At 41.2% G+C, this 934,875-nt stretch overlaps 5 protein-coding genes, 6 long non-coding RNA genes and 5 pseudogenes across 30 annotated transcripts; 5 read left to right on the top strand and 11 right to left on the bottom strand.

Annotated features, from left to right (window-relative positions):
- Positions 1-42,481: 42,481 nt before the first annotated feature.
- Positions 42,482-95,805, bottom strand: LOC129490744 (probable C-mannosyltransferase DPY19L2; annotated as a pseudogene).
- Positions 59,238-61,839, top strand: LOC129490099 (E3 ubiquitin-protein ligase ZNRF2-like; annotated as a pseudogene).
- Positions 95,806-116,634: 20,829 nt separating the features above from the next.
- LOC134731446 (uncharacterized) lies at positions 116,635-118,572 on the bottom strand. Its single transcript, XR_010113723.1, has 2 exons — positions 118,441-118,572; positions 116,635-116,970 (listed from the first exon to the last, which is right to left on the bottom strand). It is a non-coding gene; the product is annotated as an uncharacterized lncRNA (long non-coding RNA).
- LOC129490101 (thymosin beta-4-like) lies at positions 117,782-117,970 on the bottom strand. The gene has a single exon (XM_055293575.2). The coding sequence runs from the start codon at positions 117,925-117,927 to the stop codon at positions 117,817-117,819; it is 111 nt and encodes a 36-aa protein (XP_055149550.1). The 5' UTR covers positions 117,928-117,970; the 3' UTR covers positions 117,782-117,816.
- A 678-nt stretch (positions 118,573-119,250) lies between the features above and the next one.
- On the bottom strand, positions 119,251-132,490 carry LOC129490103 (uncharacterized). Its single transcript, XR_008660160.2, has 3 exons — positions 131,815-132,490; positions 130,963-131,052; positions 119,251-119,417 (listed from the first exon to the last, which is right to left on the bottom strand). It is a non-coding gene; the product is annotated as an uncharacterized lncRNA (long non-coding RNA).
- A 40,771-nt stretch (positions 132,491-173,261) lies between these two features.
- Positions 173,262-176,719, bottom strand: PRR15 (proline rich 15). Its single transcript, XM_055293573.1, has 2 exons — positions 176,176-176,719; positions 173,262-174,369 (listed from the first exon to the last, which is right to left on the bottom strand). Exon 2 carries the CDS (start codon positions 174,222-174,224, stop codon positions 173,835-173,837), a length of 390 nt encoding a protein of 129 aa, XP_055149548.1. The 5' UTR covers positions 174,225-174,369; positions 176,176-176,719; the 3' UTR covers positions 173,262-173,834.
- On the bottom strand, positions 176,347-176,733 carry LOC134731447 (uncharacterized). Its single transcript, XR_010113724.1, has one exon. It is a non-coding gene; the product is annotated as an uncharacterized lncRNA (long non-coding RNA).
- Positions 176,734-188,377: 11,644 nt separating this feature from the next.
- Positions 188,378-189,092, bottom strand: LOC129490745 (general transcription factor 3C polypeptide 6-like; annotated as a pseudogene).
- A 36,491-nt stretch (positions 189,093-225,583) lies between these two features.
- CHN2 (chimerin 2) lies at positions 225,584-553,718 on the bottom strand. 9 transcript variants are annotated; one of them, XM_055293563.2, is made up of 14 exons: positions 553,073-553,718; positions 457,865-457,903; positions 395,957-395,995; positions 376,420-376,475; positions 350,411-350,442; positions 345,665-345,778; positions 343,342-343,627; positions 259,091-259,168; positions 243,785-243,869; positions 239,803-239,976; positions 235,032-235,109; positions 232,508-232,645; positions 230,486-230,591; positions 225,584-227,361 (listed from the first exon to the last, which is right to left on the bottom strand). In XM_055293563.2, exons 1-14 carry the CDS (start codon positions 553,119-553,121, stop codon positions 227,190-227,192), a joined length of 1,446 nt encoding a protein of 481 aa, XP_055149538.1. In that variant the 5' UTR covers positions 553,122-553,718; the 3' UTR covers positions 225,584-227,189. The 9 variants fall into 9 exon arrangements, with proteins under 9 accessions (XP_055149538.1, XP_055149541.1, XP_055149540.1 ...); XM_055293566.2 differs by lacking the exon at positions 553,073-553,718 and adding an exon at positions 550,093-550,111; XM_055293565.2 differs by lacking the exon at positions 457,865-457,903 and having other exon boundaries at positions 553,073-553,701.
- On the top strand, positions 482,410-494,418 carry LOC134731448 (uncharacterized). The gene is made up of 2 exons (XR_010113725.1): positions 482,410-484,337; positions 484,369-494,418. It is a non-coding gene; the product is annotated as an uncharacterized lncRNA (long non-coding RNA).
- Positions 527,894-540,285, bottom strand: LOC129490098 (homeobox protein NANOG-like; annotated as a pseudogene).
- On the top strand, positions 552,500-826,031 carry CPVL (carboxypeptidase vitellogenic like). 12 transcript variants are annotated; one of them, XM_063609709.1, is made up of 18 exons: positions 552,523-552,986; positions 567,178-567,290; positions 568,564-568,625; positions 570,067-570,193; positions 598,555-598,712; positions 599,351-599,519; positions 628,262-628,440; positions 636,318-636,436; positions 652,901-653,015; positions 653,972-654,030; positions 656,393-656,472; positions 662,521-662,587; positions 676,582-676,746; positions 677,141-677,272; positions 682,564-682,662; positions 684,532-684,705; positions 727,816-727,998; positions 763,178-763,431. In XM_063609709.1, the coding sequence occupies exons 7-18, from the start codon at positions 628,272-628,274 to the stop codon at positions 763,286-763,288; spliced, it is 1,473 nt and encodes a 490-aa protein (XP_063465779.1). In that variant the 5' UTR covers positions 552,523-552,986; positions 567,178-567,290; positions 568,564-568,625; positions 570,067-570,193; positions 598,555-598,712; positions 599,351-599,519; positions 628,262-628,271; the 3' UTR covers positions 763,289-763,431. The 12 variants fall into 12 exon arrangements, with proteins under 12 accessions (XP_055149537.1, XP_063465779.1, XP_055149528.1 ...); XM_055293553.2 differs by lacking the exons at positions 570,067-570,193; positions 598,555-598,712; positions 599,351-599,519; positions 763,178-763,431 and adding exons at positions 773,169-773,285; positions 776,227-782,417 and having other exon boundaries at positions 552,524-552,986; positions 676,624-676,746; XM_055293554.2 differs by lacking the exons at positions 570,067-570,193; positions 598,555-598,712; positions 599,351-599,519; positions 763,178-763,431 and adding an exon at positions 734,038-734,405 and having other exon boundaries at positions 552,524-552,986; positions 676,624-676,746.
- On the bottom strand, positions 620,944-624,303 carry LOC129490104 (uncharacterized). The gene is made up of 3 exons (XR_008660161.1): positions 623,982-624,303; positions 622,440-622,653; positions 620,944-621,073 (listed from the first exon to the last, which is right to left on the bottom strand). It is a non-coding gene; the product is annotated as an uncharacterized lncRNA (long non-coding RNA).
- Positions 751,609-763,168, bottom strand: LOC134731449 (uncharacterized). The gene is made up of 3 exons (XR_010113726.1): positions 761,431-763,168; positions 757,987-758,073; positions 751,609-751,637 (listed from the first exon to the last, which is right to left on the bottom strand). It is a non-coding gene; the product is annotated as an uncharacterized lncRNA (long non-coding RNA).
- On the top strand, positions 801,521-806,531 carry TRIL (TLR4 interactor with leucine rich repeats). The gene has a single exon (XM_055293548.2). The coding sequence runs from the start codon at positions 801,850-801,852 to the stop codon at positions 804,283-804,285; it is 2,436 nt and encodes an 811-aa protein (XP_055149523.1). The 5' UTR covers positions 801,521-801,849; the 3' UTR covers positions 804,286-806,531.
- Positions 826,032-860,950: 34,919 nt separating the features above from the next.
- Positions 860,951-864,273, top strand: LOC129490746 (tigger transposable element-derived protein 1-like; annotated as a pseudogene).
- Positions 864,274-934,875: the final 70,602 nt, after the last annotated feature.

Below are 934,875 nucleotides of genomic sequence, written 5' to 3' on the forward strand. Positions count from 1 at the left end.
CCCATAGTAGCATCTAGGGGTGGATGCCTGTGACTCCTAAAGCCCCAGTGGGCATATTACAGTGCTCTTTTAGCTCTGCTGTCTGCAGATGGCCTAAGTGTTAACCAGCTCAATACCCTCTTGGTACCCAGGTTTTTACCCAGCATCCAGGAAGAATCAGGTCACATGGACAAATTGAGGGACAGTAAATGTGGGGGATTTTATTGCTGGATGGAAGTGGCTCTTGGTGGGATGGATGGAGCTGGAAAGGGAATGGGGTGGGAAGATGATCAACCATCGAGTTTGGCCGTCTGCAGCCAATCTCCTCTCCGACCGTCCCCAGCTGAACTCCTCTCGATGGTCAGACCCTCCTCTTATCTCCTCCTTTGCTGCTCTGCTCTGCCACTCTTTTGCCCCTCTGCTCTTTTGCTCATGGAGCCTGGGGTTTGGGGTTTATATGGGTACAGGATAGAATGATGTGGCAGGCCAAAAGGCAACATTTGGGCACAAAACCAGGAATGTCTATTCCCATTTAGGGCCACAGGTTTCCAGGCTTGAGGGTGGGGCCTTTGCTGGGGAACTGCCCTCTTTTATCCACAGTACCTCCCTGCCTCCTGTCAGTATCACAACCACAGAGCTATTACTGTGGATTAGTTTTGTCTTTTCTGGAGCTTTGTGTACTAGAATCATACATGAAGAACTATTTTGTCCTGGCTTCTTTCACTCAGCCTATGTGATTCACCCATGAGTTATGTGTTATATGTAGTTTATTCCTTTTTACTGCTGATTGGTATTTCATTATATGGATATGCCAGTATTTGTTTAATCCATTTACCTTTTGGTGAACACTTGGTTTGTTTCTAGTTTTTTTTGATATTACAAGTGAAGCTGCTTTGAATATTTGTGTACAAGTCCTTTTGCAGATAAATGCTTTTATTTTTCCATGGTAAATACTTAGGAATATAGTTTTAAGAATCATTAACATTTAAAACAAAGATAAAACCTTAGAACCACACTGAGATACTACTTCACACCCACTAAGATGGCCATAATTTTTGAAAGTGTTGGCGAGGATGTGGAGAAGTTGGAATCCTCATATATTACTGGGGAGAATATAAAATGGTACAGCTGCAGTGGAAAATAGTTTGGCAGTTCCTCAAAAAGTTAAACATAGAACTTCCATAGGACCCAGAAATTCCACTCCTAGGCATGTACCCAAAAGATTTGAACACAGGAATTTAAATAAAAACTTGTATATGAATGTTCATAGTAACACTACTCGTAATAGCCAAAAGATGAACACAATCTAAATTTCCATCAGCAGGTGGCTGGATAAACAAAATGGGATATATCCATGCAATGGAATATTATTCAGCAATGAAAAAAATGAAGTACTGATACATGCCACAGCAAGGATGAACCTTGAAAATATGCTAACTGAAAGAAACAGACACAAAGGACCACATATTATGTAATTCTATGTATATGAAATATACAGAATAGGGAAATTCATAGAGACAGAAAGCAGATTGGTGGTTGCCAGGGGTTGGGGGAAGAAAAGTGGGGAGGGATTGCTTAATGGCTACAGGATTTCTATTGAGGGGGATAAAAATGTTCTGGAACTAGATAATGGCTATAGTTGCACAAAGTTGTGAATGTATGTAATGCCACTGAACTGTACACTTAAACATGGTTTAAAGATTAAATTTTAGACCAGGTGCTGTGGCTCATGTCTGTAATCCAAGCACTTGAGGAAACCAAAGAAGGAAGATTGCCTGAGGCCACGAGTTCAAGACCAGCCTGGGCAACATATTGAGACCCATTCTCTACAAAAGAAAATTAGCCAGGCATGGTGGCATGTGCCTGAAGTCCCAGCTACTCAGGAGGCTGAGGTGGAAGGATCGTTTGAATTGAGGCGTTTGAGGCTGCAATGAGCTATCACAGCACAGCTGTACTCCAGCTGGGGCAACAGAGCAAGACTTCATCTTTCAAAAAATAATAATTAGGCTGGGCATGGCGGCTCACGCCTGTTAATCCCAGCACTTTGGGAGGCCAAGGCAGCAGGATCGCTTTAGCCTGGGAGTTTGAGACCAGCCTGGACAATATAGTGAGATCTTGTCTCTACAAATTTTTTTTTTTTAATTAGCCAAGTGTGATACAAGTGTGTATAGGGGCATGCCTGTAGTCCCAACTGTTTTGAAGGCTGAGGTGGGAGGATTGTTTGAGCCTGGAAAATGGAGGTTGCAGTGAGCTGAGATCACATCGTTGCACTCCAGCCTGGGTGACAGAGCAAGACCTTGTCTCAAAAATAAATAAATAAATAAATTTTATGTTGTGTATATTTTACCACAATAATTCTAAAAGATAAAGCCTTAGAGGGGTGTGACAGGCTGGGGCAGTGTTTCCCACCCTCTGTAAAAGCTATTCCTTCATGCACTACAACTGAGGGTGGGCATGTCTGTCAGCTCAAATGTGGCCCTGAGCCTTCTGTGCAAGTCTCTGTGCAGAGAGGAAGCTCCGTCTTGCCATGAGAAAAAGTTAAGAGGCATGGCACTCCATCACTTAACATCAGGCCGGGGCCGTGCAGATTCCTAGGTTGAGAAACTTGACTTCCCAAGAACAGTACATAAAAGAGAGCAGGAAGTTCTATTCAAACACCCACACTGTGCCAAAAGGCAACCAGGGTGGCGATAGTTCAATATAGCTGTGGATGCATTTTAATCCCATCAGGCTGCCTCCAAAATTTCTCCTGCTCCAAAATGTGTTGCAAACACAAAAAGGCTGAGATCTACTTTCTTCATTTTTTGGAGTGAGAAGAGAGGATAGTCAAGGCGTGTGGAGAACACAGGGCTTTACTGAACAGGCAGAGAAAGAGGAACCAATCCACAGGGCAGGTGGGAGAGAGGGGCAAGAGAGAGAGGCAAGAACCCAGGAGAGTGAGGACACAGAAACCAAGGGGAGAGAAGACATGGCTGGTAGTGTCATGCTACACGGAAGTCACATTCAGCGGCCAAAACACATGACAAAGGGAAGTCATCAGTGACGTTGGTATTTGCAAGATCAGTGCAGCAGGCCACGCAGAAGGCTGATCTTACTGGGCTGAGATATGGGAAGTACCTGAGGAAGTAGAGACCACACTTTGAGTATATTTTTCAAAAACCTTGACCTAGAAGAGAAACAGAGAGACAGGGCCATGTCTAGAAGAGGAGCAAGAATCCAGAGAAAGTCGAGACTCTAACATGTTGTAGGGTAAGAAAAAAAGATCCAAGAGAGAAAAAAGTTTCGAGATTTAGGAAAGCAAGAGAATTGTAAATGGAGCAAGGAATTCTCTGAAATTCTTTCTTAAACCTGTTCTTTGAGAAACTGAGAAGAGATTTGCTAAAGAATATTTTACAATGTTTTTAAGACCTTTGATCCTTCTAAGTAAGTAATATAAAGTAGTATAGAAAGCCTGGATCTTGGAGACAAAAGACATAGATCCAAGCTGATTTGTCTATATCCACATTGCCAACTGGCTGTGTGATTTTTCATCTTTCAGTAGTTTGTTAGATCCTTAAATCTTAGTTGTTTGAGGTGCAAGGCAGGTGCAGTCATTTCTGCTGTGCCTCAAAGTCATTATCAGAATACCTAGAGGTGAATTCTATGAAATTCTTTAAAGTGCAAACACTGCGTTTTACTATGAAGGGCCACAGAAATAAAAGAAACTACCTGTTTTACTGTATCGTATTTTTAATTAATCTGCACTCCAAAAACACCTACTGAAAAATAATTATTATTTAAAATAAGGACTGTAACTGCCAACTATTCTCACCTTGCAACCTCCAGCCTGTTATTTCAGAGTACTTACCTTTGTCTACACAAGGGCCACCTTTTTGCACACTGTGAGTACAAAGGACTGTCAATGCAGTGTAGGAACAAGGGGTGGTGCACCTCCTGAGGCTGCTCCCTACTTCTCTCCAAGCCTGTTGCACTAAGATTGCTTTTCTTCACCAGTCTTCTCTTGTCTCTTCTTTGCCAATATGGTCCATTATCCACAAGGCGAACTCTGCTCTCAGCTTCGTGGTGGAAATGGCCATTTGGTTTACAGTGACTGACAGTTTTCTAAGGGCTTTCCCCTCCGTTGTCACAACGATCATCATCACAAGTGGAGGCCTTAGTCACTCTTATTTGAGATGATGAAATGGGGGCTTAGAAGTGAGTGGGCTGGCAACAGTCCCAGGGCTGGTGAGGAGCAGAGCTGTGAATGGAGATGAATCCTACTGTCTTGCCTCCATGCCACAGGATGGTCATCTCACTGCCAGCACAGGGCTTGTTGCAAGGCACCTTCATTGGATGTGTGACTGGACAAATGACTCATGAACATTTTAGCTTAGTCGTGCCCCCTGCATCCTCCATCCTGGTAAGAGCTATCCTGTCCTAATGGAAGCTCTTTTAAGAGGATTCTGTCCTCTTTCTGGCTTACTTGTTTGTGGTAATAGCACTGACACTCACCGATTCTCTCAAGCCAGGAACCTGGGTCATTCTAGTCTTCTCCTTGATTTCTATCACCACCATCTGATCCGTCACAAAACCACTGACCTTCTGCCTCCCAGACACCTTCCCTGTTGGCCCCTGGAGCCACTGCTTTAGCTCAGGCCTGGTCTATTGCTGTCATCTCCAACATGATGTTATGGGCTCCAATGTTGTGTTCCCTCCTCCTAACTCTTCTCCACCCTGCAACCATAACAAATTTCTAAAGCAAAATTTTAATCATCTAACTCACCTGCTTAGAATTCCTCAACCACTCTCTTTTGAGCTCAAGATAAAGCCTAAGTAACTTAGTATCATCTACAAAGACCCCCAAGATTGGCTTCATCTCATCTTCTGACTCTGCCTCCCCACAACCACACTGTGCTGCTGCTGTCCCAGAGGGCTCAGAGCCCCTCACATTCACCTGACTCTGCCTTCCTCAAAGCCACTTGTTGTCCTGGTATACCTTTTCCCTCCTTCTTTCCCGGCGAACATCTTATCCTTCAGTATCAACACTCACCTATTCTGAGAAAGCTTTCTGAACCCTCAAGGAAGACCAGGGCTCCATTTCTCAATATTTAACATCCTCATCCCCTTTGTTCTTAAGCACTTAGAGCATTATAACTGTCTGTTTATTTGTCTATATCCTTAAGGGCAGAAATGGTGCCATTGTCCCAGTACCACCAGCACTGAACAAAATAGGCTTCACATAATAAGTCAGCACTCAATAAATCTTGAATTGATGAATAAGTTAACAACAGAGTATCTAATCCTCTTTTTCTTGCCTGTCCAGGGAAAATTCTGCACCAGAAAGACTACAGCTTAGAGGTGATAAGTCAATAAAAGTGGATGCTTTACTTCTTTCTTGGTGAGAAATGACTCTAGCTTCAACCTCATGGTGTGAAGTCACGGAGCCCTTTAGAACAGAACAATAGAATAAGAAAGCAAACAGTTTTTGAGCAATCCTGACTTGGCTCTCTTTGTAGCTTTGCTTTTTTTTTTTTTTAAATAGTGGGGCAAACTTCTGAACAATCATCACACACATTTCAAATACGAAAACAAAAAGTAGTTCAAGGCTAAATAGACATGCTTTAAAATTTTTTGCCATTTTGGGCTATCTGTGTTCATACTCCCTAAACAGAGTCACATTGTTTACAGGGATGATCAAGGATAGATTGTTCTCAAAAGTCCTGGAGTTCTGCACATTAGGATAACATGAGGTGGCATGTGACATGGTGATAAATTGCCACTTACTGGCAACAAGGAACAGTGATGACTTCTGTATCTAGTCAACCAGGTGACATAGCCGGGCCTTGGTCAGTCAACTCTCAAAAAAGAGAGACTTATCTTCCACCCACATCTAGAGGGTAACAAGTTCAAATACAAGATTAGCCGTGTTTCCCTGTCATTAAAGAGACTATTTCTTTTTATTTTTCAATGCTGGCATTTCTTGACCAAAGAAAGGTTGAAGAAAGACATTGTGTCATGTAGAAAAAAAAAGAATAGCATGCTTGTCTAATGGCATTGCCTACCAGTTTTCTATAGCTTAGTAAGAATAAAAGACTGGGTCTTGAAAACACTTGAAAAGAGATGATCATAAATCAAAGTACACCTTAATCAGCTTAACGTATTAATCCTTCTTCTTGGCTATTCAAGAGAAATAGTCAGGAAGCACTTAGTGAAAATGGGGGAAGGCGTGAGCCTGGAAAAGCTTGCTGAAGAATGAAACACCAGCCAGATTATTTTACCAAAGGCCATGTGATCCAGCTCAGAAAAAAAAATGCATATAATTTTAGGGTGCAACTCCCATGTATCTCCACACAGCCAAAATCTGCATTATAATATAGAAGATGTAAATGGGCAGAAAATATACTTGCAAGTTCCTTAAGGACCATAAAGAACTGCTCATTGTCTTGGAGAGGAAAGGAACTGGAGGGGTGGGGGTGTCAGAGGGGTTTGAACCAGAGTAACTCCATTTTGAATAGGAGCTGGTTAAAGTAAGGCTGAGACCTACTGGGCTGCATTCCCAGATAGTTAGGCATTCTAAGTCACAGGATGAGATAGGAGGTTGGCACAAGATACAGGCCATAAAGCTGGCCAAAACCCACCAAAACCAAGATGGCGATGAGAGTAAACTCTGGTCCTCCTCACTGCTACACTCCCACCAGCGCCATGACAGTTTACGAATGCCATGGCAACATCAGGAAATTACCCTATATGGTCTAAAAAGGGGAAGCATGAATAATCCACCCATTGTTTAGCATATAATCAAGAAATAACCATAAAAATGGGCAACCAGCAGCCCTTGGGGCTGCTCTGTCTATGGAGTAGCCATTCTTTATTCCTTTACTTTCTTAATAAACTTGCTTTCACTTTACTCTGTGGATTTGCCCTAATTTCTTTCTTGCCTGAGATCCAAGAACCCTCTCTTGGGGTCTGGATTGGGACCTCTTTCTGGTAAGAGGGGGAAGCTGCTATCTCAAAGTAATAATAATAATAGCTAATATTTATTAAACATTTTCTACCTATGCTTACCAGTGCCTATAGGCACTGCTCTAAGCACTTTACTTGTGTCAATTCACTTCATTCTTACAATAACAATTAATCTTACTTTCTGGCCTCTGCTCTTAGCCACACTATCTCTGAGACTAGAACTTGGTGGGATCTTCCAGGTGTGGGCAAACAATTGCACTGTGGCAACTCCATTAACAAGCCCCCTTTACTTCTTTTGATTTAAATAGAAAAAAGAAAAAAGTTTTATTCAAGGTTCCTTTTATTTTGCTTTTAATGCTAAAGGAATATATGGTCCTTGGTTACCTGTTGAGATAATTTGGAAAATACAGAAAATTACCAAGAATAAAATTACAAATCACTCACAATTCTTCTACAACACAAATAACCACAGATAATACTTCAATGCATTTCTCTGAAACACATCAACACAGACCCATCTATATGACATATGTATACATCCATGTTCTGCTTTTTTCACTTAACATCATATCATGAGCAAGTTTCCTTGTCATTACACAGTTCAGTGGGAAGAGTGAAGGGACCCAGGAAGCTGAAGGTTTGTTGTATGGTTCACTCTTCCTTTGATGGTTCAACCTGGGAGTGACATTACTTTTGAGGGCACCTTGATTTCAAAATCTAGTGTTCATTTGTTGTTAGATTGAGGGCTGGCACCCACTTGTGAATGGAAAGTCTACATCTGTAAAATAAAATGACATTTCACTAGAGGTCAAATCACAAGGAAGCAAAGAGGGGGCGGGCATGGAGCTCAGTTATGGCAGAATTGAATTCGCCCTGCTCTTTCTCTTGACTGAGGGACAGCACTGAACCCCAGCTGGGCAGCAGAACGTAGGAGGAAGGCTTGATGTAGCTCTTGTTTTGCTTACCTCTGTTATCTACACTTTAAAGGTCCATTAACTGCCTTTCAGTTGCTATCTAAAGGAGACGGAAGCTTCTTAGGGCTCTTCAATCAACTCCTCTTTCAGAGAAAGAATGAAAGGGAACACCTGAGTACTTTGACACATGTAAAATAACAGTGCATACATGCTGTCCTGTCTTTGTCAGCCCAGTAAAATGCTTTTTTGAGTAGCTGGATTTCCTAGTGACAAACTTACACAAAGAGTTTTCAAATAATACTTATCTTGGGAGAAATATTATGTTAGCTGTCTCTTTCCTTGATTCAGTTTGACAGATTCCTTCCCTCTACAATTTATGTCATTAATGCATTTTGCGTTAATTTTTTTTTTAAATCAACAGTTAAACTAGATTTCTAAGGACCCAGGAATTTAGCAGTCTGGTGCTTGGTAAACCATTCCAGTGGATCTTTTGTTCTAAAGTCTTCAAATTGAATCAGTGAAACATGGACAGAACTACTATCTGTGTGTGTGTGTGTGCGCGTGTGCGTGCGCACGCATGTGTGTGGTATCTGCTGCCTTCCTAAGATAAAATGTCATTTCTTGCAGGTGCTGAGATTGAGATAGATAGACCTTGAGCACAGAAACCTTGATTTCTAGAATTCACAGGACTAGTTGATAGAGTTATTGAATCACAGATAAAGATAAGATTAATCCAGATCAATCTATTAATTTATTTCACCTACTGTTTTATTTCTCTAATTCCAATGAAAGATGCCACTGAAGTAGTTTGGATAATTTAGTGAAGGAACGACAGGATTGTTTTCATTTTTCAAAAATGTATTTTTTATTTTTTATTTTTGAGACAGATCCTCACTCTCACCGGGCTAGAGTGCAGTGGTGAGATCACGGCTCACTACAGCCTTGACCTCCTGGGCTCGAGCAATCCTCCTACCTCAGCTTTCCGATTAGCTGGGACTACAGGCTCACCATGTCTGGCTAATTTAAAATTTTTTTTGGTAGAGACAAGGTCCACTACATAGCCCAGGCTGGTCTCAAAACTCCTGGGCTCAAGCCATGCTCCAGCCTTGGCCTCCTGCTGGTGTCTGTTGGTGTGCTCTTCTGCTCCTCTGCTCCTCTGGACATCCAGCTGCTTGTGTCTATGCCTGCTACTGTCTTGGGTTTTTATAGATACAGGATGGGGGGCGTGGCAGGTCACAGTAGTCTTGGAAAATGCAACATTTGGGCACAAAAACTGGAGTGCCTGCTCTCACTTAGGTCCATGGGCACAAGCCCGAGGGTGGAGTCCTCACTAGGGACTCTGCCCTTCTCTACCCAGCACTTCCCTGTGTCCCTCCCATATCACTGGGAATTCCCTCATCCTTCCTCCCATGTTGGCTCCCCCGTTTCCTAAATTCCACATTCTCTTTTTTCTTAGTTTCTTCCCAAGAACATTTTTCAATAGTTGAGATTCTCTATAAACTTGATTATTCATTTTTCCAGGTGTAGAACTCATGTTCCTGAGATTTTTTTTTTTTTTTTTTTGAGACAAAGTCTCACTCTGTCCCCCAGGCTGGAGTGCAGTGGCGCAATCTTGGCTCACTGCAAGCTCTGCCTCCCGGGTTCATGCCATTCTCTTGCCTCAGCCTCCTGAGTAGCTGGGACTACAGGTGCCCGCCACCACGCCTGGCTAATTTTTTTTGTATTTTTAGTAGAGACGGAGTTTCACTGTGTTAGACAGGATGGTCTGGATCTCCTGACCTTGTGATCCACCCGCCTCGGCCTCCCAAAGTGCTGGGATTACAAGCTTGAGCCACCACACCCGGCTGTTCCTGAGAATTTTAACGGTGCGGTTCCACTATCTTCTAGTTCCCAGGGGTGCTGCTGAGAGTCCCTTGCCATCCTTAGCCCTGATCCACTGTTTGTGAACTTAGCCTGGATCTTCTCTTTGTGTCCAACAATCTGAAATCTTATAAGGATGGGCCTTGGTGGGATCCTTTCTCAATCATTATGCTTGATCCTTGGCAGTCCATCCATCTGGAAATATATTTTCCTTATATGAATTCTGAGTAATTTCCTCCTATCCATTTTCTCTAGTCACTCTCCACAGACTTCCTGTTAACCAGAAATGGGACCCTGTAATAAAGACTGCTATTGCCTACCTAAATATATTTGTATCCTCCCTTTCTTCCTTAGCAGGAAAACACTTATTAGTTGGCTGTGGTAAATTACCCAGATAAAAGAATACATTTCCCAGACTCCTTTGCAGCTAGAGGGAACCAGATTACTGTTCTGGCCAATAAGACATCAGTGGAGGTATTGGTATAGGATTTCTTGGAAAATGGCTTTTGGCACTGACTTGGCCAGCTGTCCCTCTGTTCTGCCTGGCTTCCTCTTTCCTGATACTGGAATGCAGACAGGATGGCCAGAGCTCCAGCATACTTTAGACTATGATGTGAATTTGAGGATAGAAGCCACATGCTGAAAAAGGTAGAATAAAAAGATAGAAGCAATCTCTCTGGAGCTGCCATATTAACCTTAGCTTGCCTATTTCCTTTTAAGAGAGAATAAATCCTTGTGCATTTAAGCCACTATTATCTTTGGTTTTCTGTTACATGTACCCAAACCTAAGCTTTCTGACACAGACCTCCTAGACTGATACTCTAATTTTAATATTGTTGGCTGAGGGCAGTGGCTTATTCCTGTAATCCCAGCGCTTTGGGAGTTTGAGGCAGGAGGATCACTTGAGCCCAGGAGATTGAAACCAGCCTGGGCAACATAGTGAGACCCCATCTCTACAAATAATAAAAAAAATTAGCTGGGCATGGTGGTACATGCCTGTAACCCAAGCTACTTGGGAGGCTGAGGTGAGAGGATTGCTGAAGCCTGGGAGATTGAGGCTGCACTGAGACATGATTGTGCTACTACACTCCAGCTTAGGTGACAGAGTGAGATCCTGTCTCAAAAATAAAAATATTAATAGTTTTAATATTGTTTTTTCTGATTTGCTTTTTGGTGAACTTTCTTGGACTCTTACTCGACATTTTCTTCTTTGGTTTGGCTTTCAGTTTTGTAATTTTCCAGGGCTCTTTCTTGTTTTGTGATTGCTCTTATCTCATAGATGCAGTATCTTCTCTTACCACTGTTTTTTGTTTATGGAGAAGTTTTCTATTTCCAGCATTGTTTCTGGCCTCCAAGTTCCTTTTCGTTATTTGCTTGTATCTCTGTTTTGCATGTTAGAAGCTTTCCCCAAATACCAGGTAATCTTTCATTGCCAATTATATTGAAAAAGTCCGTTCTCCAGTTGGAAGCTCCATGTCCTTGGATGAGCCTTGTTGATTGGTAGGCTCCTAGCGGGGATCAGGAAGTTGACAGTCCTTTACTGGATAATCCCCTGATGTCAACATTTGAAGATGTTTTTCGCTAAGTCTATTGAGTTTTTCCAGAGAAGAATCTTCTAACCTCCCATGGGAGTATAGTCAACCTGATTGTGGAAATTCTGGGATCTGAGCAGGAGAGTGATACCTTACTGTTCAGTATGCCGATTTATAATCCTGCAATTTTCAGTCCCTCACACTCTCCTCACCCCTCCATGGGGCCTGTTGTCCCAATGCTAAAATTTCTCTGGTTGACTTCTTGGTTACTAAAAAACAAAAAATAACAAAATTAGCACTCTCTTGACTTGGCTCTGGAAATTAGTGAACAATGATTTAACATGAACTTTCTAGAATGCACTTGGTAGGTAGAATGTGGACAGGTTTTCTCTCCCCACCCAAAGATATAAATAAGCCATAAAATAAAGAAATTGGGACAAAGACCCATAGCAAAAGGCATGTGTGCCATCTCTCCATCTGCCATTGGCACATGCCAGATGGGCTGCAGGCAGTTGCCTTCTTTCTTCTTCCATATAACTATAGGCTCAGCAATTCCCTTGCTGCTTCCTTGTGGGTTAGGAGAGAAGGATGGAGAAACCAAAGTTCTAGTTCTCACATTTCATGTGTGTAATGCTACTGATGTTTGCAATTGTAGTCAGCTTTCCATTATATTTGCCAGTGAAAGTAGGTCATGGCATAGTGATACTCAGGTCACAGAAATGTGAACTGAGGAGAAATGACATGATGACAATAGTAAGAATAGCTGGCTAGGCATAGTGGTTCATGCCTGTAATCTTAGCACTTTGGGAGACCAAGGCAAGAGGATCATTTGAGGCCAGGAGTTCGAGACCAGCCTGAGCAACTTAGTGAGACCTGTCTGTACAAAAAATAAAATAATTAGCTGGGTGCAATGGCTGTGTGCCTGTAGTCTTGGCTACTTGGGAGGCTAGGGTGGGAGGATTACTTGAGCCCAGGAGTTCAAGGATGCAGTGAGCTACGATTGTGCCTGGGCAACAGACAGAGACCTTCTGTCTAAAAAAAAAAAAGACTAGCTAATTGCTTGATACTATATACACATTACTTATTTAATTAGTACAGCAATACTATGAAGCACACACTATTATAATTATCCCTGTTTGTCAAGTGACAAAAATGAGGTGCAAATGGCTTAAGTAACTTGCTCAAAACCATACTATGGACAGTGGAAGATCCAGGATTTAAAAAAAAGTCTGTTTGTCTACACTCACTGCACAAAGGCTCTGTAATGTGTTTTATTCTCATTCATTTTGTTCTTTTTTAATCATGTGTCAGACATTAAAAATCTGTTGTATGTTTTTCTAGATTTCTTATCCATCTGCTAATATTTATATTTTTGAAATTGGGATATAATTTTATCTTAGTTATGTTTTAAAGTAAAATAACGATGTTTTATAATAACCACCCAGAAACTCATTCATTTGTGAAATATCAATAGATCACCCTCTTTGTGCAGGGAACTGTGCTAGTCTCTGGGTAGGATAAACCCCATAGTATTCCTTCTCTCTTAGTCTTTAAATTTAATAGTTTGCAGACACGCATTCTACCTGTTAAGGAACGAAACCAACTATCAAGATACTAGCTTGAAATTTTTTAAAGTGGCTTAAATCATCTCTCATGAAAGAATTTTCAAACAAGCTGAAGACCCTATCTGACTGAGCCCATGTAATAGAGAGTCACATGTAGAATTAAACGTCAAAGCCTAAACTTTGGTCTCTGTCTTAATTTGCAGTACTGCTATGAACCTTGTTTTTCTCATGTAGAAAATAGGGATAATAAGAAAGCTAGCCTCTGTACAGTTACGATAAAGAAATGAGAGAATACACATGAAGCATAAGTGAAATGCATTGCAGAACCATATCGTCTTGGTGTTAATTAGATAATTGAATTAGTGCAATGAGAAAATTCTAAGCAGTTGAGGAGGCAACAGCTAATTAACCAAACAAATAATCCACTTCTCCTTTTTTAAAAAAGCACAAATACTTGCTTAGGATAGGAACTGCTGGGCTTCCATCTTGATAATATAGTTATGGTTGCTTGGGGGGTATAGATTTGCAAATAATAATTCAAAAACCATGTAAGCTTGGGTGCTTTAGGAGGTTGAACTCAATTAATCCAAGAATCTTCTCTATTCCTTCCTCACCCATCCTCCAGTATCAAGTTTTACTTGGTTGAGGTAACTGTGGCAAGTAAAAATTTGCAAAGTTGCTAGACTGTTGCTGGGTTTTGAATTCATTGAGGGGTAGGAGGATATGGCGTGGAATCCAGTAAATAGTCAGGATTTCTCTTTATCTCTCCTTTTAAGGAAACGGGGCAGGAGAAAAGATCTTTGGAGCAATCCAAAGTCTTCAGGATTGGCCATTGGGCAGCACTCTGGTGATTTCAGCACAAATGAATCAGAGACATTATGGCAATTATCCATAAATTGCACTTAATTTAAAGCTTGATGAACAAAAATGATTATGTCAGGTTTTATATAACTCCGAAGACAAGACTGAGGGAGGGAAAAGCAAATCGAAGCACGATTCAAGCTGAGAACATTAACTCATTGCATTCTATCAAGGATTTTTCTCCTTGGAATTACTCGGGAGAAAAACTGGGAGAAAGACAGAGGCAGAGGATGGAAATCTGTATTGTGTCCCTATATGAATTTGAAAAAGAAAATGTTCCCTAGAGACTGAGCTTCAAATGCTGCCCAATTTGACATTTACCAATTCTCCTGGGACATCTACTGCACTATCTGGGAATAAAAAGTGTATTCTAGAATACTTTCATGAACCCCTAAGATCACAAGTACTTGCTGGCACCATGATGTGTCAGGAAACAGTAAGTCAAGAAGTCTAACCTTCCTCTTTCTTCCTGAGTATCTCATTGTCCTCCCTCTGAACACCTTAGCCAAGGCTCCCAGCTCTGACATCCATTTTTATTTTGCTACTATTGCTGTTTGGCGGCCCTCAGAAGATGGAATCATGGTTCATTTTTGGTTTGAGTAATGACAGGTTTCGCCATTTCTCACTACACATTTCCAGGAGTTTTTAAAGAAATTGTCGCAGGTTAAATAACCATGGGCTGATACCTTAATGCACTCATGTTGGCAGCTGCTCTTTTTCCAGCCTAGAAAGTGAACAGTTCTCTCTCTCCCCTTCACAAGAGCATTTGAGAATATCTTCTATATGGTCAGGTAATGTCAAATTAAAAAAAAAATCCCTAGAAGAGGTGATGAGAGAGAATCCATCTTTGCTCTAAAATTGAAAGCTTTTCAGATTTAATAAACTTAAACAGAAGGTAAAAATCTCATTCGTCCATAAAAAATCTCTTCCTCTTCCCTTTAATAAGGGATTGAGGTTGCCCAGGGAATGATCCCTAAAGAAGCTTAGTGTCCTGGCCTAAGGAAGCCCCATCCCCACAAAGCAGGCTCTGCATCTGCCTCAAATTTCCACAATATCCTCGGAAAGAATTTTGAAAGCTCTCCCTGGGATTGTTTTACTGGGTGAGACTAGGGAAAACCATAGGTTTTGGAATCTCAAACCCTGAGTTCATGTCCCGGCTGCCACCTACCTGAGGTGGGATCTCAGGCAAGTAACTTAGCCGTTGGGTAAGTTTCCTTTGTCCTTATCTGGATTTCTGGGGTTGATGACAGTACTAATACCCAGTTATTTCATAAAGCTGAGTGTGAAGCACAGTAACACTTACGAGGACCCTTGCGTATAGCAGGTGCCCAGTTAATTGTTGTTACCTCATTTAACTGCCCACTCAATATCTCCACGGGATGTTTCACAAGCATCTCAAACACAGCATGATCTAAAGGGAACTCTTAGTTCCCAAGTCCTACCCCCTTCCACCAGGCCCTCCCCAAAGTGATCCGCCTTAGTCCTCTTTATCCTAGCAAATGGAACTGCCAGCCCACCAGAATGATTTTGACTCCCCTTTCTCTTAACCCCTATAATGAATCAAAATCAAGCCCTGTTAGTTCTGTCTTCACAACTTACCCCTATCCCACCACTTTTTCTGCTGTTTACCACCCTGGTCTGAGTCACATCTTCTTTTGCCTGGATTACTGCAATAGCCTCCCAACTGGTCTCTCTGCCTCCACTTTTAACCTCTGTACAGTCCATTCTTTACACAGCTGCAAAGTGGTCTTTTTAAAAGGTAAATCAGATCAAGTCACCTGCCTGAGTAAAACCCTCCAATGCCTTCCAAACTTTCCTCCACAGCTCACAAGACCCTACACATTCCTGCCTCTCTGACTTCGTGTCTTACTTCCTGGCTTATTATGCCCAACTCACTGCCGTACTTGAGGCTTGGTTGCATCTCAGGGCATTTGCACGTGCTGTTCCCAGTCTGGAACACTCTCTGTCAGATCTTTGTGTGGTTGGTTCATCCTTATTATTCAGGACTCTGCTCAATTATTTCCTCCTCAGAGAAGTTTTTCTGACTTCCAATCTGTAGTCACTAGGGTCATTCTCTAGTTACTATCTGTAATTCTTTTTAATTTTTTCATGGTATTTATCATTATCTGAAATAATAATAATAATAAACCCAAACAACCAAATGCTCCTACTTCACTATCCAAAGGCTCAAATTTTAGCCAAAATAGGGCAAGCTGCCATCTGCCCTTCCCAGCAGTATGGTGGGATAGGAAGAACTTGGGCAGTAGAGTCAGATAGGCCTGGGTTTCATCTTGGTCTACCTTTTCCTTAATCTGTTTGAACTCAGTGCCCTAATCTATAAACAGAGATTGTAAGAGCTACCTCATAGGGCTGTCTGAGGAGCCAAGGAACTAGCATATGCAAAACAGCTCAATCCTTGATGCATGGAAGCTGCTTAATACATATTAGTTTCCCTTGACCTCATGATAATAATGGAGGCATCTGCTAGGAATGCTTTTGGCTGCAAGTAACAGAAAACAAAACAGACAGGCTTAAACTGTTAGAGACTAATTTTTCTCACATAACAAGTCCAGAGATGGGATGTTGCCTGCTGATTGAACAGCTCAACAACATTAGGGCTGATGTCTCTGCATTTCTCTTGATTGCTCCCTTTTGGTCACATGGTGATTACTATAGCTCTAGTATCACATTTGTGTTCCAGGAAGGAAGAAGGAGGACAAGAGAAAAGTAAAGGTAAAAGGGCAAGGAGCCATGACAAGCAGGCTTGTTCCTTCCCATCAAGAAAGCAGCCATTTCCTCTGAGGCTCTACCTGGCAGATTCTGCATACATCTCAGTGGCAGAACTGGGGCACATGCCATCCCTAGACCCATCACAGGTCGGGGGAATGAGATTGCTGTTCCAGGCAGAGATGCATTGCCTGGTATTCCCTGGAGAAAAATAAGGGTGGTGCATTCAGAGGAGGAATAGGGTGGTGGTAGGGGGAAATGAATACTGAGTAGATGATAAATGGTGTCTGCCACAAGGGTAGAGCCCATCCATATAATTCTGGTTAGAACAAAGGAAAACAGGAAACTTCCGCTTGGCACTGCAAGTTCCCACTGTTGATGGAGATGAGCAGAGTTTAGGAGATTTAAAAATTACTGATATATTTCCTAGAAATGGTCTTGCATACAAATCTGTCCTTCCTGCAATTGCTTGAATTAGATACATGGAAATATTTAGGAGCCTCAGTGTCAGGCTCTGCTCAGGAAAATAATCCACATGAACTTTAATGTACTATGTACTAAATCTAGGAAAAATTGAGATTAGCCTGTATTTATTTATTTTTTAAAATTGATTAATTAATTAATTTTTTTGAGACAAAGTCTCACTCTGTCACCTAGGCTGGAGTGCAGTGGTACGATCTCAGCTCACTGCAACCTCCACCTCTTGGGTTCAAGTGATTCTTCTGCCTCAGCCTCCCGGGTAGCTGGGATTGCAGGTGTATGCCAACATGCCCAGCTAATTTTCATATTTTTAGTAGAGATGGGATTTCATCATGTTGGCCAGGCTGGTCTCAAACTCCTGACCTCAGGTGATCCACCCACTTTGGCCTCCCAAAGTGCTGGGATTACAGTCGTGAGCCACTGCGCCCGGCCAATTAGCCTGTATTTAAAAATCTACTTTGGGCCAGGTGCAGTGGCTCACACCTGTAATTCTAGCACTTTGGGAGGCTGAGGCAGGTGGATCACGAGGTCAGGAGATCTAGACCATCCTGGCTAACATGGTGAAACCCCATCTCTACTAAAAATTCAAAAAATTAGCCGAGCGTGGTGGTGGGTGCCTGTAGTCCCAGCTACTCGGAAGGCTGAGGCAGGAGAATGACGTGAACCTGGGAGGTGGAGCTTGCAGTGAGCCGAGATTGTGCCACTGCACTCCAGCCTGGGCGACAGTGAGACTCTGTCTCAAAAAAAAAAAAAAAAAATTGCTTTCAAAAACTGCGTCTCTAACTCTAAGCACAGAACATGTTCATAGGCTGTGAAAAGAGGCTGTGATCCAATATTCTCAAATTGTCCTTGGCAAATGATACTATTGGCTGAATGAAGAATTCACGGAACTGTGAGCACTGGTAGGTTGTAAAGACCTCAGCAGGAGGGCTGGGTGTCAGGAATGGAAGGAGAAATCAGGCACTTAGAAGCACAATAAAATGACCAAATGATGGGCGTGAAGAAGGATCAAGGATAGTTTACTAAATAAGATGATAACCATGAGCATTCATGTTTAAGAAAGAAAAATTACACTAAAAGACTACATTTCAGTCTACAGTAATCCAGAGTATCTTTTGACAAAGAACCCGTATCAACATGGGAAGAGGCTGCTTAGGCATGCATTTTGCAGCAATGGGAAGTAAATCCATTCACCTGCTTGTCCATTTCTTTGTTTATCCCCTCAAAAGTAAAAAAAAAAAATTGTTGGAAATTGGAGGAGTTGGTGGGGGGTGCGGCTGAAGCAGATCAATTGTTCCAAACCCAGAGATCTAAACTCAAGAGAAAGGAAGAAAAAAAACATACAACAAGGAGAAAAGGACTAAACAAAGACAAGCTGACATCTCCAAGTGCACCAACCAGTAGCTAAGGATGGCTTCAAGTGAGGTCAAGTGTGAGAGAGACTTGATATTCACCTCCTCAACCATGGCTCACTTAAAAAAAATACTCCCTACTATCCTGGTCATTTCAGGCTGCCATAATAGAATACTATAGATTGGGTGACTTAAACCACAAACATTTATTTTTTCACAATTCTGGGGGCTGGGAAGTCCCAGATCAGCTGATTCAGTGTCTGATGAGGGCCCTCTTCCAGGTTTGCAGATAGCTGTCTTCTGTTTGTATCCTCACAGAACCAAGAGACAAATCATCTCTCTTAGGTCTTTTCTTATAAGGGCACTAACTCCATTCATGGGCACTAACTCCATCATCTCCCAAAGGCCCGACTTCCTAATACCATCACATTAGGCATTAGGTTTCAACATATAAATTTGGGGAAGACAAAACATTCAGTCCATAACACCTACTATTAGGTGTTTTCTTCTCTTTCAGCACTCTCCATCTTTACAGGGATCACACATAAAGATGTTCAAACAAATCAACATTCCCACCAGAAGCATGTGGGGCTCCAGTTGTCTGCGTTCTCTCCCACTCTTGGTACTGTCAGTCTTCTTCATTGTAGCCATTCTGGTGGGTGAGTAGTGGTATCTCACTGTGATTTAACTTTCATTTCCCTGATGACTGATGGTTTTGAGCAACTCTCTTCATGCACACATTGACCATTTGGATATTGTCTTTTGTGAAGTGTCTGTTCAAGTCTTTTTTTTTTTTTTTTTTTTTTGAGACTGAGTCTCACTCTGTTGCCCAGGCTGGAGTGCAGTGGCACGCTCTCAGCTCACTGCAACCTCCACTTCCACCTGAAGCAATTCTCCCTGCTTCAGCCTCCCAAGTAGCTGGGATTGCAGATATATGTCACCAAGCCCAGCTAATTTTTGTATATTTAGTAGAGATGGAGCTTCACCATGTTGGCCAGGGTGGACTCAAACTCCTGACCTCAGGTGATCCATCTGCCTTGGCCTCTCAAAGTGCTGGGATTACAGGCATAAGCCACCGTGCCCGGCCCCCTGTTACAGTCTTCTGAACATTTAAAATTTTATTTTTATCTGTTAAAACAATTTAAAGGAGTTTTTCGTACTATTTATTTATTAGATATGTGTATTGCAAATATCTTTTCTCCCAGTTTGGAGTGCAGTGGCATGATCTTGGCTCACTGCCATCTTCGCCTCCCAGGTTCAAGCAATTCTCCTGCCTTAGCCTCCTGAGTAACTGGGATTACAGACACGTGCCACCACGCCCATCTAATTTTTTGTATTTTTAGTAAAGATGGGGTTTCACCATGTTGACCAGGCTGGTCTCAAACTCCTGACCTCAAGTGATCCACCCACCCCAGCCTCCCAGAGTGCTGGGGATTAGAGGCGTGAGCCACCGCACCCAGTCTTAACTCTCTTAATGGTGTCTTTTGATGGACAGAAGGTTCTTCATACTAAAAAAAAAGTTTATCAATTTTTTTATTTTGTGGTTAGCTGTTTTCATGGTCTGTTTAAGAAACCTTTGCTTACCCCAAGGTCATTGCTATGACCTTGCAATGACCATTGCAATGAAGGGTTTTTGTTCCTTCAAAATTCATGTTGAAACTTAATTCTCAATGCAACAGTATTAGTAAGTGTGACCTTTTGGAGGCAATTGAGTCATGAGGACTCTGCCTTCATGAATGGGATTAGGTGTCCTTATAAAAGGACTTGACAGAGGGAGTTTGCACCTCTTGCCTTTCTGTCCCTCTGCCATGTGAGGATACAGCATTTATCTCCTCCATCCGATTCAGCAACAGGGCCCCAACTTGGGAGCAGAGACTAGGCCCTTACTTGACAATCAAAGCTACTGGTGCATTGATCTTGGACTCTCAGCCTCTAAAACTGTGAGAAATAAATGTCAGTTCTTATACATTACCCAGCCCATGGCATTTTGTTATAGCAGCACAAACAGACTAAGATAGTGATAAAAATATCTCTTCTATATTCTTTTAAAAGCCTGATTAGTTTTGTTTTCACACTTAGATCTATGATGTCTGAAAATAACTTTTTCTCATGTAATCATCACAACTTCTCTTTCTAGTAAAACCTGTCAAATGCTTTAAAATATTTTGAATCTTTTAATTCAAAGATGTACAGTGTCACTTTTTTTCTTTCTTTTTTTTTTTTTTTTTTTGAGATGGAGTCTCGCTCTGTCACTAGGCTGGAGTGCAGTGGCACAATCTCGGCTCACTACAACTTCTGCCTTCAGGGTTCAAGCGATTCTCCTGCCTCAGCCTCCTGAGTAGCTAGAACTACAGGCATGCATCACCATGCCTGGCTACTTTTTGTATTTTTAGTAGAGACAGGGTTTCACCATATTGGCCAGGCTGGTCTCAAACTCCTGACCTCGAGACCCACCTGCCTCGGCCTCCCAAAGTGCTAGGATTACAGGCGTGAGCCACTGCGCCTGGCCAGTGTCATTTTCAAGTTAAGATTTGAAGGGAGGCTATATGCTATTTATTTCATCTTGGCAGAGTTTCAGAAGTGCTCTAGGCAAGTTTCAAGGCTCTCACTAATGCACAGACAGCATCCTTCCTGCATTTCCACTCACAGTTTGAGGTCAGAATATGTTCACAGAAGCACCAGAAGCAGAGGGTAATGAAGATAAACAGCCAGTCATTATGCTCTTTGAAGCTCTGACCTTCCAATTTAAAGTATTTTTAAAAGCCTTTCAATGTAGAAATACAATTGTCCTTAGGTTGCATTTTTTACCAAGGACTTCAAATAGTGCTTTTAAGCAAATCTCTCTGGGCTTCTTCAGCTTTTTGAGGCTCCAGAGGCCAGTGTAACCACAAGTGTGTTTTTTTCTGGCATATTGTGGAAGGTGTACTGCTCTGCCCCAGCTCACCCAGACTCTGTTGAGTGAGGCAGTGACCTTGCTGAGTGGGGCAGTGACCCTGCTGTCAAGTGGCCAGCAGCCATTGAATAAATGGGCAAAGAGGACAAGGCTCCTCTTAATTTGGATTAAAACACATAGACATCTCTTATTCTGAGTAAGAATTACCACTTTTAGAAGTCCCTGCTGCATCCCAAATCAGAGTGATACATTCCTCTACTATCGATTGCATGTCTGCTTCCTGGCAGGTACCTTCATGTACTTTACTGCATTTAATCTTTGGTGCAAGCCCACAAGGTAGGTATCACTACTTCAGAGAGGTTAAGCAAGGTGCCCAAATTAATGTCCTAGCAATGGCAGAACTGGGGTGTGAATCCAGACCTTCTAACTTTATACCAAATGTCCTCTGCACCTCTCATTTCTAGACAATTTCTTGAGCATTGCTCTTTTATGCTTCTATTGTGTGGATAGTTTTTAAGTCTAGGGTCCGTTTTTCATGCCCTTGGGAAACTGTGAACCCTGAACTTTTAAGGAGTCTGTGTTTTCTTGTGTGATTGTGTGCACAGAGGCCTTCCCTTTCCTCAGATTCAGATTTTCAAAAGGTTCCATGAAATTGAAAAGTTTCAGAGTTGCAGTGCTGGATGGTGATGAAGGAGAAACCCTGAGGTGGCCTTGCTGGCTGCCAGGCGTGGGCAGCCCACCTGGAGGTGGTGGGAACATTGGATGCAGCCTTGAGCTCTCAGTCTTCATCAGTGGGACACTCCTCCTGTTCCTGCTGTGTGGGGGCCCCGGAGGTTTCCCTGGGGCTCTGCTAACATCCCTCAATTTCAATAATATGCTTTCTTTTCTCTTGTGATTATAGGGAAGAATAATGATGCTCATAATAAATAATTAAGGGCCTTTGTAAATAAAACATAAAGTACAGAATGTTCTTCCAAGCTTTTTTCTGATTCTCTTCCCACGTGTTTCCTCTTATTGTGATACACACATCCCACAACAGTGTGCAGTCTTCAGACTGGCTAGAAATTGTGTGCAGACATTATTATTATAATTACAGAATCTCTGGGTAGCAAGAAACACATGCTACAGTTATTTAACAGGGAGCACAATGACAAGAACTGTAGTAAAGGTTACTCCACTGAAGCCGGTATGGGTCAGAGGGAGAGGGAGAAGAAGGAGGGAGGGAGATGACATGAGGGGAAGATGTGAGCAAGCAGAAGGAGAAGGCATGAAGCGCAATCAGGATTGCAGATTTTTTGCAAGTGAGAGGGTTTCTATAGGTGTATTGGGTGATCCAGGAGGGGACCTGTCTTGGGGGAAGCCTCATAATTGTGTATCACCTGGCAGAAGGAAAAACAGCTGGCATCTGTTATGCCAAGTTAGGCATGATGCTAAGTTTGCTCAAAGTTTGGTCCATGAACTAACAGCATTGGCATCACCTGGCAGCTTGTTTGAAATGCAGACACTCGGGCCCGACTCAGAAGTCCTAAATCATAATCTCCAAGTGATCCACATGTATATTCAAGTTTGAGACTCACTGAACTCACATCTCACTGGACAGATGTTGTTGACAGGCAAATAAAGGTTTTTGTAGGAGGTGGAAATGGTTCCATCAAACTCTGGAGGTTTTATTAATCTATTTTTCCAGAATATCTTAAAGCTTTTACCTCTGTAAAGGATTTTATATTTAAGTCTTTAATCTACCTTGAGTTGATTTTCATGTATGGTGTAAGGAAGGAGTCCAGTTTCAATCTTCTGCCTATGGCTAGCCGGTTATCCCAGCATCATCTATTGAACAGGGAGTTCTTTCTCCATTGCTTGTTTTTGTCAGCTTTGTGGAAGATCAGATGGTTGTAGGCATGCAGCCTTATTTCTCGGCTTTCTATTCTGTTATATTGGTCCATGTGTCTGTTTTTGTACCAGGATCATGGTTTGGGACCATGCTGTACATATCTGTGGTGTATATGCACCGCATTTTCTTTCTTTTTTTTTTTTTTGAGATAGAATTTCACTCTTGTTGCCCAGTCTGGAGTGCAGTGGCGCGATCTCGGCTCACTGCAACCTCCGACTCCTGGGTTCAAGCAATGCTGCTGCCTCAGCCTCCCAAGTAGCTGGGATTACAGGCGCCCACCACCATGCCTGGCTAATTTTTTGTATTTTTAGTAGAGATGAGGTTTCACCATGTTGGCCAGGCTGGTCTCGAACTCCTGACCTCTGGTGATCCACCTGCCTTGGCCTCCCAAAGTGCTGGGATTACAGGCGTGAGCCACTGCGCCCAGCCAGTACCGCATTTTGTTTATCCAGTCTACCATTGATGGGCATTTAGGTTGAGTCCATATCTTTGCTACTGTGAATCCTGCTGCAGTGAACATATACGTGCATTTATCTTTATGGTAGAACTATTTGTATTCCTTTGGGTAAATACCCAGTAATGGGATTGCTGGGTCAAATGGTGGTTCTATTTTTAGCTCTTTGAGAAATCGCCACACTGCTTTCCACAGTGTCTGAACTAATTCGCATTCCCACCAACAGTGTATAAGCATTCCCTTTTCACTGCAACCTCGCCAGCATCTGTTATTTTTTTACTTTTTAATAATAGTCATTCTAACTGGTGGTAGATGGTATCTCATTGTGGTTTTGATTTACATTTCTCTGGTAATCAGTGATGTTGAGCTTTTTCTTCATATGTTTGTTAGCCACATGAATGTCTTTTTTCAAAAACTGTCTGTTCATGTCCTTTGCCCACTTTTCAATGGAGTTGTTTTTCTCTCATAAATTTGTTTAAGTTCCTTATAGATTTTGGATATTAGAACTTTGTCAGATGCATAGTTTGCAAATATTTGATCCCATTCTGTAGGCTGTCTGTTTAATCTGTTGATAGTTTCTTTTGCTGTGCAGAAGCTCTCAAGTTTAATTAGATCCAATTTGTTAATTTGTACTTTTGTTGCAATTGCTTTCTGAGTCTTCACCATGAAACTTTTGTCTGTTCCTATGTCTTGAACAGTATTACATAGGTTGTCTTCCAGGGTTTTTATAAATTTGGGTTTTACATTTAAGCCTTTAATATAGTTTTTTTTTTTTTGAGACAGAGTCTTGCTCTGTTGCACAGGCTGGAGTGCAATGGCACGATCTTGGCTCACTGCAACCTCCGCCTCCAGGATCAAGCAATTCTTCTGTCTCAGCCTCGCAAGTAGCTGCGATTATAGGTGCCCACCAACACTCTCAGCTAATTTTTTATATTTTTAGTAGAGATGGGGTTTTGCCATGTTGGCCAGGCTGTTCTCAAACTCCTGACCTCAGGTGATCTGCCCGCCTGGGCCTACCAAACTGCTGGGATTACAGGTGTGAGCCACTGCACCTGGCCTTTAATCTATCTTGAGTTGATTTTTGTGTATGGTGTAAGGAAGGGGTCCAGTTTCAATCTTCTGCATATGACTAGCCAGTTATCCCAGCACCATTTATTGAATAGGGAGTCCTTTCCCCATTGCTTGTTTTTGTCAGCTTTGTCTAAGATCAGATGGTTGTAGGTGTGCGGCCTTATTTCCGGGCTCTCTATTCTGTTCCATTGGTCTATATGTCTATTTTTGTACCAGGATCATGCTGCTTTGGTTACTATAGCCCTGTAGTATAGTTTGAAGTCAGGTAATGTGATGCTTCCAGCTTTGTTCTTTTGTTCTTCCAGCTTTTGTTCTGAAGATTGCCTTGGCCATTTGGGCTTTTCTTTGGTTCCACATGAATTTTAAAATAGTATTTTCTAGCTCTACGAAGGATGTTATTAGTAGTTTGATAGGGATAACACAATGAATCTGTAAATTGCTTTGGGCAGCATGGCCATTTAAATGATATTGATTTATCCTATCCATGAACATGAAATGCTTTTCCATTTGTTTGTGTCATCTCTGATTTCTCTGAAGAGTGTTTTGTAATTCTCATTGTAGAGATATTTCACCTCCCTGGTTTGCTGTATTCCTAGGTATTTTATTCTTTTTGTGGCAATTGTGAATGAGATTCAATTCCTGATTTGTCTCTCAGCTTGGCTTTTGTTGGTGTATAGGAATGCTAGCAATATTTTGTACATTAATTTTGTATCCTGAAACTTTGCTGAAGCTGTTTATCAGCTGAAGGAGCTTTTGGGCTGAGATTATGAGGTTTTCTGGATATAGGATCATGTCATCTGCAGACAGATAGTTTGACTTCTCTATTTGGATGCCCTTATTTCTTTCTCTTGCCTGATTGCTCTGGCCAGGACTTCCAATACTATGTTTGATAGGAGTGGGGAAAGAGGGCATCCTTGTCTTGTGTCAGTTTTAACGGGAAGGCTTCTAGCTTTTGCCTGTTCAGTACGATGTTGGCTGTGGGTCTGTCATAGATGGCTCATATTTATTTTGAGGTATACTCCTTCAATACTTAGTTTATTGAGGGTTTTTAACATGAAGGGATGTTGAATTTTATCAAAAGCCTTTTCTGCATCTATTGAGATAATCATGTGGTTTTTGTCTCTAGTTCTGTTTATGTGATGAATCACATTTATTGATTTGAGTATGTTGAACCAACCTTGCATCCCAGGGATGAAGCCTACTTGATTGTGGTGTATCAGTTTTTGATGTGCTGCTGGATTCGGTGTGCAAGTATTTTGTTGAGCTTCGTCCCAGACACAAGGGATAGTATGGGAAAGTTGGGTATTCCAATGAGCTGGAGGTGAGGAGGAGAAGGGGTAGGTGATAAAGGCTGAATGTGCAGGGATATTGAGTGTATATGTAAGTTCAGAGTTCAGCGGATATTGACTAGATCCATTTGACCAGGGTGTGATTTCCTGTGTCAAAGGGGTTGGAGATCAAGTTGTGTATGTAAGATAGGTAGTAGAATGAGGTCAGGGTGTGAAAGCACTTTACTTCTGGATTGAAGAGTATGGACTGTGTTCAGTGTGAATTATGGATTCCTTACACACATGATAAAAGCAAAGTTTAATGAGTCTAAAACATTAAGGTAGTACATCAAAGTGTGTAGGAATAGTATACAGGTTTAAATCCCAGTCCTGCCACTTATCAGCTGGGTGATCTTAGGCAAGTGATTTCAACTCTTTAGGCTTTAGGGCCCTCGTCTGTGAAACAGTGACAACAACAGCACCTCCATCAGAGGCTGGTTGTAAGGAAAATAAAGTTTACATATATGATGTCTTAGAATTGTTCCTGGAATGGTTAGTTCCAACAGTTTTTATCATTATTATTGTATACCTGGTTTCAGAAAGTAGACTGAAGATGGGGAAAGTAGAAATAGGGTTAACAGTTTCCAAGTTTCAGGGAAAGTCAGATTAAGTTGGGAAGAGAGTGGAGGCAGTAATTGTTGGAACTTGCCTCAGTACAAAAACAGCTGATTTCATCCCTGTGTAAGCAGCTCTCCTGTTTACCAAGGGCACTAATAATAACCGGCCCTTGCATCTGTTCTGCATATCACCCTGCCACCCCTCCAGCTCACAGAGTGCTGTCCCACGCATAACTCCTCTTCCTCCTCCTTTTTCCCTGCTCCAGGCATGGGGTCAGGTCAAGCACACACTGAACAGGTGGGTGGTAGGATAAGCAGGAAAGTATGTGTCTTGACTCCAGGGGTCAAAGGAAGTCTTGGCTCTGCCTGGGTCCCTGAGACTGCAGGCATTTCACTCACCTGCTGTAACCAGCTGTGTCAGTAGAGGAGAATATCATGGGTCGGCATCAGCTCTCCCTGGCACTGACCTGCCCTGGAGGCTCGCTTGTATCCTACCTCCTACAGCTCTCACTCTTGAATTTATGGGGATTTAAAGGGATTGACAACTTTTCCAAAGTTGTTGGCTCTGGGATGTTTAACTGGTGGCTTTATTAGTTTGAGGATAAGGCATGTAGCTCAAAAAATTTACCTCCTTCCTTCCCTCCATTGTACTAAGTAGAATGGGTTAACAAGAACCTCTTTTATTATTATTTTTTTATTTTTTATTTTTTTATTATTATTATACTTTAAGTTTTAGGGTACATGTGCACAACGTGCAGGCTTGTTACATATGTATACATGTGCCATGTTGGTGTGCTGCACCCATCAACTCCTCATTTAGCATTAGGTATATCTCCCAGTGCTATCCCTCCCCCCTCCCCCCATCCCACAACAGTCCCTGGTGTGTGATGTTCCCCTTCCTGTGTCCATGTGTTCTCATTGTTCAATTCCCACCTATGAGTGAGAACATGAGGAACAAGCACCTCTTTTAAAATGGGAATATCTCTTGAAAGTAAATGTTAAACTTAGAAACAACTTACCCTTTATATGAATTACTATAACTGAGTAATTTCCTATCTGCCATCAACAACATTAAGGGAAGAGCAATATTGTTGGATGGGGGTGGATGCCAGAAAGAACAACAGGATGATTTTGTAGAGTAAGGAACTTACTGCAGGGTTAGGGGGAGAGTGGGGAGTCCTGAATGGAGCCAAGAAGTCAAAGGGCTTTAGGCAGAGGGGAAGAAGGTTAAAGAGAAGGCAGCAGGAGGAGGGATACAGGTCACAAAGTGAAACGGAATGGTCCCAGTGGAAGTCTTCTTGACTATGAAACTAAGCCAATAGTGGATGGAAATAACTACCTGAACGTAATTGTGAATAATCTCCTGGGATACTTTAGGCATTTATGGCATAAACAGACAATGCTTTGTTTGCAGAATAAACTCAAGGTATCTCATGGGAGACCCACAGCCCTCCCCAGTTGAGTGGAGCCAAATTTTATGCTTACCCTCCTTCACTTTCCTGAATGAGCTTTCTGCTCCAGTCAGAATGTTCTACCTCCACCCTGTGGGCAGGCCCCCTTCCTGTGCTGGGAGTGCCCTATTCCTTCCTCTTTGCCCAGTTACACCTGCTCATACTTCAAGACCAGCAAAAGTTCTGTCTCCCATAAAGTCATTCCTAATGCATGGCCACAGTGAACTTCCTTTCAATAATCTTGCTTATTATTGGAACTGGGTGGTTTTTTTTTTTTTTTTTGGCATTTGCGGCCTTACTCATTTACCATTTATTTTTTGAAAAAGAGTGATATTTTACATTAAAAATTAATATATGCTCTGCAAATCACAGAAAATTTGGAAAATACAAAAAGCCAAAAAGCAGAAATTAAATCACTCGGGAACCATTAAATTCTAGTATTCTTCCTCCCTGCTGTTTTTCTCTTTATACATTTCTTCTTCACTTAGTTAATATTATGGACATATATAAATTGTATGTTCTGATTTTTGTAAAAATAACATTCATTTTTAATAAAAAATGGTCATTTGAAAACAGAGAAAAGTGGGAAAAAACTCTCAAATCTCCCAGATTTCCAATATCTAGAAATAATTGCTTCATACATTTTGATATATTTCTTTGTAGTCTTTTTCTCATATATTTTTACATGCTCAAGGTCATATTGTCAAGATCATGCTGCATGTATTTTAAATTCTAGTTAACCCAGAAGTATTACAGATCAAGATGCTATGAAGAAAGATCTGGTGAAAGGTAATACTTGTCCCTGGATGATTTACTAAATTTTCCAAAATTAAAGACTACAATCATTTAAAATAAGTTTTGAAGATGCAAAATATCATTATTCAAATTGCTCAGCCATAAAAGTGTCCATTATGTTGTTCTGTGTAATTCTGCTTTTATAAAGGGAAAAAAAGACTTTTTGTTAAGTATTTCTTCTGGCATAGTGTTCCAATCAAGTGAAAACTTAGCCATTGTTAGCAAGTCCTGGAAGAACAACAGTAGTTATTGTTTTAAATAGTCATCAAACAAGTCAAGACATTCCATCTGATTTGTTGGGTGGAGACTGGTTCAAGAAACATGTATCCTTATACCGAGAAAGGGAGAAAGGAATATGACTAGTTAATTAAAATGACACAAGGTCAAAGTTTGTCCCGAGACCTCAGGATCTATCTGGAAATACATAATTCAAAGAGATTCCTGAAGTTGGGGTGCAAACTGAGTAAGAAGAGATCTTATCCTTTTGAACTACAGTTTTCCCTTTCTTGCTATACTAACTTTCATTAATCGTTGATTTGGTTAGAGTATCTTCAAATAATCTTTTTTCCAAAAAATCTGCAGTAGAGGTTTCTCTTATGAGTAGTTGAGCATCTATTCATTCAAAATATTTATTGAAGTCACCATATGGTGACCTTATCTTTACTCCTTCGACCTGAGAATACTTAAAGGGTGCAATACTACTTTTAGGCAATATATGCTCCACCTTAACATGGAATGTGGAAGCAAGAGGCCTCAAAATAACCCAATTATTTTTTGTTTTTGAGACAGGGTCTCACCCTGTCACCTAGGCTGGAGTGCAGTGGCACAATCATGGCTCACTGCAGCCTCAAACTCCCAGGCTTGGGTGATCATCCCACCTCAGCCTTTTGAGTAGCTGGAACTACAGGCATGTGCCAAGCCTGGCTAATTTTTTGGCATTTTTTGTAGAGATGGGATTTCGCCATGGTTTCCAGACTGATCTCAGACTCCTGGGCTCAAGCAATCTGCCCGCCTTGGCCTCCCAAAAGTGCTGAGATTATAGGCGCGAGCCACTGTGCCCAGCCCCAATTTTTTTATTTTATTTTATTAATATTATTTTTAATCCATGACAGTAAAAACAGAGACATAAAGAGATTGTATTAGTCAAGGTTTTTCAGAGAAACAGAATCTCTCTCTCTGTGTGTATATATATATATATATATATACACTATATACTATATATAGTATATATACACTATAGTATACATATATAGTATATAATATACATACTATATATTATATACATATATATTTTATATATATATTTATATATGTATAAAAGTAGTATTGCACCCTTTAAGTATTCTCAGGTCGAAGGAGTAAAGATAAGGTCACCATATGGTGACTTCAATAAATATTTTGAATGAATAGATGCTCAACTACTCATAAGAGAAATCTCTACTGTAGATTTTTTGGAAAAAAAATTATTTGAAGATACTCTAACCAAATCAACCATTAATGAAAGTATGGCAAGAAAGGTGTATATATATATAAAATATATATACTATATATTATATATATAGTATATATAAAATATATATACTATATATTATATATATAGTATATATAATATATAGTGTATATATATAGTATTAACAGATCCTGATGTATATAGTATTAATAGATCCTGATGTTATGAAGAAAGATCTAGAGAAAAGTAACATTTGTCTCTGGATGGTTTACTAAATTTTCCCAATTTAAAGACTCTATGATCATTTAATGTAAGTTTTGAAGATGCAAAATATCATTATTCAGAGAGAGAGAGAGAAAGATTATTATGAAAGATTGGCTCCTGAGATAATGGAAGCTGTGAAGTCCCATAATCTGCCATCTACAAACTGGAGGCCCAAGAAAGCCAGTGGTGTCATTTGTAGTTTGAGTCAAAAGGTGAAGGGATAAGGGTCAGGTGAGAAAATAGTATAAATCCTGGTTCAAGTCTGAAGGCCTGAGAACCAGGAGCACCAATGTCCGGGAGCAGGAGAAGATGGATATCCCAGCTCGAGCAGAGAGCGTTTGTCATACTTGGGCCCTCGATGGATGGGATGATGCCCACTTGTGTTGGTGAGGGAGATCTTATCTTCTTTACTCAGTCTAAAGATTAAAATGCCAGTCTCTTCTGGAAACACCCTCACAGATACGCCCATAAATGTTCTACCAGCTATCTGGGCATGCCTAGCCCAGTCAAATGAACACACACAATTAACCATCCCAGAGATACTCTGCACCAGCCCTTGTTGCTGTCTTCTGGGGCTGAGTTCAAGCTCCAAAGCGTCCTTCTGGACAGATTTTGTCTCATTCAAACTTAAGGAGGACTAGGGCTAGACCCTGTTTCCCAACTGCCTCAGAAAGCTTTTTAGGCTTACGCCTTGGTAAATGAATCCCTCTGTGAGGATTCAGGACTAATATTACTTTTAGTTGAGAGCCCTGGGTCACAATTTGTATGGATGTTTGCCTATTTGATTGGACTACACTTGTGGAATTCTTTGTCAGACTACATGGATTAGACTTTTTTTTTTTTTTTTTTTTTTTTGAGACAGGGTCTCATTCTGTTGCCCAGGCTGGAGTGCAGTAACACTGTCTTGGCTCACTACAGCCTCAACTTCCTGGGCTCAAGCGATGTACCCACCTCAGCCTCCAGATTAGCTGGGACTACAGGTATACACAGTAACATCTGGCTAATTTTTGTATTTTTTTTTTTTTAGAGATGGGGTCTTTTCATGTTGCCCAGACTAGCCTTGAACTCCTGAACTCAAGCCATCTGCCCACCTTAGCCTTCTAAAGTGCTGACATTACAGGCGTGCGTCACTGAGCCTGGCTGGACATTGTAAAATATCAGCCCAAGGAAGGGACACAGACGCCAAATGAGCACCCACACTTTTTTTGCTACTGCAAAAGCTACAGAGTTACACTCCTAGGAGTTACCTGGTTTTACTGTGCTAGAAAAGATTTTTCTGTTGAAGTGGAATTACATACCAGAAGAGGTTAAATGTAGGCCAAGATTAAATGCCCATTATCTACCAATTCAACAGTACAGTTTGGCTGGTCAAAAAAGCTGGAGGTAGGGACTGGGCTTGATGCCTGACTGTGGATAACAAGGACTAAATAAAGAGGTGGTTGTATAATAGTTATTGAACTGATTGAGGCTACTATCTACACTTGGTATGTTACTCTAGGTCTGCTATTGCCTCTTCTTCCTGATTCTTTAAGAAGTAGATCAAGAGCACTTCGCTTTCGCTTAACATGACATGTAGTACCTCTTTATTATTCTGTTGCAGGGATGTTTGAACTCACTAGAAATAGGGTCTTGATCCCTAGCACAATGGCAACAACTCATTGAGATTCAAGTATTTTATTAAATTTATGACATCTTAATCATGGCTCCAACTAAGAAAGTGGCTTTTACTGTCCTCCATGCTGACCAGACAATGCTATTCACAGTCAGCTGGGCCTTGAATCAGAAGAGAGTCAACAGCCCCACTTCCCAAATGTCTTTCTTGAAGGGTACTTGGGCAGCAGTCCAAAGAGCTACTTTACAACTGCCAAAGACACATTGCTAACCTTATAGCTATAAGGTACAAAGAAAGAGCCCTAATGCCTAGTTTGCCTCTTTGGAAACAGTGACTCACACATACACATTTTATCAAAGCACTTGTGATACTTCACTGGACAACCAGGCCGATTTAAACATCTTCCCCACCCCCACTCTCTAGTAAGAAGCCTTGGAAGCTGTCTAGGGTACATTAACACAGTCTCTGGCCTTAAGCCCCTTTTCCCCTTCAGACCCTGAGAAGTTACATGTGTTCATGACTGATTGCCTTTGTTCATTCCATCCTGCTGCAACAGAATACCTAAGACTGGGTAATTTACAAAGAAAGGAAATGTATTGGCTTACAGTTGTGGAGGTTGGAAAGTCCAAGATTGAAGGGCTGACATCTAGTGAGGGCCTTCATCACATAGAGGAAGGTGAGAGGGCAACAGGGGTTGAGAGGTCAAGAGGTCAAGACAGAGAGAAGAGAACTGAACTCTTTCTTTTGTAACAAGCCTACTCCTTCAATAACAAACCCACTTCCATGATAACAGCATTAATCCATCCATGAGGGCAGAGCCCTCATGGCCTAATAACCCCTCGTTAGGCTTCAGCTCCTAAAAATGTTGCATAAGGGTTAAGTTTCCAACACATGCTTTTTGGAGAACATATTTAAACCATAGCGCTGATCCCATAGATTATTGAAATTTTTGGCAATGAGATTCTGTTAGCATTTTTTGATCTTTAAATTTTTGCACTTTGAGACTGTCTTCCATTGCTGAATATTTCAACCCTGTTTCTGAGCTCTAACAGGGAGAGATTGTCTCACTAAAGAAAAAATGTGACACTCTAACCTAACAACCCACCTCACTCTCTCTGAACCAAAGACCTTTGAGGTGGGAAAATGCCAAGAAAACTCCTATGAAATGGAAATGGTACATCCAATTGCAGGCCAAATCTGGCCCTCAAGTCCTGAGCAAAATTCACGAGCAAGTGGCTGTTCACATCTGGTGGCTTATAGGAAGAATCCATTGAGTGTGTTAGGACCCTTGTGTCTCTATACCTAACCACTTTCCTTCTTTTTTCATCCCCACCTTGACTCCAGTAGGTGGCTGGGAAGGTTAGCCTGGGTTGGGAACAACTTCATGGACATAAATTTGGATGATTTCTGCCCTGTGAAGTCATTTCATGGTAATTGCCACAAAGTAGGTGACTGGCATTTTTGTGTGTGTTGACTTTTCAATGCTTCTTGCATGTTCTTCTATGATGGGGGTGTGGTTGTGGCATTAGGCCTATGTAGCAGGTTCCCTCTTCTCTGTAGTAGACCCTCCTTGATCTGTGAAGGTAGCCTGGTGGCCTTTGGTGGCAAAATGATGACTTCCTGTCTGCACATAGCTTTTGCTGAGGGAAAAGGAGGGATGGTTTGGATCAACTCAGAGTTGTATTGGGTGTGGGTAGAGCTGAAGGTATGAATTACCTTTCTTCCATTCCATTCCAGATATAAGTAGGGAATATATTCTTTGGGGGACTCAGGCAATGGCCTATTGTGTAAACTTAGTGTCACCCTTAACTTGAACTGGAGGCAGGGGATTTTATTGATATTCTGCTCTCTCAGACAATGGTACAGGAGTAGCTGTCATCTAGCAGTGGTGCAACTACTTCCCTTGGTTCCATACAACCATATTCCTATCTTCTGCCCAGATGATGCCACTGGCAACTTGATACAGAAAGTCACCTTAAACCAGACTCAGATTGGCACCATGTGACCCCAGGACTGATTTTTCTGCAAGGCAAGCAGGCCCTTCCTTGCTTTTTCCTTGGACTTAATACTGCCTGTTCCCTGGGAGTTATACATGACCCTTGACAAGGACTCAAGCCCTGATAGCAGCAGCAACATCTTAGCTTCTGGTGCCAATGGCAACAATTCCCTGAGGAAGACAAGGACACAGTTTTAACCATTTTACCCAAGTTTTCCTCCCAAAGGCATGATACAACATCTTCCAGTCACCCAAGGGAGATACTGCCAATAAGACAGTTAGGCCTCTTAATTTTAAGATACTAGCTTTGACTCCAGAGTTTAGTTTTGTTACATAAACACTAGCTCTGAATTATTTGCTGGTTAGCCAGTGTGTTTATATATAATGGTCACCACCTTCCATTGCTTCTAGATTAATATATTTGGCCCAAAGTCTGGCCTTATTTGTAGTACTGCAGGGCCAAATGGTTGCAAACCCCCTCAAGCTGATCCTTGGGATTTTTTCCCTCCTGGATTGACCTGGGATCCGTGACTAAACACTCTGGGAGGCCCTACAGGCCTTCACAAAGAACTTTTACTGTGTTTTCCCTGTTTATGAAACTGTCTCATTTGGTGATGTCAACAAATGCTGAAATCTCCACTGAAAATTTCATGTTTCTGCCCCGAATGGGCAGGCTTATGTTTCATGGGTCTCCAGGGTCACTGGATGGATTGTTGGAGAGAGGCAAGCAGGGCTGTTTGTTGAATGACCCCAAGAGCTCAGGCTGACTGATAGTGGGAACACTGGGATGCTAACTCAGTTGCCCTTGGAACTGGGTGACCCTTCTTCTACCAGCCTGAATCTAACTTCTCACAAGGTTGCCAGGCACTGAATGTCTGAGTTTGCAGATAATTCCCTGCAGGGGTGCCTGTGCATTCAAACTGCTTGGTGCTTATGCCCCAATAGTTTATTCTTTACCTTCAAGGTTGTTCTCATATTTGCATTATAAAACGATGAAGAAGCAGAGAGGCAGAGTTCCTCCTCTGGGCCATAAGTGTGCCGTGTGGCCCGCAATATTGCCTCTCTGCATGGGATGATGAGAGAATGCGTGGGGAGGGGCAGACTGATGCCCTTTCTGGCTGGCCATGTAAGTGTCCCCCAAGAACCCTGGTTCCATTGCCCACACCACAGGATACTTGGTATTTGGCTTCGTCCACCTTGCCACAATATCCTTTCCTTTAATTCACAGTACCTTTATAGGCCTGATTTTTTTCCCTCCTACCCATCTTTAAACATTCTCTGCTTAAGTCCTAGAATTTAGCAGAGATGCTTTTTTTTTTTTTTTAAACAGAGTCTTGCTCTGTTGCCCAAGCTGGAGTGCAGTGGTGCAATCTCGGCTCACTGCAACCTCTGCCTCCTGGGTTCAATCGATTCTCATGTCTCAGCCTCCTGAGTAGCTGGGACTACAGATGTGTGTCACCACACACGGCTTGCTTGCTTACTTATTTATTTGTTGTAGAGATGGGGTTTTACCGTGTTGGCCAGGCTGGTCAACTCCTGACTTCAAGTGATCCGCCCTCCTCGGTCTCCCAAAGTGCTGGGATTATAGGTGTGAGCCACTGCCCCCGGCCCATGTATTTTTTTATGTATATTTTTTTCTGTCCTGAGGAGAGATCCCCTACCTTCACTGCCTGGTTCTCTATTGGAGTCCATGAAATATGTAATACTCTTGCCTCGACTCCTGACTCCTCCTGATCATCTCACAGCTTGAATGTCGTGCCAGTGTTGGTCTTCCCTACTTTTTCTGCTGTTTGTTTGTTCTTTTGGAATTGCAATCTCAAATGCATTTACAGACAGTGCTGCAGTGGGGGAAATGTGAATGGCACTCTCATCAATGCCAAAGGCACCCAGGAGAGACAGCTGCCTAGTTCCCATGGGGTTCCTGACCCTGTCTCTCTGGTTCTTTGAGCAGAGGAGAAACATCTTTCAGGTGGACTGGCTTTGCTGTTTTATGCTGTAAAGTATAAGAAGACAAATAAGTATTTTTCTAAATATGGCTTCACTATTATTTTCTGTGACTGGAGAATCACATTCTGGAAATTTTTGGTTTTCCTTGTGTTACAAGTTTCCACCTTTTTCTGCATCTTCATAGGCATTTTAACTGGAAGTTCAGAGAGACTTTCTCAGGGGCTGCCATCCTGACAGCTGTGAAAAAGGAGATGTCCTGTTTCTAGCTCTTCATGTGCACATGTTTGATTTGCCAGGTTACACTGGAAACTGTTCAAGGGAGGGGACCATTGCTTCGTTGAATCTCTTGCACAGAATAGATGTGTAATATACAGTGAGTGATTAATTAATTGGCTATTTATTGGCCATTTTTTGTGATGGATTATGTTTTTCTAGAAGCTTATTTAGTAAATCTGTAGCCTAGGTGCAGTGAAGAAAATGTAAAGGCAGACTTTAGGACTGAAAGTGATCCCCTCTCAGTTCACCCTTCAGTCTTCAGATAAATTTTTGCTATAATTAGCTGAACAATAAAAAATTTCCTAGTGAAATCTGGCTTTTCCTATTTGTTTCCCACATAAATCTTGACTCAAACATCATATTATTATAAGTTCCCAAGCAATGTCCTATTCCCCAGTCCCTGAAAATATTCATATAATAATTTTCCCTAACTATTCAACTATACAAGTTAGAAAAATCTTGTTTCAAAAGCATATGGAATATCTGTGCTCCAGAGTGAAAGAATTATGACATGTCCATATTAATTCACTGTGACTCAATTGAATATCATGTAGGATTATGTTCTGTTTAGGCAGCTCATTTAAACTTGTTCAACTTTTAGAGAGCTAGCTTAACTTCTGTTCCTCAATTAGGAGTAGTTCTAAGTTCTATTTCAATGTTGGTTATTCCAGAGCTGTCAGAAAAATAGACGTTTTATGGTCTAAAAATAAATATAATAAGTTCCCTTCTTCAAAAATGGCAGAACAGATTTTATACAACTGTTCCACCAAATTTACTGCATGACACTGGGTTTGGAAAGTCTCAGCAACCAGAATAAAACCATGGAAACTTTGGGGTTGGAAAACAAGGGCAAGAATGGAAAGTACTTCATTTCCTTCCTGTGCGAAGAAAGATAACATTAGCTCAGTGTGCTGGCCAAGAGGTGTGCAAATGTATACAGTGTTTCTGCAATCCACATTGGACCACCACCACCACCACCATAAACAACAAAACCCCAAAACAAAAACAAAAAAAATCCCCACAACCCTCAGGAATGCAAAGACAATTTGTTTGCAAAGTTTTCCTTGGCATTTCCCCAAGTTTATCAAGAATGACCTCTATTAGTAGCCAGACTCTATTACTTATTATCACCGTTTAAATCATTAGACCAGTGTTTCCTAAAGAACATTCCAGGAATTACTAGCTCTTAAAGATAGGTGTTACTGGCCGGGCACAGTGGCTTACACCTGTAATCTCAACATTTTGGGAGGTCATGGTGGGCAGATCATTTGAGGCCAGGAGTTGGAGAGCAGCCGGGCTAATATGGCAAAACCTTGTCTCTACTAAAATTACAAAAAGTAGCTGGGCATGGTGGCATGCACCTGTAGTCCCAGCTACTCAGGAGGCTGAGGTGGGAGAATCACTTGAACCTGGGAGGCAGAGGGTGCAGTAAGCAGAGATTGCGCCGCTGCACTCCAGCCTGGGCAATAGAGCAAGACTCTGTCACACACACACACACACACACACACACACACACACACACACACACGATAGATATTATTTAAAGAAAAGCTTTCAAGGTAAAAGAAGTTCAAGAAATACTGACTTAAACATGACTTTACAGGTTTATCGATTTCAGGACCTCCCAATGTGCTGCTATGCAATGCAAATATCTAAGAGTGAGATATGGAATGTAGTCTGGGGACTCCATTTTCCAGCAACATAGTGAACCAGCATCTTAAAATCATCTTCACAAAACACCTCAGAAACTTTGGACAAAATACAGAATTGTATATACGTGCTTGAGCAAAATTAGAGGAATCTTCATGGGAAAAAAACAAAGAAGAAAAAAACTGGACCAGTAAGCTAGTTATGCTTCTGCCTATCTAGTGGCAGGCAGGTTAAATAGGTCTAATCTCTCTGATTTGCAAGCCCATATTTTTCAAGAAGAGGGTTATAATAATAAACTATATATGTGTAGTGCTTTTTAAATTTACAAGGTACTTATCACTAACATTAGGAAAGTGGCAATCAGGACATAACTTTACCTGGAATGCAGATGTCCTGCCCCCGCTCCCTCACGTGATGTTATTTATGTATGCAAAACATACATAAATGTAAATGGCACAGGAGAAGAATAAACATCTACTGGTTTTGCCAGGCCAGCATTTGTTTCTTCTTCCTTCTGTTAAAACCTCCCAGTTTTGCTTTGGGAAGCTGTCCTTTTGAATATAGTGTTGTTGGAATGGTCAATCATAGTGCTGAGGGGCAGTCGTAGGAGCAAGTAGAACCTCTTACCATGGGTTTGAATCTTGGGAGCAGGCTCTTAAAGTGGGGAAAGGCAACATCTTTAAGCTGTTGCATCCTTGATTCTTATGGGCACCTTGGTTCTTAACTTTTCTGAGGCTACTGCATTTCATTGGATTCTGTGATCCAACCCATATGCTTTCATTAGTTTTATTTCCTCAACTTAGCCAGAGTTTGTTTCTGTTGCTTGCAACCGAAGATCTCTAACAGGTTAAAGTTATATCTATACAAACGTAGATGATGATGATTATTATACGTTGATGTGAGCCACTGAATTTTTTCCTAATTGTCTTACATTTTACAGAGTGGTAGTATGTGAAAAACTTCTCCCAGGGTCAGGATTAGGGTGAGTCAAGGTGGTGTCTAGGGTGCAAAACTGAAGGAGGTGTGTACTCTCGGATTCCTGCAGAGCAGAAGTGGTACTTAGGGTCAGTTTTTTCTTAAGGGCCTGAGAGAAGCACTTACCTCTGCATTAAAGTGAGCCAATCCTACAATGTATGCATTATAAGCAAGTAAAAGGTTTGGAAATCCCCCATGAAGTATCCTTACCTCCACTGCCTGTTCAGAGATTGCCCCTTGGAGAGGGAGGAACAGATATTATTCCAAAGAGACTTTTGATATGAGGGTTTTGGGAATTTCTTTTTAAAGTTTCATATATTCGTTGAGAATGGCTTTAAGGGGAGTGGTTCTCAACTCTGGCCACCCAGTAGAGTCATCCAAAGAAATCTTACAAAACATCCAAAGCTTTGGTCCCACCTTCCAGAAAATTGAATCCGTGTGGTCTGAGGAGGACCCGGTGGATCAGCTCCCCGGGTGATGATCTCACGTGCAGATGGAGTTGAGAACCAGTGCTGTAAGTGTACTGCATCATCTACATTCCCTGGAAGCTCTGAACTAGGCCCAGAGCAGAAGCCCGGAGCCATAGCGTCGGGGCAGCTGAAGAGTTACTTCCATATCATCGGATAGAATTAAAAATCTAATTCCTCTCTTGCTAGATGTATGACTTGAGTCAATTACCTAGATTCCTTTTCTGTACAATAAGGATAATGATGTTATCAAAACTAACAGTATTGGCTGGGCATGGTGGCTCACGCCTATAATCCCAATACTTTCGGAGGCCAAGGTGGGAGGACAGCTTGAGGCCATGAGTTTGAGAGCAGCCTGGAAAACATAATGAGACCCCATCTCTATAAAAAAGTTAGCCATGTATGGTGGCACATGCCTGTAGTCCCAGCTACTTGGGAGGCTAATGTGGGAGGATCACTTGAGCCTGGAAGGTACAGGCTGCAGTGAGCTACTCCATTCTAGCCTGAGCGACAGAGCGAGGCCTTGCCTCAAAAAACAAAACAAAGCAAAACCAAAAACCTTACAGAGACGCTGTCCCAAAAAACAAACAAAAAACCCCAAAACGTACAGTATTGTTGTAGGGATTAAGTGAGGTGACATGTGCAAAGCACTTAGCGCAGTACCCAGCATGTTAAAAAATCCTAGCCTTCAATTTCATCACAGGTACCCCTAGGATTAAGTTAGGCTAGGCACCCACTCCCTGACAAGACACAGAGGTTCTCATGCATTTCTGGCCACTTATGAAGTAAAGGGTGTTCCTTTAACCAGGTACCATTGAGATGTGCAGAACTCTGTGGCTGCAGACCCTGAATGTCAGTCTGCATTGTTTCCTGATAGGTACGAAGGCTTTTCCTGGGGTAGCAGCCCCCAAAGCAGAGCAGCTTCTGACCTGGGAGTCTGGCACAGTTCCAGCCACCCAGCTCTGTAGAGTTGAGGAAGTGAGGGCCAATGGGGCTACTTATGTTTCTTTCTAGCTGCTCCCTGGGCTGTGGGCAGCCTTCCTCCCTTGGTTTCACTTTCTTAATTTCAGTCTCTAAGGCTCAGCCTTGAAACTCCAAAGGATACTGATGCAGGTCGTCCTCTCTAACCCCTGTCGGAAATTTTGCACAGGGGAAGGGAGCTGAGGAAGTCACAGAAATTCATGGGGGTGCCAGGCCCACACATACCTGCCTGTGGGGCTGAGTGGATTGACAATGACAATGGTGACAGCTGACATTTACTGAGTACATGCTATGTTCCAGATGCTGCGTCTCCGTTTCTCAGATGAAGAATCTAAGTTTCAGGGCCTCATCCAAAATCATACAGTTAATAAGCAGTAGAGTAGGGATCTAAGCCCAGGGAATTTTACTCTGGAACTCACAGTATTAACCACAGTACTCTCTTGGCTTATATTTCTAAGGCACATGCTGTAACTACCTTTTTTTGTTTTGTTTTTGAGATGGGGTCTCACTCTGAAACCCAGGCTGGAGTGCAGTGGCATGATCTTGGCTCATTGCAACCTCCGCCTCCCAGATTCAAGGGATTCTCCTGCCTCAGCCTCCTGAGTAGCTGGGATTACAGGCTCCCGCCACTACGCCTGGCTAATTTTTGTATTTTTAGTAGAGACGGGGTTTCGCCATGTTGGCCAGGCTGGTCTCAAACTCCTGACCTCAGGTGATCTGCCCGCCTTGGCCTCCCAAAGTGCTGGGATTACATGTGTGAGCCACCGTGCCCTGCCCATAATCATTCTTTTTTAGGGAGATGTGGTATATGGCACTACCCTGGATCTGTAGTCAGGATTTGAAGAGGGGAGAACAGACCAGTATAATTCTTCAGTATTTGCTTGTGAAGAAGGCACCATGCATTGTGCTCTGTAGTGGTGACTGGAGAGAGAGCTGGGAGGGGCACAGGCAGCAGGGTCCCTGCTTAAAGGCAGTTGTCTAGTTTGGAGAAACTTAGCTGGATAGTCAGTTGTTACATGCATTTGGCAAGCACTTATCGTACACTGTAAAGAGGCAATGTGTCTAGCTTGTTAGAGGGTGGGCTCTGGAGTCAGACTCCTGGCTTTGAACCCCAACTTCCTTGCCATTTTCAAATGACACTGGAGAAGTCGCAAAACCTATTTCTGTCTCAGATTCCTCCCCAGTAAAAGTGGGATATTAATAGTACCTCCTTTGGCTTGATATGAAAATTCAATGAGTTGATATATGCAGAACATCTTAGAACAGCGACTAGCTTAGAGTAAATCTTCAGTAATTGTGAACTGTGAATATACTATGTTTTTGGCACTGAAGCCACGTCGTGGTGAGTAAGACAGTGCCTGACCTCAAGAAGCTCAGAGTCTAGTACTGGAGACAGGTAAACAAATACTTGCAAAGTGTGTGGTGTGAGAGAGGTGTGACAGGTGGGCGGGAGCCTGCTGCAGGCACATCTGACCCATCCTGGGTGTGTATGGTGCAGAGAAGTTAGCCTAGGCTTTCTAGGGGCACTGATGTCTGGGCTGAGTCTTGTAGGGCAGGGGAGTTAGGGGGAGCTGTGGTGATCCAGCTGGGGGCTGAGCAGGAGCTGAAAGTGAGTAGCTCGCATCTGTAGGGTTGCCAGATTTAGCAACGGAAAGTACAGGATGCCCTATTAAATGTGAATTTCAGATAGAATAATGAACAACTTTTAAGAATAAGTATGTGTCATGCAATATTTTTAGTATAAGTATGTCCCAAATATTGTATAACCACACAAATTATTCGTTGTTTATCTGAAATTCAAATTTCACTGGGCATCCTATGAAAAGTCTCGCAATTTCACCTTTCCACATTTAGGAAGGTGCAGTGTGTTTCAGAGTAGCTGGAGTGATTGATGCAGGGAGGAAAGGCAGAGTGGGCCGGATGGGGCTGAGAGGCACGCAGGAGGCAGTTCATAAAAGACGTATGCTATGTTAAGGGATTTGGATTTTATCCTGAAATTAATGATGAGCCCTTGGAGAGCTTTAACCACAAGGACCTGAAATCACGTAGACAGCAGTGTCAGGTACGATGAAATGAGTGTTAGTTTCTATGGACGAATAGCAAATTACTCCAAATTTAGAGTCTTAAACAGTAAACACTTATTATCTCCTAGTTTCTGTGGCTCAGGAATTCAGAAGCAACTTAGCTGGGTGGTTCTGGCTGAGGTTTCTCATGATGTTGTAGATAAGATGGTGACCAGAGTGGCAGTTACCTAAGGATGCACTGGAGCTGGAGAATTTGCTTCTAGGGTGACTCACTCTAATGGTTGGGAAGGCACTGCTGGCTGTCAGCAGGAGAGCTCAGTTCCTTGTCACAGGACCCACCACAGGACAACTTGAGCCTCCTCACAGCATGACAGCTGGCTTAGTGATCTGAGAGAGCAAAGTGACCTTAACTTTGGAAGTCACATGCCGCCTTGTCATTCCTATATATCCCAGTGTTAATACAGCTCAGCCCTGCTCAGTGCAGGAGGGTCCTACAAAAGGATGAACATACAAGGAGGTGGGGATCATGGGGTTATCTTGGAGGCTGGTTATCTGGGATGGGAGGCTTACGTGGTGATGCCTGTGACCTTGGAGGTGGAGGAGAATGATGGGTGTACAGAGGAGTGAAGAAAGGCTGGGAGGAATAGAGATGTGGGAGAGGAGGGGAGGCAAAGAAAAAAAAGGAGGAAGGAGTGTTGGAGAAGAATGTAGTCTGTCCGCAGCAAAGGGCATCACCAAAGCCATTCCAGGAGGAACTAGATCCACCTCCTTCTCTCCTGGGCATGCTCCAAAGATCGTGTGACCTCTAGAGAGGACTCCAAAAGAAAGCACAAAAACTAGACAGTGGGAGGGGCAGTACCCAAAAGCCCTGAGTTTCTGAGCAAAATATTGAACGTTTCTGTGGTGAAATAGAAAGTTAACACGCTTAGGAAGAAAAAAGTGGTAATGATTCAAGGAAATATAATCACACACGGTTTCAGTTTTAATGGACATGGGAGGAGCTATAAAAGTAATCTATCTATCATCTATCAATAATCTATCTATCTATCTAAACTGTCTATCATGTATGTATCTATCCATCTATCAATCATCTATCATCTGTCGATTACCTATCTATATCAACTATCTATCATCAATGTATCTATCCATCTATCAATCATCTATTACCTATCAATTATCTATCTGTCTATATCAACTATCATCTATACATCTATCCATCTATCAACCATCTATCCAATTATCTATCATCTATCAATTATCTATCTATATCAACTATCATCTATACATCTATCCATCTATCAACCATCATCTATCTAATTATCTATCATCTATTAATTATCTATCTATATCAACTATCTGTCATCTATATATCTATCCGTATATCAATCATCTAATTATTTATCTATTATCTATCAATTATCTATGTCATCTATCATCTCTCATCTATCATATCTATCATCTATCTCTATCATCTATCTTTATCTATCTATCTATCTATATCTATCTATCTATCTATCATCTATCTAATCTGTCATCTATTTTTTAAAGGGCCATAAACTTGTTAACATATATATACACAGGCATTTTGACAAGTGTTTTCCTTGGAGAAGTGAGGATAGAAACTAACCTGTAGGAAGGGTGCCCTCTGCTGCCACTTCTTCAAAATAGCTCTTCTGTCTGGCCATACCAAGGAAAACATCCTAAAAGGTTCTTTGCCTTCTGGCTGCTGTCTACAAAAAATAAGTAGCATCTTTGCCTCTTAAAATATCTTTAAGATTTCTGTTTTGTAGACAGCCATGTTGCTACATTTTTCCATTTGGTTTTATTCTTTCCATGGTAACTGTAAAGTAAACATAACTAAGAAACAGACATTGGATACTTATGCAATACACAGAAAGCATTTCTTCCAAACTCTTCACTAAATAAAGTAAATCCTTTTCTAGGTGCACAAATCCATAGGTCAGAGGTCAATATTACCCCACCAGGAATAGCTCACCATTGTGGGCAGGAGGAAATGGCTTTATTTACTCCAGAGCACCCAGGAAAAGGTGCTGACCTTTACAACCAGCTCTGCTTGCTATTCCAGGGGAAAGCAGGAAGGGAGGGGCGGAAGGACAGACCATAAATGTTCTATGACAATTACTTGGCAGCACCGTTTCAAAGAAATAAGGGAAGCCTTTACTTGGCATTCTGTACTAAGCAGTGCGTGGAACTGGGTTGGTTCCAGCTCTAGACTGCCCACCCACACCTGGCCCCTCTGGGCATACTAAACACAGACAGGAATGACACTACTGCCCCAGGTGTTAGCCTGGAAACTTCCCTCCCTCCATGCATCATCCTTGCTTTCATCTCCGTAGTTGACAGATTCTCTGGGTATGTCGTGTGGACTTTGGGATCAGCTTCTGAGCTCTTGCTCTTCTCTGAAACATCACTGTTGGCTCACTCTTTAACTCAAGACTCTGCAGGGCTCTTGATTCTGAAATACTTGCAACTTCAGGGAGAAGACACTCCCTTGGCCAGCTTCATCCCAGCCTCTATCTGGGGAAAGAGGACTGGACATGCTACATTTTTGGGCGAGGTATTTATCTTCTCCAAACCTGTTTCCTCATCTGTAAAATGGGAATGATAAGAGAACTCACATCATCAAGCTTTTGTGAGAATTGTAACTGATAAAGGATAAATGTCGATTATTATAACATAGCAATAAATGTCGATTATTATACAATAGTAATAAAACAAGTATTATGGAATATTATTAAAGTTTTCTTTTTCTTTTTTTTTTTTTGAAACAGAATTTCGCTCTTGTTGCTCAGGCTGTAGTGCAATGGCACGATCTCGGCTTCCTGCAACCTCTGCCTCCCGGGTTCAAGCCATTCTCCTGCCTCAGCCTCCCGAGTAGCTGGGATTACAGGTGGCTGCCACTACATCCCGCTGATTTTTTGTATTTTTTAGTAGAGATGAGTTTTCAGCATGTTGGCCAGGCTGGTCTTGAACTCCTGACCTCAGGTGATCTGCCCACCTCGGCCTCCCAAAGTGCTGGGATTACAGGCGTGAGCCACCATGCCCGGCCCTGGACAGAGGACAAATATTAATATACGGGTATCTAGTGGCTGCGACCAGGCCAGAGGGAGGAAGTTTAAAAAATCAAGGGAAGGAGTTTTGTCCATATGTTAAGTTTAAAAATACAAAACATTAAGTCTGGAGATAAATAGACCAAATACTAACAATGGTTATCTTTGGCTTTTTTGTTTTATTTTCAGCTTTAAGTTCTTCTTTTTATTTTCTGTGGATACATAACGGATGAATATATTTATGGGTTACATGAGATATTTTCATACAGACATGTGATGTGTAATAATCATATCAAGGTAAATAGGACTTCCATCACCTAAAGTGTTTATCCTTTGTCTTACAAACAATTCAATTGTACTGTTTTATTTTAAAATGTAAAATTACATTATTTTTGACTATAGTCACCCTGTTGTGCTATCAAATATCAGGTCTATTCATTATTACTTTTTTTTTTGAGATAGCCTCACTCTGTCACCCAGGCTGGAGTGCAATGGTGTGATCCCGGCTCACTGCAACCTCCGCCTGCCGGGCTCAAGCGATTCTCCTCCCTTACTATCCTGAGTAGCTGGGATGACAGGCACATGCCAGCATGCCCAGCTAATTTTTGTATTTTTAGTAGAGACAGGGGTTTCACCACATTGGCCAGGCTGGTCTCAAACTCCTGGCTTCAAGTGACCCACCTGCCTCAGCCTCCCAAAGTGCTGGGATTACAGGTGTGAGCCACCACACCTGGCACTATTTTTTGTACCCATTAACCATGTCCACTTCCCCCCAATCCCCAACTACCCTTCCCAACCTGTGGTAACCACCATTCTACTCCCTGCCTTTGTGAGTTCAATTGTTTTAATTTTTAGCTCCCACACAAAAATGAGAACATGCAAAGCTTTTCTTTCTGTGCTTGGCTTATTTCACTTAACATAATAAACTCCAATTCCACAACAATGGCTATCTTTGAGGGGGGAATTTATAGGTGATGACTTTTTTTTCTTCTATTTTTCAAATTTTCTAAAAGAGTACTTTTTTAATACTTTTAAAATAAAAAATATGAAATTTTGTTGTTAAAAAGCCATCATTTGTTCTTTCTTTTCACTGACTTATACAATTAATACATGATTTTATTCTCAATCTAAAGCTTTCAAGCCAGAGGTAAGGCTAAAACCCCTCATGGACACATGCACAAACACGACTGCTGTCACACCAAACGCAGTCACTTCCCAGAGGTAGTCATGATATTAATTTTGTGCCGACCCTTCTAGATATTTTTCTATCCACTTATGTGTTACTGGCTCATTGATCAAGGACAATTTGTGACATGATTAAACACGCTTTATTTTTCTTCTTATCGTCTCTTCAGAACTTGTGGTGGGGGGTGATCATCTCTCGCCACTAGATGAAGAATAGGGCCTTTCTGGAGGCTCTCTGGCCAGTCATAGGTGATGGACACTTCCACATTTTCTTCCTTGTAAGACAGAGGGTCCATTTGGAAATTCTGAATATCCAATGTAAGGTACACAACAAACCGTCCTATAGCAGAGGGGAAAAACCTGAGCCTAAATACGATCAAAACTATAGATCAGTGGTTTTCAGTGTTGGTTGCATACTGGGATCATCTGTGGTAGTTTAAAAAATTCCTGTGTCTCAGTTCCCGCCACCCCCCCGCCTGAGTCTCTGGTATAATTACTCTTGGATTTGCCTGGGCTTCAGGGATTTTTATTTATTTATTTATTTATTTTATTTTTTTGAGACCCAGTCTCTGTTGCCCAGGCTGGAGTGCAGAGATGTGATCCCAGCTCACTGCAACCTCTGCCTCCCAGGTTCAAGTGATTCTCCTGCCTCAGCCTCCTGAGTAGCTGGGACTACAGGCACCCGCCAACACACCTGGCCAATTTTTGTGTTTTTAGTAGAGTCAGGGTTTCACCATGTTGGCCAGGCTTGTCTGGAACTCCTGACCTCAGGTGATCCGCCTGCCTCGGCCTCCGGAAGTGCTGGAATTACAGGTGTGAGCCACCGCACCTGGCCAGCTTCAGGGTTTTTAAGAGCTCCCCAGATAATTGTAGTGGGCTACCTTTGAGAATCACTGCTCCGGATTTAACACCCAATTTATAGAAAATACAGGGGAAAGGACAGAAGAACAGCATGGAGTGCACTAAGCAATAGCCACAGTAGGACACGCTATAGGACAAACACTCAGTTTCTTTATAAAAAGTTGTGAGAAAAAAAGGTGAGGAGGAGAGAGGAACCTACAGGTTAAAAGTGACTTACAAGAAATTCCTAATTGCAATGTGTAAAGAGATCTTTTTGGATTTTCAGGTGAACAAAGAAAACGTGAAAAGTTTTGCACATCAAACAGGAATATTTGAACATTCAGTAGATATTTGATATTAAGGATTGTTTTTAATTTTGAGGCTGTAATAATGTGGGGTTTTTTTTTAATTTTTTAAACTTTTATTTTAGGTTCATTGGTACATGTGCAGATTTGTTATACAGGTAAACTCGTGTTATGGGGGTTTGTTGTACAGACTGTTTTATCACCCAGGTACTAAGCCTAGTACCCAAGTTATTTTTTTCTGCTCCTCTCCCTCCTCTCCCTCAGTGTCTGTTGTTTTATTTTTAAAACAGTTTTTATCTTTCAGAGACATGTTGAAATAACTGAATGAAATATCTCCAGATTATATATCTGAGATTTACATGAAAAGAAGCCTATGAGAGGGAGGAGTGGGTGAGGGTGTAGATTAAAAAAAATGATTGGCCATGAGTTGATAATTGTTGAAGCTGGGCAATGGGTACATAGGGAACTCAGTATTCTATTTCCTCTATTTTTGTATGCCTAAACGTTTCCAAAATAAGAAGTTTTTCTGGAATGCTCAGTCCAAGATATTAACAATTTAGTGCTTAAAGATAGAACATCTTTTTCCTCCTACAGAGTGCAGTTCTTGGCCGTCTGCTTTTGGGGAGCCAGGTGTGACCATCTGTCCTGCTCCTTGCCCATCCCCACCGCCTCTCCGTTGCTGAGCGTTGCTTCCCAAGGCCAAGGTCAGAGGGCGCAGGAGGCATGAGGGCATTAGACCATTAGACAGCTCTCATCTACTGGGTGGCCTTGGGCTCCCACCCTGGCTGGTTTTACAGCTGGCTTTTCCTGGGTTTGGTCACTTTGCTTGTGTTATGAATCAATTCTGTTCTCCCAAAATACTTTTTTTTTTTACAGTCTCGCTCTGTTGCCCAGGCTAGAGTGCAGTAGCATGATCTCAGCTCACTGTAGCCTCTGCCTCCCAGGTTCAAGCAATTCTTCTGCCTCAGCCACCTGAGTAGCTGGAATTACAGGCACCTGCCACCATGCCTGGATAATTTTTTGTATTTTTAGTAGAGATGGGGTTCACCATGTTGGCCAGGCTGGTCTCGAACTCCTGACCTCAGGTGATCCACCCGCCTTGGCCTCTCAAAATGCTGGGATTATAGGCGTGAGCCACTGCGTGGTGGCTTTTGCCTGTAATCCCCAATACTTTGGGAGGCCAAGGCAGGTGGATCACAAGATCAGGAGTTGGAGACCAGCCTGGCCAACATGGTGAAACCCCATCTCTACTAAAAATACAAAAATGTAGCTGAGCATGGTGGCACATGCCTGTAATCCCAGCTACTCAGGAGGCTGAGGCAGGAGAACTGCTTGAACCTGGGAGGCGGAGGTTGCAGTGAGCCAAGATCGCACCACAGCACTCCAGCCTGGGCGACAGAGCAAGACTCCATCTCAAAAAAAAAAAAAAAAAAAAAGTACTCTACCCTATGAAACCTGTGTCATAACATATTAAATATTTTGCTCCCAAAAGCTAGTAGTCAGAATCTCTCTCTTTTTCATTGCCATATCCTCAGCATCTAACAGAGCATGGACATGGTATGTACCAATATTTTGTTGAATGTATCCATCGTATTTGAAATAAGCTTCTATGAGCTCTTTTTTAATTTCATGACCACATTTATTTAACCACACTGTCATACTAGGGTGCACTAGAGATTTAAATGGTAGGAAGACAGAACAGGAGATGCAAAAGATTAGAAAGGGCAAGAAGCACTTTGATTTATCAATACATGAGCACCATCCCCAGCACCCTGTCCCCCAACATCCCTTTAATGAAACGCTGGATTTGGCGGTGTGATATAGCACACACCAGTGGACTATGTTTCATTGGGCTGAATTAGTAAGTTAATGTCTATTTTGAATTCAGCATTTTGCATTACTGAACAGACAGCATGACATAACAGAAAGAAGTGAAGGAGCAGGTGGCAGTGTCTTAACTGTGTCCCTGCTGTCAGGCCTGAGGCCTCTTTCATTGTTGTTAAGGGGAATGCAATGCATACAAAGTTTCAGTTAGGCAAGATGAATAAGTTCTAGAGATCTGCTATACAACATTGTGTTAATACTGTATTGTACACTTAAAAATCTGTTAAGAGGGCAGATCTCACGTTACTTATTCTTACCACAATAAAAAAGTTGAATATATATGTTGTATATATAAAATATATAGAAGTTTTTATAAAACATAATTTTATAATTAATAAAATGTAAATTAACATATATGTGAGGTTTTAGAGGGAGACAGACATAGAATGGGAAATCCAGCTTCATCATGTAGTAAATGTGGAATGTGGATAAGTTAACTTTCTCTAAATTTAAATTTCATAACTTGTATGGTGAGGCTACCACCACCCACAAAAAAAGTTTAGTGGGAATAAATCAGATAATGTGCATGACGTGATTCAACTCAACAAGTACAGTACTTCCTTTTCTCTACAGAATATATGTATATGTATATATTTACCAAAAATAAGGCAAGAGATTTCATGTTTGAAATTCTAGCTATTTAAACATTTCAATCAACATGATTAAAATATCAACTTATAACACAGGGGTCTTTAAAATATTGTGAAGTCATAAGTAGTATACAATTATATATTGTTTTGATGAGTATATTTCCTTGTTCCTCTATAACCCCTTCTATTTCTTAAAAATTGCTTTCTAGAAAACAAACCTCTCCATGGTTGAAAAAGCAGCACAGTGCTCTAATAAGACCTCCTAGTTGAGTCCCACTGTAAAAAATAATAATAATAACAGAGTATACAATCAAAATTCATATAAAATATAGTGAGTTTTTCACAAAATTAACTCAGAATTTACAACCATAGTTTACATCATATTTAAAACATAATAGTACTAAACCATACCCATGTGGTTGATGTTGAAATCCTGAATGTACAATTCTAAAAAGTGTACACATAATCTCAATTCTATAATTTATTATAGCTAAAATACTTTCTAACTAAAATACATAAGGTGTAAACATAACTTGTTTTTTTTTTTTTTTGAGACAGGGTCTTGCTCTGTTGCCCAGGCTGGAGTGCAGTGGCGAAATCTCAGCTCACTGCAACCTCGGCCTCCTGGGTTCCAACGATTCTCCTGCCTCAGGTTCCCGAGCAGTGGGATTACAGGCGTATGCCACCATGCCCGGCTAATTTTTTTACTTTTAGTAGAGATGGGGTTTCACCATGTTGGCCAAGCTGGTCTCAAACTCCTGACCTCGTGATCCGCCCGCCTCAGCCTCCCAAAGTGCTGGGATTACAGGTGTGAGCCACCGCGCCCCACCACGTAAAATAATTTTTAAGAAACAGGCTAGCACTTTAGAGTCTAGATCACATCCTTTGAATACCCTGAATAAAGGCAAATTTTTATCTTTTGAAATTGGATTTAAGGGATTGCGAGATGAAGACAAGATTCTAACAGTTTCATGTAGCATTAACTTAGAACTCTCTAAACTACTGCAAATATTCTTTACTTGAGTTCCAGAGAAGCAATAATGCAGAATACAAAAATCAGATGAAAGATAAAAACCATTTCTTTTGTTGTTGTCTTTTTGTTTTTTTGTTTGTTTGAGAAGGAGTCTCGTTCTGTCACGCAGGCTGGAGTGCAGTGGCGCGATCTCGGCTCACTGCAACCTCCGTCTCCCCGGTTCAAGTCGATTCTTCTGCCTCAGCCTCCCGAGTAGCTGGGATTACAGATGCCTGCCACCATGCCCGGCTAATTTTTTTTTTTTGTATTTTTAGTAGAGACGGGGTTTCACCATGTTAGCCAGGAAGGTCTCGATCTTCTGACCTCATGATCCGCCCGCCTTGGCCTCCCAAAGTGCTGGGATTACAGGCATAAGCCACTGCGCCTGGCCCAAAAACAGAACGTTTTTTAAAAAAATAGAACATTTTTAAACCTGCCCAAACAATCTCAAAGCAATCCTTTTCCCTCAAAATACTTTAATGAGCTTATATTTTTCTATATGACATATAGAAAAGTGCATAAAATTTCTAACTTATAGAACTATTGTAAAGGGAACGTCCATGTAGTCACCATATAATTAATTGAAATAGATAAATGATTATACTGAGTCTTCATTTGCCAGCCTCCAAGATAAGAATCAGCTACTAACCTGATTTTTGAGATTATCAACGTAACTCTTTCTATACACATATCAAACTATGATTTACTTTAATCTGTTTTTAAACAACATACAAATGGAAGAATGCAGTATTTTTTAAAATTTTGTACCTGGATTCACTCATTCAAAACTATATTTGTTAGATTCAACCATGTTGTGTGTAGCTGTACAGTTCATTCATTCTCATTATTGTATACTGTTCCACCATGTTAATAAACCAAAATGTATTCATTTCTCTGTTAATGGATATTTGGGTTGTTTCCAGTTTGAAGCTCTTGCAAATAATGCTACTATATTATTGTATGTACTTCCTAGTACACATGTGCAAGACTTTTTTGGGAATATGTACTTTATATTAGAATTGCTGAGTTACAAGGTATCTATCTATACCTTCAACTTTACCAGATAATGTACACTGTTTACCAAAATAGTTGTACCAATTTATATGTCCACCTGGGGTGTATGAAAGCTCCTTTATCAATATATTAGATGTGGGTTGGTATTTCACTATGGTTTGAATTTGTACTTTCTTTACGACTAATGATGGTGGTCAACTTTACATATGTTTATTGACCATTTGGTGTTCTTCTGGGAAGTATCAGTTCATAAACATTTTCTCCATTTTTCTATCAGGTTGTCTTTCTTCTTTGTCTTTATCTTCCCACTCTAATATAAACTTCACAAGGACAGAGATTTCTGTTCTGTATTCCAAGCACCTAGAACAGTGTTCCTGGTCACAACAGGCTTTCAATAAATATTTATCAAATTAATGAATGGAATTTCTGGATAGTAGGTGGGGTATATACTTTGTAAATATCTTCACTCACTTTCAGGTTTTTTTTATCCTACAGTTCTTTTGAGGAACTGAAGTTATTTTCATCAAATTCATCAGTTTCTCTTCAGGGCTGGATTTTTGTGTCTTGTTTGAGAAATCATTTCTTATTCCAAGTGACTTTTTCTGTATTATATGCTGAACACTTTTATAAATTTGTCTTTCATATTGAGTGTTTAATCCAGCTTGGATCTACTATTTATATAGTTCCAAGTTCTCTTTGTTCCATATGATCTCCCAATTATTCCAGCACTATTTATTAAAATGCCTGTCCTTACCCACCAATCTGTGATACCCACTCTTCCATATATCAAATGCCTTTAAATGTACATTTCTGCTTCTGGGTTCTACTCTATTTCAGTTATCTATTTTTCTATTCCTGTGCCAATATCATAGCATCTTTTTATATTAGCTTTATAATATAGCAACAATTGATAGTGCAAATCCTCCTTTTTCAAGAATACCTTGACTGTATTTGGCCCTTTGCATTTCTGAATAACTTTTAAATCAGCTCATCAAAGTCAACAAAAAATACGTTGGAATTTTGACTGGTAGAGCATTGAATCTATAAATCTTTTTAATATCAAGTCTTCAATCAATGAATGTGGAATATCTCTCCACTTAGATTTTCCCAGACATATCTCAGGAATGTTTTAATCATTTTCCCATAGCTGTCATATATATCTTTTGTTGGATTTATTCTGAGGAATGTCATGCTTTTAATGCTATTCTAAATAGCATCCTTTCAAAATTTCATTTTCTATTTGATCCTAAAGTATAAAATTTATAATTTTGAATTTTAATATTAATATTTACATCTAGTAACATTGTACATTTTCTTATTGCAAATACTGTATCCATAAACTTGTAAAATTTTTCTAGATATACGATGTAATCTACTTTTAAGAACACTTTTTTCTTTTTTTTCAAGTTTTCCAATCCTTATACCTATTACTACTTTTCTTTTTACGTACCGTGCTGGATAGTATCCCTGGCACAATACTGACTATGTCACTAGTTTTCATTGATTCTGTGCTAGTCTTTTTTATGCTGAAAACTTCCTAAAACAAAGAGCGCGTGTATATTTACTAATCTCTATATTGACATAAGCCCTATGAAAACTCAACAAATATTTGTTGAAAGAGTAAAGCTATTAATTTTAATTTTAATTTTAAATGTTTTACATGACAAGAATAACATTGTAAAGAAATCTGATGATTCAGCTAGGAATATGCTCCACTGAAAGAAACAGAAAACCTAACAAAAGTGGCTTACACAATATGGATGTTGTTTATTATATCATTCAACAAGAAAATGAAAGATAAGTATCTGTTGGCATTGGTTCAGCAGCAGAAGGATGGTAGGCCAGATATATCTGCTATTTTTATGGCCTTTCCCTTATGGTCACAAGATGACTGCTGCAGTTCTGGGCATGACATCCTAGTGTAATAAAAGCAGGAAGAAACAGAGAAGAGGCGGCTAAGTCTGTCCTTTTGTGAGAAAGGCAGAAACTTTCCTAGATGTAACCAAAACTGACTTCGCCTTAGTTTTCATTGGCAAAAACTCGCTCATTTGGCTATCTCAGGGAGCAATTAAGTGTGGGAGCAAAACACATGACCGTTGAAATTAATTTCAACTTACCACCTGAGACCGGCCTCACTGCTTCTTCATGGTGGTACTCTTATCAAGATAGGCAGACTAGCAGATGTAAGTGCCTGCCACATGTGATACACAGTTTTTCCTACTGCTTTCTTAATTTCATCCTTAGAGAATACAATTAGAAATAAGCTGCTGTTACTGCTAACCAAAGATCTCCTCCAATGTTTCATTAATTTTACATATGAACTAGGAGATATTCCATTAAAGCCTTTGTTAGGAAATCTTAATTAGTTAAAAAAAAATCCTTACAGGATAAAAGGGATGCCTTTGAGATAGAATTTTAGTGACATCTCCAGTTTCTGGTTACATGGTATTGGTTAAGCTTCTGAAAAAATCAAATAAATCCACAAACTTTCCTGATATGAATCTAATCTCGTTAATTTTCCTTTTCATTCAATCAAAAAATATCAGCCAGTCTGTATAAGCCCACTGAAAGGTCTCTTAATTCAGTAGTAGTCTTACCTCAGGTATGCTCCATAAATGAAGAACAATCCCATCATTAGTCCATTTAAAATAAAGATTACACCAACATAAAAGCAAGCAGCGTCTCCCAATCCTTTGAAAAGATACAGATAATCAGTGTTTAATGAATATATGACTCTAAAGCAATTGGAAATAATTATCTCAGTGCTTTGCAATCAAGAGCTCATGAATTTGCTGAAAGCATTTGCTTTCCAGATTGCTGCTGTGTTTAATTCTTTACCCTTATAAGAGTTTGTGTGTGTGGGTGTATGCAGACACATATGTATGTATGTGTGTATATATATACACATACACATAAGTAAGCTCACCCTTAATGATGTATTATATAGTTACACTTTATACTTTTTATAATTGCATTTGTACTTTCCTCTAATGAATTACTATTATACTGTAATGATTTGTTGGGGATTCACATTTATTTAGATGATGCTGCTAGTGTTCAGTGTCTGGAACTGTCTGTAGAACCACTTAATGAATACAAAAGAAAATCCATTGCATTATTTTTATCTTTTGCTAGGCTCTAGGAAGAGTTAAGATATGGTTTTGACTTCAGGGTACAGCTTTAGTCTATACAAAATGATCCAGTCATTTGATCCATTATTATGTATAGCTAGAATCTTAGTATATTCCATGTAGAAGATCGTGCGTGTGTGTGGCAATATGTACTTTACAATCATCCCACATTTTTCTCAGAACAAGTTTATGATATTAGCTGGTATAAAAATACTTTTCATATGATTAAGAAAACAGAACATAGAATATTCAACTTGTCAAAGGTTAGTTCACTTTAACTGGCTGGAGCCAAGGTCTGAAGGCTGGCCTTCTGATTCCCCCTGTCTCTCTGGTCACTCCTTTCAATCAGTTCCAGTAACTTCTTTTGTTTTATGTACCACTCTTTAATACTGGACCACCTTAGGTTCTGTCATATGCCCCCTTCATTTCTCCATCTGCACATTCTCCATAAAGAAATTCTTCCACATCCATGGCTCCAATGATCTATATACAGATGACTCCAACTCTACATTGAATCCAGAACTTTCTCCTTATTCTTATACCCTGATAGCCACTTGATGTCCCCACTCTAAGGTCTCTCAAGTACCTCAAATTCATGCATACACAATGAAACATAACAATACAAACCTGCTGCTGTTCAAATGTTTCCTACCATTCAAAGGAGCTCAGTTACTTAAGCTAGAAACCAAACTGTGTTTCAGATGATTCTTCACTCACCTTCCCCTCTCTTACCAAACAATCACCAAGTCTTGTCCATTCTACTTCCAAAATCTCTCTCAAACCCAGGCATATCCACATTATCTTTCCTGCAATCACTTGCTGAGAACATAATAGTCTCCTACCTGGCCTCCCTGAACCTACTTTTGTCCCTTTACTAATATTCTTTCCATACCATTGACTAAATAATGTTTTAAAATGAAACTCTGTTAAAATTCTTCAATGGATAAAGTGTAAAATCCTTCACCAGTGCACGCCTTTCATGATCTGATCCTTGCTTATATTCCCAGCACCATTTCACATCATTTTTCTTCTCTATCGCTTCCAGGAATTCTAGCCTTCTTTCAGTTCTCTCTTGCTTCAGGATATTTGAATATGTTATCCCCTATTCTTAAAATACTTATCCTCTCTTACTCCCAATGTCGGTAATCTTATTTTCTTATTTGTAATATCCATCACAGTTGTAACTGCTAACGGCCCCCTTACAGCACAAACTCTATGAGGGTAAGGCCCCATGTCTAGCTGGTTCATCTCTGTGTCCCAAGTGCCAAACAATAACTTATCACTTATTGGGAATGTAACTAATACCATACTTAGGTGATCATTTTCACCACTCAGACAGGGTCACACCTAGCTGATTGAATCATTGCAAAGTATCTCATTTTATGAAGCATTTTCTCCAATCCTTTACATTGTACACAAAAAAGTATAATTGCCCCTCAAACATCCTCATCAATTCTATTTTTACTGAGGGAATCAGTAAAAAATGTAAGGAAAATAGATTTAGTTTATATTCCAAGCGTTGAATGTTGTTACAAACAAGTCTAAAAATTTATTCATAAAATATAATAAGTCATGTTGTTAAGAATTTGAAGAAATGCAGAAAAAACAACAGTGTTAGTGTTATAAAAAGAGATACATGTGGCTCTCAACAAGAGTCTCAGGGGACAGCACCATATTTGAATTATAAAAGTGCTGAAATGCAAACATCTTAAATGCAAGTGACCACTATGTATCCTGGAAAGCTGTTAGATGATTCCAAAAGTGGTTCTTTGACAAAGAAACCAATGTAGAAGATAAATAGGAAGAGTTTTATTAATACTACTCATGGACTATGAGCATATATAAAAAAGTATTGTTTCTAAATCAATCTATTATTGCATATCCGATTTTTAAATATGTATGCATAATTAAATTTATACATTAGCTATTACAGATAGATATTTGACTATTTAATCTATCCTCAAAATTTATATGTTGAAGCTACTCCAAAAAACATCTTTCTGTATCTTCACATTCTGAAATAGAAGACTAACTTATAGTCAAGATTGCCTTACAATGGGATATGTTAATACTCAAATTCCAAAATTTATACTCAAATTTGTAAGTACACAGCCTTCTCAGAAAACTACTTTAAAATGTAAAATACTCATTGAAGTGAGTCAGTTCTAATTTGTTTTAAATCAACAACAGTATTTTACAATAATTCTTAATATTATTCAATCATAATATTATTAAGTGTTTATGAATGTTTACAAATGACAACATTTTTGGAAGAAACATGCCTTCACAGCTTTGAACTTCATTAAGAGGTTCTATTCTGGTGACATTCCAGCAGGTCTTAGTTTCTAGTCCAAATAAATTCATTATTCCCATGGATGTGCGATACCAGGAGGCTATGATTACCTTTAAAAAGATAAAAACAAAGAGATAATGGAGGAAAATATATTCTCTTCATAATAATAATCTTTCCAAAATACCATTTTGTGATGGTTGCCTTAGACATTTTAAACTCTGAAAAATTTATTTAGATCATTTCACTTAGGAATCAGTCACTTCAAAATTATACATTATGCCTGTATATAGAAAAATATTATATATGTGGTAACCAATTCTGTAATATAAATAATAGTAAGTCAATATAAAAGTATATAATTAAAATATGGTGATTAATAGAAAAATACAAAGATTTATAGAAACATTTCATAATTCACTTCATTTAGATCCTTGAATTTATTCCTTCATAAAATATATAAAATATATTATAAAAACTGGAACAGAATGGAATAATAGCACCTGTGCCCATTACAATTTTAACCAAGCAGAAGATTTAATTGACCAATTGTTTCCAATCCGCAAGCTATTTTTAAAAGTTCAAAGACAAAGAAAAAATAACAACAGAAAAAAATTTCCAACAGAATGTTCATGTCTCAGAGGTTTTTTAATAATAACACTATACATTCTGGAAAACTAATGTGAAATCACCGGGGGGGATAAGTCAAAAAATAAAGAGTTGAAAAGAGAAAGTAAGCATCTCTTAGAGCTAACCATTTTTAATATTTTGGTGATTGGCCAGGTGCAGTGGCTCACGCCTGTAATCCCAGCACTTTGGGAGGCCAAGGCGGGCGGACCACGAGGTCAGGAGTTCGAGACCAGCCTGGCCAACATGGTGAAACCACATCTCTATTAAAAATACAAAAATTAGCTAGGCGTGGTGGCAGGCGCCTGTGATGCCAGCTACTCAGGAGGTTGAGGCAGGAGAATCACTTGAGATCGGAAGGCAGAGGCTGCAGTGAGCCAAGATCACACGACTGCTCTCTTGCCTGGGCGACAAGAGCGAAACTCCATCTCAAAAAAAAAAAAAAAAATGTTGGTGATTATCTTTCCAGTCCTCCCCCTAGGCATTTAAAACATGAAATTAGAGTTACTCAATACTACCTAATGAGATCACATTATCAATGTTAATGTAATATACATCACTGAACATCAGAAACATCTTTCCACGTTTCAGAAGTGTAGTTTTATTATGCAGGTTGACATAGTAGGAAAAGCATAGCTTTGATGTCAGAATTGAACTCAAATTCTGACTCTGCAAGTTATAGTTTCCATGTTCTCAAGTAATCCTTCAACGGCTGTCAATCACTTCACCTCTCAAATGAGTTTAATAATAACCATTCTACAAGAGAAGTGAGATAAGCACTCACATGTACAGTCATATGTCCTAAGTACAGTGCTGGCACATAGTATGCAGTGAATGCTTTTACCTTTTTAAAACATTCTGTTCTAAACTTACATTTTTATTTGTAAATGAGAAGTTAATCCCCTGTGAAATTAATCTCGCAGGGGGAGCGAAGCGACGGTTGCTGGGAAGCGCGCGCCACCCCTTCTCTCCCTCCCATTCTTCGTCCTCCCCTCCCGCGCCACCCGTTTTTCCTCTTTCTCCATTAATAACAGCTGGGTGGCTAGGGGAGGAGGGAAGGTGGCCCCGGCGGAGTCTGGGCGGGCGCCTCCCACTCAGCCGCCAGTCGCCATGGGAGCCGGAGGATGGCGGAGGTAGCAGCGGCCGCCCGAGAGGAGGCGGTGCCGAAGCCCGGGGCGCCAAGCGCGGCGGCAGAAAACGGCAGCGGCCCGTCGTGGCGCACCAGAACCGAAACCAGCCGCGGTCGCACGGCCACCTGAGCCGCCCCTTCCTGCTGGAGCCAGCGAGGGGTGCCTGCAGCCGGGACACCTTCCTCTCCGCGTCTCCTCGTCTCCCGCGCCCGCGTCAGGCAGCCAGCCTTGCCCACCGCCCCGAGAGGAGCGCGCCGGGCGCCGACTGCCTCTCGGGGCGCCGGGCGGCGGCCCTGGACGTGCGCGGGCCTCTCTGGGCCGGCCGCGGCGCCTCGGCCCTGCCCTCTAGCTCCCGCGTTCGCTCCTGGCCTCTAGGCTCTCGGGGCGCAGCGCGCGGACGGGTACGGGGCAGGGCGGCCATGAGCGCCAAGCAGAGCGGCTTGGCCGCCGCTAACGGCGCACGCGCGCGTACTCGGGCTCGGATCTACCTTCCAGTAGCAGCGGACCAGGACCAGGGCCGGGGGCCGGGAGCCAGGGGCCGCCGCCGCCGCCGCCGCCGCCGCGGGGAGGTTCCCGGCTCAGGTGCCCAGCGTGCACCAGCCCAGCGCCTCGGGCGGCGCCGCGGCGGCCCCGGCAGCCTCGCGCAGCTGTTTCCTCGGGGGGTGCGTGGCGTCGGGGGCCCGCGCGGCGCAGTCCTTCAGCATCCCGAACAGCAGCAGCGGCCGCTACGGCTCGCAGGACTCGGTGCACAGCAGCCCTGAGGATGGCGGCGGCCGGTGGGCGGGAGCCCCGGCGGGCCGCGCCTGGTGATCGGCTTCTTACTAGCTCACCTCTCACCGCACATGTTTGGAGGTACGGACCCCTCTCCACGCGCCCGCGCTGGGTCCTCCCGCGGCTGCACGTGGGGCGTGGCCGCCGGCTATTTTTACCCTTCTCCTTTTCTCCTTCGGCCGGGGCTCCGGGGGCTGCTTCCCGGCCCAGCCCGCGCCGGTCTCCATCCTGGGAAGAAACCGGGCACTTAACACCTGCGGTGTGGCTACCGCGTAGACACGTGGTTTTGTTTTTAAACATCGTGAGCACCCGCACATCAGCGGCTGCCCAGTAGAGATAGTCTATTTTCCAGTGAGTTGACTGGAGCAAATGTTGTTTTACAGCAAACCCACGAAACAGCCCTTGTGGTTGTGGCTTTTAGTACCAGGAAGTCAGGAGGAGACCCGTTGCTAAGTGTAGTTCTATCTGGAGACTCGAGTGGGGAACAATTTTTAAAAGCCCAAAGTCAAAGGGTCTCAAATGGACTCTGAGTTACCATCTTTGGACCGACTTTTAATATAAAGCTGTAATCCTGAAATCTGTGTCAGTAGTCCCACTTACTATGTCACTTTAATTGGATGAATGCGTTAATGAAAAGTTTGTTTTTAAACCTCACTAAACTGCTACTTAAGATCACAGTTAATGTGAGTCCTGCTTAATTTGGAAAGCATTTAAAAAATGGAAAAGTTTCTTAAGGAAGTAAAAATTTTGCACATCTGCCTGCAAGGTACAGTAATTGGCTAGGTTCTTTTGAAGAGCAGTGTTGACTAGAGTTAAGGAAAAGTCAGTTGTGAAAAGTGGACATTTTTAATAGCAAAATGATGTGCTTTACTATAGAAACAGGAGGAACGGTGCGTTATCCTGGGGAAAATGAATTCTTCAGTTATGTTTTATGCTGATCTACTTTATTGCAAAACACTAATAGTAAATGAATCAAGACCACCTCCCCTCCCCACTTTATGAAAATAAATAGAAGTATAGAAGATAAGCATTCCCATTTCATCGCATTATGTATCTGATATTAGAAGAATTCGCAACTGAGCACAGATGAGCAGCGAAAACACCGTCCCCTACATTTTTGTGCCTCTTTTACTTATATATTTGTAAACGTAGAAACTTTGAGTGGAGGCTTAGTAAAGTGGAATACGTAGTAATTTATCTGTTCTGATGTTCTGTACTATCAGCATACACGCCAGCATAAATTAAGAATAGGAATGTCATGTTTCGTTTTTCCCATCTTTTTAGTAACGCTTTGTACATTCAATATGGAACGACGCTTGACTTTTAATTAGCTACCTTGTTTTAAAGTAATGTTTGCTTCTTAAAAATATTCATCCCTCTTAAAGTTGGGCCATTTTTAAAAGTCATTTGCTTTTGAGTAAAAGAACTGTACTGGTGTCTTTAAAGTGATTTGATCACAACTAACCCAGCAGTTGAAGTTGCTGTAGTCCGCACTGAAGAATATAAAAGGCAGTTTCTGAGAATTGGTGATTAGTGCGAGAATGAAGGGCAAACTGGTTTTTAATATTTATCTTTATCTTTTTAAAGTGAAAATTTGCATTTAGCAGTTATCAAAAGATGAATATTTAAGTTTACTAAAGAAGGGTACGAGACCACGGTGAAACCCCGTCTCTACTAAAAATACAAAAAATTAGCCGGGCGTGGTGGCGGGCGCCTGTAGTCCCAGCTACTCGGAGAGGCTGAGGCAGGAGAATGGCGTGAACCCGGGAGGCGGAGCTTGCAATGAGCTGAGATTGCGCCACTATACTCCAGCCTGGGCGACAGAGCGAGACTCCGTCTCAAAAAAAAAAAAGAAGGGTGAATAGGAAAAGCCTTGTCAAGTTAATAGTTAATATTTATTTAATATGCTGATTTTTAAAAATTCATTTTCTAAGAGCTGATAATTCCCTTTGAGAAACGTTGTATTTCTATGGGTTTATTTTGTTAAGTAAATGCATTCTATTCAGAGCAAGAGACAGTTGAGCGCCATGCTGTTCCTAGTAAGTAAGTAAAAATACCTAGTTGCTTAAGGTTGGAGATAAAGCATTTATCTTTTTTCTTATCTAAGTTCTAGATTTGTGCACTCATTATAGTTCTTTTAGTGCTTTTGGGGTTGGGTGACTGGGGCCTAGTAGTACAGTGACACTTTCTGAGGAACTTATAGCAGCCTTTCTTACTTGGCTTTCTGGAGAGAATTGTGCCGTAGTGTGCAATGAATTTTAACTTTTAGCACCAGCGCATTTAGGACGGTTTTAATTATGTATCATTCTTGGAACAATTGAGAAAAGTTACTGAAATAATTTCCTGTGTTTGGTGATTCAGATGAGGAACCTCAGTTGAGAATTGCTGGAAAGGGATCAGAGAAATTACCTGTTCTTATTATATGACAGGATCAGATGAAAGTGCCACATCCTGAAATCTCTGTTAAGACAGGGAGATGAAGTACACTTATGTAAAAACCCATCTTTTTTTTAAAAAAATTTTTATTTTATTTTATTGTTATTATACTTTAAGTTTTAGGGTACATGTGCACAACGTGCAGATTTGTTACATATGTATACATGTGCCATGCTGGTGTGCTGCACCCATTAACTCGTCATTCAGCATTAGGTATATCTGCTAATGCTATCCCTCCCCCCATCCCCCACCCCACAACAGTCCCCAGAGTGTGATGTTCCCCTTCCTGTGTCCATGTGTTCTCATTGTTCAATTCCCACCTATGAGTGAGAACATGCGGTGTTTGGTTTTTTGTCCTTGTGATAGTTTACTGAGAATGATGGTTTCCAGCTTCATCCATGTCCCTACAAAGGACATGAACTCATCATTTTTTATGGCTGCATAGTATTCCATGGTGTATATGTGCCACATTTTCTTAATCCAGTCTATCGTTGTTGGATATTTAGGTTGGTTCCAAGTCTTTGCTATTGTGAATAGTGCCGCTATAAACATACATGTGCATGTGTCTTTATAGCAGCATGATTTATAATCCTTTGGGTATATACCCAGTAATGGGATGGCTGGGTCAAATGGTATTTCTAGTTCTAGATCCCTGAGGAATCGCCACACTGACTTCCACAATAGTTGAACTACTTTACAGTCCCACCAACAGTGTAAAAGTGTTCCTATTTTCTCCACGTCATCTCCAGCACCTGTTGTTTCCTGACTTTTTGATGATTGCCATTCTAACTGGTGTGAGATGGTATCTCATTGTGGTTTTGATTTGCATTTCTCTGATGGCCAGTGATGATGAGCATTTTTTCATGTGTTTTTTGGCTGCATAAATGTCTTATTTTGAGAAGTGTCTGTTCATATCCTTCGCCCACTTTTTGATGGGGTTGTTTGTTTTTTTCTGGTAAATTTGTTTGAGTTCATTGTAGATTCTGGATATTAGCCCTTTGTCAGATGAGTAGGTGGCAAAAATTTTGTCCCATTCTGTAGGTTGCCTGTTCACCCTGATGGTAGTTTCTTTTGCTGTGCAGAAGCTCTTTAGTTTAATTAGATCCCATTTGTCAATTTTGGCTTTTGTTGCCATTGCTTTTGGTGTTTTAGACATGAAGTCCTTGCCCATGCCTATGTCCTGAATGGTATTGCCTAGGTTTTCTTCTAGGGTGTAAAAACCCATCTTAGTGGCATTGCCTTACTGAGATTTTTACCTATATTTTAGTGGATGGGTTATTAGGAAAACGATAGAAGCATGTTTCTCATCATCTTGAGATTTAGGGAGCTAGATGAAGAATCTTATAATTTAAAAAGTTAGACTTGACTGTACTTCACATTTACTTAATTTTTTAGTATCTGTTACAGCATTATTGTGTTTATTCAGTTACACGTTGTGTAAATGGTTATATACAAATAACTCCATCTGAAAATTGATAAAAGAATTATTTCAGAATTAATGAAAAGTTCATATTGTTTTTTGTAAAACTGTTGTTTTAATTGTTGTTTATATTATTAATGTCTCCTAATAAGAAAATATGGTACTAATAAGATTCAAAATTATTCTCTTGTGAGCTGTCATGTAATTTATAGAAAATGAAAAACAGTCCCCCCCTTTTATTTTTAACACTTAAGAGTCTAGCAAGTGGAATTGTTAGTAGTTCCCTCGTAATGAATTGCCATATTGAACTAGGAAGTTTTCTGTGTTGGTTTTATGTTTTGCTGTCTTTTGGACATCTATTTTGGCTATATACACTCTTATTCTCTCTAGAGAACTGGAAGAAAAATGCCTAATCCAGATATTTCAGTGTATAGAAATTTCCTAGAATTGAGTTGCCGGACATCAGAATATGATTATATAGGAGTTTTTAGGTGAAGTAAATCTTGTCCTTGTTACTCTTTTCAGACTGAGGAGTGTTAAAGTGAACAGACGCTTTCTTGACTACTGCTAGTGTTGTCCATCACCTTTGTTTTAAAACAGGTCTTAAGCGTATTTCCTAATATTTAAAAATCTTGATGGTATCTTAGGGTTTGTTTGGCTTTAATTTACAAATACTTTTTTTTCCACTATCAAGTAGCTATTGTTCGTAAGAGCATAATATGAGTGGTAAAATAGCCTTTAATGATGCAGCAAGGATGGGGTAGATGAATTGGGCTATAGAAATATACCAACACATGGAGATTATTTCCAGAGAAATCGTGTGGACTTCTATAATGTATCCTTCAGTCCGGAAGTGAAAATGTAAAATGACTTAATCTAAGACAGCCAGTGGTGTTGGGTTGCTTTTGGCCTCCTGATTTTCTTGAGCTTTTTTGGGTGTGGCTTGCTCATGAGTATTTCAGTAGTCTGATTGTGATTCAGGTGCCTTGTTACTTGTGAAACATGTTTTCTTATATTGAAGGAGTGTGGGTTATCTCTTAAAACTGAATATGTTGAATAAGACCTGTATTTCTAGGAAGATTTGTCTTAATTTTTAAGGCAGATGTGAAGTTTTATGGTGTTATCTTCATCAATTAACCATTATGGAATCTGTCTCAGTTATCACTTCTTACCAATATCAAGTGCCAAAATGTTTGAATTTGGGATACTGTAATTAATCTACTTCCTATTCCTGAATGTTATTTTGTGCCATTGAAGGCTTTTACGGGGAGTGGCAGAAGAGGAATGTTTGCCTCTAAGAAAAATGAGCCTTCTAACCACAACCCCTGCCACTCCTGAAGTAATAAGAATTTTGGTGGTTATTGTTTCTCACTTGTAATTTCATACCTTCGTGTTATATGTTTTGCTATGTGTAAGTGTGGCCTGTGTCATGGAAGTTTCTGCTTTGGGAATTTTTTGGAACTATTCTTGACTGCAAGGTGGGGAGGATTGGTGAGTTGCACAGGGCATCACCTGATCTGAGAGCAGTGTGACCTAAGAACCTGGTATTTTGATGCTTTGCTGGCTGGTGCAGTGCCCAAGGGAGTAAGAGCCCTGTTGTTGTAAGGTAGTGTCTTACTCCCTCAGGCACATCTCCAGCAAGTCTCTTGCTCTCCTCCAATTTGATTGCTTTGCCTGGTGACCAGTAAGTAAGTTCTTCTGGTTGCCAAATATCATTAATTAGATATCAGCTTTTAAACTATTTATTATTATTTGGGTTTGTAAGGAGAATTGCCCTAATATTAAACTTATTACATGTAGTAAGTATTATGTCAATTGGGTATATTGGCAAATGTGTTAAAAGAGAGTGTAGGAACTGCTTTATGTAGCAAATTACTTCCTAAGTTTTACCTTATGTAAATATTCTTAAGAACTATTGTCTATTTGAAATGTTAGTCTGTGTTTTAATTTTGCGCATACATGACATTTGTTTAGAAATTGGACAAAACATAGGCCTTTTTGTGAACAAAGGGTTCAGAAATACCTTAGGTTCTGATTTTATTCATTTTCTTTTTTTAATTTTATTCATTTTCTAAGCTGCTTATTCACAAATGACTACAAATTTAGTGGTTCTAAGCAACACATTTATTACCTCGCAACTTCTATGGGTCAAGAGGCTGGGTACAACTTAGCTGTGTCCTCTGTAAGACTGCAGTCAAAGTGTAGGCCAGGGTGGGGTTGTTATCTGGAGACTCAACTGGGTAGAGGTCTGCCCCCAGACTTCCTTGGGTTATTGGCTGAATTCATTTCCTTATGTCTGTTCGGTTCAGAGCAGCTTGATTCTTCAAAGTCAGCAAAGGAAGACAGTCTATCAAAGGTGAACTGGTGCTATGTTCTTACATAATCGTCTACATGTAATCACATACTACTCATTGCCTTTGCTGTATTTCATTGATTAGAAGCAAGTCATAGGTCCAGTTCATGTTCAAGGGAAGGGAATTATACAAAGGTTTAAACACCAGAAAGTGTAGGAATCAAGAATAGTCACATCAGTTCTGTCTGCCACATGGATTATAGACTTAGATTGACAGCTGAACATGTAACTTTTTTTTAAAACTCAGTTTTTATTTACTTTTAAAAAGTTGTACTAATGCATATGGTAAGTATAGTATTTATAAACATGAATTGAGCCCCTTTTAGGGGCTGGGCATTGTAGATATTCAGGGTTCAAATGTGGGGCTTCTTTATGCACTGCTCAACTCTCCATTGAATTTGAGATATGGATATATGTGATTATTATACAGTGCAACAAATTCAGTGATAGAACTGTTAACAAAATGCTTAGTGAAGTGTCTTTGTCTAGGCTAGTCAAAAAATGCTTCACAGAGGAGGATACATTTGAACTGTATTTTGAAGGATTTAGAAGTTTTATGGAGAGAGGGCACTATAGACTAAAGAAAAATCCACAAAAGCTTGGGTTTTGATAGGGCATACTGAAAAGTTAAATATGTCTGGATTGTAGGGTGCATAGAGGAATGATGAGAACCTGAAGCTAGAAAAATCGAAAGTGGAGTCAGTTGAAGGATTTTATAGTGCTGTAGGTTTGTTGTATCTAATGAAGTTTGAAAGCAGGGGGAGTATCATGATTAGGCCATTGGGCACAATTAACGCTCGTAGTTTACATGGATGGCGACCTTCTCTAGTGGTTCAGACTCCAGGCTGTATGCAGCAACCCTGATCAGGATTCAGTTCTTAAGGAGGAGAGTGTGATAGCAGGAGAATAAGTTAGGATTCTTTTAAAATATAACTGATAGAAGATGCCTACGTTGAAAATATGGCATTGGTGAGAGAGAAGAAAAGTTAGATTTGATTGAGGTTTCTAAGGTAGAACTGATAGAATTGAGAACCTGGGTACATAATGATGTCTTTAACCAGTATTAAAGCTGAAAAGAACAAGTTTTAGGAAATGATAATGAGTTCCTTTTAGGCCTGTTAAATTTGAGTGGCTATAGGATTTCCATCTGGATAGAAGTATCCTTTAAGTGGTTGAAAACATGAGTCTCTAATTCAGGATATTACAAAAAACTGAGAAATCAATTTGCAGGTTATAAATGATTCCCGAAAGTGGATAAGATTACTAAAGGATGAATATAGATTGACGAAAGACAAGGATGGGATCCAGAGGAGCAAGTATTTTAAGAGACAGGCAGAGGAAGAGGCCAGCAGTTAGAATTCAACCAGAGGGAAAAGAAGTTTTTTAAAACCTTTTTTTTAAATTATAAAAATAATACCTCTTCACTAGAGAAAAACTAACATACAGAAAAGCGGTGGCTCACGCCTGTAATCCAGCACTTTGGGAGGCCGAGGCGGGCAGATCACGAGGTCAGGAGATCTAGACCATCCTGGCTAACACGGTGAGACCCCATCTCTACTAAAAATACAAAAAAGTAGCCAGGCGTGGTGATGGGCGCCTGCAGTCCCAGCTACTCGGGAGGCTGAGGCAGGAGAATGGCGTGAACCTGGGAGGCGAAGCTTGCAGTGAGCCGAGATCACACCACTGCACTCCGGCCTGACAGACAGAGTGAGACTCTGTCTCAAAAAAAAAAAAAAAAAAATTCGCAAATCGCTTGTAATCTTACCACTAGAAATAACCAGAAAAAAGTGTTAATGTCTTTTATTTATGTATTTGTTTTAGACACAAAATTTGGAACATTCATTTTTATATTGTTTTGATTTTAACCTTTCTGATGTTCTAATACAAAGTTTTAAAGCTACACATTTTCCTCCAAGAATTCCTTTACCTGAATCCCACTGATTTTGAAGTGTTCTTGTTAACATTCAGTGAAAAATGTATTTTAATTTCCCATATGATTTCTTCTTGATCCATGGGTTACATATTCTTTGATAAGGTGCCCTTTCCATTTCCACCAGTTTCTAACATCACATTAAAATTTTTTGTAACATGATTTTAAATTATTACCCAGTATTCCAAAAATCACTCAAATATTTAATGAGGACCCACTCTTCCGGACACTATTCTGGGGGTACAGCAGTGAAGAAATAAGATAAAAATCCCTGCTTTTAGGGGCCTTATTATTCTATTTGGGAGAGATAGTAAACAAGTAAAATACATAATATGTTAGGGCATTGAGTGTAATGGAAAAAAATGGAGTACAAAAACTGATAGAGATTATGGGGTGGACACCTATCTATAGTTGCTATTTTAAATCGGGTTTTAAGGATGACCTCACTGACAAGGTGACAATTCAAGCAGAAAGTGAAGGAGCAAGCCATGAGGATCTCTGGGGGAAAAACATATTCAGGCACAGGGAGCAGTAACTGTAAAGGCCCTGAGGCATGAGTGTACCTGATACGTAGGTTTACTATAGCTGGAGTGCAGAGGGCTGTAGAAGATGAGAGCATAATGGGGTGGCATGAGGTTGGGACAGAATCATAAACTGCCTCATAACCACTGACCTGTGGTTTCTGGCTTTTGTTTTAAAGAGGGATGGGGAGACACTGGAGTATTTTTGTGCAGAGGATTGACATAATCTGACTTGGGTTTTAAAGGATTACTCTGGCTATTGTGTGAGGTGGCAAGAGTCAGCAAGGAGGCAGAAATCCAGATGAAAGATAACAGTGGCTTGGACTAGGGTGGCAGTGCTGGAGGTGCTAAGCGGTGGCCAGATTCTGGATATCCCGTGTTTTGAAGATAGAGCCACCTGGATTAGATGTGGAGGTATGAGAGAAAATGAAGAGTCTAGGATTTATTTGGTTGTTCCTTACGGTTGAGCATTTAGTTTGTTTGCAGTTTGTTACAGTTATAATAAAATACTGTTGCTGTGAACACCCTGGTAAGCAAATTTTTACAGTGTTTTTTTCTTTTTGGATGGAGTCTCGCTCTGTCGCCCAGGCTAGAGTGCAGTAGTGCGATCTTGACTCACTGCAACCTCTGCCTCCCAGGTTCAAGCGATTCTTGTGCCCTAGCCTCCCAAGTAGCTGTGATTACAGGTGTGCACCACCATGTCTGGCTAATTTTTGTATTTTTAGTAGAGACTGGGTTTCGCCATTTTGGCCAGGGTAGTCTCGAACTCTTGGCCTCAAGTGATTTGCCCACCTCAGCCTCCCAAAGTGCTGGGATTACAGGTGTGAGTGCCCTACCAGTTCTTAGAAATTTATCAGTGACATGGGATTGCCAGAAACAAAGATATGCTTTTGTTCAAGGCATTTGATCTTTATTGCCAAATTGCTCATTAGAAATGAAAACAGCTTCTAGCAAGGTGTAGTCTTTAGGACTATGTAAAATTTTTTAACCAATAAAAACTTGTGAGGTTTTTGATATTTATAAGTGCAGCTTGGTAGATATATTTCGAGTAATATCACCTGTCAGGGTCATTATTTCATTCAGGGCTCTTTTTTTTTTTTTTTTTTTAGCAACGAAAAGATTTAGTGCGTCAGAAAATTATAGGTGTATTCAGTCATTTGAATTTCATAGGTTCTGACCATGTGGAATATCCTAATTTTTGCTTGAATTGCGATTAGTGTGTAATAGTTCTTTAATTTACCTATTTATATATGAGCTGAGGAAAAAAAAAAGAACAAAGAAGCCATATATACATAATGGGTTATTTATTATGTGTAGTATGTTTCAGAGAGCCAGTGCTCAGTTGAACAATACATTTTGCTATTTTTGTTGGTTTTTAATTTTTTTCTACTGTTACCTCTATTCTGTTCTTCCTCATTTTGTAAAGTTAATTTTGTTCTTTATCCTAGCTTCTTAGTTCTTTTATTTTTTATTTATAATTTTTTAATGATAAAAGTGTTTAAGGCTGTGTTTACTTCTCATTACATGTAGTCACTTCCCATAGCTTTGGATACTTACCATTTTCATTATCATTGAGTACACATTTTTTTTCTTTTAAAAGTCAGTTCTATCGAGGAATAATCATGTTAACTGCATTTTGATATTTTCTTTTACTTGGAAGTTATTTTAAAGCGTGGCTTTATTGTGGTTATCCTTACTACTACCCTATTGTTACTTCTAGTGTTAATTAAGAAATATTGCACCGTGGCTGGGCACTGTGGCTCACGACTGTAATCCCAGCACTTTGCGAGGCCGAGGTGGGTGGATCATCTGAGGTCAGGAGTTCGAGGCCAGCCTGGCCAACATGGTGAAACTCCATCTCTACTAAAAATACAAAAATCAGCCAGGCATGGTGGCAGGTGCCTGTAATCCCAGCTTATTAGTGGGTGCTGAGACAGGAGAATTGCTTGAACCTGGGAGGCGGAGGTTGCAGTGAGCTGAGATCGCACCACTGTACTCCAGCCTGGGTTACAGAGCAAGAGCCCATCTCAAAAAATATAAAAGTATTGCACCATGGTCAGAGAATCTTAAGTCTTTCAGTTGTAAAGGGTAGAAGCATAACTCAAAATAGCATTAGGTGGAAAAACTGTATATTGTTTCAAATTATTGAAAAGGATCCTAGGGTAACTTAGAGAATTGAAGGAACAAATGCAGGAACCAAGGCCCCTGGAGCTGAAATTTAGAGAGAGAGGGAGGGAGGGAGAGAGAGTGTGTGTGTGTCTTTGTGTCTGTGTGTGTCTGGGATTGCACGTGTCAGCCACTGCCCCCAGGCAGTATGGGCCTTCTTTAAGCTGGGGCCTTGAGACTGTCTGTACTTGCAACTACATGTGATCTTTCAGGCCTGAAGGGAGTACCTTTCTCTACCTCCAGCAGAAAGGACTCAGATTAGCTCAGTTTGAGTTCTTTGTCTGTCTGTAAATTACAAAAGCAGAGCTGGGATGTACTTTATTTCCAGGCTGTATTCTGTTATTGTGGGGAAGAGTTTAAGTCTTCAAGTCATATTTCTTGGGCTGACCTTAAGCAAGTTTCTTAGTTCCTCTGTACCCCCATTTTCTCATCTCTAGAATCAGGCCAGGCGCATTGGCCTGCACCTGTAACCCCAGCACCCTGGGAGGCCGAGGGGGGCAATCGCTTGAGCTCAGAAATTTGAGGCCAGCCTGGGCAAAAATACAAAAATTAGCCAGGTGTGGTGGTGCATGCCTGTAGTCCCAGCTACTCCAGAGGCTGAAGCAGGAGGATCGCTTGAACCCAGGAGGCTGAGGTTGCAGTGAGCCAGGATTGCATCACTGCACTCCAGCCTGGGCGACGGAATGAGACTCTGTCTCAAAACAAGACAAAAACCTGCTTTTGTAGTATTGTGAGGGTTAAAATAGTCCACATACTTCATACCTTTATACTTTTAACTATTGAACGAACCTCTTCAGTGAATGAAAAAATTAAAACATCCAAGATTTATGCCCCACTTCCAGTCTCACCCTCCTCAGAATGACCATGTGCTTTACTCTGATACCATATTCCTTTCTCTTCCCAACTGCTCAGACTTTGCAAAAACAATCCAGTTTTCATTATTTTTATAATGTGTCTTCCTTATATTTACAGAATTCTCCCCTGAACATTTGAATTTTTTTCAGCACATTTACTATGCCAAACACATGGTAAAAACTTTGTAAATATTGAATGTTTCCCAAAATGTATTTGATAACTACATTATTATGTTTTAAGATAAGATTATTATCAGAATTATTGCCGTGTTTAAATTATCTATAAAAATGTATTGCTCTAGAAAGAAGTGGTAGGCTGTGTTTTTATTTGTATAATGTAAATATAGGTAAATTAATTTTTGAACCAAATAGCTATAATGTAGATTATACAAATGGAGGCAGTTATAAAATTGCCTTAGAAGTAAAATTATACTGTGCTTATAGCTCTTTTATAACCATTTGAATGTGTTACAAAGTGTTATCAATGTGAGTGTGTTTTGTGGGTGGTTGGAGATGGTTGGAAGGATGGTTGATAAGGTAGGTCAGTATTTTCATTAAGTGTGTGCTGCTGCTTCAGGGCAGAGGCTGAAAAACTTAGATTTTTTTTTAGTTACATGATTTACTACATTGCAGGCAACCTGGATGACATGGCATTTACTAAAGCAATTCACTGCTTTGCTGGTGCTTCAGCACCCTTCAGTCTGAGAGCCCTGAAGTCCTGATTTGTAATTCTCTAGATTTCCTGTCTATCGTAGCAGTTCTTCAAAAACAGTGTATGTGGTCACCTTGAAATGTCAGTTCCTTAATAACTCCTTTTGTCCACTCTTCCTTCACCTTACCATACACAGAGTTCTTCGGAGGATTGCCATTAGTTTCTTTAAAACAGAATAACTAAAATTAAGAATATTTAATATTATTTGCCACTTTAAGTGTCTTTATAAATATTTAACTAATACAGTTACTTTCATACAGTAATTTATGTGTTAGGAAAGTTACTTCATAAGCACTATCTCTTTTGAGCCTATGTCATAAGAAGTCGGTGGTAGAGTAGATAATTTCTTTAGCTATTATCTGGAGATGAGACTCAGAAGTTAAATCAACCACTTGTAGTATTTTAAGTGTGAGTTATTCTGTATTTTAGTTGTGAAGGGTACAGAATTGAATTAGCTTTTAATAATTCAGAGTCCTTTTCAAACTTGGCTACTTTTCTTTTCCTGTACAATTTTGTATTTTCTCTTTTGTCTTTTAAAAATTTGTTAGTTAAAAAAAATTGTTTAGTTTTACAATCCTCCCTCATTTGTATAAATCTCCTCTCAGATTATTCATATAATGAGTGTTGCCTGAATTTCATTTTCTTGTTAAAGCCTCTTCTGGGACCCTTTGACCTACCCTGTTCTGAATTGATTATCCTATGAGATCCCTCTTTGTTCATCCTCATCTTGGAAATTGCATTTGCCTGCCTCTCTCTTATGTTCAGTTTCCTGGTTCCTTGAATTTATGTGTCTTCTTTCTTGATGTTCTCCATTGTTTTTAGTTGATATAATCTCGTAGTTCCTACTGAGAAAGAATATGTGTAAGGTAAAAATTTTTTGAGGCTTCCATTCCTGAAAATATTTTATTTCTGCCCTCATTTTGATTAGTACTTCGACTTGATATAGAATTCTAGGTTGAAGTTATTTTCCCTGAGAATTTAAAATGTGTTGCCTTGTTGCCTTCTGGCGTCTAGTGTTGCTGTTGAGCACGTAGATGTCATTATGGTTTTTGATCCTTTGTATGAAAATTTCATTATTACGTGCCTTGGGAGGGAACTGTTTTCATTCATTGTGCAACATATTTGGTAGGCTCTTTGAGTCAGCTACTTTCTGTTATTTTTTTTTTGCCATTTTTTTCTTTGATGATTTAGATGTTGTACACCTAGAGTAATCTTTTGCTTTTTCTTTTTTGTCTTCTATTTTTTTATGTATTTGCTTTGTGTTCTTTTTTTCTTTTGAGGGATTTATTTATTTATTTAAAGACAAGGTCTCGAGGCTCTGTCACCTAGGTTGGAGTGTAGTCATGTGATCCTAGCTTACTGCAGCCTTGAACTCCTGGGCTCAAGTGATCCTCCTGCCTCAGCCTCTTGAGTAGTTGGGACTACAGGTGCATGCCACCATGCTCAGATAGGGACATTTAAAAATGTGATCTTATAACTCTTTTGTCAGCTTTTATTTGTTTCTGTAATTTTAATTTTTAACTTAATTTTTAATGTTTTTAAAATTTCTGAGTGTTTTTTTTCATATATTCCATTTTTGTTTTGTGGGTACAATATCTTTTTCTAAGAATATTACTGATATATATTTACATGTGCATCTGTTTGTGTATATGTGTATTTACGTATGTGTATGTATGTATATATATGTATGCGTATGCTTTGTTCCCTTTCCTCATTACTCAGTTTCTTCCCACTTGCTTTTTCTGTTTGTTTGGCTTCATTCTTTTGTTAGGTATTTTCTTTAAATGTTTGGTGATCTTTGGCTAACTCCTGATACTTTTAAAGTAGGGGGCACTAAAAAGCAAATTGGAAGCTCTCTGTGCATATAGTGTCCTCTATCTGGGCCATTTTCTTAGGAATATTACTGTCTTTTTTCTTGGGCTGGTCATATTTTCCAGAAATGACTTTTCTTGCCTGGAAGACACAATCGTTTATGCTAGTGATCTAGGAGCAGAGTGAGAAGAAGATTGAGAGTCTTAATACTCAAAATGATACTTTCATTTAATCTCCATATTTAGTATCAATACAGGACCTCTGCCTTCAGCTGTTGCTGTTGTCTGCAAGTGTAGAAACTTTTCCCTCTCCAAATAACAAACTTCTAGTATAGTGCCAGGGTTGGGGTTGCTTAGCTGCTGCAAGTCAGGGAGGACAACTGGGAGATCTCACAGCTCCTTACACAGACTGGCGATGAATCTTTCTCTTTTAGGCCTGCCTTCACCCCTGCTTCCAGAGATATCTTGTGCTTGCCAATTCTTGTGCTTGCTGTAAATCAGTTTGCTTCTCTGCTTTCCTAGTTCTGCAGTGAAAATTATTACTCATTAATTTTCTTTCCAGAGTCTAAAGGTACTGCTTTTTATTTCATCTTCTTGATTTTTTTATAGGCGCATTCCCTTTAAAAATTACATTTTTATCATTTTAGTAGGATGTTTGGACTAAGCAGAAACTAATGAATGTGTACAACTAGTTATCTTTACTTAGAAGTTTTCTTTTTTTAATTGCAGAAGAAATAAGAATTCACTCCTATAAAACTTTAGATGATGCAGCTGGGCATGGTGGCTCACGCCTATAATCCCAGCACTTTGGGAGGCTGAGGCGAGTGGATCACCTCAGGTCAGGAGTTTGAGACCAGCTGGACTAACATGGTGAAACCCTGTCTCTACAAAAATTAGCCGAGCATAGTAATGCATGCCTGTAATTCCAGCGACTCGGGAGGCTGAGGCAGGAGAATTGCTTGAACCCGGAAGGCGGAGGTTGCAGTGAGCTGAAATCGCACCATGGCACTCCAGCCTGGGCAACAAGCGGGAAACTATGTCTCAAAAAAAAAAAAAAAAATTCAGATGATGCAAAAAAAGTGAAAGTAACTTTCAGTCCTCTGGTATGAACATGTTCAACTAGTCCTCTAATGAATCTAATGGTTTTCAAACTTTTTTTTCTTTTTTTCTTTTTTTTTTGAGACGGAGTCTCACTCTGTTGCCCAGGCTAGAGTGCAGTGGCACCATCTCAGCTCACTGCAACCTGTCTCCTGGGTTCAAGCAATTCTCCTGTCTCAGCCCCCCAAGTGGCTGAGATTACAGGTTTGTACCACCATGCCCGGCTAATTTTTGTATTTTTAGTAGAGACAGGGTTTCACCATGTTGGCCAGGCTGGTCTTGAACTCCTGACCTCAGGTGATCTGCCTGCCTCGGCCTCCCAAAGTGCTGGAATAAAGGAACTGTGTATTAACATGTTAACAATTCATAACTGCACTTTTTATGACATTTTGAAAATCTATAGTTACAGAACAATGGGTTTTGTTAAACTGTATCACATTTATACTTGCAGAAATTATTTCATTGTTATTAGTAGGAATTTTATTGGTTCAATAAAATTGGCAAAAGTGAAAAAAAATAGAAATTTATATGTCACAATTCTGGAGTCTAAGAATTCTGGAGTCCAAGAAAGTCCAAGATCAAGGCGCCAGCAGATTTAGTGTCTGGTGAAGGCTGCTCTCCGCTTCTAAGATGGTGCCTTGATGTTGCATCTTCTGAAGGAGAGGAACACTGTGTCCTCACGTGGCAGATAGTAGGAGAGTAAGAGAGCTTTAATCTCACTCATGATGGGGGAGTCCTCATGGCCTAATCACCTCTTACAGGTCCCATTTCTTAATACTATCACATTGGCCATTAAGTTTCAACACCTGAATTTTGGAGGGGACACATTCAAACCATGGCAGTACCCATTGGAATTTCTGGATTGCCAGCCTCTTTAACTCCAAATCTGAGAAAATTAGTCATAAAGAGAGCATATGGAACTCATAACCATGTTGTTCTTTGGGTCTCAAGTCTGTCTTCTCTCTACTTTTCAGAGTCTTCTTATGTTTGATTTGTATATAACTCAAAGGGTTTTCAGTTGTACTTCACGGGAGTAATCAGGAAAAGTACATCCACTCCATCTTCCCAATAGCAAACATTTGTATTACTTAAATATTTATATATTGTATAGGCAAGAGAGAAGGCAGTGCTGTGAGGGAAATGTACGGCACTAAAATGAATATGTTAGAAAAGAGGAAAAAAATCAATAATCTAAGCTTCCAGTTAGGAACCTAGGAAAAAAAGAGCAAAATAAACTGAAAGCCAGTAGAATCAAAGAAATAATAAAGAGTAGAAATCAATGAAATTGAAAATAGAAAAATAATAGAGAAAGCTGTATTAGTCTTTTTTACATTGCTATAAAGAAATACCTGAGGACTAGTAGTTTAGAAAGAAAAGAGGTTTATTTTTGCTCATGGTTCTGCAGACCATACAAGAAGCATGCATGGTACCAGCATCTGCTTCTGGTGAAGACCTTAGGAAGCTTATAATCATGGTGGAAGGCGAAGAGGGAGCAAACAAGAGAGAGAAAGGTTCCAGTGGGGAGGGGGCAGGTCAAGACAGAGGGAGCAAGAGAGACGAGTGAGGTCCCAGATTCTCTTAACAATCAGATCTCACATAAACTTACAGAGGGAGAACTCCCTTATTACTGTGGGGCGGGAACCACGTCACTCATGAAGGTTCCACCCCCATGACCCAAACACCTCCCACTAGATCCCATCTCCAACACTAGAGATCACTTTTCAACATGAGATTTGGAGGGAACAAATATCTAACTATATGAAAAACCAAGGGAAAAAGGGAGATGGTTCTTCAGAAAGGTCAATAAAGTTGACAAACCTCTGACAAAAAGAGAAGACACAAATTATCCATGTCCATATCAGTGAAACAGGGGCTATCACTGCAGACTCTGCATACATCAAAAAGATAATAAGGGAATACTGTAAACAACTCTACACACTTAAATTTGTCAATTTAGGTGGAATATACCAATTCCTTGAAAAACTCAAACTGTTGCTATAAATAAAATCAATATAAAATAGATCATTTAAATATTTCTGTAACTATTAAGAACTTGAATTCAAATGTAGAAATTCTTCAAAAAGAAATTTTAGACCCAGGTATTTTCACTAGAGACTTCTGCTAGAGGTTTAAGAAAGCATTAACATCAATTCTATACAATCTCTTCCGGAAAAGAGAAGAGGAAACACTTCCCACTTCTTTACCTCAAACTAGTATTACCTTGAAACTAAAACCAACAAATTACCAACAGTATCAAAACAAAGTAAACTTCAGACTAATATCCCTTGCAAATATAAACACAAAATTCCCAAACAAAGTTGCAAAAATAGATTTCAATAATATATTAAAATAATTATATACCATGACCAAATGAGGTTTTCTTCAGGGATGCAAGGCTGTTTCAATATTCAAATACCTCATATTACATGTTAACAGGCAAAATAAGAAAAATCACATAATCATATAAATTGGTACAGAAAAAAATTTGAAAGAATTCAATACCCATTCATGGTAAGAACTCTCAGGAAAAAAAAAGAAAAGGGAGATTTTCTCAACTGTGTAAAAATCACATGCAAAGAACTTGTGGCTAACATTATGCTTAATGATTAAATACTGATGCTTTCTCCTAAGGCTGACAACAAGGCATGTATGTTCACATTCACCACTTATTAAACACAGTGCTAAAAGTTTTAGTGCAAAAGGCAAATAATGGAAATAAAAAGCATACAGATTAAAAAGTAAGAAATAAAACTGTCCCTATTTGCACATGCCAGAACTATGTAAAAAATCCCAACAAATCTAAAACAACAACAAAAAGATAACCACAACAAAACTCCTAGAACGAGTGAGTTCAGCAAAGTTGCGTGATAAAAGATAAACATAAAAAAAGTATTTTATGTGCTGATGATGGACACCAAAATTAAAATTATAATTCTATTACATGAAAAACTTAAATGTATATCTAGCAAAATACATATAAGACTCAGATGATCAAAACTATACAATGCTGATGAAAGAAATCAAAGGTGATCTAAATAAATGAAGAGACATACCATGTTCATAAACTAGAAGATTCAGTAAGGATGTCAGTTCTTCCAAAATTGATTTACAAATTTAATGCAAGTATTATCAAAGTCCCAACAAGATTTTTGTAGATATAGCATGTTGTAAAATATATATGAAAAAGAAAAAAAGAACCTAGCCAAACCAATTTTGGAAAAGAATAAAGTAGGAGGAATCAGGCTACTTGATTCTAAGACTTACTACATAGATGCATTAATTAAGACTACTGGCCAGACACAGTGGCTCACACCTGTAATCCCAGCGCTTTGGGAGGCTGATGTGGGCGGATCACTTGACAGGCGATGTTCAAGACCACATTGGCCAACATGGTGAAACCCAATTTCTACTAAAAATAAAAAATTAGCTGGGCATGGTGGCATGTGCCTGTAATCCCAGCTACTCACGTGGCTGAGGCATGAGAATTGTTTGAACCCAGGAGACAGAGGCTGCAGTGTGCTGAGATCATGCCACTGCACTCCAGCCTGGGCAACAGAGTGAGACTCTGTCTAAAAAACAACAACAACAAAAAAAACCTATATGGTATTGGCAGAGGGGTAGATGCATAAATCAGTGGAAGAGAACAGAGAACCCAGAAATAGACCAATACAAAATGTGTTCAACTGACATATTTGGCAAAGGCACAAAAGCAATTCAGTGAAGGAAAGAAAGGAAAGATCCACTTTCAACAAATGGTGCTGGAGTAATGAACATCATATGCAAACAAACAAACAGAATCTTGACTTAAATTTCATTCAAAATGGATCAGTTAGATATAAAACGCAAAACTCTTAACCTTTACAAAAAATGCAGGAGAAAATCTTTATCTTTAGGGCTAGGCAAAGAATCCTTAGACTTGACACCAAAAGCACAATCAATAGGAGAAAAATGGACATTCTGGACTTCATAAAAATTTTAAAATTTTTCTATGCAAAAGACCCTGTTTAAGAGAATGAAAAGGCAAGCTACAGACTGGGAAAATATATTTGCAAGCAATATATATAAAAAGTAATTAGCATCTATAATATATAAAGAACACCCTAAGATCCAAAATTCATAAAACAATTCAAATAGAAATGGAGCAAAATACATAAAGACACGTTTCACATATGGATAGCAAATAAGCACAAAAAGATGTACATCATCATTAGCCAATAGGGAAATGTAAATTAAAACCATAATGATACATCACTACATATGTGTAAGAATGAGTAAAATAAAAAATAGTGACAATACCAAATGCAGGTGAGGATACAGATAAACCTAATTTTGGTTGTGCTTAGGTTGTATCCATTGACTAGTAAGTATGTAGCACAAGGAAATTTGCATAGTTTCATTCATTCAACAAATATGATATTGAATCAACTCCATATTCCAGGAAGTAGGCACCTGGGATACAGCTAGGAAATGCATAATGGGCATGGGAAGACAGTAGAAAACAAGGTCATTTGCTGAGAGTGAAAGCGGGAGAGGAGGTTTGGGATAACTGGAGAGAGAAGATATGAAACAGGCATCAAGGGGTTAGCAAAAGTAGGGCTCAAGGACCATATCAGGATCTGTGGCCTATTTTTGTACTAGTAATGTGAAAAGGACAGTGTTTGTTACCTTTCCCCCAGCAGTTTAAGCTAAGAGAGTTTAAGACATAGGGGAGATAAGGAAGAAGGGGGGTGGGTGGGTTTCATGCTTTTCTCTAAGTGGCTCCTGTTCTCCCAGGCTTTACCATGGAGGATGCTTTCTGAGCACTCTTGCTAATCTTTTGTCAGCACCTTATGAGCTCTGTGTAAAAACGTCTGTAAGTAATTGTAAATTCTCTTACTAAACCATACTAGGCATTTACCGACTGACTGGTGAACAATTTGAGCTGAATTCTTTACCATTGTGTCTAGTGGCATGACCCATGTAATTAAATGCTTGTTTCTGTTCTCCTTGCAGGTGCTTTTTCTTTTTAATTTATTTTGGGTTATTTGATTGTCCTGTGTGACCTCAGCTCCGACTGCTTCAGGAAAAGTTGTAAATTTGAAGACTGGCTTTTGTTGTTGTTGCTGCTGACGTTGCTGGAAGGCCATGAGCAATGTTCTTTTCGGCTTTCCACATCCAAGGGAAAGCTGACCCAACATGATTAAATCCAACTCTCCATTTTCTCTGTGTTTATACTTGGGAATCTGATTATAGCTGGAGAAACACAATTCTGTTGGCTGGTTTTGTTCTCAGTTCAAGACCATTAACCTCAAATGAAGCCCTTGGTGCTGCCCAAGAAACTCACATTATATCCCCAGTCTATTCATTCTCCTAGATAAGAGGTCAGCAAGCTTTTCCTATAAAGAGCCAGACGATAAGTATTTTAGGCTTTGTGAGATAGTCTCTGTCTCATACTCTTTAATATGTTTACATTTACTCCTAGGTTTGCGTATGCATGTTTGGTTTGTTTATTCATTCATGCATTTGTTTGGTATTTATCTTTTTTGATGTTCTCTGAGTTTCTTGGATCTGTGGTGTGGTATCTGTCACTAATTTTGGAAAATTCTCAGTCATTTATTTTTCAAATATTTGTTCTTCCTCATCCTTTCCTCTCCCACTGGGATTCTAATTATGCATATATTAGAATATCTGATATGGTATCACAGCTCTTAGATGCTCTATCGTTTCCTTCCTCCACTTTTTTTTTCCTCTCTGCATTCCTACTGGCCTATCTTCAGACTCACTGATTATTTCTTCTGCTGTGCTGTGTCTGCTGATGAGCCCATCTAAGGCATTTTTTACTTCTTTTTTTTATTTCTAGCATTTCCCTTCGACTCTTATAGTGTCCAACTCTGCTAAAATTATCTATCTGATCTTGCATATCATCTGTCTTTTCCATTTGGGTCTTTAAAATATTAGTCATAGTTACTTAAATCTCCTGTCCAGTTGTTCCAGTATCTGTATCTTCTTTGGGTCTGGCTGATGATTGCTCTGTCTCTTCGGACTGTGCTTTTTCTTACCTTTAGGTATGCCTCATGATTTTTGCTGAAAGACATGTTGTATAAGACAGTAGACATAGAGGTCAGTATTTTTATGCTTGAAAATAAGAACATCTTTCTTACCGTTAGGTCTTTATTGTAGGGATTTGTGTTAATCTAGTTGGGGGGGCTGGTTTTGAAGTTTGTAATTGCTATAGTTACCAAAGCTGGAGTTTGTTGCTGCTATGGACACTAGCGATTTCAGATTCCTCTAGTGGTACCTTGTTTTGAACTTGGTTTTGGGTTTTCCTTTGTGCTGCTCTCTAGAAAGAAAATGCCGTGCAAAACTCACTCAGTCACATTCCACTGTGATTTTTACCAAAGGCTTGTTAATGTAACGGGGGAAGAGTGATAGGTTTTCTGATGTTCCAATTAAGCCTCAATCTTAGGCAGGTACTGTGAATTTGGGACTTGGGGGCTGTACCCTTCATAAGTGTTCCCTTCTCAAGGAATATGATTGTTTTTTAACATTTAGGTTTTTTTTTTTTTCCTGCCTGTTCTCTTTGACCAGCTTCACTGGATACCCACCAGTGTCCTCAGACAATGGGTTTGATACCGTTCTCCCTGCAGATCATGGCTTTCTTTTCCTTAGGAGAGATTTCACAACATGGGTGTGAGCAGAGTCTGAGAAATGATTGCTTTTCCTGTCCCCTAGCCAGCACCATAGGGAAAGCTTGCTCTAAATACTTCCCCAATCTTCCCTGACAGAGCCTGCTCACCTTCGCATTTCATGCCAGCTCACGCTAAGCCTGTAGCAGTTCATTAAAAATTTCTGGCTTAATCTTTATACCAGCTTATATGGCATTCAAAAGCATCTATCTCAGTCAAGCAGTTCCTATTCCAGAATGCTCACTTCCTGTTGCTTTCTGCAGGCACCTGTCCTTCTTGAAATTTAGCGTTGGTTGTCCTCTGACCTCAGTTTTCTGAAGGGTTCAAGAAAAGGTTTTATCTTGGCAGTTTGTCCAGCTTTTTTCCTTGTAGGAATGAGAGTGTCATCATTCCAGCTCTCTTCATCACCAAACTGACACCTGAAGCCTCCGGAAGCTAAATATATAAAGAATTAAGAGTTCTTTATATATTAGGTGTATTAGCCCTTTATCTGTGAGGTATATTACAAATATTTTCTCCTGGCCGGGCATGGTGGCTCACGCCTATAATCCCAGCACTTTGGGAGGCCGAGTCGGGGGGATCACTGGAGGCCAGGAGTTTGAGATCAGCCTGGCTAACATGGTGAAACCCCATTTGTACTAAAAATACAAAAATTAGCCAGGCGTGGTGGCATGCATCTGTAATCCCAGCTATTCGGAGGCTGAGGCTGGAGAATTGCATGAACCCGGGAGGCAGAGGCTACAGGGAGCCGAGATCACGCCACTGCACTTCAACCTGGGCAATGAAGTGAGACTCTGTCTCAAAACAAACAAACAAACAAAAAGAAACCAAACAAATATCTTCTCCCAGTTTGTCAACTATCTTTCAATTTTGTTTATTTCTTTTCTCTTTTAAACTCTGCCCGGTTTTGCCTTTCCCATAGAAACCCCAATAAACGCAGAGGCCTAGGCTTTACCCTCAGTACTGCTTCCGCCTGACCAAACTATCTCTCCTGTGGCTCTGTGTGATGTGACTTGTCCTCTTCTCCAAGGAAGTATTACTCATAAATTCTTCTTTCAGTGGCACTGATCTATCCGTGTCATCACTCAGTCAACCGCATAAATTAAGACCTAGGCACAGAACAACTCTGTTTCTATAAAATTTTAGAAAATGCAAACTAAACCATAAAGATAAAGAGAATATTAGTGGCTTCCTAGGGATGGGATGTGGGCAAAGAGAGACGAAGGAAGGAAGGATTACCAAGGAGCACAGGGAAACTTCGGGATGAGGGATATGCTCATTGTTTTGACTGTGGTGATGGTTTTACAGGTGGGCCAAAACTAATCAAACTTTACACTTCATCTATATGACCATAATATGGTCATACATGATGCTTCATTTAATTGACCATATGTCAATTATACCTCAATAAAGCTGTTTTAAAAACATTTAGGGTATATCTACTGGAAAGTAAAACTGTTTTTAATTACAGATTATATCATCATGTGCATAGAAAAATCCAAAGGATTCTACAAATAAGCTACTAGAACCACTGACTTCATCAAGATGCAGGTACAAAGTTAATATTCAAAATCAACTATATTTCTATACAAAAGCAACAACAATGGAAAAATAAAAAATTTTAAAATAATACCATTTATAACAAAAGAGTACTGAGGAAGACTGTACATTGAAAAATACAAAACATTGCTGAGACAAATTAAAAATAATCAACAAAATGGAGATCTATACCATGATCATAGATTAGAAAATTCAGTATCATAGAGATGTCAGTTCTTCCCAAATACATGTACAAATCCAACATAATCCCAACCAAAATCCCAGCAGGTTTTTTTTTTGAGAAGTTAATAAGCTGACCCTAACATTTAGATAGAAATACAATTTTAAAAAGGAAAAAAAAAGTTGGAGAACTATCTACTTTCAAGATTTATTGTAAAGCTACAGTAATCAAGACAGTGTGGTACTGACATAATTATAGATCAAGAGAATAATAGAGTCCAGAAACAGATTCACACATAATGTGGTCATTCAATTTTCAACGAACATACCAAGACAATTAATTCAATGGGGGAAAAGACAGTTACCACAATGGAGCATTTTTTGGCATTCTGAAAATGTTTTGTAACTCAATTGTGGTGATGGATATATAGCTCCATACATTGGTCAAAACTCAGAGAATGGTACACTCAAAATTGGCATATTTTATTACCTGTAAGTCATACCTCAAAAAAGCTGATTTGGTGACAAAGATTTATCTATGTTGTTGACAGAAGAACAAATCCACATGCTTATTAAACATGGAAATATATTTATCCCCATAAATAATAAGAGAAGAACAAATTAAAACAAAAAAGCATATCACAGCCATCATAAGAGTAAAAATCACAGGGTCTGACAATTCAAAATCTAATAAGGATATGAGAAAATTGTAGACAGCAGTGTGAACTGCTACATTTGCTTCAGACAGCAATTTAACAATATCTGGTAAAGCTGAAAAATCACACACTCTATAACAGCAATTCCACTTCTAGGTATATATCCTAGACAAAATATTGCACATATAAGAAGAAAACCATACAAAAGTGTACATTTTATATTACATTGCTTGTAATCGACAAATTGGAAATAATATATTAAGATGGGGAAATACATAAACTTCAGAATTCATAAAACGGTTAAAATTAATGTATATATACAGAAAGTTCAAAAATACAGTTTTGAAGAAAAAATCCTACAGTGACACATACAGTATGAGATCATTTATGTGGACTTAAAGCACATAATAAATCAATCTGAAAACAGAGATTGGATGGATACACACACCAAATTTTAATAAAGGTATAAGTTGGACTAGAAGCAGAACAAAGGTGATTTTAACTGTATTTATAATAGTTTAATTATTTTAAAATAGCTGATGCAAAAATGACAGATTAGCATTTATTTATTTTAGATGGTTGATCACACATATTTGAATATTATTTTTTAAGTCTGTAGTTTTAAGCATTTCAAAATCTAAAGAATAATTTTTAAAAGCTATAAAAATATGAATAAAGGACTAGAAAGCAGTAACTTTTAATTAATATGCTGGATTCTGAGACAACTTTAAACTCAACAGTGGTATTTACCATGGTGTCAAATTTAGCATTTTTCTTGAGTTCACAAACTGAGTTCACTAATTTTGTCTCTGTTTTTTAAATTTCTAGCATTTACAGGCTACTATAACAACCATACTCTTTTAGGCTAAGTGTTGGAAGATAGTAATAGATTTCTGGCTGAAAAAGAAATCTTACTTTACTAACGTAACTCCAAGATCACTATTCAAGCTCGTCACTCTCACTGTCCCTTCACGTGGTCATCGTGCCCACCTACGATGTGTCCAAAGCCAAAAGCCCATCCCCATTTAGAACCTTTTTGGCTCCCATGACTCTCTTTTCCATTTGGCTTGTCTATTACCCTGGCCATTATTTACACACTAAGGTTCATTCTTTGAGTTCCTGAGAGAACAGTCTCTGGGGTCTTTAAATTTTAAGAGAGGAACTTATGATATTCTACTCAACTATAAGGATACACACAACTAATAAACCTGAAAGGTCCCCTGTCTTTCTTTTTAACAAGATTGTGCTTACTATTTTTATCTGATAAAAAGGATCATTCTACAAATATTATTTGTCTCAAATTATGACTCACCTCTGGATAAAGATGGAAGCATTTTACTGTATTAATTACAAGAGGATATTCAGTAAGCCTGTCATTCATAATCATCCACAGTGCTTCCAAAACTGAAGGTGCTTCAATAATGGTCTTGAAGTAGGAATAATAAAGTCCCTTTTTTTTTTTTTTTAAAAAAAAAGCACATATTGTCAATGTAATTAAAACTTTAAAATGTTTATTTTTATCACTTCTTTAGAACTTTTTTTTTCTGGAAAAAAAAAAAAAAGTCAGTAATAAAACTTCCTAATTACTCTTCGCTATTTTGCATTCTTGGACTTTAAAAAGCACGCATTTTCAGGTGATCACTGTACTATTCTTTCAAATTGTCTATAGGTTTTCAAACCTAAAGAGTTGGAGGGATGGTCCAATGATTTAAAGAGTTTCTCTAATATTGTCTTAAAATGTATAGACAGTGTATGTTTAATTTTACCAAATCTGGGTTTTATCCCCCACATTTGAGATGCTTGAAGATTGACCTCTGATTAATTCTGTCATAAACAGGGTTGCCTTCATGCCTCTATACAACTTTGCATATAGAAAATTACTTCTTTTTTTCCCATGCTCTTAGGAAATAAAATATAATGACCATAAGCATCATGGGCAAGGAATCCAATGCTTCTAGCTTATTCATAGCTCCATCTAATCCTCTGTACAAAGTGAAAGCTCAATGTCGATTGACTATTGTTGCTCACAAATGCTGTGTACTAAAAAGCAGATTATTTTAGTGTCTTACACTTCAGCATATAAAATAAAGTCTTCATTAGGATAGTAAAAGTGCTGTTGAGTTAAAATTCATGGATTAATCTCAAGGATCTAGAACTAGAAATACCATTTGACCCAGCCATCCCATTACTGAGTATATACCCGAAGGATTATAAATCATGCTGCTGTAAAGACACATGCACACATATGTTTATTGCGGCACTATTTGCAGTAGCAAAGACTTGGAACCAACCCAAATGTCCATCAGTGATAGACTGGATTAAGAAAATGTGGCACATATACACCATGGAATACTATGCAGCCATAAAAAGGACGAGTTCATGTCCTTTGTAGGGGCATGGATGAAGCTGGACACCATCATTCTCAGCAAACTATCGCAAGGACAAAAAACCAAACACTGCATGTTCTCACTCATAGGTGGGAATTGAACAATGAGAACACTTGGACACAGGAAGGGGAACATCACATACCGGGGCCTGTCATAGGGTAGGGGGAGGGGGGAGGGATAGCATTAGGAGATATACTTAATGTAAATGACGAGTTAATGGGTGCAGCACACCAACATGGCACATGTATACATATGTAACAAACCTGCATGTCGTGCATATGTACCCTAGAACTTAAAGTATAATTAAAAAAAAATTCGTGGATTAACAACAGCATGTTGTGTCTTATTTCTCCATCAATTTCTTGTTTTTACTCCTAAAATCTAAAAGCAAAAACGGCCACATTGTTTAAAATGCACTCTCCCTAAAAAATGCTATATGCTATAATCGTATCTGCCTCATCCAACACGAGTAACTACTAAATTAAAGGTTTGTTTTAGCTGATGTCTGAAAGGCCATTACCTCATAGTTGATTGGCAAAATATGACTTCATAAAGAATTTTCCTTTCTGCTTAGGAGGATAACAAAGCAATACAATAATTAAAGGATATCTAATATGCAAAAGTCTATATGTAAGGAAATATTAAATATATAAATAAGTTACTAATAACAGCTATTGTTTTGTGTTAAGTATTCTGCTATGTGTTGCCTTTCATTATCTCCCTTCATTTTCCCTAAACCCCTCTAAGATTGGCGTTACTTCTATTGAGCAGATGAGATTACTGAGAATCTGAGAGGTGACCTGACTAGCCATCATACAATAAAGCACAGAACTGCTATTAGAATCCAGCGATCTGTCACCAAAGTCCAGACTCTGCCACAGTTACACTCTTTATTTAATACTATTTTATATTCTGTCTTTGGAAATACCTTTAAAATGTTCAAATGTCATACATATGTTAATGTATCCAATGCTTTGAAACGTTATAGGGGCAATATAGGGATGAAAATTAAAAAGCAGTGACTGAGGGGCCTGGCATAGGCAAATCATAGAGACAGAAAATAGAGCTGGGTGTGATTAGTGTTTAGTGGGTAGAGTTTCTGTTTGGGATAGCAAAAAGTTCTGGATGTGGACAGTGGTAATAGTTGCAAGACAACACGAATGTACTTAATGTCACTGAATTGTACGCTTAAATGATAAACGTATTGAAATTTTTTTATTAGAAATTTAAATCTAAATTTTACCACAATTTAAACAAAAAGCAATGGTTAGAGTGAGGAGAGTCAGTTTCAATGCTTCACTAGGCCCCCGACCAGCTGCGAGCAGATCTGGAAGATGGATGGTTGTGGTGTCTTCTAAATGTAAAACTGCAATTTTGGCATTCGCTATCCCACTTACTCCTCACAATAATTATGTGAGATGTGTATGGCAGAAAACTCCATTTTAAAGATTAAGTATCGAAAAACAGAAAATTATTTAAAATTTATATCAAAAGTTATCTCTTAAAAGAGATTATCTTGAAATCAAAAGAGAGCCAAATAATAATCATCATCAGTAAAAGACCCAGTAAAACATGGGATCTCCCAGCTGTAGCCAAAGAGAGCAATTTCTGATAACATCTCATTTCATTCCCCTTTATCACTTCTTCAGTGCTTTCTTTGTCCTCCTTCCTCAGCTATTATAATTCATCTTCATTATCTTAAAAAGTCTGCATTAGGAAAGGGTGAGAGATAACGAAATAAGTAACAGAAAAATAATCTCAAACACTTTACTATTTAAATAATAAACCTGGGTTATAGCTTACAAAACAGTGCAGTTCATCAAAAGCTGGTTTCAATTCCTAATACATTTCTACCTCATAGTCTCACTATTCTTAAACCACAGATTAATTCGTTAGAAGAAGAAATCTAACCATTTGAGTGCGAAAAGTCATCTAAGTCATCTCCCGTTCCAAAGATGAGAGGTGAGAGAAATGATCATTTTCAAAAAGTGTTACTAAATGTAACCTAGAAAAAAAATGAAGTATCATATTACAGTGAGAGCAAGTTTCAAAACCAACACTAAAATAAGCGATAAGCAAAGTAAGAAAGCCATAAAAAAGAAAATAATAAATTGTTATAATATTAATTTTATAATTTGCTTACTAACTTGCATGTTTTTAGGCATTTATAATCCAGTATGGCACACACCTGAAATTCCTTAACTCAGTGGTTTTTAAACTTAATTGTGGTGGGGTGCTTTGGCTTACGCCAGTAATCCCAGCACTTTGGGAGCCCGAGGTGGGCAGATCACTTGAGGTGAGGAGTTCGAGACCAGCCTGGCCAACATGGTGAAACCCTGTCTCTACTAAAAATACAAAAACTAGCCAGCCACGGTAGTACACGTCTGTAATCTCGGCTGCTAGGGAGGCTGAGGCAGGAGAATTGCTTGAACCCAGGGGGCGGAGGTTGCAGTGAGCAGAGATCATGCCACTGCACTCCAGCCTGGGCGACAGAGTGAGACTCTGTCTCAAAAAAAAAAAAAAAAACCTAATTACATATCTAAAATTCTTGTGGCTTTTTTCACCCTCCCTTCTGTCCCAGGCCTCTAAATCAGAACAGAGGCAGGTTATTGTTTGTTTTTTAAGTTTCAAGTGATTCTAATGTACCAGCCTTGGGAAATACCTCCATAACTGTTGAAAAGGGTTCAGAATATAATTTTAAATAAAATTACTTTAGATCAAAGCAGACTTACAGTAAGTATATCACATAAGGGATCAACTTGCAAGTGCCAAAGAATACAGGTGTGTACTTGAAGACCTTTTAGTAGTGAAACTCAACAGCTGTAGGCAGTGAAGAAAGGAGCATATGTGATAAACAAAATTAGCTATGGTCAACAATTATGCTATAGCTAACTTATGTAATCAGTACTTTCCAGTGAAGTTGAAAATAAAGCAAAGTTCCATATATTAACCCTGTTTTCCACTAACCCTTCTTTACATGTAGGCCATATGCCAGGGTACCAAAAACTGCAGGAATATTCCCTACCATTGCAGCCTCAGTTCTAATACCAAAATCTCCCTGCAGACTAAATATCTAGAGCAGCACTGTGTCAACAGAACATAGGGGCAGATCTCATACCTCCCAAGGGTAGAAATTGCTGAGCACAGGTAAAAATAAAATATTGCAGAGGGAAATATTATTTTACAAATTTTTATAAACACTTTTGTAAAATAATGTTCACAGGCTTGCACACTGAAAGGCTCAAAGTCATTTAATTCTGCAATTAATAACCACTGCAGAATCTTTGCCTTCTTTTTTACCTGATTTCCAGTTGGCAGGTGTTACTAAAACTTTATCACCAAAGTTTTTTTTTTTTTGAGCCTGTCGCCCAGGCTGGAGCGCAGTGGCGCGATCTAGGCTCACTGCAGGCTCTGCCTCCCAGGTTCACACCATTCTCCTGCCTCAGCCCCCAAGTAGCTGGGACTACAGACGCCCGCCACCACACCTGGCTAATTTTTTGTATTTTTAGTAGAGACGGGGTTTTACCCTGTTAGCCAGGATGGTCTCGATCTCCTAAACTTGTGATCCGCCCACCTTGGCCTCCCAAAGTGCTGGCATTACAGGCGGGAGCCACCGCACCCAGCCATCACCAAAGTTATTTCACTGGCTGGGTGTGGTGGCTCATGCCTGTAATCCCAACAATTTGGGAGGCCGCAGGTGGATCATTTGAGGCCAGGAGTTTGACACTAGCCTGGCCAACATGGTGAAACCTCGTCTCAACTAAAAATAAAACAAATTGGCTGGGTGTGGTGTTGCACACCTGTAATCCCAGCTATTCAGAAGGCTGAGGCATGCGAATCACTTGAGCCTGGGAGGCAGTGAGTCAAGATTGTGCCACTGCACTCCAGCCTGAGAGACAGAGCAAGACTCTGTCTCAAAAAAAAAAAAAAAAAGGAAAAAAAAGTTATTTCACTAACAACATATAATTACCATAAAATAAAGGAGGGTTTTAAATGAACTACACATGGAAAATACACTAGAAAAGCTAGATATTTAAAGAAACATGTAGTGAATCATTTGGTAAAGCAAAACTATTTTAATCATAGGTTACTATTCCCTTAATGCATCTATTTTGTAAATGCTGCTTCACATATGAGGTTTGTAAAAAAGCAAAATATAAATTGGTGCACATAAAGATGTTCTACAAATATAGCCAGAAGTTATTGTTTTACTGTATGCAAAGAGTGATGGCAATTTTTAATTCAAATGTTTTTAAATATTTCAAACTGAAACTAAATCTTACCAATGTAAAATTGCCACAAAGATGGCTGGAATAAAGAAAAAAAGTTATTAAAAGCTACTTTATTATAAAATACCATTAAAACAAGTATTTCAAATGTATTATTTTACATGTCTAGAAAAGATAGCACACAAAGCAAGACGGCCAGCTAATCCTGTCTCTGTGAACATAGGAAAAAATCCAGGACACAAAGCAAATTCTGAACAGAGCTTACCTCTCTGCAGCGGGGCTTTACAAGCAAAGGGAGAGACTTGAAGAGGGTTTTTTTACTTCAGGTAATTGGTAAGAGTGATGGAATTATGGAAGATCGTGACTTTTTTTTTAGTATTATTTTCTATTCGTTTATATGAAATTTTTTAAAGAAGTAAATATATACAGTATGCTTCAGCTAGTTCTAACCAAGAGGAGCCACTCTAGATCAGTTTCTCTAGCATTCATCAGAAGATGATTAAATGCAGGCAATCACATCCTCAGCGGCACATCTAAAAGCCCCATTGTGCAGCTCAACCCTTGATGAATTGCAAGCTCTTTGCAAGTGCCCAGACCTAGGAGCTACTAGATGGCCTAGGAGACTAATCTGGAGGCACCTGTGCCAGCGTCCCATGTATATATAAGACTCCACCAGGGAGCTAGGAGACACTGCTCTGGGTATGGAGCTTTTACAGGAGCTGCAAATGCAGCTTGTGCCCCTGTTTGGTTGGGGAATTGCTTGTTTTCAAGGATACCATGGAGCTGGGGAGAGAAGAATGGGGAATAGAACAAGTTAAAGCACCACAAACTTTGCTGTTCTTATAGAAGTTCAGCAGCTTTTCTTGAACTGATGTCCTTTAGATTGTTGTAAACCTTCGGTTAATTTCCAGAGTTTTAAAGAAAATGATTTTGATAAGTTTCCAAGTATTTTCACTGTCGTCATGGAGGAGTGCATTTCCTTGGCTATTCCAGAAGTCCTACCTCCCTTCTGAGATCTTATAATGGTATTTCTTATGGTTATCCCAAATATACTTGGCAAGTCGTCTTATAAACCAGCAATAATAGCCTGTTAATTCAAAAATTACTCCACTTGGCTAACAAAATAAATGCAAATTAATTCAATAATTATTGAAGAAATTAAATTTTTAAAAATTAAAAAATTGCAATGTTGAAATTCTCAACCATGCTTATCCAGATCTTTTCCTATATTACTGTCCTGGGCTTATCTTAAATACTTCTCAGAAGATTTACTTGTTTTATACCAGGATAGGCAAAGTATGGCCCATGGTGTGTTTTTTGGACTGTCTGCAAGCACGGTTGCTATAATTTTTAAAAGGTTGAAAAATTTAAAAGGTTGTAAAGATGCTCATTAACTGTTTATTAGGCTTCATTAATTTTAAAATATACAGAGACTATCCTATTCAACTATATTTGTATCCTATTTCTAATTCTCCTAACAACTATATACACTGGCAAAAACGCTTCAGATGATATATAAGGAAAAGGTCAAATATACTTCCAAATTCATCCAGCTTTCCAAAGATGCTCAGAATCTTTGTGTCTCTCCCTCCCTTAACCCACATACCACATCTGAAAAAAAAAAATGATATGGTGTAATGATGCCAGTATTCTAAATGCTTGAAGGGCTTATCACATGCCCTTTCCAAGCTGTGACAGAAGCATGTCCCCTGGACCCCGGCATCCTATCAATCTCACCTCTGAAGGTGACCCAGCCTCATACTTCACTGAAACAAAGACCATTAGACACCAGCACTCCTAACTTCTTTTATCTCCACTGTAACATTTCTCCACATAGTAATCCTTGCTTTTCTACCCCCTGCCATCTCAGAAAAGGAATTCTCTCTCCTGTTTTCCACAGTTAGCTTCTCAAATTTGTGCCTTTAATTCTACCCCTCCCAAATATTCCAAGACTTACTCCACTAATTATTTCCTCTCTTGGAATCTTAATCTCATCCTCTTCCCTTGATCCTTCCCCTCCGCCTTTAAAACTCCTAGACCTTAAAATACTCTCTGCGATCTGACAGCCCTTCAAACCAATATCCTCCCCATGTCTCTCTCTCCCTTGGTTCAATGACAAGATCTTTGGCCAACTGCTTTCTACTAAGTTCCCGTAAGTTTTCTTTTTTTTTTTTAAATGACCAACAACCTTTTAGTTATCACAATTCTTTTGCGTCTTTCTGTAGCATTTGGTTAGATTCTTAGATCTCTTCCCCTCTCATCTTTCATCACACCAACTTTCCCAGTTCTATTTCTGTGACTACTCAGATTTTATGTGGTGTTTCCTTTTCCTCTCATCTCTTAAAACCAAAAGTTTTCCCCAAGTATCTGTCCTTTGCCGACTTTTCTCTCTTGGCAGTTTCACTCATTCTTAAAGTTTCGGTGCTCATGTCTAGAGAGATAACTCCCAAATCCAAAACCTTCATTCCTGAACTTTCTCCCTTCCCAGGCTCCTCTTCTACCAGGCCACCCATCCAGTCCTGTCAAATGTCTCCATCAGCTCTCACCTGTCCTCTCCTCTCCATGTCTGCTGTGGCTACCCTCGTGAAGACTATTATTGCCTGGATTCGAGTGCTAGTTTTCCAATTATTCTTTCTGCTCCCTTTCTCAGTCTCTCTCACACACTGCTGCCAAGTTAATCTCTGAAGCTCACTTCTGATCATGTCACTCTATTTAAAAATCATTTGGTGTCAATATTGGGAAGGTACTATATGCCACTAAACTCTTCACTTTAAAAGGATTAATTTTATGTGATTTCATCTCATTAAAAAAATTTTTTTTAAAGAAAAGAATTAACGCCTTCCTACAGATGAAGTTCAAATGCCTTACACCTAACCTTGAGTTAGACTCTCCAAGGCTGGTCTCGATCATCCTTCTCAACTTATTTCCTACTACTTCTTTCTCGTGCCCTTCATTTCACCCTACTTGGCTTTCATGTTTTCTGCCTCCTATGACTTTGATCATGCTGTTCTATCAGCCTCTGACACTTATTGATCTCAGCTTCACATATCCAAATATAAGCCTTTTGTCACAATTCGAATCTCACCTTTTCCTAAAAGTCTTCCCTGATCTTATTTCCCATTTCCCATCCTAAAGCACTTGTTCACACTTCTGAACTCCCATAACACTCATGATAGTCACGCATTATTTCACCCAACCCTAGGGTTCCTTCAACGCACGAGACCTTGGTGCACTGGAGCTTGTGTTGGGGATGGCAGTACGGCTTGGTTTCCAGGACCACGTTGATTCCGGATGTGGGATGTGTTCACTGGCATAATTAGATATCTGATAAAATCCAAGTCTGAACCTCCATCATTCCTCAAGTACTGTTAACACTTCAAGTGTGGGGACACATTCTACTTTGACATCAACAGTCAACTTACAGTGAGAAAATTATAATAATTGACATTAAGAGACATTTATCTATGACAGTTTATATCAGCAGCCAGTCTGACTTAGGGCCAGGCTCAAAACTGATTCTACACCAACAGCAACAACATTTAAGCTCCCTCTTATGCTACAGAAAATGAAGCGAATGAGGGAAAGGGAATGGGGGGAAGAAAAACCCTTCAGGTGCATAAATAAGGAAATCTCCCAATTGTAGGCACTGAAGCTCCACAGCAAGACGGAAGTCAGTCGGACAATATATATCTACTTTGGCCCTATTTCCATTATAAATGTTCTCAACTAATTTTTTTTACTCCATTTTATTCTGCTTTCAGGTGCTGAGAAACATAATGTCTGTTCCCCAAGAGCCAGCTAATCATTTTTACCAAGTACGATAATTGGCTGCCCTGATTCAGATAACATTTCCTTATTGTGACATAGGGGTGACTACTGTAAGAAAACCCTGAAAATGTTTTAAAACAAGAACTAATGGGGCTTGGCGATTCTTGCCACGCTTTTCCAGAGCTGGGACCTTGCTATTATTTGCTACTAGGCACCCACAAACCCTTGCTTGTTAAACTGATCTCCTTCAAGACTCAAGAAAAGCGGCATGCGGCTCCCTCCTAGGGCTCTCCTGACCTTTTCCTCACCAATGCCGAGAGTGGTCCTGCTGGAGAACTGACTCGTCTGCAGTTGGTGCACCTTTTCCCGGAGCTGCGCCAGGAAATTATGGATCAACTAGAAGCGGCCAAGAAGGGTTTTGGCGATCACGTCCAGCTATTTAGCCATCTGAGACTGCGGAGCTCCGCGCTCCCCCTGGCAGGTTCCCTCCGCCTAGGGTCGAAAGCTGCAGAGGCAGCCCCAACTCTTCCACCTCCTCCTCCATCTCTCGCTCCCAGGCTTGGGAGGCCCTGCGCCACCGCTTCGACTGGCTGGGTTGGGAAGATTGAAACGGCTGAGACTCCGCTTTTGAGCTGACTCCTCGTTTGCCCGACTGTTTTCTCGTAGTGCCTGTTCCGGTCAATTTCTGGCGTAGTCCAGCTTGAAATGGCTCTTGAGCCTCCGCTTTTGAGCTTATTCCTCGTTTGCCTATTTTCTTATAGCCCCTGTTCCAGTCAATTTCCGGCGCAGCCCAGCCCAGTCCGGGGAGGTCTGGAAAGGCCTGACTCGCCTCGCAGCCTGAACGACTTGTACCCACCGCCTATGCGGACCGGGATGCGGACCTCCCGGTCCTCTTGGCGACTGTGGGGTGGGGGGCATGCTGTTGAAGCCGTTCATGCGGGCAGTCCCTGCATGTCCCCCCACGTGCTCCCCAGTGCAGACAGCACCCCCGCCTCCACGCTTCCCCGAGCGTGCAGCCTTTGGTGAGGGCAGCCCCACAGGCAGCCCCCCACACCCTCCCCAGCGCCTGCAGTCCCCAAGCCCGCATGTGCAGCCCCCACCTTGCGCACAGCTCCACGTACAGCCCCCCACACCCTCCCAGCCCCACTGGCGCAGAACCCATCACCGCTCGCCCTTCACGCGCTTCGCTGGGAGTGCAGCCTCCCCAACACGCAGCTCAATGCAACCTCTCCACGTGCTCCCCAGGGCCTACAGCCTCCTCTTAACTTCTTTTGCCAGGCCCACACATACCTGCCTGTGGGCTGAGTGGATTGGCAATGACAGTGGTGACAGCTGACATTTACTGAGTACATGCTATGTTCCAGATGCTGCGTTTCCATTTCTCCGATGAAGAATCTAAGTCTCAGGGCGTCATCCAAAACCATACAGCTAATAAGCAGTAGAGTTGGGATATAAGCCCAGGGAATTTTACTCTAGAACTCACAGTATTAACCACAGTGCTCTCTTGGCTTATATTTCTAAGGCACATGCTGTAACCACTTTTTTTTTTTTTTTTTTTTTTTTTTTTTTTGAGATGGGATCTCTGACACCCAAGCTGGGGTGCAGGGGCGCGATCTCGGCTCACTGCAACCTCCGCCTCCCAGATTCAAGGGATTCTCCTGCCTCAGGCTCCTGAGTAGCTAGGATTACAGGCACATGCCACCATGCCCGTATGATTTTTTGTATTTTTAGTAGAGACGGTGTTTCGCCGTGTTGCCCAGGCTGGTCTCAAACTCCTGACCTCAGGTGATCCGCCCACCTCGGCCTCCGAAAGTGCTGGGATTACAAGTGTGAGCCGCCACGCCCTGCCTATAACCATTCTTTTTTTAGGGAGGTGTGGTATATGGTGCTACGCTGCGTCTGTAGTCAGGATTTGAAGAAGGGAGAAGGTATTTGCTTGTGAAGAAGGCACCATGCATTGTGCTCTGTAGTGGTGACTGGAGAGAGAGCTGGGAGGGGCACAGGCAGCAGGGTCCCTGCTTAAAGGCAGTTGTCTAGTTTGGAGAAACTTAGCTGGATAGTCAGTTGTTACATGCATTTGGCAAGCACTTATCGTACACTATAAAGAGGCAATGTGTCTAGCTTGTTAGAGGGTGGGCTCTGGAGTCAGACTCCTGGCTTTGAACCCCAACTTCCTTGCCATTTTCAGATGACACTGGAGAAGTCGCAAAACCTATTTCTGTCTCAGATTCCTCCCCAGTAAAAGTGGGATATTAATAGTACCTCCTTTGGCTTGATATGAAAATTCAATGAGTTGATATATGCAGAACATCTTAGAACAGCGACTAGCTTAGAGTAAATCTTCAGTAATTGTGAACTGTGAATATACTATGTTTTTGGCACTGAAGCCACGTCGTGGTGAGTAAGACAGTGCCTGACCTCAAGAAGCTCAGAGTCTAGTACTGGAGACAGGTAAACAAATACTTGCAAAGTGTGTGGTGTGAGAGAGGTGTGACAGGTGGGCGGGAGCCTGCTGCAGGCACATCTGACCCATCCTGGGTGTGTATGGTGCAGAGAAGTTAGCCTAGGCTTTCTAGGGGCACTGATGTCTGGGCTGAGTCTTGTAGGGCAGGGGAGTTAGGGGGAGCTGTGGTGATCCAGCTGGGGGCTGAGCAGGAGCTGAAAGTGAGTAGCTCGCATCTGTAGGGTTGCCAGATTTAGCAACGGAAAGTACAGGATGCCCTATTAAATGTGAATTTCAGATAGAATAATGAACAACTTTTAAGAATAAGTATGTGTCATGCAATATTTTTAGTATAAGTATGTCCCAAATATTGTATAACCACACAAATTATTCGTTGTTTATCTGAAATTCAAATTTCACTGGGCATCCTATGAAAAGTCTCGCAATTTTATCTGTCCACATTTAGGAAGGTGCAGTGTGTTTCAGAGTAGCTGGAGTGATGAAAGGAGGAAAGGCAGAGTGGGCCGGATGGGGCTGAGAGGCACGCAGGAGGCAGTTTGTAAAGACCTATGCTATGTTAAGGGATTTGGATTTTATCCTGAAATTAATGATGAGCCCTTGGAGAGCTTTAACCACAGGGTGGTGAAACCACAGAGACAGCAGTGTCGGGCACGAAGAAATGAGTGTCACTTTCTATCGGCTGAATAGCAAATTACTCCAAATTTAGAGTCTTAAACAGTAAACATTATCTCCCAGTTTCTGTGGCTCAGGAATTCAGAAGCAACTTAGCTGGGTGGTTCTGGCTGAGGTTTCTCATGAGGTTGTAGATAAGATGGTGACCAGAGTGGCAGTTATCTAAAGGATGCACTGGAGCTGGAGAATTTGCTTCTAAGGTGACTCACTCTAATGGTTGGGAAGGCACTGCTGGCTGTCAGCAGGAGAGCTCAGTTCCTTGTCACAGGACCCACCATAGGACAACTTGAGCCTCCTCACAACATGACAGCTGGCTTAGTGATCCGAGAGAGCAAAGTGACCTTAACTTTGGAAGTCACATGCCGCCTTGTCATTCCCATATATCCCAGTGCTAACACAGCTCAGCCTTGCACAGTGCAGGAGGGTCCTACACAAGGATGTACATAGAAGGAGGTGGGGATCATGGGGTCATCTTGGAGGCTGGTTTTCTGGGATGGGAGGCTTACATGGTGATGCCCGTGACCTTGGAGGTGAAGGAGAATGATGGGCGTACAGAGGAGTGAAGAAAGACTGGGAGGAATAGGATGTGGGAGAGGAGGGGAGGCAAAGAAAAAAGAAAGGAGGAAGGGGTGTTGGAGCAGATCGTAGTTGGTCCACAGCAAAGAGCATCACCAAAGCCATTCCAGGAGGAATTAGATCCACCACCTCCTCTCCTGGGCATGCTCCAAAAATGGTTGTGGCCTCAAGAGAGGACCCCAAAAGAAAGCACAAAAACTAGACAGTGGGAGGGGCAGTACCCAAAAGCCCTGCGTTTCTGAGAAAATATTGAATGTTTCTATGGTGAAATAAGTTAACGTGCTTGGGAAGAAAAAAGTGGTAATGATTCAAGGAAATATAATCACACACGGTTTCAGTTGTAATGGACATGGGAGGAGCCATAAAAGTAATCTATCGTCAATTATCTATCTTATCAACTGTCTGTCTGGGATACCCTACCCTGTTTTAACCTGAGTGACTCTTTCTTAGCTGAGAGAGCCGGACAGACTCCATTTTAGCTTCTTCACTTGCAGTCCCCTTATCCCTCTCCCTTAAGGGAATAACTAGTGCAAGCTGACTCCAAGCACATCCAGGAATGCACTTACTGATAAGATATTGAGGCAAGCTGTACCAGCAGCTCCTGGGGACATGCTCGATGGATGGTACCCAAGCCCCTGCATTTATCTCTTTGTGATAGTTTAAGCCCCTGCACCTGGAACTGTGTCGTTTTCTGTAACTATCTCTGTAACCATTAATTTTTTTTAACTTTTTGCCTGTTCTGCTTCTGTAAAAATTGCTTCAGCTAGGCTCCCCCTCCCCTATTTAGACCAGGTTATAAAAAGAAGTCTATCCCCTTCTTCGGGGCTGAGAGAATTTTGAGCTCTAGCCATCTCTTCGTCACCGGCAATGGAAGGACTCCTGAATTAGTCTCAGAGTGTCGCGTTTCTCTATAACTTGCTTGGTTACAACATTTGGAGGCCCCAGTGAGATCTGCCACTGGGTGAAGACCGGACTCGCCCTTGGCTCCCCTGGACAGATGGTGGGTTTATAGGGGAGACACCCCTTGCCGGCGTTCCAGGGCCCTATAGGCCACCGTCTATAGGTGGAGGGGAACGGATTGACTGCCGGTGTGCCCGGCCAATTTCAACTCCTGAGTCCTCAATCTCTGGTCCCAGGGAGATAAGTCAGATCTGACTCTGTCTCTCTGGGAGGGAAATGGCCCTGACGAGGGTCCTTCCTCAGACTCTGTCCATATTCCAGGATGCTGGAGGACAGAGTCCTGGTTTCTGTCATGCTTCTCTGTTAAGTCTCTTCTCTCTTAAGTCTCTCTCTCTCTATATGTATATATATGTATATATATACATACACGCATATATGTGTATATATATACACATATATAGAGAGACTTAACAGAGAAGCATATATATATGTGTGTGTATATGTATATATATATTCTCCTTGTTCAGGTCTCTAGGAGACCTCTGCTTTAGAACGAGTGTATATATATATATATATATATATGTATATGTGTATATATATATATATATGTGTGTGTATATATATATGTGTATGTATATATATATGTGTGTGTATATATATATGTGTATATATATATGTGTGTATATATATATATATATGTAAAAATTGTAATAAACTCTGTGTGAGTGAGTGAGTGAATGTGGAGTTCAAGGGCTTGCGCTTGAATTTCCACTTGGTAGCTCCACGTTGTAAGCTACTGAGTTCGAGTGGGTCCTCACCTGCGGTTCCGTGGGGACCTCATAAGGCTTAAGGCAGCATGGGGCATAGCTCAATCCAAGCCAGGGGTTTATACCGGCCTGCCAATGCCAAGAAGAGCCTAAGTCCCCGCAAGGGGAGCGGCGAGGCTATTCAGGAATATCCTGTCACCCACTCATGAGAGGTGAGTTTGGGACAGAAAAGAGTAACCCACTCGTTTCTCGTGGTCCCAGAGTGCCGCTTCCCCCTCCTCAGACGAGACCTGCTTCATAAGCTGCAGGCATCCATCTCCTTCTCGGCCCAACAAGCCCACCTCACGTTAGGGGACCCAACACCCCCTACCGCCCAGCTCCTGCTAACCACCCCTCTGTTGGAGGAGTATCTCTTAGTTTCACCCTCACAACCGCTGGAGAATAAAATTAATCCTCTCCTACTGGATTTACAGACCCTCTTTCCTCTCGTCTGAGCCGAGTCAAACTGCCCAGGACTGGCAAAGCACCATCTGCCAGTAGTTGTAGAACTCCTGGCCACCGCCCTGCCAGTCCAGGTAAAACAATATCTTATGAGTCAGCGGGCTAGAGAGGGAATCAATCCCCATATTCATTGAGTATTACAAGCTGTTATATTCACACCATGTCAATCCACCTGGAATACTCCATTTTTGCCAGTCCAGAAACCTGGAACAAATGATTACCAGCCAGTACAGGACTTGCGGGAAGTTAACAAGCAGACAGTCACCGTCCATCCAACTGTCCCTAACCCTTATACTTTACTCAGTCTGCTTCCACCAGAACATACAGTATACACTGTCCTTGACTTAAAGGATGCTTTCTTTGCTATTCCTCCGGCCCCCAAAAGCCAACCTATCTTTGCTTTTGAATGGACAGATCCTGGCTCCGGAGACACCACCAAATTAACCTGGACTCAGTTGCCCCAGGGTTTTAAAAATTCCCCCACCCTTTTTGGGGAAACCCTCCAACAAGATCTTATACCATTCCGAGCCAGTCACCCTAACTGCAGTCTCCTCCAGTACATGGACGACCTGTTATTGGCTACTGAAACTACTGACAGCTGCCTGCAACACACTAGGGACCTACTTTACCTCCTTCAGGAACTTGGGTATCGGGTCTCAGCCAAGAAGGCCCAGCTTTGTCTTCCCAGAGTTTCCTACTTAGGGCACGAGATAAACAAAGGAAAAAGGGCACTCACTAGTGCTCAAAAGGAAACCATCCTGTGGATCCGCACTCCCACCACCAAGAGACAGGTATGTGAATTCCTGGGGGCCGTGGGATACTGTCATTTATGGATATTGGGGTTTGCAGAAACTGCCAAGCCCCTGTATTCCGCTATTGGAGGAAATGGCCTGCTAGTTTGGACTGACAAAGATGAGCAGGCTTTTCAAAATCTAAAGATGGCATTAACTGAGGCCCCTGCTCTTGCCCTCCCAAATATCTCAAAACCATTTCACCTTTTTGTGCATGAGAGCCAGGGATTTGCTAAAGGGGTACTTACTCAGACTTTGGGACCATGGCGATGCCCAGTGGCCTATATGTGTAAGAGACTGGACCCTGTGGCCTCTGGGTGGCCAAGTTGTCTGTGAGCCGTAGCGGCAACAGCAAGCCTGGTCCAGGAGGCTGATAAACTTACTCTGGGCCAGAATTTAACCCTTACGGCTCCTCATGCCGTAGAGACTTTGCTACAAAGTGCTTCTGGCAAATGGATGTTGAATGCTCGCATCCTGCAGTATCAGAGTTTACTGTTAGATCAGCCTTGTTTAACTTCCTCTCTCACAAGGTGTTTAAATCCAGCTACCTTGCTCCCTGATCCAGACCTTACCACACCTGTCCATGACTGCCAAGAACTATTAGAGACTACTGAAACTGGCTGACCTGATCTCTAAGATGTGCCTCTAAAGGAGGCGGATGCCACCTTGTTTACAGACAGTAGCAGCTTCCTTGAACATGGAGTACAAAAGGCTGGTGCAGCCATTACTATGGAGACAGATATTCTGTGGGCCCAGGCACTGCCGGCAGGTACCTTGGCACAGAAGGCTGAATTGGTCGCCCTCACTCAGGCTCTCCGATGGGGTAAGGACAAACGTATTGACATCTACACTGACAGCAGGTATGCTTTTGCTACTGTACATGTACACGGAGCCATCCATCAAGAGCGAGGGCTACTCACCTCAGCAGGAAAGACTGTTAAAAACGAAGAAGAAATTTTGGCCCTGCTTGAAGCTGTTTGGCTTCTTCAGCAGGTGGCTGTAATTCACTGCAAGGGCCATCAAAGAGAAGACTCAGCCATTGCCCTTGGTAACCAAAGAACAGACTCTGCAGCTGGAGAGGCAGCTCGGCTCCTGGTCACGCCTTTGACCCTGCTGCCTGTGGTGTCCTTTCCACAACCTGACTTACCAGATCACCCAGAATACTCCCCAGAGGAAGAAAAACAAGCTTTGGATCTTCAGGCCCGTAAAAATCCGTAAGATTGGCGGATTCTTCCTGATTCCAGAATCTTCATGCCCCAAGCCCTCAGGAAAACTTTAATCAGTCGTCTGCATTCTACCACCCATTTGGGAGGAGTAAAACTGGCCCAGCTTCTAAGGAGCCATTTCAAGATCCCCCACCTTCAGGACTTAACTAACCAAGCAGCTCTCCAGTGTACGGCTTGTGCTCAGGTAAACGCCAAACGAGGTCCCAAGCCCAGCCCAGGCCACCGCCTCCGGGGAGGCTTGCCAGGAGAAAGGTGGGAAGTTGACTTTACAGAAATGAAACCGCAGCGGGCAGGGTATAAATCCTTCCTAGGGCTAGTAGACACCTTCTCCGGATGGACTAAGGCATTTGCCACCAAAATTGAAACTGCCACCAAAAATGAAACTGCCAGCACGGCAGTTAGGCTTTTCCTCAATGAAATCATCCCTCGACATGGGCTGCCTGTTGCCATAGGGTCTGATAATGGACCAGCCTTCACCTCGTCCATAGCTCAGTTGGTTAGCAAGGCATTAAACATTCAATGGAAACTCCATTGTGCCTGTCAACCCCAGAGCTCTGGACAGGTAGAATGCATGAACTGCACCCTAAAAAGTACTCTTACTAAGTTAATCCTAGAGACCGGTGAGAATTAGGTAAAGCTCCTTCCTTTAGCCCTTCTTAGAGTAAGATGCACCCCTTACCGTGCTGGGTTTTCACCTTCTGAAATCATGTGTGGAAGGGCTCTGCCTATCCTGCCTAAGCTAAGGGATACCCATTTAGCAGAAATCTCACAAGCTAATTTGTTACAGTGCTTGCAGTCTCTCCAACAGGTATGAGTCATCATCCAGCCACTTGTCTGGGGAGCACACTCTAATCCAGCTCCTGACCAGAGTGAGCCCTGCCACTTTTTCCAGCCAGGTGACCTGGTGTATGTTAAAAAGTTCCAGAAAGAAGGACTCACTCCTGCCTGGAAAGGACCTCGTACTGTCATCCTCACCACGCTGACGGCTCTAAAGGTGGACGGCATTCCTGCTTGGATTCATCACTCTCGCATCAAAAAGGCCAACAGAGCCCAGCAGGAAACTTGGGTCCCCAAGCCTGGGCCAGGCCCTTTAAAACTGTGCCTAAGTCGAGTGAAGCCATCAAATTAATTCTTTTTATTTACCTCTTTTGTTTGTTTCTGCGTATTATGCCTTCTGCTCCATCCTACTCTTTTCTCCTCACTTCTTTCACGACAGGACGTGTGTTTGCAAAAACTACTTGGAAGGCAGGAACCTCAAAGGAAGTCTCTCTTGCAGTCGATTTATGTGCTTTGTTCCCAGAGCATGTCTGTACCCACGAAGAACCATGCAACCTGCCGGTCATGGGAGCAGGAAATGTCGACCTTGCTGCAGGATGCGGACACACAGGAAGCCGGACTGGATGTGGGAGCTCTACAGGTGCAGAAAAAGGACTCCAGAGTGTTGACTTTTACCTCTGTCCTGGAAATCACCCTGACTCTAGCTGTTGAGATTCTTACCAGTTTTTCTGCCCTCATTGGTCATGTGTAACCCTAGCCACTTTCCCTGGAGGATCAACCTGGTCCTCAACCCTCTCAATAACTCGCACTTCCCGTCCTAGACCGTAAACTATGGGAAATTGTAACCCTCTTACTATAAATGTCCGTAACCCTGGTTCAGCTCAATGGTATTATGGCATGTCATGGGGATTAAGACTTTGTATCTCAGGATTTGATGTTGGAACTATGTTCACCATTCAAAAAAAGGTCCTGGTCCCATGGAGCCCTCCTAAGCCAATCGGACCTTTAACTGATTTAGGTGACCCTATGTTCCAAAGACACCCAGACAGGGTCGATTTAACTATCCCGCTGCCACTCCTTGTTCCCAGATCTCAGTTACAACGACAACATCTCCAACCCAGCCTGATGTCTGTTCTGGATGGGGTGCATCACCTCCTTAATCTCACCCAGACTAAATTAGCCCAGGATTGTTGTTGTGCCTAAAGGCCAAACCCCCACATTATGTTGGATTAGGAGTAGAAGCCATGATTAAAATTGACTCTCTTTCTTGTCGTACGTGCCTCCATGCCCTTACGCTAGGAGACGTGTCAGGGAACGCCTCCTGTCGAATTAGCACCAGGTATAACTTACTGCTTCTCCCTTTCAGGCTACCTGTAATCAGTCTCTACTTACTTCCTTAAACACCTCAGTCTCCTACCAGGCACCCAACAATACCTGGCTGGCCTACACTTCAGGCCTCACTCGTTGCATCAATGGGACTGAACCTGGACCTCTCCTGTGCGTGTTAGTTCATGTACTGCCCCAAGTTTACGTGTACAGCAGGACAGAAAGGCGACTTCTCATTGCTCCCCCTGAATTACATTCCAGGTTTTGCAGAGCTGCCTCACTCTTCGTACCTCTTCTGGCCAGCCTTAGCATAGCTGGATCAGCAGCCATTAGCACGGCTGCCCTGGTTCAGGGAGAAACTGGACTAATGTCCCTGTCTCAGCAAGTAGATGCTGATTTAAGCAATCTCCAGTCAGCCATAAATATGCTACATACCCAGGTAGAGTCTCTAGCTGAAGTAGTGCTTCAAAACCGCCGAGGCCTAGATCTGCTATTTCTCTCAAGGAGGGTTTTGCGCAGCTCTAGGAGAGAGTTGTTGTTTCTGTGCCTATCAGTCTGGGGTCATAAAGGATATTCTCCAAAAAGTTCGAGAAAATCTAGATAGACGCTAACAGGAATCAGAAAATAACACCCCCTGGTACCAAAACATGTTTAAGTGGAATCCATGGCTAACTACTCTAATCACTGGATTGGCAGGACCCCTTCTCCTCCTCTTGTTAGGTTTAGTCTTTGGGCCTTGTATATTAAATTGGTTTCTTAACTTTATAAAGCAGCGCATAGCTTCGTCAAACTTACGTATCTTAAAACCCAATATAACTCCCTTGTTATGACTGAAGAATCAATGATTTGATTACCCAAAACATGAGTGGGGAATGTGATACCCTACTCTGTTTTAACCTGAGTGACTCTCTCTTAGCTGAGAGAGCCGGACAGACTCCATTTTAGCTTCTTCACTTGCAGCCCCCTTATCCCCCTCCCTTAAGGAAATGACTAGTGCAAGCTGACTCCAAGCACATCCAGGAATGCACTTACTGATAAGATATTGAGGCAAGCTGTACCAGCAGCTCCTGGGGACGTGCTCGGTGGATGGTACCCAAGCCCCTGCATTTATCTCTTTGTGATAGTTTAAGCCCCTGCACCTGGAACTGTGTAGTTTTCTGTAACTATCTCTGTAACCATTAATTTTTTTTAACTTTTTGCCTGTTCTGCTTCTGTAAAAATTGCTTCAGTTAGGCTCCCCGTCCCCTATTTAGACCAGGGTATAAAAAGAAATCTATCCCCTTCTTCGGGGCTGAGAGAATTTTGAGCTCTAGCCATCTCTTAGTCACCGGCAATAAAAGGACACTCCTCAGAGTGTCGCGTTTCTCTATAATTCCCTCCATTACAACATATCGTCTATATATCTATCAATCACCTCTCTATCTATCATCTATCAATTACCTATCTATATCAACTATCATCAATATGTCTATCCATCTATCAATCATCTATTATCTATCAATTATTTATATCAACTGTCATCTATATATCTATCCCTCTATCAATCATCTAATTACCTATCATCTATCAATTTTCTGTATCAAATATCTATATAGCCATCTGTCAACCATCTATCATCGATTATATCAACTATCATCTATGTATCTACCCATATATCAATAATCTAATTATCATCTATCAATTATCTATGTCAACTATCATCTATCATCATATCTATATATCATCTATCTTCTATTTATCTATCTATCATCTATCTAATCTGTCATCTATTTTTTAAAGGGCCATAAATTTGTTAACATATATATACGCAGGCATTTTAACAAGTGTTTTCCTTGGAGAAGTGAGGATAGAAACTAACCTGTAGGAAGAGTGCCCTCTGCTGCCACTTCTTCAAAGTAGCTCTTCTGTCTGGCCATACCAAGGAAAACATCCTAAAAGGGTCTTTGCCTTCTGGCTGCTGTCTACAAAAAATAAGTAGCATCTTTGCCTCTTAAAATATCTTAAAGATTTCTGTTTTGTAGACAGCCATGTTGCTACATTTTTCCATTTGGTTTTATTCTTTCCATGGTAACTGTAAAGCAAACATAACTAAGAAACAGACATTGGATACTTATACAGTACACAGAAAGCATCTCTTCCAAACTCTTCACTAAATAAAGTAAATCCTTTTCTAGGTGCACAAATCCATAGGTCAGAGGTCAATATTACCCCACCAGGAATAGCTCATCATTGTGGGCAGGAGGAAATGGCTTTATTTACTCCAGAGCACCCAGGAAAAGGTGCTGACCTTTACAACCAGCTCTGCTTGCTATTCCAGGGGAAAGCAGGAAGGGAGGGGCGGAAGGACAGACCATAAATGTTCTATGACAATTACTTGGCAGCACCGTTTCAAAGAAATAAGGGAAGCCTTTACTTGGCATTCTGTACTAAGCAGTGCATGGAACTGGGTTGGTTCCAGCTCTAGACTGCCCACCCACACCTGGCCCCTCTGGGCATACTAAACACAGACAGGAATGACACTACTGCCCCAGGTGTTAGCCTGGAAACTTCCCTCCCTCCATGCATCATCCTTGCTTTCATCTCTGTAGTTGATTGCTTTCATCTCTGTAGTTGACAGATTCTGTTGTGTGGATTCCAGGATCAGCTTCTGAGCTCTTGCTCTTCTCTGAAACATCACTGTTGGCTCACTCTTTAACTCAAGACTCTGCAGGGCTCCTGATTCTGAAATACTTGCAACTTCAGGGAGAACACACTCCCTTGGCCAGCTTCATCCCAGCCTCTAGCTGGGAAAAGAGGACTGGACATGCTACATTTTTGGGCAAGGTATTTATCTTCTCCAAACCTGTTTCCTCATCTGTAAAATGGGAATGATAAAAGAATTCACATCATCAAGCTTTTGTGAGAATTGCAACTGATAAAGGATAAATGTCGATTATTACAATATAGTAATAAAATAAGTATTATAGAATATTATTGAAGTTTTCTTTCTTTCTTTCTTTCTTTCTTTCTTTCTTTCTTTCTTTCTTTCTTTCTTTCTTTCTTTCTTTCTTTCTTTCGAGACACAGTTTCTCTCTTGTTGCTCAGGCTGTAGTGCAATGGCGTGATCTCAGCTCCCTGCAACCTTTGCCTCCTCGGTTCAAGTCATTCTCCTGCCTCAGCCTCCCGAGTAGCTGGGATTACAGGCACCTGCCACAACACACAGCTGATATTTTTGCATTTTTAGTAGAGATGGGTTTTCACCATGTTTGCCAGGCTGGTCTTGAACTCCTGACCTCAGGTGATCTCACCACCTCGGCCTCCCAAAGTGCTGGGATTACAGACGTGAGCCACTGCGCCCAGCCCTGGACAGAGGACAAATATTAATATATGGGTATCTAGTGGCTGCGACCAGGCCAGAGAGAGGAAGTTTAAAAAATCAAGGGTAGGAGTTTTGTCCCTAAGTTTAAAAATACAAAACATTAAGACTGGAGATAAATAGACCAAATACTGACAATGGTTATCTTTGGCTTTTTTGTTTTATTTTCAGCTGTAAGTTTTTCTTTTTATTTTTTGTGGATACATAACGGATGAATATATTTATGGGTTACATGAGATATTTTCATACAGACATGTGATGTGTAATAATCATGTCAAGGTAAATAGGACATTCATCACCTAAAACATCCTTTGTCTTACAAACAATTCAATTATACTGTTTTATTTTAAAATGTAAAATTAAATTATTTTTAACTATAGTCACCTTGTTGTGCTATCAAATGTTAGCTCTTATTCATTATTTCTAACTTTTTTTTTTTTTGAGACAGCCTCACCCTGTCACCCAGGCTGGAGTGCAGTGGCCTGATCTCAGCTCACTGCAACCTCCGTCTCCCGGGCTCAAGCGATTCTCCTGCCTTAGTATCCCAAGTGGCTGGGATGACAGGCACATGCCAGCATGCCCGGCTGCTTTTTGTATTGTTAGTAGAGACAGGGGTTTCACCACTTTGGCCAGGCTGGTCTTGAACTCCTGGCTTCTAGTGACCCACCTGCCTCAGCCTCCCAAAGTGCTGGGATTACAGGTGTGAGCCACCACACCTGGCACTATTTTTTGTACCCATCAACCATGTCCACTTCCCCCCAGTACCCAACTACCCTTCCCAGCCTGTGGTAACCACCATTCTACTCTCTGCCCCTGTGAGTTCAATTGTTTTAATTTTTAGCTCCCACACAAAAGTGAGAACATGCAAAGCTTTTCTTTCTGTGCTTGGCTTATTTCACTTAACATAATAAACTCCAATTCCACAACAATGGTTATCTTTGAGGGGGGAATTTATGGGTGATGACTTTTTTTTCTTCTCCTATTTTTCAAATTTTCTAAAAGAGTACTTTTTAAATACTTTTAAAATAAAAAATATGAAATTTTGTGTTAAAAAGCCATCATTTGTTCTTTCTTTTCACTGACTTATACAATTAATACATGATTTTATTCTCAATCTAAAGCTTTCAAGCCAGAGGTAAGGCTAAAACCCCTCATGGACACACGCACAAACACGACTGCTGTCACACCAAACACAGTCACTTCCCAGAGGTAGTCATGATATTAATTTTGTGCCGACCCTTCTAGATATTTTTCTATCCACTTATGTGTTACTGGCTCATTGATGAAGGACAATTTGTGACATGATTAAACACGCTTTATTTTTCTTCCCATTGTCTCTTCAGAACTTGTGGTGGGGGGTGATCATCTCTCGCCACTAGATGAAGAATAGGGCCTTTCTGGAGGCTCTCTGGTCAGTCATAGGTGATGGACACTTCCACATTTTCTTCTTTGTAAGACAGAGGGTCCATTTGGAAATTCTGAATATCCAATGTAAGGTACACAACAAACCGTCCTATAGCAGAGGGGAAAAACCTGAGCCTAAATACGATCAAAACTATAGATCAGTGGTTTTCAGTGTTGGTTGCATACTGGGATCATCTGTGGTAGTTTAAAAAATTCCTGTGTCTCAGTTCCCGCCACCCCCCTCCTGAGTCTCTGGTATAATTACTCTTGGATTTGCCTGGGCTTCAGGGATTTTTATTTATTTATTTATTTATTTATTTATTTATTTTATTTTTTTGAGACCCAGTCTTACTCTGTTGCCCAGGCTGGAGTGCAGAGATGTGATCCCAGCTCACTGCAACCTCTGCCTCCCGGGTTCAAGTGATTCTCCTGCCTCAGCCTCCTGAGTAGCTGGGACCACAGGCACCCGCCAACACACCTGGCTAATTTTTGTGTTTTTAGTAGAGTCGGGGTTTCACCATGTTGGCCAGGCTTGTCTGGAACTCCTGACCTCAGGTGATCCGCCTGCCTCGGCCTCCGGAAGTGCTGGGATTACAGGTGTGAGCCACCGCGCCTGGCCGGCTTCAGGGTTTTTAAGAGCTCCCCAGATAATTGTAGTGGGCTACCTTTGAGAATCACTGCTCCGGATTTAACACCCAATTTATAGAAAATACAGGGGAAAGGACAGAAGAACAGCATGGAGTGCACTAAGCAATAGCCACAGTAGGACACGCTATAGGACAAACACTCAGTTTCTTTTTTTTTTTTTTTTTTTTTGAGACGGAGTCTCGCTCTGTAGCTGTGGCTGGAGTGCAGTGGCGCGATCTCGGCTCACTGCAAGCTCCGCCTCACGGATTCATTCCATTCTCCTGCCTCAGCCTCCCGAGTAGCTGGGACTACAGGCGCCCACCACCACGCCCGGCTAATTTTTTGCATTTTTAGTAAAGATGGGATTTCACCGTGTTAGCCAGGATGGTCTTGATCTCCTGACCTCGTGATCCACCCACCTCGGCCTCCCAAAGTGCTGGGATTACAGGCGTGAGCCACGGCGCCTGGCAACACTCAATTTCTTTAGAAAAAATTGTGAGAAAAAAAGATGAGGAGGAGAGAGAAACCTGCAGGTTAAAAGAGACTTACAAGAAATTACTAATTGCAATGTGTAAAGAGATCTTTTTGGATTTTCAGGTGAACAAAGAAAACATATGAAAAGTTTTACACATCAAACAGGAATATTTGAACATTCAGTAGATATTTGATATTAAGGGATTGTTTTTAATTTTGAGGCTATAATTGTTTTTTTTTAATTTTTATTTTTTAAACTTTTATTTTAGGTTCATTGGTACATGTGCAGGTTTGTTATACAGGTAAACTCGTGTTATGGGGGTTTGTTGTACAGACTGTTTTATCACCCAGGTACTAAGCCTAGTACCCAATAGTTATTTTTTTCTGCTCCTCTCCCTCCTCCCTACCTGAGGCCTCGGGTAGGCGTCGGTGTCTGTTGTTGTTTTATTTTTAAAACAGTTTTTCTCTTTCAGAGACATGTTGAAATAACTGAATGGAATCTCTCCAGATTATATATCTGAGATTTACATGAAAAGAAGCCTATGAGAGGGAGGAGTGGGTGAGGGTGTAGATTAAAAAAAATGATTGGCCATGAGCTGATAATTGTTGCAGCTGGGCAATGGGTACATAGGGAACTCGGTATTCTATTTCCTCTATTTTTGTATGCCTAAACGTTTCCAAAATAAGAAGTTTTTTTAGAATGCTCAGCCCAAGATATTAATTAACAATTTAGTGCTTATTTAAAGATAGAACATCTTTTTCCCGCTACAGAGTGCAGTTCTTGGCTGTCTGCTTTTGGGGAGACAGGTGTGACCATCTGTCCTGCTCCTTGCCCATCCCCACCGCCTCTCCCTTGCTGAGCATTGCTTCCCAATGCCAAGGCCAGAGGGCGGAGGAGACATGAGGGCATTAGACCATTAGACAGCTCTCATCTACTGGGTGGCCTTGGGTTCTGACCCTGGCTGGTTTTATAGCTGGGTTTGGTCACTTTGCTTGTGTTATGGATCAATTCTGTTCTCCCAAAAGCCTTTTTTTTTTTTTTTTTTTTTTGACAGAGTCTTGCTCTGTTACCCAGGCTGGAGTGCAGTAGCATGATCTCAGCTCACTGCAACCTCTGGCTCCCAGGTTCAAGAGATTCTTCTGCCCCAGCCTCCGGAGTAGCTGGAATTACAGGCACCCACCACCATGCCTGGATACTTTTTTGTATTTTTAGCAGAGACAGGGTTCACCATGTTGGCCAGGCTGGTCTCGAACTCCTGACCTCAGGTGATCCACCCGCCTTGGCCTCTCAAAATGCTGGGATTATAGGCGTGAGCCACTGCACGCAGCCCCAGAAGACATGTTGAACTCCTAGCCCCAGTACCTGTGAATGTGCCTTTATTTAGAGAAGAGGTCTTTGCAGATGTAATCAAATTAAGATGAGTTCAGACTGAGTGTGGTGGCTCACACCTGTAATCTCATCACTTTGGGAGGCCGAGTTGGGCAGATCATTTGAGGTAAGGAGTTTGAAACCAGTCAGACCAACATGGTGAAACCCCATCTCTACTAAAAATTCAAAAATTAGCCCGGCATGATGGTGCGAGCCTGTAATCCCGGCTACTCAGGAGGCTGAGGCAAGAGAATCCTTTGAACCTGAGAGGCGGAGGTTGCCGTGAGCCGAGATGGTGCCACTGCACTCAAATGAGGTCATACTGGATTACAATGGGCCCTAAATCCGATGACTGGTATCCTTACAAGGAGAGAAATTTGAAAACACAGAGGAGACACAGGTGAAATAAGGCCATGTGAAGACAAAGGAAGGGCTTGTGTAAGCCAAGGAATGCCAAGGTTGGCAACCAAAGGAGTTAGAAGCAAGGAAAGATTATTCCCTAGAGACTTTAAATTCCCTAGAGAGCATGGCTCTGCTGACACTTTGATTTTGAACTTTGAGTCTGTAGAACTGTGAGACAAGTTTCTGTTGTTTTAAACCACCCAGTTTGTGGTACTTTCTTACAGTTGCCCTAAGAAACGAATACACTCCATCCAGATCTTCCCGGCTCTGGGGATGTCTCTTCGGCTTCACGCTGTGTTATTTGGTCCCCAGGGATGCCAGCTCCAACTGTGACTCCCAGGACCCCAAGCAACACATACTCCTGCAATTGGGGTCCCTCGCCTTTGCCGCTGGGTCCACTTGGGCAGGACTTGAGCGCCTCTCTCTCCCACATGCCTATCCCAGCCCAAGGGAAACTCTCACCCATCCCTGACTTCGCCCACGCAGAAAGAAGTGGCTTTGCTCAGCACAGTAGCACTTTCTGGCTCCCATAGAAAACACTTAGTTGGCCCCTTTCCTCTGTTTAGATTTCCTGGGCATGAGCTAGGAAAACCCCCCTTTTATATACCTGGTTTTGACTCTCTTTACACTTGAGTGTGAATAACAGAAATTTTCCTTCCCCTGGAAGTCTCCCCTCTCATCTCTCTGACCTTTTCTTTCTTTCTTTTTTTTGTTTGTTTGTTTGTTTTTTGTTTTTTGGGGTTTTTTTTTGGTTTGTTTTTGTTTTGAGATGGAATTTTGATCTCGTTGCCCAGGCTGGAGTGCAATGATGTGATCTCGGTTCACTGCAACCTCCGCCTCCCAGGTTCAAGCGATTCTCCTGTCTCAGCCTCATGAGTAGCTGGGATTACAGGCGCCTGCCACCATGCCCAGCTAATTTTTTAAATTTTAGTAGAGACGGGGTTTCACTATGTTGCCCAGGATGGCCTTGAACTCCTGACCTCAGGTGATCCGCCTGTCTCTGCCTCCCAAAGTGCTGGGATTACAGGCGCACTGCACCAGGCCCACTCTGATCTTTTCATATCCCAGGTCTATTTGAGGTGTGCGAGAGCCTAGGAATCGGTGCTGAGCATTTCCTTTGTAAATTATTCACACGGCAGCTCACACCTGCAATCCCAGCACTTTGGGAGTCTGAGGCTGGTGGGTCACAGGGTCAGGAGATCAAGACCACCCTGGCCAACATGGTGAAACCCCATCTCTACTAAAAATACAAAAATTAGCTGGGCACAGTGGGCACCTGTAGTCCCAGCTACTCAGGAGGCTGAAGCAGGAGAATCGCTTGAACCCGGGAGGCAGTGAGCCGAGATCACACCACTGCACTCCAGCCTGGTGACAGAGCAAGACTCCGTCTCAAAAAAAAAAAAAATACAATATATATTACACATGCTGTACAAACATATAGGTAGTGTAAATAAGAAGACCCACATGTTGCCATTTGTAGGAAAGTAGATTCCAGTCCAAATACAAGTTGTCATTTAGGACTCCTCAAAACCAGTACAATTGTCAATGCAATAATGTAATTGTAAAGTTAGACCTGACTTGTCAAATGAGGAAAACATATTAATAAGGAATTGTGGAACAGTGAACCTCTGAGAAGATTATGTTGTTATTTAGCTGCAGACAATCTGCAAAATAGAAGTGTGTGAATTCTGCTAATCTTGGTCAAATTAACACATCCAAGAGGTTTGAATGACATCAAGTTATTCGAAGCATTTGACCAGGAGGTAACCCTCTCTCTCGCCTAGTTAATTTTTGTTAACTCTCAAATATTTCTTAGTGGTAGTGAAAACAGGGTCTTTTAAGCCACCTAGACGATGATGACTTACCTATTTTATGTTTTCTTATCATTTTCTCTTACTCCTTTGAAGCATTTGTCACAACTGGGCTATTATTTGGCTAATGTTTGCATTTTCTGCTAGCTTGTAAGCTCTGTAACATCAGTTCTATATTTGCCTTTTCCACCACTTTATTGCTGTGGTAATTGTTCTATTTGTTAAAAATATTCTGTACCTTTCACTACGGAATCCATCCCTACAAGAATATTATAGTTCCAGTCCCAAAGCTTAGTCACATGCCTTGCTTTGACCAATAAAATATAAGTGGAATTGACATGTGTCATTCTGGTACCCTATCCCTAACATGTAATTTTTAGACCATTTCTACTTTCCTAAGACAATATTACTCTCAATGATTTACTAAGAAATAAATGAGTAAACTAATTAAGAAAAAAAATTATTCACACGGGGTTGCCTCATAATCACTCTAGTAACTGAATTACGTGTCCCTAGAACTTGGTTAATTGTTTTGTGGGTTGTTCTCCTTTTTTGGGTTGTAAATAACATCATATCATATATACTAAAACTAACTTTTAAATTCTACAGTATGTCCTAAAGATCCTTCAATGCTTCAATGATAGTACATATCATCTTATCTTATTCTTTTTTTTTTTTTTTTTTTGAGGTGAGGTCTCACTCTGTTGCCCAGGCTGGAGTGCACTGGTGGGATCACAGCTCACTGTAGCCTCAAAATCCTGGGCTTGAGCGATCCTTTCACCTCAGCCTACCAAGTAGCTGGGACTACAGACGTACAGCACTACACCCAACTAGTTTTTATTTTATTTTATTGTTTGTAGAGACAGGGTTTCACTGTCCTGGCCTCAAGCAATCCTCCCACCTTGACCTCCCAAAGTGCTGGGATTGTAGGTGTGAGCCACTGTGCCTGGCCCTGCTTTCACATTTTAAAATTCTGCCAAATGCTCTCTAACATGGGTACCTCACCTTATATTCTCTCTCATTGGCAACCTGTTAGGGTATTCTTTTCCTCTAGTCTCACAACTCAAGGTGTTCTTCTCCTTCTCAATGTAATGTTCCAAATTGTTGTGAACTCATATCAACTAACTCACTAGAGTGCCTACCGATGAATTTCTTCACCTTGATATTATCAGCTGATACTCAGTATTCATTGCCTCTTCATTTTAGTGCACCTTCCAGTATGGCAGAAATTGGAAAGCTTTACAACACATAAACAAACTATGTTTTGATACTTTCCTGCAGGTAAGGTTCTGGATGCAAATTAAGTCCTGCCAATGAGATGCTTCATTGGAAACTGGAAGGTAGAAATGAGGTTGCAGCATTTTTCTCTTGCTCTCTTGACTGTTTTCTGATGTCAGATATAGCCAGAGGATGGAGTTCCTCACACCCCCCGGAAGTGGTCCGGTGTCCAGTCTCTCCAGATTTGTGGGTGGTAAGGGGCATTTGCTGTGGTGCCAGTGATTCCCAGATACCAGCTACTTGATCTTGGATCTTATTTGCACTAGCATTACCTTGGACTGTGATCTTGGACTCAGTCATTCCAGGGGCAATCTCTTGATATTCAAGCTCCCTGGTTGGGACAGTTGTAATAGCTTCTCTGGTGAAACAGTTCTGCAGTGTTCTCGGCATAATTCCTGGAAACCTAGCCTACAGCCTAGTTCTGCCAAGTTTATAAACATCCAATTCCCTGTATTAAATCCCATTCTGCATAAAATCCCTAGGGTGGTATCTGCTTCCTGCAATTGAACCCTAACTGATACAGGCTTGCTATATGGCTTCTAATTTTACTTCTCAATTATAGGCAATGGCCCTGCTTAACCATAATTGATGGCCTCGGCTCCCTTGTTGGTAGACCAGGAAGAGAAAGTCTTGGTATTCAGCACAATGGAGTTCCACAAAAAAAGTATTTAGCTGAGCCTCAGGTACTGGAACTAACAGATGAAAGAGACAATATCGTGTTGTGAGTAAACAGAATTCCAGGCTTAAATTCTGTATCCCATGTTCTGTTTGTGACTGTGTCCCTTAACAGCAAAATGACCTTCATTAGATCCCTTACTATGTCTGGGACTGAGTCTCCTTGACTTTAAAATAAGGGGTTCCAGGCTGGGCACAGTAGATCACACCTGTAATCTCAGTGTTTTGAAAGGCTGAAACAGGTGGATCGCTTGAGGTCAGGAGTTCGAGGCTACAGTGAGCTATGATCTCGCCACTGCACTCCAGCCTGGGAAACAGAGCAAGACTCTGTCTCTAAAAAATAAACTAAACTAAAATAAGGGCTTTCAGATGACTTCTAAGGTCTATTTTAGCTCAAAGATTCTATGGTCCTATGAAATCATTATTACAAACCTAAGCATAAAATGGTTAAATGTTAAATAACGTCATGGTTCACTAAACCCTAAAACCCTCGCAAATTACAGGTCCGCTCCTCTTCCTCCTTGCTTTGCCAGTCCGTCTTGAGGCGTTAAGGTTTCTCCTGTTCTGTCTGCTTGCTTTTGTTCCATCTTCCATTAATAGTAAATTGAGATAAAATTGCAGTTCCGGAGAAGTAGAGGTGTTGCTATGGAAACAGCCTTGATTCATTGATGTAAACATTAAGCTGTGGATGCTTATTCCTGAGGTGCTGGCAAAAAGAAAAAAACACAAAATAAATGTTATAGTAAGAATGACATTTTGTTTTCAGAGCAGGTGGACCACACTCTAAAGGCTTGCTCTGAAGGTATATGTAGCACATTCTTACCAGGATTCAGATCTACCCCAGGTGTAATGATGCTCCCTGACTCACAGTGTCTGATGTGATGCAGGAAGACTGAAATGTGGTATTAGTCCGGTCCCCCTGCACTTGTGTTATAAGGAAATCCCAGAACTCATCATGATGAACATAAAATAAAAATACCTCCCCTTTAGGCTGATTGGTTGTGGCTCAAAATTGTCCCCTTTTTGGGCTTAATGAAATTTCATTTTTTCCCTTCAAACTGAATATCTCATTTACTTTCAGAAAGAAAATTTCCTAATTTTGGCTGTTTCTTTTTTCTTTGGGGGGGAGTGTTTAAAACTGTTTGTTTTTCAAACAAACATTGTGCATTCCTATAATTAAAATCATTTTAAACACACAAAAAAATGGCACTGTGACTAAATGGCATTTAGTAGCCAGCAGGACACCTTGGGCCAGGTTGGTTTTACTCTAGATTTCACTGTCATCCCACCCCACTTCTTCCTTCACCAACATGCAAGCTCTTTTCCTCCCATGACAGCCAGATAGGCAGAAGGGAGAGGCAGGTGCGGCCCTCATCATCAGTGGTTCTCAGTTCCTTGATGTGAACAGGACAGCACAGGCATTAAGCTTGATCTAGCCTCTTCGCATTGTACAAAGTTAAACAGCCAAACAAAGTAAAATACGCAGGCAGTACCTGTGGAATGCATACCGCACGTTGGCGTGCATGCCTCATGGCAATTTCCCTGCTTGTTTCTATTCTGTCGTTTGTTTGGAAGGCAGCAGATTTTTCTCTTGCGTTTCTGTATTCTTCAATTCCAACTTACTGAATTTCTTGATCTCAGCCACGTCAGGTTTGTCAGGCATAGAGGAAGTGGAGTGAGGCACGAGAGTAAATGGAATCTTGGTCTTTTCTATTTCCCTCTCTCCCTTCCCCTTCCCCTTCTCCTTCCCCTTTCCCTCCCCCTCCCTCCCTCCCTCCCTGCCTGCCTGCCTGCCTACCTTCCTTCCTTCCTTCTTTCCTTCATTCCTTCCTTCCTTCCTTCCTTCCTTCCTTCTTTTCTTCTTCCTCTCTCCTTCCCTCCCTCCCACCCTTCTTCCTTCCTTCCTTTTCCTTTCTTCCTCTCTCTCTTCTTTATTTCTTTTGTTCCTTAGCTTTATTGAAGTATAATGTATATACAATAAAATCCACTCACTTTAAGAGTACTGTTTGGTGAATTTTGATGATTGTATGCAGTATTTAACCTCCACCAACATCAAGGTACGGAACGGTTTCATCATCCTAAAAAGAACCCTCTTGTCCCTTTGCAATTGATCCCCTTCACCCTCATCCCTAGTCCCAGATAACCACATATCTGATTTCTGTCACTATGGTTTTACCTTTAGTAGAATTTCATGTAAATGGAATCACACAGTATATAATCTTCGTGTTTCACTTCTTTCACTTAAAATTAATGTCTTTGATATTCATCCATATTGTATACATGATTTCATTCTTTTTTCTTGCTATATGATATTCTGTAATATGGATACACCACAATTTGTTTATTCACTCACCAGCTGATAGAAATTTGGCTTGTTAGCAGTTTTTGGCTATTGTAAATAATGCTGCTACATACAAGTCTTTGTATGGGCATGTGTGTTGTTTCTCTTGAGTAACTACCTTGAAGTTGGATTGTTGGGTTGTATGGTAAGTGCATAAAGTTTCATAACTGTCTAAGAATCTGCCATGCTGTTTCCAAAGTGGCTGTACCAATTCGCATTCCCACCTGCAATGTATGAGGGTTCCAGTTGCTTCACATCCTTGTCAACACTGGGTATGTTCTCCCAATTTCTGTACTAATTTCTCGGTGGACTAGCACCAATCTGTAGACCATACTTCATGCAGGACCACTCCAACCCATTCATAGGAATATGTCCACGGTCCTAAATATCATAGAATAAAGAACTAGGCATTCTGGTTATTGCTGACCAGAACAACAGGTTCTAATGCAATACTCCCCCCAGATCAAGAAAATAAATATAATACAAGTTTAGCTTTGTAGCTTTTTTATGGATTCTACTTCAGTAAACACTGGGGTATACATTTGTTTGAAAAGCACTTTGAGTTTTCTTTCTTAAATAATAGAAAAGAAATGTAATATCTATTTTTAAAAAATGAATACAAATGTAGCTCTGACATACCTTGTGGCATTGACAGCATGTCCATTGGCATCGTTTCTGGCCTCTTTAGCAGTGCCTGGATTGAGCTTGGTTGAGCCAGCCTATAATGGGTAGACACACAGCCAGGCTCAGGAGCAGAGGCAGTGACACATCTATTGGATGGGGTGGATGGAATCAAGGAGATGCATCTTGAGCTAGAGTAGGGAAAAAAGACCAAGTTGAAAACTAATTAGGAGCCATGGAGAATGGAACATATTGCCGGAGGGAATAGCTGCAGCAACTTTTCTAACTCAAGTAAGTTTCTCAAAATTTGGTGATAGGAAGGAAGAAAAACTATTGATCTGAGATGTCAGGATAGCCTGTTAGCTTTTCAATTTTCTGCCCCTTTAGAGACACACTTGAGTCCCTGCACAGCCAGATGAATAAAGTACCACACAATTATGTGTGTGGATTAAAATCTGGATGCAACAGCCCCAAGGGCAGGTTGACTCAGCTGCTTATTTGTGACTAGAGAGCACATTAGAATAGAATATTCAGAAATGCACAAAACACACTTATCTCTAATCACTTATAGAGGGTAGGTTGGATCTGAGTGGGGTTATTTTGCTGAATGGTACAGAAGAAGTTCTATTAAAAGATTAATTCTGCTGGGCATGTTGGCTCACATCTGTAATGCTAGACTTTGGGAGGCCGAGGCGGGTGGATCACCTGAGGTCAGGAGTTCGAGACCAGCCTGGCGAACATGGTGAAACCCCGTCTCTACTAAAAATACAAAAATTAGCCAGCAGATGCCTGTAATCCCAGCTACTCAGGAGGCTGAGGCAGGAGAATCACTTGATCCTAGGAGGCAGAGGTTGCAGTGAGCCAAGATCGCACCATTGCACTCCAGTGTGGGTGACGTAGCAAGACTCTGTCTCCAAAAAAAAAAAAAATTAATTCACTAAGCAGAAATTGCACTGTACTCTGAATAAAAGTAGCCATAAGGTGTGGGAGATCCTGTTGAAATAACACTGCCACCTTGCTAGTGGGTTATTTTCAGCAACATATTCTGGAATGGGATACAGTTATTGGAGACACATGAAGACCTGCTTTAGAACAGGACACACATTTTTCCACACAAAAAATAAGTTTTGGGAAAGTTTATGTTGAAGAGTTATTTTGGATAAGACAGGGCTACAAAAAGTAAAGTATTATCATTTAGAATTTTGAAACTCTTCTCTTTTCCCCTTCGGTATAATTAGCTTTAAGTGCATTTACAGTGGCTACAATAATTAAAATGTACTTATCTTTTTTGGGAGGCTGAGGTGGGTGGATCAGTTGAGGTCAGGAGTTTGAGACCAGCCTGACCAACATGGTGAAACCCCGTCTCTACTAAAAATACAAAAATTAGCCAGGTATGGTGGCAGATACCTGTAGTCCCAGCTACTCGGAAAGGGCTGAGGCAGGAGAATTGCTTGAACCCAGGAGGCAGAGGTTTCAGTCAGCCGAGATCGTGCCATTGCACTACAGCCTGGGCAACAGAGGGAGACACTGTCTCAAAAAAAAAAAAAAAAAAAAAAAAAGGACTTATCTTTAAGGCATAAAATACCAGTTAAAAATATCCAAGTTTATGAATAGGGAAGCAAAGCATTGTCAGATGCTTTATATAGTTTATATACATTAAAATTTATTGTATACTCATTGCGTTAGCAAGTATGAGGTCTTCTCTAAAGGACTGATTTAAATGTAGTAAATCATTTAAGTATGAAAATAATTAGTGGACATCTGGGTTACAGGGGCTGGGCTGCTAGGCAGAGAGATGCCTGACTCACCTCCCTGCTCCTCAACATGCATGCTTTCCAAAACGATTCATGAAGGCCTTTCACAGAATCAGCTGCCAGTTGCAACTGCCCAGGCAGGAAACACATTAGTCAACTATCTGTCACACATCAGGAGAAGTGTTATTAGCCTGTGTCTAAGGGGCTCCTGTCCCAGGTTGAAGAAGAGGTTTCCATGTATCCCGACACCCCAGAGATTTGGAGCCTTCGTTGTTGAGCAACTGTCGGTTATCTCTCCACTGCACAGGGACGGCTCTAGGAGGTAGCCCTGGTTGCTTCACCCCAAATTAATACCTGCCTCTCTGCTCCTGCTCCAGGGCTGCAATGGACTGCAATGCACTTGGAGGAGGACAGGGTTGATCAGGAGCTCACTGCAGCCAGGAACAGAAAGGTAATACAGATGCAAAACCAGGAAAGGTGTGGGGACTAATTGTCGCCAGAGGTTTTAGTTTCTCTAGATGCTTTTTCTAACAGGCAATGAACTATAAACTGCTTCAAATTATTCTTGAAAACCCCTCTAGCTGGCCCAACAATTAGGTACCAGGCCTTAGTAGATATAATAATTTAGTATCTTAATAGGTGGTTAACCATTTGGGAGAAAATAATTTAGATCTTCATCCCATATCATACATCAACATAAATTCCAAAGGAACTAAAGAATTAGATGTAAATGATTAAGCAATAAAATAAGGAAGAATAAGTAGCTCACTGGGTTTGGGATGAGGAAAGGACTTTCCAGGCATACAAATCAATACAATATTACAAAAGAAAATTTGGTAATAGATTTGGCTGCATAAAACATTTATTACATCTGTATATATATTTTTTAAAACCACAACCAACAGAATAAAAATAAAAAATATAAAAATGAGTAAATATTTATAAATATTTGTAGAAGTGAGTTCATGGCCTTATTATAGAAAGATTCCCTTCCCTCAATTTAAATTTAAATTAACAAAGCCTAGGAAAACGTAATTCATAAATTTAATATTTTATGAAAATAGCAAATAACATTAAGATGTCCACCCTGTCTAGGAACTAAACAAATCTAAATGAAAACAAGATTGTTTCCTTTTAATTATCAAAGAGCAATGATATTTTTAGAACGATAATACACAAATATAACTTGATAAAGACCCTGTAGTTATTAGGTAGGGAAATTTGGCCATATTTGTTTACATTTATTTTACTTTAGTAATTTTTTATCTATATCCTAATGAACTAGTCAAACATTCAAGAATTTATATATAAAATATTCATCCATTAATTTATCAAAAGTTTGAAATGACCCAAACACCCAACATAAGAGAAATCTTATATAAACTACAGCACAGACACATATAAAATACAATTTTTAACTATTTATTTTTAATTTAATTATTTAAATTTCTTTTTTTAAATGTGAATAGTTATTTGAAATGATAATTAAATTATGTGAGCACTGTTCAGTGCACTTTGTGGAGCATCATAAATACTTTATTTCACAATGAAAAGAGTTTCTTATGTTTTTGATAATAAAATTAAAATGTAAAAGTAAAATTTAAAAAGTAATACAGAAAGCTCAAAGGAAAAGGTAAAAATTAACCAAAACATCATCTCTAAGTGATAAAAGATGTTAAATTATTGAATAGCCTTTTGTATAGTTTTCTGTGCATATATGTAGACACACAATCTCATGTAAAAATTTACAAAGTATTATTTTTATGAACTACAGCATACTTACCCTGAATTTAACTAATTCCCTTTCCTTCAAGATATTTATTTATATCTTTTAATGTGAAAATTATACATCCTCATCATCATTTGTAATGACTGCACAGTATTCTACTGTATATTTGTTCCAAAATTCAGTTAACTAGCTTTCCATTGATGGATATATTTAATAAGTAAACAGGACCAGGGCAATGCAGCTGGACAGAGAGCTCAGTTTTAAGACAGAGTCTCTGTTCCCCTGCTAATCTCTTTTCTAAAGCTGCAAATACAATGACAATCTTGTTTGCAGCTAATAAGCTCTAAGCACACAAGGACCAGGCACGCAAACATGTTCCATACCACCTGTGCAAGACATTATCTGACCCCGTCAACTGTAAACTCCTAGCAACGCTTTACGAAACAGGATTCAAGCTGCAAGGGTGAGGGGAGTCTTGATCCTTTGGGAAGCTGAGTTTTTCTGGTTCCAGTCCACCCATTCCAGGCAACCTGAGCACATAGTCATTGACTGAATAATCCTGCCCATCCCTCTCCCCAAGAACATTGTCCTGAAGACTCACTCAGAGGAAGATCACACCTCTAATAAAAACCTGCTTTTGGAAAAATTTAAAATGTTAGCTACTGAAAGGCCCTCCTGGGGCTAGAGGCGGAGCTTGTCTTGTTTCTTCCTTTTCAATCAGGAGTTACTTTACAATAAACTCATTGGTCTATTCCATGGGCTTGGCTCAGCCTTCCTTGCAAATTACTTCCTGCAAAATCCTACTTTGCATATTCGAAGCTTATCCTTAACTCTTCCCCATTGCACTTCTGCTATGACAATCCTAATTCTTCCCAGTCCCTGCCCACAATTCCTACCTAACTAGGGAAAACGTGGCATAATGCAGAAACACACAAAGCAAAGCACATGAATATTTTCCAAAATATTTTTCTTATGGCATCCACACTTAAGTTCACATCCTTCAAAAAATAAATTTGTAACATGTTTTTAAGCGATTGGTATTGTTAACACCAAGTATGAGATCCCATTTTCAGAGGTGTTTGAACCACAGCAACTCCATCTTGAATAAGGGCTGGGTAAAAATGATGCTGATACCTACTGGGCTGTATTCCCAGACAGTTAAGACATTCTAAGTCACAGGATGACACAGGAGTTCGGCACAACATACAGGTCATAAAGACCTTGCTGATGAAACAGGGTGCAGTAAAGAAGTCAGCTAAAACCCATCCAAACCAAGATGGCGACAAGAGTGATCTCTGGTCGTCCTCACTGCTACACTCCCACCAGCGCCATGACAGTTTACAAATGCCATGGCAACATCAGGAAGTTACCCTTTATGGTCTAAAAAGGGGAGACATGAATAATCCACCCCTTGTTTAGCATATAATCAAGAAATAACCACAAAAATGGGCAACCAGTAGTCCTTAGGGCTGCTTTGTCTATGGAATAGCCATTCTTTTATTGTTTTACTTTCCTAATAAACTGGCTTTCACTTTACTCTGTGGACTTGCCCTGCATTCTTTCTTGTGTGAGATCCAAGAACCCTCTCTTGGGGTCTGGATTGAGACCCCTTTCAGTAACACAGCTACACCCTGCTTTAAAAATTGTAATGGCATCTCAAGGCCAACAGTGTAAGGGACTAAGCTCTTATCCTGTGTGGTATAAAAGACTTCATAATCTGACCCAGGTACCTCTTTCCTCGTTTTCCACCATCCCTTATTATGTTCGCTGTAGAAAACAGTAACGGTAACTAACTTGTCATCATTTCCCTCAAATGGCTAATGGTATTTTATCACTCTGTGACTCAGCTCAGATTTCTGCTTTTCCCTAGGGCTTCTTAATGTTACTGGCTCATCAGAATCACCTGGTGACATTTTTTAAATGTTTACTTGTTTATATTTCAAAATTTTTTAAATTTTGAAATTGTTTTAGATTTACAAGAGTTGTAAAGATAGCACATAGAGTTCCTGTCTATTCTTCTTTAGCTTCCCCTAATGTTAACATTTTACCTTAACTGTGGTACATTTATCAAAACTAAGAAATCAGCATTGGCATTTTACTAACTAAGCTATAGACTTCCTTTGGATTTTGCCAGTTTTTCCACCAATGTCCTTTGTTCAAACATCCAAACTAGGAAATCATATTTGTATTTACTTGACATGTCTCTTAGAGACATCTTCAATCTGCAAAAAATTCTGTTTTTTTCCTTGTTTTTCAAGATCTTGGCACTTTGAAAGAGCACTATTCAGGTATTTTGTAGAATGTCCCTCAGGTATGTCTGATATTTTCTTATGATCAAGCTGAGGTCATGGATTTGGAGGAATAATACCACAGAGGGATGCGCCCATCTCCCTGCATCCTATCGGGGGCACGTGATATCACCAGGAGTTTTCACTGGTCATATTAACTTTGATCACTTGGTCAAGATGGTTTCTGCCAGGTTTCTCTAGTGCAAAGTTACGTTTTTGCCTTTCCATACATATTAGTCAACAAATCACTAAGTTCAGCCCACACTCAAGGGCAAGGGAATGAAGTCTCACCTTTTGGAGGAAGAAGTATCTATCTATAAAAATAACTGTGACGTGTTAAAACTACCACACTAACTGAAAATATCATGAAGGAGATACTCTGAGGCTATGCAACTCTCTTGTTTTTCTTTAAAGTTTTGCCCGCGAATTTTAGTATGTAATATGTTAATTATTATACTGGTGTTCTAAAGGTGATTTCTTTATTTCCCCCATTTCTTCTACATTCATTAACTGGAATTCCTCCTGTATTTTTACTACACAGTTCTATGGGTTTTGACAAACTCATATAGTCATGAACCCATCACCACAATCAAAATGTAGATTGTCCCTAAATGTTCCCTCAAGTCCCTTTGTATCAACCTGATCTATTTGCTGTCTATATAGTCTTACTTCTTCAGAGCATCATCTAAATGGAATCATATGTTACATAGCCTTTGAGTCTGGCTTCTTTCACTCAGCATAATGCATGAGAGTCATCCATGTTGCTGCATATGTCAATAGTTCATTCATATTTAGCAAAGTAGTATTCCATGTACAGATACAATTTAAAAAAAATCTATTCTCCGAGGGATGCACATTTGGGTTGTTTCCAGTTTTTGGCAATAACACATAATGATGCTATAAATATTCACAGGTGTGTTTTCATTTGAACATAAATTTCCTCTTTTTAGGACAAATAGCACTTGCTTAGGATTGCTGGATATGAGAATAATAATGCACCCCCCGCAAGATGTCTACATTTTAATTTTATAATTGCCAAGATCCGTGAAGATGTTACCTTACATGGCAAAGGGGAATTGAGTTTGAGGATGGAGTTAAGGTAGCTAATCAGCTGACCTTAAAATAGGGAGATTATCCTGGTTTATTTGGTGGGCCCAATTTAATCACATGGGTCTTTCCTTAAAAGCACAGAAGTCCAAGGGATACATTGAGATGTTGCTAGGTTATATCATGAGTTAATTTTCTTACATTTCTGGAAGTCAGAATCCTAAAATCAAGGTGTTGGCAAGCTCCATTCCTTCCATTCCTTCTTCAGGCTGCAGAGGAGAACCTGTTTTCTTGCTTTTTCCAGCTTATACAGGTGCCCACATTCCTTGGGCTGTGGCCTCTTCCTCCATTGTCAAAATGCATCATCACTCCAACCTCTGTTCCATAGCCATTGCCTTCCCTCTACCTGCCTCCATCATCCCATTGCCTTCTGTCTTTGACTCTAAGGTTCCCTGTGATCACATTGAGCCCACCAAGATAATGCAGGATAATCTCATCTCAGGATCCTTAACTTATCTGTATAGTCCCTTTTACCATAGAGGATAATGTGTTCACAGGTTTCAGAGGTTACAATGTGGGCATTTTAGAGGGCCATTGTTCAGTCTAACACAATAGCATTAAAAAAAAAAAGTAAAAATCAAAAAAGCACAGACTATTAGGATAATCATCTCATTCTGGTTTGCCTGAAACTTTCGAGTTTTAGCATTGGAAGTCTTGCATCCCTCAGTCCTGGGCACAGTAATGGTTGCTTACCCTACCTGGTAGACACAATAAATGTTTAATAAAATTAACAAATAGCAAATAGATCATGAACTTGCTAACCTAGAAAGAATCTTAGCATGTCATCTTGGATAGCACTTTCTGCTTTCACTAGGTAAATGCTGACATTACCAAAGATTCTCCACCAGTCATATCGATTCATGATCTGAGGCCTGAGGAATCCCAGAATAGGGAGAAGGGATTTCAGGTTATTTGGGGCAAAAAGAGCATGCATTTCCCTTGTTTCTCTGGTGGCACAAATGTATTAGACCCAGGTGACTTCATCTTTGACATGAAAGGGAGTGGTTTGAGAATATAATTTTTAAAATATGAGACCTAAAACACATGTTTGAGGGTTGAAGAAAGTGAAAAAAGTACATAATAGGAATGTAGGCTTCTGGCACAGCCTAGGGTTTCCTTTGAGGATGATAACCTTAGAAGTCTGGACCTCAGTTTCCTCATCTGTTATATGGGGTTAGGCCTGCCCATCCTTAACTCACAGAGTTGCTGAGAAGAACAAATGAGATCCCACATTAAGAGCACTCTGACAGGGGAGAGAGCCTGGAGTAAGATAATTTGCCTCTTTTTTGCCTCAATTTTCCAACCCATCAATGACATTTCATTCATTCAACAGATATTTATTGAGCATATTCTATGTGCCAGCACTCATTTTGCACTAGAATACAGCAGTGAATAAAACACAAAATCCCTGTTCTTCTAACAGTTATATTCTGGGACTAGAGACAAATAAATATATATTGGGATGATAAGTGCTAAGAATAAGAATTAAAAAAATAAACTAGGAAGAAAGTCAATGGGAGAGTATGTGGTTTTTGTTTGTTTGGTTGGTTGGTTGGTTGGTTTTTTGTTTTTGAGACAGAGTCTTGCCCTGTTGATAAGGCTAGAGTGCAGTGGCAAAATCCTGGCTTGCTGTAACCTCTACCTCCTAGGATCAAACGATTCTCCTGCCTCAGCCTCCCAAGTAGCTGGGATTACAGGCATGTGCCACCATGCCTGGCCAATTTTTGTATTTTTAATAGAAATGCGATTTCATCATGTTGGCCAGGCTGGTCTCTAACTCTTGATCGCAAGTTATCTGCCTGCCTCAGCCTCCCAAAGTGCTGAGATTACAGGTGTGAGTCACTGTGCCAGGCTGGGGGAGTGTTATTTTAAAGAAGGTAGTTAGGGAAGGTGACATTTGAGTAGACATGAGTGAAATGAGGGCAAGAACCATGAAGATGTCTGGGACAAGAGGGAAGAGCAAAGTGTGTGCAAAGCCCCTGTGGCAGGGAGTAGTTGTATTCAAGCAGTGGTAAGAAGGCCTGGGTCGCTGACTCACCAAGTGAAGAAGGAGGCGGGCGACAAAATCAGAGAGGAAGACAGAGGTAAGGCAATGGTGATGGTTGCATAGGCTGTGGAAAGAAGGACTTTGAATTTTAACTCAGCCACATGAAAGTCTACCAGAAGATTCTGAGCAGAGGAGAAATATGATTTAACTTTCCTTTTAAAAGGATCGCTCCAGCTGATATCAGAAGATAGACATCAAGGACAAAGGCAGGAGCAAAGAGATAGTTGGGAGCCTTATGCAATAATATTAGGGTGGAGGTGGTGGTGGTGAAAGTGGTTGCATTCAGGTTGTATTTTGGAGATACAGAGAACTTTCTGATTGATTGGATGTGGGCAGGGATGCCAGATAAAATAAAGCACCTGTTTTCTACTTTTATTTGATAAATCTGACAACCCTAGGTGTGGGGACAGAGAAGAGAGGAATCAGGAATGACTCCCATTTTTTCAGCTTGAATAAATGGAAGAATGGGGTTACCCTTTTCTGAGAGGGAGACAATTTAGTGGTGAGGGGGTGTAGTTCAAGGGTTTGATTTTAGACATGTTAAGTTTGAGATCCATTTGGTAATTGTAGACGACGTTTGAGGCTACAAGACCAGATGAGATCCCCTAGCAAGTGAGTATAATTACCAAAGAGAAGAGGCCCAGGAGTCTGCCAGTGTTCAGAGGAAACAGCCAAGGAGATGGAACTCACAGGCTTTCATTCATGCACTTGTTGAGCAGTAAATGAATAAATACATGTAAAGTACTTACAATGAGCACGTAGGAACCATTTAATCAGTGGGAACCAGCCCTGCTTCCTTGCTTTTCTCTTTCTTTATTTGATTTTTTAAGGTTTTGAGTGAGAAATAAAGCAGTGCATAATTACAAGATTTACTAATTTAACAAACACATTGAGTGTCTACTGTCTGCTAAGTACTGTGCTGGGTACTGGGGAAATGGCCATGACACAATGGACAAAATTGTCTGCCCCTATGGAACTTACATTCTAGAAGAGAGGAGACAGACAATCAACAAGATAATAAATCAATTACGTGGTATAGCACGTGGAGATGAGAACTGCAGCTGCAAACAGAGTGCTGGGGCAGCAGGTAAGGAGGAACCATTTTAAATCTGATGTTCATGAGAGGAGCTGCTGAGATTTAAAGGTGAAGGAGAAGATCACATGGAGGACTAGAATTCCCGGCTAGGGGAACAGCAAGTGCAAAGGCCCTGGGGTGGAGGCCTGCCTGGGGTGTCCAAGGCAGAGCAAGAAGGAGAGTGACTTGATTAGGGATAGTGGAAGGGAAGAGCAGCAGGCAATGGGGTCAGAGTGATAGCCACGCGGATCCTGTGTGGCCTTGTAGGCATTGTCATGACTTTGGCTTTTACTCCCAGGGAGACAGGAGCCAGTGGAGGCTGACTGACCTTTACCCAATTCTCATTTTATAAGAATTTTTGTTGGCTGGACATGGTGGCTCACGCCTGTAATCCCAGCACTTTGAGAGGCTGAGGTGGGCGGATCACTTGAGGTCAGGAGTTCAAGACGAGCCTGGCCAACATGGTGAACCCCATCTCTACAAAAAAAAAAAAAAAATGAGTCAGGCATGGTGGCATGTGCCTGTAATCCCAGCTACTCAGGAAACTGAGGCAGGAGAATCGCTTGAACCTGGGAGGCAGAGGTTGCAGTGAGCCAAGATCGCGCCACTGCACTCCAGCCAGGGTGACAGCGAGATGCTGCCAAAAAAAAAAAAAAAAAAGAATTTTTGTCATCTGCCAAACTTATTTGTGAGAAAACACTAAAAGCAGAAAGAATACTAGTTATATTCAAGGTCACTAAAAGCAAACACTGGAGAACAATTTGGAATGAATCAGCATTAGGAATTTAAAAATTCATTCATTTCTTCATTCAACAGGCATTTATTGCCCAGGAAACAAAAACAGGTCTTACAACATTGCCTAAGAAAAGTAACTGGCACCAAGATTAAATGCTTAATATTTATGTGACAATTATAATGCTATGCCCTGGATTAATGTCAACTTACAGAAATACTGCCCAAATAGGAATTCCAGAGTTCAATTTACAGATGAGGAAACTGAGGCCAGAAATATTAGACAACTTCCTCGAGATCAATGATGGAGAAAGTGGTGCTAGTGACTCCATGGCCACAGAGGGATCTATAGACCACGGAATACCTCTCTTTCTTTTTGTACCTCCATTAGCACCTGATACAGTGTTGGGTAAAATAATATGGCTGAACTAAAAAAGTACAGGCAGATTCCCACAATGTTCTGCTACTAAGAGAAAAGCTAATGAGAATAGGCTATACCCTCCCTTCTTCCCTTTGTATCCAAATGCAGAAAGTGTTGTCTGTGGGAATTCAATCCCATTGTCATTGCTCCACTGACCCATTCAGCTGCCTGGGTCTGTGCAACTCAAGGTGTGTCCCACTCAGCTGCCAATATTATGGAAAAGCTGCTCAGCCTGGGACAAGGGATTTAACTCCCTGGCCTCATGTTTTATATCCTGAAAATGAGAAGCTTAAAATGAATACATGATATCTGAGGATCTTTTCAGCTTGGAAATGTTAGGATTCTGATGAGATAGTTGCTTGAGATTTAGAGGTGAAAAACAATTGGCTCTTCTCTGTTTTCACATTATTTGCTGTATGGCTAAAGCTGGTACTTGAAATGTAAATATTCTGTGTCTCCTGACCCTTTAAAAAAATCTCTCTCTCTCTCTTCTTTAACCTCTCTCCTTTTTAATGTCTTTTGTTTTCTCTGATTCACAGTCAACTTTGGGTTTCTATTAAACTTTTAAAAGGCTTGAGCCAACCTTTCTTGTAAACTGTGGTGGCCAGGGGGCAGTGTGGGAAGAAAGAAGAGAAAAGTTCTTGTTTCCACATGAATCACCATGGAGCAGCATCTGTCCTCAATTTTGACAAAGCAAATAAAAGGGGAAAAGAGTTCTTATTCACTGGGAGAAAACAGAGACAGCAAAGCCCAGAAGCTTCTCTTTGGTCAGCCTCTCAATTGTATTTCCCCCTCTTTGCTGTCCTCCCAAGGGCTAGACATCCAACACTCCTACCGAGGTTCTCATGACATTGACAGTTTAGCTGGAAACCCAAGACCCACTCCTACTTTCCTGTGGGATTTCTCAATGCCTTCCCATGAACTGTCCATCCTGCAGCCCATGAGGGCGTGTCAGACCCAGAGAGAATAAGAGAAGGCCATGCAGCAGGTGCCAGGCAACATGTCTGCTCCCAGTGGCCCCCAGTGGCTAGGCTTGGCCGGCTAGGCTTGGCCAGCCAGGCTGTGAAATCAGAGACAGCCCAGCCCTCCAGAGCACAGAGACTCCTGGCCACTCTGACTTCATTATCATGCAACTAGGGCACCGGGGCCTTGCCAGGGGCTGCTGCAAGCAAGTTTGCTCAGGGAGACAGCTGGAAAGATGGATACCATGGGCTTCTTGGTTCTCTTTGTTTCTTTTCATTTTGTCTTCTTTCTCAGCATCTCTTTCTGTCTTTTTTCCCTTCCTCACTTTCTCTTATCTTCCTTTTTCTCTGCATTTCCCCTTCTCTTTCTTCCTTCAACCCACCACTCTCTCACTTCTCTCCCTCCACATTCTCCCCATCTCTCCCTTCTCTCTCTATTGCCTCTTCCCTTTCCCTTTCTTTCTCTCTCTTACCTTTTGCTTACATGGAGGGTTTACCAAAGAGTTGCTCAAGGATTTATTAATCAGCTGCTGATGCACCAGGTGACCAGGTAGATGAACCCACCTCAATGAATTTTCAACATGGACACTTAGCAATCATTGCCTGGAAGATTGAAGGAGGTGCAAAACATTTTCTTGATGTTTGTTCCTGCAAAAAACATTAAAAATAATAACTCAGCTGAACTCATGAGTCAGCTGAATTACTGTCTCTGGGTTTTCTCTCTGTCATTGTCTGCGTGTCTCTCTCTATTAATCTTTTTCTCTCAACTCTCTCTCTCATACCCTAGTGAGAAATTAGAGAGCATCATTTCAAGTGTCAGTTAATCTGAAGTGAAGCATTATGGGATTATTAATAAACCAGGACTGAATTTCACTGAGATTTAGAAAAAGGAAGTTACCCAGTAACCTCCATTTCATTACATATCAAAGTATTTTCTACTTTGGTAGAAGAGAAGTGACCTCTCTCTTCACTCAGGTAGGGAGTCCCAGAAAACCAGAGCCCCAGTGAAGTCCATCCGGAAGTAATTTTTCACACGACCAACAGATAAATTTTCTTTCCAAGTAAAGCCAAGTGCTGGTTCCAGGGTGCTAGGCTATCAACACAAGCACAATGAGGAAGACTTCTCTTCCCCTCATAGCAGGAAAGAGGACAGCCATAAATATGTCCTGTGGAGTCTAGCAGGGCCCCTGTGAGGCTAGATGGGAGAAAGAACCCTTTCTGTGCCTCCCAGGGCCTGGTTGGCAGCTGCACAGAAGGCTACTTCTCCTCAGGGCCACAGAGAGACAGGCCCTGAGGCAAAAGCCTTTAAGAGACCTTCATGGCAACCTGGAAATTCATAGAATCCATTCTTAACCTCTTTCTTACACTCAGGCCAGGCCTCTGGCCCAGTGATTCTCACATTTAATTCAAAGACCACTAGACTCCACCTGCACATCCGGGTGAGGGTCTTCTGAGGGAACCTCTGGTTTTGTTTATGTGGATTTACACAAGAGACTTCTGTTGTCTAAGTTTAATAAACTTCAATGCTATTTCATCTAATGCAGCCTATCTTTTTTTTGGTTATTTTATGGTAAATGTTGACATTTAATTGACTTCAATAGTCTCAAAAACCACAATGGTGGAGGTGGTATTTTCTTTTCACTGTTGATGGAAAAAAGAGCTGAACACAGCTGGGTGTGGTGGCTCATACCTGTAATCCCAGCACTTTGGGAGGCCAAGGCAGGTGGATCACCTGAGGTCAGGAGTTCAAGACCAGCCTGACCAAGATGGCAGAACCCGTCTCTACTAAAAATACAAAAAATTAGCTGGGCATGGTGGTGGGCGCCTGTAATCCCAGCTAGTCAGGAGGCTGAGGCAGGAGAATCACTTGAATCTGGGAGGCAGAGGTTGCAGTGAGCCAACATCATGCCACCGCACTCCAGCCTGGGCAATAGAGTGAGACTCCGTCTCTCCAAAAAAAAAAAAAAAAAAAAAGAGTTGTACACAATTCTGGGACCGGAAATGTCAACACTCTTTCCACTTAAAAAATGAAGTATTAGGGAGATACTGTATTTATTATAGACAGATGTGGGTCTTATACATTCTGTCAATTTTAACTGTGGAAATGGAGGTCCATCTATCTAAAACATGCACTACTATCCAACTTTAAATTTATGAAACCTTTCTCTTACATCATTTCTGAACTTCTTGGCATCTACTCAAAATCATGAAAAGGTATTACTCCTACTAAATTCTGGTGTCCAAATTGTACAAACTGCATCTCTGTAGCTTTCTAGTTTCCTTCGTGTGTGCTGCGGAAAGAGTACTGTTAATAGCTTTGGAGCGAGGGTTAGAATCCCAGTCCCACTCATTATTTCATCCCTCGGTGCCCCACTCTAGGGAGATTACAATATGTGAGGATTAAAGAAGATCATGACAAAGCACTTTGCAGGGCACAGGGACTGCCACGCCATGGGAGAACAATATATTTACAAAACCAAACATTACCTTCCTCTGTGCGTTCGATGACCTGGGCTGCAGACCTTACTCTATCTAGCAAACCGCTAGGTGGCACTAATTTGGGGACTCCTTCCTTTGCCACCTAAAAGCATCCCGGAATTTACCACCATTCCGTCTCCTCAACGCTTGCCTAAGTGTTGTTGACGCAATCTGTGGATTCCACTCCTATTGGCTTAAGCCCAGTCATTTTGGGGCGAATAATTGGCACTGCCATTACTCTAGCAACAAGGCACATATTCTATCTAGACCTGCAGGGTAAGTCATACGGAATGTAGTCCGTGGAAAGAGACAGGTACAAAGAAGAGGAAAGAGACAAGGAGAGTGAAAGAGAAGCAAAAAAGGAAGGATCCCTCCGAAGAGAGAGACTGAGTGATGGTCAGAGAAGGACAGAATAAAAGCATGATGGGGAAAAGGAAAGGGGAAGTGGGTTAATATTCAACTAAAAAAGGAGGGCTTTATTTTCATTTCTCATGCTAAGGAGCAAACAAACTAAAACACTGAAAGAGAGACTGCCTTTCCTTTGCAAACCAAGAGGCTTTGAGGGCTGTGTGCACAGAGCAGGTGAAGGCACCGGCTGCCCAGCTTGTGAATGCCAGAGATAAACAAACCACACCCAGTTGCCTTTCAACTATCCAAGATACCGTCTCCTCCCTGCATTGAGGAGGTCGGATGACTGAGAACACAGCCTAGGGTCACTAAAAGGTCTGGAGTATGAGGGAAGGTACCCGTCCTTATTGTTCTTCACTCTGAAAATGCTGAGGCAGAAGCGATTCATGGGACATGAGAACTTCTTAGCCTCAAGGTTAATTCTTCAAGACACTGAGCTGTCTGTGTCTGGGAAGATACAAACCAAGGATGGGACTGCCCGTTAGGATTCTAGGGGAGGAAGCGTGCCCTGAACTGAGCAAGAGGGTCTTCCAGACCGTCGGGGTCCTTTCTGAAGCTACCTTGTTTCCTATAAATATAAAAAACAGGCCCAGCTGTGACAAGCTTCCTGGCTGTCTTTACCCACACCCCATCCACTTGGTGGTCTGAATTCGGGGCTGCAGGTAGGTGCAGGGAGAAGAGGCTGTGGCCACTTAAGGTACGAAATAAACATTCCTGCCTTTTAAGCCAACACCTGCAGATTTCACCTCCTCAGTACTGGGGTGGAGAGGAGAGGTTAGGCATTCACTGCATGGGCCACAGAGGGCAAAAACTGAAAAGAAGTCAACCTTCTGAGAACTTGCCACTTTGAGAATATGATACCCTTGCAACCACCTAACTAAATATCTGCAATTAACTTCATTCTAAAAGCATGAAGTACTGTATTCTCCTGAGATTGGGGGAAAATATGCCTCACTGTACCAGTGCGTGAATAATCAAAGTGCTCCTTTCCTTCCCCATTATTCTCCCCTTTCTATTGATGTTGTTGTTTTCGTGTGTATTCATTGTCTCAAAAGCCTGATAACTCATTGTTTTAGAACGATTGTTAAGGAGCCAGAAGCTAGACAGTCTGGGTCTGAATATTAACCTTGTGGCCTTGGGTAACTGACAATCTCTCCTAACTTCAGTTCCTTCATCTGTTAGGTGGAGCCAAGTTAGGTACGTACCTCAGAGAGCACCTGTATAAAAGAGGTGAGATCATATAAAGAGCTTAGTCCAGGGCCTGACACCATGCTATTAGTGATACAATTATGACATAAAAAACTTCTTTTGCATTTCTGCAATAGTTCAGGCGGAGCCTGGCCCATGGACATGTGAATTAGTTCGTGTGCTTTCTTGCAGAAGTCAATTTACTATTAGTTTTGAAGAGCAATTTGCAAAGCCAAGAGAGAAACTGTTTAGTGTGATAAAAACTGACTCCAGACCTACAAAAAGTGCTGAGTGAGTTGGAAGCTGAAGCACACACAAGAAAAGAAACAACTGCCAGCTCATAGTCACAGTCACCAGCAAAGCCCGAGGCATGCAAGTTTGCTTTACAATTGCCCTATGCTAAGTAGCCAACCTCTCCAAGAAAAGATATTCAGCAGGAACTCTGATACCACCATATCACAGTAGCCTGGGATGAATTGAAAAGATCTCACACAGATTGCCAGTCAGATAATTCTTTGAAGAAAATGACCAGACTTTAAGTCCATTTTTGCACTAGTTCCCACCTTAAAATATAATCTCATTTTAGAAGGCTTTAGATGATGCTTTATAAGTTGATTTGGAAACGGAGTTCATGTTTCATCTCCTGGTCCAACCGAAGACAACTCCAGAAAATACTTGCTGGTGGCCAACCTCTAGTTGGTTCTCGCTCCTTCAAACTTATTGAAGATATTCCCCATGCTGTTGAGACAGCAGAACCCATTTTATTTTTAGTGCGCAGAAATTCTTTCACTGTCAAAATGTTTCATGGACACCAACATGACATGTGTGGTTCGTAGTTTTCCAGCAACTCTAGTTCTCTTGACAGAATCACTTCTTTCCCCTGCTCCTTTGAGGGAGCAGGACCCATGAAACTGGGCAAAGCCAATCACCAATCCTATTCCTCTGGTCACAATGATTGACTCAGAGACAGCCAAATGACCTGTTCGTAACCACGGAGACAGAATGAGACTTTGCTGAGAAGCCTGGGAAAGAGTCAGGCTGCCTTCTGCTGCCCAGGTGATAGAGTTGAGAGCTGGAAGCTTCTGCAGCCTCTCTCTAAACACCTAGAAAGGAGCTGCTGTGTGGAAGCTGAGCTAAGAGACAGAGAAAGTTCCTGGTGAATCACTAGAGCCATGTCTTTCCCTAGACTTTTCATTTAAATGAAATAATCGCCTTTTCATGTGTGAATCCAGTTTGCGTTGGGGTTTCTACCACTTGTCACCAAGATATCAACACCTGCCACACAGGATTGTTGTGTAGATGTAATAAGAAATGAAAGAATCCACAAGGAAACACCTAGCACAGTGCCTGGTTTAGGGATGCGCTATGAGCCCCACCCATCTGTGCCAGCAGCAGCAGCCCCAGGAGCGGTCTCACTAGGATGTGAGCTAGGATGCTCAAGGAAAAGCACCAAGCTAGGTCTGAAGGTCTGAAGGTTTGGGAGAGGCATAGAGACCTGCAGAAGAGGAGAAAAATGGAATGGGAGTTTCAGGCATGAATGTATAATGCACACTTGGGGTACACTGAATAGACAGACCAATGAATAGAATGAGGACTCATGGACAGGAAAATGGTCAACCAGCTGGCCAGGCCGAGGTCTGGATTACTGCAGATCTAGGGTGCAGCTAAAGAGCTTGGACATTTCCTGTAAGACACAGAGAAATATTGCTGCCTGACCTGACCTGACATATCAGCATTAATCTGACACTTCCCTGGCTGCACTCAATGACTTGTCAGAGAGGACATTTACGAGGCTCCTGCAGTGATGAAGGCCAGACATAGCCCAGGCCTGACCCAGAGAGAGGGCAGTGGATGGAGGGAGAGGCCAGCCTTGGTGCAAATGCTGTGTTCTCACACTGTGCACGTAGTTCAGCTCATGACCTCTTCTGTGCAGGGGATGAAATACTAGCCTTGAAACACCAGATCCCTTATTAGCCTTTGTCCCTGGGCAAGAAGAATGGAGATTCCGGGGCATTTGCTTTGTTTGGCTTGTTGAGTGATTATCAGTTTTCTGTTTCTGTTCTCTCACCACACCCTCTGACTCACCCTGTGTGCTATAGGCGTGGACTTCTTTTCAGAGCTTTATAGCAAATTTCTTTTTCTTCTGCCAATACCTCCTTTTAAATAACGCATTCAACATAATTATAAAAACACTCTTCTGATGTGAAAAATTCTCCACATATGCAGATAAGAAGGGATTATTTTGAAAAGAAGTCCAAAGCTAGGAACATAAAGGCAAGTGTTTTGAATTATAAGAATTGATATGGTTAATTTTATGTGTCAATTTGGCTGGGCCATAGTACCTGGATCTTTGGTCAAATGTCACAGGTGTTTCTATGCAGGTATTTTTTGGATGGGACTCTGAGTAAAGCAGATTACCATCCATAATGTGGCTGTACCTTATCCAGTCAGTTGAAGGCCTTAAGAAAAAAGATTGACCTCCTGCTAAAGGGAGAGAATTTTGTCAGCAGACTGCTTTTGGATTTAAGCTACAGCTCTTCTCTGGGCCTTCTGCCTGCCAGCTCACGCTGCAGAATTTGGACTTATCAGCTGCCACGCTCATGTAAACCAATTCTTTAAAATAAATCTCTTTATCCCTGCATATTTATACACACACATACATGCTATTGATTCTGTTTCTCTGGAAATCCCTAATACAAGGATAAATTTTTAAAAATTCCTACAAGCATTTTGATTGGGAAATCAATGACTCAAACAGCCCTACCCCCACCAAAAAGTAGGAATAACAGAATAGAGAGTTCTCTTTGCCATCCTTAATTGTGATTTTTGCTTTCTTTTTGACACTTGTTATGTAAGAGATTTTTTGTCAATTTCCAAGAATAGCTTTTCAAATTTAAAATTTATTTCCTTATTTATAATTTTCTAGTATTAAAGAATGTAGACTGTATGCTTTCTGCTTTATGAAAATTTTAAGAATTTTTCTTATGGACTCGTAGAAGTCTCACTGTTACCACAATTTTTGTAATGTCTCATAAATATTTGAATGAATAGTATATTCTCTCTTTGTAGGGTAGGGAGTTTGATAGGATAGAAAATTCTATACATCTACTAGATTACTGAAATACTCAATAACTTTTTTTATTGGTCTAGTAAACTGTCAGATATGGAAAGTGATATAGTGAAATATCCTCCATAATAGTCATCCTCCGATTTCTCATGTATATGAACTATTTGGCCTTATACATGCTGATACTGCATGAAGATAGAGATAAAGCATCTATAGATAAAGATTCTTGGATACAGGGGCATATTTTTCTATAATATAATATAACTTAATAATTTTAATATGACCCTACTTCATATATTTTTTACATTGAATTCGATCTTATTTAGAATTAATATAACCTCCTCCATGTAGTTAACTTTGTTCTCTAAAAAATTTTGCTTTGCTTTCTTCTGTTTCATTTTGTTTCAGGCCTCTTATAAGCAGTAACTGTGATTGCATTTTAAAAGTCTTTGTTATTTAACTCTCAGACTTTAATCCATTTATACTTATTCTTGCAATTAGTATGATTAGTTTTATTTCTTTTTTATGCTCTTTTTATTTAGACTTCTTTACTCTTTATGGTTGTTTTTCTATATAAACTATATTTTGTTTGTTTTTAATATATAAATTAACATTTAAAAATTATAGTAGTTTTAGCAATATTATTTAATCCATAGTTTTTTGAATCATAATTCCATTTGAAATGATGTTTTTTTTGCTGTGCAGAAGCTCTTTAGTTTAATTAGATCCCATTTGTCAATTTTGGCTTTTGTTGCCATTGCTTTTGGTGTTTTAGACATGAAGTCCTTGCCCACGCCTATGTCCTGAATGGTATTGCCTAGGTTTTCTTCTAGGGTTTTTATGGTTTTAGGTCTAACATGTAAGTCTTTAATCCATCTTGAATTAATTTTTGTATAAGGTGTAAGGAAGGGATCCAGTTGCAGCTTTCTACATATGGCTAGCCAGTTTTCCCAGCACCATTTATTAAATAGGGAATCCTTTCCCCATTGCTTGTTTTTGTCAGGTTTGTCAAAGATCAGATAGTTGTAGATATGCGGCATCATTTCTGAGGGCTCTGTTCTGTTCCACTGATCTATGTCTCTGTTGTGGTACCAGTACCATGCTGTTTTGGTTACTGTAGCCTTGTAGTATAGTTTGAAGTCAGGTAGCGTGATGCCTCCAGCTTGGTTCTTTTGGCTAAGGATTGACTTGGCGATGCAGGCTCTTTTTTGGTTCCATATGAACTTTAAAGTAGTTTTTTCCAATTCTGTGAAGAAAGTCATTGGTAGCTTGATGGGGATGGCATTGAATCTATAAATTACCTTGGGCAGTATGGCCATTTTCACGATATTGATTCTTCCAACCCATGAGCATGGAATGTTCTTCCATTTGTTTGTATCCTCTTTTATTTCATTGAGCAGTGGTTTGTAGTTCTCCTTGAAGAGGTCCTTCATGTCCCTTGTAAGTTGGATTCCTAGGTATTTGATTCTCTTTGAAGCAATTGTGAATGGGAGTTCACTCATGATTTGGCTCTCTGTTTGTCTGTGATTGGTGTACAAGAATGCTTGTGATTTTTGTACATTGATTTTGTATCCTGAGACTTTGCTGAAGTTGCTAATCAGCTTAAGGAGATTTTGGGCTGAAACAATGGGGTTTTCTAGATATACAATCATGTCATCTGCAAACAGGGACAATTTGACTTCCTCTTTTCCTAATTGAATACCTTTTATTTCCTTCTCCTGCCTGATTGCCCTGGCCAGAACTTCCAGCACTATGTTGAATAGGAGTGGTGAGAGAGGGCATCCCTGTCTTGTGCCAGTTTTCAAAGGGAATGCTTCCAGTTTTTGCCCATTCAGTATGATATTGGCTGTGAGTTTGTCATAGATAGCTCTTATTATTTTGAGATACGTCCCATCAATACCTAATTTATTGAGAGTTTTTAGCATGAAGGGTTGTTGAATTTTGTCAAAGGCCTTTTCTGCATCTTTTGAGATAATCATGTGGTTTTTAAAGAAACTACCATCAGAGTGAACAGGCAATCTACAAAATGGGAGAAAATTTTCGCAACCTACTCATCTGACAAAGGGCTAATATCCAGAATCTACAATGAACTCAAACAAATTTACAAGAAAAAAACAACCCCATCAAAAAGTGGGCGAAGGACATGAACAGACACTTCTCAAAAGAAGACATTTATGCAGCCAAAAAACACATGAAAAAATGCTGATCATCACTGGCCATCAGAGAAATGCAAATCAAAACCACGATGGGATACCACCTCACTCCAGTTAGAATGGCCATCATTAAAAGGTCAGGAAACAACAGGTGCTGGAGAGGATGTGGAGAAATAGGAACACTTTTACACTGTTGGTGGGACTGTAAACTAGTTCAGTCATTGTGGAAGTCAGTGTGGCGATTCCTCAGGGATCTAGAACTAGAAATACCATTTGACCCAGCTGCCTCATTACTGGGTATATACCCAAAGGATTATAAATCATGCTGCTATAAAGACACATGCACACATATGTTTATTGTGGCACTATTCACAATAGCAAAGACTTGGAACCAACCCAAATGTTCAACAACGATAGACTGGATTAAGAAAATGTGGCACATATACACCATGGAATACTATGCAGCCATAAAAAATGATGAGTTCATGTCCTTTGTAGGGACATGGATGAAACTGGAAAACATCATTCTCAGTAAACTATCGCAAGGACAAAAAACCAAACACCGCATGTTCTCACTCATAGGTGGGAATTGAACAATGAGAACTCATGGACACAGGAAGGGGAACATCACACTCCGGGGACTGTTGTGGTGTGGGGGGAGGGGGGAGGGACAGCATTGGGAGATATACCTAACGCTAAATGACGAGTTAATTGGTGCAGCAAACCAACATGGCACATGGATACATATGTAACAAACCTGCACATTGTGCACATGTACCCTAAAACCTAAAGTATAATAATAAAAAAATATATAAAATAAAAAAAAAGAAATGATGTTTTTGACACCGTCTCTATTGAGACACACCATTTTGTACCTTTCTACTTCACTATACCTTCTCCCTCATGTTTTCTGTGTTTATATGATCGGCCTTTCACCCCAAGCCACTGTGTATGTGCACCTTATGTTCCAATCCCGGGAGTGCCCTTGGGATGCTTTCCACTCCTGTTCTCCATCTACTCCATCAATGGGCTCTCATAGCACCTCTTACTTTCCTTCATAGCATTATCACAGTTTTCAAAAATTACACATCAATTTGATTAATACGTATATACCATATGAGGGCAGATACCATGTCTGGATTGCTTACCATGGTAACTCCAGCTCTAGGCAGAGTAGCAGGAACATCAGACAACAAATAAATATTTGTTGGGTTCACGAATAAAGAAATGAGTGTGTAACTGCTTATGGAAGCATGAATTGGCCAACATCCTGAAAAACTACACAGCACAATGGATCAGGAGCCTTAAAGATTGCATATTTCTGCACACAAAATCATACTCTTAGGAGTCTGTCGCAGCGAAATCATCAGAAACAGGCACAAAGATTTATATAAAGTTGTTTATGAAAATGTTTTTAAAATCATTATTGCTTTTTTGTGTGCTTTCAAAAGTAATCATGCTTACTATAAAACATTCAAATAGGGCCCTGCGTGGTGGTTCACGCCTATAATTCCAGTGCTTTGGGAGGCCAAGATGGGAAGATTGCTTGAGTCCAGGAGTCCGAGACCAGCTTGAGTAATGTAGCAAGATCCTGTCTCTACAATTTTTTTTTTTTAAACTTAGTGAGACATGGCGGTACACACCTGTAGTTCTAGCTACTTGGGAGGCTGAAGCAGGAGGATCACTTGAGCCCAGGAGTTCCAGGCTGCAGTGAGCTATGATTATGCCACTGTAATCCAGCCTGGGCAACAAAGAGACACCCTGTCTCAAAAACAAACAAACAAAAAACATTCAAATAGTACATCAATATAAAATGTAAAAAGCAAAAGTATCTTATATTATCATATTCCAGATATAACTATTATTAATTGATTGGTATAATTTTCTCCAAATAGTTTTCCTTGCATATATTAACATTATTATAAGAATTTTTATAGTAGTTTTTTCCAAAAATGGGATTATAGGAACATATTTAATCTTCCTTAATGATTCAAAATAACATTATTTGCCTCTCAAATATTATCCTAAATACATATAAATCCATTTCAGTATACCATGATATATTTCCCCCAAACTCTGTACTGCTCTACACTCTCAGCCAAGGAGACAAATAGAGCAGGTTCAATTGTTCCCTCTTGGCCAATGAGGGTTTGTGCTCCCTACTGCAACTGCTTTTAGCCAGTGAAATCTCCATAGATCTATCAGAATTGTTTCATAAGATATGTAATTTACATTCCTGTGGCTTCTCTTTCTTTAATTACTTTTAAATTCTGGCAGAAACTGTACTTTTCTATTGACTAGCAAAGGGTTTATGGGTGATTGTGCTGCCCCTGGCCCACGGAAATAGGTGAGAATCGTGCTGGATGTTGGAAATGTTATGAACGTTCAAGGTACTTTAATGAAAATGGTAGGGGAAACAGAGGATAGAAATTAACAGACAATTAGTGATTGTGGAAATTCTTTGTCATTGTGAATGGCATCATAAACAACACGTTAGCCTGGAAGGATGGACCTATAATTATATAAGCTGTAGCTGAAATCATGCCATGATTTCATGGAATTTAAGGAGCAGGAAAAAGCAACTGCCCATGTAGAATGTAAAAACTGCAGCTCATTCAAGGCAGGGCTATAACAACTTGCATAAACAACTTACTCAGCCAGAGCCACATTTCCAAGAACTAATCAGTCCCTCATACTAAATGAAGTATATGTGTACAGTACAAAGTATGTGTATTATCCTTTTAATTTTTAACTTTACAATATATCGATATATTCTAGACATCTTTCCATGTTAGCATGTGGATATTCTATCTAATTGTTTCTAAAGACTCCATAATATTCCTTTGTATTAGTTTACCATAGTTTATCAGATCCCCTATTAATGGGCATTTGGGTTGTTTCTAATTTTCTATATTAGAAACAATACTGCAATTGCCATATTAATATATACACTTCTATCTAGTTTTTGAGACTGTTTGTTGTTCCATGTCCTCACCAACATGAGGAATCATCAAATGTTTTAAAGATTTTATAACTTACAAGTGAAAATAATGATTTTTCTTGTTTAATTTGCAGTTCTTCAATATTAATACATTTGTGCTTGTAGGACATTTATGATTCAAATTCTATGAGCTCCTCATTCATGTTATTTGCCCATATTTCTTGTGGGTATATTTATACCACTAAGAACTTGGAAATAACCTATATGTTTAATCAATTTCATACAATAAAATATTATGTAGTCATTATAAATTATATTTTCAAAGAATCTTTAATGATGGAAAGATTCACTATATGATAACTGAAAGAGCCTGTCGGGGTTGGGGGCTAGGGGAGGGATAGCATTAGCAGAAATACCTAATGTAGATGATGGGTTGATGGGTGCAGCAAACCACCATGGCACGTGTATACCTATGTAACACACTTGCATGTTCTGTACATGTACTACAGAACTTAAAGCATAATAAAAAAAGAAAGAAAAACAGAGTATAAAATTACATGTCATATATCATGCTGGTTTTGTTTTTTAAAAAGGCATAGAAAAAATGCCTGGAAGAAAATGCACAAATATATTAATGGGAGATTTAATTTGGGAGATGAAATTATAGGTAATTTCAAAACTTTATTCATAAATTTTAATATTTTTCCAAAACTACTACAAAGCCTAGTTACTTATGTGATCAGAAAGCACAAAATGCTCTAGTTTTATAGTTATGGCTGATCTCGAACTTGTACTGTTCTGTTCTGCAAGAGCTCTGGTGCTCAGGACCAAAGGTTTCTTGTCCCAGTGGCCCCTTAAGTATGGGTGGAACCATGTAAAATAATGGGGCGAGTAGAAGGAGGCAACTAGTCATCCACATAAAGCCCATATGGTCCACACTGCACTGCTGGACCATGAGAGTCCTCTGATGGCCACTGACCAAGAAAAACAAAATCAAGTTTTGAGTTGTATGAAACTGATTAAACATATAGGTTATTTCCAAGTTTTTAGTAACATAAATATACCCACAAGAAACATGGGCAAATAACATGAACCAGGAACTCATAGAAATTGAACCAAAAAATGTCCTACAAGTCCAAATGTATTAATATTGAAGAACTGCAAATTAAATAAGTAAAATCATTATTTTCATTTGTAAGTTATAAAAGCTTTAAAACATCTTATGATTCCTCCTGTTGGTGAGGACATGGCAAAACAGCCTCAAAAACTAGATAGAAGTGTATATTACTATGGCAATTGCAGTGATCTTTGTAATATAGAAAATTAGAAACAACCCAAATGTTGATTAATAGGCGATCTGATAAATTATGGTTTTGTTTATCTTGATTTGAGTTTTTGTACTTGTGGAAAATGTGTAGTTGCAACGATTTTCTTTGTTATGTAAGGATTCAGTTATGTGCAACAGGTAACCTCCTAAATAAATTCAGGTTTATTACAATTTGGTGTTTATAAATAAAATTGGACTTCTTTTTAGGGCAACCCAGGTTTCCCCACATTTTCCAGCCTTTCAAGTCCAACTCAAGCGCTCCAGCCCTCACCTCATACCATCTTCATAAGCACTTCCACTTATTTCCCAGCTGCTCTTACTTTGCTCAGCTGCTCCAACTTCCAGTCGGTTACCTTCGGTGGTCTTGCAGCTGAAAATCTCTCTACCCAGCCCCTTCCTAAGTCCCCAGGGATCACTAAGCATGGCTGCTGATGTAGTAAACATGACTGAAGATTGGAGCTTGCATGGGGCTTCAAGTGCAGAAAAGGAAAGCATGAGACTGTCATGGACACTGCCTCTCCCTGGCGGCTAGCCGGTCTTTTTGCAAACTGTTGGGTCCCTGAAGTCCAGTTTCTATTCCCATCTTCACTCCTCACTGATCCTTGGGATTCCAGCAAATTGGGCGAGCATTCTTTGTGAGCATCATTCTGTCTTGAGGTGACTGTAGTTTCTGTTTGAAACTTTTGCTTTTGATTGATATGTTAATGTTTAGTTTGTTGTAGATACTGTAGTTCACTCAATAATGGGAGGTAGTAAAATTTTTATCAGTGATATTTGGGGTCTATCATATGCCTATATGTAGATTTTTGAGACACATGTGTAGTGTTTCATGTAAGAATCATCTAATCCTCTATTGTTAGAGTACTTGGATATATGCACAATTGTTCCCATTCCTATTTGTTTATACAAAACACTCCATTGTTTTCATTGAATTCCTTTCCAAAACAGCGCAGAAGTAGATGGGCTAAATTGGTGGGGATCTTTCACAAAGTCTAACAAGTGTGAGAGATATGGATGGGGAGACAGTGATATTAAAACTATTTAGCAATTGGTAAACATAGGAGCCAATTAACTGGAAGGGCTCTGAATGTTAAGATAAAGGCAGGTCCTCGAGACCCTTTTTGGGGCAGATACTGTCTCTCTAGTTGCTGGATCCTGGGGAATAAGGGGATGTGGTGGGGTTCACACTGGCTATTTACCAACCAGTATGGAAATATCTTAGCATTTTGGCAGCCAATAAAATCATACCAGTGCATACCCACTAAGTGTCAGTCCTGAATGTAGAGCTATGGAATTATAGAATCCCTGACATGGAAGATACCAGAAGTCATCTAAATAATGCTTCCAAAGGTGAGCTTCTCAAAAGCAAAGACCACAGTGCTTCTGTGGGGACTGCTACCCCTGCCAGATGCTCTGTGACTGATTAGTGATTCAATGAGGGAATAAACCAACCCTCACTGCTGCATACATGACAAGTTGTCACCTGGCCCTTCCTGATCGTCTCAAGTGATAGGAAGTTCATTATCATGCAACGCTGCTGCTGATTTTGTTTGTGGATCCTCTTATTTTTCTGTAGGACTGTATGACTTCAAGTACTTTTAATCTTCTTTTATTTTCTGATAAGTATTTATAGCAAATGACTGGCTCTCTCAATGTATCTCCACATGTTGGAATATTTAATATATGCTAGCATATGTCTATTATATATCTTGTTCTGATTTCTGCCTTTTTTCAGGCAACCTCTTCTTTCTACCACGACTCCTCAGCCTCAAAATGTTCTATTCTTTGTGCTTTAGCAACGGCTGATAAGGAATCAATAGCGGGGAGGCAGTGATATGAATGCAAAAAAAGTGAAGACAGAGAGAAGGGGCCTAGACAAGCACTGAGCCCTCCTTCCGTTGACCTTAAGCTTAGATCAGCTTTTCTATAGAGCAATTTATGTGGACCTTGAACACCAGAGCTCTGCAGAGGGTGGGGAGCAATCAGTGCTCTTGGAACTGCTGATGGCTTTGACAGCCTGGAGTGATTAGCACACAGCCATGCTGAAGAGAGTGCTATTTATCCTGCTAATGGACCAAGCACATCAAAAAGGGTCTACAGAGGAGGCAGCCAGGCTGTATTTTCAAATCAACATACCAGCATCTAGTGTAACTGTGGGAGGTGTTTATTTTTTTTACATTGCCCTTGGAGATGAATTTGATATGAGGATGAGTATGATTATTATTGTTCTTATTAATGATAATCAGAATAAAATACAAAGTGCTTAATAAACATTTTTACTTTGCACAACACTGTGAGGTAAGCATTATTATTCTCATTTTACAGATGAAGATCACGCAGAAAATCAGCAGAGCTAGGCAATAAGTCGATCTAAAGTCTACATGACTGTCCCTCTTCCCATGGATTCACGCCAAGTGACACGGAAAGCCACCGCCAGCTCCTGAGAAGGGCAGGACTGTAGGCTCACATTCTTCCCTACGCCAGAAAGGTAGAGGAGGTTTGGAGTTTTTTATTTCCTTCTACTTTAAAAAATAGGAAGCTTAGCATTTTCTCATTTCAACCGTATCGAAAAGAAATAGGGGCTTTGAGGGGCTCAAGAAAAGGTGCAGTTCTAAGAATCTGCAAGTAAGAAGAATGGATACTTTACAGCTGTCTAACCACTCAAAGCATGCAGCGGTATCTAAATGTTCAACCTGTTAGGTGGGGATAGCATGCTCTTGCTACGTTTTAGAAATGACACTGTGGCTGCAAACAGTCACAACTGCCAACAACACTGGCCCAAACTTATTTGGTCATCAGAGAAATGCCACATGAATGCATACATGCATATATGTATGCATATAGTACTTGTGTTCAGTCAATCCTCCTTATTCATGGACTCCATATTTGCAAATTTACTGACTTATTCAAATTTATTCCAATTCCATACTCAGGATACTTTGGTAGTCACAGACATATGTAGAGTAGTGAAAAATTTGAATCACCTCATGGGCACATAGCTTCCCAGGCGAGGTTATGCCTTCTTGTTTCAGCTCTCATACTACAAATAAGTGTCCTTTTCCACTATTTAGTGCCATGTTACTCCCATTTTGTGCTTTTTGTAGTGATTTTGCTGTTTCAAATGGCCCCCAAGCATAGTGCTGAAGTGCCAGCTAGCATTCCTAAGAACAAGAAGGTTATGACGTACCCTACAGAGAAAACGCATGTTAGATAAGCTTCATTCAAGCATGTGTTATAGTTAGTGCTGTTGGCCATGAGTTCAATGTTAATGAATCAATAATACATATTAAGTATGGTGACTTTAAACAGAAACACACATAAAACAAAGTTATGTACTGTTCAGTTGACAAATGTTGTGACAAGAGGCACATAGGGGCTGGGTGCTGTGGCTCATGCCTGTAATCCCAGCACTTTGGGAGGCCAAGGCAGGTGGATCATCTGAGGTCAGGAGTTCAAGACCAGCCTGGCCAACATGGCAAAACCCCCTCTACTAAAAAATACAAAAATTAGACGAGCGTGGTGGCAGGCACCTGGAATCCCAGCTACTGGGGAGGCCGAGGCAGGGAGAATTGCTTGAACCCAGGAGGCGGAGGTTGCAGTGAGCCAAGATTGTGCCATTGCGCTCCAGCCTGGGTGACAGAATGGGACTCCATCTTAAAAAACAAAAAACAAAACAAAACAAAAAACAAAGAAGCACACAGGAACCTAACCTCTATTTCCCCTGGGAGCAATGGTTCAGTATTTACCAATTAAGTGAATCAGTGAATTAGTAATTTAGTAAAGTGGTGACTTTAAAAAACATAACTACTGTGACTAACAAGAATCAACTGTATGTTTATATGTATAGTATGAGTGTGTATACATATATGTGTGTGTATTTGTGCAATGCCTTATCTAATTCACTGAGGCCCTGAAAACTTAATTCTATATTATTCAGTGATAAATGATACCTGGAGAGAGCTATTATCATTCAATATCAAGTGCATTTTTCTTCATTAGAGCTTAAAGTTCCTATAACTGGTCTTTTCTTCACTAGCAATATTTTTGAACAGTAATAATTTGATTGCATCACATGAAAATGTTACTTAACTAATTCTTGGAAGAGTGGGAGTATGTAGGCTAGAATAGTTTGTGAATGTTACTGCAAAATATTTACTTGGAATCCGACTACATTCCAAGCAACATTTTCACTCCAGAAATCTGTCTAAGAGTTTGTTATCTAGTTAATAAATGGACTTTTGAACATCATGTCCTGTACAAATCTCCTTGGTCATGTACCTTTAAGCAACTTAGCAATACCGTTAAACACCAACTCAAACTGACTGAGTCAGACCCTCTTAAAGACTAATGCTACCTTTGCTGGGGAGGCCAAACATGAATCTTACCAAACCTACTCCCTTCCCTGCTACCATGTGAAGGTGGAACAAGACACTTGTTAGTTTCTTGTAATCTTGTTGTAGCAGTTCCAGAAGCTTTCCGGGATCTTCCTATTCTCCATGTTTGCCCAGCTCCACAGTTTCAATATATCTTGAATCTGGGATAGAAATCAACTATGAAGAAGCAATAAAAAATAATACAAAGTTGTCATTTCTTATTTGATCATCTTCATAATTCCATTATTTTATAAAAAGCAGCATGTGTTGTCTAAAGAACCCTTGACTGGGAAATGGTATCATTTTCATCTATGATGTTAATTAACTATGTTACTAGGCAAATGATCAAGTAGGCCTGGATATTCTTATCTGTAAAGGTTGAGGTTGGATAGAGTATACTTTAAAAAAAATTTTATTTGAATAGTTTTAGGGGTACAAGTGTTTTTTTATTAAATGGATAAGTTGTATAGTGGTGAAGTTTGGGCTTTTAGTGTACTCATCACCCAAACAGTATGTAGTGTACCCAACAGGTGATTTCTTTTTAATCCCTAACTCCCTCTCATCCTCCCCACTTCTGAGTCTTCAATGTATATACCACTCTGTCTGCCTTTGCATACCCATAGCTTAGCTCCCACTTATAAGTGAGAACATGTGGTATTTGGTTTTCCAGTCCTTAGTTACTTCACTTAGGATTATGGCCTCCAGTTCCATCCAAGTTGTTGCAAAAGACATTATTTTGTTCTTTTTCATGGCTGAGTAGTATTCCATGGTGTACACATACACACACACACGTATATACACACCTGCTACATTTTCTTTATGCCAAATTATTCTTTAGAGCCCATTTCAGGTGAAAAAATTCTAGATTCTATGCTTCTACCTGGACTACTTGGGATAATCTTGAGATTTTTCCAGGTCCTCTTAACATTCGGAAGACTTCTAACATGCTGTAGACCCTGCAAAATTTCTAAAACAATATAATACACATCTTATTGGATTTGGCAATAGTCTCATCCAGTACTGTTTGACTGAAGAATATGTTCGTTTTTCTCCACGTCATCCTTAGACATCTTAGGTATTGATAATCTGTTAATTCATGCATTCAGTGAATATCATTGAGCCCCTATTATGGTTTAGGCACTTCACAAAAAAAACAAGGTCCCTATCCTTAAGCAACACCAAGATATGTGGGTGCGCTGAGTTTGATAATAATTTGGTACTCAAAGTAGATGAATAATTTGATATCCTGTGAAATTATAGTCTTTAATATGCTCGGCATTTTTTAAAAAGAAAGATCAGCACCAAAGAGAAATTTTTTTATGTAACTCAAAGGTATAGAGCTAAGTTTTATTTTATCAACTATATGAGGAATTGTGTGTGACAGTCTGAGTTAATTGACATCGTATTTTTTGGATTTATCCTAGAATTGGTTTTAGAGATCGTTGAAAACTGCCTCCCTGTCAAGCAGCTACCCCTTGCCTCTCCCTGTTTGCCTGTCCTGGCGGTTATAGCCTTTTATTTTCCCTTTCAGTAATATTCAAGCAAAAGATATCAGAAAGTATTTATTAAATAGCTTACTATGATAATTTTTGCCCTTGGTGCCTAAATATTGATTTCATTCTTTTTGCAATTTGTATAAGCTCTTCAACACCTTTTTTTTTTCTCCCTCCCCCAAGATGGAGTTTTGCTCTTGTGGCCCAGGCTGGAGTACAATGACGGATCTCAGCTCACTGCAACCTCCACCTCCCGAGTTCAGGTGATTCTCCTGCCTCAGCCTCCCGAGTAGCTGGGATTAAAGGCGCCCACCACCATGCCCGTCTAGTTTTTGCGTTTTTTGCATAGACGGGGTTTCACCATGTTGGTCAGGCTGGTCTCGAACTCCTGACCTCAGGTGATCCACCTGCCCCGGCCTCCCAAAGTGTTGGGATTACAGGCGTGAGCCACCAACGACAGGCCAACACTTTTATGATAAAAGATGAAAATAAGCTATTAGCTTAATTAACTTTGTGATATTTCTGTGTTCCAACTTAGCTAAAGTCATTTCATATCTGTTTATATTCTGTTCTGACTAAATTTTATTTTTTGGAGAGGGCAAAATCTTCTAGACATACAATCTGCTATATAAAGAATTATGTAATTCCTTTTATTAGATTTTATACCATTTCCTATATAAATCAATGTTTGACAAAGCAAATTATATTTTCCCATTAGCTTACATTATAATGGTGAAGCATTTTTGTTTACTTATACATTTATCTACAATCTGGGGCCCCATTATCCTCATTTTGGAGCCTTTTCTATCATGTATCCTCTGCACCTGCAAACGCTATGATAATTCCAAATCTGAGACTGTTTTTGGTGAATCTTTTTTGAGTTAAAGAGTGTTTTGGTAATAAAAAATAATTTGTGTCCCTAAGTGATCTGTTTTGTACATTCAGATTTTTCTTACAGTTTGTTAATTTAGGGGCATTCCTATAAATATTATGGATTTAATAAGTAGTGTTTCCTAGGAGTCTTGAAATATAGAAGTTATGATTTCACAATAAAAATATTTTAACCATTTAGGATGCCAGGTGTGGAAGAACAAGACCCCACATCTGTATAATCTTGCTTCATGGAATTAAGTAAAATAAAAATTTTCTTAATATTCAACACGTTATTCTTTTCTTACAAAATAAAATAAATACATTTTGTATAGAAATAGTGCTCCTTATAACTTATTTTTGTCATTTAGTTTGCTGACCTATGGAGTTCACTGTGAACCCAAAATCTACAATCCCTCCTTAGATCTACCTACACAGAAGGAAAGTTAATATTTCCTTCCAGGTTTTAATCCCCCAAAGAAAGAAAATTATTTGTCTAAAGTGTATTTCTAGAACTAGTCTAAAGAAAGTAAGATTTTGCTAAACAATTTAGCTGATTTTTTCTGTCTCAGAAAGTTAAGATTTTAAATCAAAAGTCACTTAGTGTGATCTTGCATTATCTTAAAACTCAATTATAATTAACTTGCCTTTCTAAAGAAGAGAGAGCTAGTCTTAAAATGAGACCTTTGCCATTTAATGCTGTGTTCAAAGGTAAGTTAGAGAATTAGAGAAGATAAGGATCCCTATTGCAAGCTATTCATCAACTAAGAATGTATCTGTTCTTGAGATTGTTAAGGTGTGGTTGAAGTTAAATGATTTGCTCACAGAAAGACATTTTTAAATACATATGGTAATCTTTGACCTTTACTATACTGAGTCAACTGAGTACGAGAGTAACTTCCCTTCACTTTTTTTTTTCTCCTCAAGGTAAGCATCAGATAATCTAGGAAGAAAATATCATTCAGAAGTTCATGTATACATGTGGATGGTAAATATATTATATTTTTGCTTTTTTTACTTGTTATCTTATGATGATAAGTTATCAAAGAGAAGTAGTTGCATTTCACTTTGAGTTTGATTACATGCTCAGAAATATAAATTTTGATGAAGAAAATGAGGAAGAATATTAAATAATAAAAACTACTATTTATTGCTGTCAACTAGATATCATGCTTAGCATTTTATGTAAACCATGAATGTACTCAATTACAATGATGGCGATGATAATCATTATGATAATAACTAACATTTGTTAGGCAACCATTATGTGCCCAGATGTGCTGGACACCTGGGATACAACAGTGAGGAGATGGGACACAGTGCCCAACCTTGTGGAGCTTCAGACTAGTGGTGAAGTGCAGACAAATCAACAGTTATGTAATGTAATGAGGCAGTGATGAGAGAAGTATAGGGTGCTGTAAAAGCATGTTGGGATAATGTCCAGCTCTTACTGGGGCAGAAGGACAAGGTGTGTATTACAAAAGGCTTCCTGGATGAATGGATATCAAAATAGAGCTAAAAGGATGAGTTGGCCATACAAAGGGCAAGAGTATTCTCAGAAGAGGAGTGAGCATGAAGAAACATCTAGAAGGTAGAAATAGTATGGCATTTTTAAAGGACTGACAACTTTTCAATGTGGTAGGAACAGAGAGTGCAAACATGAGAATAATGAGACACAAGCTTGGGAGGAAAGTTGCACTGCTACCGTGCACATAAAGGCTGGGAGGGGGCAAGATTGGTGGCAAAAAAAGTAAGTTAGTAAACTTAGAGTCATTTGGCAGAAAACAAAAACAAAAGGATAATCTTACACTAGAGGAGACACCATGGAAATGGATAACATATGATTTGATTCAAGTGACTTTTAGGATGTAGACTTGCTAGGACTTGATATTAATCAAACGTGGGGGTGAAGAAGATGGAGGGAAAAAGATATTTGGCTTGGGTTCCTGGGGAGAAGAAATTGGTGTTTAATGAAATTTGGAGCAGAGGAAGAGGAACAGGTTTGAGGGTGAGGAAAAATAGAGCATTTAGTTTTGATGTGCTGAGTGTTAGGTGGCCATTGGATGATTAAGTATACCCAGAGTTTATTCGTGAGGAAACCAAAACTTAAGGGGCTTAATAACTTGATCAAAGTCTCACAGCCAGGATTTGAGACCAGGTAATCTGGCTCTAGATTTCCTGCTCTTATAGACTACACTATACTGCTCCTTAAATTTCTGAGCAGACTTCTTTCCAAAGACAAGATCTCAAAGATCTGTTTTCTCTCAATACCTCTTCTTATCTGATCTTATAGGACAATGTCAGGATTCTGGATTCTAATATAGCTGTGCTACTAACTGCTTGACCCTGGGCAAATCATTACCCTTTCAGGTCACTGTCTCTAAAAGAAAGGAGTTGGAATAGGTCAGTATTTCTCAAAGGGGCTTTGGGAGTAGGACTGGAAGGAGATTAGAAAGAGGTGAGCATGAGCAAATGGGGTTTATTCCAAGAATGCAAGGTTTGTTCAACATTCAAACATTAGTCAATGCGGGCTACACTGAAAAAAACCACATATCATATCAATAGATGCAGAAAAATCATTTGACAAATTCAGTATGCACTTATGTTGAAAACTTTCAAAAAACTAAGAACAGAAGGGAACTTTCTTAATGTAATAAAAGGCACCTATTAAACTTACAACTAAATCATATACAATGGTGAAGATTGAACATTTTTGCTTTAAGATTGGAACAAGTTTCAAGATTAGAATAAGATTTTCATCACTCCTATTTAAGAGAATTCAAGAAGTCCTAGTCAGTTCAATAAGGCAAGAAAAAGAAATAGAAGATATACAGATTAGAAAGGAAGTAATAGAACTGTCACTATTTGCAGACAATATGGTTTTCTACACGGAAAGTTCAAGTAACGCACCAAAGAAAAAAAATCTCCTAGAGCTAATAAGTGAATTCAACAAAGTCACAGGCTACAAGATCAATATTAAAAAATAAATCACATTTCTATATACTATTAATGAAAAATTGGAGGTTCAAATAAAAAGTACCATTTATAATAACTCCAAAAATAAAATACTTAGGTATAAATATCACAGAATACTTACAGAATCTGCATGTTGGACTACTGTTGAATAAACTCGAAGAACTACATGAGAAATATATTGTACTCATGCAATAGAAGACCAAACATTGTGAAAATGTTAATTCTCCCCAAATTTATAACTTTATTACTATCCCAATAAAAATCCCAGCAGAGGCCGGGCGCGGTGGCTCACGCTTGTAATCCCAGCACTTTGGGAGGCCGAGGCGGGCGGATCACGAGGTCAGGAGATCGAGACCACGGTGAAACCCCGTCTCTACTAAAACTACAAAAAATTAGCCGGGCGTGGTGGCGGGCGCCTGTAGTCCCAGCTACTCGGAGAGGCTGAGACGGGAGAATGGCGTGAACCCGGGAGGCGGAGCTTGCAGTGAGCCGAGACTGCGCCACTGCACTCCAGCCTGGGTGACAGAGCGAGACTCCGTCTCAAAAAAAAAAAAAAAAAAAAAAAAAATCCCAGCAGAATTCTCTTTAGTTATTGACAAAATGATTCTAAAATTTTTATGGAAAGTCAAAGAATCTAGAATAGACAAAATAATTTGAAAAAGAAAAATGAAGCTGGGAGATTCATACTGCCTAACTTAAGACTTATGATAAAGTCACAGTGATTAAGATAGTGTGGCATTTGCAAAATGATAGACACAGAATTGAGTCTAGAAGTAGACCTATACAAATGTGTCCAATTTATTTTTTGACAAAGGTGCAAAGATAATTCAATGGAGGAAGCGTAGGTTTTTCAACAAATGGTGATAAAACAACTGAACATACATATAAAAAATTAATCTATACTTTTTACTATATACAAAAATTAACTTAAAATAGTGCATAGATCTAAGGGTAAAATATAACATTTAACAACTGTTGGAAGAAAATGTAAGAGAACATCTTCAAAATCCTGAGTTTTGCAAAGAGTTTTTAGACATGACATCTAAAGTCTAATACATTTAAAAAATGTTAAATTGGAATTCACAAAATTAAAAACCTTTGCTCCATAAAAGACACTGTGAAGAAAACAAAAGGCAAGCTAAAGACTGGGAGAAAATATCTGCAAATCGTGTATCTGACAAAAGAATATCTAGACTATATAAGGAACTTTGAAAATTCAGCAAGAAAACAAACTCTAAAACAATGGACAAAAGACTTAGACACTTTACCAAGGAAGACATATGGATAGTAAGTAAGCACACAAAAAGATGCTCAACATTATTAATCACTATGGAAATGTTAATTAAAGTCACAATGAGATACTTTTATGTATCTCTTAAAATGGTTAATACAAAAACAAAACTGACAATATCGAGTACTGGCAAAGACCTCTCATACATTAGTGGTGGAAACACAATATAGTAAAGCCACTCTGGAAAATAGTCTGGCATTTTTAAATAAATTTAAACATATCCTTGTCCTACATATTTACCACAGAGAAATGAAAATTTAAGTTCACCAAAAACGGGTATTCAAGAAATTGTAGCAGCACCATTCATAATTGCAAACACCTGGACACAACCCAAATATTGCTCACCGGGCAGATGGATAAACAAGCAGTGGTACATCCATTAAATGAAATATTACTCAACAACAAAAAGGAAGAAACTAGTGATACTCTTGACAAAACTGATGGATTATGCTAATCAATGCATTATCATAAGTGAAAGAAACAAGGCTCAAAAAGCTACAGATTGTAGGATTTCATTTATATGGCATTCTGCAGGAAAGGACCCTATAGGGATAAAAGTAATATCAGTGGATCAGTGGTGACTAAGACTTACAGGTTGGGGAGGATTTGATTAAAAGGGGCCACTTGGAAGAAATTTTTGGAGAGAGGGGATCATCTGGTCTCCTGATTGGGGTGATTGTTATACCAGTCTATGAATTTGTCCAAACTCATAGAACTGTACACTACAAAGGACTTTTATCATATTAAAATTTAAAATATTTACAAAAATAATGGAAGATCACAAAATGGGAGATTCTTTAAAAAGTCTTAAAAATCATCTCTGAAAAAATGATCAAAAATGCCTAGATGAAAACCCAGAGAATTTTTCAAAAATTGGGTGAGAAATTTGTGAACAATGATGAGGTCAATGGGCAGAGGATGGCACTTAGGTTCCGTACATGTTGTTCACAGCAAAAACAAAACAAAACAAAACAAAAAAAAACCAAAAAAACAAGAAACAAAACCAAACAAAACAGTCAACGGCCCTTGCTCCAGCAGCCCTTGCGTCCTTTAGGGGAGCATTCCTTCCAGTGACCACTAGAGGCAGCACAGAGAAGCTCAAAGCCCCCACTTAAGCCCAGAAGATAATCCCCAAAATGATTACAGCCTCCTGGCTTCTGCCTTTGGAAATTTTTCTGAGGGCACACTTGGCAGTTCTGGGACACTTCCTCCGTTTAACTTACTTGGGTTGTGGGTGGCAGATAGAGTAGAGTGATGTGACAGCAGAAGCATTCCAAGTGGGTGCTTGAGGTAGCAAGTTTCAGGTATCTGCCTGAGCCCAGGAGACCCTGCATTGGCAAGTGACCCGGGTCCCCTGGCCTCTCTTTAGGGTAACTGATGGGATGTGGAGCGGAACTTTCTGGGTGAGCAAGACCCTCTGCTCAAGATTCTTCCCCTCTCACTGGCGCCTGCAGATTGGAAAGCAGAACATGGGATGGGACAGGAAGCCGGAACAGCACAAAAATGAACTTGCTTAGTGTGGCGGGTGCCTGGGGGTCTGGGGGAGGCTGAGGGAAAGAAGGAAGAGAGGCTGTGTGTGGACCGCTGAGGACAAAGAGAAGGTCAAAAGGTCTGAGCAGACAGCAACCCATTTTTACCTCATTGCTCGTTTTTGTTTCATTTTTTTCTTCCTCTCTTCTTTCTTCTCCTCTCTTTGACATTCTCTACCCCACTCCAACCCCACCTTTTCCCTCTTCTCTTACGCTTTCTGTATGTCCTTCCTTCCTCTCCTCCTCTCACAACAGTCAGCAGAGTAACGTGTATTTGTTTCCTGTGGCTGCCAAAACAAATGATCACTAACTGGTGGCTTAAAAAAACACAGTTTATTCGCACAGTTCTGAAGGCCAAAAGTCTAAAATCAAGGTGTTGGCAGGGCCACGCTGCCTCTGGAGGATACAAGGGAACAGCCTTCCTTGCCTCTTTCAGGCACTGGGGACTCCAGGTGCTCTTGGGGCTCTCGCTGCTAACTCCAGTCTCTGCCCTTCCTCTTCACCTGGTCTTTGCCCCTTTGCTCTTTCTGTGTTTCCTCAGCAGTGGCAATTAGTTGACTGAGTGTATGTGAATGATTATCCAGGACCCACCTAGGTAATCCAGGATAATCTCAAGATCCTTAACTTAATTGTAACTGCAAAAACCTTTTTCCCAAATAAGGTCTTATTCATAGGTTCTGGAGGTTAGGACATATCTCTTTTAGGTCCATTCCATCCACTACAGATGAGATCCCAGTCTCCAGGTAACATTCAGTTCTTCTGTTCTCCCTCATTCAGTAAGCCAAAGAAGTAAACATAATTCACTGATCCTGTACTTAGGGAACTAAAACCTGGTTGGATATCCATAATAAATCCTTTAACACACGCACACACACACATAGACACACAAAACCCCCAAAACCATATCATGAGAGTTGAAGAATATAATAATGCAATAATATCATAACATAAATGTAATTAAAAAGCAATCTAGTCGGATAAATAAGACTAGCATATGTCTCATAGAGACCAATTAAACCAATAACATGGTCAAAAATGCACAAAGAATATCAACAGAGTTCACATAAAAAGATATAGAAATGTTCCAAGAGATGCTGAAGCTCACCTATAATAGAAATGCAAATTAGAACTACTCTAAGATATATACCATTTTTTACCTATTAAGTAGTTAAAATCCAAAAGTTTGATAAGACTCTCTTTGGCAAGGGTGTGAGGAAACAGCTCTTTCGTACCTTGCTTGTGAATGCTGTAAATGAGTACGACCCTTATAGATACAATGTGACAATATCAATAAAATTTGTCTATAAAAATCTGTGGGCCAGGCACAGTGGCTAACGCCTATAATCCCAGCACTTTGGGAGGCCGAGGCAGCCAGGTCATTTGAGCCCAGGAGTTTGAGAAGAGTCTGGGTTGTGAAGTAGAGATAGTGAAACCCCATTTCTACTAAAAATAGTAGAGGTGCATAGGTGTTGGTGGTGTAGTGGTTAGCATAGCTGCCTTCCAAAAAGGACAAAAAGTAGACAAATGCTGGTATGCACCTGTAGTCCCAGCTACTTGGGAGGCTGATTTGGGAGGATCGATTGAGCCTGAGGGGTTGAGACCGCAGTGAGCCATGATCATGCCACTGCACTCCAGCCTGGGTGACAGAGCAAGACTCTGTCTCAAAAAACAAAACAAAACAAAACAAAAAAAACTGTGAAATCTATACTCTTTGACCTAGGATGCCTTCTTCTAGAATTTAATTTTGCAGATAAACTTATCAGTTGTAAAATCTATGTTCAAATTATTCTATCTAGCATTGCCTTAAAGAGCAGAATATTGGAAATGAACCAAAGATTTTGCAATAGGAGGCTGGGGTTATGCCTGTTAGTGAAGGCAGAGAGCTCTATGGGCTGGAGTACAAGGGAAATCTTATGGGAGTGATGAGTCCCAGGGCTCAAGTTTCCCTTTCATTGCCCTTGTCTGTCACTCTTCTCAAACAGCAATCATCTTCCAACCCAGTTGTGTGTCTCTACGCCCTTGATCTATTCCTGACGTCAGCTTCTACAACAGCCTTCAGCATATCATGGAAAGATTGAGAAACTCTCTCTGAGGTCTATTGCTAAGGAACATATTGAAACACATGCCCACTCCTTCCCAGAGGCTATCCCCATCAGGCTGATATAAACATGCAAGCCCCAAATCCATCACAGCCAATAAAGCTATTCACTGCTCACAAGGGCCTGCATAAACAAACATGCAGTTACTTGGTAAGATTCAGTGGTGACCTTCTGGCATTTGGCATCAAAGAGCCTGATAAACCCTGAGTCTGTATCCTTCAGAGGAAATATAGGTAAATGCTTGCACACACACACACTCACACATTCATACACACACATTCACAACACATTCACTCTAAAGTCCATTAGGAATCAATTTGCCAGAAAAGGCCTCGTCATAAATTGCCCCATTTCAATGTCTTTGTGTTTCCAGACTCTGAGTCGATCATTTTTGGAGCAGAATCAGAGGCTAATGAAAACAAAACAGAACAAAACCATCCAGCAGCAGTGGGTCATGCCTGTGATCCCAGCACTTTGGGAGGCCAAGGTGGGCAGATCACTTTGAGGCCCGGAGTTCAATACCAGCCTGACCAACATGGAGAAACCCCAGCTCTACTAAAAATACAAAAATTAACCAGGCGTGGTGGTGGTCACCTGTGGTCCCAGTTACTCAAGAGGCTGAGGCATGAGAATCGTTTGAACCCCGGGAGACAGAGGTTGCAGTGAGCTGATGTTGTGCCACTGCACTCTAGCCAGATGACAGAGCGAGACTTTATCTCAAGAAAACCCAAAAAACAACAACAACATAAAAAACCCTCCAAAAATCCACAAAGAATTTGAATTCAGAAGACTCAACTTTTTAGGACTTACTAGCCATGAAACCTTGAGTAATCACTTAATTTCTTGGAGATTCCATATTTCATCAAAAACATGCAGAGAAAAGTAGTATCTGCCAAATAAGTTAGATTCTGCTTCTTGACAAACCACCCTCCAAACTTAGTGGCTTAAAATGCCACCAATTAATTTTTTGCACAATTCTGCAAATCACCGATTTGGAGAGGGCTCAACCGGGTGGTTCTGGTCTCATCTAGGCTCTCTCAAGCATCTTCAATAAGTGCCCAGGTTGGTTGGTGGCCAACTAGTCTCAGGTGGCCTCAGAGGGACAGCTGATCTTGGCTTCATGTGGTCTCTCTCTTCCAGTGGGCTAGCCCAGACCCATCTAAAGTTGGAGGTAGGGTCCAAAGAGAGAGTGGAGGCTGAAAAGACCCTTTGAAGCCTGGATTTGGTGTTATAAACTGCATTGTGTCATCCCCAAATTCCTATATTGAAGCCTTAACCCCTGAAGTAGCTGTATTTGGAGATAGGGCCTATAAGAAGATAATAAAGGTAAAATGAAGTCACAAAAATGGGGCCTTGATCAGATAGAACTAGTGGCCTTATAAGAAGAGGAGAAGTCATCAGGGATCTCTCTCTCAGCACACACAGAGAGGAAAGACTACACGAGGAGACAGTGAGAAGGCAGCCATCTGCAAACCAGGAAGAGAGGTCTTACTAGAAATCAGCAATAATGGCACCTTGAATTTGGACTTCTAGCCTCTAGAACTGTGAGAAAATAAATATCTGTTGTTTAAACCACCCAGTTTGTGATATTTTGTTTTGGCAGCTCGAGCAGACTAATAGACTTGGAGTTGGCATAATATCACTTCTACAACATCTATTAGCCACAGCAAGTCATGAGACTAGCCCCACAGAAAAAAGCTTAAGAAATAGACTCCACCTCTTGATGGAAGGAACTGCAAAGTCATGTAGCAAAGGGCTGTGGATTTAGGAATAATCATCAAACATGCCTGCCATAAACTTCTTGTATGGATCACATAAATCATGGGTATGAGAGTGCTTTCTAAATTGTAAAGCCCTATAGATTGTCAGCTATGATCAACATTCTGGCCTCCTTGGCAGCAGTTTTGACTACTTCTGAGCTACTAGGCCAGGTGGAGTGGATTGTAGATGCTTCTGCTTGGCACATTTTCCTCAGGGAGTTTTTGTAAGTTGTTGCCTAATGAATGAAGTCCTCTAATTTTTGTTATTAACCAGAGAGGTAGTTATGGTTAGGACAATGTATTAGTCTATTTTCACACAGCTATAAAGAACTGCCCAAAACTGGGTAATTTATAAAGGATAGAGGTTTAATTGACTCACAGTTCAGCATGGCTGGGGATGCCTCAGGAAACTTATAATCATGGCAGAAGGCAAAGGGGAAGCAAGGCACCTTCTTCACAAGGTGGTAGGAAGGGCAATGAATGCAGGAGGAAATACCAAACACTTCGCCCCCATGATCCAATTACCTCCACCCGGTCTCTCCCTTGACATATGTGGATTATGGGGATTATAATTCAAGATGAGATTTGGGTGGGGACACAAAGGCTAACCATATTGTTCCATGGCCCCTCCCAAATCTCATGTCCCTTTCACATTTCAAAACCAATCATGCTTTCTCAACAGTCCACCAAAGTCTTAATTCATTCGAACATTAACCCAAAAGTCCAAGTCCGAAATCTCATCTGAGACAAGGCAAGTCCTTTCTGCCTAGGAGGCTGTAAAATCAAAAGTAAGTTAGTTACTTCCAAGATAAAATTGGGGCACAGGCATTGGGTAAATACACCCATTTCAAATGGGAGAAATTGCCCAAAATGAAGGGGATACAGGCCCCATGCAAGTCTGAAATCCAGCAGGGTAGTCAAATCTTAAATCTCTGAAATAATCTCCTTTGACTCCATGTCTCACATCCAGGTCATACTGATGCAAGAGGTGGGGTTGCCATGGTCTTGGGCACTCTGCTCCTGTGGATTTACAGGGTACAATCCCCCTCCTAGCTGCTTTCATGGGCTGGAATTGAGTGTCTGCAGCTTTTCTAGGTGTATGGTGCAAACTGTCAGTGGATCTATCATTCTGGGGCAGTGGCCCTCTTCACACAGCTCCACTAGGAAGTGCTACAGTGGGGACTCTGTGTGGGGCTCTGACCCCATATTTTCCTTTCACAATGCCCTAGCAGAGGTTCTCCATGAGGGCTCCACCCCTGCAGCAAACTTCTGCCTGGACATCCAGGCATTTCCATACATCCTCTGAAATCTAGGCAGAGGTTACCAAACCTCAATTCTTGACTTTTGTGAACCTGCAGGCCCACCACCACGTGTAAGCTGCCAAGGATTGGTGCCTGCACCCTCTGAAGCAATGGCCTGAGCTGTATTTTGGCCCCTTTTAGCCATACCTGGGACACAGGGCACCAAGTCCTGAGACTGCACAAAGCAGCAAGGCCTTGGGCCCAGCTCACAAAACCATTTTCCCCTCCTAGGCCTCTGGGCCTGTGATGGGAGGGACTGCCATGAAGCCTCTGACATGCCCTGGAGACATTTTTCCCATTGCCTTGGCAATTAACATTTGGCTCCTTGTTACTTATGCAAATTTCTGCAGCCAGCTTGAATTTCTCCTCAGAAAATGGGTTTTTCTTTTCTATCACATCAGCAGGCTGCAAAATTTCCAAACTTTTATGCTCCGCTTCCCTTTTAACCATAAGTTCCATTTCCAAACCATCTCTTTGTGAATGCATAAAACTGAATGCTTTTAAGAGCACCCAAGTCAACATTTGAATGCTTTACTGCTTAGAAATTTCGTCTGCCAGATACCCTAAGTTATGTCTCTCAAGTTCAAAGTTCCACAGATCTCTAGGGCAGGGGCAAAATGTCACCATTCTCTTTGTGAAAGCCTAGCAAGAGTCACCTTTATTCCAGTTCCTAAGAAGTTCCTCTTCTCCATCTGAGACCACCTTAACTTGGAATTCATTGTTCATATCACTATCAGTATGTGGTCAAAGCCATTCAAAAAATCTCTAGGAAGTTCCAAACTTTCCCACATCTTCCTGTCTTCTTCTGAGCCCTCCAAACTGTTCCAACCTCTGCCTGCCTGTTACCCAGTTCCAAAGTCACTTCCACATTTTCAGGTATCTTTATACCAGTACTCCACTCTACTGGTACCGATTTACTGTATTAGTCCATTTTCACACTGCTATAAAGAACTGCTTTGAACTGGGTAATTTATAAAGGAAAGAGGTTTAATTGACTCACAGTTCAGCATGGCTGGGGAGGCCTCAGGAAACTTATAATCATGGCAAAAGGCAAAAAGGAATCAAGGCACCTCCTTTACAAGGTGGCAGGAAGGAGAATGAATGCAGGAGGAACTACCAAACACTTATAAAACCATCAGATCTCATGAGAACTCACTCATTATCACAAGAACAGCATGGGGAAACTGCCCCCATGATCCAATTACCTCCACCTGGTCTCTCCCTTGACATGTGGTTATTATGAGGATTATGGGGATTTAATTCAAGATGAGATTTGGGTGGGGACAAAAAGCCTAACCATATCAGAGAGCAAGCCTGCATTTTTATAGCTAGAAAATCCTAAAAATAAATATTTCAATGAGTATCTCACTCAATGAGTTTGAGAACAGGAAGTCTGATGGTCTGATGAATAGAAGAAAGGAAGGATGCAAATCAGATTGGCTTTAGTGAACTTGTCATCCACACTTACCACTTCCCTGAGAGACTGAGGGGAAAAGCAGGCTGCTGACTAAGGGGTGATCTGTGGCTACAGCCTTGGACTTTTTCCCATTGAAAGAGCTTCCCATGGGTCCTAAATCTGTGCCTAGGTTCACAAGCCTTTCTCTGCAATAGACTGATTGCCAGAGGAAGAGAACATTGTCATTCCCTGGTTATCTCCTGTCCTCACACAGAACTTACAAGCAGAACTCTCATTGATAATCATCATAAAGAGAGTTAATGCTGTAGGAACAGATAGACTGGCCAATTAGTGCCTCCATCCCAACTGAGAACAAGTTAACTTGCACAGCACAGCACATTTCAGAATTCTCCCACTGGGGAGGCTAGACATGGCCTCTGGCTTTGGGATGGAAGCAACTTGTCCCCAGGAAGTGAATCTGTGTGCCTTGAGAACTCAAAGAGGTTGAGAAGATGAGAGGGTAAGGAATAGGGCTTGCAGAAGAGAAAAATCCTAGTTTGGCATGCCTCTAGGATCTCCAGGGAGATGTCCCACCCCATCTAGTGCTGCTTCAGACTCTGTGACTGCTCTTGAACTCTAAAAACTTGATGAGTTAAGAGGCAGAGCATCAGGCCGGGCACGGTGGCTCACGCTTGTAATCCCAGCACTTTGGGAGGCCGAGGCGGGCGGATCACGAGGTCAGGAGATCGAGACCACGGCGAAACCCCGTCTCTACTAAAAATACAAAAAAATTAGCCGGGCGTGGTGGCGGGCGCCTGTAGTCCCAGCTACTCGGAGAGGCTGAGGCAGGAGAATGGCGTGAACCCAGGAGGCACAGCTTGCAGTGAGCCAAGACTGAGCCACTGCACTCCAGCCTGGGCGACAGAGCGAGACTCCGTCTCAAAAAAAAAAAAAAAAGGAGGCAGAGCATCACACTCTGATGGTCTCCTAACTGTTGGCTCAGATACATGTTGGCCCAGAAGCAAAGAGGGTGAGTTTCTCAGGATGTGAAACATCTTTAATGCCTCCAGGTAAATAACACTATCTGAGATGTAATTAATTAACCAAAATATCCTGAAAGGCTGCTGAATGATCCAACACCAGTCTCTAAACTATTATTGTTCTTACTACACTATATTGCAGGGCAAACTTAGGATCCTATTTTCTTTCTGCACCTACAGTATAATTCATTGCGTAGGACCTAATAGGCACATTGTATAATTAAAAGAATTAATAAACTCAATACATATTTGATGAATACATAAATAAATGAGTATTTCTTTATATGCCATTCATTTATATGAATGACATAGCCAGGGCTTAAGCTTATGAAGTATGTGAAGCAGTAACAACATCTCTGTCTTCATTTTTGGCTCCAAGGCCCTCATACAAAGGCCTATGTGTACTACGTACTTAATAAGTAATTGTTGAATTGCACTGAAATTATAAAGCCTGGAAATTAAATATTACAATAGAAAAACAAAGTGTTCCCGCAATTAAATAAGGCAATGGGCAAAATTCTACCCTTAACTCTTAAGAAGCCCTAGTTCTGTGTCCCTGTAGACTGAAAAGAACTGACTTCTTCCCTCGAAATAGTCTCTGATTCCTGTAGTCTTGGCTGTACTAGAGTCAGCAGTGGCCACAGCTTCCCTTTTCTGATTATGTCCAACAAGGGAGTGTGTGGGATGCCATAGCACTTCCTTTCAGAACTCTCATGCCTTTTGGAACCCTCATTAGGCTACATCTCCTGCTCTGTGGTTACCTAGGCTCCCCTGCCTCAACTTCTCCCTGTAATTCCTGAGAACTGTCCTTATTATAAAAGAAACTTAGAATACATCCCAGGGTGAAGATGTGAGTAGCTGCCTTCAATCAAAACACACTGTTCAGCAAACTCAGCTTGAGAGAGACTTTCTGCAACAGATGGTTGGCCAAGGCTCTAGGCTTTAAAATGCCCCCAGGGACCTGCCAAGGAGCCACCTGAGGCCTGTCTTAATTTTTCACCATCATTGCCTCTGTGAAGCCATCCCAACAAAAAGTTCCCACCCACTGTACAGAAGTGAAGAGCTTGAGCAAACCGTGTGGATTGTGAGAATGAAGCTGTTTCCTTGTCTTTCTTCTGTTTCTAGGATAAGAAATGCAGGGAGAATGGTGGTTCTCAGGTCTTTAGAGATTTTATTGTTGAGAAAGTGGTGTTCTTGTAAGTACTCTAAGCAATGCCTAAATATTGCTGAAACTCACCCTTGCATTTCCCCATAAAGCCAATTGCCTCTTCATTTCTGTGTTTCACCACCTCCTTGGAAATCTGGGAACACTTTAAATTCATTCACTAAACAATTTCAGGCTCAGGATTCATTCTTGGACATAAAGATGACAACATAGAGTCCCACTCTCCTTTTTTGTCATCTCATGGACTGAATGTATAGTCCTCTCTTTTCCTCCATCTCCTAGACCTTCTCCTGTGTCAACTGTCCTTGATTTTTTGGAACAAAGACATAATCACAGTTTTCTAAAAAGCAGACTTCTTGAGATTCCTAGCAAGTGGATCCTCCAAATTCTAGATAGTTTTTAAAGGAAAACATTGAAATAGCTCCTTCAGACCAACTTCAACCCATTCAAGAGTAAGAATTTAAACAGCTGTATTATTGAGGACTTTTAGACTGTGTCATTCGTCTTTGAGAGATATGCTTTTATGTGCACTTAGGTCATGCAAACACCATGAAGTGGTGTTATCACATCCATTTACTAACAAGGGAAACAGAGTCAGAGAGGCTAGTTAACTCTGCTCAAGTTCTGTTTATATATGGTTGCTCAAGCAGCTGAAGTGTCCTGAAAATCACAGGAAGTCTGTGAAGAAAGAGTATATCTCAAGAGGTTCATCAAGCTCCTGAGCTCTTGGAAAACCTAAACCCCAGGAGGGTTTCTAAGTGGTGGAAGGAACATGTTGTAAGACCTAGAGGTAGAAGAGAGATGGTGGTCAATGAACTGAAATGAGCCTACTTTCACTTGAATGGAGAGTGTTTGGAAAGATGGCAGGGAGAGAGAAAGGAGAGAGAGCGAGAGAGAGAGAGAGAGAGCTGGAGAGAAACGGGCAGAGGCTGGACCAAGTAGGGCCCTTCAAGAACTTTAATGATCTTGAATTTTATTTTGAGGGGATTGTCTCATAAGAGTGTGTTAGATAGAAGAAGGAGATGTCATAAAACTGATGCAGCCCGGGCTACAGGAATACAAATTTCCTCCCCATACTGTATGAACCTAGTGGTATTTCCTATGATATTTTTATCCATGAAGCTCAAAGCATTTAATGATTAGTGCTTTAGGACCTACTGGTATAGAGTAACCAGCAACTTTTGCTGGTGGGGCACCATGGCAACTTGTCAACCAATCAGTGGGTCATGGCCAAGTCACTTCCAATAAGGTTTGAGGGGTTGGAGAGAAAAGGGATTCTTCTTTGAGCACTCTGTCTCAGTTCTAGGCATAGTGGCTGCTCATTGGCATGAGCAATATATTCTTTAGGGTTCCCTTTACTTCTTAGCAATCAATCCTGGCTATGTGTAATAGTTCTTTATATTAAATGTACTCTGTTCAAATGACTATGTGGCTTCTCTGTCCTGATTAGACTCTGACTGATTGACAACCCCCAGACATTTCTCTACCTGCCAGACATAACCTGCTTCCCCAGAGGAGAAAAGATTGTGGCCCTGCTAAGAGCTACATGCTAGCTGCTTGTTCTATCTGAAGGGTCCACTTCCTTGTAGATTAACCAGGAGTTCATGAAAGTTCATAAGGAATGAACATTGCCCCCTGAATTTTCCCGAGCTCCATGACTAAAACAGCAGAGAGACATGAGATCATATTTATTTACTATAGTTCCTGCTGGGGGATAACACAGGCTTATAGATGTGTCTCAACAGGGTGCTCAGATCTGCTTGGGAGAAGGAGGCCCATAGCAGTTAAATAGAAAGAGATTTTTGAGTCTTGAAGGCTGGTTGAGGATTTGCCAGGCAGGTGGTGGGGAAAGAACATGCCCAACAGAGGCAACAGGATTGACAGATATTTGCAGACATGGCAAAGCACAACCATGCATCAGGGGTTGTCTGTCATGTGGAATAGCTGGACATGGTGAAGGGGTTTGACCTTATCCTGCAGGATTTCAAACAGAGTATGGAGAAGAGTGAAGAAACAATTGTCTTCGGGCCCCTGTGCCTGGAGGGAATGAATTCTTGACCTAGGAAAACATCAATGGGAATGGAAAAATTGAGTTTAAACAGAGTAGACAATCAGGTGGGTTGACAGAATTTTGGATCCTTAAGAGCTAGTTATGAGAAACAAATGAAGTAATAGACACAAAAGCACACTTTTTGATGCTAATCGACTATAATAAGATATCTCTTCTACAATTTGACTCTGAAAATGAATAATGAGGCTTCATGTTCCTAGATAGCAGGATTACCCCCAATCATTAGGCCAAATGGCAGTACAGTGATGGTGGCATCCATAGCACAGTTTATACTTCTCAGCCTTCCCTCCCATAGCCCCACTTAACAATCAGTACTGGACAGCTAGGGCCTTTTGTTTTCAAAGTAAACAATGAACATTTTAGGAGTTTACTTTTACAATGAGTTGCTCAGAATAGGAGAATACTAAACCAGAGTTTTAGAGCAAGAATATAAACTAATTCCCCAGTTTTACAGAAGAGTAGACTAACACCCCTATCACCTAAGATTTACCTAAGAGCAAGGCAGAGAGGAGACTATATTCAGGTGTCTTGAAAACTGCAGTTTTCTGCTGCTATCCTTGCGGGGTATCAGTCAAGGGGCATGCTTACTGACTGGCTACTAGAAATAAATGCCTAATTCAGGATACTTATAACTCAAGGAAAATTCCTTATTCCTTTTTTTTTTTTTTTTCTTTTTTTGAGACAGAGTGTTGCTCTTGTCGCCCAGGCTGGGGTGCAATGGCACGATCTTGGCTCACTGCAACCTCTGCCTCCCAGGTTCAAGCGATTCTCCTGCCTCAGCCTCCTGAGTAGCTGGGATTACAGGTGTGCACCACCATGCCCAACTAATTTTTATATTATTAGTAGAGATGGGGTTTTACCATGTTAGCCAGGCTGGTCTCAAACTCCTGACCTCAGGTGATCCACCCGCCTTGGCCTCCCAAAGTGCTGAGATTACAGGCATCAGCTACTGTGCCCGGCCACAGGAAAATACCTTCTTAAATGTCACAGGGAGGTCCAGCATTGGTCCCATAACCCCTACTCAACCAGCAGGTGAATCAGTGTCTGTTTCTTCTTAGGGTTAGGGATCTTCAGTTTCTTTAAACTGAACCTTCCTGATTTTAGGGCCAGAAATTTTTATTTCCTGTGTAAACAGTCTTGTTCCACACCTCAGAAATAAAGACACTCCATTCATGGATCTTATTATTGTGGAAGATTATGCCAACAACTTTGACATAATTATAAGTCTATCATTTCATCATCTGTAGTACAATTTTGTTTGAAAGCACAGCTGATTTCCTTGCTTTGAATTCCCAGAAGGACTGCTTTTATTCCATTGTCCATCTTATTTATCATGGTTGACAGCTATTGCCATTTCTAAATAAATGGTCAACTGTCTTCTTCTAAGGCAAGGTCTATTTAGTTTCCTTACATCCTATCCGCTTATTGGTCATATTCTCTCACCATGAACACTATTCATCCCATGTTCCAAATCTGCATGGTCTTCTTCTAACAAAGTGATTGGCAACACACTGTGCCTGCAGGAGTCCGGGAGGGCTCATGGGCCTCTTAGCAGCCCCTCTTCTGTATCCCTGAGCCTCATGGGAATGCATGTGCACTGCCTTGGAGGCAGGGTAAGAATGGGGTCAGGGAGTACAGAGAACAGGTGAGAAAAACATGCTGCAATGGGACAGCCAGCCCATCAGTGACAAACTTTGCTGTGGGTTCCACACTTGTTTCTAGTCTACGATATTTGTTTTTTGTTTTGTTTTGTTTTTTATTTTTGAGACACTGCTCTGTCACCCAGGCTGGAATGCAGTGGCGCAATCTCGGCTCACTGCAGCCTCGCAATTCTCCCACCTTAGCCTCCCAAGTGCTAAGATTACAGGTGTGAGCCATCACACCTAGCCTTAGTCTCTGGTATTTGCATGTTGACATCCAAATGTATAAAATATCTGGTCCCACTTTTTACTTGTCATGGAGGTAAACATGAATTTATCTCAACAAACAATCTCCCACATTTATGTTATAATGAAACCCTCTAAAAATAAAATAGACTTGAAAAAATCCATTTTCCTTACTATATCATGCTAGCTTTTTGTGTGCTCATTTCTAGTCTGATTGACACTTCTCAGCTGGGGAAAAAGAATATTCTTTCTCTCTTTTTTCATAAAAGGTCTCTGGGGTCACTGAATATTAGTGTCCTTTCACTTGTTTCTTTCAAGTTTACCTTTCATTTGAAATTCTGTCTGCTCATTTTTAGTATTTGCTTCTTTCAAGGCACCTAAATATTCTTCTGTGCATCTCAGGAAAAGCACTATTTTTGACAGAGCTTTTAGCCAATGCTCATTAGGTTTCTATTTCCCTTGTAAGTACTTGGCAAGACTAGAATTGCTGAGTTCACATAATGTTTCGAAGCAGAAAAAATATTTCCAGGTGTTATACTAAAGCAGAACATCCTAATTGCATATGTAAAATCGGGTTTGTGCTTTTGAAATGTAAGTCAGAATGTGCTGAACAATAGAAGTGCAGACACAAAGGGACGTTCAGGTGACCCGTAATATGAGTCACTGCCCAGCCACCGATTTTGCAAGGAGAGTCACTGGGGCAAAAACTACACTTTGTATATAATTATCGTGGTTACAAAAGTATGTAGCAAATACACTGCTAGAGTTTTGTTCCTTTTTTTCCCATATCTTTGGAAGTATAGTGTTAAAATTTCTGATACGGCTTCCAAATTTGTGAGTGAAATTTCATTTGTAAGATAAAGAAAAGTTTCTGACTGCAAATTTAATTCAACATTTTTTTTTACTGTAAATTATCTCAAGGTTAAAAAAAGTTAAATCTGTTTATACTATTGGAATGTAATTGAACATCTGTAAAGCACGTAAATCCCAGCAAGACACGTCGTCAAATTCTCTCATCTTCCTTATGATCTTTCTATCCCACCAATTTTGCTTGGTTTCTGATTTCACTGAGTTGGGATTAAATCAGGGTATTCCTCCCACTGCATAATTTAGGACTGCTTTAAAACGATGTAATTACAAACCTCAATGGCAGATTGTGAATTGCATTCACTGTTATAACTGCATTAGCATGGTTTTAAATTCTTTCAGAACAGTGGGGTAAAGATGTCATGTTAATATGGTAATAAGTTCCATTGCTCTACTATATGTCTGCTGTTGATTATCTGCAGCAATTGTAGATTTGGATGGGATCCAAAATTAGACACAGAACCTTGAAACTTGCCAATGTTTTGTTCATCTACAGTAATTTTAAAGAAAAAAGTTCTTTAAAACAATAAAACTGGATGAAAGGGTTAGTATAGGATTTTAAACTTATGTAACTGCAGACTTAATTTTATAAATAGGTATAAATTCGGTCTTCCTGAAGGAGGGAGAGAACATTTTGGGTAGTTACCTACTCTAATTTTGATTACTTTCTACAGAGTGAAATTAAAATACTTTTTGAAGGTTTTCCAAAGACTTATTTGACATTTGCTATATTCACTCCCATTGCTCTGCCAACCCCCAATCCTGTCCCTTATCATGAATTCCTTTTTCATGCCAAGTCTCAATTCCCTCTTCTTTTTCTGAATCTAGAGATGGTAGGCCCATTTAAACTGAAAGTAGTCTTCCTCATCCAGGAAGCCCACCTGGATGAGATTTTGGTCACATACTTTCCAGTTTTAAGTATACAACGAAAATGTCTTTTCATGCTTAAAAAAGCCCTCTCACATACTTTAAGGTGTTCATAACCTCTAGATAAACACTTTCCTTTAGTGTAAGGCCTTTGGTATGTGGAAACTCATGTATCAAAATTAGCTGTATTATTCTGCTGGCACCGAAGCTTGATTCATTAATTTAAATTCATTTCAGCCATATTCATCAAATTTCTGTTAAATTTCTTTTAACAATCGACATGTTTTGCTACTTTATAAATTACTAATTTGAGAGAAACAAAAAAATAGCTTGTCTACATATACAAATAGAGAAGCTATAATTAAGTTCCTGCTTCTTATTATCTACAAAGATATACACTTTGATCAATATAATTTCCCTGCCATGCATTTCTGGGTGTTTATAAATGAACTGAATTGTGGTGGGAAAAGATCCCAGTGCCTCTTAACGACTACAATAACTCTCTTGTAATTTTCTCAGAGCAAATGGTATTCATTTACTCTTTTTCTTGAAGTTCATAATAAAAGCAAACAGATTTTTGTTAAGAATCTTCAGGTTGGTAGATCTAAAGGGTCTGAAACTAGATAAACGCATACTTTAAAGAAATAAGCTTTTAAAGCAAAGGGGTGGGGAAAATACCCCCACCTCTTTAGCTGCACAGAGTTCAGTCTTTTTTTTTTTTTTTTTTGAGATGGAGTCTCCTTCAGTCGCCCAGACTGGAGTGCAGTGGCACGATCTCCGCTCACTGCAACTTCTGCCTCCCAGGTTCAAATAATTCTCCTGTCTCAGCCTCCCGAGTAGCTGGGACTACAGGTGCCTGCCACCACGCCTGGCTAATTTTTGTATTTTTAGTAGCGATAGGATTTCACCTTGTTGGTCAGGCTGGTCTTGAACTCCTGACCTCAGGTGATCCACCTTCCTAGGCCTCCTAAAGTGCTGGGATTACAGGTATCAGCCACCACACCCGGCCTTGTTTTTTAATTTTAGACAATCGTTAGTAAGTTTAACAATGGATACTGAAAAGGATGTATTACTAGCATTGTAACTTACTATAGTCTATGAAAATGCACTGAAGTAAAAGGTGAATTTAGGAATAATGAATTGGTACCTCTCTCCCTTCCTCGAATTTGGCTGATAAATAGGGATATCTGGCTAAGAGGTTCCAGTCCAGGTGTTGCTGGTTTCCAGAAATGTTCTCTTCCCTGCAGCTTTCCAATAGTCACTGTTATGTTGTGTGGCAAATGATTAACTCTCACCTCGGACTTTGCATGCCTGCTTTTAAGTATGATGGGTTTCAGTCTTGGAATGGAAAAAATACAAAAGTCACCTTAAGTCTTACAGTGCAAGGGTTTTAATAGTCCACACTAAAATAGGCTGTACAGTTTTGTAGTTTAACATTAAAAGCAATCCTGCCTTACTTTAAAATGCTTCTACTTAAGAATGCTTCTTCCTCCCCCACTCCTTCACTTAAGGTGTAAGTCTATGAGGAACCCCTAAAGTGCATTTCTCAGGCATTAAAAACAGCACTGTGATTTGCTTTCCACAGAGTGCTAAATAACAGCCACCGTCTTCATTTGAGAGGCTACAGAGTTCAAGCTGAGCTGTGACAGGATCCAGGGCCCCAGAATAGCTTTTTGAAAAAAAAATAATTATGCCACCCTCCTCCGCGGCAGGTATCTTCTCTTACCACAAATAAATATTTAATGCATCCTTGGAGTCATGAAATATTGAGAACCCAATTGACACTTCAATTTCCAGAAAAATAAAATCATGAAGGCATTGTGTAAATATTCTGAATTCGGTGGAATGAGACAACACGTAAGGGGGAGGGCCTGAAGTCTCGGGTTTGGAACTGGGGGTTTGGGGTAGCGCTGGGTAGACAGTCCTGGAGCGCGCAGGCTATTGGGGCTATTGCTTGTCCTCGTGGGGGTCACCAGGGAAGCCCGCCTCCTCCGGGGACCTGCCCGCCTCCGGGAGCAGCGTGGCGCGCACTTTCCTCTTCTCCTTAAAGCGGCCGGAGCGTGAGATCTTCAAATTGCGGCGGCTGCTGCCGGATTTGTCCCCGTATAACTTGTCCGGTTTGGGGAGCTCGCCGGCGCCCCCGAGGAGATTGAGGTGCTGGTCCTCCCGGGAGCTGCTGGTCCAGTCCGGGCTGGGATGCGCAGGTGGCGTGGGCTCCTCGGGAGCCGGCTGGGCGGGAGGCTGCACCCCCACTGCGGCTTCCTTGCTTTTCTTTCTGCTGTTGGTGAGCGATTTCCACCAGGGGCCCGAGCTGCCAGCACCGGCGCTGTCGGCCATGGCCGGAGTGCCTAGGAGCTCCCGGCACCCAGATGGAAGGGCCAAAGCGGCCCCTCTCTCCGCGTGGTCTCCGGCCGTTCACTCCACCCCTTCACCGGCTTGCCACACGTGGGCTGCGAGGTGGATGCTGAGGCAGCGGCCTGTGCTGGGGAAGAAAACAAAACTTGGTTACTGGGTTGGTTGAAGTCACGTGCCCCCCCGCCCCCGTCCCATTTCCTCCCTTGTGCTGTCTGGCACCGGATCGGCTAGGGTCGGAGCGACCCAATCCCGTAGCCACGTAGCTCACATTAGCATTAGATGCCACTGCGCCCCATAGGGTGCTGGCGGAAGTGTCTTCCAGGGCACCATCACCTGGTCTCTAGGCTGAGACTTGAACTGTTTGGCTTCAACCTTTGCCTTGCCTTCAGGGGAAGTGCAGTGCAGTGGTCAGCGTGCGCGGGGGACCCAAGAGACGTTCCCACCCCTCTGGATCAACCCGTCTCGAGAGGGAAAATGACCGCCCTGTCCACACTGCTTGACTGTAGATGGACGCCAAAAGGTGACCCATCCGGCCCAGGGCGGCCTCCCTTTGGATGAGCACCTGGGAGGGCGCTGGGAACCAAGTGCATCCTCTCTACAGGTGAACGGTGAGTATTAATTAGTCCATGGTCACAGTCACGAAATTTCCCTCCAAGATTTGCCCCCATCGACTTTCGTCCCAGGAGCCTTTTCGATGAGATACTTAGGAGAATTTATATCCCAGTAGGAGAGAAGGACAAGCTTATGATATTTGTTTTGGTTCTTTTAAATTCTGCTTTTGACCACTTCTGCCTTGTGACTTTCAAAGACGCATGTCTAGACTTAACTTCCCTTGAAAACCGCCACCCTAATTCTTCCTTTTATTCCCCAGAGCCCAATCTTGCGTCTTTTTGAAGTCACTCCCGGCTGACGGTTGAGATGAAGCCAAGTATCAAATGGCCTCTTCCCTTAGTTTTGTATTAAAATATGCACCGAGTCTGTACGACGCAACTCAACTCTGGAGAATTTCAGTTACAAAGTAAAGGCTTCTTTTCCCTGTGCAATTCCCTCCTCCCAAGGAGAAAGAACGCAACCAGGAACTCCGAAACAATGTGCTTCTTCCCCAAGCTTCTAAGACCCCCCCTCTGCGGAGGGACAGGCCGCTTCTGAGCACTTAGGTGCGGGTACAGCAAGCGAGACTCTCAGCCCACTTTCTGTGCGGGGTCTCTTGGGCGCTGCCACCAGCAACGAGCAGGATTCGCCTGCGCCGCGGCTCACTTCCAGGTTTCCGCTCGGCTCCTTCCCAGCCCACGCGCCGGGCGCTCCTGGGATTGGCGAACGCGCTGAAGAGGGAAACTTCGGCGGTGTTTGTTGTAGGAGGTTCTCCTCCCGGAACCGCCAGGGAGAGGAAGTCTGATCGCCTACGGGAGGCGGCGGGGCGGCCTCGGCTGCGCCCCGAAACCGCGGCACCGGCTCCTCCCCAGGATGCCCTGAGGACACACTCGGGCAGCGACTTGAAAACAATACAAGAAAAAACGGCCAAAAGTTCTTTCGGTACAAAAGGCACTCACGCCTTCAGGCACAATTAGCAACTGCGTCTGCAAACATCCCATTCCCTCCTGCTTTGCAGATCGGAAAAGCAACCCGTACCCCCAAGTCATTTACTAACAGTGGTGGTAAGGTGTCCTGATGCTGCTTCCTCTCCTCTAACCTACATTTTCTTCTTCACAATCATCAACTTTGTGAGCACGGAAGGGCTTTGTACGAATTGCGCAAGGAAAAGATGGCAAATTACGCAAAAGCACAGAAAACGGAGTCCTGGAGCGTCCGTGGTTTTCAGCCTCTCTTACGGCGCCGGGAGGCGGGTACCTGGGAGGTACCAGGCAGCACCCCAGGGTGACCCCCGGCGCCAGGCTCTGACTCGGCGGACGCCGAACTACCCCCAGTCGCTCACCTGTTCGGGCTTCACAAGACCCGGAGGCCCCGCGCGGTGAACGCAGCCGAGAGCACGAAGGGGGCGCGCTCGGGTCAACCTGGAAGCCGGGGCTCGAGTCCCTGGGCGCGGACTTGGAGAGATCAGGCTTCTGGAAAGTGTACAGGTCGGAATTCCCGCAGCCCAGCTAAATCAAGTGCTGCTGCTGGTCTCCTCTGGCACCTCCAATTTCTGCGCGCTGCGGCGGAAGCCCGGGGCTCGCAGCGCAGTCTGTTCTGGTCGGAGGGGGCGGCGGCGAGGGGCTGCCAGACTCGCTGCCCCGGGTGGAAGGTCCAGGCCGGCTTTCCGGGCTAGTAGTGTTTCATTAGCCGGCGCGTCCCTCTTCCCTGCTAGCACCGCCCGGGAGCCGTCTGAGAGATAGGACCCTGGCTGTTCACTCCGGCGCATCCAACTTGCCTACGCGTCCGTAGGAACGCAAAAAAGACATCTGCCCACCTGCTGGTTATTTGCCAAGTGATTCGGGAAACCAGATCCCTGGGGCAGCTGGGGGAGAAAAGAAAATAACCCAGGAGGCGGTCACCGCTGCCACAGGTGCAGGTAGGAACTTCGCGTTCCCACCCTCCAGGGGAGGAGATTGGATCAGGCGCCAGCCTTGAGGTGTCTGATTGGAGAAAAGCTGTGTAGTGCCGCTCCCCCTACCCACTCCTTGAGAAGAAACGGCGGAGACCTGAGACCGGGAGGTCGAGGCTGTAGGTGGGCTCCGCTGGGTAAAAGTTGCCGCAGCAGCTCTCCCTTGGCCCCATCCCGATTCATTTTTCCCCCTTGCTTTCCGGGTCCCGGGATCCCAAGTTTTGTAACTAACTGGAGCGAATCTACACCCGAGCAAAATGTTTGCGAGTTTCAGGCGCCCTTAGTTGAAAGGCTGTAACCTTATTAACAAGTCCGCTGTATGCCAGCCAGGCGCCGTTGCAGGCGCTTTCTGTGGATTGTCATTTATTTCTCACAGCGACCCTAGGAGGTAGGTATTGTTATTCTTATTATTCTCACTCGACAGGCGAGAAAACCCTAGCACGGGAAAATGGTTGCTCAGGGTTGCCTGTCTGGTACGTGGCAGAGCAGGGTTGGAACCCAGGGGGCCTGACTCTAGCTTCCACGGTCTTAACCACCACAACCTGCCAGTCTGAGACTCTTAACACGACTCAGTGAGGATGTGAATTTCCTTCTTTCAGGCCTGGAAGTCCATGGACAGCCACCCAACGAGGGCAGTGTAAATCCAGCCCTGAGCCACTGCAGGAAGTGAACCGGGGATTGCACTCCTGGTCACTTAAGAGTACTTTTTTTTTTTTTTTTTTTTTTTTTGACGGAGTCTCGCTGAGTCGCCGAGGCTGGAGTGCAGTGGCGCGATCTCGGCTCACGGCAAGCTTCGCCTCCCGTGTTCACGCCATTCTCCTGCCTCAACCTCCCAAGTAGCTGGAACTACAGGCGCCTGCCACTACGCCCGGCTATTTTTTTTGTATTTTTAGTAGAGACGGGGTTTCCCCGTGTTAGCTAGGATGGTCTCGATCTCCTGACCTCGTGATACGCCCGTCTCGGCCTCCCAAAATGCTGGGATTACAGGCGTGAGCCACCGCGCCCGACCAAGAGTACTTTTTATCCATTTGACATAAAGATATTGGCACAGGGCATTTTCACTAATGAAGGCAGAGGTGCAGCTTGCTTCATCTTCCAGGATGCTCTTCTGTTTCAAAAAACTATTTTGATGTTCCTTGAGCTCATATGCAAGCATAACTCCTCTGAAGGACTGGGTGTGGAGCAACTGAGCATCTCTGTTGTGAAAATTTTTTGCAGTATAAAAGCAGTGAAAGACAGACGGGCAAGATGGCTCAAGCCTGTAACCCTAGCGTTTTGGAGCAAAGGCAGGTGGATCACATGAGACCAGGAGTTTGAGACCAGCCTGGCCAACATGACAAAACCTTGTCTCTACTTAATAATAAAAAAAAAGGTAGGTGTAGTGGTGCACGCCTGTATTCCCAGCTATTGGGGAGGCTGAGGCACAAAAATGAGGTGGAGGTTGCAGTGAGCTGAGATCTGACCACTGCACTCCAGCCTGGGTGACAGAGTGAGACTCTGTGGGAAAAAAAAAAAAAGTAGTGAAAGACGTACTGCCTAACTCAAATAATTTGCAATATAGAATTAGAAAAAAACTTTTATAGAGTATTTCAATTTGTGAAAGATAAAAATATGAATATATGATTTACTTTTTAGTTTGGGATTCTTTGAATTTTTATGATATGCACAGCACGGGGTATTTGGAAGTCATACATTTTTATATATTTCTCGGGATTACTTTTAGAGCATAAACTTTCAATCACAGCACCAGGATTGAACAAAGGCAGGCCACCAACTTTGAGGGGAGAATGGGATAATTCATCATAGTGCCATTACTTTACAGATGAAATTGAATCATGGAGGAATGCCCTTATCTGAGGAGTCATCACCACTAGGAAGCTATGGAGCTGGGTTTTTACATTGTTTGTTGAGCATATGGGTGAAAGAATAAAAAATTCAGGAAAAGAAAATAAGTTCTGCCAACTGGCTCCTCAAGTGTGATTTTAACAAAAGGGTCAACATTTTACTAATAAACAAACCTCTACTAACTGCTGAAATTAACAACAAAAATTGATTATTTTGCATGCCCTTTCTCATTTATATTCAGCAACTTTGAACTTAATAACAACATCTTACAAATAACCCCTTGTGTACAGGGAGGACATTGAAGGAGAGACATGAAAACTGAGGAGAGATTAGCTGAGATGCAGAGTGGATGAGCATTTCAGACGGAGGAAATAGCATGTGAACATCTTGGAGGTGTGAAGAAACTGAGGGTTCTTGAGAGGCAAAGAGCAGGCGCATTTGATCTGAGTGAGGAGAGGGAGCTGAAGCTGGAGAGGTGGGTGTGACCAGACCATTCAGGACCACAATCCACTAAAGAGGAAGAACATGGTAAGATTCGCAGTTAAATGTCGTGCAGTGGTGTATAAAGAATGAATGGGGCTGGGCGCGGTGGCTCACGCCTGTAATCTCAGCACTTTGGGAGGCCGAGGCAGGTGAATCACGAGGTCAAGAGATCGAGACCATCCTAGCCAACATGGTGAAACCCTGTCTCTACTAAAAATACAAAAATTAGCTGGGTGTGGTGGCGTCCTTCTGTAGTCCCAGCTACTCAGGAGGCTGAGGCAGGAGAATCGCTTGAACCCGGGAGGTGGAGGTTGCAGTGAGCGGAGATCGCGCCACTGCACTCCCAGCCTGGTGACAGAGTGAGACTCCATCTCAAAAAAGAATGGACCAGGCGCAGTAGCTCACATCTGTAATCCCAGCACTTTGGGAGGCTGAGGTGGGAGGATTGCTTGAGCCCAGGTATTTGAGACCCGCCTGGGCAACATGGTGAAACCCCCATCTCTACAAAAAATAAAAGAAATTAGCTAGGTGTTGTGGTATGAGCCCGTAGTCCCAACTGCTTGGGTGGTGAGGTGGAAGGATCACTTGGGCCCAGGAGTTCCAGGCTGCAGTGAGCTATGATTGCACCACTGCACTCCAGCCTGGGCAACAGAGAAAGACTGTAAAAAAAAAAAAAAAAAAAAAAAAAGTGGATGGTAGAGGGGACAAAATGGGGCAATCAGGAAACCAGTTAGGAACTGTTGGGAGACTTCAGGTGGGATATTCTGAAGCCTATAGTACAGTGGTGGGAGTTGATTTGGTGGGGGATGAAGATAATTAGGTGGATGCAACAGGAATGTTGGAGGTAGAATCAACAGGGCACTATTTCATTTAATTCCTACAAATAAGGAGATTGAGTTTGACTAGAAGCTGAGAAGGGAAATACTTTCACAGCCTTCCCTGTGACTAGGAGTGGCCATAGTGATTCAGTTTTGGCCTATGGGGCTGTAAGGAAGACTTCTGAAAATGTTTCTTCTCCAGATAAAGGGCAGAACCTTCTGAGAGAACATCTTTTGCCACACCCTTGATGTTTGCATTTAAGCACAGCATGAGGATGTGACGTCTGGTGTGGCAGCAGCCAGTGAGGCAGCAGGGATGGGAATAGGAGATGCCATGCTAAGGATGATGGCATGGGAGTGTGGAAGTGTCTAGGTCCTCGATTACACCATCCATTCCCTGAAGGAACCCTGGAACCACCTACCTGTGTACTTTTAGTTCAATGAGATTGTACATATCCCTGTGGTTTAACCACAGATTTAAACACGGTTTTCTGTTACTTGTAGCCAAACCCATTCCTACTTGGTAAGGACTATTTTAGTTAGAGGAAGAGACGATATTGTCCAAAACGGAAAAAAGGTAATATTGCCACATTTTTTTGGACTAATGAGAAAAGTCCTTCCCAGAAGGAGGATTAGTGAAATGTTAAAGTGATGGGCAAGTTTTTAGAGGCAGAGAATGCATCTGTAAAATTTTGAGTTAAGGGAATGGGTAGATAAAAGCGTATATGTAGTGCATGGATAAGTAAACTGGGGGTAAGACCAAAAGGTGAGGTTCATCAGATTATTTGAGATATCAGTGTAATTTGACTTTTAAAGACAGTGTTAAACAATTAAGACTTATTTTTCTCCATTTTTGCATCTAGAACTGTTTTAATCTGTCCCCACCAAGACACAAACACACACACACACACACACGTGCACACACACACAAATGGTTAGTATTACAAATATAGTTGTGTTCTGTAACTCTTGATCCAGGAATCATATTGTTTGGTTCTATAAGGAGGACATGGTCTGGCCCTACAGCTCTGTATTGTTAAGCTAGACATCTTTCATGATAGATGCATTTAAAAGTTGATTCATCTATTTAGTTAATAGTAGTTGACTTTTAATGTTACAATATTGACATACGCTTTAACTGGACAATGCTTACATTTCTTAATTTATCTTGTCATTATTTTTCAAAAATGCGTTGATGATTTGGGTGAGGACACATTTTTTCTTTTTCTTTTAAAAAATTAGCACCAGGCCTGGTGGCTCATGCCTGTAATCCCAGCACTTTGGGAGGCCGAGGCGGGCACATCACCTGAGGTCGGAAGTTCAGGACCAGCCTGACCAACATGGAGAAACCCCGTCTCTACTAAAAATACAAAATTAGCCGGGTGTGGTGGTGCATGCCTGTAATCCCAGCTACTTGGGAGGCTGAGGCAGGAGAATCACTTGAACCTGGGAGGTGGAGGTTGTGGTGAGCCAAGATCGCGCCATTGCATGCCAGCCTGGGCAACAAGAGCAAAACTCCATCTCAAAAAAAAAAAAGTGCTTCTTTTAAAAAATTAAATTGAACCTTTAAATGCAATAAATATTTATACTCAAAGACAATAGAGAAGGAATTATTAGAGGGCAAGCATTGCACTAGCAATTAAAATCAGATTTTTACAGGTTAACATGGCATCTGTTCTCTTACCAAATCTGGCATTGAATGGTAGGCTGAGAAATGTATTATCTTCCTTTGAAGCATCTGTATTGGGAACTAGGCAAAGAGAAAAACAAGATGAGAAATTTAAAGAAATATAGAAATCTAGCTAATCAAAATGAAGAAAATAAGAATCACCTATGTTCTTTTCATTCAAGGATGACCCTGGTTAATGTTTTGGTGTTAGTCCTTTTGAGCTTTTTTCCACTTATTTTCATGTTTACTCTTTTCATTTTTTCCTTTCCCTACCTTTCTTCATTCCTTTCTTCTATGGACTCCTCCATCTTTTGGAAATTAGGCACGTAACTCTCCTGTCCTTTTCCTTTATAGTCATCAATGTATGAGTAGTTTATGATTTCTTTTCTTCTTTCTGTGTATATGCATCAGTGTTGTGGATTTAGAGAGTGGGGATTTTACCCATGCATGAAATTGGAATCCACTTTTTAAAGCATCTCATCCTGTACCTTGTCAGGTTAACACAAATGCACATCTAGAAGTTCAAAAATTATAGTCACAAAACATTACTAATTATTTCAGTTCTACACATTTTCCCTGAGTACTACTTGACCTAAGCAAGGCTGATTTATTTGCCCAACGCCACCTTTCTCTGCAATTCATCAACACCAGCTGACTCTTCCTGACCCCATTCCTAGTCTCTGTGTCTCATGAGCCCTTTCCCTGAATCATAGGTCTGCAAGTCATCAGCCTCCCTGTTCACCTGTCTTAGCAAATGGTCATCCAGTGTCTGTGTGATCAGTGCTGGGAATGAGGAACTCACTATCTGCTGAGTCAGCTGTCCCACAGGAGAGCACTGGGAGATATCTGTTGGTGCCTCTTTCTTAGAGTAACAGCCCTTCTTGGCCCGCCTCCCCCCTTCTCCATAAGAACCTATTGATATTTTTATTCTCCCTTTGTTACTCCAACTCTCAGATGTGTCTTCTACACTTGCTGTCTCCATTTTTTCACCCTAACTCCAATCTGGCATCTGTACCCCTCTCCCTCTAACATGGTTTCTCTAGGGTCCCCAGGCTTATAGGACATTTATCAGTCCTCATCTTTTTGACCTATCTGCAACATCAACACTGCTGGCGCTTCCTGAAAACATTCACTGTTCTGTCTTTTCTTCTTTTTCTCTCTGGCTGCTGCTTTGTCTCCTTTCCCAGTCTATCTTCTCCTTTCCTGTCATATGATGAATAAAGCTAAGCTTTGGAGCTGTTACCATGAGACAGATACCATGGTAGGTGCTCTCCATGTATTATCTCATATAATCCTCCTAGCAACCACCAGCTATTTTACAGAGGATGTCAGTGGTACTCAGAGAGGGCAAAACAGCCTGCGGTTAGTAGAACCAGGATCCAAAATCAGGCAACCTGACTCCAGACCTCAAGCTTCTTAACATTTCAGGATGTTAGAGTTCTTGAGGTTCAGTCCTAAGTCCTTTTCTGGTCATCGTTGCTATGCCCATGGCTTCAGGTGTTATTTCTGTGAAGATGACTTTTGAATTTATATCTTTAGCTTGGGCTTCTCTGAATTCCAGGTCTAACTATTTAACTAGTTCTTTGACATTTCTGCTTGACTGTCTTAAAGGCACATCAAGCTAAATAGTGTAAAATAGGATGTCCCAACATTGTCTCCTCTTCTGCTACCTGCCCTTATTGCAGGTCTAAGTGACTGGTACCACATCTAGGCAGTAATGCAAACCAGAAACTAAGGTGTCTGTCTTGTCCATTTGGGCTGTTATAGCAAAATACCAAACACTGGCTGGTTTACCAACAACAGAAATTTGTTACTCACAGTTCTGGAGGCTGGGAATTAAAGTACCACCAGATTTGGTGTCGGGTGAAGACCCATGTTTTGATTCATAGATGGCTGTCTTCTTGCTTTGTCTTCACAAAGTGAAAAAGGTGAGGGAGCTCTTTGGGGTCTCCTTGATAAGGATACTAATCCCATTCATGAAGGCTCAGCTTTCATGATCTAATCCCCTCCCAAAGGCCTCACCTCCAAATGCCATTGCATTGGGGATTAGGTTTCAACATAGGAATTTTGGGTGGACATAACTGTTCGGTCTATAGCAGTGTCTTTCTTGGTTTCTCACTCTGCTAAGTCTCAAATCCAGTGTGTCCTAAAGTCTGTCAACTCTATTTCTTGAATGCCCCTTGCATCCAACTACCACCTTCCATTTCCATTGCTCCGCTGTAATCTAAACTATCATCTCTCAATTGCAACCACAAAAACAACCTAACTTGAAACGCTCTATCCACTTTTGCCCTGCTTCATCCTGTATCTTATGGTACCCAGAGTAACCATTTAACCTTATCTCCCTGCTTATAACCCCACAACAGTGCCCCCTTGCATGTGGGATAAGAACTGACGTCACTTATAAAGTCCTATATAATTATATATGACCTGTATAACCTAATTCTTCAGCCCCACCTCATTCCTCTCTCCCCCTCCAGCCACACTAACCTCTGTAACCCTCAGTGAAACATTCCTTGACAATCCCTTCACCCCCAACCAAACCATATGGTACTTCCATAGCATAATTATTTAATGAAGATTGCTATTCTTTATTCAGTGGTTTACATTTATTCTATTTTTGCTGTTTATTCCTTCTTGTGTCTCGTAGTTTCTATCTGAGAATACTTCTCTCTGAAATACATCCTTTAGATTTTCTTTAAGTGAGGACTGGCTGGTGGTGACCTCTTTTTAGCTGCTGTCTGATATTTTGTCCTAATACTGATATGATGTTTTTGTTGTGTATAGAATTTTAGGTTGGCAGTTATTTTCTTTTAGTACATTGAATATACATTATTTCACTGTCTTTAGGCTTACATTATTTCTGCTGAGAGGTCAGCTGTCAATTTGTCCCTCTTTTGAAAGTGACTGGTACTTTCTTTTTTCCCTCTGCTGCTATTAAGATATTTTTTCTCCTTGCCTTAAGTTTTCTTTAGTATCACTGTAATGTGTCTAAGTATGGATTTCTTTTTATTTTTATACCGTTTGGGATTATATGCTGCTTTTTTTCTCTTCAGAATTTAAGACTTTATTTTCCTCTTCAATTTAAAGTAGAAGTACATTATAGTGTAGATCAGTTTCTTTTCCATAATTACACGTTTCAAGAATCTTCCACTTCTTATACTTTCTTTAAAAAAAAAAAAAAGAGAGACAGGTGTCTTGCTGTGTTGCCCAGCTGGTCTTGAACTCCTGTCCTCAAGCAATCCTCCCACCTTGGCCTCTCAAAGTGTTGGGATTACAGGAATGAACTACTGTACCTGGTCTACTTTTTAATATTTTTCATGTTTTTAAAAATACATATGTCGCAATTAGGATTAAGTTTGGCTATTAAAGAGTGACTTAAGAGAGTAGGTCATTTCTCTCATGTAAAAGAAGGCCAGAGGTAAGCAGTGGCAATGTCTTTTCTGCCTGAGCAGCAGCAGTAGTCACAGGTTTAGAATGACATTGACACTCACAGGACCCAATACGCCTTGTGGCATCCAATCTGACACCCTGTTCACTTAACTTTGCAAGATACAGAACAAGAAACAGCACAACAACATGGCAGCATGAGGCTTATTTCAGCAGGAGGCTTTACTCCAGCCTGCCAAGTGTCAGCTCAGGTATAATGAAACAAGATCATCCGGTGGGTGCAGAAGCCACCTGGCTTGGAAGCTTCATGCTCCATGAGAACTAATACCTGTTGAGATGGCCCATAACTGTAATTTCCAGGAATCTTTGCAATGAGGAACACTACACTTAAGGAATCTCAAAACTCATATTTTTCAATGGGCACTTATAGTACGTGTCACAGTCTTCTTTGTCCAGATACAGTTTACCAATAAGGGATCATCTTTATGATGATCATAAAGATGATCCAGTATTGCCTAGTATCACAGTTGACATTCCATTATTACCTTGCCTAGTAGGCTTCCAGAGAAATGATGATGAAAGGCAAAGTCATTTTACCAGGGAAGAGAAAGGGCTTTGTTAACCCTTTACTCAGAGCAGTCCAGGGCAGTCTCGCATAATCCGGACCCAATCTTCTATTCTGTTGCTCTGCCACTCAAGGGTTTATTTCCAAGGTTGCTTTAAAGTCCAAGAATCCTGCTGGAGTTCTAGCCACCACATCCATGTTCTAGCAGAAAGAAAGAGAAGATGAGCCTACCTGCTTCCTCTTATGCCTTTAAGGAAACTTTCTGGAAGCATCACTCAACACCTCTTATTTTTTTCTTGAGACAGGGTCTCACTCTGTTGCCGAGGCTGGAGTGCAGTGGTGCGATCACAGCTCACTGCAGCCTCAACCTCCCAGGCTCAAACAATCCTCCTACCTTAGCTTCCAGAGTAGCTGGAACTACAGGCATGCCCCTTTATGCCTGGCTAATTTTTGTATTTTTTGTAGAGACAGGGTTTCGCCATGTTCCCTAGGCTGGTCTTGAACTTCTGAGCTCAAGTGATCTGCTCATCTTGACCTCTCAAAGTGTTGAGATTACAGGTGTGAGCCACCGGGCCTGGCCCAACACTTCTAATTCAATGTCAATGGCCACAACTTAGTCATATGGTCACATGAATGTGTGATTTCCCATAATGGGGAAAGTGGGCACATTGCTAGTCTGAATAAGTTCTGGGATTCTGTTACAAAGAGAAACAGGGAGAACAGATAATTGAGTCAGGCAGTTAGCAGTCTCTCCTATACATATGTATGGTGGGAACAATAGCTTCTTATTAAATGTTGATATTAGGCTGGGCAAAGTGGCTCAAGCTTGTAATCCCAGAGCTTTGGGAAGCTGAGGTGGGAGGATTGCTTGAGGCCAGGAGTTCAAGACTAGCTCAGGCAACATAGTAAGACCCTGTCTCTACCAAAAAAAAAAAAAAAAAAAAAGAAAAAGAAAAAATTAGCTGGCATGATGGCATGCACCTGTAGTTCCCAGCTGCTCGAGAGGCCAAAGCAGGAGGATTGCTTGAATCCAAGAGTCCCAGGCTTCAGTGAGCTATGATGGCACTGCTGCACTCCAGCCTAGGTGACACAGTAAGACCATGTCTCAAAAAAAAAAAAAAAATGCTGATATGGTTTGGCTGTGTCCCCACCCAAATCTCATCTTGAATTTTAGCTCCTATAATCCCCATGTGCTGTGTGAGGGACCTGGTGGGAGGTAATTGAATTATAGACTGGGTTTTTCCTTTGCTGTTCTTGAGATTGTGAATAAGCCTCATAAGCCTCATGAGATCTGATGGTTTTATAAACGGCAGTTCCTCTGCACATGGTCTCTTGCCTGCTGCCATGTAAGATATGCCTTTGTTCCTCCTTCACCTTCCACCATGATTGTGAGGCCTCCCCAGCCATGTGGAACTGTGAGTCCATTACACGTCTTTTTGTTTATAAATTACCCAGTCTCAGGTATGTCTTTATTTGTAGTGTGAGAATGGACTAATACAAAAGCTGAGACTAAAAAAGTCATATAAAACCTAGGATATATGTGCTTATGATTTGACAATGCTTTTTATCAAAGTAAGTTGTTTTCCAATTAAATACAAGACTTTTTGAAGAAAAAAATTCCTCCTCCAGAACATTAGTTCTCTAACCCATTAAAATAGTTACATCTCCATCAATTGTGAGATGTGATTAATGTGAGGTGTGTTTTAACTATTAATTTCACCTAGGCTAAACTAGTTAAAATTGCTGTTTTTTGTAGTCAGATACAAATATTGACAATTTCATACAGCTCAACCTATAACAAAGTATCTATATTTGTGAATAACTTACTTAAAAATACAAATTATCACAGATTTAGATTACTGCCCTAATAAAATCACGATTACAGTTGAATTCCAGCAATCTTGCTCAAGTGAAAAAAGAGTGAATTGACAGCTGGAATATTAGAAATTGTACTTTTATCTTTAAGCACTTCAAAATTATTTTTCTGTTTCTAGATAAAATACATGTCGTAGACTGAAAAATGGTCTCCCAAAAGATTTCCATGCCCCAGTCCCTAGTTTTATGCTTGTATATGTTAAATTACACAGCAAAAGAGACTTTGCAGATGGAATTAAGGTTATAGACCTTAAAATACAGAAATTATTCAAGTGGGCCCAATGTAATCATAATCAAATGGACCTTTAAAAGTGGAATATAAGACAAAAGCGTAGGTCAGAGAGAGGTATGATGAGGAAGTAACAGGAAAGGGGACATGACCCACCATTGCTAGCTCTGAAGAAAAGGAGACCATGAGCCAAGGAATGTGAGCAGCCTCTGGAAGCTAGAAATGGCCCTCCGCTGGCAGACAGCATTGAATTCTGCCAACAACTGAATAAGCAAGGAAATGGATTTATGGCCCCCTACTCTGCCCCCAGCCTCCATAAAGGAATGCAGTCCTGCCAGCATCTTGAATTTAGCTCAGTGAAGACCAGTGTCAGATTTCGGACCTACAAAACTATGATGATACATTTTGCTGTTTTCAGCCATGGAGTTTGCGGTCGTTTGTAACAGCTACAATAGAAAACTGATGTACTTACCTTAGTAAAACTTTGAATTTAAAGGATTCATCAGAGAACTGTCCCTAAAGTCATTTAAGCTGAATTTTAAAAAATTCAATTCATGTCTGGTCCTGAGTGATTCTGGTAAAATAAGCTGTGATGTGACTGGATATGTGTGTATAGCCAACAAAACACAATAAAATAGTGAACAGCTGAAAGCTATACAGCTGGTTACCTTTATATAAGAACACTAGAAAGCTCATAATGCGTTATTATGAGAAACATTTCATCTAGGAGTGATTTCTAAGGCAGCATCTTGAGTTTCTATAAACACAGAACCTTCTGTCTCAGAAGGGATATCACGAGGAGGACCACAATCCTCTATGTTCACGTGCAGCGGCTTCTCCTGTTCACGACTCAGGTTTGAAATGTCTTTCATTTGAATCTTCCTTCCAGTTCCAAAGGTTTATCTGAGGCCAAAGCTATCACTTCTTCATCTTCATTTTTATATAGAAAGCTACAAATCATGCTGGGTCTAGAGGAGAAATCCTTATCCTTGATTTGCAGCCATTCCACCCCACCTGTTTTCTCCTCCTTCCTTCTCTGTCAGAAGAGTTATTGTTATGCTGACTTCTTCCCTGTATGGCACTTGCATTTTAGCACTGTGTACTCCTTGCCCTCTCTATCCACACGTTCAACATTTTCTTCAAATATAACACAGGTCCCAAGAGTGTCTTCAGACTCCCCAGCCAAGACATAGCTGTCCACTTGAAGAAAGGGCCTCTTGGTGTCAATTCTCAAAATTTTGCATTTATTTTCACATTTCGAGAGAAAGTCTGAATCAACAATTCCTGACAATTCCATGAGAACCAGCTGTTCTCCCTCCTCCTTCTTCCTCTTCTCCATCCTCTGGATTCTGTTCCTCTGCTACTGCCATGGTCCCACAGCTCTGGATTATAGGCTTCTTATTTAAGTTTTCAACTATTATCTCTTCAAACATACTCTCCACCCCATTCTATTCTTTTTTTTTTTTCGAGACAGAGTCTCACTCTTTCACCCAGGCTGGAGTGCCGTGGCGCGATCACGGCTCACTGCAGCCTCGACCTCCTGGGCTCAGGCGATCTTCCCACCTCAGCCTCCCGAGTAGCTGGGACTACAGGCACAAGGCGCCAAACCTGGCTAATTTTTTGTACTTTTTGTAGAGACAGGGTTTTGCCATGTTGCCCAGGCTGTTCTTGATCCCCTTGGACCAAGCAATCTGCTGGCCTTGGTCTCCCAGAGTGCTGGGATTACAGGTGTGAGCCACCCAGCCTGGCCCTCTTTCTTTTCTTTTTCTGGAATTGCAATTAGACATTGTTACACCTTCTCAGTCTACCCTACCATGCTTCTTAACCTACTCTTTTATTTTTTGCCTTCTCTGATGCATTCTAGAGAATTCTTTCTGATCTATGTAACAGTTCATTAATTCTGTCTTCTGTTGCATCTAAATATCTGTTAAATTCCTTCATTAATTTATACATTTTAACTTTTTCTTTTCTAAATGTTCTGTCTAGTCTTATTTCAAATACGTTAGGACACTACTTTTCTATTCCTTGAAGATATTTTTAAACTTGGATTTTTAAACTTTAGACATACTGAACATAGTTATTTTATAATCTTTGGCTGATAATTCAAAAATCTGAAGTCTTTGAAGGTGTTTCTTTGTTTTTTTTTTTTTTTTTTTTTTTTTTTTTTTTTTTTTTCTGCCAGTTTCCACTCGTAGGGTCTTGTTTCTTGATATTCTTAGATATTATTGTGTGTTCCTCATTATACTTTAAAATTATTTTTGGAAAATTTAAGGCCTAAGACAAAGGTGACTTACTCTAGAAAGGATTTTCAAGAGGTTAGGGGAGTCACCAGACATGAACACTGAGTTCGTGGCTTGAGGTTTCTTGGACAAAACAACTGATCCACAGGGGCACTGCTAGCCCATAGTCACACCCTCCCAGGGATCCGTCCATTCATTTTTCCCTCCCCTACAACCTCCAGATCTTTTTTGTGCCAAAGTAACTTAACTGTCCGTGCAGTCCTGTGGGTGGATATGGGTATGGTTTACTTCTGGTTTGCCCATACCCTGATTTAGGAGAATCTCCTATTAATCTATTTTTGGTTAACCTTGGGTTTAATTGCTGCCTTTTGCTCCAGGGACTGTCAAAACTGGAGTTGTTTCTGCGCCCAGTTGTTCTCAGCAGGAGAATTCATCCGAATAACCTAGCCTGCCACTGACAGAAATGAGTGTGTTTTAATGATAGTGTAAATGGTTTGCTTGGTGTTTGTCCCATTGACTATAATTTTCTCATTTATTTGTTTATTATGATACTCCCTCACTAGAAAGTGAGTTTCATTTTTAATGATCATTTACATGATGTTTCCTATGTATCAGGTACACCTCCATGATAAACTGTAAACATAAAACATAATGTAAATATTATCTCATTTAATGTTCCTAAAAGCCCTCTGAAACAGACACTGTTATTATAATAGATGAGGAAACTGAGACATCAAGAACTTACTTTACGTTCCTAAGGCCACACAGCTGGGAAGCTTAAAGGACCAGCGTTTGACCTCAGAAAGACTGGCTTCCAAGTCCCGGGACCTAACTAATCACTGTGCTGTGTGTTTCTCCACGTCAGTGCTAAGACATCTCACTAATGAATCTCTAGCACCTGGCGTGGCACCCAGCAATAATGGTTTTCAGTATTGTTGAATGAGTTACCATAGAATGCATACAAATTAATGCTTCATTGATTATAACACTACTGACTTGGAAATGTAATAAAAATGGCAAAGAACACAATTCTGATTTGTCATTACTTGTAATAATGGCTTGATTTTCTTTAATTCTGAAACGTGAGTACAGCATGTAGACCAAAGTATCTGATACATTTTTGTTTTGTTGTTACATTGGAAGAATATTATATTGTAATGCCTTTGAAGGAGATAAAGTTGGGTAATAGGATACAGATGGAGCAGAATAATGAAATATCAGAGAATGGCCGCTGAGATTTTCTTAAATATTATACTTAGGGAATAAACGATTTGGAGGGCATGAAATCCTGGAATAAGGCTTCACAACATGTCCACACTCTTAGAAAACAAAGATAATTCAACTTTGTTATTTGTTAGAAAATCATTGATGTGAGTAGAAGTCACGTGTTACCCTCCAAGGCAATGTTCTCTAGCTGATCACCTGGTTCCAGGTCAAAGCTGGGGTAGCCTAGCTCCTTTAGAAGGTGACCTGCTATCTGCTGTTAATATCCCTTTTCAAAGCGCTGATTTGGTTATGCTCCATTTGCCAGGTCTTATTTTCTCTCTTGTGGTTTGTCGATGTGTCAGCACATTACGTCACAGGTGCACAGGTAGAAGGTAGATATCTGATGGAAGGGTAACATGATGCAGGAAGTGAATCTTTTGGTTTCCTAACCTGTATCAAGGCCAATGTCAGATGGACATAGTTGGCAGGCCTTAAAACATGGCTGCTTTCCTAAGTCACATGCTGTCAGGGGAGGCTCAGCAAAGTTTTGGGAGCTCACCTTTGCTCAGTGCTACCACAGGTGAATCTCATACTGTGCACTCTCACTTAGCGTCAGGCTCATGCATTTGGTGTAATTGTGCTTACCTAGGGAGAGGAGCTGCTTTAGCTGCACTGATAGACCTTTTATTATAATAGTACGTTTTGAATTTTTACGATGGGCTTCCCACTTCTAATGGCCAGAGCTACCATAAGAGATAGGAACTACCAGTCCTACAGTTGTATCTGTGAAAGTTGAAGCAATTTGTTTACAGTTAAAGGACCAGAAGAGGTGGAGTTATGTTGGTTAGGTTTGTGTTACTCTGCCCCTGATATGGTGTTCTTCTAATATGTATATTTAAATCTCATGCTGGCATTTAGTTAATCACCACATTAATAAACATTTGTTAGTATGAAGGCTATTACATCAAAAGAAACAGCAGTATTTTTAAAATTCTAGTACATCATTGTCTTCTAAGTTTCTTACTGAAAATAATGCTAAGTCATATGTGGCTGCTTAAGTATTAAGCCCTATGGACTCACAGGGCACTCAAAACAAAGCTCAAATTAACTCTAGGAATTGTAATTACATACGTTTTTTTGTGAAAAGACTTGATGGTTGGTTTGAATTACTAGCTGTGTGGCTTTGGGAAAATTACTTAATATCTTTAGGCTCTCGTTTCCTTATCTGTAAAGTGGGTATGATACCATCTACTTAAAGTAAACAATGCATTTATTAAAGTCCCTAGCACAGTACCCGACACATAATAGGCACCAGTAAATGTCCATTTCTCTTTGACTAATGTCTTTCATTGGCTGTGTGGGAAAAGTATGTGAACAAACTCTACACATCAATCCATTCTAAGTGCTTTTTGGAAGTAATGGTAGAAAGTCTTACAGAACACTGTCATTATTGCAGTTTGGGGCCAGTTCCTCCCCGACTCCCAATAACATAACGTTAAAATTTACTGTAGAATATTTAATATACAACAACTTGCTATGAATCTGTTTTCAGCAACACAACAATTAAATCAAGCAGAAGTTTTCTGTATGTGATTCCAGAATGCTCTTTATCCTTTCACACTAAAATTGCATTACCTGTAGCTAAAGGAGGAAGTGTGCTCAGTTAAGCTTGAAAGCAATGGTACAAGAAAGGGATTAGCAAATTGCAAGACAAAGTCCTTAGAAGTAAGGTCACCACCAGACTGTAGCTGGGGCACAAGCCAGAGAATATGTTTAATATGTGCTGCTCCATTAGTTCCTGGAATCTTAAAACATAACCTGCCTCACTGAATCATAGCAGAAGGAGGAAAGCAACAGGAGCATCATGTCTCTGCTTTTTCAGACAACATAGCATTGGTTTATTTTCAAAAAAATTTTTTTAAATTAAAGTAACTTATGCACATAAGTTTAAAAGTTAAATGTTATTGAAGGGCTTGGAGCAAATTATGGGAGTTTCTCCTCATCCTTTCCCTCAGTCCTCTTCTGCCATTACTTCCAACAATCTTAGCTTTTTATTTCTGGCATTTACGCATCTCCGTATTTCTGAACTACATGTGTGTCATGCTTTCTTTTGATTTATCAGTATGAGCCATTCTGTAAACATTCTATAATGATAATTAAGAATTTAGTTTTCTCATACCACCATGACTTCTGCCTCCCTTCTCCCATACTCCCACACTCCCACTAGAGAATATTATAACACAACATTTGCTTAATTGACTATTCTGTGTTTATATTATTGTGCCCATGCAAATATTGCTCAGGCTAAGCACCGTAGTGTGTAGATGTATGTTTACTTTCTTTTTGTCTTTTTCTGAAGTTAACGATGTCTTTTTTTTCCTTTCAGTTTGCTTGTCTTTGTCCCTATTTCTACTCCTTTAACACCTTCTTGGTGCTTTAACAAGCTTCTTGGTGCTTTTTTTCTTTCTTTTTTTGTTTTTGTTTTGCCTTTTTTTTTTTTCCTACAAGTTCAATCACATCAATAATATACATGCTGCATTTTGGTTTTCTTGGAAGCATCACCCCCGAACACCTCTCTCTGGCGTGCTGCACAGCCTCCTCCTGGGAATTCCTTGAGATGGGTTCTTTATTTCCTGGATTTTGAGTGTTGCTTGGTGGGCTTGCTTGTTCTGGTGGAGCATGTCATCAGATGATGCAGCAGCAGAAGACACGGTGGGGGCATCCTCAGTGTCTGTCTCTAGTCACACAGCGACTGGTCTGGACTGTTCGCCCTCCATGCTTAATACACAGCTACCCTCCTGGGATCTCCTTTTACCCTCATTCTCAAGAGTCCCTTTGTTTCCTCTCTGATCCTGAGTTTCTTTCTTTCTTTCTCACATCTCACGCCTTTCTGGCTTACTCCCTCTGCTATACTCTCTGTCTTGCTTTCTGGTTCGTTCTCTCAGATTTACCTCTTCAGTAAAGGCCCATCTTCTGTTTAATCGGTTCATTCGGTATTTCATTTCACTGGCTTTTAAAAAAATTATACTCATTTTCAACTTCTGTTTTATGTTTTCATTCTTTTGTTATAGTTTCTATTCTTTGGTTTGTCTCTTTAACCATTTTGAATGTATTTATCTTACAATATTTTATTGTTTGTATACCTTCACTTAGTTGATGGCTAATTCTACTGTATCTACTTACTATATTTACTGTTATCTGCTTTTTCTTGCTCATTTTTAAATTTATTTTTTATAGTTGATTTAAATTTTTTTATTTTTAACTTTTATGGGTACATAGGTATATACATTTACGGGGTACATGAGATGTTTTGATACAGGCATGCAATATGCAATAATCACATCATGGAGAATGGGGTGATCCCCTCAAGCATTTATTTTATGTGTTACAAATAATTCAATTATATTCTTTTACTTATTTTTAAATATACAATCAAATATTTAAAAATTTGTATATTTTTAAATATACAAATAAACAAGGTGATTGTATTGTCACCTTGTTGTGTTGTCAAATAGCAGGTCTTATTCTTTCTAACTATTTTTTTGTGCCCATTAACCATCCTCACCTCTCCCTCACCCCCCACCCACCCTACCCCTCCCACACTCTGGCAATCTCCCTCTCTATGTCTATGAGTTCAATTAATTTGATTTTTAGATCCCACAAATTAATGAGAACATGTGATGTTTGTCTTTCTGTGCCTGGCTTGTTTTACTTAACATAATGACTTCCATTTCCATCCATGTTGTTGCAAACAACTGGATCTCATTCTTTTTTATGGCCTAATAGTACTCCATTGTGTATAAGTACCACATTTTCTTTATCCATTCATCATGGGTGCTTACGTTGCTTCCAAATCTTGGCTATTGTGAACAGTGCTGCAGTAAACATGGGAGTGCAGAATATCTCTTCAATATACTGATTTCCTTTCTTTTGGGTATATAATGAGCAGTCGGATTGCTGGATCATATGGTAGCTCAACTTTTAGTTCTTTGAGGAACCTCCAAACTGTTCTCCATAGTGGTTATACTAATTTACATTTCCACCAACAGTGTACAAGAGTTCCCTTTTCTCCACATCCTTGCCAGAATTTGTTATTGCCTGTCTTTGGGATAAAAATCATTTTAACTGGGGTGAAATGATATCTCATTGTAGTTTTCATTTGCGTTTCTCTGATGACCAATGATGTTGACCACATTTTCATATGCTGTTTGCCACTTGTATGTCTTCTTTTGAAAAACATCTATTCAAATCTTTTGCCCATTTTTTGATTAGATTATTAGATTTTTTATAGAGTTGTTTGAGCTCTTTTTTTTTAGAGTTATTTGAGCTCTGGTTATTAATTCCTTGTCCGATGGGTAGTTTGCAAATATGTTCCCCCATTCTGTGGGTTGTCTCTTCACTTTGTTTATAGTTTCCTTTGCTGTGCAGACATTTTAAAAAACTTGATGTGATCCCATTTGTCCATTTTTGCCTTGGTTGCCTGTGCTTGTGGGGTAATACTCAAGAAATTTTTGCCCAGACCAACGTCCTGGAGATTTTTCCCAATTTTTTTTGTAGTAGTTGCACAGTTTGAGGTCTTACATTTAAGTCTTTAATCCATTTTGATTTGATTTTTGTATATGGCTAGAGATAGGGGTCTAGTTTCATGCTTCTGCATATAGTTATCTAGTTTTCCTAGCACCATTTGTTGAAGATACTATCTTTTCCACAGTGTATGTTTTTGTCACTTTCATCAAAAATAAGTTGGCTGTAGGTGTATGCATTTGTTTCTGGGTTCTCTATTTTGTTCAGTTGGTCTATGTGTCTGTTTTTATGCCAGCACCATGCTGTTTTGGTGACCATAGCTCTGTAGTATAATTCAAAGTCAGGTAATGTGATTCCTCCAGTTTTGTTTTTTGTTTTTGCATAGGGTAGCTTTGGGTATTCTGGGTCTTTTGTGGTTCCATATAAATTTTAAGATTTTTTTTTTCAATTTCTGTGAAGAATGTCATTGTTATTTTGATAGGGATTGCATTGAATCTGTAGATTGCTTTGGGTAGTATGAACATTTAAACAACACTGATTCCTAGAACATGGAATATCTTTCCATGTTTTGGTGTTCTCTTTACTTTTTTTCATCAGTGTTTTACAGTGCTCATTATAAAGATTTTTCACTTCTTTGGTTAATTCCTAAGCATTTTATTTGTGGCTGTTGTAAATTGGATTACTTTTTTTATTTCTTTTTCAGATTGTTCACTGATGGCATATGGAAATGCTAATGATTTTTGTATGTTGATTTTGTATCCTGCAACTTTACTGAATTTATCAGTTCTAATAGTTTTTTTTATGGAGTCTTTAGGTTTTTCCAAATATAAGACCATATCATCTGAAAACAAGGATAATTTGACTTCTTCCTTTCCAATTCCATGCTCTCTATTCATTTCTTTTGTCTGATTGCTCTATCTAGGACTTCCAGTACTATGTTGAATAACAGTAGTGAAAGTGGGCATCCTTGTCGTGTTTCAAATCATAAAGACTTTCAGTTTTTCCCCATTCAGTATGATACCATCTGTAGATCTGTCATATATGGTTTATATTATGGTGAGGCATGTTCTTTCTATACACAAGTTTTATGAGGGCTTCTGTTTTTTAATCATGAAGGGATGTTGAATTTTATCAAATGCTTTACCAGAATCAATTGAAATGATCATATGGTTTTTGTCCTTCATTCTGTTGATATGATGTATTGCATTGATTGATTTGCATATGTTGAACTATCCTTGCATCCCAGGGATAAATCCCGCTTGATCCTGATGAATAATCTTTTTATGTATTATTGAATTCAATTTGCTAGTATTTTGTTGAGGATTTTTGCATCAATATTCATAAGAGATATTGGCTTGTAGTTTTTTTTTTTTATGTGTCTGGTTTTGCTATCAGGGTAATACTGACCTCATTGAATGTATTTGGAAGTATTCCCTCCCCCTTCATTTTCTGGAATAGTTTGAGTAAGATTGGTATTAGTTCTTTAAATGTTTGGTAGAATTCAACAGTGAAGCCATTGGGTCCCAGGCTGTTCTTTACTGGGAGACTTTTTACTACAGCTTCGATCTCATTACTTGTTATTGATCTGTTCAGGTTTTGGATTTCTTCCTGGTTCAATCTTGGCAGGTTGTACATGTCTAGGAATTTGTCCATTTCTTCTGGATTTTCCAATTTATTGGCAAATGAGCCAATAAATTTGTTGTTCCAATTTATTGTTCATAGTAGCCCCTAATGATCCTTTGAATTTCTGTAGTATCAGTTGTCTAATTTTTTTGTCTCTGATTTTATTTATTTGGATCGTCTCTCTTTTTTTCTTAATTAGTCTGGCTAAAGGTTTGTCAATCTTGTTTTATTTTTCAAGAAACCAATTTTTTGTTTCATTGATCTTCTGTGTTCTTCATTTCAATTTCATTTATTTCTTCTCTAATCTTTTATTTCTTTTCTTCTACTTATTTTGGGTTTTGTTTGCTCTTGCTTTTCTAATTCTTTTTTTAATTTGAAAAGGAGAGGAGTCTTTATTTCTTATAAAGCATCACAGCCTGCAAGATGCTTTTCTGGTTCTTCAAGATGCATTGTTGGCTTGTTTATTTGAAGTTTTTCTTCTTTTTTGATGCAGGCACTTATAGCTATAAACTTTCCTCTTAGTACGGCTTTTACTGTATCCCACAAGTTTTGATATGTTGTGTTTTCATTATTTCAAGAAATTTTTCAATTTCCTTTTTAATTTCTTTATTGACCCACTGGTCATTCACGAGTATATTGTTTAATTTCCATGTATTTGTATAGTTTCGAAAATTTCTCTTGTTACTGATTTCTAGTTTTATTCCACTGTGGTCAGAGAAGATACTTTATATTCAATTTTTTTGAATGTTTTAAGACTTATTTTGTGACTTAATATATGATTTATCTTTGACATTGATCCATGTACTGAGGAAAAGAAATTGTATTCTGCAGCCATCGGATGAAGTGTTCTGTAGATATCTATTAGATCCATTTGGTCTATAGTGCAGATTGAGTTAAATATTTCCTTGTTGATATTCTGTCTGGAAGATCTGTCCGATGCTCAAAATGGTGTATAGAAGTCTCCAGTTATTACTGTGTTAGAATCTCTCTCTCTCTCTCTCTTTAGCTATAGTAATATTTGCTTTATATATCTGGGCACTCCAGTGTTGAATGCATATACATTTAAAATTGTTATATCCTTTGACCGCTTTATCGTTATACAGTGACCTTCTTTGTCTCTTATAGTTTTTGTCTTGAAATCCATTTTGTCTAATATAAGTGTAGCTACTCCTGTTCTTTTTTGCTTTCCATTGGCATGGAATATCTTTTTTCATCCCTTTATTTTTGGTCTATGTGTGTCTTTATAGGTGAAATGTGTTTCTAGTGGGCAACAGATAAATGGGTCTTGTTTTTTTTAAATCCATTCAGCCACTTTATGTCTTTTGATTGGAGAATGTAATCCCCTTTTACATTCAATGTTATTATTGATAAATGAGGACTTATTTCTGCCATTTTGTGATTTGTTTTCTGGTTGTTTTGTGATCTTCTTGTCTTTAGTGAAGCTGATCTTCTCTGGTGATGTGGCTTAGTTTACTGCTTTATATTTTTTGTGTATCTGTTATATGTATTTTAGTTTGAGGCTACCATGAGGCTTGCAAATGCTATCTTATAACTCATTATTTTAAGCTGATAACAACTTGACACTGTTTGTATAAACAAATAAGCAATAAGAAAACTAATAAAAACTTTATACCTTAACTTTGTCCCGCCACTTTTAACTTTTTATTGTTTCTATTTATACCTTATTGTACTATGTCTTGAAAAGCTGTTGTAGTTGTTATTTTTGATTGGTTCATCATTTAGTCTCTCTACTTAGCTTAAGAGTAGTTTACATGCTGCAGTTAGTGTTATAATGTTCTGTGTTTTTCTGTGTACTTGCTATTACCAGTGGATTTTGAACCTTCAGGTAATTACTTATTGCTTATTAATGTCCTTTTCTTTATGATTGAAGTACTCCCTTTAGCTTTTCTTGTAGGACAGGTCTGGTGTCGATGAAATCCTTCAGCTTTTGTTTGTTAGGGAAGTCTTTATTTCTCCTTTGTGTTTTAAGGATATATATATAATTATTATTATTATTTTTACCAGATATACAATTCTAGGGTAGAACTTTTTTTGCCTTCATCACTTTAAATATGTCATGCCGTTCTGTCCTGGCCTGTAAGGTTTCCACTGAAAAGTCTGCTGCTGGACATATTGGACTTCCATTATGTGTCACTTGTTTCTTTTCTCTTGCCTCTTTTTGGATCCTTTCTATATCCTTGATCTTTAGGCATTTGACTATTAAATGCTTTGAGGTTGTCTTCTTTGGGTTAAATCTGCTTGGTGTTCTATAACCTTCTTGTACTTGGATATAGGTATTTTTCTCTAGGTTTGGAAAGTTATCTGTTATAATTCCTTTGTTATAATCCCTATCTTTTTCTCTACATCCTCTTTGAGGCCAATAACTCTTAGATTTACCCTTTTGAGGCTATTTTCTAGATCCTGTAGACATGCTTCATTGTTTTCTTATGTTTCTTTTGTCTCCTCTGATGTGTATTTTCAAATAGCCTGTCTTCAAGCTCATTAATTCTTTCTTTTGTTTGATCATTCCTGCTATTAAAAGACTCTGATGCATTCTTCAATATGCCAGTTGCATTTTCAGCTACAGAATTTCTGCTTGATTCTTTTATTTGAGTCTCTTTGTTAAATTCATCTAATAGAATTCTGAATTCTTTCTCTGTGTTATCTTAAATTTCTTTGAGTTTCCTCAACACAGCTATTTTGAATACTCTCTCTCTGAAAGGTCACATATCTCTGTTTCTCCATGATTGGTCTCTGATGCCTTATTTAGTTCATTTGGTGAGGTCATGTTTTCCTGGACTGTCTTGATGCTTATAGATGTTCATCTGTGTCTGGGCATTGAAGATTTAGGTATCTGTTATAGTCTTTGCCTTATGGGTTTGTTTGTACCCATCCTTCTTGGGAAGGCTTTCCAGATATTCTAAAGGACTTGGGTGTGGTGATCTAACTGCATCTTCTTTAGGGGGCACCTCAAGCCCAGTAATGCTGTGGTTCTTGCAGACTTGTACAGGTACTGCCTTGATGATCTTGGATAAGATCTGCAAGAATTATCTGGATTACTAGGCAGAGACTCTTGTTTTCTTCCCTTACTTTCTCCCAAACAAATGGAGTCTCTCTGTTCTGAGCCACCTGAAGCTGGGGGTGGAGTGACACAAGCATCCCTGTGGCCACCACCACTATGACTGTGCTGGGTCAGACTTGAAGTCAGCACAGCACTGGGTCTCACCCAAGGCCTGCTGTAACTACTTTCTGGCTATTGCCTAAGTTTGCTCAAGGCCCTGGGGCTCTACAGTCAGCAGTTGGCAAAGCCAGGCCTGTGCCCTTCCCTTTAGGGTGGCGAGTTCCCCTAGGCCCCTGGGCAGGTCCTGAGGTACAGTCTGGGAATCAGAGACTAGAGTCAAAAACCATAGAAGTCTACCCGGTGTTTTATTGTACTGTGGCTGAGCTGGCACCCAAACCACAAGATGCAGTCCTGCTCACTCTTCCCTCCCCTTTCCAAAGACAGAGGAGACTTAGCACATGGCCACTGCCACCACAGGCCCATGGGGAGTACAGCCAGACTACCGCTGATGTTCCTTTAAGGTCCAAGGGCTCTTCATTCAGCTTGTGGTGAATACTGCCTGGCCTGGGACTCACCCTTCAGGGCAGTGGGCTCCCCTCTGGCCCACAGCAGGTCCAGAAATGCCACCCAAGAGCCAAGTTCTGGAAGTGGGGACCGCAGGAGCCTGGAGAGTACGCCTGTGACTGAGCTGGGACCTAAGTTGCAAGATAAGGTCCCCTTTGCTTTTGAAACAAGCAGAAGGAGTCTCACCCCATAGCCACCCCAAGCAGAAGGAGTCTCACCCCATAACCATCACATCTGGGCATGTGCTGAGTCTCACCTGAAGCCATTAAGTCTCAGAGTGTCACCCAAGGCCCTTGAGATAGTTCCTGGGTATTGCTGCTGGTTATTCAGGGCCCAGGAGCTCTTCAGTTAGAAGGTGATGAATGCTGCCAGTACTGTGTCCTGCCTTTCAAGGCAGCGTGTTCCCTTCTGGCCCAGGGTGTGTCTAGAAAAGTCATCCATAAGCTAGAGCCTGGAATGGAGGCCTCATGACTCTGACCAGTGCCCTATTCTGCTGTGGCTGAGCTGGTATACAAGATTTAAGACAAAGTCTTCCCCACTCCTCACTCTCCTCTCCTCAAATGGAATTAAGGGAGCCGTGCACTCTACAGCCTGGGGTTAGGGGAGGGGTGATGCCAGCACTCCCTTAGTTGCTCCAGCTGCTGTCTCAGCACGTCTCATACCCCCTACCCAGTCTACTGGCTCTGGGCCCAAATCAGCACTAGGACTCGCCTAAAAGTTGCAGTCCTTGTGGCCTAGACTGTCTTTCACATATATTTAGAGCCCCAGAGCACTGTTAGCCTGTGATGATGAGATCTGTGGGAACTCAAGTTCCAACTGCTAAGACTGGCGATTCCCCTCTGGCTAGAGCTGGTTTAAATGCTCCTGTCCCTCTGTGGGCAGGCATCAGCTGAGGTTTTCCTTTCTGCTGTAAAAGGGCAGCAGTGAGTTCAATGTCTCACAGTTGCGGCATTCTCCCTCTTCTAGCACACAGAAATGCTCTCCGCACCACACCACCGCTGCCAGGGAGGGGTGGTATTGGCGATTCAAGACTTCTTCCTACCTGTTCAGTGCCTCTTTCAGCAATACAGAGTTAAAGCCAGGTACTGTGAGTGCTCGCCTGATTTTTGGTTCTTATGGCGTGTGTGTGTGTGTGTGTATGTGTGTGCGTGTGTAGATAGTTGTTAAATTGGTGTCCTTTCATGGTGGTGAGGGTGCAATTGGTGGAGCCTTCTATTCTGCCCTCTTGGTCTGCTTCCTCTTGCTCATTTTAGATCTTTTAATCAGTTGTGATTTTTGCACTGTGAGCTTATCTTCAGAGGGGCTAAGTTTTTCCCATGCGAGAGTTGTGTGGTCTGTATTAGTGCGTATCCTTCCTCTGCCAGCACCCAGAATATCAGTCCAGGACTAATTCTTGTGTTAGCTTCTCCACTTGGGCTTTCTCCTACAAAATGGGCCGTATAAATTAGGACTTCAAAGCTGCGTAAGTTCTTGGTTTGATTTTATATGGAGAAAGAATTTTTAAAAAATCCGTCGGTACTCTTTTTGTTGAAGGGCTACATCTTCCTGGTCTTTATTTACCTAGGTGGCAGTTCTTTTAGAACATCCTGGCTTTATGCAGTGGTTTCAGTTCCATGTTCATACTTTGTACAGACCTAAATTTCATCTCCTGTTAAAAACTAAGCTCTTAATTGTGAATTGGTTCAAAACTGCCCCGTGCCCCACCATGGGTGCTCCTGCAGAGTCAGCTTAATCACCTCCCATACTGGATTTCAGTTCTGTCTGGGATACTGAGATTCACTTTCTTTCTTATGAAATTAACTGTGCAGTTAGTTTTTAAATTATATTTTGTTCAACATTTTTAGATATTGGCAATAGGAGAATTTTTGTTTCACTGTTTTTACTTTCTTCATTCATTTAACAACTATTTTTTGAGCACCTGTAGGCATCAGTCACTGAGATGTATCAATGAATGAAAAAGACAAAAACTTTGCCCTCATGGAGTTTACATTCTTGTAGGGAATTATGGCAGGTACTCGGAGAGGCTGAGGCAGGAGAATGGCGTGAACCCGGGAGGCGGAGCTTGCAGTGAGCCGAGATCGCGCCACTGCACTCCAGCCTGGGCGACAGAGCGAGACTCCGTCTCAAAATAAATAAATAAATAAATATAAAATACTTATTAGGTAGTAAGTGCTGTGGAGAAAAATAAGCAGGGGATTAGAATGTATATGGGGGTATTACAGTTTAACGATTTTTAACAGATTTAAAAAGAAAATACAAAGAGTACAGTAGAAATTAATGAAATGGAAAACAAAGTAGAAGCAATTAAACGAAAAGCTCAGTATTGCAAAAAAATAAATAAAATTGTAAACCTATAGGACTAGCAAAGATAAAAAGTATAGGAATTACCAACATCAGGAATAAAACAAGGGATGTATACAGATACTGAGGCTCTTAAAAGGATAATAAAAAAGGGAATACTATGTACAATTCAACCTACATAAATTCTGTAACTTAGATGAGATGGACCAATTCCTTGGAAAGCACAAACTCTGAAACTCACCATATGTGAAAGATATACTCTGAATAGTCCTATAGCTATTAGAGAAATGAAATCCATAATTAGCTTCCAAAAAGAAATCAGACTCAGTTTTACTGTTGAATTCTACTGCACATTTAAGAAAAATTAACACTATTTCTATACGACCTCTTTCAACAAATAGAAGAAGAAATGATTCCCAATTCATTTACCAGTCAGCATTACCCTAATACCAAAACCAGACAAGGACATGCCAAAAAAAAAAAAAAAAAGGAAAAGAAAGAAAAACTAGAGACCAATTCTTTTAGATATGGAACTGTCTCAATAAACTATTAGCAAGTCAACTCCAGCAATATATAAAAGGAATTACATACAAACACTATATGAGTTTTATTCCAGGAAAGCAAGGTTGACTCAATATTTGAAAATCAATGTAATTTGCCAAAATAATGAGCTAAAGAAGAAAAATCACATGATTTCAATTGATGCAGAAAAAGCATTTGACAAACTTTAACACCCATTTGTAATAAAAATCCTCAGCTAATGAGGAATAAAGGAGAACAGCATTTATGAAAAACCTACAGCTAACATTCTTAATGATGAAATACTAAACACATTCCCCTAAGAATGAGAACAAGGCAAGAATGTTCAGTCTTACCATTCTTATTCAACATAATACTGCAAGTTCAAGCCAATACAATAAGGCTAGAAAAGGAAATAAAAGGCACACAGATTGGAAAAGAATAAATAAAACTCCCCCTGTTTGCAGATTACATGACTGTCTACATTAAAAACACCAAAGAATTCACAAAAATGCTCATAAAAATGTGAGTCCAGCAAAGTTGCAGGATCCAAGATCAGCACACAAAAATTATTCAAATTTATATGTACTAGCAACAATCGTGTGGATCCACAATTATGTAGAAACAGAAGTTAAAACAACACCATATACAATCACTCCCTCTACTCCCTGACTGAAAAAAGAGAAATGCTAGGTATAAATCTAGCAAAACATGCAAAGAACCTCTATGCTGAAAATTATAAAACACTAATGAAAGAACTAATGAAGATCAAATAAATGGAGACACATACTGTGTTCATGGATTGAAAGACTCAGTATAGTAAGGTGGTTAGTTCTTCCTAAACTGTTAAATCTATATTAAAATACACTTTTAACAGATTTTTAAAATCAAAAACAATTCCAACAATTTTTTGTAGATATAGACAAGCTTATTCTAAAATTTATGTGGATAGGCAAAAAAAAAATTCTGTAATAGCTGTGACAATTTTGAAAAAGAAGACTCAAGTGGGAGGAATCACTCTAGCTGATGGTAAGACTTACTATATAACTAGAGTAATTAAGACAGTAAAGAATAGACACTTAAGTCATTGGAACAGAAAAAGAAAACCCCGAAATAGACCAAAATAAATATGACCAATTAATTTTTGGCAAAGATGCAAAAGTACTTCATTGAAGGAAGGATAGTTGATTCAACAGATGGTCTTGAGACAACTGGACACATATAAACAGAAAATGAGCCTTGACCTAAACATTATACAATATAACATCAATTTATACATTTATAATAGATCATAGACATAAGTGTAAAATGTATAACAGAAAAACTTTGAGAATAAAATAGGAAGCTTTTCTGGACCTAGAGCTAGGCAGAATTCTTAGACATGACTAAATGCGACCCATAAAAGAAAAAATTTTTAAGTTGGACTTCATCAAAATTAAGGAAAAAATTTTTGGTCTGAAAAAGACTCTAAGAAGATGGAAAGACAGGCTACTGACCAGGAGAAAATATTTGCAAACCTCATGTTTGACAAATGCCTTCTATCTGGAATATACAAAGAATTCTCAAAACTCAGCAGTGAAAAAATAAATAATCCAAGTATAAAATGTGCAAAAGATATGAACAGACATTTTACTAAAGCAAAAAGACAGATGACGAGCACATGAAAAGATGTTCTTGTCTCACTAAATCAGTAGTGAACTGAAAATTAGAACTACAGTGAGATAGCAATATTCTCTGATCAGAATGGCTACAATAAAAAAATAGTGTCAACAGGGAATGCTGCTGAGGGTGAGCAGAGACTTGATCACTCACATATTGCTGGGGGGAGGGTAGAATGGCACAGTGGCTCTGGAAAATTTGGCTATTTCTTAAACTGAACATGCAAATATAATCCAGCAGCTGTGCTTGCAGGCATTGATCCTAAAGAGATTGATATGGTTTGTGTCCGTGTCCCCGTGCAAATCTCATGTTAAATTGTAATCCCCAGTGTTGGAGGTGGGGCCTGGTGGGAGATGATTGGATCCTGGGGGTGGATTTCCTCTTTGGTGCTGTTCTTGTGATAGTTATTGCAAGATCTGGCTATGTATATATATATATACTTTAAGTTCTAGGGTACCTGTGCACAACGTGCAGGTTTGTTGCTTAGGTATACATGTGCCATGTTGGTTTGCTGCACCCATTAACTCATCATTTACATTAGGTATTTCTCCTAATGCCATCTCTTCCCCTGCCCCCCACCCCATGACACGCCCCCGTGTGAGATGTTCCCCGCCCTGTGTCCAAGTGTTCTCATTGTTCAGTTCCTACCTATGAGTGAGAACATGCAGTGTTTGCTATTCTGTCCTTGTGATAGTTTGCTGAGAATGATGATTTCCAGCTTCATCCATGTCCCTGCAAAGGACATGAACTCATCCTTTTTTATGGCTGCATAGTATTCCATGGTGTATATGTGCCACATTTTCTTAATCCAGCCTATCATTGATGAACATTTTGGTTGGTTCCAAGTTTTTGCTATTGTGAATAGTGCCACAATAAACATACGTGTGCATGTGTCTTTATAGTAGCCTGATTTATAATCCTTTGGGTATATACCCACTAATGGGATGGCTGGGTCAAATGGTATTTCTAGTTCTAGATCCTTGAGGAATTGTCACACTGTCTTTCACAATAGTTGAACTAGTTTACAGTCCCACCAACAGTGTAAAAGCATTCCTATTTCTCCACATCCTCTCTAGCATCTGTTGTTTCCTGACTTTTTAATGATCGGCATTCTAACTGGAGTGAGGTGGTATCTCCTTGTGATTTGAATTGCATTTCTCTGATGACCAGTGATGATGACAATTTTTTCATGTGTCTGTTGGCTGCATAAATGTCTTCTTTTGAGAAGTGTCTGTTCATATCCTTTGCCCACTTTTTGATGGGGTTGTTTTTTTCTTGTAAATTTGTTTGAGTTCTTTGTAGATTCTGGAATTAGCCCTTTGTCAGATGGGTAGATTGCAAAAATTTTCTCCCATTCTGTAGGTTGCCTGTTCACTCTGATGGTAGTTTCTTTTGCTGTGCAGAAGCTCTTTAGTTTAATTAGATCCCATTTGTCTATTTTGGCTTTTGTTGCCATGCTTTTGGTGTTTTAGTCATGAAGTCCTTGCCCATGCCTATGTTCTGAATGGTATTGCCTAGGTTTTTTTCTAGGGTTTTTATGGTTTTAGGTCTAACATTTAAGTCTTTAATCCATCTTGAATTAATTTTTGTATGAGGTGTAAGGAAGGGATCCAGTTTCAGCTTTCTACATATGGCTAGCCAGTTTTCCCAGCACCATTTATTAAATAGGGAATCATTTCCCTATTTCTTGTTTTTGTCAGGTTTGTCAAAGATCAGATGGTTGTAGATGTATGGTGTTATTTCTGAGGGCTCTGTTCTGTTCCATTGGTCTATCTCTCTGTTTTGATACCAGTACCATGCTGTTTTGGTTACAGTAGCCTTGTAGTATAGTTGAAAGTCAGGTAGTGTGATGCCTCCAGCTTTGTTCTTTTGGCTTAGGATTGTCTTGGCAATGCGGGCTCTTTTTTGGTTCCGTGTGAACTTTAGTTTTTTCCAATTCTGTGAAGACAGTCATTGGTAGCTTGATGGGGATGGCATTGAATCTATAAATTACCTTGGGCAGTATGGCCATTTTCACCATATTGATTCTTCCAACCCATGAGCATGGAATGTTCTTCCATTTGTTTCTGTCCTCTTTTATTTTGTTGAGCAGTGGTTTGTAGTTCTCCTTGAAGAGGTCCTTCACATCCCTTGTAAATTGGATTCCTAGGTATTTATTCTCTTTGTAGCAATTGTGAATAGGAGTTCACTCATGATTTGGCTCTCTGTTTGTCTGTTATTGGGGTATAGGAATGCTTGCGATTTTTGCACATTGATTTTGTATCCTGAGACTTTGCTGAAGTTGCTTATCAGCTTAAGGAGATTTTGGGCTGAGACAATCTTCTCTTTTTTCTAAATATACAATCATATCATCTGCAAACAGGGACAATTTGACTTCATCTTTTCCTGATTGAATACCCTTTATTTCTTTCTCTTGCCTGATTGCCCTGGCCAGAACTTCCAACACTGTGTTGAATAGCAGTGCTGAGAGAGGGCATCCCTGTCTTGTGCCAGTTTTCAAAGGGAATGCTTCCAGTTTTTGCCCATTCAGTACGATATTGGCTGAGGGTTTGTCATAAATAGCTCTTATTATTTTAAGATAACGTTCCATCAATACCTAGTTTATTGAGAGTTTTTAGCATGAAGGGCTGTTTAATTTTTTTGAAGGCCTTTTCTGCATCTATTGAGATAATTATGTGGTTTTTGTCATTGGTTCTGTTTATGTGATGGATTACGTTTATTGATTTGCGTATGTTGAACCAGCCTTGCATCCCAGGGATGAAGCCAACTTGATTGTGGTGGATAAGCTTTTTGATGTGCTGCTAGATTCAGTTTGCCAGTATTTTATTGAGGATTTTCGCTTCGATGTTCATCAGGGATATTTGTCTAAAATTCTCTTTTTTTGTTGTGTCTCTGCCAGGCTTTGGTATCAGGATGATGCTGGCCTTATAAAATGAGTTAGGGAGGATTCCCTCTTTTTCTATTGATTGGGATAGTTTCAGAAGGAATGGTACCAGCTCCTCTTTGTACCTCTGGTAGAATTAGGCTGTGAATCTATCTGGTCCTGGGCTTTTTTTGATTCGTAGGCTATTAATTATTACCTCAATTTCAGAGCCTGTTATTGGTCTATTCAGGGATTCAACTTCTTCCTGGTTTAGTTTTGGGAGGGTGTATGTGTCCAGGACTTTATCCATTTCTTCTAGATTTTCTAGTTTATTTGCATAGAGGTGTTTATAGCATTCTCTGATGGTAGTTTGTATTTTTGTGGGATCAGTGGTGATATCCCCTTTCTCATTTTTTATTGTGTCTATTTGATTCTTCTCTTTTTTCTTCTTTATTAGTCTTGTTAGTGGTCTATCAATTTTGTTGATCTTTTCAAAAAACCAGCTCCTGGATTTATTGATTTTTTTTAAGGGTTTTCTGTGTCTCTGTCTCCTTCAGTTCTGCTGATCTTAGTTATTTCTTGCCTTCTGCTAGCTCTTGAATTTGTTTGCCCTTGCTTCTCTAGTTCTTTTAATTGTGATGTTAGGGTGTCAATTTTAGATCTTTCCTGCTTTCTCTTGTGGGCATTTAGTGCTATAAATTTCCCTCTACACACTGCTTTAAATGTGTCCCAGAGATTCTGGTATGTTGTGTCTTTGTTCTCATTGGTTTCAAAGAACATCTTTATTTCTGCCTTCATTTCATTGTGTACCCAGTAGTCATTCAGGAGCAGGTTGTTCAGTTTCCATGTAGTTGTGTGGTTTTGAGTGAGTTTCTTAATCCTGAGTTTTAATTTGATTGCACTGTGGTCTGAGAGACAGTTTTTTGTGATTTCTGTTTTTTTATATTTGCTGAGGATTGCTTTACTTCCAACTATGTGGTCAACTTTGGAATAAATGAGATGTGGTGCTGAGAAGAATGTATATTCTGTTGATTCTGGGTGGTGAGCTCTGTAGATGTCTGTTAGGTCTGCTTGGTTGCAGAGCTGAGTTCAAGTCCTGGATATCCTTGTTAACCTGTCTCACTGATCTGTCTAATATTGACAGTGGGGTGTTAAAGTCTCCCATTATTATTGTGTGAGAGTCTAAGTCTCTTTGTAGGTCTCTAAGGACTTGTTTTATGAATCTGGGTGCTGCTGTATTGGGTGCATATATATTGAGGATAGTTAGCTCTTCTTGTTGAATTGATCCCTTTACCATTATGTAATGGCCTTCTTTGTCTCTTTTGATCTTTGTTGGTTTAAAATCTGTTTTATCAGAGACTAGGGTTGCAACGCTTGCCTTTTTTTGTTTTCCATTTGCTTGATAGATCTTCCTCCATCCCTTTATTTTGAGCCTATTTGTGTCTCTGCACGTGAGATGGGTTTCCTGAATACAGCACACTGATGGGTCTTGACTCTTTATCCAATTTGCCAGTCTGTGTCTTTTAATTGGAGCATTTAGCTCATTTACATTTAAGGTCAATATCGTTATGTGTGAATTTGATCCTGTCATTATGATGTTAACTGGTTATTTTGCCTGTTGATGCAGTTTCTTCCTAGCATTGATGGTCTTTACAGTTTGGCATGTTTTTGCTGTGGCTGATACTGGTTGTTCTTTTCCATGTTTAGTGCTTCCTTCAAGAGCTCTTGTAAGGCAGGCCTGGTGATGACAGAATCTCTCAGCATTTGCTTGTCTGTAAGGGATTTTATTTCTCCTTCACTTATGAAGCTTAGTTTGGCTGGATATGAAATTCTGGGTTGAAAATTCTTTTCTTTAAGAATGTTGAAGATTGGCCCCCACTCTCTTCTGGCTTGTAGAGTTTCTACTGAGAGATCCGCTGTTGGTCTGATGGGCTTCTCTTTGTGGGTAACCCGACCTTTCTCTCTGGCTGCCCTTAACATGTTTTCCTTCATTTCAACCTTGGTGAATCTGACAATTATATGTCTTGGGGTTGCTCTTCTTGAGGAATATCTTTGTGGTGGTCTCTGTCTTTCCCGAATTTGAATGTTGGCCTGCCTTGCTAGATTGGGGAAGTTCTCCTGGATAATATCCTGAAAAGTGTTTTCCAACTTAGCTCCATTCTCCCCATCACTTTCAGGTACAGCAATCAAACCTAGATTTGGTCTTTTCACATAGTCCCATATTTCTTGGAGGCTTTGTTCTCCTCTCACTTTATTTGATTAATTTGATCTCCAATCACTGATACCCTTTCTTCCTCTTGACTGAATCGGCTATTGAAGCTTGTGCATGTGTCATATAGTTCTCATGCCATGGTTTTCAGCTCCATCAGGTCATTTAAGGTCTTCTCTACACCGTTTATTCTAGTTAGCCATTCGTCTAATCTTTCTTCAAGGTTTTTAGCTTCCTTGCGATGGGTTTGAACATCCTTCTTTAGCTCGGAGAAATTTGTTATTATCGACCTTCTGAAACCTGCTTCTGTCAGCTCATCAAAGTCACTCTCCGGCCGGCTTTGTTCCATTGCTGGTGAGGAGCTGAGATCTTTTGGAGGAGAAGAGGCGCTCTGGTTTTTAGAATTTTCGGCTTTTCTGCTCTGGTTTCTCCCCATCTTCATGGTTTTATCTACCTTTGGTCTTTGATGCTGGTGACCTACAGATGGGGTTTTGGTGTAGGTGTCCTTTTTGTTAATGTTCATACTATTCATGTCTGTTTGTTAGTTTTCCTTCTAAGAGTCAGGTCCCTCAATTGCAGGTCTGCTCAAATGCCATGCTGGGAGAACAACTTTCTTCAGAGCTGTCAGACAGGGACATTTAAGTCTGTAGAAGTTTCTGCTGCCTTTTGTTCAGCTATGCCCTGCCCCCAGAGGTTGGGTCTACAGAGGCAGCAGGCCTTGCAGAGCTGCAGTGGGCTCCGCCCAGGTGGAGCTTCCCTGGCTGCTTTGTTTACCTACTCAAGCCTCAGCAATGGTGGACGCCCCTCCCCCTGCCAGGGTGCTGCCTTGCAGGTCAATCTCAGACTGCTGCGTTAGCAGTGAGCAAGGCTCCATGGGTGTGGGACCCGCCAAGCCAGGCATAGGATATTATCTCCTGGGGTGCCATTTGCTAAAACCATTGGAAAAGCGCAGTATTTGGGCGAGAATGTCCCCATTTTCCAGGTATTGTCTGTGACAGCTTCCCTTGGCTAGGAAAGGGAAATCCCGCAACCTGTTGCATTTCCTGGGTGAGGTGATGCCCCGCCCTGCTTTGGCTCGCCCTCGGTGGGCTGAACCCACTGTCCAGCCAGTCCCAATGAGAACCAAGTACCTCTATTGGAAATGCAGAAATCACTGTCTTCTGTGTTGATCACGCTGGGAGCTGCAGTCTGGAGCTGTTCCTGTCGGCCATCTTGGAACAGAGGAGGAAAAGATCTGGCTTTTTAAAAGTGTATAGCACCTCTCCTCCTTTCTCCACCTCCTGCCCTGGCTGAGTAAGACGTGCCTGTTTCCCCTTTGCCTTCTGCCATGATTGTAAGTTTCCTGAGGCCTTCCCAGCCATGCTTTCTGTACAGCCTGTGGAACCGTGAGCCAGTTAAACCTCTTTTCTTTATAAATTACCCAATCTCAGGTATTTCTTTATAGCAGTGTGAGAACAGACTAATACAGAGATGCACACACAAACCTGTACAGGGATGTTCGTAGTCCCTTTATTCATTATATCCCCAAACTGGAAAAAATCCAGACGTCCTTCAATGAAGGGATAATGAGACAAACTGTGGTATTGCCATCCTGGGAAGTACGTCTCAGCAATAAAAAAGGAACAAACTCTAGATGCAAGCCACAGCTTGACTGAATATCCAGAAAATTATGCTGAGTGAGAAAGAGCCAGTCTTGAGAGGTTTCATAGAGTTTGAATCCGTTTATATAACATTCTCAAAATGACAAAGTTGTAGGTCTGGAGAACAGATGTTAGTGGTTGCTAGGGGACAGGGATGGGGAGCACAGTAGTGGGTGGATATGAATACAAAGAGGGAGCAGGAAGGAATGCTGTTGTGGTGATAGATTTTATATGCATAGGATCCAGATTTCCTAGGAGCATCCCTCCTAGAGAACCCATCTCTGGTTGGGATTCAGGTTGACTCCATGAGGAAACACTCATGACCCTAAGGCTGACCTTTGGCAACCCCATGCTTCTTGGATCATGGCTCATGACCCCAGCGATCCACTCACCTGTGATAATCAGTGCCACATTGAGGCTAGAGTGCAGTGGCACAATCATAGCTCACTGTGTCATCAAATGCCTGGACTCAAGTGATCCTCCCACCTCAGCCCCTGAGTAGCTGGGGCTACAGGTGTGTACTACCATGCCTGACTTTTTTTTTTTTTTGTAGAGATGGGGTCTTGCTGTTGCCCAGGCTGGTCTCTAACTCCTGGGCTCAAGTGATCCTCCTGCCTTGGCCTCCTCCTAAAGCACTGAGATTGGAGGTGTGAGCCAGAATGCCTGGACAGATTATATCTTGATTGTGGTGGTAGATGAATAAATCTATACATTTGATGAAATTGCATAAAACTACACACACACACACACACACACACATACACACACGTGGGTATAGGTTTGAAGCCTTGTGAAAACTGAGTAAGGTCTGTAGTCTTGTGAACTGGTCAATTTCCTGGTGTTGATAATGTACTATAATTATGCAAAATGTCACCACTGGGGAAGCAGGGTGAAGGTTACTCTGGACTCTGTATTATTTTTCCAAATTTGAATTATTTCAAAAGAAGAAGTTAAACCTCCAAACAACTCCCAGTGGAATAAACAGGATTGTCTAGTGATGACTCCAGGGCTCCCTCTCTTTCTCATATTGGGAGGGACTGTGCTTGGACTCAGCTTCTCACTGAATCAGGAGCCTCTAAGAATTCTAAGTGCTGGGCAAGCTGGCATTTTGTAGAACTTTCCTTAAGCATGTGGCAACCAAGCTTGGAATACTTGGCACCTGGGTCTAAAATTTTTATTTCTTTCCTGCAAAGCCACTCTCATCTTTGCCTTATAAAAAGGAGAGCAACCCAGGGGAGTTCCATGTCCTGCAGCCAACTCCAGTGGTGTATCCATCTGGGCCTCTGCCTAGGATGTGTCTCTACTGGGTATGCAGAGAAGGAGACCCTGTTTTTGCTGATCCCTCTGACTATGAGTTCTAGCCCGCAATGGGTGATGCATGTTGCTGTGTGTCCAAGCTTTAGTTCCACAGACCTGAAGAGGGAAAGAGAAGTAGCCACTCAGATAAATGGTGAAAGAGCGTTCCAGGCAGAAGGAACAGCAATGGCCAACTCCCCCAGGACTCGAGTGTGCCTCGCATGTTGAAGGAACAGCAAAAGGGCCCGAGCAAGCCTGAAATATAGTGAGCCGAGGCCATAGTAGTATGAGAGGAGGTAGAGAGAATTTATGGAGATCTAGAGAAGTCACATACTTAGGCCTGGGGCATCCAAAAGACACTGACTTTTATTCTGAGTAAGATGGGAAACCAGTGGAGGGTTTTAGGCATAGCGGTGACATTTACGATAGCTTTTAACAGGATCCCTCTACTCGCTGTGCTGGGATAGACTCTTAGGAGTGGGATGGGGAGTTGGAGAAAGGCAAGGGCAGAAGCAAGGAGCTGAGTTAGGAGGCTGTTACAGGTGTCCAGTGAGACACAGTGGTGACTTGGACCAGAGTAGTGGCAGTGGAGATGGGGCAAGTGGTAAGGTTGTGAAGATATTCTGAAGTAAAGCCAAGAAGCTTTGCTGATGCTCTGCATATAGTGTGCAAGAGAAGGGAAGGAGTCAAGAGATACCTGACTCATGCCCAGAAGGGTTAAAGGTAAAGGGCTACCCAACACTGGTAGGGTGAGTAGAGAGGGCTGCGGTGGAGTGAGCTGCCCTCTACCAATGGTGTGGTAGAGGTGTATGCATTACTGTGGGCTGAGTGGAACCTGATGATTGCTTAGATGTGAAAGGGACCCAATCTAGCTAGGTCCAGCAATTCTAGCAGAGAAAGATGTTGGGGGTGGTAGGCAAGGGCCATGTTTGTTGGAAGCCAGGATTGTGAAGACGGTTTCATGAAGCCTGTAGGAGAAGGCAGTGCTGTGTGAGGGAACCACAGGTGGGAGATCTCCAGGGCAACAAACAAGCAGACAGAAGGAGCCTGGGTCCCTGATGAGTATGCAGCTGCCATATCAGACCAACACCACCCACCTGGATTTGATATGAGCGAGACGTCAACTTCCATTTTGTTTTATCTATTGCAATTTGGGTTTGTCTGCCATTTCCAGCTGAACCTAATTCTAATTTACCAGTTTTATTAAAGCTGTTTCAGAGAAAAGAGCAATAGAGAAAGCTACGCAACTCCTCTTATGAGACAAAAAATGGAATAGGTGCTATTCAGAGACAGTTATAGGCCACTTTCCCATATGAAGCTTGATGTAAATTCTAAAAGATGAAAGGAAGAGAAAGAAAGGAAGAACACACTAGATATTAAAGCACCGTATTAAAAAAAATACTACATATGACCAGGTTAAAAATTTCCTAGGAGCACAATGGTGGCTTAACATTAAGAAATCTATTTATGTAACATACCAGCTTAACAGGGTAAAAGAGAAAATAGGACGTAAAGATCATCTTAAGAGATTTCAGAAAAAAACCATTTAATAAAACACCACCCATGTGTGCTTTTTTAGAAAGATTATTTCTTTAGAACTAGAAGAAATAGTTCTTTGCTGGGTAACAGAATCACCTGAGAAGCTTGGTAAAAATACAAAGGTCCAGGCCCTTTCTTTTTTCAACAAACCTGTCATCTGTGTTCTTTTTAGTTCTTGAAGTGATTCTGACATACACCATGTTTGAGAATCATTAGTGTAGAAAGTACAACAAATATCACATTTAATGATGAAACTTTAGCTATATTCTCATTTAAGTCAGAAACAAGGTGAGGATGGCTGCTTTCATCTCTAGCGGTCCTAGCCACTATATTAAGAGAAGAAATAAAAAGTATGAGAATTGGTTCTATATGAATTTTAGGATTTTTAAACATTTCTGTGAAGAATGTCACTGGTATTCTGATAGGGATTGCATAGAATCTGTTGATTGCTTTGGGCAGTATGGTAATTTTAACAATATTAATTATTCTGATTCATGAGCATGAGATGTATTGCCATTTGTTTGTATCCTCTTGGATTTATTTCATCAGTGTTTTGTATCTTTCCTTGTAGAGGTCTTCTCCCTCCTTGGTTAAATTTATTTCTATGTATTTTACTTTTTTGTTGCTATCATAAATGGAATTTTCTTCTTGATTTCTTTTTTAGCTAGTTTGTCTTTTGTGTATAAAAGGCTACTGATTTTTATAAGTTAATTTGTATCCTGCAACATTACTGAATTTGCTTATCAGTTCTAAGAGATTTTTGGTAGAGTGTTTAGGTTTTTCAGTGCACAAGATCATGTCACCCACAGAGACATTTTGACTTCCTCCACTCCAGTTCATATGCCTTTTCTTTCTCTTGCCCATGGCTCTGGTAGGACTGCTAGTACTGTATTGAATAAGAGTGGTGAGAATGGGCATCTTGTCTTCTTCCAGGTCTTAGAGAAAAAGCTTTTCACTTTCCCCCATTGAGTATGTTGTTAGCTGTAAATCCATCATCTCCGACCTTTATTGTGTTGAAGTACTTCCTTTTTATTGAGAGTTTTCATCATGAAGGAATGTTGAATTTTATCAAATGCTTTTTCTGCATTTATTGAGATGATCATATGCTTTTTGTCCTTTCTGTTGATGTGATGTGCCATATTTATTAATTTGTGTTTGTTGAACCATCCTTGCATCCCTAGGATAAATCCCACTTGATCATGATGTATTATCTTTTTTATGTGTTGTTGGATTCTGTTTGCTAGTATTTTGTTGAAGATTTTTGCATCTATGCTCATCAGGGATATTGGCCTATAAATTTTTTGTTGTGTCCTTGTCTGGTTTTGTTATCACGGTTATGCTGGTCTTGTAGAATGAGTTAGGGAGAATTCCCTCCTCTTCAACTTTTTTGGAACAGTTTGAGAAGATTTTTTATTCCTTTTAAAAATCTTGGTAGAATTCAGCAGTGAAGTCATGTGGTCCTGGGCTTTTATTTGTTGGGACAATTTTTATTACTGATTCAATCTCATTACTTGTTATTGGTCTATTCAGGTTTTCTGTTTCTTCTTGGTTCACTCTTTGTAGGTTGTATTGTCTAGGATTTTTCCCACTTCTTCTAGCTTTTCAAATTTATTGGTATATAGTTGTTCATAATCATCTCCAATGATCCTTGTATTTCTGTGGTATCCATTGTGACGTCTCCTTTTTCATTTCTGATTTTATTTATTTGTGTCTTCTCTCTTTTTTCTTTGTTAGTCTAGCTAATAGTTTGTTGATTTCATTTATCTTTTCAAGAAACCAACTTTTTGTTTCATTGATCTTTTGTATTTTTTTAGTCTCAATGCCATTTATTTCTCCTCTGATCATTATTAGTTCTTTCCTTCTACTAATTTTGTGTTCACTTTGTTCTCGTTTGCTAGTTCCTTGAGATGTGTGATTTAGATTATTTGAAGTCTTTCTACTTTTTTTGATATAGTTATTTATTGCTATAAACTTGCCTCTTAATACGGCTTTTGCTGTGTCCCATAGGTTTTGGTATATTGTATTTCTATTTGTTTCAAGAAATTTTTAAATTTCCTTCCCAATTTCTTAACCCATTGGTTGCTCAGGAGCATGTTTAATTTTCACTTATTTGTATAGTTTCAAATGTTTCTCTTGTTATTGATTTCTAATTTTATTCTGTTGTCATCAGATATTTGATATGATTTCAACTTTTAAAAATTTATTGAGACTTCTTTTGTGTCCTAACATATGGTCAGTCCTACAGAATGTTTCATGTGCTGATAAAGGAATGTGTATTCTGCAGCTGTTGGATGAAATGTTCTTAGGTCCATTTGTTCTGTGGTGCAGTTTAATTTCGGTGTTTCTTTGCCAATTTTCTGCCTAGCTTATCTGTCCAGTGCTGACAGTGGGGTGTTGAAGTCCCTAGTTATTATTATATTGGGGTCTTTCTCTCCTTTTAGATCTAATAATATTTGCTTTATATGCCTGGGTGCTCCAGTATTGGGTGTGTATATATACTTTTAATTGTTATATTTCTTGCTGACTTGATCCCTTTATTATTATATAATACCCTTTTTTTTTGCTTTTTTAATAGCTTTTGGCTTAAAGTCTATTTTATCTAAGTATAGCCACTCCTGCTTACTTTTGGTTTCTGTTTGTGTATAATATATTTTCCCATCCCTTCACTTTCAGTCTATGTGTGTCTTTACAGGTGTATTTCTTATAGGCAGCATATATTTGGGTCTTGTTTTTTAATCCATTCAGTTAGTCTAGATCTTTTATTTGGGGAATAGCTAAAGTAATTCTGAGCGAAAAGAACAAAGCTGGTGGTATCACACTACCAGACTTAAAAATATACTACAAAGCTATAGTAATCAAGATAGCATGGTACTGGCATAAAAGACACATAGACCAACAGAACAGAACAGAGAACCCAGAGATTAATGGACATATCTATAGCAAACTGATTTTTGACAAAGGTGCTAAGAACATTCCTTGGGGGAAGAATAGTATCTCCAATAAATGGTGCTGGTAAAACTGGATATCCATATACAGATGAATGAAACTAGACTGCCACCTCTTGCTATATACAAAATTAACTCAAACTAGATTAAAGACCTAAATTAAGACCCAAAACTATAAAACTACTAGAAGAAAACATGGGGAAATTCTTCAGAATATTGTTCTGGGAAATATTTTATGAGTAAGACCTCAAAAGCACGGGCAACAAAAACAAAAACAAATGGGATTATGTCCATTAAAAAGCTTCTGTACAGCAAAAGAAACAGTCAACGAGTGTAAGACAACCGACAGAATGGGAGAAAATATTTGTAAACTATTCATCCAACAGGGGATTAATATCCAGAATATATAAGGAACCCTAACATCTCAACAGCCAAGAGATATTTTGATACAGGCCTGCAATGTGGAATAAGCACATCATAGAGAATGGGGTATCCATCCCCTCAGGTATTTATCCTTTGAGTTACAGACAATCCAATTACATTCTTTAAGTTATTTAAAATATACAATTAAGTTATTGACTATAATCATGCTACTGTGCTATCCAATAGTAGGTCTTATTCATTCTTTCTTTTTTTGGTACCCATTAACTATCCCTACCTCTCCAGTCCCCTAGCACCCTTCCCAGCTTCTGGTAACCATCCTTCTATTCTCTGTGTCCATGAGTTCCATTGATTTGATTTTTAGATCCCACAAAAAAGTGAGACCATGTGGTTTGTCTTTCTGTGCCTGGCTTATTTTACTTAATATGATGATCTTCAGTTCCATCCATGTTGTTGCAAATGACTGGATCTCATTCCTTTTTATGGCTGAATAATATTCCACTGTGTGTATGTACCACATTTCCTTTATCAGTTCATCCGTTGATGGGCAATTAGGTTGCTTCCAAATATTAGCTATTGTCAACTTTACTGAATTTATCAGTTCTAATAGATTTCTTGTGGAGTCTTTAGGTTTTTCCAAATATAAGATCATATCATTAACAAATAAAGATAATTTGACTTCTTTCTTTTCAATTTGGATGCCCTTTATTTCCTTCTCTTGTTTGATTGCTCTAGCTAGGACTTCTAGTACTATGTTGAATAACAATGGTGACTGGGCATCCCTGTTGTGTTCCAGATCTTAGAGGAAAGGCTTTTAGTTTTTCCCCATTCAGTGTGATACTAGCTGTTGGTCTGTTGATCACTATATTTTGTATGTATTGAAACATCACTGTGTACCCCATAAATATGTACAATTAGTATGGGTCAGTTAAAAAGATAAAATATTTAACAAGTATGAGAATTGGAAAGGGACAAAGTTGTCCATATTTGCAGGCAATATGATTACACAAAAAGCCCAAGGAGATTATTTAGAGCTAATAGAGTTCAGCAAGGTCATTAGAGATAAGATTTATATAAATAAGCAGTGTTCCTAATATTTGTAATAACCCATTATAAAGTATATGAGAGAAACAATCTATTCACAGCAGCAACAGAAACTATAAAGTATCTAGGAGTAAATATTATAAAATATGGGCATACACTTTGTGTAGAAAATTATAAAATCTTATTGAAGGGCACAAACACCCAAATTAAAGGAGAGCTGTATTATATTTGTGAAGGGAGATGTCTATTCTTTCTAAAAATAGAAATCAAATGCCATTCTTATCAAAATCCTAGTAGGTTTTGTTAGGATGTGATGATAGGAAAGACTAGACTAGGTGGTCCTAGAATTCATATGTGAGAGTGAAACATAAGAACGAAGACAATTTTGAAGAAGAGGAACAAGAATGGGAATAAGATCTTAATACTTATTATAAAGTAATAAAAATTAAAAGACAGTGTAGCATTGGTACAGAGCTAGATAAAATGACTAACAGATCATAAAAGAGAGTCCAGAAACAGACATATGCAATTAAAGAAATTCCATTATGACAAATTAGGAGACCCCTCTCCCTTTGGGAGAAAGTATGGTCTATTCTAGAGCTGTGCAATAGAAATACAATGTATTTGTATTTCTACACATTTATAACTTAAAATTTTCCAGTAGCCACATTTCAAAAAGTAAAAAGAAACAGGTGAAATAAATTTTAATAATATATTTTAACACCAAATATCCAGAATATTATTTAAACATGTAATCAGTATTAAGTTATTGACATATTCTGTACCAAGTCTCAGCATGTATTCCTCTTGTTGCCCAGGCTGGAGTGCAATGGCACGATCTCAGCTCACCACAGCCTCCGCCTCCTGGGTTCAAGTGATTCTCCTGCCTCAGCCTCCTGAGTAGCTGGGATTACAGGCATGTGCCACCACACCTGCCTAATTTTGTATTTTTAGAAGAGGTGGGGTTTCTCCATGTTGGTCAGGCTGGTCTTGAACTCCTGACCTCAGGTGATACACCTGCTTTGGCCTTCCAAATTGTTGAGATTACAGCCATGAGCCACAACTCTATCTCGAAAAAAAAATAAAAAAAAGAAAAAGAAATCCAGCATGTATTATACACACAGTACAGTACATCTGGATTTAGACAAGTCTCATTTCAAGTGCTCAAAAGCTTACATGTGACTAATAGTTACAGTATTGGATAGCACAGCTCTGTTCAATAAATTGCACTAAGATAATTTATTGAACAGAGCTGCACTAAGACAGTTTGGTATTCACATGGAAAAAAATAGATTCCTACCTTGCACCAAAATTTCAGACATCAATGTGAAAAGCATAACTTGAATATTTTTACAAAAAATATAAAAAATACCTTTATGATTTAAGGGTCAGGATAAGAAACATAAAGCTTAAACTATAAAAAAATTGATCCTTTATATTGGGAGAAGATATATGCAATGCACATGATTGATCAAGAAACAGTTTGGAATTTATAAAGAACTCCAACAAATCAGTATGTAGAGAAAAAACTCAATAGAGAAATGGTAAAAGTTATGAATGGCCAGTTGATAGAAGAGACAGTTAAGTGGCCATTAAACCAGAAAAGATGCTCAACTTTAGTGGTAATCAAAGAAATGCAAATTAAAACAAAGAGATGTCATTTTATGCCAACAGAGTAGCAAAATATTTAAGTCGAGTAATGCCAAGTGTTCATAAAGATACAAAGAGACAGGAACTCTCGAACACTGCTGATGAGAGTATAAATTGGCACAGTCACTTTGGGGAGCATCTAGCAAAGCTTTTGATATGCATTCCTCACAGTCTAGCAATTCCAATCTAGCACATGCAGACTTTAACAAAAACATTCATGGAAATGCTGTTTTCAATAGAAAAGAAGGAAACTGAATACCTATTAGTAGCAGAGGGATAAATTACTTAGTAAAATATTTTAGAACAGCTAAAATGAATGAAGTAGGTCTATGAGTGTCAACATGGATACATTTCAAAAACATACGGAGAATTAAAAATAAGTTATAGAATGTTAATATAGAGTATGATACCATTTCTATAAAACATGGCATAGATTGAATATACACAGTAAGAATATAAAAAGTGCCAAGGAATGAGGAAGAATAAATGGGATCAAGTCCTTTATTCTGATTTTTAAAATTGTTTTAATGCCATGCAAGTATGACAGATGTGAAGATTTTAAAGAGCTGAATGGCAGAGGGATTAGCATGTTCATCAGGGACCTTGGCCATAAGCAATAGATCACATGCTAGTTGGTTTAAGCAGAAGGGATTTGTCACAGTGCATTAGGTAGCAAACTGAATCTTGAGGATAATTTGGATTTGTTGACAGCATTCAAAGCCAGAGTGAATGTGATTGGCTAGGGAGAAAGTAGGGTGAGAAGCAGCTTTGGAGGATGCATCAGGGACTTCCACGTTGGGGCAGAGGAGCCTGAGCAGAGGATGCGGGACAGGGTGTACCGAGGGGTGTGAGGGTTTGTGAAGGAGCCTCCACACCTCTGCATGTCTTCTGGCCTCAGTGATAGACCTGTGAGGTTGGTGAGTGGGGCCTTGATCTGTGACTGAGCCAGGTCTTGTGACTCTAAAGCCAGTGCCTTGATCTGTGACTGAGCCAGGTCTTGTGGCTCTAAAGCCAGTGCTCCACAGGAACACTTGATATGCATCCACAGGAACACTGGATTTAGAGCCACAAGACCTGGCTCAGTCACAGATCAAGGCTATTAACATTTGGAACTAGGCCTCCTTAACTCACCCTTCAGCCTGTTCTTTCTGCACACTAACTGTTGTCCATCGTTTGGAGCTGTGGCTAATGTCTGAACTCTTTCCACCATATCACTCTGCATGGGACAGGTGTGGCTTCACTTCCAAAGTTCACTGGGTAATGATAGTTACCATTCATGAAACTCTCTGATTTGCTAGACAGCCATAAGTGATGGTGCCTTATCACTGTGAAGAAGGGATACTAATGGTTAAGCATTCTCAAACATTTCCCCACGCTGTTGCGTATTTTAGAAAAGCATTTGCTTACCTACTTTGTTCTCCAAATATGCTGAGTGCTGTCCACAGAGTACCTTAAGCCTCCATGGAATAGGAACTGGTATTTTAATGACAAGAAAACTGAGACTTAAAAAGTAAATTAACTTTCTGTAAGTCACACTATTAGAGATGGAGCTACCATTTAACAGGAGGCTGTCTGGGCCCAGCACTTGACCTCCTCGTGTCTACATTGCACTAGATTCTAGCCAAATCTACCATTATCTGTGTAACCTGCAATTGAACTAGAGACGTAGATCTTCAGATTCTTCAAACTGAATTATTTTGAAGCTTAATCATTCCTTCTGGGGAAAAGGAGAAAGAACATGCTGAAGAGTGAGTTAAGGAGAAAGTCAAGGAGAAAGCTTCAATAACCAAAGAGTTCAGATGTTAGCCACAGCTCTAAACGACAGACAATAGTGTGCATTTTCAGAATCTGCTTCTCGAAGTATTCCCCTCCACTACCACACAAAGATGGGACATTTGAGTGCAGTATTTGTAGATGGAACAAGCCATTAATTTATAAAAGTTTGGGGTTGGCTACTGTGTGCTAGCACAGTGCTGGGTTAAGGATTGGGTAGGCTGGTGAGCAAAGCAGATTGGATTCCAGTCCTCATGAAGCTTATAGTTTAGATAGTGTTACATTAGAAACAGAGTTGGTAATATGGTTATAGGGGTGGGACCCATGGAGATCTTGGTCATGAAGGGAGGAGTGTATGGGTGGGGAAAGTTCTCTACCACTTCTGAGAATCTGAACAACCTTCACAGTGCTGCAAAGCCCCTTTCTTTGCTAATGAGTCCTGGCTCATTTCAGGTATCCAAACACCTTGAGTAAGTTGGATCCAACCCCAGGTCAGGTGTAAGTCCTGATTGCTCAATCAATGGAATTACCTGAAAGACTTGTTAAAAAAAAAAAAGAAAGAAAAAGAAAAAGATCGCAAAATCCTTCCCCTGGATTCAGTGAGTCAGGCAAGAGAATTTGCCTTTTTAACAAGTCCCAGTTCATGCTGTTGCTGATCAAGGGATCTCACGTTGTGAACCACTGAACTAAACTAATCCTGGTGATCTCATTCCCCTTGCTAGTGACTGGTTTAGCCACATGTGTGCAATGCAGTTCTGGCCAATATAAGGGATTGTATGTTGGGGAATGTCATTCAGGACCCCTATTAACCTCAGTAGGGATGGCACCAGGTTCAAGAGGCCAAAGAAGAACCAGAGCCAGTAAACAAGACAGAGTGTTATTAGTGGGAAACTTATATACAGAGCGGCCCAGTGGCAGCAGGCTGGACAGGAGGACCACATCGTCTAGTGGTGGCAGGCTGGACAGAACCACACGGTCCAGTGACAGCAGGCTGGACAGGAGGACCACATGTTCTAGCGGTGGCAGGCTGGGCAGGAGAACCGCTGCCACTTGTAAAAAGCGTGCAGTTTATAGAGCATTTTCACTTAGCACCCTTCCCCTAACAAACTCCAGCTGGCAACCTTCATTGAACTCAAAGGGTCTCGATCCATAGGACAGGGCGGGGGCTCAGATGTTCCTCATAGATGAGAAAGTAATCTCCAGGTTTGCCACTCCCAGTTCCTCAAAAGTCCAAATACACATTCAGGTGTGTCTGCCACACAGCATCATTCTCAGGGTATGCTTAAGTAATTGCTGTCAGGTATTGCTGTCTACCATACAGGGGACTCCTAGGAAAGTTTTCCTCACTGTTAAATGGGACACACAAGAAGAGAAAGGCATTGACTTGGTGGTCTTTGTAGCCTCCTTATAACTATGTGAGCAAAACCCAAGGGGAAATAACAATAAGCCTAGGATGGTGGAGCAGAGAGAAAGACAGCACCGACCTTGGAAATGGCCCTTATGGCTGGTACCTCCTACGTTCTGTGTCTGGAGGCAGATACGTAGTACCCATTCCCCTTAGAGTCCAAAACCCTTGACATGATCAGTTTCCTCTCTCTAGCCAGACTATTGTTTAATTCTTCTAGTGCAATAAGCCTTTTCCTCGCCTCCAAATATTCAGTGCCTAGCTCATTAATAAATGCTTGATACATACTGGTTAAAAGTTAATGTTATGTTTTTAAAATAAAAGACTGATTATACACTGGATATTGATAAACTTGGGAATTTATAAGCTGAGTTGGGTTTTCACAGGAGCCAGGACAGCCCAGGCAATCCTTCATTTATATGGTATGTTTCTTTCTGATGCGCTCTTCACTGTGCTTCCCTTAACCTTCTCTCTTCCTCTCTCTTACCTTCTAGGCTGTTATCCTTGACATCTGCAGCAGCCCCTCCAAGCTGTGGAGACCAGGTCATCTGGAATGCCCATTTATGTTAATGGAAGAAAGAAAAAGGGGTCTCCTCCCATCCTCACCACTGCATTCTCCCACCAACCCTGCTCCTGTCCCACTTCCCACAACTCAATTGTTGACAATTTAACAGTGGGTTTCTGGAAACGGTGCTGCCTCCTTGATGGTCTAACTACCAGAGTTATTCCAACAGCAGGAATTTCAAGCCAGGTAAGGGGAGCCATGTCAGGCTGCCAGATGGTGGGGAAGACAGGTGTGGGTGAGCTGGCTTCAGACTAAAGGAAGAGGAGGGGATCAAGTGTTGGAATCACATTTGAGAAAAGGAGTCAAGTGAATTTCATTACCCATTATAGAGGCCTGTTATATCCTTTAGTGCTATTTGGACTTGGATTGAACCTGTGACAAATCCTTTTCTTATGCTTCTTCATCCCTGCTTCCACGTTATATCCTTTCCCTTCTAAAATGGTAATAATGAGAAGTGACTATTACTAATTACCCTAGAACATAAATTTCATTTAAGATGTCACAATCAGATTATCATCTTCAGTTTTTCAGAGCCGCAAACTTCCCATGGTTATATGCAGGTAGCACTAAATGGACAGATCTGGGATCAAACTCAGGGCTTTCTGACTTTAAAATTCTTGTTCTGCTACCCTCCGAGTGGCCTAGGGTGATTTGCCCTAAACAGTTCACCTCTGTATGATGATGCATCCATGCAATGGGGCTTATGGAAAGTGAATGTGGAGCCTGAGGGCCTTAATCTTGAAGAAGCAGGCTCTCTAGAAGGAAGCTTGCAGAAGGAGTGGGGACTCGATGAGATGCTGTTTTCTCATTGTGTTTCAGTGATGACTGAAAATTTGTTGCCAACATCTATCTGGAAACAATGTTTTGACGATCCACCACCCCACCCCTCCAAACCACTTTCTTGCACATACTCCAGAATAATAGACAGAAGAATTTAATACGTGTGATGCTTTGCCTTCCATTTACACTATCATAAATTACAAAGTATTGTTCACTTCACAAAATAAAACCATTTCCAGATAATTTTTTGACAGTATCAAGAAGTACATAAACTACAACAAACAAATCTGTACAGTTGGGAGGAGGGATAATAGCAGGGAAGAGGTCAAACCATTCTGACCTCCGTGTGCCAATGGAGTCCATCTGCATAGCCCTTGGGACTGTCCAGGTCAACAGTCACACGATGATGCTCCACGCAAAACAGTCATTCTCTTCTGCTCACTCCAAAGCAAGACTGGTGAGTTTACACAAATCATCTCAATCAAAGGAAAAGACATTGTAGTTGGATTTTTTAAAAATCTAGATTTACAGTTTTTGATGTTTTAAATGTTTCACCTATGTTACAAAATATAGAAATCTTGATGTGAAAGGCTCATGCTAAGATAAATATAACCAAGTGAATAGAACTGTAGTAATAAAATCATATTATCCACACAGAGCTACTTTTGTCAAGGAGGAACAAATATTTGGTAAAAACCAACCTTATTCTCACTTTAAAAAATAGGTTTGTAAAACAAAAATGAAAAACATTGACAATTATTCTGCAGATTCGCTTTTCACCAATACAGAAATGTGGCAAAAATACAATTCGATATTAACAGATGAATTCAGAGGGCTTGGCCGGGAAGAAAAGAGGGAAAGTGTTAACTTTTTACACAGACCAGATACATCCAGTGTTCTCAAATAATTTCAGGTAAAATGACCGCATTCTGTATCTTCTGGGATACACACTCATGATACGAAAAGACTATGACCAATTCCAAAGCATACTTTGGGAATTCACAAAATTTGTATGAATAGAAAGTTTGTGGACATTTCAGACCATCCTACAATTGCTATAAATATATACCATACAATAGAAGAATGCCAGTGCTTAAGAGCAAAAACTATCAAAAGCAGGAACACAAGGGGCAGGTGAAATTTCATTGAAAAGCACTGAGGAGGACAGAGGTATGTCAAGATAATACTGCATTCGTGGTCAACTTTTTCAGGGTGTCACAGCAAAATGAGGGACAAGGTACACAGGGTAATAACCAATGCACTGCATTGAGTTCTATTTGCTAAAAATAACATTCTTGTGGCTAAAATAAAAATACATTTTACGATATAGGTTTCATTTAACATTTAACAGAATTGTCTTCTTTTTCTAAGTGGAAAATGTATAACTGTATCAAGTACCTTTATGAATTAAGTTCCCTTTTATTACCAATAAGACTGAAGTTTAAAGGTCTACATCGTTTTTTAATAAATTAAAGATGTATTAATCACTCTTCCAGCCAACCAGACATACATAGGAGGCACAGCAAAAGACCCAAGGTGAGGGGCTTCCCCCACCTTCACCCTTGTTTTCACGTGGAGGTGGCGCATGTCTATGAGACACAGTACCCTACTCGGCAATCCTCTGCGGTCCAGCAAATTCTAGCACTTGCTTGGAAAACAAATCAAGTGGTAAGAAATGTTTTTATTCCTTTAGCTTTGTCAACTTGGATGGGGCTGGGGCCATTCAGCTCATTTCCCTGATGGATTAGAATAAAACGTCTTCATTTTCTATTAAAATCTGCACAATCAGCTTTTGGTACCGCATATCGTGCAGGGTGGTAAGGGTGCTGTCCTCAGGGGGCCTCATCAGAGTGGGCCCAAACACGATCCCCAGATTTTCTGCATTCATGAAATTATCTTTTTCATTCATAGTAACCCTGCAAAACAAACATATAGAACAGAGACATTATGGAGACTTGAGGATTGATTTTATGTATTGATTATGTATGTAAGTCCCAAGAACATCTCTGGTTCAGGAAATTGCAAGAAAAAATTGGGAATCAGAATAGCAGAAAGGTATTTTTGGAAGGGTAATTTACTGATTTTTCATTTTAAATTGTTGACATTTGCCTTCACCGGTGGAAATGAATTACTTATGTGAATCTGGCAGGAACACAATTTTTAAGATTAGAAAATTAGTCCTCCTTATTAAGTAAATGTGGAACTATCATTTAAGGAATACTGGTTTGTAGGGGCCGCAGCTTCTGAGGCTGGCCCATGGTCCTTTCATAGGCCTTATACAGAAGGCTTTTTTTTTTCCCCTCTTGTGCTTCCTGCTGGTCTGTATGCTGGAGAGTGGGAAGGGAAGGGCAGGATCCCTGTCTGCTGGGAGGACTGGTGCCAGAGGAGAAAGGTTATGTGTAGAATGGGCTGTCATGAATTTCAGAAGAGCCAGACTGTTATCATGGGGTGGGGGAATAGCTGGAATGTCGCCAAATTGGAAGGCAGTTGGACATTATTTCTAGTTCCCACAGGATGAGGTCTACAGTAGTTGAAATTAAAAATCACCATTTCAACATCCAGCTAAGAACTGCAGAGCCTTTAAGAATAAAATTCAAACTGCAAAGTTGGTTTAATACCTTCCTCATGTAATAAAATTACAATCTCCCAGAGTTTTGTTTTCACAAATTTAAGTTTTAGAATGTTCATAATAGATGTAAAAGGGAGTGGGTTCTCCAAAAAAGAGCAAAATATAATTAAAATGTGTTTAGGTTGTGCGTAGAAAGCCATCCCTTTCTGTCTATTTCCTTATAACTCATTAGGATTAGCTATTAGTATTATTTTAAGGTCAACCCAGTTTGTGTCATGTACATGCCACAAAGCTAAGAAGAAGGTTGGAAAGAGGACATTTCTCACCATCAAAGTGCTCACAGTTTCCTCTTCAGTCAGGCACTATGCCTGACCAAACAAGATGGCTAGCAAACCCACTGTGATAAAGATACAGTATTATTGGCATTTAAGGTTCAGCTGAAAGGTGTCAGCATTTTTTCTGGTAGTGGTACTTTGCCTTCCAAACTGTAACAACTGGATATTGATCACAATACATATTTTACAGCTAATTGAAAGCCAGATGTGACACCCTTAGTTTATTATCTAAAAATTACTTGTACTCCTAAATTCAATAAATTAATTAGAATGGGAATATCCTGGGCTAAATGTTACCATCACCTATCACCCTGAATCTGAGCAACAATACTGTATGTCTTATAAGGTAGAAAAATACAAACCTCAATACCTACTGTTTATACAGTCCTCAGTTTGCTTCTTTTCACTTACTAAGTAGATCTGTAAACTGGTCAATGTAGACAATTTTTGGTTCATTTTATCAAAGAATGGGCTGCTGCCAAGTATCTTTCAAAAACACAGAGGCACACAGATGTGCCCTGATCCCTCCAATGTTGTAACACCAATTCATCGACCTCATTACACATGTGCAGTGAAAGAGAGAGACACAAGGTTTAGGGAGAATAGTGTCCCAGAGATTCTAGTGTCCCATAAACATCCAGACGTCTCCATCTCTGTCTCCCACACACTCACACAGACAGCTGTGTGTGTGGCAGGTACTCTCTGAGATGGACATATGCCTCCTGGAATTCATACCCTGCATCCCTTCCCCTAAAGTATGGGCTGGACTTGATTTGCTTCTAACAGATAAAACATGGCAAAAGTAATAGGATGTCACTTCTGAGATTAGGTTACAAAAAGACTGTCTTTCATATTGGGTGCTCTTGCTCTTTTGTTCTGAGAGAAGCCAGTTGGCTTTTTGTGAGCTGCCTATGGAGAAATGCACATGGCAAGGAACTGAGGGTTGCCTCCAGCAAACTGTTGGTGAGGGAGTGAGGCCTTCAGTCCAACAGCCTCTAAGGAACTGAATCCTACCAGCAACCATGTGAGTGGGCTTGGAGATGGATGCTACCACCATCAAGCCTTCAGGAGTGAATTTTTTTTTTCTTGAGACAGAGTCTCATTCTATTGCCCAGGATGGAGTGCAGTGGTGCAGTCTTTGCTTACTGCAGCCTTCGTCTCCCGGGTTCAAGCAATTCTCCTGTCTCAGCCTCCCGAGTAGCTGGGATTACAGGCCCATCAAGCCTTCAGATAAGACTGTGGCCTCATTACAGACCTTGAACTGGAGGAAGCCAGCTGAGTCACACCTGGATTCCTGACCCTTAGAAACTATGAGATAATAAATGTTTACTGTTTTAAGCCACTAAGTTTTGGGAGCCATTTGTCACTTAATGAGAGAGAACTCACACATCCAGAAAAATAAGAGATCAGGCTGGGAATGTGCTCTCCCAGGAGGCAGGCAGGCTCAGGAGCCTGGAAAGGGGCAAGCAACAGGGGGATGAACAGGACACAGGGTACAAGGCTTGTGTCAGATGAAGATGCAGACACAGAGGCAGAGTAGTTAAAGGCTGTGCATCAGCCTGCCTGGGATCCTGCCTTCACCTCTTCAAATCAGCTATGTAACCTCCCCAAGTGTCAGCAATCTCACGAGTGACACAAGGCCCCTAATGGCACCCCTTTCTTTTCTTTTGAGATGGAGTATCGCTCTGTCGCCCAGGCTGGAGTGCAGTGGCACGATCTCGGCTCACTGCCAGCTCCGCCTCCTGGGTTCACACCATTCTCCTGCCTCAGCCTCCCGAGTAGCTGGGACTACAGGCACCTGCCACCACGCCCAGCTAATTTTTTTGTATTTTTAGTAGAGACAGGGTTTCCCGTGTTAGACAGGATGGTCTCAATCTCCTGACCTCGTGATCCACCCGCCTCGGCCTCCCAAAGTGCTAGGATTACAGGCGTGAGCCACCGCAGTGGCGCCCCTTTCATAGGGATGATACACTGAAAGTGCCTGGGGTGTTCCTGGCACAGTGAAGCTCCAGGAGTTATGGCTGGGGCTGGAGGCTTAGTCCCCTCAGTGGGCTGGGGAGGAATGCCGTCCACTTTGCCTCATGCATTAACTGCTCTAGGAGCAGAGCAGGCTTTGTGCATGAAGTATGAGCTTACTTTTTGAGGTGGATCATTAGGTACCGGAGGGTTTCATAGTGGGCAGGAGGCAGCAGCATCAGCACTTCATGGACGGCTTCCAGCCTCTCATCTGCATTGGAGATTTCTGTGAAGTTCACACATGATGGGTATTAGTTCAGAGTGTGGCATTCAAGTTTTCAGAGAAGTAACAAGAAGTTTTTGTTTAAGCCAGAAGTGGGGGAAGGATTCTAATAAATTCATGCAATCCAAGCACTGTTTCACTTAATCAATTTGTTGGTGTCCTGTGTCATTCAGAAAGTGTTTGAGGCTGAGCACCACATGCTTATTGAATGTCCTCTGGGTGGCCAGAGGCTGGACACTGTCCTTGCCCTCCATGAATCTGTAAGCCAGCAGAATGCATACAGTCAGGGAGCATATGTGCAGACTGTGCTTTGCCTTCTTCTGAACACTAGATTTGCTAGAAATATCCCTCCTGCCAGTTTTAATTTAAACTGCACCACATACAGTAGTATTCCCTTGAAGTTGTCTAATGAGTCTTTCCCTGGCAGACTTCTATAACCTAATATGTTTTACAAGGCAAGGACATTGGCAATGAGCCACCCAACTCAGCCTGCACTCATGGCACTTCTCACTGTAGTGTTGGCATGCTTAACCCCAGTGCACAGCCCAGGTTAGGAAGTGGAGACTGGACACATTAACAATGGGAGGAAGAGTACATGCTTCTGGCTTTTGGGTCTCTGATAGGTACTGGCAGCTACTCAAAGAAAACCCTCCTGCCATTCCTCCTGGAGTAGAGGATATCTAGATGCTAGAACCTTCTTTGCCAGGACCACTAGGGCCCCAGAAGGAGGGAATATTCTTACCGGGGTCAGGGCCTCAGCTCATCTGAAGAGTGCATCTCACACTGATCCCAGCCTGCTTTTGTGTCTCCCCATCAGGTATCTCATTACTATATTTAACAGCATACCTAAACTTTTCAACCTTTAAAGGCTTTTTTTTTTTTTAATAAAAACAACAAGCAAAAACTTCCTCAAAGTGAGCTTGACTTCTGTGTCATGTGTCTCAGCATCTGAATCTCCCTTTAGTCACTTTTGCCTCTTCCTGGACAAAGTGTAGCCCCTTCCCCGAGACCTGCCCCATTTTCACTCTATTCCTCTCTCCTACAGCAGTGGGCCCAAGTGCCAAACACTGAATGAGCAACCCTGGGGTGATGGAAGGCAAATCCTGATGTCCCATTCCTGGACGCGTGAGCTCAGCTCTCCAAGCCTTGCTTTTCTTCTCTGTAAAATGGGATTATAATATTTGCCACATGGGGTACATGAGAGAATTAAACTAGAAGGTGGTGAGACATTCTAGTATACTGCTTGACACAGTGTATTCTGGCCTTCTATTCATTTTGAACAGCATCAATAGACAAAACTTGGCTGTGACTTTAACTGATTAGGAATGAAATTCTGCCTAACAGATAAAAGTAGTTAATCTAGACCAAGCTTGTCCAACCCACAGCCTATGGACTGCACATGCCCAGGACAGCTTTGAATATGGCCCAGCACAAATTCGTAAACCTTAAAACATTATAAGATTTTAAAATAATTTTTTAAAAATTATCATTAAAGCTATCATTAATGTTAGTATATTTTATGTGTGGCCCAAGACAATTCTTCTTCTTCCAACGTGGTCCAGGGAAGACAAAAGATTGGATCCCCATGATCTCGTCAGTCCTCACTGAAGATTTTTTTTTTCTGCTACAGAAATATTCATGCTTTCAACATATAATAGGCCTGACTGTGTTGGTTCCCAGCATACAAGGAACGATGTGGACAGAACTGCCTGACACATACATCAGCCCACAGAGTTCTTAGAACTGGTTCGACTCAGCTGTTGAACTATGCCTGGTCATCTATTTATTGTTGTGCCCTCACTTGACAAGACAGGCACAAATGCAATAATTTAAACAGTTCTGAGTTTTAATTTTCTGAAGGTCAAAAGCATTGTACTTAAAAATTTGGTATAAATAAAAAATTAATTTGAAGTACTTACTTGCTGCATCTATAAATTTGGAGTAGGTATCATATGTGATGACAGGGATGGGTAAGTCTCTGAAATACAGTTTAAGGGCTCCAGTGATGATGTTTATGTCTGGATAGACATTGGCAGATATATCGGCCTTTTCACCATCTGAAAAATAATCAGTGATCCAAGTCCTAATTAGGACCTTATTTCACCAAGGCACGTACAGAAAGAAAGAAAAAAAAAATCCAACGATGAATGCTCCCTGACAAGTCTCAGCTAACTCTTTTGGCTTCTAGTAACACTGAAGTGTAGGAGGCAACAGAAAGGAGTTTGGTGAGAGGGAGGTAGGCTCTGAGGGTTTGTGCAGGCAAACGGGTGAAAAAACAAACTTCAGTGATTTGGGTCCCAGCCCCTGGTAATTTGCTAAATAGAAATTTAGCACAATAATTTGTATTACAGACACTAAGGTTCATAATAAAATGACAGTCTAATCTGAAACAACAGAACATCAAGAAGCTCTAATACATCTCCACCAGTGTTTTTTAGACTTGGATTTGGAAGTCACGTTCACAAAATGATTGTTGAATAGTTTCAGTTCTTACTGTTTCTTTCAGGCTCACTAAAGGGTTTGTTTGTTTGTTTTTAACTTGATCCTTCCTCCCTGATCCCCTACGACTTTAATCTGGGAAACTTTACCCTTTCCTCTTGGATATGTGATGTTATATTTCTTATCATTCTTTTTTTTTGTGTGTGAGACAGAATCTCACTCTGTAGCCCAGGCTGGAGTGCAGTGGTGCAATCTCGGTTCACTGCAACCTCCACCTCCCGGGTTCAAGCAATTCTCGTGCCTCAGCCTCCTGAGTAGCTGGGATTCCAGGGACGTGCCACCATGCCTGGCTAATTTTTCTATTTTTAGTAGAGAGGGGGTTTCACTATGTTGGCCAGGCTGGTCTCGAACTCCTACCTCAAGTGATCCACCTGTCTCGGCTTCCCAAAGTGCTGGGATTACAGGTGTGAGCCACCGCGCCTGGCCTATTTTGACAGTTATTTCACTTCAGCACTTTAAATATATTATGCTAATGTATCTGGTATTTACTGTTGGTCCAAAATTATTTCTTTGTAGGCAGTACAAAGGATCAGCACAGAAGTTTTGACCTTCTCCGTTTCCAACCCCCAAAGTGCTGGGATTCTAGGCCTCAGCCACCGTGCCCGGCCTATATTTCTTACCATTTCTAACAATAACTCTCAAGACATTTTTTGACTTTTAGTTTTACCGTTAGGAAATACCAGTCCAATTTGTCACAGATTATGACTTTTTTGGATAAAAATGTTTTAATCATATAAGAATTCTTAATATCTTTTGCATAAAGAATTAAAAGAATAAATGCCTCAGCAAATTGGGTTCTGAAGATAAAAAAAAGCTGTTGATGTATAGAAAAAAGTAAAAGCATAGAAGATATGCCATGTTGATTTCATTATTTACATATTTAGCAAACAGTTATTGAGAATCTGTCATGTGCCAAGCACCATTAAGCCCTGATGAACCAAGGAAAAGAGATACTCTCTGCCAACCAACAGTTCTAGTTAGACTGACAGTCTGACATGCAACTCAACAATGACAAGGAAATGGGAAGATGGCTATGCTGAAGAAGTGTGGAGAATGTGGGGGGATGTGGAAAAAGGAAGTGGAGCTCTGAGGTTAGCTTGGGGCAGTCAGCGAGGCTTCCTCAAGGAGGAAAGGCTTGAGCTGACCCCTGATTACAGGTGTTTGCCAGGCAGAGAGGTGAATACATTTCAGATAGACGAGACAATGTCAGCCAAGGCACTTCTTCATGGCAACAAATAGGGTGTATTTCAGGATTGCTGGAGTGTACAGTACAGTAGGGAGGAGGAACTGGAGAGAAGTCTAAAGAGAGAGGGAGGGCTACCTCACTGATTTCATATACAACACTACAAAGTAGAGGCTCTATCCAGTAGGGGTTCCATGTCTTGACTGGCTGTACCAGAATTATTTGGATTGCTTATTAGAAATACAGATTCTTGGGCTTATCCAGCTTTCTGAATGAGTCTTCAAGTTGGGTCCCAGTGACCCATATTTTTAACAGGATCCCCAGGATGGCCATGATACCTGACTTAAGAGATAGTATGTTCTAGAGAATATACACCACAGTTATAAAGAACAAAAGCAGTTCCCTCCTACATGTCCACTGCCTTCCCCTACATTAGTGCTGGGGGTGCCCTCCCATCCCTATGATCCCTTCTTTGGAGCTTTGAGAGAATGAGATGAATGAGATCGTGAGACGGGATGCAGACGGGTACTCCAATGCCATGTGGATTGTCTGCCCATTGACAGTGATCACTTGTCAATGGCTGCGAAGGAAACACTTCACCCAGTGAGGAAGAAACATGAGATTTGTAAGCCATTATTCCTCCGTTTCTTGAAGAACAACTCTTAGTAGTTCTGAAACCCCGTTTCTACTATGATTAAAATCTAGTTCCAAACGAGAAGGGTGTTAGGATGTCAGATGGCATTCAAGAAAGTAAAGCTTACCTCTGTCAAATGCCATTTTGACATCTTCAATGTGTTCAGTGAACCCAGAGACTCTGTAAAGGCCTTCCGATTTTAATCCTGTTAGAGAGAGAAAGAGACTGACTTTAGCTTCTTGAAACATCTAAAAAAAAAAAAAAAAAGACGACTCTAATTTCATGTCTACACTACATGCTATCAGGAAATGAGCAAACATAGACAGTGATTTTATTTATCACATACTGTTGCATCAGAACTTGGACTTGTCTGTCTCAATTTCCAGGCAAGTCTGTTCTCATTTGCCCATGTAGCAGTGGAGATCTCAATGGAAATCCAGTCTTCATCCTTCCCTGCTTTGCAAAGAGAACCGATATTTAAGATTCTCATGGACCATTCCCTTACTTCCTTTCCTTTGTTCATGAGCTTGCTGGACATGAATTTCATCATTGTAGGAAGCAACCTGGCTTTCTTCCTAGCATCATCTTTATTAATTTTTGTGGGTACATACTAGGTGTATATATTTATGGGGTATATATTTTGATACAGGCATAAGATGTGTAATAATCACAGCAGGGTAAATGGGGTACCTATCATCTTAATCCATGTGCTATATTGTATGTAGCACTGTACTAGATACATACGTGTGTGTATGTGGGTATCTAATCTGTATTACTCTGATTTTATTGGAAAAAATTAGACTATTACAGCCTTTCATGTTTACTTGTAAATAAGACTATGTTAACTGTTTAATTAAAAATGATTACTTGTTATACTTTTAGACAACTGATGATACAAACAGATGCAGGAAAATAAAGTTTTAGTTATTGCTTCTGGAAATTGGATCACTGCAAATTTAGGCTAAGACAAAAAGACTTGGTTTCTGTTCCTGAAGCTTATTTATTTGTTAAGATATGTCCTAAAAATGAGTCAGTTCCCAAAAGTATGAGCAGGGATAAAGGACCGGATTTCAGACTTTGTATGTCACAAACTAGCTGCTATCAAAACTATAGCTACAGTAAAAATAAGCAAACAAATAGCTTCTGCTGCTGCTGCCATATATTCTGCCAAACTCTTGATAACTCACATATTCTCCTGTTTTTTCATTTGGAAAACATTTATGGAGTATGTATTATCTGCCATATATAAGGGTCTTCATTAGGTATGCATCAGAGACAACAAATACGTGGCGTAAATCACGAATACTTCCCCTCATCCCTCCTGTGACCATGACAGATGCTCTTAGTTGATCTCAGCCCTTTTTCCCACTGAGCCCTATTTAGCCTCAGAATTCATCTCAGTTCCAGTTGTTCAGGTGACCAGTACTGATCAAGTGGAGTTGTCACACAAGACGAAACCTGTGGGTCATCCTGTTCTAAGATGTTGGTGCATATGAGCACATCTCATTCCAGTTGGAACATGCACTGCCAGAGGCACAGACCCAGTGGATTATGGGAGCCCCTAGCAGTGAACAATGAACCCTGCCTGTTGATGGATGAATCAAAGTTCTGGCCTCTGGTGAGGCTCTCTGGCTCATAGATGGCCACCTTCTCTCACACGTCCTTTCCTTGGCATATGTGCACGGACAGTGAGAGAGAGAGCTTGCTCTTTGGTCTCTCTTCTCGTAAGGACATTAGTCATAATGTTTAGGGTCCCTCCCTCAGGACCTCAATTAGCCTTAATTACTTCTTTGGAGACCTCCATCTCCAAAGACAATCACACTGGAGATTAGGGCTTCAATATGTAAATTTGGTGGGGCAGGGGACACAAACATTCAGCCATAAGATTCACTGAGTCACTTCCAAAGAAATCCAGGTTTTCAAGGAATGTAGAAAAATCCATGCTTTTGTTCTCACTCATAAGTGGGAGTTGAACAGTGAGAACACATGGACACAGGGAGGGGAACACCACACACCGGGGCCTGTTGGAGGGTGGGGGTCAAGGGGAAGGAAAGCATTAGGACAAATACCTAATGCATACAGGGCCTAAGACTTAGATGACAGGTTGATAGGTGCAGCAAATCACCATGGCACATGTATACCTATGTAACAAACCTGCACATTCTGCACATGTATCCCGGAACTTAAAGTAAAATAAAAAAAAAAAACTATGCCTTATACTATATGCCAAATTGTATGGTTTGGATTATAATTAAATGGGGGTAATTTTCCTGACTTTAGCCCATGCTTCACTGAGCAAAGTGTCACCTTATATTACATCGAGATGCTTTTTTAAGAAGCTAATCTTTGAAGGAAATGATAAAGGATAGTTAGAGTTTGCCAGAGTAGCAGAAGCTGCCAGCTATCCTTCCAATATTTGTTCTCCCATTCTTCTGTTGTAACAGAACCTTTGATTTTTAGAACAATATCCATTGCAGTGGCCATTAAACTCTGGCCCATGTGAGAGCAGAAGTGACATTTACAGCTTCTGTGGCCTTGAAGGAACTGAGCATGCTCTTTTCCACTTCCCGTTGAGTGAAATGCAGATGAGATGGTGGTGGCCAACTGTGATTGTGCATGCAGGGTAGCACTCAATCAGGACAGAGCAACAAGCTGCAGTGCCTGGGTTCCTGCCACGGGGGAACAGACTATTCCTGGACTGCTCCTGGGTACCTGGACTATTACTGGGGAAACAAATAGATTTCTATCTTGTCAAAGGCACTGTTATTCAGGGTCTCTGTGACAGCATTGAGATGTACAGCCTACATAACATAGTTAGACAGATTTGGAGGTGGAGGTATGGGTCTGGGTTATTCCAAGAAAAGGCAAAATTAACACAGATTGAGTTCGGTAGATCGGACATTGTACTAGGTCCATTTATGTATCAAGTCACTTTAATCCTCACCAACCACCTTATGAGGTACAGTTGATTCCATTCATATTATAGACGAAGAAACAGATTTGCAAATGTAGTAAGTAACTTGCCCAAGGTCATACTACAGCCAGTAAGAGACGGGGCTGAGAATTCAACTTCAAATCCTTGATCTTTTCACTCTACCACGTCATGCAGAGACAAATGAACATAAAAGAACATTTGGAGAACAATAAGGAACTTTTTATGGATGGAAGACAGGGAAAAGTGTTGGTAGTGGTGGCCCCACAGCTGGGACTGTGGGTGTCATACAAATTTCTCCCAGTCCATCCTCTGGTTCTGCTTGCATGCTTAGGCCCCTAATACCTGGGGCTCTAATCCCTGTGCTGTGACTCTTTTGGCATCAGTTCCTAATTTGTGCTACTCTATCTCGCCCTTGTACTAGGCAAACTTAGTGCAGTGCCCCCTATTCTTAAATGTTAGACATGTCAGTAATTATCGTGCCTGAATTATCAGTTGTCTTTGGTAAGGATCACAATGGGAGGACCCCAGCTTCTTCAGAAAAGCCCTGATTGCAGGCTCTGGAGAGGCTGATAATCTGACCCCAAATTGCAGGGTCTAGGGCCACTCGTCCCAACCACTCATCCAGAGGCAGGGAATCCCTCCTTTCCTCTAACCCAGTTTAGCCACTGGATTAATATGTTCACCAGATCCCAAAGCACTCATTAAGCTCTGTCAGCCACAGTGGTGAAAACATAGAAGGCATTTCTTACACTCTGGGATTAAATTAGCAAGTTCTCAGGGAACAGGATAGCTCTGGTTTTCCCCCTCCACAGAAAAGGGAATAATTTCCTCTCTCTAAAAGGGTTGGGATAATAAGCTATGACATCCTCTTTAGTTGTGCTTTGGAAAAAATGGGGTAGTTGACCAATGAATATATATGTATAAAATATATTAAGCCAATTAGGACACAACAATGGATAGCCAGTATAACAGAATATGATACATGGCAAAAGTGGTTTAAGCCTTATAGAAAGGCTCTATACATGGCCAAATCACCCAAATTATATCTGGCAACTTCAGTGAACATTTTGATACCGAACAGTGGCCAAAGAAAGCACAAATAAAGGAAAAGTGACTCATGTACAACATAAAGAACATTTTTTGAAATGTTTCTATCTTCCTTGTTTCCTTTTTCATTGCATAGATCTTTTAAATCTTTGAACTCTCCTCTTTGAAATAAACAATGAATATTAGGAGCACATTTTTATATGGCAGGAGATGTATGTGTTGCTCAGCAATTTCTTATTTAACAGAAGCACCTTTTTTTTTCAAAGCTCCAGTTCAGGCCTCACCTCTGCCATAACCCTTCTCATTGTCCTTAAATAGGATTAAAACATTTTCCTTTGTGACTCCATGGTACCTTGAACATGGCCATCCACAATGTTTATTTATTTGCTCCTCTGATTGCCCACTCTAAAGTATGAATTTCTTCCATGCCTCAGCCTCCCGAGTAGCTGGAACTACAGGTGTGCACCACCACACCTGGCTAATTTTTTAAAAAAAATTTGTAGAGATAGGGGTCTATGTTGCCCACACTGGTCTTGAACTCCTGGGCTCAGGCGATTGTCTGGCCTCAGCTTCCAAAAAGTGCTGGGATTACAGGCGTGAGCCACTGCACCCAGCTGAAGTATGAATTTCTTGAAGGTGAGAATGGTGACCTTTATTACCTCAATGCCTAGCATATAATAAGTGTTCAGTAAACATTTTTTGAATGCATATATGCATGGTTTATATATACAATGGAAATTGATATAGCTGGTTGGATTGAGTCTACCTGTGAGAGAGAGAGTGCGTGTGTGTGCACACGTACGTAGGTCATTTTCCCAGCAAGAGTAGTAGAGCAACTCTGTTTCCTTGACAACAGTAAAAACAAACAATAAAAATAAAATCACTATACTACTATAATAGGAAGTATTTTCCAAACCTCTTGCTTCAATTTCCCGAATGCATATGTCCACCACCATGGGTCTCTGAGTGTTGTGGGCCTTCACAAGTGTTGTGAGGTCACAACAGTACACTTTCTTGATCCTCTTGAGATCAGGTTGGCAGTCATTGGGAACGTGCTTGGAACACTGTTTGTGTACGTTCAATCCACAGTCTGTAAACAAAGAAGCCACATTAGCCTAGCCCAGCCCTTTTGTCTAAGCACAACACAAATTATATGTTGCCAAAAATAAAAATATCACCACCCAAGGGTTTGACATATTTCTCTGGAATATCTATCCCGTTTCTAGGTGATACTCTCTACAGGATAAATACGAGTATCATCTCTAATCACTAAACCCTTATATGATTCCATTTTTCTCATTAAGCCTTCTCTGTCACTGGACCTTAAGAACAGAACATCTGAGACAGCTTAGGTAATTGATCAGGTTTTTTTTGTATATGTTTTCCTGTTTCAGGTTGGAACCCTTTGGGTCCACAAGTAGGCTTTTGGGTTTGGATTCCCAGACAGTCCTGGCTTATAAAGGGCACCTAGGGTTTGTTCCAGGCTGTTTCCTTTAAGTTCTTGATGCTCCTTGTGTGGGAGGCAGAGTTACTCTTTCCGCAGGACTCTCTAATCTTTGCTTTGAGAAGCCCATGACCATTGGTATCCTCTTCCCCTTTCCTGGAAGGTTGCCCCATAGTTTCCAATCCCTTCCTCCTTGGGCAGTTTGGGTAGGCTGCTTTCATTTCTACGTGCCTTATTTTGACACCTGTGAGTGGAAATAATGCCTAACTATATACACCAGTAGGAGTACTTGAGAGTTTATACCAGTGCCATGTAATGTAATGTGATTATTTATAAAGTTCATATGAAAACCCAAAGCTGAAAAAGGTGCTTTTAAAGTTCAATGAACACATGAAGAGCCTGTTAGCAGTTGATATCCACTGATGGAATTTCTGATGATAAAAAGGCACAGTTGGCCGGGCGCGGTGACTCACGCCTGTAATCCCAGCACTTTGGGAGGCTGAGGCAGGTGGGCGGATTGGCTGAGGCCAGGAGTTTGAGACCAGCTAACATGGCGAAACCCTGTCTCTACTAAAAATACAAAAATTAGCTGGGCATGGTGGTGGACCCCTGTAATCCCAGCTACTCAGGAGGCTGAGGCAGGAGAATCACTTGAACCCAGGAGGCAGAGGTTGCAGTAAGCTGAGATTGCGCCACTGCACTCCAGCCTGGTGACAGAGGGAGACTTCGTCTCCAAAAAAAAAAAAAAAAAAAAAAAAGAAGCATAGTCTACATTCTGCTACATTCTGAGAGAGAAAAATTCAATGCTGAAGTTGTTCAAAGTTGATGTGCTGTCTACTCTAAGTGTCTTCTAATAGTGTTTTCCTAGGCACAAAGAATAACACACACGTGCACACACGATAAGGAATATTGTAGTCATCTGCTTTATAAAATAGCACTTAAGCACACCAAGAACTTGAGAGGATCTAAACTTTTGTAAAATCAGTGGTAATTTCTAAGTGATTTTCATGTAATTTTTATTGGCTGAGTTCTCTGCCTACCCTCCTTCCAAAATAAAAAATAACAGTTCTAATTCATCTTTATCAACATGAGAAATTCCACAAAGCTCAAGTGACTTCAATAATATTTTGATACATCTATCTAGTGAATGTAAATTTTGGCTAACTGCGCTAAATAGAGTTGGCTGGGTTTCTTGCTGAATCCTCTTTTATAGAAGATCATAATAGCACCTACCTCCTGGCATTAGCCATGAGGCTCAAATAAAAGTTAATAAAGTGTTTAGCATAGTGTCTGAAATATAGCTAAGTACTGTATACGTGTTAGGTCAAATAAAATACCAAATATAAGTATATCTGCCCAGTTATTCTTAAGTGATTTCATTAGGAATTCTTAGTATGTCTTACAAACTTCATTTAAATTTTTTTGTTAAATTCTGATAAATTTATCATTTTAACCATTTTTAAGTGTATGGTTTGGTGGCATTAAGTACATTCACACTGTTATGCAACCACCACCACCGGCCATCTCCAGAACTTTTTTCATCTTCCAAAGCTGAAACTCTATACCCATTAAATAATATAACTCCCCATCTACCCATCCCCTGTAACTACCATTCAACTTTCTACCACTTGGAATTGCTACCCTAGGTACCACATATAATAGGAATCATCCATGTTCATTTAAGACCTAAAGCAACAATGTGTTTATGTAGAGTTTAATACTGATATTTTATTAAAATTAAGATGTTCTATAACAAATGTAAAAATACTCCATTTTTTACAAAGCGGTAGAACTCCATATGCTACAAATAAAGTCCAGTGCATTCTAAAAATGCTTAAAAGATGTGATATATGGAAAGCTGAGAGGCAATGATGGTTCTTCCTAACCTTTCATGATCAGTTTTCAGCCTCCCTGCTGCTAAGAGGAAATATAAGGCCAAAAAGTAGCCATTGGAAAATACTAGCAATATGGCCTCAGAAAATGTCTTATTTTAAAAAAAAAAAAAAAACAGAAAAAACCCCACAAAAACCCTTTTATCCCAGAGAAAGTTGAAAAGTTGCTGTTCACAGCTAATATGAAGCCCAGAGTTTTGTTCTCATAATATTGACTTTGGACCAATTTCTTGCTGAAATTGGATAATACCAGCAATTAGGGATATTTTTGGTAGGTACAATATGGACAGGCCAAATTAATGACCACTGAGTAATTCAGATATTCTACCCCTTTGCTCAGTAGCTGAGCTGGGAGATACGCTGTGGCTCCTGGCAAGTCAGTCTTTGGTGTTAAACAGAGTTTCTGAATATTTATGGAGAAGCTGCTTCTGAGCTATGTTGACCACCCCTTAAACATAGACCTGCAATGGGGGAGGTGGAACTACTTGAACCATCCAGGTATCAACACCGGTGACTGGTGTATTTACACAACAGAAGCTAGAAGCCTCTTCCAGGCAGAGAGGAGGACTTAGGGTTACAGGATGCTGTGAGCCAAAATGGGAAAGATCACCTTAATTCGTGTCATTACCTTATTGTATTCTAAACGCGCCTAAGATTTTTAAAAATCATGTCCTAGCAAGGAAGAAGTCAGTCATGGTGCTGGTAGAAACCTGATCAATATCAGAGGAGGCTGGTCTTGCTCCCAGCCACAGGTGTTTGCCAGAAAAACCATGGCAACATGAATTAGGAAACCCAGTTACACATTAATTTGGCAGCTCTTTATCATTGTGTTAGATGTACCTTAATAAGATGTATGCTGTTAGCAATAGGTGTATACCTCCAATTCCAGATGGAAAATCACCCAGGCTTTCAAACTACTTTGAAAATATGTGATATCAAATCAAGGTGCATGGTTTCACTGCTAATCTGATGACAAAGAGATACTGAGCATGAACTCTGGAATCTGGCTCCCATTGAATCAATATTCTATTCCTTGCTGCGTAGCCAAGGGCAAATAACAAGCCTTTGTGTCTTTTTTTTTTTTTTTAAATGGAGGATAATTGCATCTCCCCCAAGGTCTGTTGGTGAGGCTAATGACATGATAAATAGAGATTAACCGTTGCCTGGTATGTGGTAAATATTCACCAGCACTATTACTATTTTTATGTCTTACCTTTTGTAGTAAGATAGGGTAGGAAAAAGTATAGCTTTTCTAGCTATGCAATTCCATTGGAATTGATTTTTTTCTTTTCTTTTACAGACTACTGCCTATTGTAAGAGGCAGGTAGGTGTTTAAGGAAGTGTACTTTTTTTTTCTTTTCTTGCATAAACATGAGATATTCTTTTTCATTCCTGCAAACACTTGAAATAGTTTCCTCATTAAGCACAGACAGGCCTTGAACCCTGCAGAAAGCTAGACTTTTGAGCTAATCTGAGCACATTTCCCAGCTCTGGAGAGACATCCTCCAGCTCAGCACAGTGGCATTTTATATAATTGGAAAAGAAGAAAGTTCTGTGTCTACCTGAGCACCGGACCCCTTGGGCGATGAGCCCCCACATGAAATTGGCACAATATTCACACCAATGTGGGCCTCGAAATGTGTGGACCTGTGATCCAAAAAGAAGAAAAATGTCAGAAAGTTCGGAGCCATTTAAAGGCAGGTAGCCTCACACATGTCAATGAAGATCAGCAGGAGCGATCCCCCACTGGGCTTTTCCTTTCAGTAAAGCAGTTGCAAACAGATCCTGAGAAAACAGAGATGGGCTTTGATCTTTGAAAATCCTTCGTCGATCCACCATGCCCCAGGACAGAGTCAGAAAGGAGTGTGGAGAAACAGATTATGGGCTATGCCATCAGCTAAGGAGTAAGACTCTGACCACCCACAACAAGGCACTGTGTGGACAAACCCAAGATAGCCCAAGCTGGTCGCTATAACCTGCATTTAGCTCAGCAAGTTCTGGAAGGCAGAACTCAATTACTGTGTCCTTTTAACTGAAGTTTCCCCATCTCTACGCTATCCAGGCAGGTATAAATAAGACATGATTATGGGATAATTAAATGGTTCCAAGTCTTTGAGCTACTTCCAAAAAAAGACATTTTAAAAAGTAAAGGAGTTGGCTAAACATGCAGGCAACCAATAAGGCCTATGGAATTGCTTTCCCCAGAGATAGTGTCCATATTCAGTAGGACTTGGTGTGGCCTTCAGGTAAGTAAGCTGAAAATCTTTCCTGGTTGACCAAAGTGCTGGTCTCATTGATTGATGCTCCCAGCCAGTGGTTAAATATTCTGAATATCACAAAGTAAGGATGGTCTTATATCTGATTATTGAGGCATAGGTCCTCCTGTATTAAATTATGATTTAAAATAAAAACAAAACAAAGCAAAAATACTGGCACGAAAGAGCTTTAAGAAGCAAATGTGGCCACGGTCAATCTAAAATGACCATAGGCAGTCTATTGGGGGCATACAAATGTGCACGAAAATGTCCCGAATTTTTACAAAGTTAAAATATTATAAAACATTATAGAAGGCCTTTCAAAGTCATAAACCTCTATTAACAAAAGAAATGTACACAATTTTTTTCTTTCTTTTTTTTTTTTTTTTTAACAAACTGCTTTTAGTTAACAAAAAAGCAGGATGACGAATATGGTCACAATTTGGAAAGGCGTTCATCCGAGTTCTACTTAAGAAAAAAAGAGCCTCAGTTTGAGTTTATTCATACATGTTAGTAATTGGGTGTACATAAAGAGGCAAACAAAATGGATCTGGATCTCTTCTAAGGAAACCGATGAGTAAAAGCAGAGAAAGAAGATAAGCTAGTTAATAAATAAAAAAGAGCAACTTATGACTCTGTAATAAAGCGAAGTTATAGCAGTCTTTCTGGTATTTCAGTTTATCACACACAAACTGCCTATTATATAGTTCCCGCTTTGAAAATGATGCCCAAAATTTCTCAACATTTTTCTAGGGAATGACCCTAAGAAATGACAAAGCATTTTTAATAGGAATGCAGAGAATTCATCCCAGAAGGACTTACAGGGCCAAATGTCGTAATTCACTTAGAGGCCTACCAAGATTGAACGCAGTACTAAAAGAGTTCCTCAGTAACGTATCCTATCTAAAGTTGGACATTTTCTAAATTCAGCAATCATACATTTCTTAATATTTTACTAGAAATGCTCTTAATTATGGCAGCAAAGTCAATTGTTAATCTGCTGTGAAGATCAATTAAATATAATAAAATAATATGTAAAATGCAACTCCAGAAAAAAAAAAGTATAAAAAGGGCTACAGAAGAAAAAAAGATGAGGCTGCTACTAGAGAGACCAAGTGGGGGCCCAACCTTATCCAGAATGGTCAGGAAAGCCTCTTTTGGAAGGTGACCAGATGGAAAAGAAGAGCCAGTTCTCTTCCACAGGGAAAGAGAAAGAGACAGAGATCATTCCCAGCAGAAGGAATATATGGAGGCCTTGCAGGAGCAAAAGAACTTGGTGTGGTGAAGGAACTAGATGGCCAGGGTGGCCAGAACACCAAAAATTGGGGGGAGAGGAATTGGGATGAAGTTGAAGGTAGGATAGGAAAAGTTACACAGGGCCTTAAAGGCTTTATTCATGAGTGTGGATTTTGTTTCAATCTAAGTACAGTAGGAAGTTCTTGGAGGACTTCACATAGATTTTTTTAAACGAGTATTCTGACAACTGTTGAAAATGAATGAGAGGGTGTTAATAGTGGCATAGATATGAAAACTATGTTGTAGTCTAGTTGAACAACGATAGAGCCTAACATCTGGATGCTGGCAGTGGAGATGGAAAGTGGAAGAATTTGAGATATACTCTGAAGACAGAATTTACAGGACCTGATAATAGAAGAAGTGTGGGCCTTTGAGGGAGACAGGAGTCAAGAATGACTCTGAGATTCTAGCTTAGGAACTAGGTAAATGATAATACCATTTGCTGAGATGGGAAAGACACTCTTCTGGGGAGAAAGTGAAGAATTCCATTTTAGATGGGTTAGGGTTCAATGCTGCTTTGATATCCAAGTGTTAGTGTCAAGCAGGAACTCATAATTTGAGAGCTCAGAGGAGGAGCAAAGACCAGAGGTATAAATTTCACTATCTATGATGAATAGATATTTAAAATTGTGTGAATGAATAAAAAGTATGGTCATGCATCACTTAATGATGGAGATACATTCTGAGAAAAGCATCCTTGGGTGATTTCATCATTGAGGGGGATCATCATAGAGCATACTTGCACAAACCTAGATGGTAGAGCCTACTACACATCTAGGCTATATGGTATGGCCTATTGCTCCTAGGCTACAGACCTCTACAGCATGTCACTTTACTACATACTGTAGGCAACTGTAACATAACAGTAAGTATTTATGTACCTGAACATATCTGAACATAGAAAAGGTACAGTAAAAATACAGTATAAAGGATAAAAAATGGTACACTTACATAGGGAAGCTCCATTTTAATCTTATGGGTTCACCATGATATATGTGGTTCATTGTTGACCTAAATATTGTTATATAGCACATGACTATATTAAGGGTAGGGAGCAGAAAACAAAAGAGAGCTCATCCCCAAGCACTCAGTGTTCAAACATTTAGAGAAAACCAACAAAGTGTTCCAGAAGCCAAGAGGTGAAGAATGTTTTAGGGAATGAATGGTCAATTATGCTGAATGCTGGTAAGAGGTTCAATGAAATAAGTACTAAATATTGACTCAGATACATGGAAGTCATTAGCAACCTTAGCAAGAGCAATCTCTTTGGATGGCTGAGGGTAGAAGTAAGACTCAACTGAACTGAAGAAGGTAAGGAAGTAGAGAAATATGTGGGTACCTCCTCTATCAGGAAGGCTGGCTATGATATTCAGCAGAGATAGAGGATAGTTCAAGGGAGACGTGGAGTCAAGGGAGGACTGTTTTAAAAGATAGGAAACACCAGGGCAAGTTGACTTGTTGATGAAATTGATACAATAGGTCAGAGACTGGAAATGCAGAAGACAGAAAAGATAAGCAAAGGAGTGATGATCCTCAGAAGTTGAGAAATGATGGAGTTTAGGGTATCTGTGGAAGCAATATATATTTAAGGAGAAGAATAGTTGAAATCTTTCCAGAATTCGTAGTAAGAGACACAAAATCTTCAGATTAAAAAAAGCTAAATGAGACTCAAACCAGATAAATAAAAATAATCTGTATCTATGCCGATTATACTGAAATTACAGAATACCAAAAGACAAAGCAAAATCCTAAAAAAACAACAAGAAAAACCAAAACAGGTTATCTTTGAAAGGACAGAAATAGGTAAAAATAGACTTTTCTTCAGCAGGAAGAGATGAATAGATTATTGAATAATTTCATCAAAGTGCTCTGACAAAAATATTGCCAACCTAACTTTTATACCCAGCTAATTATCATCTAAGAGCAAGGGTGAAATAAAGATATTTTCAGAGAAATGTCAAGAGTTTCCAATCACAGATCCTCATTTGAAGAAATACTAAAGGATATACTTCAGTGATAAGCAAATTGAATCTAGGAGGAAGGATTTCCAGAAGCAGTGGTGAGCAAGAAAACTGGTAAATGTGGGTCAATCTAATCATGCCCTATATGCATACAACAATAACAAGATGACTAATTGTAGGGGACTTATACACGGGGTGAAAAAATGACATGGAAGTTTGAAGGGGATGAAGAAGTCTAAAGTTCTTTTAATTTGGGAAATGTAAGAAGAGCTACTAATTAACTGAAGAATATTTTAAGTCAATTCTGCACATATTAAATTTTTGATAATTTAAAAAAGGGTGGGATGAAATCCATTAATCAAAAAGAATATATGGCTAGGTGTGGTAGCTCATGCCTGTAATCCCAGTGCTTTGGGAGGTCAAGGTAGGAGGATCACTTGAGGCCAGGTAGAGACCAGCCTGGGCAACATAGTGAGACTCCATCTCTAAAAAGAGTTTGAAATTTAGCTGGGCATAGTAGCACATGCCTGTAGTCCTAGCTACTCAGGAGACTGACATGGGAGGATGGCTTGAGCCCACATGTCCAGGGTTAAAATGAGCTATGATGGCGCCACTGTACTCCAACCTGGACAACAGACTAAGATTGTCTCTCTCTCACACACACACAAATACATAAAGGAAAAAGAAATATAGGTTTAATTAAACCAATAAAAAGCAGGGAAGGAGAAAAAAGATGTGATAGAGAAGTACAGTGATTATAGAAAAAATCCTTATACAACTCTAATCAGAATAAGTGGCTCTAATTCATCACAAAAAAAGATTTTTAGATAACATTTTAAAAATCCTTTCAAGAAACACAACTAAAACATGAGAGAAATGTAATAAAGACATACCCAGCAAACTAGCCAATAGAAACCCAAAATAGAGCAAATATATATAAATATTATATATTATAGCATTATTAGTGATAGAGATAATAGAGATTTATTTTTACCAGGAGGATATAATTTTGAGCTTTCATATGACAATATGGTCTCAAAAATATAAAGCAAAATTGAAAGACTTACAAAGATAAATTGACAAATCCACAATCATAATGATATTGACATCTTTCACAGAAACTAGTAGATCAAATCGCTAAAGTTGATCTATGAATACAAAAGGGATCTCATATCCAGCAATTCAAAGAACACACACACTTTTCAAAACCACTTGGAATATTCGTATCAATTGACCACAAATTAAGCTTCAACATATACAAAAAACTGATACCATACATACCATATTCTGAATATAATACAATAACATTTCAAATAGAGAGCCAAAGCCCAGTATGTTTGGTACAGTACGTTTGGTACCAGTAGTATACGTTGGAAAGACAAGAAACCAAATCACATATATGGATACTTGGTATATCTCAGAAGTGGCATCACAAAGTAATGGGGGAAGGATGTCGGACAGATGAATTATATCCTATTTTCATCTTATTTCCACCTTTCCAGCAACTATCAAACAACTCACTCGTTTGTTTGATATTTACATGCTGATTGCCTGCTTTGAACCTGGCCTTGTACTAGTCCTCGGATATACAAAGTTGAAATAGATCAGAGGAATAAGAACTGCCTGCACTCAAGGATCTCATTATCTACAAGAATAAACAGGCAATTATGTGTCAGGTGATACAGCAGAACATGTAAGAGATCCTATGGTAGTATAACGGAGAGAATAATAAATTCTTCCTAGAAGTCTGCGGAAGGGGATATTGAACTGGGCTTTGAAGGATGGACAGGAATTCACCAGCCTGGGAAAGATAGAGCAGGTGGGGAAGTGATGGTGTAGACTGGGGAGCAGATGACTTGAGGAAGACATTTACAGAAGAGGAAACAGCATAACCAAAGGCCAATGAAGGTGGGCTTAGGTTTTGAAAGGCATTCTTTTCTGGCAAATGGTGTTTAAAAAAAAAAAAAAAAAATGACATCACGTTGTTCTCTGAAACATCTTGAGTGGATGAAATAACCTCATGTTAAATGTCCCTATATCTTGGGGTAAAAATGAAAATGCGATATTTAGAAATTAAGTGAGTGGCTACATGTTTACTACACATGGACAGAATGCATATTGACAAAATATAAACTGGCCTATTGTTTCAGGAAAAACAGGATAGGCTAATCACAGATTTTCTAAAATTTCACTTTTTTTGCCAATATTTTTAAAATAATTGAACACATCAGGATTGCATTTTAATGCTTATTATCACTGTCCATATTTACCAACATCCTTTCCCAACAAGTATCCCTACTGCCTTTGATCTCATTTGTCCAGCCAAATAAATGCATAGACATCTCGAAGAGCAAGTAACGCCCAGTGTCCCCACACAGTCCCAAAAAAATAAAACAAAATGAGAATAGAGCAGGGATGTAAAGTTAAACATTATTTTAGGCCCATTGCCTACTTTCCTTTTTGGTGATGGGCCATTGTTTATTTTCATGACCAATATATTGTTCAATTTTCTTTTGGATCCGCAAGGACAATCTCTAGACAGAAAGCTACATGTAAATGCTGAGGGCATGCTTTGAGCCCATTTTATTTGGCTTCTACTTATTATGCCTACTCTTTCATTGAAATACACCATATCTTAAAATTCACTGGTCAGCTTTTTCCATTTTCTGAAGTTCATTGATTTGCAAGAATATCTTTTTAGAGAAAGAACATTTTGAAAACTTTAGGGCAGTAACTAAAATATTCTAGACAGGAAGAAAATACTCCAGACAGGAAGAATGTCTGTCCAAGACTATTATACTAGGCACGGTCTGCCTGGAATTCAAAAACCACACCAAACAAAAAAGATGATATTACATGAGATAAGGTATGTTTGACAAATAGCCCAGGAATGGCTACTTTGTAAAAACAAGAGCAAGAAGAGTCATCCAGCAAGATCTCAGGCATTTAGCAAGTATCCCTCAACACAGCTCTTTCTAAATGAACAGGATGTTATTTGTCTCATATCTGCTGAATCTGGAAGGCAGTATTCTCTAGTGGTTTTATACCAGATATGTTTTGATGGGTCAAAGTAGACACCACCCAAATGTATTAATATCAGTTCAGCCTGGGATCTAAACTGTAAGAAGGAGAAGTACTGTTTATGACATGCTGCAGTTGAGAATTTTGCTTTTTCTTACCAGTATACATCATGATTTCTTAGCCTTGGCACTACTGATTAACATTTTGTGCTGGAAAATTCTTTGTTGTGGGGGTTTGCCTCGTACATTGTAGGATATTTAGCAGCATCCCTGGCCTCCACCCACTAAATGCCAGTAGCGCTCCCAGCTGGGACAAATCACAAATATCTGCAGGCATTGACAAATGTCCCCCAGGGGTCGTTGGGGTGGGGGGGGGGAGGTGGGGGGTGAAGTTTCCTTTATTGAGAAGCACTGGTATAGATGGAAACCTTATTGCCTCAATTTGTCATTTTATTATTCATATTAAAAATCAGAATTTTATTCTTTTGCTTTGAAAAGGAATTTTTGGGTCAGAGGCAGTTTGTTTGTTTGTTTGTTTAGCTACTTTATGTTCACAGAAGAGAGAGCTAAAGTCCCTTCCAGCTACATGTGGCGGGGTTCTGGAGGTCTAGTCTAGCCTTTGCCCAGGGCTAACTGAGAGGCTGGAGGGCAGTCAGCCTATCCTGCGTCACCCAGGTCAGCAGCACAGTCAGGGCTTCCAGATCTCTGCCAAGGACTTTTCCTATAATTTACTGTATTTCCCACAACCATGTGACATTCATCTCATATGAAAAATTAGGTTAAACTTTGGACTCTCCCCTTTTGCAAGACCAGATGAAGTACTAACCTTGAAGTGACCCTTTTCAGATGTACGAAAACACAGCAGAGGTGAATCAATCTATGACAGAGACTCTGAGTTCCCTCTGAAAGGCTGGCCAAGCAGATGGGGCAGGAGAGCTGAGTTTCTCAAACCCGGCACCACAGATCCCTGGACTTCTCATTAGCAGCTGCTTTAGTTTAAGATAGGATTGCATTTCTAAAATATTGATTGTCTCAAAGCTTTCTGGGAGTCTCCCCATTGCATAAAGTAAGATATTCTCATGCTATTTAACTTTGGTCAGGTTTATGAGCACATCAACACCCACATCCTTTTGACACTTCCCTGCTCAAAAACCTCGGGTGGCTCCCCATTGCCAGTGGTGAGGTTTCTCGATCTCAGCACTACTGGCATTTAGGGCTGCATAACTCTTTGTTGTGGTGGCCTGTCCTGGACGTTTAGTAGCACACCTGGCCTCTACTGGATGCCTCTGGAGGAAGGAGAGGGAGAAGGAGAGACAGAGGAAGGAAGACATTAAGAAAGTAGGGAGAGAAAGGAAGGAGGGAGGGGGAGAGAAAGAGGGAGAGAGTTAGAAGGAGAAAAAGAAGAAAGGAGAGAGGGAAGGAGGAAGAGAGGGAGAAACTGGCTCCAGGTATACTCCCAGTTCCTGTTTCCACCCGTCTCTGAGTTCTGAGTATTCCCTGGAGGCTTTATGAGACCATCCTGTGTAATAGTCTATTTAGCTTAAGATAGTTTCCAGGGGTTATATTACTTGAAAACAAGGAGTTTGTAATCATTATAATGGTGGAGCAGGCTGAAGTAGGAGGTAGACAAAAACAACTCCTCTGCATAGCACTGTGGGAGCAGAAACATTTTTTTTAATAAAGCCATATATTTCCAAACCTGTTTATTCCAGTCTCACTTTGAGTCTCTCATTTTATATTTAAGGTGATGAGTTTCGCCTTTCTTTTGAATTTTCTTTCCAGACTTGTTTCTGACAAAACAGCCTTTTCTGATTACTAACTTAAAAGAAAAAAAAAAAGCCCCCAACCATTCTGAAGCCAATTTCTGCCTGTGTCAATTTGCAGGTGCAATATCCAGCCATCCCTGTTCTCCAGGCACAGAAGTAGCATCAGATGGACAGAAAAGGGTGATGGACACCAGGGAGCTTGACAAGAAGGCAAGGCAGACAAAATGCTGGGAATCACACGAAGGGCTGACACACTTTTATGAGGTCAAGGGGGAAGAGGAAGAGAGAGGGGCTTGCATGCGGGAAGCAAAAAGTCTTCTTCCGAAGCAAATGACCACTAGACTGAGAAGAATGCAAAAATGAATGAAAGGCCTAGAAATCATCAAGGAGCCACAAATCCAAACTGGGAGGTGGTGGTGCTGCCACGTCCTGGACAGGTGTTTTAGTGGGAGCGTGGGGACATATTCTCAGCTTCTTGAACTTCTAGTCCTGGCCTCCAGGATAGCATGGGGTGGGGGATGCATGTTGAGAAGGAGCATGCTACAAAAGCACACGCGATGGGGTGTGCCATGGGAATGGGGTGCTCCTGGTGCATGCTCAGTCTGTCAGCAGAGTGGGGGACATATAAGAGTAAGTAGGGCAACCATTTCCCCTATGTCCTGATGGGACACTTTTGAAAGGCACCACACAGGACAGCTGTAGTGAACTGGGACAGATCCCTCCTCCCCCTTACCCGCCCACTCCCACGGATCAGACACAGGGTAGCACTGCACAGTCACCATCCCTGGCAAATGGGGATTGAGAGCTGGCCCGACACATCCTGGTAGGGCCTCCATCTCTCCTGCACCATCTGATGACCCTGGCAAGGGCCCACTCCCTGGAAGGACTCTAGTACAATGAACACAAGTGCATACAACACACGAGCCACACAAGAGGGCAAACTGCAGGGCAGGGAGTGAGGAGATGGCTCTGAAAGCTCAACTGTAGGGAGATACGGTCCCCTGCTTTCTGCCAACGTGAATGAACAGCTTGCGGGCCAGGACCTGTTCTAGACACTGGGATTTCTGCAGTCAATAAAACAGACAAAAATCTCCACTCCACGAACCCTCTCTACCCACCCCCTCCCATCGGGAGTTTCCCTCTGGTAAGGGGAAGGCAGGCAAACAAACACATAAATGTGTACGATGTCAGCTGGTGATCAGCGCTAGGGAGAAAAGGGAAGCTGGTACAGGCTGGGCAGGAGGTGGAAGGGGGGTGGAAAGGGAGTGGGGAACACACAGTGAGGGGGGTTAGAACTTTCTGGGCCTCTGCTCTCCATCCACATTCCATATGGGGAAGAAGGAAGGGAGTCCCAGAAGTGCATGGGGGTGGGAGAGAAGTTGGTAGGAAAGAGTGATGCAGATCCCCATGCAGGCTGGAGAGGCTGGGAACAGGAGCAGCAGGCTGAGTGGGGGAAGGGCCTGCTCAGGAGACTCTGATGGCTCCAGGGCTCAGGAATCATCATCTTTCCACCATCTGGCCCACCCCAGCTGATGATTTAAATGTGATGGACTCCTTTCTGTCCCCGAGGTCTCTCCCCTGCACCTTATTCGCTCCTGGCACATTTCTGACTCCAAGTTTTCACTCCTGTTGTTTGCATAGCCCGGGTGCTCTTTCTTTCCCCTGTATAACCATCCTTGATCTATTTATCTACTTGGGCTTCAGCCAACTTTCCACCTACCCATGAGGATTCTTGGTTAAGGCTGAGAGACAACCACACTGCCTCTTACACAGGATCCCCAGCACCAGGGAGCCCCCTCCTCTTTGAGTGCTCACAGAAGCTTGTCTTTTACTCCTGTTTTTTTATACATCACCACAGGGTCAGCTTCAGGGCACATGTGACCTGTGCGGTTGCACAGAGCCCTGTCCTTAGCATGGTTTAATGTGCTGCTGTCACAGTTTTGAAAGTCTCGATAATTTTTTTTAACAAGAACCTCACATTTTCATTTTATACTAGGTCTCACACATTACCTGCCCAGTCCTGCATAATCAGGCACACATATTAGTGTGAACTAATAGCTACATCATAAATTTGATTATAAAGTATAACATATACTCTGAATATGAACCAGCTACAGCAAATAGACACTTTCAACTTACTACTAAAAATGGAAGCTCATCAGCTATTTTAAAGTTTTTTGGTGCCTCTTTTAATGAAGAAATGCTTGGTAAAGATAAGAGACAAAGGATAACTAAGTTTCACCACTTTCTATCAGAGCAGTGAAGCATTGATAAGAAAAATCCATGAAAACTTTTCTTTAAAGATGTTAAAATCAATAGCCATGGAAATTAGCAGTTGTGCCTGGACCAAGGGGTTGACACTTAGGAGCAATTAGATTACATCTAAAGACCTTTTTTCATGGACATAAAAATCTTTAATGAAACTGTAAACTTTAACATTACTGACAATGCATCCTTTAGGGTGAAGCTAGAGATCCTTCCTATTGAGGGTTCCTGAAAATGTCAATTACAGTTCCTATAACGGGTTGCATTGTATATCCTCGGAAAGGTGTGCTTCACTCCTAACCCTGGGTCACTGTGCGTATGACCTTATTTGGAAATAGGGTCTTTGAAGATATAATTAAGATGACATCATACTGGATTAGTATGGGCCCTAAATCCCATGGCTGGCAACCTTATAAGAAGATGACAGATATACAGAGACACACAGAGAAGGCTATATGAAGATGGAGGCAGAGATTGGAGTGGTGTGTCTACAAGACAAAGAATGCCAAGGACTGCCAGCAACCACCAGAAGCTAGGAGAGAGCTGCAGGGCAGTTTCTCTTTCAGAGCCTCCAGAAGGACCCAACCCTGCGCATACCTTGATTTCAGACTTCCCAGCCTTCAAAACCATGAGCAAATAAATTTGTGTTGTTTTAAGCCACCAAGTTTGTGGTCATTTGTTATGACAGCTTTAGTAGAAAGTATTTTTTAAAAGCTGGGAGAAAAATGTGTGAAATCTAAATCTAAATCATCTAAGTCATCCATTTACTTTTTAAACAAACGAGGGATATAAACCAGTATTGGCTACAGGATGGAATACATTCAAGGAAATAACCACCATCAGGCTTTATTTCATTTTCTCTTACATATAATTAATGAGAGAAGAAGAAAGAGATGGTAGAAAAGAGATGAAAGAAAGGCATGAAGAAGAGAGGGTAGAAAATAAAAACTGAAAAAGCTAGATACAAAAATACAAGTGAGAGGCACAAAAAGATAATAATAGATGCCAACACCAAATGAATACTTACTAGGTGCCAGAGACCATGATAAGTGACTCTCATGTATACTTTAAACCTCACAACACTCCCATTTTATAGATGAGGGAACTGAGGCAGAGAGAGCTGAGCTCTTTGGAAGAACATGGTGTGGCCAGGAGTACTACGCGGGCTAAAGCTACCTCAGCACTGCGCTAAGTGTGGGGAGGAAGCCGAGCAACCCCACTGCCGGGCCTCTGGGGTTGGCTGGCCTGAAGATTTTCAGAGCTCAGTCATAAGGTATTATTAGGGTGGACCATTCAAAAGAGAGCTGTTCCAGTTACAGCAGAGTGCCTCCTTAAATCAACTAGATAAACAGAGATGCAGTTATAAAATGAGCTAAATAACCGAGTGGTTTTTCTCTTGACAAACAGTTTTCATGTTAGAGAGGAGTCTGTTAATTTCACCATTCCTCCAACAAATACCTCTCAGTGCCTAGTAGGTACAAGTAACCCTAGGAAATCCAGGCTTTAAATGAGCAAAGATTGCATAAGCACACAGTGTTGAAAAGTATACAATTATTGCATGCGATGAGGCGCAACTGTCCTTTGGTTCCCAAAGCTTTTGTTCTCAGAGCTGAATTTTACTTTGCTTCAACAAGCTTTGTTTGAGAAGCAAAGGCAGTGACTGTGAGCTTTCTGAGAGAATAGAGCACAAGGTCCCAACTTAGGGAATGTTGGGGGTTTCTATTCATTCCTCTTGACAAAGTTCCTGGGCAGAGCAAAGGAAAGGGCTTTTTACCTGGGGTAATAGTTCTGACTGGGGCAAACAATCTTGTTATGGGGTAAGAAGACAAACTCTACTGGCAGATTTGAATGTCAGGTAGGAGGCCTCTAGAAAAAAGTGCAGACAGCAGCTAGCAAAGCCTATTAGCTGATGAGCATGAAAATGTGATTATTTGTTCTTTTTATTGACTGCTTACTATATATGCTATGCACATAGTAGCCTCAAATATTAACCCGAATTACAAATCAAGAAGGCTTCCAAATAAAGCCCATTAGAAGTTAATGTAAATAAAAAGCCAATGTAAAATTGAGGTCTGAAACACAAATTCCAAGCAGATGGCAGGGACCCAGGATAAGAATTTTCTTCCTTTAGTTCAGTTCAGTGGCTTGTCCCTAAAAACCTGCCACTGTATTTATAGCCTGAGCCTGCTTTTTGAATGTTCTTCCAAAAACCATATAAAGTTTCCACCTAGAGTTAGTTGCGGGTGAGGAATGGGGAGATTGAGGGTGGAAAGGGCAAGGAAGGACAAAGGGGATGCCTCATCCGGCCGGCCCCTGCCACTCATTCTTAAGGACAGTGGCACCAACAGTACCATTGAATGCCACAATCAACTGTCACGGCTACTTGGGGTCTGCTAAGGTTCAAAGATGTCTGTTTAAAACACGGAAGAGAAATGCTCCTGTCTGGCTTGTGTACTCCTCTTGAACAGCTTCTCTATTTTGTGCCTTTTCTTCTTTCAAGAGCTGTAACAGTGAATAGCTTTTGAGTTTTTAAGCAAATATTAAAAGAGCTGCTGGTGTTTTCCAGTGATAAGTAATATATTGTGTTAGCAACAGTACTACTTAAAAAATAAGATTTAACTATCTTTTAGTTTTAAAATGTCTTAAGATTAATTTTCCATTCAGGGATCTAACATTAAAAGGACTGAAATTAGTTTTGAAAATATCAACTATGTATATTTGTGTGTTTTTAACACAAGCTCAGACACAGAATATACATGGACAAGCTACTCCATGCAAACATATTATAGTACGGCATAATTCCAATTTCTTAAAGCCAAATGAATTGGAATTTTCAAGAGGAAGAAAAAGAATTTACAAGTCCATGAAGATCCATCCTCTCATCACTAGTAGTGTATCCACGGGATGCAAAAAAATCAAGGAATTCTACTAAAAATCAGAAAAACACTTTCTTAAGGCCAAAAAAAATTAATGAGGATAAAAATGGAAAACAGAGTAAAAAAAAGGGAGGCATTTAATGCTCCAAATTAGACCTGTCAATATTCAGTGATGGGAGAAATATGAAAAGCCTTGGCATAGAAGAGGACCTATGCAATGCGATTCTTCACCCTAATGCTAAGTGTGTAGGGCTGTATAATTCCATTCCTCAGTTCAATTATAGCATGCAAATGCCTGAGCTGCTGGCTTTCTAAAAACAGACGCAGGGAAACAGACCAAACTAACACCAATGTATATTTAATAGATGAATATTTGTCCTTAGAAAGGATCGGAAAGCAACAGAATAAAATCAGTTTCCCTCGTCACCTCTGACAAAAGGGTTATCTAATTCCAAGAGTCACTTGGGTTACTGACCCCAAAGGAAACAAGAATTTTTTTTAAAAGAAGACAATTCACACTTTGCTTCTCCTGCCTATTGTTTTCTTCCTGGATCCTCCATTTCCATTCTCCCCAACTTTCAAACTGCCAGCTCACTTTTTGGGGTAAAGCCTCTAACTCTAACCTGTCTCTCCTCCCCTCAACTGCAATTCAAGCTAGACAATTTGGCATCGGCATCCCTTTCCAGCCCTTCTTGGAAAACACTTGGGCAAAGGAAACAGGCCATAATTTTCTGATGGCAGGCCCCTTCTACAAGTACCAGTCTGAAACGAAGATAGCAGTCTTTCCAGTTTATAAATTCACATGGGAAATTCCACTTAACCCCTCACCAGGTTTCCAGATCTTTTTGTTTGGTCTGGTGAGCAGGATAAAGGCTGTGACCAAGGGTGCCCCCCTGCTAGCCGTACCCGGAGCACAAACAAAAGCTTCTGGATGGCATCTCCTGTCATTATTTGATTTCACAGCTGTCTACGCATAAAGGAAAGGAGTTAGCATCACTGAAAACAAAAGACAAAACACCAAACGAGAAACAGGCAACTGTTTTCCCTTGCTCGGAGACAGCAATATTCTTTACTGAGTGGAAAAGTACTGCTCAGCTCTCAGCAGAACATCTCTGACTGAGAGAGACTGGGCATGCTCTGTGTTTATTTCACTGGACATGGGAACGTGAAGTGGCAATGGGCCCAATTCTCCAAAACTAAGTCAACATCCAGATAAGGTGTTTCCAGGCATAAGCATTGAGCAGACTGCTTTCTGAGGTCTCCAGTTTGAATTGATAGAAAGCATGGGTGTTAAGCTTATAGCTAAATGTGGAAAGCAAAGGAATTAATTGTCTCTTGACTTTACAGTCAGAAACCAGATGGAAACTATACGCTGTACCTTTCCACCTGCCCTTTTGTAACAGAAAAAGGAATGCAGAGGCTTGCTTACCTTAAAGTTGTGTGTCTTCTCATAGTTGAAGTGGTTGTCGTTGTGTGTGAGGGCTGCCCTTCGAACCAGGGAGGAGATCTGTGAACAGGCAAAGAGTTTGAGAGGGGGCCAAAGAAAGCCGCCTTTGACACCCACCTTCACCCCCAAGGCTACGGCCAGCAGTTCTTGGCGTTTCCTGCCCTGCTTAGACTTCCGAACCACAGCACACTTTTTCTCATTTTCCAGCCACAGTTCTTCAGAGAACATAGTGCCTGGATCCCAGATCTTTCTAGTTTGCTCTGCAGAGCCCAGGAAGCCCCGTGCTGTCAGGATTTTCGAACCGCAGCTAACGTTAGGCGGCAGATTTGAGGCAGCTGGGTCCTGTCTGCAGCAGCCTCCGGCATGTGACCTGAAAGGCCCAGTTTGAGTGATGGAGGGGGCCCGGCTTCTGAATAAGGATGGGCCTGTTTTGTGCTATTTCTTAAGGCCGACGTGTGCCTGGAACAATAGCAAACATTCATGTGCACAGCAACCCCCAGAAGCGGTATCCAGTCAGCCACTGAGGATTCAGGGAGGCAGGGGCCGGCAGCTTGCTTTCTCCTGCCGCAGCACATTGCAAAGGAGAGGTCTCTCCTACTTATTAGCACATTTCACACTCAATCACACCAGCACACACACCCGCCAGCCAGCTCTGATGTTCAGAGTCTGAGGCTGCATCCAATTAATCCGGGGCTCTGAACCCCATCCTGGGCTGAACTCCAACAGATTAAACCTTTAAACCCTGATGACTGTTTAATCTTATAGGGGTAAAGCCTATGTCTCTTTATTAAAAATCTGCCTTAGCACTTGAAAGCTTAATTTTTATTCTTATGCATGCATTACATTGGAACAGTCTGAGCACCAAATGGGGTATCAGAGGAGAGCAAAGCTTTTCCACTGTGAGTTCTGCAAAGTTGCAGAATAAGAGGCAGGATGTCTTGCCTCAGGACACTCCTGGGGCTCTCCTGTCCTTCCTGCACGAACAAACTCTGCTCAAACCCACACAGACAAGACAATATTCCTTACCTAAAATCAAAACATCATAGTTGCTTTTCTTTTAAATAAAACATCTTCAATGTTCATTCTATTAGTGCCCAAGCCTATACAAATGGCCTCCCTGCTCTTAAAAGCATCATCTGTTTGATGGTCTCCCATGATCCTAATTCTTTGATCCTAGGTCTCCCCATGAAAAGAAGTAGGGAAATCCTGATGTCTTGGGAGTACTCCTGACTCATTGGTGAAGATTAATGCAGCTAATGCCAGACAGTAAAATTAATGCTTTAGGAACTAGAAAACAAGATCTAGATAACTGGGCCTTTATGTAGATGGGCAGTCCTGTCCTACTCAAACAAGGGCCCCATGCTGCAGCCCCTCCAAGCAGCCTTGTGAAGAGTAACCAAAGATCACTCCTTCCCAGGTGTAATTCTTTATTCCTGGTAAACACCATGATTTTAACTTGGTTCAAAAGTTCATCCTCCCATTTCATCCTCTCGTTACCTTCAATAATAACACCCAATTTTTACGTTAAGCTATTGAGCACAATAATTTACGCTGTGTCAGAGGACGTTAGAATGTGTCAAAGGCACTTCACTCATTTAATCCGCAGCATATGGGTGTGAGGAGCAAGATTTTTGTTCCCAATTCTTTTGGATGAAGAGATCAAGGCACTGAGAGGTAAAGCAATTTGCCCAAGGACATGCAGCCTAGTTTAAGTGGCAGAACAAGGGCTAGAACACAAAGCATCTGTGTCCAGCGCCCATGCTCCTCAACACCGTGTCCCGCTGCATCGGTACACCCATGTGCTGCCTCATCCTGCCATCAGTTGTGACAAATGCTTTATCTCAGATATTGGTTGAGTCTGGCCTCTCCCTACCTTTCTTTCCCCACATAACTCAGACCCTTGTTATCTCTCCAGTCCACCTTACACATCGCTCTGCAACAATCTTCCTAATCTACCCATGCTTCTCCATAGCTTAACTGTGTCCTGGCATTGCTGGTTTTTCATGAGCTGATCCTAATGTACCCAGCTCATCCTATTTCCCTACACTCCCCTCCACAAATCCTACAACATCTCTTCTGTGACATACTTAACTGCTCGCCTTGGTAGCTTGCTCTGTTCTTTAGAATATTCTAGCATCCTTTCAACATATCTACATTTTCACCAACATTTACATTCTAACTCTAATGCTACCCTTTCCAAAAGGACTTCCCCAGACTCCCCACTGAAGGCCAGCTGTGTCCTCTGAAATCCCATAGTGTTTTATCCACATTTTTTGATTGCACTTGTCACTTTCTGTCTTGTATTATAGTGACTATAACAGCTCTTATCCCTGCCACACTGAGAACTCACTGTGACATGCTCTATGCTTAATTCACTTTTGTTTCCCCCTACACAAGTGTCTAATAACAGTCCTTGCCACAGTAGACACTGAATAAATGTAAGTTGCTAGAAAGCACGTGTACATATAGGAAGCCAGGGCTGTGGAAGAAGGTGTGCAAAGATGACTCCATGGTGTGGGGTCTCCAGTCCCTCCTGTGACCACCCATCCACTGCCTCGGCTTCCAAAGACAAGGTTCCCTCCAGGGGTCTACCCTCTTAATGGGCTTCACCAGGCTCCTTGACCCTTCTTCCCACTGTCCGATTCTGAAGGACAACTGCTATGGCAAGGGTTAAGTGAAGGCTTGGCATACCTTTGCAGGGCTTCCCATCCTTAGTCTACAGGTAAAAAGATGGAGAGAAGCAAAAAGGGTCCTTTCCCAACCTTCACTGCTAGCAAAGCGAGAGAGACCTTTTGATGGTGAGCCATTTGTGTAAGGGCAAATTCTGTGATGTGGACTGGACTAATGACATGAATATACCATTTTTAGAATCTGATCAAATAACTATTTACATGGAAAGTGGGCAAAAGAATCTCTTCCTTTTGGTCTATGGGTGGTTGAATACAATGAGATTTAATATTTTTTCATGTCTGTGCTTGTATGTATAACAAGTAATTTTTATTTCCATTTGTGACAGTGATTTCTTTTTCAGCTATTGATTCAATAGAATTTACCCAAACACAAGACACATTCAGATAAGTGAAGGAACCACACACTATTCCCTTAGGATGCTTCTTTATAGGGGACTAGAAGTGTTGGCCTTTGAGTGAGCATTACTGTGAGCAGTGTGGGTGACCTCGGATCACCCTCTTATTAAGGGAAAACTGATTACAGTAATCTCTTGGCGAAAACTTCTCTCTGAAATACCCCATCACACAGAGCTCTTTTTTATCTCAGCTCCTCAAGGACAGCTCCTTGCCTTCTTTCATATGCTCCGTAATGTCTAATATAGTGTTCTCTATACACAGTGGACATTTAATACATTTGCTGACTGTCTTCTTCTAATGAAAATTTCTACCTGACCTATTTTAATATATACATTCATGAGATGAAGCACATTTCCCTACACGCTCTGTTTGAACCAGGGATTCTCACTAGAACGAATGGTCTTTTGGGCCAGATAATCTTTTGTTGTGGGAGGCTGTCCTGTACATTGCAAGATGTTCAGTGGCATTCTTTGCCTGTATTCACTAGATGCCAGTAGAGCCCCTCCCCCTAAGTATGTAATAAAAAATGTCTCCAGACATGGCCAAATATTCCCTGGGAAGCAACACTGTCTCCAGTTGAGAATACTGGGCTAAATTAATAACACAAATATTAATATTTATATCATACTTACTATGTGCCAGGTATTATACTCACCGCTTTGCATATATATAGGTATTTTAAAAAAAATTTTATTGGTGTTTTTTTTTTTTGAGACGGAGTCTCACTCTGTCATCCAGGCTGGAGTGCAATGGCACGATCTCAGCTCACTGCAACCTCTGCCTCCTGGGTTCACATGATTCTCTTGCCTCAGACTCCCAAGTACCCGGGACTACAGGCACGTGCCACTGTGCCTGGCTTATTTTTGTATTTTTAGTAGAGATGGGGTTTCACCATGTTGGCCAGGGTGGTTTCAAACTCCTGACCTAAGGTGATCCACCCACCTTGTTCTCCCAAAGTGCTAGGATTACAAGTGTGAGGCACGGCACCCGGCCCACTTTGCATATTTTGACTCATTTAAGATTCAAAACCCTACGAGGTAGGTACTGCTATAATTACCCTTATTTTACAGATGAGGAAATGGAAGCTGAGAGTTTAAGTGACTTGCCCATGGCCACATAGCTGGTAAGTGGTAGAATATAGGCACAACTAACTGAGCCTATCTTTCCCCAAAGCCCCGAAGAACAAGTGTCTTTCCTTCTACTACACTTAACATAAAATTTACCATTTTAACCATTTAAAAATGTAAAATCCAATGGCATTTAATGCATTTACAATGTTCTGCAACGATCACCACTACCTAGTTCCAGAACATTTCATCACCCCAAAATGAAACCCTGTACCCATCAGTACCACTCCTCATTCTCTTCTCCTCCCAGCCTCTGGCAAACACCAATCTGCTTTCTGTCTCTATGAATTTGCCTATTCTGGATATTTTGTATAAAGGGAATCATACAATATATGGGTTTTGATATCTGGCTCCTTTTTTCTTTAGATATTTCACTTAGCATGTTTCAAGGTGCATTTATGCTGTGGCATGTATCAGTACTTCATTCCTTTTTGTTGCTGAATAACAATCTGTTGTATGGATATAGCACACTTCATTTCCATTCATCAGTTGATGGACATTTAGACTGTTTTCCCTTTTGGCTAATTGTGAACCACACTACTAAGAATATCCTCATACAAGTTTAGTTTGAACCTTTGTTTTCAATTATTTTGGGTATACACTAAATCTATGCTTTTAAATATTGTTTAAACAGTCTCTCATCCCCATAATACTTACATTAAAAAATATGCAGTGGTTGAATGCTTGAATTACTCTCTTCCCCATTATAGTCTGTCAACGACTAGCAGGTCTGGTGTTCCCTGAACTCGTTTTTAAATAGGAGACTTTAGTTCTCCCTGAGCCCACTGTGAAAGCAGGTACTACTTAAGATACTTCTGGAAGTAGGTGGGGCTATAAATAAATGGTGACATAAGCTCACCACTTCCTTTTTTCTTCTTTTTTTGATGAATAAAGGTTGGGATTCTATTTTCTAAGCCCTCTCACTATTCTTCTTTCTCTCTACAATTAGGATCCTGGATCCAAGAAGGAATCAAGTAACGAGAAGGCAATGAGAGGTTGTCAGATAAAGACAAGGAGGAAAGGGTGGGTCAATGGGCAGGAAGACCTGGGAAAATGGAGCTCTTTGGGGTGTCTGTGGACATATAAAGTGCCCAGGAAAGGAATGGTAGGAGAAAGATGAATACCCCTCTCACTACACTGGCTTTAATAACCTAGCATCATAAGCCCAGAAGGGACCCTAGAGGTTCATCTAAGCAACGGCTCCTCCTCCACCTGGCTTCAGGCAGGACCACTTCTCAGATTCTAGGGACCACAACATTGTGCTTTATCAGTACCAATTTCTAGAGAAGGTGATTTGCCACCAATCCACAACCTTTCCACAAACTTCAAGTAAATTCCAGTGCTACATTTTAAGGGGGGCTCATTGAAAATGTTATCATTAGTCCCTGGATGTCTCCCTGTATTCCAACCACAGTGTCTGTGCTGCCGAGAGCTCTACAGTTCTGTTTATTGAGTCTGAATCTTCCTTAGGTATTGACTGCCTGAGCTATACTCCTATTCCGAACACTGTCCTGCTGTTGCAGCCTTCTCTGCTTCATGGCAGTGCATGAAATGAAAATCAATATTATGAATGATGATGAGGGTGTGGTGAGGAGAGTTCTTTAATATCCCACTGGTGTTTGTGTGAACTGGCCTGTGTCTGGAAAAAAAAAGATTGGAGATGGCTCAAAAGCCTGGAAAAGTTCATGTGCATTGATCCAATTATTCTGTTTCTAGGATTCTCTTGAAAAGGTCTTCAGACTAAGATCTAGATAGATAGATATAGATATACAGATATTCATCAAAACAATATCAAGAAGTAGGAAAAAGCCTAAACAGTCAATATAGGGGAAAAGTTAAATAAATTATGGCATAAAATGTAATAGCGTATTATGTAGACATTAACAAAGACAATTAAAAGAACATTTGATGATGAGAAGATTTGCCTCTGGTATAATGTTAGGTGAGAAGTAGGATCCTGAGCCATGTATAGTATAATTCCCAGATTTGTAAGTAGGTATACACGGAAAATATCAGAAGAAAACACACCAAAATATATTCAGAATATATTCGATCAAACTGCTGAAGATAAGCAACAGTTACCTCTGGGTGGAAAAATTTTAATTGACATTTATTTTCTTCTATATTCTTTTCTATATTTTTTTGAGTTTCCTACGATGACTATGTTCTTATTCCATTATATAAAAATGATTTTTGAAGCATATTATGAAACTCTTATTAGATTTAGTGTGCACAGATGATAAATTCTTAACCACTGAGCTTGTCTAATCCCTCCTCCGCTTTTTACAGGGGAAGGGACCAAGGGCCACAGAGGTTCCACAATTGCCTCTTATCACAGAGCTATTTTACAACTAAATCTGGAAGCAGATCCAGACTCCAGCTTGTCCTGCCTCACACCTGCAGGCATCAGAAACCCCAGAGGGCTTGTTAAAACATACTGAGCCCCAGAGTTTCTGGTTCAGTCAGTATGAGATCAGGCCAGAGAATCTGCATTTCTGATCGGTACACAGGTGATGGTGATGTTGCTGGTGTCGGGACCACACTTTGAGGACCCCCATTTTATCTTTCCACTGAACCTGTGGGTCGCAGCCTTGCCTGATAATTAGAACACACACACACACACGCACACACACACAAACACCCCATGCTCAAGCTCTACCTCTACCCAATTAAATCCAAATTTCTGGAGATGGGGGCTGGGCTGTAAAAATCTTCCAGGGGATTGTAATGTGCTCTTAAAATTGAGAGTGACCACACTAATCTCAAGTGCTTCAGTTCAAGGGGATTGCTAGAAAAGATGAAAGTATGAACATAGTGCTATTGACTAAATCCCCTCCAAAGGAATTAATATTGTTTCAAATACAAAATGTGATCATGTTTCTGCTCATGCTCACCCCACACCCACCTCCCATCATGCCACTTAAAACCTCCAGAGACGATTTAAGGCAAAGGCAAAAATCCATACCATGCCCTGCAGGGGCTTGCGGGGTCTGGCCCCTGCCACCTTTCCAGCCTCGCTTGCCACCACTTTCTTCCTGTTACCCTGAGAATGTATACACACACCGATTAGTATGATTTTAAAATTATGACCTAGGGCCCTCACTAGCCTGCTAGCCTTATGAAACAGGCCCAGAATCAGGTCTCCTGAGGTTCTTTCCATGGAAATCCCTGGCACCACATGTGTGGCAGATTGGGGGTGTTGGCTGCCCACAGCCCAATGACACAAAGACTCATTCCTCCTCTCTGTTCCTAGAGGAATTTTACAAACATCTAAAGCTGAAAAATTATTTTTAACCTACCTATAAAAGAAGAGTTCTATTAACTCTTCTCTGGTGACTAGCATGATGCCAACATTGGCTTGGCACTCAGGAAAGTTTTGTTGCAGGAAAAATAAACATGCCCATTTTTCAGCAGCTGTCTGTCTTCCTTTTCTTCCATCAGAAATGATTTTGACTTTTATGAAGAGTTAGCATGCTCTTTTTTTTCCCTTGGCCCAGTGGCTCATTCCCTGAACATATGTCTGGGGTACCGGTGTTGGGGGATGACCCTGGGTGTCCCGTTATTTCCCCAAAGCCACAAAATGTTAAATCCTGCCCAGATCCAGGAATACGCAGCAAAATGCTGCAGCCATTCGTACAGCCCTGGATGGTGTGGGAAATCTATACTTTGTTTTCACGCTCTGTGGGTCACACTAAAATACTTGTAATGTTGGCTGGTGGTATACTAAATGTATGCCTACTACCTATTTCTGTGTCTAATGTGTGTGTGTGTGTGTGTGTGTGTGTGTGTGTGTGTGTGTGTGTGTGTATTTTGTTTTGAAAAGCTTCTATGGGGATTTTGAGGGGACTGGTGGATAAGGAGGTGCGGTGATGTCCACTCTGGTTTTTTCCTATGGCATTGTGGATCTGGTTCTCTATTCCTACTGGGAGGAGAAAAAAACTAGAAATGCTAAGTGAAATAAGCTCCAATTGCCAAATGATAATCAAAGGGGTGGTTTTCTTTTATCAACCCAGCCTGCTTGATCCTATGTACTTTGAACCCTCTCACGTACTGCCAAATGAATCATCCTTGCCTTTCCTAAGAATTGCCCAGTTTGTTAATATTCTTTGTTTGTGGTTTTCAGTCCTGAAAGAGGAAGAAGACAACAAAGACATATAACTAAATGCAAACACGTTGCCATGGCGCCAAAGAAATGAGAAAGACCAGGATGGGACCTGCCGTCTTTCCTGCAATTGGGCTAGTTCAAGCTGTATAGTTCTGGTTTTATTTGAGGCCATTTAAGCATCAGGTGTCAACGATTAACCTGGCTCAGTCCTAAAACTGCTGCTGACCTACAAACCTGCTGCATTCTGATCTGAGACAAGGTTCCTTGTCTCTGATGGCACACCATGCCCAGCTGCCACGCCGATTATTCTCCAGGGACAGATGGCTACTCTCGATGTGAGAGACACACAAAAGTGCTGAAGGAAGTCTCACTGCCCCTCCTAGAATGCAATTCACTTCATTCAAAGCAGTCACCGTTCACCCAAACTGAAAGGCCTGTATGTGCGCTGAAACGGAACAAAGTACCTTGTTTAGCAGCAAATAAATAACCTGATGCTTCTTGGGTTGGTTGATCATGCAATGCTACAGTTGCTGTCCTTCCCACATGATACCACCAGCTGTTCTGCTGAGACTGATGTCAAAAACTGGCTAATTTCTGATGTTTCTCACAGACTTTTTAGATGTAGAAATAAAAGATACTCCACTACACAGAGGAAGACTTTGTGTTGCATTAAGGATCTTGTGCATTTCAACACATCAGTTATTATTTGATTTTTTGTTTTGTTTTGTGTGCAGTTTTTGAGAGAGTCAATATTAACAACAACATGTTTTAACATCAGAATGTAGTAATCCATTTCCTTAAATACGAACTTTAAAAGTCTTAGTCCAATTTCTCAAATGCTAATCTTCAGAAAGTATGGTAGGGTTATTCTTGAGAGAATGGAACATTTGTTAAATCAAACTCCTTAAAACTTTTGTAAAACTAAGATCCAAGTAAATAGTGCAAAACCTAAGGAAGAGGCAGCTATTACGAACTTCCCAGCTACTATCTTCCTTCTTGCCCTAAATGACTTTCTTCTCATATTCCATATTCATTTGCTTTTCTCTGTATTTTCCTTGCTGATATATGACACAACTCCCCACTTCTGGCCAAAGAAGTAAGTGCCCCAAATGACTGACATGTGGGTTTTCCTACAAAAGTCAAGACACTCAATTTCTAGCTTATGGCATCAAACTGCAATATGGATGTTTGGTGTCTTTCTCAAACTCCGCTTACTCAGGGGAGCCTGGGAAATCCCTGCAGAAGGCCAGACATTTGCCAAATTGCATTTTCTTGTCCACTACTTTCTTGTCCAAATTATGGCAATTTCAAAGCAGCACTACAGAGTGTACCAAACATAGCCTCCAGCTACTCCTTTACCAGGTTCTGTGGTCAGCAGTTGGAGTAAGGTGCACCTTTATCTACAGAAAAAAAAACAAAATCAAATTAACCAGTTGTTTTCTCCATGTGAACTGTCCCATGTTAAAAACAACCAAGATACCTATGAAACAGGTTTTCAAAATTTCACAAATAAAAATATCTCCAGTCCCTACTGTGCTTTTTACAGTGAACAATCACCCAAACAAAATAGTCCTTGGCGCCACTCACAGCTGTGCAGCTGATACTGCTCAATATAGTTCTTGGGGATATTTAAGAATGCAGTAGTCCTGAAACATGGATTCTGACACATTCCAAAGATAATCTAAGTTTATTTCTGGTCTCTTGTGTGAGTGGTGGCTGGGATTTCCAAAATCTACAATTGGTCCTTGTATTTGTGTTTGGGAAGACTAGCTCTACCAAGCGTATGGCCGTGTCATCCCTTCCCAAATGGAATGTCAGAGTGTGTGTGATGATGCAGACACCTCTCAAGCCACTCCCTGCTCTAGAAGAGAGATTGTCTTGCTAATGAACAAGTGTAAATATTCCAGGGGAAGACAGATCAGTCTGAAATGACCACATGCAATTTGGCTTATGCTCTGATTTATTGCAATACAATTATTCTTGGATATGTTGCAAACATAGCTTCTTCCTTCCTTCCCTCCCTCCCACCCTCCCTCCCTTCTTTCCTTGCTTCCTTCCTTCCTCTCTTCCTTCCTTATTTCAGCAAATAATTATTGAGCATCTATTATTTATCAGGCACTGTATTAGGCCAGTGAGATAGAACAGGGAAAAACTACTCTTACAGAGTAGACAACAAATAAAACTAAGAAGTACATTATATATTCTTTTAAAAAGTGTTGGGAACCATGAAGAAAAACAAAGCAAGAACACAGGATAGGAAGTGATAGAGAGGGAGGTTACAATTTAAATCAGGGTGGTCAGAAAAGGTCTCATGAGAAGGTGACATTTGGAAATTTGGGCAAATATGGGCCGGAAGTGATAGGTGAGCCATGCTGACATCTGGAGGAAGAACATTCCAGGCAGAGGGTACAGCACATGCAAGGCCATGAGATAGGAGCAAGCATGGTAGGCTCAAGAAATAGCAAAGATCAGGAGCAGCTAGAGTGGTAGGTGCTAGAAGGTGAGGTAAGGGACCTAGGGCCTTCTGGGAAGGAATGGGACTCCCACTTTCACTCTGAGTGACGTGAGCAGCCACTGCAGAGTATTGAACAGAGCTGTGGTATCATCTGAATGACTTTACAAAAGCATTGCTCTGCCTGCTGTGTTGATGACTGTAGGGGGGCTAAAGTACCTGCAGGAACATCAGCTAAAGGCTATGGCAGAAATTTAGCTAAAGGATAGACAGTGGCTTGGATGAGGGTGGGAGCAGTGGAGGTGATAAGGAATGGCCAGAATCTGGATATTGTTTCAAGGTAAAGTCTACAGGATTAGCTGACAGTTTGGATGTGAAGTGCACATGAAAGAAAGAATTCCAGGTAATGGTGCAGTTTTGGGCACGGGCAACTAGACAGATAAAGTTTCCATTAAATGAGACGAAGAAGACTCCAGGAGGAGCAAGAGTGAAAGAGAAGGCCAGCTGCTCCATTTTGGGTATAGGAACATTGAGACAGTTGGACTTACAAGCCTGAGGTTCCTGGAGAGACAGATGCCAGAAATCTTCTTATGGGTAGATGGATTTTAGAGGAAGAGAGCTGCAGATAGAGAAGAGCAGAGACCCCAGGACTAGGTTCTGCGACACTCCAACCATTAAGGGGTCAGAAAATTGAGAAAGAACTAGTCACAAAGAAAGATAAGGAAAGCTAATGCTCACAGGACAGGTATGATGGGGAGTGAGAAAGGACCCCAGGGGTTAGCAATGTGAAAGTAAGTGATTACATTGACAGGAGCAGTTTCCAGCAGCAGTCGGGGGAATCTGATTGCATGTGTTTTAAGAATGGGAGAAGAGCACTTGGATCAGAGACTACTGTACAGCCAGTGCTGGGAGTACCGGGGAGCCAAGCACCGCAGTAAAAAGAGTAGGAACAGGTGGGATCCAGAGAGTTGGCTTGTTTCTCCTTTTAAGAAAGAAAGAAAGCTACTGAGATTTCCCTTGTCCATCATAAAACCACACCCCACATAATAAAGAGTCTGACTCCATTTTTATTGTTTGACTGCTTACTGATTGCAAGTCAAGAACAAGGCCAGTGCATTCCCTCCCTTGGTGTTGGTGGAAGTTCAAACCACGCAACCCCGGCTGGCATGAGAATGCTGACCCAGCTCCGCCTCCTAACCACCACAGAACACTGAGCCAGTTTTCCCTCCCAGCTCTCTCAAGCCATTTTATGGACCTGCCTGGGGGTCAGTCCTGCTTCCCCCAGAAAGTCTCCTCATGTGAACAATAAAACTTTGTACATCCTTTTGGTGGGAGTATGGCATCATCAATCTCAACACCAAACAAAATTTTGGGTAGCCGGGGGGGTCCGTTTGGTTTCTGTAAAGATGCCATGGTGGCCCATTGGAGATGAAAATCCCCTGAGATACGACCTATAATGACCTATACCTCCTCCTACTCCCCGACATGTTATCAATTCTCAGAACCCAGGACCCATGCTGCAAAGACATGACATTCTTTTGTGAAGAAGCAGCACACATGGTCCCTACCACTTAAAACATAGTGGTAGTTTCTAAATCTTATTAGAATCGTATCAGCAACAAAATAGAAAAAAAGAAAAAACCTAACAATTATTGAGCTCACGTTGTGCCAGGCAGGTTAATCATTTTCTCATTTATCTGCACAACAGTCCTATGCCACCGATATTATTACCCTCATTTCAGATATGAGGAAGCTGAGCTTAAGAGACTTCTCACTATGTAAGCTTGCACAGCTAATAACTAGGAATTAAACCCAGAGCAAGCTACTTCCAGAGTTCATTATCTTAAACTTCATGTGATTCTGCCTCCACTTACCTGTCCCCCACTAGGGTGTAATATCCTAAGAACCCTGGACTTCATTTTCTAATCTCTTTGATACCAGTAAACATAAAAAGCACTTAGCAAAGGTTTATGGATAAATGCGTGTGTTTGCAAACCTCCTGCTGATTTGCCCAGGTTCTCACAGCCAGTTAGTTGTAGAGTCAGGACAAAAAGTCAAGTCCTTGAACTAAAGGACCAAGCTCTTTCGCCTATGCAACAACAGATCTGATCCATATCCATGCTCTCCCACCCTGCACAAGTTAAACAACATGCCCTACCCCACCTGCTACACACAAACATGCATATCAAACACAGGCAGGAAATTGCCAGACAGTGTACTTTGTAAAAATCATCTTAGGAAGTAATTTGGCCATGTGTATAAAGAGTTTCGAAATATTAATATCCTTTAAGATTCAGTAACTCAATTTCTAAGAATCTATCCTAAGGAGATGGTTTATAGCAACATGATTTCTAATGTGAAAAATGGAATATATTGTGCATGCTCTAACATTAGGAAATAGCTACGTACATATGACACTCATGCAACAATAAAAATCATGCTTGTGAAGTGTACAATAACATGGCCGTAATATGCTTCATAAAAAATGTAGAATACAAAATGATAACTATACGATGCTTACAGGCATATTTAAAAAATCCCAGTGCATAGAAAATCATTGTAAGGAAACAGACCAGTGTCTACCTTTTTTTATCTTTTAAAACTTCTTTAATTATATTACATTTATAAATGGTATGAGAAAAAAAGAAAAACTTTGCCACAGAAAAACCAAATATTTTTTCCCAGTTTTGTTTTGTATTTGAACTAGGAGAAAATGTTTCCCTTAGGGAAAAAGTTAGGCAAGTTTCAAACAAAACTAGAAACTGAATAGACCTAAAGTATCAGAGTCTTTTGTGATCTAGATCTCACAGCTGGGATACATTTGCAGAAACTCTCAGATGTGCAAAACAAGTGGTTAAGTAACTTTTATTGGAAATGAAAATTCTTAATCTAGCAGGTATTAAGGAAGGATTCACTTTCTGTGGGACTTAAACTATGCCATTTTAGGGCCTCTATTGATAGAAATGGAAATCATTCCAAAATGCAAGAGAGATCACTATGACATGTAAAAACATGATTTAGGTTAAATCTCTGAAGAAATTTTCATCTTTAGCCAAGAGAACTAAAAGTTTTAAAATAAAAATACTGTATCATGCTGCTCTAATCATATATATTATTATTTGAAAGGCCAGGGGATAAAAGAATAATGAATATTATCATGTTCATATAACAGATTTTGCTCCAAATAAATTTATCTAGACCCAGAAAATTACATCTCAATATGTAGAGTATAGCTATGATAATTTTAGCTTTAGTAATCAATCTTTCCTTCCTTCCTTTCTTCCTTCCTTCCTTCCTTCCTCTCTTCCTCTCTCTCTTTCTCTCTTTATTTTGACAATTTCACTCTGTCTCCCAGGCTGGAGTGCAGTGGCGCAAACTTGGCTCACTGCAACCTCTGCCTCCCTTCAAGCGATTCTTGTGCCTCAGTCTCCTGAGTGGCTGGGATTACAGGTGCACCCCCAACACCTTGCTAATTTTCGTATTTTTAATAGAGATGGGGTTTCACCATGTTGGCCAGGCTGATCTCGAACTCTTGACCTCAAGTGACCTGCCCACCTTAGCCTCCCAAAGGGCTGGGATCACAGGTGTGAGCCACTGCACTCGGCCTGTAATATTTCAATAATGAGTTGGAATGGAGGAGCTTCCATTTTACATAACCCAAAAGTTTTCTAGTTTAATTTTTGTTTACTTCAGTCTTATAATAACATGGCTCCATTTAAACTTTTTTATCAATAATGGAAGGTTTCCAGCCATCTCCTGAAGAGTTGTGTAAGAAGTCAGCACTCTAATTGGCCACGTGCAATTCGAGTTGCAAATGCAGTGTGCTTATCAAACCTGTGGTCATAGAAATGGCAATTAACTCTAAAAATGGTGACAAGTTTTTATTTGCTAAGAATTTCTTGTTAGGAAGACTCTGGAGCTAAGCTGTCCAGGTTAACATTCCTGCTTCCACCCTTCCTAACTGGGTGACCTTGTGCCAAGTTATTTAACCTCTTTGTGCCTCATTTCCTTAATGTGAGATGTATATTGTAATAGCAGGTTCCTCAGAGGATGAAAAGTGCAACTTAAGTTGTAAGTTGGATATTGCTCAGATCTACAGCTGGCACCATTTTATATAGGTGTGTGCATGTGTAATTTAATGAATAAACTTTCAGGATTATGCAGATGATGTTTTCAAAGTAAAGCATAATCTTAAGAAGGTGTTGACATTTGAGTTTAGCTAAGACTACATTTCCTTCATTTAATACAGTAAGAAATCCCTTTCTGACCTGCCACAATTCCTAAACATAAAATCATTTTAATTTGATCAGAATCACCAGAAAGCTAAGAAGAAGCTGGAAGGATTTTAATCACAAATGGCAGTTCTTCAGAGGCACTTGGCAGAATAAACATGAAGTTGCATGAAAGATGTGTAAATGCAGGCTGTGTCCTGAAATATTCTGATGATATCAGAAGGAAAAAAGGCAAGAAGGGGATGTGTTTTAGGATGTGAATTTATAAAAACAAACAGAATGAAGGATTAGGTTGTAGCTTAGATTGGTTCTGGGGATGAAAACACGGCTGGCGGCTTTGATCCTGGGCTCCATCTGGCATTGCACTCAGGAAAGAGCCTCCCATACTCCTGGAGAATGTGGGAAACAACAGCAGGGCAGCCTGTGAATATCTCCATGCGCTCAAAACCTTCACATTCAGCTTCCTCACCTTGCACATGTAACTGGGTGCTGGAAGCAGATGGAGCTCCCTGTTCCTGTGATGCAGCAGGCTTCTTTGAGAGTTATGAAGCAGAGGACACATTTCTAAGCACAAACCATCCAGCTACATTCAGGAGTCACCTGGCCAGCCTGCATGTATCATGAGTAGCCATTTTCAAAGCCAGTCACACCAAATCCAACCTTGATGCTTTAGACTACACCTAGTTCCAATGTTTCTTAGACTACTCATAGGACATTAAGCATATTTTATGCAGATCCACTTTTTTTTTTAATAAGCTCCAGGATACATGTGCAGAATGTGCAGGTTTGTGACGTAGGTAAACATGTGCCATGGTGGTCTGCTGCACCTATCAACCTGTATGCAGACCCACTTCTATATCATCCAGTCAGGTTTCAAATTCATGTTCCTTAAAATATTAGTTGCTCTGTGATTAAATACATTTCAAAAAGTCAACATATATCACTTTCTTGGAGGATTACAGGCATATCACTGTTTTAGAACAACCAGCATTTTCCAAACTATTTGCAAGGACAATGAATACCTATTAGTACTAATGTCTGGGAAACTAATACTTGATACCTCAGGATTGTTGTGTTGATTGAAACAGGCAATAAACATAGTTTCTAGTGCCCAAAACAAAATAAGGGCTCAATAAAGGTTAGCTATAATTATGATTAATAGTAACTATGCTTTAAATAAGCTTAGCTAGCCATCCTGCTGTACCCTGAACAATGCACACATAAGAAGACTGGTGTTGGTCCTGTCAACAAGTCCTGGGTGACATTGTGGGGAGTGGAAAAGGTTGTTATGTATGCTTTTTCTTCTATGAGGTGAGTCATTCAGGGTCAGTGGAGGGGGCAATGCCAGTCAAAGTAAGCACAGGATTACTGGCCACACCCGATGGCATAAGGTACAATTCAGCCATGTCAGTTCCAGGCAGGCAGGCAGGGCAGGAGGCACCACTGCTGGGCACTCAGTTCCACGTCTATACACCAGCAGAGCTTGGACACATCTCTGGTTCTCGTGGGCCCCTCAGAGCTGCTATGATGTCTTGCTAGTCAGCGCCCAGGGTGTCATCTGAATCCCAGCATTCCACATTGTGACCTGCTTAACTCCCTGGTGCCAGCGAGTCTAAAGTCCCAAGATTTCCAGGCCCTCACCCAAAGTCTTAATATCCACCCACCTTATTTTCTAAAGCCATCTGATGGATAAGAAACCATCTCTTTAAACAGTCCTTTACCCCCAAATGACATCTTAAACAATCTGAGTCCACAGGAAACTGCCCTTTTACCCATTGCCCTGAGCACTTCCAGAAAACTGTTGCGCTCTGGGAAAAGCACAAAAGCCAAGACCCTAAGGAGAAACAGTGTCTGTGGGGTGGGTGGAAGCATGGGGGTTATCACTGCTTCGGGCATACTTGTGTGGTTGCAGGTGGTTACTCTGTGGTCAACTGCTTTGCCCTGGTTTCCTTACATGGGCTTTTCCTGCTCCACTAGGAAAGTTCACTGCCACTGGTCTAGCTGGTAGCCAAGGGTTCCTCTCAAAATTGGCATAATCCAAGAGAAGCATTAAATTCAGAAAAAGAAGGGAGCATTTTCTTGCCACAATGTTGCCAGCACATTCTAGGTGTATTGGGAGGCTGGGGACCTGTTCCTTCCCTCACAAAAAGAAATGATAGATATTAATGAAAATGATGATCAAAGGGCAATGAAATAAGGTGAGATTTCCTTGTGTTGGAATTCTAGGGTTCAGTTTCTAAAAAACTGGGGATGTGGGGTTTTCTAAACAGCTGTAAAACTCTTTTACATTCCTCTGTTCAAGGTGGAGTGGGGAGGTAGGTCTCTTCCTTGGGAACCTGGATAAACTTGTAACTTATTTCAACTAATAGAATATGACGGAGGAAATGCTATGTGATGCCTGAGGCTGGGTCATAAAAGGCAATGAAGCTTCTTCCTTGTCCACTGGCATCTTTGCATTGGAGCCATGAGCTGTTATGCAAAAAGTTCAACTATCCCAAGGCTGCCATGTTTGGGGGAAGCATAAGCTGCACGGAGAGGCCTCATGCAGGCACTCTGATTGACAATCTAGCTAACATCAGTGTGCGAGAGTCTTCCCAGCTCAGGTGCCAGATGTGTGAATGAAGGAGATGCCCAATGATTCCAGTCCCCAGATGTTGAGTTCCCCTCAAGCCTTTGAGTCTTCTCAGATGAAGCCTCAGACAGCATGAAGCAGAAGCAAGCCATCCCTGCTGTACTCTGTTCTAATTTCTGACCCAACAGAACATGCAACCATAAGACAATGGATATTTTATACTATTAAGCTTTGAGGCGGCTTGTCATTCAGCAATAGTGTCCAAAGCAGGATTTGGTGATATGGCCTGTAGCAGCCCTTTCCACTCCTGAAGTGAAAACGCTAATGTCCTTGAGGACCAAGCACATATGTTTGCTCAGGTTTATGCGAACTCATCAAGTTTTTAAAAAAGAATTAATGCTCAGCAGTGTTACACATGGCAGTAAGTTTTATGTAGAATGCATTTGTATTTTGGCTTCCTGCACAAACAAAATGCGTGTGAAACAATGACTATATTTTTTCTATTATGAGAAAAACACTGTTCCAAGTACAATATTAAAATAGGTTAAATGAATAGGAATTTATAGACACAAATGTTTCAGTGTATATGACAAAAAAGGTATTTTTTATGATAGAAATATACAGTTACAATTTATTATATGTATGTATGAGATACTGCTGTTGGCACTTTGCATCCTCTCTCTTCCTCCCTTCCATCCATCCATCCATCCATCCATCCATCCATCCATCCAATGAACCAACCAATTAACCAACAAACCAGTTAGACAATCAAGCAACATTAAGTGGACAATTCCTATGTGTCAGGTTCTGTATTAGGCTCTGGGCATCCAAAGTGAAATAATACCTAACCTCTGTTCTCACTTAAGGTAGTTCATAGACTAGAAGAAGTGTTGGCAGCCTAGGAAGTCTGACATCTCTAAAGCTTTGCTGTTCATCATTACTGTGCTTCACACATGAAACATGAAGGCCCCTTCCTCTAGGCCTATTTTTTAGTCTTTGGCTATTCTCCATATCCCGAGAATATAAACATTTATTGCCTGAAAACAAACAAGTCTTCTGCTCAGTATATAGCTTAAATTTTGAGTTTGTATGTATATAAAATCCCAGTAAGTTGGGACCATGACTCTAAACTTGGACCTTCCTAGAATACAGTCCATCTCATCTGATATTATCCTTCTTTGTTCACCTGGCTAACTCCTAGTCACCCCTCCAGCCTCCCCTGGGTCTCCCACTCTTTCTTTTGGCTCTATTCACCCTAAGTTCTACATGGTGGTGTCTGTCTTGCTCATCACTGTTTTCCTGTCTTTAGCACACTGCCTGGCTGTGTAGCATACAATACATGTTTCTAAATGAATAGAGAAATGAGTAAACTAAGGGCAAGTCCTTGAGAAATATATACTTGATTGGTTGCTCAAAACATGTGGTTTCCCTGCAATTTATTACTTTGGCCAGGAATACAGACGGAGGAGAATGGCTTCAGTTACCCTACATGAGAACAGAATTGATGATAACCATTTATTCTACATGGCACAAAGTAGAGAAAATCATTATCGTGAGGTGGAACATCGGGAGACAAGACCAATTACTATTTCTGTTAAGCATCTATCTAAGCAACCCTCTCATCTTACAGATGAGGAAACTGAGGCCCAGTGAAGTGGGTGGTTTGTCTAAAGTCCCCAAACAAATTGGTAGCAAAGGAGTTGCCTCAGAACAAGGCTTCCAGAATCCCGATCCGCTGTTCTGCTTCCCTGTGCATATGCAGCCAAGGACAGGGCTCCGTTCCCTCCACTAGCAGCCATTTGCTTTCCTCCAATACCAAGAGATGGCTCTGTCCAAAGAAGCCACACCTGGAAAGATTCTGGACTCTAAGAATTACTGATGCTGTAATGAAAAGTCCTGAAGCCAAATCAGAGCCCCTCAGATCTTTGTCTCTTCCAACACTTCCCTCATGACCTCTGGCCTTTTAAAACCATCCTCTCTTGGCACCTGTGAAACACCCTTTGTCCGAAGAACATCTATGAATTAGAAAGCCACAGAACATAAAGACCAGACAGTTTGTATTTACACCACAAGACAGCACTTTGCCTTTAGGAGGGTACCCTCTGAGAAGCTCCCTGCTGGCTTAAGCCAGATAATACATAGGGAGGCACGAATCCAGGGCATGGCAAGTAGTAGGTGCTCAATAAATGTTGGATGGGTCTGAATTTGCCCCCAGATTTCTACTGTTACAAAAGGGTGATGGGTTTGCCCTTGCCCTCTGAAAGTGGAGCCTGTGGGCAAGATCTATTTGAGGATGGGCGGGGCATGGGCCCTAGGAATTACCTGGCCAATAATGCAGTGGTTCCCTAACTTTATTCCACATTAGAATTGCTCAGGGGGCTTTAAAAATCCAGAAGTCTACTTGGTATCCCAGATCAATTAAATCGGAATGTCTAGGGGTGAAAGCCAGGTAGCAATATTTTAATCTGGTGATTCAATGTACATATGCTAAGGAAAATTTGCTTTAGAAGAACACAAGGATCAGAACTGAGTTTGTGGCTGCCACCTTGGAAAGGGGCAGCCGCGCCTGACTTGCCTGAGTGGCAGAGGGGGAGGCAGAAAACGCCTATTGTATTCTATTGTCTTGATGCCTCCTCCCCGTCCTGCTCCTCTTTCCTCTTCTCTACCTCTTCCTGTGGTTGCCTGGTTTCTAACGGTAATGACAGACAAGCTTTTCAGGCTTCTTCTACCACTTGTGGGTTTGCTGGAGTCATGTTCTTGCTTTCTTAGATAACTGAGCCTTTTTTGGTTATGTCTCTGCCAGGCTTTGGTATCAGGACGATGCTGGCTTCATAAAATGTGTTAGGGAGGATTCCCTCTTTTTCTATCGATTGGAATAGTTTCAGAAGGAATGGTACCAGTTCCTCCTTGTACCTCTGGTAGAATTCGGCTGTGAATCCATCAGGTCCTGGACTCCTTTTGGAATTTCAGACCAATATCCTTGATGAGCATTGATGCAAAAATCCTCAATAAAATACTGGCAAACCGAATCCAGCAGCACATCAAAAAGCTTATCCACCATAATCAAGTGGGCTTCATCCCTGGGATGCAAGGCTGGTTCAACATACGCAAATCAATAAATGTAATCCAGCATATAAACAGAACCAAAGACAAAAACCACATGATTATCTCAATAGATGCAGAAAAGGCCTTTGACAAAATTCAACAACCCTTCATGCTAAAAACTCTCAATAAATTAGGTATTGATGGGACGTATTTCAAAATAATAAGAGCTATCTACGACAAACCCACAGCCAATATCATACTGAATGGGCAAAAACTGGAAGCATTCCCTCTGAAAACTGGCACAAGACAGGGATGCCCTCTCTCACCGCTCCTATTCAACATAGTGCTGGAAGTTCTGGCCAGAGCAATCAGGCAGGAGAAGGAAATAAAGGGTATTCAATTAGGAAAAGAGGAAGTCAAATTGTCCCTGTTTGCAGATGACATGATTGTATATCTAGAAAACCCCATTGTCTCAGCCCAAAATCTCCTTAAGCTGATTAGCAACTTCAGCAAAGTCTCAGGATACAAAATCAATGTACAAAAATCACAAGCATTCTTGTACACCAATCACAGACAAACGGAGAGCCAAATCATGAGTGAACTCCCATTCACAACTGCTTCAAAGAGAATAAAATACCTAGGAATCCAACTTACAAGGGATGTGAAGGACCTCTTCAAGGAGAACTACAAACCACTGCTCAATGAAATAAAAGAGGATACAAACAAATGGAAGAACATTCCATGCTCATGGGTTGGAAGAATCAATATGGTGAAAATGGCCATACTGCCCAAGGTAATTTATAGATTCAATGCCATCCCCATCAAGCTACCAATGACTTTCTTCACAGAATTGGAAAAAACTACTTCAAAGTTCATATGGAACCAAAAAAGAGCCCGCATCGCCAAGTCAATCCTAAGCCAAAAGAACAAAGCTGGAGGCATCACGCTACCTGACTTCAAACAATACTACAAGGCTACAGTAACCAAAACAGCATGGTACTGGTACCACAACAGAGACATAGATCAGTGGAACAGAACAGAGCCCTCAGAAATGATGCCGCATATCTACAACTATCTGATCTTTGACAAACCTGACAAAAACAAGAAATGGGGAAAGGATTCCCTATTTAATAAATGGTGCTGGGAAAACTGGCTAGCCATATGTAGAAAGTTGAAACTGGATCCCTTCCTTACACCTTATACAAAAATTAATTCAAGATGGATTAAAGACTTACATGTTAGACCTAAAACCATTAAAATCCTACAAGAAAACCTAGGCAATCCCATTCAGGACATAGGCCTGGGCAAGGACTTCATGTCTAAAACACCAAAAGCAATGGCAACAAAAGCCAAAATAGACAAATGGGATCTAATTAAACTAAAGAGCTTCTGCACAGCAAAAGAAACTACCATCAGAGTGAACAGGCAACCTACCGAATGGGAGAAAATTTTTGCAACCTACTCATCTGACAAAGGGCTAATATCCAGAATCTACAATGAACTCAAACAAATTTACAAGAAAAAAACAAACAACCCCATCAAAAAGTGGGCAAAGGACATGAACAGACACTTCTCAAAAGAAGACATTTATGCAGCCAAAAAACACATGAAGAAATGCTCATCATCACTGGCCATCAGAGAAATGCAAATCAAAACCACAGTGAGATACCATTTCACACCAGTTAGAATGGCCATCATTAAAAAGGCAGGAAACAACAGGTGCTGGAGAGGATGTGGAGAAACAGGAACACTTTTACACTGTTGGTGGGACTGTAAACTAGTTTAACCATTGTGGAAGTCAGTGTGGCGATTCCTCAGGGATCTAGAACTAGAAATACCATTTGACCCAGCCACCCCATTACTGGGTATATACCCAAAGGACTATAAATCATGCTGCTATAAAGACACATGCACACGTATGTTTATTGCGGCACTATTCACAATAGCAAAGACTTGGAACCAACCCAAATGTCCAACAACGATAGACTGGATTAAGAAAATGTGGCACATATACACCATGGAATACTATGCAGCCATAAAAAATGATGAGTTCATGTGCTTTGTAGGGACATGGATGAAATTGGAAAACATCATTCTCAGTAAACTATCGCAAGGACAAAAAATCAAACACTGCATGTTCTCACTCATAGGTGGGAATTGAACAATGAGAACTCATGGACACAGGAAGGGGAACATCACACTCCGGGGACTGTTGTCGGGTTGGGGGAGGGGGGAGGGACAGCATTAGGAGATATACCTAATGCTAAATGACGAGTTAATGGGTGCAGGAAATCAACATGGCACGTGGATACATATGTAACAAACCTGCACATTGTGCACATGTACCCTAAAACCTAAAGTATAATAAAAAAAAAAAATTAATGAAAAAAAAAAAGATACCTGAGCCTGCCATGCAGGGAGGAGAGGGGGAGACATGGAGCCCTGCTTGGGTGCAGGCTGATGTCACACCTGGCCTGCAGTGAAGGCGGCTGTCCTAACAGAGGCCCCCCGCCTGCTGCTATGGGCTGCTTTGTGAGGCTGGGTCAGCTCCTGGAATTGCTGCTTGACCTCAAAAGAGAATTATCTGTTCCTTCTCCACACTGGACAATGAAACAGATGTTGTACTGCATCTTGAGGCAACTGTGGGCTCTCCACCTGACCCACAGAGGTTTTATCTCATGAACAACCTGCAGGGGAGGCGAGCTCGGAAAGTCTCATCCGAACTAGGGAGAAGGCCCAGCCAGCATGACCTTACCCTGATTCCCCCAGGGCTGCATCCACCTTTCAACAGTAAAAGGAAAATTCCAAATGACATGGGGAAAACAAAGGGCAGGGAGGAATAGTGAGAGAAAGAGAATTAGTGGCAAAGGAGAAAGAAGTAAGGATGAAAACACAGGAGGGAAGAAACATGACAATTTTTCCAAAAACCCTACAAGTCTTTGGAAAGACACATGAGAATTTAAAAAAGTTGCACCGTGTGAACTTGAGCCTTTCATAGCCTTCCGAGCGGGAGAATCTGACCCCTGACCCACTGCGTTCCTGGCGAGGTGTACTACATAGGACAGAATACCAAAGGATTCCTGAGAAAATCTGAAATTACATAAAAGGGAGCCAGGAACTGGTCCCTCCTAGTTTAGTGTAACTTAATTCAAAACCAGGGAAACTTCTTTGTGAAAGGATCACTGTCAAATTCAAGGCAACAGAGTTCTTAACCGGTTGAATTTCAACTTCTGGGCATTGCATCTGTCCGCTCCGGAATTCCGATATTCCGTCACACCATGGGATCATTACAGAAAGGACTTTGCAGATGAGATAGGCAAAGGGAAAAGCCAAAGCCAAATGTGGTATCTTCTTTGGTGGGTCTGCTCTACTAAAGCACGCTTTTATATAGCCAAGAGAATGTGGGAAACGAAGACGCTTGATAGAGGATGTTTGGATAATAATTTAGTTTGATTGAACAGTCATATGCTTGTTACACACACACTTGGCGTCTTGACTGCTGTGACCTTGGCCAAGTAATCTGAAGTATTTGGGCCCTCACTTTCTTCACTTCCAAAGTGAGGACTTAGCTATGACCACTTTCCATCTTCAAATGTTCCACACACATTAACTCCAGGCACTAGGAATACATTTGCCCTTGAGAAGTAAAAAGTTGGGGGCAGGGGTGGGACACATAAACAGATAATTATATAATATTGGAGAACAGAGGTAGGGCAGCTAACATTAGAATTCTACATCTATTTTGATGCATGGTGTGTGTGTGTGTGTGTGGTGTGTGTGTATGTGTGTATGTGTGCACAGCTATGCTCCTTATACAAACAGCTACTGTCTCATTCCCTTAGGAAACCAATGATCTAGTTGTGTAACTTGTCTCATAGTTTAGAGATTCAAAGAGTCAGCATATCCCACTAGTTTTAGAATCTGCCCCATCTGAAAATAGGGACCTAGGCTTCAATTATACAACATATCTCCCTAACCACACCTATGAAAACAGCTCATTGTATCTGCATTCCATTGGGAAAGTTTTAAATTAAGCAGGAATGAAAAAACTTTAACACTGTCTTTTGTGACATACAATAACAGGGGCATGGAGTTAAAAAGTTAACAAGGATTTATGACTATAACGCATGAAAGCTGTTTTTAAAAAGAGTGGGGAATTGAAACTGTAGTATTACTATGATTTATTTGTAAATTTCAGACAGAGTAACATGCAAGAACTTAAAAATACGTGCTAATTCATAAAGAGAGGCCACTGAGTCATGGGTAAGCATGGCATTAAAATCACTCCAGCACTGAGTGAGAGATTTGGTCCCCAGTACAGCTGCACAATTCATCAACGTCAGGGCATCTTGTTCCCCAGTGATCCAGCTGACTTCCCATGCACTGAATTGGAAGCGTGCACTGCCATGTCAGGACGTTCAAGCACTTCAAAGCTGCCCCTTTCAACACTCGGTTTCTCCTCATAATTACTTCTTGCGTTTCCCTCCTGATACTCATTTAAATGCTAAATAAAGGGAGAGAGTTCTCCAAGGCCAGAGACTTGCCGTTGTAACCTGGAGCAACCTCAGAGTGAAATTAAAATCAATTATACGCCATGTGGGTATAATTATAGTAACTGAATGAGTAGGAATATACAATGACTGCCTTCTGGGAAACAAACATACTTTGTTATGTGAGTGAGTGTGACAGGTACTGCTCAGCACTCAGACCCTTTCCAGAATCTCGTTCTCAGATTCATCAAATGGGGCTTGCAGAGGCAAGGGGAGCTCTGAGACGGCCCGGGGGCTGATGACAATGCAAGGAACATCGTCTCCCTTTCCAAGGAGGTCACGACCCTATTATCACTCAGCGGGAGCACAGACGTGACTCTCTGTGCAGAGAATGTGGCAGCTTCAAGGATGTGTGTGGCTTGACTAAAGGACATGGTGCTGTCACTGCTGAGGCCAGCAGAGGAGGGACAGCCTGAAGGAAGCCTGAGGTCATCCAGGACCTGCTCTGATGGTGGTACTGGTTGTGGTCACTTTGTCGGGGGCCTCACGTTCCCGAGCTGCAGGCCTTCGCCTGTGCTAGCTCCCTGCGTGTCTATTCCACAGCTCAGAATGACTAGCATTAAAAATATTCAGGAGCTGCATCCTTAATAAGCTGAATATTTGTCCAGAATATTCTGGAAAAAGAGGCATACCAGTGTGCCTCTGTGTGACTGCAGCCTGAGTGAGTTGAGAAGGATTCTGGGCTGCAGATGGGGAAGATGAAGGGCAATATCCCCACGATCTTCCAGCTCCTGGTGCTCTCTGGAGACAAAGTGCAGGCTGCGGCGTGCCCTCCCCAGTCCAGGAGGCAGCCACCAGGGCCTGAGTCTGCGGGCTCCCCGTGCCCTACATGCCTGCATTCCTGGAACCCTCCTAGTCGGAGACCAGTGCTTCTCAAAAGTGTCCTCAGATCACCTGAATCAGAATATCATCTGGAGTGCCGGCGAAAACACAGACTTCTGGGCCCCACCTCAGATCTAGACATCGGAATGGCGAGAAGAGGAGTGTGTGTGCGGGGGGCGTTGTGGGGGGGTGGCAGGGGCAGGAATCTGCATTTTGAACGAGTATGGCTTGGGGACATTCATGTACTGTGAGCTTGAGACTTAAACCCTGGAGCTCATACAGTCATTTATGGAGCAAGAATGGGCACAAGGGGAACTTCACTTTCCCAGAGAGTTTGCTCTCGATCCAGAATGGTTCTTCTTCTCTCCCTGTCTCTCTCTTTCTTCACCATGGGCTGGGCCAGGCCACATGAAGGCAGCTAATGACATCTAACACACAGAGCAAACCTCACTTCAAGAAGCAAACATTTGGTCTAGTTGAGGAGACAGACATCTGAACAAATAATCACAAAACCCTCTGTGAAACAGGCTATAGTAAAGGCAGGTTCAAAGTGTTCTAGGGGCAGGGTAAAAGAAGCAATACATTCAGAGGAGCAGATGGGAGGTACACCAAGGTCAAGGTCAGAAACATCTTCAAAGAAGTGGCATTGAGATGAGCCTTGAAGGAAGGGCAAGCATTTGTCAGATTGAGAAAGAAGTCTGAGACATATTTAGGGACAAGTCTGGCTTGGTCCCCAAACAGTCAATATTATGATAGAGTTATTATTATTATTGGTTTTGACTCCACCCTCAGACCTGCAGAATGAACTAATTCCCCCAAGAACTCTTCTTGGCTACTCCAAAGTTTAGTTGAGATTGGAAAATGCTTAGTGGTCTTGCTCTGAGCACATGGCTGCTGTTATTGTTAATGTGGGGTGAGCTGAGGAGTGGGGCTGCGAAAGGCTGGGCCACCACACGGCCAGAGGAGCCCATGAAAACAGGTTCCCACGTGGGCTGGGGGTAAACCACGGTCCTCAGACAAGGTGTCAGGTTATCCTCTGTTCTCTCCAGGAGAAATGCATTGTTTGAATCCAATAGCTATCAAGTAGCCCATGACACCCCTCCCCAACCTCTGGTGCCTGCCACTTGTTCACCACAGGCATGGCTTAGCTGAATGTTTTGACCTTTTAAAAATAATACTTGTGAGATGGATATCTGAAAATGGGCTAGGAACAATGGTACCCATTCAAAAACTGGAATCCCACAGTTCCTGCAGTGGTGGGGAAAGCCACACAAAGACACTAAATAGGAAGTCAGGAAACCGGGGTTCTGGTTGCAGTTCTGCCACCTGGGTGGCAGCTGGGTGACTCTGGGCACATCTGTTACCTTTCAGGGTGTCCTCAACTGTGCCGTGACTAGATGATCTCTAAGGCCTCATCTAGCTTTAAATGTATCATTCTACTGGATTATTTTTCAAAGCTGTAGCATCTGATTGACACTCTTATTATGATTACTAATCCTGCATCACCAGCAAACTAGGGAATTGTACAAGGCAATCTTGGAACACCATGAGGACAGTCATTACCTTGCTGCTTATTATAATGTCAACCCATAGTACATTTTTAGTGGTGTGCTGGAATTGGCTCAAAATGTGTGCATTTCTTCTCAGCTAATTCAGTAGCATGACATCCGTAGCCTGGAATCAGCCATGGTGGGAGAACACGATTGCTCACCCACCTACCCCTGCTCTGAAGGGAAGACATTCCTGGCTGTTGAATGTCAGCAGCATTAGCAGCACACCACAGGTTATAATGCCTCTAAAAGGATCCATAAAATTGATTTTTAGAAATCAAATCATATTTTAAGGGGTTGTTTACAATATAATTTTAATAATTTTTAAAAGCAGTCTAGTTAAAAAATGCAGTAAGGTGTTTTTTAAAAAGTCAGAATTGTTGACACATACTTTAGGTACAGTAAAATTCACTCATTTTAAGCATCAGTTTCTGTGACTTTTGACAAATGCACATAGTCACATAGCCATGGTAGGACTGTACTTCCTTGTTCCATCTGAAGTTAGGATGGCCACGTGGCTTTTATTGGCCAATGAAATGGAAATAGTGATAGGTGTCATTTTTGGGCAGAAGCAGCAGGGTCACAGAAAGGAGGACACTGGGCAAAGATCACAGTCATCCTGCACTGGGCATGTCACATGGGTAAGAAATAAATGTTTGATGCTTTGCCACTGACATCTGGGGGTTGTTACTACAGCCTAACCTGGCCCATCCTCACTGGGACACTCATGATTGTGGATTAGTTGGCTAAAATGAGATGCAAATACAAAACCTAACTCTTTTAACATACTATTCAGGGCCCTTCACATAAAAAAATCTCAAACTCCATCTCCAGTTTTATTTCCAGAACTTCCCTCCTGGTATTGTAGCCATACTGGGTATTTGAAATTCCCTGAATATGTAACAGCAATAATGACTAGCACTACTAACATTTATTAAGCACCTAGTATGTGCCACACACTGCTCTAAACACTTCACACATATTGTTTCAGCTGAAGTCCCACATCTCTGCTCCCCTGTGTTCTCTACCTAGCATGCCCTTCTCCCCTTTCTTTGCCCTAAAATATTCTACTTATCCATTGTGATCCAGTTCAAATGTCATCTCCGTTTTGAAGTGTCCTAATAAAATTGGTTGTGGCACCATTAAGCTCTCAGAGCATTTTGTGCAAAATTTACATTATGCAATTTTGATTTGCCTACTGCTGTGGAGTCCACCTACCCTGCCCCCACCACTAGAGTTGGCACCCACTGAGGCATTTATATGAGGTGGAGATTTCGGGCCGTGAGGGAAGGCGGGAGACTACAAGTCAGGATGAAAGGATGAGTAAGGGCAGCATTTTAGGATGCACAAGGTTTCCACATCAGTTGCAGAAAAGCAGGTACAAAGCTGGCTAGAGGAATCAACTGTGACAGCGTTTTAGTCCAAAGGACCCGAGTGAATCTTTTAAAATGGAATCCTCTTATTATAGCTCATTAGTGGATGGATTTAGATTTAGCCTGGGTAGGCCTTGATCTCTCTATCAAATCCAAACCACCCACTAATAAACCCTGGCATGACCTAGTTAGGTTTCAATGTTGGGGGTAGTATGGGTGGTCCCTGCTTCCAGAATTTAATGATGCTTCTTTGGTACAAGCAGGATTGTCTGAAAATGAGCCCAGGTGTTCACCCTGAATTATCAGGTTGAAATGCTATGGGGGGTGGGGGGCTCCTAACTCTCTCTCAAAGCTGGAGAGGCTCCTCTTCCCTTGGGACAAGTGGTGTCCTCCCCCAGGGTAACAACTTTAGTCCCAAGGTCTCCAGGTGCTGTGCGCTTGCCTTCCCAGACAATTCCTGTAAACAGCTGACACTCAAATCCAGGCTGCCTGGTGCCAAAGTAGTTTCATTATCTCCCCACTAACAAAAGTGCTCTCCCACTTGCCCTACAAAAAAGGAGATTATAGGGGTGGGAGTGGGACTGGGGAGGGTATGTTCCTCCCTGGACCACAAATCTATCCAGCAGAGTGCAGCGGCCTCAGCAGGCCCTTCTATCTTATCTGGCTGACCCTGACGTTGTCAGTTTCTTTTCCTCAATAAAGCCTATTCCAAGGCCTAACCCATATTGTGAGATGCTGTGGAATTTATCCATTGGCAGATAGCAGGTGGCAACTTAGAATGAACTCACCTTGCAGAACAATTTCCCCCAAAAAGCTGAAGAATCAGTGTCAACAACCAGCTAGCAGTCTAGTTAAAAAATGGCAGAGTTGAGTGGTCCAGACATCCTTAAGGTCTCAGAGGAGAGCACATTAAGAAATATAAATTTCTGCAAAGCACATTAAGAAATATAAATTTGTCAGACCCTCAAAAGTCATGTGAAATAGAGACAGCTTTATTTTTATAAGTAAGGAAAGTCAGGCTGAGGAAGCACAAGCACTGCATGAGGTCCCACAGGGAATAAGCAGCGGAGCCCAGATGAGAACTGAGCTTCTCCGATTTCTCCTCACTTGCTACCATGCCACACTGCTCTTGCTCTCCAGGACAGAATGAATGAGACCACCATCTACTCTTTCACTCTTCCTATAAAATGTTTCATGCTATTGACAATTCAGCTTTATATCAAATTACACTTACACAGTAGAGCATGCACCAGCCAACCATGGCGAGTCTTGCAGAGAATGGGGAAATGTAATTCTTCCTTAACAGAGACTGAGCAAATAAAGAACACTTTTAGAAAAATCTAAGAACAAGTCAATGGGGTAGGTTTCTGTGTGCCACCTGATCCGGCTGATGAAAATTCAGTGACCACAGAGGCACACAGAGGCAAAGGAAGCAGGAGAATACTGTACTGAAGGTGTCTGCAGGAATACTACAGGCATTCTGCAGGAATACTACAGGCATACTGCAGGTGTACTACAGGGCGAGACTTGGGTGAGGCAAGTGAGCTGCAATTTTTAAGGGGTACTCACTCTCAGGTGCCGGCTCTGCCTTCGCACACCCCCAAGAGTAAGGGCCTCCTTAACCTTTGCACACTAGACCCTTCCCTTCCTTCACCCGAGGCCCAGCCTGGGGATATTGTGTCCTCACCCAGGAGATGATGGTCTGTCAGGTCCTGTGGTGCAATAATGAAGGCTGTGTCTCAGAATGACAGCAGAAGCAAACTAGAAATAAAATGAAGTTGGATCCAAACTGCCTTGCTCGCACAGTCTCAACTATATAATTTGTAGGGGTCTATGCAAAATAAAACTGCATGTTCTTTTTTGAAAATTATTAAGAACTTCAAGAAGGCAAGAGCAGGGCATTAAATCAAGTGTGGCCTTTCTCAGTGCAAGGCCCTGCAAGGCCACACACACATGAAACCTGCCCAGGACCCTAAGGACCCTGCTGTCCTCCATGGGTGGTGTGGCGGTCATGATGAGCTTCCTTCTTTAGCCAGATTTAGGCCTATGGGCATGCACCAGGTTGCCTAGGAGACCACCTCTAGGAGGCCCATGAGATGTCACATCAGTGGCTACTAAAAAAGCACTGGAATGGGATTCAGAAGACACAAGCCCTGGGTTTGGGCCTGTCTCAAATGCTAACTAGGTTGTAAGATGGGGGGCTAATCACAGAATGCCTTCACACCCTAGTTTCCTTGGTGGGATTGGCTTGTAGCTTTGAACCTCCAGGTCATGGACTCTCAGGGGCTTATGATTATTATATGTGGTTGGAGAATTCTCTATATTTGGAATAAATACAGCTTCCTAAAATTATTTCTCTCTTCTTCGCATATATGACCATTTTAAAAGGTAATATATTGTGATTAATTAATAAATTTGTAATTAATTACAAATTTATTTTAAAAACATTGTTGAATTTACAACAGCTCTTTATCAACTATGTCATTTTTCTCAATCAGTGGATTAAAAGAAAGCAGTAAGAAGTAGTTTCTGAAGACCTCTGTACTTCTGTACCCATTTCGCCATGGACTGGTAACAAATGGCTCTCAAACAGGCAGCTGTCTGTGCACCACGCTTAATCATAGTATCCATCCAGGGTCCTAATGCCATTACAAGCTGACAATTCACATGGAACTTTACCTGCCTTGATATCATTTATGTATTGAGTTGCTCTTTTCTGAGCTTGTTCCATGTTCTGGGCACGGTTCTCAGCATCATAATAGACAAAAATCTCTTCCAACCCCAGTCCAGTAACTTGTATTATTTACCATCTGTTCTTACTCGTGTGGCTAAAGCAAAAGTTAAGGTGGTGGTGGTGGGGGGGTGCGTTGTTGTTTCTCTCTCTTTCTTATTTATTATGGTATAAGAAGTAATGAGGCTGGGTGCGGTGGTTCACGCCTGTAATCCCAGCACTTTGGGAGGCCGAGGTGGGTAGATCACGAGGTCAGGAGTTCAAGAACAGCCTGGCCAAGATGGTGAAACCCTATCTCTACTAAAAATAAAAAAATTAGCCGGGTGTGATGGTGGGGGCCTGTAATCCCAGCTACTCGGGAGACTGAGGCAGAGAATTGCTTGAACCTGGGAGGCAGAGGTTGCAGTGAGCCAAGATTACACCACCACACACCAGCCTGGCAACAGGGCAAGACTCTGTCTCAAAAAAAAAAAGAAGTAATGAGGTAATGTACCTATCATTGATCTGATGAATACATCTGTATTAGTTTTCTGTGGCTGCTATAACAAATTACTACAAGTTTCGTGGCTTAAAACAAGGCAAACTTATTCTCATACAGCTCTGGAGGCCAGAGGTCTGAAATAAGTTTTTTGGGGCTGCAGTCGAGGGCTGTGCTCCCTCTGGAGCTAGGAGAGAATCTGTTCCAGGCCCCCTCCAGCTTCTGTGGGCTTCCTGCATGCCTGGCCTTGTGGCTGCATCACCCCAGGATCTTCAAATCCTTCTCTGCTCCACCTCCCCCGGACTTCTCCTCTGTGCCTGTCTGTGAAATCTCCTTCTGCCTCTCCCTTAAAAAGAGACTGGTGCTGGTATTTAGGGTCCACAAAGATTATCCAAGATTCTTCTTCATCTCAAGATTCTTAATGTAATCACATCTGCATAAGCCTTTTTGCCAAGGTAAGGTCACCGTTATTGGCTCCAGGGATTAGGATCTGATATCTTTGGAGGCCATTATTCTGCCTACCACAAAATCCTTAAAAACACACTCATTCTTGCTACCTTCCTTTAGTGTTAATTTGAGCTTCGTCTGCTTGGATTACTTGATGCTTAGTGAGGAGACTGATGATTCACGCTCACATGCAAACAAAAGTGTGCACTGCAAACAGAAGAAACTAACCTTTCTGTTTCCCTTCAAGAGATCCTTCAATTGATGTGAAATACACACCCTGAATTTCTTAAACCTCTACAGCATCCCCTAGGGAAGATCCTGGAAGCCACTTCACGGAACTCAGAGTGAAATACTGACTAACCACAAATTGAGCTTGGCCTGTGATCGTTTTCTCTGGAAATAGAGAAAAGAAAGTGATATAAACATTCTCCAAGAGTGGTTTGCTTTAGAACATAGTAAACACCAAGTTACCACCTAGCTCAGTTTGTCTTTGCTCTTTGGGCTTGGCCTTGGCCTAAATTATTTCACATGCCATGAACATCTGTATCCCTGCCTTCTGTAGCAGGGCCTTTACCTGAGCCCAGTGTCTGTTCATCAATGCCCAGCCACTATAATGTCAATCACAGCCCACATTTATTTGAGTTAACTATAAGCCAGGCACTGTGCTCAACATACTACAGAACTCCATAAATGATTCTGAATGAATGTAAATAATCTTATTCATTTCTTAACTCGAGGATCAGCCACTGTAAAGTACCAACAGTAAACACTTTACGATTTGTAGCCCATATAGTCTCTGTCCTGTCTGGACCACTCAACTCTGCCATTGTAGTATGAACCTTCCCATATTTTATACTTCAATGAATGGATGTGGCTGTGTTCCGATAATACTTTATTTACAAAATAATGCCTATTTACCTCTGTTCTGGGCCTGCAGGACAGATTCTGACTTATTAGTCTCCCACCATAAGACTGTGAATGATTTCTATTGATTTAAGGACAACTTCAGATTTGCTTTCCATTATTACCTCTTCAAACCAGGTTTCCTGACACATAGATTATTTTTTTTTACACTCACCTTAATTCCAACACATCTTAATTATTTAGAGCCTCCCATTTTTCCTGCAATTCTCAAGTTGTTCTGCTTTTTCCCTTGTGTGAAATAATAAGGAAACACTTCACTCTGGGTTTATTCTGCTAAGCTTAACTTGCTGGCAAAAAACTTAATGCTGCAAAGTTATCAAGTCTCTCTTGTAGTATGAAGCTCCTATGGCTGAATTTGAGCAGTAATGTCCATGAGCTGACTTGGTAACTTGTAAATCAGAAATGCTGAGTTTGATGAAGGGCGAGGTAGCACCATTTTTTACAGTGCATTAAATTCTGCACACATTTGGTATGGACCATGCCCTGTACTGGATGCCAGGACTGGTTTCTGTCCTCAAGGAGTTTACAGTCAGGTTGGGGACAACAGAAGCTAACAAACAATTACAATACAGAGCAATAATTGCTAAGGTGGGGGAGATATAGTGTGCTCTGGGGCACAAAGCCTTCCCCGACTCCCCAAAACAAGTGATGACTCCTCTGAGACCTTAAGGATGAGAAGGAGATAGCCAAACAGTGAGAAAAAGCCCAGGAGAATATTTCAGGCAAAGGGAATAGAATTTGCAAAGACTTGGAGGTGAGTTACCGGGTGATCTATTACAGAAATGAAAGTTCATTATGGCTAGAAAGAAGAAGGTAAGGGAAGTGGGTAGTGATCTATGAGGCGGGATCTTATCTTACAGGATGTATTAGGAGACTGGGTCATATCTAAAAGTTTGGGGTGGGGTAGCTGGTGAAGAATGACTTTAAGCAGGGAAGTGACATGCTGGGATGTATAAATCCTAAAGTAAAAACTAAAGAAAGAATTAGGAGAAAGCTACTGTGTGTTTCTTCAAGTGGAGTTTAGAAGTCTTCAGATGACTAGGTCAAGATCCTTTCCAACGACTAAGAAATCAATGGACCCACTTTGAGCATGATGTTGTGAAGTTCTGGGAATATCAGAAGCTATTAATGTTCTAAAAGAAAAAAAAACACAGAAAGTTTCAAAAATAAGGAAAGAGGTATCAAAATCTCATTTTTTAATAAAATAAGGTATTGTGTACCTGTAAGTGGAAAGACTAGATACAGAAAACTCAGAACTTGGAAATTAACACTGTACATCAAAGGGCCATATCCCTGAAATATAAAGCTGCTTAGTCAGAATAAAGGTCATTAACCACCAGCTCATGTAAATGGGTGAGGTTTCTGCAGTTTCCTGCTTCCAATGATTTTCAAACAAACTTGCTAAATAGAATTGCCAAGCTTTTAAAAATACGGATGCTTGGGCCTCATCCCAGACTATCTAAACCAGAACCTTTGAAGATGGAAATTTCTATTTTTTTGCAAAGTTCTCCCAGTGATTCTAATATGCACCCAGGGTTGTTACTGTTTGTTAATAGATCAGTTCTATTGGGGTTATGACTGACATACAATAAATAGCACATATTTTAAGTGCACAACTTGAAATATTTTCACTTGTCACTCATATCACATATCATGTATCTATATACTTGGAAAACGACCACCACATTCAAGAAAATTAACATATCCCTCTCCCCAAAAACTGTCCTTGTGCTCCTTTGAAACCCCTCCCTCCTACCACTGGTTTTGAGCTACCTGATTATGATGTGCTGGCTATAGATTTTAGTGCCTGGGGCTTGCTAAGATTCTTGGATCTCTGGGTTTACGGCTTTCACCAAATTTAGAAAATTTCAGGCCTTTATTTCTTCATATATTTTTGTGTCCTCCCTTTCTCTCTCATCTGTGTGGGGACTCCAGTTAGACATATATCAGACTGTTTGAAGTTGTCCCACAGCTCACTGATGTTTTTGTTTTTTAAAACATTCCTGGATAGTTTCTATTTCTGTCTTTAATCTCTCTAATGTTTTTTTCTGCAATTTCTAGTCTGCTGTGAGTCACATGCAGTGTACTTTACATCTTAGGCATTAGAGTTTTCATTTCTAAAGGTTTGATTTGGATCTTTTTATATGTGGTCCATGTCTCAACATAACTTTTTGACCACAAGCAATACAGTTATAATGCCCATTTAAGCACTCTTGTCTGCTCATTGTAGCATCTCTGTTAGTTATGGATTGACTAGTCTCCTCATAGATGATGTTTTTTTGCCTCTTCCCCACTCTGTAATCTTTCATTAGTTGACTGACATTCTGAATTTTGCCTTGCCAGGGCTGGGTATGTTTGTATTCCTATAAATGTTCTTCAATTTTGCTTTTGGATGCAGTTAAAGTTACTTGGAAACAGTTTGACCCTTTTGTGTCTTGCTTTTGTGATTTGCCGGGCAGATCTGGAGCTGGGCTCAGATAGGGCTAAGTGTGGCCCGCCCCTGACATGGAGGCATCCTGAGTACTCTCCCAAGGCCCCATGAATGATAAGACTTCCCAGTCCAGCTGGTGGAGAAAGCCACTACTTCTAACCCAGTATGAATGTCAACACTGTTTCCTCTAATCCTTTGTGTGGTTCTTTTCCCAGCCTCGCTAATTTTCTTACATGCATGCACTAATACAGCTGAATTTGCTGCACTTACATCTGCTGAATACTCCAGTGAGACCCCTAACAGTAACCCAGATCTCCATTTCTGTCTTTGGGCAGCTCTCTCATCTTCCTTACCGGGTCGTGTGAACTCTAGCTGCTGGACTCACAGCAACTCAGAAAGTCCCCTGGGCCCTGCCTGAGTTCTCCCTCCCTGCATCTGCCTGGACATTCTCTCACAGCAGTCAGCTGGGGCAATTGTAGAGCTAACCTAATTTGTTTCAGACTCTCAGGGATCACTGTTTTGTTGTCTGATGTCCAGTTTCTGAAACACTTTTGAGATACAGATACATATAGGGATCCAAGGCATATAGTAGGGACCTAAGGCACGGCAGTCTTAGGTCCCTACTGCTCTATCTTGGCAGGAGTTAGTCTAAAAAGGTGATTCCTTTTTGCTGTTCTTTTCTTTTGTTTTTTGTTTGTTTGTTTGTTTGTTTTAAATTTCAATAGTTTTCTGGAGAACAGGTGGTGTTTAGTTACATGGATAAATACTTTAGTGGTGACTTCTGAGATTTTGGTGCACCCGTAACCCAAGCAGTGTACACTGTGCCCAATATGTAGTCTTTCATCAACCCTTGGGTGTACACTGAAATCACCTGGGCAGCTGTAAAAACTACTATTGTTTCTGTTCCCTACCCAGAGTTTCTGATGTAGTTGGTCTGGGGTATAGCCTTGGCATTAGGGTTTTTAGAAGCTCCCAGATGATGCTCATGTGCCTCCAAGGCTGAGAACCATTGAGCTAGATGTTCGCCTTTCGAGAGAGCTGCACGTGTAGCCACTTCCAGCTCCATAGTAAGGCAAGAATCTTGGGGGTCCTTGCAAGCTTGGAATTCTGTAATTGGAGACCTAAATTTCTTTGCCTTTGGTACTACCATGATGACTAAACTGAATCTGATCTCACCCATTTGATGATGGATTTATTTAATTTGTTAGAAAATGCTATAGAATTTCATCAAATTTACTCTAGCTCCTTGGAACTCAATAAATATTTATTGTTTGGTAACAGTAAATATTTAACAAAAAACAAAAAACAAGAACCCCCAACAAAAAGCAAACCTGGGTTGATTATAGCAGTGATTACAAATGGCAACAAAAACAATAATGGGTTAAACATCTAAACTTAAAAAAAAAAAGAGGTCCTTTTGCAGACCAGTTTTACTGACTGCTCTCACAACAGTGCAGGATTTATTATGCTAATCATTTACTGCTTAATTGGTTACAGCTGATTAAGAGTACGATTTGTTTTAAGGACATAATACAGAGCTGGATTTTGCATAATTTATGCAAATGATGGTAATAAAAAATCTACATGTACCAACACATTATTGGTGGCCAGATGAATTCATTTCATGATTTCCCAGAGTCTGGCAATGAAAATGTATTAACTGAGTTCAGAGCCTCCCTCCATTAACAGGAGACAGGAGTTTGGGATGAGATAGGCCTGTTTGGGGTATTTGTTCCCTTAAGTCTGGCTAGGAGGTAGGGTTCTCAGTGTTCCCAGTGAGAATCTAGCTGGGACTCTTACTTATTCTGTGGGTCTGGGCTCCACACCAGTCTACTTACATGTACTGGTGGGATTTCTCCAAAATCGACACTAACTTTCTGCTCCAGAAGAAAGCGTGGAGGAGAATGACTAACTAAACATACCAGCTGGGACCAACAGACTAAAATGGGAGAGAGTTTTGGGTAGCCTCTGTCTCTATCTCTTCATTCTGCTCAGATCTCTAGGCTTCAGATCCAGAATAAACCTCTATTCTCTTCTATTCAAGATTCTTCCCCTCTCATAATCCTCCCGAAGTGTCTTCAAAGGTATCCAAACCATTGAATGCCTGCCAGAAACTAACAACCACCGAAATGTATGAGGCAGATCTGGTACCATATATCCTATTTGGTTCAAGGTTGAGGGTGGGCAAACTGTCCAAGAGTAGTGTGGTAGGTTGTCTAAATAGCTGGCTACTAAAAATTCCTCCCATCTCTGGATATGCAAGCCACTCCTCCCATCGAGAGGTGGAATCTAGTTCCTTTGTCTTTGAATCTGGACCAGTCCTATGATTGGCATTAGCCAAAAATATATGGCAGAAAAGATGCTATAAAACTTCAGAGCTTAGGCCTGCAGAGGCCTTGAGCCACTTTGTAGAGAAGTTGAACTGCTGCTGGAGAGAGAAGTCACGTGGAGAGAGAGAATAAGGCACTGAGGATGAGAGACTCTGAAGGGAGGCAGGCCCAGTTAGCCTCCAGCCATTCCAGCTACAATAGCTCAGATGCCAAGTAGGTGAGTGAGGTCATTGATATTCCTTGGGACCAGCTGAAATGCCCCAGACAAAACCACGTGGAACAGAGATGAGCCATCTCTGAAAGCCCTGGCCAATGTGCAGAATCATCAGCAAATGCTTCTTGGTGTTTAAAGTCACTACATTTTGGGGTAATTTGTTATTGCAGCCATAGATAACTGAAATGAGTGGGAAATAGGATTTACCAGTGTTAGTTACAAAGGGTTAAATAGCATTTTTTATTCTGAAATATAAAAAAGTATGCATATATAGACTTCAAATATTTACACTGTTAATCCATTTATTTGTTTGTTACAGGGACTCAAGTTTCAAAGACTATATTACTTTTTCCATCAGCATAAATAAAATTTATAATGGTGATTTCTTTCACAATTCTAAACTATTGGAAGCTTGGAAAGTTGCTCTATAAGCAAAGACCATGGGTGAGTATCTTAGATACAGCAAAACTTAGAGAAGCCTTATGTGGGAACCATAATATAATGGTAGACACTTTCTCAAGTATTTCCTGCCTTTTCCTGAATTCTTGTTCTAACAAGTTCTTGTCTAGTTCTTATTAGGCTTGACCATATGACCTGCTTTGGGTAATAAAATGTGAGTGGAGGGGACATTAGTCAATACTGAGTGGGAGCAGGGAGAGCCTTTGTCTCACACCTCTGCCATCTCTCTCACCCCCTCCTCTTTCCTGAGGCCAGCACATCTCAGATAAGGGCTGCTCCTTCGGCCTAGGTCCTGGAATGATGATAACACAAAAAAGAGATGCAGCCAACCCATGAAAAGCATGTGAGAAATAAATCTTTATTGCCATGTAAGGCACTGAGACGTTGAGATTGTTTGTAAACGGATAGATGTGTGTGTGTGTGTGTGTGTGTGTGTGTGTGTATATACACACACACATATAGTCATGTATTGCTTAATGACAGAGATACATTCTGAGAAACGCATCATTAGGTGATCCTGTCATTGTGCAAACATCATCAGATGTATGTACACAAACCTATTGTACTTACACAAACCTAGATGGCAGAGCCTACTATATACCTAGGCTATGCTGTCATATATGTGATCTGTTGTTGACCAACTTCAGTACTTCTCAGCTTATACATCCAAATGGGCAAGATGACCTCTGCTCTGATTCAGTTCTATTTCAGTTAGAAATTCAATGAAATTGAAAGCGATGGGGATTAAGTGGAGAGAATCATAAGAAATAGAATAAATAAGGAAAAACCTAGGCAGCATTCAGGTATTAATTGCTGAAAAAATAAATGGGTGTTTTAAAACGACCTCGTATGCACGCGGTATCAGTGACAATATTGTTTACTTTAGCAGTAGTTAGGAGAATGGGTGTGGATACATGCCCAGTATAAATTGACATGAGAACACAGACACAATATATGCATATGACACTCCTGCATGTGGGAAAAAGAAATCGTTTAGTGGCAGAAATCCACCAGGTCAGGCTGTGCGCATGCTGAAACCTGGCTGTGGGTAGTGGGAATTAGAGGTAAATACTCTGAACTCAGAGTGGGATAGTTCAGTTATCAACAGACGATTCTGTTATTTATACAGTCTGGAACTGAAAGAGCCCTTCAAATAACACTAAGCAGAGATAGCAACAACAAATAGAGCCAATCCACCTTTGAAATAAAAGCCCTGGTGTCCATACAGATCAGGTTGAGCTCAATCAACCCTGCACAGAGCAATCTAATCCTATTTCATTGGCACGTGTCTACCCTCCCTCCCACATACACCACTATAGCTTTTAGGCCACTGTAACCTGAGATGCACCCATTTGAGTCATGAGAATCTGACTTGATGGGGAGTTACAACTAATACCCTTCCTGTGGCTTCTGAGCCACTTCTTTCCTTTCTTTCCAGATTTTTAAATTTGAGATGAAATTCCCATAACATCAAATAAACCATTTTAAAGTATACAATTCAAGGTTCATCCACGTTGTAACAGGTATCGGAATTTCATTCTTTTTATAGCCAAACAATATTCAATTGTACGTATAAACCACGGTTTGTTTATCCAAGCATGTGGTGATGGACATTTGGCAGGTTTCTATCTTTTGGCTACCATGGGTAGTTCTGTTATGAACATTTGTATACAAGTGTTGTTTCAGTACCTGTCTTCAATTATCTGGGTTATATACCTAGATATGGAATTTATGAGTTATATGGTATTCTACTTTTAACTTTGTAAGGAACTGCTAGACTGTTTTCCACAGAGGCTGCACCAATTTACACTTCTACCAGCAATGTATGAAGGTTCTGATTTCTCCACATCCTCACCAATACTTATTTTCCTTTTTTTTAAAAAAAATTATAGCTATCCTAGGGTGTGTGAGGTAATATCAGTGCGGTTTTGATTGCACTTCCCTAATGACTAATAATGTCGGACATGTTTTCAGGTGCTTATTGGCCATTTGTATATTTTTTTGGAAAAATATCGATTGAAGTTTCTTGCCTATTTTTTCATTAGATTGTCTTTTGGTTGTTGAAATGTAACAGCCTTATCAGATATATGATTTTCAAGTATCTTACTCCATTTTGTAGGTTCTCTGTTCACTTTCTGACAATATCCTTTGATGTACAAAAGTTTTAATTTTGATCGAATTCAATTTTCTATGTTTCTTTCTTGCTCTTGCTTTTGGCATCATATTTAAGAATCCATTGCCACATCCAAGGTGATGAAGACTTGCCATTTGTTTTCTTCAAAGAAATGTTTTCTTTTAAGGTCTTCACTCTAATATTAGGTTGTTGATCCATTTTAAGTTAGTTCATGTAGATGGTGTGAGGTAGCCCAACTCGATTATTTTGTATGAGGATCTCCAGTTGTCCCAGCACTATGTAACTGAGAGATTATTCATTCTTTCTCCCATTGAATGCTCTTGGCATCCTTGTCAAAAATCAATTGCACATGGATCTCAACAAAAAAAGTCAAATTTATTTCTTCTATTTAACTGAGGCTTTGTGTCCTTTGATTATCACCTCCCCATGCTAAGAGAGTAAATCTCAAATGTTCTCATGACAGAAAATATGAAATATTAGGTGATGGATAGGTTAATTAGCTTGATCTAATCATTTCACATTGTATTAAAAAAACATAACATCACTTTGTACCTTATAAATATATACAGCTATAATTTTCAATAAATAATAAAAAACAAAAAATAAGTTCTAGTATCTTTCAAGCCAAAAAATGGAGAAATATGAAATAAAAACTTCTACCAAAAAATCAATTGGCCACAGATGTATGGGCTTTCTTCTGATTTTGATGACAGGTTTGGATATCACACACCTTGAAAGCAGATTAGCAGTCCTTTGCACTGCATTTTCTCAAACTCCTTTTCCTCTCTGTGCACTCTTTTTTTTTTATTTTTGAGAGGGAGTCTCACTGTGTTGCCCAGGCTGGAGTGCAGTGGCATGACCTTAGCTCACGACAGCCTCTGCCTCCTGGGTTCAAGAGATTCTCCTACATCCTGAGTAGCTGGGATTACAGGCATGTGCCACCACGCTTGGCTAATTTTTGTATTTTTAGTTGAGATGGGGTTTCGCCATGTTGGTCAGGCTCGTCTCAAACCCCTGATCTCAGGTGATCCACCCGCCTAGGCCTCCCAAAGTGCTAAGATTACAGCTATGAGCTACCACGCCCAGCCTCTGTGCACTCTTTAATTGTTGTATAGTGATGATAACCATTCTGCATTCAAGCCCTCGAACGTATATTATTTTCACTGATTACTGTTACTTTTACTTTTGCCATTGGCTAAAGACTGAATTGCACATTTTGTATCCTATAAATGCTATGTTTGTAAGGTTGTCTTAGGTATATACTACATTTTAGCCACAAAAGAGCATATTTAATGCAGATAAACTACCATGCTATAATCAGTGAGGGGGATGAACCTTGCTAGATTTTGTTGTTTTTCAGAATTTGGAGTTGTGTTCAATGTGTACATAAATTTTTATTTCTAAACATACTGTACTAGGAGCCTTGCTTTCTTTAAAAGATAGTTCTGACAAAATGATTTCTTGTCACCAGTATGTGGTTCACAGTCAGACTTCAAGCCTGGTTCAAGTCCCAGCTCCTTCTCTTACTAGGTGGAACTTGAACCAGTTAATTAACCTCCACAAGCCTCGGTTTGCCTGTCTGTAAAACGGAGATAATAACTCCACAGAGTTGTGAGAACCTAATGAGACAATGTGCATGGAAATACTTTATAAGGTGCTAGACAAACGTGAGTTACTGTTAGTGTGGCTTTAATTCAACATCTGCAGTGGTTATTTTACATTATACTGAAGTCATTTATTCAATCAAGAAATATTTCTGACTATGTCCCAAGAGCCATTCTGGACCATAGGCTCAAAGCTGTGAATAAGAGACACAGGAACCTCACTCATCTACTGAGCAGAGGCAGGACATAAGCCAGGAAGCAAATCACTGAGGATGATGATGTCAGACAGCAGAGGATCATATGGGGGATGTGGATGAAAAGGGCCTGAGTGAGGATGGTCAGCTGAAGAAGACCTTCTTAGAGGGGCGACACTGGAGCCAACACCTGAAGGACAAGAAAAAGCAAGAATGGAAAGATCTTGTGGGGAAGAAGACCCCAGGCAGAGAACACCAGGCACACAAAGCCATTCTAAGGCGAGAATGAACATGGCAGAGTCAAGGAACAGAAAGAAGCCAGTTAAATTCAGTTCAACAATTTTACCGAATGGTTGTTATATGCCAGGCAAAGTTCCATCCTAAGTACCCAGAATACCAGGCTGAAAAAGATTAAGTCCTTGTCACTACATGTCCAGTTTGGCTTCTGGTTTTCTATTTCAATGGCACCCACATATGTGTAAATAATCATGATGACAATATTATGACACAAGAATGTTTAGTTCTGCACAACTAGGGAAGTCTCCTTTTTGTCCTCTGAAAACCAATACTGGCAAAATCTCAATAGGCCTGGTATGCAGCAGACTCTCAAGAAACAGTAGGTTTTGTAGGACAAATAATAGGTTAATGAGGCAAATGTCACATTCATTAGCCCTCTGATAGATATGAGGTAAACAGGCATCTCTGGTTATAGACTAGTCAGTGAATCAGTGAAACTAAGATAATAGGAAAACAGTATCAGTGCCTCTCCAACATTTGAAGATGAATTCAAAATAATATTGTGAATAGTTCTAAACAATTGTTTCTACGATGTACAACTGTTTCTAATATTACTCTCAACAAAGGTTGTTTAATCAACCAGTAATGGCTATCTAAAACAGAATGTTCCAAAGGGAGATACAAAATATGAAGGGATATTTCCTGAAAACAAAATAAAACAGGACAAAAATCACATGATCTCATGGCATAAGAGGAGAGGAAAGAGGTTCCCAAACAGTGCAAAGTAGGTAAAGTTATATTGGCTATCCATCTTAATATGAGTGCAAATGTGTAAAATAGACATCTGAAATTTAATCTAAGGAAATAGTTGAACATTTGCAATGATTTAGCTACAAGGATGTTCATTGCAGAGTTGCTTCTAATATGGAAAAAAAAAAAGAATGAACTTAAACATCTAACCATAGAGGGTAGTTAAATTAGTTACAGTGCATCCATCCAGTGAATTGCTACACAGCCATTAAAAATGATTTTGTTAAAGGTTATTTGGTGATCTAGAAATATGTTCAGAACAAATTGCTAAGAAAGAAAAAAAACAGCCTTTGAGTTGCCAAATAATAAGATTCTAGCGTTATTTTATGGTTAAGATTTAAGTAGAACTGCATGAATCTCTTGAATCTGCATAGTGTTTATTTCAATAGGTAAAAAATTTAAATGGTTCTCTAGCTACTTCTGGGTGTTGGGAGCTGGTGTGGGGTATGCCCCCTTGGGAACTGCTTCCTGCTTTGGCTAGAGTTGCACGCTGCTCTGTGTCTTACCCCTTCATTGACCGTCCCCCTTTTCTGCCAACCAGTATCCATGACAGACATCATCATTATCCCCATATGTTCCACTCTCAAATCTACATGTGTTGCAGATTTTACTAGACTAAGAGATAAGGGTGAGGTAAGACCAAGAGGGACAGCTTCGTTAAAGTATCATCTAGAAATCCACTCAAAATTATATGTTAGACACCTGGGTTCTTAAAGCTCTTCAGCCATTCTTATTGACCTTGACACCCCAACGAAGCTCTAGCCTCTTGCTCTGACCCCTCCAGGCTCCATGTATATATATTTGTATATTTAACTTAAACATAAATGATATAATAGCTTTTTATTTTATTCCTTTCTTTTTCAGACTGCTCGGAAGGCTTTTTCTTTCTAAATAATCTATATAGGTATTTTTTTTTCCCTAAGCAAAGAGTTATCTACCCAGGAGAGAAATTATGCTAAGCCTCTTAGCAGGAAGAAGCTGCTTTTGGATTCTTAAGGTTTTTGGCCTATTATGGTTTTAGATATCTTAAATGCTGGGAAGATATGCACCAGTATATGGCCTTGGAAATCTCTACTAGGTCAGGTACAGATGCTCAACAAATGTTTTCTTAAATCTTTATTGTCTAATTTGTGTACAATGAAGATGTAATATTTAAATAACTTGTGTAAGAATATGGCAATAAAATATTGAAAAATTTAAAATTTAAAGATACAAGAAATATATATTTACATAGATGTAGACATTGGCAGGAAATAGTATCTCTGGTGGATTTCAAAAACCTTTATTATCTTTTTTGCTTATCTGTACCCTCTACTTATCATTCAGTGAGCATATTATGTAACAGTAAGATCAAAGAGTAAATTTTATTATTACTGTTATTAATTTTAATAAGAACCAATAACCTGATATTAAAGTGTAGCTTAAAAAAAAAGGTTAGGATTGACTGGAATATAAAAGTTTAAGACCCTGGGAATTCTGTGAATGTGTACTGTGAGCCCAATACTTAGGAACCTATTTCACTGAATGTACACTGGAAGTTATTTATTCAAATATCCCAATTAAGAGAGAATCAGAAGTATTAGAAATTTGTTGGTTTATATTCACATGATTGGTTAATAACTTAGGGGACAAACGGTTTGGTCTATAGTCTGTCTTTGGAGAATTCAAATACTTTTTGGGGGTGTCACCAGGCACAATCCTTGAAAGTGCATGAGACCAAATGCCATTAAGAATCAGAAGGCAGGGCTGCCTCTCTTTAGTCCAGGGTCAGGGTGCCCTTCACATAGCCGAGCTGGGGACAACGGGGACTGAAATGAAACTCCAAGGTCAAAACTATACCTTAACAAATGCTTGTTGAGCACCTATAAGTTGGCAGCTTTTTTCCCCATATAGTCAATATTCAAACAAAATATTCAAATATAAGCATAGGTATATAAAAGCCAATTCACCTACTTAAAAAATTGTGGATAGGTACTGGAGTCCTTGACATGCTCCCTAGTCTTACTGGTCAAAGTGTGGTCTCTGGATCAGCAGCCCAGCATCCCTGGGAGCTGCTGAGAGATGCAGAATCTTGAACCCCAGCCCAGTCCCACCCAACCAGAATATGCCCTTTCAGGAGATCCCCAGGGCTGGAGGGAATGCAAAGGTTTGGGTGTGCCTCTCTAGTATTCTATGGTCTCCAACTTGAGGCGACATTCCAGGGCTTGCCATGCATGCTGCATGCTGCATTTGTGTTTACAGGGCAGATGTTGCATCTTTAGGGCGAGCAAAATCTAGTGAAAGAAGACTGCTTCATTCCACACCTTAGTTAAAATTCTGGGCCGATTATCTCCTAGAATCCAACTTTCACCCCTTCTCATGATCCAAAACATGAAAAAAGGAAAAAAAAAAAAAAAAGGAAGCTCTTCCAATAGGATTTAGAGAAGTGTGCATAATTTTTTTTCTCAGCTTAATGATTTATTTGGCTGCTGCTGGCAGTTTTATCCACTCCAGCTTGAAGAAAAGTGCTTTTTCTGAATTCCTAGACTGGTGGTTCTTAACCAACGGCCTGTATCAGAGTTACCTGGAGGGCTTATTAAAATTTAGTCATGTACCGCAATAATGACTTTGGTCAATAACAGACCCCATATACCATGGTGGTCCCATAACATTATAATATTATAATTTTAACTGTAATATTATAATTTTAACTTTGTCTGTGTCTAGATATATTTAGATACACAATACTCACCATTGTGTTATAGTTGCCCCCAGAATTCAGTACAGTACCATGCTGCACAGGTTTGTAGCCTAGGAGCAATATGCCATACCATACAGCCAAGGTATGTAGTGGGCTCTACCACCTACTTTGTGTAAGTACGTTCTATGGTGTTTGCATGATGACAAAATCACCTAATGACACACTTCTCAGAATGTATCCCCGTCATTAAGTGACATGTGACCCCCACAGTATCTGACTCAGAAAGTCTGAGCTGGGTCCCAAGTATTTGCATTTCTAACAGTTCCCCGGGTGATGCAGAAGCTGTTGGTCTCTGGTCCAGAGCCCACGCTTTGGAAATCGCTCTCCTTTCCTAAACCATTCACTTTTGGTTTCTCTCATTTGGCTCTTAAAAAATAATTGATGAACAGATGGATATGTTTACTGGCTTCTAGTTTTCATTCTCTCATTATGATCTGGTTGGTTTTTTTGTTTGTTTTTGTTTCTTTTTTGAGACAGGGTCTCGCTCTGTTGCCCAGGCTGGAGTGCAGTAGTACAATCTTGGCTCACTGAAGCCTTGACTTTCCGGGCTTAAGCCATCCTCCTAACTCAGCTCCTGAGTAGCTGGAACTACAGGTGCATGCTACCATGCCTGGCTAATTTTTTGTATTCCTTGTAGAGATGGGGTTTTGCCATGTTGCCCAGGCTGGTCTCAAATGCCTGTCCTCAAGCTATCTGCCTGCCTTGGCCTTCCAAATTGCTAGGATTACAGGCATGAGACGCTGTGCTGGCCTGTTAATATCTTTTCCAAATACTGTACATGACATGTTTCTGAGGGAAAGAACTATGTCTTTAGACCTTTTCCAAAAGATATATTCAACCCCAGTACCTGTGACTATGGCCTTATTTGGAAATAGGATCTTGGCAGATGTAATAAAGTTAAGATGAGGTCATATTGGATTAAGATAGGCCCTAATCCAATGACAGGATTACTTATAGGGAAAGAGGAATTTGTACACAGAGACCCACAAAGAAAATGCCATGTGACAGTGGAGGCAGAGATTGGAATGAGGTAGTCAAGGACTGCTGGCAACCACCAGAAACTAGGAAGAGGCCAGAGAAGATCCTCCCCTAGAGCCTTCAGAGAGAGCATGGCCCAGAAAATACCTGACTTCTGACTTCCCACCTCCAGAATTGAGAAGAAAAAAAGAAGGTCTGTTGTTCTAAGGCACCTAGTTCATGGTATCTGCTATAGCAGCCTGAAGAAACTGACAAAGGGCCTTTACATTTCTCATGGCAGAGAACATGGGTTACAGACACTCCTAACTCTCTGGGATGTAGACGAGTTATAATCAGAACCACATTAGCAGCATCTAGCTGATTAGTGTGGTGATGCGGGGCAAAGAATGTAGATACTTACAAAAGAAAGTGAAACTGCATAGGCTTTCCCAGTGAGGTACAAAACCCCTACCACCTAATCTATCTTAGTACACTTTTCATTTTACCAAGGAAAAGAGTACAGATTAGGAGAGGAAGAAAAGATGTCCAAGAGGGAAGATCCTCAGAGGCTGGTGCACATGCAGGACACACTACCGGCTTATCTTTCAGTCGTGGTTAACAGAGAACTGTAAGGTAGATTCCTTCCTTCCTTCCTTCCTTCCTTCCTTCCTTCCTTCCTTCCTTCCTTCCTCCCTCCCTCCCTCCCTCTCTCCTGTCTTTCTTCCCTCCCTTCCTCCCTTCCTCCCCCTCTCCCTTCTTTTTTTTTTTTTTAGATGGAGTCTTGCTCTGTCACCCAGGCTGGAGTGCAGTGGCATGATCTTGGCTCATTGCAACCTCCGTCTCCTGGGTTCAAGCAATCCTCCTGCCTCAGCCTCCCGACTAGCAGGGATTACAAGCATGTGCCACCACACCCAGCTAACTTTTTTGTATTTTTAGTAGAGACGGGGTTTCGCCATGTTGTCCAAGCTGGTCTCGAACTCCTGACCTCAGGTGATCCACCTGCCTTGGCCTCCCAAAGTGCTGGGATTACAGGCGTGAGTCACTGTACCCGGCCCGGTAAGGTTGTTTCTAGATCAGGCAACTCTACATCTACGTTTGTCCACGACACATCTGGTTTATTCCTGTATGTCTCATTTCACTCTAAAAAGTCTATATCCATTAAATAGTCACTGTAATATAAATAATCACTTATGGTCAAGACAAGGAAAATACACTGGTACTTCCTACCTCCGTGACCTTGGTTCTTGCCAACTCCCTTCAGCCCAGTCCTTCCCAGTTCTACACGTCTTTCAAATCCCATTTCACTCACAAGATTTTCCTTGACCCCAAAGGCCCTTCTTGGGTTTCCAGACCTTATCACAATAGAACATAAAGCAACTACGACTTTGTATTCTATTTCTTTGTGTACACATCACTTTTTGCCAAAGTGTAACAAAAAAATATCTCCCCCCACGGCATGTAGCACTGTGCATTTGGCATTATAGGGACACGTGCAGTGTTTGCTGACTTAAACACTGAATGAAAGAAATAGCCCTAAATAAAGCACTCCTGCCAGTAAGAGCTGATCCCTCTGATGGAAAAACTATATCCGTGCAAGAATTCTTTTTGGTAACCATTTTCTGGAATGTCTTTTTATACACTAGGAATTACAGAGCTGTTGCCAACAGAGGAATGCCGGAGCTACAGCCTCCCAGTTGTCAGCTCTGGTTCCACACAAACCTTTTTCTTCTGGTTGCAGCAGACAAATTATAGCTCCAGAGAAAAACATAATTATATTCCAAAAGGCCAGGGACAGCTGCTGAAAATACCCTAACGATGAACAAAACAACAACGAGAGATAAACCAGGATTACTCGTGATGCATAGCTAGTCCAAAATAATCCAGGGATCATTATAAAATGATTTTACATCTCTTGTCCTCTGTTCTTCAGTCTAAAACTATTAAATACAGTTCTGCCAGGTACAGTGAAATGGATCACATTTCCATATGTATTTACTAATGATGTCGATTCCTTCCAGCACATACCCACACTTCCATTGTACTTATGGCTTAGTAGGCGAGTACAGTGTAGATCTCTGAGTTAGGATCCTTTAATTGGCCAACCTTGAAAAGCTCCATTTCTTTCTGGGTTGCCCTGATCAGCAAACTTGGAGACAAATTACGGGGAGAGGGCAGTGGGTAGAGTTCATAGCTGACAGCAGGAAGAGAATAGCAAACAATACTAGACTAGAAAAGGTATTAGCCTTGGGCTATCCCTTGCGGGAACTTGGAGCCCTGAAGAATGCCAATAGCTTATTGGGACATCACCGTATTATAGCAAGACATATCATTCATGCTTCTGGGTCAGGATGTTATGACTGAATGTTTCGCCATAGGAATAACTACGGAATTTCACGGTGAGGCACACCATCGAAAGGCAGGGTATCAAAGGAACCAGGGAAAACCAGTTCACAACTCTTAGACCCCACACTCACACTGGCAGTGAAAAAAAAAACAGGGAGGGTGGTTGAACACTAGGAAAGGATTCATAAGGAGATTCTTTTGATCCACTCAGCTGTGAGTCCCAAACCCCTAAATCCTGCAGAAATGGAAGGAACTTAACCGAAGTTGAGGCTACCTGAGCCATCTTAGGGTGAGATCCCAAGGCTGTCAGCCCACAGGGTGAGATGAGAGGGCCCTATCTGGAAAGCAACAGCATTTCCACCTAACTGAGCATTTCTCAAAATCAGGCCATCAGGACCATCTGGAAGGTTAAGGGACTTGAAAAGAGAGTGCTTTGTTGGAAAAGCAGGGGCTGATGGGAGTGTGGCCACTGGAGAATCAGTGCATTGCTAAGGTGGCCCCGTTGCCCTCCTCCCTGATTGCCCAATACAGGTGTTGGATGGTCTCTGTTCATGACTGTTGCCCTGGTGAAATCATGACTACCCCTGCCCCATTCACTCCCACTTTCACTGTCCGGTTTAGCAGACAGTTTAGAAGAAGTTATATTGCCACTTATGTATTTCTTCTGTTGCAAGAACTGCAGTCAGAGAGGTCTAGTGGAACAACCTTCTAAGAACCCACAAATGTGCCCATCTTGCCCAGTAAGTGTGAAGCCTTCTTAGGATGGTATCGGTCAAGGAAGAACTACTCTCCCCGCTCTTTGCATCCCTACCCTATGGGCAGTGAGCTAGGGAACAAGGGTGAAGTAGGAGGGAAGAAGCTGATCTCATCCCTTGCCAGGCAGCAGGCACCCTCCCCAAGTTGGCCGTGGCTGAGGGAGGAGAGATTTAACTCTATAATCCAGTTTGGATTTTCTAGTATTATTCAGGACTAGGAATTCTGATTGTCAAAATAAGCATGTATTTTGAGATTGAAAGTGATGGTAGGGCCTTCTATTAGCTACAAGTGGCTAGAAAAGTCAGGGGGCATGACAGCATTTATCCCAGAAGCAGGGGCAAAACTTCCCTAAATGTAAGGATTTTAATTGGACAGTTGCACTTTGATCATATTCTGAGTCGTGGGTGTTCCCTATACCAGGTACGTTTACTGGTTAGGCTTGGGGGCAGAATCTCTGCACCCCCCCGCCCCCAGCTACTCTCCCTTTCTTACTTGCCAGCAGGACCCTGACTAGGCTTAGGCAGCGACATGCAACGATCCCAGGAATTGACTAAGAACAGTCCAAGCCAATTATGGCTCCTTGTTCACTTTGTCAATGACTGGCCTACAGGAGGGCATGTGACAGAGCAGGGGTCAGTGAGGGAAAGTCCGCTGGGGAGAGGCTTTCTCCTGTAAAGGGAGGGATGGAGAAGTCCCTTTTTTTTTTTTGCTATCACCCTTCTTACCCTCTGCTTAGGACATTGTCACGTGATGCCTCTGTTAAGTTAAGCTTGGCTTAAAACTGCCTTCATACATATTTTAAGTTTGGCCTAAAGGTGTCTCATCTCCGTACATAGTGAATGGTAACCTACTCTGATGTGTAAACAGACTTTTTGATGTGTAAACTACTCTCAGAGCTGAGCTTCAGCCAACCAAATGTGGCCAGTTGTTTAAAGCAGGCTCAAAAAGGCCACGGGCCAGCTGTAACCAATCCAGCTGTTTCTGCACCTCACTTCCATTTTCTGTGCATCACTTTCTTTTTGCTGTCCATAAATGTTATCTGACCACGTGGCAGCCCCGAGTCACTCAGAACCTATTCTGGTTCTAGGGACTGCCTGATTCTAGAATCATTCTTTCCTCAACTAAACTCCGTTAAATTTAATTTGTCTAAAGCTTTTAACACCTGTGATGGAACAGCAATCTTCCTGTGCACTTGTTGACCAAATCAAGGGGGCAGGCCATGTGGTGGGGCTGGCAGACAGGCAATGAAAAGAGCCTGGGTCCATGACAAAACCATCAGCTCCAATGCATCCTGAAACCACCACGTCTTGGCCTTTCTGTTCAGGAAACAACAAATGCCCTGCACGGTTTAAATCTTTTAGCTGGACTCTTACTCAACAAAGATTTGCTACCTTTAAACTCTAAGAAAATATTAAGCAGTATATCCTATGCAAAGCGTGTTTCTTTCTAAGTCCAATAGAAATGGCTTCCTAAAGGGGAGCATCCTAAAGTGGATTTACCTTTTCTCCTTGGAACAGCATGCTTATATTCTTTACAGAGGTCTTATACTGCCAATTAATTATAACACAAACAGCATATGAAGGCAAAGATATAGCTATGAAGCTTAAATAGCTATACACTAATTACACAAGGGTTCCTATATATAATAAAGTCCATATATAGCACAAAAGTACACCATATTGTTAGACACATTTCCAAATTTATATGTAATATAAACATCTAAAATTAATCTAGTCACAACAAATATAAAAATCAAATTTCTACCTTATAATTTTACCTAGGTCTGTACTAGGACCCACTCAAGTCCTGCTCTCAAAGCTTTAGTATAAAACTCAGTCACATTTTCCAGGGAACTGAACCTTGAACACATATTCCAGGGAACTGAACCTTGAAGTATGGGTGTGTGTGTGTGTCTGTGTGTGTGTGTGTGTGTGTGTAACTCATGCTTTGTTCCAAAAAGTGTAAGATGGGCAACCTGTGATGTTGCTTGTCAAAGGTCATCGATTTCTCAACTTATAAAGTAGATTTTATATAACTGGTAACAGATATCAAAGCAAACCAAAAACAAAACAAACAAAAGAGCCTCTAAATTTAGTTCTCGCCATCTCTTACTGTTAGTTTCAAAGGAGATCAGAAATGTTTATAGACTATTTCACTCTTACTGCAATACCACCTGATTTTAAAAAGACTGATATCTCTTCTTTTACTTACTTGGTTAAATGCATAGCTATTTCAGATAAGTGTCTGCCAACTTCCAAATGACTAACGCAAAAACTAGGCTCATTCTAGAATTTTCTGAAGTGGTCTGAGTACATGAAACCAAATGTTATTGCTCTTGGAGAACCGTAAACAAGATACTTGTGATATGCATAGGGCAAAAGCCAATAATCTCTTGAAAACAGTCAACTACTGTAAAGATTGGGAGGTGGTGACCCATGCATTTCTGCTTTCTCTTGAGCAGTAGCCAGTTATAGTCCCCACTCAATGAAAATGCAAGTGGAAATGATGTGCTACTTCCAGGACTGGCCCACAGAAACCTCCCCAGTGTGGCCCAGCGAGACTCATTTTCCAGCTGACCAGAAAAGCCTCTCAGGATTTACATCATTGCATCTCCAACTCTGGTCTCAGAACCTCTTTATAGTCTTTATTTAGGACCCCAAAAAGCTTTTGCTTCTGTGGGTTGCATCTGTTTATACTTACCAAGAAAACTTCAGAATATTAATGTATTAAAAACATAAAAATATAAATTTTATGGGCCCTACATGCTAATATAAGTAGTTTTTAAATAAAAATTAAGCATATTGGCTCAAACAAAAAAACGACAAAAGTAGCATTATGTCGCATTTTTGCAAATCTATTTGTTATCTAACTTGATAGAAGACAGTTGGATTCTCACATCTGGTTCTATATTTCACTTGTTATGTTGTTGGTTAAAGAATATGAAAAAAAATCTAGACTTTTGCAGAGACACAGTTGGAAAAGGAGGGCCTTGTGGAAACAGTCTGAATTTGAAATGGTCCCAGGGAACCCAGGGTTCTTGGATCTACTTTGAGAGCTAGTGATTTAGAGAGAGAGCCGTAGGATGTTAGGAGTCTGGGTTCCTAAATGACCACAAACAATGCAACCCAACCAGAAACATCCCCATTGGACCATGATGCAAGTGGGAAATGACCTTTGACTGCATTAAGCCACTAAGATTTGGGAATGTGTGTGTTATAGCATCTGGCATTATTCTAATTAAAATGCTTACTCATGTGGTAGTAACCCTGTGCCAGGTCTGTTTAAGCACTCTACTAACTCATTCACTCCTCTCAACAATCCTGCCAAGCTGTTGCTATTATAGTCCCCATTTTAGAGACGAGGAAGCTGAGGCACAGAGAGATTAAGTGAATTATCCAAAGTCATACAACTAGTAAACGAGTCTAGCTAGCTCCAGAGTTTGTGCTCCCAAGTACTCCCAATTACTTTGCCATGCTGCCTATAACCTTACCCAAATATTTCTCATCACCATCTTGCATCACCTATTCCAAACATGTCACATAAACATGAATAAAAAATGGCCGGGTGCGGAGGTTCATGCCTATAATCCCAGCACTTTGGGAGGCTGAGGCGGGTGGATCATGAGGTCAACAGATCAAGACCAACCTGGCCAACACGGTGAAACCCTGTCTCTACTAAAAATACAAAAATTATCTGGGCATGGTGGTGCACACCTGCAGTCCCAGCTACTCAGGAGGCTGAGGCAGGAGAATTGCTTGAACCCAGGAGGCGGTGGTTTCAGTGAGCCAAGATGGCGCCACTGCACTCCAGCCTGGCAACAGAGTGAGACTCCATCTCAAAAAAAAAAAAAAAAAAAAAAGAATAAAAAATATACACCTGAACTAATAGCTCGCTTGCTCAACAGATATATGAGTAGCAACCAGTTTGGATGGGAGTTGGTAGGGGATAAACAGGAGAAATACAGTTACCAAAGACTATGGAAGCGAGGTAGCAGAGTGGATAGAGGATGTGGTAGGCAGAATTTCAGATGCCCCCTATGACCTTTGACACCTAAAGTTACTCCCCTGATTATGCCACGTGACATTATGTTACATGATTATGTTTATAGTAAAAGGGATTCTGCAGATGTAATCAGTCGACCTAAAGACAGGGAGGTGATCTAGGTGGATAATCATGAATCCTTTATCATTTATTTATTTTGAGACAGTCTTAAATCTATCACCCAGGCTAGCAGTGCAGTGGCATGATCTCAGCTCACTGCAACCTCTGCCTCCCAGGTTGAAGAGATTCTTGTGCCTCAGCCTCCCACGTAACTGGGATTACTGCATGTGCACCATACCCCACTAATATTTGTATTTTTAGTAGAGAAACAGCTTCCCCATGTTGGCCAGGCTGGTCTGGAACTCCCGAACTCAAGTAATCTACCCACCTTGGCCTCCCAAGGTGCTGGGATTATAGGTATGAGCCACTGCACCCAGCCAGATAATCATGAATCCTTTAAAAGCAGAGAGTTTTCTCCAGCTGTGGGCAGAAGGAGAAGTCAGAGAGATTAAGAGTATGAAAAAGACTTGACACTGACAGATGGACGTGATGATGGAGGGACCATGTGAGAAGGAAGACGGGAGCCACTGGAAGCAAAGGCCAGTCCCCAGTGGACAGCCAGCAAGGAAGTAAGGAGCTCAAATCTACAAACTCAAGGAAATGAATCCAGCCAATAACTTGAATGAGATTGGAAGTGCATTCCTCCCCAGAGCCCTTAGATTAGAGTCTGCCTGGTCCATGCCTAACTGGGCCTTGTGATGCTCTGAGTGGAGAACCTGGATGAGTCTGCTGGACTTCTGACCTACAGAACTGAGTGAATATCTGAGTGCTGTTTTAACCTGTTAAGTTTATGGTAATTTGTTACATAGCAATAGAAAACTAGTAGTGAAGGTAACTCCAGAGAGACTGGATATGTCTCATGTCATTTTTTAAGCAAGAATGCCTTTGCTAGGGTTAAAGGTCATGGAAGGAATCTAGGGGCAGTTGTCACTACTTCAAGCAACTAATGGCAAATAACCCTAAATACCAGCAAATTCTCCTATACAAACAAAAATAAATATATAAAAGAAACTCAAACCACACATTTCCTTATAAATATTTCCACTTTACCACTGGCAACTTTAAACTACTGGTCCATAATTGTTTATTATTATTAACCATAGAAAAGGTAAGATATTTCTAAAGGCAACATTTTTGATGCAAAAATCCCAATGTCCTACAATCCATTAACCTCTCTTGCAGTCCACTCTTTTTTGAAACAGAGTCTCACTATTGCCCAGGCTGGAGTGCAGTGGCAGGATCTTGGCTCACTGCAGCCTCTGCCTCCCGAGCTCAAACAATTCTCCTGCTTCAGCCTCCCAAGTAGCTGGGATTACAGGCATGCCTCACCATGCCCAGCTAATTTTTGTATTTTTAGTAGAGACCAGGTTTCACCATGTTGGCCAGGCTGTTCTTGAACTCCTGACCTCATGATCCACCCGCCTTGGCCTCCCAAAGTGCTAGGATTACAGGCGTGAGCTACCACGCCCGGCCCAAGGTCCACTATTAAAAAGAAGTTCTGGCTAAGTCCCAGGAGTTAAATACCACATTCATGCACACACCCTGTAAGATATGTACAGCAAATTCTCAGGGTTTTAATTGTTTTATATCAGTACAAATTATTTCAAGGGAGACATATACATGTATTTGAAAGTAAATTATATCAATATAATAATTTATTTTTATATACAGTACTGATCTTCCTTTAAAAAAATCATAGCCTACTTACAATATGACAAGAAGTAGAAAAAATAAGATTAAACCAGGCGAAAAGTCAGAACACCTACTCAAATACCCCACTTTTGCTACAGTTAGGTCTAAAGTTCCCAGAAGCTAAAGAAGATTCTTAGGATCCATAAGATAAGTGGAAACCAGCTTCTGAGGAGAATTTTTCCCAGGACTCCTGGAGAAGTCTCTTTTATGGACTGTATTACTCAGTACAGGCTAGGGCATGCTGCAGGGTCAAAAGAGCCCAAAACCTGAGTTACTCGTATCTACCAAGATCTGCATCTCACTCATGCTCCATGTCCTCTGTTCCTCAGCTGGGGGTCTGCTCTGTGTCTCCTCCCTCCGGGACTCAGCTGGCAGCAGCCACCATCTTGGACGCTGCTGATTGCGGTAGTGGGAGGAGAAGACAGCTCTGGGCATCTTGCACAGGCAGAAAATGTGCTCATCTGGAAATGTACATCATCTCCTTTCATACTTTACTGGTCTGAAGTGCCATACGGCCTCACTCAACCACAGGGGGCTGGGTCTTGCATCCTATCATTGCTAGAGGGAGAGCGAACGAGTGAGATCTCTCAATCAACACCAATGGCTGTCATAGAGATGGTTGTTAAGGGTGTGAAACAGTCCACATCACAATCAACAGCGTGTGAGTCACCTACATCCACTGCTTGTCAAATCTCTTGATGCAGGTGCAAAGCACCAAGCCGAAGCTCGGTCACGTAAATACTATAGTAGGTGGGGCCAGAATCACAAGCCCCAGGATGCAGCTTTGTCAGCCTTGATTAACGTAAAGACAAAATCCTCGGCCGGGCGCAGTGGCTCACGCTTGTAATCCCAGCACTTTGGGAGGCCGAGGCGGGCGGATCACAAGGTCAGGAGATCAAGACCACGGTGAAACCCCGTCTCTACTAAAAATACAAAAAATTAGCCGGGCATGGTGGCGGGCGCCTGTAGTCCCAGCTACTCGGAGAGGCTGAGGCAGGAGAATGGCATGAACCCGGGAGGCGGAGCTTGCAGTGAGCCGAGATTGTGCCACTGCACTCCAGCCTGGGTGACAGAGTGAGACTCCGTCTCAAAAAAAAAAAAAAAAAAAAAAAGACAAAATCCTCCAGGAATAGGCCTCCAGGGGCCAGAGGGTAAAGGAGGTGAGGGAGGGTGGCTGTCTGACCAAACTGTGTTGAACTGCAAAGCACCTGCCCCATCTGAAGGCAGCGGGGTAGACGAGGCAGTACTTACTTTGGTTAAGTTCGTTGCCATATGAGGCTGTGAACTTTGGCCTACCAGATATTTTTTTTTTTAAAAAAGAGAAACTAGAAATACAAATGTTTGTAAAATCTCCAAAATTAAAAATATTTTTAAAAACAATGTACAAACCAGTCAAAACATGTCTGTCAGCCAGATGTGGCCGGTGCATTGCCAATTCATGGAGAAAGTCTAAGTTGCTGACTGTTTAGAGAGTCAACAGTTGTGACAATTGACTGAGCAGAAGGTAGTGCTGACGTTCCCTTGGGGGAGGCCACTGAAAGTGGAATCTCACCTAACTCTGACAGGGGAAATGAAAGCAAATGCCGTCTTGTTTGTGGTCCTCATATTGAAATCACTGCTGAAGATGTCCTGGTTTAATAGGGACCAAATTCCTATTAAAACAAAAAAACTGGGGAGATCAAGGGTCTTCCCTATGTGTTTCTCTACTACATCCCTGGCATCTTGAACAAAGCCATAAATGGAAGGTACTCAATAAAGATATGTTAAAGCAATGTGGGAGGTTGCATGGAACTAATTTAAAACCTATTTCTACAGAAGAACATGTCTGACGGCCTTTATTTCACCCAGGGACGCCAAAAAATAACATCTTCTTTAGGACATTCCGGACAACTCTAAATCACTTACTTTGAACAATACTTCAGTGCTAAACAATGGAACTCTACTATAGTGGGTTTTCTGCCCTATAAACAAACAATTTCTGTAGTGGCAAATTAGGCAACCTCATATTATCCCCAAGTAGCCCACCATGAGTCGGAGGCAGAAGAATGGTCCTTCCCTTGCAGCTATGAGTGGCAAGGACGTGGCACTGAGAGGTAGCCACCAGGTGAGTCCTGGCATTTGAGCCAAAAAGGATGCAGCTACAAATGGGGCATGGACCACAAACCAGCCTGCAACCAGGATATGGGATGTCCCAGTGGATTCTGGCACAGAGAGATGACAACTCCTGAAGTCCCATGGAAAGGAGATGTAAGCCCAGGGGGAAGTGGGGAGAGGGAATCCCTGAACTGGCTGAATTTACTCTAAATTGACAAAGACTATGATATTGCCATTAGGCAGAATGGAAGCTTGAGATGGAAATTAAAATGAATTAAAAAGAAAATAAAGTGGCTACTTTCCACTTCCAGTTTTAGCCTGAGATTTCATCCTTCCCGGAGAACTGTTGCTGGCCAGGTTTTCTGGGAAGCAGATTCCGAGGCCAGTGGCATGCACAGGATGCAGGATTGGGCAGGGGGAGGTGTGGCAAGGCAGTCTCAACAAAAACCCCAGCTGACCCCAGGGAATTCTGAAGTGTGGCTGGTCCTTCAGACTTGTCCCAAATTGCGGCAAAGAGGCTGAGCTTTTATACCCTCAGGTTACACAGTCATTGGATGTGGGCTTTGGACAATACAGTTTCCTTCACCTGGGGGCGTCTGCCCGCAGCCTGCCCAGCTGCTGGGAGAATGAGCCTTCAGTACTGCAGCGTGCAAGGGCAGCAGCGCATTCCAGCATCCACTGATCGTCAGGGGAGACAAGTCTGGCCATCACTGGGCTGGGACATAAGCATGAAATAAACGTCCCTGTCATTTCCTTCTTTTCTCCACCCTAGGTGCTAACATTCTATGAATCTGGGAATTGAAAGCATTTCTTTGGTGTTCCTAATTCAGTTGAAATCTTTTCTATAGCAATTTATATAACGCTTTGGTAGGCAAGGTTTGGTACGAACAGGCCAAAGTCAAAAGCAGCCTGAAGAAGGAAGTAGAATTAACAAGTCAAGGATGTAAAAAGGAGCTGTAACACTGTTAAGTTACGAAGCACACCCCTAAACATGGAAGCTTTTTCTCTATTTTTCATTTGCATTTGCCCCACTTCTCCCAAAGTGTGTTCCTCAGAACATTAGTTTGAGAGATGTCCAGCATTGAAAGCTTCCCATGGGCAGATAAAAGTGGGAACCGCTCAACCTCCAGCCCCTCTGGGAGATTTCTGGGGTATGCTAGCCCACCGAGAAGTCCTATGAAAAAGAAACCTGGTTAGCTTTGTAAGATGCAAATTTATCTGACCGCAGGTAATAGCCCTGACATCTCATAGAAATACCACATAATTCCAAAGAGTTTATTTATGTAAAGCAAGCAGTTTACTAATTTGTTTTGCTTTTCTAAGTAAATACTCCTTTTTTGAAGACATCAGCAACTGCTTCTCTGAGTATATATATATTTAATTTGTGAGGAAAATCTCAGCTGTGGCTACTTTGCTCAGAGAGTGGCCAGGGAGAGAGGCCGTCTATTAGATCTGAAAAATGACTTCAAAATTTGACCTTGATCATGCAGGAAACATCGCAGTCAGAGACTTCATTTTTTAACCATGACTCTGGAACTACCTTAAAAACTAGTAGTATACCAGTGGCTGGAATTGATAACACACCTGGCGGGTGCCAGCTGCTGCACCTGTGTGTATTTGACATCTATCAGGTCACTCAAAGGGCTGCTTAAAGCTCAGGCTGAAAGAAGTTCCACACCCAACCTTCCATCGTTCTTTTAAAAAAGATTCATTATAATAAAAAGTGCTAAAATCATCCTTAAAACTAACACACGTGACCCTGAAGAGAGTCATTTAAAAAACCTTGCTTGGAAAACTAACAAAATTCATGAATTCTGACCATGTATACTTGCTAATTTAAACAGAGTACAGATATTTCAAAGGAGAACGCTACACATTTTTCTATTATAGTAGGGAATTTTATGTCCCTATGTGGCATAAAAATACACCCATATTCGGTGATTTCCATGTTAATAGTCACCAAATATGTGACTGGAAGTTCTGTGCATAGCTTGCCTGACAGCATTTCAGTAGAAAACGCTGTCTGCTTTCAAGTCCCTTAAATCTTCCCCTCTGAAAGAGAAGATCACAATACATACAGGCCGGTGTTCAAACAGCTTTTTAATGTGGCCATGGCAAGGATGGGGGTGTTCTCATACAAACCATCGGCCAGCACCTTCCCGTGTGACTTATGGTCACAGGCATGTGGTTGCCTTCATGGACATTCACGTACATTCTATCTCAGAGGTTTATGAGCCCTTCTCACACTTTCTCCTCAAACAGCTATTCTTAATTTTCAGCTCACCTTCTCTGAGCTAGAATGTTCCTGCCAAAAGAAGTCACTGGATGAATCCCTTTGGAGATGAAGAAATAAAGCAGGAGGAGTTTCAGGCATCAAGGAGCTTTGGTTGTCCCAATAGTCACTTCTCTTATGTGTGGTTAGGGCGGCAGGTGCAAGACTACTTGAAATCCAATCATTTTTAGCCAGTAGCCTCACATTCCTCTGTGCACAGAACTTTTTACCAGCTGTGCCTTGACTTTTACTTCCTTCCAGAGCCGTTTCCCTGAGGACACTTCTGAGAGGCACTAAAGTAGCCCAAAGGAAGGAAATGGGGGGCAATTTTTAATTTGGGGAGTCTGCCCTTGGATAGGCTGAAGATCTGAACAGTCCTAGCGGGGCTGACTCTGTTGTGGAGTCTCAGACAGGCTGGCTTCAGATCAACCTCTGGTACTGGGCAAGAGAAATGAACTTGAGTTGACCTTCACTGAAAGTACAAGAAAGGTGTTGGTACCATCTGCTTCTCTACATAGTTTTTCTTTCTAAATTTAATTGCGATTTAAAAACCCATATAGCCGGGATGGTGGCTCACACCTGTAATCCTAGCACTTTGGGAGGCCGAGCCGGGTGAATCACTTGAGGTCAGGAGTTCAAGATCAGCCTGGCCAACATGGCAAAACCCCATCTCTACCAAAAACACAAAAATTAGGTGGTGGGTGCCTATAATCCTAACTACTCAGGAGGCTGAGGCAGAAGAATCGCTTGAACCTGGGGAACAGGGGTTGCAGTGAGCCAAGATGGCACCACTGTACTCCAGCCTGGGCAAAAGAGCAAAACTCCATCTCAAAAAAAAAAAAAAAAGAAAGAAGGAAAGAAAAGAATCCATATAATCTAAAATTTATCATCTTAACTGTTTTAACTGTACAGTTCAGTAGTGTTAAGCATATTCACATTGTTGTGCAACTGATTTCCAGAACTTTTTCATCTTGCAAAACTAAAACTTGTTGAACAACAATTCCCCATTTCCTTCTCCCCTCAGCCCTTGACAACCATTCTGCATTTCACATTCTGTTGCTGTGAATTTGACTGCTTTAGATACCTCATATTAAGACAGTATTTGTCTTAGCATAGACAAATATTCTTAGACAGAATATGTCTGACATATTTCACTTAGCATAATGTCCTCAAAGTTCATCCATGTTACAGCACAGGACAGGGTTTCCTTCCTTTGAAAGCTAAAGTATGTTCCACTGCATGTCTATACCACATTTTCTTTATTCATTCATCCATCCATAGACACTTGAGTTGCTTCTACCTCTTGGCTATTGAGAATAAAATTGCTATGAACATGGGCATACAAATTTCTCTTCGAGATCCTGCTTTCAATTGTTTTGGCTATATACCCAGAAATGGAACTGTTAGATCATATGGTGATTCTATTTTTGTTTCTTTGAAGAACTGCCATATTGTTTTCCATAGCAGCTGCACCATTTTACATTCTCAGCAGCAGTGCACAAGGCTTCCAAATTCTCCACATCCACACCAACACTTGTTACTTTCTTTTTTTTTAAAATTGTAGCTATCCTAATAGGTGTGAGATAATTTTTTTTTTTTTTTGAGATAGAGTCTCACTCTGTCACCTGGGCTGGAGTGCAGTGGCATGATCTTGACTCACTGCAACCTCCGCCTCCTGGGTTCAAGCAATTCTTCTGCCTCAGCCTCCCGAGTAGCTGGGATTACAGGTGCGTGCCACCATGCCTGGCTAATTTTTGTATTTTTAGTAGAGACGGGGTTTCACCATGTTGGCCAGGCTGGTCTGGAACTCCCGGCCTCCCAAAGTGCTGGAATTACAGGCATGAGCCACTGCACCCGACTGGTGTGAAATAATATTTCCTTGTAGTTTTCATTTGCATTTCCTTAATAATTAATGATGTAGAGCATCTTTTCATATGATTGTTGGCCATTTGGGCATCATTTTGGACAAATGTCAAGTCCTTTGCCCATTTTTAAATTGGGTTATTTACTTTTGTTGTTGTTGTTGTTGAGTTGCAGGAGTTTTAAAAAATACATTATGGATATTAAACCCTTACTAGATATATGATTTGCAATATTTTGTCCCATCCCATAAGTTGCCTTTTCACTTTGTTGATTGCATCCTTTGACACATAGAAAATTTTAAGTTTGATATTATCCTTTTTGTCTATATGTGCTTTTGTTGCCTGTGCTCTTGGTGTCACATCCAAGAAATCACTGCCAGCCCCAATGTCATGAAGCTTTCCCCTATATTTTCTTCTAGGAGTTTTATAATTTTAGGTCTTATGTGTAGGTAGTTAATAAATTTAATGTTAGTGTATTTGGTGTAAAGTAAGAGTCCAAATTCATTCCTTTGCATGTGAAGATCCAGTATTCCCAATACCTCTAGAGTGAGTTTTAATCTGGTAGTAGATTCAGAACACCGTGCTAGGTGTAAATTGGTGGTGATTATTTCTAACTATCTAACTAACAATTAAACAAAGCCTTGAAGTGTCTACCCCAGAAAGCTGACTCTAAGTTTGCTAGAAACTTTATACACAGGCACACCCAAGACTGGCCTAACAGTTGTCAGTTCTCGGAAAATTTTAAAAAAAGAACTGCCACCTTGTGCCCATTGCATACTGGTACGCTAAGAAGTCATCCTGACTGGCCCTTCCAAATCCAGAATTTCAGTTCATCGGAGTCTTTCTTATGGGCTTATTAATGAATATTCATGTTGCTGAGTTTCACCAAGCACGAGGCTAGACTGACAGAGCTACTAGATACATAGAGTGCTAATCGATACATCCTGTGGTTGTCAAATTTGTTTAAAAATACTTGCATTTTAAACACTTAAATTAGGCACGCCAAGGAGAAAAGCACCGTCTTGGCAGGTCTGGCCGTTCCGTGTTCCAAAATCGAGGGAGGAGACCACGAGTCCTGGTCTTTCCACATCCCACCAATGAATCTTAGTGAGCTTAGCCCCTGGACAGAGGGAAACTGAGGGAAGTAGCAGCTAGGCTGTGGCCCAGAACACAACACGCAAAGGGGTGTATGCTGTCGCTAAGCCCAGAGGGCAATCAGATAAGCCATGCTTCCAGATTTAAAAACAAAACAAAACAAAAAATTCATTTTCTCGACATCCACTCCTAACATATGAGCTTGTGTTTGCTGGGCTCAGCTAACTATGGAATTAGGATGTCTTTAAAGCATCCCAATAAAGGCACCTGCCACTCCCCAGTCAAATAGCAATTTCTGGATCTCACAACTCTCCTGCAAGCCCCTCAGCAACTTTTCTGAAAATGCCAAGGACTCCACGCTTGGCATCACGCCCCCTCCCCGCGCTTCCTTGAGAGGTCTCCGCAGCTTCTGCTCCTGCTCCCTCCGTGGGTGTCTGCCTGGCATGGCTTACATTTACTTAGTTAGCTCCACTTCCACTCCAAAACATCCCATCTGAGGGAAAAATGCACGAAACATACGAACGTGAGAACTTCCACGAAAGGACAAGCTGTCTGCCTCTGAAGTCTGTCCGACGTGGAAATAGCACCGTTCAAAACCAACGAGGCGCTCCAGCAACCCTTCGTCTCTCCACTTGGCTCAGCGGACTGTATGGATTTCTGGCACGTGAGTTATCTGCCAAGTGGGTGTGCTATTCTACAGATTCTTCAGAAGCGACTCTCCAGCCTCACATGTGCTTGTCCTAGGAGCTGCCATCTTCAAGCCAGGACCTTAGCACGTGTCTTCACTATGAAGCTCCGAAGCACGTGCTCAAGTTCCAAGGTTCTCTCAGGCAGGGGCCTCTCCGTGGCCCCATCTAGAATATCTTACTAGTAATTTTGCCTTAGCTTTTTTTAAAGAGGGCCTTCCAGAGCATATAAACTGCAAGCTTAGTATCCACTCCTAGTGGACTGTATTCTAAAACTTGCAAACTGTGTTGTTCTTACCAGGATTCATATACCTTCGTATTAAATAGATATTAGTTTGAACCACATGAAATTGCCTTATTTTTGCAAATCAAAAACTTATCAGGTATCAACAGTTGCATTATGGTTCAACCTAAATAACTTCTAGGTTTTCTACCGAATGGATCTTTCTCTACTTTTGGCTAACATGGTGAAACCCCGTCTCTACTAAAAATACAAAAAATTAGCCGGGCGTGGTGGTGGGCACCTGTAGTCCCAGCTACTTGGGAGGTTGAAGCAGGAGAATGGCGGGAACCCAGGAGGCGGAGCTTGCAGTGAGCCGAGATCACGCCACTGTACTCCAGCCTGGGGGACAGAGCGAGACTCCGTCTCAAAAAAAAAAAGTTACAGTAAAAAATGTCACGAAGACAATGAGCAACCTAGGAAAATTCCTTCCTTCCTCCCTCTTTCTTCCTTTTCCTTTTTTCTTCCTTCCTTTTCTTATTTATTTATTTTTTATTATTATACTTTAGGTTTTAGGGTACATGTGCACAATGTGCAGGTTTCTTACATATGTATCCATGTGCCATGTTGTTTTGCTGCACCCATTAACTCGTCATTTAGCATTAGGTATATCTCCTAATGCTGTCCCTGCCCCCTCCCCCCACCCCACAACAGTCCCCGGAGTGTGATGTTCCCCTTCCTGTGTCCATGAGTTCTCATTGCTCAATTCCCACCTATGAGTGAGAACATGCAGTGTTTGGTTTTTTGTCCTTGTGATAGTTTACTGAGAATGATGGTTTCCAGTTTCATCCATGTCCCTACAAAGGACATGAACTCATCATTTTTTATGGCTGCATAGTATTCCATGGTGTATATGTGCCACATTTTCTTAATCCAGTCTATCGTTGTTGGACATTTGGGTTGGTTCCAACTCTTTGCTATTGTGAATAGTGCCACAATAAACATATATGTGCATGTGTCTTTATAGCAGCATGATTTATAGCCCTTTGGGTATATACCCAGTAATGGGATGGCTGGGTCAAATGGTATTTCTAGTTCTAGATCCCTGAGGAATCGCCACACTGACTTCCACAATGGTTGGACTAGCTTACAGTCCCACCAACAGTGTAAAAGTGTTCCTATTTCTCCACATCCTCTCCAGCACCTGTTGTTTCCTGACTTTTTAATGATGGCCATTCTAACTAGTGTGAGATGGTATCTCACTGTGGTTTTGATTTGCATTTCTCTGATGGCCAGTGATGATGAGCATTTTTTCATGTGTTTTTTGGCTGCATAAATGTCTTCTTTCTGAAACTATTCCTATCAATAGAAAAAGAGCGAATCCTCCCTAACACATTTTATGAGGCCAGCATTGTCCTGATACCAAAGCCTGGCAGAGACATAACCAAAAAAGAGAATTTCAGACCAATATCCTTGATTAACATTGATGCAGAAATCCTCAACAAAATACCGGCAAACCGAATCCAGCAGCACATCAAAAAGCTTATACACCATGATCAAGTGGGCTTCATCCCTGGGATGCAAGGCTGGTTCAACATATGCAAATCAATAAATGTAATCCAGCATATAAACAGAACCAAAGACAAAAACCACATGATTATCTCAATAGATGCAGAAAAGGCCTTTGACAAAATTCAACAACCTTTCATGCTAAAAACTCTCAATAAATTAGGTATTGATGGGACGTATCTCAAAATAATAAGAGCTATCTATGACAAACCCACAGCCAATATCATACTGAATGGGCAAAAACTGGAAGCATTCCCTCTGAAAACTGGCACAAGACAGGGATGCCCTCTCTCACCGCTCCTATTCAACATAGTGCTGGAAGTTCTGGCCAGAGCAATCAGGCAGGAGAAGGAAATAAAGGGTATTCAATTAGGAAAAGAGGAAGTCAAATTGTCCCTGTTTGCAGATGACAAGATTATATATCTAGAAAACCCCATTGTCTCAGCCCAAAATCTCCTTAAGCTGATTAGCAACTTCAGCAAAGTCTCAGGATACAAAATCAATGTACAAAAATCACAAGCATTCTTGTACACCAATCACAGACAAACAGAGAGCCAAATCATGAGTGAACTCCCATTCACAATTGCTTCAAAGAGAATAAAATACCTAGGAATCCAACTTACAAGGGATGTGAAGGACCTCTTCAAGGAGAACTACAAACCACTGCTCAATGAAATAAAAGAGGATACAAACAAATGGAAGAACATTCCATGCTCATGGGTTGGAAGAATCAATATGGTGAAAATGGCCATACTGCCCAAGGTAATTTATAGATTCAATGCCATCCCCATCAAGCTACCAATGACTTTCTTCACAGAATTGGAAAAAACTACTTTAAAATTCATATGGAACCAAAAAAGAGCCCACATCGCCAAGTCAATCCTAAGCCAAAAGAACAAAGCTGGAGGCATCACGCTACCTGACTTTAAACTATACTACAAGGCTACAGTAACCAAAACAGCATGGTAGTGGTACCACAACAGAGACATAGATCAGTGGAACAGAACAGAGCCCTCAGAAATGATGCCGCATATCTACAACTATCTGATCTTTGACAAACGTGACAAAAACAAGAAATGGGGAAAGGATTCCCTATTTAATAAATAGTGCTGGGAAAACTGGCTAGCCATATGTAGAAAGCTGAAACTGGATCCCTTCCTTACACCTTATACAAAAATTAATTCAAGATGGATTAAAGACTTAAATGTTAGACCTAAAACCATTAAAATCCTACAAGAAAACCTAGGCAATCCCATTCAGGACATAGGCGTGGGCAAGGACTTCATGTCTAAAACACCAAAAGCAATGGCAACAAAAGCCAAAATTGACAAATGGGATCTAATTAAACTAAAGAGCTTCTGCACAGCAAAAGAAACTACCATCAGAGTGAACAGGCAACCTACAGAATGGGAGAAAATTTTTGCAACCTACTCATCTGACAAAGGGCTAATATCCAGAATCTACAATGAACTCAAACAAATTTACAAGAAAAAAACAAACAACCCCATCAAAAAGTGGGCGAAGGACATGAACAGACACTTCTTCCTTCCTTTTCTCAATAAATGTTGATGAAATGCCTTGGAAATACAAAAGCCCATTTGCTGCAGCAAGTCCTGCGGGGTCACAGAATTGAGTGAGGTACAGCTTGGGAAAGCAAGCAGCTGGGGCCCTGGCAGGGGAGCCAGCAGGAGAGGAGGTGCTGCAGAGGTAGCTGGTGTTTCGAACAAGGTGCAGATGAGATGCTACCCGGCGGCATGCAAAGGAAGGGAAGGAGGCTTAGGAGGGCCCAGCCACACAGCCACTGGCCTTGAAGCCCTCGCTCTAACCACTGTGCAGCACCTCCTCTGCAGGGGAAATGCCTGCAAGGGCCAGCAAGGAGCTCCACAATGGGAGGAAATGTCGCACCAAAGCAATCACTATTTAGAGAACACCTAAGGGGCAGTTTGCTTATGTTCTAGGAGAGTCAGTATAAAAATGCTGGAAATATACATACACATACACATATACATACACACGCATACATACACATGTATATGATTACAGATTACATCTAATTAATCGCTGTCATTTAGCCTTAGTTCTCCAGTTGCCTTATATACTTAACTGTGCTCGTCTACTCCCTGGACCAGTGGTTTCAAACTGTGGTTCCTGGACCAGCAACATCAGCTATCTCCTGGGAAGCTGGGCCGCTGGTCACACCTACTGTACTAGAAATGATGGGAGAGGGCCTGGAACTCTGTGTACTAACAAACCTTCTAGAGGATTCTCGTGTACACCAAAATTTGAGAACTGCTGGACTTGAGCCAACATGATTAGCAGCCTCAACACTGCTGCCCTTTTTCACCCCATTTTAAAGTATATACTTTGAGTTGGAAGAAAACCTTTGCTCTCTTAAGTAATAACATTTCCCTTTCAATACCCTTTAAACTATTTAATTAGTAGATAACTTTTTCATAGGTACTAAAGGTTAAGATTGTGAAGTTCAGGTTAATGAGTATTTTTTATTTTATGATAAAATTCAACAGAGATAATATTTAAAGTCCACAGCTTTTCTAAGAAAGGCATACACTACAGTTCTGTCTTTGCAGGTAGGAGGCGGAATGAAGAAAGAATGCAAACGCATTAATTTACTCGTCAAACACTTATTCCAAGTGTATGTTTAAGGAAAACGGCAGAGGGGTTTGCAGAATAGAAGGTTATGTCTTGAACACAGAAGCCCTGTAGGTTAATGCAGCTCTGTGGGGCCCCATTTATCCAACCCCGTGGAATAATGGGTTTCCTGCTTCCTCCCACTCTTCTCCCCAAACTCAGTAAAACTCACAAAAAAACAATCTAACCAACTTAGGCCTTCAAAATTTACAAGTCTCAGATGACAATTAGCTTTGGTAATAACGTCATCATTTAAAAATGGAAAAGGCGGGCTTTTAAAATTTTGCCTGCAGCAACTGGGTTTTGAAAGCAAAAATGCAGATGCCTCAATGTTACTGCATTGATGTCCCAGAGCCCCAGTCTCTGTTTCCAGCTCATCCTCTACCCTGCCACCAATGTATCCTTCTGAAAATCACACTGCAGGCAGCTCCTTAAGCCATTTGGGCATAAGGTCCACGCTTTGGAGACTACTTTCTGTGGCCCTTCCTAAGCCCGCCCATCTCCAGCCTCCCCTCTCCAACCTGGCCATCTCCCTCCTCGGAGCCTTCCCCTCCACCAACCATGCCCCGAGGCTGGCCCAAATGCTCCCTTCCTTAGAAGGGCCTTCTCTGCCAGGCATGGCCTGTTTTGTTTTTGTTTTATTTAGGACTCCATTAGGGCTCTTCTGGCTACAGGAAACAGAAACTCCACCCAAAACAGCGTAGAACAAAAAGAAAGAGAAATGTACCAGCACAGAAAACCAAGGTGGGAACTCCCCACATGAGCCTCTCCAGAATGAAGCTCTCGGTTTAACACGTTCTCCTTCTCTAGCATCGGCTTTCTTCCATGGCTTCGTTCTTTGATGTCTGACTCCCCAAGTGCCAGCCGGGTGGCCCCTCTGGCTCCGTGTTTATGTTCTGCGCCTTAGCAAGTCCAGGTGGAAAGAGTCCATTTCTTTCTTAATTCTTCCAGCAAAGACCCTGGAGCTGCCTTACTGAACCTGTGTCACTGGCCCATCCTGAGCTAGTCGTTGTAAGTGCAATTGGCCAGCATTGTGTTTGGCACAGATTAGGGGCTCAATGAATATTTAATTATTATTAATTATTAATAGTTAAGCATGAATGAATTAATGAAAGAACCCGCCGGTGGGGTGTGCTCAGTGCAATGAGAACTGTATCTAAGCTACAGAGAGGCAGCCAACTGAAGGTATAACCAAGGCAGGCTTGTGTAGGTCAGGGGAAGACTGCAGGGAAGGATATGCCCGGGATTGGTCCACAAAGCATGGTAGGAGTTCCCCAAGTCAGGACAGGAGCCTGCGGAAGATGAGGGGGAGGGACATTGCAAAGAACTGGAAGATGCTGTGTAAAGGCTGAGAGGCATTACACTGGCTGTTGGGCTCAGAAAACTTGAATTGCTCTGTGTTGCCGGCCTCTGGGACACAGCTAGGGAGAGGGAGCAGCTGAGGTGAAGCGATGCGTGCATGCGTGTGTTGGGTGACAGGGTGACAAGAAAAGGGTTAGAAAAGGCCTTGCATGCCACACTGGGGTCGGGGGGTGGTCAGTCTCAGGTGACCAGGAGCTCTTGAAGAGGCTCTCCTTCAAGCCAGGACAGCTGGCGGCAGGGTTTCAGCTCCCCTGCCCACTGGGTGGTCATGAAGAAGTTACTTCCACCGCTCCAATTCCCAACTCTCAGAGCTGTTGTGAGGACGGAAGGAGGTGACAAACTAAAAGCCACCCCTATAGCACCTGGTATGTGGGCAATACCCTGTGCGTGCTAGCACTTCTTCCTTTCCTTGTGAGTAGGTTAATTTTTACACTGAATGTACTGGAGGGGAAAAAAAATCCAATGCATTAAAATCTCCATGTATATCATTTTACAATCCCAGAGTTCGGGGGTGTTTCAAAGCTATGCTGAGAGAGAGCTGGGTCAGGCATCACTTCCTAACCTTCAGGAGGGTAACATCAGTTTCAGTTTCCTCTCATCTGAACTGACTCCATCATGACTGGAAGAAGTGAGACGCATGCTTGTGTCTGAAGACTCGCATTTCAGATTCATCACCTTGCGATATAGTAAAGGTATACAGAGCTTTATAGTATTGCCCGATCCTTTTCAAATTCATATAGCTCAAGGCTAAAAATGCACACAGAGATTGTTCTCTTAGAAATCACAGAGGCAGGCATGTGTGTAATGAACATGTCTCTTCTCGAGGAATTCCCTCAGCCACACCTATCTCTTCATAAGAACAAATCAGTCCAGAGCAGAAGATGATTAGAGTCAAGCCACAAGGACACTGAGTACCGCTATTGGGAAGAGGAAAATAATTCCTAATATAACGCTTTGTTTAGAAGCTTTAAAATGAGACACACAGCAAACCTGTTCACTTTGTCAATGTGATCCAGTGGAAAGTACGGCCTGTTCAAAGTCAGGCGAGCCACCTTCGAGCAACTGGCTGTTTGTGAAATGACCTGCAAGTCACAAGTTCTATGACCCTGGGCAAATCGCCTGGCTTTCCTAGGCCCCGGGTTTCTTGTTTCTTTGTTGGAAGAGGAGGAACAATAAAGTTAAGGGTTGTCATAAAGCAAAATGAAATAATGTAGTTTATGACAGATTAAAAACAATGATATGCTTAATAAATGTAATGTTCCTTCTGGGGGGAGTAATTGTAACTTTCCTAAAATCATTTGGGATTAAACATAATAAAAGTCCCTTATATCATGAATTGTTTTACATGGAATTTATATGTACTGTGGTAAAATATAACTGCTTTTACTCTGTTAAAGGTGTGTTGGGACATGCATAGCCCACAGTTCTATGTCTTACTTCTAATCCTCAACTTGGGTATTAAAGTGTCTCTTGCAAATGACAGTGATTTGACTTTTTAAATAAATTTTTAAACCACTCAGTCACTTGAGAACAATCAAAGTTGCATGTGTAAACTTTAACTTTCTCTTCTGATACTTGGACTTCATTAAGTTCATAAATGGGGACTTAGGAACAAAGTGAAATATTAACTTTGTGGAAACTTCAAAGTGATTGTGTATAAGGAAAGAGAAAACCAACAGGGACATTTATAAACTATCATCATAAGACCCAGCCAGACATTTTTTTATTGCAAAATGAGTAATGCCAGTTCTGCAACCTGGTCCAGAGGCCATGCAAATGAACCAGTGTAGCCCTGACAGTTTCATTTCCATTAACGGCAGTGGGAATTATTCAGGGAACAAAATCCTTCTTCTTCCCACAGTTGATTGAGGACCCCCCCCCCACCCACCCCTGCAAATTCTTATAGGCCAAGCCTTTAATTCTGAGACACTACAAATGGAACTTTGACCTTCCCTTCTTCGGAGTCTGCAGGTTCCCAACTGCTCATCTGTTGTACGAATGATCTGAGAGATCCCCCTTCCAACAGAGGGCTCTTGTGGCCACATCCAGTGCTGCAAAAGGGGCCATGTTTCATCCCATTCTGTTAAAAAAGTTTCCTGGAAATATCACAAGTTGCTGAGAATCTGGTTTACCAGAGTTCATTAAGACTCTTTAGTGGCCTGGTGCGGTGGCTCACACCTGTAATCCCAGCATTTTGGGAAGCCGAGGCGGGCGGATCACGAGGTCAAGAGATTGAGACCATTCTGGCCAACGTGGCGAAACCTCATCTCTACTAAAAATACAAAAATTAACTGGGCGTGGTGGTGTGAGCCTGTTGTCTCAGCTACTTGGGAGGCTGAGGCAGAAGAATCACTTGAACCCGGGAGATGAAGGTTGCAGTGAGCCGAGATCGTGCCACTGCACTCCAGCCTGGCAACAGAGAGAGACTCCGTCTCAAAAAAAAAAAAAAAAAAAGACTCTTCAGCAGAGCGTCTTAATCTTACTGAAATGCATTTAACTATAAGAGGTCTACATATATACATGTTTTGGAGCCAGGAGGTAAAGGATGACGGCTGTATTCCAGCAGTGGCTTCTGGGTTATTTCCCATGTCTGCCTGGTAACCAGGATGCTACATTCCTACCCATTTCAGTAAACACTAGAGGTCCCCTTTTTCTGATTTAACACCACCATTTTAAAGAAGCGTAGTGTGGATTATTGGATTAAAATTAAAATGAACCTGAACTTGAATAGCTAAGCTTTCTCAATAATGGTGACAAGTAAGGTGAGTGGGAATGAAGGACAGCAGAGGGTGGCAGGGAGCTGACAGGTGGGTTCCAGTTCTTCTGGGGATGATGGCAGCTGCCGACTTAAATGCAGCACCAACATCTGCTTACCCAGCTCAAAGGCAAGGCAGGAATGAACTGCTAGCAGAACTGGAACATCCAGAGATGGGGGCGGGCTGAAAGGCAGCTCCACGAGAGGCTCAGATCAGGCCTCAGGACTCAGCTTCTCTCTCCCCATCTCCAGGCTCTACTTCCTCCAGGCTCCATTCTCAGGCTCTATGGGGTGGCGGGAAGGCTTCAGCAGCCCAGGCTCTACTTCCTGTCTAATTGAGCCAAGCAGAAAGAGGGTGAAAGGCCTGGCTCCTGGAACTCATAGTAAAAGTCTGTTGTCTTTCCCTGGCTCTGACTTTACCACATGGCCACCCCTGAACCAACCAGCCTAGCCAGGGACACAGGGTCCTTTGGCTTGGCCCTGAATCACAAATCCGCATCTGGGATTAGTGGGCAGATGTGACTCCACCAGAAGCTCCTAAACTGAGGTGGCTCTGGGTGGCAAAAATGACAGCTACTCACTCTGGGGGTGGAGTGGGGAGACTGCCACATCCTGATGAAATAGACAAAGATGGTAGCTGGAGAAGCCCAGGAGAGGTAAGAAAGAGGGTGATACCCAGTATGAGGCCAAAGAAGGAAAATAATGGGCCCTGCTAAAATTGTGTTTCCTCTTTCCAACCCTCCTTGTTCAATGTCGCTTTGACCTTTGAGCCTTGGTATTTCCTCTGTACGAGGAAGAGAATGAGACCCAGTCGGTGGCTCCTCGTTGGCCGTATATATCAGAATTGCACCTGCAAAACTGTTTCACGATGACACAGGCCCGAGGCTTGTGTTGAAGTCTAAATTTAAGTTTGTGTACGTGGTGTACAGTTGACGTTAAATAGTGATACACAGGCGTTTGGAGATAGAGAAAGGTTTATTTGATTTGATTAAAGTGAGAAGGTGGGAAGGCAAGATTTTAAAAATTTGTTTTAATAAAAAGTAGAAATGGGGAATTTTTAATGTGGCTAGGGCGTAAGGGAGGGAGAGTTTAGGGAATTGAGGAGGAAAGTCTGTGTTTTTAAAGTTTTAGATAATATTTTAAATAACTAGAGCATTATATGTGGCAGTCATTCTTTAAAAACTTCTCAAATTTATAAATCAAAAGTTCAACTTTTACTATGTCTCACTACTTTCAATTTTTTCTCCCTTTACAAAGGTCTAAAATAATAACTCTCTCCTCCAACTTTTTCATCAACTACTATAATTTTTTCTCTCTGGTTTCTTCAAAAACAAAAAGACAAAAAAGACAAACTCCCCTAATTAGAAAAACAAACCAAAAAAGTCAAGTATAATCTCACCATCCCATACTCAACAAAATACCCAATTTAGGCGAGGGGCTAAGACTCCTCAAACAAGAGTCTCTACTTCAACACTTACCAATTAAAAAACTAAGTGCCAATAGATGACCCACAAACATAATGCAAATATACTCTCCATTTCTCACCTCAAACCTATTTAATTAAAAAAAAATCTTTAATCAAGAGAACCCTAAATACCTATCCAAGTTACTGCCTTTTATCTTTTTAACATATCATCCCACCTAATACACAAACATTAATATTCTATTCACAGCCAAAAACCACCATATAATTACTAAAAAGACAAAAACAGCCCATCAATTTCACCTTAAAAATAAAAGTAATCACTCTAAATCTACCAACACTGTTCCTACAATGAAGCCAAACTAAAATATAAACAAGACAGTACCCTGACTTAAACATTATAAAAATTATCTTCCAGAATAAATTATTTAAAAGTCCCACGATTAAAAAGCCTCGATAAAATTCAAAACATTCAACAACCCCAGAGAGATCCCTAAAATGAAAACTCATCTAGACTCAGCCTGTTGTCCCCACCCCCGCCTAGTGAGAGCCACTGGGAAGAGCTCTGAGGTCATGCTCAGGGCAGGCGCTTGGTGGGTCAGATCCAGAAGAATGCCTCCTCGTCATAGCCTGCACAGTCACCACTGGTGGACAGCTGTCCCAGGTGACAGCGTCATTTACCTCCTGCAGTCAAAGGTGAAAAAAGTGGTGGGATAATTCCTCTCAAACACCTCTCTGGAGATGTAAAAATATAAACATCTTGAAAAGCTGGGCTCTTCATCAAACTGTGGCCCACCAGTGTTTGGGGATCCCCAAGATCCCTTCAGAGAGTCCATGATGTCAAAACTGATTTTATTACAATAATTGCCTCCTGTGACTGACATTGCAACTAACCTTTAAGAAACTACCACTTGCTGAATTGCGGTCTAGTATATATTTTAAAGCTCACATTTAGCTGAAAAGGCTATGAGAACATTCCTCTTTCTTCTAACTACACATCTGTGTAAGGCCAGAGTTTCTTCCTATACTTCAAACAAAACAATATATCCCAGGTTGAATACAGGAGCAGATGTGAGAAGCCAGCTGTCTTCTTTTAAGCCAGACATTAAAGAGATGTACAAAAATGTGAAAACAATGCCGATATTCTCATCACTTTTTTATTTGGAAAACAGTGCTATTTTTCATGAAAATATGTTATTCATACTAACACATAATAGGTTTATTACTATTATGTTGAAAGAATTAGTATTTTAGATTTTTCTATTTTACTTTCTAATACAGTAAATATCAAGATTTAACCCACATAAACAGAAGCCCTTTGGGGTCCTCAGTAACTTTAAAGAGTATAGAGGGGTCCTGAGGCCAAGAAGTTTGAGCACTTCTGGACTGGAATTAGATTCCTGGGATGATTTTTACAAGTCCTAGGCCCGCAGAGCTGCCCAAGTGCTTATGCAGAGAAGGAGCACAGGCTACAGAACAGACACCCCCAAGCCATTGTGCAGCCTGATCTGTGCTATAAAACTTCAGGAAAGTGGGATGACTCAATGGATTCATTGCTGAAAAATTAGTTCTTGCACATTTTCACATCTGTTAGGTTTGGTCCTTTGTGTCATCAGCCTGTAACTCTCCTTTCAGCCACAAGATGGCACTATTTGCATAGAAAATACTTTCTCGGGAGCTGCATCTCTAAATTAGCTGTTTCCTAGAGATTTTGGATGGGGACAAGGAGGGTTTGGCGTTTGGCTCATCATATCCCTCCATACGCTGAATGTATTAGGATGACTTTCCTCTTCTGTTCCTCTTTGAAAACACCAATATTGAGGAACTGGTAAAAACAGATTCTTTCTAATATCCACCCAAAGAAACCACTAGCTGACCCCTAAGAGAGGGACTAACTTTTCCTTGCCCCTTCATTAAACTTTTTAGTCCCACTTCGGTTAATTGTTTCCCATCATTTATATTTCAGGCAATAATCTCGGGAAAGGAGTCATGAAAAGCGAGCAAAGCCAAACCCTGAACCAGCACAGGTAACTGTAGCCACCAGAGTTAACTGTGTGAAGAACGTTTTCCCAGAGGACTTTTCATGTGTTGTGTGAAAGTAGAGAAAGAAGGCTAGGGTCTAATTTACAACATAAAAGAGCCTCAGGAATATAGGAGGCATGGGAAGAAGTGAGACAGGTGTCCCTGAAAGAAATGCTCCAAAATGTCTGATCACCTTTACTCTCTTGTCTCCCCTTCCGTCTAACCCAGGTTCTCAAGCCCTGCACTTGACAATCACCTGAGGAGCCAAAAAAGACCGAGAGGTGCCTTTCACCAATGAAGACTTTGATTCCATAGCCAGGTGGGGCCAAACATGGGCATTTTATATATATTTTTTTTTAATTTAATTTTTTTTTTTTTTGAGACAGAGTCGTACTCCATCGTCCAGGCTGGAGTGCAGTGGTGTGATCTGGGCTCACTACAACCTCCGCCTTCTGAGTTCAGGCGATTCTCCTGTCTCAGCCTCCAGAGTAGCTGGGATTACAGGCATGTGCCACAGTGCCTGGCTAATTTTTTTGTATTTTTAGTAGAGATGGGGTTTCACCATGTTGGCCAGGCTGGTCTTGAACTCCTGACCTCAAGTGATCCGCCGGCCTTGGCCACCCAAAATGCTGGTATTACAGGCATGAGCCACCAAGCCCGACCATGGGCATTTTTTTAAAAGCTTCCAGAGTGAGTCCAACCTTCAGCCAGTTTGAGAACCACCAAGCCAATCAAATCGGCAGTTGCTCAGACTGAGTGATAAATCCCAAATCATTAGGGAATTCTGGTTTAAAACAATGCTTGGCAAAACCCAGTCTCATGAGCGGATGTAATCTAAGTTAAATCCATTCTTACTGCATCCTATCCCACCCCATTTTATGACTGTGAGTGCAAGGGCAGGAAGTCAGCTGGTCAGCGTCATCACGGTACCTGTCACCTACTATAATAGCTAAGTTATGCTCATCTTCATTTACCCTTGACTCCCGAGAAAAGACTGGGTATGTCAGTTACATGTTATTTCCAAAGAACCTCCTGCAGAGAAAATCTATAGGTTCTTTAGACCCTGTAATGCAAGTGATCTTTTCCAGCTCCATAATGCTTTCTGCATTAACAATTCAGGCTCTTTCTTTGGCAAATGAATGCACACCTCTGCTTGGTGAAGGGCAATGGGTAACACCATGTTTGAATCTACTGTCCTGAATGAAGTCACCAAGCCTCTCCACCCCCTAGGACCAAGAGTCCCTCCACAGTGGCACAGTTGTGGGTCCCATCCAAAAAAAGGCCTCAACAATCTTAACTCTAAGATAGCTGCTAAAAATCACCCTTTTCTATCCAAGCCTCCTTGGTGTCACTGAAATACTTTCTATGCTATTGAGTCGGGTGCTTCAGTTTCCTGTCCTGCAAAAACAGAAAGGTTGCACGAGATGGTCTCCACGATTCCCCTGCTCCTCCAGACTCCCACTGCTCCTGATGCTATAAGGAGTTCGTGGCCAGATCTTAGCCCAGTGAAGGAAGGAGCATGTGCTGAGAGAAGGTGCGGGAGATGCTGAGGCACCCTCTTGGTGAATTTGAGATACACTGTTCCTTAGGGTGAATGTGGGTCAATGTGTTACATTTTAAAAGTTACCCATCCATTTTTCGTTCAATCAGTGCTTGCTTCACTGAGTGAGGTGTGGGGCGTTAGAATTAGGAAGTAGGCTGAGGAGTAGCCTCTGCCTCCCACTGATCCACCTCTGGGGAAAGAGAGAGACATAGAAACCACAGATTTTTAAATGCAGGTGGGAATCGGAACTGCCTGAAGTTTAAAACACACATTGGCAGAGGCCACCCCAGAGTCCCCCACACAGTGGCTCCTGGGAACCTGCATCTCTAACCAGCCTCCCAGGCGATGTTGATGCTGCTAGTTCCCGAGGGCCACGCTTTGAGAACCACTGATCAAAACAATGACGCCGGACACAGGGTGAGGAACTCTCATAAAGGTAGTGTGCAGCATGCCAGGGCGGGGAGGAGAGGGGAGGCCAAGTGTGGCAGGTTCTATTCAATAGTAGAAAAGGACAGCTGCACTGGACTCCACAGGCCGCCAGGGATGCCCATGGCACCCACCTAGCTCTCCAGCATGCCTGGCCTGGAACTGGGGAGAATGTAACAGCTCACAGGCACCCCTCAACCAAGAGGGGACAGGAGGTGATGCATTAAACACTCCCACTTCAATTCCTCTTCGGAGCAGTTCTACCTGGCTCCTGAGAGGGTGACCAGCTCCACAACGTGCATATACCAGCCTCTCTCCTCCTCTATTTACCTGCCCAGCTTCTCCTCCTCTCCCTGGGATGCCTTTCCAAATTCCCCATCTGTACCAAACCCCAGTCTCAGGCTCTGTTTCTCCAAGGGGCCCAGGCTTAGACAGGCTGCAAATTTCCTGTGAGGAATTTGAACTCTGTCCTGTAGAAAAAGCGAATAAGAGCTTTTCCAGAATTACAGCAACAACAATAACACTCTGATGAGCACAGAGTCACCACGGGGACACCAGCCATGAGATGCGAGCATGGCACTGGGGAGAACCACTCAGGACAGGCTCAACCTTGTATGAAGACTTCTGCCGGTAAGCGAGGGCTGGACATTCACTCCTTGGCCTGGCCATGGCCTCTGTTCAAGCACATTGTTGGGAATCATTCTTAGGCAAAGATACCAGGACAGGCCAGCAGATCACATGATGGAAACAGTGAAATAACCAATGAAAAGGACCACCTTGGATATAAAGGTGGGCAGCTGGAAAGGAAGAAAATAATTTAGAAAGAAAAAACAAACAAAAAAAAACGTGAGTGGGAGACGAGAGGGGAGAGGTTGTTCTCTGATGAAACAGTTCATCTGTAAAGGACAGCCCAGTAAGGTTGGAAGGCCTTCAGTCCAGAAAAGGTAACTCTCTTTGGTTTTGCAGGAAGAAAGTAGAAACGAAAGAGGGCTTCGGTGCCTGCCCTAAGAAAGCAAGAGAACTCTGGGAGTTGGTCTGGCAGCAGTTTGAGAAAGGCGTGGTGATGGTGGGGTGGTTAATGGGAGGAGAGCTGGGGAGGGTCCCAGAGGGCACAGCTGAGGGGTCTGTGTGTCGGGGGAGGCAATGCCAGGAAGGAAGGAAGCAGCAGCCAATCCATTGCCAGGGGCAGACACATTGCACTGTAGTTAATGATGTGCGCCCTGTGCTATCATTATGCTCTCCCAGCTCCAACCTTTAGTAAAACTCTGCTAAACACAGACTCTTTGTTAAAGACCCCATGGAGAAATGAAAGTGTCCTATCAGCATAGGGTTGAGCTGGGAAGAAACAGCCTGGGTGCAGAGTGTTGGAACTGCCGTGTGTGTGTGTGTGTGTGTGTGTGTGTGTGTGGGTGGTGAGCTAAGCACTCCATACAGAGAATGCTTCTTTATTCAGGGTATGCTTTAATGTATGTGAATTTAAGACACAGCGCATTATTTTCTCTTATTTAAATTTTTAAATAGGGCACTGCATCAATCATGGTTTAAAATTCCAAGAGTATGAAAGAGTAGCAGGGAAAAATCTCCTTCCACACTGTACCCCTCAGACACCCACTTCCCTTCTTCAAAGACAATCAGTGATACTGGCTCTTGCATCCTTCAAGGGATATTTATGACTTTGCACGAAAAAAATGTATGCCAAAGTTTTTTTCGGCTGGATGCGGTGGCTCGTACCTGTAATCCCAGCTACTTGGGAGGCTGAGATGGGAGGATCGCTTGAGCCCACAAGTTTGAGACCAGCCTGGGCAATAAAGTGAGATCCTGTCTTTAAAAAATAATAAATACATAAAATTTTAAAATAAAAATCAATAAAAATATTTTTTCTACTAGTTTACTCAAATAATACCATACTTCACACACCACACTGCCAGGTACTTTTCCATATAATGATTCCAGGTGCCCATTCCATATCAGCCCATATGAGGGTTCTCATTCTTTTCCTGGGGTTGTGTGATATTCCTTAACATGGATGTACCATAATTCATTTAAGCAGTCTCAGATTGATGGACATTAAGGTCATTTTCTAATTTTTGCTGCTATAATGAATAGTGAAACGAATAAACTGGTATAATATATTCTTAAATGTGCTTTTATTATATTGAGGGCATGGATGATTTTTTCCCCACTAAAACATAGATGCAATTTAATATGACAAACCATATTTATTGAATAAAAATGTGCTGTCAAAAACACTGTTGTCATATGCATTGGATTCGTAGGGTATACTTTTTAAGAAAATACTAGTTATTATGGCTCGTAATAGCAGTTTTCTGTCTACATGATCTGTTTCTGAAAACAGATCATGTAAATACTGAGTACTTTTAGCATCACTTGCCTCAGGATGGTCAAAACCAAGGGTGTTCGCTCAAAGCACTAAGGGCAGTGAGCACAGAACGAGGCACAACTGCTCAGTTGATTTAAGCAGCTTTGAGCATGGAATCAGGAAGCCTGGGTCTGATTCCTCACCCTGCCACTGTGAGGCTTTCAATAAAATGGGGATGTTGATTCCTGCCCTACGGACCTGGCAAAGTGGTTCTCAGGATAAAATGGGAAATTAGTTAACATATGTGAAATGTGTTTAACACTAAATGTCTGAGCTCACGTTAAATCTCCTGTTATTCCTTTGTTGCTTACAGTGACGTGAAGGCCAGTAGATAATCCATCTATGGAATAAGTTCTGAAATGCATTTCATAGAAGAAATGACACTGGATGTGACCATTTTAACTAAATGCGCCGAATGGTGGCCCACATACATCATAATGTTTTTAAATCCAACTAAATAAAGAATCAGTGGGGAGACAGATCGCTATTGGCTAACCATCACAACTTTTGTTTTCTGGCTTCCTCCCTGCCTCTCCATCTCATCTACGGTTATTAAAATCAAGTTGACTGCTAACAACCGTGACTAGAGAGAAATATGGAAGCCACTCAAATCTGATGGAGAAGGTAATCTCTTTTTGCCAATTATTACTGCGTTAGTATTCTTGGATACACAGGTAACATCGTCTCTCTGGATTCATTTGGAAATGATCAATAAAACAAATGAGAAAACGAAATTTAAGTACCTGGAAACTGAAATGCTGGTGTGTCTGGAATTGACAAATATTAGGAAACCTGCTCATTTCACTCATTAAAACCTTCAAGACGCGCCCTTACCAAAGCAAACAGGTACCCTCCCCCCACCCACCCTTCTCAATGAAGCCATTCAAGTTTCCGGTCCCTCTTTTCTAGTCACTGACTCCATGGCAACGGGCCACTGACCTGCCCTTAAGGGAAACAGAATCTCTGGCAAGGCTGAGACTTTTAATAATTCCACTTGTCAATATAGGTCAGAGAGAAACGGATGGATTCGTACCACGTAACTTAACAAACCTACTAACAAAATGAGTAGCCCCAGCAAGTGACCAGGCCCAGTGTCCCCACTGTCCCTTGGGACGACCAAACATCACATCATTAGTGTCCAAGAAAACCCACACCACCGACACCTGTCCATCAAACTGCTCAGAGAGTTGGGGTGTCTTCCTGCAATATTTTCTTAATTTACCGTTTCCCAAAAAGGTAAATGTATATTGGGTGGCTCATTCAAAGTGATTATTAATTGGATTATTAATTTCCTCCACAATTTATTTTTGACAAATAAATACAAAAATATCTGCACAAGAGGGCATATTTTGAGGTACAAGTTTCCTGATAGGAATATTGTCCAGAAATACCAGTTTCTGTTGACCAAATTTCCCTCTCGGGGGAGGACAAGAATCTAGAAAGATCGCTTTCAATACCCAGGATCTCAAGTCAGCCCTAACACAGAAGAGACACTCCTCCTGCTCTCCGCTTTTCCTTGAGCTGTTCTAGTGTGCATCCTGCAGTTTGTAACAGATTGCCTTTTTGGTGGCTTTGCTCTCTGATTCAGAAATATAAACACTGCTTCAGAGATTTATTTTACAATTCATCTTCTGATTTGTCATGGCTGGGAAGGTCGGCTTTCATATTTTCTATTCTAAATTAGTTTGGAACAGATTTTGCAAACAGACTAAGGAATGGCTTTTGTCTGGACCGGAACGAACTCTAAAAGTTGGGACTCAAGTCCTCTCTCTCTTTTGTTAAAATGTAAACAATCAGAAACCCCACCATTTCCCAAAGCAATTATTTGGAAAAGAATAAACAGGTGCTTTGGAGACACTGGAGTTATAAAAAGAAAATGGCAAATTATATTTTCATGGGCCCAGCTGCTGCACTGATGTGATTCTGTGGCAGGTTCTCCTAGGATCTGAAGCTCAATCAGCAAATCAGTTGAGATCATCCCTGTCTGCCAACAGGACCACGGTGCCACCCCGCCCTCCTCCCTCTCAGGGCTTTCTGATGAAGCCCCTCTGCCAATGCCAGTCCTGAGTCCGTCAGCCCGAGGCTCCTTTGCTTCCCATTGACACTGGACGACGGGAGGCCCGTTCTGGTTTAACTAGGATTAGTGACCACTGGAAGGAGCAGTGTGGCGGGGCTGTACCTCCTATCCGCTTATTTCTATCTGTCCCAGCCTTAGTGTGCCTAACAAGCCGGGCTCAGCACAGACTCTGCAGGGACTGATTGGCATGGCTGGCTGTCGCTTTCTTTCAGTGGGGAACAGATAGGACCAGGCAAAGCAGATGGTCCCTCAAGGGGCACATCCCAAAAATCTGCTAGCAAACTCTGGTGGTGCCTTTCAAACAAACAGCAACTTACTGGAGAGGAAAATCAGATATCCCTAGCCGCCTCCTGCCACAATCTACCCTCCGCCTGCATACTTGCCCACATAGGAGTTTTTTAATCCTTGGTGAGGCATAATAACTTTGGGGGAAAGGACAGCTTGTCTTTCTACTTCCCAGAGATAGCCACATTCCCATATCTGTCAGTGAAATGCTCCCGTATCTGTCAGTGAAACCTGTTATCTAAGTAAGACCACCTTCAAGAGACCTGACCTGTGTGGATCATGGGCAGTCACCCAGTCCTAAGAGAAGCAAATACAAATACCACGCATTTGGCTGGCTGGGTGGAACTAAAGATGGAGCCAGTGACACCTCAAATGGCGACTGAAAACATGTTTCATCGTAACACATTAATGGAGTTTTGTTTTTTTTTCTTTCAAACTCGAAATAAACCCACAAATGACTTGGTTGAAGTCCTGGGTCTGACTGTATGAATCTGAACAAATCATCAAACATTTCTGGGCTTCATCTGTAAAATGAGGGGGCTGAGCTAGAAGATTTTTTTTTTTTTTTTTGAGACGGAGTCTCGCTCTGTTGCCCAGGCTGGAGTGCAGTGGCACAATCTCGGCTCACTGCAAGCTCCGCCTCCCGGGTTCACGCCATTCTCCTGCCTCAGCCTCCCGAGTAGCTGGGACTACAGGCGCCCGCCACCACGCCCGGCTAATTTTTTGTATTTTTTGTAGAGACGAGGTTTCACCGTGTTAACCAGGATGGTCTCGATCTCCTGACCTCGTGATCCGCCCGCCTCGGCCTCCCAAAGTGCTGGGATTACAGGCGTGAGCCACCGCGCCCAGCCTGAGCTAGAAGATTTCTAAGGTCCCTTTGGCACTAACATTCTAGAGTTCTTTGGGTGGGGGTGGGTCTCCTCCAACATTTCAGCAAGTCGCACCTATAGTTCACCTGCCTGTTGATGTGGCATGGACTTAAAACAAGAGAGGCTGTTTCCAGCACACACAGCTCACCTTTTCCACCGCCGTGTGTTCGTCGTGTGTGACGTTTGTTTTTCTTGGTTCATTTTTAGACCTGCTCAGCCTTCTGGATACTTTTTCTCTGAGTAGGGTGGCATATCCAATGTGTTCATAGATGGGGTTAGTTGTCATTTTTGAAATGTACTCGGCAGCTTTTGTTTCTATGTACAGTGTTATCAAGCCATCTGTCACCAGATCGTGAATCGACTCAAACCTCTTCTCACCCACAAAGTGTTTGCCATCGTGGAAGAGCCTGTAGTTTAAGGTCTGGTTTCCAAACCTGCCCATGAGAGAATGACGGATTACAACCACGTTAGAAATAAGCACAGGGTGGAGTGATAACAATAGCAGCTAACGTTTTTTGAATACTTAGTGTATCCCAGGCACAGGGCTAAGCACTTGATGTGATTTTTTTCCCCCAATGATCATAGAGACCCTTTGAGACGGTATAACGGTTATGCCTGTTTTACTGCAAAGGCAACTGATGCTTGAAGAGATGGCGGTTCCTGCTTGAGTTTACATGACTGGAACGAGGCAGAGGTGGGGCTTAACCCCAGGCCATCACATGGAGTCGTCTGATCCTAGAAATCACTAAGGTCATTGTCAGTATCCCTCTCATTTGTAAAAGTAGAGGGTAATGCCGGATTTACAACTACGTTACTTATAAAATTACTTAACGGGAACCAGCTCTCCTCTATACCTGGCAATTACCTCTGCAAGGGATGCCCTGCTCCTGGTCCTTGTTAACGCATCTTTACCACCTCCAGCAGAGCACCCCATGCTTCTACCCTAGTTGGTGCAGCAGAAGGGAAGCAATAAGGTGTGCTAAACTCCCTGCTGGAGCCGTTGCCAGCGTCCCCACAATCTAATCTAGAGGTTCCCTCCTCTCTGGGCCCTGGCCTTCCATCTACAGCCCCTGCTTGACTCCCCACTAGAACTGCCAGTTTCTGCTACTGAAGTGCTGGGAAGATAGGAAAGTATTTTGCACACCTACAGCGCATGATATAATAGCCTTTTAAGCTTGTCCTCATAATTACATTATTTAAGATATGTTGTAGACATGCTGCAACTTGGAAAGTGTCATTGCACAGCCATAATAGGGAGCTGGTGCATGGAATACACCATTGTGGGCCTGGGAAGGGCTTCCACGGACACCATTCCCTCTATAGAGAGAGAGCTTTCCAATTCTGAAGAGTTCACAAACGAACTTTTGGAAGACAATTCAGTTCTGAAATTGGATACCTTCCCCAAAATGTATAGGGCTGCAGCAAGGATCAAATGACAGAAGATATTTGATCAAGGTTTGAAAAGTGCCATAAATATGCTGTCTGTCTCATGTTGTGATGTTTCATACTTGTGATTTTGCGGTAAAGGCTCAGTAGAGCCTGTTCTACTGGCTCACTGGCCTGAAGGGTCATGACTGCCCTCACGACAGGTTCCTGGGGTCAACAAGGTGAACGCTGAGAGAACCCCAGGAGCAAATGCAGGTCTTGTGAGGTCTGCACATGCAACGCCAGGTGAAGGAACCCTTCCTTCAACATGAGCTGCTGGGAGCTGAGGCAAAGACGCTGCAGCCTCGGCCAGCTAGATGGTGCAGGCAGAGGTGGCTGTAGAAACACTAACTTTCCAGATGGTTCTCCAGTTTACTGTGTGTCCATAATCAGAGTCCCAGTGTCCACACCTACTGACAGCATCTGTGGCTGAGGAAATGTATACAAACTCTGATTTACTGCTGGTGCTTCAGAAACAAGTGAAGATACCAAGTAAGGAGTAGGGAGGGGTAATTGTTTACGGTAGTGGGTTTCTGTGTGGGATGATGAGAAAGTTTTGGAAATGAATACGGAGATGTTTGTACAACATTAAGAAGGTACTTAATGCCACTGAATTTTACTTAAAAATGGTAAAAGGAAGCCAGGTGCAGTGGCTCATGACTGTAATCCCAGAACTTTGGGAGGCTGAGACAGGCGGATGGCTTGAGCCCAGGAGTTCAAGACCAGCCTGGGCAACATGGTGAGACCCCATTCTCTACCAAAAAAAAAAAATTAGCCAGTCACGGTGGTGTGTGCCTGTGGTCCCAGCTACTCAGGAGGCTAAGGTGGGAGGCACTTGAGCCTGGGAGGCAGAGGCTGCAGTGAGCCATGATCGTGCCACTGCACTCCAGCCTGGGTGAGAGAGTGGGACACCCCTCTTATTACATAAACATGGGAAAAATGATGAATTTTGTGTTATGTATACTCTACTACAATTCTTAAAAATGGGCAAAAATCAGTGAAGCCACTTGTACAGCAATGAAAACAAGGAATGAAATGCGCCTCACCTGAGAGCCAGCGTGTAGCATCCTGGTTGCCGCTGGCTTTCTCTAAGGATGTAGGCACCCTCCACGCCTCCAAGAAGCTCATCCGCCTGCTCCCGGGAGATGATCCCGTGAAACCTGAAGGTGCAAGACCATCAATGCTCTGAACAGACCACATACAGAATAAGGACCACAAAGAACTAGCCTTAAAAGGATGGTGGGGGCACCCAGAATCGACAGCCCCCCAACTGAGTGAAGAGGGGGGTGACTGCTGCACATCTTAAGTGACTTGGAACCACCCCTCACATGCTCCAAACACAAGTATTCAAGCAGGCAAACAAAAGGAAGGATGCCCAGTCCACCTGGCTTTCTGCTAGTGTCTTTGCTCTCAAGTTGAAAATGAAAGTTGGAACAAAAAGCCAGGTTGCTCAACCACCACCACCCCTTTTTTTTTTAACCATGGGAAATAACAGAAGAGCAATTATCAACTTAGCTCTCAGCTCAGAGAACTATGTGTTATCCTAATTGCAAGTGGACATTTACTGATTAGCAACCTGCTTGCTTCAGGTGCAGGGTGGTGTTAATTTTAGAGGCTCATTTTCTGGAAAGAGGTAGCTATAATCAACATTCTTCCGGTTCTTTACATTTGGAGAGCAATACCTTATGGATATTTTAGAAAATGTACCTGTTTTTCTTTTTTAAAGATAAATTTATCTTCTCTACCATTTTAAAACCCATACACATGCATGTGGAAAATGTGGCATATCCGGGAGGGCTGTGTGCTGGCCCATGATCACTCTGACGTGGAGGCAGTTGTCTGAGGCCCAGAGAGTGGACAGTGACTCCACAGAGGCAGAGGGAGAGGTAGGAGTTGGGTCCACGTTCCCTGTTGCCTTTAAGTAAATACAGCTGCTCCTCCCACAGGACTGGAGATTTGATCAATCAGTATTTCCTGGCAAGTGGGGCAAGCTGGGTTGGGGAGTGAGGCAGTCCCAAGGGACTCCAAGCTTCTGGGGGAGGAGTAACACCTCTTTCTAGGATTACCCAACCTTGGAGAACTTTGGATAATAAATCAGAGAATAAATTTTCTGGACAGAGAAAAACTCCTTTACTTTCTTGAAAGGAAGAGGGGGAAAGGGAAGTCAGCTAGACAAGTTTTGTTTTGTTTTGTATTTTCCTCAGGAATGCAGCAATTAAGTTAGAGTACAAATGCAGAAGGATAACATTTTTAAAAGTGCCTATCACAATATTTATTTCCTAATTCCCTGTACCCTTAAAAAGTAGACCTTCCAAGCTGAAGCTTCTGTCCAAGGAAAGTGAGGTCAGAAGCAGCCTGTGGCTTTGTGTTTCAAAATCGCTTCTTAAAGGTGTATGGCAGTGATGGCCTGGGAGAAAAAGGCTTTCTGGCTTCCCAAATTTTGATGTTAAATCTCAAGAGCTGATGCCTGGAGGTCTTGGAGCAACGCTCTTCTGAGTGAGGGTGAACGTGCTGTGAATCCCCGGTTCTGGTGGGAGGGACTGAGGCAGAGCCCAGTCTCAGGGGGTCTAACTGGCCCTGCATAGCAGGTATGGATTGGAACTGGGAGGCCAGTTTATTGGGGCCTGGAGCAGAGGTGGGGGTTTGAGAGTGAGGCCACTGGACCTTGCGGAGGAGCCTCCTGTGCGGCCTGAGCCAGGTTGGAGAGGATGGGACAGATGGCCTGGGCGAAGAGCCCTGGGGCAGCCTTGCGGATGGGTTGGCGGGTGGGTTGGCAGTGAGTGTCGGGGTGGGTGTGGGGGGACGGACGTGCAGCAGGAGAGTGGGAGGGGCAGACAGCATTGCCAATATTCCCACACATAAGTAGAAAGGACAAAAGCTGGGATGTCGAAGACACAACTCGTGGGCCAGAGTAACAATAACAGGACAGGGTACGCAGAGGGACCTGCCCCAGGTCACTCCAGGAGAAGGGACAGGAAAAGGGGTAGTCTCTAAACAAGGCAGTTAACCCAAAAGCAGCTAGATTTTTTTTTTTTTTTTTTTTTTTTTTGGAGACAGAGTCTCACTCTGTAGCCTAAGCTGGAGTGCAGTGGCGCGATCTCAGCTCGCTCACTGCAACCTCCGCCTCCCAGGCTCAAGCAATGCTTGTGCCTCAGCCTCTTGAGTAGCTGGGACTACAGGCACACGCCACCATGCGCGGCAAATTTTTTGTATTTCAGTAGAGATGGGGTGGTCTCACCATGTTGCCCGGGGTGCTCTCGATCTCCTGAACTCAGGCGATCAACCCGCCTCGGTCTCCCAAAGTGCTGGGATTACAGGTGTGAGCCACTGTGCCCAGCCAAAAGCAGCTAAGTCTTATGTTTCTTTTTTAATTCTTGATTCTGAGTATGCATACTTTTTCTATTTTTATTTTTAATTGATACATAATTATTGTACATATTTATGGGGAACATGTGATATTTTGATACATAAGTACAATGTATAATGATCAAATCAGGGTAATCAGGATGCCTGTCACCTCAAGCATTTATTGTTTCTTTATGTTAGTAACATTCGAAAGCCTCTCTTAGCTATTTTGGAATATACGATAAATTGTTTTAACTATAGTCACCTTACCGTACTATTGAACACTATAACTTAAGTTTTAATTCACTTGAATTGGCAAGTTTAAGTGATTGACAGCATCAAACGGTGTCAATAATTAAGTTCAATCATTCAAAAGAAGAAAATGACAATTTTGTGCACCTGAAGACCCAGTCCGTGGCTTGTCATCCCCTTTATGCATGGGTTTTAAAAGTCCAAATATCTCCAACCTATAATATCTAATATATTAGTATGATTGCAACTTGGTAAGAAAAAAGCAAGCATGCACAAGGACCAGAAAGAGATGAAGGGAAAAGCTTAGCAATGATTCTCTTTCATGGTGGAACTATGGGTATTTTCCATCTTCTATTTTCGTTTATTTTCTAATTTTTCCAAGTTAATTGGTATTAATTTATTAATTTTTTTTTGTACAAGGTCTCACTCTGTTGCCCAGGCTGGAGTGCAATGGTTCAACTGACCTCCTGGGCTCTACTGATCCTCCCACCTCCCACCTGTGGTCCTGAGTAGCTGGGACCATAGGCATGTGCCACCATGCCTAGGTAATATTTGTATTTCTTGTAGAGATGAGGTCTTCCCATGTTGCCCAGGCTGGTCTTAATCTCCAGAGCACAAGTGATCTGCCTTCCCTGGCCTCCCAAAGTGCTGGGACTACAGGCGTGAGCCACTGTGCCCAGCCATAATTTATTTTTAAAAACAAAAGTAATACCTGTGAACAGCAGAAAATTCCAATTTCAAAAGTTGAAGGTATAAAAGAACTAAAAATGCAAAAGTCCTCTCTCCCTAAAGGTATCCATTGTCAATAGTTTCTTGTGGTTCCTTCTAGGAATAAATGTGTATGTGCATTTCCTGAATGCAGCATGTATTACTTTTTAAGTGGAAGAAAAAAATACCCTTCATTTTTTAAAAAAATAAAGGAAAACACAGAATCTGAAGGGTTTAGGCTAATTACCATCTAATAAAAGATGCTCCTTTTGGTAGTTAAGAAAATACTTCCTTAGTCTCAAGACTCTCATATGTTTTACATGAATTGGGGGTAAGAAGATGAGAATTAAATAATTGTTCGACAAAACTTATCTGCAAAAAGAAAATGCATAAGAAACAGCTCCTTTTAGAATTGGTAGGTTTTCATTTTCTTCTATTTTTTAAATTAATTGTGCTGTCTTCAAGAAAAAAACAAATAAGCATACTGAGGAAAAAAAGCCATACTACAACATAGATTAGACAGTAGGGACATGGGGTAGAGAGGAGCGGAGGCCAGTGCCCCCAGGCAGGCATTCCAGGGGTGCTGGTCAAATTCCCAGGGCGCTGCAAGGAAGGTTCTGAAATGCAGCTGTGGCAATTAGGAAGGTGCACTGGGCTGGGACCACTAAGAGGGTCATTAATCATGAAGATGAGGCTCTGACAGGCAAGGGAATAAGACGAAGGTTTGAGATTGGCTGTGAGAGCTTGGAAGGTAGACTCGAAAGAGACGTTGCGTCACAATGCCTCCAGGTTGGACTTGGGAAGAAAAGTGATTGATGCATCTCCTCTCCCCTGGCCTATTCTGCCTGCCCTCTGTGATGTGCCGTACACACCGTAGGCTTAGACCGCGAATTATTTTTATGGTCACGTGTATTTGCTGGGCAGTAGGTTTTGGAAAAAGTGAAACAAAACAAGAGTTGAAATTAAGAGAAAAATGGAAAGGGGAGTATTAAGGCAATTTGGCTAATACACCCAAGCCAAGAGAAATCATCATTTGTGTTTTATGAGACTGCAGGGAAGTGGGATGCCTATCCTGACCACTGCACCGAGGTACACAAAAGTCAGGAACTCACATACAATGTACCATCTTGGACACACCAAACGTTTCTATTGTGTTGAGGTAGAAAGTGAAATGAAACACTAACAGAGAGCCTCCATTATGAAAAATGCTGCCTTCCGTTTCAAGTACTTGCCAGGCACTCAGTAGCTCTTTTGTGGAGGGAAAAGTAGCGCAAGATTCTCCACCTCCCACATTAATGGAAACCAAGCACTTGACTGCTATAAAAAATATTAATTCAAAGGAGTCTGATTGCATTTATTCTTATCATTAAACTCTTGCAAAATAGACATATGATGATGACCACATATTAGAAAATTTGTAATATTTAAATGACACATGAAATGACTACTTATTAAATTATTAAAACAAAGAATAGTATAATACATACTCTCTTCCATAATATTTTGGTCTGTTTTCCACCTATATTAAAAAAGAAAAAAAAATTAATAATGCACTTGAATTCAAATCAGCTAGATAAAAATGCTATTCAAATAAACAGAACTAGGGTCCTGGTAGTAATTTTATTACAGATTGTATCCTCCAAATCAGAGATCCATGAAGCTATGGAGTTATAATCAGCACATTCCAGTATCAGGTAGGAATGACCTAGAATCAATCATTAGGCTCATTTCCCTCCCAAACCCAATCATCCAATAAGAGAATTTTCAACAAAAACAAAGCGATGCTTATTTTAATATTAACGAATTTGTAAGGATATTATAAGGCTTCATCCTGAAGAATAAAACTACTCTGTCATGAATAAAACATAAGCATTTATTTCACTCTGTGCCTAATTGTTTTTATTATGTATTTATAATTAAAACAAGGAGTCTACCTGGATTAAAAAATAAAGCAGACTTAACTTGATCACGTTCCAAATAAAATCAATATTCTAACATTCTTATTTTTTCAACATGTGGCTAATGAGGTGAAATTCATTTGACACCAGAGGTGCAGGCTACAGGGGACAAGATTTATGACTTGACTAAAACACAAACATTCCAGAAAGGATCTTTCAATCACAATCACAGCTTTAGCCTTGAGGTGATCACATCCGATTTTTCTCACATACATGATCATCTGCTTTCATAAGAGCTTTGTGTTTGCATGTTTATGATGTTGGAGTTGGTGAGAAAGTGACATGATTTCTCATGCTCGGCCTTTGTTCTTCTCCCCTAACTCCAGGGACACTCAAAACATTGTAGAGCCACATTAAGTTATGGGTTTTTATGAATGGTTATATGTATGATAGCAAGTTGATGTTTATTCACTGTTGTAGGATATGAGCTTGGCAGCTGTTTTATTCACAGTCATTTCTTCCTAGAGTCAAATGGACAGTTTTCACAGCAGGGCTCAGGGACAGGCACAGTAGCAGGATTTCATGATATGAGGCAGTTTCCTGGCCTAGCTGCATCCTCCAAAGGATGCAGATCTGAATAGGTAACAGGACACTAGGAGCTAGGGGAAAAGGCTCAGAAAGGCGGAGGTGGGGCTTTGGGGGACCACACTCACAATGCTGCCTAGGACAAGCCTCACTGGTACAAAACGTATCATCTAGACACTTCTAAATATGTGTTCACTCTTCTGTGCATTTTACACCTGAGAACTACTCAACCAAGCAGGACATCCATAACTTCATCTTCAAGGTTCAAAGCCTCCTCGGTGTCATTTGTGAAGGAAGATTTAAATAATATCATTAACAGAAGCAGAAAGTGTGTAAAAAGGCACCTGGTTATCTGATATCCTTTCTATAAATGATGTGTGCCATTATTCTACAGGCTGGTAAGCTTTTTAATGAGAATTGAATATGTTGTCATTTATATCATTCTTTTGGCTTTCAAAGTTCTTTTTTTAGTTTTATAATATTATAGATATGTGACTGTAAAACCAACATGCCAGAGAAGAAATTTAGAACTAGAAAAGCCAAGGAAAGTTGACGATATATAATGGCAAAATCTCCATTCTTTGAGAGGCGATATTCCAAAATTTGAAGTGATTCTCTATATATGAGGACAATTTTTAAATTTCCATCTTTTTGGCTGAACCGTAGCAGAAGTTTGCAAAATCTGGGTGTAGCTCTCAACCCTATTCCCTTCCTGTATCTTCTTATTACCCTAAAAGAGAAAGAGTTACTAATCTAACTTCCCAGATGAGCCACATGGTAATACTACTAACTCTTGGCATGCAGGTAAACAGTTAATAAATGCTGAATTTAATTGATTCTTAACAAGACAACAAATTGCTTTCAGTTCATCAACCAATTATAAAAATATACAGCACCCTTATGTTCTGGGCTCTATGCTCAGGCCAGCCATGTGCATGAAGTAACGACCTTGCAGGTGCAGAGAGGAAAGGTATGAGGTGCTCAGGGGTGTTCTGCACTTAGCAGAGGGAAACGCTTAAGGAGAAAAATAACATAGACCCCTAGAGAGGGAAGCTGATATTTAGGGTGCCTTGAAAGATGCCAGATAAGATTCTGCCCAGAAGAGAGTTTGATCCAATTGAGGGACAAATCTTCTGAAAATGAAAACCACTAGAAAATAAAAGAAGAGCCCTGAATTGTGTGGGACAGGCATGGAAGAGGGCCATAGAATAGGTCCCAAATATTGCATGAGATATATACCAATACATGATTCCTTGTATACCTGAAATTTAAATTTAACTAGGCATCCTGGTCCCTCCTTCCTTCTCTCCCTTCCTCTCTTCTCCCCTCCCTTCCTCCCTTCTCCCCTCCCTTCCCCCCTTCTCCCCTCCCTTCCCCCCTTCTCCCCCCCTTCCCCACTCTTCCCTTCCCCTCCCCTCCCCTCTTCCCCCTCCCCTCTTCCCCCCCTTCCCCCTCCCCTCTTCCCCCTCCCCTCTTCCCCCCCTTCCCCCTCCCCTCTTCCCCCTCCCCTCCCCTCTTACCCCTCCCCTCCCCTCCCTTCCTCTTCCTTTCCCTTCCTCCCTCCCTCCCTCTCTCCTTCTCTCCCTCCCTTCCTCACTCTCTCTTTCTTTCTTTCTTTCCTAAATCTGGCAACTCTATGTAAGGGGTAGGAAAGACAGAAGTAAGGGAGAGTAAAGATAGAGGATGTGGTTGGCCATCTGATCACTGCTTCTACTGGTTGGGGGCCATTTTGATAGCACTCCAATCTCTCCTTCCTTTTTTGTCCCTGAAGCTCTTAAAGAAAATATATGTGTCCTTGTTAATGTCAAAGAGAGAGAGACAGGCTGGGATCAAAAAAACAAAATCCTCTTCTTTTTATAAACTTTTTACTCACAGGAGTCTAAACACAGTCTCTACTTCCATACTTCACTAAGCTTTAAACCAGTCAAGAGCTTAATGTTTAAGTTAAATGATGCTATACAAATCATACAACGTCCACATTTCTTCAAGGTGGATAATACTGGATCCTCAGATCCAGAAAGAATAGGTGGCTGGGGGCTAGGGCTCCCAGGGACAAAGGTCTGCCAAGAGACTAAGAACCTCTGTGCTGTTCCCCCAAGCAGTGCCTTAGAGAAGCCTGACTCACTCCCTGGGCAAGGCTCCGTGTTGGCCATCAGTGGAAACCAGGACCAAGCTGTGAAACTGAATTTAAGAAACTATAACTCTCAATTTCTGTTTCCAATTGTATGAGATTCTCTTCAGTAGGTGTGAAGGCAACAGGATAGTTGATAAATAAAAAGTAAGGCAACTCAGAAGTTCTTCTTGCATTCTCATTGAAAACTATGTTTGTTAAAATCAGGCAACTTAATCAAAAAATTTAGGCAGTCACATGGATTCAGAAAGGAATGGAAAATGCAATATATCATGACAAGAATGAAGGTTAGTTCTGGAGCTTCCCTGCCACTGTGACTATCCTAGGACAGCAGCTGCAGCTGGTCAATCAATCACCTGGTGAACCTGGCGTTTGTGAATATGACTGACAGCTGTCGGATCTGCCATGTCTGCTCTTGGGATTTAGTGCTCTGACCCCAAGAAGTGAAAGCAGCTCATTCTTTTTAAGAGAAAGAAAATATGTAATCGTGTTAGATGGATTACTAGTTCTTCTAATACTGGGTCCTTAGGTGATCCAGCTGGCTCAAAAAGGAACACCTCTCTTTACAGAGGGAGAACACCAAGTAGGAGGTCATTGAGTGAGAAAACACATGAAATGGGTCCTTCCCAAGGCATAGAGTGTTTCACTGTATATGGTGTGACCATGCAGAATGGTGGCTGATTCTTTTTTTTTTTTTTTTTTTTGAGACACAGTCTCACTCTGTTGCCCAGGCTGGAGTGCAGTGGCACGATCTCTGCTCACTACAACCTCCACCTCCTAGATTCAAATGATTCTCCTGTCTCAGCCTTCTGAGTAGCTGGGATTACAGGTGCACACCACCGCACCTGGCTAATTTTTGTATTTTAGTAGAGACAGGATTTCACCGTGTTGCCCAGGCTGGTCTCGAACTCCTGAGCTGAGGCAATCTGCCCACCTCAGCCTCCCAAAGTGCTAGGATTACAGGCGTGAGCCACCACGCCCGGCCGGCTGATTCTTTTTAAAAATAAAACTGAACATTTTATTCTAAATAAGCATCATCTACAAGAGAATAGTCCCCCAAAGTAGGCACAATACATGCCACTTATATCCCTGTTGACCAGAACATTTTTGGAATTTCTCTTTTGGAACTATCTTAATATATACCACCCTTTCTTGTGAATATCCTTAAAGGTACACTTCTCAAAGTGTGGATTGGTCATTCAAAACAGAAACTTCAAGATGCTTGTTAAAGACTGCAGACAGCGTCCCCATCTCGAACCAGCTGAACCAAAATTACTGAGGGTAAAGGTATGATGTGTAATTTAATCAAGCCCTCTAGATGATTTTAAAGCATATACTAAAGTCAGAATCACTGTATGTAGAAATATACATACTTTTATTTTTTTGAGAATGGATTTGAGAGTGCATGTTATTTCAGCAAACCAGCCTAAGTTATTTGGAGCCAAGACCAGTAAGTGGGGTGAGTGACCAAACTAGGAAAAACATTTGAGACAAAAACCAGGCATGATCATAAGAGAATAAGATTTTCACTGTGACTTGCACTGAAGGAATTTTAGAAGAGACGTTCCCAAAACGCTCTGAGCAATGGGAATTTCAGAAGAGACGTTCCCAACACGCTCTGAGCAATGGGAATTTTAGAAGAGACGTTCCCAACACGCTCTGAGCAATGGGAATTTTAGAAGAGACGTTCCCAACACGCTCTGAGCAATGGGAATTTCAGAACAGACGTTCCCAACACGCTCTGAGCAATGGGAATTTCAGAACAGACGTTCCCAACACGCTCTGAGCAATGGGAATTTTAGAAGAGACGTTCCCAACACGCTCTGAGCAATGGGAATTTTAGAAGAGACGTTCCCAACACGCTCTGAGCAATGGGAACTTGGTAGAAATGAAAGCAGAGCTTCCCAAAGTGACTGATGGGAAGGGACCAGGCCCATGTAACAGATGTGTTAAAATAACATCTATGTTATGACTTTATAGTTACATCTCAAGTATAATTAAATTGTTAGCACTGTGACTACTGGAGATGGGCTCAGTCCTGTCCCTACTATCCACAGTCCACACTCCGTGCTCCTACATATATGAGACCATGCGAATGTTATGTTTTCAGCCCAACGGCCTCATCGCCCTATGTTCATCCTCTGTACTCATCAAACCAAATGAGGCCATAAGTGTATGCCCTCTAATATGTCCATCATTTTTACATGGTCTTATTTTAAGATCCTGAATTATCTTTCAAATGAGCCAGATCACATGTGGGTTAAGAGGGCAGGCTCTGGACTCAAACTGCCTAGGTCTGAGGCCAGATCTGTGGGAATTTAAGCAAGTTACTTATTTCTATACTCCTCAGTTTTCTTATCTTTAAAATGAGAATGATAATAAAAGTACCTGCCTCATGGGGTTGTTGTAGGAGCTAAATGAATAAATATGTGTAATATGCTTGCAACAGTGCCTGGCGCAGACAGCCCAGTCAGTTGCTATGAGCTATCGCTGGGATCCTGAGAAGGTCTCCTCTGTATAGAAGGAAGGGTTAGGCCCATCCCTTGCTGTGTTCTTAGAGCTCCTTTTATGTATCTCCATTAGAAAACTTATCTCACCATATTTTAAATATTTATTTGCCATTTTTTTCCTAACTGTTCTGTGGAGCAGCAATTTTGTCTTCATCATTCACCTATTTCCAGGATTTCTCCCAATGTCTGTCACAGAGTAAATGCAGCTACCCCTTGTTATCTGAGTCTAACCCATTCCTAAAAAATGTGTAGGGCAGCAAAGCTTCAAACAGCAAGAGCCTATATTCCATTACTTTACACAGAAAAAAAAATTCATTTTTAGAGAATGCAAAAATATCCATTTTCCAAATATTACTAAAATGCTCCTAAATAATTACCTGACAATCTAATAGCAATCTTTTCACAATATAAAACATTTAAAAAACAATTGCCTAGTTGTTTAACACTTAATGCAGTAATGAGTAGGTATATTTGTGTGCAGTCTACAGCTGAATAAATAGGAATTTCATTAGCCTTCTACACTGAGCATGTATTATAATAAAAATAAACAATGCAGTGATATTACCAAAGATTTGAAAGTTACTATCTAATTGGACCTGAGTTGGTAGCGCTCCTAGGGTCCTGGCCTAAACAAATACTGAAGGGCTAAACCCTCAGGGAAAAGGTAGGGAAATTACAGATATAATGTGCTATATGTTTAAACATGCAGCTGATCAGGAGAACACAGATATGAGAGAAGCCCACCCTTCGTCTTTCAGCACCCTGCTACTCAGAGTGTGATCACGGGGCCAGAAGTATTGGCATCATCTTGGAATTTGCTAGAAATGTGGGATCTGGAATTCTAAGGGGACTCATAGATACATTAAAGTTTGAGAAGCTGCCACACATGAGAGAAGGTGTCATAGCTGGTTTCTAATTGGGAATGGCTTTTAGCAAGTCCCAATAGCAAATATTCAAATAGTGAGTGTTCAGAAAACAAGAGTGCCTGTCCTCATTACATGTTTGCAGAATGAGACACAGAATATGCATGTGGACCCTTGCTCATCAATCCAGTTACTGTGGGACTCTGAGTAGGTTATTACACTCCTTTGCAACTCATTTTTCTCAATTTTCAGTAAAACTGGAGTTATAAAAATGGGCTATTTTAATAAGGCTGTTTCACAGATTAGATGAGATACTCCATGTGAGACTTGGACCATCGTGGCAATTGGTTCTCATTTATTGAGTGGCTACTCTGTGCCAGGCACAGTCCTGAGGGTTTCTCTCCTATTGTCTCATTTAAGTCTCTAAACAATGCTCCAAGGTAAGTGAGTGCTGTTATTTTAAAGAGAACCGCTAAATAGCGTGAGGTCACAGAGCTAGTAAGTGGCTGAGCCTAGACTGGGACCACCCCTAAGTACTGTGCTTCACTCCTTCTCCAGTAGATACTAATCAGCGCTAATGCCTTTGTTGGCTCTCAAAATTTACAGTTTGACTAAATATTAGATTATCTGAATGGTCTTCAGTTTTCTTTGCTAGAACTCAAGACCTTAAAATCTCTCTTGAATGAACTGAATTCCATCAATGAATTGGCAAATGTGAACTTCGGAAAAATTTGCCTAGGATGGAGTGACATTTGGGGTCTCTCAAATATTTCCCTGTGATTTGGAATCACGTGTATTCCCAAACTACCTGGTTTATTTCCCAATGTATTTTTCAATTTTAAGGAAGACTTCTCAGTATTTTGCAAAGCTCCAAAGAACAGTAGGGTGACAGCTGCACAGTGAGACACAGGAAGCATAATCCTTAAATGAGTTTGCTTTATAGTCAGATTATCATTGCCTAGATAAACACAAGTTCCTTTATGTTCAACACAAAGACATTTACAGAATATTGTGAGTCCTCTGTAAACAAGGTTTCCAATTATTGAAAGAACAAAACTTCTATAATCCCTCTGCAGCTGGTATATGTTAAGTTTTTACTTAATAGAAATAATTCAAAAACCCGATTTAGCAGCCTCCTACACGGCGCAGCTAGATTGCTGGATTTTCTGAGAGATGGATCAAGTAGGGGAGAAAAGGCTTTTGATGGGGGGATTTGTGCTGGTGACACTGGGGCAATTTCATCCACAAAAAATAAATATAGATAATTCCTTTTTAATTAGAAATCAAAGATTCCCCCATTGAAAAGGAGAGAAAGAAAATGCAAGTACTGAAATTTACACTCTTGTAGTCAAAGTGCAGAGCATAGAATGAAAATTGAGCAGACTCTAAAATCTCCCATTTCTTTCCATTTAGAATCTAAGGCCTAATTTTTTCCTCATGGCATTTCTTTAACACTTCTGGAAATTGAATAGGGCACTGACGAGGTGAATTCCTTCCTGTCTTGATTAGAATGTACTATAAATGTCCACTGGTCAGTCTTTCTGTAATAAATCTCCTTAAAAGGTGACCAATCGCTTTGCTAAGTTCTGTACATACACACAAGTTGGATACTTTAGCAACCTGATCGAAACATTCTGTGAACTTACAGATGCACACAAGTAGATCAGCTTAGGGGTGCTCAAGACAAAAGCAGTTCCCAATCATTTGGTTTATTTTCTGGCTTCACTTCTGCCCCCAAAATTTTCCAGAAATTATGATTATCAGTGATAATATTAGAGCAAACATAAAATATTTTCTTTAGGCCAGTGGTTCTCAACTGGGAGGAGAGGTGATTCTGCTCCTCAAGGGACATTTGTCAAAGTCTGAGGAAATCTCGTCACATTGTTCTCTGCTCAAAATTCCCCACTGGTTCCCCAATGCCACGTGGTCAAACCTGCACAACTTAGCGGGACCTTCCCAGATCACCCTACTTAAAAGTGGGACCTCCTGTCCTTGGCATACCCCGTCCCTCTTCTTTGGCTTATTTTTTGCCTCATGACAGTTTTGACTGTCAGGAATGGGGGGGAGGGTATTCCTGGCCTCTAGTGGGTAGAATCCAGGGAGGTTAATAAACATCACACAGTACATGTGACAACCTCCTACAACAAACAATTATCCTTCTAAAAGGTCAATAGTGCCAAGGTCAATAAACCCTGCTTTAGACTGGAAGAACTTTGAACTGTTAAGTATTCCCAAGGAAGAATATCAGAAACTTTTTTTAACCAAAAATGCAAATAAGCAACAAAAACTTTAAATACATTAAGTAAAATGGAGTAAAAGGAAGGCAGAAGGAAATATTTACTTTTGATAATGCTGATAATTTATAAAGGTAGCTTTTAAGAAAAAACAGTACTGGTGAAAGACCTCCAACTACTTAAGGAAATATATCAGATGAATACAAAATGGAACAGACTAAAATGTCAGTAAGATTAATAAGGGAACCTCCTCCCTCCCTGGAAAAATTTTAAACAAGGTTAAACTACAAAAAACACTAAAGAAGAAATTTATTTCTTGGGAGTGATCAGCCATGCTAGGCATACATGTAAATTAATGTTTGAATTCCTTACTGCTATGGGACTCCACAGCTCACAGCATGTAGCTTTGAAATTTTGCCCTGATTGCTGGGTTGGAAACAAAACTTCCACCACTCACAGCTTTCCCAGGTCACAGAAGATTTCTCAGGAAGGAGTGGCTAAAGCACTGTCTAATGGCTGTCCCGTATGGGATTCAGAGAAGTCCTGTTTTCTCAGGGTTCATTACATAAGCACTACACACAAAAGTATTAATATCATACCAGAGGAAGGCAAATTGACAAAATTATTTATATTTAGATTTTAAAAGTAATGGAAGGGCAATTACACCCAGACACACTCATACAAATACCCAAGCCTCGTGCATTGAGCCCTTTTGCTACTGGTTCTGATCTTCACCCAGTTCAGTCCTATTGACCTTGATCCAGAACTCCACTAAGGGCAGGGCCAGGAGGAGCAGAGGAGGAGCCAACACTTAACGAGTGCCTTCAGTGTGGGTATTTCAGGTCTCCCAACAAGCAAGTCACATGGAGACTGTCATTCCCATTTTTCAGATGGGAAAAAGAAGGCCCGTATGGTTAACATTACTTGAAGATCATGCAGAGGCAGGGAGATAAGATCCAAACCAAGGTCTAATTGACTCCAAAGCCCATAATCTTCTCCTACACCAAAAGGAAGGGAAATTGCCCAAGAATAACAGATATAATGTACTTACAGAGAACACTGACTCTGCTGTTACAGATGGGTTGATATGAAAATTGTTAAAACTCTAAAACATGGCCATTCTGGAGACCTGGGTAGACTGATCAGTACTCATCACACCTAATGGCTCAGCCTCCTTTGCTCTTCACCCCTGTGAATGCTACCACCCAGGGTATCATCCACTCAATGCCCAAGCTAGAAATCATCATCTCTGACTCCTCCCTCTCCCCAACCCCACTTGCAATCTGCCACGAAGTCTTCTCCATTGTATGCAATTCCTTAACTGCTCTTAAAATGGTCCCTTTCTCTCCAAGTCCACTGGGCTATCTACTCATCTAGACCATGAAAGTAGTCTTTTTACTGGTCTCCCTATATCCTTTTATCACCTTCCAATCTGTCTTTCACACTTAAATCAGAAAATGCAACTCTTGTCACATCGCTCTCCGCTTAGAATTCTTCACTGTTTCCCCACTGCTGCATGGTCATACACAACTCAGTCAGACCTTCCCAGACCACCCTACTTAAAAGTGGTAACTCCCCTCCTTGGCATACTCCATCCTTCTTTTCTGGATCATTTTTTCCCCATGACATTTATCATCATCTGATATACTATATATTTTACTTGTGTGTTATGATGATCAATTTTATGTGTCAACTTGTAGGGGCCATGGGATTCCCAGATATCTGATAAACATTATTTCTGGTTGTGTCTACGAGGGTATTTCTCCAAAAAATTAGCCTTTGACTCAATGACTGAGTAAAGAAGATGGCCCTCCCCAGTGTGGGTCAGTACTATCCTGTCCACTGAGGACCTGAATAAAACAAAGAGGCAGAGGAAGGTTGTATTCATGCTCCCTCTTCCTGACTGCTAGAGCAGGAACACCGATCTTCTCCTGCCCTTGGTATTCTTGGTTCTTAGACCTTCAGACCCAGACTGGAATCAACACCATCAGCTCGAGAGCTCTCAGGCCTTCCAACTACACCACCTGGAACACACACACACACACACACACACACACAAATTGGTTCTATTTTTTCTGAAGAACTCTGATGAATACATTTTTTGCCAATATCTTCCATTCAAATGGAAACTATATAAGGGCAAAGATTACTGTACTTTGCTTACTGCTCTATCTCTAGAGTCTAAAACAGTCCTGGCCCTTCCCAAGTGCTCAATACATATTTATTGGATGAACACATGAATAGCATCTAGGATCTTCCCTGGATGGTCCTTGCTTGTGTGTCCAGAATATGTTCTTACTGACACACATGCTCTTGCCCCATGACATCCTCACCACTCAGTTCTTCATGTTCCTCATACATAGCTTCTGTAGTTTCTGAAGCACACCCTCGGCTGCTCATACTTCTAGGATATTCTTTGGTAGGGTTATGTCCTCTGCCTGGAATTCTAATATTTGTTCTTCAGTCCCTCTATGCCTTAGCCTGGCAAAATCTCACTGATTTTTAAAGTAAGAGCTGAAATGCTGCCATCTTGGGGAAGTCTCCTACCTCTGAACTTTATAAAAGGCCTGAGTTAGTGCCATGGCGATCTTACTGGGATTGGGATTGTTGGCTTTTATGAGCTCTCGATGTGAGCTCCTTGAGGGAAGGTCTCCTGTTTCTTCACCTCTGTTGTCCCAGAATATTGCTCACAGTGTTCACAGAGCTCAGCCTCATGGCATAACACAATAAGTGAAAGGGAGGTTTGCTTGATGCTCCCAGATCCCTTTCTGGGGCTCACTGAAATTTCAAAAGGGGTATCCATGGAAAGACTGGCATTGGTGGTAGCTCACACCTTGATGCTTTATGCTTCCAAGCTACAGGACAAAACTTGTTCCCCTGTCTGCTTTCTGAATCTCCAGAGTGAAGACTGAAGACCACAGGCAACAACTGTGACTTCGAGCCAGTGATTCTGCTAATCGAAGTCCCTCACATTCTTTAGAGGGTGAACATGTGAACCAACATAAGCCACCCAGATTTTCTGCCTCTGGAATTTGTGACTTGAGTAGAAACCATTAAATGAAACTGTTAAGAGTTGAGTCACATGTGTGGCAGAGCCTAATAACAACAATAACCATTAATAGTTATTGAGAACTTATGTACCAGGCATTGTTCTAAGCACTTTCTTTACATATATCAACCCTGCTGATCCTCATGATTACCCAAGAGGTAAGATCAGTTATATCCATTTCCAGAGGACTTAACTGAGGCACAGAGAAGCAGGGTGCAAAGGGCAGGTTGGACTACCCTGGAACTCTGACGCTAACTATCACCTCTTATTGCCCAAGGTCTGTCAGTCTTGCTTCAAATCCTTCCTCAAGCCCTCTGACCAGCATTTATTTCTATCCAGGGAATTTCCTCATATCCTTCTAACCACAATTGGTCTGCCCTCCTAGGCCCTGCCTTTTTTTTTTTTTTTTTTTTTTGCTAAGTTTAGTGAGAATAGACTTTTATTGCTTACAATAGAATTCTAAGTGATATTTCCATTAAATCAAAATCTCCAGGGCTGGAGCCAGGGTGTCTGTAAGGTTTGCCAGGCTCCACAGGTAATTCTGACTCACACCCAGGACTGAGAACTATGACTTTGGGCAGCAGTTCCAAAACCCTGAGAGAATAAACATTATCCTAGAAGCTTAGGACACCTTCCCAGCACCTTCCCATGGATTTTGATCCATTCTCACAGTGGGCTTCCAGGAACACCCAAAAGCCCAGCCATGAGTGGCACTCCTCTATCCAGCCCTTCTTCCCAGCAGCTCACTTTCACCCACTCTTCTTTGCTACATCTTCTTTGGCACCGTGATTCCTTGGCTCCATATGTTGGCTCCCAAAATCTGCCTTAGGCTCTCCTTGTTTGGACAACCCAATTAGGCATACTTTTCTGGCACTAGCCTGGCACTCTGTTGGCTAGAGTTTTTGTACTCATCTTTGGCATTCTGGAGCCACAGGTCCAGGTGAAATGAATGTTTTCTCCCATCAAGCCAGATCGCCAGGAGTCCATGTTGGCTGGGCTGGCTGGCTGACCTCCCAACCAGGGCCAGAGAATCAAACCTGATGGGCTGACTTGTCCATATCTCTGATCAACCAAACAGGGATTTTACTTTAAAATAAGAAATACTGTAAAGGAGACTCAAAATCCAGGATTTAATCATTAAGAGAAATTTTATCTTCACATCTAATCTTATGTTCCTCCAGCTTCCAATTATGCATCTTCCTTTCTTTTGGTCTTCAGTGCAAATGAAAATCTGAGAATATTCTCTACAGAATAAGGCTTCCATTATTAAAAGCCATCTCTGTGCCACTAGATTGCCTGTTCTTCCTCAAACTAAATAATCCTTGTGCCTTTGACCTTTTCTAATAGGTCCCAATATCCAATCCTTAATTGATCTTCATTATTCTCCTCCAAACTCTCTTTAAATTCTCCACGTACCTTTTAAGCCCAAAGAGCTTGAAGTACCCAATAGAATCGAATCAAATCAAGGGAAAACTAATGCTGCTGTTAAATTTCTAGAGGAAAAAAGATTGGGTGAGTATACTCATTTAATTCCTCACTCTTGTTAGTAAATTCCTTCCATCAAAGCTTAATGGTATTTGGGTTAAGTGGTACTATACGTACTTTGGAAAAGGCAAAGTGTCTATCATTCTTAGTTTTCTCCGAGAAGTTACTTTTTTCTCTCTCTCCTAGAAATGTAAGAGTATTAAGTGTTCAAAGTGATGGATAAAATTAATCTACCTAAAGAAAAAGAAAGCAGAACAGAATCTGGGAGATGGTAGAAATTCAAGGCTTGTCTATTTTTGCATTATAGCTCCCTATGGAGCCTTTTTAGACAGGTTTTCTCTCAATCACCTCCTCACAAAGGAATTTTAATATTACATATAGACTGTATATCTGTTTATGTTCTATATAGGTATTTGTGCTTTATACATATAAATAGTAAGGGTTTTTTTTTTTTGGTAAGAACCAAATTTCTCCACTTTAGGGGTGATACTGCCCTCTTTGAGAACTCATCATCCACTGATAACGTCATGACCTTCAGAATGCTTTTACATACATTCTCCCACCAGGAAGGTGGAAATGTATCTTTGCCTTCTTCTTATAGACAAGGAAGCTGCAGTTCAGAGTGACTAACTAATTTTCCCACAGTCCTGCCCAGGGATAGCAGCAGATTCAGAGTTAAAACCCAATACCTGATATCAGGGCCAGCACTCATTGCTCTATATTGTAATGATGACATAAAATCCAGAAGCTTGTTCTCTATTAATTTTTTTTTTTACAAATTACCTACTTTAGCATTTCTGAAGCAAGCACTCCTCCCAAAATAATTCCCAACATGGTAATAAATAAAAGAGTAGAAGTGCCTTATTAATGCTTATCCTTGCTTTCAACTATGCTTTTTCAGAAAAGTTCTCTATTCCACATTAAAAATTCTTGAGCATGGCTTATAGTGTTTCCAACAGCTCTCATGCCAAGCCATCCTCCTGCCTGGCAGGGCTGTGCACCGAAGAGAATGTCTTTGTTCCATGGGCCAGAGCACATCCTGCCACTCTTCTCACAGTCTTCATTTTTTCTTCTTGACGTTTTATAATGAAAATTTTCATACATACAGAAAAGTTGAAAGACTTCTACAGTAAACACCCATATATACATCATCTAGGTTCTACAGCATTTTTACTAGTCTTGCTTTATAGCATATATATTTTTTCATTCCTCTATCCATCCATCAATCCAACTTTTAAAAAATAGACTTGAGTGAACTGCAGATGTAGCACTCTTTCCTCAAAGGCATTGGCATACAAATTATTAATCAGAATTCAAGAACATATAGGAGGCTAACACCAGCTTTGTTCCTGAAATTAAAGTCAGTTTAGCTTCCATGTTCAGATGTTGCTACCAAATAAACAGATCCCACGCACTCCTTTAACTTCCTGCTGATGGAGCGCTGTGCCACCTTTGCTAACAGGCTTCCATCTCTTGAAGGGGAGAAAGTGACCATCAGAAAGCAGGTCAAAGAACACCTGCTTCTTGTAACTGCTTTGGCCTCTTTCATTAATTTATGCATGTTAAACATGAAGGCCAAATCGTCTCTCAAAATGGCTTGGGATCAAATTCATCCTAAATTCCAAGGCTGAAACCCATTTTTTTCCACTAACATTTATGTAGTACTTGGGAGATGGTAGAAATTAAAGACCAATGCTTCTGATAAATAAATGTCAGGCACTGTTCTAAGTGCTTTATGTATATTAACCCACTCTTTTTCTTTTTCTTTCTTTCGAGACAGAGTCTTGCTCTGTCTCCAGGCTGGAGTGCAGTGGTGCAATCTTGGCTCACTGCAACCTCCGCCTCCTGGGTTCAAGCGATTCTCCTGCCTCAGCCTACTGAGTAGCTGGGACTACAGGCATGTGTCACCACACCCAGCTAATTTTTCATATTTTCAATAAAGATGGGGTTTCACCATGTTGGCCAGGATGGTCTCGATCTCCTGACCTCATGATCTGCCTGCCTCGGCCTCCCAAAGTGCTGGGATTACAGGCGTGAGCCACCACGCCCGGCCTAACTCAGTCTTTAAAGTTACTTTTAGTGTAAGACCAGGGGTTGGCAAACTTTTTTCTAGCAAGGGCTATAAAGTAAATATTTTAGGTTTGGAATCACGTAGTTTCTGTCTCAAGTACTCAGCTCTGCCATAGTAGCATGAAAGCAGCCATAGACAATATATAACAGAATGAGTATTGCTGTGTTCTAATAAAACTTTATTTACCAAAACAGTCTCCAGGATATAGCTGACCAACGCCTATGCTAGACTAAGAAGCATGAGAGTGCATTCTACAAAAACCAGTTTCAGGACCTCTCATTCTTAGCTCAAAACACAGAGCTTGCCAATGCCTCAAAGGCCTTTTTATTTAATGGTGGGTCAAATCATTCCTTCTTCATGCTCTTTCATCTTTTAATGCACTGGGAGGAGAGAATCATTAATTTTTAAGCTATGGCATACTGATGCCAACTTAAATCACAATGAACCGAGGCAGAAAATGGCTGAATTACATTTTTAAGCAACTGAGACTAATGAAACACTAAGGAGTCTGAGCTGCATCCTTGAATTGAAAGGTGTTGATGAAGCGTCATTAAGCCTGGTCTTTGAGAAGCCATGGAACCCTGAGAACCATGACAGAGCAAAAGGACAACCAGAGTAGTGTAATTACAGACTTGGTAGAAATATCCAGGGAGATCCAAGAACATTCATCAAACAATCGATGTGTAATTACCTAGAAGGACGCAAGGTGCTGGATGGCAACCAAATATGCCTTTGTTGGTCTGTGCCAAGGCTATTTAATTTCTTTCCACAGAAGATGGGGAAATGATACTGGCCACGTAAACAAGGAAGAAGAAAAAGATACCATCGTTGAAGCAGAGCTTGCTATTCTGCCCAACAAGACAGAGACATTGTGTACTTAGAGCTAATGTCAAGTGAGATTGTGATTTGCTAAAGGACATAGCCAAAGAAGATTATTACCAATGGCTCAGTCAGCATCAGCCAGATGCCAGGCAACTGGTAGACTGAGGCAAGGAGGTGGGCCTGGGAAAGCACCTGCTCTGGACTGGCTTTTATTAGCAAATTCGTTATCTAAAATCCTGAATTGAGAAATGCTCATTAAGCACACAGAGGATGGACTGAGTGAAGAAACTAGCATCTTGGAAAACAAATGCAATTAAAGCATTTCTGACATACGATAATGAATTTAGTATTTTCATTAAGGCAAGAATCCATTATAAACCAGGAGGAAATCTAGCAAGGATTAATGCATAGCCACAGATAAGGAAAACACCTAAAAGATCCCAAAAGAGCTGGAATTCATAACAGTATATGCTGAATATGAATGAACATGAATCATCATATTAAGACTGAATTTGAGGCGGGGTGTGGTCGCTCATGCCTGTGATCCCTCACGTCTGTGATCCCAGCATTCTGGGAGGCTGAGGCGGGTGGATCACCTGAGGTAAGGAGTTTGAGACCAGCCTGGCCAACATGGTGAAACCCCGTCTCTACCAAAAATACAAAAATTAGCCAGGCATGGTGGCAGATGCCTGTAATCCCAGCTACTAGGGAGGCTGAGGCAGGAGGCTTGAAACTGGGAGGCAGAGGTTGCAGTGAGCCGAGATCATGCTACTACACTCCAGCCTGGGCAACAGAGTGAGACTGTCTCAAATAAACAAACAAAACAAAACAAACAAACAAAAAACCCTGAATTTGAAATAGCTTTGTTAATTAGTAACACAAACATAACATTAGAGTATAATACCAGAAAATGGAGGGTAGAGGGAGAAGATCAGGCTTAATCAAGTACTGACTCCACCCTTACAAGCAGGATTCACATTTGGTCTCTGCAACATAAAAGAGTATAGGAAAGTTAGAAATAGCAAAGAAGAAAGACAAAATATTTTTAAAGGGTAGAAAATAACATCTAGGAGGAAGTACATCTGGGAAAAATAAGGAAGGCTATGGGTGCCTACACTGAAATCCGTGAATAGTCTAGCACAAGTGCTGAGCAAATAGCAAGCATTACCAGGAGGCAAGAGCATCTTTGAGTCTTCTATCCTTTGGGATTAGGGAGGAAGGATGAAATAGAAAGCAGAGAGAAGCAAGAACAGTCCTTAGAACAGTGGTTCTCACACCCAAAGGGGCATCAGAATCCCCTGAAGAGCTCACTAAAACACAATTGCTGGGCCCCATCTCCAGGGTTTGTAATTCAGGTGTGGGATGGGCCAGAGAACCTGCATTTCTCACCTGTTCCCAGCTGATGCTGGGATCACACTCTGTGACTCACTGGATTAGAAGCCCAGCCATGGATATGAACTGTCTGGGTTGGAATCTGGCCTTTGCCCCTCTTGTGCTTCCTGTCTCATTTCCTCCTGTGTAAAGTGAGCGGGATAACAAGCCCCGTGGGATTGTGGTGGGCGTAGCATCCGTCAAACTCTGAAGCCGGTGCTCAGGGCACAGGAAGTACTTCATATGTGATAGCTGTCATTTCTATTAAAAGACTGACAACAAGTAAATAATTAGGTAATATCATTCAGCATAGTCATATTAAAATTGAGGCTGTCTGAGATTGCATCATCCACATTTTTTTCCAATGGAAAGCAGAATCAAGGTCAGAAATCTACGTCCAAGCCTCTCAGTGCTTGGTTGGACAGGCCATACTCCAGTAGGAGACATGGCTTATCTGGAGCAAAGTATAACCTGCCTTTATCAGCATTATTTCTCAGTTACAGTTTAACCAGGTGAGCAAAATGTGAAGCATGTCTTTAAATCCTCACTATAGCTCCAGCATTATGCACCTGCTCCTTTTCCTGGATAACCCTGGTTACACCCCAAAACTTGTGGGGCCTGACCTCTGAGTCACAGAGCACACTTAATATGGGGCTGCTGTAGGTAGCAACTCCTATGGAGGTGTGACATTTGCTCTGTGTTTGGATGAGTAAGGTTGGTGTTACAAAAGCCAGTGCCTCCGCATAACCATTGTGTCTCAGTTTGGATCCCCACTCTCACTACCACCACCACCCAAGATCAATGAGTAGTGGGATCTTGGGTTCCAGCTGTCATAGGCTAGAGGAGGATGGCAGAACACATGTTGTAACACATGATGCTATCAGTTCTTTTTTTCTAAAACAATGAACAATACCACATAGTATTCCAACTCTAGTAATTAAGGGAAATACATTTTCAAGGGAGATGTTAAGAAATAAAAATCAGCCAGGTATGGTGGCTCACGCCAGTAATCTCAGCACTTTGGGAGGGCGAGGCGGGTGGATCACTTGAGGTCAGGAGTTCGAGATCAGTCCAGCCAATATGGTGAAACCCTGTCTCTACTAAAAATACAAAAATTAGCTGGGCGTGGTGGGCACCTGTAATCCCAGCTACTCGGGAGGCTGAGGCAGGAGAATGGCTTGAACCCGGGAGGTGGATGTTGCAGTGAGCCAAGATCATGCCACTGCACTCCAGCCTGGGCGACAGAGCAAGACTCCATCAAAAAAAAAAAAAAAAAGGGCCAGGCACGGTGGCTCATGTTTGTAATCCCAGCATTTTGGGAGGCTGAGGCGGGCGGATCACCTGAGGTCTGGAGTTCGAGACCCGCCTGACTAATATGGAGAAACCCCATCTCTACCAAAAATACAAAAGAATTAGCTGGGCGTGGTGGCACATGCCTGTAATCCCAGCTACTAGGGAGGCTGAGGCAGAAGAATTGCTTGAACCCGGGAGGCGGAGGTTGCGGTGAGCCAAGATCACGCCGTTGCACTCTAGCCTGGGCAACAAGAGCAAAACTCCGTCAAAAAAAAAAAAAAGAAAGAAAGAAAGAGAGAAAGGGAGAAAGGAAGGAAGGGAGGAAGGGAGGAAGGGAGGAAGGAAGGAAGGAAGGAAGGAAGGAAGGAAGGAAGGAAATAAAGAAATAAAAATCACCCAGAGAGATTGAAGAATCTTCTCCAGAAGCTTTGCCTATTATCAATCACTGTTTAATTTCCCATTTATTTTCCTCATTCTACTTTTGCCTCATCTTATGTCTTGGCATATGTACTGTTCTTTGGTGGCCCTCTCCAGCTCACCTCACCTGCTCCCCTTGGCTCTGAACTCCATAACAGCTTGGTCTCAACAGCCCTTACCCAGTGCTTATGATTTCACCTTGGAAATGTCTAAATATGTTCTAGGTGCATACTTGCGGGGTTCTGTATTATTTTAGAAGAAGTTCAAAGTATTCCAAAGAGAGTGAATTTGGGAGCAGGGGAAGTATGCATTTTGGTAGGTCACAGTACTTCTCAATAAAAAAGAAAGTTTTTTGTTTTTTAAAAAAAGCAGAAAACATTTGGTTCTATTTAGGGAAAAAAAATCGTATGTCAAAATTTTATTTCTAACATTGGTTTTACTAGATTTTTCCCCTGTACTACATCAGGTCTAAACCCAAAGCAAGTCCAGGTCAGAAGAAAATTGCATCAAGAAAAAGGCCTGACAGCATTAGTGAGTGAGATGACAGCCTGGAGGAATAATGATGGGAAAGTCCTTCATTCTTGATTGTGTCGGCATTAAGGGGGAAAAAAAGAGACAAGCAGAGAAAGTCTAGGATGAAAAGAATAGGTATATTTTTTCTGCAAGGGAAGAAATAGCCTTCTGATTACTACACATAAAGCCAATTAAAAGGTAATGAGATTGATTTTTGTTTGTGGCTTGTAGAATCAATCTCATTACTTTAAGACACACCTTGTTGAGATGTCTTAAATCAGCAGAGTTTTCACATTCCCCCAAATGCACTTTGTTTTAAAACATTTATTTCAATAAATAAAAGAAGAAAAGGGGAAGAACTGTGGAATCGTAGAAAATCCCTCAGAGTTCACTTAAAATCTGTGATTCAAAATGTACTGAGTTAGTTGAAAATGATACGGTCAATCAATATGGCTTGTTAAGATCTTCCAGACATGCCTAAGACAAGATAAATGCCCTCGAGATACAAGATTGTAAAGTCTAGATATGATTAATACAATTTTAAAAAGCATAATGAAGAAAAGGAATGCTTTCGAAGGTTTACAGGAATAGTTTTTAGAAATAAAGACAGAAAAGAGTAAAATCGGTAGATATTTAGAACACCAAAAACTAGGGAAAAATGCACAAAAGAGAGTAGGAACACTTAAAGCAGTGTTTAAAAAACGAATACAATTCACTGGAAGGTAAAATAAGGTAGCGAGATACTACTCCAACTTAAGATTGGCCACTGCCGGCCGGGCATGGTGGCTGATGCCCATAATCCCAGCCCTTTGGAAGGCTGAGGCAGCCAGATCACCTGAGGTTGGGAATTCAAGACCAGCCTGGCCAATATGGTAAAACCCTGTCTCTACTTAAAAAACAAAAAATGAGCCAGGTGCAGTGGGGTACACCTGTAATCCCTGCCACTCAGGAGGCTGAGGCAGGAGAATCGCTTGAACTTGGGAGGCAGAGGTTGCGGTGAGTCGAGATCGCGCCACTGCACTCCAGCTCAGGGGCGACAGAGCAAGACTCCGTCTCAGAAAAAAAAAAAAGATTGGCCACTGCCATCAGTACTTGGTCTAACATCTGACCATCAAGAAAAAAGCTGATTCTGATCATGAATGCTAGAAATCTCTACCATCCATTTTTGCATTAAAAAAGTTTTCCAAAATAGACTATTCTGTAGCAAGAAGGAAATGAAGCTACATAAAATGGAGAACAATTTGAAATAATAGTATGCCATTGTATTTCCCTTTTTTGAAACTGCTTTTTATAATCCCATATTCACTATAGCAATTTCAAAAAAGACAAATGACACCAAATCATTTACAGTCACAAAAGAATTTCTGCTTATTTGGTGTAGGCTTGAGGTAATTTTAGGGCAACTTGACTTTCAATGAGTCACACAAGTAAATCTTGTCATTTTGGCCTTTTGGAGAGGCCAAGAAGAAACTTGGATTAGTCCAGGAAAAAATTTTAGTCTGTGTTTAACTTAGTACCTTAACAACTGCCAAAAGTCTAGCTCACTATCGTAATAACAGCATTGAGTAAATCTGATATGCTATTAGTAATAGTTTGAGAATCCCAAATTCCTCATGCTAGCAATTGCTATCCTTTTTTTTTCATCATTTTGAAACTTACTGATTTATTTACTGATTCCCCACTGTTGCTTGGCTATGCTCACTGCTAAGGATATACCTATGATTAAGACTGATGAAGTCTCTGGAGCTTGTATTCTCCTGGAGAGGCATATACAAGCAACAATCAAGTATGTTAAGAAAGTGTATCAGAGAGTGTATAAAGTGCCACAGATACAGTAAACAAGGCGATATGACAGAGATGCTCCAAGGGTTGGGACGGTGCTACTTTTTTATGGAGTTTAGGAAGGGCCTCTTATTATGTGAAATTTGGCCTGAAACCTAGACGTGCAGAAAACCTGGGTCTGAGAATTTCAGGCAAAGGGCAAGTGCAAAGGCCCGGTGATAGCGACAGTGCTTTTTTCTTTTTCTCTCTTTCTTTTTTTTTTTTTTAATAAATGGGAATAGAATCTAGTGAGGCTAAAAGGCAGTGCACTTGGAGAAGAATGGTACAGACAGGGCAGTGACAGACACAGGAGGCAAACTATGGCTCATAGGCACGGCAAGAAATTTGTTACTAAGAGTAACAGAAAGCTATTGAAGGGTCTAATTTATATTTAACGATGATGATTTGGGCTCCTGTCTGGTGACTGGTGTATGTGTGTGTGTACATGTGAGCTACAGGGAAGCTGCGAGGAGTGGAAGCAGGGAGATCAGGGGGGAGGCTCCTTACCTGCAATGCAATCCAGGCAAGAAATGACAACGGCCCAAACCACACGACATTCATGGGGATAGAGTACAGTGGACAATGCGAGATATATTTGCAGACAGACTTGATGCTAAGAATGGAGGAGAAAGGGGTGAGGGTAGGGAAGGGAGAAGTACAGGTTTCTGAAGTTAGGTGTCATCCAATGGAGCAGGGCCTAGTTCTATTCTGAACATGAGGCTGGTGGTGGCCCGTGAGACACGTGGTGGCCTGAGGAGGTCCAGTGGACAGGTGAATAGAGGTGTCTGGAGCCCCGGGTAGAGGTCTTGGCTAGAGAAACAAATTTGAGAGTCAACATTCCACACAGTTTGTGACAGACAACCCAGGCACACATTTGGTAACTAATAAATGCTTATGATGTGACTGACTGATAGTTGATGGAAAAAGCAGCGAGAATTCTGCATATGGGAAGATGTTTTGCATCTGTTGGCATGGAGTTTTCAGGAAATGCCAGCAGAGCACCAGGTGCTGCAGCTGCTCAATAAATATTAATTTGCAGTAGTAAAGCTTCGAGAAAGCAATGAACTGTTATTTCAGGACCTGACCCTGCCTGGCTTAATTGGCGCCAGAGCTGTTGTTCAGCTGCTTGTACCTTCTGTTCCTCATCCTCAGTATCTTTTTTCCTGGTGGCTTAATTCCTGACCTGGGCATCTTGCTTTCTTCTTGATCACTGCCTCTCATCCTTTCATTCAGAGAATACTGTCATCACTTCGACTCTGTCCCTAGTGACCAGCTCAGAGCCTGTTCTTCACAGGCTTCTGACTCTGCCATGAATCATGAACAATAACTGAGTACCCATTATGCAGCAGGCACCATATTGGACCACTTGAACCACATATGCCATTTATAGCAACCCTGCAAAGTAGATGCTTATCCGTGGGTTAGGCCTTAATCTCTCTGAGAGGGTAAGTGGTTGGCTCTGTGTTAGGTAGCTAGAACGTGGTGGGGCAAGAAGTCAAAACAAGTCCAAGCTGACTTTGCAGCTGAGCTCCCTGCTTTCCTGGATTTGCTAAGTATGTGAATTTTGCCTGCTGAATCAGTCTGTACCCTGGACTCACGCAGCTCCCAGCAAAGTCTACTAGGTAGTTGGTATCTGTTGATAACCACCATGTATCAAGGCAGACTGGCCTACATCTATACCCTAGAGGGACAGTGTTCCACATCTCTGTAATTGCACACTTTGCTTGGTGCGTTAATGTGGGTATTTATCATGTTGAACTGGCAGGTCCTAACCTGGGAGAGGCCCATAGCCCGGGAAGGTATGAGTCATCAGTGAAACAACAGAGATTGAGTATACTGGAGCTACCATGCTAGGGACCAGGGAAGAGTAGCTAGGAAGAGATGGATTGAAGACCAAGAAAAAGGGCCCAGAGCACGTAGAAGAGGAAGATGTGGGCTCTTAGCTAAGGGATGAGATGTAATAGGAAAACGTACATAGAAAAAACTATAACTCATTGTTTAAAAGAAACAGCCTTTACTGTTTTATGTAAATAAGTAAATAAAGCTTCAGTCTCCCTGGCCACAAACTCACACAGAAAGGCTTTCTGTCTGCATTAGGCATGTCTCCCAAGCATGCAGGTGTGTTACAAGACAACGAGACGTATGACTAAGCACCGTCTGTAGTAGGAGGAAACTGTTTCACCATCATGCAAGAGAAAGTGGCGCCTTCACTTGCAGGAGGCCAACTCCTGGGAGGCTTGGGAATTTGGGTAGGAATTATCTGCAGTTAACATCACACTGGAGGACAAACTAGAGAACAAAGGGAACTGAAGCTACTCCTGCAGACACTCATCTGAGCAGCACCTGTTCTTCCAGCAAACTTGACCTGTTACTATCTGACACCTGCCTGGCTAGATGGGCCCCACGCTGCCTGCTGAGGAAAGGGAGCTGATGAATCTCCATTTCACATTAGGTTTCGTGGCAGAAATGGGATATGGAATTCTAGAGGAAAGCAAGCATCAACTGGATGTCACTTACTAATATATCAAATTGGTAAGGTCAAAAGGCAAAGAGCATGGTTTAACAGGCAGACAAGGGGGAAACAAGAGACATGGGCACCATATCCCTTAGTCACAGCAGATGGTGATGGCACTGCAACAGCAAACAGACATGCAGTGGACCCTCAGGATGGTTGAAGAGTTTCAGTGGAACTCTAGGAAGAGTTTGTAAGAGGATAATCCGAATCGCCTACCTCCACTGCTAACACTCCACCTGCCTTAAGGGCAACTGACATGGTTCCAAGGATTTTGAGAAACTGAGAGGTTTTTTCTCTCTATCTCTCTCTCTTCTTCTGTCTGTTTACACGCACATACATATACAGGGACAAAATCTCAAATATATATTTAAGTACATCATACTTCTGTTGTCTTTTATTACGATATTAAAATGCCAATAGCCAAGTTCTTTGCTATATTCCCCACAAGGCCAGAGCTGAAATAGAGTAGGCTCTCCATATATGTTTACAGAATAAACAAATAAATGAATGACTATTTACTATCTGTTTGCATTTCAAGTTCTGGTGCCTGATCTTGCCTAGTGTCTTTTTATTAATGCCCCTAGGTAGAGTCTTTAGTTGTATTCTAATTTTACAAATATTATTTTCATTGAGACATTTAAACTCCTCTACCTCCTTACATATGGCAATAATTTTTCTGATGGAGAAACACTCAGTAAAAAGCAGGAGTGAAGGAAATTTTAGCAACTTGTGTCTTAATTCACACTGAGAACACCCTTATTTAGTGCAGCTCATTCAAAAATTTATATTTATCCTATTTTTCTCTCATTTGAAAAAATATTGAATATTATTGGATTTGATTATTGAATAACAAATAATATATTATTGAATATATTATTTGAATATACTGACCGCAGAGTTAGTGACAGGACAAGATCGGAGTACCAAATAAATGGAACTCATCCTGGATTTTTCCTTAAGCATCAGATATTTCCTCCTCTCCAGCCATATGCCTGGGATGAGAAAGTCTACCGTGTACTAAAATTGAGATGACTTGATGAATTTCATTGCCCTTCAACAGATGTAAAATTTTATGTAGAAAAATGTATTAAACCATGATAGCTTGGCTCTGAGTATGGGTATGCATATACCTAAGTCTTTGAAACAGGTTCGAAACCAGATTAAAAAAGTACTAATGTTCAAGAGTGAATCTCAAGAGTGTTGGAATTGGAGCCTTTCCCCCTTGATAAGGCATGCATGGCACTTTAAAAGCTATCCGTGGCTCTATATTTAATCCCATTAGTAACAAAAATAAGCAAGGACCCATGGGCCTTTGATTTGAAGGATAATAAGTATGCTATTAAAGAAACTGATCAGAATAAAAAGAAAATAGAGCCTTAGTCCTGCCTTTCAAATCTTGTTGGCATCCCACACAACCAGAGAACTGATCAGTGAATTAAGGAAAGCTAGAATTAAAACCTCATCACTTTTTTGTAAGGCTTTATTATTTTAAAATGTCATGTAAATATGACAAAGATAAAGATTTACTAAATATGGGCACTGAAAGTACCCCGAGGCTTATTATTCCCTGTACTTTCTCTACTGTAAGCATTTCATAATAAAAAATGCTAAAAGAATCAAAAGGATATTAACAAAGAAAACATCCAGAATACGCATTTTTTGGTGTTTACAAAGGTTGTTTAATTTGTCTCGGCAATGGTTAAAAATATGAGAAATCTGAGTCCAAGTTGGTTTGTTAGTATTTTTAAAATAATGTCTGATGTCAAAATATAGATTAGGAAGATGTTAAATTTTTTGACAGTCTAACAAACGTTAATAGAAATCAACTCCCAGGAAACCTGAAATCCCTCCACTCTCTACATAGTGCTGATAATTCATCATATTTAACAAGGTGTATTGGAAATAGCTGAGTACTGACCTCCCGAGGACAAATGATTCTCTTGGGACGAGGTGCCTCTTGCTGTAACTGATATACTGCCAAAAGAGAGAGAGAGAGAGAGAGAGAGAGAGAGAAATAATTAGAATTAGAATACTGCAACACATATCAACATGCCTTCAAATATTTCCACCTAAGTACATCTGAAGGATTGTAAATATAAAAAAACAAGAGAATACAGGCACATTTTTTAGACTGGAAAAAGTCAGATCATTTATATGGAAATTAGTCACTGTGAATAGGAACTTGAAAAATTGATTTTTTTATTCTTATAAGGCCAATTTAGTTTCATAATTGTTACTGGCATTGTTCATTTTATGGCTTTCTTGGAAGACCAAATATGGCTAAAATTCTTTCGACTATTTTAAAGATGAAATTCTACTTGTGAGTACCTGAGTAGTAAGATCATATAATAGGATTCCTGAATTTAAATGCCGATGTCTCTTGACATACCAGGAAAAGAACGGCATTTTAAGAGGAGTATGATTCTCTGAGATGTTAGTTATGGACAAAGACATAACTGATTCTGTGAGTGAATGAAACACCAAGCCATTTCTCTCTCTTTTCTCCCTCCATTTTTCCCCTGTCTATCACACTGCAAATTCTCATCCATTTGATGACTTCCCATCCATTGTCATTCCTCTTTCCTAGGCTCTTTCTCATCTTAAATAACAATAACTCCTTCCTAACCTAATTTAAAGACAGACTTTCAGGCTTAGGCAAGGAGGAAAGCAGGTTATTGTATATAAAGCAATCTATCAGACAATTATTTGTGATTTTTCAGAATATAATGAGTGATTTTTCTGCTGCTCAGCTAGTCTGTTTATTTCTGCTAAAGGGAAAAACTATCCTAAGCAGGTACCTTTGGATTCTACTTCTGTGAAAATACAGGTTGAAAAAAAAAGTTGATGTTATCTTCAGAATCCTGAAGAGGAAATAATTAATTTTAAATGGAATAAATCTACAAAAAGTTAAAAAAACTAGATCTGATAGTCTTTCTAGAAAATGTAATAAGATAAGCAAAACTTTTTGATCTAGTTTTAGGTCTAAAAATAAAAAATGTAATTGAAGGGTAGGTGAACATATGGAAGCACAGATAAAAATGATGGAATATATTTTGTAATTATGGCTCCCCAATGTCTTTGGCTGAACGTGGTTATTTTCTTACCTAATTAGTGTAGACTACCTGGTTTTAGCACAGAGAAGGAGCTATCTAACCCTCTATACATTTTGAAATGTACCACATTTCTAGGTATAGGTCACCCACACTAATGTGTCACCTAAGGATGACTGTAGTCATCTGTGAAAGGAAAACAGAGTTCAACATAACCCTTTAGCTCAGAAGGACACTAAAAATGACAGATAAAAAGAAGGCTTCTACACACCTGCCTCCCTGTAAAGGAAGAGCCTTCAGATCCCAAAGAACCAATACATGGAAAGTGGGACTAGGTGGAGGAAAGATGAATGGACTTGCACATAAGATCATCAACCAATTGGCACATACTGTTCACCTTGTGCTATCTCTTTCCATTGGCTTCCATGGCACCACCCTCCTGGTCTTCATCCTTTGATCCTGGCTGCCTCTTTCCTATGCATGTTGCTGCTCCTCCTCCTCCTCCTCCTCCTCTACCTGTCCACTGACCATAGGAGAGGCCCAAGGCTTACCTTAGACCCTCTTCAGGTCTCATTCTCTTTCTTCTCCCTAGGGAATCTCCTCCACCCCTAACACTTCATTTATCTCCTACACAAAGGCTCCCACATCTCTGCTCAGAACCCTCCTCTAAGCTCCAGGATGTATATCTTACTTCTTACAGATTCCTCCTGATTTTCTCAAAAGAAAAGGGACCTCAACTTCAACATGTCAAAAGTTGAACTCAGGATCTTTTCCTCCAAATCTAGGCTTCTGGGAATTCTGAGATCAGTGAAGGAGCCATTATTCTTCCTATTTCTCTAGACACCAACATCCTAGAAGTGGTTCATCACACCTCAGATGGTCAGTTCGTCAACAGACCTGTCACGTTTGCTTTGTAACATCTCCAAATTCTGTCGACTCCTCTTCATCGCTATCATTAACACCTTACTCCAAGCTCTGGACTCTTCCCACCCTGCAGCCTGTTTTTTCCCTGTTGGCTGGAGTGACTGTTTTAAAACATCAATGAGACCATGTCACTCCCCTGCTTAAAAGCCTTACATGGCCTCACATTGCTCTCAGAGGAAGATCAAATGCCCTAAATGCTTTTGCCTGTCTCCTTCTACAGTGTTACCATGTGTCATGCTCTCTGCTCAGCCAAGTTGGTTTCCTCCCCTTTCCCTAAATATGCAGTGCTCCCTTCAACCTCAGGGCCTTTGCATATGCTACTCCTTCTGTCTATGACATCTTCCTCTCCTTCTCCACCTCTTGTTATCTGCCCCTTATCATCATGTCCTTAGTTCAAATATCAACTTCATGGAGGAGTCTTTCTTGACATCTCTCACACCAGATCCAAAGACATCACCCTAGTCTATGCTCTTACAATCCCCTGTACTTTCCTTTATATAACTTATCAACAACTATAGTTCTGTATTTATTGATGTGAGTTCCAAAAACAATGATCTCTCCCTGCATGTTGTGAGTCCCGGCATGAAGGAAGGGATCATGTTTGTTTTTGCTTTGTCTTGTATCTTCAGGTTTTGTTGAGGTGCTATGGATATAAATATAAATAAAACCACAGCCTCTACTTTCAAGAACCTTATCAGCTTTAGCAAGAGGCCCAAATGTTTTTATGAAATAGTACAGTAAGTACAGGGCTGGCAAGGATCATCTTTTCAAGGCTTGGTTTACCAATCTCTGTTAGAAGGAAATAGTTAAATTAACTATGGTACGTCTTCTGATGGATACCAAGCCCCTGTAATAAGGACTGAGAAAGCTCTCTATGCACTGACCTGGATCGATACTCTTGACATTCTGTTAAGCAAAAAGAGCAAGGTAAAATACACACACACACACACACAAAAAAAAAAAAAAAAACAAACCCATAAATACATAGAGTACACATTCATTTTAAGAAAGGGAGTGAAATAATAATGTATATTCAGTTTTGTTTACATCTGTATAAAGAAACTCTGGAAGGAACAAGGAAGTAATAAAAGCATTTACCTTCAGGGGTTAAAAAGAAAGACAAGGACAGGAATGAGACAAAGACTCCTCAATGTATACTTTGTTGTTTTGAGTTTTGAATCGTATGTATTGCTTATTCAAAAGAAAAAGGAAAAGCTATAAGAGATAAAGTCAGAGAAGGCTTCTTTTAATACATGAGGAAGAGGTGGCCAAAGACAGAGAAACAGTTGTGGACATTCCTCTGGCTACCCCAGTATAGCTCATGCCCTCCTTAATCACCAGGGAGGCTGCATGGAATTCCTTTATTCCTCTGGAATCACCCCCAAAACTACTAAGCTGCTTTTTAGCAGGATGTTACTGTTAATGAGCATGCAATGGCCATCTCCTAAAATCACAGAGGAATTGCAGAATTCACATTCAGAGAATCCTGCCCACTCTTCTCTTCCCATTGTCAATGCCTCTTGAAGCCAACAGTGATATATGGTTGAAATGGCTTGTGAATACCATTTTTAATGGAAGTGGCAAAGGACGCATACCTGTTATAAAAGAGAAGCATTTTTAGCTAAGTGCTCTTTTGCAATTCTTACAAGCAAATATGTGAGCATCTGCTATATGCCAGATACCACAGTCAGCATTATGTGGAGGCTTTGAGGATGAATGGAGAGTCTGGGAGAAGAGAAGGGCACAGCATACCAAGTGCCTGCCATGTGTCAGGAAACATGTATTGAATCTTCTTAAGAAACCAGAAAAAATAACTTTGTGTCATTATCATTCTGGATAGGGGATGAGGAAACAGTGCAGAGAAGTTAAATATTTGCTCCAGGACATAGAGCTTAAATACATCCTTTTGATTCCAAAGCCCCTGGTTTGTTTGTTGGTTTAATTTTTTTAAGAGATGGGGTCTCACTATGTTGCCCAGGCTGGAATCAAACTCCTGGGTTCAAACAATCCTCCTGCCTCCACCTCCCAAGTAGCTGCAAATACAGGCGGGGGCCATCAACCCTGCTTCCTTGGTTTATATCTCCCTTGCCTCAGGGCTTTTGCAGTTACTGTTCCTTTCACCTGGATTACTCATTCCCAAGATACCCACATGGCTCACTCTCTCCCTTCATTCAAGTATCTGCTTAAATCTCACCTTATCAGGGAGGCCTTCCCTGACTTGCCTGTATAAAATTCCACTCTAACCCTCTGTTCTCTTATATAGTTTTAAGTTTCTTCACAGCACTCATCATCATTAACACAATTAATAAACAAGACATAAATATTGTGTTTATTTATTTTGTGTACCATCTCCCTTGATTAAAATGTAAGCTCTTTGAGGGCAGGGATGTTGTTCTGTGCACTGCAGAATCCCCAGCATCTAGAATTGTGCTTGGCACATAGTAGATGGTGGTGGTGGTGGTGGTGGTGTTGTTTGAGTTGGACGCTCGCTCTGTTGCCCAGGCTAGAGTGGCACAATCTCGGCTCACTGCAACCTCTACCTCCTGGATTTAAGCAATTCTCCTGCTTCAGCCTCCCGAGTAGCTGGGACTACAGGCACGCATCACCATGCCTGGCTAACTTTTGTATTTTTGTAGAGATGGGTTTCACCATATTGGTCAGGCTGGTCTCGAACTCCTGACCTCAAGTGATCCACCTGCCTTGGCCTCCCAAAGCACTGGGATTAGAGGCGTGAGCCACCGTGCTCAGCCTTGTAGTACATGTTTAATGCATATGTGTCCCTTTATTCCTCTTGAATCAGCCCAATACTACTAAGCTGCTTTTTAGCAGAATGTTACTGACAGTGTGTGTGTAACAGGAGTCAAAGGGGCCATCTCCTAGAATCACAGAGTTCTAGATCTAAGGACTATGGAATCCACAGTGAGAGAATCCTGTTCACTTTTCTCTTCCCATTATTAATGCCTCTTGAAACCAACATTGATATATGGGAAGTGTGGCTGAAGTGGCTTTGTGAACACATTTTTAATTATTTGGTGAATGAACAGACTGTATCTAATGGCCCATGGGTCACAATCTGTGCCTTCAAGGAGACGCCAGTGATGGGGGACATGCATGGAGACACAAAACTAAGGTGGGCCAAGTGCTTTAATAGGGGAAGAGGAGGAAGCTATTCAATGTACTCAAGTGGTCAGAACAACTTCCCAAGGGAAGAGGCAGGGAGCTCTCCTGAAGGATTAGAACGGTTCTGCAGGTACAGAAGAGAGAGGGTTATAGATAGAGGAAAGAGGAACTGCAGGGAAAGAAAATGATGAGCTGACTGGTCAGCAAGAGACCAGTGTGGCTGCTGAGCCAGGACGTGGGATGTGTGAGAAGGCCATGTGGGGCTGGACCTTGAATGACATGCTGGGGACTGTCATTGTCCTCCTGTCTGCAACAAAGGGACAGTCACATGTTTGAGCAGGAGCCATGATCTACTCTGTTTTAAAATATTGGTAATAGGGATAAGGTTATTCAGAAGAATAAATGCTGCCCTTTTCTGGGCACAGACCACGTGCCAAGCACATTATATGCATCTTCTCACTTCGTCTTCCCAAAAAGCTTCCAAGGTAACTGTTATTCCCCTCACTAATAAGGTAGCGGAGTTGCCTGCCAGCTTTGAAGATGCTCAAGGTCACACAGATCATAGGATAAAATGAAGATTCATAACCTTGATTTCCAAAACCCAAAGGCTGTAGTTTTCAGCCTCAGCCAGTGGTTGCCTAACTAGATGGCAGAGAGGTCCCATGAGGAGCTGCTCACATTAGAATCTCCTAGGAGTTATAAAATAATACAGATTCCCAGACTCCATCTCTGGCAATGCTTACTCTCCCAGTCCGGCCAGGGGCCCCCAAACCTGTTCTTTTTAAAGCTCTTCGAGAGACTCATGCACATCCAGGAGTAGGAGCCACTGTCCTTTGCCTTGCTGAAAGAGGGATCAGACACAGGGAACACTGGAGACAAGGAAGCAAGAGAGAACAGTGTTTTACTGGTACACAGATGAGGTTGTGAAAGTGTGAGTTAAGATAACACTGGTGCAAATGTAGATGAGAAGGTGAGTTGATGGCCTCAGAGATTCAAAAGAGAATCGACAAGACTGGTTTACAAAGTGGAGTGACTGAGAGATTGAGATGCTACTATACAAATAAAGGATGCAGGTAATGGAATATTTCTGGACAGTTCCTCTCCTATGTCAACTGGCTAAATCCCATAGCTGCATTCTCTAGGGACCCTCTGAGCTTTAGCAAAGAAAAATTTGGTAATTCACCAATCTCACAACCAACAAAGAACAATCCCAGCCAGGGGCGACTTGGAGGAGGGAAGGGGGAAGGCAAACCCTAGGAGCGAGGAACTGCCACCTCTCTCTCCTGGCCCCTCGGCAGCAGACATCATTATTTGATGACTTATTTCTCAATGAGCAGGTCTCAGAATCTGCAAACCCCTGTTCTATGCTGTTCCAAACAACAGAAGTTGGCAAGCAGGCACAGAAGCCTATTTGCCATCTGGGTTACCTGGCTGGCTATAAAGATAATGAGATGACAATCAATTACCATGGCAGCCATATAAAAATAAGGCCCAATCTCCTCTCTTAGCTTCAAATGAGAGCCTGCCCATCATTTTCAAGGTTAGCTAAAGCAGAACAAACATCCATGAAAAAAATCTCTGAGGCAGAGTTGAACATAACTGAAATTTATCGCATAATCTGAAAACGTTGCTTCTTGAATTTTCCTTGTTCAACAAACACATTTCACAAATCACATGCAATAATGTATGTCAATTCTTGGGTGGTCTGTGAGCTGAGAAGTGATGTGATGGAATTGCTTCTGCAGCAATGTCCCAAATATGTGCCAGGAATTCCCAGCCCCAGGCCCTCTGCCGCACACCAGAGAATTCTTAGCACCAGAGTAAGCTATTTGGCCGGGGTGGCAGCCACTGGGGAACACGGAGGTGGAGCTCCCTAACTCCCCAAGAAACCCAAAGCAGATTAAGAAATTGAGAGCTCACTGACAGACTGTTTTACTTTTTCTTCAGTAAGAAAACTTGACTCACTCTGGGAACAGAATCAGATGGCTAATGGGTGAAAGCCCACAGCCTGGGTGGCCTTGAAGCCCAGGCCAGCCCCATCAGCTCCTAAAAGATCTTGCAGGGATGGCTTCTAACAGTCTACTTCTTTCTAAGGAGGGTATATGGACCCAGGAGCTGAATCCAGCCACTTGGCCATGACACTGAGCCAGTATGACCCTGCTCACTGCTCATGTCGTCCCAGTTTTCATGGGAAAACCTTATGAGCAGGGAATTGTAGGTGCTTTAGATGTCTTCCTTGGCTCAACCCCACCCTCCAGCCTGCCATGGGAAGGCCTTGCCTTCCTAACAGAATGTCAATTTTTTTTTTTTTTTTTGAGACGGGGTTTCGCACTTGTTGCCCAGGCTGGAGTGCAATGGCCTGATCTCGGCTAATCACAACCTCTGCCTCCCGGCTTCAAGGATTCTCCTGCCTCAGCCTCCCGAGAAGCTGGGATTACAGGCATGCACCACCATGCCCTGTTAATTTTGTATTTTCAGTAGAGATGGGGTTTCTCCATATTGGTCAGGCTAGTCTTGAACTCCCAACCACAGGTGATCTGCCTGCCTCGGCCTCCCAAAGTGCTGGGATTACAGGCGTGAGCCACCGCACCCGGCCAGAATGTTGAGTCTTAATGGGGATTTAATTATCTTGTCTAATGGCACTGTGAAAAACCTCTAGGAGGAGATGACAGTTGCCCACACACTGAGGGGTTTCAGGCATAAGTATGTGTAAGAGAAACCTGTGGGGTTTGATACATTGCAGATCCCCCCACTTTTCTGATCCAGAGATCTGGGGTAAGGCTGAGGAATAATTATCATAAATATCCTCCCCAAGGGATTCTGATGCAGGGATTCTGTAGATCAGGGTTTTGAGGCTCTAAACTTCGAATCTGTAAAACAGGCACAAGCTATACCTGCGTGACCTGCTGCCCAGGGGAGCCTCCAGGGAGAGCTGTCAGCCACTGCATCTGCTGCCTAATTGGCACTTGGCCTCTTAAGAAAGAAAATCTTTCAGAGCATAACCATGGTGGCTGGCTTTTGAACTTGCCTGCTCGAGGCATAAAGTTCACACAGTTCTGGCTTAAAGTTTAGAATGTAACTGTATTATTATTTTTAAGTGAACTTGAAAGTAGCTTTTCTTTTAGAGCATTGAAACCAAAGCTTTCTCAGTGACTTCATCAATGTTTCTTGTGTTCAGTCTTGAGAGTTAAGAATCAGCTGCAGATGTATGATACTTTGGGACAAGATTATTTTATGGAAACAGCTCAGTAAGCCATGAAGCTAGCTTCTAAGAAAAGGAAAGGAACAGAGAGGGCAGGGACTTAAAGGCCATCACGTGCCATCATGGTTCCTTAAGTCAACAGCTGACCTTATCCATCTTTGTGGCCCAACTCCAAGCACAGTGTCTGGCTTAAGGCAGAGACTTAATATGCATTTGTTGAATGAAGGAGTGACTAAATTAATGAACACTATAATTTATATAAAATATTGAGAGAGCTGATTTCTTACTCTTCTAGAAATTTCTTAGCCAGATATTTATGGTTGCCTTCCCGGCATCCATTTTCATCTTCCTCCCTCCAATATTACTCCAAATTTTGCAATCATGTTATACAGGGTTATATGGGGTTGATCCTTTCCTGAATTCCAGTGGTGAGTCCTGATTGGTTTAGGGCAGTCAGCACATCCGTGACCACAGTGATAGTGTCAGGAATCGGTAACCCAGGTCAATTAAGACTGAGACTCAATTCTGAGACTGTTAGATGTGTTAAGAAAGTAGACTGTCCCTTTGCCTGTTGCTTTTGGATAAGGAAGCCACAGCCCTGATATTGTTGATAGTTATAGGGGGATCCCAAGGGAAGAACATAGTAAGAGTAGAGTGAAATCTAGGAAAGCAGAGCCAAGAAAGGAAGAAATATACACTGGATTTTGGTAATGTCATTTGAGTTGCTAGAACAGTCATGTCTGAAGCCAATGCCTCTGGACTTTTGGCTTAAGTCAATCAATGTGATTGAGAGTAGTATTCTGTTGCTTGCAGCCAAGAATAAAACTTAGAAACCACTTCTTAAAATGAATCACTAGGCTGGACGCGGTGGCTCATGCCTGTAATCCCAGCACTTTGGGAGGCCAAGGCAGGTAGATCACGAGGTCAGGAGATCGAGACCATCCTGGCTAACACGGTGAAACCCCGTCTCTACTAAAAATACAAAAAAAATTAGCCAGGCATGGTGGCGGGCGCCTGTAGTCCCAGCTACTCAGGAGGCTGAGGCAGGAGAATGGTGTGAACCCGGGAGGTGGAGCTTGCAGTGAGCCGAGATAGCACCACCGTAGTCCAGCCTGGGCGAAAGAGCGAGACTCCGTCTCAAAATAAATAAATAAACAAATAAATAAACAAATAAATCATTAGAAATTGACTAATTTTCTTTTATTTTTAAGTTAAAATTTTTTTTTAGAGACAGGGTCTCGCTGTTGCACAGGCTGGAGTGCAATGGTGTGATGGTAGCTCCCTACAGCCTCAAACTCCTGGGCTCAAGTGATGCTCCCACCTTAGCCTTTTCGAGTAGCTAGGACTACAAGGCATGCCACCATGCCTGGTTAAGACAAATTTTCTTGTAGGAATAATGACATAATTGGGGCTAGTGCTTCATAATAAGAATCTGACATTAAATAAGTCAAAGTTATGGCCAAAAAACGTCAATGAAAAGAAGGATATAGCTACTTACTTGTCTAATCATTGCAAATAATAAATTTTTAAACCAAGTCCTATGCTATGGCAAAAATATACTGTATCTAGTAAATATATGAGAGAATTGATAGTACCGAAAATTGCTAGAGTTTAAAAAACTGTGTGACGGAAGAATATGGATTCCATACATGATATGATAATGAGTTAGACATCAGTATCTAAAATTAACCTCTCAAAGGATAATTTGTGAACATTTCAAAGAGAAAGGCTTGGTAATTCCTGGGGTTCAGAATGGGTTTACCAACAGTCTATTTAAAATAAAACAAATTCAATATTCTGATAGCTTTGTTGGACTTTCACATCAGGAAAATGATATCATTTTAGCATATTTGGATTTTTTAAAAAGCATCTCATGAAGGCCCTCAGATTCCTTCTCCTAGTCATCCTTCAAGACCCACACACAAATTTGACCTCTTCTATAGTCTTCTTTCCCAGGAGATAGAGGAGTAGCATTTTGTTACCAGAACTCATTTGCATTTTAAGTTTATTGGTTTACATCTGTCTCCTTGACTAGATTGTACATTGGAGGGAAGTATGAGCCACATTTTATACATTGTTGATTTCTAACACTTATCCTCTGACATTTAGAATGTATTTGCTGAAAGATTAAACAAATAGATGATATTCTTGGGAATAAGATGGAGTAGCATGAGCTCGATAATTCATACGTGGCCTAACACCCAAACTCAAATAATTCATGGATCCAGGATGACCAAAAGAGAGTTCTTCCTCACTGGTGGTGTGTAGGGCTTTGGTCAACATGTTTTTGATTCCATGGATGGCATACTCCCCTCACTTTTGGAGATCTACATCACTAGATGCTCCCAAATAGAGCCTGGATGACTATCAGTTGGATATAATAAAGAGGAACTTTTGCAAGTAAAGTTTTATGATTATAGAGCAAATTTTTAAAAAACACAACTTGGTTAGATCCAAAAATCAAACTTAAAACTAATACAGAAGGGTTAAAATTGATACTGTTAAATTTAAGTAGCAAGGATTTTCCAGCTTCCTCAAGACGTAGAAGTACTTTTAAGAGATGTTATCAGGTGGCCCAAGGTCTCTTAGAAGAAGGCAAAATGAATTTGAGCCAATGCCATCTTTTCGCTTCAGCAAAGCTTTCTGTGGTGGCATTCTCTCAACAAATATTTATTGGGTTGTTAACGTATGCAAGGCCATGTGCAAGCCAGTGTGCAAAGCACAGTAAGTCATGGAACACCCAATGCCTCTCACTACAGATATTCTGTTGATTTACTGTCAGAGCTCTTCACACTCCATTAGGAAACAAACAAACAAAAACATCCAATTACTAAGTCATTAGCACAGCCTTTCAAAATAGAAGATCGGAATACAAAGCATTAGATTGGAAAGGCCCTTAGAGACCCAGCACAACCCCTTTATTTCACGGATGGAAGAACAGACTTATGTAACGAAGAACAAAGTGCCTCTGTATGTGCTGACAAGGAGAGATAAAAACAAGATGTTTGTGAAGTGAAACAAGCAAGCTGAAGGACACAGCATAAAGCCATTTTTACACAACAACAACAAAAATGCCTAACATGAAGCATGCGCTTTTAAACAATCAGAAGGATCTGCCTCCCCAAATTCACAGGGCTCAGCTACTGGGAAAGGGGAGAGTGGACTGGAATATGGGGTGGGGAATTTGTGGATGTTGGGAAATTTTTACTCTGTTTTATGTATTTCCCTAATATCTGTCTTTTATGTAGCTTTGTATTGCTTTTGTAACAAATACGTACATACATATTTATGTATGTGTGTGTGTATATATTATATATCCATATATAATATGTGTATATATGTGTGTATGTATACATGCACTTGGGTATATATAAGATTCTGAATAGAATGGACAAGTCTTGGACACGTGCAGGCTGTGGGTTCCACTCAGAATGCTACCCCACTACTTTTAGTGAAAACTTCACCAAGTTACTTAGCCTCCCTGAGCCATGGTTTCCTTACACGTGAAATAGAAATAGTAACAGTCTACAGTCTCCATAGGTGCGGTGTGGTGGTTAATGCCTGTAATCCCAGCAATTTTGGAGGCCGAAGTTGGTGGATTGCCTGAGCTCAGGAGTTCAAGACCACTCTGGGCAACATGGCAAAACCCATCTCTAATAAAAATACAAAAAATTATCTGGGTGTGATGGTGCCTTTAACAGTCCCAGGTACTATGGAGGCTGAGGGGGCAGGATCACCTGAGCACGGGAGGTGGAGGTTGCGGTGAGCTGAGATTGCACCACTGCACACCAGCCTGGGTGACAGAGCAAGACTCTGTCTCAAAAAAAAAAAAAAAAAAAAAAAGTCCCATCTGTGAGAGCTGTGGTAAGAATTCAGGACTTGGCTGCTTGGTGCAGTGGCCAGCACAGGGCAGGTTCTTGATGGGGAGTGGTAACCCTGGCAGCTTCGTTAGGAATGCTAATGATGATGGCAGAAGTGGAGCCTGAGCCAGGGCCTGTGTCCCCTGGCTCTGGACACAGTGGGCTCCTCCTACCATAGTCCTGCCCTCTCTCACTGGGGAGTTCCTGAGTCAAGCATACAGTACTAAGAAAAGAGGAGACAAGGCTTAGACAATGACAGCCGACTGCCTTCACGAGGGGAGCTAAGCGGGTAATTGATGATCAGGCAGGATCTGTTTCTAAGAGTCACCCTTGGTGAACAAACATGGTTCTTTGCTATCTGTTCATTTTTCAGCAGTTGATGTCATATGATATTTTAGCCTTAGAATGATTGGCCAAAAACATAATTCATAGAAGTCAACACATTTGCCCTTGCTGATCAACTGTGTAAAAAAATAAATAGATACTTTTAAAACCTTCTAGACAGGAACAGCTCCGGTCTCCAGCTCCCAGCCCCAGCGACACAGAAGACGGGTGATTTCTGCATTTCTGCTTGAGGTACCGGTTTCATCTCACTAGGGAGTGCCTAACAGTGGGTTCAGGACAGTCGGTGAAGCGCACTGTGCGCGAGCCGAAGCAGGGCGAGGCATTGCCTCACTCGGGAAGCGCAAGGGGTCAGGGAGTTCCCTTTCCTAGTCAAAGAAAGGGAAAACAGACGGCACCTGGAATATCGGGTCAGTCCCGTCCTAATACTGCGCTTTTCCAACGGGCCTGGAAAACGGCACACTAGGAGATTGTGTCCCGCACCTGGCTCGGAGGGTCCTATGCCCACAGAGTCTTGCTGATTGCTAGCACAGCAGTCTGAGATCAAGCTGCAAGGCGGCAGCGAGGCTGGGGGAGGGGCGCCCGCCATTGCCCAGGCTTGCTTAGGTAAACAAAGCAGCCAGGAAGCTCGAACTGGGTGGAGCCCACCACAGCTCAAGGAGGCCTGCCTGCCTCTGTAGGCTCCACCTCTGGGGGCAGGGCACAGACAACCAAAAACTCAGCGAGAACCTCCACAGCCTTAAATGTCCCTGTCTGACTGACAGCTTTGAAGAGAGTAGTGGTTCTCCCAGCACGCAGCTGGTGATCTGAGAACGGACAGACTGCCTCCTAAAGTGGGTCCCTCACCCCTGAGCAGCCTAACTGGGAGGCACCCCCCCAGTGGGACAGACTGACACCTCATTCAACCGGGTACTCCTCTGAGACAAAACTTTCAGAGGAACTATCAGACAGCTGAATTTGTGGTCTCACGAAAATCCGCTGTTCTGCAGCCACCGGTGCTGACACCCAGCCAAACAGGGTCTGGAGTGGACCTCTAGTAAACTCCAACAGACCTGCAGCTGAGGGTCTTGTCTGGTAGAAGGAAAATTAACAAACAGAAAGGACATCCACACCAAAAACCCATCTGTACATCACCATCATCGAAGACAAAAAGTAGACAAAACCACAAAGATGGGGAAAAAACAGACCAAAAAAACTGGAAACTCTAAAAAACAGAGCACCTCTCCTCCTCCAAAGGAACGCAGTTCCTCACCAGCAACGGAACAAAGCTGGATGGAGGATGACTTTGATGAGTTGAGAGAAGAAGGCTTCAGACGATCAAACTACTCTGAGATACGAGAGGAAATTCAAAACAATAGCAAAGAAGTTAAAAACTTTGAAAAAAAATTAGAAGAATGGATAACTAGAATAACCAATGGAGAGAAGGGCTTCAAGGAGATGATGGAGCTGAAAGCCAAGTTTCGAGAACTACGCGAAGAATGCAGAAGCCTCAGTAGCAGATGCGATCAACTGGAAGAAAGGGTATCGCTGATAGAAGATGAAATGAATGAAATGAAGAGAGAAGGGAAGTTTAGAGAAAAAAGAATAAAAAGAAATGAACAAAGCCTCCAAGAAATTTGGGACTATGTGAAAAGACCAAACCTACGTCTGATTGGTGTACCTGAAAATGATGGGGAGAATGGAACCAAGTTGGAAAACACTCTGCAAGATATTATCCAGGAGAACTTCCCCAATCTAGCAAGGCAGGCCAGCATTCAGATTCAGGAAATACAGAGAACGCCACAAAGATACTCCTCGAGAAGGGCAACTCCAAGACACATAATTGTCAGATTCACCAAAGTGGAAATGAAGGAAAAAATGTTAAGGGCAGCCAGAGAGAAAGGTCGGGTTACCCACAAAGGGAAGCCCATCAGACTAACAGCTGATCTCTCAGCAGAAACTCTACAAGCCAGAAGAGAGTGGGGGCCGATATTCAACATTCTTAAAGAAAAGAATTTTCAACCCAGAATTTCCTATCCCGCCAAACTAAGCTTCATAAGTGAAGGAGAAATAAAATACTTTACAGACAAGCAAACGCTGAGTGATTTTGTCACCACCAGGCCTGCCCTAAAAGAGCTCCTGAAGGAAGCACTAAACATGGAAAGGAACAACCGGTACCAGCCCCTGCAAAAACATGCCAAATTGTAAAGACCATCGAGGCTAGGAAGAAACTATGGCAACTAACGAGCAAAATAACCAACTAACATCATAATGACAGGATCAGATTCACACATAACAATATTCACGTTAAATGTAAATGGGCTAAATGCTCCAATCAAAAGACACAGACTGGCAAACTGGATAAGGAGTCAGGACCCATCAGTGTGCTGTATTCAGGAAACCCATCTCACGTGCAGAGACACACATAGACTCAAAATAAAGGGATGGAGGAAGATCTATCAAGCAACTGGAAAACAAAAAAAGGCAGGGGTTGCAATCCTAGTCTCTGATAAAATAGACTTTAAACCAACAAAGATCAAAAGAGACAAAGAAGGCCATTACATAATGGTAAAGGGATCAATTCAACAAGAAGAGCTAACTATCCTAAATATATATGCACCCAACACAGGAGCACCCAGATTCATAAAGCAAGTCCTCAGTGACCTACAAAGGGACTTAAACTCCCACACAATAATAATGGGAGATTTTAACACCCCACTGTCAGCATTAGACAGATCAACGAGACAGAAAGTTAACAAGGATATCCAGGAATTGAACTCAGCTCTACATAAAGTGGACCTAATAGACATCTACAGAACTCTCCACCCCAAATCAACAGAATATACATTTTTTTCAGCACCACACCACACCTATTCCAAAATTGACCACATAGTTGGAAGTAAAGCTCTTCTCAGCAAATGTAAAAGAACAGAGATTATAACAAACTGTCTCTCAGACCACAGTGCAATCAAACTAGAACTCAGGATTAAGAAACTCAGTCAAAACCGCTCAACTACATGGAAACTGAACAACCTGCTCCTGAATGACTATTGGGTACATAATGAAATGAAGGCAGAAATAAAGATGTTCTTTGAAACCAACGAGAACAAAGACACAACGTACCAGAATCTCTGGGACACGTTCAAAGCAGTGTGTAGAGGGAAATTTATAGCACTAAATGCCCACAAGAGAAAGCAGGAAAGATCCAAAATTGACACCCTAACATCACAATTAAAAGAACTAGAAAAGCAAGAGCAAACACATTCAAAAGCTAGCAGAAGGCTAGAAATAACTAAAATCAGAGCAGAACTGAAGGAAATAGAGACACAAAAAACCCTTCAAAAAATTAATGAATCTAGGAGCTGGTTTTTTGAAAAGATCAACAAAATTGATGGACCGCTAGCAAGACTAATAAAGAAGAAAAGAGAGAAGAATCAAATAGATGCAATAAAAAACGAAAAAGGGGATATCACCACCGATCCCACAGAAATAGAGTCTACCATCAGAGAATACTACAAACACCTCTATGCAAATAAACTAGAAAATCTGGAAGAAATGGATAAATTCCTCGACAAATACACCCTCCCAAGACTAAACCAGGAAGAAGTTGAATCTCTGAATAGACCAATAACAGGTTCTGAAATTGTGGCAATAATCAACAGCTTACCAACCAAAAAGAGTCCAGGACCTGATGGATTCACAGCTGAATTCTACCAGAGGTACAAGGAGGAACTGGTACCATTCCTTCTGAAACTATTCCAATCGATAGAAAAAGAGGGAATCCTCCCTAACACATTTTACGAAGCCAGCATCGTCCTGATACCAAAACCTGGCAGAGACATAACCAAAAAAGAGAATTTCAGACCAATATCCTTGATGAACATTGATGCAAAAATCCTCAATAAAATACTGGCAAACCGAATCCAGCAGCACATCAAAAAGCTTATCCACCATGATCAAGTGGGCTTCATCCCTGGGATGCAAGGCTGGTTCAACATACGCAAATCAATAAATGTAATCCAGCATATAAACAGAACCAAAGACAAAAACCACATGATTATCTCAATAGATGCAGAAAAGGCCTTTGACAAAATTCAACAACCCTTCATGCTAAAAACTCTCAATAAATTAGGTATTGATGGGACGTATCTCAAAATAATAAGAGCTATCTACAACAAACCCACAGCCAATATCATACTGAATGGGCAAAAACTGGAAGCATTCCCTCTGAAAACTGGCACAAGACAGGGATGCCCTCTCTCACCGCTACTATTCAACATAGTGCTGGAAGTTCTGGCCAGAGCAATCAGGCAGGAGAAGGAAATAAAGGGTATTCAATTAGGAAAAGAGGAAGTCAAATTGTCCCTGTTTGCAGATGACATGATTGTATATCTAGAAAACCCCATTGTCTCAGCCCAAAATCTCCTTAAGCTGATTAGCAACTTCAGCAAAGTCTCAGGATACAAAATTAATGTACAAAAATCACAAGCATTCTTGTACACCAATAACAGACAAACAGAGAGCCAAATCATGAGTGAACTCCCATTCACAATTGCTTCAAAGAGAATAAAATACCTAGGAATCCAACTTACAAGGGATGTGAAGGACCTCTTCAAGGAGAACTACAAACCACTGCTCAATGAAATAAAAGAGGATACAAACAAATGGAAGAACATTCCATGCTCATGGGTTGGAAGAATCAACATCGTGAAAATGGCCATACTGCCCAAGGTAATTTATAGATTCAATGCCATCCCCATCAAGCTACCAATGACTTTCTTCACGGAATTGGAAAAAACTACTTTAAAGTTCATATGGAACCAAAAAAGAGCCCGCATCGCCAAGTCAATCCTAAGCCAAAAGAACAAAGCTGGAGGCATCACGCTACCTGACTTTAAACTATACTACAAGGCTACAGTAACCAAAACAGCATGGTACTGGTACCACAACAGAGACATAGATCAATGGAACAGAACAGAGCCCTCAGAAATGATGCCGCATAGCTACAACTATCTGATCTTTGACAAACCTGACAAAAACAAGAAATGGGGAAAGGATTCCCTATTTAATAAATGGTGCTGGGAAAACTGGCTATCCATATGTAGAAAGCTGCAACTGGATCCCTTCCTTACACCTTATACAAAAATTAATTCAAGATGGATTAAAGACTTATATGTTAGACCTAAAACCATTAAAATCCTACAAGAAAACCTAGGCAATACCATTCAGGACATAGGCGTGGGCAAGGACTTCATGTCTAAAACACCAAAAGCAATGGCAACAAAAGCCAAAATCGACAAATGGGATCTCATTAAACTAAAGAGCTTCTGCACAGCAAAAGAAACTATCATCAGAGTGAACAGGCAACCTACACAATGGGAGAAAATTTTTGCAACCTACTCATCTGACAAAGGGCTAATATCCAGAATCTACAATGAACTCAAACAAATTTACAAGAAAAAAACAAACAACCCCATCAAAAAGTGGGCAGAGGACATGAACAGACACTTCTCAAAAGAAGACATTTATGCAGCCAAAAAACACATGAAGAAATGCTCCTCATCACTGGCCATCAGAGAAATGCAAATCAAAACCACAGTGAGATACCATCTCACACCAGTTAGAATGGCCATCATTAAAAAATCAGGAAACAACAGGTGCTGGAGAGGATGTGGAGAAATAGGAACACTTTTACACTGTTGGTGGGACTGTAAACTAGTTCAACCATTGTGGAAGTCAGTGTGGCGATTCCTCAGGGATCTCGAACTAGAAATACCATTTGACCCAGCCATCCCATTACTGGGTATATACCCAAAGGACTATAAATCATGCTGCTATAAAGACACATGCACACGTATGTTTATTGCGGCACTATTCACAATAGCAAAGAGTTGGAACCAACCCAAATGTCCAACAACGATAGACTGGATTAAGAAAATGTGGCACATATACACCATGGAATACTATGCAGCCATAAAAAATGATGAGTTCGTGTCCTTTGTAGGGACATGGATGAAACTGGAAAACATCATTCTCAGTAAACTATCGCAAGGACAAAAAACCAAACACCGCATGTTCTCACTCATAGGTGGGAATTGAACAATGAGAACTCATGGACACAGGAAGGGGAACATCACGCTCCGGGGACTGTTGTGGGGTGGGGGGAGGGGGGAGGGACAGCATTAGGAGATACACCTAATGCTAAATGACGAATTAATGGGTGCAGGAAATCAACATGGCACATGGATACATATGTAACAAACCTGCACATTGTGCACATGTACCCTAAAACCCTAAAGTATAATAAAAAAAAAAAAAAAAAAAAAAAAAAAAAAAAAAACAAAAAAAAAATAAATAAATAAAAATGGCCGGGCGCGGTGGCTCATGCCTGTAATCCCAGCACTTTGGGAGGCCGAGGCAGGTGGATCACCTGAGGTTGGGAGTTTGAGACCACGCTGACCAACATGCAGAAACCCTGTCTCTACTAAAAATACAAAAAAATTAGTGGGGCATGGTGGCGCATGCCTGTAATCTCAGCTACTTGGGAGACTGAGGCAGGAGAATCGCTTGAACTCAGGAGGCAGAGGTTGCATTGCCAAGATCACGCCATTTCACTCCAGCCTGGGCAACAAGAGCAAAACTTGGTCTCAAAAATAATAAATAAATAAATAAATAAATAAATAAATAAATAAATAAATAAAAATAAAGCCCCAAACTGAAAGGCAGAGAGTCAGAAAGTCCACCCCTCTTTTCTAAGCATTTCTGGAATGGGCCACAGCTGGTTCTTGGAGCCCTTGGTAAGAGGAGGGGGCTCCGTTAATCCTCTCTGACTAATCTTTTTCCTCAGTGGAAAGAAAGATTTGGGTTTTCAGTGCTGTGAGGTGGGAACACTTGTGTGCACTACATCGCTGGCAAGAATTGTTCAAAAAGGCTGGCCTGCTAAAGACTTCTCGGGAGATTTTCATTTCAGGTACTCACAGTATGATTTCCATATTGGAGGCTGGTATTCTTCAGCATCTAGAATGAAAAAAAAAAGAAATCCATCATCAGCCTGAACGTCAAGCTGTCAACATGTGTCTTCTCTGGAGGAACAACAGTCTGTCCGCAGTACTTGCATGCAGGTCTTGGGGGGACTCTCTTCTCATTTAGGGAGCAGTTCCAGGCACAGGGGAGGGGATGTGCATGGAAACCTTGTGGACTCAGCACCGCTTTCTTCAGCTCATGTACTGTGGCAGATCAATTGCTTAACAATTTTCATAGAGCCCAGTAAATCAAAAAAGATTTTTAAAGCAATTAACTTGATTATACCCTCTAGTAATCCTTTCAAATGGTATTTACTTAACTTGGCATAGTAAACATATAATTTATCTCACAGTTTCCAATCAGACCTTTAGCCCATTTATTAAGACTTGAGGGCAAGACGCAAAGCGGCAAGTATGTAGTATTAAATCTGTAGAGCTGTGCAACTCAACCAACTGAACTCCTAAAATACTCCATCTGACAGCAGAGACACTGATGATTCCATTGGAATTGCATTATGTCCCTGAATTAACTCCAATGTGTGACTTAGAAAATTTCCAGAAACCTCTTAGCAATCAGAAATGTCAGACTGACAGTTACAACAAAGTGGAGAGGCTGAAATTGTTATTCATCCATCTAGGAAACAGACAATGAGAGAAAACCTGCTTGTTCAGTCAACTCAACCATCCCAATGCTGACAGCTGAATTTTTAATTCTGATGCAGTTATTAGAGTCGTCCTGCACTCACAGCTATAAGGCCTTGGGAAAACACGGTCTAACTCAAATAGGAGAAAAAAATCCTTTTTTCCAAACTACAGAATGTTGATGTGAAGGAACCTTGAGAGTTCTCTAGTTCAGCACCTTTAGATATGGAAACTCTGTTCTCATCATCCTCTACCATTGGTGCACCACAGAGCCTGCCCTTAGACTACCCTCGTCCTTGTGTTCCTGTCCTGTTAAACTTTTCTTTCTTTCTTTCTCTTTCTTTCTTTCTTTCTTTCTTTCTTTCTTTCTTTCTTTCTTTCTTTCTTTCTTTCTTTCTTTCTTTCTTTTCTTTCTTTCCTTCCTTCCTTCTTTTTTTTTTTTTTTTGAGACAGAGTCTCATTCTGTTACCCAGGCTGCTCACTGCAACCTTCGCATCCTGGGTTCAAGCGATTCTCCTGCCTCAGCCTCCCGAGTAGCTGGGATTACAGGTGCATGCCACCACACCCAGCCAATTTTTTATATTTTTGGTTGAGATGGCATGTCGCCATGTTGGCCAGGCTCATATTGAACTCCTGACCTCAAGTGATCCACCCACCTTGGCCTCCCAAAGTGCTGGGATTACAGGCGTGAGCCACTGCGCCTGGCTCTGTTAGACTTTTCTGACCTCATTCATGAATAAAGGTGGTTTGAGGATGTTTTTCCACCTGAGAAACAAATATGCTCTTTATAAATAAAAACTAACTCAAGGGTGGTTTCTTCCCTAAATCATACTCACTTGTGCAGCTTAAATGGAATTCTTTCACAATTATTACCTTGCTCTCTGGGGCCCACCATATCACAGTGCTCAACTAAATGCCTCCCATGTTCATTTCATACAAACAAATGTGTATTGTTAGGCCTGAATTGTCAAGAACCTACAGAGGGATAGTCAGCCACCCAGGCACATACACAGTCAGTACATTAGTGATGGTTTACCGTGTTATTCAAACTGGATTTTGCTAAATCAATGTATTCATTAACTCTGAATATTTTTGTCAAAGTAAGAGAACAGTGTCTTATAATAGTGAGCCTTTAACCCAAACAACCAATTAATTTCATCCCATAGGTGACATAAACCAATTTCAATGGGTTAACATGAGTGTTAGTTTATAAAGAGCATTCAAATAAAATAAGCAAGTTGCTGAGTTTACAGAACAAATTCTAGTCCCATCCATACAATGCCACCTCATCAGAAATGCCAGGCCCTTTGTTTTTGTTTTTTGCTTTTTTTGTTTTTTATTTGTTTGTTTGTTTTTTGAGACAGAGTCTCACTCCATCACCCAGGCTGAAGTGCAATGGCATGATCTTGGCTCACTGCAACCTCCGCCTCCTAGGTTCAGGCAATTCTCCTGCCTCAGCCTCCCAAGTAGCTAGGATTACAGGTGTGCACCACCACACCCAGCTAATTTTTGTATTTTTTAATAGAGATGGGGTTTCACCATGTTGGCCAGGCTGGTCTTGAATTCCTGACCTCAAGTGATCCACCCGCCTCAGCCTCTCAAAGTGCCGGGATTACAGGCATGAGCCACTGTGCCCCAGCCCTCTATGTTAAAATGTTGAAGGCATCTTCAAAAATATTTTTTCAAAGATAGAGATACACACACACACACACACACACACATACACGCGATAGACTGCATACAAATGCAAATCCCTGAGATGCCACCTACTCAAAGCTGTAATGTCTTCTTATTTTGGATGAAGTTTACTCTATGAGGCAAGCACAACCTCCAGACCAAGAAGTGGTCAAGCAAGTTCAGTATCTGGAGCACCACCTTCTATATACTCAGGGAAGGTCTCAAGACAGAAGATGAGGTTCCCCTTTCTGCAGGTCTTTAGTATAGTCCAGATGTTCCACTTGGATCTGCTAAGGTCTTCTTACCTAAAGCCAGAAGTTCAGCTAAGGTGACCTCTCACTGTCCATTTCAGTCTGGTTGTTCTGTGGAAACCCTAGAGTTTTGTTTCATCTGAAACACTGGCCCCTAAGTTAACACTCCTTTAGGCTGTGGGCTACATAAATAACCTAGTCTGTTCCAGATGCTCCTTGTTGGCAACATAACCTAGAGGAAGAAATCTGCCTGCAGAGACTGGAGATCACAACACTTCCTGGTGTAAAATCCTCCAAGGTCTTCCCTGCACATGGAATAAAATCCAAGCATCCTACTGTGGCCCATGGGTCCTGCATCATCAGGAGCCTGCCTGCCTCTTTGACTCCACCGTAGACATTTTTCCCTTTTTTCACTTATCATCCAACTACACTGGCTTTGTCTCTGTTCCTAAAACAAGCTAAGCTCTTTCGAGTCATTGACCTTTGCTCTGATGGACTCTGCAGGTAAAATGCCCTCCAATAGATCGCTGCATGGCTCACTGGCTCCATCGCATAGGGCTCAGCTTGATGTCATCACTCAGGGGTTTTCCCTGCCAGGTTCCTGTAAAGTGGCCTTCCCCCTACCCCAGTCACTCTCCTCACAGAGAGCTGATTTTTCTTCACAGCACTATTACCCTCCGAAATTATTTATTGATTTGTTGGTTTGTTATGACTGGTCTCATCCTCTATTAGACAAACTCCATAAAAGCAAGAATTTTGCTTCATTCACTTCTGCGTCACCAGCCTTTAGACGGGTGCCTGACGTGTAACAGGCATTCAAAACAAAACAAAACAAGCGTGTTAAATGAATGAATGAACTCTCAGGGTTTAAATCCTATCTCTGACAACTAACAGCTGAATAATTCAAAGGGGGTTATCTAGCTTCTTTTCTAAAGAACCTCCCAATGCTCATCTTTGTAAAACAGAAAAAATAAAAGTACCTATCTCATAACCTATGTCTTAGGGGCACTGTGGGAATTTTTTTTTTTTTTTTTTTGAGATGGAGTCTTGCTCCGTTGCCCAGGCTAGAGTGCAGTGGTGCAATCTCAGCTCATCGCAACCTCCGCCTCCCAGGTTCAAGTGATTCTCCTGCCTCAGCCTCTCTAGTAGCTGGGATCGCACCTGGCTGCAATGGCTAACTTTTGTATTTTTACTAGCCAGGCACCTGGCTAACTTTTGTATTTTTGGTAGAGATGGGGTTTCATGATCTTGACCAGGCTGGTCTCAAACTCCTGACCTCATGATTCATCCACCTCGGCCTCCCAAAGTGCTGGGATTACAGGCGTGAGCCACCTCGCCCGGCTGCATTGTGGGAATTAAATGAGACAATGTATATGAAATTCTTGGGACAACGTCCTGTCAATAGCAAGTTCTCAGCAGAGCCCCACTAATGTCATTAGTGAGTTGTTGTTATTGTTACATCACCCTCCCAGGTGAGCCTGTGCTGTTGTCTTCTCTCTCTTGACTGCAGCCAATGTCTGTCTCTATTCTTGCCCCCAGATCTGGAGCCTGTCATTAAGTTCCTGGGCTGTTATCATGGAAGGTTTTTCTTTCCCATAAAAGAATTCAAAGTGAGGGGCCATTTGTCATGCTTCAGTGGAACAACTATAATTACATTGGCCTTAGAAATATGTTTCACAAACCACTAAAGCACACTGTTAGGAGGCCTTGGTCAAGCGTCGGAGCACAAAATATTTTTAATATGTTGAAACCAATCTTTAGTGCCTCCAACTCCGCCCCACCAACACACACACATATTTGCCCTAATTTCAAACAATACTTTTCAAAGATCAACTTGAGTCTTGGATAGCCTGACACTTAAAAAAAAAAAAAAAGAATAGGTTTTCAAGGTCATTTAGTTCACTTTGTCATTTGGCAAATGCGGAAAATGAAATGCAGAATGATTAAGTGGTTTCCTCAAGGTCATAAAACAAGTTAGAGGCAGAGGTGAGAGCTTTGTCTTCTAGACCTCTGACACATCATTCATCCTTGCCAGGCAGTCCCCCCTAATTTACATATATTGAAATCAAGAAAACAAAATTATTATATATGTTACTTGAATTCTTGTTAGGCTTAAAAGAAAAAATAAAATAAAGAAAATTAGTGGTGTGAAAAATTGTCATTAAGCCAAATGGTGGAACATATTCCATCTGTGCACACACACCCATTGCATAAAGTCCAGGAGATACAAGGTACTGGAAATACTGACAAGATGAAGCATAATGCCTTTTGGAAATGTATTAGTTTGTTAAACATTTTGAAGAAATAAGGAAAGGGGAGGAAGTAGAACAAGAAGCCCCATATTAATAAGAAAAATTATCCTTGAATGCAGAAGACAGTTATATATTTTTAGAAAGGAACAATGAATTATAAAGATCAAAGAGGGTTAGAAAGCATATTGCTTAAAAACTTTGACTAATATGTATCTAATCTTTAAAAAATGTGTCAACCTTTTGACTCAGCAATTCTATTCATGGGAATCTAGCCTAAGGTAGTAATTGAACACATGTACAAAGATATACATGAACAAGATGTTCATCGCTGGTACTGTGTGTAAGAGTAAACCTAAAAGCACAGAAAGAAGGGAGTGTTTAAATAATTATCATAGATTTAGTCATGAAAATGAGAGTTTGTGTTTGAGAGCACAGCCTCTGGAACTAGATTGCTTAGGTTTAAAACCCAGCTCTGTCACTTACTAGCTGTGTGACCTTAAGCAAGTTATCTTCTCTGTATCTCAGTTTTTAAAATCTATACAATGAGAGTAATAATGTCACCCAACATACAGCATTGTCGTGAGCACTGGATGGGTTAATATTTATAATGCTTAATCTGTAAACAAAAAATCACAGATATGTTTCATTTCATGAAAGCCATGTGTAGGAGAAAGCTAAACAGAACAACAACAACAAAAGAGAGATTACTCCAGATAAAGAGTGCCATAAAAAAATTTCCTACTGAAGGATGGACATAAGATAAATTAGGAGAAAAAATAATATACAATGTGTAGTCTCATGCCTGGCATATAGTAAATGCTAAACTTGCTGTTATTATCTACATTTAATGATAAGAAACTATTTATGCTACATTGTTAAGTATTAACAAATCAGGTTATAAAATTATTTATTAAATAAAATCTCATTTTTAAGAAAAGGTAAATATTCATATACATAGAAATTATCAAGGAGGCAATAAACCCAATTATTAAGGCTTGCTGTACCTGATAGTAAAAATACAGGTGATTTCTACTTTTTCTTCTTCTGCTTACTTGTATTTTACAATTTTCTGTACATATTGCTTATATAAAAATTAAAAATAATGAGAAATAAATTTGTAGGAGTGCTAGATTTTTTTAAAAGTACACTGACTAAACAATCACCACTGCAAAAATAAAGTAGATATAAAAAGACCCAACAAAAATAACTGTTGTAATAACACATACAGCATGTAGAGTACTCATGCAGGAGGAGCTAGGAGTGAGACAAAAGACAGTTATTTCTGCTGCAAAAGGTCATGTCCGATTCCCTTGGCCCTCTTTTAAAAACTCTGTGAAACAAATATCAACGAGTAATTCTAAGCAGGCTGGGAAACAGGTGTCTCCTCTCATGAAAGGATGGGGAGGGAGGGGGAAGATACAGATGCTTAGAAAATGATCAAAACCTCTAAAAAAATGGGTAATAAGACCATTGAAATAATCCATAAAGAATCTGAACATGTTAAGAAAAGAAAAGAAGAGGAAACAAATGCGGGTTAAAGGGGCCTGGAAGTGCAGGTTAAAACTTGAACGCCACCTTAAGAAAACCTTATGTGCTAAAGTTAACTAAACCCCAAATAGATGATGCTGCTGTTCTGGTCTTTGAGGGAAAACAAAGAATTCTGGGATTAGCCTACAGAAAGCTCCTTAATGTCTGAGAAAGCCTAGGGGACAATCGGGGCAATAGGGAATAGGTGACATAAAAGCTCATCTTTCTGGATCAAGAGCACAGCAAAAATAAAGTAATACCTCTGTTGTTTTTACTGAACTTTAATACGCCATTGCTGAAGAACAGAAAAAGTCCAATAATTTAAAAATGTACACTGTAGAAAGTTCCCAACCTGAGGGGGAAAAAAGCACCATTAAGAGATTTGTGTGAATCCTTCCAGATTTTGTTCTGTGAATAGCTAGAATAAAAATTTACAAAAATGGTTTCATACGATACATACTGTTCTGTAATTTGTTGTTTGAATTTCATGATATTGCTTTAGCATCTATCCATGTCAGTACACATAGATCTATGTTATTTTCTTTTTATAACTGTTGCTTGGACTTCCATTACATGAGTATAGCAAAATATACTTAATTCATTTATGTTATAATTTCTAATTGATGGACATTTAGACTATTTTCCACTTTGGGCTATGATATGGTTTCAGTCTGCGTCAATTCAAGTTTCATCTTGAAAACTGTAATCCTTATGTGTTGAGGGAGGGACCCCGGTAGGAGGTGATTGGATCATGGGGGTGGTTTCCCCTATGCTGTTCTCATGATAGTGAGTGAGTTTTCATGAGATTTGATGGCTTAAAAGTGGCACTTCTTTCTTTGCTGTCTCTCTCCTTTGCCACCTTGTGAAGAAGGTGCCTACTTCCCCTCCTGCTTCCGCCATGATTGTAAGTTTCCTGAGGCCTCCCCAACCATGCAGATCTGTGAGTCAATTACACCTCTTTCTTTATAAATTACCCAGTCTGAGGCATTCTTTATAGCAGTGTGGAAATAGACTGATATAGGCTACTGTAAACAATGCCACACTGATACAGGTGCAGTATAGATTCGGGGAAGTTGAACTGCTGGGTGAAGGGTCTGTGTATTTTTTACTTTAAAAGGTCATTTTATTTTAAAATGGCCTTCAAAATAAGTTAAGTCAATTGAAACTCTCAGCAATGAGTACAAGAATGCCCATTTCCCCACGCCCTCCCTCACCAACACTGGGCTGTTATCAATATGCTCTTAATTTTTGATGCCTTAAGACTCAGTTAGAAAGCCCACAGATGAGACTAAGTATGCATTTGCAGGGAAGCAAACGGAGACACAGAACGCTCCTGGAAGTGAACCTGTGGAAACATATGGCCATGGAGTGCAGGGAACATACGCGAATCCACACGTTTGGATGGCTGCAGCTGGAAGGCTGTATTCTTCCAGGCATTTTTAGCTCCAGAAATATGTTGATTTGATGGAATCACCTGAGGAGCAAGTGTAAAGGAATTTGGAGACTGATTAATGAAGAAAAATTAAAGAACACATGTGCTCCACTTGGCTAAGTGACAACTGAAGAGGAAATACCTGCAAACATCCAGGAGAGCCAGATTCGTTCACTCGGCTCAGTGGAGGATGACTATACTCATAGAAAAACACAGGCAGAGGCTTTGGAAAATGAGAGAAGCCAAAGTTTCACGGATGCAGAGAATGATCAAGGAAGTTGAATATGACCTATTTTTTAAGAACATTTCAAATAAAGCTGTGTATATGGCATCAGTAGATCATTTAAGAAACAGAGAGGGGAAGGACTGGGTTTCTCCCTCTGCCATCCCCTCTCCCAGAAAAGCCAGATCTGTGCTGTCACTTTTGATTTATTGATGCATACATTTGTAAACGTGCTGCAGTAGGCTTTTTCCAGGGAAGCTGGGTGAAAGCAGGTTTTTCAATCAGGCATGGAACAGCCTCACAATGAGAGGACAGTTCAGAATTTGTTGGGTGATTAGCTTAATGGGCCCAGAATGGGTTGGGATCCAAACGAAAGCAAACAACAACAGCAGGAGTGGGATGTTGTGTCTGTGTACATGCTGCAGTATGTCTTCGATACATACATTATGCCCACGCTTGGGTCCTCAGCAGCATGTCCTCATGGACAGAGTGTACAGCCTGTAGCTATGATCTTGTCAGGCCAGCATGGCCAAATGGTGCCAGGCCTGAGCTGCAAGACTACCTGGTGATCATCCTAACTGCTGCAAAACACCCAGATCTGAAAGCTGTTAGAGAGTTTGCTTGCTAATGCTTGTCCCCTGTGCAGTTTCCCTGCATTCCCCTGAGAAATTAGACATCCATGTATCTCTTTGGAAACTCTGCTTGGGTAAGGGATGAAGGCCTCCTGTCAGTCTGACTACGAAACTCATATCACGGATTTTTCTAACTGTTTGAGTCCCACTTGCAGAGAATAGTTAGTAAGACAAATTCCAGGAATTATTGCTGGACCCTGAGGCTGGGCCCCAAAAAAGTAAGTTACTTTCTGAAGATGATGAAGCCATGGAGGGCCTTGGGCTGGAGTCTGTGGTCACTAGAGGGCACCGGGGCCACATGGAGCTTCTGTCTTGAGCCACTTATTCTGTACACAGAGGCATGATGAGATTCTCCCATTCAACAGGTACTTATTGGATAAATGCAACGAGCCAGTCCTTGGGCACAATATGGTGAACAGGTAGAGAGAGAGGCCTTACGAAACTCCGCACAATCCGACCCCTGGTCACCTCTCCCTGGTCATCGCATTTGTCTCTCCTCTTGCCCTTTAGCCCTCAACCACTCTGGCTTTTCTTTTGCTCCTTGAACACATCAATACCATACTAGTCTTAGGGATGTCATGCAGTCTCTTCCCTCTCGCCTGCACATTGCTGGCTTCCTTATCATGGGATCTCAGCTTAAATGCTGTGGCTCCTCAGAGACATCTTCCTGGACCCACCAACCTAAAGCATTTCCCCAGATACTCTCTTCAATTCTTTGTAGAGCCTTTTCACCATCCGAAACGTTTTGCTGTGTGGTTATATATTTCTTTGTTTAAGTTTTGTCTTCCCATGCTAGACAGATAGCACTGTGAGAGTAGGAACCTCATTTATCTTGTCCTCCAATGTGTGGGTCACCCTTAGCCTGTTGGGTACTTTCTGTGAATTAGAAAAAGCTGTCTTTTTCAGGCAGGTGTACAGCTTGGCAATTAGACAGCACCTGTGTGTAGAGAAGATGCTTCCTCTGAGGGACAGAGCCCCAAGCCAGAGCATGTGGCCTGGAGAGGGGAGCCCAGGCTGTGTTCAGCCCCCACTCGCCCTCTCAGCTAGGCACAAATGGCACAACTGAAGTGGCCATGACTGCTGTATCCCAGGACACAGCAGGTGCTCAAAGTGTTGGACAAGTAAAAGACAGAAAGTCAAAACTTGCATTCTTTTGAGGACCCCAAACAAATAACAAGGCAACTGTAACATAGCAAGAGGATGCACACAAGGAGCATTGATGGTGGTAGGACTCCTCAGCCTTTGGAAGGCTGCATGGGGCAGGGGCAGTCAGGCTCTTCCCACACCTTGATGGATCACCTCTGCCTTGAGTAGCCCTGTCCAGGGTCCTTCAAGAGCAGTCTCAGAGGAGTGAAACCTAACAGCAAGGCCTAAAGTCCCCAAAGACAAAAAGAAGAGTAAGTTCTGTTACCACAGCACATGGAGCCCAGTCAAGCAGATAGGCTATTGCCTGGACATCTGCTGCAGAAGCCCACAGTAAGGAGTGTCTTTGTGGATGGATGGGCTCTTGGAGGATACACAAGCTGAGGTGTGGCCTGCAGGAACCAGAGGCAAGACAGGACATGGCACTGAGAGCCAGAAGTGGCTCAGCTTGCTGGTTGAAACAGGCTCTGCTGTGTCTGGGTGGGTGGCCAGAGGGTGTTTTGGAGGGGTAAGGGATTATATTAAAGAAGTAAGTAGGGGCCAGATAATTAAGCGTTTTACAACCATGCTAAGGACTTAAGGGCAGGGAAAATGCAAGCAGTGATAATACAGAGTCCAGATTGTATTTGAGAAGGATCATTGCAGTTGAGAGTGAAAGTGGACCAGAGGATGAGAAGATGGGAGAAAGAGAAGAGAAGAGGCAGTGAGACCAATCAAGGGACTGGCCAGTAACCGAGGAAGGTGACACTAATGATCTGAACTTAAATGGTGGCAGTGGAGACGGAGAAAATGGGATGGACTTGAAGGACATGGAGAAGACAGAATCTACAGGACTTGATGATAAACTGGATATGGACAGGGAAGGAAAGAAGGGAACATGACTTCTGGCTTGGGCAGAGGAAAATGAATGGTTTTTGGCTTAAGCATCTAGATGAGTAGTGATGCCATTCACAGAAAGGGGCAGACCAGAGGAGAAGCAGGCCTAGCAGACAGCAAGGCTCTCAGCTTTTGCTGCTGGAAAGCAATGGCTGAGGAATGGCCAAGTGAACATCTCTAAGAGACCTGCAGTTCAGAAAAGAGGCCTGGATTGGAGGCCCAGGAATGGAAACCCCAGCATACATATGGCAGCTGTAGCCACTAAAGTAGACGACATGACACAGGGAACATGAGAGTGGGGGAGGGAGGCCTTTGACGAGCCCCTGAGGAGCACCAGCACTGAAGGGATGAGAAGAAGAGGGAAAGAGGCAGAGACCAGAGTGATAGGAGGGAAATCCCAAGATGGGGCGACACGAAAGGCAAAGCGCAAGACATTTAAAATGAGGAAGTGGTTAACAGAGGCAGCAGCTGCTCCAGTGAGATACACATGGGGAGAGCTGTTGCTGCAGCAACATGGGGGTTTCTGATGACCTTGCAATGGGGTACGGGTGGAAGCCACAGGCAAGTGATGTGAAGGTCAAGTAGAAATTGAGAAAATAGAGCTTGTAAGAGGGAGGTTTGATGGAGAAATGAAAGCAAATGGTGGCAATACAGGGAGACAAGGGGTTGAGGGAGAGAAAAGACACAGGAGCTTCAATTTGGTTCTCATTGTCATTACCTTTGCCAAACCACCGGCCATGTCCCTGGTCTCCCTCTCTCCCAAGGCACTCTCCCTACTTGCTGGTACAAAATGCAGATTTATCACAGCCAGATGGAGATGCTTTCCTGGTGGACAATTTCCTCTTTTATTATTCACACACTTCCTCCCCTGCTTTCTTTGGAGACAACCTCACCACTACTACTTCTATTCAACCTAGAGGCCTGTCTGTCCTCCCCAGACATTCTGCCTTCCAGTAGCTCCCTGCCTCTTTATGAATTATTTTCATCAAAGGAATGTTTTCCTGGCCTTCCTCCAAAAGAAGCCCTTTTGGGTATTCATTTATTCGTCCAACAAATATTTACCCAGAGCTTATGCCCTAACTGGCACAAAATAGTGCAGTAGACATGGGTGCAGATATAAAGGCAAGATGCAGAATCTAACCACAGGAATCAATTAGGAGAAGAAATAAGACATCAACTTATTCATTCATTCAATGAGCACTAACTGACTGCCTGCTGGGTATCCGGCCCCTGGCCACATGTACCTATCACCATAACACAAGGTAGAAAGCAGAGTGTTATAAGATCAGGGCAAGAGCAGACCTAAAGTGCTGCTGGAATGGAGGGAGAAGATTATTTTACTCAGTTATTTCTTAATAGTTATTCTTTTATTCATCTCCTTCCTGAAGAGGTTAGCTCTTAGAGAAGGAGAAAATTTAGATATATCCCCAGTCAGCTCTCCACTCTTCCCATTTAGAAGAGCCAGCATTTTCTCCTACTATAATGATATATTTTTGGTGCATCTTGAGTTCACTGTGGGCATTTGTGTCTCTTCAGATATATGATGGTTGTGGCAGTGACAGACAAACCCCTCATTAAAGCAATCCATAGATCATGGACCTGGCATTGTTATTACTGGCAAGCCAAGAAATATTTTTTTGGCCATAGTATATTTGGAATCAAATAGTCCTGAAGCAGAGATGGAAGAGAAGGTGGGGTCTTCCACTAAAAGGGGAAAGGAATTTTTAAGTGCCTGGTTATTCCAGATTCTGAGATAGGCCCCTTCCATACATTATCTGGGATCTTTATAACTTTCCTGAATCATCTCTCCATCCATTCATCTGTTCGTCCATCCATCTAACCATCCAGCCACCCAACCATCCACTCATCCATCTACCCATCCATTCTTTCAGCAAATACTTATGTGCCAGGCACTGTACCACAAGATAAAGATATAGCGGTGACCAAGGCAGGTCCAGTCACTGCTTTCAAGGTGCCTTCAGTCCGGCAACAAAGGCAAACGAGTATCAAACAAGTGATTGTAAGAAACTACAAAAAGCGTTGTGAAACATAAAGTTCAGGGTGCCCAGGAAGCATGGAGCAGGAGTCCCTGAAGGTATGTGTTTTTATCTCTTAGAAATGCGGGAACTAAAAGAGATTATAGTCACTTTCCCAAGGCCACATGGTTGGTGAAAAAGTAGAACTCAAATCCAGATCTGTTTGGCTCTGCAGTCCATTGATTTTTCTCCCTATGACCCTAGTCCCATAGAGGGAATCAGCAGTACAGAAGCTAAAGTGAAATTTTCAGTTCTTTCTTATGTCTGGTCTGCTTCAATGATAGAACACGGTTTGAACATTGTAGAAAACAGCACTAGAGAATTAGAAAAAACTCATGACATTATTTAATTTTCTGCCACCTTTCAGAACAAATAAAGTAAAATCTCACTAACTGAGATGCCCCCCTCCCTCTCTCCCTCCCATCCTTCTCTCCTCCCTCCCTCTTTCTGTCCCTCCCTGTTCTTCCTCAAGGACCCTCTGCATATCAGGGACTACCTGCAACTCTTCCCCAGATTTCGTTGTCAATAGAGATACTATTGATACTATTGATCTCTATTCATAGAGATACAGTGCTCAGTGCTGGCCTGGCAACAAATGGGCTCTCTGACCTAGCACAGTCATTTCTCGCAACTGGCACCTTCCATAACAATTGGTGCGGTTAATATAATTGTAGAATTCATATCAAGAATGGGCATGTCGGCAGCCAGTCACTCTGGCCCATGCTTGCCACATCCTTGTTTGTCTTACAGGCTGAAATCAGAGCCCGCTGCAGTGGAACTGGACCATCAGAGGGCCACCAACGGTACCTCCACACATGAAGGAGGGAGCTCTAGAGAGGGGAAGGATGAGAACAAGGCAGAAAACCGTGCTCTTGTCAATAACCAAGAAGAACCTGAAAGATGACAGTGGGTTTCTTGCCCCAGCTCCACTGTCAGTTCTGGGTGATTTTGGGCTACTCCCTCAACCTTGACCCACATGGGCCTCGGTTTTCTCATCTGTGAATATAGAGACGGGGCTAGACACTCAGTAAGTGCTCTCCTGGTGGGAAGCTCCAGGACGCCTTCTATTCTCAGTCTCCTAGCAGCTGCATTCTCCTACCCAGACCCTGTGATCGAAGCTGTTCGACGTGACTCAAAAGTTCTAAGGCAGCACGTGGGTGCCAGCAGTTGTGGTGAAGCCATTCTTCCTTCCTTAAGGAAACAAGTGCACCCTTTACGTGCCAGGGAATTACCTACATGTCCCATATATGTGCTGAGAATTAGTCTAAATAAGGACATGCTTTATGCCAAAATACACTCCTGGCCTGTGAGGGAAACTCGGTAGCTGAACTCCTGTCCTCTATCTTGTCCTGTATTTTCTCCCTGGGGAGGTGGGAGCAATTTGTCTCTTGGCTTTGTGCCAGCCCGTAGGAGCACTGTCCAGGCGGTATACAGTTGCCTTTCTGGTGGTCTAGCTCTGCAGCACCTGGAGGACAGTTAAATCTGCTTAATTTGGGGGCTCAGTGGTTAGCAAGCACACCTGGCTAATAGCCTTCCTGCCCGCCCTTACTAATGAAAGTGCCACTTTAACCTGGGCCTGCTCTACAATGTTTGACTTGTTTGTTCAGAACAGGGCTGCTAAATATTGAGGCCCCCCCAGGCAACCCCCCGCAGAAGGCAGTGTGCATTTTCCTGATGAGATCATCCCTCAAAAGATTTCTGAATATAAAAACTTTTCATAACATAAAGGAAGTGGTCAGATACTTACTCATAACACTTAATTCAAATAGGTATCTATACCTGAATTCATTAATTCAGTTATTTGTACAAATTAAAACTCATGCTTAAAATAATACACAAATTTAGAAATATTGCTTTCTTCAACTCACATTTCATGGAACAACTTTAATTTTTCTAAATGTATATTTGAGCTTCAAATGATTTTTAGTCATCTAAGACATTTTTTCCCACAGCACATCATGCTTGCTTGTTCCTTAATCTTTTGAAAGAAAAAAATTGTAAGGGCCCTGTCCAATGCTGCCACTGGACACTTTATCCACTCAGCCACACTTTCACATTATATAAAAGCAGCTGGCTTTTATTCATCTTGAAGGCGGTCTCCACAACAGAGCCCTATTATATTGCTATATTGGCATATATATTATATTGTTTGTTATTATTATTATTATTTTTGAGACAGAGTTTCGTTCTTGTCACCCAGGCTGGAGTGCAGTGGTGCAGTCTTGGCTCACTGCAACCTCCACCTCCCTAGTTAAAGTGATTCTCCTGCCTTAGCCTCCCAGGTAGCTGGGATTGCAGGCACGTGCCACCACGCCTGGCTGATTTTTGTATTTTTAGTAGAGACAGGGTTTCACCATGTTTGCCAGGCTGGTCTTGAACTCCTGATCTCAGGTGATCCACCCGCCTCAGCCTCCCCAAATGCTGCAATTATAGGCTTGAGCCACCGCGCCCGGCTAGCATTGTTATAATATGGCTAACAAAAAAGAGTATTGTTATATTGCTTTTTAAAGTGATCTTTTAAAATCTGCTATGGAATACTATGAAGGCACAAAAAGGAATGAGGTGGCTAATATGGAAAGCTCTCCAAGATGTTCAATTTTTAAAATGAGGCACAGCTCGGGGTTTCAGTACATGAAACAGGTCTGGAAGAGACTGCTAAGGGCTGAGGTTGTGTCTGTCTGCAGAGGAGATCTGGCTGGCCGAGGGTCAGGAGAGATAGGGAGATTTGGTTTTCACTTATATCCTTTTATATCACTTACATTAAAAAAAAAGTGTAGCAAACTTTTTAAAAGGTTGTTTACAATTACATTTAGCACTTGTAATATAAATATACCTAGGTTAAATTTCTTAGCTTCCTTTTTTAAAAATGATTCCATTAAGTGACCACTACAAAGGTCCAAAACTATCCCTGATTAACATCATTTCAAGTCTATTGTGACTTTTCCAGAATGCCATTGAGGGTTCAAAATAAATTAACTGAGTAATCCAATAGTATGACAGGCTTTGTATAAAATAAAATCTAAGATAACATTCCATTTGAGAAAGATAATTTTGACAGATATCATGGAGATATCTTCGCCTTTATTAATAGTCTTGAAATACGTTAAGTTGTTAGATGTTTTGTATGCAGTGTCTTATTTAATACTCATAACCAGGGCTGGGTGCGGTGGCTCATGCCTGTAATCTAAGCACTTTGGGAGGCTGAGATAGGGGGATCACTGGAGGTCAAAAGTTCAAGATCAGCCTGGCCATATGGTGAAACCCTGTCTCTACTAAAAAATACAAAAATTAGGCAGGCATGGTGGCACTAGCTTGCAATCCCAGATATTCAGGAGGCTGAGGCATGAGAATTGCTTGAACCTGGGAGATGGAGGTTGCAATGAGCCGAGATTGCATCACTGCACTCCAGCCTGGGTGACAGAGCAAGACTCTGTGGCAAAAAAAAAAAAAAAAAAAAAAAAAACACCTCACAACCAGCTTATAAAACAAGTATTATTAGTCCCATTGTACAGGCGAATAAACAGAGGAATAGTGAGGTTGCCCAGAATCACATAAATAATCACATATATTAATCATATAGTGAAGCTGAATATTCAAATCTAGCATTGTCTGGCTCTGAAAAGCATACTTTTTTCATTACAAAATTCTGTCTCTCATACTGGACCCTGCAATGTCCTAGGACTGCACATATATTATCACACTTCATTTCCAAACAGCACTGTGAGGTGGGTACTCTTATCCCATTTTACAGACTTGGAATCTGAAGCCCACAGAGGATGGTGCCTTGCCCAAAGTTGGCCAACTTATTTGTATCCCATAAGAATAAATTATGGCCAGGAACATGTACACCCAATAGTCATCTTGGGAAGACTGACCTATCATATTTTATCATAACAATCAAATTCATTTATGTCACAACATTCAAGCTGTTACTTCAGTCTCTCTATAAGTATATTAAGCCTGCCTTCATCTATTTCCAACCTAAACCTTACCCCTTACTGTAAGACCAGTAAAAATAGATGGGGCCCAGTCAGGCTGTCTAGTTGGCTCTGATTCTTGAAGTCTCCTGAGACTAGGAGCCTCCAGTTTTCCTCTCCTTCTGGGTTTTGGTGTTCTGTCATTTCTTATCACTTGCTTTAAAAATAACTTCTTTCAGGGAAAATATTTCTAAAGATCACACGCGCTGCATTAGCAACACTTCAGACACCTCATCAACCACACCACAGAGCAACAAACAGCACAGGAAGCATGTCTGTGATGCACAGGAAGAAGCAAGAGTAAGGACCCAACAGCCGAAGCAATCCCTCACAACCTGCAAGATGCTAACTGAAAGCTCCACATTAAGCTCTGCAGTAGCATGCATTTATCACTTCCATGCCAAATGCTTGAACAAATGTATGCAGGAAGGAAAGCCTTCCTGTCACCCCGTGGCAGCCTGGATGACAGCATCAGTAGGTCTATAATTAAAGGGTTAAGAGTAAGGCAAACAACAAGTGGTCCCAATGATTTCCGCAAGAGAAAGTATTCACATTACATAATAGAGTGAGAAGAATAGACCCCCTCTCCGTGCTCTGCTGTTATCTGAGTGTTGCATGTCTTCATAGAGTTGGGGACAGCTGTACTGCGTGCTGGCAGCAGTCATATCCTCTTGCTGTTTGCACAGTGGGACATTTGTCTTCCTAATCGCAGCATGTGAAAGTTCCTGCTTCCACTACCAGAGTCTGAAACTAAAATTAAAACAAACCTTTCCTTAATAGTTAGCTCCTGTCTGAAGCTGTTTGTACTGGTACCCTCTGTTTATCTATTTTCAGCAGCACGGTCATAAGGAGGAATTGTATATTTACACACCTGTGCCTTTATAAAAGATCATTTGTTCATGTTCTCCTCTGTCCATTTAACAAACATTTACCCATCACTCCATTCCTGATTCCAAGTTAGGCACTGGGTACACACAGATGACAAAGTCCTTTCCCTGAAGCAGCACCCAATCCTAGAGGGGAAACAAGCAGAGGGGAGTCTATGAAGGAGTGCGTGCAAGGGTGGTGGGTGCCAGGAGCCAGGTTCCTGGCAGGGGCGAGTGGGAAGCTAACAAGGAAGACCTCACAGAGGAGATGACATTGGAGCTGGGCAGTGAAGGATGAGTAGGAGTTTGCCAGGCCCTTGGCCAGGGAGGGAGAGAAAGGTGGAGGTAAAAGGGTTGGAATGTTGTTTTCACTTCAAGCATTCTGAGAAGCAAGGAGACTTTCTGGTTTGCATGTTAAACTTTTTTTTTTTGAGACAGAATCTTGCTCTGTTACCCAGGCTGGAGTACAGTAGCACAATCATGGTTCATTGTAAACTCAGATTCCGGAGCTAAAGAGATCCTCCTGCCTCAGCCTCTGGAGTAGAAAGGACTACAGGTGCGCAGTACTATGCTTAGCTAATTAAAAAATTTTTTTGTAGAGACAGGGTCTCACTACATGCAGGTTAGACTTGAACCCCTGGTCTCTAACTCCTGGGCTCAAGAAATCCTTCCACCTTGGCTTCCCAAGAAGCTAAGACTACAAATGCATGCTACCACACCCAGGTAATTTTTAAATTTTTTTGTAGAGACAGAGTCTTACTGTGTTGCTCAGGCTGCACTTGAACTCCTGGGCTCAAGTGATCCTCTCACCCTTGACTCCCAAAGTGCTGGGATTGCAGGTGTGGGTCACCATGCCCAGCCTCAACAGAGTGTTTTCTCACAATGGATAGTTAACCATTTTTATTGGGAGTCAGTTCCTCAACAAAAGCCATCTTTCAGTACCTGTCTTACATAGCCAAATACTGGAGGGTCAGGCAGCCTTTCAAAGCTGACAGATTTCAGGCTTGCAATCTGTCAGAGGGCAATGAGAGGGCCACAGGGGAGATTGTCCAGGAGGAATCTGCTGTCCCACCTTCTCTTGTAGGCAAGCGGCCTGTTAGCTCTTGCTGCTCATGGAAAAACTCCCATCATGACTGCCCCCAGTGAGTATCTTCTGGCTTCTGGTAGAATGAAGAGGTGTGAGTCTCATTGCAAAGCTATCCTACTGGAGCTGTCCATGTGTCCCCTCGGTTTTCCCTGGCAGCTTTACTCTCCTCAGCACCAAAGCAGAGCCAAATGCTTGTATACACCAGGTGCTCAATAAATGTTTGTTTGCTCAACCCACCGGGTGACCACTATTAAAGTGGAGGAAGAAAACTAAGATTCTCTTTAGGAATGTCTGCACAGCCATCAGTACTGCTTTTTCAGTGCACGGTGCAACTGAGGCAAATCATCTCCACTGTTCACAATGTTGACGGGACTAGTCAGGCACAAGCTGGTGGATCTGATTAAAGAGGAAAAGAACAGTCGAGTTTATTGTAAGTTTCCTTCCTCGCCAGGATTTGCAGAGTGCCTTACCTGACACATGCAGACTCTAGTACAGACTGCCAACTAGTATGATGAGGATCTGGCTATCAAAACTCAAAAACTAGAAAAGGAAAAAGCAAAGAAAACCGCCAGAAATGACTAGATTTGGGTTCCCCAAATAATATACTGAAAGGTCCTTCATCCTCAGTGTTTGTGTCTGCTGAAGAAGCACTTACTGAGAGCTTCCTATGTCCACAGCTTCGTGCCCTCTATGGCAGGAAGTGGGTGCTCCTCTCTGGGCCTTATCAGACCATTTAGACCAACGAGTAGTAATGTCTGAGACCAAGAGACTGAGCCTCCAGCAAGGGCTGTTTTTAGGTTTTCATATGCAACCTTTGGCTTTTCAGGAATTGGTTCTGTTTTCAGAATTAATCTGTTATATTGCAATAGGCATTTCTACTGGGCCCAGCACCATGACAGAGAATGCATGAGTGACTCCATATTGTTCCACTCCCATAAGCACCACTACACTAAATAGATGGCTCCAGAAATAAGGCATGCTCTGTTCTTGACCGCCACTGAAATGTTTACTGATGATTTTAGATGCCTTTTTAGATGCCTTTTATGTCACCAATATTTTCAAAACTATTATATTCAACCTATTCGAAAGGTATCCACTGATTAAGATAACTTACCTCTCAACACTTGGGAAATGAATCATTCCAGGTGTCAATAATGTCTTAGAAACAATGCAAACACTAAGTATACAAATACACTCCTGCACATCTTCCTATCCACAAATGGGGGGGTATTTCTGCATTTGACCTTCCCACTCCATTCTAGTCTTTCGACCCTAGCCTTTACACTTAGGGTACAGAGTCACGACAAGCATGAAACTTCCTTTTTTTGTTTGTTTGAGACAGGGTCTGGCTCTGTTGCCCAGGCTGGAGTGCAGTGGTGCAAGCACAGCTCACTGCAGCCTTGAACTCCTGAGCTCAAGTGATTCTCCGACTTCAGCCGCCTGAGTAGCTAGAACCACAGGTGCACACCACCACACCTGGCTAATTTTTAGAACTCTTTGTAGAGATGGGGTCTTACCATGTTGCCCAGGCTGGTCTTGAACTCCTGGGCTCAAGCGATCCACCCACCTTGGGCTTCCAAATTGCTGGGATTACCGTGCCTGGCTGAAACTTCTAAAACCATAGAATTCCACACAGAATTACATTAAGAATGTTTCTAATTTTTCATCTTTGTGGCTTGGTGATGTCAAATTGCCATGACTTGATGTGCCAACATTTTCTACACTCATCATGTGGGGTAAAATAGTCACTATGAAATTGAATTTAGGCTCCCAGCACTTTGGGAGGCCAAGGCGAGCGGATCACTTGAGGTCAGAAGTTTGAGACCAGCCTGGCCAACATGAAGAAACCCTGTCTCTATTAAAAATACAAACATTAGCTGGGCATGGTGGTGAGTGCCTGTAATCCCAGCTACTCAGGAGGCTGAGGCAGGAGAATCGCTTGAACCGGGAGGCAGAGGTTGCAGTGACCCGAGATCCCACCACTGCACTCCAGCCTGGGCAATGGAGGGAGACTCAGTCTCAAAAAAAAAGAAAAGAAATTGAATTTATCATTTGGCTTTTGAGATGTATTTAATCTTTTCTTATAGCAAGGTGGTCAAACCCATTGATTGTCAAAAGCCAGGTAATCTTCAAAATGTCCAGAACCGCAGGACTCCATGCACACAGCACTGAGCATTTTCTATCATCATCTACCCTTTTCTCACCAGCTCACACACACTCATCTTGTCCCTGACTCTCGGCCATTACTGCTGAAAATCCAGAACTCACCACTGTGAAAGATACTGCTTCCGGCAGCCACTGGTTTATGGGTGGGTTGGGGTGAGGGTGGAGCATAAATTGGAAAACCAGAAAGAAGTCTCCAGCTGGAGAAGAAATCAGCCAGGAAAGTGCTAGTGGTAGGAATAGACCAAGTTCAATATGAAACCGTGCCATGATTTCCTGAATTTAGAGCAGCATTCTGCCCCTAATTCCCAAGTCTGCTAGCGCATTATGTTCATCCAACCTGCTTCCAGTTTTTATTTTTAAAACTATACAAATAGAATGGGCTAACTTAAAGCAATCAATTTCATCTGTAGTTCTTTTTTGGATCCTTTTTCCTCAAGAGACCTCAGTTTCTTCCTGAAATGCTCTTAGCTGCATGTGCCTCTCCCACTCACTGTGTCATCTCCTCTCCAAAGCGTGGTCATTTTCTGGGAACAAGACTCTGAGCAGGGCTCTGAGACCCCTTTCAACAGCAGCCCCGGCATGAAGCTCTAGCGGCTGTTGGCTCAGAAAAGGGCGGGTCAGGGTATGGTGCCATAGTCCTCCACTGACACCTGGTGTGGGACAGCCGTGGAGGATGGGATACAGAACTAGATGTGCCTCCCCCGTTCCCATGCTGCTCTGTACACCCCAGCCCAGCTCTGTTCTGCTGGGAACCTAGCATCCTTCACTTACTCTCTACTTCCCACTTCCCAGCTCCATAGACTACCACTGTCGGAGACAGAAGCACGCCTCTCCCTGAGCTGTGAGAAGGGAGAGAGGGTGGGTGCTTCTCAGCCCACTGCAGCCCATGTTTCCTTTGAATGAATATGAATACCCCATGCCCTTATCCTCACCTCCTTTCTGACTCCCTGTGCAGAGAGGACATCTTCCTAGACAGGATCCCAAGCCAAGATCGAGCCTTCGTCTCCATAGTGTACAGATGCTCCTCAACTTATGATGGGGTTATGTCCACATAACCCCATCATAAGTTGAAAATATCATCAGTCAAAAATGCATTTAGTAAACCTAACCTACCAAACACCATTTAGCTTGCCTTAAACGTGCTCAGAGCACTTACATTAGCCTACACTGGAGCAAAATCATCTCACACAAAGCCTACTTTATAATGAAGTATTGAATACTTTACACAGATGGACATTTTGTAGACATGATGGGATGTGAAAACATAAAATATACTATCCAAAAATCACTTGGCAACACAGTACACTGTGGAGGATGGGCTGTTTACCCTGGAGACCGTGTGGCTGACGGGGAACTGTGGCTTACTGCCACTGCCCAGCATTGCGAGAGAGTGTTTTAGGGCATATCACCAGCCCGGGAAAAGATCAAAATTCAAAATTCATAGTATGGTTCCTACTGAATGCATTCCGCTTTTGAACCTCATAGAGTCAAACAATTGTAAGTTGAACCATGATTAGTTGGGGATCGTCTATATTAGCAGCTGGCAGCTGTATTTAGAGTGCTCTGTTCCAGGCTAAGTACTTTACAATTATCTTTTCATTTCAGCCTCCCAAGAACCCCACAGGGTAGGCACGATCATTTTCCCTACTTTAAAAAAGAGCAAACAGAGCTTCAGAGAGAAAATTGCCCCAGAAAGCCCAGCTGGTAAGGGGCCAAGCTTGGGTGGAGCTTGGACAGTCTCACGCCACTGCGGGAGTTCTCAACCACTGCTCCATGAGGCTGTTTATTTTCTCCTTTGGATGGATATAAATCATATTAGAATATTGGTCTTTTTTCTTTCAGATCACACAATCCAAATCTTCAACCAAATTGTGTTTCTTTTTTCTTTTTTTTTTTTTTTTTTTGAGACAGAGTCTTGCTCTGTCGCCCAGGCTGGAGTGCTGTGGTGCAATCTTGGCTCACTGCAACCTCCACCTCCTGGATTCAAGCGATTCAATCAATTCTCCTGCCTCAGCCTCCTGAGTAGCTGGGATTACAGGCATGTGCCATGTTGGTCAGGCTGGTCTCAAACTCCTGACCTCGTGATCCACCCACCTCAGCCTCCCAAAGTGCTGGAATTACAGGCGTGAGCCACCGCACCCGGCCCCAAATTGTATTTCTTAGGGGAACATTGATTGCACTTCTGTTCTTTTAACCACCCCCTGCACTCCTTCCCTCTCCCAGTCAATCCAATGAAAAATCACTGTTCATAATCTCCTGATTTTGAAGGGAAGAACTGATTCTCCGACAAGGGGTAGTGTCTGCTTCTCCCAGGGGTCTCTTCCATGCCACAGTGTTGACCTCTACCAACCGCACTACTTCAATCCCGTTTCCTCTGGCTTCAGGTTCAGTCAATGGAAGGCAGGGGCAGGAAAGAGGGGGTGGCGGGAGAGATGCCGGAGGTACTACTCTCTCCCTGCTCCAGTGCTGCAGTTCAGGCAGCAGACTGGACCCCCTACGGCCACCACTGTCCCAGTTCCTCTTCTGTGGCTCTAGCTGTCCCCAGGCTCCAGTAACATGATTTCCTCTTGTTGCCCCTCCAGGCCCGGGGTCGGGAATGGCTTCCCACTCTTGGCCACTCCCAGATGCTTCAGACTCTCTTAGTTCTCTCGATCCGCCGACACCTCTGTCAGCAGACCCTCCATTAACTGCTCTTCAACATCCCAGCTGAGTGTGCCTTCTGTCCCCACAGGGCCCTGACAGATGTCCTCCGTCACCCCCTAGACCATAGCAAAGGCTAAGACAAGACCTGAGTATGACTAAGATAATTTATTTTTTGTAGTGATCTGACTTGCTTTTTATAAACTGGAGTCATATATGTTGCCCAAAAGGGGAGGGAACTTGGACATCCTTCTACATTTTCCATAACTCTGTCTCTGTTCCACATGGCAGTGTAGGGAGAATTTCAGGCCCACAAACAAATTCACTCCCCACTGCGATGTTTAAATGGGTTAAATTTAGAGTATGAATAAACGTTGATCCTTGCTACGTACTACATAATTTCACATCTGTAATAAACTTCCCATGCTATACCATACACCTTTAAATGGACTCACCGTACGCAAGGGGACTTTCGTCTGAGCCTCTACTTTTTCTAAAAATAAAAGCAGTAACACCACCAACACTCTCCCCTTTCCTTTTCTGTGATGTATTCTGAGCACAAGCAAGGCCTCAAAGTTAAGGGGTTGTTTTCCTTTTCTTCATGTAATATGCCTGAACAAAGCTGCAATTACGGGATTTCTAAGAATTTCAATGATATGTTCTTGATGCTAAATTATTACTTTGTTTTTCTAAAACACACACTTATACACAACATCCAAGAACATGAATTTGTCTCTGGAAGGTCAATCAGAGGCCAAATTTAATTTCAAAAGACAAGTTTCAGAAAGGCCACCTTCATGAATTCTTTATTAATTGCAATAAATAAATAAATATCCATCTAAGCGGGGGACTCTCTTTTTCTTAGGTTGTCCAATTGTGTAAGGTTCTCAGAGTGGTAACAATTCCCAACTGTACTCACACGGAAATGACCCAATCTGACCCTGTGCACTGGGATGAAGGTCAACGGTGCAATATCGTGATCATCTTATACACCCAGAGCCCAGTATGAAAGCACTTTACTACGAACCACTATGTTGAATGAGGCCACTGTTATTTTACAAAAGAGACTGGGAAACATAATACATTTCAAGATGACTTTAGGATATTAACATACACTGAGGTGGAACACATTATTTCAATAAGAAATGGGTTACATCAGTAAATGTGATTAAATACATAAAATCCTATTACAACAACCTGACCAGCTGTTGACCTAGGTACTTTGAGAAATAGGGAAATATAGAAGATGATTCTTACCTTCAAGGAGTTTATAGTCCGGTCAGGTTTGAGCATAAAAAGAGAATTAACAAGCACATGAAAATAGGTACTGAAAGGTCAGATATGAATAGTCCAGACAGTGAGAGCTCTGGGAGTTCAGAAAAGTGAGAAACCACAGAAAACTGTCATCTAGATTCCTCAAAAAAAAAATTTCTTCTCTGAAAAGCAACAGTTCCTGTTTTAAGAATTATAAGAGGAAACTTTAAATGACCTAATTCAAACATGTTTTCTTTATTGTAGAGATTTGCCGAGTAAACAATATAATATTAAAATGCTTTAGGATCATCCAAACTGACAAAAATGCACTTATTTCTTAATCTGTTTACAGATACACTATACATTAATTATTTTAAAGTTTACAGACACACTATACATTAATTATTACTGAACTGGCAGGAAGCACACACAACTCGAGAATAGCTGGCTTTCAGAGAGTGAGGGCGGTGAAATTATATTCTTTCCTCACCAGTTTTCTATTGATCTTCTTAGAGCAATTTCAGAAATGCCACAAACAAATAATTTACACCTGATAAGAAAAGACAGGCCCAGAGAAGACAGGTGATCAAAAATGAGAAAAATCTCTGGCTGGCCCATGTTCTATTATGAAGGGTGCACTGTCCCAATTGCTGACTTTTTTTTTTTGCCTTATCTGAAGGTTTAATGCTAGTGTGGAAGATAAGGAGGAGTTAAAACTCTTCCTGTCTGTTTGCTGTCAACACTCATAATTTGCCAGCCATACTACTATTTCATTTCACTGTAGTGCATAGCAAATCGTGATCAAGCTCAGTAGAAACAGAAGCCATTCTTGGATTGGGCCAATGATCTTCAAAGTGCAGAGGAGGGAGTCTCTTTTTCCTCCTCCTTTTCCCTTCCAGTCTATCTGCTGTCCCATTCATTTTGACTTATTTGGAATTGAAAAAGCAACATTTTTCAGTCTGCAATGAATAACCCCAGACAGTTGTGAAACTGCTAAAAGGATTCCATGTGGCCCTTTTAAGTATGAGCATGATTCTTCAGGTAGTTCATAATCAGTTAATGGTGCCCTGAATGATTTTTAGCTTTCATAAGCACCATGACTGTTTTCTGAAGAATTTAGAGATGTTTCCTCAGAAATGACAGCAGTTATTGCAAAACTTTTCTTTTCATCAACAGATGGTGGAATTTCTTTTTCTAACTTCCAATTATGAAAACATGTCTCGACTTGTTATTTTAGGCTATTGTAAGCATTTGACCTCCAGCATAAGGCACAAGGAGAAACAACCGTGTTTACTTGAGACTCGATTTATAAATTAGTGTGTTGATCCAGGGTCTGGATTAGCCTTTTTCTGCTGTTCCTTTTTTTTTTTTTAAATTCAGCAATAGTGTATAATTTAAAATGTCAGGAAATGGTAATAAAAGAGTGAAGGTTTTTTTCCTGCCTAGTAATTATGCTTGAGTATTGAAGTTATAATATACAAAATAAAAACTATGGTTATTTGGCATTTACAAATTTTTTCTTCACACCATACTGTTGGTATAAAAGCCTCTTTTATGCACATTTCTTTGATTATCTATCCACATGTGCATTCTCTATATAAATTCAGCCCAAGTTAAACCCTCAAAAGAAATGCTTTTGTTGTATCTTCATCTCAGTCTTTTTTGGCCATTTATCGGCTTGAGACTAAGGGGAAAGAAAAAAAGACTTTAAACTAGAGTAAAATGAACTAGCCTGTACTCTTATAAATCTAATCTAAAATGAGTGCGTACATTGGACAAGCAGTCTTGTCTAAAAAAGGAAGTGTTTGCCTAAGTTGAATAAAGAATGACCATGTAGAAAATACGATTCAGACTTCTCAGATTCCAGATCCAAGGAGGAGGGTCATGGTTACAAGGCCGAGCAGAAATGAGGACGCTGCCCAGGATGAACTCTCTTTAAAGACTCACGGGCTGGAGTCTCAAAGAACAAGCATTTTCATGGACACTAACTACCTCTGTGCCTACGGAGTATCTCAGCTTTCTGTTCAAAACGTCTATAGAATCCATGTCTGACAATCAAACGTTATGCTTTGGAGAGGTTATTTTCTCTGAAGGTGCTGATTTTTTAAACTTTTTTTTGTCTTACCCATTTTCTCTGGAAGGTTGAAAGAAGCACAAAGAAACAACATTCCGGCTACAAAATGAATAAAAAATAAGTGCAAATACCAAACTGTTAAATTAACTTTAAACTTTACGATTCAAGGAAGAAATTTTAAATGTGTCAAGTTGTAGGCGGCATTTAAGGCCATAAACTGGTTATTATCCTATAGCATTTATATGGTGCTCTGGGCTCCAGATGCTTCACAACCACTAATTACACATTTCTCTGGCTACCCCAATATGGGAGCACCGCGTCGTTAACCACATTTTACAGGCAAAGAATCAGGACTTAAGTGATGGGCCTCAGGTTACAGACTAAACAGAAGGTAAGAGGAAGGAATCGGATACTTAGAGTCTCCCAGTCCAAGCAGACATCTTGTTTAGGCTTATCTTGAAAATGGAAAAGAATTAAATATTGCTCCAGATATAAAATATTTTATCTCAACAGTGAGAAAACTAGAAGCTTCAGCACTCTCCAGAAGCAAAACCAAAGTCCCTGAAGCTGATCCACAGCAATGGTCCTCAAGTGTTAGCAGACATCAGAGTCTCCCGTAGGGATTAGCAAAACACAAACTCCTGAGCCTTATCTCCAACTTTTCTGGTTCAAACAGTCTGGGATGGGGCCTGAGAATTTGCATTTTTGAAAAGTTCCCAAGGGATGCTGATGTCAGTGGTCTGGGGAGCTCACTTCTGTGAAACCGACCTTCTACTTCACCTCAAAGCCCTTTCTCATACACCTCAGGATCATCCCTCTCTCCAGCATTATCTCCACACTGGTGCTTCCCTTCCTGTTGGCCTTGCTTTCCAGCTTCCTCATCCCTGACTTAAGTCAGATGTCCTATAGGCAGAAATGAGGCCATGTAGCAAGGTGATTAAGAGCCTTGGTTCTCAGATATATCAGGTTGCCTCCATTCATCTCAAGTTTAAGTACTTCCATTGCTGTACTTGTAAAATGGCATAGAATAACATCTATCCTATAGGATTAATTTAAGGGTTAATTGAGGTAACCCATTAAAGCACTGGATACCTAGCATGGAATAACAGCTCATTCATAATTATTATTATCAGTACATATTTATCCAACAAGCATTTGTGGAACACCTACTATACTCTATGAAGGATCATGGAGGTAGAATGACAAGTCTGATCCCTGCTCTCAAGGAGCTCAATATCTAATTTTTGAGCTAGATGGGGTGCTCAGAGTCATCTATGATATTACACTACATGGACACTACTAAGACAAGCCCATTAGTAGGAAAAGACAAAACAAACCAAACAAGACAAAGCAACAACAAAAACCTTTCTTCAAATGAAAGCTTAGGCAGAAGACCAATAGGTAAGTATGGAGCTGCTCTGGGTGAACAGGGACAAGGGAGGACAGGATGTCCCTCCACATCTCCATCCTGCCTCTCCTCAGGCTTCCATGGAATGCAGCTCTTTAGAAAATCAAACAATTGGCCGGGCGCAGTGGCTGACACCTGTAATCCCAACACTTTGGGAAGCCAAGGCAGGCGGATCACAAGGTCAGGAGATCAAGACCAGCCTGGCCAACATGGTGAAACCCCGTCTCTACTAAAAATACAAAAATTAGCTGGGCATGGTGGCACTCGCCTGTAGTCCCAGCTACTTGGGAGGCTGAGGCAGGAGAATCACTTTAACCCAGGAAGTGGAAGTTGCAGTGATTCGAGATTGCGCCACTGCACTCCAGCCTGGTGACAGAGTGAGACTCCGTCTCAAAAAAAAAAAAATCAAACAATCATTTCTCTAAAACCGATGAAGCTAAGACCCAAAGATGTGACGTGACTTGCATATAGGACACACAGCCAACTATAGTGGTAAAGATGGGATAAGATTAGGAGAAATTATCTTAGAATCACGTGCTGGGAATGACCTTACAGATGATTTAAAGTTGATCCAATGTTCTCATGTTATAGAGAAGGACACAGAGGTCTCAGAGTCTATTTAGAAGCAGATCATGAAAATATGGTCCAGTTTTCCTAACTCCTAATTCAAGTTTTTTTCAGATACATCTCTTCTCACTTCAGTTCCTGCAAACATACTCCAAGATGGAGCAGTTCCCCCAAAGAAAACAGGGGTGGCTCTTCACCATTCAGTGATGCCAGGTACAGTGTCCTGGGAAGGAAACATTTTTCAGACCAGCCGTAAGTGAGCAATTCAGGGGGTTTTCCTTTAAAAGCCACACCCACTCCTGCAACTGCATAGGCAGAGTTAGCAGCTTTGCAAAGATATTAGCACCTCACTGGTTGTATTATCAAAGTATAACCTTTCTCAGAGGTACTCCCATTTTAATAAGATTCACTTAAAGACTGAAAGTAACATTTGAAAGAATTTTGTGAGGCTCAGAACCGGGAGAACATCAAAGAAGGCCTGAGACAACTGGCTGCCTTTCACAGTATGGTGCTGATGGAGGTCAAAAGGAGTGCTCAATTCCTTTCCCAGCTGCCATTGGCTTTCCTGCTAAGGAGGAGTGCCTTTGGATTGCCAAGGACAAAACAAAGAAGGCAGACCCCAAGGCGTGATGAATGGGTAGGAGGAAAACATCTACTGCTCCAAATGAATTCAAATCTCACATCTGGGCAAACTGTATCATGGGCTTAGAGGAAAATCAAATGACCAACCTGCTGGGACAGTCTGTTGAGGAAGACATGATCCATCAGAGCAGGACAGAATCAAGGAATTAGGCAAATGCCTACAATTTTTAAAAGGGAGAAAAGGAGAATTCTCAAAGGTACAGGTGGCTCAGCTAGAAATTGATCCCAGAAATAATAATGGATAGACTGTAAAGGGAGACAAAAATGGTGGTGCCCTAGGAGCCAACCCAATCCACAAACCTGAGAGACCAGAGAAAATGAAGCAGACAAGGGGGACTTCAGCAAAGCATTTTAGACACAGAGACAGATAGATCAATAACTTGATGATTGACAGTTATAGAGTTACAAAGAGCATGCATTAGTTGACAGAAAAGTATTTCTTGTTCTTATCCCAGGGAATATTTAATGAAAAGCAGGGAGCATTCTTATCAAAACTATCCATGTACAGTGGATCAAATTAAACTTCACTATATTTACAAGAAATAAACCCTTTACTCTTTCTAGAATAAATGCCCAGAAGCTTGGATTACCACCTGCAGGGGGTGGTTAATATATTAGACAGCAAAATGTGGATTTAAAAAGACCTGAACAGCTTGGCACCAAATTCAATAAAATTTTCAGCTGAGAGATAGATGTAACTTTCTGCCAAAAATTAAAAAAAAAAAAGTCACAGCTGATATTAGAAGACACGATCTAGCAGGGGTACATATGGTACAGATGCAGAGATTCTCAACAGTGTCACTCTAATAGTAATGAAATAGGCTTTGGAAAAATTCTATCAGGGAGAAAAATTGTAACAGTGAGTTGAACTAACCCAACCCCCATCTTGCCTTTCCCTAAATTATTCCTCGGCTTTTGGGCCAAGCGGACTTTGAGAGACATTTAGGCTATGGTTTAAATGATAAAAGGTCTCCCTCAAAATTCAATCACTTTTATAAAGCTAATGGGAGGCCATCAGGCTGCGTGGAGGAGAGGTGCATGCGTGCTGCTAAGGTGCAGGTGTAAACGATTGTCAGCCATGATTCCAGAAGTTATAAGATATGCAACTTCAACTACTCCTGCAAATAGCATCATTATTGTAGAACCTAAGATGGGCCTTTTGAGATATCTTTTCAAGTGTTTTGAATGTCTTGACACTTATGGCTCCAACTGGACCCACCAACCCCACTCCTGTTCCCGCCCCCCACCTCCCAAAAGTGATTTAACCCACAGGAGGACAGCTTCAACCCCCTACAATTTCTTTTTTTTTTTTTTTTTTTTTTTTTTTGAGATGAAGTCTCGCTCTGTCACCCAGGCTGGCAGGCTGGAGTGCAGTGGCGCGATCTCTGCTCACTGCAAGCTCCGCCTCCCGGGTTCACGCCATTCTCCTGCCTCAGCCTCCCCAGTAGCTGGGACCACAGGCACCTGCCACCACGCCCGGCTAATTTTTTTGTATTTTAGTAGAAACGGGGTTTCACCATGTTAGCCAGGATGGTCTTGATCTCCTGACCACGTGATCCGCCCACCTTGACCTCCCAAAGTGCTGGGATTACAGGTGTGAGCCACCGCGCCTGGCCTCAACCTCCTATAATTTCATCTCTGCCCCAACCAATCAGCTGCAAGCCCAGCCACCCCCACCCCTTCCCCTAAACTGCCTTTGAAAAACCCCTAACTGAGGAAGTTTGATGAGATGATTTAAGTATGAACTCCATCTCCCATGTGGCGAGGCGGCCTAATGTCTATTAAGCACTTTATTTACTACAATGCTGTGGTCTTTCTTTATGCAGCAGGCAGGAAAAACCCCTTGGGCTGTTACAGTAAAGTATGACAAAGCTACCAAAAACTCTAAAATCTTAGGCCGTGGTAGCAGAATAATGAGGTGGCCGTCTGCTTTGGTCAGACTACCTGGAGTGTAGTTCTGGGATTGGAATACGTCTGGAAGAGAGGATTCAAAACCTCATCATGTACAACACAGCTGAAGAAAGTTGAGTGAGCAATGTCTGAGTGAGCAGGGTGTCCGTCTTCAAACATCTGAAAGGTCAGATGTTGATGTGCTCTGCGAAGTCCAAGGCTGCAGAGAAACAGAACCAGTGCCAATACAAGGAAGCACTTTCTTTTTTGTGGGGGAGTGGGGGGACGCATTCTCACTCTGTGTCCAGGCTGGAGTGCAGTGGCACAATCTTGGCTCAACTGCGACCTCCGCCTCCCAGGTTCAAGCATTTCTCCTGCCTCAGCCTCCCAAGTAGCTGAGACCACAGGTGGATGCCACCACACCCAGCTAATTTTTGTATTTTTAGTAGAGATGGAGTTTCATTATGTTGGCCAGGATGGTCTCGATCTCTTGACCTCGTGATCCTTGGCCACCCGAAGTGCTGGGATTATAGGCATGAGCCACCGTACCCAGCCACAAGGAAGCACATTCTAGTGGTCTCCAAAAGTTGCTTCAGGAGGTAGGTTGTTCCCCATCACAAGAGGTTGTTAGGCATGGCTACACAGTGCTTCCCAAATCGAGGCGTGTCTATCCTCTAACTCTAGGCTGTCCCTGACTAGGATAGTGTTGACCTGACTATATTTGCAGTAAATAATTCCTTTGTGGAATAAAGACCTAGGACTTCATATGACCAGCTGAAAGAGCTACTTCTATGAGCCACAGAACTGTACTGAAGTCCCAATAAAGTCAGTGTAATGATATGTTGGCATTATAGAGAGCTTTCATCTATGGAGCTCAGGGCATTTTCACATCAATTATTGCTTTTTATCTTCACAATACTCCTACTAGGTGAGGAGGAGGAGTAGGAAGAGGAGAAGGAGAAAGAGAAGTTTTATTTTGCCCATTCTGTAGCTAGAGAAGCTTGGGGAGATTTGGCAAAGGCTGTTCCATCATCACAGGGGTGTGGGGTTTGGAATTTGTAACCTGATTCTTTACCAATCTCCATTGTCATGGGTTAATGCCACATCCCACCTTTCTGCAGGACACTGTCCCTGCTACAAAGCATTTGAAAGCAACCATAATCAAGGACTGAGCCCACACATTTGGTTCCAGGGAAGGCAGAGACCTGCTGGTGGAGACAAACAGAGCCCTTAGGAAACGGTGTGAGAAAAGCCATTTGGTCCCTAGGAGTGGTGACTGACAAGCAAAGCCAGTTTGAATAGCCCTTTACCTCATATTACCTCATTTTCCTCAATTATCTGAGGGGTTGATAATTCTCTGGGATGGGAAGCAGATCCAAAATGGCTTTTAACAACACATGAAAATATCCAAGGGCTAAGAGCACTCTATTTTATGTTTCTATTATGGTATTTAACACAGTATGCCTTAAATTAGATTGGCAAATGTCTCTCTGACTAATCCATAAGATCTGCAAAGGAGGTGTTAAACCTTCCTTGTCTGTCAGAAGGTATGGAAAAGTGGGTTCAGCTGGGCACGGTGGCTCACGCCTGTATCCCAGCACTTTGGGAGGCCGAGGCGGGCAGATCACCTGAGGTCGGGAGTTCGAGACCAGCCTGACCAACATGGAGAAACCCCGTCTCTACTAAAAATACAAAATTAGCTGGGCATGGTAGTGCATGCCTGTAATCCCAGCTACTCGGGAGGCTGAGGCAGGAGAATTACTTGAACCTGGGAGGCGGAGGTTGTGGTGAGCCGAGATTGTGCCATTGCACTCCAGCCTGGGCAACAAGAGTGAAACTCCATCTCAAAAAAAAAGAAAAGACAAGACGGTTCAAGCACTGTCCCTGAAATTAGATTGCTGGAGTTCAAATCCCAGCTCTACTACTTATGAGCTGGGTGACCTTGGGCAAGTGGGTCACCTGCTCTGTGCCTGGCTTCCTCATCTATAAAACGAGGATCATAGAAGTATATCCTCCCTCAGAGGATGGCTGTAAGGAATAGATCAGCTCACCTATTAGTGCCCGGCCCCTGGCATGTGCGTTCCATGTGAGTCTCCATTTTCACTCTATAGACTGCTGAGCACAGCAAGCTCTTAGCGTGGTGGCTGAAACAAATCTATTCTCTATTCACCTGCAATACGATCTTGGGTTGTCTGCACAAGAGGGACAATATTAGAAAAGCACGTATAAATGAAATGCACAGATAACCCAGAATCTTAATTTCTGAAAAAATTTTCAACTATTTTCTGCAATGAAGCTTTGCAACCAGAACTGCTAACAGTCTGTAAGCATCTTCCCTAGACCGTTTTGTAAAATAAATAGTGAGGTTTTAAAGCGATCTCATTCTCAAGGAAGTTTTAAAAGAAGCCACTTTAGAATGTCCCATGAGGGAGAAATTTACCAATTGCTTCTAGTATTGGACCTCATTTTAAGTGATTCAGATTCTGGTGCCTGAGAATAAATCGAGATGGGACCCATGTGGTCTCTATGCCTGCAGCAGATTCACCTTTGCAAACAGGATATGAGGTGAAAGGAAGAAAGAACATGTGAGAAGACTGGAGAGAACAGACCAGGTGACCACCACCTGACAGAAAAAGATGTTCCCTCATCCTGGAAGGAGTGCCAGGAGAAAGAGAAAGAAAGCATGCAAGGACAGAACCCCAGGGAAATAGGCATCTAGTGTGGGTGACAAGAGTTTGATAACAAGTTAAGATTTGGGAACAGTCATTAATATTACTACTATTCCAATTAGCATCTGGGGTCCAACTAGCTGTTAGATGTGAGTGAGGAATGATGCCATATCCTAGAAATTGCTCTGTTGGTTTTGATGTTTCTTTCGTATTTACTCGGCTTTCTCTCTTTCCATAAAGAGAATTTTTTATAATAAGGTTGCAGGAAATGTGTGATCACAAATCTGTGGGGAGGCCATCAGAAAGCCACCTTGGCAAACCTTTGCAAGGATGCCCATGTTATTCAGACCTGCAGGGCTCTGTCAACCTGATTAGCACCCCCCTGCAGGGGGTGAGGGGGTGACAAATGGATATCTTCCCTTGAGACAGAGACTGCAAAAATTAGAAGCCACAGTTTGGTGGCTCTGGGACCCAATTCTCCTGCGTCTCAAGTTCATGTTGTCACTCGGCATGGTGGTTAAGAGCTCTGCTCTGGTCTGACAGACGACATGTGGTTCTAATCTAGTTCTGCCACTTTCTGGTTTTGACCCTGGGGAAATGCTTTCACTTCTCTAAACCTCTGTTGCTTCCTCTTTAATAGAGAAATCTATTGGACCCACCCTTCAGGGAGACTGGAAGGATTCAGTGAGCTGATGTAAGTGCTGAGCAGAGTTCCTCACTGAATATTGATGACCAGCCTCCTACTCATCAATTCCCCACTTTACACATATTTTTCTCTAGTAAAGAGTTACAAAAATGCAGAAATAACCAAAAGTCAGGGCTAGTGAGGTGGGGGAGGGGAAAGGGCACAAAAGCACTGGTCATGACAACACTGGCTCATTCATTGTGAAAAAGCTAGATGTGACGAAGGGCTTGGTGCCGCTTGGTTCCAGAGTAAACAAATGCCCAGATGAGCCACAGCCCTGTAAGAAAATCCCAACACTGCAATATTGTGAACAGACAGCCTCAGGCACCCATGGGAGTGGAGAGAAATGCTGGAAATAAAGTAGCTTTGTGGAAATGGAGGCCAACTCAGGAGCGCTAATCTCACAGCGAAATCTCATGCTAATCTAGTGTTATCTTTTATCAAAAGAGCTCCTGGACCCTTTGACCTTATATCAAATATAAATCAACAATTCTGGCAGCTGCATTGTATCTGAATGGTGTCCACAGGATGTTAAATTAAAGGACATCTGGGAAAGCACCATGCACCATGCCTGGCACCAGAGAATACAAAGCACACTTTGGTGCTAGTATAAAAATAAGGTGATAGTTGACTTTCTGCACCAATCATGAAGGTGCTGAGCTGATTTGCACCCACAACTTTTTTCTCCTCCTCCTCCCCTCAACATGTAGAAATCACTCAACCTCAACTCGCTTGGAGCCTAGTACTTAAAGCGATCTGTGTTATTTTTGTTAACAAAGGCATGCTGAGAACTGATGCTTGAATCTTTTTGTTTTTGTGATGATTCTATCAAAATGTTTCATGCAGGAAGACCTTTACAAAACTCCCAAGAAGTACATAAGAGTTTATGGTAGCAAATGGCTTTTAAATGTGCAAATTTCACACAAATAGTTGCATGTTTATGCACGAAACCATGTCCTACAGAAGCATCCCATTTCTCCCTCAGTTCCCCTGTCTTAGCCTCTGCCCTGTGTCTGAGGGGAGGGGCTGCCTCCCAACTGGACAAAGAGTGGAGAACAAGTCAGCCTGTGGTGTGCACTGCTCTGGGACTTGTATTAAGGAAACTGGAGCTTCCAGGAGCCATAAGCACCTCTGCACAGCCCTGCCAGCCGTAAGAGTCAGGCTAAACAAATTTACAAGGAAATTAAATTTTTCCTTTCTATTTCATGGGAAGATGAGATTCTTCTCTATTGTTAGGCCCAAACTATAATGTTCCTTGCAGCTTTCATTTAAAGGTAATAGCTATTTGTTACTGTGCAGAATCTGTTAATTTAGGATTATAAATTAGATACAAGGTGGTTCACTGAACTAGTACAAGTTTCTTGGCTTAATCAATTTGCAAATGCCAAGGTAAAAAAAAAAAAATCAAATAACTGCAGCCAAAGTTACCAGGAAAAAAATGACTGTGACTGGCTCAGGGAGCTAACTGAGGTGCACTAAGAGCCTGTGAAGACGTGTCTCTCTTAGGGCTCTGACCTTGCCCTTGTCTCTTCTCACTCTACATCCTCCCAGGACAGGCTCATCCGCCCCCTCAGGCCTGGATGAATTCCACATGGCTTCTCCATTCCAGACCCCTCTAGAACGCTCTGGGAAAGGAGTCGACAAACTTCCTGTAAAGGGCTGGGGAGAAAATATTTTAGGCTTTGGGGGCCACCTAGTCTCTGTTGCACCTATTCAACTCTGTCCTTACTGTGTGAAAGTAGCTGGAGACAATATATAAGCCTTTGGCTGGGTTCCAATAAAACTTTATTTGCAAAAACAAGTGGAGGCCAGGAGTGGGTCCCTGCAGCCGTAGTTTACTGATCCTTGCCCTCAGATACAACTGCCTACTAGACATTTCCACCTAAAAAATTCCACAGCTGCCTCAAAACCCAACATTTCAAGGCTAGACATATTCTTTTAACCCCTAGTCTTCTGTAAACACAGCAACACTCATGTGCCCAGGGCTAACACTGGGGCATCATTGACATTCTCCACTCTGGCATCCCACAGTCAAGCATCACACATCTTTTTTTTTTTTGAGACAGGGTCTCGTTCTGTTGCCCAGGCTGGAGTGCAGTGGCACTATCTTGGCTTACTGCAACCTCTGCCTCCTGGGTCATGCCATCCTCCCTCTTCAGCCTCCCACGTAACATGTACAAACACACCACCACACTGGGCTAATGTTTGTATGTTTTATAGAGATAGGGCTTCTCCATGTTGTCCAGACTGGTCTCGAATTCCTGAGCTCAAGTGATCCACCCGCCTCAGCCTCATATCTCATACGTCCCACTTCAATTATATGTTCCTTGAGTGCAGGGACCATGTCTTACCTATGTTTCTAATGATCTCTCCCTCCTATTGTCTAGTTTAATGTCTGGCACACGAAAGAGGTGCTGAAAACGTTTGATGAATGAATGAATGAACTGTTGTAGCAACTCTGGGGCAATGCTTCTGAAACTTCGATATGCATGTATATCACCTGGAGACTTTGCTAAATGCAGATTCTGATTCAGCAGGTCTGGGTAGGGCCTGAAATCCTGCATTTCTATCAAGTCCCCAGGATACTGAATGCTGTTGGTCCATGGACCACACTTTGCACATTAAGGATCTGGGAAATATCCACTGGTCCCAAAGTGCCCAAACACAAAGAGATTCTTCCCAAATTCAGAGGCATATGTTGATTTTTTTCCACAGTCATTACTTGTACCAATTTAAAACTCCAGAGAAATTAATAAAATAGTTTATGGCATCAAGTGACTTTTAAATTTGCAGAGTTTACACATATTTCCATTTCTGTGCCTCAGACTATTTGCTGCTTCAATTACTTCCTCCTTCCCTATCTACTTCTATCCCTTGGTGCCCACTTAATTTAATTTAAACATAACTGTGCTCATTATCTGTGTAGCAGTCCTTCTACAGATGCTCTGCCAATGCAAGGCTTCCTTATCAAGATGTGTTACTTACCATGATTGTGCAAAATGTCTTAAGCAAATTATTATCGTTCAGAAATTCAAAAGAACAATCTGTTTTCCCAGAACTCTAGTACAATGACCAAATCGAAACCTATTTTCAAGCTACCTACACTCCTTTTTGTAGCAACAAAACACTTTTTTATCAGCAGAGCAAATAATTGCTTACAGAGTTCCACATGATTCCCCCCCTACCACATATCCTCCAAAAAAGGAGACTATACAAACCACACACCCTCCAAAAAAGGAGACTATACCAAGGTTATCTGGACAGACTCCATACTCTGGAAAGCTGAGCTATTTCTTTGGCAAATCAGAAGTATAATCCCAATATAGTGGCAAAAAAAAAATCACACTTCTTTGTATGAATTCAGTAAATGTTGATGTCACATTGGGGGCAGCAGCTCTAGCTACATTCAACTCTACCTGAAAACTGGCTTTTAGTATAAGCCACGGATCCATAACACATACGCTAGTTTACAACAAGTAATTTCAGCATTTTTGGATAATTACATTTCCTCCGACAATTTCTAAGAAAATTGCGTGATACTGAATTGTGTCAGAAAATAGGTGTTATAGTGAATATGTGATTCTAACCAGGTTTTTTACTATGGAATTGTAGTAAAATGCACTATAATCAACTCACATAAATTGCTCCGTGCCTATACTTATCTCTAATGAAGGGAAGCAAATTGCCTTACCTGAAATTATAAAAGAAAATGATTACAAAGGTATGGAAGTTTATAGGCATCTTATAAGACCTGATTTTATTATGCATTATATAGACATCAAAAAATTCCTATTTATCCAGAATCTAAATGACCAGGAAGCTCAAATAAAATGTGTTTAATGGGAATTTGTTTTTATGTGCTGAATTGCAAGATCCTGAAGGGTCTTTAAGATCATCAAAGAAACATTAATGCTTACAGAACTTTAGAGCTGTAAGAGATGTGGAGTTCACATGGCCCAACTTGTCCCTTTGACAGCTGTGTGCTGAGCCCAGGGGAGAGCATGGCTTGCCCAATGAATTCGTGACAATGCAAGACGTAGATTTCCGTTTCCCTCATACCCCGCAAATCGTCTTTGTGCTCTACTGGGTGAATGGTATTAAATATCACAGTCTGTTGTGTATTCTAATTCTTAGAAATTTCATAATTCATGCATGGTCCACCCTCGCTGAAATTTCAACATACACTATGATACCTTAGAGCTCCCTTCCCACTTAATCTTCTCTCTTAGCATTTTCACAGTTTAAAAAAACATCTGTATTCCCCATTCGCAGGCAAGATTCCTAAGGACAAATAACTTTTCTTTTCCTTTATTCACTGCTGTATCACCTAGAACAGTATTCAGCACAAAGTGAGAGGTTGAGAAATAGTTGTTGAATGAAAAAAAAGAATCATTTATGATAATCCTCAAACATATCACTGCATTATCAGAATACCCCATTTTTTATGTCATCTATTTGACATTTTTCCAGAACTTCTGATGTGCCAGGCATTTTACAAGGCTGAGGTGAACCACAGAGTAATGGGTTTATTTTATTCATTCAGGAGCTTAATTTAAGGTGATCCTATTATTGTAACCTCCTAATGCAATGTCATCTCTTATCAGCTTAATTCTGCAGACTATAGCTATGTATTACTCCCTGAAGGAATTATTTTCACCTTCAACCTGAAGTTAGGACTCATGATTCAGCAATCTGCTTTCTGGGATCATACAGGGGAAATTGCAGTCTTTGTGCTAGCTTGCCAAAGCTGAGAAAGATGGAGCAGATCAAAATAAGCAGGATTTGCCAGGCAATTTTGACATATTCTTCCTCTCACATATAACCATCACAAAGTAATGCATTTCATAATGAGAAGATCCTTGTACTAGAAGCATACATAGTATCTCGTGTCTCATCTTCTTGTTTCTCAGGTAATCCACAAAACAGAAATAAACATATCGCTTTGTTTCCGAGAAATATGAAAAAAATCATCATTTCATAAGCATTCAGGACATTATACAATATTTTCATAATTGAATACTAAATTACAGTAAAGTTAACTCTTCTACATTGAGGATGCTGATATTTTACAGTGGAATTAGTTCTGAGGGATTTGGTGGCACTTGGAATTCTCTTGCCCACATAAACCCAAGATGTCGTTTTAATCAAGTGGCAGTTTGTGGGATGCCTGGTATTATTCCATTCCAAAACAGCTTATAAGACGCTAGAAAAATAAACAGCAGTAAAGCCTCAATTATTCACCCTTCAGTGGAAGTGCAAGTAATTTTTTAAAAACTGTTTCCATTTCACCTTGGATCCCTACCTATCCTCCTCAGTTCATCTTAAATGGTCATCTTGAATGCTCTGCCTCCCTGCTCAGTGAACTCTCACTTCTTGGAATTTTCAGTGAATTAATACCTTCTCTGAATATTTTTGTTGTTGGTGGTGATGTTACTTTCTAATTCCTCTTCCAGGTTAAAATAGTTTTACATTTAATTTTATTTTTCATTGTGACAAAATACACACATCAAATTCATCATCTTAACTTTTAAGTGTACAGTTCAGTAGCATTAGGTACATTGACATGGTTGTGAGACCAATCTTTAGAACTCTCCTCATCCTGCAAAACTACAACAATGCCAATTAAACAACCAATCTCCATTCCTCCCTCACTCCAGCCTCTGAAAACCATCATTCCACTTCCTCTGTTTGTGAATTTGACCACTCCAGGTACTTCATATAAGTGGAATCATATTGTTTTTTGTGACTGTCTTACTTTACTTAGCATAATGTCCTCAAGGTTCATCCATGTTGTAGCATGTATTAGAATATCCTTCCTTTTAAGGCTGAATAATATTCTATTGTGTGTAGAATCCATATTTTGTTTGTTCAATGGACACTGGGATTACTTCCACTTTTTGGCTATTGTGAATAATGCTACTGTAGCATGGTGTACAAATATCTCTTGGAAATTTTGCCTTTAATTATTTTGGATAGGTACCCAGAAGTGGAATTTCTGTATCATATGGTCCCATGCTAATATCAACACTAGCGTATATACTGACAAGCACTAAGGACAGAAGATTTAAAAAGAGGACACCAGGAATACACTGGGCATAATGGCTCTAATCAAATAGGAATGGCACTCCCTAGACAGAGGCTGAGAGCCTGTGACTCCAAGGAGCTCCTGCATTGTGTACAATTTCTAAAAACGATGAATGCTCGTAGTAAGTTATTTCCATAAACCACCTTAAGACCCCCATCACTGCTGTAGAGGAGATAAAGGGTATGAACATGAAGACCCAGAGGGGAGAAGAAGGAGAAAACGAGAATCAAGGTATCAATGAGTCTCTTGGAGGAATTTTCCTAAGTGGACCATTGTAGGAATGAATGTTTTCAGGTTTAGGAAGCTTAATCTTTGCTTCCAGGGTTGGTCAAATACTGTAACTCTATAGACAGCATTTCTCTAAATGAGATGCTTTCCTAGAGTGTGGTCCACCTCAGCAGTCAACAGAGAGCTCAGCAGAGGACTGCAGGGAGCGTGGGGCCTTGGGTGGGGCCAGGGCTGCTTCTGCATTTTTCTGAGAGTGAGCTGACACCTCTGGGAACTCAATCAGGAAGATCATCTGCCTCACCTGCTCTGTGAAGATGTTCTCACTACTCCAGAGTTCCTCTATTTCAGGGGAATCCTCCCAGTTTGGGTTCATAGGGCCTTGGCTATTTCTCCCCCAATCCTCCTTAAAATGTGACCATTTGTTCCTGGGGAAAAACCTGAATGCAGGCATTAACCCAGGAATTCCACTTATCTCTGGAAGGCTGAGGAGGACTAGGGCTGAGGGAAAAGCTTGGTTTTGGCATTGGGCGGGTCATGGGTGACTTGTGAGCTGGTTCAGTGAGGCTGGAAATCTACCAAAGAATTAAAGAATTGAGTGGACTGACAGGGATAGAGGAATACTGACAATATGTTTGGAAGAGAGTTTGATAAAAAAGAGTAGATGTAAAAGACAAAGTTCTGGAAATATGAGTTGTATGATTACCCAAGATTCAGGGAAACTACTGAAAAATGCAGGGGCTTCCTATGGTCACCCCATGGCCATTAGAATTCAGTGCAGGGTCTAAGGAAAGAGTGCTTTCCATTCATGGAGACTGGAGTGTGGGGAGGCAAAAATGAAGAAATAGCATATTCTGGTGGTACATTTTAAGCTAATATTTTGCAAGTATAATAGGTTATTTCTATTCCTGTAAGACTCCATTTGTTTTAAAATAATGCCATTATTTGGGAATAGTCTGAGTTTCTTAATACCTCAATTTCATCTTAATAAATGACACCCTAGAAAAATGTATTCTTCAAGCAGGAGAAGCAAACTTTTTTCGGAGCTCCACTCTCTCTATGGCAGTAAGCAACATGTTGAAGAACATGTTCTTCTGCACGCTTCTTATTACTTAGGTGACTTAGACTATTAATCCTTTTGAATCTCTGCTGTGTTACAATAAATCAGAAATCACATCGACATTGTGAGGTTGCTCTGACCTCTATAATAAAGTTAGCTTCTCTTCCTTTCTTCTGCCCCCAAACAAAATCTATGGCACGTGGTGACACACATTTTGGTCAGATTAATTCCTCTCCATTTTACCTAGTTTGAAAGAGATAATCACATTGTGCTTGATGACTTTTGGTCAACTGTTCAAAAAAACATATTTGGCAAGGTTCAGGGGAATGGAAATTAAGAAGAAAGGGAGGGAGAGAATGAGGTAGGAAGAAGCAGGAGGGATTGAGATGGTTTCTCAAGAGAACAGGTGGAGAAAAGCAGAAAAAAGTGGAAAAGATAAGCAAGAAAGAACAGCATGAAGAAATGAGAAATGTATTGCAATTTCAAAAAACTATGTTTCAAAGCATTGAGAAGCATCAGGCAGTCATGATTCGAACACTGACAGCTCATTTATATGTGATCAGTTGCAGAGCTCTGATATGATAAATGAAGGATTTGTATTAATTTCCAGTACTGTAGTTGCCTCAAATCATACCCAAAATTTAAAAGAAGAGAATTATAATGCAATCTAATGAAGCATGGATACAGGAGTAAAAATTTCATCTAAATATTACCTGGATCATTTACCTAACTTGCCCTTGACATGTTCTTCTAGAATCTAAGTCACCACCTCCTTCATTATTGAGGGCAAGACTCTTGATCTGTTTTCTTGCTTATTTATTTCAGGTGGGTGCTTGAAACAATGCCTGGCACATGGCAGATGCTCAGTAAATACTCGTTGCATAAATAGCCATTCAATCAGTGTTTATTATGAGATTCCTATACGCCAGCCCCTGGGCTTGGCACCAAAAAAATACAGATAAATTTAACACATGACCCCCCCTCTACAGTGTGGTAGGGGAAGACAGACAAGTGAAAGACCTTAGAAATATGAGAAGCAGCAGCACATATATATGCTCAGCATAGAGACGCTAGAGCCACACTGCCTGTGTTTGAACCTGAATCTTATTAGTCCCTATCTGTGATGTCTTTGCAAGTTGCTTAGCCTCTTTGTGCCTCAGTTTTCTCATCTGTGAAGTGGGGCTATGATCCTCACAGGGATACTGCCAGGATACGGGAGAAATATAAAGTACCTGGCACAAAGTGTCAGGAAGTGCAGTAGAGATTAAAAGATTCTGTGAGAGGATTCAGAACAAAGAGTGAGGCATAAAGAAGGATCAGTTCTGGAGACAGAAGTGGGGACTCTCAGGAAAGACTCCAAGAGAACGGGTGGCCCTTGAGCCTCTTAAGATGGATCACATTTGCCAGGTTGTTGGTGACAGGAAGGACAATGGAACAGTGTAAGTGAAAGCCAGGAGGCAGGGAGTCCCATCAACAGGTGACAAAGGTAGGGGCAGGGAGAATATGATGGAGGGACTGGATACAAGAGATGCTAACGAGGCTGAATCTACAAGGCTCAGGGGCTTATTAAGTGTGGAGTAGGAAGGGAAAATGTCTATACTGAGGACAGACAGAAAAGCAGGTTATGGGGCTTTTTAAATTGCAAATTAATGACTTCTTGTATTGTTTAAGAATTCTTTCAATAGTTTTCTTTTTAATAAACAAGTAATTATTTGGAGAACTTCGTCAATGTCATAAACTGAATGCTTGCATCCCCCTAAAATTCTTATGTTGAAATCCTAACCTCCAACGTGATGGTGTTAGGAGGAGGGGCTTCTGGGAGATGATTAGGTCATGAGGGTGGAGCCCTCAGAAATGGGATTAGTGCCCTGTAGAAGAGACTCTTGAGAACCGCCTTCCTCCTCCCACCATGTGAGAACACAATGAGGACACAGGCCCTGTTTATGAATCAGGAAATAGGTTTTCACCAGACACCAAACCTGTAAGAAACAAATTTCTGTTGTTCATAAGCCACCCACTCTGTGATATTTTTGTTATAGAAGCCCAAATGAACTAAGACAGTCATCTAATTTTTAAAATACCATTTTAGAATTTTATATCACCTTTCGAAACAAATATGTATTAAATACAGAAAATTTGAGAACTACTGTTGGGCACTAAGAATAAAACAACAATCACTCATAATCCCATTTACTGCAATAAGCACCTTGTTTCAATCTTTATCTTTTCCATTGTTTACATTAGCATACATTTTAATTGCAAATATGGGATCATATGGTATCCACTGTTCTGCAGCTTGATTTTTAAAAATTAAACATGAATGTGATTATATTCATTCGATATTCTTCAACATGTTCAATTTTAATGGCTTCAAGTATTCCACTCTATGGATGTATCATAATTTATTTTTATCTCCTCCCTTATGTGAATATATAAGTTGTTTCCAGTTTTTTTCTATTACTGAACATTCCTGTTGATACATCTTTGCCCACATCCTTGATTTTAGTGTTCATTTTAATGTATTTTATCCGTGTAACCATGTTGAAGTAAGGGAAAGTAAGTTAAATACATGATGTAGTTTATTGTACTCTTCACAAGAATTAACCCAGCCACAGCTTCTTGGTCCCCCCACCTAGGAAATGCCATGTGCCTGCCCCATGAGAGACAGAACAAGGTGGGAGAGGCCCATTTGAGGTAGGGAGTCCTGGCTGGCCAGTGCTTCCAGGGAACAGGCACTTGGGCCCCTTCAGCAGCATTACCCTGGACAACCTGGATCCATGCAACAGCCACAGCAGGGCCCACGAGCCTGCTAGGTCTCCACCCTCACCTGCAGGAGATGAGGCAGCAATCAGCCTGCGTGGCAAAGTGGCCCAGCACCTCCCTTAGAGCCCTACTCAGAAAATGGGAGGAGAAGCACATTTGGTGGCAAGGCCAGAACCTATTCCCATCAGCTCCTTGATCTTTGTGAATCAACAGAAGAAAACACAAACTCCTAAAGTTCCACAACTGGATTTGATTACGCATCATTTATTTCCCTGGGTTAGGCATTCCACTTCTCAGACTGCCACATGCCACTAGCTCATGCTAAGCCAGAAAGGACAATGACAATGGGAAAGAAAAGAAGCAAGATTAGAAAACTCCTTCATCTGAGGTGGCACGCTCCCACCACCAGGGGCCACTGTGAATATATTAATAGGAACAGGTAGTAGGAGGAGAGGAGCCAAATGGTTTGTCCTCTGTGAGTGGAGAAGGGAAGAGTGGGGGAAGAGTTAGGATGGTATCTGAAAGGGTCTACATTTTCTCAGAAATACAAGAGCAGAATTAATCAACCCAAATAAGAAGAGCACTGCTACTCTCAGGCTGCTCATCTGGAAGACTGGACTCAAATTCTACAACCCAAAGAGCAGTGACTTTCCAAACACTTTTTGAACCTAGCCCAAAGTCCTTTATTTCTAACGCAAAAAAAACAAAACAAAACAAAAAAAAAGCTTTTGGTTGCTTCTTGAAATTTATTCTTGTAAAAGACCATGACTTATTTATTCTGTGCTTGCTATAATACTGGATACCCTCTAGACAAGGTCTATGCTTTCCATTCATTCACTTGTTGGGTCATTCATTCATCATCCATTCATCATTATTAATAACTGTTCTTGGTAGGTAATCTACTCCATGCAAGATATTGCATTGCCAGGTTTGTGCATACGGTAGTGAGCAAAACAGACATGTCCCTATCCTCACACCCTTCTGGTCTTGGAGGGGAACACAATTAACAAAGAAGCAAATAAATTATTGAGTATAAAGTGCAATGGAGGAACTAAATAAGGTGTCTTAACAGAGGCTAATGAAGCAGATCTGCTTAGCACGGTTATAAGAGGCATCTCTGAGGAGAGGACAGAACAGGGCTATTATCCACCCAACTATTGAATTTTCCTCCTGGGCACACAGGAAGACTACACGCCCAGCCCTTCACATCCAGGTGGGGCCATATGGAATGTGGCCCAGGTGATGTTGTTCATTCCAGGCCCAGCCTACACAATCCTCCACACATTCGTTGCTCCTCAGCAGGTGACTGCAGAGATCCTGTTAAGGATTCCGAGAAGGCACCAGGGGAAAGAGAGGTCACGAGCTGGAATGGCTTGGTGGCTGTGTGGAACAAAGCAGAATCCCAATTCCTATCCCTAATAACACACACACACCCCTACCACCTTGCACTGTGACGTGAGGGACACATGCTTTATTGTTTTAAACCACTAGGATAATGGGTTGTAAGTGACAGCACTTAGATTCTTCTGACTAACAGAGTAGGAAGGGTTAAGCTGAGGCCTAAAAGATGGGAAGAAGCCGATTCTTGGAAGATCTGGAATAAGGGTATTCAAGGCAGAGGAAACAGCATGAGCCAAGGGCCCACAGCAGGAAGTCTGAGGAACGGAAAGACAGCTGGAGGAGTGGGAGCTGAGAGAGTGCAGCATAGCATAAGGTAAGGCTGGAGAGACAGGAAGGAGAGAAAAAGCAGGAGCTTGCAGACAACAGTTAGAGTCTGGATTTATTCTACGTTCTCCATACTTTTCCAACTCCTTTGACACAGTTATTTGTATGCCAAGATACCCAGTAGTCACTATTAGCTGATTTATTTAAAATGACCAAAATCCAGAAAGATACAATGCTAAATGCATTAGTTTTCTATTGCTGCTTTAATAGATTAGCACAAACTCAGTGGCTTAAAAACACATGAATTTAATATCTTACATTCTGGAGGTCAAAAATTCAAAATAGGTCTCACTGGGCTCAAATCAAGGTGTCTTCCAGGCTGAGTTCCTTCTAAGCAACATCACCTGGGCCACATTCCACATGGCCCCAACTGGATGTGAAGGGCTGGGCATGCAGACTTCCTGTGTGCCCAGGAGGCAAATTCAACAGCTGGGTGGAGGCGCTAAGGAAGAATCTGTTTTGTCCACCTTCCTTGACTCCTGGTCCGTTCCTCTCTTTTCAAAATCCAGCAGCAGAGCATCCTTCAATTGTTCTCTGACTCTCACACTCTACTTTCCCTTAGATGGGCTCTTGTGATTACATTCAGCCCACTCAGATAATCCAGGGTAGTTTGCCCATCTCAATCAAGGTCACCTGGTTAGCAATCTTACTTCATCTGAAATCTTAATTCCTACTTGACATGTAACAACATATTCACAGGTTCCAGGCATTAGAACAGAGACATGTTTGCAAGGACCATTATTCAGTCCACCGTAGTAGGAATGCCATTACTTGTAAATCGATGTTGACTATCATACTCACCAACCTTGTAACTCATAGACTCCTTCTATTCTTTCCCTTCAAACTGGATGATTTGAAAGATCTGATCTCCAAAACAAACTGAACTTATTATGTAGTTACTGACAGATAATGATTCCATCAGCTTTTTTATTAGGCTTTTAAAAATGTATAAAAGAGGCTGCAGACCCCTAAAAATATCTGAAGTGATTGTAAGTTGGGAACCATTAGATTTACAGACAACTGGGCTTCTCAAATCTTAGTTCCCGCAGTCTGGTTAAATGATTTAGCTGAAGGGGAATCAGTGAACACTGATAGGATATATCCAGGCATGTCTCTTTCCTGCTGTCCCCAAAATGGGAGGTTAGGGATGCCCTCTTGAAAATGTCACCGCAAGAAAATCATACTCTTAAGAGGAAGGAGGCTTGAACACTACCAGTCACATCTTAAATGCAGAGGACTAATTATTCCACATGCTTCATACCTCTGGACGGAAACACTCATTATTGTGTTAGAGGACAGAAATCTGGCAACTCTGCAGAATGCAAATCACCCAAAGCCATTCCACTCAAGCTGGTCTGATTACATTCACTGTCAACCCTCAAGGATGCTAACAAAGCTACTAGGACAGGAGGGAATTCACGGCAATTCTTACATATTGATTACACTGGATTAAGTGATTCGATACATTTAAACAATAAACAATACACTTGAAAAATCACCTTGGACACAAGATTCCCTGGACATTTGTTCTTGGGGGTGAATGTGTCACTGGGCAAGGATATAGCAGTTCATTCAGCATGTGCTTTACCGCCTTGGGCTTTAACACCCAGGGTCCCCCTTTCCTGCCACAGCCCCTCCTCTCAGTTTATACTCATCTTCTGACCAGTCAGCACTCTCTTAAGTGACACATCACAAAGGAATTTTGCCTTCCCATCACATCTCTTCTTCTACATTTGCTGCTTTGTGAATCCTCTTTATTATTTATTAAACAAGCAACTCAATCAGTGCATTCCTCCTTTCTTTTGCATGATGCCAGTGCCTCCATTTTCAGAGATACCAATAATTAACTTCCTAGCAAATGCTTACCTTGACTGCAGTTTTTAATCTTCAGATATCCTCCCAGGAAACTGATAAAGCAATAGAATGCTTTCAAGTCTGCTTCTTAAGACACAACCAGTTTAGGGACCAAAGATTTATTGACTTAACTGTGCGCTATTGAGTAAATCAATGAATAATCACATACCAGCTTCCATAACAAATCCTAAATGGGCCCTAACTTATGACAGGACAGAAAGCAAATTATAGTATTGGGAACATCCTGAGATACTTGTCTGACAATGATTGTGCATTTGGCCCACAATCTTCACTGCTTCTCCTTCAGCTACACCATTCGAGCAGAGCTAGAAGTGAGCATTCTAGATATGAAACACAGAAATCTAATATACTAATAAAGATTCAAGTAAGCATGTTGTCTAAGTTTGGATGGGGAGAAGGAGAGGGAAAGAGGGAGGGGGTGGAGGGGTAAAAAGAGGGGAGAAAGAGAGAAAGGAAAAGGAGGAGGAGGAGAAAGATGAGGAGGAAGGAATGGGAGGATGGAGGGGAGGAGAGGGGAAGAGAGGGGAGGAGAAGGGAGGAGACGGAAGAAAGATTTACATATAAAACTGATACACTTTCTTACTCAGAAGAGTAAAATTTGGGCCCAAAGAGTTAGCTTCTGGGCAGCCAGTGTGGCTTTCTACACAAGAAAACTTTATCAGGCTTTTCATTCTGTGCAATGCCAATCAAATAGCTAACTCTTACAATTGCTTTGATTACTAGTCTCTAAAAATTATCCAGCTATTGACTCAACTTTCCATTTTATCATGCTTAAGAGTTAACAAATGCAAATTTCCTTCCAAATTCAAGCTTTGTAATAAATAACGATAAGTATCAAAACTAAAAAAAAATTGATCTTTATCATAGAAGAGACTATCCCTGTTAGAATGCTGGGTGCTGAATATTTTATGATTTAGAGCATGTAGAATATGGACAGCAGGTGAAGGGATGTTTTCTCCATGCCATTTCTTTTATTCATACCTAATGGGGTTGCCTGACATAGTAAGAGCTTTAAAAAAACATTGTTGGATAAGGATCTTTTATACTTCTTTGAAACCTTATAAACTCTTCTTTTTCTGGAATGATTCATGAGGTCCTCAGAAAAACACCCCTTTCCGTGGCAACAATCACTGGGAATTTCCTGGCCTGCCTGTCGTATCCTCTGTGCAGGCAAACACTGGCTGTTTAGAGCTCCTTCCTTGGCCACTGTAAATCTGGAGGTTCACCCTCCCTTCAGTGTCACTTTCCCCTCCAAGTAGCTCTCCAGGACAGGATCTAAGTTGAACCCATGCCAACTGACCTTGGGGCCTGGCTCACATCTGGTTCACGGGAAACAGACATATCCTCCGCCCTGACAATTTCTAGATACCCAGTCATCCCCTAAGGCCACAATCTCAGAGCAACCTGCCCTTTAGATTTTTCAGAGTGAGTCAGGTCCCAGTCTATTGTGTCCTCCAAAATGCAGATGACACTTATTTAAACCACTCAAGAGGTCCAGTTGAAGCCTCTCTCTCTGGGCATGGGGCAAGAGGCTGGCCTCCCCCTATATCTTCCTTTCTGGAGAGGGTGAGATTTAGAACATGGCACACAGTTTGCTCCAATATTCTACATGGGCGAGGGCTTAAGAGTCACAAAACCAGTTCGTGTGCAAATCTTTGTACTCCTGAAAGGGGGTCATGGACCAAATTCTTAAATGACACATTTAATGTATTGAGTACCCAGGCGAAACCTGGATTAAAACAGTTCCATTTAACATAGTGTTATATAAGAATAATCCATTTCATCCTAACATATTAAATTCTAGAGTTCCAAAGCAGATTCATTAGGACAGTTATGGTTCACTTGATTACATTTTACATTGTTTCATGGTGTTTGGTTATGAGGTATCATCTCTCTCTACAATTACAATTTGGCTAAGCCTCTCTGAATATGTTTATTTGCTCCTTCAGTCATTTTTGGTTTCTTAACTCTCAGCTACGTCTTGCACCATATAAATCTCCTGGAGATACCAAGGATTAGGCTTCAGCAATCTGCAAATTGGGTTGGCTCTGTTCTGTCTCTAATTTATGTCCTCTACTCTTCTTGTACTTCTACTAAACCGTGGAGTTGAAACATTCGAATTAGGATATTGTTAAGTAGTAACACCAGTGGCTTTTTGTGTGTTTTTCATTTTGTCCCTCTACCCAGTGACCCTGACATATTCAATCGACCAGAGACACTGCTTTCATTACTTTTTTTTTTTTTTTTTTTTGAGATGGAGTCTCACTCTGTAGCCCAGGCTGGAGTGCAGTGGCACGATCTCCACTCACTGCAACCTCTGCCTCCCGGGTTCAAGTCATTCTCGTGCCTCAGCCTCCCAAGTAGCTGAGAATACAGGCGCATGCCACCACACCTGGCTAATGTTCGCATTTTTAGTAGAGACGGGGTTTCACCATGTTGGCCAGGCTGGCCTCAAACTCCTGACCTCAGGTGATCTGCCAGCCTCAGCCTCCCAAAGTGCTGGGATTACAGGTGTGAGCCACCATGCCCAACCTGCTTTCATGACTTCAGAAAGAAGGAAAGAAACACAAGAGCAGAAAACTAAGAAATGGATTATCTTCTGCTTCGAAGTCTTGAGCCCTGGTGTGATTTGGAAGGATAGGTGTTAAGTGATCCAAGGCTCTGAAGAAAGTCCTATAGGCTGGGGGAAGCTAGTGAACAGATGGAGGTGGTGGAAGGGTATCAGACTCTGGGGAGTCCCTAGGGAAGGGCCCTTAACTCCACCCACCTCCAGGCAGATCCTGAGAGGAGTGAATAATAACCTTCCAGGTGGAACTGGGAAATAAGAGGGAAGGGGGCACAGCACTTGCCTGTGCTGGTAGAGTCAGGGAGGACAGGGAGGTGTCAGGGTGGATACGTCTGCTTGGTGTGCCTGTGCCAATGACTGAGACAGCCCAGGTGGGCCCTAGTGCCCCAGCACATCACAAGAACAGGTGAATGATTCCCACAGGCCCCAAAGGCGGCGCATCAATGGGAATAAGGCTTATGCAGCCTGCCAAGTTTCCTTCTGGAAAGAAGGATGATCCATATGCCTCAAGTGTATCATGAAAATAACTCAGAGAGAGCCAGACTTTAAGCTGTCTTGCTGTGGGGAACGTGGGCCAGCACAGCAATGACTAGGGGGATGAATGACTTGGGACAGGGAAACAGAAGCCAGCATGAATGCACAATGGCAAGACACAGACAGCCTGTTGCCCCTGATGTGAGGTACTGAGTCAGACCCCTGGAACCTAGATGGACCTGGAAGATGGACGGGACTGGGATCTGTCACTCTAAGCTGAATACTATTCCATCACATGTGTATACGTGTGTATAATGGAACAGTACTTAGCTTGAAAGAGGAATGAAATTCTGACATGTGCTATGACATGCTAAACTTTGAAGACATATGCCAAATGAAATAAGCCAAGCACAAAAAGCATATGATTCTACTTATATGAAGTATGTGGAGTAGTCAGTTCAAAGACAGAAAGTAGAATGGTGGCTGCCAGGTTCTGGAGGGAGGAGGAGAATGGAGAGTTATTGTTTAATGGGTACAGAGTTTCAGTTTGGGAAGATGAAAAGGCTCTGGAGCTGGATGGTGGTGATGGCTGCATAACACTGTGAATGGACATCAAACTGTGCCCTTAGAAATGGTTTAAATGGGGGTAGGCACAGTGGCTCACATGTGAAAGTGTCACAGCACTTTCAGAGGATTGCTTGAGCCCAAGAGTTTGAGACCAGCCTGGGTAATATAGTGAGACCCTATTTCTAAAAAATAAAAATAAAATTTAGCTGGGTGTGATGGCACATGCCTGTAATCCTAGCTACTCAGGAGGCTGATGTGGGAGGATTGCTTGAGCTCAGGAATTTGCGGCTGCAGTAAACTGAAATCACTGCACTCCAGGCTGGGCAACATAGTGAAACTCTGGAAGAAAAAGAAAGAAATAAGAAATACGAAGAAAGAAGAAGGAAGAAGAAGAAGGAAGAAGGAGAAGAAGGAGAAGAAGAAGAGGAGGAAGAAGAGGAAGAAGAAGCAGCAGAAGAAGCAGAAGCAGCAGCAGAAGCAGCAGCAGCAGCTAAAATGGTAAAATTTATGTTATGTATATTTGACCACAATTTTTAAAATTACACTCTGCTAAACTGTAGCTCTAAAGATCACTCTGTTAGAAAAGGACAGCCACGGGTCAATGCGAAAGGCTGAGTGTCCTTACCCTTGGAGTCCTCCAGCCTGTGACATTAGGTCCCTCCTTAGGGCTCCTCTGGCTTTGCCCATGTTCCTCAATGGGAAGTGCATCTCACAAATTTCAGTGCCACAGGTAGATACGATGGTGTTTTGCCTCCTATCCCCAAAGTGGCCAGCTTCAGTCTAGCTAGAGCTGCAGATGGCTTCGATGAAGCTAGTGGAAATATATGTTTAAGTTGGGATTTTTGTAAATTTTTTTCCTAGACAAAAAAACTCAAACATGGACCTATTTGAAGAGAAAGGGGGAGGAAACCTACCACCATGATAACAAGCACTTCCTTCTGTACAATGTGTTAAAACTCAGAGTGCTCTCATTTTAGTGCAATTTTTGAGATTATGTAGGGTGAGTAGTATAATTCATATGCCACAGATGAGATGAGATGAGGCAGAGTGATGTTAAGAAACTTGCTAAGGTCGCCTGGCCAAGCAAGAGCATGAACAAAGACTTCAGCCCAAGTGCCTGGAGTCCAGATCTGCAGCTCTTTACAATGTACCAGGTTCTCCCTTCAGAGAAGGATAAGAGGCATCCTGAGTGGGCTTGGATCATCCAGCGTTCAGGACACAACAGAAAGGCCAGGAGCATCTGGGATCCTCTTTTAGGGCAAAGCAGTCTACCTAATGCCGCACTTAGATTCCAGATGAATGCAAAAAACTGTGTGTGTGTATGTGTACCTGTTTGAGGCCCTGCTTTCAAATATTTTGGGTGGCAAAGAGTAATTTTTAAAAGCATTCTATAGAAGAAAGTAGGAACTGCTAGAAAAACATAAAATAATTAAAGTTACCTCATTTAAGGATGCATGAGGGAAGCTATTGTTAGGGTTTCCTGAGCTGACATTATAAAAGCTTTTCTTATCACAAGCTTTTTAAGAAAAAATGACAAAGGACTTTCTGGACTCTGTGTTTATTAGGGGACTATACAAATGACAGTATTCAAAACAATTAACAAATTTTAAACTTGTCATTTATATGTTTAATAAAACATTACAACTTTAATTCTCAAAATTGACTAAAAGAAAATGAAAAGATACTCATTCAATTTCTGAGAATTTTCATCTTATGGTTATTTCATACATATAAACACATTTAAAAAATATTGCACATGGTAACATGTAGCTCTAAGGAATATCATGTTTTACGAGATAAACTCATTCCTTTCTCGTGTTTCATCAAATGCCTACAAATAAATCACATCTTAAATGGGGGTGAAGACTAGGCATACTTGCTTAAAGAATTCCTGAAATAAGGGGCTTTTGGAAAAGATTTATTTTGTTATTCAAATAATCACCTGCTAATTTATCTGCTTCATTAATTCAGAATTTCATGTTTTGGTGTTTTTTGAAACAAGGAAACTTTTCAAGTCTGAACACTGAATCAGTACTCTTTTTTAGCTTTACAAATTTGACCCACTATATCATTTTGCTGACTCCGAGTATTACGCTGCATCTTTGGCTATTTTGAGCACAATTAAAAGTAGAAAATAGCATCACTCAAAATTGGGAAGAAATATAAAAGGGCAATGTTTTCCCAAGATTGTCCATTCAGAAGCCAGTGTCAAAGGCCCAGGGAGGCATTCCTGCCCTAATGAACTACCTGACCCCTCACCCCACCCTCCTCTCCCTAGCTCACTTTTGTTTCTCATATGTCACTAATGGCCAAGTCCTGTCTCTTCTTTCAGGGTCTTTCTCGCCTCACCCTCACCTCCTATTTTCTCTGAAATGCCTTGAAGGCTTCAACACCTTGTTTGTTCTATTGCATCTGGTTCCCTCATCCTACACTCTGCTTACCATTGCTTCTGCTAGAAATTCCACATTCCTTAGCTTGACATGTAAGACCTTCCGTAATCTGGAAGGTCCTGCTAGCTAGCTTCCTGCCTCACAGATTGAATCCCAGGTTCCACCCCAGAACAGAAGAGGCCAGGCTCCTCCCCACTGCAAAGGGACAAAACATCCCACGGCTCCAGCCCGTGCTCCCGTCTTTCTTCCCAGTCTAATTTGCACTCAGTACCCTGGGCCCCTCTGGGTTCCTGCCTCCAGTTTTTTACTCTATGTTACCTTCTCTGTTTGGGATCCCATTTCCCCAACCCCGTGGCCCATCCCCAAGTTGCTTCATCCTCCAGGTCTTCCCTGATTCTCCTTCTTGGGAACTTATGCTTTTACCCGCACTCTCATGGAGAGTTGTCTACTTGTTTCTTAAAATGCTTTCTACATCATCAGTTACTTGTGTTTCTAGCTCAGTCTTCCATGCCTTTTACTTAATAGAAGCTCAATGGAAATACAGGAATTATGAGATACCAAGCAATATTAGTAACCTCATTTCATAATTGCATTACTCTTATAAGTTAGAGTTTTGAGTCATATGCATTAATAATAATACATTACATCCATGTTGTGCTTTCCAGAACTATTATCTATTATCTCAAGACCCCTGACAAAGGTGACATCCCCATCCTTATTTGATGTATGAGCACAATGAAGCAAAGAGCTAGCAAGCAGCAGAGGCGGTGTTGCTGGATACAGTGAGCACAAATTTCTGAAAGTACTAGAACAGAAAACACTCCCCAAAATGAAGCTCAACCTGACTGCACATCCTTTGTTAAGGTCTCCCAGACAGCACCGCCTATGGGGTCAGGAATGTCTTGATTTAGGTGCACCATCAGGAACACACATGATAAACAAGATTTCAATGAAACCAGACAGTACATTCCCTTATGACAACAGAAATCACCACGGATCAGTACTGGTTATGTTCCTTAGTAAGACAACCAAGTAGGAAGGGGTCCCCGGAGAAACTCCGACTGGCCTGCACAGTGGGAGCACAGGGTGGAGCCATGGGGTTTGGTCCCTTTGCAGCGGTGGGGAGCCTGGCCTCTTCGGTTCCAGGGTGGAACCTGGGATTCAATCTGTGATGCAGAAAGCCAGCTAGCAGGACTCTCGCTCTGCGGAGAATCCCAGCTTTCCCTTTTTTCCCTTTTTGTCCAATAAATTCCATTTTGCTCACCCTTCAAAGTATCTGAGAAAAAATAAGAGGCCTTTGTAAAAATAGTTATCCTTGCTGCACTTTATGCAAATAATCAGGCCCAGTATAAAACTAAAGTCTATTTTGCAAACAACTTAGTCCTATCATAATTTTTTTTAACAAAAATGAGGACTGGAGAAAGAGAGAAATTATGTTTCAAAACTTATCATACATTTGTCATTAAATTCTAAACTCATTAATTGTTTTTAAGTTTTTGCCTACATTTTTAAACTAACCTGCTTGTTCCTATAAACCAACCAGCAATCTCCAGCTGCGGCTCACAAGGAACAAAACGGATGAGGCATTTCAAAACCTGGATCGATACTCTAGTTCTAAGCAATTCTCCTGCAAATCCTGCCAGGTGATGGGAATAAACACGATGCGCATCACTCAGAGGTTTCCTTTTTTGGGAAAATGAAACCAAGGGAGCTAACCAAAGCCAAGCACCATGCACCCAAATCTCAGCAAGCATTACCGTAGCCACCAGTTACCTGGGCATCTCACAAGACATCCTTTTCTATCCCTTGTTGGAGAAGGACTCAGTTCCACAGCTCCACCTTAGCATTCGGCTTGTAAGGAGTCCATGCAACCCCCTGAAACACATTTTTGCCCCAAACTTAATTCCAAGCTTCGGGTCAAAGCCCTGCTCGCGGGGAAGGGGGGACGGGGGAAACTGGAGCTAAGAAATCCAAAGGCAAACAGTAACCTAGGTTAAAAAACAGAGCACAAGTGAGCATGGCTGATTCCTGCTGATTAAGCCAAGCCTCTTGTTTCATAAATAAGGGTGGTGCTACTATCTATGGCATAAATGAGGTCTAGGGAACTCCAAGGCTACTAACAGTAGTGGGGATAGAAACATAAGTGAGAGCGAATAATTCTTATGCTTTAGGTCCCCCTGCTTCATAGGTGAAAGCCGCTTTGGCACCCATGGGTGGTGCCTGCCAAGGTCACCAGGCCTCGGGGATGCAAGGATGGAAGAGGGAAAGAGACGCTCTTCCTTCTCTCCCTCACGTACCCCAGGTATTTGATAGCAAAGAAGGGAACTAGGGACTCCTGCTCTCCTCTTTCTAGATGGGTAGCCATTCATCTTCAGTCTGTACCCCTTTCAAATGCATCCTGAACCCCTGGGACTCCTTTAAAAAACGCCTTCTTTTTTCCTCTCTCCTCTCCTGTCCTGTCTTTACAGATAGGTAATTGTGTCTCTGTTTAATGGGTCACTCCCCTCGGGTGCATCCTCCAAACTGGGAAAAGTTAATTTCCCAAGCCTTAAACTAGTTGGCTTAGGACTGGGCTTTCGGGGGCGGAGGTGGGGGGGGGGGTGCGGGGTGGGGGTGGGGACGGGGCGCTGCAGAGGGTGGGGAGGGAACCCAGAAGCCCAACATGCTGGCAAAAGGGTAACGTTTTTGTACCAGCCGGGCTTTTGGTCGCCCTCTCTCTGTGCAAACTGCTAAAAGGCCTCGGGATTTTTGAGCTGTCCTTACCCTTCCCCCACCTTGTTTCATTTTAATACATGTTTTCTAATAACCTGGTTTGTCTCTTCCCAACTTCAGGCCATCAAACTCCAAATGATCACGCAACCAGAGCCTCAGCTGATGGCCCCTTCTTCCGGGGACCCTCAGATCGATCTTTGAGGGAGCTCTGACTGCCGTTTCCCCAAAACAGCGCCCCCTGTCAGCAGGAGGCTAAGATGGGTCTTCATCCTCATCCTTTCTAACTGCAGTCAGATGGACTTCTTCAGAGAGGGGAGTGAAACAGCCAGGTGTAAAGCGGTCCCCAGAACACTAGGAGAATGGGGTGAGGCCACAGAATTTAGTGCCCTTTGCAGGGGGGAGGAGCCTGGCCCCTCCTGTTCCACGGTGGAACCTGGGATTCAATCTGTGAGGTGGGAAACCGACTAGCAGGAGTCTTGCTCCGCTGAGGGTCCCTGTTTCCCCTTTTTTTTCCTTTTTGCCCAATAAATTTCATTTTTCTCACCCTTCAAAGTGTCTTCGAGCCTAATATTTCATGGTCTTGTAACAAGAACCCTGTCTTTCCCTGAATTAGAAGAAAGTCCTATAACATTAGGACAGATCCCCTTCTTAATCCAGAGGAGCCATTAACAGAGCATCCTCCTGGACTTGCCCAGCTCCCAAATGCAAATCTCCCCTCCAGACAGGATCCTGTCATAGAGGTAAGTTTGTGCATGAATTCAGGCTACAGGCAAAGTGTTTACCCCTAAGAAGTCACTCTGTACCTCTGCAAGACAATTCATAGTAAGTTCATTAAACATCTGGCTGTAGTTATGCCCTTGAGGACTGCTAAATAGATTTAGAGTACTTTATCTCTTCTGTCCCTCATTTTTTCAATGGAGTACACATAAGCCATTAGAAAGAAGCACTTTTAAAAAGTATTCAATGAAAGGAAACCCAGCCCTATAACATGCAAATACCTTCAAGGCCAAAGCTGAGTCTGTTAGGCAAATGAAGCTGAGTCCGTTAGGGAAATGCTCTCTGGAAGGTACCCTTCCTCTTCTCTGGAGTATCTGACATCTCTCTATTGTTTTACTCCACAGCACTCAGAAACTACAAGTCATTTACCCAATATCACTGAGAATCCTTACAAATACAGCATTTTAGCATATGCTTCAATAAAACACATTAGATATAGCTAGAATTTTTATTTTTTTATTTATTATTATTATTATACCTTAAGTTTTAGGGTACATGTGCACAACGTGCAGGTTTGTTACATATGTATACATGTGCCATGTTGGTGTGCTGCAACCATTAACTCGTCATTTAGCATTAGGTATATCTCCTAATGCTATCCCTCCCTCCTGATAGCTAGAATTTTTAAAAGGTGATCATGGCTGGGCGTGGTGGCTCACACCTGTAATCCCTGCACTTTGGGAGGCTGACGCAGGTGGATCACCTGAGGTTAGGAGTTCGAGACCAGCCTGGCCAACATGGTGAAACCCTGTCTCTACTAAAAATACACAAAATTAGCTGGGCGTGGTGGTGAGCGCCTGTAATACCAGCTACTTGGGAGGCTGAGGCAGGAGAATTTCTTAAACCTGGGAGGTGGAGGTTGCAGTGAGCAGAGATCACTCCACTGCACTCCAGCCTGGATGACAGAGTGAGACTGTCTTAAAAAAAAAAAAAAAAAATGGTGATTACACATGGACAGACCTTTCTCTTTTTAGAGTAATCCTGGCCTAGGGCTTCTCAGCTAGAACACATATTTATTCAACATGGACTATTTCTAGCCTGTGGTGCCCACAGACAGCTCAGCTGCCAGGATCGCACCAACTCTCCTTCCTCTGGGACCCAATGCCCAACATCTCAGGCATCAGTGAAGCCTCCCATAAGATCCTGCTGGCTCAAGACCCTTTGCCAATTTGCCTAATCCCCTCTGCTGGCAAAGGCAGTAATGCCACAGAGGCCAGATCTGCATTAGTCAAAAACTTGCTTACCAGGGGCTCACTTAGAGCCCCCAAAAGCACTTGCCTGCTCTTACTAACAAATATTACAAAAAGAAATAAGTAGGCTCAACAGACAAGTCTCACTGGGATTTGACCATGCTACCAGATGAAAACATTGGTAGAAAACGCCTCAATAACCATAAAGCGATTTCTTCACAGTTTTAACTCTCTCTCTTGTCTTTTTTTAATTTTTTTTTTTTTAAATAGATGGGTGGGCCTGAACTCCCAGGCTTAAGTGATCCGCTTGCCTTGGCCTCCCAAATTGCTGGGATTACAGGTGTGAGCCACCATGCCTGGCCCTGATTTTTTTTTTAAAGGGGTTGTTTCTATTTCATTACAATTCTGAGTGACTTTAGTGTCCAAGGCATTTTCTAGGTGCTGAAAATACCAAAAAAGTATGATATAATCTTGCCCTCAATGGGTTTATAATCTGTGTGTCTGTGTGTGTATGTGTATGTGTGTGTGTTCACAGCTAAACTGAGGGATACAGTCAGCCTTTCGTATCCCTGGTTTCCCCATCTGTGGATTCAACCAACCACAAATCAAAAATACTTGAAAAAAATGGATGGTTCCATCTGTACTGAACATGTACAGACTTTTTCCTTGTCATTATTCCCTAAACAATACAGAGTAACAACTATTTACATAGCATTTACATTGTATTTGGTATTATAAGTAGTCTAGAGATGATTTACAGTTTACAGGAAAATGTTTGTAGGTAATATGCAAATACTATGGTATTTTATACAAGGGACTTGAGCATCCATGGATCTTGGTATCTGTGGGGGGTGGTCCAGGGAACCAATCCCCCAAAGATACAGAGGATGACTGCCCTGTGGCTTGCTTGTTCTAAGGGGCATAGCCCACAGCAGGAGTCCATGAGGACTGCAAGGGTCTGGGAAGGCTTCACACACAAGTCTGCATTTTTGCTGGGCCTTGAAGGGAATGGAATTTCAGCAAGCATAAATAGAGAAGGAATTTTTGAAGAAAAAAATATACGTGAGAACAGGCAGGGAGGGGATGGTGCTGTGTGCACTCAATGTGCTGACACGCTTGGGGAAAACAAAGTGGACGGTAGGCTTCAAAGACAGAAAGGAGGGATTTGCTGCATTTTGAGCAGAGTCTCTCAGGTCTACACTTATAACGCCTCTGAATCAAACGTGCTGACTTAAGATCTCGGCTGCTTCTCTCTGATTCTGTCCTTGTCTTTCAACGTAGCACAAAAACGGTATCTTCTTGCGGTTACAAGGCAGGCACTAAGGACATATGCCCAATTTACAGTTCTGAGAAAGTGTTTCTGTGGATACAGAGAGGCTGGCAAAATAAGAAAGGCATGCCACCTTCCAAATATTTGTTGTTTTTGTCCCCAAACACCCGTTTTTCCCAAATCATGAAACTGTAAGAAAATTATAAATCTTTTAAAGCCCTGTACAAAGACTCCCAAAAGTATTTCTCCAAGTACCCTACTAGCAGTCTCGTGAATATTCATTCATTCATTCAACTAATATTTATTACGCACCTATCACATACTAGGCACTGTTCCAGGTGCCGGAGATACGACAGAGAACAGAACAGATAAAAATTCCCACCCTTAGGCCGGGCGCGGTGGCTCACGCCTGTAATCCCAGCACTTTGGGAGGCCGAGGCGGGCAGATCACGAGGTCAGGAGATCAAGATCATCCTGGCTAACACGGTGAAACCCCGTCACTACTAAAAATACAAAAAATTAGCTGGGCACGGTGGTGGGCGCCTGTAGTCCCAGCTACTCGGGAGGCTGAGGCAGGAGAATGGTGTGAACCTGGGAGGTGGAGCTTGCAGTGAGCCAAGATTGTGCCACTGCACTCCAGCCTGGGCGACACAGCAAGACTCCGTCTCAAAAAAAAAAAAAAAAATTCTCACCCTCGTGGAGCTTATAGTCTAGTGCACAGAGACTGACAATAAATGAAACACATACATAAAACAGATAGTGAGCGAGACAATGAGATGTGCTAGGGGGAAAGAGTGTGGGAAAGGAGCGCAGGTAGCACCTGTGCCTTTCGAGTACATGCTTGAATGAAGAGAGGGACAGAGAACCATGCGGACAGCTAGGAGGAGCACATTCGAAGCAGGAGGCACAGCAAGTGCAGAGGCCCTGAAACACACCCAACCTGGTTGCGGGAACTGCAAGGAGGCCTGTGTGTCTGGAGCTGAGTGAAGGAAGAAGAGAGGAGCGCGATGTAAAGACAGAGAAGTAACAGTGACCAGAAGTCTGAGGGAGGAGAGTGCAGTTTGTGGAAGCCAGAAGAGCACCTTCAAGGTGGAGGAAGTGATCAACATTCACAAGCGTGGCTGAAAAGCCAAATAAGGCAAGGACTGAGAGTGGACCGGGGGGTGGGGGCATTAGCTGCCCTCAGAAGAAGGGTGTAGGTGGAGTGATGGGTCAAAGCCTGACAGTCGTTAATTCAGGGGAAAATCGACGATGCAGGAGGGAGAAGGGGCCATTGTCAGCAGGGCCAAGGGGACGAGGTGGGAGGGAAAAGGATTTAATGGACCAGTGAATGGGGCTCTTAGGCAGCAGCAGGGACAATCACCTTCAGAAAAAGCAGGGAAGGCAGAGCATCTGGGCCTTGAGATGGGTAGCTGCAAACGAGTGCTGCCAATCCAGACTCTCTCCTGACAGCTCTGTCATTGCAATGGAAGCGGGGAGTGGGGCATGTGGCAGGTGAGGAAGATGAGGACCAGCATGCGGAGGCTGGCTCTGAGTGCAAAGACGAAGGAGTGACACCACCTGACTTACATTTTGGAAGCTCCCTCTGGCTTCTGGGTTCAGAATAGACTGAAGAGAGGCAAGAGTGGAAACAGCCAGTTAAGAGGTTATTGTAATCCATGACAGATATATTTTTTCCCCCAAGACTAGGGTGGTAACAACAAAAGTAGAAAAATAATCAGATTCTGAACGTATTTTGAATACAGATAAAGGTGGAAGAGTCAATGAAATGCAGGATGTTTTACTTTCCCCCCTAAACCAATACAACAAAACCAAGAGATGTTACTACAGAATTGAAACAAAAATCAATAACATTTCAGTTGCTTTTACTGACAACGATCCAGTTTTTAACTAGCAAATATTCCAGAACTGTGGCAGTATCAATAAGTGATGCCAGTGAATACATAAAAATCTGTTGGCATTGCAAAGCATTATAGAAACGGAAGCTGCAGTTAAAAGCAAGGCATCTGTGTCTGTTCCAATATGCCAATTGGCAGGGGTGAATCAATAAATCACAGAAGTAGTGTAGAAAAATATTTCAAGCCTTCCAAGATCAAAGAATAGATTGTAAAATATTACTTGATGTCCTTTTAACTATTTTTTCTCAATATTTATTAGTGTTTGACCTCCCTTGAAACCTGAGTTCCATTATAAGCTCTTTTGGTAAATGGATTGAAAGGTTGTCTCAGAGCACTCCAGCTTTCCTAAGTATTTTCTATTCTCCAGTGAAATACTATTAGTCTGCATTTTACAGTAATGCTCCTCAGCATATCAAAATCATGCATCTCTGTTCAACACAGAGAAGAATTAAGGGTGCTGGCCTGTCTCTCGCTCCATCCTCTGCCTCCCATAACTACATGTATGTAGATACTCCTACAGATAAAGTGTGGATATACAAATTTGCACATCATGGTAAAAGTGTCATAAAATCCTCCGCCCCAGTAGTTCATAAGGCCTACTTTAAACATATTAAATTAAATATTTAGGGCTTGCAACAGCCAAAATACATGAGGAGCCAAGTTCTTCTCTTTGTATTTATAGCAGGCAGTAATACACACAAAACTTCCAAGAGAGTAAAGGGCAGAAGTCCTTCCTGCTCTTTCCCTATCTCAGGTTTAGTTTGGAAAACATTCGTTGCCAACTTTTCCTACACAGATACTCTGTGCCATCCTAAAGGGTATACAGGATGGATTCATGTAAGAATCGTGGCAGTTTTTGATCAAACAATTCAACTTCTAGGATTTAATACTTAAAAAAAATTAAGGATGTGCAAAGATTTAGCCACAAGAATGTTCATTGCAGCATGGCTTATTAGAAAGAAAAACTGGGATCAACCTAAATATCTAACAATAGTTGACTGGTTAAAAAAAAAGAAAGTTCCATCCATGCAACTGAACTATGCATAGCCATTAAAATAATGTCAAATACTTAAAAGATATGAAATATGTCCACGGTAGGTTTTGAAATTTAATAGGAACAGTCTGACCACATTTAAAAAGAAAATATATATATTTACATGTATATATGTACATAAAAGGCAATTAGAAGCATTACCTTTGTTACAGTAGGGAGTCAGGCAGACACAAGCAGGGCAGGAGAGCCCCCCTCCACCCCTAACCAGGAATGTCAGGAGACCATCAGGTGATGGTCAGGCAGTTGTTAATCTGTCTCTCTTAAATAATAATTGGTTGCAGCCGGTGCCCGGGAAAGGCTGTCTCCCAATAGATAGAAAACACCTGAAACTGGTGATCAGCCGCTTCTCAGTAAGATCTTAGAAGTTGGGTGGGTGGGCCCAAGCATGCGCACTAAGAGGCAAAATGGTGGAATTTAACTGGTATATGACCTTCCTCTGGAAACACTCCGCTGGTGAGGGAAAAGCACCTCAAGTGAGCATGCGTACAACTCCAGTAAACACACTGCACCTGCGGCCCCTCCCAAGTGCTGGCAGGACACTGTGCATGCGAACAACCCACCCCCAGGGAAGAATAAGGGGAGAAGAGATGCAACCCCCGGAAAGCATGCCAAAGGTCTAACCATACGCTTGAATCTCTCAAGTTGCCTGCTTGGCCCTCCTCTGAGTGTCCTTTACTTCCTTTTGTTCCTGCTCTAACATTTTTTAATAAGCTTTCACTCTCGCTCTAAAACTTGCCTTGGTCTCTCACTCTGCCTTATGCCCCTTGGTTGAATTTTTTCTTCTGAGGCGGCAAGAACTAAAGTTGCTGCAGACCCGAATGGATTTGCCACCACTAACACTTCTGAATGTAGAATTTGCAGGCAGGTCATCCATTTTGCTCATCTATACTTTGTTCTAATTTTTCCATAAATATCATCTTATAACTTGTGTAATTGGCAAAGTAGCAGTAAAACTTACTAAACATTATTCATGGTGGCACACAAGTCTCACTGGAATACTGCCTGGCCAAACAAAACCTCTGTTGCTCCTGACCTTGCTGGCTTTCTAGATATGCGGCTGTGTGTGAATCTAAGCCGTAAGATGGCCCAGAGATGGTCTTCTTCCATGAATCTCTGACAGTCTGCTCAGCAATCAGGCTGACTATATTCTTCAGATATCAAATGGAAGGAAATGGGAACAGCAGCAGAGATTCGCTATCTACAGAACCACAAGGAACAGAGCGATAAACACAAGCTTCAGGTGGGATGTGCCACAGTGCTGGGTTCCTTTGCATAAAAGCAAAAGCGGCTGTTCAGAGACAAAATATGTTAGGGAATAAGGGTATGCAGAGGCCAAGAGCAAAGGCCCGGAATGAATGCAGCATGTTTGGTCAAATGGTCCTTGTGCTTTAAAACAGTTAGGGAAATGCCAGGTAATTTCAGGAACAAGGCCCAAGCAATTTACAAAGATTCCTTTAAATTAAGAATGAAGTCCCTAAAGATCCAAATTCTAATACCTTGAACTTCAAACAAACTGCTTTAAAAGCAACACTAAAACCTTCAAATGGAAAGTAGATTAAGTGCATGCTCCATCTGTAAGAGCTTACTTACCACAAACTCAATTACTTGTTTCAAAATGAGATACAGGTTGGTTTGGATTTACTGATAGGCTTGTCCTGATAACTAAGAATGACAGATGTAAGGGGAGAAGCTTCAGTTCTCTTTCTTGGTAACGTTTAAAGTCAAACCTCCGGGTAAATGCATACGTAGGTAGCCATGCTTTGCAAAGCAAAACAGTGCGGCGTTGATAGGCAAAGTCAACACCCTATTGACTTTTATCTTTTGTGCCATCTATTTCAATGTAGGAAGTGCTGGGGCATATTTGTCTTTGAAAATAGTCAAGTTCCCCATCCCCCACATCTACCTCCACCCCTCAGGATAGTGCTTGTTCCAAAGAAGTATTCTCTTTCTGCCATCACCCTCTGTTCAGTTCTAGAATTTGCTCTTATCCAATGTTCGCCTGTTTTCCAGTTCTGAGCAGAGGGCAAAGCATGTGTGCCTCCCTCTCCCGTCGGCTTACTCATGCCTAACCCGCAGTCCTGCTGGCCTTTGGGATGCTGCCAGCATCCCCCTCTCGGAGACATCTGTTGCCTTGCTTAAACCAAGAAGCCTCCCAAGCACGTGACAGGGCCATGCAGAATTAGAGCGTGCCACCTCCAACAAGAGGCGTATGTCCATCTTGCCTCTCCCTTGCCATTTCCTCCTCTAGCCTCAGCCTCAACAAGTGGCCGAGCCTCACACAAGCTGTCAGGGACAGATGCTATGTGAAAAGAGGAAATTGGACTCAAAGATGCTACAGCTTTTTTAATTAAGTCCAACCTACAAGCCAAATAGCGAGGCATGAAATGAATACTTACTCGCAAATAAGCACCACGTTTCTCAAAAACAAATGCATTGGTTCAGGTTGGTAGGCACCTCCTCAGCTTTCTCAAAAATTGTATTGTTCCTCGTTCAATGCCTCAGATAGTTTCACCTTAGCAGTGGGAAGTGCATTTTGTGCTGGAACCTGGGGATCCTAAGTTTCCTTTTGTGATTTTCTTCCTCCGCCATCCCGGGGCTAGTTGAGTTGGCACGATGAAGCGTGTCCACGCACAGCCAAATGCTCAATCTCATCTATTTCTCCCTTGCCCCCCTCACTCCTGCAAACCCCCTGAGTGCCCACTACATGCCTGGCCTGGCTTTCCATTCTAAGAAAAAGGAAGACTAACACAGTTGTGGCTTCTGTCTTCCCAGCCCCCTGAGCTAGTTCTACTCATGTGCTTTGTCTCCATTTCTTTGTCTCCATTTTCTCTAGTTTACTATTTGTTTTCAATTCTGGTTCCTTATTGCTCCTCTCTGCGTGCTGCCTGCTAATTAAAGCTGACTAGAGCCACTGCTGCTATTCTCAGCTGAAACGGCCAAGCCCCTTGATTATTAAGACAGTGAGGACTCAGGAAGACCACATGGATTTTTGAGACAGAAGAAAATGGGGGGAAAAAAAGAGTAAACAAATCCCTTTGGATATAGAAAGAAAAGAGATGGGAGTAACCCTAAAATATACACCACAAATTCTAAGGAATCACAAAACGCAGATGAGTCTCATTAAAAGTTACATTTTTCTAATTTCTTTTCCATCATTTCATAACCACAGAGAAAATTAAACATGTTATTTAAGTTGCTTAAGAAAGCTCTTACACACTTCCAAATTAATAAGGAAGAAACCTCAGCTATCACATCCTGCCTGTTTTACAGACTGGAAACCAGCGAGAATTGACCTGTCCAAGGCCACACAGTCAAGCAGTTGCTGAACCCAACGGCGATTCCCAGGTTTTCTTATTTGCTCCCTATTCCCACACACAGCTCCAGCCAACTACCCACCTTCCCCATTCAGTGTGTTTTAAAATTTTTATTTATGTCTAATTTACTAATATATTTATTTTTATTTTTCATATTTTATTTTTTCATATTGCCATCTTAAATATTGCATGAATTGGAAATAAAGGACATAAAGTATATGTTGTCATGAAAATCTAATTGCAGTGTTCTGAGGTTCCTTAAATAATTGTGACATGCAGTATTTTTTAAAGACATGCTGAAGACCAAATTTCAAACAAATGCAAGCAAGAAGATAGGAAGAAGAAGGAAATTAGCTAGTTCCAAGACCTTGCTCATTGCTGGACAACAATCAAGAAAGGAATATCTAAGTTTGGATTATTTCTATCTTAGGGTCATTAAGGAAGACAAAATTTAAACCTGAATATGAATTTGATTTCACTGAGTCTACTAGTTAGGATTCTTTGGGTTAAGTGACAACAAACACAACCCAAATGGACTATCAGCAAAAGAAAATTTATTGTTCTTAGAGCTGAAAAAAATCAAGGGGTGGGTCTCATTTTAGTCATGTCTTGGCATAGGGCTGAAATGATGACTAACACTTGTATAGTACATACCAAATGCTGGGTGCTGTTCTCAGCATTTCACATGACTCACCTGACCCTCACTACAACTCCATGAGTAGGTATCATAACAATTCCCACTTCACAAACGAGTAAACTGAGGCACAGAGACTCATCTGGATAGAGTGACCACATTTGTAAGTGGCAGAACAATTTAAACCCAAGAAATCTGGCTCTGAGTCTAGAATGTAGTCACTTCCTCCTCATGCCCCCAGAGTCCAGTTTGGCTCCATCTCCCATCTCCACTTTCTCTGTGTTGGTGCCATCCTCTTTCAGATCCCCACTTCCTGGAGGCAAGGTGGCTCAGACAGCTTGAGCCTCAAAACCTGAAAAGTTCAGTGAAAAAGACCAAGCGTATTTTTGCCAGGAGACTCAGCAAAAGTCTCTCTGCCTCTTGGTGCCTTGAATCAAACAAGGGAGAATATAAGGTTCTGATTGGCCAGACCTAAGCTGCATACCCATATAGAGTGTAGAGGGGACTCCACCAGAAACAAATGGACTAAAAATACCGGAGAAGAAAAGGGTCCCCATCCCCAGAGGAAGGGGGATAGTTATTAGAGATGGTAAATGAATACTAGGTGAATGCTGCACTGTCAAATTTAACCACAACTAAAACACTTCTTTTTCAATGATCAAACAGAAGCTCTTGGTCTTCAGGTAGCATAGGTATCCTATAAGACCCATGGCAACTTTCATGTTTATATAAATGAATGTGAACAAAGGAGAAAGGTATATGAAAAAATAAACCAAGACAGGACAGTTGTGATGTATTTATAATCATAGACTATCTCCACTAAGCCCACTCATATGGGCTTTATGGTCTCTCTAAAGGAATTGTGGAATCACAGCATCTTCACTTTAGGTGGATCTGGGAACTCATCCATCCCAAGATGCCATATGGAGCAGAGGCTGTCCCCAGTGCTGTCAAGAACAATGACCCCACTTTACAAAGCAAGTCTTATTTTTCCCCGTACCCTCTGCTTTATATAAGGTGTGGCTGGTAGAGAAAGGGCGAAATGGGAGGAAGAAAGGGTGAGGCTGCAGAAGATGCTGGCTTCGCCCCTGCCCCACGGAAACCTCAGAGGTAAATACAGCCTTGTCCCTTCATCTCCCTCCCAGCCCCATCCCCACGTGCAGACCCCACCTTTCACTGCACCCCTCCCACCTCTGCAACTTGTCCTGACTTTTACACTGGAGCCCTACCCTACTTCTTATGATAAGATACCCCAGAGAGATTCCTCCTCTGAAATAAAGATGAGCCCTGCCACAATCATTTAGGTACTCCAAGGTTCACTGGTATCCTCTAAGTAGTCTTTATCTTTTCCCAAGGGAATCTGAGTAAGGAAAAAAAAAAAAAAGATGAGAAAGAATAGAATCATGGGGGGCGGGGGGAATCAGTGTTTATCTAAGGAGCAGCAAACTATAAAAGGGTGGGTATGAGGCACATCCTGGAAAAGAGGCTCCTACGTGTTTGTGGGCATGCAGGAGGAGCTCTAGTGACCTCCTGGCTTGGGAAGGCAGAGAAATGGACTTAATGCCTGTACTTGGCAGCCAGGAAATAGTTCATTATGTTTCTGGTGGTACCTTTATGAGTTGGATCACTGCCATTAGATGATACAATTAGTTGGATTTGCAACCATTTGAAGGACCCAAACACTGGGAATAGTCATCAATATGGTGCTAGAGGGCTCTGACCTCAGCCCTGTCTGGTTCCAGAATTCTGTCAATAACTCCAATGAGGATATTTATGGCATATTTGTCCAATTGAGAGTTGAGGTGATGCTACGGAGAAGAGCAATATTGTTGGATGACATAATCAGGATCATCCAAGATATGCACCAGATCCCTGATGAAACACAATAGTGATGAATGTGAAGCCTGTATTCAGGTTAAAATAAACACACCTAAGTATATGTTGGTGAAGACATACCCTAGCAAACACATATGTGAAAAGGGAATTTTGATTGACTCTGTGTGTGGTATGAGTCAGCACTGCATTGTGGTTGCGAAAAAACAAATGTGGTCTAACGCTGCATTCATGGAAACAGAATATTTAGACTGTGGCTTATGCTAGGCTTGCTGTATTTTATGTGAAGCAGACCACACCAAAAATTTTGTGCCTAGTTCCTGACCTGACTCTAAGAGAAACACAGGCAAACAGTAGGAGAGAAGGGACTGGCAGCTCCTACGTGGTCAGGGAGATGTTTTGTCTGGAAAAAAGAAGGCTTCCATGAAACGTGAGAACTGTCTTTAATGATGTGATGCATTGTCCTATGGAAAAAGGGTTCCATTTGTTCTGTGTATCACCTGTGGCTGGAACTGGCCCAATAGTGGGAAATTCGGTGAGTCAGATTTCAATGCCACAGAAGACTTTCAAAGGAACAAGGTGTCAGGATGTTGTAGAGGGAAATGTAAAGATGAGTTATTGGATCAGATCAGTGGTTCTCAAACTGTGTTCCCCAGAGATTCCTCAAGGAGAGGAGTGCAAAGAACAGAAGCGGCTCACACACCCCACTGCAAGTCGAGCAGCTCCCCCAGTCTGCTTGCACAGTGGCCATCTGCTGCAAAGGAAAAGTTTGCTTAAGCAACTGGGCTAGATCAAAGTTCCCATTCAACTGTGAAGTTCCAGGATTTAGTGATTTTTGAGATGACTTCTCCCACCTGGAGAAGGGAGGATGCACGTGAGCTCTGCAGCCAGAATCACGAGGTTCAGATCCTTGTGCATTCATCTGCTATTGCTACAGGACAAATTAACACAAACTTAGCAGCTTAAAACGACACCCACTCACTAGCTCACAGTTGCTGTGGGTCAAAAGTCCAGGTGTGGCTTAGCTGGGTCCTCTGCTCTGGGTCTCCCAGGTTGAAATCATGGAGTCAGCTAGACTGTGTTCCTTTCTTGAGCTCAGGATTCTCCTCTCAACTCATGTGGTTGTTAGCAGAATTCAATTCGCTGAGGCTGATGACTGAGGTCCCCATTTCCTTGCTAGTTGTTGGCCAGGGACCATTCTGAGCTCCCTTAAGTCTATTCTCAGGTTCTGGCCACGTGGCCCCCTCCCATAGGCTGTTCACAACACGGCTGTTTGGTTCTTCAGGGTCAGCAGAAGAATCTGGAGCTTCAATTCTCTTTCTTTAGGCAAAACATGGAGCCTCTTTTAAAGAGCTTGCCTAGGCCAAATGTGGTGGCTCACGCCTGTAATCCCAGCACTTTGGGAGATCGAGGCAGGCAGATCACCTGAGGTCAGGAGTTCCAGACCAGCCTGGCCAACATGGTGAAACCCCATCTCTACTAAAAAAACAAAAATTATGCGAGCATGGTGGTGCACACCTGTAATCCCAGCTATTTGGGAGGCTGAGGCAGGAGAATCGCTTGAACCCGGGAGATGGAGGTTGTAGTGAGGGGAGATCACACCACTGCACTTCAGCCTGGGACAGAGCGAGACTCCGTCTCAAAAAATAAAAATAAAATAAATAAAAATACAAAAATTAGCTAGGCGTGGTGACGCATGTCTGTAGTCCTAGCTACAGACATGGAAGGAGGCTGAGACAGGAGCATCGCTTGAACATGGGAGGCCAAGGTTGCAGTGAGCCACTCCAGAGTGAGATTGTGTCTCAAAAAAAAAAAAAAAAAAAAAAAGAGCTTGGCTGGGCACGGTGGCTCCTGCCTGTAATCCCAGCATTTTGGGAGGCCGAGGCAGGCGGATCACAAGGTCAGGAGTTCGAGACCAGCTTGGCTAACATAGTGAAACCCCATCTCTACTAAAAATACAAAAATTAGGCAGGCATGGTGGTGCACGCCTTTAGTCTCAGCTACTCAGGGGGCTGAGGCTGGAGATCACTTGAACTCAGGAGGCGGAGGTTGTGGTGAGCCAAGATTGTGCCACTGCACTCCAGCCTGGGCAAGAGAGCAAGACTCCATCTCAATAAAAATAAAAATAAAAATATAAAGAGTTTGCATATTTAGGTCAGGCCCATCCCGGACATCTCCCTTTTGATTAACCCAAAATCAACTGATTAGGGACCTTACCTATTATCTGCAAATATCTCTTTATCCTTGCTGTATAATGTAACCTAATAAAGAGAGTGAAATCCCATCATTTTTACTAGTCCTGTCCACATGGAAGGGAAGAGGATTCTACAGATAGTGTATACCAAGCGAGGGGAAATGGGGGGCAGACCATCTTAGAATTCCGCCAATCAAACCTAGCTTTTCCACTCAATGCTTCTGGCCTTGGGTGAGCTGCTCAGTTACATCCTCTGTCTAGTAGGGAGAATGATTTCTCAAGAGGTTGCTACGGCAGCTAAATAAGTTAATACACAAAGCACTCAGAACAGTCACCTGCCACCAGGTAAGCACATAAGGAAAGCTCTAAGGTATTGTTATGCAGGAATACATGGTATTCCCAGGACTGACTGACTCCAGTGGAGGTCAGACATCAACGCGCTCTCAGGCAGAAGTAGCGTGAGGGGGTCAGATAACACAGCTTCCAGGAGAGGTGGCTTCTCTTTTCTCTCCTACTGGCCAGCTGTCCTCTTTGCTGCCACTTTTGCTATTTGGCTTTCACTTCCTCTGCCACTCCGGCCATCCACCACCTGCTGATATCGTTCCTTTTCTGTGTTTTCACTTTCTTCTTCTTCTCCGGTCTTTTTCATCTTTCTCTGTTGCTTCTTTCATGATTCTTATTTTTTACACTGGAAGATTTATCATTAATAGCCATTGCCAGCAAATAAGATTATGTCTTTCTCTGTCGCGTGATCTTCATGACATTCGTTCTTTTGTTAGTAAAAATATTTTTTAAAGCTTATATTTGGTATTGTTTCAGATGACTAAAGGTATTAAATTTTATTTTCCCTTTAGGTAAAAATTCTCCTTTACTGAACAGATACATCAGAAAATAATGTTTTATCTTTCAAAACAATTCAGCATTGGAATTTGCTTTTAATAGAAAAATCCACCAGTACAGTTAAAACATTATTTATTTTATAACAATTATTTTTCAAAAACAATTTTCAGGAACGCTTCTATAGTGCAAAGTGAATCATCCCTGGTTTGCAATTTAGCTTGTCAATGTAACATATAATGAGCCACTAGCAAAAGGAAAAAGGAAAGCTATTTCAGTCTGCGAAAGTCCATGTAGACAGCCAACAGCTGTAGCTGTAAGCAGTATTTAAAAACATGACACATTTCAGCACTGTACCCTGCACATAGTGGGCACTCAGTGGAAACTTCTGGAGTTAAATTGAGATGTATCAGTCACAATCTGTTGAACTGAACTGAGGAGCTATCTCAATAACAGACAACCATGAATCCCTGTCATTCTTTCTTTCACCTAATACCAAACTCCAATGTGAAATAGAATTTACAACACAAACAGAAGAACCGGTAGCAATGAACACAGCTTGTATGGACAAATGAGCTGACATGCATTATCAGCTACATCTCTACTGCTTGTCGAAAACCAGGTGAGATCATAGTTCCCATCCCAGCCTGTTCCATCACGCCACTGCCGAGTCAACACAACTGTCTCTATGTTATTTATGGAGGAGGCGGGAGGGAGTCCTGAGTGTTCCCACCACCCAGTGCCGAGGCAGCAGAAGCTGTCAGCTGACACCCTCTGACGCACAACATACTCAGGCACAACATGAGACGTGTTACAGGAGACCCACGGCCATCTGCACTTCAGGGAGATGAGGACAAGGAGGCATCTCCCGTGTCAAAACAACCCCTGATAAATATCTCTTAGGGGAAAATGGCTGGACAGGGCTGTAAGTTGTCTCCCCTGACATGCAACCATCACTTCTCCCAGCAGCAGGTAGAAGAGCTACTGTGTAGGGAGACAGGGGGATAAGGATCCTTTGGATATGTGGACCCATTTTCCAGCTCATGAAATTGTTTTAAACATGTTATTTCATGTGATCCTCATAGCCACAGGAGACTTTGCCAATAGAAGGGGAATTTGGAGCCACTATGGAGAGAAATTTGGCAACAAGCATCAAAATTACAAATACACATTCTCCTTGATGCAGCAATTCCATTCCTAGGGATTTAACCTATAGATGTACTCACATGTATGTGAAAGGAGGCAGCACTCTTTACAAGAGCAGAATATTGAAAACAACCTAAGTGTCCCTAAATAAGGGGTTCCTTAAGTAAAAATTGTGCTGTATACTTCCATGGATAATTTTCAGTATGCAAAAAAAAGCAAGGCACAGAATAGTAAATAGTATGTTATTTCTGCAAAACAAAAAAGAAAGAGGAAAAAAAAAGAATATGTGCACACACAGTGCTAGCTTGTACATGCAAAAAATACCCTTTTAAGGGTACACAAGAAAGTGGTATCTCTGAGAAAGGAACTGGCAGATTGAGGACAGAGTACAAGGGAGACTTTTCACTATTTACCATTTTATGAATTTTGAGTTTCATAACATCTAAATCTATTGCTTATTCATACGCTTAATTTTCAAAAGCATATGAGGTGGGTCAGTGTATTTTATCATACAATGTATATAAGGGTGTTTATAAGCTGTAAGCCCTATACATATTTCATTTATTTATTTATTTTGAGACAGAGTCTTGCTCTGTCGCCCAGGCTGGGGTGCAGTGGCATGATCTCGGCTCACTGCAACTTCTGCCTCCTGGGTTCAAGCGATTCTCCTGCCTCAGCCTCCTGAGTAGCTGAGATTACAGGCATGCACCATCATGCCCAACTAATTTTTGTATTTTTAGTAGAGATGGGGTTTCACCATGTTGACCAGGCCTGGTCTTGAACTCCTGACCTCAGGTGATCCGCCTGCCTCGGCCTCCCAAAGTGCTGGGATTACAGGCGTGAGCCCCCATGCCTGGCCCCTACACACATTTTAGTTATGTGTTCCTATCACTCATTGGTTTTTGAATGAAGAACTTAAGGCTGAGGAAGGTAGGCGACTTGCCCACAATCACACAATTGACAGGCTTTCCAGGCTGTTCTCATGTTCCAAGTTTATGGCTGAACATCTGCCTTCTCTGTTCAGCTGTAAGTAACAAAGCCTAGGAACCACGTCTATACCCAGTGCCTTGTAGAGTGTCTTGTACTTAGTAGGTTTGTTTATCTGTAATCCTCTCTCTTAGGTTTCCTGTCTCACATTACCCACAGCCTAATGGGTAACTCCAACTGTAAGTTCCTCAGATGCCTCAAAACAACAAGCCCCCAAACTCAAGCCATTAACTTCCCTGTCCCTCTAAAACACTGCTCCTCTTCCCTATTTTTATTTATTTATTTATTTATTTTTTGAGACGGAGCCTCGCTCTGTCACCCAGGCTGGAGTGCAGTGGCATGATCTCAGCTCACTGCAACCTCCGCCTCCTGACTTCAAGCAATTCTCCTGCCTCAGCCTCCCGAGTAGCTGGGACTACAGGCGTCCACCACCACGCCCGGCTAATTTTTGTATTTTTAGTAGAGACGGGGTTTCGCCATGTTGGCCAGGCTGGTCTCGAACTCATCACCTGAAGTGATCCACCCGCCTCAGCCTCCCAAAGTGCTGGGATTACAGGTGTGAGCCACTGCGCCTGGCCTCCTCTTCCCTATTTTTAATCACAAAGAACACCTCCTCACTGGCCTTCATCATCCCATCAACTCTGTCTCTTAAGTGTAATCACATCTTCCAGTTGTCATCCATCCTAGCTTCCACTTTCTCACCTAGGGGCCTCTTGATTTTGACAACAGCCTCTCACTAGGACCCCTGCTTCTTTTCTTACCCACCACCCTAATTCAGACCCCCACTGCTGCTGGAATCATTTTGCTAAAACAGACTTGATTGCATTTCTCTTTTACTTAAGATCTTTCTTTTGGTCTGCATCACCCACAGAAGTTGGGACCTCTAGACTGGTTTCCAAATCCATCTTCCAGATTCAACTTGCACAACTCCCCTCCCATGAACCACACACTCCAGGCCCACATCACACCCTGCTCCTGCGTTAGACACGCTGGTCCCTAACCCAAAAATGCCTTTCCTCCTGTTTTCCAACTGGGGAGCCCCATTCCCTGAGTTCCCTGACACTTCAGCCTTTCACTCCAGCCTCCCACACCCACAAGAGCCATGTGTATGTACCTCTATTACAGCACCTCTGATACCATCTTGTAGTTAAGTGTTTCCATGAAGGTCTTTCTCTACTGAAGGTATTCCCAACATGTGGGACAAATTCAGGTCTCCATAAATGTTTGTTGAATAAATGCATTCTAATGTCTAAACAACTAACTTGACACTTTGTGCATATGAACTGTTAATATCTAAAGTGCCACCTATAGTAATAGTTTTCCTTCAATCCAATATTTTTGCAGTATCCCTATTAAGAAGGACAGCTGCCGTGTGAGGGATGATAAGGAAAGCATCCTCTGATTTCTATATTTTTGGGGGGTTGGAGCATAATTCCAATAACCAGAGAAATTCAGTCACCCTTTTGACATTGTAAATAATTTCCAGTTGCCCTTTTGACTCTGTAAATAATCACAACTTACAATTTCGGGAATACTGCATTAATATTCCATAAAAGAAAACTGATGTGCTGAATCCCTTGGGTGAAAACGATGCTGCCACTCAAGCTACAAGCATGGCTATGGAAGGTCCATTGCAGAGAGAAGGAAGCAGGACACTGAGTGAAGGTGGGGGTTGGGGGGACAGCTGGACCTCCCTGGGGACTTCCTCTGGAAGGAGTCAGGCCTGGGGGGAGGCAGCAAGGGGAGGCATGTTCATGAAGGGCAGTCTTCTTTATCAAACAGGTGGCAGCCTCACGGGTCTAGCTAATCCTTCTAATTACAGAGGAGCTGGCTGCCAGCCAAGACCAAGGGGGCCAATTTTAACTCCTTATGGGGGAGGGCCAGCAAGCCAGACAAGTCCCCCGCCAAACAGGTGGTGGTTCATGGCCGGATCTCCAACTCAGCAGGGCACTGGGGTCCTCAGCAAAATAGAGGCCATCATAGAAGTTCAGTCATAGAAACTGGGCCAACCCTGTGGAGCCTGCAGCAAGGTGGGGGTTTGGAGGGTATGGGGTGCCCAGGGCTCTCCCAAGACACCGCAGATACCAGCCCTAGAGAAGCAAGATGAATTCTAATCTCACTGGCAATGGGATAGAACCTACTAATGAGCTGCCTGACTTGATCAGTCATTGGCAAACTGCAGCTCATGGGCCAATTTTGGGCAGCCACCTGGTTTTTTTTTTGTAAATAAAGTTTTGCTGGAACACAGCCATGCTCATTCATTTACGTATCTTCTATGGCTGCTTTTGCTGTACGAAGGCAGAGTCGAGTAGTTGAGACAGAGACCATATGGTCTGCAAAGCCTAAAATATGTATTGTCTGCCCTTTACAGAAAAAGTTGGCAAAACCCTGGTCTAGTAAATGCCCAGGCTGCACCTCAGATTAATTGAAATCAGAATCTCTGGTGGCATAAGTACTTTTTAAAGCTCCTCAGGTGATTTCAATGTGCAGTCAAGGTTGCAAACCACTGCTCCAGCCTGATGCAGTGACTCCGAGGGGCAGCTGAAAAAGTCATAGAAAGTTTCCACCTGGGCTGAATACGTCACAGACAAGGTGGTTCAGTGCTTGGGCTCTGGAGAAACACAGGTCTGATCTGTATCTTCACTCTACCACATACTCGCTACATGACTGTACACACTCAACCCCTCTATACCTCAGTTTCTCTGCCTATAAAATGGGGATAATAACGACACCTAACTTACAAGGTCATTGAGGGGCTGAAGGGGAGAATGTGTGTGGAGCTCTGCCATTGTGACTGGAAAACAACTACACTCAATAAATGGGAGCTAAAAGAGGTCGTGGGAGAGTTGAGCTGAGAGGCTGATGCCATCATGGTTTAGAGCAGCTGGAAAAACTGCAGAAACTCTCAGGCTTGGCACATGTGGTGTTAGAAACTGCCTTGAAGACGCTGCTGGGAAAAGCCACAGTATGTGTGCAATGACTATACGGCCAACAGGTGTGGGCAGGCTGGTGTATGGTTCAGGACAGCTCAAAAGACACTCCACTGCTAAACTCTGCCCACTTCTCCCCATGCTTGAAAGGGTTCCCTGTTCTGGGCCCTAGCTGATATTCTAGAATACAACTGTAGCTCCTGGTGAATGCTTGTTAGAAACTTTGATACTGAACCCTGAACCCTGCTGCTTGGATCACATACTGGGGTTATGGAGCATTTGCGGGTACCTGATACCTGCTTTGCAGATGCCTCCCGCCTGCCTACCTTTGTCCTGCCTTCATGCCAGTATGGGCTTGACATCAGCCTGCCAAACTTGTAGCCAGGTAACAACACATGGTGGGCTCTGGTTGGCTATACACAGAGGACTGTTCCCTTGGGCAGACAATCTGGCCCCTAGAGATGCTCCAGTGATATCCATGTCTTGTCCATTCAATTACAAAGTGAAAGTCATGCTGCAAAATTTTGGGGGCTCCTTGCTCAGCTAATGATCTGCATCCAGGGTGGAGGGGAGGGTCCCTGCATTTCACAGACACAGGACTGGGTCTTGTTCAAAGTGAGTGACCTCTTCAGTCTGGTGTAAAGATGAGTGTCCCCTTAAATGCATGATTAGTGAAGTGTTCTTATGAATCCTGGCAACATGTGGTAACCCACTAAATCAAGAAATGGTGAGCCACAACCTTCATCAGCTGAGCCAGGGCCATGGCTGTTTGCAGTTGACCAGCCCTTCTTGCATATTCATTTAAGGCTTGTGTTAGAATAGGATCAAGCAGAAAATCCTGGCCAATACCACCCTGAATTTAAACAATGCATCTGTAAGGAAGAGAGGCTTAGCACCATACCAGTCCTCTACCTGTGGGGTCCTGCACCTAAAACTGGCATCACATATAATGATCTAAAATAGCTGGGGGTCAAGCCACAATTTTAGGGCCAGCGCCTCAACACAACTGGAAAATCCAGGAAGCAGCTAGTGGGAGGATCTAATTATAATGCTAATAATGACGTCTATTTACTGGGAGCTTACGAAGTGCCAAGTGATTTATTTACATGCAATTTCTTATTTAATCTCTACAATCATCCTATGAAGACTTGGAGAATTCAGTACTTGTGCAACCATACAGTTTTTAAGTGGTGGAACTGAGTTTCCAATTCAGGTCTCTCTGACCCTAAAGCTCCCAGGAGCCCCCACTTAATACCATAAGCTGTACAGCCTCGGCAGAGAGAGCCAGTGATGCCTGCCACAGAATCATCCTGCTCCACTAAACTGCCTTGGACAGAGACAGGGAAATAATATCCAGGCCCCATGGGACAGCCTCCAGTCAACCTGAGAAAAACTACATCCCTCCACACCCTGGAAAGTTCTGCCTCACTCCCAGGGCTCTTCCCCTGGGTTACAGCCTCTACACCTCTTTTCTACCTTCTCAGGTTCCCTTCAGAAACTCCATGTGGATTTCTTTCCCAGCCCCACCTTACACTGTCCCACTCAGGTGCTACTTGGAAAGCTCTTAGTCTTGCATCTGATCTCTCCCATCTCAAGTCAATGGTTTACTCATTAAAGAAACAACCACTTCCTTCCCCCAAATACTAATGATAAAATATCACTTGTTTTTTTTTTTTAATTTTAGATTCGGGGGAACATGTGCAGGTTTGTTACACGGGCATATTGAGTGATGCTGGGGTTTGGGCTGCTAGTGAACCCATCACCCAAATAGCGAACATAGTACCCAACAGGTATCACATCTTTTATCTTACCCAAAAAGCACAAAAAATCTAATTGTCACCTGCAGAGCACAACATTGCAACCTGCTGAGCTCAAACTGGGATGTAATCCCCTTCCACCACCCTCTGGACCACCAGCCCTGCTACTGCACTGGTGAAGGACACCAACTCTGGAACCAGCCTGCCTGAGCTCAGTCCTAGCCCAGCCATGCGCAACCTGAGTGGCCCTGAGAGACCCTGAGAGACCTCACTTTCCTCTTCTGCAAAATGGGAATAATAATAGTACCTCCTTCAAAGGGCTGTGGTGAGAAGTGAGACCGTACATTACATACCGAGTACTTAGCTTAGTGCTGGCATAAGATAAACACTCCACAAATATTAGCAATTGTTCTTACTAGTTGTGATTATATTGCTATTCTTGCCCTGGTTATTATATATTCATTTATTTTAAAATTACTGCCCTGCTTTCAAAACAGTACAGATAATCATAGAGTCTTACACGTGGGAAAACACTCAGGTACAAAGTTAAAGTGTTCTCTTGACTTGCCCTCAAAATATAGTGCAGTACTTTTAATGGTATTTGACATTTTCTCTAAGACTTGACCATATATTCTCTAACTTAATTCCCATGCCAACCTGGAAAATCCTACTTTGCAGATGAGAAAACCAAGTTTCAGAGACACCAATAATATTACAATAATGTCTGATATCTATTTTGTACTTTTTATATATTATACACTATTTTAAGAAACTTATAAGTATACTACCTTTTCATTCTCAAAACAGCCCTATGAAACTAAGATTATTGCTATACCCATTTTACAGGTGAGGAAACTGAGATCCAGAGAGGTTAAGTAACCACAAAGATCACAGGGGGCAGAGAGAGAACGCTGGCTTTCTAATTCCCTAGTGTGTGGCTTGCACGCTATAGTTAGGTTTAGCAAGGGACAAAGAGAGACCAGACCCAGGGCCTCACTATGGTGGCACAGTCACCACACTCCCCAACACCCTCCCCCCACACCCTTTCCTCTGTGCTGGGTGATCTCTGACTCTCCTCACTGTAACACTCCATGATTGTAAATGAATCTACAGACACCATCCTTCTGCCAGCTCTGGAGAGATCAGAGCACTGATTCAGGTAGTTTTCCCAAAGGACAAAGAACAAAGCTGAATATTTTTCTAGCCACATTAAAAATGATATTCCTGTGTTAGAATAACATCAAAATGTGTTGTATTTTGCTTGTTTTAATAGCTTCTCTTTGATCTGCACTTTGGCCGCAGACTCACTGGCTGTACCCACTGTCATTCTCTCCAGCGGGCATAGTCTGGCGCTGAGTGAAACGAGCCCACAATCCTTGTAAATCACTGCTTTCCATTCATGCTCATTTCGCTAGTGCCACCACTCAGCCACTGTCTTTATTAATGCAGGAAAAAGGAGGTTACGACTAAGTGAGATGATTTTGCACCCAGGAAATAGCAGATGAGTTGGATAAACTGCACAGTTATTGGTGAGTAAAGAAGCAGATTTAAGCTACCCTTGGGTACTGGAAACAGGAAGCTCAGAGAGACCTTGGAGCAGCTGCTGCTCTCTTACAAAGCCTTTGGTAATTGTGAAGAGGAAAAACGTATGTGTTGTGCAGACGAAATGGAGCACATGCAATTTGAGGTTCAGATGCTGAAAAGCAGGGAAAGGAGCCTGTCTCATGCTCTGGATTATCCTGTTGCCAGTCCATGAACAAGAACCTGGCCAGCCTGTCCAATAGGACATTCAACATCAATCTTATTCTAGCTTGTCTTGGGGATGCTTTCCTGAATGTTCGTAAGCACTATTCAAATGCCAAAAGCCATAAAAAGGATTATTTCCTTGGGACACCATGCCCATTTTCTGCTAATGCAGAAATGTCATCATACAAGATGGCCACATATTAAACAAAGAGAGAGGCAAGTTTTGGGGAGTGTGCACCTAGGGAAGCAGTTCTCAAAGCATGGTCTAGGGAACCCTGCAAGTCCTTGAGGCCTTTTTACAGGGGATCTGAGATATTGAGACATTATTTAACTTGTTCACTCTTATTCTCTCTCAAACCCACAGTAGAGTTTTCCAGAAAGTGCATGACATGACACGGCAACAGAATGGATGTAGAAGCAGATATGAAATCCAACCACCTCCCATTAATTCAGACACTAAAGAGAGCTGCAGTAAAGTAAAACAATGACACTATTTTGGAAAATATTATTTTTCAATAGTAAGAATTTATGAAAAAGACAAGAGGCAACAAATGTTGGCAACAACAGGGAGAAAAGGAAAACCTAGTATACTGTTGGGGGGAATGTAGACTGGTACAGCCATGGATAACAGTACGGAGAGTCCTACAGAAATTAAAGTTGGAACAATCATAGGACCCAGTGATCCCTCTTCTGGGCATATACTCAAAAGAGACATGCTCATCACTTCAAAAAGACAGCTGCACTCCCATGTTCACTGTGGCATTATTCACAATAGCCAAGATATGGATACAAACTAAATGCCCACTGATGAACGAACCAATAAAGAAAATGTGGTGTGTATATATATATGCATGATGGAATATTATTCAGCCTTAGAAAAGGAGATCCTTCCATCTGCCACATCATGGATGGACCAAGAAGACATTATGTACAGTGAAGTAAGCCAGACAAAGAAAGAAAAATATTGCATGATCTCACTTATATGTGGAATTTAAAAAGCTCAAATACACAGAGATAGAGAATGAAACAATGATTACCATGAGTAGGCGGTAAAGGGTGGGGGAGAGGAAACAGAAAGATGTAGGTCAAAGGATACAAAATAGCAAATATGTAGGATGAACAAGCCTAGAAATCTAATATACACCGTGAGGACTATAGTTAATAAAATTGTATCATATTGGGGATTTTTGTTGAACAAGTAAATTTTCTTTTTAAGTCAGATTTAGATTTTTAGCTGCTCTTTCCATACACAAGAAATGTAATTCTGTGAGATGCTAGGTATGTTAATTTGCTTTACTATTGTAACCATTTTACTATCTATATATATATCCTATAAAATCATGTTGTAAACCTCAAATATACACAATAAAATTTGTTTTTAAAAATGTGTGTTGGCACATAATAAGCATATGGTTTGAAGTAAATTGACAAATTATTTTTTAAATTTCTGAGTTTTAATTTCTAATGTGGCAAATATTGACTGATATAAAATATTTCGGGACCTCAATGATTCTTAAGAGAATAAAGATGTCCCGAGCCTAAAAAGTCTGAAAACCACCTAGAAGAACGTGGCAATTTTCTTTTTAACCCAGTGGAAGCCTTCCTTTCTCCTCCGGCCCCATAGTCAAGCATCTAAGGGCTTCAGATTTACCCACCTTCTTGGTCTTGGGCATAGGTTCTTTCTTTAGTAGCCTCATTGCCTGCCTTGCCCCAAATCCACATGACTGAATTGTATTTATTCTGCTCATGGCTTTGGTCCAGGAGGTTCACAATAGTTTATTCTCCCTGGCAAGGCAGAGAGAATGGCTTTCCTTAGCCCCTCAGCTCTCAACCAGGCATTGTCCAGTGCAATGAGAACTGTCATTTCTGCCTGGACCATCAATCAATGAAGACAGATGCACTTCTGTGGGCTGACTGTGGGAGGGAGGTGAGTTTAGACCTGGGAAGTAAGAAGCTATCCTGAGCTGCGCTATAGAGACTGTGGCGGACTCCGTGTCTGTCACGGGGCAGGAGAACGGCCCATCAGTCAGTTGGCAGCATGTTAAAAATCAAGCATCCCCTCCATGTCTGAAAGTTATGGCAACACCAAAGCCACAGGCAGAGCCACACTCTCTGCAGTTTCCACAGACCTTGGAAGCCCTCCTTGCAAACAAAGCTGGAGCCCTTTCTCCATCTCTCTCCTGCAATCACAGTGAAATAGTGATTTCACCTATAAAGAACTACTGTGTGGATTTCAGCTATAAAGAACAAGTGAGCCCGGGCTACACGCGGTATGAAGTGTTGGTGGGGAGGAGTGCAAAGGTGAATAAAAAATGCTCCCCTGCTGCCCTCCAGGAGCTGCTCAAAAGCAGCAAAATGATCAGACTCCAGTTTTAACTCATGTCTCTTACTTGGCTTGCTTTTCAGAGGCAATGAGAATGTTTGATGAGAAAAGGCAAGGCCACCAAAGAAAGCAGAGAAACGAAAGCCCTAAATAATTCACAACACTGGATAACCAATGTCTGAAACAGAATCGATTCTGCACAAGAAGTCACTCTCTATTTCTTCCTCATAAGTGTTATTTCTTAACCTCAATTTTCAACCTGAACAGCAAGCACCTGATTTCCTGAAAACTGTCCCATGTTTCCTGGATGGGCTCAGGTTCCCAGGCAGGATTCACCAGAGGGGCTCTTAGGAGGTATCCAGCCAAACAGACACCGAGCCCAGAGGGCATCTGAGAAACGGAAAGGGACTTGGAACGTTTTTGAATTGCAAAATGCTTCATCTTTAGAGGACACTCCAGAAACATAAAGTTTTGTGTTAAAAAAGCTGCCAGTGAAAATATGTTTAATCATTACCTGTTTATCTAACACAACCAGGAGCAAACAACCAGAGGGTTTTCACTAGATGCAGACAATGAGCAGGGCCTTGAACTTGTCTCTGGGCTGTTGGAGTTAGCCAGGGACCTACCACGTCCAAAGTTAAATCACACTTGACGCTTAAAGACCATGAAGGTGACTAAAAGAGGGAGTTGGTGACACAACTCCATCCCTTTCAGTCCACTTCTTTCACTTCTTCCACCCCGACCTCAAGGTTAATCATTTCTGTTTGGCAGAGTTTTGAATCCTGGGAACTGTCTCACTTTAAGCCTCTTCTAATCTTTTACAAAGATTATCAAGATAATGTAGTTCCACATCTCTGGCACTAGGAACATCAAAAGCCCATTAATTAATTATATGCTTTTAAGGATTATCTGCATGGAAAATATGAGAATTATAAATGGAAATACATATTATAAAATCACTATTCCTATCAGAAAAAAATGACATCTTTTTCTCTTGGTCATGAATTCCTTTCTCCCGCCTTCCCCTGCTCTCTCTTTCTCTCTCTCCAGTGCCTTATCTCTCTCTTCTTAATCAGTGACCACAATTGCATTCTATGATTTCTAGCCTTCTGCTATACTCAAACATTAAAAAATGACTCAACAAACTTTCAGATCATTTTTTATTTTATTGTTATTTTTTGAGACAGAGTCTTGCTCTGTTGCCCAAGGCTGGAGTGCAGTGACATGATCTTGACTCGATACAACCTCCACCTCCCAAGTTCAAGTGATTCTCGTGCCTCAGCCTCCCAAGTAGCTGGGATTACGAGTGCGCGCCACCAGGCCTGGCTAATTTTTTTTTTTTTGTATTTTTAGTAAAGATGGGGTTTCACCATGTGGGCCAGGCTGGTCTCGAACTCCTGGCCTCAAATGATCCACCCATCTCAGCTTCCCAAAGTACTGGGATTATAGGTGTGAGCCACCGCGTTCAACCTAGATCATTTTTTAAATGTCAAAACTGAAAATCATGAATGCAGCTCCTTCATTTAAAATGCAGCCTAAAGGGAAGTGCATGAGCTTTTCTAGAAGAGCATGCTGGGTTCAGAATCCAGGTTCACCTGTGTGGACTGAAACAATAAGACTACCAGCGAGCAAGGTTATCATGAAGACAAAATAAAATAATACCTGCAAAGCATTTAGCTCAATGCCTGGCATGGAGAAAGTGTTCAACAAGTGGCAGCTATTATTGTTATCAAGAAGCATTCATGATTTAGGCCACAAGTCAGAAAAGGCAGAGAATGAGAAGGACAGAGATCATACATAGCAGGAAGTGTTTCTTAATTCATCTGTGTCTTCTACTTAAATTGGTTTTACAGTGGATAAAGCACTTAATTTCTCCAATCCCCAGAAGCAGGTAGGTAGATAGGACAGGTGGTATTACTTCATCTGATGAACCAGAAAATGAGGGAGGGTCAGAAGCCTATTAGAATGATTTGGGGGGAAGGTTTCACGGTCATTAACTGGAAGGGCTGAGACTATGATGGGAGCCACACCGTTCCCAGCCCCTGGAAGGGGACTGTTTTCTCTGTTTGCCTGACATCCTCAGTCCTTTTGATTTATGATCCTTCCTCATCTTATGAACTGGTTGCTAAAGAATTTAAGATTAAAATGCTAAAGTTCCTCTTACACTGTTGGTGGGAATGCAAATTAGTACAGCCACTATGGAAAATAGCATGAAGGTTCTTCAAAAAACTAAAAATAGAACTACCATATGATCCAGCAATACCACTGCTGGGTATTTATCCAAAAGAAAGGAAATCAGCATATTGAAGAGATATCTGCACTAACAAGTTCATTGGAGGACTATTCACAACAGCCAAGATATGGAGTCAACCTAAGTTGTCCATCAACAGGTGCACGGATAAAGAAAATGTGGTACACATACACAATGGAATATTATTTAGCCACAAAAAAGAATAAAATCTTTTCATTCTCAACAAAATAAATGGAACTGGAGGACATTATGTTAAGTGAAATAAGCCAGACACAGAAAGACAAATACTGCATGTTCTCACTCATATGTGGGAGCTAAAAAAAAAAGTTGAATTCATGGAGATAGTAGAATGACGGTTACCAGAGGCTGGCAGAGTAGTGGGGAGAGGGGAATAAAGAGAGGTTCATGGGCACAAAAATACAGTTAGATAGAAGGAATAAGATCTAGTGTTCAGTAGCACAATAGAGTGACTATAACTAACAATTATTTATTGTCTATTTCAAAATAACTAGAAAAGTAGAATTCAAATGTTCCTAACACAAAGTAATGGGAAATGTTTAAGGTGATGAATATCCCAATTACCTTGATTTGATCATTACATATTATATGCTTGTATCAAAATATCACATGTTCCCCACAAAATACATGCAACTATTATGTATCCATAAAATTTTTTAAAATTAAAATGCCAAAGTCAATGCAAAGAAGAAAATCTCTAATTATCTGACTGTGGCCCATTTGAGTGAATCAAGATGTTTCCTCTCATTCATCAGGTGGAAGCAACAGGCTCCTGGAACAGTGCACCTGCTTTAGGGGGTGAGGCCCCTGAGGATGGGTGTTGGGGAGACAGCTGTGCCTCGTGCAGGGCCTTGGCTCCCAGCAGCCCAGCTGTTACGTTGCCTTCTGTGGCTCCAGCCCCATTTAGCACAGATCATTACAAGCTGGCAGCTGTCAATTATCCAAACCAGACAGACTCCCCATGGCATTCCACATCTGGAAAAGCCTTCCCTGGGAATTGGTGCAGAAGCATCCATGCATTTCCACCTCTACTTATTATCTTCAAATCTCCCTGGAGATTTTTATCCTCCAAATGCAAAGATCAAGAGAAGTTGAAAATGCACATAGTAATTTTTATCTTAAAAAATACTCTAGCCAATCCTAATACTCAACAAGATTATTTTTTAAATGTATGAAATTGAAGGACGTGTGTGTGTGTGTGTGTGTGTTCTGGTGAAGCTGTGAATGAAGGACATTTTTAAAAAACCATTAGAAATGGCTGATAAAATAACAATTTATACTTCCTCCTATGTTATCAAAAATGGATGACATTTTTTAACCCACCACATATACTAAATATGGATAATTTGTTCCTGCACCCTTAGTTCCAAGGGTTTCACAAAACAAATAAAATAAAGATACTCAAAAGGACTTCTGTCCTAACACATATATAGGAAAAATATGCTGGGTACAGGAAGTAAAAGGTTTCAGTACAAAATATTCAGCCTCCTCAGTGGAAAAGAACCTTCCACAACACAGATCAATAACAGGCTGCTTCCTGTTTACTCTGCCTGACTGGGGACTTTACTATAAAACCTGATTCCTGTTATCAGCAAGAAGCTGATTTGGCTGCTCCAAGGAGAGTCATCCAAATTAAAGATCCACCAAGTCACAGCTTGAATGATCCTAGCTCATGTACACAGAAAGCTCTAGAGCCTCTCCTTGTCCATCGGGAGGACTCTGTCTTGAAGAATGGCCTGATTCAACTTAAACTGCTCATCTAGGCAGCAAATAACAGATTCCCACAACAGGGACACATTGACATTCCAATCAATAGAAAACCAGAGAAAATTCAAAAGGGTATTAGTGCCTTGTTCTGGGTTTTAGGATTCACTCCATCAAGCTCCTCTTTGTGGAAAAGTAGGTGGCCTTTTGTATGCTTTAATAAACCACAGAAAAGTATGCACTTAGGCTGGGCATGGTGACTCACGCCTGTACTCCCAGCACTTTGGGAGGCCAAGGTGGGAGGGTCACTTGAGGTCAGGAGTTTGAGACCAGCCTGGCTAACATGGTGAAACCTTGTCTCTACTAAAAATACAAAAATGAGCCAGGTGTGGTGGCAGGCAACTGTAAATCCCACCTACTCGGGAGGCTGAGGTAGGAGAATCACTTGAACCCAGGAGGCAGAGGTTGCAGTGAGCCAAGATCACACCACTGCACTCCAGCCTGGGCGACAGAGGGAGACTCTGTCTCAAAAAAATTAAAAAAAAAAAATATGCACTTAGTGCCTAATGTACAGAGGGTGCTGAGTTGTCCCATGAAGATACAGTGTTGTGCATTGGATGACATGCTTGCTGGGGAGAATGCAGGAGAGGTCACAAGGCACTCCAGGCAAATGCCCATGGAGTAAAAAGTTCTAAGAGCTACTACAGCAGAGGGGTGGGTGGGGCTTGAGACAGGTAAAAAAACATCAAAGGGAAAGGAGGGATTGGATCCATATTGATTCTTTCCATTAAAAGACTTCAGACACAAAGTGTCCTTGGCTTCTCACCTTGAGGAGGGAGAAGGGCCAATTGTACTTCATCTGTGCTCTTCCAAAAGAGGAGACAGAGGCCCAGCCTAGGTTTCTGGCTAGGTTTCTCGACTAGAAGAGGTGGAGGCTTCCTGGAAGGAGGTCTGGACCTAGTTTGGATAGGAAGGGATGGCAGGAAGGAGAAAGGTAGGCAGTGCTCAGAACCTATCTGCCACTCATGTGGAAAATGCACTACAGTGGAAAGAATCAGGGAGTGGACCTGAGTTTCAAAATCCTGCTCCACTTTCCCTGGCTGGATGACCCTGGGTAAATCATAGTCCTTTCCAAATCTCAGTTCCCTCGACTGTAAAATGGGGTCATGCCTGCCATGATAGGGGGCCTGTTAACATTAAATAATGCATTTAAAACTTGAAACACAATCTCTTGCTCATAAATGATCAATAAATGCTAGATCCCACCTGAATTTCCTCACAGCATCTTGCCACACACTAGAATAACAATTACAAGGACCACAGCCTCGTAATTGACCAACAAAAGCTGTTGTTGGTCTCTCTGGCAGACAAGATGGTTAGTTTGTGGTTTAGGAAATATATTCTTCCTATTAGAAGGTATTAGGAAATATATTCTTCCTATTAGAAGGTAATACCATCTCCTGTTTCATGTCTTACTGGATCACCCATTCCTTAGACCCTTTGTGGGTGCTGATGGAATGAAGAAGAGGGAGGAGGGAGGAGTTACAGAAGAAGGAAGTATTTATCAAGCCTTTACTCTCTGGACCAGGCCCTCTGGTGGATGCCTAGTGAGGAAGGCCTAATGGTGCTCCAGTTTCCTAGGAAACTCTTCTTGGCACCCTCATACTGGAAGTATGTGGTTTGTTTTGGGGAACACACATACATTTTACACACATCTTTGACAGTCATTTGGGCAGGATGTCTCACTGCCAATGGCAGGACTAATATCGAAGTTGGATCTTTTTTGGGGGGAAGATGGGGTCTTGCTACTTTGCTCAGGCCTTGAACTTTTGATCCTCTCACATCAGCCTACTGAGTAGCTGAGACTACAGGCACAAGTCACAGTGCTCAGCTTACTGTACTGGGTCTTTTTGAGGTGAATCTTCACTCATGTGACAGTCAAATTTTTACCTTTTAAAACAGACTTCATGGGCCTTTTCCTTCTTGTTACACTCATCTATCAAGACAGAGGATGCTCTCTGTACTACAATAGCTGACATCAACAGCCTTTCCTCCTCAGCTGTCACTCACCAACCAGGCCCAAGGATTCTCCTCCCTGCATGCCGGCCCACTGTTTTCCTAGACCAGAGAGAGAGCCCTCTTCTCTCATGTCTCAAGCCTGCCTCCCGCTTCCAAGAAAGTAAAGAACTTTATTCAGGGAGTGACAAAGGCAGGTACATCCATGCTAACCACAGAAAGTTTCTATTTCAGTCATTCTGTCTTCACTCCAGGAGTCCCTATTGTCTACCCACATCTCTTAAGCAATTTACAAAGCTCTGTTAATTCATTCACAGCCTGCTCAGCTTCAGGGGCCTTAAGGAGGCAGAAGTCAAACTCAAAAGAGCACGAGCCTTCCAGAGGTTTCATGAGAGTGGGTTTGGCCAGTCTAAGTCTAGTAGAGCAATTGGAAGTTGTGCCCTGTTCTTTGGCAACAGATCAGATAGAAAATCCAATGAGTAATCAGAGAGTAAGGAAGCCAGGTGGGAAACCAAGAGCATGCTGAGGAAATGGGGAGACTGCACAGTCAGGAGGCAACTTGGAGCTTTCTGGAAACTTGAAGCTGCTTCTAGAGTCAGGAGAAGTTGAAGCAATAGGGGCAGCATTGTGGACTGTGCTGGGAAATAGCCAGAGACACCACAGAAGGGCAGCCCATGATACCGTCCCTATTCCGTCAAAGTCTCTAGACTCTAAAAGCACGTCCCCCATTTACTCAACATCAAGTTTCCCAAAGGCTCCACAATAGCTACTTTCTACACTCCTGATTTCACTGTGATTTCAGAGAAACGGTTAGTTCTGAGATCATTTCCCAATAGATGAAATTTTTGCTAAGAAATAACAGATCTCCTTTAAAAAGGCTAATGATTTACTCTACCTAAATTAAGTTGCTTTTTTTTTTTGCTTTTAACAGTCAATTGACTTTTTTAATTCTTAAATTCTTATTTTAAATTGTGGTAAAATACATATAACATAAATTTACCATCTTCACGATTTATTTTAAGTTCCAGGGTACATGTGCAGGAAGTGCAGGTTTATTACATAGGTAAACGTGTGCCACGGTGGTTTGCCGCACCTATCAACCCATCTTCACCTAGGTATTAAGCCCAACATACATTAGCTGTTTTTCCTGATGCCCTCCCTCCCCCTGCACCCCCATCTTCACCATTTTCAAGTATACAGTCAGTGGCATTAATCACATTCACATTGTTGTAAAACCATCACCACCATCCATCTCCAGACTTGTTTTTCTTTTGCAAAACTGAAAGTCTACACCCATTAAAATCTAGTTTCTTTTTAGTAAGGAAGGTTCACTTTAATAGACAAAAGTAAGAGAAACAATTAGTCAAAGAAGAAAGGGATTAGAGAATTGAATGAAGTCAACACAAAGAAAACAATTATATTTAATCTATTCTCTCTACTGATTTCAAAGAAAGATCTTTATCATCTAAATTGACACTCTAATCCTGATATAATTTAACTCTCTTTAATGCACTCTCTTTAGTTTAGTATAGAGAAACAGTTTAAAGTATTAACCACAAGGGTTACTTTTGTAAGTGACACAAAGCAAGGTTAACACTTTCTTTGATATGTGTTAAGAACAACTATGTGTATTTGTGATATGAAATATTCTACATGGTGCTAATTCCAAATGCTTGAAGTTTTCCTTCTAAGAATCTTATCAAACTAGTACTGTGATACACAGAAGAGACCTTCTGTGCAGTTAGATAGAAAGTGGTTTTTTTGGTTGTTGTTTTTTGAGGCGGAGTCTCGCTCTGTCACCCAGGCTGGAGTACAGTGGCACAATCTTGGCTCACTGCAACTTCTGCCTTCCAGATTCAAGCAATTCTCCTGCCTCAGCCTCCCAAGTAGCTGGGATTACAGGCTCACGCCACCATGCCTGGCTAATTTTTGTATGTTTTGTAGAGATGAAGTTCCACCATGTTGGCCAGGCTGGTCTTGAACTCCTGACCTCAAGTGATCTGCCTGCCTCGGCCTCCCGAAGTGCTTGGATTACAGGTGTAACCCACCACGCCTGGTGCACCACTTACTTTATTGCTCTTTAAAATAATCTAATTTTAAGAGGTTTGTGTATAATGATATCTAACATACAATTTTGTGAGGGCAGAGCCCATATATAACCACTAAACTGTGCAGATTTCCTTCCTTTTTAAAGTCATTCCATTAGGTGACCTCTATGAGCATCCAATGCCGGTATTTATTTGACGTAATTTCAGTAATGTGCTCTGCCCAAATATTTTCTGTGGTTCAGAGAAGTGAACTATAGTTCTAGTTAAGGCAAAAGACCTTTGTAAGGATTCCAGTGTAAGGCGAAGTCCTAAATTCTGAGGGATAATGTTTTCAAGAGAAAATAAATTATTGTACATTTGGATAGATACTCCAGACAACATGCGTGGGCTAGAGAAATACTTGCGGTCCTTAGGGTGGTAAGCAGGAGCTCAAGGTTCTAAGAAGGAACACCTGAGACAGGGCCCTGCTGGGGGAAATCCCAGCGTCCTAGCAGGGGAGGTGAAGAGAACTGACAACTGCTCTCAATGGGTTTGGAGATGAAGTGGAAGGTACTAGCAGACATGGAAATGGCAGAGCTTGGCCAAGTTAGGGAGGCAATGGATACAGTGCAAACACCAACCCCCTCTACCGGTCATTAAGTAGGCTGTGTGGCCTCATGCAAGTTACTAACCTCTCTGAGCCTCCATGTCCTTCCCCATTCTGTAAAAGAGTTGTTTGGAGAATAATAGGAGATAATACGTAAAACACAAGAAAAAGTAAATAGCTAGCTGGATAGAGAATTCCTGAAGACACTTGATGAAGGATATCTATTATGATTGAAAAGTAGGTGGGGGGGGTATCATTATCACCTTCAGAGTTTCTCTTTGAATAGGTCGTTCCCAAATCTGCATTAAAAAATCATGTTCTAATTTCCCCACCAAAAGGGTCAAAGTATATTAGAAAGAAAATACAACACAATTGCAAATTGTATTGTATTTTGGCTTATGAATTGGGGATTATTTCTAAATGACATTCTCAAAGAGCTGTGAATTACATTTGTCAGAATGAGATGAAACATGATGAGGGCAACAAAGGATTTGTTTCCTCTGCTATTGGGAGAAACTATCACAGACGCCACCAGATAAAACAGGTCTGGTGTCCAGAATTAGCAGGCTGGAAAATCACACTGCTGAATAAAATATTCACCTGAAAAATATACTCCAAAACCGTGAAGGCTAAAGGTAGTAAGAGGAAACACTGAGCTATGGACTCAGAAAATGGCTGACCCATAAGGAAGCTTCTTACAAGGGATCCTGGCTGGCAGAGACACAACCAGGGCTGGAAGGTGGAAGCCCGGGGCACTGCTTCCGCACCCCTCCCTCGCCCCACCATGGCCACGCCTTCTCCAGACTCCCCGCTCCTCACTGCAATGGACTAAAAAGCTTTCTGAAGCACCTCTGCTCCTCCTCTCCAGAAGGTTACTCAGTTCTGCAAATGAAAATACTGCCAATGAGAGACAGCAAAAATAATCACACTGTACACTACTTTACAAAGAATTTTATAAAGTACCTAACATTTTAATTTTATTTTTTAATGGATAATGCACTGACATGACTCAAATCCAAAGTTAGATAGAAGATCCGGGCGCGGTGGCTCACGCCTGTAATCCCAGCACTTTGGGAGGCCGAGATGGGAAGATCACCTGAGGTCAGGAGTTCAAGACCAGCCTGGCCAACATGGTGAAAACCTGTCTCTACAAAAATACAAAAATTAGCTGGGCATGATGGCAGGTGCCTGTAATTCCAGCTACTTGGGAGGCTGAGGCAGGAGAATTGCTTGAACCCAGGAGGCAGAGGTTGCAGTGAGCCAAGATCGTGCCACTGCACTCCAGGCTGGGCGACAGAGCAACACTCCATCTCAAAAGAAAAAAAAAATTAGGTAGAAGACTATACATAGAAAAGTCTGACCTCCACTCCAGCCTCTAGGGGTAATCATTTTTCATTAGTTTCTGTCTACATTTCCACTGTTTTCCTTCCAGCTATACTAACGTATAAATGACAAATACAAATTCCATATATTCAAGGTGTATGATGTGATGATTTGATGTATGTATACACAGTGAAATTATTACCACAACCAAATTAATTAACACATCCTCACCACACTTTGTTACCATTGCTGTGTGTGTGGTGGGGGAATGAGGCCACTTAAGATCTACTCTTCTGGCAAATTTCAAGTATATAATACAGTATTAATTATAGTCAGCATGCTATATGTTAGGTCCCCAGAATTTATTTATCTTACAACTGAAGTTTGTACCCTTTGACCAACTTCTTTCTTTTTGCAAATAGTACCAATATACAAGATGTGTATACATATGATGTGTGTATTTATATTATATAGTGAATATATAATGAATATACACACACACGTTCTTACCACACCCTATTTTACACAAAAAGGAGCACCCAATATCCAGTCTTCTTGCACCTTGCTCTCTTCCTTCTCTATATCCTACAGATCTCTCCACACTCACACATAGAAATCTTCCTTCTTTGGTTTTGGGTTTTGTTTGTATATTTGTTTGTTTGGGGGTTTTTTTGAGACAAGGTCTCAGTCCATCACCCAGGCTGGAGGGCAGTGGCACAATCTTGGCTCACTACAGCCTTGAACTTCGGGCTCAAGTAATTCTTCCACCTCAGCCTCCTGAGTAGCTAGGACTACAGGGGCACACCCCCACGCCCAGCTAATTTTTGTATTTTTTGTAGAGTTGCAGTTTTGCCATGTTACCCAGGCTGGTCTCAAACTCCTGGGTTCAAGCGATCTGCATGCCTCGGCCTCCCAAAGTGTTGGGATTACAGGCATGAGCCACCGCACCTGGCCCATTCTTTTTTTTTTTTTTTTTTAAGCTACATAGTACTCCACTATGTGCTACACCACAGTCTATATTCTACTAGTTCCCTATTGCTGGACATTTGGTGTTTACAACCTTTTGGGATTACAATAATGGCACAGGCAATAACCTAATACATATGCTATTTCACACTTGTAAAGATAGAAAGATGGAAGTGGGATTGCATGTGTACTTCTGTGAGATGATGCCAAATTCCTCTTTGCAGAGGTTGTACAGTTCTAAGTTCTACACACTCATCAGCAAAATAAAGTTCTGATTTCTCTTTTGAAAGTTTTGCTCATTTTATGTTTTTATCTCTGTTATTTTGTGGGTCTCACGCTTTTGTAGCAGGCATATTTATAGAAGGAATAATCAGAAGCTGTGTCCTCACTACTTCAAAAGAATAAAAACACTTCATTTCACCACTCAGAAGTGTCAAATTAGTAGTAGAGATAGCAAGTGCACAACTCTGGAGGAGCTAGACATTCTGGGAGATGAAACAGACTTAGACTTTATGGAAGAAAAGGGAATTAACAGGCCCTGGAGAAAACAGAAGATGAGGCGAGCAGAGAAACACTTCCAGATTCCAAAGCAGAAATAGTCACAAAGTGAGCCAAGAAGGATGAGCAAATTGACTGGACCAAGCAAAATATTGTGTAGACTCTCGAGCACAAAGCTTAGAAGTGTAGTTTGAGGCCTGATTGTAGAAAACCTTAAATTCCATAAGGGATCATCTAATCTTTATGATTTAGGCGATACAAAGGGTAACCAGATGTCCTGGTTTGCCCAGGATAATCCTGGTTTATCCCTTTTGCTCTAGCATCTCCTTCACTCTCAAGGGACCCAGTTTGGATGACAATTACATAGTTGGTTGTCCTAGCTATAGGGACCACCAAAAAATCTGTGGGCAGGAGAGAGAGATGAAAGTAGTATTTCATCAAGATAAATCTGAGGGGCTGGGCACAATGGCTCACACCTGTAATCCCAACACTTTGGGAGGCCAAGGCAGGAGGATCACTTGACCCCAGGTGTTTGAGACTAACCTGGGCAACACGGCAAGACCCCATCTCTAGAAAGAAAAAATTAGCCAGGAGTGGTGGCACATGCCTGTAGTCCCAGCTACTCTGGAGGCTAAGGTGGGAGGATCACTGGAGCCCAGGAGGTCAAAGCTGCAGTGAGCTGAGATCACACTACTGCACTCCAGCCTGAGTGACAGAGTGAGACCCTGCCTCAAAAACAAAAACAAAAGCAGATAAATCTGCATACTTGAGTATACAGAATGGATAAAAGAAGAGAGGCTGGAGATAGGGAGAGCAGGACATCACCAGGCCGAGTAGCAGGAGGAAGGACAGAAGGCCTGACTCTGCTTCAACTAGTTTAGAGCAGGGTCATTTGTCTAACCTCTCTGAAGCTGCATTTCCTTATGTGTAAAAAGAAGACAATGGATTGGATGCAAAAACATCTTTTCAGTTATAATTCTCCAGGGCCCAAGAGATTAGAGCTGTAACCTAGGTGCTGGGCTATGTGGAGGAGTGGAAAGGAGAAAAGATGAAGGGATGGTGGAGGAGAGGGAGCAGTCAGAACAGTTGTGCCCAAGGAACAGGGAGAGCAGTGTTGCTGACACTGGCATATGGAAGAAGTGAAGACCACCAAGCTGCTGTGAGATACTCCCTGGGCTTAGTTTTATTAAATACATGTGCTGTATTGAGATGACTGCAGGCCACTGAAGTGGCGACTGAAAGACACATATAGGAGGACACAGTGGTGTGACCAAGCCAAATGGAAACCAGGGCTAGGATGGACCACACTTAGAGCCATCTGGCAAATGGCCTTAGTGAGGGTTGGTGGTCATTCACGGTACTCAGGTGTGGTCAAGGAAGATGGCAGCCAAGACAATGGGTGAGTAAACCTATTTTCTGGTGGAAGCATCTGAGTTTCAGACCAGGCAGCCTGGGAAAGCAGGGCAGGTTTTTAACAGTAAGCCTAGTTGACAGCCCCAGTCTTAATTGCTAAATGTTCTGAAGGAAATCTATTGCCTTACTCAGGATGTATTTAAAGAAAACTCACGCTACCCAGATGGCCTGGGCTCCAAGAAAGTATAACATACATTGCTTTGGGTTTATTTCCCCCAATGACGAAAGGAATTTTCAGCCAGAACCCCTTACTAATAGAAGGTCTTTGGTTAACAGACGGCCCTGTAGGTAGGTTTGGATGGGGGTGGGGGGTGATCAGTTCCTCCTCAAATACTATAGCATTGGCTCCCTGGACTGCCTAAGTTCTTCTAGGTCCCCTACCCTGAAGCCCACATGGACAGCTTTCAGAAGATCATCGAAGATCACCTGTGCCAGACCAGCCTGATGTAGCCATAATTTACCTTGACTAGAAATTGAACTTTAAGTCCTTGAACAAATGATCCATGAGCACCAGCTTCCGGCAGAAGATACTGGGGAATGAAAAGATCCACACAGCTTCCACCACTTCTTTGTCATGAGATCAGAAACAAACAACTAAATCACCTATAGGCAAGCTGCACTGCATACACCCAAAAATCACAAGGTAAAGGTTAAAATATTGTGCTTGTGTTAAAATTGAAAGAACAAAAAATGCCTGTTGCTCTTCTTTCAAATGGTCACATACAAACCTTTTCTTTTAAGAAAGAACACTTGAAATCGATAAAGGAACATTAAAACTATGTGAGAATGAGTCATTACATTCCAGCTTTATTAGATATAAAGTGTTCTCATACTGTCACATGATTCTGTGATTCTGAAATAGACTGTTATCTGGGGCTTGAGGGTATATGTCTCATTCATTCACCCAAAAACACCTGGCACACCCATGGCATTTAAATCAAGTTTATGACATGGCAGCCTCTTACTGGGTCTAGAGCTGACCACAACCTAAAGGTGAAAGCTCACTGTAACATCACACCTAATTGTTAATATGAAATGAACGAAAAGAAAGAAAAAAGGCATGTGTTACAAGTCAAATCACTCTTGTCTGAGAAATGTCTGCTCTGGCTGTCAGGAACTTAAATACCAAAGGAAAGGTAAATTGGATTAAGTTACATTTGGAAGAGCATTCCAGTAAGAGGCTTGGTAACTTCTGATTGCACTTAATAGCATTAAACTGAATCAGTTTCTAGATAATGGTTTTTGCATACTGCAAGTTGCATTGATAGATTCTGTCCTTACAGAAGGTATACCTGTGTAAATAACTAAGATGAAATCAGCCTGCAAAGAGAGAAATGATGTCAGTAAACCAGTCCAATTCTCCACAACTGCCTACAAAAAAGGATATAGAAAAGATGAGAAGGGAGACATCAATCATGGCTGTTTATTTGTTTTTACAAAAACCCATTCTGAACTTGAGTCACCCAGCTTGCCGTCTTGGCTGTCTGCAAGATCAGTTCCAACTAATTGCCCAGTTGTCCCATTGCCTGTATCACACAGTCTATAAAACACAAGCCTAGACTGAAAAGAAAGACAAGAGAAAAGAAAACCCCCAACCAATATATATATACATATTTTTTTAAGAGATCACTCAGCTTCTTCCTCTGACCTCATGGCTGGAAGGTTCTAACAAAGGCTTCTCAGTGTGGAGGGTGTTCCTTCCGTCTCCTCCTTGCCTCATGATTATTCCTTCCCACACCCTAAGATTTAGGACTGTCTGGGGGTCACATGGGCCAGGCCACAGAAGCCCCGCCTTTGCCATCCTGACTCTGCCGGGATGGGGCTGGCTGGGCTCTGAAGTGAGCTTGATGGCCTTCCCTGGAGCCACATGCCTGTCTGAAACTGAGTGCCTGAGACAGTGACCAGGCAAAGGGAAGTGCAGAAGCAGGTCTCCCTCTGCACACAATCCACCGGGCATGTCCAGGAAAAATTACTTCCACCCCTCTCCCCTTCTGCCCCTCTCTATGACCATCGGTAACCCACTGTCCATTCCTGGGTGCCTGTCTGGCAGGCTCCTGGGGTAAATGGACCTGAACTCTTTACTGTGTTCCCCTGGTCTTCCAGTAACTCCTCCCAGTGGTCTCACCACTCTACGACCTGCAAGCTCTCTTGGTAGGACAACTGCATGCCGTTGCTCAGAATGACTCCTGTGCTAGACACTGTGTTGCTAGTTGAGCACTCTGACCAATCTCCTTTTAGCAAACCTGCTTGAACTACAGAAACTGGAAAGCTAAAAACTACATTTCCCAGACTCCCTTGCAACAAGTCTAAATGTGACCCAGGCTCTGAGGAGCAGACACATTTACATGACATTTGAAAGGACATGGTGCCAAGCAGTGGCTGTACAGAGAGATCGGCCCCTCCTAGAGACCTAGTATGTGTGATTTTTCTGGGGCAGCTCGCAGAGATGCTCATGTCTAGTCCCCGGTAACCAATGCTGGGTGTGAATGGTGGTGCCAAGGGAGTTACTACTAGAGCAGTCCTGGTTCTCTAAGGTCCCTAAAACCCTGTCGTAAGTCGTTTTCTGCTTAAACTCCTTAGAGTGGCTTCTGTTGTCTGCAACTAGCAACATTAATCAAAACAACTTCTTATCTTATACCTTAGGTTTTTTAATCCTTAATGTAGTATCTCCTCCTCATTGTCACAGAAAGTGCTTGAGATACATGCCTCAAATTTCACTTGAGAAATGGCAAGTCTCAGTTACTTTGAATATGTTTTATATCAGCTTTATAGATTAACATTAGCACTAGTCTCCTCCATTAATTCACTTAACAAAGATCTATTAAAGGGGTACTGTGTATCAGGTACTGAGATGACCATGCTGCACATATAAGACACAGTTCCTGCCTTCACAGAGCTTATCATCTAGTAGAAAAAGAATAGCAGCTGGGTGTGGTGGCTCATGCCTATAATCCCAGCACTTTGGGAGGCCAAAGCAGATGGATCACGAGGTCAGCAGTTCGAGACCAGCCTGACCAACAAGGTGAAAACCCGTCTCTACTAAAAATACAAAAATTACCTGGGCGCGGTGGCACGTGCCTGTAATCTCAGCTACTCAGGAGGCTGAGGCAGGAGAATCGCTTGAACCTGGGAGGTGGAGGTTGCAGTGAGCCGTGATCACGCCACTGTACTCCAGCCTGGGTGGCACAGCAAGACCTCGTCTCAAAAAAAAAAAAAAAAAATAGCTACTTTTATTTAGCATCTACTCCTACCAAACATTATAATTGACACTTTAAATATTTAACTCATGTAATTATCAAAATAACAGACACCATCATCCTTATTTTACAGTTGAAGGAACTAAGGTTCAGAGAGGATAAATAACTTGCCCATGATCAGAATTTTATACCTAGTAAGGGATAAAACTGAATTTAAATTCACATAGTTGACTCTAAAAGCTGCCTCCAATATAAACTGTCAATGCTTTGAGGGTAGGAAATCTATTAAGTTTATCTTTGAATCCTATAGTTGGAAGGCTCATCTAGCCCAATCTCCCACCCATTCCAGAGTCCCTTTTATAGCAGACGCTGCTAGTTTCCTACCCCAAATCCATAATTCCCTGCTTCCTCACAAACAGAATGCCTAGTTTGTTCAGAGCACCACTGAATCCAGCTAAAAACTAAATATCCCAGACTCTCACATTTATTAGAGGTCATGTGACCCAGTTCTGTTCAATAAGAATCCAGCTGAATGTGCTGAGGATTTCTGGAAAAGTTTTGCTTTGTTAACATGAGCCACCTCTTCCTCCTTGACACTTCTTTCTGCTGGAATGAGCGAGTGAGGCTGGAGGTAGGGCAGCCACCTTCAGGCAGCATGGATGAATGCCACATGTAAGGATGACAGGCCAGAAGACAGAAGGAGCCTGGGTCCCTGATGCCATCAGGAGGCTTCTACGTCAGCCTTGAAGACACAGCTCAGCACATCTTATTACGTGAAAACTTTCTTGTGAATTCCTATTTGATGAAGGCCCTATAGTTGAGTTGCTGTTACATGGACTGAAACTCAGTCTCTAACTGATACACTGTCTTTAACACTCTGGATGACTAAGAATCGACTTATGTCTTTCCCGTGATGGGAAACTGTCCCATGAAAAGCCACTTACATGTTTGGATGGTCCTGTAGAAAATATTTTTTCTTCTCCTTAAACTGAAATCTCACTCTCTATAAGATGCATAAGAATGCAATTTAAGACAAACAGCAAATAAATACCATCTGTGCATGTACCAAGTACTTACAGACTCTCTCATGTAATCCTGTATAATTGGCCAGGCGCAGTGGCTTGCGCCTGTAATCCCAGCACTTTGGGAGGCCGAAGCTGGCAGATCATGAGGTCAGGAGTCTGAGGCCATCCTGGCTAACATGGTGAAACTCCATCTCTACTAAAAATACACAAAATTCGCTGGGCATGGTGGCGGGTGCCTGTAGTCCCAGCTACTCAGGAGGCTGAGGCAGAAGAATCTCGTGAACCTGGAAGGTGGTGGTTGCAGTGAGCTGAGATCGCACCACTGCACTCTGGCCTGGGCAACAGAGCAAGACTCTGTCTTAAAAAAGAAAAAAGAATCCTGTATAATCTTATGTGGTAGGTTTTATTATGCTCAATTTGCATAATGAGATCACAAATAAGATCACATTCTAAGGTTCTGGATGGACATAAATTTGGGGGGACATTATTCAACTTGCCACAGTGGCAAAATTTTTACCTAAACCTCAGTTTCTCTCCTAACCCAGAGCCTTTCTATTGCTGTTTATAGGTTAATGATAATGAATTTGGTCTATTTAAGTATACATAGCATGTGTAAGATTTTTGAGATGGATATAAAATTTAAAGCACCTTCAAAAACCACTGTCACCCTTATTTTACATGTTTGAATCTCTAAAATAAGTGCCATGCATCAAGCCCTATCTTCAATTACATATAATTAGGTTCTATTTTTGTGATGAATACCTTACTAGTTCCAAATCTGGCTTCGTTTTCACAGTTGAAAGTAAACACTCACAGTTTACATGTACTGACATATTTCTCTTCATTTCAATCTCAGAACACTATGTTGAAGAAAGAGTGAAATCTCTGTTTATCAAATATTACTGATATGTCTGAATTATCTTATTCTCTCTGAAATTCTGCATAAGTGTTAGTTACACAAAGTTACCTTGAAAACACTGCCTCGCATTTATTCATTACTCACCATGTTCGGTGCTTTATATATATCTCATCCCTATAACAACACTAAAAAGTAATCTTACTAGAAGGCAGGTATTTATTTTATTTTATGTTAATTTTTTTTCAGACAGAATCTTGCTCTGTTGCCCAGGCTGAAGTGCAGTGGCATGATCACGACTCACTGCAGTCTTGACCTCCCAGGCTCAAGAGATCCTCCCACCTCAGCCTCCTAAGTAGGTGGGACAACAGGCACATGTCACCACACCCAGCTAACTTTTGTATTTTCTTGTAGAGACAGGATTTTGCAGTCTTGCCCAGGCTGATCTCGAACTGCTGGGCTCAAGCGATCCACCAGCCTTGGCCCCTGAAAGGGCTGGAATTGCAGGCCTGAGTCACGTGCCTGGTCTGTTATTTTATTTTAAATCAAAATCCCTTGCAAAACATCCTGCATGGTAGATACATTACAAATGTTTACTGATTAACTTTAGTATTCCTATTCAATTTTGCCATCTTTGCCCATAATTAATAAGTGATCAAAATATTACTAAATTGTAAAGAAGTTCAGGCAAGACAGGCGCAGTGGCTCATGCCTATAATCCCAGCACTTTGGGAGGCCGAGGCGGGTAGATCACCTGAAGTCAGGAGTTCGAGACCAGCCTGGCTAACAAGGTGAAACCTCGTCTCTACTAAAAATACAAAAATTAGCCTGGCATGGTGGCGGGTGCCTGTAATCCCAGCTGCTTGAGAGGCTGAGGCAGGAGAATCGCTTGAACCCTGGAAGCAGAGGTTGCAGTGAGCCGAGATTGTGCCACTGCACTCCAGCCTGGGTGACAGAGGAAGACTCCACCTCAAAAAAAGAAGAAGGTCAGGTAAAAAAAGGGAAGAGTCTTCTTACTAGGTGTGGTGCTCCATGTACATTATTAGACATCAACAAGTAGGAAGCAACTTAAGGTTTAACCGGAAATCAGAGTTCCTAGTCTAAAATAGCTAATTATTTGTAAAGTACTTTTGTATTATTTAAGGAGTCATGCTATAATTCATGAAAGTCTCATGTCTTCTGTACCTTCCTACATCAGACACCTCTGTTGCTGTTGCCTGATTCCGTGAGACATGCACTCCTTACATGGGTGAAGCATAACTAGGTTAATCTCCTATCTGTAACATTTCAGGGTAAAAGGAATTTTAACTCTGTTATAGAACTATCAGAGAAGAACCCTTTGGTCATTTAAGGATTAGAAAGAAAGCACTTCTGATCCAATGAATCTCCTATCTCATTTTGGTAATGGCCATATAATTTCATTTTTGCTATGCAGATAAAAGGATATTTTTAAATGGGAATATATTGATAAAGGTGGCGCTGTAAAAGCTACAAATGGCTAATTCCTGCTCTCTCTCTTTCATCCCAGGGAGTGCCATGACATTATGCCTGTTAATAGAAATCTGAGCTAACTGATGTCTCTGGTAGTCAACAGAAGCAAATATAACAGACAACATAGTTGCCGATGAACAATAAAATCACGTCTTGTGCTAAATAAGGTTAAGTCAGTAAGGTCTTGGCAATGCAGATATATTCAGAAGTCTTAGACTCTCTTCACCAGGCAAGAGAGTAGAAGAAAAGGTAATTCTTATATATGGTTTTACAACTAAAATTGCCACTTGTTTAAATTCACATTTTTTAATTTTTAAAGAATGGAATTGGTTATTGGTATTCATGTCGCTACCATTCCTGAAAAATCTTTCCTATTTTTTCCTTATAGATGTAAACTATCACAAAAGTAAATGTAATATCTGTATTTTTTGACAATTTATTCCATAATATCTTTCACATTGGAGTGGCTATTAAGCTTAAGTTGCTTTCCTGGAAGCTGCAAGATACACGTGGATGAATACATTCTCTACACTCAAATAACCTATAATCCAGCAGGAAAAAGACAAATGGCTTAGAGCAGAAAGGCCGCAGGACAACCTAGGGGCTTGTGATGGTTAAGTGTCAACTTGCCTGGTTAAAGAACACTTAGAAAAGAAACCTAGTAAAGCATTATTTTGGGAGTGTCTGTGAGGTGTTTCTAGAGGAGGTTGTCATGTGAGTCTGAGTGGGTTAGGTGGGGAAGATCGGCCCTCCATGTGGGCAGGCACCATCCAACCAGCTGGGGGTCTGGAAAGAAGAAAAACAGAGAAAAGGCGAATGTGTCCATTTGTCTGCTGGAGCTGGGACACACTCTTCTCTCCTGTCCTTGAACAACAAGCCCGGGCTCCCTGGCCTTTGGACTCCAGGACTTACACCAGTAGCCCTGCCAGTTCTCAGGCCTTTGGCCTCAAACTGAGAGTTATGCCATCAGCTTCCCTGGCTCTGTGGCCTTTGGACTTGGACTGAGCCATGCTACCAGCATGCCAGAGTCTCCAGCTCGCAGATGGGCTGTCATGGGGCTTCTCGGCCTCTATAACCACATGAGCCAATCCCCCAAATAAATCACCTCTCCTGTCTCTGTATCTATCCAGCTAGCTAGCTATCATATTGAGTCTGTCTCTCTAGAGAACCCTGACCAAAACAGGGGCAAAAGAAGAACTTGTTTTTGACTACTGCAATCACAGAACTCCTCAAAAGGAAGTAACAACTGATCTGGAACAAGAAGAACAGATAAGCCTGGTGATGAGAGAGGGCACACAGGGTACAGGAATGGCATGACAGAGACACACGATTCTAAACCCGGCTCATCTCCAGAGTCACATGGCCAGAGCTTAAAACATGAAGTATTCAGGTTCCAGCACCCAACTTACTGGTGTGTGTCTCTCAAAGTAGAGCCTGAGAATCCTATGATTTGTTTCCCCAGTAGATTCTGCTGAAGGTTCAGGTTTGAAGCACTGGGAAAAAAGTAAGAATCTACAGGAAATATTCAGAGCACAAGAGAGGCAGAGAAGACTGTCTGAGGCCTTGAAATGCCAGGCTTAAGAGGGAGGGAACCACCTGAGCTCTGTGGATAGCGCAATGACATGATCAGAACTGTGTTTTAGGGGAATGACACCTGGCTGTGGCCCAAAGGCAGACCTGATGAGGAGACTCCAGGCAGGGAATTCATCAGCAGGTTGATCATGGCCATCCGGGTGAGACTCAGGGCCCAAACTAACATCATAACAGCAGAAGCGAAGAGGAAGAACTGAAAGCTGCAGACAACAGGGTGGGAGACTTGGTTAATGAGCTGGAGGCAGACTGGGGTCGCAGGTTGGCAAGGGAGCAGGCTGAAGGCAGGTCTGACTGCAAGGCCCAGTGTCCCATGTGGCTGCCAATCTAGAGCTCAGGTCTCTGGTCCAATAGCACATGTCACTTCTTCCTGATATTACCACCAGCTGCTAGGACCACTGCCTGCTATAGTACTTTCACTCCGGACGCTCTGGCCCACACTTTCGGCTGCCTGGCCAGACTTGTTCCCATCACCTGCAACACAGTCAGATCATATCTAATGTCTGTGCTTCGCTGCAAGGGACAGGGCCTACTTTCCAAGCCCCAGACGCCCTCCAGCCCTCCTCAAACCCACTGCCAGCTGGCTGGTCTCTGAGCTCTGCTCTTATAGACATGGTGGACTGGCCTACTCAGGCATCACTGCCTGAACAAAGCAGAGAAAGCACCTGGTTTCACATGCAATGATGCTGTTTCTATAAAAATGATGACTCAACTAAAATCAAAAATAGTATAAACACTGACCACCTGAGGATAAAGAGCAGAGAGGATTTTGGGGCTGCGTGATTTTTGTTTTGCTTTGTTGTGTTTTTAATTGGAAAGCAAAGCCATGGAAAGAGAAAGCTGGCAGAGGAAATAACAGAACAGCTCCTTTCCCAGTGGATCAGGCAGTGATACGACCAAGGTCAAGGCTGGCTGTGAAAGGGCAGGGTTCGTGAGGCACCATCGGGGCGGTGAGGCTTTTTCGTGTATTTTGTTTTGTTTTCTGTCACCCAGGATCTGACAATCTTTGCAAGGGGAAAGAACAAATAAATTCTGGCCCCTTCTTAGCCACTGCACAGACACTGCACAATGCTGGGGCACTGAGGCAGTCTCTGGCAAGCTGAGCTCAGGAAGCAGGTCAGGCGGGCTGTGGACAGAAGGCTGGGGGAAGCACGTGGCCCCGGGGCAAATGGGCACCTGATTCTGTGGAGGGTGTGGGCAGCCACTTCCCTGAGTGCCAGAGAGGGGTGAAAGGAGGCAGTCAGGCCTGTGTGACACATGTGGCAGGGAGCAAATGTCTGTTCTGGCAACCTTGGGTCACTGTGTGATCGCATAAACATCAGTAATATTTGAAACAGAAATCCAAACTTTGTGGTTCTTACTATGCCTCTGATCTCACTCCCCAAGCTCCAGATGCCAAACTGCTGTCCCTACTCTTATCTCTGCACTTGCTGTTCCCTCTTCCTGGAGTGCCCTCCTATCCCTCCTTCTCAGCCTGGTGAAATCCCATCCATCTTTCAAATCCCGGCAAAGATGCCACCACTTCCGTGAAATACTCTTTGACACTCCCAGGCTCAACAGACCCTACAGCCTCCTCTGATCTCATACAATACAAGGTACACACCTCCATTATGACCCCCACATGATGCATGCCACTCTACACTGCTATGGACTGAGTGTTTGTGTCTCTGACAAATCCTAACCCCCAAGGTAATAGTATTAGGAGGCGGGGCCCTTGTAAGGTGTTTAGGTCATGAGGGCTGGCCCTTCATGACAGGATTAGTGCCTATAAAAGCAGCCCCAGAGAGCTCCCTCATCCCTTCCACCATGTGCGGGCACAGTGGAAAGGCACCATCTATGAGGAAGAAGGCTCTCACCAGACACTAAATCTGCAGGTGCCCTGATCTTGGCCTTCCCGGCCTCCAGAACTGTGAGAAGTAAATTTCTGTTGTTTATAAGCCACCTAGTTTAGGGTATTCTGTTATAGCAGTCTGAATGGACTAAGACATGTACTTCAGTTATGTGAGCTACCTTTCAGCCATGGATGTGCCTTGTTTACCTTTGACTCCATAGCACTGCAAACAGGTGCTCAATGGCCCCTGTGAGCCATATGGATCACACATCAAACTCATCACTTACTAACAGGAAGATCAATGAATAGAAACTATGTCCATAATGGCTTTACTTTGACCCTTCACTCCTTGGAAAGAAGGAGGGAAGAAGTTCTGATGGTCTTCCAGAAGACTATTCTGCTTTAGCAACTACCAGCAAACAAGTCCCTCTGAGACTGTCCACTCCACATCAGTGCCCACCTACCCTCAACCCTCCCAGCCACGTGGACCAGGACCAGGAAAGAGACATGAGATCTCTGGGAACCTCTCTGGTTCTGCCTGAGACAAGAAGTAATTCTCTCCAGTCAGCATAAATCCTACAGGTTGATGTCATCATGGGTGTTGCCCATAGCCTCTTTTAGAAAGCAGGGGAAAGTTGCTTTACACTAGGGGTCTTCCTCTTGGTAACACAACTTCCTTGGTATGTTACCAAGACTTTGCCAAGTGCTCTATGGATGTTTGTTGAATGAAACGAAATTCCCTCGTCACATTTTACTAGATATCCTTACCTCACCCTTAGAGCCTTCCTAATGGAAAAGAAGATGAAGTTGGCATTAAGTGCATTCATTTTGCCTATGTGTACAGAGCCCCTCCTTATCAGGAGCCCAGCAGCAAAGGCTTCGACAAGGAGATATCCAAGATGTATTTGAAGCACGGGAAGCATTTCCACAAGCTGAGAGGTGTGGAAGAGAAGTGTTCCAAGTGGCCTGAAGAGCGGAGTAAAGGCGTGGAAATGTGAAAGTCGTGAGTGTGTGCATGGGGTGCTGCTAGCCCTTGTCATACAGTCCCCACCAGGGAGGCAATGTCAGTCCTGGAATTAGCTCAGGTTCTCAAGCCAGGCATCCATGTACCGGCTGTGTGGCTTTGGGCAAATCCCTTAAATTCTGTGGGCTACATCTTTGTTATCAGTAAAATACTGATGATAATACCTTGCAGAGTTGTTCTAGGAATGCATAACGCACGTAAAGGGTGTGGTTAAAAATGCATAAAATAAATGGAAGATATTATCATTATCATTATTACATTATAAGCTCCTTGAAAACAGACTATTTCTTACTCTTACTTGTCCCCACTGAAGTACCTACCACCTTGTTTTGCCCAAATTCAAAAGATACTAAGTATGTGCTGACTTAAATGTATCTCCTTGCCACTTTAATTCTATCATTGTTCCTTGGTTTCTGTTTTCCTTTTTAAAGAAATGTTCACTACCTTTTGTTAGCCTGATTAGACACTGAAGAGAGTCCATGGACACTGGATGCTTGAAACACAAATCCTATCCACCTTGAACTTACATATTAGTTAAGGACTGCTTGAAAAATCCACAGTCAACTGTAATAAATAGTAAAGTGATAAAGTTCCCATAAAGAAGAAATTCTATGAGGCTCAGAGTCTTAATAAAAAACAGGTAGGATTTTAATAAGCAGAGAAGAGGGAAAGACAGAAGGCATTGCAGGTAGAGATCTTACTGAAGAAATCAATACAGGAAAGTGTGGGGCATGTTCAAGAAACCATAGGTAATCTTGCCTAGCCAGTACGAATAAGAAATTGAAGACATGGCCCGAAAAGTAGTGTAAGGTCAGACTGAGAGAGAAATAAAGACCAAGATGAAGATTCAATACTTATCTCATGAACAATGGACAGCCACAAGTGATGGGGCCTGGGATCACAGAGTTTGAGATCTAGAAGGTTTATATAGAGGGAGAGCTCACGCCTCCTTAAAAGACCAGGAAACCAAAGCAAGGGAATTTAACTTGCTCAAGGTTACACTGCTTATTATGGCAGAATTGGGATGAAAACCCCATTTTCCTGATTACCAGTAAAGATCTGTAAGCTCCATACCAGGGAGATGACAACATATGGCACCCATGTACACCACTTCCTTCTTCCTCACCCAAGACAGACATTTCTAATCGATTGGGGCTCCTTCCTGGTGGTGCAGGTCCAGCCTCACCACCCTCAATGCAGAGCTTCAGTATCTGCCGATAGTCGGCGCTGCCCCTAGAGGAGAAACCTATCAGCCTTGAAACCCTCACCTTGCTGCCTTAATACAAAAATGCTTGCTTTGAAATTCCCACAGAGAATAGGAGAAATGACGGAGGGAGGACTCAGTCACTTACAAGAGTCACTTGGTTGGTGCATCCCTCCGTGTGGGAGGTGAATTGTATCCTTCATGGTCTTAGACATTCTGTCACCAGCCAATGAGAGGGGTTACCCAGGGCCACCTCTGTCTACTCTCTACACCACCTTGTCTGCTCATCAAAATTACAGCTGAAAAGCAGAAGGGGAAATCCCAGACTCGGAAATGACAGCCTGAGAGCATCAATAAGTAAACACATCACTTAAGATAATGATGAGGAAAGGGGAAAGTGGGTGTGGGGAAAGAAAATAATGCATTAACCCACAGACTTAAAACTAAGGACCATTCAATGTTTCCTTTTTAGTTTAGAAACCACTAACTAAAAATGAAGAAAAAAATCAGGAAGTTCCCTCCTTAGTGTTAACAATAGAACAATCCAGTGTGCTGTTACAGGGACAACTTCTTTTTAAAAAGAGAGGCACTGAATGTTCAGATCGGTGAGATCTTGACTGGTAGTTTGACTTGGGTGCACTTTGACATCTAAAAATAGAGTTGTGATGGAGATCAACTGTAATTAACTTCAGACTTATTTAAATTATGTATTCAACATTGAAAGGATATACTGGCAAGAACACTAACAACAAATGTGGGAATTTTGGATTCTCTTTCCCTCTGTAGCCTTGAGGCTTGGTGAAATTCTCCTTGTCTGTCTCTTCTAATTTGTCCCACCCCAACCAGTGATGAGCATACCTGCAAATATTTTGCAAAAAAACTTCTGGAGTATTTTAAGATCCTTCTCATTCAGAATCTGTATAACATACACAAATTAAAATTATAATAAACTATTATAAACTCCCTACTTTATAATAAACTGGTAGATTAAAATCCGAATGTAAAAATAGGCAAATGAAGAGATTGTCATATAAACAGTTTTATTCATTTCCCCAAAGGACTCCGCATAGAATCCCCTGGGAAAAAAGAATGCATGCAGTTTAGATGATTCAACTTAGAAAACTCTGACTGGTCTACAATTTTTCAGGATTACACTTGTGACCCAAAGTGAAGTGCACCTACATTCAGTGGACTATGATGGTCTCAAATTGCGTGGAAAATGCCAGGAATAGAATTGTTCTATGAAAAACGAGACATAAGAGCACAATAAGTGGCATATTTTTAAAACGTTGCTTTTTTTGTTCTTGGAGTTTTACTGTAACATTAAAAAAATTGAGTCCCATTTTTTGAAAAGTAAAATCCTCCCCATGCCATATTTACAAAACTTAGTAATTAACTGATTAGATTAAAATAGAATTCTAATAGGACTAAGCCAGCTCACAGAAAACACAAAATATGTCCATTAAAAATTTTCACAAATACCTCCCTCAGTGATATTTATTTGTATGCTTGCTTGTTAATTATATAAATAATTAAGGTATTAATAAAATTAATCTGTTTCCCTGCATGTGAGTATATTTTTTAACATGTGTGGAAGGTTTAAAGCTAATTTCCAGAAAAAAAAAAAAAGTTGTCATGAAATAAAAAGACAAGCATTCACCCTGAGAATCACAATTACCACTTTCCTCATAGAAATGTCATCTGAATCTTTCACTTTTCTTCCTGTCCTTTTTTTTTTTTTCCAGAAGGAAAGTCAGTTCTGTATATTTTACCAGACTATAAAGTATCTCACTTCAGGATTTTAGCATTTAAACTTGTACCCTTCTTTATCTAAGTTTTCTCTTAATTAATGCAAATAAACATCAAAGAGAAATTGCAATACTTTCTGAATATAATTGGCATTGGCATGGTATTCTATTTAGAGCCTATCCACCTGAACCCAGTTCTAGAAAGAAAAAAAAATGCATAAAAAACTGAGAGGCCCATTCTGCTTCCACCAAGACAAACTGCTAATGCCTTAAAGACGCTGCCATTGGCTGAAGGATTTCATATAAACAGTGTTGACATCACAGCCAGCAGTATGCAGAGGGCAGCCACAGTTAAATGTACAGCTCCCATTGCCCTTTGAATTAAGGTGGAGTCTCTGATGATTGGCACTTCTAATTTTTACTCTCAACAATGCCAGAGAGATAGTTTTATACAGACACAGCAGCACAGTCTCTGGTTGCTGGAGGTTTGCTATCTGCCTTCCAAAGCCTTCGGTAAGGACTGTGACATGGTAGAAATAGATACGTGTCCTTTAGAGGCAGCCTGCCTAGGTTCCATGCCTGTTTCTGTCACTCATAAGCTATATGACATTTGGGCAAGTCTCTTAACTACAAAGAGAAATAGATGAGTTACACAACCACAGGAAGGTTGTGAGAATTAAATGAGTTCTACAAATGCACCTGTGTACAGAGCCCTTGGGACAATGCCTCGCACATGGTAAACACTGTGGAAGTGGCTGATATTATTATTATGTTCCAGATTACATCAAACTTTCTTCTTAAGTTGCCTAAGTGGATGGTGGCTCTCCTCTTGGCATAAATTTTGGGAGAAGAAAGGAGATTTTTGTTTATTTGTTTACCTCTCAAACTAAAGTTATGTTTGCCACTCAGCCCTCTAGTTTGCCACTAGCCCATCTAGCAGATGGGAAACTGTGAGGCCGTCTTTCCTCCTCCTGGACAAGTTCCTTCAGGAGCTACTACCTGGCACTCTCTCCTACCCTCTCTCCCTCCCCTCCTGCCCAGCTTTGCCCCTTCCTTCACCCTTTAAGGAAAAGTGTGACTCTCACTAAGACTACAGAGTTCCTGAACTGCCCCCATGTTCTAGAAGGCTTTCCCCCCATGGTCTGCCTGGTAGGCTTCTTTGCATTTTCCAAAACTTGGCTCAGCTACCACTGAGAGAGCCAGGCGGGAGGGGGTCCCCAGAGAATCTCTAACCAGCCTGCTCACTGGGAGGAATGCACACTGGGGTGGAACCTTGGGAAGTCTGCGCAGTTTGCATTGGGGAGGAGCCTGGCCCCTCCTCTTTCTATGTGGAAACTGAGATTCCAAAGGCCAGGTAGGAAGCACTCTAGCAGGGACTCTGGCCTAGTGAGAGTCCCTGTTTCCCCCTTTTCTTCCTTTTCACCCAATAAAACCCTGTTTTAGTCACCATTCAAATTGTCTGTGAGCCTGAATTTTCATGGCCATGGGACAAAGAACTCCATCTCTGACTGAACTAAGAAAAAGTCTAGGCCAGGCACTGTGTCTCACACCTGTAATCTCAGCACTTTGGGAGGCCGAGGCAGGAGGATCACTTGAGGTCAGGAGTTCAAGATCAGCCTGGCCAACATGGTGAAACCCCGTTTCTACTAAAAATACAAAAATTAGCTGGGTGTGGTGGCATGCATATGTAATCCCAGCTGTGCAGGAGGCTGAGGTGGGAGAATCACTTAAACCTGGCAGGCGGAGGTTGCAGTGAGCTGAGATTGCCTCACTGCACTCCAGGCTGGGTAACACAGTGAGACTCGGTCTCAAAAAAGAAAAAAAAAGGAGGAGGAAGAAAAGAAAAGAAGAAGGAAGAAGAAAGAAAGAAGAAGGAGGGGGGAGGGGGGAGGGGGAGGAGGAGAGGAAGGAGGAAAGGAAGAGGAAGAAGAAGAGGAAGAAGAGGAAGAAGAAGAGGAAGAAGAAGAAGAAGGAGAAGGAGAAGAAGGAGAAGAAGAAGAAAGAAGAAGAAGAAGGAGAAGAAGAAGAAGAAGAAGAAGAAGAAGAAGAAGAAGAAGAAGAAGAAGAAGAAGAAGAAGAAGAAGAAGAAGAAGAAGAAGAAGAAGAAAGTCCTCCAATACCACTGCTCCCAAAACACCCTGTTTGACAGCCCTCCCACTCTCCACCGCCCCCCACCCTCATCTTTGGTCTGTGGCATTGCTGGCCTGTGGTTCTTTTCATGATGCTATGATTTGTTTCTTTTCATATTTGTCTCCTCCAAGAGGCTGTGAATCTCATAGGAGTAGATGGCATTTTATCTTTTTTTCTGTACACACAGCACATAGTAAAATAACTGGTCCCTAGCAGGTATTCAATAAATAATTGTTTAAAAAATATATAGTTTCTTCTACCTGCCCAAGACTAGCTTTCTGCCTCAGACTGTCATTCAGCTACGATTCTGCAATCTTTTTCACCATCAAGCATTTAAGACAGATGTCAGATGTGCTGATTCAATAGCCCCTACCTGTCTCACCTAAGAGATGGAATCAATACTCATTCTGCTTTTGAAGCGAGATACAACACTGGAGGGAAGGGGTGAAGGAGAAAGGGGACCAAATGCTCTTCCAATAGTTCCCGGGGAAGGCCCCCTCATCCTCCTTTTCAGAGAAGCAGGTCCTTGGGGGCCAGGCTCAGGGGACAGTGTACCCCAGAAGCCTTCCTAGGGTGCGGTGGTTCATGGCCTCAGCCTGCACTAGGGAAGCCCAAGGTGGATACCTCAATTGGCTCCATCCAAGGGCCAAACGCCAAAGCCAGCCAGTCAGCCCATCCAGTGGGATCATCATTGGTAAAAGGGTGGCTGCTTGTGGGCTGGATTTGGCCCCAGATATACTTTGTTTGGCTCACAGGGTCTTGAAAAAATGTTTGAGTTAGCTGCCAATGTCTAAAAATTAGCAGATTATGCATTTTTTAAAAAAAATCTAGATTTCTAGCTTAACTAGAAGAACAGGCAAGGATGGGTCTCTCTGCCTGGTAGGAGCGCTTCGTGGGAGGGGACCAGTGCTGCCCTCTTTAGGTGGGGCATGTGCTCTGCAGTTGCCCACACTCCCCACCTCACTCAATTACTTCAACTCTCTGAGCATTATGCAAAGGAGTTTGCAACTCCCAGGCCAGGCTCAGCAAGAGAATCCAAGCACTGAGGCCAGGACATGTGATCTGGAGGAATCAGATCAGAATGTGGGAAGAAGCCCTGAACCAATGGGACAAGAGCTTTTTGTAAGAACTTTGAGACTTAGGCCAAGGTAGGGAGGTGATACGAAAGGTAGGGTTGAATGAAGGCTAGAATTAATGTGACAGATTTTTTAGAAAGTGTGACAGTGGGTGGCTTGTTGAGGGGTGTGTGTGTGTAAAATTGCATATCTCCAGCCAGCACGTCTTTTCTGAATTCCAGATCTGTTTATCCAACTGCCTATTTGACACGTCTAATGGGCATATCAAACTGAACATGTCCCAACGGAACTATAGATGATTTCCCCAAACCTGCTTCTCCTAACATCTTTTCCATCTCGGTTAATGGCACCTCTATTCATTCTTCAGTTGCTCAGGTCAACAACTTTAAGATGATCCCTGATTCCACATGCTCTCACCCCCATGTCCAGACTGTCAGCAAATCCTGTTCTAGCTCTACCTTCAAACCCCTCAAAATTCAAGCATATGTCACTCCCACTGCCATCACTCTGGCCTGAGCAATCATCTCCCTTTTAGATTATTGGAACAGTCCCCTAAATGCTGCACCTAATTCTGCCCATGCCTCCTGTAGTCCCTTCTCCATACAGAGGCCACACCGATCGTATGAAAGTAAAAGTCGGGTCACATCATTGCCAGTTCAGCAGCTTCCAGTGATGTCCCATGCACTCAGAGTGACAGAGCCTCTGCTGTGACCTACACAATCTCCTAAGATCTATGAAACACCCTCTCCTCACACACGCCAACTTCCTTCTTACTACTGCCCCGCCTTGCTCATTTGCTCCAGCCACTCTAGCTCTCCTGCTGTTCTTTGAACACTCCAGGCATGTTCCCACCTCAGGGTCTTTGTCCTGGCTCTTCCCCTACCTAGTATGTTCTTTCCCCAGATATCCACTAACCAGTCCCCTCATTTCATTTAGGCTTTGCTAAAAGTCCCCACCTTGGGAAGGCCCTCCCTGATCATCTTATCTCAAATTCAGCCCTTCTTAATACTTTATATCCTCATATTTGCCCCATTTTTTCTTCTCTAAATTGTACCTATTTTTGTTGTTGTTGTTGTAACTCTCAGCTAGAATACAAGCTCCTTAAAGACAATCCTCAATACGTTTATGTGTCTTGTTAACTACCATGCCCTCGGTGCCTAGAAGAATCCATGGCACATAGCTCATGATCAATATATGTTAAATAAATGAATAAATACATATTATTTCTATAAGCTATTTTTAAAGATCATACTTACATATGATCATTCCTCATGCAAAAGTATTTAGTGGTCTGCCTGATGACATGAAATTAGGGGATAATACACATAATAGACCTGAAGTTTTAATTTCATAAAGAATACATATGGGCGGGTGCGGTGGCTCATGCCTGTAATCCCAGCACTTTGGGAGGCCAAGGCGGGCGGATACTGAGGTCAGGAGATCAAGACCATCCTGGCTAACACAGTGAAACCCCATCTTTACTAAAAATACAAAAATATTAGCCGGGCGTGGTGGCATACGCCTGTAGTCCCAGCTACTCGGGAGGCTGAGGCAGGCAAATCGCTTGAACCCGGGAGGTGGAAGTTGCAGTGAGCCGAGATCGTACCACTGCACTCCAGCCTGGGTGACAGAGTGACACTCCTTCTAAAAAAAAAAAAAAGAATACATATTAAAGTATGAGTGTGTGACACAGATTCAGATGATGGAGTGACAGAGACTTGCAGGACCACATAACACAATGCTGTGCCATGCAGCAGGAAAGATAGTTCTGCTCCTTTTAAACCTCCTGGCCCCTTGGAAGCATGTACAAAGGATGACACCATGGCTAGAAATTTTCATGTGTAAGAGCTGTCCACTCTGCACCAAGCATTATTCAACCCCTCCTTTGTCCACTGGTCTCCTGTATGCATCTCTCATTTCTCTGGTGTTGGAACTTCTGTTTATCTGGCTCTGAGGCCTCCAGCTCCATTGCCTAATCTCCTGGCTCAGAGCTGATCTCCTGCCTCCAGGCTCAACCCTGCAACCTCCTTTCCTGTCTGCTTTAGCCTAGAGGTTAGATGTTGGACAGAAAGGAACCCAGGAAAGTTTCTGGCAAAGGCACTTACTCCATTGAGATGCTTTTAATTTTTTCCTTTCTCTTTTCCACCAGACTTTTGAAGTTATCTCAAAAAAAAATCAAGTTTTGTGATGACTTCTAACTAAGAAGACATAAAACTGAAATCTTCAGAATAGCTTTAGACAAACACATGTTGAAAAGGTATGTTATATTCCTCCAAAAATACGCGGTATGAAGCACACTTTAAAAGGCATGGGATGAGGAGTTACTGAAACAGTCAGGAATCTGATGAGGAATTTACAGACCTGCAAAGGCAAGGCACAGAGCCTGGAAATCTAACACTTTCCACCAGCTTTTCCCACTGAGCCAAGTGTGAGATAAGACACTGCTAATTCTAATCACATTGAAATATTTTCTATCTCATACATTATAATGGAAAATGGAAAAGGGCCATCTTGGAGTTATAAAGGTTTGTGTAGCTCCAAAAACTAGGTGGAGCTTAGGTGTTGGTTGGCAGGCCGTTAGCAAAGAAAGCACTTCAGCTGTTTTGGTGCTGTCATCCTTGGCACCTTGGGGTAGGCAGAATAATGGCCCTAAAGATGTCCATGTCCTCTTCCCTGGAACCTCTGAATACCTTACATTACACAGCAAAGGGGACTCTGCAGCTGTGATGAAGGATTTTGAGTTGGATGATTATCCTGAATTACCAGGGTGAGCCTAATGTAATCACAAGAGGCTTTATAAAAGGGAGGCAGGAGTCAAGAGAAGTGATGACAGAAGCAGGGGTGAGGGTGATGTGGGGCCATGAGCCAAGGAATATGGTCAGCCTTTAGAAGCTGGAAAAGGCAAGGAAATTGATTCTCCCTTAGAGCCCCTAGAAGGAACAGAGCGCTGCCAACCCATTTGAGAACTCTAACTTTACATAAGTGCAAGCTGGTAACTTTGTATTATGTTAGCTATTAGATTTGAGATAATTTCTTATAGCAGCAACAAGAAACCAATACATGTCTCTGATCTCACTCCCACATTCAGTCCTTCAGCAAATCTAGTTGGAGAACGTCCTAGGTCTTCTAGGGTCCAGGCTAAGGGAGAAGATATTGAAGTTGTGTGTGAAATCACAACTCATGTAGTGGCAGCTCTTCACTGACTGCACAGGAGCAACCTTGCAAATGGTCACAGCAAGTTCCATGCAGAGGGCTGCAAGAAATGCCAGACACACTAGGACAACCAATGTATTTACTGAGTCACAAAGATGGGCTTCAAACCAGGCCTGGGATGATCTCACTGTCAATTACTCTATAGGGGAACTTGTAAGAATAGTCAGGATCCACTATTGGAGAAATCCAAGAGACAAGTGAGGGTATTACTCACTGGCCCCAGTATACTCTTATCATGCCTTTTATCTTCTCACAGAAATTCCACTCTTCCCCTCAGGCTCACCTTGTACTTCTAAACTCCTTTCTCCTCCAGGGAAGCTTATTTTCAAGATAAGATCTGATAAACCTATTCGCTAGAAAGTAAACAATGGCTGCAACATTTAAACCATACCTCCAAGGGGTATCTGCTTTTTATTTTTTCCTGTCCAACTTCCATTTTAGGTTCAGGGTATACATGCACAGGTTTGTTCCATGGATAAATTGTGTGTCATGGGGTTTTGGTGTACAGATTATTTTGTCACCCATGTAATGAGCATAGTACCCAACAGGTAGTTTTTGAATCCTCATCCTCCTCCCACCCTCCACCTTCAAGCCGGCCCAGTGCCTGTTGTTCTCTTCTTTGTGTCTGTGTACATGCAGTGTTTAGCTCCCACTTATAAGTGAGAACATGTGGTATTTGGTTGTCAGTTCCTGTATGAATTTACTTATGATAACAGCCTCCAGCTCCATCCATGTTGCTGAAAAGGACATGATTTCATTCTTTTTTATGGCTACATAGTATTCCATGGTGCACATGTACTACATTTTCTTTATCCAGTTTGCTGTTGATGGACATCTACGTTGATTCCATGTCTTTGCTATTGTGAATAGTACTGTGATGAATATGTGCTTGCATTTGTCTTTACGGTAGAATGATTTATATTTTGGGGGGTATATATCCAGTAATAGGGTTGCTTGGTTAAATGGTAGTTCTGTTTTATTAGTAAGTTCTTTGAGAAATCTTCAAAGTGCTTTCCACAGTAGTTGAACTCATTTACACTCCCATCAGCAGTGTATAAGTGTTCCCTTTTCTTCATACCTCACAAGCATCTCTTGTTTTTTTGACTTTTTAATAACAGCCATTCTGACTGGTGTGAAATGGTATCTCATTGTGGTTTTGATTTATATTTCTCTAATGGTTTGTGATGTTGAGCATTTCTTCATATGCTTGTTGGCTGTGTGTATGTCTTCTTTTGAGAAGTGTCTGCTCATGTCCTTTGCCCATTTTTTTAAATGGGGTTTTTTTTTTTTTTGCTTGTTTGTTTAAGTTCCATAGATTCTGGATATTAGACCTTTGTCGGATGCATGGGTATTTACTTTTTAACAAAGATCAGAATAAGACTATAAGTGCCTTGAGGACTAAAACTACATCCAGATTCTCTATCATTGGCATCTCTCATCCCTAATACCATGTCTGGAACTAATTGGCCTTAGATCAATACTTACTAAATGAATTAATAAAATTGTACCAGTAGACAGCATACCCCCTCCTATGCTATCTCCTCTAAATGTCAGCACTTCCTGATACAGAGATAAAAACCTGTTTTCATGACAGCTCTAAAACAAATGAGACCTTGAGAAAAGGCTTACTAAAAATAACCATCATGCTAATGTTACTTTAGCTTTCAAATCACTTTTTAGAACACCAACTTAATTATTCTAATGATGAAAAATCTTTCTTAAAAGTGGTGAGTACAGAAGGGTCATATGACTTGAGACATGACACTGCCATAGTAGATGAGAAATGGAAAATAAAATGTTAAAGTTTCAATTTGACTGCACAACAAGGGGTATAGATCTCTAAATTACCATGTAGCTTTGATGAGCATTCACAAAGCCTTCATTTACTTAGAACTTCAAAGCATAAGATCGCTCTGTCCAGAAAGTTCCTATGCTCACCATTAAAACCTCACCACTGACTAAGCCTTTAAAAATCCCATGCAAACTTAAGAGTTATAACCTGGGGCCAATGGAGGGCTTCAGTGAGGTTTATAGGCCCCATTAAATTTTATGATTTTGTGCACTGAATTATTTTAAAAGAATAAGTCTGATCGAGGAAGGTTTGGAACCTGCTGCTTTAAGAAATGGTAGCAGACATTACGTCATTACCATAATGAAAATCTGCCCTTTTTTAGTGTCATGATCTCTAACAACTAATCTTTTCATTCACTCAGTTGGTCACTATATCAGTTTCTTATTGCTGCTGTAACAAATTACCATATACTTGGTTGCTTAAAATAACACAAATTTATTATACAACAGTTCTGGAGGTCTGAAGTCTGAAATGGTTCAAGGTAAAATCAAGGTGTTGGCAGGGCTGCATTCTAGGGAAAAGAGAATCCATTTCTTAGCCTTTTCCGACTTCTACAGGCTGCCAGCAGTCCTGGGCTGGTGGTCTCCTTGCATCTTCAAGGTCAGCAATGGCCTGTCGAGTCTTTCTCACTCTGCATTTTTCTGAAACTGACCCTTCTGTCTCCTTCTTTCACATTAAAGGACCCTTGTGAATATATCAGGCCCACAGGAAGATCCAGGATAATCTCCCTATCTCAAGACCAGCTGAGAACAACCTTAAGCCCATCTCCAACCTTAATTCCCACTAGTCACACAACCTAACATATTTACAGGTTCCAGGTGGATGTGGACATCCTGGGTGGGAGTGCATTTTTCTACCTACCACAGTTACTTCACACCTGTTTTGAGCACCCACTTCTAGTATGAGGTTTTGTAAGAGATTTTGAGGATAAACTTTCTGATGTGGTCCTCACCTTTCAGGTGACAACAATAAAAGATGATGAAAATAGCTGCCATTGTGGAGCATTTGCTTTGTGCCACTCCATTCTAGGCATATTACATGACTTAAACAATTTAATCATAAAACAGCCTAGGAGTTAGGTGATACGATTATCACTATTATAGAGAAAAGGAAATGAGGCACAAAACGCCTGTGTTTCCTGCCCAGGTCATATAACTAGTTTGGTGGCAAGGTGCAGTTTAAACACAGGCACTCAGACACTGGTACCTGAGCTCTGACCCTGTACTAGTTTGTTCTCTAGTATGACATTGAGAAAACTTAAAGCAAGAGGGGGCATTAATTAAGTAAACAAAAGTAGTATAAATCGTTGAAATAATGTAAATTTTCAAGCTAAATAAGCACAATGGAAATTAAGTCATAACAAGGATGTTAAAAAGGTTGGACCATCATATGTACACATGAGGACAATTCAATGAAAATAATCAATGAATAGTCATTGTCACCACTGTCCGTTTAAAATAATGTCTGTCATAAAAATAACTGAAGTTTTCATAGGGAGTATAAATAACAGTTTGAAAGAAGCCTGCAAAATTTAATGGTACCCTGCATTCGACAAGCATTCAACAACTCTAAAATATGTGAGTGCACACCAATGGGATACATGAGCAGCTCAGGTGGAAAGGAATGACCTCAACCAAGCCCCAACACTGTGAAAAAGATGCACCGCTATTCTTGGGTGGAAATAAATATATCAGATCACTCCCTGTGTTTTCCAGTTTGAAGCTACCAGAATGAAATTAAATCTGCAAAATTCAAAGATGACTGCTTCTTAGACATGGAAATAGTATCTGTTGAATATAACTCTACAGGAAAAAGAAAAAGGAGAGCTAGAGAATATTCTTTCTCAAAGGGAGAAAGCAGCTGTGACTCCAGGAGAGTAATTTACTGAGGCTTCCTGGCTGTAGACATAAAAGGATGAGAAGAAATCTGACAAGATGAAAATAAGAGCTGGCCACTAAACTAGAGAAAAGGTTAGGAAAGTACAATGATTTTTTTTAAAATAGCTTTGAAAGGAAGACTGAAAGAAAGAGTAAGAAAAAAGAAATTTTTATTTTAAAGTCTCATTTCACTCTAATTCTGACTATAAAAAAAAAATGACAGCAGGGTCCTGAATCTATTGTCTCCTAATGAAGTCCTCATAAAACGTCCTAGGTTTACAAGTCTGTTTACAAATCCAAAGAGGAATTTCCTCTCTGGCCTTTCTCAACCATAGCCCAAGGTCTCAGTAGTCAAAGTGTGCCCTTTCTGCTCCTAACACAATCACCAGGAATTCTACGATTCAGAAACAAAGACACTGGAGGGAAAAGTTGTTGCTGTTTGTGTAAGGAAAAGTGGTTTACCCTTCAAGTGATTGACCAGTTCTGTAAGATTATTAGAAATAAAAATAAATACTTAAACTGCAACAATCTGCAGACACTCAGTTAGTAAGATGATCTGTTCAGGTAGGAATCATGATCACGTGTGATGATAAGGATGAACAACAAGCAACATACAACCAAAAAAGGAAAGACCCTGTTTAACTAAAAATACGGAATGTTCAAGAAGCAGCTTGTATTTCCCTTGTACACTGTAACCAATAATTTAAAGTGCTAATGATAGTATCAGAGCTATAATTTGGTCCCAAAAGAAACATCTAAAAGGCTAAAATAAATAAGTTGGAAAACATCCACCCCCAAAAGTGCAGTACTAATTTTTTTTTTTTTTTTCATATTTCCACAGCAGTGCCCCTATGCAATCTTTGGGCTTTGCTGAGAACAATATGTTACCATTAAGCAGATATCTCTTTGTTGCTGTTGCTTAATAGCTCAGTACATCAGATGAGGGGAAATAAATGGCACAGCATACAAGGTGGGGATGGGCTGGCTATGCATAATGCAGTAAAGACAGATATGTACGTAATACTGTCCTTTTATACAAAAATGATGCCATTGAACATCCTCCTCCTACAAAACACACACCTTTTCTCCTACCGGTGATGAATTTTTGCTCATTTCACCACACTCTCCCAGTTCTTCCGCTAACACATAACCTGTTTGCTGTGGCTGCAGAGTACCGTGGCAGTATTTAAATCGTGGACCAAGTACCAAGGTCACACTGGCTCCTTGTGCAACTTTGAGCCGAAATTAAGCCAGCAGATACACAGTGATGTACAGAATATTTTTCCCCAAAGCAAGCACAGTACTGGGTCAGACACATGCCGTATAGCTTATTGGAACTGTTCCGTGTCCTCCTGCCAGGCTTGTCACAATGCAGTCTGGTATGCTGGAAAAAAGGTTTATGAATTCCTGGCTGTGTGATCACAGGCAAGACAAGTAACCTTGCTGTACCACATCTGCAAAATGGGCCTAATAAAAATGCTTGCTGGCACCATAAGGTATTTTAAGATGCAAACTGATTATACACCTGGATGCAGTTTATAATAGGTAAATATTAGAGTACAATGTCTAGACCTGAGTAAATAAAGAATTGTCACTACAGGAAATGAAAAAGGTTTTGTAGATAAGACACAAAAAAAAATTTCAAGATTTGGGAATGTTAAACAGGGATGGATATTTTGTGGAGAAAAAAAGAGAAAAATCAGACCATTTGATCATCTTTAAATATGTAAAAATCTTTCCTTGAGCAGCTGAAATAAAAACAATTGAATTAAAGATTTGTTTTTATTTTTAAGAAAGAGGAGGCCTGACATAGCGGCTCACGCCTGTAATCCCAGCACTTTGGGAGGCTGAAGCGGGCAGATCACTTAAGGACAGGAGTTCGAGACCAGCCTGGCCAACATGGTAAAACTCCGTCTCTACTAAAAGTACAAAATTTAGCCGGGCGTGGTGGCACATGCCTGTAGTCCCAGCTACTCGGGAGGCTGAGGCATGAGAATCACTTGAGCCCAGGAGGCAGAGGCTGAAGTGAGCTTAGATCACGCCACTGAACTCCAGCCTAGGAGACAGAGCGAGACTCTGTCTCAAAAAAACGAAAGAGGAATTGGGTTTACACTATTTTATAAAAGATTTAGGTAAGTTATTTTTACAACGAATTTTTGTTTAGTAAGAATTGGGATATTGTGCCGGGCGCGGTGGCTCACGCTTGTAATCCCAGCACTTTGGGAGGCCGAGGCGGGTGGATCATGAGGCCAGGAGATCGAGACCACGGTGAAACCCCATCTCTACTAAAAGTACAAAAAAAAAAATTAGCCGGGCGTGGTGGCGGGCGCCTATAGTCCCAGCTACTCGGAGAGGCTGAGGCAGGAGAATGGCGTGAACCCGGGAGGCGGAGCTTGCAGCGAGCCGAGATCGCGCCACTGCACTCCAGCCTGGGCGACCGAGCGAGAGTCTGTCTCAAAAAAAAAAAAAAAAAAGAATTGGGAGATTGTAAGACAATACCATGTGCGTCCCTAGAAATCTTAACTAGGCAAACACTTTTCTGAGGCAACAAAATACAAGCATTCCAGAAAACAGCCAAATGATCTTAGACAGCCTTCTAAAGCAAATTTGGCAATTTTTTCTCTAAAGGACCAGACAGTGAATATTTCACACTTTCCAGGCCCCACAGTCACTATCACAAGTATTCATTTCCCACTGCTAGGGTAGTGGGAAAGCAGCCATCGACAATACCTAAAAAAATGGGCATGGCTGGATTCCAATAAAACTTTTTATTTATTTATTTATTTATTTATTTATTTTTGAGACAGGGTCTCCCTCTGTCTCCCAGGCTGGAGTGCAGTGGTGTGATCTCAGCTCACTGCAGCCTTGACCTCCTGGACTTGAGCAATCCACCTACCTCAGCTTCCCAAGTAGCTGATACTACAGGCACATGCCACCATGCCCAGCTAATTTTTGTACTTTTGTAGAGGTGAGGTCTCCCCATGTTGCCCAGGCTGGTCTTGAACCCCTGGGCTCAAACAATCTTCCTGCCCTCCGGAAGAGTTAATATTACAGGCATGAGCCACCACGCCCAGCCCCAGTGAAACTTTATTTACAACAAAAGGTGTCAGGCTGGATTTGGCTGGTAGGCCTTCATTTTCCAATTCTTCATCTAAAGGTTCTTTCGAGTCCTAGGATTCTAATCTGCAAAACACAGCTGTAGCAAATGGTGATAAACCAAATGAAAATGAAAAATACCAGTATACTACTGAATCTGAATGGTATGTCACTGGAGCCAGTGCCATTCTTTCTATCTAGATCTTGGGAATATAATTAGTAGACCTTCGTAATCAGCTCATTAGGATAATACATCATCAGTGATTTTTTTTCCCTTTTAGCAAAACATAAAAATGTTTACATATGTTTATAGCTGTGATATCCAGACTTTGTAATCCAAGTGTATAATATTACAATCTGGTGCACTAGGAAGCATACGCCATCTGCTCAGCTTCTTCATCCTGCCTGCCAATGGGAAGTATTTTTAGATAAGGTAAAGACATGTGTGGGTAGACACTACCTTTGTCCTTTTTCTAGCTGCTACTCTTTTGTCACTCTTTTGTCTCATCCTTCTTCCTCACCCCACCCCACTCTTGCAAAGCACATTGAAACAACACCCTTGTTGCAAGAAGGAGGTCAAGAGCGGGGAGGAGCTGGTCAGTCCAGGTGAGGGGGCCACGGCTGGGCAAACCACTCCAGAGAGCTTTCAGGGTGAAAGCCGGCAACCGAGTCCATCCCTGAATCCATGGACCAGAAAGGAGAGCATGTCACTCTGCTCAGAAATATGGCCCGACTAGAGCAGAGTGGGAGCAAAAGGAAGAGTGGGTGTGAAAGCAGAGCTCAGGAAGGAGGGCGGTGCAGCGCCAGAGGCCCATTTTTTTTGGCACCCTTCCCCAGGGCATGTGGGTGGATTGGCCTACTTGCAACCTTGGGGTCAAAGGAGAAAAACAGCCCCCCTTACTACTGTGCCTGCAGCCAAAGCACCTTGGACTTTGATCACATCAAATTCTCTGCCCTTGATGTATTTATTTCCCGATATTGCCCAATGAAGTTTTGTGTTTTATTTGTTTTGTCTAATGAGTGAAAGGAATCACATATTGCGGTCTAGTCATTTTAAAGAGGTAATACACACACATATACGTTTATTATGCATATTCATATTACACATTCACATATAAATATGTGTATGTGTGTATATGTATAGTCATGTGTGGCTTAACTAACAGGGTATGTTCTGAAAAATTCATTGTGAGGGGAGTTCATGTTGTGCGAACATCATAGCGTGTGCTTACATAAACCTAGACAGCGTATGCTGGAGCCTATTGCTCCTAGGCTACAAACCTGTACAGCATGGTACTATACTGAATACTGTAGGCAATTACAGCAAAATGGAAAGTATTTGTGTATCTAAACGTGGGAAAGGTATAGTAAAAATACTGCATTATAATGTTACAGAACCACTGTGGTATATGCAGTCTGTCAATGACGGAAACATCATGGTGTGGCACATGACTCTCTCTCTGTCTCTCTCTCTCTCCACATACACACAAACACACACACACACACGTGTGTGTGTGTATATATATTAGTGTGTGTACAGGTTTTTTTTTAAGGTAGCTTCTATGTTAATTAGAAGCAATGACTTGTAGATATCTGGATTTTAAGGTAACTTGATATCATGTTTAGAACTCAGAAAATATATAGGGCTGAGAATTTGTCATACAATCTGAAGCCTTTAACTTAACAATAAGCTTGTTGGACGCCAGCATCCATGAATGAAGGAAGATTTTTCAATCTTGATTTATTAATGGGAAACCCAGGCTAAAACAACAAAAGAGTGAAATTCTTTTGAATTTGGACTACAGATACTTGGTGTGTATTGCTTGGGTTGTTTCTATTCCAAGTGACAGATGACAGAAGCACCAATTCCAATTGGCTTAAGCTAAAGAGGGGAGGGAAAAGTGCTGAGAAAGTCAAAAGCTCAGGAATAGAACTTCAACCACTACTGGATTCAGGTTCCAACAAAGAAAATCAGAATTCAGTTCTCCATCTCTCAGCTCTTCTTCCACAGATGTGTGGTCTATCTCAGGTCCCAGGCAGGTGACGGCAAAATGACTACGGTTCAAATCCAGCAAGCAAAAGCTAGAGCAATGGCCAATAATTCCAATGAGGTCATCTTCCCTTTCTGGCCCAATCCCTGAGGTTCTGGGCGAAGCTGGTCATGGGCCACCCCAGGAAGCTGCAGACCTATATGGACTTATGATAAAGTGGGCACCATAAGAAAATTAGGGGCTTTTACCATGAGAAGGAGTAGTTCTAGACAGCAGACAAGCCTTTAACAGGAACTCAGTATGTCCATCCCTCTAGAACAAGGAACAATTTAATGATGTACAGGATGCTGATGGCAGAAAGGAGATCACTGAGTTGGGAAAGTGACTGTAAGTCAGAAAAATACGAAACTGGAATCTGGATAGTTTAATGTAGGCTGCAGTGCCCAGCAAGGCATGGAGACATCTTCTCAAGAAGCTGCCTGCTGCCAGCGGGGTGCACCACTGTTACAGTGGGAGCCATTGGGAAAACAACATCCATGAACTCTGCTGAAACACATAGTCTGCAGTAATGCTAGACTAGACACTGAAGTAGAATAGTCCTAGAATAGTCTAACAAGATGACAGCATCATGTCCCATATTGCCATAGGTCTAATGTCTTGAGGTCAGGGACCATTTATGACACCCTCATGTGCACAACAGTGACAGGAACTGTGTGTGTGTATTCATTACAACTCCATTCTGAAAACACGAATGCCTTCTACATACGTCACAGTGTTGGCAGCCTTTTTCATTCTCCATTTTGTAGATGGGACACTTAAGGACTAGGTTAAGGACACTCATTTCAGTGGAAAACAAAGACAAAAATAAGTTATCAAAAAACCTTACAATAAAATTATCTTCATTATGTTAATTATTTGGGGCATACATGGAAGACATTAAGAGCAAAATTAGGATCACCAGGATAATTCCAGAGGAAATTCGAAAAGTCATAGCATAGGCAAATTGATATAAATTTGACTCTGATTGTATAAATGGACTTTGATTTTGATTTTTTTATATTGAGTGAGTGTTCCACTCCCTACGTTGCTATATATGTAACAGCATATGACATTTTAGCCACGCTCTTAAAATACACAGACTCAAACTGATGCTGGTGGTTACTGTGCACTGAAAATAAATAGGATAAAGCTCTGTGAAGTTTCCAAGAAGGGACTAGGACAGTAACTGTCTTCATGGCAGGAAATATTGTTTATTTTTCTATTTAAAAAAAATTAGATGTGCTGTTTTTCAGCTGACTATAAAAAATCACTGATTCTTATTTGTGTTTCACGCTGCTGTACTCTGTGGGCTGGGCTATCCCCAGTATTACCTAGTTTACATCATGGAAGTTTTCAAAAAGTCTAAATACTTAAGGACTTTTGTTCATTTTTCCCCACTCATGATAATAGATTTCTGAAAGACCATTTTAAAATGTTAAATTTCCTTCATTTTTCAAAGTATTTGTAACACTACAGGCAATCAATTGAGAAAAGACAGCTCATTGTTCTGTGTTTTTTCCCCACAGAGAATTTGTCTCAAAAGATATTTTTTAAGAAGAAAGGTTATCTAATACATCTCCCTAGCCAGCCCAGAAACTGTTATAAATTCAAAATTCATTCTTGTACAATGTTCTTAATTATAAGATAAGTAATCTTTCTGTGTTAGTTTAATTCTATCCTATTTATCTTCTCAACTAGAATGACACATTGCAAATACCATTTGGGGAGTTTTATTAATAAACGCCTAATCCCATGGCTTGTAGGACATGTCTCAGAATAATGTTTTAACTACAGTAATGTTCAGTGACTAACGCCCTCTCAATAGTAACTGTCCCCTCAACGTGAGGCAAGGCGCCTTTTCTAGTGTGATTAGTGGTGATTCCTCAAAAAAGGGTCTCAAAGTGCTCACAGCAGGTGATCAGCTCCAGTCTCTTCGCGCCTTCAAAACGTAGCAAGAATTATCAGCTTTGTTCTACTTCTGGATTAGATTTTCCACATCCTGTAAAACCAGGATAGGAAACCAAGAGTGATGCTAAACTACAGCACTAATGTCCTATACAATCAAACCCAGTTTTGCAAAACAAATATTTGGAGATAATGCTCTAAACATGCATATACACATCTCTGTTGGATAGTCAGAAGGCGCTCAGGCACACACACTTGCACACAGTTTTTCATATATTGGTTTTGGTGGGCTGATCTGGGAACTTCATCACTGTATATGATATTGTTTGCTATTGTTTCTTTTAGAGCCCGTACATATATATGAGCCCAAACAACTACTCTACAATAAAGTTTGCAGATTTGGTAGCAACGAATCTTTCCAGGCTAATTCTCTATGTCCAGGTACAACAGGACAATGTTATGATTAGGCCATGCTTTCCACCTCTTGGTTTAGACAAATTATGGATTAATTTAAATTATTCATGAAGTATTTGATGACAATCAGGAGAAAAAATTACATTCATATTCTATCTGTTTTAAATCTATAAGGAGTTGGAAAAGGGCTCCATTTCAGATCTCTGGCTTTAGCAATTGCCTGCAACTAAAAGCAATCTTGCTGTGATTGAAAATGGAGGTGTCAACTCGGGCAGGCTACAAATTGCCAACAGAGGGAATAGCCATTTTAAATTACTTTCAAAGCCCAAATAAATTCTCCTGAATGGAAATCTGCCTTTATCCTTATTTTCCCTCTCCAGAGATGATATGTGTTTTACTCATTATGAATCATTCTCTCCATTCCTTTCTACTAAGGTAAAGGACAATGAGAAAAATACACTTACAGACAGCACTATGCTGGGCTCTGTTTATGGCATAAGGCATATAACAAATAAGATTATCTGGTGATTTAACATATGAAAAATATAACTTATGTTTGAATAGCACTTTAGCAACTATAAGATTATTTTAAATACAGAAATGAAGACATGGTGGAAAATCTTTAACTTTAAATCCCCATATGGATTAGCTGTTATAGGCCATTTCAATTGTTCCTCACAATAATCTCTTTGGTAAACAGAGAAGATATAACCTTCCATAATTTCTGCAGATACTTAAAACTGAGACAAAGATATTAAGTGACTAGGGTCACACAGTTAGTAATGGCAGAAATGGCCCCTGAACCTTTAGCTTCTGAATTTCTCTCCTGTAATCTTTCCTTAAACCAAGCAGGATTTAGAAATAAGCTCTGAGCATTCAACACACATAGAAAAAAATGTCTGTACTGTGAAGTTCCTTCTCACTATAACTTAATGTTACTTAGTTATGAATATCACTTAATTAAAATTTAATAGTATCTGACCATGGCCTAAAAGTCTATCCTTTTCAGTTATATTTACTGTGTTTACACAGAGTATCACTTAATCACAAATTGTTTCATAATTTTTCATAATTGGAACATTTCTGGAGGAAAAAGAACTACATTAATGATTAAGAAGTAAGGACTTCTTAATTTGGACAGCAATCCCACCTAATTGTTCGTGTTTCAGAAGTAGCCCTTAGAATGTTCCAATTTTAGAACATCAGCTGTGACTGTCCTTCCCGCCATGTTCATTTGCTGCTGCTACTCCTGCAGTGTTTTCAACAGTCTGGCCCACCTTTCCCTTGATGAAAGGCTTCCTGTTCTTGAAATAGAAAAGATTTGAATTTTACTGCCTACAGGGTTTTAGAGAGCCAAGTCAAAAGAATTTTAAGAGTTTTAAGTCAATAAGAAATGGTGCATGGGTATGGTGTCAATACATCACAACTAAAATTTTCATTCACTGCTGGTGGAAGGGCAAACTAGTGAAAGCACTTTAGAAACCTGTTGGGCAGTATTGTGTAAAGCTGAATATATTATATATACCTCATGACCTAGCAATTCCATGGGTATATAACAGAAACATGTGCATATATGCGTATATAAGAATATTCATAGCAATATTTTTTGTAATAATCCCAAATTGGAAGCAACCCAAGAGTCTATCAATAACAGAAATACTAATTGTATACAATTAAATTTATAGAAATTGGAATCCCCTACAACAATAAAAAAGAATGAACCACAGGTAGACATAACATATAGCTAAATCTGAATATATGGATGTTGAGTAAAATAACCCAAATATGAAAGTGTACATAAGTAAATCTTATATGATTCCATGCATATAAAATTCAAAAACAGGCAAAATTAATTTACAGCTATGAAGTCAGCATAGGGGATTAATATGAGGAGTGGTGATAATTAGTGTTTCATTGGAAGACCTGAGTATATTAGCTACATCTACCTGGATAGTATGAGAAGGCTGTGGACACAAGGCAAGACTAAATCAATGAGAGGGGTTTCGGATGCCACTGCCAAAAATTGGAAGAAGATCTGATCATACAGGGTTTGAACCATAAGGACAGAACGGACAGAGTGAATTATTTTCTCCAGTCACCAAAAATCTGTGATAATAGCTTGACATTGTCAGTCTTTTACATTTTAGCAATTCTGGTGGGTGGGTGGCGATATATCATTGTTATTTTTATTTGCATTTCTCTCGTGACTAATAGTGTTGAACATCTTTTTATGTTTACAGTAAATTGTGATATTCTCTTCTCTGAAAGCTTCTTCAAGTATTTTGCCCAAATTTTAATTGGGTTGTGTATACTTTTCCAACTGCTGTGTAAGATTTTTGACATATTCTGGATACAAGTACTTTGCAGATATGCATATATCTGTAACCATTGCTACTGAACTCTATTCCTTTGCTCTATTCATGTATCCTTGAGCCAATATCATACTATCTTAATTATTGCAGCTTTATAATAAGTCTTAATATCTAACAACGTAAGTTCTCCATGTTTTTTCTTCTTTAGGTAGTATTGCTTCAGTTATTCTTGGTGCTTTGTATTTCCACTTAAATTTTTGAACCAGCCTGATAATTTTCACAAAAATTAACTGATTTTTACTGGGATTGCATTGAATCTATTAATCAAATTAGGGGAAACTGTATCTTTACAATCATCTAATCCAGGCACATGATTATATCACTCCATTTATTTAAATAATCTTCAGTTTTTCTCAATATATTTTGCAGTTTTCATTGTAAAGGTTTTGACCATCTCTCATTAGATTTATTGTTTCTTATTTCTGAGTTCTCTTTTCTGTTCCATTGCTCTGTGTGTCTGTTTTTGTACCAGTACCATGCTGTTTTGGTTACTGTAGCCTTGTAGTATAGTTTGAAGTCAGGTAGCATGATGCCTCCCACTTTGTTCTTTTTGCTTAGGATTGTCTTGGCTATTCAGGCTCTTTTTTGGCTCCATATTAATTTTTAAATTTTTTTTCTAATTCTATGAAGAATGTCAATGGTAGCTTAATGGGAATAGCATTGAATCTATAAATTACTTTGGGCAGTATGGTCATTTTCACAATATTGATTCTTCCTATCCATGAGCATGTAATCTTTTCCCATTTGCTTGTGTCCTCTCTGATTTCCTTGAGCAGTGGTTTGCAGTTCTCCTTGAAGAGGTCCTTCACTTCCCTTGTTATCTGTATTCCCAGGTATTTTATTCTTTTTGTAGCAATTGTGAATGGGAGATCCTTCATGATTTGGCTCTCTGTTTGCCTGTTATTGGTGTATAGAAAGGCAAGCAATTTTTGCACATTGATTTTAAAGATCTAGAAGCAGAAATACCATTTGACCCAGCAATTCCATTACTGGGTATATGTCCAAAAGAATATAAATCATTCTATATAAAGATACATGCATGTGTATGTTCACTGCAGCACTATTCACAATAGCAAACACATGGAATCAACCCAAATGCCCATCAATGATAGAATGCATAAAGGAAATGTGGTATATATACACCATGGAATACTATGCAGCCATAAAAAGGAATGAGATTATGTCCTCTGCAGGGACATGAATGGAGCTGGAAGCTGTTTTCCTCAGCAAACGAATGCAGGAACAGAAAACCAAACACCCCATGTTCTCACTTTTAAATAGGAGCTGAACAATGGAACACATGGACATATGCGGGGAACAACACACTGGGGCCTGTTGGGGGACGAGGAAGGGAGACCATCAGGAAGAACAGCTAATGAATACTGGGCTTAATACCTAGGTGGTGGGTTGATCTGTGCAGCAAACCACCATGGCACATGTTTACCTATGTAACAAACCTGCACATCCTACACATATATCCCGGAACTTAAAACAAAAGTTGAAGGAAAAAAAAAGATTTACTATTAGGTACTTGATTTTTTAACGTTACTATAAATTATGGTTTAAAATTTCATTTTTGAATCATTTGTTGCTAGTATAAAGAGATTTGATTTTTTTTACACTGACCTTGCATCCAGCATTCTTGTTAAAGTCACATTATTTTCAATAATTTTATATTTTCTATGCATATAATTACATCATTTGTGGAAAACAGTTTACTTCATTCTTTTCAATCTTCATGACAATTTTTTCTTGGCTTATTGCATTGGCTAGAATTGCCAGTTGGTGATCTTTTCTTGTTCCCAAACTCAGAGAAATCATTTATTACTTTATCATTAAGTATGCAGTTACATAACATCAAAGAAATTCCCTTCTATTAGTTTGTTGAGAATTTTTATTATAACCAAGTGTTGAATCAAATTAGTCTTCTCTACTGAAATAATTACATAATTTTCCCCTTTGATTCTTTCAATGAGGCTTTGATTGGTTTTTAAATGTTAAATCAACCATGGATTCCTGGAATAAATCCCATTTGATCATGACATATTCTTTTACATATCCCTGAACTTGATTTGCTAAACAAATATTTTAAGATTCATGAAAGATACTAGGTGGTGATTTTCTTTACTAGTAAGTTCTTGTCAGACTTAGGTTAGGCTGATTTCACACATGATTTAAGAAATGTTTCATCTTTTTCTATTTTCTATAAGAGTTTGTGTAAGATTGGCATTATTTCTTCCTTAAACATTTGGAAGAATTTATTACTAAAGCAATATTGGTCTGAAATTAAATTTAGGGGAAGGCATTTAATTGTCCCTTCAATTTAAATAATAAATTTAGGATTTTTCAGATTTTAAATTTCTTCCGATGTCCATTTTGGTAAGTTGTGTTTTTAAAGAAAGTTGTCGATTTTCTCTAAGTTGTCAAATTTATTGACATAAAATTGATCATAGTATCTTATTATCTTTTTGATCTCTATGACATGTAGTGGTGATCCCCTTGTTTTTTTCTGAAATTCATTGTATTTTCTCTTCTTTTTTCCTTGACTGGTTTGCTAGAGATGTATCAATATTAATCTTGTCAAAAAAAGCCACAGTTGTTTTTGTTAATTTTCAAATATTATATATCATTTCCTACTTCTATACGTTCTGCTTATTTTTGCTTTCTCTCTCTCTCTCTTTTCTTTCTTTTTTTTTTTTTTTTTAAAGACAGGGTCTCCCTCTGTGGCCCAGGCTGGAGTGCAGTGGCATGATCTTGGCTCACTGCAACCTCTGCCTCCCCAGTTCAAGCAATTACCATCTTTGGGTTTAATTTGCTGATTATTTTCTAGTTTCTTGAGTTGGAGGTTTGAATCATTTATTTTCAACTTTTCCTTTTTTTTAATTTTTTTTTATTTTTTGAGACAGTCCTGCTCTGTCACCCAGGCTGGGGTGCAATGGTGCAATCTCAGCTCAGCGCAACCTCCGCCTCCCGGGTTCAAGTGATTCTCCTGCCTCAGCCTCCCAAGTAGCTGGGACTATAGGCGTGTGCCACCACGCCCAGCTAATTTCTTGTATTTTTAGTAGAGACAGGGTTTCACTGTGTTAGCCAGGATGGTCTCAACCTCCTGACCTCGTGATCCGCCCACCTCGGCCTCCTAAAGTAGCTGGGATTACAGGTATGAGCCACCGCGCCTGGCCAACTTCCTTTTATCATTAACAAATATCCCTCTTTATCTCTCATGATAATTTTTGCATTAAAGTCTACTTTGTCTGATATTAATATGGTTAGAGCTTTCTTTTAGTTAATTTATGCATGGTATATATATTTCTAACATTTTACTTTCAATCTTTCTCAGTCTATATAGTGTATCTTAAATTTTAAACTTAGTAAAGTATCTTAAAACCTACTAGATTTAAACTTACTACAATTGGTTATCTGTATCCAGTCTGGCAATCTTTTAATAGGAATGTTGAAACCACTTATATCTGATATATTTACTGATACAGTTTCTTATAAGTCTACCATCTTAATTTGTTTTCCATTTATCACACCTATTCTTTGTTCCTGTATTTCTTTTCACTTTCTTTTTAGTCAATCGAGTGTTTTTTAAAATATTTTTTCTCCCTTATTAGCATTTTAATTGAGCTTCTTGTATTATTATTTTAATGATTACCCTAAAGATTGTAAAATACACCTTGACTTATTTCAGTCCTCTTTAAATTAGTAATTTTAACCTTTCCTAAACAACGTTTCTAAGCAGCTTCCTACACAGTCGTGGGAAACAGCGAGTGTTTCTTTCATTACCTTGACTACACATGAGTATAATTTGGCCTTAGCTCTAGGAGAGTCGACTTTTTCAGGTCTGAATGTGGCCCGGGGCCACTGTGTTTTCAAAACCCATTCCTCGTGATTCAGGATTTATAATAAGCACTGGATCAGTCTCTGACAGAGCCTGCCCGCATTTAAAACAGCCTAAACTTCTTGTCTGTATTAGAACCTAACTTTAAAATGCTTATCTTACTAGGATTTAACCTTTTAACACAGATATTGTATGATTCCACCACTCCACGTGCCTACCTTCACGAGGCATGACTTTGGCTGTCTGGTATTTATGGTTACAGGTAAGAAGGAAAGAGAGTCATGCTGGCGAGTGAGGGGGTGGAAGGTCAGGGTTGGGAGACGGGTGGGAGGGGACATCACAATCCCTAATGAGACTAACATCACCCAGGGCCCTTTAGAGCTTTGTAATTAGTTCCAATTCATTGTTTCCTTTTAGCTTTTTTTTTTTTAAATGTAAGATGAAAAGGGTTAAAACTACAGGCTAAAACTAGTTTTATTAATATCTGAACTCTACCAGTCAATTTCATGTTTTAAGCAAATGTGAATGTCTTCTGATTGCAATGCTAGCTCATCAGGATGATAAGCCATCTAGGGAATCCTGGTTAAACTGCTCTACTCTCAGTTCCTTCAAATCCAGGAAGAGACATACACGTCTTTGTGCATAAGCATTAGTTCACATTCAGATTAAACTACTGCCTTCCAACCTGCTGCCCAAGGGATGATGCTGAGATGGCAAATTATCAGATACGTATCTTTTATTCAGATATCCTTAGGAGCATGTGCACATTCTAAAGGAAATCACTTTTATTTGCTCCAAGCTATTAAAGGAAGAACTAGAATGAAAAACAGTAAACCCAAAGGACTTTAGGGCCTTAAAGACATCCTATAACCTATATCCCAACTAAATATTTGTGTTCAAATAAAAAGCACTGTTAGGATTCTTTCATCATGAAGATTAATTTTCTATTTTAATTAGAAATATTTGATACGTCATAACTTTCAGGACATTTTCGGCTAACAAAAGTGCTAAATGCTTGTATTAAATATTTCCACAATGGCCCTCCCAGTCTACACATTTTAACGCAGGTCATGATTTTACGGTCTCTTTTCCATTCAGACTGAAAGACTGATAAAGAGCCCTTGAGTAGTCTCCAGATAGGCTGCTGAAGCTAAGGAATGTCCCGCATGCATTTAGTTAGTTAAAAACATGCTGAGTCTTACATAATTACTGTGTTGAAGCAATGGCAGTGGTAGAGCAATAGGTCAGATAACTACTGTGGTTTACTCATTGCAAGGCACAGCCTGAGATAATATAAAAATAATTATATGCACAAACCAGATTTTCCAAACTGCTTATTTCGTTTTCTAGGTCAGTATAGCTGGTCAAATCCCTCTGAAAGTTAAGTTTTGTAGCTGACCAGGGACGGTTAGTTCGCTTACATTATTTCTGTAAAATGCTGCATATATTTAGATGTTCAAAGGACTATGATATTTATTCTGACTCTCTGGAGGTTTTTCCTCCTAATAAGTACTGTTAGTACGCTGGGGAGAAAGGGCAGATCAAAAGCCGTGCTCCTGTAAAAGCTTAACACCATCTTCATTCCTATGTAGTTAAAACCTCAGGTACATACAAATAAGTTCCGAACTGCTTAAGACTGAATCCATCCAACAATACAAACATAGCATTCGCATTTCATAAGTAGAGCCAGTTAATTTCCCCTTCATTCTGATTCATCTGAGCCTCAATAATCTGCACTAAAAAATTGCCATGGTATTATTTTACCTTTATAGAAGAAAAATTGATAAATCAATCGGTCCTTGTGATTTCCAGGCTAGATCAGCAGTTTCCACTACCTTAAATTTAAAGCATCCACTATCTTAAACCAACACAGACCTGAACCAGCCCACTGAGAGGCTGGGGAGAGAGAAGAGCTCAGCCTCAAGGAGGCAAGAAGCAGGAAGAAGGGCAGGGGCCAAAACCTTGGCGGAATGATAAGCTAAAAAGTGACAAAGAAAGAAATGTAATTTGATAACAGATCTTATCTGAACATTTCCACAAAGTGATAATAGACAGTTTTAGGAAATATGGCCAGTGGGTTTCAAAATGGGCACATTTGCCCATTAGGAAGAGACAGCACTCGATACAGTTTTTGGCAAGCTTCCAACCTTGTCAATTATCTCAATCCTAGTGCAGTCTTCAATCCTGGTGGGATTTCCACCTACCCAAGCGTCCTCTACCAATTTCCCCAACCCTAATTGTCTTTTCCTTCCTCTCAGATATACTGCAGAGTCTCCATGTCTCTGGAAATTAATCACTATTTGAGAGATTAATTGGAATTTCCAGGCTATTAATTGTAATTTCCTCTTCCTCTGGCTTTTTTAATTTTGAGGAAAATCTACAAGGACTCTTTCAGCAACTAAAATGTATGCTAACAACAAAGAAGTTCCAGCCTCTCCCAACAATAGCTGCTTCTCTGCCATTTCTACTCTACAGCTTGCCAGTCATTACACCTGGAGAATTACTTAAGCTTAGTTACAAACTCCACCTGGGGATTTTAAGAAATTGGCTTACATAATAAGATTAATTATATATAACTATTTAAATGTTAAATGATATCATTTCCACTCTTTAAAAGAACACGTTCATATTCAGAATCAGTCACTTAAGGAAGAGGAGTGTATAATTTAAAACCAAAAGAAAAGATAGTAGCTAACACTTTATCCCATAGGTTATGGTCCTTGGAACATTTTCTTTCCCTGAGAAATTGAATCTGCCTTATTACACAGACATACACTTATGTGCAACATCCCACAAAGACATACACATACACTCACACATACTCACACACTAAAGACCTAACTTTCCAGCAGAAGCAAATCCTTGCCCTGGAATGACATAGCAACAAGTACTTTTAATTCCTATTGAACCAGAAGTAAATGATTCCTGGCACAGAACATAAAATTGTAACTCAGATAGAAGAAAACACCTTAGGAAACAGACTTAGATGAGTGTGCTGATTTTAAAAAATGCTTTCCTGGTATTAAGGAGTTACAAATACAGTTCTGGCTCCAGGCTAAATAAGACCCTTAATGGGGACCTCTGGGAGGCCTCCCAAGACTGTGACATTTACAGAAGTCGAAAGAATGAGAAGTTGGGAGTGCCTCAAGTAGCTAGGACCACATACTCTGGGAAAAATGGACAGCGAATTCAGAGGATGGCCTCAGGCTTCTTTTCTGTCTAGGGGCTGTACCTGTGCCACTGTAAGAATCCCCATGCAGAACTTCTGCTGGCATCTATGAAAGGGCACAAAAATCTCAGATTGGGTAATAATTTAAGGGAAGAGTTTGAACTAAAATATTTACTTGTTAATGACTTCACAAGTTTTGCAGAGTTTCACAGAGTACAGACTCACTCTCAAACTTTGGACTGTGAACTCCTTTACAGTGAAGTTCATGTCTCCATTTACTCAGTCATTCATCAAAAAAAAAAAAAGTTTCCTAGAAGTTCTGGTGTGGCAGTCTCTCTGCTAGTAGCTGGTGATCCAAGGGTCCCTCCCTTCCTGGAGTGACAGTCCACTGAGAACAGATTGAATGAAGAGTTACAAATGGACTGCTACATATCTCTTTATGTCCTCAAAGCCAAGCATGGTGGCTGGCATCCACTCTGCACTCACGTTTTATGAAAGAGAGATGAGAAAGAGGAAAGAGAAACAATGAGAAAAATAAGGTTCAGGATATTGCCATCTCCCTGCCAAGTGTCATACATAAAATATTCGGGTAATTAAGTAAGAGGCATTCAATGGTGGATTCGTATATAACATATATTCAAGTGTACAAATATATCCCTACCTCCGTCTGAAATTATGATTATTAATCATCTTCAGAAATGACAAAGTTTTCAGTAATGTAGCCCCTATCAATTAGTTTCTGGCCAATAAACTGTTGGTGAAGATTAGGAAAGATACCACAAGAAGATGAGTATTACAGTGTTGACTGAGGATAATAAATTCATGGAATAGAAGGAATTCTGTAAGAGTTGAGATTAACCTGAAGGCTCCTGTCAAAGAGTCAATACTGATCCACAAAGGCATCCATCCTGGTAGAGATGAGGTTTCCTAGAAAAGTCAGATTTTAATGAGGTTATAACATATGGATAAAAGGGAATGGCAGGCCAGAGGACTAGGGAGAGGGTACTCCAGCTCCTGCACAGGAAAAGAGGTAAAACATTAACAAAATGTGAGGGCTGCTGCTGGGTGCCAGGAACCATGCTAAGTCACTGGGGTGGTACCGTGATGACTAAGACCTAGGGCCTTACTCTAGGTGTTTACTGATAATTACTCAAGAGCCACAGAAAAAGAGGTCATATTTGAGCATAAATGGAAGTCTAAAAAGGGAAATAGGATCGAACTGACTCATTTTTGGAGATAACAAAGTATTTCTTTACCAGGGGGCTTTAGCAGCATCCAGAAACACCATCTTTGGAATCAGGAAGGAGAACGCATGACCACGGCTTCATTTCATTAAGGTCACTTGTGTTTCCCTTCTGAGATTAATGAATAAAGACACTGCTGATCAGACTAAAAAGGGCAATTACTGCTTGTGTGAACGTGTGCACAAAGATTACAGTAATGCAGTATTCTTTTTTTTTATGTTTAAGTTGTATTTTCACTCATTGAAATACTAGGTGAAATCAGGGTAAAATCAACTAAAGGAAAAATAGTTGTTTCATTCATTTGTACTTAAACCAACTAAAGTAGTACTAATGTCATTATGATGCAGCAAATACAAGATCTCTTTCTACAAAGATTAGCATAACCAAAAAATTAGGGGATATAGTAAAACAGAACCAAAAAGGGTGAGGAAATCAATGAAGTATGTTACAGCCTAACCCTTTACCTCAATAGTTTTTAAAAAATAAGTAAATCCTCCCAATCTCAAAAAATAGGAACATACCTTCATCACACAAATTTGTACTTGTATTTCTTATTCTTGAGGTTAGGTTCTAAACCCTGAAGATATTCAAACTAGTATTAGATCTACTTATCTATAGCCAGAGACAGCTTCTATCATGTTGTCCTTAGTAGCCAAGGTTATTAAAATGTCTTTTCTCCAGGAAGATCCAATAGGAAAAAAAGAAAGAAACCTCTCTGATTAGGCTCCAACCATAATCTACCCTCCATCAAATTGACTGGATAGGCATAATGGGAACCAGAACACGTGGTTTCCATACAAGAATAATCCTATCAGGGAGGGGAGGAGGGGAGAGGAAGGATTCAGCCAGTGCCCAGAGTGAAACTGAGTAATATCAATTTCACTCATCTTCACACATCTTCAGGTTGCATGTTCATGGAGTGCTTTAGGAATAAATCCATGGTTTGTGGAGTACTAAAATACCTAGTCGTATTTAGGCCTTAAACACATTAGGGCCTTCCCCAGCAGCTTCCAAGGCAGCCTCCAAGTCACTGGCAGGTGAATTTGGCTGGAACTGCATGCAGGACTGCAGAGATTCCTCTCCACAGTCATAGAAGGGACTGTTCCAGGCCTGATTGTTCCAGGACTGGGTGCACCAGGTCTGAGTGTTCCAGGAGTGGTTGCTCCAGGACTGGATGTTCTGGGTCTGGTTGCTCCAGGATGAATTGTTCCAGGTGTGGTTGCTCCACATTGGAAGGTTCCCAGTCGGGTTCACCAGTCATCCCTGGTGGTAGGAGGAGTAGAGGCTGGGGTAGGTAGGTGCTGAGGCCTTCTGAGTCACACCATTGCAATTCTTCAGCCAGTTGTTTTTCTGCCACCTCTTAGATTTCATTCTCTGGTTCTAGAACCAGGTCTTCACCTGTTTGTAGCTAAGGTTCCAGATATTGGAGAGTTCCTGCATCTGCTGGAGGCTGAGGTATTTCTGTCTCTGAAAGCTATCATGGAGTACACACAGCTGGGTGGAAGAGAACACAGTTCTGGTCTTCTGTTTCCTGACTGGTACCTTGTCTCCCTTTTTGGGGGCACTATTCTCTGCAGCACTGGGTTGTTTGCCTTTGGGACTGGTGGAAGAATCAGGGCTGTCCTGAATAAGCAGATCCATGGAGGAAGAAGAGGGGAGACAGTCTCCATGTGAGGCATCTCAGCAGAAGACATTTGCAAGGATGGATAGTTTTCTCCAGGCCCACAAATCACAGGCATAAGTGAAGATTCTTTACAGTCGGATGCTTCGAAGCAAGGCAAGCTTTGCAGACAAGCCGGATCCACACTCATGTTAGTATTGAGGAAGAGGAGGAAAATATTTAAGAGGTGGATGGGAAAAAAGGTTAAGGCAGCTTTAAGACTTTTCTGAAAGATGTCAGAGAAGTATGACTTCCAGAAGCAGAAGTATCAAGAAGTTGGGATGAAGTGAGTTGCCTCCACAATAACAGGAGGTAACCAGCTCAGTCCAGCCCAGTATTCTTTTTTTTAAAAAGAGTCCCTATCTTTTAGAGATACCATCTGAAATATTTACAGATGAAACGATGCCAAGCCTGGGATTTGCTTCAAAATAATCCTGGGTATGGGATGGAGTGAAGGTGAAACCAGGCTATGATGCAATCATTGTTGAAGCTGGATGGTAAGAGGTTCGTTATAGTTTTCTCTTTACTTTAAATACATTTGAAATGTTCTTTATAAAAAGTTATTAAAATATACATTTGTAATAAAAGCCTGCTGAATATGTAGGGAAAGATGAAACTTTTAAATGATCATTCAATAAAATAGTGCTATGCAGTGCAGCAAGTTAAAAAAATTAACAAAATCTCCTTGAACATTATTATTAAATAGTACTATGGGCCTATAGGGTGTTCTGTATACCGCAACCATGCCTTGAGCAGGCTAACTGAATCTGCTACATCTCTGGAGTTCTAGGCCAATTTCTAATCTGTTTTCCAAAGTGCCAGTCACCACTCTAGAGTGGATCCTGAAATCAACTTGTGGGCCCTGATAGTTTTTAGATAAATGAGTAGAAATACAATAGAAAAGACAGTCTCAGAGCACATCACACATAACAGGATGAACTCTCTTTGTGGAACTTCTGTTTCTCTCTCTCTCTCTCTCTCTGTGTCTGTGTGTGTGTGTGTGTGTGTGTGTGTGTGTGTGTGTGTGTGTATGCCCACATGCAGCATTTGTGTTTAGTCTAATCTCAACATAATAGCCAGAATGGATCTGTTAAAACCTCAGTCAGTGCCAAGCGCGGTGGCTCACACCTGTAATCCCAGCACTTTGGGAGGCCGAGGTGGGCGGATCACGAGGTCAGGAGATCGAGACCATGCCGGTTAACACGGTGAAACCCCATCTCTACTAAAAATAAAAAATAAAAATACAAAAAATTAGCTGGGCATGGTGGCAGGCGCCTGTAGTCCCAGCTACTCAGAAGACTGAGGCAGGAGAATGGCATGAACCCGGGAGGCAGAGCTTGCAGTGAGCCAAGACCGCACCACTGCACTCCAGCCTGGACGACAGAGTGAGACTCCGTCTCAAACAAACAAACAAACACCTAAGTCAGATCATGCCACTGTCCTCTAGAACCCTCCAGGGACAACCTATCTCAGTGTAAAAGCCAAAGTCCTTAGGGTGGCATACGAGGCCCTCCATGATCTGCCTCCTCCTCCCTGTCAGTCCTCTTTACCCCTTTCTCACTCTACTGGCCTTGTTTCTGTTCCTGGAACACACCAGGTACACTTTCGCATTGGGACTCTGCAGCTGCGGTTCCTTCTGTCTGGAATGTACTTTCTCCAAATATCTGCTTGACTGGCTCTCTCACCATCAAGTGTCACCTTCTCAGTAAAGCCTTCTCTGACCACTAAACTTAACACTCAGACCCCCTTACCGCTAGCATTTCCTGTCTCCCTTCCTGCTTTATTTTTCTCCATAGAACTTATCACCCTCTAATATACCATATAAATTATTAGATATAATTATATATAAAAGATACACATTTATATATACAAATTATATATAGTTCCTTTGGTTTATTGTCTGTCTGTATTTAGAAATTCCACGAGGTCCAGAATTTTTATCTGTTTTGTTCATTGCAGTATCTCTAAAATCTAGAACATGGTAAATAATAAGTACATATTGAATGAAGTACGGGTGTGTGCACGGTGTGTGTGTGGGGTGTGTGTGTGTGTGCCTGTGTATGTGCTGGGTTTCATAGTGTAGGTCACATTCCGAAAGGCTTGTATGATACCGCCTTGGAACACACGTGGACTACCTCTGGGCTTACTAAGAGTGAAGACTGAAAAGCAAGTACGGTACAGACACCCAACAGTCCTCATGTCTTACAGGCTGGGTGCCTGGAACAAATGATGCCACTGGTAATTGCTATTTGAAATATGTGTATATGTGAGTGTAACTGATTTACACACAAGAGGGTTGTTCCCTTGGGGGACCACCAAGGCACCATAAATTGGCAAGAGGAAATAGGCAGATCAGAAAAATCATAAAATTTTTAAGACCCTCAGAGATGATCTGGGCCAAACTAATAATTCAACAGAGGAGCATCAAAGTCACAAAATGATAATGTAATTTGCCCCTGGACACACAAAAAGTAAATGCTGGGAAAGAACTACCATAGACTTAGGTCACAAGACCCCTCATCCAGTGATCTTTACACACCCTGGCCCATCATAAAAATGAAAAACAGGAATCTGCTCTCCAAAACCCTCTGCCTGCTCCCTTTTCCTTGTGAATAACCTGAAATTATTTCTCTAATTAGGCACCAATACGTTTATTCCACTGGACTTACCGTTTGTCGGAATATCTGTTTTAAAAACAAAGAACTGCTAATGATCACTATTTCTCATAAATCAAAGCCTTAAAAATTCCCTCCCACAGCAACCGGCAGTGGGTTGAATCATCTACCATTATTCCCTCCCTTTCTAATAATATAGTTCCAACTTACATCAGGCGCAGGGATGTTAAAGCCTGTCAAGAATCAAAACCTTCAACCCTCACTGTCCTACTTCTCATTAGAGCTAAAGACTCTATCCAGTTTTAAATTAATGGATTTATATTTTTTTCATAACCATTAAACAAAGTGCTTCAAACCATAAAGCACTAACAAGTGAAAACAACATGAGTTGTCAGTCATCTTAATGTAATAGGTTAGCAGAACATTTTTTTTAAGGAGTGATATTATCACTAAGTGAATAGTTGCACTAATTGCTTGATTCTCAACTAAGACTATAATAAGCTTTTTGACTATGAGAGGCCATGTGTCTTGGAATTCTCAGTGTTTTGTTGGTGGCCTTAGAGACTCTAAAGGCTGAGGACATTCATGACATAATTGTGGCGGATGTTCTTGGTTCCCTCTTCCCCCTTAACAGAACCCTGTTCTGTTCAGGCCTCCTCACCCCTTCAGGAGAGGCTGGACCATCTGCACTCCAGGAAGGGGGTCACAACTGGACTAAGTACATCCGGGGAATCCTATTCCCTTGCCAGTGATTGGTTCACACCTAAGCATATGACAAAGCTGTAGCCAATGAGGCAAGGGGAACTTTGCTGGGGGGGTGGGGCAGGTGTGTCTGAGAAAGTCTTCCTTATCTTCCACAGGGTCAGGAGGAAGAGATTTCCCCTTCTCTGTTTCAGATATGATGCCGGGGGACTGCTATTGTCATCTTGACACTGTAAAGACAGTGAGGCTGAGGACAAGGCCCCCCCGACCAAGAGGGCAGCGCTGAGAGGAGACAGAGCCAGATACTGCAGTGTCTACAACCACGGTACCTCAGCACTTCTTTTTAGGGTTTTCTGTATTTGCAGGTGAAACATCCTAACCCTTAAAATAATTGCATCCTGGAATGGTCTGGTCAGGATGTGAGGAGGTGTGAATGTGTTATATGTGTTGGTGTTAGCATGAGAAAAGTTTGAGTGAACAGCAGGTCCCAGGAACAGTGAGTCTTTTGTTAGAGATGGGTTAGCCTGTGACATTAGAAAGCAGGAGGAGCAAAGTCTAAAATCTGAGATGTCAGGGGAGCCGCAGAGGCCAGCGCAAGGCACAATACCATCCCCACGTGTGCTGCTGTCATAGGGGGCCCAGGGTGGCCAGATTTCACCTGAGGGAGGACACAGAACAACAGAGCCACTGTAGCCCGTGCCTACTTCCTCTAGGGGTTGCCAGGAAAACACTCTGAATGAGACCTTAAGGAAGAAGTTCTAGTACTTGCTTTGTCTTCACACTCCAATGAAGGGGCATTTATTTGTATTTTATGGGGGTGCCTGTCTCAGGTGTCCTATGGGAAAAAGGAGGAAAGGCCATGAACAACCTGAAGGGGAGCCAGCCATCCTGTACATTCACGCAGGCCATTGGATACTGAAGCCTGCCCAAAAAGTGGCTACCCAGGGACTCAGTTCCCCAAAGACGTCTGTCTTTAGCTTCATTAATTCTATGCCAGAGCCAATCTTCCTCCAACTAACAGAAAGTTTATCTACCTAGAGGAGTCTCTATACTTGGGAGGAAGAAGAGGACTTTTGCAACAACCTGGCACTCAAAACCAGCAAGTATTAAAAAATGTTCATTGACTAGGTTCCTTATAGTGAACAATACATGGTTCTAGAAAATTTACTATTTATAATCACTCATATTTTCCATGTGATCTGATCAAATGCATTTTTTCTTTACTTATGTGGGGTAAAGGTAAATACTGTCAGAACCTCTGTGACAGCTACGAGCGTGTAAAATTTAAGTCTTTCTAACAAAGTCTTTATAGTACAATACTGTGATCTGTTGTGATCAAAGGGTGTCGGTTCTTTGATTAGAAACAACAAAAGAGCCAGCAGATGATATCCTTGGAAACGTCTGTACAAGCATCCATCTAAGTGGGGGCATATGGAGGCAGCCACAGACGCATCACTGTATGAATAATACTCGGGAGTATCAGGCACACGGTAGGGAAACTTGCTTCCTGCATGACTCACACTCTACTTCGAGGCCATAGAGTTGTGCCCAGAGTTTAAAAAGCTGGATAAAAAGCTAATTAACTAGTCATAAGAAATGCACTAATTGCTTTGTCCAGCATTAGCAGAGGAGACCTACTGCTCTCCCTCATTCTTCAGTGAGGATGAGGGTGCCATGGCCTTTCGGGGATACTGGGGAAGGGAGGCATTTATCTAGTGGAGACTGAGCTAACCAGCCCTAGAGAGCAAGTCTCTATGGAACCATCTGAGAAGGTCAGAGGCTGGCTGCAGAAAAAGATGAATGTGGAAATGAAAAGGGGAAGAGAAGGGGCACCCCCATGTGTTGAGCAAGTTATCAGTGAATATGGATTGAAATGCCTCCCATCTGACTGCAAGCATCCTGTCCAAGAAGGACTTAACCTATGGATTTGTTTTTTCTGTTTGCTCACCTTATGACTGATTCACCTTCTCTTTCTTGCAATATCAATTTCTTTGCTTTCTTAAAGCAATGGCTTTATTGAGCTATAAATCACACACCCTAAAATTTACCTATTTAAAAGCAAACAATGCAATGACTTTTAGTTTATTCACAGATATGTGTAACTATTAAGTACTACCACGATCAAATTTAGAACAATTTCTTACCACAAAAATAACTCATACCTATTAGCAGTCACTCCCCATTTCACTCCTAACCTCTCAGCCGCAGGGGACAACTCATCTACTTTCTGTCTCTAGGATTTGCCTATCTTGAGTGTTCTATATGCGTGGAATCCTATAGAATGCGGTCTTTCACGTCTTTCACTTAACGAACTGTTTTCCAGGCACATCCCTGGTGTAGCATGTATACAGCATTGCTTTTTGAAAATCTCCCTGTGGCTCTCCATGTTGTACTCTAGCTTTACTACTTATGTTTCTTCAGTGTTCACTATTCACTCCTGAAATGTGTTTGTGAACCACCAATCAAGGTAAAAAGTCCTGATTGAGATAAATTCATGTGATTCTGCTCAGTCTCCTGTTGGAAGTACGTGCAAATAAGTTAAAAAAAAATTTCTAGGCCAGGCGCAGTGGCTCACACCTGTAATCCCAGCACTTTGGGAGGCCGATGCAGGTGGATCACGAGGTCAGGAGTTTGAGACCAGCCTGGCCAACATGGTGAAACCCCGTCTCTACTAAAAATACAAAAATTAGTTGGGTGTGGTGGCACATGCCTGTAATCCCAGCTACTCAGGAGGCTGAGGCAGGAGAATTCCTTGAACCCAGGAAGCGGAGGTTGCAGTGAGCTGAGATCACGCCACTGCACTCCAGCCTGGGCAACAGAGTTTTTTCCATCACGGGGGAAAAAAATTTTTTCTAAAAGTTACTGAAGGCATGTGGCTAATGTGAACTGGTGACAGGGTCCTTGCAGAACTGATTTACAAACAAGAGATAAAGGAGGGGCTACAGTTGCACTCCTATGACAGTTACTGAGTGCTTGTACATGCCAGACACTGTGCTAGGCACTGGAGATCCAGCAGTGAACAAAACAAAAATAGCTGCCCTTGTGAAGCCGGTATTTTAGTGATACATGATAAAATTATTGTAAAAAGAAAAGCAAGGGAATAAGGTGAAAATTCAGAGTAGTGGTTACCTTTGGAAGGAGGGAATGAAATATGATGGGGAAGGAAAGAGAGAGGAATACAGAGGAAGACGCAAGGCTAGGTAATGTTCCTAAATTGGGTGGTGGCTTTCCTAATAATTATGTGGCTACGCTATTACTGATTTTTTTGTATATATTGCATCTTACGTAAAATGTGTATTTTTTTTTACATAATAAAGAACCATTCCTCTAGATGGGAAAGTATAAACAGTGGTGTTCCTTGGATTGACTGAGCTAATTTAAAATGTTGGGAGTGCAGGACGCATATTGGAGCCTTACACAGAGTAGAGAAACTCTAAGTTGGCACGATTACACTTCAAGGATTTGAAAGGCTGATGAAGAACAGCAAGGTGAGGTATTTAGGAGAAACTTTTCCAGTTATCTTAGAAGATCACGAGTTCTGAGTGGTCACTTACCACTCAGGAAAGGAACCTGTGGTGCATCTTATTAGAACATGAGCTTTATGAGATCGGGGATTTTTAGGTTTTGTTCACAAATTTTCAAGATTTTTTCACAGCCATTCACACATTCGATTCTAACAACTAGTATTATTAGCCCATTTTACAGATAAGAAAATAGAAACTCCGGGAGCTATTTGGTGCTGGTGTTTGGACCAGATCCCCAGCTTCCTAGTGCTTGTGACACAATGCCACCCTTGGACTGTGTGGTTCCAATGAACCCACATTAATTCATGAAATCCAAAAATGGATGCTAAAAATAAGTTTCAGAGAGTTAAATTTAAAGCAATAGGAAGAAACACCAATTCACTCTATAGGTAGAAAATGGCTGAAACTCATTCCTGTAGGAAGGAGCACAAGCTGAAACTACAGATGGATTCAGACATGTTTACATTAACTCCTGAATGACAGATTTACACTCAGCTATTTATGAAAAGTAAGATGTCTGCAGGGCATCTCCTCCCTGAAAGGCTGTTGTGCATTTTTACAAAATACCCTTCCTGCTATTTATAATGTGGAACCAAATAAGTACTGTGGCAATTGCTATGTTCTTAAGCCAAATGACATCGTTTAACTCAAAATCATGTCTTACATGGTAATTGCCTAGGATTTGCTGTGATTCTATTTCTAATCTTAATCTGATATTATTTCAGGAGAGTTTACAAAGCTTCTGTCAATTGCTTTTTCCTCTGAAGAATTCATATTCCGAAAAAAGGCATGTGGGCAAGCATAGGACTCGGGCTCTCCTGAGACCAAAGTTCAACCCTAGGGCATATTAACATCACATAGAACAAAAACTTCTGTGCCCTGGTCACCGGGAGTACCTTCAACCCTAGGCATTGATCATGAGGCAGATCCAGAGAGGATATTTGGCTAGAGCTAACCAGGCCCCCAACCAGAAATTAACAACTCAAAGGGTACATACTGAAAGAGAATAGTACTCTCTGTGTATATGAAAATCAGCAAAAATAGTATTATTTACCAAATAAGTATGGTTTACTGGATCTCATTGTCTCTGAGGGCAAGCACTGTAAAACAAAATGGTTTTTTTTTTGTAATAAAGAGAATTTGAATGAGCAACTTAAATCAATATTAGGCAGCCAAATTATGTGTATTAATATCTACACATCATTAACATAATCCCAAGTGAATTATTTCATTACTAAAAGTAATGCTAGGCCTGACTTTTCATTTCCCTTGATATTAACTTATATATGAAATAAATTTGATTGGAAATAACTTCTGTCTGGAACCTAATCCACTTCCGCTTTCTGTGTATACATATATACACACACATACAGACATACAGACATGTGTGGATGTGTATGTAAACCCACATACTTATCCATGGCAGGACATCACGGTACAAAGGCCATGAGGCAAGAGTTTTCTACACACACACACACACAGAGAAAAACGTGTGCTTTGTTTCCTCAGCTTCTCTTTCCAACTTCATAGCATTGCAGGCTTTCTTTGGAAGGAGGGGTATACATAAATCTAACAAAAATATATGAAGTCTAGAATTAAACTGAAGCCCAAACAAAACAAAACACAAAATCTGTCTAAACAAGAATCTGACAAACGTCCCAACCTGTTCCTCTTTATAGAACTTCACTTGAAAATCACTATAAAGATTCAGAAAAATTAAGGACATCTCTCAATGTCTGGGACTAAAACCAAACAGGGACCTGAGAATCAGGGCTGAGTTGCGTTGGTAAGTTTCTACCTTGGTGAATGGAGGATAAGTAGACAGGGCTACAAGAGCCACTGAGCAGTGCATCAGCAGGTTTTCTAGGGCAGATTCTGCAATCAAGGCTAGAACATTCTCACTGGAGTCATCCAGACTAGAGCGATCCAATACAAATATAATGTAAGCCACGCATGTAATTTCAAATATTCTAGTAGTTACCTTAAACACACTTTTAAAAAACAGGTAAAGTTAATTTTGTAAATATATTATATTTAGCTTAATAGATCCCTTTTTTTTTTTTTGAGAGGGAGTTTCACTCATGTTGCCCAGGCTGGAATGCAATGACGTGATCTCCGCTCACTACAACCTCTGCCTCCCGGATTCAAGCAATTCTCGTGCCTCAGCCTCCTGAATAGCTGGGATTACAGGTATGCGCCACCATGCCCAGCTACTTTTTGTATTTTTAGTAGAGACGGGTTTTCACCATGATGGTCAGGCTGATCTCAAACTCCTGACCTCAGGTGATCCACCCGCCTCGGCCTCCCGAAGTGCTGGGATTACAGGCGTGAGCCACTGTGCCAGGCCTAGATCCAAAATATTATCACCTAAACATATATTCAATATTTCAAAGGTTATGAATCATATATTTTATGTTTTTTGGCTTTGTACTAAGCGTTTGAACTCTAGTGTGAATTTTACACTTGTAGCACATCTCAGTTCAGACTAGCTGTGTTTCAAGGGCTCAGTAACCACATGTGGCTGTGACACTGGACAGTGCAGGTCTAGGTCTTAAGAATCAGGCCTTTAGAGGTCAATGGCAGCCCCCACCCTCTGACAGATGCTGCAGGAGATCTACTGCGACAGCCCATGCTCCCTGCTTCCCATTTCTTTGCTGTCCCAACACGGTCTCTTGGGCTTATTCCATGGAAGCCACACCAGGTAAGAAAAAGCATTTTACATTTCTAATTTGGCATTATGTGAAGTAATAAGGAAGTGCTAGGTTTCACTTCCTTGAAAAGGACAATACCCAGCCAGCACTGAGGGTGCAGAGGGCAATGATGGGGCCCGATAAAATCCAGGAACTGGGCCTCCGATGAGAAAAGAATTGCATAAGGTTATCACCCAAGTGCTTCTGTGATTCATATTGCCCTAAATCAATGATCTAAGTTATGTCAATAAATAAAAAGCCACCATGTCACAGTCTTTTGGTTATTATAGTTTCTGAATCCAATGGCCTCAACATTCACCTCTTTCTTGACAGTTAACTTGACACTTTAAAGATACCTTCCACCTTCCCATTTTGTTGCACTTGAGGATGGTAACAGAAGTTCAAGGAGAACTGTTTCCTTTTCTTAGAAACTGTCATGTTCCTGCATCTTATTTGCATGCATTTCCCCCCAATTAAATGTGCTGAAAATTCCAAAAGCTAACTTTATTTTCTAAAAACCAATGCATTTGCTTTGCCCTGATGTGGGCTTTTTGTAGAAGTAAAAATCCTTCTAGCTAGCTGCTGATGGCCAGGTTGGTAGAAGATCTCTTTTAAATAACACGACTTGTACATGCCAATAGCAACCTCAGTCCACACATTAACAGTTTTCCTTATGATGTCTTTAAAGGAGATGCAATGGTAAGATCCAAACTTTTTTTGGACATGGGCACTTTTTCCTCTTTGCGGGTGAAATCAGAACTCACTGTGGGTTTATTTGAAAAAGAAATTGAGTTGCCATTAGGGAAACAACAAACCACTTTTTAAATAAAGCTTGACTCATACCTCAGGACTACAGAGTTTATAAACATTTTTAATTACCCTCCCCAATATCATCCTCCAGCTGTCATCCCACAGTTTCCCTCAGGGTCATAAAGAAATTACTTTTTTAAAAAGTCAGTTTGCAAAATTAGTGAAAGATAACCTAAACAGCACAAGGAGCACACACAGCAATGGGAGAGCACTGGATCAGATTTTCTCTTTTTAGCTTGTTGAGTTTACATTAGTTTTGTCTCTGTCTTAGAGAATTTCCTTTTTTTTTTTTGAGACGGAGTCTCGCTCTGTCGCCCAGGCTCTAGTGCAGTGGTGCAATCTCGGCTCACTGCAAGCTCCGCCTCCCAGGTTCATGCCATTCAATTTCCTGTAAAAAATGATAAAAATGTTTTGTATCTGTGTAGCCCAATATGGTAGCCACTGGCCATGTGTGCTATTGAGCACTAGAAAGGTGCCTAGGGTAACTGAGGAACTGAATATTTTTACATTTAAATTTAAATAGCCACATGTGACTAATGGTTACCATACTGGACAACAAAGCTATACACAGGGCAGACCTAAGCCACTTAAATCTTTGTGCCTGTATGGGCACAACAGCCTGGAGATCTGAGGCCCATTTAAAATATAAAGCACTTTATGACTTCTTTTTTGAAAGTATTAAGTAATTAAATAGAGCAGCCTCTATAAGGCCAGACCAAAAAAAAAAAAGTCTACAAGAAATTCTCTAAGGATGATGCTACTCTTTAGGATAAGCCAGGAAGTGGGTGGGGGGAGCATTAATGTCACAGGAGCTTGGGTCCTAGATGACAGTTCCAGCTCTAGCTCTGCTGTCAAGTAACTGAGTGGCATGAGACAGTTTCTGAGTTCCTTGGGCTCTGATTTTCTTATACAATGTTGGAATCTGTTAAACAACTATCAAGGTTCCTCCTTGCTCTCAGTCTAGTCAGTCCAGCTCTTATTTCTTAGGAGATTAAAAATATTGGTTGATTTAAAATAATACTTTATACTGCACTACAAATAGGCTGAGGTTGAGTGATTTTGACAGGCCAAACTGTTGAAGCAAAGGAATGCTAAAATTAGTCCATACTATACAGACTATATTCAGATTAGTCTCACAAAGGTGGACGATTAATTATAAATGAGGAGAAAGGCAGGTTATTTGCATAAGCAGCTAGTGGCTGGCCCTCACAGAATGCACAGCTGAAAGGTTTGTGGCCAGTTGATAATACACTCATCCCAATTCTTCAGCTTCAGGCCCCAGAGGACAGCCAACCTAAATCCCATTGCAGAGCACCCTACCTATAGGGCCAGCCCATCTCTGAATGCCGTTTCCTCTAGCCATGGAGACTTTAAATAAACCTCTGCATTTGTTTGTAGCTTGGAGACACATCATTGTGTTCTGTCACACCAACCAGCCTGCGCCAGAGACACAGGTATCCATCTTGACCCCCTAACCTGAATCCATGTGAGAGACAGAATACCAGCGTCCTTCCCCATGGGCCAAAGGGAAGGAAAAGCAGGAAGTTGCCTAGAGGATTTGCAAACTATGAATGGTAAAGAAAACCAAATGTGGGATTGATGAAAACATCTCTAAATAGAAATCTGACCAACAACAGATGAGAGAAGAAAAAGAAACAAAAGAAGGAAGGAGGGAGGGGGGAGGGCGAAGGGGGAAGAGAAGGAGGGAGGGAGGGAGGGAAGGAAGGAAGGAAGGAAGGAAGGAAGGAAGGAAGGAAGGAAGGAAGGAGAAGGTAGGGAGGGAAGAAAAGACGGAGGGGGAGGGGAAGACTGGAGAAAGAAAGGAAAGAAAGAAGAGAGGGAAGGAGGTGGAAAAAGCCATTTTGTTTTGAAAATTAAATGACATATTTCAGAAGCCATGAAATGAGAATACATACATTCATAAAAGATAAATGATTGGTGGGTGATAGGGGATGCTATTAATCATATGTCTATCACTAGGTTCATGTCTTTTTCTCTGTATTTGCCTTGACAGGAATCTTGATCTTCTGGCAGAAAACTCTTCCAAAACATTCCTTTGTGACACTGCTCATGTATAGGTGTTCCAAACCGAATGTCCAGTTATTTTCACCATTGTGCAAAAATGGGAGACCCTGCTGAGCAGCAGATGGCCCTCAGCAGGGCTGACACTCAGGCCAGGCCCCAGGTGGCAGCTCTCAGAACACACTGTCCAGTTAAACCCTGCACAGACTGGACATGGAAAATTCCCCAAAAGTTGGGCAAATGACAGGGTCACCCAATGTACTTCATGGGGTTAGTGGGGAGAACCAGCATTTCAGCACAAGTTCACAAATCACTGGGTCCCCCTTGTCAAACACTGCAAATATTATGCTAAAAAAAATCTCCTCACCTCTCAGACTCTGTATCATTTGGTTCATCTGAGTTGCTACAATGGACAATAAAATCTAATAAGTTAAAATGAGGTGTGGAATGCTCAGGAGAAAAACAACAAGGACTAGCACTCCTCATCTGAGTAAATAATTTCTCTCACAGGGTTAATTTTAGCTTTGCAAGTTTTTTATTTGAGATTATATTTTAAATCGGAATTTGTGCATGTGTGATTTAAAATAAAAAAGGCAATCAAGTCTTTCTGCCAATCTAGGTGATGTGAGATTTAATTATCGAGCAGTTATCATTAAAACAAACGCAAAGCAATTTTTTACACATAATTGAATATTCCAGAAGAAAATTTCTGAAAAATCCAAAGGTCCAAAAGAAAACTTCTCAGTGAGAATGTCTGTTTCAATAAGATACCCTATTTTGTAGTATTGGATGCAGAGAATTTCTAGTTAGACATACATAAGTCTTGCCAGAATTACTATAGTTCAGTTTTGCCATCTGCATCTAGGAATATGGAAGACTGATCTATGTTACCGGTTATGACTCCCCAATAATGAGTAATGAAAATTCCTATTTATCATTTCTACATCAACATCAGTGTGATAGCAGAAAACAGCATGATTTACCTGGCCCACATTACTGTTGTATAGAATCTAAAGAAATAAATACCTCAATCCATTCAGGAATGTTCTTTTCCCAATTAAGGTTTTGAAGACTGCATCTAATACTGACTTTTTATCTTTTTCTGTTTGCATTTTAATTTTAAAAGTCTGTGTCAACTTTATTTTGATAATACAGTGTGTTTATGTTTCCAAATCTTAACTTCTTATCCCCGGGGTTCCTTTAATATTTAATGTTTTACCTTTTTCAGTTACTGAGAACATCTCATATCTTCTTTATTTATTGATTTGCTTGGGTTGATTTTTTTCTTGACTGTGAAATTATCCATTTGGCAATCATATTGCTAATATGCAAAAAGTTCTTATTTTAATTTTAAAAGCAAATGTAACCCATGATTATTAAGAAGACTATTTTGCAAATTGGCCGTTGTTTATTTCAGAATATAACCAAGAACCACAGGCTAAATTAAAAGCTTAAGGATAAGAACTTTTTTTTATTTTTGCAATTTAAAATAATAAAGGTAATCAAAGCTTCCTGCCAATCTAGGTGATTGTGAAATTTAATTACCAGTAGTTATTAAAACAAAGGTAAAGCAATTTCTTTTACACATAATTGAATATTCCAGAAGAAAATTCATGAAGAATTCTCAGAAAATGTATCTTTAAATTAATTGTAACCTGATTATTTCATTTGTTATGTCTCAGTTGGTACCGTAGAATAAATGACACATTTGGGTGATGTAGTTCGACAGCAGCTAGTGAGAGCAAATTCTCAGGAAAATCAGGTAACTTTGACCTTAATACTGAGCAAATTATTAGATCTTTACTCTGCAAACACAAACATACCTAAATCTCCCGCAGTTATTCCTCTATGAGAGGTATAACCCATGTTGGCTTCACCTCTGTCTATGCTGGACGCTACAGAATCAACTGTTCCTTTTTCACTGCTCAATTGCCCAAATGTCCTACGGCTTCCAGGGCTGTTCCATCAAACTCACTGCTACCTGAACAGAAAGAAAACCTCCTACATCAGCAGCAGCAATGAGTGAGCTGGCAGCTCTGTGCATGATGCTGCTTATGGGCCTGTAAGCATAACTTTCCCAAGAAAGAAAGTCAAAATAAGGCCATGAACTTACCCATCTCCAGGCCTTTACCTAAGCTCTTCTCTCCCTGAAATGTCTTTTTCTCCATCTGTTTTCCGGAAAAATTCTTACTCAGCTTTCAAGGCCCAACTCATATGACATTTCCACTGACCCCTCCAATTTGACTAAGTCAATTCCTCTCCTCTGCATCCTTCTCCACAGAATTTGTTTTATCAAACTGGAATAGAGGTTGCTGTTTGCATGTTTGTCTTGGCTGCTGGATGATAGGGGAAAAGGATCTTGACTCATCTTGCCATGCCAAACACTCAGGACTATGCCTGAACCCTGGAAAACACTCGCATGCTTATTTAATGAAGCCCAAAATTCAAGATCAAATTTAACATGTGATGAAAGAAGTGGACTGTGTGTTGGATTCATGTCTGCACCTAAATTCTGAGCCCGTGAATGCCTTCTTTTTCATTCCTTGAAGGAGTAAAATTTATTCACATTAAGCATTTATTAAATGCTAGGCCCTGTGCTAAATACTCTACATACATTATCTCATTCAATCCTCGAGACACTCTATGAAGTAGGTCTTATCAGTATCAGCCTCATTTACAAATGAGGAAATTGAGGCTTGGAGAAGTTAAGTAACTCACTCCAAGATACCCAGCTGGTCGGTGGTGAAGCCAGAATTAAAAGACAATACTCCCAGAACTTCAGAGCTAGAGGGAATCCTACAATTATCTTTCCCCCTTAGCCTTCTTGAAGCTGAGGTTTATAACTTACTGCCTGGCACATAGTAGGCCCTTGAAAATAGTGATTAATACATTGATGGAGTGCCCTAATTTCTCAGATTCTGGCCTTTCCCTGAGACAGCCCAGCTGCCACCCCAAATAGACTCTATTCTTCCTGCCCAACACCTCTCACAGGTGTGAATTGCTTGTGTCATCTGAATTATTCATGATCCACACAATGGTAAGTGTGCTTTAAAAGAGAACCACAATGCTGTATTTTTCAAGACAAAGTGCCTGATTAATTGGGGAATTAGGCAGTATAAACTCATGGGCTAGGTTGATTCATGCCAAACAATACATCCATGCCCACTTTTTGAATTTCAGTTTTCACATAATTTCCCAGTTTCCCTTAGGATTAAAAATAGGGGTAAATAAAGCAGGAAAAAGAACTATCATGGGCATCTCTATCCTATCTGAAAGCAATTACCGTCATCTAAATCTCATACTATGTTGTTTCAAACCAACATATTCTTCCGAAGGCTGACTTAGGATTTTCAATCAGGTTTCTTAAGCTACATCAAGATCTGGAAATTCAGATGCCACAGCAGCTGTAATTCATGCCACCAGTAAATCATGTGACACCACCAGCTCCTTGTCCTTTCTCCTTTCGTCTTTTCTTTTGCGCCACCAGTTCATTTTCTAGTGGGCAGTTTTCTGAGAGGGATAACCATATGCTAATAGAAAGCCAACACCACTGTATTTTAAATTCAATGTTAGTCAACCAAAATGAATTGAAAAACAGCAGCAGTGGTTTGAGGGTACTAAAAATAAACTGTAGCATTTGCTGAGTTCTCAGAATTGAAACCACGGCGGTCAACTTGTTGCTGCTCTTAATAAGATATGACTTCTGCCCCATTGGCTGCTACTACTAGAAGCTTGAACTCTATCACACACCTAACAACAACGTGTTTTCAATTAGTTGGCAGTGATCGAGAAAGGAGGTGCCATTTCCCAGGAACTAAATCTGCCAAGAAAGATAACAGATGGCTTTCAAGTGATCACCTTGTGCCACATCACAATTGCACCTTAGTCAAATTCACCTTGCATTTATGATTTAGTGAGTTACACATCTAAAGCTGTGGTTGCCTTTTTGCCCTGCTTGCTATCCAATGCCTCCAAAAAGGTGTTTCTTCCTTTGAGTTTAATTTGTGAATAATAATAAAAACAGCCCAATGGGACTTAATACAATATTAATATATTGAAGCACTTTCATTAGGACTTCATGACCTTCTTGACCCTTAAATACCGTATACTGCACTAAATGTCTTATCAGCTATCCCTTTGGGTTTGTCATTAAAGTTTTCAATGACCAGAGAGGTACAGGAATTCTACCTAATGCATCATTCTGATTAGAAACCTGTCATACTCAGAAACCAGTGGGTCTGCTTCTATTGATTCCTACTCCTTCAGATTCATTAGCAATTTTTTTCTCTTCAATTAGACCCGATGATCAACCATAGAAAAGCTGAAAGAAGCCTTCCCTTTGCTCAACCATACTTAAAAGGAAAAAAAATGTATGCCTTGCTAGTGAAATTACAGCCGGTATTATCAGAAAATCTCTGAGTCTCTCTCTCTCTCTCTCTCTTTCTCTCTCTCTGTCACACGCACACACACACACACACACACACACACGTAAATGTGCCAAGAGTCAGAGGATGGGCTCGACCTCTCTTCCCCTAACCCACTTCAGTCAGGATCAGAAAGACACATCCCTTCATTGCTGCTGTCTAAAATCCATGCCCAAGCGAGTGTCTCCATAGAGCTAATTTCTGAAACAAACAAAGAAAATGAAGTCTGCGAGGAGCGAGGGTTTGCTCCCCTCTGCTCCGGATTTGGGTGTCCAGGGTAGCGGGCGCGGCACGGCAAACAGGTCGGGGCGCTCAGCTTCACCCCAACCTTCTCCGCCCCGCCAGCCCCTGCTCCAGCTGCGCCAGAAAGTGCGAGCCTGCCCGCTCCTTTCGCTTTTCGCCCGCTGCACCCCAAGCCCCAGAACACCCGCGTCCGCACACTAAGGGCACCACTGCTCTCCCACCTCTGCGCTGTCAGATGTCAGGCGCGGAGGTGCTCTGGGGACCGAGGTGCTGGCGAACCAAACAAGTGTCACCCCGGACGCCTGCCCCCACTCCGAGAGAGCGGGCGGGACGGCCACAGGTAGGCTCTGTCCATCCCAGGGTGCGGGGCGAGGGCAGGGGGGCGAGACCCGGCGCAGCAGCCGCGCCCGACGGGCTGAAACTCACCGGAGGACACCGAGGAGCCGGACAGACTGGAGTTGCTGGACGCTGCCATCTCCGCGCGCCCCTCACGTCGCTGCTCGCTCAGCCCCGGTGCGGGCGCCGCCGCCGCTGCCGCTGCCCTCGCCCGGCTGCTCGCAGCCTCCGCGGCCCCCAGCCCATGGCAAAGTCCTGGGGACGCGCAGAAAGCACCAGCCTCCGGACTCTGCCTGCACTTCCTGCTCCACCAGATGACGCGCTGCCGCCGCCGCTATTTATTTGTGGTTTCCGTCCCGCTCCGCGCCTTTGCACGCTTTTCTCCGGGTGTCAGGGGGTAGGTGGGAGCAGAGGGAGGCCGAGGGGCAGGCGGGACGGGCGGATCTCGGCTCCCGCCGAGTCCCTCTGCCGTCCGCGCTCCCCTGTGCGCGGCTGGGACCAGGGCGTCCTGGCAGCCCCGAGCCGCCCCGCCAGCTCCCGCACCCTCTCCTGGGCTCCCGCCTCTCCCGCCGCACTTCGAGTAGACCGGGCAGAGGCGGCGGGAGACGGACAGACAGAGCGACCTCCCCCTTCTCCCTCCGCCCCAACTCCGCTCGCGCACACACAAAGGAAGAAGAGGAGACGCGGACGCTCGGGGGCTGGTTCGGCTGCTGCGGGCTTGACAGCTCCCGCCACTGGGGCTGGAGGGGGAGGCTGCGGACTGCTGGACAGGCGGAGACGAGACGGGGGACCGGGTCCCCGGGGTGCTAGGGAGGCCGGCGCCGGGCGCGGGGCGAGCGCGGCTGCCGCGCGCAGTGCTGCTCCTAGGGTTTGAAGAGGATGGGGAGGGAGGGTGTGGGGGAAGGTGGTGGGGCTCGCCGCGCCCCGCCGGGCTCTCGAGCAGCGAGACAGTGGGGGTGGGGGATCCAGAGGGCGAAGGCGGGATCACTAGGGCCACGGTGCTAGGCAGAAGGGAACCTGGGATGACAGAGCCACTGTAGAGCGCTCCTTCCACTCCTCTCCAAATTGTCCTTTGTTGCTGTGGAGCTGACGGTCCCTGCCCTGCAAGAAGGTGCGTTTCCTAAAACACCCGGGAAGCCAACCCAGCTACACTTAAGTAACCCAGCCACGGACAGTGCCCGACGCGTCCGTGGGCCTCTGAGGTTGGCCTTCAAAGAAATAGAGCCGTCCAAATGTGTCATCAGGCCCACACAAAGCCGGGTGTCAAAGAGAAAGAGGTTCTCTGTGCCTTGCAAAAAAGATTCTCACAAAAGACTTAAGACTTGGCAGCAGGTCAGACTGTGCCCTTTCAGGATAGGAACTGCTCAGGTGTGTGAGAGAAAGAGACTCGAGCACAAGGTGTGTCCCTTCCCCCTGTATTTACACCTAAATTAATTTCACTGGGAGGAAATACCATGCAGATTTTTTTAAAGTCGGTTTCACGCTCCCAGCGGGCTAATCGGTTCTTTCAATCCTAAAGCAACAGAAAACTGTGAAATTTGAAGAGAAATTGTTAGATCAAAGGAAAAAGCAAACATTAAAGGAATGAAAATACTCTCATTATGTAGCAAAAATGGAAAGTGTTCACATTGGGGTAGTTCAACTTTTTAAAACATGGTTAAAAGAACATAGTCAATTTAAAAATTATCAGGAGTGACACAGAACAGCAGCTAGGCCCTGGGGATCCACATCAACCAAGCACCTAACATACAGTGAATAATGAATGTTAAATAATCACAGTACCCACCCACGTCACATTTTCTAGTTGATTAGAACTTAAAAAAAAAAAATCCCTCCAGGATACTATCCCAGTGTGTCTTCTCATTAAGGTCCATTTTTAAAAAATACACCTTGCTAAATTGTTAAAGGAGTGTGAGCACTCTTCAGTCACGTGGTACTGTATCTTCCCACCCCTCAACTGTATGGACCTTGAAACAGCCCTGGCTGGTCTAAGGAGACCCAAGCGCCCCCATTTTCCCAGCCCCCTACCACTATCCTTCATTTTGTAGACTGCACGAAATGATGCAGTTCCCAATCTGGAGCCTTCAGGGACACGTGACTTATCACACACTTGGCTTGTTGATCAGATCAGAAGGAATTTACTGTTTCCCCAGAGTTCTTCTGATAGAAAACAGCACTTACTTGTTTGACTAGTAATCTATGTACCCCCCCAGATCTTTAGATGGTGGACTGACTTGGCTATGTCGCCCGGTAGAATTTTATCATCTGGGCTTTGAAGACAACTGGGTTCAAACTCTGGTTCTGTCACTTAGCTGTGAACTTGAGCAAATTACTTAGACCTACTGAGCCTCAGTTTCTACACCTGCCACAAAAATCTGATAACACAGGATGCTGTGAAGATTAAATAAGATGCTATGTGGAAAGCTGCAGTGTACCTGGCATGAAGTTTGCGTTCCAAAGTGATTGTAAGTTGCTCACTTTAAGGAAGGAATGTATAGTTTGAAAAATTTTTGCTTTCTTCATTGCATCTGGAGATAACTAATCAACTGTGACCTGTTCTACTAGGGGGAAATGTCTTATCTTCAAACCTATGGCTTATATTTCTTGTCCCAAATTGTGCAATAGGGTAACAGGTTTCATTATTCATCTCTGAAATTTCACAAAAGGACAACAGATTCTGTTTCTGCAGTTTGGATACTCATATTTGCCTTCATAGAGTTTTAACTGGAGAAAGTAAAGCATGGCTCTGTGAGGCAGATTATTTTTATTGTCCTAAATTGACAGATGAAGGGACGGGGGTATTTGCTGTGAAGGCACCACCTGAAGGCCCTGTGCTGTACAGAAGTAGAAAAAAGCTGAGACTCATGTTTTCCTGGATCCTGGGGCCAGAAGAGGGATACAAGGCCAACAAATGCTTGCTGAACAGAGATGTGCTGGTGGGGGAGGCCCAGTCTGTCCGTAGGATATGAGCTATAACTTTGACACCCATTATTTTGAATACCAAACAGAAAGCTCCAGGTTCAGAACTAAAATCTGAAAGTTGATTGATCATCTGGATTGATAAAGCCATAATCAATGGAGAAAACTCAACATGAATAATCATTCACTATCATCCTTCTTAGATTCAGGAGCCTGAAGGCTGGCTGCTCCTTGCAAAAATGTTTAGTATCAGTAAGTTATCAGGACATGCTAGAAATAAAATGCTAACGTCCCTCTTTGGTAGGCTCAGGGATATGTTTGTGGACCTTCTAAAGTATTTTTCCAAATGGAACAATGAAAAAGTTATCATCTATTTTATTCATTTATGTGTTGCCTTAATTCTAGGTAATACCTATGTGCCAGTGGAAAGGAGAATATTGGTGCTACAGAAATCTTAAGTGTTTGGAAAGTAGAATTTTAAAAGACATTTCTGCCTTTTTCTTCAAATAGTAAAAGACTTATGGGATAAAAGGAGTCTTGTGGATAATGTGGTCTTCTTAATAAAAATTATCATTTTGTTTTAACTTAGCTTTCACCTGGCATTCAAAGCCTTCCAAACTTACCTTTCCAATCTAATCTCTGTTCCCGCCTTTCACAAAGGCAACCTTCTTTCACGTTGGCCTATGCCCTTGGGGCTAGCAGCACTGGATTCTGCCATTCCTTCCTGCTTCCCATCCTACATACCGAAAGGGTTCACAGAATTCACCTTCTCTGGAAAGTCTTCCCTGATTCCCAAGGCAGAAAATAACTCTTCTTCTGCTGCATTTCTCTGGTCCATGTACTGTACCTCTCAATGGGCAGATCTCATGCTCTGTCTTATTTTAATGGTACTTTTGGTATATATTTCATTTCCTTAGTCCATTAATAGCGGGCTTGGCCTGGTGGCTCAAGCCTATAATCCCAGTGACTCAGTAAGTTGAGGTGGGAAAGTCCCTTGAGGCCAGGAGTTTGAGACCATCCTGAGCAACATGAGACCTCATCTCTAAAAACATAAAAAATAAATTAGCCAGGCGTTGTAGTAAACCTGTAGTCCTAGCTACTTGGAAGGCTGAGCGGGGACAATTGCTTGAGTCCAGAAGTTCAAGGATGCAGTGAGCTATGATGATGCCGCTGCACCCCAGCCTGGGAGACAGAATGAGTCCTTGTCTCAGAAAAAAAAAAAAAGCATGGTGGGGCAGGATCCTTGTTTGCCCAGCCCCTGTATTGTCTACCATACTTTGCATACAATAGGTGCTCAGTGGATGTTGTTCAATTGTTTACTCATTGAATAAATGAGCAAATTAAGGACATCTGTAAATGGTTCTCTTGTATGCCAGTTACTTTCCATGTTAGTAGCTGTGACCACTGAGCGACAAGATAATGAGTAACACATCTGCAGCAAAAAAAGAACTTGATGGTCATGTAAGGATACTATCTTTGCTGTGAACAAAAAAGACTGAAACGGTGAAACATAAGAATAAAATCTTGATGGAGTAAATATTTGCGATCCCCACCCCACCCTCCATCACCGGCTATTACAACTCACATGATTTATTGTTTGCAGGGTCGCTCTTACGGTGGTGTAATTTATTTTGTTTCACCATTCTTTTGAAGTTTAAAAGCAGAGGAGAAAGCACTGCAGGGTGAATGTGGCTGTTGTAGCAGGAGCTGTGCTCCCTCACTGCAGGCACTCTGGGGTGTTTCTTAGTGAAGGTCATTCCCTTTCCCTGTGCTAAACACAGAATGAAATACTGTATTCCTTACTTTCAAGATTAATCCAGTGGTCGGCATTCACAGGAGAATAGCAGGGCTATTCGTCAACTAGCTTTAAATATTTTATGGCAAATACTCTACTGTACCCTGAAAGTGGTCTTTTTGCCATCAATTTCTCAACATCAAAATGCTCTTTTGCTGTAGTGAGAAATATTTCGCTCTGTAGTTTAAGCCTTATTTCAAATACAAAGACACCTAGTCCTGAGAAAGAGAACGCATTGGCTCTTCTGAGGCAGGCGTCACTAGGGGCAAGAGCTGAGAAACCCGCTGTTTCCTCAGGAGGTGCACAGACGGCCCAGGATGGATTAATGAGCAGGCAGCTCAGACGCCGCAGGTAGCGGCCCTGCCTCTGAACAAAGAGGGTCCACACCTGGGGTGCAGACAAAGGGAGGCCGCCTCTGCTACCCAATTCCCAGTTCACATCGCCTGCTGCTGGGGACCCCTAGTGGCGGCACACGACGCAGGCACAGGTATTCCTGTATCGTCTTTCTCACTGAGCTGCACGGGGGCTCAGGGGTATTGCCTAGAGTATCCTATTTGGCCACTTAGCTTGGGCGGATCAGATCGGCACATGCAGACACTTAAGGCCATCAGCTACAGTCTCTTTGACTGGGAAGACAGAGAGGGAGAAGGGGAGTGTCGGGGGGTGGGGCGAGAGAGAGAGAGAGAGAGTTTTTCTTTCTGTTTGAAGAGAAAAACAGGATAGCATTCAGAAACTCATGGAATATGTTTTCTTCTGCATGTTGCACCTTCTGGCTTTGTTCCCTGACATTTTAGGTTACAAACGTCTTTTCTGTCCTCAATGTCCTAAGAGAAATCTAGGATAAACTAAAGCGAAGCCAGCTGTAAGCCTGCTCTGGGCAAAAGCAGGGAGTGAGTTTGTTTTTCGTGTCTTCTGGGGGGGTTCCTATGGCTTTATGCTCTTTTTCTATGAAAATTTGCTTTCATAACGATATCCAATATATTCATTCTCTACTACCTGTTCATTTATTCAAACATTCATTAATTCACTCAGTCATGTTGACTAAGCACTCATTATGTGCCAGGGAGTATACGAGGCCTGGAGAATAAAGATACGAGGGAAACAGGCTGGGCGCGGTGGCTCACGCCTGTAATCCCAGCACTTTGGGAGGCTGAGGTGGGCAGATCTATTCGAGGTCAGGAGTTCGAGACCAGCCTGGCCAACATAGTGAAACCCCGTATCTACTAAAAAGATAAAAATTAGCCAGGCGTGATGGTGTGTGCCTGTAATGTCAGCCACTCGAGAGGCTGAGACAGGAGAATTGCTTGAACCCGGGAGGTGGAGGTTGCAGTGAGCTGAGATTGTGCCACTGTATTCCAGCTTGGGTGACAGAGCAAGATTCTGTCTCAAAAAAAAAAAAAAAAAAGGTATGAGGAAAACTATATCCTTGCTGTGGGGGATCCTACAAAACAACCTTGACTCCTTCTTGTGACATTTACATTTCGACTGAGACAAATTTTTAAAATAGCTATAGAAATGATTTCTGTTTGGGAATTATAGGTATTATCCATGCTGGTGGCGACTTTCTTTTCAGCAGTTTTGTTGTTGTTGTTGTTTTTAACGAAACGTCCAAAATCAAACCTCAAAGACTATTTCTAGACAGCTGGCATTTTCTTATCCACAGTTTTAGCTTGTCAGCCCAGGGAACCGAGCAGATCCTGTACTCTGTCCTCTGCTTTCACTCCCCAAGAAAATCTGAATCAATATTTTCATTTCTTTCCCTGTAGCAGCTATAGGTTCAATAACAAAACAGAAATCCTCTTTTTTTAAAAAAAAAAAAAAAAAAGAAAAAGGGAGAGTAAATGGGCATTGAAGGAAAGCTAACAGACACAATATCTGAGCCAATATTCTGATATAGAAAACATATTTTGGCCTTTTACAAATATTCCAGATTGTCTGTAAAACAAAGCATGAAAAAATGATTCCAGGAAAGTTTAATATGTGTTTATGGAGTCAAAAAGACCCGGGCTTCAATCCTAGCTCATCATTTATTAGCTGTGTGACCCTGAGCAAATTATTTAATCTATATTCTTGATCTCTAAAGCGTGATAATAATCCCTATTTACAGACTTTGTGATGATGGAATGAAGTGATAGATGTAATATAGTGTCTAAAGCGTAGAAGTCCAGTTAGGAATTCTAGGTGGCCTCTGTTCCTTAGAGCAAAGTATAGCGTGCTCACATCTGCTTTTCTGGAGTAATCTGTGAGAATTAAGGTGTGATGCAAAAGTAATTTTCATCTCTCCCTACCACCCCCGTGTTACATCACCTCTATGCGAGTATATTAAGACATATGAGCCAGGCTTGGGCTTTGAAGATAAATCTGAGTTCAAATCCTAATTTAGCTACAGATACTTTGGTGACCTTGGACAAATAACCTTTCACATTCTCAGTCTCCTCATCAGGTAAAATGGAGATAATAATATACCTCATATTTATGTAAATTAATGTATGCCCAACAATAATATTATTAGCACTCAATTATATTCTGCACAGCAGGTAGTTTTTAACTGTATAGTAATTCCTGGGGAAAGGGTGGATGTTGACAATACATCAGGATCTTTTTTTATTTTTTATCTTTATTTTTTGAGAGGGAGTCTTGCTCTTGTTGCCCAGGCTGGAGTGCAATAGTGCAATCTCGGCTCATTGCAACCTCTGCCTCCCTGGTTCAAGCAATTCTCCTGCCTCAGCCTCCTGAGTAGCTGGGATTACAGGTGGGATTACACCACCACACTCAGCTAATTTTTGTATTTTTAGTAGAGATGGGGTTTCTCCATGTTGGCCAGGCTGGTCTCAAACTCCTGACCTCAGGAGGTGATCCACCCACCTCGGCCTCCCAAAGTGCTGGGATTACAGGCATGAGCCACCGCGCCTGGCCATACATCAGAATCTTTAGGAAGTGGCATGTATAATATAACAGAGTACACTCAAGTGCTCTCTTTCTCTCTCCAGTTCTCTCTCTCTGTCACACACACACACACGCGCACACACACACGCACGCACACACGGGCGCACACGCGCACACGCACACACGCGCACACACGCACACACGCGCACACGCGCACACACGCACACACGCGCACACACGCACACACGCACACACGCACACACACAGACACACACACGCACACACGCACGCACACACACACACGCACACACGCACACACACACGCACCACTAGATGATAATGTCTTACATTTGGACATTTCCCCACCCAGTCCCATTGGGTGAGAAACCTGGTGGAATTTCAAAGTAGATTTCAATAAAAGTATAGACAGATTACTTAAGCTCTCTGCCAAATTTGGCCCCTATAAGATGAAGGAGTGGAAACCAACATTTGATGACCACTACTACTGCTGCAACTATTATGACCACTCTCACCATGTTTTCTGCCATTAGTGATATAGAAAAGTCACTCTCCTTAAGTAATCATTTACTATGTGCCAGGATCATGCTAAACACTTTGTATACATTATCATATACCCATAACAATCCTGAAGTGAGAATTGTTATCCTCGTTTTCCATTTGGGGAAACTGAGGCTAGAAAACTTATATAATATCTTTTTTTTTTTTTTTTTTTTTGAGGCGGAGTCTCGCTCTGTCGCCCAGGCTGGAGTGCAGTGGCGCAATCTCGGCTCACTGCAAGCTCCGCCTCCCAGGTTCACGCCATTCTCCTGCCTCAGCCTCTCCGAGTAGCTGGGACTACAGGCGCCCGCCACCACGCCCGGCTAATTTTTTGTGTTTTTAGTAGAGACGGGGTTTCACCATGGTCTCGATCTCCTGACCTCGTGATCCACCCGCCTCGGCCTCCCAAAGTGCTGGGATTACAAGCATGAGCCACCACGCCCAGCCAATATCTTAATTAAAATGCTCAACAACTCTAGCTGCAGATATTATCATCCCTGCTCTTTTTGGTTAAGAAAACAAAAAATTAGGGTAAGTAATTTATCAAGGTTACAGGCATTAATTTGAACCCACCTTTGGCTGATTCATTCTAATACACACTAAAAAAAAAAGTTACCCTTTAGTTTTTACTTGAAATTTCAGCCTGCTGTTATGGTAAGTATTTTCCTGTTTGAGACTTTAGTCAGGTGAGAAGTCTTTAAAATACATGTTCTTTGCTTGAATACTCATATTTTTATTTTTATTTTCCTTCCTTCTCTCCCTCTCCTTCCCTTCCTCCCTCACTCCCTCCTTTCCTCCCTCACTCCCTCCCTTCCTCCCTCACTCCCTTCCTTCCTCCCTCCCTCCCTTCCTCCCTTTCTTTCTTTCCTTTCCTTTCATCTCTGTCACCCAGGCTGCAATACAGTGACGCGATCACAGCTCACTGCTGCAGCCTCGACCTCCTGGGCTGAATCCATCCTCCCTCCTCAGCCTCCCAAGCAGCTGGGACTACAGGCACGTGGCTGCTTTTTAAAATTTTTAGTGGAGACAGGGTTTTGCAATGTTGTTCAGGCTTGTCTCAGACTCCTGGACCCAAGTAATCTATCCACCTTGGCCTCCCAAAGTGCTGGTACAGGCGTGAGCCAACACGCATGGCCTACTTATGTTTTTCAATATGAACCTAGGATGATACTGTCATTTTTTTTTTTTTTTTTTTTTTTTTTTGCCTAAAACATAAACTTTGGGGCAGGCCAGGCTCCGGGAACTCATAGGACTTGTACTCCTGACCCCAAGGGCCCTGGCAAGGACAGGCATAGTATAGGGAGACTAAGAATTCATTTGCCTGAGTGCAGGGATTTCAAGGGATCAAAATTATTCCCTAATCAAAAACTCCATCCTGTTCAACTTCCAGTTGCTCAGAGTTCCATAGTTAGAACTTTTACTTCTTAAACTTACTCAAACAATACAGTGAGCATCTGCCATAATTTGATCACCTCTGGGGAACTGAAGGAATTAAATAAAATAACGATTTTCACATGGGTGAGTTTCCCTATCCCTAAAAGCTAAATTTAATTCCATGGAGGGGACCAACACATAGGACAGGGCTGTGCAACCTTTAATATATCTACATATTGGTCTTGCTAAAATGCAGATTCACATCCAGCAGTTCTCAGGCAGGCCTCTAAATTTCCAACAAGCTTGGAGGTGATGTGAATAATTTTGAGTAATAAAGGTCCTAGGGTGATGGTTTGCAACTCGGGGTATATATGAGAATCACTTGGAAGGCTTTTAGACATCCCAATGCCAAGATCACACTCCAGAATAAACAAATCAGAATCTGAGGGTGGCAGAAGGTAGAAACCAAACATCAGCCTTTTTTTTTTTTTTTTAAATTCCCAGGTGATTTTGATATGCTGCTAAGGTTTGATAAGAGAAATGAGATTCAGAGAACAGATTATATTGTTGAAGAGTTTGGCTGGAAATGGTGAGAGCTAATGTTGCTCCAAGATTTTGCCAGGATTATCTCTGGTCATGAAGGAAAAAGAGGGAATCAAATTCTTACCAAGATCATATAACCACAGACATCATGATATGAGAAAATAGAATAAAATCTAACATTAGCATGAAATTTTCTCAGTCAATGTGGGACAATTCTTCAAATTTTGGTCCATGTTATGATCTTTAAAGTATACTTCTCAATGAATAAGCATGAACAATAGGCACTTACTTTAGGGTCACTCCCACAAGAACAGCCAGCTGTCAGTGAGGCAGATGTTTTCCAGCAAATCCACTCTATCATTTCTCAATCATAAAGAAGATTAGAAATGGGATTTTCAGCTCAGATGGGGTTGAAAGGTGACATTTATGCCTGAAAATACTTCACACCACAGCTAGAAAAATTGGTTTGGAGAAAAAATATCTCACAACTTCTTATGTGTTCTGAATATATGAAAATAAAACCCTCAGCTTGGACAGAAAGAGGTGGTATCACAGACGAATGCACTTACCGTCCACTGTCAACGGTGGCAGCAACAGAGAGGCAAAAGTATTTTAGCTGACTCCTTATACGCAAAGATTTTTGTCCTTATCCACATAAACTCCCATTCCTCAGGGCTGGCATTGAAAGGGTGAAAAATTAAGTAAACCACAATGTTTACAGTGGTTAACTCTGGTGTGATGCTTAATCTTATGTGTCAACTTGATTGGGCTGTGGGGTGCCCAGGTGTGTGGTCAAACATTATTTCTGGGTGTTTCTGTGAGTTTTTGGATGAAGTTAACATTTAAATCAGCACACGGAGTAATGCAGATTGTCCCCCAGTATGTAGATGGGCCCCATCACATCAGTTGAAGGCCTGGAGAAAACAGAAAGGCTGACCCTCCCTTGAGAGTAAGAGAAAACTCTCCTGATGGCCTTTGGACTGTCAGCTGTTTTCCTGCCTTCAGATTCAAACTGAAACATTGGCTCTTCCTGGGGTTCCAGCCTGCTGTCTTGACAGGAACCATACCATCAGTTCTCCTGGGTCTCTTACATGCCAAGTCATCCTGCAGATCTGGGACTTGCTCCTTAATCAGTGAGCCAATTGCATATACTAAATCTCTCCTATCTGTATATCTCATATAGTCATATATTTTCTCATATAAATATATATATGAGATATATAGATGTATGAGATATGAGATATACCATATATAATATTCCTAAATATATATATCATATATATCCACTATATATCGTATATGTAGATTGTATATGTATATCTCCTATATATATTTCTTCTATAAATATCTCTTTTATCCATCTATCTATCTATCATCTATCCGTATCTCCTGTACAGTTAGTAGTCCTTTGGTATCCATGGGAGATTGGATCCAGAACCCCCACTCAGATATCAAAATCTGCACATGCCCAAGTGTCTTATGTAAAATAGTGTAGTATTTGCAGATAACCTATGCATAGCCTCCTGTATACTTTGAATCATCTCTAGATTACTTACAATACCTATACTATGTAAATGCTATGTAACTCATTGTTATCCTCCATTGTTTTTTATTTGTATTATTTTTAAGTGTTGTAATTTTTATTGTTTTTTCTAACATTTTTGGTTGGTTGAATGCATGGGTGTGGAACCTACAAATATGGAGAGTTGACTGCATATGTATCTCCTATTAATCTATATCTAATCTACATAGATCATATATCCTATACATATATCTTCTATATATCTCTCTCTTATTGGTTCTCTTTCTATAGAGAATGCCACCAATTCAGCACTTAAAAAATTCTGGGCCAGGTGTGGTGGCTCATGCCTGTAATCCTAGTACTTTGGGAGGCCGAGACCGACAGACCACTTGAAGCCAGAAGTTTGAGACCAGCCTGGCCAACATCGTGAAACCCTATCTCTACTAAAAATACAAAAGTTAGCCAGGTGTGGTGGCACACACTTGTAAACCCAGCTACTTGGGAGGCTGAGGCATGAGAATTGTTTTAACCCAAGAGACAAAAGTTGCAGTGAGCCGAGATCATGCCACCTCACTCCAGCCTGGGCAACAGAGCAAGACCCTGTCTCAAAAAAAAAAAAAAAAAAAAAAAAAAAAAAAAGGCCAGGCACAGTGGCTCACACCTGTAATACCAGCACTTTGGGAGGCCAAGGCGGGCAGATCACCTGAGATTGGGAGTTTGAGACCAGCCTGACCAACATGGAGAAACCCTGTCTCTACTGAAAATACAAAATTAGCCAGGCATGTTGGCACATGCCTGTAACCCCAGCTACTCAGGAGGCTGAGGCAGGAAAATCGCTTGAACCTGGGAAGCGGAGGTTACGATGAGCCAAGATTGCGCCATTGCACTCCAGCCTAGGCAACAAAAGCGAAACTCCATCTCAAAAAAAAAAAAAGTCTGCCATGTTTTCCAGTTGCCTTCGTACCTGTCTCTCTCATACAATGGGAAGATTCTGGAGGGCAGCAATGGTGCCTTGCTGTTTTCATATATCCGTTCTCTAACCCAAGAATCTTTCCTGTACTAGAATTTCAAAAATGTAGAATCCAGCTGAGTGTTTATCTTTGTTCTGGATTCTCAAGCCATTTAAAGGCAGCAGGCTGTCATGATTTTCCACACGAAAGGGCAGAAACGGGATTAACACAATAGGATGCTGTCTCTATTCTCATCTACCCTGTCCAAGGAATTTAATTTCCTATAAGCCTACCTCCAGTTCTCCTTGGGACAGTTATATTTAAGAACCTTAATGCTTCAGACCCTCTTTTGACATTAAATCTTTGTCTGCTGAATGCTAACAGTCTTGAGGGACATTGGGTTTACTCAATTTGTATTTTTAGACATGAGTGTATGTAATTGTGTAGACAAAGTATTTGAACGTTGAATTGATATTTTAAAGTTTTGATCCAAATGTGTGATACTGGATAAAAATACCCTAGGAGGTTTAACTTCGGTAATACAGACTAAACTTGTCAAGTAGTTAAATAGGATGATCTGGCAGGACTTATGAAAATGTCTGAAGAATATTACAACTTTCTACGTTTTCATTTTGATCTGGGTCCCCATAGCCCTATTCTGCTACACTCTATGTGTCATATCACAATGAGGGGCTTTTGTTTTTTAATGCTGCTTATGATCTTATTTCATTATTGGTAGGTGGAACACTATCAGATTAATACAACTCTTTTAAGGCATTGAATAGAAAGATTCCACCACTGCTAACCTTCCTCTGCGCTCCTATTTTTCAAACTCTATCATTACCTTCTCTTCTGTAGAGCATCCTGTCATCGTCTTATAATAGAAGTTCAGCTCATTTGCATATGCATTTGCAGGTTTTCATTAAGAGGAAGACGGCACAATGATTAATGTTAGTTCTCATTTTGCAAAAGGAATATTGTCTTTTTAAAAAATATTCCATCTTTCAGAGCACTGAAAGAAATAGTCATAATTTAAGTAAGAAAAAGTCATTTACGGCATTTATGTTATTTAAGATGTTTTGCCTATAAAGTAATCCATGCTTACTGTAGACATGTTAGAGGCAAAAAAAGAGATAAGTAAAACAAAAAAGAAATCATCCATATTCCCTCCACCATGAATAAATACTTTGGTACTTCTCCCCCTCCTTGGGAATCAGCAGTTTAACAGCCTGATTTTTGCAGTTTACATTACATGGCAATATGAACATTCATGTGGAAAAAAGTTTGTTAGGACCTATATGAAAAATGTCTATTTTGGAATGTTAAGATCATTAGTGTCTATTTAGTTTTTCTAGATTGTGTAATTTTTAAAATGATTACATTTTACTTTTCTAGTTGGAGGCAATAATAAAGCTACTTTCCTTTTAGAATGAACTTGTACGATTATTTCCTGTGTCATTATAAATTCCTAATGTGACTTTTAATGGCAATATAAAATTCCTTTCTATTAACCTACAATAATTCATGTTGTTATTCCTCCGTTGATTGAAATTTAGTTCGTTTTACAGTTTTTGGCTTTTCTTGAATTACTCTTGGACAAACATCCTTACACATCAATCTATATGTGCCTTTCTGTTTATTTTCTTAGGCTTGATTGAACATGTCAGTGACAGGGGCACCAGCTGCACAACCCTAGGAGCCACCAAACACCGTGTATTCTATATAAATGTTGCTGCCAGGAGCCCCAGTTCAAACTACAATGTGAGTAACGCCTGCTGGAGTAGAGCAATAGCTGAAGCCTTGGTCAAAGGCTATGAAAATGTTTAAAGCACTAGATAAAAATTGCCAAGCTGCCTTCTGGAAATATTGTCTGAATTTATATTCATTCCAGAACTCACCACCTATATCATGATTGAGAATTACAATATATTTTAAAACGCAAATTCCCTAGGAAAAAATGGCCTCCCATTGCTGTATTCATTTGTATCTAACTGATTACTAGGGAGATTAACTTTTTGCTTATGTCTACTAGTCGTTTGTATTTCTTCTTTTGCAAACTGCCTATTCATATCTTTTGGCAAAATAATAGAAAGTACTGAATACCAGTAATTGGCACCAAGAGTTGTTCACATATGATCTGACATACTCTTTTCAATTACACTGCAAGCAGTCAGGCTTATCTCCGTATTACAAATTAGAACTCTAAGAGGTATATGGATGATACGAGTCTTGTCCAACATCACACAGAATGTGACAGGGCCTGGATTTGAACCCAGCTCTGACTCCAGAGCCTGAGCTCTTAATCATTGGACTCTAGTGCCCCTTAATTAGTGTGTTAGTGTTCTTCTTATTAGTTTGTAATAACTCTTTACATAGTAATCATAATAACCTTTAATTGGTCAAATTTGTGGCAAAGGTATTTTTATTGGCTCATTATTTGCCTTAATTTGATTTATACAGATTTAAGTCATTTTTATATCAATTTAGATGACTTCTTTTTTTTTTGAGATGGAATCTCGCTCTGTCACCCAGGCTGGAGTGCAGTGGCTTGATCTCAGCTCACTGCAACCTCCACCTCCTAGGTTCAAGCGATTCTCCTGCCTCAGCCTCCTGAGTAGCTGGGACTACAGGCATGTGCCACCACGCCTGGCTAATTTTTTGTACTTTTAGTAGAGATGGGGTTTCACCATGTTAGTCAGGACAGTCTCTATCTGTCCTGACCTCGTGATCTGCCTGCCTCAGCCTCCCAAAGTGCTGGGATTATAGGCGTGAGCCACCACGCCCGGCCTAGATGTCACTATTGGTACTTTACCACATTTTAAAAATATTTTAAATTTGATTCACAGCATTATTAAAATGTTTGATGTGAAATATTTTCCTTTCTAATAAGAAACACTATTGGGGAACAGATTGACTTCAGAATATTAAGAATGAAACACATGTAAGCATAATATGTGAATATTTGGAAATGAAATAACCTACATCATTGATGAAAGGACATCTTATTTCTCATTGATATTTCCACTATCTGCAGGGAAATATAATCATTTGAAAATACAAGACAAATAACAAAAGATCAACAGAGTGCTTAGCAATGTAAGTTATCTTAATGCTTTCAAAATAAGAGAGTGATTAGATTTTTTGTTTGTAATACTTAAGTTGATTTGCTTGCAATAATAAATAAATCCTCACATGCACTAACTCAGTTTTGCAAAGTATAAGAAAACAAATGAACCTAATAAATGCTATATAGCCCCTCCACAAATGTCCAGTTCTTACCCGTGTTTTGCATTGATATAAAATAGAATAGCTATTAAGTATTTTGTAATTTGAGAAGTAAAAATCCTGGTAATTATTGATGGTTTCTCTACTTAGAAAAAGGAGAATATTTATTTACATGTATCAGAGCAATTCTATTTGGCAAAGGATATATAGCAAAATAATCACTTGTGTTACTAACATCTGCCTTGTTCTTGCTTATGAAGCAGACTTAGGACAAGTGTCAGAATCTTTCCTTCTCACTCCTGAAGAATTTGTGTTGAGTCTGGATTCCTGGGTTTTCTAGCATCTGAGAGTGGTCAAAAAGTTCTCAGACTGCAAAACGTCAGCCTGAGTTTCTGTGCAGAGCATTCAGGAGTCGTTTCTCCAACAAGACTGACTGAGGAAGGCCGACACTGTGTGGGAAGGAAGGCAGAACTGATCTGGCAAAGAGTGAAGGGAGCACTCTTCCTCATGACTTGGAGTGGGATGGGGTGGTTCTTAAGGATGGCATCCCATGTCCACTCTCATGCAGTGCTGTGTGAGGGGATGGAGCCTTCTGAAGGGTTCTCCCAAGATGCCAGCATGGCCAAACACAAATAAGCCTTATGCCCAAGCTTGGAAAAAAGAAAATGGAGGGGCTGTTTTCAAAGGGTCCATGAGGACTGTAAGTGTGTCAGCACGATATTGGAGGATCACCTCCTGTTTTCTGACACCAAGAGAGATGCTGGGTCCCCTATAATCCTAAGGAGGTAGGAGACCTCAAAACCATGACTGAGGAGGTGCAAATGCTGGTTAGCTCTGGTAGGTGGAGTCCTGCATGGACTATAATGCCCCTTAACTGGTGTGTTACTGTTCTTTTTATTAGTTTGTAATAACTCTTTACATAGTAGTTAACCTTTGATTGGTCAAATTAGTGGCAAACGCATTTTTATTGGCTGATTATTTGCCTCAATTTGATATATCATAGGGATTTAAGTCATTTTTCATATCAATGCAGATGGCTTATTCCACTCCAAGTTGTGAAATTAATTAATTAATGCCAAACAGTCATTCAACAAACAATAACTGAGCCCCTACTATGATCCAGGCATAGGTATAGACCCTGAGAGTATAACAATAAACAAAGTCCCTGCCCTCAAGAGCCATAGACAATGAACTGATTTTTAAAAAGATAACTTCAAATGCTGAAAAATAAGTGTTCAGATGAACATAAAACAGCATGTCAGGCAACGTCTCTTGGAGGATGTGACATTTCAGCAGAGACTTGATCTTGCAGGTCTGGAGGAGGGAACAGCAGCTCTAAAGGTCTGAGTCAGACACGAGCTGGGCGTGTTAGAGGAACAGGAAAGGCGGCCAGTGGAGCTGGTGTCAAAGGAATGAAACGGCACGCAGAGGAAGACCAGGTCAGAGGCTGAGTAGATGCCAGATCCTAGCAGCCACGTGGATCATAGTGGAGATTTTCTGTTTATTTCTAGACACAATGGGAAGCCACAGAAGCTTTTAGTAAGGGGATAACATGTTCTGATTCATACTGAAAAGATCACTTTGGCAGCTGTAGAAAAGGATAGTAAGAAGAGCAGGGTGCACAGTGGCTATGTGACTATTCCAGTGGTTTCAAAGAAAGGATGATGGTGTGGACAGAGGATAGTAGCAGTGGAGATGGCAAGACACCATCAGACTTAGGGTAGAATCTGACAACACTTGCTGATGATGGAATGTGAGGCATGAGATAAACAATCATCAAGGTTACTCCTAGGTTTTTAGCTGAGCAGTTAAATGGTTGGTGGTGCCACTTGCTGTGATGGTGAAGGCTTGGGGATGGGGAACTTTGTGTGGGGATGGAACTGAGGGTTGTGTTTGGGACCTGTGAAGTTTGAGGCACCTATGAAATGTCTAAGGAGATGTCAAGTAGCAAGGTTTGGAGAGAGGTCTGGGTTGGAAAAAAAGATTTTGGTTATAAAGTGAATGAATGAAAGAACAGATAGGTGGGAGCATAATGAGATGGGTAGGTGTTCAGAAGGAAAGAGGGTTAGGGTATAGATGGTAAAGTGGATGGATGGATGGATGACTGCACAGATGGATGGATGGACAGACAGATAGATAAATGGGTAGATATTAATAGATGGACAGATAGATAAACAGATGGAAGAAGGAAAAGAGAGAGAGAAAAAATGAGGGGACAGAGGAAAAGCCAGTAAATTCAAAAAAAAAAAAAAAGAAAAGGGAGGCCAGGCACGGTGGATCACTTTGGGAGGCCAAGGCAGGCAGATGACTTGAGGTCAGGAGTTTGAGACCAGGCTGGCCAACATGGTGAAACCCCATCTCTACTAAAAATACAAAAATTAGCCCAGCGTGGTGGTCTGCACCTGTAATCCCAGCTACTCAGGAGATTGCGGCAGGAGAATTGCTTGAACCCGGGAGTCAGAGGTTGCAGTGAGCAGAGATAGCACCACTGCACTCCAGCCTGGATGACAGAGTGAGACTCTGTCTAAAAACAAAACAAAATAAAACAAAAAAAGAAAGAAAGAAAAAAGAAAAAGAAAACGATCTCCTATATAGGTATAAATTACTTTAAGCAATCTGAAGATTAGAAAGGAATAAGTTTCCCAGTGAATAAATTTTTTAGTGTCTCTGTGCTAGAAGACAATGTTCACTAAACTAAAAATATTTTTAAGGAGATAATTATTTTATATTTGTCTCTTCCTTCTATATTTTCTCCCCTCTCTTTCTTGCTTTCTTTTGTATTAAATGATTTTTTTATTCCCATTTTCTCTGTATTTATTTGGAAGTATAAACACTGTTTCTATTCATTTAGAAGTTAACCTAGGGGCCGAGGCGGGCGGATCACGAGGTCAGGAGATCGAGACCACAGTGAAACCCCGTCTCTACTAAAAAATACAAAAAATTAGCCGGGCGTGGTGGCGGGCGCCTGTAGTCCCAGGTACTTGGAGAGGCTGAGGCAGGAGAATGGCGTGAACCCGGGAGGCGGAGCTTGCAGTGAGCCGAGATTGCGCCACTGCACTCCAGCCTGGGCGACAGAGCGAGACTCCGTCTCACAAAAAAAAAAAAAAAAAAAAAAAAAAAGAAGTTAACCTAGGCATTTTAACATACAAGCTAACCAAGCCTAATGTTTATCCATATTCTTACCATTCTGACCAATGATCAAAGAGCAGGAGGTTGCTTTCCCTTTCCTTCGTGGCTTCCTATTTATATGCTCTTCCTTCTAGTATTTCAGCTCAATCTCCTGTTTCAAACACCAGAAGTTAGCCATTATTTGTTGTTTTATACTGTCAATGTTAATTTAGGTTTAAACAGAAGTTTCCCATTTTATTGGCTCAAAATTCTTTCTTGTATATCTTCCTTCTGTATTCTTTTTTCTTCCTAAAAAATATCCTTTTAAAGCTTCTTTGTAAAGGTGTCTTAGTAGTAATCCCTTTCGATTTTTGTCTATAAATGTCTTCACTTTGTCTTTCCTTTGGAATCAAAGTTAGATTTGTATAGGATTCAAACTGACAGTTAATTTCCTTCAGCAATTTGAAAAGACATACTGCTAATAAAGACATACCCATTGTGTTCTGACATATTTTCTTGCCAATAAGAAGTCCACTATTAATCTAGTTATTATTTCTTTTTGGCATTTTTTTCTTTTTCCTCTCTGTTTGGGAGAATCTGAAGCTTTCCTACACTGTATCTAAACGTGACTTTATTTTTATTTATCCTGCTCAGGACCTCAGGACCTATTGGCCTTCTTGACTTCTCTTCTGGATCTTTGTAGTCAGAATAAATAAATAGTCGTGGTCTTTTTTTTCTTTTATCTTTTTTTTTTTTTTTTGAGATGGAGTCTCGCTCTGTCGCCTGGGCTGGAGTGCAGTGGCGTGATCTTGGCTCACTGCAAGCTCCGCCTCCCAGGTTCACGCCATTCTCCTGCCTCAGCCTCCCGAGTAGCTGGGACTACAGGTGCCCACCACCATGCCTGGCTAATTTTTTGTATTTTTAGTAGAGACGGGGTTTCACCGTGTTAGTCAGGATGGTCTCGATCTCCTGACCTCGTGATCTGCCGGCCTCGGCCTCCCAAAGTGCTGGGATTACAGGCGTGAGCCACAGCACCTGGCTGGTCTTTTTTTCAGTTATGGAAAATAGTCATGATCTCTTTGAATATTGCCTAATCTGTCCTAAAATGTCAGTGAATTAGACATGTTAGACTTTTTCACTCAATACTTCCTAACCCTTCTTTCATATTTTTCACTGTTTTTTGTTTTGTTTTTTTCCCTATGCTCTGCTTGGGTAACTTATCTTCTACTACTCTCCTTCCTGTTGGCTATCAATCAATTTATCTGTGTTAATCTGTTCTCATGCTGCTAATAAAGACATACTCAAGATTGGTAATCTATAAAGGTAAGAGGAAAAATTGACTCACAGTTCCATACGGCTGGGGAGGCCTCACAATCACGGTGGAAGAGCAAGGAGTGTCTTACATGGTGACAGGCAAGAGAGAGAGTGAGAGCCAAGTGAAAGGGGAAATGCCTTATAAAATCATCAGATCTCAGCCGGGCGTGGTGGCTCATGCCTATAATCCCAGCACTTTGGGAGGCCAAGGCGGGCAGAAAACCTGAAGTCCGGAGTTTGAGACCAGCCTTGCCAATATGGTGAAACCCCCTCTCTACTGAAAATACAAAAAATTAATCAGGCATGGTGGCATGCGCCTGTAATCCCAGCTACTGAGGGGGCTGAGGCAGGAGAATCACTTGAACCCAGGAGTCAGAGGTTGCAGTGAGCAGAGATTGTGCCACTACACTCCAACCTGGGCAACAGAGAGAGGCCCCGTCTCAAAAAAAAAAAAAAAGAAAAAGAAATCATCACATCTCGTGAGACTTATTCACTGCCATGAGAACAATATGGGGGAAGCACCCCAAAGATTGAATCATCTCCCACTGGGTCCCTCCCACAACATATGGGAATTATGGGAGCTACAATTCAGATGAGATTTGGGTGGGGACACAGCCAAACCATATCATTATCTAATTTACTGCTTATCAACTGAAATGAATACAATTTTTATATTTTTCATTTATAGAATTTTGTTTGGTTATTTTGTGTCTCTCTTCTAGCTTCTTGTTCCTGTATCTCTCTAAAAATTCTTTTTTTTTTTTTTGAGACAGAGTTTTGCTCTTTTTTGCCCAGGCTGGAGTGCAATGGCACAATCTTGGCTCACTGCAACCTTCACCTCTCGGGTTCAAGCAATGCTCCTGCCTCAGCCTCCCAAGTAGCTGAGATTACAGGTGTGTGCCACCATGCCCAGCTAATTTTGTATCTTTAGCATAGATGGGGTTTCACCATGTTGGCCAGGCTGATCTTGAACTCCTGACCTCAGGTGATCCGCCCACGTCGGCCTCCCAAAGTGCTGCAATTACAGGCGTGAGTCACCACACCTGGACTCTCGAAATTCTTTAATCATTGTGTTGGGTATTTTTTTCTGCCCCTTCCAAATCCACTCTCTACCATGTTCCATCCTGCTTTGTGCCCCTGTGGCTAATCAGCTGAGCAACCTGTCCCTTTTCTGGACAGGTTCCTGTCCCTCTGTGGGGAGAAGCAGACCTTGGCTATCTACTGCTGTAGCCTCCAGGCCTCGAAAAGCTTTATTGTCTCTCCTCAGGGACTGATGGCTTTTGCTTCTATCCTTTCCCCAGAAGCAGATCTGTGCCTGCATACCAAAATATGGAAAGACGGGATTGCTGGCCCCCCTCCAGAGGCAGAGGGCTTTGCTTCTCAAGGGCTTGCTGCTTCTTCCTGACAGCTTAATTAAGGCTTTTGCTCCCATGAGAGGAGCATCAAGGTGTGGGCACAGCCACATCCTCCTACATCCTGTGCCACCAAAGGGGGGTCTCTCCAGCCTTTTGCCCTGCCCTAGTCTTCCTCAAGAGCACCCCCTTTTCCCCATGGAGACTATGAAGAGAAGCTTGGGAGTGTGTGTGAACTCTGCTTGTGTCTGGGCCTCTCAGTTATTCTAAATTAATATGAGATATGAGTGCATACTCAGTCTTTAGAAATTCTTTTTTTTTTTTTTTTTTTTTTTTTTTTGAGACAGTCTCCCTCTGTCGCCCAGGCCGGAGTGCAGTGGCGTGATCTCAGCTCACTGCAGCCTCCACCTCCCGGGTCCAAGTAATTCTAGTGCCTCAGCCCCCCAAGTAGATGGGATTACATGGGATTACAGGCACGAACCACCACATTCGACTAATTTTTTTTTTTTTTTTTGGTAGAGACAGGGTTTCACCATGTTGGACAGGCTGGGCACCTGACCTCAAGTGATCTGCCCGCCTCAGCCTGCCAAAGTAAGGAATTTATTATTTTTTAAAAAATATTTCTTCTTACTCACTCCATGGCAACCCCCCCATTCCTCCCATACTCTGCCAAAGGTGCAACAATTCCATATCCTGCCTCTCTTTAGAGATGCTTTTTATCCTTTGAAGTTTACTTTCCGGGTTGCCTTGTGACCTTCAGTCTCTGATGAGTTTAAGGAAAGAAAGTTATAATATTGTACACCGTTCATCATTTTCTTGTTGTTAGGATGGGGGTGACATTCTCTCGTAGCTTTCTATTTCCCAAGCAGGAGCAGAAATCCTCATGTATTATTAATAGCACCACCTTTCACTTCATAATCATGTGGGCTGGAGGATAAATTATATGGCTGCAGAAAGTTAGGCCCCCACTGGAGGCTACCAGCCCCTGGCAGATGCATTCAGGGCAATGCCAACTACAGGGCTTTTTTTCTCTGGGTTCCTGCTTAGTTTTCTGGCCTTAGAAGACTTCCTTGACTTTCCTATAAGCTTAGGTGTGCATTTTTAAAAATGTTTTGTTTAAAAAACTATCTCATCCAGCGCTTTTTTTTTTTTTTTTTTTTTTTTTTTATATACAGAGTCTTGCTCTGTCGCCCAGGCTAGAGTACAGTGGCGCAATCTCAGCTCACTGCAACTTCTGCCTCCTGGGTTCAAGCGATTCTCCTGCCCCAGGCTCCTGAGTGGCTGGGATTACAGGCACCCACCACCACGCCCAGCTAATTTTTGTATTTTTAGTAGAAACAGGTTTTCACCATGTTGGCCACGCTGGTCTCGATCTCCTGATCTCAGGTGATCCACCCGCCTCGGCCTCCCAAAACGCTGGTGAGCCACCACACTCGGCCTTATCCAGCATTTTTAAGTGGCAGAAAAGCTTCTCCAGATATCTAGTGAGTCATATAGCTGGAAACAGAAGTTGAAAAAAAAAGTTTTATAGTATTAAAATGTTAAGGTTTTACTTCTTTCCCAATTAACATTAATGATTCTTGAAATCGTTGGTCAGATGACCGTATGTCAAAAAGCAATGGTTAATGTGAAATTAATATTTTAAAAAAGGAGTCTGTTAATGTCAAAGATGGACTTTACTAGGCTTTTCTTAAATACTCTAAAAATTCAATTTATCTGGAGGGTGTTAACATGAATAATTTAAAATTCATTTCCCAGCTGCAAGGGAAATCAAATTGATTTCAATGGTTTTCCTGAATCTGAAGGCTTGGTTATTTTTAATAATTTTTTTGGATGATAAATGGGTGGCAACATGATGATAGATGAGACAGAGATTATTGTTATAGCATATTAAGAAAACTTTAGACACTGATGCTATCATAACCAAGGGTGAGCCCAGGTGTAGAAGTCACAGGGTTCCTGGAGCAGAATGTTGATCAACTGGATGCGACCAATCAACTAACGGAAATCAGCTGTGATGCCCACAGCAACCATGCTTTCAAGAACTCAGTGGGCCGGATGCTGGAGAGTAGGTGGTGCTGTTTTAATGATTTACAGTAAGATGCCCCATTAAAGGACTGAATCATTGCAGGAATCCCCCCATATATGGAAACCTAGGTACTTCCTGGGTTCCCTCTAGGTGGCAATGTAATCCAAGCATATAAACGTGATGCTGCTGACCTTACATCTGATTTGGCCCATCTGGCTGACTAGGGGGCTGTCTCCACCATTCCAGGAGTTTTTTCTCCTGTGTACCATCCACTGCACCCTACATTGCGCACTCTGTTGAGGAGGACAATTACTTCAGATACAGCTGGATTGTTCTTTAAAGTCAAACATATGGGAATTGGGGGCTTCCCTCCAAATCAGCTCTTAAGTCCATTTGTAAGAACTATATGTGAGGGCATGCTTGAAAGCTTCAGCTACAACAGCTTCATTTCTTAAAAAGTGATGGATTCAATAATGTTAGATGGATTTGATAGGCATGTATTATATTATGGAAAAATGAAAATGCATTCTCTGGAGACATAATGGTAGATTTCTAAATTATGTCATATGCTTGGATTTAGCCCGCAACAACTGCTATACTCTGAATTTTTCATCTCCGGACAAGTATTTAGTTTGTGGAATTTGATTTAATAGTGCCCCTTAAGGTTTTAGAGTTTGTCTTTCCAGTCCACATTAAAAGTCTCTGACCTTAAACTCTGTGCAAAGAAGGCCCTTGAAAAAAACCTCGGGGCTGAATTGAGGAGAATTCTGGGTAGATTGCTCTCCGTCTGGGATCCCCACCCTATTAGTTTACTTGAGGTGTGGCGCTCCTTCTAACAAGCTCAACTTGAAGACTCTGAACTGGCTAATGCTGTAGTTTATTCCATTACATATGTATTATGTTGGTTTGTATCCCCACAGAATCACCAAGCCCACTTTACAGGTTGTTCTTCTTCATAGACCTGTGAAATCCCCTGGGTGCTCCAAAGAGCTTTGGGGTTTCTGGGAGTGTGGCAGAAAGAATGCAGTAGGAAGCATATTAGGTGATGTCTGCGCCGTTCCTTCATGTGAAAGAGCAGTGTGCATGTAAGCAATGTTAGGGCTCTGCAGGCAAGAGTCAGAACTAGGGGGAAACCGGCAGTTCATTATGTCCAGCACCTTCCATCTCGATTGGCACATCTCATAAACAGTCGTTTTGAAATGAATCAGCTGAGTCATAGAGCAATGTAAGTGATATGGTTTGGCTGTGTCCCCACACTAATCTCATCTTGCATCCCCACATGTTTTGGGAGAGACCTTGCGGGAGGTAATTGAATCATGGGGGCAGGTCTTTACCATGCTGTTCTCGTGATAGTGAGTAAGTCTCACGAGATCTGGTGGTTGCTATAAGGGGAAGTTTTCCTGCACAAGCTCTTTCTTTACCTGCCGCCATCCACATAAGATGTGAATTGCTTCTCCTCGCTTTCTGCCATGATTGTGAGGCCCCCCCAGCCATATGGAACTGTAAGTCCAATTAAGCCTCTTTCTTTTGTAAATTGCCCAGTCTCGAGTATGTCTTTATCAGCAGTGTGAAAACAGACTAATACAGTAAGTCATTTTTGCCTGAGATTAGATATTACAGAAAGTCACACAGAAGTGTTCCATGGAGTTTAGAAATAAAAATTCTAGAAGACATACATTTGTCATGTAATGGTTGGTTTTTCTTCAAAGTATTCAATGAATGTACAAAACCCATTTTAAACTAAGGACATGTAGAAATTACTTAAATTCATCCCCAGATGAACAATTGGAGAAAATATGAATAATGGGGGAAAATCTAACATGTGCAGTGTTCAAAATTAATTAAAGAAAGGGCAAATCTTTGGCATCAAATGGAAAAAATGTCTTACTACAGGTATAGATAAAAGGAACACTGACATGAAGGAAAGAATATTAAAATCTTGTGTTTGAAGATTCACTGTTCCCTAGAGTTGCTCTGGTAATTAAGATTAGCAAGAAATTTGTCAGATATTAAAACAAAAGAAGAGTTTCATCAGTATCACCAGCAATCTATTGTTAAACATAAAGTAGCCAAGGAAGCACCTTAGGACCAGGTTTAAGAGCTCAGAGAATCCCCCTCCACCCCATAGGATTCCTTGCAGTTTACCTCCAGAGAATGGGCTTCTGCTAGAAGTCTGGGAGCACTGGATTAGTCAAGAAGGCCAAATACACGGATCAAAAGGACACCACAGCTGGGCATGGTGCTCACACCTGTAACTCCAGTGCTTTAGGAGGCAGGGGCAGGAGGATCGCTTGAGCCCAGGAGTCAAAGGCTGCAATGAGCTATGATGGCGCCACTGCACCCCAGCCTGAGCAACAGAGTAGCAACCTGTATATACATATATACATCTTATCTATCCATATATAGATAAGACATATATATAGATATGTATATCTATATATAGATAAGATATAGATACGTATATCCATATATAGATAAGATATAGATACGTATATCTATATATAGATAAGATATAGATGCGTGTATCTATATAGATAAGATATAGATATGCATGTCTACATATAGATAAGATATAGATACGTATATCTACATATATAGATAAGATATGGATATGCATATCTATATGTAGATAAGATATAGAAACGTATATCTATATATAGGTAAGATATAGATACGTATATCTATATGTAGATAAGATATAGATATGTATATCTGTATGTAGATAAGATATAGATATGTATATACAGGTTGCTGCTCTGTTGCTCAGGATATATATATCATATATACATAAGATATATATATGTATATAAGATATATAGACATATAGATAAGATATATATATATATCTTATCCCTGCCACATAGCCATGGAATAAGGGTGTGAAGATCTACAGGCACACCAGCTCTGACTGAGCAAACAGCGGTCAGAAGGGAGGAAGAAGCTTTTCTGGATCAAATGTGTCAAGCAGGCCCTGAGAAGAAAAGACAGAGCGGCACATGATGGCAGACATACATAGGACATGAAAAGGCAGAAGCCAAAGAAGAATAGGTAGAAAAAGCCAATGGTCCTGTTTTGGTCTTTTCAGCTACTCTTCAGTACACTGTCAGCTACTTAATCTCCCTTTCCTCTTGTTTAAGTGAAAGACAATATAACAATAACAAAACAGTTGTATTTATTTTTAACATAACATTATTGTATATAAACATTTATATAAAAACAAAATAGGACAAATCACTAATGGTAAGTTTTTAAAAATAATTAAAATGGTGTGTTTAGAGGGGTATGAAAATGGAATTGTTAAACTCTAAAAGAGCACACTGTACATGAATGCCTTAGAAGAAGCAACTCAATAGGATGATATATTTTAGGGAATTGAATAATAGAATTTTCTTCCCAGAATCTTCTACAATGGTAATATAAGCATAGTGCATTTATTCATAGTACAACCGTATATTTCGAGTTACATGCCTTTCAAAAACAGTACTGAATATACAATGCATAGACCACCTAGAATAAGTATGAAAGAAAGAAAACTGAAATGAATAAAATGGGGAAAGATCCATGTTTTATTCTATGTGAGATAAATTTCTTATATATCCATTAGAATTGCCTATGAAAATCAAACCACAATTTGAGTTCATTTTCCTCATGATATTCTAATAATCACCAGGACTTTCATTTTCATCAAATAGAATTTATTATACATTTACTTCTGAATCACATTGGGCTGGGTATTACTTAAAACATGGCAAATAGAAATAGTTCATACCTCTTAGAAGCTTATAGATTAAATGGATAGTGGTAAATACACACATGTAAAAATCATACACACATAATACATACTTAGTACATGTAGTAGTACATGTCTAAACAACATGAATACATGCTAAACTAAATTACTTCTAGTGCTTTTAGCATAATGTAATGGAAAAACAGTTTTTAAGTGTGTTTAGCCATCCGATTAGCTGAGACACAAACTCTCCCTGGAAGCCTACAGCTGAGGTTTGAGGGGGAAGAGGGAAAGCCTTCAGCCTATACAGGTTGGGGGATTGGAACAGAGACCCTCACATAACACTGGACCTCCAAATTGCACAGTTCTTATCTTTAGAGATACATAGATGAAACTATAGGATGTCTGGCATTTTCTTCAAAATAATCCAGGGGTGGGAGGAATGGGTAGAGATTACAGATGCAAAAAAGATTGACTATGAGTCCATAATTATAGAAGCTGGGTATGGCTACATGGAGGCTTATTATAATATTCTATTTTTGTATGCTTTAAATTTTCTAAGATAAAAAGTTTTAAGAACCATTAAAAGAAAAACCATAAACTGTGTAATGGAATTGAAACAAAACTGACACAAGATGAGAATCCAAAATGTCTACAGAACTTTTAGAAATCAATAAGAGAAAGACAAAGAAACCCATTGAAAGATGGTTTAAATAAATAAATAAACCGGCATTTTATGAAATAAAAAAATGGCCAGACAAAACATCAGAAGATGTGCAGTCTCATTAGTAAGCAGGAAAAAGCAAATTAAAACCACAATGAGATATTCTGTATGTTATGATATGCTAGGTAATATTGTTGCCACCAACACCCAAGAATCATATCAACAAAATTTTACTTCTCACTCACGTTAAATGTCCAGTCTAGGTCATCTGGGAACTGAGGTCAGTCATCTGTTCATGTTCCCAGGGTCACACAACAGTTACCTCCGATGTTGTAGGCCTCCTTGCCAGAGGGAAGGAAAGCATGGAGGTTTTTGCATCAGTAAGTAATTGCTCCAGCCAGGGACTGGCGCACATTCCTTCACAATTCAGTACAAGTCAAACTCACTCATAACAAGGATTTAGGAAGTGCAATTCCTTCTACTGTGTGCTTGGAAGCAGAGAGAACTGGAAATGTTTAGGCAAAACAAATGACTTTCATAGATGCCAGTTTTTTTCTATCAGATTGGCAAAACTATATAGTCTGACATAACCAAATATTGGTGAAGATGTAGAGCAATAAAAACACTTACACAGTTTTGACTGAAGAGTAAATTGGTACAACTACTTTAGAAAACAATTTAGTGTTATTTAGCAAAGTTGAAAATTCATATAGTCTTCAACTCAGCAATACCACTCTAAGATATATACTTTAGAAATACTTTTGCATATGTGCACCAAAGACATATTCAAATATGATCATAGAAGCACTGTTTGTACCAGTGAAATCAAACAAGCAAAAAGAAAAACTGGAAATAGCTCTCATGTCTGCAGATAGTAGATAATTTTTTGAATATTCATTTAATGAAATACCATTTAGGATAGAATATTAATGAACAGATACATGTTTATCTGGTTGAATTTCAGAAACATATTGAATGAAAAAAGTCAGTCTAGAATTATTGTATTTGACAAAGGTCTAAAAAAGTTAAAATTAATATACTATTTTAGGATTACATACCTAAGCAAAAATAAATAATTAAAAGTTAGTTTAACACAAAATTCAAGATAGTGGTTACCTTTGAGTGTATCAAGGTAGGGATGTTACCAGGGACAGATCTAAGGTATTGATAATATTCTTTTTGTTAAGTTGTTTGGAGTTGTAAACATTGTTCACTTTGTTATTAGTCTTTAACTTGTACGTACATAATATATGTACTCTATGCATGCAAAAAAGCATAGAAATATATTTTATATTGTGGAGAAAAATCAATCAATGGAAACAACAAAAATGACACAGGTAGTAGAACTAGTAGTCAAGGACATTAAAAGAGCTATTATAAATATATTTCAAATGTTCAAGAAGGTACAGGAAATAGAAAAACAAAAAATAGAGAATATCATCGGAATAAAAAACTGTTTTTTTGAGATCAATGAGTGATCCACTTTTAGCTGGATTCATCAAGAAAAAAATAGAAATGATACAAATTATTAATTATAGAAATGAGAGAGGGGATACCAATACAGTTGTAGATACTAAAAGTATAAGAAAATATTACGACCAACTTTTTTGCCATGATATTTGACAACTTAGATAAAATGGACAAATTCTTTGAAAGAAACCACTCGCCAGAGATCACTCAAGAAGACATAGATTACCTGAATAGCTCAAAAGCTATTAAAGTTATTAAAGGCTTCTAACTATAAAGCTATTATAGTTAGAAACCTCCCCATAAAACAAACAAACAAACAAACAAACAACCCAGGAAACACATCAAGCCAAGATGGCTTCTCTGGTTAATTCTACCAGACATTTAAATCAGAAAGAATATCAATTCTATACAAAACTTCAAGAAAATCAAAGAGAATAAAACGCTTTGCTATCCATGTTGGGCACAGTGGCTCAGGCCTGTAATCCCAGCATTCTGAGAGGTTGAGATGGGAGGATTGAGGCCAGGAGTTTGAGACTAGCCTGGTCAACATAATGAGACCCCACTTCTACAAAAACTTAAAAAAAAAAAAAAAAAAGCTGGATGTGGTGGCACACACCTGTGATCCTAGCTACTTGGGAGGGTGAGCAGGAGGATCACTTGAGCCCAGGAAGTCAAGGCTGCAGTGAGCTGATATTGCACCACTGCACTCCAGCCTAGGCATAGAGTGAGACCGTGTCTCAAAACAAACAAACAGACAAACAAAAACCCACTTTACAACTCAATCTATGAAGCCAGCATTACCTTGATACCAAAACCAAAGATATTACAAGAAAAGAAAATCTACAAATCATGTCCCCTGTGAACATAGTGACCAACACTGTTTACAAATTTTACCAAATAAAAGGTTTATCTCAAGAATGCAAGGTTGGTTTAACATTTGAAAATCAACCCATGTAATTCACCATATTAATACACTTAAAAAGAAACACCACATGGTCACCTCAATATATGCAGAAAAGCATATGACAAAAATTCAATATCTATTCATGATGAAAAAATTTAACAAACTAAGAAAAGAAGAAAATTCAACCACATAAAGGGCAGCTATGAAAAGCCTACAGTTAACACCTCACCTAATGGTGAAAGACTGAATGCTTTTCATTTAAGAACAGTGCAAGTATATCCATTCTATCACTTCTATTTGTCATTGTAACAAAGGTTATGGCAAATATATTAATGAAAGAAAAAGAAATAACAAAGGCATACAGGTTAAAAAGAAAGGCATAAAGCAGTCTCTATTAACAGACAACATGACTGGAAAATTCTTTGAACCAGTATAGGTGATATAAAAAAAATCTAAGAAACCTACACACACAAAAATATTGGAACTATTCAGTGAGTTTAGCAAGGTTAAAGGATAAAGAATAATATATAAAAATCAATTTTGTTTCTATACAGTAGTAAAGATCAATCCAAAATTGCAAAAAAATACCATTTAAAATAGCAGAAAATATGAACTTAAGTATTGGTTTGAAGAAAACTTATGCAAGACCTTTATATGAAAAACTATAAAACATCATTGAGATAATTAAAAAGACGTAAATGAAGAGATATACATGCCTATAAATCAAAAGACTATATTATTTAGATATCTATTCTCCCCACATTGATCTTTAGATTAAATGCAATGCCAATAAAAATATCAGCAGGCTTGTTTTTTAGAAATTGACAAACTGATTCTAAAATTTATATGGAAGTTCAAAAGATGTAGACTAGTCAAAAACATTTGAAAAAGAGTAAAGTTGTAGAACTTACACTATACACTTGAGTTGATATTTAGGGTTTATCATGGAGCTATGGTAATCAAGATAGTGTGGTATTGTTATAATGATAGATATACAAAGATCAATGGAACACTCTAGAAAGTTTAGAAATAGATGCACACATATATGTCAATTGACCTCTTTCGAAGGGAAACTCGGTGAAGAAATAATAATCTTTATTTTTTATTTTTATTTTATTTTTTTTTGAGACAGGTCTTGCTCTGTCTCCCAGGCTGGAGTGCAGTGGTGAGATCTCGGCTCACTGCAACCTTCGCCTCCCAGGTTCAAGTGATTCTCCTGCCTCAGCCACCAGGGATGCTGGGATTACAGGCATGTGCCACCACGCCTGGCTAATTTTTGTATTTTTAGTAGAGATGGGGTTTCGCCATGTTGCTCAGGCTGGTCTCTTCTGAGTTCAAGCGATCTGCCCACCTCAGCCCCGCAAAGTGCTGGGATTACAGGTGTGAGCCACTGTGCCTGGCCAAAATTAAACACTTTTGCTCTTCAAAAAAAAACTTAAGGAAATGAAAAGACAAGCCAAAATGTGGGCAAAATTATCTGCAAAATATATATTTAATAAAGCATTTGCATTTTATATAAAATCCTTACAACTTAATACGAAGAGAAACAACCTAATTAAAATAATGTGCAAAAAGCAAATAGACATTTTACAAAAAAAGAAACTGTACAAATAAGAAATAAGCACATAAAAAGATGCTGGACATCATTAGTTATTAGGAAAATTCAAGTTTAAATCATGGTGAGTTGACACCTAGTATGATGGCGATAATCAAAAAGACACAAGTGTTGGGAAGGATATGGAGCAACTAAAACTCTCATGCACTGCTGGTGGGAATGGAAAATGGCACAACACTTTTGAGAACAGTTTTATAGCTTGAAAAGTTAAACATTCCCTACTATATGTGTCAACCTAGGTATTTACCCAAGAGAAATGAAAACATATGTCCACATAAGGACTTGTCCACGAATGTTAACAGCAGCTTTATTTGTAATAGTCAAAAGCTGGGAACAACCCAGGTGTCCTTGAACAAGTAAATGGACAAATATATTTCAGTCCAATACAATGTAATTCAGCAATGAAAAGGAGTGAACTATTGATATGCACAACATAGATGAATCTTAAAGTAACTACACAGAGTGAATGATACCAATGAATATAATTGTATTTATTTAAAAATTTTAAAAATGCAAGTTAATCTATAGTGATGGAAAGCTGATCAGCAATTGCCTGGTGACAGAGATGGCAGGAGGGAGTAAACTTTTGGGGGCAATGAGAATGTTTGTTATCTTGTGATGATGGGTTTCATTGGTTCATACATAGCTGAAACTGATCAAATTGTATACTTTATATGTAGCTTATTGTATGCCAGTTATACCTTAATAAGATTGTAAAAAAAAACATGGATATTGTCTCTTAGGTAATAATTGCTCATATGCATATGCCCATTAACATGTGTCAATTTTCAGGGTACCATATTCTTTGCTTAGAGCAGGAAATAGAAATATAATATGAATCACATATGTAATTTTAAATTATCTAAAAGACACATTTTAAAACATTTTTTAAGGGTGAAAATACTTTTAATAATATATTTTACTTAATTCAATATATTTTAGAGTATTTTAATCAATATAAAAATTATAAGCAAAGTATTTTACAAAGACTTCATACTAAGTCTTCAAAATCCAGTATATACTTTACACTTACAGCACATCTTAGATTTAATAAAATTTACAATGGAGAAATAGATTCATATATCAAACATGCTTAAAAATTTTTCCATAATAGAATCGAGTATCTTTTTTTAATTTTTAATTTTGAAATAATTACAGACTCATAAGGAGTAAAAGTAGTATAAACAGATCCCGTGAACCCATCAACCCATGGTAACATTTTACATAACTATAGTTCATTATCAAAACAAGGATATTGATTGGTACAATTAACTACACCTCATGCATATTTCACTTTTATATGAATTCAAATGTTTTATCTGTCTCTGTGTATATTTGTGTAACGTTTTATCACATGTACAGAATTGTTTAAACACAATCACAACCAACATACAGGACTGTTCCATCACACAAATGATCTCCTAGTGCTGCTCTGTTATAGTTAGGCTCTCCCTCCTCTTCCCTAACCTTTGGCAGCCATTTCATTTATCTGTTTTCTCTGCAACTTTGTCATTTTAAGAATGTTATGTAAATGAGATCATACAATGTGTAATCCTTCTAGACTGGCTTTTGTCACTCGTCATAATGTTCTTTTTTTTTTTTTCTTTTTTTTTGAGATGGAGTTTCACTCTTGTTGCCCAGGCTGGAGTGTAATGACACGATCTCGGCTCACTGCAACCTCCGCCTTCCAGGTTCAAGTGATTCTCCTGCCTTAGCCTCCCAAGTAGTTGGGATTACAGGCATGCGCCACCATGCCCAGCTAATTTTGTATTTTTAGTAGAGACAGGGTTTCTCCATGTTGGTCAGGCTGGTCTTGAACTCCCGACCTCAGGTGATCTGCCCGCCTTGGCCTCCCAAAGTGCTGGGATTACAGGCGTGAGCCACCGTGCCTGGCCATCATAATGTTCTTAAGATCCACCCTAGCTATTTCATGTATCAGTAGTTTTGTTTCTTTTTTACTGCTGAATAGTATTCTACTATATGGTTGTGTGTTCAACTATTCACCTTTTGAAGAGCATTTGGGTCATTTCCAGTTTTTAGATATTACACATACATTTGTGAACAGCTTTTATGTGAATATAAGTTTTTACCTGCCTAGAATAAATGCCCAGAGGTACTGTTGTTCAGTTGTCTAGTAAATGTGTGTTTAATTTTTTAAGAAACTGCCAGATGCCCAGAGTGGCTGTACTGTTTAACATTGCCACCAGCGATGTCTGAGAGATCCAGCTTCCCTGCATCCATGCCAGTGTTTGGTATTACTAGTATTTTTTATTTTAGCTATTCTAATAGGGCTATAAGTGATCTGTCTTGGTGATTTTAACTTACATTTCCCTGATGGCTAGTGATGCTGAGTATCTTTCATGTGCTTATTTGCCAACTGTCTATCTTCTTTAGTGAAATGTCTATTCAACTCTTTGGCCCATTTTAAAATCAGATTGTTTTCTCACTGTTGACTTTAGAGAACTCTTTATATATTCTATAGATGAATGTTTTACATATGATTTGCAAGTATTTTCTTCCAGTTGGTGGCTCATCTTTTTCATCTTCTTAACAGGGTCTTTCACAAAGCAAAAGTTTTTAATTTTCAAGTATCTGTTTTTAAATTCAAATTGATTTAAATTAAAAATTCAGTGAAAAGGCCAGTCTACCTATTGTGGTTACCTACTGAATAGCAGAGGCTTAGAGAATAAATGGAATTTGGTTAGGGATCATTCCAGGTCTGGGACTGCAATAACCAGGACCAGGAGCATGAATGGGTATGAAAAGTTAAAGTGAATAGAGAGACCCAACTGGCAAAAATGTGGGGTTCGAGATAAGTAGAGGGGGTCCAGCTGGAAAGGGAAGTTGAGTGTAGATTGTGAAAGTTGCTGCATGCTAAGAAAACTGTTGAAATCTCATCTGGCAGGCTCAGTGAAATCCTTAGGTTTTTCTGACCAGGAGAAAGATATGCTATAGGGAGTGTTTTAGGAAGATTCACTTGGTAACGGGGTTCAAAGTGGACTGGAAAAAGAGTAACCATGCTGTCCTTCCTTTGCTTCAGTTTCCCTGCACACACCCTCATGTGCTAAGACATGAGCCCGATCAAGGCTGTTGAAAACATTTCAGTTTTTCCCCTAACCTTGAGCACCTTCTTCTATCTTGCTCATCATGGATAAGGTAGAACGAAGGGGTTTAAGATAATATCTGGTAAGAAGTCACGTAGCTTCTAGGTATTATACAGAAAATAAGTTTATAGAGTTGAAAAGAAGGGTGAGAAATTAAAAAAGCAGGAAAAACTCAATCATAGAGGAAAGACTCAAGGAAATGACACTTGTTCTTAATATTATGTCAGGGCTGACAGATATTTATAAACAAAATTAATCTGTAGCTTTTCACATTAATCAAAAAATGGAAAAGACTATCAACCTAGTGTCAATGATTAATAGATATTATCATTTGAATGTGATAAATAAATCAAGAGGTAGACTGGTCTCGGGGTGGGTTTGTTAGATCAACGTCATTAAGAGCCCAGGCTCCTTTAGCCCTTCCTCTCTGCCTCAGTGCATATGTGGTTTTTCCTCATGGTCACAAGATGGCTACCACAGCACCAGGCATCATCACATTATCACAACACACCACCCAAATTAGCAATCAAGATGCTGGGGTTAGGGCTGAAGATTGTGGTACTTCCCTTACCTTCTGACAGGGATAAAAATCTTTCCCAAGCCCTCCATTAGAATTCTCATTATATTTCACTGACCAGGACTGGATTACACACCCACTTGTAGACCAATCAGTGGCAAAGGGAAAAGGGGTTGCCATGACTGACTAGGGTCAAACATGACACAACTCCTGGGTACATTATTGCCCAAACTAAATTGAGATACCAAACAGGAGGGGGAATGACATGGATAAGCCAGTAACGTTGTCTGCCACTTACAGGAACAGGAAAATTGATGGGAGAACATCAGGGAATCAGATAAGTTTTATGAGACATTAGTCTAATAGGTTCCAGAATGTACTGCTCATGTCTGTCACCATGAACGTCTGGCACCAACTTCACACACTGTGGGTGGCCAGTACATATTTTAGATCAACTGACTCTAGAAAGTAGCAAACTGAGTAAGATTTAAACATGTGGAAATATTATGAGGGCCAAGAAACCATGTTGATCTTAGGAAAGTGAGCTTTCTTCATCAGAGAGCCAGAAGGCCACAATGTTTAACTTTTAGTGAGGCAAGGTAATAATGAAGCTTGGCTCTCCACAACACTGTGTGCTGATGGACAGGGCACAACTAGTCAGAAGATGACCACCAATCAGAAAATGATGTGCACCCATTGGCACACAAAGGATGCCATTTGGGGACAATTAATTAATTCCTTCCAAAAATACTTAAGAATTATTTTATGTCAGGCACTGTCCTAGGCACTTGCATTACACTAGTTAACACAAATCACAATAATTTCCTGTTTTCATGGCTTATTTTCTAGCATAAGAATGAGCGAATTACACAGTAAGTCAGCAGGTGATAGGTGCTTCGAAGAAGAGATAGGACAGAGTAAAAGGGATCAGTAATCCCAGGATGTGTGCTGAGGTAGGTTAAATAGGGGGGTCAGGGTAGATCTCACTGAGAAGGTGACAGTTGAGCAAAATGTCCTCTGCACGAAGTGGGGAAGGAGAGAGGCATAAGACTTGTGTGGGAAGAGGTTTTCTCGAATTAGCCACCCCATTTCATCACTTTACATAGGAGAACTACAATGATAACGCATACATGTTACATAATAAAACACATTTTAAATGCTTTACTTTTTAAAAATAATAGGTTTTTATTCCATCTGAAGCAACTTCCAAGGCAGATAGTTTTCCAATACCACCATCCAAAACATTATTCTGGTATAGAATACTTCATCCCACCTTTAAGACCATGAAGGCTCTGTGATGCCAGGATGCTGTAGGAATTTAGGTTTCAACCCTTATTCTGCCTCCAACCAGCTGTGGATATTGGAAAACCATGTGACCTCTTCTGTGCTCAGTTTCCTCTTCTGCAAATGGAAGAAGCTGAATAATTTTCAAGGTCCATCTCAGGTCTAAACTTCTGTGACTCCCAGATAAAGAAATCTGCTTGCAGGAGTCTGCACAATGCTTTCTCACTGGCTCTGGGAGGGCTCCTTGTGCTGTGTAGCCCATTAGGAAAACACTGAAGAGCCACCTAATGACTTAATGGGCTTTAAAATGGGTGGCTAGGTTTTAATTTTCTCTGATAGCAGATTCCCTGAGGGAAAGTGTACTTTACAGTGGATAATAACTACATAGGATATTTCTATTGCCACAGGGTATCTTATTTGGAAATCAGTTTTCAGTTACATTCCTCTAGTAATTTTTACTATCAGAACAAAATAAAAGCCCCCAAAGGAATGTTTATACAGAGTTGAAATGTGTTGGAATGTCAGAAGTATCTCTCTAAGAGTTAAGCATCTGTAAATATTTAAAATAGGGTGAAATCACAAATACTGCTACTACTAATCTCTTTCACATTTGATTAGAGTCCAAAAAGAACAAGCAAAATCTCCAGGAACACTTTTATATTAAACTGTTAACTCTACGGCCATGTCTAATGACTCAAATTATAAAAGAAAGTTGGGTGAAATGCATAATTCAACTATTCAGGCATACAGTCAGCTCTACACATATGAAAACAGATCTCGTAGAGGATGTTGAAGGAAATATTTTCCCCTCTGGTAAACTTAAATAGCAATATTATCACATAAAGACTAGGCTACACAATAAAATAAAGTGAGCCATTCTGCCTGAATTTTCAGGATTCAGCTATCCCCACTCTCACCCACACACATCATAGCTTTACACATTCCTCTAGTTTTCTTTGGTTATAGATCAGATATCATGTTACATGTTTTAGTCACATCATCTTATTTAATCTGCTCTACAGCAATAAAAAGTAGCAATTGTTTGCTCTATTATAGGATGGTGGAAACTGAGGTCCTAAGAAAATATGTGTGTGCTATAAACTGCTTTTCCTTCAAATGGCAAAGAACACTGAAGGAAGACAGTCCTTGATTGTAGACATTCATTCATTCAGGAACTCCTCTTCTTAATATACTCAACTCTAAAGAAACCTTCCTACCAATACAGCCCACTCCCCTCTTCTTAACCAGTTTTTAGTGTAGATGGGAATTTGGAGGAGTGATGAGATCATTGTGTCTTTTCCTCCTTTATTTAATTACCTCTCTGCCATCTTGCCTTTTCTGGGCTAAATGATAACACTTCCTTCCGTTTCTCTTTGGAACCATTTTCAAAAAACATCTCTTTAGGAGTGGAATCACAAACAAGAAACAGTATTTTCATAAGGAAGAGTAAAACGAAAGGACTGCCAGAGCATTTTTACATTAGCACATGACATTTCTAATAATCTACATAGAAGGATTTTTTTTTTTAGCATCCTCCTAAGTGCCTCTTTGAAACCTCTGTGACATGAGATAGCTACTGACTAATTTGTTCTGGCAGAAAAATGAGTTTAGTATTATTGAAAATATGTTTTCTATCACCAGATCTTGTTCAGGTCATTGAGTGGCTTTTCACTGGTGAAGGGGAGTAGGATTTATCTCCAATGAAACATTATGGAGAGGAGAGAAATAACATTTGGCCTATCCCAACATTAGCAAAATGCAAATCATAGTCAATTTTCCATAGGGTGATATTTTTGTACTTTGGATTTTTGTAGTTGTGCATCAGTCTGAACATTTTAAAGCAAGGTGAGTGAAGGGTCCATGAAAGAGAGTGTGAATAAGCCACTGTGCAAAGCTAACTTTAAACAGTTTTCAGCTTAGTGACTGAGATAATGCCATTTCTCTAGAGAAGTTCTAAATATAGAGAAATAATGGATAGCAGTTTACCACAAGCTATGTAGTGCCCTAAACCAGCAGGGGCTGGGCATTGAGTGGAGGAGGATTGCAATTTTGAGGTTGATTAAAGATGCAGTACTGACAGGTTCCAATGGGTGTAGCAGGGTGGGGGAGGGGTCACATCTCATTCTTTTTTTCCTCCCCACTCAGAGGTGTGGGTAGCTGCAGTGTAAAGTGCTGATGTGGGTGATTAGGGTGTTAAGTGAGAGAAAAGACAGCTCTTCATTATTCTTTTGGAAATAAAGAGGGATAAAATTCAGCAATCATCAAGCCCTTTCATTTCCCTACAATTTGTCGGTGCAGTTAGGAGGCTGGCTTCCTTTCCACAGATGAGATTACTTCCTGCTGACATCAAGTGGGGGTAGGGTGGACCAATGTGTGAAAAAGAAAATTGAGCTCGAAGGGTAGCTTTTGTTTTGATGTTTGTTAGATGTCTTTTCTTGTGTTAAAATTAGATGTATCACCTACTGGCAACCACAGGATTTTCATGTTGAGAATGCAAGGCAGATTTTGCTAGATAAATCTCCAGGGTTATAATCCAACTGTCAGTTTTGATAAAGAATTATGACTTCTTGGACTTTGTCTTTAGCTATGCGGAAGCTAAAAATCTGATAATTTAGCATAATGCTTGTGTAAGCTGTGCTGGAGAGTAATACATAGTCGCTTTCATACTAACATAAAGCTCCTTGGTCAAAATTACACCAATAATGCATATTTAATTAGCGTTTATAGATATCTAAAGAGGAAAAAAAACCACAAGTTTCTCTTACAGATGACCTTTATCGGGGATGCCTTAGCTGAGTTCCTTCAGATGCCTCAGGACAAAATTTCAGCCCCAATAAAATGAGATGACATATGGCTGGTTATTTCACAAGATCATCATCTTTAGATTGAATTTAACTTTTTTTTCCTCAGAGCTAGAGCTTTATGGAGTTTTTGGGTTTTGGAGGTAGATTGATGGTACAGTGCCTCAGATTTATAATTTCTAATTAAAATGTGTCCTTCGTATCAATTTTAGAGAAGTAACAAGCTTAATCTGTGGCATTTAATCATTGAAATTTGTTTTGACATTTTTGAAACACAGATCCCAATACTGAGATGTAATTACTTTGCAACAGATTTGCAAGGAAGGTGACAGGCCACAGAACAACTTCTAAACACAGGCAAAACCAGAGAAGTCCAGTGGGGGAAGGGAAGATAGACATGAATGTCAAAAAACTCAAAAGTAAATACATGGTTTTCCAATTGCCTCTGTCTGAGGGCTCACCTTGCACACATTAACTCTTCCCTCTCTCACCATGCTTCGCCAGTTTATCCCTCAGCACTGTTTTGATTTAAGGGGAGAAAACCAAGATTAAATGTAAAAGTAAGTTTTCTCACTAACAGCCCAAGGGGCACAGCTGGCTAGGCTGTGCAAGGGCACATGGCTGTCTCTAGATCTATCAGCTCAGGGCCTATTTCCCAGCTCACAGACCCTGACAGGATGCTCCGATGTGGTCTGAAGGACAGAGGGCATTTAGAAATGTCCTCACCTTTCCAGGTGTCCTGAGGCCTAGGAAAAAAAATCCATCACAAGGATGAGATTTGTCAACAGGACCCTTCCAGCCAGCGTGCCCTCCTGGCTCCGGATGAGGGAGGACTGTCCATGGTTGACCTTGCTAAAGGACAGGGTTTAAAAACAGGGAAGCAGGGTGATGATTGGAAGAATCCAAAGCTTGTATTCCAAGCTTCAGATTGGAGTGGAGGCAGCTAGACAAAGAGGTGAGAAAAATGGCAGTTTTGGTGTCAGAGAGACCTATGCTTGAATTCCAGTTCTGACACTCAGTAGCTCTTTGATCTTGGACACATGATTGAACATTTCTATTCTTCTGTTACATCCATTAGAAAATGGAGAATATAATATCTACCTTTTAGGGTTACAGTGAGGGCTGAATGACATCATGTGTTATACACTTAGCATGGCTTTGGCTGGTAGTAAGGATTTAATACCTTTTAATTTCTTTCTCTTCTCTCAGCCTTGTCTTTCCTCTTAGCATTGGAAAGAGTTCTATTTATTTATTTTTGATAATGGCTTTTTAACTTAGGTTGTTAAAATGTATTTGTTTTCCCTGAAATGGTGCAACTCAAGTTTAGATAATAATAATATTTCTTTATTTTATTTTCATTAATTTATGTTTTTGAGATGGAGTGATATGGTTTGGCTGTGTCCCCACCCAAATCTCATCTTGAATTCCCACGTGTTGTGGGAGGGACCTGGTGGGAGGTAATTGAATCATGGGGGCAGGTCTTTGCTGTGCTGTTCTCCTGACAATGAATAAGTCTCACAAGATATGATGGTTTTAAAGAGGGGAGTTTCCCTGCACAAGCACCCCTCTCTTTGCCTGCCGCCATCCATGTAAGATGTGACTTGCTCCTCCTTGTCTTCCACCATGATTGTGAGGCTTCCCCAGCCACATGGAACTGTAAGTACAATTAAACATCTTTCATTTGCCCAGTCTCGGGTATGTCTTTATCAGCAGTGTGAAAATGGACTAATACACAGAGTCTCACTCTGTCGCCCAGGCTGGAGTGCAGTGGCATAATCTTGGTTCACTGCAACCTCTGCCTCCTGGGTTCTAGAGATTCTCCTGCCTCAACCTCCCAAGTAGCTGGGACCACAGGTGCATGCCACCATACCTGGCTAATTTTTTTTATTTTTAGTAGAGATGAAGTTTCACCATGTTGGCCAGGCTGGTCTCAAACTCCTGACCTCAAGTGATCTGCCTGCCTCAGCCTCCCAAAGTGCTGGGATTACAGGCATGAGCCACCATGCCCAGCCTAATAATAATACTTCTTAAATACTGATCAGGTGTGAACTGTTTCATGACATCTAGAGTATAAGAAATGTCATCTCTATAGTTTTGAAAAAGAATCCAGTTTGAGCTCACACCTGCTGAGTTTGGTAGGAACATCCAAAATCTATAGGTGAAGGGAGGCAAAGAGAAGGGATGGGGAAGCCCCTCCCATTTAGATCATACAGACATGCTAGAGGCTGATTCACTGCATACAAATGGAGAGGGGCCTGATCTCCAGCATTTACACTGCTGTTGCCCTTATTGTTCCTTCACTTACTCAGAGCTGCTGGCTGGGGCGCCTCCTCTGTCTGCTGGCATCCTGTTCCTCAGATTCTGCAACGAGAAGCCCACCACCCTCCTCCCCAGGGGCAACTGTCAGAATAAACGAGGCTGTGATGTGGTGACAAACAGGTCCTAGATATTAGTTCAGTTGACTCTTGAGAAATGCAGAGGTTAGGGCTGTCAACCCCCTATGCAGTCAAAAATCCATATATAACTTTTGACTTCTCCAAAACTTAACTACTAATAGCCTACTGTTGACCAGAAGCCTTATGATAACATAACAATTAATATATTTTGTATGTTATACATATTATATATTATATTATTACAAGAAAGTAAGCTAGAGAAAATGTTATTAAGAAAATCATAAGGGAGGCCAGGTGCGGTGGCTCATGGCTGTAATCCCAGCACTTTGAGAGGCCGAGGCAGGTAGATCACTTGAGGCCAAGAGTTCGAGACCAGCCTGGCCAATGCGGTGAAACCCTGTCTCTACTAAAAATACAAAAATTAGCTGGGTGTGGTGGCACACACCTGTAATCCCAGCCACTCGGGAGGCTGAGGCACGAGAATTGCTTGAACCTGGGAGGCGGAGGTTGCAGTGAGCTGAGATCATACCACTGCACTCCAGCCTGGGCAACAAAGTGAGTGAGACTCCGTCTAAAAGAAAAGAAAATTATAAGGGAGAGAAAATGTATTTACTGTTCATTAAGTGGAAGTGGATCACCATAAAGCTCTTCATCCTCATTGTCTTCACATTGAATAGGCTGAGGAGGAGAAGAAGGAAGAAGAGGGATTGGTCCTGATGTCTCATGGGTGGCAAAACCAGAAGAGGTAGAGAGGTGGGAGAGAAGGTGGACACACTCAGTGTCACTTTTCTAGAAAAAAATCCGTGTATAAGTGGACTTGTGTAGTTGAAACACATGCGTTCAAGGGTCAACTGTAGTTTAAATCAACAGATGTTTATTTCTTTCCAAGCCTGCCTCTTTCTTTGGAGGCTTGGGGCAAGAATACACATGGAGGTCCACATACCATATGTCTAGATATGTAACACTTATAAACCAGGGAACAAACTGTTAAATGAAATATACTCTCTTACCTTGAAAGATATACCTTGATAGCAACCTAGAAAATCAATTTGAGTTTATAATTCTGAGACTTCCTGAAGTTCTGTGCTAGAACATGGTGGTGTAGAGCACTACCTTTATACCTGTCCTTCACCTGTCCTACACCACATCCTTCCCTGTGCATCCCAGCTCTGTAAGCATGGCCTTTGGCCACCCCTCAGATAGAGGATGACTCCAAGGAAGAGTGGCATGCAGGCTCTGGAAGCAAGCTTGTGGACATTTGGGCTAGGAATTCTGAGGTCCTTGTTATTCAGACCATGGAGAAGAATTTGCAAATAGGGAATCTATGAATAACAAGGATCGAGTGTATTTTGTTTTGTTTGCCTGTTTCTTGTCAAAATTTACTGAGAGAAACTAACAATGGGGTGCACCGAAAGAGACAAAATGGCGTTAACTCTTCCAACTGTCTCAGAGCAAAGGAGCCCAGAATTTAACAACTCAGTGTCAGGTCACTTTTATTCTGAGAAGGAGAAGGGTTAATTCCATTTTTCTTTTTGCTGATAGATCTCTGGGTGGGGTGGATGGGAACAAACTAAGCCCAGGTAATTTATATTACATTAGTGATCATGGTGTCCCATGTGGCATAAGACAGGCACTGTATCATTTAGCTAGTGCATTCAGACTCCTTGGCTCAGTAAGGGTGGATAGAGTGGGTGAGTTGTTATGATTTCCATTTTCTGATGAGGAAAGCAAGAAAGATTTAGCCAGGAACTGAGAATAGAGAACGAAGAGACCTGGGGACTGGCTTTCTAATGCCTTTTCTCTTTCTCATTGCTTGGTGCTCCTAGGTGTAGCTGTCTCAGAATCAAGGGGGAATCCTTTAAATCCATAGCAGTTAACCCAGCAAGAAGTTCTGAGCAGTCTAGCCTGAGCTGCCATGCATAAAAAGCAACATAAGGTTTTATGCAATTGCTTGAGCATTCCTACCAAGAAATACCTTTTGCCCATTTTACTTGTATTCCTTTATTTGGTGATGTGACCTAGTTCTTGAAGTTCTGGAAAACCCTTCAGAGGCTATAGTCACTTTTCTAGATAACCCACTTTGGATCATGCAACTCTTCATAGGCACAATATGAGTAAGCAGAGCACCTGCACTACCCACTATTTCCATTCGAAGAAAATAAAATAAAACCTAAACAAGAGAAAAAGAGGAGACTCCAAATACTACTTCACCTAAGGGAGTTTGTTTACTTTCTGTTTGTCATTTGCAAATGTCTTTCCTTCAACCAGTGAATGACCTGCTTGCTATGGGCCAGACATTGTGTTGATGGCTATACATACAATTTCATCAAATCCTCAGATCAGCCTTGTAGGGTTAGTGGTGGTCTCTTCCCATATATGAGAAGGCTAAGTCTTAGACAGGTTAATTAACATGGCAGAGGTCACATAGCTAATGAGTGGCTGAGCTGGGATTCAGATTCCCTTGGTCTACTCCTAAGGCCATGCCCTTAATCAGATACTATCCTGAGCACACTGGCAGGTTCATCATAATATCAATATATACCTCGCAGGGCTGATGTGAAAATTAAAAGAGATGATATATATGAAAAGTGTTGGGCAAACCATAAAATCCTTACAAAGGTTCGCTGTGATTATTTCTCTTGGTTATACACAGGGCTTGCTCAGCTGTCCTTAGTGGCCATGTCTATATTAATCCCATAATTTATCCTTAAACCACCGAAGTCTTATTTGCCTGGCTTTTTCCATAGCCGAAGGGAAACTGAAAATACGCCTTTTGTAAAAAAAAGCCTTAACACCTGCTGCTAAAGGGCGCTAAACCATCTGGATCGTCAAAGGAGTATAGGCTCACTTACAAAAGACGTAGATTAATTTGGACATTGTTTCCCTACATAAACCAGGCATAAGGAGGCAAGCAACCCAGGGAAGGATAATCATGCTGAGAGTGGAAGCACTTATTAGAAATAATTACCATGTAATTATCCACAACTTCCCTGGAGTCTGTAGCCTGTGGCTAGTCTTAGGAGATGCCCCTTCCTTACCAAGTACAAGGAGACTGAAGCACTTCAATACGTTGATCAGGGCATGTGTCTGTGTCTTCTAGTTTGGTTACTGCCACCTGGGCCTACTTCTCACTTAATGAAGCCTTCAGTGCTTATAGCTAAGGTGCAGAACAGCTGTAAGCTTTCTTCAGCTGGATCCACCACCTACCCCTCCCTTTTTTAATAGCACAGTGTTGTTTTGCAAGTGTGTGGGTGTGACACATCTGGCTTCTTTCCTTAAAAGTGTTTATTGAACAATTAATTGTGGTGCATGGGGGCTATGACATTTCTCTTTTCGCTGTGCCTCTGAGCTGTGTTTCCACGCTACGAGGCGGCCCCATTGAAGATCAGTAACAACACTGAAAAGGAACAATGGCTATAGAAGCCTTGACGAGTGCAGGAAGAGACCTAGACACTTCCAAGAGGGGCATGATTGCCTACAAGGTTAATCAATTCCCCTTGTTTCCATTCCAGCTCCACATTTATCTTGGTGGCAGCAGCTGCAAATGTAAAATCAAACCTACAAACTTAGACAACTGGAATTGTATTTACCTGATCAAGATGTGTAAATGATCTATTCTCCGTGTCTTCTTAACTGGAATTTAAGGAGTTCAGCAAAGCTCCGGCTATAGGTCAGTGAGAGGCATGCTTTTGTGTGGTGTCCAGACACAATTTAGTTGTCTTGGATAGACAGTTGAAAAGAACTGCAGTCACAGCCTAGAATCTTGATTGTCATGATCACCATTATTATTGTTATAGCTGCCATTTATTGAGCCTTTATATATGACAAGGACTTTATATGTACTACTATCTTATTTCTTCCTCTTAATAACACTGCAAGATAGCTAATAGTATTTTTATCATGTACAGATGAGAAAACTGAGATTAAGTAACTTGCTTATGGTCACTGGGTGCAAGGTTCTAGATTCGAACTGAGTCTGACCCATGCTCTGAACCACTAGGGCTTAACAAACCCAGACCTCGCTAGAATATGCAGGTGCAGAGAACACAAGGGTTTGTGATCGACCTGACAGTTTTAAATCTTTGTTTTCAGGAAAGCCAATCAGAGAAGAAGGCTTAACGAATCTCTTTGCAAACCGATTTGTTGGCCCACCTTTGATTATTCTCAATACAAGAAAAGGGCTAAAAATATCTATTGCAGCAGGGAAGTGGCCTTATTTTGAAAATGAGTCTTTATAGAGGTAATCAAGCTAAAATCAGGTCATTAGAGTGGACCCTAATCCAATGTCATTGGTGTCCTCATAAATAGGTGAAATTGGGACACAGAGACAGACACATAGAGGGAAGACACTGTGAAAAGACACAGAGAGAAAGCCCTGGAAGGCTGAAGCAGAGATTGGATTGAGGCTGCCACAAGCCAAGGAACACCTGGGGCTACCAGAACCTGGAAGAGGCGAGGAAGGATCCTTCCCCTCCAGGTTTCAGAGGGAACCTGGCCCTGCTGGCACTTTAATTTCAGACTTGTAGCCTCCAGAACTATGAGACAATAAATTTCTACTGTTTATAGCCACTCAGTTACAACCTCCCCGGAAAACACATACTCCTGTTCTGTGGTTCTATTCTGTTCTGTACTCTTTTGTTCTATTTTATTTTCTTTCATTAAGAAAATGGATTTCCAGGCTGGGCATGGTGGCTTACACCTGTAATCCCAGCACTTTGGGAGGCCAAGGCAGGTGGATAACTTGTGGTCAGGAGTTCGAGACCAGCCTGGCCAATATGGTGAAACCCCGTGTCTCCTACCAATACAAAAAATTAGCTGGCCGTGGTGGCGGGCGCTTGTAGTCCCAGCTTACTCAGGGAGCTGAAGCAGGGAATCACTGGAACCCGGGAGGTGGAGGGTGCAGTGAGCTGAGATTGCGACATTGCACTCCAGCCTGGGCGACACAGTAAGACTCCGTCTCAAAAAAAAAAAAAAAAAAAAAAAAAGAGAAACAGACTTCCCAATCTACTAATTTTGAAAAACATCAATCTCTAGAGCTCAGCATTCATGCCCTTTCCAAGCTGGCTTCAGTCTAATTTTCTAACCTCAGTATTAGTTAGCCCCCCACCCACCCTGAACACGCCTGGTGTCGCACAGTCTCTCTGTCTGAGAGCACAGCATCAACCTGAGTGCAGGTGGCCTGCTCATTGCCTGTGCTGCCACCTTTCCCCTCAGTGGCTATTCATTTTTTAATGTCCAACTTCAACTCACCTCCTCTGACAGGATTCCCCTGGCTCTTTGGACAGAGTCATTTGGTCCCTTTCCTCTGTTCCCCCCGCCGACACACACACTTTATCAGCCCCAATTACAGCTCTTATACTGTATGATGGGATCAGTCTCTGTGTCCCCTTCATCCCCTCCCCACAACGAAACTTCAAGTTCCCTAAAGAAGACTATCTTTTTTCTTATTTTTCATCAAGTGTCTAGCACAGAACCTGACACACGACAAATCCAAACACAGGGTACCCCAAAAACGTTAGTGCAGTTTTAAGCTTTAATAACTTCTGAAGTCGAAATGCTACAAACTTACAAAACTCATTTGAACGTTTACTTCTTTTGACTCTGTTTTAATTATTTTAATAAATGTAATTGTAATTTTCTGGGTAATGTATGCCATATTTCACTCAGGGGAACTGAAACAAAAATGAAAATTAAAACGTGTTATTCAACATTCACAGAGATAAATAGTGTTAAATTAACTTTCAAATGGTGTTGTTACAAGTTGCAGCATTTATAGCCTTGAGGTTATTAAAACTTCAGGAAGACTTTTGGGACACCCTGTTTTTGAATAAATATGCTACAGTATGGCTCATCCTGTGTTTACTGTAAAATTCAGTTTAGTTTTTAAGTGGTTCCATGTGGGCACAGGTATTCTTTGGCCAGTAGTTGTCCTTATACTTAGACCCAAGGAGCCCTTGTCCAGGGCCCACACTTTAGAAGGCAAATTCCAAATTCCCTCCCCAAATGGCACTGAGCCTGCTTCAAGGGTCTGCACACCAGCAGCAGTGTTATCTGCTAATGTCTATACTCCCATAGGGGAACATTGCTGACTCTGGTGTTCATACTCTTGTGCCTAAGAGGTGGCTGGGGGAAAGCTGCTTCTGGGAAGCTGGACTGGGCTTCCACCAATGGACTAGAGCCCTGTGGGAAGAGAGGAGGTGGCTGCAAACCAGAAACTGGAAACCACCTCTCCCTGCACCATCATATTTAAGTGCAGATCATCCTAAGTTTCAATCTGGCCTTACATGTCAATTCCCAAGGTATATTTGTCTAGGTAGGAAGGCAGAACTTATTGTACTTAATCATTTGTTAACTTTGTTTATAACTTTTAAATATTTAGGTATCTGGCATACAGATCTCTGTTTGTACTTTTGCCCTGGGTCCTGCAAATATTAAAGGTGGGCTGATTTTGGCCTTAAAAAAATTATTTTCCCACAAACAGATTTTTCTCCGTAAAGAGGTAGGTGGGTAGGAAGTACTTGCATATAGAAGGTATGATAGCTAAGAATGACTGCAGCCACTGAGCACATACTCTGTGCTGGGTGATTTACACATCGTTTTTCAGTTAGTCCTCACAACAACCCAATAAAGTAGGTACTTAGGAGAAAACAGATATCCAGTGACATTAGTTTGTTCCAGCTCATAAAACTAGTGCTTTAGTTAGCCTTAGTTTCATAACAAACTACGCGAAACTGAAAGTGGCTTAAAACAATTTTTCCCCCTGACTGTCGGGTTAGCTGGGCTGCTACTGCGGGTTTCCCTGGGCTCACTCAGCAGCTAGCTGTGAGGAGATGGAGGCTGGCCCGGGACAGTGCAGAAGATTCCCCATGACCTCTCCCACTTGTCTGGCAGTTGATGCTGCTGTTGCTGATAATGATGACTCTCCTTTATTTTGTGTTATCTACTTGCCATTGCAGCCTCCTTGCCTTTTTTAGTTCTTGCTCCCGTACTGTCTGGCTCAATGACCAGCACCTGGTGGTGGCTAATAATATGCACTTACAAGCAATGTGACCCTGCATGGGTTACTTAACCTCACTTAGTTTGTGTTCACCACTTGCAAAATGGATATAATGGTACAGAACACCTCAGGTGGCTCTGAGACTCCAGCGCAGTGATTCAGGAGAGTGCTTGGCAGGTCAGTGGCACTTGGTGCGAACTTACTGCTAGTGCAGCTGGAATGTAGACCATCAGCGAACGTGTGTTGCCTTTATAAACAGTGGGAATCAAACACCACTCGCTTTCCCAATGTAAATCCTGGGCTTGCAAGTAAGTCCTAGAGTGCAGAAATAATTTCAAAATACAGGGTTGAAATTTTAAGATAGCAGACAAAATCAAAATAAAACAGGGACAAACCAACCTGAATGGCACCGCGGCCGATGATCTTTATTAATTTTTAAGATTCCACCCTGGGACTGCTTGCTTCTTCCAGCATGGGAAGCGCTGACTTGGTGCGGCCAGGTTTCTGGGACCAGGAGGTGGGGGCACGACGACGTACCTTTTGCCCTGTGGGTCTGGGTCATGTGAGCCTAGAGGAGCGCTTAAAGGCTGGAGCTCTGCAGGGTCCTCGTGACTGGGTGGGGCTGCCTCACTTCTGCCTGACTTGGGAAGCGCTGCAATCACAACCGCCTGGGGTCCTTGAGCACCGCGGCTCAGGGAGGAGCACCGGCTGCGCCGCGTAAGTGCTGCCTGCCCCGCGTGGGTCGTGCCAGCTCAGCGGGACAGGTCCTCGCCTCGGTCCCTCGGACTTAGGGAGCGCGGGGCAGGTGGTCTCAAAAGCCCTCAGCGCCAACAGGGGAGAAAGCGCCGTAGGGTGAGACTGGAGTGGGGTGGTCGTGGCCGAGTCAAAGTTTTCAAATTGGAGCGCTGGGGATGTACTGCGTGCGCCCAGCCGAGGGAATACTCTTGAAGTTTCCTGGCACAACTGTTGCACCCGGGGTTCTTCCAGGCTAGAAGGCCTCTCCTCCAGGAGCTTCTCCGGGGAAGTATGAAGCTGTGGGGTCCTCTACCGCTCTTAGCGCGGGAGGATGGCGGGTGCAGGACACTTTCCCTTACTCCCTCAACGCGTGTTTTGGGGATGTGTTGATTTCATGGGTGCTCAGAAGCAAGAGAAGCGGAAAATACCTTCTATTTTGAACGTGCCCAAAGTAGGGAAACTTGGCTTCAGCCTAGGAAGGAAAACGCATAGGAAGACTTTTATTCTTGGAATGTAGGATTAGCAGAAACCAAGGGCACAGGAGACAGGTGGAAGCAGCTCCCTGCGAAGTGAAGGTCAGCCTGGTGATACAGAACAAAAGGACTTTGGAATATTTATGGATTTAAAACCCAGTTCTAGCCTTGGCTAGTTAGTGACCTTGGGCAAATTATTTAAGCCTACTAAACCTCAGTCTTTCCATCTGAAAGATGGAGATAATAAGTTTTTCTTTTTAAATAATTGTTTTATTGGAAAGAGAAATAACATATAGAAAATGCCTCCCTAGCACAGGACTTGGCTTTTCAGCTAAGTGTAATTTTCCTTATCAGTTATGACTGATGATGAAGTCTATGGTGAAGACAGAACAAAATAATATTTAAAACTCTGGCCATATAATGACTGTGGCTATGCATGACCCGTGTGCAGTCACCTCTGAGGCCCCCACCTTCACTGCAACCCCAGTGGGTCCCAAGCAAGGTGCTTGGGTTTTGGAGCTGGACGATTCTGTGCAATTCCTGGTTCCAGTATCCACTACTTGGATGACATCAGGAACGTTACTTGTCTTCCACAGCCTCAGTTTTGGCATCAGTAAATGAAAAAGGAGCCTCTCAGTACTAGCCTTTCCCTTCCCCACTTAAATGTACAACTCCTTTTTTTTTTCCTTTCTTTGCTTTGGGATGAGTAAGAACAAAGGTGTAAGCAGAATAAAAAGTCCAATGAGAATACATTTTATTAGCTTGATAAATAACGTTTAAGAAAGTTGTCCAAAAGGAGAATTGGAGCACTTTTGAAAAAGTACACTGCACCGGCTTTGTTGGCATATGAAAGTCTGCATGGTCGTCAAGACCCTTTGGCTAATTGGGCATTCTAGATATGAACCTCATGCTAGTCTAAGTACAAGGGCAACCCTTTATAATGCAGTGTCAATGTTCTTAACAAGATGTTATTAATCTTTTATAGGAGATGATTGTTTGGGAGGGGCAATTGATCCCCCAATTTATATAAATCCAGTTTATAAATCACTTTATAGTGGGATTCTACCAGCCTGAGAAATAGGTGGGTTTTGACTGACAGTTTGAATGACTTAGAGGAGTGTTAAGAAAGTCCACTGGGTTTACCAGTTCACTCCCCACAAAAAATAAAAACAAGAAGCAAATAATATAACAGAATTTAAAAAATGAGTTTGTTTTTGTTTTGGGAGGCATCTAGTTTGTCAGAGGAAACACCGAGTGTTGAATACTACCCCGGGATGCCAGAACTAAGGCAGTGAGAGGGGAGGAACGCAGTTGTTGCCCCAGGTATCATCAGATATCTGTTTATTAGCACCCAAATATTCAAGGTAAATAGGTAATGACCCATTCTTTCTTTTTTTGAGACAAGAGTCTCACTTTGTCACCCAAGCTGGAGTGGTACCATCTCTGCTCACTGCAACCTCCATCTCCCGGGTTCAAGTGATTCTTGTGCCTCAGCCTCCTGAGTAGCTGGAATTACAGGTGTACACCACCATGCCTGGCTAATTTTTGTATCTTTGGTAGAGATGGGGTTTTGCCATGTTGCCCAGGCTGGTCTCGAACTCCTGACTTCAAGTGATCCTCCCACCTCGGCCTTCCAAAGTGCTGGTATTACAGGCATGATCCACTGTGCCTGGCCAGTGACCCCTTCTTAACAGGAAGTATGGTTCACTAAAGAGCAAACATGATTGTTTTAGTTTAACATTTCCGATGGCTTTATAATGTGAGATTTTCATTGACTGAACTAACAACATTTCAAAGAAGTAGGCAAGCTTCTTAGAATTAGAAAGATACCTCTAGAACAATGACTCATTAACGTCCATATTGACTTGGGAGAGAGGTAAGCTGGGCAAAAAGCTAAGAACTGTACTTTCCTGGTAAAAACAGTAGTGGAGTTTGAACTTTTATACTATATTTGCAAGCTCAAAGATGTAAGCCTTCATAGACAGTTCACAAGACAGCTATTACAGCGTATCTGAACTGAAATCAGGGTATTGAGATTTCTCTCCCTTAAGAGATATTATAGGTATAATCTTGAACATGAAATCACATGCTTTCATTGCTTTAACTCAGACCCTGGGGTGTAGGACAGGGTGGTGGTAGTGAAAGAGGGGGAAGGACTGTGTCCTTAGATCTTGGAGCCTGTAAAAGCAAATTCTTAGCAGCTTATCTTTCCAATACAGTTGGGACTTATCTCCTAACTTTTTCTCTCTAGTCTGATTCTAGTTATTGGTTGTCTTTAAATTGCTTAGAGTTGTTTACAGGCCAAAATATTTACTTCGAACCTTGAGGCTAAGCCCTTCCTCCTTTCCTTTTTGGGACTCTGTATCCCATTACCCCTCTTTCAGAAAGATAGCTCGACATATCTTTTTGTACTGTATGATTCTTGGGAGAGAATATAACCCAGGTCCCAAGCGATTCATTTTCTCATTTATTTATTCATTTAACTAATTTTTTCCCAGTGTTTGATTATGAAGAGGTATAAACTTTCAGAATTTTGCAATCTAGAATCTACCTAGATTCTATTATTGATTAGAAGCCAAAGTATTGATTTCAATTGATTAATCAACTGGCATTGATTAGTTCCTACTGTTTGCCTGGAGGTTTGCTCAGCAAAGCTGTAAAAACATAAAAGGCAGGATAGGGTTAGGGAACAAGGAGAGTTTTGATTTGGCGGAGCATAGGCTAAGAGTTTGTGAAGGGATCATGTAACTTTGGTTCGAAAAGTTATGTTGGAGTTGTATGATGGAGGACATTAAATTTCATTGTAGGAAGTTTATACTTTATCCTGGTTGCAGGTGGGAGCCATTGAAGGCATGGGAGGAAGGGAGTGCCTTGTGTTTTAGAAAGCTCATTGCAGCATCAGTGTTAGGCTAAATTGGAGGGAAAAGGACCAGAAGTCTGAGAGATGTGTTAGGAAGCTTTGTAAATGTCTCAGGGCAAGTAAGGGTTGAACTGTGGATGGAATGGAGAAAAAAGGAAGTAGAATAGCACTTGGTGACAGATTTGACTTGAGGACTTCTGGTTTTAGAACTCAGGCATCTGCAATGATAAGCGAGCATCATTAAGAACCTGGAAGTCGCTGGGCATGGTGGCTAACGCTTGTAATCCCAGCACTTTGGGAGGCCGAGGCGGGTGGATCACCCGAGGTCAGGAGTTTGAGACCAGCCTGGCCAACATGGTGAAACCCTGTCTCTACTAAAAATACAAAAATTAGCCAGGCATGGTGGTGCATGCCTGTAATCCCAGCTACTCAGGAGGCTGAGGCGGGAGAATCGCTGCAACCCGGGAGGAGAGGCTCCAGTGAACCGAGATTGCACCACTGCACTCCAGCCTGGGCAACAGAGCAAGACTGTGTCTCAAAAAAAAAAAAAAAAAAAAAAAAAAGTATCTGGAAGTCATAGAAGGAGGAAGTTTGAGGAGAATGATGATGTCCTGTTACAGAGTCAGTGGGTTTGAGGGACTGATTGGTTATCCTTTTGGAAGTGACACCTGACAGTGGTGATACTGTCCTGAAATGCCCAATAGCAATGTCAGGACTGAACAAACATTTGGACTAGTGATTAATACTCAAGGGGTGGTTGAATGGAATGTACGGAAGGAGAAAAAAGGATAAGATCTTGAAGAAAATCTGAATATATGGAGTTCTTGGAGCAAAAAATAAATACAGGTGTTCAATGATCTGTTAGTATTTTAATGCCTGTTTATCTACAGTGTTATTGTAGCTGCAGTTCTCCTTAATAACTGACCACAGTTCCTAACTAAAAGACCATATCTGCACTAGTAAAGTGAAGTAAGTCTTTCCTTTTCCCATTCTGGGAAGTTCAGGGGGTAAGGTGAGGCAGAGGAAAGAAAAAGAGAAAGTTAAATAATTTTTTTAATCTAGGACTTTTAGAGCAAACAACGCTTTTTCCAGGTAACCCACTTCCAGATCAGAAGCCAGGTAATTTAATGAACTTGTCTATCTTCTCACAAGGCAACAGCTACTTTTTTTTTTTTTTTTTTTTGAGATGGTGTCTCACTCTGTTGCCCAGGCTGGAGTGTGGTGGTACAGTCTTGGCTCACTGCAACCTCTGCCTCCGGGCTTCAAGTGATTCTCCTGCCTCAGCCTCCTGAGTAGCTGGGACTACAGGCACGTACCACCACGCCTGGCTAATTTTTGTATGTTTAGTAGAGACAGAGTTTCACCACGTTAGCCGGGATGGTCTCCATCTCCTGACCTCATGATACACCTGCCTCAGCTTCCCAAAGTGCTGGGATTACAGGCGTGATCCACAACACCCAGCCAAGGTACAGAGTTTTTAAGTGGCAGAAGCCACATTTGAAGCTGTGAAGGCATACTTTGTTTTTTTTATTTTTTTTTTATTTTTTGAAATGGAGTCTCGCCCTGTCGCCCAGGCTGGAGTGTAGTGGGGCGATCTTGGCTCACTGCAACCTCCGCTTCCTGGGTTCAAGTGATTCTCTTGCCTCACCTTCCCGAGTAGCTGGGACTACAAGCATGTGCCACCATGCCCAGCTAAGTTTTGTATTTTTAGTAGAGATGGGGTTTCACTATGTTGGCCAGGCTGGTCTCCAACTACTGACCTCATGATCCGCCCACCTCAGCCTCCCAAATTATTGCGATTACAGGCATCAGCCACCGTGTCCGGTCTGAGGGCATACTTTAAATCTTTCATGCTGTTCCCACCGGACTGCATTGCCTTCCTATATGCTACTGACTGTATGCTAGGCACTGTGTTAGGTGTTTGCACATGTAGGCTCCTTACTGTGGCCCCTCTGTTTTGGGAAGGTGATCAGCAGGGAAGCTCAAAGCACATTGCACAATTGGTTATTGCACAATTGGTTATTGCACAATTGGTTATTGCACAATTGGTGGGATGTCTGCCCTCTGATTGTGCCATGTTTTCACCCAACTTTTTGAACTCTACAGGAAGGGCCAGCCTCTCTCAGAAATGCCAGCCCCTAAAGCTGGTACAAAGGTCATGCAACCTTCCTACTTCCCTGAGTTCAACAATCACTTCATTCATTCTCCTTAAGATCATACCTAAAATCCTGGCTGATTTAAGGGTGAAGTGGAGAAAAGCTCTATTTTCACTTGTGCGTTTGTTTTACCCCATCAATCTTCTGCCTTCCCTCATTGTCCCACAGTTGTGCCTGTCTAAGGTCACTTTTTGCTTTTTTCTTATTTTCCTTACCTGATGAGTCTTTGGAGAGAGGGTGCGATAGAATGTGGAGCCTGGAGGAAGATTACCCCCAGTTGACTCTGGAAGCCGTGAGAATTATGCTGCTTCCTCAATGCTTTTTTCCCAAAGTTAGAAGTAGCAAGTTGTATAGTAATAGGATTTGCATTGTAAATGGGGTCATCCTCCAGTGAGGACTTTACTAAGTGCCGTGTTTATTTGTAGTGGGGCACAGAACTGCATTCCTCATGCCTTATGACAGTATTTAGGGTTTACTGGTTTTCACGCATGTCTCTCTTTGCTAGAATGAGGGCTCCTTGAAGGTAGATACTGTCCCCTTTTCATCTTTAACTACTCCACAAGTTTTAGCAAAGTGTCTCACCCTTTACTGTATGGCTAGAAAATCGCTAAAGAGTTGAGTTCTGTTAAAGGAGAGAAAACTATTTGTATAGAAGAGTGTGGGTAGAAGCCTGTTTGTTTGTTTGTTTGATTTGAGACAGGGTCTTGCCACATTGCGTAGGCTGGTCTTGAACTCCTAGGCTCAAATAATCCTCCTGCCTCGGCCTCCTAAAGTGCAGGGATTAGAAGTGTGAGCCACTGTGCCCAGCCTAGGCCTGCATGTTTGAATGGATCAAGAAATGTGATTGTTTAGTGCTGAGGGAGGGTAGGTAGGTTGCATGGAAAGGCCTGGCTAGGGAAAAGCTCATATGCTCCTAAGTCAAGCAACAAGAAATATAGAACGTGAAATAAAGATGAAGCCCTTCTGAGTCATATGCAGACCCTAGGAAATGTCTCCTTGTATTTGACACAAGGGGAAATGGCAGCCATAGCTAATTCTGAAAATGAAAAATGTTCCTGCCTGGGTTACTTGGTGAAGAATATTATTAGCAATCAGCAAGTCAAGTGGAAATAATTTGTTTTGTTTTGTTTTCTCCCCTTGTAACTATTGGTGTGTTGGTAGAATTAACTTGGCTGGCAGGAGAATGAACCTCCTGTACCGGTGGGACACAGGAGCTTTCTGAGCTGGCAGACTGCACACTCCGTGTAAAGCCATGACTCTTTCCACCATTCTTGTGTACACGTGTGCCTGAACATTGGTGTCTGCAAAATCTGAGACTTCTGTTTCAGAGAAAAATTGCTGGAAGCCACTGATTTAGAATTTTGATAGGATTTTTAAAAAATCCGTGCTTAAAAAACATGTAATTTAATCAGTGTTGTAGCCCCCCCCAGAATAGGCTTTTTTAGGTTTCTTAGGTTGTCTTACGAACCCTGACAGAAATCTGTAGGTTTAGGGCACCTAGAGCAGATGTGGAAGTTCTTTCATTAAGGTAGCCTGTGTGAATCATCACTGTGATTCAAAGCCTGAAGCAGTTCTAGCCTGATCTCCTTGGCTGCATTTTTAGAATCTTAGACATTCCAAGCTGAAAGGGATTTTGGGAATTATATTGTCCATCTAATCCCTAGAATTTACAAATGAAGGAACTGAAGACCAAGGGGAGAAGTGAATTGGCTTGCCCAAGGATATACCTGTCAGCAAAGTGAAGGCTGGAACTTTTGACCTTGTACATTCAGGAATTGTGGCAGAGCCTTTCCTGCTTGTCCTAGAATATAATATACTATAGAGAGCCTGCAGTCATCCTCTATGGTCTGGCTTTATTGTCTCTTTTCTCTCTATTTTTTAGTCTCCTTCTACCTTTTCTCAGTATACCTTTCAAGTGGGATGGAAGTTGAAACCCACTTAGCAGAGAATATGAGAAATACATGTGTAATGACACAAAGTTAGGTTTGTTAGCATTATGTGCAGCAAAGGAGGACACATACCCAAGGGTTGGGAGAAGTGGGAAGAGGCCTCTGAAAGATTTGGCCTTATGCTGAATGAGTCAAAGGAGGGATCAGGGAAGAGGTACCCGCTGGATTAGCTGCTGCCAAGTGCCCATGGCAGCTCAGGAACTTAGACTCTCAGCAGTCTCTGTTCAGGAGATGGGAGGGACAAAGCGCTATCATTGGTAAGAATACAGCAGTTGCTTGGAAAAAAGGACTGTCCATCATATTGCAGCTGCAGAGTGGCCTTGGGTATATAGAAACATTGTTAATGTTGTGTTGGGAGCAACAGAACACCCACCCGGCCATCTAAGTCACATCTGGGATCATCCTAGATTCTTTGTTCTATTTCAACTCTAATATATAATCACAAGTTTCTTCCAATTTTCCTTTCTAATTATTATTATTATTATTATTATTATTATTATTATTATTATTATTTGGAGACGGAGTCTCGCTCTTTTACCCAGGCTGGAATGCAGTGGCGTGGTCTTGGCTCACTGCAACCTCCACCTCCAGCGTTCAAGTGATCCTCCTGCCTCAGCCTCCTGAATAGCTGGGATTACAGGCACGTACCACCAAGCCTGGCTAATTTTTGTGTTTTTTGTAGAGACAGGGTTTTGTCATGTTGGCCAGGCTGGTCTGGAACTCCTGACCGCAGGTGATCTACCCGCCTTGGCCTCCCAAAGTGCTGGGATTACAGGCATGAGCCACTGCTCCCAGTCAACCTTCTAATTATTTTTAAGTCTGCCCTCTCCACGCTATTATTACTAGTTTCCTGCCCTAGTTCAAACTCCCATCATCTTTATTCTAGATTATTGTGAAACATATTAACTGACCTTCCTGCCTTCTGTCTTTCTGGCTTAAGTCCATCCTTACACTGATGTCCATAGTACTCTTTTCAAATTGTCAAGCCCTTCAGTAGTTCCTAGTCACTAGAGGATAAAGATAAAGATTCCTAGCATATCTAGAAAACTCGCCCTGATCAGCTCTCTACTGACTTCTCTAGATTCCATCCTATTTCTCCACTTCCTACTTATGCTTTTCTCCTGCCTCTGTATTGGTTATCTATTGCTGCATAACAAATTTTTAAATGCTATAAATTCCATGACCTCCCAAAATAGTGATATAGGCGTTAAGAAGAAATTATTTAGGCAGATAGTGAGAGTACAGGAGTCCTTGGTAAGGTTTTCCTTTTAATGAAAAGCAGACCCCAAATCATTTTCTTTTCTAACAAAGAGCAGCTTGCCTATAAAATTGAGCTACACACATAGACAAGTAAGCTGGAAGCTTGCACAGGTGAATGCCGGCAGTTGTGCCAATAGGAAAAGACTGCCTGGGCTAGGCATGTTCAAAATGGCAGCTCCATCTTCCCTTTTCCTTTCCAACCATGTGTGCAGTAGGGAGCAGACAGTAATGCTGGCCACGTGGAAAACCCATTTGCATAATAAGGTTAGGGTGAGGTGGCCAGCTTCCCTGCATGCTATGTAAATGTCACACCTGGTCCAGCCAATGTGTGGGCCAATCTGTGTCTATATAAATTAGACACCACCTCCTCAAGCCTGTCTATAAAATCTGATGCACTCCACGGAGGGCCAGATTTCCCATTCAGATGCCCCTCTCTCTTGCAAGAGAGAGAGCTGTTCTCCTTTCTCTTTCTTTTGCCTACTAAACCTCCTCTCCTAAACTCACTCCTTGTGTGTGTCCATGTCCTTAATCTTGGCATGAGATGGCGAACCCCAGGTATTTACCCCAGACAGTGATGCCACCTCAATAGGAGAGACAGCAGAACATGAGGGAAGTATAGAGGGATTCATTTAACTAGGAGTTAAAGTCAAGGTTGGAAACTAGTTTGGAGGTTTGCAGTAGTCCAGGCAAGTGACAATAAAGAACTGGATTAGGCCATGAGAGTAGATTTAGAGAGGTGAAGGTGAATTTGAAAAAAATCTAGGAGATTCAGTTGGTGATTGATTGGCTGTGGGAATGCAGGGCCAGAGAAAAATGGATAAATCAAGAATACATCTTGGATTTCTGGCTTTAGTACTTGAGTTGATGGGAGTATTTCCAACCAAGATGAAAAATAGGGAAGTAAGGACAAGTTTAGGGAAGGAGATAATAAGTTTAGTTTTTGAGTTCTTCTTAACTACTTTTGATTTTTGTCAATATAATAAATGTTATAATTCTCATGATAAAAAATTTTAGTCTTCTTCTCCACCACTCCCCATCCTTCTCTTATCTCTGAGACCTCCTCTCGTACTTTTACCTGTTTATTCTAGCCTTTAATTCCAAATTTCCGAGTAATCTGCCTAATCTGCTTCTTGATTTATTGGTTTTAGGGTTACACTTTTTATTTGAGGTATTTTCTATTGACTTCTTCAACGAGGTGAGAATTTACCACTTTTACATACCTTACCTCCTGACTTTCCTACCCTCCAGCCTGTCCAAATGGTGATATAAATTTCTCTTTTGCTAAATCAATATCTAATGTTTACCTTATTATGTAAATATGCTCACTGCTGAGCCAAGTAGTATACTATAATTGCACTCCATGTCTGGTACAGTTTTATTTTCTTTGTCAACTTAAAAATTGCCTCTTTGGATTGTTCTGTTTTCTCTATCACTCTTATAATTTCTGTCCAAACTTGCTGACAGGACTGTAATATCTTTATTGATATGATTTTTTGCAAAAGCTCGTGCAGTAGTCAGTTATAGATATATTTCTTCCTTGAGGACATCTCATGTGGACCCCCCTCCATCTTACTGCTCCAATATGCACTGGTGTCTCTTTAAATATAACTGTTATTCTGTGATTTCACTTCCCCTCTTCAGTCCTAGTTCCCCTGTTAGTGGGCTCCCATGTCTTCCTCTTTCTTGGTTTACATCCTTGCTTTGGTGGACCACATTTGCCAGTAGCTTTCTGAGAAGTGGTATATGAGAAACATTAGAAAAAAACAAAAACTGGCTGGTTCCCAAGCTGTATATGAGGTGAAAAAAAATTGAAAATCAAAATCAAAATATAGCTGGGTGTAGTAGCTTACATCTGTAATAGCAGCGCTCTGGGAGGCTAAGGCAGGAGGATCACTTGAGCCCACAAGCTAGAAGCTGAAGTGAGCTGTGATTGCAGCATTGTACTGCCACTGCAGCCTGGGTGACAGAGTGAGACCTATCTCTAAAAATAAATAAATAAATAACATGTATTTCTGAATATTTATTTATTCTCATGATTGATATAGGCTGGGCGTGGTGGCTCACGCCTCTAATCTGAGCACTTTGGGAGGCTGAGGTGGGTGGATCACGAGGTCAGGAGTTCGAGACGAGCCTGACCAACATGGTGAGACCCCGTCTCTACTAAAAATACAAAAAAATTAGTTAGACGTGGTGGTGTGCACCTGTAATCCCAGCTACTCAGGAGGCTGAGGCAGGAGAATAGCTTGAATCTGGGAGGTGGAGGTTGCAGTGAGCCAAGATCGCGCCACTGCACTCCAGCCTGGGCAACAGAGCAAGACTCCGTCTCAAAAAAAAAAAAAATCTAATACAATTTTGGCTCTTGATTCTTTTTATGTGATACCATTCTCTTTCTCTCTCCTTCTCTGGAAAGTTTCTAATAGTCACTTTATTTCTGAAATGTGTTCTTCATCTTTTCATTTCTTCATCCAGGAACTTGATGATTCCTTTAAATCTGAAAAATCATATCTATACCTCTGCAGATATTTTCGCGGTATTTCTTTGATAATTTCTTACCCTGATTTTTTTTTTTTTTTTGAGGCAAGGTCTCTCTCTGTCATCTAGGCTGGAGTGCAGTGGTGCGATCATGGCTCTCTGGAGCCTTGACCTCCTGGGGCCCAAGTGATCCTCCCACTTCAGCTCCCTAAGTAGCTGGGATCACAGGTGTGTGCCACCATGTCTGGCTAATTTTTTAAACACTTTTTGTAGAAATGAAATTTCATTATGTTGCCCAGGCTGGTCTCGAACTCCTGGGCTCAAGCTATCCTTCTGCCTTGGTCTCCCAAAGTTCTGGGATTATAGGCATGAGCTACCTGATCTCCCCTGCATTTTATCTGCCATCTTTTTCTGGAACTCCCATTAGTCAGATACTGGTTTTCTGGAACCAATCTTCTGATTTCCTTATCTTTTTTCTTCCTGTTTTTTAAAGTTCTATTATCTTTCAATTATATTTTCTGTGAGATTTCCATAACTTAATCGCACTGTCGTTTTATCAAATTCTTAAGATTTCTTAAGATTGTGTTTTTAATTTTCAGAAGCATGTTCTTATGTTTTATTCTGTTGTTTAATGGATGCAATATCTTCTCTTATCTCCTTAAAGACATTTTGGTTTTTGGAGAGTTATTCTGCTTCATACATTGCTATTTCTTGTGAGTTTTTATTTTTGTGCAGTTTCTTTTGGATTTTCTACCAAGTTGGAGGCTTTGCTCAAATACCCAATGGCGCCTTGAAGTCTATTTACATATTAAGTGTGAGAAACTAAATTGCTGGTTGGACACTGTATTGAAGGGATTTGTCAGCAGTTCACTGGCTCCCTGCAGTTGATTGGCAGATTCAACACACTTCATTAGAGGATCCTACATGTCATTATGTGTAGGTTCTTTCTCTAAGAGAATGCGGTTGTTGCAAAGAAGAATCCTTCAGTCTCCTGCAGAGGCTGAAGAATGAAGGTATAGAGTCCTTACTGCCAACATTCTTACTGCTGAGTGTTTAAGGGGCTGGGGTCTGTCAGTGTGTAGACTTTCTGAGTTTTCAGTAGGGTATCTCTTCCCCAACTTTCACTGTTTCTTATATTCCCAAGTCTAAAGTGTCTCTACTGAAAATGTCCAAATAATGAATTTTCTACAGAATAAGGCTCTCACCTCTTTTTTTAGATTGGGGAGGGACTTGAGGATCTAAATACTGTTATAGACTCCTGCCAGTTCCTCCATTTTCAGCCCCATACTTTACTTTTGCCTTCTATAGTATCCAGTACTTACCATTTTTGACCCTTTCTGTAGTTGTATGGTTTGAATTAGCTTGTTTCTCATTTATATTCTGCCTTCATTCTCTGCAAACTATCTGTTCACTTTCCATCTAACAACAAAAATTTGATCTGCCCCATTTACTATTGTCTCTCCTATTTTCTTGGGTATTGGGATTTATAACTTTAAAAAATATCTTTACTCTCATTTTAGAGAGGTTTCATGAGGGTACAGAAATAAACAAATGTTTCTGATTCACCACATTTCTGCAGGATTAAATACCATTTTGACATGTTGAGTTTCATATAACCATGGGGCATCAGGTAAAAATGTTAGGCAGGCAGTTGGATAGATGAGGCAGAAGCTTTTGAGAGGCACTCTCATTTTGAGTGATGTCCACAGAAAGTGCTGGTTAAAGTGATGAGACCACTCTTTAGTGTGTGGAAGTTTGATAAGCTGTGGACCAAGGATAGACTCCTAGAAGAATTTTAGAAGATCTTTGAAAACACAAATTACAGAAGGCAAGGCATTGATAAATTTACCAAAGGGGCAATGTCAGCATGTCAGAAAAGTAAATAAAGACAGATTTTTCTTTTGAATTTAGAAATATGGAGATTATTAATGATTTTAGCAAGATGATATGCATGGAAGTCAGAATACATTAAGAATGAAAACAAGGTTTTATTTATTTTTTTTTTTTTTGCTTTCAGAAACTGCTGACAGAAGCAAAATAAAGGGTGTTCAGTGGCTTATGAAGCAGATGAACCAGACTGTGGGCTTTTTCTGTTGTCTCCACCTTGGATACTATACGCAGTGGATTTTCAAAGACCCAATGAGGGAATGCATGCAGTGACTTTGTTGCCCTTAGATTAGCTGTGTGAAGACGTTTTGGCTGGTTTGATCTGAGAGGTCATTTCTCTTCCTCCACTTTCTCTTTTCAGGGTTGATGTGAGCAAGCCAGACTGTATGGGGCTTTAAATTCTGGGTATGACTGATGAAGCTGATACTATTAACCATGTCTTTCTTCAATCGTATGTATGATGAGATTTTGCAGGATGATAGAGACAGTGGAGTGTAGGGGTTACACTAGAATAAAACCTAAATTCCATTTTTGAGGTCTCTGAGGGAGCCCAAAACACAGCACTTTATCTTTCTTTCCTGAGTTCCGAAAAAATTGAGAAATAAGACAGAAGAGCAAGGCAGGAGGACAGTGAAACATCAGCTTGATTAGCGAGGGAGGCTGGGTTGGAATGGCACTTTTCCTTTTGGGCAAATGGGTTTCCTATGACTGATGCCCGAGTTGAGCAGACTTGCCCAGCAATCCTCAGATTCACACAGGGCGGAGAGAGAAAAGCACCGCTTCGTGTGGGGATGGGGAGTGAGGTGAGCCCAACATGACCAGTTTATCCAAATGTGCTCTTAAGGTGAACCTTTCTGCTTGACACCCTACCCCTACGGAGGGAAGAAGGCAGCAGCAAGGGGCCAGCGGTGTTACACCATTGGACTTCCTGGACATTGGTAGAGATATCCAGAGCTGGGAAGAAGCAGTGCCCTAAAATACAGGTTGGCTTTCAACACCCAACACGAGCCTATACCTGATCCCCCTTCGAACCACTCCGACCATCGCTCACTGGCCCCCACCATGGGCTTCCATCTGCATTATTTCCTGTTAATGGCGTTTGCAGTCACTGTTCTCCCGCCAGGAACTCTCTTCTTCCTAGACACTGCCTCATGCCCTCAGATCTGCTCAGATGTCACCTACTCAGGGGGTCCTTCCCTGACCACCTATCTCAGATAGTGCCACGGCTTGACCCCTTTTCTCTCTATTCCATTTATCCTACTTTGATTCTCTTAAAAGCTCTCGCCTATCTCTCTTCCTCAGTTCATGAAGGCAGATGCTGTCTGTTTTATTCATTGTATGAGCTAAGGATATATTTATTCAGTGAATGAGTGGATGGTCCAGTCAACTTGGAGTCCGTTCCAGCTCAGCTGCTGCCTGGAGTATTATCACTTGCAAAGTGGCCCAGTCAGCATGGGCCTCTATTGAAGTGCTACATGAACTCCTTTCAAGAGTAGAGGTGGGCCAAGGTGCAGTGGCTCATGCTTGTAATTCCAGCACTTTGGGAAGCCAAGGCAGGCGAATCGCTTGAGCCCAGGAGCTTGAGACCAGCCTGGCCAATATGGCAAAATTCCATCTCTACAAAAAGTACAAAAATTAGCTGGGTGTGGTGGCATGCACCGGTGGTCCCAGCTACTCTGGAGGATGAGGTGGGAGGATCATTTATGCCCCAGGAGGCAGAAATTGCTGTGAGCCAAGATTGTGGGCGACAGAGTGAGACCGTGTCTCAAAAAAACAAAACAAAACAAAAACAAAGAGTGGAGGTGAAGCTTGAATGAGACAACATATGGAAAAGAGCTGAGAAATGTATTAGAATCGTGGAAGTGAGTCCTATAGAGTGGTTACTGCTACAAATAGTAGTCGCTCTTTTAGAATCAGGGAGAAGTCTCTTATCACTTCAGGGAGTGGCAGTTAAACTGATGACATTGCCAAATTTACTAGGATTATCCTCATATAAAATGTTCTCATTCATTGTTCCCAGTCTTAGCCTTGTATTTGCCACCCTGTGTATCCTAATGTTTTTATTTGAAAATTCTAATTATAGTAGGCAATAAAAAGGAGGCAATTTTTATCTTTTAATTTTTTTTATTTTTATTTTTTGGGAGAGAGTCTCGCTATGTCACCCAGGCTGGAGTGCAGTGACAGGATCTCGGCTCACTGCAAGCTCCGCCTCCCAGGTTCACACCATTCAAAAGGAGGCAATTCTAAGCAGAACAGAGCTACACTGACTTGAGCAAAACTAACAAAAATTCCTTAGTGGAAGACACTGACTTTGCCATGAGATTTTAATGTCCTAAAGAGTAGAGAGCTTCACTTACCCCCAAAAAGTAATTTTTGAAAACTGAAAGAAGTACGCTAGAAATCCATTATGAAGCAATCTGTGGACCTGTAATTTTCATTTCTTTACAGATAAATATGCCTTTTCAATCACTTGCAATTTCAGTACCTATAAATCCTGCAAATGGAAAAACAATCCAGTTTATTCAGAATTCTGTTTCTATCAACAGTTGCAATGAGGCAGATTTTGTTATATTCTGTCATTTATATAGTAGTATATGGAAAATACATGGACTTTGACATCATCTAGATATGGCTTCAAATTCCAGCTTTGCTACTCAATAGCTGAGGGGGCATGAGAAAATTATTTAACTTGGGACTGAGTTTACTCATATGGATATGTCTTATATAAAGCTCTGGCCTTAGGGCTTGTCTAAGAATAGTGTCACAGTCAAGAAAAGGTGTGCTGTCTGTTAGTGAATGGCTATGAGATGTTCTGTAGCGAGGGAGCCCATTTAATTGTATTTAACCAAGACTTTCCCAAATGTTTTTCCTTAAAAAATCTGTTAATATGTTACAGAATTGGTATTCCATAAAGGTCCCTGTGGGAAATCCTGGCTTGCATAATGCCAGATATATTTGATGTAAGAAATAAATTTTGCTTCCCTTTTCCAGCTTAGTGTTGGCCAGTCAGAATTTTCACTGGATGCCTACCAGGCAACTTAAAGTAGAACTCTTGGGGTTTTGTGCCTTCACACCCTCCATCCCAACTCCTTCCATAGTCTTCCTGATCTCCAATCATGGCCCCACTCTTCATGTATTAGTTTCCTAGGGATGCTGTAACAAAACACCACCATCTGGGTAACTTAACAGAAATTTTTCATCTCACAGTTCTGAATGCTAGAGTCCAAAATTAATGTGTCAGCAGGACCATGCTCCTCCTGAAACCTGTAGGCTACGATCTTCCCTGCCTCTTCTAGCTGTTGGTGTTTACCAGCAATCCTGGGCTCCTTGCTACATTACTTAGTGTCTGCCTCTTCGTCACATGGCATTCTCCTCTGTAGTTCCCTCCACTTATTATAAGGACACGAGTTATATTGGATGAAAGCCCTGCCCTAATCCAACTCCAGTATAATCTCATTGTAGCTAATTATTAGGTTGGTGTAAAGTTACTTTTAATTAAAAGTAGTGTGGCTCACACCTGTAATCCCAGCACTTTGGGAGGCCAAGGTGGGCAGATCACGAGGTCAGGAGATCACGACCATCCTGGCCAACATGGTGAAACCCCACCTCTACTAAAATGCAAAAAATTAGCTGGGAGTGGTAGCACACACCTGTAGTCCCAGCTACTTGGGAGGCTGAGGCAGGGGAATTGCTTGAACCTGGGAGGCAGAGGTTGCATGAGCTGCGATCGCGCCACTGCACTCCACCCTGGTGACCGAGCGAGACTCGTCTCAAAAAAAAAAAAAAAAAAAGTAATGGCAAAAACCACAATTACTTTTGCATCAACCTTACTATGTCTGCAAAGACCCTATTTTCAAATAAGGTCATATTCTGAGGTACTAGGAGATAGAACTTCAAAATATCTTCAACTCAGCACATAACAATCCATGCAGTTACTCTGGGCAGAAAACAGGTGCCATCCTTGTACTTCTTTTCTTTCCCTCAGCCATTATGTCTGGTCTATGAGCAAATATTCGTAGATCTGCCTTCACAATGTAGCTGACCATTTCTCATTACCTCCCCTGCTACTCCTTGACCCCAGCCTTTGTCATATCTCCTGGGTTGTAACAATGGCCTCTTATTAGGTATCCTGGTTCCATCCTGATTCTCCTTAAGCCTGCTTGTTAGATAGCAACCAGAGCAATCATGTCACAGTGTAAATCAGATGATATTCCTCCCTTGCTCTAAACTCTCCAGTGGTCTCCCATTATCATTAGAATAAAATGCTAACACAGATGAAGGAAGATAAGACTCTCGGAGCTCTGCTTTATCTATCTCTCTAGCCTCATTGTGTACCACTCCCTCCCCTATTGACTGTGCCCACCAACCCACAGTAAGCACCTTGTTTGCACTGCAGGGCTTTTGTACTGTTTCTTAAAGGCTGGCTCCCTCTCATTCTCCTATCATCTACCCAAAGATGTGTTTCCCACTCATTGTTAGCTGAAACACTTGCACGCCATCTGGCAGAGAGCAGAGAAATTTTTTTCTTTTTTTACATTTTTTTTGAGACAGAATCTTACTCTGTTGCCCAGGCTAGAGTGCAGTGGTGCAATCTCAGCTCATGCAACCTCCACCTCCTGGGTTCAAGCGATTCCCCTGCCTCAACCTCATGAGTAGCTGGGATTACAGGCATATGCCACCATGCCTGGCTAATTTTTGTATTTTTAATAGAGACAGGGTTTCTCCATGTTGGCCAGGCTGATCTTAAACTCTTGACCTCAAGTGATCTGCCTGCGTTGGCCTCCCAAAGTGCTGGGATTACAGGCATAAGCCATCATGCTGGGCCCAGAGAGAGTTTTGTCATCACTCATGAAGCGAAGCTCTCAGGAAACAAAAAGAGAGAAACAGGAATGAGATAGCTGTCCCAGGGAGGGAAAGGATCAATAACTAATGGGTATCCCCAAATCAGATTTACATAAGAGTCACAATCCAAACAAATGATTTTCTTCTGCTAATCTGAATTTGGAGAGGAAATTCCTACCTAGAAGAAGAGATCTGAGAGGGCTGATCTTGGTTAAAAAACAAACAAACAAAAACAACTCTTAACCTTTTGTTGTTTTTTTTATTAGTTGTCCCAGGATCTCATCTGCAGGTTCTGGAACTAGTGGGGTGTCACAGCCACCCCATGTTGGCTGCCAGAAACTGTAAGGGGAGAAAAAGAATATCTTTTCCTCATCCATCACAAGGCTCATGGGTGAGACCCCTATAGCAAATAAAAAGGAAAAAAAACCAGATTAAATGAGAAAAGTATAAAAGATGTATTTAAGTTTTCAGTGACACAGAAACCTTCAGAAAATGAAGCCCCAAGGACCCAGGGAAAACCATGTGTGTTTAGGGACAGTTGTGCAGAAGCGTAATTGGAGGACAAAAGAGTGTGATCTAATAGTAATAAACTGGGGAACTCAGCAAGGCCTATTTGTTCAGATTCTTTTCAGCCTCGGTGTGACATTCTTTCCCTCTGGGTATAGGGCAGGACTCCTCTGGAATGAGGGTCTTATGACCTACTTTCAGGGGAAGTAGGTCAGAGAATTCTTTCATGGCCAGCTCTCAGGAGAAAAAGGTGGGAAAAGGTCAGGGAGCAGCCTGCCTGCTTCTGCTGTTTTTTCAATTTCCTACTGTTTAAAATACTCACTCTGCCAAGGAGCCATTATTTTGGGGTATCATATTGTGAGCCCCGACACCTCAGTTCCTTGCTTTACCACTTACTAACTGTGAACCTGAGCAAATCACTTAAATTCTCTGAGGATCAGTATCTCGTCTATAAAATGAGATGACAAGGTAAAGTTGTTTCTAACCCTTATCTACCTGGTTAGAAATAAAAAATATAAAGCAATCAGCACAGTTTTTTGTACATAGTAAGCATTCAGTAATTGGTAGCTATTAACTGGTATCATTATCATGATGGTGCCTTTAGTCACAGGCATGACCCTTCTATTTCAAAACTGTTGAAAAACATTTTGGGATAATGTTTACATTTTACTTTCCACCCCATGCCCACTTAAATTTCCCTTCTGGTTAGAGTGGGATTTCAAGGTAAATCTCCAGACTGTGGTGTCAGATTATATTATTTTCTCCTCTTCCTGATTTTTCTCATTCTCTCCCTGCCACACACCTCTAGTTTCCTTTTCCTGCACATCCAAGGATATGGTGGCAGAGATAGGGATGACTAATTTGTTAGAGAGATTAGACACCACCGTCTGATGCCAGAGAGGAACATATGAAAAAGAGATAGGCATGTCTCAGTGCCACTTCAGCAAAAGGTTGCCCTTTACCTTGCATGCCATGACTGTGTCCTCCCTGGGGAAAGAGTGTTGTCCAGGATGTCAGCATAGTGAGACTCTGTCCCTTAATAAATAAATAAACTCCTGGGCTCAAGGGATCCTCCTGCCTTGGCCTCCCAAAGTGCCAGGATTACAGGCATGAGCCAATGTGCCGGGCAATAACTATTTTAATTGCAGCTACAATGGTTATTATATGAAAGATATGTATCCTTTGATTGGAGTAATCAATAGTGTAAAGTGGGGAAGTGGAAACGAGTGAAGGGGAGAATATAAGGCTGATTTAAATACCTGCTCCTTGTTTCTTTGTCCTCATCCTGCAGGTTTTGTTTTTGATTCTTTTTTCCTTGGCAAAACACACACCTCCAGTGGCATTTTCAGGTTTCTTTTCTTGAGGTCTTGCAAATCTGATTATGTTACTGGTTGATCAGGTAGGGGAGAAATGGCCAGGATTTTCCCTTTTTGTCTCTTCTGCTGGTCAGGTCGATTGGAATTTGAGTGTGAGCTAATGGAAAATAGCATCTAGCTCATTTTACCAATAATGAAGATGAGCCCAGTATGTGCAGGTAAATGTATAACTATTGGCTGTCTGAGAAAAAGAAGGCCTGATTTCTGGTGTTTGCTGGTTACTGTGGTATAAATACTCCTACCATAGTTGATTTCAAGCTACCAACAAGATTACTGAACACATAGTTGGAAAAAGATGCCCAGAAGCAAACCATCATATGTGTAATCTGTCTACCACACAGATACAAAAAAACATAACTCTAGATCACAGATAATAGTAAAATGTCGTAAAATCATTAGGAAATGATAAATTTTGAGTACTTTGAACGTATGTTTAAAATGTAACTTCTTCAATAACAGTTTAATTGTTAACGGTGCCTCTGTTGATCAACTGACTCTCAACATTCCTGAAAATTTAACCATCAGCTCTCTTGCGCTGGCTCGAGCACATCAGGTGGGACCCGGAGAAGTTACTGTCTTACCAAGGACCTTGGATGAGTCATGGCAGGACCTGGATTATTACAGAGTTGTTTCTGAAAACCAGACTTCTCTAGACAGATTTACTTATCAATGTTTCTTTTTATTCATTTGTTTATTTCTTTACTCCATCCTTTAATAATCCATAAAAGGGATTTAGGACTATTACAGGCTGTTATTATCTATTGAGACAGTAAGAGTCAGAATATTTGAATATATCTGGAATAAAGGTGGGAGAGTAGGCCAGGGGCAGTGACTCACTCCTGTAATCCCAGCACTTTGGGAGGCCAAGGCGGGTGGATCACCTGAGATCAGGAACCTGAGGTCAGCCTGGCCAACGTGGTGAAACCCCGCCTCTACTAAAAATACAAAAATTAGCTAGGTGTAGTGGTGGGTGCCTGTAATCCCAGCTACTTGGGGGGCTGAGGCAAGAGAATCGCTTGAACTGAGGAGGCAGAGGTTGTAGTGAGCTGAGATTGCACCACTGCACTCCAGTCTGGGTGACAGAGAGAAACTCTGTGTCAAAAAAAAGAAAAAAAAAAAAAAAAAAAGATGGGAGAGTGGAAAGCAGATGAGATTTAGAGCCATAAGTAAATTCTGTCTTTGAGTCTTGGCCTTGTCATCTTGATCAAGTCAGTTACTCCCTGGTAGAAGTTTTCTAATCTGAAGATGAAGTAACTGGACCACATGAACATTTAATATCTTGTAGGTCTAAAATATGGTTCCTTATTTAGATTCATCAGTTCAATAATATTTGCTTAGTACCAACTGTATGCACTCTCATTATGAACTGTACTCCAGGCAGAATGAAATACAGATATGATAATAAATATTATAATAGCATCTCACATTTATGCAGAGCCTTCTGATTTATCAAAGAGAAATTTACTTTGAGTCTCTGGGATTCTGTGGCTTTAGGAGATCAGGACATATCTTAACAGAATGTTAGAGAAAGAAGAAGCTATTCTAGAAGTACAAATAGAACCTTATTCCTAGGAAACAGAAGAGGTCATACCCAGGTAGTAATAAGGAATAAGCACTTTTTCTGCCATGTCTAGCAGTTGCTTCACTTTGTTTTTTTAAAAAAGCAACAAAATTATTTTTTTCTGAGTATAAAATTTTTGTAGAAAATTTAGAAATTAAGAAGTATTAAATAAGGAAAAAAGCCATATATCCAATCTAATATCCTGCTTTTCTTTACCTAATAATATTTTATCATATTTTTCAAAACATTCTTAATAGAATCATTTTAATTGCTGTATGTATAATAATTTTGTCTTTTTGGTGTATAGTAACTTATCTGGTGTCTTATTGTTGGAAATTTTATTTATTGACAATTTTTATTTTTCTAAAGAACACTGTGGATAAATAGCTTTGTTCCATATCAAAAATCATACATTGGACACATGATTTTCAACTTTAATATTTAAGATTTAATAAGACAATTTTAGCAAATTATATACTTTTGACCTTTAGATTCTTTGATTCTGTCGATATTGTTTTGTATTTACCTAGATTTTATTCTGTTTCTAAACATTTATTAAAAAGAACATTGTGTTTGAATTATTCAATATGATATGTTTGAACTGGAAATAGCACTACTGTTTTCATATTATTTCAAGTAGGTATGATACAGTGTAGGGTTAACAATTTTCTTTTTCAACTTTCTGTGGGAGTTGTCCTCTATCTAGTATAAGGTTTATTGGTTTAGAAATTGCTCAACAAATGTTCAATAAATAAAAAGATTCATGCTAATTTAGGATAAGCAAAAACATATGAGAGGGTGTTTTAAAAACCCACTTCTCCATTTATGGTAATAGCTTTCATTCTCATAAGGAGAGATAACAGCTAAGCACAGTTCAGGAATTCTGAGTGTTGAATGAGAATTGTAAAATGAAGTATGTTGGTGCTTTAATTCACTTACATGGGAAACCATGACTCAGATAGTTATTTGATTAAATGTTAATGAGATCTACTAAATTGACCCAATTCTTACTTCTATGTATTAGATTTATATCAATTAAAACAGGACCAGTTTTACCTGTTTTCCTTTTTTAACATCTTTGAGTCAACATCTGCTTACAAGGGAAGTGCTGTAACTACCCTGGTTATTTAAATATTAATGGCTTCCATTACAGGGGGCTAGGGATTGGCAGCAGGAAGATTGAGAAATTAGATGGCATGATTGGTTTCTTGTTTCTGTCCCCAGGAAAAAAAAAAAAACCTCTTACTGGAAGAGCTTCTTCCATTATTTTTTGTAAATATTGCATATATATATGTTTTTTCTGAACCAGTTAGAGAGTAAGATTGTTGATTTCAGGCATCCCTTGAAAGTAGCTGTGCTATAAAAGCATCAGTGTAAACAAGTTCATGTAATTTAAAAAAATGTTTTCACAGTGCCATAGAGGTCATTACCCTGGGGCTTCTTGGGAACCTAATTTCAGCTCCTAAATTCATTTTGTTCTTTATTATAGTCAGTAATAGTCAAAAGCATTTTTTAGCTCCATGCTGGATTTGGTTGGCCTTATTTACATTAAGTGTGGGGAATTCTAGTAAGTTAACCCTGAGAGACATGACAAGGGTTATATATTCAATCACATTATAATTATAAACCTTTATCTTACTGGGGAATGTGCCTGAAAAGCTTTTAAAATTTGCTATAACCAATATTTTCATGTTATGCCAAATTGGGTTGTAATAAGCATGTCGTTAAAAGATTTTTACATGTTTTGTATTTTTAAGATGTTCTAATGGCTTGGCATTTTAAAGCACTGAACGAAAGCAGGCATATTTGCATAATTGTGTATCTCTTTTTGCATCCAGAAATGTGAGTGTGTGGAGTACCCGTTCATTTCATGTATTTGATTTAGAATTTACAGCTAAGAACATAGATCATGCTTAAATAGCAGGAGTTCAGAGTCATGTTACGGCCCTGGTATGCTTGTCATAATTCCCTACTTAGCAAGGTCAGGATTAGGGTGAGACAAGAGAGGCACTACCTCAGGTGTAAAACTTAAGAAAGTGTCAAAAAAACTCAAGATTAGTAATATTTTAATGTAATAGTTAAAAAACTATAATACAGAGAAAAATTAATGATAATAAAAATGGCCAACATTTTAGATCAAGGTGAGATCTGAACCTACATCTGTACCTCCCTCGCTTCTCCCTAGTCCTGGCCTTGAGTGGGATCAAGTCCTGGTTTCTCTATTTTCGTGTCCTTGCATGAGACGCTCTTGATTCAAGTTTTCCTTATCTGAATTTGGTGACAATAATCCTCACATTCCTGGTGACAAGGATTTTTTCCTTGGCCAAATTTTAGTCAGACTTCTGAATCTTCTGCTAGGCCCATTTGTGCACTTCCTTGTAAAATCTCGTTTTAGCAAAGGACACTGATAAGTCGTTTTTACCAAGAATCACCAACATCAACATCCGATCGCCTCAATGTCTGACCAGGTTTCTCATCCTGCACCAGCCCCCAGATTATGTCTGATCACCCTGGCCTGTTTTCAGTGAGAATCCTATTAGGTTTAGCCAGATCCACCTTACCCCAATGCTTCCTTTGAGTAATTTTCCATCCACTGACCCCCACACTGCTCCTTGGCTATAAATTCCCACTGGCCCGTGCTGCATTTGGAGTTGAGCCCAATCTCTCTTCCTTGCTGCAAGACTGTTGACTGCAAGGTCCCTGTGCCTATCATTATCCTGATAAAGTCTTTGTCTCCATGCTTTAACAAATACCATTCAGTCATTTTTCTCTAACACTGGTGGAATTAGGAGATTCAAATCAACTACAAATACATGGGAAAGCCCACTATAAATATAATTTACATATTGATATTGAAGTAAATAATTAAACAATTTTATACCATTATTATTATCATCTCAGATGAATATTCTAAGCAAACATCAGATTTGAAGATCTTTGGAAAGCTTTGTTTTTTTTTTTTTGAGACGGAGTCTTTCTCTGTCCCCCAGGCTGGAGTGCAGTGGCGCGATCTCGGCTCACCACAACCTCCACCTCCTGGGTTCACGCCATTCTCCTGCCTCAGCCTCCCGAGTAGCTGGGACCACAGGCGCCCGCCAACACGCCCGGCTAATTTTTTGTATTTTTTAGTAGAGACGGGGTTTCACTGTGTTAGCCAGGATGGTCTCGATCTCCTGACCTCGTGATCCACCCGCCTCGGCCTCCCAAAGTGCTGGGATTACAGGCTTGAGCCACCGCGCCCGGCCCGTAAAGCTTTGTGCTACTGGTTTGGGGCCTAATGTCTTTAATTTACTTATCAGCTAGCAATAAGGGGAGGGACCTAAGGGTAGTTGTAGGACCCCCACCCCCCTTCTTTTTTCCTTCCTGTTTTTGTTTTTGTTGTTGTTGTTCTTTGATACAAACTGGGGGTTTATAAGAGATAGAGAACATAACCAGAAATCCATTGCTTCTTTGAAATTTCCCTGCAAGGTGTGCATGGATGCCTGAGGTCTCACCTTTGCTTAAGCTGTTTCCACCCACCCGTGATGCCTTTCCCATTTCTCCCACCTGTCTGAGAACCATTCACCTTTTATCCATATCCAACTTGGGTAAGGCCTTTCTATGATCTTTCGGCCTGAAATGTGCTCTCAATCCTCTGCCCTTCTGTGGTGGCATAATGGTTTCTACCACCCATTTATGGTCAGTTACAGAGTTCTTGTTGTTCTGAGTCTTTATCTAATCCTCCACTGAATTTACTTTCCAAACTGCATTTTAAAAAATGTCAATGGTTCACTCCTATAATCCCAGCACTTTGGGAGGCTGAGGTGGGAGGATTGCTTGAGCTCAGGAGGTCAAGGCAGCAGTGAGCCGTGATTGTGCTACTGTACTCTAGCTTGAGCAACACAGCAAGACTCTGTTTAAAAAAAAAATCAGTAATTGAAAAATTACTGACATTGTAAATCCCTTGAAGAATCTCCCATTAGCCTTTGGATTTAAGAGTAAGCAGGGATGGGGTGTGCTTATTTATGGTGCTATCCAAGGTCCTTGCAGAGGGCCTTTACACACAATACTTTTTTTAAGTGAATAAACGAATTTCTTGCATGTAAAAGGGCCAGGTAAATATTTACTCTTATGATTCATTTTTGGAATGCTGTTTTTATCCTAGACCCTGAGAGATGGTTGGTGCCATGTGGAAGGTGATTGTTTCGCTGGTCCTGTTGATGCCTGGCCCCTGTGATGGGCTATTTCGCTCCCTATACAGAAGTGTTTACATGCCGCCTAAGGCAGACGCAGGACAGCCATTATTTCTCACCCCTTACATTGAAGCTGGGAAGATCCAAGAAGGTAAGTAAGTTTAATTAAATCAGAAAACCACTGGCATGAGTTCAACAGTTTTTCTTTTCTTTTTTTTTTTTTGAGACGAAGTCTCGCTCTGTCACTAGGCTGGAGGGTGGTGGTGCGATCTCGGCTCACTGCAAGTTCCGCCTCTCAGGTTCAAGCAATTCTCCTGCCTCAGCCTCCTGAGTAGCTGGGATTATAGGCGCAAGCCACCATGCCCAGCTAATTTTTGTATTTTTAGTAGAGAGGGGCTTTCAGCATGTTGGCCAGGATGGTCTTGATCTCTTGACCTCGTGATTCGCCCACCTCAGCCTCCCAAAGTGCTGGGATTACAGTTGTGAGCCACCGCACCTGGCCAATAGTTTTTCTTAAAACAAGTAACCCATGGGATGCAAAATATATTTCAGTATTTTTACTCAGTTGTTTTATTTCAAATATATATATATATATATATATATATAGTTTGTTTGTTTGAGACAGAGTCTTGCTCTGTCGCCCAGGCTGGAGTGCAGTGGCGCAATCTCTGCTCACTGCAACCTCTGCCTCCTGGGCTCAAGCGATTCTCCTGCCTCAGCCTCCCAAGTAGCTGGGATTATAGGTGCCCACGACCATGCCTGGCTAATTTTTGTATTTTTAGTAGAGATGGGGTTTCACCATGTTGGCCAGGCTAGTTTTGAACTCCTAACCTTTGGTGATCTGCCCTCCTCAGTCTTCAAAAGTGCTGGGATTATAGGCATGAGCCACCACACCTGGCCTATTTCAAATATTAATGACTTGATGTCATATGTTGTCTGAGTTTTTAGCTAAAATGAGAATTAGCCAGAGTTGAATTACCTGCATGGTTAAGTTGTAGCATTTTATTTATAAGACTAGTAAAGTGCCTGTCCCCCAGTGGGCACTTAATGCTAATACTATCCTTAAAACTTACTATGAGTCAATCACTGGTTCCAAGCTTTCTGCATGAACTTATTTAAACATCTCAACATCCCAGGGAGGTGGACCCATTTTACACATGTGAAACCAAGGCAGAAAGAGATTGAGCTACTAGCCAGAGTTCACGCAGATACCAGCTGGTGTGTAGGCTTCATACTCAGACAGCCTCACTGCTGTGCCCTGTGATCCAGCAAGTCTAGGCCTTAGTTTTCTCATTAAGATAAGATGGAGATTTAACAACTTACCCAACTTGCAGAGATGTTATGAAAATCCAACGAGATAAGGCATGTGAAAATTTTTTGTACTCTATAAATTGTTCTCCAAATATGAGTGTTTGCAGATGGCTTTATTTAGAGATTGCAGGTTTTTCTATTGTTATTACTAATAGGAAAAAAGGTATCCCTTAGTGTTATCAGAGACTAAAGTTTATGACCTGCATCTGCTCTTTTTTTTTTTTTTTTTTTTTTTTTTTTGGAGACAGAATCTTGCTCTGTCGCCAGGCTGGAGTGCAGTGGTGCAGCCTTGGCTCACTGCACTCTCCACCTCCTGGGTTCAAGTGATTCTCCTGCCTCAGCCTCCTGAGTAGCTGGAACTACAGGCGTGCTCTACCACGCCCAGCTAATTTTTATATTTTTAGTAGAGGTGGGGTTTCGCCTTGTTGGCCAAGCTTGTCTCAAACTCCTGACCTCAAGTCATCCGCCTGCCTCGGCCTCCCAAAGTGCTGGGATTAAAGGTGTGAGCCACCACCCCCAGCCCTGTATTTGCTCTTAATGCTTCTTTATGCTTAATCACTGTGCAGGTAAATGATTTCAACTTTCTGGACTTCAGTAGGTTCCTGAGCTATAAAACAGTAGACAGGTAGCTATTCTGAGGAGCTATTTGCAAAGAACAGCAGAGAAATTGGGTAGTGGCTGGAGGGAGCACTGGGGTCCAGGAAGGGTCTTTAACAGAATAGGAGAGAATGTTTGTTTGCTGATGGAAATGATGTGTGGGGAATTGGTTTGGTTTGGGGAACCATTGTTGGAGACTGTGTTTAAGAAGGTGAGAGACAGGGATCTGGCACACAGGGGCCCCAAGGTTGTCCCTTGTCACAGGTGGGAAGGCAGAGATGGTGCCTGTGAAGCTGGCAGGTTGGCAGATGTGATGGCAATGAAGAAGAACACTGGAAATTTTAGACAAATGGTCATTTTAAAGATCAAAAGCAAATCTAAATACTCTATAAAGAAGTTTAAAATAAAGCAAATTTTATTCATTCAAAGTATTCTCACAGCTAATAGGATGTCATTGTTTTTTGGTTTTCATTTTACATGAAGACATTCTTGTATTTTAAGGGTATGTGTAAGTGCTGTTCATATGTCTTTTTCTGAAATACACATTGGCTTCAAGTTTTACCATCTCTTTTCTAAGGAAAGATGAAAAACTTTGATAATGTATTTAGTGTATTTTAAAAAGGACTAATTTTTACCTCACAAGAGAAGTCATGGGAAGATGGCTGCCCCACCATATGGGCTGATACCATTAAGATGCTTGTGAAGAGGCAAAGTATCGTGAACTCAAATCCTCCAAATTGGATTACATGCATGTATTTCAGCTTCCTTAACAAGTGGATTCTGATGGCTTAGATTTATGTTCATTAACAGTAAATCAAAGCAAACCATTTAATGTAGGGATGAAAAGGAGTTAAGTAATTGTTATAACCAAATTCTGCCAATCCACATATGAGGAAATTGAGACTGAAATACTTTACCTGAGTTGCCCAACGGGATGTGTGCAATAGAGTTGGGTAGCAGAGATGGGTTTAGGACCCAAATTTTCTGACCTCTGCTCTGTGATTTGCCTACTATAATTTAGTTCTGTTTGTTTCAGAAGCTTCTAAAGTGTTCTTCTAAAGTGACCAGATGCATACACACAAAACAATTAAGGAATTAGGCAGTGCATACTAAAGTACTAAAGTATTACATTTGAAGTAAGTGCACTGGAGATTCGGAGAAGGAACCTATCCCTGTTGGTTGGCATAATCTAGGGAGAAAATACTAGAGCTGTCGTAGTTGTAAAAATAATAAGTCGCTAACATTTAGTCATTATATCCCTAGTACCTATACATAATAGCTATGTATAAATATGTATGGAATTTAAATTTGGGTACCAACCATGTGCCAGGCATTGTGCTTTACATCCATTAGTTCATTTAGTTCTCAGAGCAACCCTAATGAAGAATCCATAAGCGTTGTTCCCATTTTACGAATGAGAACACTGAGGCCCAGAGAAATCAAATATCTTGCCTAGCTAGGGCCATAAAACTAGTAAGTGGCAGAGCTGGAATTAAAACCTATACTGGCCAACCCCAGGGCCCATGGTATGAACCACTATGCTATATGAGCAGCTCCGAATTAAACCCTATACTGGCCAACCCCAGGGCCCATGGTATGAACCATTATGCTATATGACCAGCTCTGGACTTCAGAGTGTTGGGTAAGATTTACGTAAATAGCCAAAGGTCTGTGCATACCAAATGAGAGGAACAGCTTAAACAAAGGCATTAAGTGAAAGTGACCATGGTGTTTCTGTATCATACATCTGGGGAACCAAGTTAAAAGAATACAGAGAAATCCATCTGAGAGACTACTGACATCCCTCCTGTTTCTGTCTTTCTTGCCTATGAGCATTTCTCAGTTATGGGTATTAGCAGCAGCCAAGAAAGATTCCAAGGGAGGTAGTTTTATCTTCCACCCTCCCATGTCAAGATTGGTAGATCTTCATCTGATGATTGACAACATTTAAAATATTAAATCTGTATATAATATCACTTCCTGAAGTTATGTTACACAGTCAAATTCTTTGAACAGAATTTTAAGTAGCTGATTCAAAATCTGGTACATCTGGGTATTCAAATGTAGCCCTGACAACATAATTAAGGATAATTTTATTCATCCGCTTTGCTGAAAGTTCAGGAAGCTCTGGACAGATGGTCAGCTCACTCCCCTAAATCCCTTTTGTTTATCGGGTCTGTCAAAACCCTAGGAATGTGAGTCTTATTATTGCAATGGAACATTTTCGAGATAAACAGTAGCTCGCAAAAAAACAAGGGAAATTTTTATTTTTTAAATCCCCAATTAGCTGGCTTAGTTTTATGTAATTGTAATTGCACGTTTACTTTCTCTGAAGCTAGAATAAATCTTTACTCCCTGAAACAAAATCAATGTAGGAGGCACATTTTAGCTTGTTTATAAACACTGCATTTTCACACTTTAAAGACTATTTTACTAGTAGGTCCTAATTTATTGTTACTTATGATCTGGTAATGTCTGTCCACACTGGTGATAACTTGAGTGTTTGTGAATCTGACATGCATGCTGATTAGCTGGTTCAAGCCCTTTGTTGGTCACACTCCAATGTTTTTGAAAGTGTTAATATCATAAACACTGGTAGCAGCAGTAAAAAATAAGGAGGAAGTAAAATCACTTCAAAGAAAACCTTTTCCTTTTTAAAACTGTTCTAAACATTTGTACTGTGAATCATGGTGCCAGAAAGATAGAAACTCCTCCATCTTGGGAGTTTGTTTTCCACATTCCATTAATAGAAGGATGCACAGGACATTCGAAAATATAAAAAGTCATTTTAGTTGATGAAATTTTTAATTATTTTACTGGGATTTAGTTAGTGGAAATTTAAAATTTGAAACAGGGCAAAACTTTTTTTTTTATGGGCTAGAGAAAAGTTCTAAATTTCTTAAGATCTCTTAACAAAGTCTGCCTTAGGAGGTTTTTGTAGAAATAAGCTAATCTTGGTGCAGTCAGTAGGGCTTGTTTTAGTTCATTCATTTATTGACTTGTTCATTCATTTGTTAACATTCATTCATTAAAAAGTATTTATTGAATGTCTTAGGTGTGTAAATCAGCATGCTGAGTCCCAAGGTATGCAAAGTTAAATAAGACAAATTCCCCACTTTCCAACCTCCTGACCTAGGAGGGAAGGTCTGAAATATACTCAAGTAAAAGGTAGTAGAGAAGCTACTTTGGCATCCTTGGGAAGGGAGGGATGAGTGAACATCTGAATCATTTGAGAGCAGTCTGTGGACCCTGTGTGGTGCTGGTCTTGGGAGACATAGATTGATTCAATCATCTCTCCTCTGTTCCATTCCCCCCAGCTCCTTTCTATTATATATTTTCTCTTTTTCTCATTATACTTTGACCTTTCTCATTTTTCTGTGTCATCTTTCTCAAATCGTCTTCTTCCCATTTACCTCTCTGTGGTCCACATCTCACTCATTTCCAATCCACAGTTTTTACTTCTCTACTCTCCTTTTTTTTTTGGGGAGGTGGGTGGGGGGGTGGTGTCTGTTTGATTTTGAGAAGATTAATAGTTTTGCTAAAAATATTTCAAAAGCATTTTAAAGGCTGCCCAGCCCTGGGGGGTGATCTTTCTCTGGGCTAATTAAGAGTGGAAGTGAAGAAGGGAAGAAAAACGACAGATGGTGGGAAGAGTGGGAGGGGAGGAGTGGCAAAAACCACTTTCCCCAAACACCTCCCTTTTCTTTCTCATAAGATCCTCACCTCTCTCTCTTTTTCTTTGGCTTTTTTTCTGATGGAGGAGGGATAGACCTCATTGGGAACAGAATGGGGAGACCTACAGAGGTTGCATTAAGCAATCTTCCCTGGGAGAACCAGGATGAGCCAGAAAAAGGAAATTCTTCTAGACTTCACTTGGAGTGGCCAAAGGCTAATGATAACTTTGCCTTCCAATTGACTGAACCCTTATTTTATGTGTAGTGCTAGGCTAAGGGTTCATATGCATTTTTGTTGTTTGATCCTCACAGAAAGCCCGGGGTAGCAGAATCAGTATTTATATTTTGCATAAAAGGAAAGAGGCAGAGAGATGGATCAACTTGCTGGGGAGTCCTAATCTAGTTAGGATTCCAAACCCAGGTCTGTCAGGCTAGGAAACCCATGCTCTTCTATTGTGCTAGCCTAACAGGACCCTCAAGGACCACCTGTTGAGACCTTTCTTTTGTCCCCACGACCTCCTCTGCTCAGAGGTGCTCCCTGTTCCTAGTCAGCAGGTGCATTTCACAGATAGCAACAGTAGTTCTGCTCCCTACCTGCCAGCTTCTTTCTATAGGTTTTACATGTGGGGGCTCTTTTAATCCAGGTGGCCCACAGGCAGTACATCTTGCATAGAGAAGAAAATGAAGTACAGGGAGGTTAAATGCCTGTACGGAGGGTCACCAGCTGGCCTATAGGAGGGCTAGGATCAGCAAAGGAACTGTGTGGTCTAGATGAGAGGTTTTCCTGTTGAGAGGCATGCCTGTATATATATATATATATTTTTTTTTTTTTTTTTTTTTTTTTGAGGCAGGGTCTCACTGTGTCATCCAGGCTGGAGTGCAGTGGCGTGATCATGGCTCACTGCAGCCTTGACCTCCTGGGCTCAAGTGATCCTCCCACCTCAGCCTCCCGAGTTGTTGGGACTATAAGCACTGCCACCATGCTCAGCTAAGAGGCATGCCTCTTTTAAAAGAGGAACTAGTGGTCCCAAAACAGCAGTGTGCTGGTAAAAGTTTAGCAACCAGCCCTTGCAGTCAGGACCCTGACTTGTAGCATCTATTCCCTTGAGTGTAAATATTGTCACCTTGGCTTATTTTATCCTATCAATGTTGTCTCTGAATGCTGAGCTGGGAAAAGATGCTAACAATTAGCCTTCCAGAGCCTAAGGGCTCCACCTACCACCAAAGGCATCTTTAGTTGATGGCATGTGAGGAGTCAAGCTTCCTGACCTACTAACCAGTCTCCAACTTAATATGGCTCAGACTTACATCGCTTTTCTTGAGTGACTACTTCCTACTAGGGACACATTCTTTGTCACCACTAAAGGATTCTTCTCCTTCGCCCAAACTTTCCCTTTTACTTCGCCACCATGTTCTGCTGTTTTCTGTTCCTTTGCCACTCCCTTCCTGACCACTACTTCCCTTCCCAATCCCTGCCACCTGCACCGTCTGACTCACTCTAGTTGAAAGCCCTGGGGAAAGGAACAAACTCTGCAGCCTGACTGCTCGGTTTAATCCCAGCTCTCCTCTACTAGCTGGCAAGCCACTTAACCTCTCTGTGCTTCAGCTTTCTTATCCGTAAAGTGAGAATGAGAATTACACTTCCCACATCATGTAAAGCCCTAGTATTGTGGCCTTGTAAATGTCAGCTCCTAGTAGCATTCTTTATTCCTGGGCATCCTTGGCTGTCTAAGCATCCCCAATTACTCCTTCCCTGTGCCTGTCCCAATGGTGCCACAAGAAAGCCAGGACCCCTGGCCTCCACAACTTCCCCATTGTCCTATTTGGATCCCCCTGAGTAGCCATGAGGTCACCCCCAGTCTCCCCACTGTCCATCACTGTCCACCTCTCCCCACTGTCCATAGCCGCCCACACTCCCATATGCCTCAGCCCACTCCTCTTAGTAGATGTGACAGGCTTTTTGCCTTCATGAAAACAAGAGCGTGAAGGACACAGGCCTCCTCGGGGCGAGGCCGAGAGCTGCTTCACCACATTGTTACTCTTGCACCCCACTGTTTCGGGTCAGGTTACTTTATCCTGCTCCTTTCCGTGTGGCCCAAGGTGATCACCTTGGTTTATGCAAGGTGTGATGATAGGAGATTTTCTTTTCTTCTTTTTAAAAGAACTTTAAAAAAACCTTATTACAGTTTATAAAATATATTTGGGCACTCCTCCCCAAAGGCTTAAAACTTTCACGTATCCTTGGCTAAGTTGTGAACGTGGACTATGTGGGATTGGCCAGGGGCAGGCTGGAATTTGCTGAAGGAACTACCTTTCATACCAGTTCCCTTTTAGCTTATCTAATCATTCCATTTCATCCAGACTGAGCTAGATGGCTCACATTTTTGTTGTTATTGTTGTTGTTGTTTTCTGTAATCCTTGGGTAAATTTTTTTTTCCTCCACTAGGAAGAGAATTGAGTTTGGTTAGTCCTTTCCCAGGACTGAACGTGAAGAGTTACACTGGCTTCCTCACCGTGAATAAGACTTACAACAGCAACCTCTTCTTGTGGTTCTTCCCGGCTCAGGTAGGTGCCCAACAGTAAGAACACCAGTGTTCAAGAGCTGGCTTGCCGTTTGTGGGTAGAAATGTTAGCCTACCGACCTACAGCTCTTTAAAATAAAATCTCACAGATTTTTTCTAAAAATAAGATTTTTTTTTTCCTGAAAATAAGCAAATCTGCGTGGTGTTCCTATTTATGAGCAGGAAACAAATGTTTTCGGCGGGAGTGGGAAGTGTCCAACTTCTAAATTTCTTGCAGCCTTATTTGGAGTGTTAATACTACCACCTTCTTCCTGCCACAGTCTTCTTCCTATCGTTTTGTTGTATTTTTGTTCTAAAAATACTTAGGGCAGGGATGGGTCGGGGGAGCCCAAGGAGAATAAGAAGTAGGGAGATTGCTGAAGTTAACAGGTAATGCGTGGCTAAGTATGCTTATATCTAGTCAGCCATGGCCCTGTGTAGCTGCTCTGTCTGTGGACTCCTCTATGTACTCAGCACCCACTTATTGAGCATATTCTGTACTGTGGGGGCCACAGAGGAGACAGAACTGAACTCAGACTCTGGATCTTTAGAAGAAGATTGGGAGGTTTGCTGATCTAGGAAGGCTTCTGGCAGGACAGGAGATCACTTTCCCAAATCTCTATAGACAGAGGTGGGTATGTTTTTCTACTTCACCAATCGTATGTAGTTCACCTCTAGATTATGCCATTCTTCTGTGTGAACAAGACCCTTTTAGCTTAGGGGTGCTGTTGCGGGTATTGCTAGAAGCGCTGAAATGCAAATCTTATTCCACTGCAGAGTAATTTTCTATTTTCATCCTCCAAATTGGATTTGTTTTAGAGGCTAGAGAAAGCAAAGAAAAAGCTATCCCTATGGAGGGTGTTATTTATATTTTCATGTGATTTGCATATAGTTGGGTTGCATGTGTAGTAACAGTAAATTGCTTAATCCAGGGTGGTTTTCAAGTTACGTTGTTTCTTCTGGTACTATTGAGTTATATTTTCTTGACTTTTCTTTCCTGCTTTCTCAACTACATGGCCTCTGACATAGCTCACCCCAAAGCAGCCTGTGGTGGGGTGTGGTCAGGTTGGGGCATGTAAGAAATGGTGAAGAATTCCAGATCCTTTGTCATTGGGCTCACAGTAGCCATCAGCCTGTCGTCTTCTCTGGAAGGCTTTCTTGGCCCCTAGAGAGGGCTTCTTATTTCTTCATCAGTGTTCTGTTGAGTGAGGCAAGTGAGATGCCTAGAGCGTGCAATGTAAGGAGACACTCACCCTGAGGGTCATACAAGTGCAAGGTCAGCACTGCAGCCTGAGCACCCTCCAGTCTCTTGCTGGTGCTTCCCATAGGTAGAGCCCAACTGGGAGCCAGGTGGAGTCGGGTGGTCTAGCCCATAGGGGTCTGCCTAACGGCACAGAGCGGGATGGAGGAGAGTGATAATGGGCCTTCCCAGTCTCTTGAACTTTATGCCTTTCAGAAATATTCTGTATGTGTGCATTTTTATATCATGTCTATTGATGTCATTGAATGCAGTCATTTATCTGCAGTAACCTCTTTATATTAGTTTTCTCTTGCTGCTGTAACAAATTGTCACAAACTTAGTGTCTTAAAACAACGCACATTTTATTTCACAATTCTGCAGATCAGAAGTCTGACACATGTCTCCCTGGGCTGAAATCAAGGAACAGTAGGGTTGTGGTACTTCTGGAGGCTCTAAGGGAGAATCTCTTTTCTTATCTCTTGCAGTGTCTAGAGGCTGCTCGCGTTCCTTGGCTCGTGGTCCCTTCCTCCCCCTTCAAAGCCTGCAAAGGCAGCCTGAGTCCTTCTCACGTCACATAATCTCCAAGGTCATGTTTCCTTCTCTGACTCTTGTCTTCTACCTCTGTCTTCTAAAAGGATTCTTATGATGACATTTGGGCCACCTGGATAATCCAGGATAATCTCCTTATTTTAAAGCCAGTTGATTAGCAACTTTAATTCCATCTGCAACCTGAATTCTCTTTTGTCCTGTAACCTAACGTATTCTAGGAATTAAGACACAAACATCTTCAGGGAGTTATTATTCTGTACAAAATGGATACTTGAACATTTGCCTAGATTATTGAGTCTCAATATGTTTTCTCTCAGGGATTCTCACATGTTATTGCCTATAAGAATTCTCTGATTTCCCCCAGAGATTCTGACTTGCAAATTGGCAGAGGCCAGCAGGTTGCAGAATTACCAAGTGAACCATTCTCTGTGAAACCATCACTCCAGCCTATGGGCCACTACTTCTGCCTGAAGCTCCTGGCTGAAAAGTGACCAACACGCCTTTTACCAGAAAGAAATGCCTAGAGCAGCCAAACCCAACAGAGGTGATGTGTTTCCCATGTTGAGGGTTGAAATGAGGGAAATGAAGAGACCAGTGCAGCCTGTGGAGTTCAGCTTCCCTAATCCAGCTTGCGGATTCTCTAAGAACTGTTAGGACTGCTTCCCCATCTTCTTTCCACTCTAGCCCTCCTCCTCCACTCTAGCTGGAGAACCCCAATTCCTTACTTTCCCTTCTGCTTTGTTACTTGTTTATGACCCCAGTCAGTTCCTCATTACCCTCTGAATGTTGAGTCTTCTTTGGTAATGATCCAGATTTGTAAAAACAGGAACTAAGGGTGAGAGAAGAGATCAGATGGAAACAAAGCAAAAACCCAGTTTTTTTCTTTCTCAGGTTGCCTCTGGGCAGGTGAACAGCTATGTCTAGAATGTAGGTGGTGCTTTGGCACCGTAAACCTGTTCAGGGAACGGAATTTAGTTTGCATGCTCTACTGGTTGCCAGACTGAAGTCTGAAAACCCCCTTCATTAAACAATGACTGGACTGTTGGTTTTTGCTTTTTCCACTTAATTAAATGAAAACCTAGCTGTGCATCCCCTGACCAGGTTATGTTTTGAGTCCAGTACTGTAGCCATAAACACAACCTAAGATGATCCCAGGAGACACAATGGGAAAGAATGTCTTTAAGTACATGGTGTTCTAGTGAAAGTGATAGATGAAGCTTCGGGAGAAGAGGGGCAGAGATGAAAAAACGGTACCCACAGATGGGTACCACCATGTGGCAGCCAAGATAGATTGTTCCAAGACCTCTTACCAGGAAGCCCACATGCAGAGCCAGATATCTGAGGCTTCTGGCTATAAATTATGGAGTCACACCAGTTTGGGTGAAGGAGATAAAGCAGGTGTGACGAGAAGAAGCAGTGGTCACTGAGACGCATTTGGCAGAGATATTAGTTCATTGTCTATCATAGGGAAGCAGCTGATATTGTCACCAGGAGAGAAATGACCCCTTTAAAAAACTGAAGGTAGAGAAAATAAGAGATCCAGGAAGGATGCCACACTTGTCATATCCTCTGAGTATTTTTTGGGGGGATGCTGTTTCTCAAATTAGTTTTGTTTTCCTGTTGTTGCTGTGAGACTGCCCTGTTATTGTTTACAAATCAGTGCAGAATAAATTCCAGAACTTGAAATTGGTGTGCAGTGGGAATACAGCCTGCAAGAGAAAGGAGTAGACATTTTGCGTGGGATAAAAGGTATAAGGAAACTAGCAGAAATGTAGCAGTTATAGCTGCTGGTAATTGAACACTGACTATGTGCTAGGCACTGTGCATTTTCTTATCTAATCCTTACCTGAACTCCATGAGGAAGGAATTGTTATCCTCATTTTATAGATGAAGAGATTAAATAATCAGCCCCACGTTACTCAACTAGAAATTGGCAGAACTGGAATATAAAATTAGGCCTCTGATGTGGAAATCCTTGATCTTGGCCGTCATGTGTTAGATCCAGAGAAAACGAGTCATGGAAGACACTTGAGTATAGTGGCCAAAAGTACAGTCTCTTCAGTAAGTCAGGCTTGGATAGAAATCTTGGCTTCACTACTTATGCTAAAGGTGACCTTGGGGAATTTCTTAGTGTCTCTGAGCACTGGTTTCCTCATTTTAAAATGGGGATCAAAATACCTACTTGGCAACGGTTTTGAGACAGAAGAGATAATAGGGGAAAGCGTTAGAGTGGCACCTAAAACATAGTAATTATAGTTGCTATTGTCTTATTATGATTACGATTATTATGGTTATTAATACTTTTAAAATTATTAACACAAATACTGTCAAGAACTAAACCAGTCACAATTTGAGAGTTTACAGATGACAGCAAATAGAGGGAAATTGTAAATTAGAAGGACCTGAACCCCAGCCATCAAGGTGGATTAATTGCTACCAGGTCAGGAAATTACTAAGTGAAATCGGGATTTTTCACACTGAAGAAGATAAAAAAGACATAGAGATTATTACTCTTTAAAGTCAGCATCCTTCTCATTGGAAGAAAAAATAGCTAGTATTGGGCTTTGTCTTATAGATGTAGGAACATAGATAATTCATTGGACACATTTAGCCAAAACCTGCAGATCAGTTACCTCCAATGCCATGGAGCCAAAACCTGGGGCATTTGGAGTCAGGCCTAGGCCCCTTTACAGAGGACCCCATCTTGATCCTCAGTCCAAGAGGAAAGGCCCAGGTTCCTGGATTTGAGAATCTAGTGTCTGTGAAAGATCAGGATTACATTGATGAGGCCCGTGAGGTACTGGGGCAGCCTACGAGAAGGGCTCCCTCTCAGGATCCTGCAGGCTGGGCCCTGCTGAATCAGATACTAGGATGATCAGATAGCACAATCAGCAGTCAATTGGAGAGAAAATGAACCGCTCTAATGCTCCTGGTCCAAAACAAAAGGCGTTCTCTCTGGCAGTAGAAGAGCATGTCCCAGAGGTGCCTGGAAGCCAACAGAACAGCCCATCCTGGGGGTGAAGGCGTGGAATCAGGCCCCACCATACTTCAGCATGGTGCCATGTACACTCCCTCATCTGCACTTCTGAACTTCTCCAGTAACACAGTTAATGTGGAAGAGGACAGGAATTCCCAAATGTGCTACTGCTCATCAGAAATATCTGGGGAGCTTTGGAAATATGATAGATCTCCCAGCTTGTTGTCTAGCTGCACCCAGCGGAGATTCTGATTCTGCAGATCTGGAGAGGGCCCAGGGATCAGTGTTTGTAATGTGCTCCACAGTGGTCCCAGTGCTGCGAGTCAATGGGCTGGAATTTGGGAAAAGAGAACTAGAGGTTTGGATACAGGGATTCTAATTCCAAGTCTGCGATTCCCAGCTGTATAACTTGGGAGATGGCATGCGTATTCTCTGGGCCTCAGTTCTCTCATATAGAAATAAAGATGTTAAACCTAGTGGATTGCTAAGGCTCCATCCCAGCATTACATTCTGTGGTTCTATAGTTAAGTATAAAAATATCCAATAACTCCAAATCAGGATGTGGATTGAATGAAGGAGCCCTTGAACGTGTGGCCTGTGTGGTAGCCAGCCTTCAGGCTAGTTCCCAGTGCTCTTCATCCCTTGGTGTATGTGCCCTTGGGAAGTCCCCTCCCATACTGAATCAAGGCTGGCTTTGTGACCAACATGCTAGCAGAAATGATGATGTTTGACTTCCACGGCTACATTATAAAGGGCAATATTACTTGTGCCTTGGTCTCTTGAATCTTTCATTCTGAGGAAAGGATGCCATGTTGGGAGGACATTCAAACAGCCCCATGGCTGAGCCTCTGTGGAAAGGAAGTGAGGCCTCCACCCTCCAGTGGGTACCAACCTTGGAAGAGGTTCATCTAGTACCAGTCGATCCTTCTGATGACTGCAGCTCTGGCTGATTCCTTGACCACAGTTTCATGAGAGACTCTGAACCAGAACTGCCCAGCCAGACACCCTCAAATTTCTGACCCACAGGAATCCCAAGAGACCAAAAATTATTATTGTTGTCTTAAGCCATTAAGTTTTGGGGAGATGTTGTGCAGCATTAGATAACTAACATAGCTTCTTGTCTTGTACTTTTAGGCTGTGGCTGTGATATCTTGTGACAACTAGCATATACTCCCTACCTGGGGGAAGGATGAGGACATAAGGAGTGGGGATTACTATGCCAGCTACTTTTAATTTTTGTTTTTTTGCCTCTCAGCTGCAATTCTACCCTCTTCCCTGTTCTGCCATAGTAGAGCTCTCAGCATTTCTCCTTTGCAGCAAGCACAATATTAAGCTTTGTCAGTAGAGGGTGCTGGAGAGACACTGCAGGAGGAAGTTGGCTTCTCTTTCTGTTCCTATGTCCTGCCTTTCGCTTTTTCTTGGCCCCACTGCCTAGTCTGTCAGCAGTGTGTTGAGGTGGGGGGTGGGAACATCCAGTGGCACTCTGCCTTAGCTATGCGCCCAGACCACCAAGACTCTTAGCAAGATGATATACCTGGCTCTGTCCAGGTGATCACCTGGCTGTGGCCCTCCCAGTATGAACACCATATACCCTAGGCCTTGCCAGTGAGCAGGCCCCCAACAGCCCTGCTCTCTCTGCAGCCCTCTCACTAGCCTTGGCCATTTGCACCCCCAAGGGTTGTTCCCTCATCCCTCCCAATGTGGACACCGTGTGCTCCAGGATGTGTGCAACCTTTCAGGCAAGCAGGCTCCCAGCCTCCTGAGTCTCTCTGTGTCCACCTGCCAGCCACAGCCCACCTGTTCCTACTTACCCAAGGATGGTTGACCAGCTTTGGACCAGGGTACTCAGTGAATTTCTTAGCTACTCAGAAGGCTGCAACCATACCTTCTGCAACGAGGTCTGGACAGCAGCCTTGGGCAGTCCCCTCCCTACCTTATGGGTTTGTCCATCTGTGAGCACTCTGCCTAGTCCAGGGCATTCTTTGGAGTTCTCTTTGTATATGTATGTTTAGTCCCCTGTAATAACAAATACTTCTAGATATTAACATTTCCTTGTTCCTTAGTGGACATAGGAAGCCTACCCAGCATGCTGGTCTTTGGCCAACACTGAGGATGTGGCTGTGGGAGAGCAGGCCCCTCTGGTGTTTCATCTTCACTTTCGCCCAAGGGTGTCTGTGATACCCATGGCTGGCTGGGGCCAGAGTAAACACTGGAGCTTGTAACAGAATTAAAGGTGAATGTTTCCAGGTAAAAAAATACATTAAATAAAAAATTAAAATGACTCTGTGGTTTCTGACTTCTGATTGGGCCTTAACTGATGCAGGTACCATTCTAAATCTTTCTCCAGCCCTGAGACACCAAGGGCTGGACATGTGGTCTGGCCTAAGGAATGAGTGATAGAAAAGCCTCGGGAGGAAGGGCAGCCAGTCTTTCTATCTCAGCCCTATTCTGTCTGAGACCACAGGATTCCCTCATCTATGCTTCATTCTTCTCCCTTGGCAGATCAACATGCTTTGCTTCTCCAGGCACTCGGCCAAGTATGGCCAACCTTTCATTTCCAAGTTTACCTGTCCTTGCATCATGTAGCCAACAGAGATTAACTAGTACCCATGGCTCCCACAGTCTGGATCACATCTTCTTCCTTGGTCCAGTCAGCTAAGACTGAAGGTGCTGGGTATTAGCCATGATATAAACATGGCTAGCAGGCTAGCCATGGATGAATGGAGACTCATTTCTTAGAGAAGGGGACATGGACTGGACAGATTTATTAAAATATGTCTCAAAATATATCTAACACAGGTGGATACAAATCCACCAGCAATGCAACAAAGATTTGGAAATCACAGATAATTGTCTTCTTCAAACTGACTCTATCTTCTCTTTGCTACGTACTTAATGGCATCAGAGATATAGAAGAATAGAGGGTACCAGAGACAAAATAAAAAGAAAGTAGCTAAAGGTGGTGTTGTAGAGCACCACCCATAGGTATATTTGAACACTCTGCAGAAACTTTTGCATGCCTGATTTCCTTTTGGAAATGAAATAACATAGAGAGAAAGTAACTAACTTTTGCATCAAGAAGGGAAAGTAAGGTGTCTTCTCCACACCTCTCCGCATCTGCCCACTTCCCTATTCCTTATAAAGTATAACTTTCTGGCAGGAGGCACAAAGAGAACAGCCATAATATCTCATGAAGGAATGAGCCAGGTAGAAAGGTTAGAAAGGAGAAATTTAGGATTCTAATGGGGTGTAAGCTGGTACATATCAATGAGACAAGCCAAAACTTGATGAGAGTCGGGAGCTTGGGAATGATGCAAGGAGGCCTCAAAACAAAAACAGATTTTGAGGCTGGGTGCAGTGGCTCACGCCTATAATCCCAGTACGTTGTGAGGCCAAAGCAGGTGGATCACTTGAGGTCAGAAGTTCGAGACCAGCCTTGCCAACATGGTGAAACCCCGTCTCTAATAAAAATACAAAAATTAGCCGGGGGCTGTGGCAGGCGCCTGTGATCCCAGCCACTCCAGAGGCTGAGGCAAGAGAATCGCTTGCACCGGGAAGGTAGAGGTTGCCGTGAGCCAAGTCGTGCCATTGCACTCCAGCCTGGGTAACAAGAGCGAGACTCCATCTCAAAAACAAAAAACAAAAGAGATTTTGAAAAAATTAATTTTCTGTATCATCATACAGAAAATCATACATCACCATGGCAGCAATCATGGTAAAGGAAGATTTAGTGAGTAGTCAACACCAACCACTTAAAATAAAATTTCTTTGAAAAACATGAATATCTTTAGCAACTTGTGTGTATGTGCTGAGTGTGTGTGTGTAGAATTAAAATGTTATGCACCTATTTAACAATTCTAGTCACAAAATTAATTGCTTTAAATAAAAAGCTCTACCTTGATTAATACCATTAGTGTAGCAGCTAAAGTATTAGCTGAACTGGGATCTGTATGGCAAAATGGGAGTCCATTTAAACATACTTGTGGGAATTTAAAGACATTTACTTGGGGTACTAATGACTTCAATTAAGGTAGAACACATTACTTAAACCAAGCAAATGATCAGCCTCTGCATATAGAAGTGTGAAGAGGGCCTTAATTAATTTACTAATTACACTTCTCATCTTAAGCAGTGCCATTGATTTGGATCTGTTAGTGGTTTAGTTGCTGTTTTCTCTAACCAAGCGTGGCATTCCTTACTGGAGATAGGAAGAAAGGGGTGGCTAGGGATATGTAACCAGTCCTGAAGATTGGCAGATGCCTGTCTACTTTAAGTGACTTTCCGGTCCAAACTGTTGCCCTAACACTTGTTGAGATTCCTAAAATTTCCTAGGGTCACGCCAATAAAGTCCTCTTATAAAATACAATCATGAGGCTGGGTGTGGTGGCTCACGCCTGTAATCTCAGCACTTTGGGAGGCTGAGGCAGGCAGATCATGAGGTTAAGAGTTCGAGACCAGCCTGCCCAACGTGATGAAACCCCATCTCTACTAAAGATACAAAAAAAAAAAAATAGCTGGGCGTGGTGGTGCACACCTCTAATCCCAGCTACTCAGGAGGCTGAGGCAGGATAATCACTTGAACCTGAGAAGTGGAGGTTGCAGTGAGCTGAGATCGTGCTATTGCACTCCAGCATGGGCGGCAGAACAAGACTCCATCTCAAAAAAAAAAAAATACAATTATGTTTCTTAAAAGTACTGAAATTGGCAAGTTTTTAGCACCCCCCCCAATATATTAACTTACTGTTTCAGTGATATGCATATGGTCTAAGCAGAAGGTTATCTCTATTCTCTCTCTTTCTCTCTGATGCAAAGGAGGGCCTGGGGGATAAGGGCTGATGGAGGATGAGGGTGGAAAGGAAGACTCAGGGCAAAGGTGATGCTGTCCAGCGAGGGTATATCAATCTGGGGAACAATAGGGCAGACAGGATTTAGTACTAGTTTTGTTTCAATGAGTTTCACTTTCTTTGAATGACATTCCATTAAGACATGGAGTAGATTTTTCACCATCATTGTGAATAAGCAATGGAATTTGCTAATGTGAGAAATTGTGAAATTCTCTTTTGTAGAGATTCTGGCAGAATAGATAACTTCTTTCCTTCTGGGCCATTCCTTCTGGAAGAAACCCTGAGGAAAGAGAGTCCAAGTTCATGGATTGGTCACCAGGGGTCGCCAGAAGAATCGGAAGGGCTTCTGAGGCAAAGCCATAGTTGCTTCTTGTTCTCCAATAAAGGGCCCAGGTTTGTGGAACCCGCGGGCCGAGCCTCTTCTGTTGCTAGGGAGACTTCTCACTTAAGTATTTAGGATTCCTTTGTTCTTTCTTTAATATTTAGAACTTTTTTGTCCGTTCCCTTCTAATCATCAGTTCTTGCTGCAGGACTCTGACCTTTAAGTCATTAGTAGAGGTTTTATTTTCTTCTTAAATATGTAGTATGAGGGGATTACTCATATTTTAGATCTCAGCTCAAATGTTACCCCACCACCAGAAGCCTTCTTTGAGTACTTAATCTAGTGTCTTTCTATTCCTCTTTCATATCACTCATTTATTTAGTTACTTGTTTATTGTCTTCCCACACCAGCAGAAAAATCATCAGAGCTGACACTTAAATAGATGTGCCAGGCACTGTTCTCAGTGCTGTGCATATATCGACTCTAAAACTGCATGAAAACCTTAGGAGATAGACATTAATAGTATCTATATTTTCAATCAGAGGACGCTGAAACACAGAGGAGTTAAGAAACTTGCCCAAGGTCACAGAGCTATAAAATAGCATAGCTGGAATTCAAACCTTGGCATTCTGGCTCCAGAATCCATGCTCGTAACTATAAAGTATTCTGCCTGCTCATGGGTAGGAGTTGGTCTGCATCCACAGCCTTAGACAATCCCTGTGAGTAGTTGGCATTGTATGTTAAATGAATTAATACATTGTGGTAAATTCATAGAGTGCATAGTGTTGAGCAAAATAATGGTATGTATTGATATAAAGAGATCTTTACAACATATTGTTAAGTGAATACAGCATATATAGAGTATAGCCTAATTCTATTTTTGGAAAAAAACGTGTGTATGTATATTGCATATATAATAGCTACAGGATATGTCTGTATGTGTATGTGCATGTGTAGAGGAGGACCATAGAGAAAAATCTGGAAGGGTAAACATAAGCATCTCCATGATCATCTCTAGGAAGTAGAATTTGTCAGGGAAGAGGGGCTTTTAAAAATACCTCCACTGAAAAAAAAGAAAACCTTTAGTTAAGAATAAGTACTGTTTTTATAATAGAAGAAGTTTTAAGAAAAATTTTAAAGCTTTTTTTTTTTGTTTTGAGACGGAGTCTCGCTCTGTCGCCCAGGCTGGAGTGCAGTGGTGCTATTTCGGCTCACTGCAAGCTCCGCCTCCTGGGTTCACGCCATTCTTCTGCCTCAGCCTCCCGAGTAATTGGTACTACAGGCGCCCACCACCACGCCCATCTAATTTTTTGTATTTTTATTAGAGATGGGGTTTCACCGTGTTAGCGAGGATGGTTTCAATCTCCTGACCTTGTGATCCACCCGCCTCAGCCTCCCAAAGTGCTGGGATTACAGGCATGAGCCACCGCACCTGGCCACATTTTAAAGCTTTTGAAAAAAAAAATGCATTAATTGTCTTGCTTCATACACTCTTGAATTACAACTTCAATATGATAAATGTTTTTAAATTCCTGAATTTTGTAATGCTGTAGATGAACTAAAGTGGTCATTTCTTCATTTGGTCTTAAGTATTGCAATGTGGTTTTGTTCAGGAAGTCTTTTATTCTTTCCAAAGTTGAGAGCAGGTGAAAGGCTGCATTCTCACAATTGACAGCTGAATATATCACCCTAATGATTGTCACGTAATAACCTCATACCATTACTATGGACATAATTAATATTATACTGCATATCATGACATTTGATGCCATATTATATTACAAAAGTCTGCATGCTGTGACACAACTGACTCTTGGGCTTTTGGCATTGAACACATACACCTTTATTTTCCAGATCTGACTTTTACATTTTATTACAGATAAGGGTGACATTAGTTCACAGGTTGGTTGGCCCATCAAAGTAGAAAGATGTATGTGTGGGCTTTTCTTTAAAAACAGGCTTCTTCCAGGGTTGTTGAGCCTCATTCACCTCCTCCAGAAAAGTAAATCAGGAGCAAGGTCAGCTGAGGCTGGAGGTGTGTACACAGATCTTGTTATTTAAGCATTCCAAGAATGCAGTGTCCTGTGCTTCAAAGTTGCCTAATAAAGATGTTTGGCACTGAGGCGTTTGACTTGACTTTGTAGTGTGGGCTCTCAGGTTCAGGCTATTTTTCTGAGTCCAGAGGTCTGGTTCATTGTGCCAGGTCACAGGAAGGGACATGGAAGGCCAAGGGAGGATAGGGTGGAGGATAGGGGCGGACAGGCTGGAGACCAGAGGCCTGAAATATTTAGAGGGCAAACTCTCCATCCACCTTCAGACCCTCAGCGCCGCCTGCACATTAGAACCACCTGGGAGCTTTTGACAAAGACTGATGAGGCCTCCTCCCCACAGACCAATGGAATTGGAATCTCTGGGATTTGGGCCTAGGCAGTAGTGTAAAAATGCTACTCTCCAAAAGAGAAAAGCTCTCCAAAATATTTTAATGAGCACGTTGCAGCTTCTGGGAGTTCACATGTAGTTTAGGAAGGAAGTGGGGCTGGATATCCGCTGGAATCAGTTGGACTCGCAGCATCTCACATTCCCTGGGAGGCTGGGAAGAGCAGGGACTACCTTCCACCCAGATCCCATTGTTTTTCCACCTCTCATATATGTAATTTGCTCCTACTGCTGAGTGAATACAAGTGGAAGGCAGTACTGCTGAGTGGATCTGAGAGGAGATAAAAATCACTTATTTAAACAAAACACAATTAGCTCCACAGGCAGGTTGGGGCAGAGCTGGTTATTTTTATTCAGCACATTAGAGTTTACAACATCATTTCACGTACATTTGCTCCTCAGAGCCTTCAAGCAATCCTGTGAGGCAGGCATTATGGTCATTTGACAGATGAGGAAACTGAGGGCCAGGTTGGCACAGCTGTTATGTGGCCAACTGGAACCACAGCCTGTCTGGCTCCCAATTGCAGGGCTCACTCTGCTTCCAAGCAGCCGCTTAAAAAGGCTGTCATTGATTTTCATTTTTTCTGCTTTGACTTATTATTACTATTATTTGAGACAGAATCTTGTTCTATTGCCCAGGCTGAAGTGTAGTGGCATGATCTCGGCTCACTGCAACCTCTGCCTCCCAGGTTCAGGTGATTCTCCTGCCTCAGCCTCTCTAGTAGCTAGGATTACAGGCATCTGCCACCAAGCCCAGCTAATTTTTGTATGTTTAGTAGAGATGCGGTTTCACCATATTGGCCAGGCTGGTCTCGAACTCCTGACCTCAGGTGATCTGCCTGCCTCGGCCTCCCAAAGTGCTGGGATTATAGGCATGAGCCACCATGCCCAGCCTCTGCTTTGACTTATAAAACAAAACCCTCATTCTGTTGACTTGTTCATAGACACTTCAATGCTTGAGGCAGGGGGAATAGCTAGTGAAACTGATCAGGGAAGTTGTGGGCTACAGGAGCGGGAAAAAAACCACCACACAGCCCACTTTCCTATTCTGTCATTTACAGATAGATTGTGTTCAAGCCATCTACAAATTCCTCGTGATTACCTATTATAGCAATAGCTAATATTTGGAGAACACATACTATGAAGCCGAGGTTTATGAAAAGGAATTCATTTAATCCTCCCAGCAAGCATACAGTGTAGCTATTATTCTTGATCTTTTTTAAATTTTTATTTTATTTATTATTATTATTATTTTTTTGAGATGGAGTTTCACTCTTGTTGCCCAGGCTGGAGTGCAATGGCACAATCTTGGCTCACCGCGATGTCCGCTTCCCGGGTTCAAGCGATTCTCCTGCCTTAGCCTCCCAAGTAGCTGGTATTACAGATGCGTGCCACCAGGCCCAGCTAATTTTTTTGTATTTTTAGTAGAGACGGGGTTTCTCCATGTTGGTCAGGCTGGTCTCGAACTCTTGACCTCTGGTGATCTGCCCGCCTCGGCGTCCCAAAGTGCTGGGATTACAGGCATGAGCCACCATGCCTGGCCCATTGATCCCATTTTTATAGGTGGGGAAACTGAGATCCAGATTGCTTAGGCAACTTGCCCAAAGTTACACACTGGTGGGTAGTAAAGCCTAGATTTGAATCCAAACAGTTTGGGGCAAGAGCTTCCACGCTTATTTGTTATATAATACTGCACTGACCCCTGGAGCTTCAGGCCTGCTCATCAGAGGCCCCAGTCGGACTCTGGGCTTCTACCATTTCTGTTTCCTTAGTCATAACAGTCATTTATATTTATTGTGCTTTTATCATACATTAGGCATTGTTCCAAGGGCTTTAATTATGTCGTTTAATTTGTTAACGCTCAAGAATGAGCCCGCGAGGTGGCGCCTCATAGGAAGGATGTGCCCCATCCTTACCAGAATGGCCATTCTTACCAGCACCTATCTTGTAGCAGGTCCCCCTGAGCCCCTTTCCAAAGCCGTGAAACACTCTGTCAGGCTCTGGGTGACTGGGAAAGAGAAGTTCCTCTATGCCCTCTGTGGCCATGGTTAGAACTCTGCTCAGCTCTTCCTGCAGGTCTTGGCGGTGGCATCCCAGTCACCTTCTCTTCAGTCAGTCTTGCCTTCTGCCTCAGCCTTCTCCCGCCATCCAGGTCAATGGAACGCATCCACTCAGACTTTCCAATGACACCTTGATTTGTCTGTATAGCCAGGCCAAGTCAGAGGTGGCGGGATTTTATTCTGGGCTGAAGCCAGGGGATCCTTGCTGACTAACCATTCAACGAGCCATGCCATCATGCAAGGGCCCGCTGTTAGGTCCTGCTAGAAGCCAAGCAGGGGAGCCAAGTAGAGCTTTTTTCAGGTGGTTCTGGAGGATTCGCCTGGTGACTGTGCCTTCCTCCCTTTCTAGGTCTGTTCTGGTGAGAGGGCTTCCCTTGTCATTTCCCTCGTGCACAGCTCTGCTCTCTGGCTCTGCTCCTGGCTAGATCCTTCTCAGCTTTCAGGGCTCAGGGCAGCGCTCAGACCTCATTGAAGCCTTCGCTAATCACCTTCTCCTTTTCAGCCTCCAATGACTCTTAAATCACCTATATTTCCTTTTCACACTCTCCAATCATTGTCTTTATGTATTTATTTGAGACAGAGTTTTGCTCTTGTTGCCCAGGCTTGAGTACAGTGGTGCTATCTCAGCTCACTGCAACCTCTGCCTCCCTGGTTCAAGGGATTCTCCTGCCTCAGCCTCACAAGTAGCTGGGATTACAGGCACCCGCCACCATGCCCAGCTAATTTTTTGTATTTTTAGTGGAGATGGGGTTTTGCCATGTTGGTCAGGATAGTCTTGAACTCCCGAACTAAGGTGATCCACCCGCCTTGGCCTCCCAAAGTGCTGGGATTACAGGCATGAGTCACCACACCCAGCCTTGTCTTTATTTCTTACTTAATGCCTATATTGCCCATGCAATTCTAAGTTCCAAGAGGACATGCGTTTTCTTCTTCACTCAATGTTCTGTGTACCTAGCTCCTGGCACTATGCCTGGCCCATAATGGGTGCTCAATAAATACACATTGAATGAAATAGTTGAAAAAGTCTCTGTCACTGAAGGTGATGGTATTGACACTATGGCCAGTAGCTCATTTTCAACATCACTGCCCTGCCAATACCCTTTTCTAGTTTATGTCTCCCACATCTCCTAAATAAATCTGCACCTTGTTCAGGGTTTTGTCATTGTTATTTGCATTGGCTAAAGGCCCCTGGGGCCTGTCTGCTCCTCCTCATTTTCCACCATGTTGAATGAAGTTGTCCTGGCCCCTATGGACACGTTCTTTTTTTTTTTTTTGAGGCAGAGTCTTGCTGTGTCACCCAGGCTGGAGTGCAGTGGCGTAATCTTGGCTTACTGCAACCTCTGTCTCCAGGGTTTGAGCGAATCTCCTGTCTCTGCCTCCCAAGTAGCTCGGATTACAGGCATGTGCCACCACGCCCGGCTAACTTTTCGTATTTTTAGTAGAGACAGGGTTTCACCATGTTGGCCAGGCTGGTCTCAAACTCCTGACCTCAGGTGATCTGCCTGCTTTGGCCTCCCAAAGTGCTGGGATTACAGGCGTGAGCCACCGCACCCAGCTGTGAACATGTTCTTAGTGAATAAAATCAGAAAGGCGTTTGGGCTCTCAGTGCAGAAGGAAAAGTGTCACTGAGAATAGATTCTTTGTTGTGCCTCTGTTGGGAATAGGTGTGTTAAATGGAAGAGTCCCAAATTTTAGTTTAAACAGCTAAAAATATATAACCATGCCCTAGGCAGTATGCTAGATGTCTGGCAGCATGCACAAACCAAGCATCTACATTTAAGGAGCCTTCTATCTCTTGGTAGGAAAAGGCTTGATTGCATGATAAGAAGACACCAGCATATGAGGCACAGCCTCATTCAAAGAACCAAAGATGATCAGTACTTTGCTTGTAGTGGAGAGTGGTTACTGAGGTCTGGGGAGGTTTTGTGGGATTTAGTCACAGCCCTGTAACACAGAGAGGATTTGGGTAAGTTTGCTTGTGTGTGTTCTGTAGCCTAAGTGAGTGTTCTGTGTGGTCACTGGTTTTACTGTTTCCTCTAGATACAGCCAGAAGATGCCCCAGTAGTTCTCTGGCTACAGGGTGGGCCGGGAGGTTCATCCATGTTTGGACTCTTTGTGGAACATGGGCCTTATGTTGTCACAAGTAACATGACCTGTAAGTATCCCTTGCACTATATTTCCTATAGAATCTTTCATCTGAGCCTCATATCTGCTCCAAAACTAATTTAGAGTAAACACTGAACCACTATGAATAGCGTAACCATTCCAGATTATCAAAACACAACTTTCTGGCAATGTCCATCCGAGAAGGAGGAGCCTCGGGGTGAGTGTCCTGACTGGGCTGCTTTCTCCCTTGAAATTTGGGTGAAAAGTTCTAATCCGCTTTCTTGCAGTCTGCTGCTGACTCAAGCATTCTGGGTTTGCAAAACAGTTGGTATTTATTACTATTTGGGACAGCTCTTTGCAGTGGACTAATGGGTGGAATTATATTCTTAATTACTCACATGAACTAAACACTTTGTGGTTCAGTCGCACTCATGATCTGATAACTTGGAAGCAAGACGCTATTCCAGGTCAGGGCTGAGGCGGAGGAAGGATAAAGAAAGAGCAACATCTGGCTGTCACTAAGTTTACCTTTATCTCATTTTGTTTTTTTTTTTAATTTTGTTTACTTCCCCTGGGTCAGAATTTGGAGTGTGAGCCAGTTTGTGACTCAGTATAAAGGCTTATGTGCCAGTTTTGTTGAAGTAGTTCTGTTCAAGAGATGGAGCATTAAGGATGATTGATTTAATTGGACATGTGGATATTATTGCAGAGGTGGTTGGTGGGTGTTTTTTCATGAACCAGCTTTGTTCCAAGCTTTTGTTGGGTTTTGTTTCCAAGCTTTATCTCAGGTGTAGAAACACTCTGGGCTGGGGGAAAGTGAAGGAGAGGAGTGGAGAGGGTAAAGGTGCAGGTGCCTGTTCCCCACCATGAGAGTGTGCAGCGCTGTTAGAGGGTACACCAACAGCTCACGAGGACCAGCGGGTGTGTTGGGCTTCTGACCACCATGAGGCCTCGGTGGAATGCTTGTCCACAACTCTATCTCACCCCTCTTCTCTGTTTTCACAGTGCGTGACAGAGACTTCCCCTGGACCACAACGCTCTCCATGCTTTACATTGACAATCCAGTAAGTCCAGGATGACCCTGTGAGCTGTCAGTGCTGGCCTCTCCTGTCTTTTATTTTTTCCTTTTTATTAAGTACATTTAAAAAATAGATTTAGTTTTTCCTTTTCAAAATAGAATTTAATCTGTAAAATTAAAACCATTTTGAGATTTAGTTTTTCTGTTAACATGTGTAATCATATCGGAGTTTGGCAATTTTCCTTGCTGCCTTCTCTCATTTCCTCATTTTTTTTTTTTCTATTGAGGTGGAGTCTCGCTCTGTTGCCCAGGCTGGCAGCTCACTGCAACCTCCGCCTCCCCGGTTCAACCCGGTTTTCCTGCCTCAGCCTCCCAAGTAGCTGGGATTACAGGCACGTGCCACCACACCTGGCTGATTTTTGTATTTTTAGTAGAGACGGGAGCGTGGGGTGGGAGTGTTCACCATGTTAGCCAGTCTGGTCTCAAACTCCTGACCTCAGGTGATCCACCTGCCTTGGCCTCCCAAAATGATAAGATTATAGGTGTGAGCCACCACGCTTGGCCCATTTCCTTATTTTTAATCCTATGAGATGTCCTGTTCACTGAATTAGATAACCCAGGAGGAGGAGTTCATTTGTTTTCACTAACAGTTTGGGTTCCCTATATCACAGGTTATTATATAGTGTCAGAACTTCTAATCTTTCACAATCATCTAATCTTTCACATAGAGTTATAGATATAAAAAGTCAAAATGGGTCTCCACTTATTTTTTTTTTAATTTTTATTTTTTTTGAGATGAATCTCGCTCTGTCACCCAGACTAGAGTGCAGTTGCACCATCTCAGCTCACTGCAACCTCCACTTCCCAGGTTGAAGCAATTCTCCTGCCTCAGCCTCCTGAGTAGCTGGGATTACAGGCTTGTGCCACCATGCCTGGCTAACTTTTGTATTTTTAGTAGAGATGGAATTTCACCACATTGGCCAGGCTGGTCTTGAACTCCTGACCTCAAGTGATCCGCCTGCCTCAGCCTCCCAAAGTGCTGGGATTATAGGAGTGAGCTACCGCTCCTGGCCCCCTTCACTTGTTAAGACAAGCAACATGCTTCATCTCTGGACAAAAAGTGATACTCTCCTTGGGGAGGTCTTCTGATATTGGTTCTATTAAGGTGCAAAATAGGGGAGAAACTTAGGGTCAGCTTCTACAGATTTGGAGTATCTTTGCCCTCTTAACTAAAATCTTTAACTTCTCTCACTTTTCAGATGGTCCAAAAGAACACAAATAAAAGGGGAAAAAAATGTCAACATGCTCGTTCCCCCACCTTTGTTTTGTCAGCCTTCCATTTTCCTCGTCCATAACTGTATATTTAAATAAAAGATGAATTAAACATCCTTGGGTGTTTGGAAAAAACAAAAACACAAAAATCTTTATACCAGATAGGGAGTGCATTCCTTATGCAAATTGTTGACATAAAAATAGTAGCTTCTTCTTTTGAATTTGCAGTTCAGTTGTCTGTGAACTTCTAGATATAAGAAAATATTAGTTTAAAATTAGTCTTAATTATGTGAAAACTCCTTACCTACTGAAGATGAAATGGCTTAATGGCCATATTTCTCGCAAATAAAGACAAGAAGGGGGAGGAGGAGGAGGAAGAAGAAGAGGAAGACAACATACAACTACCTTTTTCTCCAGCCTAGAGAGTTTCTTTCGTGTTTTTGTTTTTGTTTTTTTTTTTTGGAGACGGAGTCTTGCTTGGTCACCCAGGCTGGAATGCAGTGGCATGATCTCAGCTCACTGCAATCTCCGCCTCCCGGGCTCAGGTGATTCTTATGCCTCAGCCTCCTGAGTAGCTGGGATTACAGGCGCCCGCCATCGTGCCCGGCTAATTTTCGTATTTTTAGTAGAAACGGGGTTTCGCCAGGCTGGTCTCAAACTCCTGACCTCAGGTGTTCCACCCGCCTTGGCCTCCCAAAGTGCTGGGATTACAGAAGTGAGCCACTGCACCAACCAAGAGTTTCTTCTTGGCAGGACAGAGCCATGCACTCTCCAGGTTTCAGAGAGGAGACAACTTTGGATCTTTTGATACTGTAGCAGGGGATGGAAAAGATGAATCCTTCTGCCTTAAATCAACATCTGGCAGGGTCTCCACTGAGGACCAGGACAGCTCAGCCACTGACCCCAGAGCAAAGCTCTGTGTTGCTGTTTTATTTGGGCTTTAGCGGGTGGAGAGAATAGGTGGCACCAAGCATCCTCCTGGGAGGAGGGCTAAAGGCATAGGGGGGCAATGGCAAAAATCTGAAGTCTGAGCTTGGCCTTTGGAACAAGGTCACCTTCCAGTGTGGGACCTCTCTGCAGGTCCCTAAGGCATGTGTTTCTCTGTGTTTATACGTGCTTGTTTATTTCTCCTGCAGGTGGGCACAGGCTTCAGTTTTACTGATGATACCCACGGATATGCAGTCAGTGAGGATGATGTAGCACGGGATTTATACAGGTGAAATGCTCCCGCTTTCTCTTGGCCTTCCTAAGACCAAACATTTTTCTATCTCAATAGGAAAATTATTCTAGTGTTGGAATTATTATTGACTGAGCCTTATAGTCCAATTCCTGAAGATAATTTAAGGATATTTTCACATCCACACACACAGAGCAGAATTTTTCAATTAAAGATTATTTTTTAAACTTTTCAACCAGACATCTGAAAGGTTTCTACTTGTTTTCCAAATTCGTGTTTAACTTTGCATTTGCAGGGAGACAACATCTTTTCAGATATTTGTTTGTTTCTCAGGATGCTTCTTTTTGTGACTTTTGGATGCAATTTTTTACTTTTTGCTTCTATTTCATGACTTTTCCAGGCTGAAAACTTAGCTTGTTAGTCTCTAATATTCTCCCTTCTTCTTATGAAAGTTTTCTTTTGCTTAAAAAAAAAAAAGGAAAAATGTAAAGTTGTAAGTCTGGCCAAACAGTGTCCATATAATTTCTGCTTTTTTTTACCCATATAAATCATTGCTATTTTTAGCATTTTTAAAAAAGCAAGTGACCTTTCTTATTTGGTCAGATTTTTCCAGTCTACAAATTATTACTAGAGACCAAGTCCTAGATTCTTTCTGGTCACTAGGGCACCGCTTTATGTATTATAATAATTTACTAAAAGAACCCTAGTGGCCAGGAGTTAACTAGCTCCCTACCCCACACCTCCACCAAGCACTCTGTTAATTACTACCAATCCCCAAAGCGAAAGTGCATCTAATAGGAGTCAGAGTTTGCTGATCTCTGACTAAAAGCTTTCCGTTTTACTTTTCTTTCTGTCTGAGGCAGATAAGTGGCTGGGGGGAGAGAAGAAAGAACTACTTCCAAGCCCCTTTCCCAAGGATCTCTCCCTCTGCCCACCCAGAAAAGAATATGGCTGTTGTCTTCTCCGCTTTTTTCACGTGTTCCATGATTGGATCACTTCTATTCAGTTTCTAGGGGGATGCCCAGGACCCCACACTTCTGCTTCCACATACAGTAGGGTCCTAGGGACATATCTGCCAAGATGCTGGCGGGATGTTCGCCCAGCACCTCCTCCCCTTCCCTCCACAGACGTAACGGACGGCAGTCCTCCTCACAGGCTTCTTCAGAGCCAGGGCCAGGGCTCTCTTGGCGCTGTGTGCTCTCTTTCTTCAGATTAGAAACCTACTCCCTGCCCCCACCTCCCATCCCTCTTTGGTTTAAATCCAAACAAACTCAGTGGTTAACTAGCAAACACCCTGAGGGCAGAGGTTCTGTATTGAAGAGATGCATCGGGCCCCCTCTAAGACAGAGCATCACTGCCAGGCCATGTCTGTCTCTCCTTCCCCTCCCCCAAAGACGGTTACAGCTTCCAGTTGCCCTTCCATATGGGGATGTCAACTGCTGACATGTGGTCCGTCTCCTCTTTCCTGACGTGTAAAGGGAACCTATTTCAAAGCATCCATTGTTTATAGCTGTTGTAGTTCTTTTTGCTTCGGGCTCTTAGAACTGGAAAATAGCTAATCAAGGGTAGTGCAGAAAACTGATTTCAGCTGTTTTCTTTATAGTTTACACTATTCGTTTCCCTTTGTGACCACATTCTTCTCTCCAGCTCTCCAGATGGGTGTTTGGAATAAGAGGGTCGCTTCGAAACCTGCAAATGGGCTACTACAGGTTTAAAGAGTGGAGCTTTCATTTTCTCCCTTTGAAAACCAACTTTCTTTTTTCAGAAAATCTCATTCTTTTTGACTATTAATAGTGCATGGCTGTAAGGAGACATTTACCATTCACAGTTTTGCTGCTTTTGTGTTTGGAAATAAAACTTTTTCACAAACAAGATGTTAAAATACTCTCCCTCTTTTCTTATTTGGAATGTGCTATTAGTCACAATGCCTCTCTGGTTTAAAACAAATTATTAAATGTATTAACTTTGATTTGGAGTACACTAGCTGGTGCCACTCTCCTTCTGCCATTGTTTGCCAATTGCCTATTATGTGCCAGCTGCTGTTCTTGGTGCTGGTGAGACAGTAGTAAGCAGTCCTCAAAGCCCCTGCCCTCCTGGGGCTCAGTCTAGTGGTGGACCTATAGTTATTTTCTTAGCAGCCAAATGGAAGTGCTACTATAGTTTTCTCCTACATGTTGGTTTGCGATGGGAAATGATATGTAGTGTTGCTAAACAAAGCTTCATAGCAATGCAGCTGGGAAGCAGGCTTCCTATATGAAATGAGAAAACTCTGTGTCCTATGCCAGGTGGAGAGGATCATGGCTCAGCCTCGCTAGATGTAGAATGAATGCAGAAGAGGCTCCCCTCACGGGCTCCAACAGAGCAGCACTGCCAGGATTCCTGTTGCTGAGCTTGTATCGGTCCAGTGCAAGGCAGATGAGCCCCAAAGTGGGGCTTAGCCTGTGAGGGGTTTTGGCTTTGCCCAGGAAAGAATTCAAGGGTGGCCAGGTGTGGTGGCTCACACCTGTAATCCCAGCACTTTGGGAGGCCGAGGCAGGCAGATCACCTGATGTCAGGAGTTCCAGACCAGCCTGACCAACATGGAGAAACCCCGTCTCTACTAAAAATAGAAAAATTAGCTGGGCTTGGTGGTGCATGCCTGTAATCCCAGCTACTTGGGAGGCTGAGGCAGGAGAATCGCTTGAACCCAGGAGGCAGAGGTTGAGGTGAGCTGAGATCACACCATTGCACTCCAGCCTGGGCAACAAGAGTGAAACTCCGTCTCAATTAAAAAAAAAAAAAAAAAAGAATTCAAGGGTGAGATGGAGGTAGAAGAAAACAGCTTTATTGAAGGGGCAGTGTTACAGCTCCGTGTCTGCTCCTGCAGGGCTACTGCCTAGTCCGAGTAGCAGCTTAGGGCAATTTTGCAGTCATACTTAAACCCACTTTTAATTACATGCAGATTAAGGGTTGGTTCATGCAGAATTTTCTAGGGAATGGATAGTAGCTTTTGAGTCTTTGGGTCATTGCCATGGAAAGGGGTGGTAATGCCTGGGTGTTGCCATCACAGTGGTAAACTGACATGGCCCACTGATAGGCATGTCTTATGGAAAGCTGCTTCCGCCCAGGCCCTGTCTTAGCTAGTCCTCAGTTTGATCCAGTGTCCAAGCCCTACCTTTGTAGTTGAGTCCCACCTCCTACCTCAAGTCCACTGCCAGTGACTGTAGGTACACTTTGCTTGGCGTTTGTTGGTATGGAGCTTTTGCTTAGATTATCTGAAACTCGATTATCCTGAATGTTGCTTGTGTTTATGATTATGCTTCTGACTCCATTAGAACCGACCAGATTCCAGTGCCGTCTTTGGGTCTACAATGCATGATCATGTCCACTCACCTTTTCTGCCCTGCATCCACCCAATCTCTGTTTAAAAACTTATTTGCGGAATAATTTTCTCCTAGTCATTCTTCCTCGCAACCTGTTTCTCTTTTTGGTCCTTTAAGGTACCTTTCTGCGAGCAGAGAGCCCTTAACTAAAATTCTGTTTATGAGACAAGTCCTTGGCACAATGCCAGCAAGGTGGCCAAATGGAATCACTGAGAAGAAGCATGCTTCTTGTTCCATGTAGCTCTTGTACCTGAATAAATGCATGGAGTGTGCACTTGTGAACACACATGCTTATGTATTATTATTTTTTAGTCTCACTATGTCGCAAGGCTGGAGTGCAGTGGCGTGATCTTGGCTCACTGCCACCTCTGCCTCCCAGGTTCAAGCAATTCTCCTGCCTCAGCCTCCTGACTAGCTGGGACTACAGGCGCCCGCCACCACACCCAGATAATTTTTGTATTTTTAGTAGAGATGAGGTTTCACCATGTTGGCCAAAATGGTCTCAATCTCTTGACCTCGTGATCCGCCTGCCTCGGCCTCCCACAGGTGTGAGCCACCACGCCCGGCCACTTATGTATTATATATATGTTTAGCAGTTCTGCTTCTAAAATTTGTAATTTCACGTGGGCTTGATTCTAGATTCTATTTTCTAGAAAATGCTCACCATGTAATAAGAAGAGTTCTTGACTAAAATACAGTTAAATGAGCAAATGGCATATGTAAATCTAATTTACTAAATTTACTTTTTTCATTCTTCACTCTCTTTTAAGAAACGGGAGTGCTACTACGCTACCAAGTGCTTGCTTAAAAAAAAATAGCCAGTTTTTTGGCTGTGAAATAAAAACTGTGAAATTGAAACTCGATGATAACTTCCTCAAGTGGAACTTGAGCTGGAGAATCCTGCCATTTTCGAGATAGAAGTAACCTGGGAGATTATCTCCAACCAAGATTGTCAGATAAAACACAAAATACCCAGTTAAATTTGAATTTCAGATAAACAACAAATAAAATTTTAATGTAAGTATGTTCCATGCAATATTTGGGACAAACTTATACTAAGCAATTATTTGTTATCTGAAATTCAAAATTAAGCCATGTCTTATGTTTTCATTTGCTAAATCCAGCAACCCTAATGACTCTCCAGCAAATACTACAAGGAAATAAACTTTAAGCTAAAGCCAAAGGCTTAATTGAGATTTACTATGCTAAATTATCTATTGCCATTCCAACAAGCAGGAAGAGAGAAAAGGAAGTAGATTTTAGCCTGAGGGTTGGAGAGGGAAGGGTGGAGAATGAATGCCTATTTTTATCTGCACTCTAAAGCCAGCTTATTGCCAGCACAAACATAGAAGCTATAAAATGCAGCTTCTCAGATTTAGTTGCTACAAAGGCCACTATAAATAATGAATACAGAAATACACCGAAACTCTACAGTAGTGTTTCATGGTGAATTTTTATGCAGCCTTTGAAAATTAAATATAGCTAGGATCATGGTGATTGTAATGACCCAATTTTGCCTCTTTGTAACCCCTGAACTTCGCCATCCTCCTGGGTTTTCAGAGCCTCCTTGCCTTTCATCTTCCCTGGATGGTTCATGGCTTTTAGTCTCTCAGCAGGAAACTGGGCCAAAAACCTCCCCTAGCTTTGCAGGCACTGCAGTCTGGGTCAAAACACTCATAGAGCTACTGAGTTTCACAAGTTTTTGTTTTCCTTTTTTTGAAATATTTTGTTCAAGTAAAGAATCATTTAAAAATCCACTGTCTTCTTGCTTATTATGAAATCACTCCTTGAGTCTGTTAAAATCTATTTCATCACTGAAGTGGCTATTGGCATTCTTTTTTTTTTTTTTTTTTTTTTGAGACAGAGTCTTACTCTGTTGCCCAGGCTAGAGTGCAATGGATTAATCTCAGCTCACTGCAACCTCAGCCTCCCTGGTTGAAGTGATTCTCCTGTCTCAGCCTCCTGAGTAGCTGGGACTACAGGCGTGCACCACCATGCCCGGCTAATTTTTGTATTTTTAGTAGAGATGGGGTTTCACTATGTTGGCTAGGCTGGTCTCGAACTCCTGACCTTGTTATCCGCCTGCCTTAGCCTCCCAAAGTGCTGGTATTACAGGCGTGAGCCACCACCCCGGCCGGCTGTTAGCATTCTTTAGTAAATGTTTTTCTTTTTTTCAGCCCAGAGCCTACTGTACATTTATTTGAATATCTGTGGCCATTTGCTGTTTTTCTTTTAAATTATAGTCATCTTACAGTTTTTCTGTTCTTTGGTTATTAAAACGTGACATTCTTGGAGCTCCATCAGAAATGTTCAGAGTCCCCCACAGTGGGGGTTGGTAAGCAACTAAGATTTCCCTTACTTCACCACAAACCTGGGCTAATGGGATCATAAAGTTTGCAGAACTACCTCCAAGAATTACTACGTAACATGTGAAACCTGTATTATTTGCTCAGGGTGCCCTCAACAGTTAGATGATCCAAACTGGTAAATCAGTGATTTGGAAACATGCCCAGAGTATTGATGTCCACTTGTCCTAACTTCTTATCACAAAGTAAGCCCACAGGTATTGTGTAAATAAAATGTCCTACAGGAGCTCATAGCAGAGTGGTATCTTATTTCAAGTGTGAAACCTATTGCCAAAGAGTGAGATTTGTTATCCTAGCATGAAGAGATCCTGAATCATTTTTCTGATTAATTTGTATTGTTCTTGTTCTTCTTTTTGCAGTGCACTAATTCAGTTTTTCCAGATATTTCCTGAATATAAAAATAATGACTTTTATGTCACTGGGGAGGTAAGTAGAAGTCACGTTTCCTTGTGTGCTTCAAACATCACCAGAACTGACATATATTATGAGTGCAGTTTGTCTGTTTAAAATCTATATACGTATATACACGTACACATACATATCAATATTGATTCAGCCTTTATTCAAAATTCTCCCAATTATCAAAATGCCCTTCATAACTTTATTTTTTAGTTGGAGTTTTGCTCTTGTTGCCCAGGGCTGGAGTGCAGTGGTGTGATCTTGGCTCACTGCAACCTCTGCCTCCTGGGTTCAAGCAATTCTCCTGCCTCAGCCTCCTGAGTAGCTGGGATTACAGGCGCCTGCCACCACGCACGGCTAATTTTTCTATTTTTATAGAGACGGGGTTTCACCATGTTGGCCAGGCTAGTCTTGAACTCCTGACCTCATGATCTGCCCGCCTCGGCCTCCCAAAGTGCTGGGATTACAGGCATGAGCCACCATGCCCAGCCCTTTCATAACATTTTTTAAATCCCAGGGCCCAATGCATGCTCACATATTACCATGGGTGCACTAGGTAGGCTCAGTCACCTGCCTTGTTTGTTGTCCTCATCATTCATGATGACGATTTGAAGAGTCCAGGCCAGGTGCTTTGTAGAATGTCCCATATTCTGAATTTGTCTGATTTTTTCCTCAGTGCTTAGGTTATGTCAAAACATTTGAGCAAGAACATTACATAGATGGTGTGTACTTTCTGGTGTGTCACATCAGGAGGCACATGAAGTCAGTTTGTCCCACCGTTGGTGATGCTAAACCGGATCACTCCGTCAAGGTGGTGTCTGCCAGATCTTGCCATTGTAAAGGCACCTGTTTATGTTTGTAATTAATTAATAATTCAAGACCATTCAAACACTATTTCCTCAAAAAATGCCACCCAATAGTTTTAGCATCCACTGATGATCTCTGTCTGAATCAATTATTACACTGGGGGTGATAAAATGGTGATTTTTCTAATGTATCTTTCTGTAGATACCACCTGGCATTCTTCCATAGGGAAGATTTTTCCCTTTTCCTCCTATTACTTACTTTAAAAAATAGTACCGTGGATTCACAGATTGTTATTTCTATTTGATCTGTTAAAATTTGTTTTATTGTTTTTGATGCTTACGTTGCTTTAAATTTGGTCACTGGGAACCCCTTCAGTTGGCTCCTGTGCCCTTTTGACTGGTCCCCATTATTCTCCAAGCATGTCCTTGCTTTTTGACACAAATGTATGTTCCAGAAGCATCTTGTACTTCTTATACTTTCCCTGCCCTAGCCTTGCAATCAGTCAGTTCTTCACAGAATGCTGTTTCTTTTTCCTGGGGAATGGCATTTAAAAAGCAAGTGCTAAGCACTAAGTGACCCATTGCTGCTGGAATGTCATTGCTTTTAGACTGTCTGTGGGCAGAGCTAGGAAACAAAATGACTTCATGCTGATACCCATAATTCTAATTCCATACCACAAGGTTCTCTTCTCTTTTCTCTGTTCTGTATTTGTTTACCCCTTCTCCCACATTGAGGGCTGTGGTTCCTAATGGCATCAGTATGTTTCCTCTTTTGATTGCTTCTACAATATGCCCAAAATGGTTTCAGAATTACTACATGAGCACCATTACCAACAAGAAACATCAAAATTACTTTTAATATTTTTTGCTGCAATGATTTTTATCCTTAAATTGTATCTCACTACACACTTATAATCAAAGTACTGTGTTTAAAAGTTAAAAGAATTCTATTTTTAAGGGAGATTATGTTAAAATTTCATACACAGTTACATTCATTTGTCTATGTTGGTTTCAGTTTTAGGGTTTGCTTTTTTCATCCTTTTTAAGATTATTTTAAAAATGTGTACCAGCCAATCATTTGAGAACACAGGTGCACTTCTAGGTGCTAGGAATATAATGGTGAATAACACTGAAAAACAACAAAAAAAATCCATGCCCTACATTCTAGAGAGGTAGGCAGTGGTAACTAAAATACGTGCTAGGTACCACCGTCAGGCAGTGACAAGTGTCATGAAAGAGATGCAGTAGGGCAAGGGCTGGAGAGTGAAGGAGGTGCTATTTTGGATCAGATTGTCTGACAAGGAGATAATGAACAGAACCCTGAATGATGTGGTGGGGTAATTTCTGCAGTATCTGTAAGAAGAGCTTTCCTGGCAGAAGGAACAAGGAATGCAAAGACTCTCCAGTGGGGACAGGCTTGGTGGGTTCAAGGAAAAGCACAGAGCTGCCGTGGTAGGAGCTGAGCAGAAAGAGGCCAGTGGATCCTGCAGGGCCCGGCTGCCTGTGGCAGAGTTTGGACTTTATTCTAACGGTAATGGGAAACCATTGAGGGTCCAGTGTTCGCTGAAAGAACATTTAGAATTGAATTCAACTGAGCACAGATATATTGAGTATCTGCTATGTTTGAGGCACTGGACAAATATTAGGAATTCAGTGATTTATGAGACATTGACTCTTCCCTAAATCTGAAGGTCTAATAATTACAATACAGATGAAAGGCACAATTAGAGAAATATTATCTCTGGTCCACAAGTCTTGAAAAAAGAAAAAAGAAGTTAAGGAAAAAATTAGAGAAGTAACTGTAAAGACTAATAGCCACAGGAAAGGTACCAGTAGCTACCTCAGTATGGGATCCTCAGGAAAGGCCAAGCAGAGGAGGTGACAATTAAACCGGGGTTTGAAGGATAAATAAGGGTGTGTTAGTTAAGGCTCTTGGTTGCAAGTGACAGAAACCCTATTTAAAGCAGCTTTAGTGAAACAGGGCATTGATTGATTTAACATCAGGTGTGGCTGGATCTGGGTGCCCTTACTTTGTCATCAGGATTGTGCCTGTCATTCTTTCCTGATCTATGTTCTTGGCTTTGTACTTTTCTGGTTTCATTCTCAGGCAAGTTCTTTTCATGTGGCACTCCTGCTTCTCTATCCATCCCAGGGCAGGTATAGCCTATCCATTCAACTTCCCTTTCCCAGTAATTCCAGCCCTCCAGATTCCTGAATCTCAGATGATCCACTTGGATCCCATGCCTATCCTAGAACCACCAGCTGGACCCAGGTGGTTGGAATATACAAATTGGCCAGAATGGTGCCTGAGGCCCACTCCATACCCTGGGAGGGTAGGGACCAGGATGGGGGGCCCTCATACTCTGAACCATAAGGCCTGAGAGTGGGAGATGAGTGGTCTCCAGAGGAAGATCCAAGTGTTGATGCCAGAGGAAGGGCTGTAAAGATGCTGGCAAGCACATCTGCGATGTCCACTTTCCGGGAGGGAAAGAGAAAAATGGTCCGAGTTTTTCCCATGGGAATGGCAAGTAACTGGAACTAGCAACATCTTCTCTCTTTCTTCTCTTTATAAGCTATTTGGAAGGGATATTCTGACTGATTAGCATACTACACTTTAGGTTTTTTTTAAGCCAGTTATGCAGTCAGGACGACTTAGAACCTCTCCTGGTAATTTCTGGCTGTTCCTTGTCTTTTAACCAATTTCAGAGCCAGGTTAGGGAAGTGAATAGGAAGTGACACTCCCATTATTTGGCAACAACCCTGGAAAATGCCCATTCTCCACCTCCTACAGAAGAGTGATCTACTTCGTGTGTAATGCCTTGTCTTGCAAATAATGTGGTGATGTTGTTAACCATGATGTTGATGTTGATACAAACCATGATGTTTGGCAAAGCTGCCAAATCCCAGATGAAAAATTTGACTTGGTTATTTCACATCTGCCTTGTGGTTTTATGCATATAATTTCCTAATGTGTGTAGAAAAGGACAGTTTTCTTTTTACCTTCCTTGCTGCCAGGATGAATACTTTTAAGGAAACCTGTGCCTTCTGAGTGATGAAGGAAGGTGTGAGGTAGAGATGCCATTGTCAGGAGGCATCATCTTCCCCGAACTACATGGAATACGTTCAGTCTGGGGGCACTGCTCCTTCTAGAAGAAAAAACACTAGATAATGATGCCTTGATGGTTTATGATGAATATTAGAATATTATGAATATTTCTTCAGTCTAGTTTGTCCCATCTGGGTTGTCTTCTGTTTTAAGGCCATGTGGCAGAAAAGAGAAGTGGAAGGTGTTCTGGATTAATCATTAGGAGACCTGGGATTCAGGGCTGGCTTTGCTCCTCCCTGGATGATTTCAGGAAAGTCTTTCAACCTCCCTGGGCCTCTGCTTTTCATCTAACAATCAGATGAGTTGTTAAATTCAATCACTTCCAGGGATATTTTGCTTTACTAGAAATTCAAATGCAGTTATCTAGACTCACTCTTTAAGCATCTGTATGTAATTGCAGTTTTAACATAGTACCTACCCATTTTCCCTCTCGCTGCTTCCACCACAAAAAAACAATGTTCTAGATTTTTCAGGAAAGAAAATTCCTTTCTCTTCTAAACTCTTAATTTTCTCACACTCTTAGGAAAGCTGAATAGTGCTGCTGAGTTTGTAGAGCCATCTTCAAAAAATAAATGCACAAATTCAGAAATGGTTTTCTGCTTTTCAATGTAAATGCACCAGACCTAAATATCTTCACATTTGTGTGCTATGAATGAGAGGAGCCTCATGCTCAAGGGGTCTGGAGCAGCTGTTCAGAACCTTGATTTGGTGTAAAGCAGTCTGGAAATAATAATAGTACCTACTGCGTAGGGTTGTTTTGAGCATTTAATTAGATAACCCTCTTCAGATGTTAGCATAGTGACTGGCTGTGGTGAGTACCCAACACGTGATGACTATTATTACCATTCATGTTGAAAAGCTGGGCTAATATCTTATGACTCCCAAGCATACAGCCATTAGGCTGTGGACAAGAGCTGAAGTGTTAATAGAAGCTCCGCTAACTCGTTGCTGGGATATGGCATTGTCCCCTCTACTCTGTGTCTATTATTTTGAAATCGTTTTTAAAAGCAATAGTTACTTTGTCTAAAAAAAATGGAGCTTAGCAGTTGACATTAGAAGTTGTGCTTGTTTTTTATATGGACAGCAGCAAAATGTGTCAGGACCCACCCCAGGCTCCCTGCCTCACCGTGTGGACGATGGTGTGGCCACACCAGAGAAAGTGGCGTGGGCCTGCCCTCAGTGCAAAGGAAAGGGGAGAAGCTGCTTTGTCTTCTTCCACCTTCTCTTCATTTCTGCCCAGAACACCAACTGGAATTAATTTTCTCTAAAAAGAGACAAATGTGTCTGTAAATCACCCTCCTCAAGGCATGAAAAAAACATACTTCAAAAAGAGAAACAAGCTGTGTTTAATTCCCATAATTAACTTTCTTTATAAGTGTTATTCTTTCTGAGCCAGTAACTATTAGTGAGATTGCCCTTGTTCTTGAGGCACAGACACATTTAGCATCCTCTCAATTGTACGTGAGCCCAGGTAGAAGTTAAAGCAAAACAGCCCTCACTGGAAGGCAGGCAGGTGACAGGATCAGGGGGACCGCCCATTGTTCTCTGAGCCTGTGGCTTTATGTGCCGCTCAAGGGAAAGAGTCAGTGCATGTGGGAGGTTGTGGCAATGGATGGGAACGCTTCCAAACTAGCAGGGCATGTGGTTAAAACAGGACATCTCTTCTCCATCAGCAAAAAAGGGCAGACTCTCTTTATAAACAGTTTTGCAACCATAATTTATTTGAGAACCTAATAGAGACAAAACTTTGAAGCTATTTAAAAATGAATTAGGGAGCTTAATGGGACACTTTATCTTCATCTGCATGGGTGAAGTCCCTGTTGGAAGTACAGTGTCTGACAACCTTTATTGAAATCATCATGGCCCATTGGGTTAGGTGGCAAGCTCCCAGTATGCGAGAGCCATGTTTGTTTGTTTTATTCGATACTAAGCACAGTGCTTAATGAATATTATAGAATGGAGTTCATGCAAGGCTCCCTTTAGATAAAATAAAAATATTGATATTTCTTTCCTGCATCTTTTCACCTTCTTTTTTTTTTCTTTCCTGCATCTTTTCACCTACTATTTTTTTTTTTTGAGACGAAGTGTCACTCTGATGCCTAAGGTGGAGTGCAGCGTTGCCATTTTGGCTCACTGCACCCTCCAATTCCCGGGTTCAAGTGATTCTCCTGCCTCAGCCTCCCGAGTAGCTGGGATTACAGGCACGTGCCACCATGCCTGCCTAATTTTTGTATTTTTAGTAGAGATGGGGTTTCACTATGTTGGACAGGCTGGCCTTGAACTCCTGATGGATGATCCACCCACCTCAGTCTCCCAAAGTGCTAAGATTACAGGTGTAAGCCACTGTGCCCATCCCCTTTCTTTTTTTAAAATTTTTATTTTAGGTTTGGGGGTACATGTGAAGGTTTGTTACATAGACAAACACGTGTCATAGGGTTTTGTTGTACATATTATTACATCACCCAGGTATTAAGCTCAGTACCCAATAGTGATCTTTTCTGCTCCTCTCGCCTCCCTTTCATTGCCCTTCTCTCTCTGTACTATGTCCCAGGCCCTGGGGACTCTCCTTTGGCCTCCGTTGTTTTCCAGGGCCATCCTCCCACCTCAGCCTTCCTCTCCTCAGTCTACTGTGCACAGCTTCTATTTCTCCATGCTTCTTACCTCCCTATCATGATTGTTCTGTTTCTGTCCCCCATTCTGACTTGTTATCAGCTCATTTTTCCATAGAAAGGATCTGATAAATTAAACCCAGTATGGTGGACTCTCAACATGTTTGCATTTGAGTAGAGAGCAGAGCCTACCTGATGGGTAGATATTGGTAATAGGATAATTTCAAGCACTGACATACAAACAGAGGGGTGGCAACCAAGGTGGGGTGGGAGAGCGATTCTAGAAGTAGGCCTATAATTGTTAGCATTCTATGTAAGCCTGTACCATCATACTGTTAGCCCGGGCTTGGGATCATTAAATTTGATGGCTAGAAGGGATACTTCAAGAACATCTAGTTCACGTATTTTATCTGTAGATTTTACTAGAGAATATTTATTGAGAATGGACTGTATGGTAGACATCATGCTAAGCACTGTTTTTGCATTACCTCGTTTAATCCTAACAGCTGCCTTATGAAATAGGTGCTATGATTATTCTTCCCATTTTACAGGTGAGGTGACCGAGGCTTAGTGAGGTTAGGTATGCCTTACCAAGGTCACCCAGCCAGAAAGTGGAGGAGCCAGCACTGGAAACTAAGCAGTCAGACTCCAGAGCCTGAAGATGGTGGTGAAGAAATGAGCTAGTGGTGCAGCCTTGTTCACCAAAATACTTGTTCACCAAACTGGGTGCTCTCACCTTGAACTTGCACTGTCTCTAGGACCTACTTCAGATTCACTTTGTATAGAAGGGAATCAAACATCCCCTTCCATATTTTATGCTGACTCTCTAAGGTTATCAACCTTATACAAACAGAAAAGAAGTTCCCTAGCTTCTTGAATGTCTCTGTCTTTCTGGCCAAGACTGTTTTAATCATAAAGACTTGGCTTTGATCATTAAGTTTTATAGAGTAAGTGGAAGTTTCAAGTGATATAAGGACTTGAAGTCTTTGGAATGCAATTATTTCTCAAGGCTTGGAACTTGCTGAATTTTATTAAATAACATTCAAGCTGTTTTAACTCTTGAACCTATGACAAATCTCTATTTTCAGTTATGTTCATCTGCACTTGCCAATATTTTCTTTTAGAATTGAAAATGGTTTTGTGACTATTTAATGAGTTTAATATTGCAGAAATCAAGGTTTAAGCTGCAACTGAAGAACTGAACAAGGGCATATGGAAATGTTTGCAAGTTGGATCTCTGGCTTTTAGACAGCATATCCAAATCAAATCAATACATATATACTGAGGTTTCACGGAAAAGAATATGAGTAAATCAGAAGTCATTATAAGCTTTGTTGGAAATGAATTACCGTGCTGGAGCAGGCAGCATAGAGACATAAATAGTACCTGATTAGATGAGATGTTTAGGTTGAGAATGAAAAATGCTAAGTTACATCTATTATGCAGCTTCATCCTTCTGAATTATATCTACAGTGAGCAAACAAAGATCCAGTTTGTTGACTGTGACCCAGTGTGTTCAGACTCTTTATTTAAAAGTCAAATTAACTGTAGTCTCCGTTTTAAACAAAAGGGTTTATTCATCTCATTGAGTCACCTGGCTTCACGCTAGATTTCTCCAAATTGGCACTGAACTCAGAGTAGGTGGGAAAAGGATGCGTCTTGTTCACCTATGCCTGTCAATGATGGCTTTTTCTTTTTTAAGGAGTATCTTCTCAATAGAAAATAAGAATATATCATTTGGGAAGCAGAATGTTTTTGCTATATGTCTATGCCTGTAGATTTTGCCAGTTTCTTTTTAAGCCCATATTAAAAAAGAAATAGATGCTTTGATAAAGTCATATTCTTGTTGGAAGGTTTTTTTAAATTGCAGCAATGTGGTCTTGAAATTAGATGACGCATGGTCTAGAAATGTCTAGGAGGTTATAGAGATTACCACAACACTGAAATTCCAGCTTTCCTCATTCATTAATTTTCTAAACTGGCCATTTTAAGGCCACACTTCTCTCTTCAGAGAAAATAATGGTACTGAGGGAAGTAAGATTCTACCCTAGGCTAGATGAAGCCAAGGTAGGTCGCCCTAGCCTAGCCTTGCCCTCATGGTGCCCATTACACCGAGGTTTTCACCAGGTTTTGTGGCTTTCCTGGGGTGTTCAATGTGTGTATAAAGTTCTCTTTGAGGCATTGAAGCTGTCTTCTTCCCTCTGGTCTTCTCCCATAAATGGGTGGCAGCTCTATTGTAGTCTGTGCCTGGGATGAGCTGGAGAACAAGGGAATGATATGACTGATTCCAGAAGAGCAGTGCGCCTTGATTCCTTCTTGGGATACAAAGGAGCTCTCACCAGCCCAGTAGTGAATTCTTCAAAGAAGAATTCTTTTTTCTTCTGTGTAGCTGGGGAGAGTGGGGTTCAAGCAGGGCGAGGAGCTTAGAATCGCCCTCGGGGTCCTCAGTGTACCATTGCTGAAGTTGACAACTCCCTCTTTCCACCTGCCAGGCAAAGGATAGGAACTAAGGCCTGTGGATTGTGAAACTTTGTGTCTAGGTTTAGCTGTGTCTCATTTCAAAAGCCATTGCTCATTATCACTGACAAAGTTCTGAATTTTTTCACCATGAAATGTGTACCTAGAAGCAAGGCAGAGAATGAGTATATAAGTGTATCTATTTTTTTTTCTACTAAACTTCAGAGAAATGTAGTCAACTGAGAGTAGCTTAAACAATAGTAACTGCTACCATATGTGAAATTTCTGTAAGAGGACATTGTTTCCATTTTAATATTATTCTCTGACACTATTTGTTTTCCTCTGGAGGAGCTGATTGAAGCTGGACTTTAGCTCTGAAATCTTTTTCCCTTCCTTGAAAGTAAACAAATGGCAGGTTACAGTAAGTAGGCTGTGAACGTTGTTGAAACATATAAGAAAAGAGAGATTCAGGCAAAAGACACAATTACAAGTTTTCTCTACATCCAATTTCATTGTGTTTTTACACATCTGGGTAATTAAGCAAACATTGCATTCTCTCTATTTTTACAGGTACAATGTGCTCCTCATGGGATTTCCATTAGGCTGGAAAAAAAATCGCAAACCAAGATTCAAAACTACTATTCAACTATGATGTTAAGGCCTTTTTCTCTCTTGGGAGAAATAAAAGATTGAGAGCTGAATTCTGAGATCCTTCTGATGTAGGAGGAGAATTGGAAGTTTATAGCCTCTTTAAGCTCCAGCAAATACAAGCATGTACAAACATACCCTAATACCTCTGGTCCTTCTTGTAGGAGGTGAGCTCAAAATATGGTCACCATGGGAAAAATTAACCAAGTAAGAGCAGTGTTGGAAATTGCAGCTTGAAGCTCCTTTAATTATTAGAAAGGAATAATAAGGGCACCCTAAAATTCTGATGTGTTGAGTGCTAACCTAGTTTGAATTCTGTTAGATGTGTTATGTTTATCTGGCTGAGTTTCTCATTTGAAGGTCACTGCCAAATCCTAAAATAATATGTGTTCAGATAGTTTCTGGCCACACTTTTCCTCTTTCTTTTTAAAATTGCTTTGGTATTGCTCTGAGCTTTTATGAGGCCAGGATCTGATCCCATGTTAGAAGGTTAGTGTTAGTTCACAGACTTCAGGGGCTTCATTGACCAGCTGCTGCCAACACTGGTGAACACCATGGGGAGGTCAGAGAAGCCACGGGACCAAGAGTTCTGGTTGTTGTTGCTGTTTTCATTAGAACTCAGAACAAAAGAAGCAATAGTTCATAAAATTACAGAATCACTGTTATAGGCCTAAGGGACCATTTAGTCGATTTCTAATCCATAAGGCAGTCACACCTAAATTCTTCTGAAATATGGGGTTCTATAAAATACATACAGGAAAAGGCAAATGAGGTAAAATAAAACATACTGGATTTATTACCTGGTTGTCTTTTGAAGTACTTAATGGCAGTCAGAGAATCATTAAATTCAGAAATAAATGATTCAAGAAGAATAAATGAGTCTGATCTTGCCAAAAAAAAAAAAACTATCTCAACAAGGAGAGCGAAAATAATTGAAATTTTATTACAATGTTTCAGTGTCTGTTTTCCATAAAAATAATTCTATAATTGTCTTCTCTGTGACAGCCTGAGTCACTCAACCAATGGAATGATTAATGAAAAAGGCAATGACGGATTTGTCACACTGACGCAAAGCAAGGAAGTGTGTGATAGTCATTAGAAAGTTAAAAAAAAAAAAGATAAAGATCATCACTGTGAGGTTGGCAGATGTGGACTGAATATTGAAGAATTTCATTTTGGATGTGGTTATAGTACTACTCATCTCCCTGTTTTGTTTTTCATAAATGATCAGCTTAGCAAGCTTGGAGTAGATAAACCCAAGATGTAGTTCCACCTTGGGGGACCTCAGACCCGTGGTGTATTCCAGGACCATTGACTGTCAATGATGGCTTTTTTTTGGGGGGAGTATCTTCTCAATAGAAAAGATTTCATTGACTGAAATGCGATTAGATATGACAAAGAGGAGCTGCAGAGACAGCCAAGCCAGGGTAGAATTCCAGCCAGGCATGTGAATGAAGTGCACGGGCCCTTGTTTTCATCACTGTAAAATATTGGAAAATAATGTTTATCTTAAATTGGTTTAAAGTAGGTGAGGTAGCCTGGCTTGTAGTAATGGTCAAAAACTGAGTGGGTGTTCCTTCTTAATTCCCTGCCTGGATATATCCCAGATACCCAGATACACATGATGGTCACTGGGGGAAGGTGCCATAAAAATGCAGATGTTTCAGCCTACGTTTGTCATGACTACCTACATAGCAACTTAAAGTACATGCCCTTCCATGTCAGAAAGGGTCAAGAGAGATGTTTTATTACCAGGTCTTATAACAAGAAAATTGGAGTGATAATATCACTGGAAGATAAACTTTTTAGCATTTGTGCCAATTTCTGATAGGGGAAAAATATTTAGAAGTAACGCCAGATAAGTCATTCATTTATCAAGTATGTTTTTATTTACCTACTTTGTGCTAGGCAATGTATACATTATAGAAATTGTAATCTAAGAAATGGTAAACTTTGCTCTTATCATGTGTCAGTCATGGTTTCCATAATATAGTTTTGAAAGAAATTGTGACCTTTATGAGGGCGAATTTTGTGCTTTATTCATTTTTGTGTCTCCTCAAGTATCTAGCATAATGCCTGTATTAGTTCGTTTTCACGCTGCTGTAAAGATACTACGAGAGAGAGAGAGAGAGAGAGAGCATGGGCAGGGGAAACTGGCCCTTTTAAAACCATCAGCTCTCGTGAGAACTCCCTCACTATCACGAGAATAGCATGGGGGAAACTGACCCCATGATCCAGTCACCTCCCACCAGATCCCTTCCTCAACACATAGGGATTACAATTGGAGATGAGATTTGGTTGGGAACACAGAGGCAAACCATGTTAATGCCTTTGACAGAAGAATTGCCCAATAAACTATCATTGAATAAAGACTATATAATAATACATTTTTACCAGTAAAATGGTTACTCAGGGAAATGTGCTTTTTTGTCATTTTACAGAAATTGTATTTGACAAATGTTCACTTATTGTCACTAACAAGAGAATATAGCACAGTTAGACAACAAACCAAATTTCAGACATATGAACACACCTTTATATTACACAAGGAAGCTAAAACGTACTTACAAGTATGAATGGATAAATTGCTTTGATTCAATACTTTACCTAAATAATTATTATTGCATAAGAGAGCTGTATCAATGAGGAGATCTTAGATAAATTACATAAATGACATTCTTTTATCATTGCTTGGAAGGAGTTTAGGTTTTGGAGTTGGTCAGCTCAGGTATAATTCTGGCTCTACAACTTGACCTCTCTGAGCCTCAGTGTCCTCATCTTGAAATGGGAGTAATGATTATCTTCAGCATATGATTATGGTATGGATAAAATAAGAGCTTTCAGGGGTTCCCAACCTTTGAACTAGAGACCCCTGGAGGGCCTTGGAGATGCTGTGAAGGGTCTGTGAACTCACAGGTATCCACATAATGTCTCTAGTCTGTTTTGAACATAGATGCATTGCTCTTTTTCAGATGTCTGTAGATTCATTTTAAGATTCATTCATTCAACAACTATTGAGCACTAACAAATACACACATCAGTCATAGTGGACTCAAGTAAACAAAACAGACAAATGTCCCTGTATTCACAGATCTTATATTCTAGTATGGGTAGGAGAATAACAGTATATAAGATAAGTAAGTAAAAGTTTGTTGGAGAATGATAAGTATTAAGGAAATACTTAGGAAAGAAAAAATATAGGAAATTGAGGGAATTTGCCATATGGGGGCCTGTGAGAAGAGCATTCCAGGTGGAGGGAACAGCTAGTCCAGAGGCCTGGCGGACATGTGCCTGGTATATGCAAGGAATAGCATGGAACCCAATGGGCTGGAAAGGAATGGGTGAGAGGGTAGCAGGGGTTGAGGGTAGAGAAGGGAGCAGATCATGTCAGCCCTTATGCCTTTGCTTATGGGAAGATGGGAAGTCATTAAAGGATAAGGGCAAAAGAAGGAGGCCAATGAGGAGTCTACTGCAGTCATCCAGGCCAGAGATGATGTGATGGAGAAGGGGTTGTAAGAAGACATTGGACTCTGGACAGATTTTGTTGGAATAGGTAGAGCTGACAAGCTTGGCTGATTGACTTTTGTGGAATATGAGAGAAAGAGAGATACAAAGAATGGCCACCAAGATTGTTGGCCTGAGCAGCGGAGAAACAGAATTAACATGAGTTGAAAGGGAGGCTGCCTCAGGGTTGGGGATTGGGAGCTTTATTTTGAACGTGTGCAGTTTAATATTAGACATACAAGTGGAGATATCAAGAAGGCAACTTTTGATGGAAAGAATGCAAAATGCAAAATTATTTGAAAAATATTGCTGAGTCAATAGTAGCTCTTCCAGCACAGCCTTAAAGTAGAACTGTTACCATGTTTGTTAGGGGAAATATATCTACAAAATATTCTGACCTTGAAAAAGGACCTTGTGCTGGAAAGGGTTGGAAATAGAGATGAGTTCAAGTGAAAATTTTAGTGGCCAATAAATATTATTTTCCTTTTCTGCTTTTCCTATTCCTTTAGTACATGTTGATTTCAAAATTTGCAGCATTATCAGATTTTGAAATCTTAATTTTAAACTTGAGATTTTTTTCCCTCTAATCTTTGAATAGTGCTTTCTGGTAAGAGATGCCTAACACATGGCAGAATTGTGTTCTCCCAAGTTATTTTATTTTGGAAGAAAATTAGAATGTTCACTTATTACATGTTCACTTGTGATTTTTTGTGCATCGAACCTGTGCATGTCATGTGGTGCTATCTGAGACGACAAAAGAATTGGAAGACAGAGGTTTTTGCTATTATGGAATCTATAATGTGGGGTTAAGAAACAGATGGTATACCTCATGCAGAAAGATTGCTCCTTCATTGTTATTTTAATTAACTTAAGTACATTTAATTTTACTAGCATCCATTTGTGATTGGCCATTTCAACATCTGTCTTTCTCAGTCTTATGCAGGGAAATACGTGCCAGCCATTGCACACCTCATCCATTCCCTCAACCCTGTGAGAGAGGTGAAGATCAACCTGAAAGGAATTGCTATCGGAGATGGATATTCTGATCCCGAATCAGTAGGTGTCTCCTTCTGACTTTCTATTTTGTCTCTTAGGGGGATTAAATGCCTTTTTATCAGATGGAAGGCTCCTCTTAGAGGTCTAACTTGATAAGGGAAATACCAGTTGACTTTATAACTTAAATCTCCTAATTTTTACCAAATGTTTCAACCTATCAATTTACTGTGTCAGCTTACATTGGCTGTCAGTGCAAATGTGTGTGTGTTTGTATTGTGTTGTGTTCTGTTGTGTGTGTCATGGGGTGTATATGTGTGTGTGCATGTAATTATCCTACTTGGCTAACCAGCACAAGATTAACAATTACAGAGGATTATTTCACCAAGCAAATGGGCTTCCTTAAGGTTTCTTTTTCTCCCTTTGTCACATTGATATGTGTCTTTTTTGTCTTCAGATTATAGGGGGCTATGCAGAATTCCTGTACCAAATTGGCTTGTTGGATGAGAAGCAAAAAAAGTACTTCCAGAAGCAGTGCCACGAATGCATAGAACACATCAGGAAGCAGAACTGGTTTCAGGCCTTTGAAGTGAGTTCTGGGGGCCCTGTGCTGCCCTTGAGCAATTAAAACCATCTGGGAATGAGGGCGGGTGAGTGGGAACACCTTGGTGCTCAGGCATTTTTTTGTTAAGAAGGTATATCTGTTATTCCATTCGAGATCGGGAGGTGAGTTGAGTGGCCTCATAATGAAGAAAAGGACTGTCTGTTCCTTTGAATTTACTTTGGCTATATTTTAAGCCTGAGATCATCTTGGAGTGTTTATCTAACTGTGTCTTTCATTAACCGTTTTGATTTCTTTAAATGCTGTGGAGGCCCTCAAGGCAGACTCTATCATATGGAAATCAGAAGAAAGGCAACCCAGGAAGTAGAGGCATATGCTTCACCATCTGCTGTAAACCATGTAGAAGAGTTTTATATCCACAAACAGGGTTTCAGCTGTGAGAAATGACCACAGTGTGTAACAGATGACATGTGACACATGTGTCAGGAACAAAGATTATAAAGTGTAGTAATTTGAAACTCTTACAAAGGGCCGTTGATATTTGTGCATATCCTTACATTGCTCCCCTAAAATTAAACTTGAGAATCAATAATTACGTTCTTCACTCTTTTCTTTCTCAGTTATTTAAAATGTAAGAATATACTAAATATTAGGAAACAGGAAGTTTTTTTTTTTTTTTTTTTTTTTTTTTTTTTTTTTGCCAATGCAGACAGAGCCATGTGTAAACAATCTCCCTGAGGGGCTTTTTGCCACATTTACTATAGAGCCATCATGTTTGACACAGTAGTAAATGAGGCAATGTCTGAATTCCGAGGGCTTTAATTTGTTTGTTATTAGACACATATTTTGTAACAGTATATCTAATGTCGTTACTGTTATTATAGCAGAAATCTGATATTGTCTTAAGGGCATTGCAGATCAGCCAGTTCAGATCAAAATAGGAGACATGCAACCTTGGAGAAAAGGTGGAGGATAACACAAAGTTATTTTTCATTTTACAAGTAGGGTGTTGGGACACTATCAGAAATCCCCCAAGGCAGTGACCGCCCTTGCCGTGAATTCTGATAGCAGCTAGCTGTGCAAATGGATGGAGCAAAAAGGAGTCCTGAGCCATCCTACAGAGCTCCACCAGGCTCTCCTTTCTCTGTGTCAGGACACTAAATGTGGTTGCAAAGTGTGGATTCAGAATTTCTTATGCAATTGTAAACACAAAGGAAGAGGGGTCTCCTGGGGGACATGTAGGATCATGCTGCCACTTGCAATGATAGTATTTTCAAGGCTTTCTGCTGTGGTAGTCACAGAGGGGACAAAGGAGTGAAACTTCAATATTTAGAATTAATACCAAATTTTATGTGGCATGAGACCAATTTGCAAATGAAACATTTGATATGTTTTTAAAGAAGCACACAGGATAAAGCAATGTCAAGAGCAAGAGCATTTGAGAGGCCCATATTTAGAAAAAAAGCAGAAAGATGACTGGTACATAATGCAGCAGGCTAAACACCTACAGGATTAGTGAAGCTATAGAAAAGTTCAGGTATGTTGTGTATTTAGAGATAATGATAACATGACCCATGAGGTTAGAATCTCTCCCAAACCGGATACATCAGAAACCGGAACCCCAAGCAGGTAAAACCTTTGAAGGCTTGGAATGTCTTTTTGACCATTGGTCCCATATCTTGAGTGATGAATTAAAACAAGACCTTTGCTTTTTCAAGGAAAATAGATAAAATGATACTTAGGACAGTAAACAACTTGTGGTTGAAATATATTTCAATGACTGCAAAGGAAGACTCCACCAAATCCTGAAACCCAGGGGAATATAAATGTCAGAATCTCAAGCCTAAAGTGATAAAGCCTGTTTGACACTCTGATTGATCCTTTAAAATGATTTAATTAATCAAAGAGTAGTAACTCAGAGCTGGAGAGTACTCTGGAGATAGGTCATCTACTGTCCCTATGCATTTACACACACACACACACACACACACACACACACATTTACTGGTGAGTGGAGAGGACGCCGAGCCCCGGGGGATAGCAATGAATTGCTGAAGGATACACAAATAGATTGCGGCAGGCCGAGGACTGGAATTGCTTCCCCCATTTCCACCACAGTATTTCTCCTATGGTAATTTTCAGGCATTCTATAAAAATCCTGGGGCATCTTAGATATTCTGCAAGATGTGAAATGGCTGATCCTCTGTCCAGTATTACCTCCCTTTCCATGATGATTTTCTGAATCACAAGGTTCTTAATTTCACAGGTCTTGACCACCCATGTTATTTTTTTGACAACAACTGACTTTTTTTTTTTTTTTTTTTTTTTTGAGATGGAGTCTCGCTCTCTTGCACAGGCTGGAGTGCAGTGGCAAGATCTCGGCTCACTGCAACCTCCACCTCCCGGGTTCAAGCGATTCTCCTGCCTCAGCCTCCCGAGTAGCTGGGATTACAGGTGCTTGCCACCACGAACGGCTAATTTTTCTTATTTTTAGTAGAGATGGGGTTTCACCATGTTGGCTGGGCTGGTCTCAAACTCCTGACCTCAAGTGATCCGCCCGCCTCAGCCTTCCAAAGTGCTGGAATTACAGCTGTGGGCCACCGTGCCCAGCCAACAAATGACTTTTAACTCTTTCTAAAAGCAAAGTTATTCTTCAAGGTTGACTTTATATTCCCATTGGTGTTGAAGATAATTTCTAACAATGAGTTCCAAAAATGATGTGTGCATTCAGAATGACCCTGGCCTATGGTGCCCCCTCTGGGTGAACAAATTAGAAAAAGACACCTCCTCTGTGGTGATGCAGTCCTGTGGGTTCAGGACGGGGCAGGCAGATGCCTCCATTGTGTGAAGATAAGAGGTGGCCACTTCTCCAGATGCAGCCCTGAGCCAGGCTCTCCAGCTCAGCAAGCAGAACTTTGGCTGGTTCCCTGTCCCTTCGCACCCCTTAGCCACAGGCATCGCCATGGAGCTGCACAACCAGATGTGGGTCCCTGAGCAATGGCAGCATTGGTAGAGAATACTTACTACCACCTCCACCCACACCGCCTTTTATGGTGATAATCCTTTTCATTCTTGGCCTCTATCCCCATGGCAATAGGAACTTGAATAAGTTCTTTCATGTTTGAAAAAGAATATGAATACAGGCCGGGGGCGGTGGCTTACACCTGTAATCCCAGCCCTTTGGGAGGCCAAGGCAGGCAGGTCACAAGGTCAGGAGTTCGAGACCAGTCTGACCAACACAGTGAAACCCCGTCTCTACTAAAAATACCAAAAAAAAAAAAAATTAGCCAGGCGTGGTGGCAGGCACCTTTAATCTCAGGTACTCGGGAGGCTGAGGCAGGAGAATTGCTTGAATCCGGGAGGCAGAAGTTGCAGTGAGCTGAGATCTCACCACTGCACTCCAGCCTGGGCAACAGTGCGAGACTCCATCTCAAAAAAAAGAATATGAATACAATAATTAGACTATTTCTCAAATGTTGGAACATGGCCAGAAGGAATTGGCAAGTAGGAAGCATTGCAGGCTGACTGCTGGGAGCCAGTGTGTGCATGGTTGAGTGTGCAGGCTCAGGAGTCGTGGCCTAATCATCTGACCTCTGACATTATTAGTAAGGTGTCCTAAGCAAGTTGCTTAAACTCATGTGTCTCAGTTTTCTCACCCATAAAAGCAGAATAATAATACCTTATCTGATAAGAGACCTAAATTTGTACTTGATAGATTGTTTTTAACATGTGCTGACTTCAATTCTTAGAATCCTTTCATAAGAACCCCTTACAACTGAATATCATCATCAACAACCCCCCTCCATGTCTTCAGCCTCTTCTGTGACTATTTTCTTCCTTCATCTTCTTGCTTTGATGGAAACCTGGCTCTCCCCTGATGCTGAAGTCCCTGTGGTCCTCTTGAGTGGGGGCTGTTCTCTCTCTTAGCTTCTCTGTATCGCTTGGTTCATAGGTGGAGTAGGTGTCTTCCTTGCTCATCATGTGACTTTCAGATCATGTTCCCTGCCTCCTCCTAAAGCACTGAGCTTTGACTCTCCTGTCCTCAGACAGGGCCTCTGACCACTTCCAATTGTGTCTGTCTACCAACCCCTGGTTACTCCCTCTCATTTGAATAGCTGAGCTCCTTCCTCCCTGTCGCTCTTTCCAGCATTATTCTCGTCGTAATTCCTGGTAACTGCAAGATCCACATTGACGATCCTTTTAGGACCTGGTCCTTGGTGCCTCAGCCTCCTCTTTTTCAATGATCTTGTTCTCCTCCTCATCTTAGCTACTGATTCTCATACCCTAAAAAGCTGGCAGCTGATCCACAATCACACATTCCAACATCTTTCTCCAACTACCACCTCCTGTCCTAGATCTCTTCTGCTAATGTACCAATCTTACAGCCCTGCAACCTCACTACCTTTCAATCCATTGATTCTCCTGCCTCTCCACTATCTCTAACCCCCTCAAGTCTCCATTTCTCTAATTACCTGTCTTCAACCCAGGGTCAGTCATTCCATACATTTCCAAGCCCAAACCTCTTTTGCACTTCCTCTGACTCCTTTGGCTGAACCACAGCCCTGGCTCAGTCTGCCTCTCTGCTAGGCTGTGCTTGTCTCTACACAGCTGGCAATGGCTGGAGGAAAGCACGAAACCATGCTGACTGCTCTCCCACTCAGCTGGTGACTGGGTTTTTTAATGTCAGCCCAAAGATAACTTCCACCAGCTCCAGGAACCTGCATCTGCACCATATCCTGCGTCTTCTCTCTATGTCATCTGGTGAGCAGTTCATGATCCATGTTAAGGCACCCTTCCCACAAGGCTTACTCCCATAGGCAAGGCCTTTGAGCTCGCTGTGTCCTCTGCCTGGAACCTTCCTTCCCCTAGATGTCTGTATGGCTCTATTCCTCTCATCCAACATATCTTTACTCAAATACCACCTTCTAAGTGAGGTCCTCTGACCTCCTCTCTACAGTGTCCCATACACACATGCACACACATGACACTTCCTACTCCTCTTTAGTTTTCTCCTTATCATTCCCTAACATACTCAAGAGTTTATCACTGTCTACCATATGACGTAATTACTTAGAAATGCTTGTTGTCCCCCCGTAGAATAAAAGCTCCATGGGGGAGGACCATTGATCTGTTTGGTTGATGGCCGTTTCTTCAGTGCCATGACAGTGTTTATCACAGAGAATATGCACAATAAGTGGGCGCTGGATGAAACAATAAAGGAATGAAAAAGTTGTTGAATAAATGAAATGACAAATGTCTGTGCATTTTTACCCACACTGATGTTTTCTTTCTCTCTTTCTCCCTCTCTCCCAACTTAGATACTGGATAAACTACTAGATGGCGACTTAACAAGTGATCCTTCTTACTTCCAGAATGTTACAGGATGTAGTAATTACTATAACTTTTTGCGGTGCACGGTAATGACAACATTTTAAAAACCATAATAATGTTTGCTTAAAACTTTTGGCAAAACCGAACTTCGTTTGATTTGGGAAATATTATAGATGACTTTATACTAGACCAACATGTCCAAACTGTGCCGCGTGATGTGGTCTACTAACCCATAGGATCTTTTCCTCATCAGTGTTGTATACGGTATAATCTGACCACTGAGAATGTGTGATATTTCAGATAACTCAAACAACTTCTGATTAACATGATTTCCCCCAGTAGAGCTTGTTATAGAGGCTCTTTTGTGAAGGACACAGTCTGGGAGTGGAGTTCTGGGTCTCAGGTCCCAGAGCTTCAAGTCTGTTTACGAGTCTCTTGAAAATGCCCACATTCTTTGTTCTGTACTTAAGACGCTTGGATAATCAAAACTGCCAAAGCCTTAATGAAAATGTTTGCTTTGTCTTACTTTTAACTTAAGATGTTTAATGCATTTAGTATGGCCCTTACTTGAAGCCTTCTGGAATATTTCTCAAAGTATTCAAGTAGTTTGTTTCATAAAAGTAGGCCAAAGTTGGTATCTTTTGTGTAGAATTAGACAAACAGAGCCAAAGTAGGTGTTTGAATTTGTATAATCTTTGTCTAATGCTTATGACAATGCATTCTGTTTTTAGAATTGCCTGATTTATGAACTAGTTTGTAAATAAAGTACAACGTTAGTTTCAGTGGAATTCGCCAATGCTGCAGTTTTGGATTTAGATTCTACTAAGAGAAAAACATATGGTAGACAAGACAGAAACAAAATTTGTGATGATATCTTTTTTTCTTTACAACAATATATTCACAGTTAGCAAAAATTGTTGATGAAGCACAAAGTTGTCAAACTCAAACTTTAACAGTTTTTTTAATCCTTGTGTAACTGTTTTTTTTTTTTTTAAAGCATTTACTCCTTTCTTTCAGTATAATGATTATTACAGAGACTTTATTGCAGGTTTTTTTTTTTTAAATAAGCTTCATGGACAACTTTTCTTCTGTCTTGTGTCCTTCATAAAGTATCATCTCTTTTCACATTTGACATATTTTCCCCCTTATTATAGTCAATCCAATTTTGTGTGTGTGTGGTTTTAATAAACAGCAGAACACAGAAAAGAAATTCTTAGCTTTAAATCCAGCACGCCAGCCACCACCCTGGCCCTTGTGATCCATTTGACCTTCTTTCCAAAGAGCCACCAACAAGGAGTGAATTGATTTTGATAATCTCACCTCTTTTGTTTTCTCTATCTTTGCCTCTAGTGGGGTTGCTAATGGGAGTCACAGATTGCAAAAGATTAGTTTCTGCAAAGGAAAATCCTGTATTTGCAAATTGGATATTTGCTCTAAGAGTATTACGTCATTCAGATTTCTCATTAGTAAAAAGATTCCACCTAAATTATCTCAAAACCTCCAAGTTAAAATTTAAAGAATGGCAACAAGTTGGCCGGGCGCGGTGGCTCACGCTTGTAATCCCAGCACTTTGGGAGGCCGAGGCGGGCGGATCACGAGGTCAGGAGATCGAGACCACGGTGAAACCCCGTCTCTACTAAAAATACAAAAAAAATTAGCCGGGCGTGGTGGCGGGCGCCTGTAGTCCCAGCTACTTAGAGAGGCTGAGGCAGGAGAATGGCGTGAACCCAGGAGGCGGAGCTTGCAGTGAGCCGAGATCGCGCCACTGCACTCCAGCCTGGGCGACAGGGCGAGACTCCGTCTCAAAAAAAAAAAAAAAAAAGAATGGCAACAAGTTAATAGTCCCGTCACGTTTCTCCATGTTGTATGTTATAATAAATTCACAGCTTTTCCCAACATACTGTTCCTGCCACCAATCATGTTCCCTATGTCTTTGCAATGCCCTCTTCTGCCAGGAACCTGAGGATCAGCTTTACTATGTGAAATTTTTGTCACTCCCAGAGGTGAGACAAGCCATCCATGTGGGAAATCGGACTTTTAATGATGGAACTATAGTTGGAAAGTACTTGCGAGAAGATACAGTACAGTCAGTTAAGCCATGGTTAACTGAAATCATGAATAATTATAAGGTAAGAGAGCTACTTCAGTTACTATTTTAGGAACTTTCAGATTACCCAGAGCAGAGGTGATTTGTAATTTGAGTCCTGCCTTTTTTTTTTTTAACTTTTATTATGTGTCATTAACATAAATAACAGCCCCTTCTTTGTTTGATTTCCAATTCAAAGTTTTATATTGTTCCTTTTAATTTAACCACTTTCGCTGTGGTGGTGGCTCATACCTGTAATCCCAGTGCTTTGGGAGCCTGCGGCGGGTGGATCACCTGAGGTCAAGATTTTGAGACCAGCCTGGCCAACATGGTGAAACCTCCTCTCTACTAAAAAATAACAAAAACTAGCTGCGCATGGTGGTGGGCACCTGTAATCCCAGCTATTTGGGAGGTTGAGGTGTGAGAATCACTTGAACCCGGGAGGCAGAGGTTGCAGTGAGCCGAGATCACACCATTGCACTCCAGCCTGGGCAACAGAGCAAAAACTCTGTCTCAAAAAAATAAAAATAAAATAAAATAATTTAACCACTGTCCCCTGATCATTCCTTAAAATGAAATTTCCTTTGGCACACACCACTTCTCATCCTTTCTTGAGAAAGGAAGAGTTGCAGAGCCAAAAAGATGACTGGCAGTGTGTAAGAGCCAGATTTCTCTTATGTATTGCTTTGTTACATGAATCCCAATGACGTCAGGGATAAATGAAATCAACTGGTTATTCTAAAAATGCATTTTGCCTAATGATTATATTCATTCACTTTACCCAACCACAGTGTTTTGAGTCTCTCCTTAGGGTGTGAGGTTGAAATGATGAATGAGAAAGGGTCCCTGTTTAGAAGCAGGTCAAGTCAAGCCATTATGCTCTCTGGTTGAAATGCTCACCTTTGCTGCTGGAGGTGCCAGTGGAGAGTGAGGTCACAGAAAAGGAGCCCTGGAGGTTCAGGCAAAGAAGGCATGGGCCCTGGAACTCCCACTGGGAGGGAGGACACCAAGAGCAAATGACATGGGGAAAGTCAGCCTGTGTATTATTTCTTCCTGGTACTACACTCTCAGCTCCTCCTCTGGTCCTCCAGTGCTGTTAGCCTTTGCCCAAGGGATCATCTCTGGGGCAACTCCGAAGGATGCCTGTACTGATGACTGGAGAGACCACCACTGAGTGATCCACTTCCTCCCTATATCCTGTTTTGAATGAACAAAAAACAGGGCAGTCAGCAGCCCATAGGATTTTTGTATGAATTAGAATAAAGGCATCCTCTCCTCAAGATACTTTATTTCGATCTTTCAGAAATTGTCCTGATACACTGCCTTAGTTAAAACCAGACTCTTTACTGCCATTTGCTGGCATGATGAATATTCATTTCTACAATGACTATATTAGGAATGTTGTCTCTTAGTATTGTTCAATGCACAATCTGCAATACCATCCAGGCAGTCCCTGGCCAATGCACCCTAACTAGACTGGTTTAGAATATGCCAGACCTAGGAGGCCCATTTCCCAGTCCTGCTCCTAGTACAGTGTTGGACACGTAACCATTGTTGAAAATAGTTTAAGACCAATTATATGCCAAGTCTACAAACCCATTATAAACCTGCAAAACTTGATGAAATACTTACTTTCTAGGAAAGAAAAGGTCTAACTAGGTCAGGCCAGCATTTCAGCCATCCTTATGTTTGATTTTCTTGGGGACATGTAGTGGCCTTTAGTGCTTGCTGCTTCAAGACTTCTCAGAGGACCTCCAGAAGGCACTGCTGTTTGTCCTCTTCTCTGAGCTCTCAGAATGCGTTGTCTTTACCCGCATAGTTGTACATGGCATGCTGTAATGTGCAGACTCTCAGTCTGACACCCATACCACCACCAGCCTGGAGCAGATGTCAGGAATGAATGAATGAATGGTTAGTGCTATATCAAAAATATATCTATAAACCTGTCCATAATCCATTAGGTGCTTATTATCCACAAATTTATTAAACCAAAAAGAGGTTAGCATTCATGTCTTAAAGATGATGTTCTGTAATGTGATGTTAAGGAATGGAAAGAGTGAGTTTTTTTGAGAGGAGAGCAGATAAGGAAGTTCAATATGTGTTGTTTGTGCCCTTGGGAGATATATTTTCTCACTGTACCCACTTTTTTTTTTTTTTTTTTTTGAGATAGAGTTTTGCTGTTGTTGCCCAGCTGGAATGCAATGGTGTGACTGGCTCACTGCAACCTCCACCTCTTGTGTTCAAGCAATTCTCCTGCCTCAGCCTCCTGAGTAGCTGGGATTATAGGCATGCTCCACCATGCCCAGCTAATTTTGTATTTTTAGTAGAGATGAGGTTTCTCCATGTTGGTCAGACTGGTCTCAAACTTCTGACCTCAGGTGATCCGCCCACCTTGGCCTCCCAAAGTGCTGGGATTGCAGGCGTGAACCACCGCACCTGGCCTCACTGTACAAATTTAACTAGAATATGATTCCTTTCTCAGCCATGTGAGGGTAGGGTGGGACAAACAGCTTACCTGATGACTGATGTTTTGTTTTGACTGATAAAGGAGAATATATTGATTAGAGGTGATCCTGCATTTTGATATTTAAACATCTCTGTTCCTCTTACCCATGTATCCTAAACCTACCACTATGAATTCCAATAAAATCAGAATCCAGTATTTTCTAAACTTTTCTTTTCTTTTTTGAGACAGAGTTTCACTCTGTTGCTCAGGCTGGAATGCAGTGGCACGATCTTGCCTCACTGCAACCTCCACATCCTGGGTTCAAGTGATTCTCCTGCCTCAGCCTCCTGAGTAGCTGAGATTACAGGCGCATGCCACCATGCCTGGCTAATTTTTTTTTCCATATTTTTAGTAGAGACGGGGTTTCACCATGTTGCCCAGGCTGGTTTCAAACTCCTGACCTCAGGAGATCCATCTGCCTCGGCCTCCCAAAGTGTTGGGATTACAGGTGTGAGCCACCGTGTCTGGCATAACAGACACGGTTATGTTTTAACAGACACGGTTATGTTTTTAACTCTGAATCGGTTGCCAGAAAAAGAAAAGAGTTTAGTGGTATAGATAAACCATATTTCCATAAAGAAACAGAACAAAATATGCCATCAATCTAATGCAGACCAAAAAGTGGCTGCTGCTAAAACAGCATGTTCACTCACGCAGCTGGCAAAGCCCTCAGGATAGTGATTATCTTCGGCTTGTCTATTAATGATGTTGAACCTCAATGTTCAGAATGGGAATCAGAACAACTTAGGTTGGCTTTAAACATTAGTACCATTAAGGTCATATTTATGTAAGACTCGGTACTAATTTGTCATAGAAAATAGCGTGCCTGTTTCTATTCATAGGAACTAGAGGTCTTTTTCCAGTACTGGGTTCATTTTAGCCAATGTGGAGCATCTCTGATGGTTGAAGGAAGACCTACCTGGGTTTCTGGAATTATGTGTTCATGTAGTTTCTGTATAAAAATTAGCTTCTCTATAAACTACATTACTTTCTATGTAAGCTACATGAAAACATGATCCTTTTCTTACAATGATACACAGGAGATGCATACTCAAAAGTCATTTTCCTTTGAGTAATTTCAGATGTTTTGGTGGTAAATTGAAATATCATATTGGCAGTTTCCAAAATAACTAGAATTAGAAACAATCTGTTGGGCTATTTGAATTCTTTTTTTTTTTTTTTATTATACTTTAGGGTTTTAGGGTACATGTGCACAATGTGCAGGTTTGTTACATATGTATCCATGTGCCATGTTGATTTCCTGCACCCATTAACTCCTCATTTAGCATTAGATGTATCTCCTAATGCTGTCCCTCCCCCCTCCCCCCACCCCACAACAGTCCCCGGAGCGTGATGTTCCCCTTCCTGTGTCCATGAGTTCTCATTGTTCAATTCCCACCTATGAGTGAGAACATGTGGTGTTTGGTTTTTTGTCCTTGCGATAGTTTACTGAGAATGATGTTTTCCAGTTTCATCCATGTCCCTACAAAGGACACGAACTCATCATTTTTTATGGCTGCATAGTATTCCATGGTGTATATGTGCCACATTTTCTTAATCCAGTCTATCGTTGTTGGACATTTGGGTTGGTTCCAACTCTTTGCTATTGTGAATAGTGCTGCAATAAACATACGTGTGCATGTGTCTTTATAGCAGCATGATTTATAGTCCTTTGGGTATATACCCAGTAATGGGATGGCTGGGTCAAATGGTATTTCTAGTTCTAGATCCCTGAGGAATCGCCACACTGACTTCCACAATGGTTGAACTAGTTTACAGTCCCACCAACAGTGTAAAAGTGTTCCTATTTCTCCACATCCTCTCCAGCACCTGTTGTTTCCTGATTTTTTAATGATGGCCATTCTAACTGGTGTGAGATGGTATCTCACTGTGGTTTTGATTTGCATTTCTCTGATGGCCAGTGATGATGAGCATTTCTTCATGTGTTTTTTGGCTGCATAAATGTCTTCTTTTGAGAAGTGTCTGTTCATGTCCTCTGCCCACTTTTTGATGGGGTTGTTTGTTTTTTTCTTGTAAATTTGTTTGAGTTCATTGTAGATTGTGGATATTAGCCCTTTGTCAGATGAGTAGGTTGCAAAAATTTTCTCCCATTGTGTAGGTTGCCTGTTCACTCTGATGATAGTTTCTTTTGCTGTGCAGAAGCTCTTTAGTTTAATGAGATCCCATTTGTCGATTTTGGCTTTTGTTGCCATTGCTTTTGGTGTTTTAGACATGAAGTGCTTGCCCACGCCTATGTCCTGAATGGTATTGCCTAGGTTTTCTTGTAGGATTTTAATGGTTTTAGGTCTAACATATAAGTCTTTAATCCATCTTGAATTAATTTTTGTATAAGGTGTAAGGAAGGGATCCAGTTGCAGCTTTCTACATATGGCTAGCCAGTTTTCCCAGCACCATTTATTAAATAGGGAATCCTTTCTGCATTTCTTGTTTTTGTCAGGTTTGTCAAAGATCAGATAGTTGTAGCTATGCAGCATCATTTCTGAGGGCTCTGTTCTGTTCCATTGATCTATGTCTCTGTGGTGGTACCAGTACCATGCTGTTTTGGTTACTGTAGCCTTGTAGTATAGTTTAAAGTCAGGTAGCGTGATGCCTCCAGCTTTGTTCTTTTGGCTTAGGATTGACTTGGCGATGCGGGCTCTTTTTTGGTTCCATATGAACTTTAAAGTAGTTTTTTCCAATTCTGTGAAGAAAGTCATTGGTAGCTTGATGGGGATGGCATTGAATCTATAAATTACCTTGGGCAGTATGGCCATTTTCACGATATTGATTCTTCCAACCCATGAGCATGGAATGTTCTTCCATTTGTTTGTATCCTCTTTTATTTCATTGAGCAGTGGTTTGTAGTTCTCCTTGAAGAGGTCCTTCACATCCCTTGTAAGTTGGATTCCTAGGTATTTTATTCTCTTTGAAGCAATTGTGAATGGGAGTTCACTCATGATTTGGCTCTCTGTCTGTTATTGGTGTACAAGAATGCTTGTGATTTTTGTACATTAATTTTGTATCCTGAGACTTTGCTGAAGTTGCTGATCAGCTTAAGGAGATTTTGGGCTGAGACAATGGGGTTTTCTAGATATACAGTCATGTCATCTGCAAACAGGGACAATTTGACTTCCTCTTTTCCTAATTGAATACCCTTTATTTCCTTCTCCTGCCTGATTGCTCTGGCCAGAACTTCCAGCACTATGTTGAATAGGAGCGGTGAGAGAGGGCATCCCTGTCTTGTGCCAGTTTTCAAAGGGAATGCTTCCAGTTTTTGCCCATTCAGTATGATATTGGCTGTGGGTTTGTTGTAGATAGCTCTTATTATTTTGAGATACGTCCCATCAATACCTAATTTATTGAGAGTTTTTAGCATGAAGCGTTGTTGAATTTTGTCAAAGGCCTTTTCTGCATCTATTGAGATAATCATGTGGTTTTTGTCTTTGGTTCTGTTTATATGCTGGATTACATTTATTGATTTGCGTATGTTGAACCAGCCTTGCATCCCAGGGATGAAGCCCACTTGATCATGGTGGATAAGCTTTTTGATATGCTGCTGGATTCGGTTTGCCAGTATTTTATTGAGGATTTTTTGCATCAATGTTCATCAAGGATATTGGTCTGAAATTCTCTTTTTTGGTTATGTCTCTGCCAGGTTTTGGTATCAGGACGATGCTGGCATCGTAAAATGTGTTAGGGAGGATTCCCTCTTTTTCTATCGATTGGAATAGTTTCAGAAGGAATGGTACGAGTTCCTCCTTGTACCTCTGGTAGAATTCAGCTGTCAATCCATCAGGTCCTGCATTCTTTTTGGTTGGTAAGCTATTGATTATTGCCACAATTTCAGGACCTGTTATTGGTCTATTCAGAGATTCAACTTCTTCCTGGTTTAGTCTTGGGAGGGTGTATTTGTCGAGGAATTTATCCATTTCTTCTAGATTTTCTAGTTTATTTGCATAGAGGTGTTTGTAGTATTCTCTGATGGTAGATTGTATTTCTGTGGGATCGGTGGTGATATCCCCTTTTTCGTTTTTTATTGCATCTATTTGATTCTTCTCTCTTTTCTTCTTTATTAGTCTTGCTAGCGGTCCATCAATTTTGTTTATCTTTTCAAAAAACCAGCTCCTGGATTCATTAATTTTTTGAAGGGTTTTTTTGTGTCTCTATTTCCTTCAGTTCTACTCTGATTTTAGTTATTTCTAGCCTTCTGCTAGCTTTTGAATGTGTTTGCTCTTGCTTTTCTAGTTCTTTTAATTGTGATGTTAGGGTGTCAATTTTGGATCTTTCCTGCTTTCTCTTGTGGGCATTTAGTGCTATAAATTTCCCTCTACACACTGCTTTGAACGTGTCCCAGAGATTCTGGTATGTTGTGTCTTTGTTCTCGTTGGTTTCAAAGAACATCTTTATTTCTGCCTTCATTTCATTATGTACCCAATAGTCATTCAGGAGCAGGTTGTTCAGTTTCCATGTAGTTGAGCGGTTTTGACTGAGTTTCTTAATCCTGAGTTCTAGTTTGATTGCACTGTGGTCTGAGAGACAGTTTGTTATAATCTCTGTTCTTTTACATTTGCTGAGAAGAGCTTTACTTCCAACTATGTGGTCAATTTTGGAATAGGTGTGGTGTGGTGCTGAAAAAAATGTATATTCTGTTGATTTGGGGTGGAGAGTTCTGTAGATGTCTATTAGGTCCACTTTATGTAGAGCTGAGTTCAATTCCTGGATATCCTTGTTAACTTTCTGTCTCATTGATCTGTCTAATGCTGACAGTGGGGTGTTAAAATCTCCCATTATTATTGTGTGGGAGTTTAAGTCCCTTTGTAGGTCACTGAGGACTTGCTTTATGAATCTGGGTGCTCCTGTGTTGGGTGCATATATATTTAGGATAGTTAGCTCTTCTTGTTGAATTGATCCCTTTACCATTATGTAATGGCCTTCTTTGTCTCTTTTGATCTTTGTTGGTTTAAAGTCTATTTTATCAGAGACTAGGATTGCAACCCCTGCCTTTTTTTGTTTTCCAGTTGCTTGATAGATCTTCCTCCATCCCTTTATTTTGAGTCTATGTGTGTCTCTGCACGTGAGATGGGTTTCCTGAATACAGCACACTGATGGGTCCTGACTCCTTATCCAGTTTGCCAGTCTGTGTCTTTTGATTGGAGCATTTAGCCCATTTACATTTAACGTGAATATTGTTATGTGTGAATCTGATCCTGTCATTATGATGTTAGTTGGTTATTTTGCTCGTTAGTTGCTATAGTTTCTTCCTAGCCTCGATGGTCTTTACAATTTGGCGTGTTTTTGCAGTGGCTGGTACCGGTTGTTCCTTTCCATGTTTAGTGCTTCCTTCAGGAGCTCTTTTAGGGCAGGCCTGGTGGTGACAAAATCACTCAGCGTTTGCTTGTCTGTAAAGTATTTTATTTCTCCTTCACTTATGAAGTTTAGTTTGGCGGGATAGGAAATTCTGGGTTGAAAATTCTTTTCTTTAAGAATGTTGAATATCGGCCCCCACTCTCTTCTGGCTTGTAGAGTTTCTGCTGAGAGATCAGCTGTTAGTCTGATGGGCTTCCCTTTGTGGGTAACCCGACCTTTCTCTCTGGCTGCCCTTAACATTTTTTCCTTCATTTCCACTTTGGTGAATCTGACAATTATGTGTCTTGGAGTTGCCCTTCTCGAGGAGTATCTTTGTGGCGTTCTCTGTATTTCCTGAATCTGAATGCTGGCCTGCCTTGCTAGATTGGGGAAGTTCTCCTGGATAATATCTTGCAGAGTGTTTTCCAACTTGGTTCCATTCTCCCCATCATTTTCAGGTACACCAATCAGACGTAGGTTTGGTCTTTTCACATAGTCCCAAATTTCTTGGAGGCTTTGTTCATTTCTTTTTATTCTTTTTTCTCTAAACTTCCCTTCTCTCTTCATTTCATTCATTTCATCTTCTATCAGCGATACCCTTTCTTCCAGTTGATCGCATCTGCTACTGAGGCTTCTGCATTCTTCGCGTAGTTCTCGAAACTTGGCTTTCAGCTCCATCATCTCCTTGAAGCCCTTCTCTCCATTGGTTATTCTAGTTATCCATTCTTCTAATTTTTTTTCAAAGTTTTTAACTTCTTTGCTATTGTTTTGAATTTCCTCTCGTATCTCAGAGTAGTTTGATCGTCTGAAGCCTTCTTCTCTCAACTCATCAAAGTCATCCTCCATCCAGCTTTGTTCCGTTGCTGGTGAGGAACTGCGTTCCTTTGGAGGAGGAGAGGTGCTCTGTTTTTTAGAGTTTCCAGTTTTTTTGGTCTGTTTTTTCCCCATCTTTGTGGTTTTGTCTACTTTTTGTCTTCGATGATGGTGATGTACAGATGGGTTTTTGGTGTGGATGTCCTTTCTGTTTGTTAATTTTCCTTCTACCAGACAAGACCCTCAGCTGCAGGTCTGTTGGAGTTTACTAGAGGTCCACTCCAGACCCTGTTTGGCTGGGTGTCAGCACCGGTGGCTGCAGAACAGCGGATTTTCGTGAGACCACAAATTCAGCTGTCTGATAGTTCCTCTGAAAGTTTTGTCTCAGAGGAGTACCCGGTTGAATGAGGTGTCAGTCTGTCCCTACTGGGGGGGTGCCTCCCAGTTAGGCTGCTCAGGGGTGAGGGACCCACTTTAGGAGGCAGTCTGTCCGTTCTCAGATCTCCAGCTGCGTGCTGGGAGAACCACTACTCTCTTCAAAGCTGTCAGTCAGACAGGGACATTTAAGGCTGTGGAGGTTCTAGCTGAGTTTTTGGTTGTCTGTGCCCCGCCCCCAGAGGTGGAGCCTACAGAGGCAGGCAGGCCTCCTTGAGCTGTGGTGGGCTCCACCCAGTTCGAGCTTCCTGGCTGCTTTGTTTACCTAAGCAAGCCTGGGCAATGGCAGGCGCCCCTCCCCCAGCCTCGTTGCCGCCTTGCAGCGTGATCTCAGACTGCTGTGCTAGCAATCAGCAAGACTCTGTGGGCATAGGACCCTCCGAGCCAGGTGCGGGACACAATCTCCTAGTGTGCCGTTTTCCAGGCCCGTTGGAAAAGCGCAGTATTAGGACGGGACTGACCCGATATTCCAGGTGCCGTCTGTTTCCCCTTTCTTTGACTAGGAAAGGGAACTCCCTGACCCCTTGCGCTTCCCGAGTGAGGCAATGCCTTGCCCTGCTTCGGCTCGCGCACAGTGCGCTTCACCGACTGTCTTGAACCCACTGTTAGGCACTCCCTAGTGAGATGAAACCGGTACCTCAAGCAGAAATGCAGAAATCACCAGTCTTCTGTGTCGCTGGGGCTGGGAGCTGGAGACCGGAGCTGTTCCTATTCGGCCATCTTGGCTCCACCCCCTATTTGAATTCTTTATGACTGAATGAGGTCAAAACATGATCACGACTTTTAGGAGTTAGCTGGTTAATAGAGTATGGTGGTTATGAACATGTTCTTAAGTTGCATATCTTGAGTTTGAGTTCTGGTTACACCAGTCACTGGCTATGCTCCTTTGGGAGAGGAAACTTAAACTCTCTGTGCTTTGGCTTCCTTGTCTATAAAACAGGAATAAAAACAGTATTTATCTGTGAGTTTCTGTGAGGTTTAAATGAGATTATATATGTAAACACACTTAGAAGAGTGCCTGATGGTTAGAAGGTGCTTATTTATTTATATATAAGCTATTACCAAAAATGTTCAACAAATTTTATAAAAGTCTTTAAGATCTTGCTACATTCAAAAGTTATACAAGAAACCCTGGAAGACACAAAAATAAAAAAGAATGGACAGGCTTCCAGTTTCCATTCCAGTGTGTAAGGAGCTTAGAAGTCTCCACTCCATTGTAACAACAGTAAAAAGCCAAACAAACTGAAATACAATCAAGAACTCTTTTTAGATTTGTCGAAACTGAGGTCACAGGGCAAACTGCTGCCCTCCAAAATTAGAGAGAGAGATGAATATAGGGAGTCATAGCTTAACAGGAGCAAACCTGTAAGTAGAACCCTCCATGGAAACAAATGCTGAGGAAGGAAAACCAGAACAGTAATTGGTAAGTTACTAGAGGCTCCACAGGGACAAGTCTGAGAGTTTAAAACACCATGGGGCGGGGGGAGGACTCAGCCAAAGGTCATTTGTAAATGACCTTTATTATGTTGAGGGACTTTTCTTGTATACCCAAACTATTGAGAGTTTTTATCAAGAAAGGATGTTGGATTTTGTTGAATACTTTTTGTTTCAATTGAGATGATCATGTGGTTTTGTCTTTCAGTCTGTGATGTGTCACTTTGATTGACTTACCTATGTTAAACCAGTCTTGCATGCTAAGGGTAAATCCCACTTGATCATGTTGTAGAATCTTTTTGATGTATTGCTGAATTTGGTTTGCTAATATTTTATCGATAATTTTTGCATGAATGTTAGAGTTACTGCCCTGCAGTTTTCTTTTTTCTTATGATATCTTTGCCTGGCTTAGGAATCAAGATAATACTTGCCAAAAAATCTACGATTAATATGCTAAGGATTTTAATGGAAAAAGTAGACAACCTGCAAGAACAGATGGATATTGAAAATAGAGATATGGAAATTATAAGAATCAAAAGGAACTGTTAGAGATCAAAAGCACTGTAACAGAGATAAAGAATGTCTTTGGTGGGCTCACTAGTAGACTGGACACAGCTGAGCTAAGAGTAGCATGAGGATGTAATAAATAGAAGCTTCCAAAACTGAAAAGTAAAGAGAACAAAGACTTAAAAAAAATTTTTTTTAATAGCCTTAACTGTGGGACAACTACAAAAGATGTAACATACACATAAACGGAATACCAGAACAAGAAGAAAGAGTAGGAAATGGAAGCAATATTTAAAGCAATAATGATTGCAAACTTACCAAGATTAATGTAAAACATCAAACCGCAGATTCCAGAAGCTCAGAAAACATGGAGCCGGATAAATCCCAAAACAAAATAATCAAGAAAAGGAGGCAAGTCATGTGGAAGCTTCAAAAAAAATCAAAGATAAAGAAAAAAAGTCTCAAAAGAAGCCAAAGGGGAGAAAAACCTTACCTATAGAGAAGCAAAGGTAGAATCACATCTAGGTTCTCCTCAGAAATCATGCCAACAAGAAGAAAATGGAGTGAAATATTTAAAGTGTTGAGAGAATAAAACGCACCAACTTAGAATTCTGCACCCTGCAAAAGTATTCCTCAAAAGTGAAAGAGAAGTGAGGACTTTCTCAGACAAAAATTGAGGGAATTTGTTGCTAGTAGACCTGCTTTGTAAGAAATGTTAAAGTAAGTTTTCAAAGAGAAGATAAGTGATATAGGTCAGAAACTCGCATCTATATAAAGAGAAGAAGAGCACTGGATAATGATTATATGAAGATGACATGATTATTTATGTAGAAAATCCAAAAGAATCAACAAAAAAGCCTCTTGGAATTAATAAGTGATTAATCATAACAAGGTTGCAGGATATAAGGTTAATATAGAAAAGTTAATCACTTTCCTATGTACTCCCAATAAACAAGTGAAATTTGAAATTAAAACACAGGACTATTTACATTAGCACTCTTCAAAAATGAAATACTTAGATATAAATGCAACAAAATATTTATAAGATCTATATTAGGAAAACTATAAAACTCTGATAAAAGACATCAAGAATAACTAATAGTTGGAGAAATATTTTGTGTACATGGATAGGAAGACTCAATATTGTCAAGATGTCAGTTCTTCCCAACTTGATCCATAGATTCAATACAGTCCCAATCAAAATCTCAGTAACATTTTGTAGATAAGGATAAATTGTTCTAAAGTTTATATGGAGAGGCAAAAGACACAGAATAACCAACACAACATTGAACAAGAGGAATAAAGTTGGAAGATTGACGTTACCCAACTTCAAGACTTACCATAAAGCTACAATAATTAAGATATTATTTATTGTAATAATTAAGTATGGCATTGGCAAAAGAATAGGCAAATAGATTCATGGACTAGAATAGAGAGCCCAGAAATATACCCACATAAATATAGTCAACTGATCTTTCATAAAGGAGCAAAGGTTATACAGTGTGGCAAAGATAGTCTTTACAACAAATGGTGCAGGAACAAATGGATATATCCACATACAAAACAAAATAATGAAATAGACACAGATCTTACACCCCTCACAAAAATGTTCTCTGAATGGATTATAGACCTAAAGGTAAAACATAAAACTATAACACTTGTAGACATTAACTTAGAAAATCTAAATGACCTTGGGTATGGTGTTGATGTTTCAGATACAATGCTAAAGGAACAATCCATGAAAGAAATAATTGAGAAGCTGGACATCATTAAAATTAATAACTTCTGCTTTACAAAAAACAATGTCAAGTAAATGAGAAAATAAGCCACAGACTGGGAGAAAATATTTGCAAAAAACACATCCGATAATGGACTGTTAACCAAACTATATTTTTAAAAACCCTTATAGCTCAACAATAAGAAAATGAACAACCCAATTTAGAAATGGGAAAAAGACCTGGGCACCTCACCAGTGAAAATATACAGATGGTAAGTAAACATATGAAAAGATGTTGGCTGGGTGCCAGTGGCTCATGTCTATAATCCCAGCACTCCAGGAAGCCAAGGCGAGAGGATCACCCAGGAGTTTGAAACCAGCCTGGACAACATAGAGAGACCCTGTCTCTACAAAATAAAAATAATTAATTAATTAATTAGCTGGATGTGGTGGTGTGCACCTGTAGTCATGGCTACCTGAGAGGCTGAGGTAGGAGGATCACTCGACCCCAAGAGTTCAAGGTTGCAGCAAGTCATGACTATGCCACCGCACTGTAGCCTAGGCAACAGAGTGAGACCCTGTCTCAAAAAAAAAAAAAAAGGAAAGATGTTCAACATCATATGTCATTAGGGTATTACAAATTAAAGCCATGAGATACCACTTCCAGACCTGTTGGAATAGCCAAAATCCAAAATACTGACAACACTAAATGCTTACAAGGAGGTAGAGCAATAGGAACTCTCATTCTGGTGGGAATGCAAAATGATACAGCCACCTTGGAAGACAGTTTGAAAATTTCTTACAAAATTTAATATACTCTTACCATACCATTCAGCAGTCATGCTCTTTGGTATTTACCCAAATGAACTGTAAGCTTGTGTCCACACAAAAATCTGCACAGGGCTATTTATAACAGCTTTATTCCTAATTGCCAAAACTTGGAAACAACCAAGATATTCTTCAGTAGGTGAATGAATAAACTAGACCAGACAATGAAATTTTATTCAGTGCTAAAAACAAATGAGCCATCAAGCCATGAAAAGACATGTAGAAAACTTAAATGCATATTTCTGAGTGAAAGAAGCCAATCTGAAAAGGCTACGTACTGTATGATCCCAACTATATGACATTCTCTAAAAGGCAAAACTATGGAGACAGTGAAAAGATCAGTGGTTGCCAGGAGATGGGGGAGGGAGGGATCAATAGGCAGAGCACAGACGATTTTTAGGGCAATGAAACTATTTTGTGTGTTACTTCAATGGTGGATACAAGACGTTATGCATTTGTCAAAACCCATGGACTGTATAACACCAAGAGTGAGTTCTAATGTGAACTGCGGACTTTAGGTGATTTGATGATGTTTCAGTGTAGGTTTGTTAATGTAACAAATACATCGCTGTGGTGAGGGATATTGATAGTGGAGGAGGTTGTATGGGAGAGGGCATAGGGGTGGATGGGAACTCTGTACTTTACACTCAATTTTGCTATGAACCTAAAACTGCTCTGAAACACAAAATTTACTAATTTATTGATTTACTTTTTTTTTAAGTTAATTGTCTTCCTAGTAAAGGGGATAGATACTAGTATATTTGATAATGGGTAGATTCAATTCCTACATCCAGCAGACTGGTAAAGTAGACTCTATGAAGGAAAATACAACTGAATTCAGGATAAATGACAACAAACATAATTGTAATGCCTTTAATAAAATAAAAGTGGATCTGAAAACAAAAGCAACACTAGAAAAACAAAAGGCAGAGAAGGGAATCCTGTGGAGCAAGAGCAATAAGGCAGGGTGGCCCTGAGAACCAGTGTCCTCAGTGCTGCAACTGGCAGCTGGGCTGTGGGCCCAAGTAAAGTGACACTGCTGACCTGAGAGCCCAGCACCAGGGCTGGGACATGTGGAGGGCCCAAACTGTCCCACATTGCTAGGAACTCTGGCAACTAGCAGAAGCAAATACACTTAACTTAGTGGTGGGGCCGGGCACAGTGGCTTATGCCTCTAATCTCAGCGCTTTGGGAGGCTGAGGTGGGCACATAACCTGAGGTCAGGAGTTCAAGACCAGCCTGGCCAACATGGTGAAACCCCGTTTCTACTAAAAAAGTACAAAAGTTAGCCAGGTGTTGTGGCAGGCACCTGTAATCCCAGCTACTCGGGAGGCTGAGGCAGAAGAATTGCTTGAACCTAGGAAGCAGAGGTTGCAGTGAGCCAAGATTGCACCACTGCACTCCAGTTTGGGTGACAGAGTGAGACTCCCTCTCTAAATAAATAAATAAATAAATAAATAAATAAATAAATAAAAAGAAAATAGAGGTGTTTAGTTTCTCAGATTTTTCAAAAATGTAAAGCCATTTTCAACAAAAATGTAAACTTGTAATCAAAAGTCACCTAACACAAAAATAAACAGGCTACAGGCTGTGAATAAACAGAAACAAATATAAGAGAGAAAGATAGCCAAGGCGCTTTCAGATATAGGACATATGAGAGATAAAACAACTATATATGAAATATTTGAAGGCATAAAAATGGAGTTACAAAACAAGCAATAAATGAGAAACTAATAAATATGGCTAGGAAAATTTGAAAGAGAGCAAATCGTAATCGTAAAAATGAATGATATGGTTGTTGAATTTAAAACTCAGTGCATGGGTTAAAGAGTAGATTAGACACTGCTGAAGATAAATGTAATGAATCAGAAGATAGAGCTGAAGAAATTACCAAAATGGAACACAGGAAGAAAAGATAAAAAGTTTGAAGGGAAGATTAAGAGACGTTAAGAAGAGAATAATATATGTCTAAGCAGAGTCAGAGAAGGTAAGAACAGAAAGAATGAAAAAAAGCCATTTTTAAGAAACAGTGGCTGAAGATTTGCCATATCTGATAAAGGTTATGAATGCATAGACATGTACTGAAGCACATATACAATAAACAGTGGGAGAGAGAAAATAAATTCATATTTCAGCTGGTTTTAATGAAATTGAATAATAGCAAAAAGCCAAGAGAATGTTTTAAAAGTCCAGAAGGAAAAGACAGGCCATCTACAAAAGGAGGACAATCAGACTGACAGACTTGTCAATGACAGCAATGGAAGGCATAATATCTTCAAAGTGCTAAAATGAGATAACAATCTAGAACTACATTTCAAGTAAAATGGTAGAATAAAAGTATTTTCAGATTTAACAAAATATTTCAAGCGCATTTAGAATCAACAGATTTTCACTAAAGGAGCTTCTAAAGAATATATTTAGGAAAAATAAATTATTCCAGAATTATTCCAGGAAGAAAATCTGAGCTACACGAAGAAATACTAACTATAGAAATTGATAGAAATAATATTTTGTCAATGTTAATTTTCTGGTTTTGATCATTGTACAATGGTTGTGTAAAATGTTAACATTTGTGAAGGCTATGTAAAGGGTATACTGTTTATTTAACAGATTTTGTTTGTTTTGTTTTGTTTTGTGACAGGATCTTGCTCGATTACCTAGGCTGGAGTGCAGTGGTGTGGTCATATCTTACTGTCTCAAACTCCTAGGCTCAAGCTCTCCTCCAGCCTCAGTCCCCCAAGTAGCTGGGACTATAGGCATGTGCTGGCTAATGTTGGTTTTTCTTTTTCTTTTTTCTTTCTTTTTTTTTTTTTTTGTACAAACAAGAGTTTTGTTCCATTGCCCATGCTGGTCTCAAACTCCTGGCCTCAAGCAATCCTTCCATCTCAGCCTTCCAAAGTGCTAGGATTACAGGTATGAGCCATAGCAGCCAGCCTCTGTAACAGATTTACTGAGATATAATTTACATACCACAGAATTCACTCATTTCAAATGTACAAGTTAGTGGTTTTTGCAACTGCAATTTTCTCTGCAGCCATCACCACTATCTAATTTATGAACATCTTCATCACATCTGAAAGAAAAAAGAAAAAAATCCCCTATTCATTAGCAATGATTTCCACTTCCTCTTCCAGCCCCTGGCTACCACTAATCTACTTTCTGTCTGTATGGATTTGCCTGTTTTGGATATTTCATATAAATGAAATTGTGCAGTATGTGGCCTTCTGTGACTGTTTCTTTCACTTTGTATGTTTTCAAGGTTCATACATGTTATAGCATGTTCATTCTTTTTACTGCGAAATAATATTCCTATGTATGGTTATACCACATTCTATTCATCCATTCATCTATTGATGGACATTTGGCATGTTTCCACTTTGTGACTATTGTGAAAAATGCTGCTATGAATATTCATGTACAGTGTTGGTGTGAACATATGTTTTCCATTCTCTTGGGTAGATAGATACCTAAGAGTGGAATTACTGGGTCATATGTTAACTCTATATTTAACATTGTGAAGTTCCAATTTCTCCACATCCTTGTCAGCACTTGTTATTGTCTGACATTTTGATTCTAGCCATCCTAGTGATTTAAAGTGCTATCTCACTGGGCTTTGATTGGCATTTCCCTAATGATGAATGATGAGCATCTTTCTATGTGATTTTTATTTTTCATTTTTATGTTTTTTGGAGAAATGTTTATCCAAATACTTTGCCTATTAATTGGGTTGCTAATTAATTGGGTTATTTGTTTTTTATTTTTGAGGTGTTAAGAGTTCTTTTTTTTTTTTTTTTTTGAGATGGAGACTTGCTCTGTCGCCCAGGCTGGAGTGCAGTGGCAAGATCCTGGCTCACTGCAACCTCAACCTCCCGGGTTCAAGCAATTCTCCTGCCTCAGCCTCCTGAATAGCTGGGATTACAGGTACATGTCACCACACCTGGCTAATTTTTTGTATTTTTAGTAGAGACGGGGTTTCACCGTGTGCGCCAGGATGGTCTGGATGTCCTCACCTCATGATCCGCCTGCCTTGACCTCCCAAAGTGCTGGGATTATAGGCGTGAGCCACCGTGCCCGGCCTGAGAGTTCTTTATATATTCTGAATACAAGTCCCTTATCAGATATTATTTTTTTCCTATTCTGTGGGTTGTCTTTTTATTTTCTTGATGTTGCCCATCAAAGTCCAAAAGTTTTAATTTTGATAAAATCCAATTTGTGTTTTCTTTCATCATTTATGCTTTTGGTTTGGTTTTTTTTTTTTTTTTTTGGAACTGAATCTTCATTTCATTTAAGTCAAAAATAGGTTTAAAAACTAATACTCAAGTTGGTTATTGGAAAACATCCAAGTATTCACAATTTGGGTGTGTGAATCTACTTTTTTTTTTCTGTCTCTATTTTATACATTTTTTTCCCCATAGGTTATTGGGGTACAGGTAGTATTTGGTTACATGAGTAAGTTCTTTAGTGGTGATTTGTGATATTTTGGTGCACCCATCACCCAAGCAGTATACAACACACCCTATTTGTAGTATTTTATCCCTTGCTGCCCTCCCACCTTCCCCCAAAGTCCCCATAGTCCACTGTATCATTCTTATGCCTTTGCGTCTTCATAGCTTAGTTCCCACATATCAGTAAGAACATATGATGTCTGGTTTTCCATTCCTGAGTTACTTCACTTAACAGTCTCCAATCTCATCCAGGTCACTGCAAATGCTGTTAATTCATTCCTTTTTATGGTTGAGTAGTATTCATATATATATATTCATATATATATTCATATATATATATATTCATATATATATTCATATATATATTCATATATATATTCATATATATATTCATATATATATTCATATATATATTCATATATATATTCATATATATATTCATATATATATTCATATATATATATTCATATATATATTCATATATATATTCATATATATATATTCATATATATATTCATATATATATTCATATATATATATTCATATATATATTCATATATATATATTCATATATATATTCCTATATATATATTCATATATATATTCATATATATATTCATATATATATTCCTATATATATATTCATATATATATTCATATATATATTCATATATATATTCATATATATATATTCATATATATATTCATATATATATTCATATATATATATTCATATATATACCACAGTTTCTTTATCCACTTGTTGGTTGATGGGCATTTGGGTTGGTTTTGGTTCCACGATTTTGCAGTTGCGAGTTGTGCTGCTATAAACCTGTGTGCAAGTATCTTTTTCATATAATGACTTCTTTTCCTCTGGACAGATACCCAGTAGTGGGATTGCTGATCAAATGGTAGTTCTACTTTTAGTTCTTGAAGAAACCACGCTGTTTTCCATAGTGGCTGTACTGGTTTACATTCCCACCAGCAGTATAGAAGTGTTCCCTGATCACTGCATCCATGCTAATACCTACTGTTTTTTGATTTTTTGATTATGGCCATCCTTGCAGGAGTGAGGTGGTATCGCATGGTGGTTTTAATTTGCATTTCCGTAATCATTAGTGATGTTGAGCGTTTTTTCATATATTTGTTGGCCATTTGTATATCTTCTTTTGAGAATTGTCTATTCATGTCCTTAGCCCACGGTTTGATGGGATTGTTTGTTTTTTACTTACTGATTTGTTTGTTTGTTGTAGATTCTGGATATTAGTCCTTTATCAGATGTATAGATTGTGAAGATTTTTTCCCACTCTGTGGGTTGTCTCTTTACTCTGCAGACTATTCCTTTTGCCGTGCAAAAGCTCTTTTGTTTAATTAAGTCCCAGCTATTAATCTTTGTTTTTATTGCATTTGCTTTTAGGTTCTTGGTCACTAAATCTTGCCTAAGCCAATGTCTAGAAGGGTTTTTCCAATGTTATCTTCTAGAATTTTTACAGTTTCAGGTCTTAGATTGATAAGTCCTTAATCAACCTTGAGTTGATTTTTATATAAGGTGAGAGATGAGGATCCAGTTTCATTCTCCTACATGTGGCTAGCCAATTATCCCAGAACCATTTGTTGAAAAGGGTGTCCTTTCCCCACTTTATGTTTTTATTTGCTTTGTTGAAGATCAATTGGCTGTTAGTATTTGGGTTTATTTCTGGGTTCTCTATTCTGTTCCATCAGTCTGTGTGCCTATTTTTATACCAGTACCACGCTATTTTGGTGACTGTGGCCTTATAGTATAGTTTGAAATCAGGTAGTGTGATGCCTCCAGATTTTTTGTTTTTGCTTAGTCTTGCTTTGGCTATGTGGGCTTTTTTTGTTGTTGTTCCATATGAATTTTAGAATTGGCTTTTCGAATTCTGTGAAGAATGATGGTGGTATTTTGATGGGGATTGCATTGAATTTGTAGATTGTTTTTGGCAATATGGTCATTTTCACAATGTTAATTCTACCCATCCATGAGTATGGGATGTGTTTCTATTTGTCTTGTTTGTTTGTATTGTCTATGATTTCTTTCAGCAGTGTTTTGTAGTTTTCCTTAACATTTTGAAGAACTACCAAACTGTTTATGGCAAAGTATCTGGGCCATTTTACAATTCCACCAAAATGGATGAGTTCCAATTTCTCCAGGTCTTTTGCCTCCTTGGTTAGATATATTCCTAAGTATTTTATTTTTTTTGCAGCTATTGTAAAGGGGTTGAGTTCTTGATTTGATTCTCTGGTTGGTCACTGCATATAGAAGAGCTACTAATTTGTGTACATTAATCTTGTATCCAGAAACTTTGTCGAATTATTTTATCAGTTCTAGGAGCTTTCTGGAGGGGTCTTTAGGGTTTTCGAGGTAAACAATCATAGCATCAGCAAACAGTGACAGTTTGACTTCCTCTTTACCGATTTGGATGCCCTTTATTTCTTTCTCTTGTCTGATTGGTCTGGCTAGGACTTCCAGTACTATATTGAAGAGGAGTGGTGAGAATGGGCATCCTTGTCTTGTTCCAGTTCTCAGAGGGAATGTTTTCAACTTTCCCCTATTCAGTATTATGTTGGCTGTCGGCTTTTATTACATTGAAGTATGTCCCTTGTATGCTGATTTTGCTGAGAGTTTTAATCATAAAGGGATGCTGGATTTGTTGAATGCTTTTTCTGCATCTATTGAGATGATCATGTAATTTTTGTTTTTAATTCTGTTTATGTGATGTATCACATTTATTGATTTGTGTATGTTAAACCATCCCTGCATCCCTGGTATAAAACCCACTTGATCATGATGGATTATCTTTTTGATATGTTGTTGGATTCGGTTAGCTAGTATTTTGTTAAGGATTTTAGTGTCTATGTTCAGCAGGGATATCAGTCTGTAGTTTTCTTTTCTGGTTATGTCCTTTCCTGGTTTGGATATTAGGGTGATGCTGGTTTCCTAGAATGGATTAGGGAGGGTTCCCTCTTTCTCTATCTTGTGCAATAGTATCAAAAGGATTGGTATCAATTCTTCTTTGAATGTCTGGCAGAATTCTGCATAAATCTATCTGGTTCTGGACTTTTTTTTGTTGGTAATTTTTTAATTACCATTTCAATCTCGCTGCTTGTTATTGGTCTGTTCAGGATATCTAATTCTTCTTGATTTAAGCTAGGAGGATTGTATTTTTTCGGGATTTTATCCATCTCTTCTAGGTTTTCTAGTTTATGTGTGTAAAGGTATTCATAGTAGCCTCGAATGATCTTTTATATTTCAGTGGTGTTGGTTGTAGTATCTCCCGTTTTGTTTCTTAATGAGGTTATTTGGATTTTCTCTCTTCTTGTTAATCTTGCTAATGGTCTATCAATTTTATTTATCTTTTCTTTTTTTTTTTTTTGAGACTGAGTCTTGCTCTGTCACCCAGGCTGGAGTACAGTGGCGCAATCTTGGCTCACTGCAAGCTCTGCCTCCCGGGTTTACGCCATTCTCCTGTCTCAGCCTCTCTGAGTAGCTGGGACTACAGGCGCCCGCCACCACGCCCGGCTAATTTTTTTGTATTTTTAGTAGAGACGGGGTTTCACCGTGGTCTTGATCTCGATCTCCTGACCTCATGATCCGCCCGCCTCCGCCTCCAAAAGTGCTGGGATTACAAGTGTGAGCCACGGCGCCTGGCCTTTATCTTTTCAAAGAACCAGCTCTTTGTTTCATTTATCTTTTGCATTTTTTCTTGTTTCAGTTTCATTTATTTCTGCTCTGATCTTGGTTATTTCCTTTTTTCTGCTGGGTTTGGGTTTGGGTTTGGTTTGTTCTTGTTTCTCTAGTTCCTTGAGGTTTGACCTTAGGATATCAGTTTGTGCTCTTTCAGTCTTTTTGATGTAGGCGTTTAGGGCTATGAACTTTCCTCTTAGTACCACCTTTACTGTATCCCAGAGGTTTTGATAGGTTGTGTCATTATTGTCATTCAGCTTGAAGAATTTTTAAATTTCCATCTTGATTTCATTTTTGACCCAATGATCATTCAGGAGCAGGTTATTTAATTTCCATGTATTCACATGGTTTTGAAGGTTCCTTTTGGAGTTGATTTCCAGTTTTATTCCACTGCATTCTGAGAGAGTGCTTGATATAATTTCAATTTTCTTAAATTTATTGAGGCTCATTTTGTGGCCTGTCATTTGGTCTATCTTGGAGAAAGTTCCATGTGCTGTTGAATAGAATGTGTATTCTTTGGTTGTTGGATGAAATGTTCTGTATAGATCTGTTAAGTCCATTTGTTCCAAGGTATAGTTTAAATCCATTGTTTCTTTGTTGCCTTTCTCTCTTGGTGACCTGTCTAGTGCTGTCAGTGGAGTATTGAAATCCCCCGCTATTAATGTGTTGCTGTCTATCTCATTTCTTAGGTCTATTAGTAATTGTTTTATAAATTTGGGAGCTCCACTGTTAGATGCATATGTGTTTAGGCCTTTTACCATTATATAATGTCCTTCTTTGTCTCTCTTAACTGCTGTTGCTTTAAGTTTGTTTTGTCTGATACAAGAATAGTGATTCCTGCTCACTTTTGGTGTCCCTTTGCGTGAAATGCCTTTTTCCACCCCTTTACTTTATGCGAGTCCTTATGTGTTAGGTGAGTCTCCTGAAGGCAGCAGATAGTTGGTTGATGAGTTCTTATCCATTTTGCAGTTCTGTATATTTTAAGTGGAGCATTTAGGCCATTTGCATTCAATGTTACTATTGAGATATGAGGTACCATTGCATTCATTGTGTTATGTGTTGCCTGTGTACCTTGGTTTTTTTGCCTTTTATTTTTGCCTTTTAAATTGTATTTTTGTTTTATAGGTCCTGCGTGATTTATGCTTTAAAAAGGTTCTGTTTTGATGTGTTTCCAGGATTTGTTTCAAGATTTAGAGCTCCTTTTAGCAGTTCTTGTAGTGGTGGCTTGGTAGTGGTGAATTCTCTCAGCATCTGTTTGTCTGAAAAAGACTGAATCTTTCCTTCATATATGATGCTTAGTTTCACTGGATACAAAATTCTTGGCTGATAATTGTTTTGTTTGAGGAGGCTGAAGATAGGGCCCAATCCCTTCTAGCTTGTATGGTTTCTGCTGAGAAATCTCCTGTTAACCTGATAGGTTTTCCTTTATAGGTTATCTGGTGCTTTTGTCTCAGAGCTCTTAAGATTCTTTCTTTCGTCTTAACTTTGGATAACCTGATTGGACAATGTGCCTAGGTGATGATCTTTTTGTGATAAATTTCCCAGGTGTTCTTTGTGCTTCTTGTATTTGGATGTCTAGGTCTCTAGCAAGGCCAGGGAAGTTTTCCTTGATTATTCCCCCAAATCTGTTTTCCAAACTTTTCGATTTGTCTACTTTCTCAGGAACACCGATTATTCTTAGGTTTGGTCATTCAACATAATCCCAGACTTCTTGGAGACTTTGTTCATATTTTCTTATTTTTAAAAAATTTATCTTTGTTGAACTGGGTTAATTCGAAGACCTTGTCATCAAGCTCTGAATTTCTTTTTTCTATTTGTTCAGTTCTATTGCTGAGACTTTCGAGAGTATTTTGCATTTCTGTAAGTGTGTCCAATGTTTCCCGAAGTTTTGATTGTTTTTTCTTTATGCAATCTATTTCCCTTGACTTCTTGTATCGTTTTTTGGATTTCCTTGCATTGGGCCTTGCCTTTCTCTAGTACCTCCCTGATTAGCTTAATAACTAACCTTCTGAATTCTTTTTCAGGTAAATCAGGAATTTCTTCTTGGTTTGAATCCATTTCTGGTGAGCTAGTGTGATTTTGGGGGGCTGTTAAAGAGCCTTGTTTTGTCGCTTTACCAGAGTTGGTTTTCTGGTTCCTTCTCATTTGGGTAGTCTCTGTCAGAAGGTCTAGGGCTGAAGGCTATTGTTAGATTCTTTTATCCCGCTGCATGGGGGTGTTCCCTTGATGTGGTACTCTCTCATTTTTCGTATAGATGTGGCTTCCTGTGAGCTGAGCTGCAGTGATTGTTATCTCTCTTCTGGGTCTAGCCACCCAGCATGGTTCCCAGGCTCTGGGCTGGTACTGGGGGTTGTCTGCACAGAGTCCTGTGATGTGAACCATCTATGGGTCTCTCAGCCATGGATACCAGCACCTGTTCTGGTGGAGGTAGCAGGGGGGTGAAATGAACTCTGTGAGGGTTCTTAGCTTTGGTGGTTTAATGTTCTATTTTTGTGCTGGTTGGCCTCCTGCCAGGAGCTGCTGCTTTCCAGAGAGCATCAGCTGTGGTAGTATGGAGGGGAACCAACGATGGGCGGGGCCCTAGAACTCCCAAGAGTATATGCTCTTTGTCTTCAGTTACCAGGGTGGGTAGGGAGGGCCCATCAGGTGGGGGCAAGGCTGGGCGAGTCTGAGCTCAGACCCTTCTTGGGCAGATCTTGCTGCGGTTGAGTATTTGGGGTGTCTCCTGGGTCCTGCAGGAGCTGTCCACTTCTTCAGAGGGCCTGTGGGTCCTCTCAGGATTCTTGGTTTGTTCTTGCAGTCATTCTGGAGCTAAAATTCATGATGCGAGCCTCCGCACACTGCTGTCTGTCCGAGTCAGCACTGCAGTCTCTATTTTATAAAATCTTAATACAGATCAAGTGTTTCTGAGGAAAATGTAGCATCCAAATTGAAATGTAAAAGTGTAAAATATAGGATTTTAAAAACTTGGTATAAAAAAAAGAATGTAAGGTATCTCACTAATCATTTTTATGTTGGTTACATGTTGAAATTAGAATCTTTTGAAGACATTGGGTGAAATAAAACGTAGTTTTGAAATGAATGTCACCCTTTCTTTTTACTCTTTTTTTTTTTTTGAGACGGAGTCTTGCTCTGTCACCCATGCTGGAGTGCAGTGGTGCAATCTCGGCTCACTGCAACCTCCACCTCCAGGGTTTAAGCCATTCTCCTGCCTCAGCCTCCCGAGGAGCTGGGACTACAGGCACATGCCACCATGCTCAGCTAATTTTTGTATTTTTAGCAGAGATGGGGTTTCACCATGTTGGCCAGGATGGTCTCGATCTCCTGACCTTGTGATCCACCTGCCTCGGCCTCCCAAAGTGCTGGGATTACAGGCATGAGCCACAATGCCCGGCCTCTTTTTACTTTTCTAATGTGGTTACTAGTAAATTTTAAAATTCCTATTGACTTGATAAATCTACTGGAAAGGATCACTTAAGCTTTTGATGTCATACACAATAAACCATTTCCTAACCCAAGGGAACAAAGATTTAGTCCTATGTTTTCTTCCAAGAGTTCTGTAGTTTTCATACTTACTTTTCATCAATAAAAATTAATAAACTTAGCTAGATGCAACAACATGAAGACTCTTAGAAACATAGTGTTCAGTGGCATGTCACCAATTACAAATAGAAGAAAGCACAAAAACAAAAATAAATCATTTATTATTTTGAGATACAAACACATATTGTAAAACTTTTTTCAAACATTAGAAAATTCTATATCTAAACTCCAGGATAGTGAATATCTCTGTCCAGGAGATAGAAAGTTGGGACTGGGACAGGGAAGAAGTACATTGGGTAGATTCAATAGTATTGGTAGCACAGAAGTTCTTAAGGTGGATAGTGCATTTGTGGGTATCTGTTTATTATTAAGCTCCCTAACTTACAGATATGTAGGCTAGGAAATAATAGCAAGTTTTTTTGTTTGTTTGTTTTTTTTGAGACAGGTGTTGCTCTGTTGCCCAGGCTGGAGTGCAGTCGTGTGATCTCAACTCACTGCAGCCTCCACCTCCCAGGTTAAAGCGATTCTTGTGTGTCAACCTCCCTAGTAGCTGGGACTACAGGTGTGCGCCACCACACCCAACTAAGTTTTGTATTTTCAGTAGACACGGGGTTTCACCATGCTGCTCAGGCTGGTCTCAAACTCCTGACCTCAAGTGATCCGCCCACCTTGGCCTCCCAAAGTGCTGGCATTACATGTGTGAGCCACCACGCCCGGCCAATAATAAGATTTTAAAGGAGGCAACTGTGATTAATGCTCTGCAGAGATTTAATTAACCATGTTGTGAGGATTTGGTCTGCTTAGTATGGCAATGCCTTTAAAGTCTCTCAGAACACTGCAAAGAAGTAGGAGGCATTATGGTGGAGGCAAAGTCACTGATCTACTCTCATGGGAAGTCCCATCAGTTTTCCTCATGGACAGAAAATGATGACACAATCCAAAATAGCAGGTAACTAAAATCATCTTTTCTACCTGGCTCTACCTGCCCATTGGTGAGCAGCTGATTTACCTTGCAGGTCATATTCTGTTACATCTCCCTGATGGTAGCATTGAAGTGCATTCAGTGTCAGAAGCCTCACTGCTTGGAACTTAAAATTTCCCTCTTACTTCCTAATCTGTAAAATGCTATCTCATGGACAATAAGCGTTATGAGGGCAGCTATGTTACCTGTCTTGTTCACCACTGTATACCCAGGGCCTAGCACAGGGCAGGTACATAGTAGACTCTCAGTAACCTGTAAGAAGTGAAAAAATAATTTTTATAGGAACAAAAAAGGTTTGATGGAGAATAAGTGTTGCTTAATACATTTGACTTTATTTAATCTTCCCTTTTCCAACCATTCTGAAACTGCACTTCTACTACAACTGTGGTTCTAATGGCTCCCTTTGCATTGGAAACACCTGGGGTGCTCTAACAACACCTAATCAGGGTCACTCCACCAAAGATTCTGATTTAGCTACCTAGTATAGCAACTAGCACATAGTAGTATGCAATAAAGTTGGAAAGAAGGAAGGGAAGGAAAAGAAAGGATGGAATGACAGAAGGAAGACAAATGGCTTGTTCATTTGTACTATAAACCACCTTTACAATAAACATACATTCAATTATAAGTGCAAATAATCCACCACCTAAAGTACCATTGACTATACCATGTATATTCCTCAGTCCTTAGTCTTAGTCAGCAGCATTAAAAAATGCGAATGTACTCTCATACATTGATTGTAAGATGTATCCTCATTTTAAAAATAATTAAACATGGTGATGAAAGGATAGGGTATCTCTAGAATCTAGGAAATGCAACCCACAGTCTCCAGGAGCTTTGGCTTTGAAATCTCTGCTCTTTGTAGAGGTCCCCTGGTCCCGTACTCATACTCCTTGTGATATAGGATTTACATTGTTCTTGTTTTTCTTGAAGATTCTGAAAATGTTTTCAACCCCCTTTTCTCTGTCTGGTTATAGTTCCTGCCTTGCTTAAAAAAAAATCATTTGTGCTGTATTTTCAAAGACCGTGTGTGTGTGTGTGCGTGTGTGTGTGTGCGTGTGTGTGTGTGTGCATGCGCGCACGTGCACGTGCATGTGTGTGTCCTTGAATTTGAGGTTGTTTGTGTTTCTAAGTGGTCTGGAAGAACACTGCAGTTTTAAGAGGAACCATCTGCAAATGCCAGTTCTTACTTGCACTTGTGCTTTTAAAGGTTAAGTTGCCTTTGGGTAGGGCTTAATATGCTGTATTTAAAAGTTTACCTGGATGGGCGCGGTGGCTCACGCCTGTAATCCCAGTACTTTGGGAGTCTGAGGCTGGCAGAGCACAAGGTCAGGAGTTTGAGACCAGCCTGGCCAATATGGTGAAACCCATCTCTACTAAAAATACAAAAAAATTAGCCGGGTGTGGTGGTTCATGCCTTTAATCTCAGCTACTTGGGAGGTTGAGGCAGGAGAATTGCTTGAACCTGGGAGGTGGAAGTTGCAGTGAGCAGAGATCACGCCACTGCACTCCAGCTTGGGTGACAGAGCAAGACTCCATCTCAAAATAAAAAAAAAAAAGTTCATCTAGTCAGGAAATGGTAAATATAAAGTTACATTTCCCTGTCACTTATCATTCTACAGCTCATTAAATTTCACCTAATTGCATCTTTGGGATTCAGGATGTTAGTGTTTCTCAGCTTCACTACCAGACTGAAATCTTAACATCCAGGTCATTAGAGTTCTATTTACTTATCCCAGGCTATCAAAAGATCTTCCTTTAGGAATGGCGAGTTCCTGAGTAATAAATGTGACTTAGAAGTTTGAAAGGTAAATATTCCAGCAAATCTAACTCATTTTGTTAGTCATTCTAATTGCTTGTGGCATTTTCCATCATACCATTTTTTGATGGCAAAATGTTGTTGGTAATGGTGGCCAGGAAACTAGATTTGATAAATGTCTAGCATATCAAGAAAAATTTAACACTTAAATGAGGCTAATTCTTCAACTGTTAGTTGAACTTTAAGCTTCTGTCAAACCATGATGGAAAAAGTCTGACTGTGTTGACTGTGAGCTTTATGTGATTTCCCCCAAGCCCTTTGAAGACAATGAAGGGAATGCCAGTATCATTTCACGAAAACTTCTGGGAGGAGGAAGTAGCTCCCAGTGAAGCATGACTTCTGCAGAGAGGGAAGCTAACTCTAGGACATTTATTTTATGTAACTATAGTCTACAGATAAGCAACTGCCACATTATAGGCAAATAAAAATAGTGTACATTTGAAAACCAATTTATACTGCAGAGTTCCTTGTGAGTTCATTTTATCTGTATCCTTTATAATCCAAATGCAAGAGTAGCATTAATTTTTTTAATGAGGCGTACTTCTGGGCTTTTTTGATTTTTAAGCATTTCAGAGAATAAAGGGAAAAGAGAATACCTATAAATTATGAAATTGATTTCGATTCACCTAAACTTGCCATGCTTTCAACATCTTCTCTTGTTCATACTTTATGTTAGATGAAATGTTCACATGATAACCCGTGTGTGTTTGTATTTTCTCTGCATTCTTTCATTAAGCCATTTAATAATATATTCTTCCCCGTGAGATGGTTTAAGTTGTTTTGCTTGGTGCAAACCACCATCATGTCGTAAGGGCTTTATTTTGTTGTTGTTTGAAAGTCTCATGCTTAAAACATTAGAAAGTACACTTGTGATTGTGGCTACAGGAAATGTAGAATTTAATCTAGAGTTACTTAAATATGGCATGGTGAGGGTGGTTCAGAGAGAAAGATAATAAATGACAATACCATTTGCTATGCAGATTCCAGAGATCTAAAACCCAGTAAGCTAAGAAATGTATATTTAAATTCAGTTGCTGTGAAACCCAACTGGTATGAAACACAGGCGATTACATCAGTTGACTTTACTTTGAAAAGACAAATCTAGAAAGGGTGGAGACAGTATTCTTTTCTGGATACAATTAGTAGTTTCTGTTGTGCAATAAATGTCACATGCTGTAGTGGCTACTCCATCTTTATTCCTCATGTCATAGTATAACAGGAGATGCAAAAAGTCGATGTAGATGTTTTAAAAGACTGGGCCACTGGGAATCACTGGGAATCCAAAGAAGTGTGTGTGCCCACCACCATCCAATAAAGTGTGAGAGGATATAGGAAAGGTTTAATTTTTTAATTTAAAACAAAAGGAAATAAAGTAAGCTTTGCTGACTCTTTTTATTATTATTTTTTTGAGACAGAGTCTCACTCTGTCACCCAGGTTGGCGTGCAGTGGCATAATCTCAGCTCATTGCAACCTCCACCTCCCGGGTTCAAGCGATTCTCATGCCTCAGCCTCCCAAGTACCTAAGATTACCGGTGCCTGCCACCATACCTGGTTAATTTTTGTATTTTTAGTAGAGATGGGATTTCGCTATGTTGGCCAGGCTGGTCTTGAACTCCTGACTTCAGGTGATCCGCCCACCTCGGCCTCCCAAACTGCTGGGACTAGAGGGATGAGCCACCATGCCCAGCCTGATGTGTAATGTATAGATTGGTCCTAGGGGGCTGATTTGGTCGGTATGTCACGGTCACACGTCAGATGGTCTAGAGCCAGAATGGAAAGCCAATGCTTTTGTCTTTGTTTTTTCCGGTTATCATCATCATCAACATCATCATGATTGGAGTCTGCTTGCCATACAGTCTGACTCCAGGCCCCATGCTCTTTCCACTCCAGTTTCCTCTTCCTTCATGTGAGAGTGGATGACTTAATTCTGTGGCAGTTGACCCTGGTCTGTTATCAAAAAGAGAAAGCCGCATTGTCACACTTCCCACTGCCAACAGAAGCCCCAATCATATGTTCTGGGCTCTTGCTAGGGCTTTCTCTTTGGATTTGCCTGGTCTGTGTTGTAGAAGTTGTCTAACCACCCACATTCCTGCCATGAGTCAGTCTGTGCCATCTACTTGCTTATGACTATCATTATCATTGTTCCCAAGTCTCGTCATTGGGTAATGATCAACGCAACAGCACAAAAGCAGAAACCTTTTGCTCTGGGCAGAAGCTCCTGATTCCCGCCTTCTTGATTTCTGACTTTCCCCTCTGCTTTTTTCACTCTGAAGATTCATGTCTGTTTCTTCAGCCTCCTGATGGTCCCCATATTTGTTTCAGTGATTTGCACATTCCGTCTAAGCCTGTTTGACATTCTCTGGAAATAAAAGGGAAAAAGATGCTTTAGTCTCCCAACAGGGGAGAGTTGTGTTTTTGGAAGAAAAACAACACCAAAAAACCTAATTGCAAGGTAATGGGGTGGCTTTGATGAATAGAACCATTGAGAGCATGGGGCAGAAAGTCTTGCACCTGACTGATACCAGGTTTTCCTGTCTAGATAAAAACATAAAGAGCACAGAGCACAGATTTTTTTTTTTTAAAAGGTAAAGAAAAGTAAGCTGTGTAACCAGGCACTTGCCTTCTTTTATGAGGAGATCAACCTGGTTGGAAACCTTCCACTAACTTTGCTATCTACCGGGGGGGTGTGGGGATTGATAACAATAGGTGGGAATTAGACTCCTGGCTGTAGCTTTTCTGGTTCTTTGGATGTGTGCCTACTACTGTCGCTCTCAGTCCTCTTCTCAGAGAAAGGCAAAGTGACCTTTATTCAAACTGGAATTTTCTCAAGCTGGAAGGCAAGTTTGTTATGCAAGGAGAGAATGCCAATGGGTCAGCCAGAATCCAAGGAGGGCTGCACTTTGCAGAATACTCTGCTCCCTGACCACGCTCTCCCCATCCACTGTCCATATTCCTTTTGAGAGCTTCTGAGCATCTCTAGGTTAACGCTTTTTGCAGGCTGTTTAGCATTTCTCCTGTGATGAGGCTGTCCTGCTCTCTGCTGGCTCTCTGCTGGGACCACTTTAGCTGGGAAGGATCATTTCCTTCCCATTAGTGAAAGGGAGCACAGCTTTCCTGTTTTATTTTTTCCCCCTCTTCATAATCCTTAATGTATTCACTCAATTACTAGTGGTACTATTATTTTTTTGTTTTTTGTTTTGTTTTGTTTTAGAGACAGGGTTTCACTGTTGCCCAGGCTAGAGTGCAGTGTCACAATCATAGCTCACTGCAACCTCAACCTCCTGGGTTCAAAAGACCCTCTCACCTCAGCCCCCCGAGTAGCTGGGACTACAGGAGCATGCTGCTGTGCTTGGCTAATTTTTTAACTTTTTTGTAGAGAGAGGGTATTGCTGTGTTGCCCAGACTGGTCTCAAACTCCTGGCTTCAAGTGATCCTCCTACCTCAGCTTCCCACAGTGCTAGGATTAAAGGTGTGAGCCGTGGCACCTGGCCCATTACTATTATATTTTGAACTTAAGTGGCAGTGGTAATGTTGGGGAGTGGAGAGCTGGCAGGGCAAGCCAATAGCAAGCAGGTTTTCCCATAGTTCCTGTCTACTCCCCTGTAATGATAGATATTATGGGAGTATCTGCTGCTCCTCCTCCACATGGACATAGTTTCCAATTTCCTTAATCCAGCTTCATGAACCACAGACTGCTCCTCCGAGAGTGGCTCTCCTTAGAAGTTACTTCTGTTACTTCACAGCTATTGACAAAGAGACCAATTTTCTTTCCAGTATATACCAAACCCAAGGTATAGCAGTGCTGTCCAATAGAAATATAATGCAAGGGAAATATGTGCATTTAAATTTTCTAGAAGGCACATGAAAACTATAAAAGAAACAGGTGAAATCAATTTTAACAGTATATTGTCCTTAACACTATATATATAATGTCATCATATTAACTTGCAATTGATACTAAGAAATTATTGAAATATTTTACATTCTTTTCTTTGTACTGAGTCTTCAGAATCCTGTGTGTATCTTGGATGCACATAACAATTTTGACTAGCCACACTTTAAGTGCTTATAAGACACTTTATTGACGAATGTAGGTTGATACCATAGATTTAACTGTCTATAAATTAAAGCATTGCTGTCTATAAATTAAAACATTTTTTCTTTGCTCTTGCAGGGCTGTTTCTTGTTGGTTGGGTTGTATGCAAATGTGTGTTTGTTAATTAAATATATTTAATGATGTGGAAAAAGAAAGAAATTGGCTCCTTGACCCACCTCCTAGTAGGGTAATAACTTTGTCAAGCACATTGCAGTCTTTGAGATGACCCTTAGGTGTGACCTTGAAGCTGACCTTCTGATAGGCAGGGGTACATTCCTCTTCTGGAGAGATTTGCCTGTGGGAGTGGGTGAGCTTGCTCCTGGGACACTTTCAGTTTATTAAAATCCAGTTATTGGGCCGGGCGCAGTGGCTCATGCCTGTAATCCTAGCACCTTGGGAGGCCAAGGCAGGTGGATCACTTGAGGTCAGGTGTTCAAGACCAGCCTGGGAAACATGGTGAAACCTTGTCTCTACCAAAAAATACAAAAATTAGCCAGGTGTAAACCCAGGAGGCAGAAGTTGCAGTGAGCCGAGATCGCACCACTGCACTCCAGCCTGGGTGACAGAGCGAGACCCTGTCTCAAAAAAAAAAAAAAAAAAAATCCAGTTATTGATCATGGTCAGAGGAGATTCTTGAGAGGCAAGGGGATCAGAAAGCGGCCATGATAGCAGACCCTACCCTGAAACAAGAAGCAGAGTAAAGGACTGACTAGAGGGGGCCCCAGGACTTTTATATTCAAGCAAGAGGACAAGAATTATTCTGGATCATTCTTAAAAGTCGTTTAAGTGTGCTGTTCTAGGTAGGGAGCTTTTTTCCAAAGATCATTGCATCGGAATGATGGCTTTCTGGATCCTTTTCAAGTTGGCTTTGTTGTTCCCCACTAAAAGCAGCAAAATTATTTAGAGTTAAGGTGCAAGAAAGCAAGAATAATTTTTTTTGGCCGAAAGACATTATTTATATAATTGCTGGACACTGACTCAAACTTGCTGTTCCTTTTCCATTCTTCTTCATTCATCTTGACAAAACCAGCTGGTAGGGGGATGGGAGGCACATGGGGCTGTTTATTTTAAGTTGACTGACTCTCTTGTCTTCCCTTTTCCTTAAAACCTGAAAGCAAAATATGTCTCTTTTTAAGAACAACTTGGTTGCAGAAATGACTACTGTTTCATTCAATTTTTCTTCCAGTCTTCTTCAAGCAGGCCTTGGGGACTCAGGCCTCCTGAGTATTACATCCCTAAGACTCTGCACAATTACCAGGAAGAAGTATGGCCAACAGTGAGAGTGATGGGCAGCTGAGGTCAACACATTGTCCACGGACAGATAACAAGTCTGCCCCCAGTCAGGGACATTTCTTAAATGTTATACTCCTCAGCTGAATTAAAGTTTTCTTCTGCAGCTGAGCTTTTGGGAAACCCATGGGAATTACTGTTTGTTGAGCTGGATAATAGTGAAATTAATTCTTTTCTGCTTAGGGGGAAGGTACTGGTGGGACATGCTAATTGCTTCAGTCCAAAGGAACTCCTGGCCACATTAGAGTTTGTAATAGAAGAATGATAAGTAAAGCAGCCAGAAGAGGAAGTTTGGAGGGCTGATTTGCAGGAGTTTCATTGATTTAGCATCTGTAGGGAAAATTCCCTTAAAAAAGAATTTTTTTTTTTGGATTAGTGAACAGGAGAACATTCAAAACTAAGACAGATAGAGGCCAACTGGGAATGCTGTGCAGCCTGGAATAGCTTAGGCTGCTGTTCAATCATTTCCCCAAACAGGAAACCACAGAATGTTAGAGATTAAGGTCACTAGATCATTGGGAAAAAAGCATAACTTTGTCTGCAAAGTATTATGATATATTGTAAATGGGCCAGAATATAAGCATAAATCTTTCGTCTAAAAATGCAACAACAAAAATCCATCCTTCTCACAAAAGCACAATTTGCTTTCCTGTTGTGCTGAGACACCAAAGCCTCCTTCTATGGTATTTCTGTAATTTTCCTAATAAATAAGAGCTGTAAGCAGGGAATAAAGAGAAAAGTTTTGTGTTCTCTGTCAGTAACATGTGTGTTTGCTTGTTTTTTTTTTTTAACAACAAAATAAATGGATAAAGTTTAGAACAGTAAGTGGACCTCACATGATTTATTTTCAGTCTTAGCCTTTCATGCTAGCAACAATGAAAATAAACTAAAATGCACATTTATATACATTTCTGTCCCTAATCTCTCAGGCTGTATTAAAAGCACAGAGTTCTTTTTTCACCTTTGATTATCATCGTGGCACCGCCTGACTTAAATTTTAAGTGAAAATCTGTGTTTACAGAGTGTGGAATCTTTCTAGGTGTCTGTAAACGTACTCTTCTGCAGGTATCTTTGGCTAAAATGGTTGCTTTATATCTGCCTTCAATTATTTACCCCTCAGAGGCATACTCTATTTAAAATAAGGGTTAATCTCATCTGATTCTTTTCATTAGGTCTTTACTAGGAAAAGGTTTTCTTGCTGAGAGAGTTAAACTCATGAATAAACTGCTGATTTATGTGCATCTAGAACCTGAAAATTCAATTTATGATTTGAATTGTTAAAAGGACTAGCATTTTAGAAAGGTTTAAGTGAAACTGACTTTTCTTGGCCCTTCTTCTAAGGAAAACTTAAAGAATGAAAGCATAAATTTCCCTTTCCTTTTCTGATTATTCACTGCTTTGAAAATTTGAAAAAAAACCTGAAGCATTTGGAAGACAGGGGTCACATCTTTCCATACCTGTTCCCATGGTACTTAGTCCTTAGTCTCTCCATAAATGTGTCTGTTGAATAGGCAGAGGTCTCATATGAGTAAAATAAAAAACAAACAAACAAACAAAACACACTACATACACAAGTTAGCATGCTCTCTTCTCCAACTCAGACAAAAGGCCACTTCCCTTCCATTTCAGATAGAGGGAACACTTAACCACCTGCAAATCCAGGAAGGAAGTGAAATAAATGGATAGTGTTGGATTGAGACCTACTGATTTTTCTTTTTTACCCATGACAGAGATATGGATACAGAGAATATTTTTCTCTTCTAAGAAAAACAATAGCATAAGCATTGAATAAATGACAACCGCCCTGTGCCTCTGTATGTGAGGATACCAGGACAGGGGTGGGGGTGTGCCTCAGGTTACAGCTCTGCAAAGTGTTAGCTCATTGTGGCTGAGAGGAAATGCAGGCCCAGCATGGTCAGATCTCCCAATATTTAAATGCTGACTGTCTTAGTTCAGGCTGCTGTAACGTAGGAACATAGACTAAGGGCTTAAAAACAAGAAAAAATTGTTTCTTACAGTTATGGAAGCTGGAAATCTGAGATCAGATTACCAGCATGATCAATTCTGGTGAGCATCTTCTCCGGGGTTGCAGACTACTGACCTCTTTTTGTATCCTCACATGGTGGAAAGAGTGATAGAGAGCTCTCTGAGGTCTCTTTTGTAGGGGCACTAATTCCATTCATGAGGGCTCTGCTCTTATTCCCTAATCACCCTCCAAAGGCCCCATCTCCTAACACCATCACTTTGGCTGTTGGGTTTTCCACATTTGAGTTTTGGGAGGATACAAACATTTGGTCCATAACACTGGCATCTAAATGAAAAAACAGTTACAACAACAGCATTTGGACTAACCAAATACATCTGTATGCTGAATGCAAGCCTCACACAGCCAACTTAAGACCCCTGCACTCCAGTATAGGAATTTATTTTTTAGTTTATCCTTGATAAAGAGCAATAAAAACATTGGTAAAACCTGCTCTTCAAGTTATAGGAAATCTTTAGGTTTGGTATCCTATTTGCCTTTCCTGACAGCTGTGGGATGTAGCTATTTCCACTTTTTAAGGAGAAAATTAAAGCTCAGAGTGAGTAGATGACATATCAAAGATCACTCAGTGAGCACAGGTCTTGCGGGGCTGAGGCAGGGCCAGAGGTCGAGACTTCTCTCTGAAAGTGTTGGCTACTTTTATAAGCTTCTGCTGTTCTGTCCAGTCAATGGCCTGCCTGGTGCAGTTATTTATGGAGTTCTAACTCCTCCATCCTAAGTGACAATTCTAATCCATAGGTAACATTTCATTTGGAAATTGTTGTACCGTTGTGTACTTTATAATGCTTCACATGCATCGTGTTTCATAAATACTCCCAATTCATGTGTGCTTTTCTTTCTTTCTTTCTTTTTTTTTTTTTTTTTTGTAAGAAGGAGTCTCACTCTGTCACCCAGGCTGGAGTGCAGTGGTGCGATCGCGGCTCACTGCAAGCTCCACCTCCCAGGTTCACTCCGTTCTCCTGCCTCAGCCTCCCAAGTAGCTGGGACTACAGGCACCCACCACCACTCCCGGCTAATTTTTTTTCTTTTTTTTTTTTTGTATTTTAGTAGAGATGGGGTTTCACCGTGTTAGCCAGGGTGGTCTCCATCTCCCGACCTTGTGATCCCCCCACCTCGGCCTCCCAAAGTGCTGGGATTACAGGCGTGAGCCACCAAGCCTGGCCACTTTTCTTATACCCATTGTACAGATGAAGAAACTGAGCTCTAGATGGGCTAACTCAATTAAGATAATACCGCCAGTTAGTGGCAGGGGTCAGAGTCAAACCCAGCCATAGAGTTTATGCACATAACTATAAACATATATCCTTAATGTCAAAGAGTCACACTTTAGGTTTGCCACTTGCTTGTGGAATTACAAATATAGAATAAAGCACCGGTTCGGTGTGTTCTTATGGAGGTTAGTGACCTTAGACAGTAGTGAGGCAACGTGGAAGAGCACTTAGAAGCACACAGTCTGGGCTCAAGTTGATCTGAACTTGAATTTCAGTCACCTGTTGGGGGATCATGGTACGCTGACTTACCTCCCTGCACCTCTGCCTCCTTGTGCCTAAAATGGGATAAATAACACCTGCCTTCTGAGAATGCTGTAAAATGCTTAGCACAGTTCCTGGAACATAATAAGAAAAACAAGAGAGTCTTATTATTACTCAAAAACTTCCTTTTAAAAGCCATAGTCTTCACCACACTTTTCTAACATTTAAGTGTGGGGAAATTCCATGTGATTTTGAATTCCAGGCTTCAGAATTAAAAGTTCCTTTAAAAGAGTAATACATGAATTTATGGCTCTAACTTTCAAGAAAAGACTGAGATGCTGTGGCCAATGCATGTAAAATTAGTAGTCAAGGGTGTGTTATTATTTCGAGAGCTTGAATATATAGAGTTCAGGTTTATCCTGGCTGGATTTCTTCCAACAGTTGGCCTTTTTCTGAAAGAGTGAGATTGACAACCAAGTATTTGACACAGAAAGACCATCCCTATATTCTGAAGGTTTATTTAGAAGAAGTGCTTTGTCGAGTCTCTCCAGTCATTATCAGATGATCAACTTGCTTGAGAAGGAGGAGGACCTAATATTCACTGACCTCTTATTCTGTGTCAGGCACTGTTCTGGGAACTTTGTGTACATGGTCTCATTAGTTCTCGTTACAATTCTGTATAGTTCTTAGCATCCTCGTGTCCAGAAAAGGGGCTGGAGCTCTTGGAAGTTCACCCACATGTCTACGAGTTCCCAGTCATGGTGTGTTGGCATGCACCACACTGGTCTGAAGGTGTATGAGTTTGGATTTCATGGTTTCAGTGACAGAAACAACTCTGCTTACTTGAAGCATGAAAGGAATTGATTGGAAGACAGGATAGGTCTTAGAATTCATGGAAAAACTGAAGAAGTGGGGTGAAGAAAGAGAGCAGATTTGGGAAAATTCTAGGGATCTAGGAAGCAAAACTAATGAGAAGACTTATCAATGAACTCTATGTCCTCTGCCCATGATTCCAGTTCCAGGGAAAGAGCATTTGAGTGCCTTTACTTAGGTAATTTGCTCATTCTTTGCCAGAGGAGGCAGGACACTGTGATTGACAACCCCCACCAGGGCTATATCCACTGAGGGTGTGGGTGACCCAAAGTACAGTTTCCAGGAGAAGGGAGAGTGGACCTGGGCATGCAAAAGCAGCAGATGATCACTATACAGCACCACATGAAACCATTAAAGAGCAGAATCCATACCCTGTAATTGTCCCTTGGTTTTATGGGGTACCAGGCACTGTGCAAGGCCTGGGGATGTAGCACGCAGTTGGGGAGCTCCTGTTTTTAAGGCACTGCTGGTATTTCACAGCTGTTTAGCAAGGCCACTCCCCACCAACTGTGAGTAATACCCTCGCACACATCCTGTCCATAGAGCCAAAGTGAGAGGTGACTAAGAGATGTCACCAGGGCCAGATAAACAGAGCAAGATTGTTTCTGAACCAGAGATGTGAACTGTGTCTCATATGCAACTAACTCTCAGTTCCCAGCAGCTTTTGGTAGCACTAAATGGTTAGCTGCAGGGAGTCAATAAATGCTTGTTGGTTTGAAGGAACTTAGCTCTTTTCTTAAGGAAAAATTTTAGGTAGAAGGGTGGAAGTCGGGATCTAAGACTCATTCTCTTGCCTCACAGTATCACAGTTTCCGTAACAGTAAAGTGGAGGCCGACGGTGGAACACTTCCCTTCCTGACCTAGTGAAGCAGTACAAGAATAAAGCTCTATGTACATGAAAGCATGTTGAAAAGCAAGAAAGAATTAGTAATGATAAAAATGCTTTTCTCATCTCTGCCTTTTGACAAAGAGGAAAAAAAAAGATGCTTGTTGTCCAAGTCACCGAATGCCATCTCTTATAAATGCTTGAATTCTGGAATGAGTTTTTAAAGATTGTCTGTGAACTAAAATTAAGCTTTTTACCTAGTGGTCATGAAAAAAAATGAGAGCTGGTATGGTAGTATTTGAATTCTTACAAATTATTTCTCCAAAAGACTCATCTTTTGCCAAACCGAGGTGTCCAACCTCATAGCATTATTGTTCTTTTTTTTTTTTTTCATTATAAAAGCATTCTAGGCTGGGTGCAGTGGCTCATGCCTGTAATCCCAGCACTTTAGGAGGCAGGCGGATCACTTGAGCCCAGAAGTTTGAGACCAGCTTTGGCAACATGGTGATTACCCTGTCTCTACCAAAAATACGAAAAATAGCCAATCTCATAACCTGGTCTCTAAATTAATTAATTAATTAAACTTTTCAAGAATTATTTTAAATGATGAGAACACATGGACACATGGGGGGAACAACACATTCTGGGGCCTGTCAGGAGGGTGTTGGGGGAGGGAGAGCATCAGGAAGAATAGGTAATGGATGCTGGGCTTAATACCTAGGTGATGAGATGATCTGTACAGCAAACCACCATGGCACACGTTTACCTATGTAACAAACCTGCACATATACCCCTGAACTTAAAAGTTGAAGAAAAATAATCAATAAATACAAAGCATTCTATGGCCAGGTGTGGTGGCTCATGCCTGTAATCCCAGCATTTTGGGAAGGAAGCTGAGGTGGGCAGATTGCTTGAGCCCAGAAGTTCAAGACCAGCCTGGGCAACATGGTGAAACCGTGTCTCTACAAAATATACAAAAAAATTAGCTGGGTGTAGTGGCGTGCACCTGTAGTCCCAGCTACTCGGGAGGCTGAGATGGGAGGATGGCTTGAGCCCAGGAGGTGGAGGTTGCAGTGAGCCAAGATTGTGCCATTGCACTCCAGCTTGGGGGAACATAGTGAGACTCTGTCTCTTAAAAAAAATTAAAAAAAAAAGGATTGTAACCACATTTGCCAAAAACAAAACAAAACAGAAACCTAGAAAATAGCCAATCTAGAACAAATCAACCACAGCTCAAATAACTGTATTTTGATTTGTTCTTTCCCCAGGTTTGAAGCATTTTGAAATATGTGATAATTAGAGTACAAACAAGTGAAGTCTCAGTTTTTCATTGATTTTTTTTCATAAGCATTTTTCTGTGACATTGAATAACCATCAATTTCACTAAGCTAAGCAGCCAGCCCTCTAAGGAGTAAAAGAAGTCTCTAAAAGCAGTGGCTTTGCTCCCTTACCAGAGGCCTACAGCTGGCCAGAAAGGAAAGTGAGGAAGTGCATGTTCAGGGCACTGCCTGGTACGTCGCTGGAAACCAACTCCAACCAGCTCTTTCCTTATTCCTTGTTTTGTTCCAATCACTATTGACAAGGGAAGTGTAGCTAAAAGCTGCATTCACCTCTGTCTCCTCCCTTCTGTCTTTAGACCTTGTTGCTTAAAATACCAGCAAGCCTCAGGGGTAGGTTTGCTCCAGAGTGTGCCACTTTTAGCACTGAATGTCTTGCTGGGCAACTGGGACAGTTGGTCACCCTACCGGGGGAGAAGTGGGATGAGTGTGTAGACATACTTGGCCAACCTGTCCCTGTCAGAGCTAAGGTCCTGCCTGGAACTTTTCTAACAGGGTGTGGGTAGCCAGCGTGTACCCTTGGGCTTCAGGACCACCCCTATGCCATACCCACCTGCTTCTCATGCTTAGTCACTGGGTCCTAGGCTATCTCATCCACTCATCCAGCCTAGAGGCACCTAACTGGGATATTCCTATAGGGGCTCATGAGAGTAAATGTGACGTTTAGGTGAAAATAAGAGCTCTGGAATTCTTATATTTAATGCTGGCCTGCCTTTAAAATCACTTCTCATGATCATTATTCTGATTTCTTTTTTGTTGCATTTGACTTATGTGCCCTTCAGAAATATGAAATGGTTTCCTTGCTTTGCAAAGGAAGGATTTCCATTTGTACCCAAAAGTAGACCTTCTACACATCTACACCTCACCTGTGCGAGATTGTGCAGTTCAGCTCTTCACTGTTTCTTGGTCCAGAGAGTTGGTGCTCTTGTTATGATAAGTCTTAACTAACAAGATGAGTCTTGACTAACAACTCAGGGATGGTCCTCATTCCGCGTCAGTTCAACATGTAATATAATGCTGTACAGATAAATTTGTTTTGCTGTAACATGGGGACTTTGCTATTGTCCCTTAAGGATGAAAAAAATCACATTGATTTCAAAATGTAATAATGATCGTAAGTAAACAAAGCTGTGGGAGACACATGAGAGATGCAAGCTGCCTATAGTGGCCATAGAGAGTAAAACTAAATGGATGCACTATGAATTTGCTGATTGATCAGCATCTTTTACACTGAATTCTAGAAGAAGAATCACTTTATGCTTGATGATCTTTGCTAATCAGCTATAATCAGGTCTTCGTAGAATGGTGAAGTAATTAAGTCTTGTTCACTGGTACTAATCATATATAATTGTTTCCATACTGTTGGCCAAAACAACTATAGGAGGTTTTGCAGAGGCCGTAAGTGCTCAAGGTCTTTGAGGTAATTTCTCTATGTAAACAATGCAAATATTTTATTACCGGAGTTCAGCTGAATTTTTTTAACAGGCTTTAAATCTATCAGGATTTTCCTGTGGGTTTCTTCTTAGGAGAGTGGGGGTGGTGATGGTGACTGAGTAACATGAAAGGCCCCGTGTTCCTGCAGTGGGGGCCCAGGGCTCTTTCATCTTGGTCTGACTGCTGTCCCACTGCTGCTTGAGGATTTGGAGTGTGTAAAAGTCCTGGGCTTTTAATTATGTTTGAGCCTTTTAAGAAGCCCGCACCATAAAGGGAAAGACGGAAACATATGCAGTGAAATATTTTATATCCAATTTGAGGATTCAACCAAAGGTCTCCACTCGGGCCAAATCAGAGCCTTCAAATAGATCAAAGGTAGCATGGGGTTGAGGCCGACCTCTTTGTTGGAGGTGGAGTGGCAATACTTTATGATAATTAATATGTTAGTTGCATAAAGTAGCATAAGAGTAGAAAAAAAAGGAGAGTATATTACTCAGATTTCCACCATCTAAATATTTTTTCAAACTTTGTATTAATATATGTGAATATGTACATTGATTTTTATAGTTATAATTGTGATATACATTATACTTGACTTTCTGCTTTCATATTTAACATTATGTGATAAGCATTTCTCACATTGCATCATGGTTCAATGAAACATTTTAAATGGTGTTAGAATATCCTATAGAATTCTTAGACTGTTGTGCATTTACCTACTCAATTATAGGACTTCTGGATTGTGTTTGAGTTTTTCATTATAAGGCTCAATGAATATATATAATTTTTAAAAATTTCTTTGGACCTGTTTTCCTAGAATATGTTCTACAAGTTGAAATTACCAGGACGAGGAATTTCAACATTTTTAAGTTTGGCGGCAGAAAATTGGCTACTGATTTTCTGAAAAGTAGAGCCATTTTATACTGTCCCCATTAGTTCTACAACTTTATCAGAATTGGGAATTATCTGAATTCTTTTTTCAAGCAAATTGAAAATTGTTTTAGGATTAAAGAAAAGAGTTACCTCAGTGTTGTTTTTCCTATGATAACCATCAGTTTGACACACACAAAAAATTGTATTCTAGGAAGAAAGAACATTCCTCACTGTTGACAAGCAGCTATCATATTTTTAAAAATGAAGTTTTGCAAGTGGCATGGCAGGCATAGTTGCTTCCAACAAGAAACAAATTTGAGGCATCTGAATCTCTCTGCTGCTGCAAAAAAATTATACTTGCTACTGAAATCAATGTAGGAGAGGAGAACAATATGGATTAGCAATACCCAAGAGAATGCTCAGCTTGCCAGCGACTGCAGTGCCTGAAGTTGAAGTTAATGAAATGCAGGCTTCATGAAAATCCTAGGGGGTAGTATTCCTTAGTTCCACTAAAACGTAACCAGTCTTCCTTCTTAACATAGCCATAAATCCAAGTAAAACCTGTATATATGTATCACTGAGTAATACAACACAAATGTTTTTGCAGCCAAGAGAGGCCTTTATGCAGATTACTATGAAGAATGCAATGGTAGAGACAAGGCTTGAGTTTATTTCAGATTGTTGTTGTTTATGGCTAACTAGAAGAAAATCTCAGAGAGATTCATGTCTCTTTTTATCTCTCGCTGGCTCACTGTTTATACCTAGCTCGATTCATGAGCTTCACCTCCTAAATCTTGCATTTGCTGATGGCTTGATTTCATTTCAGGTTCTGATCTACAATGGCCAACTGGACATCATCGTGGCAGCTGCCCTGACAGAGCGCTCCTTGATGGGCATGGACTGGAAAGGATCCCAGGAATACAAGAAGGCAGAAAAAAAAGTTTGGAAGATCTTTAAATCTGACAGTGAAGTGGCTGGTTACATCCGGCAAGTGGGTGACTTCCATCAGGTAGGAAGATGCTTGGGAGCAGGCAGGTTGTGGGAATGGGAGAGTGGGATTGAAAATAAAGCCTGAATACCAGTGAGACATGGCCGATCTTAAGCAAAGCCATACAACAGCCAGTGTGTGTCTTCTGTGGCCCTACTTTCCACAGAGAAGAGTGGTCTGAGTTCATAAATACATAGGACTAAATATAAAACCAGACAAAAGTTTAGGCATTGTTCAGGAGGTAAGGAGACAATTCATTAAAAAGACAGTGCTCAGTCCAAAGAGGCAAATCATTAATGAGAGAATTGCAGTCTATTTGGGGAGAGAACTTGACAAATTATAAAAGGAAGTTTCAACACAATCTCCTCTGCAAATGTATGATCACATCTTTCTATTACATGTGGAGCCTCAGGACAAAATCTCTCTAGCTGATACCCTAGTGCAACCTCCACTTCGGGGTCAGATGTTACTCTCATCATCTTCCTTTCTTGTAATGTCCCCTTCAAGTGTTGGAATCATGGTTATATTGGCCTCATAAAATAAGTTGGGACGTGTTCCTCTTTCTGTTGTTGGAAACAGTATCTTTAAGTGTTAGGAGAATTCACTGGTGAAGCCATCTGGGCCTGGAGATTTCTTTGAGGGAAGGGTTTTGTTGTTGTTGATATGTAAGTGTACATCTTTATAGAATACATGTAATATTTTGATACATGTATTTAATGTTAATGACCAAATCAGGGTATTTAGGATATCCATCACCTCAAACATGTATCATTTTGTTATATTGGGAACGTTTCAAATCTCTTCTAGCTATTTTGAAATATACAATAATCATTCTTAACTATAGTCACCCTACTGTGCTATTGAACACTAGAATTTATTCCTTCTATCTAACTGTCTGCACCCCTTAACCAATCTCTCTTCGTCTTCCCACCCATCCCCACTTCCCAGCCTCTGGTAACTATCATTCTATTTGCTACCTCCATGAAATTAACTTTTTACGCTCCCACATATGAGTGAGAACATACGATATTTGTCTTTCTTTGCCTGGCTTATTTCCTTTAACATAATGACCTCCAGTTCCATCCATGTCACTGCAAGTGATAGGATTTCATTCTTTTTTATGGCTTAGTAATATTCCATTGTGTATATATGCCACATTATTTAAATCCATTCATCTGTTGTTAGACACTTGGGGTGATTCCATGTCATGGCTATTGTGAATAGTACTATAATAAACATGGGGTACAGATATTCCTTTGATATACTGATTTCTTTTCCTTTAGAAAAATACCAAGTAGTGGAATTGCTGCATCATATGGTAATTGTATTTGTAGTTTTTTTTAGAAACTTACATATTGTTTTCTATAATGGCTGTACTAATTTACATTCCTACCAATAGTGTATGAGTTCATTTTCTCTGCATCCTCATCAGCATCTGTTATTTTTTGTCTTTTTGGTAATAGCCATTATAACTCCAATGAGATGATACCTTATTGTGGTTTTAATTTGCATTTCCCTGATGATTAGTGATGTTGAGCATTTTTCCATATACCTGTTGGGCACCTGTATGTCTTCTTTTGAGAAATGTCTATTAAGATCCTTTTCTCACTTTTTTTTTTTTTTTTTTTTTTTGAGACGGAGTCTTGCTCTGTCGCCCAGGCTGGAGTGCAGTGGCGGGATCTCTCGGCTCACTGCAAGCCCCATCTCCCTGGTTCACGCCGTTCTCCTGCCTCAGCTTCCCGAGTAGCTGGGACTACAGGCGCCTGCCACCACGCCTGGCTAATTTTTTGTATTTTTAGTAGAGACGGGGTTTCACCGTTGTTAGCCAGGGTGGTCTCGATCTCCTGACCTCGTGATCTGCCCACCTCAGCCTCCCGAAGTGCTGGGATTACAGGCTTGAGCCACCGTGCCTGGCCCTTTTCTCACTTTTTAATGGTATTATTTATGTTTTGTGCTCTTCAGTTGCTTGAGTTCCTTGTATATTCTGGATATTAGTCTTTGGTCAGATGGAGAGTTGGCAGATATTTTCTCCTATTCTACAGGTTGTCTCTTCACTCATTGATTGTTCCCTTTGCTGTGAAGAAACTTTTTAGTTTAATGTAGACCCATTTGTCTATGTATGGTTTTATTGCCTATGCTTTTGGGGTCTTAGCCATAAAAGCTTTACCTATACCAGTGTCCTGAAGTGTTTCCCCTGTTTTCTTCTAGTGGTTTTATCATTTTATGTTTAAGTCTTTAATCTATTTTGAGCTTATTTTACACGGATATGGTGAGAGATAGGGGTTTAGTTTTTGAGCTTATTCTATGTGTATGTGGTGAGAGGTAGGGGTTTAGTTTCATTCTTCTGCATATGGATCCCAGTTTACCCAGCACCATTCATAGAAGAGGGTGTCCTTTCCCCAGTGTATGTTCTTGTCAGCTTTGTCAGAGATTATTTGGCTATAAATATGTGGATTTATTTCTGGTTTTTCTATTCTGTGCCATTGGTCTATGTGCCTGTTTTTGTACTAATACCTTGCTGTTTTGGTTGTTATTGCTTTGTAGTATATTTTGAAATCAGGTAGTGTGATGCCTCCAGCTTTGTTCTTTTTGCTCAGTATTGCTTTGACTATTTGGGGTCTTTTGTGGTCCATGTGAATTTTAGAACTTTTTTTTACTTCTGTGACAAATGCCATTGGTATTTTAATAGTTATGCATTGAACCTATAGATTGCTTTATTCAGTATGATCATTTTAACAATATTAATTTTTCCAATCCATGAGCATGAAGTGTCTTCCATTTGTGTCCTGTTCAACTTCTTACATCAGCATTTTATAGTTTTCTTTGTAGAGATCTTTTACCTCCTTGATTAAATCTATTTTAAGGTTATTTATTTATTTTGTAGCTATTGTAAATGGGATTGCTTTCTTGATTTCTTTTTTAGCTAGTTCATTATTAGTGTATAGAAATGCTAGTGAGTTTTGTATGTTGATTTTGTATCCTACAACTTTACTGAATTCATTTATCAGTTCTGAAAGTTTTTTGGTGGAGTCTTTAGTTTTTTCTGTATAGAAGATTGTGTCATCTGCAAAGAGAAACAGTTTGACTTGCTCTTTTTCAGTATGAATGCCTTTTGTTTCTTTTTCTTACCCAGTTGCTCTGGCTAGGACTTCTGGTACTATGTTGAATGGGAGTGGTGAAAGGGGACATTCTTGTCTTGTTCCGATTCTTAGAGGAAATGCTTTCAGCTTTTCCCTATTCAGTATGATGATGTTTGTCGTATATGGCCTTTATTATGTTGTGGTATGTTCCTTCTATGCCTGATTTGTTGACAGTTTTTATCATGAAGGGATGTTGGATTTTATCAAATGTTTTTCTTAATCTATTGAGATGAACTTACGGTTTTTGTCTTTCATTCTGTTGATGTGATGTATCATGTTTATTGATTTGCATACGTTGAACCGTCCTTGCATTTCTGGGATAAATTCCACTTGATTATGGTGTATTATCTTTTTGATGTGTTGTTGGATTCTGTTTGCTAGTATTTTGTTGAAGATTTTTACATCTATATTCATTCGGGAGATTGGCCTGTAGTTTTCTTTTTGTGTGTGTCCTTGTCTGGTTTTGGTATCAGGATGATGGCCTTGTAGAATGAATTAGAAAGAGTTGCCTCCTCTTTAATTTTAAAGAATTAGTTTGAGAAGAATTTGTGTTAGCTCTTTCATATAAGTTTGGTAGAATTTGGCAGAAAAGTCATCCAGTCCTAGACTTTCCTTTGTTGGGAGAATTTTTATTACTGATTCAATCTTATTATTCTTTATTGGTCTGTTCAAGTTTTCTATATCTTCCTGGTTCAGTCTTGGTAGGCTGTATATGTCCAGGAATTTATCCATTCCCCTAGGTTTTCCAGTTTGTTAGGCTAAAATTGTCCATAATAGTCTGAAGATCCTTTGTATTTCTGTGGTATCAATTGTAATGTCTCCTTTTCCATTTCTGATTTTATTTATTTGAGTTTTCTCTCTTCTTTTCTTGATTAGTATAGCCTAGTCTAGTTTATTGATTTTATTTATCTTTTTTAAAAACAGGCTTTTTTGTTTCATTGATCCTTTGTATTTCTTTTTAGTTTCTATTCCATTTAGTTCTGCTGTGATTTTTATTATTCCTTTGTTCTAATTTTGGGTTTAGAACAAAAGATATTGGGTTTGGTTTGTTCTTGCTTTTCTAGTTTTTTAAAGATGCATCTTTAGGTTGTATATTTAAACACTTTCTACTTTTTTGATGTAGGTATTTATTACTATAAACTTCCATCTTAGCACTACTTTTGCTGTATCCTATAGGTTTTGGTATTTTGCGTTTCCATTTTCATTTGTTTCAAGAAATGTTTAAATTTTCTTCTTGATTTCTTAATTGATTCAATGGTCATTCAGGAGCATGTTTTTAATTTTCATGTATTTGTACAGTTTCCAAAGTTTTCCTTGGTATTGATTTCTAGTTTAATTCCACTGTAGTCTTAGAATATACTTGATATGATTCTGATTATTTTACATTTGTTGAGACTTGTTTAATGGCATAACAAATGATCTGTCCTAGAGAATGTTTCCTGTGCTGATGAGAAAAAAATGCATTATGTAGCAGTTGGATAACATGTTCTGTAAATGTCTGTTAGTTCTATTTTGTCTAAAGTGCAGTTTAAATCTGACGTTTCTTTCTTATTTTTCTGTCTAAATGATGGCAAATTCTGAGACTGTTTGTTGAAGTCCTCAACTATTACTGTATTGGAGCCTATCTCTCCCTTCAGATCCAATACTATTTGCTTTATATATTTGGGTGCTCCAGTGTTGGCTGCATGTATTTAATATAATTGGGATGGTTATATCTTCTTGCTAAATTGAAAACTTTTTTTTACAATTTTTATCTTGAAATCTGTTTTATCTAAGTACAGCTACTCCTCACTTTTGGTTTCAGTTTACATGGAATATAATTGTTTATTCCTTTACTTTCAGTCTGTATGTGTCTTTGCAGCTGATGGGAGTTTCTTGTAGGTAGCTGATATGGTTTGGATGTTTGTCCCCTCCAAGTCTTATGTTGAAATGTGATTCCCAATATTGGAGATGGGGCCTGATGGGAGGTGATTGTGTGATGGGGAGGATTCCTCATGAATGGCTTTGCACCAGTCCCTTGGTGATAAGTGAGTTTTCACTCAGTTCCTGTGAGACCTGGTTATTTAACAGAGTCTGGGACCTCCTCCATCTCTCTCTCTTGTTCCTGCTCTTGTCATGTGAAACACATGCACCCACTTTGCCTTCTGCCATAATTGTAAGCTTCCTGAAGCCCTCATCAGAAGCTGAGCAAATGTTGGTGCCATGCTTGTATAGCCTACAGAATTGTAAGCCAATTAAACCTCTTTCCTTTATAAATTACCCAGCCTCAGGTATGTTTTTATTATGATGCAGAATGGCCTAACACAGTAGCTTATAGTTAGATCATATTTTATTTTTATCCATTCAGCCGGTTTATGTCTTTTATGTGGGAAATTTAATCCATTTACATTCAAAGTTATTATTGATAGGTGAGAACTTATTTCTGCCATTTTGTTAATTGTTTTCTGGTTGTTTTATATATCCTTTGTTCCTTTCTTCCTCTCTTATTGCTTATCATTTTGGTTTGATGGTTTTCTGTAGTAGTAACATTTGAGTCTTTTCTCTTTCTCATTTATGAGAAGCCAGTGAGTTTATAATTGCATGTTTTCTTGATGGTAGGTATTGTCCTTTCACTTCCAGATATAGGACTGCCTTAAGCATTTCTTGTAGGGCCAGTCCAATGGTAATGAATGTCCTCAGTTTTTGCTTGTCTGGGAAAGACTTTCTTTTTCCTTCTTTTTTGAAGGATGGCTTTGTGGGTACAGTAATCTTGGTTGTCAGTTTTGTTCTTTCAGCACTTTGAATATATCATCTCATTTTCTCGTGGCTTATAAGTTTCTGCTGAGAAAACTGTTAGTCTGATAGGGATTCCCTTATATGTGCCTTGACAATTTTCTCTTGCTAATTTTAGAATTCTTTCTTTGTCTTTGACTTTTGACAGTATAACTGTAATATGCCCTGGAGAAGACATTTTTGGATTGAATCCATTTGGAGATTTTTGAGCTTCCTGTTCTAGATGCCTATATCTCTTGCAAGACTTCGGAAGTTTTGGGCTATAATGTCATTAAGTAAGCTTTCTATGCCTTTGCTTACCTCTCCTTCTTCTGGAACACCCAAAATGTGAATATTTGTTTGCCTGCTTTATGGTGTTCCATATGTCATGTAGGCTTTCTTTGTTCTTTATTAAACTTTATATATATGTACTTTTTTGTCTGAGTTATTTCAAAAGACATTTCTTCTCGTTCAAAAAGTATTCTGCTTGATCTCTATTATTGAAGCTCTTGATTATATTTTTTTGTTTCGTTCATTGAATTCTTCAGTTACAGAATTTCTGATTGGTTCTTTTTTATGTATCAATCTCTTTGATGAATTTCTTATTCTGATTATGAACTGTTTTTGATTTCCTTCTATTATTTATCTGTGTTATCTTGTATCTCGCTAAGCTTCTTTAATAACAGTATTATGAAATCTTTCCCAGATATTTCATAGATTTATTTTTCATTGAAATCTGTTGCTAGGGAATTATTGTTTTTTTACACATATCACATTTCCTTGCTTTTTCATGTTTGTTTGTTTTTACATTGATACCTGTGAATCTGGTGTAACAGTCCCTTCTTCTGATTTTTTTAATTGACTTTTGTAGGAAAGATGTTTTCCAATAGATGTGTCTATAGGGTTGGTTGTGTAGGGCACTTTGGTTTTGATTTTGAGTGGGCACAGTAATGTAGTCTTCAGATGACTTCTTCAGCTATAATCAGTATCTGTGGTATCTTTGAGTTCCTCAGTGGGTTAGGCTGTGGTTTTTAGTAGATGCTGTAGTGAGGTTTTGCTATGGATTGGGACACCAGGTGGGCCAGTTCTTTGGCACCAGTATGCTGTTTCTTGGGTTCCCAGGTGGCATACATGGAAACTGGTAGAAGCAGGTCTGAGTGGGCTGATCCTTGGGCCTTCATATTATTTGGCTGAGTCCCTACCCAAATCTCATCCTGAGTTGTAGCTCCCATAATCCCCACATGTCATGGAAGGGACCCGGTGGGAGGTAATTGAATCATGGGAGCAGTCTTTCCTGTGCTGTTCTCGTGATGGTGAATAAGTCTCGTGAGATCTGATGGTTTTATAAAAGGGAGTTCCTCCACACAAGCTCTCTTGCCTGCTGCCCTATAAGATGGGCCTTTGCTTCTCCTTTGCCTTCCATCATGTTTGTGAGTGCCCCCTCCCCCCCCACAGCCATGTGGAACTGTGAGCCCATTAAACCTCTTTCCCTTATAAATTACCCAGTCTCAGGTATGTCTTTATTAGCAGTATGAGAACAGACTAATACAGGCTTCCAGGTGACTTGCTAAAGTGCTGGCAGTGGCAGCAGTAGGCCAGGCTGGCAAGTGGATCACTGAACTCCTGAGCAGTGTGCATGGCATCAGCAATGGCAATAGCAGCAGTGGGCACTAGCACTGATGGCAGCAAACTTGGTGGGCCAGTCCCCCAGCCCCAAGGTGGTACATATGCAGGTGAGTGCTGGTGGAGGTGATGGCAACAGGCTGAGAGTGGACATCCTCAGGTCCCTGGAAGGAATGCATTGGCTCCAGCATTGGCGGGAAAGGTGTATTGATCTCTAGGCCTCTGGATAATGCACATATGCACTGGCGGGCTGGGGAGGCCTGTCCTTAGCACCCCCAGGTGTGGATGTGCAGGGCAGGCCTATTCCCAGGCCTCTGGGCAATGCCCACACGCACTGGTGAGGGTGGGGCCAGGTGAGCTAGAGCTGTCCTCAGGCCCCGCAATGGTGTGTGCATACAAAGGCTGTGGCAGGCAGGGCTGATCAATTCCCAGGCCCCCAGACAACATGCACAGGCACTGGCAACCTGTGTGGGCCCATTTTCAGCTCCATGGAAGGCATGTATGCATGCCAGTGGCAGTGGGTGGGATAGGTCAATCCCCAGACTCCTGGATAATGTTCATGGGCACAGGTGAAGGCAGTGCAGAGGCAGGCCTATGCTTAGGCCTCTAGATGGCATATGTGGGTGATGCCTGTGGCAGTGTGTGGGGTTGATCAATCCCCAGGACCTCGAATGGCACACCAGGATGCCAGTTGTAGTAGCAATGGGTATCTTTAGGCACTTTGATGATGTATGTGGGCACCAGTGGCAGTGGGGGTGGTAGGTCGACCTCCTGGTTCCCAGATGATGCGTGTGGGCACTGGTGGTGGTGGCAGACAGACAGACCTGTTTTTAGGTCTCCTGGTGGCAAGCAGACCAGGTTGATCTCCAGGACCTTGGATGGTGCCCTCGGGCCAAGAGGCAGGCTAGATGGGCCTGTCCTCAGGTCCTTGGACTGTGCCTGGGTGAGCCAGTTCCCAGGCCCCCTTAAGATATGTGCAGGTGTGCAGCAACCCTGCTGCTGGGGGGTAAGGATTTGCTGTCGGTGGCAACGGCCCCAGCCAGGCAGCTCTCAGGCTCTGGAGAGTACATGCTTTGGCTCCCTTTGTCCCTAGGGCAGCCTCCCCAGTGTGTTTCACTACCCATTCCTTGGGGTGTAAGACATTGCATGAGCTAAAGTTTTGGGGACGCATCTGCACTGCTGACTCCAGCCAGTATCATGATGCTGTAAACCTTTGGGTAGATGTAGGGGGGTGTCTGCAGGGGTTTAGGGATGTAGATATGTAGGGGGTATTGAGCCCCAAGGTGTGATGTAGTCTGGTGCGGGCCGGGCTCTCAAAATGGCACCATGCCATAGCTGCTTGAATCTCAAGGGATGTGTGGGACCCAGTGTGAACATCTTCTGTAGAACAGTGTCATTACATGGACTCCAGGCATCTCTTTATACTAGTCTCAGGGCTTGTGAGGGCTGAGGGGCTCTCCTGTGGCTAAAATTGTAGGAATCTGTGGTGGGAATAGGGACTGCTGACTGCTGGGAATCTCTCACTTACCTTTTACCCACAGTGGGAGTTTCCCCTGGCTCTGAGTTGATCTTGGCTGGGTCAGCTGCTTCACTTCCCTTTCCTTCTATGCCTCAGAAGTTCTCAGTCACTTTCCTGCTAAATTCCATTGTTTTCTTTAGATGTTCTGTTTGACATCTAATGATCTATTTGCCATTCTGGTCCTTCTTTGTGAAGGAGGTGACAGCCAGGTGCCTCAGGCAGCCATCTTGAAGCCCCGCCAATGGAGGGTTTTCAATTGCAGATTCAATTTCTAAAGTAGATATGGGATTACTTACCTTTTCTGTTTCTTTATGTGTCAGTTTTCATAGGCTGTAATTTTTTTTCAGGGATTTGTCTATTTCATCCAAAATTTCAGATTCATTGACATAAAGTTGCTTTATAACATCATCTCTTTTTTTTCTTGAGACAGAATCCCACTCTGTCTGCCCAGGCTAGAGTGCAGTGGCATGATCTTGGCTCACTACAACCTCCGCCTTCTAGGACATGAGGTCATGTCTCAGCCTCCCAAGTAGCTGGGACTACAGGCATGTACCACCACACCTGGCTAATTTATTTGTATTTTTAGTAGAGACAGGGTTTCACCTTGTTGGCCAGGCTGTTCTCGAACTCCTGACCTCAAGTGATCCACCCACCTTGGCCTCCCAAAGTGCTGGGATTACAGGTATGAGCCACCACGCTCGGCCTGTAACATCATCTTAATATGATTTAATGTTTCTTAAGATCTCTGGTGTTTAATTAGCACCTCTCTTGCCTGAGGTTTAACAATTTTATTCTTTTCAAAGAACCAATTTTTATGTTATTTTTCTTGATTATATTTTTGCTTGCTATTTTATTAATTTGTGCTTTATCCTTATTATCTTCCTGCTATTCTTTTCATTGTGTGTGACTTACTATTCTTTTTTTAAAACAACATGAATTTTTAGCCTTTATTTATTTCTAAAATATGCATCCAATGGGAGAAATAAATTCCTGTTGTTTAAGCCATCCAGTATGGTATCCTTATAGGACTATTGAGAGAGTTTGGATAAGTTAATAAGCTTAGAGCAATTCCTGGCTCATAGTAAATTTTGCCATTTTTATTTTTATTATTATTACCCTGGATTGCTTACAAGAGTACATATAACAAAGAAAATTATAAATAGTAATAGTCAAGATTCAGGAAAATATGTTTATTGAAAATCAACATATAAGGGAAAGTTGGAATATTAATATTCAGGCCATTAAGGGCATATTTGAATGTTGAGCTGCCAGGGAGTGGTGGACATGTTACCTCCCCCCATCTGCCACACTACTTTCTGATGAACATCTCACCAGGCACGCACGGGATCTCCTCAAGATTATTTGATGGCTGCCTCCACCACCTGTTATTTTATATCCCCTGGACCAGCCTTGTGAAATGCTCCCAGGCCTGGCATCCCACATGTGTCCTGCTTGGCTCTTTGCATAAAACGTCCAGCTTGGGAGGCCAGATTGCTGCTTCAGGGCAGCATGTCCCACAGAGGTGGGAAAAGGAATTGGCTGCCAGTCAGAAACTGGTGGCAAATATCACACTCAACCTGCTGACTCTTCTTGTGAATGCAAAACACATTTAGAGATGAAATGGTACTCCTCTGGCTGCCAAAAAAACAAGTAACAAAAGAAGCAAGGCCCACATATGTTTGTGATAGTGAGTGTTATACCACGCAGCAAGAGATCTCCATTTTGTGTAGGTGATTTTAAAATGTTGGCAAAGATCCCTCCCCCTTAGTGCCTCAGTGTTGGTTTGGGGTGGTTTGTGGAGATGAGGGTTATGAGGAGGGAAAGCACTCCCGTGTGAACAAAGGCATTCTCTGTGAAGCTTGGATCTAAGAATACTGTCCAAATGTCAAGCGTCTGATAATGAAGAAAACGGACCTTAGCCATGGACTTGCTTTTCAGCATCAGACACACAAAACAGAAGCACGAGTATGTGTCTGCCAAAAAAGCAACCTCATTCTCTGCCAAACACCACAGCTCTTAATTTAAAAAACTGAAACCAAAGTAGACTTGTCTCTGGATGGCTACCTAAAATGTCCACTTAAAGAAATGACAGCTCTCCTAGGGGAGCAGTACGGTACCGAGAGAGGGAGCAATTTTCCCTGTGTATTCACATCAAGCCATGCCCCAGAGAAATCAAACACAGCTTCCACCAGCCTTCAGAGATCCAATGAAGAGCGAGTGCTTCTTGTTGCTCCTTGTTGGCTCTGACCTAGAAGGTAACAAGTCTTTGGTACTGGTGCCGTTTTAAGGATTGGACACTGCCCTGTTATATAATCCGAGCAGCAGACTTTCTGAGCTTCTGTCAAATTTAGAAGTTGTCTGTAAAATGCAAGGTCTGGACTAACTTATTTCTAAGATATCACCTAACAAAAATCTGAAATATCTGTATTTCATTAATGCCCAGAGGGGCTCAGTTAGCCAGCAATGCAATGTGGAATAGTGTAGTGACTTTCAGCAAATGTCATAATGCTCTCTATGCTTACATAGATATGTAAATATATATATATATGTAAATATATATGTAAATATATATATGTAAAAAAAAATATATATATATATATATAATATCCATATACCTATCTCTAGCCACTGAGATAGAGAGAAATATACACAAAATGTAAATCTCAGGCTACATGATAACCAAAGTCATGGGTAGCCTCTGCACTGGCATTGACCATAAACCCTAACTAGTGTTATCTCTGGGTCCCAGAAGTTGAGTCCTCTTTCTCCTTGTCTGTTGACAACCCATGGCCATCGCTCTCAAGGCCACCCTTTTGGGATCTTTCTGTGCCTTTCTCCAAATATCAAAGTTGCTGTTCATTATCTGAGTTGATATTGTCACTGCATTTGAAATGTAGGACATTTTATTCTTAACATGCCAGCCCTAGGGAAGTTTTGACTCCGCATTTAGAAATTTAAAACTTTGGCTGGGCACGGTTGCTCATGCCTGTAATCCGAGCACTTTGGGAGGCTGAGGCGGGTGGATCACTTGAGGCCAGGAGTTCGAGACCAGCCTGGCCAACATGGTGAAATCTCATCTCTACTAAAAATACAAAAATTAGCTAGGCATGGTGGCACACGCCTGTAATCCCAGCTACTCAGGAGTCAGAGGCATGAGAATCGCTTGAACTTGGGAGGTAGAGGTTGTAGTGAGCTGAGATTGCACCACTGCACTCCAGATTGGGCAACAGAGTGAGACCCTGTCTCAAAAAAAAAAAAAAAAAAAAGATTAAAAATTTTAATCAGAATAATAGCCATACTGACAAATTGCTTTAAGATTTTTTTTTTTAGAATAAATGTCATTAAGCTGAATGTCCTGGAGACAGAAAACACTTCTGTTTTTTCCATCGTTATTTTATTGAAAATATCTTTATTGACACAAATTATTTTTCATATAAACATTGAAAAAATGTTGAGTCATTGAGCAGTTTTCATTTTTACCGAATCTTACTGGGTGTAGCTTCTATAATCATGAGTTTTGCATGATCTCCAACAGGCTGATTTTCCTGATTGCAGTTTGAGCCCTTACTATTTTTATTTTATGTTTTCACTGTCAATATCAATTCCATTTTCTTCCAAAACTACAAGATGGATTATGTCAGCTAGGTTGTATTTAATGGCTGGAATGAATTTTAGGTCTCATTTTCCAGGGAAGGGAAACTGAAACCCAGAGGTTAAGTGACTTCCCTAAAGTATCCTACCCATTTCATGTCTGAGCTGAGGTTAGAGTCTTGGCTTACAGCCCAGAGTTTCTCTACTTCACAAGCATATCCACTACTGGAATAATGGAATCACAGCAGTGTGCTCGTACAGTTAAAATTGGAGCCTATATGCATGCCTACCATAATTAAAGCAGGGCCGAGAAATAATGTATTTCACATCTAGTGTTAGCTCTGAATCCACACCCAAGGTGACCACCTCCTATAGACAGAGAGAAGATTGGGGTTTTTTGTTTCGTTTTGTTTTGTTTTTGTGTTGCCCAGGCTGGAATGCAGTGGCATGATCTTGGCTCACTGCAACCTGCACCTCCCAGGTGCAAGCGATTTTCCTGTCTCAGCCTCCCAAGTAGCTGGGATTACAGACACATGCCATCATGCCCAGCTAATTTTGTATTTTTAGTGGAGATGGAGTTTCACCGTGTTGGCCAGGCTGGTCTCAAACTCCTGACCTCAGGTGATCTGCCCTCCTTGGCCTCCCAAAGTGCTGGGATTACAGGCGTGAGCCACCATGCCCAGCCGATTGGGTTTTTTACAAAGGCACTAAGATTTGGTGGTGAGGCCAGGTTCATATAATGTTAAGAAAAGTTATGGCTTTATCGGGGAACTTGTGATATTAATAAAAGAATGCATGCTGAAATTGGCCAAAATGAGCAGAGAGAATATGGTGGGCAGTGTCATGGATAAGAGAATACAGGGCAGGGCACAGGGCAGAGTGCATAGTCTGGCTCATAGCCTGCAGCTTGGAGAGTGAGAGGTGGGAGAGAAACCAGAATGGGAACATCGGGCCTGGATAGTAGGCAAGGAGTGTGTGTTCCATTGTTTAAGCAGTGGGGAGCCATCAGAGGTTTGAAAGCACATTCTAAAAGCTGTTCTTTGGGAAGTTTATAATGGTAACTTTAGGATGAATTCAGGGTGAGGAAACTCTAGAAATAGGAAGTCATATAAGGAGCTTTATTGGAAGAAGATTCTCCATCTATTTCATACGTCCACCTTGTTGATATTGGTTTGGAAGTCCTGAAATAGAGGTCGTAGGGAATAAAGTTTGGAATGCCCAAGCTGTGAGGACTGATTCCCTGTTTGAGAGATGGTGTTTACTGTGTGTCCACACCAACTTAAAGGCTAAGTATCCATAGGGAGATCACCGCATGCTGGTGTCCCTGGCACTTCCTCAATGGCCCTAGTAAGCATCCTCAGCCCCCTAAAGCACAAGCCCTGCACCAAGACTTGCACCTTGACCTTGACCTGGGTTTAGTTTATAGAGCCCTCAGGCCCATGGTCTGCCACACTGTGCTCAGGGGCTTCTCCCAAAATGTCCTGGTTTCCAACAGGAATCAGAACTTCAGCTAGAGATTACATCTAGGGAAACCAAAGGGAAGGAGCACGCCACCCCGAAGCTTGACTGTTCTGGAAAGCCCTCACCAATTGGAGGGGGGTCTATGACATGAGAAGAAGATGGAATTAGACAAACCTGGTTTAAACTTTCATTTTGCCACTTGCTAGCTGTGGGCTGGTTACTGGTCCTGGAAACTTTTTTTTTTTTTGATATGGAGTCTCACTCTGTCATCCAGGCTGGAGTGCAGTGGCATGATCTTGGCTCATTGTAACCTCCACCTCCTGGGTTCAAGCGATTCTCCTGCCTCAGCCTCCCAAGTAGCTGGGATTACAGGTGCCCACCACCACATCTGGCTGATTTTTGTGTTTTTAGTAGAGACAGCGTTTCACCATATTGGCCAAGCTGGTCTCGAACTCCTGACCTCAGTTGATCCACTCGCCTTGGCCTCCCAAAGTTCTGGAATTACAGGCATGAGCCACCACGCTGGAAACTCTTGAGTGAGAACAGTTACTTCATAGGGGTGATGGGAAGGTCAAAAGGGATGATAAGGATGGCGACCGATGATTCAGCATCTGTGAGCTCTCAGGCCACAGTCTACCACACACTTTTTTAATCCATAATTTTGTGGAATCAGAGTAGCTATCCTATAAACTATGTCATGGTATTTACTAACTCATAACTGAGGAAACAGAAGCTTCACCTGAAAAACTTGCTTAAGGCTTTGAATAGTAATAGTATCTGAGATTTGAAAATCCAAATTTCAACCTTTCCACCACCCCACAGTGTCTTTAAGTACCTGTGAGGGGAGTGCAGTGGGGAGGGATGAACTGTAGCCAGATCTAGGCTACATGCCCCGCTGTATTAGTCTGTTCTTGTACTGCTATAAGGAAATACCTGAGACAGGGTAATTTCTAAGACAAGAGGTTTAATTGGCTCACGGTTCTGCAGGCTGTACAGGAAGCATGACAGCATCTCCTTCTGAAGAGGCCTCAGGGAGTTTTACTTATGGCAGAGGGCAAAGCTGGAGCAGACAAGAGCGAGCGGGGGAGATGCCACACACCTTTAAACCTTTAGACGACAAGATCTCTTGAGAATTCACTATTGCCAGGACAGCACCAAGGGAGACGTGGTGGGGACAGTACCATTCATGAGAAATCTGCCCCATGATCCAATCACCTCCCACCAGGCCCCACCTCCAACATTGGGGATTACCATTAGACAAGCAATTTGGGTGGGGACACAGATCCAAACCATACTACTGCCCTTGGGGTATGTGGTGGTGGTGGCAAGGGGGTGGTGTGGTGGTGGTGGACAGAATATTTGGCAGCACATCCTAACCACCATAGAATACTTTGTTCCCTAAAGGAAAGAGGAGTTCTTAAGAGGAGGAGGATGGAGGAGGCATGGTTCGTCTGCAGAAAGCAGTAACAACCACAGCTTCCTAATTGTGCTTTTCTAAAACTCACATTAACTTTTGTTTGTTTCTTGACTACGCACAACTAGAATATGGAGGAAAGAATGACTATAGTCCTTCGAGTGGACGGTCAGGCTAGGATTTGAACATTTTCACGGATAGTCCACAAAAGGAATGACAGACAGCTAGCCACCTGCCTTTCTTGGAATTACTGCTGACAATTCATTTTTTGTGTGTTTTATTAAGAATTTTAAACAGCTTAGGAAGCATTATGAATTGTTTCTGAAGGAACAGTTCCAGAAAGGTCTTCAGCAGGTCCTTGATAACATTGACATGGTCAGAGGAAGCAACAAGCAAAAAAATGTCACTTTTGCATTTGACTAGATGAGAGGGAATGAGAAGTTTTCAAAAACATATTGAATGGAGGAAAATAACTGTTAAATAGGCTTAAGGCAATGATAATCAAATATAGTTAATTCCCTGGAAAAATGTTTTAGCTTTGGCTGGGCATGGTGGCTCACAACTGTAATCTCAACACTTCGGGAGGTTGAGGTGGGAGGATCGCTTGAGCCCAGGAGTTCAAGACCAGCCTGGGTGGGCAATATAGTGAGACTCTGTCCCTACAAAAAAAAACATTAAGGGAATTAACCAGGTGTGGTGGTGCATGCCTGTAGTCCCAGCTACTTGGGAAGCTGAGATGGGAGGATCACTGGAGCCCAGGAGGTCGAGGCTGCAGTGAGCCATGTTCACGCCACTGCACCCCATCCTGGGCGTCAGAGTAAGACCCTGTCTCAAACAAAACAAAACAAAGCAAAAAGTTTTGGCTTTGTTAAGGAAATCGGCAAACAGAATCTTCATCTCCCCCACCAGCAGTCTCCTTCTACAATGATGGATGTCCTCTTTCATGGGTTCTTTGTCTCTGTCTTCCAGACAGGGGCAAAGTTCCTCTGTCCATTTATGGTAATCTGACTGTGGGCAGAAAACCAGAACACAGTAATCAAACCACACCCCACCTCCCAGCCAGAGAGCTTCTCTGAAAGTCACAGATTAGGTCCTCCAAAAGCAGGCACTGAGGCAAAGTTTGGGGTGCAAATAGTTTGTTAGAGACCAACACCTGTGGAAGGAAGGGTATAGGAGCAAGACTGGACCAAGGGAGAAATAAAACTGTGATACAGGCCAGACAAACCAGGCAAGGAACTCTTGGGAGCATATTTTCTATCAGAGTGTCCCACACTGGGCCAAAATAGCGAGGCCTTTTATGCCCAGCTCATTCACTCACCAAATTTGGGCTGCCCCAGGAAGGTCATCATCTTGGGAAAGGCAGCTCTTTGCAGCTGAGGCAGACCCTGAAGGAGCTGACAGCTGGGGGCTGTCTGCTGAATGCACTCCCTGCAGCCGAGCAGCAAGTACATCCTTGAAGAGAGGTCCAGTGGGGTGCATCTCTATGTCTACCACAAAGGCCATCCAGATAATTTACTTGCTAGCTCTCATGGATTTGGGGGCAGGGAGTTGGGAGCAGCAGGAGCTGGTGGTTTGCCTAATATGGGAACTTGGTCTTTGTTTGCATGACATAAAATTTTGACTAAGCTCTCAGTGTAATTATGTCTTATATCTGCCTCAGAAAGATGGATCGGGCCTTGGTTTTTAACTCATATCAAGATTCCAAGATAGGCAAGATGGATCTTTCAGGAAAAGAATTAAAGAATCATCAGAAAATATTTCCCTTTTTCAGTTATTTATCGTGGAATAATAAATCACTCCAAAACTTAGTGGCTTAAAACAATTTATTATTCCTCACAAATATGTGGATTGAGTGGGCTCAGCTGGGTGGGTCTGATTCAGATGGGGTAGGCTGAGGTCACATGTGCAGCTGCATTCAGCTGGGAGTTTGGCTAAAGCTGGGACATCCAAGATGATCTCCTCTCCTCCAGTGCTCTCTCCATACGGCCTCTAATCATGTAGTGTCCTGGCCTGGACTTTTCCATAATACAGCAGGCTGGTCTTCCAGATGGAAAAGCAAAAGATGCCAGTCCTTTTAAGGCCTGTACTCAAAAGTCCCAGAATATTATTTCCATTTTATTTTCTCTTGGTCAATGCAAAACACAGAGCAAAGCAGATTCCTTTCGGTGGGAAGAATGACAAAGAATTTGGAGCCATTTTTAATCTACTCCTTTGCCCTAAACCAATGTGTTTCAACCTTTGCAGATATAGATTTCCACACCTGCTCTCCAGATATCCTGATTTTATTGGTCTGGGGTAGAACCTGGGCATTGGTATTGAAGCTTCAAAGAGGTTTCTAATATGTAGCCAGTTTGGGAACCCTAAACTATGATGTCTTTTGTCCCTCTATTGATAATGACATGGCTTCCATCTTGCAGGAACGCCCATGTGGCATATGTTTGGAGAAACTTTCATTCTGATTCCTGAAGTATATTCTAAATCCATTTTTACTTACAAGCTAACCAGAAATTTGAGAACATAGTTTTACTCTTTACAAATCAGCCATTGACCTGAAGCATTGTGTCTGTCTTCCAGTCAGTAGTATCAACTGGTATGGCACTGGTTCTCTGAAATCATTAGCCAAAACCTTAATCTAAATTGTAGACTTCAATCCCTGCCATGCACTGTAGGTTTACAAGTGGTCTTTGTTCTCTTAAATTATTGATAGATCACTGGCAATTTAGACTTGTAAGAAAACTCTATAATTTGTTTAAAAGCATTAGTTTCCTTTTCCCAGCAGTTTTGTGCTGTACTGAAACTATGTGGTCCTGGTGTGCAGTGCTCTTAGATAGTAGTGTGTCTGTGTTGCCTTTCAACAAAGAAAAAACTATCAAGCAGTGTCTGCTTTAAACATCATCCAGAGTGATGGTTTGCAGCAAAGATGTCCACTAGCCACAGTGAATTTTTTTTCTGGATAATAGATTCATACAATTCCATGTCAAAGCAAAAAAAAAAATAGTGCAACATTTTAGACTGTGAAGTCTTACTATAAGTAAGCTCAGTATTTCCATTAGTTAGTCATCAGGTTATTTAATAAGGATTCTTAACCTGGAGTAAGGGTCTGTGGTTAGGATTCAAGGAGTTGTCAGTGAACTTGGAAGGGAAAAAATTGCATCTTTATTTTCACTAACCTCTAACTGAAATAGCATTTCCTTTCATTATGAATTGTGAAATTTCACATTTCCTTCCATTATAAATGTAGGCAACAAATCACAGTGGCACAGCAGTACCTTTGACTTTTGTCACCAATAGAAAGCAGAGACATTCTCCTACCAAATACCACATACACTGTTATAGATACCTTGAAAACCTTTTATCCTTATCACTAAAATTAAAATTATAGTAGTTTTCAGACCGTCTGGTTTCTCCTACTGGATGTGCTAATATACAAGTATATATGTGCTATCTCACAATTTTTTTTTTTACTGTTTTGATGATTTCAATGGAATGTTTTATTTGCAATCCTAGCAAAGCCTAGGATTTGATTTTAATTCACTGTATATTATATATGTATACATGTGGATGCAAATGCACTCTGAAGTGCATTTATTTATGTGTATTTATTAAGTATATTAATTGGGCAGACGCGGTGGCTCAAGCCTGTAATCCCAGCACTTTGGGAGGCCGAGGCGGGCGGATCACGAGGTCAGGAGATCGAGACCATCCTGGCTAACACGGTGAAACCCTGTCTCTACTAAAAATACAAAAAAAAAAATAGCCGGGCGTGGTGGCGGGCACCTGTAATCCCAGCTACTCGGGAGGCTGCGGCAGGAGAATGGCATGAACCCGGGAGGCGGAGCTTGCAGTGAGCCGAGATCGTGCCACTGCACTCCAGCCTGGGGGACAGAGAAAGACTCCGTCTCAAAAAAAAAAAAAAAAAAAGAAAGTGTATTATTTATGTGTATTTATTAAGTGTATTATTTATGTATGTATTTATTTTAAGGCAGGGTCTTGCCCTGTCACCCAGGCTGAAGTGCTGTGGCACCATCATGGCTCACTTTAGCCTTGAACTCCCAGGCTCGACAAATCCTCCCACCTCAGTATCCCAGGTATCTGGGACCATAGGCACATGATACCACACCTGACTAATTTTTGTATTTTCTTGTAGAGATGGGGTCTTGCCATGCTGTTCAGCCTGGTTTCAAACTCCTGAGCTCAAGTGATCCTCCTGCCTTGGCCTCCCAAAGTGCCAGGATTATAGGCATGAGCCGCCATGCCCAGCCAGCATGCATTTAGAAATATTATTGTGAGAAGGTAGTCCATAGGCTGCACCAGACAGTCATAGGAGACTGCAGCACAAAAACAGATTAAGAACCCATGCATTAGACTATTTGAATTGTTGAAATAATTTATAGATTCTCCCCAGCCCAAATCACTTATCACCTTTGGTGATACCAGACAGACTTTATGAGCTAAACTATCAAGTAGGCTTGAATTTTGTTTCTAGTTGATTACACTGGCAATTCTAACTACTTCTGTTACCATATTCAAGTGACATTATAGTATAGGGATTAAGAGAATGGATACTGTGTTAGACTTGGAATAGATCCCTGCTGTACCATGTACCAGCTGTATGATCTTGGGCAAGCTACTTAACCTCTCCAAGAACCCCCTCACTTGTGAAATCGGGATAATATTATCACCCACCACTCTCACAGGAGGGTTCATTATTAGGATGAATTGAGATAATGCTTATAAATTACTTGACTCTCTCTCTACCTGGCACCTAATAAGCATAAAATAAATGTTGGTTTCTATTGCCATTAGGGAGCTCTCTTAGCATTAATCTATTTTCACAGGGCAAGAAGCTCTCGCTCTATTCATAGAGTCCTTAAGAGACATTTTGTATTAAAGTTTCAGATGATGAAGTGAGTTCAATATTGTCTATCAGATAGGCCTGAAACTACCACAGTTGTATCCAGTTTTAATTTGACTGTAACAAAGAGACTTTCTTGTCAAAAGGTAGTAGTAGCAGAGAGGGATGGGCAGTGTTGGACATTTTGCTATATGACAGCCTAATAGGAAATAAAAGTGGCTGAATTGAGTAATGAGTGGTTTCTAAAGCATTGAGTCCCTTCTAGTTTAACAATAATTTGAAACATCCCTGTTGACAACAAATGAGGCACATCCAGCCTTTTTTTTTTCTTTTTCTCCTGTTTGTACTGAGCTTCTAACATACGGAAGACAGGAAATATAGGAGCTTACATTTAGAGAGTCAAAAACTATCAAAACAAAACAAAACAAAAAACATTTGGCAACTTATTGCTCTTCTGCTGTCCAGCATGGAGATGTGGGTATTTATTTTTGTTCCTAATATTTATTTTTTATACAGCAACCAGAGTCCCAAGGTTTAGATTCTGGCACCGGCTTTGTCATCTTAGAGCTGCTTGCCAGAGGGGGACTTCCCACTTTTGACTTTGTTTCAGTTCAATTGCTTCTCCATGCCTTCCCCACATACTGTTTTTCAGACATGGGGCCAATCTCATCATCTCTGTGTAGGGGAGAAGAAAAAAGCACAGCAAACATGTTAAATTTCCTAAAGATTCATTTTTGCAAGGATGGCAGCATCAGCAGGTGGTTTTTCTTTTCTTCTTTTAAATTTAAAATTGAATACATACCAAAGAATATTTACAATGCTGTCTAAGATAAAACAGTGATAAGTGAACACTTTTGTACTCACCAGCCGGTTTAAAAAATACAACATTGCCCTTCCTAATTACCCCTGGAGGTAGACTACTGTCCTGAATTTTGCTTTTACCATCCCCTTTCTTTTTTTCTTTGTTAATAGTTTTACTGCAGACATACATATCCATATATAATATTTTACTTTTCATGTTTAATTTTATAGAAAAGGAATTATTCTGTATGTATTTTGCAAAAACATACTTTTGCTATTCAACGCTGTATGTGAGATTCACCCATGTTGATATGCTCAATTGTGTCTTATTCTTTTTCATTGCTGCATAGTATTCCATCATAGAAGTATTATTCACCCATTCCACTGCCAATGGACATTTGGGTTGTTTTCAGTATTTTGCTTCTACAGATAGTGCTGCTATGGACGTTTTTGCACATTTCTTCTTGTGTCTGTGTCAACCTCACTAGATAATGTCAACCTGTTTTCCAAATTGATTATTCTTGCCAGTAAAGTATGAGTTCTGATTATTCCATGATCTCAGCAAACACTTGGACTTGCCTCTAGTTCTTTCACCTGAGCTTGTTAAATTAAAGGAAGGCTTACTGTCCTTTCTCATGTCTAAAAGTCATGGTTTGTATTCTCTTTCCATAGCTGTCTCCTGTCTTTTTTTGTTTTTTTTTTTGTTTGTTTGTTTTTTTTTTGAATGCCATCAAATTAAAGGACTCTGGCATACACACACACAGTGAAGGCAGAGTGGACATTTCACATCCAAGTCCGGGTGGTTATGTAGGTTCATTTTTCTTCTGGGCGTCCTGTGCTGAGGTTGGCTAGCAAAGTATCCAGCTCAAAAAAAAATCAAAGGTATTCCCTTAGAACCTTTCCAATTCAACTCTGCCAACAGTGGCTCGGTAAGAAGCAGCAAGTAAATAAAATCAACAGATTTCAGCTAATGCCTTGGGTTTGCCAGCAATCCCCAGACGACAGGGAGAAAATGAATCTTTTTCTCACCAAATTCCTCTCACTGCCATCACTTTTCCATTGAAACAACAAGGCAGAGAAGTTACTTTATCGAGTTGCTTTGCTGTGAGTCTTACCAGAAAATGAAGAATAATAGTAATTGGCAAATATTACCCACCCAGTTCCTTAGCTAGCACTTGTCACATCTGCTTTATGATATCCTTGCTGGCCTGATTTTATTCATTTCCTAGTGCTCGGCATAGAAACCACAAGAACTAGCAAAAAAGAAAAACACTGCATTTATATAAACCAATAAAACTAGTGAGCATTTTGTGGACATTAAACGAAACATGAGGGCTATCCCACATTATAAATTTCAAAATGCAAGTTTTTGCCTTGTGGTATTTTAAAAGTTTTAAGATGCTATTCAGGAACACTCTGAATAACTGTTTTAAATTGTTGTTGTTTAAACTTTTTTTCCTTTTCCAATAGCCCACTTGGCTGGTCTTAACTGGTCTCCTTCCTCACCAATCTGCCCTCCTGTCTGTGCTTTTTCCAAAATGCAAGTTTAATTGTGGTTGTTTTCCTTGTTTAAAACTGCTCACTAACTCTGATACCTGCAGGATAACGTCCAAACTCTACCTGGATTAATGAAAAGATTTGATCTGGCCTCTGTTTCCTTTCCCAACCTTAACTCTTACCCTCTCCTTCCTTTGCAATTAAAATGTTGAAAAACAAAATACCATATCATCCCCCAAACATGCACCCAGGAATTCACATGGGATTCCCTCCTCTTGCCTTATAAGGCCCTTTGTACTCCTCTGACACACCTGGAAAACTCCCATTTGCCTTTCAGTCTTGGCAATCTTGGTATGCTTGATCCTTCCCCACAATACCTCCTTCTTGGCAACTCTCTCCATCTGCGTACATCTTCTATTGTATGTATTACACTGGGGTTTCACACTTCAGCTCTTTAATTGCCTTCCTCTTCTACTCGATGCTGAGTTCCTTGAGGACAGGAATAATTTATTTTAAAAATATTCATTTATTTTTGTAGCATACCCCTTAGCACAGTTCGTGGCACTGAGTAAATGTTCAGTGAATTAAAATCAAATCGGCCTCCACCTCATTCCCATGCCCCTCTCCTTTGCCTCTGACTCTGTGTGTGTGTGTATGTGTGTGTGTGTTTTAATACTACATCTCTCAAAGAGTGCTATGATTATTCACCAATTTGTACACACCAAAGTGTCTTAGAGGAAACAAACAGAGTAGACATGCTGAGATAGTGAACAGTTCAAAACAATTCCCTTCAAACTAAAGACTGCATTGTTTATGTCAGCTAAAGACTATTTCCTTTCTGTGTTGCATGGGAGAAAAAATGAGAAATATTCTGGGACATGAATTTATAAAAGGAGTTGTAGAAATTTCATTACCTCAGTGCTGACTAGAGCATCCTCTCCTTTAAAAATAATTGAATTACTGGTTTTTGTTTTTTTCCCTTCTCTTAAAAACCACACAGCTTGCTTCCTGAAGACAAAGGAAATAATAAACAATAGCAACTCCCAGTTTGACTCTGATTATTTGCCAAGAGTCTTCTTAGTTCATGTGGTTCTATTTCATTAGAGAGGACTGATTAGCATAAGAAGAATGCTTCTAAATTAAGCTACCCAAATATGCACTTAGTTAGTACTCTGGGAGCTAATTTATTTATTATTTAAAATATAAATTGGCTAGCAAATCTATTTATTGAAGTATAACAACTAGGCAACAATGCATAACTTTCTCTTGGCTGTTGAGTGGTTTTTAATCATCTATTGAAATTTAACAGAGAACCATTTCATTAAATGGAAAGCGGATAAATACTAAGAAGTCTGTATTTTCGAGTATTATCCACACATGGAGAATGATATTTGAGGAACAAAGAGGGAATTGGGATTTGCTTTTTAAACAGTAACTTTTTGTTGTTTTAATTCGAAGTGTAACCAAAGACTCACAAAATCACTTGTGGGGATGTTAAACAAAGCAAGAAATAAATAAGGCGGAATATGGAGTAGGGTAGAGAAATAGAGGGATGGAAAAAATTGTGTTAAGATAGTGCTACATTGTCAATTAGACTAAAGCAGTATTTTTGCCTTGTACAGTTTTGGGGTTGGCAGTAAAAACTATGTACCTTGTTTTATTTTAACAAATGGCATCATGAAAATATCATGCTATTTGGCATAGTCTGTATTCTAAATTCCCAGAACCTAGAGACATTTAGGGGTTCTGGGGTCCCCTTAGGCTGTGGGTCGAGAACATAGTTGAATCCAGATACCCTGTTCAGTCTGGAGTTGTCCTAAACAGATCAGCTCTGGAGCATCTCATGGTGCTCTGATATAAATGGAAGAGTCTTGTAGATGCTGTAGCATGGTCTTGAAATTCTATCATTGTCACTTATACTAGAACTCAGTGAGGGTAGGCAGAAATGGAAACAAGTGACAGGACTTTCTCACCTTTCTGCAAATTTTTGAAATTTGGCTCATCTGATTTCCAGAGCCAAGGTTTCAAAGAAGTTTTAGACCTTGTAATTTACGATAGATGGATGTTCCTTAGGTTCACGTTGGAAAGAAGAAGAATGTCAGAATGTTTCCTTTTTCCCCAGGACAGCCAAAATGTCAGAGAACCAGGAGTCTGAGGGTAAACTGAGGAGAGAGGGCACTGATTTGTAGTGTTTGCCAATTTCCATAGTGTAAATACTCACGCAGCCAATTTCAAGCTACCAACTTCACACCACTAAACATGGAGTTGGGCAGCAATGTGCACAATTGGTTCTCCTGATCCAGTGAGAGGGAGTGCCCACACACTGCTGCTAGAACTATCTTGCATTGCTGTCTGCAGGAAGTAACTCTTTAGCAGGTTACCAATCTTTAGCAGGTTAGCCGGCTCTTGTTTCCATGGTACACAGAAGATGATGAGTCAGGATCTAAGTCCTTGCAACACTCCTGGTGAGAGCATTTACTGCTATAACCTCTGCCCCTTCCTCCCCAACTCTTATTCTCTCTTCCAAAAGAAAACTACAAATGTAGATCATAAAGCTAGATATTGAGTAAGTGTAAATAATGAACTGGACTGTGCTTTTTATCCTCTTGTGGATATCAAATATAAAAACTGGACAGGGAAGGAGAGAATGAGGCTGGGAAATCTTGATTACTTTTTAATTGCATCGAATCCTGTGTGGTAAAGTGGGTTCCTAAAAGGGGAAAAAGACAGCACAGTTTTTTGCCATTCTGCTAAGACAAGTAAGGTCTTGCTTTCCTGGCATTTCTGTGTAGGAAGAAGAGGGTGTTTGGCATTGCATGTGGTGAAAGGAGAGAGGGGGTGGAGGGAAAGAACGGGATGGATCATGGCATTGGCAGGGATAAAGCTCACTGTAGACACGTTAAGTTGAGTGCAATGACAGAGGTTTGCTTTCACATTCAACCTGCTTCATTAATTTCACTGGGGCCTTTTCCAAGGAAAGGGAGGATTCATAAAAGGGAAATCAAAAAAGCCTGGAAAAGAAACATTTCCCCTTCTGAAGACTGTATTATAATCCCTTTTTCTGAAAAAGTACAGTAATGAATGTTATATTTATTAGTGTTGTAATTTCTCCTCTTACTCCACTTCTTAAAGGGAAAAAAATATTCTGTTGGTCATAAAAACTCTGATAATAGTAGTAGAGTGACCATTGGTTGAGTCCTTATTATCTTTCTAATACACTGGCACATGGTACAAACTTAAGACATATTTGTAATGGGCCAGGTGCGATGGGTAATCCCAGCACTTTGGGAGGCCGAGGCAGGAGGATCCCTTGAGCCCAGGAGTTTGAGACCAGTCTGGGCAACATGGTGAAACCCCATTTCTACTGAAAATATAAAAAATTAGCCGGATGTAGTGGCATATGCCTGTAGTCCCAGCTACTCGGGAGGCTGAGGCACAAGAATCACTTGAACTCAGCAAGCAGAGGCTGCAGGGAGCCAAGATCACACCACTGCACTCTAGCCTGGGTCACAGAGTGAGACCCTGTCTCAAAAAAGAAAAGAAGAGAAAAGAAAAAAGACATATTTGTAGACCAGGTGCCCTGCATCATTTTATAAGTATTGTCTCTGAATCCTTACAAAAAGTTAAATATTCATAGAGTGAGCAACCATTCCAGATTGACCCTTTTTTACTTTTAGCACTCAAAGCCCTATGTTCCCAGAAACCTCTTGGTCCTAGGCACAATGGGACAAGTGGTCACCCAAATTCTTATCCCCATTTTACAAATGAGAAAATAGAGATAGTTAAGTCATTATGCCAAAGTCACAGAACTGGGCTCAAACCCAGAGCTGCCAAATCCCAAGTCCATGCTCTTAACCATCAGGCCAAATGGCTTCCTATTATCCTGTACTCTGCGTTTAGATTTTCATCAACTATACTGACCAAGGAAAAAGAAAGCTTCAACTTTAATAATTCATCCCAACCTTGCTGAAATTAACACAGACATTCTTGGAGTTAATATAGAGAAAATTTTCCATGACTTTTAATAGACACGTTCAAAGCATGTCTAACTGATCTGGTGAAATAAGGCTAACAGATTTGACTGAAAGGTCTTCACCTCTCAGGTGTTCATTCTGTATCTCTCTAAAAGGAAGGAACGTATTATTGGATCACAAGATTTCTTCTCATTTGAGTACCCTGATTGTCAGAAGTCTGTTTCTCATATCATGCAGTAATGCCTTTTCCACTTACTCTCATCCTTTTATCCAATCTATTATTTGGAAGTCATACTGCCCTCCCCTTTTACCACTATTAACTTGATAATAATAGATTATCTATCCTTTATGTTTATATAGAGATTATGACATATATCCTGATTTAAGAAAGTCAGCTTTGAGTCAATACATTTACCATTGTCCAGATATACAAGTGTACCTTACAACAGGGGCCCCCAATCCCTCGGTCACAGACTTGTACCTGTTTGTGGCCTTTTAGGAAGCAGGCCACACAGCAGGAGGTGAGTGAGGGCAAGCATTACTGTCTAAGCTCTGCCTCCTGTCAAATCAGTGATGGCATTAGATTCTTATAGGAGGGGAACCCTACTGTTAATTGCACATGTGAGGGATCTAGGTTGTGCAGTCCTCATGAGAATCTAATGCCTGATGATCTGAAGTGGAACAGTGTCATCCCCAAACCATCCCCCACTCCCCAACCCTGTGCATGGAAAAACTGTCTACCACAAAATTGGTCCCTGGTGCCAAAAAGGTTGGGGACTGCTGCCTTACAACACTTTAACTCACTTTACACCCTTTTTGTGCAAGCACTGTTTTTTGAAAAACTTCTACATAGTTCAAACTCCAGAAGACATTATTAATTATTGATACTCCTGACTTCTGTTCACATATGTAAATTCTCAGCTGCTGTTCATTCTCCTCTGCATTTTCATGTTTCCATTACGGATAATTTTCCTTCTGTCTGAAGAACAGTCTTTCATACTTCTTTTAGTGCAGGTCTGCTGACAAAAACCTTTTACAATTTTTTGTTTCCTTGAAAATATCTTTACAAGGCCTTCATTTCTATAGAAGTTCTAGGTTGGCAGATGTTTTATTTCAGAACTTTCAAGATATTATTTCACTGTCATCCAGCTTTGTTTCTGTTGAGTAGTCAGTTTTCTTGCTGCTTTGTACTGAAAATACTGTTTCCTTTTCTGTGACAGCTTTTAAGATTTTCTGTCTTTGGTTTTAGCAAAATGCTATTCTGTGTGTGTGCGTGTGTGTGTGTGTATGCACGCACATACACATACTATAGTGTAATATACTATTACTAATAAACTATTATGTGTACTATGATGTGGTTAGTTTGCTTTGTGTTTATTCTATCTAGGATTCATAGAGCTTCTCAAACCTGGCTTGGTAACTTTTGTCAATTTTGGAAATTTTGGAAATTTTTCAGTCAATATCTCTGAATGTTACTGTTTATTTCTTTTGCCCCATTTCTTCCTTATCATTTTATCCTAAAATTCCAGTTAAACATAAGTTAAATGTTTCATGGTTTCATGTCTTTTCTTTTTTTTTTTTGTATTTTCCATACCTTTATTCTCCATGCTTCAGTCTGGATATCCTCTACTGACCTAACTTCCAGTTCATACAGTGTTTCTTCTACATGCCTTATCTATTGCTAAAACATCGATTGAGTTCTTAATTTCCATGAACAATGAATAACTTTTTAGTTAAAGAACTTCCATTTGATTTTTCATATATTCTAATTATCTTGTGAATTATTTTTCTGTACCTAACATCTTGCATACTTTGTTCACAGTTACTTTAAAATGTGTACCTGGTAACTCTAATATCTGGATCATTTGTGGTCTCTTTCTGTTATCTTTTTTTCTCCTTAAATTTTAGTTATTTGCTCTTGTTCTTTGTCATGCCTACTAAATTTTGTTAAATGTTGAAGAAAATGTACAAGAAATGTATAAAGAAAAATGTTATTTTTCTTCCAAAAGGATTTAATTTCTTCTAGAAGGCATACAGAGTAGAGGCATATCACCTTGATAAAGTCTGGGATTGAGATGATTGATTCAGTGCTTGATTTCAAGGTTTGTGAGGACTAACCTGTTTCTGGTTTCTTATTACTTCCAAGGCATTGTCTTTCACGGATCTGATGGAAAGCCTGCGGTGCTTACCAGTGCTGTCCCTCCTTGACAGACTCGCAACTCCAATTTTTTGTTGTTGTTGTTTCTTTTGGGGTTTTCTTTGTTTTTGTTTTTTGGTCTCTCAAGCACCATAAGACTAATGAGCTTTTCATTCTCTTATCTGCCACTTTTGACTTGGCGTCTTCGTCAGAGAAGCTTAAAAATTGGTGAATTTCCCAAAGGGAAAAGCAGCACAAAATGTTAGGCTCACTTCCTTGTGATTCTCTTTTCTCTACGATCATGGCCTCTCTCAAGGCTTGGTTGCTCTCTGATACCTTTAAACAGCTTTTCTTTTTAATTCAGCTTCTGTTGTTTTCTATGGAATGAGGTTGGTTTGGTACAAACTATTGTGTCACAGTCAGAAGTGGAAGTCCTAAATTACAAACAGTATTGCAACTGATTAAGATGGCGTACATAGGAAGCCCCTTGGGGATGTTGTAAAGGAGCACCAAAGGTTTTAACTGCTCTAGAATATGTACCATTATGATGGCTACATGTGGGTCTCCTGAAGCACCTAGAAGCTCCTTTTCTCCTTCTATTCAATAACCATTTGCTACACCAGAAGTGTACAGTGGGAGACCTCAAGAATCGTTTCCCTGAGTGCTGTTGAAGCATCTCCCAGCCTTGATCTCCGCTCTGTTTTTTCATTCTTTCGAAAGTGACTTATTGCATTCTTTGTTAGGAAATGTCTGCTAACAAGCTTTGGCTTGTTTTTTATTCTTTTTCCCAATTACCTTTTCAGTATATTTTTATTTGAATGCTATTTATGTTATTTCTACTTACAGTTAGTGTCTAAAAGCAAACTAAAAGATAAGATTTAGTAAATGTGGAATGGAATAAAAGTAGTGAAAAGAACTTCCATGTAAATCAGAAACCACAACAAGCAGATTCTCTTGAGGGTATGCATCATTGTATACTGGAAAGCAGAAACAAACCAATCCTACGTATTCTGCCTCCCAAACTTGCAGCTCCCATGTGGCTCTTTTCTCTTTCCTGGTGAGTAGCACCACCTTTGCAAATCTGCCCATGTCAGAAGCCTGAAATGGGGAGGATGTGTTGGGGATGGGTAGAGAAAGTCTTACTTAACCTTTATATCGGATTAATCACTGATTTTATTGGTGCCGCCTTACTACCCTCTTCTCCTTCCCCTTCTCCCCATCCCTCCATGAGCCCACATCCTCTCACCTGATTTGGTAGTCTTCTAATTTGCCTCCTTGTGCCAGTATCACTCCCTTCCAAATTAGCCTCCTCCTTAGACATTAAGTCATTTTTCTACAATGCAAACATAAGCATGTCACTACCCTACTTAAAACCCTCTAGGATATATCCAGAATAGGCAAGTCTATAGAGACAGAAAGCAGATTAATGGTTGCCAGGGGCTGGTGGGGAGAGGGGGAGTGGGAAGTGATTACTGATGTATATGGGTTTCCTTTGGGGTGATGAAAATATTCTGCAACAAGACAGTGTGAATATACTAAATGCTACCAAATTGTACACTTTAAAATGGTTAAAGTGGTAATTTTATGTTAAGTGTATTTTACCACAATTGCTTTTAAAGCCCAATAGGATAAGGTCCACTCATCCCAGCATGTCACTTGGGGCATCACACGGTCCCACTAGTGTTCATCTGTCTCTTCTGTTTCCCTCTATTCCTGCACGAATGGGACAACGTACAGGCTGCTGCACGCGCCCGCAACTTCATGGCCCCTGCATTTCCGTGCAGAGTTTCCTCTGTCTGCAGTGATCCCTCTGCTGCACGTGCCCACGGTTTCACCTCCCCTGCATTTCCACGCACAGTTTCCTCTGTCTGTGGTGATACCTGTGCTGCACGTGCCCGCAGCTTCACGCCCCAGCATTTCCACACACAGTTTCCTCTGTCTGCGGTGCTCCCTCCACCCCCACCCCACCCATCACTCTCTGTCCAGTGATCTCCTTCAAGACCCCCAAGAAGCTTCCCCTGACACATCTACATCAACAAGCCCACTGTGAACTTCCCTCTCTTTTCTGTCATCTAAACAGGCACAACTGGGAAACCTTTACTGGCAGGTCTGTGTTTCTAGTTCCAGGGAGAATTATATCGTTTTCTAAAAAATAAAGTGGAATGAAGCTTTAAAGTGTTTGTATAACCCTGTTGAAATTCATGACACATTTGTGACCCCCTGGAACATCTGGAACACATGAGGTTAGAGGCTGCAGCTGTAGTGTGGAGGCACCCAAAATAGACAGTTCTATTCAGGGAGCCCTGAGATTAATCTTGTCACATTTAAATACGTAATTACAGTCCCGCCACATTTTGTTACTCACCTCTAAAAGCTGCCGAGTGGTCTGTATCTTTGATTTGTGAATGGTGAGTGGCTTGATTATAAATGACAAAGTGGTTTATTTTTCCACACTCAAAAATGTATTTATTTTTGAAGTTAATATCAGCAAAATGCCGTATGTGAATCTGCTTAAGAATATGCTTTGTTTGGGAATTTTTGTGGCATGTGAAATAACTTTGTCCCTTAATGAGCTTTCTTTTCCCCCAATATTAATGACACAATTTACAATGTCATTGGGTCATTACACATGGCAGCTCAGAAATTGGACCAGGGTCAGGTAGGTCACTGAAAGGAAGAGTAAGAACACCTGACCCCTTCAGCGCTCCTTCACCACTTGATAATTATGGACAGGGAAGGTGTGTGTGAGTGCGCGTGTGTGTGAGTAAATTCCAGGAGAGCAGATGCCCAGGAAGTGAGGTCATGAGTAGGTATTAAACAAATTTCTGCTTGTATTCATGAGTAGGTGTTAATCAAATTACCTTCATGTAAACAGAGAATTCCCTGGTTTGCCACAGACTAGAAAAAATTCTCAACAGTGGTTCTCAACAAGCAGTTGGAACAACAGCATCAGCATTGCTTTGGAATTGTTAGATATGCAAATTCTTAGGCCCTGCCCTGGACCTTCAGAATTGGAAAGTCGGAGGTGATGCCTCACGATCTCTTTTAATGAGCTCAGGTATTTTTAGGCACGTTCAAATTTGAGAGCCATTGTTTTGTTTTTTTGTTTGTTTTTGAGGTGGAATCTCACTCTGTCACCCAGGCTGGAGTGCAGTGGTGCCATCTTAGCTCACTGCAACCTCTGCCTCCCAGGTTCAAGTGATTCTCCCGCCTCAGCCTCCCCAGTAGTTGGGATTACAGGCATACATCACCATGCCTGGCTAATTTTTTTTTTTTTAATTTTTAGTAGAGACAGGGTTTCGTCATGTTGGCCAGGCTGGTTTCAAATTCCTGACCTCAAATGATCCACCCACCTCAGCCTCCCAAAGTGTTGGGATTACAGGCGTGAGCCACTGCACCCAGCCAAGAACCATTGTTTTAAACAACCTTTTTAAACCAAGGTTTTTTATGAAAATGTAGGAACACCATGTTCTAGGGTAATTTAGGTTCATATAAGCATATATACATGTATATTTATTTATATTTAGAGATGGGATCTCCTTTTGTTGCCCGGGCTAGAGTGCAGTGGCTCAATCAGCTCACTGCAGCCTCAAACTCCTGCACTTAAGCGGTCCTCCTGATCTCAAGCAATCCTCCTGATACAGGCATTTTGATTCTGGATTTTGAATATAGATAAGTGTTGGAAGAATAATGAAAATGACCAATATTTACTGAAGACCATTCCAGGCCGGGCACTGTGCTAAGTATTCCAGGGACATTATTCCACTAACTCCTCACACAACTCACAACTACCCCACGAGGTAATACTTGTTTCCCAGTTGTAAAGTAAAGGAACCTGAGGCTCAGTGAGGGTAAGTTCCTTGCCCAAGGTCACACAGCGTGCAGTGCCCCTTGCCACGCTCCTGCACTCTGAGTTCTGAGCCCAGGCTGTGAAGCACTGTGCTATCCTTTGTTTATCCTTTGTTGGCTGCAGCACTGGTTCTGGGGGCAGGATGACCTTTAGCTCTTGGGTATTCGATTTATTGCTGTTCCGGACCATTGCTGCCAAACTCATTTCCAGTTGAAGCAGCTGGGTTTTGTCACACATATGACTTTGTTAAGTGTCCTCAGCTAAGCTGAAGCTGCACAGAAATCACTCATCAGATTCCTGCCAGGGCCAAAGATACGGATGAAAATCTGCAGGAAGAAATGTCTAGCCTGGGATTGCGGGGAGGCAAAAGTTTCCCTCTAGAGTCCTATGAAGGGGTTCTTGTCACACATGTTTACTTTCAGTTTGTGATAAAAAGTGGGCATGTTGGGTTTCCAATTGCAAGCTTCTACACAAATGGTAGATGGGTTTCGCTGTCATTGCAGTGAGGCACAAATGACCATTGATCAACTGCAGCAAAACACAAAAGTTTCACATTTGCATGTGAAAGAGTTAAGTCTGGTCCCACATCTGCAAATGGGATCTGCCTCCCTCACTGTAATATGTGAAATACAAAAATACAGAAAATTATCTGTTTATATCTGCAATATTTTTTCATCAGTAAACCTCAGAGGGCTATTGAGAGGTGAATAAAAATGTTCCATGACTAAGCTGCAAAGTTCAGTTCAAAGGTAAGGAATGATTGAGTACGAGGATTTGATTAAAAACACCACACTGGTGTTTGCATCAGAAGTCAGGGTTCTAGCTAGTTATCTCACTTACAGTTGTGTGACTTGGACAAGCCACTGAATAATTCCAAATAGCTCAGTCATCTCAATGCTCATGTGAATGGTGCTCCCTGTAGTTGTTCAGTGCACAGCTTGTATAGCTGCAAGCTGCAAGGTAAATATCATCATCTAATAGCGTTAATCCTACTTACTGCACGTCAAGGTTGTAAGATGGAAGGTGTTGGGATGTAGGGGCAGATTTTCAATATAATAAATGTACTATCCAAATATACTTTTTCTGCCTCAGTTTCCTTCAGATTGAGACAAGTAGAAGAACCCAGCCTCTTAGGAAGGGCCTTGTGAAAGTGACCTTTAACTGCTGATCGTGATTCTGCAGCTAGAAGTTACTGAAAGTGATGCCCTTTTTGCATAAGTTTATTCACTTCATGCACTGGTACCTCCTGTCCGTTCTCCACATATGGAACAAGACATCTCAGGCCAGGCTGACCTCTCCTGCATGTAACTTCCCAACCCTCAGTGTCAGTCCTTGCCCTTTGGCATTGAATCATGACAGCTTCCCATTTCCCTCTACTTGGAATATTAGCTGACGCTAGAGGCTTAACGAGTACAGACACAAGTCCCCTTTTGTTGATTTGATCTCACCATTAGAGATGTTTTAGGAATGCTTTATATCACCCAACAAGGGCTTGGGTTACATAGGTGTATGCATTTGTCAGAACTGGTGAGTCTACACTTAAGACTAGTGCATTTCATTGTATCTTAACTTGACTCAAAAGAAGAAAATCTGTAAACACATATTGAACTCTGACGAATAATGTGATGCTGAAGTGTTTGGGGAAGTGCACTACGTGCCCATTTTACTTTGAGATGTGTCAAAAAGATAAGATGGATTAATGGATGGGTGTGGGCTGGATAGAGGCACCCTTATGTGAGAAAGCAAGTAAAGTGAAAGTTCATGACTCAAAATCATCACTATATGAATTGTTTTCGAATTTGCTATGTTTTAAAATGTTTTATAATCCAATATTAGAAAAAAAAATGTTCTAACTCTATGCTGCTCAAAACATGACTTTCTTTTATTTCAAGTGTCAAGTTTTTTTTTTTTTTTTTTTGGTTTTTTTTTTTTTTTTAAGAGATGGGGTCTCATTCTGTCACCCAGGCTGGAGTGCAGTGTATGTGGCATGATCCTAGCTCACTGCAGCCTCCAATTCCTGGGTTCAGGTCATCTTCCCGCCTCAGTCAAGGATGTTTTTGGTTTTTTTATTTTTTTGAGAACCAAAATTTCCCCTTTATTACTGATAAAGGCTAAGATGGAAGGTATGGCTCAGTGTGAGGGACAATTGGGCTGGCTAACTGAAGGGTGGAATTAAGTAGACAATCCACCCCATTGCAGGCAGACCTGACATACCCCAGAAGTAGAGGGCTGGAGGTGGGCCTCACCAGGTAACACTTGCAGCGCAGCACTCCCAACTGCGGGGAGCAGGCAGATCACTCTCAAGAGGAAAAAGACAAGGAATAACTTTCAATTTTTACATTCATGAGAAAAGAACACAACTTTGCGTAAAATTAACTAAGTTTTAAAACTTTTCTACCTTAACATGCCTATTAATTATTAAAGCCATCAATAGCCAGATAGGCAGCTTGTCCAAAGGCATGCATTGGGAGAATATGTTCTGTATTTCATGTGAGTTTTAAATAGAGTTTAATCTGAATGAAAACTTTTCATGTATTTAGAATATCCATTTCTCTAAATTTCCATTCTTTTACTTTTTCTTTTTAAGGTAATTATTCGAGGTGGAGGACATATTTTACCGTATGATCAGCCTCTGAGAGCTTTTGACATGATTAATCGATTCATTTATGGAAAAGGATGGGATCCTTATGTTGGATAAACTACCTTCCCAAAAGAGAACATCAGAGGTTTTCATTGCTGAAAAGAAAATCGTAAAAACAGAAAATGTCATAAGAATAAGAAAATTATCTTTTCATATCTGCAAGATTATTTTCATCAATAAAAATTATCCTTGAAACAAGTGAGCTTTTGTTTTTGGGGGGTGATGTTTATTACAAAATTAACATGAGTACATGAGTAAGAATTACATTATTTAACTTAAAATGTGAAAGGTATGGATGATGTGACACTGAGACAAGATGTATAAACGAAATTTTAGGGTCTTAAATAGGAATTTTTAATTTCTTCTAAGAGTAAGTGAAAAGTGCAGTTGTAACAAACAAAGCTGTAACAACATCTTTTTCTGCTAATAACAGAAGTTTGGCATGCCATGCATATGAAGGTGTTTGGAAATATTATTGGATAAGAATAGCTCAATTATCCCAAATAAATGGATGAAGCTATAATAGTTTTGGGGAAGAGATTCTCAAATGTATAAAGTCTTAGAACAAAAGAATTCTTTGAAACAAAAATCTTATATATAAAAGTAATGATGAATCAATTCTTGATAAGCAGAGGCTCTTATGCAGAGAACAAACAATCTTTGCCTTTTCGTTTTCTTTTTCCTTCTTTGAGTTTGAGGTGTACACACTTCTGAAAGAGCCTGCAGGCTACATTAGTTATAAGAGCCATTTTAATTTGGGCTTCAAATTCTCTACTTCTTTTCCCCAAATAAAGAACAACCTAATTTTGTATCATTGTTAGAATATCAAAAAAACTAAGATAAGCTGGCATCAATATATACATTTATAAATATACATTCATTAGCAGTTTTCTAACTAAAATATCACATCCTGGCACATCTTTTCGATTTATGCATCATGTGCTCACACCTCTTTGAAATTCTACAAGACGTGTGGATTTTTCCACATCACTTCCTTCTGATATTACCCATCTATGAATTGGCTCACTGGAGAATTAAATTTAAAAAGTCAAAGCCTGTTCTCGCGGCAAATATTTTATGGAGTTTATTCTTTTAATTTCTCATTTTGTGCCTGATTTCATTCAGGTTTGTGATCTTCCTTTTTAAATTGTTCGTTGTACCCATGTCCTAGAAGTCATTAAATCAAATATTCTGATCAAAAGCAGATTTTAATTATTGCAGAGAATACACTGGGGCAGGGTAGGATGCAAGAAGTTTTTCATGTAGCCCCACCTGCAAGTTAAATTAGCTGTATTTGGTCCCATAACTATGTACTGGAAAGGGCACTGACTGGTTGGGAGACCTGGGTTTAGTTTCATATGGATCACACATGTGCTGGACGTTTTAGGAGAAGTCACTTCACCATACCAGCCTCCCAAAAATTCAAGGAAGGTAGCCAGAAGAGGAGACTTCTGAGGTTCTTTTGGGTTCACATATCACTAGAGAAGTACCTATTTACAAGGGTACTATGAGATGACCCAGTTGATCCTCATTATTCAAGAATTCTATGTTTGCAAATGGAGTCTACTTGCTAAAAAATGTATTTGTAACCCCAATATCAATACACTTGCTCTTTTGAGGTCATGTACAGAGTGGCAAAAAATTTCAGTTGCCCAACATACTCATTCCCAGTGTATGTGGTCAAAGAAGGAGTGTATGGGGTCAAAGAAGGAGACACTCTGCCTTCTTGTTTCAGCTTTCATACTGTAAACAATCGTCTTTTTCTTTTTCTTTTTTTTTTTTCCTGATTAAGATGGAGTCTCGCTCTGTTGCCCAGGCTGGAGTGCAGTGGTATGATCTCGGCTCACTGCAACCTCTGCCTCCCGGACTCAAGCAATTCTCCTGCCTCAGCTTCCCAAGTAGCTGGGATTACAGGTGCGTGCCACCAAGCCCAGCTAATTTTTGTATTTTTGTAGAGATGAGGTTTCACCATGTCGGTCAGGCTGGTCTTGAACTCCTGATCTCAGGTGATCCTCCCACCTTGGCCTCCCAAAGTGCTGGAATTACAGGCGTGAACGACCACGCCCAGCCCAATTGTCCTTTTCTAAGTCTGTTTAGTGCCACATTTTTTTTTTGGCATTTTAATGCTTTTTTTGTGGCTGATTTTGCTGTTTAAAATGGCCTCAAGCACGGTGCTGAAGTACTGACTAGTGTGCAAGAAGACTGTGAAGTGACTTACAGAGAAAATACAAGCAGGTATTTTGTTTTTTTCAGGCATGAGTTAAAGTGCTGTTGGCCCTGAGTTCCACGTTAATGAATCAACATTTTAAAGGTGACTACGAAACATACTTAAGGTTATGTATTAATCAGTTGACAAGAATGTTGTGACCCACAAGCTTGAAGGAACCTAAACCTGTATTTCCCTTAGAAGCAATAGTTCAGAATTTGCTAATTCTGTCTGCATAGACATTGTAGAACATAGCTACAGTGGATAGAGAATTGATATCTTTCCAGAGCACTTAGCATAGGCAATAGCACAGGATAATAGCCCAATACATGGAAATTGTAGATGTTTTCATTTTTATCATCACCCTGACCCAGGTACTAGGCCAGTGGGGAGCGCTGAGGTGGCGGTGGGGGCACAAGTTGCCAGACCTTCCAGGGGCATCCCTACCCAACTCATTTGAGGATACAGTTCTATGAAGATTGAATCGGGCAAGTATTTTACTTTAGAAGAAGAAAGGAAAAGATTGAATCTGGCAAGTATTTTACTTTAGAAGAAAGGGAAACTAAAGAAAAACTAGTTTTGGGATTTAATTGTAGAGAGTCCTTTGTGTAGAGACTCTCCCAGTATAGTGCATGCCCTCCATAGATGTTCAAGACAATCCGTTACAGTCCAAGGAGAAAATACTAGAATGTCTGTCTATATTTGCTTCATTTCAAAATGAGAACACAATTAAGCTTTCCTAGTATGTAATGCTGGATTCTCATGATGCCCTCCCTCAGTTCAGACATGAGACAGTCAGATGTCTTATGTGACTGCAATTGCTGTAGGCTGACAACATCTGCAAAGAGGGAGAGGCACATGGAGGAGGTCCACTGAAGCATCTTCTCACCGTCCTGCGTCTAGCGTATTGCCAATAATTGCAATTGACAAATATGATTAGTTTCACAAAAACAAAGCCTTTCAAAGAGTAGGATGATTATAACACTGCAATTTGATGGCCAATGGTCAAGGGGGACTTCTGTACCACACTGCTTATCTCATGGTAGTGCATTTAAAGGAGTTCTGGAACCTGAGGTTGAGTCCTGGATCCTTTCTTTGACAAAAAGACAAGCACTGCAGACGTGCTGTCATGGCAAGTGGCCATTGTTAGTATGTCGCCTAGCAGATATGTTTTTTAAAGTAGACATACAATCCATCTTTTCAAGGTAGAAGTGATATTTTCACTTAGTGAAATTAATTAGTGAGAAAGTTAACTTCTTTTCAAAAGAAATTGAATCGATGGCAAGAGACTTTTGAAAACAGATGTTTGGAAATGTTCCCATCTTACTATATGCACATTACAAAAACAAAACTAAAAAAGCCTTAAAAGCAAAGAAAATTTCAACAATTGTCTTTGTGTAATAGGTGAGACTGAAAAATGAGTTTTGGTAATTAGTAAAGCTCATCTGGTGAGGCATTTCTTCTATTGGACCTACATATCTCTGTTAAGTGTCTTTTTCAGCTCTGATGGACTTTGAAACCAAGCATTAAAATAAACTCTATGTACAGCCAGATGTTTGAATGGCTGTATCACAAAAGGGTAACCCAAGACTTTTTGAAAATGACAAGGCATATTCAACACATTGGTCCTATCGAAGATATTAACAGTAATATTTTATAAAGCATTTTTTACCATTAAAAATCAAATACAATTTTTTAAAATTAAGTATTAAAATTTATCTTTATCCTTTTGCAGTTTCCACTTTGATTAAAATTTCATAATGTAAGTATTGTTAGTACAGTAGTGGCATGATTATACTTTATAAATGAAATAATTTTATATGTGATATATTTATAATATAACATAATATATAATATATAAATCTAATTCTTATAATTATATAATTTATTATATGTTACATAATTATATATTATATATAATTATATAACATATTTATAATGTATAAATATATAATTTATATATAAATATATATTTATATTATATATTATATATAATTATTTATTTATAGAGTATAATGCCACTGTGGTATTAATATTTACATTATGAAATTTTAATCAAAGTGGAATATATTATATATTAAATATATGTTATATATATGTATGTTCAGTAATTTTTTAATGATAAAGTTGACAGCAAAAAGATTTGGAGACCACTGTTTGAGATGACAGAAAGTCTAAAAGTAGCCTTAAACTTTGTTCCAATTTCTTTATGTTATTAAAAAAAAAGCAAGGCATCTAACAACATATGATGCTTTCTTTTATACGAAAGAAAGAAAAGGAAGACACACACATGCACACGCACACACATCCCTGAGTTTCCACAGCTAATGGCAGAGCCTATCAGGAATCAAAGTGGGTCTCTGTTCAACCCCATCTTCTTCCCATCAGGCACCCTGCTCTGGATCCCTCAGCTCTTCCTCGCTTATCAGTGGGTAGGCGTTAGGGTCTGTACTGCCATTATTAATGGGCTTTACTTTGAAAGTGGTGTAAACCAGACCCTTGGAAGCTTTTTGATGCAGTATCCGCTCTGGAGACCCAAGAGGGGCTAATGTAAATTTGAATTGTGTTTCTCTGGAAAGTACTAAGAGCTTTGATTTAATTATTGATTGATGTGAAGTTCCCAAGTTATCTTTTCTAATGCCACCAAAAATATGACAGGTAAGACCAGAAACCAAGGGCTAAGATCTTGTGGTGAGCTGCTTGACTTAAACCCTGATTTCCTGAGGAAAGTCTGGCATTCCCTTTGTTTCTTCTTGTGAATAACAGCCTTCCCCACCCACTCTTACTGCTAATGATATATGGGCCTGGGCTGTGTCCATTTTGTGCCATGTAAGCCTCTGGCTCTAAGCTCAGAAACCATTTTATTCTTCATGCTGGGCCCCTGAGAGGTTGACCTCTGGTGGTCAGGGCCAGCTGCAGAGATGACTAGGAGTCGCCTGTTCAACTCCACCATCACACAGGAAGTGTGTGCCCTGGGGTGAAATATAGCTACCTGCACAGATGTGTTTACTTTTTCTTGCATATTGTAGCAGTTAGTTATTATTAAAATTCTGAAGATTTAAAAAACATTCAGAAAACCAACCTGAAAGGGATTGATTTTGTTGCCCCTAAGACACCGAGCCTAGGAATTAAAAGCAGACTGCTGTGATTTATATCCGCTCAAACCCAAGAAAAGACATATGCTCAATCATTTTAAAGGGATTTTTGGCAACTTCAGGAGTATGACGCGGGCCGTCTGCATTCCCATGGGTGCTGTGTGTGTGAGGACAGCAAGCCAGGGCTGCGGCTGCCGCTCACATAGATTCACAGGAAACTTCACTGCATCTAGTCAGGTCTTTTGGGCAAATGTTAATCTTTTTCTTAAATCTTTAATTTTCAAATTGCAAAAGAAAGAGCTGTTCATTGCAAAAAACTCAAACATAAAAGCTTCCTCTCACCAATCCCACACCACAGCCAGTGGCAGCCACTGAAAACTCCTCTCATGCTGGGGAGGGAGGGTGGGCCACCTTGAACTCAGTGTCATCAGGACTGCACCCAGTGGGGGAGAGACAATTGCCCACCACCAAAAAATCAAAACAAAACAAACCCAGGGCATTGTCACTAGAAGAAAGGGAGTCTGGATGTTGGGCAGCCAGGAGCCAGAAAACATCCACCCTATGCAGATATCAAAGTTCAGTAAAAACATTAAAGCCAGTCTCTACATTTTGACATGCAGTGGGAATACACTCTGGTAATTTCCCTAATTTCCCAATGAATGTTCACAATCAAAATTCACATGTACACCTAGTAATGTTTGATGATACTTTAAATTTTCATACATGAGTCAAAGGGAGCAAAAGAAGTGCCTGAGAGACCTGCGAGTACATGGGGATGTTGTGTGATAAGAATAGGAAAATCTAGACACTCAGCACCAGGAACAGAAATTGCCCCGGACTCCTGGCTCAGTCAGGCTTCCATCTTACAGCAGGATGTGCCATGTTAATCTTCTGGAAGACCTGCTCTGGGTGCTGAAGATATGAAGACAAATCTATCCAACTCCTCTGCCACTGAGATTCTCTAAATGGGGACAGATGCTTATGAAGGGAAGGCTGGTGACCACTGCATAAATAATCCCAGTGTGCCACCTACTTTAATAGATGAAGGTCCAAAGTGCTTTGAGAACAGAGGACAGAGGATGACTAATTCCTCCAAACCAAGGAGTGGGGGTGAGACTGGAGACCTTCCAGGGGAAGAGAATATCACTGGTACAGGCCTGGGCATCAGCATTACTGTGCTGGAGCCTGATAAGCCTCCAAACACGCCAGTATCTGCCTTCTCTCCTCTTATTTTTGTCTTCCATCCCATGATGATTTAATTATTTGGTTGCAAAATCTGAATTTGCAAATGACTGCCCTAAACTTCTGTCATGGGAGAGTAGAAGGACTGATTCCCTTATTACACTGATTGGAAGAAACCCCTAATGGCCATGCTTTAGTTTTCCTATCTTGTCTCTGTAGAGCCAGGAAAGATCTAGAAGGCTGTCTCCCTACAAGCCCATCCATCAAGTGGCCTTGGTGGCGTGTGAAATGGCATTTCCTTACTAAAATCCTCACATGTTGCACGGTAACATGCCAGAACATGCTGTCATTGACCAATTTCCCATCTCCCCTGGGAAGAGAAACATTCTTTAAGGAGGACATTTTGAAATGGCTCCATAGTGTGACTCACTGGAGGACAATGCCGAAGGCTTTGGGGCAAAAATAAACACAAGTTTAAAAAAAAAAAAAAAAGTAGATTCTATCAAAAAAGGTTTGGAGTGATGTTGCCCTGGAAAATGGAAGCTGATCTTGGACTGGATGAAGGGTGGATTTTGTTTGCTCCAATGAGGTAGTTTGTTCAGGGTAAAATTCCACTAGAATGTGTCTTCCTTGTTAGGGCAGAGGAAAAGGACTCTCTCATCAGTCACGGTTCCCTCAAATGAGCTCCTCTGTCCCTGAAAAATGTTAATATTTGTTAGGCTAGAGCCTCAGAACAATTCCTTAAGAGTTCTAGTTTCTTAAGGAATGAGAAATGCAATTCTGTTTTGGCCTCATAAGCAAACCAAGCTCCATGTGGCTTTGCTTCTAGATCACATTCTTCCCTCACTGGACAGTCAGAAGAGAAAGGTGCACCATCCCGGGAAGCATGCGATTCTGAGCCCCGGTTCCAAATTTTCTGCCATTTCCTACCCTTCAGTGGAATGTTTTTCTCTTCTTGGGCTGGAGTAGAGTAAAAAAAAGAGTTGACAGTCACATATTCAATGTAGAAGCATTAAAGGAAGAGGGAAACAATTCAGTAATCCTGTGTGATTTGGACATACTCAGTTATGTAAACTGAAATCAGGTGGCTTAAAACTACCAGTGCCAACAACTCCAATGGAGTTGTCTTTTAGTAAAGAAAATGCTAGTAAGGCTAAGAATGCAGAGAGGTTTGTGTTATTCTCCCCTACTTCTCACTCCAAACAAATCCTGAGATCCCCAATAGCAGGTACCATAAAATGAAAACAGAGATGAGAATACAAAGAGATAAGGAAGGTGTGGGAAGCCTTGGAAAGGACCAAAAGGAGGTGAAATGGGATGAGTTCTTGAACCACCAGTGGCAACATTTGGTACCACCCCAGAAAGTGAGATGAATGTTAGGCTTGCCCCTATCTCCCTAGCCCCAGGTGCAGGTGTAACCACCACCTTTGAAGCCCAAGGTGCTGCTGGTCTTTGTGATGAGCCATTTCTCCCCCTCTGCCCAAAGCCACCAAGTGAAGAAAATAACTTGGCATTTGGAGTAGACAGCAGGTGATGACAAGCGTCTCTGGGGACAGAAGTTCGACACTGGGAAACATACCATGAGAGCTGGCAATGACTGGTTGCTATGTTTCCACGTGTACCATGCTGAGGGATTCTAGCATCTTGATAAATTTATAAAACAGACAAATTGCTAATAAATGACATAACAATAAGAAAGAGAGAACTATCTACCAGAAATCAGAGAGTATAAAACATAATACATGCCTCAAACTAGATAATGTGATTTAAAGGCTATTTCTTCTCACATCTGCCTGGACAGATTTTATTAAACCACCATAAAAGGATTCTGTATTTATGGGAGAGAACACTTGAGGTTGCACAGGTCTACACATTTGTTCCTTAGTAATTGACACCTTTTTTGTTCACTGGTGCAGCTGTTTCAAACCGTGTCCACTCTCCAACTCCAAGATGACACAGTGTGGCTTCCCTTATCTCAGCGAATGGCCTTGTCTCCTACCTTACTGAGAAGATCAAAGCAACCAACACCATATCCCTCGATTTTCCTTTTTCACCACCACATACTCCCACAGCATCATGACCCATGTTCTCTTCTTATCACAGGGAAAGTCCTGCCTTCTCTTCTGAGCTCCCTGCCCATAGCTCCAGCTGTCCTGATGGAAACTCAGATTCAACATGACCAGCCCGCTCATCCTCCCGCAAACCAGCAGCTTCCCTTCGTTTTCCCTGGTCTGCGAGAACATCCACATTCTTACCATCAACAGCTTTCTCTTGTCCTTCTTTTACATTCACCCAGTGGCCAAAGTCTGTTTACTTTACTTCAGCAGTATCTTTTGTAGCTCATTCCTCCTTTTCCTTCCAGTTTCTAGATGATTGCACAACCTACTGAAAGGTCTCCCTGCTCTAGTCTTTCACCAGTCCCAGCCATTAATCCATCCTAGACAGCGTTGCTATTTCATTTTCTAATGCAGCAGTCTAATCAACTCACTCTCTGACTCAATGGCTGCCAACTACTTAAGTTGATGTCAAAACACCCTGGGCTTTGAAGGCCTGCCACAAACTGACTCCAGCCTACTTTTTTTGGTTTATTTTCTCACTGTTCAAATGTGTCCAGTCAGATGAGATTATTTACCTTCATGCAAACACCACCTCTATTTTCTTTCTGCTCCTGCCTTTCTGTTCAGCGTGCTCTGTCAAATGAAATCCTGCCCAGCCTTCGAGACCCAACTCAAAAGCATAAGAGAGCCAGTAAGCCTCCCTCCTTCCCTGTTCTCTTTACCCACTCCCTGCTTATAATCATGTTCTTCTGTGCATTCTCCATCTTACTCCAAGAAAGCACATTTCTGCCTTTAGTCTGAGTTACTGACGTTTTCCTTCTTCATTCCCCTTTTGAGCAGGTATAGCTGACCCCATGTCCTTGCTTTAGGGAGGTGCGCAGCAGGATGAGATGCAGAAGGACCCTGGGAGCATTTCTGGCTTTTGTCTTCTAAAAAGCCAGAGTCCAAGGGGAGGATTGTATTTGAGGAAACAGAATGGCTTGGAAAAACAGGCAAGAATTGTCAGACTAAAAGGTAATTCCCCTAGCTGAGGCAAGGAGCAAGTTCGGCAGGTTCTTCTTCCTGACAGGGGCCAGGTCTGGGCCAGAGCCAGGAGAGGAAGAGCTTCCAGGTAGAGGAGCTGGGGAGGGGGGGCCACAGGTACGGAGGTTTTCAGCCTTGCCCAGAAGCAGCAGAAGGCCGCCAGGCACGAAGGGACTTTGGGTACAGGCACAATGTGATGGCCTGATTGGCAGAGGACCCTCTGAAATTTTCCACTCTGCCAGCAGAGTGGGAACTCATAATTTTAAAAATATCACTGTAGAAAATAGAAACTACACTTCTTATCACCTGCATTTGTGGATCGGGATTCATTCTCTGTATATTCAAGTACACATAATACAACTTTTCCCCTTGAGGAAGAGCACCTGACTTCAAGTCAACAAGACTTAGCGTGCCACTGTTCTGTGTGGTGGAGATATAGCAATGAGCAAGATTGAAGACCCTTCCTCAAAGACAGTGCATTCCCATGAGACGTCAGTGTTCAACAGGCATACATATCTACACACATACAGAAAGACATATTGCTAAGTGCTATAATGAAAATCTCAGCAGGGTAAGGAGAGTAAAGCCTGATGGGAGGTGAGAGTGTGATCCACGGAGGGGCCAGGAAAGGCCTTCCTGACAGCTGATGTCTGAGCAGGGCTGGAGCGAAGGGCAGCCACGAATCTCACTTGTATTGGGCAGAGTCCACGACCGGCACTGAGGACCAGCAAGGGGCCCAGGCCCTGAGAAGAGAAGCTCAGCCACCCCAGGGAGAGCTTGGTGATTTCAGTGCCATGGAAGGTGGCAGCTCAAGGTAAAGCCTTGGGACTTGCTTCCTTTGCTTCCCCAGCAGAGTGCCAGGCACACAGAATGTGCTGAGAAAATACTGCCTGAAAAAGGGATGGGCCAAATGTGGATATTTATGCCACACTAAGAAGTAAGACATAACATATAAAAATATAAATAAATACACAGAACATAAAAATGGCCGAAATGCCCATAGCCCAGATATAACCACAGTGTTATTATTCGTCTAGTCTTTTATTATTTGCAGATTCTATTTTTTCCACACCGGAGACAATACCATGTCCTGTTGTCTTCATTTAATCATACTGCAACTTTTAATATCATCCTTTAACTCACTGAAATTCAGTTTCTCTCTAACTGGCTCCAACAACTGGGGCAAAGAGGTCATGAGGCAATTGACCCTTTCAAGGGTCACAGAGGGTGCTCAGTGGCCCTGAATTTTATAGAAAAGGAGACCCATGGGCCACCAAACCCTTTGAAGACCAAGATCCTGTGGCGGTGTGCTGGCCCACACGGCCCCTCCTGGCCCCTGGCTGCAGGGTGCCAGAGTCTGTTCTCTGGCCCAGGAACATCCTTGCTTCACAATTCTCAGGGATTTGCCATCATTAGCAAGATGGTGCCTGTGAGATTTTCCCCTCTCTGTTTGGGGTTGAAGTATTGGCACATTTCCTAGAGAGGCATTTTCTTCCTCTCAGGCCTCTGCTTTTACTGCTAGTGGCCACCCCCAGCTGTTCCTAATTCTCTCTCTGGATGAATGACTCAGCTTGATTCAATGTCTACAACTTGTGGCTTCTTAAAGGAGCCAGACCATTTTGTAAAATAATGAAACAGAGCTCGAACCAAGTAAAATTACCTAAGAGTACAGCCATAAATTAAAATACATAAAATGTATTTATTTTCAATGTCCAAGATTACAACTCTTTGACTATGGAAACAAACATGTGCCTGGGTTTAAAAAAAAAATCAGAAAGAACTTAATAGAAATCAGACAGCAAGTCTGCACTCTTCTCTGATGCAGCCTCCTATCCTTCCATCTGCTTTGGGCATAGCTCTTTCTGGAGAAGCTGTGGGACCTGTTCTGAGGTGTCCTCTTAGCCCCAGAAGTGGAAGGGACATGTTCACAGCCAAAAGGGAGGGCTCTGTTAAGTGTTCTTGGAGTAGATGCAAATTTTACAAGTGAACCAACATTCTTAAGGTCTGAAGATGTCTTTGGCTGTGTTAGATTTGCTTCTGCCCATAAGCAACAAATGAATTTATTCAAGACTTGTATTACCGGAAGGAAAACAAACCTAAGCCAGGACAAAATTAATGGGAAATATAAGGGAAAAAAACAAACTCCATAATCACCACCAACAAACAACCCACAGTTTGGTGGAGATGATTAGCATCAGATGGAGAATGGCGCCCAGGTGCCCAGGTGGGAGGATGTCTGAGGACAAAAGCAGCTGTGTCTCAACTGGCACCACTCAGAACATCTAAACCACTTGCAAAGACAGAAGTACTTCCTTCCACCCTCCCTCTCTCTCCTCCTCCTGCTTCTTCTGTTCTTCTTTCCTCTTTCCCTGGAGCAATGGGGATGTTCTAGGTTAGAACTTTCCCGAATGAGAGGGTCCTATGTGATGGGGCTGAAGATGGAAACTGAGGGATGGGTGGGTGGGATTGTAGGATGGTAGTCATCTAGGAATATAGACATGATTTCTTATCCTTCTTCCCACACACTGGATTTCAAACTAAGACTTCCCTCCCTGAGATAATAAAAGGTGCATTCAGCTGCCTCTATGGCTGTCTTATAATCAATTCATAAGGAGTTGATGGGTGCTTTGAGCTTAACCAGACCTGCATATAAACTCAAGTCTAATTCTATAATGTGGCTTCTAATGCCATCATACGGAGTCTCTGGCAACAAGGCCATTTTCCAGTTGTTAATATCTTCTCCCTTCCATGCTCATCCTGCCAGAATCATTTACAGCTCTGTTTCTGAATCTACCCAGAAAAGATATATGTTTTTCTTTGGCAAGATGGTATCCAGAGAACAACACTTTCCCAGAACAAATGGATATAAAAGTTCTGTTCATTACAATCAGCACAGTAGCAAAGACCTTCAGGGGTCTTGGTGTCACAGAAATTCTTGGGTAGTATTTTTAACTTACAATTTTTATTACATTGACAACTACACCCATTTAATGAAGAAAACTAGTGTGTTTTTCATATTAACAATTCATTAATGTTTTAGTTCATTCCACAAAGCCTTAAGAAAAGCTACGAGGACAGGTACTTTTGCCTATTTTGTTCTGTCCTGTGTTCACAGCTCCTAGTGGAGCACCTGACACTTCGTAAATGTTCATTCATATTTATTGTTGAATGAACTGAGGTATTTTCTAATGGGAAATGGTGAGTTTGGTCATCTTTTCAATTTCATGGTATTTTATGTGAAATAGAATTGTTTATCCACCTTTAAGTTAAGGGAAGTTTTGACCTAGTTTCGCTCTTTAGAGGCAATGAGACCCTTAAAAACAGATTTTTTAAAAATCTAGCTTAATTTAAACTCATAAACTACAATAAGGTATTTAGAAAGTCAATCCTTTCTTCCAGTACAAATACAAATTCTATTTTGTGTCATGGCAGGACTGGAATATTCCTCTGTTGGTTACAAGCTGAGACCTGCCAGCAATAACAAACTGATGGTTCCCGCTACATTATGCCCAAGAAAAGGATTCTGGTAGAAGAGATGTAATTCAAATTAGATATGCTAAGATGAAATCTTCTCAACTCTCTTCATCTGTGGATAAACAAACCAAAAGCGAATGTATAATTCTGAAAAATACTCCATATTGTTTTCTTCTTAATAACTCAACTACTTAAGCCAGTGGTTGAGGAGTTGAAAAAATATAAAATTTCAACCTCTGCTTTTCACAGTTAGAAAAAAGCTGATTTAATAGCTTAGAACTCCAACAACTGTTGGCCAAATCCCACATGAAGCTGTGCAGTGATTCTTAAGTGGCTTTTTAAAAGACTCTCTCATTTATAATGAAAATATAAACTAAAATCCAGACTGCCATATGTAATCTTTTCCCAGAGAGAAAAGCTTGCTCCAAATTTGTTGACAGCTAAAGAGAAAGCCAGTGAGACTCCCAGCAGTAAAACTGGGCCAGGATGAAAGAGGTGGAACTGAATCCTTTGACCAAAATTCAGATGGAGACCTATGTGTTTTCTGGGATTTCTATGAACCTGAACACAGGGAATACGTACCAGCAACAGGTAAAACGAATTTACGATCATGTCAAACCTGGAGCTTCTAACAGTTCAGTCTTGCACTTCACAACTTGCATGTGGAATTCCAGTGAAAAGAAAAGTAATATGCATTAAGAAATCTCCAATGTGCCATTGAGGATTTAGGGATGAAATTTCCATGTTTTTCCTGTTTTGATAGTTTTAAAAACCAGTTTTTGTTAACGGTGTATCTGAGCCAGCTGTGAACTTCCCTGTGAATGTGGCTATCTAGAAAATTAGCAAATCAGTTACCATTTATCTTAGGTAATGCTGTTTCATGTAGTAAATGATCAGTACAAACTATTTTTGTTCAACATTACAGTGAATATAAATGTTATATATAATCAATATAAAATATAAGTACTAAAACCTTTTCCTTTACATGCCTTCTTTCTTTTTTCCACTGAGTACTTGGAAAAACAACCCTTGCACATCTTCTAGGATTCAGCCCCATGAACAGAAAATATGATTTAACAGCACTTAAGCTTCTTAGAGTTAAATGGATCTGGCTATTGATTGCTTACCAGCATTAGGTGGGTTATTAGAAATGTATCCTGTTAATTTGGCTGACAATGGGATTGACAGTATAACAGCATTACCACCAAAAGCAGCTTTGGTTTTAATCTCTAGAACTTTTGTACCAAAGCAGCTTGGATTTGCCAGGGATTTGTGTTTTAAAGGGATTACGTTAAAGATTATTAAAGTTGAACCCTCAAGGAACAAGGCTGGATATTCATGCTAGAAATGCAACTCCGTATCTCTACTGGCCAAGTCACTTCTGAATGTTTGAGGATTCCTGTCACACTCTAAGTTGCTATGAAAGTGTAGACTGGCTAAATAAAAATCTTCCTTAGGAAAAGGCTGATTGGGAGTTGGCAAGGCAACTATAAACAGGACCCAGGCTTTCACATTTTAGAACATGCGACCAGTCTAAGAGCTGGAAATGGAATGGCAGAATCATCTGAATACCTAAAAGTTAAGAAAATAGCAAAAGTGCACTTCATTAATTAAAGAAGATAAAATCAAGAAACAGAGTTGGGGGGTGGAGCTAGCAAAGAGCTAAAGAGGCCTTCATCCTGCGGGTCAGTGGAAGCAGTGTCAGATGGGTGAGATGGCCTGAGGCAGCCTCATGGGGCTGAGGGCATTGAACAGGTCCAGGCAGCCCTCCAACCCCGAGCTGGACCAAAGGGACTGGCTGCACAGGCTGAATAAGAGGCACTGCCCACAAAATTAAAATATTTCATAATTAAGAAAAAAGCATTTCTAAAGCACAGTGCCCCATGAAAGGAATTTGGAAAAAGCCCAATAATAAAACAAACTGGACGTCTATTTGAGCTACTATCCTATGTGGAAGTGCTGGCTGTGTCATGAGCTCCTTCCTCAAGAGAAAACCTAAGACCTATGCAGGGCTCTTCCTAGACTGCCAGTAGGATGACACATTCAGGTGACATGAATCACCAACCCCCCTCCCAACATGACACATTTACATATTCAGAAGATGACAAAATATCAAGCTCTGAGTGCTTGCAATTCATTTGGAAGAGATAAGGCTAGGACATACCCGAACAATACTTCAAAATACTTATCAAGCAATAAATAACCAGCTGCAGTTGAATGCTCTCTAGATTCCACAGTCTAGTTTAATCCTATTTCAGCCATTTAGATTCCTGCATAAGAGCTCTGGCTCATATAATTCCAAGTGGGGTAAGACACAAAAATTTCCAAATATATGCCTTGATAATACTTTCCTGAAATGGAAATGTACTTACTACTCTTACTGATTAAAACAGCAGATTGAGAGCAGTCTAAATATCCATTATTGGGTCTTCTCATATAAACATGATGTATTCCTGTTTTTTTTTTTTTTTTTTTTTTTTTTTTAACTAGAGAATGAGGAAGCTCGCTGTGGACTGATATGGAAGAAACTATGTATCATTCAGTGCTCAAACACAAAAGTAGAAACCACCCTATATATCTCAAGCAGAGTAGCATGGAACACAGGAAATTGGTTAAAAACTGCTGGAAGGACTGAGGAGCAACAAAAGAAGGGGCTCTTACCCAAAGAGGTTGGGAAGCTGCCACTGTCCCTTGGCTGAATCCTGTCGGGGATACTCAGTGTTGATCTTGCTGAAACTATCCCCGGATTGCTGGAGCCCAGAGCACAGGCAGTCCAGGCCAGCTGGGAAAAATGGCTAATCTTCTCCTCCCACACTAGAACCTAGCACCAGCGCCTCCCATGAAAACAGCTGCATGAGTGAGTCTGGGAAAGAAGATGGAGGATTATCCAGAAGAGTGGACTTGGACTTAAGAGTCAAGAGACACAATCCAGCACATCCACCCTTTTGCTACTTAGCATCCACACATTCCATTGTACGCACCCTACAGCAACATCACACTTCTTCCTCACAGAATGCAACTGTATTCCTCACACAGATGAATACAAGTTCACTCTCTCCCTAAAACAGATAATTCAGAGTAAAACCCTGTAAGATAGTGGCCTCAGCCACTGTATTCATCTCAGGGTAATGTTAAATTTTTTCGTCTTTCAGTCACCACTGCACCTTTTATAATGGATGTTCTAAAGGTTAAGTTGTAAAATTAACCACCAATACTCAGTGTTATGCAGAGTAAACAAAGAAGAAAATATGTGTAGCTGCTACAGGTTTTGTTTTGGTAACTGGTAACAAAACTAGCTGACTGATGATGATAATAGTTAAATAATAATTGAGAATGAGCTTCTTCCAACGTCCATTCCATCTTCCTTTTACCTTCAGCCAGCACCTGAAGTTAGTTGTCTGGGGTTCTTTTCTTGGCAAGATTATTTAAACCCTCATTTCTGAAGGGTCTAAGTCTTTAGTTGTCCTGCAGGTTGCAATATTATTCCAGTAACTTTTACTCCTGGACATGGAAGTGCTAAGAGGCACCCAGGAGAATTTCCTGGGCTTCAGACATAGTCCTCCCTGCCACCATTGTGTGTCACGGCAACCCAATTACTTCCTGGTAATTCTGATCAGTCACCCCAGCCAGAAAAGTAACCCTCTTCTTTGCCTGTCCATTTAGTGGCAGAAGAAACTTGAAATGGGCAGACAGAAGTATCAAATTCCAGCTCTGTGGAATGTCATTTTGTCCCCTAGAGGAAGCATTCTCTCCTTGGAATCAAGACCTTTAAACCAGCTGATCTATGTTTTGTAGAAGGAGGGCAAATATTCTGTGAGTGATATGCAGGATGTGATAGTGAGAGGAGCCACTCCCATTTTTACCCCTTGACTCCCAGGGTGCTTGTCTCCCAGAGAGACACAGCACCATTCATTTGCTGATTCAAAGCATAATCTATTTGCAGTAAGAAAGCCACCTAGACTGCAGGCAGTTATCTTCCAGATGGTACCATTTTTGAAACTTCAGTTATCTATTTCTAAATTTTGTAATGATAACTACTTTTGGGTGCTGGGGTACATGGTAATCCAATAAGTCCCATGGGCATGATACCAATGCTGTATTACTTTTGCTGTAAAATTAGTTCTTTGGTCACAAGCAAAGAACTTCTTTGGTCATAATCATCATGCTATTGAATAAGGCTCTGTGTTAAGTTCACAGATGGTGGTACTGATAAACCCACTGCAGACAGTGAATGCACAGCATATTTAGAAATAGTGTCCCAGCCTGGGCAACATAGCGAGACCCTGTCTCCACAAAAAAATTTTTTTTAAAAAAAGAGCTGGGCATGGTGGTGAGTGCCTGTAGTCCTAGCTACTTGGGAGGCTGTGGCAGGAGGATCACTTGAGCCCAGGAGTTCGAGGTTACAGTGAGCTATGATTGCACCACTGCACTCCAGCCTGGGTGACAAAGTGAGACCCTGTCTCTATTTAAAAAGAAAGAAAGAAAAAATAAATAGTGCCTATTCCAGAAGACAAAATCATGTCCTTCATAATAGAAGTTCCACGCAATAATCTGATGGCTGACTGGTCCCCCTGGGGAATGACTCCACATCAGAGACTCAAAGATGGTAGAGCCCCTGTCAGCAAGTTAGTCATTTATCAGTGACAGGAGCCAGACCAGTTTGGTGAGGGGAAGTCCACATTGTGGAACTCATGTCTGGCTTCTCTCCCTGCCACAGTGGCCATGCTCTTCATGAGCCTATTAAGCAAGCCTCAGAGTTGCTGGGAATGGGCTGACTGACATCCACAGAACAGGCCATCCTGTCAGTGGACTCCTGAGGGCCTCATCAGTGGATGCCCTCTAATGAGAATTCATCTGCGATAGGGCCCACAGGGAGAGGTCCATCTGCAAACCTTTTTCCTAGACTTCCTTGTCACCAGTACGCTAATAAAACCATTAATGACCCATAAATTGGTATATATCCCTACTTCTGGCCATCTCTCCCTCCAGACAACGTGCTCAGTGTTTGGTCCTGAGAGAGCCCCTCTTACCACGTTCCTGATTTGGGCTGCAATGCTTCAGCAGTCCACATCTACCTGGTGCCTCCAAACTGCAAGGGATCATCTGAGAACCAGGCCCAAATGTTTTCTTAGTCTGTCAACAGTCAATCCTAAGAGGTCACAGATGTGGATCGATGGTGAGTTAAAATGGCAGCAAGAGTAGATGCTATGGGAGTCACAGCCACTTGCTCTTGAAACTTACTTGTGCCTAAAGCACCTGCTCAAACCAAATCTGGTATATACTATTTTACTACTTATACCTGATGATGGATTTCTGCCACGCATGCCTAACCTTATGGCTCAGAGGACTGGTGTATTAGTTGTCTGAGTATCCTGAGTAATAAATTACCCCAAAACTTCACAACATGCATTTATCATCTTACACTGTTTCTGAGGGTCAGGAATCTGAGAACAGCACAGTTGGGGTAATCTGGCTGAGGGTCTCTCACGAGGCTGCAGTCCAGTTGTCAGCCAGTACTGTAGTCACCTTAAAGCTTAACTAGACATGCTGTAGCCCAATGGTTCTCACCTTAAAGCCTCACTAGATATGCTGTAGCCCAGTGGTTCTCAAATGAGGGTGATTTTGCACCCCAGGAAATATTTGGCAATGTCTGTAGACATTTTCGGTTCTCAAAACTATGGGGAGTGATGCTACTAACATCTGGTAGGTGGAGGCCAGGGATGCTACTAAACATCCTGCAATGCACAGGACAGCACCACAGCAAAGAATTGCCTGTCCCACAAATGTCAATAGTGCCAAGACTGAGAAACCCTGCTCTCTCAAGCCCTTTTTTGCACTGGTCCCTACACAAAACTTGCAGCTTAGTAGGTAACTCAAAACATTGCTCTGAACAATAGACTCTAAACGGGTGTATGTTACCTCAAAAATAAAAAGACCCACGGAATATTATAGCTCTTCTTCATGATAGGTGGTACAAAGTACAGTAATTTGTCTTTCACTTTGGAGAGGAAATGCCAATATTCTCCAGACCACAATGGACCCCTAGAATCTTCACCAAAGCAATAGGCCTTTGATTTTTCTTGAGGATCATCTCCCACCCTCTGGCATACATTTGTCTTCTTAAGGCATGTACGATATTTGCTCCTTGCTGCTCACCATGTCAATTACACATCAGCAGGATGTTCTGCAGGATACCAAGATGGTCCAGGCTCCTGCAGACTAGTTCTCGTCAGAGAGCAGGAGAGGCAACACAGGCCTGAGGTAAGATAGAGAGGTGTTTTGCCATTCCTCCAGCTGGTTGAAAGCAAGCTTCTTCTGGTGATCTTTGTTAATTTGGTATTGGGGGAAAAAAGCATCCACCAGATCTGTAGCTGCATACAAAGTGCCAAGAGCTCTGCTGTGTTATCCAATAAAAGAGAGTACATCTGGTCTAGTAACTTGTTAATGTTGTAAGAATTCACAGTCATTCTCCAATAACCATCTTCCTTCTGTACGTGCCAGACAGAGGAGCTAAATGAGGACACAGTAGAACAACTCCTGTACTGTTCAAATGTTAGATAGAAGTACTAATCTCTGTCATTTCCCCAAGGATAAGGTATTGCTTTCAGTTTACTCTTACATAGGAAGGGGAAATCCCAAGAAGTTTTCACTTGGCCCTGCCTACCATACTAACACTCACCACACAGGACAGAAAATCCATATGGAGGTGGGCTCTTTTTGTTTCTGAGATGACCACTCCTCAGGAATGGGAAGATAACCACACCATAGGTGAAGAGACCCGTTGGAACCTAATGAAGTAGCCACAGGTCCAAATTTCATTTACTACCTGATTACCAATAAGTGATACCGCCCTCCAATGGGTCAGAGGCATTTTGGGTCTCTAGAGATTAGCATAGACTCAGAACCAATGTCCAGAAATCTACCAAAAGCCTGGATATTCCGCCTTCCTCAGTACACAGTTACCCACTAGTGAATGGCTGCATGTCTTTTTGGGAAGACTGAAAGGAAGATTTATGCTAGATACTTATAGCAATGTTATAGGGTCCTTCCTCAAACTTCCCAAGCCTCTCCTTCATCTAAACTTTAGGGTTCTCAAGACTTAGCATGCATCCGAATCAGCTGAAGGGAAGATTGCTAGGACCCACCTCCTGAGTTCCTGTGTCAGTGGGTTTGGGGCAGGGTCTGATAATGTGCATTTCTAACAAAGTCTCAGGTGTTGCTGTTGCTGCAACTTCTTGGCCACGGTTTGAAAATCGGCAATCTAAGGATTTCTATGTTTTAGAACTGACTCAGGTCTGGAATGTAGATGAGAGGCAATGACTCTCCATTGAACAACTCAGGTTTCTATTCACTAGACCTAGAGATTTTCTGATTACATAAATCAGATAATTCTTAGTAGACTGCCCATCTAGTTTGGTCCTAGGGCCACTATGAATAGTGAGCCAATAGCAAAGGTCTCTGTGTGCTATGACGTTCTGCTTGCTGCTCCAGGCTCTCTGACCATTATGGCAACTGTGCCCACCTTGCTCCTGGATGATAAGAGCTGCCACCTGGTTCTGCCCCTCCAGGAACCCATCATCCATTAAAATCAAGAAGTCTATTTTAATGAAGAGGGCTTCTCTCAGTGGGGTCTCTTAAGAAGCCCCAACAAGACAGTTGGCTTGAAACATCTGCCAACTCTGGAGAAACCTGACCATAATAATGCCAATCAAGAAAGAGCTTTTCTGCTCTTACTACTCTATCTCCCTACATTCCCTGCATCCTGGAGGGGCCAGAAACTGTGGCGTGCCTGAGTCTCACCCAGGCAATGAAAAAGAAGTATCTCAAGGATTAGATTTTAAAAGATATTAGGGGCCAGGTGCGGTGGCTTACGCCTGTAATCCCAGCACTTTGGGAGGCCAAGGTGGGTTTATCACATGAGGTCAGGAGTTCGAGACCAGCCTGGCCAACATGGCAAAACCCCATCTTTACTAAAAATACAAAAATTAGCCAGGCATGGTGGCATGTGCCTGCAGTCCCAGCTACTCGGGAGGCTGAGGCCGGAGAATCACTTGAACACAGGAGGCGGAGGCTGCAGTGAGCCGAGATGGTGTCACTGCACTCCAGCCTGGGTGACAGAGTGAGACTCTGTCTCAAAAAAAAAGAAAGAAAAAAAAAATATATATATATATAGGGAAGTACAAATAAGGTTGCTTTATAATTGAACCCTCTAAGACCTGTTTGTTCAATATATCAGTAATAATGGCAAATGCTGCAAAAACATATGGAGACGGGAATTGGGCATTATATATAAAAATGATAGATGCACATATTCTTTGGCATAGCAGTTTTATTTTCGATATTCTATTCTGCACTGAAATGCAAAGACATATCTACATGTTATTTATTACCACATCACTTATTACAAGATTGTAAAAACCGGGAAAAACATTTAAATATATATTGATAGCAATGGTTGAGTCCATACTTGGAATATTACACAGCATTGAAAATGAGGTGATCTACAGGTGCTGATATGGAAGCATCTCCAAAATACTCAAGTAAAAAATATCGAGGTAGAGAAGACTACATAGTATATTTCCACCTGTGGGGGAAAAACCGGAATAAAGTAATACATAAAGTTATACAGAAAACACAGATTTTTACATGTGCATAAAACATTTCTGAGCGATCTCACACTTTCCATTGAATATCTTTTTCCAATGTTTCCATTTATTTTAAGAAATTCATTTATTTTTCATTAAACCATGATCAAGTGGGCTTCATCCCTGGGATGCAAGGCTGGTTCAATATACGAAAATCAATAAATGTAATCCAGCATATAAACAGAACCAATGACGAAAACCATATGATTATCTCAATAGATGCAGAAAAGGCCTTTGACAAAATTCAACAACCCTTCATGCTAAAAACTCTCAATAAATTAGGTATTGATGGGACGTATCTCAAAATAATAAGAGCTATCTACGACAAACCCACAGCCAATATCATACTGAATGGGCAAAAACTGGAAGCATTCCCTTTGAAAACTGGCACAAGACAGGGATGCCCCCTATCACCACTCCTATTCAACATAGTGTTGGAAGTTCTGGCCAGGGCAATCAGGCAGGAGAAGGAAATAAAGGGTGTTCAATTAGGAAAAGAGGAATTCAAATTGTCCCTGTTTGCAGACGACATGATTGTATATCTAGAAAACCCCATTGTCTCAGCCCAAAATCTCCTTAAGCTGATAGGCAACTTCAGCAAAGTCTCAGTATACAAAATCAATGTGCAAAAATCACAAACATTCTTATACACCAATCACAGACAAACAGAGAGCCAAATCATGAGTGAACTCCCATTCACAATTGCTTCAAAGAGAATAAAATACCTAGGAATCCAACTTACAAGGAATGTGAAGGACCTCTTCAAGGAACTACAAACCACTGCTCAAGGAAATAAAAGAGGATACAAACAAATGGAAAAACATTCCATGCTCATGGACAGAAAGAATCAATATCGTGAAAATGACCATACTGCCCAAGGTAATTTATAGATTCAATGCCATCCCCATCAAGCTACCAATGACTTCTGTCACAGAATTGGAAAAACTACTTTAAAGTTCATATGGAACCAAAAAAGAGTCTGCATCGCCAAGTCAATCCTAAGCCAAAAGAACAAAGCTGGAGGCATCACATTACCTGACTTCAAACTATACTACAAGGCTACAGTAACCAAAACAGCATGGTACTGGTACCAAAACAGAGATATAGACCAATGGAACAGAACAGAGCCCTCAGAAATAATGCCGCATATCTACAACCATCTGATCTTTGACAAACCTGACAAAAACAAGAAATGGGGAAAGGATTCCCTATTTAATAAATGGTGCTGGGAAAACTGGCTAGCCATATGTAGAAAGCTGAAACTGGATCCCTTCCTTACACCTTATACTAAAATTAATTCAAGATGGATTAAAGACTTAAATGTTAGACCTAAAACCATAAAAACCCTGGAAGAAAACCTAGGCAATACCATTCAGGACATAGGCATGGGCAAGGACTTCATGTCTAAAACACCAAAAGCAATGGCAACGAAAGCCAAAATTGACAAATGAGATCTAATTAAACTAAAGAGCTTCTGTGCAGCAAAAGAAACTACCATCAGAGTGAACAGGCAACCTACAGAATGGGAGAAAATTTTTGCAATCTACTCATCTGAAAAAGGGCTAATATCCAGAATCTATAATGAACTCAAGCAAATCTACAAGAAAAAAACAAACAGCCCCATCAAAAAGTGGGTGAAGGACATGAACAGACACTTCTCAAAAGAAGACATTTATGCAGCCAAAAGACATGAAAAAATGCTCATCATCACTGGCCATCAGAGAAATGCAAATCAAAACCACAATGAGATACCACCTCACACCAGTTAGAATGGCCATCATTAAAAAGTCAGGAAACAACAGGTGCCGGAGAGGATGTGGAGAAATAGGAACACTTTTACACTGTTGGTAGGACTGTAAACTAGTTCAACCATTGTGGAAGTCAGTGTGGCGATTCCTCAGGGATCTAGAACTAGAAATACATTTGACCCAGCAATCACATTACTGGGTATATACCCAAAGGATTATAAATCATGCTGCTATAAAGACACATGCACATGTATGTTTATTGTGGCACTATTCAGAATAGCAAAGACTTGGAACCAAGCCAAATGTCCAACGATGATAGACTGGATTAAGAAAATGTGGCACATATACACCATGGAATACTATGCAGCCATAAAAAATGATGAGTTCATGTCCTTTGTAGGGACATGGAAGAAGCTGGAAACCATCATTCTCAGCAAACTATCACAAGGACAAAAAATGAAACACCACATGTTCTCACTCACAGGTGGGAATTGAACAATGAGAACACATGGACACAGGAAGGGGAACATCACACACGGGGGCCTGTTGTGGGGTGGGGGGAGTGGGGAGGGATAGCATTAGGAGATACACCTAATGCTAAATGATGAGTTGATGGGTGCAGCACACCAACGTGGCACATGTATACATATGTAACTAACCCGCATGTTGTGCACATGTACCCTAAAACTTAAAACAAAAATTAATGAAAGTATAAAAAAGTATTTACTAAAAATAAAAAAGTAACTTTAATAATTCTAGCTGTACATTATTTTATTAATGTAAATGTTCTTACATAGTGTTTAAGGGAGAAATACCACTATCTTCTAGTGTTTTTTAGAAGGTAATTAAAAAGACACCCAATAAATCTTTTTAAATAAATTTTTACTGAACCAGTAACCAGCAAGGTCTTTATTCAATAATTTGCAATTTCAGCATATAAGTTCTCTCTGTATACCCAATGTAAAAGGTTTTGGGTTTCAAAGTGTATTTCTGTTGGGCACACTACATGCATTCAATAAAAACTTGTTGGGTTAAATCTGATCACTAATTAGATGAATGTCAACCCTATGCATTTGGGAAATAGAATTTAAATACAAAACATTATCGAGGCTCCCTTTTTTTAAAAGGTGAATTTGTTTCTGTGTATACATATATGTGTGCTTAATAAAGATTAGCATCTTTTTATTTTCAGCCTATTGGACAGAATATAACAATGCTATGAGCTAAACCAGAAAGTCATTTTGATATAATTTAGCAAACTATTTAATCATATTAAGTGTGAAGTTATGAATTAAGGGTGGAAAGGAAAATGAGAAGGAGAAGACCAATTTCCAGAAGCAGAAATTATCCCTGAGGCTGGAGTTTAAACGTGTAGCTATACTGAATTAAGAGGGTATTTTAAATATAAAGGTTTTAGAAATTAATAGTTCTTAAAAATAAAAAACTATACCCATTAGGTAACTCTAATTGGGTATAGATGGGAAAAAGGAAGGTGGAAATTAACGATTTTTAGTGTCTGTCAGCTAGGAATCTTTTATGTAGTACCTCATGAGCAACACTGACAACCATATTGATGATCTTGATGGATGACAAGACCTTGAACTTCTTTCTAAAGCATCAAAACTACATGTTTTTCAATGTTTCTAGTATTAAGCATACTTACTGTAACAATTTTTTTAAACTAGCATTATATGCTACATAATATTATCATATGTAACAATACTCTGATTTCTCTTCATAAGAATTTTTTTAAATTTAATTTTATTTTTTGAGACGGAGTCTCACGTAAGAATATTTTAAGCATTAGGGTGTCTCTGCTATTTAAGCACACATGTTTTTCCTTTCCCCGGTTTACTGAATTATTTATTAGTTACAGAGCATTCATGCTCTGTGCTAAGAGCCACTTCTCTTCCCTTCTGCAACTGGAGTGCAAGTACATATTCTATTTCATTATCAATTTTAAAACCTACCTGAAGCTAAGGAAGTAATGATTCATAGGGATGGAATCGCTGGGGTGGGAGTATATTTTTTAAAACGTTAGGACTTATTTTTAATACTGGGTGTATTTGCTGCTTTTTTTGTTTGTTAATAGACAATAATATACAGGCAATGCACAAAATCTTCACACTAAGGTACAATTATTTGTAGGCAAGATCCACAGGATGACAGGCTTCCAAGACTAAAAAGGCTAAAACTTGGTTTGCTGACAAAAGGCTCATCCATTTCAACTCAAACAAATGATTGATGAAGCATTTGCACACCTGTTTGGGAGACTACGCAAGATGCTGCAGACAAGTATTTTTCAAACTTTATCGTGCATACAAACCATCCGGGGGTCTTGTTAAAATATACAGTTGAATTCACAGATCTGTGGGGGACGAGGATATTCTGCATTTCTAACATGGAAATCCTGATGCTGCTGGTCCACAGACCCCCTCCTCCATTTTCAAAATCTTCAATACTGTAATCCTGGCTGCATTTTATGGGGAAACTTAAACTGTGCAAACCAGGAAGACAGCCCTCACCAGAACCTGACCACTCTAGCATGATGAATTCAGACTTTCCAGCCTCCAGAACTGTGAGAAAATACATCTCTTTTGTGTAAGCTACCCAGTCTATAGTATTTTGTATGGCAGCCAGAGCCAACTAACATACCAGGTGATTCTAATAATACACAGCCTCGGTTGACAACCATTGTTCTGAAGGGCATTGAGATGGCATAATCATAACTCTGTTTTAGGACATTTACTTACTAGGGAAGCTAAGACCTCGGCCTTAAAAAGTCACAGGTAGTTGAGTGTAAGACTGGTAGAGTATTAAAAGATTCAGAATGAGACAGCAGCCAGCGTTAGACTAATAAGTGAAGTGGACTGTGTCACTGCTTAACGAGTTTGCTAAGGGCTCCATTTTAGAAAATTAAAGGCATAATTTAAATTACACAATTAAAAGGCTGTACAGATATTAATTATTCAGTTTTGACCATTCTATACAGGTATGCAATTAGCACCCTAAAAAAGATACGGACCATTGCCATCAACCCAGAAAGTTCTGTAGTATCCTGTCCAGCCAATTCCCACCATTCCCAGAGGCAATCACTGTCTTGATTTCTATCACCACACATGAGCATTGTTTCAGAACCTCACTTAAATGGAGTCACACAGGAAGTGCTCACATAATCTGAGCTTCAATAATGGTGGGCACTAGATGGCATGTGTCTTCTTATGTAACTTCAAATGAAACATATGACAGTGCCCAAGATGTATTCTAGACCAAATGTATTAACATGAACCAACCAAACTCTCAGATCTAAATCACAATTTATAGGAAGTACAGAGAACAGAGGAACAAGCTCTGTTGGACAGGATGGGGAAGCAATCAGACAAGTACTGTGAAGAAAAATTAGTAGATGAAAAGAAGAACAACTTTAGATTTTAAAATATCTAAGCACTACACAAACCAGATATAATGGATGATCCTGATCTAAAACCTAATTTGGACAAGCCAGCTTTGGGGAGACATTTGGGAGAGAATTAGGGTAATTTGAATATAATCTAGGTATTAGATGCAATAAAATTTTATTAACAGGGAAAGAGAAATACTACAAGGAAACAGGCAATTTACAACATTATGATCTCATTTCAGTTTATTTTTTTTTAAAAAGTATATGTATGTGTATAAAAAGATCTAGGCCACGCACAGTGAGTGGCTCATGCCTGTAATCCCAGCCCTTTGGAGACCGAGGTGGGTGGATCACCTGAAGTCAGGAGTTCGAGACCAGCCTGACCAACATGGTGAAACCCCCTCGCTACTAAAAATACAAAAATTAGCTGGGCATGGTGGCGTGTGCCTGTAGTCCCAGCTACTCGGGCTGAGACAGGAGAACTGCTTGAACCTGGAGGCACAAGTCACACCACTGCACTCCAGTTTGGGGGACAGAGTGAGACTCTGTCTCAAAAAAATAAAAATAAAAAGATCTAGAAATACATATAATAAAAGGTCAACAGTTATAATCACTAGTTGGTGTGCACATTAGTTTTCTATTGCTGCCATAACAAATTTCCAAAATTTTGGTGGCTTCTAGCAAAACAAATTTATGATCTTACAGTTCTACAGGTCAGAAGTCCAAACTGGGTCTCATGGAACTAAAATCAAGGTATTGGCAGGATTGCATTTCTTTCTGGAGGCTTGAGAGAAAATCCATTTCCTTTCCTTTTCCAGCTTTTAGGGGCTGCTGGCATTCCTTGGCTCCCCCTCCTCCATTTTCAAAACTAGCAATGGCTAGCCAGTCTTTCCCACATTACATCACCCTGAACTTCTCTGCCTTCCTCTTCTACTTTTAAGGATGCTGTGATTACATTGAGCCCATCCAATAATACTCTAAGATAATCTCCCTATTTTAAAGCCAACTGTTTACCAACCTTAATTCCATTGGCAACCCTAATTCCTCTTTGCCATGTAACCTAAACATATGTATAGGTTCTGGGGGTCAGGATGTAAGTATCTTTGAGGGACCACTGTCCAGCCTATCAGGGTGGGGAAAAAAATGTTTTATGTTCTTGCTGGTTATCTTTATTTTCTGACTTTCTACAATGCACATACACTGCTTCTGTAATAAAAAGCTAATCTTCATTTAAAAATAAATATAATGGTGGAGGAGAAAGTAATACAATAAGTGGTAATATTGTGGAGATCATGAACACACACCTACAGTAGGAATGAAGAAAACAAACTTAATTATATGTGAGAATAGGTATTGGTGGCGTGGAAAATTGCCACTGAAAGAATCATATTTAAAAATGCTACAGTTCAAACAGTATGTATGAATGGGCAGATGATTTATTCTGGAAAATGTTAAGTATCAAACAGTGACTCTAGCTATGACAAGGACACTGTGATGAAAGATTCCTGTGAAAAGTATGCATAAAAATTTTCAGATAATATTAATTCAAGTCCCAGCATTGTCATCACTTACCAGCTGTGTGACCTTATGCCAGTTACTTAATCTCTCTTTGCTTTGATAGCATTATCTATAGATGGGACTAACTCTACTTTCCTCAGGGGTCCTTGAGGGATTAAATGATTTAATACTCGTAGAGGACTTAGAATTGTGCCTGGCACATGATCAACCCTCTGTAAATGCTAGTCATTAACGGTTATTACTCTGGCAGGTGTTTGTAGCCACCTGTTTCAGATGGAAAACCACTCTGGAATTTTAGTTAAGCTGGTGCTTACATGCCATCACTCAGGGAATAATGAGAATCACCTGCTGATTATCTACGAGTTTCTTACACCCAAGGATACTAGCTTAATTAGCTAGTATCAGTAGCTAATTAAGAATTTCAATAGTGAAACTATAGAAATTCTTCCCAAATGGCTAAGTTTCCAGGAAACATCCCTTCCATGTTAGCCTGGTGACTAAATAATACTTCTGAAGAGTCAACAGTTATTTAGCCCAGATCGTTAACGTGCCAAATGGTGCTTTCAACTATGGGGTTCTAACACCTATATCCTAATGGAAAGAAACGTCTAATAATTTGCTAGTTTGAGTGACAGCTTGAGGACAAAGCAAAGAAGCTTTCCAGAACTGTGAGAGACTGGAGACAACTTCAGTAGATATTATCCTGCTCACTGTGGATTAATGTTAAACCAGCTGGATATCATGAGTTGTTGAATTGGTCAAGCACAATGTGGAAAAGCACCTTCCATTGTAGAATGTGACAATTTTATGTAAAACACTGTATTGTATTCAAAGAACTGTATCATCAACAAATTTCAATGAATTCAAAATGTTCCACTGAAGAAATGCAATCAATTCCTTACTGTTTAAAGCTAGAAGGGCTCTTTGAAAACATATAACCCAGTGTTCCTCAAACTAGGTCAACAGTTCTATCTCCCATCCCCCATTTCTTTCTTTGTTTTCTGTAAGATTCCTCAAAGCTTTGTACAGGCTATTGCGCACTGGGAATCTTCAAGACTTAGAGATGGTATTGAGGGCCAGTCTGACTACTGGCTCCTTTCCTTTACACGTAATCTTTTCATAACTCAAGGGCCACTAATGATGACAAGAACCTTCTGGGCAAGCACTGATGTATCATCATGGACATTACACCAGACAGCAAGAAACTAATGTCCAGCACCGTCAAGTGATTTGTCCTGTGAGCTCGACGACTGCAGAGCTGGCCCAGAATCCAGGCCTGTCTATGCAGCTATCCAGAGAGAACCCGTGGGCCGAAGATGTGTGCTCTGGGCCCAGGTGGCCTGGAGAAGGGCTATGAAACCATAATAAGATGGAAACAGAATGTACAAGGAAAGACAGTAAAGCCAGTTACCTGGGAAGGTGGCTTCCTCCTCCTTGTTTTTTGCTCAACCTAACATTTATTAAAGACCTACAGTTTCAGAAAAGACCCTATGTTGGATGTTACAGAGAACACTACAAAGCTGTGCAAAAGACTTGGTTCTGCCCTCAAGGACCTCAGATTCTCATTGAAAAAACAAACATGAGGTTGAAATGTTGGCAACAATTCTATGCTCATACCATTTGTTGTGTTCTAAGTAGTTTCACATACATTTTACAAAACTCTTACATTGGGCAAGTATGATTTCTCCCTTTTTATAGATGGGAAAATGAGCAACTGATCAGGGAGACTGTGATGTGGCTCAAGGGCAAGAAACACAGCAAGTGGGCCCCACATACACCACATGGGTAGTATACGACAAGCATTGGATTTTTTAAAAAAATGACATCTGCAAATGCCTATGGGGTTTTACACTGTATACAATAGATTGTCTGACTAACCAAGGTTATTTCTAGTACCAAGATAGACGTTTAAAAAATGTTTCTAAGAAAGACATTTGTAACGAAGCAGGGCATGGCAGGGCATTGGCACGGCAATGGAGAATGCAAGAGTTGATATGAATGGCATCATATACATTTTTTACCAAAGATTTTTAGCTACAAAAACAAATGTTCACTGTAAAAAAATTTTGATTGTAGGGAAAAATAAAATGAAGAAAAAATATCTGCATTCTCACCAACCAAAGAAAAGCAGTGTTCGGCAAACTCTTATCCTCCAAATTTCTAAAGCCATGCACACTATAAAACCTGATCACTTACGTTAAGCTTTTGCACATTCTTCAGTTCCAAATATCTAAGTGGTAACAACACATTTTCCTTTTTCAATCTACAACATATTACAGCAGACAAAGAAAAAGATGGTGGAAGCATTCATGTTTGAGGTTTCTCAATTATATTTTGGATATGAAGTAGGGATGAATGGGGGGCTGGGAGTGGCATTATGGATCTATTAGCATTCTACCAACAGAAATATTTGATCCTGCCTACAGCAAGGACTGCAGTGCTGTGCATGGAGGCTTTGATCTTGCATCCCACTCCAGCATATGGTGCTACTAAGCATAATCAAAGTGCAAATCTTCATAGAAAATTACAGAGACTGAAAAGGGGATGGATGCTTCCTTCCTCTCATTTCCTTTCCTGCCATGTTCCTGGTTTTAAGTAAAAGAAGATTTGGCCTTTTGATGAAATCTGCAAACACTTTTAGGGTATTTACACTGTATAGAGTCAATTATTTAACTGTCCAAGATTGTTTTCATTACTGAGACTGACAGAACGTTTCTTGCCAGGATAAAGCCCCAGTTTTCGGCAGCGTGGGTCTAAAGCTGCCTCCCTTATTTAGGCCCTATACAGTGACATTAGAATAAGGAGACATCTGCAGCTCTGGGGGAGGGGAGGAAGGTCCCATGCACCATCCAGGTTTGGATAATAAATATTTGAAAATTTACAGGATGAGTTGCTAATCGTTTTTTTTGTTGTTGTTGTTCTGTTTTGTTTTGTTTTTTTTTTTTTTTTTGAGATGGAGTCTCGCTCTGTCTCCCAGGCTGGAGTGTAATGGTGTGATCTGGTCTCACTGCAACCTCCACTTCCTGGGTTCAAGCAATTCTCCTGCCTCAGCCTCCAGAGTAGTGGGATTACAGGCGCCTGCCACCACGCCCAGCTAATTTTTTTGTATTTTTAGTAGAGATGGGGTTTTGCCATGTTGGTCAGGCTGGTCTCAAACTCCTGACCTCAGGTGATCTGTCCCCCTCGGCCTCCCAAAGTGCTGGGATTACAGGCATGAGCCACCGCGCCCGACCGAGTTGCTTATCTTTTAAGCTGATACTCTTCAAAAGAGATAGAGGTGACCTCCTACAAATAGTTTTAAGCCATTAATTATAACAATTCAGATCAAGTTGTGAAACAATAGAACTATTAAAGAATTAAATTCCCTTTGAGTATATCTGTCAGCTCCCTGAAGACAGTGGGATACCATTTCTGATTTATAAATTGAAAATAAAACTCACATTTTTGTCAAAGTTAATCATCTTCACCCTCTCATCAACGTGCTATTGTTGAGTATGAATGACTGTGATGAACTTGGGCCCAGAGACGTAGGCCCCAGGCAAGTTTACAATTTGGAAGCATTTGGACCCAAGAAGCCTCTGTGTGTTGTTTCTCATGGTTACTGATTATTGTGGCCAAGCTTTATGCAAATTGTTTTAAATAACATCATTACCAAGAAAAAAAGTGTTACATCTAAAGCACCATTCAGAAATTTGAATCAAGTACAGGTCAGTCCACCTGAAGCTGCTGGACACTGGCACAGCAGGGCTGGTTGTTCCTGGCTGCTGTCTTTCCTGACCAGTCAGTGCCCCAACCTGACTAGCCAGTGCCCTTGCTGTTACCAGTTGTTAAATATTCTGAATATTACACAGAACTGGCCCCACTGGTTGTACATACAGGCAGATATCAATGGGGAGCCTGCTGGCGCTCATCTATTTCTATCGTGGTCTGCACTCTCCCATTACAGTGGTGGATCATTCCAGAAGTTAGCTAACCTCTCTAGCTCTTAGCATCCTCTCCTCCAAACTGGGGATATGAATAATCCTCACCTAATTCTCTCCTGAGATTTAGATGGATGTTAAAACCAGATATTAGATAGGAAAACTTATTAAAATTTAAAAAATAATTTTGAAGAAATACATAGTATTTGTATACCATTTAGAAAATGAGGCCGGGTGCGGTGGCTCACGCTTGTAATCCCAGCACTTTGGGAGGCCGAGGCGGGCGGATCACGAGGTCAGGAGATCGAGACCACGGTGAAACCCCGTCTCTACTAAAAATACAAAAAATTAGCCGGGTGTGGTGGCGGGCACCTGTAGTCCCAGCTACTCTGAGAGGCTGAGGCAGGAGAATGGCGTGAACTGGGGAGGCGGAGCTTGCAGTGAGCCGAGATTGCGCCACTGCACTCCAGCCTGGGCGACAGAGCGAGACTCCGTCTCAAGAAGAAAAAAAAAAAAAAAAAAAAAGAAAATGCCAAAAAGTAGAATGAAAACATGTATTTTCTCACCACCTAAAGACGGTAACTGTTAACATTTTTATTTTGTTTGTTTTCCTTATCTTTACTAAAACTTTGACAACTCAGCATCAGTCGCTGAGCACCACAAAAATGAAATAAAACAAGGCTATTGCCCTTCCAGTTTGGTGGGGATATAAATGGCTAAATAAATGTTATTACTGTCTTGTGTAGAAGGCCCAATAAAAGAATAGTGGCAAGTGTTATCATAAAATACAATTACAGTTCTGGTTCCCAGACAGGACAAATATTTTAGTACTTAAGAGATACATTTGTACCTAGAGCATCTCCTGAGGCTACTGACTCAATTTCATTCTAAGGGAAGACAACATTATATTACTGCTATAAAATTTTAGTTACATGTAAAAAAACTCCATACTGTAACCATAAACAACATTTGGATCTGCCTTACTCCCTAAGTCATTATACTCATTCCACATCTGCCTTGCCCTTTTGGCTTGCCAGAAGTGCCTACAGTTCACTGTAGTTCTTGTAGATACACAGTCTGTTTGTATGTTGGTTTCAAACAATCAGGTTTCTTTGAACTGATGGATAAGGATTTTCCTTGGACATAAAAATCCAGTGTTGGAACAGTCACTTTGTAAATGGCCTGAGACACATACAGTGTTCGCTTTCCACAGAGGTTTTCGTTCTTATTTTCCTCTCAAAAAATAATTGCTATTACAGCATATCATTGTCATCGTATTACCCTAGGATGGTACTATCCTTCCGGATTATTGGCTTTTGTACATTCATCTTCCCAGCCATGCTGAGCTCTCTGAAGGCACTGGCTTTGTCTTATTCCTCATTCTATCCTCAGCCTCCCAGCAAAGGAGATACTGAAATGTCTCAGTAAGCCCTTACAAATTCTAGTTTAGCAGTTCCTAAGCTCGCATCTTCACCACGCAATACCTGGTAACATGCTAAATAAAATCTCTAGGCTCTATTCTGAAGGTTCCAAATCCGATTTTCTGGGGGTGGGGCTAGGATCCTATATTTTTAAAGAGCTCTCTGTAAAATGAAGACAATAATTCATTTCTACCTCACCAGGTAGTTATGGAAGTAAATGAGTTATTTATGTAGAGTGCTTGGATCACTGCCTGGCCCTCACTAAGCACTACATAAGTGCCAGTTATTATTATATTATTATTGCTGTTACATGATCAGCCAATCATAAATAGGTGTTTTGAAGCACTGTCTATTGGTTTTCTCAAACTTGAGTGTGCATAAAAATCATCTGGTAAGCTTACAAATGCAGATGCCACAGCTTTGCTGCCCAGAGATTCTGATTTCATAAGGCTCGTACCTAGCCAGGGACCTGCATTCCTGTATTTCCCAGGAAATGGAGATTGGTGGATATTCTGTAAACCAGTGGGTATCTCATTCACATCCCTGATCCTGAGGAAAATAACCTTGTCTCTCAGGCTGGGGCTAAGATGCAGCTCATAGACAGAAAGACAACTTTGGGGGGCATTTGATAATATGCCAACCAATCACTGGGGAGTCTCCTATTTCCTACTGCGTCTGTATCAGGGGCCATACTGCCTGTCTGGGTTTGGCTCCCATGAGAGGAGGAAACTGCTACCATTCCTGCAGGCTGCCTGAGTAAGCTCCAGGATGCTGCTCCAGCAGAACTGGGCTGGCTCCACCTCCTCGCACCCCATGCAGCCAGACCTCTCCTCCCCCTCACCCATTCCGCACTAGGGCACTGCCTGACCAACTCCTGCCAGCTCCAGGAGCTGCTGAAGACACGGCCTGGAATCCTTCATACCTCTGTAGCTGAAGTTCAAGGGAACCACAGGTTGCTTGGGAAGACACAGGTGCACAACCATGGCAAGCCTGAGAAGATTCCATGCCTGGGCAAGACCCCTGAGAGCCCTTACACCACATGTATGTGCCATGGACCCAGCCCAAACACATTTGTGCTTCTGACCTCTGAAACTACCCCGCAGTGCACTTGAGATCTAAAGTGCAAGCTTTCCAAAAGTGAAATGACAAAGCTCTTGTCTTCTCTCATGAATGGCATTCCTTCCTGGATTTCCAGTTGTGATTATGCAAATTATACACCTAAGTGTAACCAATACTTGAATCTCCTGGAACCTGATCAAGCCTGGATCCATCCATTAACAAAGACATTACATAGTTAAGACACATTCATTTACCTAGAGACAATAGTGTCCTTGCTTTTACTAAAAAGTATTGCTTTTTATAGAAAATTAAGCATAGCCTATGTTATAATAAAGTAGAACTTACATTTCTAAAAACCGCTTTCTGGCCAGGTGTGGTAGCTAACGCCTATAATCCCAGCACTTTGGGAGGCCGAGGGGGGTGGATCACCTGAGGTCAGGAGTTTGAGACCAGCCTGACCAATATGGTGAAACCCTGTCTCTACTAAAAATACAAAAATTAGCTAGGTGTGGTGGTGTGCGCCTGTAATCCCAGCTACTCAGGAGGCTTGAGGCAGGAGAATTGCTTGAACCGGGGAGGCAGAGATTGCAGTGAGTAAAAAAAAAAAAAAACCCACTTTCCTTCAAACTCCTGATTTTTTTCTTCTTGTACTTTCTAAAATCAAAGTACCTTTACTTTCTCCCCTCCAAAAATAGCTGCATATAGACAGGCCTGTCTTCAAAATTTGAGAAGCCCAGGGTTAGAGTGTGAAAGGTCACTCACTGGCCCACGGCTGTCCTTCCCAGCCCTGGCTCCTGCATTATGAGGGGTCTTCTGGGGGCCTCCCAGTGGAAACTCCAGCCTACATCTCCAGATTCTTTTTTGCATAGCTGCCCCCTTGGTCTTCCCTTGGCCCTAGGAGTATACACACTTGTGGCATGATTGGCCACTGGGAAAACAGATGTGAAGGCAGCCTACACAGGGAATTCCAGGGTCTAGAGAACTCTGAATAGGAGGCGGGGTATGGGTGTGCATATCTCCTTCGAGGCCTGAAATCCTGCTCTTATTGGGAGGTACACAACCAGAGGAGGACTGGAACACAGCCCTCTAAAGCACAAGGTCCACAGACAGGGCCCACATTGGCCTGGTTGAGGGAGGTGTGTTCATAGTATCTACAGGATGCCTATGTACGTGGTATAGCTGAATGCCTCAGTCTGGATGCTCTATCCACACATCTCACACCTATTGCTGTCACAGATTTCAAGGACCTAGAAGGCAAGAACTAGGAAGACATTTTTTTTGTATAGCACCTACTGTTTATTTAGGCACAGATTCCTCTTGAGGTTGTAGTGCAAATATGATTATATCAGCTACCTGCTGAAATCCTTGAAGGGGAATAAAGGAATATTTATTTCAAGTCACTGTATAAGCTAGGGTGTATGATACTGTTAAAGAATAAGTTAATAAAGCTCACCCTAAATATGCAGACAGAAGATGTGGGGGTTTCTAAATCTCTCCTTGCATGTGTCCCCAGGCTTCTCCTCCTTGAGGTCCTGCTCACCTTCCTCTAGGTAATACCGCTCACCCCTCAAACTAGCACAGGTTTCCCCTCTTCTAGACGCCTTCCTTACACTCTCAGGCCAGGTGCTGCTCCTCAGGACTAACACAGCTCCACTCCTCAGCGCTCATCTCCTGGAATTATCATTGACTCACCTCCCTGCAAAGCCAAGGTCCCTGCTCACCCACAAAGTCACCACTGAACTACCCTGCCAACGATCTCGTCTTTCTCTAAATTCAGAACTTGCCTCTATCACTTGCCTATATTAATTGCTAAATGAGGCAATTACTGTGAAACATGGAATTATTAAAAATCATTTGTCATCCTGTGTGGTGGCTCATACCTGCAATCCTAGCACTTTGGGAGGCCAAGGTGGGAGGATCGCTTGAGACTAGGAGTTCGATACCAGCCTGGCAACATGGCAAAACTCCCTCTTTATAAAAAACACAAAAATTAGCTGGGCATTGCGACAAGGGCCTGTTAGTCCCAGCTATTAGGCAAGCTGAGGTGGGCAGATCACTTGAGCCCTGGAGGAAAAGGCTGCATTGAACGGAGATTATGCCACTGCACTCCAGCCTGGGCAACAGAGTGAGATCCCATCTCAAAAAAAATCATTTTTGTTTTTGCAGTGTTCTCTATTACTGCCTTATATTATTATCTAACCTTTCAATGCATTGCCCTTCCCACGAGACTGTCATTGTCTTTAGGTGAGGATTTGTATCTTTCCTTTAATTTTCCACATCGTTGCAGAGTATGTCCTCAAAACTTACGCTTTCTCAACACCTTGGACGGGGGAAGGGCCCTTATTTTTTAGCAAGATGGTTTACACAAATAAACAATAATTAATAATTAACAACTCCTCCTTGTGTATTCTCATTCTCAGCAGGCGCTGATCCCAAAGGAGCCACTGATTAAATGCTCCATTCCCTATAGATAATAAATAATAATGCTTCCCCAACTGAGCAAGGCCTCAACATTTTTGGGCCTAAAGACTTTGAAGATCACAGCAAGTCCAGGCGTAAAGCAGGAGGGCCCTGCAAGGAGCGTTTACCTTAGGATCTGTGAAGGTTATTACGTATGTGCACACGAGCAGAGCCTACCCCAGGGGCTCTATTACTGTAGGAGAGTTAATGGGACTGAATCACCAAAATGTGGCAGAGACACTTTCATGTTGGCAGAACCAGTTCTGTGATTTCCTCATGTTCTAGCCCACAGCAGGATGGAGTAAATACTCCCTTCAGACACCTAAAAGGGGGTGGTGCCTCTCCTCAGCTACTAGTCCAACGACGTCAAAACCCAAGCAGCAACCCTCAGACTGGGTTCACCTACCCTCTTCTGATGGCCTTCTGCAGGAAACCTTGTGCTCCCCCAAACTTCCTGTAGAATGCTGGCGGACTCCGTGCTGCCCAAACTTCCCGCAGGGTGGCACCTGGAAGAGCAAGTGACTTAAAAACGAGGAAGGCCAGGCGCGCTCCCACTGCTCAGAAGCGGCTGGTGTACTCGTCTAAAATAAAAAGGTCTCTGTCTGCAAATCCCGTTTGCTAGCCCGGTAATCCTCCCCCGCCCCCGGCCTAGCGTGTCCGACCCGTACAGCTGTTTTTAATCCCTACTTTTCTCACTTGGCATCCCGGGCTCGGGCTGACCAGACGCGGAGCCACTTAGTGTTTCCTCCTCCCCCTGCCGGGGTCTGTCCTCCCTCCGCCGTCTCCTCTTTCTCCGCCTGCGTCCCCGCGGGCAGAGTGTGGGAAGAACGAATTTCCGCCCGGTTTGCTCTCCGCTCGCCGACTTGGGTCCCTTCCGGACGCAGCCCGCGTGCTCCCCGAGCTATTGCACCGGAGCCGCCCTCCCCGTCCGGGACCGCGAGCGAGAAGGTGCCGTCTGCGGGGGCCGAGCCGCCGGGGCTCTGCTGCCAAGCCGCGCCCCGAGAAGCTCTTGGAACCGCTCCCGCCTGCAGCTGGGGAATCCACTCGGCTGGGAGAATCCGCGCCAGGGAATCCAGCTCTCCGGACTCAGCTGCAAACAAAAAGCGCCGGGTCTTGCTCCCTCCCCCACCCCCCCCGACGCGCACCCGGTGAAACAGTTTTATAAAGAAATGCAACAAGTAGCACCCGGGGTCTGCAGAGAGCCCCGCGCCGCCTGACTTGGCCGGGCGAAGCCCGCCTGCAGAGACCCGGGCCGGCCGCCGGACAAAGGACGGAGGAGGGGCTGGACGGCGCTGCGAAGTCCGAAAGAGGCCATTTAGCGACTCTGGCCAGGCCAAGGGGAATGCAGAGGAGACACAGAGCCGGCGGGCCAAGAGGACGATCCGGCCGCAGCACGCAGGGCGGACGGCGATGGAGGCTGCCCGCGCCGTGCGCCTCCTGCTCGTGGTGTGCGGCTGCCTCGCGCTCCCGCCGCTGGCCGAGCCCGTGTGCCCGGAGCGCTGCGACTGCCAGCATCCCCAGCATCTCCTGTGCACCAACAGGGGGCTCCGCGTCGTGCCCAAGACCAGCTCGCTGCCGAGTCCCCACGACGTGCTCACCTACAGCCTCGGCGGCAACTTCATAACCAACATCACGGCCTTCGACTTCCACCGTCTGGGGCAGCTCAGACGGCTGGACCTGCAGTACAACCAGATCCGCTCTCTGCACCCCAAGACCTTCGAGAAGCTCTCGCGGCTGGAAGAGCTGTACCTGGGGAACAACCTCTTGCAGGGGCTCGCCCCGGGCACGCTGGCCCCGCTGCGCAAGCTGCGCATCCTCTACGCCAACGGGAACGACATCGGCCGCCTAAGCAGCGGCTCCTTCGAGGGCCTGGAGAGTCTAGTCAAGCTGCGGCTGGACGGGAACGCCCTGGGGGCGCTGCCGGACGCGGTTTTCGCCCCCTTGAGCAACCTGCTCTACCTACATCTGGAGTCCAACCGGATCCGCTTTCTGGGCAAGAACGCCTTCGCCCAGCTAGGCAAGCTGCGCTTCCTCAACCTCTCTGCCAACGAGCTACAGCCCTCCCTGCGCCACGCGGCCACCTTCGCACCGCTGCGCTCCCTCTCCTCTCTCATCCTCTCGGCCAACAGCCTGCAGCACCTCGGGCCGCGCGTCTTCCAGCACCTGCCACGTCTCGGCCTGCTCTCGCTCAGGGGCAACCAGCTCACACATCTCGCGCCTGACGCCTTTTGGGGCTTGGAGGCCCTGCGCGAGCTGCGCCTGGAGGGTAATCGGCTGAGCCAGCTGCCAACTGCGCTGCTGGAGCCTCTGCACAGCCTGGAGGCGCTGGACCTGAGCGGCAATGAGCTGTCCGCCCTGCACCCGGCCACCTTCGGCCACCTGGGCCGGCTGCGCGAGCTCAGCCTGCGCAACAACGCGCTCAGCGCTCTATCCGGGGACATCTTCGCCGCTAGCCCAGCCCTTTATCGGCTGGATCTAGACGGCAACGGCTGGACCTGCGACTGCCGGCTGCGAGGCCTGAAGCGCTGGATGGGCGACTGGCACTCGCAGGGCCGGCTCCTCACTGTCTTCGTGCAGTGTCGCCACCCCCCGGCCCTGCGAGGCAAATACCTGGATTACCTGGATGACCAGCAGCTGCAAAATGGATCCTGCGCGGATCCCTCGCCCTCAGCTTCCCTGACCGCTGACCGCAGGCGGCGGCCCCTACCCACGGCCGCAGGGGAGGAGATGACGCCACCTGCAGGTCTCGCGGAGGAGCTGCCGCCGCAGCCGCAGCTCCAGCAGCAGGGGCGATTTCTAGCTGGGGTGGCCTGGGATGGGGCAGCCAGGGAGCTGGTAGGCAACCGCAGCGCCCTAAGGCTGAGTCGGCGGGGCCCGGGCCTCCAGCAGCCCAGCCCCTCCGTCGCTGCCGCCGCGGGCCCGGCTCCACAGTCCCTAGACCTGCACGAGAAGCCCCAGCGGGGCCGTCCGACTCGGACAGATTCCGCCCACGCGGAGCCCACCCCAACGGCCTCTCCTGGCTCTGCGCCGTCGCCTGCCGGCGACTCCTGGCAGCGCGCGACGAAGCATCGCCTGGGCACGGAGCACCAGGAGCGTGCCGCCCAGTCCGACGGTGGGGCCGGGCTGCCGCCGCTGGTGTCCGACCCATGCGACTTCAACAAGTTCATCCTGTGCAACCTGACGGTGGAGGCGGTGGGCGCAGACAGCGCCTCCGTGCGCTGGGCCGTGCGCGAGCACCGCAGTCCCCGGCCGCTGGGCGGCGCGCGCTTCCGCCTGCTCTTTGACCGCTTTGGCCAGCAGCCCAAGTTCCACCGCTTCGTCTACCTGCCCGAGCGCAGCGACTCGGCCACGTTGCGCGAGCTGCGCGGGGACACCCCCTACCTGGTGTGCGTGGAGGGCGTGCTTGGGGGCCGCGTCTGCCCTGTGGCTCCCCGGGACCACTGCGCGGGGCTGGTGACCCTGCCGGAGGCCGGGAGCCGGGGCGGCGTCGACTACCAGCTGCTGACCTTGGCCCTGCTGACGGTCAACGCGTTGCTGGTGCTCTTGGCCTTGGCGGCCTGGGCGTCTCGCTGGCTGCGGAGGAAACTGCGGGCTAGGCGGAAGGGCGGGGCCCCGGTCCACGTTCGGCACATGTACTCCACCCGACGGCCCCTGCGCTCCATGGGCACCGGCGTGTCCGCCGACTTCTCGGGATTCCAGTCGCACCGGCCACGCACCACCGTGTGCGCGCTCAGCGAGGCGGACCTCATCGAATTCCCCTGCGACCGCTTCATGGACAGTGCGGGCGGCGGCGCGGGCGGCAGCCTGAGACGGGAGGACCATCTCCTGCAGCGATTTGCCGACTAGGTCCAGGGCATGTAGAGACCATCTCATTGGCCCTAAGGAGCCGCCTCTTCGTGAGGCCCACCAGCCCACCTCAGGGGAAGTGCCCTTTTGTGCACTTGCCAGTGGGGACAGAGGGCCAATTCGGGCACCATCCCCCAATTCCCAGTACTCAAGAAGTAAATGGATGGTACTTGGTGGTCAGAGCCAGAGTAGGGGACAAATAGATGGTGGGATGCTGAGGTCGGAGGCTTCGCTTGGAGGCTTTGACACAGCTATGCAAATGGCTTTTGTAGCATTGCAATGCAGAAGCCAGGCTTTGGGGGTAGAAAGGGGGTGCTTGTGCCCCCAACATGGCCAGAAATATTTGGGTGCATGCTTTTTGTTTGCTCAGTGTCAAACGGAGTTTTGTTTCTATTTAAGGAAAGAGGAACTTATTACCATTACAAAGGAGGCTTGGCCAGGGACTCCACTGGTTTGGTGATCTCTGCCAAGAAGGGGGATGTAAACAGGTGGTAAAGTTTAACACACCCGCCAAGGAACTCGTTTATGTTGGCTGATAGAGCTTTCAGGATACCTTAAAGTTTAATAAAAGACGCAATTTTTTTTTTCAAAAATGTGAAAAGCTCTGACATTTAACGAACTGACCGATAGACTCAAGGACTGTTTTAGTTGGACTGGGCCATTCTATTATGTTCCTTTTAATATTAACAGTACAAGAGCGCTTGCTGACTTCGAGGATAACTAAGATTACATACTTTCTCCGGAGAAGGCTGCATGCAAGACTTCTCTGTCAGGGTTGCTCCTGTGGCTTTTTTAATTTTATTTTTTTAAACCTATATATGGAAAAGGAAATTTCAATGCCAGATTTGATAACAGAATGTGATGTATACGTAGCTGATGACCCACTGGGGAACACCAGCGTTCCAGTTCACTTACCACATCTGTGACAGTGTGTTTAGATTGGAATAAATGTGATGTGGTACTTCTCATGTTTTTATCAGTGACATGGTTGACTGTGCCCTAATTCTCTTGAGTTGCAGTTAAGCTATGAAGGTAATTTCCTAATAGGGAAGCAAAAGGTGATTGTCAATTGATAGTTTAATGTTTGACCACATTAGTGTCTCTATGCGAAATAGTAGAGGGGAAGAAATTACAGAAAACAAATGTGAAAAAAAATACACCAGTGGGTATCTTTTCTACTAAAACCAGAAGATTGTTATGAGTACTTAAACCTCACTGTGAAATAATGATATATTTTGCAATTAATCCCTCCCCAACTGAGTGTCTTACTGTGTTATTAAATCTTATCTTTTAGTTAATAGTTGCAGTATTTCTTTTAAATGTTTTTGTTTTAAACTTAGGGGTAGGATCCTTTATTTGTTCAGTTGTTTCCAACTATTTGGGATACTTTCATTCCCTGCTATTTATGAAGTACATGTTTATCACTAAGTGTAGTGGTTTAGTTTACATTAATAATTTTATGTGTGGTCTAAAAATGCAGTCACTAAGAGAATGTACACTGTGGTTATGTTCACAGTGGTTATGGATTTATTGGCAGTGGAGTACCATGGAGGTCACTGCAATGGTGCTAAGGCTGACAGTGGAATCTTCTGTTTAGGGCCTTAAGCCCCTGAGGGTCCTGATGACTCAGGGAATCCATCACAGCCCCGGGTCTTTCACCCCAGTTCACTCCTTTTGTTTGGCCTAGATTGACCCATGCCTGCCCTCTTCTCAACAGCTGAGTAGGGAACCAGCCATCTGAATGAGCTGATCGTTGTTTATGTTCAAATGAGTAAATGTCCAGACCACTTAAACTACAGCTGCTTTTCTGGCAGTCTTGTCTGCGGGGCCAAAACTTAATAAACCACAGGAAATAGACTGTCATTCTTAGTTTGCTGCCAGGGCTTATTTTAGATTCAGAGCATACTGGTACATGGGAGCGGTAGTGTTGTTTGCTCTTATTTTCAACCAGTGAGCTATCTGGCACCTTTTGTGCTCCTGGCTTTTTTCAATCATAGCACTATTGCATCTCTTAGCTATTTCTTTTGCCCAGCAGGGTAATATTGAGTCCCACTGCAAGTATGGACAAGGCCTCTGGTTCTCCTCACCACCCACCTTTTCAGCCATAGAACATCACTGAAAATGCCTAATGCCTCGATCTGTGTTCTACTTTAGTTTCACTGGGAAGTCTTTCAGTGGGAGATGAATAAATGTTATACATTGTTATGTTCAGTTATGTCAATAAACCCACTTACTAATAGAGATAATTTGTTGGAGTTTCCAAATATTTTGTACACTTTCATAATGACACAATGCAGTTTCCATTTATGGAAATGAAACAAGCTTGATGTCTTTCTGTCCTTTATAATGTTTTTTATTTCCGTTTTCATAGGTGAGTATGGACTTGATTTTTAAGAAACGGATGTGTGATGTTATGCACAAAGAAACAAAGAAATGGCTCTAAAAGCGGATGGTCAGCCACAGCATGAAAGTGCTGTTGGACACTAGTGACATCAAGGTGCAGGTGATCGGGTCTCAGCAGGCATTGCCTGTTTAAAGGAAACTGATGAAAAGTCAAGCCCTTTGGCTCTCATGGTGAAAAATATGAAGGAATTATCTTGAGCTGGAAGTAATTTTTTATTTTTGCCACTACACAGCTTATGAAAAGATAACATTCCTAAGGAAAAAAGAATAAACTTGGTATGAGTTAGGAGTATTCAGTGAAAGAGCCACTGGCCAGTCTGCAATGTTGTGGGAACTTCAGGTCAACCAATGGGATTACTGCTTCCATAATGCAGGGGATTTTGCAGGGCTACCAGGTAATAAGTAATTAGCATGTGATCAGAACACCTTCACTAAATTGTCACACACCTGATTTTCACCCAAAGTACAGCAACATATATTAAACCATTAAAAGAGACAACTGGATTGCCTGTTATTTTTGTGTAACCACTCCCTCCTGTTCTTATAAGACTGGAAGGTAAATGGTGATGAAGCATATTAGTGCTAGAAGTTTATTCCAAATTCCAGACCATGGCCTAGTATCAATATTGTCACCATCTTCAGAGAGTATAGCATCATGAAAGTTGGGAATGATGGTAAGGAAGTGATGAAGTCACTTAGTCATTAGAGGGTTGCATTCATTCTTTTTACCTAATCTCTACCTCAGCTTCCTCATCAGTTAAAATGAGCAGCCTAAGAATCCTGATTGCATAGTGCTATTGTGAGGCATAAATGGGTAAGTAGCATTCAGCAACACCAGCTACACCACAGATGTTCAGTAAATATGAGATGTAGCAGTGGTAGTAGTATTCTTCTTTACACAGGGCAACAAATTGTTTGATTAAGAAGTTTCAGGGACAAGGCATTTCTGCTTAAGCCATAACCAATCAGAGGATTCAGATAATGGAATTATGGTAACCCTTCTCCTCCTCTTTTTCTAGTTAATTGAAACATTTGTGTAATTCTTTTGAAAAGTGTGTGTGCATGTCCTTTGCCCACTTTTCAATGGGGTTGTTTGTTTTTCTCTTGTAAATTTAAGTTCCTTACAGATGCTTTGTCAGATGCACAGTTTGCAAATATTTTCTCCCATTCAATGGTAAGTTGTCAGTTGACTCTGTTGATAGTTTCTTTTGCTGTACAGCAGCTCTTAAGTTTAATTAGATCCCACTTCTCAAGTTTTGCTTTTGTTGCCGTTGCTTTTGGTGTCTGTCATGAAATCTTTGCCCACGCCTATGTATGGGATGGTATTGCTTAGGTTATCTTCCAGCATTTTATAGTTTTGGGTTTTACAGCTCAGTCTTCAATCCATCTTGAGTAGATTTTTATGTATGGCATAAGGAAGGGGACCAGTTTCAATCTTCTGCGTATGGCTAGCTGGTTATCCCAGCACCATTTATTGAGTAGGGAGTCTTTCCTGCCTTGCTTGTTTTTGTCAGCTTTGTCAAAGATCAGATAGTTGTAGATGTGCAGCCTTATTTCTTAGCTCTCTATTCTGTTCCATTAGTCTATGTGCCCATTTTTGTACCAGTGCCATGCTGTTTTGGTTACTGTAGACTTGCATAGTGCAAAGTCGGGTAACGTGATGCCTCCAGCTTGGTTCTTTTTGCTTAGGATTGCCTTGGCAATTTGCCTTCCCATTAACTTGTAGATAGTATTTTCAAGTGTCCCTTTACTTAGTTTACTTAAAACAATACTTTGCATGCATGAATACTTTTTTTCCTAGGGATTTCAAGTCACTTCATCCTTTTCAGTCATGTGGCAAATAGTATTCTTTTCATTTTGCATGGGGAGACTGAGGTATTTGGAGATTATGCTTAACTATTTTAATTACTGAAATAATTAGGAAAGAACATATAGTTTCCTGATACCTACTTGCTTTATCTTAGGGCAGAGTACCTAAATATTCCATTACAACTGTTGGAAAGATTTTTAAGTTACAAGTGGTGAGATTTCTAATTGACACAGAACTGTGAGTGGCTTTATAATTTGGCTATGAAATGGTATCAGATGCTAGAGGGAAATAAATTGTCATGCCCCAGTATTTCAAGCAACAGCATCTTTCAACTATGTAAATCCACAAAATTTCTTTCAAACTAATGAAAGCTTTATAATGCTAGCTCTGTGCCATAGTTAATGCCGACAGGACAGCCCTGTTGCATATTAAGACCAGCTGTGGCCATGTAGCAGGCTTCACTTTACCAAATTACAGATTTTTGGTTAAGTAATGCTTACCCCACAGCTGATTTCACACTCGGCTCTTAGTATATGGGTACTGAAGTGTGTGGAAACACACTTTGAATGGTGGCCACCATCCTCTTACTCCATTCTCTCCTAAATCTCATGTCCTTCTAAGGATTGTTACTTTAGGAAATTAAAATAATTACAAATTAAAACAAATACCCATATTAGCACCACTCAGTAATAGTTAACATTTTGTAATACTTGTTTTCAGCCTTAAATGTCTCTATTGACAAATGCCTCTGGTTTCCTTCTCCACACCTTGTCCTCAAAGCCAACTACCATTGTGATTTGGATGTGTTTCCTTCTAGTCCATGTTGAAATGCAGTTGATTCTTTTATTCACAGTAAAGTCACCACAAACACTGGATTCGTGAATGCTGAACCATTGCTCCTAGGGGAAATACAGCGCTGGGTTCCTGCAAGCCTCTGGTCACATTTTTATCAATCAATATGTAATCTTAATTTATGTGTGTTTCTATTTAAAGACACCTTATGTGATATATATTGTTGGCTAGATGTGGTAGCTCACACCTATAATCCCAGCACTTCGGGAGGCTGAGGCAAGAGGATTGCTTGAGCCCAGGAGTCTGAGACCAGCCTGGCAATATAGTGAGACCCCATCTCTATAAAAAATAAAAAACCAGCCGTGCATGTTGGCATGTGCTTGTAATCCTAGCTACCCAGGAGGCTGAGGTGGGAGAATCGTTCAAGCCTGGGAGGTTGAGGCTGCATTGAAGTATGATGGTGCCACTGCACTCCAGCCTGGGTGACAGAGTGAGACCCTCTCTCTCTCTCTCTCTCTCACATATATGTGTGTGTGTGTGTGTGTTTGTGTGCGTGCGTGCGTGTTGGTTCATTGACACTGAACTCAGCCAACAGCACTATGACTCATGCCTGAATGGAGCTTATCTAACATGCATGTTTTCTCCATAAGACACAGCTTCCTGTGCTTAGGAACGCTAACAGCACTTCGGCACTATGCTTGGGGAACCCTTTAAACAGCAAAGTCACCAGCAAAAAGCACAAAAATGGGAAAACGTGGCATTAAATAGACTAGGAAAAGGACTCTTGTTAACAGCATGAGAGCTGAAACAAAAAGGCAGAACATCACCTTGTTCAGCCTCAGCTGGGAACCTGAATGGCAGCTCAGATTTTTTGCTGCCCTAAGCATGTCAGCAAATGACCATGACTGTGCTATGGAGTGTTGATTCTAGGGTCACAAACAAATTTTGGTGAGAAAATGAATTCACAAATACATAATCCGAGACTCAGGAAGGTCAGCTGTACTTTTTCTTTTTTCTTTTTTTTTTTGAGACGGAGTCTCGCTCTGTCGCCCAGGCTGGAGTGCAGTGGCGCAATCTCGGCTCACTGCAAGCTCCGTCTCCCCGGTTCACGCCATTCTCCGGCCTCAGCCTCCCAAGCAGCTGGGACCACAGGCGCCCGCCACTACGCCTGGCTAATTTTTTGTATTTTTTAGTAGAGACGGGGTTTCACCGTGGTCTTGGTCTCCTGACCTCCTGATCTGCCCACCTCGGCCTCCCAAAGTGCTGAGATTACAGGCGTGAGACACCGCGCCCCGCCGGTCAGCTGTACTTTTTATCCTCCCAGCTTCTTCTCCTGTGCCCCTTACCCCTATTCCTTTTTTATTTTTCTTTTTGAGATGGAATCTTGCTCTGTCACCCAGGCTGGAGTGCAGTGGTGCCATCTCGCTCATTGCAACCTCTGCCTCCCAGTTTCAAGCAATTCTCCTGCCTCAGCCTCCCGAGTAGCTGGGATTACAGGCGTGTGCCACCATGCCCGGCCAATTTTTGTATTTTTAGTAGACACAGGGTTTCACCTTGTTGGTCAGGCTGGTCTCGAACTTCTGACCTCAGGTGATCCGCCTGCCGTGGCCTCCCAAAGTGTTGGTATTACAGGCGTGAGCCACTGCACCCGGCCCCCTTTTCTAGATGCCATAAATTACCTTTTTTTTTAAACCCCCGTGAGTAATCTTGTCTTTTAAATTGGTAACCACACCTACTTTGGGATTGTTTGATATTTTCTAGTGATGCTCCTATGAGTTTTCTTCCCTTGCTACGTGTGCACAATTTTTACAAAATTGAATTTTTTTTTTTTTTTTTTGGAGACAGAATCTCGCTCTGTCACCCACGCTGGAGTGCAATGGTGCGATCTCAGCTCACTGCAACTTCCACTTCTCGGGTACAAGTGATTCTCCTGCCTCAGCCTCCCAAGTAGCTGGGATTACAGGCGTGTGCACGGTTATTATTTCTTCTTTGGGGGTGCTTTCCAGACATTAAAAATGCAGCTACTCTTGTGTCCTTTCTCCCTTCTACCCACTTACCATTCCCCATTTGTCAGGAAGGGCTGCACAAATGAGAACGGCTAAGTATATCCCCTGACCGCCATCTGGCCCGGGCTCACCCTTCAGAAGGTGTCAGTGCCTGTATCCTTTTATCTGGAAAGGCTCTTTGACATTCTTTCACTCTATGGCATTCTTTTATTTGCCAAGGGAAAGGGTGACTGACTCTGAGAAGAACGTAGTTTGCTTCTTGGAAGCTCTTATTTGTGTACATTTACTGCCTTCACACTCAGTATTTGAAATGTTTTTGTTTTGTTTTTCTGTTTCTGTTTTAACTTCTGACAACACACACACACACACACGGCTTTTTTTGTTTGTTGTTTTTGCTTTACACATAATTTGACTAAGGCTGTTCCCCTCATCTTTGTTAGTATCACTAATTATTTCTACTTTCTGTTTCTCATTTGGTTCTTCTAAAAAACACATAATTTTGAACTTACCAAAAGAGCTGCAAGAATATTTCAGGAAACTTCTGTATACCCTTTGGCCAGCTTTCCTAATTGTTAATATTTGCCCTGTTTGCTTTCTCATTCTCTCCGTCAACTACTTAAGAATAAACTACAGACATTATAGGTTTTTTTTTTACCACTAAGTATTTCAGTTGTATTTCTGAAGAATAGGACATTGTCTTACATAACCACAGTACAATTATCAGGATCAGAAAATTTAACACTGATAAAATGCCATTATCTAATCCACAATCCATATTCAAATCTGTCAACTGTCCTAATAACATTCTTTTTAACTGTTGCCTCCTGGTGCAATCTAGGATCATGCATTGCATTAGCTATCATATAGCCTCTCTTTCCATTTTCTTTGCTTTGATTTTCTTCTTTCCTAAAGTAAGGTATATTGAGGTGTAGTTTACATACAGTAAAATTTACCCCTTTTGAATGTACAGTTCCATCAGTTTTCACAAATGCATACAATCATTTAGCCACCACCATAATCAAGATATAGACCATTTCTATTATCACAAACAGTTCATTTGTGCTCCTTTTAGTCAATTCCCTTCCCCATAAATTCAGTCCCTGGTCATCTCAGATTTAATTTCTCTCCCTGTGGTTTTTCCTTTTCTAGAATGGCATATACATGGAATCATACAGTATGTAACATTTTGTGTCTGGCTTTTTGGGTAGTATTCCATTGCATGAACATACCCCACATTGTTTATTAATTCACTGGTTCAAATTGGTTTTAAAAATAGATCCATACCTTATGGTGTGAGATATGGATCAAGCAAGCACACAAGATTAATGTTTTTTTTGTTTTGGTTTTATTTTTTCCATATGAATATATAGTCATCCAGTACATTTTGTTATATATAAAAGATAACAACCAATTTTTTCAGCATTGAATGACCTCTGCAACTTTGTTGAAAACAATCAGTTGGCCCTATATGTGTGTCTATTTCTTGAAACTCTATTCTGATCCACTGATTCATATGTCTATTCTTGGTCCAGTACCAAATTGTCTTGATTATATAGGCAGTCTTGAAATCAGGTAGCATAAGTTCTCCAAATTTATTCTTCTTTATCAAAGTCGATTTTGGCCAATTAGCTTTTTGATTCTCTGTATAAATTTCATAATTGGCTTGTTATTGCCTGAAGAAAAATGTCTGGTGGGATTGTGATTTTGATCGTATCTTAGTCCATTCAGGCTGCTGTAACAAACTACCATCAACTGAGTGGCTTGCAAACAACAGAATTTTATTTCTCGCAGTTCGAGGGGCTGGAAAGTCCAAGACCAAGGCTTGGGCAGATTCAATGTCTGGTGAGGGCCTGCTTCCTAGCAGACAGCTGTCATCTTGTTCTAACCTCACATGGTGGACAAACCAAAGGAGCTCTCTGGGGCCTCTTTTTATAAGGGTACTAACCCCATTCATGAGGGCTCTCTCCTCATCACCTAATCACCTCCCAAAGGCCCCACCTCCTAATACCATCACCTTAGGGGTTAGGATTTCAAGGTATAAATTTGGGGAGGGAGGAGATACAAACATTTAGACTGAGGTAGATTGCATTAAATCTACAAATAAATTGGGAAAGAATTGACATCTTAACTGACTCTTAATCTGTGAATGCAGTGTGTCTTTCAATTTATTTAGTTCTTTGTAATTTATCTGATAAATGTCTTAAAGTGTTCAGCCAACAAATCTTAAATCAATATTGTTAGCTCTATAAGTATTTCATGATTTTGATGTTATATAAAAATAAAAAAGAATTTTATTTGACAGGCTATGTTTTTTGAGACTTTGTACACATGGACAGGTGTTCTTAAATTTGTGTAATGTTTAGGCTAATATATACAAATTAGCACCTGGAAATATGTGTTCTTTATACTTAGCTCTTCTCTTTCCTCAACATTAGGTAAAACATGGGGGAAACCCTTTTCAAATAAAATTAATATGAGACTCCTTTTATAATGAACAGCTCTATAAATCAGATTACATTTAGGTAACATCTAAGAAAGTTCCAGTGAAGGAGAGTAAATAATTGTGTCTGCTTTAGAGCCCTGTGGTTGAGGCTTTTGGTGTCAACTTCAGAACATTATCAATCATGGTATCATGATTTCCCACTTAGACATCTTTCTGAGTATTACATTTGCTTGGAAAGGAACCCTGTGCCCTTTTTGGCAGCATATATACTAAAATTGGAATGATACAGAGAAGATTAGAAAGGAATCCTGTCTTTCAAAAAAAGCAATAACTGTCTATTGTGCACACTAAATTTTAAACAAATGCTCAATCTGAAACCAAAATTGGTTGGAGAAGAGGAGCACAATGGATTAGAGATATGGTAGAACTCTTATTTTGTGGAATAATTCATAGATGCTCCTCTCCTGGCAAGGATTGTGGCAAACTTAATACTATACAATCACCACCACCACCAGGTCTCAAAATTGTAGATAGACAAATAAATAGCTCATTGTTTAAAAGAAAATAAAAATGCTTAATTTTAATATTGCCTACATTAAGGTATTACTGACTTACAATATGGCAAATCTTATAGAAGGGAAAAGCTGTATTTGAGATTTTTATTTTGGTTTTATATATGTATTAAGAAACCTGTAATCCTAGCATTTTGGGAGGCTGACATGGGAGTATCGCTTGAGGCCAGGAGTTTGAGACTAGCCTGGGCAATATAGGGAGATCCCGTCTCTACAAAAAATTTAAAAACAAAATGATTAGCCGAGCGTGGTGGTACATGCCTGTAGTCCCAGCTACTCAGGAGGCTGAGGCGGGAGGATTGCTTGTGCCTGGGAGGTTAGAGGCTGCAGTGCAGAGAGCTGTGATCACACCACTGCACTCCAGCCTGGGCAACAAAGCCAGACCATCTCTGTCCCTCTCTCTCTCTCTCTTTCTCTCTCTCTCTCTCTCTATATGTATATACACGTATATATATATACGTATATATACATATATATACACACGCACACATACATATATATACGTGCATACATACACGTATTATTTAATTTATATAAGACTCATTAAGCATAAACTACTTTGAAGCATAGGGTATTTTGTTTATTTAATTTAGCAGACCTTTATAAGCATGTATTTTGTGTCAGGCATGATTTTAAGAGCTATTCCTACACTAATTCATTCAGTCCTTGTAATACTTACCCTCTGAGGCAGGTACTGTTACTTTCTCAGATGACAGAGGAGGAGACTGAGGCACAGAGAAGTTATGTGTCTTGACGGAGGTCTCTGAGTGGGGAGCTGTTGGAGCTGGATTTGAAGTGACACTGGCTGGCTCCAGAGTCCTTGCTGTCAATCCCGATAACTTTTGTCACCTCATGTGTACATATGATGACTGATAAAAATCAAGGGATTGTTCTTAGGGTGCATGGTGAAGATTTTTTCCCTCCCATGTAACGCTAAAACACATACTTTAGTTCTGACCAATTTGGCCTTTTTTTCCTCACCATTTTTCTTAATTTATGTAACACATGTATGGGGCGCTATCCAGTGTTACATTATTTATACTTAAATACTTAATGAAGGACGTGCAGTCCATCTTGCAGCCATAAATACTTCACTCTGTCTTGACATGTAGGGTTAGTTCTTTCCACTGGTTTGTGAGCTCCCTAAGGACAATCATTCTATCTTGTATTTCTCTTTGTGTCTCCACAGGGCCTGGCTAGCTTTGAATAGAATTCCTGGATACCTGCTTATTGATGAGTGCTGCAAGGCAGCTGTTCAGTCCTTTCCCACTGAGACACACATGCCAGACACTGTTCATAAAAGTGATATTCATTCATGTGTTGGGGCAAGTCATTTACTCGCTGTAATTTCACCCAAATATACATTTATAGAGTCATGGTTAAAAATTGACAGATACTGTAAGACAGTACAGTCGACTGGAAGCACAATACTTTTTCTATCTTTAATGTAGAAATATAGTTTTCAAAAATGAGCATTTGGATAATTTAGTATAGATTTCTGCCCTTAGTGCACTATTTGTAGACTTCATATTGCATATATTAAATCTGGGATTATGTCTTATTTATGTCCCATCACCTAGCATAGTGCATTTCACATAGTAGGTTCTCAATAAATGCCAGTAGAATTTTTAAAACCTTGGGAAAGCATTAGTCCTCTTACAAAGGGAGTGACAGCAGGAGAAATTTTTCATCAAAGATCTTTTGGATCTACTGAGTCTGAGTTTTTGCTTTATAGGACATAGAACAAGATATTGTTGCATGCACACTGATGACTTATGTTTCACCTCATCCCCGTTCTTGAGTAGCTTCTTCCCCCACAAAATCATGACTGAGACAAAAAAAATCCAAGGCATAGCAATAATTTATGAATTTCTTTCTGCACCAGAAAGACATAAGACAAATGTTTTTGTGAGATAAGGAACATTTCAGCAACACTGTGAGGCATGAATTAAGGTATAGGCAACTAGTCCCACCAGGTGAATGATTATCTGCAGTTGCCAGAGTGAACTGTCTCAATGGCTGATGAAGCTGCTGACCTTGACATATTTATCATCATTACTCCAGGGGACAGACACCAATATCTCTATTCTTGTGCATAAATAGCCAGAAAAGGAGGCACAGTCCAGTGGAAAAGAATGTATGTGTATAGGTGTGTGGTGTTTGTGTGTGAGAGAGACAGAGGGTGAGAGAGACAGAAAGAGTATTTGGTTCTTACATCTTCCTTCCTTTTTTTAACTTTTTTCTATTTTTACTGAAAAGGGAAAATGGCATTAGGCTCTCCTCTAAAAGATCAGATTCACAATAGCTCCTCAGTCTGCAAGACTTCAAGGGGCATAGTTTTTCCTTATAAGGGAGCCGACTAAGGCTGCAAAAAATAGACAATCTGTGTTATCATCTCTCAGGCTAAGATTGCCGGATTGCCATCTGATTAGAGGAGGCCAGAGTGAGGGATGTGACCCTGGATAATGCTGGTGCTGTGTCCTCCCTTCACCCCAGGATGGTGCTGATTGCTTTCTGGCCTGGAGTTTGAAATCTGTTCCACTGTCCCACGCCTCTGGCCTGGCTTTCCGTGTTTTGCTGGCATTCTTGGGTGTCCCTTGGCTTATGGGCATATCACCCTGATCTCTGCCTTCATCTTCACTTGGTGTCCTCCTGGTGGGACTATCTGTGCCTAAATTTCCCCTGTTTATAAGGACACCAGTCACATTAGATTGGGGCCCACCTCATTCCAATATGACCTCATCTTAATGAATTATATCCGCAACAACACCATTTCCAAATAAGACCACATTCTGAGCTACTGGGAGCTAAGACTTCAACATACAAATTGTAGGGGAGACACAATTTAACACATAGCAGCATCCAATCCATTGATGGTGATTCACTTGGGAGCTTTTTCTTCATTATGAATTTAACAAGAAAGAGGCAGGAAAATGCAGAGGAAATGGTGGAACAGTCGATCTTTTCTGACAAAGGATCTGGATGTGGAAACACGAGGCCTGGGGAATGGAGCGTAGGCCTCCTACTCATTCATCAGAAGAGTCACCTACTGTCAGAGGACCCTGAGGGTATCTGAGTTGAAATATGATGTATGGGTCAAAGAGCGCCTGGGACTCCAAAGCTTTTTGCAGACTCCCAGTGGCATGTGAATTTCAGCTGCCCAGGCAAAATTACTTGAAATCCTTGGTCTTATGCCTTTAGAAATCTGAAGGTGCTCACCTAAGAGGCCTGCCTTCTCTCCTGTGTTCTCAAATATGGAGGGGTACTACTTGGGAAGGAGCAGCTCCTTTGTAAGCGTCCGGTCTTCTCAGACACTTGACTTCCTAATAGTACTGTGTTTTAAAAATAAATTTCCTATTTCCTTAATATCAAAATAGAATGAAATTCAGCCAAGACTGGGTGCCGGGAGCTTTGTTAGACCCTTGTATGTCTAATCTCAGTTCTCACAGAAGCCAACAATATGCCTATTTCCATTTCCAGATGAAGCCGCAAGGCTCAGCGTTCAGTGGCTTGCCCCGGGGGCTCAGAGGAGGCGAGTGACAGCCCAGTCCTATGCACTTTGTATTTGGGTGTCAATTTTTGAAGGACGCAGATTGCTTTTTAAAAAATCTGAAATATCACATTGCGATAAGAAATCATTTGACCCTGTTGAGCCTCTTACGTAAAATGAGGAGTCTGGATTTAGATGATCTCTATGTGCCTGTGCAGCCCTAAAATGCGTGTAAAATTATGATTTTTATTTTCCTGTTTTGGATATAAGAAGGAGAGGATGTAGGCTGTCCATCTGCTTTTTTTTTTTTAAGATGGAATTTTTAACATCTCATCATGGAATTTCCTGGATATCAACCAAGTATACAGATCCCCGTCTCCCAGAAGCTCATCTATTTTTGACTGCAATAGAATTAGAATCTGGTCATTTGGGGGGCAATCCCTTTGGAGGGGTATTTTTCCTTTTTCTTCTTCAAATATATATTTCTTTTCTCTTCTTCAAATATCCTTGTGCTCCTATTGCTTCCACAGATGTTCAGAGCTGGCCACACACAGCCTCATTTGCACTTGGCTGACAGGCAGTAGCCTGTTGCACTGGCCAGAGAAACACTACACCTTTCTCTGCTGAGACCGGATTCTGCTCTGGGCACCTCTCCTGTGGAGCAAAGTGGGCCAACCAACAGGCTTTGACTGATTTATTTCAGGAAGACTCGCTTGTTGATGGATATGGTAATCATGCCAGTAAAATTCAATTACTGTATCCCTGAGGACCATAGCAAGCAATAATAAATTAGGGAACGTGAGCTTTGGAGTATCTGAACTGAAATTATAATAGGGATGTTGAAAAACAAACAAACAAAAATCCAAAGCGTTCATTTATAGATGCTGCAGTTTTCCCTACCAAAAATTAGTTCAATAATAGATGCTGCAGTTTTCCCTACCAAAAATTAGTTCGTCAACTAACCCTTTGTTCTTGTCATAAAAGAATATGCCTTAGACACAGCCAAGAACATTTTATCTTAATTACTTAGTATTGTTGTAGCTCCCAGAGCACCCCTGCCTTCTGGGTAATGGTACACAGGGAGGAAGCAGCCGTCTGGAAGGGCCTCCCAAAGCCACCGCACTAATCCATGCTGGGCTCACACACGCTCGCTGCTCGTGGCCTTGGGTTTCAGGTTGCCATCCAGGGCTGAGGTTTGAATGGAAGTTGTCATCTCAGAAGGTCTGCCTAACACTGAACCACTGACATCCGTCCAGAATGTCAAGTCGCACATTGTCTCATTAACTTGAGCCAGCTTTCCTGCTATCAGATCCTTTTTCATTCCTGGCCTTTCCACCCTGTCTTTCTTCCTTTGTGTAACAGTTTATGGCTTCTCCTGTTTGTGCCTTCAGCCCGTGAGTTGTGCACGCATCTCCTCCATGCCATAAGTAGAACTTGCAGAATTAGCTGACATTTCTTGTCCAACATAAATTTTAAGTGCTTGAAGGGAGAAAGAACATTCAGGCAGTCTTGTTGTATCTGCAGACTCTATGGTCTATCCCCAGATAATTTTAAAATTAAAATGGTTTGTCATGAATGTCTTCCTTCACCTTATTTTCTTTCTCATCTGGATCCCAACATTCAAGTAGATAACACAGAACTGATGACCAGGGGAGATATGAAGAAGATGACAGAGGACCTAAAAATATTTTCTGAATCAGTAGCAGTAATTTTCCACCAGTAATAAATGTATTTTGGAGTATCCACTAAGACCAAGCCTGTTTCCTGGAAAATTGCTACCCTCTCCCCACAAGTACACGAAGGACTGTAAACCTGGAACATGCTTAGTTTACATGGCCAGACGGAAATGGCCAAATCCCGACCCAGGCTGGGCACCATGGAATTTTTCTCCCAGAAGTTGAAACGTTATTCAGTTGATTGGTTTGCTAGAGTTTGGAGATGGCAGGGCTCTGAAGTTTGGGGCCATTATTTTTAGCTACATGAACAGTGCCATGTGCACAGGAAAGGGAGAGGGTGGTTTTGTAATGAAGCAGAAGTGTCAAGAGAAACAGAGAACAGAGATGGTCCAGACATGGGCAAGTCACTGCTTTGGTTCTGGTGACTGTCACATCCTGCTTCTAGAATGCTTGTGAGGCTGGCTGCACTCCATTGCCTACCCTTAGGTTTTCCCAGTAAATTCTCTTTTTTTGCTTTGGTTGGTCTCAATAGGAAGTTTTGCTATTTGTTTGTTTTCTTTCTTTTAACTGGCAAAAGAGCCTTGAGATGTTATAATACCATCTAACATTTTCTTGGACTTGGATGGCATTTGAGGACAGGGGCAGGAAGGGCTCTGGCATGATACTTTGAACAGTAGTAGTATAGTCGTGGTATCAGGCCCCACCAGCTCTGTGTTAAATGGGTGGTTAGAGTAGGCCTGGCAGTGAGAGTGGCCTTCCTGGAGAGGGTTACTGTCCTTTGGTAGAGGAAAATCCCCCATTTCACCCTCTGTCCCTGCTTCCGTGCTGGTGTACACTCTCTCTGTAAGCCCTTGTCCCCAGCACTGCACCACAGGCCTCAAACCTTCATTACCTCTTCACTATTTTGCCTTTTAGCCAATGCCTCTACCATGCCCATCTTCCTAGGACCTTAAACATTTTTCTAAGATGTTCACAGATGATGAAAAATTATAAATTATTTCATCTTGGCAAGGGAACAGACAATTCATGGCAGCATACTTTAGGACTTGGCAAGATTAGGGGTGATTCTTTCCATTACAACGAGACGGAAGCTTCAGGACATCAAGAGACAAAAAGCAGCCAGAGGAGCTTACTGTCCCTTTATTTCCCATGAAACACAATGCTGAGCCATGCTCATATTGTGCCCACACTGCTTCCTGTGCTTCGCCAAAGCAGGGATTTCATCCAGCGTCCCAGCTGTTCTGGAGCCTGTGCTGGGGTGGCTGGCTGGGAACGGGGGACACAGAAGGGTGTTGCTTTCATGCCACAGCCGTGCTTGGGCCCTCTGCGCAGGCAATTAGTGACTCCCTCAGGGCAGAAGCCTGTGGGAATGTCCAGTCTGATTCTGTCCTCATTTGGCCCATGAAGAGCAAATGTCCACTATCAGAAAATGAATGAGCAAATACAATCTCCAAATAAAGGGGGACTTGCAGAGGAGATTGTAGTTCCCACTCCCTTGATGTTAGCTATCTTCTGGAAAAAGGGCATGAGACTTAGTGTAACTTGTTGAAGAACCATGGTCACAATTTATTAGCCTCTTCTGTTCTCCTTAGAGGGGAAAAATCAGAATATAAGGTGTTCAGGTCAACTATTACACACACACAAAAAAACTATTACACAAACCCAAGTATGCCCAGCCCTGTACTAGGCATCTTGCATCACCTTATTTAGATGTCACAGTGGTCCGACAGGAAGACATTATTACTACTAATTTTCTAGCAAGTCATGTAACGTGCTGAAATAATCACCCACCTGGTAAGTAATTGACATGGAATGTGGACCTGAGTTTAGCTGACGCCTAAAACTATGCTAATTCCACTGCAGTGTCATTCGGTATTTCTTAAGCTTGTCTGATAGGACACTCTGGGTGAGGTGAGCACTTGTTAAAAATCTGATCCTGGGTCGTGTTGCAGATCTAAGACATCAGAATCTTTTAGAAATGGGTACAAGAATTTGCTCCAGGTGAATCTCAGCAGGCAAGTTAGATAAATGCTGTAAAGCCTTTAAAAAAAAAAAAACAGTAATTCTTAGTGAGGTGTGCACTAAGAAAGTCTTTTTTCTTTTTCATAAACTTTTTATTTTGGAATAACTTTAGATTTGCACATAAGTTGCAAAAATAATACAATTTCCATATGCTTCCTCTCATCTAATTTCCCCTAATGTTAACCTCTTAAAAAACCATGGTACATTTGTCACAACATCAACAAATTACTATTAACTTCACTCCAGACTTTATTCAGCTTCCACCTATATTTACCCTAATGCCCATTTACTGTCCCAGGATCCAATCCAGGGTACCACAGTGTGTTTAACAGAGAGACTTTTGGTAGTATATATGTTCTGAACTAAAGCTAATCGTGAGTATATCTTATGGCACAGCAATTGCACTCCTGTATGTATTCGTAGCAAATGGCATGTATGAAAATGTTTACAGCAGCAGCCTCCAATGCAGGTAAAACCTAGACACAACCCATCCATAGCAGAATAGATAAATAAAATGTATATTCATGCAATGGAATATTGTCTAGAGACGAGAAGGAATAAACTATTGCTACTTATAATAATGAGGATGAATCTTGCAAACATGATGTGGATATGACGCAATGCAAGAAAGAGCACACACTCTAGGCTTCCACTTACAAAAAAGTAAGACAGGCAAAACTAAACTATGCTATTTGAAGTCGGAATACCTTTGGGAGGGGTGGTGACTGAGACGGGCAAGAGATTTTGGAGTGCTGGAATGTTCTATTTCTTGAGCTGGATGCTGGTGCCATAGGGGCGTTCACTTTGTGAAAATTCATCAAACTGAGCACTTCAATATTTGTGCAGTTTTCTGTATATATTTTATTCTTCTTTAAAATTCATTAAACACAGACTGAAGTGTTTCTATGGAAAAGCGGCACGGTGGGTTTGGGACAGCTGCTTTAATTTATATCTGAAAACAAATTAGCTTGATGCAGCAAATTGGATACAACTGACTATGCAGTCACCCTGCACTAGGAAACGAGCATGGCTTCTTGGCTAATTAACAGACACCAGGGCATGCTCCCCGACGCAGAAATGTTCATTGCCATGTTATTTTAGGGTAGGGTGTGACTTTTACAATAAAAAGGTTTGCCAGCTGGTGGTGTGACATGCGTCCTTCCTCGTGGAGTGAGGCTATGCTGCTGGGACACATGGAGAGACATGCTGTCCCCAGGCATGAGGAGCAGCATTTCATGTGCATAGGTGACTGCCAGAAGCAGGGTGCAGGCCGCCCTTCTTGTCCTAGTGAGAGCGGTGACATCAGGTAGGACACAAGGCACCAAGGACTGGGCATAGTAAGTAGGTGGTCAAATCAAACATCACCTCATAACCCCTCCCTGTCCCAACAGTCTCTGTCACCACTATCCTCTCTCCCTCTGCCCGCCCCACTCCCAGCCAGCGTTACACAGCAGCAGCTCCTCCAACCACTAGTTCCACTATCTCTGTTTTCAAATCCCACCCGGGCCCCAACTCCCTCTCATTTAGAGCCCTCTTGTGTCTTTTCTGATATTTTCCAGTTGTTTCCCAATGCTTCTCTCTACTTACCTGCTATCTAGAGTTATAAAATTGGTCCTTTCAAAAACTGAAATATGCTTGTTTGGATTCTGGGATTAAACTCCATTATCTCCATAGCTGTGAAGACAAAGCTTGCCCCCTTGTACTAGCTATGGTCTGAATGTGTCTCCTAAATTCATATGTTGAAACTTAATTGCCACTGTGATAGTATAAAGAGGTGGGGTCTTTAGGAGGTGCAGAGCCCTCATGAATGGGATTAGCAACCTTATAAAAGAGGTTGAAGGGAGCTCCCAGGACATTTTTGCCCTTCTGTCATATGAGGACACAGCATTTGAGGCACCAATTTGGATGCATAGAGCAGCCGTCATCAGACACCAACCTGCTGGTGCTTTGACTTTAGACTTCCCAGCCCCCAGAACTGTGAGAAACAAGTTTCTATTATTTATAAATTACCCAGTCTCAGGTATTTGGTTATAGTAGTACAAATGAACTAAGATAGTACTCAGGTCCTATATGCTCTTTCCGGAATGTTCTCCCCTTAGCCACCAACAAGGCTTGTTCTCTTGCCTCCTATAGAACCTGTTTCAAATGTTCAAACTACATTGCAACCTCCTTATCCCCCTCCTCATGGGTGTATTTTGCCTTCGTCCTTGTCATATAATATATGCTGTGCTTCTCTGTTTTTTCCTTCAACTTCAGGACCTTGTTCCACTCTGTGCCAGTGGAATTTCTGCAAAGGCAGGGATTTTTCTCTATCCCAGTTGCTCTCACATTGCCCGGCACATGGTAGGGGCTCAGTGTGTTGAATGCACTATGGAATGAATCTGAGCTTGGCTTACGTCTCCAGGTTTATCTTCTGCCATATCCCTACAAACTCACTGTGCCCCATTCCCATTGATCCATGAAGTTCCACATCACTCCCCCACAAGGCAGTGCATGCAGTTCCTTCCTCCCGCAATACCTGTCTCCCCTTTCTACACATGCCAAGCTTGTCTTCATCCTCTGGATTCCACTGGAGCTTCAGCAACTGCATAATGCCTTCCCATGGTGACACACAGTGCATGGACCATGCTAAATGCTACTGGCTTGTTCAGGCCTCAGCCTTCCCCAGAGACATTAAGCAACCCCAAGGCCAGACAGGGCCATTGTGTCTTTTCCCCCAGCCTGGTTCTTTAGATGTGTGATGAGAGAATACATAAATGGCATCTCTAAAGACATACAGGCAGTTAGTGGCAAGGAACACACTAGTTTCCAGATATGCTGGTCTTCCATTCGTGGTACTTTACTTGTTATTTCCATTAGAGAACTCCTTGGAGAAGACATTCTCACCTTCCTGAAACTCACATTCCTCAAATTCCTTACATTAATCAAAATGTCATGTGATTAATTACTTTTCATGAACTGGCTCCTACTGCATAGATAGATTTTAGGCATGAAGATTTCTGTGAGATTTTGAGATGTTTTGAAATTACTCAAGCAAAAGAAAGATATCCTGGGCAAGCTGGAGGTTACTGTAACCTCCAACCTTTTAGCTGGGAGTCTGAAATGCTCCCCTACTTTCTTTCCTGGATGGGTGGAGCTTTATCAAGGCTTTCTTACTCATTTGAAATTGTCTTCTCTCAGGGTCTCAGTCAACAGTGGCTTTGGAGAACTGAGCTCTTTTTCTGGCTTATCTCCAGGCCCTTTGAGGGCTGGTGCCTGCACACACCTTCTACAGGCAGCCTAAATACTAAGGTGGAGGTTGAACTTAGGTCATGGGGTCTTTTCATTTTCTATCTTCCTTGTTGGTCCTGGCATCTCCTCAGCATAGGGACCAGGTAACACTAAGGGGAAAGCATTCAGATTAGCGCATGCCCATCGAGGCACAAACTCAACCAGATTAGGCAGGGCCAAATGTCTCCCCCTTCTTCACTCCTCCCCCGCAGCCTGAGGCTCATTTTCCCTTCCTGCTTGTTTTCACCGGTTGCTAAGCAGCGCGCAACAGGCTGGCAGCCGCCTCTCCTCTCCCAGCAGGCTCTTTGGATTAACCCCGTGTGGAAAAATGGAGTTTCAAAACAGGGGGCTGTGTCACAGTCCAGAGATCCAGAGTTGATAACAAGCCACACCTTGCTTTGAGGGGCAGGGATTCGGATGGGCCCCAGCTCCAAGGCCACTGGCACTTGACTTTGAGTTCTGGCCCCACCCCTTGGTAACTGAGTGACTTCTAGGAAGTGACTGACCCTCTCCAACTAAGTCTTGGTTTTCTCATCTGTGAAAGGGGTTAGGCCAGGTGTGGTGGCTCATGCTTGTAATCCCAGCACTTTGGGAGGCCGAAGCAGGTGGATCACCTGAAGTCAGGAGTTCGAGACCAGCCTGACCAACATGGTGAAACCCGTCTCTACTAAATACAAAAAATTAGTTGGGTGTGGTGGTGCATGCCTGTAATCCCAGCTCCTTGGGAGGCTGAGGCAGGAGAATTGCTTGAACCTGGGAGGCAGAGGTTGTAGTGAGCCGAGATGGTGCCATTGCACTCCAGCTTGGTTAACAAGAATGAAACTCTGTCTCAAAAAACAAAAATAAAAACAAAAACAAAAAAGAAAGGGGATAATAGTGCAATTTCTGCATATGTTGTTCTGAGGATTAAATGAGAAGTATGAAAAGTGCCCAGCACAGAGTACATTACGTGGTGAGAACCCAGAACTCATGGTGTGTTAGCTGCTGGTCATGTGATTTTCACAGCACTGCCGTGTCTATCATCTGCCTCCACATCACTGCAAGTCACCTGGCTAAGGTAACCGTTGATATTTCTATTTTAAAGATGGAAAACATAGGCACAGAGAGGCAAGGGGGCTTGCTCAAAGCCAAACAGCTGAACTAGTGTTGGAGTCAGGTTCCCTAATAACTTGTTTTGTGTTTTTCCTTCTTTGTCGCAGCACCCCAGATGTATCTAAGTCTCAAGATTCCCTCCATCCGGACTTTTCTTTGAGGAAGAGAAATTAATTGGAGGCAAGCGAGTCTGTGCACCTTGCTTCCCACTTTGAAACAGTATAACTTTTGATCATTACTAAATCATCCCCAAGATGAAAACTATGGATGCATCCATTGTCTGTCTAGCATAATGGGAATGAACAAATAACATGAACTTCACATGAGACTATGAGGACCAGACAAGGAAAAATTGGCCTTGAAGTACGTGGTATGAAATCATGCTTCCAATCTATCGAGTGACAGGGCTGCAGGAAAGCTGAGCTTCATAAAATCAAAGATAGTGAGAGTTCGTCATACTACCCAGGGAAGAGTGGGTAATTTTAAGTCTTTTTCTCTGGACTCCTAATGATTCTAATTATACTGCTTCTGCTTTTTAGAGTCAGTTAATTCAGCTGGTTGCCAAAAAGGCAGCACATTTGATCCTTGAAACTACAATTTCACTTTGTTCTGTTAGAGCCCTGGGCTGCACTTTACCCTAGCCTGGTCCGGGTCTCTTGGGGAACCTGGTGAGAGGAGGTGGGGAGTGACTTTCCACTCTTTTGTAAAATCAACTCTAAGACTATAAGCACTAGTGGCATTTGAGTATCACTTTCAAACATTTTTGTTATGTCCTGGACCATTATGTAGTTAATATTTTCTTTAAATCCACTCACTTATTTATAATCTTAAAAGTTTTAAAATATTGTTGTATTAGTGGGGATAGTCTAGGCTTTGTTGCAGTAACAAATAAACCCAGATATTGCAAAGGCTTAACACAACACAGGTTTGGTTTTCCATATGAACAAAAGCTCAACGTCACTGATCATTAGAGAAATGCAAATCGAAACTACAATGAGATACCATGGCGATTGTTCAAAAGTCAAGAAACAATAGATGCTGGCAAGGCTGTGGAGAAATAGGAATGCTTTTACACTGTTGGTGGAATGTAAATTAGTTCAACCATTTTGGAAGACAGGGTTGCGATTCCTCAAGGATCTAGAACCAGAAATACCATTTGACCCAGCAATCCCATTTCTTGGTATATACCCAAAGGAATATAAATCACTTTACTAGAAAGACACATGCACACGTATGTTTATTGCAGCACTATTTACAATAGCAAAGACTTAAAACCAACCCAAATGCCCATCAATGATAGACTGGATAAAGAAAATGTGTCACATATACACCATGGAATACTATGCAGCCATAAAAAGGAATGAGATCATGTCCTTTGCAGGGACATGGATGAAGCTGGAAGCTATCATCCTCAGCAAACTAACACAGGAACAGAAAACCAAACACCACATGTTCTCACTCATAAGTGGGAATTAAACAATGAGAACACATGGACACAGGAAGGGGAACATCGCACACCGGCACCAGTTGGTGGATAGGGGGACGAGGGGAGGGAGAACATTAGGACAAATAGCTAATGCATCAGGGCTTAAAATCTAGATGACAGGCTGATAGGTGCAGCAAACCACAATGGTGCACGTATACCTATGTAACAAACCTACACGTTGTACACTTGTATCCTGGAACTTAAAGTAAAATAAAATAAACTAAAATAAAAAAGGTTTAGTTTTCATTCATGTGAAATCCAGTGCAAGTCAGATGACTTTCCAGGGCAGCTTTTCTTGGAGATAGATGGCAATGCCTAGATCTATGCTCACTCCATTGTATAATGCCACCATCTCAAAATGTGACCTCCAGGGCCACTGATGCAGAGGAAGAATGACTGGAGGGCTGTGCACCTGCTCGTCAATGCCTTAGCCCAGAGGTTATATAGGTTTCCACCCCATTTCATTGGTGACCAGTCACATGACCCCCCCAAGTGCAAAGGGGCTGGAAGTGGAGGGGTGCACCAGGGGTATTTGCTGAGCACAACTGCCTTACCCAGAGATGGAAAATGAAGACTGATGTTACCACTTGCTGTGCAGAAGAGATGGTCATAAACAGATGTATTGAGAACAATGTGTTAAATTCTAGGTAGATTTTTTATCTGCTAAACATTCTTGGCTTTCAGCCTTAGGTGTATTTAGTTTGTCCAAAAGATGTTGATAGGAGAGAGAGAGAGAGAGAGAGAAAGACAGAGAGAGCGAGAGAGAGAGAGAGATTAAGACATATTACCACCAGAGACTTTCTCCCTGAAGAAATCAGAAATGTTGGCCAGACATGGTGGCTCATGCCTGTAATCCCAGCACTTTGGGAGGCCGAGGTGGGCAGATCACCTGAGGTCAGGAGTTCGAGACCAGCCTGGCCAACATGGTGAAACCGCATCTCTACTAAAAATACAAAAATTAGCCAGGCGTGGTGGCGGGCACCTGTAATCCTAGCTACTCGGGGGGCCGAGGCAGGAGAATCGCTTGAACCCGGGAGACAGAGGTTGCAGTGAGCTGAGATTGTGCCACTGCATTCTAGCCTGGGCAACAAGAGCAAAACTCCGTCTAAAAAAAAAAAAAAAAAAGAAAAGAAAAAAAGAAATCAGAAAGGATCATTGAGTAAGGAATAACTTTCTCATTATATGATTCAACGTTGTTTTATACCTTGTCCATGTCCTATCTAAAATCAATCGCTTTCCACCTAAAATCATCTCAGCCATGGTCCACATGCCATGCTCTGGGAAAATGCTGCCCTCCTGGGCCTGGGCCCATGACTTGCAATCTGCTTCCCGTGGTGGTGACTGTGGTGTCACCACCCAAAGCAGTAGCAAACATTTATGCAGATTGACTGTGCACCTGGCACTGTGCCTGGGCTGCTGAGGACAGAGTTGACGACGAACGTCCTGCCTTTAAGATTTCATAGAATGGTCGGGCGCCGTGGCTCATGCCTGTAATCCCAGCACTTTGGGAGGCTGAAGTGGGTGGATCACCTGAGGTCAGGAGTTCGAGACCAGCCTGACCAACATGGAGAAACCCCGTTTCTACTAAAAATACAAAATATTTGCCGGGCATGGTGGCACACTCCTGCAATCTCAGCTACTAGGGAGGCTGAGGCAGGGGAATCGCTTGAACCCGGGAGGTGGAGGTTTGCAGTGAGCTGAGATAGTGTCATTGCACTCCAGCCTGGGCGACAAGAACGAGGCTCCATCTAAAAAAAAAAAAAAATTTCATAGAAGAGGAGACAAATAGACTTGTAGTTACAACACAGTGTAAGAAACACATCTAGGTAACTATAAGGTGCTAATGGAGTGAGTATCCGAGGAGTGACCCTTGAAGGGCAGCAGATTTTTTGAGAAAAATTCTGTGATAACCTAGTTGTGTAGTGTTCACTGTTTGAGGTTATTTCCTTTAAATTTTTCCTTCAGTGGTATTAGTGGTATTCTATTCAAGGTGAAGTCCAGTCCACTGGTAGAAGAATTAAAAACCCAGCTAATATTTTCTAGGTACTTTGAATTGAATGTCCCTTGAGGCATCAAGTATTCTCAGAGGGCAAATGATAAGGCACACAACGCCATTGCAGGATACGGGGAAGCGTTTTGTAATTCACAGAGAAGGTTAATAACAGTGTCAGGTCAGTACCGTGGTTATTGATTGAAGCAACTAAATGTAGGCCAAAAGGAGTGAGCTGTGGTGTTGACCAGCAGGTTCCGTCCTGCTTCCCCACTGTGTGACTCTGCTCAAGCTGGCTTCTTAGTAAAATTACAGGACTGGGCCAGATGTGGAGCTCCTGCACTATGGATGTTCTCAGATGCAAACGAAGCTCTCTTCCTCAAGCCTGTGGATGAATGACCTTGGAATCCTGGCATTGTAAATTTAGCTTCAGCCATCCCATCAGTTGTTATTCTGGTGCATTTAGGTTGGATTTTTAGGTGTTGGGGGAAATAGTATTAATCTCATCACCATTGTTTTCATTTATTTATATCTTATTTAGTACTACTATGTGCCAGGCACTGTTCCAAGTATTTTTCCAATATTAATTAATTTAATCTGTACAATGATGGGTACTGTTATCACACCCATTTTACAGGAGGGACAACTGAGGTTCAAGGAGGTTAAATAACTCGCTCAAGATCAGCTTTCTAGGGAGGGCAGAACAGGATTCAGTTTCTGGCAGGCTGGGTCTAGAATTTGTGATCACCACCTTGTACTGTTTCTGGACAGAATAATTGAATAATAATAAGACAAAGATGAAGTATGCAGTAATGACACATTAAAATAAGATTTTTTTTAAAAAAATTAAATGTGATAAGACAAGGACAGACGTGGCACATGCCTTTGGGCTAAGTCCTTTAGAAGGGAACAAAGAATGAACCATGTACTATGGGAGAAAGAGAAGAAAATGCCTACGACCTTATGGGCCTATCAGGCTTTCTACCTATGGGCTCATTTGCTCCTTACAAGACCCCAGGAGGTAGGTGTCATTATCATCGCCATTTTACAGAGGAGGCTGAAAGGCTTGTTTAAGATCACACAGCTAGTGAGTGGAGAAAGCCACGTCCCTGACTAAACTGCCTAGAGGCTCCCATAAAGGCAGGTTGGGGAATCCACCTCAGAAGGCTCTGTGAGTCCAGGTCCTAGTGGGCAGATGCCTTGCAGTAAATGAGTCTCTGTGCTGCAGGAATCTGAAAGACCAGCTTACCTGCGGCAACACATTTCAATCATATGGAGCAGGTCTACTTAGGGGAAAGATGCACAATGCATAGGAGATGCCTGTCAACGCTGAGAAGAGCTGAAGCGCTGAGGACAGAACCTCACCCTCACTTGATAGAAATGCATCTACAAGCTGTGCACTCACGTTTGACCAGGGTTCCACAACCTTGGCACTATGAACATCTGTGCGGGATGATTCTTTGTTATTGGAGGCAGTCCTATGCATTGTAGGATGTTGAGTGACATCCCTGGCCTCTACCCACTAGGGGCTGGTATCTATGTCCACCTCATCCCCCCAGCTGTGACAAACACAAATCTCTCCAGACAAGGCCAAATGTTCCTTGGGAAGCAAACTCCCCCTGTCTCCCCTGCCCCCCGGTTGAGAACCACTACTTTGATCTTATACTCTGGGCTTATGAACGGTGAAAGCTTCCAGAAACTACCCTGTTTTGATGTTGAGGAGTTCAATATTCCCTAAAACTCCTCCCAACTCTCAGAAACTGAGAGAAAATAAATGATGGGTTAGCTTCTGCGGTGCAGATACTTTGCCATTCAGTTAAGTGTGTATATTTGAGGGGGTGTATGGATATGGAGAACGGGGATCGGCAAGCCTACTCACCACACTTCTTCACAATACCTCTATTTCATTCTCTCTGTATGCTTATTATTTCAGCTCTTCTCATGAGCGATCAAATTCTTATTTTGCACCATATTGCCCTCTAGCGGTCACTTCTCTTTGTAGCACACGGAAGAGAGGCACAAATACAAATCGCTTTTTAAGAATGAAACCCAGGAGTGAACTGGCTGAGGGAAGTGGACGTGGTTCCAGGAGCCGGGTAACTTCTGGCTTCGCGGATTGTGAGCAGCCGGTTTCTCCTCCGAGCCGCGCCTTTTTCCTTCCCAAGCCCCACCCTTCTTCTTGCGAGCCCTCACCTCCACGTTCCGGCACACAGTGGCACTTTGCTTCTCCCGCCGGGATACCGGACCTCTTCTTTGCAGAGAGAATGCAAAGCTACTTCCATGTTAAACAGAAAGAGCATCCTGTGGGTAGAAATATCCGACGAGGAGCGTTTTCCGAATGCCCGGAAGGGAGTTGCTACGTGAAAAATAGACATGATGCGCTGAAAAAAATATAGATGCTTCGTTGTTGCTCTTAGTTCTCAGCCGGACCTCAAAAACAACCCCAGGATTTTTTTCCTCCAAAGTGGAGCCAGCTACTTTGCAAATGCTCCCCTTCTTTCTCCTTGCCCATCCCCAGACCATTTAGTTAACCTCAGTGGGACAGGAACCGTCCTACAAATGCATGTGTTTGTCATGTTGAGAGCTTTGGTAAGCCTACTTAAATTTCAGACAGTTGGAGACTGTCATAATGGCTTTCTTCTGTCGATAGGTGACATTGTGTAATTAGTAACCCTATAAAGCCTTTGAGGATAGCTTTTTCTTTTAAAAATGGAAACCCAGAGAATTAAGACAAAGAAAGCTACTCTGTGGAGTTAAACGGCATCTTCAAGGAGGAAATTTTTAACAGTACCTCTACATCTGCACGTGGGCTTCCATTATATGTTTAACTGTCTCCAAGGTGCAGCACCCAGACGTCAAACCACTCAAGCCTGGATGGTGAATTTATGATGGAGATTGACTTTTTTGTAAACTAAGTTTTCTGTTTCCACAAAATAAAATTGTATTTAGGGGTATAGGCGCCAGAATTTCTTTTAGCAATTAATCAAAATGAATGACCAAAAAGTTTAATTCTAGACTAGGGCTATTAAATTAGCTCCGAGCTATGAAAGCAGTTTTGATTTTAGGCCATATCAATCCAGGACAACACAGAACAATCAGCCTGGAGGGTCAGATACTGTGAAGAGTAAATTTGCAGAAGGCTTTTGGGTCGGCAACAGGTGGGTTTCCTTAAAATTTATAGGCTTCGTAGGATAAACACACACTTCTTTATTTCTGCTCTGTATGAACACACAGCAGATGAAGTTCCACTAACCCCTTTCCCCTGCCCCCACATTTAAAGAGCTTTCTCCGTCTCTTTTCTTTTCTCTTTTCTCCTTCTCCTTCTCTTTTCTTTTCTCTTTTCTCCTTCTCCTTCTCTTTTCTTTTCTCTTTTCTCCTTCTCCTTCTCTTTTCATTCTGTTAATGTCTTAAACAGCAGCCTGTGCTTTAGAACCATAAAGCGTACATAAATGTTTCATAAAAAGAAATGGAAATAAAGAAATCTCCAATGTGAATATTTGTTTATAAGATTATTTAACCCCTTTTACTTTATCACCTTACTTGCTCTGACGCTGAGACCCTAGAATGACGTGGGCCTGAACCTTAATCCTCAGGTGATCAATACACCTAAAAACAAAGGTGATGTCTACAGAGGGGCACAAAACAAGGTTTCCCACAGGGGGACTTGCCAGTCTGGTCAGTATAACTAGTGAACCCAGATAGTGCAGGTCCAGGAAGCTGGTGTGACGCCGAGCTCCCCACCCTCAGAGGGCTCTGGCGTTCCCCACCGAGGACTCGCATCCCGTTTATAGCTCTGTAGATGTAAGCAGCCAAGATGATTTGGGGGAACTTCCGTGTGACAAAGGAGACAAGAGGCTGTGGAAACCTTCCATAACAAGTGGTCGAATTGTTTAAGGGATTTTCAAAACCCTCTAACTGGAGAAGCAGGATGAAGGCGAAAGAATACATGACTGATCATTGCTGGCTAACATAATCAGGTGATTTGTGTTAACAATATGCCACAAAATCCCGGGAACAAAGTCTAGGTCCTGTCTTTAGCCATGTCGTGTCCACGGCAATGTGGACCTTTTATCTTATTGTTGGATGGTCATTGAAGCCATCCTTAGGAAGTTAGAACCTTCATAAGAGAAGACGAGATCCAGTCTATGTGGAAGGGCGCTTTTTTTTTTTTTTTAAAGAGGTGCTCGTAATGGTGGTGACTTTCCTTCCTTAACATTAAATGAATTACTAACTCTACATATAATCTTATGCATTTCTGTCCTTCTTCCCTTCCTTCTTCCTCCCCTCCCTCTCCTTTTGCAGGAAAACTATATTTCAGGACTATGCCCAGCAATGATGGCTTCAAGATCACAATAAATTGTTTAGCCTTTTAGGGGATGAGAGGCAAAATGTTTAACCACTGGAAAAAGGCACAGGCAGGGGAAATCCTGATTTTGTGAAGCCCAAAGCTCATATGATTTCTTGTAAAAAGAATATACAATTACAAATACAAAATTAGGCAGGAAAGTGAACATTTCTTTAGAATGAAAAATGATATCACAAAAAATTATTGGAGACTTGGAAGTTTAGATCCTTTTTCTCCTAAAGATCTCTTTAGGCAATTTACCAAAAATGGCCGATTGGAAATGCTTTCTGATTGCAACCCAGCTTCTCTCTTCTCCGGGAAAACTCAATGACTCCTCCCACAACTCACAGAGGCCTGTGAGGAAGAAGGGCCTCAGGCTTCAGCTTCACTTGCTTCTCAGGAGTTTGCGTCTGGTCTCAGGTGCCACCTATTTAGAGTGGCCAGCAGCTGATAGCAGTTTGTATCCATACAGGTAGGTCCTGGCCATCATAGCGCCAGGGTCCTGGAAGCAAGCAGGGCGGGTCACGGACGAGGAGAGCAGTTTGGGTGTGTAAGACAAGGTCTGGATTCAAGTCCTGCTCAGTACTTGCCAGGTGGGTGAACTTGAGGTACTTTATTTCCTTCTTGGAACCTCTTTTTTCTTTTTTTTAATCTTATCTGTAGAACAAGGTAATTAAAAGAGATTGGGTTGGGTGCGGTGGCTTACTCCTGTAATCCCAGCACTTTGGGAGGCCAAGGCAGGGGGGATCACTTGAGTCCAGGAGCTCAAGACTAGCCTGGGCAACATGGTGAGACCCTGTATCTACAAAAAAACAAAAACCAAAAACCAAAAAACAAAATGAAAAACCCACAAAAATTAGCCGGTAGTCCCAGCTACTAGGGAGACTGACGTGGGAGGATTGCTTGAGCCTGGGAGGTAGAGGTTGCAGTGAGCCAAAACCGTGCCACTGCACTCTAGCCTGGGCAACAGAGCAAGAACCTATCTCAAAAAATAAATAAATAAAAAATCACGTATATAAAGCACACAGCAAAGCATAGGACAAACACGCAATGAGCCTTTGTCTGAGAGTGAAATGTATTTTAAAGTTTGATACTGAAAGTTATGTGTGTGTCTCTTTGCATTTGTCTCATCCCTTCCCTTCCCTTCACTGTTGACTACAAGAGACATTGGAAATCATTGAAAAATCCATTCCCTAGTTAATGTTCCCCGGCTTGCCTTTTATACTATCTGTCGGATCCAATCCATCATGTATGTAATATATTTTACACTGGCTGCTCTATGAATAAGAAATGAGTGGAGGGTGTTTTGTTTTCTGCCTCTTCTCTATCATGAGGGACTAGGTACAGGATGCAGATTTCAGCTCTACAACTGAAGGGCGCAGATAATAAATCATTTTACATGTCTAGGTTGGAATACAGGCTCCTTGGGGATTCTGTGATGGCGGTGGAAGAGAGGCCTTCTTCCTGATCAGCATTTTGGGTGCCAGCCTGCTCTGGTCAATGGGAAAGAATGGAAACCTTAGAATTCAATCATATCTGCCTGGGCGTGGTGTGGGATGAACTAAAAAACCAGAGCCCCAAGGTGGCCTGGGTAAAGTGCTTACCGGAATTTACACTTTCTCACAAGCATCAGAAGGATGTTAGGACACAAAAAACTCTTTTGTGCTGCAGAAGATTTTGCAATCTTTGGGTGCGAGGAAAGGTTTCAGTTTCCTTGGCTGTAAAATAGAGATCAAAGCCCCCTTGCTTGCTTCACTGGATCATGTGGAGAACAAAATATAAGGATGAAAGTGAAAACGCCTTGCACATCTAGGGAGAGCTTGCAGTATTGCTATTAAAAGCAGTAGCATAAATTAACAGCATGAAGCATTTCTGTATCATTTCTCCAACAACCCGCTTTTCAGCAATGATTTCCTCATATTCCTTACATTTGCATTTTGGTGCTGTTTTGTTGTTTAGATACGAATTAATGCTAAATGTTAAACTCTATTGGATTCTCTCATTCAAATTGGAGTAACACAGGGAAGGCAATTCATGTATTCATGGTCTTCTGTTTTCAGGGGGCCATGGTCTCCTGCTAAGTGCTAAAACCTTTCTCAAGTATGATGAAACAGCGCCACCGTGTGGTCTCGAGGCTTACCACCCTTCACTCATTTGCCTTTGGATTTTTATGGAACATTGGTCAATAAACATCAGAATATGTGTAAATACATATTGAAATAATGGAAATTGAGGTAAATTTGGTGGAATCCTCCCATAGCTGTATTTGTGAACACTTATTAGAGAAAGTATCCATTCATCATTGGCATGGACATGCTTGAATAAGGTTTGTGAGTGACAACAAGCTTAATACTGTCCAAAAGTCTATCTTTGTGATGGTGGTAACTAAAAAATGCATTTTTCCAGAATATCTCCCTCCATTCTCCGATGAAAAAGTCTATATAATGTGTATATTTCATGAAATGCATTTTATTGTATGCGGAGGGGGAGAGAGAGCTATATAAGGCAACATATATTTAACAGAAAATAAGAATGAAAAATTGTAAAAGTCTTCTTGGCTAGAGCCTCTCATTTATCCTGAAGTATTCAAGCAACCAAGGCAGAAGCACTTTGGGGAGCGGCGTGGTAACTATGCATTGGACTGTTACTAAATAGATGAGCCTCTGCCAGGAAATATTTGTTAGGGATAATAGCACAGCAAGGAATGGTTCTCTCTCTTTTTAAAATGGCTTATGAATGACAATAACAATAATAACTTACTGTGTTTATTTAGCTAGGCACTGTCTGAAGCACTTTGCCTGCATTGTTCCATATATTAATTGGAGAGGAGTTCAGTAATGGCTATTTAAAAAATATAATCTAATTAAAAAAAATGCTAGCCAGTGTGAGCAGACACACATTCGAGATAAGAGCTAAGCCGGTGTCATTAGCGCTAGACTCAATAGCTCTGAATGCGCTGGGTGGTTGATTCCCTCTGGTGGCCATTGTGGGAATTTACAGATGTAATGCAAATGTCACACAGTACTATAATAATCACGAGCACTGGGATGCATGTTGGTGAATGCAGTCCTGTCCAGGGAACATGAAGCCACTGGGATGTGACTGTTAGAGTATGACCATCTTTGTTCTCATTACATTCCTGCTGTAGATGAGAGAGAGAGTAAGTGAATGATCCACTGATATGCTAGGATTCAATATGGAATGTGGACAGGAGCATGCAAAATGATGGGCGTTAATAAGGGGCTAACATGCCACTCTCTGTTTTCCCCTTCAGCTCTGAAATCAAATGGCAGAAAACATTGAAAACGTTAAATAACCGAATGGGCAAATAAATTGTGTTGTATCCACTGGAGCCATTTGAAATAGAAAGCTTCTTTTTGTAATATACATTACATCAATGCTCATGCATTTATATGTATCTATACATAGAAAAGAACTAGAAGGATAGATACCAAGTTGCTAACAATCGTAACCTCTGAGGATTAAGGTGAGGAGAGGGCAAGAGGATGAAGACTTTTGTCTTTTACTTTATCATTCATTTATTAACACAAACCTGTATTTCTTTTATAATGAAACAATCAAAGTAAACAAAAGAACCAAATATATGCCCCTCTGAAACGTAACATGCCCTGAAAATGTGATAAGTGGGTTAGGGAAATGTTGTAATTTATCTTACGATTTAGAACTTCACAATATATCGCTTTAAATATTAGCAATCATAGAGCCCCTCTAAAACAGAGTACTCCAAAAGTTTTAGTAGAATTTGTATTAATTCCCTGATATTTTTCTTGCTTCTGAACTTATGAAATGGAGGAGCTTACTTGACCATAGATCTAAAATATTTTCATTACCTGCAGAGGAGTGTGTGAGCCACCAGTTAAGGCAAGAAATTTGGAATTCTGCTTCCAAGTTCCAATTTAGCTATTCCTTTATTTGTTGATCTTATTAAAAAAGTGTCCTTTCCTGCAAAGCCAATCTGAAAAGGCACATAGTATTTTGTACGCCACAATTATTAAAAATCACTCTGGTTCCATGTATGTATATTAGAACTTTGAATCAAAACGGTGGTTTTGGAAATCTGTATCTAATACGTAAAATAACATGATATAAAATAGACATTGGTTTTGGGGTGCAGGATAAGGAAAAGGGAGGAAAGTGTAGGGACATGAAATGGGGCCAGACATGAGATGAGTCCACAAAGTACACTAATGAAAATGAAGTTCTGCAAAACTTTTGGTAAGGGTGAATCATAGATTTGGTTTGCAGTTTACTAGCAATTCAAAGAAACAGGGTAAGCTGCAGGAGTCACAGGCCCACAAGGCACAGATGAGTCGATTGTTAAGGAGGAACAACAGCTACTGGGCTACTAAGGCAAGAAAAAATTGTCTCCTGCTTGACTGGGTTCTAGTTAAAAATAAGATGGTGTTCATCAATTGCAGAAGGAGATGCAGGAGAAGGAGATGGGATCCAAATCCTGGCAGGCTCCTTACTCCTGGGTTGGAGGGAAGACAGCTGTGTCCCCAGTCCCTCAAAAATTTTTATTTTCCATTTTTAGTAGTCTGCCTTTCCCATCTACCCTGACCCCAACCTGAACTTCATCCTTTCCTCAGTGGGCCCTGAAACGTTCCCCAGTTCTTCTTTATCAGACTAAGCTCAATGAAATGGATTTACTTGACTTTTTCATATTTATGTGCGAGTGATTAATAATAGATTCTGCCCCTGCCCCACTTAGGGCATGGGCATTTATTTTTTGTTCTCTTAGAATGGCAGCTGGGCAGGTGGTCTCGGTATACGTTTGTTATAACAATGGTTACATTTCACTTGGCAACATCATTTATCATCTCCTGTGACTTTTCACTGTATTTACAAATTCCCCTTTGGCTGTAGAGATCACAAGTGAACTCTAACAGATTAAATTATGGCAGCTTTATTTACTGCATCCTGGGTACTATCTTCCATATATTTTATTCTAGAATTGTTTATTTTCCTACAGCCATTGCTCACTGAAATTCAGGGTAGGGCCTACTATGACCCCGTCATCTTTTAAATCAGTCTTTAAACAAGGCCATTCATTCCCAATGGCTGTTTGTGTCATTTCCCCTATCCGCTCGCCTGCTTTAGTGTTCTTCATTTAGCATCCAAGTTCACACATAAAAAACACATTGTGCAATGACCGACTGTGATGGCCTGACCCGGGGCAATAAATGGACTATTCATCTCACCAACGTCTTGGCCTCAGAAGGAGACTTGAAAGGAAAATAAACAAAGTTGTAAGTTTGTGTAGGTGGAACCTTCCAGATTTCCTTTCCCAGACAGCACAAGAAAATTAGGCCAAATGCCCATAAAAACGTAGGCTCTGACATTCTTTGATTCTGCACAGTTTTCCTGTACATAGGATGGGAACGTGGTGTGAACCCATCAAGCCTCTTACACTAGGTAATGGATGGGCCAATTCTAAGACTGGAGATTCTCGTTAGGGCCAGCGTTCCCGCTAATTAACTTGGGTCATGAGTGGACAATGAAGGTCTCAAAGCAACAAAATTTACAGTGGGCACACATGGACCAAGGTCAGTGATGGCCTTGGGGAGGAATTGAGGCAGCGAGGAGCTTGGAAACCTTCTCCTTCCACTTTGGCCTACCCGATGCTGCAGCATATCTGCCACGCCGTCTCATTCCAAGTGTACTGTGAACAATAAGAACACATCGTCACTTCCCTTCTAGGAGGGTCCATGTATGGGACCTGTCATCAAGTAGCAAGTAGCTGGTTGATTTACCAGGAATAGAGCCATATTAGTTTACAGGTTTTCTGACAGCAATTGGCAACTGGCCTTAGTGAGGGGGCATTCACGCTGTTGCAGGCCAATGCCTCAGCTGGTGTAAATTATTACGTATCTACGTCTGGATTGTTCCTCAGCTGGTCTATGCTCAACATGCACCTACCAATATGTTTTTGATAACTCTTTTCTCTTACAAATATTTTGTTTAATATCAGTGGATGCTAGTTTGTTCGAGGCATAGGGGTTTGCAACTGATTACCTTTATGGCGGATTAATCTGTTGTCAATACAGAAAACCATTCTTTGATTCATGCAGTATTTCAGGCTGTGAATTGCCTCTTCTGATATTATGATATCAGAATATCAGAATATGATTGCTACCTCTGCTTACTTTTAGTTTGCATTTGCTTGAAAACACAGCCTAAAATTTGCTTTGAATTTTTAAAAAGTTTATAGTGAAGTGTGACAAATATACAGAAATGAGAATAAATAGCTTGATGAATATTCCATAGCGAACACTCCAAGGTAACCAGTTCCTGGAGCGAGAAATGGAACCAGCACCCCAGAAGGCCTCTTCCCCAGTCCCCCTCCCAGGCACAGTTCCACACCAAAAATAAACACTAACCTCATTTCTAACACCGTAGACTAGTTTTGCCTATTTTGGTACCTTATATAAATGAAATCACACAGCTTGTACTTTAACTTCTTTCATTCATCATTGTGTTTATGATACTCATTCATGTGCTCACATGTAAAAATAGCACACGAATTCTCATTCCTGAATAGAGATACATTTTATTGAATATACCACGATTTATCCCTTTTGCTGGTAATGCAAGTGTGGATTGTTTCTGGTTTTTGGCAATTGTATAGTGCTGCTGTGTACATTCTCAAACCTATGTTTCATGCATATATGTATTTTTTGGCTTGATATAAAACTGGGTTGGAATTGCTGGGTAATTGGCTATGGTAATATTCACAGTAGATAGTGCGGAAGAGTTTTCTAGAGTAGTTGTAACAATCTCACTCCCAGCAGCAGTGGATTAGAGCTTCGGTTGTCCCACAGCACTTGGTATTGCCAATCCTTTTACTTTCAGTCATCCTAGTAGAAATGCAATGGTAACCCACTGTAGTTTCAGTTGGAATTTCCTTAATGTATAATGATATTAAACACTTTTTCAATTGGCAAATGTTTATTTGCCAATTGAACATTCTCTTATGTGAAGTGATTGAGTCCTTTTAATTTGTAGAAATTCTTTATATATCCATCATATAAGTCTTTTGTGAATATGCATATTGCAAAATATTTTCTCCCACTCTGTGGTCTGTCTTTTCACTCTCTTAACAGTGTCTTATAACGAATAGAAGTTCTTAATTTTAATAATATATGATTGTTTTTTCACCTTTAAGGTTAGTGCTTTTTTGCAACCTGTTTAAGAAACCTTTGCGGCTGGGCGTGGTGGCTCACGCCTGTAATCCCAACACTTTGGGAGGCCGAGGCGGGCAGATCACGAGGTCAGGAGATCGAGACCATCTGGCTAACAAGGTGAAACCTCGTATCTAGTAAAAATACAAAAAAATTAGCCGGGCGTGGTGGCGGGCGCCTGTAGTCCCAGCTACTCGGGAGGCCGAGGCAGGAGAATGGCGTGAACTGTAGAGCTTGCAGTGAGCCGAGATCGTGCCACTGCACTCCAGCATGGGCAACAGAGTGAGACTCCATCTCAAAAAAAAAAAAAAAAAAAAATCTTTGCCTACCCCAAGATGATGAAGATATTCTCGGAAGACTTTTTTTTCAAGTAGTAGCTTTATTGTCTCTCATACTTATATTCCTCATTTATCTGTAATTATTTTTGTGAATGGTGAGATGAGGGATGAGGGGATTATGGGAGCTTCTCTCTGCCTTCCCTTATGGCTATACAAATTAACCTAGCAGCATTTATTGAAAAATATATACTTTCTGTATTGTACTGTAGTATTACCTTTGTCATAAGGCAAGCAACTGTAAAAGTGTGCTTCTCAATACTCTGTTGTGTTTCCTGGCCGATTTGTTTATTCTTGGACTATTGCTGTACTCTCTTAATTGTCTATAATTTATTTTTAACTTTCGTCTTTTTTCTTTAGACATGTCCCTTATTAGCAGTATATAACTAGATGTAAACGTTCTAAATCCAGTTTAAAAATTATCGTCTTTTTGGCTGGGCATGGTGGCTCATGCCTGTAATTCCAGCACTTTGGGAGGCTGAGGGAGGCAGATCTTGAGGTCAGGAGTTCGAGACCAGCCTGGCCAACATGGTGAAACCCCATCTCTACTAAAAATACAAAAATTAGCTGGGCATGGTGGCGCATGCCTGTATTCCCAGCTACTTGGAAGGCTGAGGCAGGAGAATTGCTTGAACCCGAGAGCCAGAGGTTGCAGTGAGATGAGATCATGCCACTGCACTCCAGCCTGGGCAACAGAGCAAGACTCTGTCTCAAAAAAAAAAAAAAAAAAAACCAAAGAAAGAAAAAAGAAAAAGTAATCTTTTTAAAAAGGGATTTTTTAAGTTAACTATAGCTGATAAGAGTGAATTGTATGTTTCAAGATAGCTAGAAAAGTGGATCTTGAACGTTATCACCATAAAGAAATGATAAAGGTTTGAGGCAATGGACATACCAGCTACCCTGATTTGATCATTATACAGCATACACAGGTATTGAAACACCCCCCGTATCCCATAAGCACGTACAATTATTACATGTTCGTTATAAACGACATTTTTTAAAGGGGGATTTTTCTAAGGCATTTATATTTTTTGTTACGGTTGATGTGTTTGGCTTATTTTTATGTTTCCTGTTTTGACTTATTTCATGTTTCTTTTCATTGCTTTATTTTTAAAACATCGAAACCCTAAATCTAACTATTAAAATTGGTAAGTTGACACGTATTAATTAGCTTCTTTGCAGTCACCTCTTTGATATCAGCTCTGCTGCAGCTGTCTTGTGTTTTTCCACAGAGTCCCAGAGCTTTGGAGGTCGAATCTGGTTTTCTACTTCCACAGCTACCACCTCTTATTGGCTTCATCGTTTTTGCCTTTCTCCTGATCCTCCAAGATATTTACCCACCTCCTTGATTTTTGTCCTAAAGCATCACTTTTGCTCTTAACCATTTTACTGCCAATTTTATTTTTTTGTTATTGGAATTTTAGCTTTCTAGTGTTTTGCTGAGTCTCAGCCTCTGAGCCAAGAGAGAGACCAGAAGAGACCATCAGGGAGGAGTAAAGCCTGCTTCTGCCTTGTCTGGTTTTGGCCTGTCAGGTGTGTTTTGTGTTGCTAGCAAACCCTCTGGGCTTTACTGCTCTTCGGTTTTCAGTCTGGCCCCGTATTAGTAGAAGTTAATGAAAAATCTTCTGAGACTGTGGTAATAAAGTGACTGGGAGTCAAGTTTTTGATACTATGAGATTTCATATTTTCTTAGAAGTGGGCAGATTTTAGAAAAGCATTGAGGGAGGTCCCCTCTGAAATCACTAACAGTTATAAGTACTAGAATATCTTCTTCCACTGTTATATAATCACCTTTCTAATGTACTTCTCCATAAACATATTTTTAAATAATAACAAAAACTATCAACATAGAGACTTCATGTTTTAGCAATCTTTCAATCTTGTTTTCTCATGAATTCTTTATAAACTGTCCAATGCCATTCACTCACCTTTTTAATAGCCTTTTTAATGAGCCAGAGTGTTGAATCTTCTGCTAGCTGTCTGACCTTGTATAAGTCACTTACTCACTGATGATTTGGGTTAACTCGATCCAGATAATGAGGTAATTACATTAAACTGATTTCTAAGATTTCTTAAAATAAAAAATTCCACACTTTTCTAAAACATCATACACAATCGTGCTTGGGTTTAAAATTATACCCAAATTGGTCACAAAACAAGCCAGCTTACAGAAATCACAGTTCTTGGCACTAATATGTTCTTTCTTAGCAATTTCTTTTCATTGACCAGAAACTGCTGGCATTGTAGTAGTGCTTGTTCATAACCAAAATATGTCTGATCTGCTGCTTCTCACTGGTTAGGATGGTAAAATGAATGCATCAGCACCAGATACACTTATCTATAAGACCTTTGCAATTGCCACTTCACAGACTTCTGCTGAGAACAGTGCATGGCTAACATATTAACTCACTCTTGGGGGACAAACAGGATCTTGCAGTGGGGAGGTAAGAGGAATCTTTTAAATTCTCTGAAAAGATAAAAGATAATAAAGAGATATTAATGATGCTAGAAACATGAAGTTATGATCTATACATATATGATCTCTTTCATGTACATACATTTAATATTGTTTCCCCTGCTATTCTACCCAAAAAGGAAAACATTTCTTTTTCTTGCACCACACACACACACACACACACACACACACACACTTTTAAATTTTTAGTTGTGGTAAAATACACAGAATGTAAAATTTACGAGATTAACCATTTCTTTTTTTTTTTTTTTTCTGAGATGGAGTCTTGCTCTGTCGTTCAGGCTGGAGTGCAGTGGCACGATCTTGGCTCACTGCAACCTCCGCTTCCTGGATTCAAGCAATTCTTCTGCCTCAGCCTCCCGAGTAGCTGGGATTACAGGCGGCCGCCACCATGCCCAGCTCATTTTTGTATTTTTACTAGAGACGGGGTTTTACCATGTTGGCCAGGCTGGTCTTGAACTCCTGAGCTTGTCATACGCCTGCTTTGGCCTCCCAAAGTTCTGGGATTACAGGCGTGAGCCACCGTGCCTGGCTGAGATTAACCATTTCTAAGGGTACAGTTCAGTGGTGTTAAATACATCCACATGGTTGTGCAACCATCACCACCATCCATCTTTATAACTCTTTACACTTTGCAAAACTGAAACTCTGTTTCCATTAAACAATAACCCCCCATTCTTCCCTCCTACCAGCCCCTGGCAACCACCATTCTACTTTCTATCTCTATGAATGTGGCTACTCTAAGTACCTATATAAGCAGGATCAGAAAGTATTTGTCTTTTTGTGACTGGCTTATTTCTCTTAGCATAATGTTCTTGAGGTTCATCCACGTTGTAGCTTTTAAGGTTGAATAGTCTATTGTGTGTATAGACCACATTTTGTTTACCCATTCATCCATTGATAGATATTTGGGTTGCTTCCACCTCTTGGCTATTGTGAATAACGCTGGTATGAACATGGGTGCACAAATACTTCTTTAAGATCCTTCTTTCAGTTCTTTTGGATATCTACTCAAAAGTGGAATTGTGAGCTCATGTGATACATCTTTTTAAAATTTTTTGAAGAACTTCCCTACTATTTTTCATAGTTGCTGTTGCATTTTATATTCCCACCAACAATGCACATGTTTTTAAAAATAGCACTAGTTATTTTCTGGTTTTGTTTTGTTTCTTTTTAAAGTAATATTATTATTTATATGTACATCTTTTGTTTCAATAGCTCTTGAAGTACAAGTGGTTTTGGTTTCATGGATGAATAGTATAGTGGTAAAGTCTGAGGTTTTAGCACATCGGTCACCTGAGTAGTGTACCTTGTACCCAATATGTAGTTTTTTTATCCCTCACTATCTCTCCCACCCTCCCCACTTCTGAGTCTTCCGTGTCCACTCTATCACTCTGTGTGCCTTTATGTCTTCATAGCTTAGTTCCCACTTATAAGTGAGAACATGCAGTATTTGGTTTTCTGTTCCTGAGCTACTTCACTTAGAATAATGGCCTCAGCTCCATCCAAGTTGTGCAGAAGATATTATTTTATTCTTTTTTATGGCTGAATAGTATTCCATGGTGTGTGTGTGTGTGTATGTGTGTATATATATATATATACACATTTTCTTTATCCACTTAACAGTTGATGGGCACTTAGGTTGGTTCCATATCTTTGCAGTTGTGAACTGTATTGTGGTAAACAGATGTGTGAAGATGTCTTTTTGATATAGCAGCTTCTTTTCCTTTGGGTAGACACCCAGTAGTGGGATTGCTTGATTGAATGGTAGATCTACTTTTAGTTCTTTGAGAAATAGCCGTGCTGTTTTCCATAGAGGTTGTACTAATTTACATTTCCACTAGCAGCGTATAAGTCTTCCCCTTTTACCACATCTGTGCCATCATCTGTTGTTTTTTGACTTGTAAATAATGGCCATTCTGGCTGGGGTAAGATGGTATCTCATTGTGGTTTTAATTTGCATTTCCCTGATGATTAGTGATGTTGAGCCCTTTTTCATACGTTTGTTGACTATTTGTATATCTTCTTTTGATAAATGTCTATTCAGTTGCCAACTTTTTGATGGGATTATTTTTTTCAGCTGATTTGAGTTCCTTGTAGACTCTGAATATTAGTCCTTTGTCAGATGCATAGTTTGCAAATATTTTCCCGCATTCTCTGGGTTGTCTGTTTACTCTGATGATTACTTCTTTTGTTGTGTAGAAGCTTCCAAAAAGGAAGACATTTCTATGCAGCATTTCTGTTTGCTTATTTAAACCAAAATCAGTCCCTTTTGTAGAGTACCATTATAAGAATAATTTAATAGGTCAACAAATCATCACATAAAGCCAAAATATCTAGATGTGAATAAAAGAAAATACAATTCCAGCCTGAATATCTTATCTCTGCACTACTGTATGGGGTAGTTTGCAGCTGCTGCAGAATGGGCCAGCTTCTCCTCTCAGTGGACATGGACCTTGTGAAGTAGGTACAAGTGCAGGATGGCACTGAGATGGCAGCACATTTCTTTCACTGTCTGAATGACTCGCTATAAAATGAATAATAAGTCCAGGCATGGTGGCTCACGCCTGTAATCCCAGCACTTTGGGAGGTTGAGGATCACCTGAGGTCAGGAGTTTGAGACCAGCATGACCAACATGGGAAAACCCTGTCTCTACTAAAAATACAAAAATTAACTGGGCGTGGTGGTGGGTGCCTGTAATCCCAGCTACGTGGGAGGCTGAGGCAGGAGAATTGCTTGAACCCGGGAGGTGGAGGTTGCGGTGAGCCGAGATCATATCACTGTACTCCAGCCTGGGCTACAGAGTGAAACTCCATCTCAGAAAAAACAAAAATAATAAAATATAAAATGAATAATAAAATGAAATAATTTTAAGTGTTAAAAAAAAGTTTTGCTAAAGATTTTAAAGTGTCACCTCCAAAAAATTTTTCAGAGTTCACTATGGGAATGATTTTAGCATCAAAGACATTGTTTCCAGCCTGTAAAACACAATTTTTACCCACAATGAAGCTAAGTTTAATCCTCAGGAAAGTAGGGTTAGCACAGACCTGTGGTGTTTTAGTACCAGAGATTCTTGGAAATGACCTGTGAGATTTATAAAAAGCTTCCACCAGTGAATTTAGAGAGAGGCAAAATGAAATGTGTCCAACACCCTGCCCTGTCTGCATTTGTCTTGCAATGAAAAGGCCTTTAAATGAAAGCAGGTGTTGCTCTGGAGCTAGGTGAGACAGTGTTCATAAAATACACATTTATCTACTTGAAGGGTGCAGGGCATATGACCATTTACATCAAAGGCAGTGTTGGGGTACCCGGAGATCCTCGGCCAGGCTACACAGACACCCACAGGCCAGGATAGTTTTAAAACAAAAAAAAAAGTTGGTGAGAAAAAGTTTCAAACAAGAGGCCTCTGTTTTGAGGTGCTTTTTTCTTTTTGCAAATAAGAAATTTAGGCAATTTAAAATAAGAATAGAAAATAGCTACAAAGAAAAAAAAATAGCTACAAAGAATAACCTGTATTCACAATCTGTCAAGAGTTATCACTTTGTGAGCAAAACATTGTCCAGACTTTTTATTAAGGGGGTCTTAGACATTATCTAGTCTAACCCCTTTATTTCACACTAATTCTGGTCACAAACATTGATTCAGGCCTACTATGCACCATGCAAAAGAGAAAATAGAGGCCAGAGGAGTTAAGTGGTTTTTCCAACATCAGGCAGGATCTAATACTTATCTATGTAGGTAACGAATTACTCAAAAATGTGGCAGCCTAAAACAACACACTTATTATTTCACAGTTTCTGTTGGGGAGGAATCTAGGCACAGCTTAGTTAGGTCTTGGCTTCAAGGTCTTCTCATATCTCTGCAATCAATGTATCAGCAAGGGGTGGGATCTCATCTGAAGGCTCAAATGGGGAAGAGTCTGCTTCTGAGCTTATTTATGTAGTTGTTGGCAGAATTTGTATCTTTGAATGTTGATGAATTCAGGGCTTCAGTTTGTTGCTGAATACTGGGTTGAGGTATCTCAACAGTTTGTTTCATCTAACCCAGTAAGATAGTAAGTGTGCTATCAAAATGAAAACCATCTTTTATAACGTAATCATGAAGTGACACTCCCCCCCCATCACTTTTGCCATATTCACCTGGTTAGGTAAGACAAGTCACTTGGTCCAGCCAACACTCAACAGGAGGGGATTCTATAAGGTCACAAACACCAGGAGGTCAGCATCACCGAGGGCTACCTTTAAATTTTGTCTACTACACAGAGAAAATGGCAAGACTTAAAAAACACTACATTGTGTTCTCTGTGCTATAGGAAACAGACTTCAGGTACATAATAGGAAAATGAGTTTTTCTTTTTTTGAGCCATGTGGAGTGGTATCTGGAGAGAAATTCAGTCAATTTTCATCAATATAATTAAATCAAAATTAAATTAATAATTTAATTTTGTTAATATCCCACCAATTGCTTAGTAGTTTAAGGAGGTAATCAAAAAGGTTTTCCATATACCAGTCCTAATTCAAGAGGCCATACTTTCTTTGAGAAACAAAGCTTATAAAACATTTACTTTGCTTGAATCCATGTACTTACTACTTTAAATAGAGTTTTAAAACATGAAAACCATTTCTGTATGTACACGGCATCTATTAAAAGTAAGGTCTAGCAAACTTTCTCCTATAGAAGACTTTTAGGCTGGGTGTAGTGGCTCATGCCTGTAATCCCAGCACTTTGGGAGGCTGAGGCTGGTGGATCACATGAGGCCAGGAGTTCAAGACTAGCCTGGCTAACATGGTGAAATCCCATCTCTACTAAAAATACAAAAATTAGCCAGGCATGTTAGTACCTGCCTGTAATCCCAGCTACTCGGGAGGCTGAGGCAGGAGAATCTCTTGGACCCAGAAGGTGGAGGTTGCAGTGAGCTGAGATTGCGCCATGCACTCCAGCCTGCGTGACAGAGCAAGACTCTGCCTCAAAACAAAAAGCAAAAAACAAAACCAAAAAACAAAAGACTTTCTAAGAGTGAAGTAAAGTCAGCCCTCTGTATCTGTGTGTTTCACATTCATGGATTCAACCAACCATGGATTGAAAACATTTGGGAAAAAACTGCATCTGTACTGAATATGTACAGACTTTTTTGGTCATTATTCCCTAAACAGTACAGTATAACAACTATTTTTTTAAACAAGAGAGAGCCAAACAGTTTATTATCATGTGGAGTGCACATCACGTGCGAGAAATCTCAATGAAAAGTAACTCAAAGCAGTGGCTTAGTATTTTACAATATAATATCTAGCTTTTTTTGGTATAACAACTATTTATATAGCCTTTACATTGTGTTATAATGTAAGTAATATAGAATAATGTAAGTAATATAGAGATGACTTAAAGTATATTGGAGGATTCCATAGGCTATATGCAAATATTGTGCCATTTCGTATCAGGAACTTGAGCATCCGGGGATTTGGGTATCTGCAGGAGGTCCTGGAAACAAACACCAGAGGGATAACTGTATACACATGACTGAGCTGTCCTCCGATGACACGTTCCAGAACAGCACATCCATGTCTTAGCTGTCTACTGAGCCCTCTTGCTTGTTTTCCATCCAGTTAACTGTGGTAATCTTCACAGTTCCATTTTCCCATCTCTTTGCACTTTTTCTTGACAACAAAAAGAATTCCATATTATATCTGATAAAATATTTCAAACTTTATAAAAAGGCATATAATCAAATACACATAACACTACCACTACCCAGAGGCAACTATAGTTTAAAATTAAAAAAAAAAAAGAATATTACTTTGATTGACAGATCATAATTGTATATATTTATGGGACACAGTGTGATGTTTTGATATATGTACATAATGTGAAATGATTAAGTCAAGCTAATTAACATATCCATCACCTCAATTACCTATCAATTTTTATGGTGAGACATTTGAAATGTACTACCTTAGTTATTACACAGTACACTACTATGGATTATAGTCACCCTGCTGTGTAATAGCTCTCAGAGCCTATTCCTCCTGTCTATCTGAAACTTTCTATCCTTTGATAAAAAATTACTGTTCCCTCCCTCCCCACCCCCTACCCTCAGTCTCTGGTAACCATCATTCTACTCTCGACTTCTATGAGTTCAACTTTTGTAGATTCTACATATAAGTGAGATCATGCAGTGTTTGTCTTCCTATGTCTGGCTTATTTCATTTGGCATAATGTTTTCCAGATTCATCCATGTTGCAAATGACAGGATTTTCACTCTCTTTTAAGGCTGAATAGTATTCCATTGTGTATATATACCTTATTTTCTTTATCCATGCATTTATTAATGGACATTTAGGTTGATTCCATATTTTGGCCATTGTGAGTAATGCTGCAATGAATCTAAAAGTGAACATTTTTTTCCCCTGACATATTGATTTTAGTTCTTTTGGATATATACCCAGAAGTGCGACTAATGAATCATGTGATAGTTCTATTTTTAGGTTTCTGAGAAATCTCTATACCATTTTTTATAATAACAGATTTAAATTCCCACCACCAGTATATGAGTTTCCTTTTCTCTCCATCTTTGCTAACACCTACTTTTTCTTTCTGTTTTTTTTTTTTTTTTTTGAGACAGGGTCTGTCTCTGTCACCTAGGCTGGAGTGTAGTGGCGCGATTTCAACTCACTGCAGCCTTCGCCTCTCAGGTTCAAGGGATTCTCATACCTCAACCTCCCAAGCAGCTGGGATGACAGGCGCCCACCACCATGCCTGGCTAATTTTTGTATTTTTAGTAGAGATGGGGTTTCACCATGTTGGCCAGGCTGGTCTTGAACTCTTGGGCCCAAGTGATCCTCCTGCCTCGGCCTACAAAAGTGCTGGGATTACAGGCATGCGTCACTGTGCCTGGCCAGTTTTTTTCCTTTTTGATAAAAGCTATACTATACTAATAGGTATGAGGCAATATTTCATGGTAGTTTTTTTTTTGTTTGTTTGTTTTTTGAGACAAAGTCTCACTCTGTCACCTAGTCTGGAGTGCAATGGCTCGATCTCAGCTCACTGCAACCTCTGCCTTCCAGGTTCAAATGATTCTCCTGCCTCAGCCTCCCGAGTAGCTGGGATTATAGGTATGTGCCACCACGCCCGGTTAATTTTTGCATATTTAATAGAGATGGGGTTTCACCCTGTTGGTCAGGCTGGTCTTGAACTCCTGACCTCTTGATCCACCCACCTTGGCCTCCCAAAGTGCTGGGATTACAGGTGTGAGCCACCGCACCCGGCCTCCTTGTAGTTTTAATTTGCATTTCCCTCACGCTTAGTGATGCTGAGATTTTTTTCATATGCCTTTGGCCATTTGTATGCCTTCTTTTGAGAAATGTCTATTCAGAACTTTTCCCCATTTAAAAAATCAGATTATTTGTTTTCTTGCTATTGAGTTGTTTCGGTTCCTTATATATTTCAGATATCAAGCCTTTTGGTTTGATGGTTTGTAAATATTTTCTCCCACTCTGTGGGTTGTCTCTTCACTTTTTTTTTTGAGCCGGAGTCTGGCTCTGTTGCCCGGGCTGGAGTGCAGTGGCGCCATCTCGGCTCACTGCAAGCTCCACCTCCCGGGTTCACACCATTCTCCTGCCTCAGCCTCCCGAGTAGCTGGGACTACAGGCGCCTGCCACTACGCCGGGCTAATTTTTCTGTATTTTTAGTAGAGATGGGTTTCACCATGTTAGCCAGGATGGTCTCAATCTCCTGACCTCGTGATCCGCCCATCTCGGCCTCCCAAAGTGCTGGGATTACAGGCGTGAGCCACTGCGTCCGGCCCTCTTCACTTTTTTATTGTTTCCTTTGAGATGCAGAAGCTTTTTAGTTTGATGCTGTCTTATTTGTCTGTTTTTGGTTCTGTTGCCTGTGCTTTCAGGGTCATATCCAAAGAAATCTGTTTCACAATCCAATGTTGTGGAGCTTTCCTCTTATGTTTTCTCCTAGTAGTTTTACAGTTTCAGGTCTTATATTTAAGTCTTCAGCTATTTTGAGTTGGTTTTCATACATGATGTGAGACAAGGGGCTAATTTCATTCTTCTGCATGTGAATATCCAGCTTTTCCAACACCATTTATTGAAGAGACTGTCCTTTCCCCACTGTGTGTTCTTGGGACCTTTGTCAAAAATCAATTGACTATAAATGTGTGGGTTTATTTCTGGGCTCTGTAGCCTGTGCCATTAGTTGACGTGTCTGTTTTTACAGAGGCAACCATTATCAACAATTTCTTATGTAGCCTTCTAGAATTTTTCTATGTATATACAAGCATATAAACATTTATATATATATATTTCTTTTTTCTTTCTTTCTTTTATTCTTTTGTTCTTATTTACACAAAGGGGAGAATACTATCATACTTAAAAAAATACTCTTAACAGTATAGTTGGAAGATCTTTGCATATCAATGCTTGCTGTTGGTGTCCCTCATGTTTAGCAATGCTCCAAGTATTCCACTAACAGGTGTACCATATTTAACACGGCCAGTCCTAAGCCCTTAGATTGTTTTCTGTTACTAAAAGCTTGCTGTTGTGTACATCATTTATCTCTGTGTATGAGTACAAGTATATTCATTTGTAAATCTCTGGAAGTAAAATTGACAGGTCAAAAAATATGTACTTTTTTGTTGTGCTAAATATTGTTAAGCTGAGTCCATTTACACCCAAGATATCTCCAAACACAGAACCAACTTACACTTCCATCTGCAGAGAATACACATCTTATTTCACTACTTAACTTGTGTGTCATCAAACTAGCTCCTCAGTTTCCTAGGTGACAAGCTTTCCTTTTTTTCTGAGTTGATTTTCTGGAATTATGACTGTGGCCAAGTATCTTTTCATATATTTGTATTCCATTTAGATTTCATTTTTCTGGGAACTACATGTTTTCATGCAGTTATTAGACTCTTGGTTCTCCCCTACCCACCCCTACAATATGAAAAGTTCCACTAACTTTGAGTTGTGCATTTATATAGGTATATACCAAATCCTGGATCAAGGGTTCTTAGGAACAATCTAACCACCATAATGTTCTTATATACGATTTTTACTACCCTTTAGCTGTTATGGCTCTGGGCTTTAAAAAATACACAAGGTCTGTCTTTTACAGAATGGATTTCAATTTTTAACATCAGCGCTTAGGAAGGCCTCTCTCCCGTCTTTCCCTTAATGATGTGCTTGTGCTCAGCACAGTGCACAGCTTTCTGGTTCTATGAAGGCATTAACTCGGGTCCTGGTTTTCATTGGTTCTCTCTGGATTGCTGTCAAATACTGTGATGATAATAAAAATAATTCTGTGCTTCACTTTGAAGTGTTAAAGTTGGGAGTCACTTGGAGAGGCTGATTTTATCTGGCCAATGTGGTGCGGGTTTATGAAACTGGGACGTGGGGGTTTGTCTTGATCTAGCTAATGCGACTCTTCAGAGAGGCTATGTAAATAGAAAATATTTATCCATTCTTTTGATTTATATATTTTGTTAAAGGTCATGATTTACATTCTGGTTCTCTATCTCTCCTTATGTTGCTTTCTGAGAAATGCAAAACCCGTGGGGAGAGAGAACTGTATTTCAGGATCTGGCTTTTGGGAGATTTTCAAATGTAATTCCCATTAGTATCTTTGGAGGCGGGGCTGCCCAGTCCTTCCTAAGCCGGCCAAATGCCTGGAGGGTAATGGATTATCTTCCTCTCAGGGGACTCCATGGGAGATATTCTCAATGGTTTATGCATTCTGGCTGGAAAATGCTCCCTGCAGACATGAGGGGAAAATTCTTCCTGTGTTCCCCAACGGAGGTCCGCTGGGATTGCATCTGGCCCACAAAGTGTAAACCCCATATACTGTAAAGAGAAGATCAAGGGCAGCGTTGGCACTAAGTGGTTGTTCAAAAGGTTCCAACTGTTATAAGTTTTCAAAAACAGAGAGTGAGTGCTTGTTGCTTTAGCCTCAGGGAATACTTGGAGAAGGTGTCTTTAAACACCTCCTCAAAATGCCCAGATTGTAGCAGGAAGAAAGAAGACCATAGTGGGAACAAAGCTATCGGTTTCATTTTTGGCTAAGAAAATAGAAAGCCAGGAAAAAACAAAACAAAACCAACAAAAAAATCTTCCGGAGCAAGCGTTTATGATCCTCTGTGCAGAAGACATTTTCAAATTGAAAGCCAAACAATGGGGAACCAAAAAATTATTTGGTACTCAAAAATACTTCGTTGACATAGAATCATATTGTGCTAGAGTTTAGGTGTCTGTAACATTTTTTGTGATGAAGCAACTGGTAAGCTTAGTAAATGAATAATGTGCTTTTGGAAAATCAGCAAGAAAATCTTTGAGAGCAATCCAAAGAAACAAAAGAGCTTTCTAAAAAAATCTTTGGGGTGGAGTTGTTTCTGTATCTCAAATCTTGGATCAGGAATATTGGAAGATTGATACTATTACTCAGTGTGCATTAACCAATGTAACTTTATCACGTAATGTTTTTCTGGTTGTTCTGCAGAGCTTAAAGGACAAAAGGTTAGCAAACACTTAAATTACTGGTCACATTAAGCTTTTGTTTTGTGATCCTTAGGCTCAGGGGAGGCCTACAATTGGGGCTTGAGTTGATAAAAGACAGATTCAGGGAATTATTTATTTTGCTTATTTTTTTTCCATCTGGGCTTCCACATTAATTGAATGGATTCATTTGGTGCCATTTTCTTTCCCTTTAGAATTTTGGTCATGAAAATTAAGAATCATAATTCTAATATCTCACACAGTTGGTGAGTAATGGCAGAATGCTTTATGGCTCTGACCTTTCTAGTTTTCTAAGTTTTGATTTGCTGAGTTCTTTCCTCTTCTTTCTTGCAGTTTACTTATTATGATTATTAATGAGGAAGCAGAAAAATGACCATTCAGTCAAACTTTAGGGAATGGAACATAATAAACGGTCTCTGTCAGGGATCTAACATTTGCCCCTAAATACAGTAATTATTAGGTTGCCTGATGATGTGCTGAATTTTACAAGGCTCTTATTAGGGAAAGAAAAAGAACATAATAAATCCACTAATGTGGGTAATGACTGGTATGGAAATTGAAAATGGTTCAAAATTAACCCACTCTTTTTTTCCATCTTCTAAATGCTCCCTGGGTCTTAATGTTATTCATCATATAAGTATGCTTGTTTTTCTCTCAGTTTGACTAGTTCTACATTGCCAAGAAGCTCCAGAATTATTTGCAATTAAGTGTGATCTGGCTTTACACAGGCATTGCCAACAAATTGAACAGAATCTGATAAAAAAAAATAACAAACCTACATTAGTAGATTGATTCACAAACTGACCTGTAAGGCCTTTGTGTCTTACTTATTGTTAGTTCCCTCAGACACTGAGCAATGGGAACAGGGAGGCTCACTGTAAGTGGGAGCTCTTAGTGTCACCACTAGATACTCAGTGATGCCTGCTGAAGGGTTGCTTAGCTTAGTTTTCTCTTTGGGCTTTCCCACTTTTGTGTGATAAAAGGCAATCTTAGAGTAAATGGAGGACTTTTGATGTGCCTTTTAAAGAAGCCAAAGATAATGGGTAAGGTGGGGTGTGAGGAAGATGGTGGCAGGGAGACTATGAAGGAATGTGTTCTATTCTGTAGCTTAAAAAATATCGGAGGCCTGAGTCTTCACTATTTGTGATGCTATTGTTTAACTTCCAGCTTGCATAAAACACTGCATTTATAAAATACATTTTTTGTAATACATTGGATGCCTTTCTAAAATGTAGTTATTTGTTGAGGATAAAATTGAAAAAAATAAAGTGTGATTGGAAAGAGACTTTAATGCCACCCCAAATCTCTCTTCCTTCTATTTAAACACCTTCTATTGGTGTTTAAATTTTTTTTTTAAAGCTTAATTGAAATAAAGATATGACTCTACTAGGAGCAAATTCCAGCTCTACACAACAAAATAAAAATAAAAAACAGGTATTTAAAATGAATAGAAAAGTATGTCTATTCAACAAATACAAAAGTATGTCTATTCAACAACAAAAAATAAATAGAAAAGTAGCTTGGATTTATTGGGATAAATTGACTCACTATTCAGAAGACAATAAAGCTAGACTCCCACTTGATACCATGTACATAAGTAGATTCCAGATGGCTTAAAATGTTAAACATTGAAAACAAACCCAGAGAACTATCAGAAAAAAATACAGGCTTTTTTTTTTTTAAACCATAACCTGAGGCAGAGAAGACCTTAATAAGCAAGATACAAAACTCAACAAAACAAAACAAAAAGCCTCTGTGTGATATCATAAATAAAATTTAAAAATCATGTAACAAACTGGAAGGAAATAGTTATGTAATAGACAAATGATTAATTTTCAAATCTATGAAGCGTGCCTATTAATTATTAACAAATTATCAAGAAGCCATCAGAATAATATACACAGGAAACAAATAGTTCATTCACACTAGAAATACTATAATGGTCAATCAACTTAAGAATTCTGAGCCTCATTTCATTAGTCATCAAGTAAAATAATGAAATACCGCATATACCTATCATTGGTAAAGATGGAAAGGACTTATATGTCCAGCATTGTTAAATATGAACAAAATAATACTGATGAAGCCTTTTTGACTTATATGTCCAGCATCGTTAAATATGAACAAAATAATACTGATGAAGCATTTTTGAAAGCCTTTTACAATCTCTGTCAAAATTAAAAGTTAATGATATGTTTCGAGATTCCTCTTCTAGTAACATTGCCTAGTGAAATATTCACACATGTGCACAAAGATGTATGTGCAAGGCTGTGCGAAGCTGTTCACCAAAGTGGTCTATGTAAGTGTAAAACACTGGGGTACTAGTTTGCTAGGGCTTCTGTGATGACAGATTGGGTGGCGTAAGCCCCAGAACTTTATTTCCTCACAGTCTGGAGGCCAGAAGTCCAAGAATAAGGTGTTGGCAGAGTTGGTTTCATTCTGAGGTCTCTCTCCTTGGCTTGTAGATGGCTGACTTCTCTCTCTGTCTTCACATGGTCTTTCCTCTGTGTGTTTCTGTGTCTGAATCTCCTCTACTTATAAGGATATTGGTCATATTGGATTAGGGTTCACCCCAATGATCTTATTTAACCTTGATTACCTCTTTAAAGACTATGTATCCAAATAAGGCCACATTCTGAGGTTTAGGGGGTTAGGACTCAACATGTGAATTGTGAGGGATGGGACACAATGTAGCCTATAGCATATGAAAACACACTTAATGTAAAATGGGAAGTGATTATGGTTCATTCAGGCTATATACTAGTATATAGTCATTAATAAGAATGAAGTAGACCAATGTAGGATTTTCAAAATATTGTTAAGTGAAAAAAGAGTCACAGTGTATAGGTGTATAGTATGATTCCATTAATGTAAATGGAAGAAGAAGAGAAATGGATTTGAGTATTTATCAGTGTATATTTAGAGAGAAAGAGAGAATTGGAAGGACGTACACCAAAATGTTGGGAGTGGTTGCTTTGGGGAAAAGGTGGAAATGGGGTCAGGGTGGAGGGAAGGATAGCGGATAAAGGGTGTTTTTTTTTTTCTTGGCATACTCATATTTGCTTGGATATTTTACAATGGGAATACAATTTTAAGTTAGAAAATGACATATACACATACACAAAAGGAAATTTCAAGTTTTGTGTTCGACAAAAGAAAACTTGTAACTATTTAACTTATTAGATGTTTTAAAAATTCCATTCTCTACAGAGTTGAAAGCAGCTCTAATTCAGTTTCTCTGCTCTCTGCTGTTTGCTTTCATGGGGAATGTGGATCAGTGCTCTGATCAACTAGCAGAATGACGTTAAAGGACAAAATGCCAAAGAGAAGCCAGAGAAGGCACCTACGAGCTTTTCCTCCAGAAGCATCACTGGGGAGGGTGGTGGGGAAAGAGCTAGCTTGCTAGCAGGGCAAGGCCCTGATGAGAGCAGGGCAATCGTCTTTCTGGTTACTCTCCACCTCCCCCTGGCCTGGGATCCCAAGAGCTTCAGAGAGGGGATGGGGGGCAGCAGCTGGCCCTGAGCTAAGTCTTCAGAATTGGCTGGGGATTAAGCCCCACCTGTTGGGAAGCTCTGAACTGGAGCTCAGCAGGAAGTTATACTGGTGAACAGGGAGACAAAGAGTGGCAAAACTTCAATCCCTATCCTCTGTAGTCTGAATGTTTCTTGTCGCTCTCAAAGCCTTAGATCTAAATATGACACTCAGTCATTATCACACATACCATAGTTTAAGTAAGAGCAAGTATAAATGATTGGTTTGTTCAACTGAATGTGGCTTCGAAGGCGCGCTCCAAAGAGTTTTCCTCCCATATATGGTATACTATATACTCTCTTCTTACCACAGGGAGAAGAGTTGGGAAGACAAGCTCTGGAGTGTCATAATGTGAAGATTGTTGGGAGATAAGTCTATTTGCAACCCAATATTTTAAAAAAAAGTGTCATGGTGGATAAATGTGTCAGGATTGTGGAGCTTTCAAAGAAAGTGGGCTTTCAACGATGACTTCTGGGGCATGGTAGGCTGGGGAAATCAGAGAGGTGGCCAGGAGTTATAGTGAAATAATCAGAAAGAGGGAGATTGTTTCTGGTAAAAGAAAATCCAGAGCAAAGGCTCAGTTATGAGAGTGTGGACTAGTGAGAAGGGCTTGCACAAAGAAAGCTGGAAGGTGCTCACTGGGGAGGAATGGAGTTGGTGATAGAAAGTGCTTTGTTCTTTTTCTGCCCCTTTTCCTCCATATGAAAGTATCAGACATGATACTGGCCACCCACCTTAAAAGCATGGTGAAAATTCATGGATTCAATCTCGAATGTACTGTGAAATATGAATGCCCTTATTTACATTTATTGCTGTTTTCATTTTATGATGATTATTAGAATTTTCCCTAATTTCATGGAGCAATATGGCAGCCGCCACTTCCACAGACTCATGGGGAGAAAAGTCTGCTTTGCTAGGTGCCCTTGATATTATCCAGCACGGACGAGGGGCCACATCCTAAAAGGAGGGGCTTTCAGAAACAGATGAAGCGAAAAGACCAACCCAGATTTTCCATTTGTAAACTCTTCTCAAAATAACAAGAAATGGAAATGAAAAGATGTACTAAAAGTAAATGTCTCCTAGGTAAATCGCATGACCTATTCCCAAACGCAATCATATTCTGTAAGAGAAATTACCCAGCTTTACTCTGATATAATCTCATTCAGTATCCCTTAGCATTCACCCCATTCAGGCAGCATTCATATGCAATAGAGCATTGATTAGAATAGATTATGCTTAACTAATGAACAGATACCTTTAGGATATTAATAAGGTAAATCTGGTCCCAGGTCATCTTTCTTTCTTCAAAAAATGTTTATTGAAGTATAATATGTATATTGTACGGTGCACAAATCTTAATAAACTCAATGGACTTTTAACAAAGTGGATGCATCTATGTCACCACCACTCAGATCAAGATACAGACCATTCTTATCTCTTAAGAGGGCTTGATCATGTTTCTTTCTTTTTTTATTCTTTTTTTTTTGAGATGGAGTCTCACTCTGTCGCCCAGGCTGGTGGAGTGCAATGTTGTGATCTCAGTTCACTGCAACCTCCGTCTCCTGGGCTCAAGTGATTCTTCTGCCTCAGACTCCTGAGTAGCTGGGACTACAGGCATGTGCCACCATGCCTAGCTAATTTTTTGTATTTTTAGTAGAGATGGGGTTTCACCGTGTTAGCCAGGATGGTCTCCATCTCCCGACCTCGTGATCTGCCTGCCTGGGCCTCCCAAAGTGCTGGGATTACAGGCGTGAGCCACGGCGCCTGGCCTTGATCATGTTTCTTTTCTAGGCATTTTCTCTTAAAGGTAACCATGATTCTGACTTCTACCATCATGATTAATCTTGCCTGATTCAGAATTTTCTTAATCATATAGTTATGGGCTTTTGCATCTGATTCCTTCATTCAGTACCACATCTGTGAGAGTCATTCATGTTGTTATGTGAGGTCATAGTTCATTCTTTTTTGATAATTCTATAGCATTCCATTGTGTGACTATACAAGCCAATATATCTATCCATTCTATTGTTGATATGCATTTAGGTTTGTTTCTGCCTTTGGGATTGGACTGTTCTCATCTGTCATGTACATGTCTCTTGGTGAACATATGTAGACATTTCTCTTGGGTGCAAATGTAGGAGTGGAATTTCTGGGTCATCAGGTGTATGTGTGTAAGCTTTAGTGGATATTGCCAAAAGATTTTTCCAAAGTGGTTATACCAATTTGTACTCCATTCACAGAATGTGAGAACTGTACCTCCTTGCCAACATGAGGTATTATTCTATTTAAAACAATACCTTAGTAGGTGTGTAGCATCTTCTTGGAGTTTTAATTTGTATTTCCCTGATGGCTAATGATATTGTGTACCTTTTTGTAGGCTTTTTGGCCATTTGGGTATTTTCTTTTGGGGTTTGGGCAATAATTTCAAAGGACACAACCCTGAATGCCAAAATCCCACATGCTGAAATCCCAAAAGATCAAAATTCCTCAAGTCTAAAATTTCAAAAATCAGAATCCCAGAAGACCAAAACCTTGAAAATATAATTCTGGAAAAAATAATTGTAAAAAAATTCTTCAAAAACACATTTATTTACCTTTATAAAAGGGGATTTGTTTAAGAAACCAAAATCAACAGAATACTTCATAGGCTACTTTACATAATAAAATAGATAATAATAACATACATATTTTTGCAAGTGCAAACAGGTATACTAATGGCAGTCACACAGGTGCAAAAATTATGAGCAGGTAAACCATATTTGTAAAGAAATAGGTCAACAAGCAAAATGTACAGGCATACCTCATTTTATTGCACTTCACTTTATTGTGTTTCACAGATATTTGTGTTTTTTACAAATTGAAGGATTGCAGCAAACCTGCATCTAGCAAATCTGCCAGCACCATTTTTCCAAGAGCGTGTGCTCATTTCATGTGTTTGTGTAACAATTTGGTAATTCTCACAATACTTCAAACTTTTTACTCCTATTATATCTGTTATGGTAATCTGTGATCTTTGATGTTATTGTAATTGTTGTGTGGCATCACGAACCACACCCACATAAGATGGTGAATGTAGTCTATAAATGTTGTGTGTGTTCTGATTGCTCCACCAACCAGCTGTTCCCCCATCTCTCTCCCTCTCCTCAGACCTCCCTATTTACTAGGATATAACAATATTAAAATTAGGGCTGATCTATACCCCTACAATGGCCTCTAAGTGTTCAAGTGAATGGAAGCATTGCACATCTCTCACTTTCGATCAGAAGCTTGAAATTATTAAGCTTGATGAGGAAGGTCGCATGCCAAAAGCTGAGACAGGCTGAAAGCTAGGCCTCCTGGGCCAAACACTTAGCTAAGTTGTGACTGTAGAGGAATAGATCTTGAAGAAAATTAAAAATGCTACTTTAGTGAACACGTGAATAATAAGAAAATAAAATAGGCTTATTATTAACATGGAGAAAGTTTGAGTGGTTTGGATAGAAGATCAAACCAGCTACAACATTCCTTGAAGCCAAAGTCTAATCCAGAGAAAGGCCCTAACTCTTTTTGAATCTATGAAGGCTGAGAGAGGTAAGGAAGCTGCAGAAGAAACATTTGAAGCTAGTAGACGTTGGTCCATGAGGTTTAAATAAGGAAGTGGTCTCTATAACCTAAAACACAAGGTGAAACAGCAAGTGTTGATGGAGAAGCTGGAGCAAGTTATCCAGAAGCTCTAGCTAAGATAATTGATGGAGGTGACTACACTAAACAACAGACTTTCATTGTAGATGAAACAGCCTTCTGTTGGAAAAAGATGCCATCTAAGACTTCCATAGCTAGAGAGGAGAGATCAATGCCCGACTTCAAAGCTTCAAAGGACAGTCTGACTCTCTTGTTAGGGGCTAATGCAGCTGGTGAATTTAAATGGAAGCCAATGCTCATTTATGATTCTGAAAATGCTAGAGCCCTTAAGAATTATGCTAAATCTACTCTGCCTGTGCTCTATAAATGGAACCACACCTGGATGTTAGCACATCTGTTTTCAGCATGGTTTACTGAATATTTTAAGCCCACTGTTGAGACCTGTTGCTCTGATCAAAATATTCCTTTCAAAATATTACTACTCACCCAAGAGCTATCATCCAAGAATTCTGATGGAGATCTACAAGGAGGTTAATATTTTCATGCTTGTTAAAACAACATCCATTCTGCATCCCATGGATCAAGGAGTCATTTTGACTTAAGTCTTACTTAAATACATTTTGTAAGGCTATAGCTGCCGTGGGTAGTGATTCTTTTGATGAATTTGGGAAAAGTCAATTGGAAACCTTCTGGAAAGCATTCACCAGGCTGGGCGCGGTGGTTCACACCTGTAATCCCAGCACTTTGCCAGGCCAAGGTGGGCGGATCACCTGAGGTCATGAGTTTGAGACCAGCTTGGCTAACATGGCAAAACCCTGTCTCTACTAAAAATGCAAAAATTAGCTGGGCGTGGTGGTGGGCACCTGTAATCCCAGCTACTCGGAAGGTTGGGCCTGGAGATTTGCTTGAACCCAGAAGGCAGAGGTTGCAGTGAGCCAAAATGGCACCATTGCACTCCAGCCTGGGTGACAAGGGCAAAACTCTGTCTCAAGGAAAAAAAAAAAAGATTCGTCATTGTAGGTGCCATTATGAACATTTATGATTCAAAGGAGGAGACCAGAATATCAACAATAATAGAAGTTTGGAAGTTGATTCCAATCCTCATGGATGACTTTGAGTGATTCAAGACTTCAGTGAGGGAAGTCACTGCAGATGTTATAGAAATAGCAAGAGAACTAAAATTAGAAGTAGCACCTAAAGATGTGACTAAATTGCTGTAATCTTAGATAAAATTTGAAGGGATGAGGAGATACTTCTTATAAATGAGAAAAGAAAGTGATTTTTCGAGATGGAATTTACTCCTGGTGAAAATTCTGTGGACATTGTTGAAATGACACCAAAGGATTTAAAATATTACATAAACTTAGTTGATAAAGCAAGGTTTGAGAAGATTGACTCCAAGTTGGAAAGAAGTCCTACTGTGGATCAAATGGTATCAAAAAGTATAATATGCTACAGAGAAATCTGCCATGAAAGGAAGAGTCAATTGCTGCAGCCAACTTCATTGTTGTCTTATTTTTATAAATTGACACAGTAATTCCAACCTTCAGCAACCAACACTCTGATCAGTCAGCAGCCATCCACATCAAAGCAAGACCCTCCACCAGCAAAGATTACAACTTGCAGAAGGCTCAGATGATCATTGGCATTTTTAAACAAGAAATTTTAAATTAAAGTATGTACACTTTTTAAAGACAATGCTATTGCACACTTAGACTACAATATAGTGTAAACATAAATTTTATGTGCACTGGGGAACCAAAAAGTTTGTATAACTTGTTTTATTTTGGTGGCCTGAGACTGTATCTATGATATCTCCAAGGTGTGCCTGTATAGATGCATATCACTATTGTTGGTAATTGTGTGCATCCAGCTTTATGACGCCATCATTCAAAATACCATGATGTAAATCTTTTGATGAGATAGATAAAAAACTATGATGGGTCACCCCTGCATGTGCAATTGTCCAAGGTTGGAAGATCTCAAGAAATTTTATCTTTCGCAAATATAGATGTACAAAAGGACATCTCTTCATTTGTTGAGGAAGTTTCAACATTCTTATGAGTGCACGCAGTGCTTATGCACAAAATCAACATTGTGATCATGCACTTTTATGGAGCCAAATTTGCAAAAAACACATAAAACAAATGGGAACTCTCTAAAGGTCTTAACACAATGTATACCTCTAATACTGGAAATGATGTGAAGATGAAACGCGTAGTATAGTGACCCTATGTGTGAAGAGGCAGAAGTCCTACACAGTTGAGTAACTTGGAATGAGAGGATTTTTTGTCTTTTTCGCCTGAGTTTTCACTTCTTTTATGATCTTCAAAACACTCACTGCACTTGTATTTGGAGAGTGGATGTGGTCTACACATTTTCTAAATATATGCTGTCCATTTGAAAGTTTGATTATGACTCAGCTGTTACAATTAAGCAATTTCTGCTTTTGCAGTACCAATAATAATTAGCTTTAACATTTTTGTCCTTCCCCATTAAGGAGCTTCATATGCTTAATTTATAAGAGGCTTTTTGCAAGGGAAAATTTCACAGATCTCTTCCATTGTGTTGGAAAAAATAAAGTAAGAAGGAATGATATTTACTTTTTCCAACACCAAATTTGTACTAGTCACTGTTCTCCAGAGAGACAGAACTAATAGGATATCTATTTATCTACATAAGCATATAATGCAATTATGGTGGTGGAGAAGTGCCATGACAGGCCACTCTTCAAAAGCTGGAGACCTGTGGGGATCCTGCTCGTAGGGTGGCTGTGTCCAAATCTGAAGGCCTCAAAACCAGGGAAGCTGATGGTGTAACGCTCAGCCTGAGGCTAACAGCCTCGGGACCTGCAGGGACTGCTGATGTAAATTCTCGAGTCCAAATGCCAGCTATCCTGGAGTTCTGATGTATAAGGCAGCAGAGGAAAAGTTTGTCCCAGCTCACAGAAAAAGACCCATTTTGCTTTCTGCATTTGCTCTCTCTGGACTCCCAGCCAATCAAATGGGGCCCCCAACAGTGAGGCCAATCTTCCCCTCCTAGTCCAATCAGACTCATAGACTAATCTCCTCTGGACACACCCTCACAGACACACCCAAAACAATACTTTACCAGGTTTCTGGGTTTTTGTTAATCCAGGCAAGTTGACACTTAAAGTTTGAGAGTCAAGAAGTTGTGCATATCTCAACCAAAATAATTGTATAGAAAACCACACCTAGACTCATCAAAGTAAAACTGCTGAAAAGCAAATAGAAAGTTTAAAATAAAGTAGAATGAAGAAAACAATAAAAGTAAAAGCCAAAATCAATGAGATAAATATTCAAAAGTGGAAATTGACAAAGCCTAAAGTTGCTTTTTAAAAATATTAGTGAAATTATGAAAACTTCAGAATTGCTTTGGCTATTTGGGGTCTGTTATGGTTCCACATAAATTTTAGGATTATTTTTTCTATTTCTATGAAGAATGCCATTGGGATTTTGATAGGGATTGCACTGAATTTTACATATTGCTTTAAGCCGTATGTTCATTTTAACAATATTCTTGCAATCCACAAGATTGGTATCTTTCCATTTATTTGTGTCCCCTTCAATTTCTTTCATCAGTGTTTCATAGTTTTCAGTGTATACATCTTTCACTTTCTTAGTTAGATTTATCCCTAAGCATTTTATTTTATTTTATTTTGATGCTATTGTAAATGAGATTATTTTCTTGATTTCTTTTCAGCTAGGCTGTTATTTTTGTCTAGGAATGTCATGGACTTTTGTACATTAATTTTGTATCCTGTAACTTTATTGAATTTATTTATTAGATGTAACAGTTTTCTGCTGGAGTCTTTGGGGTATTCCACATTTAGAATCACGTTATTTGCAAACAGAGATAATTTTATTTCTTTATTTCTGATTTAGATACCTTTTATTTCTTTTTCTTGTCTCGTTGTTTTATCAATTTTTCATTGATATATAATAATTGTACATATTTATGGGGTATATGTGATAATTTGATACATACATACAATGTATAATGAGCAAATCAGGGTAATTAAGATATCCATCACCTCAAACATTTATCATTTCTTTGTATTGGGAACATTGCAAATCTTTTCTTCTAGCTATTTTGTAACAGAAAACAAATAGCTGCTAACTATGATCATTCTATTGAACAGTATAATTTGTTCTTTATATATATAACTGTATTTTTGTACCCTTTAACCAACCTTTCCTTTTTCCTCTCCTTCCCCTGAACCCATTGTTCCCAGCCTCTGGTAACAATCACAATGTGGTAACTTTCTATTTCTAACTAATTTTAGACTCTCAAAAAAGTTTGCTTTCAACCTTTAGAAGATCAACTTTTTAGCTCCCACATATGAGTGAGAAAGTGTGATATTTGTCTTTCCATGCCTGGCTTATTTCATTTAACATAACAACCTCTGGTTCTATCCATGTTGCTGCAAATAACAGGATTTCACTCTTTTTTATGTCTGAATACTTTTTCATTGTGTGTGTGTGTATATATATATATATGTATATATGTGTATATATGTATATATGTCTATATATGTATATATGTGTATATATGTGTATATATGCATATATATTTTTTGATTTGATTTTTGTATATGGAGAGAGATACAGATCAAGTTTCATTCTTCTGCATATGCATATCCAGTTTTTCCAGCACCATATATTGAAGGGATTGTCCTTTCTGCAATGTATTTTCTTGGCACCTTTGTAAAAAATCAGTTGGCTCTAAGTGTGTGGATTTATTTCTGGGTTCTCTGTTGTGTCCCATTGATCTATGTGTCTGTTTTCATGTCAGAACCATGCTGTTTTGGTTACTATAGCTCTGTAGTATATTTTGAGGTCAAGTAGTGTGATGCTTACAGCTTTGTTCCTTTTGCTTTAGCTATCAGAAGTCTTTTGTGATTCCACAGGATAGGATGTAGCAGCAGTTCAGCTCAGGAATTGTGGGCCACCAGGCAGAGGTGGTTCAGTGGTGACAAAGCCTGAGGGATGAAGGGGTGCAGTGACTACTGGCCCCCAGAACGCGACACGTTCCAGCAGTGGCTCTGGTTTCAAGGTAGCTCAGTGCAGTGTCGGTGTGGGCCATGGGGAGGCAAGGCACAGTGTCAGCTCCTACTCTGAGTGGTCAAGGCATGCAGCAGTATGGACTCTGGGCAGCTCCTGCAGCTGGGCATAGCACCTGTGAATACTGCAGGAGTCCCCAGTAGTGAGGACTGTAGTTCAAGGTGGTGATGGGGGTTGTCAGGGTCCTTCTGTTTTCCTTTTCCCTGCAGGGAAGTCCCTCCTGGTTCCAAGCTGATCTCGACTGGGGGATGGGTGGCAGAGGCAAAGTGTTTCCTTTTGTTCTGTATGTGACCATACTGGGTTTCTGTGCTCTACCGGTTCCTGCTATTTCTTTGATGTGCTCTGGCACTCTCCTTTAGTTATTTTCATCAATGTGTGGTTGTTTGGCTGTTTGTCAGGGAGATAAGTGCTAGGGATTTCTAATTGGCCATCTTGTTCTGCCTCCTCTATTTAAGCTTTTAAGAATATATTCTACTTGTTTGGTTTAATTTTCACATTTTCATGAGAATATTAATGGTAGTAGACATTTTAAGGTCTTTGCCTGATGACCTCCATATCAGGATCCCTGTGATTGTATTTTTGCTTTACATTCTTGGTCATTTGTTTCTACTTCTTGGCATGCCTATTTATTTTTTTTAACTTTCTATTTCTAACTAATTTTAGACTCTCATAAAAGTTTCAAATACAGTATAAAGAGTTTCATTAAGACATTCTTCTGTATGAAAGAGATGTTCCTTCTCCCCATTTATTTATTTGGTTGTTTATTTATAGCATTATGGGTTTATGGATATTTATTTTATTTCATGGGTTACAGTCCAATACTATCATTATTTATTTTGGCACTCCGAACATTCCAGCTTTGGTTATGAGGAGCCCCTTTAAGTTGGCTCTTTTGTCCTTTTGACAAGACCCCTTATGTTTTTAACACTTTTATTACAGGAGTATTAAGAAATTATTTTAGGCAGATAGGGTAAAACAGTCCTCAGTAAGACTTTTTCTTTTAATAAAAAAGCCACCCCCAAACACATTTCTTTTCCAACAGAAAGCAGCTTGAAAAACCAGACCAGCAAGCATTGGTATGCAAATGCTGGTGGCTAGAAACCAGGTCCACCCAATATGGCTGTTCCCACCCTCTTCTCCTTGTCATAATGTGTGCCAGGTGTCATAGCTGCCTCCAGATAAAACCACATGTGCAGGACATCATGGTGACCCGTATTTGCATATTAAGAGGCTAGGGCGGGAGGGCCAGGTTTTTCCCTGGCTGCATGAATGACACACCTGGTCAAACCAATCCCCTGGACCCTATGCAAATCAGACACCGTTTCCTCCAGCCTCCCAGTATAACCGACTGCTTTCCACCGCTCATGGGGTTGTCAGTCTGGAGTCCCCCTCCCTCTACTAAAAATACAAAAAATTAGCTTGGTGTGGTGGCAGGCACCTGTAATCCCAGCTACTAGGGAGGCTGAAGCACGGGAATCGCTTGAACCTGGGAGGCGGAGGTTGAGGTGAGCAAAGATCACCCACTGCACTTCAGCCTGGGTAACAGAGCAAGACTCTGGCTCAAAGGAAAAAAAAGAAACTAAGATCTGAGTGCTAGATGGGCTTGTTGCTTCTAGGCCCTCTTAGCAATGAGAGGTAGGAAATATGTCTGTGCACACTTACACATACACAAACATCCATTTTACTTCTCTATCTGTATAGACTCTAAAAACATGAATTTGCATTGAAACCTCAGATTCCAGTCCAGCAGCAAAGGTTCATTTTAGCCTTCTACTTTCCTTACTTGTCACTTCTTTGACGGTGAGAAACTTGGTTTTCATTATCTACTTATTTGTTCAGTCCTAGTATATGCATAAACTAATTTCAGAATGGTTAACCTGGGCTTCTATGAGAAACAAATTTACCAACTAGGCTACAGCATTTGTGTATAGTTCTTTTTGTCTTTAGTACCAATCAAAAATCTTGTTGTCCAAAGTTACTTAGGTTAGTTGTTTTTTTCTCTCTCTGTCACCCGGGCTGATGTGCAGTGGCACAATCATGGCTTAATGTAACCTGAACCTCCCAGGCTCAAGCGATCCTCCTGCCTGGGCCTCCTAAGTAGCTGGGACTGTAGGCGTGAGCCACTACACCTGGCCAACAAGTTAGTTCTTTTCTTCCTTACTCCCTTCATTGTGGTTATGTTCTTTGTTTACAATATAGGTAAGTTAATGTGGTGTTGTTTGTACTCCATCTTGAGTTCCCTTCACAACCTGGTTGGTTTGAATTGTTTATTTCTTTGAATGCGTGTAACATTTCTATGGTTGTAGGAGTGGGATCTATACAAAAAGATACACTCAAAAGTGTTACTCCTTCCTCACCCCATTTTAACCTGTCCCATTCCTTTCTTCTATCTATTCCTTTCCCACCTACCTGCTGTAGTTCTTGGTTTATCTGTCACCTACCTGCTATAGTTCTTGGTTTATCTTTCCTATGTTTCTCTTGTGTAAATGATCAGAAATGTGTCTTTTCTTATACCTCCTTCTCTGTGCAGCAGGTAGCATGGTATTCATTCCCTTTTGTACTTGCTTTTTTTTTTTTTTTTTTTGAGACAGAATCTCATTCTTTTGCCAGGCTAGAGTACAGTGGCGCGATCTCGGCTCACTGCAACCTCCACTTCCCAGGTTCAAGCAATTCTCCTGCCTCAGCCTCCTAAGTAGCTGGGACTACAGGCATGTGCCGCCATGCCCAGCTAATTTTTGTATTTTTAGTAGAGACGGAGTTTCACCATGTTGGCCAGGATGGTCTCGATCTCTTGACCTCGTGATCCACCAGCCTGGGCCTCCCAAAGTGCTGGGATTGCAGGCTGCACTTGCTTTTTACACTTAGCCTGGTATCTTGAAGATCACTTCATATCAATTAATAGAGACCTTCCTTTATTTCATTTTCTTTTATCTTTTTGTTTCTTTTTACAGCTACATAGTATTTCATTGTGTGAAAGTATCACAGTTTATTCAGCCACTCTCCAAAGTATGACTTTTAGGTTGTTTCTAATCTATTGCAATTTCACAGAATGCTACAGTGAATAACTTGGAATACGTATTTTTGTATTGTGAGATGTGTATCTTCAGTGTAGATTCCTAGAAGTTGGATTACTGGCTTAAAAAATAAGTGCATGCAGAGTTTTGTTAGGTATTTCCAAATTCCCTTCCAGAAAGATTGTGCCAATTTGTATTCCCATCAGCAATGTATGAGAGTACCTGTTTCCTCACAGCTTTGCCAACAAAATGTATTGTCAGGCTTTCTAAGTTTTGCTAATCAGTTGTTGAGAAATGGTATTAATGAATAATTATCATTTTACATAGTTTTGGAACCATTTTACTATGTCTTTATGAATAGCCTATGCCTTTTTCCATTTTTCTATTACATTTTGCTTCCCAACCTAAATGCTCATCAATCAAAGAGTGGATAAAGAAAATGTCGTATATATACACCATGGAATACTACTCAGCCATAAACTGGAATGAAATAATGACCTTCACAGCAACTTGGATGGAGCTGGAGGCCATTATTCTAAGTGAAGTAACTCAGGAATACCAAACATTGTATGTTGTCACTTATAAGTGGGAGCTAAACTATGAGGATCTAAAGGCATAAAAATGATATAATGGAATTTGGGGACTCAGGGGAAAGGCGGGAGGTGGTAAATGATAAGACAATACAAATTGGGTACAGTGTACACCTCTTGGGTGATGAGTGCACCAAAATCTCAGAAATCACCACTAAAGAACTTATCCATGGAGCCAAAAACCACCTGTACCCCCCAAAACTACTGAAATAAAATAAAAATAAATTTTTTTTGGTTTCTTGGCCCTTAATTTTTAAGCATTCTCTAGCCCTTTATCTGTGAGATATGTTGCAAATATTTTTTCCCAGTTTGTCAGTTATCTTTTGGCTTTTTAAATTGATATTTTGTTTGTTTTGTCATAAAAACCTTTTTATTTGTCAAAAGTTACTTTTTATCTCTTTTTCATTGCCTCTGGATTTTGAGTCATAGTTAGCAAGGCTTTTTCCTACATTAAGATTAAAGAATAATTCAAGTACTTTATGTTTTCACTTTTTTTCTTTATATCCCTGAAGTATTTGGGGTCTGTTCTTATGTATACTGTGAGATATGGATCTCATTTTATCTTTTTCCAAATGTCTACTCAATTGTCTAACATTATTTATTTTTAAACATCTTTATTGCAGTGGTTTCAAATGTCATCGTCATCATATACTACTTTTTCTTTTTCTTTTTTTTGTTTGTTTTATTCCTTTTTATTTTTTTATTTTTTATTTTTTATTATTATACTTTAGGTTTTAGGGTACATGTGCACAATGTGCAGGTTTGTTACATATGTATCCATGTGCCATGTTGGTTTGCTGCACCCATTAACTCGTCATTTAGCATTAGGTATATCTCCTCATGCTGTCCCTCCCCCCTCCCCCCACCTCACAACAGTCCCTGGAGTGTGATGTTCCCCTTCCTGTGTCCATGAGTTCTCATTGTTCAATTCCCACCTATGAGTGAGAACATGCGGTGTTTGGTTTTTTGTCCTTGCGATAGTTTACTGAGAATGATGTTTTCCAGTTTCATCCATGTCCCTACAAAGGATATGAACTCATCATTTTTTATGGCTGCATAGTATTCCATGGTGTATATGTGCCACATTTTCTTAATCCAGTCTATCGTTGTTGGACATTTGGGTTGGTTCCAAGTCTTTGCTATTGTGAATAGTGCCGCAATAAACATAGGTGTGCATGTGTCTTTATAGCAGCATGATTTATAGTCCTTTGGGTATATACCCAGTAATGGGATGGCTGGGTCAAATGGTATTTCTAGTTCTAGATCCCTGAGGAATCGCCACACTGACTTCCACAATGGTTGAACTAGTTTACAGTCCCACCAACAGTGTAAAAGTGTTCCTATTTCTCCACATCCTCTCCAGCACCTGTTGTTTCCTGAGCTTTTAATGATGGCCATTCTAACTGGTGTGAGATGGTATCTCATTGTGGTTTTGATTTGCATTTCTCTGATGGCCAGTGATCATGAGCATTTTTTCATGTGTTTTTTGGCTGCATAAATGTCTTCTTTTGAGAAGTGTCTGTTGAGGTCCATCGCCCACTTTTTGATGGGGTTATTTTTTTATTGTAAATTTGTTTGAGTTCAGTGTAAATTCTGGATATTAGCCCTTTGTCAGATGAGTAGGTTGCAAAAATTTTCTCCCATTCTGTAGGTTGCCTGTTCACTCTGATGGTAGTTTCTTTTGCTGTGCAGAAGCTCTTTAGTTTAATTAGATCCCATTTGTCAATTTTGGCTTTTGTTGCCATTGCTTTTGGTGTTTTAGACATGAAGTCCTTGCCCATGCCTATGTCCTGAATGGTATTGCCTAGGTTTTCTTGTAGGATTTTAATGGTTTTAGGTCTAACATGTAAGTCTTTAATCCATCTTGAATTAATTTTTGTATAAGGTGTAAGGAAGGGATCCAGTTTCAGCTTTCTATATATGGCTAGCCAGTTTTCCCAGCACCATTTATTAAATAGGGAATCCTTTCCCCATTTCTTGTTTTTGTCAGGTTTGTCAAAGATCAGATAGTTGTAGATATGCGGCATCATTTCTGAGGGCTCTGTTCTGTTCCATTGATCTATGTCTCTGTTGTGGTACCAGTACCATGCTGTTTTGGTTACTGTAGCCTTGTAGTATAGTTTGAAGTCAGGTAGCCTGATGCCTCCAGCTTTGTTCTTTTGGCTTAGGATTGACTTGGTGATGCGGGCTCTTTTTTGGTTCCATATGAACTTTAAAGTAGTTTTTTCCCATCCTGTGAGGACAGTCATTGGCAGCTTGATGGGGATGGCATTGAATCTATAAATTACCTTGGGCAATATGGCCATTTTCACGATATTGATTCTTCCAACCCATGAGCATGCTTTCTTATATGAGTCTTTCTCTGAATTTTCTACTCTGCCTCACTGGCCATGTGCCTGTGCCATGTTGTTTTAATTATAGAGGCTTTATAGTGTGTTTTAATGTCCACTACTCCCCCCTCGTAAGTATTCTTTTCCCACATCTTCTGGCTATTTCAACATATTTCTTTTTCCACATAAAAGCAAATATGGTCATGTTCTTTGTTTATAATACAGGTAAGATAATTTGTTATTGCTTCTACTCTATCTTGAGTTTGGTGTCACCTTTAACTCCATAAAATAGCTTGTTGGTGCTTTTATTGGCATCACATTTCATGTGTAAATTATCTTAGGGAAAACTCATATCTTTTATAATATTAAACTATCCTGCCTAAGAACAGAAAATGTCTATTCATTCAAATCTACTTTTTTTTTGTCTTTCAGGAGTGTATTAAAATTTTCCTTATACATATTTTACATACTTCTTTTTAAGCTTATTTCTAAATATTTTATCTTTTTGGTTACTATTGTAAATGAGGTGTTCTCTACCATCATGTCTTCTAACTTTTCATTGTTTGTGGATATGAAAGCTATTGATTTTTTCTGTCATTTTAATATCTTGCTACCTTACTCAATTGTTTTATTGTTTGAGTTAGTTTCATCATTCATTCTGTTGGGTTTTGCTAGTATACTGTTATAGCATCTTCAAATAGAGAACATTTTACTATAGCTTTATCCATTCTTAGGCCTTGATTGATTTCTTTTACCTGATTACTTTCACTCATAACCCTAGTACAGTGTTGGATAGTAGAAGAGATAGTGGTCATCCTTGCCTTTTTCTTTATCTTAGTAAAAATGCCTGTTAATGTTTTATTAAATATGAAAAATTATATCAAGCATGAAAAATTATAGAGAATCTGAATAGTTATTTTCCCAAATTTGGAAATTAATTTTCTTCTAATGGGTACATAACAAATGAAAAAATCACTGTTTGATCTAGTTGGGACTGTCAGTTTCTCAAGGTGTATCACTGTTCAAGCTTTCAGGTAAAAATCATTGAAGACTTCTTTTTGTAGGTTTTGGGCCCCCATTTTATCTTCCCAGGACTATAAAACTGTCAACATCTCTGCCACTTAATTGATACTTTTGGTTTAGTTTCACAAATCTCACCTTATACATGTACATTTTAGGAATCAGCAAGTACCGTGAGTAGAAATTAATGCAGAATCTTAAGGTATCCTAAGAGTTCTTCTACCCTGGATCTTAGCATCGTGGGGTATCCTCTGACACCTTCAAACAGCTGGATTTTTTTCTTTGTATTCTATCCAGCTTTGATGGTGTCCTCAGCAGGACAGATGGTCTGATACCAGGTACTCCATTGAGCTGGAAGTGGAAGTTATCTTCAGGTCATATTTCTCAAGTGAATGCTATTTCCTGGTGAATTCTGAAGACCCAGTAAGACTAGATTTTGAAGATAATTGAGTACTCACATTGGGATTTGTGCGTTTTTACTGAAACTGATTACCACACTGGCATGCAAGAAATGCCATTGCCTCAGGCCATTGATGCTGGAAATCTGAATAGCTATGCCCTAGTAGATTTTGGTTTTAGCAGATACCACTTTGAAGTTATTGTACATCTTCCCTGGTTATAATGCTCAGATTAGAAATCTTAAATATTTTCAGCTCTCTACTCTCCCTCAGTTTTCTTATTAGGTGAGTTGCAAAAACCTACTGATTTTTGCCTCTTCTATAACCCTTCTCTGTCCTTCACTTTCCATTCTCAATGATAGTGCCCAGATTCAGACCCTATTGTCTTTTTCCTGGACTACTTTCATAGCCACTGTCTGCTCTTCCAGCCTCTCATTTCAAACACCCATCTCCCTTCTAATCTATACTGTATGCTGCTAACAGAGGTGGTCAACCTAATAAATAGTTCAGAGTGTGAAAATCCCCTCAGAAACCTCTTCACTGCTTAATGAGGGAAGTCCATCATTATCTGATCTCACATTATAATCTCCTCCACAACTTCTCCCATTCATTATCCCATGAATCTCTGATCCAGTTATTCTGTCCTTGAACACGCCACACAATAGCTCACCTTCATGCTTTGGCTCATGTTGTTTTGTTTGATGACACCATCCTTTTAAAATCTTTTCAAATTTTTGAAATCCTACTCATCCTTAGAAATCCTGCAGAAGTTTCAGAAGCTCCTTGAAATCTTCCCTAGCCCCTCTAGCCAGAATTAGTTGTTCCTTCTTTTGTATTCCCATAGCATTGCTTGTAATAATATTTAGCACTTGCCTTGTATAATGTGGAGTTGACATATATTGAGTACTTACTGTATGTTGTGCTAGAGAATGAGCTAAGCTCTTGACAAATGTTATCTCATCCATTCCTCTATATTCAGTGAGAAAAGGACTAAGAACTATTGTTATCTTCATACATAGAGGGGGAATTTAGAGTGATTTATATGTCTTTTTTACATAATAAAAACTGATTCAAATTATACAACTTATCTGACAAATTAATACTTACTATTCCAGTGCCTTCTACAAAGTAGACTCTTGCTAAATAAATTTTGCTGAAACAAAGAGGCTCTTTATTGGATGACCTCCCATTGGCCCAAAAGTCTTATTATCCATAAGAGGTTCATTCACTCCCTTCAGGAAACTAAGTCAGGTAACATTTATTGAACTCTTACTATGTGACCATTTATATATTTCACATAATCTTGGCCACAGGTTCTGTTATGTTTCCCATATTACTGTGAGGAAACTAAGGTTTTAAGGAAGTTAAGTAACCCGCCTATGACCACACAACTAGTAAGTGTTAGAGCCCAAACTGGACTTATTGCTTTCTGTCTCCAGAACTAGATCTCTTAACCATTATATTATACTGTCTTATAGAGCTAATGGTAATTGTAATTGATTTCAAATTGGATGTATGAAGTATATTTGTCTTTTCAAATTTATCTTCGCTTTTTTCCTGGAGACATAGCTTCCCAGCTAGAGACTAAATGTCCTGACAATCTTTGCAGTTAGGTATAGCTATGTGGCAAATACTTTTTTGCCAATGAAATGTAAGCTTCAGACATGTGAACGATTTCCACATTTCTTGTCAGAAAGAAAATTATTTGCCTTGTTTTTTGTCTTTTTGTCTTTCTCAAGAGTTTAAAACCAGGCAAAGCAAAAAGTCATTTTTGATCATTTAAATAAAGACAACATTTTAGGAATGACATATTAGCAAGATGAAATAAATCTAAGTCCCTCGACAGTTTTGTGGAGCAGAATTGCCCACTATCTATGTATGTGAAAGAGAAATAAAATTCAATCTTATTTAAGCCACTATATTTGGTGGTGGCGGGGAGCTAGGGGACTTTCTGTTATAGCAGCTTAGCTTTTATTAACCTAATACACCATTTATTTCAAATTGATGCTAAGGATGCTTTTCTGGAGACAATTGGAAGCTTCTCATTGCCATATTCTCAGAGTAGAGACAGATATGAATCAAGCAGTTACCTACGAACACATCAGCAGCAAACCAAGCATCAATGAATAAATTACAATACTAATGACACAGTTAAAATGTTTTCTCTTCATGCTTTATGATCTCCAGTTTGAATCTCTTTCCACTGTATGCTTCATTTATGTAACCAATATATTATAATAGCTTACAATCCAGCCACAGGATGTTAATATTTTTCTTCAGCTAATATACAGCAAACACTGAGAATTTAATGGAATAACCAGCTGGGTGACACTGAATATATACTTCTCAGTTCACTAGATGCACACAGAGAGGAAGAACACTACCCAATCAGGGGATTACAAATGGGAAGACACCTGGCCAGATGATAATGAAGGGAGATAATACTCTCCCTTCTCCCAGTCTGGAGAAGGGTAGTAGGCACCAGAGGACTATTCAAATACTGAAGTGTCCAAATATGAGAACTGTCCAAGTGAAAAATCATCTTTATTCTATATGTGCCATGAGCCAAGGTGGGACTTGGTTTGAAAGGCTAAAAACATTTGGGTTAGCAAGAAATCCAGGTTAAGAATGAGAGAATGAAAGGTGAGAGCAAGAAGAAAGGAAAGAAGGAGGGAAGAAGGGAAGGAAGGAGGAAAAGGAAGGAAGGAAAGGGAGAAGAAAGAAAGGAGGGAAGGAAGGCAAGGAGGGAGAGAAGGAGGGAAAGAAGAAAGAAGTGGAGAGGAGAGAAAGTATTTTGGAAAAGAAAACACTACACAAGCTGGATAGGTAGGTTAATTTATATTCCTTTCTTAGAGGTCATAAAACTTTCCTTTGGCGCCTCCCGCTGCAGATGTGTGACACACCCAAAGGAAGTCTAAGCAGGGGCTCAATGACACAAGAATCACACCTCATCTCAAGGCCCTTCCACTTCTGGCAAGGCTTTCTGTGAACTTGACACTTATGCAGAGTTTTGTTCCTGAGGCAGGCACCTCCCTTGTACATATAGGAAAAAGCCAGAGGCGACTTAGAAGCAACTTGGCTCCGAGGTCTAACTGGAGGGATTTTATATTTTCCAGTGGTCTGTTTGCCATGCCATCATCTATGCCATGGTAGCTAAACCCTGGGCGAGTTAGGGACTCTCACGTAAGTTTTCTCCTAGTCCATCAAGTAGAGCCAGAGGTAGATTAGGCTATCCATAGACTTCCCCATGGCAAGTGCAGCCAGGGGTCCATCTTATGGTAGAATATGGGGCCAAGTCCTCATAAATATCCTTCAGGAATCTCCATATATATTCTGGTTTCCTAGTGAAGTCCATCATTACAACCTTCACTCCTTCCTGAAGAACTCAGCCTTTTCACTTTATATACAAGTTTTTTCCCCAGAGAACTTCGGTGAGTGGTCCCTGGCATGGGATTTTTTAGCTACAGCATTCTTAATGATGAATTTGCAATAATTTATACTGATGGTTCAGGAATGAGAATGTAAACTTCCATAGCCCAGTGTTTCTTGGAAATACTTTCTCTTCCAGTAAATATGAAGTCTAACATGGTCTCATATATCACAGCTAAATGTTTTCTGGTTTGAATCATTTATACTTTCAAAAGCATCACTGATAAAATGTTAAAGAGATACATTGAAACATTATTTGACAAACCAATCTCAAGAGTTTGTTTAGAAGACCATGAGAGATAATAGGAGGATACACTATTTACAAGCTATTAGGAGAACAAATGAGATAATTAAAAATATCTGATTAAGCTAAAAAGATAGGAAAACACAAAAGAACAAATAATAGGTGGGACATGTAGAAAACAAATGGCAAGATGGCAAATTCAAACTCAAACATATTGGTAATTATATTCAATGTAATTGAACGAAAAACTCCAAATGAAAGGTAACTTTGTTTGTTAATAAATAACAAAACATCGGTCAGGTGTGGTGGCTCATGCCTGTAGTCCCAGCATTTTGGGAGGCCCAGGCAGGTGGATTGCTTGAGCCTGGGAGTTCGAGACCATCCTAGGCAACAAGGCGAAACCCTTTCTCTACTAAAAATACGAAAAAATAGCTGAGCATGGTGGCCTGCGCCTGAAGTTCCGGCTACTCCTGAGGCTGTGGGAGGATCGCCCGAGCCTGGGTAGTTGAGGCTGTGGTGAGCCAAGATTGTGCCCCTGCCATCCAGCCTGGGCAACAGGAGTGAGACCCTGACTCAAAAAACAAACAAACAAACAAAAAACAAAAAAAAAACGAATATGCCACTCACACAAGACTTACCTTAAATGTGAAGAAAATAGAAAAATTAAAAAGATGGAAAAAGATATACAATGCACACATTAAGATAATGAAAACTAAGATAGTTATTCTGATGAAAAATGGACTTCAACACGAGATATTACTAGAGATAAAGAGGAACATTTTAAAAGGACAAAGATCTAGCAAATTCAATCCCGAATTTGTGTGAAATAAATAACATAGGCTTACACTGTAGAAAGAGAAAAAATTGGCTGGGTGTGATGGCTTATGCCTGTAATCCCAGCACTTTGGGAGGTTGAGGCAGGTGGATCACAAGATCAGAAGTTCGAGACCAGCCTGGCCAATATGGTGAAACTCTAACTCTACTAAAAATACAAAAATTAGCCAGGCGTGGTAGCAGGCGCCTGTAGTCCCAGCTACGTGGGAGGCTGAGGCAGGAGAATTGCTTCAATCTGGGAGGCGGAGGTTTCAGTAAGCTGAGATCACACCACTGTACTCCAGCCTGGGCGACAGAGTAAAACTGTCTCAAAAAAAAAAAGGAAAAAAATTAACAGAACTGAAAAATAGAAATAGGCATATCTACAATCATAGCTGTAAATTTTAACAAATCCCTTTCAGTAACTGATAGGCAAAAATTCAACAAACATATAGGAGATTTGAAAAGCTAGAGTAACAAACTTTATAAAATTTATGTACATAGAATTCTACATTCAGCGTCTGTAGAATACACATACTTTTCCAATGTACATGCAACATTCACCCAAAGAAACCATATACTTGGCTATAAAGCAAGTCTCAACAAATCTCAAAGGATGGAAACCATGTAGAATACATGATCTGAATATAGTGGAATTAAGGATGATAACAATAGCAGAGGAACACTGGGAAAATCCCCAAATGTGTAGAAATTAAGCAATATACTTCTGAATAACCCCTTGGTATAAAACAATTACAACAAAAAACTTTTAAAAATAAATTAAACTAAATAAAAATATGACATATCAAACAGTGGGATGCAGCTAAAGTTGTGCTTAGAGGAATACATATAGTTTTAAAATCTATATATTAGAAAAAAGGCTAAAAGTGAAAAATAATAGACAATTCCAGTAAAAATGGAAGGAAATAATAAAGATAAAAAGTAGAATAAATGTAATAAGAAATAAATACATAATAGAGAAAAATCAACCAGGACAAAAGCTGGTTCAAAAAGACCAACCCCTACCAATAAGTTCCTACTAAGAAAACAAGAGAGCCAAAGATTGCCAAAATCAGAAATGAAGAGGGAGGCATTTGTAGAGAAGACCTTCAAGCTTTTAAGGAAAAAATAATGCTAATTTTATACAAATTCCTTCAGAGAGTTAAAAAAGAGGAAACAGTTTCCAGTTGATTCTGTAAGGTCAACAAACAGAACCTGATAACCTTACAAGGATAACCAAACCTGAAAAAGAACCTTACAAGGAAAGAAAAGCATAGGCCCGTCTCTTCCATAAACATAGATTTTCAAAATCCTCAGCAAAATATCAGAAAATAATTCTTTGTGATCACTTTGGGTTTATTCTGGGAATACAAGACCAGTATTTGAAAAACTATGTAATTCTTCACATTATCAGAATAAAGAAGAACACCCAAATGATCATCTCAATAGTTGCAGAAAAAGTATTAGATAGAATAAGCCCCCATTCTTGATAAAAATTGTTAGCAAACTAGGAATGGAAGGAAACTTTGCAAATTTAATAAAGCGTATCTCCAAAAAAAATCTAACTCCAACTCAGCGCAGAAATATTGAAAGCTTTGGCTGGGCACAGTGGCTCATGCCTGTAATCCCAGCACTTTGGGAAGCCGAGTCGGGTGGATCACCTGAGGTCAGGAGTTCGAGACCAGCCTGACCAACGTGGAGAAACCCCGTCTCTACTAAAAATACAAAATTAGCTGGAAGTGGTGGTGCATACCTGTAATCTTAGCTACCCAGGAGGCTGAGGCAGGAGAATTGCTTGAACCTGGGAGGTAGAGGAAAAAAAAAGAAATATTGAAAGCTTTCCCTGTGAGATTGCAAATGAAACAAGGACATCTGCTGTCACTGCTCTGTTCAACATTGTACTGGGGAGGTCCAACCATGTACAAGGCGGAGACTGCTGGAGCACTCAGAAGCGGTGGAATCTCAGGAAAGGGTTGGCCCTTTGAATGGAGGAGCCTCAAATCCAGCAGCCTCTGTGGTCTCAACAGAGTTGCACTTACCAACAGGTATGAGAAGGAGTCTTAGAGAATCTCTGATAATATCTAGGATTGACAAGAAGCTTTGGGGACTCCTGAATGACCGGGAGAGAGAAAGGTGAGAAAATCCCGTCTCAGAGAGCTGAGAACATTCCTAAAGAACCTTAGTGGGTGTGAGAGGCATATAAATATTGAAGTACAATTATGCACAGTATTGATGCTTCCTCAACTTTTAAGAACTATTTCTGTTTATTCTGTGAGAAGTCCAGGCTTTCGTTGTACTCTACAGAGCAATGAATAATTTTTTAGTATTAGTACATCCTAAATATTGCATGGGACATACTTACACTAAACAGCTGTTTTTTGCAATTTATTTACCTGGGCATCGTGTATTTTATTTGCTAACTCTTGCAACTCTATTGATACAAGAATTATAAAATTGAAGAATTTTGATTATTATATAATTTCCATCACTTATCAGTTGCATTTGCATTTATATCTGTAAATACAGATCTAAAAATGTAAACATTATACTTATTTTCCTTTGGTAAAATTTCCTTCGAATTTATTGTGGCCAATGTGCCCCTAAATGCAGAGTTTGTGTTACTGGTAGACTGTTGAGTAGAGAGATTTTCCCAGGTTGCAGGGCACCAAGAAAAGTGTGATCTGAAAGGATATTTTACAAGTGGAGAGGGAAGAGAGTTTATGGGTGCTCTGGGAACCTGGGTAGAGAAGAGGGGAAGCTGGGAAACTGGGTAGAGAAGAGGGGAAGCTGGGAAACTGGGAGCACCCAACCAGCTTTAGAGAACAGATTTTGAGCTACTCTTAATTTGTAATCACAGCAAAAATCAAACTTCCTTTTATTGCCTTTGCCCCCTGCTGGAGCTCATTAATTGTGATTGTTTTTGTCCACCTCAGCAAACACTAAAAGTGCTGTTCTATAGACACACCCCTTTCCTGCTCTAGCCAAAATTACTGAAAAAATCATCCCCTATGATTTTAACACTTACATTTGTTGTGGAAGAGGCTGTGGTTTCAATTCTGCTTTCTTTTCATTACATCACTTCTCTTGCCTGAATATATTTCCTGCCTGTATTTCAATTTTCTTTTTTTATCCATTTTATCCTTACTAACTATCGATTCCCTCTCTTGAACCATATTCATGTTCCCTCTAGTAGATAGTGATTTTTAAATATACATTGCCAATCTTTTCAACTTTAATATTTTTCACTAGCCAATTTTCAAAGTTCTTTAAAAGATGCATTTCTATAGGTACACATTTAACATGCCCAGGGCTACTTTTTATGCACTCTACCATGTACCTGACTGGACTGAGCATTATGTGTACTACATTCTCATTCTGCACCTTCATAGAGAATATAAAACTCCATTCATAAACATGACTTACAATACATCCCGGGCACAACATTTAAGATTATTTGGTTTGTATGAATATATCTCTACTGAGGAAGTCCAAATAAACAGCCTAAGGAGTCAATGTCACCACTGAAAAGAATTTATTCAACATTCACTGGATGGAAAATGCTCAGAAGATTTGTGTTGTTTATACAGAATGAATTATAAAATGTGTGGTCCATAGAGAGCCGAGAGAGTTTATAGTAGAGTTCCTAGGACCCCCCTGAGAAAGCTTCCAGTTCATCCAGGCACCTTGTCTTAGCTTTATAAACATGAAGTTCTATATAAATAATACTGAAGAAATGCAAGACATGTTAGCATTAAAGCCCCTTCAGAATAAGCACAGAAGTTAACATTTTCATGTGCCTTTATTTTCTAATGGAGCAGAAAGTGTTGATCATTTTTTGCAAAATAGCTGATGTCTTGAAGCAAAAGCAGAAAACCAAATCACTACCTTCATCTGAATCACTGGGAAGTCTGAATTATCTGTGTTTTAAAGCAACAGTTCGATGACCTGATAATAGGGTATAAGCAACAGCTAAAGTAACTCGTGTGCATTTCCAATGGCAGCTACCTTAGACCAGTCTTAAGGTGCAGAAGTTAGATAATAGATATCATTTGTAAATAAACAGTGAACCTAAACCCTTAACATCTTTTTATCTCTCATTCTCTTAATTACAATGTTTGAACCTCATTCTTTCCCTCAAAATCTAGTTGTAGCCCAGTTACCAGGAGAGCTACCAGGTATCAAGACTTGTTATAAAGCCAGAGTAATTGCGATGGTGTGGTTTTGGTGTGGGGAAAGACACACTGATCAATGCAACAGCAGAGGGCCCAGCAATATCTCACACACGAGGCAATCTGATATGAGGAAGAGGTGGCATTGCAGATGACTAAGGAGGTGAGTGAGTGAGAGTGTCTCTCTCATTAAATATGTTGATTGAGATAATGGGCTATCTACATGGGGAAAAAAATGAATCCCTACTTCACATGATAGGCAAAAAAAAACAAAAAGAAAATCCCCAATAGATTGCACAAAGCAAAACTTCAAGACTTTTCGGAGACAAAGAGAATATCTTTATAAACTTGAGGAAGGAATAGATCCCTTAAAGAAGACACACACACACATACAAAGAAAAGTTTGATACATTTGACTACCTCAAGGCTGGGCATTTCTGTTTACCAAAGGTCACTTAAAAGGGAGTGGAAAGGTAAAGGCACCCAATGGGACAAGATATTCATACCACGCATAACTGGCAAGAGATTAACATTCAGTATTAATAGCAGATTATGATAAGTTGATAAGAAAGAAACAGAAATTAGAAAATAAGCAAAAGAAATAAATAGTTCACTGAAGAGGAAACATACATGGTGAATTAAACTGTGAAAAGATGCTCAACCTTATCAGTAATCAGGAAAATACAAATGAAAACTATAATGGGATTTGTTTTACATCCTTTTGATTGGCAAACATTTAGAATTTTGGTAGTACACAGTGTTGATGAAACTGTGGTTCAGTAAAAACTCTCATCCTCTGCTAGTGGCTTTATAAACAGATACAACCACTATGAAATAAAATTTCAAGCAATAGTTGAAAACCTTGTAACCCAGAAACTCCACTCTGAATTACATAGTCCAGAGAAACTCTTGGTCACTGTGTTCCTGGAGACACATACAAGTTTGCTCAGAACTAAATTGTTCATAATAGCAAACACAGAAGAGCCTAAATGTTTACAGACAAGAGAAGAAATACATACACTATGGTGTATTTCTAATAAAGCACATTGTGGAGCAGTGAAAGTGAATGAAACTCAGCAGCTCCCAAACCATGAAAGAATTTCAGGAACATAATGATGACAAGGTGCCACGATTGCATATAACATGGCAGCACTTCTATAAAACTCAAATACAAGGAAAACTAGGCAACACATTGTTCAAGGCTATGTACATAACAGGATGTAATATTTTTAAAAAATAGCAAGAGAGTAAGTGCAAAATTCTCATAGTAGTTTTCTTCAGGAAGGAGGTGGAGCACACCAGTAAATGTAATATAGTGGTTTAAGTTGAGTGACGAGGTCACAAGCTCATTTTATAATATTTTCAAAGTTTACATATGCTATATATATTCTCTTTCATGTATCAAATATTTCATTCATTCATTATCATCATCATCCTCAGAGTCATCAAGGACTCCTGTAAGTTTCAGAGATTTTTTTTTTTTTGAGACAGAGTCTTGCTCTGTCACCCAGACTGGAATGCAGTGGTGCGAACTTGGCTCACTGCAACCTCCACCCCCTGGCTTCAAGCAATTCTTCTGCCTCAGTCTCCCCAGAAACTGGGATTACAGGTGTGCACTACCACACCCAGCTAATTTTCATATTTTTAGTAGAGACAGGCTTTCGCCATGTTGGCCAGGCTGGTCTCGCATTTCCGACCTCAAGTGATCCGCCCACCTTGGCCTCCCAAATGGCTGAGATTACAGGTGTGAGCCACTGTGCCCAGCCAGTTTCAGAGATACTATTCCAACTGCCTTAACCTTTTGAGATCTAGGCCACGAGAGCTTCACAGAAAGGTTAGCCTCCTTTCATTCATTTTCTCAGAGGACTCCTTTCAGGGTCTATTTACTAAACCCTCCTCCACCCTCCGCTCATTTGGCCAGTTTTCTGCTGTTCACTCTTCTCTAACCATTCCCCTGGACCCTTGGCCAAGACAGCCCTCTCAGGCTCTGGGATTCTCATGCACACACAAGCAAGTGGGCCATATCTAGTCTCCTACGACTTTAACCTCGATTCAAACCTTAAGTCCCGCTGGCCTGGGAGGGGTGATTGAAGAGCAGCACCCAAGTGTGGCAGCCTGAGATCCATAGAAGCATTAACAGAGAGGCTAGGTGAATAATTCTGATGCTTGAACCAAAGGACTTGACCACTTACTAATTCATTTAGCTAATCCTTAGAGCTATATTCCTAGAGTACATACCTTATTTAGCCTAGGCTTGGGCAGATTCTGAAAATAAGTTGGGATAAGATGAATAAAAGTTTATTGTCACATAATGTATTATCTGAACTTGAATTCATAGTGCCAAGGCTCTGTGGATTATTTAAACAGCATAGATTAAATTTTTATTGCATATTCCCATGATGAATTTTACACATGGGTTGTGGTAGATTGAATAACGGCTTCCATTTCTTCTCCCTTTCTTGTGTGCATAGTTTTTGCCTGTTACTTTGCAGTTCTCTCCTCTAGAGGTATAATCCCTGCCCTTTGATATGGGTCCAGGCATGTGACTTGCTTTGGCCAATGAATATTGCAGGTGTGACACAAATGGAGGCATCACAGATATGCCACTGGTCCCAGTGGCTGGTCTCAGACAAATGAGAGCTCTACAGAGCAGACCTAATTTGGATCTGCAGCCTGGAGTCAAACACAAATGAGAGCAGCAAAGCTATCCCAGCCAACCTGCAGATGCATTAGACTGAATACATGCTTGTAATTGTATCCTACTGAGTTTTGGGTGGTTGACACAGCGTTATTTTGACACCGGGTAACTGATACCCTAGTGTAAGAATTACCACACCTTTTCAAGGGACATCAAGTATTATGGGACTGCTCGGCAGTAATGACAGTTTTCACCAATACATCATTATCCTTTCTTATCACCATCATTATTAGGAAAGTGTCGAGGGTACAAACTTTTGGTCAAAGGGTACAGACTTTCAGTTATAAGATGAATAAGTTATAAAGATCAAATGTGCAGCCTGGTAATTGGAGATAATATTATAATAGTGTTTGGTTTACTTAAAATTTGCCAAGAGAGTAGATCTTAAGTATTCTTACCAAATACGAGGCACAGAAAAGGTAACTAGATGAGGTTATGGATTGGCTTGATTGTGGTAATCATCTCACAACATATACATATATCAAAACAATACATTGTATACTTTAAATATATGCACTTTTTATTCATCAATTATATCCCAATAAAGCTGGGTTGGTAGGCGAGTGTCATTGCTGAGAACTCTGAGGCAGATTTTCTGAATTTGACTCCTGGCTCTGCTTCTTAATAACTGTGTAATCCTGGGTAAGTGACTGCTTTAAACCTTACTTTTCTTATCTTCTTACTGTGTCTACCTCTTGGGGCATTAGGGTATTCCCAATGCTTATTACCATACTAAAGGAGCTGAGAAGTCCCACAATAAAGATAGCTTTAAATTTCTTTAATCTGGTTTAACTTTGAAATCTTTTGATTTGTAGAAAACTGTTCAATATCTCACGGGACTCACATCACTTGGGACATGCTAGTGTGCAGCCGTTGAACAATGAATTTCAAATGTGGCTTAGTGTCAGCAACATAGTCAAATGCCCTCCATTGCAGGGGCCTTTGCCGGGTTCTAAAACATTTCCTTTCTAGCAACAATAAAATATCACTGCCCTTTTCTCATTTTCTGCTTGTATGATAATAATTAGCAAAGTCTTACCTTAACTCTCCAATTTTAAGCATTAAAACCTTTGGATAACTTCTGAAATGTAAGACAGAACTTGATCCATTTAAAAGTGGGAGATTAAAATTGAGTTTATATTGCCCACAGAATCACCAGTTTTTCATTGTTTTTTTTCATGTCTATGTACACTGTTCCAAAAATGAAAACATCTCTGAGCTCTTGCCAAAGAAGCAAATTGACATTTTCATCTGCCTGCTGAACAGTTTTACTAGGATCTGAAATTCAAAATGCACCAGTCATTAAATGGAACTATCCTTCTTAATTTATTCCGTGGGGTTAAGACAATACCACTCTCACCGGGACCCCAGTGAAAATCCCAGAGTTATTGGTTCTTTTTCATGTCACTCTGTCTCCCTAATCCCGAGCATTGCTGGGTCTTACAGATTTTACCCCTGTTCTATCCTTTATATCAGTCACCTCTTTTTACTTCTGTTATGATACTCAGGATCAGGAGGTGGCAAACTCTTTATGGAAAGGGCCAGATCGCAGATATTTTGGGTTTTGTGGGTCCATATGGTCTTGATTGCAATCACTCATCTCTGCCATTGTAGCTTGAAAGTAGCCACGGATGAAATCTAAATGAATGGGTATGGTTATGTTCCAGTAAAATTTTATTTACAAAAAAAAAACCCCCAGGCTAACTGAATTTGCCAGCCACTGCTCTAGGTCATCCCTCTTTATCTCCACAACTAGAACTTAACATTTGTTTAGGGATTTATAGGTGCGTATGTGCATGTGTGTGTGTTTGTGAGTGTGTGTGTGTATGTGTGTTAATGCTTTGCAAACTCCCACACATTGCACACTATAAATATTACCTTAGTTGGCAGAGAAAGAAAGTGAGATTTGGAGGAATTAAGTGACTTCCCAAAATCTCTCAGAGGAAGTGGCAGAGCCAGGATTCAAACCTAAGTTTTCTGCCTGAAAGTCTAACGCTCTGACAATGGAAATTATCTGGGCCACTCTCTCCTCCATGGCCTCCTGGACTTCTGCTTCCATCCTCATCATTCGGCCTCAGAGTATGACCACACCGTTTTTCCAAGGCACAGCCCGCTTCATGTGATGCCTCTGCTTAAAGCCTTCAGTGGATCTTGATTTCTCCACTGTGTACAGACTCATCTAGTCTTCAAGACCTTCCACAGAACAGTAGAAATTGCTTTTCTGAAAATAACTACCTGGCTGTTGTGTTGAAATCCTACTTTGTACCCAAGGCCTACTTTAGCAGCACCTTTACTGTGAAGAATTTTCTACCCAACTATCATGAGTTGAGTTCTCATGGAAGCAATCTCTGAGCTAAAGTTTCACACTCAGGAATGCCCCTGGCTCAACACCTGTGGAAGAGAGAAGAAAGCAGGAGCTACAATGAACCACAGATGCAGATGACACATGGGGAGCTCGGGAGCTGGAGTGGTCCTTAAGAAGTGTCCTGAGTGAGCCTAGGTCATCAAGCCTTTTACTTCCATATCAATCAGTTAGGGCTGTGGGCTTCTCAGGAAGGGGCATGGCCTTGGACAAGGTGACTCTCTGCAGATGGGATAGTCCCTGAAGGGGCTGACAGCTAAAGGTTGTATGCCCCCAGCACTCCCAGCAGCTGGGATGGGCACTTCACTGAAAGGGGATTATCACAGCATCCTCCACATCAATCATATGTTGGATTTCTTTGTAATCCCTTGATTCAACATTTCTTACACAATCTCCTATAATCTACTTTGTATTACAGTTTTATATATACTTGCATTTCTGTATTTCCATAACTCTATATCCCTTCTTTGTGAGCCCCTTCAAGGATGTGGTATAGAAAAAGCGTGGACTTGAGTCAGATATACCTGGAGTAACTGTCGGCTTTACCTCTTACTAGCTGTATGAACTTGGGCAAACCCCTTAACCTGACTGGGCTTCTGTTTCCTGATGTGGAAATCACGGTACCTATTTCACAGAGTTGCCATGAGAATAGCAGGAAATGACAAATAGGAAATGCTCGGTTTCATAGGAATGCTTGATAAATATTAGTTTTCTTTTTCTTGAGGGAAGAGAATCATTTTGGTGTCCTCTGGAGCGATTGTCATAGCGTCATAAACATAAATAACACTTGATACATCTTTGTTGAATTACATCTTTGAAAGCTTCTTTAAATTCATTCTGACTACTGGTATGAATTCCTCATGCATAAAGGGCATATCCATATTGGAGCTAACCTAGAGACTTCGGAAAGAGGAAGAAGTGAAAGAGAGTGAGAGATGGGGGTTAGGGGAGGGAAAGTAAAGGATCTTTTAAAATTTCTTTGTTTGTGTGGGCCTGAGTGTCTGTATATACATGAGACTATTGGGACCACTGAGTAAACACTTCATGAGTGTCTCTTGTTGAAAATCCATCACTTGAGAACCACAGGACAGCAACAGTCACAAAAAATTAACCAGGGTCTTTGTTCTCATAGTTGGCAGTGCTAATGACAGTTTTGGCCCTCTCCTTGAGGCTGTAATCTCTTTTGCAGCAAACAGCAGTAAATGTCAACTCTGAAAGCCACCCAGTTTGACAACAAATGATTTAAGCACTAAGGGTGACAAGAAGACTATATTTTATGGAGCCATTGGGCTGGCTTTGAGGACTGCCTTGCTGGCATTTTATATCAGATGGGCAAAAATGCCTAGAGTAGCAGATGGAGAGTGTCAGCCTGGGAGGTTTCTTTCTTTCTGTTTTTTTTTTCTTTTCTTTTTTTTTTTTTTTTTTTTTTTTTTAACTCTCAGCTTGCAATAAAGGGTTGAAACTGGAGCTGATTTGTTACTTTAAAAAAAGAAGAATTTTGGAAATTCTCACGGTCTGTATTAAGTGTAAATCGGTTATTCCAGAGAATGGTAACATCTTAGTCTCAATTAGAAGCTAATCATGCATCTTAGATGCTATTACTTGAAAATTTCCAAGAAACCTCTGAGGTTGGAAGCAGTATCTTTATTTATCTGGAAATTCATTATTATTTCAGTGGAATATTGTCAACTGAATTTTTCCAAAAGACAAAGCTTACTAACATGCGATGGCTCTTATCACTGTTGTTGCCTTGAATGCAAAGCCACAGCAGGCTATGATCTTCACAAAGGTGCCCAGCCAGGGAGGTGAATGGGAATTGGAATCAAGTCTATATTCAGGAATCAAGCTCTGACTGCATCCAACACAACGAGGCCTCCTTTTCTAAAACCTCAAATGCTTTCATGGAGGGCAAATAATTTTCATAATTCAATTTCTCTTTATTATGCATAAAAGTTCAGAAAAGCTCAAAGAAAAATTGATGCCCCATCGGAAGTAGAAGAGGAGGGAAGTAAGTGTAGTAATAAAGGGCCAACACAAGGGATTCCTGTGGTATTGGAACTGTTCTGTATCTTGACTGTAGGGGTCATATACAAGTCTACACGTATGATAAAATTGCTTGAAGCTTAATACACACACATGCACAAATGAGTACAAATAAAATGAGAAATTTGAGTAAGATTGATGTAGTGTATCGATGTCAATAATCTGGCTGAGTGATTTTCCTACAGCTTTTCTAAGATACTACCATTGGAGGTAACTGGGTACAGGTCACATGGGGTCTCGATTATTTCTTACAACTGCATGTGAATCTACAATTACCTCAAAATTAAAAAGTTTAATTAAAAAAACAGATGCTCCAGGCCAGGTATGGTGGCTCAGGCTGGGTGCGGTAGCTCATACCTGCAATCCCAGCATTTCGGGAGGCCGAGGTGGGAGGATCACTTGAGGCCAGTAGTTCAAGACCAGCCTGGTCAACATGGTGAAACCCTGTCTCTACTAAAAGCACAAAGATTAGCTGGGCATGGTGGTGCACACCTGTAGTTCTAGCTATTCAGGAGGTTGAGGCACAAGAACCGCGTGAACCCGGGAGGTGGAAGTCACAGTGAGCTGAGATCACACCACTGCACTCCAGCCTGGGTGATAGAGCGAGACTCTGTCAAAAAAAAAAAAAAAAAAAAAAAAGAGTTCCAGACTTCACAACAAACTATCCCTTTTACAGGGTGGTCCTCTTCCCATTTATGGCAAAGCTTCAACTTTCTCAGCTAGTGAGAAAAGATGAATGGCTTATCCTATTTTATTAACAATAACACAACTTGGCCAGGACCAGAGGGAAATGATTCTTAATCACTGTCTGTGTGCATTATAACCACCTTATCAAGAAGATTTTTCCCATTGATATTTAAGAGATAATATAAATATGGGTGTGTATGTTTTAAGTAAGTCCCAAGAGGCAGAAGCTTGAGATTACAAATCTTCAGAAGTGTTTTAATAGTCTGTCAAACTCAGTTGACAATGTTTTATCAATTATGGAAGCTATTTCCATAATGATAAAATTAATGGTTTAGAAGGAGATGAAGAATTTCTTTGACCTCTAAGCACAAAAGACATCCCAGGGGTTGTGCAGATAAATGAAACCCAGTGTTCCCTCTGTTAATGAAGAGAATCCATTTCAAGAGGGTACTTCTGTTCCAGAGACATCATTAGCAGAGGAAGGAAATAATAAAGTATAGGGAAAGTTCCAGGGTGTCAGATAAAAGGCAGCCCAGATTAAGAAAATATTAAATGCTAATTAAAATGCAATCAGACATCACCAAAAACACAAACTACACTGTGGGGATGGTGGGGATTCTGGTTTTCATGCTGTCTGTATTTTCAGTTTGAATAAAGGATTTCAGGGGCAGAGAGACATTTCCTGGGGAGAGTATTTTTATCTCCCCTTTCTTCACTCTTTCACAACTCCACACTCAGCCTATTTTATTTTTCCTGGAAAAATAAAACTATAGGCACACGGACAATGGGCCCTTCTGAAAGCTCATCAAGGAACCCGTTTTTAGATGCTATTAGTGCACCACAGTCCCTTTCCCTATTCACTTCTTAATTCTGCCTCTTTTTCTTCCATGCCTATTGTCTCTTTCAGATTTATTTAGTAGTATTCCACCTATGCTGGAGGAAACTTAAGGATGGGTGCTTTTATCCTTTAAGTAGCTTTAAAGTCAAATAAATGAATACACATTACATGAATCTGATGTATAATAACATTTTTTATTTTCCTAAGCTATTTCAGAGAGGGGTGATATCCCTCACACAGAAAACACTAAATTCCCTTATGCTTCTGTAGTAAAACTGATGGTTTCATTGACTACGGTTAATGCTAGCTATGCACTGGGCCAGTGAGTTTCTCTAGATCAACCGAACACAGAGCCTGTCATACAAAACCTCATGAGACAGGGCCGACACCTGTAAGAGGCAAAAGGCAGATGAGTCTTCCCCATTGTCAATATGAGAATTACAGAAAACTTAAATTTTAATCTTTGAAGGAAATGTTTCTTTATGAAGTGGGAATGCAGTCATGTGTTGCTTAACGTTGGGGCTATGTTCTCAGAAATGAATCAGGTGATTACCATTGTTTGAACACCATAGAATGTACTTACACAAACCTAGATGATGTAGTCTGCTACACACCTAGGCTGTAGGGTATATATGGCCTATTGCTCCTAGGCTACAAACCTGTACAGCATGGTACTGTACTGAATACTGTAGATGATTGTAACACAATGGGAAATATTTGTGTATCTAAACATAGCTAAATATAGAAAAGGTACAATTAAAAAAACTGTACAAAAGACAAAAACTGGTACACCTATATAAGGCACTTTTCATGAATGGGTTTGCAGAACTGGAAGTGCCCTAGGTTACTCAGTGAGTGAGTGGTGAGTGAATGTGAGGGCCCAGAACATTGCTATACACTACCACAGACTGTATAAACACTGTACCCTTAGGCTACATTCAATTTATTTAAAAATTGTCTTTAATGACTTAGTTATTATAACTTTTCTACATTATAAACTTCACTTTTTAAACTTTTTTTGACTCTTGTTATAATACATAGTTTAGAACACAAACATACTGTACAGCTGTACAAAAATATTTTCTTTATATCCTTGTGCTATAGGCTTTTCTCTATTAGTTTTTTTTTTAAACTTTTTAAACTTTTTTGTTAACAATGAAGACATAAATGCACACATGAGCCTAGGCCCACCCAGGGTCAGGATCATGATCGCCAGCTCCTTTGTCATCTTACATGGTTTGTCGTCGACTGAGACGTCATCATTCAGCCCACGACTGTAGCAGGGTTCAACAGTTTGGTTCCGGATCATTCAGGGGTCTCCTGATCTTGGTCAGAAAGAACTCAACAGGGCTATTTTGTGAATAAGCTTTATTCTTTTGGAGCCTTTGACCAGAAATCATTTATATTCATACCATGTAAGTTGTCCTTTATCTAGCAAATTGGCATTTTGGATTAAGATCTTTGAGGATACAGGCCATTTATCTTTGTATCTTTTACAAAGACCTATCCCAGTGTATGCATGGTAACTGCCTGAATTTCCACCTGTGTGTTCGTGTTTTTCTCTCACGCTGTCTCTTCCTGCTCCACACACCCACTGCGACCCTCTGGTGGATTCCCCTTGCTCTTCAGCTCTCAGGATAATGGCTAAAGTCATCAGCACAGCTGTCGAGGCCCTGTGTGATCTCTCTTACCTCCTTTTGCAGCCACCCTGACCCCCATCAACTGCCCAGCCCCACGGAAAGGGCTAATCACGTCCTCGTGGAAGTCTTCCCTGATCTCTTTGAGCAGCTCATCCCCCAGTGAAAGGTACTCAGAGCACATGCACCTTTCCTGGCAGCCCCATTAAATGGCAATTTTACATCTATTTGTGAGCATTAAAATTTAGTTCCTGGCCCCCTCACTAGACAGTAACTTTCCTGGTGGCAGAGATTGATTTTATTTTCTTGTTTTGCCATTAAATCCCCAGCACCTAACATCATGCCTAGCACATAGTGAGTGTCCAATAAATGTTTGTTAAATGGATGCATGAAAACATGACACAAGGATATCTTATTGTTGGCCACGTCTAGAAGTGAGGCAAGTGGGAGAAAAATCACAGAAGGGAGTATGGGCAAAGCAGAGAGATGGCGACTGCATGGCATATCTAATTACTCTATATAACAAGGAAAGAGCATGAAATTACATCCCAAACACAAGAGAACTGCACAATGTAAATTTAACCCACGTGGAGATTCAGGGACAATGTCTCAGTTAATTCATTTTACAAAAGATTTCTTTTTTTTTTTTTTGAGACGGAGTCTCGCTCTGTCGCCCAGGCTGGAGTGCAGTGGCGCAATCTCGGCTCACTGCAAGCTCCGCCTCCCGGGTTCACGCCATTCTCCTGCCTCAGCCTCTCCGAGTAGCTGGGACTACAGGCGCCCGCCACCATGCCCGGCTAATTTTTTGTATTTTTAGTAGAGACGGGGTTTCACCGTGGTCTCGATCTCCTGACCTCGTGATCCGCCCGCCTCGGCCTCCCAAAGTGCTGGGATTACAAGCGTGAGCCACCGCGCCCGGCTAAAAGATTTCTTAAGCACCTACTAGGAACTGTGCTCAGTGGTAGGGGCACTGCGATAAACAAAACAGCCTAAGTTCCTGCTTAAGGAGGATTGAGTTTTATATTTGCAAATAAATATTTAATCTATAAATTGCGGTAGACCTACGTAGAAAAATTAAGTAGGATGAGAGGAAGAGCATATTGAAGGTACTATTTTAGATAGGGTAGTCAAGGAAGGCCTCTTGCTAAGGTAACATGGGGCAGAGACCTGAATGAGGGCCGAGGGGAGCCTTGTGGATCCTGGGATGACGGTGTTCAGGGCTGAAGGAAGAGCGATTTCAAAGGCTTGGAGGCAGCGATGTGCTTGGTAGAGGAGCAGGTGGAGAGGAATGCCTTCTTCACATATGGGATTGTTCATGCTTAGCACTCTCCATCAGTCTCTCCTTCTTCCTTCATTGGATAAGTTCTCTTATGCCTGGGGAGTCCTTGTATCCCATGTAAAGGTGCCCAGCAAACAGGAGCCGTGGGGAAACTTGCAGCTGATTCTGTCTTGACCTTTACTTATTAGTCATCTACTTTTCCCCAGACTGTTCTCATCTCACCCTTTATGCCTGACTGCCAGCTCTGCCCCTGACTTCTCTTGACTGTGACCCTCACTTAGGGCCATTAGGTTGACCTGACCTGAGAGCAGGTTCACCGTGGCATGGACTCTGCTCTTCGGGGTGCCTCCTTTGTTGGGTTCCTGGGGTACAACCAGCATGGGTTAGCCATTAACAATCCTTGCCAAGGTGCTCTCTGATGGACTTATAGTGTTAGCCCTCCAGAAATTTCAATGTCAAAAATACTGAGTAATTTTGAAATTCTCAAACCCAAAGGCTTGCCTTTTAAATGGATGCAGAAGAGATTTCCATACAGAGGAGGGGGCTGCCTCTGCTTAGCATACTTAAGCCACATCCCTAATATGGTCTCCATGTGATTAGAACATTGAGCTGACTAACAATGTCATTAACAGTCCTGTTATCTCCTGGGAGAGGGAATTCACAGTGATGATGGCTCCTTAGGTCTTTTCTGGATGATATGCCTGTAGAAAAGGGCGTGGAAGACGAACATCAGCACCCTCTCCCTCAGAAGTATACAGTAATGCTCAGTGACGGCTTGGAATCTCACTGGCCAAGTTCTGTCTTTCCTCTGGAATGCAATGAATGTTTGCATTTTTCTTAGGAAGACATTGTTAATCTCAAGAGACATAAAATAACATGCAGTTCCATGGTAGTTTAGCTTTTAAGAAATGCAACCAATCATCTCTAAGCAGTGGTGGAAAGGATTGTAACAATGGTGGAGAAGGAGAAAGTTATGAAGCCACTGTCCTTTATGATTGCTCTAACATGCTGTTAAAATAAACTCAAATATTGTAACAAAGAGAAATAATACTGCCTCCTTCCAAACTTGGATAGAACAAAAGGAATTCCTTTATACCCCTAAGGGTTTTTACAAGATCCAGTTTACAAGCATCAGCTATTAAATTACAGTCAAGAGCTTAGTTTCTAGATATACATAGGCTGCAAGCACGCAATTGAGAAGAACAATAGAATTTTCTTGTGGTCTTTCTGCTAGCAATGGTATGTCTTCCATGAATAGAATCATTGGCTTATTGGTAGAAAGGACCTCTTTTGACACATTTGTTCCAGCAAATAGTTGGTTACTTGAACAATAGTTTCTATTATAAGATTTACTAACACATCAAACCAATATTGCGTAAGCCTTGGTAAATGATACCTTACCCTGGCGTCTACTCCTTTGTTCATGTATCTAATTTGTCCTATTTATAGTGTCGAGAGATGAAGGACTTTTAACAGGATCTTTATTTGCTGATTAACTTAAGGCAATGGTGAATATCAATCACTACATATACCCTTTCTGATACATATGCAAACAGAGAAAGTATGCTGGGAATTTAAATAATAGAAGTTCCACACTTATGCATTCAGTTGATGATTACTTTAATATATAAAATGAATGTAAATAAGAAATCAAAGTCTAGATGGGTTGAACTTTGTGGTGGGCATGCCCTCATTTCTCCCTGCGCTTTTCTATCTGCATTCCCATTTCCTTTGAGGAAAACACATCTCAGTGGAAGCCTCCTAGCAGATCTGTGGTGTGAGAATGCATTTGGCTTAAGTTGGCCAGAAAATGTTTCTTTAGCTTTTAACCAAGGATCCTAATTGGTGTAGACTTTATGAAGAACAAGGAAAAGAAGTAAATAAATAGACTGGGCACAGTGGCTGACACCTATAATCCCAGCACTTTGGGAGGCCAAAGCGGGTGGATCACCTGAGGTCAGGAGTTCAAGACCAGCCTGGCCAACATGGTGAAACCCTGTCTCTACTAAAAATACAAAAATTAGCCAGGTGGGGTGGCGGGCACCTATAATCCCAGCTACTCGGGAGGCTGAGGCAGGAGAATCTCTTGAACCTGGGAGGCAGAGGTTACAGTGAGCTGAGATGGCGCCATTGCACTTCAGCCTGGGCAACAAGAGCAAAACCCCATCTCAAAAAAAAAAAAAAAAAAAAAAAGGAGGAAGTAAAGAGTGATCAGAATTTAAGATATACTTAATAACTATGAACCTGACGAAAAACTAAAAAATTAATTCTGCTCTATATTCCCCAAGTTGATCTAGTGGAAAAGGAACTTTCCACTGAGGCAAATTCTATTCAGGCACGTAATTATCTTTCCCTCTACAATGACATTTTCTTTAGTTTCCTCCCTGTAAATAGAAGATAGGAAAATAACATATTTTAATATCAACGAACATGGTGGAAATAAATGGGTTAATGTTCGTGCTTCGTCTTAAATGTCTTGGATAGAAAGTGCTCCGTTAGGACAGCGGGTTATGGTTACTGACTGCTCACTGGGGATGAAGAGGAGAAAAATCAATAGTCATAACTTCCCTGGTCAATAGTGTTTTCTAAATCCCTATGTAGTCTGACCTGAGTTACTTCACTTTTTAAAACTGAGAGTCGTGAACAAAAAAATTAGCATAAAGTAGCATGCTTCTAATATTTTACAAGACTACTTCCTACTTATTTTCCTCTGTTGTCTTTTCATTCAAGCCCTGTGTGTGCAGCCTGTCGCTGACAAGGAGAGTGAGTCTTTGGGTCCTTTCTGTATCATCAGCATCAGTATTGAGGCTGAATGGGCTGGAACCAGGCAGATCCAGCAGTGTGGGGAACAGCTGGTTCCCTCCCAACCCAAGCACACTTAGTTTGCCACTAGAACACCTCCCCGTGGGCTACTGAGATAATGAGCCATTTCTCCCTAGTGTTATTTATTTCAGATCTATGCAATGCTAGATGTAAACAGTCCTTGTGAGACCCTTTGGTTTAATCCTGTCACATTTTGGAAAAGAAAGCAGAAGCTAAAGAGAGGTAGAATCTAGTCTAAAATAACATGACTAGTTTGGGCATAGGAGAGAAGACTGGAGTTTTATTTCTAGACATGACTTTTAGCCTTTAATGGGAACCACTGAATTTGTCCCACAGAAGTAAGTTTGAGACATGCTGTAGTGGTCAGTGCTTTATCTAGTGAAACCAGACGTTGGTTTTATATTACAGGCAACGCTGTCCCGTAGAGCTTTCCATCACAGTGGGAATAGTCCATCTTAGCACCATCCAAGTGGCCAACGGGCACTTAAATGTGACAAGTGTGACTGAGGAACAGAATTTTCTTCAACTTTGTATTGTATAAGTGCAGAAAGCCCTGTGCACCCTTCACCGGGCTTTTCCTGATGTGAACATCTTACAGAACCCACTCGAATGAAGACGTGAACCTTGGCACAATGCTATTAACTAACCCACAAACTTTATTCAGGTGTCATCAGTTTTTCTACTACTGTCATTTTTTTCTGTTCCAGGATCCAATCCAGGACCCCACATTGCATGTGGTCATCATGTCTCCTTAGTCTGAAAGAACTGAATATTTAATTGGACTTCCATTTTAATTTAAGCGGCTGCCAGTGGCTAGTGGCTATTAAACAGGCAGTGTGGCAGGAGTGGACAACTCCGTTCACATCCATTGCCTCCATGAATGCTGATGGCAACCCAATAAGGAGGCATCGTTACTTCCAAGCTTCGGAGGAGGAAAGTGAGGCCCAGCCAGGCGGTGACTCACTCCTGTCATGTCACTAGCGAGCAGCAAAGTGGTTGAAAGCATCCAGGGTTTTCTGACCCTCAGCTGCATGCATTTTCTATTTTGCCACAGCTGCCTTCCCGAAGTGACACATGTGACTTAGAACTCACAGGAGACACTGCTGTAACATTTATTACTAAGATATGTGGAAAAATCTATATGTCTTAGGACATCTTTTAAAAAGCAAACAGCCCTCTGGAGTGGAAAAGGTCTCACTATTCTGAAAGAGAAGCTCCTCCTCTCCCTGCCCCCTGGATCGATGTTGGATCCAAGGCCTCAGTCTTGGGACCTCTTCTGTATTTACACTCTCTTCCTAAGTGATCTCATTCAGTTCTGTGGCTTTAAATAATGTTTATAAACTGATGGGCCCCAAATTTATATCTCTAGGCCTAACCTTGCCCTGAAACTCCACCTGCTTCCCTCCTATAGTCATGTGAGTGTCTACCAGGCATTGCAAACTTAGAATTCTTGATACTGTACCCTCTCCAATGCCCCCCAGCACAGGCTTCTCCAAGCCTTGCCATCTCTGTAAATGGTACCACTACTATCTGTTACTCAAGCTGAAAACCTGGAAGTCAGTCTTGATGTCTTTCTCTCTTGTTCTCACTTGCATCATCCAAACCATCTGCAAGTGCTGTTTCTCCAAAATATAGCCACGATCAATCACCACTTCAAGCCCCATTTTTCTCACCTGGGCTACTGCCACAACTTCCTGCTAATCAGTCCCCAAATAAATCTTGCAACTTCTCTCCTTAAAATTATCTAATGGCGTCCCATTGCCCTTAAAATAAAATCCAACCACCTTGTGATGGCTCAAAAGACTTGAAATGATCCCCCTCTAGGTCTCTTTCTTCTCTTTATTCTCCACGTACAGCATTTCAGCCAATTCAGAGTTTTGTCAAATTGAAAAGTCAAACCCACCCAGTTCGAACTTGTCCACCTCAGGGCTTTGCAACTTCTGTTGTCTCTGTCTAGAAGCCCCACCTCCAGATCTTTGCATCACTGGTTTCTATTAATAGGGTCTCAGCTTAACTGTCACCTTTGCCTAGAGATCCTCTCTCACAGCCCTCACTCCCTACCACCTTGTTTCCTTAGTAACACTTACTTGCTTGTTGAAATTATCTTACGTGTTCTTTTCGTTTCTGTGGTTATCCTAGCTAGAATGTCAGCTCCATGAGACCCAGGACCTTGTCACTCTTGGGCACTGGATCTCCAGCACCTGGAAATGTTTGGTACATTGTAGAAGCTCAATAAATATTGTTGAGGAAATGAATAAAAGAGGGCTCCCCTGCTAATATTTATGTGTTGGGTCCCCAGTTGTAATGAAAATTCATTTCTTCTATTATTATTATTATTATTATACTTTAAGTTTTAGGATACATGTGCACAATGTGCAGGTTTGTTACATATGTATCCATGTGCCATGTTGGTGTGCTGCTCCCATTAACTCGTCATTTAGCATTAGGTATATCTCCTAATGCTGTCCCTCCCCCCACCCCACAACAGTCCCCAGAGTGTGATGTTCCCCTTCCTGTGTCCATGTGTTCTCTTTGTTCAATTCCTACCTATGAGTGAGAACATGTGCTGTTTGATTTTTTGTCCTTGCGATAGTTTACTGGGAATGATGGTTTCCAGTTTCATCCATGTCCCTACAAAGGACATGAACTCACCATTTTTTATGGCTGCATAGTATTCCATGGTGTATATGTGCCACATTTTCTTAATCCAGTCTATCGTTGTTGGACATTTGGGTTGGTTCCAAGTCTTTGCTATTGTGAATAGTGCCACAATAAACATACGTGTGCATGTGTCTTTATAGCAGCATGATTTATAGTCCTTTGGGTATATACCCAGTAATGGGATGGCTGGGTCAAATGGTATTTCTAGTTCTAGATCCCTGAGGAATTGCCACACTGACTTCCACAATGGTTGAACTAGTTTACAGTCCCACCAACAGTGTCAAAGTGTTCCTATTTCTCCACATCCTCTCCAGCACCTGTTGTTTCCTGACCTTTTAATGATGGCCATTCTAACTGGTGTGAGATAGTATCTCATTGTGGTTTTGATTTGCATTTCTCTGATGGCCAGTGATGATGAGCATTTTTTCATGTGTTTTTTGGCTGCATAAATGTCTTCTTTTGAGAAGTGTCTGTTGATGTCCATCGCCCACTTTTTGATGGGGTTGTTTGTTTTTTCTTGTAAATTTGTTTGAGTTCATTGTAGATTCTGGATATTAGCCCTTTGTCAGATGAGTAGGTTGCAAAAATTTTCTCCCATTCTGTAGGTTGCCTGTTCACTCTGATGGTAGTTTCTTTTGCTGTGCAGAAGCTCTTTAGTTTAATTAGATCCCATTTGTCTATTTTGGCTTTTGTTGTCATTGCTTTTGGTGTTTTAGACATGAAGTCCTTGCCCATGCCTATGTCCTGAATGGTATTGCCTAAGTTTTCTTCTAGGGTTTTTATGGTTTTAGGTCTAACATGTAAGTCTTTAATCCATCTTGAATTAATTTTTGTATAAGGTGTAAGGAAGGGATCCAGTTTCAGCTTTCTACATATGGCTAGCCAGTTTTCCCAGCACCATTTATTAAATAGGGAATCCTTTTCCCATTGCTTGTTTTTGTCAAGTTTGTCAAAGATCAGATAGTTGTAGATATGTGGCATTATTTCTGAGGGCTCTGTTCTGTTCCATTGATCTATGTCTCTGTTGTGGTACCAGTACCATGCTGTTTTGGTTACTATAGCCTTGTAGTATAGTTTGAAGTCAGGTAGTGTGATGCCTCCAGCTTTGTTCTTTTGGCTTAGGACTGACTTGGCGATGCAGGCTCTTTTTTGGTTCCGTATGAACTTTAAAGTAGTTTTTTCCAATTCTGTGAAGAAAGTCATTGGTAGCTTGATGGGGATGGCATTGCATCTATAAATTACCTTGGGCATTATGGCCATTTTCACGATATTGATTCTTCCAACCCATGAGCATGGAACATTCTTCCATTTGTTTGTATCCTCTTTTATTTCCTTGAGCAGTGGTTTGTAGTTCTCCTTGAAGAGGTCCTTCACATCCCTTGTAAGTTGGATTCCTAGGTATTTTATTTTCTTTGAAGCAATTGTGAATGGGAGTTCACTCAGGATTTGGCTCTCTGTTTGTCTGTGATTGGTGTACAAGAATGCTTGTGATTTTTGTACATTGATTTTGTATCCTGAGACTTTGCTGAAGTTGCTAATCAGCTTAAGGAGATTTTGGGCTGAGACAATGGGGTTTTCTAGATATATAATCTTGTCATCTGCAAACAGGGACAATTTGACTTCCTCTTTTCCTAATTGAATACCCTTTATTTCCTTCTCCTGCCTGATTGCTCTGGCCAGAACTTCCAGCACTATGTTGAATAGGAGTGGTGAGAGAGGGCATCCCTGTCTTGTGCCAGTTTTCAAAGGGAATGCTTCCAGTTTTTGCCCATTCAGTATGATATTGGCTGTGGGTTTGTCATAGATAGCTCTTATTATTTTGAGATACGTCCCATCAGTACCTAATTTATTGAGAGTTTTTAGCATGAAGCGTTGTTGAATTTTGTCAAAGGCCTTTTCTGCATCTATTGAGATAATCATGTGGTTTTGTCTTTGGTTCTGTTTATATGCTGATTACATTTATTGATTTGCGTATGTTGAACCAGCCTTGCATCCCAGGGATGAAGCCCACTTGATCATGGTGGATAAGCTTTTTGATGTGCTGCTGGATTCGGTTTGCCAGTATTTTATTGAGGATTTTTGCATCAATGTTCATCAAGGATATTGGTCTGAAATTCTCTTTTTTGGCTGTGTCTCTGCCAGGCTTTGGTATCAGGACGATGCTGGCCTCATAAAATGTGTTAGGGAGGACTCCCTCTTTTTCTGTCGATTGGAATAGTTTCAGAAGGAATGGTACCAGTTCCTCCTTGTACCTCTGGTAGAATTTGGCTGTGAATCCATCAGGTCCTGGACTCTTTTTGGTTGGTAAGCTACTGATTATTGCCACAATTTCAGAGCCTGTTATTGGTCTATTCAGAGATTCAACTTCTTCCTAGTTTAGTCTTGGGAGGGTGTATTTGTCGAGGAATTTATCCATTTCTTCCAGATTTTCTAGTTTATTTGCATAGAGGTGTTTGTAGTATTCTCTGATGGTAGATTGTATTTCTGTGGGATCGGTGGTGATATCCCCTTTATCATTTTTTGTTGAGTCTATTTGATTCTTCTCTCTTTTCTTCTTTATTAGTCTTGCTAGCGGTCTATCAATTTTGTTGATCTTTTCAAAAAACCAGCTCCTGGATTCATTAATTTTTTGAAGGGTTTTTTGTGTCTCTATTTCCTTCAGTTCTGCTCTGATTTTAGTTATTTCTTGCCTTCTGCTAGCTTTTGAATGTGTTTGCTCTTGCTTTTCTAGTTCTTTTAATTGTGATGTTAGGGTGTCAAATTTGGATCTTTCCTGCTTTCTCTTGTGGGCATTTAGTGCTATAAATTTCCCTCTACACACTGCTTTGAATGTGTCCCAGAGATTCTGGTGTGTTGTGTCTTTGTTCTCGTTGGTTTCAAAGAACATCTTTATTTCTGCCTTCATTTTGTTATGTACCCAATAGTCATTCAGGAGCAGGTTGTTCAGTTTCCATGTAGAGTGGTTTTTAGTGAGTTTCTTAATCCTGAGTTCTAGTTTGATTGCACTGTGGTCTGAGAGACAGTTTGTTATCATTTCTGTTCTTTTACATTTGCTGAGGAGAGCTTTACTTCCAAATATGTGGTTAATTTTGGAATAGGTGTGGTGTGGTGCTGAAAAAAATGTATATTCTGTTGATTTGGGGTGGAGAGTTCTGTAGATGTCTATTAGGTCCACTTGGTCAATACCAAGGTCCAGGGTTTTCCATGGTCTTTGATTCCAACCTCTAGAAGTTTTTCCTTTTTTATTATTCCATTTGGTCAAATATAAAGTGAGTGTGAGGGAATGTGCCCGTCTAGAGAGCTGTGTGGCTTTCTCAGATCATCTCCTGCTTGCAGAATATTAGGGCCCAAGGTCATTTTAAGTCTCACATAGTCTCTTTCAAACCAAGAGCAGTTTTCTCATCTATCTGCTTCCAGTCAATTCTATGCATCAGCAAAATGACCCTCCACTGTTCTTTTAGAGAAATGACCTAATCTTTATTTCCTTGCTTTCTTACCTCCACGACTCTCAATGTCTCAAGTTAACAGTGCTGTCTGCTTGGTGGGAAAACTATCCCTTTCGGAGGATTTTAACATTAGTCTTTCAACCCATCAGAAAGGTTTTCTTGGATACCACACCATGAGTCTGATTTTTGTCCTGGATTTATTTGTGTCTTTATTGCTCAAATGTTTTCTCAGTACTGTTAGGAATCAAGAAATGGTCCCTTGACCAATTTTGATCAGGTCTTGAATTTCTGGAATGTATTTTCTTTATTTTCTGCTTGCAAAACAGCCGTTTCTGTCTCGAGCTTATCTGCTTCTCCTAACATCTTGCCACACATAGTCCATAGCAACTTCTTTTCCCTGAAGCAGTAGGCTCACTACTCCTGTGACCTCCTACACCGTGGTTTCCTATATTATGGCAGGCCACAGACTGCATAGTATGGATTACGATTTTTACAAAATTTGACATTAATCTCCTCCCTGCCCATTATCTAACCACTGAGACAGTGCCACATATTTCAAGTTCGAGTTCTCTTGACATGGCAGCATCCCTGGATTAGGTGATCTCCAAGATCCCTTCAAACCATAGTGTTCTATGATTTTAAGATGATGCATTTGGCTTCCCCCACAGTAGAATCCTGTTGCTCAGTATTGTTGAAAGTGTGTGAATTACACCCATAAAGAAATCAGTACCCAAAGTAAATACTGATGTGTATTTTCCTCCTTTGCTTGCTTTAAAAGAGCAGAAGGAGATAAAAGAGGCAGCAGTGGGAAACACGGGAAAGCCTAAAATGAGATAAATCACACATGCTGTTACCACCTCTGGATAACCACTGCTAAATTGGATGTATGTGCTTCCAGTATTTGTTCTAAGCATGGCTATATAAAGGTGTATACATATATTTTTAATTAACATGGAATTAAATTATTCACCCTATAAAAAGCAGTAGTATAACTTCGATTGTTAAGTCTTCCATATTTTTGGTATAATGGTACCGTGTTGATCCAGTAAAAGAAGAAAGACAAACAGTCAGGGAAAAAGCTATCTGGTGTGAGAAGGCAGGGAGGAACAGAGGCTAAGGAGGAATGGGGAGGAGTAATTTCTATGGCCAAAGAGGGTGTGGTGGGCACAGGCAAGAGTGATTCCACCTTTCTGAGTCTCTGGCAGCCACACAGGAAGGAGTTAATTGCAAGTTTCAGCAAATGACCCCATAGAGAAGCAGGGTTGACAGCTAAAGCCTCAGGTCTTAGCGCTGGGAAGGTCAGGCTTCAGCCACTTTCTTCAAGAGTATTTGAAATTCTCATCATCCTGGGCTTTGTAAGAGAGACAGTCCAGTTAGGGCACGGGATCATGGTCACAGTGGGAACTGGTGGGGCTTTAAGAAAAGCAGGGCCCAGGGGCTGTTTGCCTTCAGAGCCAAAGTTCTCAGAATGCTGGGTGAGGAAGGCAGTTGTGCCTCACCACGGACAGTCAAAGTGGATTAAGAAGACTGACTCAGCAGAAAAAAACGTTAAAAAAGATCTTTTTGAATCCTTCCTCTACCAGTAATGAGCTATTTGACAACTTTGGGCAAGTTACCTGATTGCTATGATTGTCCCTTTCTTCATCTGTAAAATAGAAATAATAAAAATACTGAGGTCATGGTGTGAAATCAAGATGGTGAACATAACTAGCATGCCTGTGATGGTTAATACTGAGTGTCAACTTGACCTTGACCGATTGAAGGATACAAAGTATTGATCCTGGGTGTGTCTGTGAAGCTGTTGCCAAAGAAGATTGACATTGGAGTCAGTGGGCTGGGAAAGGTAGACCCACCCTTAATCTGGGTGGCACAATCTAATCAGCTGCCAGCACAGCTAGAATATAAGCGGGCGGAAAAATGTGAAAAGAGAGACTGGCCTATTCTCCCAGCCTACATCTTTCTCCTGTGCTCCATGCTTCCTGCCCTTGAACATCGGACTTCAAGTTCTTCAGCTTTGGGACTTGGAGTGGTTCTCCTTGCTCCTCAGCCTGCAGATTGCCTATTGTTGGACCTTGTGATCGTGTGAGTTAATACTCAATAAACTCATATATTGTATTCTAATGTGGTGAAGAATGGTTCTCAGGAACAGTGAATGACTGTGAATTTATTCACTCATGCAGTTTTTCAACAAATGTTTACTCAGTCCTTTTATGTGCCAAGTAATCTGGCAAGTTCTGGCATTCAGAGATGAGCAAGAGAGAAAGTTTTCTTGAGCTGGTGGCCAAGAGCAAGAGCTTAGGCAAGAAAATCAGCTACACACTTGGGCAGCAGTGCCTTCAATGAAAGATGGATCACATAGGGATCTCACCTATTTTTATCATGGAGAATTTCTTTTAAAAAGATGTACTGAGCACTTTGGGAGGCAGAGACAGGAGGATTGCTTGAGCCCAGGAGTTTGAGACCAGCCTGGGCAATATAGTGAGACCTCATCTCTACAAAAAAGAAAAAATAAAAATTAGCCAAGTATGATGGCAAGCGCCTGCAGTCCCAGTTACTTGGGAGGCTGAGGTTTGAGGATTGTTTGAGCCAGGGAGGTTGAGGCTGAAGTGAGCCATGATCACACCACTGCACTCCAGCCTGGGCAACAGAGCAAGACCCTATCTTAGAAAAAAAAAGATGTACTGAAATTAAGACAATAAAATTTTGTTCAGTTTGGGTGGTAGGTATGTGAGTATTTGTTATTTTGTTATATTTATGTATGTTTGAAATATCTTATTAAATAAGAAAATGCTACATTGTGCCAAGAGCAATGGTAGGGATTAGCTTAGGATATGAAAGGAACAAAGAGAAATCCACCTGCCAGCTAGCCCAGAAAGAGTGTGGGAAACAGCGGAGAGAGTCAAAGAAAGCTTTCAAGAAACCACTGACACTTTAAAAAATGTCTTTAGTTTTAATTGACAAAGACGAATTGTATATATTCGTACAATGGGGTACAATGTGATGCTATGATACATGTACATATCATGAAATGATTAAATCAGGATGTCACCCCACATATTTATCATTTCTTTGTGGCAAGAATATTTAAAATCTACTTCAATTTTTTAGCAATTTTGAAAGGTACAATACATTATTATGAGCTATAGTCACCATGCTGTGCAATAGATCACCAGAGCTTATTTCTCCTGTCTAACTGGACTTTGTACCTTTTGACTATCATCTTCCCCTTCCTTCTCCACCCCCACACCCAGTCTCTGACAACCACCATTTTACTTTCTGCTTCTATGAGTTCAACATTTTTAGATTGTATGTATAAGAGAGATTTTGCAGTATTTGTGTTTTTGCACCTGGCTTATTTCACTTGGCATAATGTCCTCCAGGTTCATCCATGCTATTGCAAATGGCAGAAAATATGGTGTACATATACAATGGAATACTATTCAGCCTTAAAGAAGGAATTTTTGTCATTGACATTTCTTTTAAAGTAGGGAGATATCACGGGGGGATTTGCATTTTAGGAAGACGAATGAGAGAGAATAGTGATATGGAGGCAGAGAGATCAATAGAAGACCATTTGCCCCAAGAAGAGATTTGTGAAGGCCTAAACATGGGGATCAGAGGGAGAAGCAGGGACTAGAGGTACTCTTCAGAGAACCCTTACATCTTGGGTTCCAGTTGGATGCGAGAGCTAAGCAAGAGGAAATCTGGAATGCCTCTTAAATTCCTGTTATGGGCTCTTGGGAGAATGCAGTTTCTGGCATCGTTAATTCAGCTCGTGTTTTCCAGATGATTAAGAGGTTAGAAGCAAGGGAAAGAAGATGATGAGGTTTCTTAACAAAGTGTTACATTTGTGGTTCTTATGGTATGCTCAAGTGTCCACACAAAGAGAATAATGGACTCAGGAGAGAGGTCCAAGCTAGAGATAAAGACTTGGAGGTCAGCAGAGGTCTGTTCATCTCTCGAGGAGGGAGAATAGATAGGAATAGGGTCAGGAAGGTGGCCAATACAGAGCCTTGAACACACCTACTTTAAAATCTGGAGGAGTGGGGGTGAGAAGGAAATCCTTCCAAAGAGGGCTGAAAAGAAACAAACAAGACAAACAGGAGATAAAATCCAGAAAGAGTTGTGACTGAACCCAAGGGACGGTGTGAATCCCCAGGAGAAAATAGCCCAAGAGGTAAAAATTCATGGAGAAGCCAACAGAATATCCATGAAAGTTATCCACTTAATATAGCAAGCCATTTGCAGGCCAATGATAATTACAAAAGCCATTTCAGGACACCAGATTGTAGAGGGTGGACTTGTAGTATGGTAGGTGTTCATTAAACATTTGTTGGATTGAAATACACAGGGTTACTGCCATCCTGGAACAGGCCTTGATGCTCAGGGAAGGGGTAGATGTTAGAGAAGGAATTAGGTCTTTATTGGACATTTGAATTTGGTCTAGGACCAGTAGCCCTGGATCAATCTAGAGAGGAGGCTTCCTCTTCCCAGCCTGTTGAGTCGTTGCCAACATTTTACTGCTCTGATCCATTACCAGTGTGTCACCCCTTTGCCATGTATAGAAACAGTAAGTGCAAAGAAAATGCACTGTGGGGGTGGATGACTCAGGAGGTTTGGCAATGGATAAACAGCATTTTACCTTTAGTGGTGATAGATAGAGGGCCCACAAGGCAAAGACTTCTGTCTGCTTCTCCTCACTGGCGTCCTCCTCCTACAGTATTTTTGTATAGCTCCAAGCATGCCGCAAGTACCCACAACAAACCATTAATTAAAGCTGGCTTCTGGTCTAGGTTTAAAAACTCCAAAGTTGTCACATGGAGGGGTGTGTGTGTGTGTGTCAGAGGGAGAGAGAAAGAGAGAGAGCTTCACTAACCTTTATAGCCACTGCCCCTCTTATTCACCCATCTAACTTAGCAGCGGGCACTGAAGCCCAAATCAAAGAAGAAACCCAATGTGCTCTGTCCTTGGAGGCATCTCCAGAGTACAGTGTCCTGTGCCTACCACTGCTAGACATTCAGAGAATACTGACTGACAGATAGGAGGGATGAGGTGGCATCTTCTGGCACTCTGAATTTTCTTAATACTTTTCCTGATTTGGATTGTGTGGGTTGTGCCAGCTGGTGTTCAACCTTAGACACAGAACCAATATATCCATTCAGAGATGTCTTACTAGGAATTGGCTTATGCTGGCCGGGCGTGGTGGCTCACTCCTGTAATGCCAGCACTTTGGGAGGCCGAGGGGGGTGGATCATGAGGTCAGGAGATTGAGACCATCCTGGCTAACACGTGAAACCCCGTCTCTACTAAAAATACAAAAAAAAAAAAAAAAAAAAAAAATAGCCGGGCGTGGTGGCGGGCACCTGTAGTTCCAGCTACTGGGGAGGCTGAGGCAGGAGAATGGCGTGAACCCGGGAGGCGGAGCTTGCAGTGAGCCGAGATCGTGCCACTGCACTCCAGCCTGGGCGACAGAGTGAGACTCTGTCTCAAAAAAAAAAAAAAAAGAAAAAAAATTGGCTTATGCTGTTGTGGGAGCTGCCTAAGCACATCCAAAGTCCACAGGACAGGGAGTCAGGAGGGGAAGCTCAAAAGCAGAGTGGAGCTCTGGGCATGGCTGAGTGTTGTTCATGGGTGTCACCTCCTCTCTGTCTCTGACTCTCTCTGGGGAGTCTTGGCTGTGCTTTGAGGGCTCCCAACTGATTAGGCCAGGCCCACCCAAGTTATCCAGTATAACCTCCCTTACTTAAAGTGAACTGATTAGTGACTTGAATGACATCATCAAACCCTTTCACAGTAACAGCTAGATTAGTGTCTGGTGAATCAATGGGAACTTTAGCTTAGTCAAGTTGACATGTCAAAAAAGACATCACATGGGGTTAAGAATAATGTTAGAGATCCTGTGGATAGGTAAAGAATAGGGTGTGTGTGCGTGCGTGTGTGTGTTTGGGCGTGCGCGCGTGTGTAGGGAGGAAGGAAGAGGGAGTTGGAAGTCTTGGGACCCTCCTTTCTCTTCCCTTTGAAGTCTCACAAAAGTCTGTCGGGGGAAGATAATTGGTGTCTAACACCTTGCCCAGGGAAACTATGCCCTGAGGTTCTGCAACCCCGACACGCTGATGGGAGAACCATGTTTCCTGGCAGAGCCCCGTCCAGTGCTTTAGATAGGAGGCACCCACCCCGCCGGCAAGGCTGCATGGTGCCTGGCGCCGGATGATTTCCCCACGGCGGCGCCAGAGGGCGCCCGAACTGAGGATTCAGCCCCGGGACTCCCAGAGGAGACCGGCAGGTGCGGCGACGCCCAGGACTCCCGCACTCCCCGCGGCCCTGGCACGGGCACCCCACCTTCCCTGGCTACCAAGCCTACTTCCTTCACGTGCACATTTCAGGGATGGGCAGGCCGACTCCTGGGAGCAAGGAGCCGCTTGTCTTTGTAAAGGGCGGGAGGGGGTGGCTGCGGCGGAGGGAGGCAGCAGCCGCAGCGCCCGGGAGGCTCCCTGCCTCTCTAGTCCACGCTCTCGGCTCCTCCCTCTTACTCTCAGACCCAGGGTCAACTTTTCTTGGGGCTCGGACTTTCGGAAGGCTCACTGTCCCAGGAGGGAGGACGGCCCCGGCATGCGCTCCCCGACTTGGCCACCGCCTCCCTGAAATCCTCCCGTGGGTGCGCAGCGTGCCCAGGACTCAGGCGAGGTGCCCCCTCCGCGCGCTCCATACCCGGGCTGCTGCGGACTGCAGAGGGATCTGCGCTTCCCTCCCACTTAACCGCCCCTCGCAAAAGCCCCTGCCCCCTAAAAAGTCAGGGCCCTAGGCAAAGAAGCAGGTCTTTTACGTAGTTTTTGTTTTGTTTCAATCAGGAGATTAAAAAGGATGTATACTAATGTCACCCTTCTCTCCGTTAAACGTGCAGAATCTTAATGCAATGCTTTTTAAAAGCAATATAAATTTTGAGGGAAAGAAAAATCACTAGAGGACTTTATGGTTAAAGGTTTTAATGCAATGGTAGTATTACAAAAATAACTGGCGTAGTTTTTTTTTTTTTTTTTTGCAATTCTCAAAGGTGGTGGTGAACAAGGACAAAATAGATCAGACAGTTGGAAATGATAAAGGCTTCTGCACTGCACTCATAATTTTCACTCAAAGTACTCATAATTTGCACAATTGGAACAGTTAAACACTCAGTGAGACTGAGCAATAAACACATTTCTCACTCAAACATAGCAGAGGTCAGGGAAGGAAGCCAGTGTTCTTCTTTTCTTGTCTGATGTAGGCACCTCCCTGGCCACAGCTTATTTGTGTGGTTTTGGAAAACTCTGACAGAAATGAGTGTCTGGGAGGCTTCTCACTTGTCAAGAAGCGTCTTATATTTCCTAAAGAAACTCAACCTAGATTCATTAAGCCAAGTCACAGAGCAAAGAGAATTAAATATTTTTCTAAGGCTGCAACTAATCCTGAAACTTAAATATAGTAGGGGAGGGGAATCTGACATATGAAAGATCTGTGATATTTTTATGGAAAATGTATAGAGATGTTGTGTTTAAATATCCTCAGATGAGGAAAAATGGATTTTTTTTGTTTTTTCAAAACAAAAACCAAATGATTTTCATCCACCTATTCCCAGACCTCTCCTTCTAGACTTCAATTAAGTATCATAACGTCTTTTTTTTTTTTTTGAGTCATTTAGGAAAATATTTATATGTCAGTGAAAGCAGGGAGATCCTTTGAAAGATCTTGCTAATGTATGTTAGAGTAAGGCCAACTCTTGTATTTATGATGGTTTTTCTTTTTCATCGAAATTGTAGGCTCACATTAAGGATTTTCCCTCCCTTTATAAACATCGGCACAGTGCCGTAACTTCCTTTATTTGCAATCGGTTATCCCATGGTTAACAAAGAACTTTTTTAGAGAAAAATGTGGCCTAGTGAAATTCAGTAATTCTTTATAGAAAGAAAAAAGGATCTTTTATATGCATTTTTATATGCATTAAATATATAAGCATGGTGTGTACCTGGTAAAGTTGATTTCTGCTGACGATGTAACACAGGTAAATCAACATAGGGTCTCTAGCACATTATAGGGTACACTTTATTGGGTTTTACCTTCAGGTAAAGACTTCTATTAAGAATATACAAGTGCCTGCATACCTAACCTGCCTTGTTTTCCACAGGGCTGTATACATAATCTCTTTTTAAAAATTTGTTTAATCAAAGCTTGCTATATTGAATACATTTAATTGGAATCCAGTGGTTAAAGAATATAAAAATTTACTGCTGTAGAAAAGTTTTGATTAGTGCTTTCCATTAGTGAGTGTTGTTGCGTAAACCCTCTAACAGCATATTTGAATTCAGACAAGAACTGACTTAGCAAAACAGGTGATGCTTTCAACTGTACAAATATATTATTTCCCATAAATATTCCTAATGAAAGAGGTGGTCTGTTTCAGAGGAAGTAACTGCAATGACGACTTTTAAATAATCGGAAAAAAAGTTTCCAACCTTGATAAATATGTGCACAGGGACTGAAAGGGTGAATTATTAGGTGAGGAAAGGTAGAGTCTAGAAATCCTGCCCCATGTATGTTATAAAGTAAGCTGCACAAAAGCATGGCAGATAGCATCTGTGAGCCAATGCCGTTTTCCTGCATCAAGATCTTACCCTTTCTTCTTGCATCAAAAAAGTGAATTCAAATACAAAGAAAGGATGTTTTACCCTAATGAAATGTTTTAGGCAAAGAAAGTTTGTGCTTTTTCTCTTTTTTACAAAAAAAAAAAAAAGGAAAAAAATACGTTTGAACAAAATTAAAATACAAGAATGTTCAATTCTCAGAATTTAAAAATTAATTTTCATTCAGTGCTTAGCTATCAACTACAGACTTTATTAGTTAACAACAAAAGCAAAGATAAGATGCAGGTTTTAAAGGGAACTTTGGTTCCCCTCTTCCCATTTATAATTCTCCAATTCAGGAAGGGCTACATTTCTTTTCAACTGTGTGTTTAAATCTGGAATCAAGATGGGAGTAGTTAAACCACTGGCTGTGTCATGAAGTAACAAGTCAGGGTTCTGTGTCTCAGATGACAAACGTCTGACTTCACCTATTGCATGGAAAAGCCCCATGTACTGGAGTCAGAGGTCTGAATCTAGATTTTTCAACTATAGAATTCCAGCCCATTTTTAGAGGGAGCTAAGTGCTGTGAATATCTTCATGCACATGAAGTGTGTGCGTGTGTGTGTGAAGGCGACACAAGTGGGCAGGGCAATAGGAGAAAGGGAGAGGAATTGGGGATGCAGAAAGCCTCTGCTTTGGAATATTACATGTTTTCCTTTTCTATTATTCACAATGAATTTAAAGAATATTTTATAGAGAAGTAAATCCCCCCTTCTTTTTCAAAATTAGTGACAGTTGTAGGAGACTATTTTGTTCTATCATTGTTCAGATGTAGTGTATGAACAATGTCAGGGATGTAATGTATGACTGACTTTTGTGTATGATACCCACTTATAGATTGAAAACTGAAAAAGTTCAGAGAGAAATTTGTGTACACACAATTGTTCTGCCTTTCTCTTTCAATATCACCACTGTTGGCTGACAATGAAAATGTGAAGAACATCTCATTTTGTGTTACATCCTAACGTTCTGTCTTTGCAAAAGTAATACCTCAATATAATGGATGGAATTCCATGACAGTGGCAAACAATACTAATTACAATGCCATGTATGAAAAGAATGTTATACCATAACAGTACATTGCAGAAAAATGACATTTCACGTTAGAATTGTTTGATTTGATTGTGGTGAAAAGAAAAATGCTAATGTACTAAAATAAACTAGTAAGCAGTCAAAAAAGCAAAATATGTAAAAGCATCTGATTTGTCAGATGAAATATATTTGATTACTACTCATCTAACATTCTACTACCAGTTTAAATAATTTTATTAACTAAATCTAAAATTATACAACATGTTAATCTTGTAGACTAAAAGGGGAAAGAATAATTGAAAGCCTGAATATTATAGAATGAAGTTGAATTACTTTTAGGTATGAGAAGAGCCCTTTTCACAGTGTTACTTCCAAGTGGGTTTGACTGACTATTGATAACTTCCATTTGTAAGTGGCCTCATTTGCATATAAGCCATGTATATTATGTCATTCAATAATAATAATTTTAAAACTTCTTTTATTATGCACCCGTGAGGTACCTGGCTCTGCCCAGAGTGGATTTACACGAGGAATAAGAAGGATCCAGCTTGTTCCCTAGAAGGCACAGTCAGATGTTTTAGAAAAATTAAACAAGTCACTATGGAATCCAGTGTACTTGTTGTTTAATAAACGTTTCTTATTTACTAACATTCAAAACATAATCTCCACTCAGTCCCAAAAGACTTTTTACAAATTCTGAATTTGTGTGGTTTTAATTAATAAAATGTTTCTCTAGCATTTCCCAAAAACTGTTTAGGTTGAGAGTTTTAAAACATCCTGGATATATGGTCATTCACCCTTTATTGCCACTCTGTATTCTTGAACATATCTTTATCACCTATATCAATTTTTCTGTACACTCTTCCCCTGTAAAAGTGTCTGTGAGGACAGAGATCTTTCTAGCTATCCCAGAACCTTCTGTTTTGAATGAAAGAAAAATCTAACACATTTAGAAATGTGTAAAAAATCCACATTAAAAACATTTTAATTGAAAATATTATTCTTTTAATACAAAATAATGGATATTCTGAATTAAAATGAAAGTCATACCATAAAGAAAATTATAAAGAATAAAACAAATAACCCAACACTCAGGAATGGGGAGTGCTTACATGTTAGCATTTTGACATATATTTTTGTCTGGAAATTTTTCTATGGATATATGCACATATTTTACAACCCCAAATATGCATTTATATTATACAGTCTAAACTACTTTTTCACTTAACGATGTGTCAGGAGCATATTTTGATATGAATAAATACAGAATCTTCATGACCATTTTAAAAGACTTTAGAACATTTGATTTGATTGTGGTGAAAAGAAAATGTATATATATCAAAATTAATTTAATCAACTTTCTATAATTATCCATTTGTACTGTTTTGGGGGTGGTTGTTTGGTTTTGTTTGTTTGTTTTTGTTTGGGTATGCCATCATAATTTACAAACAGTGGTGAAGAGTGCTTTCTCTCTCTCCAGCAAAGACCAGTTTTAAAAACTCCATGCACACACTCAAGAACCCATTTTTCATTATGTCATTATTCTGCTGCACTAGAGTGTTTCACATCTTCTCCCTGAGCAGTATAGTTTTAAAGTAAATTTGGTTTCTTTAGCCAATGTTTGGAGTGGCAGGAAAAGAAATTATGGAATACATGGATTCTGCCTGCATGACTTATAAGTTTGGGAATAAGACTTTCTGCAAGTAGAGACAACAAATCACTCCACAAAAAGGCGCCAAACAATCGGAAAGCCTTGACTAAAGTGAAGACCTCTAGGAAGCCACATATTGCTATGAAAAAATCTACGTCTAAAATCAATTACCTTGTAATGCAGGCAGCAATGACAGTCTAAGAAAAAACCTATTTGTAAAATACTTCAATTCTTTGTTTGGAAATGATAGGTGAAAGAAATATGGAACTTTAAAAAATGATGGTTAGGCTGGGCGCGGTGGCTCACGCCTGTAATCCTAGCACTTTGGGAGGCTGAGGCGGGTGGATCACGAGGTCAGGAGATCGAGACCATCCTGGCTAACATGGTGAAACCCTGTCTCTACGAAAAACACACACAAAAAAAATTAGCCCTGTGTGGTGGCGGGTGCCTGTAGTCCCAGCTTCTCAGGAGGCTGAGGCAGGAGAATGGCATGAACCCGGGAGGCGGAGCTTGCAGTGAGCTGAGATCGTGCCACTGCACTCCAGCCTGGGCGACAGAGCCAGACTCCGTCTCAAAAAAAAAAAAAAAAGATGATTATTTTGTAGATGTTCAAATTACAAAATTATGGCTTAGAAAGGTCAAGAAGAAAAATGGCTAGAACATCTCACTGACTGCCTGTATTCTTTATCACACCCCACGAGGCCTTGAAGGAGGGACAAAACTGCTTGCCTCTGTGCTACCCTTTCTGGTCATTTTAGAACACACGAGTTGTGATTTTTCAGTAGCATCTCCATTGTCATTTACCTATGGCTGCTAGAACAAGAGACGGATATTTTCTAGAATGCTATGAAGTCAAAAGCACCCAAGACCCCCTCCCTGGGGCATGTGCACTAAGGAGGGTACGAAATAAAACAGGGCTGTCTAACCAAAGCTCTGTCCAGCGTGCACAGAAAGTTCTAGAAAGAACAAGAGTACTTCTGAGTGTCGCTGGGTAAAGATGCATCTAAGGTGATTCTAATCCTATTATGGAATTCTCTGATTTCACTGACATCTCCAGTTTTAGTCTGGACTAAAACCCTGGGTCCTAAATGAAGACCCAGTCCTGTGTGGGGTGGGGAAGGAAGCCAGATGCCGTGTGCCTCCCTGCCTTCTCCCCGCCATCGTCTCCCGCTGGGAGGGCCGCTGTAAGTCGGGCCACATTTGGCTTGCTGCCACAGCGAGGATGACCACAGCCCAGGGCGGTCTGAACAACATCTTCCTCTGTCATATTTTGATAGTTCCCTACTGTTTTCCTAACACAGATGAGGCCGGGTGAGCCTCTGCAGGGAAGTTACTGTTTCTTTCCTGAGATGCTCAGCTAGGCCAGGGTGGGGAGCAGGGAGGGCCCGGCTGAAATCCTGGCGCGAGCCTGAGAGTGGACCCCACCTAAAAGCTGACAGAACACACGGTCCCGGCCCAAGCTGTTCCGCAGATGTAACTGGTTGCCTCCCAGCTCCAGCTGATGCGGCTTAGTGGATGAAATGGCTTCTTTCCCTGAGGAACTTCCATTCCTGAAATTTCACTCAGGAGATGGGCTGCCTGTGATAACCGTGCAGAATAAAGACGGCCTTTCACACCCAGTCCTTGGCTGACCTCTGAAACAGGAGACAGACCCATGGTGAAGGAAACCTGTGCAGAGAAGACCCCTGGGCGGGCACATCCCCTTGGTGGTGGTCGTGACACTCTCTGCCCCCACAGAGCTTGGTGGCTGGCGTGGGAGCCTGGCCACATGTCCCAGGGCGTTTGGGGATGAACTGAAGCAGGCGTCTGGAGCTGTTGGTCTAGGTATTTATTATTTCATGGAATTACTGCTGAGTGACAAGGGCTCCTTGCGTCCTAGCAGACTGGCATCCATGGAGCATATTTTTAACGTGAATTGCAAAAGAAATAACAAAAATATGAAATGGCTAATTAGCCATTTCACAAAAGTCCTGCCTGATGACAAGTTTCCTGGTCAGTCTCACCATTTGCTTGTTTCCAAGTGGGATGAAATCAGAGCCCATGAATCCCAGACTCAGCTGGGGCTGGGAATGGAGGGGGCAGGGAAAGAAGGAATAAGTCTGAACTATTCAGTCTACCTTAATACATTTATAATGTATTGGGTGAGTTAACTGCTTTTTGGATAGCTCTGGGGGACACCTCAGTTTTTGGTAGAATGGGGACTCTTAGTCACATAGCACGTGATTCTCGCCTAGTCTCCTCTAAGACCCTACAGTGGGACATGACTTTGCTCTCTGGGAGACTTCAAAAGCCTTCAAAGCAGGTAATCATGCTCTTGACATCGGATGAAGACCTAAGTTTATTAATCTGTGCAGGAGTATGCCTTTGGAGTTAATACTTTTGGAGATAAAAAATGAACAAAAAATGTTTCCTCCATTATTTGACAAGCTAACACTTAAATAACTTCTTATTTAGAGGTGGGGGCACAAGACAACACACTGGTAGCTTCCACAGATTCCACACAAGATCTTTCACCCATGAGGAAGGAATATTATGAATTGCAATAGTGTTTACCTTTGACCTACATGAAAGAAGATCAGTCCCAGAAGGACAGTCAAGCACACACCAAGTGGAAGGGAATACAAAGGGACTCAGATTTCCCTTTTATCTTAATATGTGTGGGCTAACAGGCTAACATCCTAAGTCATGTTAAGAATCTATTTCCCTTAGCATTATATATCCATCTTAGGATCTTGGTGTTTTGGTGAACGTTTCACTGCACAAAATATCCCAAAAAGTAGTAGCTTAAGCCAGCCATTTTATTTTGCTCACTATTTTGTGGGTCAGGAATTCAAGAAGGGCTTGGCTGGGCAGTTCATCTTTGATCCATGTGACATCAGCTCGGGCTTTGGGGACCAGAGGCTCCCTTCCAAGATGGCTTCTCCACTGTTACACGTCTGGTACCTCTGTGCTGCTTGGCATCTTTCTCTCTGTGTGTGTGTGTGTCTCCCTCCCTCCCCATCCCCTTCCTCCCTTCCCACATGGCATCTCATCCTCCAGGACCTTTACATGTGGCTTGGCTGGCTCCTAAGAGGCAGGAAGTGGAAGAAGCCAGGCCAGCTAAAGGCCATGCCCAGAACAATGAGTGTTGATTCCACTGAATTCTGTTGGTGAACACAGCCACAGGGCCTGCCCACATTCAAGGGCTGTGGACACATAGACTCCTCCTCTTACTGGGGCACAGCAGAAAGATAAGTGGGATGAGAAGTATTGTTGTAGTCACTTTTAGAAACTATCTCTGTCACAGGAAGAAACAAAAACCCAAAAGCTATGCTTAAGAAAGTTTTTATTGTTGTTATGACATCATCTGTAAAGTGTTCATTTTCCACTCTGATAGCAAAGGTTGCATTTCTGTCATAAATCCCACTTCCTCTATGCCCATTGGGAACCTCCATGAGAGTCCACTCCGCTCAAGCACCCACTTTTCCCTGAAGCCCACCAGACCATCCGTCACCCTTGCTCTCGGCCTCCAGCCCTGGGCTCACCTCTCAGACACCACTTGTCTAACATTCCCTGTGCACTCTTACTGCTGGATTGTGAGTCAAGGCAATAATTGTGTCTTTGTCTTATTTGTCTCTGTAGCTTTTAAGTGAGTTTTCTTAAAGCTCAGTTCTCTTACATTAACTGACTTAATAAATGAATAAATGTTAGCCTGATTCCAGGAGCTTGGCTCAATAGTTTCATTCATGTTAGTTCAGATAAGTGAATATAAACTGGAAAGGGAAGACTGGTGTGTGAGTGGCAGTGTTTTAGTCTCCAGAAGTGGCAGAGAGAACCTGGATTTTCAGATGCAAAGGTAGGGATAAGGAAGTCATCAGGTCAGGGAGAGCCAGCTTTAGCTCTCCCTTTTCCACTGCCATCATCTTATGACTTTGGCTCCTTGGAGACTGTTCCTACACCAACATGGCTGCAGGTCAGGGTGACCTTGGAAGGACTCCTTCTGTTATTCAGCCCACTGGCATGTGCAGATACACACATGCATGCCTATCTGTCTATTTATCTATATCCGTCTACCTAGAGAGAAAGAGAGAGGGAGAGGGAGAGAGAAGGCACTGAAAACATGACTTTGATAGTAATATTATTATTGATCAACATTACAGCTTTGTTGTAGGGAAGTTAAAGACTAGAATTACTCTAATACTTCTCAAATCTAGGACATATTATAGTGCATTTTACATATATAATTTTCTTCAAATACATTTCACCAATAAACAAAAAACCTGAGAAGGCCGAGAAGGCTTTTTTCTACTTGCATGGGGTGTGAAATGAATCCACATCTCCTTCATCTGATAATACCACTGATAAGAGAATTGAAGAGCTGCAAATAGCAGCTAACCAGCTTGTTTATCTCCAGAAAATATGATTTAATTAAACATTCTTTTCAGCAGCTTGTACCAATCAAAGAATTAGGAGTTCTCTGGCTGCCAATTACAGCCTCTCAGGAGGAAATTATCTGGAAGAAAGATAATTTTCTCCACCTTGAACTGGGCGTCAGGGAAAATATGAAAATAAATATTTTTGGTTTTATGTTTAGCAATTTTAAAATTTCATATTTAGCTCTACAGCGTCTGTTTTTTCCTTTAGGCCAAATGTCATTTTTGCTCAGAAAATTTCAAGGTAATTTTCTGGCATTTTAATTGTGTTTCTGTAGTTTATCACCTTTGAGATTTGCCTACTGTCCAGAATGGTTTATTTGTTACACTGAGGAAAATGTAGACAAAAGTTTGTGTTTGCCTAGTTGGGAAGCAGATTAGAATGCCCAGATAAAAAGGGTAAGTTAGTGATCTGCTCTCAGCAGAAAGTCCTGCAGCTGGGGGCAGTGAGGTCACCAGAGGCTCTAATTCTACAGGAGACTTAGAAAACTCCTCTCAAATTCAGCACATTTAGCATGCTTATCTGATAAAATTTGTTAGCACCAAAGCTATCAGGCATGAGGTCGGGAAATGACTGATTTGGGGTAAGGGGACCCACTGAATCAAAGGGATGGTGGCACCATTCAGAATGAATGCAAACCGGGGAGCCCAATGTGACCTGAAGGAGCACAGACATGTGGTTTTGGGCTGGAGAGCTCTCTGAACCCCTGGATGAATGGCTCTCCCAAGGCAAAGTCAGTGAGAGATGGCCAAGAGCTGCACTGTGCATTTCAATCCACATGTGCTTTTTCAGGGAGATTGCAAGTTCCATGTTCATCACACGTCTATTATACGAACTGCCCGAAGGAGTTCTATGAGAAAAGTGAAGGCATAGCCTGTGCACTGTTAGGCAAAATATTCTTGCATGTGGGTATAAGAGCCCTTATGTAGGATTTTTATATTTTCATTTTATGTGGGGGCCAACTGTGTGTATATACATACCAGGTAGTTGATAGATAGAGATGATACATTGATAGACAGATACTAGGCAGATAGATAGTAGGCAGATAGACTGTATATATTTCTGACATTATTATGGAAGTTAATGGCATATATTCAAACACATTTCTGAGGCTTTTCTCAGTGCCAAGCTCTGTACTAAGTTCCATATGGGGTTATAGAAATGAGTAGGCTACAACACCGATCCCACAGATGCTATAGCTTCATGGGAGAGAGAGACAAACACATAAATATTGATATGAAGTATATTTTGATAATGCTATGATAAAGACACAGCTGAAGCACTGTGAAAGTAGCCGGATAGATAACACTCTAATTGGCAATTTTTGGAAAGGCTTTGTGAAGAACAGGCAGTGGGCCTGGGCTTGGAGAATGCAGGAGCTTGGCAGACAGAAATCAGGGTAGAGGATCAGTGGAGGGATTCCTGGAAGAGGGAAGTGTATGAGCAAAGTCATTCCTGGAGAAGATACAGGTCTTGCATGGGAAAAGGCATCACTGGGATGGTGAGGGCAGAATGTAAGGGGAAGAGGCTATAGGTGATGGAGGAAGATGGAGGAAAAAGGTAGATTATGGTGATTCCACAGAATCACATCTGGATGCTCTAAATTACTGAATCTGGGCTTTGCTTGGAAGACGCAGAGGAGCCACTGAAGGTGTCTAAGGGTGGGAGTGTGTTGTGTGTGTGGGCAGGTGTGTGCTTGAGTGCGTATGTGTGTGTACACAAGCATGTGTGCTGAGTGTGTGTATTTGTGTGAAATGTCAAAGAGAGAGAAAGAGAGATAGATGGGGTGGAGGGAGAGGGAGACACAGAGAGAGAGAGAGAGACAGAGGAGATCTGTGCTTTAAATAACTATTGGGTTGGCAGTTTGGTAGTTAAAGGGACATGAATGGAAGCAGGGCAGGCTAGGTAGGGCATTGCAGTCATTCAGCTCAGAGCTAATGAGAGCCTACAAAAAGGAAGTGGACACAGTAAAGGGGAGGCAGGTTTAAGTTTTATTATGAAGCAAACTTGCTAGGGTTTGCTAACTAATTAGAACGGGGGGTGAAAGCATGGGAAATATGAATAGGGGCTCTAAAACACCAAACTGGCATAGTCTTGTCATGCCTGAGATGGGGAATGAGAAGAAGGAACAAGTTTGCATATCCAAGTATTCATTCATTAATTGGATTAATGGCAAATCTTTGGCAAATGATTATTGAGCATGCTGCAGGCACTGAACTAGGGACTGAGATATAAGGACTAGGGCAGATATGGTGCTCCAGGGGCTTGGAGCAGGATGTCATAAGAGTAATTAGGTTCCAAGTTACAGATCTGGGAGTTGTTCTTCTAGAAGTGATCCATGAATCCAGGGGACTAAATGGTTCATTAGGGAGGAAGTTCTTTGGCAATCTGTGGGAAGAAGGTTGTGGAGTCCTGATAAGATAAATAAGTAACAATGAGGAAGGGCCCCAGTTGTGGGAGGGCCCCAAGTGGGAAAGAACAATGAGCAATTGTTCTGAGGGATGGCTAATCACAAACCCAGAGGCACAGTAACCTTCTTCCTAGGGCACAACGACCTTGTTCCCCACAAGCCCCCTTCAGCATGATCCTATAAAACTTCTCCCCAGCCCCTGCCTCTGCAGACAGCCCCTTCTCTGCTGTGCTGCCCATTGCAACCTTGCAATATATTTTCATAGTTTAATAAATCTGTCTTTCTTTACCTACAGCTGTCTTGGTACATTCCTTTACTGCCTCAGCCACTGGCCCCAGATAGTAGCTACCTGTGACAAAGATCTCATGAAGTTATTTGATCCCCTCATTCTCAATGCTTAATTTAGCATAACTTAATAAGTCTCTCTCTTTCTTTCCTTCCTTCCCTTCCTTCCCTCCTTTCCCCTCCTCCCTTCCCTCCCTTGCCCTCCTCCCTTCCCCTCCTCCCTTCCTCTCCTCCCTTCCCCTCCTCCCTTCTCCTCCTCCCTTCCCTCCCTTCCCCTCCTCCCTTGCCTCCCTTCCCCTTTCCCTTCCCCTTCCCCTTCCCCTTCTCCTTCTCCTTCCTTCCTTCCTTTCTTCCCTCCCTCCTTCCTTCCTTCCTCCCTTCCTTCCTCCCTCCCTCCCTCCCTCCCTCCCCAGAAAAAGAGCACTAAGAAAGAGTGATTGTTTCAGGGAATCTCCCCATTAAGGAGAAATGCATTTTTGTGCATGCATGCACACATATGTGTGTACACATACCTATGTATAGCCATTTGGTTCCTGAAAGATATCTGAAGTAAGCTAAAGCATCTTAGCCTTGCAAGAACACCTGTTCTTTACCTTTTCCTATGATTGCAATGTTTCATGCACAAATATTTTAATTTTTCTTAAGTGAAAATCACCTAGATGCAACTTTTCTTGAACCTAGTTAAAGTAATAAGAGACAATCACATTGAAGAATTGCTTTTCAAGAAGCACAATGGGGCGTTTGGGCTCTGAGCTTGTGGTAGTCCACACCTTCACAGTTTCTTCTCCCTAACAGCACCATGGCCACTGCTGCATTGTTCTCCCAGTCCTTAGAGTCTGACCTGCTCAGGTTCATTAATGGTTGGACTTTCCTTGGTATTTGCTTACATAACAATATCAGGACACATGTCTTTAATATTTTATCAGGTTTAAAGGGTAGTTTTCCTAACATGGCATTGTGTGGCCTACAGAACAAACTAAGAGGGAGAAAGAAGGCTCTTGGCTTGTAGTAAGCAACATGCTTTTAATATACATTCTGATATTAAACATTTGATTAACTTGATAACGAGCCTGCAGGTGGGTATTAAGATGTTGGTTTTTGCCTTATCATAAAGACAGCTCTTAAAGAATAGTGTACTTTACTTAAGTACATCTCCCTTAGCTGGTGTAATGGACTCCTGAACATAAAAGTCACATAGTCCCGACCTGTGTCTGTGCTGCCTGCTTGTTCTGGAGAACTGGGCACGGTCTAATTGTTTGATTTGGCTGTTTGCATATGAAAGTGGAGTTCAAATGCTTCTTATAAGTGAACACTTGGGAGGGGAGTGGAAATGTATCCATTAGCTAAAAGAGCTGAATTCACTATAGGATGAGAAGAGCCACTCTATTTGATTACTAAGTGTTTTGTAACCTGAAACTGTAAGTTAACAAGAATAAAATGAAATGACCCAGGAGCAGAACATTCTTTTAAACCTGCAAATGAGAGAAGCAACACCCCTTGTGGCTACTCTGAGAAATGGCCAGGATCCTTTTAGATATGTTCTAGTTGGCTAGCTGATTATAAAACAGTGTCTGCTTGGGAGACATTATCATATAAACAAATATTTCAGTGTTTCCTACCAATTAAAACCACCCTGGGAAACAGGTACTTCTACCTAAATCTTTAAACAATCGAATGTCTCAAGGCTTGCCTTTGGGTAGGCTGGCTCTTAGGATGGGAACCATGATCCTAGCTGGAAACATTTGCAATATGTTCTAGTTTTTTCTATGAAAGCTCTTTGGCTCCCTTGCTGTTTGTCTTCTTGATGGTTATATTAAATTAACAATGTTAAAAGACGGAGTTTTCAAATTTGAGTCTCCCAGGGAGCTTGTGAAGACACAGCTTGCTTGCCTCACTCTTAGAGTTTCTGGTTTAAAAAGTCTGAGGAAGGGCATGTAATTTTGCATTTCTTACAGGTTCCCAGGTGATGCAGCTGCTGTTGGTCCCAGGACCACACTTGGAGAGTCACTAAATTCAGTGATTTCTGAGATCCCATAGGTGTCCCCACCCACAGCAGTCCAGTGAATTTAATGGAAGCTTTTCTCTCATGATAATTGATCAACTAAAAAAAAAAAAAAAAAGAAAGAAAAGAAGCCTCCTCTGATTTCTGTTATCCAGAAAACTAGCTAATCTCTACCAGAAAGTAGACTTTTTACAACAATCTTAGGTGTATTTAATTAGAGTAAGTGGTAGAGAAATGCAACCTGAAATGTTGGATTCTTTTCCCAAGGGAAGGGTGAATTGACTGTTGAAATTTCTATTTATGAGTTTTCTTTATCAATGGAATGAGTTGCTACTTTATAAAAAATTTAAAGTAAGCATTCAACATGTAAAATATTTCTCCCTGATGAAGACCAGAGGCATAAGTTAGGGCCAAGCAGTGTTACTGGGTAAAAAGAAGGTCTGAGGCAAGTGTTGAAGAGAGGAGTCAAAAAGGAGCAGAGAAAGGCTGAATTAGAAATAATAGTAGATACTGCCTGCTACGTAGTTTTTTCTGTGAAAGCTCCTTGGCTACCTTGCTGTTTGTCTTCTTGATGGGTTATATTAAATTAGCAATGTTAAAAGAAGGAGCCTGTAGAAGCGGTATGTTTATGAGTGGATGAAACATGTACCACATCAGTGAATATCTGTGGTCTTCTTAGGCCCTTCGGTCCTGTATCTACTACGTCCTTTGTATAATTAAGGTTTCCAAACCAAGGCCACCTGATGGAGAAACTCTAAAAGATATCAAACTTGAAAGTGCTCATGGATGACCTGGGTTCTTATTAAAATGCAGATTCTGGTACATTATGTCTGGGGCAGGGCCCGAGACTCTGCATGGCTAACCAGCTCCTAGGTGATGCCAGTGAGGCGGGTCCATGACCACCAGGGCCAGCTTCATGGGCATGCACCAGTGCAGTTGTGCAGAATTGGGCCCTAAACCATCACATTAATTTCTTCTGATCATTGCTTTATCCTCTTACAGCCATGACATCAGATATTTGGTTGGCTTGTATAACTGCTGCCACATACTAAGCTAGGGGTTTTATGTTTCTCTCCCCTTGATCTAAGTGATCCTGACACTCTCTAGTTTATAGCTGGAGATTATTTAGCAAATGCTCTCCTTTGCTATTTTTCAGATCTGTCTCTGAGACAGGATTCTTTCTCCTGTGCTAAATTATTAGTTTGTTTTCATTTTTCAAATAAATCTCATTAACTGAGTTTTGGGTTTTGAAGTCAAATATAGTTTTCTGAACCTTCCCCTTGCCTCTGGGCCACGAAGATGATTAGGAAAAAGCAGGCAGTGACCCCCATGGCTGCCTCTGAATCACCACTGTGTCAGGGATAAGTAGATCCCAGCCCAAGGAATGGATGATATCTGGTGGTTCTTTTTACATGAACATGTCTGCTGCCTTCATTTGTATAATTTCAATTCTTTTCAATGCCAGATGCATATTCAATCCCAGTGAGCTGCTGAGCAGGTAGTTTAATAAATTTTCATTGAGCATTTTCTGTATTTAAGGCACTCATAGGATACTAGACTAGGTTATCAAGTTGGTCGTAATCCAGCAGAAAAACTTGGATGGAAGGGAAATTTATTTAGGTGAAGACTGACAGAGTGTTCTACAGAGTGGTGATTCAGCAAGTAAGGAAATGATGCTGGTGTATTGACAATAGCCTTGCAGGAGTCAGGAGTACAGATAAGTGTCTTCTTCCTGATCCTTTCTGAATCCCTTCAGCTTGGGTTTTCAGCATCCACGTTAGCCAAAGACAGATCTGGCTACTTCCATGAAATTGTCGACTTTTTTGAACTTTTCCTACAGTTAACATACTCAGCGATTATGTTTTGTAGCTAACATGGGGGAAGTCCGAGTTTCTTAATCTGCAGGCTTTTCCTCACTGTTGCAAAACAAACATTTTCTAAGCACTGCACTGGCATTCATGTAACGTCTCACAGGCATCTCATGAGATATGTATTGTTTTCCTGATTTTACAAATGCAGTAACTGAGGCCTTGAGAGGTTAATTTGCAGGTTAAACAGCCAATGACAGAACCAGCATTCAGGCCTGGAAGTGCTGACTTCAGGTCCATTATACTTTCTACTGACTCGTGGGATTTGTGCATTTAAAGAATGTTCCTTAATGCATTGTTCATTTCCAATTTTTATTTTTATTGTTCCTGATGAATTTGCACTCTACTTTACTGTTTAGAAGAACTTTAAAATTGTTTAGAAAATGAATAAAACTAAGTGGCTTTGGGAGATTGTTTTTGGAAACTCTGTAATTTGAATCTAAATATTTTAATCTTTTATTAGTTAATGTTATTTGATTTAATCAAGAACTGGCCGGGTGCAATGGAGTTAAGTATCATAATTCCATCATTAATGCTTAGTGCACAGTGCTTGGATTTAAACTATTGTTGTAGTAACTGGGCCTCCCATTTCAAAGTTCCCAGGATTTGAGAGGCAGGCTGCTTACCCAAATAGACAAATTAGGCCATGTGATTTGGACAATATTGGGAAATTTTTATTTCAATGAATTAAAAAATCAATCCACAGCCAGTTTTAATTTACTTGAGATTTAGTTAAATGTCATTTTCTTTCCCTTTTCTGTTTTATTTTAAAAGACAATATTCTTATTTTGTTTTTATGAACTCAATTTGGAAAGCAATAATACGTTTAATTCCTAGGGCCAATAGACAAAACAAAACAAAACATTGGCCTAGAAATCAGGAGGCCTGGTGTCCGGTTTCAATTGTGTGACCTTGACTGAGTCATTTAACCACATTAGGCCTCCGATTCCTCACAGTAGAAGGAGAAATTTGAACTAGCTGCTCTCTGAAGGTTCCTTCCAGTTTTAAATCTGACTTTGCTATTATTGCTTATTTATACTAGAAAAAAGCATGAAAGTAAATGTTTTTCCCTATCTTCTGCATTACTCAAATTAGGTTAACTGCTATTAAAAACAAAACAAACAAAAACCTTAATGGATTAACAAAATGGAAGTTAACTTCTTGCTTCTACAAACTCCAACATGTTGGTCAGCTCTCTTGGGCATCCCTCCTACATGCAGTGACTCAGGGATCCAGGCACCTTTCATCTGGTGTTCCTTTGTCCCTCTGTAGGTCCTCTGAATCCTCTGCAAAATCCTTGTCAGGGGAGTGACGTGAGTCTGGGGCATCTCACAGAGGTGTTAGGGGCCAGAGCACACTCCATCGGCTATAACATGTCATGTGATGCTACCTGGATATGGTGGGCTTAGGAAATATAATCCATCTGTGATTGCCCAGAAGGAAGACAAAAAGGTTTGCATAGCATGGCCTCATCTACAGTTCATTAATTCAACAAATACTTATTGAGGGCTACTCTATACCGTTTCACTGTAGCTGGCACTGGAGTATGGCAACCTACTATCTTCCCATGGATCTAAATTCTAGTGGGGGAAATCATGTGGCTAGTGTGTATGTGTATATGCATGTGTATATGTACATGAATATGTATGTATGTAATCTATTTCTAAAATATCTATATGAACTCTGAGATTAAAAATAATATCACAAGTAATAACATTTTAAGAACTTGCTATAGACTAAGCATCATTTTAAGGGCTTTATATATATATATTTATATATTTTTATTAATCCTTGAGCAATTCTATGCAGTAGATGCTATTAATATCTCCATTTTGCATATTAGTAAACTGAGATAGAGTTTAAATACCTTGCCCAGGATCAGACAGCTAGAAAGCGGCAAAGCCAAGCTACAAATGCAGGCAGTTTGAAGCCAGAGTTCACACTCTTACTTGTTGCTCTGAAAGCATGTGCCTGACTAGAGTGACAGTTCATCTAGCTGTATCTTTCTTGGTACCTGCCCAAATTAGTTAGCTGAAAACTAAGGAACACCTGAAAGGGGATGTGTGAAAGCACTTTGCAAACTGGAAAACATTATAATATGACATGACATGTTGGTTTTTCACACTACTCCCAGATTAGTTTGGTTAAAAAAAACAAAAAAATCAAACATATCCCCAAAATCAGCTATATCAGATCAGTTTGGGAAAAAAAATTAAACTATTCCCAGCCTTAAAATCTCTGTTGGCTTCCTGTTGTCTGCTGTCTACAATACAGAGTTTAAGTTCTTTGGACCTTTACCGTCTTGCTTGTTTCCTTCTTCACTCTTTCTCACACCTACCCTACTAGACAAATCACCTTCCCAGAATAAGACCCCAATATTCATGGCCTTTTGTCTGTCCAGTTTCAGTACATCATTTCCCTGCATCCTAGGCCAGCAGTAGGTCTAAATCACCTTTGTACCCCCGATAGTTCTAGCACACAGTCAGTGCTAAATAAATGCTTGGCAAGTTACACCAAAGGTCAAAAAGTGAGGGCCATAAATAATACAGAATTTAAGGTGATCAAAGCTGATTCAGCTGTCCCCATGATGCAGGTAGCATGGCTTTGCCTGAGATGTTTTGCTCTTACAATCTCTGTTCTCAGAGGCTGGAAAATGGCAAAGAAACAGGAAACAGCATGGCTCTCCCAGTTTGGCCAGAACATTTGGCTTATGGTTGGCAAAGAATTTGGTTGAAAATGGAGTTATTTTGTAACATTGTTTTGAAGGTAATTGTAATTGGGCCATTCTCTAAGACATATCCCTGGTGGAAGGGGCTATGCAAGGAGAAGCTCTATTTAATTGCTTTATACAGGAGGTCTAGTCTTCACATACCTTTAAATGAGAGCTGAAGAGAAAAGCATACACAATTAATCAATGCCCTGAATTCAGCAGAGTGGACGCTTATAACCCATTGTGGCAGATGCTGTTGGGCTGCCGTCCATTTCTAAATCTTCTTTGCCAAAGGAACCTCAATGTGTTTGGGGTTGTCACATGCCCAGCCTCTATGGATAGATGGCGGATGGTCTCAGCCAGTGTTTCCACACATTTTTTTATGACTTGCCACATAGAAAATGATTATATTTGCATAGTCCTCTCTAGTAACCTGGCAGGGGAGGATTTGGAGACATCAATATGAGGTTTGGAGAAATAAATAACCTATTATATTATCTTCATATCATATAATTACAATAGGAAAAATAAATATAAATATTTTGAAATATATGAATTATTGAATTTGGATAAAATTTCACATAAAATATTTTCTAAATATTTAAAATGAGAAACTCAAGATGGCTGATTAAAAAAAGCTTCCTAATCAGCTTTTAGGCTTGAAATGGTTAAATATAATTTCTCATACAGATTTTTAATGATGACTTCTTCAAATTCTTGATAATTATTGCAATTTTGCACACCAAAATCAGTGGCTAAAAAGTTAGAACCATATTTATAACCATTCAAAATTTGTAGTAGTAGAAATTATTTTTAAAATGTTTGACATTCCTTGACAAATGTAATATAAAGTTTCATGTGATAATGAGAATGTGTTTCAAATCCAGTCAATTTTTATATTAAGTATTTAAAAATCATGATGAAGCTGGGCACGCTAGCTCATGCCTGTAATCCCAGCACTTTGGGAGGCCAATGTAGGAAGATTGCTTGAACCCACAAATTTGAGACCTGCCTGGGCAACTTAGTGAGACCTTGTATCTACTTTAAAAAATTGCAGTGAAGCTCTAATTTGCAGAATGTGTCCTCAGCCTGCAGGTAGATTGGATGCTACTAAAACAACACATCAATTACACATGGACAAAGGTTTCTGACACAGGTGAAGGCTGAAATCAGAGGTGGTCAATCTGAGGTCGGCCTCCCAGAACCCCCATTTAAATTCCCTGATCCTCAACCTCTAATGAGTACACGTTGGGTGGTACAGTCTCCTCCTTGGACACTATAGAAACCTCTTCAGTGGCACCACAGGCCACCCGTCCCCACTCATCACTGCAGGCCCTGAAGCTGGCTGCTCCAGTGCACGCCCAGGTGGGACATGCTCCCATGTGGCCAACAAGTACCAGATGTTTCTCCCTGTGCTCGTCATCTGAAGAGACCACAGGGGATGTCATTGGATACCACTCACTCAGGCCACCTTCTAAGGAGCTCTAGAAGAGTGTGCTTGTAGCTATAAACAACCTGCCAGGAGTCTCCAGCCATCCCAAGAAATGAGCAGATCAGTTTTACATGGGATAACTGTAACCCATAGGCCTTCCTCAACATAGCACACTAGTTGAGAAGCATGGGTTGAAGGAAGCATAATGAGCCTGTTCCCCATGATTTCAGCCTGTTTTAAAGCAAACAGTGGCCAAATTACCCCCATTCTGGCCATGGGTGAGAGTAGTTCTAGGAAAATCTTTGTTTTATTGATAAAAGAGGACAAAACAGGATGTGTCTGGTACTGATTCTTCCCCTTCTCTTCTGCCTTCACTGGAGGTGTGTTGTAGAGCTTCAGCAGCCATCATGTCATCAGGAGACGGCAAGCATCACTGAAAGGTTAATAGCATCACAGAGCTGCTGATACAGTTTCCAAATCAATGCCACATACCCTATCTCTAGATTTCCTACTATGCAGGAAGAGTAAGCTCCTATTTGTTTAAGCCACTGGAAATTGGATTGCCTTGTATTTGTAGTCAAAAGTATTCCTCATACATTTTTTTCATTATATTATACGCCTAAGGACACATAGGGAATGAAAAGCATTACCTTGGAGTCCTTTATCCATTCATCAAAGTAGGCAAGTATAATGCTAATTTTGCCAACATTCCTTAAGAAGAATAACCTAACTCATTGTCTGCAAAATAGGTGTGGATATTCTAGAATAAATACAGCTTGTTGGTCCAGGGAGCCACCTCTAGGGTATGTTCTCTTCAAGTATGGTAACACTGTGATGTATGGAGCTGCATGTCCTTGTGTTGATTGGGCAACTTCACATCTCCTCTCCTATGGCAGTGTAATATAGACTCGAAGGACCGAAGATAGTCTTCAAGTGGTTTCTTACAGTCACTTTAAGAATAGACCTCTATTGCTTCTAAGTGATAGAAACCCACCTGAACTAATGCAAGCAAAAGGAGACATTTATTAGAAGGACCTTGAGCTATCTGATGGTAAAACCATGCTTCGAGGAGGGTTGTGGTTGCAGTGAGCTATTATGAATTGCTTAAACAAGGCTGGACTCCATGGCTCATGTCTGTAATCTCAACATTTTAGGAGGCCATGGCGGGAGGATTGCTTGAGCTCAGGAGTTTGAGACCAGCCTGGGTAACACGGTGAGACCCTGTATCTACCAAAAGAAAAAAAATGAAAAAATGAAAAATTAGCCAGGCATGGCAGTGCACCTGTAGTCCCAGCTACTTGAGACTGAGCCGGGAGGACTGCTTGAGGCTGAGGCCACAGTGACCATGATCATGTCACTGCACTCCAGCCTGAGCAAGAGAGTGACAGCTTGTCTCTCAAAAAAAAAAAAAAAAAAAAAAAAGAGTTGATATAAAAAGAACTATTTAAACAGGAAATGAGCATTTCCAGAACCCTCTTTCTGCTTCTTCCTTCTGTATCTGCTGTGTTGACTTGACTTCTCTCTCTTGCTACTGAGTTCCTTTCCCTGACAGAAACATGGCTTCTGGCAGCTCCTAAGTTTTAGATCTTTTGGACTCAGCTGCCAGAAAGAAAACCCAACTCTCCAGGTTGCCTGTCCCAATATCTAGTTGCTGGGATTGATGATTCCATTGTGAGATAAGGGCTGAGTATTAGACTAAGAACATAAGCCTGGAGGCATGGTTATAGAATCTCTTGCAGAAGCCAGCTGGATGGAGTTGGGGGAAGAGAAACTCTCCAGAGAAGGAGGTAGTTGTGGTGTTGGGCAGAGTTCCATAGAAAACCACTACAGAAATTATGCCCACTTCACCCTGAGTATGTTTATACTGACAAAGGAGACAAAGAACCAAGATTTGTGTTTGTTTAGGTCATATAGGAAATCAATAGACAATTTGGTATTAAAATTCAGAACTATTAGTTCTTACTCCAGGTTTTTGGATTCTTTGTTAAGCGCTTGTTCTACTCTTCTTTGTAGCAATACTCATTGCTTTCTTGGAGGCTTATTGATGGGAACTGTCCTGTTTCCTTTTCACAAAGATTTATTAAGATAGTTAATATAATACTTGGAGGGAGTTTGGGGGCAAGAGTGTTTCCTGACCCCATCCTAGAGAGACATTATGCCAACATCCTTATAAACACTAACATGTTGGAGTCACCTATGAGTTTATAAGAACAACATAGCAGTAGTCTTTCTGGGAAAGCGTATGTATAAAATCAGCTTAAAGTAAGACAGCGGTAAATCATTATAAAAGATGGCAAAATAAAATCTCACTCTTGCTGATGGTTAACTTTTATATTTTGGATTTTATGGAATACAAGCTAAGCTATTACATCCACAGAATCTTTAGCTTTGTGAAGTTACTTATGTAATCTTCAGTGAATATTCTATTTGCTTCACTTCAAAGCTTTCAATAAAACAAGAATTCGTAGGACCAGGAGTGGTGGCTCACGCCTGTAATCCCAGCACTTTGGGAGGCCGAGGCAGGCAGATAACTTGAGGTCAGGAGCTAGAGACCAGCCTGGCCAACATGGTGAAACCTTGTCTCTACTAAAAATACAAAAATTAGCTGGGTATTGTGGCGGGCGCCTGTAATCCCAGCTACTTGGGAGGCTGAGGCACGAGAATCACTTGAACCCGGGAGGTGTAGGATGCAGTGAGCCAAGATCGCACCACTGCACTCCAGCCTGGGTGACAAGAGAGAAACTCCATCACCCACCTCCCCAAACAAACAAAAAAACCAAGAATTCATTAACCATTCATTCATTCAACAAACATTTGTTACCATCTACTGGATGTCTAATTTTGTGCTAGTCTCCTCACTGTACTTTAATCCCTCGGTAGGTTTTAATGGAAAGTGACTAGATTCTTACGAGGTAGCTTTAGAACCACCAATTATTTCTTTTTAGCGATCATTTTCTCCTCACTCCCTTTCTGGAAATCCTTCTCTGTCTCCAGAAGTAGGAGCATGTAACCCTGCTTCCCCACACATAGCTGATTGGACTAGGGATGCAGGCCTCATCCGATATGGCCAATCAGATTCTCTCTCCTGGGAAATTGGAATAGAAAGATGGAGGCATTATGAGTTGGTTGTGTGCTTGAATTGGAAGCCCATAGATATGTTAGGGCGTGGAGGTGACGCTGTTGTTTTGGAGAAGAAATGATGGGCCAACATAGAAGCAGTTGAGTGAGTGTACAAGTCAATTTACACAGAGAGAGAAGCAGGCACAGAGCAGAATGAAAAACCATGTGGCCTCAGAGCCAAAGACAGGCCAGGAGATTAGCCATTTAATGACCTTCCGGAAGCCTCCTATGATAATTGCCACAGTGCCTGGTTGAGTTCCACTGGCTACCCCTTATACCTTTATAAAAAATCTCCTATCATTTGAGCCTACTTGATAAGGTTTCTCTTTCTTAAGGCAAATCCACTTTGACTAGGAGGTGAATCAATCAACATCAAAGTTGGTGGACTAGATTTAAACAGAGAATGCTCTATTTAGAATAACCCAATGTAATAATAGTAGATCAAGGACTTGTCCTGTGTATATGGAATAAAACAATCAATCTTAGATGGTTGGAACAATTTTCTTGCTGTAAGAGTATTGAAAAATAAGAACGTGTTATGAATGAACTAGAATCTTCCTATTTGATTCATTTAAATGAACATGTAGGCAGCTCTCCTTCCGAGAAAGTATAATTGCAAGTGACTTATGGGAGACCTTTTATATATAGACCCTGTTGGGTCTATATATTGGAGTAATATTGTAGTAAAAAGATTTATAGAAGATTGATGACAATTGCTATGATTCAGTCTCCAGTTGGGTACAAGGAAATATAATGTTGGTGAAGACAGTATTTGACAACATATAAGATGAAACTTTATGGTTACTAAAAGCTTCATGGCTTTATTTCTGGGTTTAAATATAATAATTTTCAATAATAATGTTTTGCTAGGTCTACTAGCTAACAGACAGCTATTTTCAGATGTTATAATTTATCCATCCTTTCAGCCATTTTGAAAAGCCATCTATAGTTGCCAAAAAGAAGTATCTTCTGAAGTATGCAAGTCTGAATCCAGACTCTGTCTTTATAGATTTAAACTTAGTCTTCCCCCCCAACTCTTTGGCAGCCTAATTTTTATGGCTGGTTTGATAAAATCAACATTACTGCCATGGGAGCAGGCCTATCAAAGTGGCTTGTTTTCAGTGACTTTAAAAAGAGGGCCCATTGTTGCTCCAAATTGTTACAATCTCTTAAACATACTTAGGTCTCAAAACACAAGGCAGGTTGACTTGATAAAAAATTATTTTTGTTGGATAAGAGAATATGTAATGCAAAAGTAAAATGTGATCTAGTCATCAACCAGTTACCAGCCACATCAACAAGCGTAAGATAAAGAACACTAGAAAGCTCCAGGGACACACAGGGATGAGAGGTAGGATAGAGATTAGAATTGGCTGCATTCAAAGTACAAATGTAGGATCATAACAATTTTTTTAACCAATAGTAATGGCTTTTGAAATTGCGAATGAGAGTGGAATGGGCATTAGAAAGACTCTCCTGGGAACTACGAGAATACTGAGTGGTCTAAATGTAAATGTAACAGATGGGATCGCCATTAGAACAGCGATCATTTCCCCCAGTTGTTTCTGTACCGATTACAAATATCATCTCCCACTGCCATGTGTCCAATGACATGTCTTGGTACTGGTTTTAAAATACAGCTGCTTTGGCCAGGCGTGGTGGCTCATGCCTGTAATCCCAGCACTGTAGGAAGCTGAGGTGGGTGGTTCTCGAAGTCAGGAGTTCGAGACCAGCCTGGTCAACATAGTGAAACCCCGTCTCTACTAAAAATAGAAAAATTAGCCAGGCATGGTGGCATGTGCCTGTAGTCCCAGCTACTTGGGAGGCTAAGGCAGGAGAATTGCTTGAATCCAGGAGGCGGAGGTTGTGGTGAGCCGAGATCGCTCCACTGCACTCCAACCTGGGCAACAGAGTGAGACTCAATCTCAAAAAAAAAAAAAAAAAAAAAAAAAATACAGCTGCTTTTGCTGCAGGAACAGGTGGAAGGGTTGGAATGTTCTGAGACTAGGAGGAAGATAGAAAAGGACAGGTCATCCATTCCAGAAATGTTTGTTGTGTGCCCATTGTGTGTCCACTGTTCTAGATCTTAGTGACAAATTTAAACAAAGTAGGAAATACTTTGCTCTTGTGGTGGCAACAAAAACAACAAGTAAATATAAATTATGGTAGGTGGTGCTAAACACTATAGAAAAGATAGTCTGGGCAAGGCAGACAAGTGATGTAATTTTGTATAGGAAGCTAAGAAAAGGCTTTACTGATAGGGAGACGCTAGAGGTAGTGAGCTATGCTGATATTGGGGTGAAGAATATTCTTCACAGGTTGTGAAAAGGCTCTCAGGTGGATGGTGCTTCTGAGGTTTGTGGAACT

Source organism: Symphalangus syndactylus, chromosome 9 (genome assembly GCF_028878055.3).
Source record: "Symphalangus syndactylus isolate Jambi chromosome 9, NHGRI_mSymSyn1-v2.1_pri, whole genome shotgun sequence".
Taxonomy (NCBI): domain Eukaryota; kingdom Metazoa; phylum Chordata; class Mammalia; order Primates; family Hylobatidae; genus Symphalangus; species Symphalangus syndactylus.

Coding starts and splice junctions, on each gene's coding strand:
- PRR15 (XM_055293573.1), bottom strand. CDS start 174,224: ATGGCCGACAGCGCCGGTGCTGGCAGCTCGGGCCCCTGGTGGAAATCG.
- CHN2 (XM_055293563.2), bottom strand. CDS start 553,121: ATGGCAGCGTCCAGCAACTCCAGTCTGTCCGGCTCCTCGGTGTCCTCC. Junction 457,904..553,072: donor CGGCTCCTCGGTGTCCTCCG/GTGAGTTTCAGC, acceptor GCCTCTCTTCAG/TCTATTCTGAACCCAGAAGC. Junction 343,628..345,664: donor TGCTACACGCTGGCTCTCAG/GTGAGGCGCATT, acceptor TCTCATGGGCAG/GTTTGGAAACCAGACCTTAA.
- TRIL (XM_055293548.2), top strand. CDS start 801,850: ATGGAGGCTGCCCGCGCCGTGCGCCTCCTGCTCGTGGTGTGCGGCTGC.
- CPVL (XM_063609709.1), top strand. CDS start 628,272: ATGGTTGGTGCCATGTGGAAGGTGATTGTTTCGCTGGTCCTGTTGATG. Junction 628,441..636,317: donor AGCTGGGAAGATCCAAGAAG/GTAAGTAAGTTT, acceptor TTCCTCCACTAG/GAAGAGAATTGAGTTTGGTT. Junction 656,473..662,520: donor GTAGCACGGGATTTATACAG/GTGAAATGCTCC, acceptor TTCTTTTTGCAG/TGCACTAATTCAGTTTTTCC.
- LOC129490101 (XM_055293575.2), bottom strand. CDS start 117,927: ATGCCTGACAAACCTGACGTGGCTGAGATCAAGAAATTCAGTAAGTTG.